Source organism: Mirounga angustirostris, unplaced genomic scaffold, assembly GCF_029215605.1.
Source record: "Mirounga angustirostris isolate CCGP_5_RB_7025 unplaced genomic scaffold, mMirAng1.0.hap1 SCAF_6, whole genome shotgun sequence".
NCBI lineage: Eukaryota > Metazoa > Chordata > Mammalia > Carnivora > Phocidae > Mirounga > Mirounga angustirostris.
In genome coordinates, this window is record NW_026991714.1 from 92,974,117 (window position 1) to 94,127,549 (window position 1,153,433).

At 39.9% G+C, this 1,153,433-nt stretch overlaps 6 protein-coding genes, 7 long non-coding RNA genes and 2 pseudogenes across 33 annotated transcripts; 7 read left to right on the top strand and 8 right to left on the bottom strand.

Moving 5' to 3' along the window:
* Positions 1-36,370: 36,370 nt before the first annotated feature.
* On the bottom strand, positions 36,371-49,922 carry LOC123845464 (uncharacterized). Its single transcript, XR_006791049.3, has 5 exons — positions 44,881-49,922; positions 44,349-44,488; positions 43,587-43,706; positions 40,795-40,845; positions 36,371-39,734 (listed from the first exon to the last, which is right to left on the bottom strand). It is a non-coding gene; the product is annotated as an uncharacterized LOC123845464 (long non-coding RNA).
* Positions 49,923-50,030: 108 nt separating this feature from the next.
* ADO (2-aminoethanethiol dioxygenase) lies at positions 50,031-52,689 on the top strand. The gene has a single exon (XM_045877915.2). It carries the CDS (start codon positions 50,400-50,402, stop codon positions 51,210-51,212), a length of 813 nt encoding a protein of 270 aa, XP_045733871.1. The 5' UTR covers positions 50,031-50,399; the 3' UTR covers positions 51,213-52,689.
* A 4,672-nt stretch (positions 52,690-57,361) lies between these two features.
* Positions 57,362-64,123, bottom strand: EGR2 (early growth response 2). 2 transcript variants are annotated; one of them, XM_064594680.1, is made up of 3 exons: positions 63,638-64,123; positions 60,966-61,074; positions 57,362-59,622 (listed from the first exon to the last, which is right to left on the bottom strand). In XM_064594680.1, the coding sequence occupies exons 1-3, from the start codon at positions 63,734-63,736 to the stop codon at positions 58,376-58,378; spliced, it is 1,455 nt and encodes a 484-aa protein (XP_064450750.1). In that variant the 5' UTR covers positions 63,737-64,123; the 3' UTR covers positions 57,362-58,375. The 2 variants fall into 2 exon arrangements, with proteins under 2 accessions (XP_064450750.1, XP_064450751.1); XM_064594681.1 differs by lacking the exon at positions 63,638-64,123 and adding an exon at positions 61,175-61,609.
* Positions 64,124-69,110: 4,987 nt separating this feature from the next.
* On the top strand, positions 69,111-73,790 carry LOC135364649 (uncharacterized). Its single transcript, XR_010412094.1, has 3 exons — positions 69,111-69,399; positions 69,953-70,181; positions 72,052-73,790. It is a non-coding gene; the product is annotated as an uncharacterized LOC135364649 (long non-coding RNA).
* A 139,001-nt stretch (positions 73,791-212,791) lies between these two features.
* LOC135364650 (uncharacterized) lies at positions 212,792-215,001 on the bottom strand. Its single transcript, XR_010412095.1, has 3 exons — positions 214,731-215,001; positions 213,805-213,928; positions 212,792-213,300 (listed from the first exon to the last, which is right to left on the bottom strand). It is a non-coding gene; the product is annotated as an uncharacterized LOC135364650 (long non-coding RNA).
* Positions 215,002-313,756: 98,755 nt separating this feature from the next.
* On the top strand, positions 313,757-348,294 carry NRBF2 (nuclear receptor binding factor 2). Of its 6 annotated transcripts, XM_064594683.1 has the most exons (6): positions 313,860-313,999; positions 320,042-320,201; positions 330,663-330,747; positions 331,536-331,762; positions 334,987-335,027; positions 346,800-348,294. In XM_064594683.1, exons 5-6 carry the CDS (start codon positions 335,004-335,006, stop codon positions 347,508-347,510), a joined length of 735 nt encoding a protein of 244 aa, XP_064450753.1. In that variant the 5' UTR covers positions 313,860-313,999; positions 320,042-320,201; positions 330,663-330,747; positions 331,536-331,762; positions 334,987-335,003; the 3' UTR covers positions 347,511-348,294. The 6 variants fall into 6 exon arrangements, with proteins under 6 accessions (XP_045733879.2, XP_045733876.1, XP_064450753.1 ...); XM_045877922.3 differs by lacking the exon at positions 331,536-331,762; XM_064594682.1 differs by lacking the exon at positions 320,042-320,201.
* A 12,270-nt stretch (positions 348,295-360,564) lies between these two features.
* Positions 360,565-709,929, bottom strand: JMJD1C (jumonji domain containing 1C). 7 transcript variants are annotated; one of them, XM_045877927.3, is made up of 26 exons: positions 709,783-709,929; positions 568,858-569,022; positions 446,208-446,321; positions 407,173-407,278; positions 404,969-405,093; positions 403,828-403,971; positions 403,535-403,727; positions 401,723-403,413; positions 397,513-397,685; positions 394,820-397,029; positions 390,257-390,458; positions 387,385-387,599; positions 386,295-386,447; positions 382,438-382,527; positions 381,824-381,951; positions 381,416-381,629; positions 380,683-380,897; positions 379,715-379,993; positions 376,696-376,864; positions 376,042-376,132; positions 375,421-375,551; positions 374,929-375,051; positions 371,952-372,091; positions 370,525-370,701; positions 361,808-361,939; positions 360,565-361,488 (listed from the first exon to the last, which is right to left on the bottom strand). In XM_045877927.3, the coding sequence occupies exons 4-26, from the start codon at positions 407,177-407,179 to the stop codon at positions 361,399-361,401; spliced, it is 7,092 nt and encodes a 2,363-aa protein (XP_045733883.1). In that variant the 5' UTR covers positions 407,180-407,278; positions 446,208-446,321; positions 568,858-569,022; positions 709,783-709,929; the 3' UTR covers positions 360,565-361,398. The 7 variants fall into 7 exon arrangements, with proteins under 7 accessions (XP_045733883.1, XP_045733880.1, XP_045733881.1 ...); XM_045877924.3 differs by lacking the exon at positions 709,783-709,929 and adding an exon at positions 645,421-645,930; XM_045877925.3 differs by lacking the exons at positions 568,858-569,022; positions 709,783-709,929 and adding an exon at positions 450,188-450,984.
* Positions 533,529-535,416, bottom strand: LOC135364651 (uncharacterized). Its single transcript, XR_010412096.1, has 2 exons — positions 534,662-535,416; positions 533,529-534,496 (listed from the first exon to the last, which is right to left on the bottom strand). It is a non-coding gene; the product is annotated as an uncharacterized LOC135364651 (long non-coding RNA).
* On the top strand, positions 608,838-609,743 carry LOC123846475 (spermidine synthase-like; annotated as a pseudogene).
* Positions 688,256-688,371, bottom strand: LOC123847299 (U2 spliceosomal RNA; annotated as a pseudogene).
* On the top strand, positions 709,367-808,650 carry REEP3 (receptor accessory protein 3). Of its 6 annotated transcripts, none has more exons than XR_010412447.1 (8): positions 709,368-709,596; positions 757,609-757,681; positions 781,557-781,633; positions 784,195-784,315; positions 784,489-784,602; positions 796,384-796,586; positions 804,405-804,559; positions 805,246-808,650. XR_010412447.1 is itself a non-coding variant. In XM_064594686.1 (8 exons), the coding sequence occupies exons 1-8, from the start codon at positions 709,565-709,567 to the stop codon at positions 805,300-805,302; spliced, it is 777 nt and encodes a 258-aa protein (XP_064450756.1). In that variant the 5' UTR covers positions 709,371-709,564; the 3' UTR covers positions 805,303-808,650. The 6 variants fall into 6 exon arrangements, 4 of the variants coding, with proteins under 4 accessions (XP_064450759.1, XP_064450756.1, XP_064450757.1 ...); XR_010412446.1 differs by having other exon boundaries at positions 709,369-709,596; positions 804,405-804,550; XM_064594686.1 differs by having other exon boundaries at positions 709,371-709,596; positions 796,384-796,531.
* Positions 764,607-783,159, bottom strand: LOC135364761 (uncharacterized). Its single transcript, XR_010412448.1, has 4 exons — positions 783,022-783,159; positions 770,082-770,157; positions 769,933-769,984; positions 764,607-764,730 (listed from the first exon to the last, which is right to left on the bottom strand). It is a non-coding gene; the product is annotated as an uncharacterized LOC135364761 (long non-coding RNA).
* A 25,581-nt stretch (positions 808,651-834,231) lies between the features above and the next one.
* LOC123840763 (uncharacterized) lies at positions 834,232-895,859 on the top strand. Of its 4 annotated transcripts, none has more exons than XR_010412449.1 (6): positions 834,232-834,381; positions 853,429-853,662; positions 872,449-872,647; positions 874,227-874,323; positions 894,052-894,300; positions 895,525-895,859. It is a non-coding gene; the product is annotated as an uncharacterized LOC123840763 (long non-coding RNA). The 4 variants fall into 4 exon arrangements; XR_006790085.3 differs by lacking the exons at positions 834,232-834,381; positions 853,429-853,662 and adding exons at positions 870,768-872,043; positions 894,390-894,434; XR_006790088.3 differs by lacking the exons at positions 834,232-834,381; positions 853,429-853,662 and adding an exon at positions 870,774-872,043.
* Positions 895,860-954,200: 58,341 nt separating this feature from the next.
* On the bottom strand, positions 954,201-954,801 carry LOC123847058 (mitochondrial import inner membrane translocase subunit Tim9-like). The gene is made up of 2 exons (XM_045879186.1): positions 954,660-954,801; positions 954,201-954,391 (listed from the first exon to the last, which is right to left on the bottom strand). Exons 1-2 carry the CDS (start codon positions 954,799-954,801, stop codon positions 954,201-954,203), a joined length of 333 nt encoding a protein of 110 aa, XP_045735142.1.
* Positions 954,802-989,269: 34,468 nt separating this feature from the next.
* On the top strand, positions 989,270-1,060,065 carry LOC135364762 (uncharacterized). The gene is made up of 4 exons (XR_010412450.1): positions 989,270-989,408; positions 1,042,130-1,042,270; positions 1,046,059-1,046,228; positions 1,057,688-1,060,065. It is a non-coding gene; the product is annotated as an uncharacterized LOC135364762 (long non-coding RNA).
* Positions 1,060,066-1,153,433: the final 93,368 nt, after the last annotated feature.

Sequence of the window (1,153,433 nt, forward strand, 5' to 3'; positions counted from 1 at the left end):
GGCTGTTTTGTGGAAATGGAACCACTCCTCTGCTGGGCCCACAGGACCCTCTCCCACTGTCAACACTGAAGGCCTTCAAGAAAAGACATGGCTGAAAATGTGTCATTCTACACTTATACTAGTTAATTGCCAACAGTCGATTGAACGTGACCTACGCATATATTATTTTGCTGCATACTCTGGGTAAAAACTGCACTTGTGGTCATCAGCAAAGAAGCACAAGAATGATCCTAAGAGTCACGGGAGGCCCATATCCATGGGCGGCACTGACATGACCAGTGCCAAACAGACGATTCTAAGCGGGAGGGACGAGGTCGGGAGATGTACCTATACTTCAACAGAAACAGGCTCCGAAGAATAAGAACATATTTCTTACCTTTTTCCCACGGTGGGAGATAAGAATTGAGCCAGGAAGGGTACATTTGACAAAAAGAAGACAGAGATGGTCCCTGAACCGAAATAGGAAGAGATGGCACCCAGCCCCTGGGAGAACCTTCTTCACAAGCACTGACCGGACCATAAACAAATATGCGAGTATCACGTCTTTACCCATTATTCTAAATCATTATTGATAAATGACTAGACCTCACACGGGTCCATTAATTTTATGTTTTTAGTCAAAGTGTTTATATAAACAAGGCCCTGCAAAAAATATTCTTCTAAGGCCCTGTACAACCTAGAGGTGGCCCTGATCCTATATGAGTTTTTTAAAAATCACCCTGAAACCTGGACATACTGAATGAACAATACCTTTCACAGGCCCTTTTAGTGTAGCAAATTCTCTGAAGGCTTTCCAGATTGCAGTGAATATCATTATTAGAGTCACTTGGTGATACTTTGTAGCAATCCGATGAAATGTTAGCTTCCAATGGAATTTTGAAAAACCTATTGATTTTAAAATTAAAATAAACGTTGAGACCAATGAGACAATTTCCCTTGGCTCTTGTTAGTAATATTCCCCATGCTCTCTTCATTCTTACCTGTTTTTGTTATCCACTATTTTAAGTGAAAATTCTGTAACTGTTTAAATTGCAAATATAGGTAATTCATATTTGAAGACAACCTAGTATAGCACTGGCCCAGGATGCTCACTACATCTGACCCAGCTGCTTCACCCTCTTTTCTTCCTCCTGCTTTGAAGTAGTTTAAAACCCAAATAGACCAATGGAAATGTTTCCTGGTTTTCATAATCTCCTGAGAAGAGACTCCATCACTCTGCCCACTCACCCATCCCAATGCCTAACAATGCCCACACTGCTTCCATATGAGGAACTCATCCTTGATCTGAACATCTCTCTCAACTGGGGTCCTAACCAGAGACATCCAATGACCCCTCCTAGTCTATCGAGGCAAACAAAACATTTTTTAAGGGACAAGTAACTTTTCTACAAAGACCATGCCTTAAATCCCTCTGAATGTATCTGCTACTTTTAAACATAGACTCAAATATTTATTTCTTTTAAAATTTCATTCTTAGACATGCTGATAAATCCCTTCTCTCGAAGAATATTTAAGCCCCTTTGATTAACTCGGTGGTAAGCTATGAACATCAGTCCGTCTAAGGTGAACTCAGTCACTGGTTGATCAGGGGATCATCATCATTTCAGGGTGCTCCCATCCCTTTCTTCTACTCTATCTCTATGGGGTGATCCAAGTTGGGGGAAGGGGCTTTTGAAACTTGCTGGTATTAGGCCAAGGTCATCAGTAGGTGTGATACTCAAAATATTTAACAAGCAGTAAGGTAGAGGCATCAACCAATCAGAGCAGACACCAACTGACACAGCTGATGGGGCCTTGCTGGTGAGTTCCAGGTGATGTCAGCCCCATCCATTAGCATCCATCCATGTGGACTTCCAACAGGGCTTGTTCTAGGATTCTCGTGACCTGCCACATGGCATCCATGGTTGAAAAACCTGCATCCTCCTGCTCTGTCCTCAGGTTGATGAGTCATTGAAGGTCACCCAGATGACTCCTGAGACTTTGGGTGATTTGACAGCCAGACATAGGAAAAGAAAATTTAGACTACAATGATTCACTCTTATAGCAGTTACAAATTTTATGTGTTTAAAAAAATGGTAAATGCAAATGGTCACTCTTTTGCTCATCTCAGGGGAATGGGAAATTTTTGTCTCTGGCGTCTCCAGAGGCTGCAGGCTTTTTGGGGTGCTACTTTCTCTGCTGACACCCTCCTGTCCCCTTTTATACTTTGCTGCTGCAGAACCATGCTGGAATGGGAGACTTACCTACAAGAATTGCTTTCTTTCTCTTGAGCTTCATCAGGAAACAAGGTACAAGGTGCCAAATCTATCCTATCCTATCCTATCCTATCCTATCCTATCCTATCCTATCCTATCCTATCCTATCCATCCTCAGGTTCCCCAAAGGCTTTGTAGGAGGGAAGCAGAGCACTAAAAACTTGCTCCAGCTGCTCATCAGCCCCTAACCTCTATTTCTCCTCATGGGTACCTGCTGCTCAAGCCTGATCTCGCTTGGCTAGAAAAATGCTCATGAACCATTCCTTCCCACTCAATGGTTTGGCATAAACTCTGTGCATTGAAACTTCCAAAATCTTTTTTTTTTTTAAGATTTTTATTTATTTGTTTAACATAAAGAGAGAGAGCACAAGTGGGCAGAGCAGCAGACAGAGGGAGAGGGAGAAGCAGGCTCTCCGCAGAGCAGGGAGCCCGATGCGGGGCTTGATCCCAGGACCCTGGGATCATGACCTGAGCCGAAGGCAGCCGCTCAATGACTGAGCCACCCAGGCGCCCCTGAAACTTCCAAAATCTTAAGCTTTTGGAGCTCAGGCTTTTATAGCAGAAGTCTCAGCTTTCCAGAGTATTGTCTCTCTGAGGACTTTAAAAAATAAATTAAGAAACTCAATTGACTTCCCGGGATCAGCTATTTTAGCCTTCTCCTAAAGTAACAAATTCCACTGAAGCAATGGGTGGAAGGTTGCAAAGAAGTGAGGAAATTGTGAAGAAAAGAACATACACACACACACACACACACACACACACACACACACCCCTCATTATCTCCAAACTGTATCTTTTCCATACATTTTGGGAGAGGTTCTTTCAATATACAAGACAGAGACCCAGAGGTCCATAAAATAATAATAATAATTAAGATGTGCATATCAATAGTTAATCAATAAGATATGACAAAGATATTTAAAATATAAAATTATCTTCATTAAGAAAATTCTATTCCATTTAATATACTACTTGTTCAATAACTTCAGCTCAAGAAAAATTCAAGATAGTACTCTTTTTTACCCTCTACATTTTTTTCCCCAAAGAAAATATTTCAAGAGACCACACTCCTCACATATGTGTCATCGTGTTCTAAAAGCCTTCCCTCTTGCAGAAGGAATGAGGTGACTTTAAGGACAGTTAAGATTTTTCACACTGAATTTTAAGGGCTGATGACATAAGTCAACCATCAGAGTTGCTGACAATTCACTTCCTTGTTTTTAACACTGGTTTAAAAGGAATACTTTCCATCTTGGTTTTTTCTCCCCTCAAATCCAGAAACTAAATATTCTGTCCGTGAGGGAAAATTGAAAACAATGTTCAGTTTCCTAGTAACACAGGCATTAGCATCTGTCTTCCTTACAGCCATGTAGATACAACCTATCATCCTGGAAGTAAAAGTGTAAACTCCAAAGAGGAGAAGGAGGAGGGAAGCAGAGAGTACTTCTTTTTATAAAGTACCTCACAGAGTACAATAAACTCTTCCGTTGATCTTGTTTGACCCTGAAAACAACCTATGCAGCAGATGAGGCCGAGATTGTTATCATTCCTATTTTACAGTTAATGAAGCTGATGCTCTGGAAGATTATGTCTTAGGCAAGGCCACCCAGCTAACAAGCGATGAGCTAGGACAAATACAAATCCAGGCCTTCTGATTTCAAATCCATACTCTTTTCACCAAAGCACAAGGGCATCCCCAATTAAATGCACATAGATTTGGGAGCTGTGACCATTCCCCTGTGAGAGCATCCCCATCTACAAAAAATTGTGGTTTTTTACATATCTATTGAAACCTATGGCTGAGAACTCTACTGCTCACCTACATGCATGTTTCTCCTCTTATTTTAGAAGAGGAGATATATTAGAAATTTTTCAAATTGTCTTTGACTTTTAGTGTTCTCTTATATTCGACAGAGGAAAATCTTATTGAGTAACTGGTTTAGGAAAGGTCCAAGACTGGTGAGTTTCACACACACACACACACACACACACACACACACACACATATTTTGCTTTGTATCAAGTCATTCTTAAATAGGGTGGATGCAGGCTTTGAAAAAACAAAATTTATATAATGGAAGGGTGGTCTTTTTGAAGAACACAAATTACAAATAAAATTAGGTACAAAAGCAAGTATTTATTGATAATTAAATTATGACAAATTAAAAACATTATAAGCTGAGAAATACCATAGTGTCACAAAATCCAAAAAAGAGAACATAATATTTTTCATTAATTAACTGCCTGACACACCTAGATAATATTTGTTCTTACATTTTTGGCTACATAGTCTTTCATCACCCCTTCAGGACAATGATTTTATATTTTTTAAGAGGGAGAACAGAAAGATAAATATCTTTTTTCTAACATAATTGGTCAAATTTTGTTTTTATTATTGCTGGTAATATCATATGCATATTCAGGATTATTGTCAACTTTGGGAAGATCTCTATGAAGCCTCTGCCATATATGAACTGTAAGGCTTAGAAGAACTATCCACAGACAGGCTTTCAACTCTGTATATCTCAAACCTTGTTTCTCTTCCACGGTCCACGTGCTTCCAGTACTGGGGACCATCAGACACATTAATAGTAAGACAGAAACCTTGCCTGAATCTGTGTCAAGATGTGAGGTTAAACTGGCACATTGGACAACAGAAATATTCCTGGAAGACGTGTGTATACCAGGATAACTAGGCAGGACGTGGAAGGGTTGGAAAACCATATAAATATATCCCACTAAACCCATACTAAGTGTATCTTCAGTTGTGCTTTCTCTAAGTTGGATTTTGAAAATATATAAAAGGTATGGTTTTGCCGATACCAGCTGACATGAGAAGTGTCACATGAGAAGAAGTGAGAAAGAGAGGAAAGAGTGAGCTTAACTGATTGTAATTAAAATATCTAGAAACTCTCCCTAGGGGTGAATATTTTAATAAAACTCAGGCTGATGTCCAAAGCTGACATGATCCATGGCTTTGGGGATTAAACGCCCCACTCCCAAATAGCAAATGTCATTCAGGAAATCCTAACTTGGCTTCTTTTATTGAAGTGGGTCCAGTCATGTCCCAGATTATCTCTCTCTCATTGCAAAAGAGACAGTCTCCCAGTTACACTGAATTTTGTGAACACTCCCAGGAGGCAAGACCATGTACCAAGGTGCCTAAGATAAAGATGGATACTGCCTATTGGCACAGAAAGGTTTTGAAGCAGTCACATTAGCTAAAATAAGACCCTCTGAATTTTGTAATAGCTCAGGTGGATTGAAATGGAAGGTGGGTTGAGATTATCCAGATGGGTTAGAAGTTGAGTGGAATTAACATGGAAAAGCTCCTTGGGGGAGATAAGTAATTTGGAGCATTATAGGATAGTAGTGGTTAAGCTCCATGAGTACGGGGACCTTGTCTGCTGTGTTTGCTGTCACCTCCAGGGCCTATAACACTGCTCAGCACAGTGTTCAATTAGACTTGGATGGATGGATGGATGGATGGACGGAAGGAAGGAAAGATATGGAGAGAAGAGGAAAAGGGGGTATGGAGAGGGAAAAGGGGAGGAGTGGAAGGAAAGAAGAGAAAGGAAGGGGTGGGAAGGGGAAGGAAAAAATAGGGGAGGGGAGGAAAAAAAAGGGGAGGAGGGATGCAGGGGGAAGGCCTTTGCCTTAGGAAAATTGCAAATTAGTATGTCTCAGTTTCCTCACCTATAAAATGAGAATAAAGGGGCTCCTGGTGGCTCAGTCGGTTAAGCGTCTGACTTTGACTCAGGTCATGATCCTGGAGTCCTGGGATCGAGCCCCACATCGGGGGTCTCTGCTCAGCGGGGAGCCTGCTTCTCCCTCTCCCTCTGACCCCCCCACCCAGCTTGAGTTCTGTCTCCCTCCCTCTCTCTCTCTCAAATAAATAAATAAAATATTTAAAAAATAAATAAAATAAAATGAGACTAAAAATAGTCCCTCCCTCATAAAGTTGTTGTGAGGATTAAACGAGCTAATACACATAAATCACAAGAGGGCCTGGTACTACTTAGTCTACCTTTAGTTACTACAATGAATATTTGATTTTCACTTAGTTCCTTCAAGCACTTAGTCAGGGTATCCAACAAAAGAGGATATTGTTACTGGCATAGAGAAAAGGGAGCTAAATTAGAAGAATAATTAATGGGAAATCTGTCAGAGGGCCTGAAATCTCTACTCTAAAAATTCTCAATTTCATGGGAGAGTCCAGAAGATCCTGGCTCTCAGGCAGGACGAAAAGAAGAGCATGCTGTGTGGTATGGTAGGGCCCCATCTCAAGCCCCAGTTGGGTAAATGCAATCAATAACATCCTGTCAGTAACTTTTTGTGGTCTCATGTAAATATAGGGTACCTGAATAAAGATAAAAACTGTCATTTCCTCTCTCAAGTTGTAGCATAATGATTTATCTATTCTTTTGAAAGAACCAAACCAAACAATTGCTTAAACTTTCCTAGTTATATATGTCCATTGTGAAATATGTGGGGAAAATATGGTGCAAGATGGTACAATATTTTTAGGACATTAGCAGAGAGGAATACTAGAAAGAATAAGGAACAGTTAACTCAATCCAATGGGCAAGTCATTATAATTACTCCTAAGACAGCCATTGAGGGAAAAGGTGTCATGGGCTGTTTAATCAACCCTGAACTGCGGGGGTGACTAGGTGTTTTCCAATTAGCTAATACAAAACAGTAATAAATGGCCAGCTGCATTTTTTTTTAAGCAGGCTCCACCCTGAAATCAAGACCCGAGATCAAGAGTCAGCCAGTCTTCTGACTGAACCACCCAGGTGACCCAGCCAGCTGCATTCTTAACAGATGCTTCCACATACTTAAAAAGAGTCATTGTAGACTTCCTTTCCAACTTTAAACTTGACTTGGGATGCTCATGAAAAATTTTATTTTTCAAAATTATTATTATCAAACCCATGATCTTCAAAGAAACTTAGGCTCACAAAAGCAATATGAAATATCACTGAGGCAGGAAGTGAGTACTGTTTTAACATTTAGGCAAGCCTTTGTGAATAACAAATCCTTTACACGGAGACAAGGTTGAGGTCCAGGCACAAAAGACCAATTCACAACTTGTCTCCCACCATTTCCAATCTGCTTTCACTTTGATGCGTGGGGAGTGTCATATTCAACACTGTCTATGTTGAAAGATACATAAGATGTGTGGCAGAGAACTCGGTGTTTCAGACGACCCCATGGAGAAACAGGGAAACATCTGGGCAGGCTCCCCAACTTGGGCTCAGCCCAAAGGCTCCTCTTATCTCACTCAGCAAGGCAAAAACAAAGGTTGACACCATCTAGCCCATACCTGCAGACCTAAGGCCTCCAGACAAACACCTACATAATCTTACTGTGATCAAGTATCAGGGTCGGGGGTGCCTGGGTGGCTCAGTCAGTTAACCAGCTAACCATCTGCCTTTAGCTCAGGTCATGATCTCAGGGATCAAGTCCCGCATCAGGCTCCTTGGTCATCAGGGAGTCTGCTTCTCCTTCTCATTCTCTCCCTCTCAAGTAAATAAATAAAATCTTAAATAAAAAAAAAAAAAAAAAAAAAAAAGCGTAAGGGTGGGATTCATACTGTTTTTCCTAAACCTCAGCCTAATTTTTGAAAAATCAGCTCGTTTGTGTAAACAACACTAGGGATTATTTTCAAAGGCATCTTTCTGAAGTCAAAATATTATTTTAGAATAATCTTGTTTATCATATGGGTCAATATTCAAGAAAGATTAAAGTAAAATTATATCCACTCAAACCCCAATAACTAATGAGAAAGAAGCACGGAGAAAAAACTTGACCCTGAAAGTCAGACAAACTAAGAGTAAGCTCTCAACTTATTAGAAATAGGACCTGGGATAAATTATTTGACCTGGAGGAGACTAGGTTTCCTCGACTGTAAACGGAACTAAGAAACCTCACCTTATAAGGAAGCTGTGAGAAACAGTACAAGTGCCAAAGAGATAGCAGGGGATCAGGAGATACTCCATTATTGTTATGGTCAACATGAAGATTTGGTGGTAGTTCAACAAAGACAGGGCATTCGCAGATCTAAGTTCTACTCCTGAAGGCCCAAAGCTCGGCAATATGATACTAGATAAATCAATCGTGTCCCACTGCCTTATCCTTAAATGAAGATAATAATTGCAATCCTTGTAGAGTCTATAATTTTAACGGTGAAAAATACAAATGTAAAAATCTCTAAAAATTAAAAGCACGTATAAAGTATGATTCGTGTAACTGCTGGGGCTGCTGGAGTGGCCACATACCATGTGCGTCTTTGTTTTTGCTGCTCATCTGGTCCCATTTCCAGCTGGGCGCCTCTGAGTTCTGTGCTCCCCTGGTTTGAGTCTGCCAGTGTGGTTGCGGGGGCAGCGCCACACCCCATTTGCTCCCTACCCGGTTGAAATAGGACATTTTTCTAAACTGAAATTTGGCAGTTCTAGATAGCATATGGTAGGTGCTTTTGAGTAAAGTAAGCAATTTCTCCTTGTGGAAATCCTAACCTACTGAGCAGGACTTTGAGATTGCCCGCGGCCATTTTGACAGTCTCTGACCTTTCCGGATGCGTCTTGTCTTCCTAACTTTGAGGTACTCTTTCTGAGGCCAGGATCTGTATTTTAATTACTTTTGAACCTTCTACATCACTTCCTATTTTCTCTTCACAGGCTGTTAATTCTAATCTCAGATAAATCCTTCTTTTTAACTACTTATTAGCTAAGTTTAGCAAAATGATTCTCCCGCAATATAATGGATGGAGGACCTTGAGTTTCTTCATCTTAAAAACAGGATATAACAGTATTTCATGATGATGATAATAATAGTAATTATCATAACTAACACTGGGCATTTTTAATACCTGAGACATTATACTAAGTGCTTTACAAATATGACTTCATTTCATCCTCTCCGTAACCTGATGAAGTAGTTTTCATCTCTCATTTACAGAGATGGAAGCCAAGGCACAGAAGAATAAAGTAGCTTGCCTGAGTCTGTGGATAGTGGAACCAGGATTCTGACTCAAAGCCACACCACCTCAACATTTATAACACCCCTGGCTTTTGGTCCCAAACCAAAGTTTCAAAATTTACTTTGAAATGTCAAAGGCTTGTATACAAGCCTATCGCTAATTGTGAGAACTTGGTTTGTGGATTTATAACACATTTAATTAATGTCTCTCATTTTATGACCCAAACCCACTTGTAATTTGCATTGTCATTTAAAGTAATGAAACTGGCCTAATTCATAAATATTCAGTTTCTCCAATTTGTACCAAGGAAGCTTCCTATTGGCAGAGCTCATTTATCCATTAGCTACAACAGGCACAGTGCCTACACCCCAGAAAACTTTCAGGGGACCACAAAAATCTTTTCATTTCCTTAAAATAAGAGGAAAAAATGAACTTTTAGGTCAAAAGAAATGTTGTGATATATAACATTAATATGCTGTCTTTATACCAATGCAGTCATGAAACTTAATTATTTACTTATTTATCTAATTTTTATGGAGGAAAGGGCCACAATGGCAAAACCTCTAGGGCCCCCTGAAAGCCCTACCTGTTGGCTCTGCAGGCTTTACTGGCCCTCTCTGTCTTACTGATGCAATTTCTCATTGCATCTCTCTCATTGCTCCCATGGTCACTCCCCTGCAGCTTGTGACTTCTGGCTCTGTGGATGTCAAGTGTGACAGAGAGTCTGGCTTATAAAAAGCATTACAGCTGCTCCTTAGCATAAATAGCACATCCTGGGAGCCTGGTGTGAGTTGTTAGAAGGTGGTTTCCTTCTCCCTTTCAGCGTGATGAGGAAACGCAGCTACTGGGGTGTCTACATCACCCATCGGAGGAGGGTTTTCTGGCCACAAAGTGTCTAGCCACGAGAAACAGTCTACAGCAAAAGGATATTACAGAGAGGAAATAGAAAATGTCAGGAAAACCCATCTTAACTGCTCAATGGGAGCACTCAAGTCTGAGATTCTAAGAAATGTACTTGCCACAACCAATGACAGCAATGACAGTTCTAGGTCACCTGGGGGCCAAGGCCCTAGAGAAGGGAAGACCTTCCCCAACTTGAGGCTGTTTTGTGGCCATTCGTCCCTCTCCCCGTGCCCATAATCTTGAGCTCTTTTTAGCAGGCTCAGATTCCAGATGTCAGCCTGAAATCCTTGCAAAGCTGAAGGCAAGCCTTGGGTTAAGACAGGACCCTAAAGACAGGACAAGGGCTATTTGACCCCAGTGGGGCTGGGGACCCACAGAGAACCACGGATTTTCACTTTTGTTATACTTGAACTGTAATGACCTTTATCCTCAAGTCTGGCTTATGAGTAATGAATACGAAGTCCTCTCCTTTCAGCCTCTCAGTTTAAAGAAAGAGGAAGGAAACGGTCCATTGTTTTTCTAACCTTACAGTTTCCTAGTGTGAGGTGGAAAACTGTGGATGGCAAGTGAAAGCACCAGGCATCTCTATAGGAGGACATCCGGTGAGGCCCGACCTGCTCTTGAGGGGCACACAGGGACTGTGGAGCCATGGGGCACAGGAGTAAAAACAAACTGAAACAAGTTTCCTTAGCAAATACATCTGAATACTCACCACAAGCAACTCTTTACTCTGAAACCTAGCACACAGTCTGTCCATTCTGTAACTTAAACCCAGGGAAAGAAAACCTCCTTGGGTTTCCAACAAAGCAGCAATTTTCTCCAGCTCTGAGAGAGATTTTGTTGTACCCAGAAGAGCTAAAAGGGGTAACCAAAAGAGTTGTGTTTTTTTTTAATATTGTTCTGTTCATCCACTAATTTGTTCAAAAATAGCTCTCAAGTTTGTTCAGCACAATTTGACCTTCATAATTATGCAGGTGATTATGAGGCCCCATTAGAGTTTTCAAAGCACTTTGTACATAAGGGGCCTTTAAACATTCTACTATAATAAAAACAAGCTCATAAAAATCCCACACGTTTCACATAGACCTTTGATAACCCATCACATGATAATGGCCTTGAGTAACTAACAGTCTGTACTACATTCAAACCAGTAGCTTGGAGGTAAAAGTTTTTGTATCTTATTATTTCTGGCTAGAGTCACCCAGATCCTTAGAAGAAACACACACACACACATACACACACACACACACTTGCCCTTAGATGAGCAAATTCCATGAGTCATCAAAAATAACCCCCGTCTTCTCTGGCTACCACCTTCTCCCAAGCAGGTTTGTCAGAATAGATGGTCTGGATCAGCACTCACATGACCAGGGTGCCTCGACCCCAGTCCTACCTAAATGGGGGATCCTTGGTCCCTTCCTCTATCTGGGTCTTGGTTTCTCTTCTATAAAATCAGAGGGTTAGTCTAGAATCAGTGGAATTCTGTGCATGACTTTAGGGCTTTTTGGTTGGGGAAAGCTGCGGAGCAGGGAGGTGCTGCCCACCTCCTCTCAATCAGAGCGTAGCCCTTTTTGTTTTATAGGTAGTGTTCTGAATTATCTTTCAGTTGGAAAAAAAAAAGGTTGAAAACCATCATACTAGATGATCTCTAGGGCACCTTTTATTTTGAACACATTGAGAATCTGTGACTATCAGCAGTTTACCTTGGGTGAACTATCCCTTCGGTCGAGCAATTGTTAGTTTTGGGGGGATATTTTTTAACCCATTACTATCAATTAATGGATTAATAGAGATGATTTTATCCTAGTCTATCCTGAAGAAGCAAGACATAGGGCAGATAAGTCTTAATAGGGACATTTAAGAGAAAAGTGGGGAATAGATTAGAGGTGACAGAGTGAACAGTAAGGCTCTGCCTGGGGACAGCAGCCTCAGTGGGGCAGCAGACGGCGGTGGACACCTCTGGGCCCCCAGAAAGGGCACTGGGCAGTAGCAGAGCCACAAGCCTTTGCTGACCAGTGGCTTTCACACAATGCCGTATTACTCCATCTTTACAAGGGAGTAACAATATCCCCATTTTCCAGCTGCAGTCAGAATCCCAGCACAAGGGAAGGACCAGTGTGCCAAATGGGAGGGGGAAAAGAAGGCCAAGTTGTCTGGTTCTCTTTTCCATTTTCTTCCAGCCCCATGCTAAGCTCTGCAGGCAGCCAGTTACCAACACGTATCGCTCTCCTACTACAGGCTGGTGCTGAAAGAGACAGAGGAATGAGTCAGTGTCATTACCTTCAATGAGTTTATGGCTGGGAAGACATATATGTAAATGTGGTAGTATTGGTGCTAATCACCCAACATTTCTGTTCTCCAGCCAAACATACATGACAGCTGTACTCTGCTGCTTCGTTAGAGTGTGTCCATGCTTCTTCCAGTGACATTTTGAGCTGAAATGATGTGTACCACTTCCAGGTGGGAGATTTAGGACCCTGGGCTCAATCCACTACTCTGTGTCTCTGGGCCACAATGACTGGCAACATGTCCCGTGGTGGCTCCTCCATCAGCCTGGGTCCCCAGGGAGGCCAATCTGGGGCAGAGACCTAGACAAACTGATATGGGCATGTCTCATAAGAAAGAAATCAATCTCGTTTAGGCCACTGAGAGTTTTCAGAGTTGTCTGTTACCTCAGCACTACCTGGCCTAACTTGGCTAGTAAATACCCACCATGGCAGAAGAATCAGGAAGCCATAGGTTTACATCAGTCATCATCCAAATGGGTTAACCTATAGCAACAATTCTTTTAAAGAGAGGTAGTAGTTTTTCCTTTCATTATAAAACCCAGCAAAATATATTTCACTTGCTTACTATATGGTAGCCAGCAGGCTTCTATTATTTAATTAAATACTACAGATGCTAATAAATTCTACTGATATAATTTACTGTTAATTAAAAGTTCTTTCCAAGTTCCTACATTGTAGGCTAAAGAAAACTATCTGGCATATTTAGTTTTACACCAATTTCTTAAATAGCCATAGCAAACTCTGAGGGAGAAGTGGGTATATGAGGGGAAGGGGAAAGCAGAAAAGTGTAGAAAGCACTTCCAATTTTTCCTTTGCAAAGCTAATGCCAGTTTTTTTAACTTGCCCCACCAATGGCTATGCAGTGTTTTCAACCAAGTCTCAATTTCAGCCTTACCTTTCTACAATATTCAAAATACTATTGCATTACTCATTATAAATGACAATTCTCTTTTCTGATTTTTGTCCCTTCCATTGAGAAGTTCTCTACAGCCTGATTCCCTTATCAACTCATGAAATGTCATTCACACCTAACAAGAAGCCACCACTTGTAGACTGTGGGCGGGCTCTTTGCTGTGTGTGAATCTCTTCACTGACCCTCACGACAACCCTGTGAAGTAGGCGCTCTTGTTACAGATTTTACAGATGAGGAAACTGAGGATTTTTTCGGGGGCAAGTAACTTATTCAAGCCCCATAGCCAGTAATTGGTGGAACCAAGCAGTTTGCCTTAAGAACCCACATACTTTACCCCCACACTTCCCAGGCCTCCTGGTTCTCTCGCAACTGAGGAATGCTCCCCTACAAAATGGCTCCCTCCTCTGTGGCCTTTCACACCACCATGGGGCTGAGGAACAGGGAGGGGGCTAGTAGTGCCAGGCCCTGTGGGGCACAGACAGACGGCCAGCCGGAGCCCAGAAGCCACACGCCCCTGAGAACAGACTGTACGGCTGGAGGCAGCCAGCCAGAGCCCATTGTCCTGGGGCCCTGCTGAAAGGTCTTAAAATAGCATTTGACAATGTGGAAACACACAGGTGTTGCATGTGACTGATCTCTGGAACCCCATGGATACCACGAAAATGCAGAGTCAGGAAGTTGGGGACTGGGCCTGGCTCTGTCATTAACTGGCTTTAATAATAGGAAATAGCACCCCAACAAGGTGTCAGGGGGTATGCCCAGCACATCATGTGTATGTTCTCATTTCACTTACTCTTCCCCAAAACTACAAAAAGGAGGTGTTATCATCCTGCATTTCAGAGATGACAAGTGACAAGTAAGCGACTTGCCCAAGACTACACAAATAGAAAGCAGCAGAACTGGGATTTATTCCAACCATTTCCTTTCTCTGGGCCTCAGTTTATCCATCTATATTAGAATGTTGGGTGTGATGAACTCAAAACTCCATTTCAGCTCTAATATCCCAGCTCTTTCACTCTGTTGCAAAGTTCTGTTTACACGGGCACAAATATCCCTCGAGAGGGAGATATGCAATCTATACCACCTTGAATTTGCAGGGTACCATTTGTATCTCTGTCCCCTCTGCCCATCTTTGTAAAATTGGCCAAAATAGGCCAAACTCAGATCAACACAGCTCCTCATTTTCTGCAGCTCCTAGATATTGTTAAGAGAGAAGTTAGCAAATCTACGATGGGATTAATCCCAATGACAGAGGTAATAATGAAAAAGAAAAGATTGATGTTTAAACATATCCCCTTTTCTTGTAATATAATGATGCAACCCTTTCCCCATCCTCATGGGTGGGTTTATAATGTGTGGAAGTGGTTTGGAATTAAGACTAACTTCATATTCTTTCCGCAGCGCCGACTGAGGTTAACACTACCCCTGGGATTAGTCCACTGGTCCAAGTTCTGAACGTATTTGTGACTTTAAATCAACAAACTAAAAATAATAATAATAATAAAAAATAAATAAATAAACTAACTAACAACATTCCCCAAATAATGAACTTTCTCTAGGGCCTTAGTGTTTCCTTGATTCTAAGCATCTCATCCCAGATATCCTCAAACTTTAGAGTACAGCAGAACTACCTGGCGAACTTGCTCTATATGCCAAGAACGAGGCCCATTCTCTGAGAATGATTCTGGAGTCTGGGGTAGAGACTCAGAATCTGCATTTTAAGCTCCACCCTCCCACCCCTTGTCCCCTGCCCCAAGCAAGTCTGATGCCCAAGGTTTGTGGACTTCACTTTGAGAGGTATAGCCTGGTCCTTGCACCAAATCTATTAAACTTCCCTTCCCTTGAGAGAGATATGGACTGTCCTTGCCATTTTGGCCAGACACAAACCAATTAGGTCAATGTAGATGACCAATTCAATGTGGTTGGTTGGTTTGGTGAGGTTTTATTGTTTGTTTTTGTCAATTCAGATTTTTAATTGTGGCACACAGTTGATGCCCAATAAACCTTCACTTATGTCGAACAAAATCACTATTTGGCTTCTTTGCTGTACAGTGAATGGACAAGTTTTTCATGGAAATAACACACTCTGCTACTTGTTTGGGGCCATTAGCCACAGCCTTCATGCCACTTCACATTGTTACTCAATAGTACTTTACTCTATTCCCCTGAAAAAGTTCACTTTGAAAAGCACCACCCTCAGGTGACCATGTAATGTACCATCCAAAACAGGAGACTGGTGACACTAAGAGGAGATGCTATTAATAATTTCCCTGGGAAAGCAAGCATAAAGCAAGACTGTCTGGGAGAAGTGGGAGATATGGGCCCCCCTACTTTCTCAGTTAGAAAGGAGATCGCCAGGGGGCCACCTACTTGCCAAGACTCCAAAGCGACCCCTCCCCTCTGTGAAGGTCCACAGCGCTAGATCAGACACGGCCTGGTGTTGCTTTTATCTTCCCACGGGACTTACAGCTGTCTAGCCACCAAAATGCTTATCACTGCTACAGAGGTAGAGGCTGTGTCTCTCCTCATCTCCCTCACGTCTTCTGGCCCAGATGCTCCTCAAGGGTGCCATCTGATGGAGAGGTAAGCTAGGCAGTAGAATTCACTGTTCATATGACACTGCAGGGGCTCCCACCCAGCCCAGGGAAGCCTCATGTGCTAGGGGAAATCCTTTGAACTATAGAGCCACAAAAATTAGGTTTGCTTTCTAGCTGTGTGACCTTAGGGAAATCATTTAACCTCTCTGAGCCCTAGTTCTCTGGACCATAGAGTTGCTAATGTTAATTTTGCAATGTCAGTAGGAAGATCAAATGAGATAATATATGTAAATCACCTAAAAAGGCCTTCTAAACAATGATAATTCCCTCCCTCCCTTCTCTACAACACTGATCCTGTTGAACAGAGAGATGAACTGCAAAAGGTCATTAGTGCTTACTCTTATTTTTTTCTTACTGTTCTAGTTATGACCACAGCGTAACAAATTACCCCAAACCTAGCTTCATAAAATAACCATTTTATTATGCTCACTGCTTCTGTGTGCCAGGAATTTGAAAGGGGCAGAGTGGGGGTGCTTTTATTCTGCTCTTTGACATCTGGGACCTCAGCAAGAAGGACCTAAAGGCTTGGAGTGATTCAACTTCCAGGACCAAGAATCATCTAGAGGCATTTTTTACTCACATTTCTGGTGGCTGATGCTGGTTGTCAACCAGAAGGCCAACAAGTGACCTGGGCTTCCTCATAGCATGGAGACCCCTGCCTTCCTACTTTGGGGTTTAAAGCTCCAAAAGCAAACGTTCTGAGAAAACTAGGAGGAAGCTGCTTGGCCTTTTATGACGTAGCCTCAGAAGTCATATGGTCACACTTCCACCACAATCACAAACCAGCCTAAGGAGGAGAACACAGATCCCACCACTTAACAAGAGGAAAGTCAATAAGATTATGTGGGATGAAAAAACTTGATTTGGTCATTTATGGAAAATAAAATCTGCCACATTTACCCTGTAAGTGACCACATGATAAAGATGAATAGATTTTTAAAAAGAAAAAAAAAAAAAAAAACCAACACATACAACATCTTAGAATCCCGAAGCACTCTGTGATAATCTGAACCTCATATTAATCCAGGCTTTGGTTAACCATGCCAAGCTCCTGTCTTTAAGACACTAAAAGATGGTTTAGCAAAGTACAACTATACCCCTACTCTTAGAAAGCATTTGTTGTTGAAAAATCAATCCTTATCAACCAGAAATTTTAGGGGATGGACATTCATATTGGTGAGTTATGTGAGGAATTTACTTATATACCAAATAAAATCTTAACCTGGCATTCATGGCCTCTTACACCTGACTTCTACCAACTGCACCCATTTTATCTCCAGCTCTGCTGAATGACATAGCATTCCTGGAATAGGCTTGTATTTTTTGCCATGACACCTCTGGGTGATTTTCCTCTCTCTGGAATGTTCTTCCAGCCATGCCTTTCAAAATCTTACCCATCCTTCCACACCTGGTTTCAATGTCACCTCCTCTCTGAAGAATTGCCTGGTTGCCCATGAAAGTAATTTGTCCTTCAGAACTTCTAGAGATCTTTATTTATACCCTTCCTTTATCAGTACTACATCCCACCTCACATAAACTTTGCCATTTCCCAAGGCCCACAGTGAAACTCCACCTCATTCTTTCCCTCGGTCCTGATCTCCATCCTTAACTGTTACAAGGAAGAAAGCAGGATTAAAGTGTTTCATCCACTCTGGAAGTGACTGCGTTCTCACCTAGGCAGAAAGTGTGGGCATCAAGAGGTGGTGAGAAGTCAAGGTGCAAATGGAGAAGCAGAGATGAATTAGTAGGATTGCCCCTAGTCAAATGACCTCTGCCCTGTTTCTCATGGTTTCTTCTTTTTTTACTACTCTGTGCTTTGTGACGTGAGCACATGCGTGTACATGCACGCTCTCTCTTTCATACACACACACACACAATTCAGCCACTTAAAAACATTATGAATTTCTATGGGGAGAGGTATATTTTTTCAGTCACTTTTACATTATCCTTTATCTCAGAAATGTAGAGCTCCATTTTTTAATGAGAAAATTCTTCTACTTATTGATTCTTTCCTATTTGACAAGACTCTCTTCAATCCTTGGATTCCTATTCCTTCTTCAAAACCACATTCATCGAATTGACCATGGACACTCCCATACACACATAATTATATTTTAAATTACATCGATTTAGACTTCAAGTTACACTGTGTTTCTTTCTACTGGACCAAAGGGTAAATTTGAGCAACTAATCTCTTGCTAAATGCAGTCATCAAAGGGAAGAAAAGCCTCCCCTTTATAATTTTAATCTAATCTGAAGAAGAGAATTTACATCAATTCAAGCACAAAAGCTCTCCTGAACTATTTGGTCTGACCTTCATGCCAGAATTATGACTCTCCTTCATATCTCCTTACTTGTTTCCTCTAATCTTCATTGTATTCATGACTTTCCAAATTTCACATCGAAAATTTCAGCTAGGACTTACTTAAGCTCCTACAGGAGTGTGATTAATTGCTGCTAAATATTCATGATTTAGGCCACAGAGGCACACTATGAAACAGCATTCACCAGAGTGGGTCAGAACTGGGAATCTCTCCTGACCCTAATTCCTCGTCAGCTAAATTGTCTCTTCCTTTATGCATGTTCTCTTTCAAAATTCCTGAAAACAATCACTACTTTACCAGACAACAGCACTGTTTTAATATACTAAATGCCATCAATGAAACTGCCAGCACTCAAGTAGACAGATTGTCTACTCTACTCTGTTGAACAGTCAAGATGGCCCAGTCTACTAATTTACCATGCACGTGTGGACCTCAGCCTGCCTCAGCATTAAGCTTTCAAGAGATCTCAAAGTGAGGTAGGCATGTAGTGGATATTTAAGTCCTTAGTTTTACATGATATAATTCATGTCTCACTTAATCATTCATTCAATATAACTATAAATATTTCTTGAGTACCTACCCTACCCAATCAAGGACACTATAATCCAATAGTGCTCAATATTTAGATTTTACAGACCAGTAAAATTCCCAAAATGTTTGGTGGACTAACAAATGCTGACAAATTTTTATTTCGTGGAGGAAGGCCACAGCATGAAGATCAGTGGGTCTCCCAGCGAGAGACTGGAAATGAACTGGCTGATGGTACAGAGTGGCAGGTTAAAAGTAACTGTAAATAAATGTACAAATCCACAGAATGAGAAAAGTACAAGAAGTAAAGAACATTCTCTAGTTTCAAGGTTAATGTGTTAAGAAGACCTGAAAATGGCAATTCACCAATACCCTTAGCCAAGTTACTAAAGCTTTGATGAGAGATCATACCAGAGTTGTACCAACTAGGCATTGTCTTTGCCCAGCTCTGCTCTCTCCTTCCCACCAGATTCCCAGAGACAGGCTCGCACTGCCCTACCTGAGGACTTAACCATAACTGCCATGGTCTGAAGCCAAATATCTCATGGATGGGAAAATCTTGCTGAGTAATCCTGAGCCCATTCAGCTCTAATCCTAGTTTTGGTTATTGGGCTTTCTTTGTGACCTGGCCTGCACCTTCTCAACAAGTTCCAGTTACTCTCGTCTTATATGATTCCAGATGCCTTCTCTTGGCTTCTTTCTCAGTAGTCTAAGAGTCTCCAGACGGTCATTATACCCTTAATTCGCAGTCCCCAGGCTTAGGCTTTGACACCTATAGCTAGTGATACCCAGCACCAGCTCCCACCTCATTGCAACATGATTTGTTGTTTGCTCTCCTTCCTACAGCTGGGAAAATCCACTAAGTTCTCTCTGAACTTCCTGCCAGCCATCCTCTCTGCCTGGACCTAAAAGTATTGCCTACTACCAGGCTTTGCTGATGCCATATTCCCTCTACCTATGAAGACTGGCTCCAGGAGCTGGCAAGCCCAGAAATTGTGTGCCACAGTTTGCATGCATATATGTGTGGATATTTTTCTTGAGAGCCCATAGCACTCACTTCTCAGCTCCTAAGAGTTCCATTAGCCTGAAAAGACAAAAACCAAAACAAAACCACTGCTGTAGAGCCATTTCCTGACTAAGAAATCTGAATTGTACATTCCAGGCTAGTGTTTATTCTTATTTTATAACAAAACCAGGCATGAATGAGGGGAAAGTATTTACCAAGGATTCTCAGCATCTAGAGAAACCCGGATTTGAGTCTACTTTCCCTATTTCTTTTCTAGTTCACCTCTGGCCTATGCTCCACCTTCCGTCAAATTACATTTATATTTCCTTCTGCTGATCATGAGACCCACTGGCACCTCTGTTTTTAAACAAGACAATACAAAAAAATAAAAATTAAAAAAAATGAACAAGATTATACAGTGCTTGGCACATCACAAGCACTCAAAAAAATGTCAGCCATTAATCTTATTTCTCAATCACATAGAGCCTCTTAGTTTGGGAAAGTGAAAATTCATGTTTTCATGGCAGTAATGCCTGGAAAATGTTATCAATTTAATTCCTAGGCAAGTCACTTTTCCCACGGAAAGGTAAACTCCTCCAGATGTGTCCTTAGTTTCCACAAGCCTAAGAGAGGCATAGGCCAAGGGGAAGGTGCAGCCTGGCTTCACAGATGATGCTTGTGACCCCATGCCATGAGTGTGAAGGTGTGAAGGATGGCAGCCAAATCCTGTCTGAGTAAATCGGTGAGGTTGGTGTGTAAAGTTTGTGGGAAACACTCCCTTTACCCTGGAAGTCTTCCTTCATATTTTCCTGTTGCCTCCCTCTCTCATCGTGCTGACTATTTGCTGAAGCATTTGCTGGTAAACAAGGAGCGGACAAAGGTAAGCTATGAGAATTCATTAGCACTCTCAAAGGGAACCTCAAACTTTGTGCCGAGGTTTTCCCAGATCTTCAACTTGATCCAGCAGCCTGCATGGCTTGTAGAGGAGCAGCCCACTGGCACAGTGTCCAGGATGCTGGGTGTCTCAGGCCTGGAACATGATCCCTGGAGCATCTCAACTTCACCTCTGGAAACAGACTCCACTGTTGAGTTTTCCCCTGTGTAGGCCACCAGGGTGGCACTGGCTTCCCACAAGACGAGCCTTGGCATGCTACTTCAGAAAGATCAAAGGCCTTAGACCTTAGATCTTAATCCTTCTGCAAAGATCTCTGACCCATACTCATTCAAAATGTGTGTATCTTGATATGATAGCTCAATAGAAGGAGCTCTCTCACAATTTGATTTTTTTGTAATTTTTTTACTGAATTTCTTTTTCTCTATTTATATATACTCTGCCAAGATATCTCTACCACTCCTACCTTGAATTAAGTCTGTCAATTAAGTCTTTAAAGAGACAGTAAAACTGACAGGGCACAGAGGTGGTTCAGATAGTTCCTGCCATATGCAAAACCTCAATCTCAACTTAGAAATCTCAAAAAAATCACTGAGCAAGTTACCATCATGGGAATTCTAATCATGAAGCAATTCCTACTGATTTCTGGAAATTTTTTAACCCCATGATGCAGTAACAAATCTAACCTATTAAGGTTTTTTTTGTATTTGATAACCATGATATTTAATCTTTGCCATCATTCAAAATGGAAGTTGTCTTTATTTCAATATAATAAAGTGAATCTAATTTAAATAGCAGGGCCTTTGGAAAACAGAGACTCACCTCTCAATGCAAAGAACAAATATTTGCATTACCTATTTATATTAAAATATGCAGAAATTTCTCAAGCATTCAGCCAACTTATAAATTTTTATAACTTCTTTGAATTGTTAACATTTTTTTTAACACACTGCATTATTTCAGCTTTGTGAAGGGCTCAATAACAATCTTTTTGGTCAGGAAAAAGGAAAGGACATTAGAATAAAGAATGCAGAATAAATAAAAACAAAACAGTACAGCCCGTACATCTACTCATACAAAGACAACTTTCATGGTGAGCTATAGCAATTATAATAACACAATGTCCTTCATGTTGATTTCAGCAGTGAAAAGAATTTCTCTAGTTATTAAAGACTTTCCTGGCCAAGTTTCAGAAAAAAAAATCTGATTCTATCCCAATCTGACTTCTGTGCAATGCAAGTCATGCACATTTTAAATACTGATATATAATGCTGCCATTCTTCTATGAACTGTTAACAGCTGTAGAAACTATTATAGCCAGCTTCAAAACATGTCTGTGTAGTCAGTGCTCTCCAGACACTTAGCAATCCCAAAGCTATTCCTGGACTCACTCAGATTGCAGCGCGAACACAAAGTTTTGATTTATGTTGGTAATGAAACAACAAACTTCTGATCTTTCCTCTAAATGGCCATTCAGATTACATGAACAGCATGTGCTTCAGGGGAAAGTAGAGGGCAGAATTTACAGAAACAAAAAGGAAGCAAGAAAATAAATGGAAGGGCCACCCACAGTTACCTTAAGGAAAACCCACAGTGGCCAGTATAAAGCACTGTATTGGAGTTACATCTCTCAGCCACAAAAAGCACTTGTGCTTCTAGAGAAATAAATAGCAGCAGAGGCTTTGGATGAGGTGACCCAGTGAGAGCCATGTGCCATAAGCAGGAACATGTGCAAAGCTGGTGATGGGCATTAATACACACAAGGTGTCACCCTGGCTATGAGCAAAGATGCACAAAGACCATGAGATTCTCATTTCAACTGAAAAGTTCCACTTCACTGAATCATGACCAAAATCCCCTGAAACTGACAAACTTATGCAAGGGAATTTTTTAGCTGTAGCAATCCAACCGCCCCCAAAGGCACCATGTCCATTGAAGATCTTCCTTAAGCTATGAAGTTCCCTTATTCCACATTTGCCAACTAGAACTCAAATACATGGGGGTGCTTCCCTAAAACGCTTTGTTTCAAGCTAACCATTACAGGATGGTTACAGACCCAATCCTGCATCTAAGTTGTTCACAAAGAATAGAAATACTGATATATAACCAAACTCAAATAATGTCCACTTCCTATGACTAGTCATGTAACCTGAAACAGTCCCCACAGGATATTTCATGGTTGCTGTTTTCCTACTTAGAGACGAAAGAGGTGGTAAGTTTGTATCTTCTAAAGATAAATCATTTGCTTACTTCCCTCCCTGCTGGCTGAGATAAAGAAGGTAAGTCACAGTATTCATTCATTTCCCTACTTCCCTGTCACTGAGAACCCCCTCTACATTGAGTATACGAATCAACCCAGAAGAGTAAGAGGCCCAGACTCTGTTCTGAAGGAGTTTCAAAGCTTACTGGGAAAGAAAACATGAAAGGGCATAGAAAAGAAGCAGAAAATAGAATAGATCCTAGTGTTAAAGGTATGTAAGAATGAAATGACCTGAACGGGTGAGTTGAAGGGCTGTATAGCTGTGGGCAAATTATTCAGGCTCTCTAAAGCCAGAGTCAGAGTAAAATTACAATGGAAGGGAGCTGGGGGGAGAGAGGTGATAGGATAGCTGTAGAAACCACACAAGATACTGTTCATTGCTTTTGTACCAGTCAGTATGCATTAAGTGAGAAATAATGGAATAACCAACTCCAGTCACTTAAACAATGAGAAGTTATCTCACACAGCCAGAAATCTGAAAGTAGGTAATTAAAAGCTTGGTCTTGGACTTGGGATTTTTTTTTTTTTAACTTTTTGTTGTACCATTTGCTAATGTGAAGTTTTTTTCCCCATGATTGCTATCACATGTTGTCAAGAGAGCTGCCAGAGCACCTGACATCACATTTACATTCATGGCAGGAAGAAAAGAGGTGTAAGCTCTCTTCTAACCCTTGTCCCATTTATCAAGGAAACAAAAGCTTTCCCAGAAGCCTCACCCCAGAGGATTTCTACTTGTTGGCGAGAACTACCTCATACGGCTCCTGCTACCATCGAGGAGAGCTGGAAATGTGTGCATCTGGTTATAAGACTACTGTGATCAGTCTGGAGAATCATGATGCAGCCCCAGCTGTCAGTACAATGCTGCCAGAAGACATCAAGTTTCATTAGCAAGGAAGAAAAAGCAAAGAGGGTAAAAATGGCAGATGAGTGGTCAATGAATAGTGTCTTCAGTGTTCTCTTGTTTTCATTTTTTATCTTGATGAAAAAGTTAAAATTTTATTTTTACTGTTACAGAGAAGCAGAAATATGACTTCTATTTTGCATGCAAAGTTCTTCTAACTTGTTTCCAATGATGGTATGGCATGAAAAGAATCACCCTTTCACTTCCAATGTCCTAGAATCATTTTAAGTGAGATAGGAGGTATGCTGTTCAAAGAGAAAGCACGTGTAACAGACACTATTGGTTGCCCACCCTACAATTTGTCCCAGTTATCCTTTGTTAATTAAGCCCTGATCTTGCTCACCCTCTGTATGACCATATACTCAATGACGATGCCCCTTTAAATGTCCAGGGTGAGTCTTAATCTAATCTAATCATAATAATTTGACTTCCTAAATTGGTACTTGGTTTTGGGGTTTTTTGTTTGTTTCTTTGTTTTTTTATTTTTAAGTAGGCTCCACGCCCAGTGCAGAGCCCAACGTGGGGCTTAAACTCAAGACCCTGAGATCAAGACCTGAATTGAGATCAAGAGTCAGATGTTTAACCAACTGAGCCACCCAGGCACCCCAGTAATTGGTTTAAGAATGAGGATGTAACATAATTCTGGCCAATGATTCATGAGCAGACGTCTACTAATGACCCTCCAAGAAAAGTTTTCTTCCTTCATAAGACACAAATTGAGAAACTGTCCTTTTCTTCATTTCAAAGAAAATAGATGAGGATATGATGCCTGGAGCATCAGCACCCATCTTGCAATCATGAGGGTATAAACCTAGGAAAAGGCCAATATGTTGAGAATAGCAAAAGAGAAACTAGGGTCTTGATACATCATTGTTGAAACACTGAATTAACCAACCCCTAAACTGCCCTACCTCTAGGGTTTTGTTATGTGTGATAATAAATCCCTCCTTATTTAAGAGACTTACAGTTTGTTTTCTGTGAGCCCAAAGCATTCTCACTGATAAGGTACTATCCCTATTAGCATATGTCCCAGGTTCTAAATTTACATTCATAAGCTTATTTAACCAGCAGCAGCATCAAGCTCTTATCAATTCCCAGTTATCTGTAGGACACTGTGCAACTCTTTGATAAGCTAAAGCTGACTTATCATCATACTCCATACTGCCACTTCAGCCTTAGCAGAACCAGATATTCTGAAATCCACGTGGTCAGAAAATCCAACCTCAGTCGTGGTGAAAGGCGGCTTTGAGGCTCTTCAGGTTCACCACTTAAAGATTCTCTATTTCCCCTCAGCCACCCACAACCGCCTACAATGAGGTGCCTCATTAATTGTAAGAGGGGACACATACACTGCTCCTAAAGTCACAGGCAAAGGAACATCAAAAGCTTAAAGGAGAAGAACCATGAAAAGCATAAAATAGTCTGACAGACATAAAGAAATTTGCCTATAAAAAATTGGCTATAATTTTGGGATTTTATTCCTATAAACTAAGATATAATATGTCTTGTGCACAAATTATATGGAGAGATGAAAAAGCTGTGAACATACAAATGTATATCCAGATACAGATAGATATTATAAATTGGAAGAATAGTATTTGGTTCTATTAAATGGTTTATCATAAATTATCCCTTTATAGAAATTATTTTAAATGTGGTTAAATATCTAAAATATCAACTGACACACATTTTTTTCCCCCAGAAACAAAGTTGTGGTGCACAGCTGCATGCTTATTATATAAGAAATCTTGCAAAAGAAAATCATGCATCATTCCTAATACCCAGGATTCTCAGAGCTAAAATATCTCTTCTGATGGTTGGTGACCTTGCCTTCTCTGAACCCCAATTCAGGGTTGCTTTAAAAATGCCCCCTCACTTACTCCTTCTTGCATGAGGACAATATCCTAAAAGGGCCCTAAATAAATACTTTCTACTTTGGCAAGGGGGAAAAGTACACTGCAAATTTTTGTCCCAAGTTTATCATGCCTATAGGGCCTTAAGCAAGACTTAGCATCAGAAGGACTTAGGACAACACTCTCAACTAGATGGAGCAAACCACTTTATTTATATCTTTATAACATAGTTTCCCATGTACTTCTAAAACTGATGATTTCATATACTTATTTAACCAGCAGCAGCATCAAGCTCTTATCAATTCCCAGTTTTTCAAATCTATTTTTTAGACCAAAATATTCTGAAACCAAATGAGATTGTCAAAGAGACCTAGAATCATGCAGGCTAGGAAAGGACAGGTTTCCAAGGAAACTAATTAAGGCCCAATATGTTAGTGACACCTTCAAATCCAAATGACTTAGGTCTGAACTGATTAAATCAAAAGCCAAGTGGAAACTAGACCTAATCTTAGATATCAAAATTATAACAATCAAGTGCTGTTTTCTAGACCAAGCAAAAGAACAGGCAGTAAGACTGTAGTTTAGGATACTCTGGGAGATCAATGGAAAGCACACCAATGGTTTTTAAACAAACATAACAAAACTTTTCAACCTAGAAAGGGTTCTAGGTAGGTAGTTTGGACAAGGGTACATTTATCCTAAGGATGTTGCTATTGCTTAAAACATGGAGAACTCTTTCATCATTTCCTTCGGAGCCTCTAGCAAGTTTAGAATATCCTCAGTAGTGTTAAACCTTTAACAAAAAGTTTATTTTGTTTGGTGGTGGACAGAGTTTAAGGGAAATAATGAGGAGACTGAAGTAGCCAATAATCTTGTGAAGGATAATCCAGCAAATAAGGATAGTTACCAAATTAGGTTAGTACCGTTTTACATTCACCTATTCACCCAAAAGAACAATTTTCAAATGGAAAAGGATAAGGCAGTTACCATTAAGAGGGCACTGAATGACCTGAAACCATAAAAATCCTAGAAGAGAACATAGGCAGTGTTCTTTTTTATATCGGCCATAGAAACATCTTACTAGACATGTCTCCTGAGGCAAGGGGAAAAAAGCAAAAATAAACTGTTGGGACTACATCAAAATAAAAACCTTCTGCACAGAAAAGGAAACAATCAACAAAAGTAAAAGGCAGCCTATGGAATGGGAGAAGATACTTGCAAATGACATATCTGATAAAGGGTTAGGATCCAAATATATAAAGAACTTATTAAACTTACCACCCAAAAAAAGAAAAATCCAATTAAAAAGTGCAGAAGACATGAATAGACATTTTCCAAAGAAGACATCAGAGGCCAACAGACACATGAAAAGATGCACATCACGGATCATCAGGGAAATACAAATCAAAACTACAATGAGATATCACCTCACACCTGTCAGAATGGTTAAAATCAGGGGCACCTGGGTGGCTCAGTCATTAAGTGTCTGCCTTTGGCTCAGGTCGTGATCCCAGGGCCTGGGATGGAGCCCCGCATCGGGCTCCCTGCTCAGCAGGAAGCCTGCCTCTCCCTCTCCCACTCCCCCTGCTTGTGTTCCCTCTTCTCGCTGTGTCTCTGTCAAATAAATAATAAATAAAATCTTAAAAAAAAAAGAATGGCTAAAATAAAAATCAGAACACAAGAAACAACAGGTGTTGGCAAGGATGTGAGAAAAAGGAACCTCTTGCACTTTTGGTGGGAATGCAAACTGGTACAGCCACTTGTGGAAAACAGTGTAGAAGTTCCTCAAAAAGTTAGAAATACCCTATGATCCAGCAATCATACTTCTAGTATTTACCCAAAGAATACAAAAATACTGGGGCACCCAGGTGGCTCAGTTGGTTGGGCATCTGCCTTCAGCTTGGGTGTGATCTTGGGGTCCTGGAATTGAGCCCTGTGCTAGGCTCCCTGCTCAGTGGGGAACCTGCTTCTCCCTCTCCTCCCCACTGTTCTCTGGCTATCTCTGTCTCTCTCAAATAAATAAATAAAACCTTTAAAAAAAAAAAGAATACAAAAATACTAATTCAAAGGGATACATGCACACTGATGTTTACTGCAGCATTATTTACAGTAGCCAAATTATGGAAACAGCTCAAGTGTCCATTGATAGATGAATGGATAAAGAAGATGTGGTATATATGTATATAATGGAATATTACTCAGCCATCAAAAAGAATGAAATCTTGCCACTTGCAATGACATGGATACAGCTGGAAAGTATCATGCTAAGCAAAATAAGTCAGAGAAAGACAAATAGTATACAATTTCCCTCATATGTGGAATTTAAGACACACAAAAAAAACTAGCAAAGGGGAAAAAAGAGGGGCAAACCAAGAAACAGACTCTGAACTGTAGAGAACAAACTGATGGTTATCAGAAGGGAAGTGTGTGGGGGGATGGATGAAATAGGTGATGGGGATTAAGGAGTGTACTTGTGATGAGCACTGGGTGTTGTATGTAAGTGCTGAATCACTATGTTGTACACCAGAAACTAATATTACGCTGTATGTTAACTAATTGGAATTTAAATAAAAACTTAAAAAAAATTTTAAAAGAGGGCACTGAAGTTTAAGATACATATTAGAAAATAACTGTTAACTTAAGTGAGAAGAATTATAACCCATGTGTCCCCATATACACACTCACAAAGAAAAGTAAAAAACATTTCAAATATAATCAGAGCATCATAGTTAATGACATACAAGAAATCAAGAAGAAAGACGGAGGATAGATCAAAGCCTCTGATTTCAAAGGGAAGGTACACAGTAGGAGAGAAAAAAGTAGAATCTAGAAAGCACATCGTTTCTAGAAAAATTCTAGAATAAGGTGTTAAACAGATGTCTCCAAATTATAAAATTCTAGAAATAATCAAGCTTATAGTTTTACAGATTTAAAAAAACAGAGGGTAAAAGAGACAAACTGACTTGCCTAAGGTCATAAAACTAAGCATAACAGGGAAATCAAGACAACAACTTGGGTTATGTCCTGACATGTCTTAGAACACTTAAAAAATAAAGGAACACGTGGGTGGGGTTCAGTTGGTTAAGCATCTGCCTTCCACTCAAGTCCTGATCTCAGGGTCCTGAGATTGAGTCCCGCATTGGGCTCCTTGCTCAGCAGGGAGCCTGCTTCTCCCTCTGCCTGCTGCTCTCCCTGCTTATTCCCTCTCTCTCTGTGACAAATTAATAAATAGAATCTAAAAAAAATCTTTTTCTGTTTCTTTAAAAAAAAAAAAAACATTTAAAAAATAAAGTGATGTCACTAGGAGGAAATTGGGTTCAGAAAGGAACCAACAGAACCCACAAAGTTGCAACAAACTTATCTTTAATAAACAATTAGACCAGGAAACATCGAGTTGGTGTATCTTCACTCCAGCAAAGCATTTTAACACCACTGGTGATAGCCTTGCAGACAAGATGGAAAAATGTAGCAGGGTACTTGGAAGAGCCCAGAGGATTCTGAAGAGTTGGGTGGTTTAACAGTCAGAGCAAATTAAGGACTGGGTATCTATCACCTGTTGTGTGCTGCACACCTCTCATCGACACATCTGTATTAATGACTTGGGGTAGAAATAACAAAAATATGTTTATCAAACCTACACTTCATAATGCTAAAAAGGGAAATTGAAAAATTGACCTAGAATTCAACAACAAATTTTACATATATATGCAAATATATATAAAATATGAACACACACATGCATATATATATAATTTTGGATTGCAGATATAGTATGAGAGGAAGCTGGCTTATAATGGTTCATATTAAAACAAATTAAAAAATAAGTAACAAGAGCAAATAAGTCTCACGTGACAAATTTAATATAAGCCACCAGGGCAATATGGGTATCTAAAAAAGGCAAATAAACTTCCTGTTTCTAGTACCACATGTAAGGAACTTAGAAGTCACCACTGCATCCTAACATGAAGTAAAAAGATGAACAGACTGAAAAATCAATAACTCTTCTTGGATCCTTAAGAGGTGGGAGGACACAGGGTAAACCACTGCCCCAAGACTGGAGAGAGAGGGAAGAGGAAAAGAACTATTTAGAAATATACCAGAGCACTCTATGCTTTTTTTTTTTTTAAGATTTTATTTTTTTGTCAGAGAGAGAGAGAGAGCGTGCACAGGCAGAGAAGCAGGCAGAGGGAGAAGCAGGATTGCCAATGAGCAAGGAGCCTGATGCAGGACTCAATCCCAGGACCCTAGGATCATGACCTGGGCCAAAGGCAGGTGCTTAACAGACTGAGCCACCCAGGCATCCCACACTCTGTGCTTCTTAGTAAGGCCAGCACTCAGAAAAAACTAGTTAACCAGAGCCTAACCTTATAGGTTATTATCAAAGTTTCACTAACCTGGGAAAAGTATCTGATTCTAGCCTACTCTAGTCATCCCATCCTACCTAAGGGGGGGAAGGGGGAGGAAAAAACTGAGAAAGACTTGTCAAGTTCACAGTCTAGAAGCATTGGTCCACTGAAAGACTGAGACCTAATCACTGACTACAGATCACTTCCCCTCCCCCTACCTTCACACCACATTACTAAGGCCTATTTACAGTAGTTTCTTTTATCCAGTACATCATGTACAGATATCAAAAAAAAAAAAAAAAAATCCAAGGCATACTAAAAGGCAAAAAAAACCACAATTTGAAGAAATAAAGTAAGCATCAGAACTATCAGAACCAGACATGCAGGGATGTTGGAATTATCAAAACAGGAATTTAAAACAACCATGATTAATATGCTAAGGGCTATAAAGGATAAAGTAGACAACATGCAAGAACAGATGGGCAATGTAAGCAGAGAGATGGAAATCCTAAGGACTAAAAAGAAATGCTTTAGAGCAAAAACACCGTAACAGAAATGAAGAATGCCTTTGATGAGCTTATTAGAGAACTGGTCATGGCTGAGGAAAAAATTGCTAAGCTTGAGGATATCTTAATAGAAACCACCAAAACTGGGGCAGGGGGCAGGAAGGGAGGGGACAACAGAATTTCCAAGGACTGTGAGACAACTAAAAAGGTGAAATAAATGTGTGATGGGAATACCAGAAAGAAAAGAAACAGAAGAAATATTTGAAACAATAATGACAGACTTTCCCCCCAATTAATGTCAGACACAAAACCACAGATCCAGGAAGCTCAAAGAACACTAAGCAGGATTAATTCCAAATAGGAAAAAACAAATAGGCATATCATTTTAAAACTACAGAAAATCAAAGATAAAGAAAAAATTCTGAAAGAAGCCAGAGGGGAAAAGCACCTTAACTATAGATGAAAAAATAAGAATTATACCCAACTTCTCAAAAACCATGCAAGCAACAAGAGAGTGGAGTGACATATTTAAAGTGTTGAGAGAACAATACAACCAACCTTGAATTTCATACCCTGTGAAATTATCTCTTAAAAGTGAAGGAGAAATAAAGACCTTCTCAGACAAACAAAAATGGAGGAAATTTGTTGCCAGTAAGTCCTGCCTTGCAAGAAATATTAAATGAAATTCTTTAGAGAGAAGGAAAATATATAGGTCAGCTACTCAAATCTACATAAAGCAAGGAAGAGCTTCAAAAAAGAAATATGAAGGTAATATAAGAACTTTTATTTTTTATTCTTTATTGGTCTAACAGATAACAGTTTCTTCAAAATAATAATAACAATATATTAATAATAATTATTATTAGCAACAATATATTCAGTTATATGTGCTTGTATATAAAAGCAATGATATAAAGAATGAGAGGGGGGCACCTGGGTGGCTCAGTCAGTTAAGCGTCTGCCTTCAGATCAGGTCATGATCCCAGGGTCCTGGGATCGAGCCCCACATTGGCTCCATGCTCAGCAGGCAGACTGCTTCTCCCTCTCCCTCTACCCCTCCCCCTGACCCCTCTCCATCTGCTCATGTGCTCTCTCTCTCTCTCAAATAAATAAATAAAATCTTTTTAAAAAATGAGAGGGAGAAATTAGGATTCTTTCACTATTATAAAGTACTCACACTACCTATGAAGTGGTATAGCATTATTTGAAAGTGGGTTTGGGTGGCTGTATATGCATATTGTAATCTCTAAGGCAATTACCAAAAAAAAAGAAGTATAAATGATATGCTAAGAAAGGACATAAAATGGAGTTCTAGAAAATGCTCAATTTTAACCACAAAAAGCAGAAAAGGAGTGGAAGACAAAAATAAGAACAAAGAATAAGGGTAACAAATAGAAAACAGTAACAAATATGGTAGATGTTATGCCAACTACATCAATAATCACTCTGAACATGAATAGTCTAAATGTACCAATAAAGACAGCAAATAAAAGCAAAACCCAACTATATGTTGTCTACAAGAGACCCACCTTAACTATAAAGATTGAAACTATATAGATTGAAAGTAAATGGATAGAGAAAAATATACCATGCTAACACTAATCAAAAGAAAGCAGAAGTAGCTATGTTAATTTCAGACAGAGCAGACTTCAAAGCAAGGAAATTAAACAGAGATAAAGAAGGGCATTGCATATGACAAAGGGGTCAGTTCTCCAAGAAGACAACAATCTTTAACATATATGTGCCTAACAATACAGCATCAAGCTACATGAGGCAAAACTGATAGAACTTTAAGGAGAAACAGATGAACCCACTCTTGAAGTTAAAGTCTTCAACACCCCTCTATCAGAAATGGACAGACCCAGCAGACAGAAAATCAGTTAAGGACAGAGTTGAACTGAACAACACCATCAATTGGTGTAAAGGACATCTGTAGATTACTTCATCCAACAACAGCAAAACACACATTCTTCTCAAGTTGACATGGTGCATTTACCAAGACAAACCACATCCTGTGCCATAAAAAGGCAAACAGTTCTCAACCTCAGGTGACCCTATCCAGAGGATTATGTTCCATTCCCAGCCCTGGGTTTCATGAAGGACCTCCATAAACTAAATGAGTCTAGAAAAGGATGTCTAGAACAGTAAGAGCTGTAAACATGAAAAGAGTTGAAGCATCTGACATGAAAACTTAGAAGTTATAAGATGGTTGTCTTCAAATATTTGGAATGAGTCATGAGAAAAGGAGAGAAGACATGTTGTATGTTAAAGGAAGAACTCTAGCTGCAGATTAGAGGAAGGCAATTTCATCTCGACATGAAGAACTTTCTTACCAACTGCACCGTCTAGCCAAGGGATGACTGTCTCACCCACGTATGTTCAACAATGAGCACTCCAGCACCACAGGGGCCAGATGGAAGTCGGGGGACCATCAGTCAGGTGCCCCTGAAAGATGTTCCTGTACCTGGAGTTGGAGGATAAACCAGACGTTTTCCAAGGAACCCTTCCATAGTTAAAGCTGACTTTTGCTCCTAAGTGGTGTGACTAGGAGGTTTTGAGAATGATTTTCTCTCTCAGCTCATATACCATCTCTTTGAGTCATTTAAAATAAATGGCCTTATCTTCTTCCAAAGATTGTCTCCCATGAAATTCCCATTTACATATGCAGAATAACATCTTTTCCCAATTTCCACACTGCCTCATTCACTGATCCCCATGCCTCTTTCTAAGATAGCAAGATAATGGTTAACTTGGTCAGAGTGCCAGCTTCAGGTACTGCTTCCTTGTATTTGTCTCCTTCCTCTAATTGTCTCTCTGTGGCTCCTTAGATTCTAAATTTCCTTAATGAGCTGTTGGTTCTGAAACTGGCCCTTTGCCCAGTGTGGGGCTTCCCCATCCTAGAGGTGTGAAAAGACACATCACACCCTGTGGCACCGGGGAAGTCCCCAGGCCCCTGGAGAGCTGAACTATTTTATTTTAAATATTAAATAGAAGAGAAGCTTGACTGGTGGGTGTGAAAGAGATGGGGATTTTCAGTTATGAAATAGTGACTAGGTACTATTTTCACAGTAAAAGATCATTTATCTTCATTGACTCACACATACACACCTCCTTGATCAGTTGGCTCTTTTACCAAGTGTCCAATATTCTAGTAGCACCATCAGAAGAGTCAGGTCCAGGGGTATTAGCATTACAACTACATTATACAGTAGCATCTGAATGAAGCAGAAAACCTTTGATTGCTTTTTAAAACATTGAAGAAATCTTAGTTGCAGGCACTACCTAAATGTTTACCTCATATCAAAAGTCTTGGACAAACTTTTGAATAGTTTTCATCCATTAACTTTTCACTGAAAAATGCCAAGTGAATTTTAGAATAAATTTGCTCACTTTCTGTGGATTTAAATCTGACACTCCTCAAGTCACCAGGTCCTTTAAAACTTTTTTCATGGTAACAGCCCCTTAAACAAACCAGAGGAGAAGAAAAATCCAAGGTAGAATCTACATGTACTCAAGACCCTATCTACTTAGAGTCCAAGTGCATGGTGTAATGAAACAGAGAAGCTTGCATGCGTCTACTCATCTTAACTATTAACCCAGCTGGGAAGAAGAACCAGAAGTCAGTCACTTTGTCTAAAAACTTACAAAGGAAAGTTCCTGGCTAAAGAGGTTGGCATGAGAAAATGGAGAAGACAGGAGGTGGAAAATGTTAATGCCAAACATCTGGACCCATACCTCAGTGCTGAAGTTTAAAATCCAGGCAAGGAGAAAGGAAAGGACCCATACAGGTTAACACTCTGAGAACCCAGAGCTTCCTCTTTGCTGCCTCATCCCTATTTGTAATGTGTGTATAAACGGAGTCTGCTGATAACGACAAATCTGTCTATCCAGGACAGCTTTGGTTCTTCCTAGACTATACCAATAAGAAGGGATGGAGGGGTTCTCTGAGGATGACCCACTGAGATGGTCAACAGAAAAAGAACACCACCAGGAAAAGACAGAGGTTCTAAAGGATGGGAGGTATGAATTCTTAATAAAAAATTATCTTCAGGATACACTACAAAAGTATACCCTAAAGTTATACAAACTACCAAGCTTTTTCCAGCCTTAGAACCTCTGCCAGGAACGCTTTCTCCAGATCGTAAGATGGCTGGCTCCTCCTTGTCCTTTAGGTCCCTCTCAAATGCTACATTCACCAAGAAAGTTTTTCTCAGTTTCCAGACTCAGGCAGTCATCCAGTCACAGTCACTATGTTAGCTTTATCCCAGCACTCAGGGTGCCTTGAAATTATCTTGTTCGTTTGTTTTGTCTACTTCCTCCTTCTAGAATGTAAGTTCTGTGCAAACAGGAATCTTGCCTGTCCTGCCACATCTTATCGTTCACCCAAAGAAGGGTTCCTAACACATGGAGTGGCTGTTAATACACATCTGTTGAATGAATGAATGACCAAATCTCTGGTGGATTTTCTTGTTTTTAATGAATTTTATAACAAATGTTCTTGTGAGGGGAATTTCATTCCCCAGTAATACCTGGTAAATGAGGATGTAAATGGGAAAGCCTGTTGTCATTATCTAAATAATTTAAAGAACAAAATTTCTGAGTACATGCTATTATTAGAGGACAGAACTACCAGACTATGAATCACAATTGTAAAACAAAATTATTACTTACTTTTCTGACTGATAGATCATTACCTCATCTTTCTTCTGATGCCCAAGGAGCTGCTGTACCCAAGGACCACCTTTTCATTTCAAAGCAACTTGGTACGAGTAAAATGAGTCACTTTTAAAAGTCTACCAAGAGCTTTACTTTTCACTCTGAGCATCTTCTTCACCACCTACATTGTATAAAATGATTTCTGTTTTATCCCACCCATTCCCTCCCCCCGCCCCCCCCGCCTCCATGCCTTCTGAGAAATCCAAGCAGAGTCCCAAATCCTACATCTGGACGCACTGTAAGTCAGGTACTATATAAATCTATTCTCTCCACCAACAGTATTTCTTGCTATACTAATGTGATTCTAACATGCTAAAATAGTCACCTGCTAAGCTGAAAATTCCGCAACCAGTAAGAAATATCAAGAAGATCTGTCTTTGCAGACAAAATAAACACTGTGGTATGAAGTGTACTTTGTGAATTAAATAATTAGAAGCCAGATGCCAAAGGGCCAAAGTAAAAATAGTTGCGTCCACCAGGCCTCCTACATTCTTTATGAGGGACTAAGACATACAGTAAGACTATGGCTAAATGTAAAATTCGTTTTCGCTAATCCTGTTCATTTAGGCAGAAAATTCTTTGTTCTAGCTTTAGAGCAAGAAGACTGCACCATTACTGAAAGTCCATTTTGTACATTTAAAAATAAAACGTGACAAATGGGGATTTGCTGCCTGTCCCTGGCTGTCAGTTACAGTGCATAGCTGTGGGCTTACCCGAACAGGAGAACAAAAGCCTGTGTGGGAGAGAACGCACACTGCTGACTGTATCCAGGGAAAAGCCATAAAAGAGGAGATGCTCTTGTGGGACAGTTTGGGCAGGATTACCAGAATGTTGGAGAGAATTCCATTAAGCAACCAGACTCGATGCCTTGGTGGGATCCACCATGCACACAAGGCCACAAAGAAAAATGTGTGACTCTTCCACAATCAAGCGGGAGAACACGGGCTGAGCCTTTGCTCCAAGTTTTTCTGACTGGAGTCCTCTACACTCTCCTTTCCATCAAGTTGCTCCCAGTTCTTCTGTGGAGATCTGGGTCAAGCTGCACATCCTCAGAAAAGCTTTTTCTAACACATCTTGCCTAGGGTTGACTTGGATGTATTTCGTGAGCCCCTACCTGTTTTTACAAACATATAACAGCTGCTATACAAATCCCCATAGCCTGCTGTTGTTTTCATTCTAGCCCCTGCATGTCCTGGCTTGAGGCAGATTATAATCTCCCCACCAGGACAGATGTATGTCCCCTATTGCCCCACAGAGTTGAGTACTGTATTCTTTCCCACAAATCGGTTATTTTTATTTTTTTAAAAGATTTTATTTATTCATTTGACAGAGATAGATACAGTGAGAGAGGGAACACAAGCAGAGGGAGTGGGAGAGGGAGAAGCAGGCTTCCCACAGAGCAAGGAGCCCAATGCGGGGCTTGATCCCAGGACCCTGGGATCATGACCTGAGCCGAAGGCAGACGCTTAACGACTGAGCCACCAGGCGCCCCTCCCACAAATCAGTTATTTAATAAAAGCTGGCAGAATGACCTAGCAAATTATATTCTCACAGGATTCATTCCTAAAAACCAGGGGGCCCCTGCATAAGAACTGGAGTTTGGGGAACACTGAAATATGACTGGAGGAAGGCTAAGGATTAAACACGTTAGGCCAAGGAAGAAGAGGTAAAGAAGATGGACATTCCCCAGGAGAGAGCAAGGAAGGCCCTCCGAACCAAATAGTACCATTTAAGGGTCAAGGAGAGAATAGGAAGCACTGAGGGGACCCAGGAGGAGCAAAGACTCAAGGTCAGGACAGAATGGTGGCACTAAACCCAAAATGAGAAGAATGGAAGAGGGTTTCTAAAAGCAATGTGCCAAATGTTGAGTTAAGAGTGAAAGCAAGCAAGCATTTCTGGGTGTGTGGGTGGGTGGGTATGAGGTCACTGAGGCAGGAGGAAGGTGAACGGGAGAGCAGACCACAGATGTAGCACAACCGAGTTCATCTGCGGGACGAGGAGAGCTGTTAGGCTAAGGTGTACCCCTCCCAAATGTGCGCTAGGGTGCTAGCTCCCAAACCACACCCAGCTCTGATGAGGTGTGGTCACTGAAACCTCAGTTTCCAAGGTCTCCACCGTGATTAACGATTAACGTGCTCATTTCCATGGTGATACTTTCTGGCACTTGCCCTCTCTTACAAAGGTAGTATAAGGACTAATTAGATAAAAGTCTCTCGGGAAGTCAAAGTTGTCACAGCTGGGCTCAGTTCTCCCAGCGTCAGCTGCTGGCCCTTTGAGCAGCCTTCCCAGACCACACGGTGAACCAGTACAAGGACCCAGGAGAGTGCCCAGCTTCCCTGTGGGACCCAAAGGACCAGCTGAAGATGTGAGGCAGAGGCAGTCTCCTCCTGGGACCCTTTCCAGCTTCCAGTAAAGCTGTTCTGGGGCAGGAACACAAATGGAGCAACAGTGCTCTCGTCTTGGTCAGTGTCTGCAGCCAGGGTCGGACATGCTGCCTGAGGTGGACCCCGGACCCGGGAAGGAAGAGGAGGAGAAGTGACAGTGCCATCACTAATCACAGATTCTTAGATTGGCTTATTTCTTTGACAGTTCATTTTAATACTTCATACCTGATGCTCCAAAACCTAAAATAAAACTGTTTATCCCCACCCCCCTTTTCTAATAGAAAGAGGAAAGCAATTCAGAATCCATTCCTCTATCACTTGGGCAAAGAATACATTAAAGCAGCATCTCTGTCCTCACTTCCCCAGAAAATACCCAATGACCATTCCTTCTGGGAGTGTATTCCAGAAAATGCTTTGCTTGAAAGAGTGCAAAAAGAATAAGCCCCACCGTCACTAAGGTGTGTTAAGATGGTCATGGTATCATTCTGAATTCTGCTAAGAATATGTTAATTAAATGCAGTCTTTGTCCTCAGGAAATGTATAACCCGATACATGAATTCCCCTCCCATCTCTGCCCCTCACGGTGAGGAAATGGCCCAGGTGGCACCATCTTGGATTCCCACCCTCTGGCTGAACTCTGGGGCTTGGCCACTTGACCTCATACGGTTTGGTGACCATATTCATCAACCCCAGTAAGATACATAGCCTGAGGCAGAAGTTTTTCAAGGAACTAAATTGTGCAGGTTCAAAATCTTAAAATAAATATATTTCCGTCTAATGTTGTCTTGTGAAATGTTTATATGAAGTTTCTTTGGTCAACAACTTATTAAAGTACTTTCTATCAGTAATATAATTTAGGGAATTGCTGCAAAATCTATAGAGTTTCAAGAAAGTAACAGACCACTTGTTCTGGTCTATGGTATTTCATGATTGTTTGCTGACAACACCCCATAATTCCTGTAGCATGTTTCTCTAAACTGCGTGTGTTTAGAGAAATATAATCTAAGGAGAATTGTATGGCATATTCCTGGATATGGTCAAGAGGGGTTCACTTAGTTTGGGTCAGTTTTCATATTCAGTCCCTGGATTTCTATTCACCTTTGTCTGTCAGTAGTAGTTTATAAATGTCTGTCTGAATAAATAGGGCCAGGATAGCTCACAATAAAGAATAAGTGGTAATTTAAGATAACAAATTCAGATTCATTAAGGATTTTTTTCCTAGATTTCCTAAAATCCAGTAAGAATTGTATTCCTTCGGAACAATTTAAACTTTTATTCAGTGTTTCACCTTGTCTGTAATTACCATTCTATGAAACCATGCATATCTATTAAGAGTTGGAAACACCACAGTAAACGTCTGGTAACTGTAAAAAACAAGAAAACCAAACCTTAAGGGGAACAAGGAAACTCGATATCTGAAAGCAGGATTGGGATCATTTTCATAGATCCCTATATTTTGAGGGAAAAAAAGGCTAAAGCACATTATTCAAAGGTGAACACTCATATGGCCATCAGTACTAAGGTACTCTTGTTACTATTACAATAAGAAAACATTATCTTTATGTGAAACCGTGTTGGAAAATCTGAGTTGACTGAAGAAAGGTAAAAACATAATGCTAGATTGGAAAAATTAGGCCAAAAGGGACAAATGTGAAACTTGTCAGGTATAATGTTAAGACAACTGCTTATATAATATGTGTAAGTCAAAACTAAAAAAGAGGAACCATTTAGTCTGTTTTGAGACAAGGAACCTAAAAAAATGGTGAGGTCCATGCATAATATTAAGCTATACAGCCTGAAAATAAAAACTGTGAAACAAGAATATTTTATTTTATTTTGATGTTTAGTTGGACTTTTGAAAACATGTTGGATTAACCACTAGAAGGTAGAAGATGAGAAACTAGTCAAGGAATCCATAATCTTACCTGGTGAACAGCAAAATGTTTACATAAATAAATCAGGCTCTGTGCAAGTCCCTGCAAAGGAGATGCCTGTTGTCCAAATCCAGCTGTGATCTGTGATGTATTTTAGCCTCTTTACTTTAGGAAGAGATCAGGAAATGAAGAGGCAAGTGACACTGGATGGGTAAAACCAAAATAAACAGAACCTATACTTAGAAGTTTGGTCATGGTCCAAGTGCCATGATGCAGTATTCCGTAAGAAAAGCCAACCAGACAAATAGCCAGCATAAATAACTGAAAACCTACAGCTACATGGAAGCTCAGTGGAGGAGCTACTAAGTCAGGTAGGAAAGTCCCCTGGACTCAGTTTCAGCGTGCTGGCCTTCAGATAGATCTCCATGTCTCTCCCATGGTTTAGAAAGCTCCTTTTAGTACAGCATTATTCTAATCATTAGAAAGTGGGTTTGTTTAAATTGAGCATCAGCGTGAACATCTACTTATGCGAGGTTGTCAAGTGTACCCACAGGGCCATCCTTTATGGTACCCGCTGAGTGGGGCTGGAGGGGCCAGCAGCCTTCCAGGCCTGAAACTGCCAGTCACTGATGTGATAGACAGCAATGGGAGAAAAGCAGGCTGATGCGGCTCAGACCTCCTCTCTCAGCATGGAGGGTACATTTAGAGGTCAGGTAATCTAGTCAATCTTTCTCTAGACTTTTAGATTTCATCTACCTGTAACTTTACAAAATTAACTTGGGATACCCAATGCTATGTGGCAAAAAAACTACATTAAAAAAACAACTACCATACAATCTACTAGTCTTTGCTGCTTTAAAAAAAGGCGGGGGGGGGGGGGCGGGCAGGGGCTGGGGCACCTGGGTGATGCAGTCAGTGAAGCGTCTGCTGTAGGCTCGGGTCATGATCCCAGGGTCCTGGGATCAAGGCCCGCGTCAGGCTCCCTGCTCAGCAGGGAGTCTGCTTGTCCCTCTCCCTCTGCCTCTCCCCCTGCTTGTGCTTGTGCTGGCTCTCTGACAAATAAGTAAAATCTTAAAAAAAAAAAAAAAAAAAGGCGGGGTAGGGGAGATTTAAAGATACAGGGAGTAGCAGAAAAGGCAAACACTGAAACATGGCAAGAGTAACTCAGGGTGACCCATTAAAAATGAGGCTCTTTCTAGTGCTTCCCACCTCCCTTTCATCCTTCCTTTTCCCAGACATGGTGCTTGACTCCCATTCACCCACCAGCTCTCAATTCCCGAGGATATTTTCTTCAGTGTCCTCTTCCACAAGGACCTTTTCATAAGGAAAAAGGTAGGTAGATACATGTTAGTAACATGCTAGTTTTTAGCTGAAAACTAAAGTTTCAGTTTTAATGTAAAGGACGATCCTCTCAGAAATATTTACATTTTTAACAGAAGGAACAAATAGGAGTGCAAAGTTCCATTACTCTAGCTTGCCTTTTGGAAAAGTCAAGTGCAATATGGGAGCAGGAGCCTTCTTTCAGTGCCCCCCCAAAACCACTCCAAACTGGAGGTCAACAAGGCTCTCAATTCATTTTCTAATAAGACTTCACTTACTAAAGACAGTCTAGAAACCCAAATTCAACATCCTTCATTTTGTTCATCCTGAAATGCTTTTAAAGGAAGAAATTGCCACAGACTTATTCTATATTATTGATTACCAGTCGGGGGTGATTTTGCCCCCTAGCCTGGGGACTTTTGTTAACATCTGGAGATCCTTATGGTTATCTCAGGGTGGGGAGTGGGGGACAGCTGGTGCCACTGTCATCTTGTGGGCAGAGGCCAGGGATATTGCTAAGCATCCTACAATGCACAAGGCAGCCCCACAACAAAGAATTAGCCAGTCCAAAATGTCAATAGTGCTAAAGTTGAGAAAACCTACTTTATAAGAGCTAACTGCTATATAGCTGATATTTGGAGGATGTAAACACTAATGCTAGTGAAATTACTGTGCCCATGGTACGAATAAAAATGACCATAATTTGGAAAGATTCACACTATTTTCTTAACATTTCTGGAACATCATAATTCTGGCTCTGAATTATTTAAATTACTTTTTCAAAACAGTCGATTGAATAAAACGAAGAGGCTTTATATAGTTCATCTAAGTTTTTCTATTTTGGAAATAAGAGTTTTGATTAAAATTGGCATTTCTGAAACTCTAATTGCTAGTTATTGCTGGGGAAAGAAAGGAAAAAATTATTTCCAAGACCAGCCAGATGGGAAGTCTCAAGATAAGAAATTATAAGCCAATGTTCATATTCCAATCACAAGAAGGTTTCTGTTTACACGTTCTTAATTCTGCTTAAAAATAAGCAATATATTTCTTCAAATAGTTACTGAACTGCTATTAACTGGCTAATTTCTTAACATTAGGTTTAATCCCCCCAATCTTGTTAGATTATTAATAAGTAGAACAGCAATTTTTACAAGAACACTCTGTATATTAAGGAGTCCATAAATTCTAATAGAATCAGAATGGTTTCTGATATGGCAAAGGATATCTCTTTGTAGATGTTAAATCTTCCCATAGAAATTTTTAATGTCCATATTTCTGAACCTATTTCTGATTGAAATATAATGAATGCTTCAGTTTACAGGCCCAGAACCAGAGCATCCCAAATGTCTTCCTGACATTTATACTTTAGTACCATTCATTCTTAGGACCTGCACACTTTGGTAACTTCTGATCTTCCATATCTGAAAGCTCTCTCTCCTAACTTTCTCACTCCCTTCTCTTTTTTTCCTCTCCGCCATTTCCCCCAAGAAATGTCAAATGGATGAAAAAGACTTGCAGTACAGGGATGTGAGGAAAAGCCATAATGGTTCCTTCTGTCGTCCATGAGATTGAAAACTGTCCACAACCAGGAAAAGATGGCCAACTGAGGACTTTCACTTACTGAAATGCATCTTAAGCACTTGTAAGAGTTTCCAAACGTAAGAATCTTCAAGCCACACACACAAAAAAAAGCCTCTTTTTTTGAGGATCTTGTTTTAGGTAGATTTATGGAACTGTTTCCTTTTATTCAAGTCTACTGAAAGCCACAGAGAAAGAACTCCAAATTGAGGTACATCTCTTACTAGTTGCTTGGATTTGACAAATAAAGCAATCATCAAAATCAAGGAGCGTGCACTGCTTTTAAAAACCCTATTCGTTTGACATAATATAGCAGTGGGATGGCAAGGCAAACAAATGGCATTACTTAACATAATCACTTAATGTTGTGCAACCAACAGTCAGGTCTCATTGCTTTATCGCTTGCAAAGAGTTGGATGATAATAAAGTTGATTGTTAGTGTGAAGATATAAATTGTTCAGTAGTTAGAGTTGTTAATGAAAGCAAAGGAACACAAAAGAGGAAAAATAGGTTTTAGCAGCTCAAATTCATTGCTAATTGCCTGTGCATTCATTATAGGCTGACCAGGGCTAATTATCTAATTAAACTAAAGTTCTGCTGCCTTAGAGGAATTTCTCCCACTATGATGTTGGTTGTCAATTACCTCAGCAGGTCCCATTGAAATGTGTAGTTAACTCAAGTCATGTTTTGCTTTTTCCAACAGCAATACGTGGCACTCTTGGTGCATGATAATTTATGTTTAGAATTTTTAAAAAGTTTTTCCTTAAAAAATACTGTGAAAACTTAATAATAATGGTAAACATCATTTTAAACAAGAGTCTTGCTCACTTTATTCAATGATTTGTATTCAAGAAATGTCAATATAATCTGCTTTAGGTAGAGACAACACAATACAAAAGAGAAATCAAATATCATTGTATGCATGTTACTGAGTGTTCTTTTCACATGTTGCTTTTAAAAATACATTTAAAAGTGTCTTTTGTGATGCTCTGCAGTATTTCACAGTTGGAAATTATATTACTTATTGTCATGTAATTACAATTTTTAAAATTCATAGATTTTTCTAAAAAGCTGGAAATAAAGTGGTAAATCATCTGAACTAAATTCTTCACTTTATAAATAAGGGAACTGAGGTGCTAAGAAGTGAAATGACTTACCCAAAGTCACAGAGTGGGTTGTCAGAACCAGAGCCAGAACTGGTATTCAATCAGTTCTTCTTTCATCCTTGATTGCTGCTGGTCCACTTTCAGATTAGACTGTCATCCTTCATGCTTTCTCTAAAATGTTGTAATAGAGCATCTAGTTGGACAAGGTTTCTGGTGTTTGTTGATTGGTTTTTCAAAAGAAGGCTTCAAAACCTTTCACTCCCCCAAGGAAACAGGTACTACGGTCAAGTCAGTCAAATATGCCCCAGAGATGTATTTTGGTCCTAGGGAACTTGATCCCAATCGGTGGGATCATAAACCATCAAGCAATATTTACTAAGCATCCTTTGAGAAAGACATCTCCAAAGAAAGTACAATCTTGGGGCACCTGGGTGGTTTAGTCAGTTAAGCAACTGACTCTTGATTTCGGCTGAGGTCATGATTTCACGCTGGGCGTGGATCCTGCTTAAGATTCTCTCTCCTGCCCCTGGGTGGCTCAGTTGGTTAAGCGTCTGCCTTCAGCTCAGGTCATGATCTCAGGGTCCTGGGATCAAGTCCCAAGTCAGGCTCCCTGCTCAGAGGGGAGGCTGCTTCTCCCTCTGCTGCTCCCCCTGCTTGTGCATGCACACTTCCACCCTCTGTCAAATAAATAAAATCTTTAAAAAAAAAAAGATTCTCTCTCCCTCCCTTTCTGCCCCTCCCTCCCACCACCCCCACCCTACTCGCATGCGTGCTTTCTCTCTACAAAAAAGAAAAAAGAAAGTACAATCTCACCCTAAAGAGCTTTTCCCATTTTCACCTCCCTTGATCTTGGGATGCGGCATCTGCTCCCTGTAGGGACACAGGACTCTGGAACCTTTCCCTTTCGCAGTCATTTTTCAGGCCGGCAGCAGCAATGAACATACAGGTCTTTTCTGCCAAGTTAGAGAAGATGATTTTTCCCTTTTACTGCCTCTTGAAGATGAACATCAACTGTTTCACCACTTGTGATTCAAATCCATTAATTAAAATAAATATAAAGTAAAAATCTCTCTTTCAGCCAAGAGGAAAAGGACAGATGGGGAAGCGGAGGAGGTGGAGACAGCTGATGTCTTCTTAGAGGGGGAAAAAAGGGAAAGAAAAACAAGAAGCATGAAATTGGGGGAAAAAGTTAATTAAGAGAGGTAAAAGGTGTTTCGATTTAATTTACAGTTCAGAACTATTTTGGTTCTCATAATAATTGCACTACTCAAAGAAGAGGAAAACCTCTCTAATATGAAAGTGGTAGGGGAGTGTTACCTTAAACCACTTCCAAAAACAGTCATACCTGGACTTTGGCAGTGCTTCAGACTGAGCTCCGCAAAAGCTTCTCTTCATTCATTCTCTTTCATTGCAAAAGCCACACATTTTTCCCCCTCAAGCTCCTTCTTGCATGCGCCTAATTTTTCATTTCTTTCTCCCTTGCCTCCCATTGCCTAAAACAAGACACTGGCAAGGAAACTAAAAAATGAACCAGTTTTAAGTCCTTTTCCGTCTCAATGCCACGTGCACTGGCCTACAGAAATCACACAGTTCGAAACCAATGTCCTATAGCTTACACCACATACCACAACCTCCACAATTTATTGGTGCAATGTGCATACCTGAAGTCTAACCTGAACACTAAAAATTCCTAAGCATAGCATATTTAACTGAACACCCCATACACCAAAATGATTTGATTTCAGATAAACACACAAAGTTAAATCAGAATAGAGTGGAGCAGAGTTACTTTTAAGGTGGTAAGAGAGGGCGCCTGGGTGGCTCAGTAGGTGGGTGAAGTGTCTCCCTTTGGCTCATGATCTCAGGATCCTGGGATCAAGTTCCGCATAGGTCTCCTTGTTCAGCAGGGAATCTGCTTCTCCCTGTGCCCTCCCCCCCTCCAGCTGGTGCACTCGCTACTTCTTGCAAAAATAAATACAATCTTTAAAAAAAAGATGGTAGTAGAGATGGACAGAGCTAAGAGATGGACAGAGCTAAAAATAATTTTAGATAAGTGAGATGAAAGAAAATACATGGTTTTGTCTGAATTGTTCTTTTTAACTATCTCCATCATCCATGTGGAGCTAATGAGATGCTGAAAGGAATCTCAGAGATCATATGTCCCTGAACCACTAAGAAACTAGGATCTAGGGAAGTCAAATGATTTGCTCAAGAACACACAGCTGGTTAGTGTGAAAGCCATGTCTAGAACCAGCTCTTCTGCCTTCGAAAGTATTTCTTACAACTTGACATTTATTCATGATAACAGATGAGAAATATGTTAACATTTCCTAAGAATTGAAAGGAAAGCTACAATATAAACCCAAAATATTTCAAATATAACTAAGTATAAGTAAGTTAGCTGAAAAGTAGGAAAAATTCTTTAGCAATTTAGTTACCATGTTCTATAGTAACATAAAAGACAGATATAGGAGTAAGGTGACAAGAGCTACTGGGAAAAAAGAAACCTTCCTGCCCACCTCTAAACAAACAAACAACCTCAGGCTAGGAACTCAGAGCATTTGAGAATGTCAATACTTTTTTACTCTTTTGACTGGGCCCCAGTGTGATCAGAGAATTGGACAAAATTAATTCTGAAGAAGGATTTGAGAAAAAGTCAGAAGGTAATCTATCTCATGAATTAAGGAAAATAATTCCTCATAAAGAGGAGGGCCAAGGGAAAAAGGAAAAAAAACAAAATATAAGCCTATTCCCAAAGAATGAAGAAATCAGAGAATTGAGGTAAAGTTAAGGGGGGTGGGGTGTGGAGGTGTGTGTGCGTGTGTGTGTGTGTCTGCCAGTATGTCTGTGTTTGGGGCTTTTTCCAGTTCTTCTTGGTTCCTGGTTAATTAAGCAAATATTTAAAAAAAAATCAGCTTTATTCATGCTTCTGTGTGCTGAGCCCATTCCTAAATTTAATAATTAGATGTGGGCAAGAGGTACGATTCAAGCTTTGTCAGTGTTACCTATCACTACATCGCTGCCAACTCATAAAAAAGAAAATGTGGAGAGAATATACTTTAAGAAATAGATTGTCAAAGCAATGGTTCATTAGCAAGCCCTGTCAGATCCACCTACAAAATAGATTCCTAATCTTTACACTAGTTCTCTCGTCTTTTCCCTGGATTACTGCCTCTAAACAGGGATTCTTTGCTGTTACACTCTTCCCCCACCAATCTCTAAGAAGTGTAAAACAGGTAAGTCATTCTCCTTCCCAAAGTTCTCCAAAAGCTTCTCACTGTATTTGTAATAAAGTCCACCTCCCCACCATGGCCCTCAACTCCCCATCACACCCCTATAACAATGGCCTATAAGGCCTATAAAATATGGCCCTTGCCTACCTCCCCAAATTCATCTCCAGGAACTCTGAAGGTCACTATGTGGTCTAACCTCACAGGCTTCATTCTCGTCCCCAATGATACCAAGCTCCTTCCCACTGTGTCAAAGTCACAGTATCTTATATCCTGTTTAACAACCTTAAGGCTTGGAATGCTCTGACTCCAAATTTTTCCATAACTGACTCCTTAATATGCAGGAGCAGCTCAAATGTTATCTTCTGGTCACCTCTGACTACCCAGTTTAAAGTAACACACCATATACACACACAAATATCACAGCATCCTATCATCCTGTTTTGTCTTCATAAACATATCTCTATCTGAAATTATGTTGCTCACTGATTTATACTATGTAACCTCCTCCATCCCAAAATACACACACACACACACACACACCCATGCACACACATGCAGGTAAATTCCTTGGGAAAGCAGATATTCCTTGCTGAAATCCCCAAAACCTAGAACAATGCCTGCTACTCAGCAGATACTTTTATCGAATGATAGATTCTGAATGATTGATTCCATCTATCCCAAACTTTTCCCAAATCCTGTGTCTGCCTTGTATTTCTAGCACTTGTTTACTATCACTTCTTCTTTGCTCCCTTTTCTGAATTTCTTTTGATCTTCATTCTGCTTACTGCAACACAAAGGAAAACAGAACAAGGAGCATAAAAAGGACATTAATGGTGACAGAAATCTACTCAGCCAATGCTATTGGCAGTGGTAGAGAAGGGCAAGTAAGGTGCTTAAGGGCAAAAGTCCCTAGGATTGATTTCATCCATTAGTGTAGCTCTAAGGACATCACCAAAAGGAATTATGGAGATAGCCTGTCTGTGGCCTAAAAAAAAAAAGTACCACATGCCCTATGGACACTCAGTAGTTCTTAAAACCTTTAATGTGCAAAAGATTCAGATTCAGTAGGTGTAGACATGATCTAGGAATCTGCACTTTCAACAAATGCCCCCAGGTGATTCAGATTCAAGCAGTCTTTGAAAACTTTCAGGTCTTTGGCCAAACAATAATAGCAAGGACCTGAAGGATGGTATCCCTACATAGAAGGTTTAACCAATAAAAATGATCTTTTTTTTTTATCTCTACCTTGAAGCTGATTCTCAAGTCAAATTCCATTTCAGTATTTGCTGAGTATTATTTAAAATCATTGGTGCTTACTAATTTCTAAATGGCTTTTCACCATTTAAAAACTATAATAATAGCTACTGCTATGGGACATCTATGTTCCATATGCTATTAACAGTTTTTCACACATGTATCTTATTATCCCATTTCATAGATGAGCTTCAGTTAAATAAGTACAGGTAACTATTAAGTGACAGATTCGAAAATTACATACATCTATATGTTACTAAAGTCTGTGTTCTATAGAGTCTACACCTCCCACTAATTATACCTTAACAGAAGCAAAACCAATAAATAAAAACCCAGATTTGTAAATAAAGATAGGGGATTCTTCTTCTTAATTTAACTAGTCCTCACTTTAGAAAAAGATTGCATGGGATTTCACTACATGGTGAACTTTGACAGTATAATTTAAACACCTTAACAATGGCATGGTAACTCTGAAGAACAAAGAAATATCAAGAGTCCTTTCTCTAACAAATAATCACCGTCTTAATCAAAATCACCAAATACTAAGAACTGGTTCACTATTTACAGATCCAGCAGTGATTCTCAAACTGGGCTGATAATTAAGAATCACTTGGGCAGCACCTTAGAAAAAAAATTCTAGGCTTCACACTAGTTCTTCTGAATCAGAATCTCTGGGGTAGGACCTCCAAATCTTTATTTTTATAAAGTTTCCCAGGGGCTTCTGACGAGTAACTCCCGTTCAGAAGGACTGTTACCCTAACCCCAGCATTTTACAAGTGAATAAACTGAGGACCTAAACGGGTAAGATCTGCCTAAAGACATACAACCTGTAAGTAGCACAGTAGGTTGGAAAAACAATATCCTGACTCCACATATAGTGCTTTTAACACCAATTCAAACTGTTTTTTTTTTTTAACTGTACATTTTCTGCACTGCTTAGGCCCTGCCCATTCCTTACTATCCTTGTGCAACTTACTCCCTCATCTGCAAACTGGGAATAATAGTGCCCACCTTTTAAAGAGTTGCTATGAGGATTAAATAGTATAATATTCATTAGGTACAGAGTGCCTCGCATATACTGAGCGCCCATTAAATAGGTTACACAGCCCACTAAAAAACCATGCCTTTTTCAGCTGGAGAGGATTTACAGAACCACTTCAATTACAAAACGAACAAGGAGCCCATGTTCAGCTTTGGAAGTCCAAAAGTACTTTAAACTCAGGGTAAGGTGAAGGTCAAGAGCTTGCCTGATTCTCGCACACCACTGTTGCTCATAAGATGCCTCAGAATCATCTAGTGAATCAATTTCTAGACCAGTAATCTGTATTTTTTAAAAGCCCCTCCCTACCTCCCCCTCCCAACCAGGTGCTGCTTTGGCAAACCATGGTTTGATAATCCTTAGTATACACAATCCTTGGCCACAGCAAATGGCCTCTCGAATCCCAGCAAAACTATCGTGCTCTGTAACCGGAAGAGCAGCGTCATCACACCCTGACGCAAACAACAGCTGGGGACGGCTGTGGGGAGGAATCGTGATCACTAAGGACGGCCTCGACCCTCTCATCTCCCAAACTTGCAAAATTACGAAAGTGCCGTCCAGTAATCTCCAGGGCAGACAGTGCTGCCTAGGTGGCCAGGAAGACATAAAGTTAACTCAACAGCCTCCTTTCCAAGGGTAGAGCCAAAGAAAAGCGACCCTGTTGGGCGGAACAGGACCGAGCGGCGCCAGAAGGTTAACGACCCTCTTGCCCTGTTCCAGGCGGTGGCCAAGACTCCACCACGCCACAGGCCAGCTGCCGGAAGTGCGTCATTCCAGCTTACTGGGGGTGCCGGGAGTTGTAGTCAACTGGCTATTTCTCTTGTGCCCCAATTCACCTTTTTCAAACAAGCAACCACCTTGGAACCGTAAAGAAGGGCGCTTTGTAAGAAACAAATCCAATCCTTCCTTTTCCAGCTGACAAAGGAAACTCAGACCTCACCCGTAATCTCGGACTACAAGTCCCAGCATGCTCTGTAAGACGGCCAGAGCGCTCGGCCACCGTCGTAGGTGTGGGCCACTTGAATGGAACGTCGGGCGTAATGCAAAGCCTTCCACGGTCCGCACGGCCAGTACCTGCTCCCCGGGCGTGAGTGCGGCGTGTGGGTCGTGCGCGTGCGCGCTCGCCGGAGGCGCGGGGCGGGTGCGCCGGGCTGTTGCGGGCGTGAGGCTGCTGAGGTTGGCCGCGGCGGTGCCGCGCGCCCGAAAGACCGGTACTTGCGGGGCCTCTAGCTTCGCCCCGGGCTGCGGGCAGCCCTGGCGGCCGCCGGAGACCGCAAGGCGCGGAGGAAAGCAGGGGGCGGCGGGGGCCGGCCTCGGCACGCGGAGGAACAGCCGAGCATGCCCCGAGACAACATGGCCTCCCTGATCCAACGGATCGCCCGCCAGGCGTGCCTCACCTTCCGGGGCAGCGGGGGCGGCCGCAGCGCTTCCGACCTCGGCGCGGCGCCGGGCCCCGAGGCCTCGATGCCGCATGGCTTCCCGGAGAACCTGAGCAAGTTGAAGAACCTGCTGACCCAAGTCCGCGCGGAGGACCTGAACATCGCCCCGCGTAAGGCCACGCTGCAGCCATTGCCACCCAACCTGCCGCCGGTCACCTACATGCACATCTACGAAACCGACGGCTTCAGCCTCGGCGTGTTCCTGCTCAAGAGCGGCACGTCCATCCCATTGCACGACCACCCGGGCATGCACGGCATGCTCAAGGTGCTCTATGGCACCGTGCGCATTAGCTGCATGGACAAACTGGAGGCGGGCGGCGGGCAACAACCGCGGACCCCGCCGCCAGAGCAGCAGTTCGAGCCACCGCTGCAGGCCCAGGAGCGGGACGCCGTGCGGCCGGGCGTGCTGCGTTCGCGGGCCGAGTACACCGAGGCCAGCGGCCCCTGCGTCCTCACTCCGCACCAGGACAACCTGCACCAGATCGACGCTGTGGACGGACCCGCCGCCTTCCTGGACATTCTGGCCCCGCCCTATGACCCCGACAATGGCCGAGACTGCCATTATTACCGGGTGCTGAAGGCCGTCAGGGACAAGGAGGCCTCTGGCTCGGCCGGTGACCTGCCCCGAGAGGTGTGGCTCCTGGAGACCCCGCAAGCCGATGACTTCTGGTGCGAGGGGGAGCCCTATCCAGGTCCCAAAGTCTTCCCTTGAAGCCGCTGGCGCCTAGTTGCTGCGGGCTGAAGACGTGCCCTATTCACATCTGGGCCTTGCTGCCCGCGACCCACCATAAGGGCTCTCTCCCTACCCCCAGGCCTGGGCGTTGGATCTACTGGAATGGGCTGTAGCCGCTTCCTCTGGAGCCGTGGGAAGCACGGGCGACTGGAGTGCAGCCACGGGGCCCGGTTAGGGGGTGGGGAAGGCGGGTAGGCTAGGTTGTTTCCTGGCTCTGTCACTGCCACCGGGGTTTTGATTTGGGGGAAGGAGGGTAGGGGACTATCTGAAGCGCTTCCATCCTAAAGCCATAATGAAAATATCTTTTCTCTGTTCCTTATCCTACACAAAATACACGAAATGCCCCCACCCCCCTTCCCCGGGTAAATAGGGTTTGTTTTCCACTCACATCTTATGCCCTTTTACTTATTGTTATAGTTTTAACTTATTGACTGCATGACCCAGTGGTTTGAATTGTTTTTAGTTCAAGTCATTGGTAAAAACTAGGCTTAAAAAGATGAGCTACTATTTAAAGTGAGTTGTCCTGCCTAATTAATTCGTTGTGGAAATTAGATCTTTTTTCCAGAGTTGGGGCATCACCCCCAAAACAACTATGCATGTAGAGGACAAGATTTAATTTCTTTCCTCCCCCTGCCCAGTAGCCACATCTGGTTTACTCTGGCAGCATCTACTAAGAAATTCAGCACCTGCATATCTCAGTGACAAATGGTCACTTACAGCTTATCTTCCCCATGAGTCTCCAGATCTGTGAGTTGAACAGGTTTCTTGTTGCAGATTGACCTTTAATGCAAAAACTATATTATCCTTAAATGACCTTTTTTTTTTTTTTGGTCTTAGTGTGCTTTAAGAGGTGATAGGGTAATTCTGTGTTTTCTAAGGAGAAGATTCAAAGGAGCTGAATCGGTATGCTTCCAAACAACTGAATGTAAAACACTCCTAAGCCAGCTGTTGCATTCCATGCCCCTATTTACTTCCAGTATTTTCCTGCAAAAAAGAGAAAAATGTTGATGACTGTTTCAAATTCTCTCAGGAGCTCTAATGTTCCAGAAGGCCGGTGGTTCCAGCTGTGTTGTTTTGGTGGCAGTGTTCTCAAAACTCTTCAAAACAGTAGAGAGCCAGTGCTTGTTTCATCCAGTGTGGTTTTCTATAGGAAGAGAGAAAGCACAGATGATCAAGGCTACAGAATAGAGAATTACTATACTGCTGGCCATTTTAGAGCACCAAAACTTGGGACAAAACACTTCCTAACCTCTTAAACAATTGTGCTATCTGTAACTAGTTTAATTTTTGTCCTTTTAGTAAGCTCAGCAACTTTTACCTTGTTTACAAATGTATTTACACCATTTGCTTCAGGCTATGGAGCACTATTATTTCCCTCTTTTTACTATTTATAGGATTCCTTTTTCACAACACTTTTAATAAAAACAAACTGTAGAAATAAACACGTTAAAATCTGCCCAGCTGTTGTCTAAGCCCTCTTGATTGACTTGCCCAAATGGCAATCCAGTTCTAAGGTCTGTAATAAAGGGAGATTTGCTATTGGCGGAAAGTGTTGACCCTGTAGAGAAACAGTATGTGCCTTTGCCTCTTTGCGCACAGTGGGTTACTATGGCGCAGAGTGAAGGAATATTTGTTCCCAATTTTTTAAATAGAATAAAAAAGCAAATTCTTGATGGTTTTAAAAAAGATGCTTATTCAGTGCGAAATGCCACTCTGTTGTAAAACCTGAGACAGGCATAATGCCAAGCATTTCTTCCAGGGTTGCTAACATTGTTTTATGGTAGCTTCACATTCTGGTATAGTTTAATATGCCTTGGGGACAGCTTAAAGCAGTTCTTAATGCCATTCAGTTTAAAAATAATCCTAGATATGCAAATGATGATTTTCTTAGAAAAATGTTCACAAAATGGGGTTTTTAATAGCACAGTAATGAATGTGAATGGTTACCACATACCTACCTGTTCTGAATTATAGCCAAAAGATGATTAACTTATATTGTTTATAATGATATATATGCTGTAATACAACCTGGCCTATATTAAACCGACAAAAACTCATTCTGGCAGTAGGACAGTAATAAAGGAGGAATTGTTTTTCCAAACTTTAAAGTTCTCAAGTACAAACAAGTAGAATGAAAAAAAAAACTAAGGTGCTTTTCAAAAGATTAACTGAAATGGTTGCAGGCCAAAATAGCAATATGATATCTCTCTAATTTAGTTCAATAAGAACGGTGAGACTTTTGGTTCACTAATAAATTCTGAGGAAATCAATGGTGAAAACAACCTGTGTCAGTGAGCCACTAAGGAAAGAATATTCTTAATACAAGTACAAAATGTGGTGCAGCAAAGCTGTCCCCTCTCTGCATAACTGTTGGTCATGACTGACTGGATGTGCTGCTGTTGTATTTCCATATATTCCATATATTCCTGCAATATAGACTATATAACAGCTGTAGGAAAAATTTGTCTTCCTCCACACAGACTAATGAGCACAATGACACTAATCACTTTTCTGTGGAATAACATGCAATAATTGCCTCTCATGAGTGAGATGTCAATCTCAATACTTCTAAAGCTTTTTTATTCTCTGGTGATATCAAAAGCCAGTTATATTATTGGGGAATATGGTGCATCTACCTACTACTTTATGACAATTGACTTTTTACAAAGCTTGATTTGCATGGGTTGAGTTTACACTAACTGCTGTTTATTAATGAACATCTTGGGCCCGTTTTAAAGAAATAGTTGTCAACAGGAGTGGGTTCTCTGAACTTTTAAGACTAATTGACCTTAAATTCTTCCGAAATCCATACCTTTTATTCCAACTTTTGCATTGTCCCCTTGTAGGTGCCTCAGCCTTGGCATCTCAGGAAGACTCTTACTGCTCATCTAATCCCAGTGGCTGTCTTGTGCCCTAGCTCTGCTGCTCAGCAAAGCAGTATGTCTTTAATTCAGGGTTCAGCCCATTACTATTCAACTCGAACCTGAGGGCAGTGCCACTCCTGTAACCCTCCTAGTCTGAATTCTGAACTCCAGATTACAAACAAGCCAGCCACTGATCATTTCAGTGTAATGAAGCATCTACTGTCAAGGAAATCGTTTGTTAAGCCCCATATACATGCTGAATTTTCAGATCCAGAGATGTTTACATTTCTGGATTAAAATCAGTGTACTTATGGAAAATAAAGGCATGTTTGAAATTGTTTAGAGGTAAATCTTTTCTGATTATTGCAAAATAGAGAAGAAAAATACTATGATGTCTACATTTTAATTACTATTAAAGATTTAGTCTATACAGTAGGATTATGTTGTATTGAAAGCCGGTGGCTTTCTGCAGATTCTAAAGCCCAAGTAATAATATAAACTTAGTCTATTTCCTTGAGAGTGAGCTTTGAAACAATCTGATTGAAAACACATCTGAAACTGTCTAATCATGTTACTTTGCTACAACAGAAAATAGTTCCTTTTATATTTAAGCTAAGGAAAATAAACTAGTGCAAGAAAACAAACATACTTTTATACATGAAGGAAAGAATCTTTGGACTTTATTTCTTATCTTTACTTTTTCTGTGAAGTTTAATTGCAGTTTGGAATGGCAGCATCTTAAGTACTTGATGATGCTGACCATTCATTCCCATATATATATATATAACAGTTAAAATATCACTACAGCCACTTTTAATATATATCAAACAGTTTGGCTTAATTTCATTAGCAGTTGGTATTTAAATACACTGATTTATGAATAATTGAAGACCTTATTTAGGTTTAATAGACCTTTTTATAATATGCAGTGAACCCATAGCAAATGCATTATGATCTCTAGGCAATTAACTCTCCAGAAGTTTTTTTTTTTTTTTTTAAGATTTTATTTATTTATTTGAGAGAGAGATTGAGCATGAGCGGGGTGAGGGGCAGAGGGAGAAGCAGACTCCCTGCTCAGCAGGGAGCCTGATGTTGGGCTCAGTGCTGGGGTGCAGGATCATGAGTTGAGCCAAAGGCAGATGCTTAACCAACTGAGCCACAGGTGACCCCAGAAGTTTATTTTTAATAATCCCCAGTAACGGCTGTACCATCAGAAATACTATTCAATAAGGCATACTGAATGTAAGAAGGAGCAGACTTAGCTTTGTATGCTTTATTTCTTGAGCAAAGTAAAAAATGAGGCACTTGCATGACAGTACCCTGAATGTTTCAACTGAGAGTAAAATCTGATTAAAGATGGATCTAACATGTTAAAATCAAGTAAAAGTCACCAAGTTGTGAAAAAGCACCAAGATGTGTTCCTTATGGTATGTTATGCCACTTCGAGCCCACAGCAAGGTGGTTATGTAACCAATTTGACTACCATCAAAATATTTAATCTTACTCTTTTAAAAATGACTTCTTTACTTTTTTAGTCCTGCTTTATAAACAGTTGTTTACATTATCTTGATTAAAGGTGTTCTGAAATTTAAAGTGGCAAGACAATTCTAGATCTTCTAAAACTTAGGTGTACTATATTTTAATCTAATGAAATTTTGATAGGAGGGGAGTATTCATTAAAAACACAGTTATCAAAATGTGGCGTTGTTTTATACATATTTTAACAAAATTAGCCAAGCAAGGATGATAATATGCTGACAAATTAGGAAATATGCATCTAATAGAATAACACCAGTCACTAGAACGATCTGGCACTGAAGTTTAGAAATTTCTATTTCGCAGTTACAGAAAGAGGTATTCTGTATCTTTGAAATAGGGAAAGAGAGGAAATAAAAGGATTAATTACCTCCACAAGTTAGATCTCAAAATTCCAATGCTTGGAAGGACAAAGAGTAGCTGTTGCCGTCTGCTGTTCTAAAATAAAGGCCTTTGAGTATCCACCATGTATGAAGGCGGCTGACAGTGGCAAAGGACAAACATGACCGTTTTCAGAGGATAGAGCTGAACAGTGAGTATTCCAACAGGTTACGCTTGTGTGAGGATCCAGAAGCCGTGGGTGAACTTAAATGATCCTGAGGCCCAATTTTAGAGTACAGATAACTTCACAGAGACCCAACCCATTTACTTCGTATGACAGGTAGATAAATTGTTGGGGTTATATTTTAAAATCACAACAAAGGGCTTGCGGTAAAATGAACCCTATAGTGTATTCTTTTGCAAACCATTATCCAGTACCATGGAGGCCCGTATATGCCTATTCAATTTGCCTATTAAAGAAAGGGTGTCTTTCTTTGAGATTTTCTTCGGCTGCTGTACACCCATCTTATCTAATGAGCTGGGTATTTGGATCGTCCCTTGACCCACCAAACCTATGGCAGATTACTGATCCTTCCAAAAACGGGTAATCAGGGAGAGAAGACGAGAGAGAAATGAGTCCTGGGGTAATTCCTTTGGCAACCCATTAATGCTGTCTTCAGCAGTGTCTGAGTGCATTTTTGATCTGAAGAGGCGATAGCATTTTTCAAAAAGTTTTCTGTGGTCCTGAGACTAATCCTGGAACCTAAAAGTCATTTCCAGCTTGACCACGCCACCACACTTTCCACAAAGCCACATCTCGTCTGAGTTCCTGGCCTTGGTCAGGGTTCTGAAAGCAGCCACAAATGTGTAGTCTCCGAGTGGGCACTTGTTTGTAAGTATTTATTTTCCGGAGCCCACTCAGGAGCCAAGAGAAGCTATAGGCTGTTATAGAGGACGGAACAATGAGTCAAAACAACGCCTCCCCACTTTTACACTAATGCATGGGGGAAATCCCCGGAACACTAGTGTTTGATTATGAATGGAGATTGCTTTGGGGGTGACCGGGCGGGCTGGTGTTGAAAGGCAAGCAGAGATCCTGGCTTGGTCAAAGCACTAAAACCCACTGGATAACCATTGAATTCCCGCCCAGGAAATCTTTCATAAATGATTTCTGCAGCAAAAATATTGTTGAAAAGTATTTATTTACACTATAGTCATAAACCATCCGTTATCTGAACTTCAGTTAGTGGTTTTGCATTAGAATAAATCATTTATATTTCCACAACTATTAAGAGCTAATAACCAAACAAGTCAGCTCCAGTAATATTATTTACATTCTTATCTGCAATTCGACTACAAAGGTAACACTTAAGTCACAAAACAGAGCATACAAAAATATACTTTCTAAAAAAAAAAAATCCAAATATTAATAGGCAGAAATATACAGCCATACTAAACCCAGGGAGTGATTTTTTTTTCCATAGTAAGGCAACCCATTTACATGCAGACCCTGTAACATTGTCTACATCACACAAGGCACCAAGGACACTTCTGACACAACTGCATGCATCCTAGTTTCAGAGAATATATGTACATCCCCCTTTAAATAAGTTAACTTCTGACTCATTTCAAGAGATCATAAATGCTTTACTTTTTTTCCCAAAGGTTCAGAACTTGGAGAACAGTGCACATCAAAAAATACACAAAATCTGAGTGGATATACACTGAAAAAATAGTCTTTACGTTTCTCAAACAACTCAAAAAGGAGCAGATATTGCTAAGTCCCTCCCATCACATTGCACTTCCGTTCTTTGAGTTTATAATACATATTGCTTAAAGGGTTAGAACGACTAGATGAGCTTTGATTCACTGTTCTAGGGCCACAGAATGCAGCATAAAGGCCATGCTTCATTCACTGTACAGCATCCCCAAATGAGTCCCAAGCCATAAAGTGCACATCAGCTTTGCTTCTTTCTGCTGCCCCCACCTGAAGGGATCAGCATCTCCCAACCTACTGTAGAAAAAGTCTCAAATCAACTCTGACATCCAGAGTCAAAATCCTGTAATGGGACAAAATACGAGAGAGGGGAAAGCAAAACCTAGTCAAACAACCCTTTAAAGCAGGGTCAGGCCTCAGCCCTCCAGGCCAGGGGACCCCTCCCAACCCCTTTCTGAGCCTCCCCATTACGTTGGGGTGATGATAGTCAACTCACCTAAGAGAGACTACAGTGGGCTAAGTTTTGGGGAGGACCTGCTTCTAAGTGTAAAGGGGACAGTGCTGGGCTCCACCAAGGCCCTTTGCCCAAGGAAGGGAGAGAGGGGCAGGAAAGGGTGGTAGTGTTTGTTGTGCAGCTCGAGTGGACCAGTGGACGAAGGGCCTCCGGGGCCTCAAGGAGCTGGTGTGTCAGCCTGAGGCTCATCTCAAGGTGTCCGGGTCCGAGAGGAGCAAGGGGCAAGGGACCCTCCACCGATAGCGCTGCTGTTGCTGCCGCACATGGGCCCCCCAGCCTGAGAGCCTCCAGGGCATGAGGCCGAGGAGGCCCCAGGCCCGGATGAGGAGGGGGCGCTGCTTTTGCGCTCCTTCTGTCTCAGGTGGATCTTGGTGTGGCGCTTCCTCTCGTCACTCCGGGCAAACTTGCGGCCGCAGTAGTCACAGGCAAAGGGCTTCTCGCCAGTGTGGGTGCGGATGTGGGTAGTGAGGTGGTCACTGCGGCTGAAGTTACGCATGCAAATCCGACACTGGAAGGGCTTGTGTCCCGTGTGGATTCGGATGTGCCGGGTCAGCTCGTCCGAGCGGGAGAAGCGTCGGTCACAGCCTTCCGCTGGGCACGGGTAGGGCCTCTCATGCACTGGGGTCTTGCTGGGCCTGTTGGGGTACTTGCGAGGCCGCAGAATGGGCCGCAGTGGCAGGTGGTGTGGGTTATAGGCGGCAGCGGCGGCGGCTGAGCTGCTACCAGCCAGCCTGGGTCCCTCACTGCCTCCATTGGCCCCTGGCCCTGTGGCCGCAACACTGGGGCCCCCCAGGGTAAAGTTGCGGATGGTGGAGAGTGGAGTGAGTGGAGGAGGGACTCGCAAGGAGTCCAGAGGGCAGGGGAAGGGTTTGCGGTCTGGGCCAGCTGTACCATGTAGGTCTCTCTGGCACTGTGATGGGAAGAATCCAGGATAGTCTGGGATCATGGGAAAGAGACCGGGGTCCGTGGCTGGCTTAGGGGAGGGGTAGGAAGGAGGTGGTGGGTAGGCCAGAGAGGAGGAGGTGGAGGTGGTGGCTGCTGACAGGAATGCCGAGGGATCCTGGTAGATGTCTCCTGCACAGCCAGAATAAGGAGGCGGTGGCGGTGGAGAGTAGAGGTGGTCCAGGTCAGGCTGGGTCTGAGACATGGTGCACACACCCAGGGGTCCTGTGGCCAGTGGGTTGGGGGAGGCAGAGGTGACGCTGGACGAGGCTGTGGTCGAAGCTGGGGAGGTAACCCCCTGCAGGATGCCTGCACTCACAATATTGATGATGCCTTCTGGGTAGCAGCCGGCACCAGGGTACTGGGGGTCAATGGAGAACTTGCCCATGTACGTGAAGGTCTGGTTTCTAGGTGTGGAGACGGGAGCAAAGCTGCTGGGATATGGGAGATCCAAGGACCTCTTCTCTCCAGTCATGTCAATGTTGATCATGCCATCTGGGGAGGGAATAGAAAGAATGGAGGTGGAGCAATGAAAATGCAGCCAAGTATCCCTTGTCATCCCCTCTAAACATGAGTCCATTCCCAAATCCCAAGATCCTAGCACAGTAGAGCTGGGGCAGAGTCCAACAGGTGGGAAAATTGCAGCCCAGAGACAGTAAGAAGAGGGCAGCCCAGGATCCCACTGGCAGCCAGTGACAGTCTGGGACTCAAACTACCTCCAGGAAAGCAGGATGAGCTACTCCCAACCCCCACACACAGCCATCTGTGGCTCTTGTCCCCAATAAAAACACCCAATAATAGCAACAACAATATTTAAAAAATTCCCCATCTGCCTGGAACTTCTCTCCCTCTCCTTTGTCTGGGGGTCCCACGGCTGGGGCTAACAGACACTAACCAGGAGACTGATCCCAGCCAGTGCCGCCCGAGAGAGGGGAGCCTGAGGAGGAGATCAGTGATTTCCTGGCTCCTACCCATCCGCGGTGCCTTCCTTCCCTCCCTCCCTCCCTCCCTCTCCAAGCTGCGCTACAGCTGACGGCTGCTGGAGGGGTATGGGGCGCTGCAGTGGAAGGAATCTATAGGTTTCTTCCCTTTCCCAACCTTCTCAGCCTTGTCCAACACCCGCACGCCCCAGCCCAAGGCCAGTGGCGGAGCTTCGAGGAAGGAGCGGGGGCCGCGGGGGACCACTTTCCACTGCATCGCCAAGGAAACCAGCGGCGCGGGTGCCCCCGCGGGCCTCCTTCGGCAGCCAGGGGACCGCTTCCCGCGTTGCCCGCCCTCCTCCTCCTCCTTCTTCCCGCCTCGCCAACCCCCTCAACTTCATGGGCGGCGCGCAGGTGGGGGCGCTCCTTCTGGCCGCTCCCGGAACGCGCTCGGAGATTTTTCCCGGGGTCGGCTCTGCCCGGGAGGGAGCGGCGGACGCTTTCCTCTGGCGCTTTTCCGCCGCTCGGCTCTCCAGCTCTCCTCCGGAGCCCCGAACTTTCTCGTCACTTTGTCCCTGCCCCGGGAGAGGGGAGGCCTGGGTACCTCCGGCCCACGAGCCGGCACAAGCCCGACGCCTGGTGGGGCACCTCTTCTACTCTTATCCCTGCGCCCGCCAGGGGCTGGGCGCGCCGCGGCGCAAGCACGCCGGCTCGCTGACGACCTGGTGCATCTGCCCGCGCGCTCAGCTCCAGCGATCCGGTCCTTGCTCCCGCGGGCTTCTCCAGCACCCCGTTCGGTCAACACCGTCCACCTCGCGCCCCAAACCCTCTCCTCCAAAGTCCTGCAAACGCACCCCACCCCACCCACCACCTTCGAGCCGCGTGGGTCCCGGCCCGCGAAGGGGATATGCGGCTTACCTCCGGCCACTCCGTTCATCTGGTCAAAGGGGCCTCCCAGTTCGGCATTGGGGAAGATGGTCACCGACGTGGCGGCGAGGTCCTCCACCGGGTAGATGTTGTCAGACAGCTGGTGCACAAAACCACTGAGAGTTACTGGGATTTTGTCTACGGCCTTGGCGGTCATCATTTGCTCCTCGCACAACCTGGAGACCCAACTCCCTCTCTACCTGGAGCGTCAGAGAAGCCGTTTTGGAGAGGGATTGGACTGAGTCTAAGTTGGTATCTCCTTTTGCCCTCCACGCTTAAAAGCAACCACACACAAAAAAAAACAAAAACAAAAAAAACAACAGAAATAAAACTAGCAAACAAGTTGCTGTTTTTTCTAAGAAAGCAGAAAAATGACTATTTGCCACTGACTCTCTCCTGTGTTCCGGCTGGGAAGCCAGGAGTTGCTGGTGTAGTGTTATTATAACAGTCAGTGTGTCCCCTCGCCGAGCTATTAATCAATTGCTGCTCTCTCGGTTAGACGGAAAGTGTTGCTGTAAGTATTTATGGGCAGGTCCTCAATGCCCGTGACGTCGCTGCCCATATATGGACTGAGGAACAGGGCTGGGCCAGGCGGCTTCTTGCCGTCACATGGCCGATTTGCATACGGGCTCGGCAGCGCGGGCTCCGCGGGGCTCGCGACTCCCGGCTCTCAGACAGCAGGGAATCACGGGGGTCTAGGGCGCGCAGCCCAAGCCCCAGTCCCTGTCCAGGGCGCACGGCCCAGCGGGGAGCGGATGAGCCCGGGAGTCCGGCTCAGGCCACCGGGGAAGAGCTTGCGGGTCCAAGCTGCGGCGAGGCCTCCCCAGGCGGGGAGGAATTCCGGTTCTCCGGGACTTTCCAAAAAAGGCGAAGATCCGGTGCCGGCGGCTCCGCCTCCCCAGCCCTTGTTTGGGAGCCATTCCGGAAAATTAAACTTCGGAAAGAAACCGAGCGGAGCCGAGACACTACAGTCAAACCCCTACTCACTTTCTTGGCAGCTCAAAACCGCAAGCAAAAGGAGGCAGCGAAGAAAAAAAAAAAAAGCTGCATGCATTCACGGAAGCTGACTGTTTTTTTCTGAATTACTTGGTGGAAAGAAGTGGCTGGTGATAAGAGTGAATGCGGTATTGCTTTTTTGGAAAGTCTGTTCTATTTATACAGGAGTGAAAACGGAACAGGTTTGGGGTTGTTTGTTTGTTTAAGTATTTCGGGCATCTTGGGGCTGGGGGGTAGACCCTAGGAGGAGCAGAATAACTGCGGCGAGCTTCGAGAGAAATCCTCAGCCGGAGACACCCCCCCTTCCTCTGCCCGCGCGCTCCCCGCCCCCCTTCAGCTGCTGCGCGGAGCGGGCGCCCTTCCCGGCGCGTCTGGGCGGTCGGCTGTGTGGGGGCGTCCAGATGGAGGCTTGGACACTCACCCTGCCCCGCCACGCACACACACACACACTCTTACACTCACACACGCTCCACTTCCGCTACACACACTCCCGCCCCCGCTGCCTTCTTCACACACCCACTCGCACACCTTACGCTACACACCTCCCTGTTGACAGCGCGCCGGGGCGCCCGCCTCGCCAACAGAGTGCCCAGCCTGCCGAGCGCACCGGGGGTTGCGGCACAGGGTGCTCTGCCAAGACACCCCTCCTCACCTTCTCTCGCCGTACCGGCAGCCCCCAACCCCTGAGAGCCTACAGTCGGGGGGTTACGCTCTGCCCTCCCCGAGCCCTACTCCACAACACGCACATTTGGAAGAATCTTCTTGCTTTGCCTCGCCAAGAGCCACCTCGGTGAGCCCAGGGAGGTCCCGAGTGACAGCAAACAGCGTCGCTAACGCCAATTTCGAGCCGCCATCACCCCACACGCGTTTCCCTTTTTGAGTAAAAAAAACAACAAGAAAACTATCCCGGATGGAAACCTTTCTGTTTAGTTCCCAAAGCAATTTTTAAAAACTTTTCCGAGGTCCAGAAAGCGGTGGGTTCTGGCTCGCTGCACGCACCGCTCCCGCCTCCCGGCCCACAGCCAGAGCGCTCCCGGCTTGGTCCGGGCCCCGCGGGAGGCTGGTCCCAGGTGCCCAAGCCGGCGCGCCGCCACCGGCCAGGCTCTGTCCCGCCCCAAAGCCGCCAAGACCTGGGATAAAGCGCGGGGGCAGCTTCTGGGGCCTGGCCAAGCCCTTTCCCGCCCCCGGCCCGGGACGGCCCCAGCCTCGTGGGGGCCCAGGCGGGCGAGAGCCACGACGCCACGCCGTGGAGGAAGCGCGGCGCTGCAGGCGGCTCTCCAGCCGCTCACCTGCCGCGGCCGCGGCCGCCGCCGCAGCCAGCCCGCTCCCACCCGGCCCCGCACGCGGGGGAGACCGGGCACGGGGAAGGCCGGCAGCGGCTTCTGCTCCTCGGCCCAAGCGTCGCGTCTCCCCCTGCCCGCCGCGAAATCGTCTTCAAGGGGGACCGGCCACCTTCCTGACTTCAAATGCCCAGAAAAAAATTGGGAAAGTTTACCGCTCTCACTGCGCGCTCTTTTTCCAATTGGAGATAAATATAAAAGGGAAAGGAAGGATCGCAGCGACCTTAGCGCCCTTGTAGATACCCCACCCTCGGCGTAAACGTGCAAAGTCCCATTTTGTGAAAAAAAAAAAAGGAAAAGAAAAAGAAAAGAAAGCTGCGCTCTTACCACGTGCGCCAGCCCGCTCCGCCTGCGCTCCGGCCGGTCCCGCGGTCCCCGCGCTGACCACCGGCAAGACGACGCCTCGGAGGGGAGCCCGACTCGCATCTCCAGCCTTGAGTCCGAAAGAAATGGGGGGGGGACAAATTATGCAAATGTGGGTAGTGGCAGCGAGACTCGGGTTACGGCCCCCGCCGGCCTCTGAGGTGAGGCACCCACACGCACGCAGGAGGCGCGGGCGCGGCGACTGCTAGAGCTTCGCTCCTCTCCACGCACATGGGCGGGCGAGTCTTCGGGGCCGCCCCGCGGCGAGCGCTGCTGCCAACCCCGCCGGCGGCCACTCCGCGCGGCCCGGAGGGGGAGCTCCTGGATGCCCGCGTGCCGGCTGCGAAGGGCGCAAAGGGCAGGACGCAGGCTGGGGGCGGCCCTGGCATAGGGGAGACTTGCGGTCCTCGGCTGCTACCCTTCCCGAAGGAGGAGGCTGAGTTTGGGGGTGAGACCGGAAAGGGGGCCCCACCGAGGAGAGGCGGGCTTGCCTGGCCCGTCTAACAGGCACATTAGAGTAAGTGGGAGTGACTGACCCACAGGAATTATCCGGAGCTTTCTAACAACTCACAACTCCCTCAAGAGCTGCACCGTGTCAAGCCCGCCGTGTGCCTGGGGTGGAATGGGGTAGGGGTGATCAATAGCGGCCGCCAGGCTCCGCGGGCTCCCGGGACGGCGCCTGGGGCCAGTCCTGGGAGGCCCTCCCTCAACCTCTGCTGGAAACGGGTCAGTAGATACTTCCTGTAACCACCTTCTTCTTTTTCTTCTTTTTTGAAGAATGCTAATGGAACGAAGGCTAGGCACACTCATTTCAAGCCAGCCACTCCGTGGTAAGTAGTAAGAAAGCTCAAGTGACTCTCCTCAAGTCACGTAGCTAAGTGGTGGTGTTCAAACTTGCAACCGGATCTTCTGACTCCAAGTACAGTGCTCCGGTCGCTACCTCCTTCTCTCGGGAAAACCCAGCTCCGGAAAGGGAACAGCTCTTTGAGGACTGAGAGCCTGGTTCGGCCCACTAGAGAAGAAACAGGTCACCTTCACCAGCTTCATCTCTTTTCTTTGACATTTCTGAGGAGAGGAAAGCTGAGGTCAGCGCTTTCAAAGGACAAGGGCCGCAGGACCGTCGTGGACACACACTCCTCCCCAGGGTGAAGGCAGAATTTGAATTCTTGGGCTCTCTAGACCTATGTTGTGGATGGAGTAAGCAGGTTGGCACAAAGCCAGCATACTAATAGGCCCTGGGATAGGAGAAGTCAAGCACACAGTACGCTTCCTGGAGGGAGTAAGTGAGGAAAGAAAGAGGTAGAGACCGGAAAAACTCAGCAGGTGTTTACAGAGCCCCTACTGTGCTGGGGAGGAGAGAAGCAAGGAAGGGGGAATGTGGCAGTTAGTATGCAGATAGACCACCGCCTCTACTTTTAGGCGCTTGAACTTTTTCTGATCAAAAAACTGAAAGGCCAACCAATTACAAATAAATTGATTCTTAAATCACCCCCCAAAAAACCTGAAAAAAAATACCCTAAACAAATAGATGTCTTTCTTTAAAACAGAGTTGTCAAAATGCCCAAGTAAATGGGGCACTCCAAGATACGTCAGGATTATTAATGCCAGATTCAGATGTGCTTTGTCCTGAATTCCAGACCCCAAAAGTAAAAGGGCAAGGAAGGAGAGGAGCATCTGGTGGGCTTGCCCCTGCAAGTGGGGGATTGGGTGGGAGGGAAGAGCAAGGTTGGCAGCCTGAGGCTTCTGGCTAGTCCTCAGAGTCCCCTCTGTAAGTGGTTTCCAGCTTCTTTCCCCATGATGTGTGGACTGAGAATCACAATCAGCCATGAGGCATATCACAAATAATGTGTTAACATTTGCATTTTGATTTATTAAGAAATATTCTTAACATCATTAGAGGCCATTCCTATTGTAATATCCTTTTCACTCACTCCCATTCTAATCCAGCTACCGGAGTGGGAATTAAAGGGATGTCAAGGGATACAAGAATTGCTTGTAACTACAGACACACATGAGATTATGGATCCAAACTCGAATGGCATAGGACATGTGCGTCTCAGTGAAAATCAGGCTGATTGCCAACTCTGCCATCCAGCAAGGCCTTTCTTAAAGGCGCCCCTGTGTGCCGAGAAAACTGATAAACGATTCCCTGCATTCAGCATCTCACTAGGCATCTGGTAATCCCAGAGACTATAAACCAAGCACAGATTATGCCACTCAGCATTGTTGGGAAGCCTGGGAGAAGCATTGCAATGGAAATCGTGTTTTGTTGGCACAAATCCCCTGGTGAGGAGGAAGTAAGACCCCGGTGATCTCATTTTGTAGCAGTAGCAGCATTGGCTTAAGCAGGGGGTACTCAGCTCACCCTAAAGGGTGAACCATCAGTAAGTCAACAGATATTTCTTAGTATATGGGCTGCCAAAGCAAGCACAAGTCAACAGATATTTCTTGAGCATCTACTATGTATCAAGCACTAGGCCAAACCCTGGGCATACAGTGGTGCCTAAAACCAGGCCTGGTTCCTGCCCCCATGGAGCTTGCAGTCAATCACACAGATACACAACCACAAACAATGACAGTGTTTGACGCCAGTGACGAAAGGGACAAAGGACCCAATCGAGCCTAGAACATTGAGGAAGGCTTCTCTAAGCCAAGATCTGAAGGATGAGCAAGGATTGAGGAAAGGTCAGTGGAGAGAGCATTCCCAGGAGAAAAAGCACGTGTGGAAAGGCCCTAAGGTGGGAGGAAGCAGAGTGTATTTGTAGAATAAAGAAAGGCCAGTGTGGGTGGAAACCTCCAGGACGAATTCCATACCTAGTACACTGGGGCTGAGGGTTAGCAGATACAAGCCGGCTCCTCGGAAGCCCCTCCCCAAACCATACTCCCCCAACCCCCGAGAGATTTTAACCTCTACAAGGTCTTTCCTTTTTCTCTATTATCTTTTCTGGCTAATGACAATGGCATTATAATTTTAACATTTGAGGTTTTATTTTTTACCACTCAACTTCTGCAAACGAATGAGAATATGCCAACAAGATTTCAGCAAGACGAGAGAACACAGACAGAAATGCTTATTGACATCAGTATTGTGTTTCAGTGACAGTCTTAATGAAATAACACTCCTTAGTTGTCTATTTCTCAATCAGGAAATGACAGACCAAGTGAATTTTGTCCCATTGAAAATGAATAAACTGAAGAAGTGCAGCATCTCTAGTTATAAACACATCATGTCAAACCTACTGATCACTTTACCACTGCTGGCAAAAAATATAAAGTAAACCAGTGCATCATTTATCACAATTGTTGAAGACAAGGTACATATCAATCTGGAGTCTAGGTTAATAAGTGATAGTCTGTCAGATTGGTCACAAAGGCGTGAAGTAAAACTTCCATTCCAAATCACCCCTTTTTATGCCTTTAAAGGTTAAATCTTTCAGCTTATACATTTAAATGTATGAAAAATGAAGTTCACTATAACTAGGGAATTCCTGGATTTTTTTCATACACTTATCTCTAGCCTCCTTATATTACCAGGTTATGGAAAACAATTTTCCTTTTTCCAAGTAGTGCCAGACTTCCTACATAAGCTTTGTTTTTATGTTGAGAAAGGGATGGGACCAGTCCCTGCATCTGTTGTCAGAATAGTTATTTTGCAGCGTTTAAACGAAAAAAAAAAAAAAAACACTTCATATTTCAACTTAATAATCTTGACAAGAATGGCCACCATTCTTGTGGTTAAGATTATGAGCTTTGGGGGTGCCTGGGTGGCTCAGTTGGTTGGGCGACTGCCTTCGGCTTGGGTCATGGTCCTGGAGTCCCAGGATCGAGTCCCGCGTCGGGCTCCCTGCTCAGCGGGAAGTCTGCTTCTCCCTCTGACCCTCCCCCCCTCATGTTCTCTCTATTTCATTCTCTTTCTCAAATAAATAAATAAAATCTTTAAAAAAAAAAAAAAGATTATGAGCTTTGGAGGCCCAGACAGCCTGGATTCAAATCCTAGGACCTAAATTTAAATCCTAATTCTGACACTGCCTGGCTGTGTTTTCTTAAGCAACTTATATAACTTCTCTGTGCCTCAGTTTACTCATCTATGAAAAGGGAAAAGATGATTATACATATCTCATAGGGTATATTGGGGATTAAATATAATGATATATGAAAAGCACATAGCATACCATTTGGGACATAGTAAGTATTCACTAATTGTTAGTTTTTAAATTATTACCATCAGTGAACATCTACTTTGTAGGTAGATAGTATACTGTGTTTTCTAGGTTCATTGCTTTATTCCTCACAACCACCTTGCATAATTGGGCTATTTCTGCCCGTTTCACAGACAAGGGAACTAAGGCTCAGGAAGATACAGAGCTTACCCAAATTCACACAGTTGGGAAGTTGCCAAGCCAGAATACCCACCCTATTCTCTCAATTGCCAAAGCCCCCATCTCTGAAGCATGTCATGTGATAGAGAGCAACCTGCAGCAGATAAAAGCAAAAAGAGTAGCTATATGTCCAATACTAATGTATGAAGCATTTGTGATATTTATTCTCAAATTCAGAGTTCCAGCTTCCAAGAATAATGATGATAGTATTACTGAGGACTTTCAGGTTTCGGCTGTAAGGAGAAAAGTTAACTCAGAAAGCAGCGATTATTGGCACACAATTTATAACAAGCTGTGCCTTTGTGGAAAACGTCATCTAAACTTCGAAAGCCAAGTTCCACATTAATAATAACCTAATTGAGGGGCACCTGGGTGGCTCAGTTGTTAAGCGTCTGCCTTCGGCTCAGGTCATGATCCCAGGGTCTTGGGATCGAGCCCCACGTCGGGCTCCCTGCTTGGCGGGAAGCCTGCTTCTCCCTCTCCCACTCCCCCTGCTTGTGCTCCCTCTCTCGCTATATCTCTCTCTGTCAAATAAATAAAAATCTAAATAATAATAATAATAATAATAATAATAATAATAATAATAACCTAATTGACATGACACCTTTCTTCCCCCAGGAAGATCAAAATGCATAATGATAATACTGGTGTTTTTCCACAGAGGTTTAGAAGTGTGGGATAGAAATGTAAAATTTAGGGAGGGTGGGTTAGCCAGTGACCTGCAAAATCCGCAGGCAGGCCTCCATGAGAGACATTCCTGGCCTTCATGGAACCCGGGTACAGGACTTGCCTCCTGCTTTTTCTCACGTAGTCTCTATGCTGTTACTCTTTCAACTCCATCAGTTCCCTGAAGGCAGGGGCCTCCAAGTGTGCGCCCTGTCTTTTCTCCAGCAAGCGGAGTTCTGATAGAGTCATCCCAGCAGTGAGAGGAATGAGGCCTGGCCCATCTGAGATTTGCATATGCTATCTTGTCGGAGAGCTCCTAATTAACTAATTCTCCCCAGCCCATGGCACTGTATGTCTAATGATTTCTCCAGGAGATGTTGGACTTAAGAGCAAAGACAGGGACCCCAGAAAACATCCTCTGAAGGGCTTTTTTTTTTTTTTTTTTCAGATAGGCCCTGTGGGGAAAGCTTAAATCAGAAAGTTCCAAGCTGCCATCATCTGTTCCCAGCACAGTGAGTACCACTGAGGCAGTGGCAGCTGGGAGTGGGGACCACTGTGGAGACATGGACCCAGAAGCCCTTTGCAGGCCCAGCCTCCGTCCTTCCTGACTCTTCCCTCCGCAGGACTACTAGTCACAGATGCAGGGCAATGCATGCAGCTGGGGAGTGGAAGGGATTCAGGGTAAGGAGCCCCAAGATCCTCCTTTCCAGTTCCACCTCTGCTGCAGACTGGTGGCATTATCTTGGGTTGGTGGTTGCTGCTGGGAGGAAGCAACAGGGCCTCCTTGGGGGGCAGCCTTGGGAGATAGGCTATTCTTTCCCCATATATGATGATACTTCTCAACCATATGCCACAAAGATGTAGAGACATCACGTCCCCTGCCCTCATGCCTGCCCAGACTTTTAAATAGCAACCAGAAAGGCCAAAGTGTCTGCAAAGAGTTTGAGTTTTCACCGTCTTGAGTGAGGAAGGTGGTGAGGGCAGAGGGAAAGGATTGGAGGGAGTGAGAATGGCAGAACCATTGCCGGGTGCATCACTGGGTAGTGGAAAAAGCACTAGATTGGGAATCATGCTCCATGGTATCTCCTCATAATAATAGTATCCTTAATAATAATAATGGTTAATATTGACCAAGCACTAAAGGGTACTAAGCACTCTGCTGACTATGTTGCCTTATCTCTTAGCCTACCAACCACACCATGAAGCAGGTATCACTACTCTTTTCATTTTACAGATGAAGAAACTGAGTCACAAAAACCCAAGCCACAGAGCTACTTAAGTGGAAATGCCAAGATATGAACCCAAGCAGTGTGACTCCATCGCCTGTCCGCAGGTGCTCCCGGGACCTACCCTAGCCTGTGTAACTAGACAAGCTACTTCGCCTCTCGGAGCCTCAGGTTCTTCATCTTTACAATGGGCCTGGGCACTGCTGCCCAGGCTCTGCCCTCGGCCAGAGTATCGTGGTGAGTCAAAGGGAGAGAAAGAACACGTTCCGAAAAGCAGGACAGGCACTGCAAACCCAATCGTCGTCTCCCAGAGCAACTGTGCAGGTTGCTGGACCTTTAGTGATAGAGCTGAATGTAGATTGGGGTGGGACAGGAGGAGGCGACGTCTATGATTCCAGGACAGGGACGAGGCATCAACAATTGAATTGAACTTCTCACCGGTTCGCCAATCCTGAGGCCCTTCAAAGGTCTGTTGCCTCCCTCCTGCACACTGGAAGGTGGTCCGGATCTGTGTATTCCCTTTCATCTGAAGATGGGATTGGGGAACGTGTCCCCCAGAGGCTTGGGGCCTTTGGAATGCGTCCTTGGCAGGTCTGCCTCCCTGATGCTAAATAGAGGCCCAGACACGGGGTTACGCGACTTCTTTTATCCTAATAATTAACTAGAATGTATGTTTCTGCTCAAGGGCTGTTGTGCCTGAGAGAATATTGTGGTTACAGTGTGATCACCAGTGGGTAACAGAACAATTCAGTCAATGGCCTTGTAAGCACATAATCAGAGCCTCCCCAGAAACCTGGCAACTCCCAGCCTCTTAGAATTAGAACATTTGCTCTTTAAAAATACGATTAGTTAGGGGCGCCTGGGTGGCTCCGTCAGTTGAGCGGCTGCCTTTGGCTCAGGTCATGATCCTGGAGTCCTGGGATAAAGCCCCTCGTGAGTCGTAGGTCAGGTTGTAAGTTGGGCTCCCTCCTCAGTGGGGAGTCTGCTTCTCCCTTTCCCTCTGCCGCTCCCCCTGCTCGTGCTCTCTCTCTCAAATAAATAAAATCTTTTTTAAAAAATGATTATTTAGGCAACAGTCCATGGAAACTTCAAAAAGAGGAAAACCGGAACAATTTAGATCCTTTCTTCTCATTGTTTGGATTTTATGAAACAAGAAACACCAAAGACATGACCAAAATGACCATTTTAGCCCCTTCATCTGTTACTCAGAAATCCTCTGGGGAAGGTGCCTTCACAGAAGACTTATTTTCCTTGCCTTCCCTGTGCTTCAGACTTCTCATCTCGAGGCTCTGTCATATAACAGCAGCTCCAAACCAAAGCAATGGAAAATGATATCCTGAAGCCCAATATACACAATGAAGGGTACTACGCACTCTGCTGACTATGTTGCCTTCTCTTAGCCTACCAACCACACCATGAAGCAGATATCCCTACTCTTTTCATTTTACAGAGAAGAAACTGAGTCACAAAAACCCAAGCCACAGAGCTACTTAAGTGGAAATGTGACCAAGTAAGGCTTGGTGGTGCCAGTTGAACGGGATTGACTCTCTCCACTCTGTGCAGATTCCCTGGCGTCTGAAATCTGTTGCTGTGACAGGAAGCTGGCCCACCATGGCTGGGGCTGGGGCTGCTTAGGTAGGGGAACCAGAGAGCCAGCGAATACATAGGGATGGGCTGGTCTTGCTTTCAAATGCTGGGACAAGCCATGGTGTTCTGTTAATCCATTCAGTGAAGATTTATTAAGTACTTACTATGCACCAGGTACTGTGCTGGGTGCTTGGGATGCATCCGTGAACAAAACTCCCTGTCTTCATGTAGCTTACAGCCTGGAAATCCTTGTGTCTTTAATTCCAAGAACAAAAAAAAAAAAAGAAAGAAAGAAAAGCTCTGTAGGTAGTGTAGTGTCTTCCCTTATCTTCAGCCAGAATCACATTTAAGCCACCCACACTCAGGTACAAATCTCCTGTAAGGCCATTAGAGAAAAAATACCAACCTTGCTTTAGTAACACATTCTGGTATTTAACACGCTTGCAAGACATTCGTTCTTCAGAGATAGAAAATGCTCCTTTTTTGTTTTTTTATGCATTTTATTTTGTTTTCTCTTCAGGAACATGAAAGAAGTTAGTCATGATGTTTTGAATAAGAACCAGTCCCAGGCTGGATACGGCCCTCGACCTCCCCTGTTTAACATGGACAAATCTCAGTTCCTACAGCCTGTCCTCTGAAGTTCTCCTTTTGATCCTTTCAGCATCCATATCAACTCTTTGATGAACTTCCTGATTTCCCACACTTCCCAGAGCTTGTAAAGCCTCATCAGACATTTTATGTGGCTCTCTATTCCTCCCAAATCCCTTTCACACACATTACTTCTTTTGGGACTTGGAACGCAACCCTGTGATGTTGGCAAGGTCCCGTTCACCTTTCCCACTGCCCAGAGAAGCCAAATGAGACCCAGAGAGGCCAAGGCACTTATCTAAGTTCGCACAGCTATTGAGGAGGCAGGGCGGACATTCCCAGTCAGGTCTCGCGGTGCTGATGTTGAAAGCGCTGTCTAATGTGAGCCTCAACACTCGTTGGGAAGGCCCAGGCCCTTGAATGCTTTTGAAATCTCTACTACACTTTGATGGCTGGTGGCCAGTTAACATTTAGGTCATGGGTTTCCTTCCCCAGGTGTGTGTTCACCCTGTTCTGTACCCCCATGTCATCTTACCCCCAGTGGCAGAGGCTGACAGCATAAAGCCAAGCCACAACAACAGCTAGCTCCTAGCCTTCGAGGTTACCGAAGGCAATTTGGGGGCCACCAGCTCCAGGTCCATCCCATGTAGTCCTCATTTGTCCCATTTCTGTGAGGTTGGCACTGACTCACTGCTTGCTACCCTCTGGGTTATCAGCCTGTGGTGCAATCAGAAGAGATTTTCATCTGTGTGGGGGTGGCGTAAGTGTGGTTGGGTCTACCCTACTGGGGTGACCAGCCTGACCAGGGGGAGGGGTCAAATTCATCAACTTCATGGATGGAAGACCTTGGTGGTTTCGTTTTCCCCAAACTTAGCTAGCCTATGCTATGGTCTGCTCAAAGATGATCACATAGTATTTTTACGTGAAACTTGTGTGCGTGGCTAAAATTTGGCCAATTTTACCTTGTCTAATGGGTTTCGTGTTTGCCCAGAGGGTGGCAAGAGATTCATTAATACGGTGGAAGGAGCTGACTTGCAACCCCAGGAACTGGCCCGTAACCATGCCGGTCCATCTTCCCATCTGACTCATTGGAAGCCTAGTCCCAACAATCTAGATCAAAACAATAAAAACAACAAAGAAAATGCCCTCTTAAAAAGTTAAATTTGATGATGAGCTGATAGCCTGTTACAATTTTTAAAAAATCCATACTCTTTCCATGACCTATAAATCTTTACATGTCCTGGCCATGTCCTACACCTCCAACCATAGCTCTTTCCTCTTGCCCCATGCTCACCGTGCTGGGCCACCTCTTAAACATCCCAAGCTCTTTTCCATCTTAAAGCCTGTGTTCTCACCACTCCCTTTGTCTGGAACGGTTCCTGACCCATCCCTTTGAACATCCCACATCTAGTCCTATAGACTAAATGTCATGTACCCCTAAAATTTGTATGTTGAAATCTATTCCCCAGTGTGATGGTATTTAAAGGTGGGGCTTTTGGGGGTGATTAGGTAATGAGGGTGGAGCCCTCATGAATGAGATTCGTGCCCTTATCAAAGAGGTCCCCGGGAGCTCCCAGGTCCCTTCTGCCTTGTGAAGACACAGTGAAAAGACAGGCACCTGTGAACCGGAAAGTGGGCTCTTGCCAGACACGAAATCTGCTATTGCCTTGATCATGGACTTCCCAGCCTCCAAAACTGTAAGAAATAAATTACGATTGTCTATCAACTGCCCAGTTTATGGTATTCTGTTTCAGCAGCCTGAATGGACAGCTCCTTCAGATCTCAGCACAAGCCTTTCTTTCCCAGACCTCCCCACTTTTCCCTGGTCACTCATCCCCTGTCCATCACTATGCAGTGTTCTTGGTGCTGGGCATATACAATGGTAAGAACCACAGCTGTCACAACCACCACCATATGCCCAACACTAAGAGTAGTGTGCTACACAGAGCATGCAGTAAGCATTTGCTGAATGAAATGAAAGGAAAGAGCAGTGATCAGCCAGGTTTCAGATCCACTGCCTTAGTACGGGGTCCCTTTCCCTCCGTGGATCCCAGCTGCTTTATTTGTAAAACAGAAATATTTGCGCGACATCCAAGGCCCCGTGCAGCTTTGGCGGTCCATTATTAGCTGGCCCTGAGGACGCAGGGGAGCCCAAGGGCTGCAGGCTCAACATCACCCCAAACTGGACTGTGCTTTCCTCCATAAGGCAGCATCTCAAGTCATGATAAAGCAAACCAGATTAGGTCTGTAGAAGAGGCCTCCCCTCCTCTACAAATAAAAAATTAGGCTCTGCTTTCTTCTATGAAGAGATCAGATAGTTCTTATAGAAATTGTTCTCCATGAAATCGTTTTGATTGAATCCTGCTGACTTTCTTTTGCCGAGACATTTGCAAGTGGATGGAGCAAATCAATGTCCAGATGTATACGTGGGTTATGCTGAGAAAGTAGATGGACTGAGTCCATAGCTACTGGCATCTCTTTTCACTTTTATAAATAAAGGTGATTTATTCTTTTTCAAACTTCAGGTAAGACCTCGGGATTCCATTAATTCTTTCAAATGGATGTTCTGCTTAAAATGATATAGATACAATGGAAAGGAGACAGGGGGAAGAAAAGAAATGATTTTTTCTATCTAATTAGAGTACAGAAACTTGAAGTAACTTATATTCTTTGGTCTAAGGCAGTGAAGGCCGCATGTTATTTTTTGAATAAATACTGTTAAATTTCAGTTAGTAAATACCATTATCATCAACGTGTGGTCTTGAATACTCTAATGGCACTCCTGTGGGCTTACTTTAATTTCATTAATGTATTTTAATTTGGGCTCTAGAAATGAAACTACAGGTTATATAATTTTTTAAAAATCAAAAATAAGTTGATCAAGAATCAGCTGGCTTCACTGGGACTTGGTTATTTAAAACACACATACGCAAATCATCAATAAATGATGTAAAGAGAAAATGAACGTGCAAAGAAGTCAATTCTTTCATTTTCAGGTCCCAAAAGAATCAAGAATGTCAGGTGTAAATTATACTTGACAGTTAAACAAATGTCATCTGTCAAAATTGAGGAGGGAGGGCATTGCTGATGAAATAATCCGCTAAGTATTTTGAGACCTAGTGCGTGTTAGGTCCTGTGCCAGAGGTTACAGAGAATGCAAGAGGAATTAGAGTTCCTGCCTCTTGGAACCAGTAGTCCAGGAAAGAGGTAAGGCAAGTGCACAAATCAATAGAATGCATGAAGGACATGGCAAGTATTATCAGACATGTTCAAAAATGTTGGTACGGGGCCCCAAGAAGGGGGAGGACAATCAGCGATGTGATAGTAGCCATCAGATGAAGCAAAGCACAGGAAGGTCACTCAGTTCTTCAGATTTAGGTGGAACCGTGTCCTTCATAGCTCAGTACACCTCTCTGTCGTACATCTAATTCAGCGGCATGGCTGTGAGAGATGACCAATAAACACTGGTAGATCGATTGTTTGGTTGATTCTTAGTAAGAGACAAAGGAGTCTCTCTTATGGTTTGCCTCCCTCTCTTTTTTTTCTTTCCCCTATGTTCATCTGTTTCATTTCTTAAATTCCACATATGAGTGAAATCATATGGTATTTGTCTTTCTCTGACTTACTTCGCTTAGCATAATACCCTCTAGTTCCATCCACGTCATTGCAAATGGCAAGATTTCATTCTTTTTGATGGCTGAGTAGTATTCCATTGTGTATGTATGTATGCATGTGTGTGTGCATGCGTGTGTGTGTGTGTGTGTGTGTATACCACATCTTCTTTATCCATTCATCTGTCAGTGGATGTTTGGGCTGTTTCTATAATTTGGCTATTGTTGATAATGCTGCCACAAACATCAGGGTGCATGTACCCCTTTCAATCTGTATTTTTGTATCCTTTGGGTAAACACCTACTAGTACAATTTTTAACTTTCTGAGGAACCTCCCTACTGTCTTCCAGAGTGGCTGCACCAGTCTGCATTCCTACCAACAGTGTAAGAGGGTTCCCCTTTCTCTGCATCCTTGCTAACACCTGTTGTTTCCTGTGTTGTTAATTTTAGCCATTCTGATAGGTGTGAAGTGGTATCTCATTGTAGTTTTGATTTGCATTTCTCTGATGATGAGTGATGTTGAGCATCTTGTCATGTGTCTGTTGGCCATCTGGATGTTTTCTTTGGAAAAATGTCTATTCTTGTTTTCTGCCCATTTCTTAACTGGCTTATTTGTTTTCTGGGTGTTGAGTTTTATAAGTTCTTTATAGATTTTGGATACCAACACTTTATCAGATATGTCATTTGCAAACCATAAGACAGCCTCTTAACGACAGAGAACAAACTGAGGGTTGCTGGAAAGGAGGTGGGTGGAGGCGGGGGATGGGTAGATGGGTGATGGGGATGAAAGAGGGCACCTGTTGTGATGAGCACTGGGTGTTAGATGTAAGTGATGAATCACTAAATTCTACTTCTGAAACTAATATTACACTGTATGTTAACTAATTCAAATTTAAAACCTGAAACATTAAAAATAAATAAATAAACAATAAAAGACAAAGGAAACATATTCCAAACATTTGCTGTAGCAGCCAGTTGGTAGAATTAATGGATCCTCGGGACTTACCTTGAAGATTGATAAAAAATTTGGCTACTGTATTTGCAGGCCCATAAAAATAAGCTAGGTATGTATTTATCATCTTTAGTTTTCCGGGCAAAGATTATTGAACCCAGTCAAGAAAGGAGAAATATGCTTTCGTGCAGCCCACTCAAAAATGAAGGAGGCTGCATTTAGCAGCAACTAAACATTCTTTTTTCCATCAGAATGCTCTGAGAATTACTGCACAGATACCTCACCGAAAAGTGGTTATGAGGTTCTGTGTGGGGAGAAGGTGGGCCCCAAATTATGCAGGCTTAGTTTTATAATAGAATGATAGATAGAGAGAGAGAGAAAAAAAAAAAACAACCTTAGCCTTGTGCACAGCACTGACAATCTAGAGGAACCCCCAGGACGTGGCAGTCCCCTAAAGACAGAGTTTCCCCACCCTCTCCCAGGCCCCGGTCCCTGGACCATCCACAGTTGCAACCCCCATCGGCTGATCAGCTCTAGTCCTCACCCACTGCGCAGACAGCTCCCCTGGGATCCACAGCCCCAGCTAGAAATGAACCATGAGGAACATGATGGCGCATTTTAGTGTGGGGTCTCTGCTTGCTCTTCAGCAGGGCTCCCGGACGGAATAGGAACTGAGAACTCACTTGAGCTGCAGTCACTGAGTTTGGAGAGCCAGGGGGAAGTCCATTTCTTCCAGGGGGGATGGTGACCCTTCTCATTAGGCTGAGGGGCCAGAAACCTGTCTCTGCCTTTTATATAGACTTTGCCTCAGTGAGAGCCAGGGGGAGTTTGGTAACGAGAGTCTCGTCCTCAGGCAGTTGACAGGAAAGAAAGACACCTGTCTCGGGCCCTGGTTCTCAAAGTTTCCATTTGGAGTAAATTTTTGAAATGGAAAATTGATTGTTTAAACTTCAGAAAATTAAAAAAAAATGGCCTTTTGTTGGTTCTGTCTCAATGGTTTTAATTAACTCTCAAAAGTCTACAGCAATAACTGTTACCTATGATGCTATTATAGATAAAATGTGATGGGATAGATAAAATTAAATGTTAATTGGCATAATTACCCAGTTAATATTTTAAGATTTGTTATCTATATTTCTCTGCATTTGCCTTATTGTATATGGCAGCTCAATACAAAGATTTAAAAAAAGAACTTTCTCTGCATCCCCAATGAGTTATTTTTTCACTTTGACTTTGCTAGTTATTAGTCAGAGATGATAATAATAATTTTTCTTAAAGTGAGGGCTGCAGCTGAGAATTTCCAAATTGCAGTGAGTCACCTCTGGAGTAGTCAAGTCATTTATCCCCAAGCCTCAGACTCAGACGTTGTGCCAGGAAGGGGATCCAGGATTCCCCATCCTTAACACCAGGCATCAGTAACAGCCTGTCCCCCCAGTACCACGTGGGACGGCTGTCCTGGCCTAGTGTGAGCTGCTGTGGTGCCTGAAGCAGGCCTCAGAGAAGGGCTCTAATTTTCGTGTCCCTCAAACCAGTGGTTTCCATGTTCTCTACCTCGGCATCACTGGACACGTCCTGCTGCCAAACAGTGACAGACATTCATTAGCCGCACAAGAAAGTCTATACACGTTACTCTCCAAAAAAAAAAAAAGGACCCGGACCATTAGAAGATCCAACCTCTAGTCCCTGTTCTGCCAGTAACATCTGAATTATGGTATCTCAGCGTGGGCAGTGCAGGATCTCTCAAACTCCAGCCATTTTTATTGCATCCTGCACTTTTATCCACTTTGTACTTTTATTTAAGTGATGTCTTTTCATAAATAAATATATTTTAAAAGAGAATTTTTATATTACTGCTGCAGGACACAAACTTGTGTCATTTTGCATAAATAAAAATAAATCATAAGACTAACTATATTGGGGCGCCTGGGTGGCTCAGTTGGTTAAGCGACTGCCTTCGGCTCAGGTCATGATCCTGGAGTCCTGGGATCGATCCCGCATTGGGACAGTCTGCTTCTCCCTCTGACCCTCCCCTCTCTCATGTGCTCTCTCTCTCCTCTCATCCTCTCTCTCAAATAAATAAAATCTTAAAAAAAGAAAAAAGACTAACTATATTGGGCTTTCTGGCCAACACAGTGAAGTGACTGATAAAGTTCAGCTTCTGGGAATAAAAAGGATTAAATATGGGAAACGGGAACAGGTTCAGTGCTTAAGACCAAGGGCTGAGGCAGGCCCTTCATTACCATTTTGTGTGTTGAAAAAAATTGTTGACTCATTGTCTGAGGTTATGGTGTAAAGAATTGTGTGAAGATAGACCAGCCCTAAGACAGGGACTTCAACCAAGCCAGCAGCTGACAAGTTGCAGGTGGTTTGGTGTGGTGGCGGCCGGGGTACTGAGAGTGAAGGGTGGGGGGCTTGAAGATGAAGTAAAAGAAAGTTGAAGCAGGGCTGATCAGCTCTTTCACTTCATCCTGAAGGATCTGAGCTTTAACCTATAAGCCAGTGCTGTTCAGTCTTTTTTTTTTAATCAAACACTCCTATTATTTAAATGTTTGTAAGTCCATACCAACAAATAAATGCTATTTATTTATAAATCATATAAATATACAAACATCATTACTCACATCCAAGGAACAAATATAGCCTTAGAATGGCATTCTTATTAAATCAAATGTAAATTTATATATCAAATACTGTTTGTCTAGGAATACAACCAGGGAATTACTGTATAAGATATAAGATGACAAAGAGTAACGGAGGATCATATTTAAGAATTAATATTAGCTACTCTTTTCAAATTATAAACAATCAAGGATCTAAAAGCATTTTTAAGATATTAAATTGCCTGCGGTTAATAAACTATTGAAGGGTCACAAGTTAACACAAGCTCTAATAGTTAATGATGCCTTGTTTTCTCCAACACAAAACCATATATTTAGGTTAGGGGTTCCTATCTAGAATATTTTAAGTGTTCATCCTATTGAACAAAAGTAAAAAGATGCTGGGCGCCTGGGTGGCTCAGTTGGTTAAGCGACTGCCTTCGGCTCAGGTCATGATCCTGGAGTCCCTGGATCGAGTCCCGCATCGGGCTCCCTGCTCGGCAGGGAGTCTGCTTCTCCCTCTGACCCTCCTCCCTCTCATGCTCTCTGTCTCTCATTCTCTCTGTCTCAAATAAATAAATAAAATCTTTAAAAAAAAAAAGTAAAAAGATGCTGTTTTCACTCACAAATTCAACAAAGTTTTCAATTGTCTAAAGAGTTAAGCAAGAAAATTAAAGATGAGCAATAAATGGGGCACCTGGGAGGCTCAGTCCGTTAAGCATCCAACTCCTGACTTCGGCTTTGGTCATGATCTCAGGGTTGAGAGGGTTGAGAGATCGAGCCCTGCATCAGGCTTGTCAGGTTCCGTGCTCGGCTTGGAGCCTGCTTGAGATTCTCTCTCTCCCTCTCTCTGTGCCCCTCCCCCCGCTCTCTCTCAAAAAAAAAAAGATGAGCAATAAAATGTAATAGCAAACATTTATAAAGCATTTAATTTTACCAGACATCGTTATAAGCAACCTACATATATTCGCTCACTTAATCCCTCCCAACTATCCTACGAATTATTAGTGTCCCCACCTCCCCAAGAAGAAACTAAGGCATAGAGATCCCAAGTATCCAACATCACAGAGTTTGTAAGAGGAGAGCCAGTGTATGAACCCAGGCAGACTGGCACCAGAGCCTGCACTCCTGACCACTCTATTACAAGAATGCTCACCCAAGAATTATTTAAAAGAGAGGGAATCTAAACGTAAATGACCATAAATTGTGGTAAATTCCCAATATAGAATAGTACATACCCACTAAAAACATGTTGTTTCAGCAATATTTGATGACCTAGGAAATGCTCGTGAAACTATCAAACTGAAAGCTAAATATGATGATAAGTGACATTTATTCAGTGATTGCTGTGTTATAGGTTCATTCTAAATGATTTATAATGGTTTATTTCAATTAATTCTCACACTAACTTTATGAAATAGATACTGTTTTTATACTCATATTACAGATGAGAAAAAGCTTCCAGAAGTTAAGTAATCTGCTCAACATTACACACACTGGATTCAAATGTGAGCCGTCTTTGAGTCCAGAAGCAATGCTCTTAAATAATACTCTATGCAGCTTCCCCTTTATTCTCCTACAAAACTGAACATCATTATGAGTGTCTGTTATTAATTCATTCATTTAACCAATATTTATTGAGCACTTCTATGATCCAGATGCTTCTCAGCAATGGGCTACAACAGTGAACAGGCAAAAATCCTACATTATATTCTAGTGGGAAATAGATATCAAACCACTCATTACAATAAAGTTTAATGAGCACTAAGACAAGGGAAGTTCCAGAGTGCCTTGGGAACCAGCAGTCTAATTAATTCCTGGTATGACAAATCCGTTCTAGATCCCATTATGTTTATATATTAGACTGGTCAGGGCACAGTTCAGATGATCAATGAAGGCTCCATACATCCCCCTCATGAAAGAAGCAATCTCTGGTTGCTACTTATTCAATGGCTGACATAACCAGCTACCTTGGCCACAGATTGGACTAGGGCCTGCCAAAAATAGCTATCTTATGCAATGGTTGTCATGCCTCTAGTACCCTGAGTGAGAGCAAGAGAGAGAGAGAGTGGGTTGAGAATTCTCAGAGATACTCCAGGAAAAAAAAGACTTAAAGGAAATCCACCAAAATGCTACTCCAGTTAACTTGATTCCTTAGCTCCAGATAGGAGATGGGTGATGTTATTTTCTTTTTGTACTTTTGTATTTTCCATATTTTCTACAGTGGATAATGTGTTGCATTTGTATTTTCTACATTTTCTATAGGTGATAATGGTTTGTATATGTAGGTTTTGAAGCTCCAGACCACTTGTACAATGACAGTAACTTGTAGAAAAGATAAAATAGCCAGTTGAAGAGACTTAGCATCTTTCTGACTACACGAACCAAAATGCTATATCCTGCTGGGTGTTTTAAATTGTGGCAAAATAAACAAATAATATATATCAGCCATCATAACCATTTTCAATTGTATGGTTTAGTGACACGAAGTGCATTTACACTGTTGTGCAACCATCACCAGCAGCCAACTCCAGACTCTTTCCTTCTTGCAACTTCTTGAAACTCTGAACCCTTTAGACAATAACTCCCTGTCCCCCTCCCCCCAGCCCCTGGCAACCACCATTCTACTTTCTGTCACCATGAATTCGACTACTGTAGGTACGTCATGTAAGTGGTACCTCATACAGTATTTGGCTTTTTGTGACTGGCTTATTTCCCTTAGCCCAATGTCTTCTAATGTCTTTATTCATGTTGTAGCCTGTGTCAGAGGCCTGAATATTATTCAGCCTTCCTTTTAGAGGCTGAATAACGTTCCATTGTCTGTATGGACCACATTGCTTACCCATTTTAAACCCAAGTGTTTGTTTCCACCCCTTGGCTATTGTGAATAATGTTGTTATGAACATTGATGTTCAAATATCTGACTCCCCACTTTTAATCCTTTGGGGTATGTATCCAAAAGTAGAATTACTGGATCATATGGTAATTCTATATTTAATTTTTTGAGAAACTTCCATACCATTGTCCATAGTGGCTGTACCATTTCACATTCCCATCAACAGTGCACAAGGCTTCCAATTTCTTCACATACTCACCACACTTTCTAGTTTTAGTTTCTTGATAATAGCCATAATAATGGGTGTGAGGTGTTATCTCCTGTGGTTTTGATTTGCATGTCCCTGATGATTAATGATGGAGCATCTTTTCATGTGCTTATTGGCCATTGGTCACATTTCATCTTCAGAAAAATATCTATTTTAGTTCTTTATGCATTTGTTTTTGTGTGTGTTTGTTGAGTTGTAGGCATTCTTTGTATATTCTAGATATTAATTCCTTGTCAGATACTTTATTTGCAAAATGTCCTCCCACTTCATGGGTTGTCTTTCCACTCTGTTGATTATATTACATCCCATTTTAAGTTGAATATTTTCATGAGGAGTGGGGCATGGGGGGAACTGATTTTTTTCTCAGGCCAGCAATTTATTCCAGGCCACTGAATAGGAGTGGCCTCAGTGTGTGTGACCAACTATTCAGAGGGCTAGATCTGATGCTTACAATTTTTGGTATGAAGAACTATAGCAAAAGCAAGGAAAGTCTCAGAGTCTTTGACACATCTCTCTCTCGACCCCACATCCAAACAACATGGCAAGCCCTCTTAAGACTTCTTCCTCCAAGATGGCTGCAGCCATTCTGTTTTCCCCATTGTTCTGCTGCCACCCCCATTCAGATTTTTATGATTCTGCTGTAAGATTTCCAAAGAGCTTGCTGCTGTTCCGAACGCCACTGTGAAAAAATGCAGGCTACAAACTGAATGTTCTGGGTTCAAATAAATTTGAGAAATAATTAAATAAATTTTTATTGCAGGACTTCTCAGGACCTATATTATGTTAAGGGTATTGCAGATCTTCAAGAAGAGATTTAATGGGCAAGTTTTTCAAGATTATTTAGCTGCTGAACTTATTTAGGGAGGTGGATGGGGGAAATATTACTAACTTTGAATAGAGTGTGGAAAAATGCTAATATATAGCAATAGTTTCCCAAATAGCCTCTCAGTCTCCAGTCTCATTGTCCCTCAACCTCCTGACCTTATCAGAGTTGCATTAATCTACCTAAAGCACCACCCAGGGGTATTTCCCATAGGCTACCAAAGGAAACACATCAAAACTATTGGAGTTCTAACCCAACTTACCCTTCTAGACTTTTTGCTGACTGTGCCTCAACAAACCCTACACTTACAACACTCTAGACTGAACATCCTACCCGGAGATGGCATAGCCTTTCTCACCTTTCTCACAAAAGCGCCTCCATGCCACCCCCTGTCAAAATCCTTCCATCCACTGGGCTCCACCTCTTGGCCTTTTCTCCTCTCTCCAGGCAGAGGGAATCTCTCCTTCATCTGGATTCCTCAACACCTTCCATGGCATCATCCTGTCATAATCCATATATTGCCTTATCCCTCCTACTGGATTTTATCTTGTTTTGAGGGAAGGAAATAGCACCTTCTCCAGTTTTAGATTCTTTGTCTTTCCTAATAGCTGCTTGGGGTATACTTCCTCTGTCTTCTAGAAAACTTAAAAAAAAAAAAAAAGCCACAAGTAATAAATGAATGCATGCTTGCAAAATTCCAAACACTACCTATGCCTACCCACCCTCCTCTTTCTAACTCCTTCAAATAGGAAACTCTTATTTATATTTAAATATATATGTACTTTTTGAATCTACTTTAATTTGTTAAAACATAAATGAGATTATAGCATACCTACTCGGCTATGACTTGCATTTTTCACTTTACAATATATCTTGAAGATCTTCCCGTGTTGTTACATACAAATCTAACTCATTCATTTTAACGGCTTCATGATATTCCACTTCTGCTGGTACTACACTATATTTACCATTCCTCTTGGAAATTTAGTTTGCTTATTCTTTCATAACTAAAATTAATGCTGCAATTAACATCCTCCTATAAATATCTTTATGTTCATTATATGAGCAATCTGTTCTAGGAAATAAGGGTAGAATGTTGGACAAATGCTAAGAACATACAAAATATGGGTGCTGACAAATTGTCCACTAAAAAGCTAGTACCAACAACAAGTACGTGTTGCATAAATAAGCTTCATATTACAATTCTCTAAAGGCCTTATCTCTCTGGTCCAGTGCCCAGCACAGGACCACACACAAATAGATAGTCAATGCACATTCCTGTTCAGCAACAGTGGTAACCAGTTTTACAATTTCCTATCAGTTGAATATAGGATGGGTAGCAACTTATGTAAATAAGTCTAAGGGTCTTAGCTGACTAGGAGCTTAACACAAGGCAAGGTGAAGCAGCATCTTTGAAAAACCACCTCTTTGGTTACATAAATAGAAGGATAATTTCCAGATCACAGGATCGAATAATGAACTCAGTTCAATAAGCATCTTTCCCATAGACTTGTACAAGTCAGACTAGGTATTTCTCACCGTGGAGCACTGGTCATAAAACAGTCACTGACAACCTGGGGTTACTCAGGCTGATGAAAGCTCTAATGCTATGTCACATGAGGCAGAGTCGAAAAACTGATATATTTAGCTTAGAGAAGAGAAAACCCAGGAGCGCATGATAGCCATCTTCAACAACTTGAAAGGCTGACACGGGAGAAGAGGAAGCAGATATGCTCTGTGAACCAACACTAATGGGTGGACTTGTCAAGCAGAGAGATTTCAACCTAGTGTGAGCTGACCACTTTCTAACCACTTAGGTCATTCAACAATGAAATGAGCTGTCTCATGAGGTAATGAGGTTCCCATCACTAAGGAGGTTGCAGAAGAGGGGGTGTGGACTTTTAAGGACTTTGCAAAGGCTATCCTGAAGAGTAAGGCATCTCCTGGTGTCCCATAAGCAGCTTCCTCGGGGCAAAGGAATGAGCTCCTGATCTGTCTTCCCTTTATCCCAGCACCTCAGTCAGTAGTACCCTGAACAATTCTCTCCTAACATTCTAACCCTGGAAGGGAGTGGTGAAGCACATGCCACAGAGTTGATAAGCTTGTACTAAGATGTCAGTACTTGCGAATCCCTGAGGAGGAATGAAATATTTTTATAAGAGGTCTGTGGGAAGAGGCAATGCTTAATCCAAAAAGGGGACTTAATAATAGTGGAGATTACAAGCACAGTGGCATTTTAGCAGAGGCCACATCTGAGCACAAAGAAGTAACTCCTGGCACCCCTAAACCCTACCACAGAAGTGGCCTCCAGTTCCATTCCCTGTTGGGCAGGTTCTGGGGGCTAAAGGGAGAAAGTGAATATCAACATCGGCTGTACTGTTTCCAACTTAAGGCCCAGAAATAAAGGTGAATGGATTTTTGCCTCGAGATGATCATGCTCATCTTCCCCTTCCATCTTCTATTCCAAGACCCAAACCCAAGAACTGAGAGGATAAATGATTTCCCAAATTCTATTCATCTTCCTCCTGTCTTCGGATTCATTACTGCCAGTCTCCTGAAACTGTTAGAGCCCATGAACCATTAGCCTCTCTCTCTCTCCAGTGTCTGCTGCTCTTGGGCCAGACTCAGGCCCTCCATCCCTTCACCAGGTAACTCTGTCCACTCCCTGAGGCTCCCACCCACCTCTCAGAGGCCCGTTCCAAGTATTATGGTGATGTCAGTGGTTTCTGGCTCCCTGCCTGCAGCCCACGCTTTCCTCCACAACAAAAATGCTTCAATTCTTCGGCCCCCATCGCCTTTCAAGTTGTCGGTCCCGGGCTGGCCACAAAGGGCTCTGTTCTCCTCCTGGTGTCTGTCTCCACAGCACAGACTCAAGACTGCCCCAGGGCACTAGCAATGGTTGGGGTTGGTGGGGATGAGTGGGGAGACACTCAGGGCTTTGCACATATCCTTTTCACTGAATGTTAAGGAAACTGAGGCTCAGAGAGGAGAGGAGACTTGCTGTGGGTGATAGAGAGTAGGTGGTGGAGGTGAGACTAGAACCCAGATTACCCCCCATGGTGTCCAGTCTTTCCACCCCAAGAGCCTCTAGGAGACAATTCAGGCCAGGACTGCTTGACTTGGTTTTTACTTTATATACTGTAAAAACAAATCTCCCTCTCCCCATCGTCCTCCTCCTCCATCTTTTTCTCCTTCTTTCCTTCTTGTCCCACTTTCTGGCTCTTCCCCTCTTTCCCTGTCACTCATCTCCATCCCTCTTCCTGTTCTCTCCACCTCAGCTTCTCTTACCTACCCTTCCTGTCCCTTCTCTTCCATTCTCTTCTCTTCTCCCTAACCCCTTTCCTTCTTCCATTCCTCCTCTCTTTCTTTCTCTCTCTCTCTGACAAAGACTAAAGAAGAGCTGCTTTCTCACCCTAAGGTGAGAGGGAAGAGGCAACTTCCTCTAAGTTTAGTGTCCTCCACAGGCTGGAGAAGGGACAGTAAGCAGGATCAGAGAAGGAGGACTGAGGTATCCACCCCCCTTGGTTAACATTCCTTCAGGCTCCATTGTCTGACCCTACAGTCTGGCTAGTCTGTCTATTTTCTTTTAAAGGGGTGCGATTTTTCCTTTACTTCTCCCTTGACTACATACAGGAGCAGTCATATCAAGTAAAGGAGGAGTGCTTTGCTGTTAATCGAAGTGTCCCCCCCATTAAATTTTGGGGGGTACTGAGGAGAGGGACAACCAAGAAGGAGGGTAGAAGTCACCGGGAAAGGGAGCACTCACTGAAATGCCTATGTTATCTGATGAAGCAGGTCAGTGTGTTCTGCTTCAAACGTTGTTAACAATGAGAGAGGAGTAGGAGTGCAGGTTTTGCAACCAGATACCTGGATAATGTGTAATAAATAAGGAACACAGATGAGATGTCCTTTTATTATTTTTTTAATCTATGCTGTCAGGTTTCACTTGTGAAATGGAAGAGAGACAAAGCAGACGTATTTCTCTCTGGGGTCCACAGCCTGTCCCCTCAGGTGGACCTGCAGCTCCTCCTCCCCTTGAAGATTTACAGTTTAGACAAGACTGGGCCACTGGGATGTTGACAGAATCTTCCCCAGACCCACAAGCATTGGGCTCGTGGAAAGAGCACCAGATCAGGAGTCAGGAGATGGGAGATGGGAGTTCCTCGTGCCTGTATGGCCTTGTCTGTTTTGTAGGATTCTGAGTAAGCCATTTTACTTTTCAACGCCTGCATTCTCTCCTCCTGGACTAAAGGAATTAAACTAGATAAGTCCTTTTCAAATCAAACTCCGTGCATCCCCAGGGCTCACTACAAACATGTTTCCAGGCTTTTCCACACAGGAAAATGGTGTCTGCCAAACAGTGAAGATTGAGACTTCCAGAGGCTGGCCCGTTGCTCTTATTTGTTTGATATATTCCAGTTACAGGTAAGATTTAGTTTGGAAAAAAGAGTTCACTTAAAGTATGAAAGTCACTAAAGTAGATTATTCTTTTCCTCATACAGGGGCTGCAGAGAGATGTCCAAATCTGGTCAATAAGATTATCCTCTGGGAGTGAAAAGATAAGCCAGCCTAAAATGATCAGGCAGTCATCTCAAAGACACTGGCCTGCTTTCAGACCTGCAGCACTTAACTCTGACCTGACTGAACATATCCACAGGAAGGATGGGTTAGTCAGAAAGACCCATGACACATGGAAGCACTGAAAATGGATGTTGGCGTTTGCTAGCCAAGCAGTGTGCAGGGTTCTTGAACCCCCAGTCCTAATATGTGTACATGTGTGTATGTGTGTGTGTGTGTGCATGTGTCTGGGTGTCTATGAATTCATAAGGCTATCTGTGATGGCTTCACACTAGGGATGGCTCAGTAGAGCACACATGTCACTTACTCCTATTCCTATGTCCATGGCAGACATTGCTAATCAACTGTCGTTTTCCCACCAGGTCTAAAAGTGGCCTCATACTTCTCAACACTCCAGACAGCCCTTAACAATCAATTAGAGTTACTCATGAAATGAAATCTATCTTTCATCCTTGCATTTAAGCATTTGAATCATATAAGTAACTCCTTTTGTTTAGATCTCTGACTCACCAAGCAACCTTCCAATTATAACATAGTTTCCCATGAAGGTTACAGAAACCAAATGGACTTTTCAGAAGACAGGAGTGTCTAGTCCTCTTAATAGTTGATTTTTCTCCAGATCCATACACAAGTTGCATTGATTCAGTTACTGACAACTATTCCTCTAAAACAACTCATTTGCCTTTCAATATGATGATGTTAGGTATCTTGATACCTTAAGGACTGGAGACCATACCCTGGACTCTGGCAGATCCACCAAGTAATGTCCCTCAGTGGAGACATTTGGACAACCAGCCTTCTCCAGATAACTTACTCATCATCTCTGTTTAATATAATAACCTTAGGGGCGCCTGGGTGGCTCAGATGGTTAAGCGTCTGCCTTCGGCTCAGGCCATGATCCCGGGGTCCTGGGATCGAGTCCCGCATCGGGCTCCCTGCTGGGCGGGGAGCCTGTTTCTCTCCCTCTGCCTCTGCCTCTCTCTCTCTCTCTGACTTTCATGAATAAAAAAAAAAATTAAAAAAAAAATATAATAACCTTAGATCCTTTCAAATTACTGTGATGACTCCTAAAGTAATTCCAAACTGAAGATTCTATAACTTAGGAGATATTTGCTACTTGCAGAGTGACTTGAGGTCAAAGAATAACAGAGTGTTTGCCTAGTATTCATGAGAATATGTCCAGCCAGCTTAATGAAAAAAGAATGGGAATGTGGAAGTCTAAGTACAGACCCATGCCCCTCCTTCAGCCCTGTCTGTCAGACCGTGCTCAAACTCTAAATCAGAATTCCTACACACCAGCGACCACAGGGCATCTAACCAGGAATGTCTTCTTTTCTTGCCTGGTTTCTGAGATCATCTCAGAATCATCATGAGAAAACAAGAACTAAATGCTGATCGAGTGAGACCCTTTCAGAATGTACCATACACTGACCAGAACCATCTGTCCTTCAATCAGTTTTCCTACTTGCTTGTTTGTTGAGTCTCTTAATTAGAGAACCCACTAAGGCCCTGGTTGGCTCAGTCGCCCATGGAAGTGAGTGCTATAGGCACACTCTGCACCCAAAGGGCTTGAATGAAATGGTACACAATGTCACTCCTTCTCTTGGAAACCTAACTCAGACCTGGATCCTGTCTGTAGTGCGTTCCATATTTTTGCAAAGAAAGTCTGCTCCAAAGCATATATACTTCCCTTGCAGAAATACCTAAATGTCCCAATATATCAGTCTTAGACTTGAACGATGAGACTATCCCACCTGTTATGACCTGAATTGTGTCTCTACTCCCACCCCCAAAATTCATATGTTGAAGCCCTCAGTCCCTCAGAATGTGGCTGTATTTGGAAATTAAGGTAATTAAGTTAAAAAGAGGCCATTAGGGTAGGCCCCAATCCAATCTGACTGGTGTCCTTTTGCGAAGAAGACATTTGGACAGAGAGACATCAGTATGCATAGAGGAAAGACTAGGCGAGGACATAGGGAGAAGATAACCAAAGAAATGAAAACCATCAACCTTGATCTTAGACTTCTAACCTCCAGAACTGTGAGAAAATAAATTTCTATTGTTTTAACCACCCAATCTCTGGTACTTTGTTATGGCAGCCCTAGCAAACTAATACACCATCTGTTTCTCTTTCTTGTTAAGGTACGTTATACCAACCCCAAAGAAATTCTTAGCTCTCCATGTCCCCAGCTATGTCTATTGAATGCTCCAAGCACTATATATCACTCTTAGATTTGACTTCACTCTTTAAGTCTAAAGATAATGGATTAAGAAACTTAAATTTTCAAAATGAAATCTTGCCATTTGCAATGACGTGGATGGAACTAGAGGGCATTATGCTAAGCGAAATAAGTCAATCGGAGAAAGACAAATATCATATTATCTCACTGATACGAGGAATTTGAGAAACAAGACAGAGGATCATAGGGAAAGGAAAGGAAAAATGAAACAAGACGAAACCAGAGGGGGAGACAAACCATAAGAAACTCTTAATATCCTGAAATAAGCTGAGGGTTGCTGGAGTGGAGGGAGGTGGGAGGGATGGAGTGGCTGGGTGATGGACATTGGGGAGGGTATGTGCTATGGTGAGCACTGTGAATTGTGTAAGACTGATGAATCACAGATCCCAGAAACAAATAATATATTATGGAAAGGAAGAAAGAAAGATGAAAGAGAAAGAAAGAAAGGAGAAAGAAAGGAAAGAAAGAAAGAAAGAAAGAAAGAAAGAAAGAAAGAAAGAAAGAAAGAAAGAAAGAAAGTTAAATTTTCTATTTAGATACCACCATTTTCTACCCTGTCCCCTATAGCCACACAGTCCTCTTGGAGAATGATGGGTTGGGAATCCAGCACTTTATAGAAACCCAGCACAATTTAGAATTAGAATTCATCTGCTTATCACACACGGATCAGGAAAATGGAACATTATCCCAAGCAAGGATCCTCAACAAAAAAAGCCGTTGATTATTTCAAGAAAAGAAGTAAGCATCTAGGGAACCTGGGTGGCTCAATTGTTAAGCTTCTGACTCTTGATTTTGGCTCAGATCATGATCTCACGGTCCTGGGATCGAGCCCCAAGTCGGGCTCTGTGCTGAGTTCAGAGTCTGCTTGTCCCTCTCCCTCTGCTCTTCCTCCTCCTCCTCTCCCTCTCTCTCTCTCATAAATAAATTAAATCTTAAAAAAAAAAGAAGTAAGCATCTGACATACATCAGAGAGATATAGCATCTTGAGATCAACGATCTATATTTTATCTTTGGGAACTAGAGGAGAGGACAGAGACTACATCTTGTCCATCTTTGTATCCTTGACTTTCATACTTTCTGACTAGCATAGGATTTTGCATAAGATGGTACCTTTTTAAATTTTAATGTAGTGGATGAAAAAGAACATGAACTCTAAGAGAGCCTGGAGGAATGGTCTTGTCTATTACAAATGTGGATACAATGTCTATTTCAACCAAGCTCATAGCAGCACACCCACAGTGACATTCTAGAAGTAGAATCCAAATACTTTTTTTGAATGTGGTATCCTGTGAATCTTCTTGGGGAAGTGTCCTATTATCAGATTTCACCTGATTGAATTTACCATGCAGCCTAGGTCTGTCTGGAACATTGTCCATTCACAACACCGAGATCAAAGTAATCGCTTTAGGGAACCCTCTTGCACTGTTGATGGGAATGCAAACTGGTGCAATCACTCTGGAGAATTTTGGAGGTTCCTCAAAAAGTTAAAAATAGAACTACCCTAGGGAGACCTGGGTAGGAAGGTGGCTTGGTACTTAAGCATCTGCCTTCGGCTCAGGTCATGATCTCAGGGTCCTGGGATCGAGTTCCCCACCCACCCCACCCCCACCCCGGATGGGGCTCCCTGCTCATTGGGAAGTCTGCTTCTCCCTCTCCCTCTGCCCCTCCCTCCCCACTCATGCTCTATCTCTCTCTCTCAAATAAATAAGTAAAACCTTAAAAAAAAAATAGAACTACCCTATGATAGAGCAATTCCACTATGGATTCAAAATTGCACAAAGGATTCAAAAATATAGATGTTTATAGCAGCATTATCAACAATAGCCTAACTATGGAGAGAGCGCAAACATCCATCAACTGATGAATGGATCAAGAAGATGTGGTATATATATACAATGGAATATTATTCCACCATCAAAAAGAATGAATCTTGCGATTTGCAATGATGTAAATGGAGCTAGAGAGTATAATGCTAAGTGAAATAAGTCAGTCAGAGAAAGACAAATACAATATGATTTCAGTCATATGTGGAATTTAAGAAAGAAAACAGATAAACATATGTGAAGGGGGAAAAGAAAAAAGAGAGAGAGGGAAACAAGCCATAAGAGACTCTTACCTTACTTACTATGTGTATTGTTTACTGCCTGTCTTCTCACATAGAATGTAAGCACCATGAAGGCAAAGATCTTTGTTTGCTTCAATGATGTACTTCAAACACCTAGAACAGTACCTGGCACATAGTTAGATGCTTAATAAAATTTTCTGATAGAATGAATTGTGTTTTGCATAAACTAGATATTTATATTTTCTAAGAGTAGGTTAAAATAAAGTCACATTTTCCCATCAGTGATCAAAATACAGTGACATCTCTCATGGCTTTATTCTTATGCTGTATAGAAATCTAGATGGAATAACTGTCTAGTTCTAAATCCCTCGCTAAGATTCTAATATTCTCTAAGAACACTTCATGGTAAACAGTCCCCTAGCGGACAGACAACACAAATGCACCTCATCTTATGGGCAGTGACCCCAATGTTATCAATGCCAAAACCACCAACCAGTTTGGTCACACTAGTGAAAAGTTTAATAAATAGGTTAGTATCATAAGGCCAAAACAAATAGTTGACTACATTTTCCACCTTCTGACAGTAGAAGGTCTGGAGACTCTGCCTTAACCATCAAGAAGATGAGGACCAGAATTTTTGAAGGTTTTTGAGATCTCTGAAGATTGCGTGGGCTGAAAATGTTTTAACACTTAAGCTGAGACACCTGTTGACCACCAGGCTAGATGGGGACAGACTTCCAGCAGAGATAATATCCTAATTTTTCCTGCCGCACTACTCCCTGGTTAATTCCATGCCATCTAATTCTCAGACCAGATTATTCTCCCCAGGCAAGTGTTATTAATTATGACTAGCCTGAGATTTCAGACAACTCCTCATCCCAGAGAAAAAGCAATTCTGAATGCAGTGATTTTTTTATGCCTTTATTCTCTGCGGAAGTGTGGAGGTGGGTTCTCTTGGAACAGAAAACGTCTCTTGCAGGTATCTGACAAAGTTAAAGGCATTGCATTTTTCCCCCAGAATCTCTGCCTCTCCTAACGAACAACTTCAGACACCCAAAGACAGGCCATAAAGGAGTCACGTACGAGGGAGCAAGAGAAAACAGACCATTCAGCACTACTCTGTACAGTTGATTTCTTCTTACTTCACTATCAAATTTGCTCATACATTTTCCAAAATTTTCCATAAATTCTTTTCTCTCTCCTTCTTTCCCTCTGTCTCCTCCTCCTGTCCTCCTGTCTTAAGGAGTCCTCACAAAGCAGTTACTGCTAGGCAGAGGTACACATGAAGTTCCTCTGGCCCTCAGGAACTCCTCACAGATACAAATAACTCTCTACAAGGTGGCAAATGTCAGGACAGAAATGGGTGCACAACACCTGAGAAGCACAGAGGAGAGAGGGGATGCAAATTAGTTCTACCTGAGGAAGAAGTGTTGTCAACAAATGCTTCCCAGAGGAGGGGCTACTTGAGCTGTGCTTTAAAGTGATGAGGCAAAGTTCACCAGGCAGAAAAGAAATGAAAGGCACTTGATTTAAGTGGTGTTTGCAGAAAGTGACCATTGAAATTGAGTTTTCCATAGGCTGAATCCATATGGCATCAAAGCAGCTGGTTAATGAGGGGAGGGAGAAATTAGCCAAAATAATTATTTGACCTTGGGCAGATTTTTTTTATAAAGCATTGAACTGATTGTTTTTTCATACATGTTGACAGTTAGAGTCAAATAGAATGGAAACATGACCTGGGCAATCCAGCCAGACTAAAAAGGATTCCCTTGGCCCTCCCAACAGTATAATCAAATAGTGGAACATTCCACCACCTGACTTCTGTTTCCTATATGACACATCTCCAGTGAGATGGTGCAGAAAGATGAGCTCCAGGAAAGCGTGGTCTCTGGATCGGACATCAGTTGTAGAGATCCAGGAGGGCTGGAGGTCCTGGGACCTTCTTTCTTTCTCTGTGAAACAGATTCCAAGATCCAGAGCTTCTTTTGGAACCCAGGCAGGCTGATTCCAGAGTCTAAAGTCCTAGACATAACATCGTGGTGTGTCCCTGAGTGCACAAACTGTTTTGTCAAACAGGCAGGGAGCTCAAGGTGGAAGATGCTGTGGCTTAGTCCCGTTCTTAAGAGGATCATAGACTCTGAGAAGTTGAAGTGACCTCCAACACCTTCCAACTAGTGTTTTCATTTTACTCTGGGGAACCTGAGTCCCAGAGACTTGAAAGAGGTCACACAAAGTTAGTGACAGGGCCGAGACTAGAACAAAGTTATTTTTATTTCTAAGGAATAGAAACTTCCCCCCACATTCTCATGGCTTTTCTCATACTCCATTTTCACAAAGAACAAGAAGCGAATGGGAGTGAATGAAGGTGAAACGTCAATATGCAAAGAAGACATTCTGGTGGTGTCAGGACATAAGGTAAAAACTCCCCTGTGGTCAACCTGACTCTTGAAAATATCTCAATTAGACACCCCACTGGCGGCCGGCAGACTCCCTCTCAACGTGCCAGTGCTGCCAATTTTCCCATCTAGTGTTGGAAAGATGCGCTACTTCTTTGGCTGAGCACAACTAAGGTATTTGCTTACGTCTCGGGGCTGTGCTGAATGAAAAACACACAGCCAGCGTGGGTTAACTTCAGCTGTTGCAGGACTGGGAGCTGCAACCCCACTTCTCCTAACCACACAGGAACCACGTCGCCCTCCTACTTCTCTAGACAGTTCCACTTTCTGCCCCTGTCAAATTTCACCTTTGCAAGATTTCCTGCAGAACCTCCACAGAGTCAGCCTTTCCCCTTTCTGTGGACCTCATTACTCATACTTTTAGATTCTGTTTCTAGTACTTCGTCAAAGTATTTGAAAATATTTCCATATAATCTGAACAGGTAGAGTCATGTGTATTTCCAAAGCAGCTTATGAAATGGAAGCATAAAGGAAAGAGCACTAGGCAGGAGTCAGAAGACCCAGATTCAAATGTGTGTGGCCAGAGTCTGGGTAAGAAACCCATGACATATTCATTGACTATTCAAGAGAAGAAAACCATATAGCAAAGTGTTAAGAGGAACCAGTAACATCTGATGAAGCACTCTGAGGCTGGCCACAACTGGAAGGTTTATCAGCCCTGTGTCTAAAGGGACAAGGGGAGGAAATGGTTCCTAGAATTGGAGAGAAGGCAGCCAACAGGAGCTGTGGCCTTAGGTGTACGAATGGAATCCTGATCAATGTGGCTGGTAGGGAGCTTGTTGAGACTTGCCCTCCTTCATCCTCCAATCTTTTACCCTTGCCTCCCACTAGTGACTACAAGGGGAAGCCGGAAAGCAATAAGGCTTGATCCGTGTAGCTCACAGAACAGGGTGGAAAAGGAGAGGCAGGGACTCTTGAGGGACAAATAAAGATTACCCAGCAGAAGATCTGAATTCAGTCCCTTTGGAAGAGTCTCCTTACTCTCCCATCCTTGGAATCTGCATTAGTAACAATGAGTGGGCTGATTATTAGACAGTCTGTGTTACCTCCCTGTACAACACTCAATGATGCTATGACTCCAGATAAAAAAATACTCACATGTTGATATTTTAGATTTCCAGAGGCAGATATTCTCAATAGACCAGGATATAGCAGCTGCTATAAAATACTCCTGGAAAGAGTGTGGAATTAAAAACCCATGCCTATGTAACATAATTCAGTGCTTAATAAATTTTGAAGAAAAACAAGCTGTCCTTATTCATCTTTCTTAGTTTTAAAAAATGTTACTTTATGCAGCCCTGTTTAGGCAACATACTAATGTGTGTACTAAAAATCATTCAGTTTGCTTTTATGGTGAGGCCTCTGCTTGGCCCTTGGTCTCTAAATGACCTCATTACCTTATCTGACCTCTGTGAGGCTTCTTTTAATCATTTGTAAAATATATATATATATAATTGACCTGTCAAAGCATTCTGTTTTGCTATAAGAGTTAGGAGGCAACCCTTTCCAAAAAGTATTAGCACCCAGAGATGGTGGAACTCTTAAGAGAGCCTAAGAAAGCTTGATGTCTCTGGCCAAGGGTCCTTGGTGGGTAGCCTAGATCCATAAGATGGGGACAGACCATCATCGGCTATTGGGTTTACTTCTCTCTCTCAATCAATCTGTACTGAGCAGTTGCCAGCACTGTTCCAAGAACTGGGGTGCACCTGTCAGCCAAACAAAGCTGCTGCTTCTAAAGGAAGAAGAATCATGGTCCTAAAGCATATATGTACAAAACACATAGATGTGTAGGATACGTTTATATAATAAGTGCAAGGAAGAGCATCATACAGGATAACAGGATAGAATGATGGGTGTGGAGCACAGGGTGGAGGGGACACCACTGAGCCAAAATATACAAGCTTCAGAAGAGGTTGACTTTTGATATGAAACTTACTTCAAATATTTTGTTTTAGTTCTTTTTTTTTTTTGCATAAATGTAAAACTGTTCCCAAACTTCCAAGATCTTATGAATAGTAACAGAGAGAATCAAATCAGTGATGCCCATTTTAAAGGATTAAGAATATGAGTGAGAACTCCAAAAGGTGAAGCATCCTAAGCTGAATAATTTATTACAGTAACTTGTAAATGTTTGTGTAAAATGTCTCATAAGGGCTTATTGTTGGGTCCACAGGCACCCCCAGGTGAGGGGTGGGGGCAAAGAAGCCAAGGGCGAGACATCTCTAAGGGAAAGAAAGCCAGCCTTTGGATGTTGAGGGAGAAAGAGGAGCAGAGAGGGAGAAGCTAGTTCCTGTGAACACTGAGATGGGTATTAGCCCATGCCACGCAAACCTGAAGCTATATACATATTTCTAAGTGTAAGGCAAAGTGGATTCCTGTGTTATGGGATGATAATGACAGTGGCTAATGCTGTTAGCTATAATTCAGAGATATTTGAGGTGTGCATAATATTATTTAAACAGTTTTATTTTAGTATCAAAATGATACTAAAGAAAGGAAAGGAAAGAAAGAAAACATTTAATGAGGTTTGCAAAAGAAATACTCTTATATAAAGTGTCAATCCACAAGTAGAATTTTGCCTCTTAGGTAGTGAGATAAACGTTGAGGCCCACTCTGCTCTCTTTATGCATTTTCAATGTAAGGAAACGGGCATTATCTGTCAGATCTGGAGCTTCCATGATTCAGTGATGAAATAGCTCAAAAAAGAGGCTCAAAAAAGAGGTGGTAATTCCATATAATGCCACAGAACACAATCATGGCTTCAGATCTTTAGATGGCTCTTCTGAGCTAAGTTCCATGGTATTTGAACTTAAATTTCCATCAGCACAAACCAAAGGTATAATGTAAAAAAAAAAAAAATTGCTCCAGTACCTCAAAAGATTTAACAACACTAACTGGGTAAAACCTTTATGTCTCAGCAGTATGACAGCTTCAGCTAACCACAAAAATCAAAAAGTTGTCCCTATATTACTAAGTTATTTTAATGAAATTCCTGGAGATAACGTAAAAGTTCTTGAACTTGATGTCCTGCCAGGTGCGACAAGTGACCATCTAAATAGTTATACTGTCTCTGCTGTGAGTGCAGTACACTGGTCGATAAGATGACTAGCATGTCAGCTGATAACATTAATATTAACTGCAGAGATGGAAAATTCTACCAGTTCAAAGAAATTTTTTCTAGAAACTGATGACTAACTTCATCAAAACATTGGTGAGGATTGATTCTAACGGTAGACTCATATTGACTCTATGAATAACACATCTGATGATTTTCCAGTCCTGGAGGAAAGTTGTTCTTGTAAAAATATTTTTATATTCATATGATATGAATAGTCACTACAACAATTTGATGATTTACTCCAAGTGTGGTACAAATAGTATTATATTAAGTCCAAGATATCTGAGACAGATGCCTTTTCTTAAAAGAAGACTAAAAATGTTTCAAAGAGCTCATGAATTTAAGAAAAGTAAAAAAAAAAAATTAAAGATTCTAATTCAAAACATTAGTTCAAAACATTTTACATGATGTTCTTTCTAAAAGAAGGGGCAAAACATATCACTGAAGACTAGATTTTTCCAGCAATATGCAAAAGTCATAAATAATTCTAAGTTTTCACTTTCATTTTGAACTAAGGAAATTGTGAAAGAATATCATCAACAGCAGTTTTCACTCTGGTTTATCTGCTGCTAACAGATGAGTTATGTAGAAATTGTCCAAATCACAAAACTTTGAGAAAGTTTAAGTCTAAGTAGGGTCTATCATCAATACTGGATTCAGCTGGGTGAGAAATTATAAATAAAATCATCCAGAGGAGCCATAAATCCCTTTCAAAGTGCTGTTCTTTCTTTATCATGCAATGATCTTTTTAATGAACACCATGTCCTTAAACTATAGCTTAACGAGAACTTGCTAGCCTAACAGGCAAGGAGAAAGTATCTACAAATGAGAACCAACTGAATATGCCAGAAAATTGTTTTTGTTCTGTGTATATTAGTATTTTAGTCTTATTTTCAAAGCAAAAATTCATCCTCTCTCCTGGGTACCCCCATGGTGGAGAGGCAAATTTCAGCAGATAACCATTTTGGAGATCATGAAATGTCTTTAGTGAGCACTGAACCTACAAACTCTCATTTAGTAATTCAAATTAAATTAATTCTCGGTTAGAGATATTCGAGAAAATTAGGCAAAATACACAATTATTGAACAAGTTGTAGTCTTCAGGAAATGCAAATAAAATAATTTGCTATCAGCATCATTACTAGATAAATGATAAGAGTAAAAAACCAAATAATGTATTAAATTATAACATATATATGTTTTAACTTCCCAAATTATAATTCACTGAAAAAAAATGTTCTCTGTACTTTTTTTCCAACACAACAGTCAATGTTACTTTATTTTTTAACTAATAGGCTTTATTTTTTTGAACAGTTTTAGGTTTACAGAAAATTGAACAGATATAGAGAGTCCTTGAATACTCTTTCTCACCTGTGCATAGTTTACCCTATTATGAACACCTTGCATTACTGTGGAACACTTGTTATAATTGATGAGTCAAAATTGATGCTTTATTGTTAACTAAAATTTACACTTTAGGGTTTGCTCCTTGTATTATACAGTTCTATGGGTTTTATCATATACATTTTTACCAACTTTTATATTTCTCTTTATCTAATTTTATTCTTTTATATTTAGAATAAAGATTCATAAACATGTACAGTGAAATATAATGTAATGTCTATATTTTGTAACACCTTTCATGTAAATAAATTCCAGGGGAATAAGTTCTTGGTTTCTAGTTTGGGTTCAGAAAAAGAGAACACTACAGATAGCATCAGAAAGAGCCTGAGTAGTTCTGGGAAAAGAAACTTCAGAATGTGAAGACAGGAACAACTTTGACCTCTCCCTTGAGCACCGAGTCACAAATCCCTAAGTCTTAGCAGCGAGGAGCAGGCCTGGCTCTCTAAACGTGCTTCTGACACCACACAGCCTGGTCATAGAAAGCCCTAACTGCAGCCTCCACTAGCCCCTCAGCCTTGAGAGCTCCATTCCATAGCGGGGACTGGGGTCTCTCCCACTCTCCTCCAGGGACTGCCCCCCACCCCAGTTTGATCATGTGCCTCTCTCTGCCTGTTGCTTTTCCAGCAAGATCACAGCCACCTACTTTTTACCCAGCTGAGATGGAGAAGACACATTTCTTTTGCTCAAGGAATTCCCAGTGGAGTTAGAATTCACAAGGGTGAGAGAGGGGTGGCCCATGAACTCCCTCCAACCTCTGGATGTGTTCAGTTTTGCTGCACAATGTTTTCTCTTGTGCTTTTTTAAATTTGAATTTCGTTGCCAACAATTAAAAAATCAGAAAATTTCACTCGCAAAAGAATTGACTTGTAGCTTCTCTTGAAAAATCAGAAGCAACCCTGGCACTCACACTGCTAACAATCAGCTGCAGGTGAGTGGCAGATGCCCTCCTTTAGACAGGGCATTTGCTCCCTCCTTTGACACCTTCCCCCGCTCTCTCCATGATATTACAGTTAGGTCACTTACTGCATGTATATGATCTACCTGAACTCTGTAGGCAATTGAGTTTGCAACCCTTGGACTAGGTGGGAGAACCTAAAATATAACCCTACACCAAGCGCCACCCCTCACCATCCATTGATGGAAGAAATAAATGTTCCAATGTGGCCACTCATGCCTTTTTGTGCCAAGAAAACCACAAGGCTACAGTGTCTTCTTGTGGTATCTCTTATTTTAAAAATCCAGCTGGCTCAATGAAATGCTCCTCTACAGAAAAGGAACTCCTGACCACTAAGCCAAATGTATATAGTCTATAAGCATTACCTGGAGGGCATCTTGAACCTAGAGATGATCAGGATGGACCCACTGTACTTTGACTTGGAGTATCTCAGCTCCCTCAGGGAATTCTTTGTTCTAAAAATTTCACAAGTTCTCAACTCCCTGACCTGATGAGTTCTGATTTGTACCTTGAGTGGGTCTTCATCATTGGAGTTGTCATTTCCTCACCTCTCGGACTTACTGAAGTACAGGAGAAAGTAGCAAAGATTCGTCTCCGTGCCCCACCCCTGCTTCATCCAAGGGCTCTCTGCCACTTGCTTCCAGCATCACGGAAACACATGCTTCATGCCCCGCTGGGCTCACTTTAGCCAAGCCCCGAAGGACTATCCAACCTTTTCCTGTTCTGCCTCCATAGTAAAAATCAAAGCATCAAACAGATGATTCAAACCATAGACTTGCTTGTATCTTACACCTGGTGATTGGGCTACATTGAAGTTCAAAAGTTGGATTTGCAAGCAGGCACTCTCCTGTACCCGTAGCACCTAGACCTCATCTGGTATGACTAGAAGGGCTAGCGAAGGGGACAGGAGGTGCATCAGGAGCACCATTCAGATAGAGCTCCATGTAAGTGTGCCCCAGGATCAGCCTTTAACAGACCCGCCTTTGTTCACCTCTGTATTCCCGATGCCTGGAATGGTGCCTAGCAAATTAGAGGCATTAGGCAAGAAATTTCAGAATAAATGAAAAACATTTGTCTTCAGCAGCCTTATTTGTCCCTGATCCATGGCTTTTGGTCTTTCTTTCCCTCACCCTGCCTTTGGCATCTTTCACTTACAGACGGACATAAGACTGACCTCCCAACATTTTGGATCTGACATTTACTTTTTCCTTTGCCATAATGGTTCATGAATACCTCTGTTTTTTTTAGTTTTTATGCTCTGTATTTCTCCAGGCAAATGAAAAAAGCTGGAGAGGCCAGGTTATTTGGCTTCTGGTTCTAGTCCTGACAAAGGGTAAGTCTTATAACCTCTCTGGGCTTCCTATGAAAATGGACTGGGTGACACAAGTGTGGGAAATGGGTGTGATATCTCCTACTTGCTATGGAGGAATGTTAGCAGTTCAGGGGAGTCTTGCAGTGATGAAAACCTGTCCAATATTGTTTAAATGTAGCGTTTCCCAACATTCTCTTGATTAAGGAACCTCTCCTTTTCTTCCCCACATAATATCTATTGACATGTGGAATTAGGATTCCGAGGAACAGACACACTTTGGGAATTGCTGGAGTAGAGACTCTGGAGTCTGTTGGAGGACTTAACATTAACTGATTAAATTCATTTGCATTAACATGAAGGGTGAGGACAGCTCATCACCAAGCAAATGGTATAAAAGTAAGAGAATGACAAGGTCTGAAAGCATTCTCTAAAAGGAAACTATAGTGTCCCTCTTTGCCAACTTCCTTTTGTGGGCCCTGTTTTATGAGTCGGTCATTTATCAGCAGTTAATGAGACCAAGTGGAGTCAAAGCCTCCACCTTCCTTATGGGGGGGATCTAAGTTGGATTGAGGGTCGGGGGTGGGGACCCAGCTGCAGCATTTTATCTTTGCTGACAACAAGCAGTTGTGTTCCTTCTTAGGCAGTCACCGGGTTCATGAATAGTGCCACAGTCTTTTAAAGCCAGGACTGCTCTTTTGATCTACAAGTTCATGTGACTCCACCATGGGTAAGGCCTTCTGTCCCATTCCACCCCTCCCCCTTCTTGTGTTTGTCTCTGCCCTTGCAAGGGTTTAGGCTCCCAGCCAGAATGAAAGCAGTGAGTTGCCCAATTCAGAGAAATAAAGGAAAACATCCCCCTCCCCAATTTGATGGTCAATAGCTGTAGGGAAGATATAATAAACCTCTTCATTAAGCAAATGCAGCTTTTAGATAAGTGGAGAATTACAACTCCAAAGCTATTCTTCCAAAACTGACGGTTCCACATGGTCAGAGGCGGTCATGCTGTCATGGAGATGGAATTTAAGTATAGAATTTGAGGGACTTTAGCCTACATGGTTTTCTTCTTTCCAGCCCCACCTTGCACTGTGGTATATATTAAAAAAAAAAAAAAAAAAGCAAAAGTGAACTGTAAACTAAACGCAACTTCTGATGCAAAGAATTAAACAAAGAGCATGGATGCTTTTTTAGTGTAATTTATTTTTATTTTTGGGGATCTATCCATTTTGAGTAATATTGACGTGCATCAGCCTTGCAAAGATTGCTGGGACTCCTGCCAGCCACAGTAGTACAAGGGGTGGAGTACAAGCACTCCATCATGGCTGTCCCTTCTACCAAAAAGAACAAGAGCTTTGGTGTTTTCTGACGAAAAGCCTCTTTCTTCCTTCCTGTGAGTGGACATTTACTTGGTTCTTTGCAGAGCAAAGCCCCACCCATAAGTAAAGATGGCCAAGTACATCTCCATCCCAGTGACTCAATTCCCATTTTTAGGGCCACTCTGTAGGATTCAGGCATCATCTCCAGAAGATCCCAGCTAATTACTTTCCACATATCCTGCCACACACCCTCTCTCCCTCATTCGGCTCCATCCCTGCTGGCCTCCTTACTACCGTTCAAATACTCCAGGCATGCATCCAACTCTGGGTTTTTGCAGTCGCTGTTCCCTCCAACTGGAATGCTCTTGCCTGGATGTACACATGGCTCACCCTCTCCTCGCCTACAAGTCTTTACTCAAAGGCTTTTAGTCAGTGAGGCTATCTGAACCACCCTATTTAAAACAGCAGTTTTCCCAACCCAACAGTTCCCAGCTTCTTGTTATGCTTTTCTCCATAGCATTAACCACTATTTAATACATTTATTTGCCTATTTTTTTATTCATGGTCTGCTACTCCCACTAGAAGGCTGGTCCACAAGAATAAGGATTTTATCTAATTTGTTTGCTGCTATAATCTCAGCAGTTAAATGTCTCGAACAGTGCCTGTAGACCTTCATTGACTATTTGTTGAATGAATGAATGAATTGCCTGGCTAACTGCCACCTAATAGAGACCAAGGCCCTGAGACAAGAGGCATTAGGACTAGTATATTTTGACTGTTGGTGTACAGCTCCAAGAAGAGAATCTGAAATCATAGGGCTCTGGGCACAAGGATATAAGTGTTGACGATACTAATTTCTCAAGTCACAAGAATGACTTTTAAGCATTTTCCCAAGACCTCCTCCCTACGGTCTGTAAGTTTCTTCTCATCACCTGAAAATTTTGACCATGTCTGCTATTAACCATTAGCATCCTTATTCCTCCAGGCACAGCCAGTAATGGATGATTCCATCAATAATGGGCCCGGCTTTGCTTAAACCCATGCATAGATGAAGGAGACTCCCAAATATTCCCCATAAACCAGCAATTCCGCCTCAACTAGTGTCACTTCTAATCTCTTCCATATTAAGGTCACCTTCCAATTCTCTCTCTCCTTCTATATCCAACTAGTTGCCAGGCTATGGTGATTTTATTTCCAAAATGCCTCTTGCATCGTTTGCCTCTTTCCCATTCTCATCACCATAGTCCTAACCTGGCCCTCATTAGCTCTTACCTGACACCATGGCAATAGCTGCCCAGCTGGTTTCCTATCTCTGGTTTCTTCCTCCTCCAACCCATGCTCTGTCCAGCTACCACAAAAAATATTCCCAAAGAACAAATGTAATGTCACTCTCACTATTCTTACAAAATGCCAATGTCTCCCTATCACCCTTGAGTTGGGTCCTTCAATCTACCTTCTAGGCTTCCCACCCACTAGCTCTTTAAATAAGCCTTCCACCATAGCTTTGTCTACTCATGTACCCAAGCACTTCTTGTCTCCCATATAAAATGTATGCTCTCCACTCTTCGTATCTTGGCTCCCCATGCTGTCTACCCCCTTCTAACCATATGCCCCCATTTCCTACCTGTGTCTGTTGAAATCCTATTCAAAGATCCCTTAAAACCAATTTATTGATTTGGTAAGTCAGTTAGAACAGAGATTGGGAAAGCTCAAACCTCTCTTCTTCACAGATCTCCTATGTCAGAAATGATCTTTCCTCTGTGTATCTCCTGCACATTTATAGCACATTCCCTTGGTGAGGGTTATTATTCTCATATAAATCATTATTTCTCCAGCCCATCTCTGTGCATGGTCCTTGAGGGCACAGGCTTTTGTGCCTCTATTTTATTTGCAGAGCACTTTACATGACAGCTTGCTCATAGCTGGTGCCCACATCTATTCGGGGATACTAACAATACATCTCACAGGTCCTCCAAGTGTCACTATAATTCTCCCAAGGTCATGTTTTTGATTATAACTGGTGAACCATCACCCAGAAATATTTGCCCTTCCCTCATCCCTACAGTCATCAGGTTTCACAGTTCTCAAGGTGGCTGGTTGTTATTCAAAGCCAAGTGAGTTAGAAGCCCAGGGTGGAAAATAAATGTTACACAATTTCCTCCAAGATGAATTTTAAAAAGGAAATCATCAGGGTTAGAAGAACAGAGACTTGATTTACCAGTTGAGGCTGTTGTACCAGGTGCACAGACATCATTTCCCTGTCCAATGCCCTGTGGCACACACCTAGATAATCCTGGATGCCTCGTTTTGGGGGCAGGCAATTTGGGGGCATGTAAAATGAATCTGAAATTAGAGATGTAGTGTGAGAGAATAAGAAGAAGGAACAAATGGAAGAAGAGAAAGAAGGGAGGAAGAATTTAGTTTCACCTTGCCTGGCAACAACATCATGAGGGAAAACGGGCACAAAGAGTCCTGTAATATGCCAATGTGTGGGCTCTGCTGTCGGGTTTCATTCTAACTCTTCACTATTGTCTGTGATTTCTGGCTGTTTGGTGTGTGCCCTGCCTCACCAGCAGGACAGACTTCCCACATTTCCCAGCTCACATGTTTTCTCTTGTCTTGACCATGAACTCTCAGAAGTAGCAGCACGTTCCTTTGGTACTGAGCACAGCATCTAGCACATAGGGAGCACTCAAGAGAGGTGTATTGATGATGATAAAGTAAAGCCATGTTTCCCAAACTTCAACCGTGAGCACGCTGACATTGTGCCTTTTGTCCTGGCCATGGACCACGACCCATACAATTATTTTCTTCTTTCAACTGAAAGAAGAAATTTTAAAAATATTTTATGCCATTCTTTGCGTGTATCTTTGCACAATCATGTCTGGGCAATTACACACGTCACAGATTGATGAGCAGGTTATATTTTTCCTAACACATATTAAAATAAGTAGATAACTATTAAACAGTATTCATCCAGGTACCACCTAAATCAGTACACCTGTGGCAGGCAGCTGATTTTTAGGGAAACACAGATTAGGCTTTCTTCCCTAAAACTGTGGCATAAGCAAGTGTATCAATTCTGTACTTTAGGTCTTTCGATAGAAATCTTGCACACATTCACCAATGCTATTTGTCTTTAGAAGAAAATTAACACTCTGTGTTTAAATCTTTTTGTGTACCAGTTAATTTGTGGAGCACAATTTGTAACAGGGAGAGAGGGGTTACTTTATTATTGTTCCAGATACTGTAGTTGAGTTGATTCTGATTTTAAGGAGGTGTGTGGCCATTTTAGCAATCAGTGCTGAAGATTTTCTCAAATCCTGACTTTTCTCTCTTACTCAGCCCTTCATCCCGATGTCTTCCCCAAATCTGGGGAGCCTACCTGGAAAACGACTCCTAAAAACTCTTCAGAAGAGAACTAGGTGAAGTGGACAAGCGGATAACTCACAAAGGAGGAAATGCACCTAATCAATAATGTATGGGAAAATATGCAACCCTACTGAAAATCAAATGAATCCTTTAAAATAGGATTATTTTATTAAAAACTTATTATTATAATATAATAATATATGTATTGTAATATATAATAATTTTTTTAAAATAATGCTCAACACAAGTGAGGGTGGGCTGCAGTTGATATTCTCATACTTTACGTGTGGCTATATGGTGACTATGATGACTGTATAGTGACTCTGTGAACTGGTAAAACATTTCCACCATGCAATCTGGCAATGACTATCAAGGCTTCACAATTGCCGTGAGGCCTTCAATCCAATGGTAACCTTTTTTCTAGAAACTCAGTCTATTGAAATAATTCTATATGAAAAATATTATGCACATGAAAACATTTGTTACTTTATTATGGTACTAGCGAAAACTGAGGAAGGACCACAATACCAACAATGAAGATAGTGTGATCAGTGGTCTATATCCACTCAGTGGATAATAATGTACCTGTTAAAATTAAATTTATGAAAACACTTTATGACATGGCAGTATGTTTTGGGTAAAACAAGATATAAAATTTTATGGGTGATCATGATAAATATGTAAAACTATATGTCTGCAAGACTGCAGGGAAATGCCCTCATTCCCGGCGCAGCAGGTGCGTGTGATGGCCAAGTGCATGAACTCTGGTGTCAGATTGTCTGTGTTTGCAGCTCAACTCTGCTGCTTTAGTAGCTTTGTGACCTTGGGCAAGTTGCTTAACTTCCCTAAGAAGTGTTTGGTTTTTCCCATTTGTAAATGTAATAGCTATCTCACCGTGTTGTTGTGAGGATTAGGTGAGATAATTTATAGAAAACATTCAACACAGGACTGGCACGTGGTGGCATTGACTAACGAGTCATTCATCCTGCAGATGTTTCGCAGTCATTGACTATGTGAAAGACACCTAATATGCTAATAAGGCATGGGGAAATTTCGTCTTTTTTCTGTTCTCTGAAATATGCTTCTATCATCTTTATAAGGAATAATAAAGCACCACCCTATGAGTATGATAATCACGCTTCCTGGGTTTTCCTCAACCACCCATTCCAAATCAAAGCTTTGATCATGTCATACCTTTGCTTCTGCCCTTTCCCTGGGCCCCAATTGCTGGCAAGATAAAGTCCAACACCTTTACTTAGGGATTTGCTAAATTGACCACAACCTACCCTTAATGGGCCATTTCTTGTCATTTTCTCTCTGCACTCTCTGTTCCAAACACTCTACCTTCCCCATCCCAAATCTGCACCAGACAGCCACTGCCAGAGCCCTCGATATGTGCACTAGCACATTGCAATTCACAAATTCTATCCTCCTTCCAAATGGTGATTCTCCGACCACACCCCCAAGGATGCAGATTCAAAAGTCTGGAGTGGGGCCTTGGAACCCCATTGTATCTCAGGGATGCCATCTGAGAAACATGTCATTCTCTTCTCTGCCTGGTAGGCCTGTTCTGCCTGGTGGACATTTCTGCACTCTGCCAAACACAGCTGAAAAGTGGTCTCCAGTCTCCGTACTTCCATGGTCTTTTATCCAAACTTCTACTAAGGCCTGTCATTTCCTTGTGCTTTCTTTGCTTACTTACTTCTCTAGCTGTTGCCCCCACTGCATTATGAGCTCCTAGATTTCAGAGACTATGTCTCATTTATATTTACAGCCCCTTACCAGGCACAATAACTGGCACTTATTAGACATTTACAGATGTCTATGGGATGTATTCATGCACTCATTTATTGGCATTAATTGTGGACAATTGGGTCATTCCATTGGCCACATTGAGCTCTAGTTCATTTGTAATTCCTAAGACTGACCTTACTTATGCTGATTATTGGCTCTGCTCAATTTAGCATGTAACCAGCAACCACATAGCTAGGAGGGAGAGAGAAGGAACCTGTGTCAGACACCATGAGGTTGAAAATGGGTGGAATGTGAACTTCCAACTGGAAGAAGTTAACTAAGCTTGGGGAATCACACTGCAGACAGATGAGCAGGGCACAAACCCAGCTGGGTGTTGTTCTGTGCGCAGATCCCAATACACTCACCATGAGCTTTCCTGCCTAAATATTAGGATAGCATGGTAGTTACTCACATGGGCCCTAAAGTCAGACTGCCTTGGCTAGAATTCCAGCTCCACTGGCTGTGTGACTCTAGACATGTTCTATAACCTCTCTGTGCTTCAGTTTCTCATCTGTAAAATGGGGCTCATAATAGTACCTAGCTTATGGAGTCGTTACGACAAGTAAATGAACTAAAATATATACAGTCTTTAGCATTACATTTGGTACGTGGTAACTGCTCAATAAAGGGTAACTACTATAATTAGATTTCTAAACTATAACATGGATTCAATGCACACATTAGACTGTAAGTTTTGCTCGGCCTTTTTTTTTTTTTTCAAACATGCCCTAAATTTTTCTTTAGTAATCTAGGTCTTTGCTTAACTCCAAACTTAGGGACCTAACTTATTACCTATCAGATTGGCTTCAATTCCACAAGACTTTGAAAAACCAGGGTAATATCACACTAATTCATGTGTTGGAGATAAATTTGAAGTTAAAAAAAAATACGGCAAAAGAGAATGCAAGAGAGTTACATTTGTAGGGGAGAAGATAGTAAGCATCCCCAAAATGATAAGATGAAGAGAGACTTTGGAAAAAGAATGGTAAGAAACAAAGTCCCATCTATTCAAAATTGCTAACAACATCTTGCATGAAAAGATGTCACTTAACTTTTATCCCTTTGAAGAAACTGAGGCATAAGTCTGTTCTCAGTGTTGAGAACCTATTAGTGGTCAAGGTTGGAGCTCAGCACATTACATAAATCGCCTCTTTAAATATCCATTTGCAGTCACTATTTTTCTGACTTTACTGAGGGGAAACTAAATAGTTATATTACTAGTAATGCCAAAACTGGATTCATACCCAGCTCTTAGATGGCTCTAAAGCTCTAGAGTTTTATATTTTACCCTGCTGCTTCCTCGTTGCTCCTAATTTTGCCTCTTGGAATGGATGGTGTTTTGTAGCTTTTAAGCCAACTTCCAGGTCTAGCTCTGTATCCCCCAAAGCCTGTGAGGAGGAAATGCCTCACATGACCTCCTGTTGAAGTCCTAAACCCCCGTTCTTCAGAATGTGACCTTATTGGAAATAGGGCCATTGTAGATGTAAGTAGTCAAGCTAAGATAAGGTCAGAGTGGAATAAGGTGGACCCCTAATTCAATACGCCTGGTGTCCTTAGAAGAGAAGAAGAAATACTGAGCAGACACGTGAGAGGAGGTGGCTCGGGTGCTACAGCTGCCAGCCGAGGAGCCGAGGAGCACCCAGGATGGAGAGCGGCCACCAGAAGCTGGGAAGAGAGGAAGGGTTCTCCCCCACAGGCTTGAGAAGGAGCATGAACCGATGAGCCTTGAGTGGACTTCGTGCACTTGAAAGAATGCTCTGAGTGGATCCATCAAACTGGATTATCTTCTTACAGCCCATTTTGTTAGGGACACTATTTTGGAGCTCAGGAATCTGCCCGGTTTTACCATTCCACATGCTAAGACCAAATGGGGCTTCTGCATTCTGCCCTGCTAGACCGCCAGGATGGAGTGAGTGATTCACCCACCAACTCAAAAAATGAATAGGTTTGGCGGCTTGCATGGCTAATTACCAGCACTTACTAACAGATCCCAATAATACTAACACTGGCAAACCCACAGAGATGTAAGTAGTCCTCTTCCTGTGCTTCTTCTCCTCACCCTCCCTCAAAACAAACTAGTGGATAGGCGCATTTTTAAATGTTCCTTCTTATTCAAATTGAACTTGGTAATTTTATTTTTTAACATCTTTTTTTTTTACATACTGTATAATTCCATTTACATAAAGTTCAAAAACAGGCAAAAGATCTGATCTTAGAAATGAGGAGAAAGCTTCCCTCTGGTGAGGAGGGAGGGGCAGAGATTGGGAAGGGGCATGAGGGAGTTTCAGGGGTGCTGGTAATGTCTTTCTTGAGCTGAGTGTGGGTCACACAAGTGTGTTCATTTTATAATACTTGTGATTTGTGCACTTTTCTAAATCTATGTTGCCTTTCAAGATTTTTTTTTTTTTAAAGATCATATTTTGGCTCCCAGGACTTCTCATGTCTTTTCTTCCACAGTATTGTTCCCACTCACGTTCATGCTCCAACAGCACATTTCGGAAGGTTGACTCAACAGAGGATCCCGGATGAAGCAGGAGCAGGTGGTAACCTAGGCCCCATCACTAGATGTTACCCCCAATCAGGGCTGCCTCTCCCACTAAGCCACTGCTTTCCAGGAAGCAAGGGCCACTTCCTAATTCACTTTTTTAAAAGATTTTTTTTTCCTAGTTTTATTTCTAGAAAACGTTCTTACTAAAGAGACCTTCCTATTTCACTGAGATGATGAAAGGCCTCTTTCACCATGAGCTAGGTGCTTGAAATATGCAGCTTATATCTTACAAAATGTCCCTGCTCCCCCCAATCACACCTTTCTTGTCTTTAGTTGAGTTTATTAAACTGATCATGTACTTGATCAAGGGCATTGCTTTCAAATTGAGCAGGAAGCAAATGACTGCTTCCCCATCTGTTCACATTGCGCACTGGCTTTCAGGGATGTTTACCTAATACATCTAAAGTAGTTGTGAATCAACAAAATACAGTTTTCAGAGCAATTGCTCATTACACTTTATCCCGTGACACTTCCATCTTAGTTTGAGGAAAAAAACAAACAAAAACCCTTAAGAAATGCACCTGCAGACCAGTTCTACTTATGCCGAATGTCAGCTTGCTAACCTGTGGTAGCCAGGACATATAAAATATTGACAGAACAAATTTGCAAAATCTCATCAAAGTCTTTCAATTTCTTTGGAGATTTTTGGTTAGAGATCAAAAAGAGCAAAAGCTTCTGTTTTCCATGGAGGACCTTTTTTTTTGTTAAGAAAGCTTCATTCATTTAGTAAACATTTACTGCTTTTAAAAATACATATTGCTCAGAGAGTTTAAAATGTATTGAGGGAGACAAAAATGGGGAAGAATCCTAAAAAAAAAAAAAAAATAGTGAAAAGTACCAAAATAGAGGAACTGAGGTCCCAGCCCTGAAGGAGGCTAACACTGACTCTTGGACAATGGATGGGATCTAAATGTGGAGATGGAAAGAGGGCAGGTCATTCCAGGTAAAGTGGGCACGCTTAGGAAATGCAAAAGAGTAAAGCAGGACAGAGCAGGGAAATGCAGGAATACAGCGATTCAACAATGTGACCAGAGCTTTAAGTGGAAGAGGGCATTCTGAGTTAACACAATCCTGGGAAGGGGGTGGAAGCCGGATTTTGGAGAGTTTGACATGAAGGCTTGAAAAGATCTCTGAAGCCAGCAGGAGTGACAAAGTACTTGCTGTTAGCAGTCTCTCTCTCTCTCTCTCTCTCTCTCTCTATCTGTGTGTGTGTGGTGTAATATATAGAGAATGTGAAATTTACCATTTTAACCATTTTTTTAAAGTAGGTTCCACACCCAGCATGGAGCTTAACCCGGGACTTGAACTCACGACTCTGAGATCAAGACCTGAGCTGAGATCAAGACTCAGGAGCTTAACTGACTGAGCCACCCAGGTACCCCACTATTTTAACCATTTTCAAGTGAACAGTTCAGTGACCTTAAGCACATTCACAGGGGCTCCTGGGTGGCTCAGTTGGTTAAGTAATTGCCTTCGGCTCAGGTCATGATCCTGGAGTCCTGGGATCGAGTCCCACGTTGGGCTCCCGGCTCAGCGGGGAACCTGCTTCTCCCTCTGACCTTCTCCCCTCTCATGCTGTTCCTCTCTCGCTCGCTCTCTAATAAATAAATAAATAAAATCTTTAAAAAAAAAAAAGAGCACATTCACATTGTTGTGCAACTACTGGCCATCTCCAGAATTCTCTCATCTTCCCCAAGTGAAACTCCATACCCATTAAATGTTAACTCCCATTCCACCTGCCCCCCACCCAGCCCCCGGCAATCACCACTCTACCTTGTGTCTCTGTGATTTTCACCTCTTCAGGGATGTCATATAAGTCATATCACATAGTATTTATTCTTTTGTATCTGTCTTATTTCACTTAGCATAACGTGTTCCAGTTTCATCTATGTGTCAGAATTTCCTTCCTTTTTAAGGTTGAATAACAATCCATTGTATGTATATACCACATTTTGTTTGTCTATTTATAAGCCAAGGGACACTTTGGTTGCTTCCACTTCTTGGCTACTGTGAATGACACTACTGTGAACATGAGTGTACAAATATTATGTTCAAGTCCCTGCTTTCAGGTCTTCGGAGTGTATATCCAGAAGTGGAGTTGCTGGATCTGATGGCAATTCTGTTTAATTTTTTGAAGAATCTCCATATCATTTTCTGTAGAGACCACACCACTTTACAGTCCCACCAACAACGTACAAGAGATCCAATGTCTCCATGTCGTCTCCAACACTTATTTTTTTTTTATTTAATAATAGCCATCCCAATAGGAGTGAATCGATTTGACTGGTGTTTCCCTAAAGACTGGTAATACTGAGCAGTTTTTGTGTGCTTATTGGCCCTTTGCATATCTTCTTTGGAAAAATGTCTACTTGAATCCTTTGCCTAGTTTTAAATTGGATTGTTTGTTTTAATATTGTTGAGGTGTAAGAATTCTTTATTCATTGTAGATATCAATCTTTTATCAGATCTATGATTTTTAACTATTTTCTCCCATTCTGTGGGCTGCCTTTTTCACTCTGTTGATAATGTCCTTTGATGCACAAAAGTGTTTAATTTTGATGAAATCCAACTTACCAAATTTTTTTTTTTTACCTATGCTTTTGATGTCAATGCCTAAGAAGTCATTGACAAATCCAGCGACTTTTCCTATATGATTTCTTCTGAGAGTTTAATAGTTGCAGCTCTTACATTTAGGACTTTGATCCACTTTTAGCTGATTTTTTTAAATGGTGTAAAATAAGGGTCCAACTTCATTTTTTTGCAGGTGGATATCCAGGTTTCCTCAACACCATTTGTTGAAAAGACTGTACTTTCCCTATTGAGTAATCTTGGCCCCCTTATTGAAAATCATTTGACCATATATGCGAGAGCTATTTCTGAGCTCTCTATTCTGTCTCATGGTCGGTATGTCTGTCTTTAGGCCGGTACCATACTATTTTAATTGCTGTAGCTTTGTAGCACATTTTGAAATCAGGAAATGTGAGACCTTCAATTTCATTGTTCCTTTTCCAGATTGTTTTGGCTATTTGGGGTTCCTTAAGATTCTATATGAATTCGAGAAGAGATTTTTCTATTTCTGCAAAAACACCATTGAGATTTGGATAGGGATTGCATTGAATCTGTGGATCATTTTGGGTAGTATGGACATTTGAGCAATATTAAGGCTTCCAATCTACGAAAACAGATATCTTTCCATCGATTTGTATATCAGATTTTATATTTTTTAAGTGACATTTTATTTTTAATTAACACTTCATTCTGTGCTTCTAACTTGAGACAAATGGTGCTGTAAAATGTCACACAGCAGATGCATCATAAGTGAATGTTGCTGAATAAAAAACAACAGTTGCATAAACTTTGCTCACCAACACTAACATTTATAACACACACCTAGTTTACCTACATAAGACTGTGAGGCTGGTCATTCATTTCTTCTCCCCTCCCATTCAGAAAATCCCTTTCTTTCCATAGTTTCTCCTTTGCTGTATCTCAAGCCTCCACTAAGGAATTTGCCCTCCTCTACAAGGAGGTTATGTTTTTAAAGTCTAGTTTATTGAGTCATAATCACTTAGAGTAACATTCACCATTTAAAAATGCACAACTTGATGAGTTTTGACAAATGTTTACAATCGTTTAATCTCGAGAGCCAGGCTTTGGAGAGTGGACTTGAGGACAGCTTCGTTCATCACACACGGAAAAAAGTGGTTTGCTGCTTGGCAGTTCCTCAAAAACTTAAACATAAAATTACCATATGTCCCATCAATTCTACTTCTAAGTATAGACCCAAAAAATTGAAAGCAGGGACTCAAACAGCTATTTGTACACCGATGTTCATAGCAGTATTAGTCACAATAGCAAAGGGTAGAAATAACTTAAATGCCCATAAACAGATGAATGGATAAACAAAATGGGGGTATATATGTACAACGCAATACCCTCAGCCATAAAAAAGAATGAAGTTCTGACATAGGCTACAACATAGATGAACCTGGGAAACATCATGCTAAGTGAAAGCAGCCAGATACAGAAGGACAAACATTGCATTATTCCATTTATATACCTAGAATAGGCAACATAAAGACAGAAAGTAGAATCGAAAATACTAGAGAAAAACAAATACTGTGTGATCTCAAGTACCTGTGAAATCTAAAAAAAATCAATCTCCTAGAAACAGAGAACAGACTGGTGGTTGCCAGGGCAGGGGGTGGGGGAACAGGAGAGGAAATGGATGAAGGCAGTCAAAGGAGACAGACTTCCAGTTAGAAGATAAATTCTGGCGATGTAACAGTGACCATAGTTAACAACCCTGTATCATGTATTTTAAAGTTGCCAAGAGACTAGATCTTAAAAGTTCACACACACACACACACACACACACACACATGACTGTCACTGTGTGAAGTGATGGATGTTACCTAATCTTATTGTGGTAATTATTTTCCAATATATACATATTGAATCATTATGATGTACACATTAAACTTTCACAATGTTGCATGTCAATTATATCTCCATAAATCTAGAGAAAAAAAAATAAAGAAGGTTCTACGGATTGGGGGGAGAGGTAATGGGGAATTATAGCTTAATGGTGGTCGCAGAGTTCCTGTCTCCAGTGATGAAAAGGCTTTGGCAATAGATAGCGGTGGTGGTACCACGACATGAACGTACTTAACGCCACTGGGATGTACACTTAGAGATGGCTAAAATGCTAACCCCCATGTTATATATTACCAATTTTAACATTTAACTTTTTTTAAAGTGCGTTGGCCTCACTTCTAAGGGACACAAGTGACCCCAAACCCTCTGGCCAAACACATGACACACAACCACGAGGATAAATACAATATCATAAAAATATAAAATAAATAGAAACAGATCAGAGAACACTGCAAGTTGGGAGAAGGTTGGGAAAAAAGAGAGAAGCTGAAGGCAGCGTCACTGGAGAGGAAGCTACTGCAATGGTCCCAGCATGGCCCAAGTTACAATACTGGCAGAAGGAAAGGGAAGATAGTACAGACATAAGAGGCAGGGAGAACTCAGGTGCTAAATGAATTTGGCACAAGGAAAGTGGAAAAGGCCTGGTCAGGGCCACATTGTGATGTTTGTGGGCCTTCAGCATTTTTGCCTTGAAGGATCGCTTCTTCCATTAAAAAAAAAAAAAGAACATTAAAATTATGTTTTGTGATTGCATTGTTATAAGGATGACTATATCATTTTTTGTCCTAAAAGTACATTTTTTCCTTCTGATTTTAAAGGATCAGAATATTTTTATGGGCCCCTAAACATACATATGTGAGCCCTTGGGGCTGCCCCTTCCAGGCGTTCTGGGGGAGTGGGCCCTGGGCCAGCCCTGTGTGAGGAACTGACCATGCCCTACCTGAGACTTCCCACCCTCCCTCTCCTTCCCTGTGGCCCTCCCTGTCTGACTGACTGCTCTGAGGACTGAGGACTTTGTTACTGCAAACATGTGATCTGGCAGAACGAGGCATTCAGAGACTATGGGCTCAGTGTGGGGGTTAAGACTGTGGACCCCAGAATCGGAACACTTTGGGTTGGAATCACAGTTCCCCCCGCCTGGCTGTGTGAACTGGAGCAAGTTACGTAACCTTTCTGAGCCACAGTTTCTATCTGTGAAATGGGGGTGAGAATTCCAAACACCACTGCAGTCTTAGGAGGCTTAACTGTGGTGAGAACACAACCACCTGAGCATGCTGCCTGATGCGTGGCTGGCAAGTGCTGGCAAAGCTCAGCTCTCCTGCCACCTGGCCCTCACCCATCACCTCTTCTGACTTGGTAGAAACAGGCACCGTGATTTGGGGTTTGTTATGAGGGGGAGGAGGGAAGCCATAAAGACGCCTGGCAAGGGGAACGCGAAAGGGGTGAAGGAGTCCAGAAGGGCGGGATCGTGAACGACGTCACACTTTTGCCCAGGACAAGCCCAGTGACCCTCCTATCTCCCACCCACACTGCCTGCAGTGTCACCCCCTACAGACATCCTCACAATGCCCCCCTCCCAGCTCTCTGTCATTTCCCTGTGTCCCCCTTTCCTCCTCCCCTCACCCTCCTCCATTCTAGACTTCCATTCTTCAAACCGTCTTGCTCTTTTGGTGGACAGTTTCTTTTGCCTAGGATGCCTTTTTCGGTAAACTTATCCTGCAGGACCCAGCCCCAGTGTCTCCGCCTTCTGCGACTGCCTAGGCAAAATGAATCCCTCCCTCTCCTGCACTCCCACAACAACCTGTATCGCTGTACTTATCATCTCAGCGTGTTTGATAATCATTTGTTTACATCTCTTCCCAGCTGGAAGGTGTGTCCCAGTAGGGGAAGGCTGATGGGCCCTCATTCACAGGCTACCTCCACCACTAGCTTCCCACCCCAAGCACTGCCCCACCTCCCGCACACGCTGGTAGCCCATGAATGAGGGAAGAAAGGCTTCTTCGTGTTTATTTGCTTTTGAAATCTCCCTTCTCACACCTGTTCCAACACAGGACACTGGATTATGCAGCACATTAAAGATTCAACACTTAGCAAGTCACAACGCAGCATGAAGTAGCAAGAAACTAGCAGAATGGTTTCCAAGATGGGAAAGTATCAGGGGGATTCATTTCATGATTATACCTGGGACTCCAGGAGGTTATTCCTGAAGGACTAGGGGGTGGAGGGAGTCACTGGTAACCCCAAAGGCTGGGGATTCATCAGTACGATCAGTACTCAGTGGGTAATATAGGATGAGGTGCTGGACAGCGGCCCCTAACCTTGGCCTCCCCTCCTTGTACATTTCTCGCCAATTTCCCCACCCTCTCCCCAGATAGCATTTGGCCTCCTCTTCTCCATCAAGGTCATTCCCTTACTCCGGTAGTTTCTACCTGACCCTGAGCTCATTCAGATAAAAATACTGGGGTTGGGAAGTATTTGTCCCTGGTCCCTAGGAATGGCCCTCCCAACTGCTTCACGGAACTGCCTTCTTCCTGCAAGAAAGGCAAACTGCCAGATCCCCAACGTCCACTTGCGCCAACAAGGCAAACTCCCCGGTGCTACTGACTGGTTCGGAATTGCTCTTTTACCCCCATGTGACTCCTGGGTCCCCCGGAGCCTGTGGCCATCCCAACAGCCACAGAAGGGTTGGGGTGTCATTGTCAATATTGCAGGGACAGCTGATGAGGGAAGAGGAGCTGAGGAACATGGTGAGAGGCTGCAGCAGACCCCGTAGCAGAGAACACTGCTTCCTCCTGGGCCGCTGCAGAACCTTTTCTGAATCCAGTGGGCTGGGAGGCACTGGCTCTCTAACTGGATGCTGCCTTGGGGCAGGCCAGAGCTCGGCAGGGCCGTGCACACCCCTAAACAGCCCCAGCTTCACTCGTCTGTTCCTGGGGAGCCCCCCTCACCTCTCCGTGCCATCCTCCGCAGCTGCGGCCCCTGTCCCCTTCTCACGGTCGCCACCCTGGCACAGAGCCCTCATTCCTCGGCTCCCCCAGGCTCCAGCCACAATCCCCTTTTCCTCTCCCCAACCGTTCTGCACGGTGCCACCGAAGAAACCCCCCATGGGCTGCTCTACAGGAGGCCTATGTACGTAACATTGAACAACAGGCAAAACTGATCCAGGTAATGCAAGTCAAAGGCAGTGGGGACTGACTTGGGTGTGTGGAGACAGGCTTCCGCGCTGTCCGGCAGGGAGCGCCAGGGAGCGCCAGGGAGACTTTGGGTTCAAAATGCTCTACATTTTGACCATTGTGGTTGTTACATGTGTCAACATTGATGGAGTCTTACACTTAAGATCTGTGCCCTTGATACATGTTAAGCCTCAATAAGAAAGAAATAAAAATCAAGTAGAATAAGTCTGCCTTTATTGGCAAACATCTTCAGTTTGCCATCTTTGGTGGGGATTCGGGAATGGAACACAACCCTGCTAATCACTCCTCCCTTGGCCTGCCTTCCAGACTCCCCTCCTGTTCTTCTAGACGACCGTAACTAAATCAGTAGCTCATGTGCCAGATTCATCCCTCTGCCACCGCAGGTCCCTCTGAAACCTCACTGGACCTCACTCCCATCACCACTTCCTCCTATTCCCAGCCCCCCTGGCTGAAATCCCACTGCAGGCTCCAAGCTGGGGTCAGCTTCCAGGTGACCCCACATACTTCCACATACACCTATGTGCCTTCCTCTCTGCACCCCTGCCTTACTTGGTGCTTCTCCTGGTGCCTCCTTTTTGGAAGTTCTGTTTCTCCTGCCTGACCTTTCCTAGCAGAACGAGCTCCTTGAGGCCAGAGCCCCACCTCTGATTCACCTGTGCTGCACAAACACCTGCTGGGTTGACCAATCAGAAGAAAGGGGAGAACACCTCAAACAGCTTCCCAGGGCTCCCAGCTTGATCTCGGCCTGCCTCGTGGTTGAGGGGCACTCAGGTTAAGCAGAAGCTTTCATTACCATTATACCGTGACCTACCTGCTCCCTGATCCACCCGCTCCACCCACTAGCATGAGGGGTTTAGCTGCAATGGCTTGTTGAGACATTCGGTGCTCCCAACAATCTCCAGCGACCTCAACAGAAAAACACAGAAAAGGTAGTGAGGGAGGAGGGAGAAGGACGGGAAAGTGTTAAATACACCCACTAGCAAGTCTCCTTCTGGGATATAATCTGTTGATTTTCCCCTATAATCTCTACAGGAGTCACCTCTGTATCCGGAGGAAAGAGCCTTAAAAGCTTCTGTCTCAGAGGAAGGAGCAGCCCCAATTTCTGGGCATCACCTGGATTGGACGTTGATGCCCAGAACACCGTCAGCTTTGAATTTGTACTTCCGCTTAAAACATTACTTCAAAACGTGACTTTGGGTATTAGTTTACATATACATATGTTGTGCAATGTATGTGTTAATAAATCTATTGATTATCTGCCACAGGCCGGGCCCTGTGCTAAGGGGAAGAGAGGATTCAAAAATTAGAATTCACCGTTCCTGTCTCCCACAGGGTTTTAAATAGTTTGGCATATGTATGGGATGTTCACTGGAGCATTATTTATAACAAGAAAAAATTAGAAACAACCTAAATATCCATCATGAGGAGAAGGGACAAATCAAATGCAGCACACTAGCTTCATAGAATACAATAGAGTAATTTAATGGAACTGACTAGGAATTGTACACATCGGTGTTAATAGATCTCAAAAATATATTGAGTGAAAAACTTAGATTGCAGAATGATGCATATTGCACAATGCCATTTATGCAAACACAGACATAATGAAAATAATATTCTATATAATCCATGAGTACATAATACGTCTGTATGTAAAAGTATGTTTTTTAAATGGTAAGAAGGGCACAGACCAGGGGTCTCTCTGGGAGAGGGGAAGACACGGGATGGGTCCAGATCCTGCTTTTTCCATAATGACTCTCATTTTTTAAAAGTAATTAGGAAGGCATGGCCTAAATCCACGAGAAGCTAAGTAATGAGTTCATCGATATCCGAGACAACAATGCAAGCAACACCACGAGGCAGAATGGATTTATTGCCCAATGATCAGCATCTGCAATCAGGGCCAGTTGAGAAGAGGAAGAACCTGCTGGGTGCCCTGGAGCTCTGAGAAGGAGCTGGGGAGTTAGCACTTCCTTGGAAGTCTTTGGGAAAGGGAATGCTGCGACAAAGGTGGAGTTTTGTAAAGATTCATCTGGCCACAGGTGTGCACTATAAAAATTTGCATAATGAGAGCATGTAAGGTTTTATTCCCCATACTTGTCAGGCCATAGAGAATTGAAGAAGATGGTATTACTTAAGCTAAGCTCTGAGAGGAAATCAGGTTAGGAAATGAGGGATGCATTGGTAGAAATCTTGAGCCAAATGAGCAAGTGATCAGTGACTCTCAGGGGCACCTGGGGTCCAGGAAAGTTTACTCATTAGTTTCCTTCATTGGGTTGTGAGGCCCTGAGGGGCAGGGACTGTGATGTCTTCCTTCCTAAAGTCCCAGTTCATGGAACAGTGCATGATGTTGAGTAAGGAAAACATAATGAAAGGGAAGGAAGGAAAGGAAACTGCAGAAAGGTCAAAGAGGATAAGGACTCCCATGAGGTTTGTTGCTTGAATGGCTAACTCTTTAGCTCTGTGGCACATCTGTCTCCTTCTCCATTTGCCTCTCCCAGACCCCTCCCTTGGAGGATGACTTTGACTTGCTTCTTGCCCACTCCCACCTCTGCTCCACGACTGAACACCTAAACCCTAGGGTCCTTCTTTAAGATGGGAGTGGGGAGTGGCTCTCAACTCTCAGGGAGGCCCAGTATGTTGAGGTCAGAAGAGGATAAAATAAAAAATCACTTGGAGGGTTGAGCTGGGACGATCCTCACAGAATTTGGGTGGGGGGAAGCAATACACATTGCTGGTTTGGGTGGGGCAGGGGGGATTCTAACCTGAGGCAGAGGTGCTATGAATCTACAGAAAAGGGGATCAGGCAGGTAGACGGACTGGGGCCAGATTTCAGAAAATTGGATGAGGAACTGATTCATGCAGAAGTTTTCAAATGTGGAGCTCAGAATGCCAGGATTCCACAGACAACCTCCAGGGGGTTCCCAAACAATGAGGCTGCTTTTGCCAAGGAGAGAAGATTAAAACTGCCAGAGGGACCTGTTCATCTACTATCTGTCTTACATCAGAACCTGAGTTTTGAGTAAGATTTCATTTGAAGGAAGGAGACAGAGATGGGAAGGAGAGAAGGGGAGAGAGAGAGAAATAGAGAGAGAGAGAGAGATCATTGTAACTAAAACATTTGAAAGAACATCCAGTTATCCAGTTCATTCTCTCTCTCTTTCTCATCAAATGAGATTTTATATAATAAGTGTTCTAGATGAAAAAGGCTCTCGGTGTGTGTTAGTGTTGGGCTAGACTCAGAAGAACTGAACCAAAAGACAAATTCATTTGGAATCACTGTCAATTGCCCACCCCATCTCCTTCTTAAGATTGAGAATCCTCCCAGAATGTCAAAATTAAGAGACTCCAAGCCCAGCGTATGGGAGGCAAGGAGGTGTAGATGATCAGGTTTGGTTCTTGTTAATAATCACTCACATGCTCTCAGGCATTTCTCAGGAGCTCTGCTACCCTTTACACACATAAGCTTATCAAGTCTCACCACAGGCTATGAAGTAGGCCCTATCGCCGTCCCTACTGAGGCTCAGAGAGGTGGCAACTTATCCAGTGTCACGCCAGATGGCAAGCAGCAGAGCTGGGCTTTGAATCCAGGCAGCCTGACGCTGAAGTCCCTGAGCTGCAGCTGGTCTAGGAGTACTTCCCAAAGACAATGCCCCGAGCAGGTACGGATGAGGCAAGGTGCAGTTGCCTGCGGCAAAGGTCTGAGGGAAGAGAGAGCAACACTTCCATCTCCGAGAGGGCCCCCTGGGACGCAATCCTCCACAGAAAACTCCAGAAACCCTGTCTCTGTAGGGGCAGCTGCCTCCTTGGGCCCTTGGGTGGACTGGCCCCACCCAGAAGGTTCATTCCCTTCATCCTTGGAGAACTTTAAGGTATCTTAACATTCAATCACTGAACAGGAGGATGACAGATCTGGCCAAGCTTCAGGGGAAGAGAAGGCACTTAATTTTAAAATGAGAGGATTAGAGGGGGAGGTGAGAGCTCTCTGGAACACTCAGAAAGCTTTCTCAGGAAGAGTGGCCAAACTTGTTTTGTACAGCTCTGGGTGGCAGAGCTAGGGTCAAGGGGGAAGTAAGATGGAGACAAATTTCAAATCAAGAATACAAATTATTTTCTTTAGCTGTGTTTGAAAAGGAAGTTGGCCACACTGGAGGTAGGGAGCTCTCTGCCAAAGGAAGCAATCACGCAAAGCCAGAGAATCAGAAATCTTGATTGCAAAGAACTCACATGCTGGGGAAAAGGTTCAATGAATACTGAAGGCTCTTCTGACATGAAGATTCCACAGGTTTATAATCAGGATGTTTCTTTTCCTTTTCAAAACTGAGTCAAAGACCTAAGCATGAACTCAGTGGGCATTCCAGCCACTGAAAACATACTGTCTTATAAATTCCTATATTCCTCATGTCTGTGCAAAGGGAGCCCCGCCTATGACAGAGGTCTATGCGTCTGTCATCAGGGGCTACATTTTTCACACTAATAGTACAAGTCAGAATAAATACCATCTCCATTTGGGAGACAGTCCTCGACAGAACAGAATTGGCCTCCTTGATGAGGAATATATGTCAGGCACTGATAACAGGGAAATCCTTTTGAGCGGAGCCCCAGAACCTGAGCAGTCATAATGAGACCGATTTAATGAGCCTCCTGCTCTACAATATTAATTACAACCCTGTCACAGAAGGCAGCCGGCTCAAAATAAAATAGGTAAAATGCACAAGAATTGGATCACATTCAGAATCTTTTTCCTGGATACAAATAGGCTTGCAGTCATATACATGTGTCTATAGCAAGTGAATGGATTTAATGCCTTCTTGAAGCTGTTTGGAAGAAATACTTCTGAAGTTGCTCTAAACAGCAGAAATGCTTCTGAACTTTGGGTTTCTCTCTCAGGATGCATCTACCCCAAATCTACCTTGTGAGCCTGATCAGTCCCAACTTGTTGCCACGCAGAAAACTTAAAGAGAGCAACAAAGGCCTTTCTTGTCAAGCAGGTAGGCATCCCTCCAAGCATTTATTTGGTCAAGGGTCACAAATCTTTTGTCTAAAAGAAAAAGAATTTCAGGGCACTGTGGGTGGCTCAGTCAGCTAGGTATCTGACTCTTGATTTCAGCTTGGGTCAAGATCTCAGGGTTGTGAGATCGAGCCCCATGTTGGGCTCCATGCTGGGCATGGAGCCTGCTTAGGATTCTTTCTCTCCTGTTCCATCTGCCCCTCACCCCTCTCTAAAAAAAAAGAAAAAAAAGGAATTTCTTCAGGTAAAATTTTAACTAGAGAATGTTACCAATCCAATTCAATAAATCATCACCAAGGGACTATTACTGCTAATATGTACTGAGCACTACCAGGTACCAGGCACTGTTTTAAGTATTTTTAGCTCATGTGGTCATCACAGAACATCTGTGGTCACAACTGACAGGTTGCCCTTTACAAGAAGCTCAGAGATGTTAAGCAGCTTGTTGAAGGGCACACAGCCAGTTCGGTGGAGCCAGGATTCAAACCCAGGCTGACTGATTCCAGAACCAGGGTACTTAACTACAAGTCCATGCTGTGCACTATGTTTGCAGGCAGCTCGTTCACTCAGCAAGTGTTAATTGAGCACCTCCTAAGTGCCAGGGGCAGAGACGAATAAGACACAAGCCCTGTCAAAGAAGTTGGGAAATTCCAGCAGATCATAGCAAACCATCCCACTCCCTGCGGCTCTGCTTCTGGAAATGGTAAAGTGTAACCAGAGCCCTGAAGAGGGGGCAAGAGTTAGGGAATGGGGGGAGTTAGCAGAGAGCAAGTGACAGAGGAGTTCTTGAGATCAGGGTGGCAGAAGCATGGACACTGTGCAAATTTTGAGGAATTCTGTGACACAGAGAGGCAAGACCATCCTGAGAGAAAGAAGATGGAAGGAGGCAGAACTTGAGGTAGGTCCTTAAAACTAGACACAGTGAAGGAAGGTAGACAATGTGTACGATACACGCTTTAAGTCCATCGAAATATTCTCCTATGGACATAACCCTCTCTCACTGTAACTCAGACCCACGGAACTTTGCCACATGGACAAAGGCCTGACTCCAAGGGGTTCATCACCTGCCAGTCAAAAGAGGCCACAATGGTTTTCTTCTCTTTTCTAAGTTGGTGAGATATTTTTTAAAAGATTTTATTTAGTAGGGGCGCCTGGGTGGCTCAGTCGTTAAGCGTCTGCCTTCGGCTCAGGTCATGGTCCCAGGGTCCTGGGATTGAGCCCCGCATCGGGCTCCCCGCTCCGCGGGAAGCCTGCTTCTCCCTCCCCCACTCCCCCTGCTTGTGTTCCCTCTCTCACTGTATCTCTCTCTGTCAAATAAATAAAATCTTAAAAAAAAAAAGATTTTATTTATCTACTTGAGAGAGAGAGAGAAAGAGCATGAGCAGGGGTGGAGGGAGAAGCAGACTCCCTGTTGAGCAGAGAGCCCAATGTAGGGCTCTATCCCAGGACCCTGGGATCACGACCCGAGCCAAAGGCAGACACTTCACCAACTGAGCCACCCAGGCACCCTAGCTGGTGAGATTTTGTTGGTGCAGAGAGATTGGGGGTGGCTCATGAAGAAGGTATGGGAGAGGACAAACATGGAATCCTGAGCCTCCACTCAGGCAGGCTGTGGTTACTCAAATCTGACACAGGGCAACAGAAATAGTGGGAGCAAAGCCTATGTCCACACATGCTGAGGATCCAGAGGCGTATAAACTCACACTGACCCCTGGTCGCAGATCCCATTGACTTGTGAACCCATGAAAGAGTCGGTGCCCACCCCCACTCCCCATCCCTGCTGCACAGGCGGCCCGGCCGGGACCACCAGGCTCGCCCCATGTCAGGGCTGCCGACGTCTCTCCAGTGTCTCTCCAATTTCAGCATGCGTTGGAATCAGCTGCAGGGCCACTTGAACCACAGATTGTAGGCCCTCCTCCAGAGTTTCTGATTCAGTAAGGATGGTGCCAGAATTTGCATTTCGAACAAGTTCCTGGGTGATGCTGATGCTGGTGGTCCCGCACTTTGAGAAGTGCTATTCTGTGGCAGGAGGCAAGTTGCACCTCTCCAGGAAGACCTGCCCCAGCATGCCAGCCTCTCTGGCTTCTCTCCCCAGTCTTGTGCACATTTAAGTTAATACATACTGCAAAAATAAACCCACTGCCTCAAGAAGGAGCTAGGAAGGCAATGGAATATCAGGGAATTCAGTGAGCTCAGAGGCATATGCATGGTACGAGAGATGGGAACTATGGTGAACTGGGAAATTTAGGCCCCAGTAGAAGCAGGCAACTCACTGGGCTCTAGCCAGTTTTGGCTGGGTGCCCTTGCAAGCCCAGCATGGCCAGGTCTTCTTGCTTTCAAGAGAAGGCAGAAATCCCAATTTTTATATAAAATATCACCCAAGTTTTCAAAGTTGGTTCAAGATTTTTAAAGACACTGCAGGATGGGTCAGGTGACCTCCTATAGCTCTAGTCATGGTGGTTTGGGTTTGTAGTAAAATGTTCTAGTCATGTGTTCTGGCCTCTCATAGGGAGGAAGACAAGAAACATGTCTGTGAGAGCCACTCAGCCCTGTCACATTCTTTCCAAAACCTATAACCCCAGTCTAATCATAAGAAAGTCCACCCGCAGACCCAGATTGGGGGGCATTCTGCCAGATACCTAGCAAGCATTCCTCAAGACCCTCAAGGTCATGAAAAACCAGGAAAGCCTGAGAGGCTGAAACAGACCAGAGGAGACTGGAGAAGCTGGATAGGATCCTAAAGTAAAAGGAGGGCATTAATGGAAAAACTGGTAAAACAAAACAACAACCCTGGAGTTTCACGTATAGTAACGTACCAATATTAATTTCTTAGTTTTGACAAGTGTACCATGGTAATATGAACTAGGGGAAACTGCATGAGGGGCACACAAGCACTCTCTGTTCCAGCTTTGCAACCTGCCTATAGATCTAAAATTATTCTCAAAAATATATATATTTAAAAATAATTAATTCTTAAAAACTACAAGGAAAAAAAAAGTCCATAGGCAACATCTGATCCGTGGGCTAGCGGTTTTCAGTCTTTGATTTAAAAAAAAATATATTCTCTTTTGTAGAATCCTAGATGTGCTCTTTGTGGTCTCTGGCTTTATGCAGGCAAAGCTGGGGTTCCAGGAAGTTTAAATCGCTTGTCTGAGATGTCACAGTGGAGGGAGATAATCTCCATGTCCTCACCTCCTACTGTCCTTTGTTGACTTCAGGTATGAAAACACCTTACTTCCTCCACCAGATTATAAGCAATGTGAGAGCATGGTTCATGCATTTTTAGTATCTGTAACTTAGCATCTCTCACTTAAGAGGCATTTAATAAATAGTCCTATTTTAATTAATACATTGAAGAGGAATGGTTTTTAACTCTGGTATCTCCCTCACCATATTCAGGAAAAGGCTATCTAATGATGAACTGTGTGAGTTGCTTAACGACTCCAGGACACAGGTTTCTCCTCTTTAAAATGAGAGGGTTGGACTGGGTCCTTTCCACCACAAGTACGGTCCATGGAAGTCTGTTAGGAATGCAAAATCCCAGGCCCCAGTCCATACCTACTGAATCAGTATCTGCATCTTAACAAGATTCCCTGAGGTGATTTCTATGCATTAAAATTTGAGAAGGACTGGACTAGCTGTCAAATTTTCATATGCAGCAAAATCACCTAGGTTGCTTTAAAATGCAGCTATCTATGCCCCAGGACAGATCAGTGGAACGAGAATCTCTGGGCATGGAGGCTGGGTGTCAGCATTTCTAGTGAGCTTCCTGGGGCCTCCCTTTGAGAAACACTAGTGAGGCCAGGCATGCATTCACACTCTACTGAAGGTTGTGCAGGAGAGCAAAGGGTGATGGAGGATGAGGCTACTGGAGGGAATGAGTAAGCGCTCAAGCTTTGAGACAAACCTGACTTCAAATCCAGATCCACTTCTTATGACTGTTGCCTTGGTTCAATTGCTTAAATTGCTAAACCTCTTTAAGCAACTTATTTTATATAAATAAATAAATATGTGTGTGTATACATATAAGATATATACATCTGTGATATTTGCTAAATCTGCCATACAGACATACACTTCTATATTACATACTATATGCATACAGCCTCAAGAAGCTTTGGTCTAACCCATATAAGGAAATAGTAACATGAAAAGTTGAGTGGAAGGTACGTGGGTATTCATTTTATCATTTGCCTTTTAATTACATATATGGAGTATATAATTTTTTGAGTGTATTACCTATTTCACAATAAAAAAGGGTAATACAACCTAAATGAGGTTAATCACTAAAATGTGTCATCTCATTATCTCCCCAGGTCATCCGTGTTGCCATCTTGGAAAGTGAGGTCATGACCCACTGGGAAGTTGGCTGAGAACTTGGCTCTGTGGAGATGTCAGCTGGATGCACGGTGAAGCTAAGGGCATCTAATTCTCCCTGGAGCTTGTGGGGACCAAACTTGAAGAGACATGAGGGGACCCCATTCAACTAAGAAAGAACTTTATTCATGCTTTGTGGAGACCTGAGTCAGCAATTCTATCCCTGCCAGCACCACCAGGGCAGACACACTGAATTCCTGGAAACCAGTAGGCAGGTTCAGAAATGGGGCTCAGGGGAAGTACGGCATGACTCAGAAAAGACACAGGCCATGTGCCCCCTTCCACTTCAACATTCTTCGGCTGAAAGGCTTTCTGACAACTGAAATAAGTTATTCATGCTCCTTGCTAGGGTCCATTACTGTCTCAACCTTCTCCCCCTTTTCCAGGGAAGTATCTTGTAGCAAGTTGAGTGATGAGTGTGGCATGGCCAGGCTGCTGGGGGACAGCCGGCACTTGGCCCTGACAATCAAGGTCGTAGGCCTTTTCCTGGGCCTCGGGTTCTTTCCCAAACCAGCAGGAGGGTCTGGTGATCTCTCAAGCTTTTTGAAGCTTTAATACTCGATGGTTTGGGTCACGTGTTCGAGCCTCTCGGGGGGGCAGAGGAATCAGCATTTTCAAATCACATGATTTCTTATGTTTTTCCTGCCTTGTTTCTTATAAGATATTTTTTATGTAGGAAATAAATAGGGCAGGCAGTTAATTGCGTTTAGCCAAGTAAATAATAAAAATAGCTAATATGTAATACAGGCACCACTCAAAGTGCTTTACAAAATATTGATTCAACTGAGGAAGACACCATCATTATCATTATCCCCAATTTACAGATGGGTAAACTGAGGCATGGAGCAATTACATGGTTTGTCCAGGGTGACACAACTTGCATGTGGCAAAGCCAACATCATGGATCCAAGTAGTTTAGTGCTGGGATCCACGCTGTGCAGCATTGCCTTCCGATTCTATGGTTTCCAGATATGCGCCTGATAAAGTGGCCTTTCTTTGAGGAGGTAAAGCCAGGCGATCTCATTGTATCAAGCTTGGAAACTACTAAGCATCCAGAAGTTTGAAGCCTTTATTTAGAACTGTTTTTGTCCCAGATTCTAAAAATGATTCTCTGATTTTGCCTGAAAAGGTATTCAAAGGTTTGCCTTAAAAGTTCTTTATCAGTCTCTTCTTAACAGATCAGCCACGGGATGGTTTTGAAACACAGAGCACATCAAGGCAGGGGAGAGCCCACTTAACAGAAGCAGGAAAGCAGGCTTCATCCACCCCTGACCCAAGGAGCTGTGCACCTTGGGGGGAAGTGCTTCACCTCTCTGGACCTCAGAGTTCTCGCTTGTAAGATAAAGGAATAAAGACAGATGACTTTGGAGGTCCTTTGCCTCTTTAAAAGAGACTGTGAGTCTCTGTTCTTCCCCCAACTATACGAGTTGTTGGTGATGAAGAGATAAGGCAAATGACAAGCAAGTTTCGACGGTGCTCTGAAAGCAGACACCAGACATGTAAATTCAGATCCCAGGAATGTGAGAGAAAGCTCTGGCATGGCCTTCCTATTTGAATGAACAACTAATCAATGCAGAAACAGCCAGATAATTAAAAGCCACCTATTCATTTCCAGACTTTGCTCATCACAGACTCATCCTTCAAACTACCTCCTTTTACCAAAGTTCATCCCAGACGCAGAAACCGTAGACAAGGAGGGATCTTTCCCCTCCACAATCTCTCTTCACACCCTACTTTTCACATTTGATGACAGAAACAAAACCTTTCAAATATTCCACACAAAATGTCTGAGACTTCCAAAGTTTGTGAATCATAACATATCATCAATCTGTCCAAAACATGACAAATAGATTAGAAGTTCCTTTGTTATACCTCAGTATCTGATGAAGAGCAGGCACTTGACAAATATTTGTTGATTAATAATAAACGTGTTGATGCAAAGTTCTGATTGTTACCAATGAAAAATCAGGCTCCTTCCTATATGTGCTGATTAAACCTCAGTTAATCGCATACTCCATTCATCTTCAGACCAGGCAGTGAGGCCTCCTCAACGTTTACCTCTGAAACTAAGATTTTACTAGAACATCCAATGCCCAGACCGCCCTCCCATGCATGTCACTGAGGAACGGGTGAGAGACATCCAGCACACACACACCAACACCGGAAGTCCCTGATGCTTGGGAAACCCTGAGCTTAGGACCTGATGAGGGTTTGGTGGATTATTCCCCAACCCTCTTACCCATTTGGTTTTGTAATTTCCAGAGGTTGAGCCAAAGGGGTTGGTGAGTAAGTGAAAGTGCCTGGGGGGAGGGGAGGAAGGGCAGGATTTTTAGTGAATTTAGGAAGTCACAGTACAGCGGCCACAGCTACTTTCTCTTAAGAACCCAGTGTTCTCACTTTGAGGGACAGTGGATCTCCATGACATCGCCACCTGACCTGGGAAAAGCCTGCCTTGTGCAAGCCAAGGAACTTGAATCAATTATCTTAGACTGTGTCTTTTGCAATTATGACCCTGGGGCAGAGTAGCCTGAGGGTCTTTTCTATAAGACCTTTCCTTGAACGGTGGCTAACATCCACAGCAGGCTTGAACCACAAGTTAATTTGAGACTCAGTTCTGGTGGAATCTATGTTCAATTATACAGGCAGATCATTGGTTCGTCTAAAGAAACTCTGTGCTTAGTTATCAACGTCACTATCTGAAGGTATTGAGTGACCCTGGACCCCTATAAGGATTTGGGGAAAATGATCTTTACCCTTTGGGAGTTTAAGCACTTCTGACTTACTCCAAGCAACTATTGGCCTTACAAAGAAGACAGGGCTCCTTGTGTGAAAATTTCTAACTGGAAATGACACCTAGCCAAGGTTTGAAGGGTCTGGTCCTGGAATTTCAATTTTGATGAGCAGAGGATGCACATGGCCATTGGCTAAGTTTTCACCCTCAGCTGAGCATTCTTCCTCTCTTAGGAAGAGTCCCAATAACTGTCATAATTCCACCTATTCTTGTATAGTTCTTTTCCATTTTTCAAAGACTTTCCCAGCAATATCTCATTTGAATCAACTGAATTCCAAATCTGTTTAGCTTAACTTTGCATTCTGTTAAAAGTTTTCTCCCTTTTTAGCCAGTTCCGGAATCCCTCTCAACTCTCTAATGTCAAGCACTCCATGGCCTCCTCGAAGCTACCTGGCTTAAGAGGACAAAGGGTCAGGAGCAGTGCTGTCCAGGGAAGCTTCCTACAATGACAGAAATGTTTCATCTCTGCACCATCCAATAAAGTAGCCACTAGCTCCATACGGCTATTGAACACTCGAAATGTGGCTAGTGTGACTGAGAAATTGAATATTAAATTGTATTTCATTTTAATTAATTTACATGAGAACAGCCATGCAGGAGGAGTAGTGCTATATTGGCCAGTAAGGTTCTGGGGACTTTTCACAGTACAGGATAGAAAAGGTTAAACTACTGGTCATCATCACTTAACCTTTTATTTCCAATTGGTACTCATTTCCACACATGGAAATTTAAAGAGTTTTCAGACTTCACAACAAATTTCCATATAATCCACATGGCTTACTGCTAGCGTTGTCTGCTCTCCCCTCAAATGCAAATATGGCTCAATACACTGTGCAGAAGTAGCAACTTTATTCTTCTGTAGGGTCTAGGAACCTTCACATCCCTGCTGGGAGGGCTCCATGCTCTCAGGCTTGTGAATTCTCCACCCTGCACCCACACATCTTGGGGCTTCTAAAGAGCGCCCTTTGTCTCCTTGGCTTGTGTGTCAAGGAGGCAAAGGGTTCTGCTGCATGGCAATTAATCAAATGGCCCACTATTACCTTTGATCTGGGAAAAAATAGTCAAGATAACATTGAAGAGGAGAAAGTGAGAGACAGTGACAGAGAAATGGCTCCGGGGTGGGGGGGGGTGGGGAGAGGGAGAGGAGAAACTGCCAGAGTCACAAGGGGGAAAGGGAAGGTAGAAAGGGGAAGAGAGAGATGGTAGAGAAGAGCATGGGTATTTCCTTTTCTATTCCATATTCTTAGAAAAATCAAACTGTCTCACACCACCGTGACAAGTCCCTTTTCTGCTCTTGGCCATATTCAAGCCACCAGACATCCTAACTCAGAGAAGGGACCTGACAGAGCTCTATTGGGAAGAAATGGGTTTTGATAATACCTATTAATGTCTTACTCCAGGGTCCTGATGACTAGTTTTCACCCAGGTTAAGAGGTGTACCTAAAGGCAGCACTCAGGAAGATGTTGACTAAGAGTGCACTCCAAGAAAAATACAGTAAGCCTGCGGGTCTCTGAGAGCTCCTATAGACGTTTAAACTTTCTTTATCCTGACTGAAAAACCCGAAATCCACGATTAACTGCAGAGAAGGCAGGAACTAGTAATCATTGGTGATTAAATACAATAGCTTGGTAGCAAAACCCTTCTCAAGGCCTCGCAGGGTTTACCTTTATATGAAGCTCTTTAGACAATGGCTGGGTAGAGAGCAGCCCTGGAAGAGAGGATTGAGAAAAAAATGGCATCATTTTGTTCAACTAAAGAGAAATGAAGTATTCAAAACCAAGGGTTTATGTTGGCATTTGTTTTGCTTTCCTGAAAGAAAGGAAGAAAGAAAGAAAGAAGAAGAGCTATAATATGTGTTCTTTTTGTACATCTTAAAAACATGTTAGGGACACACTGAGCTGATAGATATGAAAAATTATGAATATTCCACTCAATAATGAAGCATGTCTTCTTTTCTTGGCCCTTTTTAATGACATTTCCTGCACAATCCATTTTAATCCAATTCTTTGATATTTTAAAAAAAAACGGAGATTCCTCTAACTGATTCATAGAACAAGTTTATTTTTCCAAAGGAACTGAGAAAAGTTAGGTTGGAAGATAACTACGAGCTTCCTCATGAGGTTACGAGTTGGCATTATTCAGAGATGCAAAAAAATTGATCTGCAGTTTTTCTAAAGAACAAACTTGATGATTTCACTCGATTGCCTAAACACACAGACCCAAACACACTTACCCTCTTTACTACTGTGAGCTTGGCTGGATTTGGGGCCAGGCTATAATGTTATAAACGTTCTGCATGAGGAGCCCAACTGTCTCAGGTTCTGTAAAATAGGTCCGGTTTTTCCTCACCAGACACTGGAGTCTGGTTATATCCGTTACAGGTGAATGGGTTTGTTCTCAGCCTATCCAACTCAAACCCTCTAGGAACCTTTTTGAAAACCACAGAACATCATTCCATGCTTGATTTTGCACTAAGATCTTTCAATGGGTTGAAACATACAGCACGTAAGAGCAGGTGTTCCCAGCTCCCGGCCGAGTTCCACGCCTGAGGAGGTTGCAGAGGGCATGCCATTCTCATTAAAAATGCACCATCTCCATCCATGTCTCTTCCTGAAACAAGCTCACCTTGTTTCAGACTGGAGGATGGGGAGAGAGGCTAGTAACATCTTGACCACTTCAGCAACCAGGGGAACAAGAGGAAAGACATAAATTAACATTCACACGTGGCTGTTCTCTAGAAACCCCCAGAAAGCTCCTCAAGTGTCCTGAAGGACAAATCTTGGCCTTAGCCCTTACCTGTTCACCTACATTGATCCCAACATGGGGGAAAACACAATAAGTAACTCCAGTTCCCCTGAATTACCAACTGAAAGTTTAGATACTACATTTTGTGAATAGTTGGAATGGTAGGGCAGATTTCCAAATGCAGAGGGCTCAAAGACTCATTCTGGTCTCCTAACTTACAAATGAAATACAACTTTTGGTCCATCAGTGACTTACACAAACTGACAAAGTAAGAGCCCTTCCTGAACAGCGGCCCCATCAGCTCTGTGCTGTAGCTCGTCTACGGTACAAAGTAACAATGAAACATTGCAAAATCACAAAAACTCACTCCGTCCATTTGACTGGGATGTCACACAGCACTGAAAAAGAATACCTCCTGTCAGAGGTCCACCCACGGCCTTCCTTGCAGACTTGTGGGTGGGGGGTGGGGCGATCGTGCAGGCCTGGAACCCTACACCCTCCACAGCCAACTTGCTTACACCAGAAGCATTTCTTCACATTGGTCTGGTTAGCTGGTGCCAGGCCTTCAAAAATAAGAGGGGGAGAAAAGGATCATTCCTGTCAAAAGAAATACATAGTGTTGTTTCCAAACACTTCATTTCTTTGACACTTCATAGTACTATAACAAACAGAAAGGGGGGGGGGGGCGGCGGCTGCTCCACTAAGAACATATAGGAGAACATCAGAAAAACCACATGAAGGCAAGAAATTAGAAGGCACAAAATTCTTTGTGGTTTGATGAATATTATTTGTTCTCAGAAATAATCAATAACACTTATTAAGTACTTACTATGTAACAGGCATGGGCATCCAGTATCTCACCACTTCAAATACATATTGCCCTGTGAGGTAGGCATTCGGTCTCCCTTTCACGGCTGAGGAAAGTCAAGCTTTTGTCCAAAGTTGCAAAGATGATAACAGAGAAAGGCAGGATTTGCACCCAGGTAGTCTGACTCTGGGGCCTAGCTCTCCGGCACTCTAACAGCCAGAGTGCCGAGGGCTCCCTCTAACCCAGCTGACTTCTTCGGAGCAAGAGATGGTCTTTTCCATGTCACATTTCATAATCTACCCACCGTCACATTTTTAGGAAATCCATCTCCCAGAGGCTTTTCACTTGCTCCCTCCCCAGGATGGAGAGAGAAAGGACCATGTCAAGGGGAGTCGTCCAGACAAGAAATCAGACATCGGTCACAGGTGGCCAGCACAGGTTCATAAGGACCAGGTCAGGCCAGACGAAGGCCAACCACATTTTCTTTTTAATAAGGTTATTAGTCTGCTCAACCAAGGGACATGCTGTGTCTGATTTTCAACAAGATGTTTGGCCAAATCTCTCAAGATATTCTGTGGACAGGAAGGAGAAAGGCAGAGACTGGAGTTTTGGCAACCACCCTCCCCAGGGACAACTGGTGGACGGATTGATGTTAGTCTCAGACATCGCTGCCCAATATTTCCATCGAGAGCCCAGACAGGCTGAAACCCCACAGATGCTCCCATTGCCCTTCCCTTGATAGGTGTCTCTGCCAGTCCCATCCACCCATACGCATGACCTGCTCCCCTGGCCGTGGTTTCTTTGTCTCTGGTACTGGACTCCTGTGATTCCCCAGCCTGGAACTCTCTTCTGTCTCTGATGTCATAGCTTTCACATCTTACCTTAGAGGTCACTTCCATAAGGAAGTGTTCCCTAACCACTGCCCACCAAGGCCGGATTAGATGTTTACCTCTGGACCTCTCTCCCCACTGCCACGTGTGCCCAGTACATGCCATATTGACCTCATCATCACCAGGAAGGCACACGTTGTTGGAGACTAGTTTCTATACCTCTTTAGACCATAAAGTCCATGAGGGAAGGGATACGTCTGTCTTCATCATAATATCCAGTATCATGATTAGCATATCATAGGTTTTCAATAAATATTTGTGGAATGAATGATTGAATAGAATCAAATAATCTTGGATTAATAATAACAATCTCAGAATCCAAAAAAACGGTCCCATTATCTGGGATGGTGGGGTAAGTCGAGCAAGATTAATTTCAACTAGGATAAACGTAAAGTAAAACACATGGGTGTTAACAATGACAAAAGAAGTCATGAATGAAAACTAGGTGAGGGAGGCATGATTTTAGCAGCACATGTGAAAAAAACTTGGGATTTTAATTAACGGTGAGTTGAATGTGATTGGGCCACCCAAAAATATCACACAGTTTTAGTCTTCATGATTAGGAGCCAAGTGTCTAGAAGTAATGAATTCCAAACTGATCAAACCACACTGAGCACTGTGACTATTCTAGGTGCCATATCTTAATACCAAAGATGACCAAACAGACTGCTTTTGGAGGAAAACAGTCAGAATGAAGAGAATATTTAAAGCTAAGTTATACAAAGAATAGCCAAAGAATGTTGGGTTGTTCAGTCTAGACCAAAAAGAAAAGAAAACAAAAAAAGATTTAGGTAGAGGACATGATCACTGTCATGCGGAAGGCAAATGAGACTTGTTCTCTCTTGAAAGTAGGACCAGCATCAGTGGTAGGAACTACAGGTGGGCAGGAGAGATTTTTATTTCCATGTAGAACTAATTGTAATAGGATCAGAGCTGGTAGAAAATGGGTGGAGCTGAGGCTCAGGAGGTTTGGGAGAAACTCTATCCCTAGAAACCTTCAGTCCAACAAGTCTTCAACCAAATGGATGCACACTTGGCCAGGATGTCAAATTGAGGATTTTAAGAACCAGGTGCAAGTTTCAACTTGACATCCTCCACCAAGCCTCTTCCAGATCATTCAGAAAAGGGCCTGTGTGGGCCTCCTATTCCTGCATTTCAGTAACATCCTCAGATTCACATGCTTGAGGCAGCCACATTGCTCAATCACACAACCCTGAGCTGTTTTACCTCTATTTTGTTATATCTCACCTTATAACGTAGAGCCTCATTAACTAAAAGTTAGGGGACCTGGTTTCTAGTCCCAGATCTGCCTCTGATTAGCTGTGGGCTTATCATCTTATTTAAGTTCAATTTCTTCGTCTGTAAAGTTTGGACTCATCAGTCACTTAGTTATTTCCACATTAAAGTTCTAAAACATCACTGTTTCTCAGACTTGGTTCTTGGACCAGAATCACCAGAATCACCAAGGGAGCCTGTTTAATATATAGATATTTGGACCCCATCATAAAATCTGGGAATGGAATCCAAGAATATGAATTTTTAATAAAGCACCATACATTGTTAACATGTTCACTGACGATTCTGAAACAAAAGAATTTGTGTTCCCTTGAGATCGGAAAAACAAATAAGCAGAACTCAGGCACAGAAAGGTTAACTCGGTTGTCTATACCTCATAGTAAAATCTGAATTATTCCTAGAAGAAAATAATCAGGTTATTTCCTGTTTTCTTCAAGGACCTGAAAATTTAAATGACGAGGTGGTTAGAGAATGAGAAAAATCTCCAAGACATGTCTTAGTAGGGCTGGAGAAGCCCTAAACCCTCTCTGGTAAGGAAGGATTCAAAGCTCAGAGACAAGAGGCAAAGCAAAGACTCCAAAGCAGGTGAGCACAACAATAGGCCCAACCCCCGACTGCAGGGACCAGACCACACCTGTCAGTAAGCTCTCCCTGAACCCACTTACCCCTCAGGAGTCACATGACTCAGGGTTTGAAAAACTGGGAAAATGGGAAAAGCGAGGGAGGGTCTTAATTAACAGAAAACCACCCTAGGAAAGCAAGCCCAGGAAAGCAAGACTTGCACATGGAGCAATGACTCTATCATAGGAATGTTCATTATCCAGAAGTAGCTCTACAAAAGCTTTGCATTTCATTCCCCAATTTCAAAGTCCCAGAGAGCTGTTTTCCCAAACTTGCCATGAAACTCTCCTGGTTTGAAGACCTAGTGAAATTAATCCCATGTAGATGTGAGATTATCTCCACTGGCGAGTCCACTTTCTTCTATATACTTTCACTGAGGTTTTCCCAACACTGAGAATTACAGTGTACGTTTTCCTTAATCTCTATTTAAAAAGCACATGACATTACTGATTTTGAAAATGCTGGTTTTGTCCTACAGTTTATTATCCAGGCAAGCACCCTGAAGTAACAATTTTACTAAGTCCGTTGCTTGCATAAGGTTCACTCTCTGATATTTAAGCTGAAAAATCCCAGATGCTGGCACATTCAATATTTATACATTTAGCAACAACTTCAGACCCTGCCTCTCCAGAAGCACTCCCTCCCCAAAAGCAAATCCACGAATGCTCATCATACATGTAAATATTGCCTAATATAGGGTTTCCAACTGTTCAGATGAGGCACATTGAATGAAGTTACGACCACAGGTTCATGGTTAAGATCACGAATCTGTCAAGTACTGGGGTCTTGTACAAACCAAAACAACTTCGATGCCCCTCTCCCCTTAAAAACTATAGAAAGGCTTTACATAAATCATGGGTACTCGCTAGGCATTAAGTCCTTATCACACTGAAACCTCTGGTAACATTTCCTTAAATGATACTTCTACCTTTCAGCTCTAAAAGTCACTTAAGTGACTCCACCAAATCAGCTATGAAGGAAATAAACTCTAGGAAGACACCTCAACGTAACACAAACATTCTTTTTTTTTTTTTTTAAAGATTTTATTTATTTATTTGACAGAGAAAGACACAGCGAGAGAGGGAACACAAACGGGGAGTGGGAGAGGGAGAAGCAGACTCCCTGCCGAGCAGGGAGCCCGATGCGGGACTCGATCCAGGGACTCCAGGATCATGACCTGAGCCGAAGGCAGTCGCTTAACCAACTGAGCCACCCAGGCGCCCCGTAACACAAATATTCTTAATGCTGAGAAGTATAAAGAAGAAATCTTGCCTATGAGAAAAGCCAATTTCGTATTCCTATCAGAGAGTCATCAAGTAATAACTGCTGGAAAAATAAAATACCTTACCCAGAAACAGTCGAATTAAGCAGATGGATTTTGACAGGATCTACATAATTAAAGTTTCCACTGCAGCTTTAGAAACTCCTGTTCTGAAACCCATTTTGTCAGCCAATGCTAAAGAATGTTTTTTGGCTCAGGAACATAAAATCCAAATAGTCCCAGAGGAGAAGCTGCGTCTCAGCCTGGACACCCTCAGACAATGCGTTTCAAAGAACAACTCTTTTGCCTAGAAATGGATCTTGTCATTGACATTGTCATGTTAATTGGCCAAATTCAAGCACAAGTCATCTCTCTAACCAGCAATGGGAGGATCTTGGGTGGACTGTTTTAAAACCTTTTCCTAAAGGAAAAGAGACATGCTAATAAAAAGTCAACCTTGGCATTTTAGTCCTTAACAATTAAGAACCCAAGACCAAGGGTGCCTGGCTGGCTCAGTCAGTAGAGCATGTGACTCTCAATCTCAGGGTCATGAGTTCAAGCCCCATGTTGGGCATGGAGCTTACTTAAAAAGAAGAAAGAAAAAAAGAAATTATCAATCAAGAGTGAGGATTGAATGAGAACCCAAGACCAAAATGCTTATTGTTAGCTGCTGCTAACCAAGAGGACTTCCTCTTTGTATTCTTTACTAAACAGTAAGAAAAGACACCCAGGAAAACCTGGGTGGTGCATTTGGTTAAGCTTCTGACTCTTGGTTTTGGCTCAGGTCATGATCTCAGGGTTGTGAGATGGAGCCCCACACAGGACTCTGAGCTGAGTGGAGGATTCTCTCTCCCTCTTCCTCTGCCCCTTCCCCTCCTTTCTCTCTCTCTCTCTCTAATAAATAAATCTTAGGGGAAAAAAAGAAAAAAAAAAAGCACTCAGACCTCAAAACTCCATATACTACCAAGTGATTGGAAGTAGTAAGAATAGATTGCTATGCACATAAAACCCAAAATCTTATATCAACCTTCAGATTTCTTCTGAAGCAAATTTCATTCCATACCTGTTCACAAGGAGCAGAGATTTATGTTAAAAGAGAGAGATTGAGGGTCCCATAAAGTTTGGCTCCTGAGCTGTAGGCTCTATATAAGTAACCAACTGAAGGGTGCTGTGAACAAATGCAGAAGGCAAAGCCCTCTTCGAGGGATAAAAAGCACAATTCCCCCCACTCTACTCTCCCTACCCACAAAAACAAAGCTATGTGAACCACATTCTTGAAATGGGATTTGGATTTCTGGGCCTGAAGGTAAGGTGTTGTGCTGCCGAAACCAGCGCCATTTCTGACTCATTCCTTTCCTGGCTGACCCTGACAGAGCCTGAGGAGGATTACTTGGTTTCTGGGGCTCTGTAGCTGGAAACCTGAAGGCTCTATTTTGCCATTTATGGATGAGAAGGGTTTTTTTAAAAGATTTTATTTATTTATTTGAGAGAGAGTGATAAAAAGCAAGAGTGGGGCGGCGGGGGGGAACAGAGGGAAAGGGAGAAGCGGACTCCCCACAAAGCAGGGAGCCCGACGCAGGGCTCCATCCTGTGACTCTGGGATCATGTCCTGAGCCAAAGGCAGATGCTTAACCCAGGCGCCCCGAGAATATATTTTTGACAGATCTTTTCTACTTGGTTCAGATCTACTACTGAGGCCATAACTTTTAAATTGGTTAAAAGAAATAAATTATATAATTGGGAAGAATAACTGGAAAGGTCTACTCCACTTGGAAAGAGTAGATTTTAAATACTTGAAAACATGTAAATGTTGGTTGTATTACCGCTTCTGTAAAACTCATCCCATTGATTTGAAACTCACAAGCATTTGTTTGGAGGAATCACTAAGATATTCTCTTACCCAACTGTCTACAAGGACCTGGTGCTAGCAAGTGTACAACACATCTCTTTGGTTTAAAAATCAGACTTTGCTGGGCCACTAGTGTTGTGAAAGAGTCTTAACATCTTAGGAATAAACCTGAAGACTTAATCAGTATATACCTGAGAGCTAGAAAAGTCCAGGAAATTGACTCCCTCCCCGGAAACGAGCAATGAGTAAAAATCAAGATCTAATTCAGTGACCTGGAAGCCAGCACTGACTTACCCTGGGGAGGCTGATGGGGCTCTGTAACCAGGTCCAGGATGATAGGTGCTTTGGACATTCCTGACAGGGCATCCACTTAGGTCTCTTGTGAGAGTTGTGAGAGCTGGACACATTGTGGCCCTGCACCCCCCTTCCCCACATAGATTGGGGGCCCGCCCAGGAAGGAAGGAGCAGAGAAAAGTCTTCAAGGTTTGGGAAGGCTACAGAAGTTGCTTGACTCACAAGTATTTACAATAGGAAAGATATATTGTGTTCTGAGTTGGGTACAATATAACTGATGTAGAAACAGAAATGTGAATATAGAACTCTACCTTAGCACAGGTTCTATGCATTGTTAGAAGAAACCAGTAATTCCCAAGGGCTGGTCCAATTTTAAAAATCACTCTCCCTTGGGCACCTGAGTGGCTCAGTCAGTTAAGTGTCTGCCTTCAGCTCAGGTCATGATCCCAGGTTGCTGGGATCGAGCCTGGCATCAGGCTCCCTACTCAGCAGAGAGCCTGTTTATCACTCTGCCCCTCCTCCCTGCTCTTGTGCGCTCTCTCGCTCTTTCTCTCTAATAAATAAATAAAATCTTTTTAAAAAAATCATTCTCCCTTATCCTATCACCCTGTGCCCCTATACACATATTCACATACACATACATATGTATTTTATACAAGTAAAATCAAGTTGAAGAACTATAGGTCCAGTCCTACTTTAAAGCCTTCAGGGAACACCTAATCTTATCTGCTTCTGTGACCAATGAGAAAATTGAGGTCAGAGACATATTGTGACTTGCCAAAGATCTAGGCAAGACTAGAGCCCAGGTACCCAGTCTCTTAATCCAGCTTTTTTTCCAATCATACTAGCTAAAATGTTGGACAAAGGGCCTCAGCACAGTATTCGGCATCATGACAAGCCATCCTCCCAACCCCTTCAGCACATGTGCTCACCCGCCAGATCTTTCGATGGCCTCACCCCACTATACTCCATCCTTTCCACACCCTCACCTTCAGCCAAGGTTTGTCAACTGAGAAGCCAAGGGTTTCTCAACTCATTTCAGCAAAGCCACAGAAACATAAAACTAAGTGGCACAGGAATGGTAATCAGAGTCTGGTGGGGCTGGAAACACTGTGTTTGCAGGAGGAGGGGAGGAGATTGTCGGAGATGGATGGCGATGGAAGATGTTTTGAGGATAGATGGCAATGGGTCTTGAATGTCTTACTGAGAGATAAGAAATAAATTAGGAACCTTTTTAATGCATGGGCCCAGCCTGCTTAAAAAAAGACTTATCCAGGGGCACCTGGGTGGCTCCGTTGCTAAGCATCTGCCTTTGGCTCAGGTCATGGTCCCAGGGCCCTGGGATCAAGCCCCGCATCAGGTTCCCTGCTCAGCGGGAAGCCTGCTTCTCCCTCTCCCACTCCTCTGCTTGTGTTCCCTCTCTCACTCTGTCTTTCTCTGTCAAATAAATAAATAAATAAATAAATAAATAAATAAATAAATAAATAAATAAATGTCTTAAAAAAAGAAAAAAGACTTATCCTTCATGACAATTGCATTTGTTTCTTTCTGTGTTTAATGTATATGATCCCACTAGTGTGGATGCTCTTTGAGGACAAGAACAATGACTATCAGGTTCAATACCACCTCCCCAGTGGCCAGCAAACTGACTGCCATACACAAGTACTACAAAGATATGGGTTACTGAAGGAATACAAACACAACTACAGACATGCAACTCCCCTTATACTTGTTACATGTGAGCTCTCTTGGTCAGTGGCCAACATTTATATTTTAGGAAATAAGGATAGCCCAAGGGGTGCTCCCCCTGGAGTTTTTCCCCACCAGTTACAAGAATAGCAGGCAGAGCTCTATATTCATATTTCTGTTTCTACATCAGTTATATGGCACCCAAACTAGGATACAGCATATTCTCCCTGTTGTAAACACTTCTGGATCAAACAACTTCTATAATCTTCCCAAACCCTGAAGACAATACCAAGAGGATGGAACAATGGCCTGGGAATGAAGAAGCTTCTCCTGCTGGCTCACTCTCTGACTCACACCTGACCAAGGACAAATCACTTAACCTCAGCTTGCCTTGTTTTTACTGTATGCAAAATAGAGCCGATAACAATATAAGCCTCCTCCTTCCCTTGGAGGGATATTCTGAGAATTGGGGAGATGCTATCTTGGAAGTGATTAGAGCTCCCAAGAACTGGGCTCTTAATACAGAAGCAGTGTTGTTCTCAGGTTGTGCTACAGCTGCTGTTTTTCTCATGAAAGGTCCATATTGTGAGGCCTTGTTGGCAAGGAGAAGCAACTGTTGCTATGTGTTGACAGAATGCTACAACAAGCAGGAGGGCAGGCACCTCAAGAGTTTAATGGTTCTGATTTCATTCATTGAATACCTTCTTCCTCACCTCAAACCTCAATCTCCATTATTCTTTATGGATAGGTGTTGTTTTTTCGCTTTCCAACTTTCCTTAGCTGCCAGGACATCTGGAGAAAAACAAAGCTGGTCCAAGACATATATTTTTTTTTTCTCGACTGAATCAGAGAACCACAAGGGGAGTGCTGTTTCTTGAAGAGTCACCCAGTTCATTCAATTTGACAATCAAACAATTTCTGAGCATTTTCTATACCGAGGCTATATAAGGACTGTTTTCTGAACAGGTGTATGGTCAGATGGCCATGCATGTACTTAAGGAGAGCAACAAGACAGAAAAGTCACTGCCCTGAAAAATCAAGATCATATACAGATTATATAAATAAAACATGGTTTCTGCTTTCACAGAGCTCAGAGGCAGCAAGAAACAAACAGTTCACTAAAGGCAAATTATAAATAACTTGTAAGTAAACTTGCCTGAGAGTACAGAGCAGAGAATATGTAATTCTGAAGCTGAGATTAGGAAGAAGTATTCAGAAGAGAGCTCTCAGGAAAAGCAAGTTTCTCAGCAATGAGAACAGGGTATGCAAAGTCCCAGAAACATTAAACTGAGTGAAACAGGGATGGTAATCAGAGTTCAAGGCATGGGAGCACCATGGGTTTTGGGAGAGTGTTGAATGGGGTTAGAGTTGATAGGAATTTTGAGATAGCTTATCAAGGGTTCTGGAATACTTGCTGAGAGCCTAGGAATTCATGCGAGCAATGGGAGGCATCACACATCTTGAGTTGGCCAGTAGGATACAAACTACACTTTGGGAAATGTGATTCCTGGAGTCTGGGAGAACTCAGGAGGACTATAACAATGATTCGGGAGGGACATGGTGAATAGCCTCTGCAAATAGCTGAAGGTACAGAGAGGGAAGAGGGCATCAAATGGACCATGGTTGCCTACAAACTGGGTGGAGTTCTTGAAGGAGAAGAAAAGGAGAACTGTGGTCAAACTATTCCAACCTGCTTACACTCTCAGCCCAAATAACCACTCTCCTAGGCCAAGACCTGTGGCCTCAAGAAGAACCACTTTATGAGTTTTAGCATGAAATCCTTACTTCTAGCAGAGCAAGAATATGTTCCTCTTTAGATTGAATCATTACACCCAAACCATGTCCATGGGGGTCACAGAATACCAGTAGCAGGAAAGATGTGAAAAAGGAGATGAAACAAAGAAGGATAGAGAAAATAAAAGGGGAATAAATAGGGAGGCATCTGCCAATCATGTCTCACTCCAGTTGCCTTGCCCAACTCTAGGGCTTAGAACATCATCTAAAAGAAGATCCCCAGTTTCCACAGCCTCGAGACAAAGAGCTGTTGCTTTTGGCCTCTCAGTGGATAACAACTTTTTGGGATTTGATTAGAGCAAAAACCTCTGTAAGCACCATCACAATATCTCTCACTTGGAATTGCCAGTGATGGTAGTCCTTACTCCAACATTTGAAATGTCTTAGTAATAAATAAATTCATTCATTCATTCATTCATTCATTCATTCACATGGTTTGACTGCCCATTATGATTATAAGTTCCTCAAATGTATTAGTTCATTCAACATTCAACCACGTTTGTTATATGGGTACTGTATACTAAGCCCTGTCCCAGGCTTTAGAGAAACTGAGGTGTACAAAACAGGTGTTATGTCATAATCCCTGACTCCATGTAGCTTGCAGTCTGATAGGGAAGACAGACATTAAAGAAATATTTAAACACTTTAATTACAATTCTGCTATGAGGGAATAGTATGGGCACTATAAAAGCAGTCAGATTTGGTCCCATCGATCCCCATAGACTTGAAGGGTGGGAGGAATTTGCCAAGCAGAAAGTGGAGGGAAGAGTATTCCAGGTAGAGTCAAGAGCTACATGAGGGCCTGAGATGGGCCTCTGGCATGACAGAGATCAGAGAGGACAGTGTGGTCAGAACCTAGTAAGCAAGGAAGAGAGCAGAAGCAGGTGAGTATGGCAACTCACAGAGATGACCCTTTTCCATGTCCTACAATTACCACCTTAGCACCTAGCAAAGCAAGCCTCGAGAACATATGAATAAATGCAGCTTGGAGTACTAAAGGTATACTCACCTACTGGCACCCCCCCTCCCCAGCATGGAATTCATCTTTACTGAGTAGTGTGAGGTTAGGAGAAATGGTTTCTGCAACTTTGCTTATGCCAAGAACGGCCTTGTAGAACTAGAAAATTCGCAACGAAGATATGACATGATCTGTTTTACCCACTTTATTATTCATCTGTCTCATGGCAGTAAAACCAGTATTGGAGTTGCTATTGAGGTGAAGACTTATGGAAGACTCCATAAAAACCAAGTATAGGTAGAAATTTGGTTTCGAGGTATTGTGTTGTAGTAACACAATGTATTTCTCATGCAACTTCATTCTAGTGAAGAATAGAAGACAATAAGATCAAACTCTGTATAACAACTCACCTTTCTTGAAAGCTTAATTTCCAAGTAAGTTTATAGATATGAAAAGGAAAAGGTAAACAAAGGGGTAGAGAATTGTATCAGTGCAAATTCCAGGGAGAAACAGAATTTGCCCACAGATGATTCAGATGAAGAGATGGGCATGACAAAAATATATCTACACAGTTGAAGACAGAGTTAAGGGAAGGAATGAACTAGGGGTGTGCAGCCTGCCAGGGATAGAAAGCATGGAAAAAGTTCCCCAGGACTAGGGCTGAAGGGATTCAGAGAGGAAACAGTGGTACTGGTGTCCAGGGCAGAAGCTATCGTCGTGCAGGAAGAAGCTGGGATGGAGGAGGAAAGACACATCCTGAGACTTCTCTCTCTCTCTCTCTCTTCAGGGTCCCTGCAGTGCCTCCAGTTGCTGAGCTGAACTTGTTACTTTAAATGTTCATGAATGCTGAAACTAGTCTGTGAATGCCAAAATGGGTCAAATCAAACCAAAGAGGCATCCTTATCCAACTGGAGCCTCTCTTTGACTTTTTAGGGTCAGAATCCTTATTGGATTTATAGTTTGATTTTCCTTGGAGGGAGAGAATGGTAGGAGAGAAAAAAGGCAGGAAAGAACACCCTGTTCTTAGAGTATACAACTCCAGTTCTAGATTCAAATGAAATCAAGAATACAGGGAAAGACAGATAAATCCAGACAAGCATGGAAGTGTTGAGGAATATAATGCCAAGCTTTCCATCCATCAGTGACAGCAACGAGCCCAGGACTGAACCGTGTGCAGAGGACTTCTCAGCCATGGATACACCTCCTTACCTGGTAGTTAGAGGAGATGCCGGGTGCTAGGTGTCATTTGAGGCCAGCAGTCCATAGGGAGATCACTAATCTATAGAGGTGCCGTAACACAATGTGACCTAGCAAACTGATGTCAAAAAGGACTCTTAATCTCTATTTTCACATGCATAAGTAACTGTACGCTGCATGTCAATGAGTTTTCCCTAAGCAGCCAGGCCATTGAAAACCATTTATGTGGTACTGGGTATGTATTTTAATGGCATTAGTCTAAAGGTCAAGCAATGCAAAGAAAAGCAGCCAGGAAGCCGGCCAACAGCTGAGGCAGGTAATTGAGCATGCAAAAGCACTCCCCTACCATCGGGGTTAGTCAGATTTTTGTTTTTTTCTCCAGTGCATGGTGTAGAAATGGCATTCTTTAATTTTCTCTTCTCTGTTTATGTTAGAAAGCAACCATCAAGATACGGATTATCCTTCTAGAAATAATATTGCTATTGTCGATAGTCTATCAGCAAAAGCTGGGCTTTCACTGTCAAGGAGAGTCAGGGAGAGTCAGGTATTAGCTCTCAGAGCAAACGTCCAGGATCACAATGAAGACTGGAACAAAACCGAGAACGGAGGTAGAGCTTTGAAAATACGGGATTTCCCAACCTCTAATTCCAGTTTAGAGACCTGGCAGACCGGAAGTGGGTAAATACTTTAGTAGTTTATTGCAATGACTGCTTGCTGCAGCCATAGGGAATGACATCCCTCTATCCTTCCGTCTGTCTGTCCATTCATCCAAAAGAACATATATTGAACACATGAATAATAGTGACAATAGTATGTATCTAGAATATCATTTATTTCTCATCCCGTTCCAGAAACGGAACCTACTGATTTATATAGATTACCTCATGCCATGCTTATAACAGCCCTGATATTCCTACTGAATGAAAGTAGAAACTGAGACCTAGAAGAAATTAAGTAAGGCTGCCCAAGGAGCCAGAGAGTAGAGACTGGACCAAATCCAGGCCTGATCGCCAGGTCCAAGCTCTTAAGCACAACACTGGTCTGCTATCTTATTTCATGCAAGACCCTGCTAGGAGCCACAGAAGACACTAAACAGAGAAAGGCACTGCCCTCAGGGAACTTAGAGTCTAGTAGAGGAACAGAACAACAAAAGGAACTAGGAAATACAGGTGGGAAAATGGCATTTTCCCCAAGGTTCCCAAGCTCAAGATGTTCTGGAAACACTTTGTAGAAGGAGCATCTGAATAAAGTCTTTGTTATCCATGCTATTAGGTCAAAAGGAAGTGTAAAGAACTTTTTAGAAATTAGAAATGTATCTCCAGTGACATGCGTGCACACGCATGCACATGCACACACGTGCGCGTGCACACAGGATCTTTGAAGATGACTAAAAGTTATTTCTCTGTAAAAGGTTTGTTTAAGCTAATTTCAAAATGGCTCTGTATTCCTTTCAAATACATCAGTTCACTGGGAGTTCAGGTTAGAAGTATGTTAGAGGGATAGGGGAAGAACATGCAAGATTTTTTAGATTCCCTCGGAGAACCACCCACTTGGTAGAGGCACTAAGGTACTTGTGATGAGCCTCGCTTTGTGCTATAGATACTATATCATTTTACCCTCAATTTGATGAAGCAGTTCCTTATTCTCCATTGAATGATGAAAAATCTCTAAAAAATTAACTAATTTGCCCAAGTTCATGGAGCTATAGTCATGACGCCTAGCATTTGAGCACTGTTCTCTCTGACACGCAGCTACTAACTAACCGGTATTCATCACGAGTCTGTAGCTTTCATGCTAACTAGGTAGGTAGCTCAGCCTTCAAGTAAGCACTAAGAGACTGCTGAACTGGGACATTTTCCCAAACTCTTCCTTTTCCCCAAGGGAATCGAATTGTTTTTGGTTTTGTTTTTTTAATGAAGAAGGAGAAAAAGAAGAAGGGGTGGGAGGGGGAGAAAAAATAAATTAATTTAGGGTCCGGAATATGCCAGTCATTCATGGTGCTAATTTATTTCCCGAAAGTAATATGCAGGCAACATTTCTCAAAATTACCTAACTGTAAAGGGTCAAATGTTGATCTTTCAGGAGCTCTGCTAGAGATGGAAGGGGGGAATACAGCTGTCAGAAAGACAAGATTAACAGAGGCAAATGCCAAAAGCCCATAAGAAAAACCAACTATCCCCCCAAAACTTCCTTCAATGTATGGAAAGCTGAGGGCGTTTGCCCTTCTCTAGTGAGTCACTGGGGATATTGTCGCATCGCTTATCAGAGGAACAAGCCGAAGGCAAGAGATTCTGCCTGCAGAAGGGAAGACTAGATGCACAGATGTTGAAGAGGCCGTGGGTGCCTGATGACATTTAGCCCAGAGTAATTCAGAGGGAAGCTCAGGCCCCTACACTTCATCAGACTTGCACTATCTTTGGAATAAAGTTCTATGACTGGTAGCTAAGAGCTTCTGAGTCCCCAAACAAGAGCTTGTGGAAAAAGCAATAATTCTCTAGACTATGTAAACCTCTTCTTGGAAATCAAAAATCTTCCAGACTAACATTTCCAAGATATTTGTAGTCGATAACAACTGGCAGACAAACCTGCAGTGATTCAGAGGGGTGGACTTGGGCTTGCCTCTTCCAAGATGCAGGGAAGTATTCAAGAATTTCCTTTAAGGGAGCAGAAAGCTTCTCCCAAGTAAGAATACAGACCGCTAGGAATCTGGGCTGAGAGAAAGAGGTAAAGATATGATCCAAAGGTTTATGTGTTCCACTCTGGGTGATGGAGTAAAAGGTCATTTGGAATGTTCCCAGAAGATTGCAATTAATAAAGTTCATTCCAAAACCGGCATCTTACAGGTCCCATATTGAAGGACTCTCAAGGTGGTCAGAAAAGAGAGGCACCGTCTGATAATCAGCCAGGACAAGGAAAACACCATATTGAAAAAATATGGCATGTGAATTGTTCCTCTCTTCTTGGGGGGGACAGGAGCAGCGGGCAAAATGAACTTTAGTCATCATTAAATTATCCCAGAGCAGGCACACTGAGCAAGGGTCAGCCTGGCCTGAAAAGACCTACCTATTGAATGGTCCAGGGAGAAAACCAGAAAGGTACCCACTGACTTGCAGATCCATAGTTTAGAAGGTCTGCTAGGGCAATTCTGTCTCTCTTTCCCATTCCCTCTGTTGGTGGCCTTCACAGCAGGGTGCAGCTGCTGGTGGCCAGGACCCAGGCTGCACCTCCCTATGGCCCCTGAAGCTTCCTCCTGAGGCTCCCTCTATGGGCATGCTTAGTGAGTGGATATGCAGCAGCCAGAAATGAGTGAGGATATTTCTGGAAGTGCCCACGGTTCTTGCTCTGCTCCCACTGTTCTGCTCTGGGCACTGAACCCATCTCAAAAGACGAAAAAGACACAAGAAGGAAGAATCTGCCTCACTAACCGGGACACTTCCCTCTTTTAGCTCCCCATTCCCTATCTGTTGGCTGCCCTTCTTCAGGGCTGCTGACCTCTGGCAATGGACTCTTCTGCTGAGACCCTTGGCGCTCCTTCCTTCACTCACTCAGCTGAAGAACTAGAAAACAGAACAAAGCAAAAATGCTTGTCATCTGGGGGCAGACAGGAAAATTCTGTCCTAATTCCACCAAACCTCAAGTACAGGTGAGGAGAGGCACAGGATGACACAGGAGAGCCAGCAAAATGCCCCTGGGTAAGACCCAGCCTCCAATACCAGTTTGGTTCCTAAACTCTTGGCACCTCTCTGAGATAAAAGTGGATAGCATTCAGAAATGGGGGTTCCCAAAGACTGAGAAAGAAGTGTGGGCTTTTATTAGTTATTACTGAATATTTATGTCCCATTTATCACTGATTGTTGGCTATGAAAAAGCCAGATAAAGCAATTTGGCCTGGGGCTCTCACGAGTAACATGCCAGCCTATCAGAGGCCCCATTTCTGAGGGCTCTGATTGAGACAAAGGTCCTTTGTAAACTCTAAAGCCCCAGAGCACGGGCTTGGAGCTGTGTTGCTGCAAGCAGAAGGAAGAGGGAGAGAAAAAAGGAAAAGACCATCTTTTGCTTTTCTCAGCAGAAACTTAGTATTGAGAGCAGGGACTTGTTAAAGGAAAGGGTTGCCAGGGAATGATGAGGACCAGGACGTGCTAGAACATCTTTCACAGATGTCCTCCTGGGACTGATAATTCAGCTCTGACAGGGCTCCATGCTTTAGTTTTGAAATCTCCAAAATAAAGAATGATTTGGAAACCTCCAAATACAGGTGCAGAACAAGATATGAATTTCCAAGTATGCCACTGTGCAGGACCTCTGTGATTGTCTCTCCCAGATCTGGAGAGGTTAAAGGCCTTTCTTTCTCTTTTTCGGAGGGGAGTTGAGTAGAGAGGAAGAAAGAAACTGGAAGAGAATACGTTCAAAATAAATCAAGAACTCTGTTGATTGTTCTTAGTCTGGAGAGAGAAGAGTCACTCTTTCGTGGAGCCAGTGCTCACTGAAATAGGTTCCCCCAACTTGGGGGATCCCCAGAAAGGCAGATTATCTGCTTGTGGTACTTTATGTGCTCTGTTCCCCTTTTTTTTTTTCCTGAGGGGATGGACCATCTAGGATAAACAATCAAATTCAGGCCAGAGAATTGGGAGCAGACAAGAGAATTAGGAACTCAAGGCCCAGGCCATGAGTATAAGAACTAAGATAGATTGAATGTTATCATTTTCTCATATTTATCATTTTTATTAGCACCTTGCTATTTCCTGATAAAAAGGCTCCCTGAAAGCCACTCTGGAGTCTCCATCAAAGGCAGCAAAATGGATCCAAGTGTCCCATTAGTCATTCAAATCATCGCCCACTAGACTGTTCCCCTGAACAAGTATCAGGCAATGAAATTTTAATTTTTCTTTTTGTCCAAAACTGTCAGACTATACTTGCATGGTTTTTAAATTCACATAGTATGACAATTAGCAGTCCTCCAACTCACTTCAGCCCTGTCCTCTTGCTCCCCAGAGGCAACCACCTTCAACCCATTGAGCTCTTGCTTCTCATAGGCACTGCTATATTGAGAAGCAATATGCTTACCATGCTATTTCTTAATTTATTAATGTTAAGCATTATTTATTGGTTTCCTGCCAAAAAAGATAGGAACTTTGTTATTTTATATATACATATTCAGCTTTCCTTCTCTCATCACCCCAAAATAGCAATATTATAACATCGTTCAGTTAATAGCAGTGTTCACATTATAACTATGCAAATATTGTTCACCATTGATATAAGTAGTACACTGAGCTGGGATCTCCTTTCTGGTGTACCCTTCATACCTCCCAGAGAACCAACTTTGGAAACTTTTCTAAGTTCTGCAAGAAGAGATGTCCAGTTCAGCCTCTTTGCTTCCTCATAAACGCAACAGTCCCCTCCTGAAACTCTGCCTTTGTTTGCTTTTCTCTCCTGCCAGCTGTCTTCCACCCTCCCAAATCCCAGACATAACAATACCTCATGTTCCATTTCCTCCACAAAGCCTCACCCCTCCACTGCTCTCCTTCCCTTCTAAATGTCTGTATAATTCACAGCCTGCACTCCGCCATTTGGCTGTGTTATGTCTTTGCATTATTCTTGCCTCCCTACTGTAAGTTCTCTGAGGGCTGGTCTTCTGCCTTGTACCTCCTCTGTATCCATCACCCTTGGGAAAGCCCCTCTACAGTGTGATTCTCAGTGCATTCTTTGAAGCTGTTCTTCAGGTATTATGGAACTATTTCTTTGAAGATTGTTATTTCTGCCAGGTAGGAGTCCTCAACATATTCTTTGTGACAATCAGTTTTCTCTTAAGCCTTCCTACCAAACAGAAATGATTTGATCATAACCCAGGAGGAATTGCAACCAAGATAAAAATCCTCAAAGCCATCATTGACAGTGTATTCTGTCTTAACTGCCCCATGTCTAATCAATTACCATTTTATCCCACACTGTCTCCTATATGTGCCTTCTCCTTTTGTTTTCACTGCTTCTCTCTCTCTCTCTCTCTCTCTCTCTCCCTCCCTGTCCCCCATTCAGGTTTTCATTTTCTGTGGTCTGGACTGTTGTAATAGTTTCCTGAATCACCTCCTCCTTCCTGTCTTTCACTCCTAAACCCACCTGCCAGATAAATTTTTCTACAGCAAGATTCATTTCTGCAGCGGTTCTTCATTGCTCTCTTGCCTTGCAGTCCGGACCTCTTGCTTGGCATTTAAAACCTTCCCTCCTATTACTCTCATCTCACCCTCTACATTGCCTCCAGCTGGAGGACTCACTATGTCCTAAACATACTCCCATGCTTTTTGGCCTTAATGTCTTAATATCACCAGGTGGTGATATTCACCACCTGGCATGCTTCTCTTCACCATGCCTGCTTTCTTCTCCACCATGAAGGCTCCCCTGCTCTCCCCAGCTCAGCCAGATCTTTCTCATCTCTGAATTCCTGTAACTTTTCATTCCTATCTTTCTACAGGGGCTTGTTACATTCCACTTTTTATTACCATTATTTGTCGGTCTATCTTAATCTCCCTGACTAACATGAAAGATCATGAAGGGCCAAGACTTGGTCATTTCATCTTCCATTCTCCACAAACATGGCAAACTGTACAGATTAGGAGAGGCAGGGGTTGAATAAATGTTTATTAAGTAAGTGAATGAATGAAATAAAAATTCATCTTCTCTCTTGAACCTATAGATCCTTCAGAAGACCATTCTGATTGTCTTTACTCTCTCTGTGGTGAGTGGCAGGGATGAGTTTCAACACCCAACTTCTGGTGAGTAGAGGAGTCTAGCTAAATTCTGTGGCTTGCCAAAAAATTATGTTCTGGCATTAAGTCGAGTGCCTCCTACTCTGATGCACAGCCCAGGAGGTCACACTATTTTCCAATCCAAAAACCCTCTTGGGGATGGGGTTTCAACTCAGGGAGACCATAATTCAGAGCTGTCAACACTCAGATTACCTAAACCTCACAACTCAGCTCTAACTGCAAAGCAGTGCTCTTCCCTCTGTAAGTGGAAAAGGAAGTCTATGTCTATTTTTACAGAATTGAGGGGGAGGCAAGAGGAAGCATTTCATTTAATTTCTATTTCTTCTCTTGGCCTCTAACTTTCTGGCCAGGATTTTCTATTTCCAAAGCTTTGTATTATGTAAACATAGGAGGGCCTTCCCAAAAACAGAAGCAAACTCTGCTAATTTCCAGTCTCCCTTGTGGTATTCTCAGAAGTCCTGCTAAGCATCTTGATCATAGGCAAATATGTCTTTGGCTACAAGTCACTTGTAAGCAGGTAATGGCCAACCCTGGGTCAATAGATTCATTTGATTCTGTGTAGCCAATATATTTACAGTACTCCTTAGTTGAAAACTTTTCTAGAGAAAAATGATGTTGTCCATGACTTTTCTCTTAGGCCAATTTACACAAAGCCAAACATGTTTCCATTGAACAAAGCCTGCCAAAGTCAAGAATAATTCTTAGGGAAGCTTCTTGTAACCCATCTCACAATTACACAAATAATTAAGGCAAAAAGTGACTTGAGAACTACATCATCCACATCTTGATGCTGTATAGACTATGTAGCCTGAACTCATTCTAAATGGAAGACTATCCCTACCTGCTTCCCCTATTAAGGAGATGTGGCAGAAGGTAGACAAACACACAGGTGCAAGCTCCAATGAAGACTATGTCATTTTTTAAATCATCCAACACAAACATACCTTTGAGATTGCTACCAAAGCTGGACAACCTTCATAGTTCTGTATCAAACAAGGAAGGCTGGGCCCATGCCCTAGAGATCTAAGATCTAAGATTAGAAGGCTCACCTTGATGCGGCAATAAATCAGATGAAATTATAAGAAAACAAGAATTATTTTTATTTTCCCTACCTTTATCCCACATCACTCTACCCTCAGGGAGAGAATTTCTGGAACCAGCATACTATAATGTAGATGAAGTACATTAGACACCTTGGAACTATTCTAGATTCTTAGTCTTCCAGCCCACCAAGGGGCGGGGGGGTAGCAGATGGCACAGGACCCAATCTGTTTTCAAACATTGCAGTTGTGAGTGGAAGCAGGCACTTTGGACAGATTCCAGTTGGTAGAGTCAATGAAGAATAACATAAACCTCAGACTCCCCATTGGTAAAACAAAGGAGGTTGGGTGAGACATTCCCTAAAGTCCCTTCCAGCTCTAATATTTTATGATTCTCAGTGGTAAAAATTCAAGGATTTGAAATGACCAGTCTCATTTCTCCCATTAAGCTCCGGGTGAATCGAGGGCCAGTATTACATTGCATCATCTCTTGTACAGTAATATGTGAATGACATTACACAATGCCCGCTTTTATTAATGGGAACACTCTTCCAGCAATAATGCAATACCCTTGAGCTCATTCTGGCCTTCTTTGTTAGTACCCAACCCAGTTGCATTGTCAGGAGCTACAAGAACATGACATAGATGTTGGAAGCAGGAGCAGCTGAAGAGGGCAGGCACATAAGGGAATGACACAAACTAACAGCCCATCGTCTTGTTCATGCTCACAGTGGACGCTTAGTGAATGCCTGGTGACTAAGAGTGAGTAATGTAGAAACACTAGTGGACTTGTTAACTGCCTACAGTCAACACCTTTGCACCTTGCTATTTTGCTGGGGCTGAGTCTCAGCGGGGGTGGAAGGGAGGGAATTTAGATTTAGGAGTACTTTTAGAGTTCCCTTATGCTGGGGGCTCTCATCTATTGGTCTCCTGATTATATGGGATGGATTTCTTCCATTAAATGTATATATATATATATATTTAATTTAAATATGTATTTAAATTAATTTAAGTGTATATAATTAGATATAATTAACAAATCATTAATAAATATAATTTTATATATATTTATATCTCCCATTCCTAAGAGATTTGACACAGGCAAAGTTTGAGTCAAATCTACACACTTGATTCCTGATTTGGACTTCTGTCCTAAGTCCCTGTCAGCTCTCTAATGCAGGATACACTAAAAGAAAAAGCAGAGATCCTCCAGTATCTCATCATGTCTCTTCCCTGCATGGCTCTAAACAGCTTTTCTTGCTTCTCTCCCTTGGAGCTTCCTTGACCCCCTGAAACTGCCTGCAAACACCCACTCCCCTACCCATACCAACAAAGAGCAGTAGCTTACAGCTCTGAAAGGAGAGAAAGAGCATTCTATAGTCTTAGACAGTATGATCTTCCTTCCACTCTTTACAAATGTCTCACCTCCCTGATCCTGACCTCAATAAGGGGTTGAGTTCAGCATTGCCTTTTAATAGCCCTATTAAGCTATTTGTTTCTGGAAAACACAAGTAGCCAACACCTATCCTATGCATGATACTTTTCTCATATAAAAATGAATCCTCTATGGATCCATTTTCACAAGACCCTTCTTTGAACTGTTTTACTGGAATTGACTTACTATTATTTGCTGCGACCATCATTCTCTTTCTTTTGGTCCCTGAGTTCCAGGTAGCAGCATAGGGTAAGAGCCAGGCAGGGGCCATGGGGCAAAACAAAACCAACTGGTCATATAGAAACTATGTTTGAGGAGAAATAAACTTTGATAATAAGCCACTTGCTATATGGAATAAGAAGAATGTTAGGCTAGAATAAATTTTCTGTCCATTTTGCCCTACTGTCTTTCCAAATCATATCAGATTCGTAATGTCAGAGTAAGAGCTAGTTAACACTTAACACAGTGTGACACCCAGCACAGCTCCTTCCTCTGAGGTTCTGACTGATTTCTCTCTGTGCTCCTTCCCCCTTTGTGGATGTTCTCCTCTTGTCAACTCATATTTCACTACTTTCTCTTTAAGCGTATTGAACAGGTTGAGATCCCTCAGCTATAAAGGTGTAGGGTGCACTTAGCCTTGGACAAGCTTGGAGGACTTTTCTTTTTAGGGATTTAAAGCTGACATCTTCCATGGAGCCAGTCATTTGCAAACCGTTCACTTCATTTGTAATTGAAAAGTAGTTAACACTGAACCAAAGTCTCTGCTTAGATGTTCATACAGATTGCCTCATTAAGAGATACTTAAATTTCTACACAGCGAGATATTTAAATAATCTGCAAGAAGTAGAAACACAAAACCTAGAATGGCCACTTATGTGATGAGGCTGAGGTGAAGCACCCAGATGAGAATTCCTGTAATTTTATAAGTTGCACAAATTCTTAGAAATTCCAGAGGTGTATGAAGAAATGGACCTCAATAGGTCCTTTAATAAATATCTAAGGCATAAGTTATGGTTGCCTGTCAGGGAGCAGGTCATGGGGAGAGACCTGAGTTGGTGCTACTAGTTCTCTCCAGAAGGTTCATGGCCTTGTCACCATCTTTGGACATTTGATCTGTTTTGTCCCAAAATAGTTTTTAGAATCATCGCTAGGAAATGTCAGGTAAACAAGATCACCCAGGCTCCAAGACGTGACTTTGGAGCCAAGTGATTGGACCTAACCATAATACAGGGAAGGTTGTCCAGCCAGCTTGCCCTTGAAGACATGTGACATATCTGACAGAGCTGTTTTGGCTTTCAGATTAAAGGGTTCTTCATTTTAACATGACTACAAAAAACATTAAACTTTCTGGTGTTTCTTCTTACCAGGGACGATGAACCCCACCCCTCTTTACCTCTTTCCTCAGGGTCACCTCCTCCCTGAGTGGTTATTGTGCCTCCCATCCTTCCTGGATCTCAGAGTCAGCTTTGAGTGTGGTGAAAGTCAGAGATAGGAATGGGACAGTGATAGAGTATAATGTGGGGATAGGGAAATGCTGCTTGTCTTACTTGATAAACAAAACATTTGTAAAAATTGCTTGTTAATAGAAAGCAGCATTTTAAAATTTTTGCTACTTCCAAATGGGCAGCATTAAGATGCTCTGCTTCTTGCTAAACAATCTGTGGGGCCAGTACAGTGTTCAGAGTCAGCACTTTATAGGACAACAAAAGCTGGTATCCAAGCAATATCCCTTTTCTCCACACCATACTACTATAGGACTTTGAGCAAGCCAGTTAAAAACACCTCTCTTTTCTCCCAAATTTTGAGTGGTTGGAAATATAAACACTGGAGTCTATCTGGATATTTTTGCAGATTAAAGCTAGTCTTGGAAGTGTGAATTAAATGGGCAGCCACAGTGGTTTCCTAATTCATCTAAGTAAATCAGACCTACCCAACCAGGCACTGGTAGAAGTGGACAACCTCAGGCTTGTTTCCAGGCAGACACAGGTGGCTCACCTCCTGGCAGAGGAGGAAATGAGCCTGACCTAAGAACAGATGCTCTGAGAAAGTGTGGGGAAAAATATACCATGCTTACACTAATTAAAAGGAAGCTGGAGTGGCTATATTCACAATAGACAAAGTAAATTTCAGACCAAAGAATATTACGAGGGATAAAGATGGTCTTTCCTAATTATAAAGGAGTTAATTCATCAAGAAGATATAATAATCCTAAACATTTATGCATCTAATAACAGAGTTTCAAATTATATGAAACAAAAGCTGGTACAACTTAAAGAAGAAATCTACAATTATAGCTGGACCTAAACACCCATAACTCAGTAATTGATAGAACAAGTAGACTAAAAATCAGTAAGGATATAGAATAGGTGTCAGCAAATGAGTCTTTGGATCAAATCCATTTCATGGTGGGTCAAATACAGCAACATCCATTTATGTATTTTCATGCTACAACTCCAGATATCAGTAGCTGTAACAGGGAATGTATGGCTCACGAAAATGAAAATATTTACTACCTGGCCCTTTACAGAGAACGTTTACTGACCTCTAGACCTCTGATATGTAAGACTGACAACACTATGAACCAACATGACATAATTGACATTTGTAGAAATTTCCATAACACAGAAGAACATACATGTTTTTCTTTTTTTTTTTAAGATTTATTTATTTATTTGAGAAAGAGAGAGGAGAAAGCACGTGGGGGGAGGGGTATATATATAGAGAGAGAATCTCAAGCACATTCCCCATAGAATATGAAGCCCAATGCAGGGCTCAATCCCAGGACCCTGAGCTCATGACCTGAGCAGAAAGCAAGTCGGACTCTTAACCAACTGAACCACGCAGGTGCCCTGAACATACATATTTTTCAAGTGCCTATGGAACGTTTACCAAGATACATCATATTTGGACCATACGGAGGTTTCAATAAATTTTAAGGATTCAAGTATTCAAAGTATAATCTCTGACCATAATGGAATTACATTTGAAATTAATAACAGAAAGCTGTCTTGGAAATTCCCAGATATTTGAAAACTAAAGAACTCCCTTTAAATATCTCATGAGTCAAAGAAGAAATCACAAGGAAAAATATATAACATATTTTCAATTACATGCAAATGAAAAACACAACAAAATTTGTGGACTACTGATAACACAGTACTTAGGAGGAAACATAGTGCATAAAATGCCCAAATTAGTAATTTTAAAAGGTCTTAAATCAATAAACTAAGTTTTCACATTAAAGAGCTAGAAAAAATAACAATTAAACCTAAATTAAACAGAAAGAAATAAAATCAGAACAGAATTAAATGAAGTAAAAAACAAACAATGAAAGCTAGTTCTTTGAGAAAAATCAATAACATTTATAAATCTCCTGCCTGACTGATAAGAAAAAAAAGAAAGACACAAATCATCAATGTCAGGAATGAGAAAAGTGACATCACTACAGACTTTACAGACACTAAAAAGATAGTAAGGGAATAGCTTGAACAATTTTATGCCTACAAATTCAACAATAAAATTGCACAAATTCCTTGAAAGATACAAACTCCCATAACTTACTCAAGAAAAATAATCAGAAAATCCCTAAAACTATTTAAAAATTAAATTTGTAGTTTAAGCTTTTCTCACAGAGAAAACTTCAGGCCCAGGTAGCTTCACTAGTGAATTCTATCAAACATTTAAGGAAGAAATTATACCAATTTTACATAAACTCTTACAGAAAATTGAAGATGAGGGACTACATCTTAATTTATTCTGCAAGACTAATATTATTCTGATACCAAATCCAGACAAAAACTACTGGAGTTTATCCCAGGAAAGCAAGGTTGGTTTAACATTCAAAAACCAATCATGTATATTAAAAAATATAAAACATCATGGAAAGAAATTAAAGAAGACAAATAAATGGAGGGTTATAACTTGTTTGTAGGTCAGAAGTCTCAGTATTGTTCAGATAAATTTTCCCACAATTGTTCTACAAATTAAACACAAATACAATAAAACCCAGCAGGCTTTTTTTTTAATGATCTATTATTAACAAATATTATCTAACACTTTTAATCCTCATAAGAAGTCTATGAAATATGAATTATTATTACTCCCAAAGTGAGGTCAAGGTTCCATGCCCAATATTTCAATGAGTAAGTGGTAGAACTGTGATATGAACTCCATTTGACTCCAGAATTCATGCTTTTATTAATCACTCCACCATATGTCATAATGTGCTTTCCAGGAAAATAAAACACCAGGTGCCACAACTCTGAAAGAAGGCCAGGAAACCATTTTAAGAAATCTAATTTAGTAAACAAATTAACATTTTAGAAATTAAAGAGATGAAGATTAAGAATAACTTTTCAACTCTCTGGAAGCACCCACATTCTTTAATCTTCATTCATTAAATATGTATTGAGTGTTAAGTATAAGACCTGCTTCTTCATTCTTCAACAGTTTACATACCAACAATTGATATGTGACCATCAAGTCATTGAGACTCTTTATTAGAAACAAAACTCTTAGGTTAGTGTAGACTAATTTAAAATAATAAATGGCATTGCTGTTTTCTAAAAATCCATTTATTTTACAACCTCAGATTGGCTTTCTCCCATTCTCTCAATTACTTCTGAGCTTTGACTTCACCAGACTGCATAAAGTATATTTTCAATATAATAAAACATAATTCTAGCTAAGCCACAGAGGAGAAATCTGTCCAAGTCATTGGCTATTATCACAGTTTTGTGCTTAGTAAATATATATATATCAATAAATAAATTTAGTATGTCAGAAACAGAGCTTGAGGCCTTAAAGGGAAGCATATTTCATAAAGTAAATAGTTAAAATCCAGTATCCATTTAACTTTAACTCCATAAACCCTTATTCCATATATCTACAGTGCAATGTACAACACAGAAGTCCCCCTTATCCGCAGATTCACTTTCTGTAGTTTCAGTGACCCCGCCATCAACCAAGGTCCAGAAGCAGATGATCCTCCTTCTGAGATATTACCAGAAGGTCACTAGTAGCCTAACATTACATCACCATGCCTACATCGTTCACCTCATTCCACCTCATCACGTGGGCATTTTATCATCTCACATCATCACAAGAAGAAGGGTGAGTCCAGTACAATAAGATATCTGGAGAGAGAGAGAGACCACATTCATGTAACTATTATTATAGCATATCATTATAATGGTCCTATTTTATTATTAGTTACTGTTGTTAATATCTTACTGTGCCTAATTTATAAATTAAACTATCATAAGCACATACGTATAGGAGAAAACATAGTATAGATAGGGGTCATACTACCTCAGTTTCAGGCATCCACTGAGGGTCTTGGAACATATCCCCTGTGAATAAAGGGAAACTACTGTAGAAGTTGTTTCAACCAACCTCTACTTAACCAGCCCACCAAATTAACTAATGATCTCCATTTCCTCAATAAAATCTGACTGATGACCAGAATATGCTGGATACTTGGAACTCCAGACAACTCTGCAGCATGCACTTCCAATTAAGTTGTCTGCTTACTGAGAGTCAATTGTAATTGTTCTCAAATCTATTCATGCTGGTTCTATTTGTTCCTTGACTTTTGAAATTTAATCAAGTATTATATAAACCCATGTGAGTACACTATGAGTGCAAAAAGAGTATTGTTTCTATAAAAATTTATTTGTTTGAATTGATAAGTATAAAATTTTAGAAGTTTTTCATAAAATTACAGATTCTGAAAGAATTCTTTACTCATCACACAGCTTTGCTAATGTCTATAAATTCCTTAAAGAACCCACTTTAGGGATAATGAAACTTGAAAAATAGATGAAGTTTATGCAAGAAAGATGACAGAAAACTACATAAGCAAGGACATATAATCAAAGATGAGGCCATGACCCTGCACGGAAGATTGCCTAAGAGTGTACATTTATAACATTTTAAGTTTAAATGAAATAATGGAAGTGTATGCCAGTATTATTATTCCTTGTTCTAACTTTTTAATTTAACTCACAAACTACTAGTTTTAAGAGCACAGAATAAGAACAGTTCTACTAGATGAATGCCCCCCAGACCAATTCTAGATCAAATTGTGAATTAGGAGAATTTTTTTTCTATTAGAATCACACTTCATCTGACCTGCCTATTTCTCTCCCCAACCCCATCCCCCATTATGCAAATGGTACCTATTTGGTCTAACTTAGTAGTACTAAAACTTGATTGAGAATCAGAATTATCTGGGGAGCTTTAGAAATACAGATTTCCCCAGGAGCTTACAAGCAAAGGTATGCACGTAAATGAAAGGTAAGGCCCAGGGATCTGCTATTTATAAAGCTTTCTAGATGATTCTCATCATCAGCCAGGTTTGGGAATTACTGCCAAGTCACACTGAAGAGTAAATGACGTAGTAGCTTTAAAAATTACCTGGTAGAGGGGCACCTGCGTGGCTCAGTCCATTAAGCATCTGCCTTCAGCTCAGGTCATGATCCCAGCGTCCTGGGATCAAGTCCCGCATCGGGATCCTTGCTCAGCGGGGAGCCTGCTTCTTCCTCTCTCTGCCTGCTGCTCCCCCTGCTTGTGTATGCTTTCTCTCTCGCTATCCCTCTCTCTGTCAAATGAATAAATAAATTCATAAAATTACCTGGCAGAACAAAATGACAAAAGAGTTATAGATGTATGCAATTGACATTTCATCACAAAATGTTTGTGGTTTAAAACAAATGCATGGGGGAGAAGACTCTGGAAGGATAAAAATAAGCCTCTTAGTCTCGTATTTTAGGATGATGTTCCACAAAAGTTAAAGTGGATTTTCTGTAATTTGCAAATTGTGAATCTTTGAAAAGACATGATTTTTAAATAACTTTTAACTGTAGTAGAGCTCTTCCTTCAGAAGTTTCCTTCCTTCAGAAATTTCATGTGGAAAAAAATATTCAGAACAGAACAAAGAGCACTATTGCAGCTGATGCTGGAGGTGGGGAAGGGTCTTGTCCATTTAGCACTCCCTCTTCCCTTGTGGAGGCCCCCACAGAGCTTCTTGGACCTCTAGGAAATCATGGGCAACATTTTGAAAACCACAGGCATCACCAAATTCTACAGAGAATCGGAAGTTCCCTCAGGATGCAACACTAGATCTCATCATCCAGTAACAACTCCCTTGACCCAACAGCTGCTGTCAGAGTGTGCCATCAGAAGACCCACACTGCCAGACTCCTGGCTTAAAGATTTGCTTCTCCTGCTGGCTCCTGACTCCCTACTCCAAATCTGCCTCATGGCTTTGGTTTATTGAAAACTTCTCCTCATGGATCTTGTGCACTGCTTTCTCTCTGTACCACTCCACTGTCTCTTATATCTCTTGTTATCTCTCACAGTCAGATGCCCAAAGAAGCTGATTGTGGTACCCTGTCCATATCCGGTAGTGTATCTTTTGAGGCAGAGCTGTTGTGTCAAGCTATCTGATGGGTCACAGGCCAAGTATAGATATATGAGTATCTTTGAGTCAGTTGCTACTCCCTAGGGTATTTTGTTAATGGTGCCGGGGTAATAAGGTCATATGATATAAAGTATAAGGATTTTAAATGGCTTTTTTCAAAAGTGAGTTGCAGGTGGCAGGTTCTCAGATCAATATGACAGTACATGGGGTGTCAGAATCAATCAATAAATATAAATTTAAACCACAACATATAATAAATAACTATAATAAAGCTGCAAGTCCAAACTTACCTGAGCTTATAATAATAATATTACCAAATTTGAATGAAAGGATAAAGACAGGAGGAAAAGGATAAAAGTATAATTGTGAGTTTTTAACTGAATGGAGATTTCCCCCATTTTAGGCCACCGTTGTAATATGAATAACTTTTAAAATATGCATTCATTTAAAAAGAGGAATCCCTCTCCATTTATTTCCACTCTTCCTTACATTAGGAAAATCCAACTATTTTTCAATGAAGAAAAAATTTGCAAGCATACCTTATGAAATATGAAGAATCGTGGGACTAACTGACCACTTCAGTGATTAGGAAAAGTGTAAACTAGTTTAAAAAGCAAATTTTTCACTGTTCTTCATTAAGGTTTGATTACCTTGCCCATTAGCATTTGGCTGTTATTATGATTGTGAAATACTGTAGATGTTACCACTAATGGATAAAGAAAGTTGACATGGTTATCTTGATTAACTCATCAATAATCATTTGGAATAATTTTTCTTCATTCGGTGAATGGATCATTCACATGCCCTATAATAACTGTATACATTGAGGTGCAGGAAATTAGCATAAAAATTATCTACCCTGGAGAGCTAGTTTCCACTTCTTTTGTTTTTTTTTTTTAAAGATTTTATTTATTTATTTGACAGAGAGAGAGAGAGATAGCGAGAGCAGGAACACAAGCAGCGGGAGTGGGAGAGGGAGAAGCAGGCTTCCCACCGAGCAGAGAGCCCAATGTGGGACTCGATCCCAGGACCCTGGGATCATGACCTGAGCCGAAGGCAGATGCTTAATGACTGAGCCACCCAGGCACCCAAGCTAGTTTCCACTTCTAATACCACTAAAAGTTAGTTCAGACTAACATTTGAAGGCTTTGTCAACTGAAAAGAAGAAAGGATTCCTTGGCCATTTTTTTCTGTCATGCTATTATATACACAGCTTTTCATTTTTAGGGTCCCCCGCTTATTATAAGAGCAAAAATTAGAAATGTAACAGCATTCTTAAATCCTCCTTCTTGCTACTTTCTTCCTGCTAAGACAAAAACATTAAGCAGCTCGGGGCACCTGGTGGCTCAATCGGTTGGGCTTCTGATTCTTGATCTCAGCTAAGGTCTTGATCTCAGGGTTGTGAGCTCAAGCCCCACATTGGGCTCTGTGCTGGGCGTGGAGCCTACTTAAAAAAAAAAAAAATTAAGCAGCTGCTTGAAATTCTACAACAATGTAATAGTAACTTTCTGTAAATAGAATATTGCACAAAGATACTATTCCACAGTTGTCTTCCTCAGATGAAAAAGAAAGAAAATCGTGGCTTTTTGATCCCCATTCTCAGAATGGTATCGGGATTTTAAGTGCATTTACCTTGTTTGGGCTTCATGTCTTAGCTACAGCCAGAACAACTTAGAAACACAAAACTTTGGTTCTAGAAGATGTCTCCTAGATCATTGGATCTTATCCAGAACAGAAAACTGAGACTATGTGTTTTACCCAAAGTCATTTATTTAGTAAACCACAAATAGGACCTCTCATCTGAATCTTCTGATTTAAGTCCAATAATTGCTTTTTTATATCACAGGGCATTACTATCACAAATACCCCGAAACTACCATCAATGCAGACATGGAAACAGTATAGGAAAGGTGGGTAGGGGACATAGGAGGAGACTTCCAGATTATTTTTTCCTCTGTGGCAATCTCTTCTTAACCAGTTCTCAGGAACTCAGACAATGACTTCAGTTGGCTTATCTCACAGAGGCCTTGGCACCATGAATCCATTTGTTTTCAGGCACAGGTGAACATATCAAATACTGACTGACAAATCCTATGGGATTTGATTTCTGGTCATCCTCCCAGTCAGAGTTTACCTCAGTTGATTGACGTAGGTGATAACCAGTCCAAGATCACTGGTGCAGTTCCTCCATGGACAGGCAAAGTTCTCAAGGAAATTTAGTTCCAGAACCACAGACTGGCCACAGACTCACAAACATACCTGCTAGTTTACAATGGGGAGAGGATGTGAGTGGGTCAGTGGCTTACAAACAACTTGCCATTTCATGACAATTGGCCTTGATCTAGGTATACTGGGTATACTGATACTGATACCTTTGGGGTTTTGGAACTATTTGACAAAATCCATAATGCTAGAACTTTGTAGCAAGCCCTACGCAACAGAAATGTAATGCAAACAACACGTGTAATTTTAAATTTGCTAGTTACCACAATAAAAAGGCTAAAAAAGAAATAGGTGAAATTAATTTTAATAAAATTTATTTAAGCCAGCATGTTCAAAATAATGTAATTTCAACATGTAATCAACATAAAAATTATTATTGAGATTTTTACATTCTTGTATTTTCACTAAGTCTTCAAAATCCAGTATAGATAATTTTATATTTACAGACTATCTCAATGTATATGCTCAGAAATGCTTTCATAAAATTTACAGTTAAAAAATAAATCCCTTTCCCAAGTTGTTCTAAACATACTTAAAAGTTTTCCAACCATTAATCAATTATCCAAAAATCAACTCCCTTTAATATTCACATCCAAATTGACAAAACTGATTCTTTTTTTTTTTTTTAAGATTTTCTTATTTTTAAATAATCTCTACACCCAACATGGGGGTCAAACTCACAACCTCGAGATCAAGAATTGCATGCTCTACTGACCAAGCCAGCCAGGTACCCCAAAACTGGTTCTTTTTTAAAGAAAATTTGATTTGACTTTGAAGCAAAAGCATATCAGTTTTATTTTTTTTTTCTTCTTTTTTTTTTTTTTTATAAGTCTCTTCTTTTTTTTTTTTTTTTTTTTAAAGATTTTATTTATTTATTTGAGAGAGAGAGAATGAGAGAGAGCACATGAGAGGGGGGAGGGCCAGAGGGAGAAGCAGACTCCCTGCCGAGCAGGGAGCCCGATGCGGGACTCGATCCCGGGACTCCAGGATCATGACCTGAGCTGAAGGCAGTCGCTTAACCAACTGAGCCACCCAGGCGCCCCAAGCATATCAGTTTTAAAACTACATCTATCCAAGTTAAGTAAATTCACCTCTCCTGTGTCCACTCATGATTATTAACATGAAACTCAAAAACATATTTAATAAATTGAAATACAATTCTAAATTTATCAATATCAACAAAGTATTCAAATTTCCCTTGTACTGTTGGCAGCCAATTTTCATGAAAATGCTCTTCATATTGATTCATGTTATAAAAATGTGTAAAATCATTATTATTAATTTGTATTAGGAAAAGTTTCCATTTTGACATAATTGTTCTGCCTAGCTAGGTCACAAATAAGTTTTTCCCTTTCCTTGGAGCTAGTTTCAAATTTAACACACTCATATGCAGTGTGATATCACTTGGAAAATGTAAATTATACTGTCATTTGCATCTTCTGTTCCAAGAAAATCAGAGTTGACCATATAGTAGGACTGTAAAACTCTTCCATAACTCAACCAATGAGCCCTGGCAAAGAACACAAGATCATTAAATTCATTGCCTACTCTTTCTTTCAACAGTTCCATAAACTGCTGATGATTCATAGCATTTGCACATGTACATTAAAGGATTTTAACAACTATATGCATAACACTGTCACAGGTTTTGTTTTAGCAAAATGAGCACAAAGGTTTTCTATATATCATACATGTCATATAAAGGAAACATCAGTCACTTGTTTTAAAATTCCAGTAAATTTGAATTTTTGATCTGATACAGTTGAAGCACCATCCATTATGACAAAAAGTAATTTTTTCAAATCTAGCTGAAACTGTTCTTCAACAGTTGTAAAAGATTCAAAAACTATGTACATCATGAGTTTGATTTTAGGTCACAAATTGACAGTATTTCTTTGAGAGATAATATAACTAAAGTATTAATTGGGCAAAGTCTCTCAAGGTACCTAAAAGTAAAGAAAAGTTTTTACAATTTTTACAATTTTGAATCAATTGATATTTTATATTGTTAGAACGGTCATGTTTGGGCAGTTATTTTGGTGCCCTAATTGAAGATTTTTCACATTTTGTAAACTATCTTTTTTAGTCTTTTCCTTATAATTTCCTATCAAAATTTCCATCACTGCAATAATAACTTATTTTACCATCTCTCCATCTAAATCATGTGTGTGTGGTGTGCATTTATAAGTGTGCAAGAGTGCAAGTAGTTTTATGAGCTGGCTAAAGTTATAGCTCAGATCATCTTAAACTCATTTTTTAGGAGCGCTTGGGGGACTCAGTCGATTGGATGCCTGACTCTTGACCTCAGCTCAGGTCTTGATCTCAGGGTCATGAGTTCAAGTCCGGAATTGGGTTCCATGCTGGGTGTGGAAGCTATTTACATAAAATAAATAAATAAATAATTTTTTAAAACCTCATTTTTAAATAATTTATTGGACATTGAAGTCTGATTTTAGGTGCCTCCTCTCATCAATTTTTTTTTTAACTGTAAAGAGGAAACTTCTTACAAAATTCACTATGCATTTGCCAAAAGTTTCATAAATTGTCCACCTCATTATGTTAAAAAAATAAATTCTGTCACAAAAAAACAGATTTTTTACCTTCCTCTGCCACAGCAAATTGCAACCGCCATTCACTGCGAAATACACAACATACCTTCTTTCAGTATCTTTCTTCCTCTGTCGTTTACTATTTTTGCATTTCCACTTGACTCTCCATCAGTAGTACATTTTCATTTTTAATTTAAAGTTCATTCACATTTATTTTAACTAGAAAAAAAACTGAGTTATATTACAATTAAATAAGCATTTCAATTTATGAGTATTACTGTAACTCATGCTATCTGCATACAACATCCAAATAAACACATTATTGTTTTACATCAAAGCATAGAAAAAAAATTTGAACTGCAGCAATCTGTTGACACCAACTACTTGATTATATATCATGTGTGACACTAAGCATGACACATGTACCCAATACCTGCACTATGAAAAATGTCTGACCCAATGCAGTAGGTAGTGAAACGTAGCCCTACCAAAATAATATTTATAGGAAAATACACTGATTTGGTTTTTAAATTTAAATTATTAAAATTAAATTAAAAATTACATTCCCAGTCATCCTAACTACATCTCAAGGGTTCAATAGCCACATGTGGCTGGTGGCTACCATTCTGGGCAGTGTGATTGTAGAGTTTTGTGGACTGTATACCCAGTTTGAGAACTGATTCATGTTTGCTGTTGTTGTTGTTGTTGTTGTTTAAAGATTTTTATTTATTTATTGAGAGAGATAGTGATAGAGAGAGCATGAGAGGGGGAGAGTCAGAGGGAGAGGCAGACTCCCCGCCGAGCAGGGAGCCTGATGGGGGACTCGATCCCGAGACTCCAGGATCATGACCTGAGCCGAAGGCAGTCGCTTAAACAACTGAGCCACCCAGGCGCCCCTCGTGTTTGTTGTTTTTGTTCGCCTTTCTTAATAAATTCACACTTCAGCTTAAGTTTTAAAGGCTTTAAACTTCTCCCATGGATCTTGCTTGCTTCTCTGGAAGCTGCCACTTGTTGAGGATTTGGAGGTAATTGAAATAGCGTTCAGGCTTTCATAAGAGAAATGGAAAGGAATGAGAAAACATTTACCACTCACCTGTGCTTTCTATTTTTAGAACATTCAGAATTGGTGATATCTTCTTTTAAAACTGTGGGAAATTAAAACAAAAAGAAGATGGCTTTTTAAAATGTAAGCATCTTAGGATGCCTGGATGGCTCAGTTGGTTGAGCGTCTGCCTTCAGCTCAGGTCATGATCCTGGGGTCCTGGGATCCAGGCCCAAATTGGGCTCCTTGCTCAGTGGGGAGCCAGCTTATCCCTCTGTCTGCCTCTCCCCCCCTTGTGCACACGCTCGCTCACGTTCTCTCTCTCTCTCATAAATAAATAAATAAAAATCTTTAAAAATAAATAAATAAATAGGGGCACCTGGGTGGCTCAGTCCTTAAGTGTCTGCCTTTGGGTCAGGTCATGATCCCGGGGTCCTGGGATCGAGCCCCATATCGGGCTCCCTGCTCTGCAGGAAGCCTGCTTCTCAATCTTCTACTCATCCTGCTTGGGTTCCCTCTCTCGCTGTGTCTCTCTCTTTGTCAAATAAATAAATAAAATCTTAATAAATAAATAAATAAATAAATAAATAAGCATCTTTTCATTTGTTAAATTAGTAGAAATCTTTTTCTTTTTCTTCCTTTTTAGAGAGGGAGAGAGACAGGGGAGGAGAGGAGGGGCAGAGGGAGAGAGAAAATCTCAAGCAAGTTCTATACCCAGCCCGGAGCCCACACGCAGCTTGATCTCACAACTGTGAGATCATGACCTGAACTGAAATCAAGAGTTGGATGCTTAACCAACTGAGCCATCCAGGTGCCCCCAAATCTTCTTATTTTTCTTAAACATTGAATTGCTTATTATTCTATTAATAGGATACCCTAGCTTTTGTAGCTTCAGGTCACTTTCTTCCAGCTTAAACCCCACTCCTTCTTTATCTTTAGTTCTTTGGACCTATTCCTCTCCTGCCAACAAGAGCTGAAAGTTTCTTGGTGACTTTAAATAGCAGTGAAAAAATAATAAGCATACTATTTGGCATAATAACAAAAACTCAAAATTTCAATAATGTGAAATGATGCATTACTTAGAATAATTAAAACCTAGAAACAACTCAAATACCCAATAGTAGGGAGTTAGTTAAATTTTGGCATATTTACACAACAGAATGTGCTTCAGACTTGAGAAATGATAAAATAAATAACTATTTATTGACATAGAAAGATGGCTATAAATGTACTGAGTAAAAGAGCAAATTCTATAACAATACATACTGTATAATCCCATTGATGGTTTAAAATGCATGTGCATATACATAAAAATACATATGAATATATGTATATTATATCTGTATCTTTAAATATAAATGCCTGACAATGTTTAACAAAGGTTTCCTTTAACCCTTTAAATTTCACCATTTCAGGGGTACCTGAGTGGCTGAGTCAGTTGCTTGTTCTTGGTTTCGACTCAGGTCATGATCTCAGGGTCATGTCATCCACGTCAGGCTCCACACTCAGTGGGGAGTCTGCTTGTGGATTCTCTCGCCCCCTCCCCCTGCTAGCATACATGAGCTTTGTCCCTCTCTCTCAAATAAAAAAAATAAATATTAAAAGAAAAATTTCACCATTTCATATGGCCTTTTTTATTTTCTTCTTTTTGTTTTTCTACACTTTATATAAAAAGAGAGCATATTTCATCCTTTTATATTTTAAAATACAATAATGTTTATTTTCATTTATTTATTTATTTTAAAGACCAGTTTCTGTAATTGCCATTCCTAGCTATCTCCAATCCACTCAGAGCTCTTCCTTGCAGGTAAATATTTTAAAACCTGGGTCATCTAAGGAGGCTAGCCTTCACCATTTCTGGCATTTTGAAATCACCAGACAAACCAAAACACAGGCCAAAAAATATTTGGGTGGATTTGTCCAGTGTTATAACAACTCTGCCCTGTGTATGTAATGAGATGTTGAGAATTATAGGTGTAACAGGTCATTTCCCAATACTTTATCCCTCTCATGAACCCCACTTGGACAATCAAAGCAAAGAAGAATATTCTAAAATGACTGAGTCCCCAAATGTGGGTTCCTGACCTCCTAGAAACACAATGTGTCCCCCACATTGGAGAAGACCCTCCCTGCTGGGGAGCACCACAGTTCTTTGCCTCCCTGGTCTGCCTCCTTCCCTTTAGCTCCAAGAGGGTCCTCTTTGTTTCTCTCAGCTCTCTTTAGAACAGAACAGGCTGGTGTCTTCCTTCCTATCCACACTGTGTCTCATAACCAGATCAAGTTTCTTACCAAAGGATTCTGCTGACATTTTAGTCAAGGCCTCTGAAATGAGTTAATGAGGACGTATGTAGATAATAAAGGATAATAAAGACATCATATCAGTTGACAACAGGATGCCAGCCCTCAAGAGGTCATGGGCCAGTTAAAAAAAAAAACAAAGGCCACACATGTGACCAGTCTTAGAAAACTTACCTATGAACAAGCACTGAATAGTGCAGAACCGACTGAATTTTCATGGTAACCAGGTAACAGTGGGAGAAAGGTCAATACCCAAAAACCTTAACTGGGGGCATCAAATCTGGCCTTATGCACAGATGCTTCTTACATAGAACAATTTCAGAGAAACAGGAGATGTCCACCCCAAGCCCCTCCCCTCTGGATGCTGACTGTCAACTTTCCCAAATAAATAATTCTGAGCTGAAGCTCCAAAAACCACTATTAAGTTGGAAATGTTAAGAGAGGATTAACATGGTAGGCTGATTCGGCCTTCTGTTTTACCACCAATTTTATAAACAGATTATCAGATTAGTTGACCAGTCACCAAGCTGATTCTGAGCAGACGGAACCCAGATGGAAGCATTTGATGGAGAGGAGAGTGAGGTGAGGACCTGGGACATTGGTCTGCAGGATGCTCAGGGTGGAACAGCAAAGAGGCAAAAAGACGGCTCAGGGCCCAGAACAGAGGGAAAAGCCAAGAGACGGACAATGCCTGTGGAAAAGCCCGCAAGAGCGAAAGAGTGAGGCCGTCAGTTGGTGGGCAAAGAAGAGAGGAGAGGAAAAGCGTGCCCCAGCCTGCTGGAGGCATTTGGAGTTCATGGGGCCATTCATTCGCCACCCCAATTAAAGGCTCTTTGCTCCCTGCCTTGCCTCACTGTGGTTTCCTCAGACAGAAGTGGCTTTGTTCCTGGGTGAGCACCGGGGCCTAGAAGCAGCTGGGAGTGTGTGGACTTCCTGCTTGCAGCCTTTCTCCTCTGAATGCCTCCCAGGGACCTCTCAGTCCTGAGCCTTTTATCTCCCGTGTTTCATCTGATTCTCATTGAGTATATTCTGTAATTTGCTTTGTCAACTGTCGCTCCCAAGGAATCATTCCCTCTTGATCTTTTGCTTTCAATCCATTTTTTGTTCTGTCCAGAATGTGATTTTCAATTAATTTTTTAGCTTAAAAAGTTCAAAAACAGTCTAAAATGTTTATCACTAAGAAGAGCAGTTCCTTACCATTCCCACCTCACTGGATGGAACTACATTTATTTTAGTGATTTTTTCCCTCTAATTTACCCCAAATTGTGACATAACATAAATATACTGTTACCTCTTAATTCATCAATTATAGGCACCTCTCTCCCAATATCCTCACCTCTCTCATCCTCCCAATTAGCCGCTCTGTAATTTGGGGTTAATCCATTTTGAGTATTTTAGTTATTATGACTAAGTAAATACTATTTGATGTTAAGCCACGCTGTACCCTATGATTACATTTTTGTTATTTTTTCTTTCCTGGAGTTCATAATTACTTCATGTTTTTCATTTGCTTAAAGAATATGAACTTCATGAATTTGCATGTCCCTTTTGGGCAAGGGTCATGTTGAGCTGCTTTTTCCCTTGCAGTTACAATACACATGCTACCAAAGATCCTACTTGATGACAAAATTTATCCCAGATCACAGAACCAACACTGAACCCTACACATAACTAGTGCTCCATAACTATTCCCCGCTTGGTTTGTTGTCCATGATCTGGTGCTGCCTTTAGCTCCTGCCAACACTTTTGCATCTTCTGCAGTAAACCAAAGTTTACTCACCAACGTTTGCCACAATGAGCCAAGACTCACACCCATCATGTGAAATGGAACCTAGCCCTTCGCACTGACTCTTAAACATGTTCCTCAAGATGCACTTAACACTAGCACCTGGAGGTATGACCTGTAGAAACCCCATCCTTCTGGAAAATTACCTTAAATTTAGAAGTAAACAAGTGGTGTCTTAGAACCTTCAAAGGAAAACAAAGCCTGGGCCTTCCTTCAGAGCTTGTTGGATCTTACATGACACACAATTCTAGGAAACATGATTGTTTCACAGTCTTAAGCAAGTTAGAAGTAGCAGCAAACTATGAAGTGGTCTTTAAAAAAAAAATTTTTTAAGTATGCTCCCCACCCAACATGGGGCTTGAACCCATGACCCTGAGATCAAGGGTCACATGTTCTACCAACTGAGCCAGCCAGGGGCCCTAGAATGTTCTTAAAAGAAGTAGACACAAGAGCAGTGGGAGAAGGACAGTTCCGACCTTCAGGAAAAAGCAACAACCTAAAAACAGAATTGCATTCACTGGTAGCAAAGCAAATGTTTATCATGATTCATGCATCTCTCAAAAAGGCATTTTAGACATGTTTCTTTCTCAAATGTGAAGTCCTGGTCCTTGATGGAGTCAACTTGTGTCATCTAGAAAACATATGTCATACTTCAATCTTGATGATGCCAGATAAAAAAGATAGATTAAGTTCCATTTGGTCTTAACTCAGGCAATGGCAAACCTCTCTGGCCTGGGAAAGCCCTCATTTCTTACAGAACATGTTTCTCAGAAGCTTTACTTAAAAGGCTTATAAAAATAAATTTGAATAAAACCAAAGAGGTTTGTTTTACTTCATATCAACAAAACCTTAAATGCATCTAACATAAAAATTTTTTGCCAGTAGTTTTGTTTTCTCCCAGGGTGTCATATAATGAATCAGAATGTCTGAAATTTTAGTATTTCATCAAGTAATCAGAACAGACTTGCAGTTAGGGAAAGGCTGATGGTTATATTTAAAATCCTTCTTCCCAACTGAAAAAGCATGAATCTAGTAGCAGAGAAGGAGGAAATGGCTCCATTTGGAACCAAGGTAGAATTGGAGAGTTACAGCCTCATGCTCATGCTTCACCATCAAGGCTGCGTTGGAAGTACTCCCCAGGAAAAAATTTATCTAGAGGGATGTGCTGAGAAAATTGCTGCTTTCCTAAAGAACATACATTTTTCTTCTTGTCCGCACTGAAAACCATGTGTGTGATTATTTAATTCATTTCTTTTTTTCCTATTGACTAGAGCTCCATGGCACAGAGAACATATCTGGGTTTTTGTTGTTGTTGTTGTTGTTGTTTTTTAACTTAATATCCTTAGAGCCTTGCACAATGCCTGGTACCTAATAGACACTTAATAAGTATCTATATTGAATTAATGCTACTGAATGATTCTCCTTTTTCACTGTGGTCACCAGGAACCTCTAGTTTAAATTTACAACTTATCCACTAATGTGTTACTGGGTTGAATGGTGTTCAGATCTATTATTTTTTTTCACCATTCTTACTTCCTATTTTATTATTAATTTCCACTGACACATATTTTTATTTTTATTTGATTGTTTTATTGCATGTTCTCCTGCTATGGGTCATCCTAAATCAATTGCTGAAAAAAAATGGGCATGAAATAATGAAGTTATAATTTAAAATAGGTTATCTGCTGCTACCAGTAGAAACATTGTAGCAATCCTAAGATTCACTTTACTTAATTTCTCCTAGATTAAAATACTGAGAAGGGAGTGAGGTTTTCCTTAGAACTTGTGCCCACTTAATCTAACAGTAGTCTATATTTACTGAACATCAGTCACTATTTCAAGCACCTCACTTGTACTTACTTATTTAATCCTCACAAGTGTCCCCAGATGCTGTGAATGCTTTTCAGGGAGGAGGGAACCACAAGAATAAAATATTGCTAAAAATAGGGTATTCCCTGATTTATGAATCAGAATTTATCAGTGACAAATAGGTTTGAATATCCATAACACAGTACTTAATAAATGGTGGCTTGAACGAATAAAGGTTTATCTTCCTCATACAACAGAAATTCCCCCGGAAGACATTTCAGGACAGACATAGAAACCCACAGTGTCATCAGACTCCTGTATTTTCACTGAGCCATCCTTTGTATATCTTCATGCTTACTGCTTCATAGTCCAAGATGACAGCACTACCTCGGTCATCACATCTGCAGTCCAGGCAGGAAGAAAGGGAAAGGCATAGGACAAAAACGTTTACTAGCTGAGTATGTCTCCTCTAACAAGAAAAGAATGGCTTTTCCTAGATGCTTCACCAGGTGACTTTCACTTGTATCTCATTGGTCGGAATGAGGTCACATGGCTACTCCTTTCGCCTATAAGGGAATCTGGGAAATGTAGTTTCTGTTTGTTTTTAGGCAAGGCACATTGCCATCCCAAATAGAATTGAGGTCTTATATGTAGTGTATCAGGAGTGCTTCTGATGTTCTCATACATCTGGTAAATGATACCAATATGTCATGAAAATTAGAGTTAACAGATTTATGGAAATGATAGAACTGAGCCTATTTTTAGTCCAGTGTTACCTTCGCACAAGATTTTTTGGCTTTCTTTGTACTGCAGGTCTAGATCCAATTTCCCACATATAATCATATTTGTTATAATGACTCTTTGTGCACTGAGATATCCCCAGATATTCTGCACTAACAGGATTTCTGACAGTGATTTTGCAAATATCCTCATCCAAAAAGATTCAAAATTTATTAGTGTATCTAAACCCTCATACATACAAATGCACAAAGACCAAGGGAAAAAACAAACAAACAAAAAACAAAACAAAACAAAAAAAGCAGGGTCAAGCCGTTGGGAATCAACTAAGTAAAGAACATTTAGTGATAATCAGGATTAATTTTGAAGAAAATGATACTGTTGGGGTTTTAGAAAGAATAAGCAACTGGCATAATGAAATATTTGCAGTATTTTTTTCACCTTCTGTGAAGGGAGTTGTTTTCCCAACAAGATGTGAATATCTGTTACATAAATACTAAATATAATTCTCATAATTACAATGGAGAAGGAAACCTGCAAACACTCTATGATTTAAATGAAGTTTATTTCCTCTTTCCAAACTCTCTTTAGCTAGCCAGGGAAGCTGTAATTTCTACAACTTCTGAAAGATTAGAATCTAAGAATGGGCTGAAGAAGTTGATTTGGGTGGCATCATGATGCAGTATTACTGCCCAATAGTATTCCCCACAGAAAATGACTTTTAAAATAGTACAAATATTAACAAACACCTTTAAAATAATCAGAACTAGACAGCTGAAAATAAGGCAGGGGTCTCAAGAGGATACTGGTTGCATTCTGCTTTTCAGTTTAACTTCTTTATAGGAATGTGGTTTTTATAGGAATGTGGTTTGAGGGAGAATTCAAGATAATCTGTCTTCTGTGAGGCAAGCACTTCGATACTTTCATCACGTCCCAGCAGGAATGCCTTCTCTCCCTCCTCTGCCTTGTTGAAAATCTGTCATTTTTCAAGGCTGCATCTACAAAGCCTTCCCTGGTACCACCATCCACTCCTCCTCCTTCCTCATAATCAACTGAATTCACTGTAATATTGCTTGTGTGTATCATGACCTTATAATTTATCATACAAACGAGGACTTTTTTGAAAGGGAAAGAAAGCACTATTAAATATTATGCCAGCTCAACAGAAGTCAACCAAGAATATCCCAGGCAGGCCAGGATACACAGTCACCCTACATAGTTGGTCCAGGGACCTTTGACATCTATGAAGGATATAGTCCCATAACTTGCAGAAGGTCAAAATCATGAAAGCAGGTTTGGTTTCCTGGCTGTATCCTAAATTCCATTTGGATTTTCAAATTTTATCTTATTTGATGACCATTTGTTCATAAAGAAACAACATTTAAAGACTTCACATGATGAGGGAGGTGAGAGGGGGTAGCAGGTGAGGTGGGGATGGATGTTGGGCTGAATTGTAGGTCCACCAACCAGTTAAGTGGTGGACACCCTCTCAGTAGCCTCAGCATGCACAGTTAAAATCCCCACATCAGCAAAGTGCCAAATTGGTACATCATGATCTTCCTTGTCATTTCTCACAAGTTAAACATGATGCTGAATGTAAGATAATTATATATTGCCTGGACCGTCTTTAAGTTTCAAGACTCCATGGTTTCAATGAAGTCCTTGTTCAAGCATTTGAGCAACTATAAAGCTATTTTTTGAGAAAAGGTACAGGAACTCCAGCAGCCCATTTTTTCAGAGAGATGGAGGGGCCCTTTTCTATTTACATGTTAATGTTTAAGACTATCTGTGCCTAGAACCCATCTTTTTTTCTCCTCACCATCAAATTTCTGGAAGACTTGTCTACACTCTTCACGTTCTGTGCATTTCTCACTCTACCTTCTGGCTCCAGCACCTTCTGTAACATGGAAAGTATTCTGACAAAGGCCAACAAGCAGGAGCTTAGGAAAGTCATGGAAAACCTTTTCAAGCTTTATTATAACTGAACTCTTCTCATTGGCCTTTCCTCTTTGACAGATGTTTTGTTCCATTGGCTTCTAACATGTCATTCCCTCCTGGTTCTTGGTCTCATTTGCTGACCCTCCAACACCTCTTGAATATCAGTGTTCTCCAGCGTTCTGTTCTAGATCCTCTTTCCTCCCCACCTTCACATTCTTCCTTGGCAAACATGTTGACTCCCATGGCTTCAACCAATACTACATAACCAGCAGTCATAGGTTCTAAAATTTTTAATCAGCTCCAAATTATTCTACCTCATGCTTTCTGTAAAAGTTGCCTTTATTATGCAATTAAATGTGATTTAATTTCTAGAAATTCATGGGATTTCCCCTATAATTATTCAAGTTTTCCTGCCTTTGTACCTTGTCACATTATTCATTGTGTATGGATTTTTTTATTAACTAATTTGTCTGAGTTCAAATCGCAACTCCCTCACTTATTAGTGTGAGCTTGGGCAATAAATTATATAACCTCTTTGTGTCTCAATTTCCTTGTCCTATAAAATGGGATTAATAATAGTAAGTCCAACCTCATGTAGTTATAGGGGAGATTATAGGAGCTAAACTATATGCAAAACACTTGGAACAGTGCCTGGCGCTCTAAGTCCTATATCCTTGTTAGCTATTATGATTTTATATAGTGAACATACTTATATACTGAGGACTCCCACATTTCTCTGCCTGTTCATGTGGAGGTCCCATAGGTACTTCAGCTACAACATGCCCAACCCTCAACTTGTTATTTTTTTCCAACACACTTCCTCCTCTATTCCCTGTTTGCATGAGTGGTATCACTTTCATTCTCCATCCAGGCATAAAATATCATTTTTACTTAACTATTCATCCTCATCCACCTAATTGGTCATGTTACTTCTACCTTCCAAATGTCTTGGATTGAACCCATTTCTCCATTAACATTGTCACTCATCTTCTCTCAACTTGACCCTCAAAACCTCCTTTCCCAATTCAATCTATTTCTTTTTTTTAAAATTTTTTATTGTTATGTTAATCCCCATACATTACATCATTAGTTTTAGATGTAGTGTTCCATGATTCATTGTTTGTGCATAACACACAGTGCTCCATGCCAAACATGCCCTCCTCAGTACCCATCACCAGGCTAACCCATCCTCCCACCCCCCTCCGCTCTAGAACCCTCAGTTTGTTTTTCAGAGTCCATTGTCTCTCATGGTTCGTCTACCCCTCTGATTTCCCCCCCTTCATTCTTCCCCTCCTGCTATCTTCTTCTTTTTTTTTTTCTTAACATATATTGCATTATTTGTTTCAGAGGTACAGATCTGAGATTCAACAGTCTTGCACAATTCACAGCTCTTACCAGAGCATATACCCTCCCCAGTGTCTATCACCCAGTCACCCCATCCCTCCCACCCCACCCTCCACTCCAGCAACCCTCAGTTTGTTTCCTGAGATTAAGAATTCCTCATATCAGTGAGGTCATATGATACATGTCTTTCTCTGTTTGACTTATTTCGCTCAGCATAATATCCTCCAGTTCCATCCACGTCATTGCAAATGGCAAGATCTCATTCCTTTTGATGGCTGCATAATATTCCATTGTATATCTATACCCCATCTTTTTTCTTCTCTTTTTTTTTTAAGATTTATTTATTTATTTGAGAGAGCGAGAATGAGAGAGAGTACATGAGAGGGGGGAGGGTCAGAGGGAGAAGCAGGCTCCTCGCTGAGCAGGGAACCCGATGTGGGACTCAATCCTGGGACTCCGGGATCATGACCTGAGCTGAAGGCAGTTGCTTAACCAACTGAGCCACCCAGGTGCCCCTATACCCCATCTTTTTTATCCATTCATCTGTCGATGGACATCTTGGCTCTCTCCATAGTTTGGCTATTGTGGACATTGCTGCTATAAACATTGGGGTGCACGTACCCTTTCGGATCCCTACTTTTGTATCTTTGGGGTAAATACCCAGTAGTGCAATTGCTGGATCATACGGTAGCTCTATTTTCAACTTTTTGAGGAACCTCCATACTGTTTTCCAGAGTGGCTGCACCAGCTTGCATTCCCACCAACAGTGTAGGAGGGTTCCCCTTTCTCTGCATCCCCGCCAACATCTGTCGTTTCCTGACTTGTTAATTTTAGCCATTCTGACTGGTGTGAGGTGGTATCTCATTGAGGTTTTGATTTGGATTTCCCTGAGGCCGAGTGATATTGAGCACTTTTTCATGTGTCTGTTGGCCATTTCGATGTCTTTTTTAGAAAAATGTCTGTTCATGTCTTCTGCCCATTTCTTGATTGGATTCTTTGTTCTTTGGGTGTTAAGTTTGATAAATTCTTTATAGATTTTGGATACTAGCCCTTGATCTGATATGTCATTTGCAAATATCTTCTCCCATTCTGTCGGTTGTCTTTTGGTTTTGTTGACTGTTTCCTTTGCTTTGCAAAAGCTTTTTATCTTGATGAAGTCCCAATAGTTCATTTTTGCCCTTGCTTCCCTTGCCTTTGGTGATGTTTCTAGGAAGAAGTTGCTGCAGCTGAGGTCGAAGAGGTTGCTGCCTGTGTTCTCCTTTAGGATTTTGATGGACTCCTGTCTCACATTGAGGTCTTTCAACCATTTGGAGTCTATTTTTGTGTGTGGTGTAAGGAAATGGTCCAGTTTCATTCTTCTGCATGTGGCCATCCAATTTTCCCAACACCATTTGTTGAAGAGACTGTCTTTTTTCCATTGGACATTCTTTCCTGCTTTGTCGAAGATGAGTTGACCATAGAGTTGAGGGTCCATTTCTGGGCTCTCTATTCTGTTCCATGGATCTATGTGTCTGTTTTTGTGCCAGGACCATACTGTCTTGATGATGACAGCTTTGTAATAGAGCTGGAAGTCCGGAATTGTGATGCCGCCGGCTTTGCTTTTCTTTTTCAACATTCCTCTGGCTATTCGGGGTCTTTTCTGGTTCCATACAAATTTTAGGATTATTTGTTCCATTTCTTTGAAAAAAGTGGATGGTATTTTGATGGGGATTGCACTGAATGTGTAGATTGCTCTAGGTAGCATTGACATCTTCACAATATTTGTTCTTCCAATCCATGAGCATGGAACGTTTTTCCATTTCTTTGTGTCTTCCTCAATTTCTTTCATGAGTATTAGGTCTGTTCAGGTTTTCTATTTCTTCCTGGTTCAGTTTTGGTAGTTGATACATCTCTAGGAATGCATCCATTTCTTCCAGGTTATCTAATTTGCTGGCGTAGAGTTGCTCATAATATGTTCTTATAATTGTTTGTATTTCTTTGGTGTTGGTTGTGATCTCTCCTCTTTCATTCATGATTTTGTTGATTTGGGTCATTTCTCTTTTCTTTTTGATAAGTCTGGCCAGGGGTTTATCAATCTTGTTAATTCTTTCAAAGAACCAGCTCCTAGTTTCGTTGATCTGTTCTACTGTTCTTTTGGTTTCTATTTCATTGATTTCTGCTTTGATCTTTATTATTTCTCTTCTCCTGCTGGGTTTAGGCTTTATTTGCTGTTCTTTCTCCAGCTCCTTTAGGGTTAGGTTGTGTACTTGAGACCTTTCCTGTTTCTTGAGAAAGCCTTGTATTGCTATATACTTTCCTCTTAGGACTGCCTTTGCTGCATCCCAAAGATTTTGAACAGTTGTGTTTTCATTATCATTGGTTTCCATGAATTTTTTTAATTCTTCTTTAATTTCCTGGTTGACCCATTCATTCTTTAGTAGGATGCTTTTTAGCCTCCATGTATTTGAGTTCTTTCCGACTTTCCTCTTGTGATTGAGTTCTAGTTTCAAAGCATTGTGGTCTGAAAATAGGCAGGGAATGATCCCAATCTTTTGGTACCAGTTGAGACCTGATTTATGACCTAGGATGTGATCGATTCTGGAGAATGTTCCATGGGCACTAGAGAAGAATGTGTATTCCGTTGCTTTGGGATGGAATGTTCTGAATGTCTGTGAAGTCCATTTGGTCCAGTGTGTCATTTAAGGTCTTTATTTCCTTGTTGATCTTTTGCTTAGACGATCTGTCCATTTCATTGAGGGGTGTGTTAAAGTCCCCCACTATTATTGTATTGTTGTCGATGTGTTTCTTTGCTTTTCTTATTAATTGCCTTATATAATTGGCTGCTCCCATGTTAGGGGCATAGATATTTACCATTGTTAGATCTTCTTGTTGGATAGACCCTTTAAGTATGATATAGTGTCCTTCCTCATCTCTTATTACAGTCTTTGGTTTAAAATCTAATTTGTCTGATATAAGGATATCAGCTTTCTTTTGGTGTCCATTAGCATGGTAAATGGTTTTCCACCCCCTCACTTTCAATCTGGGGGTGTCTTTGGGTCTAAAATGAGTCTCTTGCAGACAGCATATCGATGGGTCTTGTTTTTTAATCCAATCTGATAGCCTGTATCTTTAGTTTGGGGCATTTAGCCCATTTACATTCAGGGTAACTATTGAAAGATAGGAATTTAGAGCCATTGTATTGCCTATAAGGTGACTGTTACTGTATATTGTCTGTGTTCCTTTCTGGTCTATGTTGCTTTTAGGCTCTCTCTTTGGTTAGAGGACCCCTTTCAATATTTCTTGTAGGGCTGGTTTCGTGTGTGTAAATTCCTTTAGTTTTTGTTTGTCCTGGAAGCTTTTTATCTCTCCTTCTATTTTCAGTGACAGCCTAGCTGGATATAGTATTCTTGGCTGCATATTTTTCTCCTTTAGTACTCTGAATATATCCTGCCAGTCCCTTCTGGCCTGCCAGGTCTCTGTGGATAGGTCTGTTGCCAATCTAATGTTTCTACCATTGTAGGTTACATATCTCTTCTCCCGAGCTGCTTTCAGGATTTTCTCTTTGTCTCTGAGACTCATAAGTTTTACTATTAGATGTCGGGGTGTTGACCTATTTTTATTGATTTTGAGAGGGGTTCTCTGTGCTTCCTGGATTTTGATGCCTGTTTCCTTCCCCAAATTAGGGAAGTTCTCTGCTATAATTTGCTCCAGTATACCTTCTGCCCCTCTCTCTCTTTCTTCTTCTTCTGGTATCCCAATTATTCTAATGTTGTTTCATCTTATGGTATCGCTTATCTCTCGAATTCTGCCCTCGTGATCCAGTAGTTGTTTATCTCTCTTTTTCTCAGCTTCTTTATTTTCCATCATTTGGTCTTCTATATCACTGATTCTCTCTTCTGCCTCATTTATCCTAGCAGTTAGCGCCCCCATATTTGATTGCACCTCATTAATAGCCTTTTTGATTTCAACTTGGTTAGATTTTAGCTCTTTTACTTCTCCAGAAAGCGTTTCTCTAATAACTTCCATGCTTTTTTCAAGCCCAGCTAGTATCTTTAAAGTGATGATTCTGAACTCTAAATCCGACATCGTACTAATGTCCATATTGAGTAGGTCCCTGGCAGTCGGTACTACCTCTTGTTCTTTTTGTTGAGGTGATTTTTTCCATCTTGTCATTTTGTCCAGAGGAGAATAGATTAATGAGAGAACAAAATGCTAACAGGGTAACAACGTTCCCAGAAAATATACTCTAAACAAATCAGAAAAGACGTGAAGCAGTGGGAAAAGAAAGGGAAAGAGAGAAAAAAGAAAAAGAAAAAGAAAAAAAGAAAAAGATAAAGATGAAAACAAACAAAACCAGGACAAAACAAAACAAAAAAATAGAATGTGATCAAATATGATCAGGCTGGTATATAGATCAGTGCCACACACTAGATTTTGGGTGTATTTTGGTCTGTTAGAAGAAAGTGACTCCCAAAATTTTAAAGAAAGAAAAACTTATATATGTACAAAAATAGGGTTGATATGATGAAGGGATGGAATATGACTGTAAAGATAGAAATTATAAAAAATTTTATAAAAGGAATTGATAAGAAGTTGTTTGAAAAAAGAAAGAAGAGGATTTAAAAAAAAAGGGAGAGAATGTGATCAGGCAGGGGAGTAGAAAAAAACCATACACTAGAGATTTAGGGTATATTTTGATCTGTTAGAAGAAACTATCTCAAAATTTTAAAAGAGAGAACAACTTATATATATATGCCAAAAATACGGGTAACTATTATGAAGGGATAGAATATGACTCTAAAAATGAAAAATAAAAATGAAAAATAAAAAAAAATTTTTTAAGGGATTGATAAGATGTTGGTTGAAAAAGGGAAAAAGAAAAATTCAAAAAAAAAAAAAGAAAGAAAAAGACAGTTAAAAAAAAATTAACTTTGAAAGACTAAAGAATCATGGTAAAAAAGCCATGAATTCTATGTGCATTATTCCCCTAGCGCTGGAGTTCTGCCATTCTCATTGATCGGTAAACTTGGTCTTGGCTGGCTGTTCTCACTGATCTTCTGGGGGAGGGGCCTGTTGCCGTGGTTTCCAAAAGTCTTTGCTGGAGGTGGAATTGCCCTACCTTTGCCCCATCCGGGCTAAGTAATCTGCTTGGGTTTGCTCTCCAGAGCTTTTGTTCCCTGCGAGCTTTCCGTACAGCTTTGGAGGCGGAGAGTGAAAATGGCGGCCTCCCAATCTCCACCCCGGAGGAGCCGAGAACTCGGGGCCGCACTCCTCAGTGAGCCCCCAGAGAAAAGCAGTCAGTCACTCCCGTCTCCCCTGTCTCCGGCCGCACTCCATGCTCACCTGGCCTGTGCCTGAGCATCTCTATCTCTGGCACCCGACCCCGTGTGGAGTCTCCAAACCCAGCAGATCCCTGTGGTGCGCTCCCACACCGCTCCTCCCAGGGAAAGAAGGGGAGTCTCCCCGGATCTGCCGCTTGTTGGGTCCCTGCTGGAGGAGCAGTGGCCCGACTGTGCTGCGGATCATGGTTTATGGCAACCCCAAGCTGAGAGCCTGTGCCTGGGCTCCATCTCTGCAGCTGGCTTCCCTGCTCCGATCCCTGGGAGCTCTGCCGCACTCAGGCACCCCCGGTCTTTCTGTGACCCCGAGGGTCCTGAGACCACACTGTCCCACGAGGGTTCCACCCCCCGCTTAGCCACCGGAGTGACGTCCCTCAGCCTTCTAAAAGTTCCGATTTTGTGCTCCGCAGCTCTATCACTTGCCAGAAGCGGCCGACGGAGTCCCCCTCTCCCGCTGTCTATCCTCCCAAATATCGCCTCAGATTCACTTCTCCGCACGTCCTACCTTCCAGAAAGTGGTCGTTTTTCTGTTCAGAGAGTTGCTGCTCTTCTTTTCTTCGATCTCCTGTTGAGTTAGTAGGTGTTCAGAATGGTTTGATCCCTATCCAGCTGAATTCCTGAGAGGAGACGAAATCCAGGTCTCCTACTCCTCCACCATCTTGCTCCGCCTCAATTCAATCTATTTCTAAAACACTGATCTGGTCACATCACTTCTCTACTTAAGTCTTTCAAGCAGTCCATTGTCCATAGAAGTGCTATACAATAGAACTTGATGCAAGGATGGAAATTTCTATATCTGTGCTCTCCAATATGGCTGCCACTAGCCACTTGTGGCTACTGAGCACTGGAAATGTGGCTAGTGTCACTGAGGAAATGGATTTTTAATTATGTTGAATTCTAATTAGTTTAAACATAGCTTCATATGACTGCTAACTATCTAATTGGACTGCCCAGGTCTAGAAGATAAAGCCTACCCAATCTGGCCTTGCAAACCCTACATTCCCCACACCCACCCTTACACCCTATACCCTGACCCCAGTAGTCTACTTATCTTCTTCCAACACTCCTTGTACTTTTATATATCTTTGCTTTTGCGGGAAGGCCTTTTTTTGCGGGAAGGCCTTTCTCACTTTTTCTATCTGATGAATTCCTATTCAGCTTTGCAAACCTCAATCAAATGAATGTCACTCCCACTCAAAAACATTTACTGATATCACATACATAGATACACAGACTTACTTTTACTCTGCAATTTGCATTCATTGCTATTATAATTGTTACACCACCTTACGTTTGAACTGTTTATCTCCTCCCAAATTATGATCTCCTGTAGAACAGTCCTTAGCTCAGTATCTTGAACTCATTAAACATTTTTTGAATGCATAAATGAATAAATGAAACACAGAAAACTAATTTTGATCAGAAACTGAATACCTATACTTTGTATTGATGGGCATTAATGATCTCTTTTTTTTTTTTTTTTTTTTGTCATCTTCAGTCATCTTCAATGATTGGTACAGTGAAACAACAGACTTTGAAGTGGGTTGACCAAAGATTTATGCTGGTGATTCTGATTCTAGATTCTCAAGGTTCTATTCCTGTACTATACTAAATCAGATTATCAGAAAGGCATACATCTTACTTCTCTCTTAGAAAAACTAAGGACCGCAATGTAGTGTTATGTCTTCTTTTTTGTTGTTTTTACTGTAAGAAATAGTCATGTGGAGGCTGAATTTTCAATAAAATTCTCTCAAAGACACTGTTGATTATATGGTTCAATGCTTCTTATAGAAAGACCTATGTGAGAATTCTTCTGCTAGAACAGTACTGTAAAGATTTCATCTTTATAAAAAACTTGCACACATCCTTTTATTACCTAATGACAGCTATGTTGACCCTTCACATTTCCCTCTGGCTGCCCACAAGCTTGGAGTTAAGTTTCATACATTGTAATTAGCAATTTCTTTTTCTTTTTTTCAAGCTTAAGGTAAATTCCATTCTTTAATCTCTGTCTTAATGGTCTTATTGGATCTATGCAATTTGTTGTTGGTAGTCTCAGATCCTTTGATCAAACATTTTTCACATATTCTTTTAGATATTATAAATATTAAATACATAAAATATACCAGGTTTCCCATTTTAAATGACCTATTTGTATATACCTGCATTATCTCTCCAGCAGGTCAACTTTACTTAGAGACAGAAACTCACTTTTCCTCATCTGCTACAACCTCTCTGTGGCAGGAGTCCCACAGGTAGTAATCAATATAGTCACTGATTCATGGTATCAAAGCTAACTAAGTCAGCCAAAATAGAAGTAGTGTGGTCTAATTCTATTTTTTAACTACTTGTAAAGCTGAGCTACTATATTAATCTTAAGACTGAAAACAACAACAAAAAAGTTTCATTAACCACCAAAGAAACAAAATACAGTACTGTCCTGGGACTATCCAGTTAGCAAAGACTTTTTTAATAAGTTGCATCCTGGCAAGCATCTTGAGAACTATATGGAATTCTAATCACTGGAGGTAAGAGTGAACAACCTTTCTAGAAGAAAATTTGGCAATATGGAGGAAAGCTTTAAAAATTTTATATCTTTGGTACTGCAATTGTATTTCTAAGGATTCTAACCTAAGAAAACATTAAATGTGCAAAATATCATGCCAAAGAAGTTTTCACAGTATTACTGACAATAGTAACAAAATTGGAAATAACCTGTCAAACATAATAACAGTGAAAATTGGTACAAATGCTGCAATCTGGCCACATTTAAAGATTTTATTTATTTATTTGTCAGAGAGAGAGAGCATGCACACAAGCAGGGAGAGCTTCAGGCAAAGGGAGAAGCGGGCTCCCCACTGACCAAGGAGCCTGATGCAGGACTCGATTCCAGCACCCTGGGATCATGGCAATTTGGCCACATTTAAACATACCCTTAATCTAGCAATCCTTTTTCTAGGAATTTACCCAAAAAGAATATAGATATAGATGTTATAATGACATAGATTTATAGATATAGACATGCATATTTATTTCAGTATTATTAAAAATTTCCAATCCTAATAAATTAAGTAAAACTCAGAACCTTTATGTGATGAAATACTAGGTAGCTATTAACTTGGTGTTGTAGAAACTGTATAGAAAAATGAACATAATAAAATTTTTAGATGCAAGTATAGTCTATAAAACACCATTTGCAGTATGTATTTTTGAAAATAAAAACTCTGGTAAAATTTAGTATGCCATTGTGCTCTTTCTGTACTTGTCAAATGGTATACAGTGAACAAATAGTACTTTTTTAAAATCAGAAAAATCTATCCAAGACAAGTATGCACTTAGATTCTGAAGTCTCAGTATAGAAAAAGCTAACAATAAAATGTCAGAACCTTCTGAAGAAAGTTATTCTCTAGGTGTGGGTCAGGTGCTTCACAATCCCTGGGCCTAGATGCTCTAGAGAAGCCCTACCAAGGTTTTATGAAGTGCAATGCTTAGCCATCTGGGCAAGGTCGGGAAGCCAGGGCCACTGAGCCAGGAGGCTTTATACCACCCCAGAGCCCACACACAGACCAGAGCCTGTTCTCCATGTCTTTCTGGCTCTAACCGCCACCATTGGACATAACCATTCATGGGTTCTCTATCAGAGAGGCTTATAAGCCAGCAACATTTGTCTCCAGAAAAGAGCCCAACCTCTAGGACTGAGACAGGAGGATGCAAGAGAAAAATGGCCTCATCATGTTTTCTGTTTGGCAGCTGCACCCTAGTAAGTGGGCCTTCACCTTACTAAAAAAGGTAAAACATAGTGTTTTGCTTTCTGGTCTATTTTACAAATTATTACTTAGATGCGCTAAGCAACATGCAAAAGAATTTCAAATTATGGAAACAGCCCACATGTCCATCAACAGATGAATAGATAAAGAAGATGTTGTATTTTTTCAGTGGAATATTACATAGCCATTAAAAATGAAATCGTGCCATTTACAACAATGTGGATGGAGCTAAAGAGTATAGTGCTAAGTGAAATAAGTCAGTCAGAGAAAGACAAATACCATATGATTTCACTTATATGTGGAACTTAAGAAACAAAACGAAAGAGCAAAGGGGCAAAAAAAAAAAAAAGAGGGAGAGAGAGGCAAACCAAGAAACAGACACTTAACTATAGAGAACAAACTGAAGGTCATCAGAGGGGAGGGGTTGGGGGGATTAGTGAAATAGGGGGTGATGTATGGAAGTGTTGAATCTCTATGTTGTACACCTGAAACTAATATTACATGTATGTTATCTAACTGGAATTTAAAGAAAAAATTTTAAAAATAGATGCACTAAGAAGGCCTGAAAAGAGTTAATGTTGCTGGCAAGGTCCCAAATCTAACCCCTATTCAATTTAATTCAATTTGGAAAATGTTACTGAGTACCTTAACACTGCTGGGAACTATACTAAATGATGCAGGGTACATAAAAGGCAAACTAGCATTCAGTCAGCATCTACTAGAAGTCAGACACCAGGCTTGAACGTCATATTCCTGATCTCTCACAGCTTCTCGATCACACTAGAAGGTAATTAACATGATCCCAATAAGCAGATGACGTAGAGGCACAGAGCAGAAACAGAATTTGCCTAAACCCAGACATTAAGGGGTGAAGCTGAAATTTAAACTTGGATCAGCCTGGTACTAAAGCCCATGTTTTCCTCACTATTTATCAACCTATCCATCTTCACCATAAAGGAAAACAAGTCATGCCTAGAGTTTACAAGTCATGCATCCAAAGATCTCTAAAAAGAAAAAATGGTAGGGAACACCTGGGTGGCTCAGTCGGTTAAGTGCCTGACTCTTGATTTCAGCTCAGGTCATGTTCTCAGGGTCATGAGATCGAGCCCCGCATCAGGCTCTGTGCTCAGCGGGGAGTCTGCTTGAGATTCTCTCCTTCTGTCCCCCCCACCAAACGTAGGCACTCTCTCTCTTTCTCTCTCTCTCTGAAATTAATAAATGACTCTTTGGGGGGAAAAAAGAGGAAGAGAGGAAATGTCCTATGAGCTCAGTTTAAACCTCTAAAGGAGGGTAAAGGAAGGAGGGCACCTCTTCCAGGAATGCTGAGGGAGAGTCTTCCCAAGAGGGAATAGCGGCTGTAAACCAGGCCGTGGAGTTTCTGTAGGACTCCAGCAGGATGGCAGTGAAGGCTGTCTAGAGGCCCAAGGCTTACAATAGCAAGAGCAAAGGCACGGAGGTGAGACTTGGAGCTCTGCCTCAGAAATGGTGATTGTCTGTGGGAGGCCTGGAGGCAACAGGTGGAGTTGAGGCTGGCAAGGCAGGCCTGAGCCAAGCCAGAGAGAAGCCTGAATTTATCTTATGGATAGTTTTTGAGCAGAGGATCAGCACAATCAGAATTGTGTTTCAGAATATTTACTTAGAAGTATTTGGTCCAGGGACACCTGGGTGGCTCACTCGGTTAAGCGTCTGCCTTCAGCTCAGGTCATGATACCTGGGTCCTGGGATCGAGCCCCACTTTGGGTTCCTTGCTTGGCGGGGAACCTGCTTCTCCCTCTCCCTCTGCCGCTCCCCCTGCTTGTGCTCTCTTTCTCTCTCTGACAAATAAATAAATAAAATATTTTTAAAAAAATATAAGTATTTGCCCCAGTTTGCTGTTTTCCCCCCTTTTAATTTCACGAGGGAATTTTGATATTTGAAGAGCAAATAATGGCCATCTTAAAAGGTCAGGGTTTGGGGTTTGTTTTTTGTTTTGTTTTGTTTTTGTTTTTTTGTTTTTGTTTTGCTTTATCCTTTTCAACTTTTTAGTAAGTAGATTTCCTTAGCTAGGTTCTTGATGACAAGAACCTAGTAAATCTGCCCATTTAAGAACTTACTGTCTGAGCCTCACATAATAGTCTTTCATTACAGACCAATGTTATTTTCCCATTCACCAAATTACCTCATGTGGGCAAGTGCGGATTGGTTACTAAGATATTTCAATCCTCTCAGCTTGGTTAATGAAGAATATGGACGTGGATAAATGGGTGAGTCCATCAGTGCTCCCCCTCAGGGGCTGGGTCATTGTCACATCACCGCTCATGGAAATCAGGTCAAGGGGCTCCGTATTTTAGGATGGGAAACTGGGCTAATTGGACAAAACCAACAGAACCTTAATTTGGAAGCAAAAAAAAAAAAATGTACATGAACATAAAGAGCTGGAGAGATGAATATGGTCTGTCTTCTTTTTTGTCATAACTCTTCAATGCTGCCTGACAATCAATTCAATTTAATATAACCCCCTGGAAAGCACATTTTCTCCCTAAGCAGGAAACCGTAAAATGTCAAAAATACATAAAAGGCAGCTCACATCTGGAAGAGGAGAGACAGGTATGCTTCTAGAAGGAACACCTGTGAGGTGAACCCTGAGAATTAAGCAGTTGGCACTGCTCGTCTATTAACGTTTCTTTATTTCCGCCATAGGGAGTGTGGTTTAGGAACAGGCTGGAAACTCCTTCCTCGATATTCCAATGAAGACTATGAGCACCAGTGCTAGAAATGAAAGTCGAGGGGCAGTAGAAAGGACCATGATAGTTTGGAGAAAACCATGGGCAGCAGGACAGGCCACTACTTCCATCCCCACTCCCACTCCGAGACCCTCAGCACCTCACCCCTGAGCTTCTCCCAGTTACCTGTTTGGTGCTCCTTCCCTGGCTCTCTCCCCATTCCAGCTCCCCTGCAGGAAGCTTCTGGCCCAGCTGTGCTCCAGCCCAGCCACCACACCTGACTATGCCTCCCTATTGCTTTGGGTTCTCAAGCTGCTTCCAGAGGAGCACCTAAGTACTGTGGACAGGGCAGGCTACTCAGGAATAGGGCAGGGGGCACAGTCCCAGACCCACTCCTCCTTTCCACCCAGAACGAATCATTTTCAGCTATTTAGTTCACTGAGCTTCCAATTAAGATTTCTTAATAAGTAGGGTGCCTGGGTGGCTCAGTCAGTTAGGCGTCTGCCTTCGGCTCAGGTCATGATCCCAGGGTCCTGGGATCAAGGCCCCGCAAGGCAGACCAGAGGCCTGGGGTAAGCTGGGGGCTCCCCTGCAGAGACATTCAGCACTCACTCACATGTAAGATCCTCACGCAAGGCTCCTTCCCACTTCCCTGCACTTGCCCCTCTGTTCCACCCCTGCAGGCTACCCACTCAGGAGGCGGAGCACTATTGCAGCTCACGTCCTGCCTCTCTCGATCATGTCCAAGGCTCCAGTCTGTCCTGACCTCTCCTCCTCAGAGCTAATGCACGCGTACTCAGTGCCACACGACAGAGCACGTACGTAATCATCCCACGCCTTGAACTGTTCTCTGGCGGTTGCAGATATGACTCTGGTTCCCACTGACACAGCAGATTGGGTCTCACCCGCAAGGGCAGACAGGCCTGATTTGCTTTTGGCAAACTACACGGCAAGGTCATTGAATGAGTTGACTCCTCCCTAATTCCAACAGAAGAGAATTTTCTCTTTCGGTTTTGAAAGGCCAACCTTGCCTTCACTTTCAATGCTGCAAATAACTTCCAAAAAAGTCATGAATATGTATAAAACAGTATGTTTTCAGTGGAGAAGCCGAAGCACCAGGCTTCGGTAGTTGTGAATAACAGAGGCCTGGTCACCCCATGCACACACTGCAGCAGAAGAGGTCGTGAAGATGCGGGGCCCTGCAAAACAGCCACCAGCCACAAGTGATGGGACGTCAGGGCCTCCTCCCCCAAACCCTAAGTGCCAAGTAGAAACTGGCTACCCCCCAGCATGTCCCAGAGATCAGGGGATTGCAAAATCTGCTTTTCAAGACAGAGCAGTTCCCTTCCCTGGGGTCCCTGCGTCCACCTTTCTAGATATCCTCCGGGCTTCCCAGCTCCCTGTCATTATTCAACATCACACTGGCACCGCCTGTCCCCGAAGCCCCAGATGCTGCAGGACCTTCCAGCTTTCTAGCTGAGCACCTGCTACTCTCCACCCCAGGTCCCTCAGTTCAGATCTTAAGAGAGAGAAGCTGATTGGCTGGGTTCCCCTTCTGTCCGGTGTCCAGTGGGGAAGAAAGAGGCCTTTAGTCCAAAGGGGACAACCTGTGCAATCTAAGGAAAGAATATTAAGGAGATATGACTAAGAGGCAAGGACGGGTCTCTCTCGTAACATTTATGAATACTTGCAACTCTTTCAAAACACGCCATTGGCTCCCTCCGATTTTACCTCTTCTGTTTTGCAAATATGCTATTTTCTCAAAACGTACTCCTAATTCCTAAGTGCATGGACAGAAGGAAATCAGCAACCTGGAACCCACCCGAGTTAGACTGAGCGTGCCCTCATCAGCCAAAGCTGACACCAACAGGGTCTGTCTCAAAGAAGCAGCTTTTTTATCAATCCTCTTAAAAATCTCTCAAGTTTAAACAGACTCAACTTGGCATCTAAATTGAAATAGTCTCTCAAACTAATGAGCTTACATTCTATTATTTGCATTTCGAGGCCATTAAAAAAGCAATTTCCTCTGGTTCTCTCAGAAGAACTTCATGCTTACGATTTCGGTGAGCTTTTCCCAGTGAATATCATTATATCATGGGATTTTTGACTGCAGACAACACAGTGTTTGTTGTTCAATAAAGAATAGTTTGAGATATGAGCATAGTGTCTGAAAATCGGCACTTTTTTTTCAAATGAAAACTTCCAGGAAGCATATCTTTTAAAAATTCTGTCAAGTTTTGATGTTGCCAGTCTCATTTTCATTAAAAAAAAAAAAAAAAAAACTAGAAAAAATTGTGGTATCACAGCCTTCTTGACCTATGGTTCTCCATTCTACAATTTTTAACATAGAAAATGTTTCCATAAAGTGAAGACCAAAAATAGATGAGAATTCCCACCAGAACTCTAACAAAAACACAGTCAAGTTGTAAATTTCAGAAACAAGAAACTTAAATAATTCTCCATAAAGAACTATGGGGACAGAATCAACATTTTATGGACTAAAGGTATATAACGCCAAAACCTAACTAAACATTTTTGAGACTACTTTACCTTCAGTGATAACAAATTATTGAATTTTCTGCTAAAGGAAAGACTTATAGAACCCACAAGACTCAGATTCAACAGAGAACAAATCAGTATTATTGGACATTAATGACTTTTGAGTCTTTGAGATGGATTTTATAGCCAACAACAATGATTCTGTCTTACTCACATTGAATCATGTAAAAAGGAGGAATTTTGAAATTGGCATTTTCCACACAATTTATTGCCTACAACTAAAGGCAAACACTGGTTTCCCCTGGTATCTCTCAACTTCATCTTTACTACTTCTCTATAAGACCAGAACTCCCTTAACAAGGTTTGTGTGTGAAATCGAAACTCTGCTGTAGGGAAGAAGCTCTTCAGATCTTTCCTGCTACCATTTTCTTCCTGATCCTGTAGATATACTTTGATATATACAGTATTGCCTTTGCTTACATTCTCCCTAATAATCTACTTGATGCACCATATACATGACTGTATTGTTATTTTTAGCAGACAGGGATTCTTTTTTTTCTGATTCTGAATATAGTCATAACACGTTGTCCAAGAATTAATTGCTCCTTCCTCTGTGCTCCCATGGCCAAGGCACCCCTGTTCTAACATAAGTAATATAAGTTGCCTTATATAGAGTGTAGCTAACCAAATCACAAACGTCTCCCTAGATCGTATTCCTTGAGAAAAGAGAGTGTCTCCTTTGCTTTGTCTCTCCCCAGGTCCTTGGCATAGTACCTGGTAGGGCTAAGGGACAGCTTCTGGATTTCTGTATTCTATCTTCAGCCATCCCAAATAAACACATAATCCAAGGGAAGCTGCACTTGGCAAATTCAATCTTAAAACAATTTTTAAGCCCACTCCTCTTTACCCTCCAACCTGATTGCAAAACCTAGGCCTTCTCTCTAAATAGAAATTCTAAAGCTTCTTGTCACTTAGGAGAAGGGAGTAGGGAGGAAAGAGGGAGGAGAGAAAGAGCAAGAGAAGGAGAAAGAGGAAAAGAGATGACTAACATTTTTTGAGCCCCATATGTCTGGAATCATGTTAAATACTTTACATGCTTTATCTCATTTAATCTTACCAACAGTCCTAACAGGGGAAAATACTATTATTGTGCTATCTTTCAGCTGAGAAAATTGCAAGGATTAAGTAACTGCTCAGTCACCAGTAAGAAACAAAGCCAAACACTCGGAAGTTGTTAAGGGATTGAATAAATGATCTTGTCACCTTTCCCCTGGCATTTCAATGCAGTTGAGAACTAGAGTAAGATAAAAGCCATATCCATTATTGGATGCCATGGCATTTCAGGCACACACACATTCACCTGCCTATCAGACTGGATGAAGTGCTTGGTGTCCTGAGCCAAAGATACAGAAAATGATTGGAAATACGGCAGCCACACAGATGGGAGCAGGTACAGTATAGCTCAGTACAGCTCCTTCTGCCTGCTGAACTGCTAAAGGGGTCCACAGCCAAGGGCTGGAGACAGCATCACAGAAAATGAGATCTCGCTGAACCTGAAAAACCCCGTTTTTGCTTTGCCCCAGCCTTCCACATTGAGGATTCCAGACAAAACGTCCTATTAATCATCTGTACGCCTGCATTCAGGGAATGTTCACAAATAGGTTCTCCTGGTTCATGGATCAAGTTAAGCCTCAGTGAGGCCACATGCTCCTCCAGAGAGAGAAACCAGAGATAAACACCATGCTCAGGTGATCCTGAACCATCTGTTGGCCTCCAACTTCCTCAGCTGGGAAAGCCAGTCCCCCTGCACACTCAGACCTCAAAAGAACATTTTTAGTCTAGTATTTCTAAAAGCGTGATCCACCACCCCAGTATCAAAATTTCCTGGTACATTCGTTGGAAAAGCCCATGCCTCATCCACCCTGGACCTACAGAATCAGACTATCTAGGACCAGAAACCAGGAATTGGCATTGTTATTAGGCTCCTAGTACAACCCCTACTCACTAACATGGCAGCAGGGCTGTGTACGGAAGGGATGCTCAAGGCCTCCAAGGAAAGTCTCATTGAGGTGAGCAGAACTTTCCACTTAAAATATTCAAAACCCATTACTGTTACAAACTTTTCATTCCAGCACCTTGTTTTGCAGAAGAAGCCGGGGACCTAAAGTTTCAAGCTTTCTTAGAATCGTACTCATTAAACTGTATGTTAATCATGGATCAGGGATTACACATTATACAACCCATTAAGCTTTTGTATGTTCTTGGAAGACTGCAGATTGTATAAAAATACAAATGAGCCAGTGGTTAAAATAATTGGCTATAATGAACAGCAAAATTAATTATGAATGACCACATTGTTTACCCAGTTGACCTAAGTCATTAACAGATGTAATGGGTTGGATAAAAATAAGATGTATTTTGGCTCCTACAAAGTGTTCCACAAGCATCCACTGCAGTCCCAGGATCTCACTGCCAGCCCAGAAGATATGTAGAGGAGGCAGTGTACATGAGACCAATGATGGTCCCCTAGAGAAAAATTCACTATGAAGCCCGATAAGAGCATAATCTTTTATGAGCTCCTGGATTTACTACAGAGCAAGAACACCGTTCACCTTTTGTAGTTAAATGAGCTCTTCCCTATCACTAAGGTGTCTTCTAATTTAGCTAAGCAGTAAATTAGCATTTCCATCCATGTGTTCCATGAACACCAACCCCAAAAGATATTGTGGGGGAGAGGATAAGGGGTGTGAAGGCAGAGCTTCTGGAGTGAAGCACATTTTAGAGAATCACAATGCAAACCATAACATTACAGGCCCTGGAAGCCCAGTGGTAAAGAAACTCATTTCAGTTCTGCTTTAGTCAATGTCTTCGGCTACAGGCTGCAAGCCAAACTCTGCCTACCCTAAGGAGAAATGGGGGTCATAGAGGAATATGAAGTAGCCCCCAGAGTAGATAGAAGGCTGGAAAACAAAGGATGTAGGCACAGAAAGACTTGGAAATCCGGCCACCGTGAGTCACTTCATCTCCTCTGACTGCATCATTCCCCAGATGAATGTCTCAGGATGAAGCATTTGAACAGACAATCCCAGGTTAGAGACCTGTTCTCTGACTAATGGGGGCAGAGAAAATTATTATCTATCCCAGCAAATTCCTTCCAGGAAGCAATGAAGACCTCACTCCAGGACTTTGGACGGTTCTGACTCCCTAGACTCACACACCCAGTAACAATTTTCCAGCTCAACTTGCTTTAACTTCACGTTTCTCAAAATTACTCTACAACCATTCCTTCACGTAACACCTATTAACAGTAGAACACCCTTTTGGAAATGGGGTAAATAATCATAAATGGAATATGTGATTAGTATGTAAATTGGATTGCACACACAATTAGTATATCCCATCATTTGCATGGTTAATTTTGAAGGTATGCTGAGCTGTCATTTTTGTTCACAATAGTATTCCGAGCAGGTCACCCCTGGAAAGAAATAGGTTCTGGAACAAGTCATTCTAAATGTTCTTATTCCTCCAGTCTTTTTTTTTTTTTTAAGATTTTATTTATTTATTTATTTGAGAGAGAGAGAGCAGGGGGAGGTGCGGAGGGATAGGGACAAGCAGACTCCGTGCTGAGCTCAGAGCCCAATGCAGAGCTTGATCTCAGGACCCATGAGATCATGACCTGATCAGAAACCAAGAGTCGGATGCTCTCAACTGACTGAGCCACCCAGGCGCCCATCCTCCAGTCTTTTCTAATCTACAATAACTTTGGTTAAAACGAATCCCAAAAGCAGACTTGATGGGGAGGAATTAATGAGAGGGCACCATGCCATCTCTGTGGGTGTGTCGAAGGGGGTCCGTACCTCATGGTCTCAGTAACAGTGGGGAAAGGGGTGATTCTGCTGTTATTACCTCCATCAGTACAATTACAGTCATCTGCAGGGTACTTCACCTCTCACAGCATGCTTCTCCCCACCTTAAGTCTTTGACTGTGAAAGCTCAGGGCTAAGAGCTCTTTCTGGCCCAGGAGGCTCTGAGCTCCAGCACACAGACCTGCAAACTCCTCGCTCCGCAGCAGGCTGTCTCCTTGAGTCACTGCCTAAAAGTGTCTCTGACTACGAAATGTCACCAGCAACGAAACTATATGTCGGGTCTTACGTGATGCTAACCGAAGGGAAGCCGCTCCTCTCGGCCCCTATAGCAGTAAGGCTTCTGTTGTTTGTGTCTCTGGTTTTCCCATACTTTGGAGTCTAGAGTATTCACAGTCCAATGAATCCCCAGAGAGTAAATGAGCTCAGTGCAGGGAAAATGAGGACCAGTAGGGATACAGCTGGCCCACACATGGAAGAGGGACAGGAGCAAAGCTGAGTCTCACAAGCCTGGATGTTGGAGGGCGTCATCCAGCTGCTTACAGCCCCAAGAGGAGAGGTCCAGCCTCCTGGTTCTGCCTTAACCGCTTCTAAAGGAGGCAGGGGCTATGTCAGCCCCTGCCTGCTTCTGCCTCTGCCCAGCCCATGTCAGGCACCGAAGGCCTGACCCTTGTGGGCCTACCTAGTGTGCCCAGCACAGGGAGGGCCTGGTCTGACAGCACAGAGGTGCTTTTATCCATCAACGATCAGGACTCTGATGATCTACACCCATTCATCCGGCCAGAGCGCTAACACTGAACTTGACTTAGTCAGCCAGCTTGTTGCCAGGAAGTTGCTACTTCACTCCAGTTTTCCAGTTAGAACTGAGACACAGGCCCCCAGATCCAGGTTTCTGAGGTTGACCCACGTTTCCTTTATCTTCTCGTTAACTCTAATGAACCACTCTGTCTGATAGGATTAGATTTGGCTACACCTAATAGAAAACTCAGAATCAAGAGGCTTAAAAACCAAAAGATTTATTTCTTTGTGTAGAAGAAGTCCAAAAAAAAGCAAGTGGCCCCCCTGATAAATTGCCTTCACACAAAGTCATCGAGAAACTTTGGAAAAGGAAGAAGAAGAACACCTTTTCACTCTGCTTTCCAAGGGCTCTCATAGTCCAAAATAGTCCCTAGACCCCCATCCGCTGCATCCACATTTTGAGCCATTGGAAGGAAGGAGAAAAGACACAAGGAACTTTCTCCAGCTGTCTATACTTCTTTTAAGGAAGCTTTCCAGAATTGTTTCATAATTTCCACTTTCTTTCAAGCCAGAACTTATAGATATTGCTGTATATAGCTTCAAGGAAGCCTAGAAAACATAGTTTTATTGTTGGATGCATTGCCACCCCCAATAATATAGGGATTCTATTAGTATATTAGTTAGAATTAAATTCATATTAATATAGGCAGTCCAGGACTGGGTTGGTGGCTCCAGAATCACCAGGTCTCAGGTCCCTTTTACTTGTAGTCCTACCATCCTCCTCATAGGACTTCCATGTTGTTGTACTCAGTTCAGGACACTATAACAGAAAGCCACTGGCTGGGCGACTTAAACAACAGGCATTTTTTTCTCACAGTTCTGGAAGCTGGGAAGCCCAAATCAGTGTGCTTGCAGATTCATTTCTTGGTGAGGATCCTATTCCTGGCTTGCAGATGGCCATCATCTCTCTGGATGTTCATATGATTTCCTCTTTGTGTGGAGAGAGAAACAAACAAAGACAGACAGACAGAAAGAAAGAAAGCAAGCTCAGGTTTCTCTTCCTCTTCTTATAAGGACACTAATCCCATGGTGGGGGCTCCACCCTCATGACATCATCTAAACCTCATTACCTCCCAAATTAAGAGGCCCCACCTCCTAATATCTTCACATTGGGAGTTAGGGTTTCAACATGTGAATTTGCAGGGGAGAGGGAAGCAAATTTTCAGTTCATAACGCACTTCATAGTCTGTAATGGCTGCTCCTGCACCAGCCTTCACATCTGCAGTCCAACTAGCTAGAAGAAAGAAAGCCTGGAGACTTTAAAAATACTTCCCGAAAGCTTGATGGATCACTCTGCTTTCATCTCATTGGTCATATGGCCACACCTAGCTGAAAGGGAGGCTGATAAGTAAATTCTGGCTGACCATGTGCCTGGCTAATATTTGGGAATTCTAATTCTGGAAGATGGGGAAATGCACATTAGAGACAAGTACCAATTTCTGTCACCATGTGTAAGAAAGACAGAATAGATAGTGGATAAGAAATAACCAGTACATACCATAACCTCCCTAATTCCACTGGGACACCCACTAGATGCTGAGACTTGCCTTGGTCAAGAAACTCTGTCGAAACCCTGACCCCTGGATGAAAACCATTGGGTCTAATTCCTGCTGGACTGGACCAGGTTTTGCCTGCTCCCCTTGGGTTTGAAATGATGGTGTCACCCTAGAGCTGGTTCATCACTCTGTCCTAACTACCCTTTCCCCTTCCCTAACCTTGTCTAAGGGCCCGTAGGACATTTTATTTTGCACACTTAGCCAGTTTTAACACAGACACAAAGGATTGGCGGTTACTTAAAAAACATTTTTTCCACCGATTTCTAATCATGAAATAGTTTTAGATTTGTGAAACGGCCTCTTTTTCACTTCACCTTTTGACAGCACCGGATGGATTTGCATATGTAAACAGAAGCACATGAATGAATGAAAGAAAGACTGAATGAAGTGAGGTTTTGGTTACAAGCCAGCCACTGAGCATTTTACCTTCGTCCTTTGCACAAAAACTTCGGAAGGAATTCATCCATTTCAACTGATAAAAATCTCAATTTCAGCCCATCTTCTTGACTTAAATAGTAGCCAACAAATATTTTCAAATAGGTATACCATGAGTAATTGTTATTTTGCCAAGTTCAGGGAAATTTCAAAGAAGTTTAGAGATTACAGACAGACTACTTGTCCCGGCCTGAGGTCAACAGACATTAAGACGTGGAGAAAGTTACAATACTACCAACATCCTGCATACATGGACTGTGAGAATATTGACTTCCCAAAAAGGAAATCTGTGTTTGTATCCCAGCTTAGGCACTTCTTAAACTCTGTAACTTAGTTAAGTCTCTTCACCTCAGATCTTCTTCTCTCTAATGAAGATGACATCATTGGGCTCTTTGAAGATTAAGTGACGACATCCGAGGAAGAAGCTAACACAATGTCTTTGGCCCACAGAAGACAGTCAGTAACTGTCCTCTGAATCTGAATTTATATAGAGAAAATTTCTGTGCCACACTAATTAAATACACTTTTTAGAAATACATATTTTTATGGACTTAAAAGAAACCTCATTCTGAATTTTCCACTTTAGAAAAACAAACTAAATATTTTCAAAGCTCTGTAAGCAATGTAGTAACCAGTTTAGTATTTAATACAATAAGATAGTCAGCTATTTTTTCATTAAAAAATAAAAGCTTGTATTGGAAATTATACCCATAAAGTCCATTTGGTTTTACAACTTAATTATATGTAGTAAAACTTTACTGCCACATTTAACAGGTATTAACCTAATTCTTTTTAAACAAAAGCAGTATTTGACTGGAAGTGAACCCTAAGTTGAGGGGAAAAAAAAGGAACTCCCTTAAAATATTTCCTTAATATTTATTTTTCAAGAAAGGTCAACTCAGCTAATGCATGAGTTTGCTTAATGTCTTATTTGTGTTATCTCAATATTTTTAGTAAAACAAATTTGTTACTATGGTGTTCAATTTTAGCATCACCACGAAATAGGCCAATATCAGGAAGGCAAAACCAACTGATTTTTGCAATGACAAATTTTAGTCAATTGAGTTTGTATACTGGTTAAAACAATTTTTAAAACTCAGGGAATAGTTGGAAAAGATGAGTCTTTTAGGGCGCCTGGGTGGCTCAGTTGGTTAAGCGACTGCCTTCGGCTCAGGTCATGATCCTGGAGTCCCGGGATCGAGTCCCACATCGGGCTCCCTGCTCAGCGGGGAGTCTGCTTCTCCCTCTGACCCTCCCCCCTCTCATGCTCTCTCTATCTCATTCTCTCTCTCAAATAAATAAATAAAAATCTTTAAAAAAAAAAAAAAAAAAAAAAAAAAGATGAGTCTTTTAGATAGATTAATCTCTTACTATATTCTAGCGGATTTGTCAGTTTCTTTTATAATAAGACAAAACAAAAGAATCTATTCAAGTGCTGAGAATTCATTGCTTTTAGTCTTAATAGACTTCAGAGTGAAATCTTACCAGCACTTCCACCTTATTTGATGTGTTCCATATACAATAAAATATTCTTTAAAGTTCTCAATAAAAATCCATGAGACACCATTAGGTCCTTAAAATATGTTTCATATAGAATATTTACAACTCATAGCTTCAGAAACTGCCAGCACACATATGCATGAGCAATAAGACAGACTTCTTGGGTGATTATCTGAAATTCAATTTAACTCTACAACTATTTATTGACTAGTATATAATCAGAGATAACAAGTTTATATAATGAATGAGATCCACATCACAAGACACCATATTGGCAACTCCAACTATCATGGTGGCGCTCCCTACTAAACAGGCAGCCATATGGTAAGCCATAGAGATACAAAGATATGTCAAATACAGCCCCTGCCTCAAGAAGTTTGTCTCATTATTCTTACTGGGGAGAATGCCAGCATATTACATTTGTATAGTGCTTTAAATTTACCAAATATACTGCTATCCATTTTTTGACTGAACACCCTCAATATTCTTATAAGGTAGTTGTGGAACAGGTAAAACCATACTCGTTTTATACATTAAGTGAATCTCAGCAATTAAGCAACCTGCCCAGGGTGACAAAGCTAGACCGCTGGCAGAAGTAGGGTTAGAACTACATTCATATCTAAGAATTTTTTCCACTGTAATAAACTTCTTCCAAACATTATTTGGAAGCCCACATGTATTTACAAGATTTCTAAAATGCCAAGGCAGTGTGGTAGATGCAAAGGCCAATGACAAATATCAGATGAATTAAGGAAGCTATGGGGAGAGAACTTTAAATCCACACCCTCTCACATAGGCTTCTAGAAGGCAGATCTGAACTGGTTGTGAAGGGTGGTTACGATGCAGAAAAGCAGGGAAGAACCAGGAAGGCATCGCAGGACAGAGTAAGCTTGACCCAAAATGGGCCGTGTGAATTACCATCTTCTCTGGAGCACAATAAACTGAGGGTAATTCATATTTTTGTCAGCCTTAACCTCAAAATGCCCAGCACAGGCCCCCTGAGCATTGTAGATTGCTTAGCAGCACTTCTGACCTCTTTCCATGATAAGCCCTCAATAAATGTTGGGGAATGGAGAGACGAGTGAATGAATGAATCAGAATAAATGAATGGGCAACATTCATTCAAGAATTAGAAAATCCCAAGGATACAAAGATTTGGAAATACCATCATACTTCTACTGACGCATCCCTTTGTACATAAATTATAGATACAAGAGCGGCTCTCAGCTGGGGTGATTTTGCCCCCCACGGTATATTTGGAGACATTTTTTGGTTGTCACGCTAGGAAAGTACTACTGGCATTTAGTGGGAAGAGGCCAAGGATGCTGGTAAACATTCTGCAATGCACAGGAACGCACAGGACAACCCCCTAAAGCAAAGCATTACTCTGTTCAAAGTTTCAATATGGCCGAGATTGAGAAATCTTGTTTTATAATAAGTGCTAGTAATGATTTTGGCAGTGATGAGGACAGAAGCTTCAAATATGTAAACAGATTAATCATTACAGATAATAATAAATAATAATTATAAACTGGTAAGTACAATGGGGAAAAAAAGATTGAGAAATACCATGAAAAAAATTGTTGGGAAATTCTCTCAATACCTTATTGCTTCTGGCAGGAAAGGATAACTGGTCATTTCCAGAGAACAGCATTCTGGAAAATCTCAGGCAAACTAATTAGAAACCCAAACACACCAGAAACCCAAAATAAATTGGGTGCCTTTCTGGGGGAAAAAAATTCAATGCCTAAGGCAATTGTTCTGCTCTTTTCCCTCTGAAATGTAGCATACCCCCAACACCACTTGTCAACATAAATTAAATTTCTTTATCCTTATCCTTAAATTAGGATAATGTTTGAGACTTCCATTTTTTTTAAAATGCAAAGACAAATTTTTTAAAAATAGAGTATTATTTGGGTTTAAAAAAAGGCCCACAGTCTGTCTAGGCTCTCTCTCTTGGAGGAATCAGCCCTTCCTCACTCCTTGTGATTCTGGGAGACAGCTAATCATAGGCTCTCTCATCTCTTCCACTGGAGTGGCCACGTGATACCAGATGGACCAACCAGACTCTCTCCTGGGGACTCAAAAGGAAGGTCAATGAAGCAGATTCATTTGATGTCTTGTCTTAGAAAACTTGACTATGCATTCCACCACACCACTAAGATCCCCAGCGCTGCTATGACACTTGCTTTCTATAGATCTTGTTATCCACCCATCCTTGGCTCCTAGGAGAAACCCCAGCATTCTCCTGATAATTTGATTTTCCTTTCTTGAATTGGCCAAAGTTGTCATCTTTGCTTGTACCTAATAACCTTACCTGAAACAGTTTGGTATTTTGTTTTAGTAATGGACAACGGCTCAAAGAGGGAAGTAGAAAGAACCAGAGCTTCTTTTTTTCACTTGCTCATCCAAATATCCCAACCCCATCCATCTTTCTAACACCCACCCCATGTACTCTTGAAGCCTTCACTGATTTTCCAAGTTAGGGTCACCTCTCAATAGATATCATCGCCTGAAATGAGCATTATTTATTTAACATGCATTATCTTTTACTGCTAGTTTTTTTCTCTAGACTGCAAAGGCATATGATGGCAGGCTTACATTTGATATTTCTTCCAATCTTTCACACTGGCAAGTAAATACTCAATAGGAATTGTTAAATGAATAACTGTGGAAGCCAGTCTCCAAGATGCCCCCAATGATACTCACCTCTTGGTGTTCATGCCTTAGTGGAGTCCTCCCCCACTGTGAATAGGGCTGACTTCTGTATTTCATAGGATATTGTGGGAATGAAGGTTTATGACGTCCAAGCCAAGATTCATAAAAGATGTTTGAGTTCCTGCTTTACTCTCTCTTACATCCTTCTATCTTGGAGAAGCCAGCTACTGTGTCACAAAGACACTTTAGTAGCCTTATGGCACGGTCCACTTGGTAAGGAATTAAATCTCTTGCCTACAACCAGCACTTACTTGCCAGTGTGAGCCATCTTAGAATTGAACCCTCCAGTCCCAGTCCAGGCTTCAGATGACTTGTGCTCTCTGGACAACACTCTGAACTCAACCCTCGTAAGAAACCCTGACCCAGACCCATCCAGCTAAGCCACTTCCAAATTCCTGACCCACAGAAACTGTGAGACAATAAATGTTGGATACTGTTTCAAGCCACTAAGTTTTCAGGCCATTTGACACACAGTAATAGATAACCTGATGCAATAATTGACTCCATCTTGGAGAAAGACAAACCCCATGTTTATCTGAACTACAAGAATGAAAGAAATGTATTTGGTTCCTTGCAGAGACAATTCCTATAAACAAAGCCACTTTAATATATGATGACTCAGTTCCACTTAGAGGCTAAAGACAAAAACAAAAACAATTTAACTCTCAACATGGGAAATACTTAAGAGTAAATATAGTACCTTTTGAGGTACTTAGCTACTCAGGGATGAACAGTGTGGATTTTTCATATAGAAAAGTCTTCTTCTGCAAGAAGGTGGACAAAAAGATTAAAACCATGGTCCCCAGATTTTCTGAACCCCAAATTAGAAAATACCGGTTGACTTTTATGAAGACAATGGACTAGAATATTTGAAGTCAATATAGTCCTGGAAAATTCTAGAGATGACCTCAGTACTTGAACTTAAATCATGCTGAAGATTGAGCTGAAACTATGGAAATAGACAGCTATTATTAGATTTATTTACAATGTTTGATTTGTCTCTGAGAAGGAGAATAGCTTTCAAGAAGACTTATACCATCCTAAAATGGTGAATTGTGATCTTAAAGTAATACTGACTAGGAAAAAAACCTGCTCAGTAATGAGAAAAGCATGTGAGTTATATATATGCTCAGAAAATCCAAGCATAGAACTTCTTTTCAAAGTCATGATTGTAATAAACCAACAAGACCTGAATGTTCAGTCTAAATGATTATGTTTTCTTGTTTCTTTTAAACAGATAATAGAATATAAATTTGATTCTATCTAGCAAATTCACTACAAATTAATCATTGAGTAGAGACATTACAGGGTTTTGCCATATATACATATATATATATATATATATACACACACACACACACATATATATATGCGTTTATGTATATGTGTATACATATATATGTGTGTTGTGTGTTTCCATTAAACATTCAGCTTATAATAACAAACATCACTGAGTCTTTGCATCTAAATAAGATTTGTCTCCAGTACTGAGTTCATAAACTTATTCCTAAGACATTGTCATTATTCAAAATACTTTCAGAACTTCTCATTTGCCTTTCCCATCACTGCAAAGGTACGAATTTGGTGGTTAGGAGAAGGCAAATAATTTAGTGGTCAGGAACAGGGACTCTGGATTCACTTTTTGGGTTAAAACCCTGGCTTTGCCACTTAGGCAGTGAGCAATCTTACAGAAATCACTGAATATCTCTGTATATTAGTTTTCTCATCTGAAGACCGGGAATAATAATCTCTCAAAGTCGTTGTGGGGAGTAAATGAAATAACTCATGTAGAACTCTTAGAACAGTCCCTGGGACACGGTAAGTGCCTCCCTCAGCAAATGGTAGCTGGTGAGGTTAGTTAGTTAGTTAGCTAGTTAATTAATCACTTAATTAGAGATGAGAATTTTTCCCCAAAAATCTCTCCTAAAAACCTGTGCAGTGGTACCATAATTATAAAACACATTTACTCTCACAAAGAGCCCCAGGAGATTAATGATCTTGGAAGCAAACAGTCTTGAAACATTTAACTTAATGATCTTGGAAGCAAACAGTTAATGTTGCTGTTGAATGAATTGAGTGGGGTTCTTTGGCTTTTAGGGGGCTTCTCCATAAACAAAAGATCGACTGAGCAGACAAACCCTTCCCACCAGGACAAGAAGAAGAGCTGGGTAATATGAAGAAACAACTGCTTGCAGGCCTTGGAGTGTGGCGACAGCAGAAGATTTGAGGGAGATGGCAGAGAAAAGGGGTGCATTTGAGATAAGCCCCACTTCTACCTACCTTTGCCCTCTGAGCATCTGCTGGTTTGAAGATTGGCCCGGCTCAGGCAGAGAGGCTGGGAGCCAAGCAGAAAGCAATAGGAGAGAGGTAGACTGTGATAGTCTCATAGGACCGGGGTACAGAAATTGAGGTTCATGGCCACCAAGTCATCCAAGATATAAGGGACCAAGATTACAAGTAAGAAAAAGAAGCCTAGAGAAGGAAGACTGAGCCTGATCATTTGAACCTCTCTTGCCCTTGAAGCATTTGCTGACTCAGAAGCTGCCTGGACTCAGAGGCACAGGGGCTAAGCAGAAAGCAGCAGAGAAGAGGCTGGGGAGTTAATAGAGCAATTAGTAGGCTCGGAATGGAGGGGAGATAAAAACTGGAGTTCAGGAACACCAAGGAAAAGGGCATCTGGTAATTACCTCAGGCTCTCAGATCAGACTCCTACAGGACTACTTTTTAGGAATAAGGGCAATTGGGGAATTGACTGGATCTCATGAAGACTGAAACCCAGCCTGGAACCAGTTCAATCCCTAATTGGATTAATGCAAGCTACTCCTACTCTAAATGTCTGCCAGAAACTAAATCTTCTCTAGAGGGATTTTCATTAAAAATGTTTAGCATTCAATCAAAAGTTATCAGATGCATCAAGAGACAAGACCTGAGAAAAAATATATAGACAACAAAATAGACCCTGTTGATGATACCAACTCAACATTATCAGTCAGGGCCTTTTAAATGACAGTGATTGATATATTTAGTAAAAGAGAGGTCAGGATGGAGGATTTTAGCAGAGAACTGGAATCTAAAAAAAATGGACATTCTAGGACTGAAAATACAGTAACTGAAATTAAAAACTCATCAGATGTTTTAAACAGGAAATTTGACAAAGATGAAGAGAAGTGAATAAGACAGGTCAGGAGAAAATATCTGGAATGAAGGACAGAAAAGAAAAGCCTAGAATATACATAAAAGTTCATGAGACACATGGGACAGAGTGAAGAATTCTAATTTATGTGTCATTGATTCCTAGAAGATGAGGAGAGAGAATAAGGCAGAAGAAACATGTGAAGAAATAAGCCAAAGAATATTCAGAATTGACACAAGACATAAAAGCACAGACTCAAGAAGCGCAGTGAACAGGTTACATACCAAAACAAACAACCAAAACCTTTCAGTATATCGTACTAAAACTGCTAAAAACAAAGACAAAGAGAAAATCCTCAAAAGCAGCCAGAAAGAAAGGTACTTTGCTTCAAAGGAACAAAAAGAGTTTGACAACTGACTTCTCAACAAAACAAATGAGGTTGCAGAAGTAGGAAGAGGATATTATGTAGTGCGTTGTATACCACGTTAAGGATTTTCATCTTTTTTGGAAGAAAAATGGGGAGTTAAAAAGCAAAGAGCAGATTTGTGGATTTTTTTTTTTTTTTTTAAGATAGGTATGAAGCTGCTAGGAGCCACCACATGGGAGAGCATGCCTGGAAAGGAATTCAACAGAGAGAAGATCAAAGCAGACAAATGGAAGAGAAATCAACTCTTAACTGCTTATTAAGCCCCTGGTCCTTGAATTCATTTATACCTGGAGTTTCATAAGCCACTGGGTTCCTTAACCAAAGTTTCTTGGAATAATGCAGGGGTCCTTGGCTGCCAATGTCTGCTCTTGGAGCATGGAGGAAAGGTTCCCAAACTAAACCTGGGGAAGGAGGTTCAGGAAAGGCTTCCTGAAAGCCGAGAAAGGTTCAGGGTGACTAAAAATAAACATGTAGTAGAAGACACCGTAGGAGAAAAGTTCCTGGCAGAGGACTAGTCCTTGTGAAGGAGACAGTGTGTAGCTCATTTAGAGTCATATTCTGTATGACTGGTCATTTCCATGTGACTGAGGCATGGGAGGTAGGCTTTACATGAAGGCTCTGGAGATTTGAGTGATATGGAAGATGCAAGACTAGTAGTCCTCTTCAACTGCATACAGAATGAGAGCAGGAAAGACTCAAACATGAATCCCAGATGTCTGCTCAGGGCAACCTGATGGCTAGAGCTGGCAGTGGAATTTACTAGACCAGGAGGAGGGGCCCACCCAAGAGTGAAGAGTAGAGCCGAGGAAGGAGATAAATTCAGTTGGGGATATGACGACATGAAGACTATCTGTCCTAGGGAACTCCACTGGGATGTATAGATCTAGAATGTAGAAGAGAGCTCTGAACTGGTGGGTGAAACCTCAACATTTGCCGACTGGTGGTTGAAACCTCAGCAGTGGGTAAGCAAGGATGAAGCCAAAGGGATCAGTGAGGGAAAGTTATTTACAAAAGCTTCTCAGGAGGAATTGTTAGGGAAATGGGAGGAGAACCAAGAGAGAAGGAAAGAAGGACAGAGTTTAAAGAAGGGAGCTTTCAGGCTTCGGAACCGAAAGTAATGTGGGCTTCTAAATATTTGGTTCTGTTCCTTTCTTTACACTGGCTGTTAGGAAGCTCAGAGATTTGTGCAGAACTGTACAGAATTTTAAATCATTAGGTTCATTAACTTTATCCTTAGTTTTATTTTACTTATCATTATTTCCCCCTCATCCTATTCTTTATTTTTTTAATTGCATTCCTTTGTATCACCTTCAATCCCGAGACAGAGGGAAAATGAGTAAACAAACACCTTGCATCTAAAACAAGAGTTCAAGTGGTAGGCACGTTGCAGCGCCTGTCTTATGCACAGCCTGCTCTCTCATTTACCTTACCTGCCTCAACCCTGGAGCATTTGAGTTCAAGACTCCTAGTCTAACCGATCCCTAAGACCCTTTTCTGCTCGAAACTGGATGAATCTATCTGTAGTCCTTCAGTGCTAAAATCCCATGAGTTGTGACCAAATACAATATCAAGTAATCAGAATCACAGTTGTTTCTACTAAATACCACTAAACACATCGAAACGGTGCACATCTAGGATGTACACAGCACTCGAGGAGAGGTGCGCTGCCCTTCCAAAGCAAGATGACAGCATTTACTCCAGACCTTTGTTACTAATCACTATGAGGCCCGGAGCTAGTGCATGTGTTCAGTGGGATTTAAAACCAAATGACTGAGTGGTCCATCATTAGACCATGATGTTCAAGGCTAATTCCGTGAGCCTCTGCGTTAATGGGGTAATATTCTGTTTGGCCTTATTCTATTAATATTTATAGAGTACTCATTATCATAGCAACTAAGTGCTTTCCACAGAGAACTGATCAAATTATTAGGGGCCTTCTGATCTGCCTCTAAATAACCCTTTCCCTCCCCTACCTGGCAAAGCAGGATTGTGTCTGTGAGAGGTCCTGCATCTGCTTCATGCACTTGCTCCCAGGATCCTGGCACTATCCCATCTTTGTTCCCTGGAATGCTGCCACCTGCCATAGTGGGCTCATCCTCGGCAAAATGGTGGAGTAGAAGTTGTTGGTCCTCCGCCCTGATGTTGCCTTTCTGTGTCCCTTTTCCTCTGCAGGGAGGCAGCCCAGCTTACTCTTTCCAAGCCAGTCTTCGAAATCAAACTGCCTAGATTTGAATTCCTGCTCTTGGGTCTCCTTTAGCAAATTACTTAACTTCTCTGAGCCTCGATTTCCCCCTCCCTGAAATAGGGGTACTAAGAGTGCCTACTTCCAGGGCGCCTGGGTGGCTCAGTCCTTAAGTGTCTGCCTTCGACTCAGGTCATGATCCCAGGATCCTGGGATTGAGCCCCACATCAGGCTCCCTGCTCCACGGGAAGCCTGCTTCTCCCTCTCCCACTCCCCCTGCTTGTGTTCCCTCTCTCACCATGTCTCTCTCTGTCAAATAAATAAATGGAATCTTTAAAAAAAAAAAAAAGAGTGCCTACTTCCTAGGTTATTGTGAGAATCCGGTGAGTTGATAACTATTAAGTGCACTGAAGAATTCCTGGCACATAGTAAATGCTGAGTAAATGTGAGCTGTTATGTCAGCATATCTTTTTCTCTCCCCCCCACCCCAACCAGAACACGCATGCTGCCCTGATCTTCCTGGTTTTCAGAGAATGGACAAAACTTTTTATCTAAGTTGAGATCCCTTCTAGATACCATGCGGAGGAGTGAGGCAGGAAGATGGCGGGCTGGCCCAGTTGGCCAGATCAAAAATGCCTAAACTTTTACCATTGGAAACTCATTTCTCTGGGCAAAGCAATTCCTTTACAAGTACATTCTCCTACCAGACTTAGCTTTCATGAAGGCAAGGAACGTGCCTCAATCATTTGTCTCCACCCTCACCTCCCATCCGTACTAAGGAGTAAATGAATACCTTGTTTTCCCTCTCTAAGAATATGTGTCCATACAAAAGTAAAGAGTTATGGCAAGCCTATTATTTCAGGCTCTATGACAGGCGGAATGGCTAATAAAAAATGTTGGAGCCATGCTCCCTGCCTTCATGAAAGTCAGATCCAGTAATAGAAAATACTTGAAAAGGAAATGTTTTACCCAAAGCAGTGGGTTTCCAGGTAGAATTTTAAGCACTGATTCAGGAGGAATGTGGTGGGGTCTTTGTGAGTTCCTAAAGCACATGATGGAGATGACCACCAACTCTAGCAGAGGTAAGCCAGGCCCTGGGATGGAGTCAGGTGGCATTCCTCTCCTTGAAGAGTTTCTAGCCTGGCGTGGTGTGGCAGTGCTGATCCGTGCTACTGACTCATCTTTGCTCAATCACAAAGAGAACATCTCAGACCAAGTCGGAAGCGATCAACACCCAAATCTAAGAGTTAAGATTTCAGATAAGCACCCTTGAAACTTGGAAGAGGTCGTTTTAGGATAAATAAAGGGACACATTCCTTTACACTGTGGGTAGTAAATTCATTACCTCATCTGGGACTTGTTACTGCAAGATCCTATATAAACCAAAATTAAAATTAGGTTCAAGGAGGTTGAGATACACGTATGAATGAAGAGTTACAAACAGGCTCTTGAGATGAAGTTAAGGAGGTTTTCAATTCAGTAAGAATCTACCAAGGACCTACTGCTCTATACTGACCACACTTTGGACACAATCCTAACTTTCTGAAGGTCCCATTCTCTGCCATCAAATGTTCTTTGGTGCCATTCCTAAAGCAGGGGGCTGCTTTGGAGACACTGGGGAATCTCCTATACCTTAACATTCTTTATTAGCACCATTTGCTTGTAGATGCCCTTTCTCCCTCAGCCAGGCCTTGGACAACCACTCACTAAAGGGCAATGGCTCTGTTCCAGGAGAATTCGAGAGCCTAACTTGAGCACTAGGAACAAGAAGGGGAAGCCACATCTGCTCAAACGTTTCAACAGTGTATCTGTCCACAGTGGAAATACTCAGGCTAATTAAATTCCAAAGGCTATTTTTACTTTGTTGAATTCAGCAGCTTAGGACCCATGGGTAGGAGGGCTTTAGTTATGAGTAGCATAGGTTGTGTCCTGAGAGGAGAGAGAAGAGAGGCTCATGAGGCCCTGTTGTCCTTAGTGTTCTTTTGCCTCAATTCACTGGTAAATGCCCCGAATACCACTGGGTGAGAGCACAATCACTGTAGGTCAGTGATTCTCAAACCTTAGCATCCATCAGAATCACCTGGAGAGCTTGTTAAACTGGATTGCTGAGTCCCGACTCCCAGAGTTTCTGCCTCAGTAGGTGTGTGGTAGGGTCCAGGAATTTGCCTCTTTTTCTTTTCCTTTTTTTTCCTTTCATTTTCTTTTTCTTTTTTCTTTTCACTTTTCTTTTTCTTTTTTTAATTTTCTTTTTCTTTTTTCTTCTATTCTTTTCTTTTTTATTTATTTATTTATTTATTTTAGAAATTTGCCTTTCTAACAAATTTCCAAGTAATGCTAACTCTCCTGGCCCAGGGACCACACCTTGGGAGACACCGCTCTAGATCATGATGTCCATTCAAAAGCAATCTCCACCTGGAAGAGATTACACTCCAGCTGTCATCAGCCTCTTACACTTGAAGGTAGAAAAAGGCTCCAAGAGCAGGCTTAGATTTGGGGGTGGCAGGCAGACAGCTGGAAGGTCGGGAGGGGACACTGAGACTCGTGTTCTGCACTTTGCTGATTCTGCCCAGGAGAGGACTTTGGGCTGCTCCCTACATCCATCTCTGGCCCTCGCACATCCATGTGGATCCCTTACTCTTGGGCCGTCTTCTGCAAGAGCCCTTCCTCCACCACAGGACTCCCAGCCACCTCCCAGGCTGGAAGCTCAGCTGTCACTCTTGCCCATCTCCCTGTCAGGCAGCAGCTGCTCCCAGTCCCCAGGGAACTGGCCTGTTGAAAGAGTAACTGGTGAATTGCAAATCACCCCAGGACTGGTCCAAGCTCCCTGCCCGAGAGGCAGCTGTCCTGGGGGAGGGACCCCTTCCCCCCTTCTCACGCACGCGCCAGCCATGCCCACCAGCAGCATGCTTCAAGCGACCAGGGCTTCCTCCACCCACACAGCCAGCCTTCAGGGACCACTCCTGGGCTCCAAATACCATGCTCAGCCTCAGACCAAAGAGGGCAAAGATCCAAGGAAAAACCTGAATCACCAGCAGAGAAGAGGGAGCCTGGGGAGGAGGAGACAATTTGCTAGTCAAAGTAAATACCAGACACGAATATTCGGTTCTGACATCTTGACATCTTTAGTCTCTTTCATCCACACATGTCCAGTTGAGAGAAACTCCACATTAGGAGCAGATGAAAATAATGAATAAATCCACAGAGCAATATCCGGGAATCTCTGAATTTGCCCATGGGAGTAAGACCGAAATAAGTAAATCTCTCTGAGTCCACTCATCCTTCCTCTGACATTCATGAGAAGTGAAAAAAAGTTCATGCACACTCATACTCTTTCTTCCTGTCCACAGAAGGTCCTACTTTCCTCATTCTGGAAACCCTGCCTACTCACTCAGAAATCACATGTGTAAGAATTGGTGGAGAGACTGGTCCGGCTGGAAGTGGGCTGAACTGCATTCCCCTGCTCCTCCCCACCCTCCCTGTTCTCCTACTTCCCTTCGCCACCCAGAGACGCTCTAACTTCCCGCCCTGGCCGCACCTTGCCACCACAAACCAGGCACCCCCACTCTGACAGAGCCTGAGCCTCTTTGGAAAGCCTTCCAGCGTGCATCCTTCTACATGCTTTTTATTTTTTTAATGGAAGTGGTAGTCATCATTAAACCATAAAACTGAAACCTTCATCGTCGGAAATTCTATTCCTAAATAAGTAATATAAAATAGCCATAATGCACCAAGTTAAATACCAACATTATCCATCTTTTTGGCTGCAAAGGTAAAAATATTAAATGCATTACTTCAGTGAGAAATGATTACTGGTAAGCCACCAGATATCTCATCTCCCTTGGAGTTATTTTTAGGCACTTAAGTTGATAAACGTGCACCTTGATGCCCTAAGGTTAAAAAAAAAAAAATCAGAATAAGAGTATAAGAGAGTTGTGATCCTAAATGTGATTTAACTGAAAACAGTGTCTCTTATAGAACACTTTTAAAAAGATGTATTCTAATGTTTGTACAATTAAAGTTTATTTCCCAGGTTTATAAAATTCCAATGCATTTCCGCAAAAGAAAAAAAAAGGCACCCTCTTCCCCTCCTCATGACAAAGCCCCAGCAGCAAGTCTTTATCACGTTGGACTAATCAGAGAGAAACCACCTGCAGGAATACTCCCCTTTCTGTTAGCTCCCAGCAGAACCTTCCAAATGATGATTAATCACTGAATAAACGGTGGAATTGACAACAGCATAATGACAAAAAGAGAGCAGAGAAGGGGCTCCGACAGTGGGTGCATGTGGTCCAGCCCAGTGGGTGGAAGGCCGAAGAAGATGGATGACCCCGTAAGCGCTTGACACTTGAGTATCTTGTCTTTTACTTGGCGGGCGGGGGGTACTGCTGCCAAATTCAACAAATAAGACAGCATGCATCCAGTGGACATGCTTCCTATTGCTGTCAGAAGCAAGGAGAAACATCTTAAAAATTAAACTAATGAGCTGAAATTGACATCCTAAGCTCACACAACAACAGAAATAAGAGATACAACAAATGACAGCCCAATCCATTATTGCGGAAGGCATTCGGAAGGTTTTACTGATTACAGCCTCAGATTACCCTACCCGTGTCCCTACTAATTTGAAAAGTGATGAATCACTAAGTTCAGACAGGGCTCAGAGAGTAAATTATACTACAGCAGTGATATCAAAAGCTCATATTTTCTACACTAAGGAATAAAACATGTTATGCCTAATAACAAACAGAAATGAGGCCTATTACCCACTCTCAGTTGACCAAGTCATTAGCAGTAAGAATGTTTCTCTAATTTTTCAATATTTCTTTTCCGGATATATACTCCCTGCCCCAAGGAATCCTGCTAGCCAAAGTTTATTAACATGAAGAAAAGATTTGTGGTAAATGAGATATTGGTTTGCAACTGGCTTAATGTTTTTCGGGTACCATCAAGTTCCAGGCCTTTCACGTTCAAATGAAAAAGGCAGTAAGTGGTCAGACCCATCATTTCCCAGACAACATCAATCCTGTGGTCTTCCTCATGATCCTCTTCACCTTTACCACTTCTTTTCTGTAAAACAGAACTTCAAATTCACCAAAAAGTTTCATGCATAGGCCCCAACTTACACAGGTGTGCCCACTGCAGTGCCCCTTCTATCCAGGGGATTCTGATACTTGCAATTCTGCCTTGTCTCATGGACACCAACCATATTAATTCATATCAACAGAAAGTATTTCACAGCATAACTATGACATCATGTCTCAAGATTTCCCAGTTTTGCTAGGTACATTTTTCCCGCATTATGTCTTGTTCCCTACCATGCCTAGAACAATGTTTTGCACATTGTATGTCCTCAGCAAACAAGTGACTTTCTTGTCTGGTTCCTTTTTCTAGACTCAACCAACAGGAGGTCCTATATGTGAGACCTTTGAGATCCTTCCCAAGGGGATTTCTTAGGCATGCATAAGTCACATTAAGACCTGAGTGAAACAATCACCTTGAAACTGTAGAAGAATCTAAGAATGAGTGACTATAGATGGACCTTGAAATAGTCAGGGAACAATCTCATTTCTTTCTACTTGTGGTATGGCTGCACTGGGGACTGATTTTTCCCACCAAAATCCAATCTCTGCCATCCTCCAATAGCTAGAGAGTTTAAAACCCAGATTCAGAACTTAGCTTCAGATTCAAACTCTATGGTCTGGTTTCAAGCCCCCATCCAAGCTGGCCTGCACTGCCTGCTTAGCCAGGCTCCCCCACCATCCCCACCTCCCTCAACTCCACCCTCCTCCCTCCCCACCCCAGCCCCCCGCTGCTCCCACCACACACACACATACATGCACACACACACACACACACACATACCACTCACCATGTTTACCTCGGCCTTTGTCTGCCTCTATAACAGGCCCGTTCTCCCCCTCCATTCCTATTCGGATGTTCTCATCCTTGTTGCACTCCACCGCCCTTCTCTGGAGCTCTTCTAAAATCTTACAGTCTTGCATCAGATGTTTGGGAGGCTGTACCAGCCAAGGCCAGGGTGACAGAGCAGGGACTTTGGGGTCATCAAGCCATTCCAAGTTATCCATTCACTCACTGTGTGACCTTGGGCAAGTTGCTTACACTTTGCAAGACTGTTCCTTCATCTGTGAAATGGGGGTAAAGAGATGTACCCAGAGCATTGTTGAAAAAAAAAAAAAAAGACGAAACAATGCGTGAGAAACGGCTGGCCCTGACACTGCAAAGATTGTGTCATTCATTTCCAAATCCTTGGGCCTGGCACATACTAGTAAATGTTTACTCAATATTCATTGAAAAGGGAGCAGACACGAAGAGGAGTAAAATACATACATGCATGAGTCAAAGTCTTTAACTCAGTAAAATATAACAGCTTTGGTTCTCTTTATCTTTTGTATTATCTTTTCTTCCATTTTTTAAAAAAATCCCCTATTTTCCATGTCTACCAAATATCATACATCATTCATTAATGAGCAGCAGAAACCAGACGTTTAAACTCTGATCCTAGTGTGGATTTCCAAATCCTCTTGGCTCCTCCTCCTGTGCCCTCCCACAGCTCCAGAGGGGAACTGAGGGAAACTTTGGGCCTGTATCTGACAAGTGGAAATTGGAGAAGCATAAGGCTCCCCCTGCTGAGCTCCTCCCTGCTGGGGAGATGGGAGGTTTAAAGTCAACAGAGGACACAGAGGTCCCCCTGAAGGCAACTAAAGGCAATAGGGACTTAAGGTCAAATAAGAACTAATTTATTGGGGGAAAACACCATAGAGATTACTAAGTCATTAGATAATCAATACTTATGTAGAGGACAACTCAAATGCATATGAAATGCAGGAAAATAAGAGAATAACACAGGATAGCTTTAATGTGATGGATGAGTGGGATTTTCAATTTCTTTGTTTTGTGTGTGTATGCGTGGTTTTGTTGGGGTTTTTTTGTCTGTTTTTGCTAACAACCATACTTTTTACTCACGACAATCTTCATTATATTTATTTAGTAACTGTAAAAAAGAACATACATTTATAATTTAAGTTCTTAGAGTAAAAGAGCAAAAAAAGAAAAAAATCCAAAAAAGATACCTATTTCTGAAGACTGTTCTGGGAGAAGCTCTTTGTCCCATCTCTCTCTGAAATTTTCACTTTTGGATTTCATATCCGAGAGCACACAAAAAATGATCATTTTCTAAACAAATTAAATCGCACAAAATGCACCTTTTGTTCCTAAACCAAGTAAGTTCCAATTTATAAATGGTGCTTTTAACAAGAGTAACAACAATAACAATTTACTATAGTTCTTTCACTCTCTTCTCTCCCTACCTTCAAAAACTAAATTTCTTTTCCCACTGTGATTTAATTTTTTTGATGAAGCTCAAATCTTGGGAGAAGCCAGACAGTTCAGCATGTCAAGTTTTGCCCCACTGATTATTAGCCCTCCTTAGATATTTGAATTTAGTCCCGCACATAGTATGTGCTCAATAAAATTTACTTCATTATACTCAAGTGTCCAGTGAAAAAAAAATGTTTCCCTTGACTCGCCACCCTGGCATTGGGCTGTCTGATGCTCTCTAGGCAAAGCTGCCTGTGTGCCATCTAGGAGCTGTCTAGGAGTAGACTAGCCTTCTCCCGGAGGGCCCACGCCTCCGGAATGTTCTTCCCCTCCTGATCGGACATGGGCTAGAGTCTGTGAAGCTGTCTGCTCAGTCAGGCATTTTCCTGAAAGCTGTGGGTGGCCTGGGATCAGAGATTAAAGTGGTGGCAAGTCTTTATTTATTATGACTCCAGAGTCGTCTGTCCAAGCTGTCCATTTATAGGGATGGGAGATGCTCTTATAAATGCAAAGAACATCATTAGCATTTTATTTCCTCTCCCAACTACCTGTCTATGCCTGTTGTGCTCACTCTGCCCCAGTTGGAGCTCAGGAACAGTTTCCTGGCCTAGGGGATAAAATGTGAGGTGGCCCACCTCCCAAACCAGGCTGGACGCTCGTAGACAACATGGTCCAGTGACCTAAGCAATGGGCTGGAAATTCCAGACAAATTAGGCCCTGTCCAGCATCAGACTTGCTGTGTGATGCAGGTGAGGCAGCTGCCTTCTCTGGACTCCCGCTTGGGCTCATCTGCTAAGTGAGGGAAGGAGCTGCTGGGAGATAACAAACCCATTAACTAACCACCTTTCTGATCCTCGGCTTCCTCACCTACAAAACAGGCATGACTAACCAGTGCCTCTGTTGCCTCACAAGGTCAATGTGAGGCAAAAATGCATATAAAAACTCCAGTAATTTGTACAGTGTTGAATAAGTGGTTCTTCCTAGTGCCCTTATTAGTCACGGGGTAAATCTGGGGCTCAAATCCCAGGTTGCCTACTCCCATTCCAAGATCCAACAAAAGCTAAGCCAACGAATTCCCTTTTCTTTCGATGGACATCCAACAAATGTTGGACCCCAGGGACGATGCTTTCATGACAAACACTCCTGCAAGGGTTTGAGTATATTCTAGTAGTGGCTAAATCCAAAAAAAAAAAAAAAAAGAATCCAAAGCCAGTATCTCTTAGAGACAGTGGCAGTCCTTAGGTTGAAACCAAGAAAACGTGATGCAACATTTTTATTTAAAGTGAATGTCGAAGTTATCCACACTTCTCTTTCAAGTTCTCGAATGTATAGAAAGTTTCCGCTTGAGGATTAGACATAGAATGGCAAGGCTTCTTCTCTCCACGCTGAATCACACTTGGCCCTCCCTCATTATATCCCTAGTTAATTCTTCAGCAATTGGGGAGCCATGGTCCTTGCAAATGTCACAATTTTACCACAGTGTATTTACTTCTGGGTGGATTAGCATGAATGTGTCAATTGTATTGGATTGCCAATTTTGTGGGAGTGATTTGATAGCTTGCAGAATAAACTGTTATTTAACTTGGGGAAATGGGAAGGAAAAAATGGCAGCTTTTTAAGTTTTGCTCTCTTTGGTTCAGATTTGCATGAAATCCTCATAACCAAAGGCAGCTGGAATCCTGAGTATAATGATAACATTGGTGGTGAGAGGTTTGGACGTGGCTGGAAGGTGGGGCTTGTGTAGGAGGCAATTCTTCCACACAGATGTAAAGCATAAGAAATATTTATTAGTAGAAATTATATATGAAGATTAGGGAAAAAATAGACTTGTTTTTGAGGAAACTTGCTCACAGTTTAAATCAAAAGTATTCACCTAACTTGGTTTCCATATAAAGATAGCCCCCTTCATACCCACTTGCAAACATTCTTCATTCTGTAGAACATTTCTTGTCATTCATTACCCCGAAGAACTTCTCATTTGGGGTAATAATGCAGTTAGATCGTTTCTACAAATCAGTTAATTCCAAACCGACAAAAATAAGTCCCCCTTCTTTTTTTTCTGAAATCACTGGAATGAAGGGGGGGACAATTAATGAGGCCCATATCAAGAGAGCGGTGAGTGTCTGCACACAGGCTCTGCTAACTGTGAATGAGCATCAGCATCCCGCATGCTGACATCATTGCTCTCTTCTTCTCCTTGGCTTTTGTCCTCCGTGGCTCATTTCTGCCTTGTTCCTCTGCCTCTTTAGTCTCCTGAACATGTTTCTAATGATCTCTTTGATGGTCATGAGGGCATTTTCTGCGAAACACTCCCGCAACGTGCACAGTAGAGCAGAGACACACAACACCGAGATAAGGACCACTCTCGGCATAGCGCACAACCCATGAATTTCGGCCACAGTCTGTTGGTAAAGCCTGCATTCTAACGGATCACCTCCACGGGGCTTACCAAATCATGATTAAACAGAATCTGAATAGCAAGAATGTCCAATTATTTTTTTTAAGAAGCAAATGGAAAAATACAATGAAGTATGCCATAGGAAGTAGAAGCTTGATCAGTTGTCCCAAGACTGCTTCTAACAGGTTCAGAGTTTGAGCAAGTCACGTATCTCTCTGGTCCTCAGTTTTCCAATCCAAAAATGAGTGGCTTGGACTAGTCCTATGAACTTTTTCAGCTTTTAACCTCTTTGGTTCTATTTCCACAATGCTCATTTTTTATTAACTATTTTTCTTCTTACGTAAGTAATGTAGGTTCATTACATAGTTGTGACAAACAAGAGCAAAATTAAAATCACCTGCTGTCTTACCACTCAGAGATAACTAGGTTTGCAGGTATATGAAATCTACATCTCTCTGCAAGTAAATCAAAATGAACCTACACCAAATATCCTAAAATATATTAAACACTGAAAATATATTAAAACAAGCCGATACCAAATTCTTTTTTTCAAAAAGTAACACAGAGTTTTTTGCTTATTTCCAGAGCACACCGGGGCCCATTTTCTCTCACTTTCTCAATTTATTGCTGCTGGCTTGAATACAAATTAATGTTGGGACAATGATGCTCCTGCCCATCAGAAAGAAAGTATAAAACCTCAAAAGAGTGCTCAAAGGAGCCATAAAGATCAATTGGAACTACCCCCTCATTTTACGGATGAGAAAAGTTGAGGCCAAAGGAGTCTAAGCGATATGTCACCCATCAGGGTACCGCTGGACGGCAGAAACAAGGCTTACACAAAGGTCTCCTACCGCCTGTTCTAAAACTGTTTGCATTATTATATTATTCCTGGATTTTTTTTAAATTGAAACTTCGGTTAATAAGAAAACTTGATTTAACCACCTTTCCTGGTTAATGGAGGTCTCACCTTACCCCACTCTGACCTCACAGTGGGTCATTAACAAGCTGCAGAGAGCTGCCTTGAAGGGCAGGAATGAGTCATGGTGATAAACTGTGCTTAGTAGCAAAAGTCCATGTCCCTACTATCTCACACAGTGATTTTAGATAAGCAACAGAACCTTAATTTCCCCTTAATTCATTGAGTTTCCTTCCATATTCCCCAAATGAAGGGACATCCCTACACATTCCTTTAAAAAGAGGGATGCCAGGAAATAATGTCAGATACTTCATAAATATTTGTTGACTGATGGAGCTTGCTCCAATCAAAGGCGCGGGTTTTCCTAGTGTTCCTGTTTATGAGGAGATGGGGAAATAGCACCCACCCACGCCTATCTCACGGAGAGGCCAAGAGAATGAAAGAAACAATAAAGATCAAATCCTTGGAAGAAAAGTACTCTGTGTACTCAGCTCTCATTCATGTTACCACCAAGCCAAAGCACCTGGGCCATGAGAGGCTGCTTCTCCATTCTTGAGAACTTGTAGGGCTTATTCTATAATCTATAAATGGCCTCGTTCCCCAGACTACTCCATCTGTCCTTTAAAACTCCTCACCCACAACTCTCCACCCAGTTTGCTTTCCTGAGGTCACACCGGATCCTGATCACAGTCACTTCAAGGGCATCTAACCTAGTTGTCTCATTTTCTTTTTGTTTTCCCTACCCCAGCCTATGGGAAGGATACAATACTTTCTGAAAGATAAGGTGGGGGTGAGCTTTCTTGTCTTGAGTGAAATCTTCAGGATGATTCTGCTATGCCCACCATCTCCTCATTCCTGGGTAAGAAACACTGATTCTGGTTCACCAGAAGAAACTGTAATCCAGAGATTGGAGATGGTATACCCAGGATTCCATGACTGGCTGGAGGAAGAGGAGAGGCAATCTCTTCAGATTTTAACTTTTGATCCTCTTTTCTTCACTAGGCTCCCATGTCCCTCTCAATCATGACATTGTTTCATTTTATTCCAGAGTAAATCTTAGTATCTCCTTATAGAAGCAAGCAGAGTGTTTTATACCTAGTAGATGCTTAATGAATTAATTAATCACTAACTTAATTTTCTCTTTCTACTTCTTACTCAGGTTTTAGCACTTATCTGGACAAGAGTCTATTCAGTGAGTCTCAGACCTGAACATCCATCAGAATCCTTGGAGCGTTTGTTAAACAGTTGGCTAGGTTCCACACTCAGAGGTTATTTAATAGGTCTGAGGTGTGGCCTGATAATTTGCATTTCTAACAAGTTCCCAGGTGACGCTGATGCTCCCGGTTCAGAAACAGCATTTTGAGAGCCCCTGGTTTTTCTTACCTAAGGACAGCATAGGGTCTTGCCTTTTTTTTTAAAGGTTGGTTTTCAGCTACTTAAGATTTCTATGCCTACTTGCCACTTTGCTCAAGCATATTCTTAAGCAGTGGTCTGATTTGCTTACCAATTTAAGCAACATTATCCATGGTAATCTGTAACAGTGATATATATGTGGGTGTCAGCACATACACACTAAATACGTATGTATGTATTTAATAGTATACAATGTAAATATAAATATTTACATATCCTTAATCCTCCCATCAAGGATTAATGCTATTATTTTTCCTCATTTGTACTAATTCTTCTATACCTACAAATGACACTTATTAGCATTGGCTCATGTCTTAGTCCTCACCTAAAAGAAATAAGCACTAGCACTGCATTTTGTTGACTACTACTCTTCAGTAAGATTTATTATAGAGAGTCATCAAATTTAGAAATGGACTAGGCCTCAAATAAAACTACCAATCCAGTTTATAGATGAAGAAACTGAAGCTCATAAAGTTGAGTTTTCCAAGATTTCACAGTTAAGTTGCAGCATAGCCAAGACCAGAATCCTACTCCCTTTCTTCTATTTCGTGTTTGTTTGTGTAAAGCCCACCATGACGCCTCTCTGGCATTGTGTGTGAGGCTATCATTGTGTGTGAGGCTGTTGAAATGTCTAATTTCTTCATTTTTTTTCAAACCCACCTCTATCTATGGAATTCTTCCCACAGTTAATAATAATTCCTCCAGTTTGATTAATTATACAAAAATCTAAATTTTTTAAAAATACATTTGCAATAACCATTCTCTACTACCATAAATACTGTTCTCAGGCACTGCTCTAAGTACTCTATATGAAATACTCATTTAATTCTGGAATGAATGCTAGGGATGGGTATGATCTCCAATTTTCAGATGTAAAAATTGAGACACCAGAGGTTACTCTCCCATACCTCTAGGACCAGAATTTACTATGACCATTTTCTTTTTTGCATCTCCACTAGACAATGAGCTTCATAAGGGCAAGGACTGCATGCATTTAATTCCTATTTCCAATCCAGCTCATAGATAATAGAAACAGCTCAATAAATACATGTTGGGTTAACGAGTGAATGAAATCCTTTTCAGTATCTTTGGTCTTACCTACTCTTCTGCATTCCTTATTCTACCGTGGCATGTCCTCTGATAACAAAAGTTTGCAACTGTCCTGAAATTATGGAAGTGTATGTTTTCTTATGCAGCAAAATCTATGGTTTATTGTTACTGCCTTGAAATTTGTATACTACCAAAATTTTTCCAGCTATTTGAGCATAATTGGGCTCCTGTGGAAACCCTTGCTTGTAAAGTGCTTTTAGTTGTTCTTTTAATTGTCCCAGTGGCAAATGTGACTCATCATCTCATCATTCCCATTCAACAGAGGGGAAACACATAACCAAGTCACATCCAAGGTCAAAGTCAAATGAATGGAGAAGTCAGGCATGAAACCAGTGACCCTGGCCCTGAATCTAGTTACTTAGGCCTCTGGCTCCTGGTCTCTTCCAAGATTTCTACATAGTTCCAAACTCCCCTTACTTTGCCAGATGTTTACCACATCTTTCAAGTGGAAGCAAGTCCTTTCAATTAGGCTCACCAGGGGAAACCCACCCTACTTCTCTGAAGGAGGAATGGCCGAACCAGTTCGTCTAAAATAAGAACTGACGTGATTCTTTGTCTGAATTCTGAAGCTGTTCTGACAGCGTTTTCTTGTTGGCTAAGGTCCCACCAGTAATGAACTGGAATAGAAAAACAAAGGCTGTTCTCATGTTGTTTCCCAACCAAAGAGGGCTAAGCCCTGGGTGAGCACTGAAATGTCGGCATGTTTATCTGAGTCTTGAGCTTGATATTTTCCTACCTAAATACTCCATCAAGTTCCCAGCAGCGCGAGTGCATACACACACACACACACACACACACACACAGTTTCCATGCCTATACAAGGGTCCCTGAAAACAAGCCAATTTCTACAGTCATTTAACAATTTCACCCTTGATATCTCCGGATTTCGTTTTCTCTGGAGGGAATAAGTGAGCAGCTGACAGTAAAAGAGATAAAAAAAACTGCACTTCAAATTTAAGCACTATGACTTGTCTTTATTCCCAATTTCATAATACAATTTCATGTCTATACTAGCATTTTGATGGTGCCACATTTGTGTAGTTCCTTTGAAATTTTCATAATCTCATTAATTAAAGAATTGAGGAACATAAAAGGTGAGACTAAAAAGGTCATGCAAGAACAAAAGCATAGCTCAAGACTTGAATATTTAATTAGACTTATGGTTCAAGTGTTCCTTCTGGTGTGAAAAAAATCACTCCAGACCAGCCATTATTAATCTAACCTAAAAAGTAACTAATAAAGATTATTGCAACAATCTTTCCAGGTTTTCCCAGTGCCCTCACAATTTGAGACGGCAAACCTTAAACCCCAGGTATTTCTATGAAGAGATTTCCAGGTTAAACAGAACCGCAGATAATTAGAGCAAACTGACTTGTAGACGGTAGCTGCTCTGGCAAATTCTACACCAGGGCATTCCTTGGCATCCTTGGTGAATTGGCTTCCAGGCAAGAGAGGTCAGAAGAAGAATCTCCACTCCCACATCAGTGTCTTGCCTGTGTCATCCCTGCATTTTCTCCCTAATAGGGAAGCTGCAAAATAGGGAAGACCCTCAAAATTCTCGCCCTGATTGCTTCAAACTGCTTAAGGAATAACAATCAGATTGAACATATAATGGGATAGGGAGAGGATGTGGGCTAATATTTTATACTTTGTTCTTCTCTAATTTACCCGGATTTTTTTTTCTTTGCTGTTTAAGTCGAGAGCAGAGCTGACATTAGGAGAGGGCTTGAAAACTCAGTTATTTGCAGGAGAAAGACATATAACATCAACCCATAAGCAGGCTGGGTATAAGAAGCACACATTCCGCTCAGTCTGCTTTTATTTTCCTGCTTTTAATGGAGACCCGAATAGAAGAAATAGATTTTACCTGAACTCTGCTACATGAAAATAGCATTCTGAGGGCAATGATAAATGGCAACGACACTAGTCCTCAATAATGGCACTAGGGCATGGTGAGGACTGAGGAAAACAGAAGCATTATAAGCCCATCTAAAGGTGGTGGCCACTGCGCACCTCCAGCCATTTGCTGACATGCTGGGATTCGGGACCCACGGCTGCCAAACTGGCTGATGTTTCAAGAGAAGCCAGAAATCTCGACTTTTCCCATGTTGGCCACTCAGTCTGGTTTGGTGGTGGTTGTTGCTGTTTGTTGGTTGGGTGGGTTTTTTGTTTTTTTTGTTTGTTTGTTTGTTTGTTTGTTTTTTAAGAAACACTGTTCCAAGTAACACTGTGTGGGCCAAAAAGCAAAGAAGCAAAGAAAATAAAACAAAACAAAACAAAAACCTTGTGTGCAAGCTCTGCCTTCAAATCTTGAGATCAGTCAGGTTTGCCCATTAGATTTTATTTTCCATCCCTCTCCACCTCGCCCACTCAGCCTTCAGCCTCCAGGGCCAGTCCTCCACTCCCAGCCCTCGCTTCTGACTAAATCTAAATTCAGCACAAAACTTTGGGATCAGCAAAGATAGAGTTTGTTTACCTCTATGCCTCCCTTATAAAGTTAATGCTTCATACACACTTTGAGACATTTCTGAGACATTTTTTTCTCAGTTATGACAACTGATGAGTTCTTATCTATGTATAAACTCTTGCCATGAATACACTTTTCTATTAAAAAGAAAAAAAAAATCTGTCCTTATGAGGAGTCACCTCTATGGATATGAGATGAAGTGGTGCCAGTTGGACCCGCAGTGAGTTGAACCCCAACTGAACAAATCAACTAAAAAGTGAGAACAAAGAATATTTCATAGCAGTAATATTGAAACTGTTAAAATCAGAGAATCATTCAACATTAGACATTGGCATGCCCTTAGACATAAGCTGACTTTAATCCATTCATTTTACATCTGAAGGAACTGAGGCTCAAAGAGATTCCATGTTTGGGGATGGTCAGAAACCTAGCTAGCCCATCAGGAAACTAGATCTAGAACCCAAGTCTCCGGTTCTGCTGTTCAGCATGTGGTGTGTTATAAGCTATTAGCAATTCTACAACACTACTAGATGATTGGAGAATGTATTCACCAAGTGGAATATGAGCAAAAAGAAGCCTATCCTTTGTCAGTCATACTACTCATAGACTCGGGGGTCCACCCCTGGATGGCACATCACATAGCTCCATAGCGCCAAAAACAACAAACATTATTGTGATTATATTATTATTATTATTTTTAGTGTTCACTTAGCAGTAAATCAGGGTCTCCTCTTGAACCCCATTGTTTTTCATTCTGTGATTAGCAGGGTCCCCTGGGCTCCACAGAAGAGCAGTATACAAATAAACACAGCACGTCATGATTCACCTCTGAATACATTTTTTCCATGAAGTTACTCAATCAGAAGATGACAATACCTCACTCTCTTGGAAATACACAAGGAAATATTTTCTATCGGCAGACAGAGTAGAAAGCTGGAGGAGTCCCTTGTCATCGCAGTTGCCAGCCCTCGGGGTTCTGAGGCAGATTTGACCCCCAATATCTCCGCTTCTGAAAAGAGGTCTTACCCCCAAATTCCCAATGACCGACAGGCAGCATGGTGTTGTCGAAAAAGCAGTGGACCCCAGCAGGGAAGAACAGTGGCAGTGGGTCTGTCCACGTGGGGATTATCATGGATATGTCCCCTCTGGCTTTCTCATCTGCGAAGTGACAGTATCAAACAAGATGATTCTGCAAGTCTCCTAATCTTCTGCTTCTTCTGCCACAGCGAGTAGAGGCTTTACAAAGTTTTCTGATGAAAACACATCCACACAGAATTGACATCTTGGGGTGCCTGGGCGGCTCAGTGGTTGAGCGTCTGCCTTCGGCTCAGGTCATAATCTCAGGGTCCTGGGATTGAGCCCCACATCGGGCTCCCTGCTCAGCGGGAAGCCTGCTTCTCCCTCTCCCACTCCCCCTGCTTGTGTTCCCTCTCTCGCTCTCTCTCTCTCTCTCTCTGTCAAATAAAGAAATAAAATCTTTAAAAAAAAAAAAAAAGAACTGACATCTTTAAGACCGACATACTGTATAGGGTTAATAGTTTAAGTGGTCAGGATTATATCCCAACCCAATATAAAATATTTGCCTTGTTGTTGTTGCTGCTGCTGCATCTTTAAATATGTGTTGATATGACCATTATATTCTCGATATTTGTTTACAATCTTTTTGGAGTATCTGCCTTTATATTTTGACAACTTGCTAAGAATACACGCACACATATCTAAAATTTCTTTTTTAACCTAAATCTTTTAGGAGGTACAGAAACAAGAGAGAAGGAAACACTTGCAATCTCTTGGCTTTTGTCTCAACTGGGAAACTTTTTTCATTTTTTTAAAGTCTTCGACTTTTTTTCAAAACAAACATCACAGGAAAGAGAAGAAATTGTTGCCGAGACACTAAAAAGTCCATACACTGCATTTCCACCCATCCTCTCCACATTGCCACATCTTGTGATGCTTCCTTAACAATGAATTGAAGATTGATGCTTTTCAGGATAATGAAGCATGGGACTACCTTCAAGACATACAGTTCCTTTTCAGCCCCTTCTCTGCATGGGCCAGGATATTGGAGAAAATCAGCAGATTTCCAAGTGTTAATGTTCAACCAGGTGCAGTAATGGATATAAAGCACAGAGGGCAAGACAGATCCATTTGACAGATCCACCTCTCCAGCCCATTGAAGTTGGCATGTACTAGGCTTGTATGTTGCCTTGTCTAATTAGCTGCTGAGCTGTGCCCTGGCTCCTTGCTCCTGATGGAAACTTAGCAGGGAAACTCCTGTCACCAGGCATGATGAAGTGGCGCTTGATTGTACTACAAGATGTCCCGTGGCTGCAGTCCAGACTGTTTCAGCTAATCATCAACTTTGCAGATCCCAACACGAGGGCTTGTCTACCAGAGCAGGAGCTTTGCAAAAGTCAGTGTGAATGATCTATAGCTGCAGGAAGAATATAAGGAATTGCTTTGTTTATATATTTTTTAAAGAACCAACTACAATAGAGAGCACCATGAGTGTGCCTGAGAAACGGGGGCTACTTTCAAGTCAACAATCCTTACGGTGTCATCGTAAGAAGGGAGAAGCACCCGCACTTACCATCTGCATGTGACCAGATCGGTCACCACCGCCAGGTTAAATTTTTAATCATTTTATAACTATGTAACTAGTCAGTTAACTCCCGAATTTCTTCCTTTGAGAAGGAATTTGCATTCCGGTTGCATCACTAAGTTGCAACTCTACGCCTCTAGACAGATTACTTATCCTTTCTGAGTCTCCATTTCCCCATCCGTAAACTATTTTCTAGGGTTGCAGTGAGTGACTTTTAAAGTACTTTGAACAGTTCCTAACACATAGTAAGTGCTCATTAATGTTAGCTGCTATTATTATTCTTAGGGTGTTTGAACACATCATTCTAAAAGTAAATGTGGCCAAAGAACACCTGTTGATAAGCATCATCTGTGCAGTGTAAATTCTAAAGTCAACTAACAGGTTTCCAGTGATAGCAGAGGGTATATCAAGAATCCTCTTTTAAAAGGCTGTAATTAGGGGCTCCTGGGTGGCTCAGTCATCAAGCGTCTGCCTTCGGCTCAGGTCATGATCCCAGGGTCCTGGGATTGAGCCCCGCATCGGGCTCCCTGCTCCACAGGAAGCCTGCTTCTCCCTCTCCCACTCCCCCTGCTTGTGTTCCCTCTCTCACTGTGCCTCTCTCTGTCAAATAAATAAATAAAAATCTTAAAAAATAAATAAATAAAAGGCTGTAATTACAAGTTGTAATAACAACTAAGTCTTCCAGTGCAGCTTTCTTCGATGGCAGCAGAGGAGCAGGCTGGGTCTTTCTCTCCCTGTTGGTTAGCCATATCATACCTTGGTGATGTCAAAGGCCGTTGCAAGCAGTGTTTTCAAGGACAAAGGCATATGCCCATGATTGGTAAAAATAGACCTGAGTGTCCCTACTTAAGACTTTGGGGGTCTGTCATGAGCACACAATTATAACTAATCCCAGAAGAATTACCCCCTGTAAAAATGCAGCGTTTAGCTCAGAAAACAGAAATAGAGGGTGGAATATTTGAAGAGGAACAGGATCAAATCTGGCCCAATCCACCCCAGCTCCCATTTTCAAATGGGGAAACTGAAACCTAGAGAGGTGACCTGCTTGGGTGTCAGAGCCAGATTTCCCACCTGCACTTGCCCCGAATCAGGGGCTTCCATCCTCTCTAACCATGGGATGAGTTCCTTCTTTGGATTCGGTCAGAAGGGGTCAGCCCAAATCAGCCATTTAACTAGCTGAGACTCCTATTGAGCTTTTCCTCTATTTTATCTGCGTCTGAACGAGACTTCCTAAAACAGAGGATAACCTGAAAGAGCAAATAATATTTCATAAAACAATATCATAGTTAAAAACAGGTATGACCATTTTTTTAAGAACTATGTATACATATGTGAAAAGATGCTCAAAACATATTTTTAGGTGAAAAACACAACCTGAAGAACGGTCTAAAGAATATCCATAGCACGGGGCGCCTGCGGGGCTCAGTCGTTGGGCGTCTGCCTTCGGCTCAGGTCATGATCCCGGGGTCCTGGGATCGAGCCCCGCATCGAGCTCCCTGCTTGGCGGGAAGCCTGCTTCTCCCTCTCCCACTCCCCCTGCTTGTGTTCCCTCTCACGCTATGTCTCTGTCAAATAAATAAAATCTTTTAAAAAAAAAAAAAAGAATATCCATAGCACAATCCTAGAGGGGGGTGTGTGTGTACACTTGTACATGAGTGCATGGAAAACAGCCTAGAACAATATGCACCACATTATTCAGCAACCCTCTGAGGAAGAGAATGGAACTGAGGAAACCAAAATGAGTAGAAGGTAGAAGGATGCTTTTATTTTTATTCCACTTACTTCAGCATTGTTCAGACGCTTTTGCAACAATAATTTTTTACAGTCAGTGTTCCTTGTGCAATTATAAACTTATTTAATGTATTTCAATACATTAACCACAGTTTATGTCATCATCTCCATCATCCCCGAAGCTGACAGCTTTTACAAAAGCTGTTATAACAAAGGGAAACGTTTACTCCATTTGCTTCTGTTCTCAAACCAAGGCACACTGTCGTAAAAGTACATTTCTGCTATGGCCAGTAATAATATACAAATCTAAATCAGGTTATTAGTGGTACTAGTAATACAAATACTGTTATAGAATATTGACTGAGTTTCAAAAGCATTTTAGGAACAGTATATAAACATAGAAATATGTCAGTATACTGGGGCCTTTCAGTTTACATATAAACACACATAAAATAAAACCTCACCTATTTGTACAGATAAATTACATTATTTTAAGAATTAATCACAGAACCATGCTTTTCACTTAGGAAATTCCATCAAAAATGAATTTTAACTTTATCTTCCAAACCACATGGTTAGTACAATCATTAGCAGCAAAATAAAAAATCAAGCTGTATTAACGCTTCCTAGAAAAATTATCTGCTAATTGTACTTTTACTTTCCTCTAGGAAACAGTAAATTATTTCACATTAAGAAATGTTATTGGAGGGCACCTGGGTGGCTCAGTCGGTTAAGCGTCTACCTTCGGCTCAGGTCATGATCCCAGGGTCCTGGGATCGAGCCCCCTGTCAGGCTCCTTGCTCAGTGGGGAGCCTGCTTCTCCCTCTGTCTGCAGCTCCCCCTGCTTGTGCTCCCTCCTTCTCTCTCTCTCTCTCAAATAAATAAATAAAATTTTTTTTTAAAAAAGAAAAGAAATGTTATTGGATAGTCTTTATATTTGAATGTCAATTGAAATTTTAAATTTTTTAAATTTTAGTTCAATTTTTCCCATAAAGCAGAAATAAAAGATCCAAACTGTTGTGTTGCTTAAGTAGGGTAATCATCAGAGAACACTACTGAACGTCTGCTTACAGTAATAATGACTAGGTAGCCGTCATTTTTAAAAACAATGTCACAAAAGCTATTTCGATGCTGTCATGCTTAAAAATAGTTTTCATCAAAGCAACAGATTATCTGTTCATGTTGTCCACTGGGTCATTACAATGAACAACCAATACAGATAAATGATATCTAATCTTTTCTGCTCTTCTATTGGGCTGATGGATGGTTATGACATCTCCGATATTATAAGGCAGAAAAATTATGCTGACATTTAGAAGCAAAAGCACAGAAAGATAAAACTAAGTACAAAGCATGCCGAACACTATTGGGGAGAAAAAGAAATATCTAAAGACAAATAGAACTGAAAACAGAATGGCAATTAGGCCAACAGAGAATTATGGGAGGGGATGACTATACCTTGTGGGTAGCAGGCAGCTCAATTAATTATATAACAAGAAGAAGGAACCCAGGCATTTCCGTAAGACACATTATTAAAAGGAATATTGACTTAAGCATCTTTTAAATTTTATGCCCTGAAAGAATACAAAAGGGTTTCCCTAGTATTGATCTGCTCCTGAATCAGGTTGACTTTAAGGGATCATATAATGAGAAATGGTTGAGCAGCAAATGGGACTAAGAAGGAAATGCAATTACTTACAACTCACATTTACCAGGTTCAATAGATTACAGCTTTTCCATGTCACTTTGTGTTCATGTCGTATTTGTCAGGAAGAATTGGAAGAGAACCACTCAGCTTGCCCTAAATATGAAACAGCAATTTGGGACTATACTTTTGGTTCACTCCATTAGCATTTGTCATTTAGAGAAAAACTACGAAATGAGGATGGAGTAGACTGAGAGTCAAGACAAAAGCCATCTTTAGGCTATTTTTTCTGATATTTAGAAAATATGAACTGTCATAGCTATTTTTGCCTTGGCGAGTGTTGATTCCACTTTCTACTTTAAGCGGAAATAAGGGAATGTTTTAGCTTAGTGGGTGCTGATGTAGATAGGTCATGGCTTAGAAAATTTTGCTCGAGGGGCACCTGGGTGGCTCAGTTGTTAAGCGTCTGCCTTCGGCTCAGGTCATGATCCCAGGGTCCTGGGATCGAGCCCCGCATCGGGCTCCCCGCTCCGCGGGAAGCCTGCTTCTCCCTCTCCCACTCCCCCTGCTTGTGTTCCCTCTCTTGCTGTGTCCCTCTCTGTCAAGTAAATAAATAAAGTCTTAAAAAAAAAGAAAAGAAAAGAAAATTCTGCTCGCTGTCATCATCTGAGAATCGGCAATTTTCCAGGAATAATACATTATATTCTTTCCATTAAAAAATAAGTTATGCTCTCTCTAAATGCAATGAGCAATCTGGATTGGATCCTGGAACTGCAAAAGGAGGTTTGTGGGGAAACTGAGCAAATCCAAATAAAGTCTGTAGTTTAGTTAATAATATTGTATCTATCATTGCTAAGATCTTAGTTTTGATAAATGTATCACAGTTATGTAAGATGTCAACATTAGAGGAAGTTGGGAGGAAGATATACGGGAACATAAGATTATTTCAAAAGAAAAAGAAAAAAATATGCTCCCCAGGCACCAACCTCCCCACCCCCATCAAACTTCAGAATTGATAGCAAACTGGCAAGTGAGCAGTTGCTTGTTAAACCTACACACAATGGCATCATTGTGGTCTACTAGCTAGACTTCATAGCAAGATAGAAAAGTTGTTCAAAAAAAAATCCTAAAGTTTGTGAATATTCTTCCTTAACACACACACAAACACACACACACACACACGAAAAGAATATGCTCCTTTCTCTCAGCCAGTGGTTCTTAACTGGGGTAATTTTGCCCCCCACCCTCCCAGGGACACTTGGCAATGTCTGGAGACATTTTTGTTTGTCACAACAGGGAGGTGTTACTAGCGTCTGGTGGGTAGAGGCCAGGAATGATGCTAACTATCCCACAATGCCCAGCAAAGCTTCCCACAACAAAGAATTATCTTGCCCAAAATGTCAAAAGTGCCAAGGTTGAGAAACTCTGCTTTAAGCAATTAGAACTCAAAAGCAAAATGGATGAGAAGAAATCACACTAAAGAAAAGCTGTGCCAGGTCCTCCCTTTAAAGGAATACAGTAAAGATGGGAGAGGTTCTAATAAGGAATAAATAGCCAGAGTGGCCACGCAGGTAATGACCACAACGTTTCCAAGCAGGATCTCACAAGGGCAGCATCTCTCTTCCTGGAATCCCTACCCCGCCTTCTTAGGGCTTATGTAAATCAACTCTCATTTAGCAACTTAGCTCAAGTCTGGCCTTGGGAGTCCTTTAAAACTTCACTGCCTTAAGACTCACTGATTTCTCCAGTGGTTTTCCCATTTTCCAAATTCACAGAACTTCTCCTAAGGATTATGTTTGATGATCTTTATAACCCATTCCATTCTTTTTTTTCTTTTTAAAAACAATTTTAGGGTGCCTGGGTGGCTCAGTTGGTTAAGCGTCTGACTCAGGTCTTGAACTCAGGGTTGTGAGATCAAGGCCCACCTTGGGCTCCACGCTCAGTGGGGAGTCTGCTGGAGATTTTCTCTTTCACTCCCTCTCCCTCTGCCCTTCCCCCCACCCGCACTCTCCCTTTCTCTCTCTAAAATAAATAAATGAATCTTTAAAAAATAAATAAATAAAACCAATGTTATTAAAGTACTATGGATGCAACTGTACATAAAGTATACAGTGTGATGTCTTAATAAACCTATACACCTGTGAAGTCATCACCTCAGTCAAGATAATGAAAATTTTTATCACCCTCAAAAAGTTTCATCATGCCTCTCCTTGTCCCTATCTAGGCAACTACTGATCTGCTTTCTGTTTCTATAGACTAGTTTGCATTTTCTAGAATGTTATATAAATAAATGGAGGAGTCACATGTTACGTGTATGTTTAACTTTTTACGAATTAACTGTTTTCCAAAGTGGTTGTACAATTTTGCATTCCTCCCAGGAATGCCAAATTCCATTCTTTATCTAGCCTGTGGTAAATATTTTGTGTTACATATTACTACTAGCTACCATATTTCATTGAATCTGAGATACCATCAGTTACAAGATACACCATTATTTTATACACGACTAAAAAATGAAAAGATGCTACCAATTATTAAATAAGTCATTATCAATTATTAGATGCATCTCAATAACGTGGACATGAAACATGATAAATTCTGTCTTAGGAGCAATGATATATAGTTTTGTCACCCTTTAGCCTTTACTTACTATGTATTTTCCCAATTATTGCATGGAAACCTGTCTTGTCTCTTAAGCAGGTGGAAATCTCTTTAAAGGCCAATTTTTCAGGGCGCCTGGGTGGCTCAGATGGTTAAGCGTCTGCCTTCGGCTCAGGTCATGATCCCAGGGTCCTGGGATCAAGCCCCACATCGGGCTCCTGGCTCAGGGAGGAGCCTGCTTCTCCCTCTCCCTCTGCCTCTCTCCCTGCTCATGCTTTCTCTCTCTCTCTCTCTCTGTATCTCTGTGTCTCAAATAAATAAATAAAATCTTTAAAAAAAAATTTTTTAATAAATAAAGGCCAATTTTTCTTGCATTTCTTTCTTCATCCTCAGCACCAAGATCAACACCGATAGCACCAGAATCAGTCCTGGAAAATAGTAACGATAATAGCACATTACATGCCTTATACTTGTGCTACATGACACATTACTATGAGTATTTCATCATCCAAAGAACATCATGAAGCAGTATTATTATCCCCACTTAGTAGATGAGGAAAACAAGGGAATGAACGTGCCCAAGCTGGTGTGTGGCAGAACCTCAAATTATCTAGTTCTTTCCATTGCAAAGCCCAGGCTTGCTACTCTTATACCACTCTGCCCTCCAGAACCTTACAAATAGCTGTAAGCTGCAAAGGGTAAGTTTAAGAGGGACTAGAGACATTATGCTTTTTGGTCACATTCCACACTATGACTTTATAAGGGTCTTACCTTAGGTATTTTACGTATTATTATCTTCAAAAACAGGGACATTAGCAATAGCAACAAAAACGAAACCACAATTGTCTGTTTCCAACTTTAAGCCACTAGAGGGCAAGTAATAATAACCCTCAGCCACAAACCAAGAATATCTAACGAATATGCTTTGAATGTGATGCTGCCCTTGGTGGCCTTATGAGAAATAGTTTCTTTTCGAGTTTGCCCTAAAAATGAAATTTTCTGACACTCTTTGGATTGAAGGACTACAGGGCTTTAGTTTTAAAATCATTAATAAGGTAGCACATTAATATTAAGAAATATTTCAGTCAAAGAATAGCACAGTAAATTCCATCTCTCTAACCCTCTCCAAATTCTAATGTCCTACTTCTGTTTCCACACGCCTGTTATTTTTTATGTTTGTGTACATAGGTCAATCCACATTCTGCTCTTTCACACGATCTGTCATAAGCATCTTTCCATCTTTCTATACCAACCTACCCAACTACCATATTAATATCAGCATAATATTTCCTCATACATTTGGTTACTAAAGCATTTCCCAATGTTAAATATTTAGACATATTTTCTAACATACCTCTGTATATTAGCTAATTATGAAAGCCAACAAGATATTTTTTAGAAGATTTTATTTTTGTTAAAGCTTTTATTTATTGGGGCGCCTGGGTGGCTCAGTTGGTTAAGCGACTGCCTTCAACTCAGGTCATGATCCCAGAGTCCTGGGATCGAGTCCCGCATCGGGCTCCCTGCTCTGCGGGGAGCCTGCTTCTCCCTCTCCCACTCCCCCTGCTTGTGTTCCCTCTCTCACTGTGTCTCTCTGTCAAATAAATAAAATCTTTAAAAAAAAAAAAGCTTTTATTTATTTATTTGAGAGAGAGAGAGAGCATGAGCAGGAGGAAGGGCAGAGGGAGAGGGAGAAGCAGACTCCCCACTGAGCAGGGAGCCCAACGTGGGGCTCGATCCCAGGACCTCGGGATCATGACCTGAGCCAAAGGCAGACGCTTAACTGCCTGAGCCACCCAGGTGCCCCAACAAGATATTTTCTTAATCTTAACTTCCATAATGTTGTATATTTAGATTTCCACATTGATTGTTTATTTTAGTTGCGTTTCCTCCCCTATTGAAAATAACACACAATGACTAAGCAGTGAGGCAAGGATACTTTTTAATCCTGCAGGATTATTTATTTAAAATTCATCTCTGTTTGGGATTATTGAGTCAAAAGATTGAATATCCTTACGACATGATTTCTTAATAGTTCAATAGTATGAGACAGAAATCTCCACATTAAGCTGCTTTGTTGTCCTAAAAAAAAGGTGGTGAGGGAATAAAAAGTAGAATAATGATATCTAGCATTAATGTAACACCTTATACATTCTGAAGTGCTTTCTCAAATGAAATAAAATGCTACATCTCCAAGCTATGAAGGCTTGAGTTTCTCAGGGACAGATGCTGATGGAGTTTACCAGTAACTGAAGTGTGTTCAAGAGACAATATTATAAGATCAACCGGTGTTTGTTACAATGAAATAAAGTCTGTCAGGGGGGAAAAGAGGTGCCTTTAGACTCTTCAAGTGAAATATTGATCCGATTGATCACAGACATGCTAAAGGCATAATTACATCTGTCATGTAAACTGCACTTTGTTCATAAAGTATTGAACAGAAACAGTAATTGTTTTCCTATTAATGAGGCTGTAGACTATCCTTTCAGAGTGACTCGTTTATTATTTAGTTTATTTCTTTTTTTTAAAAGATTTTATTTATTTATTTGACAGAGAGAGCACAAGCAGGGGGAGTGGGAGAGGGAGAAGTAGGCTCCCCACTGAGCAGGAAGCCCGATGCAGAGCTCGATCCCAGGACCCAGGGACCATGACCTGAGCCGAAGGCAGACACTTAATGACTGAGCCACCCAGGAGCCCTATGTTGGTTTATTTCTAAATGCAGAGGGGCTCATCAGCATTCAGCTAAATTAGACCGCCACCACTACCACCACCACCCCCCTCCGAAGTCAGGCTCCCGTCCAAAACATGCAGTGAAGCTCTCACCGAAAACCAAAACCACACAATCCCTTGACTCATAAGAGGGCCAAACTGTACTCAAACCCACAAGTTACTATATCCCTTGACTTGATTTTCATACCATAGTCCATAACTTAAGACCATCCTAATAGAAACTTTTGGGGTTTTAGGTAAGATTATAAAATTAACCAAATAAATGTGTGAATCATATGTAAATAGGACATTCCTGTTTCTGTTTCCAGGCAAGATCTACAAGGTGACACATTGTAATGATGGAAATGCCACCAGAGCAGTAAGATCCACATTGTGGTTTTGGAACAATGCTCCAAATGAAGGATGAGCGTCCTCGGTCACAGCGCACGCAACATCTCCCCACACTCTATATGCCACTTATGTGTTTCCCAAAGGACCTTGCACTCATTGCTCTGTGCCTTTACAACTTCTACTCTATCTACTTAAAATACCTATCCCTGCCAAAACTTGGAAGCAACCAAGATGTCCTTCGGTGGGTGAATGGATGAGAAATTGGGGTCCATCCAGACAGTGAAATACTATTCAGTGCTAAAAGGAAATGAATTATCAAGCCGTGAAAAGACACAAAGGAACCTTAAACACACATATGACATGGAAGAAGCCAATCTGAAAAAACTGTATACTGTATGATTCCAATTATATATGACATTCCGAAAAACACTCTAAGATACCGTAAATGATGGGTCCATTGCATTACACATTTGTTCAACACATAGAATGTACAACAACTAATGTAAACTATGGACTCTGGATGACAATGATGTGTCCATGTAGGTTCATCAAGTGTAACAATGTAACAAATCCCCCCACTCTGGTGGGGGATGGTGATAATGGGGGAGGTTTATGTGTATGGGATAAGGGGCAAATGGGAAATCTCTCTACCTTACACTCACTTTTGCTGTGAACCTAAAACTGCTCTAAAAAATAAAGTTTATTTTAAGGGCAGGTGCGCAGGGGGGATGGGTTAAATAGGTGACGGGGATTAAGGAGGGCCCTTGTGGTGAGCACTGGGTGTTGTAAGTGACGAATCACTAAATTCTATGCTTGAAATTAACATTACACTGCATGTTAACTAACTGGAATTTAAATAAAAACTTGAAAGTAAAAAAATAAACTAAAATAATAAAAAATAGAGCTCTATTCTTTAAAATCCTACCTGCTCGCCTTCATCACCTGGCCAAGAGCTACCTGTCCTTCAAGATGCAGCTGGGGGCCACTTGGCAACTGTGTTGCATCTGTCCCCATCTCATTCCCCACCCCCCCCCCAAAGGGCAAGGACCTAGCACACAGTAGAAGCTCAGTTAACTGTTGGTTAATAAATGTATAAGAGGAGAAGGCCTTTCCAGCCAGTCTGGTTTTGTGAAGAATATACCTCCTTGGCTTTTATAATTAGCCACCATACAGAGGTGCATTAGAAAAGGACAGAAAACCTGCGGGAACAGAAAAACCACCCAGCATTCTACCATATTCCAGGAGTCCTGGGTGAACATTTCAGCCATAATCTGAAGTGTTAAAATCCAAGCATCCTATATGTTTTTTTTTAACAACTCTGTGAATCCTGTTTTCCCTTCCAGCCCAATAATGATTAAGAGGAGGGAGAAATCAAAGGTCTTGTTTAAACCGGTGAAAAGTGCATTCAAGAGCTCCCTCTGCCTTGTTTTCTGCCCACACAGCACAGAAGTGTATAAAGTGCTGGATTGCCTCACCGTGGTTCCAGTCACAGAAAAAAAAGAAAACTCCCTTGGCTCCGATTTACACAGTCACGAAACAAAACCCGACTTTACAGACATAAAGGGCATATGCATGGAGGAGAATAAAGACCCAAGAGCCAAGTCGGCAAAGCTGCAACCGCCTAATGCAGGGTTTAAAGTGAGTAATTTGCAGCTAGGAGGTGGTGCTCTCGCGGAAGGACCAGCTATAGCTTTCCTCCGGCTCCTCCAGATAATAGTTTTTTAAATGCCTCCAATTTGGGGCTGTTGAGCATCCACAGAAGCTAACAATCAGGAAAAGAGCTTTCTGGGTGAGTCTGGCTGCCACACAGGTGAGGACAGCGGAGCTGTATGTAGACAAGCGACAGGGCTTTCATTTCTTGTCACTCCCTTCCTCTACTATTTATTTTCCTTTCTGCCCCAAACTTCCATCACCCCACCCCCTCAAAGGACATCACTGCTGAGAGGAGTTTGGGATAGAATTAATAGTCCTTCTTTCACTTTCTAATAAGGCACCTTTTTGCAGGCTTTGGAGGCTCCAGAGTAATATTGGAAAGTGTGTGGCAGAGAGCCCGGCACATTAGAAAGATCCAGTAGCACATGTGTGAGAAAGATGGGGTGGGGGCGGGGGGTGCGGTGGCAGGTGGACCACTGGGCCCAGGGCTCACATTCACAATTTAGGCTTCTGAAGTCATCTCCAGATAAGATTACAGATGCAATTTACAGAAATAAATCAAGAGGTGGAAAGAAGTACCTTTACTAACTTTCAAATTGTGCTACATAACTGGACCGCGTTACCTCCACTGGTCTCTTTTCTGTAAATCCTAAACTTGTCTTAGTGCTGGCACGGTACATGACATTGCAATGTATTTTTATACTAAAAGTGTTGATTTATCAAGTATAAAATTTTGCACCATGAAAATACAAAACCATTTATGTAACTCCAGTTTTGACATTTCCCATTTTAAACTTACTGGGAAGTGGTCTGAGTCGCTCGTGCTCTCTGAGATCCAGACTGGAAATGTATAGACTTGAGGTCTTTCTTGGGAAGGATTAGCAAAACGCATAATCAGCAATCTGTCGAGTCAGTGCCGTGCCATAGAAATGTAATGCAAGCCACAAAAATGAGCTGCATGCGTGATTTTCAATTTCCTTGTAGTCACACTTTAAAAAGCAAAAAGACATAAAGAAAATTAATTTTAATAATATTTTGTTAACCCAGTAGATTTAAGATATCACTTCAAAATTTAATCTATATAAAAATTACTAACAAGGCATTTTTATATTCTTTTTTTTTACAAAGTCTACCAAATCAGTGTGTACTTTATACTTGCAGCACATCTTAATTTGGACTAGCTACTTTCCAAGTGCTCGGTAGTCATGTGTGGCTAATGACTGCTACTTGGAACGACATGGGTCTGGAAGCCGCATCTTGCAGAAGCTTGCCTTCGCATTTGTTTGGATGGAGTAATACGTGGACACTCACCATTCTCATGGTTAACGGTGGCATTTATAAGAAGCAGGTTAAAAAAGATGGAAGAGATGCCAACTGACACCTAGAGGACCTGAACTGAACATTTTTAGCAAGAAAATCAATTAAGTAGGGGCGCCTAGGTGGCTCAGTCGGTTAAGCATCTGCCTTCAGCTCAGGTCATGATCTCAGTGTCCTGGGATCAAGCCCCACATCGGGCTCCCTGCTCAGTTGGGGAGTCTGCTTCTCAGTCTCCCTCTTCCTGCCACTCCCCCTGCTTGTGCTCTCTCTCTCTCTCTCAAATGAATAAAATATTAAAAGAAAATCAACTAAGTAAGTAAGAATCCATACTTCAACAAAAATGTAAGGACTAGAAATTTTGCAGCATTTTTAATGATTTTCCCAGGTCACGTTTCCTCCATGGAAATTTCTCTGTGAATATTTCTGCAACCAGAAACCTACTTTGAAAAAACACAGAGATTCTGAACTGTTGTGACTGTGGAATGCATGGGAAAAACAAAATTCTGTGAGCAAACTACAATGTCCTTGCTTCATCACAAGATACCTTGGGCTGGGGCTCCTCATCATGATTCATAAAAGTAAGCTGTTTCTATCTGTCTCAAGTATTGAATTTCTACATACAAGTTTGTTTAGGGGGGAAAAAATGTTCCTAGCGGAGGGGGAAAGAGATTGCACACCATTGAACAAATTGATCTCCGGTTAAGTGAAAGAAGTCAGACTCAAAAGCTACAAACTGTGTATTTCCATTTATAGGATATTCTGGGAAAGGCAAAGCGATAGGTGCAGAAATCAAATCAGTGGCTGCCAGGGGTTGGGGTTGAGACTAGGGATGAAGGAGAGAATTGATCACAAACGGACACGAGGCAACTTTCTGGGGTGAAAGAAATATTCCATACCTTGATTGTGGTGCTCTATCTACATCTAAAAAAAGTGAGTTTACAGTACGTAAATTATACTATAATATACCTGACCCCATACAATGACCTCTCTTTCTTTTTTCTTCCAAATTTTTATTTAAAATCTAGTTAGTTAAGGGGCGCCTCGGTGGCTCAGCTGTTAAGCGTCTGCCTTCGGCTCAGGTCATGATCCCAGGGTCCTGGGATGGAGCCGTGCATCGGGCTCCCTGCTCTGCCGGGAAGCCTGCTTCTCCCTCTCCCACTCCCCCTGCTTGTGTTCCCTCTCTCGCTGTCTCTCTCTCTGTCAAATAAATAAATAAAATCTTTAAAAAAATAAAATCTAGTTAGTTAACATATAGTATAATATTGGTTTCAGGAGTAGATCAGTGATTCATCACTTACATATAACACCCAGTGCTCATCACAACAAATGCCCTCCTTAATACTCATCACCCATCTAGCCCATCCCCCACCCACCTCCCTCCATCACCTTCAATTTGTTCTCTCTCATTTAGAGTCTCTTATGGTTGCTTCCCTCTCTCTTTTTTCTCCCTTCCCATATGTTCACCTGTTTTGTTTCCTAAATTTCATATATGAGGGAAATTGTATGTTGTTTACTGTTCTCTGACATATTTCACTCTAGCTCCATCCACTACAATGAACTTTCTAAGTCCCTTTTGTCTCTAACTGCTATAATTCATGGGGATATTGGCTCTCAGGCAGAATGCCTGAAATGTAATTTGATATTCAAACTATCACTCCTTATTTTATTTAACGCTGTAGTGGGCATTCATGGGGGTTTTGCCCCAAAGTACATTTCCCTTCATCTTGGCAATAGCATCCCATTTTGGGTTGAAAAAGTTGGACAAATTACTTCTCTCTTATATGCCATTTTAGTGGAACTGTCAGTCCAATCCCCTCCTGCCCAAGAAATGGGCTTGTGACCCGATCTTTGCTGACCAGACACTCCTTTTCAAGATTTTGAATCTTTATCATCAAGGGAAGAATGATATCCTTCAAAGAAATGTGAGTTGGTTTCTGCCATCTAGATCTCCAAAGAAGCCCTGGCTTCTGTCTTTTTCATTTTGTTTTCCAGCCCAACCTTTCATTTCTGTATCAGAATCTGCAGAATGGCTCATCTCATATGGTCTCTAAGCTCTCTGGCACATTTCCTGTACTACAAAGGCTGGAAATTAAAACTACACTTCCCAGATGCCCTTGCACCTAGGGCTCATACATGACTTGGGTCCACCAAGTAGATGTACCTGCAAGAGATTTGGAAGACAATTGTGAGCTATATGAAGTGATGGCTTCACATAGGAGATAAGGTAACCTGGGGCAACGTGGGTGGAAGTTCCACTGTTTACAACCAGAGGATCCTATGCTACATCTCAGCATCTAGTCATTCAACAAGTGTTTGCTGGACACCTACTATGTGCCAAATATTGTATTAAACCCTGAGGATATAAAGATGACAGAAACTGTTAGGCCTGCAAAAGCCTGGTACAAACACTTTGGAAACTTATTTGTCAGTATTTACTAAGCTACTAAAACCAGACAAATGCCTATGCTATGACCTAATACACCCACTTCTATCTATGTCCCTAAGAGAAATGAGAGCACCCATCTACCCAGAGAAATGTGCAAAAATGTCTGTGGCAGCTTTTTCATAATAACAAGAAATTAGAAAGACAAATATCCATTATCAGTAGAATAGATGAATAAATTGCAGTATGTTTGGAATATTCATATAATATAATACTATACAACAATTGCAAGAATAAATTATTGCTACATTCAACCACATGGATGTATCTGAAAGGTATAATGTTAAGAGAAAGAAGTCAGATACAAAAGGGTACACCCAATATGATTCTATTTATATCAAGTTCAAGAACAAGCCAAAAAAAATCTATTGTGTTGGAAGTCAGAAGAGTGGGGGTGGGGTGTTGACTAAGAAGGGGCCCAAAGGCGCAACCTGGGATGCTAGAAATGTTCTGTATCTTGACCCGGGTGGAAATTTAAGAAATCATCAGGCTGCGCACTAAATATTAGTGCATTTCATGTATATAACAATTAAAAAAGAAAAAAAAAGAATTTTAAGAAGCTTACAGCCTAGCTGGACAATCAAATGGCATTTAGAAAATTCTGACTGAGGTGATGAGTGCTCTGAGAGATGAGTGGTTAGATCCCATAGAGCCACAAAGAAGGGAGCAGTGAGTTTCCCCAAGAACAGGTGTGCTGACAGCAAGGAAGTTTACTTAGGACTACACTGTGAAGGGCCTTGAATACCAAGATAATAAAAATATTAAAAAAAAAATCATCGTCCATCTTCTTTTTGAAACAGAGAGCTGTTTTTTTTAAAAGGAAGAAAAATTAGTTTTATTGCCATATCAGTTATTACCCAGGCTTTTATAATATACAATGTCCTTCTATGAATTATTTAATGTATCTTATATTTAAATTGCCAGTGAAAAAAATAAAAGATTTTAATTAAAAAATACAAAACAACCATATTGAACCTTTAGGATCTCTCAAGTATACAATTCTTCTACTCTTTAATTTGTAGTATAACATTTAAACTAGTTTTGTTTTTGGTTTTTCAAATGTAAGATTTCCTTAAGGCAACCCTAAAAATTGAAAACCAAAGAAAATAAGGATTTTATTTATCATTTTTAGAAATCTCTCAACCTTCATACTCAGCTCTTAAGTGGGTATTAGGTAATCTCCAAATTCAGCTGAATATCGGGTGGATCTGGAAAAGATTATGATATAACTGTAGATAAAATTATGGTGCTTCTTGATGAGGGGCAAGTAGTTTTTAGGCTTTTTCATGTTTGTCCTATATTTTAAAGAAACTACTTCTAAATTCAGAGCATTTTCTGCTTTACTTTAGTAAGAGTGTATACGATATTAAACACTATCAAATGTTTTAAGTCTTGTTTTTTTTTTTAAGATTTATTTATTTGAGAGGGACGCCTGGGTGGCTCAGTCGGTTAAGCGTCTGCCTTCAGCTTGGGTCATGATCCCAGGGTCCTGGGATCGAGTCCAGCATTGGGCTCCCTGCTCCGCGGGGAGCCTGCTTCTCCCTCTGCCTCTGTCTCTCTCTCTCTCTGTCTCTCATGAGTAAATAAATAAAATCTTTTAAAAAAAAGAAAAAGATTTATTTATTTGAGAGAGAGAATGCGTGCATGGGGTGGGGGGCACAGAAGGAGAGGGAGAGAGAGAATCCCAAGGAGACTCCATATTGAGTGTGAATCCCAAGGTGGGGCTCCATCTCACAACCCTGAGATCAAGACCTGAGCCGAAACCAAGAGTCAGATGCTCAACCAACTGAGCCACCCAGGCGTCCCTGTTTTAAGTCTGTTTTAAACAAGATGGGATATAAGTAAATAAGCAGATTTTAGTGGTGCTCTCTTTCCATTCACAAAAATACCTACAGCATTTCAATTGCGTGTGTTTATTCAAGTTGCCTCACATCCTGGGCGTAATGGAAGGGATGCTTACCTGATTCTGCAGAAGGGAAGGGTTATTGCAGAACCCCATATGGTAGTTAACAATACCATATTGTATACTTAAAATTTGCTAAGACAGTACCTTTTTAATATTCTCACACCACACATATAGACACACGCACACAACTATGTAAGATGATGGATGTATTAACTAACCTTATTGTGATAAGCATTTCATAATATATATGTTTATCAATTCATCACATTGTACACCTCAAATTTACATAGTGTTATTTGTCAATTATATCTCAATAAAGTTGGGGGGAAAACCAGTACAGAAGGCTTCTCTACAACATAAACAAACACAAATGTATATGGTGTTTACAAAAGGGGTGGGGCAGGGAAGGGAAAGAAAATATGGTTTTGCAATAAGATCTTCAAAAACGTATTAAAATTGCCAATAGCCTACATTTATACTACAACTGTAGGTTTCTAAATTGCCATCTTATTTTGGCATTTTTTTCTACTATGGAGTTGTGACACCCAGATCAAATGCCATTTCAACAAACATAATTATAATAAATAGCAAATTCCAGTTATGCTTCACAGACACAACAGTAAAACATTCAGCCAAAGAAAATAATTTAAACAGCCTTTCGGAGCTTATTCAGTCATTCAACTCTTCATTCGGTGAATATCCATTATGTAATTATTATGCCAAACATCACACCAGGAACTGAGAAAACAATGAGTGGAATACAGTACTTCCTCTTGAGGATCTTACAGTCTGGTGAGAGAGAGAGAGAGAGAGAGAGACACATGACAGATTACAGCATTGAGTAAATAGTACCTCAGAGGCAAGCTGGGGACATAGAAGTGCAGTGGGGACTGAGACTATTTGTGCTGGGGCATCGTCACAGGAGGGGGTGTTTGAGTTTCCTCCCTAAAGATGGAGAAGAGGGATATCTTGATGGCTCAGTCGGTTATGCATCTAACTCTTGGTTAGGCTCAGGTCATGATCTCAGGATCATGAGACTAAGCCCCACATCAGGCTCTAAGCTCAGGGTGAAGTCTGCTTGAGATTATCTCTCTCCCTCTGCCTCTGTCCTTCCCTCCACTTGCTCTTGCTCTCTGTCTCTCTAAAATAAATAAATAAATAAAATCTTTAAAAAAATATGTATATATATAAAGATGGAGAGGAATTTGAGGTAGGAGAGCAGATCTAGGGAAGGAGTGACAAGAGATGAAGTTGGAGAACTAGGCTGGAACCAGGTCCTGAAAGGTTTCATATGGCTTGTTGAGGATCATGGAATTAGTCCTGCAGGCACTAGGGAGCTGATGAAGAGTATTCAGATAGGGGGTTAAGTCAGATGGGTATTCCCTTCAGGATTAGCCTCGCACTAGCACAGTTGATGTGTGGTGTGGGGTGAGAGTGGAAGCAGGGAAACCGAGTAGGAGGTTGCAGTGAGTACCCAGACAAGAATCATGAGGGCAACAGCGGAAGGAATGAAGAAGTGGGGACAGTTTTGAGAATGATTTGGAATTTCTGGAAGTCAAGACGTTGTGACAAATGACTATTTTGGAGAGTGCAAGCTCTCCAAAATGTCTTGGAAACTTTCAGCTTGACTGACTGCATGGATGGTGGTATCATTCCTGTAAATGTAATGTAAATACAAATCTAAGAGGAGAAGCCATTTTGGAGAAAAGAAGGTAAGTTTGGCTTTATAACCCAATGTTGAATGTAAATTGACTATGGGATACTCAGAGCTCAAATAGGCAATTGGAGATATAGAAAAGGAGTCAGATTGGCTTAATTATTTTGGTTTCCATTCTTGCAAGGAGAACATGAGCCCTTGGAAGTACAATTCCAGCATCTTTTAGAATAACTTCTTGATAAACTAATGTTCCCTTCTTCTTGGGACTTTGTTATCAAACTACGTAATTTGTTTTAAGGGTGGAGATATTCAGTGCTTCCCAGAGCTGTCAGCTCAAGGCCAAGTCTTCATAATTCCATACAAAATTATTCATATTTTTTCTAAAGGAAAGGCGATGAGAAATGAGATAATATATTAAAGGAAATCAAATAAATTTACAATAAAAGATCATTAGGAAATGAAATCTTGTCAGCCTAGAAAAATGGGCTCGATTATTACATTTAAGTCAAACTAAATTACTGTCCATGTATCTATTAAAGCATTTATAAGTGTCGAAAATCGAGATGTTAGGATTCCAATTGTAGGTGTAAAATCAAAGTGATTTTGATAAGTTTAAACAATCTTTTATTGTGAAGGAAAAGAAATTTTTAAATTGGAAAATAATATAAATATCACAGGAAGGTTTATAGAATTCTTTTTCTTAAATGCTGCCAACAATTTGGGAGACTAAAAAAAAGACACACTATTTGCACAATTAAGCATGACAACCACATGACCTTAGTTCCAAATAAGTAATTATGGTATTTTTTAAGTTGGGCAAAATCTTACATGTCCTTCTTGAAGAACTAAGAGGAAGCTGCTGAGACAAATTCAATTTGTATAGATAAAAGCAATTTGTTTGCTCTCTCTTTCTCTAGCAGAAAACTTAAATCATTATTGCTCTGATTTAAATGAAACCTCCTTTAACTAGACTCCGTCTAGCCAGATCCCTTAATTAAGCAATTAAGCTGATATTGTTTATCTCTTATTTGTAAGAGAAAGAGGGAAAAAATAAGAAAAACGGGTGTGTGTGTGTGTGTGTGTGTTGTTCTTGATCAAATTGAATCCATTATTGAGGCTTTCCAAGGATGACTCTGACACCAGAGAGTTTTTGTTCTGGCAGCTGGATGATATGCTCACTGGTACCTGTTTACCAAATCTGGAAAAGTGGGAAAAGCACCCTTGTCACTTGAACCTCTCACATTTTCAGGTTTCCTAATGTGCAAAAGAGATGACTGGACTAGATAACTTCAAAGGAGTAGTTGCCAAACCCTGGAGAAATGTTTTATAAACACAGATTCCTAGACCCTCTATCCCATCTATAAACCAGAATCTTTTGGGAGAAAGGGAGTTTGCTCAGTTGTTTTTTGTTTGTTTGTTTAGGTTCTTCAGGTGATTTCAATGAATGAACAGCCGTGTTGGGGAACGACAGCGCTAAGCTACCAGCTTTAAAGGCTATGAAATTATAAATCAGACATTTTAAGAGTCTTAAAAGCAAAAAATCAACAAATACATATCACTATCTATTCAATGAAGTACAAATGTAGTCATTGTAGTTGACCCTCTGGCACCACTGCAATCATGATCATCCTGTTCCTCACACCCATGACCCAGTTCTGGCCAGTGTGACATGGGGGCTTCCAAAGTTTCCTTGTTAGAGTTGTTCACACCCTCTGTTCATCTTATTGCCCACGAGAGGCATGAGTTGATTACCAGCTGCTCTTAATTCAGGCTAGGAACCTACTGAGGAAGGCTCCTTCCATGCAGTCTTGTCCATCAACCAGCATTAGTGTGCAATCTTATATTACGTAGGGTGATTTTAGCAACAAATATCAGCAAATTCCAGCTCAATTTGGTAAGGAAAATTGTTACCTTCGATAGGAAGAAGTCTAGTGAGTTGTACATTTTTAGCTAAACTGACTCAGGGCTCAACAATATCATCGAGCACCCAGGTTCTTTTCTGTTTTCTACAGCTCCATCTTTGGTGTGCTGTCTTTGTTCTTAACTCTAGATGTGGAAATTGGATGCTAGGACTCCATGCTATTGAATGGCTAAAGCCTTAGTGAGAGGGAGCACATCAATACAAAGTAGTATTTAAAAATCAGCATGTCACTAAAGACCTAAATATGAGACCTGAAATCATAAAATCCTGGAAGAGAACACAGGCACTAACTCCTTTGACATTGGCCATAGCAGCTTCTTTCTAGCTATATCTTCTGAGGTAAGGGAAATAAAAGCAAAAATGAACTATTGGAACTACATCAAAATAAAAAGCTTCTGCACAGCAAAGGAAACAACCAACAAAACTAAAAGGCAACTTACAGAATGGGAGAAGAAGACATATGTAAATGACATATCCGATAAAGGGTTAGAATCCAAAATATATAAATAACTTATAAAACTCAACACCCAAAATATGAATAATCCAACTTAAAAAATGGGCAGAAGGGACACCTGGGTGGCTCAGTCCGTTAGACAGCTGCCTAGAGCTCAGGTCATGATCCCAGGATCCTGGGATGGAGCCCCACATTGGGCTCCCTGCTCAGCGGGGAGCCTGCTTCTCCTTCTCCCTCTGCCTACCACTCCCCCTGCTTGTGTTGTGCTCTTTCTCTCTCTGTCAAATAAGTAAATAAAATATTTAAAAATAAATAAATAAATAAATTTAAAAATAAATTAATGGACATTTATCCAACGAAGACATACTGATGGCCAATAGGCACATGAAAAGAAGTTCAACATCACTGATCATCAGGGAAATACAAACCAAAACTACAATGAGATATCACCTCACACCTGTCAGAATGGCTAAAATCAACAACACAAGAAACAACAGGTGTTAGCAAGGATGCACTGTTGGTGGGAATGCAAACTAGTGCAGCCACTCTGAAAGACAGCAGGGAGGTTCCTCAAAAAGTTAAAAATAGAACTACCCTATGATCCAGCAATTGCACTAGTAGGTATTTACCCAAAGAATACAAAAGTACTAATTAAAAGGGATACATGCACCCTGAAGTTTATAGCAGCATTATCTACAATAGCCAAATTATGGGAACAGTCCAAGTTCCAATCAACTGATGAATGGATAAAGATGAGGTGGTATATATACCCAATGAAATATTATTAAGCCATCAAAAAGAATGAACTCTTGCCATTTGCAAGGACATGGATGGATAGAGCTGGAGTATTATGCTAAGGGAAATAAGTCAGAGAAAGACCATATGATTTTACTCATATGTGGAATATAAGAAACAAAACAAACTAGCAAAAGGGAAAAAAAAAGAGAGCTATGCAAACCAAGAAACAGACTCTTAACTATAGAGAACAAACTGATGGTTACCAAAGGGGAGGTAGGTGGGGGGGATGGGTGAAACAGGTGACTGGGCACTTGTTATAATGAGCACAGGGCATTGTATGTATTGAATCACTATATTGTACACCTGAAACTGTACCTCAACTAACTGGAACTTAAAAACTTAAAAAAGAAAAATAAAAGCCAACATGTCAGTAGTGTTAAGGACAAATAAAGACTATAAGAGAGTGGGGGAACAAGATGGCAGCCTGAAAAGAAAAAGAAGAAAGTAGGGAACCAACTAGAAAAACTGCACTAATAATTGTTTAAGCCAAGCTTGCAAACAACAAGTGTTTGGGTTAGGTTAGTGGCACCAGAAATGGAAATGGAAGAAATATTTTAGTAATATTCCAGAATGGTTCCTTGAGACATGAAATTTGACTGGAAATAGACAAAAAATAGAAAGAAGAGTCAAAGGTGCATGAAAAGTACTGACATTATGAGGAGATATTATATAAATATAAAAGAAGCAAAATTTACTCATTGAGTATTTGCTTGCTTTTTAAAAAAATATAATGGCCATTATGGTAATTTACATTTAGAAGCTCTTTTAAAAGACAAATGGGTGTATTACTCCCTATTCAAACAAAATTTTGATCATTAATATAAGAAAATCCAGTAATTGTATTAAGGAATTTTTATTTGACAAATAATTTGACCATCAAAATGGAATGCATCCCAATGGCAAGCTGTGTTGGGTTTGTGAATGGAATAGGGAAGACTCATTATTGTAAGAATGCTCATTTTCTTCAAATTATGTTATATAATCAATGTAGTTCTGATCAAAATTCCCAAAGAGTTTTTTAAACTAATGAAATTATTCTAGGGGTGCCTGGGTGGCTCAATCACTTAAGCGTCTGACTCTTGATTTTGGCTCAGGTCATGATACCAGGGTTGTGAGATTGAGCCCTGCATGGGCTCTGCACTGGATGTGGAGCCTGCTTAAGATTCTCTCTCTCCCTCTTCCTCTCCCCCTTCTCCCCCTTCCCTCTCTTAAAATAAAATAATCAGATTTTTCTAATTTTTCAAAATTTACCTCATAGGAAAAAAATGCAAGAAAAGTAATGAAATGGTGTCAAAATGACACTAAGGGAAGGGGGGATTTGTATTAATCATGATGAGGTGGGACAGGTTATATGGTAGGTAGTGGACATGGAAATTGCAATGGGAATTACTAATTTTATTTGGGACGGATTAATTTGAGATGGCTGCTAAACATTCACGTGGACATCCCGAGCAGTAGTTGGATATATAAATCCAGAACTTAGGGGAAGGGTCCATCCCAAGGTATTAATATGGTGGTTGTCACTCCATAAGTGGCATCTAAAGCCATAGGATTGGATGAATTCGCCCACAGAATACATGTAGAGGCATAAGTATTGACAGGTCAGAGACATGAGGGAGATTCAGCAAAGGAATGGGAAGTAAACCAGAAGAGACTTGTATCTAAAAACCAAACAAAGAAAATGTTTCAAGAGACTCTGTGCCAGACGAGGGCCATAGGCCAAGTAGGATAGAATTAACTATTGAATTTAGCAATATGTTGGCTGCTGGCAACCAGAGCTCTTCAGATAATGTGGTGAGAGCAAAAATAACCAGTGGGAGAGGGTTCAAGAGAAAATGGGAGAAGAGGAAAAAAGACATCTGAGGCATTTCTCTCTAAAATAGAGCAGGGAACAAGAGCAGTAGCTGAATCAAGCTGGAATCCAGAGAAGGATTTAGTTGGCCAAGCTGGGATTCCCTGCCATCCTGTGGCCAGAGCTGGGCAGGAAACGGACCTACCAAGATAGCAAGCACTGAAGGAAAAGTTGAGGCACTCTTATTGAAATAAAGGGAAATCACTTCAAGGCAAACCAAAAATACCTCTCTTCCACAGATAATTACAGATAAGAACATCAAGACTTTTAAGATTGGATTTATTTGCACCAGTGTCAGGCTGGAAAGGGCCGAAGCCAGGTCTAAATCTTTAGTCTTCTGACTCCTAGACCTGGGTTTGTTCCTCTACACCTTGACCTTCCCTCGTACAATCATTAAAACTCTACCATGCATTACTTGGGGACTTGCTGCTCTTGCATAGTAGCTTTAAGGGCACCATGTTCAGCATCATGTTGGCATAATTTTGTGCTAAGAATATTAGCATGCAACAGAATTAAATACCATTATTTAATCATATTTACTCCCTAAATAATGGTGGCAGACACCAATGGTTGCCTACCAATAATCATTTCCAACCTACATTTTCCTTAGGCAGAGCCCACTTCCTAAGATAAATTTTAAACTCAAAATGGATGAAAGACCTCAATGTGAGACAGGAATCTATCAAAATCCTAGAGGAGAACATAGGCAGTAACCTCTTTGACATCGCCCACAGCAACTTCTTTCAAGACAGGTCTCCAAAGGCAAGGGAAACAAAAGCAAAAATGAACTTTTAGGACTTCATCAAGATTAAAAGCTTCTGCACAGCAAAGGAAACAGTCAACAAAACTAAGAGGCAACCCACAGAATGGGAGAAGATATTTGCAAATGACATTACAGATAAAGGGCTGATATCCAAGATCTATAAAGAACGTCTCAAACTCAACACTCAAAAAATAAATAACCTGGTCAAAAAATGGGCAGAAGACATGAACAGACACTTCTCCAAAGAAGACATACAAATGGCTAACAGACACATGAAAAAATGCTCCACATCACTAGCCATCAAGGAAATACAAATTAAAACCACACTGAGATATCACCTTACACCAGTTAGAATGGCAAAAATTAACAAAACAGGAAGCAACAAATATTGGTGAGGATGAGGAGAAAGGGGAGCCCTCTTACACTGTTGGTGGGAATGCAAGCTGGTACAGCCACTCTGGAAAACAGTATGGAGGTTCCTGATGATGTTAAAAATAGAGCTACCCTACGATCTAAGATAAATTTTAAAACACTTGATTCTTTCCCAGCCTTCTTTGCAGCTAGGGCACGAAAATGTGACTCAATCTCGGCCAACGGGCTTTGGTTGGAAATTTGCTGGGTATATCTGCAAATGGCTGTCTTCTCTAATAAGACATAAGAGAGGAAAAATTCTTCCCCTTTCTTCCTGGGGGTGCTGCCATGTGAGGATATGATGCCTGGATCTGCAGCAGTCATCCTGTAAACATGAAGGAAACATAAGGAAAAATCAAAACACTGGCCATAACACAGTGAAGAGATGAAAGGAGCCTGGAGCTTTGACAACATTCAGAACCACTGAATTAATCCTGAAACTGTTCTGCCCTTGGACTTCCTGGTATGTGAGATAACAAATGTATTTTTTTGTTTTGACCAATTTTAGGATACTGACATCATCCTAACTGTTACAGTGACTTTCCAGGAATCTATGCACCTGGAGAAAATTGAGCAACTTTCTAAGACTACTGTGTACTCTAATGCCTTGCCAAATGCACACATACACATAACTCAAATACATCTGACAAAATAAACAAACACCAATCTCTCTCAAATAAATTATTAGTACTGCGTAAAATTAAGGGATGTCAGAATTACTTCTTCATGCGAGAAGTCTTTCAGGTGTAACAAATCTCCTGCTAGAAAAGTTATTGATAGGGGTGCCTGGGTGGCTCAGTCGGTTAAGCAGCTGCCTTCAGTTCAGGTCATGATCCCACCCGCAACGGGCTCTCTGCTCCATGGGGAATCTGCTTCTCCTTCTCCCTCTTCGTGCCGCTCTGCCTACTTGTGCTCTCTCTCTATCTCTCTGTCAAATAATAAATAAAACTCTTTAAAAAAAAGTTATTGATATGTGAATGGACTGACTCCACCGCTGTTCCTAGAACATTATAAGAAGCCTCCCAATCACCCATTTTGCAACTATAACCCAGATAAGGACTCCCTGTTTTTGTCACAATTCCTTCATCCTTAATGAACTCACTTTTTCCTTAATTACTAAAAATTTAAAAATGTCTCAATGGCTTTTGAAGCTGAGTGATAGGTAACCAAGTTCTCACTGCTATTTTTTAGTGTTTTTCAAAGTTTCTATAATGAGGGGCGCCTGAGTGGCTCAGTCGTTAAGCATCTGCCTTCGGCTCAGGTCATGATCCCAGGGTCCTGGGATCAAGCCCCACATCGGGCTCCCTGCTCCACGGGAAGCCTGCTTCTTCCTTTCCCACTCCCCGGGCTTGTGTTCCCCCTCTCTCTGTGTCTCTCTCTGTCAAATAAATAAATAAATAATCTTTAAAAAAAAATTTCTATAATGAAAAAAATTTTAACTGCCCCAATCCCCCCATCCCATACTATGGGAAGATTAGTGTCCTCGCCACGATTCACTTCTCATGGTCAACTCTCACTCGATTTCCTGCTCCCACTTGGTCTCACTAGAGAGTCTTGTTTCCTGTATTTAACATCATCCCAAAATTACACAAGACCTGTTTTGCTTTAACTTCCAAAGCCACCTCTTAACACAAGGTCACTATCTGTAGCCTACTTACAAAAGAGGCTTGGCACTAAACCCTTCAGCACTTAATGGTAGGCATCCTTGTGTTTAAATTCCCTTGACCATCCCTGTCATTAATCATCCTTTCTCCTTGGGCCAGGACCTCCCAGTAGGCTTATGGGCCCTCCCTCACCAAACTGCTTCAAGACTCCCCACAGAGTTCCCTTTCCAGGCCCCTTCTGTCCCTTTCCCAGGAAACTCAAGGATTCCTCTCACCTACTGAGCACAACACATCAGCATACTGTGTTTCCCCTTCTCCTTGTAGAACTGCTATAATCACCTTTTTAAATCAAAGATGTTCATCAGGTTATTTTTTAAAATAAGTAAAAATCTATCTTTCCAGAGATAAACTAAGACATTCCCCTTGTAAGATAAAGAGCGGGGAAAAAAAAAGAAGCAGGTGCAATGAGTTTCTATAACTAGTGATATTTTTCATCCCACTGTGCCAGAATACAAATACTTTATAGTCAATGCAAAAGAATGTTAACGCAGGACACTTTCTGCCTTAATTTTGGATAATGCCTAATGGCCAATAAGTGCCAAATCTCATGGCATTCCAAATTGGATGCTGGACCATCTAGGAAGGATTTGCCAAAGGGGTAGCTAAAAATAGTTTGCAGAACCCTAACCCATGCCCCCACCTAAGGCTATAAAAGGATTGAAGTTATGAAGGACGAAGGAGAATTTATTTGGAGATTTATTGGTCTTCTGTGTATTCCCTCCCCCTCCCCCAATGAGGGGAAAGATGAAAGAGCTTGTGCTTCAGTTAAGCCAAGTAAGAAGGAAAGTTTCAAGAGAACCACTCAAAAGCCCAATGTGTCTCCTGGAGATTAGGGAGTAAATGGATGGTGTGACTGCATTGGAAGGAAACTGTACCTACACCAAGGGCAGAGCAAAAATGCATGAGCACACGGCTGGATTGAATCCTGCCCAAGAGGACTTCCTCAAGGAATGAAGTGGCCAAGTGAGGTGGACCACGGGAAGTCCAGGAATTCTGAGTGATAAGCCAGGAAAATGGACTTTCTCATGCCATGGGAAATGTAGATAGGGTTCCAGGCATGCATATCTTGCAAGGAACCCATGAGAGCATGAAATAAGGGAGAAGGAAAACTACACTGGGACTATTGCATACCCAGCAGGCACCATCACTAAATTATGTGTGTGCCAAGTCCTTTTCATCTTCCAGCTCCTTATCCAACCCAGGAGGAGCCAGGAACAATCAGGTGAGGGGGAGAGCAGGAGAACAGGTAGAATAAATAGAAGAATCGAACCACATCCACCTCCCAGCCGCAGGTTTGCTGACTTGAAGGAGGCTCAGGTCGCAAGGAAGGGAGAGCTCTTACCTTTGAATGAGGCTCTAGATGTCCATTGTGACACTGGCTGGACAAATCAATGACAGAAATGAGCCCATCCTTGGGACAATATGATTAGAAGAATTTATTCTCTGAGATTGATGATAAAAGTTATGGGCTCTTCTTAACAGTTCATCCAAGGCTGGAAGAAGAGTAGTCCACAGTGTTTGACATAGTTGTACATAGTAATCTATGCATATCTAAGGTTGGAAAGGAGCTTGTAGGATATGACACACAAAGAAAAACAAAGCTCATCAAATTAGGAAGAATGATAAGGACCACTGAATTTGGCCCAAAGGAAAAGTTTTATTTTGCAAAGATTCTTGGGTTTGCTTTGTTTTTTTGGTTGTTGATACTGGGTTTTGTTATGGTTCTTATTCTGTTTTATTCACTACTGTAAGTCCATTGCTCAGAACACTGCCTGGCATGCAGTAGGTGCTTATTAGTGTTTATTAAGCATATTGTGGGTTTGATTTTATATTTAATAGCCTTTAAAGCAGATTTTATAGTTTAGTTTTATTTTTAAATGCATACAATGTAACTAGTAAATAGGATGATTGAACATTTATAAATAAAATTTCATCTAATGGTGAAACTATATTTTTTAACTAGTTAAAATGGATAGACTTAGCCACTATAAAAGCATCTAATGTGTATCTCACTTGTATACTTACATGGCTGGTGGATAACTTGGAAATGAATAAGGACAATCAAGATGGCCAAATACGTCCTTAAGACAGACAACTAAAATCATCATCTAATGAATGGTCTTCCAGTAATTAACTTTCTGCCATAATTAGTGTTGTCCTGAATAGAGCAAATTAAAAATACTGGATATTAATAACATAGCGGGGTTTTTAAATGGAGAAAAACAGTGCATCTAGAAAACATAAATGATTTTCAATGTTTGGATTCTACTAATCTAATTTGGACCACCTTTTCCTCTGAGGACAATTAGAAAAGCTAAACAAAATAATGAAGAAAGCATGCTTGAAAGCATTTAAAAGCTCACAAGTGAGTAAACTAGCTTTTGTTTAAAAAAAAAAAGGAAACTGAGGGGCACCTGGGTGGCTCAATTGAGCATCCGACTCTTGATTTTGGCCCAGGTCATGATCTCAGGGTCATGAGATCAAGCCCCACATGGGCTCTGCACTGGGCATGGAGCCTGCTTAAGATTCTCTATCTCCCTCTCCCTCTTCCTCTGCCCCTTGCCCCCAACTTGTGCATGCCCACGCACACTCTTTTTCTCTCTCTTTAAATAAATAAATACAGACAGACAGACAGACAGACATAAAACTCCTAGAAGTGAAGTAACTGGATCAAAGGTCATGAAAAGTATAAACCTGGTATATGTTATAAAATTTCTGCCTGGAAGAGTAATACTAATTTAAACTGCTAGCAGCATTTCCTGAGAGTGCTTATTTTATCGTAACTTCTTTTTTCTTAATTTTATTTAAGTAAACTCTACGCCCAATGTGGGGCTCAAGCTCAAGACCTCAAGATTAAGAGTCACATGCTCTACCAGCTAAGCCAGCCAGGCACCCCTTTATTGTAGCTTTGCCAACATGAAGTGCTAACTTTGCTTCATCAGTCTCAATTAACTGCAAAATAATAATGTTCATTAATTAATTAGACAAAATACCTATCCAGGAATACACTGGCAAGCAAAACAGACCTAGTTTCTGATCTCTTGGAGTGCGTAATTTGGTTAGGAGATAGATAATGATCAAATAATTATGCAAATTGAAATATAATTACAGATACATGTACTATAGGAAATGACTAGAATACTTAAGAGTGGTTTGAGATAAGGTCAAGATATAACCAGGGGGTTAGCATGGAGGTGACATGATTGGATTTGAATTTTGAAAATTTCCCTCTTTCTGCAATATGGAGAATAGATTATTGAACAATCAGAATGGGTCAGGGAAGCCCAGGTAATTGGTTATTGTGAGAAAAAGAAACGGTAATTCCATCTATAGTATTACAGTAAGAAGTTGAGAAGTTACGGAATAGATCATTGATATTTTAATCTGAGTTTGATTATTACTAAAATTGAATACTTTTCCATACGTTGATTGGCATTTTACATTTTTTGTCTGTGTGTAAGAGCAGGAGCGAGCGAGAGCAAAAGAAAGAGAATTAGAGCTGGAAAGAGGTTAATCTATTCTTGGGTTTTTTGCTCATTTCAGTTGAGGTTTTGAGCATTTCCTTGATTTATTTCTGGAAGTCTTTTATTGGTAACTATATTTCCCTCATAATATTCTAAAGATTTTATTTATTTATTTTTGCGAGAGAAAGAGAGAGCGAGAGCGGGGGGAGGCGCAGAGGGAGAAGCAGACTCCCCCCTGTGCAGGGAGCCTGATGTGGGCTCGATCCCAGGACCCCAGTATCATGACCTGAGCCACTCAGGCGCCCTCCATCATAGTATTCTAAATGATCACAGAAAACCTAGTGGTTTAAACTGCAAGCCCCCGTTTCTCCTGTGTGCCTGCAGGTTGGCTGGGGAAGCCCTGCTTCAGGCTTACACAAGTACAGGCTGTTCCATATCTCTCATTCTGGGACCAGAGTCATCTCAGGACATGCTTATGTCCAAGACAGATGACAGAAGCACAGATGGCCAAGCCAAAGTGCATATTTAAAGCCTCTGTTTTCACCAGATCTGCTAACTTTCCATCGGCCAAGTCAAGTCAGGTAGCCAATCCTAATATCAACAGGGCCAGGATGTTGACTCACCTATTTTACTTGGAGACTTTGCCAAGTCTCATGGCAGAGTGGATAACGCACACTCCTCTTATAGAGAGGGTGTAAAGAACAGGGAACAATTACCTGATCTACCAAAGGACATTTGTCATTTGCTCTTTATACAGACGGTTCCCAATTTAGGATGGTTCGACTAACAACTTTTGAATGGGGCAGTAGAGGGAACAGGTGTTTTACATTATAAGCCATTAATTTGTGAATGTACATAAATGTATATTTAAATGTATAAATGTAGGGGCGCCTGGGTGGCTCAGTCGTTAAGCGGCTGCCTTCGGCTCAGGTCATGATCCCGGGGTCCTGGGATGGAGCCCCACATCAGGCTCCCTGCTCCGCGGGAAGCCCGTTTCTCCCTCTCCCACTCCCCCTGCTTGTGTTCCCTCTCTCACTGTGTCTCTCTCTGTCAAATAAATAATAAAATATTTTTTATAAATAAATAAATAAATAAATAAATAAATGTATAAATGTACTATGTATATAAACATTCTTTGATAACTCTTTTTTAATTTTTGAAAGGATTAATAGTAGTTTTCATTAATAAATCTTCTGCTTCCCCAATCAACACTTGGTAAACTTTAATGTAAATAATAATAATATTATTAATAGTAGTATTGCTGTATGGCTTATGCACCAAATCTGGATTTCCTTTTAAAATTTTTCCTCCTCCAATTATTAAAATCTTTCAAGGTGTCAAATAATAACCTTAGGTACAGAAGAAACCTTATTTAACGTTTGTATTACTTTGACTGTCTTAAAGTTATCACTCTATTATTTTAGATGCCTTTCTTAACTATTGTCTCAACTTCAAATTCTCCATTGAATCAAACTCTATGAATAATTCATGGTGGCTAAATCAATGGGATTAGTGCTTCTAGCTTTCAGAATCTATAAATCTCATCATCGGGGAAGATGTAGTTTTCCAAAGCCAGTTCTGCAAGAGTAACAATCCAACCTGCAGCCCGCAGGTTTTCAGGCTTCTTGATCCAGTAGTTTTAATATATGTAGGTCATGTCATCAAACAGGATGTCACCTCTTTCAACACATCGGCTGCCTTCTTCTTCCACGTCCCAGTGTTTGTCTTTTCATCTCCTAACCTATAACTTTATTTTCAGCAGCATAGCCCTAGAGTCTCAGATGCGTTGTAGAAACAGCCTCATTATCTGTAGTGTTGTAACAGCAGTGAGAAACTGAATGACATTCAATTAAAATGATATTAGCAGCTCAGGAGTGATTTTGTTTAATTTACTCCTACTCAGATGTAAAAACATTAGCGACTTTTTTAATTGGACCTCATAATGTCTAACTCCTACTCAAATGCAATGAAATTAAAGACTTTGGTGCCTAAATACCGCTTAATTTACTCCTACCCATCTATAATGACATTAAAGATGCTTTAGGGTAGATATTGTTTCCAATCAATTTTATTCAAAAGAAATCTGAGCTCACAGGTACTATTATTAAGCATATAATAAAATCACACAAGAAATATATCTTTACAATTGGGGATAGGGTGGTTTCTAGTAATATTAAAAAGTAATCATTTTCATTTTAATGCAAGGATATTAAAAAGTAATATCTTAAATACAAGAATTTGTAAAGTTTTCTATTGTTTAAATAAATATGTGATTCACAGCCTGTTAAAGAAATGTATGTCATTACATATAAATTTAAAGTGAATTTTTATCCAGTCACGGCATGTGATTGGCGATGCCTGATTAGAAATTTTATCTTAAACATGGCTTAGAGAAAAAGCATCTTTTTCATCTAATGTTAATACTTTTTAAAACCCTTTTCTTACCATAAGTTCACAGAATAAATTTTTTGAACCTTTATTTTCCTGAAAATGTTTTAAGCACATCAGGATTTTGAGCTTGGACAGAGTCAGTATTCAATAGATAGTTGTGGAAAAGGGAAATAAAAACTATTAGCAATAACAAGAGCTAAAGTTTATCAAGAGTCTACTGTGTGTCAGAAATTGTTCTGGGCATTTTAAGTATATTATCTCATTTAGTCCTCTGAATTAAGTATTATTAAATGATATTGTCAGTTTACAGATAAAAACAATGAAATGACCAATGTTGCTGTTAAAATTCTTTGGAGTTGCCTTTAGTTTGGGAAGTCTTTTAAGCACTTATAAATTCTTACCCTATAACATGAAATTCTCCCCCATAAAATAAATGAAGAAAATTTGATGATAAAATTAGAAAGTGAGCAACAAGCCCACAACCACCCATACACATATATTCATGCATACATGGGATATTTCCACTTTCTTTACTAATATTTTTAATCAATACCTTTACTAAATATAGCTTTCTTCACTTTGATATTTAGGAATAATTTCTCAAGATGTTTGCTTTGAAAAAAAAAATCGATGGTATTTTAAAACACCTAACACTAATAATGTTGGTGTGTCTTGACGTGTCTCGATCACAGCAACCGGTTGGGCTCATAGATGTGCTCAGTGCTGGAGGAATAGACGTTTCAGTCTCTCCAGTGAGCCTGCTTTGGCTGAAATGCGTGCCTCCTCCTGGGCAGGTAGGCAGGGCCTAAGATTAAGAAATGTTCTAATAATAGCTGTCAGGGCAGCTGCATAACTGCCTGGGCTTGAATCCTTGTTCTGCCACTTGTTAGTTGTTTGGGTTCAGGCACGAGATTTAATTCTGTAAACTTCAGTTTTGTTATCCATCGATAGAAATCATAAACCTCATTGTTCTTCCCCAAAATACTACTCACCTCTTATTTCGTATTTAAATGAATGTCACTGAAAGTGCTTATGATTGTTTAGTCCAAACCTTTAGGTGTCATCCGAGGTTGATTGATCTCATTCTCACTCTTTCTTTCTTCTCACATCTGATGAATCACCAAATCTGCCTATTTTGTGTCCTAAATATTACTCATTCAGAGCATCTGAACTGCAACGAGACACAACAGAATATATGTGATGATAGAATAGATAGGTGAGCATTCATTCACCCAATGTTTACAGAACCCCAGTTCTCTTCCAGGAGGTGCTAGGATGCCAGAGATGCAGAGGTGATCTCCCCTGGCCAGTGGGAGAGAGAAACTGAAAATCCCTGGTTCCAAGATAGCAGGATAAATGCCTTAACAACATGTGAGAATACAGTCATGTCTTCTCACAGACAATATCAGTTAGGATGACCCAGCTCCAGTCTTCACACCAAATATGGTTTATGGGACCTACAAACATTTAAAATCCAAGGGATAGTTTTGAAAGAACCAGTGTAATCCGGAGCCTAGATAGTAAATACTGATCCCCCCCTTTTTTTTTAATGTCTGAATTCAGGGCATCAGTCTGTTAATGAAATTTTCCATACTTTTGGAGGGTTACCGTTCTCTCTCACATGGCTTTATCCCTGAACAGCACATCCCCCTCCTCAGTCCTCAGTGGCGCGAGTTCTAGGTAATCCTCGAACTGCACCCCCATGAGTGAAGCCCAGTCCAATCCTAGCAGTCATCCTGTCCAGATTGTACGAAGTCCAGCCAGCCACTTCAGACAATCAAGAAAATAGACCAAAACAATGTTCTCACGTAGATGAAAATGTATGCTGCAGTAAAGACACAACAAAAACAGGGCACTTGAGTGGCTCGATCAGTTAAGTGACTGCCTTCGGCTCAGGTCATGATCCTGGAGTCCTAGGATCGAGACCCACATCGGGTTCTCCACTCGGCAGGGAGTCTTTCTCCCTCTGACCCTCCCCCAAATAAATAAATATAATCTTAAAAAAAAAAAAAAGAATGAAAACATATTCACCTCCCCCCCCCAAAAAAAGATAATCAGGAAAAATCAAGAATTCATTTTGGATCTTTTAAGAGTAATGATCATTATTTTTTTTTTAAAGAGTAATGATTTATTTTTAAGATTTTATTTATTTGACAGCGAGAGAGACAGCGAGAGAGGGAACACAAGCAGGGGGAGCGGGAGAGGGAGAAGCAGGTTTCACGCGGAGCAGGGAGCCCGATGCGGGGCTCGATCCCAGGACCCCGGGATCATGACCTGAGCCGAAGGCAGACGCCCAACGACTGAGTCACCCGGGTGCCCCAGTGATTTATTATTTTTAAAAAGGCCACGATTAACGGTGTCAACCATGAAAATACTGACTGAGCTTCACATATCACTTCCAGTGAGATATCTGATATAATTCTGTAAGACAAGTTCTCACAGACCAGTTTGATTTTTGTTTCTCCTATTTTCCGCAGCTGTGGTTCAAGTTCAGTACTGTCACTATTACTACGGCGGAGATTGTTTCCTTGTGCCTAAAGAGACGTCGTCGTCATCGTCGTGGTGTATGTGTAGTAGCAGGACTCGCGGTAGTGGCAGCCCTAGTAAGGACAGCCGCAGCCATGGCCCCAGGAGTAATAACGGCAAGCCACCACAACATTAAGAACAGTGTCTCTCCGGCTCTGAGCTCATTCACTGTTTTGGCCCCACCACCATTCCCTGGAAAGCTCACCGGCAGTGGTTTCTCACAACAGGATCCCATCCAGAGGATCTCAGGGGCTTGTAGCTCTGGGGGTCGCCTGCCACTTCCCTCCTATTATGGATTTGAATGTTTATGTCCCCCCAGAATTCATGTGTTGAAGCTCTAATCCTCAGTGTGATGGGATTTGGAGGTGAGGCCTTGGAGAGGTAATTAGGCTTAAATGATATCATGAGGGAGGGGCCCCCATGATGGACTTTGGGCCCTTAATAAGCAGAGAAAGAGACCAGATCTCTCTCTCTCTGTCAATCCCCACCATGTGAGAACCCAGTGAGAAAGTTGCAAGGCAGGCAAAGGGTCCACACCAGAAACCAAAGCTGCCGGCACCTTGATCTTGGACTTGCAGCTTCCAAAGCATGAGAAAGAAATGCTGTTTAAGCCCTTCAGTCTACATATTTCTTATAACAGCCTGAACAGAGACATCTCTCTTACTCCAGCTCCCTGTGGCCATGGTGGAGGCTCCTGAGTCCCAAAAGCCCTGTTAAGAGCTTCTATCTCTGCGATGGATGGAGGCACTGATGCCCCAGAAGTCAGGGCCACGCCCTGTCCCATGAATCCTACAGCAGGTCTCCCACTGGACCATGCAGATCATATTCAGACAATCGTAGTTATTTCTGACTCACAGCGCCACTCCCTAGGAATCTGGCACAAGTCCATACACGTTAGGCCAACAGACATTCTGCCTTGACTCTGCTTTGCTCAGATAGTTCAATACATCGTCTCACTGTTATGTCCCCAGAACAGCCCACATACCTGTCATGAAGACCCTCAATACGGTGTTGGTGTAATGAATGAACACACATGCGTTCATTTTGGAAGGGCCCTCACTTCTCTGCTAGAAGATTCCTTGGTCCCTCATGGAAATAGTCTCAAGGAATTATTTGTGAGGTAGCAGAATGTGTATTACTACCCCCATTTCATGGATGGAAAAATTGAGGTGCAGGAAGGTTTGGTGACTTGCCTAGAAGCCCCACTGCCCCATTATGTTTACTGAGTGCCTCACTTAGGGTTTTGTTTTTTGTTTTTTGGGTTGTTGTTTTTTCTTCCATTTTATCTGAGTAAAGCATCTTTCCTTAAACAGCTTTTTAGCTCATAATTTGTTCAGGGAAACAGGGGGAGGGGCGTATTTACAGACTGGAAGAGGATTAACAAACAAGTTCATGGTGAAAAAAAGCCCAGTTTTTGAAAGTCTGTGACCACACTCCTCCCAAAGAATGCCCAAGGGCTCTGAAGCCATTTACTTCTCCTTAGAATAAGAAGAGAGTGTGAGCCTTGTAAAATTTCCCACACTGCCTGACCCAGCAAACTTTTGCAAAGAGAAAGGAACTCTCTATTAGCTTCCAATCTGATTTTTATGCTTCTGCTCTGAATGTTCAATTGTCAGGCAGGATTCTGGGGTGTATAAATATATAATTATACTGCATAGCCCAAACCAAATAGGTCAGGTTTTGGGGGAGAATTGGTTTTATTATGATTCACAATTTCTAGTCAAACAGTTTAGACTTTGGATTTCCAATATTTTGTGGAAATATAAATTTTCCATTCCCAAATCTGTTTTCATTTAAAATGTTTAAAAATGGGATGATGCAAGTATTTTATTTTACAGTTTGGCAAACTCACTTTCCTGTGTCATACAAACAACTACAGCTTAAGATTGGACTCCACAAATATTTCAATGGGTCTATTTTTCTATGAATAATAAAAACACAACACTTGTATAGATACCAGCCATTCAAGAATTCCATGATAAACTGGAAGCAGCCTCACTGATGAAGCATTCTGCTTCCCTTGTATTTATTACCAGAGGTTCATGTTTCACCGTCAAACATTTTCCTATATTGCATTGGGTTTAAGGAGATTGCTTTGGCCAGAAAATTCAAAGAACTTGTAGATGATGTTATGGTCAGGAGTTATCGCTTGCACACAAACACCATCAATGAGAGGAATGAACAGGACGTTAATGTTGGCCAGGCAATGGCTTATATTCAGCCGGAAGTCAGGTTTCCTGACTCCTTGCCCCCCACACCCCAGGGGACTAAATTTAGTTACTACTCTGGCAAGCGAAGATATTATGTTGATCTATATGATAAATGGAATATATATCATAGGTCTCCAGTAACTGAAAGACTATAAAGAGTCTTATTTTCATAGTTGCCCCATTTGAAGTTGTCCAGGTCAGTGGCCTTTGGCCTCCTCCTGTGGGTCTGCAGTGTCCTCCCACACCCCCTGGCTTCCTTCTGTTTCATCTCCTTCCTTCTTGAAAGTCAAGACTTCCATCTTTGAAGACCAGCACGGGCACTGTGCTACAGGGAGTCTCCGACTTGCGGGACGGGGGAGGCCAGGAGAAGCCACCTGATGGCAAAGACCATGTCTACACGGCAGACACAGCAGCTGGGTGGGTCAGGAAGGCGATGGGGCACACCAGCCCCTGGGGTCTCGGGAGCCACCCAGATAAAGTCATCAGCAAACAGTGCGCGCTCTCCCTCCCTCCCTCCCCTTTTCTGAGGGCCATCCTGGGAGACAGAAGGCAGAAAGTAGACGACCAAAAGAAAGCAGCAGCAACCACGTAGGCAGGGCTGGATTTCCTTATATTTTTAATCATAAAAAAAGTTAAAAGTTTGTGTAGTGAACGTTCACGCTTATGAAAGACTTACTAGATGTGCCCCTAGCCTCCCCCTGCCACACACACACAAACCAGATGTGTTCTCTCCTTCTCCAGAGTCTCCTGGTATCGTGTGTATGCTTTTATAACATGTATTATACTCTCCTCGTGACACAGCCATTTCAGTCTGCATTGTAGACCGTAAGTTCCCCTAAGGAAAGGCACTGAAGCTTTTGGATTTTTATGCTCCTACATGTAAAGCCCAAGACTATACCCAAAAATGATAAATTGGGGTTTACTGGTTTGCTTACAAATTATGCCACCCGAGCAGGAACCTATGATTCAGCAAAAGGGACTATAGTAAATGTTGAGAAGAAATATATATATAATAATCTAGAGATTTTAAAACGGACTAGTTGTGAGATATATTGATTATTTTAAGGTGAGTTATTATTATTTTTTTTTAATCAAGGGGCTTTGTAAATCAGGGAAAGTGTCAGTTTTTTAAAATAAACTATTATTGGGGCGCCTGGGTGGCTCAGCCGTTAAGCATCTGCCTTCGGCTCAGGTCATGATCCCAGGGTCCTGGGATTGAGCCCCGCATCGGGCTCCCTGCTTGGCGGGAAGCCTGCTTCTCCCTCTCCCACTCCCCCTGCTTGTGTTCCCTCTCTCACTAACTCTCTCTCTGTCAAATAAATAAATAAAATCCTAAAAAAATAAAAATAAAATAAAATAAAATAAACTATTATTTTAAAATATTCCTTATGGGGCTCCTGGTTGGCTCAGCAGACTCCTGGTTTTGGCTCAGGTCACGTTCTTGGGGTCCTGAGATCTGGTCTGGTGCGGGGCTCTGCGCTCAGTGTGGAGTCTGCTTGAGATTCTCTCTCCCTCTCCCTGTACCCCTCCCCTAGCTTGTGCATGCACGCTCTCTCTCTCTCTCTCCCACCAAATAAATAAATAAATAAATAAAATCTTTAAAAATAAATAAAATAAAATATTCCTTATGAGTACCTCTGGGCAAACTAATTACAAAGCAGAGGAAAGGGAGGGATGAGTATATGCCTTCTTAAAACCTTTTTAAGAACAGGTAGAGTGTTATATATACATGAAGGTTTTGGTGAATTGGGTATTAAAAAGTAAAAACTAATCATTGATCTTCATCAAAACCTACAAGTGTGATGTCATGAGAGGTAGAATTCTACTGTTCAAAAGTTTACAAAAGAGTAGTTGACACTGAAAATACAACTTTTAAAAGAAAAGAAGAAAAAAGAAAAGAAGAGTTTTCTTAGAAGTCTTACTTGCCTGATGATTCTGAGAAAAAGACAGAGGCTTCTTCTTCTCGTAAAAATAAATTAATGTAGAAATGTTTTTTATTGTTTCAAATATTTAGAAATTTCTTAATGGAAATTAACTTCTAAAGCAAGCAGCTTGCAATCAGGCTAGGCATAGTGGGGACACTAGTCTAGAACAGGGTTTCTCAGACTTTAATGTGAGTGAACATAGCCTGAGATCTTATTGAAATGCAGATTCTGGTTCAGAACATGTGGGGTGTGGCCTGAGACTCTGCACTCCTCACAAACTCCCAGGTGAAGCCAATACTGGTCCAGGAACCACACGTTGAGAAGCAAGGCCATAAGGCACTAAACACTTACTTCGGTGCCCTTAATACTAATTAGTCATGTTTGGGATTAGCTTCAGGGCCAGGCTCCCAGTGAGGGTCACTGCCTAGTTCTCTACATCAGCATTAGAGTCCCATGATCTCTCCAGTGATATTGTCATTATGAAGCTGTCAATCCAGGCAGGCCAATGACACAGGGAAAACAGAATTCAGAGATAAATCAAAGTCTAGAAGGTAAAAACAAAAAACTGCGAATTGGAACACACAGATATAGAGAAGCCAAAGGACTGAGGATATGCAATAAAAAGGCCAATATAAGTAACTAGATGATGGGGTGCCTGGGTGGCTCAGTCAGTTAAGCATCCGACTCTTGATTTCTGCTCAGGTCATGATCTCAGGGTCTTGCGATCAAGCCCCAAGTCGGGCTCCCCACACAGCGGGGAGTCTAATTGAGATTCTTTCTTCCCTACTCCCTCTGCCCCTCACCCCTCCCTCCTCACCCCCCAAAAGAAGTAAATAGATGCTAGTAGGTAAAATGGGGCATGTTGAAAGCTAATACTATGTTCTTTATAACTCCATGGGGACATTAATTTTATGTACAGTTTGGCTTATTTCTCTTGCTAATAGGCAAGCTTTTAAAAGGACTCAGTTGGGTTAGACAATCATATGGAAGTAATCTAGCCAGTACAAAATATTTGCCTAGGTTCAATGAAATCACTGGGGCCCGGTGTTTTTTGGAATTGAAACTTTTTTCTATTTTGTGCATATGCTATATGCTACAATAAATCCTCAGCAGAGCCTGGGAAAAACACCGTATAGTCAAATCCACTTACATTCTGCAGCAAAGCATGTGAACATCCAATCACTCTGAGTGGGAAAAATAAGGAATCTAGACAGTCTCATATCCATTCAGGGCAGGTTTTGTTGCTAAATGAGTTACAAAAAAATCCTATGGTTTGAAGATTTCAGAATTACAGCTTAAGGGAATATGGATATCTTTTCCAACTCTTCCGCTTCCCATTAGGGGTGTTCAACCTATGTCCCTTCTTAAAATAAACTTCCTTAAGGGAAAAAAATATATATCCATTTATTTTAGAACGAGTGCATGAACAGGGGGAGGAGCAGAGGGAGAAGGAGAGAGAGAATCCTCAAGCAGACTCCCCACTGAGCACAGAGCCCGACTCAGGGCTCAATCCCAGAACTGTGAGATCATGACCTGAGCCTAAATTAAGAGCCAGCCACCAAACTGAGCCACCCAGACACCCCTTAAAATAAACTTCTTAATCTCTTCTCAGTTATACTAAGGTGTAAATGACTAATAGCCAGCTCAAGTATACTTGCATTTGAACAGAGACAACCACATTCTGAGGTGGAATTTCAGGCATTAACCAGTAATTAATTTCATCTCAGAATTTAGCACCCAGGAGATTCTAATTAAGTGGGAAAGGATTAAGGGGTTCAATACAACAAAATAAATTTTCCCTAACCAAAAGTTGTTCCCTGCCTTTGACTTAATTGATTTTAAGCTAACCTTTTTAAATTTACTGTACCGTGCATTTGCATAGAGCTCCACAGGTTTTAAACGATTTTTATAAACATCATCTCATTCCATGTATATTAATCTCTCTTCTTTTTTTAGTTAAGGAAACTGAGATTCGAAGGAGTGACTTGTCCAAGGTCACAGAGTTGAGATACAGCTAGGAGTCAGACCCAGAATTTTGACCAAATTAGACCATTGCTATAAAACATCGGTTAGAAATAAGAGGGCAGTGTTTGTTCCTCCCAGTTGGTGAAATGCAAATGTGAACTTAGATGATGATGATTCACTGTGGAAACAGTAAAAGACATAAGAGAGAAACTATATGTATCCTTTATTAGAACGATCTCATTTTCTCTGATAATGGCTCACAGACCAACTTTGAGCAAATGTTCAGCCTGATAGAAATATTATATTCCTTGAGGTGTTGTTAATATCTCCATGATTTCTAATGGTCACAAAGTCCTGGACTTGGAACCCCCAGACCAAATTTGTTTGGGTCATATTTCACCAACTGACACAGGAAGTTTGAAGTGTCGCGGAAGTGGCAAGAAATCAATTCCACAAACATTTATTGCACACACTGCCTAGCTAACAATAGGTGCTCAATAAATGTTAAATGAATGAATATATCCCCTGTAATTACAAGATCCCCTCCTGTCAGTTTGAGTGAGTCAGGAGCTCTCTACTGCCTCAGTAGATACAACATTCCCTAAAACAAATGTCTGAATCAAAGCGTAGGAGGAAGGTTAATTTGCTTCAAAGAATGAATCGGGGAGTTGGTTTAAAAAATAATGCCGCGGGCGCCTGGGTGGCTCAGATGTTAAGCGTCTGCCTTCAGCTCAGGTCATGACCTCAGGGTCCTGGAATCGAGTCCCGCATCGGGCTCCCTGCTCCTTGGGAGCCTGCTTCTCCCTCTGCCTTTCTCTCTCGCTCTGTCTCTCATAAAAAAAAAAAAAAAAAAAAAAAAAAAAAAAAAAATCTTAAAAAAAAAAAAAAATGCCGCTATCTCTGTGGGAAAAGCTCCCAGAGAAATAATAAAGTGTGTACACAAGCAAAATGGAAGCTAAAGCATGTTGTCCATTTACTTTCTCTAGGGAATTTCTTATCACTCATATTTTACTTTTTCTGAGAGAGGGGTTCCTTTGCCTACACCAGCTGCCCTCTCCTCCCTTCTGCCTGGGGTGGCATACCATAGTAAAATTTTGCCAGGCTGCATACCTCACTCTGGGCAACGATACTCCTTTTTATGTCTCACTCAACAAAAGGTGTTCATGAATCAGCTCGAAATCTCAGTTCATATTTAGATGACGCATTTTCCTCAACTGAACAACAGTCCACAGTTACAAATGCCAAACAGGAAGGGCACATCTGCGAAAAACAAGCCTCTTAAGCTGGAAGAATGAATAATGATGATGTGTGGGTTGTGCTTTCTATACAGCAAACTCTGGGAAGACCTTTCTGTGAACAGCTATCTGATCACAATTGAAGAGGCTTTGTCCTACTCACCTCCCACACTCTGGATCAGCAGCTCCACAGGCCAAGGCAGATTGATAGGGAAGATTCCTTGGTCATCAGAAACTCAGGTGTCAATTCAGAATCTCCAAACCTTAGGGTAGAGATTCTTTTTCTCATCACTTGTAGTTCTTGGGACCAAGTAAATCCTAGAAGTGAGTGTTTCCTTCAGGAATATGAAAGTTGTTTCCACTTTGAGTTTCAAATCCCCAGTAGAAGCTTCCAGATAATGAACTAGACACTTAAATAAAGTACTGGTTCAATCTGGATTTAATTAATTTTTCCTGATTATAAAACAGTTCCATTTTCATTATAGAAATCGTATAATAAATATGGGCTTTTCCATTTTCACTTCATTTCCACTTCAATCATTTTGGAAAATATATAAGTTTGCTTCTTGTTTAAATTGTCTCTGCACATAGCACACATGTGTGTGTGTGTGTGTCCGTGTATCCATGTATGTCTGTGTTTAAGTAAGCTCACTATTGAATAAAATAATAAAATTTTAGTTTGGTTAAGGAGTCAGCAAATTAGCATATGCTTTGTTGCAGTTTTTGATTCATGGTAACATTTATAACTAACTTTCTTTAGTTTATAGATCTTTCTCTGTTACTGTCATAAGATTGCCATAATAAAACCTCTCTTTTCCATATGGAATTCCATTAACAGTTTGGCTGTTTCATCCATCATGAGAGGAGTTTGCTACTGAGGAAGAAGCTAACAGTATTAACCCTGGAACCTCCCACCTCCTCCCCCCATTCCCAAACTCAATTAAACCAGCATCACATCAAGACACACAAAAAAACTGCCGCCTATTTACATAACACAATGATCAAGTAATAAATCAACATTAATCATGAATGTTGCAACAAGTCACTGAAAATGATGTTTGACCTCACCATGGACCAGACTCATCCAACCATGAAAAGCATTCATCTCCAACTGGGAGCCACTTCCCACTCCCAAGGACAGGGTCAAGCATTTCGGATACATACGACAGGCAGGTTTGATCTTTCCTTCCGGATATCACTTTCCTTCTTTCCTAACTCCATTACCTCCTAACTCTGAATCAGTCCTATCCTAGAAATGATTCCAGTTCCAACACCCCTGGAGTCAAGTTGTCCCTTTTCTTTAAAGCCCTTCTTCACATCTACTTTCTCAGGATGGGTTCCCTACTAAGGTAGAATTTAGCTGCAATGTATATCATAGTCCTAGGCAACCTGATTCCATCTATAATTACTCTGTTTGAACATTTCAGGGGAAAATTAAAGTTAATTTTCTGGGTAGTATTTTCCGAGCTACAATTCTTTAGGCCTTGGAAAGAAGGCATCGCTCTGCATGCAGCACCCTGAGGTAATCTTGACATCTCTATCACACCAGAGTATACATTACTATATATACTAGATCGAGACAGGTTTGTGAATTTTTCTTCTTCCTGAAAATGCTTTCTCATGCCTCTGAGTCTTCACACAGGCTGTTCGTTCTTTCTAGAATCTGCCCATCCTCGCCCCTCACCCACAGTCGCACTCCATTTGTGTGTCTGGGAAACTCTTCATTTACATCCCAAGTATCCACACAAGGCAGCTCTCCAGACTCCACCAGGTTCCCTCCAACACTCTTCTTTGTGTCCCACTGCACTTTGTGAAGACTCCATTTTGGAGCTCATCCCTGCTTGCATTTGTGTCAGCTTCTGCTCATCACTAGATTGTGAGCTACCCAGAACCAGGGACCATATCAGTTTAGGTTGTATCCCAGAGCCTAGCACAATGCCTATCAAGAGAAGTGTTCAATAAAAAAGAAAATGTGATAAACGAATGAGTGAACAAAGTGCAATTTGACAGAATTTTAAAAAGAGAACAACTAAGAGGAAAACTGTGTTCAAATAATCAACATCCCTCCATTACATCAAAGTGAAACCATCTTGCAAATAATTTTCTATTCTATTCATTACTTCTTTAAGTGCAAACCCCTCCTTAACTATTTTGATGAACAGGGCAGATAGATGTTTACATAGCAATTGGTCATTTATTAGTTTATTAAAATGGCAGCATTAAAGGAAACAAGTTATGACTAATTTCAGTGTTTTAATAGGGAAAAGAGAATTTTTGTACACAAAAACCAACCTGTGTCAAACATAAATTATGCATCGTCACACTGATCACCTGCTATGGTCAATGACGTGGAAGTTGAAGATGACAGAAATACGATATGATATTTAAATTAGTATTTTGCACAGCCATATGCTGACTATGTGCTATTTCCCCCCATGATAAACTGATTGAAAAACTTACATAATGTTTTAACATACATCATTATACAAAAAAAATTAGAGTAAACGATGAATCATTCTGTCAACTTGTGATTCAATGGAACAATGTATATCTTTCATGGTTATTAATATTCAGTGTCTTTAAGTAAATTAAAAATCCAGCTTAACAAAGGTTAAAAATATCTGATGATACATGGATGATTGTAAAAGTAATATATATTAATGAAGTTTTGTATGATTGACTTTTTTCTTTTTTGGTTAATCACTCACAGAATTATGTCAAACATATATCAAGACTTTAGCTCCTTTTTCATCCAACCTTCCGGCATTTCATTACTATAGTTACCTGATTAATGGATGCAATAATATATATGGCATGATATGATATGTTCACATTAAATTTTAATCAAATATTACTAAATTCAGAAAACATTAAGTAAATCATGACTGATGAGGCAATATTGCTGTCCTGTCATATTGATGACTCTCAAACTTCACTACTGAGAGTAACAGATTAAGCACAAGAAGTGAATTTTATGAGGAAATATAAGGATCTCAACTTCCACAGTTGTGTTTTGTTAATTGCTTTACAGTCATCAGAGGAGACATTAGATCCATCAAGTCTCCCAGTGTCACAGATCCTGTAATTCCCTTTCTCAGTCTCAAGAATTATATTTGTAGTGAAGGAGGGGCACATTTGTTATCCATGGAGATTTGTTGTTTTCTAATCATGGTTTTTAACTAAAATTGTTGTCATTGTTCCCTCCCATTAGGTTTCTAAAAGCAGACAAAGTGATAGGAATGGAAAGTGGACTGGTGGTTTCCAGGGGCCAGGACGAGGGGGTGGTGGGGACTTGCCGTTTCATGTTTCATGGGTCATGCTTCAATTTTGCATGATGAGAAAGTTCCGGAGATCTGTTGCGCAACAATGTGACTATCCTTAAGGCTATTGAACTCTACATTTGAAAATGGGGGAAGATGTTAAATTTAATGTTACGTATTTTCTATCACAGTGTTTTAAAAACATTGTAAATGGAACTTAGAACCTAACACTGGCTCCATCAGTCTTGTCAAGGAGGGGAGGCAAGGAGAACTATTATTTGCTGGGGGGGGGGGGCAGGCACTTTGTCTAACACCAGAGGCCTCACCCTGGGGCTTGGAATTAAGTCCTAGCTTGGCATCCAACTCCCAGAGGCAATCTTGCTATTTCTATCACACCACACTTTTTTTGTCCAGATTAACTAGGTAGTAGTTGGACAACCCTGGGCACTTTCTAGGTGATATCTCACCTAACCTCACAGCAAAGTCACAATGTGGCCATCCTTGTGCTGGCGTTATGTATGAAGAAACACATAACTGTGAGCAGTAAGACAGACGGTCAGCTTCTAAAAGCTGTATTCTTCTTACTTGTGGTAGAGATTTCCAGTGCTCATCCGTATCCTGTTCTCCTCACCTTCCCGGACTCTCAGAGGAAAAAGCTCGTCCCAGCCCCTCTCGTTGCTACGCAGGGCCATGTGAGCTACACAGGTTATTTTGGGGCTTGGGCAGTGAACCAGCCCTGTGTGACCCTCCAGGGGCTGCTCCTCTCCTGTGGTAACTCTGGCAACCACGTGCTGAGGTAGCAAAGCCACATGATTGGATCTCTGACTCATCCTTGGAAGGAAGATGCCTCAGAGAACCCAGGTAACCTACAGCAGGCTCGCATTGAGCCACCAAGACTTTGAAGACTTGGGTCGCTTCAGGATTGCCCGGCCTAGCCTGCCTATACACTGCTGCCTACTTGGGATAGGATTGGTCAGGGTTAGTGCCGCAAGCAACGAGTATTGGTCTTTAGGATTATGAAAATGTTTTCCTACCTTAGCCTCACCAAGTGAAATCCATGTTTTGCAACTACCTAGCCTCCTAAGAGCCAAATGTGTACTTCTCCTTTCCTTTCTCTCTCTCTCCTCTTCTACCTCCACCTTCTCTACTTCTACTTCTTCCTCCTCTTCCTCCTTCTACACCAGAAGAATGGAATCTTGAATCTGATGTTATAATAATATGGAATTGGGGCACCTGGGTGGCTCAGTCAATTAAGCGTCTGACTCTGAGTTCAGCTCAGGTTGATCTCGGGGTTGTAAAATCGAGCCCCGTGTCGGGCTCCCCACTCAGTGCGAGTCTGCTTGAGATTCTCTCTCTCCCTCTCCCTTTGCCCCTATCAATCCCCCTCCCTCTCAAATAAATAAACAAACAAATAAATAAATAGATAAAATCTTAAGAAAAAATATGGAATCAACTCAGTTTCACAATCTTCTCACGTTGACACAGGACAACATTCTTGACCAAGTATATCCTGTCCTCTGAAGCCAACATATCTTGTGCATTTTCCTAAAACGTGGTACTCCAAATAATTTTAGGTGCTTCATGAATCAGTACTTTCTATTTTACTTTTATACGTTTTATTTATTTTATCTCTTATTTTGCAGTTACATTTTTACTCAAAAGTACATTAGAAAATATCGAACCAGTGATTTCATGGGTATCATTGCTTAGGACAAGGCAAAAGGAGAATATTTATGTTTCAAAAGTAGGTAGATGTTTTTAGAAACTAGTGAGTAAACAACAGGGCAGCTTGTTGCGCACCAGGATGACAAAAATCACGAAGCTGAGGAAATGCTGCCAGATTGTGCCCTGGTGGGAACCCTCCAAACAGGGTTAGTGCCAGTTACGCCAGGTGGCCAGCCATTCCTATTCCCTGCCGTCCTTTGGACAGTGTGATAAAAAGAACACACCCTCATCTGTGTTTCCCCACATCACTGTGCCAGGTAGGCGTGTCATCTCTGCTCAGGGTTTTCCTTCCAGTGTCAGTGAGCAGTCAATGAACATGCAGAGGCCACCAGACAGGGCTACGGATTGTGTTTAAGCGCTAATCTCAGTTTCCTTCTTTTCTTATTGGAGCCCAAAATCTCATTATCAGAAGCTGACCCGATTGTTCACTTGATCCCTTGAGGGGCCTAGCTGCTTTCAGCTGGGAGGGGAAGGAGGTGTAAAGGCAGGACCTGGGCAGGGGTGGAGCCTCTCTTGCTCAAACATTACTGTCATGTTTAGCCTGGGCCCCTGCCAGGTTTTTGGGAGGGGGCAAGTCATCCAACTGGGTGCAGTCTGAGCACCTGGGTTCTCTGGTGAAAGCCAGTGTGAAAATGCAGAGATAGGCAGACTGATCCAGCCTCCCATGTGTTTAGGTGTTCAGCACAAACCGAAATACATGAGTAGGTGGCCCTGATCAGAACACCAAAGTCTGTTTTAATGTTAATATCACTGTCTCTGTGCTATACTATATTTAGACAAAGGCACCATCTTGCTTTTCACACAGTTCTCCCCATCCTTCTGCCTTTAGTTTGACCCAGGGGAATTCACCATGCATTCTGGTTCTTATCTCCCTAGAAGGAGTTGCAGTTTCCTTACCACCCTTGGGCATGTTGCCGCCTCGCTCAGCCAGTGGATTATCATGTAACCACAGGCTGAGTCTTGGCTCCATCTCCTTTCCTCTGGTCTACCAAAAATAATTCCACAAATTATCCTCTCTATGGACCTAAATCAGCAACCAGGCCCAAAATGGAGAAAGAGGAACAGAATCATGGGAATAGAGTGTTGATTTCCTCTCATCTTCCACCACAGCTTGGAAGACAGGTCCAATTCCCTGGGCCCCCAGGGTGGGATGTGGGAAAGGAGGTAAAGGTGTCCTGTACAACTTAAATGACATGCCCACTGAATATCTGCCATCACTTGTAAAAAGCATCTATGGACCAGAAGAGTCCATCAGGAAGAAGAAGAAAAAAAAAACAAAAGGCAAGGGACACAGTAGTAGCTAGAGAAATGTTTCCGAAGGTATTTTCTGAGAATGGGAAAAAGCACCCTACTAATTGGTTAAGCTTCTTGAGAATCTAAAGCTATTGTGAAGGGAGCTACGTAAGCAAGGACATTGTGAATCTGCAGGTGAGTTGGCCGTCAAGGTGAAGAATACGTGCCCCAAAGGGAGGGAAAAAACAAATAGAGAAGTAAGATGGAGTTGGAGAGCTGAACCAGTTTAGACAACTAGTGGAAAGCCCCCGGAATGAGTACACCTTCTCCCAAGCTGCTAGTGTCTGGGCCTGCCGGGGCAGTGCCAACTTCCAGCCAGGCCCCGAGGGACTCTCATCGAGCACCTTGCGTGGCAGGTGGGAGCTGCTGTGGGCAAGGGTTGGGCCTCCCATTGTCTCAGTGCATTCAATGAAGCTTCCATCGGGGGAGGGGAGCCAGCAGAATGTGGGCTGACACATGGAGGAACGCCCAGAGAACCACGGCTCCCCCTTAACAGAGCACCCCCTCAACGACTGACTGAGTTCCCACCTGGACTTAGGGTTATAGGTCAGATTATAGGACTGTTGTAGGACCAGAGCAGTCTCATCTAGAGTTCTGGGCTGCCCATGGGCTCTTCCCTCCCCAGGAGGCCTGCAGAGAAGTTTAGTGTGATACTGATCTGGTAGTTTGGGTCCATTCTTAGCGGAAGACTTCCGCGGTGAGCTTCTCCAGCAGCACAGATTTGCGGAGACTTACCAGAGATACTCAATATGTGGAAGGCACGCATCCAGGCGTCCCAACTGGTATCTCTGGCTTTGGCCAGACGGCTCTATCGTGTTTCAGAGAACGCACTTTGACTTGTGGTATATCTGAATTAACGAATATTGGCCCGTGCACTAGCCAGAGCTGTTATGTTGGGTACCCACCTGTTTTATTTCTAAAACACATCGAGCTTGTTTATAAACCCGTAATTGCATCTTTGCAACTTAAACCCTTAATGAGTTAAAGCCAGAGCCTAGAGGTCTAAAACATTTACTTATTTATTTATTTATTTATCTGGCAACATATGTCCTAATAAGTACAAATAGGCCGCCACCCATCTGTGAGTTCTGCCCAATGTGGTGGGAAAGAACCAATTGTCAGGCGCACCAGCGCATAGGGGAATCCCTTTTGTTTAAGAAATGCTTCTTCAAAGGAATTGGCATCCCTGCCTCCCTTTGAGGGTGTCGCTGTGTGGGAGGCTCTGTCGGTCTCCCTACAATGACAAAGCTGAGGAGCCTGTCTTGGGTTGGTGCTTCGCTCAAAATGCACAGTCTGGGCAAAAAATACAGACACAAAGCATGCACAGAGAAGAAGTCAGTGCCGAGCAGAGTGTGGGCTGAAGAATCCTGCCTCCTAAGGAGGTGACAGTCAAATGACGCTGGCTCATCATGTGTGTCAAAGGCAGCGCAAGGCAGGTAAATAGCAAGTAAGCATTTCCCACCCACTCACAAATTCCATGCTGGAAACGCTGGTGTGGCGGGAGCCTCTTCCACTATTGGATCCATTCACATCCAAGCTCTTTTTAAGAAGGAAACAAACAAACCTCCAATACGTCAGGCACGATTTCAGAATGTTTTCAATAGTAGCCACAGGAAATCTGTAACATTTCCCTCCCGTGCCCTAGCATTTAATCACTTAATCTTGCCTTGCTTGGTTTTCTGTGAAATGAGATAAAAAGCCAATTTTCTAATAGTAAGTACAGAATCAATACATAAGTGCAGTGACTAAATATCTATTATAAGAAAACCTGACTGAGCAAGAACTCACTTGAACAGAACATGCGTTCCCCTTTCGCAAGCTCTACGTTATTGTCGACTGCAGCTGTGTTTAGGACACAGAACCAAAATATTCTCATTTGGACAAAGTATGAAACTATGTAAAATCCCACCAATAAATGGATTCGATGAAGCAATACTAAATAAATGAAGACTATAAATATCATTTTGAAGAATTTATGTCAAACAAAATAGGACTATATAGACTTAAAACTGTGATAGATCTCAAGTGCCAGAGAATCAAGGGAAGGAACGAGAAATTGGAGCAACCATGAAAGGCTTTGTTGGAGAACGAGTAAACAGTAAGGAAAAGCTGCTGTAATATGATTTTTATATAGGTATTGCTCTCTAACTTATCTTTAAAGTATAATGCAAATAATACTTCACAGAGTAGAGTACAGAATGGTTTATCAACCCATGCTACATAAAATGCTGTCTTTCAAGTAATTGATGTCTGTGTCAATCAACAATATCTCTACCAGATTACCCAAATGTTATGACCGTTCGCCTGTGTAGGCTCCTGTTTCAGAGAATGTTTCTTCTTATCACAGTAAAACAAAATAGGAAATGCCATTCTCCTCTTCCAACTGCATAAGGAGTAATAACTGCATTTTGGTGGAAGCCAATTATGCTCTAAAGATCTGGGTTATCTATGCAGGAGGGAGAGGAGGAGGAAAGGAGAAACAGTGAAGACTAGTGATACAATTAAATAAAACAAATTGTGGTTTGTCTGGGGTTTTGGTCTACATCCTGCCAGGAAGTGAGGAAGAAGTCATGGGCAGGTGCTGCATTCTGGAAGAAAGCTTTTTTGCAGCAAGGTAAGTCAGTGCAGGGCCAGCCAGCCTTACGTGTAGGAAGAAGGGCAACCACCTACATAGCACTATTTGACATGTATGACAAGGCCCTGCTGGCCATAAAGTAGCTCTTCCACTAGCCTGCAACAGCCCAATATTCTCCTCAACCAATCAGTATTGGCCAAGTATAAAACTCGTATGTAAGAATTAACACTTTCTGGATGCACAAGGGTTGCTGAGCACATAAGCAAACAGGAGGCATGGTCCCCGGCTTCAAGATCAGAGAGACAAAACGAAAGTAGGTGAGAATATCAAATGCGTTAAGACAATATATAATTAAAATTGTGCGATAAACTTTCAAGTGCTATAAAACTAAGAGAAGGAAGGAAGAATTCGAGCAGTCATGGAGGGCTTTGTCAATGAGTGAGTGAACCAAGGGAGGACCAAGCTCTAGGATGACAGCATGGATTCGAAGAAAGGACAGGAGATCCGAAAAGCGCAATGGCCCAGGGACAGAGGTGAAGGGGGACTTTCTCAGAAAAATGAGACACGTCTGATTAAAAGAGTGCATTGAAGGCACTGATGGAAAATAACTGAATAGATAGAGCAAGATCAGATGACAGGACGCTCCCTTTCTGGTCTATTATCTCCACCTTTCTGGGTCTTTTTTCCTTTTGTAAAGACTAAGAAATGAAACCTCTACCCTAGTTATACTTTGTATCATCATCCTATTTATTTCCTTCCTAAGATTTACCACAGACTTTTATTATCTTGTTTTTAATTCATTTACTTTTGCACTTACTTACTTACTACGTATTGTCCCTGTCCTGCCGGGCACATACTATGTGCTCAATAAGTAATGAGTGAATTATTTTTTTTTTCAGATTTTTAAAATTTATTTGACAGAGAGAGACACAGAGAGAAAGGGAACACAAGTAGAGGGAGTGGGAGAGGGAGAAGCAGGCTTCCTGCCGAGCAGGGAGCCCGATGCAGGGTTCGATCCCAGAACCCTGGGATCATGCCATGAGCCGAAGGCAGACACTTAATGACTGAGCCACCCAGGTGCCCCTGAGTGAAGGAATAAATGAATCCAAGTGTTCCTCAGAGACACTTGGTGGAGCCGGGTGGGGTTATCTTTAGCTCGCTTTCCTTATCTCAGACTCACTGAGGATTTTACGATTCCCTTCAAGGCAGATGGGAGCCCTGTCCTGAAGAATCCAAAACAAAGCTTTCTTTCTGAGGAGTAGGGGATGGGATCTTCAGTATCAAGTTAAGTCATGTGAAATTTAAGAATGAATAGAGGCCACACTGGGGAATGCTGTCCATCAGTCATGGTTTAGAAGCAAATTGGTACCTGAGGCATGAGAGGAGAAAAGACACTAGAGAAACAAGAAAGTCGAACTAGGGAAACAAGGGGAAAGGAGGTGTTCACAGAAAGGGAGTGCCCATCCAAAGAAGAGAGCATTGCTAGGACCTACCTGGTACTGAGTCTAGAATTGGTCAAATCAGAATTACTGTGATTCCTCCCTGATGTCTCCCTGCCACATGGAGAGTAGCTAGAGAATCAGAAGGGTTATAAGAACAGGAAGGTCCAAAGACTTGAGTAGTTATAGATGAGAGTCTGGAGGAGAATTCCCTGGGAAGGGAGTATAACTCCAGGAATGTCTGCACCTTAATTAAACAATTGCAAAACTAACTCACTAATTGATATAGTTACCTCTTCATTCATAGGATAACAGAATCTTAAGGGCTGAAAGGGTACTGGGGCCACTTTTAATCAGCTCTCAACCTTCAGAGAGGTTTTTCCCACAGTATTCTAAACTGAAAGCAGTCTATTCTCATTTTTTTAAAAAGATTTTATTTATTTATCCAAGAGACAGAGAGATCATGAGCAGTGGGGAGGGATAGAGGGAGAAGCAGACTCCCCGCTGAGCAGGGAGCCTGACGCGGGACCCAATCGCAATCATGACCTGAGCTGAAGGCAGAGGCTTAACTGACTGAGCCACCCAGGCGCCCTCATTTTAAAAATTCAAAGAGGAAGTCACTTTCAGCAATGATACAGTCTTTTCTTTTCAAGAAATTCTTCTATGACCCTATCCCAAAAAGCCACCTAGACTGAGATGCAGGCCTGTCTGGGTACAGTTCTAAAACTAATTTGCAGAGACCAGAACCAGTGAGCTCCATTCTTGTAACTGGTACTTCCAAGTGCCAGTCCTCTCACCATGGCTGCTGGCTTACTTCTTGCCTCAGTCTCCTCTTGTCTTCTTCCTGTCCCACATCATAAAAGAAAACACACTGGAGAACACTGAGTCACATGAGATGAGAAACTTAAAACCCACCTGATCCTATATAGTACAGGGCGGCTGGTTACTCTGCCTTTCTCTCTAACTCAAAGGGTTTGTCCCACTCAACCACTTCCAAGTTAAGAAATTATATGAGAACTGGTACTACAGATTTACAAAGTCCTTCATGTTGAAAGAAAAAAATTTTCAGAGTTTTCCATTTTTTACCGTTTTGTTCAATGGTTACAAATTTGTCTTTGCATTATTCTTTATAGTATACACAACAAACTTTTCAAAAGTAATGGTCTTCTGGGTGTGAAGCCATATATGAAAGGTTGAAAAGAAAATGCTTTGGGCACCTGGGTGGCTCAGTTGGTTAAGCGTCTGCCTTTGGCTCAGGTCATGATCTCAGGGTCCTGGGATCGAGCCCAACATCGGGATCCCTGCCCAGCGGGGAGCCTGCTTCTCCCTCTCCCTCTGCCTGCCGCTCCCCCTGCTTCTGTTCCTCACTCTCTATCTCTGTTAAATAAATAAATAAATTCTTTAAAAAAAAAAAAAAAAGAAAATGCTTTGAAAATGAGTAAATGGGTTGATATTATTGAGAGTCATATTCTCATTGTAGAAGAAGGGACGTACAAATATGGGACGGGAGAAAGCCAAAAAGAATCCTATAGAACTGTGCTGGAATTGGAGGTACTGGTATAAACTGTAATTTCTAAAATATGTATTTTTATATGCATATCTGTGTGCATATACATATTATAAACATGGATATGTGTATACATATGCATATATAAATGTATATATTTCTTAGCTCTATACACTAAAAGGGCCAAGAGGCAAAGATGTCCCCAGTAGCAACAAGCATACCTAGGTCTTGGTCTCTAATACAACTCTCCACGAAGAGGAGCTAGGGGTTCTCAGAGAAATGTCTGATTCCAGAGACAGGACAGGATAGGTGCAAAAGACCCTGGAATATCTTGCTGGCCAGGAAGTAAGAAGGTACTCAAAACAATGAACAAGGACACCAAGGCTGGCTTGAATGTGCTACTCCTGGCCAAATCTGGAACAATCTGAGCATCAATGTCCCAGCATCAATCATGAATTTTAAACCATTGAATAAATAAGAACTCGTGTCCATTCCAAAAATATATAGATGATAATGGTGATTATAAGGATAGAGGATAAAAAAAATAATGCTAGATGATGGATAGATAAAAATCAAGGTCTCTAGCTTACAGTAGAATGCAGAGGACCAAATATTAAATAGAGAGGTGGTACTGGAGTTAGAAAATTATCACTTTGCAACTGTTATGGTTAAAATCAAACTAAGAAAGAATTGTCAATGAATTTTTAAATCTTGGAGGAAATTTTGAATGAGATGAAGGATATTTGCATAATCCTGTCAGTTGCAAGAGAGAGAGAAAAAGTAAATTATATAATGCAAAAACCAGGCAACATCTTGACCAGGATATGAAAATTAGTATCACCAACAAGAGACAGATGGACATTGTATGCTTCCAGATGCAATGTCCAGAAAGGACACATCACCTAGGCAATAATCTGGTTGAGAATGTACAATCTCAATCTAATCACAAGGAAACATCAGAGAAATACAAAATGAGAAATGTTATATTCATTTTTAAAAGGGGAGGCTCCACTATATTCTTCAAAAAATGTCAGCATCGTAAAAGACAAGGAAAGGTGGTGGGATTTGCTCCAGATTAAAGGAGGCTAGAGAGACTTGATGACTACATGCGATACCTAACCCTAGATTGGATCCACTGGTGACGAAAAATACTATTAAAAAAAAATCACTAGATGACTGATAATAATCAGAACATGGATAGCAGATGGAAAGAAAGCCTTGTATCAATGGAAATTTAGGAAGTAAATGTCTGTACCGTAGTCATTCATAGGAAATACCCACTGAAGAATTTAGATGCAAAGGGCCATGCTGTTTGTAACTTACGCTTAAAGAGTTCAGAAAAAAAATATAGAGAAAGAGGGAGGGAGAGATCAAGGGGCACAAATGACAAAGCAAATGGTGTAAACATTGAAGATAAGTGAATCTGGATAAATGATCTAAGAGTGTTCCTTGCAACTCTCTTTACTGTTGCAAACTTTTTTTGTTAAGTTTGAAACCATTTCCAAATAAAACCTTTAAAAAAGAAATGCTTTGATATTCTGTAGCTCTCGGGACAAAGGAACAAAAGGAAATGATTTCGTGGGATGCTTTATTATTATCTTTTAATTATAATTGCAAATTAGTTGTCTTGCTTTCTTACTTTGAATGTAAGAACTTATTTGAAAAATATTTGAGCGAAACTTATTTGAAAGTGACATTTTTAGATGTTGCAAGCCTCTTGGGTCATCAATATCTTACGCTAAGCATCACAGAGTCTTGCAAATAGAGTCAATAGATCTGGCTTGCAACAGAAACTCCCTAGTTCAAGGTACACTGAGACCCTACCCACATTTACCTGTCAAAGTCCAAATCACATCCCCCTCCTCAAACTCTCTCCCTTAGGTTTAAAGAACAACACGATCTTCCTACTTGACGTAATTTTAGAATTCTCCCCAAATCCAAACTTATAATGACAAAGGAAGAGTTTGGAGCTCACAGCCTGATAACCTAAGCCCACTGAGGCGGTTACTCAGACTCCATCTTTTGTGCCAACTAATTTGCATAATTCAGACTAGAGTCACATTTTTCCTAATTGCACATTTTATCTCCTAATCTCCCCCCTGCACCCCAAGAAGTGTGTTTGCTTTAGCCACTTGGGGTTTTTTTAATAACCTAATTTAAACCACTTACATGAGGAGAGTTTCCTGAGTAGTCATGTTGTAGAAATATGAGATCAGTATTTTACCTAAGATGAATGCAGGAAGTTTTCTCAATGTTCAGAAGTATTTATTGCACAAAAGACAAACATGGAATCCAAAATACTTCATTCTTGATAATCCAAATGCTATAAAGAAGCGATTGCAGAACTTCTTCTGGCCCCCATGCAGAAAATCTCTGCGAATACTGGTCACTGAAGACACCTAGAGGACATATTTAGAAACTACACGGGAACAGGACAGCAACAGCTCAAGGGTTCCTCTTGCTGCCTCTGTGTTTAAGGAGTATTTTATTCAGGATGCCTGGTGGGAGGAGGGGAACGGAGTTGAGCACCAGGCTTTGGTAGTGAAACCGGGATATTAGATCCTCAGCACATGCCAGAGCAATTCTTCATGATGCTGGATAGGCTACATTAGTTCCATAAGAGCATGTGCGGGGATACTCCTGTTAAAATAGTTAAGAATGAGTGTTATTGGCTTAAAAAGAAAATCATTGAAAACCTACACTGGGGGGCGCCTGGGTGACTCAGTTGGTTAAGCGACTGCCTTCAGCTCAGGTCATGATCCTGGAGTCCCTGAATCGAGTCCCGCATCGGGCTCCCTGCTCGGCAGGGAGTCTGCTTCTCCCTCTGACCCTCCTCCCTCTCATGCTCTCTGTCTCTCATTCTCTCTCTCAAAATAAATAAACAAATAAATAAAATATTTAAAAAAAAAAAAACCTACACTGGGGTTGATAGTGGTCAAAGAAGGTAGAAAAGCTTCTGCTGCCTTTGTTCTGATGCTTTATTTGCTTTCCTATTACTTTGTGTTACTTGGACCTATGGATTCTGTAAACTTTTTTTTTTTTTAAGATTTTATTTATTTATCAGAGAGTGGGCGAGAGAAACAGCATGAGAGGGGAGAGGGTCAGAGGGAGAAGCAGGCTCCCCGCGGAGCCGGGAGCTCGATGTGGGGCTCGATCCCAGGACCCCGGGATCATGACCTGAGCCGAAGGCAGACGCTTAACGACTGAGCCACCCAGGGGCCCAATTCTGTAAACTTTAAAAAAGATATTTTGGGGCCATTGAAAACTTCCCTTTGGTTTACCAAAAGCCCCAACTTTGTCTTCCCTTTGGTAGAAAGGAGAGATGACCCATCTTATCCCTTTGGCCCATCAACCTCCAGTATTCTTCCCAGTGTACTAATTGGTGAACTGGTAGAGACTGTGCTTTCCTGCTTTAGGAAGCTGGACTCATGCTGTCTGGGTGGGCAGTAACATGCAGTTACAGCAAATGTACCAGTCTGTTAAAACACAGCTACAACTATAACAAGAACAACTATTTTTAACACGAAATTCCACGGCCCAAAGAGTTTAAATATTTCAAGCAATATTTATTACAACAAGAATGCAGGCTGTGTCTAGCACTCCTTTATAGTGGAATTTAAACAGGGCCCTCCCATGGAGATACCATCCTATTTTATGAGAAACTTTCCTCTTCCTTTGTTACAAAGGGATTAGATTAGGTATTGATCAAGGGTATTACTTCAGGAACATCTGCTTTATTGACACAATTATTGATTAAAAATACTTGAGCCTTCTACCAAAATGTTTTCTTCTCTTTTGGGGGATAGAGATCAGGGGACAGGAAGAAGTTGCTTACTGGTGTCTGGAAGTACTTACCAATAACAAACTCGAATGAGGCTGCATTTTTATGTCCAGACAGGGTGTGGTTAGACAGAGACTTAGAACTGGGGAAAATGTGCATTTGGCAATTTTCAATTTCTTTTTCAAGGAGGAAAACAATGAAAAGACTTGTTAGTTTCACGAGGGTCATTTGTTAATACACATGGGGATAGCATTATTGTTCGATCTTTATTGAGCACTTACATGAAAAGGACAGAATTAAATGATGTGAATAACTGTGAGGTCCATACACAGTGTATTTCAGTCTGAAGCTTGAATGATACGATTCATTTAAATCCATGTACAAAATAAGCACAATCAAATGTTTTTGGATGGTGAATTAAGTGCAGATGATATTAAGAGATTTTGAATTAAAGTGGAACCAAGTGACCATTGTTGGACTATTTAATATGAAAACAGGAATCCAGAAGACTCATAAAAGTAGAATAAACAAAGCCCTGATTTAAAAGAAGTAAACTGGTCAAAAATTTTTTTCTTGTAGGAAGTATCCTGCATGCTTAGAGCATCGAGGATCATGGATGCTGTGTGGGTTTTTTAAGTAGTCTAAGGGATTTTCTCAATTTTGATTTATTTAGTTTTAAATACATAATGAATCCCCATGAGTTCAAATTTTTGGAAGAAGAATAAGATATGCTATAAAAAGTTTTCTTCCCACTCCTGTCCCTTAGCAACCAGTTTCCTGACTCAGAAGCAATCAATGTTAATTTTTTATGAATCTTTTATTTTATACATAAATACATACACACACATTCACACAGACATGCACACACTTCTCTCCCTTGCTTTTTGCAGCTGCATGAGCACTTTAAACATTGTATCCCGTACCTTGCTTTTCCCACTTAATGTATCTTTGAAAACATGAAGTACATAGGACTCTCCTGTTCTTTTTATAACTATATAGTATTTACTATATAGATGTACCATAATTTATTCAATGAGCCCCTGTTAGTGAATATTCAGTGTTTCCAAATCTTGGTTTCAACCTTTGCTATTACAAAAGATACAGTATCTAACCTTGTACATACCGATATACAAGATGTATACCTATTTATGTAGAATTAATTCCTCAGAGTGGAATTCTGGGTCGAAGGATATGTGCATTTGTAATTTTGGTAGATTCTGCCAACATTTCCCCCAAAGAGGTCATACCATGTATATTGCACCAGCATCGTACAGAAGTGTCTATTTCCTCAGTTCTCCCCAACACATAGACTTTTTAAAAATATTCATCTCCTAGAAAAATCTAGGATTTTTCTATTCTGGATCTAGTGCACAAAAATTCCGCTGCCTTTCAACCTAGATCCCCTGCCATCATCTGTCACTGCCCTCGGTCTCCCCAGAGCCCACAGATCTAGTATTCACTCCACTGCTCTGCCCTGTTCCATGTCTTTTCCTCTGCTGGAATGTCTTTTTCCATCAATACTGTCCCTCCAACCTACCACCTTTCAAAGCCAAGTTCTATCTACACCTCTCCCATGAAACCCTTCTCAGTTTATCTGGCCCTCACTGACCTCTTCTTCTGTAAGAGCCTCCCAACAGGTGTGCCATAAAAGGGTTACAGGGAAATGAAGCTCTTGATCCCCCTCAAGTCTTGGGATAGACAGGGTCTGGGGCCTGGCATCTAGACTGGTCCTTCTGGCCAGGTCTGCATTATTTTTTAGGTTTTTTTTTCCAAGATTTTATTTATTTATTTGATATAGAGAGACAGAGAGAGAGAGAGAGAGCATGAGCATGGGGAGCAGCAGAAGGAGAGCAGGGAGCCAAATGTGGGACTCGATCCCAGGACCCGGGGATCATGACCTGAGCCAAAGGCAAACACTTAACTGACTGAGCCACCCAGGCGCCCCCAGGTCTGCAGTTTTACCCCAGAGTTCATACAAAATTACCATACTTTTTTTTTAGAGGGGGGATGAGGGACAGAGGGAGAGGGAGAGAGAGAGAATCTTAAGCATGCTCCGTGCCCAGCATGGAGCCTGATGCAGGGTTCGATCTCACAATCCTGAGATCATAACCTGAGCCGAAATCAAGAGTCAGCCGTTTAACCACCCAGGCACCCCCAAAATTATCCTATTCTTTTTTTTATATTCAGTTAGCCACTGTATAGTACATAATTAGTCTTTGATGTAGTGTTCAATGATTCATTAGTTAAGTGTAACACCCAGTGCTCATCACAGCCTATTCTATGCATGCCTTGACATGAAAAGTGAAGGGAAGGTTTCTAGATTTTCTATATTCTTACTGTGCTTTTTGTTCTTTTGTTCTGTCCTGGAATGAGAAAGTTGTCTCTCTTGATAGCAGTTGGGTTTTGCTCAGTGATGCAATGGGAAAATACCTTTCTTTAAATAGTATTGACCAGGACTTCTATGTTAAACTAGTAGTTGGTGAGATGTGCTGTTGGGGAAACTAAGACCTCGAGCAATGAATTACTTGTCCAAGGGCACACAGAGGAGGTAGCAGTGAAGCACCAGCCTGGACTAACAGTGAAAGTGTATCATCAGAACTGGGGTGAATTCGGGCGCCCGGGTGGCTCAGTCGTTAAGCGTCTGCCTTCAGCTCAGGTCATGATCCCAGGGTCCTGGGATCGAGCCCCGCATTGGGCTCCCTGCTCAGCGGGAAGCCTGCTTCTCCCTCTCCCACTCCCTGGGCTTGTGTTCCTGCTCTCGCTGTCTCTCTCTCTGTCAAATAAATAAAATCTTAAAAAAAAAAACATTGGGGTGAATTCTATTCTGTGCACCTGAGACACAAAAGAACAAATTCTAGTCTGCCTGACTACAAGGCCTATATGTTTGACCACCATGCCACCCTGCTCCAGGGAAAGTTTGCTAAGAGATGGATGCAGGTCTGCTGAGCCAAGAAAACACCCTCTTGCTTCAGTGACAAAATAGAAACCATTGGACATCAGGCATTATTACAGGGCCCTCATCTTCCCAGCACTGAATCTCTAAACCTTCCAGTACCTGTGTTCATCTTTGTCAAATTCCTTCTTGTTACAATAAGAGGGGTCAAGGGACCTCTTCTCCTCTCTGAGGCCCAGGGTGACTAGATTCCAAACCCTCCATCCCCAGGCATTATTCTCTTTCTCTTCTGTGTCTTCATCCTCTCTTTCCCAACCCAATCATTCCCAACAGCATAGTCCAGTAACTCCCATCTTTTATTTTTTTTTAATGTTTTATTTATTTATTTGAGAGACAAAGATGGATCACAAGCAAGGAGGAGGGACAGAGGGAGAGAGAGAAGCAGACTCCCTGCTGAGCAGGGAGCTCAATGTGGGGCTCCATCCCAGCACCCCAGGATCATGACCTGAGCTGAAGTCAGATGCTTAACCAACTGAGCCACCCAGGTGCCCAAATCCCATCTTTAAAAAAAAAAAAAAAATGTTCTTTGGAGGCCCTGGCTGGCTCAGTTAGTAGAGCATGGGACTCTTGATCTTGAGGACGTGAGTTCAAGCCCCACTTTGGGCATGGAGCTGAAAGAAGAAAGAAAGAAAGAAAGAAAGAAAGAAAGAAAGAAAGAAAGAAAGAAAGAAAGAAAGAAAGAAAGAAAGAAAGAAAGAAAGAAAGAAAGAAAGAGAGAGAGAGAGAGAGAGAGAAAGAAAGAGAGAGAGAGAGGGAGAGAGAGAGAGAGAGAGAGAAAGAAAGAAAGAAAGAAAGAAAGAAAGAAAGAAAGAAAGAAAGATTGTTCTTTGACCCTCCTCTTACCATCATCCTATCTCCCCAGGGTCTGTTTGCACAGAACCCCGAGTGTGGAAACACTGAAGTCACAGAGGTAAAAACCCTGCCAAAGATGGCGCCCTTGTCACAGGCCTCAGCAGCCTCAGCGGTGGCTGAGCCTTGCTGGGCTGGTGTTATCTGTGTTGATAGTTGAGGCTCTGCTAGGCAAGGGCATGGTGCATGACAGCCTTGATATCAGAGGTTGGCTGCTGTGATAGGGATCACATGGACAGCACCCTTTTCTGTAACTATCTCAAAAAAAGAAGAAGAAGGAAGACGGTTTTTTTTAAGAATTTATTTATTTATCTGACAGATTGAGAGACAGCGAGAGAGGGAACAGAAGCAGGGGGAGTACAAGAGGGAGAAGCAGGCTTCCTGCCGAGCAGGGAGCCCGATGCGGGGCTCGATCCCAGGACCCTGGGATCATGACCTGAGCAGAAGGCAGACGCTTAATGACTGAGCCACGCAGGCACTCCAAAGGAAGACCTTAATAGCTAACCCTTCTATGAGGTTTACTGTAGGTCAGACATCACATTTTACATATGTTCATTCATTTTAAGTTTCACAACTCTAATAGGGAGTATTATTATCATCCCTATGTTCAGTTGGGAAAATGAAGGCACATAAAGCTTAAATTACTTGCCCAAGCTACATGGCTAGTAAGTGGCAGAGCTGGGATTTGGATCCAGGCCCTCCGCTTTGAAGTCCATCCGAGAAGCTCTATAATGTACCAGGCCTCATTTAGCATGTGCTGCTGGCACAGTTACCACTTTGGCCTTTGCTGTGCTATAAGACATCATTGCAGAGACCCCAAGGTAAAAAGGAACAAATACACAAAAGAATTAAGGCAGGGATTCCCCTAGTTCGTGCAAACATTTCCTGCAAATAAAAAAAAAATGTCAGGGCGCCTGGGTGGCTCAGATGGTTAAGCGTCTGCCTTCGGCTCAGGTCATGATCTCAGGGTCCTGGGATCGAGCCCCGCATCGGGCTCCCTGCTCCTTGGGAGCCTGCTTCTCTCTCTCTCTCTGTGTCTCTCATGAATAAATAAATAAAATCTTTAAAAAAAAAAAATGTCTTTTTAGGTGGGCTACAGTCCCAAGACTTGGTAAGCAGATGGTATTTGCACATCACTTAAGAAAAAGTACTTCTCCTCTAGGCAAAAGGAGCCAGGGCATGGGGTTTGGTGAGTGAAGCAAGGACTGGATTTCAACTCCCACAGGATCCCTCATCTGGGTGCCCTTGACATTCACAACTGTACCCGATGGCTCCAAATTAAGGACAAGAGAAAGAGAGAGCACAATTATCATGTAACTCAATAGTGCCTCTTCTATAACTATATTTACAGATCAGATCAAAGATCTAGATGGTCTAAAATGTGATGTATATGCAATCTGTACCTTGCTTGTGCTATCAGCCTGTAAACTCAAAAAGAGGTCAAAGTTAACTTCGCTGCCAAAATGGCCAGGATTCTAAATATTCCCTCCCAGTCCCTAGGTACCTGCCCCCAACATGAGTAATTTCTGGAAATCCCCGAAGGGAAGCCTCACACATGCCTACAACCCAGATGGTAGTTCTAGGCCCTAATGGTGTTCCACCACCTCTTGCTCTAGCTCCAACTTGCCAACATCACTGGCTTCTCCTAAAACCACAGAAGCCTTGCCAACACTTTTTGGAAGCCATCAAAGTTCCCAGTCCTCCAAGCGCCAAGGAGCACTGTGGGCAGTGCAGAGGGGGGAGGATGGTCTCTCCCTCAATTCTGTGCCACATCTTCTCACGTAAGCCCCAAAACAGGTCTGTCTGCATCCAGAATATCCCAAAATCTTCTATAAACGGTTTTTACCCTGTGCTCAGAATCTCATTTAGCCTTTCTGCCAGTTTCTGATCATCATCTTTTAAACTAGAGAGACTCAAATCCAAAAGGAAAACAAACACTATTGCCATCCTCTCCATCCATCCATCTATCCATCCATCCAACCATCCATCCAACCGTCCAACCATCTGTCCATCCAACCAACCATCCATCCATCCAACCATCCATCCATCCATCCATCCATCCAACCATCCATCCAACCGTCCAACCATCTGTCCATCCAACCAACCATCCATCCATCCAACCATCCATCCATCCATCCATCCATCCAACCATCCATCCATCCGTCCAACCATCCCTCCATCCATCCAACCATCCATTCTTTGGAGAACATTGGTTGAGGCAAGTTTGTTCCTGACACTGTTCTAGGCACTGAGAATAAAACATTATATGAGACAGGTAAGATCGATACTCTCACAGAGCTTACATTCTAGAATGGGCAGGCAGATACCAATCAAATAATCAATTAATTAGCAAGAAGCTATTAGCTAGTGATAATTGCTATGATGAAAATAAAACAACGTAAGTGATGGGAAGAGACTGGAGAACTACTTTGAATTAATTCAGTATCTTTCAAACCTGTCAAACCCAACATCCTCTATCCAGAACAAATATAACAACATTTATGATTCTAAAATAAAATTCTTAGATGATACAGTATACTTCATACATATCATGTATATAGATAGTACATAAATATGTATATGCCCAACTATAATAAAGAGGAAAAATAAGAAGACATAATTTTATAATAAAATATGCATTCCAATATGTAAATGATTGAACATGACTATGCTTGAAAATATAATGAGGCGGTCAGATGTTTGCATCCATACATTGAGTCGCCATAAATGCAAATAGCCACAAATGCCCAATGATTATAGGAGTGTTACAAGTGACTCAAATACCACTGGCATTGCCCTTAATGACATGATTTACCTAAACAGGGAACAACTCTGGGTAATGCCTCAAACAAAACAGTCGATTATCTTTCATCAATTTACATGATAATTGCATCCCTAGAAATTTTAGTGGATGTTAAAACTAGGCAAAAAAATATTTAGTGTTTAGGTATCTATGGGTCTATGGAGTGGGTTCTTGGTACACATAATTATAAACAGGTTTTTCCCCTACATGACAAGTGAGATACTCCAAGTCGTGCAGTATGCAGGCCAATCCGTCATTGGGAAGACTCTATGACATATTGCCAGACATCTGGCATCCCCGGCATCCCCTCCCACCCTGCCATTAAATGCCAGTGGGACAAAGATGTCCCCACACATTTTCTAAACACCTCCTTGGGATTGGTGCCACCCGATGGAGAACCACTAGAATAAGTGATTAGGGAAGGGCTTGCTAAGTACCTACTCTTTAAGAGCCACTGGGGAAAAACATTCTGAGCAGAAGGAACACTGGATGTACCTCTACTACAGTGATGCAACAAGCTTGGAGGGTTCAAGGAGCAGAAAGACTGCGGGGAGTAGCATGGATTCAGTGAGGAGTGTGGTGCATATGGCTTTGGAAAGTGGGCAGAGGTCAAACCACATAGGACCTTCAGGCCAAAGACTTAGATGTTATTATTAGTGTGACAGAGGCTTGTTAAGGGGGTTGTTGAGCACCAAGTGGTGCCTGGGTGGCTTAGTTGTTTAAGTAAGCATCTGCCTTCTGCTCAGGTCATGACCTCAGGGTCCTGGGATCCAGCCTTGCAATGGGTTCCCTGCTCAGCGTGGAGCCTGCTTCTCCCTCTCCCTCTGCCCCTCCCCCACCCCGTGCATTTTCTCTCTCTCTCTCAGATAAATAAATAAAATCTTTTAAAAAAAAATCTGAGTTGGCATGTTTGTTTTAAATGCTCTGTATGAGATTCAAAGGAGTACATCCACCCCAATGTTTATAGCAACATTATCTACAATAACCAAATTATGGAAAGAGCCCAAATGTCCATCAACTGATGAATGGACACAGAAGATGTGCCATATATACACAATGGAAAATTACCCAGCCATCAAAAAGAATGAAATCTTGCCATTTGCAACAACATGGATGGAGCTAGAGAGTATTATGCTAAGCAAAATAAGTCAGAGAAAGACAACCATATGGTTTCACTCACATGTGGAATATAAGAAAAAAAACAGACAAACATATGGGAAGGAAAAAAAAAGAGGGGGGAGCAAACTATAAGAGACTCTATGGTAGAGAACAAACTGATAGTTGCTAGAAGGGAGGTGGGTGGGGAATGGGCTAAATAGATGATGGGCATTGTGATGAGCACTGGGTGTTGTATGTAGGTGATAAATCACTAAATTCTACTCCTGAAACCAATATTACCCTATATGTTAACTAACTAGAATTTAAATAAAATTTTGAAAAGAAGATAAATAAATAAATACAATGCTCTGTATATGAGAGAAAACCAAAACAGTAAAATATAACCGTTGCAAAATACTGAAGTAGTCAATAACTTCAGGTACTACCAAGGCAGCTTTTTCTCCCCGCCCCCAAATTAAGAAAATTCTGCATAATTAATGGTTTTTTTAAAGATTTTATTTTTAAGTAATCTCTATGACCAACGTGGGGCTCAAACTCACAACCCTGAGATCAAGAGTCACACATTCCTCCAACTGAGGCAACCAGGTGCCCTATAATGTTTTAAAAGAACGCTTGTAGCCCTTTGCTTTCACCATTCCTAGTTACATGATAGTACACCTGACCATGATACTTTTCAGTAGAAGAATGCAATTGTTGAGCAAAGTCACAGATTTTAGTTAGTGAGAAGTTAAAAATTGTTCATGGGTGTTTCTATTATTCATGTAGAATACAACAATCACCATCTGAAAGTGTTTGGCACTCCTGTATATAGACTTTAACTAATAGAGTAGTTTTGGATATCTGGTTTATATATTTGATTCACTAGTCTTTAATAGGTTTTAGAGAAGTCACATTCATTCTTTTATTTTGACAGTTTTTCCCAAGTTCTTATGCAAAAAGAGAATTCAGCAATTAGTTCAGGGATAACCACAAAACTACCTTTGTTTGAAGAACACAATGTTTTCACTAGGACCTCCAAAGCCATTTTTTTTTCCAATGCTATTTTTATTTAAAAATTTAATAGCTGCTGCTACAGTTTATGGCATTCTGATTAATTCAGAATGTTTTCCCTGTTTACTTTTTGGGGGGTGGTTATTTTTCAAGAAGGTGGCTTAATGAATTTTTATTAGACTTACATATACAGTTCATCCTTGAACAACGTGGGGGTTGGGAGGCACCAAACCTCACGAAGTCAAAAATTTGTGTATAACTTTCGATTCCCCAAAAACTTAACTACTGATAGCCTAATGTTGACCAGAAGCCTTACCTTTAACTAGTCCAATAACACATATTTTGTATGTAATATGTACTGTATATTATATTCTTACAATAAGCTAAAGAAAAGAAAATGTTATTAAGAAAATCATAAGGAAGAGAAAATACATTTACAGTACTGTATTTATTAAAAAAAAAGAAAAAATCCGGGGCGCCTGGGTGGCTCAGTCGTTGAGCACCTGCCTTTGGCTCAGGTCATGATCCCAGGGTCCTGGGATCGAGCCCCGCATCGGGCTCCCTGCTCAGCAGGGAGCCTGCTTCTCCTCTGTCTACCACTCTGCCTACTTGTGCTCTCTCTCTGTCAAATAAATAAATAAAAGCTTTTAAAAAAATAAAAAAGAAAATAAAAAAAAAGAAAAAATCCATGAATAAGTGGACCTGTGCAGTTCAGACCTGTGTTGTTCAAGAGTCAACTAGTATTTCAAGTAAACATGGTGTCCTAGCACTCTGTGAGATATACTTCACTTTTTAAACTTCTTAGTGTATTTATCCAGTTCAAAAACCCATCTGATGTAATCTATCATGTTGAAAACCATCTACAAATAAAATAATAAAGGCAACCTTTAGTTTTAGAATAGGCTAGCCAGGTTCTCATAGCAGTTTGACTATTTTTTTTTTAAGATTTTATTTATTTATTTGACAGAGAGAGAGAGAGCATAAGCAAGGCAAGCAGCAGAGGGAGAGGGAGAGGCAGGTTTCCCGCTGAGCAAGGAGCCCCATGCGGGACTCTATCCCAGGACTCTGGGATCATGACCTGAGCCAAAGGCAGATGCTTAACCAACTGAGCCACCCAGGCCCCCCCCTTGACCATTTTAAATGTATATAAAATGTATCTGTTTGACAAGTATATGTTTTCCCATGATCTGTTCTGTTGAATTCTCTGTGAATATTATTAGATCAAAATTTGGAAAAAGTGAATTCTATCATTATTCAATGTTGAATGAAATTGTTGTTCCTCATAGCAGACCACAATGAAAGATCATGGCAATTACCAAAATCAATTAATTCATCAAAGTGAAGCAGCTTCTGATGTTTGTGTGTTCTTTTGACTGTACAACGTTTATTTTCCTTTACTATTACTTTCATCTTCCTTCTTCTGTTTTCTTTTTCCTGTTTCAAATATTTTGATTATCATAAGCATTTTTATCTCTTCTGTTGGCTATCATGAATCTTTCCCTAAGCTTCATGATTTTGAATACAATAGACTTTAGTTTCTGTGGCAATATAATAAAAAAATTGGGGTGGGGCATTTTAAACCTTCCACCTGTCCTTTCTTTCTTTCAGTTTATGTTTTTGGCTTCCACAAGGATACTGCCTCCTCATCATAGTTGAATAGTGAAATAATCGCTAGTGCCAAAAAGTAAAGATCTAAAATGAATGTATATACAAGAGCAATTCAAATAGGTTTTAAATTGCTGCTACATTGCATAGAGCAATGCAATTGTGAAACCAAATTTCTTTCATTCTACATACATTGACTTACTGACGAAAAAGTATAGGAATTTTGTGTCTGAAACACTAGTTTCTTTAGACCACTTCACTCTCCTGGTGCCAATTTTGGTGCCATTTCATCTGAAACCACCAGATTTTGAAGTGGCAAGTATATTAAAATGCAATCCAATTTGTCAGGCTTGTACACATGTGTATACTCACTGCAATACTGAGCAGGTTCCTGCCCTAGAGTTTTTTTCTGATAAATTCTGTTTGGCATGATTCCCATTTTTATTAACATATAGTGTATTCTTAGTTTCAGAGGTAGAGTTCAGTGATTCATCAGTCTTATATAACACCCAGTGCTCATTACATCACATGCCCTCCTTAATGTCCATCACCCAGTTACCGCATCCCTCCACCCCCCCTCCCCAAGCACAGTGCATTTTTAATGCACATGCTGCAGGATTGAGCATATACCTGATAGGAGAGGACTTCTAATTTGATAAACTGCCAAAGAAACTCTAATTCCCCTGCTTGCAAATATATGTGTCTGAAGATTAGAAGATTTTTTTCACAGATTAGCTTCCAGGTCACTCTGTTTCCAACACTGTTGCCCCCACGTCCTAAGTACCTATAGAGCAGGGTGCCATAGGACGTGTTCATGTCATGACATGACTCCAGGTCCACATTTTCATGTCACAACTTGGGGTGAGAGGTTGGCCAAGTGGGCGGAATGTGTATTCCTGGAGCTCCCGCCCCTCCCCCAACCCCCGGTACCACTATACTGGTGTGACTAGATCCTAACTAAATGTGTTTGCAGCTCAACTTCCCTGAGTGGGGTCCCTAAATGCAGGGAGAAAGTGATGAAGTGGAGATCAGAATGAAAAGAGAAAGTGGTCTTGACTAATTGCAGTGAAAGTAGTTTGCAAATTTTACAAGATTTCATGATCCTGTGAACACATGGCTAGAACTCCTTGTAGGTCCTTGGGCAGAGAAGGTGCCAATGAGGGGCCCTATGGCCCATGCTTCATTTACTTTGCAGCAAATTCTTCTCTGCAAGGCAATAAAACATAAAAGGGAGAGAGTGTTTGCTATGTCCAATGTTACCAAGGAGTGAAATAATATGAGGGCTTGAAAGAGGACTTCAGCTATCTCCATTTTGACCGCAGTCTGTATTTCCTAATTGAATAAGTTCTTCTTTCCAGCTTATCTCTTAACTCAGGCAAAAGACCCTGCGGGCAAAGCACCCCCTGATGGGAACCCCATCTACTGCCTCAAGAATAAGGACTGTCCTGGGCACCTGGGTGGCTCAGTTGGTTAAGCATCTGCCTTCAGTTCAGGTCACGATCTCAGGGTCCTGGGATGGAGCCCTGCATTGGGCTCCCTGCTCAGTGGGGAGCCTGCTTCTCCCTCTTCTTCTCTCTCTGTGATCTCTCTGGCTCTCATTCTCTCTCAAATAAATAAATAAAATCTTAAAAAAAAAAAAAAAAGAATAGGGACTGCCCTGAGCCAGCAAGCCCCTGCCCACTTGTGACTGACCCCAAGACAATGATTGCCTTGACCTTCACTGCCCACCTGAAGGTACCCACGACCTTTGTTCCATGTTTTCCTTATTTAAATCTAGAAGTGGGACACCTGCATGGTGCAGTTGGTTAAGCATCAGACTCCTGGTTTCAGCTCAGGTCATGATCTCAGGGTCATGAGATTGAGCCCCAAATCTGGCTCCACACTCAGTGGGGAGTCTGCTTGAGATTCTCTCTCCCTCTCCCTCTGCCCCTCCTGCTCATGCTCTCTCTCTCTCTTTCTCAAATAAATAAATAAATAAATAAATAAATAAATAAATAAATAAATAAGTCTAAATCAATCAATCAGTCAATCAATCTAGAAGTATTTTCATCACTTTAGAGAGTCTTTGAGATGCTAGTCCTCTGTCTTCCGAGTGTTGGCTTCAATGCAATAAATCCCTTTCTTTTATCACAACCACCCATCTCTCTGCCTTTGGATTTTGTCAGCAGTGAGTGGCCAAATCTGATCTGTGTGGGTCCCTGGCACCAGGTGCTCTTACACCCCTGTGCCCCAGTTATAGACTGAAGCAGCAACATTTAGATTTAGCAAGTGGAGATTTTTGGTGACTTGGAAGATAGCCATTTCACTGGAAGGGACAGAAGCCACATTAGAATGAATTGGAGAGAGAATGAGAGGTTAGAAAGGTTAGACAAAAACTACCAGAAGTTTGACTATGATCTTTCTGCTCTGATACAGAAAGACTGCCAGCATCTGTTTTCTAGTGAAAGGTAAAGAACAGTGTGTGCCTTATGGTATTATTACTGGATGCTTCAATATGTATAGCTCTCCAAGTACATACAAGATGCTTCTAGCAAGGAGACTTTGCCTTTGGAGTTTTTGAAGCATGTGAATATATTATTTAAAACATCGTGTGTGTGTGTTTAAAGAAATGTAACTGCGATGGGAAGCAGTAAAGTGCTGGAAGTTAGAAGAGACACAGGTGGGAGGAAGTGGGCATTTAAGGATGGGTGGGTTTGTATGCTGACCCAGTAGAGAGAAAGAGAATAATAATGCAGAAGAGAAAGGCTAATTGTAGAAGCCAAGTGCCTTAGGAGAGAGGGGAGCCATTCATCTCTCCTGAGGAAAAGCTGGTTGCTGATAAGGTAAGTTTGTTCTCACCAAGATTAGGGAGAGCACTGCCTGCAGAGTCTAAGTGTCTCAGAGTGGGGAGGGCAAAATTAGAACATTTATGAGGTTTTGGAGTCTGGTTTAAGGCAGGTCGCTTCATATGGGCCACAGGGGAGGTTTGATTAGGATTAGGTAAGAATCATGATTTGATAGCTTAGGATCTGTGGACTCTTCTGCAGAGAAGGAAGCAAGAGAAGGTACAGCTGAAGGCAAATTGACAGATTTGGTGAAAGGAAGAGGTTCAAAGGAATCACTCCCAGATGATTAACTCTATTTTCTTTTTATTTTCCTGGTAGAGTCTGAAGCAAGGTCATCAGTGAAGAGTGGGGGGGTGCAGGAAGTCTGAAGAGGAGAGTTACTTTGGAAAGTAACAAGAGAAGATACCACACAAGGATAGTATGAATACAGGCGGTTGACCGGGTGTGCTCCTAGCCTCTCAGCTAAAAGGCAGTCTCCCAGATGCAATTAAGCCTTCCCCTCGAAAAACATTTAAAACCATTGTCACTCCCAAAGCAGATGTCAGCCACAGGAAATGGAGTTCCTCAAAATGTCTCTATGTCAGCAAAGTTTCTTTACTTTCCATTTTAGGACTAACAACCTATTAGAAGAATTGTTCCCAATCAGGAGGTAGTTGGCCACAAAAGTGACTTCAGGTTTCTATAACTTCCAACATGGAGAATCACCCAAGACTTTGAAATTACAATGTTTTCTGGTTTCCTCCCTTCTCCTCAAGACCTTGAAGATCTTTAAGGCCAGGTTTGTTTGTTTGTTTTTTCCTTTCTGTACATAATTTTTTAATTTAAATTCAATTAATTAACATATAATGTATTAGTAGTTTCAGGTAGAGTTCAGTGATTCATCGGTCTTATATAACACCCAGTGCTCATTACATCACGTGCCCTCCTTAATGCCTATCACTTTCCCCATCCCCCCACTTTCCCCATCCCCCCACCTCCCTCCCCTCCAGCAACTCTCAGTTTGTTTCCTATGATTAAGAGTCTCTTATGGTTTGTCTCCCTCTCTGATTTCAACTAGTTTTATTTTTTCCTCTCTTCCACTATGATCCTCTGTTTTGTTTCTTAAATTCAGCATGAGTGAGATCATATGATAATTGTCTTTCTCTGACTGACTTATTTCACTTAGCATAATACCCTCTAGTTCTATCCATGTCATTGCAAATGGCAAGATTTCATTTTTTGACGCCGACTAATATTCCATTGTATATATGTACCACGTCTTCTCTATTAAGGCCAAGTTTTAATCAGATGTCAGTGGGCAATAAGACTTCTCCTTCCCCAGGGTTTCTACAAAGGACAGGAGAATGTCTCCTGCCTTTGCCTGGACTGCCCCTTTCCTTGTGACTTGTGTAGCCTTGACACAGAGCATGCATTCAATAGATAATAGCTGCCATATAATCCATATTGTCCCTTATTTGCTTTCCAGTATCTCAGCCCATGAGACACACTTGAGGCACTGGGGACTCCTAGACCATTTGGAAAGAATTTGAGTTTCTTCAGAGATGGTGTTTAGAGAAATGCTGCTTTGGAAATATTTTTTTGACCCTAGTTCTCACTCAAGGTGAAGATGGTGAGAAATAGGGAACAGAGAGCCCAAGTAAGTTTTACAACACAGGTTGTGTTCATTCAGTATCAAACAAAATGAGCCAATCAGTAGTTCTACAGGGCTCCTTGTGTATGAGAGAGAAAGGGCCAAACCTCATCATATTAAATGATGAAGACATGCTAAAAGCTGGCCTAAAATTGGGGCATAGTTGGGTTTTTTTTTTAAGTTTATTTATTTATTTAAGTAATCTCTACCTCCATTGTGGGGCTCAAACTCATGACCCCGAGATCAAGAGTTGCATGCTCCTCTGTCTGACCAACCAGGCACCCCAAATAGGACATAGTTTAAATATTCACATCTAACAAATTAAATCATGTCGTTCAAAAGATAATTGGGAGATTCATAAAACAAATTAATTCAGGGCGCCTGGGTGGCTCAGTTGGTTAAGCGACTGCCTTCGGCTCAGGTCATGATCCTGGAGTCCCAGGATCGAGTCCCACATCGGGCTCCCTACTCGGCAGGGAGTCTGCTTCTCCCTCTGACCCTCCTCCCTCTCATGCTCTCTGTCTCTCATTCTCTCTCTCTCAAATAAATAAATAAAATCTTTAAAAAAACAAAACAAAACAAATTAATTCATAGTGCACTACAAGCATGGAATCCAGGAGGGGATACACATTTCAAATTGTGTGATAAATGCCTTCTGTTCTCAGGCTTTTCCGTATCTTTGGGGGTGTAAGAGTAATTTCATTTGGAGACAAGTGTAAAAATCTACATTCTGTTAAGAAAGAAATAGCAGGCCCAAGATGGAGTCACTTGTGCTGAGCCCAAGGGGCCGGCAAACCAAGACTAAATACCTAACCTAATTGCAGTTTTAGCCTCTCCTAGGAGCGGAATTTTATACCAATCAGTCTGGAATTTCCTGGTCAATACTCCTGAGAGAATCTGCTTGGTGTATCTCCACCCTTCCCCCAAGGAAGGTGACCTTGCCCAAAATAATCCTTTCTTTTGTTTATGAGGCCCTTGTCCCTGCTCCCATCTGCCTATAAACACCTTCCATTTTGTACAGTTCCTCAGAACTCCTTTCTACTTGCTAGACGGGATGCAACCCACTTCATGGATCAATGAATAAAGCCAATTAGACCTTCAAGTTTACTCAGTTGAGTTTTGTTTTTTAACAATTCCAAGCCCTGAATGGTGTCGCCCTGTGTAGCCTTGTCCCGGGGATGCCTTGGTTATTGCTTATCGCGAAGAAGAAATCTCCCGTAACTACTATTAAATGGAAAATAACTAAATAAAATAACACAAAACAAAACCAAAACTACTCATTCTGCCAGAGTTACAAAACCAAATCCATTCAGTTGTTTGAGCATTAGGAGAACGTTTTGGAGTTTGCTATTAACTATTAACTTTATCATGGTTTTGTGTACAAGAGGTTGTGAGACAGGGAAACTGAAGAGACATATAAAAGACTGCTTTTTTTACAGCCTCTACTCTTGCTAGTGATGTGGGAAACAAAGGCAAAAGAAAAATTAAATTTCCTTACTACTTACAGTCCACTGACAAGTCCTTAAAACAGGTAGAGTGACATTCCTCTAGGCGCTCAGCTGCCTCAATGTTAATACTTTGCTAAGGGCAAAAGGCAATCTTAGCCGGACCCCCAGGATCCTGTGAGTCTACTTTAACATATAAAAATTCCTTTGGAAACTTCCTTTGTCTCTCCCCCTTAGATATATGTTGGCAATCATCCCCCAAGCATATGACACACCGATATATATCTGAAGGGTCTCATGACTGAGTTTTTGCCAAACAGTAACAAATGAACTTTTCCTAACAATAGCTAGCCCCCTCACCATCCTGGAAACCTTGTTTCCAAAATACCTGGGAGGCTTGTGCTCCCCTCCCAACTTGAAAGTATATAATCAGCCACTCTTCATGACCCCAGTGCAGCTTTCTGCCCACAGGTCCTATCCCCGTGGTTTAATAAAACCACCTTTTTACACCCAAGAAGTCTCAAGAATTCTTTCTTGGTCATTGGCTCCAAACTGCAACCAACTCCTACATCACTAGGACCTGCACCCCCACCTTACACATGCCTGAAGGTATGTCCTCCTTGAAGAGGGCACTCTTTGGTCTACCTCTTCATTCTTCAAGTGGCATGACCAAGAACGGCGGGCACTAAAGGAGAAGGAAATCCTGTAATAAAACTATAGGTATAGACCACTAAATGCACATTTTAGCTTTCATTTAATCGTTTAGCATGTTTCAGTTATATTGAAATTTATTCATTTAAGAATTTCACCTACTCTACTGCACAAAATATTAGGTGAGCCACTGGGGTGGGGGAGGCATGGGGGGTGGGTAATGGAGGTAATTAAGGTTGCCTCTAGGGTCAAAGATTTTACACATGAATCAAGATGATGCTTACCATCCACACAATACCATATTCAGTCTTAAAAAAAACAAATCTATAGTTAGTTTCTGTTTAAAGTTAAAGGCATTCTTACCTTTCATTCTTTGAGGTTGAAAATGGGAAAAGATTTGCACTCCTCTTCAAGACAAGGAATGGCATAGCAGGAAGATGAGTCCTCATACATGTTAAAGTATTTCTAAAGCAATACAACTGCATCAGAACTGCCACCTGGCTGACAGCGATTATATGATCACCTCATTTCAGAGATGGTAAAATGGGAAAAAATACAACAGTAAGCACCCACATCCCCATCACTCTGCTTAGAGAGAGATCAGTTCCCCACTCTTGTGACTCCATATACATATCTCCCCATCACATGTCCTCTTCCCACTCTAGAGACAGCCACTGTCCTAAACTTCGAGTTTAACATTGGTTTCCTCTCCATTTTTACCAAATGTGTACCCTAAACAACATTGTTTGTTCTTGTTTATGACTTGATCAGCAAATGACACTATATCACCCATGTTCTTCTGTGATTTGTTTTACTCACCCTTAACTGAAATTCATCCATGATAATGTGTATAGCTGCTACTCATTTTCATTGCTCTATGGTGTCTTGCTGCCTGCTTATTCCAATACTTATGAATTTTTCTCGGGTCCTGTTGTAAGTCCAGCTATGACTAAAGCTATATTTTACTGAAGCTGAGTGAGGTGGGGCTAATTGTGGCCAAAGCCAAATCATCATCATTGTGAAGAAAAATTTAGAAGCTATTTAATAGGACCAGTGAGGAATCATGAATGAAAGAAAGCATCCTTCAGGAAAATTATGGAGGTAGAATCTATACAATTGGTAAGTTTTTGGATTTTGGAAGTGAGAAAAAGGGAAGATCAAAGATGAAAGAATGTTGGAGTTATGAACTAACACAGGAAAGCCAGAAGCTGGAAATGAAGGACAGGTGGAATATCCAGGTTCAGGAAATGGGTTAAGGATAAAGAAGTAATTTTCATTAGAATCTTTGAAAAGGTGATCATCAAAGTTTGAAACTGCATTGTCTGAAGGGAGTCCGTAGTAGAGGGCTCACAGTCTTGGAAAATGCCAAAGTAACATATCACAGCAGCTCTTTCTTGTTTGAATAGGACCCAAGATGCTCTTCAAAGTTTCCCTCAAGTATTTCTGGGAGTTCTTGAGAACTTTCATTTCCCCCTTTCTGTTTAGCCCCTCTTTGCTGGGCACCACTGCTACTTCCTTCTCACTCAGGGGGTCCTGCCACCTCTGCTGGGCAATATGCTGTTTCTCTGGCTCCTGTCCCTGGTGCGGTACCCAAACTGCAACATTCGATGGCAATTTGGAAGTGAATGCCTAGCTCCCTATTATGGATAAATTTCTGTTGTTTAAGTCACCAAGTCTGTGGTACTTTGTTATGACAACCCTAGCAAACTAGTACACTCCCTTTTGGAGCTAACCTATATTAGAATGGAACCAGGTTGGTAGGCCCTTCTAGTAACTGAGATCACACTACACTTTGGGTCACTTCTCCCATAGACCAAGGCTTGTTATTCCTCAGTCAAATGTGTCATGCTGGATTCTCAGGAGACAATGCAACCTGTCATACACAATGCAACCATACACATGGTTGGTGGGTCTATCCTATAAAATCTTCAGATGTGCTTGGTCATGTCTCAATTTAAATAGTAGACTCAAGCTGCAATTACATTTACTGGATGGGAAAAGGAGCTTGTGATAGGAAGAAGCAATTGGAAACAGGAGAAACAAAAAGATATAACAAACACAGAGTGTGAATATCTATTGTTAACCACACAAGAACATTTACATATGTTATTCTATTAATTAATTTATTCATTCAAAAATATTTATTGAGTGTCTATGACACGCAAGCTATTCTGTGAGGAGCTAGGGCTTCAGTGGTGAACAAAAAAGATGCATCCCTGCCCCGGAGGTAGCTTCTTTAAGTCTAAAAGGAGATACGGAGATACGGAAAACAAAACAGATGATTATGATATCACATGATGAAGATTCTAATGGAAGAATTCTAGCATGCCCTGAGAAGACAGAAGAAGGATTATGTATTAGTCCGCTAGGGCTGTCACAACAAAACACCACAGACCCAGTGGCTTATACAACAGAAATTTATTTTCTCAGTTCTGGAGGCTAAAAGGCCAAGATCAAGGTTGGCAGAATTGGTTTCTCTTAAGGCTTCTCTCTCCTTGGCTGCCTTCTCGCTGTGTCCTCACATGGGCTTTTCCCTGGTGTCTCTTCCTCTTCTAATGAGGAACCTAGTCTTATTGGGTTAGGACCCCACTTTTATGACCTCATTTAACCTTCATAACCTCCCTAAAGGCCCCATCTCCAAATGGAGTCACATTAAGGGTTGAGGCTTCAACATATGAATTTTGGAAAAACAAAATTCAGTCCAAAACAGATCAGCTTTTCAGAAAGAAGTCTCCCATTCAAAGTAAGGTCTTAAGTTTGCATGAAAATAGCCGGGTATAGGATATGGGAAAAGGGTGCTTTAAACATCAGGTAAAGCATAGTCAAAGACCAGGGCACAAGAGAGAATATGGCAAGTTAGGGAATGAAAGGTAGTTTGCCCAGTAAGCAGATAACCTGGGAAGACCTGGGAAATCATGATAGAACTGGAACTTGATCTTAGAGCAACGGGAAGACAATGGGTCTAAGCAGGACAGCGGCATAATCAAATTTGCATTGATTGCTCTAGTGTGGAGAGTGAACTGAAAAGTGGCAACACTGGAGATAGGAAGACAACTTAGGAGTCTGTTACAATAACATAGGCAAGATGGTAGTGGGAATGGAGAGAAATATGCAGAATTGAGAACCCCTCAGGATGTAGAATTGACGGGACTTGCTAATGGACTGGGAAAGGAGGAATAAACTGAGGTTGGTGTTTAGGTTTCTGAGTTGGGCAAATGGGTGGGAAGCTGGTGTCATGCCCTAAGATAGGGAACAAAGAAACAGATGGTCGGGGGCGGGGACAATGGTGAGCTCAGTTTTCAATATATTGAGTTTTAGATGTGTGAGTCATATGAGTAAGGATGTTCACAGCCTTATCAGCTAGTTATTTCAATCCCTGCTTTAGAGATGAGGTTAAAAAAACAAAACTGAAGTTTCAAGAGGTTGAATGAAGTGGGATTGACACCCAAGTTTATCTGACTCCAAGGTTATACGTTTTCTATGATAACCTACAAAATTTTACCTAAAACTTTAAGAGTTGAATCTATTTCGGAATTTAGAATTTTCTGAGTTTTCAAAGCTAATATGGTACTTTTACTCCATATCACAGAACAGAGACTGGGGCAGTATCTCATAATAAATGGATGCATTAACAAATCTTCAATGAATCATGTAAACATAACACCAAGTGGGATAAAGAAAGACTAAATAGTCTCATGATAGCTCAAGAGAGGTCTTGCCACCAAATGAGTAATACAAAAACTTTTTGTTTTCAAGGTGTACTGGATTTTGGACTTGTGGATAAAGGTGCACGTTCCAAGGTAATGCAAAGTCATGGAAGTCAATGAAATAGAGTTTCCAGAAGAAAGTAGTGGTTAGTGATATCAAATGTTACTGAGAGATGAAGGGCATAAATTGAAGAAAGGTCATTAGATGTGGTGATCAAAAAATTAATAGAGATATCTTCAGGAGCATATCCTTTACTAGGATAAAGTTTTGGGAGCACAAGTCAACTTTTAAAGAGTTACATGGTAAGGCAAACTACCTAGCAATAGAATGGTTAAAATGATAAAGACAAAAAATGCAAAGTATCAACAGCAATTTAAAGCAAATGGCATTTTCACTCATTGCCAGTGTTAGTGTAAATTGATATAAGCGTTTTGGAAAACTGGCAATATCTACTAAAACTGAACATAAACACATCACACATGAGCCAGCAGTTCTAGTCCTAGATAGATGCTCAGCAGCCATGCATGCATATGTGCTCCGAAATACATGGACAGGAATGTTCATATTACTTTTGTTTTGTAGTAGTGGTGGGTGCATGGGCGCTTATTATATTCTAAATACATCAGTTACAAATAAATAGAAAGTTCCATGCATGGATTACTAATGACATTTGGTCATGAACCAAGGATTATAATTAATTCAAATCAGCACTGAGGTCCCCAAGAAAAGGGAGAGGTGTAAGTTGTTGATGAGAATGGTCCCTGAGGATGCACTAGTCCTTCGAAGCGCACGGATGATCAAAGCAAAGGAAGAGGTAGCAGGTTGAGAGTTAACCTTGAGATGAAAGCCACGTGACTGAGTGTACAGTGGAGAGATAGTTTGGGCCCCTGCTATGTCTCTGCCAGGACAGGCCTGGACTGCTCTCCTCTAGATGTCTTTTACAGACTTCTATCTTACTTAAGCCATTTTTACTCTGGGATTTTATATTACATGCAGGAAAATGCAATTCATAACTAACAAGTTCAGCTAAATTTCCCATTTGATTTAATCTAGTCAAGGTTGGTTTCTGCTATTTCCCAACAAAAAGAGGACCCACTAAAATAAGTGGCACAAGATTCTTGGTTATAAAGTCAGAATTTGCTATTCTTTATTTTATTTACTTTAAGGCTTATTATAAGTGATACGTGAAGAAAGTATAGTTAATATCTATAGCCAATGATTTTATTTGTTTATTTTTAAAGATTTTATTTATTTATTTGACAGAGAGAGAGAGCACAAGCAGGGGGAGCGGCAGGCAGAGGGAGAGGGAGAAGCGGGGAGCCAAACACAGGGCTCTGGGATCATGACCTGAGCTGAAGGCAGATGCTTAACCAACTGAGCTACCCAGGCACTCCTACCTCTGATGATTTTAAAAGACAGTGTGATCAATGATTAAAAATAGAGTGGGAGAGTGGACAACTGGCCAAGTTTCCTCCACAAGTAAATGTCATGAAAAAAAAAGAAAAAGGAGTCAGGATTTATCTAGATTGAAGCAAATTAAGAGAATTAAGAGCTATAACCATCATATGCAACATGTGGACTTTGATTGGATCTTGACTTGCTACAATTTTGGCATTTGGGGGGCAGTTGGGGAACTCTATGATATAGGTTGATGTTAAGGAACTGATGTTACTTCCATTAAGCACACCTAAGGTATTATAGTAAGTCACATTAAAGTAGGGAAAATGCTCTTATTTTTTAGAGATGAATACTAAAGTAATTAGAGGGAAGTAATATATTGTTTATAATTTAAAAATTTTAGCAAATAGATGGAGAAAATATGGTAAAATGTTAACTACTAAATACAGGGGTCTGGGTATATGGATGTTCATTATACTATTATACTTTTTAATATATTTGAAATTTTTCATATGAGGTATACAAAGTGCATCTATGCAAAAAAGGCTTTAATGGTTTATACAATTATAAAATATGCTTCCTGTAAAACACAGCCAATAATTACAATTTAATCAAGTCGTAGTTGTTCTGTGATAATTGAAAAATTCAAGAGAGTTCTGTAAATTATTTCAACATTGTGACCAAAAATTCTCCAATTGGTTTATTTCCCCAGTTACTTTTCTTCCTTCCCCCCCAAACCTGAACTGAAAAAGAATAGTGTGATGAATATGGCAGTCAAGCCATGTAAGAGTCAGTCAGAGTTGTGCAGGTTTTAGAACTGGAGAGAGAGAATTCAGCATGGAATAACCTAAGTGTCTGGCCAAGGTTGAAGTCTGGCCAGCCTCCATGTATGCTGTGAAAATTCTCTGGCCACAGTCCCGAGGTCCTCACATCTGAGGTTGCATCATTCTTCCCACGGTTGCTTCTGGACTGGATGTCAACAGCATATGATGTAAATACATCAGGATAGAAAGTATAATGGATTTGTCATATTTTCTTTTTCTTTCTCTCTTTCCCTCCCTCTCTCCCTCTTCTTTTTTTTTTCTTCCTTCCTTCCCTCCTTCCTTCTTTTTTCTTTCTTTCTTTCTTTTTCTTCTTTCTTTCTTTTTTTCTTTCTTTCTTTCTTTCTTTCTTTCTTTCTTTCTTTCTTTCTTCTTTCTTCTTTCTTCTTTCTTTTTTTTCTTTCTTTCTTTTCTTTTTCTTTCTCTCCTTCCTTCTCTTCTCTTCTTCCTCCTCCTCCTCCACCTCCTTTTTCTCTCTCTCACTCCCTCTTTCTCTCTCCCTCCTCTTCCTCTCTCCTCCCCATATTCCCCCCTCCCTTACTTTTTGTTTGTTTTGGAATCATTTGCCTACAGGGCTTTAAAAGAGAAGCTCCCAGAGGGTTTTCCAGTTCCCTGAAGGGTGGGGAAAGTATAAAGACGTGAAAAAGACCATCTCAGAAGTAAAGAGTGCAGTGAAAGCGAGAGGTAAAACATTCAATTAAGGAATTGAATATTTTGTCTGTGTTACTTTGCAATGACCCCCTCCTTCCCTGAAGCCCTCACATGGCATCCCAGGATCGTCGGTGAGAGATGTCCAATGCTAGTGTCCTTAGGTGGAATGGGAGCAGGAAGCATGGGCACAGAGGGACTAAATAGATTAACAAGGGACTTGCGAATCTTGACAACTTTGGGAAATACTTTTTTAAAAGGAAGCTGGAGGTAAATCTCTCCTAGAAACATAAGGAAGAACAATCTCTAAACTTCTGCCTCATGACTTCAATCATTTCTTCTCTACCATTCCGTTTCTAAGTCTCCCCTCATCTATATTTATTTAAGAGTGACCAAACCCTATTATCTTCTAACATCTCAGGATTCCCATGATCCTTTCCCAATATGTGACCCCCTCTGTTTGAAACAAAGTCCAGATGCGCCAGCATTTTGCAGCAAAGGGTCAGAGCAAGAGGTAGAACTGGAAGTTTGAGGTCTGTGTAATCGGGGGTGGTGATTACAATGGTTGAAGAGGATTTAATTAGAGATGCCTCAGGGTTCTGAAGTGCTTGTAAAAAAACAGAGAGAGAGAGATGAAGGTGCTTGGCTGGCTCACTCAGTAGAGCATGTGACTCTTGATCTCAGGGTTGTAAGTTCGAGCCCCACATTGGGTGTAGAGATTACTTTGAAAGGAAAAGTAAAAACCATATATATATATATATATATAAAGGGTTTCCCTCATGCCAGATACCACGAATAAACAGGGAAGTTATTTTTTCTAGATGGAAAACGAAGCAGCCCTGCTGATGGAACAGCAGACACATGGTCCAAGGACATTTTGGGATTTTGGAGAGTTCTCTTCTGCTCCCTTGTGTGACAAACACTAACCTGATACAAAGTTGTTTGAATCATTGCCTTTCTGCCTTTATTTGGCTGACTTTTCCCAGGTATCAGCTTACTGGACAAGAAACCTGCCCTGAAATTCTACTTTCCTTGGCCTCCCCTCTGTTGAACTTTGTTGAATAGAATGCCTGATTCCTGCCTAACTTGACTCTCTTCATCCTGGCTCATGCTGAAGCAACTGGACAGCTTGGCTCAGAGTCCAAGGAGTTGGAGCCTGTGACCTCAGGGCTACCCTCCCCCTCCCTCACATGGCCTGTTCCTGCCCAGTCTGGTTTGTGAATAGTTCTTGGCAAATACCCCGGAGGAGAATAGAGCCACTAACAATAGCAACTCCCTTTTTAGCTTTAATCTCTTGGTACTCAGGACTGTGAATTTAGGAAAACCCAAAATAACCTATGTAATTACAGTGGGTTACCCTAACAGTCTACTTCTGTTATTACCAACGTTCGACGTCACTCCAGTAGATATTTAGCTGCTTGTAGTGGAAAGAGTACTGGGCTTATGGCCAGACAGACCTAGATTTCAGACCTAGTTCAGCTATTTACTAGTTTTATGACATTGGGCAAGTCACTAATTTGAGCCTGTTGGAATTAAATGAGCAAGTGTACATGTAAGTGCTTGGAACCCTGCAAAGTGTTACACAAAGTTAAACCATTGCTATTGAGAAGTGAGGATAGAAAAGTTTTAGGAAAAAGAAGAAATTCAAATCTTCGTGAAGCACTGGAATCAACTTGAAGCGAGATAGTGTTTACCTCTGTTCAACATCATGCTCGGTCTTAAAAAAAAACAAAACTAGGGACACCTGGGTGGCTCAGTCAGTTAAGCGTATGCCTTCGGCTCAGGTTATGATCCCAGGGTCCTGGGATCAAGTCCCACATTGGGCTCCCTGCTCAGTGGAGATCCTGCTTCTCCCTCTCCCTCTGCCTGCTGCTCTGCCTACTTGTGCTCGCTCTGTCAAATAAATAAATAAAATCTTAAAAAAAAAAAAAAACTATAGTCTCCACTTAAAGGTAAAGGAAGTCCTTTTTTAATTTTATTTTTACTTTTTTAAAAGATCTTATTTATTTATTTGAGAGTGAAAGAGAGAGAGAGAGAGAGGGAGAGAAAGCACGAGCAAGGGGAGGGAGAAGCGGACTCCCCGTTGAGCAGGGAGCCCGACACGGGGCTCTAGCCCAGTATCTGGAGATTATGACCTGAGCCGAAGGCAGACACTTTAACTGACTGAGCCACCTAAGTGCCCCTTTAAAGATTTATTTATTTATTTGTGTGTGAGAGAGTTGGGGGGAGGTGCAGAAGGAGAGAGAGAGAGAGGGAGAGAGAGAGAGCGAGAATCCTGGATCAGACTTGCTGCTGAGCTTGGAGCCTGACCTGGGGCTTGATTCCAAGACCCCAAGACCATGACCTCAACCGAAACCAAGAGTTGGCCGCTTAATTGACTGAGCCACCCAGGCACCCCTATAGTTAAGGGCAGTGTTACTTTTTGTTCATGATGAATTTGGAAAAGGGAAGGATTTGGTGGTTCCTTTCAAGGCAAGGATTGATGAAGCAGGAAGATGAGTCCTCATATGGAATAAGTACAGGAAAGAGGGTTATTATCCACTTACATGCCAACTATGCCACCTTAAACTGGTTTTCTCTGAAATGCAGCCATTGTTTTCATCACTTAAATTTTTATTTTATATGTAGTGAAAGAGGCTGGTCCTTCAGACCTAGATGTATTTTTGCCCCATATCACTCTTGTGCATACATAAAAAGGTAAACATAAATGAAAGAAACTTGGTTAAAGGTTTTTTTCTAAGGCAACGCGACTAACTGCCACCTGGCATCGTGATGATAAGATCACCTGATCTCAGACATGGTAAAATAGAGAAAATCACAGCTAGAAGCACCCCCATACCTGCCACCCTGCTTGGATACAAAACAATTCCCCCACCTTGTTGTAATTCTTTGTGCATCAGGTCTGGAAGTACCTTTCAAGGACGTGTGTAAAGCACCTGCCAGAACCACTTACATGATTCTGCCATAACTGTGCTGGCTCCTCATCCTCCTGGGCCCTTAGGGCTGGCTGCTCCTGACATTGCTGTGTTGATCCGTCTTGGGCCTGCAGACCTGGTTGCTACCTTGCACACAGCACTGTTGTTGCTGCCCCTGCTGCTACCCCTGTTCTTGACCCTTTGGCAGGGCCCGTAGGTTTCATGACTACAGAAGAGGCTGTGCTTTGGATGGATTCACTGGGAAGTCTATAAACAGCAGGTGTGAGAGGCGTATTGGACTCCTTTTTCTACAGCATAATCAAAGGGGCTCCCAGACCCCTCTAGGACCATGTGAAGCTTCCTGATACTGGCCTTATCCTGATCCCCTTTTCCACGGAACTCCTATGGAGTGGAGAGAACAGCAAAGGTAGAGAAGATGGAGCAGGAGACCAGAAGGGCCTGCTCTCCTCTCTTCCTGTAACTGAGTACAACAAAGGACTATAACTAGACAAACTTTTGAGGTCATCAATTCAAGCTCCCACCTGATGCAGCAATGTCTTCTACAACGTCTCTGCCAAATGGTCCTTCTAGATTCACTTGAGCGTTCCAGAACTAGGAAAAGCATTATTACAAAGCCCCAGTGAACTTCCTCACATACCTTTATTTTCTATATTTATGCTACTGTTTCTGTAGGAATTGCTGAGTCAAGGGTATGCACACTACATTTTGATAGCAGGGAACAGACTGTGCATGTGTTCACGCATAGGTGTTACAGTGATTTATACAAACTTAGGGCATGGCAGTCACAGGAAGACAGATTACAGTTCAAATAAAGGAAGAATTCCCTAATCATTAAAAACAGATCACAACAGATCACTCTTTGATTGGTGTAGTGAGCATTCAAGAAGAGATTGGACGATTATGATGCTATAGATGGGTATGAGATTAGAGCAGCTAATATACAAGGAATGTCTGAATGCCTTGTGGTAAATTCTAGAGAAACAAAGGAACCTCTCCGATGTGGCAAGTCCATCGGTGGTGGCCCATTTAGGAATGGATTCTTTAACATGAAATGCATTTTCCAGGTGAGCCACAGAAAGCACAAAGCACTTTGCAGCTTTTAAATGTTCTTCCAGGGGCACCTGGGTGACTCAGTTGGTTAAGCGTCTGCCTTTGGCTCAGGTCAGGATCTCAGGGTCCTGGGTTGGGCTCCCTGCTCCGTGGGGAGTTTGCATCTCCCTCTCCCTTTGCCCCTCCCTCCTGCTCATGCTCTCTCTCAAATAAATAAATAAATAAATAAATAAATAAATAAATAAATAAATCCTAAAATAAATAAATAAATAAATCCTAAAATAAATAAATAAATAAAATCCTAAAAAATAAATGTTCTCCCAAAGGCCTTTGGCTCCATCTTGCTGAGTTGCAGCAGAGACCTAGTGCTGAGCTCTTCTCATCTCTGACTCAATAGTAGGAATGTCCACTGTGTTCCCAACTATGATGGCCTGGGGATTTCTATAACCCCCCACTGATGGTCTCAGGAGATAAATGGGCTTTTCCCAAAGGCAAAGAAGTCGTCCATGTGTCTGAAGGGATACAAACCTACAAGTAGTAAAAACAGCCAGTGGCAAGCTTCTGGTGCAGCTGCTGTTTCCCGACTTTCAAAGGAATCAGCTTGGAGAGCTCTAAAGTCTTTGTAGGCCTCTGCCCTTTTCCTTTGATGACATGGCCATCTCCAGCATGCTTCTTCATAGCCTGTGGCTAGGTGGGCCAACAGGGTGACAGCAAGTGGCAGAAACTAGGGCTGGTGGATGCAATGTCTGTGTCACCATTTGGATTTGGTTGTGTACATCCAGCATGTTCTCTCTTTTACTGATCTGACCGAAGTTTCCCTCAAACACAGTTGAGTGCTTGAATACATCATACTCTCCTCCTCCCTTGTCCAGCTGTCACTGAAGTTTATTAAACTGGTCCACTGCACAGCCAGCCACTGGAAATTCACTAGGGCAGTGACATGGATTTACCACCCACGTTTACAGTTTATCTACCACCTCCAAGGGGTCTGTAATAGTTTGTTCTTTTTGCCTTATAACAAATGTATGGCTTAAAACAACACACACTCATTATCTCACAATTTCCATGGGTCGGGAGTCTGGGCATTGCTTCAGTGAGTCCTTGCCCAGGATCTCACAAGTATGCAATCAAGGTGTATGCCCGGGCTGGGGCCTCACCTGAAGCTTGGGATCCTCTTTCAAGATCACATGGCTTTTGGGCGCCTGGGTGGCTCAGTCCGTTAAGCAATTGCCTTCAGCTCAGGTCATGATCCTGGAGTCCCGGGATCAAGTCCCGCATCGGGCTCCCTGCTCCGCAGGGAGTCTGCTTCTCCCTCTGACCCTACCCCCTCTCATGTACTCTCTCTCATTCTCACTCTCTCGAATGAATAAATAAATCTTTAAAAAAAAAAGATCACATGGCTTTTGAACAAATTCATTTCCTTGAAGCCGTCCAATTCATGGTGCCTCTATCCCAGTTCCTATCTGTTCCCTTTACAACGTAAATCACAATTATTTTTTGTCGGTGAATTCCTTGACGGAAAGAACCTAGCAGAGTAGTTTAGCATATAATTGTTAGCTTAATCAAGTATTCTATTTGGCTATTTGTAACCCATATCACTTTGCTAATTAGTTTGCTATCATCTAGAGGGCAGAGCCCTTTATCATTCGTTTGTCTCCCTCCAGGGGGAGGTCTAGTCCAGCGCATGGTTTAGCATTGCTCAAATCTGATGGTTTTTTGTTTGAAAAAAATCAGATGCAAGAATAAAGGTAGGATCGGGAGAGCAAGAGAAGGTGTAGCACAGCAGAGGGATTTTGCGAAAACTCACGGGGGCAGAAAATGGGAGAGGCCCAGAGCATAAGGCAGCCATCTTACTTAAATTTCAAGAAGGCGGTCCACCCCCACGTGATGTCAGAGAAGACTGCAAGAAGCTGAAGACACGCCTCTCGCGAGAGGAAAGATAGCCCAGGAGCAAGTGTACGCCCGTCCGTGCCCCGCCTTCCCTGAGCCCCACCCACTCCCCGGTCCTCACTCCCACCTTGAACCAGCCACGTGTGACGCCATGACGCGTGCGTGCCCGCGGCGCAGGGGGCGGGCCCGCAGCGCGCCACCGGAGGAGGAAGTGGTGCGTTTGTTGCTCCCTCTGCGCCCACTGCTGGCTCCCGGGGCGCGGAGAGGGGCAGCTGCCGTCGCCGCTGCGTCGTCCCCTTTACTACTGTTTTCCTCCATGTGCCCCGGCGCCGTCGCTCCCCTTCCTCAGGCCGCCGCTTACCCCGGGGTCTATGGAAGTAATGGAAGGACCCCTCAACCTGGTGAGTAGCCCACAGAGGGTCGCGTCCGCCCTCGGGAGCTCTTGCTTCAGGAGTCCGGTCGCGTCTCCGGCTTGCTGCAGACCCTTGAGGCCGGGAGGCGGGTTTGGCGGGGGTGGGCCTGAGGGGTAGGGGAGGCGAGCAGGCGTGGTCCCCCAGCGGCTCCGCGCAAGCAGCTCCAGAAGTTGCCCCCTTTGGTATCCCCGGGAAGTTATCACGTCCCACTTCCCGCCGCCCCGGGGCTCCCCTTGTCGCAGTGCCCTGAGCGAGGGGCTTCCACCAGCCGGGAAAGCCGCCACCTCTTCAGGCTGGAGGAAATGCCTCCAAGCGCCACGTAACCACCTCGTTGCAGCCTGGAGGGGCTCTGAAGCCGGCCAGGCAGCAGTGGTGTGTAATGCTGGGTTTAACTTCTAACACATAGGGTCTGAAGTCTGAGCCTCCTTAGTTTGGAGAGTTGGAGTAATAGCCACCCCCATTTTTCCCTCCACCCATTTCTCATCTACATTCAGATGCATAAACTGAGAATCTCCCTTCTCGAATAAGTTAGAGACAGCTGGATAAAAAAGAGGGCCGTCCCTGTTTTTAGCTCCTTTTCATCACTTTAGGCATCATGAAAATACGGTAGGTGTTTGCCCTTCTCAGAAAAAGCACTCGCTCATAGGCTATTGGCATTTCAGATGTTCCCATTAAAACAGCAGCGAGCAACACAAGTTCTTTTCTGACTACTGACTGACTACTGCATCTTTCGGTTTCTTAGAGGGTACCTATTTTGGATAGAGAAGTCAGATTATTTAAGGTTGTAGACAGGCAGGAGGAACTTTTGGAGTCACAAGTTTGCAGTTTATTTGCGGTAGTGGGCGATGGTGGCATTGGAGAAAGGGAGGTAGGGAGAATTAGTTTCTCAGGTTGGAACTCTGAACCCTAGTGTCGTGGAAGAGCCCTAGGCTGCATTTAAGCCATTCTATAGAGACGCAGTAGAGCTTGGTGGTTTGAATAAGGATTCAGGAGCTAGACTGCTTGGATTTCAGTTCTGGCTTTGTCACTTAATAGTTCTGTGACCTTGGGCAAATTAGTTGACCTCACCCTGTTTCTGGTTTGTTGTGAGGATTAAAGGAGTAAATAGGTGTAAAGGGCTTAGAACAGTACCTTGTACCTAGTACAATGTAAGAGTTAGCTATCATAGTAATCAGACCATAAGCTCTTAATTTAAAATCTCATTTGTAAAATGAAGGCTTGGGCTTGCTGCGCTTGAAAAGCCTAAGATTCTAGGACCTATAGCTGTTGTTCCCAAATAACCGATGCCAGGTTAGCTGCTCTGAGAAGCGCCTCCCAGTTTTAAGTGGAGCCTGCCCCCATTGGTAAGAGTTGTTTACACTTAAAAAGAATTGGACAAGATTTGTGAGTTTTTAAAAACCAGGGACATATCTTGCACTTTTTTTGTTTTTAAGGTGACGTATAGTTTACAGTGAAATATAATAGATGGCTCAATACTGAAACTTCACAGGAATATTATTAGAAATAACCAGCAATTTACAGAGTGCTTCAAAGTTCAAGTGTCCTTGCAAAATGACCATTGGTTCAGTTCCAGTTAGCGTCACTTTATTTGGCTAGAGGCTGCAACATAATGCCAGCCAACTGCCCCACTAGTGTGTGGTAGCTTATGAGAAGACTGGAGCTGGGTGACAGTTGTAGATGGAGCAGCAGAATCACCAGTTTAGGGCGCCTGAGTGGCTCAGTTGGTTAAGCGACTGCCTTCGGCTCAGGTCATGATCCTGGAGTCCTGGGATCGAGTCCCGCATCGGGCTCCCTGCTCGGCAGGGAGTCTGCTTCTCCCTCTGACCCTCCTCCCTCTCATGCTCTCTTTCATTCTCTCTCTCTCAAATAAATAAATAAAATCTTAAAAAAAAAAAAAAAGAATCACCAGTTTAGGAAAAATTAGTTAAATGGTGACAGTAGTATTATCTTTCTATAGAGGAGAATTTTGGCTAGAGCCTTGTCAAGTAGGCTAGCATAGTTCCACAATCCAGCCATAAAATATACGTGGACAAGTATCAGAAATTTGGCATCTTGAATTCTTACCGTTTGAGATTTGAAAGATCTGAGTTCTAGCTTAGCTGTTTATTGGAAGATAACAGTTGGACAGAGATTTAACATTTACTTGAATCATTAAGTGCTAAGTACCAATGAGAAGCCTCTGAATTTGTCACTCAGTTTTAAAAGATGGTTGGTTTTTTTTAAGACTATCACTTTTTTTTATGTCAGCAGTTAACCAACTTAGTATCCATTTGACTAAACGTGAGAAATAGTTCTCAGTGCTATGATTTAATGAGTGCCTGTGAAAATCCCAGTAGTTTATATAGGCTTTTTCTAATGACATTATAGTGTAGTCCAGATTTGTTGTATAAGGGCTTATTACAGTACCTAGGTTTATAATTATGTGTCCTCAGAGCATCCTTGGAATTTAGGAAGAATTGCTTCCTAGTTTTACAGAAAAATAAGCCTAGACTGAGAGAAATTAAGTAATTACTTAGATTGGTGGATCACAACTTATTTTAATATCATGACCTTTTCTAACAATAGTTCTGAATTAATGTACAGTACTCACCATTTTCATTTTAGTATGGTTCTTATTTATATTGAATTGTGGATTCTGTGTCATTAGTGCCTTTGCTTTAGTATTGATTCTCTTATGGAAGGTTTGCAGAAAGGGCCTTATGTGCTTATTTTCTGGCGGTAGATTTTTAAGATACAGAGAGATTGGTTCAAAAATAGTCATTTAAATATATAATACAGATACTGTGTTCTAGTTCTCTGGTTTTTGAAATTGGTCAAAAGAAAAACTAAATCATATTTCCATTGTTGGGGGCAGAGGAATAACTAGTCTTTGGACTGAATAAGTTTTGTTTCATCAGTTTTTTTTCTTTGGTCAATTTTTAATATAGAAAAATTATAACTTATAAAGCTACTTAGTGTATATTTAGGCATTTCTTTCCATTTAAATTTGTCAGAGTGAGTGCTGGTAGCGAATGTCAAAACTTGGCGTGAGATAATTTGTAGTTCTTTGATATGTTTACTGCCTATTTGGGAAGTGATGTCAGACCTTAATTTACACATGACTGTTGCTCATGCTTTGTTTACGTACTCTGCAAACTCTTAAGGACAGGGTCCATGTGACTATGTGGCCACAGTTGTATGTGTTTGGCTCTATTAAGTGCCGAGAATGTTTTGTTGAGTAACTGAGCTTCCCTCTAGAGTGGTGATTTCTCTTCTAAGACAAGGAATCAGATACATGTTCCAGAGAATGGCCTTGTACATACCTGGAGCCTTTATATAATTATCCCATATTACTTATGGTGGCAGTAAAATCTTTAAGGTAAAAAAGAGGCTGTTTTGAACCACTTCCTTGTTGCCCTAAAAAATTTCAAGTTCATCCTGTCACAGCTATGTTGGGCCCAGTGGAAGCACTCTGGGGAAAGGTGGTAGAGCACTAAGACTTATTCAACAATTACTAAGTGCTAGGATTGGCATCCGGCACTTTACATATATAGTTGACCCTTGAACAATGTGAGGATTAGGGGTGCCAGCCTCCTGTCTGGTCAAAAACTCCATGTATAACTTTTCACTCCCCAAAGACTTTTTTTATGATAATACTGTCAATTTTTATTTATAACATTACTACCTTCCTTAAATTTCTGAATATTCCTTTATTATTTCCACATTTTCTGTATATTCAACAATAATCATAAATAATTTTTTAAAAATATTTATTTATTTGGGGGGGCGGGTGATGGGCAGAGGGAGAGGGAGAGTGAATCTAAAGCAGACTCCCTGCTGAATGCAGAGCCTGATGTGGGCTTAATGTGACGACTCTGAGATCATGACCTGAGCTGAAATCAAGAGAGTCTAACGTTCAACGGACTGAGCTACCCAGGCACCCCCCCCATAAAGAATATTATTAATACATGAGAACATAATTTAAATATGCCTCTGTTATTTTATCAGTATTTACATAAACTTAAATATTTCTGTTTCCATGACCCTAATAGTCTTATTTATTTAATGTTTCAAGTTTTTATTTAAATTCTAGTTAACATATAGTGTACTCTTAGTTTCAGGAGTAGAATTTAGTGATTCATCACTTACATATAACACCCATTGCTCAGTCACAAGTATCCTCCTTAACACCTGTCACTTAGTCCACTGCCTCCCCACCCCCCACCTACCCTCCAGCAACCCTATTTGTTTTCTGTAGTTAAGAATCTCTCTAATGGTTTGCTTCCCTCCTTTTTTCTTTCTCTTATGTTCATCTGTTTTTTTTTCCCCTTAAATTCCACATAATGAGTGAAATCATATGGTATTTGTCTCTCTAACTTATTTCGTTTAGCATAATACTCTAGTTCCATCCACATCATTGCAAATGGCAAGATTTCATTCTTTTTGATGACTAATACTCCATTGTATATATATATATACCACATCTCTAACCATTCACCAGTCGATGGACATTTGGGCTCTATCCATAATTTGGCTATTGTGATAATGTTGCTATAAATATTGGCATGCATTGGTCCTTTGAATCACTATTTTTGTATCCTTTGGATAAATTCCTAGTAGTGCAATTGTTGGGTCATAGGGTAGTTTTATTTTTAACTTTTTGAGGAACCTCCATACTCTTTTCCAGAGTGGCTGCACCAGTTTGCATTCCCACCAATAGTGCAAGAGGATTCCCCTTTCTCCGCATCCCCGCCAACCCGTTACTTCTTGTGTTGTTAATTTTAGCCATTCTGACAAGTGTGAGGTGATATCTCACTGTAGTTTTTATTTGTATTTCCCTGATAATGAGCAATGTTGATCATCTTTTCATGTGACTGCTGGCCATCTGGATGTCTTCTTTGGAAAAATGTCTATTCATGTCTTCTGCCCATTTCTTAACTGGGATTGTTTTTGGGGTGTTGATTTTGATAAGTTCTTTATAGATTTTGGACTAACCCTTTCTCAGATATGTCATTTGCAAATATCTTCTCCCATTCTGAAGGTTGCCTTTTAGTTTTGTTGATTGTTTCCTTGAAATCCCAGTAGTTCATTTTCGCTTTTGTTTCCCTTGCCTCTGGAGATGTGTCTAGTAAGAAGTTGCTACGACTGATGTCAGTGGGGTTGCTGCCTGTGTTCTCTAGGATTTTGATAGTTTCCTTTCTCACATTTAGATCTTCCATCCCTTTTGAATTTATTTTTGTGTATGGTGTTTAAGAGAGTGGTCCAGTTTCATTCTTTTGCATGTTGCTGTCCAGTTTTCCCAACTCCCTGAAGACTTAACTAATAGCCTACTGTTGACTGAAAGCCTTACCAATAACATAAACAGTTGATTAACACATATTTTGTATATGTATTATGTACCATATTCTTACAATAAACTAGAGAAAAGAAAATACTAAAATCATAAGGAAAATACTTTACAATACTACACTGTAACTGGAAAAAAAAAATCCACGTGTAAGTGGACCTGTGCAGTTTGAACCAATGTTGTTCAAGGGTCAACTGTATTATTTATCTTCTTAGTAGCTGTATATTTCCCCATTTTACTGATGAAGAATTGAAATGCCAAGTAAATGTGATAGTGGGATTTGAAAGCAAGATTCTCATTAAAATAGTGATGTTACTGTTAGATCAGTGTTTGCCTATTTGTTTTGACTGTGATCCACAGTAAGATTTTTATGTAATGACCAGTACACACATACATATGTATATATTACTGCAGAGCTGCCACATTTTGCATATGCCTCTTGAAATTGTGCAAAATGCAGGGGCTCTCATAAATTTCACCCAAAACAAAACTCTAATATTTACTATTACAAATATTTTTTAAAACTTTAAGAGTAATATTTACTATTATTTACTATATAATGTTTCCTATTAGGTTTTTTAAACTCTAATATTTACTATTAGAGCTTAAATATTTACTCTAATATTTACTATTAGGTTTTTTAAAATGCTGGTTTTGACCCACTAAATTGATTTCACAACTCACTGGTGGATTGTATCCTACAGTTTGTCTTCACAGCAGATGGTGGCAGTTCTGAAGAAAAGTAAGCTACACTGGAAAGGAAGTAGGAAAAAAGATGCAGCAGAGCTGCATGTGGGAGAAATTGATCCTTAGACTTAAAATCAAAAACAGGTCTTGGACTTCTCTAACACTTGAACAGTTATCGTAAGTATAATTACATTACATTAGTTTGACAGGTCAATTCAGTACTTACTTTACTGTTAGGAGATACTGTTTGCCTGTAGGAGACTTACAGTGAATTTATTGGGGAAGGGAGAGTAAATGCAGCTTCTCCTTTGCTCTCTATTGAAGACTCTACCACAAGGTTCAAGAGGACGTTACATTTTCCTCTGCCTTTTTGGTATCGTGTTTGTTATGGTGTTCCTCTTGTCATCTTTACGTACAGCTTTCCCCAAGGGCACGGAAATAAATACATGAAAAGTAATAGAAGGTAATACTGTTTTCCTTTGGGAAAAAAGACAATACTGAATCTGTATTTTTAAAGCAGTTAGTATGTGGAAGTAGGAGGTATTTCTTGGTGGGGGCAGTCACTAAGTAATCTAGTTGTAGTTAGGATTTTCACTGGTTGCAGGTGATGAAAGCCACTTAAGATTAGCTAATGCCAAAAGGGATAGTTTATTGGAATCAAAAGAAAGGTGCAGGAAGGGCAGGGCTACAGTGTAGGTGGGTCTAAGAACATACGGGACCTGAGACTCAAAGATAATCAGATTCTCCCTCTGCCTCTGCAGGCTTACATTATTTGGTTAATTCCTGAATGTCACATTAGTTACAACCACTTAAAACTTTCTTGACAGACTCTGTGTTCCTAAGCTTGAAAATCTAGTGGAACAAATTCTTTAGGTGTCCAGGGGACGAGGTAATATAAGAATATGGCAACTTCCACAAGAATCCTATTTGATTACCTAGGAAGAAGAGCAGTTAACGGGAGTGGGATTATGTGTAAAGTGTTGGCTGTTTCTGAGGAGGATTCAACAAGGGAGGAATTTGTACAGGGCATACAGTAAGACATTACTAAATCTGAAGCTGTTTTACTTTTTGTAAATGTTTTAGAGCATTTTGTAGTATTGGGCTTTCATTTGTACTCAAGAGGGAGTAGGAAAATTCTGGTTAAAATGCTCTAGAGATTGGTTGTTGGATGAAATAGTGAATGAAGTAAGTGCACCAAGGACCAATTATTTTTTTGTATATATGTATATACATATATGTAGTTATTTTAGATTTTGATGCAGTTTTATTCTGATATTTTTCTGAAATACAGTAATGTTATGTCAGCATTTATCAATCTCCCATCCTTCCATGCGACTTAGCATTCATTCCCTCATCCAGCTAACCCAACAACTGTGAGTAAGTACTGTCTCCTCAGATACTGTTCTGGATCTCAGGCATTCAACAGTGAATGGGACAAGGTCCCAATTCTTACAGAACTTTTGTCCCACGTCTCTAGTTTTCATCTGTTGTGTCCTCATTCCGTATTTTCTTTAATATCTGAAGCATAGTTACTTTGAGTTCCTTGATGTGAATTCCAAAATATGGATTATCTCTAGGTCTGTTTCCGTTGTCTTTCTCTTTATTATCAGTCACTTTTTCCTGCTTCACATGCTTAGTAAGTTTATTGTATGTCATGCATTGTGGATGATGTGTTTGTTGTAGAGACTGAAATAGGAATTTTCCTCCAAAGAGTATTTTGTTCTGGTTGGCAGTTAAAATACAGGCAGATCACCATGATCTAGTCTAAATTTGGTTTTTAGGCTTTATTAGGGTGGGTCTATTTTACTTTTACCCATAATGCATAGAGTGTGATCCTTAGTCCCAGGGCTGACCTTCTGGGGCCTGAACTGAAAGCTCTGGTGTTCACCAAGGTTACTGTAGTCTGTACAGCCTAAACTGCAGCCTGTCTCCCCAATGTTGTGTGGCTTCTGAAATGTCTGCGCAGTGTCTGCTAGGCCTTCTGGAGTTATACCCTGTGCATGTGCAGCTTAGGCATTTGGTAAGGACCTGAGAGGACTTAAAAAAAAAAAATTATTTATTTGTCAAAGAGAGACAGAGAGCACAAGCAGGGGGAGAAGCAGGCTCCCCGCTGAGCAGGGACCCCCCCAATGCGGGGCTCGATCCCAGGACCCTGGGATCATGACCTGAGCCGAAGGTAGCCGCTTAACCGACTGAGCCACCCAGGCATCCTCTGAGAGGATTTTTTATGCCTATTTTTAGGTTGTCTTCTTCACTGCAGTTCCCTCCAATCCTGGACCCTCCTCAAATTCCAGCCTTTTGACTCCAGTCCCCATTCCTCTTTCCCAATTAGATACTGCCGTCTACTTGGGTTTTATTTTTCTGCACTACATTTTGGAAAGTGCTCTCAGAAAGAAAGCCAGGTGAATGTAGTTCTCACCTTGTGCTTTTCCCTTTTCTTGAAAATGTAGCCTTCTGTTACTTTTTTGTTTAGTGTCTGTAAACTGTTTTTTTATATACTGTATCCAGCTTTGTAATTGTCTACAGGGGAGGTAAGCCAATGCTAGCTACTCCCTCATAGGGGGATCATAAATCTAAATCTCCATGAGAATTCAAGAGGTTCTCAACAAAATTACATCAGTTTATTGTAAACCCTAAATGCCAGAGAGTACTTTAATATGAGATCGTAGTATCATGAAATCTAATACTTAGTACTCAGTGACAAGTATCACAATCTCATGAGGATTGGCCAGTCACTGCTTTCCCTATGTAAACATCTATTTCTAGGGCTGCTTGGATAGCTCAGTCAGTAGAGCATGTGATTCTTGATCTTGGGTTGTGAGTTGAAGCCCCACATTGGGTGTAGAGTTTACTTAAAAAATTTTCTAGATAGAGTTTGAGGCAGCTTACAGTGAAAGATGAAGATGCCATACTATTAATATATGACTTATACAGTAAAGTATTGCAAGATTTAGGAGCTTAAAATAACACACATTTGTTTTCTCACAATTTCTGTGAGGCAGGAATAAGGGCATGGCTTAGTTGGGTCCTTTGCTATATAGGGTCTCTCAAGACTGCCCTCAAGGTGTCATCTGGGGCTGCAGTCCCATTTGAAGGTTCCACTGGGTCAGGAGCTACTTCCGTGCTTACTCACATGGTTGATGGTAGGATTTAATTCCTCGAGGGCTTTGTAATCAACGTTTGGATTCAGTTCCTTGCTGGTTGTTGGCAGACTACGCTCAGTTTCTTCCACGTGAGCCTTTCCATAGGGCAGTTCACAACAGGACTGGTGGCTTAGTTAAAGTGAGCAAGGGAGAGAAAGTGCTACCAAGATGAAAGTGACAGTCTTTTGTAAACTAATCATAGAAACAACATCCACCACCTTTGCTATATTCTGTTCCTTTAGATGCAAGTCACTAGGTTTAGCACACATGAGAGGGGAAGAGATTACATAAGTGTGTGAATACCAGAAGGCAGGGGTCATTGGGAGCTACATCAGAATCTGCTTACTACAGTTGTTGATAGAGAAGCAAAGAAAATAACTGAATCAACAAAGAATATCAAGAAAATATAATTGTGTGGGACTACATCAAACTAATAAGCTGCACAGCAAAGGAAATCATCGACAAAATGAATGGGAGAAAATATTTGCAAATCCTATATCTGATAAGGTGTTAATGTCTAAAATATATCAAGAATTCATATAACTCAATAGCAGAAAAGCAAACAGTCCAATTAAAAAATGGGCAAAGGGGGGCGCCTGGGTGGCTCAGTTGGTTAAGCGTCTGCCTTTGGCTCAGGTCATGATGCCAGGGTCCTGGGATCGAGCCCCTCATTGGGCTCCCTTCTCCTCAGGGAGCCTGCTTCTCCCTCTCCTCGTGCCTGCCGCTCCCTGTGCTTGTGCTCTCTGTCAAATGAATAAATCTTTTAAAAAAAAATGGGCAGAGGATTTGAGTAGACATTATTCCTTTTTTTTTTTTTAAGATTTTATTTATTAGAGGAAGAGAGCATGAGTGATGGAGAAGTAGGATACCCTCCTGAGCAGGGATCCCGACGCAGAGCTCAATCCCAGCACCCTGGGATCATAACCTGAGCTGAAGGCAGACACTTAACCAACTGAGCTACCCAAGCACCCCAAATAGACCTTTTTCTATAGGAGACATGCAGATGGCCAACTGGTACATGAAAAGATACCTAAATCACTGATAATCAGGAAATGCACATCAAAACCACAATGAGATACCATCTTACCTATGTTAGAATGGCTAATATCAAAAAGGCTAGAAGTGACAATTGTTGGCTAGGATGTGAAAAAAAAGAGAACCCTTGTGCACTATTGGTGGGAATGCAAATTGGTGCAGCCACTGTGGAAAACAGTATGGAGGTTCTTCAAAAAATTAAGAATAGAACTACCTTATGATCCAACGGTTCCACTTCTGGGTATTTGAAGAAAATGAAAACACTAACTTGAAAAGATATATGGACTCCATATTCATTGAAGCTTTATTTATGTATGTATGTATGTGACAGAGAGATAGCGAGAGCAGGAACACAAGCAGGGGGAGTGGGAGAGGGAGAAGCAGGCCTCCCGCCGAGCAGGGAGCCCGACGTGGGACTCAATCCCAGGACCCTGGGATCATGACCTGAGCCGAAGGCAGACGCCTAACGACTGAGCCACCCAGGCGCCCGAAGCGTTGTTTATAATAGCCAAGATATGGAAACAGCCTAAGTTTCCATTGATGGATGAATGGATAAAGATGTGGTACTTATACATTGGGATATTATTTAGCCACACACACACACACAATGAGATCTTCCCATTTATGGCAAAATGAATGGACACAGAGGGCATTATGCTATGTGAAGTAAGTCAGAGAAAGACAGATATGTGTGATTTTACTTACATATGGAACTTAAAAGGCAAAAAAAAAAAAAAACCCAAAAAACCAGGCTCATAGAACAGATTGGTAGTTGCCTTAAGTGGCGGTGAGGGGGTGCTCAGAATAGATGGAGGAGGTCAGAAGGTACAAACTTGTAGTTATAAATAAGTCCTGGGATATAATGTATAGCATGGTGACTGTTGCTAATAATACTGTATTGCGTATTTGAAAGTTGCAAAGATAGTAGATCTTAAAAGTCTTCATCTGAAGAAAAAGTTTTGGGGCAACTGGATGGCTCAGTTGGTTAAGTATCCGACTCTTGATTTCGGCTCAGGTCATGATCTCAGGGTCATGCTTAAGATGCTCTCTCTCAGGCGCCTGGGTGGCTCGGTTGGTTAAGCGACTGCCTTCGGCTCAGGTCATGATCCCGGAGTCCTGGGATCGAGTCCCACATCGGGCTCCCAGCTCAGCGGGGAGCCTGCTTCTCCCTCTGACCCTATCCCCTCTCATGCTGTTTTTCTCTCTCTCTCTCAAATAAATAAAATCTTTAAAAAAAAAAGATGCTCTCTCTCCCTCTCCCTCTGCTCCCCACCTCTTAAAAAAAAGAAAGTTTTTTGTAATGTATGGTGTATGATGTTAAATTATTGTAGTGATCATTTTCCAATATATACAAATATCAAGTCATGTACACCTGAAACTAATAAAATGTTACATGTCAACTATACCTGAATTAAAAAAGAAAATATCCTGTGGGAAGCAACTACTAATGATTAGTTAACTGTGATATATTAGAATGGAAAAGATAATCAGGACAGAAAAGACTAATTTTTTATTTTTATTTTGAAGTATTTTATTTTGAAGTATAGTTGACAGTGTTATATATTAGTTTCAGGTGTACAACATAGTGATTTAACAATTCTATACATTACTCAGTGCTCACTATAAATAGTCACCATCTGTCACCATACAACGTTGTTATGTTGTTATTGACTATATTGCACTTTTCATCTCCGTGACTTATTTTATAACTGGAAGTTTGTATCTCTTAATTATCTTCACCTATTTCGTTCATCAGCCCACCCCTCTTCCCTCTGGCCACCACCAGTTCTCTGTTTATGAGTCTGTTTCTGTTTTGTTGTTTTGGAAAACACTGATTTTTATGAAAGATTTATATACACTTTTATAAGAAATCCAGAGGGTTAAAACAGACAAAAAATTGAGCTCATTTGTTTATCAGCAAGGGAGATGAAGATGGGTTAATGGAATTGAAGCTCTTGAAGAGTGTTAGGTTGCTTTTTCCGCCTAACAGTTTCCTGGCCAGGATTGATACTTTAAGAAAAAGATAAATAAAATTTAAGCTTAATTTGTTTTGTTTAGTAGCCAAAATAGATGCATTCTTGGCTTAAACATTTTTTGACTGGTTAGTGAAACCATTCATAAAGACCTGGAGTGTCTTTTACCCTTTCTTAATGAATATGAAATATTGAGATACAGCCTTTTCCATAAATCAGTGCATCTTGAAATACTTGGCAAACCCCCCCCCATGTTATCAGAATTAAAATATATCACTGCCCAGACTGCTTTTAGAATCTCTCAACCAACATTCCCATTTCAGTTGCTTCTTGTTCCTGTTTTATTTTGAATTACCAAAGAAACTTATTTATAGACTTAGTATGTTTAATGGCTGTGATTCTACCAAGAACAGTATTTAAAGAGATTAATTTTAACTTAACGGGATCTTTAAAAATTGTTTTAAAAATAAGTATTGGGGTGCCTGGGTAGCTTAGTAGGTTAAGTGTCTGACTCTTGATCACAGGGTTGTGAGTTCAAGCCCCAGCATGGAGCCTACTTAAAAAAAAAAGAAAAAGGAAGTATCAATAATAAATAAATAAATAAATAAAAATAAGTATTACCAAAATAAATTTCCCATAATATCTTCAGTTAGAAAAAAAAAAGCAATTTAGTCTCCCCAACTACATTGTGAACTTGATGGCAAGTACCGCCAAGGCTTCTCTTGTCTTTTAACTAGTTTAATTTTCATAATACTCTCATTTTAGAGATGGGAAAACTCAGGCAGAAAGTTAAGAAAGCCAATTTCATGTGTCTAGTAAGTGTTCAAGCTGAGATTTGAACCTAAGCAGTCAAGCTCTGTATGGAGTCTGGGCTTGCTGGGTGTCTAACAAGAACTTAGTAGGAACTGTATTTTTTTTTTTTTTTTTTAAGATTTTATTTATTTATTTGACAGAGAGCGAGAGCAGGAACACAAGCAGGGGGAGTGGGAGAGCGAGAAGCAGGCTTCCTGCTAAGCAGGGAGCCCAATGTGGGACTCGATCCCAGGACCCTGGGATCATGACCTGAGCCGAAGGCAGACGCTTAACGACTGAGCCACCCAGGCGCCCTGTATTTTTTACTTTTTTTAAATAGGGAATTTGATTGCTATGATGCCAGATGACCTAGAGTAGGTGTGTGTTTTTATTTATTTATTTATTTATTTATTTATTTATTTATTTATTTATTTATTTATTTATTTAAAGATTTTATTTATTTGACAGAGAGAAACACAGTGAGAGAGGGAGCACAAGCAGGGGGAAGTGGAGGGAGAAGCAGGCTCCCCGCTAAGCAGGGAGCCCAATGCGGGGCTCAGTCCCAGGACCCTGGGACCATGACCTGAGCTGAAGGCAGACGCTTAATGACTGAGCCACCCAGGTGCCCCAGGTGTGTGTTTTTAAATGAGCTGTAACTCCTGAATTGGCAGAGTGATCAGAGATTGGACTTTACATGGGGAGGTTTTAGTGAATTCAAGACAAGTAGGAGATACTGTTCTCACCACTTAAGAACTTTTTCTTTGGTGTTCAAGAAACAATTTATTCTGTTACTGTGGAGCTTGAAGTTGAATTAGGGAGCTTCTTAAGTATAGTACAAGGTAGAAAGTGGTTAATGTCATCAGAGACACAGATGCAGCATCAGAGCGAGGTGACCTCAGAGAGCATCTCATCCCTGCTTCTCAGAGTGTGTCTAGGAGCCAGCTGCTTCACCTGCACCCGCTCTAGACCTACAGAATCAGTCTGCATTTTAACCAGATCCCCAGGTGATTTGTATTCCATTAAAACTTAAGCACCAATCTGGTCCATGTCTATCATTTTACAGAGCTTGAAGAATGAAGTAATTTAACTAGTTAGTGGGAAAGCCAAAACTTGAGTCCAGAGCCCTGGGTTCATGGTAGGGATGGATCTGCACTTTGCCATGCACAGTTAGGAGGTACTTTGGAATTTCAGAGCAGGTTTGTCTCTTATGTATGGCTTTTCTTGCAATGCTCAGAAAAGTTAAGCCACCTGCAGATTCACCCCTTTCTTTTTTTCTTTTACCACCTAGACTTAGAGCCTTGTTGATAGAGTGCCAGTTGCTTTATATTAGCAGAACACATTACTTAGAGAAACTGTGTTGATCATAACTTAGCTTTCTTCGTGTATAGTCTCTTCCCAAAAGATCTGTATCATTTCTGGGTACTATAAAATACGCCTGTGTTCAGAACATATAGTCATTTCTTTTACCCATTATTATTTTCAGGAATAAATTGAGGCTTAGAGAGAAAGTTTAGTTATTATTTGAAGAATAAAAGCCTCTGAAACAGTTGAAATGGATGATCTTGCTTTTAAGAGTGTTGCTGTGTCTTCCTTCCAAAAATAGAAGGGAAAATGTAAACAGGCATTGCCAGGAGGGCTGTTTTCTACTTTTGTCTTCACCTCTGTTTTAAATTGAGCATGATTTGCAAACATGCCCAGAATATTTCTAATCTCAGTTGCAAAACTGATTCTCTGAAGTATTTTTGTGAGGCATCTGTGGCACAGTTTTTGAAAAACATTCAAGTTAAGCCACTTTACACCTGACGGTACAGATTTGCTTTTTGCCTTCTTAAAACATTGAGGTAAAGGGATGCCTGGCTGGCTCAGTTGTAAGAGCATGTGACTCTTGATCTCGGGGTCCTGAGTTCAAGCCCCATATTTGGTATAGAGATTACTGAAAAAGTAAATAAACTTAAAATTTTTCTAAATTGTGGTAAAGTACACACAGCATAAAATATACTCTATCATTTTTAAGTACACGGTATAGCAGCAAGTATATTCACTTACCGTGCAGCAGGTCTCCAGAACCTTTCACCTCGCAAAACTGAAACTCTACACCTTCAACAACAGCTCCTCACTTTTCTCTCACCACCCCCTGGCAACCACTATTTCACTTTCTGTTTTGATGAGTTTGACTACATTAGGTACCCACATAAGTGGGATCATACGTATTTGTCTTTTGGTAAGTGGCTTATTTTCTATTTTATTATTAGGATAATGTTCTCGGAGTTCATCCATGTTGTAGCATGTGTTGGAATTTCCTTCCTTTGCAAGGCTGACTACGAATTCCCTTGTGTGTGTGTGTATATATTTATATACCGTATTTTGTTCCTCCGTTGATCTGTTGATCCCATGTTCTGACTGCTGTGACTAATGCTGCTGCGGACCTGAGTGTACAGTGCTTTTCCCTTCTTTCTTAAGCTTTGCTAAATCATCTGTGAGTTTGTGAGGAAAACTACACTAGTTAGAAGAATTGAGTTGATCATTTCTTTCTTCTTTGCTGCTAATTGTATAACCTTAGGTGAGATATGTGGCCCCTAGGAGTCTGCTGGACGTCCTTATGTCAGAAAGGGAAATACATAAAGTTGTAGGAATTCATAAAGTGTAGCACAGATGTGAAGAGGCCAGTGACTACTTATTAATCGATTTTCCTTTACATTCGGGGGCACTTTAGTCATTTGCTTTTGGAAGTTCTGAGTTTGTTGTTTTGTGGTCAGTGGTACCTGAAAAAGAAATCACTGTAATATTAAATATTTGTATAGTCAGGGGTGCCTGGGTGGCTCAGTCATTAAGCATCTGCCTTCGGCTCAGGTCATGATCCCAGGGTCCTGGGATCGAGCCCTGCGTCAGGCTCCCTGCTCGGCGGGAAGCCTGCTTCTCCCTTTCCCACTCCCCCTGCTTGTGTTCCCTCTCCTGCTGTGTCTCTGTCAAATAAAAAAATAAAATCTTAAAAAAATTTTTTGTATAGTTAATTCTTCAACTGTACAGTGCAAATTTTTATCTTAAAAACAAATAGTAACTGTAATGTTGGAAGGGAAGAATGAGTTGATATAAGAGAAGCTTGACTTCTCTGGAAATTTCCTGATTTTAGTTGTTGAACGATACAAACTAGTGAAAGGATTCACAAGATGACTTTTGTTTTGAAAGGTTGTTAAAAATCAAGTAACTACACATTTTAGGTAGCAATCTGTGATTGTAACTCTTGGTTAATCTCTGAAGAGTGGAAGAATATGAGTCACTGAAGTAGTTAAGTGCCTGGTGTGAAACGTAATGGTTTATTGGTAGAGTTGAGAGAAGTTGCCAATCCTTTCAGATGCTACAGCTCAAGGAGCTATCCATTAGATTTCTTACGGATATAGCTGTAATGGTTTGATGTGTGGCAAAAAAGGGCATCATTTATCTTGTCCAAAAAAAAAATTTTTTTTTTTAAGAGATTTTGACAGAGAGAGAGAGAGCACAAGTAGGCAGAGAGGCAGGCAGAGGGAGAAGCAGGCTCTCCACTGAGCAGGGAGCCCGACGTGGGGCTCGATCCCATCATGACCTGAGCCGAAGGCAGACGCTTAACCGACTGAGCCACCCATACGCCCCTAAAAAATTTTTTTTAAGTCCTATCTTTTTATATAATTCAGAGGAATTTGGGAATGTTTGTCTTCTAGGCTCATCAACAGAGCAGACGAGCAGATCGTTTATTAGCTGCAGGGAAATACGAAGAGGCTATTTCTTGTCACAAAAAGGCCTCAGGTGAGTATTCTTCTAAAGAAATACTGAGTCTAAAACTGGAGGGCAATTTCTTTTCTCCAGCCATCTCTCAACAAGTTATTCAGAATGAAAGTCCCAGTAGTAATGATAGGGTGTTGCCCTGCATGTACAAGGTTGACACTACTGACCCACCAGGACATCAGTTTGGATTACTTTTCAAGTGAGTATGTTGGATTTCCTAGTTCCTCCTAACCTAGTCTTCCTAAACCATGAAGGTTGCATATGCCATATTGGTAAATGACTCTGGACACAGCTTTCTGAATCCAAAGATTCCTAAAGGTAGAAGTGATTGCAAGAAGTCTACCACTTTATCTTATTTGTTATGGAAAATGAATTTTAAATAGCCGTTTTGGGTTATGAAAGTAATAACTAAATTTTAACCGATTAGTTTTCACTGAATTTGTTTTCTAAGATGCTGGTAATACTCTTTGTTTAGCTTCTTTCTGAATATTTCATCTGTACATTTGTGCCTATGGTATCATGCTGATGATCGCTTTCTTTTAGGTATGAAATTTAGAATTAATGACTTCTTATCAAACAGTTATTTTATCCCAGTCAGTTGCAGTTTAGCATATGTTGAACTCAGAAATAGATATTTGGGGTCTGTTATGTAAAGACTGGTTTCTGTTGGCTGATTAACAAACCTAAAAACCTCGGGGAGGGAGTGATTTACTCATGCTGCATTCAAAATAGGCCACCTTTCTTAGAGCGAGGAAGACACTTCTTTTCTAGGCCACTGTGATGATTAAAACCATGTTGTTTCTTGGCAGAGTGTACCCTCCAGTGTTGCCTTAGGGCTGGACTACAGACCACACGGTTGGATACTGGTTTGACTAAGTTCTTTTATGTCAGTGATTTTTGCCTACACGCCCGTGATTTTCAGAGAAAATTTCAAGTCTTATTTTTAAAAGAATTAGTTTTGCCACTGAAGTGTACCCCTTCAGCAGTAAGGCTGAGGGCCTAATATGTACCCTGTAAGTCTTTGTGAATTTTTATGGTGAGTTTCATGGAGAGCTTTATACAAAATTAAACTTGGCAGCTAGTGCTCTTTAAATCTTTCATAAACTGTATTTTGTTGTGAATCAAATTGTTAATTTTATAGTCACCTTACAGAAAAGACAATGTACTACACTATTAAAAAAAAAAACAAACAGTGTTGTGTAGGGTGACTGGGTGGCTCAGGCGGTTACGGGTCTGCCTTTGGCTCAGGTCATGATCCCAGGGTCCTGGGATCGAACCCCTGCTCAGTGGGGAGCTTGTTTCTCCCTCTACCTGCCACTCCTGCTTGTACTCTCTCTCTCTCTCTGTCAAATAAAGAAAATATTTTTAAAAAATGCTGTGGATGAATGCCACTGAAATAATACCGCAGTGGTTGTGGTTACATGTATATAAAATAAAATACAATGGAGTGACCAGCATATGTTGTGCATTGAGCAGTAGGAGATTCTGAGTATATAAAAGGGAGAAAGGTCTCCTTCATTCCTAACCTATATCCCTGTCTTTTTTTTTTTTTTAAGATTTTATTTATTTATTTGAGAGAGCACAAGAGGGAGGAGGGTCAGAGGGAGAAGCAGACTCCCTGCTGAGCAGGGAGCCCGATGCGGGGCTCGATCCAGGGACTGCAGGATCATGACCTGAGTCGAAGGCAGACTCTTAACCGACTGAGCCACCCAGACACCCTCTACATCCCTGTCTTTATTTGAGGAGTTAAGATTGATGTTGGGCTTTACACGCCCCTTCCTACTTTGTCAGTATCTGCATTCTGCCACATTCTCAGGAGTAGAAAAGATAAAGGCAGCCTTTTGGATCCCATTAGCTCTAATTAGGGAGAGAATTTAAGTGTGATTAGTTAATCCCACTGAGCTGATTTGATTTGGAGTTCAGACTTGGTTAAAAATAGCCTTGTGGGGCGCCTGAGTGGCTCAGTCATTAAGCTTCTCCCTTCGGCTTAGGTCATGATTCCTGGGATCGAGCCCTGCATTGGGCTCCGCATCGGGCTCCCTGCTCAGCGGGAAGCCTGCTTCTCCCTCTCCCACTCCCTCTGCTTGTGTTTCCTCTCTCGCTCTGTCAAATACATAAATAAAATCTTTTTTTTTTTTTTTAAAGATTTTTATTTATTTATTTGACAGAGACATAGCGAGAGCAGGAACACAAGCAGGGGGAGTGGGAGAGGGAGAAGCAGGCTTCCTGCCGAGCAGGGAGCCCGATGTGGGACTCGATCCTAGGACCCTGGGATCATGACCTGAGCCGAAGGCAGACGCTTAACGACTGAGCCACCCAGGCGCCCTACATAAATAAAATCTTTTAAAAAAAAAAATAGCCTTGTGTTTCAGAGTGGAGTTGAAAATTGACGTGGTTAGGGGTGCCTGGGTGGCTCAGTCGTTAGAATTCTTACTTGTAGTCTTACACAGTCCACTTCCCTAAGTGGGTTTCATTTTTTTCACAAATAGCAAAAAGAGCAAATTTATGTTATTTATAAGTACATATTTTTAAGATTTTGTTTTTAAGTGATCTACACCGAACGTGGGGCTGAGCTTAAAATCCTGAGATCGAGTCACACACTACTGACTAAGCCAGCTAAGTGCCCCTTAAGACCCAAATTTTATTTATTTATTTATTTATATTTTTTAAAGAGTTTATTTATTTTTGACAGAGAGAGAGTGTACAAGCAGGAGAAGCAGCAGGCAGAGGGAGAGGGAGAAGCAGACTCTCTGCTGAGCAGGGAGCCCGATGCGGGGCTCGATACCAGGACCCTGGCATCATGACCCGAGCCGAAGGCAGTCTGTATGCAGCTATTCAGACTTACTATAGGAATAAAGGGCAAAAGTTGAGAAAAAAATATAAGTATGGCTAGAGCAAAGGCTATAGAACCAACTGTTTTCTGTTGGGGAGAGACCATCCAGTTAATCTGTATCTTAAAGACTATGATAGAAACTGGCAGACAACAAAACCATTTAAAATATTTGAATTAAGAGGACAGAAACATTGCCTTGTAGTATCTGCAAAAAGGCAAAAAGGAACTTAATGTAGGGATGAGAGACACTGAAAAGTTTATAGTAAGCAAGAAATAAAAAATGGAGACTGCGTGATTATTTTATTACTTGTCATTTATACCGTTTTGTTCCACAGTATATAAAAGGCCTTAGAGAGGAATATAGCAAAATATAAAATGTAATTAGAAATAAGCAGATGAGGGCGCCTGGGTGGCTCAGTTGGTTAAGCGACTGCCTTCGGCTCAGGTCATGATCCTGGAGTCCCTGGATCGAGTCCCGCATCGGGCTCCCTACTCGGCAGGAAGTCTGCTTCTCCCTCTGACCCTCCCCCCTCTCATGTGCTCTCTCATTCTCTCTCTCTCAAATAAATAAATAAAATCTTTAAAAAAAAAAAGAAAGAAAAGAAATAAGCAGATGAGGAAGCCACAGAAAGATAAAATGAGGGGTACCTGGAAGCATAGTTCACAAAATGCACCATGAGTTCTTGCTTATTTGATAGAAGGAGAACTTGGCTTTGAGCTTTCTAGAAGGTAGCTCAGAGAGGAAAATTAGGGATTTTTACAGTGACTTTTTAAATCCAAGTAAATTAAGTCACCCAGGAACTGATCCTAAGGTCAGAGAGAAGTTTATTGAATTACTATTTATGGTCTTCATAAAGGACATTATTCTATCCTCAGCAACTTGCTTACAATAAATAAGTCAGCAGGTTCTTATGGCTCTTAACTACCTGATTCATGGTAGGTTGATGGGATAGCTCAGAAATAATTCAATAAAAGTAGTTCTATAGGAGGCCAAAATGATATAGTCCAGGTATTCATGTGGGTAAAAAGACACTAATAATCAGTCTCTGATTTTGATTTGTGATCAAAATGAGTAGTAGGGTTTTGATAGGTTCCTGTTTAATTTTAATCCTTCCTGATCCTATATTTCTAATTAGGCCATCTTTACTTTCTTAATTATGAAACCTACAAGGATTTTGAAGAAAAACCCCTTCAAAATGGGGTAGAGAATATCTCCAGTTGATTACCACTGACTTCTTTCTTGGAGAAGTTAAGAATCCTGTCTTAAAATCCCCACCTTGTTTCTGTTCAGGAACAGGATAACTATGTAGCAGAATTGCTTCTAAAACCAGTTCTTTTTGTCCTAGGAGTACTAAAACTCTTCCTTTGACCTGTTGATTACAAGATTATGACACTCATATTAATGTGCCTTTTTTTTTTTTAACCAGCATATCTTTCTGAAGCCATGAAGCTCACACAGTCTGAGCAGGTGAGACAATTTCTTAGTATTTGTGATAAGGATTAGAAGGATTTTCTTGTGGAGACTTGAACTGTGTGTAAAATAAAGTATTGCGCCCCTCTCAAAACACCGTAGTCCAAAATACATAAGTTGGATAAGAGAAGAGTACTTCAGAAATTAAAACTCAGTGAACTGCTGTCAGTGTCCCAGACATGGCATGCAGAAACTTCTTTTTTTTCTTAGTTACTCCTAGATCTCAGATCACCAGATGTGTTCCTTAGAGACTTCTAGGGCCTCTCCTGAGCATTAGCTCACAGAGAGTAAGCAGGTCTGGCCAAGGGGAAACCAGTTGGCCTTCCCTTTGCATGCCAAAAATAATTTAAATCTGAATTTGTCTTTTCCTGAATTCCTAAGCAGTTCTGGTACCTTTAAATTTTGTTTCACCAACGGTTTTAAATTTCTTCTGTGTTTGGGGAGGGCCTTTATCTTTGGATAAAGGTTTTGAAAATACCTTTATCCAAAGATGATTTTCTAATTATAAAAGTGGCAGGGTACATAGGAGATACTCAGTAGTGTTTGTCTAATTGAATTAAGGAGATCCTTAGGGGATATCAGCGGGCAGGGAAGAAATACCACTTCCTCAAACTGAACCAAGAGAACCTGAAAGTTATGTTCTATTCCGTGCTCTTCCCTTGGTATAGAACTGCTCATGTTAGCCATGTAATACAAACATGCACTGAGCCTCCTTAACTCTTGTTAATAAAAAGGGATTTTAGCTGGGGCACCTGGGTGGCTCAGTTGGTTAAGTGTCTGACTTTTTTTTTTTTTTTTAAGATTTTATTTATTTGTCAGAGCACAAGCAGGGGCAGCGGCAGGCAGAGGGAGAAGCAGGCTCCCTGTTGAGCAAGGAGCCTGACATAGGACTCGATCCCAGGACCCCGGAATCATGACCTGAGCCAAAGGCAGATGCTTAACCGACTGAGCCACCCAGGCATCCCTAAGCATCTGACTCTTGATTTCAGCTCAGATCATGATCTTAGGGTCCTGGGATCGAGCCCTACCCTGGGCTCTGCACTCAGCCTGGAGTCTGCTTAGGGATTCTCTCTCTCCTTCTCCCCCCATCTCTCTCTCTAATAAATAAATCTTTAAAAAAAGATCTTAACTAGTTGTAGAATGAATATCTAAAGAGGAAAGTTTTCTAATTTTAAGCTTAGTACAAATGGCATTTCACAGGGGTAGGGTTGTTCAAAAAAGTTCTCAATATGTTGATTTGGAAAGGACTTCTGACTTTCTGAATGAATGGGGTTTTGTTTATGAATAAAAAAGTTAGCTTATCTAAGATAGAAAGGTCCAGTTATTTTGTTTTTGCTTTTTTGTTTAAAAAATTTTAAAACATCATATCAGAATAGAATTCTGATTGAATCACATTGTCATTATTATTATTATTTTTTAGACCACTGTTTTTCTCACTTAGAATTTTTTTTAAAGCACCCAGTATGGTTAACAGAATGCCATAGCATTTTAAACAAAATATTAAAGCTTTTTTCCCCCCACACACTTTACTGTGGATATGTTACTTTTACAAGTAGAAAATTGTTAACAGAAAGTTTCCACAAATACTCCTTGACAACACGTTGAGCATAGAATATGTGGAAAATACAGTTGAGTCTTGAACAACTTGAGGCTTACAAGTGCCAGCCTCCTAAATAGTCGAAAGTCTGCCTAAACTTCCCCCCCATCCAAAACTTAATTACTGATATTCTGTTGACCAGAAGCCTTAACAATAACATTAACAGTTGATTACACATACTGTGTATGTTGCATGACTATATACTGTATTCTTATACAGCCATAAGCTAGAAAAAAGAAAATAATAAAATCACAAGAAAGAGAAAATACGGTTAGCGTACTGTCCTGTATTTGTTGACTCTATATAGGTTAAAGTTTCTGTTGCCTGTTTACAGGATGAATTGTCTGTTAGTACCGACATCAGTACTGTAGATGTTAAATGTATTACTGACATGAGACATCAGAAATAAAAATGTGACAAGAACTCATTTATTTGCAGGTATAACAAACAATGCATGCACTGATAACGAAGAAGCAGCAATATGGTTGCTTTATGGTAGACTAGCCTAAACACTAATGTATGACTCATTCATTATAGAATGTTTATGGTGTATAGTGTTACAGTCATATTCATAATACAGTGTTGGAAATATTGTTACATCTTTAAAAACCCACTTACCTGTGATGATAGGCTAATATGTGGTTTCTCCCGTTTACGGGAGAGGCGTACCAAATGGTCATGTAATTCTTTGAAAGCAAGGTCATAAAACAGTAAGAAAACTTCATCATGATGCCCATGTAAAGGTGGACTGCTTCCACACAAGCCTTGCACACGGTGTCAGACACAGTAAATGAATACTTCAGCAATGTTGAGGACACACAAACATTTCATACGGTTCTTGCAGCATAGTTACTAGATTTTCACATGAAGCTGCTCACACACAGGTAAGTTCATTAACTATATGGCATGATGATGATTTACTCTTCATTAAGTGGAAGGAGATCATAAGGTTTTTGTGTTATCATAAAAGTTTTTGTTTTTTTTTTCTTTTTAAATAGGCATTTGTTCACAAATCAGGTTGACTGGGCTCAGCTGGGCAGTTGTCAGTTGAGGGGGTGGGGAGCTCTCATGCAGTCAGATGGTGGCAGCTGATGATGTCATCTCCCAGGTGGCTTCTCCCGTCTGGTGCTGGGCTGGGGAGACTTAGTACGGCCTGAGACAGCTAGGGCTCCTCAGGTAGCACAGCATCGTTCTCCTCCTCCTCCTCTTTCTGGTCTTTGTAACCTGGCCACGTGGCAGTTGAAGTTTCCCAGCACCATCCCTTCTGCATTGTTCCTTGAATTGACCACAAAGGCTCACCCAGGTTTGAGGGGAGGGTATTAGACTCCGTCTCTTGATAGGACTGTTCAAAAGTTTATAGACATGTGTTAAAACTACCACAGTGGGGCTCTCCTGCCCTGGTTGGTCCACACCCCAGCTTTGCCTTTTGGCTCTGTGACCTTGGGCATGTTCCTGAGTCTCTCTCTTCCTCAACTGCCATTCATTCATTCGTTTATTTTTTTTTTCGTTTGTTTATTTTTAAGTTTAGTTGATAATTCAGTGTTACATGAGTTTTAGGTGCACAGCATAGTGATTTGACAGTTCTGTGTATTAGGCAGTGGTGACCATAAGTATAGTTCCAATCTCTCACCATACAATGTTACTCCAGTATTAATGACTGGATTCCCTGTGGTGTACTTCTCATCTTCATGACTTACTTATTTTTTTTTTTTAAAGATTTTTATTTATTTATTTGAGACAGAATGAGATAGAGAGAGCATGAGAGGGAGGAGGGTCAGAGGGAGAAGCAGACTCCCTGCCGAGCAGGGAGCCCGATGCGGGACTCGATCCCGGGACTCCAGGATCATGACCTGAGCCGAAGGCAGTCGCTTAACCAACTGAGCCACCCAGGCGCCCTATGACTTACTTATTTTATAATGGAAGTTTGAACCTCTTAATCCCCTTCACCTATTTTGTCCATCAACCCATCCCCCTCCCCTGTGGCCACCACCAGTTCTCTGTATTTGAGTCTGTTTCTGTTTGTTCAGTTGCTTTTTAGATTCCGCATACAAGTAAAATCATATGGTATTTATCTTATCCCTGTTTTATTTGCTTAGTGTGAGACCCTCTAGGTCCATCCATGCTGTCACAGGTGGTAAGATCGCATTCTTTTTAATGGCTGGATAATACTCCGTTTATATACACCACATCTTTTTTTATCCATTCATCTATCCATAGATACTTAGGTTGTTTCCATATCTGGGCTATTGTAAATAATGCTTCAGTGAACGTAGGGTGTGCGGAGATCTTTTCGAATTAGTGTTTTTGTTTTGTTTGGGTTAATACCTGGTAGTGGAATTACTGGGTTCTATGGTGGTTCTATTTTTAAATTTTTAAGGAACCACCATAGTGGCTGCACCAGTTTGCATTCCCGCCAGCTGTGGGTTCTTTTTTCTCCACATCCTCACCAACACCTGCTGTGTCTTGTGTTGTTGATTTTAGCCATTTTGACAGGTGTGAGGTGATACTTTATTATTGTGGTTTTCATTTGCATTTCCCTGATTGGTAGTGATGTTGAGCATCTTTTCATGGGTCTGTTGGCCATGTGGATGTCTTTTTTGGAGGAATGTCCATTCGTGTCTTCTGCCCATTTTTTGGATTTTTTTTTCATAAAGTTTTATGAATGCTTTATATATTTGGATATTAACCCCTTATTGGATTCATCATTTGTGAATACCTTCTCCCATATTGTAAGTTGTTGCCTCTTCATTTTGTTGATGGTTTCCTCCTTATGCAAAAGCTTTATATTTTGATATAGTCCCATTTATTTTTGCTTTTGTTGTCCTTGCTTGAAGAGGCAGATCCAAAAAATAATCACTGAGACCAGTGTTAAAGAACTTACTGCTTATGTTTTTTCCCAGGAATTTTAGGTTTCAGGTCTCATGTTTAGGTCTTTAATTCATGTTGAGTTTATTTTTGTGGGTGGCGTAAGAAAGTGGTCCAATTTCATTCTTTAGCATGTAGTGGGCCAGTTTTATTAAAGAGACTATCTTTTCCCCATTGTATATTCCTGCCTCCTTTGTCATAGATAAGCTATATGTGCATTTATTTTTGTGATCTCTGTTCTGTTCTGTTTGATGTATATGTCTGTTTTTGTGCCATACCATACCGTTTTGATTACATAGCTTTGCAGTATAGCTTGAAATTTGGAGTATAGTACCTCCAGCTTTGTTCTTTTTTTTTTTTTTTTTTAAGGTTTTATTTTGTGAGAGAGGCAGAGAGGGAGCGAGCATGAGTGGGAGAGGGGCAGAGAGAAAGGGAGAAGCAGACTCCTTGCTGAGCAGGGATGCCCCCCCCCCCAACTTGGGGCTTGATCCCAGGACCCTGAGATTATGACCTGAGCATGACCAGGCAGATGTTTAACCGACTGAGCCACCCAGGCGCCTCCAGCTTTGTTCTTTATCAAGATTGCTTTGGTTATTTGGGGTCTTTTGTGTTTCCATATAAATTTTAGGATTATTCTAGTTCTTTGAAAAATGTCATTGGTATTTTGATAGGGATTGCATTGAATCCGTAGATTGCTTTGGGTAATATGGACATTTTAGTAGTATATCTTTCTATTTATTTGTGTCATCTTTAATTTTTTTTCATCCATGTCTTAGTTTTCAGAGTATAGGTCATTTTCACCTCTTTGGTTATAAATTTATTTTTAGGTATTCTTTTTGATGTAATTATAGAAGTGATTGTTTTCTTAATTTCTGCTACTTTGATACTAGTGTTTAGAAACATGATGGATTACTGTATATTTTGTATCCTGAAACCTTACTGAAATCATTTATTCTCATACTTTCCTGGTGGCTTTTTTTTTTTTTTAATTTTTTTTTTTAGATTTTATTATTTATTTGAGAGAGAGAGGGATAGAGCACAAGCAGGGGGAGCAGCAGAGAGGAAGAAGCAGGCTCCCCACTGAGCAGGGAGCCCAATGAGGGGCTCGATCCCAGGACCCTGGCATCATGACCTGAGCCGGAGGCAGACGCTTAACCGACTGAGCCACCCAGGCACCGCTTTCCTGGTGGCTTCTTACGGGTTTTCTCTATATAGTATTCTGTCATCTGCAAATAGTGACAATTTTATTTCTTCCTTACCAATTTGGATACCTTTTGTTTCTTTTTCTTATTGCTGGGGCTAGGACTTCAGTATTACATTGAATAAGTGGCAAGGGCTGATACCCTTATCTTGTTCCTGATCTAAAGAGGGAAAACTTTCAGCTTCTAACCATTGAGTATGATGTTAGCTGTGGGTTTTTCATATATGGCCTTTATTATAAAAGTTGAGGCATCTTCCCTCTAAACCCATTTTGTTGAGAGCTTCTTTATCAAGAATAAATGTTGAATTTTGTCAAATGCTTTCTCTGCTTCTGTTGAGATGATTGTATGATTTTTACCTTTCGTTTTGTTAACCTGGTATTAGCTGGTTGATACATTTGCAGATATTGACAGTCCTTGGAGCCCTGAAATAAATCCCACTAGATTGTGGTGTGGTGGATGATCCTTTTAATGTGTTGTTGATTCGGCTTGCTAATACTTTGTTGAGGATTTTTACATCTGTGTTCATCAGGAATATTAGTCTGTAATTTTTTTTGTAGCGTCTTTGTCTGGTTTAGGTATCACGATAATGCTGGCCTCACAGAATTTGGAAGCTGTCCTAGCTCTTCTATTTTTTGTAATAGGTTCAGAAGGATAGGTATTAACTCTTAAAAAAAAAGATGTTTGGTAGAATTCACCTGTGAAGTCATCTGGTCCTGGATCTTTGCTTGTTGGGAATTTTTTATTACACATTCAGTTCAGGTACTAGTAATCAGTCTTAAATTTTTCTATTTCTTCCTGATTCAGTTTTGGGAGGTTATATGTTTCTAAGAATTTATCCATTTCTTCTAGTTGTCCAATATATTGACATGTAAGTTTTTGTAGTAGTTTCTCATAATCCTTTGTATTTCTGTGGTATTGGTTGTAACTTCTCTTTTCATTTCTGATTTTATATGTAAGTGTCCTCTTCTTTTGATGAGTGTTGTTGAAGGTTTATCAATTTTGTTGTCTTTTCAGAAAACCAGCTCTTCGTTTCTTTTATCTTTTCTATTTTTTAAAGTCTCCATTTCACTTATTGCCACACTGATCTTTATTATCTCCTTCCATTTACTTTGGGCTTTCTTCTTCCTTTTCTAGTTCCTTTATCTGAAAGGTTAGATTGAGATTTTTCTTATTTCTTGAGGTCATCAGTATCACTCTTAACTTCCCTTTTGCTTTTGCTGTGTCCCGTAGTCTTTGAACTGTTGTTTTCATTGCTCCGTGTCTTTTTTTGGAGTCCTCTTTGATTTTTTCTTTTTATTGACCTTGCTTAGTAGCATGTTTTAGCCTCCACGTGTTTGTGTTTTTTCCAGTTTTCTTCTTGTAGTTGATTGCTAGTTACATACTCTGGTGGTTAGAAAAGATGCTTGAAATGATTTCAATCTTAAATTTATTGTGGACTAACGTGATTTATCCTGGAGACTGTTCCATGTGCATTTGAGAACAGTGTGTGTTCTATTGTTTTTGGATGGATTTAAGTCCATCTGGTCTAATGTGTCTTTCAAGGCCAATGTTTCCTTAATAATTTTATGTCTGGATCTATCTTTTGGTGTAAGTGGGGTGTTCAAGTTCCCTGTTACTCTATTACTGTCAGTTTCTCCCTTTGGGTCTGTTAATATTTGCTTTATGTATTTAGGTATTATGTATTTAGGTTTATGTATTTATTTATGCTCCTATGTTGGCTGCATAAATGTTTCCAGGTGTTTTCTTCTTGTTGGATTGATCCTTTATCATTGTGTAACGCCCTCCTTTGTCTCTTATTACTGCTTTTGTTTTACAGTGTATTTCTCCTGATGTAAGTATTGCTACCGCAGCTTTTATTCTGTTCTGTTTGCGTGGAATATCTTTTTCCATTTCTCCGCTTTTAGTCCGTGTGTCTTTAGGTTGGGAGTAAGTTTGTCGTAGGGAACATGTATGTAGGTCCTTTTTTTTTTTAATCCACTCAGCCACCCTACCTGTTTTGATTGGAGCATTTAGTCTGTTTACATTTAAAGTAATTATCGGTTGGTGTGTATTTATTGCCATTTAAAAAATTGTTTTCTTGTTGTTTTGCAGTTCTTGTTCCTTCTATTGCTCTCTTCCCTTGTGATTCACTTTCTTTAATGTTATCATTGGATTCCTTTCTGTTTGTGTCTGTTACAGATTTTTGATTTGTGGTTACCGTGAGCTTCCTATATGATTGCATGTATATAGCTCTCTGTTTTAGGTTGGTGGTGATTTAAGTTTGAATGCATTCTAAAAGCAAGTGCATTTTTATTCACTTTATCACCCCCACGCACACACGTTTTTATGTTTTTGACATCTGTTTTATACCTTATTTAATGAGTCCCTTAACTAATTATAGTAGATTTTGTCGACTTCGTTCTTTTAACCCTCATACTAGCTTTATCCGTGGTTGGTCCACTCCTTTTCTGTGTTTTTCCTTGCTGGCAAGATTTTTTCTTTCATGTGTTTTCTTCTAGTTTTGGTCTTTTCTTTTCCACTTTAATGCTTGTAACTGGTTTAGTGCTGATGAGCTCCTTTAGCTTTTGTTTTGTCTGGGACACTCTCTTATCTCTCCTTCAATTCAGAATGATAGCCTTGCTGGGTATTTATTGATTTGTTTCAGCACTTTGAATATATCATGCCGCTCCTGGCCTGCAGACCTTTTGCTTAGAATCCACCTGATTCTGGAAAAGTGCAAATACTAGAATAAAACAGAACAAGCATCCCATACTGTTCAGTAACTGAACACAGCTACTCTTGTTTGGCAGAGGATTCATTAACTGGATTGGATCATCTTTGTAACAACATCTAATTTTTAGGGTTCAGGATTCAATAACTGAACACATCTCTTTGGCAGAGGATTCACTGTAACATTACCACCAGAGGCCTAGCCTTCCCCCTTTTCATAACTGGCATCTTGCTGTGATGTGGATGGAATTGCATTAAACCTGTATAGCGATTTGCGAAGAATTGACACCTTTCGTGTTCCAGGTCTTCATGCGGCAGGTGACATCTGCCCCGGTTGAGCCTCCTCCTCTGTGGCGGCTCCACAGAGGGCTGGCCTCGGAAGGTCATGGGGCGTCCTGCTGAGGCCCCACGGCCGCTCCCCTGCTTGCTTTGGGAGGAATGGGAGAGAGCCAGCCTTCTCCCTCTTCTCCCCGCCCCACCCCCGCCAGGGGTTTCTGCCCTTGGCATGGGGACCCAGGGACTTGCCGGCATGCTTTGTGCAGACATGAGCACCAGCCAGAGCATTTATCTTAAAAGGCCAGAGTCTTTCTGGCATTTAGGAGAGATCATGTCAATGACCAGGGCCTTAGTTGGTCCTAAACAGAGTACCAGGCAAATAAAACATGTTCTTCATTTCCTTCCAGATACCATAATTGATATTATTTATTAGGACTCTAGTATTGTTAGTGTGAATAGGGTTGTGATGTTAGAAGACCTAACAAGACCTTAGGGGGAAAATAGATGATCACATTTTTGCACTGTCTTCCTCACGGTGGTGGTCAGAAAAACACACTTCCAGGCAGGAGTTTTGCACTTTTCTAAAATTTGTACCACGTGGTCTGTGGTCAACTCTCCTAGGGTTTTTTTGGTCCCCCTCCTCCTTAGTGACACTTCTCCAGTCTGTGTTTCTACTCCAGAAACTGAGAATGAAATGTGCTGAAATTATGAAAACTTGTCCGTGATCACTGTCCTACTGCATCCTGCACTTGGTTCAGTCGCTGAAGAAAGAGTAGCTGTGTTCAGTTATTGAACAGTATGGGATGCTTGTTCTGTTTTATTCTAGTATTTGACTATTTCACACTGGTCTTTCTATGGAACTCATGTATGTTGGAAAAGTGTTTTCATTTCTGAAATTGCCAAACTGTTTCCCATATTGCTCCTCCCAGTTGCCGCTGCAGTTCGGTGATGGCAGACTTTACACTGCTGTTGATAGAACGTGGTCATTTTGATGGTGAAAATAAAATTGATTTAGGGGTGCCTGGGTGGCTCAGTCGGTTAGGCCTAGACACCTTCGGCTCAGATCATGATCCTGGGGTCCTGGGATCGAGCCTCACATCTGACTCTCTGCTCGGCAGGGAGCCTGCTTCTCCCTCTCCCTCTCCCGCTCCCCCTGCTTGTGCGCTCTCGCTCTCTGACAAATAAAATCTTAAAAAAAAAATAAAATAAAATTGATTTATATAATTAATAACATCCCAATGTTATTTTATAGTTGAGGTTATATAGTTTTCATCTAAACCAGAGTGCAAAGATCTGTACAGAAATGATATAAAATAAAACCACCTTAAAAATTAGATGTTGTTACAAAGGTGAGGAAAGAGATTTACCAAAAAAACCCCCACAAAAACCCAGCTGATAATCCTGTGGGGATTTCCTTATATGTAACTAGTTGTTTTTCTCTTGCTGCTTTTAAGATTCACTTTATCTTTAATTTTTGACAGTTTAACTATAATATGTCTTGGTATGGATCTTTGGGTTAAATTTGTTTGGGGCTTTTTTTGATTCCTGGACCTGATGTCTGTTTTCTTCCCCGTGTTAAGGAAGTTCTCAGCTATTTCTTTTTTGTTTTGTTTTAAAATAAAAATTATTGGGACGCCTGGGTGGCTCAGTTGGTTAAGCGACTGCCTTCGGCTCAGGTCATGATCCTAGAGTCCTGGGATCGAGTCCCACATCGGGCTCCCTGCTGAGCAGGGAGTCTGCTTCTCCCTCTGACCCTCCCCCCTCTCATGCTCTCTCTATCTCATTCTCTCTCTCAAATAAATAAATAAAATCTTTAAAAAATAAAATAAAATAAAAATTATTTTTAAAAAGCTCTATTCCTTTTTTTTTTTTTTAATTTCAGGGGTAAAATTTAGTGATTCATCAGGTGCATATAACACCCAGTGCTCATCACAAGTGCCCTCCTTAATGCCTGTCACCCAATTACCCCATCCCCCCCACCCACATCCCCTCCAGCAACCCTGTTTGTTTCCTAGAGTTTGGTGTCTCTTATGGTTCTCCCTGTTCTCGTCGTATTTTATTTTTCCTTTCCCCTATGTTCATCTGTTTTGTTTCTTAAATTCCACATATGAGTGAAATCATATGGTATTTGTCTTTCTCTGACTGACTGCGCTTAGCATAATACCCTCTAGTTCCATCCATACCATTGCAGATGGCAAGATTTAATTCTTTTGATGGCTGAGTAGTATTTCGCTGTATGTGTGTATGTATATATATATATATACACACCACATCTTCTTTATCCATTCATCTGTCAGTGGACATCTGGGCTCTTTCCACAGTTTGGCTATTGCAGTCGTTGTAATTATTTCTTCATACAAGTTTTCTTATTATGCTTTGTTGCCCCAGAGGGGCAACAAATAATAACTGTCCTCATCCAAAAAATTTTTTTCTTTTGATGTTGATTTTGGGTGATTTCTACCCTTTCAGATGGCTGATCTCTTCTTCTGTATCATCTAATCTGTTTATTCCCTATAGTGTATTTTTTGTTTGTTGTATTCTTCTGCTTTGCTTGGTACTTTCTTATTGTAGAGAGATTTTTGTCTCTTTGTTGAAGACTTACGTTCATCCATTCTTCTCCCAAGTTTGGTGAGCATCTTTATGACCATTACTTTGAACTGTTTATGGGGTAGATTGCTCATCTTTGTTTTATTTAATTGTTTTTCTGAGGATCTGTCTTGTTCTTTCATTTAGAATGTGTTCTTCTGTCTCCTTATTTTGACTGTCTTTATTTGTCTGTTAGGGAGTTCACCTTCGTCTCCTGGTCTTGACGGAGTGGCCTTATGTAGGAGATGTCCTGTGGGGCTCAGAGGTGCAGTCCTCCGTAATCCCCTTTGTGGCCTGCAGGGACCCTCTTTGTGGCCGGGCCGTGACTGCTGTGGGTGGGAGTGGCCTCTGGCCCAGCTGAGACCTAATACTTGTTTTAAAAAAATTTGAGGCTCTGTTGAATAGCAAACATAGTATGTAAATTTTAAGTGTTACAAAGTTGTTCAGAAAGGAGGATAGGATCTTGGGATTATATTCATTGGATATTACTAAAGAGACTTAAATATTAAATGATCCCTTTCCTTCCCGTAATAGGCTCATCTGTCACTGGAATTGCAAAGGGATAGCCACATGAAACAGCTGCTCCTCATCCAGGAGAGGTGGAAAAGGGCCAAGCGGGAGGAGAGACTGAAAGCCCAGCAGAGCACAGACAGGGAGGCGGCCGCCCAGCTGCAGGCATCTCCCAGGCCCTCTTCTGAGGACGCCGAGGGCCAGAGTCCCCTTCTCTCTGAGAAATACGGCCCTTCCGCGGAGAAGCGTCTGCCTGAAATTCAGGGGGTCTTTGACAGGGACCCAGACACACTCCTGTTTTTACTTGAGCAGAAGCGTGAGCCGGCAGAGCCGCGCGTCGGAAGCAGAGCGCCCAAAGATGATAAGACAGTCATAGAGGAGCAGGCGACCAAGATCGCCGATTTGAAGAGGCATGTGGAGTTCCTCGTGGCTGAGAATGAAAGATTAAGGAAGGAAAATAAACAGCTGAAGGCCGAGAAGGCCAGACTTCTAAAGGGCGCAGTAGAGAAGGAGCTGGGTGTGGATGCTGACTTCGTAGAAAAGTCGGAGCTGTGGAGCTTGCCGCCGCCTCCCGAGACCGCCGAGGCCTCGTCCGGCTGGCAGAGCCTGGCCGCGAGCGCGGGGAGAGCCAAGGACATCCCCATACCCAGTCTCCCGCCCCTGGATTTCCCGTCCCCGGAGCTTCCCCTTATGGAGCTCTCGGAGGATCTTCTGAAAGGGTTTATGAATAATTGAAACGGAAGGCCATACAAGAGCTGAGGAGACAAGACAAAATAATAGAGTAATACAGTTCATCCAGAAAAAAAAGGGAAAACCACACGGGGGGCGATAGCAGAGACGGGCCGGGGAGGGGGGCCCGCGCGGGGCCGGGAAACGCTCACTGTGACGCGTCCCGTGTGCGGCGGAGCCCGGGCGCTGAGGACTCCAGACGGGCCAGACACCAGGCTCCCGGGGGCTCCCTCTCTCCTGATACAAACCAAATGGCTACCTGGAATAACGTTTTCAAGCAACAGTTATTTTTCTTATCTTCAGGGTTAAAATGTATAAAAGTCTGTTATGTATAATTAATCTATAATGCCATAAATGATAATGCAAAGCCTAAATAATATGGCGGCCTGAGGGGCCACCTTGTATTTGAAACATGCTTTCTATCATGCATTGACTCTATGCATTTTGTTATGCACATTTCGTTTGTTGAGTAAGGTGTGTAAGACACACCTTTCTAGCTGAAACTCTGTGCGCCACACTTTGCACTACTCATGACATAATGAGAACCTCAAGACTATCAGGAGAAATATTTAAATTTCCATTTTATGAAGAAAGGAACCAAATTGTTATTTTTTTTTTAAATTACCAGTTTACATAATTAATCAGGGTGCATTTTAAGTTCTGTTTTATTGTTTAAATGTATCATTTGAAAGTACTAAGGAAATATCCTTTTCTTTACTGATGCATGAGTGGAAGTGATGGTAGTTGGCAGTGTTTGATTGTAAGAAGTCAATAAAGTAATTGTGTTTTATACCTTTGTTGAATGTGGTTGGCAGTTGACAAGCAGGTTTTGGGTGGCTCCTCTGTTGTCAGTCCTGAATATGCCCTTGAAGAGATTCAGCCAGGTGATTCCTTGCGTTTGTTAAAGACCTGTGTCCGTTTCCCCTGTGACGGGGGGGGGGGGGTGGGGGGTGAAGGACAATGAGGGAGCCCCTGAGGTTTCAGTGTGCCCCCTCTTGCCCAGCCGCACGGACAGTGCGCAGGCAGGGGGCGGCTGTACCCCGGGCCGCCCCCGCGCCCCCTGCTCCGCCGAGTCCCTGGATGTTCCATCCCGGAGCCGGAAGGGAGGGAGGAAGAGGACAACGTGAGCGCAATGCGTGGCTACAGGCCACTGGGTGTGTTTAAAGCCTAGACTTTGTTCACTGTGTGGAACTGTGGGAGGGCCACACGGACGGACGGACCCCACACTGCCTCCGAGACTGACCTCAGGGACAGTGGGGCCGAGGGGTAGGACTGCGCTCACACGTTTGGCGACGAAACTGGCAGAAGGAGGATGAGATGGAAGTGAGCTTGCGGAGGCCACGTTTTTTCATGTCTCATCTTGCTGCGGGTGAAACCAAAAATAAACTAGCTTCTTAAAAGACTTCTTCCAATTCTGTTAAAGTTATGTCAGTTTGTCCGTCTCAGTGTTGTAATATCCCAGATTCAGAATATTTTGCTTGCCTAACCTTCCTCACAAAACTTCCAATTTTAAAAGTTTGTGCCCCTGGGGCGCCTGAGTGGCACAGTCGGTTAAGCCTCTGACCCTTGATCTCAGCTCAGGTCATGATCTCAGGGTCGTGAGTTCAAGCCCCACGTCGGGTTCCAGGCTGGGCCTGGAGCCTGCTTAAAAAAAAGTATAAAAGTTTGTGCCCCGGAGAAACTCACGCAGCTCACCATTTCTCTCCCGGAACTGAGCTTTGCTGTATTTTGACCTGAACCTTTTCTAAGTCAATCCCCTCTCCCCCGGCCAGCGTGCCCTGGCCCCTCGCCCTCCGCTCACTGTCGGCACTGGGACCTGTTCGGCAGGACCCCGTTCTGAGCGTCTCCAGAGCAAGTGCGCGTTTCACGGACTTCGGCTCTACTGTTGTTCTGAAGCTCTCGCACTAGTTCGTATCTGGTTTATCTGGTTGAGTTTTATAGAACGTATGTGCCTCTTGACCAGCATGACTGGCAGCTTTGCAGCAGTCTCGCGGTGTCTTCCCTAGAGTAGATAATGAAATAAAAAACCCTTGTTTATTTAATTGAAAGACCCAGCCTCTCGGCACATGGCCCCGCTGCCAGCCGGGTTTCCCCGTGTTCCTGGGTCTTCGTTTAGCTTGAGGTGCGGAGTGGGATTTAGGAATAAATAGCCTGTTTCCACAGAATGACAACGCGTTCTGCTTGTACGGGATTCTTAGCGGGCTCTTGTCATAACTTAACTTGGTGGTGGCCTCTCGCTGTCGTCCACAGATAACCAGCTGCATGTTAGAAAGGCCAGGAAGTTTCTCACTGTCAGCTTTTCACAGAAGGACAACAGACATTTCGTTCAGAAACTAAGTGGTATGTAGGAAGTCTCAGCTATCCTGCCATGGTGACCGCAGGTCGCGCCTCCTGCCTGGAAACCATTATTAAGAGGAAACAAGATATTTTCAAGATCGTTCCTTCAGAGCCATTGTCTGTCCCTCATGTTTTATCAAGGTTATTGAGATAATAAAAATACTTTGTCTCTAAATCAATTCAAAATATTAAATCCATTATGTTCTGCTTTTAACACTTTGTAGGTACTGCTTCTTTTAATATATTTTGTGTGCCATAATTTTTAAAGCCGACTTGATATTGAAACAAATTGAGGCTCAGAAGGTTCTGACTTAGGTGAAGTTTTCTCCCAGCGTCGGAGCAGAGCCAAGAGGGAAGCGGCCCAGCAGTCCCGTGCTGTCTTTCCAGGGCCATGCGAGGCCGAGTTGGCCAGTTTCCCTACTTGGGCTCAGTGACCTGGTCATTCACATTTCTCTGCAGGCACACACGGTATCCCTGGGCCTCAGCTACTCTGCTTCCCGAGGGTTGTTTGAAGCCGAAAGTTGTCTCTACCCTCAACTGTAGAAAGCCTCATCTCCATTTTCGGTGGTGTCCCTTTTCATTTGTGGGGAGTCGTGATTAAAGTTTTGTTGTTTTAGAAGATGAAGGTGAATACTAGCTTGGGGCAGTCAGCCTTAGGATGGTTATAATACTTGAAGAGCCAAGGGCTTACAAACTCTAATAATAGCAGCTATTATTGGGTCATTTTAGACCAATAGGCTATAGATGTGAAGACTAAGTGATCACTGTTATATTTCGTCATAGTCCCAGTGTAGCCTAATTGGAGACCTCTGCAGGGGCAAGTGGCATGGTTTACAAAAGGAGAGTGTCTTCAAGATTTGTCTACTTTGTCCCAGTTGGAACAGTAGCCTTTAAGCGTCACCGCTGAACAAGTAAGCAGTGCCATCTAGTGGGCGGTGAGAAACTTCTGGTTCATGTTGGTCAAAGGGAGTGTGGGCAGCAGAGGTGAAAAATCCTCAGTTGGTCACGAGTAAATGCCTCATATTTAAATACTCCTCTAGTATTTAGTAAATATTCTCATATTCAAGAGTCATTTGTAGATATGTATAGACAGAAAGAAAAATCCTCAAATCTGTGTAATCTGAACACAGGCACCGGATATTTAACACAGGCCATCTTTTCTGCCCCTAAAACTATAAAGTAGCTAGTGTAGCCTTCACGGGAGAAGTAAGGGCGATCAGAGGATGGGGAAATGGCTTTCTTGGTAGAGAACAGCATGAACAAAAGTATGGAGTCAGAAATGGGAAAGAGGAACTTAAGTTTGGTCAGAATCCTATCATGGCAAGACACATGAGGAAATTTGGTGGAGGCTCATGTGGATTGTCCTTTCATTTCCTAAAAGTGAGGGGGTCAGGATCAGGTCCTGGTCTTGAGGAGTGCCCCCAAACCCTTTAGTTTTAGGGTTAAAACTAAACTACGGAGGCAGCAAGAAATTGAGCGGGATATGGGTCATAGACCCCTTTTCATTTTTAGGTAGTTTTCATTTATTTAAATACCCAACACTTTGGTTTTTGTTTTGTTTTGTTTTTTAAGATTTTATTTTGTCAGAGAAAGAGGGAACACAAGCAGGGGGAGTGGGAGAGGGAGAAGCAGGCTTCCCGCTGAGCAGGGAGCCCAATGGGGAGCTCAATCCCAGGATCTTGGATCATGACCTGAGCCGAAGGCAGATGCTTAACGACTGAGCCACCGAGGCGCCCCTAAATACCTAACACTTTGGGTAATGTTAAGTTCTAGAAAGACCTTTGTTCCATACTTTAAAGTTGATTGAGATTTCTGGGGAAGATGGTGGGGTAGGAGGACCCTAAGCACACCTTGTCCGGCAGGTACAGCTAGGTAACACAGCAGTGTAAATAACCCAGAAAATGACCCAAAGTCTAGCAGAACAGACTTCACAGCTAAAGGCAGAGAAGAGGGTAGGAAGGGTGGCGATGTGGTCGAGAGCTAAAGGGACCTGTGGGACTGTCCATGGGAGGGAGGGAACTGTGGGTGCCAAAGAGGAGAGAAACACCCTCACAACAAGCACCCCAGGCACTGGAACCCGCACAGGGAAGACAAATCCCCAAAATGTTTGGTTCTTAAAATCTGCAGGGCTTAAACCCGTAACTTTGACAATCAGTGGGCTCAGCTCTGGGAGAGCCAGGAGGGGAGAGGAAACAGAGTCCCCACCCTTAGAGAGCACTACAAACAACCCTGCAGAGACACAGCACAGAAGCAGCAATTTGAAAACCTCTGGGGCACATGGGAGGCAGATTTGTTCACTAATCTGAGAGTGCATGATGGAGGCGCAGGGATCATTGAGACTCCTCTGGAAACCAAGGAGCTGGTGGGCGCCATCCCCTCCCCCCACCCCCCTCGCCTCCAGCCCAGACACCTGCAGGAACCAGCGCTGTGCCAACACTCACTACCTAATTGCTAACAGTACGCCCCGCCCCCATATGCCCCTTGGGACACGCCCCCTCCAGCCAGGCCTCCACTCCAGGTCCCCTCCCAAAGCACACCTGTGCAAAGCTGGCTAACACCGTTCACCCGGCCCCTGCATTCTCCTGCGGACCTTACCCCTCCAATATGCCCTCGGCCGGAGCCTATTCATAGAGGAGCCACAAGCCTGGCATGGGGCAAGCAGTCCCAACAGGGACTAGGACCCTCCAAAGTGACTCCTGCCCTGGGCAGAGGGTAAGATAACCACACACACTAGTCGGGCTGGGGGCAAACCACTGGTCTGACTGCAGGCCCCCCACCAATGAAAGTTTTTCAGGGGACAACACAGGAAAAGCAGCCCACAGTTTGGTGCTACTGCATCTCTGGCAAATGTCTGGTCTGACTCAACTCAATACTATCAGATAAAATAGACTTTAGGGGCACCTGGGTGGCTCAGTTGGTTAAGTATCTGCCTTCGGCTCGGGTCGTGATCCCGGGGTCCTGGGATAGAGCCCCGCATCGGGCTCCCTGCTCAGCGGGGAGCCTGCTTGTCCCTCTCCCTCTGCCCCTTCCCCCCTGCTTGCACTCCCTCTCTGAAATAAATACAATCTTAAAAAAATATATTTATAAAATAGACTTTAAAACAAAGACTATAGCAATCATAAATGTAACAACCCAACAAGATGATATAACAATTATAAATATTTATGCACCCAACATGGGGGGACAGCCAAATACACAAAGCAGCTAATAATAAACATAAAGGAAGTAATTGACAGTAATACAATAATAGTAGGGAACTTTAACATCCCACTTACATCAAGGAACAGATCATTCAAACAAAATCAAGAAGGAAAGACTGGCTTTGCATGACACATTGGACCAGACAGATCCAACAGATATATTCAGAACATCCTAAAACAGCAGAATACACATTCTTTTCAAGTGCACATGGAACACTCTCCAGAATCAATCACATATTAGACCAAAAAACAAGTCTCAACAAATTCAAAAAGACTGAAGTCATACCATGCATCTTTTCCAACCACAACACTGTAAAACTAGAAATCAACCACCAGAAAAAATCCGGAAAGAACACAAATACATGGAGGTTAAATAACATGCTACTAAGAAATGAATGGGTCAACCAAGAAATCAAAGAGAAATTAAAAAAATACATGGAGACAAGTGAAAATGAAAACACAATGGTTCAAAATCTTTGGGATGCAGCAAAAGTAGTTCTAAGAGGGAAGTATATAGCAAAACAAGCCTACCTCAAGAATCAAGAAAAATCACAAATAAAAGGGCGCCTGGGTGGCTCAGTTGGTTGAGCGACTGCCTTCGGCTCAGGTCATGATCCTGGAGTCCCGGGATCGAGTCCCACATCAGGCTCCCTGCTCGGCGGGGAGCCTGCTTCTCCCTCTGATCCTCCCCCATCTCGTGCTCTCTCTGTCTCATTCTCTCTCTCAAATAAATAAATAAAAATTAAAAAAAAAAAAGAAAAAAAATCACAAATAAAACAACTTAACCTTACACCTAAAGGAGCTAGAAAAAGAACAAACAAAACCCAAAACCAGAAGATGGAAGGAAATGAGATGAGAGGAGAAATAAAAGAAATTCAACTTAAAAAAAACCCCAAAAAACAATAGTACAGATAATAAAATCAGGAACTGGTTGTTTCAAAAGATCAACAAAATTGATAAACCTTTAGCCAGACTCATTAAAAAAAAAAAAAAAAAAGACTCAAAATCAGAAACAAGAGAGGAGAAATAACTAACACTATAGAAATGCAAAGGATTATATATGAAGGACTACTACAAAAACTTATATGCCAACAAATTGGACAACGTAGAAGAAATGGATAAATTCCTAAAAATATATAACCCCCCAAAACTGAATCAGGAAGAAATAAAAAATTTGAACAGACCGATGACTGGCAATGAAATGGAATCAGATGGCTTTACAGGTGCCATCTACCAAACATTTGATGAAAAGTGAGTACCTATTCTTCTCAAACTGTTCCAAGAAAAATAGAAGAGGAAAGGAAGCTTCCAAATTTATCCTATAAGGCCGGCATTACTCTGATACCAAAACCAGATAAAGACACTACAAAAAAGAACTACGGGCCAATATACTTCATGAACACAGATGCAAAATTCCTCAACAAAATATTAGCAAACCAAACCCAACAATTCATTTTAAAAAAAGTCATTCACCAGGGTGCCTGGGTGGCTGTTGGTTGAGCGTTGGCCTCTTGGTTTCAGCTCAGGTCATGATCTCATGGGTCATGAAATCCAGCCCTGCATAGGGCTCTTGCTCAACAGGAAGTCTATTTGAAGATTCTCTCCCTCTGCCCCTCCCCCCATGCATGCACACACTCTCTCTCTCAAATAAATAAATCTTTAAAAAAAAGTCATTCACCATGACCAAGTGGAATTTATTTCTGGGATGTAGGTGGGTTCAATATTCACAAATCAGTGTGACACAGCACATCAACAAGAGAAAAGATAAAAACCACATGATCATTTCAATAGATGTAGAAAAAGCATTTGACAAAGTACAATATCCATTCATGATTAAAAAAAACAACAACCCTCAACAAAGTAGGTTTAGAGGGAACATTCCTCAACATAAAAAAGGCCATTTATGAAAAACCCACAGCTAACATCATACTTAATGGTGAAAAATGGAGAGCTTGTCCCCTAAGGTCAGTAAGAAGACAAGCCTGTTCACTCTCACCACTTTTATTCAACCTAGTACTAGAAGTCCTAGCCATAGCAATCAGACAAGAAAAAGGAATAAAAGGCATCTAAATTGGTAAGAAGTAACACTTTCACTAGTTACAGATGACATGATATATAGAGAAAATCCTAGACTCCTCCAAAAAGCTACTAGAACTAATAAATCAATTCATAAGGTTACAAGATACAAAGTTGATATGCAGAAATTTCTAAACACTAATAATGAAGTAGCAGAAAAAGAAGTTAAGAAAATAATCCCACTTATATTACCAAAAGTAATAAAATACGTAGGAACATGCTTAACCAAGAAGGTGAAAGACTTGTACTCTGAAAACTATAAAACCCTGATGAAAGAAACTGAAGATGACTCAAACAAAGGGAAAACTATTCCATGCTCATGGACTGGAAGAACAAATACTGTTAAAATGTCCATACCACCCAAAGCAATCTACAGATTTAATGCAATCCCTATTAAAATACTAACAGCATTTTCCACAGAACCAGAACAATCCTAAAATGTGCAGGGAACCACAAAAGACCCTGAATAGCCAAAGCAACCTAAACAAGGGAACAAAGCTGGAGATATCACAATCCAGATTTCAAGAAATACTACAAAGCTGTAGTAATCAGTATGGTATTGGCACAAAAACAGATGCACAGATTAATGTAACAGAACAGAGGGGTGCCTGGGTGGCTCAGTTGTTAAGCGCCTGCCTTCGGCTCAGGTCATGATCCCAGGGTCCTGGGATCGAGTCCCACATTGGGCTTCCCTTGCTCTTTAGAGAGCCTGCAGCCTAAGCTGCATTTATAGATGAATGGATAAAGATGTGGTATAGATATACAATGGAATATTATTCAGCCATAAAAAGGAATTAAATCTTGCCATTTGCAACAACATGGATAGATCTATAAAGTATAATGCTAAGTAAAATAAGTCAAAGACAAATACCATAAGATTTCACTCGTACAGAATTTAAGAAAAAATGAACAAAGAAAAAAGAGACAAACTGAAAAACAGACTCTTAACTTAGAGAACAAACTGATGGTTACCAGAGGGGAGGTGGGTGGGAGGATGAGTGCTGTAGGTGATGGGGATTAAGAGTACCCTTCTCATGATAAGCACTGAATATAGAATTGTTTAATCACTATAGTGTACACCTGAAGCTAATTGAATACTGTATGTTAACTATCATGGAATTAAAATTTTATAAAATTTTTTAAAATGTTGGTTGAATATAATACTTTAGGTATTTGTTGAATTTTTAAAATGTAGGCTCATTTATTGGAAGACTGCCAACAGAATGAATAGGGTCACAACTCAAGACAGAGATTTGGACTTACCTTGGGCTGTTTTAATTTTTTTTTAAATTATTTTAAAACATTTCTTAAAAGTAATCTCTACACCTAATGTAGGGCTCAAACTCATTACCCCAAGATTAAGAGTTACATGCTCTAATGACTGAGCCAGTCAGGCACCCCTTTCTGTGGTTATTTGTAAATGCTATTTTTCATTGTCTTTCCATGGTGGCAAATCTATTTGTGGATTTATAAAGCTATTAGAAATATTTAGTTTGAAAGTTAGGATGGCATAGTAACAATTGAAAAAAAAAAAAAACCCAAACAGCATACCAATTTTTATATAATACATGATTGTGAAGTGAAAAAAACACATAGAAAAGATTTGTGGCAAGTAACCAGTAACGGTGGTCATCTCTAGGTGGGGAAACTGTAAGTACCCCCATTTACCCCCAATTCTTCATACTTGGTGGTACATATCTTGATAAATCCAGAAAAAAAAAAAAAAACAATTTTTAAGACTCCTGAGGTATTTTAACAATCAAAAATGGTTTGGGCTTCATTCAATTATTGGTCATCCTTATCTTTTATTTATATATTTGACAGAGAGAGAGCACAAGCAGGAAAAGTGGCAGAGGGAAAGGGAGAAGCAGGCCCCCGCTGAGCAGGGAGCCCAACGTGCGGCTCGATCCCAGGACTCTGGGATCATGACCTGAGCCGAAGGCAGATGCTTAACGGACTGACCCACCCAGGCGCCCCTCTATCTCCCTTTTAAATAAACCCTTCTCCCTGTTCAGTTAACACCAAGCTCACTAACACCACAGAAAATGTTTTGAACACCAGGAAGATGAGGAGTAAAAGCTGGACTTGAAAAATTCAAGAAACTGCTAATGGTTGGAAAGACGTGAATGGAATACTTAGAACCAAATGTGAACTCCGAACTCAGCATACTTGAAAGCCGACTATGATAGATCAATATGTCCTATGTATTTCCTCAAAAGTTCCATTAACAAGGGATGAGCGCAATTTCCCATGATTACAATTTCTAGAGCTTATACATTTCTTTTAGAACACATAACCATTAGTTACTGGGCTCAATAGCTACTTTCATTTCTCCTCTGGGAGAGAATGTGAGATGATGCACCCAGTCATGGGATAAACAATTCAACAGATGTACCAAATTTTTAATTTACTAGAAAGTATTTCTGAAACCCTCTGTCTTCATTGGCTCAAAGCTTTGAAGAATCTTTTGTTGTACAGTCAGTTCAGCGGTAAGTATTGCTTTGAAAGTGCAAATTTGTCCCAACATAAATTTATAGGGAATAATTTGAGCATGATGTGCATTTTGTGTTTGCTTAAGGGACAATTTTGTCTGCAAGAAAAACTTAATGCAGAAAACTGCACCACCTGAACCTTCATGATGGTATTGAGCCCCACCCATCCATCCACATCTGGTGTTACCACTTTCCCTCTGATTTCATAGAACCCTATTTCAACCACTTCACAGTGTTTGTCACAAGCAGCAAGGTTTCTGATGTCACTTTGCTTTCATTAAAAGAATCAGGTTGATTACTCTGAGAGCCAAAGTACATATACTACTCAGTTCCTATAACTTTCATATAGTTTCAAGGTGTCACTACTGAGATTACTGTGTAACCAGGTACGTCATAACTTGAGTCTGAATCTTGGCCACTTGCTATACCCCAATCCATAGTGCATAGTATAGAGGTAGAACGGTAATTGAATCATTTCCTTTTTCTTCTTCCATGGCCAACGTTCCTGATTTGGTCTGGCAGAATATCTTTGATAGGTTGGCATCTAGAGATAGAACATGCTAAATTTACATCTCTGTATCTAAAGCACGTGTACACACACAGAACAAGCAAAGGTATGAGAGCACATTTTTCTTCTGAAGCTCACTAATCTTACACAGATATCATTAAACTCATATTCCATCTACCAAAGGGAAGTAACAAGAAACTAGACATTTTATGGGTGTTAGAATCCCAGAATGTGTTGGCAGAAGAGAAATGGATTTGGACTCATGTAATTCATTGGTCAGGAAAAGGAATTCAGATTCAGGTCCAAATTACGGTAAAATGGGAGGGACCTAAATATTCAGCACAAGTTTCCCTGTATAAAGTCTCCTTGAAGCTTTTCATATTATTCTACACATTTACTACTTACTCTATCGCTATCAGGAAGGAACAGACATGCTCTCAGATGGTTTCAAATATAAGAAGCATCTGAGCCAACCCAAAGGGTGGAGGGAACAAGGTAAATGGTCAGAGGAACTGCTCCAACAGGCAGCAAACACAACTCCCAGCCTTCCAAAAAGTCAAACGCCTTTTAATGACGTAAGCATTATAGTCCATTCTCTCCACCCTGTCTTACCAAGAATTAAGTCACTAGCATGGAATTAAGACCATGGATAGAATACTCTTATCAGATGAGTTTGCTCTGAAAGAAGCCACAGCTATTCTGTAGGGGTCGTAGGATGGTTAAAAAGGTGGCTGAAACAACAGCCAAAGAAGCCAAACCTTTTGGAAGAAAATCAGCATAAGACTCTGGGTTCTTGGCAGACTTAAGGGACCAGCAGGCAGTCCACTCCAGAATTAGTATCTTGGGCTTGAAATTAATTTCACTACAAAATTAGATCACATAGGACTTTTGAAAGTGTTAAGCAAAAAGTACCATTTAAATGCAATGAAACATGTTTTGAAAAACAGTATTAAAAAGTAAAAAATTAGGGGCGCCTGGGTGGCTCAGTCGTTAAGCGTCTGCCTTTGGCTCAGGTCATGATCCCAGGGTCCTGGGATCGAGCCCCGCGCATCGGGCTCCCTGCTCCGCGGGAGGCCTGCTTCTCCCTCTCCCACTCCCCCTGCTTGTGTTCCCTCTCTTGTGGTCTCTGTCTCTGTGTCAAATAAATAAATAAATAAATAAATAAATAAATAAATAAATAAATAAATAAATAAAAAAAACAAAATAAATAAATAAATAAAAAGTCAAAACCTTACAAAAGAAAATTCACATAATCATTTGAACTATTCCTCAGCCCAATTTTTCTAGCCACGTAGTCATCATCCATCCCATTAACTTTTTTTTAATTTTTTTTTATTTTAAAGATTTTATTTATTTATTCATGAGAGACAGAGAGAGAGAGGCAGAGGGAGAAGCAGGCTCCCAAGGAGCAGGGAGCCCGATGTGGGACTCGATCCCAGGACCCTGAGATCATGACCTGAGCCGAAGGCAGACGTTTAACCATCTGAGCCACCCAGGCGCCCCCATCCCATTAACTCTTGTGCCATGTGGGGCATTAATGTGAAATGTAACTGCTCACATTCCTGGCTGAATGCTGCCTGGAGTGGAAGGTGATATAATAAATAGCTCACATGGAGCTAAAAATGGTAGATATAAACAAGAGGATGAAAACTAAGCAACTTGCAAGGTCACAACTTGGGCTACTTTTTTCTTTTAAAGTATGTGCTTTCAGATGAAAATAAAAATATCCTGCAGGTGTCAGTGGAGGACTACATATTTCCAGGAGCATTCATATAGTTAGGGCTCTGTGCACCTCAAAGCAACCAACTGGTAACCAACTTGAATCTGAATCTTGGCCACTTGCTATACCACAATTCATTGTGCATAGTGTAGAGGTAGAATGGTAATTGAATCATTTCCTTTTTCTGGTAATAGTCAGCTATTAAAACCAAGACTTCAAATTAAAGCAAATTACCAAGTAGAGCTCATATTCAACTGAGGCTGGCTGACTTTAGCCTCTTCCCCGCCACTGCTCCCCCGCCTTCCTCCCACCCACAAAACTCTATCATCAGCTATTTCTGCTATGAAAAACACTTACTTGAAGTTGATCATATACGCTCATAATCATGGCTTTTTAAAAATTCATTTATGGGTTCTTCTTTCAATGAAAATGTGCTCATAAACAACAAATGGGAGTTACCTGTATTCCCTTCTTTAGTTGGCCCACAGGACAAGTAAGCTGAAACACATATGATGGCTCATAAAATCTACACCTGATCTTAGCCAAAAGGTCAAGAAGCGATGATGGCTCATAAAATCTACAGAAAAGCTGGAAACTTTTAAGAGTAAAACAAAGGAGAAATGTTCCAGAAGAGAATGTTGTATCATAAGTAAATGCTAGTAGTCATCATGATGATGAATCCCTATTAGTATGTGTGTCATAACAGGAAGAACGCTGGAACAAGCCATTTTCTGATAAAGTCCTTTTAATGGAAAATGTAAAACCCCTTTCAACTTTAATGTACAAAGCCATATGTAACACTTGCACTTTTAACAAATAAAAGCAAGCCAATGTTTTAAAAAAATACATCATTAAATGTATATATGTATATATTTACATAGCATATTAAGTTTAATATTTAGCTTTAAAAGTTCACATAAATTTTACCAAAATGAGACAATTTTAAATAAATTACACCTTTTGAAAATGTTTAATTGTACAGTCAATAGCTTCAACAAAATATTGAAGTGTCCGTATTTAGTATCTACTTTATATACTTCATATTTTACAAATTTTACAATTATTTGGCAGTAATTTTCTGATTATGACATGAATGCTGTGCGATTCAGCAATTTCCCAAATGCAGGCAATAGCTGGTGTTTGTGTCCTATTCTCACAGTAACTGTCTCAATGTAGTGAAAAATATCAGTTATTTTATTAAACTGTACAAGGTCACATTTACACTTGATCAACAATATAGCATAGAATTTTGTGGGTTTTTTTTTCAAAAATAAATACATCATTTTAAATCTGGCATTTTCACAAACATCATATACACTATAATACAAAAACAGCTATAGACGCTGCTTTTTAAATTCAGCTTGTTTTCGTAACTAACATTGAATCACAGGAGCTGTGACGTATGCTATACTGCTGCGGTATCAGTAACAAGTAATTACTACAAAAGAGAATTTCTTGGCACTGATGGTTTTATGAAGCTTAAGTCAATGTGCATACATATCATCGTTCTAGAGTAAGTAGTTCCAGTTCAATGGCCTCAAAACATCAAACTGGACCACACCTAATTTTCTTCCATATCCTCTACTTCATCTTCATGTATCTTCAAAGCTCTCACCATTTCCTTGACTGCATGATACAATATATTTTTAACCTGAAAGAGATGTTGGTATTTCTAATCACTTTAGCTGGAGATAAAGTAACAAATGAAAACTGCTATATTAAAAATTTTTTTTTCTTAATGAAACAAAGCCAAATTCAAGAAAAACAAATGTCATAGTTAAAAAATGTTAAAATGCAAGTTAGGATAAGGGCCACTAAAAATCATACAATTAAATGCATATTGTTAACCTGTGCTTGTTAATCAAATGTGACAAACTAGGTAGTGATTAACTAAGCTGTTCTGCAGGTATCCTATTTCTGAATAAAAAAAACATGCAGAGCAGGAGCTCGTCAGAAAGTTCATCTCTTACCTGGAGTTTATCATCATAATTGATTTCCTCCTTCAAAAGTCTCAGTTCCTGTGTCAAATGAAATGACTGTACAAGATGTTCTGGAGACACAAAGTCTTCAGTTACCTGAATACAGCTGTGAAAATTCTGTACCTATCCCCAAAACAAAAACAGTAAAATCTCAACTTCAGGAGGCAGGAATACCAGAGAACTTATTTTCTCCAAAACATCAAATGCATTTCAAAGCAGACACCTACTTTTATGAGAGTTACATCACTGAAAAGCTTTCATGTGGAGGGACTTTATAAATGGAATATTTTTATTTATTTATTTTTTTAAAGACTTTATTTATTTGACAGAGAGAGACACAGCGAGAGAGGGAACACAAGCAGGGAGAGTGGGAGAGGGAGAAGCAGGCCTCCCGCGGAGCAGGGTGCCCCATGTGGGGCTCGATCCCAGGACTCCGGAATCATGACCTGAGCCGAAGGCAGATGCTCGAAGACTGAGCCACCCAGGCGCCCCATATAAATGGAATATTTTTAAATGATGAAAATAACAGAACTTTTCCAGGAATCCTTCAGAGAGGCTGATAATCAGATCCTAAATTATCAATTTAGTCAAGGTGACTTTTTGGTGTTACTTAAAAAAAAAAAGCTAACTGGAAAGTATCTGCTTTACTATTCAGTGCAAACAATCTGATGTTTGTTGCTGCTCCTTTGGCTTTCAGCATTTGGGTCATTTCACTGTTAACTTTTTTTTTTAAGATTTATTTATTTATTTGAGAGAGAGAGAGAGGAGGGGAAGGGCAGAGGGACAGAGGGAGGAAGAGAATCTCAAGGAGATTCCCGGCTGAGCATGAAGCCCAACTCGGGGCTTGCTCCCTTGACCCTGAGATCATGACTTGAGCTGAAATCAAGAGTTGGATGCTTAAGCGACTGAGCCACCCAGGAGCCCCTCACTGTTAACTTTTACAACAGAAAGTAGATGAAAGCAAAAGAAATGAAATTTAGTTTGTGAGGACTGGGGATGAAAACTGTAGTTCCAGATAGATCTATTGCTCACAACAGTTTTAGAACTACCCTAGGATTTTATTTGTGCCTTTCTTTCAAATTAACCAACTAAAGTATACCTCCAGGCTCCAGTGGCATCAGTGCAACTGTTTTCAATAGTTGTCCCTCCTCAACTAAATGGTTGTCACAAGAAACCAGTCAACAGTCTTATCTATTATTTGTACACCATGTACAAATTGACTCAGTACTTCCCTATTTCTTGGAATTGTTTTCTATTAACGCTTAGTATAATGACACAGAAGGACCAAGCTGATCCAATGTGCATTATATGACATTCTAGGTTGTCTTCTAGTGATATGAAAGGGTATCATAAAATTCCTGGGAAAGGAGAAATAACTGAAAAGTAAGCATTTATGCTAATTCTAATTTTTAAAAAAGATTTTATTTATTTACTTGGGAGAAAGAGAGAGGGAGGGACAAGCAGAGGGAGAGGGACAAGCAGACTCCACCCTAGCGCGGAGCCAGACACACGACCCTGTGAACAGGACCTGAGCTGAAATCAAGAGTTGGACACCCAAACAACTGAGCCACCCAGGCGCCCCTACACTAATCCTAATTTTAAAAAGATGAAAGTAAGTTTAATTTGGAGGCATGAGAAGAGAATAAGTGGGGAATAAAGAACGGTGAAAAAAATCTAACAACAGAGTGATGGATTCCAAAGGCACTGAAATTCCTCCTCTGGGCATAATGTCTACCTGAACAGCTGCTCAAGTCTGCAGAGTTCTTTAAGTCAAGCACTGTCCCTCTACTGGTAACTTGGTAGCATATATAAACATTCTCTTCCTTTAATCATTAGGTTGTTGGTTCCTCTGCAGGATGAACATAGTGATGCCTCACATTTTCAGCACTGCTACAGTGTCTCCCTGGATCTTCACTATGTGTCTCTAGAACAGATGCTCTATTTCACAGAGCAGGAAACCATGGATAAGAAGTTCAGTGCCTGTTCCAAGATAAATCAGCCAACAAATGGCAAGCCAACAGGAGCCCAGCTCCTGTAACATCTTGTCTAACAGATGCTTTATGGTCCTATATTAACTCAGTCACACCAGCATAGTCTCCAAATGTCCTGTCTTGTTATGTCTTTCACTTATGTGAACATGCCATGGGGATTAAGTCCTTCAAAAGTTCTGGCATGTACCTTTCTTTGAGCATGTCTAGTTCTACTGTTTTATAATTTGTCTCTTCATCGATATTCTAATTTTGTTCATATGTCATTTTCCTGATTTTCTTTACCAGTTTCCTTTAGCTCTTTGAGTACATTTAAGACAGTTGATATAAAGTCTATGTCTAGTAAGTCCAATGTCTCGGCTTCCTCAGGGACAGTTTCTGCTGATTATTTTCCCCTATGAATAGGCATACTTTATGGTTTCTATGTATGTCTTATAACTTTTTGCTGAAAACTGGACACCTGAACATTATAATGTGGTTACTGGAAATCAGATTCTCTCTCTGCCTCAGGGTAGCTGCTGACTGCTGGACAAGGCTGCAGTCATCCATTTCTTTTGTGACTTTTCCACACTATTCTTGCAAAGGCTGTGTTCCTTGCTGGGTGTGATCACTGAAGTCTCTGTTCTGTTATCTCAGTGGTCAGCCAGTGACCTGTAGATTTCCTTAAATGCCCCAAATCAGCTGCCCTTTTCTTCACTAAACAGTCCCCCAATTGATGTAAATTTGGATTAGATTCCAGAGTTCTAAAAAAGTTGATTCTGTCAGTTTTTGCCAGTTCATGGTTGCTTTAAAATCAGTTTTAGAACTGTGACTTTTATTAGTGCTTAAAAATGCTATTATGCTAATGACCTCAACTTGATAATATTTTGCTCAAAGGCTTATGGCTTACAGGTTAGTTTGAAGAGACAAGTTTCAGTCTTAAAAGCAGAACCCATTTGAACTTCCCATTCTACTAATCTTTTTCAGCTATCTTTGATTAATTTACATTTCACTTCCTTGACAGACTATCTTATTCATACTTGCCTATGGGATCAATTGTAATTATAAATAGGTAATATTAAGATAATGTAACTCTTTGTGTTCACAGTAGGAAGGTTATCATCTTGACACTGTGAAGAGAACTTAAGTTCTCTTAAGAGTGAAGGATTTTATTAAAGTCCTTTTAGCATTATGAATGCAGAAAATTCACAACTCAGCAATATTATGAACTATGAATGACCAAACATAATCAATTAAGATAAACAGTTAAGGACAAATTTATCCTAAAGATTTTGTGGCTTTAAAAAAAAAAAAAAATGTTGCTGTTTAAAATGAAGGCCACTGGAGCGCCTGGGTGGCTCGGTCAGTTAAGCATCTGCCTTCGGCTCAGGTCATGATCCCAGGGTCCTGGGATCTAGCCCTGTGTTGGGCTCCCTGCTCAGTGGGGAGCCTGCTTCTCCCTCTGCCCCTCTCCGTGCTCTCTCTCAAATAAGTAAAATCTTTAAAATGAATGAATGAATGAATGAGTGAATAAATAAATAAATAAATAAATAAAATGAAGGCCACTGAGAACATCAGGGTACTAGAGCTAAGACAAAGTAATTCCTGGAGGTCAGGGTCCACCTGCTCCATCCAGTGATAAACTGGGGTTTCACAGATTCACTCATGTTTGCCAACAGAAGAGTAAGCCTGCAATTGTTCTTAATACATGGAGGGTTGTGGCTATACTTTCCCTCAGGGTGGCTTCTCTAAGTGCTCACTGCTGACAAACCAAAGAATACAATGTATCATATCTGGCCAAAACCGTTTTTTGACAGGTGCCTTGGGTTTGCAAGAACTTTCTATTGGCAATGATTTTCGAAGTGTGGTCCTCAGAGAGTAACATAAGCATCACCTGGGGACTTCTTAGAAATGTAAAATTTCATGTCCCTCCTCAGACCCACTGAATCAGAAATTCTGGGGGTAGGGTCCAGCAATCTGTGTTTTATCAAATCTTCTAGGAAATCCTGATGTATGCTAACAACACGAGAAGCACTAACTTAGACTTTGCGTTTATTTTAAGGGCTACCTGTAGTCTACTGGAAGTGAAGTCATCAATGAAAAGTTTTCAGGACCTCTAAGGACTAAGTAAGTTGTAAATAATAATACATCTCAAATCCAAGTTAATATTGTGAACAGAGTTCTTATTTCCTTTTACTTCTCTCTCAAAACCACACTATCATCACTTCTGAGTCATGGACAACACCCTTTCAACAGAATACAAATAACCATGCTGTCATTATCACACCACATAAGGAAAAGAAGACAGAAATTTTTGTGCTTATAGCTGGCAAGTCTATGCCAAAATATGCAGCAGAGTGGTCTTGGAACACTCAGCAAGTTAGCAGCAGAGCTCAGAATAGAATTTGCCAATCTAGGTTATACATGCTATAGTTAAGTATGATATCTTTTATACTCTAGAAATCTATGATGAAATTTGCTCTCTAGAATCTAAGTGATATTTCTATGTATCTCAAAAGAAAGCATGTTTTCCTATGTACTTACGTATATTGTCATAATTGGAAGTTAGATTCCAACCTAAGTAAACTTTCTGAAGTAGCCAGAAGACACATATAAGAAGAGGCCAAAATTTACATGTTTGTACAAAGAGCACAATATATATAAATCATGTAAAGTCATAACTTTGTTTTCATTTGTACTTGTGCAAAAATATGTTGTGTATGAGAACATATTTTCAGGCTGTCAGGACTTACAAATATTTAAGTGCATTATTCTAAACATAGGAGAGAGCAATGAAAAACACAGAAAACTCTGTCCTCGTGAACCTTATATTCCAGTGGGGATTAAAAGACAATAAACAAAGTAAATAAATTATGAATAATGTTAGAAGGTGATGATCAAGATGGAGAATAAAGCAGGAGGATGACAGGGAATTGGGGGACATAATTTGCACTTTAAAACTAAGGTGTTAAGGAAGACCTCACTGAGGAAGGTGACATTTGAGCAAACAAATCTTTAAAGAATGTGAAGAAGCAAGTCTTACAGATACCTGAAAAAAGAATTCCAGGCCAAAGGATTAGCAAGCACAATGGCCCTGGGGTGGAAACTTGCATGGTGTATGTGAAGACCATAGAGAGGGCAGGGTGGCCAGAGAGAAGTAAGGAGGAGGGAAGTAGGGAAGAAAGGCAGTGAAGGGGGCTGTGTGTATGCATAAACAGGAGACATGGACAGGATACAAACACCAATCATTTAGGGCCTTGTGAAGCTTTGAGCAGTGTTATGTGAACTAAACTTTTTAACAAGATCACTTTGCCTACTATTTTGAGAAAACATGGGTCTCTACCCACAAAAAAGCAACAGCAGAGAGACATTTCCATGGCATGGAATCTCTGTGGTAAACAGTGATTGCCTCTGAAGGAGGGCAACTGGGGACAAAGGTGAGAAAAAGACTGAATTTTTACTGTGAACCCTTTTGTACTACTCAGACTCTTAAAAATTGTTATCACTGTATTACATTTCAAAATAAAAATCATTTGAAAATAGCCTAGAACAACTAAACTATCCATACCTGCCCCTCAAAAAGAAAAAGAAGAATTTTGGTCCATACTTTCCACAATGTACAGAAATTAACTAAAACTGGATTACAGATCTAAATTTAAGACTAACCACAATAAAGCTTCTAGAAGAAAATGTAAGAGAAAATGATTGCTATATTGGACTAGGCAGCAATTCTGGATATATAATGAAAGTATGATACATAAAAGAAAAAATTGATCACCTGAACTTCATCAGAATTAAAACACTTCTCTTTGGAAGACACCATTAAAAAAATGTAAGGACAAGTCACAGACCTGGAGAATATATTTGCAAAGCATATACCAGGTAAAGGGCTTATTTTTTTTTTTTAAACATTTTATTTATTTATTTGACAGAGAGAGACACAGCGAGAGGGGGGCACAAGCAGGGGGAGTGGGAGAGGGATAAGCAGGCTTCCCGGCAGAGCAGGGAGCCCGATGCGGGGCTCGATCCCAGGACCCTGGGATCATGACCTGAGCTGAAGGCAGACGCTTGACGACTGAGCCACCCAGGCACCCCTCAGATAAAGGGCTTATAAAGTAGAATAGTTAAGAACACTCAAAACTCAGTAAGAAAAAAGAAAATCCAACTGCAAAAAATGTATAAAATATTTGAACACACAGGTTTACCAAAATAGATATATAGATGATGGCAAATAAGCATATGAAAAGATGCTAGACATACTTAGTTATTAAGGAAAAGTAAATTAAATTAATACTACAATGTGATACCAATGCACACCTACTCAAATGTTTAAAAACAAAACTGACAGTAAGTAGAGGAAATGGAACTTACATACACAACTTCAGGGAATAGAAAATGGTACAATCACTTTGGAGAACTACCTGGCAGTTTCTGGTAAAGTTAATCATACATTTATTATATGACCAGGAAATCCCATCACTTGGTATTTATCAAACTGAAAAGAAAATCGATGTTCACAGAAAAACCTGTATGCAAATGTTTTTGGTGGCTTTACTTATTATTTGTCCCGAGCTAGAAAACACCCAAATGTTCTTTGATTGGTGAATGGATTAAAAAAAACTGTTATATTTATATAATGAACAACTACCCAGCAATAAAAAGGATCCAACCAGTGGTATACACAACAACATGGATGAATCTCGAATGTACTGTATGTTGAACAAGAAAAGTCAGATTCAAAAGCTACATATTATATGACATTCTAATAAAGGCAGAACTATAGGAGGAAAATATAAGTAGTTGTAGGAATATCAGATGGGAGAAGTTGACTAAAAAAGGGCAGGAGGGAATTTTTAGGAGTGATACAAGTATATTGTATTTTGTTGTGGTGTTACCTAACTATATATTTGTCAAAACTTACAGAACTGCACATTAAAATTATACCTCAATTTAAAAAACTGCCCTGTCCAGTTTAACTTTAAGAAAATAGATACTGGGGTGCCTGGGTGGCTCAGTTGATTAAGCGACTGCCTTCGGCTCAGGTCATGATCCTGGAGTCCCGGGATCAAGTCCCACGTCGGGCTCCCTGCTCAGCAGGGAGACTGCTTCTCTGTCTGACCCTCCCCCCTCTCATGCTCTCTCTCTATCTCATTCTCTCTCTCAAATAAATAAATAAAATCTTTAAAAAAAAAAAGAAAGAAAATAGATACTGGATAAATATATAAGAATTTAAGGGAACCTGTTTTGTATTATCAAAGAATTCTTTCTATTTACAAAATAGTACAAAATGTACTATTCTCTTAAATAGGCTGCTCCATTGAGGGTATTTTACATTTTGATACAGATTAGCTCTTTTCTGAAAAGAGACTAGAAGGCAAAAAAATGGCATGTGGGAACTTGAATCATAAATGATACAACATCTCTGAAATGATCAGGTAAGACCATGGGACAATAAAACAATTTAACATAAATAATGCATTAAACTTAATACATTTAATATATTTTTTCCTCCAGGAAGTTACTGTAGTGAAGCAGGTATATTTATTATGATGTTTGTATTTTACTGTCATAAATACTATTTGATATCTAAGAATAGTAAATCTAACCCTGAGCTTGACATGTTAAAAACTAAGCAACCTGGGGCGCCTGGGTGGCTCAGATGGTTAAGCGTCTGTCTTCAGCTCAGGTCATGATCCCAGGGTCCTCGGATCGAGCCCCGCATCAGGCTCCTGGCTCAGCAGGGAGTCTGCTTCTCCCTCTCCCTCTGCCTCTCCCACTGCTCATGCTCTCTCTCTCTATCTCTGTGTCTCAAATGAATAAATAAAATCTTAAAAAAAAAAAAAACTAAGCAACTATTATCACTTAAGGAATATTTGTGCTATTATATGATGGTGTCACAATGCTGAACAGGCAGTAATTGCATATATAGTTATATAAAATGTGGAAAACATTCCTTGGTTAAAAAAAAAAAAAGTACACATCAGATACATCTCAACTACCAGGTGGTAGAAAAGGTGGGGAACCAACTCTGAGGCAAACTAGCTTTTGGGGTTTTGGGGTTTCCTCTGCATACTCTGTTACTATGAGGGCTAAGCTGGTCTGTGGTAGCTCCAGTCTATTTATAGGAATCCACTGTATGCTTTTAATCTAATCCTCCATGCCCACTATCTATTCTATGCCTTTTTTCCAGGTGCCACATAGTCAAGCCACAGAAACAAAGATAATGTGTTTTCTTTTTTAGTTTTTAAATTTTGTGGATCAATAGCTATAAAAATTACATATCATCTTTCTTTGGACACACTACTGCTATGTTAGCAAACTAACAAGGCAGGAGTTACACTAAAACCCTGAATTATGGAATGGTCTAGCCAACACTTCATTCTGCTCAATTTAGTGCCTTAGAAAATGTGTGATCTCTTAAGTCTTAATACTTAAGTGTTAAGTCTCACTACTGAGAACTGAATATACAGTATCTCTCTTTTTCCTCCTTCAAAAGTCTTAAAAATGAGATTTTGATCCACTAAACTGGAAACAATATAAAAATGGAAATCTGGCTCCCGTTGAAACAAGTTCTCAAAGCATTTAATTATGTTAGATCTCTTCAAGCACTGGAAAGCTATTTTAGTGGTTTCTTAATGGAAGCAAACTGGGTGCAGGTCATTCTCTTATTTATCAGAACAACTTCTCTTTCAATATTGGTTCCTTCAGTAGCAGAGGTGTGAGAAACAAGTTTTTCTGTACCTGATGAAGTGCTCCTGCTGGTAAGACAATGGCGTCACCAAGGAACTGAATAAGAGTACAGGTTCTGACTCCGTACTCTTCAAGTAGTCTTTGGCGGAGCTTTTTATTCACATACCAACTTTGGTCACGTATTGGATCATGTTCTGGTAGAACTTCAAGGCCTTGTTCTTTTGAAATCTGCAATATGGATTAAAATTAAAATATACACTTCAATTTTAAGTAAGGGAAATGATAAATTCTCTTCAGTTAAATTCTAATTTTCTTTACAATAACCATTTTTTGTTCTTAGAATCTTATGGAACAATGCATGTGCTTAAGTTAAAGAAAATGATATTCTACAACAATTTGAAAAGCCAAAGGATATTAAAACAATGCTGCACATTGAGATGCTGTTAATAAAGTGATTCATACTCCCACCTTCTCACCCCTTCCATCCACCATGAAGTTTCCATCCATTTGGTTTCTTCTTTACAATCGTTTCAAAAGTATAGCACAGAGATTGGGAAAAGCTTAGTTTAGTAGCTTTTTTGTCAAAAGCCAAACTATCCATATGTATGGACTTAAACATTTCCTGATCTTGCTTTTTTTAAAATGTAAGGACAAAGATAAATACCTTTATATTGCTAACCCTCTAATCTTTGACAAATCAATTTCAAGGGACCCTTTAACTAACCAGTGAAATAATCATTCTGCTTTAAAAAGCATAATTTATAATATTTTAAGTTAAAATACTAGTAGGTATTCTGAGATAAGATAGTAGGTACAGAGCTACAGCTCCTTCACTTCATACTGAACAGAGACAAACCTTAAGTCTACTCTGAAAGAAAATGAAGCATAATAAGAAAAGCAGCAATGATGGTCCCTTGCGAGAAATCCCTGTAATTGCAGATTTGACAAATATTTGAGTAAAGGATTGAACTAACCATTCTAAATTAATATGTCAGTTTCATTCAGTGTCAAACAACTAAATTAAAGGTACGATTACTCAAAATTTCAGTCTATTCAAATAAGTATAACAGACCAACTGATGTGGTTAAGAGCAGAATTACTGCCTATGTCAACAGCCAAAACTATTAATCAAATTAAAAAAAAGATCCTATCTTCTTTAGATGTTTCTATGACATATTAGTTTTTATATCCTGTAATTTTCACCAAGGGTAAAATCTGACTCATTAACAGATTAGTTCGTAACTATAAGGAGACATGGGAGCACTAGCAACTGAGAAGTTGCCATTCAAAAACCAGCTTTAAAAGGAGCAGGAGAAAGAAGCTTTTGACTTTCAGCAACAGTAAGAAGTCCCCTCCTTTTTTGAAGTAAAAATTACCTAATGATCTTATATTCCTGAATGCTAAATGAAGTTACATTAAAAATTACTAAGTCCTTGCTCAAGGTAGAGAGAGAAACTATTTGCAACCTAAATTTATACCTTTTGAAGAAATTCCCTTATTTTGTCAATGTCTTTCCCTGCATAAATATGCCACAGAGCACCAGGTATTTCACTTGAGTCCTTCAATCGTTTTCTTAAAATGTCATCCAAATCTTCTTCCTCAAATTTCTTGAGTATTCCTGAAACATAGGAGAATATTTTCAAATTCGTCATTAAAAACCACCAGAAAGCCAAGTATCCTAGAATTGATCTATCAGAGCAGTACAGTGCCTGACTAGATCAGGACTCTTAAAGAGGAAGTAAACCCAGTTAAACTGTTACAGAACACAAAACACTGACCATGCGTAACAAGGGACAGAGTAACAGTAACTTTCCCAGATCATTTGTTTTCTGCAAACCAGGGAACAAGAGATTAAAAATTCAAGGGTTTCTAAATCAAACTTCACCAACTTTCTTCCTGTCCCAAGGGGGTGGTCGTAATAATGATTTGTACTCATACAGCATTTCCTAACTTACAAAAAAATTTCATGACCACTAATAACTACTTAGTAAGGTAGGCAAGGATCATAACCTCTATTTTACGGGTCAGAGGGGGCAGACAGAGGGAGAAGGAGAGAGAGAGAATCCAAAGCAGGCAAGCACCAGCTCAGCATGAAGCCCGGCTCAGGGCTCGATCTCATGACCCTGAAATCATGACCTGAGTGGAAACCAAGAGTTGTACGCTTAACTGACTGTGCCACTCAGGTGCCCCAACTACAGTGAACATTTTAAAGAAATGTTCTTTTGAGAGTAAAAGAAAGTTATTGCTTGCTACAAAGAACACATCAGATGTTTCCTAATTTGTAACAGTAAATTCTTTTTTATGTTTAAAGTTGGTTGCAAGGATTTCTTTATTCAGACATTGTTTACAATGTATGCAAGGCACTATCCTAGAATGTTGGGGATTAGAGTGAAACAAAGACCCAGTCAAGACCTAGCAGAGTAAAAGAGAGTATTAATAAATGTAGGCAAATACAAATACCACACAGTGTGGTAAATGCAATCATAGGAATACAAAAGGTATCCAAAGACTGGTTCAGTTCTCAAATCTTATGTGTTAACAAATTATAAATTGACAACCTCAGAATGATTCCTCAATTTTTTTTTCCTTTAAATTTTACTGCTTTTCAGGTGCCTGGCTGGCTCAGTTGGTTAAGCGTCTGTCTTCGGCTCAGGTCATGATCCCAGGGTCTTGGGATCGAGCCACGCATTGGGCTCCCTGCTCAGCGGGAAGCCTGCTTCTCCCTCTCCCACTCCCCTTGCTTGTGTTCCCTCTCTCCCTGTGTCTCTCTTTGTCAAATAAATAAATAAAATCTTTAAAAAATAATAAAGAATAATTAAAAAAAAAGAACAAATGCTATAGGGGTTGATTTGAACAAAGTGCAATGAGTCACAAAAGAGATAATTAACTCTGTGGCGTCACAGGCTTTGAAAAGATAAATAATCCAAACCACAAGTCACACATTTCTGTATTAGAGCTGGGACTACAACCCAAGTGTGCCTGAGTCTCAAATCCTTGGGAGTGGGGGAGGCAAAGAGTTTATCAGTTATAATCAAGTGTCAATTTAGGAAGCTGAGAAACAGTATAAAAATGAGTTTCTCGTTTTGGGGGAATTTAGGTTGTGTTTTATGGAAGCTGTCAAATACACAGGAAAGTAGAGTGAATACTGTAGGAACCCCCATGTCCTCAGCACCTAGTCACTAAGCTCAAGATACATTCTTGGCTCCAGATACAGAGCTGGTGAGGTACGCGGTGGTTGGGTCATGCATAGAACTTCACATAAAGTACGTGTAAACTAGAAAAGGTAAAGAAAAATTCCGAGTCGAGGAAAGCCTGGGATTCTGTGAAGTTAGTTACGAAGTAGGGGAGCAGAAGCCAAGGGCACTATGTGAAGAAGAGGCAGTCATTACCAGTGCTGTTTATTTCAGAGGGCAAGCAGTAATACAACCAGAAAGAAACCACTGAAACCACTTATCCAATCGTGAATGTTCGCGAGGGCCGCAGTAATAGTAATTTTAGTGAGGCAGCAGATTTAAGGCCAACTTGAAATGAGCTGAAATGTGAGTAAGAGTTGACAAAGAGCAAAGAATTTGTTATGAAGGCAGGAGCTATAGATGGTGGCAAGGAAATCTAGTTTTGAAGGTTTTCTTCTGAGAAAGAAGGAATAGTCTAGAGTGTACTTCTACTCTGAAGAAAATAACCAGCACAGAGGAAAAGTTAAAGACCTATTTACATAGAAGGGGATAGCAGATGGAACAAGGTTTCGGAAAGAAATCCAGAGGATGGAAATCTAAAACCTATACAATGGATAGAAAGGTTACATCTTAATGACTGAGCCACCCAGGTGCCCCAAAAGGTTACATCTACTTAGGAGAAAAGATCCCTTCTCTCTCTGATAGTAGAGGGGGGAAAAATGAAAAATGTTTGAGGCACAAACCAAATCTAATCAATCTCAGAACCCCAGGACCCACTTTCTATTCTCCAATAAAGTGTTATAAAGTAAGCTTAGCAGTTTGTTTTCACAAACAGAACAATTAAAGATAGAAAAAGAGCAAATAAAAATACTCATTTTTAAAATTAAAATTTCTAGGGGCGCCTGGGTGGCTCAGTCGTTAAGCATCTGCCTTCTGCTCAGGTCATGATCCCAGGGTCCTGGGTTCGAGCCCGGCATCGGGCTCCCTGCTCCGCGGGAAGCCTGCTTCTCCCTCTCCCACTCTCCCTGCTTGTGTTCCCTCTCACTCGGTCTCCCTCTCTCTGTCAAATAAATAAATAAAAGCTTAAAAAAAAAAAAATTCTATTATATTGAAAAAAGACAGGTAAATCAAGCACTCTTAAAGTAATAAAGATTAGAATATCCCTATATCCACTGCAATTCTTTCTGCAATCTTTGCTGTTTACTCAGAGGCTGACATTCCAGATAAGTCCTAGTGTGGTTATTCAATTTCATCCCCCAAACCACTATTCAAGTTTCTTTACCTGCTTTTGAGAGAATGCCATTTCCTTTTGCTATGCCAACATAGACTAGAATATTTACAACATCAGAAACTTCAACATGGAGATTTGTTGTTCCTATGTCATGATCTTTAGCAGCAGCTACACCTGTGTATAAAATAGAATTTTATTTGACTGAATACATATCCTAGATAGTCCCCCTAAAATCAGCTCTATGAGGAAAATTTGTTAATTGTAATTTGAGCTTTAGTTTCCTTGTTCCAAAGCCTGCTCCCCAAGAAATTTCCATAAAAAATAAAATTACTAGAAAATGTAAATATTTTACAAGGAATTAGCAAGTACTTAACTATATTGGCTATTAATATCTAATATACTATCTGATAGAAAAAAAAGATTTCAGTGGATTACTAAAAAATGGATTTAGTAGAGCCTAAAAATCACTAGACAATTTATCTTTGGACAGCAGTTAAAATTTCATATAATTCCAAGTTCACGGAAATGCAAATATATACCTACCATAGGCACTGCACAACCTGGGTCCTAGATCAGGGCGTACAAAAAATCCTGGCAAATGAGAGGCCAAATTGAATTTTCCTTCTGGATTACAATATTCTGGCAATGGTAGGCTTTTCAAAAGATCTTCGTATCTGAAGAATAACAACATTGACTTCTTTTGAATACAGATTAACATTCTTAGGTGCTTTCATATACAAAATTTTTAGGTTGTTCAAAACATAATACAACCTTTCCTTAAGGATTCTGACAAGTAACACTTTCCTTGACTTCATTCAGTTTAAATGAATGCCTAACACCAGGACAAGCACAGAACAGAAGTGACACTGACTAAAACTACAATTCTGTTTCTCTAATCATAGCAGATTAAAAGCATAAAGAGAAGGGAGGTCCTAAACAGGACCCCACATCCTTTGATATTAGCATTCTTTCCTTTACTTCCCTAACATAAAGACTTTATCCTACTGAGAATACAGAGACTGGGTTTTGTTCTTAATTTATTTTTAATTGGCAAGGAAAATGCCTGAAGGTTAAATATGTAGTTCCTTATCCTACTTCTGGGGATAATCTCAGCTCAAATTAAAAAACCCAAGCATTAAAATAACACGTTTTAAAAATATATACCTTGCTGGCATCATAGTCTTGAAGTCTTCTCCTGAAGGGCAATCTTTCAATTTTAAAACAACTGTTTCTCCACTTTTCGTTTTTTGTCGTTCTATAAAGAATGCAGTTCATTAGTAAAAGGTATTTTTTGCCTTTTAATTTTTAGTAATGTTTGGAGAAGAAGGAAGAAATGTAAAACGAATGATGATTATTGTATAGGAAGTATTTAATGAATGCTTGCTTATTGAGTTTAATTTCTTATGTACTTACATAGTACTAGGACTTTTATTCCTTATGTATTTAGGTATTTGTAATACTGCAAAAATATTCTTTAAAAATCTGTTTACAATTGTTATTGAAACTAGTCTTAACATTTTTATTTTTAATTTTCTAAGTGTTTTACATAACATATAATTCTCAGAGGTTTATGGGGTTGCTAAAAATATTCCCTATATGATATAAGGAAACATAGTTTAAATAACTTATTTATGGTCAAAGGAAACTAGGGGTGGAACAAAGGAATAAGACCCTTGTTTCCAAGTATTTGTCTCTTCTTTATTAGCTAAAGTAATATAGAAGTTTCAAAGATTAAAAATCTGTTAAGTCATATTTGCAATTTATAATTTTGGGGGGATATATTTCAGAAAACAGTAAAACAAACAAAAAACAACATACTTGAAACTTCTTCAAAACCATCCCAGAATTCCTTAACATTGGCATTTGAAATAATGCTGTCTTTGCAGTTCAGGAGATCAGCTTGGTGGTCTCCAAAATCAAGACTAATTGACTCCGCCTTCCACAAGCTAATGTTCATTTTCTTATGCACACCAGAAACCACTGCAGGCTTATAAATAAATAAATAGACAGATTGATAAGTTAAAAGGTATATGGACAAGCACACGAATTTTCCAAAATTCGATTTTATACACATATACAACAAACAGATAACATGTTAAATTTTAGGACTAATGACAAATTGTGAAAATAAAAGGGACTACTGAAAATAGTCCCTGACCTGAAAAGATGGACATAATATACTGTCAAAGACAGTAAGAGAGAATGCCATGTAGAACAGATAGCCATTTTTTAAAATTAAAGTTAACATGTAGTACATTTTCAGGAAAGAAGTCTTAAAGGACTAGATTAAAAATTTCAGTTCTAGGTAGTATAAATATGGATTTTTGGCTGCTTTATTTATAGACTAATTTTTGAAGCTAGAACATAACCTACTTACGTATCTATTATGTGTGATAGCTATAATAAGATTTTAACGGAACACATATAGTCCTTGAGATTAAAACATAATTTGTATCATTTAAAACACATACACATGTTCTTTACCTCCATAAGGATCATGATAAATAAAAATATTAAACCACCAGGCAAAATATTAAATTTCGAGCTTAATGGCTGACTCCCTGAAAGTAAATCTCTCCTTTGAAATCATATGAATTTGAATTCCCTCAAGGCTATCTAACCCAAAACTAACAATTGAAGATTTAAAGCTTCTAGAACTCCAATGCTGATGTAAAAAAAACCTCTACAACAATCTGATATACTATCCCCAAGGTTTTGGGTTTTTTAAATTCCTTTATTATAAAAGAAGCAAATGTCTGGGATATAGAGAACAAAGAAAGTTGTGACTCTCTTGTAAAATACACTATTTATTAAGTCATCTTAAACTTCATTAAGATAATTACATTTCAGGAACCACAGAGCAGAATAACCTCTAGCTAGGGTTCTTATCACAAAAGATATCTCAAAAGAAAAGAAAAACAACAAAAATCATCTTAAATCTGGTTAACTACTTACTTGGGGGACCACATTAAACTTCCCTTCAACAGGCTAATAATATATCCAACTATAAAAAATAGGTTCAGCTGTTAATTAACTATTGTTGGCAATTCGGATATTAATTCCCAGCCCATACTGTGGCTAACCAATAATACTCCTATCCAGCCCTATGCCACGCTTTCTAATGGTAGTCATATTGTCAAAACAATGAGGGGCAAATTAGCTAGTATATTAGAATATTCTCAAGCAGGGCGCCTGGGTGGCTCAGTTGGTTGAGCGACTGCCTTCGGCTCAGGTCATGATCCTGGAGTCCCGGGGATCGAGTCCCGCATCGGGCTCCCTGCTCGGCAGGGAGTCTGCTTCTCCCTCTCCCACGCCCCCTTTGTGTTCCCTCTCTCGCTGTCTTTCTCTGTCAAATAAATAAATAAAATCTTTAAAAAAAAAAAAAAAGAATATTCTCAAGCAGAATTCTTAGGCTACCATCATCATCATCTTCGCAAAATACTGGAAACCTTCCTATTTTGATTCCTTGCCTACAGCCTTATTTTCCTCTAATTCAACTCCAATCTGCTTTGCTGTCAGTTATTTTAATATGTCAATCTGATTACTTTGACTCATCAATTAAAACTATCATCTACAGGATAAAATTCAAACTCCTTAGTGTAATAATCAAAGGCCCTTCATAATCATAACCCTAACTACCATTTCTCACCATTCTCCCACAGAACTCTTTTATCTATGTTCCAAACAAAACTACTTAACAGTACCCCAAGCACCCGATGCTCTTGTTTATTTCCAACCTCTTGTTCACATCTAGAAAAATTTCACTTAACCCCTGAGGCATCAATTCAGACTAGCATTTCTGAATTAGTACTCTAGCCTAGTCATTCCCTTTTTTGGGTTTTTACAGCACTTTAACAAAGTTCTTAGAATATTTAACATACTTATTAAAATATTTACTTGACAGCTCAAGCACATACCAAATCAAGTGGTCTAAATTATGACCCGCCAATGGCATCAGGGCTTCAAGGGGAGCCAAAGAGAAAACAAAGGAAAAAACAACAACAACAAAAAGGAAATAAAAAGCTAAATATTGTGTATGTGTGATACATGGGTATGAATTTTTTCTGGGGAGAAAGGAATGAAGTTTTCTTCACATCGTGAAAAGGATTAGTGACCTAAAAGATTAATAAGAACCACTAGCACTAAAGTTTACTCATCTTACTTATTTTTATATCTTTAATGGCCAGCACAAAGACTAGATTTTATTAGCAGCTCAATAACTATCTGTTCAATGAAGAAAGTAAAATAAAATTGCAAACGATGTATTCCAGAAAGCAAGAAAAAAACAACATAATACTAAATCATGCAAATTCTTAATTTTGTTCACAATTTCTGCATTAATGTAATAAACTGCCCTCTGAAATGTGTCTCAAACATTCTATGAAAACTCTGGTCAAAGAGAGTATCACTTTCATCATTGAACAGAATGAAATAATGTCATTCAAGATCTGATGAACTAATGTATAAAAAAATGTTCTATGGATGAACATTAAAGGCAAAAAAACATCTACATAACTTTTGGTTAGTCTGAGGCAAATGCTTCTGTAGATATGAATCTGTTAACTGTACTAAGATGCAAATGTAAAAAAAGGAAGTACCAAATTTTATAAATATATGGCTTTATTAAGTCTGTTGACTGATAGCTAAAAAATATAACATCAATCAGTGCTTCCCCTTTAATTCATATAAATCTGACCAAAAAATAAGAATTCAGAAACAGTAATTCTGTTAACCTTTTTGTTTTTGATCTCTTACTTCCAAATGTGTTAAGTACTATCTTTCCCCTTTCTTCCTATCCAACCAGTTTCAGTTTCACTAATTAGCTTAAAATACTCACTTGTCCATGTTTCCAACACTCTTTGAAAAGCTTCCAATTATTAATATTTTTATAATCCTTAAGCCACAGAATATGCTGCTCACAGATCCAAGAATGTGGTATATCACTGTACAATTTATTGTTTTCCTCCATGGGTGATTTTCTGCTCTCTTTGGGTTCTTCTTTCAGCTCTGGTTTTACATTTATTTTAGAGGCTTTAGTTGGTGGAATTTTGTTTTCAACAACTGAAGCAATTATGTCATCAAGAATGTTTGGCATAGTCCTTCCACTTTTACCACTCTATTAGGGAAAAAGTTATATATTAAGAGGAAATGTATACATCTTTAAACTTTCACTCTGGTTTACTCCTAACATAGCAAACAACCAACACAAACATTTTATGTGCCTTCAAGAATATGTAATCATGTCAGTGAATATGCATCTATAGTCCCTACGCTGTTCCTAACAGATATGAACCAGAGTTTGGTGGTCTTCTATGTGAGAAACTACCAGGTCCCCAGAAACTGTAAGTGTGGCCCTTTGTATTATTTTAGGACTAGCGCAGAGGAGATAGATGGGTGGAATCTCCCATATACTTTTAAAGATCACTAAAAATTTGTGCCTACCTATACAATTATTGTTTTTTCATTTTCTTCTGGTGCATAATTAAAACAAAAACTGATTACTAAATATTTTTAGTAACAAAACATTAACCATGTGATTTATTTCCCCTACAAGATATGTTGTTTTCAAATTCTGAAGGAGACTCTTAGGGCTCTTCTGGCATTAAATGCCCCCCCCCCAACCTTTTTCACCTGGGGGGAAAAACCCAAATCTCCAGCTTTTAAGCTATGAGATTTATACTGCAATTGGGAGCATGCCTAGTAATAAGTGTCTTTTATTTCATTTGCATCTATTTCTTGTGTGGTTCACAGCCAAATCCAAATTTAAGGTCCATATGAAAACCAAAAATCTGGCATCTTACTCACTGGGGTTCCCATCGAATACACTGGGGCAAAGGCAATGCCAGCGTCTGTAGAACCCACACGGAGCTTGCCAGCAGTTGTGGTCAGCAAATCTCGTAAAGTTGAGCCCTGTTCATTATTCTGGGACACAGGAGGTGATGTTCTGCTATTTGGAGAATCAGGGTTGTCTTGTTCTCTTTCTTCTTTAATTTGCTTTTCAAGGGCAAATTCTTTGTTTTCTGAAATATAACATTTACAAAATTCAAATAAAATTAAGCATGCTGCTAAAGTACAGAAAAAACTGGGACCCTACATTTGATAGTGAGAGGTAAAAAGTGTAGCACTAGTGATTTATTCACCTGAACACACCCAGAGGATGGGTTAGATCCTTCAAAATGGAGTCAAACAGTTTGAATATGAAAAGGCCTTCCTCAATATCTTACACATGTAGCTGAGTTTGCACCTGTCACAAATGAAAAATGCTACAGCTAAGACAGGGAGAAAGTATAGTTTAAATTACAAATCTACTGCCCTGGTGGCTTTAATGATATGCTCATCCACAAATGATTCTCTAACTGATTTTGATACAATCATGGGAAGGTGAGTTCCTAACAACAGAAAACAAATGTTTTCCTGAATCTAAACCATTCATAATGCAAGCAAAGGACAAATGTAAATTGTAATAAGTGAATATTACATATTAATGTAGATTGTCAGTTATATTATGGTCCTCTATTATACACTTAATTATATTCACCTTTTTTTTCCTCTCTGGACTTCTGTTCTGCAAGATCTGCTAACCAGTGCAGTGGTGACTGGGATTCTGGAGGAGTTAACTTGCTGTCTGTGCTTACGTCACTCCCTGGGCTGCTGTTGCCATTACTCTCAGACTTCTGAGGGTTATTTTGCTGCTGAGACTCAGGCATGCACAGAGAAATTTTATTACTGTGATTAAGAACATTCTGTAAAACCTGTAAGGGTAGAACAATTAAACTTTTAAAATACTGCTTTTTCAATTATTCAGAGTTAAAAGTAGTAGTTATATTTATACAGTAACAAAGAAAACATAAGTTTACAAAACACAAGTCCTAAATTGGATTTCAAATATCAAAGCTGATTAATTTAACCATGCGTTTCATTTGAATAATTAGAAAGTTGTACTCACTTGAGATACGCCATTCATTGCAGGAAAATTTCCAACTTGTATATTCTGTTTGTTAGTGCAATGACAATGGGATTTAATACCATATTTTTCTCTAAGAGCATGCATCGCATCTAGAAGATCTGTCAAAACTACAAAAAATAATAGTGGTTAATAAAAGGATTGCCCCTAGTTGTTAAGATCATAAAATTTTTCCTGTTTATCTTGTGCAGGTTTTCTTGTGTTCTTTCACTTTTCTTCCCGTTTTTTTTTCCATCTCTTCTATCTATTTCAGGTTTGATCATTCAGCCAAGTTCATGTTCTCTATTTTCTCTCTTACCTCTACTATTAAAAATTCAGTATGCTCAAAAAGGGGAGAATATCATAAATCTAATAAGCATTTTCATTACACTCTAGTTTTCCCTCTCTAAAATGGTTCCTCTGGCTTTCTTCATCATTGGGGCTGGGCTTACCTTGCTAGCTTTATTACACAGAAGATTCTAAGAACTGAACAAAAACAATTCAAGATTAGAAAAACCTTACCTCTCCATTCCATTATACCCCTACATAATCCTAAATAATCTAGAGCAAGCAAGAGTTATTACACTACTAAGTAAATAATTTGCATTTATACTTACCAGAACCGGGTATAATTTGAGTTGGCATTAAATGTTTGTGATCATGAGGCTGTCCCTTCACACACTTCATCCAAGCATACAGTTCTTTATCTGTATGATTACAACATATTTATTTTTATATCTGTCATGGTTTTATAATTATAAAATTGGTGGTTTGTATAAAAAGAGCTTAACAGGGGCGCCTGGGTGGCTCAGTCATTGGGCAACTGCCTTCGGCTCAGGTCATGATCCCAGGGTCCTGGGATCGAGCCCCGCATCGGGCTCTGGAGCCTGCTTTTCCCCCTCCCACTCCCCCTGCTCGTGTTCCCTCTCTCGATGTGTGTCTCTCTCTGTCAAAAAAATACATAAAATCTTATTTATTTGACAGACAGAGAAAGCACAAGCAGGGGGAGCAGCAGGCAGAGGGAGAAGCAACAGCGCCCCCCCCACCCCCGAGCAGAGAGCCTGATGTGGGGTTCAATCCTAAGACCCTGAGACCATGACCTGAGCCGAAGGCAGATGCTTAATCAACTGAGCCACCCAGGTGTCCCAAAAGCTTCACAATTATATAAAATGTCAATGGTAGGCTTCAAATGTTCGGTTTTTTAAAAATAAGACAGTTCCATCATTCTGATAACTATAAAAACAAGGTACAAAATTGATATGTTATTTAGCCTTTTCTAAAATTACCATTATTTATTGTCATTAATGTATTTGTTACCTCTATCTTCCTTATTTGATTTTAGCTTCTCTGTCGCTCATCCCCTATTATCTCTTCACTATTTTCTGTGTCCAACAGGGCTGTCGCCTGATCTTAGCACATCAGAAACTGACACAAATTTGAGGCTACTGCTCTTTTCCTTTTATGCTTTAAAGACATGTAGAGGAACTGCCATGGGATGTCAAAAAGACATTTTGACATGGGATGACAAAAAGCTATTTTATACAAAATATTTGTTATTAGTGCCTTCAAACAAGGCTCCATACCTGGAGTTGTAAACATATTAAGGCATAGCATGAGGCAAATAATACACAGGAAAAATATTACCTTGATCTCAAGGATATCTTTTGCTATAAATTTGATGACACAGATAGCTACTTACGTTGTAGCTGTTAATAGATGCAATAAATATCAGAAAGCTCATTTTATTCAGCATAGAAAATCTACAACTATTATTTCATGAAAAGCTGCAGACTAAATAAAATTCAAATCCAGTCTAAAGTGTCTAAAACTGGTTTTCTTTAAAAGCTTTCCAACTAGGGGTGCCTGGGTGGCTCAGTCGGTTAAGAGTTGGCCTTCGGCTCAGGTCATGATCCCAGAGTCCTGGGATCCAGTCCTGTATCTGGCTCCCTGCTCAACCGGGAGTCTGCTTCTCCCTCTCCCACTGCCCCTCCCCCTGTTTGTGCTCTCTCGCTCTCTCAAATAAAATCTTTAAAAAACAAAACAAAACAAAAAAACCAACTTTCCCCTCCAGAGCCTACACAGTAACCTGTAAATGTTTTCGAACTGCTTATATTTTAGACACTTATGCTAATTGCCACTATATAAAGCAACAACCTATAAATGATTTTATTACAATATTTAACAGTGAAATAGATATATAGATACAGAATACAACTTAAGGCATATAGGTTATACTAAAAAAAAGATACAGTGACTGACAGACTATGCTTTTAAAAATTAATACTACTATGAATATCAATAGCAACATAACTATTTAGGTTTATTATACATACCTTATCTTATTCAAAAAGTGCTACATACTTATATATATGCATACAATATAGCAAAATGTGATAAATTAATTTTTTAATTAGGCAAAGGGAAAACAAAAGTAATATGGAGCCAGGAAAAAGGAATATAAAATGCATGTGATGAACAGTGCAGCCAATCCTATTAACAGAAAATATCCAAATGTATTTTTATAATTTTGAAGATAGTAAATGCCTAAAATGCATCCCTTTCTTTAAAAAAATATTTATGTATTTATTTTACGGTGTGTGTGGTGGGGGGAAGCATGCATGCACGCATGTACACTGGAGCGACAGAGGGAGAGAAAGTTCCAAGCCGATTCTGCAGACTGCAGGGGCCAAGTGGGGCTGGATCTCACAACCCATGAGATCATAACCTGAGCCGAAACCAAGTCGGATTCGGATACTTAACTGACTGCACCACCCAGGAGCCCCTAGAATGCATTCCTTACTACAGTTTCACATTTTACTCATATTTCCTATCTTTTGCATATTTCAGAACACACAGCCATGATGTTTGGAAATATGTCCCACTACCGGGGTCTTTTTGGTTAAGTGCTCAGTGTCTAAGAAAAAGAGTTAGAGGGGCGCCTGGGTGGCTCAGATGGTTAAGCGTCTGCCTTCGGCTCAGGTCATGGTCCCAGGGTCCTGGGATCGAGTCCCGCATCGGGCTCCCTGCTCAGCGGGAAGCCTGCTTCTCCCTCTGCCTCTGCTTCTCTCTCTCTCTGACTCTCATGAATAAATAAAACATTAAAAAAAAAAAAAAAAGAGTTAGAAAGGCTTTCGTAACCTTACCAGTGGAAAAGATACTGATGGCTAACTCATAATTTATCTATCTGATATACAATTCTGAAAAAGAGTTACCTGGATATGAAAATGACATGCATCATTTTTAGACATTAAACAGTTTCTATCACTAAACATGATTTTACTTCTAATACTTCCACAATTTGAATCCTCTCATTTCATGATGACTTTATCCCAAACAAATTACTGAAAAATTTCAGGTTACCAGTATTAGGAAGCTACTTCCAAATTTGCCTTGGATAAACTTTTTCTAAAAACACTTTTAGCATGAGAAAAGGTGAATTTAGTTACTTCCTTTTTACATTTTATATTATCTCCAACTGTACTAACATGCAGAACACCTGTTTTTGTGCCATTTTTATCTAGAAATTAGAAATAACAGCTTCAGAGACTACTTTCATATGTAATAAAGACTTTTTTCTCAAAGAACTAGGGAATAAATGATACTGATGGAAGCATACTCTTGAACGTTTTGATTTGAACTTTATGGTCTTAAGGACAGAGAACAAACTGAGGGTTGATGGAGGAAGGAGGGTAGGGGATGGGCTAGATGGGTAATGGATATTAAGGAGGGCCCTTGTTGTGATGATCACCGGGTGTTTTATGTAAGTGATGAACCACTGAATTCTACTCCGGAAACCAATATTGGTTATACGGTTAACTATGTTAACTAACTAGCATTTAAATAAAAATTTGAAGGAAAAAAAAAGAACTTTATGGACCAATTATTTCGAAAAATCAGTTCACATGGTTTTAATGAAATTTAAATGACTCATGTGCATGACCATGTAATTAACAGGTTCTAGAATGCACTTCGGGCTCCTAAAGCTGGAATCTGAAAGTAGCAAAGCCTATCCTTAACTGGGCTACATTAAAGAACTACCTGCTTGACGGGTGCCTGGGTGGCTCAGTCAGTTAAATGTCTGACGCTTGATTTCGTCTCAGGATCATGGGATGGAGCCCCATGTCAGGCTCCATGCTCAGCAAGGAGTCTACTTGAGGCTTCTCCCTCTGCCCTACCCCCACCCCGCTCATTCTTTCTAAAATAAATAAATAAATCTTAAAAACAACACAACGACCTGCTTGAAATGAGAGGGTGGATCTTTCTAATGAGGATAAAAGGATGTAGATGCAGTTTTTATTCTAGAAAATCTGGCCATTAATAAACTTCACAAAACTTCTTTAATGTAATATATTCAAAATAAAGGAAAGCAGGGGAAAAATAAAAAACCCTCACACACATATCATTTTCTAGATGAATGACCCTAAAGAAAATGAACATTATATAAATTTCAATTTATATAGAGTTATAAACCAACCTCTAGAACTCTTCCTTTCCTTTGCCTTGTAACAATCTAAGCAGACCACAAATCCACATTTTTGGCAGACCCAATGAATGTTAAACAATGTTGCTTCACATGCATCACACATTTCCCGCACTCCTCTCACTGCTCTTTTCCAGGCAATTTTGGCTGAAATACAGAAAAATAAAAATTTAAAGGCAAACATGCTCTTTTCCACACAATTTTTGCTGAAATACACAAAAACAAAAATTTAAAGGCAAACCAAGAACTTCAAAGGATGTATTAACTAAAGATCAACCGATTTCTTGAATTAGTAATTCTCTTCAGAAGATTTACATCTAATGGAGTTTTTCAACCTTAGCACTTTTAAGATTTTTGACTGAATAATTCTCTGTTGTGAGGGACTATTCTGTGCAATGTAGAATATTTAGGGTCATCTGTGACCTCCACCCATTAGATGCTAGTACTCTATCACCTCCCCCCAGCATTGCAGTTATACAACCAAAATTGTCTCCAGCCATTGTTACACATCCCTTGAGGGACAAACCACTGATTTAAGAGAAAGGGAGGAAAAGAAGCTAACATACTAACATTTAGAGTACTTAATGTTAGGTGCTTTACATATGTAAATATAATTACTTTCTAAACAAAGCTATGAGAGTTATTCCACTTTACAGTCATACAGTTAAAAGCAAGTAGTAAATCTGAGATTCAAAAATACAAATCCATCTAACTCTAAAGACTATGATGAACCACACCAGATTAAAAACTTAAATAATTGGTATGGACTATGTCTTTCTCAGGCAAAGGCTGAAATTTCCCCATTTCATTTCTGAAATATCCCTATGACGCTAACTGTATGTCATAATGGTAGAAACTACATAATGTTATTGTGAGTTCATGACCTGATAATCCATTCATTACAACCTCAGTTGGAAAATATGTTACCTTAAGTACGTATAGGTGCATCTGTACATAAAAAAGTGTCATCAAAATTAAATATCAATGAGACCAGGTAAAATTCAGGGACTTAATCCCATTAAGTATACTTGAAAGAGAAATTCTTAAAATGAAATGTGTACATTTGTATATTTAACTTCCTTACCATCCTTTTTCACCCAGGACAAAGCTGTTTTTTCCGATGTTACTAACTGACAGAACTTATCACCTATTATATCCAAGATGTATTTTGAAGTTTCTACATCTAGTTCATCATCATCATAATTTTCATGTGTCCATAAGCTCATAGCTTCATCATCATATTGGTCAGGAGAAGAAAAACCATCTATTCTAACCACTCCATTTTTACTAAATGACAATCTGAAATATTAAAACATAAAAGGATTAGATACCTAGACAGAAGTCCAGTTTTATAAAGTTGTAAATTTATAATTAATTTACATTTTTATATTATGAACACATAAATATGTTAAAAAATAAGAAAATAGGTTAGTCCTTCATATACACACATACTTTAATTATTAATTAAATTTAACAAATTTAAATGACTCCCATAGTGTTACACAAATGGCAATGATAAGCAGCACCAATTTTAGGTTGTTTCAAGAAATAAGATTTTTTCAATCAAATGAAAACTATAATCCAAGTGTTTGATGAGGACAAGAGTTAAAATGCTGGCCAAATGCTGCCTAGAGTAATGCTGTTATTTTACACATAACCTAAATCAAGAACCTCTTAAGTGGAAAATGCCCTAAATTGAGGTGCCTGGGTGGCTCAGTTGGTTTAGCGTCCGACTTTTGATTTCGGCTCACGTCATGATCTCAAGGTCCTGAGATCAAACCCCACACTGGGTTCTTGCTGGGTGAGGAGTCTGCTTAAGATTCTTTCTCCCTATGCTTCTTCCTCTGTACCCCCTCTCCCTCTAAATAAATACATACATAAATGGAAAGAAACTGCCTTAAATCACCTCAAGATTTTCACTGGATTAAAAAAAATGCCAAGTACAGATACATTGTTTTCATTAATTAAAATGACTATTTATGACTTAGAGGAACAAGGATGAAATTCTCAAGTTTATTAGGAACCCAATTATGTGTGCTTAGCTCCTCTCAGCTTCTGACATCCAATTCATGTAACTACTCAATTTAGAAAATTTTAGGGTAAATGGAAGGCAACATTGCCATTCTTTTCTTTGTTGGCGGTTATTTTTCAGTTATCATAGTACTTACCCTTTTTACTCTCAATCAGGGGATATCAGCAGTTCATTACAATTCATTCTCTATTTTTCCGATGGAAACCAAAAACATTTCCTTTTACCACCCCCTTTTCTCATACTTTTATTACCTAAACCTTTTCTTCTTTTTTTAAACCAGATTTCTCCCTTTGTTATAGTCCATCATCTTACTTCAGCTTTGTGCTATTATCTCTATCTGAACATCTTTCCTTCAAACCTGCTTTCCCCCCCTTTTTTCTTGAGAAAGGGATGGGGGAGGGGTGAGGGAGAAGGAGAGAGAGAATCTTAAGCAGACTCCATGCCCAGCAGAGAGCTGACACGGGGCTCCATCTCATGACCCGAGATCATGATCTGAGCTGAAATCAAGAAACCAATGACTGGGCCACGCAGGCACTCCAACCAACTTTCCTTTTGATTTCTTGTTCATCTTTTCTGCAATTCCATGTGTACAACCTTTTACATCTATTCTTTAAAGTTGTCTGTCCTTTGGGGATTATTGGTTAAAAAGCCCCTGAAGTAAAAATAAGAAACAGAACCTGTTCTGTTCCTACCAATACATTTCTTGGGGTCTCTACTAGGCCACGAGCATAGGTATATTTACCAGAGCAAAGTGTCTCCTAATCTCTTAGGAAGATGATGGTGATGATTAGGAAAATAACAAGCTAACATTAATAAAATCATTCATATGTGCTTGGTACTAAAGTAAGGACTTTGTGTACTTTATCTCATTTAATCATGAAATCTCTCTGCAGTAGGTACCACTATCATTAGTATGCATATGAAACAGGCTTAGCTGTAATAAAGTCATACAGGAACCAAGAGAAAGAGCTAAAACTCAGGAATGAATGATTCTACAACCTGAGACATTAACTATTAGTCTCTACTGGCCGGGTCAGCCAGCTATTCTTTTTGTTGAACTCTTTTTTTTTTTTTTAATATTTTTATTTATTTATTTGATAGAGAGAGACACAGTGAGAGAGGGAACACAAACAGGGAGAGTGGGAGAGGGAGAAGCAGGCTTCCCGCGGAGCAGGAAGCCCGATGCAGGGCTCGATCCCAGGACCCTGGGATCATGACCTGAGCCGAAGGCAGATGCTTAACCGACTGAGCCACCCAGGTGCCCCTTTTTGTTGAACTCTTAAAAGTCTATATATGATTTTAGTACTGAAGAATTATTTAGTAATGTTAATATTACAGTAGTATGTAGGATAATAACAACTACAAGTTGTTTTTATACTTACTACAAAACCTGTGAAATGTGACATGACATGGTACTGACATCCTTTTTCTCATAACTCATATTTTCATAGCTACATGTTTAACAAAAGTATGGGTAGTCCATTGTAATGCAATGACTTTAGTTTAATGCCTAGATTGTTTACCTACATTTATAGACTATTTGTGATTTCTAGCTAATATACAGATATAAATCCAACACTGTTTTGGTCAAAGTACATAAACTTTAAAAAATTCTTAAATCAAACAAATTGCTGTTTCCTATTATTTTCTAGAAAAAATAATAACATTTTTCATTAAGGATGAGTAAATCTCTCAGGAGAGAAAGGCCATATTAACACAAGTAACAATATGAATTATGAATTTAGTCCCATAGTTAGCTATTATTAAATTTACCACAAAAAAAGTTTAATACTCTTTTATAATGTTTCAGAAATAGGGAAGCTCAAAGGACTCATTTCCACCTCTGTAAGGGACCCTCAGAATGGTAGTATAATTTCCAATATCCAATAAACATACTTTTCCCCAATTAGGTATTTTCACTTACCGTCTAAAGTAGTAAAACCTACAAAACACTGGTGAATGAGTTGGTTCTTCTCCTTTTTTACTCCGAATAAGTCTACATTCCCGGCACTTTTGCAAATTAGGCCCTATCTCACAGCAGGAGTCATCCTGTAAAAAGGATTCCCCCGTTTGCTTCAGCTTCTTGACTTTACGCCAATCTTTTAATACTGAACGAGGGATGCCAGCTGTAAAACCAGTAGGAAAGTATTAGCAAGATTACAACTTTTTAAAAAAGTACATACACTCCTTGAGATAAAATTCAAGACAAGTACACAATTGTCACAATATATTAAGACTGTAAAAAAGAAGCAAAGACATTATAGTTCTAGGTCCTCATTAATAACAAAAAATCCACAGCAGCATTTCTATTTACTCACTTTCTATTAATCAAATGAACTCTTATGTCAGTATACTGGAAACGCAGAGCTGAGTACATCTTCCAGCTCACTGAAATCTTTATATATTAAATATTCGTATTTGTAATAATAGCAAACACAGGAATCATTCATTTTCTATGTGAATCTATAGCTAAAAATATAGCCCTTCTACACAGGAATTTGGTATATGTAGGAGAAAGTTCTTTCAAGATTCACCCGAAGAACTGAATACCAAAAGTTAATACTTTTAGAAACTACAGGTTAATTCAAACACACTGGTATTGTTTTGAAATATTTAATCTGATTCTCCAAGGTAAGTGTGTCTCATTAAGACAAGCTAAGTGGTAATTTTATAATACCAACATTTGAGAGAAGAGGGATAAGCTATTTCTCTTAGTATCTTTCCCTCAGGATGATGCCCTCCATTTGGTTTAATTTACTGTATGGAACAGTACCTTTTAGAAAATAAAAGGGTTTGAAGAAAATAAAAAAGCCAGTATTAACTTGACTTTTTGACGGTAGAAAGAAAAGCATCAGAGAAGTCTGAAGAAAAAAAAACCCTCAAATGACTAACATTTGAAGAAAATAAATTATTTACTTATACTTTACATCATTGCTCCATCATGTTTATTAACTTGAACTTAGTTGTTATAATAACACTGGCTCAAGTAATTACTCATCTACAGTGCAGATTAAAAAATTAAAAGCATGTTTATTTAAAAACAACCTATGTTGGGTCAAGCAAATATCAAACTCTTAAAAGTATACTTACAATGTATCTGTATGTCAGGTATGAGATTTACATAATTTGCTATTTCTATCATGTTAAAAGATATTTCCTACCCTGTGTTTTCAATCACTCAGGCGTGATGGAGAAGAGGCAGTACAACTATTCTCCTGAGACTATATATTTCTTGAAGAAACATGCAGCAAACCTCTAAGAGCTCCCACTATCACTTACCTGCTGATAGTGTAAGTAGTACAATGACAGCAAGATAACGTATTTTAACATAGGAAGTATTGTGTTTAAGCTTCAGAATGGCCCATTTAAAATCTGCTTCCAGTTATTAAGACCTTTTAGGATTGCTGCCTGGTTCTTTACAATGACATGTTTCCCCCTCTTCTATTTCTAACTTCGGGCAAGCCATTTGGCTTAATCCACTAAAGAAAGACATATTAAGTGCACACAAACCACTTCCGGAATAAAATGTTTCCAGAAGCCTTGTATAAAGGGTTTTAATTCTCCTCCATTGCATATAAGACAGATTTCCCCTATAGAAGTATAAAAAATTCAGAGCTTTTAGAAGTCAGAATGAACAACAAAAATGGTACACCGCTCATATATTTTTACTTGGCACACTTGCTTCCAATCATTTATTTACTTTTTTATTTATTACACTTAGAATAAACTAAATTCAATCTATTTTGACTAGAAAACAACTATTAACCAATATGCTTTTACATTCCAGGTAATGCAACAGTTCAAAGAGTATGGATAACCATACCACTGTGAACCATTTAAACAGTATTAGAATAAAGAACCAGACATTTCAAAGCAAATCTCAATTCTGTGACACAAAACAGACACTTAGAGCTGTTTTTTAAATTTAAATGAATGCATAAATTACAAAGACTTGGCCCAGGTCATATAGACAGTTTTTGGTATTATAATTTTTGCTTCTAAATTAGGCCACACATGATGGTAACTAACTCCTTTTATTAATATTACTATAATAGTATTTGTATAATAAAATAACTTTATCTTTCAATTCTATATATCTAATTTATTGGCAACATCTAAAATCTAAACTTTGAGAGTAAGGTATTTAGTCAACAAAAAATACCTAGTATTTCTCTTACCATCAGAATATTTTCAACCTTAGTTCTCAATTTATTAGCAAATCCCCAAACAGCTGCTCTAGCCAACAGAAAACTAGGGAGGAAGAAAACAGGAAACAAATACATGCTAACCTTTAATCTCTGATATGCCATCACCTATAAAAATATTTTTTGAGATATAGAAATTAACTGATTATAGTAAAACCACTGTTTTTGTTTATCACAGGACTTAGAAGTTGGATAGGCAATTTCAGTTTATAAAATAAAATTATGTAAGAATTTAGTCACAGAAAAATAGCCAACTTTTAATTATCGTTATGAAAAGACAACAGATATGAAGACATTCCAAAACAGATAAAATCTATTGTACCTGGCTTTAGAATGTACTAAGAAACACAAGTTTCTTTATAGCATTATATGTATATAATTAACACATGTCTTATAGTGTATGTAATCACATTATATTCTCTAAGTATAAACTTAACTTACTCTTTTTGACTATGAGCAAGGACAACCCCAATGAGCATTAAAAAAATAAAGGTCATATTTAATCCACGAGATAGATAATCCACTCAAAGTTTGGAAGCTAGATTCATAAACTCCCAACTTAGAGAACTTTTCTAGATAGCCAGAACAAAGCCTAGACAACTCTAGCCATAATTAACAGATGACAATTAACAGTCACTTATTACTATTTTGGACTTGGGATTAGATGGGGCTTAGAATACCCTCTCTGAGGTTAACTGTTAGCTTCTAAGGGGGGGCGGGGGAAGAGATTTAACCAGGCGTCACAACTTGGAGGGAAAGTATTGATTTCAGTCTTTGTCTTCAAATTCTTACTTGGGAACATGTACATTTGGTCTCAAAATAAATAGAATATGTACTTCATTAAAAGTTAATTTTATAAATTTAACTTCACAAGAGCTAAGTGTTAAAAGCTGGAAGATTCCTATCTCCATTTTCTGTAAATTTAACTCAAGTATTTGTATACCCAACACCAAAGGAAATGTTATGTGAAACAGAAAAGAAAACAATTACTGACCACACTAAGGCTCTTAAGAATTCACTGGGGAAGTAGAACACACAAGAAAAAAACAACACTGTACATAATCCAATACTCAAATAAATGGCATGTATTCAGTATCCTCAGATGTCAATCTCCCTCTCTTTCTTCTGACTATATTTGCATTTCAGTCTGTCAGCCTGTCTCTAGTTGACCTTGTTTTCCTTCGGTCTTTCACTTTCTGACTGTCCTTTTCTATGATTCCATCCTCCTGTTTTTCTCTCCTTCACCTTGCCTCTGGTTTCCACACAGGCATGTGAAAAAACCTCATTCAGTGAAAAGGCCCAAATAAGAACCTTCAAGCATCCAAATGCTTGTGAAAGTACTTCTTGAATGTCCACATTGTCAATATTTCATATATTGTATGTGGATGAATACACAGGTATAGTGAAACTATTAAGTGCTTTCTGCATTGTGCAACATACCTAAAAAGAAATAAGCAAACTGAGAAAAACTACTTCTAGAGTAAAAACATAGAAACCCTTTATAGTGAATACTACTGGCAAGTATCACTTATTTTGCCCTGCTGAGGCCACAAATGAAATGTAAATATTATCAGTTTTGAAACTTTTACTTATGAAAATTCTTCTTGAATATAGAAATGAGCATACAAAACCATAATCCCTTGCTTTTATTTAACTTTTACCCATTGTTAAGAACTTCCCGAGTGAGTAGCAATATTAGTTAAATAGAAGGTAATCTCAATAAGCCTTTAATTTTGTTATCAGATGAGAGAAGGGTGAGAAACAGGCCACAAACACACTAATTGAAGCAATTTTCTTCTAAAAATGTGACTATGAGAAATAGGCCACATCCATACTAATGGAAGCAATTTTCTTCTAAAAAAGTGACTTAAAGGAAGTACACGTGAATAGGATTTCTTTTACAACTACATCATGGTAAAGGCAAATACCTAATTATTAGGAATCCTCTTTTGGTGTGATAGCTTTAACTGCATTTTAACAGTTCTTAGAAATGGTCAAAATTTTGAGTAACTACTAAGTAACACATTGGCTTTTTGTCAATATGAATGCTAAGTAAAACATATATCTGCAAGTCCCTTAAATATGGAGAGATAGGTCTTCTCTCATTTCCTTTTACGGGTACATGGGAAATGCAGAAATGAGGTCAACGAGCACATACAATAGAGTAGGGCATGCAAACAAAGTCAAAAGATGCCTGTTAGCTCATTAATCTTTTGAGAAAGACACCATTATTTCATGTACAGCCCATTTTACGTGAGATAAAAAAAAAGTAATTAACTTACCACTATTACTGTTGCTCTGCAATTTCAATTTACTTTTTTCTTTGGCACTCCTGCTGAGAACCCCATTGGGTTTTAAATCATCTTCTATTTCACCTTTTCTCTTCTGCAAATCATTTTGCTTCTTTTTGTAAGTTGGCTTAGGTTGCCTCTTAGTCCTTTGCTCTGACTTGCTTTCACTTTCATCTGAGTCTCCACTTTCAGAGCCAGATTCGTAAGCTCTTTTGGCTTTTCTCCTACTGACTTTATCATCTTTTACGTATTTATCAACTATGATCTTACTATCCACACTATTTTGTATATCATTAGATGTAGAGGCTATTAAATTGACAGAACATGGCTTAATAATTTCTGATACAGAATTCCCTGAATTTTCCATTTTATTAGTATTTTTATCTTCCTCTGAGTGTCTAGTAAGCCAGGCCTTTTTCAGCTTAGTATGGTAGTTAGGTTGAGTTGTCTGGGATGCTTGCCCATTTCCTACAGAGTTTGCTTTGTTTATTGTACTACAGACTACAGTGCTATCCAAGAGAGGGGAGGTTGAAAATGTCTGATTTTTCACAGCATTAGGCTCAGTCTCACTGACATTACTACTTTTATATTGAGCTGCAGCCAATGCTGCCTTGTGCTTTTTTAAATGGATAAAATCAGTTGTGCCTGAGAACCCAGAGCTGGGCTGAACAGCACTTCCTGTCTGACTACTGGCTGGTGTAACTGGAGCTGCGGTGCTGACCCTGCATTCTTGTATATGAGCCACGGAATGACTGACGCTTTTTGAAGAGGTACATTCTAAGGATTTAGAGGCCAAAATGGTATTTGATAAAGAGTAAATTATTTCTGAACCACCCCAGCTGGAAACACTAGTGGTAGTGGCAGCAGATGTGAATACATCCGTTTTGGTATTACACATTGTATTTGCAGCAGACATGACTGAACTGGGAACACTGCCCTGGGAGACAGCCTGGACATTTTTTTCAGATTTTATGTGAGCACTGTCTGAATTCACACTTGGCAGAACGATTCTTCCAGTCTCTCCAGCTTCTGCTGGTTTGAGGCAATCTGTTTGATTTGCCCCAGTTGAAGATCTTTCACTAACTCGATCTTTGGAAGCTAACTGCATTGCTGGCACGCTCTCAGGTTTTGTACTAGATGGTGGACGTACAATGACAGATGCCATAGCAGCCTGTGACTTTCCACTGCTTTTCTCCACATGCCATTCAGCTTTCTCTTTGCTGAGGTTATTATTAGATTTCCACATTTCTGACAAACTTTGTTCAGAAGAATTCTTAAAATTTGCCTGAGAGTCTTTTGGCTCTGGAATTAGAGTTGGAGGCTTTTGTGATTCTTGAACTTTCCCACCAGCATTTACAGGCATGACCGGGGTTAAAGTTGGAGGGGAAAGACTACTATAGTTGCTTTCCTTTCTTTCCAGGCTGTGGTGGATTGGTGGATGAAATACTGGTGCCCTATGTAAAGCAGGCATGCTCCGGAGTGCATTTGTAGAAGAAACTGTTAAATGGGTAGGACTCCTACAATCATTTCTGAAAGTTGTTACTGAGTGAGAAGCAATTTGATGGGGAAGATGTTCTGGTATCTTGCCTGCTAAACCTTCACTTTCTGGTTGGTGTTTAATTAAAGGTGGAGGCTTTGAAAGAGATGATATAAATGAAGTCAGAGTTTGAGGATTAGCTGCTGCTGCAACAGAATTACTCTGTTTTTCAGTGTAAATATTTGAAACCTCTTTGGATGGATATGACCTTGGTGGTTCGTTGACCACACTATTAGACAATGTAGTGAAATAATTACTTTGAGGCAAACTCTGAGGCACCGAGTGCTTCATTTTATAAAGATCTGATACTGAGCATTCTACATCTTTGTCTTGTTTGATGATGACATGGCTTTTAGGGCTAGAAGATGACAACGGTACTCTGGAATAATTATCCCTCTCACCCTCGAGCCCCTTGATTTTAGTTGTGAAGGGAGCTACATCAATACTTTCTTGAAGGATTCGACGGTGTTCCTCCTTATATTTGTGTAATCTCTCTCCAGTCTCCTGGGGCTGTCTCTGTAATTGATTCAGTACAGGATCCACAAAATGTCTATGCAATAGACCATCTTTTCCAGTCTGTGACCTGTTTAGATCCAGGTCATTCTTTGCTGATGTGGATGCAACAGAACGTAATGGTTCAATAAAAGCTTTCCTCTCCAATTCTCTGTAAAGAAAATAAACATAAAGGTTTCTGTAACAACTTTTTCTTGCATGATATGAAGATAGCATCTATGCAATATTATGAAAGTAAAACACAACTTTGCATTTACTTTATTTTTTTATAAAATCTTTTATTTATTTGAGAGTGAGAGAGCACAAGTAGGGGGGTTGGAATGGCAGAGGCAGAGGGAGAAGCAGACTCCCCGCCAAGCAGGGAGCCTGATGCGGGACTTGATCCCAGGACCCTGGAATCATGACCCAAGCCGAAGGCAGCTGCTTAACCGAATGAGCCACCCAGGCGCCCACTTTGCATTTACTTTAATACTCCTGAGTAAATCAGAAGATATATCAAAATGGAAAGAACAGTACTTATTCAAAGCCTACTTTTAAGATGTTTATTAACTTAAAATTACCTGTTTAGAAAGTGAATTAAGAAAAACTATAAAAGACAAGGTATTTTTAAGTTTTAAGCATTTAGTGAACTTACTCTTTATGGTGATCTATTAAACTTTTTGTCAATGGTGGACTGGAATGTGCTGTAATTTTAAGAGACCGATGAGGCTCTGCACTGGAAGGTCTGACAGGAATGTGACTAAGTAATCCAATACCATCTGCTGAGGTCACAGGGGTGGGTTGATGTAACCAAGGACTGGGAGAATTCTATTTAACAAAATATATATATATATATATCAGACTTCAGTTACTAGAAAAAGCTAAACACAATATCATAGCAGGACTATAATGCATATTTACGAAGCACGTGACTTCTTCTAAATGCATCTTATGAAAAGTACTCAGACAAATAAATAACATAATTATATGGATTTTTCCATATGATGGAGAAAATCAATCAGCATCAAAATAGTAATTTCCAAAAATTTGTTGTTTATTTTACTGACTGTAGATCTTGAAACATTGCCTTTAACTTATAAATGTACAGAAAGCCTAGTTGTTTTTTTTTTAAAGGTTTTATTTATTCATTTGAAACACAGAGATACAGAGAGAGAGAGCATGGGCAGGGAGAGAGGCAGAGGGAGAAGGAGAAAAAGGCTCCCCGCTGAGCCAGGAGCCCAATGTGGGACTCGATCCCAGGACCCTGGGATCATGACCCGAGCCGAACGCAGACGCTTAACCATCTGAGCCACCCAGACGCCCCAGAAAGCCTAGTTCATCAGATTTCCAGTCATTCTCATACCAAAAGTATACTGCTAATACAAAAACCAGAATTTGTTATTCTTAAAGTACATGCAACCAGAAACAGAGATATCAAGTTCATTTGCCAATTTTTGTTGTCAAAAATAAACAACTTCTTCCAATGTAACAATTTACTTAAAATAGACAGAAGATTATATTTTCAAAGCCCACTTGTACTCCGTGTTTCACTATAAGCTATAAAACACTGTTGGACCATTAAACTTAGGAGGTGTGGAAGTGCAATGAAATTAATTTTTTCTATATCCATATGCTGCCTTTCTCATTCTGAATATTTGGTGACATTGATCTCAATGTTGATATTTAAAACTCTCTAATTACATGCTTAAGGATGGTTTCCATACTATGACACACTGACATTTTTTCAGAACATACTTTGTGGAGTTATACATTGAGGCAATATTGAGAAAATATAATCCCCTTTGGTTTTAACAAAGAGAGTAAATTTTACATCTCAAAGTGATAATGCAAAAGCAATATATCACACCAAAAACATGCTGCTGTAAAACTGCTTAGATTAAAAATATATATTATAAAGCACAAATCTCACATTAGAGAAAAAAAATATATATACACATGCATAAGGATCATTCAAATATTTTTTTTTTTAAAGATTTTTATTTATTTATTTGACAGAGAGAGACACAGCAAGAGAGGGAACACAAGCAGGGGGAGTGGGAGAGGGAGAAGCAGGCCTCCCGTGGAGCAGGGAGCCCGATGCGGAGCTCGATCCCAGGACCCTGGGATCATGACCTGAGCCGAAGGCAGACGCTTAACGACTGAGCCACCCAAGCGCCCCTCAAATATGTTTAAAAGGCCTCAGTTCTACATGATCCAGAAGTATTAAGTTGCAATCAATTACAGTAATGATAAATTTTTGACTATAAGATATCGTTAAAAAGTATTTCCTAATTTTTTCTTTACTTCCTACAATATTAGGGTTAAGAGATCTTCATTTTTGCTCAAAATGTTAAATATACTCCTTTATAATTTTACATAACAAATGAAAATTTCACATGCTTGTTTTTAGTTTAGTAAATTTATGACCAGTTAATAAAACATTTTATGCCCTTATATACATGGAGGCTAGAATGACATATACTGAGAGAAAATCCTACCCAAGCCAGTTCTAACAGTTACTTAGATTGGTTTTTCAGGGTTGGGAAATTATGGAAGAAGACTCAAAACTATTTGCCAGCTCATGTATTCTTCTAGCCTGTCTTTGTCCAGTATCAGTTGCACCTAACATTCATGACACGAGAGTGAAGGGTCAGAGTAAAAATGTGGGCGTATTAGGCACTAGGGTCACCAGACCTGCTTTCAATAATGGCAAGGAGGATATTGTAGTAATTAGTGATTCTTCATTGACATCAACTACATAACGTTCCAGTAAGATTCCACCTACCACAAGTTCAATAGCACCATGAAGAATGGACTGTTAGAACTCTATCTTGCACCACTAACCATCTGATGCCCCTTTCCACCAAGGGCAACAATCACAACTTGGGAATCAAGGAAGGACTCATTACTATAATCTATTGTCATCGCTGCTACCCAGAATATAACAATTCCTCTGACAAACTTTTGGCATGAGGAACACCACCCTTGCATCTATTACCAAGGCTCTACATAAGCAGTATTATCTCTGAAGTGAGAAGCTCACTAGCATTACCTTCCAAATTGTCACCCCCAACATATTTACTGTACATCTTGCCCAAATGAGGAGGAGGTCAAAAATACACAAGTTCACTGGAGCACTATCCATAATAGTCCAGGGGTGAAAGTAACCCAAAGTCCATTGACAAATGTATAAAGAAAATGTGGTACATGCATATAATGAACATCAAAGCTATTATGCTACATGAAAGAAGCCACAAGAGGACAAATACTGTACGATTCCATCAAATGAATTATCTATCACAGAAACAAAGTAGAAAGGTGGTTGGCCAAGAAATGGGGGAAAGAGGAAAGGGAATTAGTGTTTAATGGGTATAAAGTTTCAGTTTTGCAAGATAAAAATGTTCTAGAGATTTGTTGCACAACAATGTGAATATACTTAACACTACTAAACTGCACACTTAAAAATGATTAGGATGGTAAGTTTAATGTTAGTTGCTTTTTACCACAATAAAAATAAATAAATAGTGTTTAAAAAAAGATTCTGGGGGGATACTTGAAGAGCAATCTGGGCTGCACCAACAACTGAGTTGTGTCCTAGAGTTTATGGCACCGATTCTCACTATTTTTGATAATAGGGGTGGTAATGTCCTCAATAATCATTTCTTTTCTTTTCTTTCTTTTTTTTTTTAAGATTTTATTTATTTGTGTGTGAGAGAGAGAGAATGACTACAAGCAGGGAGAGGGGCAGAGGGAGAAGAAGGCTCTGCACTGAGCAAAGAGCCTGATGTGGAACTCGATCCCAGGACCCTAGGATCATGACCCGAGCGGAAGGCAGATGCTTAACCAACTGAGCCACCCAGGCATTTTTTTTTTTTTTTTTTAAGATTTTATTTATTTACTTGAGAAAGAGAGAGGAAGAGTGAGCACGAGTTGGGGACAGAGGCAGAGGGAGAGGGAGAAACAGACTCGCCAGCCACTGGGCAGGGAGCCCAATGTGGAGCTCCATCCCAGGACCATGGGATCATGACCTGAGCCGAAGGCAGATGCTTACCTGACTGAGCCACCCAGGCACTCCTCAACAATCATTTCTTAGTATGAAAATAAATTTGGCTAGAGAAACCACATTAGCTCATGAAGGAGTAAGAGCTCTCTATACCACCACCTTCCACAACATTCCTCATATTTGATGTTGGCAGGATCTCAGCCCTAACTTTACTCCCAAATACCAGAAGTCTCCAACGTAGGCACCCTTACAAGAACAAGGGCCTCAGAGAATCATAGCTTGTAACAGACCATCAATATATCTAACTGGTGAATATAACAATCTGTCTTAAAAATAATTTGATGATGGGGAGCCTGGGTGGCTCAAAGTGTCCAACCTTATTTCGGTTCAGGTCATGATCTTGGGGTTGTGAGATCAAGCCCTGCATTGGGCTCTGTGCTGCGCATGGAGCCTACTTAAGATTCTCTCTCCCCCTCTTCCCACCCACTTTAAAAGAACAGTAAGATGATGATATATATCAGAAGTCTTACAAATTTATATAAATTTTAATCTACAAATTTCACTTCTAGGAATTTAGCTGAGCAAAATAATTACAGATAGGTACCATAATTAGTTATGAAGACATTCTTCATAACAGATATGTCAAAAGCAATCTTAAGAAGTTTTACTTCTTTAAATTGGCTTTTTAAAATAAATAGGCTTTTCTGAGATTTCAGCTTCCATGGTTCCAAAGTTACAAAGTATCAAAAGTTTCACCGTAATTGGAAAAATAAGTGTTTGAAAAATTCTAACACATTTTATTATAATAAAATGTGATTAATAAGTATATATTGATATGTGGCAAACCAATAGTGTAACTTACCCTCCTTAATGAAGATTCAGCATTAACTGCATTTTCTGGGTGAACCCACTTTGAAGAAGGTAGACCAAGTCCTGAGTATGCATGTGTTCCATTAGGATATTGCCAAATAATTGGATAAAGTCCAAGCTGATTATATGAAGCAGAAGGATGGGCTTGTCCGAGAAGATGAGGTGACTGGTGCTGTAACAACTGTTGCTGTTGCTGGTGTGCTAACGCTAAGTGGCTCAAGCTGCTGGCATGAGCAGTCTCTAGTCGTGGGTGGCCACCAAGTAGGGAGGCAGTAGGCACTCCAGGTAACACGGCAGGAAGTAAATGAGGGTGATGAACAGAATGGTGTGGACCACTAGTCAGAGGGTGTGTGTTAATGGTAGGTAATGGAGTTTGACTGGATGATCCAGCAAGTAAGTGGGGTGCAGGAGTTAAGGCTGGGTGATGGGTACCTGGATTTAAACAGGTTCTATGGGATGAAGAATGAAGAGGAAAGGGATGCTGGTTTAAGAAAGGTGAAATGTGATTAGCTCCTGTTTCTGACCCAACAAGTGCAGGATCTCTGTAAACTGTGAAATGCTCATTTTTATCAATAATAAGCGGGCTCTTTGTAGCTTCCAATGTACTGCCTCGAGTAGGAACTGAATGAAAACTGCATCTTGATAACTCATGTTCGATCTTATTTGTTAGTCTTCTCTCACCAGCAGCTTGGTTGTTCACATAAGTGGCCTTAGACTTTATAGAATCAGGAGAATGGGTAATTTTGGGTTTAATAACTTCAGGTGAGGGATTCGATTTTGTCTTGTGAGCATCGACTGAAGTATTAAGTTTAGATTTTACTGTCTCTGGGGGTGGGCTTCGCTTATGCAGCTTATCTTCCGTGACAGAAACTGCATTTAGAGAAGACATGTAAGAGACATACTGATTTTTCTCTTTTTCCATATTCAGGTGATCGTTTCCTGAGGAAGCACTTCTAACATTTGATTGGGTTAAATCTACTTTAACTACATCACTGACCCAGCTCTGATCAGAATCTTGTTTTGCTGTTTCCAAGTATTTTGCATTTGCAATAGGATGTTTTGAATCACTAACATTAGGATCCATTTTCTGAAGTGTCTGAAGGCCAAAGGTACTTGAGTTTTCCGGAGCCACCTTTTCTGAACTAGTGTCATTTGTAATATCAATAACACATTTTGGTGTGGGTGGTCTGGATACAAACTTCTCCTTTGGTAATAATTCCACTGTATGTGTTTTTTCCATACTGCATTCCTTAAGAAGTAAATCATTATTAGGATTATGATCAGAAAGTGTGGCCTGCTCTGATGAATGAATAATCATTTTTTCTTGAAGCTGAGAGTCAACAGACTTCTGCTTCTCTGCTTCTTCATGTTTTTTATCTTCCTGTATTTGATCCCAGGGAGGCTGGCTATCTAGTATTAGTGTCTCTTCTCCTACCTTCTCATTATTCTGGGATTTTCCTTCTTCTCCATTAATCTTTGAAGTGTTTTTATTTTTCCACTCATTCTCTGGCTTCTGCTCTGAGGAATTATTTATCATTCTCTTATTTGAATTTTCTGAGTCACTGCTCTCAGAAAAGTCTGAAACATTGTCGGTTCGTAGTCTTTTCATATTTAGTTTCTTTTCATCCTCCTCAGGTTTCCTTCTTTTATTCATCAACTGTTTGTTTTTCCCTTTAGGATTTTCTGTAAAATTTTAAAAAAGGAACAGTTTTATTTTTCATAATTAAAATATTAAATAAGTACATCTTGTAAGTATTTTTGTTTTATTTATTCCCATTCCCTTAAAAAGAAAAATGAGTACTACCTCCTCGTGCTATATAATCATACTTTTCCTCCTTCATCTTCTCTTCATCTGGTATACTGCTATCTGAGCCCTTCCTCTTACTTGGACGAATATTTCTTTGTTGCTGTTGCTGGTGTGTATTCTGTTTTGGTACAGCAGCTTGGGAGTTCATTGCTGGTCTGGGACTGTTTGCTTGGGCACGTGTATAATGACCCTAAAAAAATAACCAGTTTAACAATGATTATTTACTACCTGATCCTAAGTAATCGGAGGAAAAATATTTTATAATAATATATCACTAACAACATACATACGTGAACAGCGTTGCTATTTTGACTGGCACGAGACCTTCGCCGTGATGTAATGCCAATATTTTCACCTTTTAACAAAGAGTGAACAACATCATCTAGAAAGGTCATTTGAACCATAGAAGGATCGACATTCTGTGGTTCTAGTACCTAATCCATGACACAAAACAAGAACAAAAATTAAATCCAATCAGTTAGTCAATATAACATTAGGTATAAAAGTAAGGATAAGAATTAATCAGGAGTATAATACCAATTCATAAAATGTATTTTAAAAAGAAGTAATTTCCAAAAACCAGCTATAAAATAAAACTAAGAAAGTAGAGTTTAAGAAGAAGAAAATGACAAAAACTAGGTAAATGGACACAAATAATAATAATTTTAAAAAGACAGGTTAAAGAAGCAACTCCTTCAAAAACGAAAGGCAATTCTAAGTTTCACTGAGAAGTGAAAGTTTGTCATCGTTTTAGGAAAAAAACTAAATCCAACTAAACAATATAATTTATTCAGCATTTTGGCTAAAATTCTAACCCAAAGCATTTGGATTGTTTCTAACGGGGCATTCATTCATACACCCTCCAAAATCCACTCAATTTGGAAGGTGTAATTTTTTTTTTTTTTTGGTAAATAAACCACAGCTTTGAAAGATTTAAATAACAGACATTCAGACTGTTCTTTAAAACTTCATATGAAATTTGTGTCCTTAATACTCACCATAAAACTTAAAGGAGCATACCAACTATGAAACTTGATTTGATAAGACCTATCGTGGTGTGCATTAGTTTTCATTAGTGAAAAGCAATCATTTGGGAAATACTTTTATTACCGGAGACAGAAAAATGAGATTTTAAGAAAGAAAATTTTAGGTGACCTAAGGATTAAAAAAAAGGCTGATCAACTAGAGTTTGATGCTTCTATTCCAGGGACTGATTTAATCATTGTTGAAATTTGTTATCATTAATCTCCCTATGACCTAAAGTGACCTCTAATTAGCATCAGATACATTTAAACTTATTAGGAGTGTATGACTACAAAAAATACCTAGAGATGAAAATTATTTAGTGTCAACCTGTTGAACCATTATTTGGAAGGCATGGAATATCTGAATTATTAATATTTCTCCAAAAATATTAGTTGGACTATTTACCTGATCATTCATAACGATCATGGTGCGAGTGAAGAGATCATGATGAGTAATTATGCCAGTAAACCACTGGGTGGCAGAGTCTTGTCTATATACTCTCACTCTGTATCCATTTAATGAATAAGGACCTTAAAAAAACACATACACACACACACAAGAAATAGGGGTATCTTAAATGGAGACATTTTCATTGAAGGACTACCTTTTAGGAGAAACATGAGCTTTGTGATATATGAGTAATATCCTATTCAAGTATCAGTTTTCAAAAAAATGTATTAGAAGTGATATATACATACTTTAGAGCCAGATCATTGTGAAGTTATCATTGAACACACTCTACTACACATGTATTTCCTAACTCAATCGAAATAAAGTACTTTAAGTCAGAAAAAATGTTTCTAGGATCATGAGTTAAGCACAAAATGTAAAGTTAGAGTGGTCTAGAAAGTCATAAGGTTACAAAGCTACTTAAAGGGTTTGGGGTACATAGAGGACTACTACTTGGCTGAAATGGAAAGGTAATTTGGAACTCAATATCTGAGTTTTCTAAGTTGCCAAAATTCTACAATAACTATAAATTTTAATTCTTCTGTGAGAGCTAGAAAAAGCTGCCAAAGTCTTACAACATATAGAGACTGTTAAGTGAATTATAAATACGTCACTAAAATGCTTTTTAAATAAAGAAATAGCATCTTGTACTTTTGGATTAAACTCACTTTTTAAAGGGAAGGATTAAATAATAAAAGATATGTACCTGCATATATTTAAATATGCCTATCAAAACAAAAGTCACTCCACAGAAGAGAATAATGGGAGATAAAAATTTCTTCACTTCAGGTACTAAAAATGGTATCAAATATTTGAAAGTTTAACAAGAACTGTGAGGAGCAGGGGGGAAACTGGTACACCTTGATGATAGTATTATACATGAACAATTTACAAAGTGCTTTCAAAATGTGGTAGTGCTTATTTAATCTTCTTAAATTCATATTATTTTCCCTTTTATAAAAAGTATCTTCAAAAAATTGCAAGGGAAGGAGGAAAAAAAGAGATGGGACATATCAGCCAATTAAATTGTGGACATTTTTTAGATGCCCTGATTTAAAATAAATGAATTATAATAATAAAAATCAGTCAATCCTGTTAGAAATCATTTAAGGCATTTATGAAACAAATGGAAATTTGAATCTGAGTATCCAGTATTTCATATTAAAGAACTATTAATTTTGAGGTCATAATAATGGTAATGGTGGCTTTGTTTAAAAATAGAATTTGGTGATGTCTGAAATTTGATGGAAGTAAACAGTAGTGTGGATGGGGCAGGATCATAGTTATTGGGGCAGGATCATAGTTATTGGGGCTGGAAGACAGACACATGGAAGTTCACTGAAATATTCTATTTCTGTGTATTTTTCATATTCTCTATATTAAATTTTAAAGAATGTTTAGCCTAAGAAGAATTTAATTAGATGATCTGCTGCTATAAATACCCATAACAAAAGAGCAAAAGAGCCACAGCTTAGCGATTATTAATGCTGAAATTAAATGACATGAAAGTTGAGGACTGGGATGAATATGGGTATTTTACAACAAAATTCCTTTTTAAAAGCATTCAACAAAACATCAATACTTCACATCATACTGGTTCCTAGTTTCAATTCAATTTCACAAAAAGCTTACAATATGATTCTACTGGCAGAAAAAGAAATCACTAGAAAAAACCTTACTGGTTTGAAAGTCACATGTTATAGACAAATTTATAACTTACTAAAAAAGGGAAACAAAACTAAAGCTAGTATTATGGTCACTGCTGAACTGAAATAGGCCACTTTTATCAGATATTAACAGCATTCTTCAAAGGAAATCAATTGTGGCTTTGGGCAATCCTCTACTGCAAACAATGTTTCCTTCTCCAGGAAGGACACACCTAACTGTATTCTGTAATATGGAAATTTTCCTATCAACAAAACACCTGTGTGTGGTTATAATTTCATGCCAGTCATTTAGCTCAAATTAGTTAAATAAACTGGTGAAGTTACTGACTTATACTGAAATTATGATTTTGCTATTATTTTCCCTGGACTAGGAACTCAAAATATTGAACTGGGTCTTCTATTAACATTGCATGTAACTGAACAACCAAAACCAAACATCAAACACTGCCCAGTTCCAAAAAAAACCTTAATGCATAACTTCAAAATAGTTACCTTGCATAAAAATCTCCTGAACCTTTTGTTCCTTTACCCAGACTTTCACTTCTTCCTGAAGTTGCGGGTTGTCCCTGAGAACTGGGTTTAGGCTGTCTATGTCGTCCTAGAATTACAGATTAAAAGAAAGGTTCATGTTATGCTGTCCTAACATTAATGTTACAAACTTTCCCTCCTATATTTTCTAAGGACTGAAGAAAATTCCTTCATCTAAATGTATGCAAAAACACAAATTCATAAGTTATAGTTCATTAGCAATTATATAATAACAGCATAAGAAATTAACCCATGGTAAGAGTTGATCCTTGACAACAATGTCCTAAAGACAAAATCTGAAATTTACTAATGTGTTTTCTAACTTTAAGTGTGGCCTTAGATAAGTCACATTTTTAAGGGTTTCACGATGAGAAGCAATACAAACCAAATAGCATCAGGTCATCTAAGGTTGGTAGCAAAAGAATTGAGTTGAATATTTTAGTGACAATATATATACACATAGATGAATTCCCTCTCTTCCCATAATGCCTAAAATGTTTGAGTTTTAAACTACAGAAGTCATTATCCACTATCTTGATTTAAATGTCATAGAATTCAATTCTACTCAAACTCATCTGACCAGTAACTTCACTGCTAAGTTTTATTTTTTCAAGCCAGTGTCAAAGCATCCAGGCAATTAAAATTACATTATTGATGGTATTATCCTCATAACAGGGTGGATCTAGACACAGAAACAACCGGTTCTCTCTCCTTGGAGATGTGAATCACACAGTCACATGGTTTCCCACAATCTGTTGGTCCCCCGCTGGACTCTTTGACATTCTGTTCTCTCTCTCTCAAAGCACCTCTGCTGCTCCTGCATTTGAGATCAGCGGCAGGAGCCCTAGAGTAGAGCTGGGAAGAACAACAAAGCAGCACTGTCAATTGGCGGCCCTTATAAAAGTGGACTGGCAGATCATGGAAACCAGTGAACAGAAGGGAGCTAAATGAAGGGAATTCTATCTGGTGAATTAAAATAATGTGGCAATTTGGAAATGTCAGAAAGTGGCTGAAGAGTACAAAGAAGGACCCCTAATCATGTAGGTCATACTTTTCACTCTTCTACTCTAAATTTTAGTTTATCTAAATAAAGCTTTTCCCTCTCATCTCATCACTACTGTAAGGGACTACTACGAATTTTTACAATAATAGTGTGGTAAATACTCTGATACTTCATTTATACCTAGTGAACACCAAGAGGAAGAAATAAAGGACCTCAAAGTTATCAACTATATTCTTTGGAAAATATACAGAAATGTTGTATACTTTGCAGAAGGAAATACTGCAGTGGGAAAGTAACATACAAAAGTAGGTAAAATCTGTCATCTGGGGGGAAAATGTCCATGACGTTCTTTTTGGTAAAGAAACTTTCTAGAATCCCTTTTCTCCACACTCCTTTAATAATGAATGCACTGCACACTTAGTTAACCTCTTCATCTTAGGAATAGAAAATACAATGGAAAGTTCAGACTCTAAATAATACAAACCAGGTGTGTCTATGACAGACAAAACACAGGAAACATTCTATTTCCCAAGGAAAACCATTACAATTTCCAGATAGCTCTGACAGCTATCAAGTTCTTTCAAAATCTTTCTTTAACTTCCACACACAGATCCAAGCTTAACTACCTGAAGTCAAACAATCACTTTCCTACCCTATAGTCCTTCAAACATTTGCACTCTGGTTTTGTTTCTGTAGTTGTGAGTCTTCTCTAAACACTCACCTTTATTACAACCACTCTTCTCTTATCCTAGACATTTAACTGGCAAAAAGATGGGCACTTGTCTAGAAAACCACAAAATCATGTGGGTGTCAGTGCTAACTTATATACTAAGTTTACTATGGTCTATTGCTCTCAAGCTTTTATACTCTAGGGTGGAAGGCATTAATAAACTGCTATTAAAGCAGCACTGACAATACTTTGTAGATAGGTACAAGTATGCTCTATAAAACCAATCTCTTGTATTGAAATATTACAGTTTAAAAGTATTAGAATTAGGGGTGCCTGGCTGCTCAGTTGGTAGAGCATGTGACGCTTGATCTTGGGGTCATGAGTTCAAGCCCCATGTTGGTGTAGTTTATGTAAAAAAAAAATAAACAAACCCTATTGGGATAAAAAATATGTTCAACGTTTATTTATATATTATTCATTTAAAAAGTTAAGATAATGGACTATATAACCAAGATCATTAAACATACAAATACCTCCTCAACGATGACCCATTCATTTTCTTTCTTTTTTCTTTTTTAAAATTTTATTTCTAAGCACTCTCTACACCCAACATGGGGCTTGAACTCACAACTCTGAGATCAGGAGTTGTAGGCTCCTCCGACTGCCTTCAGCTCAGGTCATGATCCCAGGGTCCTGGGATCCAGCCCTGAGTCGGGCTCCCTGCTCAGCGTGAAGTCTGTTCCTCTTTCTCTCTCTGCCCCTCCTGCTCTCTCTCTAATAAATAAAATCTTAAAAACAAAACTGGTAACTTGAATATATTTACTGAAATGACCTTATAGAAGTTCAAGCTTCTACGTATCAATTTCCTCATCTATAAAGCAGTTACCAATATCTGCCTCTTTCCATCTTAATGAATACGTTTTCCTAGTAAGACTTTAAAAAAATAACTGAGGGCGCCTGGGTGGCTCAGTTGGTTGAGCGACTGCCTTCGGCTCAGGTCATGATCCTGGAGTCCCGGGATCGAGTCCTGCATCGGGCTCCCTGCTCGGCAGGGAGTCTGCTTCTCCCTCTCCCACTCCCCGTTTGTGTTCCCTCTCTCGCTGTGTCTTTCTCTGTCAAATAAATAAATAAAATCTTAAAAAAAAAAAAATAACTGAAACTAGTTTTCTTAAGATATCCAATTCTGAATTATCTATGGTATTACTAAATCAATTAAAACCCAAGAAAATTATCCAAACATACTGTCTGGTTATGATAGTCACATTATTGCTGAAGTACTTCTTTATGAATAGTGCTCTGTAAGTTTAGGTATTTCCTTAAATTTTTTTTTCATTTATTTATTTATTTGAGAGAGAGAGAGAGAGAGCGTGCATGCAAATGGGGGGGAGGTGCATAGGGAGATGGGAGAGAGAGAATCTCAAGCAGGGTCCACACTGAGCGTGGAACCCAATGCAGGTCTGAATCCCACAACTGTGAGATCATGACCTAACAGAAATCAAGAATTGGATGCTTAACTGACTCAGCCACTCAGACGCTTCTGTAGGTATTTCTGTTGTAGTCATCATTCCCATTTTAAAGGATAAATGACCAAATCTTCTAAGAGTTGCTACCAGGTAGACAAATAAGGTGGGGTTTGTTTTTCTATTTATTGATTTGAACAATTTTGTGAAAGTGCTAAAAATCAGATACAAGGCCATAAGGCAAAGTCACAGAGAAGAGAAACTAAGGATCTATAATTAATATTATTAATACGAATATTTACTATCTTTTGGAATACAATTGATTAATAAAGAACTTCACCTGTGCCTTGAGTTTGTATGAGATTTAAAAAAATCAACCACACAATACTTCACTTTTCAGTAGCTAAAAGTTATCTACACACATAATTTTTATATTAACTGAAATAATATGTATTTCTTCAATTTCCCCACAACAAATCACCCAGACAGTGAAGCAATAGCACCCTCTGTGAATCTCCTCTTCTCCATAAATTCTATCCAATGTATTATTCTGCGAATTATAACTTCCAGCAAATGATTAATGGGAAAAAAATCAGGTAAGCAAGATCTGCTTTACTAGAAGCTTATACAGAAAACACGGAAAAGTTTTAAACAATGCCTTAAGTGAGGTTTTGGAATACCTTTATTGTTCACTTGTATGCTGTTCACCTTTTAAAAAGATAGAAGTTAACTCTAATTGAACGTTAGTGGGGCACCTTAATGTATATAACAACAGCTAACATTAGTGCGCATGTTTACTATGGCAGATACCATGCTAGATGCTTTCATACAATCAATTTCTTTAACATTTTTCTGAGGCCTAAATTACTATGCCCTCTTTACATGTTATACACAGAGAGGTCCATGGCTATATAGTCAGAATGTGATGGAAAGACCTAGCATTTGAACCTAGTTTTATAATTCTAAAGAGCTCAGGCTCCTTTCACCTACTCTTTCTCCCCTGAATTGGTACAATGAAAAGGAATGAATTAGACTGTTTATTGTAACTGCCTTTCAAAATTTGATACATTTCTTCACATTATATGTAAGAAGTAAAGGGCAGTAAAAGAAATAAAAGACTTTATCTTATTTAGTCAGAATGGGTCAAAAGTGAAGAACTGAACATCAGGAGGAAGTTATATTGCTGTAACCCACCTCACATTAGTTATGTGAGATTCCATAGGTAGCAACCATCTAACACTCATCTGACAGGGGTCGCTTAGGATGTTAAACTCATGCAATCTTACAATCAGAAAGCATCAAAGAGAATATAATCTCTTTGGCAATGTGACTTCGTCGTGAGCTACAAATTCTCAAATGCTGTATTTCTAGATAAACACTGCCCTAAATTACTATTTGAGATAATAAAAAAAAAAACCATGATTTTTTTTATGTATAAAGAAGAATATGATGGAATCTTTAAAAAAAAAAGCATTTCTCAAAATATAAAAATTAAAATCAGGTTAGAATTTGTATTCTGATAGTAGGACTACTATACTAACCTTATTTTTTAAGTGGTTCTCTACTTCATTCCAGATCAAAGGAAAAAATAACAATTACAATAGTATAAAAAAGTAAGATTATGGCACTAAGATATTCAGATATGTCTGACTAGGTTTAATGATAGGAATATTATGACAGTGTTCATAATATATGTAACAAATTTTCTAAGATAATAAGGGAATGATCTGTCTTACCATGACAAAGTACTTCTTACTGGTTCAACAAATATTTTATGTCACATAAACTCTGGATGTAACTACTGACAGAACAGCCCACAGAGGCTTGAATTAGAGAATAATATACCAGCTGTTAGTTTCTATCTAGGTGACTGAGCTGATTGGTTTAATAGCTGTCAGAGATTTGCTTTAAAATCCTAACTGGTATCTAGGATAGTACTTTTTTTTTTTTTTTAAGATTTTATTTACTTATTTGACAGAGAGAGAGAGATAGTGAGAGAGGGAACACAAACAGGGGGAGTGGGAGAGGGAGAAGCAGGCTTCCCGCCAAGCAGGGAGCCCGATGAGGGGCTCGATACCAGGAACCTGGGATCATGACCTGAGCCGAAGGCAGACGCTTAACGACTGAGCCACCCAGGCGCCCCTAGGATAGTACTTTTTTTTAAAGATTTTATTTGTTTATGAGAGAGAGAGCATGAGTGGGAGGAGGAGCAGAAGGAGAAGCAGACTCCTTGTGGGGTTCAATCCCAGAACTCTGGGATCAAGACCTGAGCAGAAGGCAGATGCTTAACGACTGAGCCACCCAGGTGCCCCCAAGGATAGCACTTTTCATTTTAGAATACAAGAAGTATCTCAAAACCGGCTTTCTCTCCGTTTGGACAATTTCTGATACACAATGACCTAATACCTGCTTTTAAACTGATATTGATATGTGGCTTAGTAATGGACTGATTTTTCTCCCTGCAATAAAATCCTTGACCTTTGTGATGACCTCTTAAATCCCATCATATTACATAAATTTCCCCATAAAAAATCACATTTGACTGTATTTTATTAAGAGTTATTCATAAAAGTAACTACCTATATCTTGAATGTCAAGTTAGGTGATTAAACATGCATTGCCACGCCATTTTCCCACAGTCATAATTTAAATTCATGCTTCAACAAAACTACAAATGATTGCTTGTCCTTAGATCCCTGAGGTACTAGCTAACAGTTAAAAACGTGAATGTTAAGTCCATATAGGTCAAGAGTGACACCCACTGCTATCATAGCAGTTCTTGTATAACTTATAAAAGAATCCACTTTGTTGGTAAGGATTTACTGGAACAGGAAACCTACTTAGTCTGAGAGCTACTACAAAGATCTTCAAATAGCAGTTGTCTAAACCATCTGCAGTTTAATTAAATCTACCAATGAGAGCTTCCATATATTTTCATTATTTAAACCAAGGATTGGCAAAAAAATTTGCCAACTTTTCCTATAAAGGGCCAGAGAGTAAGTAAGTTAGGCTTTGAAGGTCATACTGTCTCTACTCCAAGTACTCAATCCTGAATTGTAGTACCAAAAGCTGCCAAGAATACCATAAACAACACATAAACGAACCAGCATGGCTGTGTTCCAATAACTTTATTTACTGGCATTCTATGAAGCCTGAATTTCACAGAATATTCAGGTGTCATGACATATTATTCTTCTTGAACTGTTTTCCTGTTTAAAAATGCAAAAGGCCTAAATGTTTTACCAGCAAAATGAAAAAAAAAAAAAAAGTAAAAGGCCTTACAGAAACAGGAGGCAGGCTTGTGGTGGTAGACTGCCTACCCATGATTTAAAATAAAAAAATAAATTACTGGTACAAAGCAAGATTAGAAACTTCTAATCAAGGCAATGCAACTTGATGGCAAATTGACTACAAACTCTATTTCTATAAATGGCTGCATTTTATATACACACATGTATATGTACATACATATACAGACACACATATATACACATACACACATATATGTTATGAATATATATATTCATGAGCACAGGAAAATAATTCAATGACCAAATCCTTTCATTAATAATTAAAGAAAAAATATACTATTTTTAAATAGTATATTAACTATATTAAATTAATAGTATAAATTTAACTAAATTTATATTAAATTAATAGTATATTAAAATAAACTATTTTTTAAGACTTCCACAAATAAATGAGCTTCCCTGATATATTCCTGTACTATGGTTTTAATTTTTTTATTTTTATTTATTCATGAGAGACACAGAGAGAGAGAGAGGCAGAGGGAGAAGCAGGCTCCCAAGGAGCAGGGAGCCGGATGTGGGACTCAATCCCAGGACTCTGGGATCATGACCTGAGCCGAAGGCAGACGCCTAACCATCTGACCCACCCAGGCGCCCTCCTGTACTATGTTTAGCTTTCCAAATATAATAATGTATCAGGTTTTGAAGCAGAAAAATCACCCACTTTGAAAGATAAGGTTTATTCTCTTAGGTCAATGAGGATGATACTCATCAAATATAAAGATTGATACCATCCACATCGAAAAATGAGAATTTCCCTAAAGATAGTGTTCCAACATTAATCCTATGCTTCACTGGGTATTATATAAGACTGATGAATTACAGACCTGTACCCCTGAAACAAATAATACATTATATGTCAACTAAAAAAAAGAGTGTATGTCTTATAGGTAGCATTAAAAAAAAAAGATTTGGAAGAAAAAAAAATCTGATGCTGTAAATGTGAATTCTGTTTGTGTCCACACCAAGTAAAAGATCAGTGTGGTTTGTATATTCCTGTGAAATAATAAATTGTGACAGATGTTAAAATACAATTTCTACTGAAATATGAAGGTAGAGAAGAAAATTACTAAGGAGATTTCTGATTTTACTTCCAGGCAAAGAACAGAGATGGATTTTCTTTATATTTTGTTTATGTGCACATTTCCTGAAAAAAGTATTGGAATGAGAATAAAATTTTGTTTTAATTTAAAAAAAGATCCTATGCTTCATATGTCTGATTTATTAAGAATTTTTAAATTTCTCTACATATATATTAAGATATTTAAAATTTTTACATAATTAAAGTCAATAGGTAATTAAGTCCTGGGTGTACATGTTTTCATAATTCCTGGTTGGTTTTGGTTAATTCAGAAGCCTAGAATCGAGACTATGATTTAAACCAAAAAAATAAATAAATAAAGAATTTCTATCTTTCAAAAACAAAATTATAAAGATTCGAATGGCAGAAAGAGAAAATGGGCTAACATTTTCTATTATCCATACTATTCTTGCCTCATTTGTATAATCAAGGAAATACTGTGATACATGCTCATTCTGGCTAAATTATTTATGTTCTGAAACCATGTAAGAAAAATCTAATTTCTTTTTTTTTTTTTTAAGATTTTATTTATTTGACAGAGAGAGAGATAGCGAGAGCAGGAACACAAGCAGGGGGAGTTGGGGGGGGGGAGAAGGAGACTCCCTGCCAGGCAGGGAGCCTGACGTGGGACTCGATCCCAGGACCCTGGGATCATGACCTGAGCCGAAGACAGATGCTTAACGACTGAGCCACCCAGGTGCCCGAAAAATATAATTTCTAATAATTTCTTAATAGAAATGATATAGTCAATACAATGAAATTCTGTTTTCAATTCATACTATTAATTGGTAAATAGTTCTGGAAATGGGATTGATGTTCAGAAATTTTAAATGACATTTAGGTGCATTTTTTATTGGCTAAAAAATGATTCTGTTGGATAAGGGAAAATAGCGAACTCCAACATTTCAATATTTTATAATTTTTAAATATACATTTTTAAGCAATATTCTCAGCAGTAGTTTTATTTTTACTTAGAACCAAAAACAGAAAAAATAAAGTGATGAATGTTCTTTATCCTACATTGATCCAAACAAACCAATTTCAGTCAACAGCTTAAAGAAAATTAGAACTGTTTTGGTATATTATGTTTTTTTCTCTAAAAATAACTTTTCTGGGGCACCTGGGTGGCTCAGTCCTGGGATAGAGCCCCATGTGGGGCTCCCTGCTCAGCGGGAGCCTGCTTTTCCCTTTCCCTCCACCTGCTCGTGCTCTCTCTCTTTCAAATAAACAAAATCTTTTTTAAAAAATTTAAAAATAACTTTTCTGTAAGTATTTTTATCAGACATTGTGGCCTAAAGATAACTGATGACTTTAAGTCATTTAAGACAATATCCAGCAGGTCAATGGGCAAGTTATTTTGTCTATGCAGAGGCGCATGGGTGGCTCAGTCGGTTAAGCATCTGCCTTCGGCTCAGGTCATGATCCCAGGGTCCTGGGATCGAGACCTACATCAGGCTCTCTGCTTGACAGGCAACCTGCTTCTCCCTCTCTACAGCTTGTGCTCTCTCTCTCTCTCAAATAAATAAAATCTTAAAAAGAAAAAAAAAGTTTACGCATAAAATGAAAACACCACCGTAGTTTTCTTCCACACTTTCATGTTTTCAATACCATCCATTCTCATAGCATCATCATATAATCCTAAGAACTTAACAAAATAACAAATTATCTAATATCCAGAAGGTTCGGCTTTACAAACAGTATAGGATCCTAGAACTGAATGTTTTATCCTTTCCATGAAATGAAAAATGTAAATACAATTGAAACACTGAGTTATATTCACAATGGTTGTTTACAGGATCATAAACATACAAGGGAAGCATTTTTAAAATCTCTGGTTAGAAGTTAAGATTGAAAACGGAGTGTTTTCTGGGGCGCCTGGGTGGCTCAGTTGTTAAGTGTCTGCCTTCGGCTCAGGTCATGATCCTAGGGTCCTGGGATCGAGCTCCGCGTAGGGCTCCCTGCTCATTGGGGAGCCTGCTTCTGTCCCTACCCCCTGCTCATGCTCTCTCTCTCTCTCTCTCTTAAATAATAAATAAATGAATGGATAAAATCTTTAAAAAAAAATAAAAATAAAAATGCAAGCTTTAGAAGCAATGACCTGTTGCAAATAGTTTGGGTGGCCTTAAGAAATTCTTGCCAAGGGCGCCTGGGTGGCTCAGTTGGTTAAGCGACTGCCTTCGGCTCAGGTCATGATCCTGGAGTCCCGGGATCGAGTCCCGCATCAGGCTCTCTGCTCAGCAGGGAGTCTGCTTCTCTCTCTGACCCTCCCTCCCCGCTCTCATGGCTCTCTCTATCTCATTCTCCCTCTCAAATAAATAAATAAAATCTTAAAAAAAAAAAAAAAATTCTTGCCAAACACAATAAAGGCATTGACTGGTTGTAGAAATCCGTGAGCAAGCCTGAGGTCAGCAGTGAATCCAGAGTGGTGACTATTTTATGAATTACAAGCACATAAAACAAAAAATAGAATCTTTCTTCTACTTTAAGGCTTAGTTTTAACTGTTTCTTCTAAAGTTTTTTGCCATAGTCTTAACAATCTTCTTGTCGATACATTACAATATATATTATAATATATATTAAAATAAATCACCCTTCTAGAATGCCCCCTTTTTAAAGCTGTCCTGATTAAAATAACCTACCAATCTTTCTAAATCGTTTTACATGCATGCCTCATTTTTACTGTGCTTTAGAAATTGAAGATTTGTGGCAGCTCTGCCTCGACTAAATCTATACTGATGCCATTTCTCCAACAGCATTTGCTCACTTCATGTCTTTGTATTACATTTTGGTAATTCTTGCGTATTTCTAAATTTTTCATTATTATTATATTTGTTACGGTGATCTGTGATCAGTGATCTCTGATGTTACTATTTTAACTGTTTTATGGCACCACAACCACACCCATGTAAGACAGCAAATGCAACTGATAAATGTGTGTGTTCTGACTTTTTCTAACAACCAGCCGCTCCCAGTCTCTTTTCCTTCTCCTCTGGCTTCCCTATTCCCTAAAACACAACAGTACTGAAATCAGGCCAATTAACAACCCTACCATGGTTTCTAAGGGTTCAAGTGAAAAGATGTCACTTGTCTCTCACTTCAAATCCAAAGCTAGAAATGATTAAGCTTAGTGAGGAATGTATGCCAAAAACTGAGACAGGCTGAAAGGTAAGGCCTCTTATGCCAAACAGTTAGCCAAGCTGTGGATGGAAAGGAAAAGTTCTTGAAGGAAATTCAAAGTGCTACTCCAGTGAACACATGAATGATAAAAAGCAAAATGGTCTTATTACTGATACGGAACAAATTTAAGTGGTCTGGATAGAAGATCAAACCAGCCACAGCATTCCCTTAAGCCAAAGCCTAATCCAAGGGTAGGGCCCTAACTCTCTTCAATTCCATGAAGGCCTAGAGAGGTGAGAAATCTGAAGAAAAGTCTGAAGCTAGCAGAGGTTGGTAAATAAGCTTTAAGGGAAAAAGCCATCTCTATAACATAGAAGTGCAAGGTGAAACAACAAGTCTGATATAGAAGCTGCAGCAAGTTATCTAGAAGATCTAGCTTAGATAATTAATGACGGTGGCTACAATCAACAACAGATCTTCAATGTAGGTGAAACAGCCTTCTATTGGAGATGCCATCTAGAACTTTCATAGCTAGAGAGAAGTTGATGCCTGACTTCAAAGGTTCCAAGAACAGGCTGATGCTCTTGTTAAGGGCTAATGCAGCTGGTGACTTTAAATTACATTAATGTAGTTTTCATGCCTGCTAATACAACATCTATTCTGCAACCCATAGATCAAGCAGTCATTTTGATTTTCAAGTCTCATTATTTAAGAAATACATCTTGTGAGGCACCTGGGTGGCTCAGTCGTTAAGCGTCTGCCTTCAGCTCAGGTCATGATCCCAGGACCCTGGAATCAAGCCCCGCATCGGGCTCCCTGCTCAGCGGGGAGCCTGCTTCTCCCTCTCCCACTCCCCCTGCTTGTGTTCCCTCTCTGTGTCTCTGTCAAATAAAATCTTTAAAAAAAAAAAAGAAGAAATACATCCTGTAAGGCTATAGCTGCCATAGATAGTAATTCCTCTGATGAATCTGGACAAAGTAAATAGAAAACCTTCTGGAAAGGATTCACCATGCTAGATATCATTAAGAACGTTCATGATTTATGACAAGAGGCCAAAATATCAATATTCACAGGAATTCAAAAGTTGATTCTAACCCTCATGGATGACTTTCAGGGATTCAAGATTTCAGTGGAGGAATAACTGCAGATGTAGTGGAAATAGCAAGAGAATTAGAAGTGCAGCTTGGGGGCGCCTGGGTGGCTCAGTTGGTTAAGCAACAGCCTTCGGCTCAGGTCGTGATCCTGGAGTCCCGGGATCGAGTCCCGCGTCAGGCTCCCTGCTCAGCGGGGAGTCTGCTTCTCCCTCTGACCCTCCTCCCTCTCATGCTCTCTGTCTCTCATTCTCTCTCTCGCAAATAAATAAAATCTTAAAAAAAAAAAAAAAGAAGAAGTGGAGCTTGAAGATCTGACCGAATTGCTGCAATTCATGATAAAACTTGAAAGGATGAGGATATTGCTTCTTATGGATGAACAAAGAAAGTGATTTCCTGAGATGGAATCTACTCCTGGTGAAGATGCTCTGAAGCCTGTTGACAACAAAGATTTATAATATTACACCAACTCAGCTGATAAAGCAGCAGCAGGGTTTACTCCAACTGAGAGGACTGACTCCAATTTTGAAAGTTTCATTGTGGGTAAAATAGTATCCAACAGCATTCCATGCTACAGAGAAATTAGTCATGAAACAAAGTCAGGCAATATGGCAAAAGTCACTGTTGTCTTATTTTAAGAAATTGCCACAGCCACCCAACTTTCAACAACTACCACTGGGCTCAGTTGGCAGCCATCAAATTTGAGGAAGGCTTTCCACCAACAAAAAGATTACATATGGGTGAAAGCAAACATGATGGCTAGCATTTTTTTTTTTAATATTTTATTTATTTATATGAGAGAGAGAGAGAATGAGAGAGAGAGCACAAGAGGAGGGAGGGTCAGAGGGAGAAGCAGACTCCGGGCTGAGCAGGGAGCCCGATGTGGGACTGGATCCTGGGACTCCAGGATCATGACCTGAGCCGAAGGCAGTCGCTTTACCAACTGAGCCACCCAGGTGTCCCAACGGCTAGCATTTTTTTAGCAATAAAGTATTTTTTAATTAAGTTACGTATACTGACATTTTTTAAGACATAATGCTATTACACACTTACTAGACTACAGTATAGTGTAAACATAACTTTTATATGCACTGGGAAACCATAAAAATCATATGACTCACTTTATTGCAATATTCAGTTTACTGCAGTGGTCTGGAACTGAACCTGCAGGATCTCCTATGTATGCCTATATTTACCATATCTCTTGGCTCCTAGTTTTAGAAAAGCAATTTTATTGAGTGAATGTTAAAAAAAATAATAATACAACAACTGTATGTGGCTCTTTGCAATGATAACATAATTTACCTTTACCTATAAAACCCTGAAAGTAGCCTGATTCCAGAGTTTTAAACCAAGAAAGGGGTGGGTGCGGGGGGAGAAGAATCATCCTCAAAAATCTACCTTGATGCTTTTTGCTACTGTAAGCAACCAATCATTATAGATCAATCCAAATATTTTAGGAATCTCCCCTTGAAACTTCCATTTGGTACTATCTGCCATTATATGCTTCTTTAATAACTAAAAAGGAAATGGTAAAATTAATTTAAGAGGAGTATATACTGTGAGAAATTAGAAAACAGTGAGAAGATTCTAAATTTTTAAAGTCAAGATTTTTTAATTTCATGTATAGTTATAAGTTCTATGTTTCTCTAATCTTCATGATTGCCCAAATTTGTAACAACTGAAATATGATAATGTGAAACAACATTTCAATATTTTCATTATATATACCTTCATCATTAAATGAATTTCAAAGTTCATTTTGTTTACTTAAAAAATATTTCCTCTGTTTAAATATCTGGCAATTCATAATTCTGAGAAATTCAAATGTTACTGTAAATGTCATTTAAAGTGAGAAAGGTTCTAACTACAGTGATGTCTACTTCCACTGAACATTTTAAGTAATTTCCTTCATTAGCTAATTTTGACATATTCTGATTCGCAAAAGTGACTCTGGCCTGAAGACTTTCACCAAAAATTATCAATACAAAAGAAAAAACAAACCCCAAACTGTACATTTAATAGAATCCCAACTCAGAAAAGATTGCCATAGTTTTAGTTAACTCATTATAGTTAAAAATGTGTCCAGTTTATCTGTATAAACTAAAATATACTGAACAGCATTACTGTTTTTCCTTTGAAAAAAAATTTATTAATTTTTTTCTTTAGTAAACTCTACACCCAATGTGGGGCTCAAACTCACGACCCCAAGAACAAGAACTGCATGCTTTACTGACAGAGCCAGCCAGGCACCCCGAGCATTACTGTTTTTCAAACTCTTCACAGCATAATGATAACTTATGTTATTTATCAAATATATCTCTCTGGGTGTAAGAATATAATCATTTTCACTGAAAAAAACTGCTTATAACATCAGTACTATCAAAATAGACTAAATAAGGGGTGCCTGGGTGGCTTAGTTGGTTGGGCGTCTGCTTCAGCTCAAGTCGTGATCTCGGGGTCCTGGGATTGAGCCCCACATCAAGCTCCCTGCTCAGTGGCGAGTCTGCTTCTCCCTCTTCCTCTGTGATCTCTCTCACTCTCACTCTCTCTCAAATAAAAATCTTAAAAAAGAAATAAACTACATAAAATAGAATCAAGCTTTAGACTTCATGTCTAATCAAAGGACAAATCTCAAATCACAATAAATACAACGGAAACAAAATTCACGACAATGAAAGTATTGTAACATAATTTTTTATCATTATTGGTCTAAATTTATATATATACTGGAATTAAAATATTTCCCCAAAGAAAACCTAGGTAAATGGATACAGCTTTAAAAATACTGTATATCTTGGGGCGCCTGGGTGGCTCAGTCAGTTGAGCATCTGACTCTTGGTTTCAGGTTGTGATCCCAGGGTCTTGAGAATGAGCCTAGCATCCAGCTCCACGCTCAGCAGAGAGTCCGCTTGAGAGTGTCTCTTTTCCTCTCCCTCTGCCCCTCCCTCCGCCTGTGTGCATGCACATTCTCTCTCTCCCTCTCTCTAAAATAAGTAAATCTTTAAAAAAATAAAAATACCGTATCTTGCCTCAAAAGATCACAAATACAATCACAATAACATTATTTTTCTAACTAGAAAGAGATTAATACAACATTTTCTTTTCTTTTTTTTTTAAATTTATTTGAGAGAGAGAGAGAGAGAGCATGGGAGGGGGGAGAATAAGAGGGAGAAGCAGACTCCCCGCTAAGCAGGGAGCCCGACGTGGGACTTGATACCAGGACTCAAGGATCATGAATTGAACGTAGATGCTTAACAGACTGAGCCACTCAGGCTCCCAATACAACATTTTCAAGAACACTTACTTTACTAAATTATTCTGAAGATTATTTGCAGAGTTCATCAGTATTTACTATAAATGAACACTGTGATAAACTTAATTCTCAAAATAACCTTATGATGCTCAAGTCATGGTCCTGGGGTCTTGGGATTGAGCCCTGAGTTGAGCTCTGAGCTCAGCAGGAAGTCTGCTTGTCCCTCTGCCCCTCCCCCTGCTTCTGTTCTCTCTCCCTCTCTCTTTCTCAAATAAATAAAATCTTTGGGGGAGAAAAAAAGAAATCGAGGCAGAGGTGGACTGGATTTGTCCAGGGTTACTCAGGTCATAAATGGTGGGGTGGTATATGGATTTGAACAATGGCAGAAGTTTGACTTGAAGTTCACACTTTCAATTACTACATTATACTACCTTCCTTTAGTATCTTCTTGCCTTTGCATATCCCTGTTCTGTCTGGTCCGTAGTAACTTTACCATCCATCAGTGGATGTCTAATGTGTTAAAATTTTACGTATTTATGCATTTTGATACAGTAATTCTACTACTAAAAAATTCTGGGGTGCCTGGCTGGCTAAGTTGGTGGAGCATCCAACTCTTGATATCGGGGTTGTGAGTTCTTGCCCCACAATGGGTGTAGAGATTACTTAAAAATATTTTTCTTCTATGAAAATGCAAAAAGCAACAAACAATGAATCATGGAACACTACATCTAAAACTAATGAGGTAATGTATGGTGATTAACATAACAATAAAAAATTTAAAAAAAAGAAAATGCAAAAAGCAGACAAAGATTTACCACAGCACTTACATAGGGAAAAAGAAAAAAATCAAACATCTCAATGTCAGACATTAGGGAATTAAAAAAATGGTACTTTCAATGTGGGAATTATATTGCCATTAACATAGTTTTTAGTAACAAACAAAAAAGCCAAGTTAAAGTTAAGCTTAAAAAACAAAAAAGAATCTATGTGAGAGATCAACAGCCTTTTTATGTAAAGGGATGGAGAGTAAATATTTTAGGGCTTTGCAGCAATATTCTGGTACTCAATGTTGCCATTTTAGCACAAAATGGAGCCATAGATTAACACATGAACATGTGACTATAGAAAAAATTATCATAAAACTTTATTTACGGACATTAGAATCTGCATTTCCTATTAATTTTAACACAGCATGAAATATTATTCCTTTGATTCCCCCCCCCAACAGCTGAAAAAGGAACCATTCTTAAATTTTTAAGTAGTAAAAAAAGGCAATGGGTCAGATTTAGCTTACAGACTATAGTTTGCTGACCCCAGATCTAAATGGTCCTAAATAGAGCACCCAGGTAGCTAAGTCAGTTAGGCATCCGCCTCTTGATTTTGGCTCAAGTCATGATCTCAGGGTCATGAGATCAAACCCAGCCTCGGGCTCTCTGTAGGCTGGGCATCGGAGCCTGCTTAAGATTCTCTCTCTTCCTCTGCCTCTCCCCAACCTCCCTCTCTAAAACAAACCATAAAAAGGTTTGTTTTAGATAAATAAAATAATCCCCCAGACACTTAAGGCCTGGGCCTGGAAGGAAATGTGTCAAAAATGGTAGCTGTGTGTTGGTGGTAGAATTATGATTAAATACTATCCTTTCCTTTTAATTTTTATTAATAGAGAGCATATGTGAATGACATTAGAAAAAATTCAAAGGACAAGAAAAAAAAAGACAAATCTTTCCTGAAAGATTAACTTTGGACAACTATTTGCTATATCCTCAGTGCTCTTTCATAGTCTTGAAGATGCCCTTAATATCACCTTGTTTTAAAATATTGTCTTTTTCCTTGAATTTACTAAGCATCTTCAGATGCTTCTCATTTATAGTTTTATTTCAATTGCCTAGAATTAACCAGGTAATCAGTAAGTCAATTAAAATTTTACTGGCCAAATCAGTTGATTTCATAAAGGTATCATTTGAAAGTATCTTCTTCTTTTTTTTTTTTTTAAAGATTTTCTTTATTTATTTGACAGAGAGAGAGACAGCGAGAGAGGGAACACAAGCAGGGCGAGTGGGAGAGGGAGAAGCAGGCTTTCCTGCTGAGCAGGGAGCCTGATGCAGGACTTGATCCCATGACCCTGGGATCATGACCTGAGCCAAAGGCAGACGCTTAACAACTGAGCCAACCAGGCGCCCCAAAAGTATTTTCTTAAAAAGGAAAAATAAAATTTGATAGTTCCAAGCTGGGAATAATACTATAATTATCATAATATTAAAATAAATGTTCTTTTATATGTAAAAAGTTCTTACACATCATAAGGAGTACCACGCAACTAGACATAAGGGCTAATGACAAAAAAGTATGGCACAAAAAATGTGAGAAAAACTCTGAAAAACAAGTCCATTTCACTATTATTCAGGAACCACAAAATTTAAATGTATTCTAATATTTTCACTGATCAATTGTGAAAAGTTAAAAAATTTATGACACTGGGTTGGCAAGGCAAAAATTAAAGGCCTACATATATAAACACTAATTATGGGAGACAAACTTTTCTGAAAGGTGGCTTAACTACACATCCTATTCTGAAACAATAGGTGTTTCTGTAACTCAAATTAGCTTTCAGGGACGTGGAAAAAATAGATGAACGATGTTAGTATAACACAGAAGTAATGCTAGTTCACATGCCTTTTTTTTTTTTTTTTGCACTGCCTAGTATGAGTGGTTGAATGCAAAGTACACAAATAAAACTGAACATAATACTAGACATAATACTCATCCAGTTCGACTTTCTTAATTTTTAATGTGACCACATGATGACTCAGAAGTTCATATTATTAGATTGCCCCAATCTCCTTTTGCTTTTGATACCTTAACTCAGCAATCTTAATTCTTCCTTACACATTCTTAATATCAAGCAACCTTCCTCTTTTCCTTAAAGGTAAAGTACTACATTTACCTAACAGTATTAGAAATAAACTGTTAGAAGATTATTGCTTATGTTCCTTACTCAAAATTTGCATTAGCTTTGAACAATCTACACCAACACCATTTCCCCCCAAATCTTTGTTACTGTAGCGTGAGATTTTGTAAAACATAAGGTGGTCATTTATACCTATGTACACATTTAAAATACATACTCGTCCACACAATTAACTTTAAAGGAATCTAAGAAAATAAATGAATAACAAAATAATACATGCACAGGAAGAGTCTATGTGTTTTAAAACAGAAAAACAGTTTTTTAGTTGGTCAGATACATATACAAATAGAACACAGTACAGCTAGTAAAAATGATTCTGTAGACATACACTTACTGACATGGAAAGAAGCTTATGACATAGGAAGAGAAAAACATTACAGAATGAGTGATGTGTTCCATTACTATAAAAATCTATTATAAAAATATGTGTGTGGGGCGCCTGGGTGGCTCAGTCGTTAGACGTCTGCCTTTGGCTCAGGTCATGATCCCAGGGTCCTGGGATCGAGCTCCGCATTGGGCTCCCTGCTCCGCAGATAGCCTGCTTTTCCCTCTCCCACTCCCCCACTGCTTGTGTTCCCTTCTCTTGCTGTATCTCTCTCTGTCAAATAAATAAATAAAATCTTTATTTAAAAAAAAAAAAAGTCAGACTCTCAACCAACTGAGCCACCCAGGCACTCCTATGCAAACTTTTTTCAAAAAACTTTATAGTATGTTGCTTGTATGTTCCCTCTCTCACTGTGTCTCCCTCTGTCAAATAAATAAAAAAGAGACAGTCAAATAAATATTTGAGAGAGACACAGTGAGAGAGGGAACAGAAGCAGGGGGAGTGGGAGAGGGAGAAGCAGGCTCTCTGAAGAGCAGGGAGCCCGATGCAGGGCTCAATCCCAGGACCCCGGGATCATGACGTGAGCCGAAGGCAGACGCCTAATGACTGAGCCACCTAGGCACTCCTAAAAATAAAAATCTTTAATTCAATATATTTTTGATAAATATTGTCATAAAATTCATATTTCATGGAGCTAGAGGAAATACTTTTTTTCCCCACTAATTGAGAGGTTGTGGTACAAAGAAACACTTTACAATGCATTTGATGGTGAACGTTCAGGGGGAAAAAACGAACAAGAACAAAAACACAAATAAATGAATTTTTTTTTTTTTTCAAATAAATGAATTTTTTAAAAAGATAATTTAGGGGCACCTGGGTGGCTCAGTCGTTAAGCGTCTGCCTTCGGCTCAGGTCATGATCCCAGGGTCCTGGGATCGAGTCCCGCATCGGGTTCCCTGCTCTGTGGGAAGCCTGCTTCTCCCTCTCCCACTCCCCCTGCTTGTGTTCCCTCTCTTGCTGTGTCTCTCTCTGTCAAAAAAATAAATAAAATCTTTTAATAAATAAATAAATAAATAAATAAATAAACAAGGTAATTTAGAAAGCACCCATGTAAAATAAAATAGATATTTTATATTCACTGCAGAAACTTGAGGTGGTATTTCAGATATTGTGCTAGAGAATTAAATCCCTATTTTTTTAAAAAGATTTTTATTTATTTGACAGAGAGAGACACAGCGAGAGAGGGAACATAAGCAGGGGGAGTGAGAGAGGGAGAAGCAGGCTCCCCGCCAAGCAGGGAGCCCGATGTGGGGCTCGATCCCAGGACCCCGGGATCATGACCTGAGCCGAGGCAGATGCTTAATGACTGAGCCACTCAGGTGCCCCTAAGTGCCTATTTTTAAAGTATTGAGCCAACACAGCAATTTAAGAATATAATGAACACAAAACCAAACTTCCTCAGTTCCCAATTATTCATAAAGTTTACTTATTTTATGTATCTTGGGCCAGCTTGCCCCTTCACTCTTACAAACTCATCTCTATATGGCCACTCCTGAAAAAAGCTCAATAATAGGCTTTGCAACTTAACTCGAATTTAACCAAAATGAAGACAGTATGATGACAGTCACATCTGTTATCTCTCAAAACACTACACAACTAAGACTTAAAGACTCTGAACTGTTGGCATTATCACTCTTCAATCATGCTAGATGAGCAGTATCCTTAGGTTCAATATAACTGTATCTTAAATTAACTGCATATGATTTATGCGACAAACTTAATTTCAGACTTTAAAAAATATCAATTTAAGAGTAAGCATATTTACTTGTGAGTATAAACAATAAAAACATTTTTTAACTGAAAGAACTGCCAGAAATGTTAATTTCATTTAATTGTAACAACCCAAGTCATTAAGCATTCTCCCCCTTTTACAGATGAGAAAAAATATTCAAAGATTAGGTAATTTACCCCTAATCACATGGCTGGAAGGCAAATTCATCAATTTGCCTATTGTCAAAGCCCTTCCCACTTAACCTTTTTCCAATCCATGCACTTCTAGAATCAAAACTTTATACTCTCTACTGGGTTTCCAAAAATTTACTTATTATATATAAGTAAATTTACTTATTATATAGTAAATTTATAAGTAGTATATATAGTACTATATATATATAGTTAAGTACTATATGAGTTAAGTACTATATATATATATAGTAAATAAATAAGTAAAAATTTACTTATTATATAGTAACATCGCAAAAAGTGAAAGAAACCCCAATGAACCAAATTATTATTTTAAATACAGAAAATTGTTTGCTAAATTGAGATTAGTTCACAGGAATACGGTATTCTAAGTTTTGGAATGGATATCACAAACAGAATATGATTTACCAGATATAATTAATTTATCAAGTCATCCAAAAGCATTTTAGAAATGGGATATACTATATTAATATACATGTCCTATTACATCAAAACATAAGAAAATGATTACATATCTTGCTTTATTTGTTCAATTATATCAATGTTAAATAAAAAAGCTAACTAATTTATTTTTATTGTATTAATTAAAAGGGGTGCCTGCTTGGTTCAGTTGGTGGAGCATGCGATTCTAGATCTCAAGGTAATGAGTTCAAGCCTCACACTGGATGTAGAGATTACTTAAAAATAAAATTAAACAACAACAACAGCAACTACCATTTGGGTTTCTCTGCTAATCTCCCAGCTGAAACCGACCTTTCAAAGAAGTATTCTCTTGCATAAACTTTATGCAGACCTGCAAGATTTCTGCATTTTCAACTACAACTTGCTAATAAGTGTCATTGGTGTAAGGTCCTTTCAGATTTACTACAGAGCAAAAATCAGAACAATAAAACTCTTAAAACTACTTGAAGGAAAATGTGTTTCCTTCTAAAGCCACATGTTAATATTCTTTGTGATACCTTTAATAATAGTTTTGAACTTTTTATGGCAGTTCAAAAGTTTGGAAGGCAATTTTTCTTTCAAGCTATTTATCAGCATGGTTTTTACGCAGTTGAGTCATCATGAGTTCAACCTACTGAGTCACCTGCTTACAGCATCTGCCAACCACAATTTACTAACTGCAGCTTCCTCAAACTTACAACTGAACAAACTCAGGAAGGCCTAGGAACTGTTTAATGTTTTCCAAAGTAGCAACCGAAAATATTCTTTCAGAACAGCCCATGTTTAAAAAAATAAAACAAAACAAAAAACCCCCAACTTCCTTGTCCTGAATGAGCACTCCACCTATGGTAGTCTCACTCTATCTTGTATTCTTCCTTCCTGGGAAGACAAGGATTTCAACCTAAGGAGGAAATAAAACTGTATGCTTGCATAATATTTTTAAATAAGTGTTCTACTAAAAATAATTCCTAGGTACAAACTAATACTAAGCTGGAGTATACATACAGTTGTGCCAATGACTATACTAATTATACAGAGCAAACATTAACTTTAATAAAATATTTAAGAAGCGTAAAATACAAAGGATGTAATTTCAAAATTAATACCATACCACACACTATTTGGAGCTGACTTTCACTATTCAATTTCTACTATTTCCAGCTATGGATATGATAAACTATAAACCTGAAGAACTACTCTACTCTACTTCTCTTCTCAGAAATCCAGTGCAAACTGATATAATCAACAAAACTTGTAACTTGACAGACTTGGATCTGCCAAGTAGGATTTAGTCTTTTATCATCTGACCCATCTGTTCACTTCATTAGCATCTAGTAGAGTAAATACAAATATATGAGAAATGCGTTAAGTTATTCAGAAAAAAGGAAGAAGTTAAAACTACAGCTCCAAAGTATCCTAACACAAGAACATCTTAATTACCTAGTACTGTTAAGGAAGACAATATGGCACAATTAACTTCAGAATGATTTCCAATCATTGTTTAGCTCATCTAGAAAAACTAATTAGAAAAGGGAAGAGAACATACACTGAACGACGTGTGTTAAACTTTCAACAGTTTGTCTACAAAAAAGGAAGTTTTAAAAAGTAACTTATAGAAATAAGAAAACTTATCAAAATACTACTAATTCTGAATGAATTTCTAGAGTTCATTCACTAAATAACATACTAACAATTTAAGCTTTTCATCAATACTCATGGTTATCACCATCATTGATTATTCTGACTCAATCATAATTATTAACTGATATAAAGTGTTGTTGCCTCTATACCAATGCAGCCCATAAAGACAAAATTTGAGTTGTAACTACTTTTTAGTTTCTTTTGTAATCCTCCTCTTGTGCTATCAAGTTCCCAATCTACCATCATCCCACATTTGGCTTCTCATATGCTGTGAAAAGGGGAACCAGCTTAGACAGCTTGACGCAATTATGTTTGAAATAGTTTCTTGGTGTGGGACTAAGAGGCTTCCTTATGAGTAAAATATGTTAGGGAATATATTTCATTCAATAAGATTTTGGACACCAGGTGTCTATTTCTGTGCCAAGAGATTGGCAATACATATAAGAGTTTACACCCTCGAGGATCTTAATGGCCTGTTGGAACAGAGATTAACACACAATTCACTGCAATACAAGTTAAAACAGAATTTTACATAAGGTAGAAAGGTGAGACAAAGACTGTGGGAAAGATAATCTAGTTAGGTTTATTGGGAAAGGTATCACACAAGAGCTGGGACTTGAGAAAAGCGTGGATACCTAGAACTTCAAAAATTTTTGAGTTGGAACTTCAAAGATTCAAGGACACCTGCCATGTTATGGGAGATCAGAAAAGAAGGACTTCTAAAAATAAATTTATTTTTTTTTTCCTGAGAGAGCGAGCGAGAGCAGGGGAGGGGAGGCAATAGGGGGAAGGAGCAAAGGGAGAGGGATAGAGAATCTGAAGCAGGCTCCACGTTCAACAAGGACCCTGACCTGGGGGCGGGGGGGGGGGGGGGCTCAATCTCAAAACCCTGAGATCATGACCTGAGCTGAAATCAAGGGTCAGAGGCTTAACAGACTGAATCACCCAGGTGCCCAGAAAAGAAGGACTTTCAAAACAGAGGGAAATGAAGGTGCAGACACAGACAGACGAAACAACATGACATATGTGGAGAAGTGTAAGTACACTGGTATGGACTGAGGACAGGAAATTAGGCAAGTAGGAAGACTTAACCACTCTATTTGGAGAGATTGTAATAGTCTAGCTAGGTGAGAATGAAAACTTTACAATTAAGATGAGGAGGACAGGATGCACATAGTGACTAAGAAGGCAGAATCAGCAATTTTTGGAGGCCAATATAAAATCGCCAATGAGGAACCTAAAACGTTCCCAGGTGTCTATTTGACTGACAAAGCATGGTCATGCCATTAGCCAGCATACAGAAGGATTGGGAAGAATGACAAGAGCTGAGTGCTGAAACTTAGTACAGCAGGCAGTAGAACACATGGGTTTTATCTGCTCAATGACATCTACTGGGACCACTATTTATTTATATTTATTTATATATACAACATGATATTCTATCATTCCTGATGTTACTGAGAACTTGTAAGTTTTTAGAACATTACTATGAATAATTAGAATTCACTATATGTGAATACTTTTTAATTTACATATGTACACACACATTTAAGGATGAATAACATGATATATGGAATTTGCTTTAAAATAATACATGAGGAGGGATGCCTGGGTGGCTCCATTGGTTAAGCGTCTGCCTTTGGCTTAGGTCATGATCCTAGGGGTCCTGGAATCGAGCCCCGCATCGGGTTCCCTGCTCAGTTGGGAGCCTGCTTATCCCTCTGCCTGCCGTTCCCCCTGTTTGTTTGTGTTCCCTCTCTCTCTGACAAATAAATAAAATCTTTTAAAAATTTTTTTAAAAATTAAATAATACACGAGGAACAGTGAGAAGAAATGATTTTGGCCATGAACTGGTAATTGTTAAAGCTGGATGACAGGTACATGGGAATTCATTTTACTATTCTATGTCTGTATGTTTTAAACTATCTGGGGAAAAAAGTTTTATCACATCACACTTCTGCTCAAAAACCTCCAAAGGCTTCCACTTCAGTTTTAACCGGAACAAAAAACACAGTCATTATCTACCTTTCTTATTTCATTTCCTACTAATCTCTATATAGTTGTCTTCTTGCTATTCTATGAATGCTTTCATTTTAGGCTCTTTCTATTTTTCTGTTCCAGCTAACACTTTCTATCAGGTTTTATTTTTCTCCATAGCACTTACAGTCTTTTAATACACCAGAATAGTTACTTTGCTTGCTATCTCTTCTCACTACAAGGTAAGCTGTATGAAGGCAAGGAATTTTGTTTTGTTTTGTTCATGGTTGTACCTTAACTACCAGAAATAGTACCTGGGACATAGCAGGTGCCCAATAAATATTTGTAAAACTGAATCAGGAAACTGAAAAAAGGAATACATCTCTGAGACAAGAGAAAAGGAGGTAAGGAGAGGTGCAAAAACAGGTTTAAGGACAGGAAGTTAAGGGGGTTCCTGCTTCTAACCTCCATTTCCATTGTGCTGCAGGAGAAAGGTCTTCTACTAAGAGAAACGGAGGAAGCTGAGCAGAATAGTGATAATTTAAAATAACTGTTTCAGGAAATGAAAACTCAAGGAGCATAGAAAAGGATGCCAACTGGTACTAAAGGATCAGCTGAGATCAGAGACAATACAATGACACCAAAATACTTGGGTATAATTTTCTCCTGCTTTTTAGTCTTAAAAGCTTTTAAGCATTTGGGGCAAGGCTTTCCCAAAGAATTTCTGTAATAATGGAAATGTTATATATTTGCACTGTCCCCACATATGGCTATTTGAATACTTGAAATGTGGCTAGTCTGACTGATGAACTTTTAAATTTACTTTTACTTAAAATAGCCCCATGTGACTAGCAGCTACCAGTAATGGGCAGTGCATTTTTCGGGTATAAAATATGGAGAAGATAAATAATAGAACTGTTCCTTCTAGGTTAAGAAATTTAAAAGGCAGATGTGGCAGAAAGACAAAGGCATAAGGGAGTTAAGGTGCTGGTAAGAATGGCTGAAATAATATACCACAGGAGAAGTATCTTGGCTGGAAAAAAATGAAGAGAAAACTAGAATACAGGAAATTCACAAAATATGCAACCCACTGGTAAAGTGGTAAAAGTCTGTGAATAAGATCTATTTTGTCTGCTTAGGGTTTAAAAAAGTTACTTCTAATGGGCTTCTTGAAAGTACACATATCATGAACTGAGATTTACCCAACCAGACCTATTTATTTTTGAACTCCTACCACATTTATTCTCTTTATCACCCAAATTTTATAGGGCATAATGTCCTTCTATTATCTCATAGATAATGGCAACACTATCATGAGGCAGGTATTACATACCTAATTTTATATATGAAAAATAAACTGAAGTGGTTATATGCCTTGCCCAACATTTCAGAATAAGCAGCAGAGTTAGGCTCTGAGTCCAAATTGGCCTGTTGTGCTACTACCAAAGTCTGATACTTTAATAGATGTAAACTTTTTCCTCCCCTCAAAAGAGCCAAAATTCCATAATAAGATACATTTTATATATGTGAATGTATGCAAATGACTATGTATCTTAAAAGAGAATTTCAAACACTTTGGTAACTCATTTAACTGTTGGATGCTGATTTTGATTCTTCTTTACTTTTAAATTTGATTCATTTGTGAACTATTTCTGATTTTAGTAATACTGGCACTAAATCAGATACTGTAAAGTTCATGGAGTTTTGGGACAAAAGGCAGTTACCCAAGTTGTGCCATCATCCAAACGGCATTCATAAAAAATTTAGTACAAATAATGTATACTTATGTCTATCTGTGAATAAGAGAAAATGGGAAAGGGATACCCTGGAAGTGATCCAGACCAATAAAAACAAACCAGTCGTTCTACCAACTCCTTTACCGTGCTGGTAGTGAACACATCGTTAATTAACTACACTTTTGGCCAAAGCAGAGTCTCATAACATTCCACAACACAACAACATGCCAGTCAGATGATACCAACTAACGTGAATTTGCTTGACTGATATAACACATGTACAGTCAACATTAAGAAAAATTTTCAACAATGAGCTTTGTTAAGCATTGGAAGGAATCATTAGTATGTGATGGAGCTTAATTCCTTGAAAACAGTAGTGGATGTGGGAGAAAAAAGATTAAAAACCATCTTTCTGGGGGCACCTGACTGGCTCAGTCAGTAGAGCATATGCCTCTTGATCTTGGGGCTGTGAGTTCAAGCCCCATGTTGGGTGCAGAAATTATTTTAAAAAGAATCTTTTTTAAAAAAAGTATTTATTTATTTATTTGAGAGAGAGAGAGAGAGAAAGAGAAGGAGAACACAAGCAGGGGGAGGGGGAGAGGGAGAATCCCAAGCAGACTCTGTGCTGAGCATGGAGCCTGACATGGGGCTCCATATCATGACCCTGAGATCATGACCTGAACCAAAATCAAGAGTCCACGCTTAACTGACTGAGCCACCCAGGTGCCCCAAAAATAAAATCTTAAAAAAGAAATCCTTCTGGGGTGCCTGGGTGGCTCAGCCCTTAAATGTCTGCCTTCAGCTCAGGTCATGATCCCAGGGACCTGGGATTGAGCCTGCCATCGGGCTCCCTGCTCAGCAGGGAGCCTGCTTCTCCCTCTCCCACTCCCCCTGCTTGTGTTCTCTCTCTCGCTGTGTCTCTCTATTGTCAAATAAATAAAATCTTAAAAAAAAAAAAAAAAAAGAAATCCTTCTGAGGTATTGTGTTTTTGAAGTCCACATATTGGATAATGTCTGAAAGGCTGTAAGTCTGAAGTCTATACATGCATGAAGAGGCCTTACCTATCTAGATTTTTTATTTTCCCTGTTTTATAGAATTTTCTATTTCCAGAAATAGCTATTCCATAAATGGCAAAGGGGTGAAGGGTTATTAATTGGGAACAATAACCTGTTATTGCCATGTAGAGTACCTGACTCTCAAGCAAAGAATATCTAGAACAACACTGGATTCTTTTAATCCTTTACTATTTTACATCACCTATATACTTGAGATATATATAGGTATCCTTATTTAACTGCAAATCTGATGGAAAAATATTACACATTGTGATTAATAATCTTTATCAAAAAACTATGTCTCAGAGAATGTGAGTGATGTAAGAATGTGATCTGGAATGAAACTGGATTGGTAGGGAACCAGTCATAGCCACCAGAAAACTTCATACTCTCGAGACTCAAGAAGAAGCAGAACTATGGTAACATTCAGAAAGGAATGATACTTTCTCACATTTAGGCCATTTTCTAAATTTTCCATTTGTCTTAATCTACAGCCCAATAGCTCTAAATAAAGAGGAGGGAAGGAAATGTTTTTCTCCCATTAGCATAACAACTGGGAAGAGGTAGTAAAGACACTTAACTGTGTGGAAGCCAGAGATGCCTACCATCCTACAATTCACTACAAAACAAACAATCAAATATCAGTAATGCCCGTGACTGGTAATTTTGTGTGTTACTTTGGCTAGGCTCTAGTGCCCAGCTGTTTGGTCAAACATCAGTCTAGATGTCGCTGTGAAGGTATTTTTCAGATGTGATTAATGTTTCATTCAGTAGACTTTGAGTAAAGCAGACTACCCTCCATAATATATGTGGGCCCGATCCAATCAGTTGAATGCCTTAAGAAAAAAGAATGATGTTCCCCAAAGAGGAAAGAATTCTACCTCCAGACTGTCTTTAGACTCAAAAACAACTCTTGCCAGAACTTCCAGATTGCTGGCCTGCCCTGTGGATTTCAGACTTGCCAGTCCCCACAATCACATGAGTCAATTCCTTAAAACTCCTCCCTCCACCTCCTTCTTGGAGCATGCATGTGTGCACACATGCACATACACACACACTCTTACTGGTTTTGTTCTGCTAGAGAATCCTACTACAGTACTCTGTTGAGAAATACTATTAGCCTTCCTTATCTCTTTCCCATCTCCTAAACCCTGGTCTTCTAAGAAAAAAAACTAAGAAAAAGAAACAGGCAAATATCTTGTATTTACTGCATCAGTTGAGTCCACAGCACAGAACACTATGAACATATCTCAGTTTTAGGAATTTCAGCATGTTACTATAATTATGTCTCTCCCCCTGACCTGAAAAAAGAACCAAGTATTTTTTCTGTCTTTAAATTCCTAGTACTTAGCAAAGTGACTGGCACACAGCAATGAATAAATAACTATATCTTACATAGTTCATCCATCACTGATCTTTTTTCCTTGAATCTTAAAAACATACTTTCTCTACAAGGAAAGTCCATGTCTAATAATTTACATGACAGGAGTTACAGTCCAAAAAGACTGATCAGGTGCGTCAGAAAATTTCAACAGTTAGGCAGAAAAGTATACTTTAAATATGATTTATCTGTAGGGTTAACAATCATTTAGACAAATTATACAGTTGAAGAAAAGTGAAAAAAAAAAAAAAAAGTGGTAGCCCAAGTAATCAATAGTGTGGTAGTAGCATAACAACAGACATACACACTAAGGAAATAGAACAGACAGCCCAGAAATGAGATTTTAGAATAAATGGTCAACTGATTTTCAACAAGGGTGCCCAGACTATTCAGTGGGAAAAGGACAATTCTTTTCAGCAAATGGTGCTGGGAAACTTGGATATCCACATGCAAAAGAATTAAGTTGGACCTTAACCTTATGTCCTATAAAAAATTTAGTTGAAAGTGAGTCAAAGACCTAAAGGTAAGAACTAAAACTACAAAACTCTTAGGGGAAATTCTTTCTGATGTTGGAGTTGGTACACATTTCTTGGATAGAATAGTAAAGCAGAGGCAACAGAACAAAAAGTAGGTAAATCAGACTTCATCAGAATTAAAAACTTAGTACATCAAAAAACACTATTGAGAGAGAAAAGACAACCCAAAGAATGGGATAAAATATTTGGAAAGCATCTATATCTGATAAAGGATTGACAGAACTCCTGGACTCAACAACAAACCAAACAACTAAATTCGAAATGGGCAAAGAACTTCACACCCATTAGGATAGCTATTAAGAAAATGGAAAATAACAAGTGTTCTTACAGATATGGAACCACTGTTGGTGGGAATATAAAATGGTGCAGATGCTGTGGAAAACAGTTTGGCCATTCTTCAAAAAGTAAAACATAAATTTCCAAATGCTTCATCCATTCCATTCTTAGGCATATATCCATAAGAACTGAAAGGCTGGACTCAGATATTTGTATACAAATGTTCACAGCAGCATTAATCACAATAACCAAGAGGTGTAAATGTCGTAAATGTCCATCAACAGATGAATGAAAAAACAGAATGTGGTATATACATACAATGAATTATATGGCCACAGAAAAGATAAAATTCTGATACATGCTGCAACATTAAGAACATTAAGTGAAACATTAAGAACATTAAATGGAATAAGTTCATTACAAAAGGACAAATATTTTATGATACCATTTACCTGAGGTAACTAGTCTAGGCAAAGAAAGTATAGACCAAGAAAGCAGAACAGAGGTTACCAAAGGCTGGGGAGAAGGGGTTACTGGGAAATGGGGAGTTACTGTTTAAGGAATGGAGTTTGTTTGGAGTGATGAAAAAGTTCTGAAAATGGCTAGTGGTGATAGTTGTACAACATTGTGAATTCACTTAATGCCACTGAAGTATATATTTAAGTGGTTAAAATGGTAATGTTTGATTCTTTTTAAACAAATATCCATTATTCTTCTACTCCATGAGGACAATGAGTTTGAGATCAGTCAGGTGGATTACCCAAATGAAAATGGTTAAAAAAAGCTCCTTCTCATCATCAGTTCACTTTCACAGGAAAGGTATGGTTAGGTATGCAAGTAGACAACCCAACACAAGTTCTGCTTATCCACTTGATTTCATGCACTTATCCAGCCCTGCTGTCCTACTTACTTAGCTAATTTACATTCATCCTGAGACAATTTAGAGGTCACCTACTCTAAGAATGGGGGCATCCCTTCTACCTCTCCCACAACCAGGGTGGATTCTGTATACATCTCTGGTGTCTGCTACGGACTACATTTTGCCTATATTTACATTTACATTTTTTTATGTGTGCTTCCCCCATTAGATTATAAACTCTATGAAAGCAAGTTATTTGTATTCCTGAATACAACATAGAAGGCCCTCAAATATATGAATGAACAGCCCCCAATCCTTATTATTTATTGACTAAGGGCTAGTGCTGCTCTGTGTTTAGTCTGAAGCTTAGAAGAGTTGGATTTTAGAGACAATCCTTTTGGCAGGAGTCTGAAAAGGACTCCATGTTAAAACATCTTTTTTTTTTTTAAGTAAGCCCTACACCCAACATGGGGCTTTGAACTCATGACCCCGAAGTGTCACATGCTCTACTCACTGAGCCAGCCAGGTGCCCCAAGGACTCCATTACTTTTCACTTTTAACCTTGAGTAAATCTAGGATTCAGGATACCTGTATGCACAGCAAAAAAAAAAACTAGGTATCTGAGAAAATGAGGAGAGTGCAAAATGTCTTTAATCTGTTTGGATTCTCGGCCTATGGAACAAATTGAGTCTGAAAATGATGCACAGATTTGGAGTACAGCTAGATGCCAGTGTTAGAAAAGTCTAGGGAAATTGTGTAGGCAATAAAATTAAGGAAAAATTTAATTTTATATTTAGGAAAGATGTCAACTCTAAGAAAAACAACAAAATACCAAACAAAGAATGATGCTAGCTCGCTTCCACTACCTGTATGAACCTAGATGCCAAGTCACAACTTCCTTAAACTTCACTTTCTTTGCCCATAAAAACTGCTATCATATATTGTCTCTCCCTTCCTCATATTTCCTCCATCTCCCACTTTTAGACTTTCATTCTCCTGCACTCTCTATCTCTACATTTACAAATAAACAAAAATATTAGATCTGAAAGTTCTTGTAAGGGGAGGGGCAGGTGGGCGAATCGACAATGACACACAAAAGTCACATGAAAACTAGTATTATGAGAAGCAAAACCTATGAGTAAGCAGAAGAAACCTGCAGAAAGGACACTGAACAAGAGGGGAAGAAGGAATATGTGACTTGAGTTCCTGACTTTCTAGTTCCTAATTCTATTCCAAATAAGGTTCAGCTGTACTTTCTGCTACAGCTATTCCTGACAGTGCCTGTTGTATCTTTATAATACCCCCCCCACCTTTTTATTTAAGCTAGTTTAAGTGGGTTTCTATTTTGCTACCTATGCATTTGTAAATTAGACTTCTCAGAGACTTGTGTGAATTAAATAAATTAATATATATACCCTGAAAACATTACAAAAAATTAAGATAATACAATCTGTTTTACTCATAAGGATAACACAAGAATTTACTAAAATAATGCACATGGAAATATTTTGGAAATTGTCAAGCTTTACAAATATAAAACATTAACACACTAAGAAATAAAAATTTTAATTTTGAGATTTTAAAATAATATGGCTATGCTTTAGTAAGAACTTGCAATTGGGTAAGAGGAATAAATAATATCAACCTATTTTGATTGGCAGAAAGAAATTAGAAAATCTTTCTCAATGGTAACTTGAGATGGCTTTAAATCTTTTGAATCTGATGTCTACAAGCATAATTTCACATACTTTAAATTCATAACAGCAGTCACAAAAAATTACAAAGAGACTGGCAGATTTTTCAGCATATGATCATAGCAGATTTAGGACCAAGAGAGAACTATTGCAGACTGTGACTTATAAATGTTTTTAATCTGAATATTGCAGAACAGCTCATACTTGGGCCAAATTTCAGTCAAAATAACATGTTCCTGGACTCCATGAATACATTTTCAACACACCAAGTTTTGCAACCAATTTTTACAAATGAAGAACTCCCTTTTTAATACCAGGAGATATGCATTTGGGTAAATCAACATACCTGATTTGTAGAATGTTAATAAGCATATTTTATAACTATTTTTGAAATTATGGTGATATAAAAATCAGGTAGGTGGGACATAAAAAAAAAGAACTTAAACAGAATGTAGCACAAAACTACTAAATATTAAAACATTATGTACCAACTTTAAATTTTAAAAAGCCTACTTAAATAAGGAAGTACAATGACTGTTTTAACTACTGGTTCCCTTTTCTTGTAGTCCATCCTACTTTCTAGGCTTCAGCTTGGCTCCACTATTGCAAGCTGTCACTTTTGACTACAATTGGAGTAAAACCAAGTACTACACAACAGCAGTTTCCTGCTCTGGCCTCATCTTCTAGACCACCCCCAGGCCAATGCCTGCCCACAGATGCTGATCCTACCACGCCAATAATCCACCAACAGTCCGTTCACAGCTATGGCTATGATCCTGTATTTTTTTACACTCTTGGCAGAGTGTATATTCCACAATCTCACAGTTCTCATTTTCACTGACTTTATGGCAACAAGGCACCTCTAAATTTCAATCAAATACTAATATGAATGCAAAATGAAATGGAAAAAGATGCATACAAAACTGAAGGACTAATTGAGAATGTGTTGAACTTCTGTTAAGATATCATTCAGAAACAGATATTGAAAAATAGAGCTCTCTCAGTAAGTACTATTAATACAAACAATTCTGTTATTCTAAACCTGTACAATTTTGATTTGCATCTGGCACTGCCTGACTCATTAGTTCTCTCTTTTGAGAGAGTTAGACCTAGAGTTAGGTCGAATGTCTCTTATCTCTGAGACTAAAATAATTAGTCAGGGATTAACTTGTTTAGGTTAATATTGGTCAGAAATGGTTGTTTTTCCACCTTGAGCAAGTTGACAGAATTATTAGTGTTGAGAAGCAAGTTCAAAGGTCATGTAGTCCAACTCTTATTCCATGCTTACAGGTCTTCCAAAACATAGTACTATATCCACATGGCCTCTCACCAGAGCCAAATAAAGAAAAATAATTCTGTAACTTGCTGAATAACACTTATGCTTTTTAAGATAAAAAGAACTATCAGCAGCAAATGGAACCTTTGACTTTCCCTGTGGAAAAAAAGTAAAAGAATCTTCTGAAGGGTAGTATCACACGAGAGGGTTCTGCATCTTTTCCAATACCATTTTCTTAAAATAATAATTTAAGAAGTCACCAATTGAATCTTATCTAAATAAACTTCCCTGAAGGGGTCGGTGGGGGAGGGAGCGTTGACCATGGCTTGTATAGACAGCAAAAAATTACCTAGAATCAGCTGTAGAAAGAAAGAAATGGCAAGAGTTCCAGAGACAACAAATAAGACAGATTGTTAAAAGTAAGAAGTGCAGATGGTGGAAGACAAATATCCAATGGTTATGTATGTATGATAGGAAGAGAAAGGAGTTTCAAATATCCACCAAAAAGGTTTAAGATAACATTTACAAAAAGAGAAATTCAGAACCTGTCTAAATAGGTATCTTCTACTGAGCTGTGTATATAGTTAGTAACTCTTCAACATAGTATTTCATTTAATCTTCCTAACAACTCTGAGGTAGACAACAGCTTTATCTTATACATGAGGAAACCATTTATTTAGAATGCTTGAGACTTTCCCAATGTCACATAGCTAGCAAACAGCATGGATTTGAAACCATGTCTGCATGAATTGACTTCAAAACTCATATTCTTAACCATTATGCCATACTGATTCTCTCTTAGAACAAAAGACTCTAGTGAATGAAGACCCAATCAATTAGTTGCTTCTCATGTATTATAATAATCAGATTCCACTGTTATGTAGAAATGTTGTTATTTTCTTGCTTCAAATTTTCCAATGATTCATTTGGCCTACAAGATAAAAAATTCACTTAATAACTGTACTTAGCAATCCTTTTCCTCTTTTATCTGACCCCATAATACTTATTTATGTAGTATGGAGTCTACTATTCAAAGTTGAACTCTCTTCTCTAGCTGATATTCTATTTCTTAATATACCTCTGTTCCTCAGTGATCATGCCGACCTTCCTGCCAAATGTCCGACATTACTCTTTCACTTTCATCTCCATTTAAATGTTTGAATCCCATTCAAGTTCTACCTCCTTCATGAGACTTTAACCATTTCAATCTCTACTGATTTCTCCTTTCTTCGTATTCCTACTCTTTACTATGTATTTTTGGTTCCTTAAATCAAGTCTATTTTTAAATATAAGTTCTTGTTCTGAATTATAAAGTCCTTGGGAAAAAATAAGTACTATGACTTAGTATATTAATTTTTTAAACCAATAAGCACCAAGCAGGATGCTGTGCATAGGGAAACCACAGAATTTAAATAACGTTAAATGAATGAAGTCAGCTGGGATGTTTCCAAGGTCAGACATTAAAAAATTTTAAGCGTAAGTCAAAGGGAAGTAGAATCTAAGCATAAAATTTCCATTTAAAGACTCCCTTCTGGGGAAGAATCAAGTGAGTCAACAATTAATGGAACACAAATTAAGAGCTCTAGCCTCTTGTTCTGCTCTGGGCCTGTTCCTCCCTGTCTCAACCACACTGCAAAAGCTCTCATTCTTGGGGGTTGGGGGTATAGGTGTGTTCCACTCTCATATCCTAAAAGGCATGCTTCCAGGGCTTGTTATAAATTCCTATAAAACACTTCTCTTTTTTAAAAGATTTTATTTATTTACTTGACAGAGAGAGACAGAGCGAGAGAGGGAACACAAGCAGGAGGAGTGGGAGAGGGAAAAGCAGGCTTCCCACGGAGCAGGGAGCCCGATGCGGGGGCTCAATCCCAGGACCCTGGGATCATGACCTGAGCTGAAGGCAGACACTTAACAACTGAGCCACTCAGGTGCCCTCATTCACTAAATATTTTAAGACTCTTCTCTGTTCAAGTCTTTAAGCAATTTTTAACCCAGGTACTAAGAAAATAATCAGGTTTGTTCCACCTGTTCCCTTTTCCTTCAACCAGCAATTCACAGCACAGGAGTACTATATCTAATATTTAGTAAAGCAGTTCAATGTCTATATTCTATGATGATAGAAACTGTAGAATTAATGGTCTTATCTCTAAACTTGTATCACTTCATTATGACCCAGAACTTTAAAAAGGATGATTCCTTCAGGTCTAGAATGATTCTACCTTATAGTAGGGAATATATCTCAATACTACAATGAATTTTAATATACAATAAGATAAACATAAGGCATAAGTTTGAACAAGCACATTCTGCTTCAAGTCTCTAATGGTTTTTTAAACTAGTGCCCTTTGTATTATCCCTCTACTATATTTAAAAACAAAGAGAATTGTGATCCCTAGAAAATACTGGACTAACAAGCCAGACCAACCCAGATTTGTTGATATGAGTCATGTACAATTTTCAGGTAAGAAATAATAATCTCTTCTATATCCTCTATGAAGCAACCAACCTGAAAACTGCAGGTGTGTGCATGGCCAGAAGCCAAAATTCAGAACATGATGATTTCAAAATCATGCTAAAAGTTCAATGTTCATATTTCATTACCAAACTGTTTTTTGTATTAACTTGATCAAAACTTCAAGTTTTAATGAAAAGTTTTTAAAAAATTTCTGTAATCATGCTCCAAAGAAAAGAAACAATGCCACAAAAATCATAGTAATTAAGAAAACTCCAAACTAAAAGCCACCTTTCAGAATCAATAATTTGTTGTTTTATTTTCCCTCTTTCTTCCCAGTCAGCTGAAAGACATAGTAGAATCTGCAGAGTTCCCTCCTACTTCCTCTCTTTTCCCTTCCCCCTCTACTTCAAAGAAAGTTAACTACAGCCAGGCATGATCAGGAAATCTAAAAGGAGGAAGCAGAAACTCATTTGTGTGCATAAGGAAGGAAAAAACAGAATTAACAATACCAAGCTGCTTCAGTGACCTAATTAATATACATTGATTATATTATCTATAAAATGTTGGTTTGGCTTTTCTCCTCATTCAACTTTCCTTCCAAAATACTGAAAACTGTAACAATGATGATTGCACCCCAATTTCCCAACTACATGCCACCTAAAAAAGTGATCAGATCAAGTTTAATACATGGCATTTGATATTCAATGCATTGAAATCAGAGGTAAGTGTATGATTCAAAGCAGTGACCTAAAAGTGAAATGATCTGTATTAATCCTGAGTCAATGGTTTCCTAACCATTACCTTAACAATATTATACTATTTGGATATATTAAAAAATAGGGCTGTACAACTTTATTAAGGAAATTAAAGGGAGTGTACTACTACAGAACTGCTGAGAACCAAGGAGAAAGATGGTAGGTGGGAATTCCCACTACAAAAACATTTTCTTAGATTCATAGTAAAGCATTTGTGTGAATTTTTAAAACAAAAGTTATGTGTACCCATCACTGTATACACAAAGGCCATTTCTAAAGAAGAAAGCTGCTTTCCCCCATCACACTTAAGAAGTCTACAAAGGATAATTAACATCTAGATTCAGAAGAAATTGCCTCATGAAATTTAAAGAAGTGAAAAAAACAGGGAGAGCATTTAAAAAATGTGTTCAATTTTCCCTGAACTCCCTTTGACTTACATAGGGTTACCCTAAAGTTGAGATATGTCAAGACACTATTTACAAAATCTATGCCAGTAACAGCTGCCATGTTTAAGATGCCAAGGAATTTAATGTACTGTTTGGACAAGTAGTTAGAGAAAAGCATTCTGGGATAAAGCCACTCTAATTACATGAACTCTAAAATTGTTTCCTTTATCAAGAATGTAGCTGTATTTCATAAACTCATTTAAATAAATAAATTTGAAAAACTAGACTGAGCCATCTTAGGTCTCTGGAGTACATTTTCATTCAAAATGTTACAATAGGTATCTATTTATAGGTGTCTATATTAGAAAATATCCTTATATTTTTCTAACTTAATAAGAAACTAACTATATTAAAATCATATTAAAAAGCTCTGTTGCAAACCATCTAATTACTTTTAAAACTCCTAAGAAATTCTATAATTAAGGTATGCTGGCTCCCTAAATCAAGTGCTGGTAGTGTAATTCCTTCTGATTTTCTAGAACTGAGAGCTCACATTTGTGAAAGACAAATGGTTAAAATGTCAAGAGAATCACTTCACCTTTAGAAGATAGAATAGTTTTCAGGCCAGAGATCAACCTGCTTAATACTAACTGAACAATACAGATGGCTTACTAACAAAGACAATCATACAATTCAAAAATCAAATAAGACTTTAGCTCTTGTGCCTTTATTTTTTAAATAAAATGACAGAACTATCAGAATCTAAAAGCTTAAAATGTAAAACAAAACAAAATACCCTATAAAATGTTAGCACATTCTTTCAATCATTATAATTTTAATAAACATGTTGTGGAGTTTTCGGCCACCTGGCAAAAGAGTTTATTTTTAAAAGTAATTTCTACATAATGATTTCACTTCTCTAAATCAAATCCAAGCTGAAACTTCCAGAGTGCTGCTAATCAGCAACCACAAAATTAAAACATTAAGGGTTGGAAGGTTCCTTTGATTTTACCTAGACTCACCCAGTCTAATTCCCACTAAAACACGGTTAGAAATGAAACAAATTATAATAAGGCCTATAGTAAGCTAAATGGCATTCACAATTAAAAACAAAACAAAACAAAACCCGAGGGAAAAGCTCTAACACCTTCAATATTAAACTGGGACTTGCTATGAATTTTTAGCTATAAATACTGTAAAGAAAGAACAAAAGTACAAAAACTAGGCCATTTAATGAAATAAGAAAAATAATGTGAAAAGGACAAAAGCACATCTATGTAGACTTCAAAATAACATTTAACTCAGGGAACTATCATCTCATTTTGATAGATCTAACAGAAGAGGCACATAACTGCTCTAATTCCCTAAGTATTAAAAGTCCACACACAACAAATCATTGCTCATTAACTCAAGCTCTTGTTCTTTCCATGGAAACGATGCCTCTATATTTTATTTTCGGAAAACAGTCACTATTCTGAAATGAAATAGGATGCTGACTTTCAGCTCCATTGAAGTCAAATTATTTCACTCATTCTTTCTTTCAATACAATTACCATATTATTTAAAACACTTAAGTAAAAAATGTATGAAAGACATTTAACTCAATCTGAAATCCAAATATACAAAGAAAACAAACTTCTGTGCATTTTTACTTCTACCTTAAAAAATTAACTGATAGAACTTCACTAGAAATTTAAAAATTCATTTAGTCTACTATTTTTGATGAGTTTCTTCACATGATTTAAATCTGAAAGTCTACTAGAAAATATTTTTCCAATTAAATGTATTTGTACTTAAACTGCATCTGGGAACTAAAATTTAGAAAATGAACAATTAATGACAATCTAAAAGAAACTTCCCACTTAAGAATAAAAAAGAACTACTATTATTGTATGCATACAATAAACACTAATCTCATTTAATTATATTAATTGACCCAATTCTTAACCTTTAGAGCTGGAGACAAAAGTAATTTATACTATTATCTAACCAGTTATTTCCTAATGATGAACAGTATTTATAATGGCAGTTACTTAATTTTGCTCACTTGTGTATTGTATTCCCAGTAACAAAATGCTGCCTAGTTCATAGAAAGTTCTCAGTACATAAATCTGTTGATTGGATAAATTAACCATTTATCCTATAATCAAAATCTATTGAATGCATTGGGTTCCTTGAACACCTAGATGTTAGCTTGAACTGAATATTTAAAAGAATGTCATTGAAGTTTAAAGATTAGCTAACTTTTAAAAGCAACCTAAAATTGCTTACCTGGTAGGGCTGAAAGGCACTATCTTCAGTTAAAAAATCCAGTTGTTTATCTACAAGGAATTCTACCGCAGTGATTGAACTGGGTATGCTTTTTTCAACCAGGGGTTTGAAAGTCTGGTAAGAGAAAAAAAAAATTCATAATGGTTATTTTCTGGGTTTTATACTCAAATACGAAGGGTATTATTTGAATACAATGTATAAATGTCATTATCATAGAGATTTTAGAATACCAATTAATATTTTCATATTATAATCTAAATGCTTTTATCCATACAATAAAATATTTTATATTAAAAAGGAATGAAGTAGATCTAAGTTGTTTATTTTTAAAAAGAGACTTAATCAAATATACATGTGTATAAAAATTTCTAAGATAATAAAAGAGAAACTGTTTCTGAAAAAGTCAACTGGGTAGGAGAGCATATTTACCCCAACTCTTTTTTAAAAAATTATTAAGTATTAATCTTTATAAAAACAGAGCAGGTATAGCTCACAGAATTACTTTTTTGCTAGCTCATTCACATCAAGGATTTTAAATGATCAGGATGCATCTGGTCTTTTAACTCCACCCCGTGCACTACCCACCCCCGCCCCTGCCCCAAGCACAAATAAAAATCCAGCTGCTTCAGTAAGAGCAGCATGGGGGAAGGGAACAGGAAAAGAGGGAGGTATGAAGTATTACACAAAACCCACCTCTCAGTCCAGATTTCTGCTACTTTAAAAATCAAACGAAGAGACAAACCAAAAATGGGTGCTGGGAGGTGGGGATCCATGGCCATTTGGTTATTTTAAAGAAGACTCCCTCATCTTTTACATAAAGGACTATATACCCATATCTTGGGGTGGGGTGGGAGTGAGGGAGGCAGAAGAGGAAGAGGAAGGAAGGAAACAAAGGTACAATGTATGCAGTTTTTAATTACTGTCACACTTTCGAAGCAGAAGCAGCTTGAATAAAAAGCAAGTGTCACGTCCTGGGTACTTTTCTAAAAACTTAAGAATCTAAGCTTGGAAAATGGAATTAAAAACCAACTTAGTTTATAAATGACCTATATAACACGGAGAAATCTTTCTTGCTACAAGCCAACTTGTGTGACCATTTGGATACAAACCAAAGCTTTTGTTTTGGCAGGGACAGTACAAATCCCCAGGAGATTCAAAGCCATTGTGTTTCCCCCTTCTCTTATTGTCTTAAAGAAATCTAACATCTTGCTAATCACAACTAATACGTACTCTGGGTAAAAACTTTTCAAGCTCTTTAGTGCAGAGTGGCTCTTAAGGAGTTAATTTCTGTATTTAGGAAATTCCTTATAAAGCTTTCGATTTATTGAGGAGTCTGTAACAGTGTTTTTGAAAAAGCTAAACACATGAGAATAGAGAAGCATTTTAAACATGCCTTATTTCTATACTATACCGTGAACTTAAAAATAGTATCTTCTTTCCTAAATTAATATAACATGAAAAAATTCTCTTATATCCCCACTTATTTTCGATATTTATAACTAGAAAAATCTAACCACAGTAAGTTCCTCCCTCCCTAGTCCTAAGGCTAACCTTTTAAGTACTACATATGTATCAGGAGTATTCTTATTTAATGGGTGAGAAATTACATTTTCAAAACAGACATTCCCCCATTACTTAGCTATCTCCTGCAACTATTGCAAACTAGAATTTTCCATTTGCCAAGACTAAATTCCTAAAATTATTTCATAAAATATTATTTTACCTAACAAGTGACTAAAGTTTTCAAGATCATTTATCTAATTTAGACTTTAAAATGTCTACCAGTATGTGATTGACATGATATACATAATATTCTTCATATTATATATTTGTTTAGTTTTTAGTAAACTAGAAAACACTGGCACCTTTTTAAGAAGACTTGATTTAATTCCTGAACTTTATTCAAATGATCTATTTCTTTTCAAACAGTACCATGTCAGGTCAACTCGTAAAGGTTAACAAAAAGGTCCACAAAAGCTATTATCTAAGTGGCTAAAGGTACAATTCAATTAAGTAGGATTTGAAAAAGAAGTAAAACTCCTGTCTGAGTGCCTCTTTCTTATGCAAATAATACAGGTGGTTTGCATATCCTATGAGACCTAGTCATTTTATAATATGAAAAACGTTCTTGTGAAGAAATCCTCTCAGAACTCTGCTTTTTAAGGTAGGTCAGAGTTCTAAGGGTAAATTTTAACAAGCCAACTAATCATAATTTAAATTACTGAGTTAGTTTAGTTTCTAGGCTAAAATAAAAAAGAATTTCTCATTTTAAGGTAACTAATTGAAAGCCACCGGGAGAATTTAGCTATCAGAAATGTTAAAGGTTAGTTTATAAAAGGCTATTTCTGATACAATAATACTTATAACCATGTACAAATGGAGGTCAAGAGTATATCATGCTTCTTAAAATAGCAAATAGGGCCCAATGTGCAAATTTTAAAATGTGCGATTATATTTAAGCTACAAATATGTTCCCAGCAAGAGCTTATAAATACTTCCACAGTACTTGTTAAAGAAATGTTTCAATATGTATTAAATAAACAACCCTGAAAATGTGTGACTATTACTACTTTATGGAAAATTAAAGACAAACAACATATGAAACTAAGTACTTAAAACACATATTGACTTTCTAAAGTGGCAAATCAACGATACAACCATTATTCATATTTGTATCCAAGTTGAACACATTTCAAAGAGCTATTATTAACTTAAAAATAAAAACATAAATATTTAAATAAGAGTGAACAGATCCTACAGCTTTTATGATGAATCTGTAGTAAATATTTCATGGGTCTAGGTGTACTGGAATGTAAAGAAAGTAGAACTCATGCATAACTAAGTAATTCAAGACACTAAAGATACATCATTCTATGAGGAACTTCCACAGCCTAAGGGGAAGCAATGAGCTACCATCTGATGAAAGTCACAGTAGAGTATAGCCCTAATCACAAAAAGACTATTATTCCAATGCTGAAAACAGCCTCTGAAAATTCAAATAAAAATTACTAATTTAAAATTAATATTCATAATTAAAAAAAACTTTTTCAATTTTATTAATGGATTAAGAGTTTCTTCAAGGTCCTTTGTCTGACCATACTTTAAAAATAGTCTAAAGCCAAAATAAATAGTTGAGAGCCTGAATTTCTAGTAGGGCCTACACCATGCTATAGGAAGAATGCTTAGAACAACTGTATCCTGTTTGGGGCTCCATGCTGCACCACATTCCATTCACATGAGGAAGAGGAGAACAGATGAGCCCTCCTCAAAAAAACATTTTTAAAATAAATCAGCTACAGCTCTCAAACATAACTCAGCTGCTCAAACAAACCATGTTAAAGCTCACATTTAACTGAAAATTCATGGAGTTTATGTCTGCAGTCTGAGTTTCTAACAATCTCCAGTTAACATTTAACAATTCCTTTTCCAACTTAAAAAAAAAAATCATGCTCATTAACTACAAAAATCTGATATAAAATTCACTAAAGGAAAATACTGAAGCAGAAAACTAAGCAACATGTTAGAAGTCAAGGTTTAGTCTACGGGAAAAAAAAAAAAAAGACTGGAGTGACTTGAAAGAACAAAGTCCAAATTCCCACCCAAGCAGGTCTATTGAAAAACACGATACTGTTAGAAAACAAGTTGGGGGTGGGGACTGGAATACACCACACAAAAAAACCCTCACAAAATAAATACCCCCACTTCCCTTAAAACATTATATTCTGAAAACCCTAATCTGAAACATTTCTGCTGTAATACTTTAAACAATTAAACTCTAGTTTTTAATCTTTTTACAGTGTTATGAAATTACTACACACACAATCGTTTCTGAACAAATGAAAAGAGTTAAAATTTCTTAAAACTAAGAACACTAAGGCTAGATCAATAAAAGGCAGTGACCTTAATTCCTAAGGCTGAGAAGTAAAACCAAATGTAAATTAAGACAAAAGAAAAAGGAAGCAGAAAAATACAAACCGTACTTTGTTCTTTAGAATTTTAAAGTATCTTAAAATCTCAGAAATCCACGACACAGCTTTAAAGGTCAAGAAGTAGCTGACATTTCCATTTCACTCTTGAGCAGTATTTTTTATCTAGCCTAAATACTTCTTTAGTCTTCAAAAATCACAGGCAAATGGCCCTCAAACCAAGCATTTCTGAGCTCACTTGCAGCGTCGTCATTGTATAGGAAGAAAAGCCAAGACCACAAAACGAAGCAGAGCTGTAACCTAACAAGTCTCCGACGAGCAAATGACGATTTTCTGTCTGCTCTGGCTCAGCCTGGCAGTGATGAGGATTACAACTCGCTCTTTGTCATCAGCACTGTGGTGTTAACGACTAAGAAATCCTGCAGCTGAAGCACTACTGCATCCTCCGATCTGGGTCAGGATAATTTCTCCCGAGGTCGCTTACATAACCAGTGAGATACTCCAAATAGAGAGAACAGCCATCCATCAGCTAGAGAAAGCCTTCCCCACTGTACTCTGTCTGCGTGGAAACACACTGCAGTAGCTTCCAACAGAGCAGACACCCAAATGAGAAAGACTACTTGGCTTAGGGCACACTGAGAGAAGGGAAGAGGCGGTGCTCTGTAAACTGTAACTAATCCCCCGTCACAGGTGCTGATGGAGTCACTTCCAGCACGAGTCACATTACTGGTGATTACTCATTTGGCTGCGGCCATAGAGACTGGCTCATAATTTTAACAACAGACAAAGACAGACTAGTGGTGAGACTGAGACCTCAAGTTTACTGTCTCTTTCAATAAAGCAAATACAAATACAAAGTTTTTGCTTTCCAGATTTACCAAGGTGAGAAAGTACAGAAAACAAATAATACGTAAATATCTCTCAAGTTGGCAAAAATGAAGCATAACTTCCAACTACTGAAAATACTTTGTGTGTTTTAAAGTCCTTATTTTAATCATCTGTCCCTAAAAATATACTGATATAAAAAAAAACTCAGGAAAAAAACACTTAAAAGCATTTTTAGAGTAACAGTCCAAATGAAATCAAATGACATAACCACAACACTTTACTCAAAAGAAAAACTGGTGATATTTATTTTGGCAGATTTAAAAAAATACTCCTGAAACAATTTTATTCTTCAAAAAAAATTTAATCTACACAATTCAGTTATAAAAAAATCTATAATTTGAAAGCATAAAATGTATTTTTCTGATGTGTTACCTAACATAGGCTTGTAACTCCTTTCTAACCTCAAGAGTTGTGCTGTCCAATATGGTGGCCACTAGCTACACATGGGTACTGAGCACCTGAAATGAGATTAGTCTAGATTTAAATGTGTGTTGTATGTATAATATATGCACTGAATATGAAAAAACAATGCTAGATATCTGTAAGTGTAAGAAAACATTTACCTATTTTTAAATGATGTGAATGGTCTTTTATAAATATGACTCAATGCAGAATCTCAATTTTAATAAACCTAAAAATTCATGTTTTTTTAGTATCACATACACAACCAATTCATCAAATCATTTCAGAGAAAAACTTCCAACCACCAGCCAATGCCCTGTCTCTCTATACCTATTCCAGATGTATCAGTTTCATTTCACAGAAACATCAAGTTAACCACTGAAAAGATATTTTCAACTTAGTATATGATGGACTGTATCTACAAAAATCTCAATCTTTTTATTTGTTTTAAGGATGAAAGAGATGGATAATGATTATTCTAAGAATGTTAGTAAGATATAGCTTTAGAACACTGATGGTACTAAAATGTAACTTTAGAACAAATATTTTTAAAAATAGTAACTCAGGTGAATATTACATCATACACACCATTTCAATAATTCATTCATAATCACTTCAGACATGAGTGTAAAACATATATGGAAATAAAAGAATTCACAATGTCATATAATATACAAAAGAAAAAAACAACTGAGTCAATATGGCAGCTTTATTCTAACCCCCAAACAACAAAGAAAACAAAGAAACATCAAATGCTTGATGCAGGCTATTATATTATGAAACAGCACATTTTCAGTACATTCCACACTACATTTCTATAATTTATTGTACATTAGAGAGTTTAATATTTCACAGGATTCATCTTACAAGCTCACATAAATTCAAGTATGACTATATGATATACACTTAAAAACAGCTGTCTTTGTTCCTCAAGTACTATCAGTCCCCTACAGAATCAAACAGCAAATAGAACTACACTTAGCTAACAATCCAAATGCCACAATATTTATATATTCCTAGTGACACAGAATGCAGTAATTTTTTAAAAATCAAAATAAGTAATATCAATAAAGAAAAAACATTCATTTTTATTTCATACTACATCATGGTTGAATTAAAATTCTTCTCAGGGCGCCCGGGTGGCTCAGTCGTTAAGCGTCTGCCTTCGGCTCAGGTCATGATCCCAGGGTCCTGGGATCAAGCCCTGCATGGGGCTCCCTGCTCTGCGGGAAGCCTGCTTCTCCCTCTCCCACTCCCCCTGCTTGTGTTCCCTCTCTCGCTGTGTCTCTCTCTGTCAAATAAATAAATAAAATCTTAAAAAATAAAATAAAATAGGGCGCCTGGGTGGCTCAGTTGGTTGAGCGACTGCCTTCGGCTCAGGTCATGATCCTGGAGTCCCAGGATCGAGTCCCGCATCGGGCTCCCTGCTCGGCAGGGAGTTTGCTTCTCCCTCTGACCCTCCTCCCTCTCATGCTCTCTGTCTCTCATTCTCTCTTTCTCAAATAAATAAATAAATAAATAAAATCTTTAAAAAGATAAAAAAAATAAAAATAAAATAAAATAAAATAAAATTCTTCTCCATTATTATAAAGAAATACTATATAGGGGCACCTGGGTGGCTCAGTCAGTTAAGTGTCTGCCTTTAGGTCAGGTCATGATCCCAGGGTCCTGGGATCAAGCCCCATGGCTGGCTCCCAGCACAGCGGGGAGCCTGATTCTCCTTCTCCCTCTGCTACTCCCTTGTGTTCTCTCTCTCTCAAATAAATTAAATTAAATTAAATTAAATTATTAAAATACTTATATAGTCAATTCTTAATGAAAATGAGGAGAGCACAAAGATGGAACTAGTTGAAAGCCATAAATACCTTTTTAATATTTATTTCATAAATTGAGCTTCACAAATACTTTTTAAATATTTTTTTTTTTTTAAGATTTTATTTATTTATTTGACAGAGAGAGACACAGCGAGAGAGGGAACATAAGCAGGGGGAGTGGGAGAGGGAGAAGCAGGCTCCCCGCAGAGCAGGGAGCCCAATGCGGGACTCAATCCCAGGACCCCGGGATCATGACCTGAGCCGAAGGCAGTCGCTTAACCAACTGAGCCACCCAGGCGCCCCTTTTTGAATATTTCTAAAAAATTTTAAAAATATATGAATGTGAGTCTGGTCTGGTACTCTGGTAAATTTCTAATACAAATAAAAACAGTGAAATAACAATATAGAGAACCCACTTGGTAGCAAACATAGTAAGTTGCTCAGCTTTTACATCAAGTCTCCTTAATTCTCTCTTGTTCTTACAACTCCTTAGGGATGGTAGATACCACCTTTCGGACAGCAAAAAGCACCATTTTTTTTTTTTTAAGATTTTATTTATTTTTTTTAGAGAGCGAGCGAGAGAGAAACAGCATGAGAGGGGAGAGGGTCAGAGGGAGAAGCAGGCTCCCCGCTGAGCCGGGAGCCCGATGTGGGATTCGATCCCAGGACCCTGGGATCATGACCTGAGCCGAAGGCAGACGCTTAACCATCTGAGCCACCCAGGCGCCCAAAAAGCACCATTTTGAGAGCAGAATTTTAGTCCTTTAAACTGGTTGTTCTTATGGCTTATAATTTAATGGATTAAGGAAGCAAGTTGAATAGTTACTGTTAATTTTTCTTTTCTTTCCCTTTCTCTTTCTTTTTATTGGCGGGGGGGGGGGGGGGAGCGGGGGTTGGGTGAGGGTAGGGGGTAAAAAGTCTTTTCTGGCAGCTAAACCAGGCTAGAGGAAGAGGAAACTACTCCAGTTACTGCCCTGAAATACACATCTCTGACTTCCTTCCTTTTTAGCTGGTTTCTAGGTTACAAGCTGAATAAATCAACAGAGGTGAGAAAGTACACAGAGGCTAAAAGGAAAGCAACACGGTATGGCTAGCTAAAGAAAATCTGTTTCTTCCAATAATGTAAGAACCTTACATGTGCAATTGAGAGTTAAAATAAATGAGCATTTTGGTTCCATTTATCTTGGACCATGAAAGAAAGAAATTCATCTTTAAAGATATAGAAGCCTAAAGAAACAAGTGATTTCTCCAAGTATATAGATTTTACAAAAAAAAACCAAAAGCCTCTAAGTTCAATGGCTTAGGACTTTAAATATTTTTGTAGACATAAAGTTAAGAAAAGAGGATGAACAATAGTAGTTCAGAGGATTTCAAAGTGATATGGCCCTATGTGAAGGCTAACTAGATTCAGGAAAATATTTTTTTTTCTTTTTTTTTTTTTTAAAGATTTTATTTATTTATTTGAGAGAGAGAATGAGAGAGAGAGAGAGAGAGCATGAGAGGGGGAGGGGCAGAGGGAGAAGCAGACCCCCTGCTGAGCAGGGAGCCCGATGTGGGACTCGATCCCGGGATTCTAGGATCATGACCTGAGCCGAAGGCAGTCGCTTAACCAACTGAGCCACCCAGGCGCCCAGGAAAATATTTTTTCAATATGCTCTATTAACCTGTAATCTATGAAAATATACAATCAAACACGTGTAACTACTGTATTGTGGTAATGTCCAAAGGATTAACTTCTTCACAAAAATGAATCTGTGCAGAACCTCCAGGGACTGCAAAGATTGTGTAGCACTGTTTCCTACTTTGAATAGACTATGAGTTCTACAAGGATTTCCAGATGACATGAATCTTGCAGATTTTTAAAACTTTCTTACCTCCTTCAAGCTTGCAGCACATTCATTCAACCAACAGGTATGGGATGTCTTTTATGTAGTAAGCACTATGCTTGGCCTGGGGATACAATGGTGAGGAAAAACCACTAAATTCCTACCCTAGCATACATTCCACACTTTTAGTAGGAAACAGATACTCCAATTATCATAGAAATAAAAAATTACACCTTGTTAAGAACTCAATTAATAATTGGAGAATTAGTGTTCCTTTCCCTCCTTTCTTCACTATATCTTTGATATCACACTCCGTCATCAGAGGAGGGGAATACAACAGAATGTGTCCATTCTTTAAACCTTGCAGATTTTAATGATATATAGTTGAGCTAAGAAAAATCACTACTGAGGATACTAAAACAACATAAAAACACTTTATGCGAATAGACCCTATTTTTCAATAAGCATACGGTTGAATTCAGTTTCCTTTGTTTTATTTTCTCCTTCTAGGCTTTCTTAATACTAATAAGGCACATACTCTACTCTAGAGTAGTTCTCAGTTTGTCAGCTCTATGTCTTCTCTTTCAGAATCTCCCTGATTAGATAGACTTCTTTCCTCCCAGTATTATGAGGTTCCATTTACTCTTCTGTCACTAAAAGTTTGCAGGTGCGTGCCATTAAGATAACCCATTTTTCTTTCTATAAATAAATAATTTGAAACTGTATATTTAGACCTGTATTTTATACCATTATTAGGACATTATCATTCTTATATCCTGTCACCACACAAAGCCAAATAAGACTAGAATTAAATGCTTAACCTTTCCTAAGTTATCGACACATCTTTCAAAACCACTATAAGTACTATCACTACTTACTTTAGATATAAATACCTCAAAATTCATTAATAAAGTGATATTTGATAATTTACTTTGTTTCCCTTGCTCATATAATATTCTGAATACCTGATATTTTCCTTTACAACTCTGTCAATAATGAAAATGTAATTTTTAAATAAATTATTCCATAACTTTAATCTGACCTCAATGAAAGTACCAATAATATTTTGGAACTAGAAAAATCAATTTTATGGGGGCACTTGGGTGGCTTGTCAGTTAAGTGTCTGCCTTTGGCTCAGGTCTTGTTCCCAGGGTCCTGGGATCAAGCCCCATATCAGGTTCCTTGCTCAGCAGGAGCCTCCTTCTCCTTCTCCCTTTCTCCTTCTGTGTGCTCTCTCTCTCAAATAAATAAATTAATTTTAAAAAAAGAAAAATCAATTTTATGGAAAAGCAAATATAATAAGGAAAGTTCTAAAAAGAAAGAAAAAGAAAAAAAAAATCAATGACAGGGAACTAGTCTAACAGATACTACATTTCAATGCTCCAAATAATACAACAGAGTGAAACTGGAGCATGAATCAACAGTCATCAATGGATAGTTTAGAAAGTCCCTAAATAACATCAGATAACTATGAGCATTTAGTGTAAAATAAAGGTGGATTTTCATATCATAGGGGGAAAAAAAGAGAATGAGAAAAAACTGAATAATTCTTTTAAAAAGGGAAATGGAACTTTAGAGAGTAATAATTTAATTTTTACAGATGAAGAAACTGACACTCAAATAGAATAAGTGACTGAATTTTCTTGTCCAAAACCTTGTTTATAGAAGCCCTGGGACTAGAACCTGGATTTCCTAACTCATAGCTGAATGATTTTTACATTTTAGGATGGCGTGAAAGAACTGTATTGTTTTCATGCTTGTTGGCATGAGGTGGCAAAGAGCAAAGTGTTTTGCCATCTGCTGAATAAAACTTTAAACTTTGAACATAAAATGGAGGAAAATGAAACCAGTCTAGAACAAACTACAAAATCATATACCTGAGGAAAAAAGGGTAAACCATAATAATGTATACATTTTTAATATGCTTTAATAACACGTCACCTTTCAGAAAGAAGAAATAAGAAATAACACTTATGTCACCTTTCAGAAAGAAAAAGCAACTCAACATGAAAGGGTTTTTAAGGCTGTGTTCATTAAAAAGAACACTTGGGAAGATGATAAACCATTAATGGTTAAAAACAAAAGGAAAGTTTAAGTCCTATTTTGTTATTGTTATTTCTGTCAAGGAAATTATTTTTAATATGGCAAGTGTAAACTAGAGATTAAAAATAAACTAAACGGTAAAGGATAGTAGAGGATCTTTTTTAAGAAACCAAATCAGGGACACCTGGGTGGCTCAGTCCTTAAGTGTCTGCCTTCGGCTCAGGTCATGATCCCAGGGTCCTGGGATCGAGCCCCGCGTAGGGCTCCCTGCTCAGTGGGGAGTCTGCTTCTCCCTCTCCCACTCCCCCTGCTTGTGTTCCCTCTCTCGCTATGTCTCTCTGTCAAATAAATAAATAAATAGATAAATCTTAAAAAAAAAAAAAGCAAAATTAGTTTTCCTTATAAATAACATAATTAGAGATAATGTGGAAAACCAAGAAACGGGTAAAAAGGATCCCCTGATTTTAACAATTTACTCAGCCAGTGGAGAAGTAACTGGCTCAGTCATTTTAAGTGTCTGCCTTCTCCCTTTGGCTCAGTCATGAACTCAAGGTCCTGGGATCCAGCCTCCAATCAGGCTTCCTGCTTGACAGGGAGTCTGCTTCTCCCTCTCTCTCCGCCCTCCTCGCCCCCTCACCTGTGCTGTCTCAAATAAATAAAATCTTAAAAAAAAAAAAGCAATTTGACTTTTAGCGCCTTTTTTTCACAAGTATATTTGTTACCAAATTTCAAGAAAAAATTGAAAATGAGCAGCTTATAAATTGTATCTTAAAACTCATTTTATTACATTGCCATTATTTTAAATAGCTACCTAATAAAAACCAAGTAAATAAGCACTGAATTTTATTACGCATTTTCTTAGTGTTGGATATATTGACCTTTTTTCACTTTTCTATTATTATAAATAACAGGAACATCGTCATGCTTTTATTAACTAAAAACCCAAGTTTAGATGGGTTCAAATAAATTACATGTTAGCATATTAACTTGATAGATATAAATTCAGAGCCATTACTGATAGTCTTTGAAAACACAAATCAAGGCATTATCAAGATATTACAGACAGGCATTTATTGATATTTATAAAGGAGGAAAGGGGCAATTCGGAAACAAATTGCATGCTAGTAAACTTGAACTCCAGCAAAACTCCAAGATGGATAATTAGAATCATGAAAAAAACTAATACACAGTGATTACTAAGAACCAAATATACTCACTGAGAGTAATTTTAATTAAAATAATTTTATTTTAATAAACACAAAGGTTACTTTCATCAAGACAACCTGCAATAGGAAAGTCAATAAAATATGCGCTGGATGACAGTTTTTGATGCATCTGAAGCTGGTTAAAGAAATGCTAAATAACAGTACTGTTTTTAACCTATACATTTAACCTGTACCTGTACTGCTTCTAAATTTCATCTTTTGTCTTATACACTATCACATGAAGGCCATCTTTATTTGCGAATTAATAAATGACAGAACAATTCAAAAAGAGAGGCAATAGTCCCTTGAGATCCTGCATTGGTCATACTAACTCTGAATATCTTGTTCAATTTGGGGAATCATAATATGAGAAACAATTACAAACTGAGATGTGTCAAAGACATTTAAAAATCATGGATTATTAGGAGCATTTAAAGGAATGGAGAATGGCCTGGAGAAGAGGAGAAGGACAAATAATTATTTACAATTATTTAAAGTGTTACATAATTTGGAAAGGACCTTATAAGTAAAATTTCAAAGACCAATTCTAGCTCAGCACAAAGAATTAAAAAATTTCTAATAATTAAACATTACCATATCAAATCCGATTTACTCATGAAGTACTGAGCATCCAATAACTAGAAGCAATTAAGAAAAATCTGGATGAACATTTGACAAGTCTGTCATTGAAGGATCCCATTTCTGGCTTTGGCAAGGAGTGATTTTTAAAATATTAAAGATTCTTTCAAATTCTAAGATTCTAATACTGTCTTCTTTAAGCCATTTACTTCACGTTTATGAGCAAAGTTAAGATAAGGAAGATTAAATCAAACTTTTCATAAACACTGCTTCTACTTTTGCATATATGAAAGCATAAAAGGAATCCTGCTGAATGTTCATGTATTATTCAGATAAGGTGGCAGAATTAAAAGTAAAAAGTAACTTCTCCCATATCAGAATAAATTAAGTTACCAAGGTTTGTTCCATTGGGCAGAAATAAAACTACATAGGAGACTTCTGTGGTATGGGATTTCTGTAGTCCACAGATCCTTTATCTCTTAGGATAAAAAAGCAAATGTAGTTTTGTGGGAATTAGAAATATTACAAAATTAAATCAACCCAACCATAAATGCAAAGCATGTGTTAAAAGGATAATAATAAAAAATCACAGGAGAAATTCAAAGTTAAGCTAAAAGAAAATATGTCTTACAGTCTTGAATCCTGACAAGCATACCATCCTCAGAAAGTAAGGTATATATACTAATATGTTTGCATATAACTGATTTCCTGGACTCTTTGTTCTAAAACTAATTTAAAAATGTGTATTTTCCAATTTTCTTAATCATTTCACTGTTGTACTTTTGGAAACCTGAATAGAATATCTATTTCTTTACTGGTTTTGTTCATTTCTGTATGGCAAACATCTGTTTCTTGTGCAGCACAAGTTAACAAGGTTCTACAATTATTTCCCCATTACCTCCTTGTTTGTCAAAAACTCTGATGATGTCAGCAACAATCTGGAAGCTGAATTTTTCAACTAATGGGGGATTCACAATTTCCATTAAGTATGATATGGTAATTATTTTACTTATTTAAAAAATTACTGCTTTTTAGGTGGTGATGATCATGTATGCTAACTACCACTTAGATTTAAAATATGGTTAATATCAAAATTATCCAAGTTTCTTTTATTTTTTTAAAGATTTTATTTATTTATTTGAGAAAAAGAGAACGCAAGCAAGAGCACAAGGTGGGGGGAAGGGGCAGAGGGAGAGGGACAAGCAGACTCCCGCTAAGTGGAGAGCCTGATGCGGGGCTCAAGCCCAACACCCTGGGATCATGACCTAAGCAGAAGGCAGCCACTTAACTGACTGAGCCACCCAGGCGCCCCAAAATTACCCAAGTTTCAACCATATTTCTTTAATTATCGTTAATTTATGCCACCATTTTGACAGTCATGATATATCAAAATACTGCGATGCAAATTAAAAAAACTAAAATGAAAGAGAAAACTTTACATAAAGACTTTCATACTTAAGTGTTTTCTTTCAATTATCAACAAATTAATGATTCATTTAAAATGAACTTTTCTTCTTTTATGACATGTTGTAGTATAATTGAAAGTTATATTATGTGCTCACTTTGGTAGCACATATTCTAAAATTGGAACAAAAGTTATATTGCAAATGAGTACAGAGAAGATGTAATCTCATGTCAATAACCACTAATACGATTTTGATACACTTCCTTTAAACAAAGTCCCTCCCCTCTAAAGCTCTAAGTTTTCTTAATTCAGGTCAGTTCCTGTTTCACTGAGGACTCTCCCTCTAAAGGATGAGGCTACAAAAAAATCCCAAGACTAACTGGGAAGAAAATGTTGAGGCCCTCTAGTGATGTCCAGAAGCCTTGCTTAAGTTTATGTCTGTAGAGAGAAGAAAGTTTCAAAATTAGACTCTTCATGGATAATCAAGATTCCTTCCAGGATCTTAGTTTCCTTCAAAGTTTCAGACAGCCTGGAAGCAGTCTGCGCAAATAAACTTTGGAACTCCTGTGGATTTAGTAGTGCTTTATAGCTTTTCAAACAGTTGCTTTTTCCTTGGGGATCTGAAAGCTTCACTGCACTGATAACCTAACCACCTGCTACAGGAGATTCTTAAAGTAGAACAAGTTATCCTAATTTCAGGATTCCTTAGGATTATACTTCCTGCTTCCCGTCACATTTAGGTCAATTTATATTTCAATGTTTTAACTTTGAACTATATTCTACCTGGCCCTGGAGAACATGAGCATACTTTATTTTTACTTTTTTGAAAAATTTTATTTATTTGAGAGAGAGAACGTGTGCATGCACATGAGTGGGGGGGAGGGTAAGGGGGACAAGCAAATTCCCTACTGAGCGGGGAGTCCAACTCAGGGCTTGATCCCAAGACTCTGAAATCAAGACCTGAGCCAAAGTCAGATGCTTAACCCAATGAGCCACCAGGCACCTCGAGCATACTTTAAAAAGTTACATTATTTATTTATTTTATTTTTATTTTTTTTTAAAGATTTTTATTTATTTGACAGAAAGACACAGCAAGAGAGGGAACACAAGCAGGGGGAGTGGGAGAGCGAGAAGCAGGCTACCCGCCAAGCAGGGAGCCCAATGCGGGGCTGGAGCCCAATGCGGGGCTTGATCCCAGGACTCTGGGATCATGACCTGAGCCAAAGACAGACGTTTAATGACTGAGCCACCCAGGTGCCCCAAAAGTTACATTATTTAAAGAAAAAGAACAGTTTAAGTGGTCATGGAACTATGAAGTTTTCTACTCTCATAGGAAAAAATGCTACATAGAAAAGCAATTGTTTATGAAACCGGTTCATCAATGAGTGGGTCAACTAAAAATGCCTGTATACTTTCCATTGCCACTTTCTTTGCCAGAAAGCAGTTTTCTTTACCATTCTCTTACAGTGGTACACTAGATGGAGCTTTGTTATGATTCATTATGTTTATTACTATATTGATTGGTTAGAAATTCTGAAAGGTTCCCTTTGCTTCCAGAGCTTGATGCTGAAGGCACAGAGTGGTGTTAGCAAAGTCCTAGAATAGTGGTTCTCAATGGGTAGCCCCTTGTCCAACAGCATCAGCAATAACAAGCAACCAGTTAAAAACACACATTATCAGGCTCCACCCCACACTACCTGAATTAGAAATTCCAGGGGTGGGGTCTAGCAATCTGTATTGTAACAAGTCTTTGAGTAATTCTGAAGCACTGTAAAATTTGAGACCCAGTGATTTAATGCAAGTGCTTTTTGTTTTTTAAATGAGAGAGAGAGAGAAAGGCAGAGGGAGAGAAGAGAGAGAATCTTAAGCAGGATCCAAGCTCAGCATGGAGGCGGGCTCAATCTCAGGACCCTGAGGATCATGACCTGAGATGAAATCAAGAGTCGGACACTTAACCGACTGAGTCACCCAAGTGCCCCAAAGCAAGTGTTCTTAACCTTTTTGGAGTCAAGGAACTCTCAGAGTCTGATGAAAGCTATAGCTCCCTCAGAAACATGAAAATACATAATTTTGCATCACAATTTCAGGGGTTTCCAAGATCATCCGGAGAACCTAAGAATATACATTTCTAAGCTTTAACACTAATGAGCTACTGAAACAAAAACTCTGAGGATGGGGTACTGTACTTGTAAACATTTTTAAAACTTCATTTTTTAAATCTTTCCCCTGCTGTCTCAACATCCCCACAAACAAGCTCTAATTATCCTACCCAGGTGACCAGGTGCACCAGGATGATAAGGTTGGCCCCTGGCCCACAAGTTCTCCTTCCTGCCCTCCCCTGACTGTGACCCAGTAACAACATTCAAACACACCAATGAAATCCCCTTGCTCCTTTTCTTGTGTACTCCAACCTGACACACCAACAAAGGCACTAACCCACAGGTCCTTGTATTCTCCGCTTGGCTACACACCTACTTGGTTGAACCTACTCCCTTCTGGCACAAAGTGACTTTATCTCTCTAGGACCTATGAGTATAATAAACTTTGTTTTCCTGTGCCTCTCCTATGGTTTCCTCTTACACCTGCACCTGACTGAACATCACATAAGAGAACACAGGACAAGCCCAGGAATCCTTAGTTCTAAAATGCTGAGTTAAATTTGAGGTTCGGTCAGCTTTGGGAACCACGAATCATGGTTGAGAACACCTGGCCAACAGTGACTATATCTCAGGATAGAATGCCCCAGGCCAGGTCTCAGACATTCTCATGATAGATCAGATCAGTCTCCTTGTCAGTTTGCTAACTTAACCTCCTACTTTCTCAGGAAGCACAGGATCTTTAAATAGCTTACATTGGAAAGCTGTTCCTTCTCAATGTGGGGATATTTGAGCCATGCAGAGATCAATTTCACTCATCAGGTTTTCAGATTCAAGTAACCTAGGGCTAGGAGAGGCTAAACTCTTTCAAATTATGCAGAGAGATAACTATTTAAAGAAGCCTTCCCTTCCTAAAAATATCAAGCAGTTAAAGCAGCAGGCTTAGAAAGTGGCAATGCTGCTTCCCTAGATTACACGGAAAGAGAAAACACAGCCCCAACAGTAAACAATATAACCACAAAGGTAGTTTCCTCTTGATGCTTAAAAAAGATGAGGTTTCCAATCATTGCTGTTCCCTTTCTACTCATAGTAGGAGGAACAAAGAGGAAGTGCCTCAAGAGAAGATACGAAGAGCCAGAAGTATAGTTAATCATTCAACAAAAGATTTCAAAGCTGATTAAAATTGCCTGTGAAGCAAAAAAAAAAATTTCCCAAGTCACATGAACTATGAACTCAGAATGACCTGGCTCAAGACTGTGGCCCAAGGAGCTGAAGGCCCAAAATTACACCATGAACGTTTCTATCTCATATGATCAATTGTAGCTATTTTGGGGTGTGGGGTAGGGGTGGAGACTAAGGTTAAGTGTCCTATCCTGACATCTAGAATTAGAAAATACACATGACGTTATAATTAAGGTGCTCATCTTTCAAAAAATACATTCAAAATGTTACTCATTTTGATATATAAAGCATAAAACATCTACTACTCGTGAATCAAACTCTCCAAGTACATGCTTTGATAACTACAAGTTCATGGCCATTTATTACTCATTACTTAACGAACATTTGTGAAGCACCTATAAGGTGCTACCTACTCACTATGCATGGTATTAAACATAGGAAAGTAAGAATTACCAATATTTTATTTTCCCTGGTACTTACCTAGATAACAAAGGAACTGCTCTTACACAATGAAATTTAACAAGAGTAAATGTTAAATCTCTAGTTTTAGGTTCCAAAAAGCTACTACTTAAGTATGGTGCAACACACACTCCCACCCCATCCCTCACAAGCACACATTAGTATAATATGTGGTAAAACTTGCTTGGCAGCTTTGGATGCAAAAAAGGATTAGGAAGTTTTATTCAGTCTACAAATATTCACTGGAACATCTACAATGTGTTAAGCATTGTCCCAGAGATTTTGGATGATGTAAAGATGAGGCTAAACAGAAACTCATTATGAGGCAAGAATGTACTGTGGTGTGAATGCTAAAAATGCTATTATAGAGTGTTCCAAATATGTTAAGTAACAGTCTCAATATATTGAGATCACTTCACATGAAAATTACAGGCATCCCATTCAGAAAGACATTCACATTAGAATATAAACAAAAACAGGTGATCTGGATAGTGGAAGTTCTGTCTATAATCAAGTCGTATTAATATTGGTTAAAGGAATTGGAAATGTTTAGCCTAAGGTCTTTACTATACTTTTATAGGAAAAAATTAACATACTGTGTTCTAGAGCAGAGGATCTTAACCTGGGTTAAAAAAAGAAGAAGAAAAAGAAAAGCAAGCAAGAAAGAAAAGCGAAAGCCTTCATGGAGTCCAGAAAGTCCTTGAAATTATTTATAAAAATTTGTGAATATAAGCATTTTTTTCCCCTGGAAAAAGGGTTATTGATAGTTTCTATTAGATTTTCAAAGGAGTCCCTGATGCAACGGATCTAAGAACTGGTGCCTAAAAAATAAACTAGGTCCACTAATGGAAGTTACATAGAATATTTTGGTCCAATGTTAGGAAAAGCTTTGTAACAATTTAAGCTGCCCAGTAACGGAATGAGCTACTTTATAATGCAGTAATATCTCAGAAAGAAAGCATTTATGCAGAGGGTGTTTATTTATATAGGATACCAGGGTATAAGACATTGTAGGTACACTTTCAAATCTGTCAGGGCTTTAATTTGAAAAAATATTTGTTTTGAAATTCTAAATCACTTAAGAACATAAGAGTTTTCAACATTTGTCAAAAGTGTATTAGAGGCTAAAATCACTGTTATGTAAGAATTTTTACTTATGGGTAGGAGGTATATGACATAACAAATAGCTGTAAATGTATGTTGTATTTTTTGGGTAATACCCAATTCTGTTCTAGCTAACAACAACAACAAATGGAAAACACGAAACTCCTAAGATGTGGTTAGTATAGACAGCAAGCACCCAGGGTGGCACAGTAGACACAAAAAAAGAACAGACAGAAAGAGAATATACGGAAACACCAAGTATATCTAATCATTAAGCTCAGATGTCACCCCTAAATGGTCATTCATTGGTGATTCCCATTATGGCCTTATACAACCTCTGCCAAAAATGTAAAAGATGAAAGGCATGGCTGCTCAGCAGGTCTTTGGCAAATAACACTTGTGACCAGGCTTACTTACTCCTGCAAAAATAAGCATGTATTGATTCCAGGCCCCTTCCCTTGGCTGAGTTCCCAGGCTCATATCCAACTCTGGTCCTTATAGTTATGTTATCAGCAGGGAAGGCTGTGTTGCATAGACAGGACAAAAGAACTTGGTAAGTCTCAGAATTATGTTCCTTTCATCACAACTGTACCATATCCTGAATGTGTTCATCAACTTCATATCCTTCCCTTTCTTTTCAAAATTTTTATCTATCTATCTATCTTTTTTTTAAAAAGTAAGCTCAACACCCAGCTTGGATCATGTCCCCAAGATCAAGAGTCACATGCTCTACCAACTGAGCCAGCCAGGGGCCTCTCTTTACAAAGTTTATAATAGATTTTTTCTTTCCTTCCTTCCTTCCTTCCTCCCTCCCTCCCTCCATCCCTCCCTCCCCTTCCTTCCTTTCTTTTTTAAAGATTTTATTTATTTGAGAGAAAGAAAGAAAGAGGATGGGGGCGCCAGGAGTTGGGGGCAGAGGCAGAGGGAGAAGCAGACTCCCTGCTGAGCAGGGAGCCCGACTCAGGGTTCGATCCTGAGCCAAAGGCAGATGTTTAACCGACTAAGCCACCAAGGCACCCCAGCTTCTTTCATTTAGTAACATGCATTTAAGGTTCCTCTACATCTCTTCATGGTTTCATATAATATTCCATTGTCTGGATGTACCATATTTTATCCATTCACCTATTGAAGGACACCTTGGTTGCTTCCAAGTTTTGGTAACTATAACTAAAGCTTCTGTAAACATCCAGGGACAGGTTTTTGTATGAACATGTTTTCAACTCATGTGAGTAAATACCAAGGAGCACAACTGCTGCATTATACGGTAAGAGTGTTCAAGTTTTGTAAGAAACTGCCAAACCGTCTTCCAAAGTGTCTGTCTACCCACTTCACTTTACTTCCAGCAATGAATCAGAGTTCCTTTTGTTCAGTATCCTTGTCTGAATTTGGTGCTATTAGCGTTTTGGGATTCTTGCCTCCACTCTAGTAGGTATGTAGTGGTATTTCCTTATTTAAATTTGCAATTCTCTTGGGGCGCCTGGGTGGCTCAGTTGGTTCATCAACTGCCTTCGGCTCAGGTCATGATCCTGGAGTCCCAGGATGGAGTCCCGCATCCGGCTCCCAGCTCAGTGGGGAGTCTGCTTCTCCCTCTGACCCTACCCCCTCTTGTGCACTCTCTTTCTCTCAAATAAATAAATCTTAAAAAATAAATAAATTTACAATTCTCTAATGACATCTGATGTTGAACATCTTTTCACATGCATGTTTGCCATCTATAAATCTTTTTTTTTAAGATTTTATTTATTTATTTATTTATTTATTTATTTATTTGACAGAGAGAGAGAGAGACAGCGAGAGAGGGAACACAAGCAGGGGGAGTGGGAGAGGGAGAGAGGGAGATACAGGCTTCCCTTGGAGCAGGGAGCCTGATGTGGGTGGGGCTCGATCCCAGGACCCTGGGATCATGACCTGAGACAAAGGCAGATGCTTAACAACTGAGCCACCCAGGCTCCCCTATAAATCTTCTTTGGTGAGGGCGCCTGGGTGGCTCAGATGGTTAAGCGTCTGCCTTCGGCTCAGGTCATGATCCCAGGATCCTGGGATCGAGTCCCACATCGGGCTCCCTGCTCCTTGGGAGCCTGCTTCTCCCTCTGCCTCTCTCTCTCTCTCTGTGTCTCATGAATAAATAAATAAAATCTTTAAAAAAAAAAAAAATCTTCTCTGGTGAGATGTGTCTCTTCAGGACCATTTTTTAATCAGTTGTTTGTTCTCTTATTGTTGAGTTTTAAGAGTTCTTTGTATATTTTCGATGATAGTCTTTAATCAGATATGTACTTTTGCAAACACTTTCTTCCAGTCAGTGGCCTGTCTTCTCATTCTCTTAATCCCCTTACTTGTTGCTATATATTTTAAAACTGATTTAACAACTCTTAATTCCAGTATTTTAACATGATCTGTGGGTCTTTTTGTTGCAGAGCTTCTGGGAGACTTTGTCAGTTAGTGAACATAAAAAGTATATTATGTCAGAGTAATTTCCTATATAACACTAGTAAACTTTAGCTCACCTATCAAAAATTCAGAATTAATGAAGTTTAAATCATTGTACTTCTTCTCAGTTCATTCTTTTGGTAGTCATGTAAAAAGGCTTTCATTTGGTTTATTCATAGAGGAATGTCATAAGAGAAAACTAAACATTTTCTCTCCTGGAAGACAAGTAATTTACTACCTAATTACTCATTTTCTAGGCACATGATAAAAACTGTTTATGATTTGAAGTAAAGAAACAAAACCCACGATGTAAATTCATGGCTAGAAATGTTAACTAAAACAGCAAAAAAACAACTGATGGACAGTAAGAACCTTTAGAAATATTTCTTCTCTCTTTTTAGCAATAGCAGCAATGCTCTGGCTTATAAATTAAGACAATGAGCAGTGCCTTGCTTTTCACGAATAGTGACTAAAGCTCCTTGATGGATGGTATTTGCTATTTATTCATAGTTTAAATAAATGTATTTATAAGTTAAATCCATTATAATAAAGTTCCAAGAGACTGTACAAATTCCTTAATTCTAAAGTAAATATTATTGCAGCTGATATTAAAGTTTGTAGGCTACTGGTTGAATATTTAAGAAAAAAATTTTTTAGGGGCTCAGTCAGAAGAGCATGCAACTCCTGATCTCAGGATTGTGAGTTCAAGCCCCACATTGGGTGTACAAATTACTTAAAAATAAAAACTTAAAAACTATTTTTTAAACATAGCTTTTAACATAGCAGTATTTACTATAATATTACCCAAATATAAAATCACAGATGTCAGAGCACCTGGGTGGCTCAGTCAGTTAAGAGTCTGCCTTAGGCTCTGGTCAGCCCTGTGTCAGGTTCCCTCTCCCTCGGCCCCTCCCCCGCTGCTTGTGTGCACTTGTGCTCTCTTTCTCTCAAATAAATAAATCTTTAAAAAAATAAAATCATAGATGTCACAAATATTTAAAAATCATGGCATTTTCAAAATGTCATTCATTATTCAAAAGCCTGATTACAGAGCAAAAATTCTAAGAAACATGAGTATGAAAATCACAGAAAAATATCTAAAAGGAAAGATTAACAGTAGATGCACAAAATCAAATATGTATAATATAGCCTTTTTCAAATATAGAGATGACAAACAGGATAATACTGAAATTACATAAATTACATAAATGTTCTAGGAAGCAGTAAAAGAAAGCAAGTTTAGGCTAACACTAACAAAATATCCTTAAAGGATGGTCTACAGGCATGAATTAGAATGCAAGGAAACTCTGAAAATTTATGAAATTTCGGAAAACGTTTAAATGGTTGAGCAAAAGCTACTGAGATTATACTATAGGGAAAGACTATCCCACTGTAAGATACAAACAAAATGACCTAATGGTATTTGTCCATCTCTAATATACATGATTCCCCCGAGATACTTATTTATGAAAAAGATGAACGTACACAGTTATAAAATTCTGGCAATTTTGATGTTAATATAAAATCATTTATATTCAGGGTTGGAATTCATTTTGCAATAAAAAGACAAAAATGAATAAGTAAGAAATTCCTGTAGAAATTTATGTTAAAAGCTCATGAGAGTACTGACAAGGTAAACTGACAAGGAGAATGACAAGTATGAAGTATGTTTTTTGGGAGATAGTTTTGAGAAAGAATATTAAATATATCAGTTATATGATCTGTGGGATCATTTCCAAATGCTAGTAGTTATTTATTAAGAAAAACCAAAATCAGGGTGCCTGGGTGGCTCAGTTGGTTAAGCGACTGCCTTCGGCTCAGGTCATGATCCTGGAGTCCCGGGATCGAGTCCCACATCGGGCTCCCTGCTCCGCAGGGAGTCTGCTTCTCCCTCTGACCCTCCCCCCTCTCATGCTCTCTCTATCTCATTCTCTCTCAAATGAATAAATAAAATCTTTAAAAAAAAAAAAAAAGAAAAACCAAAATCAGAATGACAACTTTTGCATTACTTTTGTTACCCTTTTCTCTAGTTTAATAAAGCCTCTTTTTTTTAAAAAAAAAGTTGGCTCCACACCCAGTGTGGAGCTCTATGCAGGGCTTGAACTCACAACCCTGAGATTAAGACCTGAGCTGAAATCTAGAATCAGACACACTTAACCGACTGACCCACCCAGATGCTCCTAAAACCTTTTAGAAACTAATCTTTAAAAATTTTTTTTTCTTTTTTTGTGTGAGAGAGGGGGAAAGCTGAATAGAAGGGAAAATATGTATAGACATAAAATATTTATATTTCCATTCTATATTTTAACTGCACTCCTAATAACTTGTTATAAAGAATTGTTTTAGGGGGGCGGAGCAAGATGGCGGAGGAGTAGGAGACCTGGATTTCGTCTCCTCTCAGGAATTCAGCTGGATAGGGATCAAACCATTCTGAACACCTACAAACTCAACAGGAGATCGAAGAAAAGAAGAGCAACAACTCTCTCATCAGAAAAGCGACCACTTTCTGGAAGGTGCGGAGAAGTGAATCCGAGGCGATATTCGGGAGGATAGACGGCGGGGGAGGGGCCTCCGTCGGCCGCTTCTGGCAAGTGATAGAGCCGCGGAGCACAAAATTGGAACTTTTCAAAGTCTAAGCGGGGGGTGGAACCCTCCGGGACAGTGTGGTCTCAGGACCCTCGGGGTCACAGAAACACCGGGGGTGCCTGAGTGCGGCAGAGCTCCCAGGTATCGGAGCAGGGAAGCCGGCTGCAGAGGCGGAGCCCAGGCGCGGGCCCTCAGCTCGGGGTGGCCATAAACCGTGATCCGCGGCCCAGTCGGGCCCCTGCTCCTCCAGCAGGGACCCAACAAGGGGCAGATCCGGGGAGACTCCCCTTCCTTCTCTGGGAGGAGCCGCACGGAGCGCACCGCAGGGATCTGCTGGGTTTGGAGACTCCAGACCGGGTCGGGTACCGGAGATAGAAACGCGTGGTCACAGGCCGGTTGAGCACGGAGTGCAGCTGCAGACCGGGGAGACGGGAGTGACTGGCGGCTTTTCTCTGGGGGCTCACTGAGGAGCGGGCCCCGAGTTCTCGGCTCCTCCGGGGCGGAGATTAGGGGGCCGCCATTTTCACTCTCCGCCTCCAAAGCTGGACGGAAAGCTCGCAGGGAACAAAAGCCCCGGAGAGCAAACGCGAGCAGATGACTTAGCCGGGAGGGGGCAAGGGCGGGGCACTTCCGCCTCCGGCAGAGACATTTGGGAACCACGGCAACAGGCCCCTCCCCAGAGGATCAGCGAGAACAGCCGGCCAAGACCAAGTGTACCGATCAATGAGAACAGCAGAACTCCAGCGCTAAGGGACTACTGCACATAGAATTCATGGCTTTTTTACCATGATTCCTTAGTCTTTTAAAGTTAATTTTTTTTTTAACTGTCTTTTTGTCTTTTTATTTCTTTTTGAATTTTTCTTTTTCCCTTTTTCAAACAACATCTTATCAATCCCTTTTTAAAAAAAAAACATTTCTATTTTTCATTTTTAGAGTCATATTCTATCCCTTCATAGTAGTTTCCCGTATTTTTGGCTTTATATATAAGTTGTTCTCTCTTTAAAATTTTGAGATAGTTTCTTCTAACAGATTAAAATATACCCTAAATCTCTAGTATATGGTGTTTTCTATTCCCCTGCCTGATCCATCCTCTCCCTTTTTTTTTCTTTTTCTTTTTTCTTTTTTTAAATCCTCTTCTTTCTTTTTTCAAACAACTTCTTATCAATTCCTTTTATAAAATTTTTTATAATTTCCATTTTTACAGTCATTTTCCATCCCTTCATCATATCAACCCTTATTTTTGTACATATATAAGTTTTTCTTTCTTTAAAATTTTGGGAGGCACTTTCTTCTAAAAGACCAAAATACACCCCAAATCTAGTGTGTGGCACTGATCTATATACCATATAGATCATATTTGATCACATTCTGGTTTTTCTTTTGTTGTTGTTGTTTTGTTTTGTTTGTTTTTGTTTTTATCTTTATCTTTTTCTTTTTTTTTCTTTTTCTTTTTTCTCTCTTTCCCCTTCTTATCCCACTGCTTCAGGTCTTTTCTGATTTGTTTAGAGTATATTTTCTGGGGACGTGGTTACTCTGCTAGCATTTTGTTCTCTCATTAATCTATTCTCCTCTGCACAAAATGACAAGACGGAAAAAATCACCTCAACAAAAAGAACAAGAGGCAGTACCGACTGCCAGGGACCTACTCAATACGGACATTAGTACGATGTCAGATCTAGAGTTCAGAATCATCACTTTAAAGATACTAGCTGGGCTTGAAAAAAATATGGAAGTTATTAGAGAAACTCTTTCTGGAGAAGTAAAAGAGCTAAAATCCAACCAAGTAGAAATCAAAAAGGCTATTAATGAGGTGCAATCAAAAATGGGGGCGCTAACTGCTAGAATAAATGAGGCAGAAGAGAGAATCAGTAATATAGAAGATGAAATGATGGAAAATAAAGAAGCTGAGAAAAAGAGAGATAAACAACTACTGGATCATGAGGGCAGAATTCGAGAGATAAGCGATACCATAAGACGAAACAACATTAGAATAATTGGGATCCCAGAAGAAGAAGAAAGAGAGAGAGGGGCAGAAGGTATAATGGAGCAAATTATAGCAGAGAACTTCCCTAATTTGGGGAAAGAAACAGGCATGAAAATCCAGGAAGCACAGAGAACCCCTCTCAAAATCAATAAAAATAGGTCAACTCCCCGACATCTAATAGTAAAACTTACGAGTCTCACAGACAAAGAGAAAATCCTGAAAGCAGCTCGGGAGAAGAGATATGTAACCTACAATGGTAGAAACATTAGATTGGCAACAGACCTATCCACAGAGACCTGGCAGGCCAGAAAGGACTGGCAGGATATATTCAGAGCACTAAATGAGAAAAATATGCAGCCAAGAATACTCTATCCAGCTAGGCTGTCATTGAAAATTGAAGGAGAGATAAAAAGCTTCCAGGACAAACAAAAACTAAAGGAATTTGCAAACACAAAACCAGCCCTACAGGAAATCTTGAAAGGGGTCCTCTAAGCAAAGAGAGACCCTAAAAGCAACATAGACCAGAAAGGAACACAGACAATATACGGTAACAGTCACCTTACAGGCAATACAATGGCACTAAATTCCTATCTTTCAATAGTTACCTTGAATGTAAATGGGCTAAATGCCCCAATCAAAAGACACAGGCTAACAGACTGGATTAAAAAACAAGATCCATCGATATGCTGTCTGCAAGAGACTCATTTTAGACCCAAAGACACCCCCAGATTGAAAGTGAGGGGGTGGAAAACCATTAACCATGCTAACGGACACCAAAAGAAAGCTGGGGTGGCAATCCTTATATCAGACAAATTAGATTTTAAACCAAAGACTGTAATAAGAGATGAGGAAGGACACTATATCCTACTTAAAGGATCTATCCAACAAGAAGATCTAACAATTGTAAATATCTATGCCCCTAACATGGGAGCAGCCAATTATATAAGGCAATTAATAACAAAAGCAAAGAAACACATCGACAACAATACAATAATAGTGGGGGACTTTAACATCCCCCTCACTGAAATGGACAGATCATCTAAGCAAAAGATCAACAAGGAAATAAAGACTTTAAATGACACACTGGACCAAATGGACTTCACAGACATATTCAGAACATTCCACCCCAAAGCAACGGAATACACATTCTTCTCTAGTTCCCATGGAACATTCTCCAGAATCGATCACATCCTAGGTCATAAATCAGGTCTCAACCGGTACCAAAAGATTGGGATCATTCCCTGCCTATTTTCAGACCACAATGCTTTGAAACTAGGACTCAATCACAAGAGGAAAGTCGGAAAGAACTCAAATACATGGAGGCTAAAGAGCATCCTACTGAAGAATGAATGGGTCAACCAGGAAATTAAAGAAGAATTAAAAAAATACATGGAAACCAATGAAAATGAAAACACAACTGTTCAAAATCTTTGGGATGCAGCAAAGGCAGTCCTAAGAGGAAAGTATATAGCAATACAAGCCTTTCTCAAGAAACAAGAAAGGTCTCAAGTACACAACCTAACCCTACACCTAAAGGAGCTGGAGAAAGAACAGCAAATAAAGCCTAAACCCAGCAGGAGAAGAGAAATCATAAAGATCAGAGCAGAAATCAATGAAATAGAAACTAAAAGAACAGTAGAACAGATCAATGAAACTAGGAGCTGGTTCTTTGAAAGAATTAACAAGATTGATAAACCCCTGGCCAGACTTATCATTATCAAAAAGAGAAGAGAAATGACCCAAATCAACAAAATCATGAATGAAAGAGGAGAGATCACAACCAACACCAAAGAAATACAAACAATTATAAGAACATATTATGAGCAACTCTATGCCAGCAAATTAGATAACCTGGAAGAGATGGATGCATTCCTAGAGATGTATCAACTACCAAAACTGAACCAGGAAGAAATAGAAAACCAGAACAGACCTATAACCACTAAGGAAATTGAAGCAGTCATCAAAAATCTCCCAAAAAACAAAAGCCCAGGGCCAGATGGCTTCCCAGGGGAATTCTACCAAACATTTCAAGAAGAATTAATACCTATTCTTCTGAAACTGTTCCAAAAAATAGAAATGGAAGGAAAACTTCCAAACTCATTTTATGAGGCCAGCATTACCTTGATCCCAAAACCAGACAAAGACCCCATCAAAAAGGAGAATTACAGACCAATATCCCTGATGAACATGGATGCAAAAATCCTCACCAAAATACTAGCCAATAGGATCCAACAGTACATTAAAAGGATTATTCACCATGACCAAGTGGGATTTATCCCTGGGCTGCAAGGTTGGTTCAACATCCGCAAATCAATCAATGTGATACAGTACATTAACAAAGGAAAGAACAAGAATCATATGATCCTCTCAATAGATGCAGAAAAAGCATTTGACAAAGTACAGCATCCTTTCTTGATCAAAACTCTTCAGAGTATAGGGATAGAGGGTACATACCTCAATATCATAAAAGCCATCTATGAAAAACCTACAGCAAATATTATTCTCAATGGGGAAAAACTGAGAGCTTTCCCCCTAAGGTCAGGAACGCGGCAGGGATGTCCACTATCACCACTGCTATTCAACATAGTATTGGAAGTCCTAGCCACAGCAATCAGACAACAAAAAGAAATCAAAGGCATCCAAATTGGAAAAGAAGAAGTCAAACTCTCACTCTTTGCAGATGATATGATACTTTATGTGGAAAACCCAAAAGACTCCACCCCAAAACTGCTAGAACTCATACAGGAATTCAGTCAAGTGGCAGGATATAAAATCAATGCACAGAAGTCAGTGGCATTCCTATACACCAACAACAAGACAGAAGAAAGAGAAATTAAGGAGTCGATCCCATTTACAATTGCACCCAAAACCATAAGATACCTAGGAATAAATCTAACCAAAGAGACAAAGGATCTGTACTCAGAAAACTATAAAATACTCATGAAAGAAATGGAGGAAGACACAAAGAAATGGAAAAACGTTCCATGCTCATGGATTGGAAGAACAAATATTGTGAAGATGTCAATGCTACCTAGAGCAATCTACACATTCAATGCAATCCCCATCAAAATACCATCCACTTTTTTCAAAGAAATGGAACAAATAATCCTAAAATTTGTATGGAACCAGAAAAGACCCCGCATAGCCAGAGGAATATTGAAAAAGAAAAGCAAAGCCGGTGGCATCACAATTCCGGACTTCAAGCTCTATTACAAAGCTGTCATCATCAAGACAGCATGGTACTGGCACAAAAACAGACACATAGATCAATGGAACAGAATAGAGAGCCCAGAAATGGACCCTCAACTCTATGGTCAACTCATCTTCGACAAAGCAGGAAAGAATGTCCAATGGAACAAAGACAGTCTCTTCAACAAATGGTGTTGGGAAAATTGGACAGCCACATGCAGAAGAATGAAACTGGACCACTTCCTTACACCACACACAAAAATAGACTCCAAATGGTTGAAAGACCTCAATGTGAGACAGGAGTCCATCAAAATCCTAAAGGAGAACACAGGCAGCAACCTCTTTGACCTCAGCCGAAGCAACTTCTTCCTAGAAACATCGCCAAAGGCAAGGGAAGCAAGGGCAAAAATGAACTATTGGGACTTCATCAAGATAAAAAGCTTTTGCAAAGCAAAGGAAACAGTTAACAAAACCAAAAGACAACCGACAGAATGGGAGAAGATATTTGCAAATGACATATCAGATAAAGGGCTAGTATCCAAAATCTATAAAGAACTCATCAAACTCAACACCCAAAGAACAAAGAATCCAATCAAGAAATGGGCAGAAGACATGAACAGACATTTTTCCAAAGAAGACATCCAAATGGCCAACAGACACATGAAAAAGTGCTCAATATCGCTCGGCATCAGGGAAATCCAAATCAAAACCTCCATGAGATACCACCTCACACCAGTCAGAATGGCTAAAATGAACAAGTCAGGAAACGACAGATGTTGGCGGGGATGCGGAGAAAGGGGAACCCTCCTACACTGTTGGTGGGAATGCAAACTGGTGCAGCCACTCTGGAAAACTGTATGGAGGTTCCTCAAAAAGTTGAGAATAGAGCTACCATATGATCCAGCAATTGCACTACTGGGTATTTACCCCAAAGATACAAAAGTAGGGATCCGAAGGGGTACATGCACCCCGATGTTTATAGCAGCAATGTCCACAATAGCCAAACTGTGGAAAGAGCCAAGATGTCCATCGACAGATGAATGGATAAAGAAGATGTGGTATATATACACAATGGAATATTATGCAGCCATCAAAAGGAATGAGATCTTGCCATTTGCAACGACGTGGATGGAACTGGAGGGTATTATGTTGAGTGAAATAAGTCAAACAGAGAAAGACATGTATCATATGATCTCACTGATATGAGGAATTCTTAATCGCAGGAAACAAACTGAGTGTTGTTGGAGTGGGGGTTGGGGTGGGAGGGATGGGGGGACTGGGTGATAGACACTGGGGAGGGTATGTGCTCTGGTAAGCGCTGTGAATTGTGCAAGACTGTTGAATCTCAGATCTGTACCTCTGAAACAAATAATGCAATATATGTTAAGGAAAAAAAAAAGAAGAAGAAGAAGGTAGCGGGAGGGGAAGAATGAAGCGGGGGAAATAGGAGGGGTAGACGAACCATGAGAGACGATGGACTCTGAAAAACAAACAGGGTTCTAGAGGGGAGGGGGGTGGGAGGATGGGTTAGCCTGGTGGTGGGTATTGAGGAGGGCACATTCTGCATGGAGCACTGGGTGTTATGCACAAACAATGAATCATGGAACACTTCATCTAAAACTAATGTTGTAATGTATGGGGATTAACATAAGAATAAAAAAATGAAAAAAAAAAAAAAAAAAAGAATTGTTTTAAAGTCATTCTGGTGGTCAGGGCGCCTGGCTGGCTCAGTCAGTGGAGTGTGCGGACTCTTGATCTTGGGGTTATGAGTTCGAGCCCCACACTGGGTATACAGATAACTTAAAAATAAAATCTTAAAAAAAAAAAAAAAAGTCATCCTAGTAGTCATTCCCACAGACTGAATGGCCCTAGGATCTACTTAAGACTGTGGGAGTAATTAAGACAGGAAAAACATCATATGTCATACTAATAGTCTACAAACATTCTAATGCCAAATCCACTTTATAGTCCCTCATTATTAACATAAGATCAGTCACCATTTTTAATCTCTTCTGTAGAACCAAAGTCTACCTCCAGCCTAGCCAAGTTATCTTTTCCAGCAGGATCATACACTCTAACCCCCTAACCAGGAATAATCATCTCCACTATTGTTATTTTAAAATTAATCCCATAGAATAAATGATTCCCTCAACCTTTTACTGAAATCCTGTCCTTGCCATAAAACCTCAACTAAAGTAAAACCTGGTCACCCTATTATATTTATCCATCTAGCTATCAAATCAACCAACCAATATCCAGGGAGAAGCACTATATAGAACCAGATGAACATCTCCTGCTTTCACAGAGCTGTCACTCCAGTAGGGGCGGAAAAACAACAATCAATACTTTCCCAGCCATATTCTGAAGTGAAAACCTCTCCTGTTTCTTTTAGTTACTACTTATGGTTACTACTACCACTCTCTCAGTGCTACAACATAGCTGGTAATACTTAACATTTATTTACCTTCCTTTATGGTAAACACTTCACATAACACACTCCTTGACCTTAAAATAGGGCCTCAAGATAAAATCTTCAAGTTACGCTAGTTTTATAAACCAATATAATCTACCCTTCTATTTCTACATTTTCCTCAAAATGTTCTCTCAAAGTAATGGCCCATTTATTGGCAAATCCCAGTCTTTTTTCAGTATTCAGAAGCATGTTACATTAATGTTGTTAGAACTTATTCCTCCCCTGACTCTGAAAATAGCATGTTCTGATGCTTCTTCCTGACTCTGCCATCTTCCCAGTTGGCTCCACTTCTTTTCAACACTTAAATATGGATATGGCTGAAGATTAAGTCTATCATTTTGAAGTCCAGTTGAGCGTCTCATGGTTTTCAGTATTATCTACATGCAGAAAATTGCCACATCTAGGTACCTTTTTTCTGACCTTTCTCACTGTATTAATTCAGTTCTTTTTTTTTTTGTTTTAAGATTTATTTATTTATTTGAGAGAGAGAAAGAGAAAGAGAGACTGTGAGACAGGGAGGGGCAGAGGGAAAGGGAAAGAGAAACTTTAGCAGACTCTGTGCTCAGTGAGGAGCCTGATGCAGGGCTCGATCTCATGACACTGAGAGATTACAACCTGAGCCAATCAGGACCTGAGCCAAAACCAAGAATCAGATTCTTTAACCAACTGTGCCACCCAGGTGCCCCTCATAGATTTTTTTCTTGCACTGAATCCATATAGGTTCACCAGTTAGCCTGTTGATCAAGAAAAAATTAGTTCCAAAGTGTCCGAATTTACATTACAAAATTACAAATTTTTAATGTTTTAGTTAATAAGTACAATTGGTAAGTACAGCTGATTGTTACTATTTGCAGTAGTTCTGGTCTACGAAGTTACTACAAACACTGAATTACCAAATACTGAGCCACACTGCTCCTAGTGGAAATACAAGAGTATGTTCCTGCAAGCCTATGGGTCACATTTTAATCAACCTATCAATACATAACCTTCTTTTATGTGTGTCTCTGCTTCAAGACACCTTATTTAATACATTGTTGAATCACTAACATTGAAATCAAGGCCAACAGCACTATAACTCACGTCTAAATGAAGCTTATCTAACTTTCTCACCTATGAAATAATATACTTTTTTAAAAAGATTTTATTTATTTCACAGAGAGCAAGAGAGCACAAACAGGGGGAGCAGCAGTGGGAGAGGGAGAAGCAGGGTCCCTGCTGAGAAGGGAGCCCGATGCGGGACTTGATTCCAGGACCCAGGGATCATGACCTGAGCCAAAGGCAGACGCTTAACTGACTGAGCCACCCAAGCACCCCTGAAATATACTTCTGATATAAAAATTCAACTGTCACTAGGTTTAAGTCATTCCTGAATTTAGTGGGAAAAAAGGTTTGGTTGGTTAGAGGTACTACTTCAGCTATAATTACAGAAAAGTTATCGTCACAGAAGAGTTAAAGTCGTACTAGTAATTTTGAACAAATTGTGCATATGTGGAAAGTACACTTTTATAACAACAAATAATGTTAACTTTTAAGTTAAAAGTTTTCACAGACATTATTTGCAAAATGAAAAGGTTGGACAAGATGACTTTTTCAAGTCCATTATACTGCTCTAAAACTATAGAGCCCAAGTTTCTCACAAAGACTATTAGGGACCATGAAGGCAAGCGGTGCTGTATCTTTGGTGACTGATTCAGTGTTTCATCATGCCCATGTACTACAGACTTCACAGTCTGAAGAAAAAAATGGTTCAGTTTATAGCCCTGATAGATAAACCTGGATGAAAGGATTTCGACACAGCCTCAGGTAGAAAAGAGAATGAGATTATAGTTGACCATTGAACAACATGGGTTTGAACTGCATGGGTCCACTTATACATGGACTTTTTTTCAATAAATACAGGACAGTACTGTAAATGTATTTTCTCTTCCTTGGAATTTTTAAAACATTTTCTTTTCTCTAGTTTACTTTATCATAAAAATACAGTTATAATATATACAACATACAAAATATGTGTTAACTGTTTATGTTATTAAGGCTCCCAGTCAATAGTAGGCAATTAGTAACTAAGTTCTGGGGGAGTCCCAAGCACATTTTTGTCTGAATGGGAGGGTGTCAGTGCCCCAACTTTCATGTTGTTAAAGGGTCAACTGTACAGAAAGAAAAAGGCAAAGGAAATAAGGAAATAAGAGAAGGTAAGAAAACCAGAAAAAAGGAAAGATTAAAAATGAGACATTATATTAGAATATATGACATAAATTACAAAATATTTTATAATTATAAATTTTATAATTATAAATTATAAAACCAAAGTATTTTAAAGTTCTGTTTTTTAAATTTCCTATGGCTACTGTAATGAAGTACTATGGGTGGCTTAAAACAACAGAAATTTATTGGCTCTTAGTTCTAGAAGTAAAGAAGTCTGAAATCAAGATGTCTGCAGGTCACTGCTCCCTCCTGAAACCTGTAAGGGAGTTTCTTCCTTGTCTCCTATGTTGTTCGCAGTTTTTGTGTTGTTTGCCTTACAGCTGCATCACTCCAGTTTCTGTCATCTCTGTGTATCTGTGTCATTTCTCTCTTCTTATATGAATGTTAGCTGTATTGGATTTAGGCCCACCCTAGTAACTTCATCTTAACTTGATTACATCTACAAAGACCCAGTTTTCAACTAGGGCACATTCACAAGAACCAGGGGTGAAGGCTTCAAAATATCTTTTGATATTTCCAAATGTTTCTTTTCCTTTTTAAAGATTCTTATTTATTTGAGAGAGAGGGAGCACGCAAGAGAGAGCACCAGCAGCGGAGAGGGGTGGGGGAGTGGGAAAAGCAGGTTCCCCACTGAGAAGGGAGCCCAATGTGGGATTCGATCTCAGAACCCTGGGATCATTACCCGAGACGAAGGCAGATGCCTAACCGACTGAGCTACCCAGGCACCCTCCCAGTATTTCTATGTGGTCTCTCTACACCATTTAAAGACAGAAAGCTTTATTTGCTCTAATCTTTTAAAATCATTGATCAATGATTTACATACCTAATACATATTCTAGACAATCTATAATGTCAAGAATCATTCCAGAAATTGTGCAATATGGAAAAAGTTTAGAGATTAAGATATTTGAATTATTGGGACACCTGGGTGGCTCAGTTGGGTTGAGTGTCTGCCTTCGACTCAGTCATGATCCCGGGATCCTGGGATCCAGTCCCACATTGGGCTCCCTGCTCCACGGGGAGCCTGCTTCTCCCTCTCCCTCTGCTGCTCCCTTTGTTCATACTTCCTCTCCCCCTATGACAAATAAATAAATAAATCTTTTTTAAAAATATTAAGATCTTTGAATTATTATATTCTTAAACACTAAAACTGGATTTCCTATTATACTATATTGGCAAGTCCACTTTAAAATAGATACTTCAGGGCGCCTGGGTGGCTCAGTCGTTGAGCATCTGCCTTCGGCTCAGGTCATGATCCCGGGGTCCTGGGATCGAGTCCCATATCGGGCTCCCTCCTCGAGGGGAAGCCTGCTTCTTCCTCTCCCACTCCCGCTGCTTGTGTTCCTGCTCTCGCTGTCTCTGTCTCTGTCAAATAAATAAATAAAATCTTAAAAAAAATAAAAATAAAATAAAAAATAAAAAAATAAAATAGATACTTCACAGCTGAACAGAGCTCACCTCTGTTTCAAAGACCCTACAAATACACACCCACCCTGTTACTGATGTCCATAATTTTTAAATAAAATATTATTTTATTACTTTTTTTTTTAAAGATTTTATTTATTTGACAGAGCTGAAGGCAGACGCTTAACGACTGAGCCACCCAGGCACCCCAAATACTAGTTTATTTCTAACAAATATATGTAGACTATACAATAAATTCCTAGAAGTGGAATGTCTGAGTTAATGGGTATGTACTATTAGAATTGCCAGTGATCTGCATTTTCTAAAGAAACATAGAAGTATATATTAAATAAATTTCTTAAATGTCTACTCCACTAGGCCATTATCAGGCTTCAGTGAATACAACATCCAACCAAAAATCTCAGGTAATATGCTAATTCAATATAGTTGGAAAACTATGTTAATTATAGTACTAATGAGGCCAAGGTTAAGGACTCTATCTCATATAGATGTTTGGTTTCAGAACCACAAACTACCCCCTAAAATAATAATTCAGTACTGTGATCAAAGGCACAACAAAATTACTGATGAAATATTTGTACCACAGGGAATGGGAGGCTATCCTTCTTTTGTCTAGACAAAAAACAATTTTGTACATTTTTCAAATTTACTACTTCAGGAAAGAGAATATAGTTTGCAGAAATTGAAAAAAGGAAAATGTTCCATCACAAGAAGAGTACTTTTATAGAACCATTCCTCTTACATGAACAAAATCTTTACTATTTTCTTTTCTAAATCTTAAAGGCAGATCACCTAAACAGCACAGCATCGTTTTCAGGGTAAAAACTGAGACCTAAGAAAACAACATTAAGAAAGAACCATCTACAAAGGTTGCATACTCAATTTAAAGACCTCAGCAAATTTCCTTAATAGTGACTAAAGCATATAATACACAAAGGGCAATAAAGGAAAATGCTTGAGAATCACTATCTCTAGAAACACAGGATACACAAAATTAAAATATATGCAGGGAAACGCCAGTTACCCTTTCAATCCAGGTAAGCACATCCAATTTCTTTAGCCCATATGCAACAAGTTTTATAACAAATTCTTATGTTTCCTTCCAGAGATACTGTATGCATATTCAGACATGCATACTTAAACGTAATATATAGACCATATGTAAAACAAATGGTTAAAAAAATTCTATATACTTTGTACTGTATTTTTGAAAAGATTTTATTTATTTATTATTTGAGAAAGCACGCATGTGCAAGCACGAGTCGTGGGGGAGGGGGAGAGGGAGAAGCAGACTCCCCACTGAGCAGGGAGCCCAATGCGGGGCTCAGCCGGCGTTGGTGGTATAGTGGTGAGCATATCTGCCTTCCAATGCGGGGCTCAATCCCAGGACCCTGGGATCATGACCTGATCTGAAGGCAGAGGCTTAACCCACTGAACCACCCAGGTGCCCTGTAGTACATTTTTATCTTTAAATTTTTTTATTTTTTAAAGATTTTATTTATTTGACAGAGAGAGAGACAGCAAGAGAGGGAACACAAGCGGGGGGAGTGGGAGAGGGAGAAGCAGGCCTCCCACCGAGCAGGGAGTCCGAAGTGGGGCTGGATCCCAGGACCCTGGGATCATGACCTGAGCTGAAGGCAGACGCTTAACGACTGAGCCACCCAGCTGCCCCTCTGTTAGTGTATTTTAAAAAACCTACTATCAATACACTTAATCATGATTTTTTTTTTAAAGATTTTATTTATTCATTTGACAGAGAGAGATAGCGAGAGCAGGAATACAAGTGGGGGAGTGGGAGAGGGAGAAGCAGACCTCCCACGGAGCAGGGAGCCCGATGCGGGGCTCGATCCCAGGACCCCGGGACCATGACCCCAGCCGAAGGCAGACGCTCAACGACTGAGCCACCCAGGTGCCCCACACTTAATCATGATTGAGTACAGAACTGTTGAGTCACTCTATTTTATACCTGAAACTAATATAATACTGTATGTTAACTATACTGGAATTAAAATTAAAAAAATAAAATAAAAAATTAAATTAAGAAATTACTATATTCTGGAAACCATTCCATTCTTTATCAGTATATACAAAGCTACTTTATTCTTTTTAATGGCTGGCTACATTCCATTCTTCTGGATGGATATATCATAACTTATTTAATAGATATTTAGGCTGTCCCCAATCTTCTGCTATTACACACAAGAAGAAGCCCGTACTTAAAACATCTCCCGGGACGCCTGGGTGGCTCAGTTGGTTAAGCGGCTGCCTTTGGCCTGGGTCATGATCCCAGTGTCCTGGAATCGAGTCCCACATAGGGCTCCTTGCTCAGCAGGGAGCCTGCTTCTCTCTCTCTCTCCCTCTGCTTGTGCTCTCTCTGTCAAATAAATAAAATCTTTAAAAAAAAAAACATCTCCCACAAATGCATGAAGACCGTAGAACAAATTCCTAGGGAAAAAAAATGTCTGAGTTAAAACTAGAATTGCTCTCCTTAAAGGTTATATCTATACATACTTATACCAACAATGAATGAGTGGCAGTTTCCCCACACCCTTTTCAAAAAGATGTTATCAAAATTTCTGATCTTTCCTAACGTGGTATTTGAAAAATGGTATCTCATTATAGCTTTCCCCTGCATGAGAACCTCTTTTAAGAGCCCCCAAGTATGTTTATCTTCTTAGACTGCTAAGACTGGACAAAAAGTGAAAAGCAATCTTTACAATATATAACTGTATTTTTACTTCTATTATGAATCACATATGAGAATCAAATCAATTCATCATTTTAAATGTTTATCAAGTTATGACTATTGCAGTCTGACTACCAGTCCCACATCTAGACAAGAGTGAAATTTCTAGTACTAGGTAGATTTAGTAATGAGGCGATTTGTCAGGTCAAGACTTACTTGGAATTAGCCACAATTATGGCTTCTTAATAAGTAGATTTAAGTCACATTCAAAGAATAATTACCCCTCCGAGGGATGCCTGGGAGGCTCAGTTGGTTAAACATCAGACTCTTGGTTTGGGCTCCGGTCATGATCTCATGGATCTGAGACTCGAGACCAGGGACAGGCTCTGAGCTCAGTGGGGAGTCTGCTTGAGGATTCTCTCCCTCTGCCCCTGCTTGCTAATGTGAACGCGCACACTCTCTCACTCTCCCTTAAATAAATCTTAAAAAAAACCTGCCCATCTTTAAAAAAAATTTTTTAATAATAATTATCCCTTAGAAACTAAAAGTGTTAAATATCCATATTCTTCCTAAAGTTTATAAACCTTTATTAAAACTCAAAACCAGAAGGCAAAAAATTTGTGTTTTAACATTTACTATGCATGCTTTAGTACAATTATCGTAATCCCTAACTGACCAACTCTTGGCCTAATGATTTAAAAATCTTTGGGCCTAGGATTCCTTATCTATTAACCTCATTTTATTGTGAATAAATCACCTAGGGGAGAGAGGTATTCCCCCATCTTACTGAACGAGAGACATTTTTTTTTCTTTACAACACTAGGTTTTTTTTATAGGGTACAGTTTGAGATACACTCTCCAAACTATTTTAGAGTAAAACTCATGCTTAATACCTGTACCAAGGTATAATTAAAAATTTCTTCCATGAAAGGCTCTATGATTACACAGCAATCCCCCCCTTATCCATGGTTTCTTTTTCTGCAGTTTCAGTTACTTGAGGTCAACCACAGTTAGGAAGCAAATGATCCCTTTTTTTTTTTTTTTTTAAAGATTTTGTTTATTTACTTAACAGAGAGAGAGCACACAAGCAGGGCAAGTGGCAGGCAGAGGGAAAGGGAGAAGCAGGCTCGCCGCTGAGCAGAGAGCCCAATGTGGGGCTCAATCCCAGGACCCTAGGATCATGACCTGAGCTGAAGGAAGATGCTCAACCGACTGAGCCACCCAGCTGCCCCAGTGAGAGGTAAGAAGGTTAATAGTAGCCTAACACTATATACATCATCCACTACACATCTCATTTGTGGGCATTTTATGTGAGACACATCATCACAAGAAGGGTGAGTACAGTCCAATAAGATATTGTGAGAGAGACCATATTCACATAACTTTTATTACAGTATACTGTTAAAATTGTTCTATTTTTTTGGTAGTTGTTGTTAATTAATCTCTGTGCCCAATTTATAAATTAAGCTTTATCACAAATATGTAAATAACATAGGGTACAGTACTATCCGCAGTTTCAGACATCCAGTGGGGGTCTTAGAACATATCTCCTGCAGATAAGAGGGAACTACTGTACTTTGTTCATGCTTTTCATCAGTCCAAATGATAAAGTATTAGCTAGAGCTTGCACATTTTAATTCATATCATGTTATTTGTCCATACAGTTACGTTGCTTTTTGGGTTCATAAGATATTTCATGCACCTAAGATTAATACCCTATGAACTCTTTTAAAGCAGGTCCTTGGGGTGCCTGGGTGACTCAGATGGTTAAGTGTCTGCCTTCAGCTCAGGTCATGATCTCCAGGTCCTGGGATCGAGCCCCACGTCGGGCTCCCTGCTCAGCAAGGAGTTTACTTCTCACTCTTCCTCTGCCTCTCCCCACTGCTCCTACTTGTTCTCTCTGTATCTCTCTGTCTCAAATGAATAAATAAAAAATTCTTAAAAAAAAAAAAAAAGAAAGCAGGTCCTTTTAAAAGCATATTTTCTTCAGGGTGCCTCGGTGGCTCACACAGTTGAGCATCAGACTCTTGATTTTGGCTCAGCTCATGATCACAGGGTGATGAGATCAAGCCCCAAGTTGGGTTCCAAGCTCCACAGGGAGTCTACTTGGGATTCTCTCTCTCTCCCTCTGCCCCTCCCCCTTTGCACTTGGCCCTCTCTCTCTCAAATAAATAAATCTTTAAGAAAAACAACAACATATTTTCTTCAAAACTTGTCACAGCAGAAAACAGTGCTCTGCCCAGAAAAGCAGTCAGTAAGAGCTTGTTATCTGACTTCACTAAGCCAAAAATTCTGTTTATCATTAGATTACATATATATATTTTTTATCATTAGATTATATTACAAAGTACTCTAATTTCTTACTAGGAGTTTTTCTGGTAACAACAGAACAGTTTCAGAAAGAACAGCCAGGAAATCCCTGAGAAGTCATATTCTCTAATATACTGATGCTAGAAATGATACACTCTATTGGCACTAATCTTACTCTACCTTGAATTATAGTAATTAATGTACTTGTCTGAGCAAGGATCTCGCCTTACTCATCTTTGTAATACCTGGCTGCATCATTCTATTAGAATATCCTTCATATAGGTGGTACTAAATAATCTCTAAATAAAATCTCTTAATTGTTATGACCCTGAAAGGCCAAATTGATGAAAATTTCAAACTTCTGGAAACCATCTTAAATATGAATAATAGTTAGCTACTGCCTTTGCCGTTATCAGGAATGCAATCAAAGTAACATATTAAAAAAAAAACTCATATTAGGTATCAGGAGTTGGTAAGGGAAGTTTAGGCAGAAGGTTGTCTATACTTTTTAGACACAGGCATATCCAGATTGTTGGCTACATCTGAGGGAATGAGAATTTAGGATTCAGAGCCAGGAATTAAAAACAAAAAACAAAAAACAACAAACCCACAGCTGCCTGTTAAACTTCAAAATGGAAAAGTACTCAATTACTTTATTTGAGGACACATATTAAACTATTTTTTAGGTTGACAGGAATAACTCTAAATGTGAGTTTCTTTTCTCTACAATGCAAAATCAACTTTTATTATTGGTAGCATCAATCACAATAAGAATACAAACTATGATAGCAGTCTGTCTAGTAAAAACACTGAGTCCTGAGTTAAGGTGGAAAAACTTCCAAACAACAGATAGTAGTTGCTTGTATGAAAAATCTATTGGCAGAATTTGAAAGTATACTCCATTTATATATATAATGTAAAGGATACTCCATATATATATTTGGTATGAAGTAAGAAATCACTTCTACTTTATTCTCAAAGATATCTTCTAAAAACATCTATTTTTTAAAAAGATTTTATTTGAGAGAGAGCGAGTGAGAGAGCACAAGCAGGGGAGGTGGCAGAGGGACAGGGAGAAGCAGATTCCCCACTCAGTAGAGGGTCCGATGCGGGGCTCAATACCAGGACCCCGGGATTACAACCGGAGCCGAAGGCGGATGCTTAACTGACTGAGCCACCCAGGCACCCCAAAACATCTTTTTTTTTTAAGTAAACCCTATTCCCAACATGGGGTTCAGACTCATGACCCCAAGATCAAGACTCACATGCTCTACCAACTGAACCAGCCAGGCACCCCTAAAAACATCTTTTAATATTGATCAAGCTATTCATTTAAATGGGGAGGGAAGAGGCATTTTTATGCAAAAACTTAAACCACAGTTAGTTAGGATTCAAACATGGTAAGAAATCTCTATCCAAATTCTCATGTAATAAGCTTTTCCTATACTCCTTAACAACCTTAGCTGTTTAGCATACCTAACTAAAGAAAGACTTGGGGGTGCCTGGCTGACTCGGTTGGTGGAGCATATGACTCTTGATCTCGGGGTTGTGGGTTTGAGCCCCATGTTGGGTGTAGAGAGTATTTAAAAATAAATCTTAAAGAAATAAAAAAGGTGTGGGTATCCTATAGACAAAGGTATCTGGGTAAAGATAAGTGCAAAATATCCTCTGTTTAAGCATTTGTAGAGTGTCTAGTATTAGGACAGTATTGAACTAATCTATTTCTTGGCTACAGTTCCTACAACAAAAAAATGATTATCAAGCTGCCTCTGAAAGGATCTACTTAACAGGGAGTTGGCTTTACCCAGAACTACTGCTGAGATTTCATTGCTGCTTCCCTTTCAAAACCATGCTTCCGATAATAGGGAAGCTAAGTTCACATTGATTATAATAATATTCAAGTACATTTTAATAAATTACTTCATTTCTCAGACAGATATAACCTCTATTTTGAAGATACACTTTTGTAATAGCATGTGTTATGGGCTGAACTGTATACCCTCTAAAAAATTCATATGTTTAAGTCTTACTTCCCAGGGCCTCCAAATGTGGCCATATTTGGAAGACAGGGTTTTTATAGAGGTAATTGAGTTAAAAATGAGGTCATTAGGGTTGTAGATAGTCCAGTAAGACTAGTATCCTTATAAGAAGAGGAAATTTGGACACAGGTCCCAAGGGTAGATGATATGAAGATGCAGGGAGAAGACAGTCATTTTTGTCAAAGAGAGATGCCTGGAACAGACCCTTCCTCACAGCCCTCAGAAGGAACCAACTCTACTGACATCCTATCTTGGGACTTCTAGCACAAGAACTGTGAGAAAATAAATTTCTGTTGTTTCAGCCACCCAGTCTCTGGTATTTTGTTATGGCAGCCCTACCAAGCTAATATAGCAGGTGTTTTATCATTTAACATACTTCACAAAATAAAGTTCTAGTGAAACTGCAGGGAGCCCATATAGGAAAAAAAAGTGAGCAATGTACATGCCATCACCACAGAATTTTGTCTTCTGAGCAAAATCTCAGAATGAGTCATTATATCCTGAGTAAAATTCACACTAAACAATTCTAGCCTCCATTGACGTAGGGGTTTTGGGTAGGATGTTATATGACCGAAAGAAAAAAAGGACTTGGTCACACAGTTTGTTTCTTCTTCCCTTTCATTTATTCTTCAAATAGGCTAAGGCTATCTTAGTACTTGAGCTTTGATATGCAGAGCAACACGTTTTTAGGTAATGGATACTGCATAAGTCCTACGTTTACTTCAAGGGGTAACAACATGAATATCGTGTTACATAACTGTTAGGTGTCTCTCTTAATAGTAAAGAGTAAAATAATTTTAAATGATGCACTAAGTTCTGTCTTGACTTTGACATAATTTTTTGGATCTTTTTCTGCAGTTTACATCCCCAAACTTTGTAGGGACTACTTGTATGTGAGATAAGACTACTCTTTCATAAAATATATACCTTGACTTACCTATTCCATGTTTTTATAATCTTAAAAGTATCCAATATACTTTGAAAATATATATTCAAGTGTAATGACTTTTTTTTTTAAGCTTTTTTTTTAAAGATTTTATTTTTTATTTATTTGACAGAGAGAGACACAGCAGAAGAGGGAACCCAAGCAGGGGGAGTGGGAAAGGGAGAAGCAGGCTTCCCGCTGAGCAGGGAGCCCGATGCGGGGCTCGATCCCAGAACCCTGGGATCATGATCTGAGCCGAAGGCAGACGATTAAGGACTGAGCCACCCAGGCGCGTCCCCCCACTTTTTTTTTTTTTTAAAGATTTTTAAGTAATCTTTACACCCAACATAGGGCTTGAACTCACAACCCCAAGATCAATAGTTGCATGCTCTACTGTTTGAGCCAGCTAGGCGCCCCTCAAGTGCAATGACTTTTAAGTGTCCCCACCATTAAGCCTGTAGGGGTAGTATAAGAAATTTAAATATCAATAACCTATTAATATTAATAAATATCAGATGCATTACTTAGCTAACAGAAAGATATTTTTCTGTTTTCCAAATATTCATTTAAGCACCACCATAAATAGATAAATTTTGTGGGTGGTTTACTACCATATAAAACAAAAGTACTTTCCAATATGTTATAAGAATCATCATTCAGTCTGGTCAGTCATTTTCCTCTTCATTTTTCATGGCTTAGGCATCCCTGAATTAACTGAATTTATTAGAAGGTCTTTCTCAAAGACATACTATTATGCTTATAATCAAACTTTACAGCACCATAAGTAATTTAATGAAAATAAAGTTTTCTGGGCACCTGGGTAGCTCAGTCAGTTGGCATCTGCCTTTGGCTCGGGTCATGATCCCAGGGTCCTGGGATCAAGCCCCGCATCGGGCTCCTTGCTTGGCAGGAAGCCTGCTTCTCCCTCTCCCACTCCCCCTGCTTGTGTTCCCTCTCTCACTATCTGTCAAATAAATAAATAAAATCTTAATTAAAAAATATTTTTTCTGACATTACTTCTTAGTTACTATTATCTGAAAAGAATACAAAATTTATTTCAATATTTTATAGTGACTGGTATTCACGTGAATAATCTGGCAGATTCATTTGAATTTTCCTAATATGTCCTTTCTTGTTATCTAGTTTTTATTCCAAAAGGGGAAGTATAAATGTTGACACTCACAAAAATAATACTCTTATTTTTTTTAATTTATTTTAAATACAAGATTTTATTTATTTGAGAGAGAGAAAGCATGTGCACAAGTGAGCAAGCACAGCAGGGTGGAGGGGTAGATGGAGAAGCAGACACCCTGTTGAGCAGGGAGCCTGATGCGGGGCTCAATCCCAGGACCCTGGCATCATGACCCGAGCTGAAGGCAGATGCCCAACTGACTGAGCCATTCAGGTGCCCCAATTAATACTCTTAATGTTTTATTTTTTTAAAATATATGGAACACCTAGGTATTACCCTTTTCAGAATATTTCAACACTTCATCATAAATACTTTACATAATAAGAATAAGTAGGACAATTAAAAAGTAGGTTTAGGCTTCTGGATTAAGATGGAGAATTATATACATGAATTTAATTTCAACCCCTCCTGAAACTCTACTAAACACTAAATCATTTTCCTTCTAAGGAGAAGGAAAAATACGTTAGAAGGATAGGAAAAAAAGGGTAAGAGGTAGAAAAATCAATGACCTTTTTAAAGTTAGAAAGGAAATGGACTTAGATCAGAGAAAGCTAAATTCCAGGCTGAGAGAGAAAAAAAGTGAGAACCAACTTATTTTACACCACGGAACTTTCAAAAAGCTTAAGAATTGGCAGTATCAGGTAACCCTGGAACTGAGGGTAAAGGTAGTAAAGGGCTAATAAAGAAAGAAGGATGTCAGTGACAGCTATTTAGGAAAACAATCAGATCCCTCAATCCCCTCCATGACTCCATGTACTAGGGAGATATGTTGTCTTGAAAGTTCATTCTCTGAAAAGTTTAAAACAAATCTCTCTGGACAAAAATAACACAAACTCAGTTTTGGGTTCACCCTCTTGTCCAAACCAAAATAGGAAAAGTGACTATATACATATTAATATCTAAAGGCAGAGAATCCAGCCTTCTTCTCCAAGTTAGGATCCTTACCATATATGCAGGAGAGTGACTCTTCCCTGGGGAAAATAACCAATCTGAGAAATAACTGAAAATCCTACCACTGGAGTTTGACCCACAAATAGTCTTCCCAGATTACCATCCAATAAATATGCTCAAAATAGATAAACCATATCCATACACTTGAAACTTCCAATCAGCAATTTGGTTTCCTTCTCAATCATGAGCAGCCAGCCAGTGATATTTGGTATCTTTGAAAGCCTCTTACTTAAAAGACAGAGTCTATAAATAAATAGACAGATGAAAGGAAAAGCATAACATGTAGGAAACAGAGACTAGAACAGAGACCAAAACATGAACAAAACCAAAATTTATATTCTCAGAATAAGGTACCCATGAAACAAAAACAAGATGCTATAAAAGAAAATAAGTTGGAATCTTAAAGGAAAGTTGAGGAAATTTACTTTTTTTTTTTTTTTAAAGATTTATTAGAGAGAGAGAGCGAGCACGTGTGAGCAGGGGGAGGGGCAGAGGGAAAAGGACAGAATCCCAAGCAGACTCCCCACTGAGCATGGAGCCCAATGTGGGGCTCGATCCCAGGACCCTGAGATCATGACCTGAGCTGAAATCAAGAATTGGATGCTTAACCAACTGAGCCACCCAGGCACCCTGAGGAAATTTACTTTCTAGGAAACTAGAAATTGAAAGTACAACAAAAATAGAGAAATAAAAAGAGAGAGAATATTAGAGAGCCAGGAGAAAAATGAAGGAACAACATCCATTTTAGGAGAGAACAGAAAAAAAAAAAAAAAAAAAGAAGGGAAAGCTATAAATCAAAGGGGGGAAAACAAAACAAACAAAACAAAACAAAAAAACTCCCAGGGTTGAGAAAGTAAGCTACCAGATTAAAAGTGCATAACGACAATGGATGAAAATAAACTGATAATAAGAAACCTCACAGAAAAATTTTAGAATCTTTGGGAAAAACAAGATTCTGTGAGCTTCCATAAAGAAAAAAAGTGATATACTAAAGGATCAGGAAATAGAATGTCCTCAAGCATCTCAACAGCTGGCGTAGATTTTAAATGTAATGCTGCATCTTCAAATTAGTGAAGAAAATTTATTTTTAAGCTAGAATTAAATACCTAGACAAACTATTATTAAGAAAGACAAGGGGCGGGCGCCTGGGTGGCTCAGTCGTTAAGCGTCTGCCTTCGGCTCAGGTCATGATCCCAGGGTCCTGGGATGGAGCCCTACACCGGGCTCCCTCCTCGGCGGGAAGCCTTCTCTCCCTCTCCCACTCCCATTGATTGGGTTCCTGCTCTCGCTATCTCTGTCTCTGTCAAATAAATAAATAAAATCTTTAAAAAAAAAAAAAGACAAGGGGCAGCTGGATGGCTCAGTCAGTAGAGCATGCAACTCTTGATCCTGGGGTTCGAGCCCCACATTGGGGGTAGAGATTACTTAAAAATAAATGCTTTCTTTCAGAGAGAGAGAGAGAGTGAGTGGAGTGAGTTTAGAATTATGAAGTAGATTCCCATTCCCATTCCCTCTGACTACACTCTATATAGTATCTTTACTAGTAAGGGCCCTCCAGATGCCTCAGTGCTGGTAAAGAGGACTCCACCACTCACTACTATTCACTTTATGAGTGAGTCATTATGATCTCCTTTCAAAAGAGACTGTGAAGTCACACAATGACCTACAAACTCTTCTGCTTGTATCTTCTTCTGGAAGCCTTAATTCAGTGGTGGCAATATTATGCTCCATAGAGTTAAACCTGTTACTCAGTTTTTGAAAACTAAACAATAACCGTTTATGGATACATACTTGGGTTATAAAGCTATAAATAAAAGCAAGGGAACGGTAACACCAAAGTCATGACACTAGTTACCCATTTTGAAGTGAGGAAGGAGGAAGAAATGCAACTGAGGAACAATGGTAATGTTCTGCTTTTTTAAACTGCATGACAACTAAAGAGTAGGTCATTCAATGCTCTAAATTTATGTAAATAAAATATTATATAAACATGTTTATACATGTTTTTATTTTTATAATACATTTCACAATTTTAAAAATACTTATATTTCCTGAGCTTGAAACATGATGATTCAGATAAATAAAAAAATTTTCTGTTAAATTGATCTAGAAATGCTCAAGGCAGGCTTCTCCTAAGAATGCAAAGACTATTCTATGAATGTAATTCACCATATTAAGATATTAAAGGAGAAAACTATATAATTATCTCATTATATTCAAAAAAAGCATTTGATGAAGTTCAATAATCATTTATGAACAAAAACCAAAAACAATTTAAGCAATATAAGAAACAAGGAATTCCTTAAACTAATAAATTAGTATCTTTACTAATTTTTAGGGCTCATATCACTCTTAATAGTAAAACATTAGAGCAGAGATTTCCATCTACAATGCCTTCAATACCTAACAGGGCAGTAACCCTGATTTTGCTCTATTTAGCCTTTGAGATAGGTGATTGAGGCCTAAGGCAATGGGAACCCCAATTACAAGAAGCTGCCTTAGGTTATTTCAATGTGCTATACAAATGTGACATTTTTTTTTTTTAAGATTTTATTCATTTATTTGACAGAGAGAGACACAGCGAGAGAGGGAACACAAGCAGGGGGAGTGGGAGAGGGAGAAGCAGGCTTCCCGTGGAGCAGGGAGCCCGATGTGGGGCTCCACCCCAGGACCCTGGGATCATGACCTGAGCCGAAGGCAGACGCCTAACGACTGAGCCACCCAGGTGCCCCCAAATGTGACATTTTCTATATATGCCATGACATGAACAAGGCTGAAAAAGCACTGCTGACTCAGTATTTGTATTTTACTTTTAAAGGTACTGCAAACCTTTTCCTCATAGAGGTTAGTATTCCCATTACCATCAAGAATGACATAATGATGCCTACTACAAACAGCATAAAGATGCCTGCTATGACTGTATCCAACACAGACCTGCAGGTTTTAGTCAACACAGTAGACAAGAAAAAGAAATTCTGAAAAAAGTATAAGCATTAGAAAAGAAGAATAAAATAGTCATTAGGCAAAAAGTCCAACATAATTTCTTAGTCAAACTATTAGAACACTTGAAAGAGTTCAGAAAGTCTCCCAGACATTCTGTATATCAGGATCTATTATAAAGTATAGGATAAAAAGATTTTACTCATAATAGCAATTAACTTCTAGAAGATCACAGGAATTAGTTATCAAAAGATTAGGAAGAGCTTTATGGAAAAAACTATAAATTCTATCTAAAATCATAATACAAGACTGTAAATAAATGGACACATATACCATTCATGGAGGAAATGACTCAATACTGTAAAACAGACATTTCCCCTCAATTAATATATATAACATTTAATACAATTCTAATACAAAAATCTCAAAGGAGTTCTTTCTTTCTTTTTTTAAGATTTTATTTAGTGATTTGAGAGGGAAAGTGAGAGAGAGAGAGCACAAGAGTGGGGTGAGCAGCAGAGGGAGAGGCAGACTCCCCACTGAGCCTGATGTGGGACTCAATCCCGGGACTCCGGGATCATGATCTGAGCCAAATACAGATGCTTAACCAACTGAGCCACCCAGGCGTCCCTATTTTTTTTTCTTTAAGATTTTACATTTATATTTAACAGAGATAGAGAGTGAGAGAGTGCACAGCAGGGAGAGCAGCAGAGAAAGAGTCAGAAGCATGGGGCTCAATCCCAGAATCTTGGGATCATGACCCAGGCCAAAAGCAGATGCTTAACCGATTGAGCCACCCAGGCGCCCCAAGGAATTCTTTCTTTTACATATCAGGCTAAACTTGCAAACTGCCAAGAATAGCCATGATAGGGGGCGCCTGGGTGGCTCAGTCCTTAAGCGTCTGCCTTCGGCTCAGGTCATGATCCCAGGGTCCTGGGATCGAGCCCCGCATCGGGCTCCTTGCTCGGTGGGAGGCCTGCTTCTCCCTCTCCCACTCCCCCTGCTTGTGTTCCCTCTCTCCCTGTCTCTCTCTCTGTCAAATAAATAAATAAAATCTTAAAAAAAAAAAAAAAGAATAGCCATGATAGAACTTAAAGACAACAAAATATGAGCACATGCTTCATCAGGTAAGAAGACTTAGAGTAAAGCTACAACACTGAAGATAGTGTTCTATAGGTGCAAGAAATGTAATTGGCACAGATTAGAGGAATCAGAAAAACACTTATTCACTAAGAAAATTTGTTATTTAAAAGAGACTGCAGGGACGCCTGGGTGGCTCAGTTAGTTAAGCATCTGCCTTCGGCTCAGGTCCTGGGATCAGTCCCGCACTGGGATCCTTGCTCAGCGGGGAGCCTGCTTCTCCCTCTGCCTACTCCGCCAGCTGCTTCCCCTGCTTGTACTCTCTCTCTCTAACAAATAAATAAAATCTTTCAAAATAAATAAATAAATAAAAGAGACTGCAGGGTGCCTGGGTGGCTCAGTCAGTTAAGCATCTGCATTTGGCTCAGGTCATGATCCCGGAGTCCCGGGATTGAGTCCCACATCAGGCTCAGAGGGGAGTCTGCTTCTCCCTCTGCCCCTCACCCCACTCTTGTGCTCGCTCTCTCACTTTCCCTCTCAAATCAATAAATAAAATCTTTAAAATAAATAAAAGAAACTGCACTGGGGCGCCTGGGTGGCACAGTCAGTTAAGCGTCTGCCTTCAGCTCAGGTCATGATCCCTGCATCCGGGGATTGAGACCCGCATCAGGCTCCCTGCTCCTTGGGGAGCCTGCTTCTCCCTCTCCCCTGCTTGTGGTCTGTCTCTCACTCTCTCCAATAAATAAAGTCCTAAAAAAAGAACAGAGAGAGACTGCATTGAAAATCTGTAGAAAGGGATGATTTAATAAATGTTGCTTGGAAAAAAAATGTTACTTAGAAAACTAATACAGTATATGGAAAAATTTTGATCCTTGCCTCATAAAATACACAAAATTGGCTACTCTAAAATCTAAAGATTTTATTCACTAAAACTTATAAACACATATGAAAAAATGAGCTACTGCGAGATGACACAGGTAATATAAAACCATTAAAAGATAAGGATCTAGAATATATAAAGAGAGCCTACTAATCAATCTTTTAAAAGAAAGATGCTCCTATTGAACAATGGAAAAAAAATACTGGAGAAGTGACTGTAAAAAGGAGCCTAAAGGATCAACAAACGTATGAAAAGACATTAAACTTTCCTAGTTATCCATGAAGCACAAATGAAAACAACATTAAGATGGTATTTTATGAGATCAGCAGCAATTATAGACTGACATATTAAATGTTGATGAAGATGTAAAATAATAGGAACTCTCAAAAAGAGCTGATGGGAAAGTATATGAAGACAATGCCTCTGTAGAGCACTTAGGCAATATCTAATAAAATAAGTATGCCCTAAACTCAACAATAACACTTCTAGAAATATACCCTCATAAAGGTCTCACTGTTCACCATGGAGGTAAAACCAAAAATGTTCACCACAACACTGTCTCTAACAGAAAAATAAGAAACAACCTAAATGTTATTCATGAGAGTATGGATAAATAAATTTGAAGAATCATATAACTGAATACTATATGTTAAGTTAAAATAAATAAACTAAAACTACTAAATCACAAAAACAAAGTTAAATGAAAAAAGCAAATTACAGAATGGCATATACAGTATGTCAAGTTTAAGATATGCAAAAACAATACCACATATTATTATGAATGAAGCACATACAAGAATTAGAAACAACAAATTTCGATAGTGATTAGCTATGGAGAAAGAAGAGAACTGGATTAGGGAGAAGTACCTGAGGAACACTTTTATTCAAATATAAAAGATCTGGAGCAACTATGGCAAACTGTTAAGATGACAAAGCTGCTCCATATGAACATAATGGTATATTGGGATTTTCTTTTTTTTTTTTTTAAAGATTTTTATTTATTTATTTGACAGAGAGAGAGACAGGGAGAGAGGGAACACAAGCAGGGGGAGTGGGAGAGGGAGAAGCAGGATTCCCTTCCGAGCAGGGAGCCCAATGCAGGGCTCGATCCCAGAACCCTGAGATTATGACCTGAGCTGAAGACAGATGCTTAACGACTGAGCCACCCAGGCCCCCCCCCACCCCCCTTTAAGATTTTATTTACTTGAGAGAGTACAAGCTGGGGGAAGGGACAGAGGGGGAGGAATAAGCAGACTCCCCACTGAGCAGGGAGCCCAATGCCATGGTTGATCGTAGGACCCTAGGACCATGACCTGAGCTTAAGGCAGACACTTAACCAATTGAGCCACCCAGGCACCCCTTACTAGGTTTTTCTTATTTATTGTAAGCTTTTACTATTTATCTAATTTTTCCTTCTGATTTTGAAAAAACTTGAGTTATTAAGCTATATATCTATTAAAAGCCAGGTTAATTTTTTTTTTTAAAGATTTTATTGATTTATTTGACAGAGAGAGAGACAGCGAGAGAGGGAACACAAGCAGGGGGAGTGGGAGAGGGAGAAGCAGGCTTCCCGCTGAGCAGGGAGCCGGATGCGGGGCTTGATCCCAGGACTCTGGGATCATGACCTGAGCCGAAGGCAGACGCTTAACGACTGAGCCACCCAGGTGCCCCAAAAGCCAGGTTAATTTTAATTCTTTAACAAAATAAAAAGCAAACAAAACTGCTCATAAGGAATATTATGAGTGTAATAAGGAATATTTCTAATCTCTCACTAATTTACTCCAGAAAATCTAAACATTAAAACTATCCGTGCACCTTGCAATGTCAAAATCCTGAAACAACGTGAATAGAGTTAACCTAATCTGAGCTAAAAATCTTTTTTTAACCTATAAAGAAATCTAAATAAAAATATCTTCATACAGGGCGCCTGGGTGGCTCAGTTGGTTAAGTGACTGCCTTCGGCTCAGGTCATGATCCTGGAGTCCTGGGATCGAGTCCCGCATCAGGCTCCCTGCTCGGCAGGGAGTCTGCTTCTCCCTCTGACCTTCCTCCTTCTCATGCTCTCTGTCTCTCATTCTCTCTCTCTCAAATAAATAAATAAAATCTTAAAAAAAAAAAAAAATCTTCATACAAGGGCTGAACTGAATATATTCAAAGTATAAGCTTTCAAAAAAAATCTTTGTTATATTTTAGAAGTTACAAGAAGTAAAACGTGAAGTAAATGATTTAGCAGGAAGAGCTTTCTAAATTTAACAATACTGTCAACTCCTGAGTTCTCTTTTATTCTTATACTTAATTCTTCTGCTAATTAATCACTTCCTTAAAAAAATTCTAAGACAATAATTTATTTTTCTCACACCAACTTTTTCTACCTTGCAGCATTTCAGAATGGCTTATAGGATTGAAAACCTAGAAACTCAAACTGCAGAAAAGGAAGTCAAGAATATCTTCTCATAAAAGGCATATAAGAATGATGATTGCTTTCTCAGTGCTTTTTTTTTTAAAAAAAGATTTTATTTATTTATTTGACAGAGAGAGACACAGCGGAAGAGGGAACACAAGCAGAGGGAGTGGGAGAGGGAGAAGCAGGCTTCTTGCTGAGCAGGGAGCCCGACGCGGGGCTCGATCCCAGGACCCTGGGATCATAACCTGAGCCGAAGGCAGATGCTTAACGACTGAGCCACTGAAGCGCCCCTCTCAGTGCTTTTCTTATTAGCATAAGCATTCTCTTGCAACAGTTTGGTAGGCCACAAGGAGTACAAATAAACTGGTGCTAAACTGACAAGGTATTTGAATAGTGGTTTTGCCACTTACTGAGTATATAACAAAGAGAAAAGCTATTCAAGGGCTCTGAGCATACTGCATTTAAAAATAAACATAATAATGTTATAGAAATGAAAGTTAAAGACTATAAAATTCTTTAGGGATGCAGTAAGGAGTGAGGGGAGGGATTAGGTTTAAGGAAATGTGCTCTTTTGACAATATCAAAATATAAAAATCAAGGGGCACCTGGGTAGCTCAGTTAGTTAAGCATCTGCCTTTGGCTCAGGTCATTATTTCACGGTCCTGGGAGGAGCTCTGCATTGGGCTCCCTGCTCAGTAGGAAGTCTGCCTCTCTCTCCCCCTCTGCCCCTCCTCCCGCTCATGTTCTTTCTCTCTCAAATATTTAAAATATATATATATAAAATAAAATTTCTGATAATGTACCTTATCCCTGGCTCTTAAAATAGTCGTTATTTTTTAACAACCCATTCACAAAACAAAAGCTAATAGTGAATTTTAGAAGATAATATGGTTTACAGTAAGCATCATTACCTTACTACAGTCTACCTACAAATAATATTCCACTTCATGTATATGTAGGATTTGTACAACAGTGTACTTCCACTCCTTCCTCCTCTCCTTTGTACTGATGTTAGTGTACATCCCTTAATTTTACTTATCTGTAAACCAACAGATTATTTTTCCTTTTAACAGTCAATGGCCTTTAAAAAAAACAAAAACTAAAAAAAAAGCATAAAAATTCTGTTTTCTAAAAAATTAATCATTTATGGCAGGTTTCATTCCTTTATGTAGATTCAAGTTTTCACCTGGTATCATTTTTCTTGCCAAATGACCTTTAACACTTCTTGTAGTTCATATCTGCTAATGATGAAACACTCAGATTCTGTAAGTATTCTAGGTTCAAAATTTTCTTTCAGTACTTTAAAAAGTTTATTCTACTGCCTATTGGTTTGCAAGTTGTCTGGTAAGAAGTCTGCAGTTATTCTTATATTTGTTCCTCTGAAATAGTCTATTTACTTGCTGCTTTTAGCAGTTTCTCCTTATCACTCACTTCCAGGGAACTGATTATAATGTGCCTTGGTATCTGATTTTTGAGTGGTTTTTTTTTTCTGGTGTGTTTACCTTGTTTGTGATTCTTTGAGCTTCTTGGATCTGCCTATTTAAAATGTTCTTCCAAATGTGGAAAATTTTCCAACATCATCTCAATGAATATTTTCCCTATCCACCCTTTGCTAAAACTTAATTAAGCATATGTTAGAATGCTTGATAACATTCCACAGGTCACTAAGACTTATTTTTTCTTTCCTCCCCGGTCTTTATTCTCTGTGCTTCATTTTGCATAATTTCTATTGTTATATTAAGGTCACTGATCTCATCTTTTGCCATGTCTAATATGCTGTTAAGTCCATCCAATGACTTTTTCATTTTAGTTATTGTATTCTTTATCTATAAATGTTCATTTGGTTCCTTTTTTATGTATCTTAGATTTCTACTATGTTCGTTTTTCCTTTAAATTCCTGTATATATTAAATTTATAATACTTTTTTTTTCATTTTTTTATTCTTATGTTAATCCCCATACATTACAACATTAGTTTTAGATGAAGTGTTCCATGATTCATTGTTTGTGCACAACACCCAGTGCTCCATGCAGAATGTGCCCTCCTCAATACCCACCACCAATTTTATAATATTTTTTTAATGTCTTTGTCTGCCACTTCATTTCTGCCATTACTTGCACGTTTCTACTGACAGTTTGCCTGTTGGAAGCGCCTGTTACAGGTCCATGAAGTACAGGAACTAAGAATATACATCAAAAAATTTTTACACCAATTTGATATTGCTGGAACATCAATGCATATGATTTTTTATAATACATAAAAGTTAGGTGTGAAACTGAAAAAAATTTGTTTAAATGTTCCTTCAACATAGTTTGAAAAGTATTAGCTAGGCTTTTAATTCAGGTTTGTATGAACACATCTTCTCTATTCTTTGGTACTAGGTACATTTTTTTAAGGAGGAAAACAAAACTTTACCAAGTGTGTTAGTAGCTTTACTTCATCTATCTTTCTCAGCATTTAAAAAATACATTTGCTCATTTCAGTACTTTTATCCAAAGCTACTTTTATTTTTTTTAAAACTACCACTTTTACATGGTTATTTTGTAGAACCTTTTTTTTTTTTTTAAGTTTTATTTATTTAAGCAATCTCTATACCTGACATGGGGCTTGAACTCTTGACCCCAAGATCAAGAGTTGCATGCTCTTCCAACTGAGCCAGCCAGGTGCCCCTAAAGCTAATTTTGATGTGAGAATTTATGCAGCAGACTTTCTAAGACTAATATGCACAATAACATTTATTATTATGAATTTATATCTGAATGACAGTTTGGACACATAAAAATTTTCCAAATTCTTCCCTTCAAATTTTTGGAAATACTAATGCATTTTCTGCTTGCATTCAGAGTTGCTGTTTGAAAAAATGTGATGTAAATCTAATTCTTCCTCATTTCTTTGTGACTTCTTTTCCATCTCTGGAAGGTTTTAGATTTTTCTTTCCCTTTAGAAGTTCTACATTTAACTTTAATGTGTTGTGGGTTTTTCATTATCTCTCTCTGGACTCTTGGTGGGCCCTTTTTATCTGGAAATACTCATCCCTTCTTCCCCTCACTCTCTAATTCCAGAAACTCTACCCCTTTATTCCTTCAAATATTTTCTCATCACTTTTCTCGACTCTCCTGATATTCCTATCATCTAAATATTAATACTTTTATTTTTGTCCTTAATATCTCTCAGTTTTTCCTTTATATTTCCAATTTCCTTGTACTTTCCTTTTTTCTTTTTCCTGTGAGATAATCTCACTCTCTAATCTTATAATTAACTGTTTTGTTCTTCAGAGGACTTATTATTATTTATCATATTTTCTGTATTCATGTCAGCTATTTTGTTTTTTATATTGAATAACTTTTTCTCCTTTATATATTTTTTAAGATTTTATTTATTCATTTGTCAGAAAGAGAGAGAGAGAGCACAAGCAGAGAGAGCAGCAGACAGAGGGAGAAGCAGGCTCCCTGATGAGCAGGGAGCCTGATGGAGGACTTGATCCCAGGACCCTGGGATCATAACCTGAGCCGAAGGCAGATGCTTAACGAACTGTGCCACCCAGGTGTCTCTATATTTTGTTTTGTATCATTAATCTTTCTTCCTCCCCAAATTTTTAGCATAAGTATTAGGATAATTTTACATTCTTCATTTATTTTTGTAGTTCTACTACAAACAGAATCTATTACTGAGTACATTACTTTTCTTTTCTTTGGAATGTCTTATTATTTTGGCCTGTTTGCTCATTTTCTTCTAAGAAGACTCACTCAAGCCAATGCATATGGAAGAATGCCAGACAACAGCCTCTGTGAGGCCCAGTAAGCTCAGGATGTTGAGGTGGAAAACAACTAAGGTAAAGAGTTTCAGGCAGCAGAAAACTAGTCAATCTCTCTTTTTTCCAGAAAACAATTCCTTGGGAAAGGAGCTTTACTCTTTGTTTACATGGAAAAATATCATGAAAGGGAGATTCTCTTTAGATTATAATTTATCAGTACAAGGAATCTGATGAATATGAGGTGGGGAGGCAATAGTCCATATTTCTCATCCCCTAAGAGGCAAAGAGCACCATTCTGATTTCATTTCCTGAGGATACCAGCACAAGAATTCTGAGACACTGCAGGTATGGAAGGATTAGTCAATTTGGGTTCAAAGGGGAGAAGCAAGTGCAGAACTCCAATAGTTCATTTCCTATTTTTCTTCCCAAAGCCAAAGGAAGATGCCTCCATCCCCAAAACAAAGCTCCCATCCCACATACCAGTTCAAAACTGTCCCTCTTTCACCATTTAGTTTTCCTTATAACTCCGCTGAAGCTGATCGTGGGTGAGGAAGTCAACAGTCACACTACTTGAACATCTTTATAAGAATCTGAACCAGTACATTCTTTTTAATGATGAAATATTTTCTGATCTCTAGTATATTTTTTCCCTTTAAGTTTTCATAACGGCTCCTTGCAATTTCTTGGTTATCATTTTTTTTCTACGCTTGTTCTCTCTCATGTTGGTAAGGTCTCAAATATTGAGCACTCCTTCATTATTAGTTTATATAAAAGAATGAAAAATCTATTGGAAAATGAGTGGGTGTCAGCCTCACTAAAAAATGATTAGGTACACTGCTGACTGTTTTAGTGAAGGACTCTAAAGTGTCAGAGTATTTCTTCTCTGAAATATTAGAAATTCCTACAAGAAGGAACCTCCCTCCAATCTCTTACTTAGAAAGTATAGGTGAAACATGGTACTCTTCTGAGAGAAAGGCAGAAAAAATAGCGTAGGGGAGGAAACTCCCACTAACTTAGTATGAAGATTTTAACGTTGCTAGATTCTCAACTACAAATCACAAGAATTTAAAGTCAGGATATGTTAGTGTTTCCTAATCTTTTACATTTATTGAAACTGGTAAAAATTTCTAGGTTTGCCACAGCACAGTTGAGAACAGAATATATGTTTCCATACCCAGTCATAAAAATGGTATGCGATTCCTACTAGAGAAGAAGGGTTCTGAAAAATATATTTTTTATGTATGAAAATTCACATGTATATAAAAATTAGATAATACTAAGGAAAGAACAGGATAGAAATGGCTACTTGGCCAAGATCCAAGTAGGGTTGTGATGAGAGAATACCAAGAGAGGAAAATCAGAAAACTGTACTCAATAGTCATGAAGGACAGGTGCCAGAGTCAAAACACAGGGAAGCTTGCTGGCTACAACAAACTAAGCCTAGAGATTGCACTGGTGTGTCCTGAAGCACAAGCTGGAAAACAATGTTATTCATTCATAAAACAGAAATCACACTGATAAGAGTACAATAAGGAAGGTTAGGAAGAAAAAACTAAAAATAACCTCTCGTATACCTGTGGTGTACTTAGGTGTTATATAAAATGAGATGATGGATGTAGAGACTTTTTCCTTTTGAAAATTATTATATAAACAAGAATATAAACTAATCAAAACAAATGAATAGGGGTGCCTGGGTGGCTCAGTTGGTTGAACATCTGCCTTCGGTACAGGTCATGATCCCAAGTCCCAGGATCAAGCCCCCCGTGGGGCTCCCTGCTCAGCAGGTAGTCTGCTTCTCCCTCTGACCCTCCCCCCTTTTGTGCTCTCACTCTCTCTCTCAAATAAATAAAATTGTTTTTTTAAAGAAAGGAATGAATAAATGCTTTCATCATCTAGATAACAATGGCTACATTTTATTAAGCTTACTACGTAAGATGATGGACCATGTTATGCATTCTCTCAATTTTCAAGTAAACTATCTTGTATGTCCTCAAGTAACTATCTAGTACATTCTTAGTATTTTTTTTTTAGAAGATATTTATTTATTTGAGAGGGAGCAAGAGAGAGAGAGCATGAGCAGGGGGAGGAGCAAAAGGAGGGGAGAAGCAGACTCCCCTCTGAACAGAGAGTCCAATGCAGGGCTTGATCCCAGGACCCTGGGATCAGGGCCCAAGCCAAAGGCAGACACTTAACTGACTGAGCCACCTAGGCGCCCTTACTTAGTACATTCTTAAAACGATACCACTTTTAGCACAGGATCAGAAAACTTGCCTAATTTCACAAAACTAAGGAAATGGCTGAGCCCAAAGTCAAATTCATATCCTAGCTGTCAAGAGCCCAAACTTGACTATCAAGCATAATAAAACTCTGGGGTGGGGGGAGTAATAGTACAAAATAGGGCCTTTAGCCTTAGGAGTTTCTAAAGGTGATGACAACAAAATTTATACACATCAAACACAACAAAAATTAACATTTTATTTCGAATACACTCTATAAACAGAGAAGCTCGGAGGAATGGGAGATTGAGAATTAAGTTCCTTCATTCAACAAATGTTTCTCGAGAACCTGGTATGTGCCAGTCACTGGTAATGGTAAAGGAGATATAGCAATATATTAACAAAATCCTGACCTATGGAGCTCACAGTCCTACTGTGTACGGGTGTATGTGTGGAGAGAAAATGGCAATAAACAAACAAGTAAAAAAACAGATATATCAGATGGTGATAAATGCTTTACAGAAAAATAAAAGTAAAGATTTTCAGGGTGGTATTTTATACTGGGTAATCACTGCATGTAAATTTAATCAGAGAAAGTTTAAAAGAAAAGACAAGTTCAATTAGGTCTTGAGAAAAACTTCAAGTTAGACTGCATATTGTCAGAGTCATAAAATTCTTTTTTTTTTTTTCAGAGTCATAAAATTCTTAGATTGCTTCAGTGTTTTTATTTTAATTACCCGGTGCTCATCAGGACAAGTGAACTCCTTAATCCCCATCCACTATTTCACCCATACCCCCACCCACCTCCCCTCTAGTAACCATCAGTTTGTTTACTCTATAGTTAAGAGTCTGTTTCTTGGTTTATCTCCTTTTTTTTTCCCTTTGCTAGTTTGTTTTGTTTCTTAAATTCCACATGACTGAAATCATGTGCTATTTGTCTTTCTCTGACTTATTTCACTCAGCATTATACTCTCCATCTCTATCTATGTTGCGGCAAATGGCAAGATTTCATTCTTTTTTATGCCCGAGTACTATTCCATTATATATATATACACACACACGTATATATATATAATGGATATATATGTACATATGTATACCACTTCTTTATCCATTCATCAATCAATGGACACATGGGCTGCTTCCATATCTTAGATACTATAAATAATAGGGATGTACGTACCCCTTTGAACTCGTGTTTTTTTCTTTGGGTAAATGCCAAGTAGTGCAAATTGCTGGATAGTAGGGTAGTTCTATTTTGAACTTTTCGAGGAATTCCCATACTGCTTTCCTTTTTTTTTTTTTAAGATTTTATTTATTTTTTAACAGAGTGAGAGACAGCAAGAGAGGGAACACAAGCAGGGGGAGTGGGAGAGGGAGAAGCAGGCTTCCCGCCGAGCAGAGATCCCGATGTGGGACTCAATCCCAGGACCCTGGGATCATGACCTGAGCCGAAGGCAGAAGCTTAATGACTGAGCCACCCAGGCGCCCTCCATACTGTTTTCCAAAGTGGCTGTTCTAGTTTGCATTCCCATTAATAGTGCAAGAGGGTTCCCGTTTCTCTACATCCTTGCCAACACCTGTTGATTCTTGTATTGTTGACTTAGCCATTCTGATATATGTGAGGTGATTGCTCACTAGAGTTTTGATTTGCATTTCCCTGATGATAAGGGATGATGAGCATCTATCTTTTCATGTGTCTGTTGACCATCTGGATATCTTCTTTAGAAAAATGTCGTTTCATGTCTTCTGCCCACTTTTTAATTGGTTTATTTGGTTTTTGGGGGTGTGGAGTTGTGTAAGTTCTTTATTATTTTGGATACTAACCCTTTATTGGATATGTCATTGGCAAATATCTTTTCCCAATCTATAGGCTGCTTTAGCTTTACGGATTGTTTCCTTTGCCGTGCTGATGTTTTTTATTGTGATGTAGTCCCAATAGTTTATTTTTCCTTTTGTTTCCCTTGCCTCAGGAGATGTATCTAGAAAATGTTGCTATGGCCTTTGTCAAAGAAGTTTCTTGTGCTCTCATCTAGGATTTTTATGGTTTCACGTGTCACATTTGGGAAGTCTTTTTTTAAATTATTATTTTATTATTTATTTATTTTAGCTATCTCTACACCCTGAGATCAAGAGTTGCATGTTCTTCTGACTGAACCAGCCAGGCGCCCCTCACATTTAGGTTTTTAGTCCATTTTGAAATCACTGTTGGGTATGGTGTAAGGAGGTGGTCCAGTTTCATTCTTTTGCATGTTGCTGTCCAGTTTTCCCAATACCATTTGTTGAAGAAACTGTCTTTTTCCTTTTGGATATTCTTTCCTTCGTTGAGGATTAATTGGCCATATAATTGTGGGTTTATTTCTGGGTTTTCTACTCTGTTCCATAGCTCTGTGTGTCTATTTTTGTACCAGTACCATACTGTTTTTATTACTACAGCTTTATTATATAATTTGAAGTCTGGAATTGTGATGTCTCCAGCTCTGCTTTTCTTTTTTTAAGATTGCTTTTGCTATTTGGGGTCTTTTGTGGTTCCATACAAATTTTAGGACTGCAAACCAAACACTTATTTTTACCATGCAATGCCAGCTGGCTATCTCCTTAAGCCATCACGGGTGTTCATTATGCTGGCAAAGTGACCAAAATGCACAGTCTAATTGTCAGTGTTACAAACTCAGAAATGTGTTCTTGTATGCACACTGAGAATACATCTTCCTCTTTGGGACAGACATTAATCAAGTTCATTGATTGTGATACAAAGAACAATGCAAATTTATTATTTAAAAATGATTAACATTACCTCTCAGTATGGAATGCATGGTGAGCAACAGTGTAATCTTTTCCTTAGAAAAGCTACTTAAGAGGGGCGCCTGGGTGGCTCAGTCGCTAAGTGTCTGCCTTCGGCTCAGGTCATGATCCCAGGGTCCTGGGATTGAGCCCCACATCGGGCTCCCTGCTCCATGAGAAGCCTGCTTCTCCCTCTCCCACTCCCCCTGCTTGGGTTCCCTCTCTCTGTGTGTCAAATAAATAAATAAAATCTTTAAAAAAAAAAAAGGTACTTAAAAAATCAAATTATAATAAAAATTTTACTTGATAAACACAAATGATGTAAAATAAACATGAATGAATAATGAGCCACAATAGTAAAACAGGTTGATCTCTACTGCAGACAGTGCCTGGAAGGGCAGTGTCAACTTTGGCTCTTTGTATTTCCTCTTTCTGTATCTATTTTAACCTAAACTGAATCTTTTTTTCCCTTCCAATCTCTCAATAGGAGCAAATACAACTGACTAGATAATATATCTGCTTACCATATTCTGATTACAATTTAGTCCTATCCTCCAAATCCCTAAAATTATCTTTTTGATAGTTAACTTACACAACTAATAAGTTATAATTAACATAAAAATATTCCATTTATTGTAGACAGCTAAGTATAATCCTTGGTTAGCATGAAGTTTATTAGTTTAATCTCACAGAACTATCATATTTCCAAGCTTTTAGGAGCCATATATCACAGCTCTCCCCATCACTCCAGTATGTCTTAATACATGTATTCTATGTATTCTATGTAAATTAACACACTGTAAGTGTGCTCATCCCATGTAGCTTGTACATATTAACTGCTAAGTTTGTTACAGAATTGCAAAATATTATTTTAAATGATAACAGCAATATATAAGAAGGCAAAGATGTGAGTATTGCTTGTTCTGGTGCAACTAAAGCCATATATCCCATGTAGTTAGTGAATGATCCATATGAGAGAACAATGTGTAACATGAATAGGTGACAACTAAGAAAAGTTTGTCATTGATAGGGAAGGGTACTAGGTAGAAATCTGAAGGTTTCAGAAAAAGTGTAACAACACAGTGAAAGTCATGTTTAAAGAAAATTAAACATGACAGCAATTGATTAGTTAGTAATCACTGTATTAATTTATGCAGTGATTCTATAAAAATACCAGGGAGCCTCTAACCTGAAAAAGGACTAATTTTATAAAAATACAATAATATCTGGAGCCAAGACACATCTCTCTGTTTCATGAATTTTAAGCCTATACAACTATGGTTTCATCAACTGTAACAATTTCTTTCTTTCTTTTTTTAAAGATTTTATTTATTTGAGAAAGAGAGAGAGAGTACAAGCAGGGGGAGCAGCAGAGGGAGAGGAAGAAGTGCAGGGAGCCCGATGTGGGGCTCCATCCCAGGACTCCAGGATCATGACCTGAGCCGAAGGCAGACGCTTAACTGACTGAGCCACCCAGGCACCCCAAATGTAACAATTTCTTAAAGGATGGAACAAACAGAAAGTTACTTTACTGCCATAAGACAGACAGATATACATATATGGATATGTATATGTGTATATATATATTTTTCCCCCAAGTACCTAAAGCCTTTTCGTGCTTAGAAGAGTGAATTTTGCACCAGTTATATACCTCCAAATTTCAAATAAGGAAGAAACTCACCAAAAGAAAAGCTCAAAAAGCTTACAAAGGTAAATGACTTGGTCTAAATCACAAAGTTAAGGAAAGATGAAGTAGAGATTCCACGTTTCAGATTTTCATTCTGTTGTCAATGCTTTTTTTTTTTTTTTTAATATTTTAAAAATTTATTTTGGTGAGAGAGTGAGAGCGCACATGTGCACATGAGCGGAGGCGGGGGAGGGGGGAAGGGGGGGAGCAGAGGGAGAAGCAGATTTCCCTGAGCAGAGAGCCCCATGTGGGGCTGGATCCCAGGACCCTGGGATCATGACCTGAGCCAAAGGCAGACACTTAACCAACTGAGCCACCCAGGAGCCACGCCAATGCTCTTTAAACCAAGGGGCTTTTTTTTTTTTTTAAGTATTCTAAAGTTTTTAAGTAATGAAAATGCTGAGATATCTAGGTAAGCACCAACAAATAGACTTGAGGGGCTTAATAAAAATGTATGTTGATAACTCTTGATTTTGTGTATATTTGAAAATTTTCATAATAAAAAATAAGTCAAAACACTTACAAGAAAAGAAAAGTTTCTGCTCCAAGTTTATTACAAATACATATATGGACATTTTCATAAATGACTTAAATAATATTATATTTGTGAACATGTATAAAATTAAGTGTTGGCTTATTTCTAAATTTTTATTGGTGAGGGCTTAATGTCATTCATGGCTGTTTTATATCAGATATAATTTTTTGTTTACAAAATTGTAAGTCAACACACATATATAAATGCATAAATATGGCAATACTTTTCACTGAAAACTAAATGTTTCCCCTTCTAGACTATCTCTTGAGGACATTGATACATATCTTGTCATCTTTTGTATTACAAGTACATAACATGTGATTAAAATGTAACACAATCTAATAAATGTCTAATAAATAGTCATATCAAAATGTCTAATCCAGTTTTGATATACTTTAACTTTGCTAAAAAGAGGGTTGTTTAATTAATTTGAGGCACTGGTTTTGGTTCAAGAAGTTTATAAATAGACAATATACAGAAACACATTATATTTCAATTACATTTCACGAGGTTTAGGATTCTTAGCATTTTCCATCTATAGTGATAAAAAACTACCTGCCTTAAAAGACATACATTTTTTAAAATAATGAGTTACATAATGCAGTTTTTACAGCTAAAACACAGTATCTGTATTGTGTATTACGCAGGAAACAGTATCTGTTTCCTACGTATCAGAAGGGCAAAAACACTGCTACTAGAAATTTCTCCCAAGGATAAATCTCATTGAATAAAAATGCTACTACCATCCTGCGGTGAGCTCAATGCCCTGTAAAATTTTCCCAATTAGTTGCAATCCACTGACAATTAGGAGGCAGAAAACTAAGAGTGTTAAGAACACTGCCTGGGTGCCTAGGTGCTCAGTCGGTTAAGCGTCTGCCTTCGGCTCAGTTCATGATCCCAGGGTCCTGCTTTTCCCTCTCCCTCTGCCTGCCACTCCCCCTGGTTGTGCTCTCTCTCTCTTTCTGTCAAATAAGTAAGCAAATAAATAAATGAATAAACAAATAAAATCTTTTTTTTAAGATTTTATTTATTTATTTGACAGAGACAGAGATAGCAAAAGCAGGAACACAAGCAGGGGGAGTGGGAGAGGGAGAAGCAGGGATGGAAGCATCCTTGGCAGGGAGCCTGATGCGGGGCTCGATTCCAGGACCCCGGGATCATGACCTGAGCCAAAGGCAGACACTTAACGCCGAGTCACCCAGGCGCCCCTGTAAGTAAAATCTTAAGAAAAAAAAGTAAAGAAGAAAAGAACACAAGTATCCTCCTATAAAAATGAGGAAATGCCTCTTGACAATCTTTTCATTTGAGCACTTATTATTTTGTCTTAGACTTTTTTCAATCCTTGCAAATGAAGTATATAAAGGTCACTTCACCTTGATGTCATTTCTCAATTAAATTTTAGGTATTTAAGTACATTTTTCTGCAAAAAAAAAAAAATCTTTTTAAAGATTTGGCAGGGGGGGCGCCTGGGTGGCTCAGATGGTTAAGCGTCCAACTCTTGATTTAGGCTCAGGTCATGATCTCAGGGTTCTGAGATTGAGCCCCATGTCGGGATCCATGCTCAGCATGGAGTCTGCTGGAGATTCTTCATGTCCCTCTGCCCCTCTCCCCACGCATGCTCTATCTCTCTCTAAATAAATAAATAAAATCTTTAAAAAACAAAACCAAGGGCGCCTGGGTGGCTCAGTTGGTTAAGCGACTGCCTTTGGCTCAGGTCATGATCCTGGAGTCCCTGGATCGAGTCCCGCATCGGGCTCCCTGCTCAGCAGGGAGTCTGCTTCTCCCTCTGACCCTCCCCCCTCTCATGTGCTCTCTCTCATTCGCTCTCTCTCCAATAAATAAAATCTTTAAAAAATAATAAAATAAAAATTTTAAAAAAATAAAAAACAAAACCAAAAAAAGGGTTTTGTTGTTGTTGTTGTTGTTTTTTTAAGTAATCTCTACCCCCAATGTGGGGCTTGAACTTACAACCCTGAGATCAAGAGTTGCATGCTCTGACTGAGCCAGCCAGGCACCCCTCAGCAAAATTAATTTGTAAAGATAGACTTCTAAAGCCAAATATCAAAATGAAATCAAAAGCCATTTCTTAAGACAAGTAAAAAAAATAAAATGTATTAAAATCAGAGATTATTTTGTATACTGATAAAAAGCAAAGGAAGGAACCTAAGTGATTCACAGCACTCTTAAATAACCTTCAGGGACTGTATTGATACAAGACTACTGTCACAGAATTCATTAGATGCTGACCCAAGAAGAGGTAACAGATACATTCCATTATCCTAAAGCCTATACCACTTTTCAGTACCATCAAATTTGATTTATTGGCATCAAAAGTTTTAATAAAGGAGAAATCAATACAACATGGTCTTTGCTAGTCCTTCTGAATATAAATTTGTGTTCAAACAAGTTTCTTTAAAAAAGACTGAGGGCGCCTAGATGGCTCAGTTGGTTGGGCAACTGCTTTCGGCTCAGGTCATGATCCGGGTCTTGGGATCAAGTCCCGCATCAGGCTCCCTGCTCAGCAGGGAGTCTGCCTCTCCCTCTGACCCTTCCTCCTCTCATGTGCTCTCTCTCGCTCTCTCAAATAAATAAATAAAATCTTTTAAAAAAAAATTTAAAAAATTAAAAGAAAGATAAAAAAGACTGCTTTACTCTTTTCAGATTTAGCAGAAAAACCCAATTTGGCTTTCACTTTAATAAATCAAATTGTATCAATTTTATGTTTTTTTGCATTAAAATATTAATTAACACGGGTTACTATAATCTATATATATGCTAAGTACAATCCAAGATCTTTTTTTAAAATTGTGGTTTCTTTTGTTTCTAAATCTTACTCCCTAGGCTAAGGAGTTCTAGTCCTTTACAAAGACAAACTGACCCAGAAAAATGGAGACACTACCTCACAGAGGATAAGGTCAGCACAGCAGTCTGACAAAGTGCCTCTAAATGTTGTTATGAGACTGATGTTCTAAGTGGTTTCAACCTTGATAACAAAATTTATAAGACAACCAACTGGATATCTATCCAAAAATAATGATTATCTACTAGTGGGAGCAATGAAATGCAAGAAACAAAGGCCTTTGCAATACTGTATAAAGCTAAATATCCCATTTAATATTCAGTTACAAGGAAACTTAATTCCAAATATAATTTCTTTTAAAACATGGCATTTTCATTGTGATATGGAATTTGAATGATTATAATTGTTTAAAAAAATCCTTATTGGATAGAAATACCTAAACTATCTTAAAGTCTTTATTAACCATATAAGAATGGTATAAAATATATGCATCTGGGTTTATGTTAACTATGTACTTATCAAGTTAGCAGGTTACTATGTAATGCCTTTCAACTTCATTTTTTTTTTTAAGACTTTATATATTTATTTGTCAGAGAGAGAGAGACAGAGAGAGCACAAGCAGGGGGAGTGGCAGGTAGAGGGAGAAGCAGGGTCTCAGCTGAGCAGGGAGGCCAATGTGGGATTCGATCCCAGGACCCTGGGATCATGACCTGAACTGAGGGCAGATGCTTAACTAACTAAGCCACCCAGGCGTCCCCAACTTCATTTTTTTTTTAAAGATTTTATTTATTTATTTGACAGAGACATAGTGAGAGAGGGAACACAAGCAGGAGGAGTGGGAAAAGGAGAAGCAGGCTTCCCGCTGAGCAGGGAGCCCGATGTGGGGCTTGATCCCAGGACCCTGGGACCCTGACCTGAGCCGAAGGCAGACCCTCAAAGACTGAGCCACCCAGGCGCCTCCCTGACTTCATTTTTAAGATCAGGTAAGATATTATGGTACTGCACATATGCCTCTAAAATTTTTTAATCTCAGTAATGTTTACTTTGCTTATATTTCAAACCTCACCTAGGAATTTACAAGTTCTGAAACAATGTTCATTCTAGAAAAGAAACACAGAGGAAAGAACAACTTTATGTTTTGCTAGGAGAAGGAAGTAGGAGGCATTTATGTGAGGAAGAAATCTGAAAGAAAGTAAACTCTGGAAGAATGTGCCTCTGAAACTGGGAAATGAGTCTTGAGAAGGCTGGAAACAACTTCCAAGGTTTTTGATAAGGTTTCTTTATATTCCTTCATATTCCTATGAAATAAGGAGATAAAGAGTCAAGGACTAGGGGCACCTGGGTGGTTCAGATGGTTAATTCAGCTCAGGTCGTGATCTCCGGATCCTGGGGTTGAGCCCCACATCAGGCTCCTAGTTCAATGGGGAATCTGTTTCTCCCTCTCTCTTTGCCTCTCCCCCCTGCTTATTCTCTCTATCTCTCTCAAATGAATAAAATCTTTAAGTAAAAAAAAAGAGTTAAGGACTAAATCCTGTGTAATTTGCTAAAAAAACACGGTAAAGCAATGTTTTTTTCAAAACTACACACCCAGATTTCAATCCTAATCATGTATTTGTTAATTTTCCATTGACTTCTACATCTCTATCCCTAGAGTTACTTCCTGGGATATTTAGTAAAATCTAGGGCACAAATAAAGAAAAAAGAAGAATGAAAAACTCAATCTGAATGATATTGGTTAGAATACAAAAGACAACTATCATAAAGGTTCTCAGCACAATGTGCTTCAATGTATCATCAACGTGCTACCATGACTCCTTGGTTTTACACAAATCCTGTATAGGAGACCTTGAGAACACTGAACAGGAAGAACCCCACAACAGAAGAATGCAAATAAAGAGGACCTTGGAAGAACTAATTCCCAATTAGTGTCCTCTGCATTAGACCCTAACCCCTCAGTTTTCAAATTCTACGAAGATGTTTTGTAAAGTCATAGAAAATCCACCTTTTTTTTTTTTTTTTTAAAGTAAGCTCTACACCCGGGGCGCCTGGGTGGCTCAGTTGGTTAAGCGAGTGCCTTTGGCTCAGGTCATGATCCTGGAGTCCCTGGATCAAGTCCCGCATGGGGCTCCCTGCTCAGCAAGGAGCCTGCTTCTCCCTCTAACCCTCCCTCCTCTCATGTACTCTCTCTCTCTCATTCTCGCTCTCTCAAATAGATAAATAAATCTTTAAAAAAAAAAAAAAAAAAAGAATAAAGTAAGCTCTACACCCAACGTGGGGCTTGAATTTACAACCCAAGATCAGGAGTCATATACTCTACCTACTGTGCATTCCAGATGTTCCCACCATCATTCTTTATAGTAATCCTCTTATAGTGGCAATCCTGTTCCTTGAGGCATCCTTATGTGGATTCCCTCATTCTTTCTAGATATGTGAGGAACAGTAAGCAGATGGGCCAGGGGCATCCACCCTGTTCTCCCAGACAGAAAGTATACTTAGTGACATTCTGCACATCTAACTACTACAATAAGGAAACACTTCACATTTAAAAAGTATTTGATAACCTAAAAGAAACCCTGCACATTCATTATTTTACTTAATCATAACAACTTCCAATGAAACTGGGAGAAGTAAAACTTAAAGAAGCTGAAAGATATATAAACTCCTAAGATGTACAAAATCCATGTTGTCTAACCAATAACCCAAGTGTTCTTTCTATGCAGGCAAAAAAAAATTCAAAACCAAAAGAAATGAACAGAAATACTGTTTCTAAAAAGCTTATCTGGAGCTCTTTAGAAAAGATCTAACTACGACCTGTATTTTTTCTAAAGGTTATTCAGATAAAATTTAAGTATGTATTGCCAAGACAGACCTAGATGTAATGACACAGTTTTAGAGATGCTTAAGGGTTGACTACACATGCTACATGAACTCCACAAACTTTAAAAATTTGAACAAATAATCTTTCAACTTTTTAGCTTTTTATTAAGATTAATTCTCTATCTTTTATAATGGGACAAGTTATTTTTTCACATAATGAAGATGGGAGAATGCCAAATATTATTTCTTTCATCCCAGTGGAGTTTCCTTGCTTATAGGGAAAAAAAGAACAAAACTAGTTTATACTTTTAATAACATTCTCTTTGAGCGGATACATAACTCACTTTAATAACTGCTTAATAGATCTATCCAGCCCAAGAGGAAGAGGAGAGCACTGAATATACCAAAAGGAAAGGAGTAAAATGGGACAATCACTGAAGCAAAATATACTCAATATCTGCATTCTTTGAGTGCCCAACTTATGAAAGTCTCTCTTATGTTTGGGGAAACCCCCCTTTTCAGGCAGTCTCTTACCTATAAAAACTGGAAAATACAGATACATTTCCAGACTCCTTAGTAGCTACATGCTTTCATTCAGACAAATCTGCCCCAGCATTTGAATCTAAAGCCTGGGGCTGGCAGGGAGAGGGGCACCTGGCTCAGTTGATAGAGCATGCAACTCTTGATCTCAAGGCTGTAGGTTCAAGCCCCATGTTAGGTGTAGAGACTACTTAAAAAATAAAATGAATGAATGAATGAACGAACAAATGAAGCGAGGGACAGAGGGAGGGAAAGCAAGCCAGCCAGCCTGCTTGTGGGCAGAAGCAAAGGTAAGGTAAACTCGATGCTGGCAAGAGTGTTGGAAGTAGGAACATCTTTATGTGCTTTCCAGAGGTAGTAATGTTCCAACACCAGAATGGTGACCATGTAATTTATTGTCCAAACTGGGACACTTCTGAGATTGAAATGAACTATAAATTATTACCAAGAAAAACCAAGATGTATGGCTACTATAAGCATTAGTGGTATTGCTATAGTGTCTTTGTCCAACATGGAACCACTTTTGTGATTTGATTTTGCATCTATATTGGCTCCCACATAGCCTCCAAGCATAGTTCTCATATCTTGCTGGGATCCTGTTCCAAATTTCTTTATTCAAGTACTTTTTCTCCTTAAAATTGTCTTAGTTGGTTTCACTATTTTAACAAAGAACATGGTAAGAAGATCTATAATGAAGAGGTACCTATTTAGTACACTGGGGAGAATTAAATTTGGATGCCTGAAGTTCTGCTTGCTATTTAAAACCACTAAAGTAAATACATTATGAAATTTATCCACCATATTTCTAGTTCTCTCTTATTTCATAGCGATGTACTCTCTTTTCTCTACTATATTTTTCTACTTTAGCATAGGAAAATACCATTGTTGTCTCAATTTGTCTAAGAAATAGTTATAGTTACAAGATGTAATGGTTAAATGGAAAGATTTGTCTTTTTTGCAACCAGCTAGAATGATGGGAAAGGACAGCTAATTAGTACCCATCCTCTGCTACCACCCTGATCCTTCTATTCTTAACTCCTTCCTCTTGGAAGTTGGGCCAAGAGTCACAGTATGCTTTAAAGCCTGTCTGAACAGTACACCAAGCACTGGTGCTGTTAACTCCTCTGTGACTCATTTTACAGCTCTCCCTCAGGCTCTTTATATTCAAAGTATCATCACTTCTGTTGTCCTGGTTTATTTCAAAGGGTGGGGGGAGGGTAACTTCTCTACTTTCTGGAGACAGCTTGGTGGAAACTCATTTCAGTCTCTAACCGAAAAAAGAAAAACAGTTTAAAGAAAAAGTCCTATAAGTCTAGAATGTATATATCCTAATTTGTACAAGAGCCTTAAATTAGTTCTTAAAATTAATAAACAAGAGAAACTACTAAGAGAACCACCCAAACTAATGTTCCTTAAAGAAAGGTGTCTCTGGCCATATTTAACTATTGTGACTTTGGCACCCTCTCTGCCTCTTCCAAAATCCCCAGGAATAATTACCCTACACCTATGATAACTTTCTTTCTCACAGGAGAAAAATTATAAGGCAGAGGAGTGCACAGGAAATACAAAAGGAGAATAGTTACCCCATCTGTCTAAAGAGGCAGTTGAATTTAAACTTTTCCCGGTCCCTTTAACACAAATATTATATAACTCTACACTTAATCATTTCACATTAAATTTTATAATTTAAAAATGCTTGTAATCTTTGAAAAATGATAAAGTTTACTTATGAACATGCATAATGGCTTCTTTAAAAATTCAATATAAATTCAATACAAAATGTAAAGTTATAATTTTATAAGTTGTTTTTCTATTAATGTTCATAAACTTGGCAGTACCCACCATACTACACAATATCAATCCACTTTATTTACCCACAGCAGACCTAAAAATCACATGAAGAAGAACAATGAGAGTTAGATCTTGGTTTTAACTCTAACTGTGCTACTCACATTAACACTGTAAATTTGAACATATCACATATCCTCTAAACAACCTATAGAATAATACAAGGACTGTTGAAAGTAAATAATGACACTGGACATTCTTGTCTCATTCCCAAATGTCAGTGAAAAGCATTCAATATTTCACTATTAAATATGTTAACAGCTTAAGACTTAGTGTAGATAACCTTTATCACAATAAAGGTTCCTTTATTCTTAGTTTCTCAATTAGAAAAAAAATCAGAAACGGATATTGAATTCTATGAAAACATTTTTCTTCTTCTATTACACAGGGTTTTTTTTCTTTATTAATTAATTACACATTCTCTTTTCAAATGTTAAACTGGCTTTGAATTTCTGAAATAAACCCATCTGTTCATGTTGCATTATATATTTTTTAATATATCACTGGATTCTATTAGGTAATGTACTTTTGATGGTTTTTGCATTCCATGTGCATGCTATATATTAGTCTGCAATTTTCCTTTCTTGTAATATGCTATTGAGGTTTTGTTATCAATGTTATGCTGGCTCATAAAATGAGCTAGAAAAGATTTTTCCTGTTTTTCTATTCTTTAGAAGTATTTCTGATATTTCTTCTTAAATATTTAGGAAAATTCACCCATATAGTCAGGAAAGGTTTGTGGACTACATTTCTTCATAGATAAAAGATTACTGGAATTTTCTATTTCAGGGGCTCCTGGCTGGCTCAGTCAGGAGAGCATGTTACTCTTGATCTTAGGGATGTGAGTTCAAGTCCCACATTGCATACAGAGCCTTAAAAAAAAAAAAAAAAGAAAAAAAATTTTCTATTTCATTTTGTGTATATTTTGTTAACATCTGATTTTTTTTTTTAAGATTTTATTTATTTATTTAATTGACAGAGAGAGAGAGCGTGAGAGGGAACACAAGCAGGGGGAGTGGGAGAGGGAGAAGCAGGCTTCCAGCCAAGCAGGGAGCCCGATGCGGGGCTCGATCTCAGGACCCTGGGATCATGACCCAAGCCGAAGGCAGTCGCATAACCAACTGAGCCACCCAGGAGCCCACTGTTAACATCTGATTTTTAAGAAATTTGTCCATTCCACTAAAAATTTCAAATATACTGACATTAAGTTGTACAAAATAGTTTGCTAGTAACCTTTTAATATCTGTAATATCTGCAGGTATAACCAATTTTTGGCATTTTATTTTTTATTTTTATACATTTGTTTCCTATTTTATTTACTTCTATTTTTTTTTAAGTAAGTTAAGAAAAAAATTTTTTAAGTAGGCTCTATGCCCAGTTTGGAGCTTGAACTCATGACTCATCTTCAAGAGTTGCATGCTCTACCAACTGACAAATCAGCCGCCCTATTTTGCTTACTTCTATTTTTTTTTATCATATTCTTCATTCTTTTTTTAAAAAAAGATTTGCGAGAGAGAGAGAAAGAGAGCACGGGGCGGGGGGCAGGGCAGAGGGAGAGAGAGAAAGTCTTAGGCAGATTCTGCACAGAGCATGGAGCCCGAAGTGGGGCTCAATCTCACAACCCTGAGATCATGACCTGAGCCGAAACCAAGACTTGAGGCTTAACCCACTGTGCCACCAATGCGCCCCTATCCTTCATTCTATTGTTATTTGGTTTATTAATTTGCTGTCTGTTCTCTAACATCTTGAAATAGAAATAGATTTTCACCCTTCTTTCCATATACATTACAAGCTATAAATTTCCCTCTAAGCATTGGTTTAACTGTTTACCACTAGTTATGAAATATATTTTCATTTCATTTACTTCAAAATATTTTCTAAAGTAAATTGCAATTTCTGCTCCAAACCACAGATTATTTAAAAATATGTTGCTTATTGGGATGCCTGTGTGGTTCAGTCCGTTAAGCATTTGCCTTCAGCTCAGGTCATGATCCCAGGGTCCTGGGATCGAGTCCTGCATCTGCCTGCTGCTCCCCCTGCCTGTGCTCTGTCTTTCTCTGACAAATAAATAAATAAAATCTTTAAAATATAAATACATACATACATACATATATATATGTATATTGCTTATTTTCAAAGTATTTTGGGGGATTTTCTAGTAATCTCTCTACTACCAATTTCTAATATAATTCACTGTGGCCACAGAATTTATGCTACATTAAATTCAATTCCTTGAAATCTGTGAAATAATTTGTGAGATTTGCTTTATGGTCCAGCATATGAACTAGTTTCCTAAGTATAATAATGTATATTCTACCTTCGGGGGGTTAGGGTGGAGAATGTCCTATATATGTTAACTAGGTCAAGTTGATTAATGTTCTTCAATGACAATATACTTACTCTTTTCTAGACTTGTACAATCACTTTATGGAACAAATATGTTAAACTGATTATGGATTTTTATCTATATCCTTTTAGGTTTTTCAGTTTCTGCATCAACAACTTTGAAGCTAATCTTAATGAAAGTGTATAAATTTAGAGTTGTTATAGCTTCTTATTGAACTGACCATTTTAGTATTATAAAATGTTTCCCTATCTCTAGTAATATTATTCTTTATTTGCATAATATCTATATAGTTACACAAACTTTCTTTTAGTGAAGTATTTGTATAATTTACCTTTTTCCACTGTATTATTTTCAACCTTTTTTATATTTTAAATATGGTGCTTATAAACAGAATATAGTTGGGTTTTGTTTTTTTTTTTTTTAATATTTTATTTATTTGATAGAGAGAGACACAGCGAGAGAGGGAACAGAAGCAGGGGGAGTGGGAGAGGGAGAAGCAGACTTCCCGCTGAGCAGGGAGCACAATGAGGGGCTCGATCCCAGGACCCTGGGATCATGACCTGAGCTGAAAGCAGACGCTTAACAACTGAGCCACCCAGGCGCCCAGGGTTTTGTTCTCTATTTAGCCTGCCTATCACTGGGTTTTACCTGAATTGCTTAGTCCATTTCAATGTAATACAATGACTAGTATAAATGGGTTTAGATCGATCCTCTGAGTATTTATCTTGTCCCATCTGCTCCGTTTACTTATTTTTAAATGCATCTTGGATTAGTCAAATGTTTTATTATTCCATTTTTCCCTACATTATCCACTTTTTTCAATTAACATATACAGTGTGTTCTTAGTTTCAGAGGTAGAGTTCAGTGATTCATCAGTTGTATATAACACCCAGTGCTCATTATATCACCTACCCTCTTATTCACTTTCAAATTATACAATGTTAGTAACTATTTTAGTGGTTACCCTAACATATTACCAAAAAATTCCTGAATTAGTATTACCTACCATAATTAGCACAGTTTAATTAATAATTTTAAAAATAATACAACTTACAGCAGTTTAATTCATTAACCCACTCTATCACCTATTGTGCTATTACTGTCATATATTTTACTTTTATGATTTAAACTCTACAGACCACAATAAAGAGTTTCTTAAAGGCAATACTTTACACTTCACCTGCATTTTATATTTTTATCTAAATTTTGTATTTTGGTATTTACCTACAATTCTCTAGCACTCTTCATTCCTTTCTGCACTTATATGCTTTTCTCTGGAATCACTTTCCTTCAGCTTGAAGGCTGAAAGAGCTTTACAGTTAAGTTCTACTATGAAGAAACTTTTAATTTCAATCTTTAAAACATCTTCCACAATAAAAGGGGAGAGTATTTCATAGCTCATCTTATAAGTCTTGCATAAGCTTCAGACCAAAAGCAAACAATGTAGAGAAAATTGCAGGCCAATCTCACTCAGGACTACAGATGCAAAAATTTCTGAAAAAAGTTACTGGCAGTCTCAGGTCAGCAATATAAAAAAAGTTAATTCATTACAACTAATCTGGGTTAACCCACGAAACCTAGGGATGCTTACTCTTAGAAAATTTTATAAATGTCACTCAATACAGTACAATAGTGAGATGAACCACAGCTTTGATTAGCAACAGTGGGCCTCATGGTCCGGGCATTGCCAAGCCCTCCCCCAAGTGAAAGTAGGCAGTACTACAGCCCCCGCTTCACAAGGAGACTGAAAAGCCATGATAAAAAAAAAATGCCAATACGTTGAAGGACTCAGTGGAGTATACTTCTGAGACACTGGAGAAATATAATATAGAGGACACTGTGGCCCATGTTAAAAAATAGTGTGACAAGAAGTTCAACTCCACCTGACACTGCATTATGGAGGAAACTTTGGTAGTTACCTCACCCATGAAACCAAACTTCATCTACTTCAACCGGGGCCAAACAGTCATTCTTCTGTTTAAAACTGGTTAAAAGCATGGACTCTTCTGCACCAGTGATCCATCCAAAAACAAGACTACAGCATAAACTCCCAATACCAGACACTGAAATCTTCAGCCTTAGCTAAAGGAACACCTCAGTCTTTGAGCCATTTCTCTATTGTTTTGTATAGGTCATTCTCTCTACTCATTTGTTGTAGTTATAAAAAAAGTAGCAAAACAGCTTGCATTTATATTTATTTCCTATTTCATACCTCTCTGCCCTATGTTTTTTCTTCTCAAAATCAATTCCTTTATTTTCTTTTTAAGATTTTATTTATTTATTTGACAGAAAGAGAGATAGCAAGGGAACACAGTAGGGGGGAGTGGGAGAGGGAGAAGCAGGCTTCCTGCTGAGCAGGGAGCCCGATATGGGGCTCGATCCCAGGACCTGGGATCATGACCAGAGCTGAAAGCAGACACTTAACAAATGAGCCACCCAGGTGCCCCTCAAAATCAATTCCTTTAAAAAAATTAATAGGAAAGCAATATTATATATTAATTTTTTAATATAGGGAAAATACAGTCAATAGATGCAGTATTCCATACAACTCAGCACCTAAGCATGATAAAAAGGAATCATGGAACACTACATCAAAAACTAATGACGCAGGGTGCCTGGGTGGCTCAGTCGTTAAGCGTCTGCCTTCAGCTCAGGTCATGATCCCAGGGTCCTGGGACTGAGTCCCACATCGGGCTCCCTGCTCAGCAGGAAGCCTGCTTCTTCCTCTCCCACTCCCCCTGCTTGTGTTCCTGCTCTCGCTGTCTCTGTCAAATAAATAAATAAAATCTTTAAAAAAAAACAAAAAAACTAATGATGTGTATGGTGATTAACATAACAATAAAAAGTTATTAAAACACTAATGATGTAATGTATGGTGATTAACATAACATAATTAAAAAAAAGTAAAAAAAAAAAAAAGAATCAGGCAAAACAAGAGAATTTCCTTAACTTGATAAAGAACATCTACAGCAAAGACCAGCTTTAATGATGACAAGCCCACAATCACATCTATTCAACATAAAATGGCAGTCCAAGTGACTAAAAACAGGAAAAACTAAAAAAATAATTTAAGAGATTAAAAAAAACTGTCATTATTTGCAGATGATAAATCCTCTATGTTGAAAGTCAAGAAAATTTTGTAAGGTTGTTGGATACAAAAGTAAAAATTTAATTTCATTCAATTGCATCTATTAGAAAATTATTTTTGTTTAATTCCAGTATTGTTAACATACAGTGTTATATTAGTTTCAGGCGTATAATATAGCAATTCAATAATTCTAAGCATAACTCAGTGCTCAAGATAAGTGTATTCTTAATCCATTCACTTATTTTCATCCATCCCACAACCTAATTCCCCTCTGGTAACCATCTGTTCTCTATAGTTAAAAGTCTGTTTCTTGGTTTCTCTGTTTTGTTTCTTAAATTCCATATATGAGTAAAATCATATGGTATTATACTTTCTCTGACTGGCATTATACTCTCTAGATCCATCAATGTAGTTGCAAATGGCAAAATTCCATTCTTTTTATGGTTGAATAATATTCCATTGTGTGTATCTATATACATACATACCATTCTTTATTTTTATTTTTATTTATGTTTTTTTAAGTAGGCTCCCTGCCCAGTGTAGAGCACAACACGGGGGCTTGAACTGAGGACCATGAGATCAAGACCTGAGCTGAGATCAACCGACTGGGCCACCCAGGCACTCCTGCCAATTCTTTATCCATTCATCTATGGATACAACTTGGGCTATTTCCATAATTTGGCTATTGAAAAAATGCTGCAATAAACACAGGGGTGCATCTATTTTTTCCAATTAGTATTTTTGTTTTCTTTGAGTAAATACCCAGTAGTGGAATTACTGAATCATATGGTATGCCCACTTTTAATTTTTTGAGGGACCTCCATACTGTTTTCCACAGGACTATTCCAGATTGTATTCCTACCCACAGTGATTTTAGTCATTCTGAACACTGTGAGATGATACCTCATTGTTTTTATTTGCACTTCCCTGAGGATGAGTGATGCTGAGCATCTTTTCATGTGCCATCTTGTACGTCTTCTTCGGGGAAATGTCTGTTTATGTCTTCTGCACATTTCTAAATCAGATTACTTGACTTTTGGGTGTTGAATTGTGTAAGTTCTTTACATATTTTAGATACAAACCCTTACTGAATGTTATTAGCAAATATTTTCTCCCGTTCAGTAGGTTATCTTTTACTTTTGTTAGTTGTATCCTTTGCTGTGCCAAAGCTTTTTATTTTGATGCAGTCCTAATAGTTTATTTTTCCTTTTGTTTCCCTTGCCTCAAGAAACATATCTAGAAAAATGTTATGGCCAGTGTCAGAGAAATTACTGCCTGTCCTCTCTTCTAGGATTTTTATGGTTTCAGGTCTCACATTTAGATCCTTGATCTATTCTGAGTTTATTTTTGTGTATGGTGTAAGAAAGTGATCCAGTTTCATTCTTTTGCATGTAGCTGTCCTGTTTTCCCAACACCATTTGTTGAAGAGACTGTCTTTTTCCCATTGCATACTCTTGCCTCCTTTGTTGAAGATTAACTGACCATGTAAGTTTGGGTTTATTTCTGGACTTTCTATTCTATCCCATTGATCTCTCTGTTTTTGTCCAATTACCATACTGTTTTGATTACTATTTATAATAAAATATGAAATCTGGAATTGTAATACCTGCAGCTTTGTTTTTCTTTTTCAAGATTGCTTTGACTATTTGGGGTCCCTGTGGTTCCATATAAATAGTCTGTTCTAGTTTCTGTGAAAAATGCTGTTGGTATTTTGATAGGGATTGCATTAAATCTGTACGTTGCTTTGGGTAGTATGGACATTTTAACAATATTTGTTCTTCCAATCCATGAACATGGAATGTCTTTCCATTTGTTTGTGTGGTCTTCAATTTCTTTCACCAATGTTTTATAGTTTTCAGAGTACAGGTCTTTCCCCTCTTTGGTTAAATTTATTCCTAGGTATTTTATTATTGGTGTAATTGTAAATGGGATTTTCTTAATTTCTCTTTCTGCTGTTTCATTACTATTAAATAGAAATTCAGTGCATTTCTGTATATTGACTTGGTATCCTGTGATCTTAACTGAATCCACTTATCAGTTTTAGTAGTGTTTTTTTTGGTGGAATCTTTAGGGTTTGCTATATATAGTATCATATCACCTGCAAATCATGTAAGTTGGACTTCTTCCTTACCATTTGGATGCCTTTAGTTTCTTTTTCTTGTCTGGTTGCTGTGGCTAGGATTTCCAGTACTGTGTTGAATAAAAATGGGGAGAGTGGACATCCTTTTCTTGTTCCTGACCTCAGGAGAAAAGGTCTCATTTTTTTTTGCCCAATGAGTATGATGTTAGCTGTATGTTTTTCATATATGGCCTTAATTATGTTGAGGTATGTTCCCTCTAAACCTACTTTGTTGAGGGTTTTTATACTGAGTGGATGTTGTACTTTGTCAAATGTTTTTACTACACCAATTGAGATGATCATATGGTTTTATCCTTTCTTTTGGTGATGTGCTGTATCACACTGATTTGCAAATATTAAACCATCCTTGTATCCTGGGAATAAATCCCACTTGGTCATGGTGAATGATTTTTTTAATGTATTGCTGGATTCAGTTTGCTAATATTTTGTTGAGGATTTTTGCATATGTGTTCATGAGAGATTTTGGCCTGCAGCCATCCTCTTTTGTAGTGTCTTTATCTGGTTTTGATATCAGGGTAATGCTGGCCTCATAAAATAAGTTTGGGAGCTTTCCTTCCTCCTCTATCTCTTGGAATAGTTTTGAAAGTAAAATTAAAAAAAAAATTACAAAGTATCTAGAAAAAAATCTAACAAAAAATATGTAAGCCTATTATGCATAAAATTATTAAAAGGTATTAAAGAACACTTAAGTCAATGCAGAAAATAACACAAACCTAAATAGGAACATCAATAGAGTAAAGATGTTACTACTTCCTAAACTAAAGTAACTGCAATAAAAACAAAAACAGTGATTACTGTGAACCTGACCAGATAATCTGCTGTTAAAATGTGGTATTTTTGAGTTCTAGAATGTTTCCTTGGTTCAATCTTCTCTTTAATTTCCTTGAATATATATTTATTTTACAGTTGGAGTTTTAATTATTATATTTTATGGATCCTCTCTTCATCTGTTTCTGCTGTATATTTTTTTACTTGGTTTTTCATCAGGTGTTATCTTGTATCCTTTTAGGCTGCATACAGATCTTCTAATTGATTTTGAATGTCAGAGACTATTTGTGAGAAACTGAAGAGATAAGCTGAGGCTTTGATAATATTATCTTTTCTGGGGTAGACTAACATTTCCTTTTGAAAGGCAGCTTAAAGCCAAAAGAAACTAGTATATCTCAGATCATCTTAATCCAATCAGTGATTGAGAGTTGAATTCAAAATGGGCTTCAATCCCTGTAAAGCCTGGTTTATCCAAGTATACCATTTAGGGCAATCTTCCTTAAATAGGGGTTGTTTTTGCTAACCAGGGGACATATGGCAATATATGGAGATACTTCTGATTGTCACAGTGGGGGTGAGGGGTTGGTACTGGCATCTATTGAGTACAGACCAGGGATGCTTCTAAACATCCTTCAATGCACAGGACAGTTCCTGACAACATAGAATTATCTCATTCAAACTATCAATAGTGGGGAAACTGAGAAACCTTGATTTAGAGTATAGATCCTTGAGGTTTTAACATAAAACCAAAGAAGTTTAACAAAGAGCTCTCTCCTCAGAGGTCTTGAACTCCAACTTTTGTCTCCCTAGTCCAGTAAATATGACAAAACAATTGCTTAGCTTCTCAACCTCTCAGTGGCCTTTTCAGGAATTTGTACACCATTAGGGGGAAAGAAGGCCTCAAATATCAGTCTCAGTGTACTGGCTTTTTATCCCCCAGAGTGCTGGATCCATAATTCTTCACAGCTTTGGCAACTGTCTGATTTCTTAAAAAAAAAAAATTACTTATTTTTATTTGGTTCACCTTATATGGTTGTTCTCAATAGCAGAGTTGATTCAAATTACCTTCTTTACTTGGCAAGATTCTAAATGTATATGTGAAAACAAAAGGACAAGAAGCAGTACAATATTCCTGAAGAATAAGTACATGGAGGGATGTCCCACTAGATACCAAGTTGTATTATAAAGCCATAGTAACAAAACAGCATGAGAAAAAATGGCTTAAAAGAAAGGAAAAAAGTTAAAACCAAAAAACTGCAAAGGGGAAAAAAAAAAACCCCAAACAAATAAAGCCATAATAATGAAGTCTGTGTGTTATTAGACTAGTAATATGGGGGGGGGGGGGGTGAAAAAGAAAAAAAGAGAAAAAAACCTCCAAGTAAACCTAACATATATGGAAACAAACGACAAAAGCAGGCATCAAGATTGGCAGGAAAAGAATGGACTCCATCTTGCTGAGACAACTGATTATCCAAAATGAAATTTTAGTAGTACCTTATAGTATATGCAATCACTTCCATAATAATGAATAAAAGTGTACAGCAGTAAAAAAAAAACAAAATAAAAAAATCCATACACAATCTAATTACAAAATGGGCAAAAGACATGGACAGACATTTTACTGAAGAGGATATACAGATGGTAAATAAACACATCAAAAGATACTCGACATCATTACTCATTAGAGAAATACAAACTCAAACACAGTGGAATACTATTTTACACATACTGGAATGGCTAATATAAAAATATACCGATGACTTCAAACACTGGCAAGGATGCAAAAAACTAGATTACTCATACGTTACTGATAAGAATGAAAAATGGTATACCACTCAGGAAAAGAATATGGCAATTTCTTATAAAATAAATATGTGCTTGTCATATTACTCCCAATGGCACTCTCAGGCACTGATCCCCCCAAAAAGATAACTTATGTTAACACAAAAACCTGTACACAGCAGCTTTATTCCTAAGAGCAAAACCTGGAAACAATCCAGATGTCCTTCAACAGGTGAAAGATTAAACAAACTGTGGAACATCTATGCCATGGGAATACTACTCAGCAATAAATAGGAACAAACTATTGATGCCCATAACAATTTGAATAAAACTTAAGGGAATTATGCTGAATGAAAAAGGCAATCTCAAAAAGATAGTGTGACTCCATTTATATCTTTAAAATTATAAAGATAGAAAATAGATTTGTGACTGCACAGGGTTGGGGAGTGAGTGGTCATGGCTATAAAAAGGGGAATGTGGGACGCTTGATGGAACTTTTCTGTATCTTGATTGTGGTGGTGGTCACATGAATCTACACAAGTGATGAAATTACATATAACATACACACAGAAAACTGAAATCTGAAAAAGCTGGCAACTGTATCAATTTCCTGGCTGTGATACCGAACTATAACTGTACAACATGTTACAACTGGGAGAAACTAAATGCCTTGCTGTGTTTCCCTGGGCCAGCTCCTTTCCTCTCTGTATCTCAGGCTCACCACCTGTAGGTGGATTATGATTTCTCTGATTTCTTCTATCCCTGCACACAGTGAGGTGTTCTCCTAAGGAAAGTATGAAGAAAACTCATCTTTGACTGCAGATGTATTTACAAGGATTCCACTGAAAAGAAAAGCAGAAAGAGAATGGATTTCAAGAGACCTGGTCTCTGTCCCCAAATCCCCACAGGACTGCTCAGGGAAAAGAGAACAATCACATGGCCCCAGAGGCCATTCATTCATGTGCATGGATGAAAACAAAATCAATGCTGAACAAAATAAGCAAGTATTTATAACATTTATATAAAGTTCAAAAAGATGCTGATTGAAACACATTATTCAAGGATACATCAGAGGTGACAAAATAGGCACTTCATTGGAGGGAAGAGTGGGAGCTGCAATTGGAAAGTGGTGTATTTGCACTGGTAAATGCTATACTTCCTGAGGTACATAATTGGTACTGGAGAGTTATTTATTTATTTATTTTTCTTAAAGGGAGAAGCAGGCTTCCCGTGGAGCAGGGAGCCTGATGCGGAGCTTGATCCCTGGGCCCTGGGATTAAGCCTGATGCGGGGCTTGATCCCAGAGCCCTGGGATTAAGCCTGATGCGGGGCTTGATCCCAGGGCCCTGGGATTAAGCCTGATGCGGGGCTTGATCCCAGGGCCCTGGGATCATGACCTGAGCCGAAGGCAGACACCCAACGACTGAGCCACCCAGGTGCCCCAAGAGTTATTTTTTTTAAAGCAAACTATAACTATTCTTAACTCTCATTTATATAGAACATAGTTAATATGGGAGGAAAAAAGTCTATAAAATAAAAATGAGGCCAGTAAAGTAACAATGTTAGAGAAAAAGGAGATGTGATAAGCTAGGGTAAGATTACTGAGTAGTATCGAATTCATGCTATTACTTCAAATCAAGACATTTATTATTAATCCAAATATAGAGCAGTTATAGATATAGAGCAAGTATGTATCAACTGATTTTCAATAAAGACGCCAAAGAAATTCAATGGAAAAATGGTAAGTCTTTTCAACAAACAGTGCTGGAACAACTGGACATTCATATGCCAAGAACAGAAAATTTCTACCCTTCCCTTGTACCATATACAAAACTTACCTTCTAATGTAGTCCTAAATGTAAAATCAAAAACTTTAAACTTCTAAAAGAAAACCTATCTGACCTCGGGTTAGGGAGAAGACTTCTGATGACACCAAAAGTCCAAACAATGAAAATGAAAAATAATTAAAAAATAATAAATGACACCTCATCTAACTCAAAACATCTATTCTTTGAAAGAAAGTAAAAAAATGAAAATAATATAGTTAAAAAATTCAAAATATGTATCTGACAAAGAACACATACCTAGGATATAAAAAGGTCTTTTACAACTCGGTAAGACAAGTGAACAAAAAAAAAATGTGCAAAATTAGTAATTCAAGACTAAAGTCATGAAAAACAGTGTAAGACTGTCAGTTTGTTCATGCTGCTATAACAAAAATACCATACTCTTAGTAGCTTTGAAACAACAGAAATAAATCCAGGCATATATGGACAATTTATGACAAGAGCCAAAAATATACAATGGGGAAAGGACAGCCTCTGCAATAAATGGTGTTAGGAAAATTGGACAGTCACACGCAAAAGAATGAAACTGGATCATGACTTTCCACCATAAACAAAAATTAACTCAAAATGGATTAAAGAAATGAACATAAGACCTGAAACCATAACTCCTAGAAGAAAACATAGGCAAAAGACTCCTTGACATAGATCTTGGAGGTGATCTTTTGAGTTTGACATAGAAAGAAAAAGCAACAAAAAGCAAAAATAAACAAGTGGTACTACATCAAACCAAGACGCTTCTGCACAGCAAAAGAAACCATCAACAATGGGGCGCCTGGGTGGCTCAGTTAGTTAAGCGTCTGCCTTCGGTTCAGGTCATGATTCCGGAGTTCTGGGATCAAGTCCCCCACCGGGCTCCCTGCTCAGTGGGGAGCCTGCTTCTCCCTCTCCCCCTGCTGGTGCTCTCCCTCTCTCTCTGTGTCAAATAAATACATAAAGTCTTAAAAAGAAAAAAAAAGAGGGGCGCCTGGGTGGCTCAGATGGTTAAGCGTCTGCCTTCGGCTCAGGTCATGATCCCAGGGTCCTGGGATCTAGCCCCACATTGGGCTCCTGGTTCAGCGGGGAGCCTGCTTCTCCCTCTCCCTCTGCCTCTCTCCCTGCTCGTGCTTTCTCTCTCTCTCTCTCCCTATCTCTGTGTCTCAAATGAATAAATAAAATCTTTAAAAAAAAAAAGAAATCAACAAAATGAAAAGATAACCTACTAAATGGGAGAAAAACTTACAAATCATATATCTAATATGGGGCTAATATCCAAAATATATAAAGATCCCATACAACCTAACAGCAAAACAAAACAAAAAAACCCTCAACATACTAAAAAACAAAAAAACTCCCAATCAAGAAGATCTGAACATTTTTCTAAAAGAGGCATACAGATGGCCAACAAGTGCATAAAAAGATGCTCTACATCATTAATCATCCAGGAAATATAAACCAAAACCACAATGAGATATTACCTCATGCCTATGAGAATGATTATTAACAAAAAGAGTAAAAATAACAAGTGTTGGTGAGGATGTGGAGAAAAGGGAATTAACTGTGCACTGTTTGTGGGAATGTAAATTTGTGCAGCCACTATGAAAAACAAGATGGAGGTTCCTCAAAAAATATGATCCATCAATTCCACTTTTGGGTATTTTTTTGAAGAAAACAAAAACACTAACTTAAGAAGATACATGCATCCCATGTTCACTGCAGCATTATTTACAAGATATGGAAACAAGCCCTGTGTCCATGGATGGATAAATGAAGAAACTGGCGCATACACACACACACACACACACACACACAAACACACACAAAATAGAATATTATTTGGTCATGAAGAAGAATAAAATCCTGCCATTTGTGACAACACGGATGGATCTCAAGGGCATTATGATAAGTGAAATAAGAAAAACAATGACAAATTCTGTATGCCCTCTCTTATAAATGGAATATAAAAAAAAAAAAAAAAATCCAATGAGACCACAGACACAAAGAAAAGATTGGTGATTGCCAGAGGCAGGAATGAAGGGTGGGAAAAATGGGTGAACTATTTTTGGTTTTGCTTTTAGTTTAAATAAATAAGCCACAGAAATTTATTTCTCACTCTTCAGGAGGCTGGAGAGCCTAAGATCAAAATGTGGACGGATTCAGTGTCTGTACTTCTGTTCATAGATGGTGTCTTTTTTACCATGTCCTCACATGGTGGAGGGGGACAGGAGCTTTCCAGGGCTGCTTTTATAAGAGCATTAATCCCAGTCAATAGAGTGGAGCCTAACCTAAAAGCTTAATCATCTCCCAAAGAACCTATCTCCTACCATCACTCTGGAGGTCAGGATTTCAAAATACGAATTCTGGGGGACACACACACTCAGTCCATAACACTTTCTGGAAAACTGTCACAAACCACAAGAGACTGGGAAAACATGCAACTAAATGCAATGCATATCCTGAATTGATCCTAAAATAGAAAGAGGACATCAATGTAAAAACTGGTGAAATCTAAAGAAAGTCAAGTTAATAGTAATGTATCAACGTCATTTCTTAATTTTGATAAATATATCATGGAAATGTAAAATGGTAACAATGAGAGAAACTGGGTGAGGGGTATAAGGTAACAAAAAAAAATTTTTTTTTTTTTAAAGATTTTACTTATTTATTTGAGAGAGAGAAAAAGAGAGAAAGCACCAGTCAGGGGAAGGGCAGAGAAGCAGACTCCCCGCTGAGCAGGGAACCCAACATGGGACTCGATCACCAGGACTCTGGGATCATGACCTGAGCCGAAGGCAGAAGCTTAACCAACTGAGCCACCCAAGTGTCCAAAATTCTTTATTCCAACTTGCAACTTTCCTGCAACTCTAAATTACTAAGAAATAAAAAGTGTATTTCAAAAATAGCAAAGATTTAATCAGACATTTTACCAAAAAAAAAGATACATTAAAAGCAAATGAACACATGAAAATATGCTCATCATTAACTACAGTTTTTGGCAGTTTGTCAACTTGTTACAAAGTTAAACATGCACTCATACAACCCAGCAATGCCACTCCTAGGTATCTATCCAAGAGAAATGAAAATAAATCCATGCACAGACTTGTGCTGGAATGTTCATAGCAACTTCATTTATAACAAACAAAATGCAAACAACCCGAATATATCCATTATTTGGTGAATGGATAAACAAACTGTGGTGTACCCATACATTGGAATACTTTCTAGCAATATAAAGGAATGAACTGATATATATAAAGTTCTTTTTTTTTTTTAAAGATTGAGAGAGGGAACACAAGCAGGGGAGTGGGAGAGGGAGAAGCAGGCTTCCTGCCAAGCAGGGAGCCCAATGCGGGGCTATATCCCAGGACCCTGGGATCATGACCTGAGCCGAAGGCAGACGATTAATGACTGAGCCACCCAGGTGCCCCTTTATATACAAATTTCAAAAGCATATGCTAAATGGAAGCAACCAGACACAAAAGGTTTCTCATATATATATATATGAAAGTAGAATATGAAAACAGAATAATGTAAGTAGAATTACATTTTGGAAAAGGCGAAACAATAGGGACAGAAATATCAGCGCTTGCTATGATCTGGGGGTCAGGTAGGTGGACTGATTACAAGGGTCATGAGGGAACTTTTTGGGGTGATGAAAACATTTTATGCCAAAATGTATCCAATTATATAATTAAATGGAGTGAATTTTACTGAATGTGAATTATACATCTATAAGAATAAAAATAAAGGACACATTTTGAATGCCAAATCAAACAACAAAAAGATATTTACTGAATACCTACCAAATGACAACCATTATGCTAGGCTAGTTTGATAAAATAATGATAATGTCTACTTGCAGAGAATGATGAAATGGGGGGGAAAAAAACAGTTAACGCCTAACTGTTCTCTGGCATCTAGCCTCTATACCTTCCTAAGAATTCGGGCCTCATCTACTTCTCAGTCTTTCCTTGACCACCTACATAAAAGACAGTAAGATTTTAAGTGAGAAAGGCAGAGTAAATATAGTGGAAAAAAAGAGAATACATGAAAATGGAGGGTTAGAAGAGAACCTGGAGGATTTGGGATTAGTTTGGGACTGTTTTCAAAAGATAAAAGTTTTACAAAACTGTGTCCAGGTATAGAAAGCAAACCTACAGGTTAAAGTAGAGTTTTGTTTTAGGAAAAAAGCTTACTGTGTATAACACATGCAATCTAATTATGATATTTCTTAAGAGGCTATAGGAAAAATAAAAGTAAAAATAATTTCCATACCCTGAGACAAATGCAGTAAGACAGAGGTGCCAAGAGTGGCATGAGGGTACCTGACTTAACATAACCTTGACAGGAGATAGCTCTCCTGGGTGGCTAGTCGTTAAGTGTCTGCCTTTGGCTCAGGTCATGATCCCGGGGTCCTGGGATCAAGCCCCATATCGGGCTCCCTGCTAGGCAGGAAGCCTGCTTCTCCCTCTCCCACTCCCCCTGCTTGTGTTCCTGCTCTCATGATCTCTCACTCTGTCAAATAAATAAATAAAATCTTAAAAAAAAAAAAAAAAAGGAGATAGCTCTGATCTGAGTCCTGAAAAATTAGACTATTCCGTAAGTCATTCAATTCTCTCTTGATCTTTTGAACTCAAAAGACTGTAATTACTCGCTTTCATTTTGAAGTATTATGACTTCTTCCTTATTTGATGCAGATGTTTTAAGAACCAGTTTGTTTCTTCCAGCCAGTCACCTGAAAAATGGGAATGAGTTTGTGTAGTATAAATGACACAAAGTATTTTTTATTACAAACAACAAAAAGCATGAGGATAAAAGCAGAATTATAAGATTACAAAGGTATCTCAGAAACCAAAAAGCAAGAAAAAAAAAAATCTGGATCCCACAAGGCTATACCTACCCCTAGAAAGTTGTTAAAAATTCTTCATTCTCTTCATCTTTCTCATTGCTGATTTTCTTTATACAGCTGAGGCTTCATTCTATGTTTAGAGACAAACTAAAACTTGAGAACTTTTGTATATGCACCTATTCAAAGAGGGCCACTCACATTACTCCAAATTTACCTGTTACTGGGTTTAGCACTATATAGAGTAGGTGTCCATCCTTGATCCAATCATGAAGTATGGAGAAAGAGGGCAGGTTCTGCAGTACAAAAGTAAACCACTGAGGTTCTCCAAAGTGAAAGTGGAAGGGAGCAGTTCTCAGAGAATATGTGTTACGTTTAGCAAGGAAGATAATTTCCAGCACAGTTACAAAATAACAGGAAAGCATTTGGCATTCTGGGGGCTGGCATATATTTTATAAACAGATTATGAAATGTAACTAATGTTTGTATGCATTAAATAAAATATATTGGGGCGCCTGGGTGGCTCAGTCATTAAGCGTCTGCCTTCAGCTCAGGTCATGATCCCAGGGTCGTGGGATCAAGCCCCTCATTGGGCTCCTGTTCAGCGAGAGGCCTGCTTCTCCCTCTCCCACTCCCCCTGCTTGTGTTCCCTCTCTCGCTGTCTCTCTCTCTCAAATAAATAAATCTTTAAAAAATTTTTAAAAAAGGGCGCCTGGGTGGCTCAGTTGGTTAAGCGACTGCCTTCGGCTCAGGTCATGATCCTGGAGTCCCAGGATCGAGTCTCACATCGGGCTCCCTGCTCGGCAGGGAGTCTGCTTCTCCCTCTGCCCCTCCCCCCTCTCATGTGCTCTCTCTCATTCTCTCTCTCTGAAATAAATAAAATCTTTAAAAAAAAAATTTTTAAATTTTAAAAAAAATAAAATACATTGTTAAAGGAAAATTATTACTATTTTTTTTTTGTTTATATTACATGTAATACCAACTGAATAGCTCAAGGAACACAGCATTTTCTTATCTCCCCAGACACTTTTCTATGCCCTTATATTTAAGGTCACTACCATGTCTAAAATCAATTTTTGCTTTGGCCTAATAATTAACCTAGAACAAGGACGGTCTGATGCAGCAATGCAACTGTGTAGTGTTAAGTGGATCTTATGAAAAACTGCTGTAATTTTGTGTTTTCTTGAATAGGAAAGGTAGACTGAAGGCACTAAAAGTGTCAGATTTGGCAATAAAATTAAAGGAAACATACTGGGCCTTTAAATTTGTATTGGATAGCCCTCAAAGATTCTTTTGGCTTATCTATATTTGAAAAGAACTGAATCAGTATAAACATTTCTATCATGTTTAAATTCACAAGGTTTCTGTTAACTTAATTCTATTTATATTTTTTTATTTTTTAAAGATTTTATTTATTTATTTGACAGAGGGAGACTCAGTGAGAGAGCGAACACAAGTAGAGGGAGTGGGGGAGGGAGAAGTAAGCTTCCTGCCAAGTAGGGAGCCAGATGTGGAGCTCGAACCCTGGACCCTGGGACCATGACCTGACCCTTAACGACTGAGCCATCCAGGCTCCCCTCTGTTAACTTAATTCTACATAAAAGTGTCTTTTAGGGGTGCCTGCATGGCTCAGTTGGTTAAACCCCTGCCTTAGGCTCAGGTCATAATCTCAGGGTCCTGGGATGGAGCCCTGCATCAGGCTCCCTGCTCAGCGGGGAGTCTGCTTCTCCCTCTGCCTCTGCTCCTCCCCCACTGCTTGTGCTCTCTCTATCTCTTAAATAAATAAATAACTAAATGAATAAATAAATAAATAAATAATCTTAAAAAAAAGTATCTTTTAAATCAGTGGTTCTCAAACTTAAATGCACATTCACCTGGGTAGCTTTTAACCTGATGCTAGAATCTCATTTCAGATCACCTGAATCAGAACCTTTGCAGGTGGACCCAGGCATCAATGTCCAAGGATTGCTTTTGTAAATAAACTTTTACTGTAACATAATCCTTTTCATTTCTTTACATGTTGTCTATAGTTGCAACAGAGACCATATAGCCAGCAAAACCTAAAATATTATCTAGCCCTACACTGAAAAAGTTTGCCAACCCCTGTTCTAATATATTAGATATAAGATTATTCTTAGACATAAGATTAAGAAAAGTGAGAGTGATCAGGGAATAGAATCCCAATTAAATTTATTTATTAAGAAATAAGACCTGTAGTTTGATGTAATTCCAATAGTTTATTTTTCCTTTTGTTTCCCTTGCCTGATGAGAGATATCTAAAAAATGTTGCCATGGCCAATGTTGAAGAGAGTATTGCCTATGTTTCCTTTTATGAGTTTTATGGTTCTAGATCTTACATTTAGGTATTTAATATACTTTGAGTTTATTTTTGTGTTATGTGTAAGAAAGTGGTCCAGTTTCATTGTTTTCATGTAGCTGCCCAGTTTTCCCAACACCACTTACTGAAGAGATTATCCTATCTCAGTTGTATATTCCTGTCTCCTTTGTCATAGATTAATTGACCATATGAATGTGGTACTATAAATTGGTGCAGCCACTACAGAAAATAGTATGGAGGTTCATCAAAGAGTTAAAAATAGAATACCATACAATCTAGTAATTCCACTGCTGGACATTTCAACCCCCCTCAAAAAAGAAAAGAAAACACTAATACTAACACATCAAAAAAATATATGCATCCCTGGGGGGCCTGGGTTGCTCAGTCATTAAGCGTCTGCCTTCGGCTCAGGTCATGATCCCAGGGTCCTGGGATCGAGTCCCACATCGGGCTCCCTGCTAGGCGGGAAGCCTGCTTCTCCCTCTCCCACTCCCCCTGCTCGTGTTCCCTCTTTCGCTGTGTCTCTCTCTGTCAAATAAATAAATAAAATCTTAAAAAAAAAAAAATGCATCCCTATGTCTTGCAGCATTTACAATATCCAAGATATGAAAATTACCCAGGGCGCCTGGGTGGCTCAGTTGGTTAAGCGACTGCCTTCAGCTCAGGTCATGATCCCGGAGTCCCTGGATCGAGTCCCGCATCGGGCTCCCTGCTCGGCAGGGAGTCTGCTTCTCCCTCTGACCCTCCCCCCCTCTCATATGCTCTCTCTCATTCTCTCTCTCACAAATAAATAAATAAAATCTTAAAAAAAAAAAAAAGAAAATTACCTAAATAACCAATGACAAATGAATGGATAAAGAAAATGTGGTATACACACACACACACACACACACACAGGAATATTACTCAGCCATAAAAAAGAACTAAACGATGTCACATTCTTGACAACATGGGATGAACCTAGAGGATCTTATGCTAAGTGAAATAAGTCAGAAAAACTAATACTGTATTATTTCACTTATCTGAGGAATCTAAAACACAAAACAAACAAAAACAGAAATAGACTCATATATCAAGAGAACAAACTGGTGGATGCCAGAGGAGAAGGGGATGGAGCAATGGACAAAATAGGTGAAGGGGATTAAAAGGTACAAACTTCCAGTTATAAAATAAGTCACAGGGATGAAAAGTACAGTAGGGAATACAGTCAATAAAATTGTAATAACCCTGCATGGTGACAGATGGTAACTACCCTTATTGTGGTAAGCATTTTATAATGTGCATAACTGTAGGATCACTATGAAACTAATATAACATTTCATGTCAACTATAGGTCAGTAAAAAAGTAATAAAGTAAATTAAAAATTAAATTAAAAAAATGTGCATGGCACCTGGGTGGTTCATTCGGCCTGCCTTGGGCTCCATGCTGGGCGTGGAGCCTATGCTAAAAAAGTAAAATACATTAAGAAAAAAAAGACCTGCATATATATATATGTATATGTGTATATATATATATACATATATATATATATATATATATATATATATATATATGATGAGAAGGTAGTAGAAATTAAGAAAAAAACATTCCATGGGCACCTGGGTGGCTCATTTGGTTAAGCGTCTGTCTTCGGCTCAGGTCATGATCTCAAGGTCCTGGGATCGAGCCCCATGTCGGGCTCCCTGCTCAGAGGGAAGCCTGCTTTTCCCTCTCCCTCTGCCACTCCCTCTGCTCATGCTCTCTCTCTTTCTCTCAAAAAATAAATAAAATCTTAAAAAAAAAAATCCCAGGCTGCTTTAATGATTGGAGTAGAAGCAGGGACAAAGAATACATATTTATAAATTATAGATTTCAACTTAAGCTAATATATAACTAATGATGTACTACTGAAGTTGGCTGGTGATTTCATTAGTTTTTCTAATGTCATTACTAAAGCAAAAACATATACAGATAATATACTAAGCATAAAGATTTTATCTATATATATATATTATATCTCTGCTGTACTCCAATCAATATCTCAACTTGAATGGAAAATCTAAAACTTCAAAATATTTTGCAAAAGATTTATTTATTTAGAGAGAGTGTGTGTGTGAGCGGGGGAGAGGCAGAGGGAGAGAGGGAGAGGCAGGAAGAGAATCTCAAGCAGACTCCCCGCTGAGCATGGAGTCCAACAGGAAGCTCAATCCTATGACCCTGAGATCATGACCTGAGCTGAAACCAAGGGTCAGATGCATAACCGACTGAGCCACCCAGGCACCCCAAAAGTGTAAAATATTTCAAAGAAAACACAGGAATGGGGCACCTGGGCAGTTCAGTTGGTTAAGCGTCTGACTTTGGCTCAGGTCATAATCTCAGCAGTCCTAGGATCAAGCCCCGAGTAGGGCTCAGAGCTCAGTGGGGAGACTGTTTCTCCCTCTCTCTCAAATAAAATCTTAAAAAAAAGTAAAGAAACGAAAACACAGGAAGAAAAATTAACTCGTAACTATGAGTTAAACATAGTTCTTAGGTATGACACCAAATTTCTGATCAATGAAAAACAAAAACTTGATAAATTGGACTTCACAAAAATTAAAAACTGTTGCTACAACCTGGGAGAAAATATTTGCAAGTTGCACATCTGAAAAAGGACTTATATCCAAAGTTTTTTTTTTTAAAGAAAACAACTCTCAAAACTGAAAACATAAAAATTTTATAATGAGCAAATGATTTGCACAGAGACTTCTCCAAAGAAGATAGACAGTAAATGAGCTCATTAATAGAGCTCAACACCCATTACTATAAGGGAAAAACAAATTAAACCACAATGATACACCACTACACACTTGAGAGGATATCTAAAATCACCAAAATCCAACTCTGAAAATATCTAGTGAAGAAAAAAGCAACTGAAACTCTCAAACATTTCAGGTGGGAATTCAACATGGAACAACTCTGGACAACAGTTTGGCAGTTATTTATGAAATTAAACATCACCATAACCATATGACACAGCATTCTTCCTCTTAGGTATTTGTCCAAGTAAAATAAAAATTTACATTCACACAAAAATGTACATTTGAACATTTTTAGGAGCATTATTCACAATTCCCCAAACTAGAAACAACCAAAGTTATCAATGGGTGAATGCATAAACAAATTGTGATACTTTTATACAATGGAATATTCATTAATAAAAGCAACAAACTCCTAAACATGAAATAGCACGGATGAATGTCAAAAGCATTATGCTAAATGAAAGAAGCCAGCCTGAAAGAATTATATATGATTACATTTATATGATGTTCTGAAAAAAACAAAACTATAAATGAAGAACAGTTCACTGGTTTCCAGAGTCAGGAGTAGGAAACAACCTTACTATGAGGGCAGCACAAGGAAATTTTGAGAGTGAGGGAACCATTCTGTATCCTGATTGTGGTGTTATTTACATGAGTCTGTAAATTTGCCAAAACTCACAAAACTATATGTGAAAAAATAAATGAATTTTACTGTATATGTTTATTAAAATTCCAATAATTTTTTTCAGAAATTGTAATCAAGTACTTATAAAAGTAAATAGCTTTACTTTACCTTACTAAAGCTATTTACTTTTACATAAAAGAGGTAGAAAGGCACCTGGGTGGTGCAGTCAGTTAAGTGTCCAACTCTTGGTTTTGGCTCAGGTCATGTTCCCAGGGTCCTGGGATCAAGCCCCTATTCAGGCTCCCCACTCAGTGTGGAAGTCTGCTAAAGTTTCTCTCTCCCTCCCTCTCTGCTCCTCCCTGCCGTGCTTTCTCTCTCTCAAATAAATCTTTTTTTTAAAAAAAAAGGAAGTAGAGGGCGCCTGGGTGGCTCAGTTGGTTAAGCGACTGCCTTCAGCTCAGGTCATGATCCTGGAGTCCCGGGATCGAGTCCCGCATCGGGCTCCCTGCTCAGCGGGGAGTCTGCTTCTCCCTCTGACTCTCCCCCCTCTCATGCTCTCTCTCTCTATCTCATTCTCTCTCTCAAATAAATAAATAAAAAATCTTAAAAAAAAAAAAAAGGAAGTAGAAAAAAAGTATATGTAGACTAAAAGGAAATGGATCTAACTCATAATGTTATTTTTTTTCAAAATATTAAAGATGACTTACTGTACTCTTTACAACTTTGTCTTTCGAAAATCTAGAATGGATATTACTTTATAATAAGGAAATAAATGCCATTTTTATTATTATTTTTTTTAAGATTTTATTTATTTTTGACAGAGATAGAGAGAGTGTACAAGCAGGGGAAGCAGCAGGCAGAGGGAGAGGGAGAAGCAGGCTCCTCGCTGAGCAGGAAGCCCGATGTGGGGCTCGATCCCAGGACTCTGGGATCATGACCCGAGCCAAAGGCAGACGCTTAACCATCTGAGCCACCCAGGCGCCCCTAAATGCCATTTTTATTTTATTTTATTTTTTTTTTTTTAAGATTTTATTTATTTATTTGACAGAGAAAGACACAGCAAGAGAGGGAACACAAACAGGGAGTGGGAGAGGGAGAAGCAGACTCCCTGCCGAACAGGGAGCCCGATGCGGGACTTGATCCCGGGACTCCAGGATCATGACCTGAGCCGAAGGCAGTCGCTTAACCAACTGAGCCACCCAGGCGCCCTAAATGCCATTTTTAAAAACTGAAATTACATACCACTTATAAAATTTCTCTGAGTAGCTGAAAAACAACCAAAATCAAACCATGGAAGAAGAAAAATAAAAGAGAAATCAAATGAAGAGGAGGCATTAAATCCTGTAATAAACTAGTTTATTTGTATTTCCTTCTACTTTGCTATTATTTTTAAATACCACAGAGTATCACTCAGTGTCACAGTATATTTTCCCTTCTTCATAATTTAACTCAATTAAAATGCAATTTTAAAAACTAAAGTTCATCTGTTACTGAGAATTTTAGTTTTGAGGAAAAGAGGTAGGTCTAAAATTTTCAGGATTTAGGTGTTTCTGCATGATAGGGCACACCAACTATATCATCATGCCAACAGTAAAGCTGGGTCCGGCAGGTGACATTTTCAATAAACTTTTATAATTCCATAAAACAGAAATAAAAGAAATGAAAATTAAATTTTTATACAAGCATATAACTTTTTTTAATCCAATCCGATTGAAGTTTTTTTCATATATGAACATTCAATCAGAAACAAAGGAAATAAGTTTTTTATTTTATTTATTTGAGAGAGAGAGCATGAGAGAGAGAGAGCACAGGCAGGGGGGAGGGGGAGAGGGAGAAGCAGACTCCCAGCTGAGCAGGGAGCCCGATGTGGGACTCGATCCCAGGGCCCTAGGATCATTGCAGCTAAAGGCACAGAGGTCAACAAGTAGCTCGAAGATTTTTAAAGACTATACTTTCAAATAGTTCTCAAAATACATAAAACCATATACAGAGAATATTCCATTCCTTTTCCCCTTTTTTTATATCTATTCCTCCAAAGATCCCCATCTGAAACACACACATGAAGGTAGCCATGATTAATGATTTCTTTTGTAGCCTTGTCAAGTTCCTTGATGTGTAAATAAAAATATAAGCCTATGTATTTTCTCACCTATTTTACACTTACTTTGCAAAAAAAACCAGAAAACCGTAAGTACAACTCCACATCTTTTTTTTTACTGCTATGAAATTAGTATTACATTATATTCAATTATTATTATTTTTAAAGTACTAAGAATAAAAATGAAATGTCAAATATAAGGCTAAATAAAAGTCCTACAATGAAATGTTATACACACACCACATTTTTAAGTTTCAAGGCCATCAGCAGTGTTGATGTGAAACTATATTAAGAAAATGTTAATGATTCATACAACTGTAAATGAGAAACAAGACTTACTGGGAGTTAGCTGAGGTTGCTTGCCTATCTCCAGTATAACATTAACCTTAGTGAGATCCCAAAAGGCCTTGTTCAAGCATGGCAACTCCAAGACTTAACCTGCCTATAATTAGTATACAAATGAAAGTTACTAAATTTAAATCAGGAAACTCCATTTTTTCAGCACAGCAGCATTTATTGGTGGAGTAGCTAAAAATGTACAACTGAACAGAAAATATATTTCATAAATGGACAATACCTTATCACAATTCTCACCTCCTCAAGGCATAAAACAGGAAAAGAAAGTAGAAAGCAGTAAAACCCAGAAATGGTGCCATGCAATTTTTCTTCTGCTTATAAATTTAGTCAAGTCAGGGGATGGAAACAAAAACATTCTATTCTTTAAGCTATAATAAAGCCTGGATTCTTGTCACCTTCAACTTTGTCTTCTTGTAAAAAAAAATTTTTTTTTCTTCAATAAGGAAACTATGTTAATCTGAGCCAAAGGCATTTATCCTGAAATTAGTATATTAAAAACAAATATTTCAAGTTTTATCAAAAATAAAGATCTAAAACTTACTAAGTATTGGGGTACTTGGGTGGCTCAGTCGGTTAAGCGTCTGCCTTAGGCTCAGGTCATGATCCTGGAGGTCCTGGCCTGCTTCTCCCTTTACCTCCGCCCTCCTCCCCCCAGCTCATGCTTGCTCTCTGTCTCCTTCTCTCAAATAAATAAAATCTTAAAAATAAAATAAAATAAAACTTACTCAGTATTATCCATTTTTTAAGCAAAGAAATCCAAATACTGCTTACCAATGATAACAATGTTAAGAAAATATTCAAGTATCATCAAGGTACCAAAAAGTCTCCACATTTGACCAAGACACATCCTAAGCAGGTACCACTGAGTCACCCATGAGAACTGTAATCTCCACAGATCATGAAACTATGGAGATGTACTAGCTGTGTAGACTGAGACTGGCCCAGAGCTTACAACATGACTAACAAGAAGCTTTTTAATCCATAGGTATGATTCACTTCTAGGAAGTTTACTGGTTAAATACAAGGACCTTGGGTCAGAATAGCCATGGCTTTAATCCCAGGTCTGCCACTCAAAAACTGCAAATCCACAAGCAAGGTGCTTACATCATAAATTTCAGTTACCTCATATGCAAAATGTACATGATAAGGATGTTGTAAAGATTCAATTAGATGATACAAAGGTGATTTACACAATGTCTGGTATGGGGCAAAAAGTTATCAATAATATTTTTGTGTTGTCATATACTATATGTTAATGATGTTCAAGATACTATGCTCTAATACTTGTGGAAAGGGAAATAAAAAATATTAATAAAATATCACCAATTTCTGTTCTCAAAGTACTTGGAAAGGCAGGTATATATAGCTCAAGGACTCATGTAAATGTTGAACATTTTTATAAGTTTTACCTATAAAGAGGATTCTCTGACCGAAACTGATAGAATTCTTGAAATAAAGGTATATGAGTTACTCCAAATTTACATGGATCTAATAAGCAGAAATAGGTGAAAACGTTTACAGGTGAGGAAAAAGCATGAACAAAAGAACAGAGATGGGGCGCCTGGGTGGCTCAGTTGGTTAAGCGACTGCCTTCGGCTCAGGTCATGATCTCGGGGTCCCGGGATTGAGCCCTACATCGGGCTCCCTGCTCGGCAGGGAGCCTGCTTCTCCCTCTCCCACTCCCCCTGCTTGTGTTCCCTCTCTCGCTGTCTCTCTTTCTGTCAAATAAATAAATAAAATCTTTTTAAAAAATTTAAAAAAAAAAGAACAGAGATATTTAAAAACATACAGTATTTCCTGGAAGTGCTAAGCATAAGCAATTAAGTATGGAAAGAATACAGCATTTGGTAGATACAGGGGAAAGGTAATAAATTTAATAATATCCTAAATTCACTAAAAGAATAATTCACAAATTTCAGGTGGTAAGAACTGACGGTAGATAAAAAGTCTCAAAATAAATATATTATTTAAAAATGCAGGGTTTAAGAACCCGTAACAATTTGCCTCCCAAAAGTAGAAAAAAGCAGTCTGGCTTATAACTAACAAGGAAAGCACTTATTACTTCTATGTCATAAACATCCTACAATGTCAATAAAAATTTCTACTATAAAATCATGCAAAAAGAATAAAAAGATTTTTATTTATTATATATCCGAAAAGATTTCTCCATTTGTTTCAATGGAATTCCACAAATGAATACTTAATCTTTTCTGCAATAAATTATTTCTTATGTTTCTTTTTCCATATATTTTAAAACCTTATTATCTAACCTGATATACTAACTTGAAAATTATTCCACCATTTCACTTACGATTAACAAATATCCAAAACAATTCCCACAAATACACCAACAATTGTTTCAAAACTTTTTACTTTTCAAAGTCGAGTAAGTTTTGCATAGCAATGGTACCAACATATGCCATGAATTTATTGAAAGGTTCTATATAAGCAAAGGCATTTAAAACTCACAACCAATTATTATCTACATGTGAATAATTCCAATATATGTATTAAATCAGGACAACACTAATTTTGTGTCTGCAATTCCCAGAAAACATTTTCACTTACTTTTAAGTCTTCATATTAAAAAATAGGGACTTTTACCCTAAGAGCATTTGCTCTTAGGAGACAAATTTGAGATTCCAGGGAAAGAGTATCAAACACACAAAAGCCACAGTCTGCTCAAAGCAAGAAGGCTAACTCACCCCTTCTAAACCCGGAACCATTAATGGGTAACTAACCATACCTTGAGATAAGAATAAACTTCCCCTTTTCACTTCTTGGGTCTGCAAAGAAAACTAGGTTGGTACTAAGCAAATATAGTTAAAAAAAAATTCCTTTGAAGTTGTAACTACAAATCAGCCCTCATATGGATTCATTCACATCACCTTAGTGATACAAAAAACTTCAAGCTTTAAATTTAAAAACATCTAAGACTATCATGACAGTGCCAGCCCAAATATACAGTACACTCAATGGCAAATCCTCTCTGGAGAAAGCTACCTTCATTCTAGGCATCAAAATATCCTCACAAAACTCCCTCAACCATCTCAGCCTGGAAAAGGGGGAAGTGGTATGAAGAGTAAAAAGTTAACTGAATACAAGAAAATAAGGTAACATTCTATATGTTAATTAAATTGAATTTAAATTTAAAAAAAAAGAAAGAAAAGAAGGTAAAATTACTGAGAACCAGCAGAGACAAATAGGAAAAACTTTAGACATGATAATTAATGGATACAAGTTAACACAGAATAATTATGAATACTATTATCTTTAAACAAAAGACAAGTTTAGAAATATGTGTAGGAAACAATTTTTTTTTTTAAAAAAAGGCAAGCAGAAGTGGAAAACAATCAGAGCTTTTAAGTATAAAAAAACAGATTTATTGAAAATCTTCCAAGAGACAGTGGATAGACAAAAGCTTATTTTTTTTTTTAAAGATTTTATTTATTTATTTGACATAGAGAGAGAACACAAGCAGGGGAGTGAGAGAGGGAGAAGCAGGCCCCCCGAGGAGCAGGGAGCCCAACGCGGGACTCGATCCCAGGACCCCGGGACCATGACCCGAGCCAAAGGCAGTTGCTTAACGACTGAGCCACCCAGGCGCCCCTAGATAAAAGCTTATTAAAAAACACTGAAAAGAATAAATAAACTGGAAGTCAGATCAGAGGAAATACAGTACAGTGAAACAGCAGCAAAACAGTGAAAAAATATATAGATAAAGAGAGGAAGGTGTGATGAAGTCTATATTAAGTCTAATTCAGAGTTCCACTGATCGAGGAGAGAATTTACAATACCAAACAAAAACAAGCATGACCCTGTCTTCACTGGACATAGACTCTAGTAGGAAAGAGTGACATTCACCAAATAATTGCATAAAATTATACCTGTGATAAATGAAATTAGGAAAATTTACTAAGTACTTTCCTCAATTTAAACCATGTGGTTTAGAGAGCCCTTCAATGAAGACATAAAGTAATATTTGAGATACGAGTCGAGTTAAATAGTAAAATGTTCTAAGCAGAGAAAACAGTTATATGCAAGGCATGAGGCAGGAGAAAATATGGAAATATAGGAAAAAATGCTATTTTTCTAGAACTTAAAGGAAATTACACGGATGAGCTATGAAGAACAATGGGGTAGGGGGTAGGGGTGTCGACAGTTCATAAAGTTAGAGGGGCAAAATCATTTAAAAGTCTTATAAATTGGTAAGTTTGGTCTTCTTCCTAATAAGATTAATCAGAAAATGCTGAAGGAATTTAAGCAAAGCAGGTGAAAAATTAGATTCTCACTTGGTAAATATATTCATAATAATTGACTGTTCTTTTGGGAACCAAAGAACATTGGGGATTATTTCTAAATCCATTACCTAATTAATATTTTATAGTAATCAGGCACCTAACTATAAATATAAATATAATTAATTATAAAGTATAATATAATCAGTTACACAACCACAACTGCAACAAATGGCTTAAAGAAGATCATTATGAATCAACTGTTCCAGCAATGGAGAACTTCCTCATGTCATTAAGTGAGAGATATGAGAAAGGTGGTCACCAGACTTTTCTTTTATGCCAGTGAAATTCTACATTTTTAATTTCCTTGTCCTAAAACCGTTCATGTTTTCTCATTGTTTTGACATCTTTTCTCCATTTAACTTTTAAATTTCTGATTATATTACATTAGCTACTATATCTAACTAGCTGGATCTTTTAAAAAAATATATTTTATTTATTTATTTGAGAGAGAGTGAGCGCGAGAGAGCACAAGCAGTAGGGAAAGGCAGAAGGAGAGGGAGAAGCATACCCCCCACCAAGCACGGAGCTGGACACAGGGCTCAATCCCAGCACCCTGAGATCATGACCTGAGCTGAAGGCAGATGTTTAACCAACTGAGCCACCCGGGTGCCCCTGGATCTTTCTTATTATTAACCATTTCTTCATTATTTTTAAAGATTATTTTATTTTAGAGAGAGAGAGGGAACACGAGCAGGGGGAGGGGCAGAAGGAGAGAATCTCAAGCAGACTTTCCACTGAGCGTGGAGACCAAGGTGGGTCTCAATCTGATGAACCTGAAATCATGACCTGAGCCGAAATCAAGAGTCAGACACTTAACCAACTGAGCCACCCAGGCGCCCCGATGACCATTTTCTCCGTTTTATATATGTTTTTAAGCTTTCTGAATTTAATTGTATTTTATTACAACTGAGAATGTTGAACACTAACTTCTACATAAATTGGTATATTTCACTTTTTCCTCTAGTTTAAAAAATAACTATTTTAGTAACCTTTTACATTTACTTTTTTCACCTTTATCCGGAGTATTTTTACTTGAATTTTCTTCAGTTTATTCCATAATTTTTATCACTTCCTAATCTTTTAGCTGTTTGTGTTAATCAATAACCTTTATGTCTATTTTTTAAATTTTAATCTACTTAAATGAAAAGTAAATGCCTTTCCACACTTTGAGGATGGAAATCTTGTTTAAAAAAACAAATGAAAAACGAAGTGTTTCTCTAATTTCTCTTACATGTGTTCTCCTCCCACTGACCTATTTTTTTCTTTTATTTTGAAATAATTATAGGTTCACAGGAAAATGCAAAAAAAAGAAAAAAAGTACAGTCACCCAATTTTCCCTAATAGTTACATCTGTATAGCTATAGGATAATGTCAAAACCAAGAAACTGATATTGATACAAACTGCAAATCCCATTTCACCAGTTTTACATGCACTCATATCTGTATTTTACTGTATCCTCTGTGTATCTTCATGTAACCACCACCACAACCATGATTTGGAACTATTCTATCACCACAAGAATCCCCAGTACCCTCACACTATTTACAAAAACCTTGAAACAGAGCCTAAATTGATGTACACAAGAAAGAGCACAGAGCAGTACTCCTGGAAAAGAAAGATTCAGGTAGTTTGTGGAAGAGGTAAAAAAGCTCAAAGGTATGGAACAGGCAAAAAAGATTTTTTTGAGGAACAGCTGCGTGAGAGTAGCTCTTGGTTCGGGAGAGACAGGTAAAGATTTTGTAGTTTTGTTCAGCATTCTGTCATAACTTCTCCAGTTACTTAAAAAAGATAGTATACGCTCACATGCATTTATTTTAAATAATGATATGGGTACAGCGTTAAGAGGCAAGCACACACAGCTTTATTTGGACTACAGAATGATGAAGTTTCAAGACTAGCTGATTGAAAGCCCAATAAAACAATAATTCAGCAGAAATAGCAGGCTACATGCATCACTATTTTCTAAAATAAAACTCATCTGGTACTCCAAAATTACTCATATGTTCTTCAAATACACTATATTTAAAAGAGGACTCCTTGTACTTCAATGAGAAGAGGAAAAACTAAGCTTAAAAACGGTTTATCTCACATTTAAAATTATAACAGTATCAGATTTACACAATCTATATTGTAGTGCATAGCAGTGCTGTATCATAGTAAAAGGATTGCAAAAGATTTTATCCAAACCATACATACCACCACTACATACATATTCCTCACCACTACTTCACAGATTACAAAACAGAAGACAACATTTGTCTGCACACACAACATATGTCAGAATACCAGAGATTTCCTGGCTTTACTCACTAAAAAGTGGGAGACAGAGACATTTCAAATGATAAAAATATTTCTAAATCTGTAATTATTTCTTCAACCAAAAAAGGTAAGACCTCCTTTTTTCACTCTGAAAGTGATTACTTTGATATATTTTACCCCTAGCCCTTCCCTGAAGAACAGAAAAGACCTTGCAAATCATTCTATTCCTAGAAATCCCTAGTTGAGCTCCAGGATCAGCACAACCATCTTTGAGTTTACCCAGTTTACAAGATATTAAATGGTTTGACAGGTACCTTTCATGGTTCATATATCCACTTCAACTTCATCACCTTACGATATCAAAGTCACATTTCATTCACATGCATAATGATTCTCTAGCTTTAAAACAGGATTTTTTTTTGAAAAAATATACATGTTTACCAAGAAGGGAAGAAGAAAAGTGGGACAGGAAAATCTAAAAGGACATGTAACAACTGGTTAATGACAGATACCTATGGGAAATACACAGAAGAGAATGAGAGAAAATTATCACTTTTAACCTTATGTAATTCACAATTATTTAAACTTCCTAATACACAGTTGCTTCTGACCTCACTATGTTATGTAACTATATGTCTCAGTTTACTGATCTGCAAAACAGGGGTAATAAAGGTATCTACCTCAAATGAATGAGGCAAAACACTGAAAAAAGTGCCTGGAACTTAGTAATAAGCCTTCAAGAATAATGTTTTGTTACTGATACTATTTATTACATGCAATGAAATAATAAAAACATAATACAAATCATGTTTTCAAAAGGTAAATATAAATACATTAAAACAGTATCAGAAAAGATATCTATTTTTTAGGTAAGCTTTATGCCCAGTGTGGGGCTTGAACTCACAACCCCTAGATTAAGAATCATGTGATCCACCAGAGGAGTGAGCCAGGCACCCAATCTATATTTATTTTTCATAGAACTCTTCACAGTTGCAGTTAAATAACTGTCAGACAGCAAGGATCATACTGTTAAGATTCACAGTATTTGCATAATGCTTAGCACACAGTAAATGGCAAAAAATATTTATTGAATGAATGAAATTATCATGCAACACATATATGCTGCTGCTGCATTTTACGTTATTTGTAACCATTTATCAATTAAAAGAAAAAGTATATATACAGAAAAGAGAATCTACTTATGTAAACAAGTAAGCATTTTTAGACTGCTCAACAAGGCAGACATTTCCCCCCAAAAGCTGAAAAAAAACTTCTAAAATTAGAACACATGGTAGACATGGCAACCACATTTCTGGACAGGAAGAAAACAGAATCAACAGTCTCCCCTCCTTATTTCACATGGCCAGCTGCTTTTGGCTGCTTCAAATTATAAGAGCAACAAAATGAAAATCCATAGCAATTCCAAACATAACAAAAAAGATGGATAGATATGGGAAATACCTGTAATGGAAAGATCAAATAATCAAGTAAATGATTCCAAAGTAATTTTAGTATATAGAGATTTTTCATAAATTATATCCTGAGAATAATAACTCACTGTGGCTCAAGAAAAGGGCAAAAACAAAAAGGCCTACCAAATATGAATACCCTTACAGAGAAAAATCAACTATTCTGAAAAACAAATTCTAATTAATTGCTACTAACTGCTATTTTTGGTTAAAACATTGAAATGTGACAACAACCTAAAACATACACAAAAAAAGTAAGCTAGATCATGAATTAGGGTTAGAAAAGGAGGAAAAAAGCAGAAAGAAAAAAAATTAACTGTGCAAATTCAGAAATATATAATGTCCCACTGATCTAAATCTAAATAAAAATAAGATTTTAAAAGGGAAAAACCCACATTTGTATGAAAAATAGTCTCCTTTTAACACTTTTCAATTGCTTTTGATGATTTCAAATGTTAAAAATTGTTTTCAGCAGGGCGCCTGGGTGGCTCAGTTGGTTGGGCGACTGCCTTCAGCTCAGGTCATGATCCTGGAGTCCCGGGATCGAGTCCCATATCGGGCTCCTTGCTTGGCAGGGGGTCTGCTTCTCCCTCTGACCCTCCCCCCTCTCATGTGCTCTCTCTCTCTCATTCTCTCTCTCAAATGAATAAATAAAATCTTTAAAAAAAAATTGTTTTCAGCATTAACTGTGGTTAGTGCCTTAAAATCACAATTATTTTTGCTTCTTTTCCCACTTTTCTGATTTTAATATTAAATGAGTTCTTTTAATGTCTTAAGAAACAACGGAACTTGGTACTTGTATACCTAGAACTCGGCACACTAAAGTTAGGAGTAACAAAGTAACAGATAAAAGAAGAAATGCCTCTGGGGTTTGATACATAATTGCTTTGTTGGTTTCTTTCCAACTTTATTTATGGCACATCTTAAATTTATGACTCAGTAAGCATATGCTGCTCAATTTTGATCCCAGTCAACAAACATGGAAAGCAAAATCCAAAATTATTGATTAGAAAAAATTTAGATTTACATGTCAAAGGTACTCAAACCTAGAAAAAAAATTAAGGTATTTGGAATACAAGTTCAATTATTTTTTCATATGATTTTAGAAATATTGATATATTAAAATTACTAGTTTGAAAGAAAAGATTTAACACTGAAAATGAGAAATTCCTTTCACTTCATAACCACATTAAAGTGTCATTCATTCATTCATAGTTACCTCAGTAACTGTTATCAGGTCCTGTGCCTATACTAAATACATTTAAGTGCATAAATGTTGCCCTCATTCAGGCAAAAAGTTAACCACAAATCTCATTAGGTTAGTAATAAACAATTTACATATAATTTTAAAACTGTGAGCAGGCCTCAGATGACTGGTGATCCTCAGATGACTGAGTGACCTTAGTTTAGTGAGTATCACGGCAGGTTTGCTGTGATTTTAGTAGGATTTCCAGTGGGCCTCACTATAGACTGAATGGGTGGAAATTTGACCATTCTGCTGGAGGATCCTTTTTTTTTTTTAAAAGATTTATTTATTTATTTATTTGACAGAGAGAGAGAGAGATAGCGAGAGCAGGAACACAAGCAGGGGGAGTGGGAGAGCGAGAAGCAGGCTTCCTGCCGGGCAGGGAGCCCGATGTGGGACTCGATCCCAGGACCCTGGGATCATGACCTGAGCCAAAGGCAGACGCTTAACGACTGAGCCACCCAGGTGCCCCTGCTGGAGGATCCTTAACAGTATCTGTTGCTCTTTTCTCTGGGGACCTTCACTTTCCCTGAGAAGACAATTCTCTAATCATTTCCTTAGGGGTTTTGGCTAGCAATATTCAAAGTGCAGAATGAAGAAAAAGGAGCTGAAGGAAAATAAAAAAGTTGCGGAAAATAAAAAAGTTGCGGCACTTAGTAAAAGGATTATCATGTAGTCCTATCCTGTCACACCAGAAATACTGATGCAAGTGTCCTGCTAAAGCCAAAACCTTTGGTGCTCAGATTCTCGAGAGAATGTATCCCCCCATTTCCCATAAGGTAAGAAGGGTTGGCTGCCTGGCTGAGAATATGGGGAAGGTCCTGAGAGGCTACTTCTCTTCATATCACCTGTCAATTACCCCTCCATTTTCAGCCCCATCAATTACTTCTACTATGCAAAGCATACGGTACTCCAATTTTTGAAACTTTCTGGGATCTGCCAGCTTCTCTGCTGATATTTATGTTTCAGTTTTCTTGAATCTCATTAAGTGGGTCACTGCTTCTCATCCATTCTACATTCTAAAACTTTATTAATATCTTATTACTGCTATCGCCTGTTCTCTCTGTCCTTTTTAACTTTTTATTGTTATTTTGGTGCAATTTTGGAGGAATGAAGATAAACATGTGTTCCACCAGGTACATTTATCCAAGTCTCAGATTATTTAAACACAATAAATGACAAACTCCTAGTCTCTTTCCCATCACTTCATTCTGCTGCTACAGTAATCTACCTAAAATAGATAAATGTTCAATCCACATGTTGTGATTCAATGACTTTCCATTCTGTACAAGAGGAAATGTCCAAAATCTTTATTGTAACACAAAACTATTTATGGTCTGTTCTATGCTTGCTCTTCCTTACTTCATTTTCTGCCACTCCACCACAATTACTATAAATTATGCTCCAGCTTGGCATAAATTCTTGGGATTTCCCAATCTGAACCTCTTTTCTCACAAAATGACTTCTATACCCTTTTCCAATCAGAAAATGTCAATTCAGCATTTAAAATCACATCAAGGATCATTCTCTGTGTAGCTTTTTCTTAGCTCCCTTGCCAAGCTAGTTACAGCTTTCCCACTTCTCCCATTTTTATAAAAGTTTATTGTATCATTGATTGGTTCATTTTCTACCTGCATATCTGTCTCTCTCCTTACTCTCTGGACTTCCTGACCAAAAGTTTTCAGTTTACTCTTGGTTATATCTGCAAGGCCTTAAATTATCTGATCAGGAATAAAGTGAAATGAGTATTACTGGGGCACCTAGGTGGCTCAGTCGATTGAGCATCAGACTTCTTTTTTTTTTTAAGATTTTATTTATTTATTTATTTGAGAGAGAGAATGAGAGAGAGAGCATGAGATGAGGGAGGGTCAGAGGGAGAAGCAAACTCCCCGCCGAGCAGGGAGCCCGATGCGGGACTCGATCCCGGGACTCTGGGATCATGACCTGAGCCGAAGGCAGTCGCTTAACCGACTGAGCCACCCAGGCGCCCGAGCATCAGACTCTTGATTTCAGCTTAGGTCATGATCTCAGGGTCATGAGATTGAGCCCCAAGCTGGGCCCTGTGTTCAGAGTGGAGTCTGCTTGAGATTTTCTCTCTCTCCCTCTGCCCCTCCCCTCCCCCACTTTCTCACGTGCTCTCTTTAGCTCAAATAAATAAAATCTTTACCAAAAAAAGTGAAATGAGTATTAAGTTGTTTTCCTTCGAAGACTTTTCCTGAAACTAAGCTGACTGAAAAATACAAATGCTATTCCCGTGATTTTTCTCAGTAAGTTTCAATAACTGGTAGGGAATATATGTTCTACTATAGAAGAAAAAGCATTATCGTGGAGATAGGAGTTTGGGGTTCCATTTCCAGTTGTGCTAACTAAATTGAAAATAAATGTAAACAAATCAGCTAACATAATTACCCTAGATCTTCCTTTTTCTTGCTGGAAAAGGGAGGACATTAAACTGAATAATGATAATTAACACCATAACAAAAGACTTTTATAAAGTGTTTTACATATGATATGTGCTCGTATAGTAAAGAATTAACCTAATCCAAAGAGGAGTCTGCCCTCTGCCCTGGGCTACTGGGAGGGGATCTTTAGGCCTCTGGAATGTCCTAATAGGCATGTCTATTTGCCTAGAGGCTTTGGCCAATGGACAGTCTAACCGTCTGATTTATGATGGGAGCTATGGGCCACACAGTATCAGCTGTAACCTCCACAGAAGTGATAACTATAAAGGTATGAGTCTGACCCCCTGGGAGTGGCTAAAGACTAAAGGTCAGTCATGTGGACAGTATGTGATCAAGTCCCAGTAAAAACAATGAACACAAAAGGCTTGGTGGAGTTTTCCTGGTTGGCATTAATCTGCACAGTGTCACACTATGGCTGGAAAGAGGTAATACTGTTTTAATTTTTTTTTTTTTTTTAAGATTTTATTTATTTGACAGAGAGAGACACGGTGAGAGAGGGAACACAAGCAGGGGGAGTGGGAGAGGGAGAAGCAGGATTCCGGCGGAGCAGGGAGCCCGATGTGGGGCTCCATCCCAGGACCCTGGGATCATGACCTGAGCCGAAGGCAGACGCCCAACGACTGAGCCACCCAGGCGCCCCAAGAGGTAATACTGTTGATGACTCAATAGGAGAAGATGACCAGGAGCTTCATGTTTGAACCCCTACTGGACTTTGTATCCTAGGACTCTTCCCTTGACTGATTTAAATTTGTATCCTTTCTCTGTAACAAACTGTGGGTATGAGTATAGCAGTTTTCAGTCAGCTCTGTGATATCTTTCTGGCAAATTATCAAACCTGAGGGTGGTTTTTGGAAACCCCTGAACTTAACAATGGTGTCAGAAATGAGGGAAGTCTTGTAGAGACTATTCTCTCAAATTGTACAGATGGCCAAACTCACTGCAGCTGGTATCAGCAAGATAAATGCTAACCAACTGAATGGTGTGGTTTGGGAAGAAAAAGAATGACAGGGTAGAAGATGACAAACCCTTTATTTCTGTATGGCCACAGGGCCGATCCACGGTATGGAACTATAACTGTACTGTGATCAGTTACTAGAAATACAACTTACCAATGGAATTTAGAAATGGTGGATCCAAGTCCTAAGGGGTTAGCTCACTAGATATATAAAGAAATGCAAAATTTTAAAAATGAACTAACTATACAATTTCTTAATTATTGTTATCTCTAAGAGCTAAAGAGAAAAAGTAAGGGAGAGTGATGGGGGCAGAGCCTGATGCTGAGCCAAGCCTGGGTTTTGGCGAGATCCAGTGAAAGCCACTAGTCACAGATCTGCTTCGGTAGGGGGAGGTTTTGCTGAAATAACAGATAATAAAGATTTTAAGAGAACAGGGAAAGAGAAAGGCAAGAGTCAAGAGACTCATCCCTGCTGAATGAGAATCTTTCAATGGCTGTTAAAAAATGGGATGACTGGGGCGCCTGGGTGGCTCAGTCGTTAAGTGTCTGCCTTCAGCTCAGGTCATGATCCCAGGGTCCTGGGATCGAGTCCCACATCGGGCTTCCTGCTCAGCGGGAAGCCTGCTTCTCCCTCTCCCACTCCCCCTGCTTGTGTTCCCTCTCTTGCTGTCTGTCTTTCTCTCAAATAAATAAAATCTTAAAAAAAAAAAAAAGAAATGGGATGATTGAAGTGGACATTGATGGATATCAAAACAAAGATCTTACTGAAGCACTCTTAGAGTTTGGGAGAACTGACAGGAGGAACTGCTAGGTTCCCCAACATTAATGAGCCCTAAATAAATCTGCTTTATTCACTCTAAGTTTGAGATAACCTTAAGAACCAGGAAAGGGGAAGATGAGTATGAGGAACTTCAAGTTTTCTGAGCTAATGTTTCCACAATCTAAACAAGATTACAGATGAGAATGCCTGAGTCCCCTGGCCAAACCCCAGCTGGGGTCCAAAGATCAGGGGCACATTAAGTGGGTAAAACAGGACAGAAAAAAGATGTTTCTGGGATTCCTTGCTATGGGAGCCCCAGGTACCAATGATATAAATCTACTGGTGAAATCCTATTGGAGGCTACAGTTAGATTAACAGGATATAGAAATGTAAAGGTTAATATGATTAAGTAAAACATTTAGATGACAATGAGAGTGTTTGAACAGACTTTATGTAAAGTAGTTGCATCTCCTTTACCTGAAAGTATTACAAAGATTATTTATTATGCCTGACTGGGGAAGGTTTCTCCTACTTAGCAGAAGGCTTATAAAGCCATTTTAAGGGCAACAGTGACTGGACAGGTTAAGTGGGAACCAACAAGAATGCTCTAAACTACACAAGTTAATTTCAAATAGTATGTAAGGAAGCTAGACAAATTCTTTGTACAACAGCCCTGTGAACAGGACTCTCAAGTGCCAGTATCCTTCAACTCTTATTTTTCAGGCTATATCTACCATAAAGGATACCATTGGGAAAGAATCTCTGGGTACTGGTCCTATTGGACTAATGGACCATGTGGTATATAACTTCTGGCAAACTGATCACTAAATAACTTGACCAAATGCTTAAAAACAGGGTCCCTGTTGATAATACAAAAAACATAGTAGTGGCATGTCCAACATGCCACAGTATACTATGCACAAATTCATATCATCCATTTTTGTGGGTTTTCTGTCCATCCTGAGACAAGGAGCAAGACCTATGGGAGGCTTTATGGCACACTCTAAATTACATCTAGGTGTGATTACTCATCTAATCCTAGTACAGGGACCCAACATTTTAGAGTAAAAAAGATGTATCCCAACTGTACTCTATTAGTACACAGTGATAATAAAATGCATGGTGGATTAAACAACACAGGCACACAAAACAGAAAAGAACTTTAGAGGATATTGGTACTGGTCTAGTCATTGTAGGACAAGATGAATTTGCTTTTAATGAGGAGTGGCATTCAGAAGAAGACGTACTAACGAGAATAAGCAGATTAGAGGGAGTTCTCCTCCAGGAAGAAAAAGCAAGGGATGAGAATCAGCCTATGAAGATAATGGGGTTGCAGTGAAATGGGTCAGGCAGACTCAAGAAACATTCCCAACATCAAGAAAGAACTATACTCTGACCTATAAGCGCCTCTGGACTGTTTGTTTTTTGTTTTTTTTTTTAAAGATTTTATTTATTTTGACAGAGAGAGACAGTGAGAGACAGAACACAAGCAGGGGGAGTGGGAGAGCGAGAAGCAGGCTTCCCGCGGAGCAGGGAGCCTGATGCGGGGGGGCTTGATTCCAGGACCCTGGGATCATGACCTGAGCCGAAGGCAGACACTTAATGACTGAGCCACCCAGGTGCCCCTGGACAGTTTTAATACAGAGGCTCGAGTAGCCATAGGACAATGGTCCTCCATCTTAGATGCTAAGGCTCAAGGGGCACACCTAAGGGGATCTTATGGACCTCCAAACCTATGGAAGTTCTTCTGGGGCACCTGTAATATACATCGATGAACTATGTATGACTGCCCTTACCCCCACGACTGATCAAAATAAAACACACCCTGTGGTATAACCTAATAGAGGCAGGTACTATTCTGAATACTTCATGTGTCCTCCCTGTAGGAGATAGGTGGGTCCTACAATATACAACACACAATGGGAACCAGTCTTAGTACAAGCTTGTGAACTGAGACAGGGTGAGTCGCTTTATTCAAAACTTACTTGGGGGCGCCTGGGTGGCTCAGTCGTTAAGCATCTGCCTTCGGCTCAGGTCATGATCCCGGAGTCCTGGGATCGAGGCCCGCATCGGGCTCCCTGCTCCACGGGAAGCCTGCTTCTCCCTCTCCCACTCCCCCGGCTTGTGTTCCCTCTCTCGCTATCTCTCTCTCTGTCAAATAAATAAATTTAAAAAATCTTTAAAAAAAAAAAAAAAACTGACTTGGAACCCAGAAATAGCAGAATAAGGGCCAACTGTAACTCATACAATTGTATATGGGTAAGAGTTAATTCTGTTGAGGAGGCAAATTCCTCTGCAATTCTGACTAATCTGTTCTTTAATGAAACTGAAAAATGTATTATGAACATACTGCAATTGTAACCAACATGTAACAATGACATTGTTGGTAAGATTCACAACTTATAAAAAAAAAATCTAAAAATAATACTGGTGATAATCAAATGTATCAGGAGATTGAGTTAAAGCCTTTTCAGAATACAATGCTGATAGAAAAAGAATGGCCTGAGAAAAACTACATTTAGCTAGCCATCAGTTAATTTCTATGCTAAATAAGTTTATCAAGTTATAAGTTTATCATAAATTACAAATAGCAGTAAATCATGGGAGTAAATGAGTAACAAAATTAGTACAAGAATATGAAAATGTAAGTCAGATTAACTATTTACTTATATCTCTTCCTATTCCACACTAGCTCCTCCAAATGTTGGGCATATTGATAATGTTGCTATTGCTATGACCATCATATAAATGCTATACGAAGTATAGATAGCCAGACAAATATGACTGTTTTGCTGTAGGAGAGTACAGGACAAAGGCAAGGGGGTGGCCCATATAGTGAAGAAGCATCTCTACCCAAGAGATCTGGCCTAGATGTCAGTTACTAAGACGTGATCTCTAGGCCTTTGGAATGTCCTGCTTGATAAGAGTCTTTGTTTGCCTGAGGACTCTGGCCACTGAACAGTCTAATAATGTGATTTATGATGGGGACTTCGGGCATTTCAGTATCATCAGTTACAACTTCTAGAGGAAGTGATAACTATAGGTATTAGTCCGATGTCCAGGAGGAAATAGAGACTACAGCTCAGGTATGTAGACAGTATGTAAACTGAGCTCCAACAAAAACTGTGGACAGCAAAGACTTGGGTGAGCTTCTCTGATTGTTAAAAACTCTGTGTAGTGTTGCACATTGTGGCTGGAAAGACAGAATGATGTCCATGACTTCATAGTCCATGTCGTGGACCCCTCCTATACTCTGTGCCCTATGCATCTCTTCCATTGGCCGATTTTAATCTTCATCCTTTCTCTGCAATAAACTGTAGACACTAGCACCCCAGTTTTCAATGAGTTCTAGGAGTCCTTCTAGTGACTTATCAAGCCTGCTAATGGGTTAGGGAAACCCTCAAACTTACAAATGATGTGACAGAAGTTGGTTTTCTGGGGATTCCCCTAAAACTGTACAGTTGGCAAAACTCACTGCAGTGCTATACTAAGGCTTTTATTTATATACTTTGCTGTTTAACCTTCACAATTACTTTATATGGTAGGTACTACTATTATGAAGACAGAGAGACAGAGAATAAATAACTCAAGTTCATCCTGATATTAACCACAAATGGCACAGTATGAATTTGAAGGAGGAAATCCAACATCAAGACTTATGTTCTTAATATATCACACTGCATTCCTAGATGACTAAGGTTCTCTTTTTCAATAAATACATTGTCTAAATCTATGACTAGAACATCTCTAAGGTCACATCAAGCCATGTAAATCTATAAACAAATAGTAATTCAGATGGAGTTAAGAACAAACCTTAAATAAAGCTTCATTATATTTATTTTGTTGTTTGAATTGTTATTTTTATTAGAAAGAGTTTTTTTTTTTTTTAAGATTTCTTTATTTTAGAGAGCGAGCAATTGAGCGAGAGCATGAGCAGGAGGGGCAGAGGGAGAGGAAGAGAGAATCTCAAGCAGACTCAGCATGGAGTCCGACGTGGGGCTTGATCTCATGACCAGGAAATCTAGTCAGAAACCAGGAGTTGGCCACTTAACTGACTGTGCCATCTAGGCGCCCCAGAAAGTTTTAATTCTTTGTACTATTAAGGATATTAAAAATGCTGTATTAACAAAACTTAAAAAGTAGCTGTCAAAGTATATTAACAGAAGACAAATCTAAAAGAATTCATTTGAAGAAAATCATTTCCAAAATAAAAACTACATGATAAAGTCATTATAATAAATTTCTAATTTCTTGGGAAATAATAACTGTTTCTATTGAAAAGACAAATTAGGGGCGCCTGGGTGGCTCAGTCGTTAAGTGTCTCCCTTCAGCTCAGTTATGATCCCAGGGTCCTGGGATATAGCCCCGCATTAGGCTCCCTGCTCCACGGGAAGCCTGCTTCTCCCTCTCCTACTCCCCCTACTTGTGTTCCTTCTCTCGCTGTGTCTCTCTCTGTCAAATAAATAAATATATTTTAAAAAAATAATAATAAAAAAATGAAAAGACAAATTTTAAGTCAGGCATAATCCCATCTTCCTAAAAAATGATTTTAATTAGTTGGTAATACTTTCTAAGTATATAATTTTGACACCACTATAATCAAGATTATTTTTACTTGAATTTTATTTGTCCATGCTTCTCTAAAGTATTCATAATTATAATTTTTAAAAACTGCATAATATCTGATTAATTTAACAATATTCATGAATTGTGATAGGACTATAATGAACATCTTTCTGCATATAACATTTTGCCTTTCTTTTTTGTATCTGTAGACCTAGCACACTGTCTTGCTCACATAAGGTGTCTGATAAACATTAGCTGAACTGAATTTAATTTTTACTTTTTAAAAATTGTTTTGTAAAAATAATTTCCTAAGAGAAGAATTAATCAATCAAGAGGATGAACCTCTTTATGGTCCTTACAACAAAATATTTTCCCCCAAAATAATATCATTTATGACCCACAAGAAAAGGATAGATGTGCTCATTCATTGCAGTCTGTCAGTATTAGCTTTTATCATTTAAAAAGTTTGATACTTTACTACACATAATTTGATCTCATAAAGTGTTTTACTTTGCAGGGAAATAATAACCTTGAAGGTATGGTGTCTTTACTAATGCTTCATTATTTACCAAAGAACTGTAAAACAAATAATTCTAACTCTGCAAACTCAATTATCAACACATAAAAACTCTTCAAATGAATTTATTTCAAAGTTCAGTTCACAGTAGGAATGTGGCATGGGTTCACATTTCAGTAAAATTTGGTTGCGGTCGTAATCTAAAAACAAAGTTCGGCAATGAAACAGCCAGATATAAAGGTATTTTGTCCCAAAGAACAGTGAAGTCTATTCTAATTATTTTTTCATTTTTTAAGTTAATTTATTTAAGCAATCTCTACACTCAATGTTGGTCTTGAGCTCATGACCCCAGATCAAGAGCCACATGCTCTATCAACTAAGCCAGCCAGGTGCCCCAAGGAATATCATTTATTTACCAATATATATATATATATGTACAGTGCTTACCATGGTATCTGGCACAGGGTAGGCACTCAAGTTTTGTCAAACAATTCTACTATTCTAATTTGAGAGGGTTTCTTTCAGAACAGAGAACAACTAAAAAGTACTTTCACTAGGCAAATAATCTAAAGGCAATATATTGATAAACATTTACATATTTATAATCTGATCACAATTCCTGATCAAACCAGAATAATCTATCTAATGAAGTTGAAAAGTTGCACTGGGAAGAAGTAGAAGTCTGAGTTTCCTAAAACTCACTCCAGAAAATTAGATAAATTATTACAGATTAGAATACTTAGTTGGCAATAAAGTTATAAGTTCTTTCCTTCTGCATTTTAAAAATAACCCATTTTGGGTAATTTTACATCCCCTCCTCTCCTCCATGACAATAAGATCTCATATTTGTATTTGATTAGAATGAGGGCATCTATTATAAGCATTTTTATTATTTGTCTTTAACTACCTGCCATGTTTAAAATTGCTAACTTACATATTTTTAGCACAACTGGCTGATTATGCTTTCCTGTCATTTGATCTTAGTGTAAAGTAACAGCCAGAAAACTTGCTGTAATTCCCAATAACATTCTTTCTCACTAGCTGGGGGTAGATAGAATAAATTCATCACTTTAAAATTTATTCACTTTAAAATTTATTCACTGTCTAAGATAGATAAAGCACTGTGCTAGACTTCTAGGAACGATTCAAAGATGACTAAGACATGATTCCTGTCCTCAGGGAACTTACAATCTAGTAGGGAAAGACAGACATGCAAACAAATAGGTATAATACAAAGCAGAGGTGCCAGTTGTTAAAACAGAGGTACAAACAAAGTTCTACAGGAACACAGGATGGTGAGATTAATTCTGGTTGGGGTGATCTGGAAGGCTGAGCCTGCAGAAAAGTAGTAGAAAACTCTGCCCCTTAGAAAATGCAGCAGTGTTACAGCCCAGCTGGGTTAGGGTCGAAGCCCCACTCCCCACAGAAGGTTTTCCTAAAGGAGATGGAGCCAGGGCCCTAATCCAGTTAGGTAGGTTATTCGTTGATTTCAATTATGAATGCCAACACTTTCTTTCCCTGGTGCAAATAAATGTGATTTAATGAGTATTTTACTTTACTTAAAAAAATGAAATTTAACAATATATCAAGTAACTTACATAAAAATGTAAGACACCTTGGCTTTCATCATCAGAATAGCCTCAGGTGGTACCCTGATCATACAGGACGAAACCAAAAAAAAAAAAAAAAAAAAGACACCACTTCAGCATGTTACATAGGTGGTGCTCCAATGTATGTTTTGCTATTGATACACTGGGAAGAAAGATGAAAAGACAATTCCAGAGAACTGGGTATTATACTATCCCATATTTTGTTGAAGTTTTAATTTTTAAATTTTTAAAATAAACTTTAGAAAAGGTTAATGAGACTACAGGATTTTTTTTGTTATGTCATGATTTCAAGAACCAGGTACACTGCCAGTTTCTACTGATTTCTTAGAATAAGTAGACAATATAACCAATATGTAATATTTAACAGGTACCACACGAGGGGTGAAACAACTAGAAAGAGGATAATACAAACATATGTTTAAGTACAAAAGAACATGAAAGCAAGTATCATGTACACAGAATTAGAAACATTAAATTTGTAGAGAATTAAAAAATATTAGTTTTTGCTGTTTAATTCTCCCCGCCAGTGTTTAATTCTATTGCCATCTCATATGTAACCCTAAACTTTCTCAAATTTGTAGATATAGTATTTTATTCTGCTATATGAATTTAAAAATTCTGAATTTCTTAACAACTGCTTGTAGATATCGTTAAATAAGCCTCATTTTAATGAACAGTAGGGAAAAAATACAATCTCAGCTATGTGTACTAAACATAAATGTTTGTAGAAGTCTTATGAAACTTAAAAATGATTATTTTCTAAAGTATACCAAGCATTGTCATTTCAATTATTTGTTCCATTAATTTTTACAACATCCTAATACAAAGAAAGAAAGGAAACAGGAAGAAAGGAAGGAAAACACATCCTGATTGTCTGAATTAAGGAAAATATCTCATTATATAGATGTCCTTTAAATATAAACAAACAGTTCAAAAAGTTTTGCTATCATAAAATTAGCTGAGCAAACCATGAGGCAAATACAGAAGGGTTACGGCATCTCTAATAATATAAATAAAGCTTATAACAAATATTAGAAAAACACAAAATCCTAATAATAAGTAATTGAAAAAAGACAATCACAAAAATACAAGTTGCTAATATGAATATTCATCCCATTAAAGAAATGCAAATTAAAACAATGAAATAGTATTTTAAGATATCAAATTAGCAGATATAAAAATTACAACATTCACTTTTGTACTCAAGTTGTAAAAATCCTTTTTTAAATGTCTGGGTTTTAAAGACAAGACAGTCTGAAAATAAGTAATCAATGTTTGCGGAGGTGGGAGTGAGGTGGGGGATTAGGATTAGGGTGAAGATGAAAGCACTCACACACTGACCAGGGGCAATGGCAGTAAGTATTTGTGGAGAGTATCAGATTTTTATATATTTTTTTTCAAGTTCATACCCTCTGACCAGTAATTCTACTATGAATCTAAATTTTTAAAATAATCAGAGATGCAAAGATTTACATATTTATCACAATAATATTTATCGGTTATTTATAATCATGAAAAAATTAGGAACAATACCAAACATTAGGGAAATGGATCATTATAGGATGAAATATTATTTAGCCATTAAAAACTGTTAAAATTATTACTTGTGAGGAGGAATGAATATGTTGAAATATCAAGTAAAAAAAGCAGGATCTACAATTTTAATGCAGTCTTAGCTAAAACTATTATTAGAAAGCAGAGATTTTATATCCTGCTGCTTATTTATTAGTTCTAATACATGGGAAGGCACATAAAATCTTTAGGGTTTTCTATATATAAGATCATATCGTCTGCCAACAGAAATAACTTTACTTCTTCCTCTCGAATTTAGATGCCTTTTTTTTTCTTTTTCTTGTCTACCTGCTCTGGCTAGAACTTCCAATACTATGTTGACCAGAAAAGTGCCCTCTTGGTCTTATTCCCTATCTTAGAGGAAAAAGCTTGCAGTCTTTCACAATTGAGTATGACATCAGCTAAGCAAAAGGATATAAAATCAACACATAAAATTCAGTTGTGTTTCTACATTCTAGTAATGAACAATCTGAAAATGAAATTATCAAATTGATTCCATTTACAATAGCATCAAAAAGAGTAAATTCCTTAAAAATTGACCAAGTAAGTGACATAATTGTACACTGAAAACTACACAACACTGCTAAAAATATTTAAAGAAAACATAAATAAATGGAAAGACATCTTGTGGTCATGAACTGAAAGGCTTAAGATGTCAATACTACCCAAAGTAATCTACAGATTCAATGCAACCTCTATCAAAATCCCAAAGTTTCAGGCTGAAGTAGAAGTATCCATCCTGAAACTCATATGGAATTCCAAGGGACACTGAATGGCCAAAACAGTCTTGAAAAAGAATAAAGTTGGAGTATGCACATTTTCTGATTTCAAAACTTACTACACAAAGCTACATGGGGTGCCTGGGTGGCTCAGTCATAGTTGAGCGGCTGACTTAGGATTTCGGCTCAGGTCATGATATTGAGCCCTCCATCGGGCTCTGTGCTAAGTGAGGAGACGGCTTGGGATTCTCTCTCCCCTTCTCCTTCTGCACCTCCCCCCCAACTCACATGCACTCTCTCTCTTTATCTCTCAAATAAAATTTTACTACAAAGCCACGGTAATCAAAATAGTGTGGTACAGGCATAAACACAGACATATAGACTGATGGAATAGAGAACCCAGAAATAAACACTTGAATAAATGGTCAAATAATTTTTGCACAAGGTGCCAAGACCATTCAAAAGAAAAAGGAAAGTCTTTTCAACAAATGGTAATAGGAAAACTGGATATCAACAAGCAAATGAAAGAAATTGAACACTCACCTAATACCATAAGCAAAAATTAGCTCAAAATACATTAAAGGCCTACATATAAAGCCTAAAACAAGAAAACTCCTAGAAGAAAACATACAATAAAAGCTTCATGATTTGGATTTGGCAATAATTTCTTGGACATGACACCAAAAGCACGGGTAACCAAAAAAATAAACTGGACTTTATGAATATTAAAAAATTTTGTGCATCAAAAGACACTGTCAACAGAGTAAAAAGTCAACCACAGAATGGAAGAAAATGTTTGCATTCCATCTAATAAGGGATTAATATCCTGAATATACAGAGAACTCCTAGAACTAAGCAAATAAAAACAACCTGATTCAAAAATGGACAAAACTTGAATAGATATTTCTCCAAGGAAGATAAACAAATAGCATATAAGCACAAGAAAAGATGCTCAATATCACTAATCACTAGGGAAACATAAATCAAAACCACAAGGAGGTACTACTACCTCACACCCATTAGGATGGCTATTATCAAAAACTAAAATGAACAAGTATTGCCAAGAATGTAAACCAGTACAGCTGCTGTGGAAAACAGTATGGCAGTTAATCCAAAGTTTTAAAAATACAATTACAAGATAGCAATTCCACTTCTTCAGCAATTCTCATAAGAATTGAAAGCATGGTCTCAATGAGATATATGTACACCTGTGTGCACAGCAGCATTATTCACAATAGCCGTGAGGTGGAAGCAACATACGGGTCTCTCAACAGACAAAGGAATAAATAAAATGTGGTACATACATAATGAAATATTATTCAGCCTTATAAAGGAAGGAAATTCTCATACAGGCTACAACATAAAAATAAACTTCGCAGACATTAATGCTGAGTGAAATAAGCCAGTCACGAAAAGACAAATACCAGATGATTCCACTTCTATTGAGGTAGTTAGAGTAGTCAAAATCCTAGAGACAGAAAATAAAATGGTAGTTGCCAGGAGTTGGGAAGAAGAAGGAATGGGGAGTTACTGTTCAATGGGAATAGAGTTTCAGTTCTGCAAGATGGAATAAGTTCTGTAGATGGATGATTGTACAACAATGTGAATATACTCAGTGCCACTGAACTTTATACTTAAAAATGATTAAAGTGGTAAATTTTATGTTAAGCATATTTACCATATTTTTAAAAAATTCTTTAATTCTACGGTGGAAAAAAGCAGAGAAATACTGTATAAGAAAATATGTCAAAATATGTCATGCTTGGTGATGAAAATAGAATGATTCATGATTTTCTACTTTAAACCATTTAGCATTTCCAATTTTTTTAATGTGTACCTTTTTTTGTGTAAGAAAAAATAAGCTGAATTTTAAAAAGAGGTTACATAATTTTTTTTTTTTTTAAAGATTTTATTTATTTATTTGAGACAGAGAGAATGAGAGAGACAGAGAGCACATGAGAGGGGGAGGGTCAGAGGGAGAAGCAGGCTCCCTGCCGAGCAGGGAGCCCGATGCGGGACTCGATCCTGGGACTCCAGGATCATGACCTGAGCCGAAGGCAGTCGCTTAACCAACTGAGCCACCCAGGTGCCCCAAGAGGTTACATAATTAAATATTTTATGAGGTTAAAAGGTTTTCAGCAGAAATAAATTTCTAAAATAATGACAAAAATTATTAAACAATATTTTCTATTTTCTCTAAGATCAGTAATTTATGAATATATATAGGAATTCACCTTGATTTTAATAATTATCTCTAAGACAGGGCAAAGGTTTTCTAAAGTTCTGTTTATTCTTTAACTGTGATACTGAGGCATACTTTCTGGTATTGTTGTTACTGCTTCCTGCTTTTGAGGCTTTTCATACAAAATTCACATATATGTCAAGTTTTAACCAATTTTTGAGTTAAATTTTATAAAATAAAAAAACATGTTAGTCATGGCTTTAAAATCTTCATATTAACAATTCAATATATTCATCCAACAAATGTTTCTTAAAATCTATCATGGATAAAATTATCTTATTTTGCTAGAGCATTCAAAGTATCTTACCAAAACTATAGCTCAAAGATATCATCTTCCATCTTTTGATATTATACATATTTTCTTTTAAAAATATAATTAGTTCATTTCATTCTCTTTTTAACCACTTATATCCTCAGACTTTTAAAGGTCTAACTCACTAAAAGAGAAAATGTGTAAGTACTACAATTATTAACAAGAAAAACTATTCTTGTAAATAGTTAATTTATGTTGAAAAAAATCTGAAAGTACCTACTCTCATGGTATTTATACCAAATACCTGAAATAATGTTTTAATGGCTTTAAAAATATTTCTTTGATATCAGCATAAGAAAATTATTTCATTCAAACATATACTGCCCAATGGTTAAACAGATATGGCTTTCTTCCTAGTAGAACGATCTTATTTGGTATGTTTCTTTTTTTTCCCCAAGTTTGTTTGTTTGTTTAGTAATCTCCACACCTTACATGGGGCTTGAACTCACAACTCAGAGATCAAGAGTCGTGTGTTCTTCTGACTCAGCCAGCCAGACTTCCTTAGTATGTTTCTTTTACAAAACTCTTCAGACTAGCTGAGAATTTTGTGAAATCTGTATTTCTTAAATAGACATTTTCTAATATGAAGTAATTTTACCTATTACGTGAACATATAATTTCACATTAAATATCTACTATCATCCACAATGAATTCAACTTTTATTAAATTTAATAAACCAAGGAAAATTACATGCTATTGAATGCTTTATAAAAAGTATTCTCTTATTATCTACGTACAAAGTCTCAATCTCACAAAACTGTTCCACATTACACACAAACTAGTCAACTATCTGTTAGTAACCTTTAATCCAATTTATATGTTTCTCCTAACTGGATAGATTAAACTATTTCTAGGCTAAATATGCTAAAAGAGTACTAACAAAAAGGACACATAAAGTTGTTTAACAAAATAAAAGCCAAATTTTGATATTTCTGCCAGATACTTCAGAGCCTCTTCAGGAATAATCTATGATCACCAAGACAAATCTGAACTTACATTCAGTTCCTGTTCTTTTAAATTAAACAACTGAGAATGTTTAATGAAACAAGTATAGATCTTACCAATGCAGGCCACTGAATTTGTTTGCCCTTTGATCCCTGAGTCTGGCTAGGGTCGATCCTTCTGGCCCAGATTAAGTGGTATTCCACCAAGAAAGTTGAAAAATCTTCATATACTTTAACCCACTCTCGTTTATCCCATTCAAGATCATCAAATTCCACATAAACCTATAGAAAAGAAAACGTAAAACTCCATGAGCAATGCAGAATGTGATATATATATACATATATGTATTTTAAAAGATTTATTTATGTATTTTAGAAAGAGAGAGAGCTGGGGGGGAGAGCAGAGGGACAGGGAGGTCTCAAGGAGACTCTGAGCTGAGCGCGGAGCCCCATGCAGGGCTTGATTTCATAATGCTCAGATCGTGACCTGAGCCAAAACCAAGAGTTGGATGCTTAACCAACTATGCCACCCAAGAGGCCCCCAAGTAGGTTACTTTAAAATAAAGGCACAAAGTTGAATTAGAAAAAACATTATCAAATATATTATTTGAATTGACATTTCTCTTAAAATCATTATTTACCTAATTTTCTCATTAACCATATTAGAACTCCCTACTTGTTGTATATCAAGAAGATAAACCATACATTTATTAAGAAAAGCAAATTACACAATGTTAGTACAGACTGGCTGATATCTACTAAAGACATACTAAAGACTGTGGATACTGATGATTCTAGAAGGAGAGGTTGGGAAATATTAACTATTTTAGGCTTTGCAAACTATATGATCTCTGTCATATCCGTTTACCTCTGATTTTATAGTACAAAAGCAGCCACAGATAATATGTAAACAAATGGGTTTGGCTTGGTTCCAATAAAACTTTACTTATAGAGACAGGTGGCAATTCAAGTATGGTTCAACATATAACAGTCAATCAGTACAATATACCATATATACCCTCCATATACCAGAATGGAAGAAAAAATACTACATGATCATCTTGCTTGACACAGAAAAAGCATTAGACACGCTCAACATTTTGCATGATAAACATATTCCAATTAGGAATAAAAGGAAGCTACTCCAACACAATGATGGTAATACTGAAAAACCCTCAACTAACAGCATACTCAATGGTGAAAGCCTGAAAGCTTTTCCTCTAAAACAGAAACAAGGATGTTAATATTTGGAAAACCGAAGCTGACTCTCTTACACCTGTTCATTCAACCCCTTCTCCCACTTTCATCCTTTTTCATTCACTACCTAAGATGTTCTCTTCATAGAGCTGTCTTCCCTAGTACATTATAAGTTTTGTTGGAGGCATTCTTGTTTTCTTCTTCCGCCCATCTTCTGCTCCCTTACATCTGAAGTGTTTCACTTTCCCCTCATTTAAATCCTGTTAGTTCTTCTGCCCTCACCGAAGTTCTTCCAGAATGTTTATAACCCCCACTTTCACTCAAACTTACCTTTGAACTCCTACAAGCAGTTATTTTTCATATAGTTTATGTAGTATATAATCAGATTCTGCCCTATATTCTTCAAATATAATGAGAATATTTTTGTATTATGGCTGCAAACTCACTGAGGGTAAAGCTGTTACAGTATCCAGTACAGTGCTGCATACATGCAAAGTACTTAGTAAATATTAAGTATCTCCTGACTCTTGAAATTGCTGACTTTTAAACATGGACACAAACTGGTATTATGTTTGGTTTTGAGGTCTTTCTGCTGCTGCTCATTAGGAAGCTAGTTAGATATACTTACCTGTTAGAATTGGGAAAGAAGAATACACTGTTCAAGGAGTTAACACCTATTCCTAGTTATCTATGCCAACTCAGAGCAGGAGCCCAAGTCAAGGAAGGAGCCAACAAAACTGTTGGCTTCTTCTAAAAATGCATCCTAAGGGGTTGAGCTGAGATCCACCTGATGTTATGCCAAGTTGCAAACTATACCATTTTCTCTACCACTTGAAATCTTGTAAGAGTATGTAATCACTAAATTGTGGTGCAAATGGGCTTTTGAAAACTACAGAAAACTGAAGCAGAGCAATGCTCAGGAAAACCTGAGTGCTATCTTTGTTTTCCCTTCATGGACAATAATATGGTCTTACTGACAAAATATTTCAGTCAAGAACCTGAAGAGCCAAGGTTTTAAACATTTCCCTATCAGAAATGGCATTAATTCATTGTATATTCTTCCAGATGCAAAACCCTTGATAACAGAATTAAAGTTTTCAGCATGAAGTGAACTTTCTAAACTCATGGCTGATCTTGCAGGGACAGTGTCACTGACAGTTTTAGGAATCTACTAGGACCCTGGGGACAAAGAAATGAAATTCTTTTCCTTTGCTGTATAGCCAACTTACCTTCATATTATCAAAACAGTGAAGTGTTTGAATGTCAATAGTTAGATAGACAGACACTAAAATAAGCTAGCCTGTTATTGTTTCGTGGATTCTGGCAAAAGACAGGAGTCTCCCAGGACTTTATTACAGCCAAGTGAAAGTGTGTGGCTTGTGTTGACCCCTCATGCCTCCTAAGACCCATGGGAAGGATGCCCAGAGCCCGAAGAGGAATACCTATGCACTCAGACAGCTGTGTCACAGATCTGTGCCGGGAGAGGGTGGAGGGCCCCCCCTTTTATAATAAATAGAAGCAAGCCTGCTATTTGGAGGAAGTTATTACTTCATACTTCATTGGTGCTCACTGCAAACACAGCTCTGAGAAATGGCCCAGGTAAAGAGTGGTCAGGGTTTCCCATGCTTGGTATATCTCGCAAGGACATGCAGGGATGCTCAGTGCTCATGCTAGATTCTCTACACCAATAAAGGTAAGACTGTGTATCTTGGCTAACTGAATGAGTAACTAATCTACCCTTATGGTGTATTGGTATGTATGTGGGGTAAGGTTTGGGGAGGCATAGTTTCTTTCCATCAATCTGCAAACCTACCAAAAACACTGTATATACTAACTCGGTTGTTTAGTTTTATATTACTTTATACTGACTCCCACCTCGTTCACCTCTATTGGGTCCTTCGGCCTGCTTATTTCCTTCTTACTAACTAAAGATACGAGATCCTTGGGGGTAAAGATTAGTATGCCTTCATCTTTTTTTTTTTGCATCTCTGGTATCTGGCATGGTGCCTAACAAACTAAAGTGCTCAGCAAATATTTTAACAACCCAGCACCACGTAAAACATATAATGAGTATGAATAAATGACTAATTTGCAAAAAAAAGAAAAAGAAAGAAAAGAAAAGAAAAAAGGTCCTAAATGCAACATGAATACAGTTGTTTCATTTACTAATTAATCACTGCATTCATAATTATGTAGAAAAAAAGAAAAGGAAGATTTCACTCAGTAAACACTTCTGATTGCATATTAGAGCCTATCATTAGGAACACTGGGAATTCAGAAATAAGAGATATACATCAAGAATTAATAGCTATGGATATTGTGGTGATTACCATAAGAGTGAATATGATCTGAGAAAAAGGCTCAGCAAAATAATCATTAAAAATAATTATTTCAAAAAGAAAATTATTTCATAGTGAACATGTGGTAAATACTTTTTTTAGCCCAAGATACAAAACAGTGATTTTGAAGAACTGGTCGCTAGATAATTAAAAGACTATCACATATCTCTTTTAATACATGTCTTCTACAACAGATCTCAACATGCACAAATTCTCTGTTCTCTATATGTATAAAGCAGACACTGAAAGAAAAGCTGTTAGACTGTCAGAAGAACTACTAGCAAGATGAAGGAAGTATAAGCAGCAGTCATGTGATGCAGTTTCTGTTATGTGGTCCATTAAAATTAACCTAACCTTGAAACCCTTCAAACACAGGGTGCCTAGGTGGTTCAATCAGTTAAGCATCTGACTTCAGCTCAGGTCATGATCTTGGGGTCCTGGGATAGAGTCCCACATCTGGCTCCTAAGTGCTCAGTGGAGAGTCTGCTTCTCCCTCTTCCTCTGCCTCTCCTTCCACCCTGTTCATGCTCTCTCAAATAAAAATAAAATCTTAAAAATAAAAAATAAAAAATGAACCCGTCAAACACAATTATCATCTATATGGAGAATGTCTCTTTTCTCCTACATAGCTTGATTGCTTGAAAATGGCAAATGGATTCTGGTCACTTGGACACCTACATTCAACTTACACATACCAAAATAATAGCATATTAAAGCTGAGAATTATTATTTTTATCTAAATTGTAATTTCAGCCCTGCCACTTTATTTTAGGACCTCTCAGTAAGCCACAATCTTTATCTGCAAATGTTATACAGTTAATTTGGGAAAGGTAATGTGGGAACAGTAAAAATATTAGCTATATAAAAATCTACTAATGTACCAATTTGAAAAAATATTTCAGATTACTATGATGGGCATTTTTGGAGCTAAAATTCATCAATAATTATCACAAAATTTTTGAAAGGTCCTAGGAAAATCCCTATTTTCCTAGAACTATGAAATAAAAACAATGACCAATAAGAAAGCTTGTATTCTCTCACAATATACTATTTTCACTGATATTTATAAAGAAAATTAAAATTACACAACTATTGCCACTATAAAATCAAGTGATAAAAACAAATTCAGTTATTTTTACCTTGGTATCAATAATAATACTAATATTATCACACCAGCGTGGTACACCATGGGCCTCACCTTTTTATGCACTCTAATAGTAAGAGTGATCTGCATGATGTCATGTGAGAATGGTGATGAGCTAAAACAACTTAGCCTCTAAAGAATCTTTTGTGTTAAAAATAAAAGCATTAGACTATATTAACATTCCTCAAACTATAGTCTACATTATAGAATCATTTCTTTTCATATAAAAAGGCATTACGTAAGCCAGATAAGTTATGAACAATCATGGACTAGTAAGTTACAAATGTCTAATTTTATCAGAAGTCTTCTCAAGGTTTTTAATAATGCCAATGTTCACTGTCCATTATTAGTAAGAGAGATAATACCATGAGATTTTCCCCATTTGTCCATAAAATCTCCAATTATGAGATATCTCATAAAATATTGCTCTATAAAATAGCAATATGGGAGAAAAATGGACTAGTTTTTCCATAAGATTTATCCATCTACAAATCTATATAAATAATTTGGTGATAACCAATGGGGTGGGGGGCCTAAAACCTGGTCATCTCTTCCCAAATACTGAAAACTTTTAAATGTGGGGGCACCTGGGTGGCTAAGTCCATTAAGCACATGACTCTTGATTTTGGCTCAGGTTGTGATTTCACGTCTGGCTCCACTCAGCACAGAGTCTGCTTTGGATTGTCTCTTTCCCTCTCGCTCTGTCCCTCCTCCCACTCACTCTCTCGTAAATAAATAATAAATAAAATCTATAAAAAATAAATTTTAAATCTGGCATTAAATTTTTTTTTTAAAGATTTTATTTATTTGACAGAGAGAGACAGCGAGAGCAGGAACACAAGCAGGGGGAGTGGGAAAGGGAGAAGCAGGCCTCCCGCCGAGCAGGGAGCCTGATGTGGGACTCGATCCCTGGACCCCAGGATCATGACCTGAGCCGAAGGCAGACGCTTAACGACTGAGCCACCCAGGCGCCCATAAATCTGGCATTAAATTTATGAGATTTAAAATATAACACAGTAAAGTCCTTTTAGACAATTAATGTAAATAATGATACACAAATGAAAACACCTCATTTAGTTCTCTGTTTCTTTCAATAGCATCACAGAACAAACTAAGAACTGCTGAATGGCTCAGGAGGAAGAAAACTATCAGCAGTTCAGTTTTTTAGCATAAGGCGGCTTGACAGACAGAAGAATAATTTCAAGACATTTGAAAAAGTGAAAGAGAGAGAGAAGCAGCTTGCCCAAACAAAAAGAAAAAAACCTTCCAGGAACTCAAATTCTGAGAATGCTTTTAAAGCATGAGAGTAAATCAATGAAGAAAGGTTTTCTATAGGTTATGAAAAAAGGGATGCCTAAGAGTAGTTTACAAATCTGAAGATATGAGGATCTAACTAGAGAGTTTAAAGGAGAGGGACAGCAACTAAAAAATCCAGGGAAGAAAAATCCAAGTTAAATGCAAAGTCCTACATATTACAAATGCTTGTTAATAAATCTCCAACATAATTTATTTAGAAAAAGGCTCAGATTCTGGTTTTGATCTTTTGAGGCATGATTAGAGATTATACTAAGTATACTGTTTTTATAGAAAAGAGGTCAAATACTGAGGCTCCCATAATGTATATATAATTCCAGTTCCTAGGAGTAATTTTTAAAGTAAGTTGGAAATCTTATGAGACAACATGAATATCAATCATCTTCTAAGTATATATTAGCTTCTGACTTCTCTTTCCTAGCAGTTGATTATTAGCCTCTTAAACTCAGTGCGAGTGCTCCACAGTTTTGAAAATTTGTATTTTCAATCACCCAACCAACAAATCTTTTCTGCCACTATTACTGCTACTGACTCCAGATCCAGTCACTCCTTTCAGATATTTCTGTCCCAGGTACGAGAGGCTTTGTTCCTTCCTTTTGTAAAAGAATTGAGAAGGGGAATGACAGACAGGAAAAGAGGTATTCCTAAAATCATCCATTTAAAGTTAGAATATATAATTCCAATGAAACAATGTTACAGGTGCAGAATAAAAGAGCAGAATAATATTTTACAATAATATTACAACATGTGGTTTTAATATTACACTTCACTTATTTCTGTGGGATCAATGTACTTTAGGCTGGCTGACTAGAGAACATAAACAATGTTTAAAACATTATTTCTATGGAAAAACTTAAATTTTAGTAAAAGATAACTGATTTAAAAACTTATTTGTGAAATATATCTACTCACATTTTACTTTTTAAAAATGAATGTGCATATTATAATACATACCATTTAATTATCCTATTTATAGAATTTGAAAGTGTAGTTTCCATTACAGGTTGGGCTCTAAGAAATTCACAATCAGGAAGGTAAAATGTCTACCAAAATACTTAAACATTTTAGAGAATAATGTTTGAACACATAAAAAACTGAGCAAAAACTGATAAAGTCTGACTTTAATTTAGAAGTCTTTTTAAACAGGGGTGCCTGGGTGGCTCAGTCGTTAAGCGTCTGCCTTCGGCTCAGGTCATGATCCCAGGGTCCTGGGATCGAGCCCCACATCGGGCTCTCTGCTCAGCGGGGAGCCTGCTTCTCCCTCTCCCACTCCCCTGCTTGTGTTCCCTCTCTCGCTGTGTTTCTCTCTGTCAAATAAATAAATAAAATCTTTAAAAAAAAAAAGAAGTCTTTTTAAACAGCTTGTCTATGGCAAACACTGTTGACAGAGTCAAAAAATAACCCTAATTCATAGATTCTACTCCCTGTTTTGCCAAACATTGATATTTTTGATGTTATTTAAATTCTTAGTATCTAGGATAAGTTATTTGATCTCTAGGATTCTAATTACATATATTATTTACCAACTGCTTTACAACCATTTGTTTTCATATGTATGTGGTAAAAATATATGTTGCAATTTACTCAAATATATACTGTGGCTATAAAAAATGACATTCAGTTCCTATTTTGATATATTACTATAAATATGTTCTTAAAACATCTTTGTTTCATGCAATCATTCATGCACACATGCTTACAATTCTTGAAAAGGTATCTGAGTGCCTACTATGTGTCAGCCGTAATTCTGGACACAAGAATAAAAGATTGAATAAGGTACCATTTATGATTTTAAGATTTCATAGTTTAGTATGGCTATAGACATTCAATAAAATCAGTGTAATGAGTGGGATAATACAAATATGCAGAGTATTACTTTAATAGCTTAGAGGAGATAGTAACAAATATAGCCTGGATAAACTGGGAAAATCTACATGACGTAAGTAACATTTTTTTTTTTAAGATTGTATTTATTTATTTGACAGAGAGAGAGCACAAGCAGGTGGGGTGGGAGAGGGAGAAGCAGGCCTCCCGCCAAGCAGGGAGCCCGATATGGGGCCTGATCCCAGGACCCCGGGGATCATGACCCGAGCCCAAGGCAGACACCTAACGACTGAGCCACCCAGGTGCCCCAATAAGTGACATTTAAGTAGGATTTGAAGAAATAAGCAGGATCTCACAGATGAAAAAAAAAAGGTGGGGGGGAATACTATGTTTACAGGCATGAAAATCAAGCACACTCAGAATATTCTAACTTACCTAGAGCAAAGGTTGTCTGGGTTTAGGATACAGGAAATGAAATTTGGATTAGAGAAAATGTGGACAATGAGAAACTCATAGGAAAGAACATAAAAGCATATAAAATCTCAAAACTTACAGGCTACCAAAGGAAAAGAAATAAATGAACACAACTGAGAAGGAAAACAAAGTATAACCTGTAGAGAAGGTACTATTCCAATCAAGAAGGTAAGTTTCATATGAAGAGGCAAGTTAACATCTTCAAAGGCTACAGACAAATTTAAAAAAACCCCACTGGATTGGACAATTAAGACACTGTAAATTACTGGAATATGATAAAAATCAGTGGTGAGGATGAATTAAGAAGGATGAACATTTCCACCTCCTTCCTCTGCATTAGGAGGTTTTCTAAATATTATAGCATATTAGAAAAATATCAAGTGCTTCTTTTTCTGCCTGCGGAAAAGAATTAGGGACTTTCCTTCCACAGTATATAACAGGGACTATACCATGTTCCTGGGCATAGCCATGTGGTCGTTCATTAATTGAGCCTAAGAAGACAATGTAATAGGCAGTTAATCCATCTGATAGCTAAGGCAATGCAAAACCATCACTGATATTCTTCTTTACAGATTTGCTGTTCCAGTTAAATAACTTTTCTTTTTTTCTTTTTATTTTTTTTAAAGATTTTATTTATTTATTTGACAGAGAGAGACACAGCGAGAGAGGGAACACAAGCAGGGGGAGTGGGAGAGGGAGAAGCAGGCTTCCCGCTGAGCAGGGAGCCCAATGTGGGACTGGATCCCAGGACTCTGGGATCATGACCCGAGCCGAAGGCAGACGCTTAACGACTGAGCCACCCAGGAAGCCCAACTTTTCTTTTTTAAAAAACATTTTTAAAAGATTTGAGAGAGAGAGAGCACATGTGGGGGGGGGGGTAGAGGGAGACAATCCTCAAGCAGACTCCCCACTGAGCATGCTGGGGCTTGATTCCAGGACCCTGAGATCATGACCTGAGCAGAAATCAAGAGTTGGTCACTCAACCGATGGAGCCACCAGGCGCCCCCAGTTAAATAACTTTTCAAAGAAGAGCTGGCCACAGGTAAAACATATTTCATTGATATTTTACATAAAAAATCAGGTATTTGTTTCTTATTTTCACACTACTAAAAATTACTTCTGGTTTCTAGTTTTTATATTTTTAATTCCTTCAATTTACCTTCTGCAATAGGTTTCTTAGAAAGTTACCACAGAAATAAAGATTTTTTTATAATATTGTAAAGTAGTAGTAAATGCCCTTTGTTTATATTATTTACAAAGAACCCAGTACTGGGCATTAGTAACAAATTAGTAAGATTAAAATATGCTTCTGATTCTTGATGTAATTGTTCAAATATGTATTTATAAAACAGTTATTATTTGGGATAGAGAAACATGCTACTTATTAATGAAGACAACTAAATACTAAAAAAAAGTGTACTTTTAGGCAGAAACAAATATATTTGAGGGAATACTGAGTTCTAAATATAATATTGGCATGTAGGTAATAGTATTACTATCTATCTGAAATACAGTAGAATGAAAATGGCCAAAAGGCTCCTAATGAGTCAAGAAAGATGTTACAAATTCTATTCACTAAAGGCAAATGCAGTTTACCCAAAGGTGAATCATCTCATCTTCACTCAGAACGCGCTGACACTAGTATACAGATAAAGATAAATTATACTATCTAGTTTCCAAGTGCAAAGCAGATTATAAAAGCAAAACAGGAGAGAGACTCTTAGGACATGCTTCCATAGTACTCTTAAGAACTATGAAAAGTTCCACAAAGACTTTAGAAAATCTTTTACCCTAGGACTCAAAATTGGTCCTAACGTAGTATCATCATATTATAATTCAATATTCAATGGGTATTTAATTAAAAATGATATGTAAAAGGTTAAAAACCTTCTATATATACTTTCATAGCAACATATATCTTGTCTTTGCACCAGCTGACACAAATGAAATAGGTCTGTATATATTTAATGTCTATCTCTCCTATGAATGACACAGGAAAAGTCTAAATTTATATCCAGAATAATCATCTATGATGATGCAGAAATGTATCTTAGAAAACTTTCATGTAAATGGCTAATACTTATATTCTATAATACCTATTGCCAGCTTTACTCATTATCACCAAAATTTGGAAGCAACGAAAATGTCTTTCAACAGGTGAAAAAACAAGTTGTGGTGCATCCATATAATAAATACTACTCAGCAATAGAAAGAAATGAAAATGAACTCTCGGGGTGCCTGGGTGGCTTAGCTGGTTAAGTGTCTGCCTTCGGCTCAGGTCATGATCCCAGGGTCCTGGGATTGAGCCCCGCGTTGGACTTCTTGCTCAGCGGGGAGCCTGTTTCTCCCTCTCCCTCTGCCTGCTGCTCCCCCTGCTTGTGCTCTCTCTGTCAAATAAATAAATAAATAAAATCTTTTTAAAAAAGAAAGAAAGGACTCTCAAGACTATCAAGCCATGAGGACATGAATGCATAAAAATACATATTGCTAAGTTAAGGAAGTTACTCTCAAAGGCTATATACTATAATCCAACCATATGAAGTTCTGCAAAAGGCAAAATTAAGGGGACAACAAAAAGATCAGTAGTTGTCAATGATTTGCTGGTGGGGAAGAGGATATATTTGGAGCACAGGGGATTTTTCTGGACAATGTAACAACTGTATATGATACTTTATAGGCTGACCAATGACACACTATGCCTCTGTCAAAACTCACAGAATTATACAACACAAAGAGTAAACCATAATGTAAATTATGAACTTTAGTTAATAGTAACACATAAGTATTGCCTCATCAGTTGTAAGAAGTTAATAATAAGGGAAAACTGGAAGGGGTTTGAGTGTGGTGAGGTATACAGAAACTCTGTACTTTCCATCAAATTCTGCTGCGAACTTAAAACTGTTCTAAAAAAATAAAGCTTATTAATTAAAAAAAGAGTATTCTTTTTATAAAAATGGGCTGTGATATTGCATGTAATGCATTCATTTAAAGTAATCAGGAAACAAGTTACTTGTGTGAAAATGAGATTTTAGTGTCACAAGGTTTATAATCAGTTCATATATTAAAAGAAAAGAACTGAGGATGGAAAATGACTACAGAACAGGGGCTCTATGCAGTTCAATGCCCTTCATAATGCACATTTACATACATTAAGGAACTAATACAATATCCTTAAAGAATCCAAGGGATGCAAGGTATAGACAAACCATTAAGACTCAACATTATTCATAATAAAACCTAACTATAGCCACAGTACCCTTGATGGGGAAAGAGAAGTAGAATTATAAATCTATTACCTTGTTTTTGAAGCCAAAAGTTAGTTAGCTCCAAAGGTACAACAATTTGTCTTTACATTTTAATACAGATCCAGCAATGGATTTTCTAGAGCCTAATATAGGTAGAGGGCCTAAAGCTAGGTCAAATAAGCAAAGGTGTGGTCCACATTTTGATCTTTTCTCCATAGGTTATACTCTTTATGTCTACGTAACACACATACACGTGCGCTCGCATGCACACGCACACACACAGAGCTCTCTCTTCCCAAAAACATGTGAAAGACAATTTGACGGCCCAGGAAATTTGTATGGTTTCAGATTCAACTGAAGATCAAAGAAACTGAGATGTCAGGAAGTCCACACGATCTCCCCTAGCTAAGCACCAAGGATCTGTGGTAACAACTGTGTCTTGGTACACAGCATATATGGGTGAGACACCTAACTTTGGCTTTGCAATGGCCCTTTGTAGTCACACCTATTATCCCTGAACAAGTATAAAATCGGTAAAGCATATGATAGGAATGAAACATAATTAGGTCATTCTCCTTAGCCTAGAGTAATTCTAATTGTCTAAAATGCTTGACAAAAATGGTAGGCCCCAGTTCTCAATTAAAAAAAAAAAAGACTTGGAATCTCAAGAGTTTTCTTTCTGAGATAGAAAAAATAAATATCTACCTCAAAATGGGTGCTTGACCTTAGTATACATGTCCTTATTCAGACAGCAGATATTGTAGTACCACAATAAAAAATTTGTTAAATTATAATATTGGATGACTTAAATGCCTAAGTACTACTGAAGTCTCAAGAGCCTGGTGGCTGAAATTTTGTTCCCCAATACTTGCTATAACACTTTATGCTGGCACTGTCTTCAGACCTCAGGTTGGGAGGAAAAACCATGTATAACTGTCCAAATAAAAATTCAGGTATTGAATATTGCACTTGGCTGAAAGTACAGAAGTATTGGGGCGCCTGGGTGGCTCAGTTGGTTAAGTGACTGCCTTCAGCTCAGGTCAAGATCTCAGGGTCCTGAGATCGAGCCCCGCATTGGGCTCCCTGCTCGGTGGGAAGCCTGCTTCTCTCGCTCCCACTCCCCCTGCTTATGTTCCCCCTCTCTCTGTCAAATAAATAAATAAATAAAACCTTAAAAAAAAAAAAAGTACAGAAGTATTAAAGAAGGTCTAATTACCTTTTTTTTTTTTTTAAAGATTTTATTTATTTATTTGACAGAGAAAGACACAGCGAGAGAGGGAACACAAACAGAGGGAGTGGCAGAGGGAGAAGCAGGCTTCCCGCCAAGCAGGGAGCCCGATGCGGGGCTCAATCCCAGGACCCTGGGATCATGACCTAAGCCGAAGGCAGACGCTTAACAACTGAGCCACCCAGGTGCCCCTGTCTAATTACCTTTTAATAATATATACTGGTAGTATTTAATTAAATACTAGTAGAATTCTGACACTGAATAAAAAGTTATTTCATTCTGATGGCCTTTTTCATTTTTTTTAACTTATTAGTATTTAAAAATAATGCCTAGAATCTACTTGAAAGAGTCATACTTGTGTTGGCCTTACATTTCAGGGGATCTTGCATGCCAAGATTATTTTGAAATAGGACAGATGATTTATGGAATCTCCATTTAGGTATATCCTAACCCTTACAATGGATAGAAGAGAGCCTCAGAAAGGGATGTGATCAACTACTTCCATTTTTGGTACTCAAGTTATTTGACTATATCAAGGATTTCTTCATTGAGAAATTCTTTTACAATCAACAGGAGTCAAAAGGGATCAAATAAAAAGAGATGAAATACTGTTTTAAAAAGAGACAAAGTTTCCCTTTATTAAGTTATTCATAGTTTTAATACCATAACTGAGCCTCCAAGTTTTCTGAATTTCTCAACCACAGTGACTTTTCACTTTTATACAATCTCTCTAGACCTTGTCATCCTCCGGAACTACTCCATCTCAGAAATCTTTTTTTCTTTTTTTTTTTAGAGAGGGAGGGAGGGAGAGGGAGAGAGAGAATCTTAAGCAGGCTCCATACCCAGCGTGGAGCCCCACATGGGGTTTGATCTCACAACCTGAGATCATGACCTGAGTTGAAATCAAGAGTTGGGCACTTAACCAACTAAGCCACCCAGACGCCCCATCAGAAATCTTTAACAATCTATTATTTCCTTCTGTCCCTGCTTTCACATTTACCTTAAGCATTCCATTTATAATGTCTACCAACCATTCATTCATTCAGCAAATACTGATTAAGGATACCACTCAGTATCTGGAGTCCACCCCTTTTTCAACTCAACCTGAACCTTACATAGTCTCTTATCAGGTCTCTGAACTTCCTGGCTTCAAGAAACACTTCAGAAGTCTGGTTCTCAAAAACAATTTTCTATCACTTGAACTGAGCCACTGGTCTCTATCATCTTGCAATGCACTCAAGGGTCTACCAATGCATTTAGTAGTCTATATTGAAATTATTTGTATATTTTCAACTAAATTATGTCAGTTAATGGTACTGATCCAATTTAGAAAATAAGGAATGAAGAACAGAACTGGCTTGGTCTCAAGTGGTGGGGAACTGAATTCACTATTATAACTCTTTTGGAGTCATTTTTTTTTTGAGCCATGGTAACCTGGTTACCATTATGGTTTTACCTTCCTTCAACTGTAAAGGTTAGTTCCCTCTTGCAGATAAAAGTATGAGTTTAAAAATATGAGAAAAATACATGAGGAATATCCCTTATCTCAAAAAAAAAAAATCTGTACCTTTGAGGCTGTATGTATATTCTGACTAAATATACCTATATCCTTAAAAGAAGTAAAAAATATACAAAGGATTCTTTCTATTAGGGCGGGCCAGTAATCTAATTTGATAAAGAATGACCTCTGACTGAAGCTGAGACTAAGCACCAGAACCCAGAAACCTGAGAGAGGTACTTTGATTGCCGGAGTCTTGGGAAGAGCATGTATAATGCTGCATACTCCCGGTCCTAATCAAAACAGCTGGCAGTATTTTAAGATAATAAAAAATAGACAATATATGGAGAAATTTATCAAAATACGTTTAGGATGTGTATGTGAGAATTGTTAAGACACTGATAAAAGAAACTGAAGGTCCCAATACATGGACAGATACATTGTGTTCATTAATTGAAAGACTCAATATTAAAAAGTAAATTCTTCCCAAAATTGATCTATATGCAATTCCAATCAAAATCCCTGTAGAATTTTTGCAGACTCTAAAATTTACATGGGAAGGGCACAAACAATTTTGAACAACAACAAAAAGTTGGAGGACTCACACTGTTTGGTTTCAAGACTCACTATAAAGCTATAGTAATATAGTAAAGAGAGTGTGATATTGCCAAAAACATAGACACACAAATCAATACAAGAGAATAAAATCTAGAAACAGAATCAATATAAAACTGGTAAATGATTTTTGACAAATGAAAATCCAATTCAAAGGAGATATTCTTTTCAACAAATGCTGCATTCATGTGCAAAAAAAATGAACTTCAATCTGTATTTCATACTATATACAAAAATTAGACCCAAATAGTTACAGATTTAAACATAAAAGGTAACACTTTTTGAAGAAATTCTTCCTGACTTTGGGTTAGGCAAAAAATTCTTAGAAAGGATTTCAAAAGCACAAACCATAAAAGAAAAAATGTGATGAATTAGATGTCATCAAAATTTAAAAAAAAAAATTTCTTGTGGAAGACTTTAAGAAAATGAAAGAATAAGCCACAGACTATAATAAAACATTTGAAAAAAGACTAGTATCCAGAATATACAAAAAACTTAAAAAATTCAACAAAAATAAAACTAATCAAAAACCATGGGATAAGATTTGAACAGATACTTCACCAAAGAAGATATACAGATGTCAAATAAGCACATGAAAAGATACTCAAAATAATTAGTCGTTAGAGAAATGCCAATAAAAACCACAATGAGATACCATTACATACCTAGAGTGGCTAAAATTTCAGTTGTATGAAATGAAAATTTACATTTACACAAAAATCTGAATAAGAATGTATATAGCAGTTGTTTTTTTTTTTAAAGATTTTTATTTATTTATTTGAGAGAGAGAATGAGACAGAGAGAGAGAGCATGAGATGGGGGAGGATCAGAGGGAGAAGCAGACTCCCTGCTGAGCAGGGAGCCTGATGCGGGACTCGATCCCGGGACTTCAGGATCATGACCTGAGCCGAAGGCAGTCGCTTAACCAACTGAGCCACCCAGGTGCCCTATAGCAGTTCTATTTTTAAAAGACAAAAGCTAGAAACAACATGAATTGGGAATGGAGGAACAAACCATGGTAGGCCCGTACGTATAATGAAATACTCCTCAGCAGTAAAAAGGAACAAACGAAAATATGGATAAATCTCAAATGCTTTTAGATAACTGAAAGAAACCTGACTCAAAAGGCTACATACATATTGTATAATCCTCTTCATATGACATTCAGTGAAAGTCGAAACAAGAACGATTGAGAATTATTAGTTTGGTCCAGGGTTAAGAAGAGTGGAAGGGATTTAAAGGTTTGACTACAAAGGAGTGATAGCAAAAGGAAATTTTGTGGCAAAGTGACTGAACTATTCTACATGTTGATTGTGGTAATAGTTACATCACTACGCATTTGTCCTCAGAACTGCTGACGAAAGAAAAGGTAAATTTTACTCTAATTAAAAAACACTGAAAATAGAAGGGAGAGATAAAAAGCTTCCAGGACAAACAAAAACTAAAGGAATTTGCAGACACGAAACCAGCCCTACAAGAAATATTGAAAGGGGTCCTCTAAGCAAAGAGAGACCCTAAAAGCAACATAGACCAGAAAGGAACACAGACAATACACAGTAACAGTCACCTTACAGGCAATACAATGGCACTAAATTCATATCTTTCAATAGTTACCCTGAATGTAAATGGGCTAAATGCCCCAATCAAAAGACACAGGCTATCAGATTGGATAAAAAAACAAGACCCATCGATATGCTGTCTGCAAGAGACTCATTTTAGACCCAAAGACACCCCTAGATTGAAAGTGAGGGCGTGGAAAACCATTTACCATGCTACTGGACACCAAAAGAAAGCTGGGGTGGCAATCCTTATATCAGACAAATTAGATTTTAAACCAAAGACTATAATAAGAGATGAGGAAGGACACTACATCCTACTTAAAGGGTCTATCCAACAAGAAGATCTAACAATTGTATCTATGCCCCTAACGTGGGAGCAAACAATTATATAAGCCAATTAATAACAAAAGCAAAGAAACACATCGACAATAATACAATAATAGTGGGGGACTTTAACACCCCTATGGTGAGCGCTGTGAAGTGTGTGAAACTGTTGAATCACAGACCTGTACCTCTGAAACAAATAATACATGATATGTTAAAAAAAAGAAGAAGAAGATAGTAGAAAGGGAAAAATGAAGGTGGGGGGGGGGAGATTGGAGTTGGAGACGAACCATGAGAGACTATGGACTCTAAGAAACAAACTGAGGGTTCTAGAGGGGAGAGGAGTGGGGGGATGGGTTAGCCTGGTGATGGGCATTAGAGAGGGCACGTACTGCATGGAGCACTGGGTGTTATACACAAACAATGAATCATGGAACACTATGTCAAAAACTAATGATGTAATGTATGGTGATTAACATAACATAAAAAAAAAACAAGCTGTAAGTAGAGAATTTTTTTTTTTTTTTTTAAAGATTTTATTTATTTATTTGAGAGAGAGAGAGAAACAGCACGAGATGGGAGAGGGTCAGAGGGAGAAGCAGGCTCCCCGCCGATCCGGGAGCCCGATGTGGGACTCGATCCCGGGACTCCAGGATCATGACCTGAGCCGAAGGCAGTCGCTTAACCAACTGAGCCACCCAGGCGCCCTGTAAGTAGAGAATTTAACTGAAAAAGAAGGACAAATGATCATCATAAAAAACCAAGCCACTCCCTTCTCCTAAAGGCAATGATATAATAGTATTATACTTACTGGAATTATACTACAAAGTCTTATATGCCTTTAAGGGTAAAGGACAGAAGAATGAGATGGCAACTTCAAATGTAGGCTATCTCCTAATATGCTGGCAGGCCAAAAATGTCTACAGTTATACCACATTATCATGGCACAGATTGATCCCAGGATTATTTTTCCTTGAGAGAGAAGGAAAAACCCTTCTTAGCGAGTCCTCTGACATATCCATTTCCACACTTGCCTTTTTTTACTTTTAAAAGGGAGGTAAGGGTAAGAAAAGATACATAAAAACACTGAAAAAAAATAAAAATAAAATAAAAACACTGAAAACTGAGATTAAATATACATGTACTACATACTTCCCAAATGCCATGTAACTGCTAATGAAGCAGTTTCCATGGAAAGACAAAGCATTAATAGAAGAGCATATCCTGAAATCAAAAGGACATAATTCTTGGGCCCAGAAAGTTTACAATATGGAACCCTATCTATAAGCTTGCAATGTTTTGTTTCCAGAGAGCTCTCAGAATGTATATCCCAATTTTTGCAGTAGAAACTATTGGTGTCTTTCGTAATAGGCACAAGGGGGCACTGGAGCACAGAGTATTAAGTATGTCTTCCGCTACACCTCAGGACTTACCCTAGGAGGGGGGGCGGAGCGGGTTGTAGGAGAGGAGCAGCTAGTATGCATACTGTATCTCCATTTCATAAAATTTCTATTTTTAGTAGAAGATTTTACAAGACTAGATTCAAATGTATGCATTTTTTCAGCAAATTCAGGGAATGAATTTTTCCTTCTATCAAGCCTTATTAATAAGAATTGCTTTGATTTCTTAATTCTTATTAGGTCAACTGTAATTCCTGAACTTAATAAATTACCACAACAAAGTCCTTCAAATGAAAATCACTATTATTTACTGATCTCATCTTTTAATCTATGGCTCTACCACAATAGAGTGAAAGCTACAATATAAGTTCATAAATAATTCTTCAACTACTTAGTATGCTAGATTAATGGCTCTCATTTTGTATACAGGCATATTTCATTTTATACACTTCACAGATATTGCCTTTTTTTTTTTTTTTTTTTTAAACTAAGTGAAGGTTTGTGGAACCCGGACTGGAACAAGTCTATTGATGTTATTTTTCCAACAGCATTTGCTCACTTTAGGTCTCTGTCACATTTTGGTAATTCTCGGAATATTTCTAACTTTTTCATTTTATTACATTTGTTATGGTGATCTGCGATAAGTGACCTTTGATGTTACTAGCATTAACAGTTTTGGGGTACCACAAACCACACCATGTAAGATAGAGAACATAATCAATAAATGTTGTGTAGGTTCTGTCTGCTCTACCAACCAGCCATTTTCCTATCTCTCTCCCTTCTCCTCAGGTCTCCCTATTCCCTGAGACACAATAATATTGAAATTAGGCCAATGAATAAGCCTACAATGGCCTCTAAGTGTTCAAGTAAAAAAATGTCACTCACCTCTCTCACTTTAAATCAAAAGCCTGAAGTGATAAAGCTTAGCTAAAAAGGCATGCCAAAAGCCAACACAGGCCAAAAGCTAGACCTCTTGTGCCAGCTAGCCAAGTTGTGAGTGCAAAGGAAAAAAATCTCTGAAGGAAATTAAAAGTGCTACTCCAGTGAACACATGAATTACATCAAAGCAAAAAATCCTTAATTGCTGATATGAAGAAAGCTGTAGTGGTCTGAATAGAAGATCAAACCAGCTACAACATTCCCTGACAGCTACAACATTTCCTGAAGCCAAAACCTAATCCAGAGCAGGGCCCTAACTCTCTTCAATTCTAATTAAGGCTGAGAGAGGTGAGGAAGCTGCAGAAGAAGTCTGAAGCTAGCAGAGGTTGGTCCATGAGGTTTAAGGGAAAAAAGCCATCTCCATAACATAGAAGTACAAAGTGAAGGAAGCAGCAAGAACTTATCTAGAAGAATATGACAAGTTTTCTGGAAGATCTAGCTAAGATAATTAATGAAGATAACTACACTAAACAACAGATTTTCATGTAAGCAAAACAGCAAAGTTGCCATCTAAGACTTCTACAGCTAGAGAGAAGTCAATGCCTGGGTTCAAACCTTTCAAGACAGGCTGATTCTCTTGTTTGGGGTTAATGCAGGTAGTGACTAAATTGAAGCCAATGCTCACTTATCATTCTGAAAATCCTAGGGTCCTTAAGAATTATGATAAATCTCTGCCTTTGCTCTATAAATGGAACAACAAAGCCTGGATGACAGCACATCTGTTTATAACACCATTTACTTTACTTTAAGCCCCCAGTTGAGACCTACTGCTCAGAAAAAAATTTCCTTTTAAAATATTACCGCTCATTGACAATGCACCCGGTCATTCAAGAGCTCTAAAGGAGATGGACAAGATTAATGTTGTTTTCATATCTGTTAACATAACATCCATTCTGTGGCCCATGGATCAAGGAGTCATTTTGACTTTCAAGTCTTATTATTTAAGAAATACATTTCATATGGCTATAGCTGCCACAGATGGTGATTCCTCTGATGAATCTGGACAAAGTAAATAGGAAACCTTCCAAAAAGAATTCACCATTCTAGATGCCATCAAGAACATTTGTAATTTATGGGAAGAGGTCAAAACATCAACATTAACAGGAGTTCAGAAGAAGTTGATTCCCCCCCTCACGGATGACTTTGAGGGGTTCAAGACTTCAACAGAAGTAACTGCAGATGTGGTGGAAACAGGAAAAGAACTAGAAGTGGAGCCTGAAAATGGGACTGAATTGCTGCAATCTCATGATAAAACTGAATCAATGAGGAGTTGCTTCTTATGGATGAGCAAAGAAAGGTTTCTTGAGGGGGAATCTACTCCTGGTGAAGATGCTGTGAAGACTGTTGAAATGACAACAAAGGATTTAGAATATTACATAAACTCAGTTGATAAAGTAACAGCAGGGTTTGAGAGGACTGATTCCAATTCTGAAAGAAGTTCTACTATAAAATGTTATCAAACAACATCACATGCTAGAGAAATCCTTCCTGAAAGGAAGAGTCAATAGACGTAGCAAATTCATTATCTTACTTTAAGAAACTGCCATAGTCACCCATCCTTCAGAAACCACCACCCTATTTATCAGTCAGCAGCGATCAACAATGAGGCAAGACCCTCTACTAGCAAAAAGAGTATAACTAACTGAAAGCTCAGATGATGGTTAGCATTTTTTAGCGACAAAGGATTTTAAAATTAAGGCATGAACACTGTTTATTTTAGACATAATGCTATTACACACTTAATAGACTACAGTACAGTGTAAATGTAACTTTTATATGCACTGGAAAGCCAAAAAATTCATTTGGCTCACTTTATTGCAATATTTACTATACTGTAGTGATCTGGAATTGATTCCACAGTTATCTCTGAGGTATGCCTGTATATGAAAAGCTATTTTGAAAAATCTAATTTTTTTGTAGAGACAGTAATGTAATGGGATTCCTATGTGCCCATTACCCAGATTTAACAATTTTTATCTCATAGTCAATCTTGTTTCAATTAAAAAAAATATTAATTTCTGCAAAAATATTATCAGTCAGTATTCAAGTTTCCCAGCATAGACCTTTTTTTCCTTTTCAGTTTGTTCAAATTAAGATCATAATAAGTTCCACTTACTGCAACTCATTGACATGAAGGTTTTACCTCTTTTCCTCCTGCAATGTCTTTGTTAAAAAAGTGAAGTCACTTGTCCCATGCAGTCTTCAATTACCTGTATTTTGCTGACTATACCCCTGAGGCATTTTTAAACATGCTCCTCTTGTCCTTGTAATTTTCTATAATTGTGGAATTTAGAGTCTTAATCAAAATCAGAATGCATAGAGAAGACAACCTCATATGTGGTACCATGTTTCATCAAGGGGCATATGCGTATTGCCTTGTATCTGTGACAGACAATAGCAGCCAATGATGAACAATGCCTAAATGCAGTATTTCACTGAGAGCTGCAAAGAAATGACATTCTAATTTTATCATGCCTTCATTATTTACTATCTGTAATATATCTAGTAAGTGAAAATTCTCATGAAATCTTTGGTTTCCAAGAAGTGCTTTGTTTAGAAAAGGAAGAATAAACACTTGGTTTTTATGAGTTTTTGAAATGAGTTAGTATTTTAACCTCCCAGAATGGTAAACAATGAGAATGTGTTTTTTAGGGGAGGGATCATTATAAACTGTTATATTTAAGTAAATGTAGCATGTTCCAAATTACTGCAGTTGTTTATTTCTATTATTGTCAAATTTCCCCATCTTTGGCCAGTGAGAACCTCTTCAATTAGTTTCTGGGTCTTTTAGACAGACCTTAGTAGTCTTTAATAGCTTTCCTGCTTCTGGTATAACAAAATATCCCAGGATCATCTTGTCCATCTCTTGCCCCAGACCTGAAATCAACCATATACCCAACCCAAGGAACTTTGGTACTTTTCAATGGGAAACAGCATTCAGAAACAACAGTCTGGGTTCTAAGGAGTGCTCATTTCTCCTGAATTGGCATTTTATCTACACCTTTTACTGTGGTAAGTTAGTATAACTTTATACTAATAAATAAAATTCTACAGATTGTTTAAAAATTGTGATCTTGTATTTCTATCTCTTTCTTTTCCCATACTATATGTGATTCTTGTTATACAATGTCACCAACATAATTAAAATCATTTCCCTTGTTGCACAATATATATACAACAATTTGGGAATAATAACAACAACACTATGATTAATGAAAACCATTTAAGGTTTTTATATTATTCTTCTGTCCTCGGGGTATAATCCACCCGGCATGTATAATCAAATTACGGTGTTTTAAAGTCACTTAAAATAGTTCCTTCCTACAATTATACCACTTAGGCTTCTTTGTTTCATTTTGCTTTCACTTTTAGGTTTGTTTTTTAAATAACTGAAACTTGTTTTAGAGTTATGTAAAACATTTACATGGTTTCAACATCACACCTAGAAAATAAGATGTATTTGCAGAACTCTAGCTATTCCTTCTATTTCGGTTCCCTATAGTGGAATAGTTTTTTTTTATTAATTCCTAAATTAAAAAAAAATAAAATTAGAAATGTGCATATATACAAATATATTTAGTTAAACAGTAACATACTTTATGAACTTTTCTGTACCTTATTAGTTTTACTGCATAATAATATTAATTGGCTATCAAGGCATAGAAGATGCTCTTCATTTGCTTTAACACCCATATAATACTCCACTGGATAATAATAAATATTCTATGCAATCAGAATCCTACTGATAAATACTTGTGTCCTTTCAGTCTTTTGCTACTACAAACAGTGCTACAATGAATGTAGCCTTGTTCATATGTCATTTTGTATTTATGCCACTCTATATTTGGGATATATCCCCAGGAGTGAGATTTACTAGATCAAAGAGTAAATGAATATTTAATTTAGCTAGATAATGTCAAATTTCCCAATATACGAGGTTGTACTACTTTGTATTTTAATAGACAAGCTGTGAGAAAGTGCCTATCTTCCACAGTCTCACCAAATGGGTATGCTGCCGATTTGAAAGGAGAGGTGAAATGAGGAAGAATTTGACAGGTGAAAACTATTACCTCAGTATAGTTTTGTTCACTTTTTCCCTTTTATACACTATTTCACTGATGTATTCTTTGTTGTGGGCAGAGGGGCAGAGGGAGAGGGAAAGAGAGAATCTTAAGCAGGTTCCACCCCCAGCATGGAGCCCAACACAGGGCTTGATGTTATGACCCTGAGGTCATGACCTGAGCCGCAATCAAGACTTGGATGCTTAACCGAATGAACCACCCAGGAGACCCACATTGATCTACTCTTATCTTTACTTCCTGCCATATTCATAGCTGGGTTTTATTTGCTCTTATTTTTCTCTCTTAAGGTAAATCCCTGGGTCACTGATTTTATTTTCCATCCTTTCTAATACAAGCATTTAAAGATATAAATTTCTCTCTAAACCCTGAAGATGCATCTACACGTCATTTCATTTTCGAAATGACATCTAATTTCCCTTGTGATTTCTTCTTTGACCCACAAACTGTGGGTGTTGTCTAATATCCAAACATTTGAATGTTTTTCCTAGACATCATACTGTTATTATTCTAATTTAACTCCACTATGGTCCAAGAACATAGTCTTGTGTTATTTCCATCCTTTTAAATTTATTTAGAATTATTTCATGACCCAGCATATGGTCTCTTGATAAATATACCATGTGTACTTGAAAAGAAAGTGTATTACTGCAGCATGAAGTGTAGTGTTCCATAAATATCAATTAAATCAAGATGAACGAGAATGTTTGTCAAATCTTCAATGTGTTTGCTAGCTTTTTATGTAGTTATTCTACCAACTGCTATAGGAAGGGTATTAAAATTTTCAACTATGACTGCAAAATTACCTATATGTAATTTCTGTAATTCTGTAAAATTTTACTTCAGGTATTTTGAAGCTATGCTATCAGGTGTACACATATTTGTCACTGTTATGTCAGAATTGTGACCAAGAGGTAGTACATATATATGAAAAGATATAGGAACTTTATTAAGCCCTGTTCTAAGTCCATTTCTTAGGAAATTCTATCCAAAAGTATGAGTCATTGCTATTTACTAGCTGCAATGGATAAGGATCAATATGATACAGTTCTTATTTCCAAAGAGGCTTACAGGCATATTTCAAAAGGATTGCAGTAAATATCTAGATAGCAATCCTTATAAAAATACCACAGTATAGCTCCTTAAATTTAAGAAGTTTATATAGTACATGTACATACACTCCTTTCAATTCATTTTTAACATCTAAATCCTCTCAATTCACCCTATGAAGTAGATACTAAGTACATCTTATAGCTGAGAAATGTAAAATCCATAAAGATTAAATGATTTATCCAACATTACACAGTTAACATTTGGTAGAGCCAAAACTCAAACCTAAATCTACTCTTATAATACCACACATAGCTCCAAAAAAGAAAAGCGTACTCAACAATGTAAATTGGAGACCAAAAAGCAAAAGTTACAATTTTAATTATATAAATATGAATAATTCTAATAAGAAATGGGAGGAGATATTACCTATGAAAGTATGAACTCTAATAGTAAAAGTAATATCAATATCTTATTTCTCAGGGCCTGATATACTTTGGGAACTTAATAAATGTCAGTGGACTGAATAAATGAAGTTGATGAGTGAGTGAAACAATATGGCTAATATAGAGTTTTCTGATGTCAGATTTTAAAAGGACATGTATAAATAATGGAAGGAGGGAAATGTAACTAAAGATATTTATGAATTAATATCATAAACCTTATTTATTTATAATATTTTCAGAATAGACTAAATTTTATAAGTGATACAAAGGAAAACCAAACAGGCCTACTGGTTGTATAAATGTAAGAGGATGAACCAAGAAGAAACAGGAATACTGCATGGGAAAGATGATGTAATGTTAACAGATGCAGAGAGAATAAAGAACTACTCACACCTCCTTTTTTGCATCCATCTTCTCCACCAAGGAGAATTGAGTAGAAAACTGGAAAAGGTAGAAGAAACATAGTTAAAAAGTAAATGAAGTTGAAATGAGAAAAGACGACAGTAAGAGAATACCTAGCTAACTTTGTAAACTAGTTTTTGTCTACAGAGCCTAAATAATCACAGGTCTGAATTAGACATGCAACTCTAATGTGTATAATCTGTAAAACATCGTAAGAAAATAATTTCTAAAATGCACTGATTTGGGAAATGGAGAAACTTTTTTTCTTAGAAAATTATGTATCAAAGACCCTTTGAGTTGAAAAGGCTCTTGACGATCCATTAACGTTGATCTATATCCAAAGGTCAAAAATGATTACTTGTAAGTTGGCTTATAAGCACTAAAAAAAGAAAAAAGGTTATACCAAGAGCAAGTTTTATTTCACTACAGTGATCTTAAGTTTCTTCTTTATTGATAAATTTCTTCTTTTTAGGGAGGCTAGTGTAACTAACTAATACACTAGATTTTTAAAATTCTAATATTGTAGGGAAAGATCCTGAACATACTTTGAGGAATAAAATAAAAACCATATAAGCTCATTAATAATATAGGATAACTTGGTACTCATAGCTGGATTAAAAAAAAACCATACACACAATTTACAGTATTAACCAAGAACTAAAGTAAAAGTGATTGAATGTCTTCAAAAGTAATCCACAGGGCTTGAACCTCATACTTCAATCAAGATACTGAGTTGACTCAACAGGATGCAAAGTTAAGAATAATAATTAACATGTTGGATGATAAAATGAAGACTCCAATAAATTTCAACAGACTAAAAAATGAGCAGAATCAACTAATATTAAATAACAGCAATAGCAGTGGTAGCTGACTTCATGAAATAAAAGAAGGTTAAGCTAAAGCCAGAATTTGGGAAAGCTGATAAACACTCCAATTTACAACACAGAAGCCCACAGTGGTCTTTTTTTTTTTTTTTTTTTAAGATTTTATTTATTTATTTGACAGAGAGAGAGACAGCAAGAGAGGGAACACAAGCAGGGGGAGTGGGAGAGGGAGAAGCACACTTCCCACCGAGCAGGGAGCCCGATGCGGGGCTCAGTCCCAGGACCCTGGGATTATGACCTGAGCTGAAGGCAGATGCTTAACGACTCAGCCACCCAGGCGCCCCCCCCCACAATGGTTCTTTATTTATTCATTTTTTTATTATGTTTTTTGTTTTTTATTTTTATTTTTTTTGAGGGAGAATCTTAAGGAGGCTCCACGCCCACCCTGAGATCATGACCTGAGCCAAAATCAAGAGTCAGACGACTATCGCACTCAGCCATCTAGGCGCCCCAGAAGCCCACAATGGTCCAATATTAGTTCAGGGGAAAGCACTAATAAGAAAAATAATATTAGTATGTTTAAGCAGCAGCTAGACACACAGATCTCTACTTGGCTCTAGCCTAGCAACTGCCTCCTCTTTCACTTTGGAGAAACGTGTTTCCCCTGGAAATGGTTATTGGAGGGTCTATGAATAAGAGAGCGTATTAAAGCAAGTTGAAGACAGAGACTGCTACTGAAACAGGAAAATCAAGTGAAAGTTACAAAGAACCAAACCCCTCCTGCAATGCCTAGTTTTGTTTGTTTGTTTACCTCAATGGGTATAAACTTTGAGAGGGAAAAGATTGGCAGATATCTCTGGGAAACCTGACCAGTTTAACATAAAAGACACCTAAATGCAGACATTAGTTATTCCCTAAAAAAGGAGTCTGATCTCCAAACAGTAAAAATACAGTCAACAAACCCTGCCCATGTTGCTCAGAGCTCCCCAGGTGTTTTTTAAGTGTTAAAGCTATTAAATCTGAGTAGTCAGAATCACCATACATTTCATGTGAGAAAAACGCCAAATTTTTCTAGACTACATTACACAGAGAAAAAAGTGACTGGAAGACAAGAAGACTCTGAATGGAGAAGAAAACAACAACAACCCCCGCCAAACCCTAATATTATTATTCTCAATAAGATAAATTTAACAATCAAAATACAGAAATAGGAAGCTATCAAAAAATAACTTTGCTGGAAAACAAAAACACTTTAGGAAATTAAACTATGATGGCAGAAATGAAAAAACTCAATAGAAGATTTAGAATATAAAGTTGTAAAAGTTTCCAACTACAACAAAAAGAATATGGGAGAAAAAATATATTGTAGAAAGAGGACCAATGTGGTCCCATATCGTAAAACAAAGTTCTGATAAAGAGAGAAAAAAACACACAAAAGAGGGAACTAAAGAAGTAATTCAAGAAAATTTCCGAGAACTGAAACTCGAAGTTCCCAGACTGAAAAGCAACTCCTAAAAAGCTAATAAGCGTTCACATGAAGAGATCCAGGAATGTCATTGTGAAATTTCAGAGAACAAAAAGAGAAGATCCCACCTTCTTCTTTCATATAGAAGATTAAAAAGCAAAACTGCATGACTTCTTAAAAGCAACACCAGAATCTGGAAGACATTAGATCAATGCTTTCAAAATTCTGAGGAAAAATCATTTCCAATCTCTAATCCAGAATTCTATATCCAATCAGATATGTCTCAAGTTTGAGCTTAAATACAGATCCTTTCAAGGCACCTGGCTGGCTCAGTTGGTAGAGCATGTGACTCTTCATCTCGGGGTTATAAGTTCCAGCACTACATTGTGTGTAGAGATTACTTAAAAAATAAAATCTTAAGGGGTGCCTGGGTGGCTCAGTCAGTTAAGCGTCTGCCTTCAGCTCAGGTCATGATCCCAGAATCCTGGGATCCAGTCCCACGTCGGGCTCCCTGCTCAGCGGGGAGTCTGCTTCTCCCTTGCCCTTCACCCCACTCTCATGCTCTCTCTCTAATAAATAAAATCTTAAAAAAAATTTGTTTTTAAATAAATAAAATAAAATCTTATTGGTCTGCGGCATATATCCTGGCCCAAATCCAAGGAATTGTTCTAAAGTCCAAAGATATGGAGGAAGTACCAGGATGGAAACCTGACCCAGGATGCATCTAATGTTGAGTAGCTGGATTCTTTGCTGTAGCACAGGATTAAAATAAATGGTCAGTGGAAATGGGAAAAAAAATAATAAATAAAATCTTTAAAAAATTACAAATCAATGAAATAAACAGGCCATCAAAAAACAGTATCTTTTTGGGGGGCAATAATTTTTTTTTAAGTAAGTTAAGTCCCCAACATGGGACTTAAACTCACAACCCCTATATCAAGAGCTACATGATTTAATACTTTTTAAAGAGATTACTAAATGATATATTCCACTAAGACATGGAACCCAGGAAAAGAATCCAATCAAAAAAAAAAAGAGGCAAGGGAATCACCAGTATGATGGCAAAACAAGATCACAAGAGGTCTGGAGAGTACAGTTATAAAGTCTCCAGGAAAGATTACATAAAGAAGATAAAATGGACAGGATACCTAATATACATACTTGAATGTACTGAAAAGATTTTATATAATTTGGCGATTAAATTAGTGACAAGTATACAGAAAACTAAATAAAGGGAGGAAATGCAAGACCATTATTATATAATATATAAAATATTTTCCAAAAAATTAAGTCAATATACACTAAAGTAGGTAGCCAAAAACAGTGTTTATATACTTATAATAATACAAACATCAGGTATCCATCTAATCAATATTGTAACTGTATTGTAAGTATGGTAGGATACAAGTTTATCTAGTTTTTACGTTTTTATCTACTCTTGATATTTTGGAAACATAACTGTTAAATGTTTGTTTTTAATGTTCCCTCCTCTCATGCATATTAATTTCAGAAATCTCTAAAGTTTAGTAACTATTGTTAGCATTTCAAAAGCATGGCCATTGAGGACTCACTTATAACTGAAACCTTCTTACATATAAAAACACTACAGACAGAATGCTCTAAGAATGATGGAACTGTCTGGGATGCTTAGGAACACAGTACTGGGCACACAGTTCATCATCAAAAAATACTGTCTGAGTAGCGAAAAAAAAAAAAAAAAGATCACATAAGGAATAGTCTTAACCTCAGGAAACAGTAAAAAGTCTCAAAGCCCCCTTTCTGAATGCCTGGAAGTACTATCAAATATCTATCAGAGAAATCAATGAGCAGTAGGCCTATTCCAGATTTAATATGTTTAAATATTAATGAATGACTCCAAAAGCCTAGCACATAAAACAACAGGTTACTTCACCCAGGCACAAATTTAATCACACATACTTCATGGCTTCTGTGCATAGGAAATTACTTGTTAAAAGAACTTAATAGGGCGCCTGGGTGGCTCAGTCGTTAAGCGTCTGCGTCGCCTCAGGTCATGATCCCAGGGTCCTGGGATCGAGCTCTGCGTCGGGCTCCCTGCTCCACGGGAAGCCTGCTTCTCCCTCTCCCATTCCCCCTTCTTGTGTTCCCTCTCTCTCTGTCAAATAAATAAATAAAATCTTTAAAAAAAAAAAAACAAGAACTTAAGAAATGAACTTGGTAAATGAACAAAAAAGCATCCAAAGTTCAACACAATTATGAATCTCTCTTAAATCAACACATCTTTTATTAATCTCAACTTAGTCTAATATAGGCTAACATTTATAAAATAAAAAAATGTACCAAGAAAAAAAGAGAAAGTTCAGTGTGTTCCTGAAGGAAAGGAAGGGTAGGTGAACAGGTATGAAACTGATGATATTTGTGAATTTGGCAACCATTGCAAATACCAAGGGCCATATGAAAAATTGGAGACATATTCCATAAGGATCCAAAGACATGTATGTAGTTAATAACAGAGCCAGGACTACAGATTAGTAGTCCAAACTTCTAATAATCTTTCCAACATATCATACTGCCCTTCCTTCAGTTAGCACCTTCTTTCTAAAGAAGAACAATATACTGGGAGAAACTGGGAAGATGGAGGAGTAGGAGGACCCTAAGCTCACCTCCTCCCACGGATACAACTAGGTAACACAAACATCAGTGTAAATAAGCCAGTGACCTGAAGACTGGCAGAATAAACTCCACAACTAAAGGTAAAAAAGAGGCCACATCAAGACGGGTGGGGAGCTAAACAGCCTGCAGGACCGTCTGGGACCCACTGGCGTGGAGAAGGGAGAGAAACAGACTATGACACTGGGAAGCCTGCATGGGTAAGACAAATCCCCATAACATTTGGCTTTGAAATCTAGAGGGGCCGAATTTCCTTAGTTCTTATAATCAGTGGGACTTAAAGCCTAGAATTTAAAAACCGAGCAGCTCAGTTCTTGGAAAGCATGGAGGGTAACAGGAAGTGGAGCACCTGCCATTAAAAAGCACAATAACCACAGAGATATAGTGTGGCAGCAGTCTGAAAAATGCCTAGGGCATATGGGAGGTAGAGTGATTTACTAATCTGAGAGCCTGTCCCAAAGGAGAAGAGATCACTGGGAGACTCCTCCAGGAACAAAGGAGCTGGCAGGCACTATTTCCCTCTTCCGCCCACCAGCATAAACACACAGCCACCTGCAGGAACCAGCACAATACCAACATTCAACTACTTAACTTGCTTACACCAAGCCCCGCCCCCCCAGACTTTGGTGGATCCGCCCTTTACAGTCACACTTGCCTCAGTCCTGGAGCTGCAGGTCCCTCACCTGGAAGACCAAAGCAAACCTGCCAACATTGCATCTCCTGACGCCTGTGCTTCGTGGGATCTCAGCCAGGTGGTGGAGGACCCCTCCTAAGGAAGACCTGTGCATACCTTGTTAATGGTATTTATGCCCCGCCCACCCACGTTTTGTGGATCCTCCCAGGCCAGCCTTCCTCCAAACAGAAAATCAACAAGTAAACACTGGCTTTGAATGACACACTGGACCAGATGAATTTAACAGATATATTCAGAACATTCCATCCTAAACAGCAGAATACACATTCTTTTCAAGTGCACCTAGAACATTCTTCAGAAGAGATCATGTATTAGGCCACAAAACAAGATTCAACAAATTCAAAAAGATCAAAGTCATACCATGCATCTTTTCTGACCACAACGCTATGAAACTAGAAGTCAATCACCAAAACACAAAACAAAACAAAAAACAACCCTGGAAAGAGCACAAACAGCTGGAGGTTAAATAACATGCTACTAAAGAATGAATGGGTCAACCAAGAAATAAAAAAAGAAATGAAAGATTACACGGGAAGAAATGAAATGAAGACACAGCAGTCCAAAATCTTTGGGATGCAGCAAAAGCGGTTCTAAGAGGGAAGTTTATAGCAATACAGGCCTACCTCAAGAAGCAAGAAAAATCTCAAATAAACAACCTAACCTTACAGGTAAGGGAGCTAAGAAAAATAACAAACAAAACCCAAGTCCACAGAAGAAAGGAGATAATAAAGATCAGAGCACAAATAAATAATATAGAAACTTAAAAAACCACAATAGAACAAGAAAACCAGGAGCTGATTCTTTAAAAGATCGACAAAATTGATAAACCTCCAGCCAGAATCATGAGAGAAAAAGAGAGAGAGGACTCAATAAAACAAAATCAGAAATGAAAGAGGAGAAATAACAACTGAAACCACAAAAAAAAAGGATTATAGGAGAATATTATGAAAATTTATACGCCACCAAACTGGACAACCTATTAGAAATGGATAAATTCCTAGAAACTTATAACCTACCAAAACTGATCAGGAAGAAATAGAAAATCTGAACAGACCTATTACCAGCAATAAAATTGAATCAGTAATCAAAAACTCCCAACAAACAAAAGTCCAGGACCAGAGGGCTTCACAAGTGAATTCTACCAAACACCTTTTTTTTTTTTTTTAAGATTTTATTTATCTGAAAGAGAGTGAAAGAGAGAGAGATCATGAGCAGGGGGTAAGAGTAGAGGGAGAAGCAGACGCCCCGCTGAGCAGGAAGCCGGGGTCACGACCTGGGCTGAAGGAAGACACTCAACCGACTGAGCCACCCAGGCGCCTTAAATGATACCAAGCATTTAAAGAAGAGTTAATACCTATTCTTCTCAAACTATTACAAAAAACAGAAGAGGAAGGAAAACTTCCAATTTCATTCTACAAAGTCAGCCATTACCCTGATACCAAAACCAGATAAAGATACCACAAAAAAAGAGAACTACAGGCCAATATATCTGATGAACATAGATGCAAAAATCCTCAGCAAAATATTAGCAAACCAAATCTAACAATACATTAAGAAAATCATTCTGAGGGGTACCTGGCTGGTTCACTCAAGCAGTGCATGTGACTCTTGATCTCAGGGTTGTGGGTTTGAGCCCCATGTTGGGTATACAGTTTACTTAAAAATAAAAAATCTAAAAAAAAGGGGGGGGGGAAGGGAAATCATTCACCATAATCAGGGGATTTATTCCTGGGATGCAAGAGTGGTTCAAGATGAGCAAGTCAATCAATGTGCTACAATACACCAACAAGAGAAAGGATAAGAACCATATGATTGATAATTTCAATAGATGCAGAAAAAGCATTTAGCAAAGTAAATATCCACTCATGATAAGAACCCTCAACAAAGTAGGTTTCGAGGGAATATACCCCAACATAATAAATATGAAAACACACAGCTGGGGCGCCTGGGTGGCTCAGTCGTTAAGCGTCTGCCTTTGGCTCAGGTCATGAGCCCAGGGTCCTGGGATGGAGCCCCACATCGGGCTCCCTCCTCCGTGGGGAGCCTGCTTCTCCCTCTCCCACTCCCTGTGCTTGTGTTTCCTCTCTCGCTGTGTCTCTCTCTCTCAAATAAATACATAAAATCTTTAAAAATAAATAAATAAATAAAAATAAATCTTTAAAAAAAAAAAAGAAAACACACAGCTAACATCACACCCAATGGGGGAAAATGAGACCTTTTTCCTAAGGTCAGGAACAAGAAAGGATGTCCACTCTCCCCACTTTTATTCAACACAGTTCTGGAAATCCTAGCCACAGCAATAAGGAATAAACAGCATCCAAATTAGTAAGGAAGAAGTCAAACTTTCACAATTCGCAGGTGATATGATACTATATATATATAGCAAACCCTAAAAAGATTCCACCAATTCCTCCCGCCAAGCAGGGAGCCCGACGCGGGGCTCGATCCCAGGACCCTGGGATCATGACTTGAGCCGAAGGCAGACACTTAACAACTGACCACCCAGGTGCCCCTCATGCTTCCCTTTAAATGTAAGAAAAAATTCTCCTCCTCTAGAGCCTAGGGAGAGGGTGTGGCCCTGCCAACAACTTGATTTCATACTCTGACCTCCAGAGTTGAGAAAATAAATTTCTACTGTTTTAAGCCACCAAGTTTGCAGTGATGTATTACTGCAGCCCTGGAAAACTAAGATCAGGAATTTCACAGATATTATAGGGTTTAAAAGCCACTGCATTAAACAAAGAAAAAAAGACACTGCCTGATTCCACTTATTTGAAGATGTATTTATTTTGAGAGAGAGCGGAGCACACACACAAGCGGGGGGTGGGGGGCAGAGGGAGAGAGAGAATCTCAAGCATATTCCACACTGAGTGTGGAGCCCAATGTGGGTCTCAATCCCAGATCATGACCTGACCTGAAATCAAGTGTTGGACGCTTAACAGCCTGAGCCACCCAGGTGCCCCTGAAGTTCAACAATAGGCAAATCTCATCCATAGTGATAGAATTAGTAGAATAGAAGAGGAGCAGTATAGACTGGAATGGGTAACTGGGTAAGGATGGTGTGTAAGAAACATTCTTTTTTTTTTTTTTTTAAGATTTTATTTATTTTTCAACAGAGAGAGAGAGACAGCGAGAGAGGGAACACAAGCAGGGGGAGTGGGAGAGGGAGAAGCAGGCTTCCCGCGGAGCAGGGGGCCTGATGTGGGGCTCAATCCCAGGACCCTGGGATCATGACCTGAGCCGAAGGCAGACGCTTAACAACTGAGCCACCCAGGCGCCCTGTTAGAAACATTCTATATATTTTTTTTTTAAGATTTTATTTATTTTTTAGAGAGCGAGTGAGAGAGAAACAACATGAGAGGGGAGAGGGTCAGAGGGAGAAGCAGGCTCCCCGCTGAGCCGAGAGCCCGACGTGGGACTCGATCCCAGGACTCTGGGATCATGACCTGAGCCGAAGGCAGACGCCCAACCATCTGAGCCACCCAGGCGCCCCAGAAACATTCTATATTTTGATCTGGGTGGTAGTTACATGAGTAGATAAAAACATATTTTTTTAAACTAAAGAATAGTGTATATTCTGGATGATATAATTTTAAAAAAGAAGAAAACACAAAGATACACTATCAAAATAATAATCACAGAAACTTGCTAAATAAGTTATGATTGAAGACTTACTAGTAGTTCAGAGCTATCTTAAGACTTAACCCATTGTAACCAGGCACACTGAAAGATACATAATTTCCAAATACTTAGTCTCATCTTTCAATATATGTGTTTGTGTATTTACATGAAAGAGATAATAGGAAAATAGGTCAAAGACAAGCACTCTTCAATATTTTTATTTGACAGCACTGTTGGGACTTAAACAGTTTTGGTGCTGAATACCAAAATAGGTTATTTGATTTATGTTTTGCCATCTTAAATATGTTAAGGATGAAATAAATTTACCTCTGTTAAATAACATTTTTTAAATGAACATGTTCTAGCTTAATATGTATAGATTTTTAACATGAGTTTCCTCACCAGAGTCTTACAAAATAGAGACACAATCTCATATTGTAGGAACATTTTATGTAAACAGTTGCAACTACTGGGAAGGAGTAAATCTTAGATTTATTTAGTAAAATAGCTAAACTCCCTGCTGGTGGGAGAAAAGTCCTTCACAGCTGAACCTATTTTTTCCTGCTTTGCTAGAGACAAAAAAATGGTATCAGGAGATAATGGTAGAGGATCTATGCAAGCCTGTGCCTGGATAAGAGAGAGAGAGAGAGAGAAGAATGCTAAGAAATCTAAGTAAAGCAGTTCTTTTAACTTCAGCAAGCACTTAAACTCTTCTCCCTCAAGTCAGATTAAAAGCTGAATGGAGGGCAGTCAAATTTTTGTGATGAAAATTAGGATTTCAAAATTACAAACACAATGAAAATTCCACATCCATGAAGAAAAATAAAAAGTTGAGTTAATTTGATTAGACGCATTTTTTTCCTGCTATTGTCAACTCTACAACCTAATTCCCTCTTAAAATACAACTCCATTCCACTGCTTTTGAAAATGAGTAAATGTAGCAGTGTGGGTATAAGTAAGAATATGGTTACTTACCAAATCTCACTTAAGAACACAATTTTTCTTCACATAAAATGACTTACCTAAAACTTTAATATTAGTATGTAATATCATAGTATTATAGACAGATCAGATATACCTCATTAGAATCTTACCTATAAACTTTAGTGCCCTAAAAATAAACAAACTTTAGTATCCTATCTATATATTTTAAAGCCACCAGTTTGCTATAAATTATATAACCTTTCCCACCTAATAAAACCTTACACATGACTTTTGTAAGAAAGCAGGAATATGAAAGGTTACCGTAATATGATGACATCACTGGAGGAATAATGATCTATATTGTTTTCTTTAATGATTTCATATACAAACATGAAGCTGGTTCTTACTTATAGTGCAATGGATATGGCCATTAGTTTGGTTCATGTTGATTCAGCAAAACTATAGCACAGACGTTTGATTTTTTAAGTTTTGGTTTAGCATGTTCTTGGAACTCCTGATACTGAATCATTGAATATATGACTTTAAAATAACATCTTTTTATTTTTCAAGGTGACATATAAGCACATACTGATAATTTAATAACTTAACCATAAACCATAAAAATTTAGAAGAACTAATTCAGTATATAAACCTAAGGCATACCTAATTATTACAAAACCATAAAATGGAACTATAAAAGACTATTACTTTAACTTTCCTTAAAATGAAATCTTTTTTTGCACATCTCACACAATAAAAAGCAACTGCGATGCCCTATAGAATAGCAGCACCTGCAGGAAAAGATCCAGTCTAGCAACTGTTGGTACTTAACCCATTACACTTTATTTTCAAACATCAAGGCACTCTCCTTCCCCTGCCTTCCTGTATACTCAATGGATGAAACTGAAAAAAACAGAGCTCAGAGTATTCATGCTGAACTCCCACAACTATACAGCTGAATCTCATACATCCTTTAAAAATACTGTCCTGAGAACAGGCTTTAACACAATTGTGCAGCATCTTGCTCCTAGCTAGGAGTTCCACAGAAGATAAATATTCCATCATACACTTAATTTCTATAAAGGAGTCTATATTTTTAAAGGACACTTACAATAAGAACTAGATAAGAACACTAAAATAAGAGAAACCTGCAATGTTTAAACTGCACAAGGAAAAATATGACCAAGAAAAAAAATTACTTACTTCAACCCTTAATGATATTTTACAGGCAAAGATATTTTCAATAAGAAAGTAAAATATTATTCACTCAACAATAATGATTTTCTTAGTGTATTTTTTATAAGTCAACATGTAAAAATCACCTGAACTGTAATCAATGATTTGAGAAAAATAATCTATCTTGTTTTGTCAATATTTTAATGTTTTTAATATTTTAGAAAACTTTTGATATTACAAAAAAAAGTTTAAAATTTCTTTGGCATATTACTATACCTAAAGGTCTGTCAAAAAAGGGGGAAAACTCTCTAGTCACCTGATCATGGTGTGCTGGCAATTTCTCAAACATCTGCTGAAGGTCAGATTTCCATTGCATGGAAGCAATCAATGGAACTACACAATTCTCCTAGCACTAAAAAAAGCTAAACAGAACACTATTTTACATAAGTAATAAAATATAACCCTAGCTTTGTAATAAACTGTAGCAAAGTCTATCTCCTCCCCCACAGAATTCATACATTTAAAACATGGTTATAATATTCTTTTTGCATTTTATTTTAAAATTATGCTTATTATGTCCATGAAGTGTGTATATAAAACTTCACACCTTCCATTTAGTAAAAAATTATATAATCAATTTTTTAATTTCACACTCCAAAAAAGCACTATACATCTAAATGAAATTTTAAGAATAATTTAAATGTAATGATACGTATTTATAGGTTTGTGGTTTTTTTTTACAAGTATGAAAACATAATAGCAGGCCACTTATTTCAGTGAGAGTGATTCATTTTGCAACTAATTCACACTAAGATGACTGGGTTTACAAGAAGTTATATGGTTAAAACTAAACTTGTTATAGAAACATTCAGATTCTTCTATGATTATAGAGACTGCTGATGTCAGTTACTTTGAAAAAATTTTTGATCCAAATCACCTTGAACACATTTCATACTCTACAACTAAGGAAACTTGATCAATTGTTTAAACAAGTAATGAAACACAACAGGTTACCAAAGAATTATAGTTAAATATTACAAGAAGCAGTGTCAATGTACATATTTATGAAGTACTACTTTATTGGATCTTCTTTTTAAGAACAGAAATAAAGGTTAGGGCACTTGAGGGGCTCAATTAAGCATCTGCCTTCAGTTCAGGTCATTATCTCAGGATCCTGGGATTGAGCCCCACATCAGGCTTCCCGATCAGCGAGGAGTCTGCTTCTCCCTCTCCCTCTGCTCGTGCTCTCTCCCTCTCTTCTCTCAAATAAATAAAATCTTTAGAAAAGTGTATTCAAGCTAAAATTAAAAGTTAAAGTACTTTCCCCTTCAAAGTACTCTATGTGTTAAACACTCAAATTGCTGCCAAAGTTTTACACTGTAGCTATAAAATGATGAAACATTTTTAAATATAAAAATGTGCCCTTTTATATAAGCCTACACAATTATGGACAGTTTTAAATCTTAGATTAAAACACTTTGCCAAAGACTCTCAGAAAATTAGTAAGCAAAACATAAATGATCAAGTGACTACTTGAAGCTTTTTTTTTTAGAAGCTTAATGTTAATATTTTTAAGTAACACAGGAATCCTTTTCTCATTTAAAAATATGGTAAAGCTACCAGGAAATAGATGAATCATAAAACCCTGCTTGTGATTATACTATATACTAATAAGGAACTTCCATCATATTGTAGATATAAATTACAACACAATGCAAAATAGAGAACTTACTTTAAAAAAAAGAGAGAGCGAGAGAGCATGTGAGGGAGTGAGAGAGGGAGAGAGAGAATCCCAAGCAGGCTCCCTGTTCAGCAAGGGGCTGCAAGCAGGGCTCAGCCTCACCACCCTGAGATCATGACATGAGCCGAAATCAAGAGTCTGATGCTTAAAACTGAGCCATCCAGCAGCTTCAGAGAGATTTTACTTCTAATAAGACTATTGTTAAGGAAAGTTGGGCCTTAAACAATCTAATCCCAGCAAAACAACTGAATTAACAAGTGTGGTCAAGTTAGAACTACACCATCTTCCTAATACAGACAAGTTTTTATTTTTGAATGAACTCAACTATTTAGATTATAATTTTGCTCTAATAACCTTCATTACTTTATATAGGATTATAATTTAATTCCAAGAAAGAGTAATACTGGATCTATGCTAAGTATTTTCCAAGAATATTATCATCATAAAAAGATAAGCTCCCAAGTGATGCTGATTGTACTGCTCTAAGGATCACACTTAGAAAATTGCCATACTAAAGGGTATCTGTAACATGCATCCTAACAAACTAATCTATCTGGCACACAGTTTCCAAATTAATCTTCCTTTAACAACATTTAAAAAGCATTAAACAGTTTTTCAGAAATCTCTCCATGGTTTCTCATGGGGAATACCATAACATCTAAATTTTTTAAGACTAGTACTGAAGGTATTAGAAGAAAAGTCGTTAAACAGTTCATCTCATTTTTCTTTGATGGCTAAAATGAAAGTCTGTCTACATACTTTTTTTTTTTTTTTAAGATTTTATTTATTTATTTGACAGAGAGATACACAGCGAGAGAGGGAACACAAGCAGGGAGAGTGGAAGAGGGAGAAACGGGCTTCCCGTGGAGCAGGGAGCCCGATCCCAGGACTCTGGGACCATGACCTGAGCCGAAGGCAGACGCTTAACCATCTGAGCCACCCAGCCCCCCCCCCCCACATATTTTTTAAAGCCATGCTAAAACCACTCAATATTTTCTATGTACTTACGTTATCAGGCACTGCCAGGAGTAGAGTTATAAACAGCAAAAGCTACCTCTAACTAAAAGACGTGTATGTAAACAAATAATCAAAATACCATGCAGGAATTTCTGCTTTCTGTATAATTCATATCACCATCTCTATAACAATTAAAATGCTAGATAAGATACATTTCAAGTTTGTGTTTTTTAAAGCTGACTGCTAATGCTAACAAGATAGAGAGGATTATTGAGCCAAGAACCTGAAGAGGTAAAAAAAACCCACAGACAGATGGAGCACTGTCAGCTACTTTTGCCCTGAAGTTCAGAATCCAAGCAATACACCAAGTTGCAAAGTTACATGGTGGTCTCCCTAAGGCCACCTCTAACAAAGTCCAAATCTAGAGTCCACCAAAGGTAAGAACCATGGTAACTCCCCTAACTGGCTCAGAACTCTGAAAGGCTATATCCTGGGAGCAAGAGTGACCCAGAATTAAAACACTTCTTGCATGGTCTTAAGTAATAAAGACGGTCAGAAAATGTTTGAGTAAAGACGGTCAGAAAATCTAAAATGACACTTAGAATAAGACACTTAACTGGATTACTGTCACCAGGTACCTGGGTGAATCAAATACAAATTCTCAATGGAAAAAGACAGTATTATCCTAGACATTAAATTATTCCTACAACTAATTTTTCAAATAAAGAGCCCAGCACACAAACAAAACCAAGTGCATGAGAAGGCAACACGAAGAAAAACCAGCAGAATCAAATGAACTAAAATTAAAGTATTCCTGTGAAAACAAATGCCAACAAACATACTAGATATCAAAATTTGTAGAATGCAGCTAGTGAACTGCTAAAAGGAAAATTTAAAGGCTTAAATGCATGTATTAAAAAAGAAGGGGCTGCAGTCCTGAGCCCGCCCCTTGCCACCCGCCCGCCCACCATGGAGCCCCGCCCCAACGGCCCCGCGCTTCGTCCCCGCTGACATCCACGAGGCCTGGTTCCACGAGACGTGCAGCCTGTGGCCCGGCCAAGCCCTGTCGCTGCAGGTGGAGCAGCTACTACACCATCACCGCTCGCGGTACCAGGATATCCTGGTCTTCCGCAGTGAGAGCTACAGCAATGTGCTGGTGTTGGATGGCGTCATCCAGTGCACGGAGAGGGATGAGTTCTCCTACCAGGAGATGATAGCCAACCTGCCCCTCTGCAGCCACCCGAACCCACGCAAGGTGCTGATCATCGGGGGTGGGGACAGAGGTGTCCTGCGGGAGGTGTTGAAGCATTCCTCCGTGGAGTCTGTGGTCCAATGTGAGATCGATGAGGACGTCATCCAGGTCTCTAAGAAGTTCCTGCAGGGCATGGCCGTGGGCTACTCCAGCTCCAACTGACCCTACACGTGGGCGACGGTTTTGAGTTCATGAAACAGAACCAGGATGCCTTCGATGTTATCATCACTGACTCCACAGACCCTATGGGCCCTGTAGAGAGTCTCTTCAAGGAGTCCTATTACCAGCTCATGAAGACGGCCCTCAAGGACAATGGCGTCCTCTGCTTCCAGGGCGAGTGTCAGTGGCTGCACCTGGACCTCATCAAGCAGATGGGGCAGTTCTGCAAGTCGCTCTTCCCCGTGGTGGCCTATGCGTACTGCACCATCCCCACCTACGCCAGCAGCCAGATAGGCTTCATGCTGTGCAGCAGAAATCCCAGCACCGACTTCCGGAAGCCCATACAGCCTCTGACACAGAAGCAGGTGGAGCAAATGCAGCTGAAGTACTACAACTCAGACGTGCACCAGGCCGCTTTCGTCCTGCCTGAGTTTGCGCGCAATGCCCTCAATGATGTGAGTTGATTCCAGGAGCCCGTGCTGACACCGCCCAGGACCTCAGGCCAAGGAGCCTCCAGGGCGCCTGCGCGCTACGAGCCCGACGAGACCCCTCCCCCCACCCCCCGCCCCGCAGGTGTGCCCACCAAACAAGTGTTACAGGCCCCAGAATGCTGCCCGGGCTTCCCTGCTGGGCGGACTCTCTGTCGATGTGGCGTCCAGCCTCCAAGCCTCTACCAGCTGTGTACAGCACCTTCTCCACCTTCTGTCACCCTCACTCACCAAACACGTGTGTTTATAATAAATTCCGGGGAAAAAAAAAAAAAAGAAGGGCTGGGAAATAACAATCAAGAATCCATCGCAAGAAATTCGAAAGCAAATCACAAAACAGGCATTCTATGAAAGAAGGAAAATAAAGATGAGAGTAGAAATTTATACAATACAAAACAAACATCCTATAAAGAAGATTTTGTCAACCAAAATGTGCATTTTTGAAAGGATTAGTGAAACTGATAAGCCTCTGGTGAGACTAATGGGGAAAAACAGGTAGACACTATAGAACGAAAGAGAGGACATCAAAGTGGCAGACCCTTACTGTTTAGAGACACAAACTTCAATGGCAAAACTATAGAGCAAAGCAAGAAAAACCTATTACCATGAAAATCTGGATGGCAATTACTTCCAGGTAGAAGAAAAGAGTTGTGATGACTAGGGGGTGGAACTGGTAGAGCTTTTGAGTACTGGCAATGTTCTATTCCTTGATCTGGATGGAGGGTGGTTACACAGGCATTTGCTTTACATAATTAAATAAGCTATACAATCTCTACTTTGTACACTTTTCTGTATGTGTTATTGTTAGGAACTGAATCGTGACCTTCAAAATTCTGATGTTGAAGCTCTAATCCCCAATGTGACCATATTCAGAGATAGGACCTTTATTTATTTATTTATTTTAAAGATTGTATTTATTTGACAGAGAGAGAGCACGAACAGAGGGAGAAGCCAACTCCCCGCCAAGCTGGGAGCCCGATACGTGTGGCTCGATCCCAGGACCCTGGGATCATGACCGTAGCCGAAGGCAGACTGAGCCACCCAAGCGCCCAGAGATAGGAGCTTTAAGAAGTTAATTAAATGAGGTCATATGGGTGGGGCCCTAATCCCACAGGTCTGGTGTCCTTAAAAGAGGAAGAGACAACAGGCCCCTCCACACCCACCGTCAGCACAGAGGAAAAGCCATGTGAGGACACAGCAAGAAGGTATACATCTGTATACCAGAAAGAGCCCACACCAGAAACCAATCTTGACAACACCATGATCTTGGACTTCTGACCTCCAGAACTATGAGAAAATAAATTTTTGGGGCGCCTGGGTGGCTCAGTCGTTAAGCGTCTGCCTTCGGCTCAGGTCGTGATCCCAGGGTCCTGGGATCGAGCCCCGCATCGGGCTCCCTGCTCCGCGGGAAGCCTGCTTCTCCCTCTCCCACTCCCCCTGCTTGTGTTCCCTCTCTCGTTGTGTCTCTCTCCGTCAAATAAATAAATAAAATCTTTAAAAAAAAAAAAAAAAGAAAATAAATTTTTGTTGTTTAAGCCACCCAGTCTATGGTATTTTGTTATGGCAGCCCTAGCAGATCAATATATAGTTATGTTTTATATTTTGAAAGGTAAAAAAAAAAAAAAAAAATAGAAGGTGACAGGTGTCACCATGGGTACCATGGAGGAGGTAGAAGCCATTTATTATAAAATTATTTTAGGGGCGCCTAGGTGGCTCAGTTGGTTAGGCGTCTGCCTTCAGCTCAGGTCATGACCCCAGAGTACTGGGATTGAGCCCCGGGTCGGACTCCCTGCTCAGCGCGGATCCTGTTTCTCCCTCTGCCGGCCGTTCCACATGCTTGGGCTCTCTAATAAGTAAGTAAAATCTTTAAAAAATAAAACAAAATTTTTAAATAAAATTATTTTAACTGCAACAAATTAATATTTTAAAAGAAACACTCGCTAATTGCTCACCCTAACAACTAATAGATTTATCCTTTCCACACTTTTCTTACAACATTCCCTCTACCTGAAATATTTTTTATTCAGTCTAATAATCCCTTTTCTCCAGTTTAACTAGTCAAATGAGATTAAATATTGTACCCAACTGCCACACTACATGGAGAGCAGTTGGACAATGATATGCCCCCTGAATGTGATTACCATGAAAAGAAACACTGAAACTTGGGAAGGTAATTAAAATACTGGTCATAAAAAACAGTAAAAAAATACAAGATTTTGCTATTGCATATTAAAATGGGGCAGTTCCGTGAAAAGGTATTCTTGTCTTTTTGTTGTAGGATACAACATAAAATTTGTCATTTTAGCCATATTTAAGTTTATAATTCAGTGGCATTACTTTCACACTGTTGTGCAACCATCATTACTATCTATTTTCAAGACTTCTTTATCACAACAAACTCTTTTTAAAAAAGATTTTATTTCTTTGAGAGAGAGAGCTAGAGAGAGCACAAGTGGGATGAAGGGCAGAGGGAGAAGCAGATTCCCCACTGAGTTGGGAGCCTGATGCAGGACTCAATCCTGGGACTCCAGGATCATGACCTGAGCCAAAGGCAGACGCTTAACCGACTGAGCCATCCAGGTGTCCCACAACAAACTATTCATAAGCAGTAATTCCCCTATCTGCTCTCCCCTCAACACCAGGTAACCTGTAATGTACCTTCTGTTTCTATGAATTTGCTTATTCTAAATATTTCACATAAGTAGAATCATATAATATTTGGCCCTTTGTGTACAGCTTAGTTCACTTAGCATATTTTTAAGGTTCATTCATGTTGTGGTAGGTATCAGAATATCATCCCTTTTCATGGCTTTGTAATATCCCACTGAATCTATTACCACATTTTATTTATCCATCTATCTTTTGTTGGGTATTTAGGTTGTTTCTGCCTTATAGCTATTGTAAATAATGCTGCAAAGAAGATGGGCATACAAGTATCTGCTGAGTCTGAGCATTCAATTCTTTGAGATATACCTAGGACTGGAATTGCTGAGTCATGCGGTAATTCTGTTTAGCTTTTTGAGGAACCACCAAACAGTTTTCCATATTGGCTGCACCATTTTTTACATTCCGACCAACAATATATGAAAGTTCCAATTTTTCCACAGCCTCACCAACACATGTTATTTTCTGGTTTTTTTGGTTTGTCTTATGTGTGGTTTTTCTTGCTTTTTAAAAAATTATAACCATCCTAGTAAGTGTGAAGTGGTAGTACATGGTGGTTTTGATTTACATTTCTCTAAAGACTAAAGATATCAAGGACTTTTTCATGTGCTTATTCGCTATTATTATACTACCTTCTTTGGAGAAATGTCTATTCAAGACTTTTTCCCATTTTTTAAAAAGATTTATCTATCTATCTATCTATCTATCTATCTATCTATCTATCTATCAGAGAGGGAGAGCACAAGCAGGGGGAACAACAGGCAGAGGGAGAAGCAGGCTCCCCGCTGAGCAAGGAGCCCGATATGGGACTCGATCCCTGGACTTGGGGATCATGACCTGAGCCGAAGGCAGACTGAACGACCCAGGTGTCCCTCTAAGAACTGGGTCTGGGAACCCTAAAAGAGTAAACAAGTCAGACAAATAAAAGATTATATTCAAATAAATTATCTAGTTGACCCCTGAACAACACAGGGGTTAGGGTGCCAACCCCCACACAGTTGAAAATCCATGTATAACTTTTGATTCCCCCAAAACTTTACTGATAGTCTACTACTGACCAGAAGTCTTACCAATAACAGTTGATTAACATATATTTTGTACATTGTATGTATTACATACTGTATTCCTACAATAAAGTAAGCTAGAAAGAAGATAATGTTAAGAAAATCATAAGAAAGAGAAAACCACATTTATAATACTGTTCTATATTTATCAAAGAATCCACATATATGTGCACTTGCACAGTTCAAACCCATGTTAAGGACCAACTGCATACTGATCTACAAACAACAAGCACTTTTCAACCCTTCAACAAAACATTTAAAAAGGTTTACCACTATATTCCATTCTAAAAGACCAAATTAATTATTGAAGAGGTTAAGAGAATTAAAAAAAAAAAAAAGAATAGGGAAAAAACAGGGGTAAGATTAATGCACTGAAACACCAAAGAATGATATATTTAGTTTATTGTTCCAGAAGCGGCACCATTATGAAAAATAAGATGGTCCAGCCTATAGCTGTAAGAGGCTTTTCCCAAAGTACCACAACCTCTGGTTGTATACCCAATATCCATACACCTCGCTTTCTTTCCAAAAGCACACAAATTTTGTTAGGGGAAATAAAGGCCAATCCTAAATCTTCCAGCCTCCTGGAAATGGCCATGTGACATAATTCAGGATAATAAGATATATATGTGTAAGATCTGAGGTAACTTGAGCTGAGGTTTCTTAGAAAGATCTTTAACTAGGGGCAAATATAGATGATATGAACCTTTTTGCCCTTTTCCACTTTGTCCTTCTTTCTGTTTGGAGCTATACGGAGCAAGGCATAGCATCAGCTATGTTGTAACTGTCCCTGAGGAAAAGATTGAGAGAACTGCCCTATCTTCAAAAGCAACATCCTTAAGTGACCACATCAATCCTGGAATGTCTACTTCTAGGTTTCTTGTTAAAACACGGACAACTAAATACCTATTTTGTTTAACCACTGTTACTTGGAATTATGGCTAAGTGAAACCAAACTCAATCTCTAACTAAAACTACCTCTAAACTCTCCAAGAATCTCTAACTAAAAGTACCTCTAAACTCTCCAAGAAGAGGGGTCATCTATACATCCCCAATACCCATATAATAACTGGCACTAAAAAAAAAATATTATGAGATAGAAGGGTACAAAAGCTTTAAAGGATCAGGTGCAAGTTCTTTTTTTTTTTTTAGGATTTTCTTTATTTATTTTAGAAAGAGAGTAGAATGAGGAACAGAGGGGGAGAGAGAGAGAGAGAATCCCAAGCCAACTTTGAGCTGAGCTCGGAGCCTGACTCAGAGCTCAATCCCACCACCCTGAGATCATAACCTGAGCAGAAATCAAGAGTCAGACACCTAACTGACTGAGCCACCCAGGTGCCCCCAGATGCAAGTTCTAATACAAAAACAGAAGCCATGAGGCCAGCTGCGAATTTTAGAGCTTTCAATTATACCTCAAAACAGAAATACACAGACTCTGAATACCTAAGAAAATGCCTTCTAAAATGCCATCAGCATCTCTTAAGTTAAATTCATGGCAATCATAAAACTAACTGCATGCTTTCTTACACTAAGAAACTTGATTAAGAAAAGGTGATGCTCTCATTAACTGACCTGGACTCTTATTTGATTATCAAACAACAGAGGCTACAAACACAATAAAAATAATAATAAATAATAAAAATAAAAATACTTTTCTAAATATAAAGATCTCAAGTAAGAGCTTAACTTTGCTAAGTATGTGGAAGTCAAAAAACAACAATGATGGCTTGATTGTAACAGAAGATATACTAATTCAATTGTATCATTCACAATCATGATGGATAACTGAAACAGACCTCAAACTCAAACTCTACTGGAAGCAAGGCAGGTAACATAAATTAAGTGAATTCTAAAATAGAGAAAAGGAACTAACAATCTAAAGAAGGTATGCCTTGACTAAAGCAGGAAACTTTGCAGCTCCAGCTAACTGCTTAAATCACAATTTCAGACACAATGTTACTAGAGTGTACAATTCATTAAGAGAACCCCCAAATCCAAGTTTTTGTGTTAAATTCCTCAATATTTAATTTGACATTTAAACCAGTAAAACACTTTTTTTTTTTTTTTTTAAGATTTGTTATTTATTTATTTGACAGAGAGAGACACAGCGAGAGAGGAAACACAAGCAGGGGGAGCAGGGGAGGGAGAAGCAGGCTTCCCGCTGAGCAGGGAGCCCAATGCGGGGCTCGATCCCAGGACCCTGGGATCATGATCTGAGCCGAAGGCAGATGCTTAACAACTGAGCCACCCAGGCACCCCAAAACCAGTAAAACACTTCTACAAGCCACTAATTTGCAACCTTTGAGCTAATATATATTAAGTACTTCCTACATACATTTTATAAATATTTTAATGGCAAAAACCTAAAAATGTAATGAACCAATTTTTGCTTTGAGCCAAGATGAATTAATAGGGTCTGCATTTATCATCCTGTCTGAAACTACTAAAACTCCAGAGGAAAAAAAGGTAAAACATTAATTTTCAAGACAGTGAACGTAAGGCAACAAAGGATAATGAATTCTCAAAAATGGGACACAGGTTACATAACCTCTCCAGTTATACCAGCTTGTTTACTGAAGAGAGTCACACACCATCATGCAAAGAAGGAGAAAACCACATGGAGCCTAAGAGTTTCTGTAAATTGAGGACATAAAGCTGATAATTCAGGCAGGCCAAGGTGTAAGAGTTGCAAGACACAACACCAGGGAGCAAAAGCCACCAAGAGAAAGATCACCAGAGTAGCACCCTAAGCATTGAGCTAAATAAGGTCTGACAGCCCATGTGCTTTAAGAAATTAAACAAAGGTAGGAGAAAACAAAAACCTAAGAGGATTAGAGAGGGGAATTCCCAAAGCTCATATGAGCCTGGTACAGTTCCTCTTCCCAATAGTAAGAGTGATTAATCTCAATTTATAAGGCATTGAGAGAGTACTCGTGAGGTCTTGTATTGTAGAAAAATTAGCCCTAGACTAAAAACTACTCTGTTTATAACTAAAAAAGTCTTAAAAACAAGACCCCCAAAGATCAAACTGTTTCCAAGTAACTTAACTTCATCCCAGAAAAAAAACTCCAAAATATTTATAGGAATACAAAAAAATCCAGTATATGACAAGGTAATATTTACAAAGTCTGGCGTTCAGTCAAAAATTACCAGGCATCCATAGGGTGCCTGGGTGGCTCAGATGGTTAAGCGCCCAACTCTTGGTTTCGACTCAGGTCATAGAGCCCCCCTCCCCCAACCCCTGCCCCCATCCCTGCCCCAGGGTGGGCTCCGCACTTTGCAGGGAATCTCCTTCAAGATTCTCTCCCTCTGCCCCTCCCCTGACTCGTGCACAGCTCTCTCTCAAATAATTAAATCTTTTTAAAAAATTACCAGGCATCCAAAGAAGTAGAAAATATGACCCATAAAGAGAAAAAAATTATTCAATCAAAAACAACCTAAAAGGGATGCAGATGATAAAATTAGTAGACAATTAGTACATGAGATTTAAACATTTAATGGCTATATTCCACGTAATGAAGTTAAAAGATTAAACACTTTATGTATATACCTAACAAGGTATTTTTTAAAATAAATAACTCAAACTGAAATTTTGGAGAAGTAAACTATGATGTCTAAAATGAAAAATACACTGGATGGAACTAAGAACATACGTGATAATACAAAAGAAAATATTAATGAAATTGGAGAGACAAGAAGCAACAGAAACTATATGAAATTAAACACAGAGTAGGAAAAGACTGGGGAAAAAAAGAGCATCACTGGGTTGTGAGACAACTTAAAGCTGAATAATATATTTTTAATTGGATTCCCTGAAGGAGAGAACTAAGGGAGAAAAACAATTTTGAAAACTAAGGACAAAAGTTTTTACAAATTTGATGGAAACTAAACGTGCAGATCAAAAAAGCTCAACTAAAGTCAACCTCAAGAAACATAAAGAAATCAACACCAAGGTCAATCATATAACTAAACTGCTTAAAATCCCTGATGAACAGAAAATCTTAAAAACAGCCAGAGAAAAAAGACATGTTATGTACAAAGGAATGTAATCTGTTTTCTGAAACACTGAAAATAAGAAGACAACAGAACATTTTTTTTTTAAAGATTTTATTTATTTATTTGACAGAGAGAGACACAGCGAGAGAGGGAACAAAGTGGGGGCAGCGGGAGAGGGAGAAGCAGGCTCCCCGCAGTGCAGGGAGCCCGATGTGGGGCTCGATCCCAGGACCCTGGGATCATGACCTGAGCCGAAGGCAGACGCTTAACGACTGAGCCACCCAGGCGCCCCCAACAGAACATCTTTGAAGCAATAAAATAAAAAAACCCATCAGCTTAGAATTCTATATCCAGTAAAAAGAAACTATTTATAAATAAATAAATAAACTATTTAAAAGGTGGAAAAATACTTTCACAGATGTGCACAAACTAAAATAATTCATTATCAGCAGGCTTGCTCTACAAGAAATATTAAATATCACTTGACCAACAGATAAATCCCTCCTTTCAAACTTTTTTTTCCATTTGGCTTTCTGAACATCACTTTCTCCTGGTTTTCCTTACGTCCTTGGCCCTTCTTTCTTACCTAACCTTTAAGTATTACTCCAGGTCTCAATCCTTAGGTGTCTTTATCTACATTCACTCTCCACATCAAGTCATCCACTTTCATAGTTTTTAATGCTATCTATATACTGAATATTCCCAGACAGACTCTCTAATCAGATCTCTCTCTTAAACTAATAGACACAACAATTTAACCAATTGCCTACACTTCATTTGAATGTTCAATAAACAGCTCAAACTTGACATATATAAGATCAAATTTAGTATCCCCACTATGACCATGCAATCTGTTCCTCCACCATCAATGCCCATTTGAGGAAACGGCGACTCTATCTTTCCAGCTGCTGGAGCCCAAAACTTTAGACCTTATCTGTAACTCCTATCTTTCTCTCACATCAGAAGCAGTTCAGCAACCCATCCTATCAATTCTGTGTTTGAACTAAATGTGAATTTGAGCATTTCTCACCATCCTTATCACTGCTAATGACCATGGTCCAAAGCTACCATAATTTCTTACAACTGGAACATTACAAGTACCTAACTGCTGCTTCTGTTCTTGCCAGATACTCCAACAGTATACTCTGAACAAAGCAGGCAGAGGTGATCTTTTGAAACCAAGTCACTTATGCCTTCCTGTCTCACCCAGAGAAAAGAATGTCTATAATCCTTACAATAACCTATAAGGACCTTCAAAAAGTGCCTCCTTACCATCCTGTTACCCTTCTGGTCTTACTTCTTCCAACTCTCTCCTTTTCACTCCTTTCTAGCCATATTACCTTCACTGCTCCTCAAATAAGTTTGGCCTCTCCCCATTCAGGAACTGTGTACTTGCTCTTCTCCATGCCTAAAATACATACTCTAGATATCTGCCTAGCTAGTTCCCTTGTTTCCTTCAAGTCTTCACTCAAAAGTCACCTTCTCATAGCGGCATTCCCTGGCTATCTTACCTAAAATGTCACCTCCACCCTCCTCAGTTTCCATGCTTTATTCTCCTTTCAGGTATTTATCCATCTTACATACTATTTAGCATACCTATTTACCATCTTTATCTTTTGTCTCTCCTACTGTAAACTAATTTCCATAAGGACAACATTTTGTTCTAACTACTGTAACCCCCTGGCCTGTGCCTGATATGTACAAGGCATGCAATAAATATTTGTTTAATGCATTTTAACTCTAGAATCCACCCCCTGTACTTCAATTTTTAACTGCTACCCAACGCCTGTCAAAGATGAGCAGACAAGTGATATTCAAAGAAAATAGTACAGAAAATGGTCTTCAATTATGAGATAAATTATTCAACCCTACCCTATTACTACATATTCAAAACTATCATTTTATAAAGCTGGATCTTTAAATCACTTTTTTCTCTATGGAAATAATATAGTAAGTTATGGTATAATGGCTATGGCTTTTATTGAGAATTATTATTTTTTAAAAGCCATATGAAGAACACCTCCACATAAAAGACAAAACCATTATAAATGACACCATTCATTATGGTATTACATACTATTTAAAGGAAAAGAATTTTTATTTTTTAACTCTTTAGAGCCCAGAAAATCATTCTTTCAAATTTTGTTCATTATTAGCTAATAAAAATTTCTAGCCTACAATATATCCCTGACTCTTTCTCACTGTCTGCACACGTATAACAAATTTCAGTATTAAACTAAACAACTACGTTCATATATCTAAGTTTGGGGGTATATTTATATTGAGCCCATCTGAGTTCACATGGATTTTTTAAAATGTCCTATTTGTAATCTGTCAATCTTATTGATAGTTATCTTTAATAAGAGCCACCTTAAAATCTTTTATTCAGGTAAGTAATTGACAAATATCTAATGCTACCACATATATGAAGACAAAAAAATTATAAAAAATTACTTATAGGTCATGAAAATCACTTCACTGATATATCAGTGATCTATATACTATATAAGACTGTATTACAGTATTAATTAATTGTAAAACTGTAATACTGTAATACAATATTGTAATATATATATATTCTAATACTGCTGGCCCACAATCTCTTTTTTAAGTAATTTGGCATTACTTAATTTCTCTACCAACTACAAGGATGATGGTACTACTACTAACCAGAAATAAGCAAGGGAGTAAAATGCAATGATTTTTACCTTAGGTGACAGTGATATATGAAAGCAACCGTAATTTACAAGGTACAAACAAAGAAAAAGGTGAGCACATTACAGAGAAAGGATCAGAATTATTACGATCTTAAAGATAATCTGCTAATAAAGGATTATTCACACCAGTAAGAAAGTATAAGCAGATAATTACAAAAAATCATCCAACCATTCAGATTTTTATAAGACCTTATTAAGATTCTAATTACATTCTTGTCCTGCAAAAGTTTCTACTTATTAAAGTTAAAATGCATTCTCTGAGCATTTACCAAATAATAGTAGATACAGCTTTTACAGTTTCTATGGTCTATCACAGTAACCCAGTGACCAACTAAATCTGTTTGCCACTCTATTGCTGTATCTTTTCATTCAAGATATCTTCCTTAAAGACTGAACCTTAAGGTTACTGTCCTTTATTATTACACCATCTACTGTAGGCCCCCAAAGAGTGTTACATGCACAACTAGGTTTAGTAAAAGGAACATAAAAGGCACTGTGGTAAGTGCTTTACATAATTCTTATAATGACACTTTTAGGTAAAATAATGACATTTTCTATATAACTTAGAAAACCAAGAGAGATTAAATCATTTTTCATAGACACACACAGATAATAGTTATAAAGAAGACCTGTTCCAAGTCACCTTACTCAACCAGGGATGAGGGAAAATGGGGGTTGGGGGGTTAGGAAATACTTCCTAGAAGAGCTATGCCTTAAAAATACAGTAGAAATTAAACAGACAATGAAGAGGAGAAAAATAAAACAAAGGAACTGCAGGCAAAAGGGACAAACACTAAATGGCAGAGTGGAAAACAGTATTATGTGTGCTGACGAACTAAAAGCTCTCTTAATATCCATTGGCTCAGGTGACCCTCCTTTTGTATGTGATTTAAGCTGAATCCTGGCAAATACCTCATTCTGTAACTCCTGAAGAATTCCCTGGACTCTACTATTGAGGCATCATTAACATGCAAAAAGTGGACTCTGGAATCACAAAACCTGGGTTCTAATACTAACCATCACTTACAATACATATGACCTTGAGCAATTTCCTGAACTTCTATATCCACAGTTGCCACATTTGTAAAATGGACATAACAGCCGTAATTGACCCATAAAGTTAGTATGAGGATGAAATAAGTTAATAGATGTAAAGTGCTTAATGTTTAGAAAATGCCTGCCACATTTGTAAAGTGGAAATAACAGTAGTAATTAACTCATAAAGTTAATACAAGAATGAAATAAGTTAGTAGATATAAAGGGCTTAACATTAACATAATGCCTGGCACATAGCAAGGGTGTCTATGTTAAGTGGAAACTAATATCACCACTATGAACCAATCATTGCTCCCTTCTTCCTGCCTTAGATTCTGAAGTCCTTCTCTCAATCATCTCATTTTGCATTCTCTCCTATCTCTAAAGTTTCACTTAAAAGCTCTCTTTCAGTTTTCCTTTTGCAAGCATCACCCGATTTTCAATAAAATCACATAGTAGCCAGCTGCCAGTTCAAAGGTTAGCTCCAGTGTAAGGTGGTAGTGGGAAAAAACTGACTTTTGCCCCTTTTGTACTACAAAGGAGTACAAAAGGAGCCATTAAAATTTAAAATTTCTAAAAAGAATAAACTAATCTCTTGTGACTCAGTAGAATGTTCTGTAAATGGTGAGCATAAAGTATATGCCCAGTAATTTAAAATATAATCAAGTACGGAATGAAGAGAAGGTTTTAAAAAAGATGACATAAAAATTTGTGAAGTCTTTTTGTTTCCATACCAAACTTATTCTTGCCCCCCACCAATGCAATATTCACATAATTCCCTTCTCTGGAATGTAGTCTTTCCATCAAACACAAATACTACCAATCCTTTATAATCCAGCTCCTCTATGAGGCCTTCCTATCACAGAAAATATAATAATGGCACACTTTCAATAATGCCTCTTATTCTTAATTTCTACAGCAGTTAATATTATCATATAATTAACCCTTAGTTGTTGAGTGACTTTTCCCCTCCTAGTATCAAGTACATAGTGTATTTTCCAAAACCACTCCTCCAACAATCTGATACCAAATGAGGGTCCCACTATTCAATTTGATTCTGACACTAACTACCAGGAGATAGCATCAGATACCACAGGTTCAAGGTCTTGGTCCTACAAGACTATCATTTCAGTCACCTGTCAAAAGTTTGGGGGCATTTGTACTTCTCACTCACTATAAATCAGTGGCTCCCATGACCCCCTCTTAGCTTCATCAATTTTTTTTTTTTTAAGATTTTATTTATTTATTGAGAGAGAGAGAGCACAAGCAGGGAGAGCTGCAGGCAGAGCAGGCAGAGACAGAAGCAGACTTCCGGCTGAGCAGGGAGCCCGACGCGGGGCTCGATCCCAGGACCTCAGGATCAACCCGAGTGGAAGGCAGACACTTAACCAACTGAGCCACACAGGTGCCCCAGCTTCATCAATTTCTTAGAATGACTCAAAGAAATAAGCAAAACACTCTGCTTATTATAACCAGTTTATTATAAAAGATACAACTGAGGAACCTCAAATGGAAGAGAGGCATAAGGCAAGCAAGGTGAAGGAGAGATGGAATTATGCCTTCCTAGGTAACTGCCCCCCCAGCACCTTGATGTGTTCACCAACCCAAAAGCTCTCCAAACCCTATTGCTTAGGAGTTTTTAATGGAGGATTCATTACATAGGCATGATTGTGGTCACTGGTGACTAACTTAATCTTTGTATTATGCTACTACTATACTCTGTAGTATAAATCAAAAGTTGAATATGTTAATAATCTTCCTCCACTAGAAGTACAGATTCCTTGAGAGTAAATTTACCTCTTAAATTTTGGGTAAGTTAACAATGTTGACTACATTATACTGCCAAATACTTGGTATTTATTTATTCGACATTTAATGAGAGCCAATGCATAACAGTAATTGGAGAGTGTTCTGATTCTACATATGCATATTAAAAAATTCTCTTTTATTGACTTCATTAGGTTTTTCATTATAAAGAAATGTATCTAAAAGGATGAGAGTTAAATTTCAGAAAATTTTAACATTTCTTTGTATTTTAATTAAACATCTATTTATTGAACACACACTAGCTGCTAAGCAATGTTCTAGGTGGCTAGGAGTACAGCAGTTACCAAAATAAGCAAAAACCAGTTTCATCACACTTAATTCTAGGGCAGAAAAATAAGTAAAAGGTTTAGTCTGATAGAAATTAGAGACAAGGTGAGTAGAGCAGGATAGAAGATAGAAAATGTTGAGGAAAGAGGGAAGGGGTCGATTTTAGATAAGGTGAACAGAGAAGAGCACAATAAGCAAGCATACTGACATCTGAACAGACCTACCTGGAAGAGAAACAAGTGTAAAGGCCACAAGGGAGGACAATACCTGGAATGTTCAAGAAACAGCAAAGAGGCCACTGGGGCTGGAAAAGAACACATAAATCAGAGAGTAATGAAAGAAGAGGTCAAAGTGGGCTGATGGGGGGCAAAATATAATGTAGAGCCCCTGAAGCCATTATAAGGCCTTCAGCGTTTACTCTGAATCAATTTAAATGTCTTTGAAAGTATTTGATTATAGGAGTGACATGATTTGACTGACTACCTACTATAGGCACTTTTATGTGTAAAGGAGAACTAATCAGGAGGCTAGTTAGGTACCTAGTTTTTACTAGTAACTAGTTAGCTGGGTACTGGAACTAGCTAAAAGCTACTAGAAAATCTAGGCAAAAGATGATTATGGCTTGGACTACAGGGGTAGTAATGAAAGAGGTGAAATGTGTTGTGAATGAATGTATTTTGAAGGTAGAACCAAGAAGACTTTGCTGACAGTTTGGATATGGGATGTGAGAGAAAGCAGTCAAGGAGGGCTTCAAGGGACCAGAAATGGAAAGACGGAGCTGCCACTTACTGTATGTTGAAAACTCAGAACAGTGCAGGTTTAGGGGGTTAGAATCAGAAGCTCAGTTGTGGACATGTTGAGTTTGAGATGCTCATTAGACATTCAAATGGAGAACATCAATGAACTGTTCCAAAATGAGTCTGGGGTTCAAGGGAAAGGTCTAGACTACGGTATAAATGTGGGAGTCACCAGGGTACAGATGGTATTTAAGGTAATGGGAACAGATGTGATCAACAGGGATAAGAGTGCAGATATAATAGAAAAAAGGTCCAAGAACTGAGCCCTTAATAGGATGTAGAAATGAGAAAACAAAGAAAACTTGTAAAGAGATGCAAGACAGGTAGGAGAAAAATTACATGAGCATAATGTCCTAGAATCAAAATAAGCAAAGTATTTGAAGGATGAGAGGGTGATTAACCATCTTATATGGTCAAATAAGAAGAGGACTGAGAAATGACATTTGATTTAGAAAGTAGCAGGTCATCTGTGACCTTGATCACAGCAGTTTCCCTCAAGTAATGGGGGAGGGGCCAAAAACTTACTAGAGTATGTTCAAGGGATAACAGGAGCCAAGAAACTGGGAACAGTTTGCCTAACATCATATACCGTATATGGTCAAAGGGCCAAGGATACAGTTCAGATCACTTTTTTTTACCAAGTAGGGATTCCAATTTCCTTCCAAACACCAGGAAATTCTTTCCTTTGCAACACAGTTTTTCTGTTACCATTACATTTATGTTCCAGGTTATCTACAAGGGATTGGTAGAACTCTAGGGACAAAATATAAGATTTTATAAACAGAGAAACAAGATATAATCAACTTTTAAATAAAAACTGGTCTTCCCAAAAACTCAACAGAAATAGGGTACTCTAAGTGTTAATGGTCACATTCTTAACAAGCAAGTTTCTTAAACTTGACCCTATACAGTCTCCCAGAGAGCACAGCACATCACAAAAGCTCTCAAAGGTTTACAGCTTTCCTCACCTCAACTCAGTTCGTGCCCCACATTATTTCCACAAAGCTTCTCAGACCCCTCCTCTTCTTCACCAGAGTCAAAGGAGACTATGGTATAGTATCTGGAAGACTTCAAAACAGAGGAAGAAAAAAACCCTAATTTTAAAGGGTACAAGATAGATTTTAATACCCTCCCCCCTTTTTTCCTATAATCAAAGTCAATATATTCCCAACCTCTTTCATTTCCTTTTGCAGCACTAAGTGAGCAAATATCACCCAGAATGTACATTTTCCTAACCTTCAGGGCACTCTAACTTTAACCTGAATCAAAATATCTCACATTATCTTAAAGGACAGAAATAAAAAAGGTAATAGATTATAATCTGAGAAGATTAAATCTGACTTTCTATGCCTCTGTGGCATTAATATTACAACTAAAAACAGTAGTATAAGTGCACTGTCCATCTAATTCTGATAGGTCAAGTATGGGGTAAGGTGCAAGGGAAAAATACCTATATTTGTTGTATTACTACAATAGAAAAAAGATCACTTGGAAGATATTAAGATAAAAGTTAAGGGTTTTTAAAAGTGTCCACTGATGGTTAATTTTGTCAAAGTCAAACTGCTTTAAAAAAATAGAAAAATTTCCCTGGAACAAAGTCTGAATAAAAGTTTTGTCATATGAAAATTAATAAAGTGAAACCTCATTAAAGTGGAGTATGAGGACAGAAAGGGGAGCCATACCACTTGAGGTCAATTACAGACCCCAACAGAAGAATCCTGAAAGAGGAAGAAACATTAATTACAGGCTCCAGAAGGGAAAGATGTATATTGTACCTCCAACAAGAAATCAACTACCCCTGCAATTGTCATCAATGAGAAATTGTCATCACCTTGAACTCTTGCTTTTCTCCAAGAGACTTCAGTTCAAAACAACCCTCCCAACTTCCTCCTCCTTTTCTACAAAATAACTTTGCTCTCTTTTGTTGGATTTGACTATGGCTCTGCCATAACTTTCATGTTCCAAATTGCAACTGTCTACTATTCCTGAATAACCCATTTTTGCTGGTAAAATAACTTTTATTTTTAGAAGACTAACAGTTAAAATTTTGTCCTGTGTAAAAAAGTTGTAATGATAAAGACTAGACAATAAATCAGTACCTACGGCACTTATGATCCCTTCACTCTTACTGCATTTAGTAAAACTAAATGTTTTGAATTTTTAATAAAACTAAACATTTTCCTCATACATTTAAAAATTTTACAAGTAATTATCTCAGTCAAGAATCCAGAAAGTATAACCATTTATTTACAATGGATACATTTTGATTTTCTATTTCCTCAACTCTACCAAGGTTCAAAATACTAAAACCTGAAAAAAACATATAAAAAAATTACAGTGTACATAGGTCAGTTTCCTATTCTCTAAGGAAGGTTAAACCTTCATTAAACAAAGTTTCTTAAGAAATAAAAAGTTTTTTAAAATATAACATGTGAGGGGCGCCTGGGTGGCTTAGTCATTAAAGCGTCTGCCTCTCGTTCAGGTCCATGAACCCTGAGTCCCGGGATGGAGCCCTACATCGGGCTCCCTGCTCGGCCAGGATGCCTGCTTCTCCCTCTCCCACTCCCCCTGCTTGTGTTCCCTCTCTCGCTGTATCTCTCTCTGTCAAATAAATAAATAAAATCTTAAAATAAATAAATAAATAAATAAAACATAACATGTGAAAAATCAACTGAGAATGGAGTCTAATTGCGGAGATTTTTTAAAAAGCCTATATAATGTCTATACATATGCCATCGCTAACAGACTGTAATTTTATGTCATAAATATAGCATTTTGAAAAAGCAGTGTCTAAAAGGAATTGATACCTTATGAAATCATTTAAATACACTTTAAAGATTAAAATTTAAAGGATTCTTGTATGTACTTTTTTAAATAGTAAATAATCACTATCAAAATATCTGTAATCTTTATTTTTGAATATAGAAGTTTGTGATACAATTTTACTTGAAGATGAACTGCTATACACTTAATCTAAAAGGAAATTCTATAAGGTAAATTTTCTTTTCCCACTGATTACAATTATAAAATGAAAGGCATGTTAAGGAAATAACATCTTCAACAGTTTATTGAAAACCGTAGGCAAGATAAGGCTTAAGATGCTAGTAGTATTATCATTTCACTTTTTCTTTACAATATTTTCTTATACATAGCCTCTACGTAAGCAAAAAATATACACAGGGGGTGGGCCACCTGGGTGGCTCAGTCTGTTGGGTGTCTGCCTTTGGCTAGGGTCATGATCTCAGGGTCCTGGGATTGAGTCCCACGTTGGGCTCCCTGCTTGGTGGGGAGCCTGCTTCTCCCTCTCCCTCTGCCACTCTCACTGCTCATTCTCTCCCCTTCTCTCTAATAAATAAATAAAATCTTTAAATACACACACACACGCACACACGCACACACACACAGGGGAAAAAGAGAGGAGACAGTCCAAAAATTGTGCTTGGGGAAACAAATCAGTCATTTATAAAGTTATGTATTAATGACTTAGAATATGTCCACATACATTTCAAAATCAAAATATATAGTGTCTAAAAATTAAACCTACAAAAAATACAAGACCTACATGAAGAAAATCACTGAACTTAAAAAAAAAAAACTGAATAGGGAGAGGGATATTTCATCTTATTTGTACTACAGATTCAATAATGGAAAGGTGTTCATTCTTACCAAATTTGTCTATAATGAAATTGTATACAGTTCCAAGCAAAATTACACCAGGATATTTATGGGAGAAGAGGGAAAATTACAATTACAAAATTATTTTTTAAATTAAATACAATAAAAACTGTCATACATAGAACCAACTGGGATTTACTCCTGGAATACAAGGATGATGTGACATATAGAAATCAATGTAATTACACTACAGTAACAAAATGAAAGGAAAAATCACATACATGATTATCTCAATTGATGCAGAAAAAGCATTTGACAAGGTTCAACAACCTTTCATGACAAAAACACACAACAAACTAGGAATGGAAGAAAACTACCTCAACATAATAAAAGCCATATATGAACATTCTACAACTAACATCATACTCAATGGTAAAAGACTGCAAACTTCTTCTCTAAGATCAAAAATGAGGATGCTCACTTTTGCTACTTCTACTGAATATGGTATTGGAGTTGTAGATAGAAAATTAGACAAGAAAAAAAAAGACAAAACTGAAAAGAAAAATTATTTTTGCAGATGACATGATCACATATGTAGAACACTAAAAAAACTGTTAGAATAAATGAATTCAACAAAGTTGCAGGATATGAAATCAACACATAAAAATCAGTTGCACTTTGGGGCACCTGGGTCGCTCAGTCAGTTAAGTGTCCGACTCTTGATTTTGGCTCAGGTCATGATCTCAGGGTTGTCAGATTGAGCCCCATGTTGGGCTCTGCGCTGGGCATGGAATCTGCTTAAGGTTCTTTCTCTCCCTCTCCCTCTGCCCTACTCCTACTCCCTCTCTAAAAAAGAAAAAATCAGTTGCATTTCTATACATTAACAATGAGGAATATAAAGGAAATTAAGAAAACAATTCCATTTACAATAGAATTAAATAGAATAAAATACTTAAGAATTAACTAAAGAGGCAAAAGACTTATACATTGAAAACTACAAAATGTTGCTGAAAAAAATTAAAGACATAATGGAAAGACATGCTGTGTTCAACGGATTGGAAATTTAATATTGTTAAGATATTGATACTACCCAAAAGGATCTATGATTTGATACAGTATCAAAATTCCAATGCCATTTTTTTCAGAAACAGAAAAATCCTAAAATTCATATGGAATCTCAAGGGACCCAAAGAGCCAAAACAATCTTGTAAATGAAAACAAAGCTGGAGGACTCACACTTCCTGATTTTAAACTTACTACAAATCTATAGCAATCAAAACAGTGTGGTAGTGGAATACAGACACATAGACCAATGAAATAGAATAGAGAACCTGGAAATAAACCCTCACATATCCTGTCAAATGATTTTTTACCAAGAGTGCCAAGACCATTCAATGAAAAAAGAACAGTCTTTTCAACAAATAGTACTGAGAAAACTCTACTACATGCAAAAGAATGAAACTGGATCCTTGTCTTACACCATATTAAAAAATCAACTCAAAATGCATCAAAGTACTAAACACAAGAGCTAAAACTATAAAGAAACATAGCACACACAAGCTTCAGAGCACAGGATTTGGCAGTGATTTCTTGGATAGGACACCAAAAGCACAGGCAACAAAAAGGATAAATTGACTACATCAAAATTAAAAACTTTTGTGCACCAAAAGACACTATCAAAAGTATGAAAAAACCCAGAGAACAAGAGAAAATAATTGCCAATCATCATTCTGATAAAGCATTAATATCCAGAATACATAAAGAACTCCATAACAAAGAAAAACAATCAACCTAATTAAAAAATGAGCAAAAAACCAGAATAAACATTTCTCCAAAGAGGATATACAAATGGCCAATAAGTACCTGAAGAGATGTTCAACATCACTGATCATTAGGGAAATGCCAATCAAAACCATAATAATATACCACTTTATGCCCATTAGGATAGCTATTTAAACACACACACAACAGCTCAGAAAAGAGCAAGTGTTGACTAGGATGTTGAGAAACTGGAACCCACATGCATTGCTGGTGGTAACGTAAAATGGTGCTGCTGCTAAAGAAAACAGTATGGTGGTTCCTCACAACACTAAACATAGAATCATCATATGATTCAGCAACTCCTCTTCTGAATTGAATGAGTAGGAATTTGAAAAATATTTGTACACCAGTGTTCAGAGTGGCATTTTTCACAACAGCCAAAAGATGTAACTTGAGTTGTCAAGTGTCCATCAACAGATGAATGGATAAAGAAAAAGTAGTATGTACATGCAAGAGAATATTATTCAGTCATAAAAATGAGTGACGTTATGCTAAAACTTGCTAACACACAGATGAACCTTAAAACATTACACTAAGTTAAATAAGTATTAGGATCTTCTCCAGGTTCCACTAATCACTAAAATATTACATACCTAGACCACATTAATCTCTTGCAGAAATACATCATCAAGTGTCACCTTATAATTATACCTTTGATCCTTAATTACTAAAAAAGAGTTCTTAATTTGCTATAACAATATTCACTGTCTTTAACAAAAGTTGAAGGGGCGCCTGGGTGGCTCAGGTGGTTAAGCACCTGCTTTCGGCTCAGGTCATTGTACCAGGGTCCTGGAATTGAGCACCCCGTATTGGGTTCCTGGCTCGGCGGGGAGCCTGCTTCTCCCTCTCCCTCTGCCCCTACCCCCTGCTCGTGCTTTCGTGCACTCTCTTTCTCTCCCAAATAAATAAATAAAATCTTTAAAAAGCAAAAGTTGTATGCTACTTAATTCTCTTGCATAGCTACCAGTTTCAGAATTTATGAGGAAAAGTTTCTCTTTAAGAATAGCATACTTTCTTCTCCCTGATAAAAGAACTGTGTAACCTAATTTTTTTTACCTGAAAAGTCATTATTAAATAAAAATGATAAAATCAAAGCTGCTCTAACTGAAGGGTTGAAGGACCAGAATTCAGTATCGACAGGCTACTTCCTTTTCTCCTGAACCATCTAACCATTGCACTTTTCCAACGGACCTCAGAAAGCAATCCAAAAAGCCAGTAAGTAACGCTTAGTGAAAATCACTTTGAAAATCAGTATTTTAATCATCATAACTCTCATTTTGGCTATAAAAGCTAAGAAATTCAGAAGCAAATTTAATGCGATATTATGTTAGCTCTCTTAATAAGCAAATTTACCTTTTCCCTTTTTTACAGCTTTAACATTATATTTCAAGGGAAATTAATAACTAATAATTATTTCCATAAATATGTGTGTTTATCAATTTTAAATTATTATGGAAAGATGGGACACATAGAGTCTACATTCATATTATTTATTCCCTTTCTTCAGATGTACAATGTAAAATAAAATGGCTTCCCTTAAAAGATTCACTTTTGTACTAATATATAAGAAATTTTGAATGTTAAGGTAATTACACATTCTAGGGAATAAGAAAACCACCATAAATATGATCTATAGTTTCATCATATGACTTTGAAAAAAAATACCAAAATAATAGTATGGTGCCATTTAACACATTGGAACAGTTTACCAACTAACTACACACTGTTTCAAAAGTTGAATATCTTACTTAGTACTTATATTGCCTTGATGACAAGATTTAATCTTAACAATGACAATTTAGGGAGGAAATAAATCCTATATTCAATATATATAAAGCTATTTTACATTAAACGGCAATATGTAACTATCCACACATCGCCATGCTACTTCCTTCTTTGACATTCCTCTGAGCCTAAAGATGTTTTCTGAATCATACTTAAACTAATAATTTTGACAGATGGATCAGATGTTTCAGATCCTAAATGACAGTCTTTCACAACACATGAATTAGTCACACAGACCTCTCCTAGCTTCAAAAAATTCTAAAATCTATTCTAGGAATAGGGAGTGAGTTTCTACTGCATGTTCTACTGTTCTACATTTTCTGGTGTGTGATGGGAAATCTTCTATGTTTAAAATACATAATGTTCACAGCAATGTAGTAACATAGCAAATAGTAAAAGATATCTGAAATGATGATGAAGAAGCCAAATTCAACTAAAACTTTAAGCACCTGCCATTATACCAGTGTACATAATTCTAACTAATGAAACAGACGAACAGGTCTCTTCACTAAAAGTTTTCAAGGGTAATTGAACCCATTCAAAGGGTTGGTTAGTAAGGCTAAAACGTCTCATAATACTTATATTTGTGTTTTCCACTCTTACTCTCTCATCAGTGTATGAGCAATTTCCTACAGGCTACATGCAGCATGATAGCACTGTTCTGACAGGTAATGGAGTATCTAGTTGTATATCCTAACTTCTCAGTTTTAATTTTTAATACAGTAAATGTCAATAGATATAACCCACAAAAACAAAAGCTCTATGGGACCCTCAAAAACTTTTAAGAGTTTAAAGGGATACTAAGGCTATAAAGTTTTACACAAGGTCACATACTTTGCAGGCAGACTACTACCAGTATATTGTCACTTGATATTCCAAACATGGTAAACAAATCATTTTTGATGTAAACTACTTATAAGCTGTGCCTTAATTTCAAAAACAGTAAAATGTGGAATATATGTATCTTTTTTATTTTTAAAGATTTTATTTATTTATTTGAGAGAGAGAGAATGAGAGAGAGCACATGAGAGGAGGGAGGGTCAGAGGGAGAAGCAGACTCCCCGCCGAGCAGGGAGCCCGATGCGGGACTCGATCCAGTGGACTCCAGGATCATGACCTGAGCCGAAGGCAGTCGCTTAACCAACTGAGCCACCCAGGCGCCCGGAATATATGTATCTTAAAATCAAAGAAAAATGGTACTTCCAGGTTCATGAATATTGTGTAAAATGCTGTTAAATTGGATTTTGTCTTTCAAAAACAAATAGAATAACTAATAATACTATATATATATAATTTGATTAGGAGTTGGTTTTCTCATTTGAGTCAGTTCATACAACACCAAAATAATACCATTTTTTTATTTCAAGTTTTTATTTAAATTCAGATTAGTTAACATATATGGTAAAACTGGTTCAGGTGTAGAATTTAGTGATTCATCACTTACATCTAACACCCAGTGCTGATCACAACAAATGCCCTCCTTAACAACCATCACCCATTTAGCTCATCCCCAGCCCACCTCCTACTCTCAACCCTCAGTTTGTTCTGTATCCTTGAGTCTCTTACAGTTTGTTTCCCTCTCCTTTTTTTTTCATTTCCCCCTTCCCATATGTTCATCTGCCTTCTTTCCTAAATTCCACATATGAGCGAGATCATATGGTACTTGTCTTTCTCTGACTGACTTGCTTCATTTAGCATAATACACTCCAGCTCCAACCACATCTTTGCAAATGGTAAGAGTTCATGCTTTTTGGTGGCTGAGTAATATTCCATTTTGTGTGTGTGTGTGTGTGTGTGTACACACACATATACATATACATATACACGACCTCTTCTTTACCCATGCATCAATCAATGGACATTTGGGCTCTCTCCATAGTTTGGCTACTGTTGATAATGCTGCTCTAAACATCAGGGTGCATGTGCCTCTTCAAATCTGTATTTTTGTATCCTTTGGGTAAATACCTAGTAGTGCAATTACTGGGTTACAGGGTAGTTCTATTTTTAACTTTGAAAAACCTCCATACTGTTTTCCAGAGTGGTTACACCAGTTTGCATTCCCACCAGCAGTGTAAAAAGGGCTCCCCTTTCTCTGCATCCTTGTCAACATCTGTTGTTTCCTGTGTTATTGATTTTAGCCATTCTGACAGGTGTGAGGTAGTATCTCATCATGGTTTTGATTTGTCTTTCCCTGATGATGAGTGATGTTGAGCACCTTTTCATGTGTCTGTTAGCCACCCGGATATCTTCTTTGGAAAAATGTGTCTGTTCATGTCTTCTGCCCATTTCTTAACTGGATTATTTACTTGGGGGAATGTTGAGTTTGATAAGTTCTTTATAGATTTTGAATACTAACCCTTTATCAGATATGTCATTTGCAAATATTTTCTCCCATTCTGTAGGTTGTCTTTTAGTTCTGTTGATTGTTTCCTTCGTTGTATAGAAGTTTTTGCCAAAGCAATTTTGAAAAAGAAAAGCAAAGCTGGAAGCATCACAATTCCAGACCTCAAGGTATATTACAAAGCCGTAATCAAGACAGTTTGGTACCAGTACAGAAATACAGATCAATGGAACAGAACAAAAAAACCCCAAAATGGACCCACAACCATATGGTCAACTAATCTTCCACAAAGCAGGAATGAATATCTAATGGAAAAACATCTCTTCAACAAATAGTGTTGGAAAAACTGGACAGCAACATGCAGAAGAATAAAACTGGACTACTTTCTTACATCATATGCAAAAATAAATTCAAAATGGATGAAAAACCTAAATGTGAGACAGGAAACAACCAAAATCCTAGAGGAAAACACAGGCAGCAACCTCTTTGACCTCGGCATAGTAACTTCTTACTACACACATCCCTAGAGGCAAGGGAAACAAAAGCAAAAATGAACTACTGGCACTTCTCAAGATAAAAAGTAATACCATTTTTAACAAATGAGAATATGCCTATTAGTTTGACAGAAATTTCATCGGCAAATGAGATTTGAAAGTAAACATGAAATGCATTTTAGGATTTCATAAACAGTTGATTATAATAGTTTTTAAATTCCAACAAGACTTTCACTTAACACCATGAACAGTTTGCATAAGAGATTAGTGAATTTTAAATTTCAAAGGATAGGGGCAAGACTGAAGAAGTACACTAGGGTAATGATGTTTGGACTTTATTGGAAAAGCAAAAGAAAAACTACTGAAGTGAGCTAATGGGAAACTCAGTATGAGGAATCTGTCTACTGCATAGAACAGACTAGAAAAGGAAGAAACTTGAAAGTAAAAAGACGACTTAATATACGTTAGGGCAATAAAAATTATAGCCAATGGCAATACAAATTGGGGGGGAAAACACAGAAAGGGGGAAGATTGCAATTTGAAGGAAGAAATTAGCAGAACTCAGTAAATACCAACATTCTAGGCAGTGGAAAGGTGAAAGTGAATGAAAGTTTTAAAGCCAGTATGAGACTACTTCAAGTCAAGTCTCAAAAGGGGTACTAATTTCAAAAGAAGGTAATAAATTAACACTTTAGAAACATTATATATACTCAAAGGTGGGACATTCATGTAAAGTCATCAAAGAAGAAGGTAGACGGGCCCTGGGTGGTTCAGTTGGTTAAGCATCTGCCTTCGGGTCAGATCATGATCTCGGGTCCTGGGATGGAACCCTGCTCAGTGGGGAGCCTGCTTCTCCCTCTCCCTCTGCTGCTTCCCCTACTTGTGCTCCCACTCACTCTTTCTCTCTCAAATAAATAAATAAAAATCTTTAAAAAAAGGTAGAGATGGTGGATTCAAATAGAAGGCCAATGCTTAAGCTGCAGACTTGTGACTAGTGATGCAGCAAGTACGAGTAAATTCTCTAAAGAGAATAACAAGAGTTAAAAAACAAACAAGACAAAAGAAAACAGTCAGCAAAGGACTGAATCTCTAATACTAAATTAAGAAGATGGGAGAAACTATAATCAGGAAAGGAAGAAGTCCCCAAAGGACTTGAATCATGAGGCTAACAAAAATCAAAAGAGAGCAAAGGTTCAGGGAGAATTTTTTTTTTTTTTAAAGATTTTATTTTTAAGTAATCTCTACACCCAGCATGGGGCTTGAACCCATAGCCCCAAGATCAAGAGTCACATGCTCTACGGACAGAGTCAGCCAGGAACCCCAGGGAGAATATTTATTATAGCAATAAAGGGGCTTGGGTTTTTTGTTTTGTTTTGTTGTTGTTACTTTGAAAGTCTGTGAATTACTAATCTTTTTTTTTTTTTTTTAAGATTTTATTTATTTATTTGACAGAGAGACAGAGAGAGAACAAGCAGGGGGTGTGGCAAGCAGAGGGATAGGGAGAAGCAGGCTCCTTGCTAAGCAAGGAGCCCAATGCGGGGCTCAATCCCAGGACCCTAGGATCGTGATCTGGGCCGAAGGCAGCCGCTTAACCAACTGAGCCACCCATGCGCCCCAAATTACTAATCATTTAAAGAAGTAGCATTTCATTCCTTTTAGTCAATTTGAACTATAGAATATTTTCATCAAAATATTAAATACATGAGACAGGAGTCCATCAAAATCCTAAAGGAGAACACAGGCAGCAACCTCTTCGACCTTAGCCGCAGCAACTGCTTCCTAGAAACATTGCCAAAGGCAAGGGAAGCAAGGGCAAAAATGAACTATTGGGACTTCATCAAGATAAAAAGCTTTTGCAAAGCAAAGGAAACAGTCAACAAAATCAAAAGACAACTGACAGAATGGGAGAAGATATTTGCAAATGACATATCAGATAAAGGGCTAGTATCCAAAATCTATAAAGAACTTAACACCCAAAGAACAAATAATCCAATCAAGAAATGGGCAGAAGACATGAACAGACATTTTTCCAAAGAAGACATCCCAATGGCCAACAGACACATGAAAAAGTGCTCAACATCACTCAGCATCAGGGAAATCCGAATCAAAACCTCAATGAGATACCACCTCACACCAGTCAGAATGGCTAAAATTAACAAGTCAGGAAATGACAGATGTTGGCGGGGATGGGGAGAAAGGGGAACTCTCCTACACTGTTGGTGGGAATGCAAGCTGGTGCAGCCACTCTGGAAAACAGTATGGAGGTTCCTCAAAAAGTTGAAGATAGAGCTACCATGTGATCCAGCAATTGCACTACTGGGTATTTACCCCAAAGATACAAATGTAGGGATCCGAAGGGGTACGTGCACCCCGATGTTTATAGCAACAATGTCCACAATAGCCAAACTGTGGAAAGAGCCAAGATGTCCATCAACAGATGAATGGATAAAGAAGATGTGGTGTATATATACAATGGAATATTATGCAACCATCAAAAGGAATGAGATCTTGCCATTTGCAACGACGTGGATGAAACTGGAGGGTATTATGCTGAGCGAAATAAGTCAAACAGAGAAAGACATGTATCATATGACCTCACTGATATGAGGAATTCTTAGTCTCAGGAAACAAACTGAGGGTTGCTGGAGTGGGGGGTGGGGTGGGAGGGATGGGGTGACTGGGTGATAGACACTGGGGAGGGTATGTGCTCTGGTAAGCACTGTGAATTGTGCAAGACTGTTGAATCTCAGATCTGTACCTCTGAAACAAATAATGTAATATATGTTAAGAAAAAAAAAAGAAGAAGATAGCAGGAATGGAAGAATGAAGGGGGGAAATCGGAGGGGGAGACGAACCATGAGAGATGATGGACTCTGAAAAACAAACTGAGGTTTCTAGAGGGGAGGGGGGTGGGAGGATGGGTTAGCCTCGTGATGGGTATTAAAGAGGGCACGTTCTGCATGGAGCACTGGGTGTTAGGCACAAACAATGAATCATGGAACACTACATCTAAAACTAATGATGTAATGTATGGTGATTAACATAAAAATAAAAAATTTAAAAAATATTAAATATAGCTGATAAACACCTCCAAGTGTATGAGAAAATACATATTGAATTATTTCAAGGCCTAATATTGTAGCCTTGGGATATTTATTCTACCTCAACTTCTTTTTTTTTTTTTTTTTTTAAGATTTTATTTATTTATTTGACAGAGAGACACAGCGAGAGAGGGAACACAAGCAGGGGGAGTGGGAGAGGGAGAAGCAGGCTTCCCGCTGAGCAGGGAGCCCGATGTGGGGCTCGATCCCAGGACCCTGGGATCATGACCCGAGCTGAGGGCAGACGCTTAACGACTGAGCCACCCAGGCGCCCCCTACCTCAACTTCTATGATCACAAAAATTCAAATCTTATGAACTCATCTTGAGCATCCAAAAAAACACTAAATAGAAATCACATTATTTTAGTAAGGAATTGTGGTCCATGTAATATAGTACAAGGTATATCATAATGAAAAATTTCATTAACTCAGAATTAGGAGCTTTTGGGAGGGATCTGAAATTTATTTCTGCTTAATAAACACTTTATCCCAGGACATTCCAGATAGAAACTATTAATATCACAATTCTAGAATTAGAGAACAGAAAAAAACTAGTCTAGACTAATTCCATTCACTGACTAGATAAATGAGAAAACTGAGACCCAAACTATAAATCAAGTGAAATGTTAAAACTACTTTTGAGAAATATTTCAATGAAACTTAAGGTCTTTTATGGTGATCAGTAACATGTATTTATATACACTTATACACAATTCCTGTTTTTTCAAACTAATTTCAAAAGACATTCTATTAAGACCTGTTTAGTCAGGCTCATTTGAATGAATACAGATGAAATACTGTACCTGAAATTTGTAATGTATTAAGAAATATGTAATCCAAAACTTTTATTAATTCTAAAGTCGTCTACTAGCCAATAAACCCCAAAAGTCAGATTTCACTATACTCATACTTTTTAATAAGAGGTATAAGCATTTGTCTACCCTGTTCAAATTCAACAAATTCCTATAAGACTCCTAGTTCCAACTGATTAAGTAATGTGGACTAGACTGTGTTAGAGCTCAAAACTTTAAGCTGTTTTCTACTAATTAACCACTTATTCCATAATTAAATCAATAGGTTCTACATTATAAAATAAACACAAGATTTTCATCAGTGGATTTACTAGAATAATTTTATAAAATAGCAACAATATAAAAAATTCTAAAGATTCCATCCAATTAGATAATTTCAAAGAATGTTTCAACATTTTGAAACATTTTAATATTTTAGTAAACAATCATAAAGGCAAATTATGTAATCCTTAAAGATTTATCACATTAAGAACTTTTTATCAAATAAAATATGTTTGTTAAAAATCTACATTGAAAACAACTGTTTATCTGAACATCAGGCAGAAATATAATCATTGTCAAATCTTGAAACAAATGAAATTACCATTAAATCACCACCATTAAAAAAGATCAGTATAGAGGTGTATGGATGGTTCAATCGGTTAAGTGTCTGACTCTTGATTTCCACTCAGGTCATTATCTCAGGGTCATTAGATTGAGCCCCATGTCAGGTTCCATGCTGCATGTGGAGCCTGCTTAAGATTCTCTCTCCTTTGATAGTAAAAAACAACAACAACAACAACAACAAAAAGATTCTCTCTCTCTCTCTTTGCCTCCCCCTCCCGTACATGCACTCTCTCTAAAAATAAATAAATAAAAATAAATTTAAAAGATCAGTATTAATTTTTAAATAACAATACCTAATCTCAAACCCTTCCAACTAGATGGGTTGTGGAGTTCAAAATTTGCTGGATTTTATAAAGTTATATTGGGCATATATATTCATAGTTGAACATGCTAACAGTGCATATATGACATATATATTACATGTAAAAGTACCTATGTTGCATGTAAACCTGTGGAGTTTCTAAGCACCCTAAAATTAAGCACATTAATATTTCTCTCATAAAACAAGACTATTCAGTTCATATTAGGTTTTACTTTTTAAAAAATTCATTTAGTCAGGTTTTCCTAGTGAATCATTAAAATATTCTGTTAGTACAAAACTATGTGAATTTCAGAACTACGGATAAAGAAGAGTATACGGATAGGTATTTATCTGGCCAACAAAAACACAGAATAGAAATATACAACATTTAGGGGCGCCTGGGTGGCTCAGATGCCTAAGCGTCTGCTTTCGGCTCAGGTCATGATCCCGGGGTCCTGGGATCGAGTCCCGCATCGGGATCCCTGCTAGGCGGGGAGCCTGCTTCTCCCTCTGCCTCTGCCTCTCTCTCTCTCTCTCTGACTCTCATGAATAAATAAATAAAACATTTTGAAAAAAAAAAAAAAGAAATATACAACATTTATGGTATATGACCTAAAAACTAAAAGTTAATTTCTTGTTAATTTCTGAAATATTAATGATACCTCTTTCCTGAAATTTCTTTTTTTCTTTTCTCTATTCTTTTTTTTTTTTTAATTTTATTTGGGACACCTGGGTGACTCAGTGGGTTAAGCATCTGACTTTCAGCTAGGGTCATGACCCGCATTGGGCTCCTTGCTCAGCAGGGAGCCAGCTTCTCCATCTGCCTGCTTCTTCCCCTGCTTGTGTGCTCTCTCTCTGACAAATAAATAAAATCTTTAAAAAAATTAAGATTTTATTGATTGATTTGAGAGAGAGAGAGTGCACGCACAAGCGCACAAGCAGGGGGAGAGGCAGAGGGAGAGGGAGAAGCAGACTCCCCTGCTGAACAAGGAGCCCGACGTGGGGCTCAATCCCAGGACCTTGGGTTCAATGACCAGAGCTGAAGGCAGACGCATAACCAACTAAGCCACCCAGGCACCCCATGAAATTTCTTTTTAACTATAAGGGGCTTATAGATTCTTCCTGACATAAAAATTCAAATGTTCTTTCTTATTTTTCATTATTTAGAAAGTTAGATATCTGTATGTCCTACATGCATTAAAACAATTTTTCAAAGCTTTGGGATACATCAAAACACAAAGCAGAATATATCATCCTCCCTGAAAACCATCATTGAAGTTAATGACAACGGTATAAACATCTTAACATCAAATAACAAAGAAGACAAAAATGTCATGAAAATGCTCCTTACATGTGCTTTCCAAAAAAATGGAATGGAATATTACCATGTGTATCAGTTAAAATGCTTTTAGTTCCACAGAAAAAAAACAAAACAAAGAGACATAAAATAAATTTACTCTTCCAAAATGAAAAATCCCATAGGTGAAAAATCCAACAGTGTATTTAGGCTTCAGAAAACAATCTGATCTGTTTGTCAGCTTTGTCCTCAAACTGGTTGACCTTAAAGCAGGGAAATGGCTGTGGCAATTTCAGCATCACACCCACACAATACTGTACTTAACTTCATTCTGATTGTACCTAATTATTGTAGCCAGAGGAATTCAACTACCTGATTAAGGAATACCATGACCCACGGTTTAGTCAACCACATAATAGATATTGGGGAAATAACCACCAAGATATACAAAACCATAAAAGAAAAAAAGAAATACTCAAAATTTATAGTAAATAGTAGTAGGTAATTGAGATGGTTAGTATAAATTAAAGTATTCACGAAACTTATGACATTCATTTGTTTATCATTCAGTGAACACCTAAGTAAATACTAGATACTGTATAAACACGTAAGGGGAAAGAAAATGACTATGAGTTTGAGAGTTGAAGACCTTCTTTGTACATAACTTGAAATTGTCAAAAAGTAATAAATCTATAAACATAGCCTATATGCTCTCAATTACATTGAAATATCTGGACATTTTTACTTTCAAATGCAATGATATCACTAATGAAGGTAAGAACAGAGTTCTCACGGTAAAATGTCTTTAGTTCAATTAAATTAAAAAATTTAATAAAATTAAATTTTAAATAAACTTAAAAAGTCTCTTTTATTTTTTTATTTTTTAAAGATTTTATTTATTTATTTGACAGAGAAAGACAAAGTGAGAGAAGGAACACAAGCAGGGGGAGCGGGAGAGGGAGAAGCAGGCTTCCCGCTGAGCAGGGAGCCCGATGCGGGGCTCGATCCCAGGACCCTGGGATTATGACCTGAGCTGACGGCAGACGCTTAACGACTGAGCCACCCAGGCACCCCAAAAAGTCTCTATTTTAAATTAATGGAACCAAATCATGTGCCAGAATATATATATGACAGGTCAGAAGAGGGGGAAAAAATACCTTTATTTAATTAATTTTACAAAGAAACATACAAATGACACCATTTATAGGGTGATTACCTTCTTTTAAAACAAGCTAAGTTAGTGGTTAAAACTGAAATGCACAGTTTACAACGTACCACCATAGCCACCACAGACAGCTACAATTTACATACTCCTCTTACTATACCAAAGTTTTCTGGGACCAATTACAACAATTCAAGAGAGGAGAAAAAAATAGTCTATGTACTCAAATCAGACATAAAAGTCCTTCTACCTACCAGCTAACCAATTTTCCTGATGGTTAACTCATCCAGGTCATACTGAGCAACGAAGTAAAAATCATTCACTCATTCATTCATTGTGAATAGACCAGAAATTAGCATTATCAATATCGCAGGACCATTATAAATTTCAGACTTACCTAAAGACTTATCCTAACAAAATTTATAAGGGAATCAAATGTTACTAACTCAACATGAAACTTAAATGAAAAAATAGCTGAGCAAAAACATAATAGGACTAAAAATGGAAAAGGCTTCCTTATAAACAAAATCACAGGTCACTTTAAACTTCCTAAACACGAAAATTTTCTTTATATTTAAGACCCGTAAGATCTGCAAAATAACTTTCATCTGCAGGTACACAGTTTAGAACAATTTAAAATCTTGTCACTAAGTGACCATCAGAAAATCCCCCAACAAACAAGCAAATACATGTGTTTGGTGTATGAAACAAAATACAATTTTTGTTCCTTTTGTGTATTGAAAAATCTGACATATTTTTTAAAAATACACTTTAAACAGAGTTAGCTTGAAATAATGATGCAATCACCCTAAGCATCAAGGTGAGTGGGTAGATGACTAGATGGCTGAATAAATAAACAAATAAATAAGTACATACATACATACATACATAAATGGCTGATAGGTTACGGATGAGAAGTAAAACAAGCAAAAAGTAAATCAATTTTCGCAGATAAGATTATTCTTCATTATTGAGGTGAACCCAGTATTATCACGAGGGCACTTAAAAAGTAGAAGGGAGGGGCAAGAAAATCAGAGGGAAAGGAGCCTAGACCAGGGAATGTGGGCTACTTCTAAAAGCCAGAAAAGGAAAAGACATGGATCTTGTCTAGGACCTTCAGAAAAGAACACAGTTCTACCATATCCTGATTTTAGCCCATGTTAGACTTGTCATCTCCGGAACTATAAATAATCAATTTGTATTGTTTAACACCAACTTGTGTTAATTAACAGCAGTGACAGAACATTAATACACATAACTCTTCAAACATAAGATCAAAAATAAGAATGATTAACTTTTGAGATAAAGTATTCCCTAAACTATTTTCAAGTTCTGATAGTTACCCTTTCAAATCACGTGCCATAAATACATACAACTAAGATTTCGAATACATTTGCAGGTTCTAAATTACATATATTTAACTTTAAAAAAACAAAAACAAAAACACAAAAATACCCTAGTTATACCATCATTTTTCATATAATTCATAAAGCTCTTTAAAATTTATTCTGCAGTAATAAAAGTCTAAAAGGGGTGCCTGGCTGGCTCAGTCGGTGGAGCATGCAACTCTTGATCTCAGGGTTAGGAGTTCAAGCACCACCTTGGGTGTAGAGACTGCTTAAAAATAAAATCTTTAAAAAAAAAAAAGTCTAAAAGGGGAATTACAGTATATTGATGCTAACCTGTTCTACATTTTACTTCATTTAATTTAGGGAATATGAACTAAAAAAAACCAAGAAAGTTTGGGAATAACTCTAAAACTGTAGGTCCTAGGCTGAAAAAACTCAAGTTACACCACATAAAAAAATTTTTCAAATAAAGACTTGTAGACAAAGGAAAACGGTTGGAGGGGCATCTGGCTGGTTTTTCAGTCCCAGGAAAAAGCAACCCTTGACCTTGGGGGTGTGAGTTTGAGTCCCATGTTGAGTGTAAAGATTACTTAAATAAAATTAATTTTTTAAAATTAGGAGAAACTGCTGAAGGTTCACATAGTTATGGTTCAAAATGCATTTTTATGTAAAATTTGTATATGGTGAAAAGCAGCTATTAAGTACACAGTTCAAGTTTTAATACATAAACCCCTATAACTATCAAGATACAAAACATTTCCATCACCTGAGAAAATTCATCCCTGTTCTTTCTAGTCTCTCCCACCATCCACATATACTTTTCATTTTTAAATACCCAGCTTAATACTTTGCCTTTTACAAATGTGATAAACATAAATCCATTCTTTATATCATTTAAATTTCCAAGCAAGAAAGTTTTTAATATATTTAATTTTGATAACTTGACTGTCACAAGTGATACTCATAATTTAAAACTGTTATTTCCCAATTTTCATTCATCTACTAAAACAAAATACTCTGGGAACAAAATATCATTCCAGGTTTGCTCTGAAACTTTAAAATGCTAAACTATAATCCAACTAGCTTCCACACAAAAGCCAAGACAATCATCATATCACAATAAGAGGAGAGATAAATTCAGCATATGCTTTTTACACAAAAAAATTTACTGAATTGACACGATCTGCAGAACCATTAAGATGAGAAATTTTTTAAAGATTTGCTTTTTCTTCTTTCCAGTAAGAATAACCAAGCAAAATCTTCAAAATCACCTTTATTCTGCTTATTTCCTATTAGAAATACCTATTAGCAAAACAAACCTATTTTGCAATATCAAGTCAACATTAGTACATGCCCAATGAAACCATATCATTGACTACAGTCATGAAACAGGGATTTACAAAAGCAGTCGGAAACCAAGAAAAATATCAAAATAGGTATGCACATGTATAGGTAGATATTAAAGTGAATTTGGAAATGTAAACTGCAGATACACAAAAGGAAAGAAAATATTACCATGTTTGAAGTTTTCAGTAAAAAATTAAATACCCCAAGGCACTACCAATAAATTTCGTGGATTATGCACTCGCAAATCAACCTTGAGAAGACTACTCAATGCCTAGCCTCTACTCCACCCCTTCCAACCTGTCCCCAAGTGAAAATGTCCTTGGAACACTATCAGAGGATATCCCGTCTCGAAATGGTGCACATTCCTACATTATTGAAAGAAAATATTGGCAGTATCATATGAAACGAAAAGAAAGCAAAGAAAAAGACCCTTAAGGTTCGGCAGGGCATAACATTTTATTTTATAATACTTCTTGCTTCATTTAAAATTGTATAAAACCCAGGATGATTTTTAAAACACTATTCACTTTCTAAAAATCCACAACCCCACAGGAAAAAAAACAAATGGAAGGAAGGAAGGAATGGAGGGAGGGATGGATTAATTCTATGACCCTCCAAATCAAAAATTTTCATTTTCATCGCTTCCAGTTAGAAATACAAGCATCTGTAGAAAGAGGTTTCATCAAGATGCCACCACTCACACAGTCTTTGCCTGGAAAATACACACGAATCCCAGGACAGCCTGAAACACCATAGATATGTCTCTTTCCTTTTCTCCCTCCCTCTCAGCAACCTTTACTGCCTAAGTTTTAAGTCTCTAACCCCTGCACTAGTAAGACTTTTTCAAGGAAAGAGATGTTGGTGAAGATGGCCCCCTACCGCCATGAGTGGTCTGTGTCCGTCCACCACCCCCACCTGCCCCAGCGGCACTGGCTCACAGCCCCGCCTTTCGGTAAGGTCTCTACGGCCACTGCGGGGGCGCTGAACCCCTCCCAGGCTGCGGCCAAGGGGCCTGGCGGGGCCTGTGCGGGAGCCCCGGGGGTCCCGCTCCGGCACCGCTCCCACCGGGGAAACTACTCACGAGGAGATGGGAGACCCCAGCAGGGGTGAGGGCAAACCCGACGACGGCTCCAAAGAGGGGCGTGACCGCCAGCTGGCTGGGCTGCGGGAGGTGCCAGAGGTAACCAGACAAGGTGCTGCCAGAGACAGCAGTGCGGGCGTGGGCTGGGAGACTGAGGGGCACTCGCTCTCTTACCGCCAGGTCCGGATTGCTGCTGTCCCTGTGTGACACAGCTCGGATGACCCCCGCTCGCCAGCCCCGCAAGCAGCGTCCACTCTCTCGGCGCTCCGGCCGAGCCTCCTCGCCGACCGCCACGCAAAGGAACCGCTTCCCCACCAGTTCCAGCCGCGTCTCCACCGCCATAGCCATCACTGCTGAAGCGGCTGCCGCCTCCTCCACTGCGAGGGAACCAGTGAAACCCTGCTCCTACCGGCCGCCCATGCTGAGGAGAGCGGACTGGGGGACGGCCGCAGCCCCGCGAGCAAGCGAGTGCGGACTCGGGGGCGCACGGGACGCTCTGCCCAGAAGGGCACAGCGACCTCGGTCTCTCAGTCCTCAACACTCCCCCAGACTCCCCGACTAGCTGCCTCTGACTGTAGTCTCACACACACACACACACACACACACACACACACACACACACACGGAGAGAAACGGACAGAAATCCCCACACCCCTCGTCGCCGTCGGAGGCCCTGAGGCAGCCCCAGCCACTGCCGCCACCTCGCAGTGGACAGTACTACTCCGCCTTCCCATCCACTGGAAGGCTGCGAGCGCCGTGCGTCTCCTTCCGCCTGCGCGGGCGGGGGCAGGGAGCCGCGGGAAAGGGTCGGAGGAACCACCACAGACGGAAAGTAGTGCCCGACGACGCTGCCAAGGGGGCTATGGGACCAGCCAGGCTAAGAAGTAAGGAACGGGGTGGGAGAAAGGAATGCTCTCCCTTGGTAACACCATTACGAGGATTTGAGGGTCACCTCGCTATTCGCTCCCTCAAAAGTGTCTGTGGGGGAAGGGGTGGAGGCGAAAGTGAATCGTGCTGGTTCCACCCTGGGTCACAAAAAACTCCAGTTAAACCCCGCATCTCCAGAGCGACGTTTTTCAGAACACATGGTGCCCGCCACCTGAGGTAGCCCAAATTTCGCCTGAAACAACAGCCCTAGCAGCAAAGCAGAGCAACACTTTCCACTGAAAACAGTCACTGCAGAACAGTGCACGACTCCAAATGAAAATGAAGAAAACACTGTCATCCTTTCATCCTTCCTGTTTGCAACGATACTAATTACATGTTTGAACTCTTCAGAGATTTACACCTCGCTACTGCTTTGTGGTAAAAATGTCAAACACCCTGTTGAGGGCTTCTGTCAATGTCCCTAAAATCTACAGGTTCTGTGCCAATTTGAGTTCTTTCAGTACTAGCACATACCTCATACTCACTAATCATAAACAAACAACAACAGGGAAAGGCTCCGGATTCAGTTATTAGAGACTATCGTGGAAAGAAAAGGTTTTTAGCCAATCACAATTCAGTAAAATAAATTATGTTTACTTCCCGTCCAATCACAACAGGACTTTGTAGTCCCTACAACATACAGATCCAATCCTTGAATTCTTCTAAAACAAAGCTATCTTCTACACGTCTGTGAGCAGTTCAATTTCAGACATACATCACAGTGTTTTTAAAAGGTAGTTTTAAAAATCCCAGTCCCGTGTTGTTTTGTTTTTCAAGGCCACTAATGATCATAATCAACTCCAAAAATCCTTCTAGCCCAATGAAAACTTATTCTAAATTTTGGTTTCTAAAAAAATAAACTTTGGTTTCTTAGAGATTTTCCTAAACCTCTACACCAAAAAAATTACCTTTTAAAAAATTATTATTATTTTGAGAGAGAGGCGGGTGGGGAGGCAGAGAGCGAGAGAGAGAGAGATAATCTTAAGCAGGCTAAACGTCCAGCGTGGAGCCAAACCGCTGTCTTATCTCACAACCTGGAGTTCATGACCTGAGCCAAAATCAAGAGTGGGTCACTTAACCGACTGAGCCACCCAGGCACCCCTTCCCCAAAATTACCTTTTTAAAGGAGTTTACATTAGTAATCTGAATGTTTAAAATAAACTTAAGGCTTTTATCTTTCTTGGAACACCCAAGCCGAGTTGTTTTAAGTAGAAAAAACATGGCCACTGCAAATAGGTTATAAAAGAAAATTACAACGAAGACAGGTTTTAATCATCATGATCTAATTCTGCTAAAGATCAAATAGGAAATTGTAATAAATAAAGGAAAACCATGTCCAGAAATGCATACTGGCAAGTTGAGAGAAAAATTTAATTTCACTTATGTAATTTTATTTCCAGGCCCACTCTTTTAGTGCATACTTAATCATCTTGAGAACTACAGACTAAGATTTCTAAAATCTCAACTTGAATTAAGGAGCCAGTAAAATAATCTGGTGAAAATAACCTAACATATGGAAGGAGAAAAAAATAAGATCTGCATTGATACCAAATTATCAATGATTTGCTTTGTCATCTTCAGGACGACACAATTGTTACGAAAATTGCCTGCTTCCTAGTCTCAGTGATATTCTAGGAGCAAGTGAGAAAATATAAATAGTCACTTAAGAGATGAAAATAACACTCTTATTACATAAATCCCACTCACTAAATTATATATTTGGATTATTGATTGTTGGGATGCCTTACATAAAACTGCCACCTGATTTCAATTTTTATAGGTAAATTTCTAAATGGACTCCTAAGAGCCCTCACTACATGTTGAGTGCTATCCTTAGAAGTGCTCTGAAAAGCATGTAAATCCACCAAATCAATCAAAATATTTCAAGTGCAGAAGGCCATATATCTTCACAACCTTTTCAATCAAATGTCTTATAGTCTTAGTACTGCATTCTAAATATTATTCTATGAATCCCCTGACTCTGGCCAATGACTACGAATTACAAGGAAAAAAACACAAATTTGTAGATATTTTGCTTTTAGAGAAACTTGAAGTATATATTTTTTTTTATGTAGAATAAAAAGGCCTTAAAGGATTTTTGTTTGCTTGCTGGCATTTTTTGCTTTGTTTCAAGGATTGTTTATACTGTTTTGCCAGCAAATCATAACTCTAAGTAACATGGAATTAAAATAAATTTTAAAGTCAGATTTGAAGCCTTAGAATATTTGTTTGTTCAATTAGTTCCTTTACATCCTCTACTTTTATAAATATCCTCAGAAAATGCACTAGTCGATTTTTTTTAAAGTTATAGAATTTTTCACTATAGAGGCAGAGTGACACAAAAGTATTTAAAATGACTAAGTTTACTTACAGAAGCTGAAAAATTGAAAACATAGACTAGATCTTTACTTCTTCCATCCCCACAGGTAATATGTACATTAAATACATACACCCCCCTCAATTCAAGCAAACCTCATACATCAAATATCTTTTTTTTTAACTTTTTTTTAAAGATTTTATTTATTTAACAGAGAAAGACACAGTGACAGAGGGAACACAAGCAGGGGGAGTGGGAGAGGGAGAAGCAGACTTCCCACGGAGCAGGGAGTCCGATGCGGGGCTCAATCCCAGGACCCTGGGATCATGACCTGAGCCGAAGGCAGGCGCTTAACGACTGAGCCACCCAGGCGTCCCCAAATATCTTTATATAAAAGACACACTGTGAGATTATTGTTTTTTAAAAATCCACAAAAAATTTATTCATAAAAACAATGTTTTATTTTTTAAAAAACGTGACCTACAAAGGAAGGATATGTATTCATTGTAATGATAAGGGTCATAATTACCCACTTAATTATCAATAATTAGTAGTTCATAAAGTTTAGGGGTTTGTTTTTTTTTTTTTTTTTTTTTGTGAGAGAGAGAATGAGAGAGAGCACAAGAGGAAGGAGGGTCAGAGGGAGAAGCAGACTCCCTGCCAAGCAGGGAGCCCGATGTGGGACTCGATCCCGGGACTCCAGGATCATAACCTGAGCCGAAGGCAGTCGCTCAACCAACTGAGCCACCCAGGCGCCCAAAGTTTAGTTTCAATAAGCAGTCTACTAGCTATAAATTTTTCACTTTGTGATTTGGCCAATTACTCTCTTAAATACCAGTATTTTGTGTCACTATTAGTGTCTATTATAAACAACATAAAAAAACACAAAGGGAAAAAAGTTTAGTGCATATATCTTATAATAATATTAACCATCATTTATGGGACACTTACTATGCCTCAGACACTAAGCTAAGTACTTTATATCTATAATCTTACTTTATTTATTTAAAAGATGAAGTTACTCGCCTAAGCATACACATTCAGGAACTGGGATTCAAAATTAGGCCTTATGATTCCAAAGCAGTCTGCATTATGCTAAATTGTCACTTAAAAGAAACATGCAGGTTAGTCACCAAGTTGCCACCTCCTTATTGGCATAGGCTATTCATAACTGATTTGTTTATTTAGCACTTATTATGTGTCTCACATCCTGCAAGGTTCTAGAGATAGGGCCTGTCTTCGAGTAGCTCACAGTGTAGGTGGAAAGAGACAATAGAAATGCTTCAGTTTGTTTAAGGAAGCATCAATAGAATGGCACAAAAGATAAGTTTAGTGCATTTTAACAAATAATTTTCAAATCTATTATAACCTGGAGGCTTTTCTTAATTGTCAAGGGTAATGACTGGATTGGGTTATGAGGTCTTAGTCTTTATATACAGGCACATCTAGGAACTGTTAAAGTCAATATTACAATGAAGGAAGCCACGGTAATGTGTTCAATAAAGTACTTCTTCTAGGTGCGAAAAATAAAGTTTTAAAAATAAAAAATAAGAATAAAAAAATAAAATAAAAGAAGCCAAAAATTTCAACTGAATTATACAAGTGGAAGACCAAGAATAGAATGGAAATAAGTTTATGTTACTGTGTTTATCACTAAACCTTAAATAACTTCCATTTAAGTATTTCCCTAAACACTTTTTTTTTTAAGATTTTATTTATTTATTTATTTGAGAGAGAGAGAGACAGCGAGAGAGGGAACACAAGCAGGGGGAGTGGGAGAGGGAGAAGCAGGCTTCCCGCTGAGCAGGGAGCCCAATGCGGGAGGGGCTGGATCCCAGGACCCTGGAATCATGACCTGAGCCGAAGGCAGACACTTAATGACTAAGCCACCAAGGCGCCCCCCTAAACACTTATTTAAACTGAATTCCTTGATCAAATTTATGATAATGATAACATAACTCAAATGTCACTTTCCTATAGAAAGCCATCTCTGATTCCCAGCCTTAGAATCCCCCAATACGGACTTTCAAAACATTCTCCATTTGTCTTAGAGCTTATCACAACTGTATTTATACCATTTATTGTATAATTGTTTTATATTTGTCTCCAGTTGGTAGAGTATAAACTCCAATAAAGGCAAGAACATTGTATCTTTTCCACAACTATACTCCCAGTATCAACTAAGCTTTGTGCAGAGTAGATACTCTATAAATGGCATCAAATTAATTAATGAATATAACAAAATGTACCTTTTTATAAATCCAACCACATTAAGAGGAACTTCGAATCTCTAAATCAAGACTCATAAATATGAGTTCTTGTTCTTCCTACAGAGTTATTCATTGCCTTTAAAATAATGGCTTCTACATATTATTTCATTTCATTATGGAGGTACAACATAAAGCCTTCATAAAACTTGGGCTTCCCAGAAAAGCACAGTTGTTCCTAGGGATCATTTCTAAAGAACAGACACAGATAAAGAGTTACAATTCACAGGGAAAATATTCATTGCATTACCAAATGACCAATCTGAGGCAAACCCAAAAATGATCCTATGAGTATATATCCAAAACATCCGTCTATTCTTAGTATTCTAAAGAGAACAATCTCAAATAATGTCTTTGATGAAACCAACGTACAAACAATTTCCTCAGTGTCCTCTTGATGCCATGTGGAGTGAGCAGGATAGAAAATGAAGAAAGAAAGGTAGAAAGGACAGGGAAGAGAGCGAAAAGCAATCTCCACTTGGCCTTTTAATTGCATTTGTTACCCAGCTTCCAATTTATATTCTGGCTGCACAGTAACCTACCACTTTTTTTCAACATTTTCTTTTAAAAATGAAACTTTAGGGGCACCTGGGTGGCACAGTCCATTAAGCACCTGGCTCTTGATTTCAGCTCTGGTCATGATCTCAGGGTGGTAGGAATGAGCCCCACATCGGGATCCATGCTCAGCAGAGTCTGCTTGGGATTCTCTTTCCCTCTCCTCCTGCCCCTCCAGCTCATGCTCTCTCAGTCTCTCAAATAAATAAATAAATCTTAAAAAACTGAAACTTTAAATCTAATTTTTTTTTTAAAGATTTTATTTATTTATTTGAGAGAGAGAGACTGAGAGAGAGAGCACATGAGAGGGGGGAGGGTCAGAGGGAGAAGCAGACTCCCCGCTGAGCAGGGAGCCCGATGCGGGACTCGATCCAGGGACTCCAGGATCATGACCTGAGCCGAAGGCAGTCGCTTAACCAACTGAGCCACCCAGGCGCCCTAAATCTAATTTTTAATGATAAAAAATTTTTAAATGTAGAAAGAATGCAAAAAACATTGGAATGTTCCTAATCTGCTGAATGAGGAGCTACAAGGAAGAAGGAAATGAACAGCTGCCATTGAGCATTTAGCAAGGTCTTCCCAGGGTGTCCCACAGAACTTTTTGTTTTTTCATCATCCCTCTCATAAATGCTTCAACTATTAACTACTATTAAAACATGCTACATGGCAGTCTGCATTTTGCATCTTCAATTATTATATTAGCTCTTTCATATATGAACAGGTTAGGTTCCTAAAGGGTTATGTTCCTATTGTTATAAGATTTTACTTAGCCACATGTTAGTTGTAGCAGAGCTTTAAGCCCTAAAGAATGCTTCTGTTCATGTCCATGAAAATTAAGGAAAAGAGCCTCTATTCCTACCTTTAAGCTATAAACGAGGGAAAGTCAAAGTAAAATCTAAGCTAAAAATACTGACTCAAAACCTCAGCATGCTATCAATACTCCATCAATGTTCTTCCCCAAAGATGCAGCTAGATTCTACAAAATGAAGGAACTTTATGATCAAGAACACACAGCTCTGAGGCACATTTCTCAAATTAATGGCATCTCACTTCAAAGAAACAAAACAAAAAAAACAAAACAAAACAAGACCCTAAAATATAGGGAATCTTTAGTCATTCTTTTCTTTGGCACATTCTAGAAAAAGCCACATGATTACATATAATAAGATCTATAACATACTACAAAACATAAATATGCAGTAAAAATAAATTACTCCTTATATATAAAGGAAAGCATTGTCTTCTAGCTCCACATATGCTTCAGTACTACAGATAATTTATTTATTCAGTTAAAGAGAGTGTATAAAATAGTGTTCCAATTCCAAGGCCTGTGTTCACAGAAGCTCACAGGAAGACAGGCCTTAGAATTTTCCCTTAAAATCACAACTGACACATATGAAAACCAGACTTCAAAAAAAAAAGACCTTAACTACAAACTTAAAATTGAAATCAACATCCCCCAAACATTCTGCTACTCCAGGGCACACTTCTATATTACCTAAAATTAAATGGCCAAGAGAAATACTCAAAAGGCTAACCAACTTCACTTTTCTCAAAATACACAAACACTTAGGCTAAAACTGGTCAATTCCCATTCCATATCGCCCTTCACAAATGGATGTTTTAAGATGTATATCCCAAATGTAGAAAATTAGAAATTAGCAGGCATGTAATATAGTATAATCAAAGAGCAGGAGTCAAACAAGTCTAGGTTACTTCTACCACTAACTTTGAACAAACCACTTTGCTTCCCTAGGAATAATATATAACATGTAGAGGCTGATATAATCTTTAAGGTTCCTAAAAGCTTGCAATTAAGACTTCTGAATAATTCATCAAGTAGCAAAGTATCCTCTCCTGTCACATGGTAGTTTCAAAGCTGAAAAATGTTAAAGGATTGACAAAAGTAATCTTGCTTTAGGAAAACAAATGTGTTTGGCCAGAAAGGTTCTATCTCAAAGGTCTCACAGAAGATAAATAGATCGATCATTAATACATATATACAAATAGAACAGACCAAAGGACTTCCCAATTAAACAATTTTTAAACAGCATTGCAGAATTGCTTCCTTTGTTCTCCAAATTTGCTCTTAAAGCTATGATATTAATCTATCAGAACTAACTTCAAATGGAGGAATTTTTGAGATTGTCTAAATTACAAATAAGCTTCATATCTAAAACCTAAACCTTACATGCCTTTATATTCTTTGTTTATAATACCTAAAAGTCCTTTTTTCAGCTATTGTAATTGCAAAAATCACCTTAAAATCAATTGTTTCATTTGATTTTATATCTAAATTTACATGGATGTTTAAGTCCCCACTTGCAATTTGCTTTTAATATTTATAAGTTTTAAAACTTTATACAAATATGCTAGTTTATGTTTCAACCTTAAGTCATGCTTAGAAAATATGTAGGTATTCTTCTATATTTTCTTCTAGTAGTTTTATAATTCAAATTTTTATAATTCTTTCAAAATTAGATGATAATACCTACCCCTGATGGAGGGACAGGAAATACCCTGGCCCCAAACAATAGAGGTCTACTATTAGTGGGGAAAAAGCGGGATTACTAGGAAGAGAGGGAAACAGAGCCTGGCTACAATTAATGTTGGTCTAGGACAAAAGATACGCTCCATGCCCACCACTGCAAGGCAAATCAGCTTCTAGTACAGAGAAAAAAACAAAAGAGCACAGACAGAGCCTCTCCGAAGTACAGATGTACAAGTAAGGCCTAAAGATATAGATGGAATAAAAAAACATTGAGTTAGGGGCGCCTGGGTGGCTCAGTCGTTAAGCGTCTGCCTTCGGCTCAGGTCACGATCCCGGGGTCCTGGGGTCAAGCCGCGCATCGGGCTCCCTGCTCGGGGGAGGCCTGCTTCTCCCTCTCCCACTCCCCCTGCTTGTGTTCCCTCTCTCGCTGTCTCCCTCTGTGTCAAACAAATAAATTCTTAAAAAATAAAAAATAAAAATAAATAAAAAACATTGAGTTAAAACTTTTCAGCAAATCAACCCCCTCCCTTAAGCACAAAGTGATGATACAAGTATTTAAAATTGATGATGCACCGCATGTAACCAAAGCAAGGGAAAAAACCCCACATAAACCCAATCAACTCCAGGCAAGACTGATTCAACCCCACGCACAAACAACTCAAACAACTTAGCAGAACAAGAGTCATACCCCTTTCTTAACATAAATACTATATACTTCAATCTCTACTATCCTGCAAATGATGGCTGGCATTCAATCAAAAAGTATAAGCCTGGCCACAGGGGTGATTTCCCTGGTCTCCAAGGTAGTGCATACATATTGAGGTTATACTACCTTTTCTGTAAATTGTATAAAAATATCTCCTTAAGGGCGCCTGGGTGGCTCAGTTGGTTAAGCGACTGCCTTCAGCTCAGGTCATGATCCTGGAGTCCCGGGATCGAGTCCCGCATCGGGCTCCCTGCTTGGCGGGGAGTCTGCTTCTCCTTCTGACCCTCCCCCCTCTCATGTGCTCTCTCTCTCATTCTCTCTCTCAAATAAATAAATAAAATCTTTAAAAAAAAAAAATCTCCTTAAATTCTTTTGTTTGCATCATTCCTTTGGTAAACCACCCTCACCCTCCCAAAATTATAAGCTACACAAAATTTCAAGGGCAAACAAATCAGTCAGGAGACAAAATAGTCTCAGGAGACAAAATAGTCAACAGAAGCAGACTTAGACATAACTAAAATGTTGGAACTGTCAACCAATGAATTAAAATAATTATTAATAATAATGAAGGATCAAATGGAAGAGGCAAATAAATAGGTATGATCAGATGGCAAATATCATAGGTAGAAACTACAAGAGTTGAACAGAAAAGCTAAAGGAGTCAATCTGAAATGCTAAAGAATGAGAAATGCAGTAACAAAATTTTAAAAAGCCTTTGACAGGTTCAGCAACAGACTTGACACAGCTGAGGAAAGAATCAATGAACTTGAATATAGGTCAAGAGAGATTATCAAAGCTGAAACTAGATAGGAAAAAGAGGGGGAGAAAATCTACACAAACAGAACAGGAGGGAACAGTTTCCAACTCATTTTATGAGGCCAGCATTACCCTGAAAACAAAATCAGACAAAGGAATCACAAGAAAAAAACTACTATGGATCATTACCCTTCACAGATGCAAAAATCCTCAAAAAAATATTAGCAAATCAAATTCAGTAACTTGGAAAAAAGATAAAATATCACAACCAGTAGGGATTTATCCCAGGAATACAAGTTGAATCAACATTAAAAGATCAATCAGTATAACTCATCAGGTCAACAAATTAAAGAAGAAAAATATGATGGCATGAACAAATGCAAAAACTAAACATTTAAGAAAATCCAACCCCTATTCATGATAAACTTCTCAGCACATCAGGAATAGAAGGGCACTTATACAACCTGATGAAGTGCATATACTAAAAACTTACTGCTAACATTATAGTTAATAATAAAAGACTCAATGTTTTCCCCTAAAGATTCAGAAGAAGGACATCAGCTGTCACCACTCCTATTTAATAACACACTCAAGATCTAGAAAACGCAACAAGACAAGAAAAAAAGAAATAAAAGGCATACAGATTGAAAAGGAAAAAATAAACCTGCCTCTATTCACAAATGGCATGATTGTCTATGTCCATTCACAAAGAATCTTCAAAAAAAACTCCTGGAGCTAATAAGTGAGTTTAGCAAAGTTGCAAGATTCAAGATCACTATGCAAACATCAATTATATCTCTATACACTGGGGGAAAAAAAGGAAAATCCAAACTTAAAAACAGTACTATTTATAATAGAGCCAGAAAACATAAAAATATGTATAAATGTAATAAAATATGTGAAAGATCTCTATGCTGAAAACTACAAAGTATTTTTTTTTTAAGATTTTATTTATTTATTTGACAGAGAGAGACACAGCGAGAGAGGGAACACAAGCAGGGAGAGTGGGAGAGGGAGAAGCAGGCTTCCCGCGGAGCAGGGAGCCCGATGCGGGGCTCGATCCCAGGACTCTGGGATCATGACCTGAGCCAAAGGCAGATGCTTAACAACTGAGCCACCCAGGCATCCCAAAAACTACAAAGTATTGATGAATGAAGACCTAAATAAGTGGACTGATATACCATGAGCATGTATTTGAAGACTCAGTTCTCCCCAAATTCATCTACAAATTCAAAGTAATCTCAATGAAAAGAACAGCTATTTTTTATGTTGACATCAATGAATTGATTCTAAAATCAACCAAGGAAGTAAGGCAAAGGAACTGGAACAGCCAAAACAATTTAAAAAGAAAAAATTGGAAGACTCATACTATCTTATCTTAGGACTATCCTATAAAGATACATTAATCAACTCAGCATGACATCAGCAAAAGAATAAATAAATGAATAGAAAAAACAGAGTCCAGAAACAGACCCATACATACATATGGGCAACTGATTCTTGACAAGAGTAAAAATGCAGTTCAGGGGAGAAAGGATGGCCCCATCAACAAGTGGTTCTAGAACAATTAGATATCCATGTGCCCCCTAAAATATCTCACTCCATATACTAAAAGTAACTCAAAATGATAGACCTAAATGTAAAATATAAGACTAAAAAAGTCTTAGAAGAAAACATAAAACATTTTTCATGGCACTGGGTTAGGCAAAGATTTTTAAAAATCCATAAAATTTATAAAATTAAAAATTAAACATTAAAATTAAAAACTCTTCTCCAACGGTTACAGACGGGGAGAAAATATTTGCAAAATACCTATCTGATAAAAAGACTGGTATCCAGAATATTTAGAGATCTCTCAAAACTCAATAATAAAAATTTTAATGGGCAAAAGATTTGAACAGACACTTCATCAAATAAGATATATGAATGGCATCATAAGCACATGAAAAGATATTCAACATCATTAGTCATCAGAGAAATGCAAAGCACAACTATTTGTGTGAGATACTATTACACATCTACCAGGATGACTAAAACTAAAAGAAAAATAAAACTGCCAATACTAAATATTGAGTATGAGAACCAGTTGGAACTCTCATAGTGTGGTAGCTGAGAGGAATGCAAAATGGTACAGCCACTTAGCAAAAGAGTTTAGTACTTTCTACCACAGTTAAACAGACACTTTTCTTATAACCCAGCAATCCGACTCTTATTTACTCAAGTGAAATAAAAACCTATGTTCACACAAAAACCTATACTCAAATGTTTGTAGCAATTTTATTTATAATTGCCAACAGCTGGAAACAACCAGCTCAACTGGAGAATTAACAAACTTCAAATGCTACTCAACAATAAAAAAGAACTGAGTATTGATACTAGCAATAATATGGATGAACCTCTGGAGTTCAGGGATCCCCAAAGCCATCCTTAGGTTCAATGATTCACTAGAAACTCATGAAACTCAAAAGAGCCGTTTTATTCATGGTCACAGTTTATTATAGCAAAAAGATACAGATTAAAACCAGTAAAGGGAAGAGGGGTATAGGACAGGGTCCGGGAGAACCAAGCTTCCAGTTGTTCTCTCCCAGCAGAGTTGCAGAGATAGCACTTACATCTTCCCCCAAGAATGTATGACAGCATGCATGGAGTACTGGCAACCAGGGGAACGCAGCCGAGGCGTGGTGTCGAGCATTTTTATCAGGGGTCTGACATGTAGGTAGGGCTGACCATCTGCACAGCTGACCTTAGCCTCCAACTCCCCCAGAGGTCAAGCTGATACCACACCGCACAAAGTCTCCACCACCTTGTCAGCCACACTGTCAGCATAGACAACATGAGGTGGCCAAAGGCCCTTAAGTAAGCAAAGACACTCTTATCAGGCAGGATATTCCAAGGGCTTAAAGGTTACCTCCCAGGAGATGGGCAAAGGCCAAACCTTAGGCAGCTGAGTTGCCTATTCTTTGAGCAACTGAGGTATTTTTACTCAAAACAACACTTCTGACACCAAATGTATCATTTTTTTTCCTCACACCATCTAATTCTCTAACTCTCCCGATACCACCAGGCATCCTACAATTCATTTCAATTCTGACGATAACAACTCAGTCAGCATCAGACTCCTCAGGCTTTTGGGTCAGTCCCACAAGACTGCCCTCACTTCAGATGGCAGTCACAAGTATTGGGTCCCCAGGTTACACATACTTCTGTTTGACTTGGCTACAAGTTGGAGATGAAACTCCATCTCCCTTTCAGTTCATTAATTCGCTAGAACAGCCCATAAAATTCCAAAGAACACTTTTTTTTACTATTACCAATCTATTATAAAGGATACAAACAAAGACCCAGATGAGAAGGTCCATAGGGCAAGGTCCATATGGGTCCTAAGAACAGGAACTTCGGTTTCCACTGAGTTGGACTATGCCACCCTATCAGCAAGTGGATATGTTCACCAACTGTGAAGATCTCCAAACCCCATTGTTTAAAGGGTTTTATTTAGGCTCTATTACATAGGCACAATTGATTAAATCACCGGCCACTGACGACTGAACTCAGTTGCCAACCATTCTGTCCTCCATGAAGGTCAAGGGGTGGGGCTGAAAGTGCCAACCCTCTAATCACATGGTTAGCAACCATGTGGCAACCAACTATCATCCTGGCAACCAACTACCATCCTGAAGCTATCGAGAGGCCCATCAAGAGTAACCTCATTAGTATAAACTCAGGAATGATTAAAAATGGTTTGTTATGAATAACAAAAGATGTTCCTTTCAGGAAATTACAAGGGTTTTAGGAACTCTGTACAAGGAACCAGGGACAAAGACCCAACATGTATTTCTTATTATGTCACAGGAATGCTATTCCTTTACCGCACAACTTCAAATGCATTATATTAAGTGAAAGCAACCAAACCTAAAGGGCTACAAAGTTTATGATTCCATTTATATGATATGGCTGAAAAAGTAAGACTACAGAGACTGAAAATAGATCAGTGATTGCCAAGGTCTGCAGTGTGGGAGGAGGGCTTGTCTACCAAGGGGCACAAGATAACATTCTTTCCTGATTGTGATGATAGTTATACAAATACATGTGTTTATCAAAACTCACAGAACAATGATTTCTACTATTTGTGAGTTATACCTTGATTAACCTAAGACAATCAGTAGTAACAGATTCATTCATCTGAAGCAATTTCATCTCCTAAAAATGATACATTCAAACGTTATGTGAGCAACAAGACAAATGCCCTTGCTAAGTGAAAAGCAATGGAAAACTGTATCTCTGCTTTATCATACTTTATAAAAATTATGCATGCACACAGGCAAAGGAAAACATTTTGATACACTGGCTACCAGGATTATGGGGTGACAATTTTTGATTAATGTTTTCTGTATAATAACAAACAAAATAAGCTACAAAAAAATGTTTTAGAACAGGTAAAATAGCATAATACTGGTAGGCAAGAAATTCTAAAATGACCCCCAAGGCCCATGCCCTTGTATAATCCTCTCTCTTTGAGTTTAAGAGGGACTTGGCAACTTGTTTCTAACCATTGGAATAGGGCAAAGGAAATGGGCTATCACTCCCACGATTATATTATTTCAAATGTCAAAGGTGAAAAGATTTTGCAGATGTAATTAAGGTCCCTAACTGGCATTCAATTAATCAAAGAGATTTTCCTGTATGGACCTACGTAATAAAGATGAGCCCTTTAAAAGAGAGTAGAGGTCAGAGACTTTCCTGTGGCCTTGAAAAAGCAAGCTGTCCTAAATTCTACCAGTAGAAGGAAATGAATTCAGCCAATAACCATGTGAGCTTGGAAGAAGATCCAGAGCCTCAGTGAAACCTCAGCCATGGCCAACACTTCAGTTTGTAGCCTTGGGAAACCCTAAGTAGAAGACTCAGCTTAAACTGCGCCCAGACTCCTGATCCATGGAAATTATGAGATAATAAATCTGTGTTGTTTTAAACTGCTATTGCAATTTGTTACACAGCAATAGAAAACTAAACGAGTAATTAAGATTATTTCCTAGAGTCTTGGCTTTATCCACAGGCACTCCCTTGGCTCATCTCAAATTAGAGGTAATGTCCTGTTCTTGTTAGTCATTTCAATTTTCAAAAAAGAATGTAAACTTTAACATAGCTTCACTGAATAATGGTTCAAATTTAATCAATAACACAGATGATCTGTATTTCAGACAGTTGCCAGGAAATATCTCAAATTCACTGCTGTCCAATACCCAGGAAAGCTCCACATAAAACAATGTTTATGAAGAACTGTACGCAGGATACTTTATACAGTCCATCTAGTCACTCTAATACAGATTCTTTGGGGAGAGGGAAAGGGAATTAATATCAATATCTCTGAGGGAGTAAATGGCTACAGTATTTTAAATGCCTATTTTAATACACTTTTACATTTAAAAAGACTTGTTTTTAAGACGAACCACAGAAAACAAAATTCAATAAAATTTTCTTGGCCAACTGGAAGAGCTATAAGGAAATGTATCTATTATATTAACTAATTTGCAAAAGAGGGCTAGGTAAAGAAGTCGTAACAGAAATGGAGGGGAGGAAAGACGAATGGATAGGAAGTTTTTATGTTTCTCTAAGTTTTTATTTTATTTCTGTAGTTTTTATTTTTTATTTTTTTAAGTAAACTCTACCCTCAACATCAGGCTCAATACATGACCCTCGGATCAAGCACCACACACTCCACGGACCGAACCAGCCAGGTGCCCCGTTTCTCTAAGCTTTTAAAAGAGGAATAAGACCTGTAATGAATTCTACTGGGGAACCCTACACAGCTTGGAGTAAGTAAGGTTTCTAAAACGTATCATAATGGTTTGCCATAAAGCTGGTTTCACTGGAATTAACCATGGATGGTATTCCACTAGCCATTTTGATGAACGCTACAAAAAAATAGATTCTATTTATAGAAGAAATGTAATTTTAAATGCTCTTAATATATTATATGGTGTCCTCAAGAACACTATGAAGGAAAGCTTTCTGGTCTTAATAGGAAGAATCATGCTTTTCCCTAGCAGGTGCTTGTTTTTATCATATAGACAATATGTTATGTTATTGACCCAGCTTTCTTCCTACATAGGTTGCTAGAAACCTTCATGCTTCACATTTTTTAGGTTTTCATTTTTTTAACTTTTGGTCTGAAAATCTTCAAACATTCACATAAGTAAGGAGACAATTGTAGAGCAAATGCCCATGTAACTCAGAAATGTCTCATTATCTCAGTTCTCCCATTCTACAATTTTTCTCTCTTCGGGGGTGGGGGGGAGGCAGGATTGGAGTATTTTATAGCAAATCCCAGACATCGTATCATTTCACCCATATGTAGTAAAGAATGCATCACTATCATTTAAAGCCTTTTCTTTAAATTGACCCTACAATGCCATTAACACATCTGACAAAATTAGCAATTCCTCAAAATCATTTAATATGTACTTTATATTCAAATTTCAATCATCTCAAAAATGAAATTTTAACTGTTGGCTTTTCTAAACCAGGAACAAAACCAAGAACCATACACTGTATCTGATTAATATTCTCTTTAAATCTCATTTAATCTGTAACAACAAGTGATTTGTCCTGTAGAATTTATCACATCCTAAATTTAGCTATTTCCTCCTGATGTTAACATATTCCTCCATTCCCCATATCTCCTGTAAACTGTAGTAAGATCTAGAGACATGATTCATACCTTTTGGCAAGAATACTCCATGGGTAATACATGTACTTTCCTAATCCATCACATTCGGACACACATGATGTCTTGCTGTCCCACTTAAAGTGATGTTCATATTGGTTACTGTATTCAAGTGTTGCCAGCCTGATTCACTCAATGATCATTCTCCATTATTTACGTAGGGGTTGCCCAAATAGGATTTGCTAATTCTATCATTCCATCTGCATTTATTATCTGGAATTCTTCTAAAAAAGACTTTACCTAATTAACTATTTGGTTGTCTTACAATACAGTTTATACAGGAAAAACTGTATAAATTCTTGATTCTTTTCCATTTATAAATTCTCAAAATAATGAATTGGTGATCTAGCAACTTCCAAAGCTATAATACCTATTTATTACTATCAATTTCTTTTTGTCCTTCTAACTTTTAAATTGTGTTATCTTGCACAATTCTATGGAAATAGACATGGTGATAATATATTTGGAATTCTTTGGACAGATTCCTGAATGCTAATGTGAAGTATTGTGAACTTTTAGCACTGAAAAGATGTACCGAGTAATTTAACAAAAATAGGGCCACTTTCAGAGACTGACAATTAGCAGCATCAAGAAAACCAAAGCGAGGGCGCCTGGGTGGCTCAGTTGGTTAAGTGACTGCCTTCGGCTCAGGTCATGATCCTGGAATCCCAGGATCGAGTCCCGCATCGGGCTCCCTGCTCGGCAGGGAGTCTGCTTCTCCCTCTGACCCTCCCCCCCCCATGTGCTTTCTCTCTCATTCTCTCTCTCTCAAATAAATAAAAAATCTTTTAAAAAAAAAAAAAAGGAAAACCAAAGCAATTTGGAGGGTGTGTCCTAGACTTTTTTTTTTTTTTTTTTTTTGCAAATTTCAAAACACTCCTCCTCACTGCCCTAAAAACTTCTTGAAAATCTTTTGGATATTTTTGGCATAAAGCATGTATGTATATAGGAAGTCAATGAGAACACTATAGGCATATGGTAGGTAGAAAAACTGTAAAGGCAACATAATAAAATATCTCAAGCAAAAGGTGAAAGTCATATGTGAGAAACAAAATTTGCTTCCCTAGAATTACCTTCTGAAAGACAAAAAGCATCTTGTGATTCCAAATCACAGGGCATCTATACCTCCCTTAACTGACAATGAAAGCAGAAATGTACATAACATATACAACTAAGTATAATACAACAGGGCAAGTGTTATAAAGCAGTATAATTAGTTCCCCCTGGAACACCTGAGTAAGTAATTGTATCTTAACATTTTAAGAATGCTTCCCAGGAGAGGGGGGAAAGATGGTGGAGGAGTAGAGGACCCTATTCCAACCGGTCCCCAGAATTGAGCTGGACACCAGACCACTCTGAAGAGTGCTTCCCAGGAAAGATGACATCCAAGTTATGTTTTGAAAGTTAAGAAGCATTTTTGCGGAAAGGTAAAAAGAAAAAAGATTTCAAGGCAGAAGAACTATCACAAAAGAGGACACCGGTGTTTGGAAATATGGGATGCATCTAGAGGATAATCAAGTTGTGTGGTATTAGTCACATATATAATATAGTCAGAGGCCACTATAAATGAAACCACTGTTTCCAATGCTACTAACACATTATATATGCTATAGTATGTTGCCCACACTTTCTCTTTAAAGCATTTAGAGACACAGTATGTTTTTAAGCCAAGTGATAGGATCAGATTTGGTTTTTAGAGAAATAAACCTACTAATAATGTGAAGAATAAAAGAGGAAAGACAACAGAAACAGAACGACCAAGTAGAGAAGACTATTTTAATATCCACACAATGACTGTGAAAAGGAATGAGTCAGGAGATGAGGGGGCTGGACAAATTAAGAACCAGAGCAGACACGGAATTAGCAGGATTTACTCAATGTAACTAACCAAAAATGAACTGCAGATTTCTCCTCTGGGGTATTAAGACAAGGAGGATCCCAGTAACCAAAAAGATAAAAGATTTTTTAGAAGACTAAATAGTATCAATGGTTTCATTCTAGTAGTAGGATTACCAGATTTTGTTGTTGTTATTGTTCTTCTTCTTCTTCTATTTTTCTGGATCTTCCAAACACAGGACCGTGGAAAAGTACTATGAAAAAATGTGTATCTGTTTCTTTGACAATTTAAAAAATCATCTTGAAAAACAGTAGTTTTATTCTAGAGGCTGTATAATCAGACAGCATTTTTCTATGGCCAATATAAAAGTTCTGATCCAGCTGCGAAGGAGTCAAATTTAATCGAGAAGTAAAAGAGCCCATCTTCTGAAGCAAGTTCAGATCCCAACTGTGTATATTCAATGAGAGCAATAATGAATCCTTTGGAAACAGCCTAATATGTAATTTTACAAGCCAGGACAACTCAAAAGCCTAGCACACTAGCACTGAAAGCTGTGAACACAATGGTTATAGGATAAATGCATTCAACCTTCCTTCAGTACATATTATTAATAATTTTAAAATATAGTTACAAGGGTGCCTGCGTGGCTCAGTCGTTAAGCATCTGCCTTCTGCTCAGGTTGTGATCCCAGAGTCCTGTGATGGAGCCCTGCATCAGGCTCCCTGCTCAGCGGGGAGCCTGCTTCTCCCTCTCCCACTCCCTCTGCTTGTGTTCCCTCTCTAGCTGTCTCTCTCTCTGTCAAATAAATAAATAAAATCTTTAAAATATATATATAATTACATAACAGTAATAATTATTCCTCACAGTTTGAATGCATAAAGAGGCACCTACTCAACATATCTAGTCTATGTAACTATTTTCATAAGGGAACTTATCTCAAAATTATAGTAACCATAAAATCTAAACTAAAAAAACTATAAATCAATGAAAATCATCTTTAGAATGGGTCAGCTGAACTGTTTCTTTTTTTTTCTTTTTTATTGTTATGTTAATCACCATACATTACATCATTAGTTTTTGATGTAGTGTTCTATGATTCACTGTTTGTGCATAACACCCAGTGCTCCATGCAGAACGTGCCCTCTTTAATACCCATCACCAACCTAACCCATCCTCCCACCCCCCTTCCCTCTAGAACCCTGTTTGTTTTTCAGAGTCCATCGTCTCTCATGGTTCGTCTCCCCCTCTGATTTCCCCCCTTCATTCTTCCACTCCTGCTATCTTCTTCTTTTTTTTTTCTTAACATATAATGTATTATTTGTTTCAGAGGTACAGATCTGTGATTCAACAGTCTTGCACAATTCACAGCGCTCACCATAGCACATACCTTCCCCAGTGTCTATCACCCAGCCATCCCATCCCTCCCACCCAACCCCCACTCCAGCAACCCTCAGTTTGTTTCCTGAGATTAAGAATTCCTCGTATCAGTGAGGTCATATGATACATGTCTTTCTCTGACTGACTTATTTCGCTCAGCATAACACCCTCCAGTTCCATCCACATCATTGCAAATGGCAAGATCTCATTCCTTTTTTTTTTTTTTTTAAGATTTTTTATTTATTTGACAGAGAGAGACACAGTGAGAGTGAGAACACAAGCAGGGGGAGTGGGAGAGGGAGAAGCAGGCTTCCCACTGAGCAGGGAGCCCGATGCAGGGCTCGATCCCAGGACCCTGGAACCATGACCCGAGCCGAAGGCAGATGCTTAACGACTGAGCCACTCAGGTGCCCCAAGATCTCATTCCTTTTGATGGCTGCATAATATTCCATTGTATATATATACCACTTCTTCTTTATCCATTCATCTGTCGATGGACATCTTGGCTCTTTCCACAGTTTGGCTATTGTGGACATTGCTGCTATAAACATCGGGGTGCACGTACCCCTTCAGATCCCTACATTTGTATCTTTGGGGTAAATACCCAGTAGTGCAATTGCTGGATCATATGGTAGCTCTATCTTCAACTTTTTGAGGAACCTCCATACTGTTTTCCAGAGTGGTTGCACCAGCTTGCATTCCCACCAACAGTGTAGGAGGGTTCCCCTTTCTCCGCATCCCCGCCAACATCTGTCATTTCCTGACTTGTTAATTTTAGCCATTCTGACTGGTGTGAGGTGGTATCTCATTGAGGTTTTGATTTGGATTTCCCTGATGCTGAGCAATGTTGAGCACTTTTTCATGTGTCTGTCGGCCATTTGGATGTCTTCTTTGGAAAAATGTCTGTTCATGTCTTCTGCCCATTTCTTAATTGGATTATTTGTTCTTTGGGTGTTGAGTTTGATAAGTTCTTTATAGATTTTGGATACTAGCCCTTTATCTGATATGTCATTTGCAAATATCTTCTCCCATTCTGTTGGTTGTCTTTTGGTTTTGTTGACTGTTTCTTTTGCTGTGCAAAAACTTTTTATCTTGATGAAGTACCAATAGTTCATTTTTGCCCTTGCTTCCCTTGCCTTTGGCGATGTTTCTAGGAAGAAGTTGCTGCGGCTAAGGTCGAAGAGGTTGCTGCCTGTGTTCTCCTTTAGGATTTTGATGGACTCCTGTCTCACATTGAGGTCTTTCAACCATTTGGAGTCTATTTTTGTGTGTGGTGTAAGGAAATGGTTTCATTCTTCTGCATGTGGCTGTCCAATTTTCCCAACACCATTTGTTGAAGAGACTGTCGTTTTCCCACTGGACATTCTTTCCTGCTTTGTCAAAGATTAGTTGACCGCAGAGTTGAGGATCCATTTCTGGGCTCTCTATTCTGTTCCACTGATCTATGTGTCTGTTCTTATGCCAGTACCATACTGTCTTGATGATGACAGCTTTGTAATAGAGCTGGAAGTCTGGAATTGTGATGCCGCCAGCTTTGCTTTTCTTTTTCAACATTCCTCTGGCTATGCGGGGTCTTTTCTGGTTCCATACAAATTTTAGGATTATTTGTTCCATTTCTTTGAAAAAAGTGGATGGTATTTTGATGGGGATTGCACTGAATGTGTAGATTGCTCTAGGTAGCATTGACATCTTCACAATATTTGTTCTTCCAATCCATGAGCATGGAACGTTTTTCCACTTCTTTGTGTCTTCCTCAATTTCTTTCATGAGTATTTTATAGTTTTCTGAGTACAGATCCTTTGCCTCTTTGGTTAGATTTATTCCCAGGTATCTTATGGTTTTGGGAGCTGGACTGTTTCTTACTATTCCTCAGGAAGACAATGAAGTGATTACCTAAAAAATTTGCTAGTTTAATTCCTCCATGAAAATTAACACAATTTAAAGAATGTAATCCACTATTTCAGTTACAAATAAAGCATGAAACATTAAAACAATCCAGTCATTTCTACAAAGTATTCACATAACATATCCTAATGTTAGCTCCCAGGTAAGCTAATGCCTAAATCTAGATAAAGGGTTCAGTCTCAGCAGTATTGACGTTTTGAGACAGATTATTCTTCAGGGGAGGAGGCGCTGTCCTGTGTGTTAAAGGATGTTTTAGCAGCATCCCTAGCCTTGACCCACTAGATGTGAGCAGCACCTTCCCCTCTCAACCCTTTACTCCTCCATCCCCTTGTGACAATGACTGAAGACATTATCAAACGACACCTGAGGGGCAAAATTGCTCCCAGTTGCTCTAGATTGTGAGAAAAGTTATTTCAGTTTTAACAAACAGGAGTTATAATAAGAACCAAGTTTTCCCCACTATTCTCCCCACCTTTGGGGCCTATTCCTTGATAACAAAAAAGATGGATTATCAACCGACGATGCATTTTACTATCTTGATAATACTCGCAAATAGGATTGCAGCTGGTGTCTATTTTACACTTAGTTGATTCTCTGCAGAAACCAAAAGGATGTAATTCTTCTTTAATACATTTTTCAAAACTATGATTCATTTAAAGTTTTCCCCTTAGGCATTAGGATTGAAAATGTTAATTATATGTTCCCTTTAAACCAGACACAATATATTGCCAATCACACAGTACTTCAGCAAGGGAACAGCGAAGACTTATCAGCATGTGAGATCTACTAAGCCTGTGATAAGCATTTAACATGTATTACCTCATTTAGTCCTAACAACATTCTTTAGAAGTATTAATGTCTCCAATTTTTAACATGAGGAAACTGAGGCTAAGAAAGAATAACATCACTAAGAGGTGCGGCTAGTAAGTGACATAATCAGGATTGGATTGCAAGTCACCACCACCATTGTTCACATGCTCTATACCAGAAAGAATGATCCTACTAACCAGCACTTCAAAACAGTCAATGGACAACTTATCTTTTGAGATAGTACAGCTTTTCCTCACTGAAAAATTTTTGAATATACAGCTTTCAGTGTATCTAACTTTTCTAAATGAACAATAGTTTTTTCTTAATGTTTAGTCCCCCTCTCCTCAGAACGAGCACGGCACTTAATTGAACCTCACAGTGGCCTTAGTGGTAGAAGAATCTGTAGTTGAAGAACTTAAGATTTTATGGGAAAATGGGGTTGAAAAACGTAAGACGTGTATCAAAACAATGAAAGAAATGACAATCTTATTTTTATATTTATTTGTAACTTATATTGACATACATATATAATGGCAAGAATAAAAAATCCATACCAACTTGTATATCTAAAATTGATTACAGTGATTACTATGCACTTAATTTGTATTGGCCTTTGGAGATAATGACTTATTTCCTACAATAGCCAGATTTGTGGTAAAAATAGAGAAAAAAAGGAAACGAGTTTCCTCAGTTTTCCTGGCCCCACTCCTACAAAGCCTTGAGGATCCTCACTATACTAGGACAAAACTAGGGTTCATGCTGCTCTCCTCTCCCCTCATTCTTCGGAAGGACAAGTCAGACATGAATGGTTTAAAAAAAAAATTACTCAGAATGAGTTCTTCTTTGCTCAAATTAAAAAGAAAATCCAGCAATAGAAGTATATCCTCTAAAGGGATATCAAAAACACTGGCCTCATGAGGATTAAGTGAAATAATTCGTGTAAAACAACTAGCACTTGTGCCAGGCACAAAGTAAATGCTCAGGAAATGTTACGTTTTTGTCGTTTTTATTGTTGTTAAAAGGAAATGTTAGTATAAAGACTTAAAACACAGAGGAGGGGCACCTGGGTGGCTCAGTCAGTTAAGCATCTGCCTTTGACTCAGGTCATGATCCCAGGGTCCTGGGATCGAGCCCCAGGTCAGGCACCCTGCTCAGCGGGGAGTCTGCTTCTCCCTCTGCCTCTACCCCTGGCTTGTGCTCTCTCTCTCTCTCTTGCTCACTTTCTCTCTCTCTCTCAAATAAATAAATAAAATATTTTAAAAAACAAAACAAAACAGGGGAAAGTGCCCAAGGCACTTCCTGAAATACCTTCTGTGCTCTCCCCTTTCCATACTTGTTCTTTCAAAATCCCCTTGTTTTGGGTTACCCTCAAATAACACAGATTTTTTATAACCTTATTTTACCTCAAAAATCTGAATTTTTTTGTTTTTTTTTTTTAATTGAGGTTCAGTTTTTTTATTGTTTTTAAGATTTTTATTTATTGTCAGAGAGAAATCACAAGCAGGGGGAGCTGCAGAGGGAGAGGGAGAAGCAGACTCCCCACTGAGCAAGGAGCCCGAAGAGGGGCTCGATCCCAGGACCCTGGGATCATGACCTGAGCTGAACGCAGATGCTTAACAACTGAGCCATCCAGGCGTCCTACCTCACAAATCTTTAAACAGGACAAAATAGTAGCAGGGGGAAAAAAAGAGAGAGAAGTTATCTGCTCTCCCTTTCTCAAGGTCAATGTCTTTCTCTTTCTGTGCCTGTGACAGTTAAACGTAGAATAATGAGGAGCAACATCTTATCCTAGAAATAAAATTCTCACAATTGACAAAAAGGTATTACAAATATATCGAAATTTACTCAAATTTCAAATTAGGAGAACTCATATTTAAAAAAAACATCACTGTACATGTCTTACTTCCACAACTGGACCAGAAGCATTTTGAAAGCAGTGATGAGGATCTTTGAATCCCCCATAGCACTTAACACGCCTAGCACAGAGTTATTGTTAAGTGTTATATAAGTGGATTAATGTTTTTTTCATTTTAAGCAAAAATTAAATCTATGTATTCAACATTTGTCAAGGCCCTACCATATGCCAGGCACTGTTGCCTAGCATGGGGATCCAAAAGTAAACAGGAAAGACATGTTTTCTACTTTCACAGTTTACAGTGTAGCTGTGGATATACAAACAAGTAAAAAGACCTTTACCATTTGGTGTTAAGATATGAGAAATCCAAGAGAAGATATTAAATGGATATATGAATGGCAGCACACAGAAATGGCAACTAACCCAGGCTTCGAGTTGGAGCAGTGATCAGAAAGAAACAATAGGATGGATGAAACCTGAAGAATGAATGAAAGTCAGCCAAAGAAGGAGAAAGGTAAAGGATTTCAGGCAAATGTAAAAACAAGAGCTTGAGAGAACATGGCATATTTGAGGAACTGAGAGAAATTCAGTACAATACGACTAAAGCTTGAAACAATTATTGGGGCAGGGGGTATTTGGGGGCAGAGCGGGTATAGGGCGAGAGATATGGAGCGGTGAGAGCTGAGGGTAGACGTGTTAGCAGCAACCAAGTGGCCATCATCTTATGAAGTTTGGGTTTTAGACTATTAGCAAGTGGAGACATTTAAGGACTTTCAGCAAGGAAGTAATGGAATCAGATTTGCGTTTAAAATGATTAATCCACCGCAGCATGGAAAATGGATAGAGAAGAATAATTAAGAGGTTGTTGGGAGTAAGTTAGTTTATTCTATTTCTTCTTGTAATTTTTATGTTTCCCCCTCTAATGACACCTTACTACGGGCATTTAGAAATCCTCATGTCTTTCCCATCTAAAACTGAAACCACCCACTCAGTCCCTTAACTGCTCATAGCCCTATAGTTACTATTCTCTCTCTCAAGTTATATTATAGTCACATTTCTTAAAGTCCTTTCTCCAAATAACTCTATGTGGCTCATGCCTCACTTTCCCTAGGTCTCTACTCAAATATTACTCTAATGTGAAGCTCTCTCTGCACTCCATATATAACAGTACCCTCTTCCCCAGCTCTGACATTTCCTAACCTCCATCACCATCTGACACTATGTGCAAGGCACTATGCTAAATTCATGACTGCCAGGAGATGGGTGAAGAAAATGACACATAAAGGCTAACTTGCCAAAGGTCACAAAATTAGTTAAATGTAGGAGTCAGAATTCAATTCCAGATAAGCTCACGGTATCACAAAATTGAGGGAGGACAAATTTAAAACCTTCTATTTTCTTATCTCTTCAAAGAGAAGACAAAGTCATCCACTAAGACTAAGAGAAAGGCAATGAGATAGGAATTTGAGGAGAATAAAGAAGGTCTGAAAAATCCAGTAAAGTATTAAAGAACTGCCAGGCACAATTAAGGCCCCAGCTGAATCAGAAACTATGAATTTATGGTAACCATGACCCATGTGATTTTTCATCGGGAATACAGGTGAAAAGGCAAATTAAGGCATACAGTTAGAATAATGGTTTTCAACAAAAAAGGACGGGATGGGCAATTCTGTCCCCTTGGGAAATGTGGCAATGTCAGGAAACAATCTGGTTGTCACAAGATACAGGAAAGGGCTTGCTACTGGTGCTGTTAAACATCTTACAATGCACAAGACAGCCTCCCAACACAAAGAATTATCTGGTCCAAAGCGTTAACAGGTGTGAAACCCTGGGGAACAATCCAGGATGGCAGATTTTCTAGGCATATCAACAGAAATGTAACAAGACAAGAGAACTAAAGACAGTTGATTGGTCAAGGGGACAGATTATGAAGGTAGGTAAAGAAAAATTTTAGTATGTGAGAAGCCTTGGAGAGCATCACCAATGGGAAGGGCAAAATGGCCTCTGTATCTGAAATGCCTGAACGCTGACATGTCATCAATGAGAGGACATTCCTACTGGGTAAAGTACAGAGGCCAGAAAATCTAAGTGCACCAAGGAGACAAATGGTTAGCCTAGAAAAGGCAGCAATGGATAATAAGGTCAGAAGTTCTGGAGCCAATCTAGGAAGTTCTTCTATGCCAGGCTTCTGGCCAAGAAATCTACTGATTTTTTTAAAAAAGGGAACAGGAAAGATGGAAGTAATACTTCAGGAAGGCAGATCTGCAGGGGCAAGCATCTAAGATGAATTAGGGCAAGGAAAGTAGGAGACAAAGAGATCATTTATAAGACTACTAGAGTTACCTAGAAATAATGTGACAAAGGCTCTGACAGTTTTCAACCTTGAGTAAGAAAGGAGATGAAACTATCATTACTGTGACACTGTGAAACAAGCAGGATGCTAGTATATGTCACCTTCATTATATCATTTATTCCTTGCTTAAAATTTATTTAAAAAAGGTGTATTATTCCCACTTTACAGATATAGACATGGAGAGATGAAAGGAAGTGCATAATGGTCACAGAACATGGATGACAGAGCTGGGACTCACTCCACAGTGATCTGATTCCAAATTTCCACTTTTAGGAACTGACATATTAGAAGGTGCGACCTTTTTTTAAAAAGAGAGGGGTAGAAATGGGTTTATATGTTTGCACACATTTGTTTGATAATCTCAGTAGTTTATCACAGTCACGGCATGAATTCATATGTGAACATCTCTTTAATTAGACAGAAGGCCCCTGAAGTATGCACTGCTTTCAAACAACAAAGTGGGGACCCATCAGACAAGAAGAGTAGTCCAGGTGCAGCTTCCCTAGAGCTGAGAAAACAGCATTTTTAAATGGTATTTTAAGCAATAATGTTCTAAAGCTCTCTCAGATTAAGGCCAGTTTGGGAAAGAACTATGGTGCCTAAAAGAAAATCTAAAATGCACATTAGAAAAAAAAGAGAGAGGTGACTATCCTAACATTTCCATGAAAAGCCATTAAGCCCAGGTTCTTTTCAAAATGGGTTGAAAGTGAATCTCAAAAAAAAAAAAAAAAAACAACTGCTGTCCTGTATTTAAAGACAATACTACTTACACTACAGCAGGAACACATTCTCAGAATTGATTACAACCATTTAATTAAGACAGCAATAAACAGAGAAAATAGGAATAGAGTCTTATGCAAATAAGTTGAGATTAACTTTTCTTTTCCCATAATTTGGTAACTAAAGATACATTATAGTTATGCTATAAAATAGTTTACCCTATGGAAGTTGAGAAAGTGGAGTGGGTGTTTTAGGAGAGCTTCAGGGGCCTTTAGAGCACTGGTAACATGCTGTTTCTTGCTCTAGGTGCTACTTATACAAGTGTGTTCAGTTGTGAAAATTCACTGAGATACATATTTAACATAATACTCTTTCCTGTGTGTATAGTATGCTTCAATAAAAAAAAGAATTTGTAGCTGGTACAAAAAAAAAAACTGTGTGTGAGGAGCCTGACAGGTAAATGGAAGACAGATCATATTCTGGATTCCTTAAAAATAAAAATAAAAAAAGATAAAGATGTAGTGGAAATAACTGGGTGAGAGAACTAGAAGGATAGGAGGCTGTGATCAGTGTGGGATCAAATTCAGTATTTCAGAGCTGGAACATTCAAGGTGACTTACAGAACTACCATTTGTCCTTATAAATAAGTGGAAGAAATAAAGTAGAAATAAAAGTTGCTCAAGATGAGGTCAACAAACGAGAAACTATGTGTGGATAAGCCACACAGTTGGATGCAGAAGACAAAGGGATAGCAAGAATAAAAGACAAGACAGTAAATGAACTCTGTCCTTCAGGGAATGGAAATCCACAGACAACTGTAATGAAGAAGAAAGTAGTATGACTGGGGGGCATGAACCTCAAGAACAAAGAATTGTCACAAGAGGGAAGATAAAGAATGTTCTAGAAATGGCACTAGGCATTGAAGACTTGACACTGTGCCTCATGACCCTGAAAAAAAAGCATGATAAGAAGACGTGAAAGCCAAATTTCAGTTAGGCAAGGTGATGATCAAAAAGCCGTTAGTGTTACCCTAAAGAATAACACCTTAAAGAATTTATCAAAAATTAACTGTATAAGCCAACAGAGGTTTGGGAAAAGACAAACCAATATTTACAATTAGAATAAATATTTTTTACTCTAGAAGCAGGCTCAATTTTTAAGGTAATACACTTCTTTATGGCCTTCTGCTACAAACTAGGCTACCAAACGTAATGAAATAGTCAAACTTATCTACATTTTTAAAAGCCTTGAGATAATTTGCAATATATTCTATATTAAATATGACAGAAGACCCTGTCTAATTTTTATAGTAAAATATTTTTGAGCATTCCACAACACAGTTTAAAGATTACATGTAACTTTGGGGATTTAATTCAACTTGGTCATTTTCTGTAGGCCAAGGATTATGATTATGTGATAGCGATCAAAAAGATAAAATAAATAAGATAATTAAATATAACAACAAAAAAGGATACAATCCTCTTACGCAGAATATACCCAATACAAAACCATAAAAAAAAACCCTAATTATAAGTCTACCTTACCATATAAAGACATCCTACTCAATTGAAAAGTCCGTAACAGACAAATATATTGGTCTCATTTTCTTTTTACCTGAAACCTGGGATTCTCTCCTAAGATTAAGGTTAAATACAAAACTAACTAAGTAAAACCACTTTTCCAAAGTGGTTTTTTTTTTTTTAATGTCCTGGTTTCAAAAGTAGTTTTTAAAAATGTTTAATAATAACATGAAAAATAAAAATTTAGATGATCAAAACTGCCTAAAGAACTAAAAAAAATTTTACCTGAACTACTTTTCTTAACTATTCCTCTGTCAGAAATTCCCCCCAAAAAAGGGCGCCTGGGTGGCTCAGTTGGTTGAGCATCTGCCTTCAGCTCAGGTCATGATCCCAGGCTCCTGGGATCAAGCCCCACATCAGGGAGCCCGCTTCTCCCTCTGCCACTCCCCCTGCCACTCCCCCTGCTTGTGTTCCCTCTCTCGCTGTGTCTCTCTGTGTGTGTCAAATAAATATAAAATCTTTAAAAAAAAAAGAAATTCCCCAAAACAAATAACAAGTGACCCACAGTAGACAAGGAGAAACACATTTTATTCTGTTTGATGCAAAACATTTCTATATCAATTTTTAATATTTTTTATGTCTCCATCCCATTGATTTTCCCTCCTCTTTCTATTCTCCTGTTTTTGTTTTTACCTATCATGACTTCTTGTAAAAAATATGATTTTTTAAACATTTTTATTTTTTTAGACTCGAACTTTTTTTGATCAATTAATTAACATTTGGTGTGTTATTAGTTTGAGATAAAGTGATTCATCAGTTGCGTATAATACCCAGTGCTCATTACATCATCCGAAAATATAATTTTTTTTTAAAGATTTTTATTTATTTATTTAACAGAGAGAGAGAGCACAAGTAGGCAGAGCAGCAGACAAAGGGAGAGGAGAAGTAGGCTCTCCGCCAAGCAGAGAGCCCGATGCGGGGCTCGATCCCAGGACCCTGGGATCATGACCTGAGCTGAAGGCAGCTGCTTCACCAACTGAGCCACCCACGCACCCCCTAAAATATAATTTTAAATAAAAGTTATTTAAATTTATTAATAAGTTTAACCCCGTAATTATGAGAAGCCATGGATAGCACAACCAAAAAGAACAAAAATTAAACTAAAAAAAACTAAAGCCAAACCATCCATGTCTTTTCTGAAACAACCAGTAATAACTGGTTGAGTTTAAGGAATTTGGGAACTGAGGGGCACCTGGGTGGCACAGTGGCTTAAGCATCCAACTCTTGGTTTCAGCTCAGATCGTGATCTCAGGATCTTGAGATCGAGTTCCATGTTGGCTCCGGGCTCAGCACAGAGTCTGAGATTCTCTCTACTTCTCTCTCTGCCCCTCATGCTTGTGCTCTCTCTCCTAAAATAAATAAATAAATCTTTTTTTTTTTTTTAAAGATTTTATTTATTTATTTGAGACAGAGAGAATGAGAGAGAGCACATGAGAGGGGGGAGGGTCAGAGGGAGAAGCAGACTCCCTGCCGAGCAGGGAGCCCGATGCGGGACTCGATCCAGGGACTCCAGGATCATGACCTGAGCCGAAGGCAGTCGCTTAACCAACTGAGCCACCCAGGCGCCCAATAAATAAATCTTTAAAAGTCTGGAACTGAAATTTTAGAGATTTTAATAAATGACTGGCTTCCTGATCAATCTGAAAGGGATAGCTCTGGAGGTCCTCTAACCCCAGTTCCAGTGTGTGCACAGGGGTGATCTTCCCTCGGGACATCAGGCAACACGCACTGAGCAGAAGGAGCCTGCTGAGGAAAACAGCAGGATGGGGCCCTGGACCCTCTCAGACCACTGTTCTCTGCTTTATGTGGTCCAGGCACCCTTTTTCATGTTTGTCTCTCAAATGGGCCAAGCTGCCTCCAACCTCTGAGCCTTGTATGTACTGCTCCCCTTTGTTGGGATGCACTTCCCCAGGCTCTTGACCTAATGGGCTCGTTGTCAAACTTCAAGCCTAAAATGCCACCTCTTCAAGAAGGCCTTCTCAGATACCCTCACCTAAAGTAACCTCGCCAGTTACTATTCCTTTCTTATGCCTCTATTTATTTCCTTCATAGCACTTAGCACAACCTATAATTACTATTTACTAGCTTGTATTTGTCTCATTCACAAGAATGGAAGCTTCATTTGGACAGGGACCTCGTCTTGTTTCATCCCCAATTTCCAGTACAGTAGCTTCATAAACACTTCTGTTGAATACATGATAGAAGGTACTGATAACAACAACAACAGTGATGGTAATAATAATAGCTAACATTTACTGAGCACTTATCACCTGCCAGGTACTCTACAGAGCAATTTACAGATAAAGTACTAGTGTACTTAACCTTAGAAATAAGAAAACTGAGGGCGCCTGGGTGGCTCAGTTGGTTAAGCGACTGCCTTCGGCTCAGGTCATGATCCTGGAGTCCCTGGATCGAGTGCCGCATCGGGTTCCCTGCTCGGCAGGGAGTCTGCTTCTCCCTCTGACCCTCCTCCCTCTCATGCTCTCTGTCTCTCATTCTCTCTGTCTCAAATAAATAAATAAAATCTTTAAAAAAAAAAAATAAGAAAACTGAGATACTGAGCTATTAAGTTACCTTGCCCAAAAGTCACAAAACTTAGTATGTGGGCCTCTCTAAAGGGCAGCCCCAAAGTTGGCAGAAAGGAACTGACACATTAGATGTAGAAAACTGGAACTGTTCTTTTCCTTAACTGTTCTACTTCCTTCTTTCCTCTTGTCTTTCTGATCTTGCTTTATTATTATAGCTCTTCTTTTTCATCAATACTTTTCCTCCCGACCCCCGATGATTTTAAATTATTGACCCGTTTCTCTGCTCCACTTAAACTGATTCAAAATAATTTGATGGTGTACTTTAGCATATTTTAAGGTAATTAGTGTTCATTAAAATATTATACAAAGATCTACACTTTTTTTTTTAAGATTTTATTTATTTGTGTGTGAGAGAGAGCACACAAGCAGGGGGAGCAGCAGGCAGAGGGAGAAGCAGACGCCCCGCTGAGCAAGGAGCCTGATGTGGGGACTCGATCCCAGGATCCCAGGATCATGACCCAAGCCGAAGGCAGACATCCCCTACAATTTTATTTTTTAATAAGAAGGAATCTGCACCAATACTCTTGACCCTCCTTTTCTTAAACAGTGACTCTCATACAGCAGACAGCTTGGTTGTGGACTGCTTAGAAAAATTAGCAAAGAATAATAAAAGGAGAGACTTCCTTTTTCTTTCCTCTCCTTCCTCTTGGTCTCCTAAGAAGGTGAATATGAATATAAATACTATGCAAACCCACCTATACAGAGCCCCTTCCTTACTGTGTCTGAAAATTTGCTTTGGAGCACAATTTGAAATTTATGTCTTGATACTACTCTATTTCACACAGTCACCAGAGAATCTTTCATGGTTGTTCCCATATCGGCTTAGAGCTACAATCTTCCTCAGGGGAAAAAGCCAAGTTTGGGTTCCAGACTCTTTCCAGACAAATAAGGCAACTTTCAGAGCACTTTCTAAGCAGCTGGATCAGATTGCTGCCACAACACTTCTATGAGAGTCCCAAGAGGGAGTTTTCTTGCCAGCCTCAGAAACAGTTATTTGTCACCACAAAAGATAATTCATTCTAAACTAAAAAAGAAAAATAAAATTCAACCTAGCAGGAATTCCTTGCCCTTATAGAGTATTTTTAAATAACATAGAATAATTCTCACTTTTTCTTTGAAAGGCAAGCTGAATCTCCAAATACAAAGATTCCTTCTGATACGAACAAAGTCTGACAAAATTAATCACGAGAAGAAAACTTCTAATATATGATAAAGACTTAAAAGATCGGGGCGCCTGGGTGGCTCGGGTGGTTAAGAGGCTGCCTTCGGCTCAGGTCATGATCCCAAAGTCCTGGGATTGGGTCCTGCATCGGACTCCCTGCTCGATGTACAGCCTGCTTCTTCCTCTCCACCACTTGTGCGCGCTCTCTCGCTGTCTCTCAAATAAATAAATAAAATCTAAAAAAAAAAAAAAAAAAGACTTAAAAGATCATTTTTAAAAAGCTAATTTAAGGTCATTAAAAATGTAAGAAAAAGGAAAATCAAGCTCAAAGCGGCAAGTCCTAAATGAAGTTGGGGGGAGGTGGATCAAGGCAATTGAAAATATTTCAAATAACCTACCACAGTTTTGCCTGAATAACCCTAACATTAAAGTTTACACTTTATTTTAGCTGTGAGGTTCAGACTAAAATACAAGTCTAGATAACAGTTGCATCTTTAAGAGAAGTGTCAGATGAAAAAGTGTTAGCTTTCCATTTAAGGGGGGAAAAAAAGGATGATCTTAAATTGTCTGGATTTCTTCAATTTCTTTCCATTTTTTCGTTTATTCTTTCCCTGATCTTCTTTTTCTCAATATCACTCATAATTCCAAAAAATTCTCTGGGTACGGAGACCTGATGAAATGGTGTATTTAAAGCAGAAAAAATTAGGGGCTCCTGAGTGGCTTAGTCGTTAAGCGTCTGCCTTCGGCTCAGGTCATGATCCCAGGGTCCTGGGATTGAGCCCTGCATTGGCCTCCCTGCTCAGTGGGAAGCCTGCTTCTCCCTCTCCCACTCCCCCTGCTTGTGTTCCCTCTCTAGCTGTGTCTCTCTCTGTCAAATAAATGGATAAAAATCTTTAAAAAAATAAATAAATAAAAATAAAAATAAATAAAGCAGAAAAATTTAAACAGACACAGTACTATTAAAATCTAGATTGACACATATATAAGAATCACAGGCCATATTTAAGTAGACAAACAAAACATATAATTTATCAAAGTACAGATTATTAAGATAATAAATTCAACAGCACCTAAAAAAGAACACAAATGTTCTGCTTTCACGTGTAAATTAATTTATGGGTTAGCCATTTTCATAGACCCCACACATGGCCACCATAAACTGAGGTAATAAAATCATATAAAGGTAGAAAGAAGCTGGTAAAATTAGAAGGTTCTCAAACTACTTTAAGAATGTTTTCTTTTTTTTTTTAAGATTTTATTTATTTATTTATTTGACAGAGAGAGAGAGAGAGAGAGCACAAGCAGGGGGGAGCAGCAGAGGGAGAGGGAGAAGACGACTCCCTGCTAAGCAAGGAGCCTGATGCAGGGCTCGATCTCAGGACCCTGGGATCATGATCTAAGCCGAAGACAGACGCTTGACTGACTGAGCCACCCAGGCACCCCAAGAATGTTTTCTTTCTGGGGCACCTGGATGGCTTATCGGTTAAGCGTCTGCCTTCGGCTCAGGTCATGATCCTGGAGTCCTGGGATCCAGCCCCATATTGGGCTCCCTGCTCAGTGGGGAGTCTGCTTCTCCCTCTCCCTCTGCCCCTCCTCCCACTCATGCTCTCGCTCTTGCTCACTCACTTTCTGTCTCTTAAATACATAAAACCTTTAAAAAAATAAAAAAATTTAAAAAAAAAAGAATGTTTTCTTTCCAACCCAAACCTTCAGATCATATTCCAAAAAACAAAACAAAAAAACGAAAGACAGAGAAATCAGGAGGCCTTCTCTTCCTGCAGCTGGTGGGAAACAAGGGTATATGATTTCTGGGTATCCTGACTTTGAGTTACTTACAAAACATGAAAAGTTATTAATCCATAGTAAGGTATTAGAAAGCTCCATTATAGGGCACCTGGGTGGCTCAGTTGTTAAGCGTCTGCCTTCAGCTCAGGTCATGATCCCAGGGTCCTGGGATCGAGTCCCACATCGGGCTCCTTCCTCGGGGGAAGCCTGCTTCTCCCTCTCCCACTCCCGCTGCTTGTGTTCCTGCTCTCGCTATCTCTGTCTCTGTCAAATAAATAAAATCTTTTTAAAAAAAAAAAGAAAGCTCCATTATAAAATAAGTTTCTAGGTTCCCAAAGTACTAAAAATATTTAAATTAAAAATCATATATTAATTTTGTACTTCAAGACGCAAACAGGGGTGCCTAGGTGGCTCAGTCGGTTAAGCAACCTACTCTTAGTTTTGGCTAAGGTCATGATCTCGGGGTTGTGGGACTGAGCCCCATATCAGGCTCCTTGCTCAGCGCAGAGTCTGCTGGAGATTTTCTCTTTCCCTCTCCCCTTCCCCCCACCCCTGCTCACTTTCGATCCTGCTCTCTCCCTAACATAAATAAATAAATCTAAAAAAAAGAAAGAAAAGAAAAGAAGCAAACATATCAAAATGAGCTTCCTTTGATATTCTGGGAAAGAAAACAACTGATAATAAATGAAAAAAACTGAGTTTTAAGATTCCACTATCATAGGTGTGAAGAAATAGGCACTAGTGTACTGTTGGTAAAAGCTGTAAATTGTTATAACCTTTTCTGATGGTGATTTGGCAGTATCTGTAACAAAGGTTAAAATGTATATATTGAACTCTGTAACTTCCCTTCTAAGAATTTTGTCCTATCAAATACATGACAAATGCACAAGAGTATCCACACAGTGATATTTCTTGCAGTATTACTATATTATTACTGACAGAGAAAACCTGGAGACAAAGTGAATGCTTATAAGTGTCAAATTTCCAGCAAAGGAAAATGAACTTCATCCTGGTCAGGTCACTGGTGGGAAGACAAAGGCATATCAAATATATGACCTAAATAGACAACCTCTGAAAGTATTTCTGCTTCACTTTATTCCTCAAAGCTAAGATAAGTGCTGTCACCTTAAGGAAGCCTTCCTTGACACACACCACCCCCCACCCCCGCCTTTCCTCTACGTGAAACAACCCTCCTATATGCTTCCATACCAAAAGCCAAACATTTTAGCATTCATAACACCATGTTTTAATAATTATTATTAACAATGACAGGGATTATTTAGATCTATTTGTCCAAGTATCAAGCACAGTGCCTATGCATTAAAAAAATTCACTTCCTAAATCTGTTCACTAAAAAGCCAAATAGCAATGAGCACCCCTAGCACCCAGATTGTGGTCTCTAAGTACCAACGTTCTTTAAGCAATTGGCTGTTTCCCGCTCTGGGTCAACACACTTACAAGATGATCCTGGGATATCTTATACCAAAAAATGAGAAGTCAATCAAGGACTACTAGGATCATGTCTATAGGATATACTAGCCAACGTGAAGAAACTTTGGCCAATTTGAGCATCAGTAGAGTAATGGGTTGAAATAGCAAATATCTTTAAATCCATGGATTAATATTTTAAAATATTAATCTAAATTTCCAATAAATATTAATCTAAAATTAATTTATCATCTTTGGAGGATCCCAAGAAACCAATTCATTCATTTGAAAATAGATAAATAAAGGAAATACTTAAGCATTTATCCTTCACATTTAAATTTTACCTCAGGGTAATAAGTAATTGACCAGGGAAAATTTAGTTAGGGGCGCCTGGGTGGCTCAGTCATTAAGTGTCTGCCTTCAGCTCAGGTCATGATTGTGGGATCCTGGGATCAAGCCCTGTGTCAGGCTCCGTGCCCCACGGGAAGCCTGCTTCTCCCTCTCCCACTCCCCCTGCTTGTGTTCCCTCTCTCGCTGTGTCTCTCTCTCTCTGTCAAATAAATAAAATCTTTAAAAAAATTTTTAGGGGCGCCTGGGTGGCTCAGTTGGTTAAGCGACTGCCTTCGGCTCACGTCATGATCCTGGAATCCTAGGATCGAGTCCCGCATCGGGTTCCCTCCTCGGCAGGGAGTCTGCTTCTCCCTCTGACCCTACCCCCTCTCATGTGCGCTCTCTCTCTCATTCTCGCTCTCTCAAATAAATAAAATCTTAAAAAAATAATAATAAAAAATAAAAAAATATTTAGTTATAAAGTATGAGGAAGAAATGATTTTTAAAAAGAATATCATTTTGCAACACCTAGTGAATGGATCTATGTAATCAATCTATGGCTGCTAAGAGATATTAAATGCCTCTTAATGGAAAGACACAATACAAATGCCTCTTAATGGAAAGGCACAATACAACTTTTGAGATAGTTGTGCCAAAAAAAACCTCAAACCTGAATTTGATTAAGCCTCTAAATCTAACTACCGATTTATAGCTAACACAAGGGCAGAGGAACGTGTTAAATGACCATGGGTATGCAATCAGCACAATCAAGACTGAGGGAAACGTTACAAGATAAATAACCTAATTTCTTCAACAAAAAGTACAAGGGATTGGGGGGGGAGAAATTTAGAGATTAAAAAACACTAAGAGACAGAACAATGTACAGATCTCATTTTGATCTCAATTCAAGCCAACAAACTACATTTTTAAAAGATAAAAATATATAATTGGGGAAATACGAAGACTGGATATTAATGATATTAAGAGATTCTGATTTTGTTTTGGTTCTTTTGGAAGAGAAAAGTAATGGTATGTTGGTTATGGAGAGAAGGAAGGTCAGCCCTACCTTCTATAGAGATTTATTGACATATTTACAGAATAATTGGTGTGATTTGCTTCAAAATCATCTCAAGCAAAATAGGCATTGGTGAAAGTAATGATAAATCAGTCCTGGCCATGCGTTCGTAATTGCTGAAATTACTTACTGAGTACAAGGGGATGCCTTACTTTCTCTACTTTTCTATATATCCAAATTTTCCATAATGAAAACTCAAAAAAAAAAAAAAAATGGTGCAAGTCCTGGGACAGGAGAAGTATACTGGTAGCACGGAGGGAAGGGCTTGAGAGAACAAACATTAAAAACGGGGGGTGGGTAGTAGACAGCATAAAATAATACAGTGGTTCTCAAACTTCAGTGTGTGTCAAAATGACTTGTTAAGACACAGACTGCTAGCCCACAGCCATGGAACCTAAGAATTTCTAGCAATTTCCCACGTGATGCTAATGTTGTTGGTCCCAGGACCATACTTTGAGAACTATTGTAATAATAGATAGTTGGGCTGGGAGGCACAGTATGTATTTATGGAGGGACTTGAGACCCTCTCTACTTTCACTTCAGTGAGCCCCATCTCAGAATTTTCAAGTCAGGAAATCTGTCAGAAGTACAGGACACCTAGAAGACAATCAATAAAAGCTCTTTTGATGCCTCCTATAGCGGGAAGGGGTATCAGAAAAAAATGGGTAGGTAGAATGAAAATAGGTTTTGTTCAATTTTCTTTCTGGTTCAGTTTCCCAAGTGACAGGGTAACAAAGAAGTGCCTGAAGAGGAGGATGAGCTGTCAGGAGAGGAATGGGACTGGTCAAAGGACTGCTCCCAGAAGTCTTAAGAAGAAAGAGAAGTCTTTTCTATTCTTTGATAAGTCATCTCTTACATAAATTACATCACATGTAACACACGTGACATCCTCATCCTCTTGCATGGGTCTGTGGCTCACTTTTAGATACTGTTGGTTAAAGTTCACTATTTCCTGACCTTAGAGCTTGAATTCAAAAGACAGGGTGTTTCAGCAGCTTCACCTCCATCCCTCTCATCTTTCCTCCATAAGTTTCATTATTTTCTTCTGAGGTGTGATAATCTGAATTTCTGCTCCCAATCATCTGTGCTTCCTTCCATGTAAGAGGGCTATATATGCCCACCTCATGCCTTGTGACTTGCCATGTGACTAACCTACAGTGAGACTGTATTTCCCTTCCCGATTGTTAGGTTTGTCACAGGATTTCTCTAAGCCAAATAATGTGAGCAGAAATGTGACATATGCCAGTTTTGAGCAAAGGCTTTTAATGCATGTTCCCACCAAAATAGCATATCCCAAATACAGCCTGAATTCTGGAATGAAAAGACAGGAGGTGGAACAGAGCCCCAGACAACTGCAACTAATATGTAACATAAGAAACAAACCTTTACTATTGTAAACTATTGAGATTTTGAAGTTATTTGTTAGTGCAGCAAACCTAGCAGAAGCTAACTAATACATGGGAATAAAAGGGATACAGAATTTTTAAATATCTTCAAAAGATTTTTCTAAAAGCAGCACACAACTTCTGTTCCTTTAGAACTTTATTTTACTTTATAAAAGTAATTATCTCCCAAGAAAAATGAAAATATATTTTCACACAAAAACTTGTAGATGTATGTTCATAGCAGTATTCATAATGACCCAAAAGTGGGAACAATTCAAATGTCCATCAATTGATAAATGGATTAAATAAAAGGTTGTATATTGGGCGCCTGGGTGGCTCAGTTGGTTAAGCGACTGCCTTCAGCTCAGGTCATGATCCTGGAGTCCCTGGATCGAGTCCCGCATCGGGCTCCCTGCTTGTCAGGGAGTCTGCTTCATCCTCTGACCCTATCCTCTCTCATGTGTTCTCTCTCAAATAAATAAATAAAATCTTAAAAAAAAAATAAAAATAATAAAATAAAAGGTTGTATATATCTATACAACAGAATTTTATTAAGCAATAAAAATGAATAAAGTACTGATACATGCTACAAATGGTTGAACTTTAAAAACACTTTGCTAAGTGGAAGAAGCCAGTAAAAAGAACCCTACATATTACATAATTCCACTTATATGAATGGGAAGTGACTGCTAAAATGTACGGAGTTTCTTTGGGGGATGATTTGGATTTTTTGTTTGTTTGTTTGGATGTTTTAAAACTAATTGTGATGAGGGGCGCCTGGGTGGCTCAGTCGTTAAGCGTCTGCCTTTGGCTCAGGTCATGATCCCAGGGTCCTAGGATCGAGCCCCGCATCAGGCTCCCTGCACAACGGGAAGCCTGCTTCTCCCTCTCCCACTCCCCCTGCTTGTGTTCCCTCTCTTGCTGTGTCTCTCTGTCTAATAAATAAAATATTTAAAAAATAAAAACAAAACTAATTGTGATGATAGCTGCAGAGCTCTGTGAATACATTAAAAACCACAGAATTGATGCTTTGAGTGAATTACATGGTATGTGAATTATACCTTAACAAAGTTCTCATTTTTAAAAGTCTATAAATGGGGGGCGCCTGAGTGGCTCAGTCGTTAAGCATCTGCCTTCAGCTCAGGTCATGATCCCAGGGTCCTGGGATCTAGCCCCACATCGGGCTCCCTGCTCCGCAGGAAGCCTGCTTCTCCCTCTCACACTCCCCTGCTTGTGTTCCCTCTCTTGCTATGTCTCTCTCTGTCAAATAAATAAATAAAATCTTTAAAAAAATAAAAATAAAAGTCTATAAATGGTGTAAAAAAAGATAAATCACTATAAATGAAATAAGTCATTTTTCTGCTCTAAAGATGTACAAGCTTTCTTTGCAAACTGGGAAAATATCACTGGAATAACAACCTGACTGAAAAGCTCTAAGTACCTAGTAAAAAGGTAAGGAAGTAGCATACTTTAGAAAAAGCTCAGTATAAAAGCCTAGAGAAAATTTTTTTAAAAAAACTGATTCAAGGGGCTCCTGGGTGGCTCAGTCGTTTAAGCGGCTGCCTTCAGCTCAAGTCATGATCCCGGGATCCTGGGATCGAGCCCCGCGTCGGGCTCCCTGCTCCGCGGGGAGCCTGCTTCTCCCTCTCCCACTCCCCCTGCTTGTGTTCCTGCTCTCACTGTGTCTCTCTCTGTCAAATAAATAAAATCTTAAAAAAAAAAAAAAACTGATTCTAAATGTACCCTTCAGATGATATGGATTCAAAAAATGAAAGCCTTCAGAAAACAAAAAAAAAGTAACCCCAAAACCTCTGTTAAATTTCAAAGCAACCAATCACTCTGAGCAGTCCCGTACAAAGGTACAGTAAAATTGTTCTTCACCTTGGAGAGAAATCAGCCAATAAACATGTACTGAGTACAGTGGGCTTTAAGGTACAGAAAGGTTATCTCTCAGACATTTGCAAATCCCCAAATCTGAACATAAAATGATGGAACCTAATTTTGCTTATGCACTGTTGGGAAAAAAGAGCAGAAAGTCCCCACATACTCTAGGTAAAGTTCTCATCTCACTAGGTAAGTAAGTGACTCACTCCTACACACAGGCTCCCTAGCATGAGAAATTCTAATCTGTGTCTAAACAAAACTATAAAAATTACTACCTCCTGGACTTTCAGGTCTCAAACAGCTGAAACAAATAGCTCAACTAAGGAAAGATATCTTTACATACAAAATACCAGAATAGGAAGAATGGCATATACACAAAGAAACTATACCTCCTTCCTTTTCTTAACAAGTTTACAAACTAGTCAAGGAGACTAAACAATCAAGTAATGGTATAAAGTTGTCACTGAGTTTGGCAATAATAAAAAAAAATAGCACCCATTTTGCATCAGGCCCTATAATAAGCACATTATAAACAACAGCTAATTTAATTCTGTGAAGACCCTAAGAGAGGCCTTGGAAAGTACATGCCTGAAGATCACAGAGTCAGAGTGGTGAGGGCAGAATTCACACTGTGTCAGTCACTTTAAAATCCTCACTCTTAATCATTAAGCTACATTGCTTAATGACCTTTAAATGACCTTTAAAGTACATTGTCAATATTGGGATTAGAAAGCACACTGTGAGGAAAGACAGATAGGAGTTAAATGGTTCCCAAGATAAAACTGTCACAAGCATACACTGCAGCAGCAGCAGGGGGGGAGCCAAGGGAGAGGGAGAGAGAGCCTTAAGCAGACTCTGTGCACAACTGGCAGAGCCCGAGTGTGGGCTCAATCCCACGACCCTGAGATCATGATCTGGGCCAAAACCAAGAGTCACAGGCTCAACTGACTGTACCACCCAGGCACCCCAGTAGACAACAGGACTTCTAAACTTGTGTAAAATCTATAGGTAACACTGATTAAACACCCATATCCTAATGTCAAGTTTGGCCTTCATGTTAATCGAAAAAGACTTGAATTTAGAATTGTCTCTATAGCTAATATATTATAGAAAAACAGCAATTCAGAAAACACTAAAGGGTATGCTTTCCAAGGCTGAAAGGCAGGCTACACATGCAAATACTAAGAAAAAAATGGAAAAATCAAATCCATTAGAAAGAAATTCAGGGGTGCCTGGGTGGCTCAGTTGGCTGGGTGTCTGCCTTCAGCTTGGGTCATGATCTCAGGGTCCTGAGACTGAGTTGCACATTGGGCTCCCTGCTCAGCAGGGAGTCTGCTTGTCCCTCTCCCTCTGCCCCCCACCCCGCCCACACACACTCATACTCTGTCTCTCAAATAAATAAATAAAATCTTTTTTAAAAAACCTAAAAAACAACAACCAAAAAAAAATTCAGGGTTAAATCTCAAGCCCTTGGGTACCTCAAGCCCTGTTCCCTAAAAATTTATAAATTCAAACTTCTGAAATATAGTTTATGACAGTGTTTGAAAAGCAAATTAATAAATGATACGAGATTGAAGGAGACATGTTAAAATACCTCAAAAAACAATTATTAAGTAGAATCATTTGTTTTAGGTGAAACTGCACCCTGTATTTTTTTTTTTTAAAGATTCTATTTATTTGACAGAGAGAGAGAGGGAGAGAGACAGAGTGCACAAGTAGGATAAGCAGCAAAGGAGAGGGAGAAGCAGGCCCCCCGCCGAGCAGGGAACCCGATGGATGCAGGGCTCAATCCCAGGACCCTGGGATCACGAACTGAGACAAAGGCAGACGCTTAATGACTGAGCCACCCAGGCGCCCCTGCACCCTGTATTTTAAAATGTTTTGTGGCATTTACAAATCATTTTTACCTATTATAATGCTATCACCCCAATGAACTTTACTACTTAATGTTTAGTAGTCTTTCTTGTACCTAGACTATTTAAACATATTCCTATTAAGTAGAGTAACCTTAATTAGTCATATTTTAGGTTTAACTAGGGGTAATAAAGGCCAGGCATATAATTCATGTGTTATTTGGAACTGTCCACAACAAATGAGTATTTGACTATCAAAGGTGGTTTGGTAAAGAACCACCAACCTAGTTAACATAATGTATTTTTAAAATAAACAACACTTTTCCCCTCTGGATAGCAGTTTAGAATTCTAGCACATATGAATCAATATACTCCTATGAGATAGATTTCATAATTCCATTTTATGCATGAGGATGAAAAGACTACACTTGATCTTAGCCAAAAGGCCGAGAAGCGATAAGGATGAAAAGACTAAAAAAACTGAGTAACTTGCCCAAGATTCTCAGTCAATAAGAGGTAGGGTCAGAGTGTGAACTCAGGTCTTGGCTCCTGGACCTGCTGGATACTGTACCTTAATCAGAACACATAGGCCTGTATTACCAGCTTACTTCCAACGCCACCTTATAGGATGTTATGAATAGTTTATAATATTTTAGTTATAAAAATCAGAAAGGCATGAGATTTAATTGTACAATATCATTAAGTTTTATACTACCCACAAAGGCATTGCAGAAGACAAAGAAGTGATTCACTGAAAAAGACAAAACCAATGGTACTGATGTTAACTGTGCTTTTATTCTAAACTTAAAAAACTGGGGTGCCTGGATGGCTCAGTTAGTTGAGCATCAGACTTTTGGTTTCGGCTCAGGTCATCTCATGGGTCGTGAGATCGAGCCCCACTTTGGGAGTCCCCTCAGAGTTTCTCTCCCTTTATCCCTCCCCACTTGTGCATGCTGCACAGATGCACACATCTCCTCTAAAATAAATAAATAAATCTTTTTAAAAAAATAAAAATAAAGTTAAAAAACTGTGTCACACTTTTTCCAGCTTTCTCCCTATACTTACTCTCAGAAGGTACTAAACCTAAGATTCTTTTCAAGGTAAAAAATTATTTTATAAAGAAGAGTACTACTATTTCTGCCAGGTGATTCTTTTATGAAATCTCCAGCAAAATCACCATGAGAACAAACTAGTGGTGGCACTAGGAGGAAAAGGGAAGGAGAGAAGGAGGCAGGGAGAGGGGAAAGACTACATTTTAGTATTTAAAATCCAGCCAAATTCACCACTTGATAATCTCTTTCTAAAATTAGTAAATAAGACCAAACTATAACTTCAAAGGGAAATACTTTTCCTCTTATGTTAAAATAACATGCCAATGGCTACCAAGGAAGTATACTTTATTCATTTATGTACAGTCATCTTCATAGTGATTCCAATTATGAAATGTGTTGCAATAAAATGGAACGCATGATAGACACTTAAGGTCAGAGGCATTTTTACAAATTTTGTCAATTTGCAAATTTTATCTATCTTCTTACTTTGACATAAGGTGACCTCTAAAATATCACCAGCAGCTCATTATGTCATCTCAGTAATCCACTTATTATTGAAGTTGAAGCCTGTTTCCTCTCATCCTGTGCTCAGTGAATGCAGAACAGCTGTTTGTTTGGGTTTTGGTTTTTTTTTTTTTGTATAGGATGGAGGCTTTAAAAACCTGCCAGCTCCTCAATTCTCCCTCCACCCACCCATAACTGCCAATATAATAAATTCTTTGCTCAACTCCATTTTTCTCAGAGTTAAAGGAGAGAGAATCAATTCTTGGGCATAAAAAGATCAAACTTTTAATCCAAAACCTACAAATACAATTCCAGGAAACTGAGCTGCAAAGCTCTAAAGAGCAATTACAATTATAAAAAAACAGAATAAAAGCTAATAATTACTGAGGTTGCACGTACCATGTATCAGGCAATATGCCAGCGATGAAAGGCATTATCTCAGGTGATTGATCCTCAAAATAACTTCCTGAAGTAGATATTATTGTTATTCTCACTTTGCAGATGGAGAAACTAAGTCTCAGAGCAAAGTAAGGTATGCAAAAAAAGCACTGCTCTAAGTGACAAAGATTTGAAATCAAAGGATATGAGAAATAAATTTAGGACTTCAATGGCCAAGCTCCAAAACCCTCAATCTGAAGGTCACAGGTCATTTTTAATATTTGAAAAATCTAAATGAAACAACCATTTAGCTACAAGTTAGCTACAAATTGTAGGGAGTTTTTTGCCTTTAGGTGAACTTATGTCGATTCAGTATGGGTAGCATATGCTGTTCTAATTACAGTCCTTGGTTAAAAATGGGGAAGCAAAAAAAAAATGAGGAAGCAAATTATTAATAAGGCTTTGAGGAAAATCATTTTTGTAATATGTGATTCACAGTGGAAAAACAATTTGATCTTTTGTGTGAAAATTTGGGGAGACAATGGACCGAATGACCTCAATGATCTGTGATGGATCTAGCAACATCTGATTCTCTGCCAAACAAATGTTTCTAACCCAGAAATATGTCTGCTCCACCCTCACTCTGATCCCTCCCTCCCTCCAAATCTCACACTCATCATCCAGCAGCTGCTTTCTGTTATCACAAGCAGGCTAGGAAACTCTGAGATTAGCTCTCAGTAGGATGAGCTGACTAAAGGCAGCTGACACTGACTCAACATTTATTCTTTACTGTGAATCCTGGGCAATTCTTTCTCTCATTTACCTGGTTTCTTCCTTTTTTTTTTTTTCCTCTGATTCTCCTGGCTACTAGCTGACTGACTTACCTTCTGTTTGATTGCCTAGTTCAGCTTCTTCAACTACTGAACTTCCTGGTGCTTGCTCAGTGTATGCAAGTCCCTGAATCTCCATCCTAGCCCCCGCCCGGGATCCGGATCATTCTGACAGATTAAGAAGTATCTAATCCCATCAGTGCACATGTTTGTGCCTCACAGCGCTGTTTTCCCTATTCTGCTTCCTTGTTAGTTCCACTTGAGCTGCTACAAGCCACACTCTACCATGACACTCTAAAATGATTGTTATAGGGGCGCCTGGGTGGCTCAGTCGTTAAGCATCTGCCTTCGGCTCACGTCATGGTCCCAGGGTCCTGGAATCGAGCCCCGCATCAGGCTCCCTGTTCCGCGGGAAGCCCGCTTCTCCCTCTCCCGCTCCCCCTGCTTGTGTTCCTCCTCTCCCTATGTCTCTCTCTGTCAAACAAACAAATAAATGATTGTTATATTATGGCTGATTCTGGGTTAGGTATACTCCATAAAATGCTGGGCAGCCCATGGACAAGAAGTATAGTTATCACACTCAATGTATAATATCATTACTTCTGTACTTTTATGGTTAGTTACCCACTCAAAATCCTAAAAGATGTTACATAGCTAACCCCACAACCTCCTCAACCCTAGCTCCCTGAATAAAATAATTTATGACTCATTTCCTTGGAATCTTTAGGAGTTATTTTTATTTGCTATATGATGACATTATCAAATCATCAATAACTCTTAACTCTTCCTTATTCCCCATTTTAGCTGCTTTGGGCACATTTTTTCATTCTTCAAAATATCCCTAGCCTTCTGAGTTTTGAAACCTTGACAGTTTGAATAGTCTCATAGCACTTAATGAATGAATATTTGGGACTACACTAAGACTTAATGTAGTCCAAAGCTTTTCAGTACATATTTATTGTAGGTACTGGGAATAGAACAGTAAAAACAACGGACAATGTTTCTGCTCTAATAGACTTCACATTCTAAGTAGAGGAAGATACAGACAGTAAGAACAGCAATAGTGAGTGGTACTGCAGAGAATTGGAATGATGATCCAGGTTATTGGGGTGATAAATAAAGAAGGCACCCTGGAATCTGAATAGCATTAAGAAACCAATCTAGGGAAAAGAGTTACTCATTCCGGAGCAGGGAACAGCAAATGCAAAGACCCTAAGACAAAGATGGCATATTTATAGGACTAGAAAAAAAAAGGCCAGCATGGCTGAAGCTTAGTAGGCCAGGAAAAGAGTGTCATGAGATGAAGCCGGAAGACAAGCAGGGGGCCAGCTCACAAAGGGACTTTAATCCATGTGCAAGGAAAGCCGCTGGAAGGGGTTCTAGGCAGTTAACAAATTCCTATCATCTGTGGACTAAAAAGACCACTCTCATTGCTATGCAGACAACAGACTGTTACAGGTCAAGAATAGAAATAGGGAGCTCCATTACAAGCCTTGCAATCGTGCAGCAGAGAGAGGTGGTAGAAATAGAAAGGAACAAATTCAGAAAGTTAGGAAGTACAACTGACAAGACTTGATGGTATGTTGGGTATAAGAGGTGCGAAAAAAAGAAAGGATAACTCGTTTTTGACTTGAGGACCTGGATGGAGAGTGATGTCTTTTAGTGAGGTGGGGAAGACAAGGCTAGAGAAGATGTTGGGTTTGATGAAGGGAAAAGCCAACTGTGTAATTTAGTGAGCTGGGGAAGGCTATGGAAGATGTTGGCTTGAAGGAGTAAATTAAAGGTGGAATTTTGGAGTTGGAAGAGATATTATGGATCATTTACTTGACCACTTTATTCTAGCAAATAAAACAGTGACTCAAACTTGCCAAAAATGACAAAGTACCAGTACATTCTGGAAGAGACACCGCCTCAGTTTACCAAGGGTTCTTAACCTTTTTGTGCCATAGACCACTCTACTAATCTGATGAAGCTTGGACTCAATGTTTTAGTTTAAAAATAAATTTTAAAGGATGGAATTACAAAACAAACCAATTGTATTGAAATATAGTTATCAAAATTAATAAAAAAATGTGATTAACACCATATATGCTTCTTTGCCAACTCATTAAATAATAAAGACCTCATAGCAGATCTCATAACTACCATAAGTTCAGAGTAATGATAGGTGGGGTAAGCAATAATACAAGATGTTTGCAACAACTTTAATGTGAGATTTCGATTGGCAAAAAGTTAAAAGTACTACTAAAATTATTGTGGTTTGTTTCCTACACTCATAACTGAAGGATAAGCTAAATTTCAGAGAAAGGTTAGTAAGGAAAAAATGTAATTTTTCACCAAGTTCATGGCCTCTTGATTTCTATCCAAGATCACCTAATTTGCAAACCCCAGGTTAAGAGCCCTTGATTAAGCCCCTGATCATTTTTCCCCCAGATTAATATAATATCCCTGGGACTGATCACCCTGCCTTCAGTATTTCCTCAAATCTATCCTTCAACCTGCTTAATGTCCTTGTAAGGGTTCCTCATATTATGGGACAGCATGGCAGTGATGGACACACTCTCCAGGATCTGCTTCTCGAATACAGTACTTCAACTTGTTGTCAGCCTTACGCTGCACTTCCAAGATTTCCTGCCCATGTTCTCTCCCTTCTACTGGTACAAGACTACCAAAGTATCATCCTCGAAAGCATCTGACTCCTTTCCCCCAAACAAAGCAATCTCTCTCTTTCCTACAAATTTCTTCAAAATCAGTAAAAGTTTTTTGCCTGGCACATTACCCTGGGCTGTGGTCATTATCTACACATACGTTCTTTTTCCCATACATAACAGTATGCTTCTCCCAAATTCAGCGTTATCCCACTGCAAAAGGCCATACTATTTGTGCTGGACCTTTACTAATCTAAAGATAGTATCCACTATCCCCATTTCAGTGTTCATTTTATAAAGAGATTTCCTGCATTTCCTTATAGTAATTCTCTTAAGAACCGTGTGAAGATAAGCAGCCTAAAGTACTACCCTAGAATCCCACAAAGACAAGCAATCTAAGGTATTACCTTTATTTTGCAGATGAGGAAACAGAAGTCAAATGAAATCAACTGACTTGCCCAGGTCTAAATTATTAAACAAGAAAGAGCTTGGTTCATAAACCCCAGGTGCCTTGGCACAGTGCTTGGTGTGAACTGGACTATAAAGCCACTGGGCCAAGCCTAGGACAGTAAATAAAAAGCATGAGAGAACTTCTCTCAAGAATCTTTTCAACATAGTACTGTAGCACCAATATGGCCCTATTAACAATAGGTTTTATTATTGTTATTATTATAGCACAAGTCCTATGATAAAAACCTATCATAAAGCCAAACACTCCTTAATGTTTAAAAATACAGTGATTTCCTTTCTGTGCTAGAATTTTTGATTACATTATTCATATTACCCTAGATCTCTAAAATGAAAAGCTTCTTGTAAACCCTAAATATTACATAACTTACTAGAGGTTATTTCCATCTGCAGAAAAAGAAACTAATAATATTTTAAAAGACTTCTCAAGGATATACCAATTTAAAACTGTCAAACAAGAACTAAGAATTCTTCACATTTATCCTGCTAATGTATATTTATTTTGATCAAGTTACTGAGATATTTTTATGCAATTTTCATGTATCATAAATGCCTAAGTAGCTTATCGACAGTTCTCTTGAGAGATCCGAAGCTTGAGAAAGCTAAGTTTTCAAGAGGGTGTTACATGAAGAGTAAAAAACAAAATTTAACTCAATGAAACAAGTATTTATTATCTATTTTATTACATAAGGTTGGCAATGCTGGATGGGATGCATAAGACCCAATTCCTGCTTTCAAGAAGCTTAAAACCTAGTAAAAAGGATAATCATAAAAATGTCTACTATTTTTTAAGTATGATGCTTTCCACATCACATACCTTAGATAAACCTTGATAAGCAGCTGCAGCAAAAAAAAAAAAAAAAAAATTCAAAAATCCAAAGTATCCTTAAATGGAACGAAAAATACATTGTTGTATATACATATAATGAAATATTCCATAATAGTGGAAATCCATGAACTACAGTCACAAATAACAACAGGATAATCTCAAAAACAAAGTATGAAATAAAGGAGGGAAAGTAGTAGAGACGGAGAGAAGGAAGAGCACAGAGTGTCTGGAAAGAGGTGTAAAAATGGATCAAGGGCTCCTTGCACTCAAGGGGTAACATGTTTTCTTAGTACCAAGAATAAAATAATAATAATAGGAGGAGGATGGTAAATGATATAAAGGAACTTCGAGGTAAGGAGAAGAGAAACTCAAAGAATGAGGAATGGACAAGCATTCTGGTCAAGTCCTTCCAGGGTTAAAGCTAGACAGGACTGGAGCTTGAGAGCAGCAGTTCTTTAGAGTCTGAAAAAATGGCTCTGAAATTATAACCAGTTAGTTAATTTTATATCTAATTATTGTGAGATTGTTTAAGACTCCTGGGCCCTACCCAGAGATTCTGATTTAGTTGGTCTGGGATATGAACTGAGAATCTGTTCCTTTCAGAAGCATCACACGTGATTTGAATATAGGTTGTAAAAACAATTTTGAGATACAGGATATAGAAATCACTTTTGAGAATGTAACAGAGAAAACGAAAATAGCTTTAAAACACGTACTTGATGGGCCGCCTCATAACACAGGTAGAACCAAAAGGCCTGGGACGAGTTCTTAGAAGTGGACCTCATTAATAAAGATCTGGTATCTTTAAAAAAGTAAACGTGTGCAATTTCTCCCTCAAAAATTTCAATAGAGACTTGAGAGTACCACACACCCTCACCAACACTAAGCAATAACACTCTAATACTTGCTAATTTGGCAATAAGAAAATTTTTATGAAACCAAAAGTACTTCCTTAGTGTAACATGGAAAAATGTATTAACATGTGAATGTCCACATGTTTTTTCCCTTCCTAAAAAGGAATGACTTGCTGATACTAAGTTGATCAACATAATAAAGAAAACAAAAAATGTTAGGGGGAAGTGGCCTTGTTACCTGGGATTTGAAAAAAAAACTTTATTGCCAGACCAGTAAAAAGCAGATTCAGGGCCATAAAAGAAATGGGGAGAGGAGAAAAGATCCTGTAAGAATTATTAATCTGGTTATGATTTGAATTCCCAATAATGCTCTTTGAGAACAAATGGAATTCCTTTTTAATAACTTTTGGTGTTGAACTATGCTTCCTGAACAGGACCCAGCCCTGAACTTGGACCATGTCTATCTCTAGATTAGTTAAGGTTACAATATGTCCTGGCCATTTGTACTGCTTTTGTAAATTGCCTGTTGACAGACTTTGTACATTTTTTCTACCAAGATTTATTTTTTCATTAATAAACTTTTTTTAATAAAAATAAAATAAATAATTTTATTATATATATATAATATATATATAAATAAATAAAATAAATATTTTTATTTTAATAAAAATAATTTTGGGGGGCGCCTGGGTGGCTCAGTTGGTTAAGCGACTGCCTTTGGCTCAGGTCATGATCCTGGAGTCCCAGGATCGAGTCCCGCATCGGGCTCCCTGCTCGGCAGGGAGTCTGCTTCTCCCTCTGACCCTCCTCCCTCTCATGTGCTCTCTCTCTCATTCTCTCTCTCAAAATAAATAAATAAAAACTTTAAAAAATAAAAAAATAAACTTAATTTTTGGGGTGCCTGGGTGGCTCAGTTGGTTAAATGACTGCCTTCGGCTCAGGTCATGATACCAGGGTCCCGGGATCGAGCCCCACCATCAAGCCCCGCATCAGCAGGAAGCCTGCTTCTCCCTCTCCCTCTGCGGGCCGCTCCCCCTGCTTGTGCTCTCCCTCTCTGTCAAATAAAAAAATAAAATCTTTTAAAAAAATAAACTTCATTTTTAATAAACTTCACATAAAATGAGGAGAAAGGACAGGAGTTCCTATATACCTTCTGTCCCCACAAACATACAACTTTCCCTACTATTAACATCCCCCACCAGAGTGGTACATTTGTTACAACTGATGAAACCTACATTGACATATCATTATCACCCAAAATCCATAGATTACCTACAGGTTTGGACAAACATATAATGACATATTTATAACAGTGTAGTAACTTACAGAATAGTCTCACTGCCCTAAAATTCCTCTGTGCTCTCCCTATCCATCTCCTTTGCCCCTAACCCCTGGCAACCATCAATCTTTCTACTGTCTATAGTCTTGCCTTTTCCAGGATATAATGTAGTTGTACTCATACAGTATACAGCCTTTTGCTTTTTTCACTTAGTAATATGCATTCACGTTTCCTCCATGTCTTTTCATGACTAGATGCTCATTTCTTTTTGACCCTGAATGGTACCAAACTTTATCCATTCACCTACTGAAGAACATGTTGGTTGTTTCCAAGTTTATGCAACTATGAATAAAGCTGATCTAAACATCCATGTGCAAGGTTTTGTGTGGACATAAGTTTTCAGCTCCTTTGGGTAAATACCAAGGAGTGTGATTGCTGGCTCTGCTGGATCGTATGGTAAGAGTATGTTTAGTTTTGTAAGAAACTGCCAAACTTTCTTCCAAAGTGGCTGTACCATTCTGCATTCCCACCAGCATGAATGAAAGCTCCTGTTGTTCCACATCCATGCCAGCATTTGGTGTTGTTAATGTTTTGGATTTTGGCCATTCTAATAAGTATGTAGTAACATCTTGTTTTAATTTACAATTCCCTAATGACTTGACATGTGATGTTGAACATCTTTTCATATGCTCACTTGCCATCTGTATATCTTATGTGGTTCTATGTCTGTTCACTAATTTTGCCCATTTTTCAATCAGGTTTTGTTTTCTTATTTTTGAGTTTTAAGAGTTCTTTGTATATTTTGAACAATGGTCCTTTATCAGATGTGTCTTTTGCAAATATTTTCTCCCAGTCTGTGACATATCTTCTCATTCCCTTAACAGTGTCTTTCACAGAGCAGAAGTTTTTATTTTTATTTTAATGAATTCCCACTTATTATTTCTTTCACAGATAATGCCTTTGGTTTTGTATCTAAGAAAACCATTGCCATACCCAAGGTCACCTAGGTTGTGTCCTAGGTTATCTTCTAGGAGTTTTTGAGGTTTGCAATTTACAATTAGGCCTATAATACATTTTTACTTAATTTTTGTGAAGGGCATAAGGTCTATGTCTAGATTCATTTCTTTGCATGTGGATGTCAAATTGTACCAGGATTATTTGTTGACAAGACTATCTGCTCGAATGCACTGTCTTTGCTCCTTTGTGTCAAAGGTCAGTTGACTATAATTGTATGGATCTATTTCTGGGCTTTCTGTTCTATTCCACTGATCTACTTGTGTATGCTTTTGCCAAAACCACAGTGTGTTGATTTAATGTAGCTTTATAGTAAATCTTTTTTTTTTTTTAAGATTTTATTTATTTATTTGACAGAGAGAGAGACAGCGAGAGAGGGAACACAAGCAGGGGGAGTGGGAGAGGGAGAAGCAGGCTCCCCGCAGAACAGGGGGCCCGATGCAGGGCTCGATCCCAGGACCCTGAGATCATGACCTGAGCCAAAGGCAGACACTTAACGACTGAGCCACCCAGGCGCCCCTATAGTAATCTTGAAGTCAGAGTGTCAGTTCTCTGACGGTCCTTCTCCTTTAAAAATTAGTTGCCTATTTGTGGGTCTTTTGACTTGGTATATAAACTTTAGAATCAGTTTGTCAATATCCACAAAATTACCTGCTGGGATTTTGATTGGGATTGTATTGAATCTATACATCAAGTTGGGAAGAACTGACGTCTTGACAATATTGAGTCTTCCTAACCATGAGCATGGAATATCTCTCATTTAGTTCCTTGACTTCATTCAGAGTTTAATTTTCCTCTTACAGATCTCACACGTAATTTGTTAGGTTTATACCTAAGTATTTCACTTGGGGAGGGGGCATTAAAGTAAATGGTATTGAGCTTTCAATTTCAAATTCTTCTTGTTCACTGATGGTATATATACAGGAAAGCAGTAACCTTTTATATCTTAACTTTCTATCCTACAACCTTACTACAATCATTTCTAATCCAGGAATTTTTTTTGTCAGTTCTTTCAGATGTTCTACATAGATGATCATGTAGAAATAAAACCACTAACAAAAAGTTTTATTTCCTCCCTCCCTTCCTCCCAATCAGTATAATTTTTTTTTCCCCTTTGCTTGCCTTACTGCATTAGCTCTGACTTCCAAATGAGGTTGAAAAGCAATCGTGGGAAGGGACATCCTTGCCTCATTCCTGACCTTAGTAAAGAGTTTCTAGTTTCTTACCATTAAGTATAATATTAGCTGTAGGATTTTTGTAAATGTTCTTTATCAAGTTGAGGAAGTTCCCCCTCCAAACCTACTTTACGGAGTTTTTTAAATCACAAATGGGTGTTAGATTTTGTTGTAATCATGTGATTTTCTTTAGCCTGTTGATGTAATGGATTATATTAAGTGATTTTCAATTGCTGAATCAGCCTTGCATACCTGGCATAAATTCCACTTAGCTGTAATGTCTAATTCTTTCCACACATTGTTGGATTCAATTGGTTGATATTTTGAGGGTTTTTTTTCATCTATGTTCATGAAAGATAATTGGTCTGTAGTTTTCTTGTAATGTCTTTGGTTTTGGTATTAGGCTAAATGCTGACTTCACAGAATAGAAATTATTCTCTCTCCTTCTATCTTTTGGGAGAGACTATAGAGATGTGGTATAACCTCTTCCTTAAATGCTTGGTAGAATTCACCAATGAACCCATCTGGGCCTGGTGCTTTGTTTTGAAAGGTTATTAATGGATTCAATTTTTAAAACAGATACAGGGTTATTCAGATTGTCTATTTCTTCTTGTGTGAATTTTGGCAAATTGTAACTTTCAAGGAATGGATCCACTTCATCTAGGTTATCAAATTTGTGGGCATGGAGTTGTTCATAGAATTTCTTATCCTTTTAATATCCGTGGGATCTGTAGTGATGTCCTCTCTTTCATATCTGATCAATAATTTGTATCCTTCTTTTTCATTAAGTTAGCCTGGCTAGAGACTTACTGATTTTATTGATCTTTTCAAAGAACCAGCTTTTGGGTTTATTGCTTTTCTCTATTTCCTACTTACAGTTTAACTGTTTTCTGCTCTAATTCTTACTGTTTCTTTTCTTCTGCTTACTTCAGATTTAATTTGTCCTTTTCTAGTTCCTAAAATGAAAGCTTAAATGGCTGATTTTAGAACATTCTTCTAGTCTAGTATATGCATTCAATGCTATAAATTTCCTTCTAAGCCCTGCTTTTGTTGATAAGTTATATTTTCATTCTCATTTAATTCAAAACATTTTTCAATATCTCCTGAGATTTCTTTCTTGGCCCATGTGTTTTTTAGACATATGCTTTTTAATCTCCAAATATATGGGAACTTTACAACTCTCTTTATGTTATTAATTTCTAGTCTAATTTCATTCTGGTCTGGGAACCAATATTGTATGATATCTGTTCTTTTAAATTTGTTAAGGTATGTTTTATGACCCAGAATGATGTCTATTTTGATGAATGTTCATATGAGCTTGAGAAGAATGTTAATTTGTTGCTGTTGGATAAAGTAGTCTGTAGATGTCAGTTATAATGATAGTTCTGTTGGGTTCAACTATGTCTCTACTGATTTTCTGCCTGCTGAATCTGTCCAATTCTGACAGAGTGTTAAAAGTCTCCAACAATAGTGGATTCATCTATTTTATACTTGCTCTTCTATCAGTTTTTGCCTCACATATTTTGACACTCTGTTAGGTTTATACACATTAAGGATTGTTAGGTCTTCTTGGAGTACTGACCATTTTATCACATGTAATGCTCCTTTTTATTCCAAATAACTATCTTCGCTCTCAAGTCTGCTCTGTCTGAAATTAATATACCTATTCCCACTTTCTTTTGAGTAGTGTTAGCACAGTGTATCTTCCTCTATCCCTTTACTTTTAATCTATATGTTTCTTTTTTTAAGATTTTATTTATTTTATTTGACAGACAGAGCACAAGCAGGGGGAGCAGCAGGCAGAGGGAGAGGGAGAAGCAGACTCCCCGCTGAGCAGGGAACCTGACGTGGGGCTCCATCCCAGTACCCTGGGATCATGACCTGAGCCAAAGGCAGACACTTAACCAACTGAGCCACCCAGGTGCCCCTCTATGTGTGTTTTTAAAGTGAGTTTCTTGTACACCATGTACACTGGGGTCTTGTTTTTGATCCACCCTGATAAATCTGTCTTTTGAGTGATGTATTTAGAGGAAATTGTTATAGATGGATTAATTTCTACCATATTTCTTACTGTTTTCTACTTGTCATCCTTGTTTTTTGTTCCCATTTTTGACTTCCACACTTTTTCTTTTTGTGTTTTTGAGTATTTTATGCCTTTTGTGATTTTGAGTATTTTATAGGATTCCATTTCCTCTCTTATCAATTATACTTTTTTTTAACATTAGTGGTTGCTCCAGAATTTGCAATATAGGCAAACCCTGTTATATTGTGCTTTGCTTTACTGTACTTCACAGATACTATGTTTTCTACAAATTAAAGCAACCCTATGTCGAGCAAGTGTATGGGTACCATTTTTCCAACAGTATTTGCTCACTTCATATCTCTGTGTCACATTTTGCTAATTCTCCCAACATTTCAAACATTTTCATTGTTATTATATTTGTTATGGTGATCAGTGATTACAATCTCTGAAAGCTCAGATGGTAACATTTTTTTTTTTTTAAGATTTTATTTATTTATTCATGAGAGACAGAGAGACAGAGGCAGAGGGAGAAGCAGGCTCCCCGCAGAGCAGGGAGCCCGATGCGGGACTTGATTCCAGGACCCTGGGATCATGACCTGAGCCGAAGGCAGACGCTTAACCGACTAAGCCACCCAGGCGTCCCCAGATGGTAACATTTTTTAGCAATAAAGTATTTTTTTAATTAAGGTATGTACATTTTTTTAGGCATAATGCTATTGCACTTAATAGACTACAGTATGGTGTAAACACAACTGTTACATGTACCAGGAAATGAAAAAATTCATTTGACTCACTTTATTGTGATATTTGCCTTGTTACAGCAGTCTGGAACCAAACTCAAAATATCTTCTGGGTAGGCTGTACATATTTACAAGTAATCCAAATCCAATTCTTCCCTCCCATTCCTTATATCATTGCTTTCATTCATTTCACTTATACAGAAGCATACATTAAGCATACACACACAAACTGAATATACTTTTTTTGAACAAACTGAAAACTATCAGATCAATTATTTTTAAAAAAAAGTTTTTACTTTATTTTCACTTATTTCTTCTCCAAAGCTCTTCCTTTATGTAGATCAATTTCTGAGGTGCACCATTTTCCTTCTGTCTGAAGTACTTCTTTTAACATTTCATACAAGGCAGGTCTCCTAGTAACAGATTCCCTTGATTTGTTTGAGAAACTATTTCTCCTTCACTTTTGAAGATAATTTCACAAGGTACAGAACTCTAGGTTGGTGGGGGGGGGGTCCTCAATACTTCAAATATCTTACTGAACTCTTCTTGCTTGCATGATTTCTATAAAGTTGAAAAAGTCAAATGAATGTGATCCTCACCCTTGCTCTTCTATAGATAAGGTGTTATTTTTCCTCTGGCTTCTTTTAAGATTATTCTCTTTACCATTGATTTTCTGAAGTTTAAATATATTATGCCTAGGTGTAGGGTTTTGGGTTTTTGGTTTTTTTGTGCTTTTTTTTTTTTGACATTTATCCTGTTTGGTATTCTCTATCTAAGCTTCCTGGTTCTGTGATTTACTGTCTGACATTAATTTGAGGAAATTCTCCGTTGTAATTGCCTCAAATATTGCTTCTCTTCCTTTATTCTCCGCCTAGTATTCACATTACATGTATGCTATACCTTTTGTAGTTGTCCCACAGTTTTTGGATGTTCTGGTCTGCTTTTTTCAATTTTTTTTTCCTCTTTACTCTTCAATTTTGAAATTTTCTATTGTCATATCCTTAAGTTCAGAGATTCTTTCCTCAGCTGTGTCCAGTCTAGTAATGAGCCCATCAAAGACATTCTTTGTCTCTGTTAAAGTATTTTTAATCTAATATTTATTTTATTCTTTCTTAGAATTTCCACCTCTGCTTACATTATCCATTTATTCTTGCATGTGTCTACTTTTTCCATTAAAATCCTTATCTTATTAGTCATCTTTAAAAAAAAAAAAATCCTGGTCTGGTAATTCCAACATTCCTTCCATATCTGAATCTAGTTCTGATAATTGCTCAGTCTCTGTATTTTTTGTCTTTTAGTATGCCTTGTATTTTTTGTTGAAAAGGCAGACATGATACACTTGGTTAAAGAACTGTGGTAAATACGTCTTTAGCAATGTAGTGGTATGGTGGTGCTTGGGGAGGCATTTTCCAGTCCTATGATTAGGTGTCAGTTTTTCAGTGAGTTCTGTGAATTTCATCAATGCTTCTCAGTCCCTACCTTTCCAACTCCCCAGAGTTGAGACAGGATAGCAGGGGTTATGTATTTCCCTTTCCCTACATGTATGTCTAGATGAGCTCAAATAGAGTTTTTCCCTTACCCCAGGTGGAAGACTAGAGCTGGTTGATGTTGGGTATTTGCCTTCCCTCACTTAGGTTAGGCTCTGGTAAAACAGTTTCTCCTGAGAGCCTGTCTTGCTAAGAAAAGCAGAATACTCTGGTTTATTTTGAAATGGTTCCTTTCCCCTCCTTCTGCTAGAAAACACAGGGTATTTTTCTCCAATATTAACTGTGATGACCTGGTAGAACTCCTGGAGGTAAAACTCACCAAAGTGTGGATGTCCCCCATGACTAGATTCTCTTGCAGTTTCTAACTCTCAGAGTTGTTCACACTGAGCCTCTGGATTCATCAATTATAGTTTAGGTTTTCCTACCGGGCCCTGGTTGCTGCAGAGGTTTCTGCTTTAGTAAGCTATGATTCCCTGTATCTTCCTGTCACTCCAATTTTCAGGGCAGCAGTTTACCCTGTGACTTCATTTCCCTGAAGAATCTATAAGTTGATTTTTTTAGTTCAGCTTTTTACTTATTGTTAGGATAGAGTGGCAATTCCTAAGGTCCTTCTTTACATGCTAGACTGGAAACCAGAGATTCCAAGTTTTGAGATTATATTTTTAATTAATGTTTTTTTATTTGTTTTGTTGTGCTGTACTTTATATAGTAAGATTATTAACCCTTTGTCTGGCTTTACAAATATTTTTTCCCAGTTTATCATTCGTCTTGAAATCCCATTTATATCGTTTTTGGAAGCAGGAAGTTTTAAATTCTTATGTAATCAAGTCTATGAAATTTGCCCTTTTGGTTTCTGATTTTATCACATGCTTTGAGAGGCCTTTCCACCATCAAGATCATATTACCTTCATGTATATATTCTTTTTGCATTTTTATGGCACTTTTAGTTTTTATGTTTACATTTCTTATCCATCAGGAATTACTTTGTCTTCAGGTTTTATTAAATGGCTGGCTGTCACAAAATCATTTACCAAAGAAATCCATCATGTTTCAACTAATCTAAAATTCCACCTTTATCTTAGACTAAATGCCTATATATAATAGCTGAGTCTGTTTCTAGACTTTGCTCTTGCAAAAAACAAAAACAAAAACAAAAACAAAACATTGGCAACACAGACAGCCTGTGAAGGGAACTGAATAGCTGGAGATGGGCAGTAAAAGACTAACTTCATTGTTTACCTTTGTGAATTTTATTCCATGTGCTTTGAATTACCACTCAAAAACATCAATAAAAAATTTGTTAAGGTCTGCTTAATATACCTGGTGGAATTATCAAATATTTCAGCTTTCTGCAAATTACACCACAACCCCTGTATGCACCTGAACAATACTTGAAATCATGGATCTACCTCAATTTTAAAACTAGGAACTATGATTTAATCTATTCTATTTTAAATGAATAGTGAAAGTGCCCCAAATATGGCTGACGCTATGTGTTTCTCTGCCATTTAACACGGTCAAACAAATGACTGAAGGGGAAAAAAAGTTCTGTATAAATCCTTAATTATCGTAAGTAAAGCTACTACTTCAAATGTATAAGAACTTCAGATATTGTCAATTCCTTACTATGGGTGTTCCCTAGATCCAGCCACCACAGACATATTTTGCTTTCATCTTCTTCAGAATCTAATCTTTCCATTCTCCTGCAATCTGATTATTGTATTTTGAATATTACTTTTCTTTGTAATTTTATTTCAATGTTGGATGGCAAATTTGACCTCTGTAGTCACCATAATACTATGGTATGGCGAACTGGCTAAAATAAAAGAAATACTCATCTAGCAGAAGAAGGAAAAAGAATAGGTTCACCCTTTAAGTCATTCTCTTTAGGATCCTCTCCCTCACACTAATTTCTAAATAACTATTAAGGTAGACTCATTTAATTTTAGCCTTCCTCCAAATAAAAAATATTTTCAAGCACTTGAAAATACTCCTCCAGTAGGAAGGGGAAAGTGACCTAGTATTTAGTACCACTGGCATACTCATTAATAATTACACAAATTAGATACTATCTCTGTACCATGTAATTCTGCTCTCAGTACCTGCTCTCCTAGGTACTTTCCTACTCTCTCTTTTTTTTTTTCTAATAAATGAACTCCTTTAACACGTACAAGATGCACAATCTACATATCTAAGTGAAGATGTAGAACACTAAGTGAAGATGTAGAAGAAAAAGCAATTCTTTTAATAGAGTCTCTAATTAGCTTTAAGTTTTAAAACCCCTTGCATTTGATAACATTATCAACCCTATTTAAAAGGAAACAGACTGACTTGCCAAACATCACATTATCGAGAGCAGAAATAGGTCTGATAGAAGGTCCTTTGCCCTAAATATGCTGCTTCCCACCATGTTAAATTCAATACCCACAGAAAAGTGTCTTCGTATAATACAATGAAGGAAGCACTCCACAGCACAACAAATGAATACTAGTGATATGTTAAAAAAAAAATTTAGTAGAAATAATTTTCTATTTTCTATACAAGTGATCTCAAATACGTCAAATGAGACAACACTTTAAAAGCTTCTAGGCCGCAGGTAATGTATTTCCTTTGCTCCCAAGTCTCTAGAGCCTTGCCTCACATCATGAAGCACTTTTCAATGGCCACCTACTAGAAGATCTCTACCATCCAAGATCCCGCCCAATACACAGATTAGAAACACCTACTACTATATACATCACTTGTTTTCAAATGTTAAACTGAACATGCACTCTTGGGATAAATCTACTTGGTCATTGTATATTATATCTTTTAGATATTGCTGCATTCAGCTTGCCTAGTATTTGTTAAGGATTTTCACATCTATATCGAGGTACATTGCCCTGTGATATTCTTTTTCATTTCTTTTTTTTTGAAATTGCCCTTGTCTGGTTCTGGATAGGGTAATGTTGGTTTCATAAATTGAGTTGGAGAACGTTCTTTCATCTACTGTTTCTTAAATGCTTGGTTTAAGATCTAGCATTATTTCTTCTTTAAATGTTTGAAAGTATTTGCCCACCAAATCATGTGGGGCTGGCTATTTCTTTGACCAAAGGTTTGTAATTACAAATGTAAATTACGAGAATAGAACTATCAAGTCTGTCTAAAAAAAAAAAAAAGAAACACCTACTACTAAAATCTGGGAACTTTCCGTAAGAGATTCATCAGATGAATTTAGCCTAACAATTCTCAACCTTATCAAATTCAGTGTTTCCCCTCCATAAAATATTTTCCAACTTCTGCATTATCACCCTGAAATGAAATTAATAACAATCTTCCTTACAAACAACTTCAAGCAAAGCCATATATCCTAAATATAAATGTAAAAGGAAAATGAAAATAATTTATAAGTATTTCAATGTTAATCCTGAAACAAAACTGAACTAGAAGACATATAAAAGTAATTAGTACATGAATATGACAGCAAAATGGTTTGTAATACAATTTTCCAAAACTGAAAACAACTCTTGGTCAAGTTGTGAACAAAACAAATCTTCCTTTCACACAACATTTGCATGTGGAAATAATATGGGAACATTCTTTGTTCGGGTTAGCCTCTGCATTGCAAAAAGTATAACATCCCTAGTCCCCACCCATTAAATGCTAGTGATTAGCCCCAATCACCACCAAACAAAAAATCTGCTTCCCAACTTCCTCCAAGAGGGCACCCCCCATCTGGACCCACTTCCTTAGTCACAATTCGACTATCACAGTATAATGTCAAGAACACTCAGGAAGCGTGGACTAGTTCCAGTTGTGTCACCTATGACCTATAAGGTCATTGGCAGTGAGCACTCAAAACCTCAGTTTCCAGTATATCAAATGGGGATAAACACTACCTACGCTTTTTGGGTTGTAAAGGTTGATTCAACAACATGTGCTTAGCACAGGGCAGGTGGTTTCCAGCACATGGCATATTGAAATGTATAAAGAAGGAGGCTGTTCCAGATTGAGAACAGCAAAAAGTGATATGAATATGGAAGAGTCTGAAGACAAAATAAGCATACAAAATGAAATTTAACACACAGCAGCCTAGGGACATTTTAGAGAGAAACCAACAGTCCTAATATCTCTGCAACCCCTGAAGGCATATATTACAGTCAATGCAGTGAAATAATATTCAGAATGATGACCCCCATATTAAGAACACAAGAAAGACATCTTTAAGAGACTTCTACAGTACATAGCTGAAATTTCATAAAGCTCCAATACTTAACAGAGTGTCTGTACTAACAAACTTTTCAAACTTTCCTTGGGCAATTGTCCTATTCTACAGACTTGGAAAAGACAAAGATATCTAATATACTATATCTGTCCTCAAACATTTTACCATCCAGTAAGTTAGACATCAGTAAAACAGCCATAATATAAAGCAGAATGAAATAGACATTAAATAGAAATTCAACTAATAAATTATGGGAGCCTAGGAAAAATTACGAATAATTTTCACTGGGGAAAATCAAGAACATCCTCATGGCACAGTACTCTGAAAAACAAAGATTCTGATAGGTAGAGAATGGAGAGTAAATCATTAAAGAAAAAATGAAGTGTGGGCAAAGGTGCTGGGCATGTAGATACAACTTGTTCAGAGAAGAGAGCTAGGGAAAGGGTAGGGGTCCAAAAGGGTTGGGAAGGCAGTAAAAACTCAGGCTCTAACAACATCTCAGGACCTGTTCATGGATGGATTTAAATGCTATTCATATGAGTTTGAATTTTATTGGGCAAGAGTGTTTTCCAGAAAACTGGTGCTTATGTGACACACCTGATCCCCAAAGAATGCTGAATAGCCCAAAATAAAAGATTCCAAACAATTACAAATTTTCATTAACGAGATCCCTGAAACTAAAACATATATTCTTAATATGAGTAAACAACAAAAAGAACCTAACCCTAAAGTAGAAAGCAACTTCTGAGCTCAAGTCTTAATAAAAATATTACTAAATTTATTGAACCTGGGAACTTAATAATCTTATATATGCCCTCAATCTTCTTCCAAGTAAGTTGGAGAACTTCCTAAACATGTTATTTAGCAGTGCCTCATGTCACTCTGGAAGGCAAGAGGTAAGCTACAGTATTATTAGTCCCTTTTTACTATGGGGAAACTGAGGAACAAAAAGAATAAATTACATGGTCACAAAATAAGCTAATTTCTAGGACTTTAATTAAAGGCTTGAAGCCGACATTTCATCCTTTATTCCTTGTACCATCTGAATATTAGAATTACCTTTTACTGTCCTCTGAACTGGGGGAAAAAAAAAAAAAGGCAAGACTAAACTTGAAGATCAGTTTCTCAATTTGGTACTGCCACCAAAAAACTGTTTTTAAATCCTATCTCCTGAAATTATGCTATCGGCAAGAACTGCAAGGAGTAAGCAGTAACCCAACCTCCCCCAAAAAAGAAAACTGTAAATAACAGAGGTCAGGAATCCCAGGCCCAGTTTTTACTTTGAGTATCTGGCAGGCTCAGACGTGTGTTCGTAAAACAGGCTTTGCAGATGTCGTGATTGCAAAGGTGCTCTGAGAGGCCCAGAACAGTGATATCGATACACCCACTGCTGCGAACATGAAATCCAAAGCCACGCTCCTCTGCCCCCTCCCCGCACTGCACCACACACCACGCACCACGCGACTCCTGGTATACACCGAGGCCTGTGCGAGGATCCTCCCGACGTTTCCCTTAAAATGCCGTACTTTGAGGATGCCCAGGACGCTGGGCCTCAGTGAACGGTGGAGACACCGGATATGGCTACACACATCTCAAAATCTTGCTTCCCCAGATTCTAGGGCCTGATTCAGAGGAGTCTATCGGACATAAGAGTTCCTGATATTTTTTCACACCCATACACACACATAGTCACAACCCCCACCCACAAGTCCCCTGCCTCAGCCCCCCGCTATCCCCTCTTCCCCTCCACGCCAGGTGGGCGTCCCAGGGATGTAAAGAAAAGGAAGGTGGAGGTTCGAGCTCAGGGTTCCGGGGCCGCGAGGCTTTCCGGCGCCGGCCGGGGTCCAGACCGCCCAGCCCCCGGACCACGGCCGCCCAGACCCGGCCTCGGCCGACGCGCCCCGCCGCCGCCGCCGCCTATCAGCGGAGTGCAGGGGCGGGGCCGGCTGGCTCGGCGGCGGCTCGGCCGCGGGCGGGGACGGGCGGGGGACCGACCGCCGCGCAGCTCGGGCCGCAGCGCGCATACACCCGGCCCGGCTCCCGAGGGCGCCAGCGCGGCCCCGGGGAGCGCGAGGAGCCGGCGAGCGCGCGGCCTGCCGTTGGCGGCCTGGTCCGCCACGCTCGGCGCCCACCCGCCCCCGAGGCGGGGTCCAAGCCCCCGGGAAGATGGTGTCCTGGATGATCTCCAGAGCCGTGGTGTAAGTGCAGCTCACGACGCCCCGCCGCCCGCGCAAGTCCCGGGGAAGGCGTAGGGAGGGGCAGGGGCTAGGAGAGGGGAAGGCCCAGGCCTGGGCAGAGGTGGGCAGAGGTGGGCAGAGGGGGGCTGGGGTGGGCTGGCCTGGCCTCGGGCCTGCCCGGGGGCTGGGGGCCCTCGGCCTCCTCACCCTGGTCCACGTCGCTGCGGGGCTCCCTGCGGCGGACGAAGGCCCGGCGGCAGCGGTGCGGCGCGACCGGGCTGCGTGCGGCGCAGCGGCCCTGCTCCCGAGGCGTTGGGCGGGCGGGCGCGCAAAGCAGGCGGCGCGCGCTCCCCGCTCCCGCTCCCCGCGCTGCGCGGCACCGCCCTGTGGGCCCGGGAGCGGCGCGCCTCGCGGCGGCGCCCTGCGCAGGCTCCGCAGACGCTGAGCGCGGGAGGCCCAGCGATCCTCCAAAGGATGCGGCGGCGGCGGCGGCGGCGTTGAGCCTTTGTATCCCGCGGTTGGTGCGGTGCGGTGTTTCTCTAGGCGGCCGAATGCCATTCGGTCACGTGTGGTAGGAGGAGAGATTTGTCTAAAAACCTGAGACCGCTCCTAGCTCAGATCTTTGGGAGAGGTCCCAGTTGCCCCAAGATTTACAGCTTACCTAGAAAGACGCTCCTATGGAATGGTGACACCCGCTTGTTCGCCCAGATCGCAGAATTTGGCCCTATCTTGTCTGAAATGTTTGCTAAGTGATTGAGAGGCTGCAGGTGCCTGTTGCCTTTTCTCAAATTATCGGTTAATTTCATTGTGCTCTTATCAACAAGTGCTACAGGTCCATAAGGAAAAAAAAAAACAAAACACCGCAACTCCACCAAAAGTATTTGACTACAATTTAAACTGATTTTCTCCCATCCTCCTCACCTTACCCCCCAGCTCTTCAAAAAAAAAAAAAGTCACAAAGTAAACAATGACGTGGGTACAGCCAGGGGCCCGTCGGTTCATTATTCATGATCTCTGTAGGAGTAGTATTACCTCACTACCTTTATGAAATGTTTTTGTGAGGCAGCAGGCTTCTCCGATTAGCTTTAGAATGTGGAAAAAATAACATTACCAGAATTTCAAATTTTGTTTTTCACTGCGAAGAAGGAGCTAAATTTTCTGCGAGTTTTGTTTTTTTTGTTTGAGAGTGAATCAGTCACTTAATAGCTCTGTTCAACCTGATTTACTATTCAACCTGATTTGCAATAGCCTTCTGAATTTATATTTGATTGTTTTAATGAAGTTTGTCCTACCTCCCTACAGTTTCTAGATTTAAAGCTTCAGAGCTTCCTGCGTTCATCCGTACAGAACTAAAAGTCAGGAAATAAAAGCATACTACAGATGTCTTCAGATTTTTTTTTTTTAGCCTTTTTAAGCCTTTGAGTCATTTACATAATACAGGCATACCTTTCTTGACCTAGTAGATGTATATCAAGTGTTGTGTCTGCACCTAGAAAATGAAGTGCCCCATTAAGTAGCTGTACTATTTTTTTTTTTAGCTCTGGTTTCCTTTGACCAGTTTTCTTTTTTTAACAGAAAATTGTGAAGTACTTTGCATGACTCAACTCAAATTGTTTTTGATCGTTGATTGTAAATATGAAAGTCTTTTCTAGGTGCTACCTATAACACAAAAGTTAGTAACACAGTGTTGATGTTAATGGAACAGTTCAGATACACGGATACCTACAATACAGGTGACAATGTCAAGTCTTGTAAGAGTTACACCCAGTGCTATAGGGGTTAGATAAGGAGGGAATGATATCTGGTTGGAGAATTAGAAAAAACAAGGGAGATTACATTTGAGATGGACCTTAAAGGACCGTCTGAATTTAGACAGCCAAAGATGAAAGAGTAAAGGATTCCAGATAAAGGGATCATTGTGAGCCAAAGCACAGAGGAGGGAAAGCCCAGATTAGTTACAGGGAACTTGAGGACTGGAGAGAGAGAGAGAGCTGGAAAGGTAGAGTAGGGCTGTTTTCAAGGAATTTAAGGAAAAAGTGATAAATTTTGTTAGGCAGTGGTGGCTTTGCTTTTGGAAGATTCTCTCCCTTGCTGAGTGAGATGGTTGTAAATCAAGAAACACTGAAGACAGGGAGCCCACTTAGGGGGCTTCCTGTCTGGAGAGAGGAGATTAAAGCCTGCAGTGCTAGAATCTATGGAATTTGAAGTGTGAGGCAGAAGAAAAGAAACAAAAATGTGAGGGAGCAAAAAGGTCATGGAATTGTATTTCATGAGCCATTGAACCATTAGGATACTAGAAAGCACATCTGTCAAGAATATAAGCATCATTATATTTTGCCCCTATGCTTCTCAATTTCTCAGTCTCTAAGCACTAAATGTTTTCTACTCCCTTGATTGTACCAAAGGGACACAAAAGCCCAATCCCAGGATCAACACACACTTGGAAACTTTTTTTCATGCCAGGAGATAGAATTTATTTACATTCTTTTTAACCCACTGGTACAGCCAGCTAGTCCTGAGCCTAAAAAAGATCAGACAGTTCTCTCAATGTGAACCTTTGGTGGCATGGGCAGAGAACACAAGGAACTTCCATAATCAGAGCTCCCTGTGTGCATGAGCCCTTTCTCCCCAGACCATGTGGTAGATATCGTAGGAAGAACACTGGCTTTGGAATCAGATCTGGATGCCAATTAATGCTGCTGGGCAATGTGCTACACTCAACTGAGCTTCACCATCTTCTTTTTTTTTTTTTTTTTTAAGAATTTATTTATTTATTTGACAGAGAGAGAGACAGCGAGAGAGGGAACACAAACAGGGGGAGTGGGAGAGGGAGAAGCAGGCTTCCCGCCGAGCAGGGAGCCCAATCCGATGTAGGGCTCGATCCCAGGACCCCAGCATCATGACCTGAGCCGAAGGCAGACGCTTAACGACTGAGCCACCAGGCGCCCCTCACCATCTTCTTCTTAATGTGGTTATAATATTAAACCACTATTAAAACTATTGTAGAGATTAGTTTAACTAAAACACACTAGATGTGCTGCCAGGCATTTATTCTGCACTTAAAACATAGTGGATATAGATTTTTTTTTATGGGGGAGGGGAATAAAATAGTATAGAAAGAAATACCATTGGGCTATCATCAAGAAACCTGGAATTTAGAACTAGTTTTAGTTATATTAACCACCTGAATGACCTTGAGTTAGCCCCTCACTGATTAGAGACCTCAGTTTCTTTGTAGAGGTAAAGGGATCTGGTAATCTAAACTTTCCTGTACAGCTCTAGCATTCTGTAATGGTATGAAATGGTTTTATTTTGTTTTGTTTTTCCATTCTGCTTAAAGTCATTTTTAACTTTGCAGGCAAGATTGAAAAGTTAGTTAGCAATTATTAAGGGATAGTAGTCTGAGATTACCACGTGATATTTCGTTCATTTGTGATTACCTATACCTTACCTTTTGAAACATGACTTAACAGGATGAGAGAAATCCCACTTTTCTAACTTTTCTTAATTTGGGTATATATCATGTGGTTAAGATCAGGATAAAAGACTGCCTGAATTCATATATCAGCTCTGCCATTTATTGGCTATAACCTACCCATAGGATTAAATGTGTCCATATACAAAATTGTTTATAGTTCAGCATTGGACACATGGTATGTATTCAGTAGTTGTTATCAGAACAAGGAAGAACATATTCCCCTACAATCCCAGCATACTGAATGTTTAAACTGTTTTCAGTTTACATTTTTCTTTGTCTCGTTGTAGGTGACATAGTTGTAATTAGAGTATAGTAAAAAAAAAGTTTTATATTATTCTTACTATATTTTAAGCATCATCTGTGTTCTCTGAAATTATATTTTATCTCTTCTGTAATCAGCCCAAAATTCATAATTTTCATAGCCATTCATTTTTTTTAATTTTGCTTTTAGATCATTCTTACTATTTCATTATCATAACTAATGTTAATATAATTATAATGCTATAGTGAACATCATTTATATATACTTTTTTCTTTAAGTATTTTCTTAGGCTGAATATCCAAGGGGAGTATTTGAGTCAAAAGCTATGAATATTTTTCTGACTATTGATATGAATTGCCAAATTGCTATCCAAAAGGATGTTAATATTTTACATTGCCATGAACAATGTATGATTACTGTCTGTCTCACAGTGTAGCCAGATTTGGGTGTTTTATATTTAGTAACAGATCTCATTGTTTTCTTTTGCATTTTACTATTAGCAAGATTTAATATTTGTCCTGATATTTATTGTATCTGCTGTTGTACAAATAGTCTGTATGTACTTTACCCATTTATCTCTTGGTTACTTGATAATTTACTTGTTTGTCTGAGCTCCTTACTTAACCTTAAGTCTTATTTGATTTAAATATTTCTCAATCTACACTTCTCTTTAGATACTATTTTTTAGTTGTAAAGAGAATTTATAGTTTACAGTTCAACTTTTTTTTTATGTTGTGATTTCTTTTTCACTTCTAAATATAGAATACTAATTACTCTAGGTATTTGATAAGTACTACTTTCTCATATAGAATTGGATTAATTTGGAGACTGCCTTTTTAATTCCATATGTCTGTATTTCCCTTTTTACATTAATAACACTTATATTTGTTTTGCCATAATTTTATTATCTGGCAGAAGTAGATTGATCCTCTTTGATTATATTTAATGGGTGTCTTTAAAGTCTAAATTATGTACCTTAAAAACCATGCTTCAGCAGTTTTCCCCCTTCTTTCCAGCATGTTTTCCCTCTCTCCTAGATCTTTGTCAGCAAACATGCTCTTATTTCTCCCATTTAACAAAAAATTCTTTCAGCCTACTTTTCATCTTATTATCCCATTTCTCACCTTCCCCCCTTTAAAGTAAAAACTCCTCAAAAGAACAGTCTATATATACACTTTCTCCACTTCCTCTCCTTTGAGTCACTCTCCAACCCACATCATGTAGGCTTTGCCACCATCCACTCCACTGAAATTGCCATTTTCTAGGTCAAGAGGTGACCTCCATGTGACCAAATTGTTTGGTCCTCATCTAACTTATCAGGAGCTTTTGGTACAGTTGCTCACTCTGTCCTTGAAGTGCTTTCTTCAGTTGGTTTCCAAGAAACCTTGTTTGTGTATTCTTCATAACTCCCTTGGCCGCACCCCTCTCTGTCTCCCTTGCCACATTCCTCCACATGCCCGACTTCTTAAAGTTGGCAGGTCCAGGAGCTCAGTTCCAAGATTTTTTTTCTCTTTTCTATGAGGACTTTCATGATTCACATCTCCAACCCATACCTCTGTGCTGAACTCAATCATACATATTTTCAGGTGCCTACTTTACTTGGAAACATCCAAAAGTCATCTAGAACTTAAGATATCCAAAACTGAGCTGCTGAATTTCCTTCCCAGTCTGGCTCCCCTGGCAGCCTGAACCAGCTCAGTTAATGACAACTTAGTCCTTCCAGCAGGTCAGGCCAAAAACCCTGGGATTATCCTTGATTCCAGTTTTTCTCTCATTGCCTGCATTGAATCTTACAGCAAATCTTACTGGCTCTACCTTCAAAATATACACAGGATCCCCACAGTTTTCACCAGCTTTACTTATGTTACTCTAGTCCAAGCTAGCATCATCTCCTGAATGCATTATTGTAATAGCACCCTGTTTCTCCCTTTTGTGTGTTAAGATCATGTAGGATTAATGAAAAACATCTTGAGTAATTTTTAAATCTTTGTGGAAGTTTGAGGGCAGTCACAATTTATAAGTGATATTTTTCTTTCTTGATATGTGCTTTACATACTTTTAAATGGTTGTAAAATCTCAGTGATGGCTAAATTTATCATCTTTTAATTAGGTTAAGGTAGATTTTATTTTCCAGTTTTGATGAGATTTATCATGTGAATAACTGAAATGTTTAGGAGTTGCATCTAAGAATAGAATACTTACAGAAATTGCAGTGAGGCAATGAGAAATAAGGTAAATAGGAGCAACATTTTCAAGGAAATTGAACATGTTAAAATCTAAAAAATATAATTTGTCATGAACGCCCTGTAAGAGGTCATCTTTTCTGTTTCCTTCGATAAGACAGAAAACACATCCTAAACTATTGGGTCTTGTTTTCATTGCATAGGCCAGAACTTCCAACAAGATTCCTTTATAAGCCTTCATTTCAGAAACAATTTGCCTTTGTTCGTTTTTTGTGACTGTGGCTATATTAACTATTTCTTCTTCCACTGGATTTTTGAACCCTTTAAGGATGGCGATTTTTCTTTTTTCTTTTTTTTTTATATTAGGATGGCGATTTTTCTATTCTCCACTTTTGGTATAGATTATAATGTTCAAATAAAGGGTGTCTTACAAAATAATGGCATAAATAGGTAATTTAAATGTCTTAAATATATTACTGTTTTGTCGAGTGGAAAAAGGTTACTGCTGAGTCTTTGTTAGCAGAACATGAGCTCTTTATGTCATGATTATGCCTTTGCACTAAACTAGCCCTTTCATGAATTTCTGAAGTTAAATGAAAGGCTAAAAGTAAAAGTTCCTGTGTTATAAATGTCTTCATGTTTACAAAACAGTTAAGGGTTTCTGCATACTTATCCCTATTACTGAAGTAAAATTATCAGCTTCAGGCATGTGAAATATACAGAGGCCACTATGACTGAAGTAGTGTACTTGCTAAGAGATTGTGGACAGACAAAACAGCAGTTGAGATGGAAATATTGAACAGTGGCAAAAGATTTTAAGAGCAGACTAATGTTAGAATATTATACAGCCATTCATATTGATATGCAAAGTATTTTTAATTTCATTTGAAGATCTTTTAAATATGTCTAGGCTTCTTAATCTAGCACTTTTGACATTTTGGACTGGATAATCACTTCTTGGGGATGCCTGTCCTGTTCACTGTAGGATGTTTAACAGCACCCCTGGCCTCTCCCCACTAGATGCCATTGACACCTCCCAGTTATGACAGCCAAAAATGTCTCCAGATAGTGCCATATGTTACCTAGTGGGCAGAATTGCCACTGGCTGAGAACTACTGTGTTAAATGAAAAGAGAAGAAAAATATGTATGGAAGGGAATGAACCTAGAAGCTGTGCTGTTCAGTATGGTGGCAACAGGCACCTGGGTGGCTCAGTTGGTTAAGCCTCTGGCTTTGGCTCAGGTCATGGTCTCAGGGTCCTGGGATGGAGCTCCCTGCTCAGTGGGGTGTTGGCTTCCCCTCTCCCTCTGCCCCTCCTCCTGCTCATCCTCTCTGTCTCTTTCTCTCTCTCTCAAATGAATAAAATAAAAAATAAAATCTTAAAAAATGTATATGGTAGGCACTAGACCGTTGTGGCTATTTAGGTAGTTAAACATTAAGTTCCTCAGTCACACTAGCCACATTTCACTGCTCAGTAGGCATTCGAGCTTATTGGACAGCACAGAAGTAAAACATTTCCATCATTACAGAAAGTTCAACTGGAGTGATCCCTTACAAGGCACAGTCTGCTCAGCATTTCCATTTGAAAATGGCTTTGTTTGCTGCTCCAATGTACTTTATGGGAGAAATTACAGGCTATAATGATATTTGGGAATTCATAAGCATCTCAGGATATCTCTTGCTTAAGAATTTTCTATATGAAATATTGTTGCAGATCTTAATTTTTTTTAGTATTTCAAAATTAATTTCTATTTCAGTATTTACAGAGAAGTTCCCAAAATTGATGAAAATCACTGATACAGTATACTTTGAAAATAATTTATATAATCATATATTCTGCCCATCAACTCTTATATTCCTTATTTTCTAAATTTGTAAATAAAGTGTAGTTTACAGGTTATAGTTTTCTTGGTCCAATCAGTTGTTCAGGTATTAGGATTTGAACAAAGAGCCAAGGGTTACCATTATTTTCTATTCTTACTGTCAACAGTTTTATCAGCTCTGCAAGAGCAGAGATACTGGAGAAATCATGAAAGCAAAAGTCATAGGAAAAAACTAAACGTAATAGGTTTGTACTAACCAGTAGTTCAAAACATAATTTCAGGAAGTATCCAAATATATTACTGCTGAGAGCATTTATGTTTCCAAGTAATGGTAAGTCTATTTTAGGAAAGAATTATTCTTACCCATAAACAAAACCAAGCATTCTGCTGTGGAAAATTTCCTTAACTTTTTATCATGTCACATTTCTGAGAAATGTATTAGGTTGCTGGGGCTGTTATAACAAAATACCGGAAACTGGGTGGCCTGATTAACAGAAATCTGTTGTCTCACAGTTCTGGAAGCTAAAAGTCAAGGTGAGGGTATCAATAGGTTCCCTTCTGAGGGCTGTGAGGGAGAATCTGTTCCAAGACTCTCAGCTTCTGGTGGTTTGCTGGCAGTCTTTATCATTCCTTGGCTGATAGATCATCACCCCCATCTCTGCCCTCGTTTTTGTGAAGGTCTCTGTGTCCAGATTTCCCCTTTTGATAAGGAACGTAAGTCTCTTTGGGTGAGGGCCCACACTACTTACCTCATTTTAACGTGATTACCAAGTCAGGTCATATTCTGAGGTAGTGGGGATTAGGGCTCCTTCATATCGTCTTTGGAGGGGCACAGTTCAGCTTGCAACAATCTCTTTGGGGCGCCTGGGTGTCTCAGTTGGTTAAGTGACTGCCTTCAGCTCAGGTCATGATCCTGGAGTCCCAGGATCGAGTACCACATCGGGCTCCCTGCTCAGCAGGGAGTCTGCTTCTCCCTCTGACCCTCTCCCCTCTCGTGTTCTCTCTCTCATTCTCTCTCAAATAAATAAATAAAATCTTTATTTATTTATTTTTTTAAGATTTTATTTATTTGACAGAGAGAGACACAGCGAGAGAGGAAACACAAGCAGGGGGAGTGGGAGAGGGAGAAGCAAGCTTCCTGCCAAGCAGGGAGCCCGATGCGGGGCTCAATCCCAGGACCCTGGGACCATGACCTGAGCCGAAGGCAGACGCTTAACGACTGAGCCACCCAGGCGCCCCAATAAATAAAATCTTTAAAAAAATAAAGAAAGAAATGTTTTAAAAAAAAAATCTCTTTTACATATCCTGAGAAAAACTAAAATGCCAGGGAAGTTTTAGGGATTAGATGAGAAAAGGAGAAAAATTAATGTTTAAGAAAATAACTGTCTTAATTTAAGGGTTGTCTCGTGGAGAGAGAGTAGTGATTTTTCCCTTACTGTGGATATAAGGTTAGGGCAATAGGTGGATGTTATAGGGAAGACAGTTTTATTTTAGTATATAAGGGAAAGCTTTCTAATACCCAGAGTTGTTCACCACTGACACTGACAACCTCATGAGAGCAGTGTGTTCTCCGTCACTGGGGGCAGGAAAGGAGAGTAGAACCCTCACTGAAGATCTTGCCTGTATTACTTGTATGCTTCCTATGGAGTGCCATAGATAAATTACTTTTCTGTGAGAAGCTGTGAAGTATTTTGTATTTAATAAAACTGCTTAGATATTTACAAAGAACAAACTGAGGGTTGACAGAAGGAAGGTGGGGGGATGGGCAAAATGGGTGAAGAGGAGTGGGAGACAGGCTTCCAGTCATGGAGTGAATAAGTCATAGGAATAAAAGGCCCAGCATAGGGAATATAGTCAATGGTATTGTAATGGGGTTGTATGGTGACAGATGTTGGCTACACTTGTGGTGAGCACAGCATAAGCTGTAGAGGAATTGAATCACCATCTTACACACCTGAAACTAATGTAACATCGTGTGTCAGCTATACTCAGAAAGTTTAATAAAATAAAAATCTAAGGTGTAAAAAAAAAAAAACTAAGGTGTAAAAAAAAAACTTGGATATTTAAATAAGTGAATACATTACCCTTGTATTATGTGAATATTAGCAATGATTAATAAATGGTGTTCTTTGGCATTAAAAAATAACATGAATGTATACAGCGCTGAATAAATTATATGCTAAAGATTCTGCTAATGTGACACTTTTTCATCATCAAACTTTAATCACCAATCTTTAGTAGGAGTCCCAAAATTTAGAATACACCTTCACCAAAACTGTAAAGTAGATAAACTGACTTCTTTTCTGTGTTTATTCTTTTATTTATTTATTTATTTATTTTAAAGATTTTTATTTATTTGACAGAGAGAGACACAGCGAGAGAGGGAACACAAGCAGAGGGAGGGGAGAGGGAGAAGCAGGCTTCCCGCGGAGCAGGGAGCCCGATGTGGGGCTCGATCCCAGGGCCCTGGGATCATGACCTGAGCCGAAGGCAGACGCTTAACGACTGAGCCACCCAGGCGCCCCTCTTTTCTGTGTTTAAACTTCCAGAGGCCCAAACAGTGGGCAGTAGGCATTCTTGAGTGTGGATTTAAAGATATTGCAGATATGAGAACAGAAGGGAACTTGGTGATATTTGTCTAATGGAGGTCATAATTGCCATGATCAGTTCTTTGCTGCTTTGTGCCTCCCGGTTTTTGTTTTCTTTTGGGGACACCAACTAATTTCAGTATTGCTGAACAAACCTAATTGTTGTTTGTTCAGTATTTGTTTATTTGCATTTTTTTAAATCATTAATTTTCATCAACCTTAGTTTTTATTTCTGGTTTTCTGAAATATAAGTCCTTTCAATTTTCATTTTATATACCTAAGTTAATCTTGCAAATAGAAATGATGGTGGTTTTAAGGTGTTTAATGGATCATTAATGGATAGGGAAAAGTACCCTTTAAAGATACACCCCTAGATCCATATAAAAGGGCCTTAGAAGTGTGTAAATCCTAAAGAACCTGAAAACATTAAAGCGTTAAATAAAATTATGTGAGAAAAGTGGCCTGAAAGCTTTGTGTAAAAATATTCTGAAAGGATATCTGGTCTTTTCCTTGCCAAGTAAATGATAGAAATACAAATTGGAGATACCCCCCCCCCACACACACACAGTTTATGCTTTCTTATCATGATTAAATACTTTTTAGGAATTTTTAAATTTTAAGTCTTGTATTATTTTATGTGGTGAAACATGATGCAAATACTGCTTTGTTTCAAATGGTCTCCTAAGTTTAAGAAAGAAAATGTACCGTCTTCCAGTAGATCTATAGCCCATTACCTTAATTTTTTTTTTTTTTTAAGATTTTTATTTATTTAACTGACAGAGAGAGACACAGCGAGAGAGGGAACACAAGCAGGGGTAGTGGGAGAGGGAGAGGCAGGCCTCCTGTCGAGAAGGGAGCCCGACGTGGGGCTTGATCCCAGGACCCTGGGATCATGACCTGAGCTGAAGGCAGATGCTTAACGACTGAGCCACCCAGGTGCCCCGACCTTAAATTTTTGCTAGTGACACGTTTTTGTAGTGCTTTAACTAAAATAGTTCACCTAAAACTAATCAGAAAAACAAAAGTGGTAAGCCATTTTAACAGTAATAGTTACAATAAAAACAGACCTTGGTTACCTGGAATGACTAAGAAATGTGAAAGAGGAAGGAAATCACGCAGCCCCATTCCTTCAAGTGTTCAGTTCCGCTCCCCACTTCAAAGTACGCCTTCACGTCTCTTGTTCTCCCCTTTATGTTTCTCTCACCTTTTTCTCTAGTTCTTCTTTTTCCTTTCACTGTCAATAAAGGCAAGGAGACAACGGTATGGCCTTAGTCACATGCAAAGATACAACAATTTAAAAGGTTATTTATCTATAGTTTCCAAACCAACAGAGGGGGGAAAAGGAGGCTATTGGGATATAGAAGACCAAAATAAAGAGGACAGGGGATGGAGGACATATGGATCAAAAAAAGATGCAGGAAATGGGTTCAAATATGTCAGTAATGACAGTAAATGTACCCAGATTGCATTCTCCTGAATAGAGTCTGTAACACTGGGGACAAAACTATAAAGTTGTAAAACATGAAAGTTAAAAGAAGATCTAAATGGATAGCCCATGCTAGTGGATCAGTATTAGCTAATGATTATCAGTTCTTCCAAACTAAATCTATAAATTCAGTGGGATTCCAACAGGATTTTTATTGTTTTTGTTTTCATGGAATCTAATTATCTAAGGTTCACAGGAGAGAGCAAAACCCCAGCAATCAACAAGACAGCTGTAAAGAACAAGAAGGAAGACTTGTCCTATTATATATCAAGATTGATTATAATGTTGTAGGAATTGAGACAATGTAGAATTGGTGCAGTGATGGATGATAAACTTAAGGGAACATAATCAAGAATCCAGAAACTAACCTAGCACGTGTGGAAATCTGATGTGACAGAGTAGTATTCAAAATCAGTGGGAAAGGATGGGTAACAATAAATTTGGTTTTCTCAGGGCGCCTGGGTGGCTCAGTTGGTTAAGCGAATGCCTTCGGCTCAGGTCATGATCCTGGAGTCCTGGGATCAAGTCCCACATCGGGCTCCCTGCTCAGCGGGGAGTCTGCTTCTCCCTCTGACCCTCCTCCCTCTCGTGCTCTCTGTCTCTCGTTCTCTCTCTCTCAAATAAATAAATAAAATCTTTAAAAAAATTTAAAAAATTAAAAAAAATAAATTTGGTTATCTCTCAGAAAAAAGAATGAAATTACATCCTTATTTCACAGCAAACTCAAATAAATTACAAGTGGACTACCTGCCTGTATGTGAAAACTAAAATATTTAAACTTTTAGAAGAAAATGTAGGAGAATGTCATTACGGTTATGATTTGGTAGAGAAATTTTCAGACCCTACAACAAACTGTAAATGATTGATAAATGTATCCTAACATACGTCTGATGCTGCTCCTCCATCAGGCATTATTCTAAGCACTTTCACACAATTTCATTTATATCTCACAACGGCCCTAATAATACAGATACTGCTGTTATCCCCATTTTGCCATTGAGAAACCCGAGGCTTTAGAGAAGCGAAATAACTTACTAAGTGACAGAGTGAAGTGGCAGTCTAACTCTAGAACCAGACCTGAACCAGTATGCCATACCACCTACCTGTGTAATAGAATTTGCATGCAGTAATTTCAGTGAGTTTTGTCAAATATGTATACTCATGTATCACCACCCTTAACAAGATCAAGATTCACTTTACATTCTCAACAGTGGTAGTTGACTGTGTATTTCTCCCACCTGTGCCACTGACAATTTTATCTTTGCTAATCTCTGTGAAAAAATACCCCATTATTTTAAATATCCTTTTTTAGGATATGTGTTTTAAAACTCTATTTGGAAACCCATATTGCTGTTTTCTCAATTCCTCAGTAGTTTGGGGGCTGGAAAGGAAGGTGTAATGGAAGCCAGCACTAGAATTGTGGCCCAGAGAGGGTGAAGCATGCAGACAGTTTTGTAACATATATGACAAAGTATAATAGAAGATGTAAAGGATTCCTTAAAATCAATACGAAAGTTAGCAATCTAAAAAAAAAAAAATGGGACGAAAGTAAAAGGCATCTCCTAGAAGATGAAACCAATGGCAACTAGACATATAAAAAGAATCACAAAACTCATTAGTTTTCAAGAAAATGTAAATTAAGCCCACATTGAAATTCCATTTCACACATTCTACATTGCAAAAATTAAGAAGTCTGAAAATGCCAAGTGTTGGCAGGATGGGCAGAGCAACATTTTTTGGGAATGGCATGAGAGGAAGATGTAACAGCTCTGGAAACTAACAGTGTTCATCATTCATATACCCTGTAACCCAGCAGTTCCTCTACCTGCAGCAGGAGACATTTACAAGGATATTCATAGGAAAGTTCTTAAAGGGAGAATCTACCAAGAATACTGGTTTACATGGAGAGGAGACTGGGTAACTGAATGTTGGTTATATTTACATAATGGAATATTACACAGCAGTAAAGCTGAATGAGATACCACTTACAAGTATCAACATGGATGACTGTTAGGGAAATTATAGTGAGGTTTTTTTTGTTTGTTTTTTAAGAAAAACAAGCCAGATGGGATTACATGTAGTAGGTTACCATTTTAAAGACCCCAACAGGGCGCCTAGGTGGCTCAGTTGGTTAAGCGACTGCCTTCGGCTCAGGTCATGATCCTGGAGTCCCAGGATCGAGTCCCGTATCGGGCTCCCTGCTCAGCGGGGATTCTGCTTCTCCCTCTGACCCTCCCCCCTCTCATGTGCTCTCTCTCTCTCATTCTCTTTCTCAAATCAATGAATAAAATCTTTAAAAAAAAAAAAATAAAGACCCCAACAAAGGTAAGACTGAACAGTATATGAGATATATACATATATGGCAAATCTATTCTTCCAAAAAGAAAAGAGAATGAGAAACACAAATTTTAGGATCAGAGTCAACTCTGAGGGAATACCCTAGCAGAGGAAAAAGCTCAGAAGCAATGATAATGGTGGTATTCTGCCTTGATTTTGGATGACTGGTTCACTTCATTGTGCTTCATAACTTAGAAGTATGTGTCATATTTTCTTCGTATCAACTATTACATTTAAGAAATGCTTGGGGTGGGGCACCTGAGTGGCTCAGTCGTTAAGCGTCTGCCTTCAGCTCAGGTTATGGTCCCAGGGTCCTGGGATCAAGCCCCGCATCAGGCTCCCTGCTTCGCGGGAAGCCTGCTTCTCCCTCTCCCACTCCTCCTGCTTGTGTTCGTTCTCTCGCTGTGTCTCTCTCTGTCAAATAAATAAAATATTTTAAAAAAAGAAATGCTTGGGGTGCCTGGGTGGCTCAGTCAGCTAAGTGGCAGCTCTTGATTTCAGCTCAGGTCATGACCTTCAGGGTCTGGTCCTGGGATCGAGACCCACGTTGGGCTCTCTACTCAGTGGGGAGTCCGCTTGAGGGTTCTCTCTCTCTCTCTAAAATAAATTAAATCTTAAAAAGAAGAAGAAGAAATGCTTGACACAGTAAGTCAGGACAAAGATACAGTAATTAAAGGGACAAGCTTAGACAACGGGGAGCTGATACCATCAGAAAGGAGATGCTGCCCCTGTCCCAGCCCATATGCTTCTTGCTGGTGTAGAGGCCAGTTTTAGTGCTTAGCCAGGCCCCAGATGGAGGGAGGGAAGGGGCTGCACCTGTCATGAAGAGTTTGTGAACAGAAGGCCAGAACCCCTATGAAATCACCAGGCAGGCTCACTCTAGTCCTTTTTCTCAAAGCTGGTATGAGTCCAATGAAGAATGTCCAATTTCTTACATATCCAAAGGATTTTTGAGGTTCTAGAAGTAGGTACATAAATACTTAAGAGTTTCTTTTTTTTTCCCCTCACTTATTTTCAGATGACAGTAGTTTTCTTGTCTATCCATTTGATATGTGGGATATTGCTATAAAAAGCAACTCGATGTCTGAAAAATGTATAAATTCATTTGCCTTCACTATAGCTACTTCCAGACTAAAACAGACCTAAGAGAGTGTTAGTGATGAAACGTAGAATAATAGTCTTAACTCTGTAGTCTGCTTTGTATTCCTAACGATGTTGCTTGTCCATTTGAAGAGCTTAGTTGATCAGAAATATTACATTACTTGAAACTCCCTAATGGCTAATTTAACTTCCAGTTTATGTGTTTCAGAGCAATTCCCCACTATTGCAAAGGAAGTGAGGTTAGTCCTAGAATCTGGGATGGGTCTGAACCTATCAATGGGAAATAATGTCTAATAGTAACATTTTTTACCAACATGTAGCTCTGATTTCTTAGGCGTGCTGAGCCTCATTTATAGAAAAGGAGGAAAACGGAAAATCAGAGAGAGCTTTGTATTTTCCATGTGGTCAGCATTGCTGTGGGGGTGATCTGGCTGAGACATCTGTCACCCACTGATGGCCAGGATTTATTTGGCCTGTTAGGCTTTCCCCTCGCTCCCTTGTCATCCATGTGCTGTGTTCACTTGGTTAGTTAGACGTTCAGAACCTTGCAGCATCTCAGGAACATGACTGGGATATGATTAGCTAGTAGATTTGCAGATTTGTGTGCAGAGATTTCTAGTTTGGAAATGCAAAGTAAATAAATTTATTAGCTTTAACTTTAAAAGTTATCCATAGTTCTGTACTACCCTTGCAGTCTCCCAGAAATACCAACATGGTGGCCAACTTAGTTTGAATAACTTTTTTTTTTTTTTTAACGTGAGGACTTTTTAGCCAATTTGAGTGAGGAATCCTGGAGGATTTTGTGAGAATGGTTTAAGAAGAAGGAAATCAGAGAAGGAATCAATCAGCTTCTGTAACAAGTGCGGGAATACTGCTCAAAACCCAAGCATGTACTAGGGGGATAAATGAAGTGGGTTATTATGGAACATTTCTTATGAAACATGATTGGAAATTCATGAAATAAAATGAACTCCTAATATAAACAATAAAAGATTTGAAAGCTGGGATAAACTAAAAAACAAACAAGAAAAAGAAGTTAGCCTGTAAATGAGCTCTGAAATCAGTGACCATTTATTCCTTTTACTCTTTGCCAGATTCTTGTTTTATTAAGGTTTTGTCAGTCAATCCTTCAAACTAATCCTAAAACTTCCCAATAAACCAGACAAGATTTCCTAACCTTATTTACCCTTTAAAAAGAAGTTTTGTATGATGGGATACTTTAAAATTACGGCTTTGGGGGCACATGGGTGGCTCAGTCATTAAGCATCTGCCTTCGGCTCAGGTCATGATCCCGGGGTCCTGGGATCGAGCCCCACATCGGGCTCCCTGCTCAGCGGGAGGCCTGCTCACTCTCCCACTCCCCCTGCTTGTGTTCCCTCTCTCACTGTCTCTCTCTCTGTCAAATAAATAAATAAAACCTTAAAAAAAAAAAAAAAATACGGCATTGAGCCAGAAGAGCAGTTCTATAGCTTTACAAATGTTGAAAATGGATGCTATTTATGAGAAATATGGTTGATAGAATGATAACTTTCACCTCGTAAAAATTTTAATAAAATTATTTTCACTGTTTCTGAACACCCGTTTAATTAAGAGTATCTATTGACATAGAGATGCCTTGGATTCTTCATTTAGAAAACTCACAAGGCACTATATGGTATTTAAAAGCTTTTTAAAACAACTTTCCCAGACCTCATCCTCAAAGATTCTGACTTAATTGATCTGAAATAAGGCCTGGACATTCTTAGTTTTAAAAGCTCCCCAGGTGATTAGAATGTACAACCAGGTTTGAAAAGCTTCACACTAGAGATTATGAGAGAGAAAACCTAGTGAGGATTTTGAGAAATAGTAGTGTCAGGAAACCATCACAGAATTGAGTTGTTGGATTGTTACCATTTTAAAACAGGGAGAGAAAAATTGTAAAATATCCTGAGTTTGGTTTTCAGTGATTTCAGGATATTTGAGTACCCAGAAAATATCTGAAGCTTAGCAATAAGCAGCGTTAGTGGTCTCTAAAGCAGTGATCTACCTAGACAGACTTGCTTCGTCTTTTTTAGATTGAATTACAGGAGTATTAGAGGAAAGGAATGTAGTGGATGGAATGTCTGGATTTTATTACAGCATTCTCTATAGTAGTGCTTCATGAAATTCACCTTGGAAATGCATTTCATATTCCCAGCTAGCATGTGAAACAAAGTCTAGCCAACAGCAAAATATCACATTTGTCAGATTGGCTAAATAGCACACTTGCAGCAGTACATACTTTAGACTGCCTTAAAAAGATCACTTTAAAATTTGTTGGTGTGGGGATTTATGTTTATTTTTAAATTCATCAAAATCATTCCATGCCTTTAAAGTATCCATAGTATTAATATTGTAGATCAGATTGTGTTGTAATTGGCTAAAAATATAATAGGTAATGAAAATCTGGAGGCCAGGGGAAGATGGGAGAAGCTCAAGGCAAATTTCATCATTCATAGGAGAAGGACAGATGCTGTGCAGAGCTGAAGCACCAGCCTTTGCTAATCCTTTTCTTAAAATCAAAGGATTACTTGAGGCTCTGACATTTCTGCTGTTTAAATAAAATGTTGTTTATTCCTTCAGTTTTATTTATCATCTTTTAAATTAGGCAAAATTGTTATTTTAAATGATATGTATATTAAGATTCCATTTTATATACTTTTTTTTTTTATCAATCTTCTTTCTCCACTAATAATACTGAAAGAGATATTTGGATCATCAAATGTTATTATTGATCATTTCTGAGGAATAAATCTGGGGGTGAGTTTTAGATTATTTTGTTCTTTTTGGTGATGTTTCTATTAAAACTATGAATCATTTTTTTTGAGAATGTTTTTATTTAAATGTTGCTCTTTAAAATATATAACCTATTCCTTTTTTTTGTTTTTGTTTAAGAAAAGTTTTACTAATGTGTTCTTATTTCAGCAAAGTTATTGCAACAGGTTTAAAAGGCAGACAGACACACTATTACAGGCTCTAACAAAGGAATTTTATACAAATAAAATATTACACAGACCAATGAGATTTACTGAATAACAGATCCATAAAAGAAACTAAATCTGAAAGATTAAATCCAGTATTAGCACCTACAGTATCTCTGAAAGTAAAACTTTTAACTGTTTCATTCTTTCCTAATATATTTCTGAACTTTCTCCCAAAAACAGTGCTCTCAAACCCCAAAGATGAAAGAAGGGCATAAGAAACCCGGATACTAAGAACATACAGCCAAAAGAACTAGAAACACTGACTCAGACTTGAAAGTTTTAGTTGGAAATCACTGAACTTACTGTACTTGAACCAATCATAAGACTTCTGTGCACTGAATACTGTATATGAGGAAAGTCTATGAATCATAAGATTTGCCAGTAGGAACAGTTAAAAATTAGCAATATACAGTATTATTCCTATCAAATTTTTTTCTCATAAGTTATATTTATAACAAAACTATAATTAAAATATTATACTTGCTTATTACACATTCAGGGACACTAACCTATTCTGTAAATCAAAGACTAGTTTTAATACAATTTCCCACAGAAAAATTAATGCCTTTATTTCATTTCAACTTTTAATACCAACCAAGACTGAAATCTTTTAAGTGGTAGCATTTAAACCCAAATAGCAGTATGTGTTAGCTAGAGAAGTACAACCACCTACCAGTGTAACTTAACAGAAATTAATGGCCTTTATACTGATGTTTATTATACAGAAAAGTATTTTTTAAAGATTAAGAAACTCCAGTTAGACTGGGGACAGCACTGGGTGCTTAGTTTATTTAGAGTTCAGCTGGTAGCATTTTACATCAAGTGTAAGTTCTGCAGGATTTCATAATAATGAGGTCTCAACAAAGGATAGATATTTCTTGTTGCCAGCACTATAAAAACAATGTTCAGTTCCTTTCTTCAGCCAGCTTTACAATGACTATGAAATTATAATAATTCTTTAGATACACATTTCAGGTTTTGTGCATAAGGTAAAAATATCAATATTTTTATGTCATTTCTAATTTACAGACTTTGGAGTTTCGTAAAATGCAACCTCACATCATCATTACCCTTTTGAGTCACTACAAGTGACATCACTCCTTAGTACAGTTGACCCATGAACAATGCAGGGGTTAGGGGCATTGACTACTGCACAGTCGAAAATCTGTGTATAACAGTTGGTTCCCCCTACACTTAAATACTAATAGACTACTATTGACTGGAAGCCTCACAAATAACGATCAATTAACACATATTTTGTATGTTGCATTATATACTATATTCTTACAATAAAGTAAGCTAGAGGAAAAAAATTAAGAAAATGCATTTACAGTACAGTACTGTATTTATCGAAAAAAATCCGCATGTAAGTGGACCCACCCATTTCAAACCCGCTTTGTTTGAAGGTCAACCATAGTAGTATGCCTTTACCTCATCCCTAAAATGGAGATAATTTTGTTCTTGATTAACTTAGGTTGCTTTGAGGCACTTCTTTGTGAATGTCTTTTACACTGACATGGGCCTATACAGAAATATACTGTTCGTCCTTGCCCCTTAAAACAGTCCGTTTGCATTACAGCAAGGCACTAATGAGTATTACAGAGTGGTAACCCTTCTGTAAAAAATGTCATTAGAGTTATAAAGAAATGAAAGATGAAGAAAAATAGACTAGTTTAGTTTTATTGTAAAATAAATTTAATATTCTCTCACCACCAATTTGTGAACCTGAAGTAAGGTCACTTTAATAGCTGACCCTGACTCTAATAACCCTAGCCCATCTAAATTAGGTAAGACCTTGGGTCTCTCTGGCTACATTCAAGAGGATGGGACGCCACCACAGAGTCAGTCACTACTGCAGTTGTCCAGTCTTCTTGCTCTGTGCCTGGTGCTGTTGATGCCCCCCTTCTCTGGGCTTCCTTATGCCCACCAGTGCCCTATAGCCATTCACTAAACAATACTGATTCACACGGACGTCCATGCCCTCAGGAGTCTGTGCTCACTACACCAGGGCCCCCTGGCATTCCTTGCTGCTTTCAGTCATTTGTTGCTGCATAACAAACCACCCCAAAACTTAATGGCTTAAGAAAAAAGCATTATCGTGATTTTGCTCCACCTGAAAAGGGAAATGGTCTTTCTTTAATCTTTTCTAATGTTATGATCACATGGCAGTTGCTATTGTTTAGAATTCTTTTGTAAAGCTATTTCATGTATTAGAAGGATTCTGGTCCATTAGAGTTTTTTCCTAGCACTAGTAGACCTAATGTCTTCAATTTAATGGTAGGATAACAAAATTTACAGGTGTCATCTTTAAGTATTTAACTGAGAGGTTTTTTTCTCCCCCCCGTAGGCAACCCATACTTTTTCTCTTCCTCATAAACTGATTCTAGGATGATTTGATTAAGTTGCCTCTATTTGGTCAATAAGAAAGTGGAATTGATGGGGCGCCTGGGTGGCTCAGTCGTTGAGCGTCTGCCTTCGGCTCAGGTCATGGTCCCAGGGTCCTGGGATCGAGCCCCGCGTCGGGCTCCCTCCTCGGCAGGAGGCCTGCTTCTCCCTCTCTCACTCCCCTTGCTTGTGTTCCTGCTCTCGCTGTCTCTCTCTCTGTCAAATAAATAAATAAATAAATCTTTAAAAAAAAAAAAAAGAAAGTGGAATTGATTCAAGTGAAGAGGAAAATAGGTAATTTGTCAATTCTTAGGTGGTCATGACTCATACTAGTATAGTAGCTAAGTTTTCGCTTACTAAGAAGGTTACTTTGATTGTTAAAGAAGAAATCTCTTATGAAACATCCTTATTTAACAGGTTTAAACATTTGGGTGGAAAAGAATATAATTTTCTAGAAGTGATTTTTTTTTTTTCTGAGTGACAAATATGGGCGCACAATTTATGATACTGTTTCTACCAAACAGTACTTGGAGTTTTCATTTTGTGAATCTTGTTTCTCTGTAGCTGGTATGTGTGTGTATGTGTTTTAAAAAGAAATTTTTGGAATTTGCCCATCTTCTCTTTCATATCCCTTCCCTGAGGAAAGCTACGTGGTATTTAAAGTATAGTTCAGTGTGCTGCTATGGAAACTAAAAAAAAATAATAAGGGAAATAGATACATACTAAATCTTTGGCCATCAGTCAGTAACAAAAACATTCTGTGAAAAGAGTTTTTTTAATGAAGCAGATACATTTTAAACAAGTTGAGTATAAATGTTCTTCACAAAATAGGGATGAATCAGAAATGAGGAAAACTACCAATCCAAATGAGTATAATGACATTGGGAAATATGAGTATTTGTATATGTATGTTGACATTAAGACTTCTGCTACTGAAGGAAATTAGACTTCTCTCCCACTGCTTTTTTGACTTTATGGTTTAATAAATTATGATAAATAATGTGTGTCAAATTGAGAATTAAAATTGCTGATACATTATGTTTAAGTGATAATTATACTTAACCCACCAGCAAAAAAATTCTACTGCCGTCATAATTTTCTTTTTTTTTTTAAGATTTTATTTATTTATTTGAGAGAACAACAGAGAGAGCAGGGAGAGGGACAAGCAGACTCCCTGCTGAGCTGGGAACCAGACTGGGGGGCCTAATCCCAGGACCTTAAGATCATGACTTGAGCTGAAGTCAGATGCTTCATCAACTGAGCCACCCAGGTGTAATAATTTTTTAATCTGAAATGGCCATTGATTTTTTTTTTAAGCCATAAAAGAAAATGATACAGTCATCAGATTGAATAGCACTATATCACTTTCTTCTGTCACTTTTTCATTTTCTGGCCTCAGCTTGAGCTGTATTTGTATTTTAGACTGCGTACAAAAGATTCCATTCTGCCTTTTTGTGTACAGTCAAGAGGTTTTTTATTTTTATTCTTTCTGCAAATATTTATTGAGTACCTACCATGTATCAGAGTGTTCTAGGCCTTGGGGATGAAGAGCTAAACTCGGCAGTTTTTGTCCTAAAGTAATGCCGAACACACAGACAGCAGGAGGGAAAGTCTGTGAACATACTATTGTGGAACAATCATGTGATATTTGTGGACTATGTACCATGTGCCTGGCATTGTCCTGTGGCATATCTTATTTAATCCTCCCAAGGTAGTCACTGTTCTATCTTACAGAGAAGCCAACAGGCACAGGAAAGTTCATAATTTACCAAAAGTCACACTGTTAGTAGTGCCAAATCAAGCATGCACAAGATGCTGTGAGAACGGGGAGGGGGGATCCTCCCCTAGAGGAGGCAAGGACATCTTCTGGGAGGAAATAGTCTTTCAGTTCCCTCTTTGAAGTGATCCTCCCTGTGAAGAGGCCCCAGTCAGAGGGGAAAAGTATGCCAAGGCATAGAAACAAAACGACGTGACTGTCTTGGGGGCAGCAAGCAGGTAGTTCGATATCATTGGAGCACAGAGTTGCCAAAGATGAGACGAGAGAAGTGAAAAGACTTACAGCAATTCGATCTAACCTTGGATAGCCTGATGAGGAGTTGTTTCTTTATTGCAAGGAAAAGCAGTAAAAGATTTTAAGTAATGATATTAACAGGGAGCCTGGAGAAAGTGAGGAGGACAGGTGTTCCCCAGGAAAAATAAAATGGGTCAGAATTAAGGCTGAGGTAGGTGTTTGGGACATGGCAACAGATACAAGAGACATTTGGGGGGTGGAATTTGACAAAACGAGGAGGAAGGAATTTCAGATGTCTAGCTTGGATTACTTGAGTGGGAGGTGTCACCATTTTGTGAGATGGGAAACATGAGAAAGAACAGGAAACAGTAAGCTTGAGCAACAGCAGCAGCACCTGCAAGGTGTTGAATTAAGAAGGGCGGTCAGAGCACTTTAGACAGGGAAGGAGTGCGGAGGTAGATGGGATGTTATTGGCAATGCTCTCGTTTTAATTTGGGGGTTGGGTTCACATGCATTGTTGGACTTCAGACTTGCATATATATTATATATACTCTAGTATAGGTCAAATATTACATAGTAAATTTTAAAAGTAGTATTTGGTAAAACTGCTCTAGAAAAAAATAATACTTCAAAATTTGGAAAAAATGTCCCAATTCTCCTTATATGCATTAGAGTTTAGTCAAATGCCACTAAAGCCAAGACCATTTGATTTACCTAGACCTTTCTCCACACATTAAAATTTAAAACTAAGAAACAAAAGAACCATGGGATCAATGGCCAGCAGAAGGAACTATCCTCTGTGATTTTGTGGTAGTTATCATTGTCAGGTCAATCTCCATGACTGTCTTTTTTTGGTCTTTTTTTTTTTTTAATTTTATTTATTTGAGGGGGGAAGGGGCAGAGAGAGAGGGAGAGAAACCCAATCAGACTCCACACTTGATCCCAGAACCCCAAGATCAGACCTGAGCTGAAACCAAGAGTGGGACACTCAACCAACTTTGCCACCCACACACCCCAATGACTGTCTTATTTTTAACAAATACAAGGAAGATTGAAAGGGATACTTGAAAAAAAAATAAAACTTTCCTTTTAAAATTGCTTACATTTAGTGCGCTTGGATGGCTTAGTTGGTTAAGCGACTGCCTTCGGCTCAGGTCATGATCCTGGAGTCCCAGGAGACCCGCATCGGGCTCCCTGCTCAGCAGGGAGTCTGCTTCTCCCTCTGACCCTCCCGTCTCTCATGCTCTCTCTCTTTCTCTCATTCTCCCTCTCTCAAATAAGTAAATAAAATCTTTAAAAAAAAAAATAAAATTGCTTACGTTTATTAAGGGACCTGCTTTATCATGTTATATTTCTGTTAAAAGATAAAGCATCTTGTTTGGGTAGTTTCCATTTAGTCTCAGGGTGACTTGGAATTTTTAATAGGGTAGTTAGGAAAGGCCTTGGTGAGTAGTTGACATTTATTTTAGCAAAGACTTGAAGGAGGTGAGGACAAGAGCCATTCTGATCCTGGGGAAGAGCTTCTCAGGAAGAGAGTTGACTCAGTACCAGCCCCAAGCTAGAGTTGTGCTCAGCAAAAGGTGAGTGTGGCAGGGCAGAGCCCTATTGCAGCAAGAGATGGAGGCCATTGTTAAGGACACTAGAATTTATTCTGAGGGAGGCAGGAAGCCATTGAGGGGGTTATGAGCACAGGAGTGACATTATCAGATCTTATTTTAAAGATTTTATTTATTTGAGAGATAGAGCACATGAAGGCAGGTGCAGAGGGAGAGGGAGAAGCGGACTCCCTGCTGTGCAGGGAGCCCAGTGCAGGACTTGATCCCAGGACCCTGGGATCATGACCTGAGCTGACGGCAAATGAGTAACCAACTAAGCCACCCAGGCGCCCCCAGATCTTAATTTAGAAGATTTCTCTACCATGGTAAATCGACTGTAAAGGGGCAAGGATGGAAGTTTGATCATTAGGAGACTATGTTAATAAACCCGTGAGAGATGGGTGGTTACTTGGACCAGGTTGGTAGCAGTCCTCAGATTCTAGATTTAAAGACACAACCCAAAGGATTGCTTGACAGATTAGCTGCGGATGTTCAAAGTGATGAAATTGAGTTCACTTAAGGAATGAATATACCTAGAGAAGTGAAGAAAATTGACAAGTTATCTCTAAAACAAAGATGGAAATGCAAAGGACCAAGGGTAGCCAAGACAGTCTTGAACTAAAAGAGCAAAGAGCAAAAATTGTGAGATGACATACATGATCAGATATTAATAGTGGGATGAGTTAATCAGGTATCAAGATTCCAAAGCTACAGTAATTAAGACAATGGAATGTTGTGGCAAATATCGGCCAATGGAAGTACATAGGATCTAGAAAGAGTCCCATACATAGGTAGATGCTTATTTTGTGACAAAGTGGCACCACAGAGCAGTGGGGAAAGGTTTTTATTTTCAGTAATGGTCCTGTGCCAATTGGATATCATATGTCCATATAATCATAGCCCCAAACTCAGACCATACACAAAATTTCCAGTTTCAATACAGGTAAAAAGTAAAACAAAGTTTCTAGAAGATAATATAAAAAAATATCCTTACAACTTGGAAATAAGGAAAAGTAATCAAATGGCACAAAAAGCATGAGTCATAAAGGAAAAGACTGAGAATGATAAACTAGACTAAAACAGTTTTCATGAAAAGGCATGATTAAGAGTGAAAATAAAGAGCAGAGTGGGAAAAAATATTTGTAACATACGAAGGCTCATAATCAGACTATATGAAGGAAAATGGACAAGGGACTTCACACCAAGGGGAAGGAGGACACATGCAAATAGCCAATAAACATAGATAAAGGTGCCCTCACTTGTCTTTCTGGAGTAGTGGCAATATTATGTAATGCTGAACCATATTTCCATCCTCCTCATATATATTTGGGGGAAAAAAATCGAGCTTCCTGGGTCTTTATTTGTATTACTAAATCTTTAGGATTGAATAGGAATTCAGACTGTTCAAATTATACTAAAACGGCTATTTAGAGAAAATATAAACTATTCTTGAACATGAGATTACTGTTTCAAGAAGAGTTCTCCTACCATGAGCATCAGCAATACTAGGCACACTCCTGCCTAAACCTTTTGTTATTAATTGATGCTTTGGCCTTGCTCTTCAGCCCTGGGGGTATGAGGGGCCAGGTAAGAAGAAACCAACATGAAAACGAACATTTCCTATCTTAAAGGAATTATCTCTGGGGAAGAAGAATGCAGAGACTATTCTATACACAAAATGCATATTTTCTTATAATGTTTCGAAATTTGTCTTTTTTTCAAGAATGTAACCTAAAGGTAGAGGCTGCCCTGAGTGGCAGTTATTAATGGTCACAGAAGGAAGGTTTTCATGAGATGGCCCCGGGATCCAAGGTAACCAGCGTGTGATTAGTGGGGACTGGAAGTGATAAGGATAGAAAAGCATCTGTGTTTAGAATGCTCCAATGAGCAATCCGCACTCTCCTGAGATGACCCTTTACTGTTGCTAGGCACTCATTTCTGTTTCTGGAGTGGGTGGTAACATTATGTAATGCTGAACCGCATTTCTATCATCTTTATATATCTTTGGGAAAAGAATTAGAGCTTCCAAGTGGGTTTTTTTATATATATATACTATTAAATTTTAAGATTGACTAGAAATTGAAATTGTTCAAATTTGGCCTAAAATTTGAATGGTTGTACATTTCAAGAAAAAAAAAGTCTACCCCTGAACATGAGATTACTATTTTAAGCTCTTTTACCATAAGCATCAAATAATGTTAGGTACTCTCAAGTATAAGCAGTTTAGGTGATTAATTTACATAATTCACATCAGGTACAAGGAACTCCCATCTCTTAGCTAGATCTTCCAGCCCCAGAAGTGCCTGATAGAGACTGGTTTCCTTTCTCCTTATGGATTGTTCTGATCTTTTCAGAGCAAAGCCTCTGTAAATTTAAACAGCAGTTTAGAGTTTCATTTTGAGCAGCCTGGTAGACAAAAATGTAACTATGATGGGCCCTCATATTGAAAATATGAAAAAAGGCTAGATAAAATATTTTATGATATGTTTTTAAAAGTACCAGTGATGAAAGCTATTAAAGTCATGAGTATTCTTATAAATAAGATGAAAATACTAGCTAGCAATATGATCAATCAAAAACTTTAAAACCTATCAATATTATGTGAAGAAAATAGTATTGGGGGCACCTGGATGGCTCAGTCGTTAAGCATCTGCCTTCGGCTCAGGTCATGATCCCAGGGTCCTGGGATCAAGCCCCACATCGGGCTCCCTGCTCTGCAGGAAGCCTGCTTCTCCCTCTTCTACTCCCCCTCTTGTGTTCCCGCTCTCACTGTGTCTCTCTCTGTCAAATAAATAAATAAAATCTTAAAAAAAAAAAGTATTGTTTTATATAATGGCTGGAAATTAGAAATGTCTGATGGTGATCTCCTCTAACAGTCAAAAAAATGCCTTTGGAGTTATTTAAAAGAAAACAGAATATACCACTGAAGGGTCCCTGGGTGGCTCAGTCTGTTGAGCGTCTGCCTTCGGCTTAGGTCATGATCTCAGGATCCTGGGATTGAGCCCTGCATTGGGCTCCCTGCTCGGCAGGGAGTCTTCTTCTCCCTCTCCCTCTGCCCACCCCGCCCCGAGCACTCTGTCTCTCAAATAAATTTTTAAAATCTTTTTAAACACACCCACACATACCCACCCACCCACCACTGAGGTGACTAGGAAGTATAGACTGCTCACAGGCCAAAAGCCCATCAAGGCCTCTATCAGTCTCTATCAAGCACTTTTGGGGCTAGAAGATAGAGCTGAAGATGGGAGTTCCTTGTACCTGATATGAATTATGTAAATTAATCACCTAAACTGCTTATACTTGAGAGTACCTAACATTATTTGATGCTTATGGTAAAAGAGCTTAAAATAGTAAACTCATGTTCTGTTGGGAACATAAGAATCTCGTGTTCATATTGGGACCAAAACTAACACCCAATGTAGGCAGTCTAATACCATAAAGCTAGAAACCAAGAATTAGAGAATTAGGTCTCAATCCTTCCATAGAAAGAAAAAAGAGAGAGAACACAAGTAGAACAAATAGTACAGAAGAAGATGTTAGATTTAAGCATAAATCAGAATTACAATAAACATACATAAACTAATAATTCTAATTAAAAGACAGACTTCAGACAGCATAATAAATCTGGTTACATATTTACAAGAGAATGTATTTAGGCAAAAATGGGCTAAACTACAAGAACAGATAAATCCACAATTATGGTAGGAACTTTTTAATATAAAATATTTTAAATATTTCTGACTTTAGTTGTTACTATTCCTCTTCTGTGTTTTTCTTTAGGAAGATGGAGTTTGTAAATTCAGTTTTAGGTAATCCAGTTTTGTACATAATTACAATCTTTTATATAACTGAAACGTAACCCCTTGAGAAATAAAGAACTTAATGAAAATACTTCTAAAATGCATTTCATTGTTCCCTACCTTCTTTGTAAAATTATTTCATTGTTTTTATAGAAAAGTTTAAAGCTACAGAAAATTTGAAAGAGCATAAGGAATGCCCATTTACCCTTCACCTAGAATCACTTACTGGTTTGTTTTTTGGTTTTTGTTTTTAATATTTACTTGAGAGAGAGAGCGCACATGTGAGCAGGGGGAAAGGGAGAGAGAGGATCTCAAGCAGACTCCCCACTGAGTATGGAGCCACCTGCAGGGCTCAATCTCAAGACCCTGAGATCATGACCTGAGCTGAAATGAAGAGTCCGCTGCTTAACAGACTGAGCCACCCAGGGGCCCCTAGAATCACTGATTGTTAACAATTTGTCATAGTTGCTTTATTTCTTTCTTCCTCTTTCCTCCCTTAACCCCTCCCCTTCTCTCACTGTAATTCTGTGGTAGCAACAGGTTTTTGTTACTCTTGGTTTTACTGAACCTTTAAAAGTTGCTTCAACAAATGGTGATGTAACAATTACATGTCCTTGTGGAGGGAAAAAAAAAGCTGAAGAAAGATCTTATGCCTTCCACAAAAATGACTTCAAAAATGGATCACAGACCTGAAAGTAAAATGTAAAACTTTTATACAACTTCCAAAAGAAAATATAAGAGAAAATCTAGGTGCCCTTGGGTTTGATGAATTTTTAGATACAACACCAAAAGCATAGTCCATGAAAGAAAAAAATAAATTGGACTAAAAACCTGCTCTGCTAAGGACACCGTTAAAAGAATAAAAAGACAAACCACAGACTGAGAGAAAAATGTATGCGAGGAACACTTAAAACTTAACAAGGAAATAAATAACCCAAATTAAAAATGGGCAAAAGAACTGAACAGATACCTCACCAAAAGAAGATATACAGATGGCAAATGCACATGTGAAAAGACACACTCTACATCCCATATGTCATTAGGGAAATGGAAATTAAAACAATGAGATACTACTACACACCTATTAGAATATCTAAAATCGTGAAAGTTGACAGCACCGGTTGCTGGCAGGATGCAAAACAAAAACTCCCATCCATTGCTGGTGAGAATGCAAAATGGTACAGCCACTTTGGAAGACAGTTTGGCTATGAAAAAGCTAAACATAATCTTACCATAGAATCTAGCAGTAATGCTCATACAGATCTATCCAACTGAATTGAAAACTTAGGTCCACACAAAAACCAAATGCGAATGCTCATAGAAGAATGCTCATAGTAGACCAAATGCTGGAAGCAATTAGGATGTTCTTTGCCAGGTGAATGGATGAACAAACTGGGATATCCGTACAACAGAACACTACAAGGTTAAAAAGAAATGAGCTTATCACGCCACACAAAGACATGGATGAATCTTAAATGAATACTGCTAAGTGAAAGAGGCAAGTCTGAAAAGACTAAATACCATATGATTCCATTTGTATGACATTCTGGAAAAGGCAAAACTATAGAGATTTTAGACAGCAGTGGTTGTCAGGCATTGGGGGGAGTGTGTTAAATAGATGACTCCCAAGGGTTTTAATAGGGCAGTAGAACTTTTACATACATGACATTATACATTTGTCAAAACTCATACAACTTTACAGCACAAAGAAACCTTAATGCAAATTTTAGAATATCATTTTAGGAGACTGAGGAATTGGGATGGGATGCTAAATGTGACAAAATAATCTATATAAATGTATTACACAACTTTGTTGAAGGGAGTGGAGGAGAGAGGTGCTGATCTAAGTAACTTGGGAAATAATTGGAGGCTGTAAAAATAAAGTAAAAAAGAACTGTAAGTGGCACTGTACTCTAGTTGATCAAGTTGTATCCCATGAAAGTACGGGTTAATTTTGAAACCATTATGCATGTTTACTGGAATTAAACCATTAAATATTTCTCCCTGTTGGAATGGATGGTGACAGATAAGCGCAGGGAGGACCATGTGGAGAAGCGGAAAGATGAGGGAGGGAGGCATGCAGGCTGGAAGCACACACTCCCCAGACTGAAGCAGAAATACATGAGGCGTATTTAGGAAACCATGTTGGAACATGTGGTTTATATAAGGCAGTGGTTTTCAAATTATGTTCTGATGAGCCCCTTCAGAGGCTGGTGGGCAAGGGGGTAAGGAGGCCAGCTATTGACGTCTTTAAGCAAGGCAGTGCAGCAGGTATATTAGGAAGAGTGATCTGACATTGGAGCCAGAGGCTTGTGTTAGGAAATTATTCAGTAAGTCAGATGAGATGCATGAGCCTAAAGGTATCACTGACCACTACTGGTTTGAAAATAGGTGATGAAGATGGATGCTTGGACTCTCACCAAGGAAAAACCAACAGGACTGGGTTACAGATTGGATGGAAAGGAAGGAGGAGTCAAAGATCCATGATAGAAATGGGTAAAGGTGGGGAAGGGGGAGCGCCTGGGTGGCTCAGTTGGTTAAGCATCCAACTCTTGGTTTCAGCTCAGGCATGCTCTCACAATCGTGAGATCAAGCCCCATGTTGGGCTCTGTGCTAAGCACAGAGTCACTTGAGATTCTCTCTCCTTCTCCCTCTGTCCTTCCTGCTTGGGCTCTTGTGCATGCTCTCTCTCACTCTCTCTCTCTCTCTCAAATAAATAAATCTTAAAAAAAAAAAAGAAAGAAATGGGTAAAAGGGGTCAAAAGGTACAATTTTCCAGTTATAAAATAGTCATGAGGATATAAATATACAGCATGCTGACTATAGTTAATAATACTGTATTGCATATTTGAAAGTTGTTAAGTGTAGATCTAAAAAGTTCCCATCACATGAAAAAAAATTTGTAACTATGTATTGTGTTAATTAGACTTCCTGTGATCATTTTGCAATATATGCAAGTATCAAGTTGTTATGTTGTATATCTGAAACTATTATGTTTTAGATAAATTACACCTCAGTTTTTTTTAAAAAAAGGAAAGAAGCATTTAAAAAAAAAGAAAAATACTATCTTGCTACCAAATCTGGACAGACCAAGTGAGCTGAACCACTCCAGACTAACAATATAAAGAGACTTTTTCATGGCAACTTAATACAAAATGTCTTTTAAGTTCTTCAGCTTTGCAAAAGAACATCATCATCATAATTATAATTTACGGAATAAAATAAGGATTTTAAAAGTTTGTTTTTTTTTTTTTTTAAGAACTTTGTGTTGAATTTAAATGCAGTGGTACTGGGTTGTAAGGCATATGGAAGATAATACATTGATTATATCCAAATTCTAAAGGGAAATACAAAGTGGACTGAAATTAACTCGAATATGTAAACTAGCACTATGATGACTAACTGCGGGATTTGTACCTTATGTCAGCAGTGGGGATGAACACAGCAGACCTGGAAACTGTTTTGGTTGACACCTCACTTCTTAAGGTTTGTTGCTTTCTCAGAACTCACTAGGCTGGATGACCCTTGTGCCTTTTAGGGGTTGCCATGTGTTAAATCATAAAGCCCTGGGTTCTGTGGCTAGGCTAAAAATCCTATATCCAGAGTCTGTGGATTGGCTTCTGCTAAAATAGCCTTCACAGGGTAGTGTTGTTAGATACGGCAGAAATTGTTAATAATGTGGCTTCCAGTGGTGAAGATAAATCCCCAGCAGAAGACTTGGTATTCCTTTGAGCTGGTGACATCAGCCTCAAACCCAGGGTTCATCTTTGTGAGTGATAACAAAGTCACCAGGGATTTATTGCCCATTCCCCCACCACGAGAAATTAAATAAACTGTAAATGAACTAAAAAGAGCTGTTTACTTGCTCTCACTATAAGAAAAGGTAAAAAAAAAAATACAAAAATACAAATGCAAATTTATTTAATATAAAGTTTCACAAACATGTTCATGTTAACAAAATTCATAAACAAAATCAAAAGATAATATACTAGAAAAATATTGGTTAAGATATAAAATAGACAACGAGGGCCTAGAATCAATAATACTCTAGTAAGGGGGCGCCTGGGTGGCTCAGGTAAGTGTCTGCTTTTGGCTCAGATTCTGATCTCAGGGTCCTGGGATTGAGCTCTGCTGTGGGCTCCCTGCTCAGCGAGGAGTCTGCTTCTCCCTCTCCCTCTGCTCCTCCTCCCACTTGTGTGCTCTCACTCTCTCTCTCTCTCAAATAAATAAAATCTTTAAAAAAAAAAAAAATGAGAGGGCGCCTGAGTGGCTCAGTTGGTTAAGCGACTGCCTTCGGCTCAGGTCATGATCCTGGAGTCCCGGGATCGAGTCCCACATCGGGCTCCTTGCTCGGCGGGGAGTCTGCTTCTCCCTCTGCCCTTCCCCCCTCTCATGCTCTCTCTCTCTAATAAATAAGTAAAAAAAAAAAATGAGAATAATACTCTAGTAGTAGCATGCCCACCACCCAGATCTTAGTTTCACAAAAATTTCCAGTAAAAGGAACCAGGGCTCCTTGGCAAAACTGCTGATTTTAGGAATGGGATAAAAAGTATACAGGATGAGCCTGGACCATCTTGTAGTGCCAGAAAGTAACGAAGTGCTCAAAAAGATAAAAATAAGAACAATGGTGGTGTATGTCAAAGGGACATAGGAGCCAACTGAAAGAGATCCCAATGACCAAATCTCGAACAATTTGAACAACAAAATAAAACACTATTGTAATAGAACCCAAAGTGTACAATAAATACCCATGAGTTCATACTGATATAAATAATGATTGAATAAATGAATGGGGGAAATAGAAAATGTCCCATGCAGGAGAATTCTCAATAATGTATGTAGATACTCTGCCCTCAAGGTGGTAGAACATAACTTGCCACTCCATAAGCAGGTTGTATATAGTGATTTTCTTCCAAAAAATATGGTATTGGAAGTGGGGCAGGGTTTCAGGGGGGTGTTTAGTAACTTTCCTGACAAACACTGCTGCAATCAAGTGATCAAGGTTAACGTCATAAGTGATGAAGTCATGCTAATTGAACATATTCTTTTTTTTTTTTTAAGATTTTATTTATTTATTTGACAGAGAGAGACAGAGAGGGAACACAAGCAGGGGGAGTGGGAGAGGGAGAAGCAGGCTTCCCGCCGAGCAGGGAGCCCTATGTGAGGCTCGATCCCAGGACCCTGGGATCATGACCTGAGCCGAAGGCAGACGCTTAACTACTGAGCCACCCAGGCGCCCCTAATTGAACATATTCTTGATACGTGATGAAGATGTCATACCATGTTTGTGATAAACCCACCAAAAACCCTTATCCCCAATCAAATTCTGACAAAAACAAAGGAAAAATCCCAACTGACAGTCATTCTAAAAAATACTTGACCAGCACTCCTAACTATCAAGTCATCAAAAATAAGAAAGACTTGAGAAACTTTCTGAGGAGCTAGGGAGACATGATGATTAAATGTAATGTGGTAAATGGGGTGGGATCCCAGATGGTATCCTAGACTAGATAGATATAGAAACTAAGCAAATCTGAATGAAGTATGGACTTTAATTAATACTAGTGTATTATTAATGGTTCATCAATTGTGCAAATGTTCCATTCTAATATAAGATTCTAATAGGGGAAACTGCGTGTGTGATAGATGGGAACTATCTATACTATCGTCACAATTTTTCTGTAAATCTAAATCTATATTAAAATTAAAAATTTTTAGGGTGCCTTAGTGGCTTAGTCGTTAAGTGTCTGCCTTCGGCTCAGGTCATGATCCCGGGGTCCTGGGATCGAGCCCCGCATCGGGCTCCCTGCTCCGGGGGAAGCCTGCTTCTCCCTCTCCCGCTCCCCCTGCTTGTGTTCCCTCTCTCACTGTGTCTCTCTCTCTCTGTCAAATAAATAAATAAATAAATCTTTTTAAAAAAAATTTTTTTTAGAAAGTTGAAGACATTGTGACACTCAGTCCTAATTATTAGGTCTCCTAAACAAGGGCATTCTTCTATATAGCCCAGGACTAATATCACCTAAAAAATATAACATTGATGAGATATTAACACCTAAAGTACAGTTCATATTCAGATTGCTCAAGTTGCCCTAATAATTCCTCCTGTAGCTGCCCTGTTGTTCTTAATGCAGAAGCCAATCAAAGATGACACATTGCATTCCTCATTTCTCTTCAGTCTCCTTAACATACAACATTCCCTTGAGGAGGAATTGTAACACCCCTTTCTTTAGAATGGCTAGATCAACTGCCCTTTGTTTAATCACTTGGGTATGTTTTTTTTAAGGAGGGAAATCAGCAAAGTCACAGTTGGTAGAGACTATACCATTTCTCAAAAATGGCAGTAGGGTCATCCAAAACTGCTTTTTGTGAAACAACGTCTGATGTTTCAAAAGAGGCCGAGGGCTTGGTAGTACCATCCAGCCAGCATGCTGGTTTTGTGCTGTAATTACTGATGTCAGGATTAAATTAGGTGGTGGTGTAGTTCTTGTGGCACATGTTTGCTTTCCTTTTCTGTTGGTGAGTTGCCCAAGATAGTATAAAGTTCCCCCTCTAATATTCCTATACAAAAAAAGGGCTTAGACATTCTCTAATCAGTTGACCACCCAAGAGAGAACATAAAAAAATCGTTTTTAATTCTTTTACGTTTAAATTACAAAAATAACCGGAACATTAAAATTTCTATTAATTGTTTGCTATAAAAAATAAGGAGACCAAACCTTTCAACCTCATTAATGAGCGATCATACCATGTAGGGTGCCCCTAAAAAGAGGGAGACTGTTCTAGCTCTAGGGTAAGGCATGAGGGGGGAAAAAATCACTAAGTTGGAGATACCGTAGGTACTAGAAAGATTTGAACAAATGAAGTGAAGTGGTTTAAGAAATATGAAAGTGGAATGCTTTGATTTCCAAATCATTGCAAATTTAGTTTTAATTAAAAAGCAATGGAGAGGGGCGCCTGGGTGGCTCAGTCGTTAAGCGTCTGCCTTCAGCTCAGGTCATGGTCCCAGGGTCCTGGGATATAGCCCCACATTGGGCTCCCTGCTCTGCAGGAAGCCTACTTCTCCCTCTCCCACTCCCCCTGCTTGTGTTCCCTCTCTCGCTGTGTCTCTCTCTATCAAGAAATAAATAAAATCTTTACAAAAAAAGAAAAAAAGCAATGGAGAGTTCACAGATGTATCCTTAGTGCTAGAAGATGCAGTGCCTAGTACATAGTATGTCATCAGTGATACCTGGTCTTGTGCACTGGAGAGGAATTAAGATGATTTTAAAGCAGAATATTAAATTCCCATTAGGGTGGGTGGGGCCTGGAAGAGTTGACAACATTCATCTGTGAGGTGAGTGGAGTTGACTGCCATGCAACCCAAGCCACACGGAAGCGTCCGATGGGAGGACTTGGCAGCACTTTTAGATCTGCATTCAGTTCAGGGAAGTTCGCTTCATAGTCATGTGGTACCCAATGAACTGCACAAACCAAGACAGAGTCCAGATTTATGGCTTTCTTTACTCATTTGTAGAGGCATGTATTTTAAAAGAGAAAAATTTCCCAGCATTTTCAAAAGTGGTTTGTGTGTTATTTTTTCTTCCCCAGAAGCTTTTTTTTAAACCTTAGATTGCAACTGAACTCTTGTTATCTTTAATGTCCACGGAGTTTTAATGCTACGTTTGGGTTTCAACATATCCTGTGCTGAAGAGGCTAAATGAAGAAAGCAGTTCTCTGAGTTCAGAGTTAACTCAGGAGTCTGGGGTTGGTCAGATGGTCGAGAGTAATTCTTAACCCCATTTAGTATAGGCACCTAACCAGTTTCATAGAAATTGGAGAGCATGTAAATGTTGCCTAAAGATGGTGGTATTCCTCCATGTAGACTTTGTGCACAATCAAAAAATGGGTCTCAGACATCTTTTTACACATGACAGTAGTGTATTGGCAGGTCCCAATTACTTAGGTAACTTCTGAATATTGCTTGCAATGGGTTATACATTATATGAAGTACAAAGTGTTGTTTGCTCTAAAAGGAAGAGCACAACTCTTAAAATTAGAAGTTTTGTGCTTATTATGTTTTGGCTTTGACGCTTGCTGGATGCTTAATTCAGAAGTTCCTTAATGTCTCTGAGCCTTCTGTTTATCATCTAGGAGTTGATTTGTAGTGAGTGACACCAGGTAAACTGGGGAATGCTGGAGATTGGTTCACATAACTAACAGATGATGGTCCCCACATTCTGTGGAACTCTGCCCACAGGATGCAAGGTTACTTGAGGGCTGCAAGGGTTTCCAGCCCCTGGTTCTGTAATGTACTCTGTTGAGTTCAGCATAGTTTTTCAACATTTTTCTTTCGTTAGGGTCTAGCACGTAGTAGGCCCTAGTGGTGGGGGATGGGGGTGGCTAGGGGAGAGAGTGAGAGGATGAAGTACAAGTCTGATCTGCTGTGGACCGATTTCTTTCCCCACTGTTATCTTCAGCTCTCCTTTTAGAGTAGAAATGAGAAGCTCTGCAGTAAAATTAGAAGTTCGGCTCTGACAACATGAAAATTCCAAGCTTCCTAGTGCTTGATGACTATAATTAAAACATGCATAAGGTCTTTCAAAGGAATTTTTACTGTCTTTAGCTCTCCTTGGCAGTTTTAAACTTGTGTCATTGGTTACAGAATTCAGGATTTCGGGTTTTCTCATGGGTTGACTTTTTTGTTTCTGTATGTAATTTTCATAATTTTCTTCAAGACTGTCGTTACCTGATGGCCACTTCACTGTTGTATTACGGAATGGGAATTCTCTACTAGCAGAAATTCTTAGCAACAGATCTTTCTCAAAATTTGTGGAGGACGGAAGTTATGTATTATTTTGGCAGTGATCATGTGCAAAATTCAGCTCCACAATGGCAGCTTAATCAGCGGCATAATGACTCAAGTAGGAAGAATATACACAGGTACAGTGTGTTATTATTGGGCCTTGCACTAGTTGCAATCATTTGGCCTTAAACAGGCATAAATTCATTATTTTCAAAGATTAAACTTAAATATTTTAATATTTATTAGATATTAAATTTTAGTGTATTATAACTCTCTTTTCCTTACAATCTCTTATATTTTAGTGTCTGAGCAAGGATAGATTTTTGGTAAAAGTTATAACCTATTGTTATTTTCACATTTCTTTAAAAAATTCAGTTAGACCAAAACCAGCATACAATACTGACAGCACATTGCTTAATCACAATCAGTTTTAATCCAAAACCAAACTAAGAATATTGTCACACTTTAGGTTTGCTGAAGATGCAGAACTCAGAAATTCAAATTCTTGGACCCCCACTTCCAAAGATTCTCATTCCCAATTGGTTCTTATACATAGACACATTTGGGAGCTAAACCATTTGTAGAGGATGCTTTTCAAATAGTTCGGAAGGAGGCGTGCCTGGGTGGCTCAGTCAGTTAAGAGTCCAACTCTTGGGCGCCTGGGTGGCTCAGTTGGTTAAGCGACTGCCTTCGGCTCAGGTCATGATCCTGGAGTCTCGGGATCGAGTTCCGTGTCGGGCTCCCTGCTCAGCAGGGAGTCTGCCTCTCTCTCTGACCCTCCCCCCTCTCATGCTCTCTATCTCATTCTCTCTCTCATATAAATAAATAATATCTTTAAAAAAAAAAAGAGTCCAACTCTTGGTTTTTGGCTCAGGTCATGATCTTGGGGTCCTGGGATCGAGCCCCGCATGGGCTCCGGGCTGAATGTGGAGACTGCTTAAGATTCTCTCCCTCCCTCTCCCACTGCACACCTGCCCCCCTCCATGCACATGCTCTCTCCATCTCTTTCTCCCTCGCAAAAAAAAAAATAATAATAATTCAGAAGGGCCTGAGGATTCCTCAGAGGATTCCACAATCAATGAAATTAAGTTCTGTAAGGACAGCTTGATTATATTTGCCTTTTATTCACATCTGTTTTATTTGAAGTTCCTAAGAAGGCATTGTTGTAAGATACACGGTTTCTAGGATACCTTATCCTTTAAGATTCTGATCCTATTTTGAAAATTCACGAGAGTCTTTGTTAAGATTAGAGACCTAATAAACAGAATTAAAGTGAATTGTGATAAAGGGCAGAAAACGTTTGCCCTTTTTCTCTATCTCACATGGAGCCCTTTATAAACTTGGTTGCCATAATAACCTGCCCTTTTTTGTTCCAGCAAATTCTGTGAATTCCCTGTACATATGGTGTTTCATGGTTTTTCTGATACTCTAGTTTCCCTTGGCTGAAACACATAAGCGCTGGTGTGCTGCTAATGCTTAACTACGGGGGAAAGAGGACTGATTCCTATCATTTGCTAATTTCCCTGATGTAAATTCTCCCCATAGTAATGGCCTATTTCAAGCTACCAATGTGAGGTCACTGAATGTGGAGCTGGGAAGAGCGACCCGCCACAAAGAGCATTTCCACCATATACACACAATAGATGCAAATAACTTCCAAGACCATATAAAATGTAGTAAGATAACTAGAAAATGAGGAGTTTGAAAATTTACTGTTGGCTTTTAATGTTTTATATATTCAAATTATTTTACCATAGAATACCCAAAAAACTATTTCCATGCTTATCTTTGGGGAACTAGAGTGTTTCAAAATTGAGGAAGACTTTTACTTTGCATTTGCATTCTTATGTTCTTTCAGTTAGTTACCTATGTTAAATTTATGAGTAACAACAAAAAAACAGTGTTAAAGAAGCAGCTCTCCAGGTGATTTTGATGTGTGTCTAAGTTGAGGAATCACCAGTGGTTGTTAGCTACTAGCTACCTAAAGTAAAAATGTTTTTCTTGGTTCTCTGGCACCTTTAAGCTGCTTTTGTGCAAAAGAGCAGTGATTACTGTTTTCTAACTATTAATTTATATGCTGTTCCATTCTTTGAAATGATTTGAGAAATCTTTTGCCAAATGTATATGTGAAAATGTAAAGAAAAATAAGAGTTACTGCTAGAAAGAAAATTGCAAAGTAGAAAGTCAGAATTTGTAAATACAAATATGCCAGTCTTAAAGTTCACCATAATTGATAAAGTTGAAGAACAGATTTTGCTTCTGAGCTTCCTGACAATCAGTGGGGGGTGTGGAGAGAGAGGGAATAATGTTTTTATCAGAGGGAAGGAAGGTCATCATTTTCTCAAAGAATGCTAAACATTGCATTGTACTGAGTTCCAAAGTAAATCTCATACGTGAAAATTCATATATAGGGATACTAATAGACAATGCCCTGAACACTATTCCTCTACTATTTATAGCCATGGGATTCCTGTACTTCAAGAAAAAATAAGAATGTGATATTAAAAAGCATCTCAGTTGAAATGATTTTTCTCCTAAAGGAGATAGGTATAACAGTCTAAACTGTTATCCTCCTATTTTTCGTAAAATATAAACAGGTGATCAAGCTTGATTCAAATTTGGAATGACACCACCTAAAGGAATAAAGATTTAGAACAAGGATGACAAACCATGGCAAATAAGCCTACTCAGCTCCTGTCCTTTGTTGGTGTGAGTGAGTTTATGGTGCTGTGTTGAAGAGGATTCTGAGGCCAGTGTCAGCAGAAGGGAGTATAGGAATGACTGGCTATCTGTCTGGGTCACAGGAATGAAGAACAGCAGAGAAACTTCTGCATTTTTGCCATCCTTAGATCAGGCTATCTTATGTAAATTTCACTGGTCTCAGTTTCTAATGTAAAGTGGATTACAGACAAATGGGCTTTATAGTCTTTTTTTTTTTTTTTAAGATTGTGTTTTTAAGTAATCTCTACATCCAACGTGGAGCTTGAACCCTGAGATCAAGAGTGCCACACTGTACTGACTAAGCCAGCCATTCACCCCCATAGTCTTTGATAAGGGCCTGGAGTGTTGTATTTTGTATTGCTCTTTGAGAGTGTATACAGTATCTATGTTAACTGTCACTGACTCATCCTAACAGCCTCGTCCATTTGTCTTTCATCATTCTGATTTTGATTCTATAGTTTATTTTGTCATCTTAATATTTGGTATCCCATTTATCTCTAGTCTCATTGAGTTGTTTTTAGTTCTTTAGTCTAATAGAACACTATCATTACTATTTTTTATTTGTTTGGGAGTATGATTCTAAAAGCAGTGGAATAAGGAGAATTTGCCAAGTAATTCCTATAGGAGCATTGTCTTACCCATTAGTATTATATAGTTTAGATTATCGGCAATCAGCTATTTGTTGCATTTACTTTTAACAAACTACGATTTAAATTCTCTTATATTATTAAAGAGGGAATTTATTATCTAAAGACAGTCTTAAGGGAAATTAAAATAGTTCAGAAATGTTAATATCATTAGCTATAATGTTTTGGGATTTTTTTATTTTTTTTTAGTAATGATACACTGCATGATTGTTCTAATCCATATCTTAGAAACACAGTTCATCTGTGTAGTCATGCCTACTATCTGTTTGATTTTTCTAATCCTATTAAAAGTAGTCCTTAAATGAGTATTTCCTTGTAAGAATATAAATTGATGCCACTCTTCTAAAAAACATTTGGTAATGGGGGCGCCTGAGTGGCTCAGTTGGTTAAGCGGCTGCCTTCGGCTCAGGTCATGATCCTGGAGTCCCGGGATCGAGTCCCACATCGCGCTCCCTGCTCAGCGGGGAGTCTACTTCTCCCTCTGACCCTCTCCCCTCTCATGTGATCTCTCTGATCCTCTCTCTCTCAAATAAATAAATAAATAAATAATCTTTAAAAAATAAATAAATAAATAAATAAAAATAAAAAACATTTGGTAATGTTAACAAAACCCTTGAAATTTTAAACCCTTTGACCTAGTTAATTCCATTTGTAGGATGTCATTAGAAAACAAACACTGATTTTTAAATGTGGATTTTGGAATGAGAGTGCATGCTTTGAATCCAGAAAATAAACTTACAAGTTGTATGACATTAGTTTAACTTCTGTCAGCCTCAGTCTTCACATCTGTAAAATAGGTATGAAAATAGTACCTATCCCTGGGTATCATTGTGAGAATTAAGTACAGCAATATATGAAAAGTGCTTAATATCCTGCCTCGTATAAATGTCAAAAATTGCTCTTATAAGTAATCATAGAAAGATTGTTCATCATAGCATTCATTAAAATAGTAAACACAGGAAAGGATTTGAATGATTTTCATCCATATGAGGGAATATTATACCCTGCAGTTTTTAAATGACATTCTTTAAGGATTTGTAAAGATGTAAGAAAATGCTCGTTAATATCCCATTTAGTGAAAGGGCAGGAAAATCTATATGCTCTAAGATGTCAGTTAATTATGTTTTAATTATATTTTAATTCTGTTATAAAATATTGTTCCTAAAATATTGTCTTTAAATATGTTAATTATGTTTTAAAATAGTGTTTTTTTTAAGATATTGTAGAAAAAACTGGAAAAGATAATGCCAAAATGTTAAGGATCAATGTTAGCAATTCTTAAAACTGGGTGATAGGTATAGGGGGATTATATTAATACGCTTGTTTCTTTTTTTTTTTTAAGATTTTATTTATTTATTTGAGAGAGAGAGAATGAGAGACAGAGAGCATGAGAGGGAGGAGGATCAGAGGGAGAAGCAGACTCCCTGCCGAGCAGGGAGCCCGATGCGGGACTCGATCCCGGGACTCCAGGATCATGACCTGAGCCGAAGGCAGTCGCTTAACCAACTGAGCCACCCAGGCGCCCTATGCTTCTGTTTCTATACCGTAGACTAATATTTCATAATCATTTTTTAAAAGAATGGCAATAATAAAAGTTTAAATCCTTACAATTAGTGTTTTGTAACTTGTTTAGATGTAGATTAACCCTTGGTCAGTTTTGTTATTAAACTTTTATTGGTACTTTAAGGTTTTTAAAGGAGTTAAGAGAATGGCAGGTCAGACTTGAGAACATTTGATAAAAATTGTAATATATATAAATGTATGGAATAGCATTTAACAAAAAAGATGGTTCATTCAGTAATGGAATTACTACTGATTTTGTCATTCTTTTTTTTACTCTTTTACATCTTCTAAAAATTCTAGAGTAAGCTGTGTTTAGAATCTTAATTAGGAAAACCTTTAATCAGTTTTTAATGAAATACTGATAACTTTTATGCATTAAGAACTTTATTACTTCTAGTACTAAAAGCACTCTTACTCATTGCTTCTGAGACTCATCTTTGAACAATACTGTTCTTCTCTAAGACAATTTTGGTGAAGGATAGATTTATGTCTGAACATCTGTCCAGAAAATAGCCATTTCAAGTATTTCTCGTATATAAAATATGATACAAGGGCCATCTCTACTATACATTTGCATAAAATTTCTTTTTAAAGTAGTATAAATTTTTCAGTATAGCCAGTGTACATATAGAAAACTTTACCTTAGTGGGAGGGAAAGGTATTATGAGTATTTTGGCAAAGTTTTCACTCTTTAGGCAGAAAAAAGATTAAGAGGAAATGAGTATCTATTTCTTCTTGCCTCTATAACTGAAACAGTATTCAAATTTATAGGTGAATTTTATTTGTAGCAAACACTTTCTTTACAAACCATGAGTTTATCTTGTAGGTGGCCTTTTAAAATAAACTACTTGATTTTATACACTATGCTCATGCTTTGGCTTTATGCCCGACCTCCCAGATTGCAAACATCCAGAGTAAGACTCAATATTAAAGAAAATAAACCAGAAAAAAAAAAAATGCCTAGAAAATATTACAGATGTTAGTAATAAATTACTCAGTAATATTCACATTAGAGCAGTAATAAATTATAATAGTGGTGGTCCTTAAAAATTGTCCTACTGTTTATTAAGACATTTAATCTTTCCCATGTTCCAAATGAAATGCATTATTGTTTTCTACTCTTACAAGAGTTAGGTGTTAAGGGATATTGTGTTTATTCATTTGACTGATTCTATTCAATACAGAGGTTAAAAAATAAAGCAAAGAAAGAAGCCAAACCGCACCTATAAGCATAGTATCAACTAGTACCAAATCCTTACTATATGTGAGAAAATTATGTTTTGGAAGTCAGTTACATTAAAAAAATATAATCTAGAATATATTAAAGGCAAAATGATTAATCCTGAAAAATTCTAAAATTCAAAACAATTAGAAGTCTATGGAGAAGTGGTAGATCTTGAAGGAAAAAAGGCATTAATGGAGCAAGAAAAAAAAAAAGGCAAATTGAGGAAACCATGTTGGAACAGATGGCTTACATAAGGAAGAGGTTTTCAAATTATGTTCTGATGGGCCGCCACAGGGGCTGGTCAACAAGGCGGTAAGGAGGCCAGCTATTGAAGTCTTTAAGCAAGGCAGTGCAGCAGGTATATTAGGAAGATTGATTGGATATTGGAGCCAGAGGCTTTTGTTAGGTAATTATACAGTTAAGTCAGAGGAGATGGCATGAGCCTAAATGTATCACTGGCCATGGGTTTGAAAATAAAATAGGAAGATAGATTCTTGGACTCTCACCAAGGAAAAACCAACAGGACTGTGTTAGAGATTGGATAGATAAGTATAGCAGAGGAAGGAGGAGTCAAAAGATCATATAGTGACAGAAATGAAGAGTGTCATGTTGAATTTAAATCCAGTGGTACAAGAGGACATGGGACTATAGAAGATAATCGATTGTATCCAAATTCTAAAGGGAAATACTAAGTGGACTGAAATTAACTCGAATATGTAAACTAGAACTATGACGGCTAACTGTGGGATTTGTACCTTGTGTCAGCAGTGGGGATGAACACGCAGACCTGGAAATTGTGTTTTGGTTATTGCTTTCTCAGAACTCACTAGGCTGGATGACCCCTGTGCCTTTTAGGGGTTGCCATGTGTTAAATCATAAAGCCCTGGGTTCGGGCGCCTGGGTGGCTCAGTCGTTAAGCGTCTGCCTTCGGCTCAGGTCATGATCCCAGGGTCCTGGGATATAGCCCCACATAGGGCTCCCTGCTCGGCGGGAAGCCTGCTTCTCCCTCTCCCACTCCCCCTGCTTGTGTTCCTGCTCTCGCTATCTATCTCTCTTGTCAAATAAATAAATAAAATCTTTTTTTAAAAAAATAAATAAAAAAATAAAGCCCTGGGTTCTGTGGCTAGGCTAAAAATCCTATATCCAGAGTCTGTGGATTGGCTTCTGCTAAAGTAGCCTTCACAGGGTAGTGTTGTTAGGTAAGGCAGAGATTGTTAATGTGGCTTCCAGTGGTGAAGATAAATCCCCAGCAGAAGACTTGGTATTCCTTTGAACTGGTGACAACAGCCCCAAACTCAGGGTTCATTTTTGTGAGGAATAACAAAGTCAACAGGTATTTACTATCCCTCCCCCACCAAAAAATAAACTATAAATGAACAAAGAATATAGAAATGTAGATATTCATTCTCAGTGTAAGAAAAAGCTTATTTAATATTAAATACAAACACCTATTTAATATAAAACTTCATAAATATAGGTATTATGGGCTGAATTGTGTCCCCCAAATTCATATGAAGTCCTAACCCCCAGTACCTCAGAATGTAACTGTATTTGGAGATAAAAGATTAAAGAAAGCGATTAAGGGATGACCATGTGAGGACACAGTGAGAAGGTGACCATTGCAGTCCAAGGAGAAAGGCCTCAAAAGAAACCAAACCGCCAACACCTTGCTCTTGGCCTTCTAGCTTCTAGCTATGAGAAAATAAATATCTACTGCTTAAGCCATCCAGTCTGTGGTATTTTTTTTTTTTCAGGTTTTATTTATAGGGGCCCCTGGGTGGCTCAGTCGGTTAAGCATCTGCCTCCCCTCAGGTCATGATCCCAGGGTTCTGGGATCAAGCCCCACGTCGGGCTCTCTGCTCAGCAGGAGCCTGCTTCTCCCTCTCCCTGCCGTTCCCCCTGCTTGTACTCTCTCTCTCTGTCAAGTAAATAAATAAAATCTTTAAAAAAAAACTTTAAAAAATATTTTATTTATTTACTTGACAGAGAGAATGCACAAGCAGGGGAAGCAGAGGGAGAGAGGGAGAAGCAGGCTCTCCGCTGAGCAGGGAGCCTGATGTGAGGTTCGATCACAGGACCGTGGCCACCCAGCCACCCCTCTGTGGTATTTATTTAATGACAGCCCAGCAAACATAGTTCAACATGTATTTTTAGCAATATGTAAATAATACCAAAACAGTATCAAACAACAATATCAAAACAACTTATAAACAATATCAAAAGATAACAAGAACCTAGACAAAAATTGCTTAATATGCAAAATAGATAAAGAAGGACCTAGAATCTACAACACTCCAGTACCAGCATGTATAGCACCCAGAACTTGGTCTTAAATACCACCCTCCAGTGAAAGGAACCAAGACCCCTTGGAGAAATGACTGATTCTAGGAACGATGCAGGATATACATTGGATGAGTCTGGAGCATTATATAGTGCCAGAAAGTAATACATTGTTAAAAAAAAAAAAAAAAACTCACAATTATAGGTCTGTCAGAGGGACACAGGAGCGAACTGAAAGATCTCAGTGTTCAAAGCCTTGAGCAGCAAAATGAAGTACTACTGTATTAAAACCCAAAGTGTAAAATAAACATAGGAGTCCATATTGATATAAATAAATCATTGAATAAATAAATGGAGAATAGATAAATCTCCCGTGCAGAAAAATTTCAGATAATTTGCATTGATACTCCACTCAAGAAGGTGGAACATAATTCCCTGGTTCAAGTATGGCCTGTGCATAGCAGCTTCCTTCCCAAGAATACAGTGTGGACAGGGTTGGGGTAGGAAGTCACCTCACAGTGAAGTCTGACAAACACTACCTCAGCCTGCTGGTCAGGGTTAACATCAACAGTGATAAATCACGTTGATAGTGTGTCCTTGATATAATAGGATGAAATGGTACTTCACCTCTTGTGGTCCTCCTCCCAAAAATTCATACCTCAGTTTAATCATGAGAAAAACATCAGACAAATTCCAGTAAAGGGATCTCCTCCGATATTCACCAATACTCAAAACTTGTCAAAGTCATTTCCCCAGGAAAGTCTGAGAATTTTTTTTTTTTTTTTAAACCAGGAGGACCTAAGGAGACAGGATAGGTAAATACAATGTGCTATCCTGGATGGGATCTTGGGTCAGAAAAAGGATGGTAGGTAAAAACTAAAGCAATCTGAATAGAATATGGACTTTAGTTAATAATATATCAATATTGGTTTGTGAATTGTGACAAATGTACCATACTAATGCAATATGTAGATAAGAGGGGAAACATTTAGGGTTTATGGTAACTATAGTGTATTCCCAACGTTGCTGTAAAATTAAAACTATTCCAAAAGATTTTTTTTAAATAGATCAGAAAAGTAGACAACAGGATATCATACACCATGTGCATCAAAAAGCCAGTAAACACTTGAAAAGAAAATCATATTTACTGGTATTCAGGAATGTACATTAAGATTTTTCTCCCATTTAGCTGGCGAACTTTGTTTTTTAAATAATGATGCCAGGGTGCCTGGGTGGCTCAGTTGGTTGAGCGACTGCCTTCGGCTCAGGTCATGATCCTGGAGTCCCGGGATCGAGTCTTGCATGGGGCTCCCTGCTCGGCAGGGAGTCTGCTTCTCCCTCTGACCCTCCCCCCTCTCATGCTTTCTGTCTCTCATTCTCTCTGTCTCAAATAAATAAATAAAATCTTTTAAATAAATAAATAAATAAATAAATAAATAAATAAATAATGATGCCAGTGATCAGCCATGTATAGTAATGTAAAGTGGAACTGCTTCTCTGGAGGGCATTTTGATGATAGATAAAAATGTATGTACTTTTTGAAGCAGTAACATCCTACCGAGGAAGTGAATATCAATGGACAGAGAACTGTTTTTATGTTCTGCGCAATCGAAAAAACCTGGAAATGAACTAAAAACCTATTATATGGGATTATTTAAACAAACTAAGGGAATCTCAATGTGGAATGTAATGAAGGTATTAAGAATACGTACTGTAGAGGGGTGCCTGGGTGGCTCAGTTGGTTAAGCGACTGCCTTCGGCTCAGGTCATGATCCTGGAGTCCTGGGATTGAGTCCCGCATCGGGCTCCCTGCTCGGCAGGGAGTCTGCTTCTCCCTCTGACCCTCCTCCCTCTCATATGCTCTCTCTGTCTCTCATTCTCTCTCGCAAATAAATAAATAAAATCTTTAAAAAAAAAAAAAAGAATACGTACTGTAGAATATTTGAGGGCAAAAAACTCCATGGTGTATTACCTGAAAATGCCAACTGTAAGCCATGTATAGGTGTTGTTCCGGTTCTGGGTCTGTCCTTTCATGGTATGTGTGATTGTACATATCTGTTGGATCTGTGATTTGGCAAAATAATCTTAACAGATGGTGTTAAATTAAATCTTGTTAATGATTTAGGCATTTTATAAATGTTTAAAGAGAGCTATTTCAGTGCATGTTGTAATATATCAGGTATTGACAGCACCATTATTATAATTAGAAGCCAGTACGTCTCAAAATAAAGGACCACTTTTGTATTACAGGTTGTGTGTGTGTACACACGTGTTATATTTAGGTTTTGGGAATATTACACGTGGACAAAAAGTAGGATTTGCATACAATAAAATGTTGCCTGCAGTTCTCTCTGGTAGGGTTGGGACAATTTTTATTTTTGGTGATTTTCTACATTTTCCAAATATTCAAGAAACCATAGACCATTTTTTGTGATGACAAAGGCTTTATTTTTAAATTCAAGTCTAATTAACGGTGTTAAGAGTTTCAGGTGTACAATGAGAAAGTTTTTTTAAATGATGATTTTTAAAATATAAATTTTTTCCCATGATACTGTACCTAGAATATTGAAATCCTCTTTGTTAAAAAAAAAAAAGAGAGAATATTTTTACTTTGCTTTCTGAGTGGATTTAGTCTGCACACAAATCTGCATTCATACAAATATACACCATTGTATGTTTCCCATGTAGTTTCTACTTTTGTATTAGGTGAAAGTAGTTAAAAGCATTATTGTATTTGATTAGTCTTCTCATACTTTTACTTTTAGGTTGGTGTTTGGAATGCTTTATCCTGCATATTATTCATACAAAGCTGTGAAGACCAAAAACGTGAAGGAATATGTAAGTATAGTTTTATGAGTGATTAATTCTAGCTTAATGTATCTGTGATATATAAGACTAGAAAATCATTTTAGAAATAGCTGGGATAATGTTTTTGGTTAAAAATGTTATATAAATAAAAAGACTAAACTTCATTAACTTCATAAACTAATTTTGAATACAATTCCAAAGGAGAGTTTCAAAAAAAAAAGTTCACTGTCAGTTGGCATTTGAGTAAGTGTATGATTTCCAAATGGGTAATTGGATCTCTTATTCATTTTCTCTAAGTTCCAGTTTAAGAAGTTGGGGGGGGGGGTCTGTTTTTTAGCCTGTGAATTTATAGGTAGACTGAGAACATAATTCTTTCTCACCCCAAACCTTTTTCCTTTTTTCATAGCTTTTTAATTGATTTAAATATACAGATACCTCATTACTATTGAAGTTGCAGTCTTTTTTCTTCTTAAATCAGCCTCTACAGTTGATGCTTCAATAACACAGGGGTTCCCCCGCAGTGGAAAGTCTGCGTATAATTTTTAACTCCCCCAAAACTTAGCTATTAATTGCCTACTGTTGACCAGAAGCCTTACCCATAAGGTAAAGTCAATTAACACATATGTTAAATACTCCATTAGAAGTAAGTTAGAGAGGGACACCTGGGTGACTCGGTTTGGCATCGGAGTCTTGATTTCAGCTCAGGTCATGATCACTGGGTCATGGAGCCTGCTTAGGATTCTCACTCTCCTGCTCTTCTTCTAAAAAAAAGTAAGCTAGAGAAAAGATGTTAAGAAAAATCATAGGGCAGAAAAAATACATTTATAGGACTGTACTATATTTATCAAAGAAGAATTTACATATAAGTGGATCTGAACAGTTCAAACCTGTGTTGTTCAAGGGTCAACTGTACTAGCTGATACATTTCTTCTTACTTGGAATATTTGTCATACTGTTATTAAAGGAGATCTTTTTTTCTGAGTCTAATTAACTACAATTGAAATATACAGGGGGAAGTTTCTCAACTTTGCACGTATTTCCCCTATAAAACATTATAAACCCAGGATATGCAATAACTGGTATGCCTCTGTGTCTTTGTGTATGTATTTGTGGTATTCTCCTATCTTCCCTCTAAATCTGGGTGATTTTATTGGAAAAAAATTAAGTACAAATCAAAAATGAAGTTTATATGAGAAGCTGTAGTAATACGAAGATATTACCAGTGGGCACACAAATACCATGCCCTAAAATAAAAAGGGAGTAACAGTAAGAAATATGAAGGTATAATAATTTGAAAAGAAGAAAGAAATAGGCCTGTCATGTGTAAGTTAATGGTAAAAGAGCAAAAAGGATAGTGTTATTTAGGGACTGACCATTCTAAAGTATTTATCTATTTCTTACAGTGCATCAGTTTAACTTTGTTAGTGTTAATTTTTAGATACTTAAAAACATGGGTTTGTGTGTTTTAATCCCTTAATACTCAAATTTTTATTACTGTATTTGTCTCTAAGTTTGGGATTAATAAGAATGGTCTAACCCTGAAATTTTAATTCTGCTTCATAAGTTAAAGATAACCTGTGGAAGAGAATCCAGTAACATTGAAACTGATGGAAAAACTATAAAACTTGATATATGTTACTATATATACATATGTATGCATACATGTGTGTAGTTAGGTATATACTTCACATATTGCCTTGTAGTTTTTAGCAAATAACTCATTAAAAGAGTAGGAATTATCTGTACATAATTTTGCTATAATATTGTGACTGAAAAGTTTGCTCATCATCCCTCTTGGGAACAGCAGAATAAGGAGTAGTTGAGAAACTAGGGAGGTAGAAAGGCAATTGGTTTGATAGTTACATGGTAATCATCTCTCCACAAATGAAATGAAACCTAAAAGCAGAAATGGTCAGGCATCAGAACAGAAAAGGCAGGGCATTTACCTTTAACAAGGAAATATGATACAGCCCAGAAGACCTGGTGACCATGTTATCTGCCATCAAGGCTGCTAGAGAGACCAAGCTGAGATAGCACATTAGAACATTTGCATTTGTATGATTTCTTACCAATTTCAAAATACTTTTATATATTATTGTTTCTAATTGCTACTGTAACAAATTGCCACGTACTTACTGGCTTAAACCAATCCAGAGGTATTCTCTTACAGTCCTGGAGATCAGAAATCTGACATGGATCTAAAGGGCTGTACTCTTTCTGGAGGCTCGAAGGAAAAATCTGTTCCCTTACCTTTTCTAGCTTCTACAGGCTGCGTGCATCCTTGGCTTATGGTTCTATTCATCATCTTCAAAGCCAGAAACGTTGAGCTGAGACTTCTCATGTTTCCATCCCTCTGGTTCTTTCTTCTGCCTCCCTCTTCTGCTTACAAGGATGCTTGTGATTACATTGGGTCCACCTGAATAAACCAGGATCCTCTCCCCATCTTAGGGTCACCTGGTTGGCAAACGGAATTCCATCTGCAGCCTGATTTCTCCTTTACCACATAACCTAACATATTCTTAGGTTTTAGGAATTAGGACATAGACATCTTTGGGGGAGGGAGACATTATTCCGTGTACCATAATATCTCACTGGCCCTCACTACAACTCTAAATCAATAAATAAAGTAGGCAGGGAAAATATTTCAGTATTACAGTCTCAGAGAAGTAAATCAACTCGTCCAGGGTCACATGGATCATTAAGGCAGGAATGGTACCAGATTGGATATCTTGTTTATAATGTTTTATTCTTTCTCTGCTACCATGCTACCTTTAGAAAAGTAGGTGAGGATTCTAGCTTCACAAAGAAGTAGAAAGTTTCCACAACCTGCCAGTGGACGTGCGTCCAAAGTAGACCTTCCAGGGCCACAAAAATAAGGATATTTTTTAAGAAGGTGGGCACTGAGGCCGCTTAACCAGTCAGTACCAGGACAGGACTCATAAGCATCTAAATCAACTATGATCAAAATGATTAAAGATGAAGTTAGGGGGCACCTGGGTGGCTCAGTCGTTAAGCGTCTGCCTTCGGCTCAGGTCATGATCTCAGGGTCCTGGGATGGAGCCCTACATCGGGCTCCCTGCTCAGCGGGAGCCTGCTTCTCCCTCTCCCACTCCCCCTGCTTGTGTTCCCTCTCTCACTGTGCCTCTCTTTGTCAAATAAATAAGTAAAATCTTTAAAAAAAAAAAAAAAAGATGGAGTTAGAAGGTTTTGAAAATGTTGGCAGTTCTTTAAGTATTTCCAATCTAAATTTACTTTTGACAAAATGTTGGAATATTATTTTCTTGCTGAGTCTCACGTAAACTTAATCTGAACCTAACTCTGATCATAACAGTTTTACTAGAACTCTGTTCTCAAGTTTTCATATATAGTGAACCCATCCACATTTGCTTTGTTTTGCATATGGTAGTTTCTTAGCAGTTAACCTTCAGATTTCCCTGTTATATTTTTAATAGCCTTTTATATTACCTGATATTGTTTGTATGTGTTTGTCCTCCCCACCGGAAATAGCTCCGTAGAGTTTTGTTGTTTTGTTAACTATGTTCCCCTACCTAGAACAGTACATGGTATATATAGTAGGTACTCAGTGTTTTTTGAATGAATGACTAAAGGAATATTCAGAATAAGGAAAGGGGCGCCTGGGTGGCTCAGATGGCTGAGCGTCTGCCTTTGGCTCAGATCATGATCTCCCAAGTCCTGGGATCCAGCCCCGTGTTGGGCTTCCGGCTCAGCAGGGAGTCTGCCTCTCCCTCTGCCTCGTGCTCTCTTTCTCTCAAATGAATAAATAAAATCTTAAAAAAAAGAAGAAGAAAAGGAAGAAGAGTTGAAGAGTGTACATTTCGTAAGTGGATTGGTCTATTTTCTCAGCTTTGATTCTGCCGGGTTAAGGAGTAGTCAGTCCAGTCTGACTTACCCAAAGCTCAGTTTCTTTGTGGAATTTGGTTATTACCTAAATTCCACTGATATCTACTTCAAAATTGTTTTCAGAAAGCAAACATTTTAGATTAATTTACTTCTTTCCACCCTAACTACTACCATTCCCCTTAAGCCTGCAAATAGTAGATTGCACCTGGTAAAACAGATGCTGTGCTCAAATCAAAACAAATGGAAAGTGCTGTGTATTTTGGCAACCTTCCTTTCTTCCTTTGCCTATTTTTAAAACAGAGCTTTCCTAGGATATAATTTCCTGTATAGTGTGGCTGATATGGCCTACTTAAAGTCTTTCAGCCTTGCAGTAATTGAAATGTAAACTTACTGAAGAATTAGTATGGTTTTGCAAATTTTTTTAGGCTTATACCATCTCGTGACTTGAAAATAGAGTGTTTACTTCCAAGTCGTGTGTAATTGCTGTAGCTTTTCTAGGAAACCGTGTTCTTATTCTAAGAATGTTGGAGAACGTGGCAATGAAAAGATTGGCTGACAGCACTTAAAAAATCAAAATCAGACATTTGGTCCCGAGATTTACTGTGAGCAAGAACAAAGAACGGTTAAAACTCTAGGAGATTACTCTTTTAAAGGCTTAGAAATAGCCCTCTAAAACCTTATTGACTTGGTTTTGAAAGTGACCTAATTTTTCCTGAAAATGAACAAATACACATACTAGCTTAATAGTTCTTTTCAATTGGTAAAATCTGAAGTTGTCTGCTAGTTTTAGGGTGGATATAAAAGAGGAAAAAATACAGTAAAGAGGGCGCCTGGGTGCCTCAGTTGGTTAAGCGACTGCCTTCGGCTCAGGTCATGATCCTGGAGTCCCGGGATCGAGTCCCGCATCGGGCTCCCTGCTGGGCGGGGAGTCTGCTTCTCCCTCTGACCCTCCTCCCTCTCATGCTCTCTGTCTCTCATTCTCTCTGTCTCAAATAAATAAAAATAAAAAATCTTTAAAAAAAAAAATACAGTAAAGAAAGTATACATTTTTTTATTGTCAAGAAGTGTTCCCCAGGCATCTTTTCATTTTGTGTTTAAAGATTTTATTTATGTATTTGAGAGAGAGAGACAGCATGAGCAGGGAGAGGGAGAAGCAGACTCCCAGATGAGCAGGGAGGACCCTGAGATCATGACCTGAGTCAAAGGCAGAGGCTTAACCGACTGGGCCACCTAGGTGCCCCATCTTTTCATATTTTGGATTAAAAATAGTCATTTGATTCAAGGGTTTTAATTTGGGAAGCGTAAAGATTAACCCTCTGATTAAGGTGGAATTTTTTGAAAATTAGTTTTGTCAGGCCACATGCTTATCTGTTTATTTACCATTCTGATCTACTTTTAATTTAGTTTTTATTTTTATCAGAGCTGTACTTATTTATAATTTTAAAATCAGTTTTGTAAAGCTTTTATTATGAAAAACAACAGTTCCCCACCTTCCCCATCCCTGTTTCTCTCTTGACTCCACTACTTTCAGCTCTTTTATCTGAATCCTTTAGTATTTATTTCCATATCTAAATAACAGGCTTATATTGCTATTTCTTAATTTTTCAGATGGACATTATCAGTTGACTTCTTTCTATTAAAGATGATTAATAGTAGCTACCCAGTGTCACTATACACATGCATATTTCCCTGTCCATGATAGCCTCCCAGGGTCATAACAGTGTAATTTGGTTTGGATCAGTATTAAATATTTGCATTATTTAGGCCAAGTTGGAAAGAAGCAATAGACTCAAGAGATAAAGAACACCTAGAACCAGGCTGCTGGGTTATCATCCCAGCCCTATCTATTACTAGCTGTGTCGTCATACAAGCTATTTGGCCTTTCTGTGCCTCAGTTTTCATATCTGTAGAATGAAAACTGTTGTAGTACCTCCTCAGGTGGTTGTGAGAATTCTGTGAGTTAATGAACATAAAGCATTTAAATCAGTAGCTGACATGTAAGAGTACCTGTTACATAGTATTTTTCGCTATAAAAACACTATTTGCATTTGGTCTCTACAGTGTCCTACCATTATCATTTTTTTTTTTCCTGCACAGTAGTTTATTTTCCCTGGTGTTCTTCATTGTCTTGTTTATTGTTTGTTTGATTTTTCACTTATGTGTTATTCTCTATTACTGCGCATTTAGACCCGAATTCTCCACAGTTGTGTAGATTTCTTCTCAGTGCGTTATCATCCATCAGATATTCCAGACTGGCTCTTGTTTTAGATCCTCAGATTTCTTAGTCTCCTGTTTTCCTCCTTTTTATTTTACTTCCTCATTTAAATGAAATATATCCTTCCCAAGAAGGCTGTGTGAGAGGCAATTTTCTGATCTTTTTTCTTCTCTTTCCTGTCACTTTTTCTTTTTGTTCTGTTTTATGATGGGTTTCTCAGTTTCATCTTCTAACCCTTTAGTTAATCTTTTAATTCCTACTCCTGTGTGTTGAATTTCTAAGAGTGCTTTTCATTCAATGAATGTTCCTTTTCCTCTAGTGTCCTATTCTTATGTTGTTTAAAATAGCTTCCCTTTTGCCTGAGTCTATGAATGATGGTATTTTAGATGTGTTCTTTCTTCAATTCTCCATTGAATTCTGTTTGTTTGTTTCAGCCTGTCTCTCATGTTTGATTTTCTCAAATGTTTCGTAGTCCTTGGTCCACCGCTCATGTTGGAGTATGATAATCACAAGCTGGCTGGCGGCCCTGTGCCCATGAAGAGGCTTGAATATCCTCTTCAATGTAGGCTGATATGATGAGGCAACTATATCTGTTCCAGAGCTCCTGAGAGGACATACCACAAACTGAATGGCTTAAAACAAAACAAAACAAAAAAACAGAAATTTATGTCTCATGGTTCTGGAGGTGAGAAGGGCATAGTTGAGATGTGGACAGGGCCACGTTCCCTCTGAAACTTGTTGAGGAGAATCCATTCTTGCCTGTTTCCAGCGTCTGGTGGTTGCCAGTCCTTGGTGCTCCTTACCTTCCAGCTGCAGCACTTCACACTCTGCCCCTGCACTCACATGGTCATCTCCCCCATGTGTCTGTGACTCAGAGTCGCTTCTTTGCTCCTTACAAGGAACCAGGCACATGAGATTCAGGACCCACCGTACCTCAGTATGACCTCCATCTTAATGACATCTGCAGTGACCCTGTCTCCATATGATGTCACATTCTGAGGTCCTGGGGGTTAGAACTTTGTATTAGTCAGATCAGGCTGCCATCACAAAATAACCACACACTGAGGAGCTTAAACAACACAAATTGATTTCCTCACAGTTGTGGACACTGAAAGTCCAAGATAGAGGTGCCATCAGGATTGGTTTTTGGTGACGCCTCTTCCTGGCTTGTAGACAGCCACCTTCTCCCTGTGTCCTCACGTGGCCTTTTCTATGTGCAAGTGTGAAGAAAGCTCTTGTGAGTGTCTCTTATAAGGACACAAGTTCTATCAAATTAGGGCCCCCTTAGGACCTCATTTAATCCTAATTACCTCCATAAAGGCCCTGTCTTCAAATACAGTCACCTTGGGGCTTATGGCTTCAATATACGAATTTGGGGAGATCACAATTCAGTCCATAACAGACTTCAACATATATGAGGGAGACACAGTTCAAACCATAACAACTGTTTCCTTGGAAAATTATCAAAATATCTGTAACTTTAGGTATTTTCTTTCATGCAAGTCAGACTCTTCAGAGAAGATTCTTCCATTCTGAAAGGTACTTGGTTGGTAGCATTCTGGTGAGAGAATAAGGGTTAGGGGCTCTCAATATTTAATTTATAAACTGTAACTTAATTCCTACTCTACTGTGCCAGAGATTTACAAATCCAGAGCTCCTCTGACTCACTCTTCCCAGAGAATCAGCCGCAAGGTTCTTCTTCTTGGAGGAAGGAGGCACATCACCAAACCACTAGATTGGGAGGGCATCTGGGGGCCTGCCTGCTCCTTAGGCAGACTTAACAGCCATTCTTCCTGTCTTTTGCCCTAGTGGCCAAGAATTGTGTCACCAATTCTTGAGCCTTCCTGGAGCTCTGCGGTGTCAAGTTGGATTGCTTCTCAGTTTTTCCCACTGTCAGCTTAATACTCAGTTTTTTCAGGCCCCCTAAGTCAGTTGCTACTCATCCACTTCCTTCCTACCTCCAAAAATTTCGACACTGTCTTCTCTTCTGTATTCTTCTGGACTTAATATCTTTTTTTTTTTTTTAAGATTTATTTATTTATTTATTTATTTGAGACAGAGAGAATGAGAGAGACAGAGAGCACATGAGAGGGGGGAGGGTCAGAGGGAGAAGCAGACCCCCCGCCGAGCAGGGAACTTGATGTGGGACTCGATCCCGGGACTCCAGGATCATGACCTGAGCCGAAGGCAGTCGCTTAACCAACTGAGCCACCCAGGCGCCCGTGGACTTAATATCTTTTTAAAACATCACTTTTACTGTTGTTTTAATGAGATTTGTGGTAAGGATGCAATTAAATGTGTATATTCAGTTTATCATCTTTACCCAGATTCCCAGATTGACTTTGTGAGTGAACTACTTCTGGCTGAAATACACTGTGATATCAAATAAGACTTATTTTATCATTAACATTGGTTTTTAAAATGTGTTCGCATGGAAGATAGGTTAAAAGTAGTAATAGAGGGACGCCTGGGTGGCTCAGTCGGTTAAGCGTCTGCCTTCGGCTCAGGTCCTGATCCCAGGGTCCTGGGATCGAGTCCCGCATCAGGCTCCCTGCTCCGCGGGGAGCCTGCTTCTCCCTCTGCCTCTGTCTCTCTGTCTCTCATGAATAAATAAATAAAATCTTTTAAAAAAAAAAAAAGTAGTAATAGATACCAGTTTTTAGATCTTTGACAATCATTTTAAAAGTTAATTTTAACTGACATACAGTGAATACATGTGTATCCATCTTGTCTTGAGTTATTTGGTTTGCCAATCAAGTACTGATAAATAAAAATCACAAATTTCACTTAGGACAGTTAAATAAAATCACTTGGGACAGTTCATTATCCTTTAATGAAATAAATAAATAAATCTACTTACATTTACCTTAAGGTAGGTGATGAATATTCTTTTATAAACCTAACTTTGATATGCCAAGTTTACTTATATGTTAAATACATATCAGTATGTAATTGAAGTAATTGATGCTGTTATAATTAAGTGACTTATACTCTTCCTTACGTTTTCTAAAACCAATTTCTTCATGATCATCGCATGACCATTACAGTGAATCCACTTTAGAAAACAAGTGTTAAATTTAAATAAGGTTATATAATTGGGGTGTGTGGTAATGAATGTCTAGCACAGTTCCTTCAAAAATTTTAGAATGTGAATTACAGTACCCCTTGACCTTTATGAAGTCAACAAAAGCATTCCTACAATTTTCACACTAAGATATAGCTAGCCAACCACAGCTATCTTGTCCTTTTCTAGCTTCCAGTGCAAATGCTTTGGAAAACAGACACAAAGAAAAAAAATTCTCACAGTAACATTTAAACCTAATAGGCTAACTTGGGCTTTTGCTAATATCTAAGAAGAATTTGACCAATTGTAGTGCCAATGGAAATAGATTTTTTAAAAACAGGGACAGAAACGGTTGTTTCCATTAAAGGAAATGTTGTTAAGTAGTAAATTGGAGGGAGGCCTAGCTACCTCCACCCCAATCCCCAGTGATAGAACAGCTGAAAATCAGAAAGGCTACAGCTACCAAAACACTTGATTGCCACCACCCTCACTGTGCAGCTCGCTCACTGTCTCTCTCTCTCTCTCAAATAAAGAAATAAATAAATCCTTAAAAAATAAAAATAAAAGCTCATGAGAGATGTTACTTCAGAAATATAATACAAATGTAAAAAGATGAAATTCTTTTGAAAAATTACAAAAATTTATTGAATTGCATTATACAAATACATGAAATTTTGTCTGTCTCTTGGCTATCAGAATATAGACTGATTCTTTTTTTAAACCACAGATCCAAACTCTGTAGGTAAAATGAGAAAAGTCTTCAAAAGGTCTTGAAAAGTCACAAAAATAGATTGAGTTGAGTAGTTTTATTTTAAAATATTGTATTAACTTACAAAGGTTTCCAATAGGCATCTTTTATCTTTTTTAACTTTTTATTTAAATTCCAGTTAATATGCAGTGTAATATTCATTTCAGGTATACAATATAGTGATTCAACACTTACATACAAAACCTGGTGCTCATCACAAGTGCACTACTTAATCCCCATCACCTATTTCGCCCATCTCCCCACCCACCTCCCCTCCAGCAACCCTCAGTTTGTTCTCTATACTTCAGAGTCTGTTTCTTGGTTTGCCTCTCTCTCTCTTCCTTTTTTTTTTTTTTTTAAGATTTTATTTATTTATTTTGACAGAGACAATGAGAGAGGGAACACAAGCAGGGGGAGTGGGAGGAGAAGAAGGCTTCCTGCAGAGCAGGGAGCCTGAAGCAGGGCTTGATCCCAGAACCTTGGGATCATGACCTGAGCCGAAGGCAGATGCTTAACGACTGAGCCACCCAGGCACCCCTGCCTCTCTCTCTCTTTCTTTTCTTTTCCCCCTTTGCTCGTTTGTTTTGCTTCTTAAATTCCACATATGGGGTGCCTGGGTGGCTCAGTCGTTAAACGTCTGCCTTCGGCTCAGGTCTGACCCTGGGATCGAGCCCTGTGTCGGGCTCCCTGCTCCGCGGGAAGCCTGCTTCTCCCTCTCCCACTCCCCCTGCTTGTGTTCCCTCTCTTGCTATGTCTCTCTCTGTCAAATAAATAAAATCTTTTTTAAAAATAAATAAATTCCACATATGAGTGAAATCATATGGTATTTGTCTTTGACTATTTCAATTAGCACAATACTCTCTAGCTCCATCCATGTCATTGCAAATGGCAAGATGTCATTCTTTTTGATGGCTAATATTCCATTGTGTATATATACCACATCTTTATCCATTCATCAATCGATGAACACTTGGACTGTTTCCATAATTTGGCTATTGTAGGTAATGCTGCTATAAACGTTGGGATGCATGTATCCCTTGGATTTAGTGTTTTTGTATTCTTTGGGTAAATACCTAGTAGTGCAGTTGCTGGATTATAGTGTAGTTCTATTTTTAACTTTTTGAGGAGCCTCCCTACTGTCTTCCACAGTGGCTGCACCAGTTTGCATTCCCATCAACAGTGCAAGAGGGTCCCTCTTTCTCCACAGCCTCACCAACACCTGTTGTTTCTTGTGTTGTTGATATTAGCCATTCTGACAGGTGTGTGTTGGCTATCAGATTAAATATAAACTGATTCCTTTTTTTTAAAACCACAGTTCCAAATTCTGTAGGTAAAATGGGGAAGAAAATCTTCAAAAGATCTTGAAAAGTCACAAAAGTCGATGGAGTTGAATAGTTTTATTTTTAAATATTGTTTTAATTTTCAAAGGTTTCCAATAGTCCTCTTTAAATGAAGATCTAACACTTGTTTTATTATGTTATATCCTTTCATTATTATTGTTTTAAGTAGGCTCCATGCCCAGTGTGGAGCCCAATGCAGGGCTTGAACTCATGAACCTGGCTGGGATCAAGACCTGAGCTGAGATCAAGAGTCAGACACTGAACTAAGCCACCCAGGTGCCCCTAAATATGTTTTTTTAATCCCCAAGTAATTTTTATCTATAGCCAAGGTGAAAATAATTAAGAGGTATCATGTTATTGTGAAAAGTAATAGTTTTTACCACATTGTACTTTTTTAATATAAGTTTAGGTATGCAGATGGACATCAAATAACAAATAGTTTGTTTTAGAAACATTTGTATGTACATGGACTAATTAACAACTTGGAAGGTCTTGTAGAAAAATAATACTTTAACAAAATTACACGATACAATTATAAGGGTAAGGATATTGAGTTAGACTTTCTCTTAGTTCCTGTGTTGTAGGGCTGGCCATACACAAAATTCCCTCCGTCAATGAAATTTCCCTTCAGAATCATCCACCTTCCTTCACCTTACTCCTGCCTCTTTGTTCCTCTGACTGTGTTTACCCAGGGCCTTCTGGCTGTCCTGCACCCTGGCACTCAGCCAGCCCTTTCTTATCCCCAAGTATCCTGTGACCTGTCACTCGTCTCTCTCCACTCACCCAAATGTGAACTTCAGTTCTCTAGGTGAGGTTGATTGCACAGGCTTTTGAAGGGAAGTAATTTGATATCCCAGGCTCATTTTCAGTCATGACAGAGATTTATTCTTTCTGGAGTTTTTTCCTACCAGTCTTTGCTTCTCTAGAACACTGTGTTCTCCCATGTGGTATAAAGGCTGATTCTTACTGTTTGAATGATTACTGTATGTTCAAAGTATGCTGTTGAGCCTAGAATATAAAACTACAAGTTGTATGTAAAAGAGTGTATCTTACCTTAAGAATGAAATTTTTCCTGTTCTATGTCCATCGTAGTCTTGCCTGTCACCTGGAGAAAGGAGCATATCCAGTAGTAGCTAGGTTAGCTCACTTGTGGAAATAGCAAGATGGGATTGTCTGTGTGAAGATAGATGGAATGGTGGTACCTCAGTGCCTAAAGAATGGTGCCAGTCCTTGGAATACTTCACGTGGGAAACATGATGGGCCAAGGCTTTGGGAACACTTAGGGAAAGAAGAAGGTAGAGTGATCATTTATTTTTTATTTATTTATTTATTTTTAGGTAGAGTGACAATTTAGTGTTAGAAGTAGCGCATTTCAGGGGCACCTGGGTGGCTCAATCAGTTGAGCGTCTGACTCTTGGTTTTAGCTCAGGTCACAATCTCGGGGTGGTGGGATCGAGCCCCGAATTGGACTCCACACTCAGCAGGGTGTCTGCTTGAGATTCTCTCCCTCTCCCTGGGCCCCTCCTGAGAAATTCTGTGTGGTTCTAAGGGAACTGTCTTTCTCACAAATATTTATTATCCCAAATAAATCAATAGTGCTTTAAACAGTATAAAAAAGTGAACTGTGAATTCTCAGCCAGTAAAGATGGAGAGAGTTATTTTGGACTAAGAGGTCATTCCTTCCTAAATTCTGCTCCCGGGAACAGTTCCCATGAGCAGATCCTGCTTTTTACATCTTCTTTCCAACACTCCTTTTAAATTATCACCTAGTTTTTAAACATTTTTGCACTTTTGCCTTCTCTCAAGTTCCTCAAACTGCTGAGGTCAGGGTTGAGATACTTGGGGCTTCTGTGATTCACAATCACTGGGGAAGACCAAGGAAGTAGGGTGACAGAGACTTCCATTTCTACTTACAGTCCTTCAAACCTACAGGCTAATTAATCCGTGAGATCTTTGGCAGTGATGCCTGGGATCTGCAGGTAAACCGTGTTGCAGCAGCTTCACCATCTGAAAGTATAACCCCCAGACATCTGAGTTTGGGGGAGCTGTACAAAGTTAAGATAGTCTTAAATGGGGCAATGGGGGAAGAAGTTGAGGAAGCCCAAATCAATTCTAGCCTCATGTATTCACCCCAAACACATGCCCCTTTTTTAAAAAAAGAACTCTATTCAGCCATGGTCTCTATTCACTTTGGATTGAACTTCAACTAGCTTATTTTCAAGCATGCTTCTACTTGGCACAGCTGTGGGAAAAATCCCATAACTGAGCCATCTGGGTTGGATAAAAGAGGGAGTTTTTCTATTGATTTCTCACATTTTGTTCCTTTTTGTTTTTAGTGGGGAAAAATCATTATGAAGTAACCAAATTATTGCATAATGTTAATGAAATGGGAGAAATCTTTTCAACTCTATACTATTTCTAAAGAATTCTATATTAGAAGGTCTCTGTTGTCTCTGAAATGTGGTGTAGAATGAATGTTTTGGGTGAATGGACTTGAGTGAATAATAATGGTCAGAAAATAAAGTTCTCTTCGGGTGGTCTGAAATTCAGCGATGTTTATTTCTTTTCAGACTCAGCAAAGATTTTTTTTTTTTCCCTATGAAGCATATTTTAGCATTTTATGATCTGGATTTACTTAGTGTGGTTATAATTGAAATCATTAGGCATATGTAATTTTTCATTTTTTCTTAAAGACTGGCATTAATTGCTTTATAATTCAAAGAATCTGAAATTAAGAAATGTTGGAAAATTGTTTAATCTCTGATAAGTCTGAGAACAACTTTGACAAAATAGACTATTTTGTATGTTACAAACTGCTATTTGCAGTCCAAAGTTACTTGTTTGAGTCTTGCATCAATCCAGACCTTAGAATTAAGAAACTAATTTTTTAAAGAGTTTATTTATTTATTTATTTATTTGAGACAGAGAGAGAGTGGCCACAAGTGGCGGGGGAGGGGGGATAGCAGGGAGAGTGTCAGAGGCAGGCTCCTGGCTGAACAGGGAGCCCGATGCAGACCTTGATCCCAGTACCCTGAGATCATGGCCTGAGCCAAAGGCAGCTGCTTAACCGACTGAGACCCCAGAATTAAGAAACTATTAAGCAGGGGCACCTGGGTGGCCTTTGCCCTGGGATAGAGCCCCACATCAGGCTCCCTGCTCAGCGCGGAGCCTGCTTCTCCCTCTCCTGCTCCCCCGCTGCTTGTGCTCTCTCTCTCTCGCTGTCAAATAAATAAAATCTGTAAAAAAAGGAAAGAAAGAAAGAAACTATTAAGCAAAAGTCTTCCTCTGTTCTTGCTTTACCAGACCCAGAGTGCTAGGTGCTGGCAACATGATGGTGAACGCGATGGTTTCTGTCCCTGTTGGTTATTATACTCTAAGCAGCAGGGGTAGATGTTATATAAACCATTTCTCAGATATGCTACAAAGAAAAAGGATGGAGCACAAAGATTATATATGACCTTTAGAGGGGGAGGAGTTAATTCGGGAAGGCTTTCCTTTGGAAGTGAAGAAATTTAATTCATACAAGGCAAATGAATAATATATAATATATAATAAAATATTAGTAGTTACATGGTGGAGCAAACATGCTGGTTATCACCAATTCTTACCCTTTTATGTATTCTTTTACTAATCCCTCCCATGAAAGCTTCTTGGTGGTAGGAACACCTCGACATCAGGTTTATACCTATTTCATGTAAAAGGGCTTTGTTTCTAAAAGGCCCTGAGTAATATCTATCGAATTAATATATCACATAATTTTTCTTTTCATCATGCAAATGTAATTATGCACTTATATCAATATTCTAACATATATAATACTGTTAATACCACTGTTGTTATAATATCACACTGGTCCTAGCATAGAGAGAATAAGTTATATAAAGATACAATTTAAAGAAAAAGAATTTTTTTTTTCTTTTAATAGGCTCCACACCCAGTGTGGAGCACAGCACAGGGCTTGAACTCGTGACCCTGATATCAAGACCTGAGCTGGGGTCAAGATCCAGACGCTTGGGGTGCCTGGGTGGCTCAGTTAGTTAAGTGTCTGCCTTCGGCTCAGGTCATGATCCCAGGGCCCTGGGATCAAGCCCTGCGTCAGGCTCCTTGCTCAGCAGGGAGTCTGCTTCTCCCTCTGCCCTTCACCCCGCTCGTGCTCTCTTTCTCTCTCAAATAAATAAAATCTTTAAAAAAAAAAAAATCCAAACGCTCAACTAACTGAGCCACCCAAGCACCCCAATATGTTTTAATTAATATGCCATCACTGCTATTACCATGACTCATAAATCTATAGCAACATGCCTCCTTCCACGAAAACATGATATTCCCCTATATATTCAGGGCCTGTGCATTGCTCTCAATTTCTTGATGGAAATCAGAAGGATTGTTTCACAGTTGCTGTTCACTTTTTGTTTGCTTTATTTGTTTGGGGATTTCAGTCAATTTCATTGTCTAAGGATATAAATCATAAAAACTTCTTTTCTTAAAAAAATGTTAAAAGATCATGAACTGAGGCCTACTTTTGCAATCAAGGGTAGATAAATGCATACCTATTAAATGGAGCATGGTCTTTTGATAGTAAATTTAGCCTATGGGTATATTCATTTTACAGTATTCACTCAGGCTTAAAATATCCTCTAATTCCTTTGAGAGAGTAAAGCTAAGAACACCATCACATGACTGTCTGGGTTTCTGAAATGCTAAGGCTTTGTAAAAGCCTTATGGATTTTGAGTAATAATAAAGCAGGTGCTGGCTTGTTAAATAAGCTAATCTGATCCATGCACTATGTAAACTAGAATGTAATTTTAGATACTGTGGTTTTATATCACAGAAGATTCCATAATCTCCAAAAGAACTTGCCTAATTATAAGAGTATATTTTCTTGGAATATAAATTCATTTTGATATTTAAATGATTCTAAGATTCCATTTGAAGAATCTTTTACTTATAAATAATGTATTGTAAATTAAAATATTCACATTTCTCTAGTCACAAAAAAGATAGTACATAAAGCATTCCAAGATTTATTTATTATTCTTTTAAAGACTTTATTATTTGACAGAGAGAGAGAGACACAGCGAGAGAGGGAACACAAACAGAGAGGGAGAAGCAGACTCCCCACTGAGAAGGGAGCCCAGTGCGGGGCTCGATCCCAGGACCCTGAGATCATAACCTGAGCCAAAGGCAGGCGCTTAACTGACTGAGCCACCCAGACACCCTGCGTTCCAAGATTTAAATATGACTACCAGTTCATTGTGACCACTTTCAAAAGAGGTTTATTACCAAATAATTAGGAAGAATGGAAATTACAGTCTTGTATATAAGTTAGCCCAGTTCATTAATTCTTTTAGTAAATATCTTTGCGAATGTCTTTTGTTTCAGGTACCATAGGAAACATCAGGTATACTCTTGGGAAACAAAACAAAGCAAAGTGAGCATCAAACAACATTTTTCAAGTAGTAATCCCACTGACTTTTATGTACTTTATACTTTGGATATCTTGGCCTCCCACTCAGAATATACCCACTTTAAAACTTTATTCATATTTCTAACCAGCTAATTTATCTGATTTATTGGCCTAATGAAAATAGAAGGGGATTGCCACTGAAGCCATACAGACGGACAGGGCAGATGATAATGATCAAATTCACACAGACAGAACCACATTTGCCAAGGGATCACAAGAGTAGTTTAAAATAGTATTTCTCTAGCTCTTCCCCGATCTGCTGCATGAGAGCATCACTGATTCCTGTCCTCCAGATACTCATGAGAGTCCCCTGAAAGTGTCTCAACCAGAATTTCTTAACATGGTACTCCTCTTCTCCATTTCCAGATCGCTGTGGTGGTATCACCTTCACCACCAACTAGGACATTAACCATGTCACACATGGCAGATGATGGCACTGGGGCACTGGGACTCATGCTTCCCTCATTCTGGAACCTTGGTTACTTCAGCCTTGCTTTAGCGTAACCTTTCATTTTAGGGTAGGCTAAGCTACTATAATTATAATGTGTAATAAAAATGCAACGGCTGAAGGAATATAGAAATGTATCTCTCTCTCATAGAACAGTCCAGGTTAGGTGTTCATTTTGGCAACAAATTCTCCTCATGCCATCGGTCAAGAACTGGGACTCTACCTACCTTCAACACATGGCTTCCAACATTGCCCTGCTCCCTGCCCTCCCAGGCCACAAGAAGGGGGGAAGAGCCTGTGGGGGAGATACACCCACTTCTCAAAAGCCTCACCTCACATTCTGCTGGGGAGAATTGGATGCATGGCCCCACCTACCTGCAAAGGGGGGCTGAGAGACACCAGCCCTGGCTGGGCCGCTCCACAGCCACAATTCTGCTGTTAGGCCTCTTGACGGACAGCAAGCTGTCACCTCCCAGCTCTCTTGTTTCACTGTCTTCAACCTAGACCACTGGCAGCCTCCTGGATCTCACCTCCAGAGCAGCTGAGGCCATCCTTCGTCTCATAATCTAGAACATCTCTACCCTAGGCTGCTGCTTTTCCCATCCAGATGAACAGCTTGTCCAAACCTTTACTACTGTCCTCCAACCCACCCTCCTTTACAGTCACACCCAGCCTGAAGGGGTGACCTGCTCTCCTCCTCTAGAGTAAAGATAGAGGTCCCTGGCTCTGGTCCTCTTCCCAACACAGCCAGTCTTTTCTTTCCTTCCATCCCAGAGGAGCATGCCTCTCTCCTGCTTTCTTGAGCCCACTCTTCTTCCTAATCTAATTCTTGTCTTTCTCATGTGGGATCTTGTTCCATTAAGTATACCTGCTTTCTCTTCATTTGAATCTTCTTATCTTGCTGGCAAAGTTTTCAATCCTTGAGAATGTAAACACGCTTTCTTTTTGCTTCATGCTATTTTTTTTATTCTTCCTCTTTTTTTTTTTTTTTCTTTTAAAACCAGATCTCCTAAAGGGCTAGTTGATGCTCACCCGTCCTGCTCTATCTCCTCTTGAGGGTCTAACCTTTTGCAATCCTTAAAGAATGGAGCATGCTGAGCTGTGCACGGCCCATATTCATTCAGCAACTGATCAATATGTATTTATGGAGCTCTGTTGATGCTAGGCACAGGGAAAAATTCAGCAGTGAGCAAAATAAAAGTCTTTCTCCTCTTGGAGTTTACATTCTAGTAGGGAAAGGCAAAAAAAAAAAAAGTAAACATTTGCTAGATGTGTCAGTGATACATGATATGTTTCTAAAGAGAAAAATGAGTCAGGATAAGGGAGCTAGGAGGACACTGATATTTTAGAAGACGTCTCAGGTAAATATTTGAGCAGAGACCTGAGGCAAGTGAGAAAGTGATCCACATGGATAACTGCGGGAAGAGCATTTCAGGCAAAAAAAAACACGAAAAGCATGTACTGAGGCTCTGAGGCAGGAGTCTATCTGCGCACACAAGGGCCAGTAAAAGGGCCCAGGTGACGAGCAGAACAGGACAGCAAGGAGGAGCAGATGAGGCCAGAGAGGTAGCAGGTGCCACATCCAGAGTCTTCTAGGCCATGGTAAGAATACTGATGGGAGCCCTAAGAGAGGTTTGAGCAGAGGAATGACGTGATTTGGCTTCTGTTTTAAGGAGAGCCTCGGACTGCTGTATACAGAAAAGACCCAGGAAAGCAGGGTGATCGGTTAGGATGCTGTGGGGATCATGCAGATGGGAGATTGTGGTCATCTGGGCTGGGGAGGGATCTGTTGAAGTGGTGAGAAAAGACTTCCATTCTGGGTGGATCAAGGAGATGGCAGGCGAGGTAGTGCTGGGACCTTTTATTCGCCCTTCCAGCGGAATTTCCCCTTGCTTATGGCCCAGGAGGCTGATTCATAGACTGCATCACCTCTGGCCTCCCTTTGGGTTTGGCCCAGGAGCGTCTTCTGCAGAAGATCAGAAGGCAGGATGAGCCTGAGGTCAGAGGGTTGTCCTCCCAGCATCCTCCCTTCCTCCCCTGCCACCGTGGGTTGACTGTGACTGTCTACCTGCGGCTACAGCTCTCCCCTACAGCTGCCCTCTCTGGATTCCAGGAAACTTTTCCCTGCCCTCCCTCCTTCCTTCACATCTAGGGGTAATGCCAGCTCCTTTTGTTGCTAGCTCCAGGGTACACCAGTAGCCTTTTATTGGGTTTCCTGAACCTTGCTCACAACTTTATAAATAGTCCCTTTATTAAGCTTTCCTCAGATTCTTGTGCTCTTGACTCACACTGGAAGCTAGGACATCTAATGTAGTAAAAACAGCAGAACACTTTTTTTTTAAATCACAGTTTTTTACTCATTTTTTTCCCCAGTGAAATGTTAAATCCTTGAGGACAGAAACTATCCTATTCATGTTTCTATTCTCATAACATAAGGTAAGTAGGGTTTGCTACCGTTGTATTAGTGAGTGTTATATGTAATGATGCCACGTGAGTCCTTAAGAATTGTTTAAATTATGTTTGATAGGAAAATTTATCAAAAGTAGGGTGTGTGTGTGCCCATCTTAGTGCTTATAGGTAATAAGCTTCACCTTGTTGGATAATTCAGTTCCCTGGGACCAAAGAGAGACTTTTAAGAAAGAGCTGGGTATGGCTTTCTTATTACTTGTTGTTCTCATGGAGATACCTAGACAATGGCTTCCTGATTTTACCAATTGTTTCTGAACTAGAAAGATAATGTATACTATTTGTTTCTACTTCCCCAAGAACATGAATTTTTTTCCCCAAGAACATAAATTTTTAACAAATAAAGATGTTGCCAGTATCCTTTTTTCCAGCAACTTAAAAGGTGGTTGTAATTTATTAAGGTTACCAGTTAAGTTACTTAAATTTGTATAACATTTTAAAGGTGATTATATTTAGTTATATACATTCTCAAGATTATCAGTGTGATTGTTTTCCTACCAATTTTTGGTTTTATTTTTGCATTTTGCTTTGATGTTTTCTTTTGATCTAAAGAACATTTTATCTTTAATCTTCACAATGTTTAATTATACTTCTATTGTTTTGTGACTTGTTCTTTTCTTTTTTTTTTTTTTCCTTTTTGACCTTGACTTCTTTCTTACTATTTCCTTAGAACCTTAAACATAGGCTGTGTGGCCTTGGGGTGTAGTTTTAATAAAAGCTTTGCTGAGTAGTCATTTGGTATAAAATCCCAACCAAATCCATTAATAGAAAAAAGAAAGCAATATCTTTCAAGGTTAACTTTCTTTGTGGTTGCTCCCACGAATAACACACACTCATTACATTCATTTAAGTATTATTGCCTGCCTATTATAATTTAAGGTCCATATTTCTGATAAGGACAACCAAAAAATCCCTAAGAGCAGATTATCAAGGAATTTATTCATTAGAGACAAATTCCTATACCATGGAGTTTTGCTTATATAAAATTGTTGTCAATACTCCAAGAAAATGTCCAGGAATACCCTCTTAATTGGATAGTTGGTTGTGTTTTAACTAAAATGGCAATGGCATGGCTGCCTTCTTTTTCTTCTTTTTAAATTTTTGACATTACTAAATAGTCTCACAACCTAAATAAATATACGGGGTTTTTTTAAGAGATAAACATGGGGCACCTGGGTGGCTCAGTTGGCTAAGCATCTGCCTTCGGCTCAGGTCCTGATCCCAGGGTCCTGGGAATCCCTGCTCAGCAGGGAGCCTGCTTTTCCCTTTGCCCCTCCCCCTGCTTGTGTAACACGCACCCTCTGTCTCTCTGTCAAATAAATAAATAAAAGCTTTTTAAAAAAATAAAGAGGTAAACATTACATTCTTTAAAGCACTTTTATTTTGTGGGGTTTAAAATTAATTTAATAACTTCATTTGGAAACTGAATAAGCCCTTAAAATCTGTGGGACATGTAGCCGCTCTCATTCATTGGAGAACTAGTCATTCAGGGTATCACCAGTAACTATGTATACAGTCCCCATTACCTCTCTTCTACTCTGCTAACCAGTAAATTACAACTACTTGTGAAGTTGTTATCCATTTGGAAACACAACTGTAACAGTGGTAAGAAATAGTGAAATAATGAAAAGTAACAAGCACTGACTTAACTATTTTACCTTTCTGAAAGTTTCCTAAACTTTCTATGAGACAGACAACCGAATTTAAACCTCCACTTCCCTGGGAAAGATGATAGTCACGCTGAAATCCCTGTGTTGAGTACAAGGAGAGGGACAAGGACTGACAAGAGGGGTCTGAAGGCCACCCCTTGTTCATTGAGAAGCTGTGTCCTTCGCATCAGGGAAGACTGTGCCTCCTCCGGCCATCTCTTAGCTCACTGGCCTTGTTCACCTTATTTATTTTGGCCCTCAAGATAGTAAGAGGTTTACTGTATTATTTGTTTTCAAGCTCTGCCCAGAGAGCACTCAGGTTTCTTGGCGTCTCCTCCAGAGTCCCACCGTGGGTGGAATAGGAGGCCCAGAGGGAGCGCTTTTCTCTTGTGATTGTTTGTTTTCTCCGTGAAGGATTGTATAGTTTTCAAAAATGTCATCACCTCTAAGATCCCTTCTAGCTGTGGAAAAGCTCATTATTCTGTTTGTAGTCTTTTTTCTTCATTTCTTTTTTGGGAGAGGGAGGCTTTTAGTCAATCGGGGTGAAAGCTAACCCTCTGAATACAGTTGAGGTAAAAGTGCTGAGTTCGTGTTTGGATCGGGAAGGTCTGGGTGAATCAACTCTTGTAAGAGTATCACTTTCCTTAAAAAGGGAGGGGGGAATATACATAGGATGTGAGCCCTAAAAGAAAATCCCCATATTTGGACAAAAGTTTGGAATTGGCAGCAGTGAGCAATTTAAGAGAACTCATGAAAAGTTCAAAAAAAAAAAACAAAAACTTACTAAAGAGTACATTTGGGCTGTTTTGTTCTTTTTTAATTTGAGATGATCATTGTAAATCAGTTGCCTTGTATTTCACATATAGATAATATACCCTATTACTTGCTTTGGGCAAATTTTTTTAAGCTTTCAGGAGTCTATAAATTAGAGTAAATTGGTATTATTTCTGTTTCATGATACATTGCTTCAAAAGTTACACATGGCTATTTTGAATTGAATTGTCCATGTAAAGAGAAAACCATAAAAGCCACTTGAATTATAGTTTCTATTGTCTATGGAATACCCAAACAAGCTTCTATATTAAAACTAAATAGTTAGGTCAATTTTCTAGCTATTTATAGAGACCTAATTTTTTTTTTTTTTTTTTTTTTTTTGTCATCTCATTGGGATAAGAACAAGTGAAGTAGTGGTTATTCTTGGATCTCACATTTAGCAAATCCTCACAAATTCTTTCTCTACATCGTATAATTGATTAATAGCACCAAATCCAGGGTCAGGCAGCCTGGATTCAAACTCTGGCTACGTGACCTTGAGCAAGTCATTTTACCTCTCTGTCACTATTTCCTTATCTGTAGTGGAAATAATTATGTTTCTTTCCTTGTAGTATTGTTGTGGAGAGTAAATGATTTAATAGGTGATGCACTTAGTACAATCCCTAACCTATAGTTGGCATGGTTTTGTATATTAGCCATTATTATAATATTGAGCAAGATCAGAGATTATAATCCTTAATGAAAATCCAACCTGTGATGAAGAGAGTCTATGTGCTCAGGTAAGTAGAAAGGTATAGTTGGGGACATGAGTTCAAGAAAAAATCTGGCAGCTTTCTACGAAAAGGATTGATACAAAGAGATACTGGAGTCTCAGGGACCAGTTAGGATGCTGTATTCCAGGCAAGAAGTAAAAATGTCCTGAACTGTCTCAGTCCATTCAGACTTCTATAACAAAAGTACTATAGATTGGGTGGCTTATAAAAAACAGAAATTTATTTCTCACTATTCTGGAGGCTAGAAGTCCAAGATGAAGGCAAGTCTGGTGTCTGGTGAGACCCACTTCTTGGTTCATAGATGGCCATTTTCTCTGTGTTCCCATATGGTGGAAGGGATGAGAGATCTCTTTGGAGGCCCTTTTAGAAGAACACTAACTCCATTTATGAGTTAAAAGCTCCACCCTCATGACCTCATCACCTCCCAAAGACCCCACCCCCTAGTACACATTTGGGGTTAGGATTTCAACATACAAATTTGAGGGGGAGGACACAAACATTCACCCGATTGCAGTGACCATTGTGGTGTTGATAGAAGAAGGAAATGATGTGTGAGAGGTTACAGATGTACAAGGAGCTTCAGGGGAAAGAATACACTAACCGACTTCCAAACTGGGGCACCAACCTTATGGATGTAACAAACACAGGATCGTTCTTTGGTTCCTGAACAGTTTCTATATATTGAGAATTAAGGAATGCAAAATTTGAAAGACTAATAAAGATTAAAAGTGATCATATCATTATGCTGTTATTATATAATTAATAGCTAATCAACATCATAAAGAAGCATGTAGGTAAGAATAAGATCTTTTAAAGAACTTAAGAAAAATATATCCTATTGTTCTGATTATTTCACTCAGATTCCTACATTATATTGTGTCAGGATGGAGATTTGTTATTCTTAGATTCTCGTCTTATATCCCAAGACTGTTGATGTAGTGATGTAGTGATGGGAGGAACGCAGACATAAATCTGTTGAGAATTAAACCATCACCTTCTGCATTTGATCCAGCATGCTGTATATCTAAAAATATGTATGTAATTATTCAGAGTTGCAAATAATGTTAGTCTGTTATTTCATAAGCATTTTTATTATTTCCAGGTCCGATGGATGATGTACTGGATTGTTTTTGCTCTCTATACTGTGATTGAAACAGTAACAGATCAAACAGTCGCTTGGTAAGTTCTAGCACTGAGAAAGGGCCAGACTATAGACTCTTTATCAGGTGTCCCGAGTTCTTACCCTGCTCTTGCTGGTAACCAAGTGAATTTGATCAAGTTACCTAATTATCCAGTGTTTCATTTTCTTCATCTCGTTTCCCTGTAAGAACATTACTTTCCTTACAGGTCCCACTCAGATAAAGGCAGCTCATTCTTCTCCCCATGTGTCGCTCCCTGCCTTCCTCCCACACAGGTCCCAGTATCTTGGAATAGAAAAACTTGGTAGTCATTATCCTTTTTCCACACAATGACTTCAGGCTATTTTTCTTTATCACTTCCTAAATGACTCCCCCTTTGAAGCCCACAGCATCTGGTTCTAGCACTCCCTCCCCATCCTTAAAACTCTCAACTACAAACATTCAGACCGGATGACGTCAGCATCCGCGTGGACGCCCACTCACCACCAGCTCCTTGGCTGCTCTGTTCCAAATAGCTGAGACAAAATTAAAACATGTTTATATCCTCAAGGATTTAACATTTTACCAAGAAGTAATACCAAATGGAACAACTTGAATCTCCTTGTGCCATATTTCACTGGTGCATTTCCATCTAAACCTTACCATCACTTGGAGAAGTCCTCCTTTTAAAATCTTTAAACGGGCACCTGAGTGGCTCAGATTTGGTTAAGCATCTGCCTTCGGCTCAGGTCATGATCCCAGGGTCCTGGGATCAAGCCCCACATCGGGCTCCCTGCTTCTCCCTCTGCCTCTCTCTCTCTCTGTCTCTCTCTGTCTCTCATGAATAAATAAATAAAATCTTTAAAAAATATAAAAATTTAAAAAAAATCTTTAAACTTAATACTTTGCTTCTTTACCTGGGCTCCCAAAGGCAGCCCCCCAGAACATCAGTCAGCTGCTCATATAGGTATCAATTTGAACCTCCCCATTCCCTTTGCTCGCTACCTCCATACCCTCCTGCATCTGTTTAAGACATTTGCTGTTCTCTCCTTAAACTGTCTTTCTAGCTTTGCTCTTCTCATCATACTCTCACAGCACATTAGGTCACGTTGGATTGCTAGAAAAAATAGAGAAGTCATCAGACTTAAATGTTCTTAACACTTGCCCTCATTTATGAACTTCTCTGTGTCTGCACCCATCTTTCTCTTCTGATTTGAAACAAAACTTGTCCTTGCTGTATCCCAAAGCTCATTCATTTTCCTGTTAAGTATTTGGTGTAGAGTTTTGGGGGAGGGTTTTTTATTTGGTTTTAAGGAGCAGAACAGATTTCAAACCATGCTAGGTCTCTCTTAAGTTTCAAGGTTCTCTTTTTAAAGACCTCATTTTTTCCTGATCGCAGCTGTAGCATATATACATTATTAAAAAACGAATAATGTAGCAAAAGTTTACCAGGAACAGTGGAAGTCCAGAAACTCCTCTGTAACTGCACCAGGCAAAGACCCTTTGTTGACTCCACAGCAGTCATTCCTTACCGCCCTGTATCCCTCTGCCTCATCAGGAGAGCCCAGATTTGTTCAGATATCACGTATCTTAATAATTCCTGGTCCAAGAATGCTAGTCCCCTACGGTATATTAGTTCACTTTTGCTGTGGCAGTGGACAAACCTTTTAACCACAGCGAGTTAGAAAAACAAACACGTGTTTCTTGCTCAAGTTATTTAAGGGCAAAAGGTTGGCTGCAGCTTTGCTGGGCTCAGCTCAGTTTTAAGTGTCTTCTCATTTCAGGACCAAGGCTGAAGAAGCAGCTGTTCTCATGCCAGAAAGTAAAAATTTAAAGCAAGAGGTTGGGGGTGTCGGGGTGAGGAAGTCAACGGGTATTTAAAGCTTCTGCGCGCATGGGATATGTCAGACTCACGTGATGTTGGCCAAAGCAAGTCACATGTCTACACCTGCAGTCATTGCTTGAGGAAGTGTACTCAGCCTACAGGGAGAGAGAGCACTGCAGAGTCACATGGAAAAGGGCGTGCGTGGGTGGATAACGCTCATTCCCAGTCTGCCGCATGGGAATTCCATTCCCCTTACAAGTGAATCATTGTCTGCCCAGCGTCGCACTTCCGGCCAAATGAGATTGGAAGGGAAGTTCTTGGGGGCTTCTGAGAAAGAGAAGGAGATGTGTTCATGGGGTAACTTTGTGCCCTTGGAGCATGTAAAGCTTAGCCCTGGTGAGTGGAGAGATGTCAGGTACCGACATGTGGAAGGGTCGGGGGTGCCCCTCACCGCCCTGGGTACATGCTGTTAATGTTCTCTCTGGATGGCTACAGTCCGTTGGCAGCTTGCCTGTGGTCTTTTCAACAGAAGAATCTTGTACTAGAAGTTGCTGAATCTCTGCAGGAATCAGGTTCCTCTTTGCTTAGAATTCATCTGTAGTTAATGAAATTAAGTCAATTCAAACATAGTTCTTTTGTTAATCACTCACTTTTACATGTGAAAACTTGGTGATTGAACTTTCTTAAAAGCTTGTGTGCATGCGTGCATGCATGCGGGTGTGTGTGTGCGCACGTGTGAGATTTCCTCATTGTACTTTAGTTTCATCCGCGGTTTTTTTCAAATTTGTTCTTGTTAGGTTCCCCCTGTACTATGAGCTTAAGATTGCCTTTGTCGTGTGGCTGCTCTCTCCCTATACCAAAGGAGCAAGTTTAATATATAGAAAATTCCTTCATCCGCTTCTTTCTTCCAAGGAAAGGGTAAGATATATGTTATTTCTACAAATCGTTCGTTAGAAATGTACATCATCGAATGGTTTGTGCTGTAAAACGAGTGAAACTATCATTTCATGGGGGAAGGTGGTTGTTTTTGGCTTCTTGACGCTCTTGGTCAAATAAAGTTTCTACCTGTGAGTCTGTCTGTCTCTCCCCAGGAGATAGATGACTATATTGTCCAAGCCAAGGAGCGGGGCTACGAGACGGTGGTCAGCTTCGGCCGGCAAGGACTGGCTTTTGCAGCCACTGCTGCGGTCACTGCAGCCGTGAAGGTAACTGTGCAGTTCCAGGTTTTGCCCAGTGTCACATTAAAGCCAAGGGACAAAGTCAGGTGGCTTTATATTCCAGATCATTATAAAATTTTGGCAGAATTTTGCTTTCGGCTTATTTTTGTAAAGCTGGAAAGAACAAGGGGATAATTCAAAAAACATTTTAACGCATGTATTTTGTAACTGCTCAATATTTTGAAAGTCTTAATTGATCACAAAATGAGAGCTAATTAATATAGAAAGACATACCTGAAGATGTCATTTTGTCGTAATTTTCCTGCTTTATAACCTTAAAGTAAGGTTGAGTAAATCACCTTTAGTAAAGATGACCCATTCTTTCTTTCCCTGTCTCTGGTGTTTCTCTCTCTCTCTCTCTCTCTCTCTCTCTCGATGGCAATATCTTGGTAGGATTTCTGGCTTACTCCTGCACCCCTACTTCGACCAATTTGAGGTAACTGATTATTCAAAATAAGGCATGAAAAAATTCTGTTCTTAAAACTTGAGATTTTAGCCAGTTACTAATGTCATGTGTTGTGTTTTGCAAGTGAAGTTATCAAATGTATGCCTTCTGTGAAAACTCACATTATGGCTTTTGGATTTCTTTGCATGTAGTATTTAATGTGGTTTATTTTAAATACCGTAGCATAATTGATTTTGATGTGTAGTATATGGAAAGAAAACAGGCTTCAGATCCAGAAAATGCTGAGTGACTTTCTAAATAACTGTTGGTGATTTACTTAATCTCTGTGTTCATCAGTTGCTTCATATATAACGTGGGAGAATATACCTGTCTGTGAGAGGATATACAAAAGCACAGTGGTTGCCAAAATATAGTAGAACTCCAATGAACGTTAATATACATGTCTCTCCCTCTCTCTCTCTCAAGTGACATTGAGTTTGTTGCTATTAAGTTAAATTGAGATTAAATAGTATTCCAGCTTTTGAGTTAGGCTTTTTCAACTTGGTTATCTTAAACCAAAATACCAATGCTATGGGAATAAATATTATAATTAAGTGGTGATTCTATATAATAGTAATGGTGAAGGGATGTCAAATGTTAAATGGGGTTTCCAGAATGATCCTTAATTTTTCAGAGTGATCTTTGGCTCAAGTACAGTTAATATGATCAACAAAATTAAAAATCAAAATTATATTCAAATTATATACCCAGAAGTGTTGCATTAAGAATTAAGTGGAAACTTACTAACTGTGCAGCCCTAGCCATGTAAGACAACTGTATTATTAATGATTATTAACTATCAGCACTGTAGTGAAGTATAGTTCGCCTATTACTTGGCTTTTAAAGGCTTTTTCTTTTATTAGTATAGATATAAACGAATACTAAATAGTAAAATTTTCATCTTATTGAAGAACTGTTTTCCATTTTTTAAAAAAGTTCATTTGCTTTTTATTTCTTGCTTAATGAAAATACATGCCTGATTCCCACATGTACTATAAAAGAGCATCCAAGAGATCTAATATTCAACAAGTAGGAATTCTACAAGAAATCACAGATGGCAGTTATCAAAGAAATGATACAATATGATCTCACTGATATGAGGAATTCTTAATCGCAGGAAACAAACTGAGTGTTGCTGGAGTGGGGGGTGGGGTGGGAGGGATGGGGTGACTGGGTGATAGACACTGGGGAGGGTATGTGCTCTGGTAAGCGCTGTGAATTGTGCAAGACTGTTGAATCTCAGATCTGTACCTCTGAAACAAATAATGCAATATATGTTAAGAAAAAAAAAAGAAGAAGAGGAAGGTAGCAGGAGGGGAAGAATGAAGCGGGGGAAATCGGAGGGGTGGACGAACCATGAGAGACGATGGACTCTGAAAAACGGGCTGAGGGTTCTAGAGGGGAGGGGGGTGGGAGGATGGGTTAGCCTGGTGGTGGGTATTGAGGAGGGCACATTCTGCATGGAGCACTGGGTGTTGTGCACAGACAATGAATCATGGAACACTTCATCTAGAACTAATGATGTAATGTATGGGGATTAACATAAGAATAATAAAATAAAAAAAAAAACAGCAAACTGAGGCTCAAAGAAAAGAATACACTTGCCTGTGCTCAGGAAGTGGTCGAGCCAGGATTCAACCTAAAGGAGGAAGATTTGGAGCCTGATCCTTGGTCCAAATCACCAATTCTGAGAATTATTTGTGAATTCATTCATCCTTTCTACCCTAACCCAAGGCTACTGCATACAAAATATATATTTCTAATATTATGAAAAAAAAAAAGAAATGATACAATTATATTTCACAAAACTGAAGGACATGAGTCTCTAGATTGAAAAGGCCCACTAAGTAAAGTACCCAGCACAATGAATGAAAAGACCGACTGTGAGCAAGGTCATTGGAATATTCCAAAACACGAGAAAGAAGGAAAAAAATTTTAAGGATTCCAAAGATAAAAAGTACGTCACATTCAGATGATCAAGAATCAGAATGGCAATTAAATTTCTAAATAGTGACAATGGAAGCTTGAAGACCAAAGAATAATACCATCCATGAAAACATAATGATTTTTACCCTCAGATTCTATAAGAGTCAAGCTGTCAGTCATGTGTGAGCTTAGAATAAATCTTTTTTTTTTTTTTTTTTTTTTTGAGGCATGTAAAGTCACAAAATTGACCTCCTGTGTGTTCTTTGTCAGGGTAGATGTGCTCTGCCAAAATTAGGGACTAGTCCATGAAAAAGGAAACCCACAGGATCTAGGAGACAGGGGGTCCAACACAGAAGGAAGGTGACAGGACTTCTTCCCAGGATAAATGTGCAAACGTGCAAGTCCAGAGTGCACCTGGCCAAAATGGGATGTGATGGGTGCAGGGTGCCAGGACAGGGATCGCAGGGAAAAGCACGGGGAGGAGATTATCTAATAGGTTTAATCCTATGCAGGGATGATACTTAAACTAGTTAGTACATGCTCCGACCAGTCAGAAGACACACTACTCACCATGAAAAATGTGCTGGAGGCAGTGTTGAGACAGAGGGCAAAGGACAACTAATCAAGTGAATACTTAAAAAATGGGATAATTGTTAGCTCTGGGAAATAAAGTTATATAAGAAAGGAAATATAATAATGGAGCATGACTCGGCCCAGCAGCAAACAGCATGTACATCATAATCCTGAGAATACAGACTGTAGATTGAACAACTGTGATTTTGCTCTATCAGGAAAATGGGGGAAGGAGAGAAGGAGTTGGAAGAGAGAAAATCCTCACCTGCCAGACAGGAAAGTAGAGGGTTTAATGGTGCCTGCAGGAGGGTGTACAGGAGAACAAGAAAGCTTATTGCTTTCTTTTGTTAATAAAATTTAACTTTATTTGACTTCACAAATGAAGTGCAGTTGACCCTTGAACAATCAAGGGTTTCAACTTGTTGGATCCAATTATATACCAATTTTCTTCCAATAAATACAGTACAGTACTGGATATATGTATTTTCTCTTCCCTAAGATTTTCTCAGTAACATTTTCTTTTCTCTAGATTACTTTATTATAAGAGGACAGTATACAATACATATGACATACAAAGTACATGTTAATCAAGTGTTATCAGTGCGGCTTCCAGTCACCAGTAAGCATATTAGTTAAATCTCAAGGGAGTCAAAACTTAGACGCAGATTGTTTACTACCCAGTGAGTTGATGCCCCGAACCCCCACGTTGTTCAGGGGTCAACTGGTACAGGTCTTATACCCCCCAAGAGGATGCTTTCTGAATTTTACATATTTAAAAGCATCATTCAGTATGATTCTATGGCATAAAAACTAAAAATTAGATTTCAGCTTGAAACATTGCTTAGAAAATATGGACATTTTAGAACATTGTTCTGGGAAACAAAAGCATACAAATCCTGTTTTTCCTCCTCTCTTTTTTTTTTTTTTAAAGATTTTATTTTTTTGACAGAGAGAGAGACAGCGAGAGAGGAAACACAAGCAGGGGGAGTGGGAGAGGGAGAAGCAGGCTTCTCACGGAGCAGGGAGCCCAATGCGGGGCTCGATCCCAGGACCCTGGGATCATGACCTGAGCCGAAGGCAGATGCTTAACGACTGAGCCAACCAGGCGCCCCTCCTCCTCACTTTAACACTTAAAATATCGTTTCTAGTCCTGCTATTCTGTGAGACACCTTCCTACATACCATGACCATTTCATGGGATATTTATTTTACTTGGACATACGGTTACTACTTCCAAACCCTCTATGTGGGGAATCAGAAATCCCCACTATATTATCTTATCCTCATTCTATCCTCTTCTATTTTTATTTTCTCCTTTGCTGTGATCAGTGTTTAGCATCCTGTGTATTTGTTCAACATCGGTTTGTTTAATGCCTACTATATGGCAGGTGCTGGGCATGCAGCCGTGGGCAAAATAGACACAGTCCCTCCTCTGACAGGCTGCTCTCTAGCTAAGTGTCTGTTTTCATTAACTGAAAATTGTATCTCATCTTAGGTTGCTAAGAGCTTTCCCCCTGCCCTCCCATTATTAAAATAAGCATTAGCTCACAGAAATGCTTTCCTTCAGAAAGGCTTTAAAAGCATTTCTTCTTTGTGATTCATTGTTTGTTTTTATCTGTATATTTAGCATCATAAAACCACCTCCCCACTTCAAAGGCTGGAAATAGAGAACGTAAGAATCATCTAAGTTACCACTGCAAATCAGACACATGTCCCATAATTTGAATTCATTTTGCAACTTTCCCTTCTCGTTTGTGATGTGGTGTGGCGGTCCTTTTGTTATCAAGATCACTGTGTGTGAGGTAGCCCTTGCTATCCTCAGCATGAACACAATGTATGTTGGCTTCAGCCATCCTGGATTTTATTCATTAGAAATGGTCATTAAATATGCTGAACATAGCATTATGTTAATACTATTTGCCTCAAGTTGTACTGTGCCTATTTTCGTGTGAGTGAAATTAGTTTCATCTCTGGAGATGTCAAAGAAAGGCACTGTGATGGAAGAAATCACTGAACCAGACACTTATACTAATGAGTAAATTGAAACTGAAATAGGAAATAGGTCAAGTTTAAGGAGAAACTTCAAGAAAGCCAATAGTAAGGCTTGAGAATTAATTTAAGATTTTTACAACCTATAGTTTGTTAAAAATATCTTTCAGGCTAAAAATGATTGGACTCTTGGTTGTGACCTTTAAAGATCGGTAATACCCCTGACTAGGATTCCCAGGTTGAACCACCTGAGCATGTTAAAGATGAAAATAGGAATCTAATCAGAACATTTATTACACCATAAAGCAATTTTCTGAAAATGTTACTCAGTTCTATGACCTCATTACCAGGCATCTGTTTGCAAGGTCAGTGTACAAGTTTATTTTGGCTGAGCAAAGCATAAACATATGAAGGACCTTCAAGGATTTTGCTGAGGATGTTCAACATTCCATAGCTTTCACATGAGAAATGCAGGTGGCTTTTTGAGATGAGCAACACAGATAAAAGAGGAAGAAAAGTACTCTTAGTCATATTAACCATCTCGGAATTTTCTCTGGCAGCCTTTTCTTGGTGAATGCAGATACTGTTTAAAAAAAAAAAAATCAATTATCACAGAAATTAGAGCCTTACAGGTAAAATTGCTAAAATCTAATAGACTATAAATGACGATAATATAAACTATAAATGACGATGATTAGGTCAAAATCCTGACATCTTGCTGTCTGCTTTAATAGCTTTCTGTTTGTAAAAGGATTTGAGGATATTCAGCTGTTTTGTATCATGCATTTGTCCAGACAATGGAAAGAAGGGTCATACTATTTTCCCTACAATCTAAGGAAGCAGAATGTTATAATGAATATTTATTAATAGTCTAGTTACCTGCATTTTCTAGCCCGATTCTGCCCTCATTAGTCATGAGATTTTGGGCAGACCATCTGCACTGATATCTCTAAGTATTAATTTTCTCACCTATAAATCAAAGAAATTGCTATAAGCACCTGATTTCTAAAACCTCTTATAGCTCTGAAACAGTGGTTGGTCCTCACTGGGAGGGGATTTTTGCCCCCAAGGCAACATTTGGCAACATCTAGAGACATTTTGGGTCATCACAGCTGACAGCGAGGGGCACTGCTGTTTGTGTCTAGGGGCTAGAAGTCAGGAATGCTGCGTAACATCCTATGATCCACAACAATTACCCAGCCCAAAACAGTGATAGTGCTGAGACTGAGAAAGCTTAATCTAAAAAAGTGTAAGTCAGAAAAGGTAAAAGGATATATGAATATGTATAGACAGTGTTGGTGTGGTGGGTTACAAATGATTTTATTTTCTTCTTCATATTTTCCTCTGTTTACAAATGTCCTTTGATAAATATATATTGCTTTAATCTTAAAACCACTAAAATATATTATTCACTTAATACAAATGCAGTCAGTTCCATTCTAGGCTTAATCAGATTAATTCTCAAATGTCCTTAGAGGAAAAGGAGATTTCCCTAAAAACTTGAAACTAACCCTATCTGCATTTTAATGTAATATGTCAAAGATCAACAAGAAATAGAGCTTAATGGCTATTCATTATTGAACAGTATAGTAAGAATTATTCTGTAGGAGATTGGTTGTAAGATTACAAAGACTACTGATTATGTTTCTAAGTTCCTTTTTTTTTTTTTTAAGATTTATTTTTATTTGAGAGAGAGAAAGAGCATTCCGGGGGAGGGGGGGATTTCTCAAGTAGACTCCCCACTGAGTACAGAGCCCTGACTCGGTGTTCCAAATCCCAGAACCCTGAGATCATGACCTGAGCCAAAATCAACAGTCGGAGGCTTAACGGACTGAGCCACCTAGACACCCCTGTTTTTAAACTCTTAATTAAAAATATGAAGAGAATAGGTTGAAAGCTCTTTGTTTTTCAAGATTTTATATATTTATCTGAGAGAAAGAGAGAGCGATAGAGCGAGCACAAGCAGGGAGGAGAGGGAGAAGCAGACTCCCCGCTGAGCATGGAGCCCGGCCTGGGGCTCAGTTCCAGGACCCAGAGATCATGACCTGAGCCAAAGGCAGACACTTAACTGACTGAGCCACCCAGGAACCCCAGTTGAATGTTTTATCCTAAAATGCTGATAAGCATGGTAAATTCCCCTTATTACACAAAATATAATAAGTTTAACATAGTGTTTAACCAGGAAATGAAGTATTTAAACAAAGGCAGAATTCTTTGAGAGTAACAGAGTTAGAATTAGTCAGACATACAAGGTCCCTTTTCTCAGCTGAAGAATCTTTCCCAGAGCATGAATGTGTTAGATCTGAACCCAAGGGCCCAACCCAGTCAGCTCCTACAAGTGTTCCCATTTTAAATGGATGTCTGGGCCTATCCAAATTCAAACCCTAAGAATTTTGAGTCACCTGAAGGGTTTAGGACACTCCTGCTACTTGAGGATCAGTTTTAATGTAAAATATTCTGCAAAATAGTTCTTAATTACTTTGATTTTTGTGTTCTCATCATAATCTTTCTGTTATTTTCTCTTTGATTTTTAGGATCAATTTTAACATAAGCAGTGTACATACAATTCTGTAGAGAATGGCATCTAAAATCTGGAATATTGACTTACCTTGTAGATGGGAACTCCCTTCCTCCTTATTGACTAATGACCAAAAGTGCCGTTTCCACACATCTTTTCCTCTTCGAACTAGAACCTTTCTGCGTTTTTCTTATACTTTTGGCTTAATATTATATAAACCAAATAGAAGAAAATAAATAAAGCATTATTAATTTAAGCAAAACCTCAATACATTTTAGCATTGTTACTGACAAGTGACTATAACACCCTATTTGTGCCCTCAAAATAGAGAAACAGTGTTTCTTTTGATTATGGGAGTAGGGGATTGGATACAGGAGAAATGAGCAGGAAATAGATCAGAAATTCTTACAGTGCACACATTACAATTAAAACTTCACTGTAAAAATAGAAAATGTTCACTTGGAGAGTTGTAGCCAGACATTGGAAGAAATGAAAGGAAATCAGGATCTCATCCAGTTTATAATAAACAGTATCCAAATCTAAAAAAACAAAAACTTCACTATACCATCTATCTATAATTTACCATCTATCTGTAATTCTAATTTTGTAATATTGAAAAAATTGTTGAGAAAAAGAATAAAATCACCCATCCCATCTGCCTCAACATCATACTGTTTTCATTTTTGCATATTCTCCCTGTCTGCTTAAACCATACTACATACTTGCAACCATATTGTGGATATGATTTAGAATTCTGAGGTCAGCGGCGGGGGGTTTCCACTTAACATTTTATTTTAAACATAATTTCTTTGTTAATGGGTTTTTTGTGCAGAAGATATAAAAATTGGAGGGAATAGGTCTGCCTTTAAATGTGATTATTTTATAATTACACTTCTTTAAAGTGGTCACATTGGTCGCTTTAAAGTGGTTACAGACTTGGGGCACCTGGGTGGCTCAGTCGTTAAGCGTCTGCCTTCGGCTCAGGTCATGATCCCAGGGTCCTGGGATCGAGCCCCGCATCGGGCTCCCTGCTCCGCAGGAAGCCTGCTTCTCCCTCTCCCACTCCCCGTGCTTGTGTTCCCTCTCTCGCTGTGTCTCTCTCTGTCAAATAAATAAATAAAATCTTTAAAACAATAAAAAAAATAAAGTGGCTACAGACTTAGAATTTATGTAATGTTTTTGAAGTTCACAATACTGTATTAATTCTCTCTTCCCACATTCGTTCTATTCTGGGCCCATAAGAAAATATACAGTGGAAAACCCAATTTTTTGAGGCGGTAATGGCTGTTGAAGTGTTGGGAGTCCTCAAAGAGTGTACACAGCCCCCTCTCGCTGTTCCCTACAGTACTTGGCCTTCCTTGAACCCTTGAGGATATTGATAATATTCCGTTAAAATCCAGATACCTCAGGGTTGGTCAGTGCTCACCTTTAATCAACCTGAAGCAAACCCCTGGTGGATGGTGTGGTCTACCTGTGTGAACCCCTGACCACACCTGCAGTTCCCTGCCCAGCCTCTGCTTCTGCAGTCCAGTGTCTATGGAGAACTCTCCAGCAGTCAAGAGCAATGAAAAAGAAGAGGCATCAAAAGAACATTTAGTTTACTTATTACATGCTCACTATCAGGGCCATACCAGTCAGTAAACTAGGAGAATGGAAGAAGCCTAAAATTAGCCACTCTCCTTTAGTTTCTGAAATGCCCTCTCTGTAGACAGGGTATACACAGCACAACAGTAGAACTGACAAGAATGTGTGAGTTCATTTGTGAGGTATGCTCTAAGTAATTTGTGGATCATACTCGTTAAAGATACCAAAGTTTGTAGATGATACAGTGCTAGATTGATTCAGTGGCAGTTTGACTTACTTGCATTCTGAGATGTTCCTTCTTGAGTGGGAGGGTTTGGCAGTCACAGCCCACCTTGGAAATTGCACCTGAGTCTGGTAGCAGGCATCACAGATGTGTATGCCAGTTGTCATCTGTTTGGCAGAAGGTAAAAAGACAAGAATTGCAGGGAGGGGGCCCAGAAATACAAAGATGGGATAAAGAGAATGACCGTTCTGAGAAAACAAAGGGTCTGTTTCAGATGTGCGCTGGTCACTTCCTTCTAGTGCATCTCTGATGTCTTCTGTCCCCTATATCTTTAAAATGATATCTGATTAAGAGGAAGAAAGTATAATGGATTAAACCATGACAAGAATGGTTAAAGACAGGGGCTCCTGGGTGGCTCAGTCGTTAAGCGTCTGCCTTCGGCTCAGGTCATGATCTCAGGGTCCTGGGATCGAGTCCCATATCGGGCTCCCTGCTCCGCGGGAAGCCTGCTTCTCCCTCTCCCTTTCCTCCTGCTTGTGTTCCCTCTCTTGATGTGTCTCTCTCTGTCAAATAAATAAATAAAATCTTTAAAAAAAAAAAAAAAGAATGTATAAGGACATGTGGAACCCAATTATTTTTATTGAGAATATAGACCCTTTAACAGTTTCTTTTCACAGTTTAAAAAAATGCAGACATACAGAGCCTAAGTGGGGTATAGAAATGGCATTTGGTTTTAACATAATATGATATCACTAACTCAGAGTAGCTGAATCAAGATCTTTTTTCAGCATAAAATACAGTAAAGTCTAAATGTTTATAGTGCCTCAGGTTTTGAAATCTAGAAACTGAGAGCTGCACCATTAGGGATGAGTTTCTACAGTACAATTCTAACTAGAGGCAATCATAAATTCACACGTGTGAGAAGAAATAATAGTAAAAAAACCTTTAGAAGAATATTTTTAAAACAGAAGAAATGAGTCATCTGTATGCTATGCAAATTTTTTAAGTCGGTAATTTAGAAATTAATTTTTCCTTTATATTTGGGGAAAAAATGTAGTTAGGTCTGTAAAGTTCAGAAATGTCCCTTTCAGAGCTGGGCAGTGATGAAAACTATTGAATTTTCTGCAGTGTTGGAAATGTTCTCTGTCTGTGCTATCCAAACAATCGCCACTTGCCACATGTGGCTAGTGAGCATTGAAATGTGCAATTGAAGAACTAAATTGTTAATTTTAGTTAATTTTAGTTAATTTAAATTTAAATACCCACATGTGCCCAGTGTCTATCATATTGTTAAGGCTTTAAAATGACTTAAAGTCAGGGGTGCCTGGGTGGCTCAGTCAGTTAAGCGTCTGACTTCTGCTCAGGTCATGATCCCAGGTCCTGGGATTGTCCCGCATCAGGCCCGCACTCAGCAGGAATCTGCTTCTCCCTCTCCCTCTGCCCTTTCCCCTACTCATTCTCTCTCTCTCTCTCAAATAAATAAATAAAATCTTTAAAATAAATAAATAAATAAAAAGACTTAAAGTCAAATTGCATAGTAGTAGATATGCCTTGCCACATAGTGAATTCATTAACTAAATATCATTTTGTGATTCTTTGGCTTTTAATTTTTTTTTTTTTTTTAATTTTTTTGTACCTTGTACTAAGTGGAGTCATTACCACTCCTGACTTAGCTTATCTTTAAAACAGTATGTCTTTGGGGTGCCTGGGTGGTTCAGTACGTTAAGCTACCAGTTCTTGGTTTCAGCTCAGGTCATGATCTCAGGCTTGTGAGATTGAGCCCCGCATCTGGCTCTGTGCTCAGCAGGGAGTCTGCTTGAGATTCCGTCCCCCTCCCTCTCCCTCTGCCCCTCCGCCCCACACACGCTCTTTCTCTCTCTCTCTCAAATAAAATAATAAAATCTAAAAAAAAAAATTTAAACAGTATGTCTTTTACCTTAAAAACTTCTAAATCGGGCGCATGGGTGTCTCAGTTAAGCAACTGCCTTCGGCTCAGGTCATGATCCCGGGGTCCTGGGATCGAGTTCCACATCGGGTTCCCCCTGCTTGTGCTCTCTCTCTCTGTCAAATAAATAAATAAAATTTTTAAAAAATTTTTTTAAAAATTAAAAACTTCTAAATCATAAGCCCCGAAGTGCCAGTTTTAGGAGAGAGCAAAATACGGATGCTGTCTGCTCAGAGGGTACGCTTGTCCTACGTTTGTGGGTTTTTTTTACATTTAAAACAAATTACAAAGCTGAAATGTTTGGGAGTGCAATATACTGATGTCTAGAACTTACTTTAAAAGTGGGTTGATGGATGGATAGATGGTAGATGTGTGGTAAAGAAAATAAAGCAAACTATGAACAATCTAGGGCTGTTCACTGTGCTATTCTTTCAACTTTTCTGAAAGTTTCATAAAATCAGTCAGCCTCATGATAAAATGTTGGGAGAAATTTAAATGTAAGCATATGAAATATTTTAAAGTCTTTTTTTTTTTTTTTCTCGGATCTATCACTTCTCTGTTAAATAGAGCCAAGGAGCAATAACCGAACGTTTACGAAGTTTTAGTATGCATGATCTAACAGCTATCCAGGGCGATGAGCCTGTGGGACAAAGGCCATTCCAACCTCTACAAGAAACAAAAAAGAAAAGTAAATCAGTCTCCGGTGAATCAGCAGGTGTGCTTGTTTGTTTTGATATATTTTTCTTTCACAATTGGAATTTTGAGTCCAGGTGGGTACTAAAATAATACATGGTAACTCTGAATTTGAGTAGACACGATTTACGCTGATGTTTGTGAATTTACACTTAACTGAAGTTGTCTTTCTCTCAGTTTTCTCTAAAGTTAATGCTTGCCTTTTGTTGACTCTAGAGATCATCCAACTAAGAAAGTAACAGTATCCTCTTGTGCCATCATGAGTTTTTAGAAGCCTTTGGTGTGGCCACGCCCACTCCCCACCCTGGCACGAGTGATTAGTCCTCTTTCAACTCAAACTGTGTAGTGACATCTAAGGAGTCACTCTTTACTATTTTTTTTTAAACACTCTTTACTGTAAATGCCATGAACAAATAAGGATAATTGACTCACAAGATAAAACGTTTGAAGTGGGTGACAAAGGATGACTCCGTTTGTAAACAGGATTACTGCAATGGGAAATATGTTGGAATAACATATTCTCGTTCAAGAACTAACTTATAGGTATTTCTAATGTAAATTAGGAGCATGGCAGAGGTGATATGTTCTAAAACTTCAACAAATTATTCTGATCTTAGAAATATACACATAGGGGTGCCTGGGTGGCTAAGTCGGTTTAAGCGTCTGCCTTCAACTCAGGTCATGATCCCAGGGTCCTGGGATCGAGCCCCACATCGGGCTCCCTGCTCAGTAGGAGCCTGCTTCTCCCTCTGCTCCCGGCTTATGCTTTCTCTCGCTATCTCTGTCACTATCTGTCTCTCTCTCAAATAAATAAATAAAATCTTAAAAAATACATATATACACATAAATAAAAAGACATCACTCCTTAGTCATTTTATCACATGTAAGAAAGTTTTAGTTCAAGGCTCAGCTAAAAATTAAGATCTTCACGACATTTCTTATTAATATATTGTTAAGTCCATAAGATACAAGGCTATTCAATGTTTTTTTTTAAGTAGTTTTCTTTTGAGGGAGGTTAAAAATCGTCCTTTATATTGAAACCAATTTGAGAAGTAAAATAACAGTTCCTTCCTATATAGAAAAAATAGTGAACTTTCTTCTGAGTTCTCTCTAGAATGAATAACTTTACAAAGTGGGTGGCTGCTACGTAAGAGGTAGTAATTAAGCATTGGCCATTGATTAAGGTAGTAATATCTTTAAGAATGAGAACCACTGAACTTTGAACCATTATCCTCAATACATTAACAGTGTAAAAGTTTCCAATATAGGCATTTTCTTAATACACGTTTAAAAATTGGGTATACTGGTTTTGATTATGGGGTCTACTGTATATATTTTGCTGGATTTAGACCAGTTATCTGAGTCCTTTATCAGCGGTTTATTAATAATTATACTTTAGAATTGGCTAAGAATGATATTCTGATATTTAAATGAAGAGATGATTATAAATATGAAAATCCATAGCTATCTTTATGATATTCATCTATTAAACTTAAAATGATGTGACTATTTTAAGATAGTAAGGTGCTATTTAGTTCTTCTGTTAAATTTTAAGCCGTGAAAATTAAAATAACTTAAGATTAGAGAGATATGAAGTAAGTAGTAGCAGTACAAAAAAAGGGACTTGTTCAGTTATGAAATTAAAATTTTAATATGCATTACTTTGCCCAAGTTCCAAGTTTCTTACAGAATGGTATATATTCTGAGCTTTTCTTCCCTAAGGAAGAAATTTAACAAAAACATTCTCTCTTGAAAATATTTTTAAAAAGTAGTAAGGTTCCAGAACAGGAATAGTTGAAGAGAAGATAATTATAGATAGTCTATGTAAACACGAGTCCAGATATACATGGAAGTTTATCAAATGAGGATGATGCCCTTCAGGTCGCTGGGGGAAAGGCAGAATTAAATAAGGGTGTCAGAATAATTGCTAGACTTTGAAGATGGGGTAGGGAATGAAGTTACACTAACTCTGTCTCAAGCCCTTCATCAAAATACCTAAAAGGTTAAGACATACATGTAGGGCGCCTGGGTGGCTCAGTTGGTTAAGCGACTGCCTTCGGCTCAGGTCATGATCCTGGAGTCCCAGGATAGAGTCCCGCATCGGGCTCCCTGCTCGGCAGGGAGTCTGCTTCTCCCTCTGACCCTCCCCCCTCTCATGTGCTCTCTCTCTCATTCTCTCTGTCAAATAAAGGAATAAAATCTTTAAAAAGAAAAAAAAAAAAGACGTACATGTAAGACACTGAACAGTGGGACATTCCTGACTATATATTTATACCGTTAGGATATGCCGGACTTCTTAAGCATGACATCAAAACCAGAAGACATAAATGAAAAACTTGAGAGATTTTTCTATATAAAAAAAATGTATAAAGGGCGCCTGGGTGGCTCAGTTGGTTAAGCGACTGCCTTCGGCTCAGGTCATGATCTTGGAGTCCCTGGATCGAGTCCCGCATCGGGCTCCCTGCTCAGCGGGGAGTCTGCTTCTCCCTCTGACCCTCCCCCATCTCAAGCTCTCTCTCTCTCTCTCAGTCTCTCTCTCAAATAAATAAATAAAATCTTTAAAAAAAATGTATAACATATAAGGGGGAAATATTCCACGCCATAAGAAAACAAACTAGAAGAAATATTCTCATCTGATACAGGCAAAGGGCTCAGATTTTAACCAAAGAATTCTTGCAAGCCAATTATTGTTACATCTACCAAAGAATACAGCTGACCAATTAATACATGAAAAAGAAACTCAGCCTCACAAAGAAACAGTAAATTAAAATGGTAATCATAGTAATTTTTGCTCACCAGATTGGCAAAAGAATTTTCTTAATTAGCACTGTTCTGTGTTGGTAACTATTCTAGTACTCTATTTCTGTATAACGAACTACAAACAGTGGCCTTAAAAAAAGTCACAGTCATTTTATTTTACTCCTGAATCTGGGGGCGACTGGGCTCAAGCAGGCAGTTCCTGCTCAGGGTCTTAATGCAGCCACAGGGAGACAGCACCTAGGGCTGGAGTCATAATGTCAAAGGCTTCTTCACTCACACGGCCGGTATGTTAGCTGTGAAGAGTCACACAGCAGATGGCTCAAAGAGGCGGGGCCTCTCTGGCCTCTCCTTCCCTACGTCTCTCTACGTGCTCTCTCAGAGCTCTGGGGCTTCTTACCTGGCAGCTAAAAGCTCCCACAGCCAGTCTTCCAAGAGAAGTGGCAGGAATCAGACAGCATCACTTCTGTCTTAGGGCAATCTATTGAGACAGGTACCTATACAGATCCTCGAGATTTAAGGGAAGAAGAGGGGCACCTGGCTGGCTCAGTTGGTGGTGCATGCAACTCTTGATCTCGGGATTGTGAGTTCAAGCCCCATGTTGGATGTAAAGATGACCTTTAAAAAGATGTAAAAAAAAAAGAGATCTAAGGGAGGAGGAGAAAAGTGTCAGAATTTGTGGACATGTTCTAAAATCACCACAGCAAGCATGTTGGGAAACAAACACTCTCACTTTTTAAGAGATTTAAGTGGAATAATCCTTTTTTATGACAATCTGGCAATAATTATCAAAATTTATTCCCTTTAACTTAAGCAAAAAACTTCTAGGACTATATCATAGAGAAATAATCAGACAAGTGTTCAAAGAAGTATGTACAAGAACGTTCATCTCATTGCTTATAGTAACAAAATACTGGAACAAACCAAATGCCTAAGAAAAACGGTTAAACAGAAGCGTGGTTTATTAGCCATGAAAATTCATACTGTCAGTCCATACTTGCTGACATGAAAACATATCCAGATCATGGGGAAATAAACAATAACAATAAAACAATATGTGTGTTATGCTGTAGAGACACAATAAATAGGTGAAATGCATTAATATATTTGAATTTTCAAATGTGTATACATAGGGAAGAGTCTGGAAGGGTATTGCTAAATTATCAACAGTGTTCAGTTCTGAGTATGGGACTTAAGTGATTTTTTTTTTTTAATCAACCTATTTTCAAAATCAGAAAGAACAGTACTCTTCTTTTTGAAAAATAAGGTACTCATTTTTTTATGTCATGAATTATTTTTTATTTCATTTACTTCCAGAATTCCTCAAGAAAAAATAGTAAGTTTTTCAGTGTGGTAATTGCATCCACATTGCAAAGTGTTTACTGCTTCATGTGATCAATACATTTACTTCAGGTGCTCTGCTTGTTCCCACAAGCAAACTCAAATATCTGGAAATTTGAATCCAGTTTGAAAACTCATCATGGCCTGCTGTGAGTGGTTTGAGGTTAAGTGGTCAAGAGAAGTCCTACTTTGATGAAGTGATTTAAGTCTGCATGTTGTCACTATGGCAAAAAGAGCTCCCTCCAAATGCTTCTTTGTAAGAAAATAGATGCCTTGGACATGATGTTCACATTCCTTGAAAGGACACCACATTGTGATAAGTGGAAATATTTTTTCTGCAAAGATACTGCTGCTCCCATATCAGTTAAAAGTGGCCCAATGTTCTGTTTCAATACCAGTAAATAAAGAAATAAAGCATATATTTTTTGTTTTGCTTTGGTGCTTTACATATTTATTTAATCCTTAAGATGACTACACAGTTTAAGTATTTCATCTTTATTTTTTATCTTTTTTTAAGATTTTATTTATTTTGACAGAGCGAGAGCACGAGCAGGGGGAGTGGCAGGCAGAGGGAAAGGGAGAAGCAGGCTTCCCGCTGAGCAGGGAGCCCGATGTGGGGCTCGGTCCCAGGACCTTGGGATCATGACCTGAGCCAAAGGCAGATGCTCAACCGACTGAGCCACCCAGGCGCCCCTAATTTTTTGGATGATTAAACAGTCATAAGGAGATTAAAATACCTTTCAGGGGCTAACTACATAGTCAATAACAGAAATGAGGTATCCACGGTTCTCTTTTTCATTTATAAAAAGGCTACACTTCGTGGCACGGTTGGGCTGGAACTAGGAATTCCAGTAATTTGAGCAGGTAGCAACCTTAGCGATGCTTTAGTCAAAGATGGTGGACGGGTGTGCTGCCTGCTGCCTGCTCCCGTGCTCACGGTGGCAGCCATTGCTGAAGGACCGTGGCACTTTCCCACGCTGGCTCACAGGCCCCCTCAACATAACGCCCCGCACAGCTCGACTGGGTCAGAGTTGGCATTCATCCTCTCATCTGTCTCACCCCCTTACCGTACGAGAAAACAGGCCTGCAGAGAGGCAAGACTCACTCTGGGTCTCACGGCTCATAGGTGGTCGAGTACTCCCGTGTCCTAACATCGGTCCAGGCCTCCTTCCAGGTCAAACTTCCTGTGATTCCACACTTAGATTCATATGTAGAAACGGCTTAAAGCGGTGGGTGGCTAAGTACTGGATTAATGTTGGCTTTTATTATTACTATAAGGGGGGAAACTTAAACTATACCAACTCTAAGATGGAGGAGCTGTGTGAATCCCGGGTCCGTTTCCTAAAGTGGAGACAGCGCCCAGGGTCACACAGGCTCCTCAGCCTTGGGTCCCCAGTCACTGCTCCTCAAGAATCTGCATGCGAGGGCTCTGTCCAGTGTAGATCAGTGATGTAAAGCAGTCGACCTGAGCGCCACTTTGAATGGCGGCAGCGGCTGCACTTGGCCCGGGCCTGGCAGTCCCGTGAAGCACTCAGCCCACTCACCGAGGGCCTGCTCCGGGATGGCACCCAGATCTGGGCTTCCCTCATCGTCTCGGCTCTCCCTTCTGCCCCCAACACTTGCGTCCTTGGACAACTTGGATTAACATTTCAATCCATCACTTTCTCTGAAACCATAATTAGAAAACTAACAAGATTTGTTACCTGAAATTAGGAAACAAAGAAAGTAAGATATATATATATAATCCTCTTTTGAATGAAGTTCCAATTCCTAATCATATTCATAAAGTGAGGAGTGATTAAAATAGCAAGGACCATGTTTGTTGACCTGTAGTCTTATGCTTCATCTGTGACCTTAGAGAACTTTCTGGTCACAGTTGCTTCCTTTCTGACTCTTTCCTTGATTCCTCATTCTGCGTTTTACCTTAGTTTTATTGGGGTCGAGAATATTGTGGAAGCAACAGCGATAGATAAAAATCTAGAATTGACAACCTAAAAACAATTTTTTTCTGGCTTATTTTCCCCAATTATAAAAATAATACAATTTTTTAATTAATAAAATTGGGCAAATTTTTTTAAAAAAGAAAAAATTTAAAATCACCTAAAAGCCCACTTTCAAGAGATCTAATGGTTTCATTGTTTTTTCCTCTGCTTCGGTATGTACATTTTTTTTCCACTTACTACTGTATCAGGAGCTTCCTGCCAGGACCACTGACCCAGTCCCTCTCCGGGCCACGCTCACCTTCTCGCAGCAAACAGTGCGGCTACCCCCTGCCCTAGCCCCCGGCAGGGGCTCTCTCCTACCTAGAACACAATTCCTTGGACTGAGGCAGGAGAACAAAACATCTTGGCCTAAATTATGACAGATTCTACTCCCAAATCCTTCCAATTTTTAGCCTGGAAGCCTGGCAGCATAAAATTGTACTTGCATAATATAATATACAATTAAAGGTGTGTATCTTATTATGAGACCAAGAAGCTTATTAACAACTCTTCATGGTTTGTTTCGTGAGTTTGAAGTTATTCATGGCCTGGGAGAGCAGATTAATAAACGTTTAGTCAGTATGTCTTTCTTCACGTGCAAGGAGTCCATCCCTTGCCCCCTCCTGAACCTGGGAAAACTCCTTTCTTCCTCACCTGAGGATTTAGATATTTATGCTCCTTATCCTTATTAAAGGAAAATTTGAAACCTAATAGGGTCGTGTAACCTAACCTCACCCTCGTCTTTATAACTGACTGCTTTTCTAGCACTCTGGTTTGCTATAGACTTGGGCCCCTGTGTTGCTCCATCCAGGCGGGGGTTCTCAAAAATGCAGGCCCTGCACCAGGGCATCAACATCACCTAGGGACTTGTTAGAGATGTAGATTCTCCTCAGCTCCACTCTCGGCCCAGCAGTCTTTGTTTTAGCAAGTGCTCCAGGTGACTCAATGTGTGCTAATCAGTCTTTACTAATAAAGTCTACCAAGCTTGAGAACCACGGCTTCAGGAATGGGAGCGTTCTTGTCTGAATCCCAGCGTCGGAATGCTGTCAGACTTCCTGACAGTAACCAGCCTGACTACCTGGATGTTTGCAGATTGGCCAATGTTAAGTCTTCTGGAGCTACATGGAGCAGCCTGTTGGCACACCCACACGGCCTCGTGCTGCCTTCCTGAGGCTGGTTCTTTTCTTTGACTAACATCTGTCATCGCAGCCCGTGGTGTTTCTAATTACTGTAGGCCATCCAGCTGGGTTGTATCTCAGCAGCTGCAACAGTGTTGGCTTAACATCTCCATCACCTGCCCCCGGTGAACTTAACTCGCCCAAAGTGCCAGCCCCTTTGGGTATTATTTGACTCCTTAAATTCACCCTCCCGTTCCCGCTCTCGACAAAAGTTTTGACGCCTGGTGGGCGGAAACCCTTCATTTCTCATTAAAGTCAAAGGCACAAATGACAAACACAATAAAACACAAAATTGCGTAGATTGTTTAGAGTTCACGAAGAGATCTGTCTCAATATATACCTGCTTATACTCTTTGAGTTTCGAACAAGATGTTACCTACTCAAAAATAAATTATTTTGAATTGTTCTGAAAAACGCATAGTAAAAATAGGAGTGGTCGGGGGCAACTTCCTGGAAGCAATGAATGATGAGCTTGATCCAGAATAGTGTGCAGGGCAGAGACTGGTGACAAAGGAAAGGGAGCACATTCCAGATGAGGAAGGGAGAGGAGTGAGGGGGCGAATGCAAACCAGGCAGAGAAGTGCACTCAGAGCACTGTCCTTTCACCAAAACATGCTGGTTTTGACCGCTCGTTTAGGTTATGGAATTCCACTGAAAGACGGAGATGAGAAAACTGATGAAGAAGCGGAGGGGCCGTATTCAGATGATGAGATGTTAACACACAAAGGGCTTCGAAGATCGCAAAGCATGAAATCTGTGAAAACCGTGAAAGGCCGCAAAGAGGTTAGTCAGGTACAGAGTTGTCTTCCTAATGATTCCTATTCCTTTCCCTGCTGCATTATCACTCAGGATACTAATGATCCATAAGGGAAGAACAGAGGAGGAGATCAGCAGTTACATTTAAAATTCTTTATTCAGATTGGATATATTAGGATCTCTGGAAATTTACAAAATGGTAAATCCCTGCTTCCTCTGTGAGTAGAAAATGGTATTCTCCTAGAGCAAGTCATATGGTGGTCATGAGCACCCCAGTGTTAGTCCTACACGTAAGCAAAGAGAGCAACTAACAAAAGTAACTACATAGTTCTGCTTTGAACCAACCCTGTATGAGGATTAAATAGAAGTTTATCCATAATAATATATTGTCTTTGTGTCCAGAAAGCAGTGGAGGAATTCAGTCTGTCTATGGCCTCCGATCATCGGGAACCATTGGCGTACCAGGCAGAGCAGAACTGACAACAGTTAATGTTTTTGTTATTAGCGATAATAGCGTGCAGCATATATCCAACATAGTAGCAGCTCCATGTTTGAGTATGTCAGCAGCAGTGTCTTCTGAGTTTGGAAGCACACTTCTAGGATAACTGACGCTTTATATTAGAAAAGTCAAAAAATTATTACTGTGATTATGAGCTATTCAGTTCTATCTAAGTTCAAAAGTAATCATCTGATTTGTGATAATGACCTGTTTCTCTCTTCAGGTACGGTATGGATCACTAAAATACAAAGTGAAGAAGAGACCACAGGTGTATTTTTAGTCATCTGCACTTCAAGAATCCCAAGACAAATTACACTAACACGTTGACTTTTTTGCTAACATTATTCATTCAGGACTTACACATTAAAATAATACTTTAAATTGTGGCAGTGATAGGGTTTATTTTCATCAATTTAAATAGCTTTTAATTTCTTTCACCATTACTTCCATGTCCAGAATACGAAAGGTAGTTATGCAGAGCTTATTTATGTATATGTATATATATCTCAGAAATAATAGAAAATTGTGTTACCTGTTTTCAAATTCCTCAACAACACTGAGTGCCTGGGATATTAAGATGAAACACAAACCCACAGTATACTTGAGTCTTTTTACGGTTTAAGATACATCAGCCTTTGTGCTATTGTATTTGTGTTTACCTCTGTTTATATTCTATCTATCACATGAGGATAGTAATTAAGTAGGCCTCTGATCCAGCAGTGATAGGACAAGGGTATAATGTAAGATAACAGCATGTTTTATATATCCTTTAAATTTTTACTTTTTTAATACTTTCTGGTTTTTCCATCGTCGACTGAAAGTTTTCGAAACAAGTGTTTGAAAGCCTGGTCTCCACATAGCACTTTTTATTCCTGACTAGTTTTGCACACTTGAAAATTGTTTACTTATTTGCGACTGTACATTTAAGTTTTATTGACACTATACTGTTATTTGTCACATCCCGACATGTCACATTTATGCCTTGAATTTCGTCATCTCTTTTCCTGTGGGTTTCATTTGTTAAATTCATTAGATTCTAATAATATGAAAATACAGCTCATTGTTCAACTTTAACTATTTTTAACTCTCTGTAGGTGAGAAGCTGTTTTAAACATCAACCAGTTTTCCATACATCATAGTTGAACTTAGCATGTTCTGTTAACACTGGTTACATTTTCAGCATTTAAATAGAGTAGTTTTTGTGAAACAGGGTCATGAAGTTACCCAACAGTTGGTCCATTCACAAGCCTAGCACTGATACGTGCTGCTGATTTATAAATCTATATTGACTAGAATCATTTAAATCTCCCGTCTTCTGGCTGAGTTCGTTCCCTGAAGATAGGTGCCAATGCAAAATACAGATGTTAATCTTACATACTAGAAGCTACTAGAATAGATATTAGAAAAATATTTTTTTAATCCAAGAGATTTTGAATTACAGAACACGGAGGCTTTTTTAGGTGGCATTGATAACTATGCATTCTGAAGTCTCTATTTCTGGTGGTGGTTTTAATGATCCGTAGTCAAATTTGTACAGTTAATTCAGATAATTTACTTTGACTGTTCTGTTTGTCGAAAAGAAAAAGCAGTGAGCAAGATTTGTGAGATCGTTGACTTCTCTACCTTTTTAAGAAATGAAACCAGCTGGCAATGTATATTCAGGACCTCCTCAGAGTGTTGGCAGAGAACAGAATGTTTATTTAAGAGTACCTTAGTTTAATTAATACATTGCTCTTGATACAAGTCTCAAAACATTTTCTGGACTATCTCACATTCTTGATATATAACATCAAGAAAAAATTCGCTCAACTTCTTTTCTCCAAAAGTTTAATTCTATGAATATCTTCATCTACTTTACCTTGACTAATTTGTAGCCTTTGAGTTTCGAGAAAAACTCTTTGTGTTCAAAATTCCTAGGGATTCTGATTATAAATGCTTGGAATATTGCAAAACTCCTTGGAAGGGAGTTTTATTTATATTTCCTCGTACCAGACTTATTAATACAAATGCTACACCGTATATGTCTTTCCTGCCTAAAGGCAGTGTCATCTCAAGTAGCCTGACAAAGTCACGTAAGTGACTCTATCTAAAAACATTACCTGTGCGGGCTGTTCTGCTCCATTTTATCTTTTCTAAGTCTGATCTGAGTATTAAACCTATTCCTTAATTATAGTAAACTCATAAATACTGTTCTAAATTGGAGGCATTATTTATCCCTCTCCACAAATAAGACAGCACAGGTCGCATGTCCTTCTCCACACGGTGCTTCCTCTGGTCTGTTTCTACTGTTACATGCAGTGGATGTCACTTTGCTGTTCCATCATTCCTTTCTCTCCTTTCCTTACATTTCTGACATTTTGCTGCTTTTCTCTTGTGTGTGTTTTAGCATGCCCTTTCCTTGGAACTTTGTGTGATAAGCTTATAAATCTTTGTCTCTTTTAAGGTGGAACAGGTCAGTTTTTGTTTCTCTGCTTTTGAGTCCACTGCTTTTAAAAGAGGTAAATTTCTCTCTCGACCACAGTGCCTTGTTTTCCCAATGCCACCATTTGGTGAAGGGGCATGAGATGCTGCGCAAGCCTATTTAAGGCGATATAATGGTAGCTGTTAAAATTTATGCAGAAATTGTAGCCGGTGTTTTATTTTATTATATATTCATTCAGCTTGTGCATTAATATTAACTGTTCCCCGAGTTTGTTTGGAAGTGACAGTTGATCTATTCTTTAGTTTACCGTGTTTTTTCTGGGATAAAAAAACGAGCCAGAAGTAAGTCTTATTGCTAAGTAATTAATTATGTAAACCCATGTAGGTCCCGCACAAGATTCCCTCCACACAGTTCACTCTATGTATGTGGATTTGGCTAGAAAGTGGTAACTGCCAGCATTACTGATTATAAATACTTGACTACACAGATTGATGGAACAAAATTATTAAAGTGTTTTCAGGGAATTGAATCCATATGTCACCACCAAAGATTCATACAGTGTTAAAAAATATGTAAATATTCCAAATCTCTGTAAAACACTGGTTAGATAAATATGTCTTCTTTCGTTTCCTTTTTTGATAACATAGTTTGAGCTTCTGTAATACTTGAACTTTTGTGTTAAAAAGAATCCAATGCTATTTCCTATTAAATATGAGTAATTTGTATGTTTAATTGGAATGGACTAAATTTTTATTTTGGTTTTCTTTTATCAGGAAAATTAAAGAGTTAATATGTATCGACAAGCAATTTCCTACATGTTCCTATAGGCCAATTCATTTGCAAAGCAATTAGGCAATTTTGAAATCATTGTTACTGTGGTATGCAGTGTATATTTCTTAGTAAACATCATGTAAGAGTAAAACTTTCCAAAAGAAAAATACAGCTTTTTCCTCTAAATGGTTAAAGATTTAATCTTATAGTAGTATTCTACAGATTCGTTGTATATTAACTTTTTAAAAATTGACCATGAATTAACATTTTCTCCTCTAACACCTCTTAAATCTGTGTACTTTCATAGTTCAGAGAAAGCTGTTTTGTAATTTTTTAAACTCTTTGTAAAGGCTCTCTTGAGGCCTAGTATGGGGGTAATTTTACAAATGTGTTTTTTGAAAACTTTAATATAAAATAAACTCATTTTATTAGTGACAGCTTGTATTGTTTTTGTGTGTCAGAGGTCAGAGTACCTATGTTGGGTTCCATAAATTTATATTATTTATTATGGAGTATGTATATAGTATTATGTACATATTACATAATAGATAATGTATCCACACACTTAAGATTCCAAATCACAGAGCAAATTATTAAAAAATCATATACATTCTGGAATGGTCATAGAATTACAAAAGAAACACTGAATTGTTAAATTCAGATGTTGGAATGGGAAGATATAAAAAAAATTAGTACAGAAACCCTAGCCATCAATTTGTATTGGTTAGCTGTCTCAGACATCAAATATAACACAAAATTCAGTTTTATGTTTCCTGGGAATGTTCTGGGGTTCCATCTGTTTTAAAGTCAGACGTCTGTCTGCCTCACATTTAAGCTTTAGAGAGAAATCCTATGTTTAAAAAAGTTTTTTTGTGTTACTTCATTATGCTATATAATGTGTTAAAGTATTTCCAAATGGAGTTATGTTTTCATCTTTATTAGGAGGTATATCCTTGTGATGATCCAAAGAAGTTAGAAACTTAAATAAAAATTCAAAAGGACACAATGGATATATGAATTGCAGCATTTTCCGCAGTGTTTTATTCTCCCTTTAAGTGGTTCACTGTTCTTAAGAAAGAGATTCATGGAACAAAAATCATGTCAGAGACCAATCCATTGTTCCATGGAAAACATTCCCTCCCTTTTACCTCTCCATCAGTATTCTAGCCTTGAAACATTCTCCTTAGGGTCTGGTTTTGGTAGTGTTTTTTAAATTGCTTTTTATAAGATAATGCTTTGAACTGAAATTTTAAAGCACAAGATTGATAACTGTCTATGCGTGTAGGATACTAAAAGACTGCTGGGCAGGAAAATCGCCAAGCTTAGCCTTAGTTTATCTGGCAAGCCCAGATTAAAGGCAAAAGAGAAGGAAAATAGGGTATTTTGGCCTTATGTGCAAATCAGAGTAGCATCAATCATTTTCATGTAGAAATACTCCTTGAGTGCCTGCTGTTTAGAGCAACAATGCCTGGATCCAAGTGGGACAGCACAACAAAAAGCAATAATTCTTGCTTTTTAAAAAAAACAAAATGTTTGGATTATTTGAGGAGGATTTATGCTGGGATTTCTTCTAGGTTATCGAATAATTCATTTGGTTTCTCTCAGAGCAGGTTTTTGTTTGCTTATTTGTTTGGGTTTTCATCCTTGGTTCCTTCTTTTCCTTACTTCTTACATCCAATACAGTCCTAAGCGCTTTTGACTCTGTCCAAAATACACAGGCAGACTGCGGAGAAATTGCCAGCTAGGTTCCAGACCACTGCAATGAAGCAGGTATCGCAATAAAGCAAGGCAGATGAATGTGTTAGACATACATTTACCTTCTACTGTAGTCCCATTAAATGTACAACAGCATTATGTCTAAAAAAACAATGTACATCCTTTAATTAAAAAACATTGCTTAGTTGAATCACAGATCTGTACCTCTGAAACAAATAATACATTATATGTTAAGGAAAAAAAAAAAAGCAGGAGGGGAAGGATGAAGGGGGGGAAATCGGAGGGGGAGACGAACCATGAGAGATGATGGACTCTGAAAAACAAACTGAGGGTTCTAGAGAGGAGGGTGGTGGGAGGATGGGTTAGCCTGGTGATGGGTATTAAAGAGGGCACGTTCTGCATGGAGCACTGGGTGTTATGCACAAACAATGAATCGAACACTACATCAAAAACTAATGATGTGATGTATGGTGATTAACATAACAATAAATTTTTTAAAAACATCGCTTAAAAATGCTAGTCATTAATCACTGATCACAGATCTCCATAACAAATATAGTAATGGTGGAAGAGTTTGAAATATTGCAAGAATCACCAAAATGTAACACAAAAACACAAAGTTGAGCAAATGCTGTTGGGAAAATGGTGCGTATACACCTGCTCAATGCAGGGTTACCACAACTTTAATTTGTAAAAAATGTAATATCTGCAAAGCTCAATATTAAGTGAAGCACAATAAAATGAGGTATGCCCAAATCCTGAATTTGACTATTAAACTCGCCTCCCCTCCAACTCTAACCTGGAATACTTAGAGCATAACCTTTATTTAAGGCAGAAGTTCTTGAGACCTTACAACATTTTTTGTAGCCTTACAAATGTTTCAAGGTGACTCAACCTTGAGTCCCATAGAACTGTCACAGCTTCTTATCTTTTCAACCGGTGTCTTTGGGAAATACAAAAAGAGAAGGTTGTGAAGAGAGCAGGGAGAAGAAAAGGGACAGATGGTCTTGCACATCAGCCTTGGGAGAGAAATTTTTCTCTTCCCAGCATTGTTTAATGCTATATTTGGGAAGAAAGTGAGTGAGAATAGTTGATGGAGCCAGGTTAAGAGTATCTGGCTGAATTATAATGTGTTTTGACATGACGCTATCTCAAAGTGTTGAGAAAGAATTGGGGATAATAGGCAGAGATTTTCTTCCCCTTCAGAATTTTTAAGTTTAAGTTACTCTAAGTTTGAGTGTTAACAACAGATCATGGTAGTGGCAAGAATCAACAGTATTATCTGTATTAGAGTTCTCCAAAGAAATGGAACCAATAGATGTGTGTGTGTGTGTGTGTGTGTGTGCGCGCACGCCCGTGCATGTAGAGAAAGATAGGGAGGGAGGGAGAGAGACTTACTTTAGGGAATTGGCTCATGCAATTGTGGAGGTTGTCAAGTCCCAAATCTGCAGGCCAGGGTCGCTTACTGGAGACCCAGGGAAGAGTTGATGTTTCTGTTCCAAGGTATTCCCTCTTAAGGCCTTCAACTAAGTGGATGAGGGCCACCCACATTATGAAGGGTAATACACTTTATTCAAAGTCTACTGATAACTAAATGTTAATCTCCTCTAAACAAATACCTTCACAGTAACATCTAGACTAACCATTGACCAAATGTCTGAATGCCGTGGCCTACTTAGTTGACACATAAAATTAACCACTACAGTACTCTTAAGTTCCAAAAGAAAATATTTACCTTGAAATATAAGTTAAGGGCGCCTGGGTGGCTCAGTCGTTAAACGTCTGCCTTCGGCTCAAGGTCATGATCCCAGGGTCCTGGGATCGAGTCCCACATCGGGCTCCCTGCTCCACGGGAAGCCTGCTTCTCCCTCTCCCACTCCCCCTGCTTCTGTTCCTGCTCTCGCTATCTCTCTCTCTGTCAAATAAATAAATAAAATCTTTAAAAAAAAAAAAAAAGAAATATAAAGTTAAATGTAAACATTACAAGCCTTGGGTTTGATGAGTTCATCTTACAAAGAAAGGGAATGTTGCAGCATGGGGTTTATTTGGAAGAAGAAAACTACTTTGTATGGCTTATAATGCCTCTTGTATTCAGTCATGATAACTAACATTTGTATATCAGTTTGTTTTCACACTTTGGGAAGAGGTATCACCTGTTTTGCAGATACAGAAACCAGGATTTTATATATATATATATATATATATATATATATATGATTTTATTTATTTATTTTAGAGAGGGAGAAAGAGCACATCTTAGCAGGGGAGCGGGAGCAGGAGAGAATCTCGAGCAAACTCCATGCACTGAGCGGGGAGCCCGAGGCAGGGCTCAATCTCACAACCCTGAGATCATGACCTGAGCAGAAATCGAGTCGGACGCTCAACTGACTAAGCCACCCAAGCACCCTCCAGGACTCACTATTGACAAGCCTAGGACCCAACCACAATATTCGTGATTTCAGACTCTTGTTAATTCCATTACCCTTGGTTATCTTGGCAGTCACAGAATATTTAAACAGCTCACATAGAAATGATTCTTAGCATGTATGTATTATACAAAAATTTCAGATTATTTCTCAGAAGATTAAATGGAGTGAAGTTTTTGAGTGATTTGATGTTAAGAGATTTCACTCAGCGTAGCTTCAGTAAGGAGAGAAGAAGGATGCTTTTCAAATGGAGAGGAAAAATAAAGACATAATTTACTATCAATTATTGGCTAAGACAAACAGGAAGAGATTTGAAGAGAGGATGTAGCTTAAATGGGAGGAGTATCCTGTCAGGAAGTGCTTTCCTTCCTTCCTTCCTCTCCTTTCCCACCTGCACTTGCTCTGTGGCTTCCTCCCTTCACACCACACCTTGTAAACCCTTTTATGTGCTCGGTTCACAAGAATTCTCATGCATTGTTCCATATTGGGTTGGAACCAATAAAACACACACAAAAAAGGCCAAATGCCTTTTTACATAGGAGATGAACTTTATTCAATCTTTTAAGTTGAAAGCAAGTACAGTTAGTATATATAGCAGGGGACAGTTTCCATATGTTCCAGGAAAGTGGAACTGTATTATTTATAGTTCACAACATGTTGTATAAAAGGAAAGCTTGCAGGGGGCTCCCAGGGAGGTAAATGAGACAAAGGAGGGAAGACTTGGGGTGCTCTATTTAAAAAGAAAAAAAAATTTTTTAAATATTTAACCGATGTATAGGAGAGGTTGTGGTCTTTACCTTACCATAACTTACATTCTAAAATTAGAAGAGACACTGGAGCATGAAGGGAGAGGGGGAAACCCTTAATATTGTAACAATAGGAAAAAGGGGGTTCGGAAAAGCAAGGATAAGTAATTGTCATTAAAAGGATATATCTTCCAAAGTGCAAAGTACAGTTACATGAGATCTGGTTGATATTTGACCCGAGAGTCTCAAAGCCCATTAGACTGCAGCAAGTAATAATTGCTTCCTCATTTAGATTAGACAATGAGCTCTCTCTGCAAGCTGCTCTCCTCTAAATAGATTGTAGAGAGTAATTGAAACAAGTTATACTGGGAAGTGGAGTGACCGATTCCTCAAAGTGTGAGAGCAGAGCTATGGTAACCTCTTAAGCCTGGCCTTCATCCTGTTCCTATTTAGGGAATCTGCAGGGCAGCCAGCGCTGAGCGCAGTCTGCACTTCGCCAGCTTTATTGTTTAGACTTGAAGGGAAGGTCATATGCCCTCTTTGACTGGGAGGTTTATGGGCTCTCTCTAATTAGCAGCACCCTCCACCAGACAGACTGTTGGCTCCCTTCCAAGAACGGGATTTGGTAGCGGCCACTGATGAAGGAGAAAACAAGGTTATTTACCCTGTGACTGTAATTCTTGGCACAAATTCTCTCTTTACACTCAGACACATTTTCCTTTTGTTCCAACTTGCCTTTGGAATTCTGAGTAGGGCGTTAAGGGAGGGAAATGCGGCCATATATTTAGTAGTGTAAACAACCCATATGTTGGCCTGGTATACTTTTTACTATTCTAGGGCCTCACCGATCAACAACATAAATTGAGAGAGAGAGAAATAAAAGGCAACAAATTCCGAACGTTACTTGCAAATATAAATACTTGAGCACATGCCCACACACAACCTCAGAAAAGGAAGTTTAATTTGCAACATTAAAATCACGACAATTGTGCGTTAGGACACGTAGAAATACCAGCGGTAAAAACGTGATTGGGTTTAGCTGTTAGTGGAGTATTAAAAGAGCCCCGGGAAGATACTTGGCTTGTCCTGCTCTGTCGGTTCCATAAGACGGTGGGTTAAGCTGATGGAAATGCTTCTTGGTTGATTTAAACCAGATGTTCTGACTATTTTTGTCCAGTTAGCAGATGCAGCAGCCCTGCAAAATGCAATACTGCCCCCCTCGGCCGGCCGCCAACTGCGGGAGCAGGAACCTCGGCTTCACCAGTTACCTCGGCCATAAAAACCTTTCAAGTCCCCATTACTATTCCAGGCACATTCCAAGGGGTTTGAGTCACAGGGTTCACTTGGCTTTTCTCCCGTGCAGAACTGCTTGTACCAGGTGGAAGACGACCTCCAACTTCAAAAATGGAATCCATAACCGGTCAAAGAGCGCTTTAGGGCAAGCCCCAGATGCAATCCTACTGCAACTTCGCTCCCACACCTGCGGGCTGCTGCCTGCGCACCTGGAGTCCCACGGCCAGAGCTGCGCCCGCTTGGTCAAAACACAGGGCTGTTCTTTGGAGAATCCTCAAAAGCTGCTCTATTTTTCCCTGCTGGTTTGAGAAGTTCCGAGGGCTGCTAGGCAGCGGGGATGGGTTGGAAACTTGTTCCGTTTGGCAGTGCGTCGGGGAACGCTTGAGGCCAAGGCGGGCGGCCCAGGGGGCTGAGGTTCCGCCGGCTTTTAAGTCGGCTCCGAGGGAAAACTCCCAGCCCCTCCCACGCGCCCGTCCAGACTCGCAGGCCGCCCGGCCCGGGGCGGAGGAGCGCGCACATCTGGCCACCCAGGAGCCACATCTGGAACGCTAACCCCCGCACCCAGATGTTCAAGGGGCCGGGGAATCCAAGACCGCGAAGGGCCGGGCTTCCGCGGCTGCGGCTCCTCCCCGCCCCCACCCCGCCGGAGCTGCAGGGGTCCGGACTGGGGAGATGCCCCTGGGAAGGGCCGGCCGGGCGGTTGGGGATTTTGAGCGGGGGATGGGTGCTGGGGCCGCGGTAGGCAACCGGTGGGAGTGCTGGAGCCACAGTGGGGGATAAGGGGAGGGGCGCTGAGACGGTGGATGAAGCCTCCAGACGTGCGCGGGACGGGCACTGAGGGCGGGGTTCCCCCCTCCCTCCTCGCTCTAGCGCGAAGACGCAGGCGTTTCCTCCTGAGCAGCAACTCGCCCCCGCTTCCCTGCACCTTCCCGGGACCGCAACGAGCCGTGCGCCTCTAACCCTCTCCCTTCTCCCTGTCCCTAACCAGGGGAGGAGGGAGCTACCCAAGCCTGCAGACTGCCTGTGCGGCGTGGCGCGGGCAGGCGCGCCCCTCGGACGTCTGTGTTCGCGCTGCAGTTTTGACGTCTGAGCAGCGGTGTTTGCCAGGGAGTCAGGGCTGTTTGGAAGGTGCTGCGATCTGAACAGATTGTTTCCATTCGATTTGTTTAACCAAGGTGAAGGCAGACCGTGTTCTTACTTAAAAGTTTTCCTTCATCCAAGTTGTCCTTAGATTTTCATATAAGGGTGTCACAACGCCCCCTGGTCATGGCACAAATGTTTTGTGACAGTTTAGAAAAACAGGAGAAAAATACCGTAAACTAAACTCACAACCGACGGGAAAATGTTAAAAGATGTTGGACCTGTTTCATCTGACAGCCCAGTCATCGCGTATTCTCCACCAAAATAAGTAACTCTATTCGCAGCCTTCAAAGTATGGCAACTCTCCCCCGTTAGGGGCAAAGTGCATGAATGGGCTCTGGTCCCACCTTAGTCACCAGCTGAAACTGGACAAGCTTTAGAGAGTTACCTCTTCCCAAAGATTGCCAGGCTTCATTGAGAACAGTCAAAAGAATACGGTCTTTTAGGTGCTCAGAGCATAGTATCCAAGTAATAGCTTTTCCATTGCTCACCTCCGTGGCCTGTGGCAGGTTACTCTCCCTCTTAGTGCCTGCTGCCTCGGTCTCCCCGTTTTAAAATGTAACTGTACCTGTAGCACAGGGATGGTGTAAGGATTGGGGATTAATGAGATAGAGCAATCAAATGCTTAACACAAAGCCCAATGCATAAGGAGAATTCAGTATTATTATTATCACTATCAATGAGAGCAGTTGGAAAAGGTAGCCTCCTTTAAGAGTATGAGTCTTTACCCCTGCTGAACAAGTAAAACCTGCAACACTCTGGTCACAGCTCCAGGAGGAAATTAGATGAAATGATGACAACGATCCATAAGCTTTCTTTATAATGTGACTTTTTTGTAACATGAATTTGATTTCTGGGTTTCCCATTAAAACCACTTCCCAGAGAAGATCACTCTTCTTTGAGAAAATTTCACTAGGGTGATGAAAGTGTGTGCAAAACCCATCTTTCTTTACCTCCTTTTCCTTTTCTTCACATCTTCTTCTCCCTTTGCTAATCTGGAATCTGATTAGGGCACCCTCCGTACCAAATGAAAATGTGGGTACTTAGAAATATTTTAGATGCACATAACACGTAAGTGTGAAAAAGTCAAGGCTATTGTGAACACAGGCAGCTGTTGGAATTTATTTGAGTCTTAAATTCTTCAGGCTCAGTTTCCTCCACTGTAAAGTAAAGGGCTTGGATTTTCCTTTCCTTCCTGCACTAACATTCTTTAATTTCTAAAGGTTGCTGTGTCCAGGTGATATTTCCTGTGTATGTCAGGGCCCTCACAGGGGGAAGGAAGGGATTTTGAGAGGCTTTGGGCTTGAGAATGTTCATCACTGGGTGATGAGGGAGGGTGATGTAGGAACTCAGATCAGTATGTAAAGCAAGGTAAAGTACCTATAAACAGGTAATTGCAAACATATTTTTATGCACACGATGGATACATTGGTATATCTATTTTATTTGTTTAAAGATTTTATTTAAAAAAAAGATTTTATTTTTAAGTCATCTCTACACCCAACATGGGGTTTGAACTCACAACCCCAAGATCAAGAGTCGCATGCATGTTCTTCCAGCTGAGCCAGCCAGGCACCCCTGGTATATCTATTTTAAATATTGGAGGTACATACATATATGTATTTATAGTATATCCACAGCAAATACATGTATTTATAGTATATCCACAGCATAGATTCTATATACACAGATCCATCCTTTAGTTAAGTTTTTCCACCACCTGCAAAAAAGAATTTTCTTCCTTTGGCCATGACTCCTCTGACTTTCCAGCAGAATGGGCTGGAACAGAGGGCATTCATGAGTCTGACTGAATGAGGAAAGTGTGCCCTTTTGTGGGCCTCCTGTCATGTTAACAAGAAAGTCCCCCAAGAAAGAAGGAGGACAATAGCCCTTATGTTCACAGCTCTAATCCCATTTTACCTCAAAATGTCTCCCATACAATTTTCTGTCATCATCTTCCCTGAGATATTCTCCACATAATAATGCAACTCCCCCCACTTCCCATCACCCTAGATTCTTCTCCCTCACACTGCACATCCAATCTATCAACCGTTCCTGTCAGACGCTCTAATTTATACATGTGGTTATGGCTATGGATGTAGATATATGGCAAACCCCACCACTTCTTAAAATTTCCTATTCTACCAACTAGTCCAAGCATCACTGTTTCTTGGCAAGCCCACTGCTGTAACCCCCTAATTGTTATCCCTGTGGCCACTCCTTTACCTACTTTTCATTCTCCATGCGGCAGCCACAACAGTCCTTTTAAAATAAAAAATGAAATGTGCTCAGTCTCCTGTTCAAAATCCTCTAGCAGTCTCCCATCACATTTGGGATAAGACCCACACTTCCAATGACAGCCCGTAGGATTCCAATGACCCCTAATTCTCTCACCTCATCCTCTGTCACTTTCATCCTTGTTCAAGTCATACCAGCCTTCTCACTGTTCCTCAAAAAATTTCAAGCCAGGGCGCCTGGGTGGCTCAGTTGGTTAAGCGACTGCCTTCGGCTCAGGTCATGATCCTGGAGTCCAGGGATCGAGTCCCACATCGGGCTCCCTGCTCGGCAGGGAGTCTGCTTCTCCCTCTGACCCTCCTCCCTCTCATGCTCTCTGTCTCTCATTCTCTCTCTCTCAAATAAATAAATAAAATCTTTAAAAAAAAAAAATTTCAAGCCAACTCCTACTTCGGGGTCTTTGCATTAGCTGTTTCCCCTGTTTTCAACTGGGTTTTTCACATGGCTTCCCCTTAATCCATTCAGGTCTCTGGGCAAGTGTCACCTAAGAGAGGACCCCTGAATCATCCCTTTTAGTATAGATGCAACGTAACCATAGTCACTCCCTCACTAATTACCCGAGTTTATTTCCTTTCATATTTCTTATCAAATCTCTTAAATGTCTACCTGTTTACTTGATTCTTGTTCGTCTGACCTCTAGAATGTATGTTCTGTGAGGGTAAGGACTCGGTTGATCTTGTTCAACAGAGCATCTCCAGTCTAAATCAGTGCCTGTCTTATAAAAGGCAACTAAAAAATAACTGCTGAATGGATGAATACAAAGTCTCCACCTGGAACAGCGGTGGGAAAACAAGGTATCCCTCAGTTAGTGTAAGCTCAAGAAAATGTCATGCTTCCCTGATCTCACGAGCTTGTTCCTGATGGGCTCCTGCTCGAAGATGGATCTTGCCTATAAGAATGGAGTTTAATCCTACATACCTATAAATATGTGAATCAAACTTCACTTGAGCAGGGAGGGAAAAAGAAAACAATGTAAATAGTGTGGGTAGTTTACCATTTTACTCAGCAAGTGTATGTACTAAAATAAACATGAGATGGGAGACACGAATCTGCTCTCTTCTCAGTTCCTCTCAGTTCCTCTGTGCTTTTCATAGTACGATCAGTGTGCTGTGCTGGGTGTTTAGACATGCTAACTGTCTGCACAGTGTGGCCCCTGCAGAGCAAGTGGGAAGTGAGTTTGAATCCTCAATTCACCATGCTAGTGTGTGACCCCGGGCAACTTACCTTTTCAGTGCCTCAGCTTCCTTATCTGGAAAAGGGGCCAATAATACTGCTTCTGTATTAAGATTGTTATAATGATTACATAAATAATATTTGCAAAGTTCTTAGAGCAGGGCCTGGAACGTAGTAAGCTGTGTGTCAGTATTTCTTTTTTTTTTTTTTTAAGATTTTATTTATTTATTTATTTATTTATTTATTTGAGAGAGAGAGAGAGAGAGCACAAGCAACAGGGAGGGGCAGAAGTAGAAGGAAAGCAGACTCTCCACTGAGCAGAGAGCCAGACGTGGGGCTCAATCCCGGGACCCCAGGATCATGACCTGAGCCGAAGGCAGATGCTTAACCAACTGAGCCACCCAGGCGCCCCTGTATGAGTATTTCTTAAGAGAACATATTTTTAAATGTTTGACTGCACATGATTCACCCCTTCTCAATGACTTTAATATAAGATACTGCTCTACTGGGGCTCCTGGGTGGCTCAGTCGTTAAGCGTCTGCCTTCGGCTCAGATCCTGAGCCCAGGGTCCTGGGATCGAGCCCCGCATCGGCCTCCTGCTCAGCGGGAAGCCTGCTTCTCCCTCTCCCGCTCCCCCTGCTTGTGTTCCCTCTCACTCTGTCTCCCTCTCTCTCTGTCAAATAAATAAATAAAATCTTAAAAAAAAAAAAAAAAGATACTGCTCTGTAATTAACCAACTAAGCCACCCAGGCACCCCAGCATCATTCTTTCAAAAAAGGAAATACTCATACATAGCTTACTATGTTCCAGGCACTGCTCTAAGAACTTTGCAAATATTATTTATGTAATCATTATAACAATCTTAATACAGAAGCAGGTATTATTGGCCCCTTTTCCAGATAAGGAAGTGAGGCACTGAAAAGGTAAGTTGCCCAGGGTCACACACTAGCATGGTGAATTGAGGATTCAAACTCACTTCCCACTTGCTCTGCAGGGGCCACACTGTGCAGACAGTTAGCATGTCTAAACACCCAGCACCATGATGTTTTAAATTAGTAATTTTAGTTTTAGCGTCAAGCACAATACTCTAGCATTTAGCCTAGGCATAAATTCCATTTGGGCCAAAATTTCCCTAACTTCACACACAAAGAATTGTACCTTTAGGGGGTCATCCCCTCTATTTTAGTTGAACAAAAGATGTTCCCTACTCTTCAGTTCTGTAAGCTTTCCTTGGCCAGCTTTTCTATAACATAATATTGTTATTTGGTAGTTGAGTGTTAGTCCTGCAGAAGAAGTATCAGTGCTTTTCCTAAACCTGCATGCCAGGGGAATAATCTCTGGAAGTCTTTTTCTTTCACTCTGTTTTTCTGGGGTTTTCATGAAAATGAAAATAGCTCCTAACAGAGAGTTTCAGGACTTAGCACTATACTAACTGTGCCTGGTTTCTCTGTGAACTGGGGACAATGGAGATGGTTTAAACTCTGCTCTATTCTCTGGAACAGACTAGGCTCACATCAGATTCGACAAGAATAAAATCTCTTGGAACTGTGGACAGTCTGTCAGCACTCTTCTGGGCTCAACATTTCACCACTCTGCCCAGGGCCTTGATCACTCTTTCATACAGATCTGTATCAGGGCCTCTTAAGAAAGGATGGTGGGGGGGGGGGGGTGCGCCTGGGTGGCTCAGTTGGTTAAGCGACTGCCTTCGGCTCAGGTCATGATCCTGGAGTCCCTGGATCGAGTCCCGCATCGGGCTCCCTGCTCAGCGGGGAGTCTGCTTCTCCCTCTGACCCTTCCCCCCTCATGCTCTCTCTCTCATTCCCTCTCAAATAAATAAATAAAATCTAAAAAAAAAAAAAAAAGAAAGGATCTGGGCAGGGGGGGCACCTGGGTGGCCCAATCGTTAAGCGTCTGCCTTTGGCTCAGGTCATGATCCCAGGGTCCTGGGATAGAGCCCCTCATCGGGTGGGCTCCCTGCTCCGCAGGAAGCCTGCTTCTCCCTCTCCCACTCCCCCTGCTGGTGTTCCCTCTCTGGCTGTGTCTCTCTCTGTCAAATAAATAAATAAAATCTTTAAAAAAAAAAAAAAAGAAAAGAAAGGATCGGAAACACCCCCTACTAGTGTCCTGGTAAAATCTCCTAGAGAGTATTCTATATATGATTCATTAATAAACATACCTGCTGTTGTCTTTACCTTAGTTATGGTAGCATCCTTTTTTTTTTTTTTTAAGATTTTATTTATTTATTTGAGAGAGAGAAAGAGCATGCACACAAGTGGGGGGAGTGAGAGAGGGAGAAGCAGATGCCCCGCTGAGCAGGGAGCCCCACGCAGGGCTTGATCCCAGGACCCTGGTATCATGACCTGAACCAAAGATAGACGCTTAGTTGACTGAGCCACCCAGGTACCCCAGCATCCTTCTTTCAATAAATATTGACCAAGGGTTTAATATGTGCTAGGAATTTTCCTAGTGCTGGCTACTTGGTTGTCCAAGCTGAAAACCTAGGAGTCATCTCAAGTACACTTTTGTCCCTTGCTCCTAACATATGAGGTCAGCCACCAAACAGGTGTCGATACTACCTTCAAATATCTCTTGTATTTTTGTCCTCGGCTCCACTCGCTCCCCCGTCACTGTGCTGGGAAAGGCAGGCTAAGCCCTGCTACCGTAGAGAACAGAGTGTGAGGCAGTCTATTTAGGAGGCACCAGCCCAGAATGGTGAGAGTGAGAGGAAAAAGGAATGAGGCAAGGGAAGAGGTACCCCAGTGAGACACACGGTGTTACCACACTTGTTACTGTTGGGCCATGACATAACTATCGCTCGGCAGGCATGAGACTTCTCCGGAATGGTTACAGGAGAAATTAGATCTCCGACTAGTCTACAAGAGAGGGGGAGGGTATCTGCTGATCTCTCTCCTGGCTCCATTTGTCATTGGTGAAAGTTTACCCTGAATGCTCCCGAACTTCTTCCTGGTCGAATCATCTGACCACTTGGTGGCTCCCAGGAAAGCAGATCCCATGCCCAACATGTGCTGTTTTATCAGATTTCCAAAGTAGAGCAGCAGCTTGGTACAGGTGAAGCTCTGACCTAGAGAGAGAGAGAGAGAGGAAGGAGGCAGGCAGGGCATCTGAGAAAGGATACAGGTTTATGTCTCAATAAAAAAAAAAGACTTCATCTTTTGTCCTTCAGATCCTTGCATCTGCCTACTAAGTGGATTTTGTGCCTCTCATTTACTTCCTTCTGATCCATTCTTCACACCGAACCCAGAGTGATCTTTGTCAGACGCAAATCCTTCACTAGCTTTCCTTAAACATCCGGACTTAAGATTCCAGACTCACCCCATAGCATGTCAGGCTCCGTGGTCTCCCCATGGCTGTTTTCAGTCTTCTTATTAAAGATAATTTTTTAAAGATTTTATTTATTTATTAGACAGAGAGATAGAGAGAGCACAAGTAGGCAGAGCGGCAGGCAGAGGGAGAGGGAGAAGCAGGCTCCCCACTGAGCAGGGAGCCCGATGTGGGACTCGATCCCAGGACCCTGGGATCATGACCTGAGCTGAAGGCAGACACTTAACTGACTGAGCCACCCAGGCGCCCCAAAGATAATTTTACCAGTAGAATCAGACAGTCGTTCTTCTGAAGCTCTTTGTTAGCACTTACTGGTTCATTTTCTGAATCAAAAATTAATACACTCACTATAAAAAATTTGGAAAATATGAAAATATAAAAAAGGAAATAAAAATCAATTGCCTTGAGGTGAAAACTCCTATTAACATTTGGAGTACATTCTGGCTATATTTAGTCTATGCATGTATATATAAAATAAAAATTACACTTCAAGAATTACTGCATTGAAGTTTATATTCAACCAAAAGTACATGTCAAGACCACCCAAATGGTTCAGTTTGATAGCATGCACTTTACTACAATTTTTCATTTCTTTGTTTTATTTCCTTAACTGTTATTTAAGTGTGCATTGAAAACATGTGCTTACATTGCAGAAATATAGCACATTTTAAAAGCCCTCTGTAGACATAACCCCTTCTCAATGTATGTCTCTGTTTTAAATAAAATAGCTTAATAATGAACCTAATAGATAACTTAATCTAAAAATCATAAATGCAAATTTTTTTTTTAAAAGATTTTATTTATTTGACAGAGAGAGATACAGCGAGAGAGGGAACACAAGCAGCGGGAGTGGGAGAGGGAGAAGCAGGCTTCCTGCGGAGCGGGGAGCCCGATGCTGGGCTCGATCCCAGGACCCTGGGATCATGACCTGAGCCGAAGGCAGACGCTTAACGACTGAGCCACCCAGGCACCCCCATAAATGCAAATATTAACTTTTGTTCTGTTACATTGGGAGAGATAATTTAAGGCAATTATAATTAGCTGCTTTCCACATCATGGCCTAAAACCAGATACAAAATTTGCCCTACATTAAAGCCTCGGTAAGAAATTATTTTATGATTCTATAAATACCAGTATAATATTTTTACTTTTTATTATCAACACATGGACATTTTAGCATCACAAATTACTGTTTTCTCCCAATCTGTCAAGTATGGACTTTTCATAGTAGTTGATAAAATTGCTGTGTGTTAAAAAAAAAAAAAAAATCACGTGGTCAAGACTAGATTTTTGAAAGCAATAGCAGAGAAAGTTGATCTTTAAAATCATTAAGCCTTATTAAAACTGCATCAGCTTATCTAAACAAAACAATAAAGACACTAAACAGTGATCACATATAGAATCATTTAAGTTTTAAAAGTCTAACATTCAAAAAACAATGAAATCGGGGTGCCTGGGTGACTCAGTCATTAGGCGTCTGCCTTGGGCTCAGGTCATGGTCCCAGGGTCCTGGAATCAAGCCCACCTCCCCACCTCGGGCTCCCTGCTCGGTGGGAAGCCTGTTTCTCCCTCTCCCACTCCCCCTGCTTGTGTTCCCTCTCTCACTGTGTCTCTCCCTGTCAAATAAATAAATAAAATCTTAAAAAAAAAACAACAATGAAATCAGATTAAATCCATATTAGTATTATAAAAACCTTTCCATTAAGGTTTTGTTAGAGGAACAGAATCAACACCATCCTCACTTTCCCCAAAATTATTTTGAACCACCCCTTCCTGTAGATAAAACTTTTAGGGTACACATATCATTACACACAAATGATCTTAGAAAGGCATAGTTATAATTCTGGATGCTGGGGGAATTAACTATTTAGTCTTTATTTAATGACTGGAAGTCCTTATTCCTTGAGAAAATATTAACACATTTATAAATGAAAGACATCTCTTATCTATTGATTTATTAGAGAATCACTTAGAGTTCATTAGATAAGCACTCAAATTATTTTACTTAATACAATTAGGAAAAAAATCTGCACGTTGGCCATGTTGCATTTTGCACATTATGTTATTCTCTTAGGCTTTTAATTAGAGGATATAAATCATAGAAAGCAAAGCATCACATTCTCAGCTAATGTTCCAATTATATCTAAATGATTCAACTGCACATAAGTAATTATTTTTGAAATCTAAGTTTTCAAAAAACAATCTGATTCATATAAGTTACCAGCTTATTTTATACAGAAGAAACCAAGTTTTTTAGATACAAAAGCAGATTACAAATTTTTGCCCCATGCTCCTATAGAAACCAAGATTCTGATGTACATAATGAATCTAAGTCAGCATTCACAAAGGCTATCAGAAATTCTGTCAACTTTCAGCCCAATGTTGAATCTAAGTCAGCATTCACAAAGGCTATTGGAAATTCTGTCAACTTTCAGCCCAATATAAGGTAAAACCACAGTTATGCATAAACAATTCAAAACTAGAGCTTATGGTGAAAATGGCAACAAGTCATAACTTCTATATCACTAATGATGGGTTCTACTAAACTTACCACAGGATACAACAGATAGCAAAATTTTATAGTTTCCAGAAAATGAAAGCTATCAGAGCTACAAATAAAGAATACATTAGATACTAGAACATAGCAAGGCCAAAGCATTAATGCTGTTAAAAAATGAATAGGATGTGGGGCGCCTGGGTGGCTCAGTCAGTTAAGTGCCTGACTTCAGCTCAGGTCATGATCCTGGCATCCTAGGATGGAGCCCCTCCTTCCTCTGGGCTCCCTGCTCAGCGGGGAAACTGCTTCTCCCTCTGCCTCTCCCCACTCCCCACCCTGTGCTCTCTCTCTCTATCTCTCTCTCTCAAATAAATAAATTTTTTTTAAAAATCTAAAAAAAAAAAAAGAATAGGATGTGAAATAACATCTCTAAAACATAGAATATAAGCAGACCACAAACCAAAACATATGTCACTTACTTATAAATATATGTTGTTTTTTTTTAAAGATTTTATTTATTTATTTGATAGAGAGAGACACAGCAAGAGAGGGAACACAAGCAGGGGGAGTGGGAGAGGGAGAAGCAGGCTTCCCGCGGAGCGGGGAGCCCGATGCGGGGCTCAATCCCAGGACCCTGGGACCATGACCCAAGCCGAAGGCAGACACTTAACGACTGAGCCACCCAGGCGCCCCTAAATTTATGTTTTTAATAATTACTTTTTAAAAGAAAACATTTATTTCTGTAATGCAACAGGCAGCTATTTTTTTTTTTCCCAACCTCCCTGACCACCGTGCGATTTTCAAACCACCCTCCAGACAGGCATTATCTCATCCAGATTTTTCCCTGAAGTCAACCTGTCATATTTTCAGCAGGCCTTCGTGCTTTGCTAGTCCATTTCTCCTCTTCCCAACCCTGAGTTTCTGCCAGCCTGTCAAAATCCTCAATGTCCTGTCCTTTCCCTGGCTGGGGCAGGGGGAGGACGTGCTTAAGTTTCTGCATTGCCTGTTTTCCACCAGCTACACGCACAGCATGGGGGATGAGGCTCTTTCTCCCCTCTCGAGGGCCACACAATGCTAACGGAGCACTTTCTATGGCTCATCTTTCCTCTGCCTAGTCCCAGAAGAGAAAGCCACTAGCCCCAACGGTCTGTCTCACCTGAACCTCTCTGGATGTTTCTATCACCTCCCTACACAGACTCCACCCTAAGAGGATAAATTGTGGATACCAGCATCCAACCTCCTTTCCTTAATCCCTCCTTTTATTTCTCCTCTTCTCTTCAGAAACTGAACCTGGCCCTAGACTTTCCCTTTTTGGCACAAAGGTGCTACCCTAATGTCATATCCTACTTGTGTGCAAGATGACATTTGCCCTTTCTCTTCTCTGGGGCCACAATGATCAGATGGCCGCAGAGGAACACAATTTATGGGAAGAATGAAAAAACAAAATCAGTTCAGTATTTTCTAGATAATCCTTCTTATGCTATAGTAAGTGGTATCCACTGTTGCTGATAATTTTACAGTTTTCAAAGCACTTTCTTATCTGTTATCTCACTATCGTCATGTTACTACACGATGGTTGGGTTCCCAGAAAACAGATTCTAAGATGGAAATTTACATGCAAGAATTTTCTGGGGGCGAGTGCTCTCGGAAACAGCCTCTGTGAGGGCGTGGAAGGAAACAGCAGTGGGTCCAGAGAGAGGTTGAACTGCTCTGTGCCCTAACAGAGGGCTTGGCCAACCTCACAAGGAGCTCTGGGGTTGGGATAGTCCTTCTTATTTCCCCCCAAATGAGGCAAGGGGGCCTGTCCTTTATAGCCCTGAATTGACAGTCATTGGATATGAGATGCTTCCTGGGAAGGGGACATGACCTTGGATGAGGCTGCTGCTTTCAGCAGCAAGCAATTCTCCAGAGGGACTTAGATGAGCACTGTGAGCTGACAAACCCCAGGCAGCTGCAGTCCTGAAGGGAAACCGGGGTGGGGGGGGGGGGCAGCGGCGCATCACAGCATCCCTTGTATTCTACCAAAAGTGCACTTGCTTCCTGCCTGTGATCCGTATTTTATGCCTGGGAACCTGGGACCCAGGGAGAGTAAGTAGATCAGGTTTCCAGAGCAAATAAGTGACTTACATGCTTCATTTCATTGGGCCTACAAAATAATTCTATTAGCTGTATCTTGTTAGCTCCCTTTTATGGACAAGGCTACTGAGATTTGGAAAGTTTCAATGATCCCTCACAGTGTTCAAGGCCAGCAAACGGTAGAGCAAAGATCCAGGCCACCTAACTCCACATCTGTGCTTTCATATCTCACACACTGACTTGATCTTGCCAAATCGTGTGGAATAAAGGAAATGTAGGACTGGAAGACAGTCCTAAACAATCCAACCCACTAGTTTCTCAGAGATAAAGTAACTTGAGGAATTGTTCAAGGAGATGAGGCTGGTGAATAATCTTTCTGAGCCTCAGTTTTCTTATCTGTTAAAGGGGATGAGCTGCCCACCTACAGGGTGGTTTTAAATTCAAATGCGGGGGCACCTGGGTGGCTCAGTCGTTAAGCATCTGCCTTTGGCTCAGGTCATGATCCCAGGGTCCTGGGATTGAGCCCCTCCTTGGGCTCCCTGCTCCACGGGAAGCCTGCCTCTCCCTCTCCCACTCCCCCTGCTTGTGTTCCTGCTCTCGCTATCTCTCTCTCTCTCTGTCAAATAAATAAATAAAATCTTTAAAAATAAATAAATAAATTCAAATGTGATGATAGATGCAAAATAAACTTGAAACTGATTAAAATGGTACAGGATTGTCAGTATTTAGCCATTTAGACACTACGTTGGAAGTTAAGAAAGGACTCCCAACTCTTAAAAACAGCAGAGTGTAACATTTTGAGTTTTGGGGGGACTTGCACAGAAAATGAACTTATGATTTAACAAATTCTACTAGTTCAGATTCTTGTTAAACATGGAAAAGTTTCAAGAAAAAAAAACTTACTTTCTGGCAGGTTTTGATTAGAAGTTACATCCTAGGTGGTATTTGCTGTGAATAGTTCTGACTGATACCCAGAATTCAAAATCACATAACTTCCCCACTCTCAGATAAATAAAATAGCACAGCTCAGTCTGCTTTGTATAAAGGAAACACCAGAGTTCCTTCCTCTGAACTTTGGAACTGTTTGTGACATAAAAATAAAAGATCCAAAATATTTTTGTGCTTTGTCATGTAGGCTGAGTTCCTAAACCACCACAATTTAAATTTAGATTATTTGGCTTCTTTATCCACAAATGATCACAACTTCTGCTTTATTGGTTCCTTAGTGTGGAGCTTGGAATTTAAGAAAGTCTGTGAGTTGATTGTGTCATTGTTTTTCTTCTGGAAAATTCACAGGTGAATTTATTCTCCATGTTTTTAACATTATAAAATAGAAAGTTCTATTCATGAGGTTGTTCATAACAACAATGCTCTCTTTTTAAGGACAAGATGGATGTTATCTATTACTGCATACTGAGTCACCCCAGAACTTAAAATAATAATAATAAATATTATCTTTCAGTTTCCCTGGGTCAGAAATTCTAGAGCAGCTTGGACATGTGATTCTGACTTGGGGGTCCCTCAAGAGGTTATAGTCAGATGTCAGCTGAAGCCTTGTGAAGGCTTGCCTGAGGCTGGAGGACCCACTTCTAAGGGAAGGGCACTCACTCACATGACTGGCGAAGTGGTGCTGCTTATTGGGGGGAAACCTCAGTTCCTTTCCACGTGAACTCTCCAGGGCCACTGGAGGGTCCTTAGAAGATGGCAACTGGCTTCTCCCAGAGTGAGCAATCCAAGAGAACAAGTTGGAAGCTGCAATGCCGTTATGACCCAGCCTTAGAAATTATTCATCTTTGCCTATTGATAACTCAGAGCAGCCCTCAGCCCTAATTAAATGTAGGATGAGATTACACAAAGACATAAATACAAGGAGGTGAAGATCATTGCAGACCATCTTGGAGGAGGAGGAGTTGGCTGATGTGTGAATTCCAATCATTTAGAGCATCATGAATCGTAGGGCGCGTGCTGGCTCAGTAGGTAGAACATGAAACTCTTGATCTTAGGGTTATGAGTTTGAGCCCCATGTGGGTATACAGCCTACTAAAAATATAAATAAATCAGTAATCATGAACCAAACATATGTAGTGAGAGAGGTCTGACATCTCTTCTTGTCTTCCTCCAGACAAAGGGAAATGCCATGATACCTAACAGAGATTCAATATGGAAAATCTAAACCCTCCGAGAATATTTATACAGAACTCAGAACATTAATCAGAGAGGGTTGAGTGGTCCATCTGGGTGCCCTCTACCCTCTGAAACCAGGTTGATCAACCCTCAAATTCCAAGCCAACTGTTAAAGCGTTGTGTGATTTAAAGGCAAGTAGGCACAGCCAGCAGTGGGAAATAGCAGCTGTGGTGTCTCTACTTTAAGCACTCATGGGTGAGAAACTCTTCTTTCCTACCTGATATCTCAGTTCTCCCAGAGTCATCATGCCATGGGAACATCTTATATCAAAGGATTTGAATTGATATTTAGAGGGCTTCAGGCTCAAAATATCAGACTTCCCAGCCCCAAATGCCAACTCTCACCTCTAGTTGGATGGCTAATAGGTACCTGAAGTAGGTCATGTATAAAACAGAGCTCTTAATTTTCATCCCTTTAATATCAAAGCCAACTGTTCCTTTCGATCTTAATAAATGTTACCACTACCACCACCTGCCCAGCAGCTCAGGTAAATACCTAAAGAATGGCCTTGATTCCTCCTTTTCCTCAACCCCTAAATCTAATTCATCGGTCCATGTTATTAATTCTCCAAAATTTATCCCAAATTCTTCACTCTTTCCCATCTCTACCACCATTATCACCATCATTACCACCACAGCCCTAAACTAAGTCACCTCTACTTGAATGAAGCAAGAGTCTTCTCACTGGGGGCTTCATTTTTCACTTTTGGGTCTCTCTCCTTTCCATTTTCCCTCCAACAAGCAGTGTGGTAGGAGTCCCAGGAAGCCAGGAGACAGCACCACATCACTGAGCACCTGAGGTGTGAGTATCAGAGAAGAGTCCACCTCCTTCCCAGCTTAGTCAAAGAGCACTAAACAAAGTGCGCCCAATATTCACATCATCCTTTTTTCCTGTACTCTCACTGAGACTTGGAAATGGGCATTGTAGACTCATTCAGTTTAGTTAGGATCACTGTAGGGCAAATCTGTGATCTTAGAAAATTGAAGTAGATTTAATTATAGTTTATACATTATAGTAGCCATTATAATTTATTTTTACCCTACAGTTAACAGTGTATGATGAAAATACATGCATAGATATAATTTTCAATGTCAACCTTTTAAACAAGTCAATCCTAAACCTCCCAGGTGATAGAAACCACTGGTGCAGTGAGGGATAAGGGTAGGAATCAATATATAGCATTGTAAGTAAAAGAGATGAGTTCTGAGTGTGTATGACAAAGAAACCAAATGAAAATGATGATCGATGTGGATCTTTAGTCAAGCATAAATTGTGTCTTTTTATTTTTTATTTTTTATTTTTTAAAGATTTTATTTATTTATTTGACAGAGAGAGACACAGCAAGAGAGGGAACACAAGCAGGGGGAGTGGGAGAGGGAGAAGCAGGCTTCCCGCTGAGCAGGGAGCCCGATGTGGGGCTCAATCCCAGGGCCCTGGGATCATGACCCGAGCCGAAGGCAGACGCCCAACGACTGAGCCACCCAGGCGCCCCTTATTTTACTCTTTATTTGGAGTTCATAAAAGATACTGATGGCTGATTTATCTCTTCAGGCATTATGTATATAATTAGAAATTATATTTTTCTTCTAAATAAAAATATGAGAAATGTTCTTCATAAACAGAATAGGTCTGAAGCTAGGACCAGTTCTTTTGACCACATTAATAATGAAACTTCCCTCAGGTAGAATAAATTTAAACCAAATTTACACTAAATGATTCAGAGGATTGCTTTTACATTTTTCCCTTTGGATTTTGAATTTCCTAGCTTGAATGTTAAGAAAGGTCATTAAATTTGTTACCAAGGACTGATCCAAATCAGAGTATGATTCAGGGTTGCTGAAAATACTTTTTTTTCCCTGTTTGTGGTCTATCTGTATTTATTCACTGGCCTAGGTAAAAATGGTAATGTAGTTTACTTTTTAAATAGCCCTTTAAATTTTAATGTGTAAAGAGCCCCATTTATTGCTCTTTGGCCTTAGTTGATATAATTGTAAGATTTAAAAGAAGGCCCAAATAATCAAAAGGTTAGGATCCTCCCAACCCTATACACTTTCCAGCTGGGTGGCCTGGATACAAGACACTGACCACCTCTGAGCTTCATATTGTCTTTTTAAGACAGAAGAAATACCACTGACCTCCCACAGTTGCTTTGAGACTCAAGCAAGATAATGAATGTGAAACCACACTGTACTGAAAAAAAAAATACGACATTGTTCAATTCTTAATGTGAGGATGAGTATTTCAGGATAGGTGTCATTATATTTTAAGAACAAATACTTTTCTCAGTCTTTAAATTTTAAATTGAGCATTAACAAGTAGATGACCTCTTTGAAAAATTATAGAAGGAAAACAGGACCCAAAAATTCAAGGAAGAAAGACATGGTAAAACCAATTAATTTATTAGAAAAGGTAATGAAACCTGTCTGAAAACACAGCAAGTGCTTTCTTCACTTGATGCAGGTAATAAATCACCCTTACTCCACAGAAGTGAAGAGAGATCTCCAGACATGGCTGGAGAGTCACCCTTTCCAGGCCTCTTTTACTCCACCTCATCCAACACAATGTCTTTGCTGGGAACGAGCCGTATCATTGCCGATTGGTCCCAGGCAGGTTTTTCTTTCTCCGCCTCAATGCACATTCTTCTCTTGCTACCATTGTTTCACATGTGCTTGATGTGTTATTATAGGTGTGGTTTATGCTGACAGACAGCCTAAGCTGATAAAGATCATCAAAGAGTCCATTTTCCTAGCCTTGCATCTACAAAGAAGATGAGTGAATGAATGTACTTTCATACGTTTTAAGTTAAAATTAAATGTTTACTGTAACTTTTTAGAACATGACCCTTTAAATGATTTTTTTCTTGTTCATGAAGCAACGCCCAGTCCCTTTTGTGTCAAAAAAGAAGGCAGCCATGCGTTTCCTCACAGGACAGATCTAGGATCAATGATCTCAATCATAGAGAGACAGAGGCTGGCTCAGTTCAGATAAGGAATTTCCAATGATCAGAACTGTCCAAAAAAAAAAAAGCTTCCTTGGTTGATAATCCTGAGATTGGGAGGTTTTCATCAGAGGCTGGTAAATATTGGTTGGAGGTGTTCATTCATCCGCTCACCCGTTTACTGACATAGTTATTGAAAATGTTTTGAGCACCAACTACAAGCTTAATATATATTTGATACTGTGGAGGATCCTGTGGTGAGAGCCACAGGAGATCATGGAGTTTAGTCTAGAGGACTCAGGTTTGGGGCCAAGAAGGGGCTGAACGTAATAGCCGGCTTTTCTCCTCAGAGTGCACCGGTCCCCCTGGGAGCTTTTTAGTAGTGCAGAATTTCATGCCCCACTGCAATCAAACCACTTTTCACCAAGATCCCGGGGTGATCTTGTGTTTGAAAAACACTGTTTTAGGGACTCCCGGGGGGGCTCAGTCGTTAAGCGTCTGCCTTTGGCTCAGGTCATGATCCCAGGGTCCTGGGATAGAGCCCCGCATCGGGCTCCTTGCTCTGCGGGAGGCCTCCATCTCCCTCTCTCACTCCCCCTGCTTGCATTCCCTCTCTTGCTGTGTCTCTCTCTGTCAAATGAATAAATAAAATCTTTAAAAAGAAAAACACTGTTTTAGGTTTCTTTCTAACCTTGAAATGATACATCTCTGTGACTCTACATCCTTCGTGCCAATAATGAAAGATCCTGAAAAGTAACTGACTTTAAAAGGTTTCGAGCCCTGGAGTGGCTTTGTAATATGGGACCAAATTTTCAGGATGTCACCTCAGTCTAGACCTAAGTCTCCAGACCAGACCTGAAAAGTCTTACGTCCAGATGCCTTTTTCCTAGATTATTCTATTGGCAGCCTTTGTACTACATCTCTGTTCTCCTTCACTAGTGTCTCATCTGCCTGACTTTGAAATTTCACAAATAGTTAAGGATGAAGTCAAGCCCAAAAGAAAATCTCATTTACATTTGAGTCATACCAATGTTGATATCTCTCTGATGAAATATTGATCAAGTATTAGATATTTCACACTAATTGTAGAAAACTTGAATTTTTCTTAGTACAAGATAAAATCAAATACACACACACATACACTGAACATTCATCAGAGTGTATCAACTTCTCCTTAAACACCTCTAATGTTTGACATCAGGATAAAAACTCAAGCCCCATATCATGCATGGCCCAAAAGCTCTAAAAATGATGTTCCCCTCTGATTCTTCAAGCCATATGCCACTGTCTCTCTTGCTTCTAGAGAGGGCCAGTCACTGCCCTTCTGTCAGTTACTAAAGCTTTTTTCTGCATTAGGACCTTTGCACGTGTCATTCTTTTTGCATAAATAACTCTTTCCCTGACTTTCAATGGCACTGTCTTCTCATCACTTAGGTCTTGGCTCAGATGTTACGTTTTCAGTGAGGACTTCCCTGATCCCCATGTAAAGAAGATCTCGCCATCATTCCTTTTTATAGTCTGTGTTTACTTTCTTCATTGTACTTCATTAATAATCTTTGTGTCTGGGACACCTGGGTGTCTTCCCAGTTTGTAATGTCTGTAAGGGTAGAGACATTGTCTTATTTTCCATAGAACAGTGCCTCGCTCATAGTAGGCTTGCAATAAATATTTTTTAAATGAATTAATGAGGGCGCCTGGGTGGCTCAGTTGGTTAAGCGACTGCCTTTGGCTCAGGTCATGATCCTGGAGTCCTGGGATCGAGTCCCACATCTGGCTCCCTGCTTGGCAGGGAGCCTGCTTCTCCCTCTGACCCTCCCCCCTCTCATGTGCTCTCTGTCTCTCTCATTCTCTCTGTCTCAAATAAATAAATAAAATCTTAAAAAAAAATTAAAAATAATTAATTAATTAATTAATTAATATACTATAATCACTTTTTATTTGAAAGCTTCATTTGCCTCAAATGAAATTATAGGTAATTATAACCATTTGCAGAAATTTTTTCACAAACACGAAATAGAATAGCTTCAATCTTTGATTGCAAAAGTAAGGTAATTAAAGAATGAAGATGATAGATTTTCTTTTCTAAGACTGGAATGTATTTTGTCAGCTGTAACCTTGATATTATTATAGGCGTGTTGAAATGTAGTTTTTCTGTAAGTAGGTGACATCATTTTAGTACAATCTCTTTTCTTTTTAAATCTCTTACAGTGCTATTAATCAAACACAAAGCCTATAAAATGAGCCTGGTGTCATCTTGTCCTTTTCTGGTTTCCTGATTGGAAAGCTCACCCTTGGCCTGTGATCACATTCATTTGGCAGAAAGTCAGTTTATTTGATGGGTAAGGGCATCAAAATGTTTCTTTTCTTGGTTAAATTAATTCTCCTTCACCCAAAATACAGTACAAATGGAACGGACGTGTTAAATAAACCCACAGATACTATTTCTCCTAATTCTCCAAATGCTACTGTAGCTCATGTCTGGGGAATAGAGTAGGTGACATGAGGGACATTAATATCAAATATAGGCTCAGCCAGTTGGCCAGTCAATACTTCCCTTGGCTGGCAGAGCTCATCTTCTTTTCCTTTCTCTTCACTAAGTTGTAGATTTTTTTGAGGATAAAAATGGTGTCCTCTTCCTTTGCAATTTTGCACACAAGTACGCTGACTGTCTGATTGATTCACAGTGTTACTAATTAAGCACCATGAAGTGGTTTGGACTCCATGGAAGAATGTTCCACATAGTACAAACTATTTAGGATGGAAACACATTTACTTCCCAACCACAACAAAAAACCCAAAACACTGCCATCTGCCTCATTGAGCAACATTACTTAATGCATAATAGTTGCAGTTTAAGATGATACTGTTGAGTGCATTCTATATTCTAGGCATTGATCTATATGATTCACACCCATTATCTGAGTTAGTACCCTGTTATAACATGCCGGCTATTGAAATGTATGTAGAAGAACCAATGTGAAGAACTTCATTGTTTGCTTGTTTGTTTTCCAGCTTTATTGAGATACAATTGATGTAAGTTTCAAGTATACAGTGTGATGAGTTAATACATGTATATACTGGGAAATGTTTACCACAATAAGGCTAGTTAACATATCTTTTACTTTACATAATCATCATTTTGTCGTCGTTGTTGTTGTTATGGTGAGAACATTAAAGCTCTACTCTCAAAACAGCTTTGAAGTGTACAATACAGTATTTTTTTTTCCTTAAAGATTTTATTTGGGGCGCCTGGGTGGCTCAGTTGGTTAAGCGACTGCCTTCGGCTCAGGTCATGATCCTGGAGTCCCTGGATCAGGTCCCACATCGGGCTCCCTGCTCGGCGGGGAGTCTGCTTCTTCCTCTGACCCTCCCCCCTCTCATATGCTCTCTCTCTCTCTCTCTCATTCTCTCTCTCTCAAATAAATAAATAAAATATTTTTTTAAAGATTTTATTTATTTATTTATTTATTTGAGAGAGAGAGAGAGACTACGCGAGAGAGGGAACACAAGCAGGGGGAGTGGGAGAGGGAGAAGCAGGCTTCCCGCTGAGCAGGGAGCCCGATGCGGGGCTCGATCCCAGGACCCTGGGATCATGACCTGAGCCAAAGGTAGACGCTTAACAACTGAGCCACCCAGGCAGCCCACAATACAGTATTGATAACTACAGTCACCATGCTGTACATTAGATTCCAGGAAATGATTCATCTTATAGCTGAAAGGTTGAAGCCTTTGACCTACATCTCCCCATTTCCCATCCTTCCCTAGCCCCTTCAGCTCCTTGCAACCACCATTCTGCTTTGTTTCTGAGTTTGATGTTTTTTTGATTCTACGTATGAGTGACATCATACAGTATTTGTCTTTCTCTGACTTCTTTCCCTTTGCATAATGCCCTCAAGTTCCATCCATGTTTTATACTTAATGGCAAGATTTCCTTTTTTTCTGTGGCTGAATAATATTTTATTGTACATACCACATTTTCTTATCCATTCATCCATCAGCAGATACTTAGGTTCTTTTTGTGTCTTGGCTATGGTGAATAATGCTGCGACGGACATGGAATACAGATATCTCTTTGAGATAACGATTTCAACTTCTTTTAAATATATTCCCAGAAGTGGGACTGCTGGATCATAGGGTAGTTCTATTTTTAATGTTTTGAGGAAACTCCATACTATTTTCCATAGTGGCTGCACCAATTTGCATTCCCACCAACAGTACACATAAGTTCTCTTTCCTCCAAGTCCTCACCAATACTTATCCCTTCTCTTTTTGATGACAACCATTCTAACATGTGTGAGGTGATATCTCATGTGGTTTTGATTGGCATTTTTCTGATGATTAGTACTATTGAGCATGTTTTCATGTACTTGTTGGCCATTTGTATGTCTTATTTGGAAAAATGTCCATTTAGTTCCTTTGCTTATGTTTTAATCAGATATTTTTTTGCTATTGAATTGTATGAATTACTTATATATTTTGGATGCTAACCCCTTATCAGATATATGTTTTGCCTTTATGGTTTGTTTATTAACAAATTTACCAGAGAAATCTGGGTCTACTCCCCTTTTTCTTAGGTCTTAGGGTTGGAAACAATGTCATGTGAACAGGAGAGAAATTGACCTTCATCCATTTTGCTACCTAATGCTATTATATTATAATATCCTTATTTTCCTGATGAGGAAGTGGAGGTAGATTTAGATCTCATGGGTGGTACACCTTAAAGTCAGACTTAGACCATGGTTTATCTCATCCCAGAGTCCATATACTTGACAAATGTTCTATAAACTGTCTCTAATGTTTATATAAGCTTCAAGTAATTGGTTGTGGTGTCTTTTATTACTCCCAAAAAGTAACCTTTATGTTTAAAAAATAAAATCAGGGAAATATTTGAAAGAACATTAGGACTAGAATCTAGGGATATGGGTTCTAGCCAGCATCTATCATAAATGAGATGAACCTAGGAATTTACTTAACTTCTATCCTCAGTGTAGTAGAGAAATAGAAAACTCTATGATTTCATTCCAGGGTTTTACCAACAATTTTACTGAAAAATAAAAAAGTCATCTTGTACCTCATCCATACACATAACTATATTTTTTACTTGCTATAGACACTAAGTAGATGCTATTTTATGTTTGCTTAGTAATTATGATTTTCTAAACCATTAAGTTCAGAGAACAGTGATTTAGAATAAATTATCATAGCAGCATTTTTTAGAAGATTTTATTTATTTATTTGATAGAGAGAGAGAGAGACAGAGAGAGCACAAGCAGGGGCAAGGGCAGAGGGAGAAGGAGACTCAGGCGGATGCTTAACCGACTAAGCCACCCAGGCACCCCATAACAGAAATATTTTATAAGTATACCTGTCACTCTTTATTGCTTGTATCAATTATAAATAAAAGTTAAGTATCATAGGGATGCCGGGCTGGTTCAGTCAGTTAAGCATCTGCCTTGGGCTCAGGTCATGATGTCAGGGTCCTGGGATCCAGCACGCCCCCCCCCCACACACCGCCCCGGGCATTGCTCAGGGAGCCTGTTTCTCCCTCTGCCCCTCCCCCTGCTTGTGCTTGCTCTCTCTCTGACAAATAAATAAATAAAATCTTTTTAAAAAGTTCAGTATCATAAAAAGCTAGACAATCTAGATCAGGAGCTTTTAACCTGATTGCACATTAGAGACACCTGGATAGGGATGGGGGGGTGGGAGTAGTTTTGAAAAAATGTGATCTGAGAGCTCTCATAGACCAATTATATCAGAATCTCTGGAGTGGGGCCTGCAAGTCAATATTTTTGAAATGTCCCCTCTCCTGTGATTTTAATAGAGCTGCAGTTTACAACTACTGATATACAATAAGTCACTGTGTATTTTGCACTAAGGTTTCTGATTATTGTTCAACTGCGTTCTCAAGAGCTAATTAATTCAGTAATCCAGGGGTTTAATGGACCATCCATTGTTAATACAAAAACAATATTTCCTTATTCTAATAGTATGATTTGGGCTCATAGGATTTTTTTTTTTTTATCAGCAATTTCAAGTCAGCCATTATGGTTTGTTTTATGGCTATGTCATCTTTGAATCTTTGATAGGAGTAGAGCAGCTCCCTATCTAAGTACTTGATATTTCTTAATGTGAAAGGAAGAGAAGCATCTGGCTGTCTGAAAAAAAAGTGGGTTGAGAATTTGAGGTTTGAAGTTCCCTTTTGAATTCTAATAAGTTGGCTTATTTTTGAAATCTCTGTTTTAAGACTAAAACAATGATATAATTTTAGGGGTGCCTGGGTGGCTCAGTTGTTTAAGCAGCTGCCTTTGGCTCAGGTCATGATCCCAGGGTCCTGGGATTGAGCCCCGCATCGGGCTCCCTGCTCAGCAGGGAGCCTGCTTCTCCCTCTCTGTCTACTTGTGCTCTCTCTCTCTGTCAAATAAATAAATGGAATCTTTTAAAAAATAAAAACAAAAAAACAAAAAAAATAAAACAATGATATAATTTTATATTTTCCTCCCCAATTCTTCAACAGTTCTTAAAGGTCAGCAGCTATTTCCACAGTGAAAATGGGACCCAGAGGTTTTCATTAACTCATCCCCAGAAAATTCAGTAATAAAACTTGATTTTATATTCACTGATACTGAAAAATCTCTTATCACCAAAGGACTCTGAAAGTCATGGTGAAAGATTCCACTTCTAGGTCAGGACACAAAGAAGACTCAACTCCTTGGATGGCTGATTAAAGGAATTATCTCAAATTCCAGTCATAACATAGAAACAGACTTGGTTGTAATTTATTTATTTACTTAGCCATCTGGTCTCAGGAGCTAGAGGAAAGAAGGTCATTATATAATCCACAGATGAAACTGAAGTTCCTTGCACCAAGATATTTGAAAGGCTTATTCAAGGGCCCGTTCTGCTGACCAAAAAGGCCCAGTTTAGTCAGACTGCAGAACTGTACGATCCAATCTCAGAACCATCCAGTGAGGTCTCTTTTCTCTAGCAAACAGGGAGCAGGGAAAATATTTCCCTAACCTTCTTCCAGGTGCGAACCACCTGCCAAAACACATGGAGAATCTTTTCATTGGGAGCACGGCCCAGCGTCCATTATGTCTACCCTACAAAACTCAAGGCCAGGACTGAGTCTGAAGAAGGAGAGGAAAAGACAGATGGATCCAGTGTTATGGATGATCTTTCCGCTTGTTTGTCATCCTTGACCTCTTATTTGTAACCCTACTGTGGATGATAGAATTAAAAGTAAATGGAAACGTGTCCTTTTTAGGGAAGGAGGTGGTCCCCTCCAACTGTGACTCCTTTTATGTTGATGTATATTTTTTTGGCTCTGTGTTGCCAAAAAATTTGCTTGTGTTGAGACCTGGTTCCTGATTTCAAAGTGCTGCCATACGAGGGCAGCAAGAGCCAAGACCCCTCAGAGCTCAGGATGCTGCTGAAAGGGAGCCCTCAGGTAACCCAAAGTTCATGGTCAGTTCTATTCTCCTCTTAAATCTGAAGTAGGCTGTAATTAGCAAGCTGACCAAAAGCAGGCTGGTGAAAAACCACTTCTAGAACTACGAGGGTCCCGAGGGTCCCGGGGCGCCTGGGTGGCTCAGATGGTTAAGCGTCTGCCTTCGGTTCAGGTCATGATCCCGGGGTCCTGGGATCGAGTCCCGCGTCGGGCTCCCTGCTGAGCAGGGAGCCTGCTTCTCCCTCTGCCTTTCTCTCTCTCTCTCTCTCTCTCTGTCTCTCATGAATAAATAAATAAATAAATCTTAAAAAAGAACTACAAGGGTCCTTTTGTTAAATATGAAAAGTCTTCATTGCAAGTCAATGGACAGGGGAGAAAAGGCTGAGGAGGGGGCCTCCGCATGGAACGTTGCATTTCAATAACCACTGCTGACTTTGTTGGACTGTTAATAAGGAATGTGTTTATTGTAATACTTCACAGACACTGTACTGAATCCATATGCACAGCCTACCTGTGGCAGGTAAGGCAATGTGATTGAAGCTGATCTTTTAATGAATAAATACAAGAATCTCGTGCTATGTTCCTAATCAAAAGACTCCTAAATATACGGATTCGTAGAATGGCTTTTGTTCTATGCATCAGGATTTTATATTCCCTTTTTAAACAGCATACATTTTCCTTGTTTTAGGGTTTTTTTTAGAATCCTGTGTGCATTCTTTGTACAGTTTTAGGTATCATAGAGATCAACATATTTTAAAATACTTATTTAATCTGATTTCTTAGGGTTTCTGAAAAGCTTTCTTTTTAAACATGCATTTATAAATTTGCATACTTTCTCCTTCACAATTGTCTCTTTTGTAGCAAGGGCTGTGTCAAGAATACATTTTTTATACTAGTAGTACTTTGGCACAATGGCATACATATTATCAGCTCACGATTAATATTTATTGGTTGGTTGATTTTATGCTACATATGGGACACAATCTATAATGATGAGTTTTCATACGGCCAGACTCTACCAAACTTTTTGAAGAAAGTAATTTTGCTTCTGTCTCTATTTCGGCACCTCTCATTCAGTCTGTGTCCACTGAAGTGTAGCTCCTTGTCCTCACCAACCAACTGAAAGAGGCTTTTTTTTTTTAAAGATTTTATTTATTTATTTGAGAGAGAGAGAATGAGAGACAGAGAGCATGAGAGGGAGGAGGGTCAGAGGGAGAAGCAGACTCCCTGCTGAGCAGGGAGCCCGATGCGGGACTCGATCCCGGGACTCCAGGATCATGACCTGAGCTGAAGGCAGCCGCTTAACCAACTGAGCCACCCAGGCGCCCTGAAACAGGCTTTGATGAAGTCACTAGTGGCTATGTTTCAGTTGGTGTTTTCCTAGACCTCTCTGTGTATTCTGAAATTCTCCCCTCCTTTGGGTGTCATACCATTTCTTACTTCTCTGCTCCTCAGTATTCCTTGTAGATTTCCCTTCCTCTTCAGATCCCTTAAATATCAAGGTAGATTCTTCTGTGCCTTCTCTTCTTGTTCTACCCTCCTAAGGGATCCCATGCCACTTGCAGGACTTCAGTATTACATGTTGGGCTATCTTAAATTGACCTGTCCAGACAAGCAAGGTTTACCTGTGATTTAGACCATTATTTCCAGATGTCTGCCAAACATTTCTACCTGGATATCCCATAGGCGTCACAAACTCAACACATAAAAACTGAATTCTTTTTACATTCCTATAGTTCCCATCCCATCACATGATTCCTCCTGCTTATCCCTTTTATATCCTGACTTAGTGAATTTCGTCTATTTCCCACAACTCTATTAGTTGTACAAGATAAAAAGCTTGGAACTATTAGCAGAGGTGGCCAAATTCTTGATTTTCTTTGCCTGGTGACCTTCATCCCTCAGTGTTCAACTCAAGCATTGTCTCCTTTCTGAGGCTTTTATCATACCCAATAAAGTAGTTAGATACTCTCACCTCTAGATGCCCATAGATGCATTTACTTACTTTTTCTATAGTACCAAATCATGTTACATTGTAATTATCTGTGTACATCTGTTTCCGCCACTGGACTATGAACTCCTATGAGTTCATAATGACAGTAACAAATAACAATAACCAGTTAATCATCATTGTAGGACACTAGTAGCCCAATGTACTATTTTGAAAACATAATAAAAAGAATTAAGAATTTATCCTGCCTTTGCTTTATGAACTGTACTTCTGGGGAGCTGTATAGTAGATGAGGGAAAATTTCTTCGTATTCTGCCTAAGAAATGAAGGACTAATAGAATTATGATACCCTCATTACGCAATCTATACATTGAGCACCAATGACTGCTAACATGGTAAAACAAGAGATACATAGATATTAGTGCCTCCTGATGGAAACATACCCCATTCCTTAAATACTCTTACCAAAGCCAACGCAATCTGAGTCTTTTCAAACCTGTTGGATTCAACCACTGATTTAAAAAAGAAAGAACATGTTAAACAATACCACAAGGTTGCAGTCAGCAAAATCCAACCTCTGTCTACTGGAGAAATGAACTGGTTTCCTTCTTCACCAAATAAGTTACAAATCTGAAAAAAGATGGAAGGAAAGCCTAGAAATTTTTTAAAAGACCTAAGTAACATGTAGTGAATCACAATGAGTGGAATTTATTTGGATCTTGATGCAAACAAACTGTTAAAAATTACTGTATTTTGAGACAGTTGGAATTTTAAACACTGTGTATTTGATGGCATTAAATTATTATTATCAAATGTTTTAGGTATGGTAACAGTATTGTGGTTACTTTTTTAAGACACATCTTTTAGAGATACATACCGAAATATTTATGGATGAAATGATGTGTCTTGGTTTTGCTTCAAAATTTTATGGAAGGAAGGAATTCAATGGGATTTAGGTGAAATAAGATAAACTATGAGTTTAAGATTCTCAAAACTAAGTGATGGGTCAAAGGATTCATTTAAATGTTCCATTAAACAAAGGTTGTTTTGTTTTGTTTTGTTTTTAAAGAGTCTAAGTCTCTGACTCTTAGTGCAGAGCTCTTTGCACCATCCTATTAAACTGATCATGGAAAAAAAACAAGCAAAATTCCAGAATTTTCTACGTTTTTTTGGAAAGGGGTTCCCAAAACAAGGAACAAAAGCAGTGGTTAAAAATGTCCGCCCTTGGAGTTCATGAACTCTGTTTTCTCATCTGACTTTGCCAAGAACTTCCTATGTGGTCTTTGGCAAAATTAGATTTTTCTGTCTTGATTTGGTTACTCTCCAAAAGTGGTCAGAGATCAAGGTCTACACTATGACTTATCGGCAGCAGTTCCAGCTGAGGAGGCTCCACCATTTGTATAAAGATGGGGCATAAAGTAAGTCTATTTTAATCAGCTTTTAAATAACTATTAACACACTGGATTACATGACAAATATAAAATTAAAAAAAAATCTTCATAGAGGAAAAAAAAGGTGGATTATATGAAAAGACATTATTGACCAAAGTTTAATAAGTAACACTATTGACTCAAAATAGTAGGACTATTTTTTATTTTAATAGTAGATCTCATGGTTGGGGTTCTCTATAACTTCTTTTTTCTTTTTTCTTTTCTTTCTTTTTTAAAAGATTTTATTTATTTATTTGACAGAGAGATAGAAAGCACAAGTAGGCAGAGCGGCAGGCAGAGGGAGAGGGAGGATGCGGGACTCTATCCCAGGACCCTGGGATCATGACCTCAGCCAAAGGCAGACACTAAACAACTTGAGCCACCCAGGTGCCCCTATAACTTCTTTTTTCTTTTCATAGTTTTCCTTACCGTTAGTTATTTGAAATATGGTAATAATGCTTTCTACGCTGATTTTAACCTATGGTTTACATTAATTTTCTTCATAAAAGGCTGCTTTTGCTTAAATTTTGAGCTGTTTTCAATGCCAATATCTGTAGACAGCTTTGCAAACAAATGAAACACGATGATCATTTGATGCTGATCCATGTATATATATATGCATGTCTGTCTTGTCCCAGAAATAAATGACATGGTAAAGTAGATGGAATCAACTTTCTCTTTTACCCACCTGGCATCATTTGTTTCCAATTTCAGGCATCTAGTTGAAGCTACTTCGTCAGCCAAAGAGGTTGGGTGTCATCCCAGAATTCTCAGTTGCTTATGTAACAATTAGACAATACCCTTCTGTACAGCCATTTTTTTTTTTATCTATACAAATCCTCTCCCATACATTTGGACAGACATGCTTTCTGAACCACAAACATATGTCTACTCTAATTTTCTTTGTCATATCTGTAAGTTATTTTGCCCAAGATACACTTATTCATCTGTTTCATGTTTAGATAGTCTTCCTTAGAGTAAGCTTTAAAATGTTGTCATGGCTATTGGAAAAAAATTTTTAAACAAAGAGAAAGTTACATGCAGGGTAATTATAAAGCAGAGCTATTACATATTCTATAGAAGGGAAGAGAAACAGGGAGGGAGAGAGTCGAATGCCAGATGGACACATCAGAAAGTTTTGAAACTTCCACAACTCACAAAAATCAATGGGGAATCACAGGTTTGAAATTCCTTGGTCTAGAACATTGAGAAGAGGTGCTAATATTTAAACAAAATGCAGGTTATAAATCTTGGGTTGAAAAGTAAGAATATGAAGATAAAAAGTGCAATGAGGAAATAAAAAAGTATGTATGTGGAGGAGGTACCTCAGAAATGCTCAAAACTAGCTGTCATTGGTCAATAGATTTTCTACTGGGTCTGCCATAGGTGTGCAGAAAGATACAGTATTAGAATGGATCTTAGATTGTAAATGATGCATTAGAAGTTCATTAATAAGTTTTGGAATTTATAGCCCAAACATTCTTCACATTGTTCTCTATCATATAGCTTTTTCAAAAATGGGCTCACAAGACATATTATAAGAGTGAGAGCTTAGCTACCCTTCAAAGTCCAGGATGGAATTGCTAAATTTAAGCATTCTGAACTTTGAATAGCTTTTTTTAACAATTCACATACTGGGGCGCCTGGGTGGCTCAATCATTAAGCGTCTGCCTTCGGCTTGGGTCATGATCCCAGGGTCCTGGGATCGAGCCCCGCATTGGGCTCCCTGCTCAGCAGGAAGCCTGCTTCTCCCTCTCCCTCTCCCCCTGCTTGTGTTTACTCTCTCGCTGTGTCTCTCTCTGTCAAATAAATAAATAAATAAATAAATAAATAAATAAATAAATAAAATCTTTAAAAACAAACAAACAAAAAAACCAGTTCACATACTACCAGAGAGTCCTTCATTTCTAAAAGTTTTAGTGAGAATCAGCTATTCCAATAATGACATTCAAATATTTTTTGCAGTTTTTAATAATATATTTTGAAAAAACTAGTAAAGTACTGTAGGGTGACTAACATAATAAAAATAATATATTTTGGGAGCTACACTGTAAAATGTGCTTAAACCACTGTAGGAAGTTTTATGATTTTTAATTAAAACAGAGGCAGATTACAGATTGCAGAATATGGACTACTGTTAGTAGGCATTGCGTGGCAGAGATTGGCTAGATGCTCCCGATCCTTTTCCTCCTCCTGGATACACAAGAAGACTCATGTTCCAGTCTTGCCTGCAGTTAGGTTTGTGTTATTTGACTAGGTCTGGCCAATGGGATGTGGAGGCAAATAATGTAGACCACTTCCAGACTTGTTTATAAAACAATTGTATGTTTTATAGTCCTGAATGATCTTCCTTGCTGTCTCTCTTTACTTGACGGCTGAGTGATGATCAAGCAGAGGAGTCCATGGAGGCGCTAAGGGGTAGCAGAGCCATAATGCAGAAGTGACCCAGATCTCTCAGTCACTGTCTGGAGGACAGCCTCTAAGGAAGGCAACCCAATCTGTATTGGGTGGGGAAGTGAGACAGAAAAATCTTTTAATTAGATGGTGGGATTCTTTCACAATGTATACTGTATCAAATCACCATGATGTACACTTTAAATATCTTACAATTTTGTCAATTATATCTCTGTAAAACTGAAACAGAACAAAACAAGGGAAGGAAGGAAGGAAGGAAGAAAGAAAGAAAAGTTTTTATTGTTAAACCACTGAGAACTTTTTATTGTTAAGCATTGGGGGTGCATATTAATTACCATAACATTATAACATTGTTTGTAGGTATTTGGTATACCATTCTTTCATTTTATTTGCCAAGGGCCACTGTGCTCAGTACCTTGTCTCTTCTCACATAATGCTCTGAACTTCTCCACTCCCAGACCACATCATGCAGGTCATGATGTTATTCTTCCAAAGAGAGCTCACTTCCTGATCATAGGTTCCAAGAGTTTCAGAGGGCTTGTCCATTCCTCAGGTAATAGATACTTCCATTCGAGCAAAATAATTTCTTCTGGGATAGTAAACAATTTTTTATAAGACACTTTACATTTTGGAGATACCCTCCTCCATATACATACACATCAGACTCCTTTGTTTCATATTCTTATTTTTCAACCCAAGATTCCTAGTTGCATTCTGTTTGAGAGGAGATATCAAAATTTCCTCTCAAATTTCACAGCAGGGAATTTTAACCCATGGCTCCCCATTAATCATAGTTTGTGGAAGCTTTAAAAATTTCTGGTATGCCCATTTTGCTTTCACTACTCCCTCCTGTTAAGTGTAAATAGCTCTATTTTACAATTACCTGACGTGTATTTTTCTCTTTATTTTAAAAAAGTTTCTGTGTTGGAAAAAACCCAGTTCTCATCCTATGCTTCTCCTTTACCCTCATGCTACTATCACACTTAACCACATTTCTGGCAACAGATGTGTAGGGTTTTTTCCCTACAACAAGCAATTCTGCAACATCAGCTGGGTGTCCTACACTTGAACTCTATTATGACACTGTCGACCTGGAGATAGCATCAGATCCCACAAATGAAGGGCTCAGTCTCACTAGTCTGCCCCCCTCTTCAGATGCCAGCCGCAAGTCCACGTTGTCACCTGTGTTTCTGACCAATTGGCTATAAATTGGAGGTTCCCATGACCCCCTCTTCAGATTTGATTAATATGCTAGAACAGCTCACAAAATCCATGAGAACATTTTACTTACTGTTTACCAACTTATTATAAAAGGACATGATAAGGGATACAGATGGATATCCTGACAGAAGAGATGGTTTAGGGCAAGATGCAGACTCTCCATGCCCTCATGGGCTATGCCACTCTCTCAGCTCATCTACATGTTCACCAACCTGGAAGTTCTCCAAAACCCACATATTTAGAATTTTCGTGAAGTCTTCATCATGTAGGCATGATAGATCATTAACTCCATTTTCAGCCCCCCTCCCATCTCTGGAGAATGGGGGGTAAAGAGGAAAATTCTAAGCTTCTAATCATGACTTGGTCTTTCCAGTGACCAGTTGGCTCCATCTGGGAGCCCACCAAGAGTCACCTCATTAGAACAAAGGACACTGCTATCACCCAGGAAATTCCAAGGGATTTAAGAATCTGTGCCAAGAGCTGGGGGCAGAGATCAATATATATTTTTTCTATTGCCTCACAGTTTCTAATAACCATGACAGCAGTTTGCACCCCTCCCCCCAGCGTCAGCAAAGAGAGCATGGGATTCACCGGGTGTCTATCCCCTGCCTGCCCAGGACAGCCTCTTTAAGGAGCAGCACTTGCAACATGGGCCTGGAAAATCCCAAGGCCCTCATCTCCTCCACCTGACCATTTCCAAAACCTCAACAGAAACTCTGGGCTCTTCTCCATCCCCATCATTGTCAATCCACTGGCAAACCTACCTACAAATTCTGTTATCCTTAAAGTTACTCTGTGTTCAACCAGTCTTTCCCAAACCAAATTCAGCAGAATCTCAAAAATCAAGCTACTTTCCATGCTTTCAAATTTTCCACACCCGGGGAAGTCCCCCCTTTAGACTAAATGAATAGTCTTGACCTTACCAAATGCCTCTGGTACCAGAGCAGACTCGACCTGGTGACTCAAATAAGTGGAGGTATTTTCCCAGAGCCTAAACCCAACCCCGATCTCAGACCTGATCTGGATCTTGGCAGAAGTCTAAAACAGATTCTCAAAGTTTAGAATGTGTTAGAATTGCCAAGGAGATACTTGTTTAAAAGCAAATTCCTGGACCTACAATCTTCAGAGATTTTAAATCTGTAAGATTTTGGGTGGGTCCTAGGAATCTGTATTTCCGTGAAGCCCCTCAGACATATCTGTTCCTGATGATGCAGAGAACTGCTTTCAGAATGCAGATGGAGTAATGTCAGATATCAAGTGACATATTAAGATGCCCTGAGAAAAATGTTCCTCTGTGTCAAAATAAAGTCAATTAAAAAACTTTATGACAGGTTGGCCTTTGCCATTTAAAGACACTCTCAGGATTTTGATGCTTCGTTCTGTCTTTGCTACGGCTCTCTGAATCTCCTCTGAGCCATGATTCAGCCTTTTGTTATGCGTCCTTAGCTTTGCCTCTCAATGTTTGCTTCTGTCCTTACATTGCACTAGGAAATCAGCCAAAGTTCCAGGTCATTGAGTGTGTGGTGGAAATTACTCTAATATCCAGTTCTCTTCCTTTTCCAGGCACTACTGACACAGAACTTCTCCACCCCCTTGTGTTAGGAGGAGCTATGGCATTAATTCTGGCTAATGAAACAGGAGCAGAAGTGACAACTGTGGGATTCTTGAGTCTATCCCTTTCCTTCCACCACCTCTTTCGGGTCTTGTGTTCCAAAAGGCGCAGCTATAAGCTGGTGGAAACTTAATCTGCCCGAGTCCTTTAGATACTTTGTGTAAGAGTTTTTGCTGATTCACAGGGAGCAAGTAGTATGAGCAAGTAATAACCTTGTGTTGGGTTAATCCACCAAGATTTGGGGGTGGCTTGTTATTACAGAAAACCAAGTCTATTCTGACTAACATGGAGTGGTATTGTGCTTTGATGGAGTTTACCCAAGGCCACCTCCACTCTTGCTTATTTGGTTGGTGGCTGCTGACTATGTTGGAGAATTCAGTCCATTGGGCAATGTAATAACTTGTCTTTATTACCAATAATGTTTAGATGAGCACCTAATAAATGTGTTTAAGTAAATAAATATTTAGTTTGAAACAAAGATGTTCAGGGGAATCTCCTCCTTACCGATTACACGGTGAGCTCTTTGGAATCTGACTAGCATGAGCTGATGGATTGTTGGGCATTTGTCTTTTTGTATAACTCAAACATCCCAATTTGAGTTCCAAGAGCCATTCATCTGCACTGACTTTAATCTGGACAGAATTGTCTGTCTAAATCTCTTCTAGGAGCATTTGCTATTCTGTAGACACATAGCCTTAATGTATCTTATAAGTTCAAAAAAAAAAAAAATTCAAACTGTCCTGATAAAATATGTTAAAATGACCGAGTCAAACTTTTTTTTTTTTTTTTTCCATTTCACTCCTCTGGAGGTAACATGAAAGTTCAGGGCAGTCATAACCCTTAGGAGGCTTTTAAGTGTAACTCTTAACGGATTTATATTCATGTGTCCTCCTTAGAAACTTTCATTGTCCATACAAAGCAGTTAGGTTGACTAGATTGTCCTTGTTTTACCTTTGCAAAGGCTTAGTTTAAATTGTGCAGCTGGAAGAATGGTCTCTGAACAGGTTTTGCTGGAGCATTGTGTCTGATTTCTGGCCCAGAGCAAGATACAAACTGACAATTTTCTTTTGTTTTGTGTACGTACCCGCCTCTCCTGCCCTTTTCCCCCAATTACAAATGGTTAGTTCTGCTTTTGAAAGTTTTTTGTTTTGTTTTGTTTGCCTAGTTGTATGCACTCCTAAGTTCCTCCGACTTTCTGGGCTCTGAGCCAGGTTAGTTTAACATTGTTTACTGTTTCAGAGCCATCTTGGGAGATTGGTATTTTAATTAAGAACATGTTGATTTTAGATACTAGCAAATGTCTTTGACCCAAAATGTCTCTCCAATCTAAACCTTCTCAGCAGACTTCTCACGGAGCCCTAATCTCCCTTTAAAGACGATGGCTATCTATTTTGAACATATTTACATTGTTGGATGTAGTTTTTCTGGTAGCATTCAATTAACACACTTAGTACATCTTGGCTAAACTATTCACCATAGCTTGCTAGTTTTTCCCCTTTTCCTACATTTTAGTTTAATTTATATCTCCAAGAAAATCTCAGCTCAATATGGCACATCTGAAATAAAGAGGTAATTAACTTTTAATATAATAGCTATCACTACTAGTAATAATACTTTGTAACATTTTAGATCTTGTTTACTAAAACAATTTGGTGATAACTATAATTATTCATTAATCTCCTGATTTGTGTTCTCTCAAGGTTGCCTTTCATAAATATCTCTTCCATCTTAATATTTCAAAATAGGTAAATCTAACTTCTAAGTGATATAGGAGTTCCCCATTTTGAAAATGGGGAAATGCCTGAATAATAAGGTAATTGACTAAAATGGTGGTGGGGGCGGGGAGCTCGTATTGTCTTGGTTTGGGTCCTCCAGCCCAGAAGAGGACCCTGAGATGAAGATTGAAGTTCAAATAGCTTATTTGGGAGATGATCCTAGAAAACACGGATTAGGAAGTAGAGAAGGGACACAAGAAAGGCAAGGAAGCCAACAAAGAGTGAGTCATCAAGCCATCTCTTCTGGGCAACTGGGGCTCAGCCCAGGGTCTCCCTCCCTACTGTGGGAGAGAGTGTGGAACATTGCCTAGAGTCATCCCACCTCAGCGGTGCAATTGCCGTATTTATCTCTCAACTTGGTTGAGGCTGCTCCTAAAGGTATTAATTCTCTAGCCCTTCCCACGTGCCCTGCACAGCTTGCCTATGCTAGACAACCAAAGAAACACCCTCAGCATTGAAGGAAGCAACCAGAAGCCAAAGAGGGGGATACAGAAGGATATGAGAGGGTCTGGCAGTGTCTGCTACTCATATGAAAAGATATCTCATTAACAATCAGATACATGCAAATTAAAACAATGAGATATTATTTTTGACATATTTTGACATCATTTTGACATGTTAGAGTGGAAAAGATTTTTTTCCAGAAGGGAGAATGTTGGAAAATACACACTACTGGTGAGGCTGAAAGTACAGTCTTTCTAGAAGGGCCATTTGGGATATAAATCAAAAGCCCCCAAAATACGTTTCTCTTTGATCCAGGAACTCTGCTTCTAAGACTGTATTCTGAGAGGGTAATTAAATCAGTATGCGGTATTCATTGAACCATCAGTTATAAAAGTGAAATAACCAGAAAAATCCAACTGTCCAATAATAAGTGATTGGTTAAGGATTCCATCCATCCGATCCATTCATCCAATGGAATATAATGGAGCCATTTGAACTGATAAAGGAGAAATGATTACCTGGAAATATTTTCACAATATACTGATAAATGTTCAAATCAGATGCTCCTATTTTGTTAAAATATGTATGAATGTGTTGTATGCATATAAAAAATTCTTGAAAGACAAAAACCAGAATGCAGCTATTACTGATTGGTAAGAATACAGATTCAAAAATTTTTTTTGAATATATTTTTGTCATTTTCCACTTTTTTTTAAAAAGATTTTATTTACTTATTTGACACAGAGAGAGAGAGAGAGCAAGCACAAGCTGGGGGTGGGGGTGGTAGAGGGAGAGGGAGAAGTAAGATCCCCACTGAGCTCAATCCCAGGACCCTGAGATCATGACCTGAGCCGAAGGCAGATGCTTAACCCTCTGAGCCACCCAGGTGCCCCTCCCAGGTACTTACAATGGTATTATTATACCTTATAACAAAGTTAAAGTTACTTTTAAAAAGTGAACACATAGTTTATGAGATTATTATATAAAGGCCACTTAGCATGCAAAAATGATACATTAAAAATACCAGTTGTATAAAATCAATGTAGAATGGTAATTTACTGTGAAAGCTACTTCTGTGGGCTAAAAAGCATAAGAGCTGCACCAATCTAATCTTTGAGAAATTTTTTATAAAATTAAAATCACTTGATTTTTTTCTCTAGAAAAATACCGCATAGCATTACCTCTTCTCTTTATACAAAAATATGGGTCATAGTAATTTTGACTTGAGTAGAGTTATAGCTCATGTAATTTTGCAACTTGGAGGAAAAACTTATTATAGCAAAACCCAAAATTACAAGTAGATCATGTTTAAAAGTTTATGTATATCTTGTGGCTTGGGAATGTGGACTAGCAAGCGAGAGTATGTTTTCTCCTGAGATCAAAAAGCTGTAGAAATAATGATGACCAAAATGTTATGACTCTTTATGGCCAAAAATCATCATCACATACATTATCTGATTTATTTTTCTCATCCAAAGCTCTTGGAGGTTAGTACAATATTACTGTCCCATATTGCGGAATGAAATCCCTGAAGCCTAAGAAGTTTTGATTAATTTTTTTCTCCCTCAGTTAGAAAAGCATCCATCTTAGGAATCAGAAATTTTCTGGTTCTTAAGTTGATTCTTTTCTTCCAACGCTGCACAGAGGATTCAATCACAAACTCTGGCTCCTATCCCCAACTCCGTTAGCTGGGTTATGTATGCGTTCACGTTCCCTCGTTGGTAAAATAAGGATAGTGATGTGTATAGATCAGGGCGGTTATTCCCAAACTGCGGGGTGCATCAGAATCACATGGAGGACGTGCTTTTTGTCTTAATTGATATATCATTCACATATAACATTGTGCACACTGGTTGATTTGATAATTCAAGTGCGTGCTGAAACACAGATTGTTGGGTCTTGGCCCCAAACTTTCTGAATGAGTGGGTCTGGGGTGGGGTCTGAGAAGGTGCATTGCTAACGAGTTCTCAGGTGCTGCTGCTGGACCAGAGACCCCTCTTTGAGAACCACTAGCTTAGGATATTGTAACTATTTCTCCTACTGAGAGTTGGTTTTATCTCTCCATGGCATTATAATCTCAGTGTAGATTATAAACACACACACACGTATATGATGTAGTTTTTGAACGTTTTGGTGAGGTTTGGTGGAGTCCGGGACTGATGGCTAAGAAAGAATTCTTGACACGTCTTTGGTGCAGAATGGTGGTTTTATTAAAGCACGGGGACAGGACCCGTGGGCAGTAAGAGCGGCTGCCCCGGGATTGTGAGGGACAACTGATTATATACTTTGGGGTTGGAGGAAGTAAAGATAAGGGAAATTCCAAAAGGATTTTCATATGTTAAAGAAGACTCAAGATCCTGGAGGAATGTTATAATCGGCCTCTCTCGAGTATTTGTCAATGGGATGTAGGTTATAAGGAGATCTAATTTTATTTACATTTCCTTCTGCCTTTGTTCCCCACATCATATATGTTTACATACATAATATATATTTGAGCTATTTTGAGCTATACAGATATAGGTTTGTTTTTTGTTTTTAACTGACTCAGATTTTCCCCAAATTACTTAAGTCTTTGCTATGTTGTGCTCTTGTGTGGGAATTATGAATAATATCTCTATTATGAAAATTATTTGAAGGTCACCTGGGTGGCTCAGTCAGTTAAGTGTCTGCCTTCAGCTCAGGTCATGATCCCAGGGTTCTGGAACCAGCCCTCATGGGGCTCCGTGCCCAGTGGGGAGCCTGCTTCTCCCTCTGCCTCTCCATGCCGCTTATGCGCTCTCTCTCAAAAATAAATAAATAAATAAAATCTTGAAAACAAAAATTATGTGAGCTATTTATTTGGAGTAAGAGTAGTATAGCATTAAACATCAGCTAAAGACCAACTTTCGTTGTCTTCAGAAATTAAGAAAAGAATGTCTGAAGTGCCCCCTCCAAATTGCACCTTTCGTCCTCTCAGGAATGCTATTTACCAGATTTTCTATATCATTGGGAATGCGAGGTGAAGTATTATCGTTATGGAAACAGAAAACAAATAAAGCAGAAGTAACTGAAGTATGTGCTGCTTATTTGTTCTTCTCCTCTCCTTTAACAGCTCTTGGAACTTCAAGTGATTGCACAATCTTGCCATGCATCTGGGTCACAGACCACAGACTCTCTGAGAGAAAGGGGGCCTAGCGAGGGCCATATGAGAGAACTAAGATTTATGAAGTACCTTCCCTGGGCCTGGCATTGTGCTGACTGGTGAGGGGCAGAACAGTGACCAAGATCCAGCCTTCAAGGAACTGAAAGTTCAGACAAGGGACCAGAAAATTATACTACTTCTGTGGTAAGCAGGATGAGACCTTCTGCATATGAATTCCACGGTTCGAGGTAGAACTTTCTTTTGTTTGTCGTAAGTGTACCAGCTCAAGTGTCAAGAGAGACTCTCTTACCCTGGCAAGTTAAGGACAGAATCATTTTTTATCCATATAATTCATTAACTTTTGTATCTTTTTAGCATTTACCTTTTCCAGACCAAGAGTATGGAAACTTTTTATATTTTAAGTATGAAAATAAGCAATAGGTGCTGTTCATAATCCTCAAGTGTGATACATGAGTTTTCACCAACTAGATAGAAATTTGAAGATGGATGTTGTTTGCTTTCGGAGGCTGTTATCCTTGGTGATAGAAGACGAAACTGGTTGTTGAGGTTCAGTGGTTAGCCCTTGGCTAAATACCTGCGGGCCCAGGCCCCATGAGATTTCAGATTTAGATCAAGGAGCTGAAACCTCTGGTGCTTAGCCTTTTACTCTGAAAGAGAATCAAGAGAGAACATCCTGACCCTCAGGGAGATCTGTATACTTTCCTGACAATGGGATCCACTTACTCAATAATATTCCTTCTTTATTTCTAATCATGGAAACCATTTAGCTATTTGAGCTTTCTGTTACTTCGTTTTTTACAATGACATGTGTTCTTTGTTTAGCTTCATTTTCTCTCACAGGGCTTTGGTTTGAAATAGCTCAGGAAGGGGATTTCATGTCTTGTAGCTATCTAATTTAGAATCGCCTTTCATTTCTCACAGTAATTTTAGCATAATATGTTAATCAAAGTTGTCTTATTTGTTGCCTCTTCTTATTTCTCTGTTTTCACATGACTTTGTTCTTTTTTGTCTATCTCTTGCACAAAGAGCCAAATAAAAATCCCACAAAAAACATATAATTTGGACCAATTAAAATAACAAAAATGTTAGGACAATATGGTATTTATTTCTAAGCTTTCTGTACTAAAAATAATAATGCCTCAGATTTATGTTGCAACTCAAGACACTGTTGCAGACATTTATCTTCCTATTATTCTCAGGAGGGAGAAATGTTTATTACAATCCCAATTTCATACATGGAGTAAAGTGGTTTGTCTGGAGTTCCAAAGTTAGTGAGTGTGGAGGTAAGACAAAGGCCCCTGAGTTTCTTGATTCTCATCCTAGTATTCTGTGCCGTAGACTTTGTTGTTGTTAACGTAAGAATATGCTTTTATGACATAATAATAGACATTTAAAAGAAACATTGGTTATGGATTATGTTTTGTTTTATGTAGAAGCTCTCTATAGGTTTTCTTTAACAGTTTCAAGTGGACTTTGGCTTTAAGTTACTTTAGAAAATTGCAGATGGCATGAAATTCTATGCAGTGTTGGGGTATGGCATGATGATTGGCCCTCCTTGGCAGATGCACCAAATACCTCTGGGATTTTGTCTGTCGCACTTCTTTTTAGATTATTGAAATATTCACATGGAGTAAACCAAAGCTTATATGTTGCTTCCCAGAAGGTTGATAACTATCTTTTAAAATCAAGGGGTTATGTGGAAAGTTTGAACATGGCATGTCATAGGGCATTCACATTATATTAGAATCATAGAAAATGGTGGTCCAAAAACTTTCCTACTCATCATTCTGTCCTACCACAGGGCCTGTGAATTTCAATCTTCACTCTTTTGGGGTAAGAGATCTTTGCTACCATTAAAAATAAATGCTATCTGGTAAGGATGATGGATAAAAATAATAGTTAAGATTTTTGTATTAATTTGTCACCTTAAATTTCATCCCCTGCATGGGCTTTGAGGTAGGAGTTTGGATAGGAAGGGGATCTACAGTTGAGAGGCCAGAAGCACTGTGAACTCATTGAGCATTTGGGAGTTTAGAAGGCCAAGGGAAAGCTAGATGTGGAGTAAGCCATAATCATTCCCACATTGGTCCACCCTGCAGTAGTCACCGAAGGTCAAACGATTTATGAAATGGGACATGAGAGTCCAACAGAAGCTACCATGAATTTCTTTAACCTACCAGAAGCTAATAGATTGTAACTGATTTAATTTTGAAGAAATATAGTCTATTATTCTGTGTCATCATGGTGTGTAAGGACATTAAATAGTTAATAATGAAATGTAAGACAGTATAATACATAAAAAAACAGTGCTTTGACAAGACAGATATTTGTAAATAAACCTTGGTAAAACAGTCCCATCCTGCGCCCCCCCCCCCCCCCAATGCAGCTTCTGCTCCATCTAAAGAATAGATCAATTCATTTTAATTCAGACATTTGGGGGATGTCCACTTTGTGCTGAAATACCAGGGCTTCAGACATGGGAAGTCACAGCGGCTGCTCAAACCTAGAGGCACATCCCAGGGTCTTATAAAGCAGATTATAACTGGAGAGATCAGGGCAACCTCTCCCAGAGAGAGATACAAAGTACAAGGGTAACATTCCTTTGGTTTTCTTTAATTTGTAAAGAAAATATTATCAGTGTTTGCTACGTTTGCAGTATACATTGAAAAAAAAAAAAGAAAAGCATAGTTTGACTAATCGGCACGAGAAAAGACGCTCAACATTATTATTATTATTATTCATCAGAAAAATGTAAATTTAAATAACAAGGTCTCACTTTTCAAATGCTAAAATGGCTAAAATTAAAAAGACAGGGGCACCTGGGTGGCTCAGTCGGTTAAAGGTATATTTCTTGATCTCATCTCAGGTCTTGATCTCAGGGTCGTGAGTTCTTGATCTCATCTCAGGTCTTGATCTCAGGGTCATGAGTTCAAGCCCTGCATTGGGCTCCACACTGGGCCGGGAGCCTACTTAAAAAAAAATAATCAAAAATAAAAAGACTGATAATGCCAAGTATTCGTAAGGATGTAGAGCAATTGGGGCACTCACATATTTATTGTAATGACCAAAAAAATTCCACTCCAAGACTTACACATGAATGTTCCTACCAGCTTTATTCATAACAGCCCAAACTATAAACCCCAAATGTTAATCAACAGGTAAACGGATGAAAAATTTTGGTATATCTTCATTCAATGGAATACTATTCAACAATAAAAAGTAATTAACTATTGAAACATGCAAAAAAATGGATGGATCTCAAAAACTAACAAAGTTAGACACAGAAGAGTACATACTATATGATTCCATTTCTCTGCAGAAACAAATGCAGTCAAAATCAATCTATAATGGTAAAAACAGATCAGTGGTTTCTTGGGACTGGCTATGGGGGGTTTGGGGGAATTGACTGCAAAAGAGCACAAGGGAATTTCCTGAGATGATGGAAATATTGTATATTTTGACTTGGGTGAGGGTACGTGGTTACATACATTTGTCAAAAATCATCAGCCTAGGGGCGCCTGAGTGGCTCAGTTGGTTAAGCGACTGCCTTCGGCTCAGGTCATGATCCTGGAGTCCCGGGATCGAGTCCCACATCGGGCTCCCTGCTCGGCGGGGGGTCTGCTTCTCCCTCTGACCCTCCTCCCTCTCCTGCTCTCTGTCTCTCATTCTCTCTCAAATAAATAAATAAAATCTTTAAAAAAAAAAAATCAGCAGCCTATACACAGAAAGTGGTACATATTGTATAAAAATTATACTTCAAGTTGATTTAGAAAGAAAAAGACTCATCTCTTTATTATGATTAGCATTAAAGTTATTTTTCACAAGATAATTCTTTCATGGAGGATCCAAATTAGTCTTAACATGGTGCCCAGCAGTGAGATAGGGAACATTTTTATAGCTTAGTGAAAAGTAGGGTACTAATATTGGGGAAGCTGTTCTAGCAACTGCTATGAGGTGATTCTTTTTCAGTCAGGCATTGGTTAAGCATTATGTCTCTAGATTCAGGCTGTCAGGATTTGAACCTTGCTCACAGCTGCTGGCTGAGTCACCTTGGGAAAGTTACTTAATTTCTCGAAGCATTAATTTTCTTATATATAAAATAGGAATAACAATGGTCTCCATTTTGTAATGTGTGCCGAGATTAAATAAGACAGTTTATGTAAAGAGCCTAGGATTCAGGAAATGCTTCATAACTATTAGTTATTCTTTCTGATATCACCCCTCACAGGAACATGGAGATCCGGAGAAGGGAGAACACAGTCTGTGGAGATACAAATTTGCTTTTTCCCTGGTTTTTGTTTTCTTTCATAATGTACGTAAGACTCTCATGAAAGGATTATTGTTCATTCCCAGGAAAAGGACAGAGACTAGGGACAGTGGGCTGAAACGGAGAGACTGAGCTAACAGAAAGCACAAGGCTGAGTTTTGCAGCATTCTCTTTGCCCTCATGGTTTTGAGAGGCAGATGAATTTAATGGCAGGCGGCTGCTCTCCAGCCATTCCCCCAGCTCACCACAGCAGGTGGTTCGGGCCCACATCAGGCCCAGGTAAAGATAAAGCCCCACCAAATGTTACCTCATGCCCACATTTAAAATCACAAATCAAGGATCTGTGAATCATCTTGCATTCTGGTTTCAGGTTCTAGCATTACACTTAACCTCAAACTATCCAATACTTAAGATCCATTAACACAATCAATAGAGAATGGGGTGTATTTGAGGATAGGGTTGCGCTGTTAAATTTAAAAATGTGTCTGAGGAGTGCAGTCTTCCTCTGTCTTCTCTGCTTTTTGTTCAGGCATTTACAAATTCTGTTCAGATTCTCGAAGTGAAAGTGAGTAAGTGTATTTTTAAATTTTTCTGTGGAAAAAAAAGGATAATAAGTGAAAACATTCTGGAAGATTCATTTATTTAGAATATTTTCCCAGTAGCTCAGTGTGTGTGTGTGTGTGTGTGTGTGTGTGTGTGTGTGTGTATTAGACATTTTTATGGAGTTATTTGGCAGAATTTTAAAACTCTGGGGTATGAAAACTATCTGATTATTTTCTTTGCTTTGAAAAATCCAAGTCCTCAATACTTGAAGTCTTAAAATGAATGCATAATTACCTTATAAGCCATTGTTCACATTAGTTGGCAAAGGAGAAAAGCCAGGGAACCAACTTTGTTTAAATGGAATGAACTTCAACAATTAAATCCTTTCTGGGGTGTGTGCTTCCTGAATCCCCACGATGGCTGTGTTCCCAAGGCGATGTGGAAAGGCAGAGGGGTGTTGTAACACACCACCCATGAGAATGCAAATGTAAGTCTGAATATAAAATTAAAGACATCTGTAGGAATCATGAAAATGTGTGACTTAACATCTAGTGTCCCAAACCAAGTGAAACACCCAGGGCTTGGCAAACTGAGATAGTTAAGAGATAATGTGAAGGAGAAGGCCTGAGCTAGGCCAGATTAATCACCATGAGAAACTGATTAAGTTTGTTCCATTTTATCCCTCATTTAAGAATAGATTTTTCACATAAAAATATCCAGTTGGTTGACTGTTTCAAGCAATGTATATAAGTTTAGTTCTTCCTGATTATGATGTGATGGGTAGAACCTATAAGAAGTTTGAATCATTTCAATGTTTTCAGTAGAAAAAACACTAAACAGAATAACTAAATTTTGGGGGAAGCAATTTAGTTTACTGTAAAAAACACTAGACTGAGGTCTCTGGATACTTAGCAAAAGAACTTTGAGTAGATTTTACTAATAATTTTAGTTCTGCTGCTAATGTACATGAACAAATCACAGTAACTCTCTGCATTGTTTGCTCTTCTTGAAAATAAGGGGGAGAGGTTTGGACTTGATGGTCTTAAGCTCTGTAATTCTCCCTGTCCAAACATAGGTGGAATTTTCAAGATATCTATGTACAGAGAGGTACCTTTCTTTAAACTTAATGACTTTAGTGTAGTATCTGTTTTTTCATTCATTAATTATGTGATACTTAAGATAAATAAAAGATATAAGGAATTAAATGGTAATCACATCATTATATAAACTGCTGGGTAAAGATGGTGGCTTTGATATCATTTCAATCCCTCGTGAATTTTTAGTTGATGGCATAAACTTACAATGACAAAGAGAGTATGACTGTCTCCACAAACTGAACAATGAGAACCTACCTACAAATCACACGTAATAGACACTTCCTAGTTGGTCTCTTCTTTTTATGACCAGGCTTAGTTTGTATTTTGTTTCACAGCCAAGGGGAATCCATAGCAACAGCATTTGAGAAGCTTAAAAATAGATGCATGAGTGGGAATTGACAGTAAACCTGAGAAAGCCAAATCCTAAACTGATATTGGGAAAAGATGAGAACCAATTAGCTTTATACCACACAGTCCTGAAAAACCTCAACATTGGTGGCACCAGGGCTGGGGTTCGGGGTAGGGGTGGGAGGGATGGGAGAGGGGTTGAGAAAGGGGAAGCAGGGATTAGCTAAAGAAGACTGATTGGTAAGAAGCATTCAGATCCCAAGGCCCCCCATTGCCACCCCAACAGAGAACATGAGACAAGTAAAGAACCAGGGATAGAGCTTCCAAAATCTGAATTTAAAAAAAAAGCAGTAGGAGAGGAAATGGAGAAGAGAGAATCAACAAGAATGCTTCCCAGAATCAAAAGGCATGGGCCTTCCAAATTGAGAGGGCCCAAAGAGTTCTCAGCATGGTGGATTAAAAGAGATTCATACTAAGGAACAACACTACTGGAAGCTAGAAGACTGTGGGAAAAGGCCTTCAGAATTCAGAAGGAAATGATTTCTAAACTAGAATTTTATATCCAGCCAAACTATTAATGAAGTGTCAAGGCAAGACATTTTCAGACTCAGAACGTTTCTCTCCGAAAAATAATGTCTTAGAAAGTTGTGGGGTGATATGTCCCAACAAAATAAATAAACAAATGAAGAAAGAGGAAGACGTAGGATACAAAAACCAGGATGCACAGCTCAGGGAAAAGATGAAGGGACTCCCCAGGATGATGGTGAAGGGAGTTCCCCAAGTGACAACTGTACATCATGCTTAAAGTCCAGATTGGAACAATGTTGACTCAGAGGCATATATGTCAATATCTTTTCGACCTAAAAATGTCTGGGTGAGTCTGGCCCTATGCTTATCTGTACTATGCTTTCTTGGATCAAGTGCAGATAAAGTTTCATTTCTTCTCTTCCTCTATGGGTCACATGAGGACACTTGTTCCCCTATATACACGTTCTGCTTGGACCTGCTCCTGAGAGCTAAAGGTTAACCAAGGTGAGATCAGAAGCAGCAAATACAGACCATATTCCTGCCTGATGTCCAGTACCTGGCCCATACTATGCCCTGCCAAATGTCCCAATTGTGTGAGCCCAGTGTTTCTTAGGACTCACTCCTGGCCTAGCTTGCTGTCTCCCCAAAGAGTTTTAGTAAACTCTCAGTGAAAATAAAGCCAGACTAAGACCCAGAATCATACAGTAAACATCCTTCTATAGATTCCTCTTATCCATTTAATATGTCATTTTAATGAAATTTATCTATGTTGATACATTTGGCTCTAATTCATTTATTTTCATAGCTTATATTCTATTGCTTGACTATACTATAATTTATTAATCTGTTCTTTTGTTGTTTGGACTTTTAGGTTGTTTACTATTGGGTGTCATTATAAACAACGCTTGTATGAATATTTTTGTGCATGTCTTCCAGTGAACGTGTAAAAGGGTTTCTCTTTGGTATTTGCTTAGAGAGGAATTGCTGGATTATGGCATTTGTGTGTAACTTAGTGGATATTTCCAAAACTTCCTAAGTAATTTTTTACCAAGTTTTGCTCCCACCAGCAATATATACAAGTTTCTGGTGCTTTATATTCTCACCAATATTTGGTCTTAGCAGACTTTTTGAAGTTTGCTAATTAAATGTATATAAAATGTTTTCTCATTATGGTTTTCATTTTCAGGTGACCAGTGAGGTTAAACATCTTTTCAAGTTCATTGGCCATTTGGGATTCCTATTCTATGACTTGCCTTTTCACACCTTTTGCACATTTTTCTATTTAAATACTCATCTTTTTCCCTGGATTTGAGGAAGTAATTTATATATTCTGGATAATAATCCTTTGTTGATTATAGGTATTATTATTATTTTTTAAAGACTTTATTTATTTATTTGACACAGAGAGAGAGAGAGCACAAGTAGGCAGAGTGGCAGGCAGAGGGAGAGGGAGAAGCAGATTCCCTGCTGAGCAGGGAGCCCGATGTCGGGCTCCATCCCAGGACCCTGGGATCATGACCCGAGCCGAAGGCAGACGTTTAACTGACTGAGCCACTCAGGCGCCCCATTATAGGTATTCTAAATATCTTTACCCAGAGTGTGGCCTACCTCTTCACTTTTATTATAGTGTCTTGTTTTTGGTAAACTTAAAAAAATTAAAGTGTAACGGGGGCGCCTGGGTGGCTCAGTCAGTTAAGTGTCTGCCTTCAGCCCACGTCATGATCCCAGGGTCCTGGGATCGAGCCCCTCATCAGGCTCCCTGCTCGGTGGGAAGCCTGCTTCTCCCTCTCCCACTCCCCCTGCTTGTGTTCCCTCTCTCGCTGTGTCTCTCTCTGCCAAATAAATAAATAAATAAAATCTTAAAAAAAAAAATTAAAGTGTAGGGATGCCTGAGTGGCTCAGGTCATGATCCCAGGGTCCTGGGTTCAAGTCCTGCATCTGGCTCCCTGCTATGCGGGGAGCCTGCTTCTCCTTCTGCCTGCCGTTCCTCCTGCTTGTGCTTGCTCTCTGTCTCTCTCTGCCTCTCTCTCTGACAAATAAATAAATAAAATCTTTAAAAAACATTAAAGTATAAGAGACACATATATAAAGATATAGTTCAATAAATTTTTACAAATAAATATACCATATAAATATACATATAAATATATTATATACCTTGATGCATTTTTAGAATGTGGCTGAATCATTGAATATTTTCCTTTATGGTTTGTGTTTTGTGATTTAAGAAATCTTTCCCGGGGCACCTGGGTGGCTCAGACAGTTAAGCGTCTGCCTTCGGCTTGGGTCATGATCCCACGGTCCTGGGATCGAGCCCCACGTTGGGCTCCCTGCTGAGCAGGGAGCGTGCTTCTCCTTCTCACTCTGCCTGCTGCTTCCCCTGCTTGTACACTCTCCCTCTCTGTCAAAAATAAATAAAATGTTTAAAAAAAAAAAAGAAATCCTTCCCTATCTCAATAACATAAACACATTCTCTTATTTTTCTTCTAAACATTTTAAAGTTTTGGGGCGCCTGGGTGGCTCAGTCATTGGGCGTCTGCCTTCAGCTCAGGTCATGATCTCAGGGTCCTGGGATCAAGCCCCGCATCGGGCTCCCTGCTCTGCGGGAGGCCTGCTTCTCCCTCTCCCACTCCCACTGCTTGTGTTCCCTCTCTAGCTATCTCTCTCTCTGTGTCAAATAAATAAATAAAATCTTTAAAAAAAAATAAAAAAATAAACATTTTAAAGTTTTATTTTTTTACATTTCATGGACCTGGAATGTGTGTGTATGTGAGTGTGTGTGTATAGTTTGAAGTAGTGATCTAGGTTTTGTTTTTGTTTTTTTTACCATATGGATAACCATTTGTTCAAGCACTCTTGATTGGCCATTGTTACTCTCTAATCTACAAATCCACCGTTTTCGTACATCAAGATTCCATATGTGTGTGAACCTAATTTTGAGGTACCCCACTGTGTTCCACAAGTCTCTCTACTTAGCTTTCCACCAACACCCATTATCTTTTTTTTTTTTTAAAGATTTTATTTATTTGACAGAGCACAAGCAGAGGGAGAGAGAGGGAGAAGCAGGCTCCCCGCCGAGCAAGGAGCCCAATGTGGGACTCGATCCCAGGACCCTGGCATCATGACCTGGGCCGAAGGCAGCTGCTTAACTGACTGAGCCACCCAGGCGTCCCCAACACCCATTATCTTAATTACTGTAAATTTACTATAAGATTTAATATTAAGAGCAAAAATTGCTCCATGTTTTGTACCATAAGCTCCCCGCTGGGCACTGAAGTATGAAAGCATTCAGCTGATTCTGCAAACCCAGGGTGGTGAGGAAGAAACTGCACCAGACTTGCGGTCACAAGGGTCTGGCCTCAGTGTTGCCTTATCTGGGCATTTGATTTGGGGCAGGTCACACTTCTGTCTGGGCCTCAGCCTTTCCATCTTAAAACATGTAAATTCGACTGGCTCCATGAGGTTCCTTCCCATCCTTCTGACTCCATCAGACCTGTTTTTCTAGATTTCCAAGAACCAATCCCCTGTGCCCAATAAAGAGCAATATGTTGTGGAATTCACCACCGGGAAAGAATGACTCCAAGCTCCAAGCTTTGGTTCTTGTGCCTGAAGACTAAACTAGATTATGTTTTTTTTTTCTTTCTTTTAAAATCTTCTCAGATCTTGTCAACTACCTAAGCTCAGAAGAGAACAACTACCATTGATTTCTCATAAATGGCTCATCTAACAACTACCATTGATTTCTCATAAATGGCTCATCTATTTAATTTTTTTCTAAAGCAACTTGGTTTACAAGTTTAGTTGGTTTCATTGGGACTGTAAAAATACCTCTTCCTCTTTCAGAATGGATTATTTTGAGTAATGATATAAATGAAAATCAGCGTGTAGTTTTATCTTGGTTATTTTGAACTAGAACCACCAGAAGAAATGTTCCTGCCCTTATAAAGCAAGTTAGTTCTATAGTGACATGCTGTAATGAGTGTGCTTTATTTTAAGATCTATATTCGTTCATTTACATTAACAAAATAAATACTTGTTGGAGGGAGGATGTAATTATTCTTGGTACTGAAGACTTACAATTTTTTTTTAAATTTTTATTTATTTATTTGACAGAGAGAGACACAGTGAGAGAGGGAACACAAGCAGGGGGAATGGGAGAGCGAGAAGCAGGCTTCCTGCCAAGCAGGGAGCCCGATGTGGGGCTCGATCCCAGGACCCTGGGATCATGACCTGAGCCGAAGGCAGACGCTGAATGACTGAGCCACCCAGGCGCCCCAACAATTTTTAACATTAGTATTCACTATGGACTTCCTTTAAAATATGATATATTGGAAAATAATATTGGAAGTATGGTAAGACAGGTATCAAATCAGGATTATCTGAGTTGGAAGGGATCTTAGGGAGCCAGTCAAATGTGCATGTTTTAAGGTAAGAAAGGTAAGGTTCAGACAAAAAAAGAGTGACTTGCCCAAAGATTCAACTTAGGGGACCTCTTCTGCTCCAGAAAACTCTTCTGGTGAATTGAGATTTATCTATATGCATTTCTCAAATTGTTTAATTACAATGTTGTTCATACATTCAAGGGCAAATCCAGATTTTGTGGAGTCTAAAGGCATTTAATTTGGGGCGGGCTTTTTTAAAGGACACAAAATTACAAATATAAAATTGAGTATAAAAGGGAATATTTATTTAGAATAGAAAATCTATCAAACAAATTACTGAAGATTTCGAGATTCTAGTCCCTTTCTTGGGAGATTTCTTTAGGCGACTTAGCAGAAACACATATAGTGATGTCTGCAAGCACAGTCTGCCTTCCCTTCCTCACCACGAAGACTCCATGAGCCCCAGCAGCAACCAGCATTGGTGGCTTCATCAGCTTCGGGGTAAATCTGCATCTGCACACATCATGCATACTATTTCACTAATTGTAGGACACAGTATAATATAGAGAATAAAGGCATGTATATTTCATTTTTATGTCATTATAACAGAACAAAAGCACATTTGTCATAAAGTGTAGTGGAACACACAGGCTTTAGCTAAAAAATAAGGATAAGGAAAAATGATACCTTTTATTCATTGTCTGTTATATGCCAGACTCTCCCTTGTTTTTAGATGAGGAAACAGAAGCTCATAGAAGTAGAGCAAGCTGTCCAAGGAGATAGAGCTATTTGTATTCTATCACTCCAGCCTCCCACCAGTGATTCCAAAATGACTGTGTTCAAGTGCTCTGTAGAGGGCCTAGTGCAGAAGATGCAAAATGATAAATGAGCCCATTCCCTGGCAGTGGAGTTCAGAAGCACAGAATATTTCCCCCAAAGATACCGGACTCACATCCCTTTGGAAGCTTTCTTCACAAAAATAACAAACCACACAGCTGGTCGGAGGTAGAATTTGGGTTATTTCCCAACATTTTAGTTTTAACTACATTACATAACTGCAGCCTGCCACGGACCAGTGTGCAGCAATGCCCATGTAGCTCCTCGTGGCTTGTGATTTTATCCTTTTTATCAGTTAGGGGAATATAGTCACATATTCAGAACTTATGACTTGGAGGATATAGCATATCGAATTTATCTGAACAAGCCACTTCAATACCCATTTTCAATACTTGGGTGATGAAAAATATTTAATTTTTAAAAAGTTGTATCTTATACACCCTGTACATAGGTTAAATATGCCAGAGGGTGCAGTCTGAGAGTTGGCAGAACTAGTCTCGCTACTGTCCTTGCTACTAACTACATTTCTGCAACCTGATGAGTTCTTTCTTTTGGGTGCAAAATTCTTAACCTCTTTCAATGTACCTCCTTCAGCTGCATTCCTTGGGGATGAAGTAAAATTATTAGAACTCCGAAACAGTCTATGATTTAAAAAATGTTTTTACAGAAGACTGCTCTATGAAAATGCTGATGCTAGCATTATTCATAGAGGGTTGGTTGTGGAAGTTACCTAGGGAACCATGTACACGGAGAATGGATAAGTAATTTGGATAGCATGATTACCATGGGCTATCAATCAGCTATTACAAACACTAAACTAGATGTACCTATTGCGGTGTGAATCGATCTTAAAAATATAGTATATAGTAAAAATAATATATAGGAGCAATCACTTCTACAGAATAATGCCAGTTACATAAATTATAAACATTTATTTTTAACACAAAAAACAGTATGTGTTTTACAGAGGTAAGTGGATATTTATTTATTTTTTTAATTTAATTTTTTTTTAAAGATTTATTTATTTATTTGACAGAGAGAGACACAGCGAGAGCGGAAACACAAGCAGGGGGAGTGGGGGAGGGAGAAGCAGGCTTCCCGCCAAGCAGGGAGCCTGACGCGGGGCTCAATCCCAGCACCCTGAGATTGTGACCCGAGCCGAAGGCAGATGCTTAACGACTGAGCCACCCAGGTGCCCCACAAAGGTGAATGGATATTTATAAAGTGGATTATAAGTGGATATTACAAAGATAAGTGGATACTTAACGTTAAATATATCAGGTTTCCCAGTCCAGGCTGATATTGGGCATGGTGATGAAGAAGGAAAGGGTGTGATGGTAGAGAGAAGAGCCTTGCACGGACCAGTGATTCTAGGGTGCTACAGAATAAACTCGATCCTGAGCACACACACAATTCAGTAATAGTCACTTGCTCAAGGAAGATCAGGGGCTTGAAGAATCAACGCCAAAAATATTGACTGAGAACAATATGAAACATAAATTTCAACTAACGAACATAGGCAGTATAAACCTTCTCATATAAATTCAAAATTACTGATAAAATTAGGAAAGGAAACAGCCAGAATTTATATATTAGATTCAGGTCCTCAATTCACATGTGTGAATGTGGGTCAAATTTGGGTCTTGAAAAAAACTTACAGCACATCCACATGTGATAATAATGAAAGGTTAAATATTCTCAGCATTGGACACTCACCAACTTCATTGTTTCTGTCGTTTTTCCTTCTTTCAGCCAGATTATTTTTGGCTCTACTTTCTCTGGCTTGCTTTTATGGCCAGTTCTGGGCTTCCTCTTCCTTTGGCTGCTGTCTTGGCATGAATATTATTGATATTTCTTTTAAAGAAGTAAATAGTTCTTGCTTTGGCCACACACAATGTAAACTCTTTCCCTTTCCCTCCACCCCCCTCTCTCTGGCACACACACACACACACACACACAGAGCTACCCTAAGACTTTGAATAAAGCCAACTCTACAATTAGTGGCTTAAGAGTGATATTTAATACCAGGGTAAAAGAGGTGGTATATATATAATAATATGAACAAAAGCGTTCCAGAGAATTCTGAGAAGTTATTTGTTCCACAAAGAAAGAGATAACCAGGGATCAAAATTTCTTATTCTTTATCATATTCTCCATTCCCATAGTCCGAAGCTAAGTATTTAAATAATATTACTATACATGATAGGTTTAATATTTTACCTCAAGTTTTTATTTTGAAAGGCAAAATACTATTATTACAATGCTATGATATTAGTAATAGTAGTATATGACTTCGGAAGAAAAATATCTTACACTGAATTTTTCACTTCTTGGCTTTATTGCCCAGGATATGTGGATTGTCTCCTCTATATTTGTTGCCAGCAGTCATCATGAATAGTGAAGAGTAGTTAGGAAGCTTGCTGTACAACGTGGCAGGTGCAACACTGTGGTGTGGTGGTTGAGTGAATGGGCCCCGGGGGCTAGGCTGCCTGGATTGAATCCTGATTCTGCCGATAATGGATTGTATGGCCTTGGGCGAGTTGTTCAACTTCTTCGTACTTTAGAGGGTTATTATAAAACTTCAGTGAGGTAATATTTGCAGAGCACTTAAAATAGTACTTGTCACATAGTAGGAAGTAAATGACCTCGGACTGCGGTGGTTCTTATTTTAAGTCATGTTGGCATTTTATCGTTTCTCTGCCTCCTCTCTTTCTGTTGGTTGCCAGTTGAGTCCATTTCTAGTACCTATTCTCACTTTCTTATTAAGCGGATGTTGCTAATCTGTGGTGGCCTGGGAAATGACGATATCAACTTATTAGAATTTTGTCTAAAATTAAGTTGGATAGTTTAAAGATCTTTCTTATGAATCATGCATATGATCTTTAGTTCTTGGATGAGGAGACATCTACCTAACTTGCTCAGAAATGGCCCTTTTTCCCCCTCTTCCAAACACCAATTATGTTCTGAGTAATTGAGTTCAATTGCTAACTGTTCTCTAGTTAGCAGGGTTTATCATACTCCCTTTTATTTGATAAAATATACTCTGCATTGAGTATCACAGTTCCTTACCCTTTCCTCTCATTTATACATAAGCTTCTATATCCCGCAGTCATTCTGGGACAGCAAAGAATGTGCTGGCCTCTGGGAAAAGGAATGGATATCATGGAAGGTGATGGTTACATCAATCTCTCTCAGAGAACGGCCATAACTCTCTGTGAGCTTCTGGACCCACGAGATTTTCTTAAAGGTTGTTTTTTTTTTTTTTTTTTAACCTAACCTGTGTCTTCCCTACATGAGTGTAGGTGCGTAATTCCAATTAGGATGTATGAAACAAGACAAAACTGTTGAAAACTCATGTAAGTCATCACTAGACTGACTCTCCACTTCCTTCCACTTTCCACCTTAAAATGCGAACAACCCAAAACCAAACAAACCATTCTTTTGGGATTATTCTTCTTGGCTTTGTAGTGAATGGAAAGAATGAATTTAAGAGCAATCTTGAAGGCTGCCAAGAAGACCTTATTTTAAGTCATGGTCATAAAATTTTTGAGTTAGAAGGATCCATAAAAAAATTTAGCTCAATTTCTGGATTTTTCAGATGAGGAAACTGAGACCAGGAAAAGTTGAATGACCTGACAAAAATTACTAGGTCAGAACCTGACATTTTAAATGCTCGTGAAGCTATAATTTCTTGGCCATGATACCTACTATGGGCCCTAAAATATATTGTAAATTTTATCAGCTGGGTGTATCTCAGTTGCAAGTGATTAAAAAAAAAAAACAAAACCCAAAAAATCCAAAAACCTAGCCTAAACTAATTTAAGAAAAAGAGGAAAAATTGTTGGCTCATGTAATAAAGTATCTAGGGGGAAGTTTGGCTTAAAGCATCCCACAATCCGGCAGCTCAAATAGTGTCAACAGAACCCATTTCCTCTGTTGTTCTCTGACAGATCCCTCTTCCATATGTGAAAGATGGTGGCAACAGCTCCAGACTCAGTATCCTCTCAGATTCTATCCTCTCAAGTTCAATAGGAAAGAGCCAGGAGCTCCAGAATAGACTCCTATCATCCTATTGGCTCTGATGGGCACTATGTGGCATGTCCACAGAGACCAGGAGAAATGTGATACATTGATTGTGATGAGGGAACAGAAGACAAGCTGAGGACAAAGCAGAAGCTGACACCCCCCCCCCCCCCCCCCCCCCCCGCCATGGGATATATGTTACATTCCTCAGGCACTTCTGGCTGCCCTAAAGGAAAAACTAACTTATAGAGTTTCCCTCAGTTTACAAATATCTTAGCAATTTACAAGAACAAAGCATTCTATCATCAATAGCCTAGCTTCCAGAAGGAAATGTAGATACAATTAAATGTCTTTATAACCTGCAGCCCATCAACAGATACTTGAAGTGGGCAGAATGTTATGTTCCTCCAGGAAGTTCCCAACTATCTTAATGTTAATGCCTTACTAGAGCGGTAAACAACCTTAACTTGACAATGGTAAGGCCGTGGGTATCCTGTGAGTCTTCTTTAGCATATGAAAGTTCTTTCTGAAACCTCCCTTTTTCCTTAGCTCCCCCAACCCCGAAGTATATAATCAGCCACCGCTCACAACCCCAGGGCAGCAGCTCTTTCTTTCTGTCCATAGGTCCTGTCCCCGTGCTTTAATAAAATCACCATTTTGCACCAAAGACGTCTCAAGAATCCTTTCTTAGTCGTTGGCTCCGGACTCCACCCCATTGAACCTCACCTAAATCCCAAAACCCCATCAACTGGCTTAGGTTTGTGTCCGCTCAGTGAGAATCAGTACACGAATTATCTGAATGAGTTAATATATACATGTTATTTATTGTTTTCTAACAAACAATTATATAGCCCCTTTCTGCCAGCTCGTTCTAAGGATTTTACAAATACCAACCCACTTAACCATCTTAACAACCCAAGGAGATAGGTACTGTTACTGTCCCCATTTCAGAAATGAGAAAACCAAGTCACAGAGAGGTTAAGAAATGTGCCCAAGTTTATGTAGCTTATAATCTGCGGAGTAGGCACAATTCCATATGAGGCAGTCCTGCTCTTGAATACCTGTTTTCCCACTGCGTGCACTGAGTAATTGAATTCTTCCACTGTATCTAGCACAGCCATCTTTTAAAAAATTTTTGTTTTTATTTTTTTGTGAGAGAGAGAGAAAGCACGTGAGCGGGGGGGAGGGGCAGAGGGAGAGGAGAGAAAGAATCCTAAGTAGGCTCCACGCTCAGCTCAGCGAAGAGCCCCACTCAGGCCTCGATCTCATGACCCTGAGATCGTGACCTGAGCCGAAACCAAGTCAGACGCTTAACCGGCTGAGTCACCCAGGTGCCCCTCTTGTACAGCCACCTTCTTAACTGCAAGAGTGTACGAGGCGGAGCCTATGATTTTTCTTCCTTATCGTTATGGGGAGACTGATGAGCAGAAGGGTGAGTGGTGTACAGAAGGTGCGCTGGCAGGGCTGGGGGCAAGGGGCAGATCGAGCTCTGTAGGTAACAGCTAGTTCTCAGTGTTCTGGGCTTCCTTTTCAAACAGTCTTTTGGGCTCTTGTAGAATGAGTTCACATGCATACTACATTTGCTAATTCTGGGAACTGAGAAGATCTGCCAATAAGCTTCTTGGAGATGGATGACTTTTTAAATGTCAAATGCAACATTGAGCCGTTAAATTGTGCTGTTTAAAATGTCAGGAAAAACCATTATTTTTGCAGACAGGGCTTCAGTGTGGTCTGATTTCAAGTCTGTGGAATGACTCCTGTCTTTGAGAAGAATCCTTCTTTTCTTATTTTGAAATGCTGCTATTGTTTTGTCCAGGGAAGAGTGGTCCGAGAGGCATTTCTGGCCACTGAGTCCAAGCTAGCACGGGCAAGTAGTTGAAGTTCCCACCCCGGACTAGCCTCATCCTCGCAGGAACTCGGCCAATAGCTAGCCACCGGCCTGCCCTCTTCCCATCTTCCCCCTGTACTAAAACCTCCTCCCCCCCCGCACCCCAATACAGAGCTCTGGGTGAGGTTTCCTCTAGAATCCATTCCAGTTCTGTTGTTTTCAGCCATTTTTCTGCAGAGCATAGTGGGGACTAGTAGAGTAGACTTTATTACTCCCAAGAAGAATCCAGTTGAACGCTTTAGAGCACAGCAGTCCCCATGGGCAAGTGCCAAGTAATGACCGCTCCCTGTGGAGAGTTAGAGCCTGGAAGCTTTGGGTCTCTTTCTCCACACGTGTCATTTTCATCCAGGTCTTGTCACATGATTAGGAGCCTGAATTAAATCGCCAGAAAGTAATCTGGAGTTTGAGTGATATGGGTGGAAGTGGGTGAGAGAGAGGGCAACTACCTCCCCGAGTTGTGGGAGAGCTGGGAGAGGGAGGGATGCAGCCCCCTCTGTAATCTGTGGCCCTGAGGTCTTCTGAAGCACTGTTTTAGCACAGTCAGCCCCTCCTCCTCTGGCTTCCTCCTTCATTGTGACACAGCTTGATCATCTCAAATTGTTAGGCTGAAGGAGATGACTCCCAACCGGTCTCCGTATCTGAAATTATATGGTAAGAACTACCACATAATTTATGAGAAACCCAATTAATTTGGTGTGCGTTGCGGGGGGAGGGGAACCTCTGTCCTGCTAGTGTAGGAGACTGCCATCTTGTGTCTACCACGACTCAGTATGAATATACGATTTTCCGTGTTCTATATTGTCCCATTTATGAAGCCCTTTAAAGAGGGTGAGCAATGCGTGTGGAAAGGCCCAGCTTACAGCCTTAACTCTAGAACCATCTAGCTGGTTCATATCGAACAAAGAGAAGTTTTTTCTGATCCTTTTTTTTTCTCTTGTGAAATGAGGAAATAAACTAGATTATTTTTAAGATGTGCTTCCTACTTGAAGAGTCAAATCTGTATTTCTGAAGTCAGAGTTTTAAAAAATATTAATGATTGTTTTTTTATCTCCACAGTGTTGGAAACGTAAATGAATATTTGTCCCTGTGTAACAAACAGATAAGGGAACTGAGACACAGAGACATTTATAGCCCATCGAACATCAGACCCTGAGTCCTTCAGAGAGCTTCTGTTCCCTCGTGTGATCCTTTGTCTGTGAGTCACTGACCTACATCACACAGGCCGTGCTGGCTCTCCCACTCTGGGACTAACATGGTAAAGTCAGTGGGGACGAACAGCTTGGTTCCCAGATCACTCAGCTGGGAGATGATATTTAGAATGATGGCTTAAAAACAATTCTGACCAAGCAAAGCATTAGTCAGCTTGGGAAAACTTTATGGCTTGGGAGGAACTTCTCAGGGAGGGAGAGGTAACAGTACATTCTATTCATCCCAGGAGGATCATTTGCCATAAGTCAGTCAGGGAAGAATTTGTTTTGGACCCACACAGAGAGAAGGGAAGCAGTGAAAGAAAGCAAGCCTGACTGGAAGTTCGAAGGCTTAATTTGCTTCTAGTCTGACTCTGCCAAACACTTACCACAAGACAAAATACATACCCTTTCTGACCTTGACTTTTCCAATCTATAGAATGGGAGGATAAAACTAAATGGTCCCTAAACTTCTCTGAACTCTGACGCCCATTTCTGCGTCACAGCTGTCATTTGGAGGCTTCTTAATGTGCGAAACAAATCTTACAGGAGTCAGAAGTACCTCTCTCCCTATGATCTCCTGCCCTGGCTCTGTGTTCTCTCTAGCTTATGAACACCTTCCTATGAGTCTCCTCATCACAGCCTGATTTTTATTATTGCGAGTGATTCCCCTCTCTTCCGTGGTGGGCTCTTGGTGAACAAGCCATTCATTTTGGGTCACATTTCATTGCAAGTTATTCATTTCAGGGTCACCTTAGCACATAGTGAATGCTGCCTTGCCTTTTGTTTGCTAGGATTGCATATCCAGGAAATTACAAGTCTATGATCGCTCCATATTTCAAGTATTACTATTTCTTAGATTTCGAATGCTAAGTATTTAATAATCTCTTGTGCAACCTTCGTGGTATGCTACTGATATGCAGAGATCGAACTCCTTTATTTCAGTGAACAGTTAGTGGTGGACAATTACTTATTTTCTCAATCAAGGGGAGAGCAACTTATACATGCAAATGATTGCATGTACATATGATTTTCTATATACATACACATTTTCTCCTGGCCAGTATGTATTCTGTTGGCTTAAATAACTGAACAATTTTTACATTTGTTTTTAATTTTTATGCTATACCTCTGGTTACAACTATCTCCTAGTTCTTCCTACTATTTGCTTATTATGAAGCCCTTCGATGAACTTTAAAGCTGAAAAGGTCCATCTCTGATGCAACCCTTTCTTTTACAGTTCAGAAAACTGAGGCCCAGGGACGCCTGGGTGGCTCAATCGGTTAAGTGTCTTTCTTCGGCTCAGGTCATGATCCCAGGGTCCTGGAATCGAGTCCCGCATCAGGCTCCTTGCTCAGTGAGGAGCTTGCTTCTCCCTCTCCCGCTGCTGCTGCTTCCCCCTGCTTGTGCTCTCTCTCTGACAAATAAATAAATAAAATTAAAAAAAACCCTGAGGCTCAGAGAGGCTTAACGTGTCCCTGCTGGTCACAGCCAAGGGAGAACTAGAACAGATCCGTCTTGCTTTCCAGCCCAATGATTGCGTCTCTGCTCTAGCACGGTAATATTTATAGTCATAACATAGCACACATATATGTTTATAAAATATAAACAAAGAAATATTTATGTTTTGCCCACATTCTGTTACAGAAAGGTAGAGAAATTCAGATATAAATTTCCCGCTTGGATGTCTCAGAAATGTGCATCTTCAGGAATATTATTCATTGGTTGAAGAAAATATTGCTAGGTAAGTAGAAGATATGTATCTTGTTTCTTTAGAAGCCCAGTTCACACTGTGCCAAGGGGATAGAGTACAAGTGCTGGTTAATAATTTATAGTACGCATTCATCTCCATTCCTCTTTGACTAAAATATTAATCTTCCATTGATCATCATCATTTGCTTTTTGCCTTGGCAATATACAGTGTGCAGAGAGTTTGATGAAAGGGTGATTTCCTAGACTCATCATAGCCGCCCGTGCTCTGCCAGTAATTTACTGACTTTATTTACTTGTGGTAATGAGCACACCATGGAGAGGATACCAGCTGCTGGGATTGTCTTGGGTGCCTTTTTTCTAGGGCAGGACAATGTAAAAAGCACAGCTGTTTTTCTAATTTAGTATTTGCAGCATGTGCCTGCGTTTTTATTACATTTTTAGTGGAAAAAAAACCGCAGGTGAATATAGAATATAAAAAATCTGAGCCTGGTTTCTATTAATAAAGTGAATTTGTTTAAAAGTATCTCGAGAAAGGTGGGGGGTGGTTTGTGTATATATTCTAAAAAATAATAGCCAGGCTTTGGAAGGTAGGACATAAAAGATTTGGTTTAGTGACTTAGGATTATATAATTGTTTAATGGGTATAATTTTTAAATATGTGGCGATATTTTATATGTGCACGTGTTTTCCATGTGTGTACAATTTGTATAATTGCTCATGAATTGTAGGCTGAGATAAAAGAAATTTAGTATGTAAACCATCCTTTGCTATATATATGTGTTTATTTTTTATTTTTTGAAGATTTTATATATTTATTTGAGAGAGAGAGAGAGCACGAGCAGGGGGAAGGGCAGAGGGAGAAGCAGGCTTCCCGCAGAGCAGGGAACCTGATGCGGGGCTCCGTCCCAGGACCCTGGGATCATGACCTGAGCCGAAGGCAGACGCCTAACCGACTGAGCCACCCAGGTGCCCCTACATATATATTTATATATTAAAGAAGAGAAACTTTATATTTTGATTTGTAAAAAGGAAGTCAATTTGCAAATCATTCTTTGTTTACTATGAAATGCAGTTTTGAATTTTTGTCTAAAAATATCTACTTTTCCAAAATGCAGGCATTTTGACTAAATTGTGAAGCCACGAGGGTGACCTAACTAAGGAGGAACTAGCACGTTTCATTCCCTCTCTGTCCTTGTCCCGTGTTGGGCATTGAGTGCACTGCTGTTCAGACCACAAGACCCCACAAGCTAGCTCCTTTCACCCCTTCTCTTTCTGATTTTCATCTCTGCCTTCCTCTTTTTTTAAAAAATAGAAACATTTCTGCTTTTATCTCCTCTCACTACCTCTTTAAATCTCCTTTATTTAAATAAACCTGAGAATTGCAAGAACTCTTGGCACACCCAAGTTTGTGGGCTGAGCTGCATGCCTGTTACAATACTCGTCATTTCTCATAGGTGATGCGCCAAAGATATGGTGACTGTGGGGCACTTGGTTGCTTATTACACACTTTCAGGACAATGGATTTATGTTACAATTGCTCCTACTCAGCTAGGGGCCCAGTTTTTCCTGAAGCTCAGGGAGATAGACCTTCTCTTTGAACAGTCATTTATGTAATGCCTACATATTGGGAGGTGGGGGATGGGGGTAGGAAAGACTTAGTAATTGTGCTCTACTCTTGAATATTGTAACTGGACTACTTGGCAAGTCACCATTTTAATGTATCAAATAGATATTTTTTCATATATACTTAATATATATTTTAAAATATCAAAGATATATATCAGGATCTAGCAAGGAAATCTGAAACCGCTTTAAGTATTTACAAGAAAAGAAATTCAACATAGGAACTGTTAACACAGGTGATGAGGAAGCTGGGAAAAATAGGCTTATCAACAGAGAGAGAGGTGAGGGAGGCAGAGTTACATATAGGCAAGGACACAGGAACCAGGATCACCTAGCTTTGGCTGGAAATTTGGCAGACCTGTCTGCAGGAGCTAAAGCCCTAGAGGAGACCATTCAGTCATCTGAGAGGCCATCCAAGGTGGAGGAAGTGGCGGCCTCATGTTTCTCCCCACCCCCTATCTCCTCCACAATCTCATGCTGATGTTGGCCCATCGCAGAGGGCAGCCAGCGACACTGGAAGCTCAGGAAAAACAAGCTGTGGAGATCAGCTCCCCTTTGCCAGCAGTGCAGGTCAGAGCGGTGTGGCGGAGCAGGGACGCGAAGGAAAGGGAGAGGAGAATGGATCACGGAGTGAATAGGCTCAGAACTTCCACACGAAGGTCACCATCTGACTGTAACTGAATCCTCTTGACCCCCATTACTGGCAGAATCTTCATGGCAGTTGATGAATCCAAGTGGGCAGGGACTACAGAATCTGAAGGTTATCCAGAGCCTGCCTGTTGACTGAGCTTCTCTTTGGGACTTACTATTTCTCTTTCTCCTTCCTCCCACTCTCACCACTTCTTTCTTGCTTAAACTTTCCCTGTGGTTACTAGTCAGAATTATGTAGGCTTTCTGGGGAAAACCTCAACTCTTCTTCAGCTGGCTTACAGCCTTGGTTTAGGTTAGAATAATTAAGTCAAGGATGATGTCTGCAGAAGAGCGGCTCAAACCTCAGAGGTAGGATGGGGCCTTCTCCACACACCCGCCCAGAAAGTGATCTCTGAGAGCTAAGGTGGCTTCTCAGCCCTACGTATCCTCACTTGTTGCCAGATATTTGAATTACTTGGTTAATGTTGCAATCCTAATAGAATATAGATTTCTCGTGGATAAAGACTGTGCCCTACAGGAGTCTATATCCCTTAGCATAGTGCTACTCAAATATTAAGTACTGCAATGTTTTTAACTGAAAGGTAAAGACCCCTAAATGGACAAAGATAAGCTCTAGTGTCTCCGGTTTTGGTTAAATTATATAAAGTCTTGGAGCCTCATGTTAATGCTTTTTAAGGTAGAATTTTAAATAAAGGACATGCTTTTATGACCTGTCCAATTACATCACAAGCAATTCGAGGGCAAGGACATTAGCGTACATTTTAATGTCAAGCATCCAGCCCACTGTCTTGGCACAAACAAGATCCTCAGTACATGTTTAATAAAGAAAAATCTGATTGAAAAATTGAAAAGAAGATTGGCCAAGCTGCAATATGAATATGCTTTTAAAATATTTAACTTCCTTTAAAATTTTCTATTTCTTTTTATTATTTAGTAGTAAGAAAAATTTGGAATCTACTTATCAGGGGTTGCAAACTCAAATGCTTACCAGGGATCAAGCAAGTAATGAGAAATGAATCTGGTTGTGACAAAAGAGACTAGTGGGGACCGTTGGGACCTGGAGATGATTGGAGAGCACTCTAAAAGTCCTCTCTCCAGGGAGAAGCAGATGTCCTGTCCTAGCCAACTGTCCTACGAGAGAGTAGCCGCAGTGTTGTCCAAACTTCTGGATATGTATGTGGAATTCCTATATGTTTAAGGCCAGATCAGCCAGTTAGGGGATTCTTCTAAAAACAATATCCATTTTAGACTTCCAGGTGTTAATAATACTTATAGTTCCTCCTAATGTATTTATTGAAGATGTTTTGGGAATTATGATTTTGGAGCTCTAATTTTCCCTGTCTCCCTTTCCAATTTTTTTTTTAAAGATTTATTTATTTATTTTAGAGAGAGAGAGAAAGAGAGAGCTTGAGCGGGAGGGGCAGAGAGAGAGGGAGAGAGATCTCAAGCGGACTCCATGCTGAGCCTAACATAGGGCTGGATCTCACAACCACGAAGTCACAACATGAGCAGAAACCAAAGGCTGGTCGCTTAACTGACTGCACCACCCAGGTGCCCCTCCCTTTCCTACTTTAACTGGAATACTGTATCAGTTTTACTCAGTTTAGTGGCAGGGGTAACTATAAGTCAGAAAAGAGTGCTATCAGCTATTGCTGAACTTTGACCTTCAATTGACGAAAGTGCTGAACAGTTAGTTGCCTTTTCGGATTATTTTCTACAGCAAACATTTTTTTAAAAACACACGAAAGATAACAGATTTTCAGTCGACCGATAGATTATCAACAAATGTGCTTATTGCATAGAGACTACAAAGTTTATGCATACTCTTTTTTTTTTTTATGCATACTCTTATGTTTCGATGTGGTCAGCTCAGATAAGTGCAACACACTGTTGACAAAAGTAGGCTTCTGAGTTCTTGTGGCCAAACAGCCAGGGAGGTTCATAGACACAAATCCTCTGCGCACCGGCAGAGACTAATGGCTCAAGCAGAGACACCTGAGTTTCATAAGACCTACTCCAATTTGCAGTTGATTTGAGGGGACCTAATAAAGGTAGTCAATGAGTCATTTTCCAGCATGATATAACTAGAATTGGTTCTTGGCCCAGAAAGATGTGAGTCAGTTTAGTCCTGACTCAGTTCCCAGTCTGATGCACGGTGACTCACTTCCCCATGTGATGTCATGTTTGTTCCTTGTGAGATGTGACCTCTTCGTTGTTTTGTTGTATTAGGGTTGTTTTCTTTTTTGAAGAAGAAGAAGAAAATGAGAATATTGTAGCATAAGATGAAATACTCCAAGGAATACAGAATCAGACTAATAAAAAAAAGCCTTGATTTTCTCACAGTGAGCCTGAAGAAGTAATTAAGCTTTAAATGCCTATATTGTTGTTCCCATGTATTAGGATTGTTAATTTCCAAACAGCCTAGCTATTAGCCAACATTTGATTGAAAACATTTTGCATGTAAAAGAGGAAAAATTGGTATAACAACAATTCAGTCATTTGGTAGATATATTTATAAAAGGCAGCTGCATCTGAAAAAAAGTCAACAATAGATGGTGAGATTAAAGAGGACACATGCATGGATCTTTCTAGAAAGATACATTAATTTGTATACAGAAAGTAAATCCCAAATGGAACATTTGTTATGAAATCCACGAGCATTTCAGAATATGTAGAATTTTTTAAAAAATACGATAAAAATGGCTTTTTATGCTTTTGTCAATTGTGAATGAAATTCAATACATGGCCTGTGTAGGGGGTCAAGTTTGGAAGCAGAGGAGAAAAAGCAGTGTATGCATCTCAGACACTATGTAGGGAAATGGATTAACTTTGGTCTTCCCCTTAGGCAGACCAAACACTCTCATCATCAGTAGATGTCTATACTGAGAAAGTCAAAGCAATGGAAGTTAAGGTTGTTTCAATGACAGCAATAAAAACCCTTTTTGGCTAATTGAAGCTAAAAAGGGGGATATTTTAGGGGATGGATGAATCAGAGTAGTTGGCAATAACCAAGCCTCAGAGCACTTTGAGGATCCCCAGCCTAGGTAATTCTGGGCCTGCCAGGGTTCTGTCAACCTGCAACTCTCTTCAGTGGCCTTTTATAACCATTTATCCCTATTCATGTTTTGAAGACCTAGAAGAATGATCCATTAATTGGCCCACCTTGGCAGGTACATCTCCTTTTGGATGAATCATCTCTGGCAGAGGGTACAGCTGCACAATTCTCCATGGGAGAACTGTTATGAGCTGGTAGTCATCCCAACTTGCGTCTGCTATGTAGACCATTTGGCTGGTTCTCCAACTTCTTTACCCTACAGCCCCAATCATCACATTTTTTTTTTTAAGATTTTATTGATTTATTTGACAGAGACACAGTGAGAGAGGGAACACAAACAAGGGGGAGTGGGAGAGGGAGAAGCAGGCTCCCCGCGGAGCAGGGAGCCTGATGTGGGGCTCGATCCCAGGATCCTGGGAACATGACCCGAGGCAAAGGCAGACACTTAATGACTGAGCCACCCAGGTGCCCCCAATCATCACATTTTTATCTACCCTGTAGATGAGTGTTTCTCAAAGTCTTATGTTAACATGGATCACCTGGGGATCTTCTTAAAATACAAATTCTGATCCAGTAGAACTGGGGTACTACCTGAGATTCTGCATTTAAAGTAAGCTCCCAAGCGATGCTGATAAGGCCAGTTCATGGACCAGACTTTCAGTAGCAAGACTGTAAAGAGTTTCTTGGTCACCTTACTAATATCCATTCTCTCCTCCCCCTCTCCTAATAGCATGGACATCTTTATTCAAGCATTTATTTCCACCCCTATACAGTCCATATGCTTTGGAGGAAACTGAGCATACTCCCAGCCCTAGTGGTGGGTACCAGTTGGCTTAAACCTAATCAGCTATTCAATGTTATTTCAATGGCCCAGGACCTAGAGCAGTGGCTAACAGGTAATAGACATCAACAGATATTTGTTAAATGAATACATGGATGGGTGTGAGCATAGACAGGTGAGATGAGCTTATCCAATTAGGATGGATTTCAGGACACTGGCTTGGAATGCTGGTGTGGAAGCCCTCTTTGCCATTGGATGTGAATGTTTGAGACTTGATTGTGACTGGCAGCCTTCCTACAACTGTTAGGGAGTCAGCCTTAAAATGAGGCTGACACTAGAGAAGGCGGAGCAGAGAGGTAAAAAGAAATGGACCACTGATATCACTGAAACACTTGATCAACTATGTCCACCCAACAGTTACGAGAACCAAGAATCCCCTTCAATTTTAAAGCCAGTTTTAGTTGGAGCCTCTGTTACAACATAAAGAGTCTTTTTTTAAATAATTTTTTTAAAGGTTTGTTTATTTTAGGGAGAGGGTGTCCGTGTGCACGAGCAGTGGGGGGAGGGGCTGAGGGAGAGGGAGAGAGAATCTCAAGCAGACTCCACACTCAGCGCAGAGCCTAACATGGGGCTCGATCTCACAACCCTGAAATCATGACCTGAGCTGAAGCCCAATTGACTAAGCCACCCAGGCACCCCTGTTATAACATAAACAGTCTTATCTGACAATAGGTCAGATATGTCTTATTCCATTCCTAGGATACCCCATTATGGTGCAATGTGGTGGTACCTTCATGAGTCACTGTGGTCATAAAGCACCATGGTCAGAAAGCATTCCACAACACTCTCTGATACGGATTTAGAAATAGACTTTATTGATGAAAAATACTAAGCAAGTGTCTGCAGGAAGAGCAGAAGTCTGTGATCTTAGCCTTTCATCGATCTAAGGAAAGGCATCTACTGGAATATGGAAGGTTTATGTTCTATCTCCTTGTTGCTTTCCATATAGGGAAAGTGAGAGAACAACTCATCTGTGGGGATACAAACACTACTGGGGCACCAGGTGTTAAATAGTGTTAAATGTTTTCAGGATGTCCAGGAAAGCCAGTTTTTCAGCTTTGGAGATTTGAGGCTTGAGGGGGCAGAGAAGAAGCCTCCAGTCCTATAGAGGAAGCTAAGTTGAGTTGGAGGGAGTCCATCCCACTGGGAGAAGGTGGAAGGCCCTGCTCCTGTTGGCCTGCCCAGGCTGCCTCAAGTGACCTCCCAGAGTCATTTCTAGAAAATTTTGCTCATCACCCACACTACACTAACCTAAACTCTTTTGCCAGCCAGTTGCTTAAAATCCTTCACTTGCTTCACCACTGCCTTCAGGATAAAGTCTCCGGAGTTTGTTTTCCAAGATTGTCATCATCTGGCCTAACCTAACTCTTAAGTCTCTCTCGTGTCACGCTGACATTATACCAGAAACTTCAGCTGTACCAGAGGGTCTTCTGCGCTCCCGACATTTAATACATCATCACTTCTCAGTGTCTGGAAGTCTTTTGTGCCATGGCTCTTCCCAGAATGCATCTTGCTGAGCGCTGTGCCCACTAAATTTTCTCCTGATCAAAGCCTGCTTATCCTTTAAGTTTCAGCTCAACTGTTACTCTCTCTGGGAAGCAGTCCCAGATCTTTAATCCCCACACCCAGCATAATTATTCACTGCTGCTTCTGAGTCCCCATAGCACTTGGTTCACACTGCTAGCTTCCACTTATCACCTTGTTAAGCCACATATCCATGGCCTCCCCTAGATTACGAGTTTCCCTAGCATAGAGAGCTTGTCTTATTTGTCTTTATAGCTTAAGCCCTACTGGGCTACTCTCCATGGGACTGATCCTGTTGGCCTCACTGTAGGATCTTGACTTTTATTCTCATTAGGGAGCATGCCTTCAGACCAAAGTTGACCAAACAATTGTACAGGATTCTTGATGAGAAGAGAATCTGAAGATGGACAGCCTGTTAAAAATGCAGGAATTTGCAAGCAGGAGAGGGCCTAATGAGTTTGGAAGGGAACAAAATTAGGAAAAGAAGAAGCTTGATTTTTTTTTTAAAGATATTATTTTACTTATTTATTCGACAGAGAGAGATAGCAAGAGAGGGAACACAAGCAGGGGGAGTGGGAGAGGGAGAAGCAGGCTTCCCACAGAGCAGGGAGCCCCATGCGGGGCTCGATCCCAGGACCCCGGGATCATGACCTGAGCTGAAGGCAGACGCTTAACGACTGAGCCACCCAGGTGCCCCAAACTTGATCTTTTGGAACAGAGTTTCCAGAGGGTCGGTGGGACCAGCTGCCTTGGAGAATAGCCACTGATACCCAAGATGATCTAGTATATAAAAAAAATAGTATATTGTTTAAGATAAAAATTTCCCCCCTTTCGGCCTTTTCGCAATGATTGCATTGCTGTTAACTTTCTTACTAAAGTGTAATGCTCAAGACAGCAGGAAGCCAGCTAGAAACAGCTGTGTATATGGCCATTTATTGATCTGCCCTCACTGTTAGGACGTAAGAGGTGGGCTTTCTATTTCCACAGCCAGTGGCGCCTGGGTTGTTCTTGTTGAAGTCCCAGTGACAGGCACCTTAGACCACACGGAGTTAAGGGATGTAGTTGATTCTTTCATTTTCTTCAGGCCAACAAGCTTCAGAGATCTGTCACCATACATCCTGACCTCTGTGGATTTTTAGAGCAGGATCATGTCCAGAACTGTAAGAACCAGCAGGTCATGCGGCTTTTCTGAAGGTCTATTCAGCCACCTCAGAATATACTTACAGGCGTGCTAATGCCAAGGTACACGGGCCACTGGGTGTGAGACTGACAGGAGCAGAGCCCTGGAGGCCTAATGGGGTGGTTGGCACGGCGACAGTCTGCAGGCCCCGTCTGGCCTGCACGGCAGCTGCACATGGTCCTGGGACCCGAGCCAGCTGGTGGCTCATGGCAACGGTTTCTGGGTCCTGGCACCAGCCCAAGATCGGCCCCAGCTTCTTAGCCCTGACCTGGCAGTGGCTTTGTTCTCGCTTGGAGCTGAAGTTCACCCCCGCACCGAGCCTCAAGGTGAAGGCAGGCCCTTGAACCCTAACCCGCGTCCACCTCTCGCACTGCCACGTCCTCTGCTCTGGGTGAGGCTAAGGGCCGGGAGGAAAGGCCAGTCCTTGGGGGTTAATCTTAGCCTCAGAACTTTGGTAGTGGTTTTGTCCGCGGTGGGGCTGAGCACTTCGGTGCTGTGTGTGCTTGGGGCCCCAAGTGCGGGTTGAGATCGTCAGGGATGGAACAGAAGCCCGGCAGGAGATGCCCCTGACCCTGACTCGTCCAGGAGCACTCTGAGGCAACTCAAGGACTGGATTTCAAAACTGGCCTTGGTGTCGCCAGAAGTGTCACCCCAAATAGGGGTCTCCTTAGCCGGGTATCAGGAATACCACAAAATTCTCAAAATAACATGGATTTTAATCTCTATTCGAACGTTTCACACACATTTCAAATGCAAACATCAGTGCTGTGGGTCTCCTGCCAAGTGTGGCTAAAGCATCTTTAGAACATCTTGCTATCTTTATTGATTGGAAGGGGCAATCTAAGTAAAGCAGAGTGCTTGCTGTGCATATAAAGCTTCTAGACACATCTCCTGTCTTCCTCCCCCCGCAGATTGCCTCCTGAGCACCTCCCCTGTGGAACTCCGAAATCTGATTTTAAATTATAGTCTTTATTTGCATGTTGCCCCCTCATGTTGCAGTCTAATTCTCCCAGATTGAGAGAAACACAATAAAGGAAAAAAATTTGTTTTCAGCGCTTCCTTTTTCACAAACTCTTTTTTTGGAAACCACAACGTCGGATCCCAGCAGAGGTTCCTGGGGCCTTTAGGAACATCAATCAGTTTCGCAGCTGGAGGCCGAGGCTTTCCTCAGGGAAGACTTTTTACATAAAACAGATTGTACTTTGTCCTTGCCAGGGCAGACAAAGGTTTAAATTAAATATGCAGTGAGCTGCCGTTGGCTGCTTGCCACGGCCTGGGGGAGGTGGGGAGGGAGAGCTCGTCCCTACTCTCCTTCCTTTCTCTGCAGTTGTTTCTTTTTCCTGTTTCTGTTTCTCCAGGGGACTCATTCTGGAGTTAAAAGACCTGGGCTCTGGGCTGGGCTTTTCTGTAAATTCACGGTGTGATGTGGCGCAAGTCACGGGGCCCCCTGGGACCTCAGTTTCCTCTTCTGTACAATGAGAAGTTTGAGATGATGTGTGAAGGTCTTTTCCATATTTAACCTTCTAAGTTATCTCCAAAGCCAGCTGTGTGCATTTCCAACGAGCGCCGCAAGCCTCAGCTCTGAGCCGCGCATCCCCACCATTCCTGGGTTGACAGGGGTGACCTGGCTGATTCCTTTTCCCACAGACCCCAGGGGCCAGGCGGGCCACGCTTTGCAAGAAGGAGGCCCGCAGAACAAGATAAATGGCAAATGACTCCGTTATCAGTCTTGGAGGTAATAAAGAGAGGTGGGGGTTGAAGTGAATTGGCGAGAAAGATTCCTCAAAAAAGGGGCAGCCTCTACCCACCTCAGCTGAAGCCACTTGTTGCCACCAGGGAATGTGGACCTCTGGGACAGCAAGGCTCTTTTTGTTTCTGTTTTAAGATTGTATGTTTAAGTAATCTCTACACCCAACGTGGGGCCCAAACTTAACAACCCGGAGATCAAGAGTCGCTCACTCTACCGGCTGAGCCAGCCAAGTGCCTCAAGTTTTCTAATTTTTATTTAAAAAATTTTTTTAAATGGGAAAGTCTGAAACTTTTAAATATTGGCAGCTAATTACAAAAAAGTTTATGAGTCTCATAAATTAGACATACAGGTCTGTGGACTGAATTCAACTTGAAGAGGGTCAGTATGCTGGGTTTGTGGACCTTAGGAATATAAGAATTTGTCTTCTCTATCTCATAGAGCTATTCAGAGGATTGCTATATTTAATAGTGCGTTGTAAACTGCAGCAACGTACAATAGACCTGAAAGGTGTTTGAATATAGAAATGCCCTATGGGAGGGGCGCCTGCGTGGCTCAGTCGGTTAAGCGTCCCAGGGGAGGGTAAGTTTCAGGAAAATAGCTTTACTCACATTCAGGTTCCCAGTCAACTCTTGGCCTGGGAGTTAATAAACTGTTCTCTTATTGGTTAAAAATAATTTTATTATCTAAGTCCGCATTAAAAAAATTGATTTCATGTTATTAGCATTGTAGGGAAAGCGGGTTATAAATGGAATGTATATTTAAACTTCAGAATTCTATTTTGCATTCTGTAACAATGGTAGCTTTTTATGTCGTTAGCATATGAAATGAAATATCATTTCAATATATAATTAAATAGTAAAGATTTATATAAGGTAATATGCATTTTAGTCAATATTTCTATTATTTGGATACATATGTGTTCTATAATACTATAATAATTGCAACAATAAGTCCAGAAAGGACAAAAGCAATTTGAGAGAAGTTTTGTTCCCTACATGCTAAAGTATTAGGCAGTCTTTTTATCTTGAGAGAGAATCAAATGAAAATGGGATATGATTCTTTAAAACATTCATGTTAGTGATTAGATTACCTCTTTTCCTATTTTGTCTGCATAAGAAACACAAATTTTAATTTCAGGAATATATATGAAATACATTACGATTGTTCTAAATGTATTCAAGTGATGTGCAAGTAACAAATAGGCACAGGTAAGTTATTAAGAAGCAAGATGAAATGGTATCTCTTCTTGGAATGCCATGATTTTATAGACTGAAATAACTGAAGGGTACCTAAATGTAAACTCACTTCCTCTTACATGGATAGATAACCATTTTCTCTTTTGAGTTGTTTCCTCTTGATCTTACTAACTCAAGACATAAAAACTTTATTTCTTCTTCTTTCTTCTAAGTTGGTCTCGTTTTCTTCCCCTATATTTAAGCTTTTTCTCTTTTTGTCTCATGTATATAGTAAGTCTCTCGGATTTGATCCATTAAAGTTTCTGGCTCATAACTTAAAAATACGTTTTTCAGTTCTCACAGTATATATTGAAGGACACAAGGGGATAGGGTTTCCCCATAAGCAGGGCAATATGTGACATATTTACCAAATGAGACAGCAAGGGCATAATCAGAACGGACACGGCCATGGTCAGGACAGACCTTGGCTGTAATCAAATGCTCCAGACTTACTGGTTCTTTTTAAAGACAAGTTGCAACTGTGCAATTATTAGCCCTGGAATAATTATAGTATGGGCAACACTGAGACATTTGGTTACTGTGTTAGTCTGGATAACTACTCACTAGCTACCACAATAGACCAGCTCTGAAATCTCAGGGGCTTCACACAACAAACATTTATTTCTTGCCCACACAAAATGTTGTCGTCAGTAGAGATTTTCTTCCGCTCAGAGACCCCGGGCTCCTCCACCTTGTGATGTTGCCCTATTAACATGTGGCTTCCAAAGTCACTGCATGAGGAATGGGAGAACTGAAGGACTCCCCCTGGGTCTCAAGACCTGGATCCAGAAGTGATACAAGACACTACTCACCTTTCATGGGCGGGAACTAGATCCATGTCTCCAACCCACCTGCAAGGAAAAGGAGAAAATGTAGGAAGCATATCAGTTGCTTTTGAGTTCACAGCCCAAGTACTGATGGTGATTTCTATCTCTCGTCACACGTTCATTTAACTGATGGTACCTTGAGACCATGACCTGATTCTGAGACTTCTTTGCTTCTCTAATTAGTTCTGTCATACTCTCTCCAATCTACTTCTGGATCAGATGTCCAAGAGGGACAATCTTATTGTCTTGTTTATCATCATAATCGGTTTGGGCAGAGACTTTGTTTAAAGCAATCTGAAATGCACAGGCCAGTTTACAGACGGACTGCTCTTGATTATGTGCCCACACCTGTTACAGCCGTCCGTGGAAAGAAGTTTGGGAATAAACTGCATAGGAATTTGGAGATAAAATGAATAAACAAATTTGGCAAAACTGTTTTGAATAGTTTTAAAAGCACATCTAACAAGGTCTTCGTTGTTATTAAATTGTTACTATATCACAGTAATTGCAAAATCAAAATCTGTCAAGGTTTTGTAGAGAACTACAGCTTTATTTTTTCAAGCCTATTTAAGTAGTCTGAGTTAAGAGTAGCTGCTATAAATGTCAGTCTACAAACTAAGGTGTACTAAAATGTATCTTTCATTTTTTCAATAGTTGAATTTAATTTCTATTTTATGTTTTCATTCTGTGGAGTGCAAGAAATTTAATTTTGTTAAATTTCAGGCCCCCCCTACTTACCCAGGGTTGCATCTAAGATTCAAAGTATTCATGGATTTACGTAGAATCGAGGCATTTGACAGTGTTCAATTTTGTCCTCTGTACATATCCCCCCTGGGATATGAGACATGGACAGTGGCAGAAATCACCACTTATCTACAGATATCCATTTCTCTTTCTTTAGTCAAAAACCACCTTATTTTTATCTGGGTACCTGGCTGCCCAGCTAGTGACTACATTTCCCGAGTCTCCTAAAGCTGGGTATGGACATGTGTCTAAGGGCTGGCTGATGGGTGGTGAACGGGAATGATGTGTCAACTTCTGGGTCATGCCCTTAAACGGCATCTGCTGACCCTCAGCTTTCCATGTTCCTTTTTCTCTCTCTCCAAGGCTGGAATGAAGATAGGGTGATGATGAGCCGGCTTTGTTTCTGGGAGGGCACGAGGGCAATATCCTGGGGGGTGGCTCCTGGCTGGCCCGGTGGAGCAGGGCAGCTTCAGCGTCCTGGACCACTACCACCCTGAACTTGTATGGGACAGAAGTGAGTGTTCTGTCTTGCTAGGACTCTGTCCTTTTGGTCTCTGTGAAAGCAGCTGAGCCAATATCTTAAAGGATACACCCACTTTCCGGGGTGGTTCCTACTGTGTTCTCCCTTGCTTCTGATGGGCAAGCCTCTTCCTGTCGGTTCTCAGGGCTGTAGCTCTCTCCATGTCAGTAATGTTCTAATGCTTCCTTACCGGCTGCACCATGAAAAACTCTGCCTCTGTGCTTGTCTTGCATTTCTGGCATCATTCTGCCGCCACCACACGAGTCTGTGGCTTTGAGAGCTCTGTGGGACTCGCAGGACCATCTGCCTAAATACAGCATACAGATTTTCCATCTACTGTGCATGCAGGACCCAGGAATATCGAGTCCCTTGGCTTCCAGATTCCACCTAGAGAGGGAGCAGAATATGTTGGTCTAGAATCCCCAGGTATATCTGGCGTTTTCCTCCCCCAGCCCCAATCAGAGGGCTCAGCTTAGGACAGCAGTGGGATGAGACTAGAGCCCTTTCTTTGGAGCCCATCGGTGTCTTTGCCTTTCTTTCAAATCTCCTTATCAGACGAATCTTTCTGAGTAGTAACAGTATGGGAAGCTCTGTTCTAACATGTCAGGTTTCCTTCTAAGTCTTTTTGCCTTAATACCTGGGCCTAAGCTTTAAAGATTTTATTTATTCATTTGAGACACAGAGATACAGAGAAAGAGAGAGCATGAGCAGGGAGAGAGGCAGAGGGAGAGGGAGAAGCAGGCTCCCCGCCGAGCCAGGAGCCCGATGCGGGGCTCGATCCCAGGACCCTGGGATCATGACCTGAGCCGAAGGCAGACGCTTAACCATCTGAGCCACCCAGGCGCCCCAGGGCCTAAGCTTTAAAAATATTTTGTTTTAACTGTTGGTTACCAGAGTGGAAAGGGGTGGGGGATGGGTGAAATAGGTGATGGGGACGAAGGGGCGTGCTTGTCGTGATGAGCACATGGTGTCTTACAGAAGGACTGAATCACTATGTTGTACACCCGAACACTGTATGTGAGCTAGCTGGAGTTAAGGTAAAAACTTAAAAAATAAATGTTTTCTTTTTCTGGATTCTGCTGTATCATTCCTTCTCTGAGGCAAGTAAGGCAGAACATCCCATGAGGCAGAGGGTGGTGATAACTAAAATAATGCAGTTGGATGGAAGTGTTTGTTAATATTTCAAAATTTCATCTGTCAGTGAACTAGCAGCCAATATTGCCAAGACCTGTCTTTTAGGAGTTCCTGTCAATAAATAAGGATTATTTGTTGTGGTGCAGTGGAAGGTTCATTGGCTCAAGATTTACAAGGTTTGTGTTCCAGTCCTGGTTTACGCCTCTTCTTTGGAAGCATACCTTCTCTGTTAATAGTAAAGGGCAATTCCAAATGTTTGTCTCCTTTAACCGTGGACTTTTTGACTCTGCTGATTGTGTAATGTTGGGAAACTGACCTAGATTTCAAGCTTCAGTTTTTGCTATACATTTCCATAGCACTTTTTAAAAAAGATTTTATTTATTTATTTTTGTGAGAGAGAGAGTGAGAGATAGAGAGAAAGAGCACTAGTGTGGGGAGGGGCAGAGGGAGAAGCAGACCTCCTGCTGAGCAGGGAGCCTGATGTGGGGCCCAGGACCCTGGGATCATGACCTGAGTCGAATGCAGACGCTTAACAACTGAGCCACCCAGCTGCCTTCCTTAGCACTTTGTACCTCGGACACAGGGAATGTATGTGGAAAAATAATAATAGTTCATATTTAAACAGAATTTCTAAATTGTAAGTATTACTCTTAGTGCTTCACATATACTGTTTCTTTTGTGACTCATTTATGAGATGGATACTGAGATACAATCCAAAGGAGAACTAGAATTTAAGTCTATACAATCTGGTTCCAGGGTCTGTGCTCTTAATTATTAAGCTAGACAACCTCTTGTAACAGGAAATATTTTGAAGGAAAGGAATGAAAATGTATTGTAATTACTGGAGTGCTTTCCTGGTTTTTTGTTTTTTTTTTCTCCTTTGATTTAGAGGTACTGTTCTTTCAAAAGCAAACCATGACTCAGCTCTGCCTAAATTATCCCAAAGTTCAGGTATGCTCAGGAATAACTGAATGCATGCTAAGAGTACAGTTATTAAAATTGCTATTATTTTTTATTTTATTTTATTATTATTATTTTTTAAATATTTTATTTATTTATTTGACGGAGAGAGACAGCGAGAGAGGGAACACAAGCAGGGGGAGTGGGAGAGGGAGAAGCAGGCTTCGCGCCGAGCAGGGAGCCTGATGCGGGGCTCAATCCCAGGACCCTGAGACCATGACCTGAGCCGAAGGCAGATGCTTAACGACTGAGCCACCCAAGCACCCCTAAAATTGCTATTAATTTTTATAAAGTGCATTTTTATAAGTACATTTACTTTATTCAAACTACCTCCTTTCAAAGATGGATTTAGTTCAGGAATCAATGCAAGCAACTCAGTTTTAATTTCCACTCACAAATTATAATTCAAAAATAGCACTAACCAAGTAATAATGAAGTAAATGTTGGCTTGGCTTTCTTTAAAGGACTTCTACCCCAGCCAAACTGTGTAATTGAAATTTAATTGCACGATAAAACTTTATCACCATCTAGTGTCAGTAAGGAACACTACAGTAATGTTGCTTGTCCCTCTTGCTTCTGTTAGTAGTATCTAGCACTCCCAGGTGGTACTGCTTGATTCCTTTACCAGAGACCATGGGTTCTGTAGACTATTTTAATAACTGAATTTCAGAGTAACTCATTTCACGTCATTTCTCACTTCCAAAGCACAGTTTATTTTATGAGCGTGCTCTCAGGGGACCATAGGGATTTTCATCCAAGTTAGAGACCAGGTGCTCACCCCTAAAAGAGCCCTTTACTTTAGCTTCAAAATGCTGAACATGGGGAAAACCTTCATGATATATATTTACATTATTATGAGATAGTTTAGACATTCTGAAGAACGTCAAGATAATAGATCAAATTTCGGTGTGCTCACTGTATTGGTTATCCACGGCTGTATAACAAATTGCCTCAGCGCTGCAACCTACAAAGCAAAACACTGATTATCTCACACCGTTTTTGCGGGTCAGGAATCAGAGTGGCTTCGCTGGGTGGTTCTGGGCCAGTGTCTCCCTCCAGGCTGTGGCAGGTCATCTCAAAGCCTAACCGGGGCTGGAGGGACAGCTTCCAAGCTTACTCTTGTTTGTTGGCAGGTTTTGGTTTCTTGCTGACTGTTTCCTGACATGTGGGCCTCTTTGTAGGACTTGCTTCCCCCAGAGCAAGAGAGAAGGAAGCCTGAGGGAGAGAGGGGGGGGTGGGAGGGAAGGTGGGAGGGAGGCAGGGAGGGAGAGAGGGGGATGCCATAGTCTTTTTTTAGAACCTAGTTTCAGAAGTAATGTTTTACTTCTACCGTATGTTACTGGTCACTCAAACTGGTGTCCCTGGGCCTGGTACCATGTGGAGGGGGACTATGCAGGGCGTGAAGGCAGGAGGCAGCCATCATGGGGACCATCTTGAAGCCTGGCTGCAACACCCACCTTCAAGCTTTACTAAATAGAAACATTTTGCCCCGTTTGTGTTACTACCTTATAAGTGAGTTTAGCCCAGGGCTAAACTCTGAGAGACATAAATGGGAAAGAACTTGTTCTTCCCAAGGGCTTTCAACCACACTGCTCAATCTCTCCTCCTCCCTTGGTGACTGACATCTCTGATAGATCCCGTGGCTCACATTGGGCTGTTCGAGAGATGAAAAAGCCTAGTGCAATCTCAAATGCAGCTTCAATCTTATGTCTTTACCTCTTCTTACTGCTGACTCTGTGAGGAAGGAGATCAGGGTCCCTTCAAGAATCTTTTTGGCTTCCTTTGCTTCTTTCTTGCTCTCTAATTGCTCTAGCATGGGGTTCAGTATGTGGATTAAAGAGGAGCAAAAAAATCTTTGTATTTAGCTGATATTGTGTATAGTCCTCTCTTGGCTAAATCTAGCTCATTCCCTCCATTAACCTGAGCATCCAAGTACAGGTTCTTCAGGTGAAGATGTAGGTTATTGGGAGAACCCATGAATGGGCTTCATTCTGTTTAAGTCGTTCTCCATTGGCTTCTTGAGACCCACTCTCACCCTACACAGCCTCTTCCTGCTGGGGACCCCTGACCTCAGGAAGCAGCGTTCTTGGGAGGTAGTAGGGTCTCTTCAGGATGGCTTATGCCAAGCTACTCCCTGCAAGCCCTTTTGGTCAACAGGAAAACATCATGTGTCTTTTTCCTGCCAAATGCCTACCCATCCAGTTAGCCCTCCTGCCCCGTAACGGTGCTGCTCCAGCCAGTCTTCTGTGTTTGGAATTCTCCAGACGGGCTCCCCAGGTATAGATGCCAACAAATACCTTGCGGATGCTCATTGGCTTTCCTTAGACCTCTTTCTGCTCTTGTCTTTGGTGTCCGAGTAGTACCAGGGCCCACAGTGTGAGGGCTCTGTAAACATCCAGCCAGAAGGCGAGATGGCAGTTTACTCTCTTGTAGGCACTCTTGGTCCCTGTGACTGATTTGCTTGGAGGCTCTCTCTCGGCTTGGCAGTGGGTAAGAAACATTCGATTATGGAAGGTGGCAAAACCCCCCAAAATCCCATTCAAGTGAATGTATGGCCTTCTCCTAAAATGGCTGGAAAAACCTGACAGGGACTGATACTTGAAGGACCAGCTTGGTCATTTTTTATAAAATTCTGCAGAAATGTGTCTAGGAAGTCTCTTTGACTGCAGGGCCTTAGCTGAATTTCAAAGACAGTGAGAAAACCCCTTTTAACATCTTAAATTCTGCTCAGATTAAAACATGTAGAAATTTACAGATTTAATTGAAATCCCCTGTGTATTTGTCCTGAATTCCACTCCCCTCCTTGCCTACCTAGAGGGTGTTTTTCAACGCCATATATATTTAATACTTGTCCTGGTCCATTTGGGCAGCTATGACAGAATACCACAGACTGCGTGGCTTATAAACAACAGAAATTTATTATTTACGGTTCTGGAGGCTGAAAATCTGAGATCAGAGTGCCAGCATGGTCAAGGGAGGGCCCTGTTCCAGGTCACAGACTTCTCATTGTATCCACACATGGGGGAAGGGGACAAAGGAGCTCTCTTGAGCCTCTTGTATAAAGGCATTAATCTCATTCATGAAGGCTCTGCCCTCATGAACTAATTACCTTCCGCCTTCTAATACCATCACATAGGGCAGTGGGATTTCAACATTTGAATCTGGGCCTGGGGGGGGTGGTGGTGTTGGGGGGATACACAAACATTTGGACCGCGGCAATACCTGCTACCATATGTGTACATCTCTATGAAGAATATATTGTAGGTATTTTTCAAGCTTATAGAAATGGTATTTTAGCATGCATTTCATCCTGCAAATTGCTTACATTGTTCCACATGTTTTTAAGATGGATCTATGTGGATACTTGAAATTCTAATTCTTCCTTTTAATAATTTTACAGTATTTCATTTGTTAATATGAGATATACTTTATTTTAAAAATTTATTCTATTGGGGGCACCTGGGTGGCTCAGTCTTTAAGTGTCTGCCTTCTGCTCAGGTCATGATCCCAGGGACTTGGGATCGAGTCCCGTGTTGGGCTCCCTGCTCAGCAGGGAGTCTGCTTCTCCCTCTGACCCTACCCCCTTTTGTGTTCTCTCTCTCTCAAATAAATAAATAAAAAATAAAAAATCTTTAAAATAAAATAAAACTTTCTTCTATTGGTCATTTACATGATTTTTAAAATTTTCTTTTCTTTCTCTTTTTTACTATTGCAGATGAGATAGCAATCACCATCCTGGTACTTGTCTCCTTTTTTTAGACTTTATTAATTTGACAGAGAGAGCACAGAGGGAGAGTGAGAGGGAGAAGCAGACTCCTTGCTGAGGAGAGACACCAACATGGGCCTCGATACCTGGACCCTGAGATCATGACCTGAGCCAAAGGCAGATGCTTAACAAACTGAGCCACTCAGGTGCCCTTCATCATTCATGTTTTTATGCCTGTCTCTCTGCGCTGTGTTCTGGGTAAGTTTTTTACCGTTATCTCCAATTTCATTAATTTGTTTAGTGTATCTGGGCTAGAGTTTTCCTGATTATTGAATTTTTAATTTCAGTCACTCTATTTTTGCTTCGAAGATTTAAAATGCATTCTTTCTCATGTAAGTTTTTCCTTATTTTTTGTTTTTGCTTCACAAATTCTTTTTTTTTTTTTTTTAAGATTTTATTTATTTATTTGACAGAGAGATAGAGAGAGAGCACAAGTAGGCAGAGAGGCAGGCAGAGGGAGATGGAGAAGCAGGCCTCCCCACTGAGCAGGGAGCCCGATGTGGAGCTCGATCCCAGGACCCTGGGATCACGACCTGAGCCGAAGGCAGCCGCCTAACCGACTGGGCCACCCAGGTGCCCCTGTTTCATGAATTCGTGCTTTACAAAGATGAAACATTCTTTACTGAGCTTAATATACTTATTTTCAAGTTTTGTCAGATTCTTTCAAAAAATTAATTTGTTTTGGAATCCATTTACATTTGGAATGTAGAATTTTGGGGTAACTTTCTTAGCATTAGATGTTACTTTTCATGGTTCTGGAATTTTGTTTGTATGTACATTTTGAGGCGTATGTATATTTCTGAATAAAACATCCACTTTCCAGAGACGCCTGGGTGACTCAGTTGGTGAAGGATCTGCCTTCGGCTCAGGTCATGATCCCAGGGTCCTGGGATGGAGCGCCTGCCCTATCCCCAACTGGGCTCCCTGCTCAGTGGGGAGTCTGTTTCTCCCTCTTTCTCTGTGTGCACTCTCTTTCTCTCAAATAAATAAATAAATAAATAAATAAATAAATACAATTTTTTAAAAAAGATTTTATTTATTTGTTTGACAGAGAGAGACACAGCAAGAGAGGGAACACAAGCAGGGGGAGTGGGAGAGGGAGAAGCAGGCTCCTGGCTGAGCAGGGAGCCCGATGTGGGCCTCGATCCCAGGACCCTGAGATCATGACCTGAGCCGATGCAGACGCTTAACGACTGAGCCACCCAGGCGGCCCTAAATAAATAAATCTTAAAAAAATAAAATAAAATGTCTACTTTCCCTCTACTTTCATGAAGATGGGATGGGGGTCTACAATTTACAGAGAGGAAGGCTTATTTTATAAGCCAATTATTAATTTTTATGATAATGAGTTTTATTATAAGCTTTTTTAAATTTAAATTTTAATTAATTTATTTTTAAAGATTTTATTTATTTATTTTCCAGAGAGCAAGAGAGCACAAGCAGGGGGAGTGGCAGAGGGAGATGGAGAAGCAGGCCTCCCCGCTGAGCAGGGAGCCCGATGTGGGGCTCAGTCCCAGGACCCTGGGATCATGATTGGAGCCAAAGGCAGACACTTAACTGACTGAGCCAGTCAGGCGCCCCCTTTTGTTACCCTTTTATCATTAGTTTTGTTTTGGTGGCTCAAACTTATTGATGCCCATGGAAGTGATGTGTAACCATATTTGGGCCTGGATGTTAAACATATGAAATATGGGGGCTGGAGGAGGTGGAGAACAATTCAGTATATAACAACATGTCTTCAATAAATATTTGTTAAATTAACATCACTGATTTCCATAGGTCTCTCTATTTCTGATGGTCATTTTCCCTTAACATAGAGTTGCTCTTTTAGGTTTTCTTGTATCTGTATGAATTTGATATTTTCCTTTCCCTTTGGATCCCTTCTGAAGAAAGGGGTATCCCCAGTATTCTAAGTATTCCCCGATATTTCATAATTTTGGATATATACAACACACTTTCCGGGATCGCCTAAATGAAAAGACAGAAATGCCAAGTGGTGGCAAGGATGTGGGGCAGCAGGGGTGTTCATGCCCTGCTGGTGGGAGGGTAAATTGGTACAACCATTTGGCAAGCTCTTTGGCAGCATATCAAAGCTAACCATCTGTACACCCTATGACCCAGGAGGTCTATTATGCAGCAGAAATACACCCATATGTTCATCAAAAGACACACAAAAGTGTTCAGAGCCACACTGTTCATAATAGTTACCTAAATACCCATCAAAAATAAATGAGTCCGGAAACACACCTGGGAGACATGACTCTCCCAGAGGCCCTGTGTATCCTGTGAGCACAGGGCAGCAAGCGCTCTATCTTAACTGACCTTTCTCTCTAGGCATGAGTAATGCAGGGCTAACAACCCTAACTCCAGGAAGATGGCCTGTGGGGCTGGAGTGTGCCCCAGATGCACAGGCCTAGAAGTCCAAGAGGCCTGAGGGCAGGAAGTGCTTCTGGAGCAACACCATGCGTGGGTTCCTCAGGAAAAAAAAAAAAAAGATAAATAAAGAAATTGGTAAATTGGAAATCTCACTCAATGAGATTGTATGCAGCAATGAAAAAGAATCATCTACATCTCCCCACAACTATATAAATACATCTTCTAGAAGAAACGGTAGGTGAAACAGTGGTGTACTTATATGAGGGGGTGGTGGAAGGTTCACCCCAGGTGTAGACAGTAAGGATGTGCACTGTCTGTAGAGAATTTAAAAACAATATTAAAACTGACAAAAAATCAGTGTTGTTTTTTTTTTAAAGATTTATTTATTTTTAGAGAGAAAGAGAACCGGGCGTGGGGGGGCGGCGGAGAGGGGCAGAGGGAGAGGGGGAGAGAATCTCCAGCAGACCCCCAGCTGAGTGCAGAGCCCGGTGTGGGGCTCCGTCTCACGACCCTGTGATCACGACCCTGAGATCACGACCTGAGCTGAAACCAAGAGTCGGGTGCTTAACCGACTGAGCCACCCAGTGCCCGTCAGTTTTACTTTTTCACTGTCACCCTGTGCTATCGTTCGGAGCAGTATGGGTGATAAAATACTGTTGCCTGTGAGGGCATTCCATCTCTTCCCACACCCCCTCCCCCAGCACGGGCGTGAAAGAAGCTTCCCACCAAAGAGGATAAGCTACATGATTCCTTTTACATAAAGCACAAAAACAGGCAAAACTAATCTATGCTGTTGGCAGTCAGGATGTTTTTTTAACCCTTTGGGGGTAGTGACTGGCGTGGAGCACAAAGAGATTCTAGGCGCTGGAAATGTCCTGGATGTTGGTTACAGGGTGTGTTCAATTTGTGAGAGTTCACTGAGTTGTACTCCTAAGGTCTGGGCACTTCTCCATATATTACTCCGATAGAAAGTTTGTTTGTTTGTTTGTTTTAAAGATTTTATTTATTTATTTGACAGAGAGAGAGAGACAGTGAGAGAGGGAACACAAGCAGGGGGAGTGGGAGAGGGAGAAGCAGGCTTCCCGCGGAGCAGGGAGCCAGATGCGGGGCTCGATCCCAGGACCCTGGGACCACGACCCGAGCTGGAGGCAGATGCTAAACGACTGAGCCACCCAGGTGCCCCAGAAAGTTTTTTAAGAAAGCTATGACATATATATTTTTTTAATTACATGTAATTAAGAATTATCATTTTGCCTAGGAATGTGTATCTGGCTTGATTTTGGGGAGGCAATCTTTCTGTCTGCTTTGACAGAAACTTTCATTAGGATCACTCAACAGCCTAAAACTGATATTTTCAGAATCAACTCCTAAAAACTCAGCACAGATGTTCATTCAGTGCCTGCCACATGGGAGAGGTACTGAGCCCGTGCTCGGATGAGGAGATACGGAAGCCGCTTCTTTTGCTGAGAAGAAAACCTGGCTTATAAAGCAATGGAACTGCTTGGGACTTAATCACACGAAACTAGACATTTACCTTTAAACACAGGTGGCAGATCACCGGTCATATCTCTCCTTTGCTATTTCTGTGGAGTGTGAATTCTTTTTGAGGTCACTAACTTTGCAGAAGAGGGGCCATGTTGGAGCCAGGAAGAAGGAGAAAGGGTGGGTGGAATAGACGGATGCCAAAAAAAGAAGCTGAGGAAAAGGCAAGAGAGAGGAGAGAAGACATTGCTCTTCCATCCGCATCAACCAGTGTCAATGAAGAGATTAAACAGAACCAAACTGTCACTCACTCTCACTGCATAACAGAAAGGACATCTTTTTGGTCCAACAAAAAGCAGGAAAGATGTCATCTTAGGATAAAGGGCTCTTCTTTAAATTGAATAAGTTTAACTTTATGAAGTATCTACTTTTTTATACTTCTTTGTTATATTATTCTCCAGTGAACTGGTAAAATTTCCTCTCTGTCTCCTGCTCGAGAGGAACTTCTGCTCTGACCCTGGGGTTCACCAATTTTTTCCATAAAGGATGAGATAATAAATATCTTAGGTTTTGGGGGCCACGCTCTCTTGCCTGCACTCCACCCTGCCATTGTACCTCGGACGATGTGGAAATGAATGGGTGTGTCTGTGTGCCAGAAAGCTTTTGGACACTGCGAGTTTTGGACACTAAAATTCGAATTTCGTAAGACTTCTTGGACACAAAACAGGATTCTTGTGATCTTCTCCCTCCACCTCAACCGTTAAAAAAGGCAAAGGCCATTCTTAGTTTGCAAAACTAAGCTGTACTAAAACAGGCCGGTAGGCTAGATTGTCCCGCCGGCCAAAGCTGGCCTCTGGGGCTTTAGCCTGACATCTCCATTTATGCAACACCTTTATGCAAGCTGTTTCTGCGGCATGCCTTGCCCTCCTGGCCCTCCATCACCTTTTTTTTTTTTAAAGATTTTATTTATTTGAGAGAGAGAGGGCATGAGCAGGGGGCAGGGGCAGAGGGAGAGGGAGAAGAAGACTCCTTGCTGAGTCAATTTCTAGAAAGAGTTCTATGGAAGGTAGGAATTAGGGCCACAGCCCAGGCCATACCTACTGCTGGAAACTATAGGGCAGGCTTGCATGGTATTCCCAGGCTCTCAAGTTGGTGCCTTTTCAAACTTGTGTTCTTTAAGTATTTGTTCAAGATCTCTTCGTTTGGGAAATGGTTAGACACTCTGTGGGACGGAGACAGCCCCCTCAGCCTCTTCACTGGTATCAAGAGCACTTCCACGCTGGCCCGAAACTTGGTCACCTTCCACAGGTCACCCTCAGAGGCTAACTAGATTCGTCTCCCTAACAGGCAGCTTAGCGACCAGTTTCACACACCCCTGTGGGATCTCACTGTCTCTAAGTTACATAATACCGTATTTCCTCCATCCACACACCGTGCTTCACAGGAGTTTCGGTAAATACAGAATTCTCTATCTGGTTACATTTCTGGTGATATCCTGGTGCCTATCTGCCTCTTACCCCAGCTTGGTGTGCAGTAATCAGGTTATTAGTGGGTTCTGGCAAAAGGAGGATGAAAACCTCCCTGGGGAGGGGAATGCAGACTCTCTGTCTTACACTTAGTCCTCCGGTCCAGTGCTGAGAGAGAGGGATCTTAGGCAGAGATGGGGTTTCCGAAGATGCTCTGGGAGATATTGGGGTAAGCTGCCATCTGGATGGGAAAGAGGGCCATTGGCCTGGGTGAGAGATGCATTCTCAGCACTCGGGTACAGCTGTCCTGGGCCAGAGAGCTTGGCAAGCGGGTGTAAATGCGCCACTCCGCCTGACGGGAGGGGACTGCCACTGGGCATCAGAGGGGAGGCAAGGTGCCCTTGTGCTACTCTGAAGGTGAAGAAGGTCTGGACAATAAACATCACCCAGGAGTGTGTCCCCTGGGATGCAGCTTGGTAGGCGATGCCCAGAAACCGCCCGTGTGTAGAGCGTGTGGCTGTTAGGAACACGGGCTTGGTGTCAGATGCTCGACCACTTACTCATAACTTTGGACTATTCATTTAGAAATAGGATAATACTGACCACAGGATTGTTGACAAGATTAAGATAATATGAGTAAAGCACGGGGTAAGCGATACTGATATAAAGAGTCATGAAACCAGAAAGAAGTCATGGGTCAGCAACATATGAGATATTCCTGGCAATGTGACCCGATTTGAATCTATAGAGAGTGGTCTGGCATTCAGACACATGGGTCACATGTGTTTCCATGTGCCTTGGGTGGCCATGAGCTGGATTTTTTCCCCCCTTTAAGAAACCACATCCCTTTAATAGAAAGCTACAGCAAACACCATGCAATATGTAAAAAGGACCACTTATTTATTATCACTACATGTCAAAAACCATCTGGACCATTTTCTTGTAACAGATGTTTGCCAAATTAACTTGGGTAACAGAGAATTCATGCAGGGTATTTCTCTTAGCACAATGAATGCAACTAGGGCAGATATGGATAAATTTTTCAAAACAATATTAAGCCATATTATGGTCAGGTAAAAAACCATGGTGACTGCACACATTTTTAGAATTTGCAGAGTGCTCAGGAAATGTCAATAAACTCTCTCTTAATTTAGGCGAAATTCATTTAGAAACGATCTGAAATTCAGAAGAGCTTTAAAAACTTGACCATGAAGACTTAAAAACAGTCAATGTTGTTCATGGTAATGGTAATTATAATATGAAATATATTTGATCTTCCTCTGTTCCTGCAGAGACCTCCTAAAACCCTTGGAATTTCCTGTGATGGGAGGAAGAAAGGTGTCTTTTGTTATGTTAATGAGGCGACTTTTGGAAAGCTTCTAAGGATAGAGTCGGCTGCGGAAGGAGCCAACCCTATGATAAGAGGGTAGAAACTTCGGGGGGCGGAGCAAAATGGCGGAGGAGTAGGAGACCTGGATTTTGTCTCCTCTCAGGAATTCAGCTGGATAGGGATCAAACCATTCTGAACACCTACAAACTCAACAGGAGATCGAAGAAAAGAATAGCAACAACTCTCTCAGCAGAAAAGCGACCACTTTCTGGAAGGTCTTTTCTGATTTGTTTAGAGTATATTTTCTGGAGACGTGGTTACTCTGCTAGCATTTTGTTCTCCCATTAATCTATTCTTCTCTGCACAAAATGACAAGATGGAAAAAATCACCTCAACAAAAAGAACAAGAGGTAGTACCGACTGCCAGGGACCTACTCAATACGGACATTAGTACGATGTCAGATCTAGAGTTCAGAATCATCACTTTAAAGATACTAGCTGGGCTTGAAAAAAATATGGAAGTTATTAGAGAAACCCTTTCTGGAGAAGTAAAAGAGCTAAAATCTAACCAAGTAGAAATCAAAAAGGCTATAAATGAGGTGCAATAAAAAATGGGGGTGCTAACTGCTAGGATAAATGAGGCAGAAGAGAGAATCAGTAATATAGAAGACCAAATGATGGAAGCTGAGAAAAAGAGAGATAAACAACTACTGGATCACGAGGGTAGAATTCGAGAGATAAGCGATACCATAAGACGAAACAACATTAGAATAATTGGGATCCCAGAAAAAGAAGAAAGAGAGAGAGGGGCAGAAGGTATAATGGAGCAAATTATAGCAGAGAACTTCCCTAATTTGGGGAAGGAAACAGGCATCAAAATCCAGGAAGCACAGAGAACCCCTCTCAAAATCAATAAAAATAGGTCAACACCCCGACATCTAATAGTAAAACTTACGAGTCTCATAGACAAAGAGAAAATCCTGAAAGCAGCTCGGGAGAAGAGATATGTAACCTACAATGGTAGAAACATTAGATTGGCAACAGACCTATCCACAGAGACCTGGCAGGCCAGAAAGGACTGGCAGGATATATTCAGAGCACTAAATGAGAAAAATATGCAGCCAAGAATACTATATCCAGCTAGGCTGTCATTGAAAATTGAAGGAGAGATAAAAAGCTTCCAGGACAAACAAAAACTAAAGGAATTTGCAAACACAAAACCAGCCCTACAAGAAATCTTGAAAGGGGTCCTCTAAGCAAAGAGAGACCCTAAAAGCAACATAGACCAGAAAGGAACACAGACAATATACAGTAACAGTCACCTTACAGGCAATACAATGGCACTAAATTCCTATCTTTCAATAGTTACCCTGAATGTAAATGGGCTAAATGCCCCAATCAAAAGACACAGGTTATCAGACTGGATTAAAAAACAAGACCCATCGATATGCTGTCTGCAAGAGACTCATTTTAGAACCAAAGACACCCCCAGATTGAAAGTGAGGGGGTGGAAAACCATTTACTATGCTAAAGGACACCAAAAGAAAGCTGGGGTGGCAATCCTTATATCAGACAAATTAGATTTTAAACCAAAGACTATAATAAGAGATGAGGAAGGACATTATATCCTACTTAAAGGGTCTATCCAACAAGAAGATCTAACAATTGTAAATATCTATGCCCCTAACATGGGAGCAGCCAATTATATAAGGCAATTAATAACAAAAGCAAAGAAACACATTGACAACAATACAATAATAGTGGGGGACTTTAACACCCCCCTCACTGAAATGGACAGATCATCTAAGCAAAAGATCAACAAGGAAATAAAGACTTTAAATGACACACTGGACCAAATGGACTTCACAGACATATTCAGAACATTCCATCCCAAAGCAACGGAATACACATTCTTCTCTAGTCCCCATGGAACATTCTCCAGAATAGATCACATCCTAGGTCATAAATCAGGTCTCAACCAGTACCAAAAGATTGGGATCATTCCCTGCCTATTTTCAGACCACAATGCTTTGAAACTAGAACTCAATCACAAGAGGAAAGTCAGAAAGAACTCAAATACATGGAGGCTAAAGAGCATCCTACTGAAGAATGAATGGGTCAACCAGGAAATTAAAAAAGAATTAAAAAAATACATAGAAACCAATGAAAATGAAAACACAACCATTCAAAATCTTTGGGATGCAGCCAAGGCAGTCCTAAGAGGAAAGTATATAGCAATACAAGCGTTTCTCAAGAAACAAGAAAGGTCTCAAGTACACAACCTAACCCTCCACCTAAAGGAGCTGGAGAAAGAACAGCAAATAAAGCCTAAACCCAGCAGGAGAAGAGAAATAATAAAGATCAGAGCAGAAATCAATGAAATAGAAACTAAAAGAACAGTAGAACAGATCAATGAAACTAGGAGCTGGTTCTTTGAAAGAATTAACAAGATTGATAAAGCCCTGGCCAGACTTATCAAAAAGAAAAGAGAAATGACCCAAATCAACAAAATCATGAATGAAAGAGGAGAGATCACAATCAACACCAAAGAAATACAAACAATTATAAGAACCTATTATGAGCAACTCTATGCCAGCAAATTCGATAACCTGGAAGAAATGGAGGCATTCCTAGAGATGTATCAACTACCAAAACTGAACCAGGAAGAAATAGAAAACCTGAACAGACCTATAACCACTAAGGAAATTGAAGCAGTCATCAAAAATCTCGCAACAAACAAAAGCCCAGGGCCAGATGGCTTCCCAGGGGAATTCTACCAAACATTTCAAGAACAATTAATACCTATTCTTCTGAAACTGTTTCAAAAAATAGAAATGGAAGAAAAACTTCCAAACTCATTTTATGAGGCCAGCATTACCTTGATCCCAAAACCAGACAAAGACCCCATCAAAAAGGAGAATTACAGACCAATATCCCTGATGAACATGGATGCAAAAATTCTCACCAAAATATTAGCCAATAGGATCCAACAGTACATGAAAAGGATTATTCACCACGACCAAGTGGGATTTATCCCTGGGCTGCAAGGTTGGTTCAACATCCGCAAATCAATCCATGTAATACAATACATTAACAAAAGAAAGAACAAGAACCATATGATCCTCTCAATAGATGCAGAAAAAGCATTTGACAAAGTACAGCATCCTTGCTTGATCAAAACTCTTCAGAGTATAGGTATAGAGGGTACATACCTCAATATCATAAAAGCCATCTATGAAAAACCTACAGCGAATATCATTCTCAATGGGGAAAAACTGAGAGCCCTAGTCCCCTAAGGTCAGGAATGCGGCAGGAATGTCCACTATCACCACTGCTATTCAACATAGTATTGGAAGTCCTAGCCACAGCAATCAGACAACAAAAAGAAATCAAAGGCATCCAAATTGGCAAAGAAGAAGTCAAACTCTCACTCTTTGCAGATGATATGATACTTTATGTGGAAAACCCCAAAGACTCCACCCCAAAACTGCTAGAACTCATACAGGAATTCAGTAAAGTGGCAGGATATAAAATCAATGCACAGAAGTCAGTGGCATTCCTATACACCAACAACAAGACAGAAGAAAGAGAAATTAAGGAGTTGATCCCATTTACAATTGCACCCAAAACCATAAGATACCTAGGAATCAATCTAACCAAAGAGACAAAGGATCTGTACTCAGAAAACTATAAAATACTCATGAAAGAAATTAAGGAAGACACAAATAAATGGAAAAACGTTCCATGCTCATAGATTGGAAGAACAAATATTGTGAAGATATCAATGCTACCTAGAGCAATCTACACATTCAATGCAATCCCCATCAAAATACCTTCCACTTTTTTCAAAGAAATGGAACAAATAATCCTAAAATTTATATGGAACCAGAAAAGACCCCGCATAGCCAGAGGAATGTTGAAAAAGAAGGGCAAAGCTGGAGGCATCACAATTCCGGACTTCCAGCTCTATTACAAAGCTGTCATCATCAAGACAGCATGGTACTGGCACAAAAACAGACACATAGATCAATGGAACAGAATAGAGAGCCCAGAAATGGACCCTCAACTCTATGGTCAACTGATCTTTGACAAAGCAGGAAAGAATGTCCAATGGAAAAAAGACAATCTCTTCAACAAATGGTGTTGGGAAAATTGGATAGCCACATGCAGAAGAATGAAACTGGACCATTTCCTTACACCACACACAAAAATAGACTCCAAATGGTTGAAAGACCTTAATGTGAGACAGGAGTCCATCAAAATCCTAAAGGAGAACACAGGCAACAACCTCTTTGACCTCAGCCGAAGCAACTTCTTCCTAGAAACATCGCCAAAGGCAAGGGAAGCAAGGGCAAGAATGAACTATTGGGACTTCATCAAGATAAAAAGCTTTTGCAAAGCAAAGGAAATAGTCAACAAAACCAAAAGACAACCGACAGAATGGGAGAAGGTATTTGCAAATGACATATCAGATAAAGGGCTAGTATCCAAAATCTATAAAGAACTCATCAAACTCAACACCCAAAGAACAAAGAATCCAATTAAGAAATGGGCAGAAGACATGAACAGACATTTTTCCAAAGAAGACATCCAAATGGCCAACAGACACATGAAAAAGTGCTCAATATCGCTCGGCATCAGGGAAATCCAAATCAAAACCTCAATGAGATACCACCTCACACCAGTCAGAATGGCTAAAATTAACAAGTCAGGAAACGACAGATGTTGGCGGGGATGCGGAGAAAGGGGAACCCTCCTACACTGTTGGTGGGAATGCAAGCTGGTGCAGCCACTCTGGAAAACAGTATGGAGGTTCCTCAAAAAGTTGAAAATAGAGCTACCATATGATCCAGCAATTGCACTACTGGGTATTTACCCCAAAGATACAAAAGTAGGGATCCGAAAGGGTACGTGCACCCCGATGTTTATAGCAGCGATGTCCACAATAGCCAAACTGTGGAAAGAGCCAAGATGTCCATCGACAGATGAATGGATAAAGAAGAAGTGGTATATATACACAATGGAATATTATGCAGCCATCAAAAGGAATGAGATCTTACCATTTGCAATGACGTGGATGGAACTGGAGGGTATTATGTTGAGCGAAATAAGTCAAAAAGAGAAAAACATGTATCATATGATCTCACTGATATGAGGAATTCTTAATCGCAGGAAACAAACTGAGTGTTGCTGGAGTGGGGGGTGGGGTGGGAGGGATGGGGTGACTGGGTGATAGACACTGGGGAGGGTATGTGCTCTGGTAAGAGCTGTGAATTGTGCAAGACTGTTGAATCTCAGATCTCTACCTCTGAAACAAATAATGCAATATATGTTAAGAAAAAAAAAAGAAGAAGGTAGCAGGAGGGGAGGAATGAAGCAGGGGAAATCGGAGGGGTAGGAGAACCATGAGAGACAATGGACTCTGAAAAACAAACTGAGGGTTCTAGAGGGGAGGGGGGTTGGAGGTGATGGGTATCCTGGTGATGGGTATTGAGGAGGGCACGTTCTGCATGGAGCACTGGGTGTTATGCACAAACAATGAATCATGGAACCCTATATCTAAAACTAATGATATAATGTATGGGGATTAACATAAGAATAAAAAAAAAAAAGAAAAAGAAAAAAATTAAAAAAAAAAAAGAGGGTAGAACCTTCAGCCCCAGTCTCTCCCGACCAGAGGGTGGGGCTGGAGATTAAGTTCAATCACCAATAGCCAATGATTTAATCAATCGTGCCTACACAATGAAGCCTCCATAAAAACCCGAAAGGATGGTGTTTGGAGAGCTTTCAGGTTGATGAACGTGTAGATTTGTAGACAGTGGCGTTTTTGGAGAGAGCATGGAAAATTCGTTCTTTTCCCGTACCTCGCCCTATGCGTCTCTTCCATCTGGCTGTTGCTAAATTATACCCTTTTATAATAAATTGGTAATCTAGTAAGGAGCCTGATGCGGGACTCCATCCTGGGACTCTGGGATCATGACTTGAGCTGAAGGCAGTCACTTAACCAACTGAGCCACCCAGGCGCCCACCTTCTGCTGATTTTTAAGGAGTGTTTCATTCACAAACATACTGTGTTAGGACCTGAGAATAAAAAGTCTATTAGGAATTAGCCTCTAACCCTCAGAGATCTTTTAGTCTAATTAGGAAGCAGGTAAGACAACACATCCAGTGTGGTTAAGGGCTAAGATACAGGTGTATGTTGGATTCTATGGAGGTCCAGAAGACAGCCATAAAAACCAGACTCATGGGCCAGGGAACATTTCTTGAAGGGGGTGGAACTTGAGAGATGAGGGTCAAAAAGCAGTCAGGGTAGGGTGGGACATCATCAGTGACTTGTCTTTATTGTAAGCAACACAGGACAATAAGATAATGACTATAACATCCAATAGCTTTCAAAATGTCAATCTCTAATATTTTCAATAGGCTTGTATTAGCTTGAGATTTAATATAATCTAAAATCTAATATTTGCTTTCTGCAGAGTCATAGAATGGTAGAACATGAAAGGATGGTTAATAATACTTAAGTCCATTTTTGAAAGGGGAACCCCCTTACACTGTTGGTAGGAATGCAAGCTGGTGCAGCCACTCTGGAAAACAGTATGGAGGTTCCTCAAAAAATAAAAAATAGAGCTACCCTATGGCCCAGCAATTATATTATTAGGTATTTACCCAAAGGATACAAACATAGTGATCAGAGGGGACACCTGAACCCCAATGTTTATACAGCAATGTCCACAATAGTCAAAATATGGAAGGAGTCCAGATGTCCAACGACTGATGAATGGATAAAGAAGATGTGATATATATATACAATGGAATACTACTCAGCCATCAAAAAAATTGAAATCTTACCATTTGCAATGACATGGATGGAACTAGAGGGTATTATGTTAAGTGAAATAACTCACTCAGAAAAAGACAATTATCATATGATTTCACTCTTATGTGGAATTTAAGAAACAAAACAGATGAACACAGGGGAAGTGAAGAAAAAATAAAATAAGGTGAAAACAGAGAGGGAGGCAAACCATAAGAGACTCTTAACTATAGCAAACGAACTGAGGGTTGCTGGAGGGGTGGGGGTGGAGGGATGGGGTAACTGGGTGATGGGCATTAAGGAGGGCACATGACGGAGTGAGAACTGGGTGTTATATGCAACTGATGAATCACTAAACTCTGCTTCTGAAACTTATAATACACTATATGTTAATTAATTGAGTTTAAATAAAAAATAGAAAAATACTTAAAAGATAATAACACAATATTAAAGACCTCTTTTTAAAATCCCAGAATAGGGGCATCTGGGTGGCTAGTAGGTTGTGTCTGCCTTGGGCTCGGGTCATGATCACAGGGTTCTGGGATCGAGCCCTGTGTCCTCAGCAGAGAGCTGTTTCTCCCTCTCCTGATGCCCCTGCTTGTGCTCTTTCTCTGTCAAATAAATAAATAAAATCTTAAAAAAAATAAAATTTCAAAGTAATGCATATTTTTATAGAACATGTAGATAAGCAAAAGAGGAGAAAAATTCATGTTTAATTCTACTTCTAAGATGTCATGAATATTTTATAACTAAAATCTTGAAAATGCCCATGTTTATTTCCTTGAAGTAAATTTAGGATTAACTCCAAGATAAGAATTACAAATAAAAAAAAAATCCCATTTTCAGGACTTTCACTGACGTGAGCAAATAGAGAAAGACTGTACTTAGGTCTGGAAGCCTGCGCTCCGGAGGAGTTGCTAACCATTGCTAAGTGAGATCACTGCACGGATGGATCTTTCTAACCTTTCTAACCTTCTGTAGCAGCCAATGGGGAATCACAGCCGAAGTCAGGTGCTTAAGGGGCATCCTTGGTGCCCCAGCCACGAACACCAGGACACCAGAAGTAAAATGGGGGCGCCAGATACCTGTAGAGATTGCCCCCGGGGGTGGGTTGGTGCTCTGGAGCTCCCACACGGCACCCACCTGCTGGAGCCAAGGAGCCCAGGACCGCAGTGAGCGCCATGGCAAGCCCCCAAATGTGTGTCAAATCAGATGCATGTCCTCAGGGGGCACCGGGTCCAAGGCAAGCAGAAGAGCCTCTCCCACACAAAGCCTGGGCCGCCCTCAGTCAACTCCAGCTTTAAGAGCCGCGTCTGTTCCCTATGGCTTGTGGGTCTGTGGACATGAGCCCTGTGGGGTTTCAAAGCTACAGGTTTTAGGGGCTCCTCTTTCAGGGGCAGGGCTTAAAAACTGGGGGTGCCTGGTATGGGGTTCAAACATTTGGCTCCTTGGGGAGCAGCTCTGGTTTGGAGTTCCCTCCTCACTGTGGTTCTCTGGGCCTGGGATGGAGTCTCCGGCCAGAGGGTGCTGCAGCCTTGCTAGGGCTTGGCTGCAGAGGCCTCGCCCAGGCAGGTTTAGGTGTTTCTTTTTTTTTTTTTTTTTAAGATTTTATTTATTTATTTGACAGAGAGAGATAGTGAGAGCAGGAACACAAGCAGGGGGGTAGTGGTAGAGGGAGAAGCAGGCCTCCCGTCTGAGCAGGGAGCCAGACGTGGGGCTTGATCCCAGGACCCCGGGATCATGACCTGAGCCAAAGGCAGACGCTTAACGACTGAGCCACCCAGGCGCCCCCAGGTTTAGGTTTTTGTTTTGTTCTCCGCCCCCGCCCCGAAGTTCATCCTTAATGCAGCTGTAGATTTTGTGTGTCTGTGGGAGGAGGTGAGTTCAGGATCCTCTTCTGTTGCCATCTTGAACTGCAAGCAGATTTTTTAAAATCATATATTTTTAAACAAAGTCGAGAACAAATCAGTATGTCTCTCTTCCTCTTGAACAAGATCAGTATTTTTAGAATGCTTTAACTTCCTTCAGATATTCCTCCCATTGTCTGCCTTTGAGCAGCGTTTCCATCTTCCGTGCTATTTTTATCTAGCATTTTACTTCCATTTTGTTTTTCAGCGCAAAAAGTTATCATTATTTATTTATTTATTTAAATAAATAAACTTTGGTTTTTAGACCAATTTTACTTTCACAGCAAAATTGAGTGGAAAGTACCGAGAGTTCCATATATCCCTTGCCCCCATCCTCATTATTTTTATAGTCAATTTTTACTTAAATTTACCAGTGCATGTTCTGACTTTGTTTCCCCCTGTGCCATGCATCCTCTACCTTCCATGTGGAGTTGTTTTTATTCATATGAGGTGAACTTCATTATGATTTCTAGAAGTTCAAAATAAACATTCATAGTTCTTCAGGTATGAAAACTTCTACTTGGGTCTGTGGACTGATTTAGTCACTAGAATTTTCTTTTTTTTTTTCCTCCATATTTTTTGTGAGTGAGTTCATGTTCATGGGCATTGTCTTTTTTTTTTTTGTGCGGGGGAGAAGGGAGGGGTAGAGGGAGAGAGAGAATCCTAAGCAGGCTCCGTGCCCAGCATGGAATGTGACGTGGGGCTGGATCTCACAACCCTGAGACCATGACCTGAGCCAAAATTAAGAGTTGGACGCTTAACCAACTGAGGCACCCAGGCCCCTGGGCATTGTCTCCTTTGAGAGTCCCATGCATGCCTGGGAATGGGAAGTCTCCCATGGGATGGTTTTTTGTTTGCCTCTGTCCACGTTCAACAGTGCTCATGAGTCCTGAACTGGTTTTTGTTTTAAATAATATTAGACTTACAGAAGAGTTGCCAAGATAGTACAAGAAGTTCCCATATACCCTTCACCCCTATTACTGCAGCCCTTAGCCAGCTTACATTTGGCCTTTAGCAATTTGTTAAAAATTTCTAGCTAAATTCTTCCTAATGCCTTATATGGTGTCTGAGAAATCTGTCCTAGCTAAGCAAAGGCCTGGATCATTTTCTCCCTGTGGATGCTGTCTTTCCTCAGATTTTGGGTTAGTTGTTGGCTCTGTGACCTCAGCTTTCTGAAGGATTTGTGAAAGTTAATTTGCAGTTTGTCCAGTTTGTTTCTTATTTTAAGTGCGGGAGTGATGCTTTCCCACTCTTTTTATCTCCAAGGGGGACCAGTTGGGCGGGTTAGTTGTTTCTTTTCGTTTTTCCTGAGTCTCTGTTCTCTCTTTATAGAGAATTGTGATTACCAATGACTCCATGGTGATTCCCCTGAAGATAGAAAAGCCCTAAAAGGATACCTTTTGTTTATTTAGTCTTTCTTTCTTTTCTTTCTTTCTTTCTTTCTTTCTTTCTTTCTTTCTTTCTTTCTTTCTTTCTTTCTTTCTTTCTTTCTTTCTTTCTTTCTTTCTTTCCCTTCCTTCCTTCCTTCCTTCCTTCCTTCCTTCCTTCCTTCCTTCCTTCCTTCCTTCCTTCCTTTCTTTCTTTCTTTCTTTCTTTCTTTCTTTCTTTCTTTCTTTCTTTCTTTCTTTCTTTCTTTCATGGAGAGACACAGTGAGAGCAGGAACACAAGCAAAGGGAGTGGGGGAGGGAGAAGCAGGCTTCCTGCTGAGCAGGGAGCCTGATGCGGGGTTCAATGCGGGGCTCGATCCCAGGACCCTGGGATCGTGACCTGAGCCGAAGGCAGACGCTTAACGACTGAGCCACCCAGGCGCCCTTATTTAGTATTTCTATTTTGTAAATTACACTGCCTACCCATGCACCGCTTATGGACTTACCAAATAATCTATTCTATATGTGATTTTCATCTATTTTATTCTGCTTCCTATTGTTTTGTGTCTATTAGATTGGAAACACTTTGAAGAAAGAGGACATAATTTCTACTTTTGTATACCATGTATATTTCTTCATTCAGCAAATATTTTCTGATCCCCTGCTGGGTACCAGGAGCTATGCTAGGAGATGGGTGTACTGTGGGGAGCAAGCAGAAAAGTTTCCCACTCCTTAGTATTGTGGGGAGTCAGATATTAAATGAACATAAAATAAATATATAATTACCTACTAGGATAAAGAAAAGTATAGGATGCTTTGGGACCTAATTTATATTGGACGTTCAGAAAGACTTTTCTTTGGAAGTGACTTTTATGTTGAGACTTGAAAGCTAAATAAGAGTTATGTGAAGAGTTGGAGGGAACAGCATCGCAGACACAGAACAACATATGCTGAAATCTTTTGGTGGTAAAGAGTGTGGCACATTTACAGACTCGAGTGAAGGTCGGCGAGGTTAGAGTATGCTGAGTGAGGTGGAGAGTGGTGTGAAATGGACCTGGAGACATGCTCAGAGGCAGGAAGATACCGGGTCTTGGAGGAGTTGATACTTCATTTTAGTCTTGGCACCTGTGGAAGGGCTTTGATTCAGTTTGCATTTAAAAACGTTGGTCTGGGGGCACCTGGTTGGCTCAGTTGGTTGAGTGACTCCCTTCGGCTCAGGTCATGATCCTGTAATTCCAGGATCAAGTCCCGCATCGGGCTCCCGGCTCTGTGGGGAGTCTGCTTCTCCCTCTGACCCTTCCCTCTCTCATGCTCTCTCTCTCTCTCTCAAATAAATAAATACTTTTTAAAAAAGATTTTATTTATTTATTTATTAGAGAGCGAGCACGAGAGAAACAGCGTGAGGGGGGAGAGGGTCAGAGGGAGAAGCAGGCTCCCTACGGAGCCGGGAGCCTGACGTGGGGCTCGATCCCGGGACTCCGGGATCATGACCCGAGCTGAAGGCTGTCGCTCAACCAACTAAACCACCCAGGCACCCCTCAAATAAATAAATAAAATCGTAAAACAAAACAAAACAAACATTGGTCTGGCTGCTGGGTGGAGGACTGATTGTAGGAAGAGAGAATGGGGATAAGCAGGTCATCTGGGTAGTCCCGGCAAGCGATGACAGTGGTCCATTGAGGGTGGTAGCCATGGGGACTGAGAAAGAAGGCAGACTCGTGGTACAGTTTGCAGGTAGAAGTGGCAGGACATGCGGATGCTGTGTTTGGGGGAGGGGGGTCTGTGGAGGGAGAAGAAGGCATCAACAGATCTTCCCGATTGATTTAGTCACTTCCTCTCTCCCATGAAAGAGGGCAGAAAAACTCCTGTGAGCTGTCTTTTGTGATTTGCATTGAGCAGACACCAGCCATATGGCTACCTAAGCCGGGTTGTGCCTCCTGAAGTCATCTGTTCTACATTCTCTCTTCTGCTGCCATTTTTCTTCCCAACTGGACTCTTCGTTGTGCGGGTGGGGAGGGGGGGAGACTGTGTGGCTTTCATCTCCTGTGCTCCATAGTACTTAGCCCAGTCCTTTGCTCATAGCAGATGCTGAAAATCCTTTTTTGAAATGCATTTCTTTTGAGCACTTTTTCTTCAGTTGGACCCAAAAGATTTTATTTTCCTTTAGACTTTACCAAACACTTCCTTTAGCTTTTAGACCCTTGGTAATCTATAGTGCATTTGTCATATTGATTAGAAATGCAAGTCAGTTTTTCCTTTGCTCTTTGATTTTCTTCTACAGTAGAGTTAGGTTACTGGACGAGCAAAGAGCCAAGCGCTTCATGCAAGGCTGGTATTCGTGTCTGGGAGGGAAGGAGTACTGCTGAGCACAGTGAAGCATTTGAACATATGTTTTTCTCTTCTGCCTCTGTGGTAAGAAATTTTCCTAGCTGTGCTTTGGATTTTTCCCATTCCAGTTCTGAAATTTCCACATGGGGTTTAGCCACTCGGCGAAGTGCTCTCGGATTCTCCACTCACCATCGGGGGTGGCTTCAGCTGTGAGATCTTTGCTATCTTTCTGTTTTTCTGGCCTGGGTTTTACTGCCCCATTTGCTGGCCTTTGCCTCTATTCTTTCCCAGTATTTCATGGTTGTAACATATGGACTTTTTCTTTCAACAGTTCTCCGTCCTCAGGGAAGCACTCCATCTCGTTGGCTCCACGGGTTTTGGTTTTAACTCCTTTGCTGCCCAGCTGTGACCCCGGCAGCTTGAATCATGGTGCCCCGAAGCATGGGCCATTTATCTTTAGTTTTGCCCGATTCTGATCTTCCTCTGTCCTGACGTTGTTTTAGACATAGTTTTTAATTCAGCAGAATTTTTCTCATTCTGTTTCTTCATTGCTGATTTCAGTCTGTCTCTAAAATAAAGCCAATTTTGTCAATTTCTTTTTTCTTTTTTTTTTTCTATCTGGCAATGTTGAGATTGCTACTGCTCTTGCCAGCTGCTAGGCAGTCTGTCATTACTCAGCTTTGGAAGTAATTTTAGAATGTGGTGTGCCCCTGACTAGGGAACAGTGTGTTACCGATGTCCCGAGGGTGGTACATCCGAAGGTGTGGATGACCTGAAGAAGCATCTGTGACATTTGTACAATGCCTTACAGTTTACAAGGGAGCTTTAGATACGTGATCTTGCTTGGTGCTCACAGTAAGCCTGGGAGGGCATTAGAATTTCCTGTGTTTTTTTAAATATATATTTTAAAGATTTTATTTATTTATTTGTCAGATTGAGAGAGAGAGAGCGCGTGCATGAGCAGGGAGAGCAGCAGAGGGAGAGGGAGAAGCAGACTCCTCGCCGAGCAGGGAGCCCAATGTGGGGCTCAATCCCACGATCCTGGGATCATGACCTGAGCTGAAGGCAGATGCTTAACCGACTGAGCCACCCAGATGTCTCTAGAATTTTCTGTTTTAAAGTCAAGGGACTTGAGGATCATAAAATTAAGTCTTTTTCCTAAGTTGTCCAGAGACACCTAATGATGTCCCACCATTGCTCTTTACACTGCAGGGTTGTAACTTTTCAATATCATCTAAATTCCAGGCTGGGAGGGACAGTCTAGATTTCAGGCACAACTGGATCCAGGAACTCAAATGGTGTTCCCAGGGTCTAGTCTTTCCCTTGGCTCTGCTCTCCACTGAACTGATCTTCCCTTTATTCAGGCCCTTCCCTGGGGGGGCAGTATGGCTTCCAGCAGCTCCAGGCTAATGTCCTGCAATCCCAGGAAAGGAGAACATGCCTCTTCTGCAGTACAGAGGTTGCTTCTTATTGTCTCTGATTGGGTTACATGTTTATCTCTGAGCCAATCACTGTGAGTGGAGGGTTGTCATGCTGTGGGGCAGACCTGACTCCTGAGTTGCATGAGCTCTCCTGGAGTCAGAGGTGCAATCACCCAGGCTTAAATCACATGGTGGGAGACTGGGGGTGGGGGAGTGGTTCCTCAGAAAATAACTTGAAGGGGCGCCTGGGTGGCTCAGTCGGTTAAGCGGCTGCCTTCGCTCAAGTCATGATCCCAGCATCCTGGGATTGAATCCCACATCGGGCTCTGTGCGCAGCAGGGAGTCTGCTTCTCCCTCTCCCTCTGCCTGCCTGTCTGCCTACTTGTGATCTTTCTCTCTGTGTCAAATAAATAAATAAAATCTTAAAAAAAAAAGAAAAGGAAAGAACTTGAGGTACTGTTACCAGAATACAAGTGAATGCATGCTAGGCAGGCAAGACATGACATGTCCTCTGTGCTGAGTATTTTCCATTTGCCCCTCAGATCCACCCACCACCCTGCTCTGTGCCCCAGGAGGTCTAATTTGTATAGACTGTATTGATGAGCAACCTTTCCCTCAAATTTCCCATTGCATTTGGTCAATGGAAAGCTCTGGCAGGAGATTAGAGTTAAGAAGTGTGAGAAAGGGTTATTTATTCCATCAGCGCCTTTCCCTGAGGGTGCCGTCTATAACTGAAGGTCACAGGTCTTGCCAGCCAACCCTCTTTCTGTAGCTTGCCCTGTCTTCAGACTCTGCTGACTGCTTTCCTTATTCCTTCCAGCCTAACGTGGGAACGCCCCTGGGGTATTATAGAATTCCTGCTAGTCTCCCTACATTCTGTTCTTACTTTCATAAATGGACCCTTTATGAAAGTGTCCTTGAGTTACTAACTTTGCGTGTGTCGTCTCTATCCTGCTAGGACCTGATTGATGCCTACAGTCAGGGAAGTAAAAATCAAATCCATGCCACATGAAAAATGAGTTGGAGCATCCGGGGTGTTAGGTTAGGAGTTGAAAAGATTTATGTGGGATATGTTAATAGTGATCAAGAGAGCTGTGGAGGATAGCCACAGGGAAAAGGGGCAGCATGGTTTTGTGTGGCTTCATTTAAATGAGAGTTGTTGTAGGTTTCTAACAATTAGTGCTGTCTGAAAATGTAACAGGTTGTCTGAAAGGTAATGAGTTCACCATCATTGATGGTATTCAACTAGATATCTCTAGTGACATCCATTTTTCAGGGCGTTTCCTATTTTTTTAAGATTTATTTATTTATTTTAGAGAGAGAGAGGGGCAGAGAGAGAAGTGAATGCTTGGGGAGGGGGAGGGGCAGAGGGGAAGGAAGAAGGACAAGCAGAGGTCCAAGTGGGGAGCCTGCTGTGGGGCTCGATCCCACGACCCTGAGATCATTACCTCAGCTGAAATCAAGAGTCTGAGATTCAACCGACTGAGCCACCCAGGCACCCCCAATGACCTTGAGAGTCCTTTCCTATAGTTCTTTTCATGCAGGAATACTTTTCATTTCCTTTGTCCTTTGGACAACCACTGCTTTCTCACTACCTGGCAGGATTTTGGTGTTGAGACCAGAGGATGTGGGTGCATCTGCTGAAGCCTGGAGTCTTTGTGCTCCTTTGCATTGATCTCCTGGGTCATTCTGGTTCCTAGGCTTCTCCCCACTGGTATGAGTGTCAGGAATCCGAAGTGGTGAGCTGTGCTTTGCTATCTTGTCAACTGGAGGCATTAAAAGACCTCACCTATGACTTTGCCGTCACAAACTGACAAATGTCTTCAAGATGGAAGCCACAGGGATGTAATCTAATGATGTCCAATACTAGAGGTACCGTGTCGTTACCAAGAAGTCAGCAACTTGTCCTAGAGAAGTAAAATTACATTACTAGAGAAGTAATAGGAATTCATTGTACCTTAACCATTGGGCCATTGAAGTGTGTAAACAGCCATAGACAATATGAAAAACAATGGGCGTGGCCATGTTCCAATAAAACTTAATTCACAAAAACAGTCAGTGGGGAGATTTGGCCCATAGACTATACTTTGCTGAGCCCTAGTTTTGGGGTTATTTTATTACTGTGGTAGCTTGGTGGGTTGCAGGCTCAGTATAAGCAAGTAGCTTGTGCACTGGCTGAGTCCCTGAGCACATGACCCTGGAAGACATGTCCGGTGCAGAGGAAAGCACAAGGGTGGCCTGAGCTCATATCCGGGCTTAGCCACTCTGGGATTGAGGGCAAGCTGCTAGACCTTTCTGAGTCTCAGTTTCCTAATCTCTAAAATAGGGATTATAATTAGAATGTCCCTTATGCTTGTTGTTTATTTAAATGAAGCAATGTATGGAAAATAACATGGAGCTTAACACAGTCCTCACTGGACACCGTTTCCTCTCTCTCCTCCTTTCCTAAAATGATGGAGAAAGCATGAATTACTTAATTAAGACACCATTGAAAGATCACTGACAATTTCATCCAACTCAGGAAATGTTTGAAGAAAGCCAGTGCCATGTCTCTGAAGATTCTCAAAAATGTAGAGGGACAGGGATGGGGGTTAGTGGGTGGAAGAATAAAGAAAAGTCCTGGTCCCCTTGTCCCCTTTACATCTCTCTCTCCCGCCTGGCCTCTCGGAGCTGGGCAGATGCCCTTGCAGGTACTGGGTGGTTCTGAGGTTTTAACAAGCACAATTTCTTGTCCAGGGGACCTTAAATCAGGTCCCTGGAGTAACAGTTCAGGAACATAGGGATAGTCAGCCTGGAAACAGGATAGTGTCTTTATATGTCTGAAAGGCTAAGCATGCAGAAGGAAGGGGGGCCTTCTGCTGGGTGACCCCGGGGAACAGAGGTAGATCGGTGGGTATGGAAGCCATGGGTCATCCAAAAATGACATGGTCAGCCTGGGGAAGGGGTGAATTTCCTGTTGCTAGAGATATTCAAGCAGAGGGTTTCTGGGAAGTGGGAGAGGGAATAAGGTCTGTAGAGGGCTGTAGATCAGATCTTTCCAACTCATGAATCTTTCTTGACCCTGTGAAAGTTCAGAGCAGACAGGTCAGGACAGGAGCTGGGGACACGTTTTTTTCCATGATTAAAGCGTGATTAATGTGCCCCTTTTGGGGAAGGATAACAATAGATAACATTTACTGAACTCCTGGAATGTGCCAGGAACTCATATATGTACTTCAAGTGTTTTATTTCATTTTTTTCTCATAATGGCTTTAAGAGGGAGGTGCTTATTGTTATGTTCATTTTATAGCTGAGCAAACTGAGGCAAAGGAGGTTAAACATAGTGCGGAAGACCACACAAGGAATAACCGGAGCCAAAATCTGAACATGAATATTCTAACTCCAGAGCCCACATTCTTTTTTTTGTAAGATTTTATTTATTTATCTGAGAGAGAGAGAGTGAGCAAGAGAGAGAGCACAAGCAGGGGGAGGGGCAGAGGGAGAAGCAGACTCGATCCCAAGACCCCAGGATCATGACCTGAGCAGAAGGCAGACGCTTAACCGACTGAGCCATCCAGGCACCCCGAGCCTACATTCTTAATCCCAATTTTATTTGAAATTAAATAATTAGGGGAGAGAGGCCTTTCTGGCATGATACTGTGCTATATTAGGTACTCTGAAAACACTAACAAAAATCTATACTTAATAAGTAAATTGTATTACAGGGACTAAAAATCTGAAAATATAATGAAGACAAATGTCCCCTTTTAGCAAAATTAAATAGCAATGTCTTAGGTGCTGGCCTTCAGCTGATGGTAGGCCTGTTGGAGTATGAAGTTTTTGGGTTTAGTTCTGCCAGGTCCTGCTCCTTACCTGCATTATAACCTTGAGCTGAAATATCCATAGGGTGTCTACTGCACCCTCTTGCTCTTTGACGAGGTCCCACAAGGAAGTAACCCATGCTGGTAACTGGTGTAGGGAGGAAGGAAGCAACGGAATGCACCAGTCCCAAGACATACATGCAGTTGGGTTAAAAAAAAAAAAGTTATTTAGACAGCTGGCCTTAGGAGAGAATGGTCTTTGGGAAAATTCCTTCATCAGCCCTCTAGAATGGAAGGTGAGGGCTGGAAAGAATGATCTGGAAGACAGCACCTGGATAGGAGTTCAGGCTCTTTGGTGTGACTCTCAGAGGATGCGGTGACCCCAGTTGACATGTAGGTTCAGGTGCATACAGTGGCTTCATTACCCAGCCCTCTCCCTGGGAACCAGGCAGAGTGGGCCCACTCCCTGGGCTGACTTCTTATACACGCTGAGGTTGCATCTCTGGGGCTTTTCCACGTAAGGCTGCTCTAGAGATGTTAATTTTAACCTGATTTTCATTGGATGTGAATGCTGAAAAGCTGAGGAGGGGGTGGCTGACACTGATTTGCTGCAGGCCTGGAAACATTTTAGATATGTGATTCAAGAGAAAAAAATAAGACCACAAAGAACACAGTCAGAGCTTCTATCCTGGAGAGCAGAGTCCCCAAGCAACCCCGGCTGCTTCTAGCCCCAGCTCTGCCCTGAGCCTTGGGGAAGGCAGTTAGTCTCTCTGAGTCTTGGTTTCCCATCTGCAAAGTAAGGGCAGTTGGACTGAATGATCTCTCGGGTCAACTCTTTGTGCTGTAAATTCTGTGCGTCTTCAATATTTCTTTCTTGGTACTGAAGAATTTATATGTTTTTTATTCTCTTCTATATTTAGAGGAGATAATCTTCACTCAAGGAGAAGAGCCGGTGACATGATCCTGGGGTGGGGGGGGATAATCAGTGTATTTTCTGAATCTTTTTTAATCACATAAATTCTCTATGTCTGTGTGTTTCTTGCTCCCTCTTCTGTCCAAACTCTAGTTTACTTTGCATATTTTCTTTTTTTTTTTTAAAGATTTTATTTATTTATTTGAGAGAGAGAATGAGAGACAGAGAGCAGGAGAGGGAGGAGGGTCAGAGGGAGAAGCAGACTCCCTGCTGAGCAGGGAGCCTGATGCGGGACTCGATCCTGGGACTCCAGGATCATGACCTGAGCCGAAGGCAGCCGCTTAACCAACTGAGCCACCCAGGCGCCCCTACTCTGCATATTTTCACATTCTGCAGCCACTGTATTGACTTGGGTTTTACTGTTTGCCACTTAATACTCTTATTGTCATGGTTGCTATTTTCTGTTTCTTTTCATTTATTGAGATGAAACTCAAATAGCATAAAATTAACTATTTTCAAGTGTACAATTCAGTATTTAGTACAGTCATCATGTTGTGAAAACACCACCTTTATCTTGTTCCAAAACATTTTCATTGCCTCCAAATAAAGCCCCCCGCCCACTAACTAGTTACTGCCCAGCCTCTTCCCTCAGCTCCTGACGACTACCAGTCTGCTCTCTATTTCTATGCACTTACCTTTCCCTGATATTCATTCCATGTAAATGAAATCATGCAATATGTGACTTTCCGTGTGTGGCTTTTTCCGCTTAGCATAACGTTTTTAAGGTTTGTCCACATTGTGGCAGGCATCGACATTTCATTCCTTTTTATGGTTGAATAAAATTCCATTCCCTTGTATTTGTGTACCACCATTTGTCCCTCTGTGTCTGCTCATGGGTATTCAGTTTGTTTCCACCTTTTGGCCACTGTGAATAGTGCTGTTGTGAACACATCTGTACAAGTACTTATTTTAGTAGCTCTTTTCAGCTCTTTTGGGTATATGCCTAGGAGTGGAATTGCTATGGCAATTCTATATTTAACTTTTCGAGAAGAAGCACAGTGGCCTCACCATTTTATATCCCCACCAGCAGTAGGGAAGGGTTCCAATTTCTCCACATCCTCCTTCACACTTCTTCCTGCCCCCACCCCCCCTTTTGATTATAGCCATCCTAGTGGATGTGAAATGCTATCTCATTGTAGTTCTGGTTCTCACTTTTAGGAGGTCACAACGTACCTTTCTGACCCCCACCATCCCAACCTAGCACAAGAGCTGATAGAAACCAGGCAAATACTTCCGTAAAATTCATTTGAAACACCAATCTGGTTTGATTCTCCAGTTTTCTAGACCTGGCCGCTTACTTTCACACCTGTGTAAACCCTGCTCCTAACGTACAACTCTGCCTTTGTGTGAAAATGCTTTTACTGATCTTTTGCTCCTCCGTGACAGAAAATAGTTGAAAAAAGTCATATGCAAAAAGAGGGTACGAAAGGCAAGGGTAAAGGAGGGCCGTGTTTTGGTTTTGGTGAACCTTCACTGTAAGACGCTGGGTTCTTCTCTCGAGGGCGGGTTCTAGGTGAGGTAACTACTCCTGTGTGGACCTAGTTGCACCAACTGCATCTTCTTGGAAAGGCATGTCCTGGAGGGCCACACCGACTGCTTCAGCCACCGGCTCTCTCCAAGAGGAGCTTGAAGCTGGCTTTTGTGTGACACGCAAAGGGTAGTCTTTCTGCAGGGTATGGATTTGGATTTCTCACTGGAGGTTCTATCCCAAGGCAACTGCACTTAGGTGGCCCGTCTGGCTCAGAGAGGTGAGCGTGATTTGCCCTTCTGACCTCCAGACGTCAGCGTGACATGGTCAGTGAGGTCTGGCAGGCCGCCAGATGGCCAAGGTTAGCAGGACTTAGCTGTTTCCCATTGCCATCTGAATGTCTTTTCTCTCTTCACACACCATTCTTTTTGCTCATCAGTCAAGGCCAAGGTCAACATTTTGTATGGCCAGTCTAGTTTTAAAAACCTTGAGGTGGGGGAGGTTTTTCAGCTTCTGTGATTAATGAGGTTTGCCCACCCTCTATCACAAAATTAAGCATCAAGGAGGTAAGAAAAATCATTTAAAACTTGGAAATAAGAAGTTGGGTAATATGTCCTTTTAACATCATGTGGGGGCAAAGCAAGCCCACCCAAGGAGTATTTAGGCAGGAGAATATACTTTGTTCAAACCACTTATTACTATTAACTACACTTTGTAAACTTAGTGAGGTAACATATTAACATGTAGATTTGGCAAATAATTCCTGTTCGGTAGAAAAGATAAGATAGAAAAGCTTATTGCTCTGTTGGTCGTAACATCTTTGACACATGTTCATTTGATACTTGTACGAGAGTCATTTTTTAACTTTTTAAAACGTATGCTTTGCAAGGGTTTTGGCTGATTTTCACCGGAAACCCAGGGAAGGACGGAATTGGGTCAAAGCTAGCATCCGTGAAAGAGTTCCATTCTGTGGGGACCGTCGTCATACACTTCCTCAGACGATATGGTAACAGATCCGTCTGCTGGCTCTAGCTGAGCACTGCAGATTTTGGGGGGCATCCGGCTCCTCTAACGTTAAGTCTACGACTTTGGGGTATTTTGAAGGCTTGCCTTTCATTGCCAGTGTTAATTCTGCCCAACTTCTGCTTCTGGCTTCTCTGGGCTCTTCTAACTCTTCAGCATCTTTCTGTTCGCAACCCAAACAGCCAACCGGTGAGTCGTTTCACCCCCAGCTTTTTATCTTCCTCTCTCGAGTGTGAGATTCCTGGACTTGGAGGTTCCAGGAGCTGGATTTTTGAGCCACTCCTCAGTACCTGTTGAAACTCCCGTCTTCTGCTGCTGCCTGTGAGGTACATATCTGATCTGGCCAGAGAGGAAACTCTGGGGCAGAGTTTTTTACAAGAGCAACTTGTGAATTCTAAATTAGAAACTTGGCTTCACAATGAGTTGAGTCTTTTCTCGTCTTTGGAGATGAGTGTGCCTGGGTGCTCCCTTATATCACTACCACACTTGGAAATGCACTCCTGTCATCCGCTCCTCAGGCTGTCTCATTTCTTGGTCACGCATCAGCAACATGAGCTGTTCTATTTTTCCTTCCTATGTACATTCCTTCCCATGGTTCAAAACAGAATTTTCTGGAATGTGGGCTCACTTGGATACCCCCTCCTCTTCTTCTACCCTTCAGAGAGACTTAGTCCTCTTTCTTTTAGTTCAGAGTTTGTGTTTCACCTTCTCCATGTTTCTTGGATGGAATGAGCTCCTGAGCTCCTGTCCTGATTCAGGCTGAGGAAGGATTGCTTTCATTGGTAGGGCTTCTTCCCCACCTTTCTGTTCTTCTCCATTCTGGTAATGGCTTCTCTGTGGTATCTCATTTCTCCCAACTTCTGAATTCCATGGTAGGTCAGGGTCAAACAGCTGATGGAGGCTTCACCTCCAGAGCTCCTGTCTGTCCTGAGGTAAGCTCAGCTTCTCCCCACCCAGCCATATAGCCATGTTGCCATCTGTCTGGGAGGATGCCAGTGTTCTCAACTGTCTGTTTTGGGTCAAAGGTGTCATAAGCCTGCTCTGGCCCAGCCTGGTTAGAGGCTGAAGAAGCTATGACCCCCACCTCTATTTTCCAGGCCATCAGAATTTTGTAATGGGCTTCGTAGGGCAACAGGGCACTGTTTTTACACTTCTCCAGTAACACTTTTCTGCCATGGGGTGTGATGATGTAAGAGCCCCCACAGTGCCTAGAATAGTTGAAAAGAGATGTTGCTTAAACTGTGTTTGATGAATAAATAAATGAATCATATTAGCGGTATTTATTTTGACATTTGGGTTCTGCTTTGGTTGGGGACCTGACTGGCTTGCAGATAGCATCTTCCTAGATCTAACTTCGCAATCTTCATTATTTAAAATGTTACTGTAGAATAAACTTAAGAAATTTCATATAGAATATAGATACCACTGTAAATATAGATGCCTGTATAATTAAAACTTGGGGTCTTCCCATTTTTTAGATTCTACGTAACACAATTCCCATCTATTTTGAGAAAAGTCCAACTAAAATGTGGCAGGTCTATTAGGGACATGTCAGACCAGAACTGGCCTGACAATTCAGCTAGGATTTGTTGTGCTAGTGGGAAGAGGTCCGCTGTCGAGTTTTGGTGTGGTACTCCTCACTAAAGACCGATTAATGTTGTTGAACTGTTTGGTTGGCTTAATACAAAAAGAGAACAGAATCTTCCTTGCAGAGACTGCACGCCGAGAGCCAAAGCTTCCTTTCTGGACTTAGACTGAAGAAAGAAAGATTATTTTAATTTTTAAGACTTCTTTCTTGCCTTTCTGCTCCTCTCAATTCTATTCTCAAGCTGTTGTTGATGGGATCTAGGTTTTCCCAGATGGGACAACTTGAAACAGAAATTAATTCATTCTCAAATGAAGTATATGAGGAGAGAGAACAGCTCTGGAATGTATTTTGGTGATTAGCCATCAAGCCAGGAGAGAAAGGGCGGTAGTTGGCTGCAAGTCATCAGTATCAAATCTATATTCATTTAGCATCCTTCTTTATGCATATGTCACTTTCCTGTTTTAATGGAGAAAAAGCCTAAGTAAACATTTTTAAGCATGATTTTTTTGGGAAAAGGATTTAGTCTTAAAAAAGGTTATGCACAGTATTTGTGCAAGGGAATTTTGAAATTTTAAGATGCTAATGAAATGAGATAGGTTCAAATCCTTTATGGACTGAAGTGATATATACATAAATAAATAAATGTAATGGAGAGTGGGTTCTCTAATCATCTTTGTGTGTGGGCAGCTAGGAGATAAGAAGAAAATACGTTTGGAGGGACTGAATAAATCACATTTTTTATGAAAGGTTTATGAAACTCTGTAGCTTTCAGTTTGGACAGTGTGATGTATTTGGAAAAGAAAAAGCAAAAAAATGTCACCCCCCCCCCAAAAAAAGAAAGGAACAAAATGTGACTCATAGTGTGTTAAAGAGACTTCAGAAATTATTTTGTCTAGTCTCTACTTCACACAAAGGATATTGGTGCTTGGAGAAGTTGAGTGACTTGCCCAACATCTCCCGGGGATTTAGTGTCATGTCTTGGGGTTGAATCTAGTCTTCTCTTCAAGAAACCAATATTCCTGTAGGGCTAGGAGTCCCCAGCACATGTTAACTTAATGTAGGTCAAGTTAAAGTTTTAGGAGAATCCAAAAGGCTCCAACTGAAGAGACAGAGAACTGCAGAATAATTTACAATCCCATGACTTTGCTTTGCAGTTGTGGAGTTCACACTCATTTTATTTAAAATATGTCAGTCTCTAGTGGGTAACTTTATGGCAGATTTATACAGTAGTCCCCCCTTATCCGAGGTTTCACTTTCTGTGCTTTCAGTTACCGTGGTCAACTGTGGCCTGGAAGCAGATGACCCTCCTCCTGACATATGGTCCGAAGGTCAGTAGTAACCTAACGTTACGTCACAGTGCCTACTTCATTCACCTCACTCAGGCATTTTACCATCTCGCATCACCACAAGAAGGGTGAGTAGAGTCCAATAAGGTATTTTGAGAGAGAGACCCCTTCACATAATTTTCATTACAGTATGTTGTTATAATTCTTCTATTTTATTATTAGTTATTGTTAACCTCTTATTGTGCTTAATTTATAAATTAAACTTTATCATTATATATTTTATATATTTATATATATATTTTATATATAGATATATTTTATATATCTATATATGAAAAAACATAGTATATATAGGGTTTGGTACTATTTGAAGTTTCAGGTATCAACTGGTGGTCTTCAAATATACCCCTGGCAGACACTGTATTTTTAATTTTTGTGTTAGTCCTTTGGAATGAATTGAAAGCTCACAAGGACACTGCATGTACTCTGAATAGGCTTCTGCTGTAATTAAAATTTTCGGGCTCTATTCTGTATTCAGATCCGTGTGAAACAGGACATTTTAACTTTATTACTCTGCTGGATTACGGTAGCTGAGAATTTGAACATTTATTTTATTATCTTGGCACATGGCTCTGTGAACATATATCTAATTGGTAGGCATTCTTGCATTTAATTCTTTCTGAAAGTTTTTTTAAAAGCTTTTTAAAAAAAAAAAAAGCTTTGTTCATGTCTCCTGAAGATTTGCCAATTTTTGCTGACCATTTATTGCTAAACGTTTTTTTCTTTTTCTTCTATCCTTTTGGCTAACTGGATAGATTCTCTTCTATCTGTTCCCCTGACTTTTCTCAGACTTTATTATTTGATTTCAAATGGGCAGAGATTTTTTTTTTTGTATAAATTTATCACTTTTTTGAGGCTTAACACTTTTTTTTTATTGTGGCAAAATATATATAACAGAATTTACCATTTTTACTATTTTTAAGTGTACAATTTGGTGGTATTAAGTACATTCACAATTCATACAAGGTTATGCAACCATCACCACTAATCATTTCCAGAACTTTCTCATTATTCCAAACAGAAACTCTGTACCCATTGAATAACAACTGCCTGTTTCTTCCTCCCCTCAGTCTGTGGTAACCTTTATTCTGTTTTCTGTCTCTATGAATCTGATTACTCTAAGTACCTCCTTGTGAGTGGAATCCTACAGTGTTTGTCCTTTTGTGTCTGGTTAATTTCACTTAGCATGATGTTTTTAAGGTTCATCCATGTTGCAACATGTGTCAGAATTTTAGTATTTTTTAAGGCTGAATAATACTCATTTATGTATATACCACTTTGTTTGCTGTTCATATGTTGAGGGACATTTGACTTGTTTCCACCTTTTGGCTGTTGTGAGTAATACTGCTAGGAACACTGACTACAAGTGTCTGTTTGAGTCCCTGCTTTCATTTCGCTTGGGTACATACCCGAAAGTGAAATTGCCGGGTCATAGGATAATTCTATTTTAACTCTTTGAGGAACTGCCAAACGGCTTTCCACCCCGGAGGCATTTTATGTTCCCAACGCCAGTGCACAGGGGCTCCAATTTCTGCACATCCTCATCTGGACTTGCTTTCTAGTGTTCTGATATGAGCCATCCAATGAGCATGAGGTGGTATCTCATTGTGGTTTTAATTGGCATTTCTCTAATGACCAGTGATTTGAGCATCCTTTTATGTGCTTGTTGGCCATTTATATATCTTCTTTGGGAAAATGTCCATTCAGATCCTTTGCCCATTTTTTTTCTTTTGGATCAGTTTGCTTGTTTTTTTTGTTGTTGTTGAGTTACAGGAGCTCTTTATGCATTTTTGATGTTAATCCCTTCTTTAGATATAATAATTTGCAAACATTTTCTCTCATTCTGTGTGGGTTTTTTCATTCTCTTGATAGCGTTCTTTGCTCTACAGAAGTTTTCGAATTTTGATGAAGCCGAGTTATTTTTTTCTTTTTCTTTCTTTTGAGAGAGAATGTGTGGGGTGGGGGAGGGGCAAGGGGAGAGAGAAACTTTTTTTTTTTTAAGATTTTATTTATTTATTTGACAGAGAGACACAGCGAGAGAGGGAACATAAGCAGGGGGAGTGGGAGAGGGAGAAGCAGGCTTCCTGCCGAGCAGAGAGTCCGATGCTGGGCTTGATCCCAGGACCCTGGGATCATGACCCGAGCTGAAGGCAGACGCTCAACCGACTGAGCCACCCACGCGCCCCAAGCCCAGTTATATTTTTTCTTTTGTTGCCGCTGTGAGGCTTAGTGCGTTTTGAACATCACAGAGGAGAGAGGCTGGGAACGGTGTTAGCATGGAGGGTCGCATGTGTGGGGATGGTGGTGCTGCCGCCTCCACAGTTGCAGTATCAGCCGTGGATGCTCTGGGCTCTGCCTCACCCTGCAGTGCCTCTTCCCTGCCCCTCCGGAAGGCTGCTTAAAGTCTGGCAGAAGAGAGGCTGTTCTCAGATCAGTGACCCAGTTGCACCAGGGTGCAGACCTGGGGTCACCCACGCAGTCCTGACACGGACCAAACAGGAGCTATCAGCCAGGCTTTAGCTGAGTAGAAGACTGGGCTGGAGAGGCTAATACCCACATCTGAATGCTGGCTCTGCTATTTATGAGCTGTGTAACCTCAGGCAAACGACTCACTTCTCTGTGCCTCTGTTTTCTCATAGGTAATATGGGGATAGGATTGCTAAAAGCATCCATGAGTTAATACACAGAGAGTGCTTGGAATAGTGCTTGGCATATCGTAAGCACTCAACAAATGTTCTTATGAGGATTAAAGGGATTCAAATATGCAAAGCACTCAGAATGGTACCTGCCGCAGCCAGTATTATTCCCAGCTCATGACATTCAAATGCAAAGGTCTAAAAGCAGTTTAAAGAAAGAGAGTACAGACCAAACAACATCTTTCTATGGGCAAAACTCAGCCTGAGGACTGCCAGCTTGCAATGCCTGCGCTGACACCAGAGAACATCTTCAAGCCTCCGGATTAGAACTGGCTTCTAAGTGAGCTTCCAGCTTTATTGGAACCTGGGTTCCTGATCCCACCCTTGCACTCAGCCTGCATCTCCACCTAATACACCTCCTGCCTCTAATTGAAACTTTGCTTCTTGCTCCTTTAAAGTGGGGTCCTTCCACCTTTCTTTCCCTTCACTTTGGCCTGTCACTCCAGACCCTGTTCTGATTTTCACCTCCGGATTCCTGGGTTCAGCAGATGTGGCTCTGTCCACATTACCCATTAACTCCCTTGAACCTCTCAGGCCTGGTCTTAACCAACAGACATCCATTTCCACAGACCCAGCTGATCCAAATGCTGGGATCGTTCTTCCAGATGCGTGGTGTTTATCTGTGGGTTTCAAATATAAGCATAGATACATCATAATAGGCCCAGGAAGAAATGGAGGCCCCAAATGAGAATTCTAGAGAACCCAAGATTCTGGAAATCCACTGCTTCTGCCCATTAGCTTAACAAAATGTTTCATTTCTTTACTGGTGCTGTATCTTGAAGGAATTATCGTTACAGCTTTTATAAGTTTAATCAATTAAAGGACATGTTGTCCTATTTGATCAAATACAGTTTTTAAAAAGTATATTTATGTTATTCATTTATTCTTTCATTCATAACACATATATTGTGATAAGGATCAAGAATATAAAGGTGAAGTAGTGTGATTCCCACCTCCCAGTGAAGAAGAATCTAGTGTTATGTAGATGCTGTCTCAGTCTGAATTCACAGGAACATCTGGGGATTAATAAGTAAATAGCTAATATTTACTGAGTACTACCAGTTGCAAATGAGGGAAACACAACTCAAACTGGTAGCACTAGATTGAGGGGTTAAAATTGTATCACCGAGTTCATCAGGATCCTGTCTCTTCATGTTCCTCAGCTCTGTTTGCTTTCCCTTGGCTTTATTCTCAGGCACCCGTTTCCCCAGCAATGGTGAGCCAGGCCCCAGCAGCGACTGGCCTATATGGTCCTTGAAGCTTGTGAACCCAGCGTCTCCCAGTCTCCATATTTCTTGTCTAATGGAATACTGATTGGTCTTGTTCTGTGCTTACCTCTTAGACCAATCCCTGTATTGGTCTGTATTGCAATAACTTGCTAGATCTGGGTCACATGCCCGTTCCCATGACCCCACATGTATGCATACAAATTTACAAATGTCTGCCTCAAATACTTTCCATCAATGACTAGAAAGGTACATTTAAAAATTTGAGATAGAGTGTTTTTCCCAAGTCTGGTTGTTGATTTAAAAGTAGTTTAGACGACCACAAAGTAAACGTGATCATTAGGCTTTGTTTTCGGTGTTAGCCCGGTGCCATGAAAGTGAAGATCCACCATGAGCCCTAGTATCCCAGCCTCTGAGGTGAGGTTAACCCCCAGATGGGCTTTCTCGTACTCCTGGACTCATTCACTTGCTGGGATCCGGCTGCCCTCTGTGTGCTTGCTGGGGAGCACAATCCCACAGGAGAGTAGTAGGTAATTTGGTGAAATCTCATTGTGATACAAAGTGTGTGGTGCTTATTTTGTTACAAAGCAAATGTGACTGTGATTTGTTTTACACTTTATGTAGCTTTTTTTCATGTATTATATTTCACACTGAATCATGTTTGGGACAGTTAAAAAAATGAAAATGGCTTTAGAATTTTTATTCTGACCATAAAAATGATAAATGTTCACTGTAAACGATTCAAGAAGTTTAGAAAAGTATAAAGAAGAAAGAAAAATTGCTCCAAATTCTGTCACCCAGAGATAAATACTGTTAACATTTTGATGAATATCCTTCTAGATATTTGTCTATGCATATATATTATTATCTGTCTAAAACAGGCAAAAATGAAGGCTACATTTTCTCAAGTGCCTTTAGGAGTCCTTGGAAATGCTGATAGGACCTACAGAGTGTGTTCTATATTGCCTGATTGAAACAACGAAGAAGAGTATTTGTTTACATTTTTATTAATCTGTAAATTTTTCGCTTGACTTATTTATTAATCTGGTTTTCAAATTCCTTAATCTGCTTTTTTCTTTTTTTTTTTTTTAAAGATTTTATTTATTTATTTATTGGAGACCGAGCGAGAGAGAAACAGCATGAGAGAGGAGAGGGTCAGAGGGAGAAGCAGGCTCCCCGCTGAGCCGGGAGCCCCATGTGGGACTCAATCCCAGGACCCTGGGATCATGACCCGAGCCGAAGGCAGTCGCTTAACCAACTGAGCCACCCAGGCGCCCTATCTGCTTTTTTTCTTTCTATAATAAGTCTTTCTTACTCTCCTTAGGCTTTTGTTCTTTTTCTGACTTCTTGGTTAAATTCTCAGGCATGAACTATGGCAACCTAAATTGAGTCCTATTTTTGGATTCTCCTTTTACCACCAGAAGAAACTCAAGAGTTCATACTAAATAAACATCTTTCTGTTTTGTTAACTCTTAACTTAGAGTAAAGAGACAATGGGAGAGGCTGGTGACCTTTTCACATAGCTGGCTATAACAGATGGTACTGCCATTTACTTTTGTTTTGGAAGCTAGAGGCAAATAACCATAGCATCTGGGATGAGATCAGTTATATTTAAGGATGGAAGAAAAGAATTTGGGTTTTTCTGCTAGAAGAAGATGCAACAGTCCACTCCAAATGTCACCACCCAAGGAAATGTTACCCGCTGCATAAACAGCTGTGCAGGCTCACCCAGCAGGCTTAGTATTTAGGATGGATCAAGGCTCGGGGCCTGATGTTTTTAAGAGAGTTTCGTGATTTCTCTCTGACCTATTAAAACAGGAAGTTTCTGGAAATCATATTTCGCCTGTTGATTTACTTAGTATGATCACTCAGTTCAGCATTGCTTTCCACAGTCTTCAGCATAAAACTTACCCTTCTGGGGTGGGGGTGGGGGGCCCAGGAGCTCAGAATAGAGTCAGATAGAGTCTGTGCTCAGTCACTTCTGAGCTGTGGCCCTGGTCAAGTCTCCTGCCTTTTTGAGCCTTAGTATCATCTCCCAGAATTAAAGTATAATGTAAGAATTAAGTTGGTTAATGCATGAAATACAGGAGTGATTTTCAAAATATTTAAAAGGGGCACTGATCAATCTGAAGGGGCCCAGGTCGTAATGTTGAAGAGGGGTCCCTGAGGCCTCCTTTGGTGCTTTTAGGTCCTGGGAATAGGGGACCCAGGGGATCCTGGGGGAAGCTCAGCTAATCAGGGGAGTGGGGGCTCCCTGAGGGTGCTCTGTGTAATAGCTGTTTGGGAACGTACATGATAACATTTTTTCAATATTTTAAGAGCTAGCGTTTCAGCCTGGAGGGAAGCGCTTAGCACAGTGTCTGGCACACAGGAAGATTCAGTAAGTGTAGTTACTGTTCCTGTTAGAATTTAAACATTATAAACATCATGATGATGATAATATTCCCGCCCACACGCTTTAGCGCTCGCTGTTGCCCCTGCATGAAGAACGGTCGGCAGGAACGTCATGAGGAATGTGGCCCAGAGCAGCTCTTTTCTGTTGGCTGCATTTCCAACCCAGCCTTCTGGTTCCATCACTATCCTCCTTCCCCCCCTCTTAGCTCTTCCCCGGAGGATCACTTGCCGCGTTGACAGGTATCCTGTCAGTCAGGCTTTGGTGCGCTCCGCACTGTGTGAGCGCATCGGGTCTGGTCCTTGTCCTCTCAGATGGCTTCAGAGCCCTCAAAGCCTCCCCGTGAACTCTGGATGCCCCCTGCAAACTTCCGACCCGATCTCCTGGCACTCTTTATGCCACAGATCACCTTCACACCAGACAGTGCTAAAACTTACCGGACTTACACTCTCCTCTGAGTTAGTGAGCCCCTGGTGATCTTACCGTGCAAGGGTGTTTTAGGTAGCTTGTGTTCCTGTCACAGAATACCTTAGACAGGGTGCTTTCAACAATACATCTTTACTTTCTACAGTTCTGGAGGCTGGAAAACCGAAGATCAAGGTACTATCAGATTTGGTTCTTGGCGAGGGCCCTCTTCCTGGCGTGCAGGTGACCGCCTTCTCTCTGCATCCCCATGTCGGGGAGAGAGCAAGCGAGCTCACCTTTTCTTCTTCCTCTAAGGACATAAATCTCATCACGGGGGTGCCACCCTCATGACCTTAGGTAAACCTAATCACCTCCCAAAGGTTCCACCTCCAGATACTGTCACACTGGGGGTTAGGGCCTCAACATATGAATTTTGGGAGGAGGATACAAACATTCAGTCCATAACAAAGGTATGGTTAATAATCAGGAATGAGCTCCTGTAATCTAAGTGGTTTCAGAGTCGGACTTGTACAACATTTATAGGATGCACTCTCAGAAGACCTAGACTGCTCTTAAAGTTTAATAAACTCAGCAATGTGGAAACCAAATGAGGACCGTTGGAAGGATTTTCCAGCCAGTTTTTTGGGTGCTATTTCAATTCTCTTTCCTTAAAATCCTCACAGAGAAGGTCATTTGGGCCTTGAAAGTCAAGAGCTTGATAGTCATAGATCAAAAATAAAACCCAGACACTCTGATGCATTATGCATGCTGAGTAAGGTAATACTGAGTTGTACTCTACAAACACGGATTGCCCTCATATTGTATTCTGATAGCCATGCTAGGCCCAGAAGGGAGTGGAGACAATGAACATGACTTTACTGGTTTCAAGGAGTCCTTTTCATAGAAGCTTTCAGTTTAGAATCAAAGAAGGCTATGATTAAACATTTACTTATCTTTTGAGAACTCTGAAAGACAGATCTTTGGACATACCATGATTCCAGCAACATACACAGAGCAGATGAGTTTGCATTAGCGAGGTTGGCATGGTCTGGGATCTGCACCCTTGCACACTCCAGTTTGAGTCAGGCTCTACTGCTTACTAATTTCATGAAACTAGGCATGTCTCTCTGAGGTGTCTCACTTGTAAAATGGACCTAATACTAGTAGAATCCTTTTGAAAATTAAATGAGATCATCTATGTTAAGTGCTTATAATACAGCCTTAAGAAAGCACTCAATACGTTCAATGTCATTATTATAGTCAAGAAGGAACAAACACCATGAGTCTACTGGTAGTTCTTGGGCTTGGAAACTCCTTGATGCACTATTATTCAACTATTCTTCGAGCTCCTCCATTAGTGCCTATCAGGGTTGCTAGATTTAGCAAAATACAGGGCTCTCTATAAAACTATAGGACACCCAGGGTCCTGCATTTTGAATTTCAGAAAAGTAATGAATATTTTTCATATAAGTATGTCCCCAATATTGCAGGGGACATAATTATATTGAACATTATTTGTGGTTTATCTGAAATTCAAATGCAGCTGTTCATCTTGTCTTTTATCTGACAATGCAGTGGCCTAGTGGCTATATGACCTTAGGTATGCTGTGTCTCTGTTTCCTCGTCTGTTAAATGTGGGATTAAATGGGTTATTACATGTGAAGCACAGAACAGTGACTGGCTCATAGTAAGTGCTCTATAAATTATAATAATTGTAACCCTTCAGATAGAGGTTCTATCTGGTTAATGCCAGGTTGTTGGTGGTAAGACCATAATATTGAGGATTCAAGAGACATTTGAAAAATTATATGTTTACTGCCATTGCATTTAGCATTCCATTTGGTATTGTCTTTAAAATGTAACCTCAAAATGAAATCAAAGGAGACCGCATCTCCATAATAGCTAACTTTAGCTTTAATGGTTTTCACTCTCCCGTAAACTCTTCTGATGGGATTGACAACCATCAAGGAAAATTCAATTCTCACTTTCCATTTTTCCAATTTTGCCCTCTGGAGCAGTGCTGAGCTAGAGTTGAAACTGAAACGAAATTGCCCAGTTTCCACTTTTTGCTCAAGTTGCAAAAGGCTTATCTGAAGAGTTTTTGGAACTTTTAAACTCATTCAGAACTGTTTCTCCAGTACAGACCTTTGGCACTGAGAATGTTTTAGTTGAGAAGCTCTGAATCTGGGATGTGGTTGTGGTTCTGATGGGGGAGATGTTTATTTATTAATTTAATTCAGATATTGCATTTCAAATTTGTTAGAGGCCATCATTTCTTTTTTTCTTACCAGAGTCTTTATTAGCTAAAGTCGATGACTGTGCAAGTCTTGGTCTGAGAAAGTAGCTCAACTGAAATAATTTCTCTTTCACTTGAAGTATCCTGCCAATTCCCCTTTCCCCCCAAACTCCACTGGTCAAAGTTCTACTCACCTTTCTAGATTCTAATAAGTCCCACTTCCTTGAGGCCATCTCTGAGTCCTGTTAGAAGTAATCTTTATGAGAACATTTGTCACTGTCCATCTTCAGATGCTAATGTAACCTCCCTGGGAAAAAGGGGTGGGGACCATCTGTAATTCATCTTTGAATTCCCCATGATGCCTTGCAGGTAGTAGACTCCTCAATATATGTTTGTGGTATTGAGCTGAAAACATTGGAACACTTGATAGGACTTCATTGTCACTACAGATGGCTCATATTTTGACAAATATTCACCTTTGTAAACCCATCTGAAAGAGTTACTTTCAGTAGAATAGGTGAAATTCAAATATGGGGGAAAAAAAGAGATTTTTTAAAAAAAGTCCAAAGCATTATAGTACTTCTATCCTTAGGCTCCACAGAGGAAATAGATTGGAGCATTAATCAGTCACAGTGGACATAGGAAATATATGGTTTGATGGAAATTCTCTGAGTTAGCAGAAAAAGGATCCCGTTCGTTTTCCACAAGAGGAGAAGCATGTTATCTACAGTATGGACAAGGGCTGGCTGGTTTTGAGGATCCAAACCAATGTTGAAGGATTGGCCCTCTCATGTGAGTGGGTTTCTTTCCATTTGCACCGGCCACTGCTCTGTGCACCTCCCCCTACTGCCCTCCCCTGCCTTTCCCCTCCTCTGTGCCCAGAAGGCTGACCCTTTTAGATGACATCTCCCTTTTTCACCTGCTGGCTGCTTTCCAGGTGGGTTTGGCCAACAGAAGGCAGAAGCAGGACAGAGAAAAGAGGTGGGGGTATTCTTTTCCTGTTTCTTCTCTATTTTTACATTGTATCCTGGCAGCAGCTGGTTTCCCCCACAGCTACAACTCCTACAGGGTCCTTTCTCCTTAGCCAGTTTAGCTCTCCCAGGTTGGGTGGGAGGTAACAATTTCTCACTATTGCTGGTCTCCGACTGCTTCACCACCCTTGTTTCCTAAACCCTGCCTTCACCTCTATCACAAGTTCTTCCATTCATCTTCCTTCTTTCAAGATTTTTATTCATTTGTTTGAGATAGAGCGAGAGCGAGAGAGAGCACAAGGTGGGGGGATCGAGCCCGACATGGGGCTCGATCCCAGGACCCTGGCAGATGCTTAACCAGCTGAGCCACCCAGGCGCCCCTCATTCATCTTTCTCTATTTGAAAAACCTGGAGCAAATTTTTGCTGTTGTTGGCTGAGACATTGGCAGCCACACCATCTAAAGAAACGTCTTACAAGACGGTTAAAGCCTTTTCAACAAAGGATTAACAATCTCACTAGGTAAGTCTTTCTAAAGAACCTACTACGTCCCAAGCCCTTCTGTAGGGGTTGGCAACAGAGACAGTACCAAGGAGAGGAGTACCTGGTCTCTGCTCTTACGCTAATCACAGTCTAGTGCTGTGGTCTCTAAAGAGATCTTTCAGTTCCGGGAAGAAAACAAATAAGTTTGATCTATGTCTTGATATTAATCTGTAGAACAGAGAACAATTCTGATGGGTGAGTGGGAGTTCCCCCACACAGAGATGCTGAGCAGGGCATTCTCACTTTCGTTTGCCTTTGGCATACTGTGCCTAATTACAATTTTTTTTTTTGTGCTGCTCCATATCTTTAACAAGGTTAATATTTTAAAAACAATGCCTTTAAATGTAATGAAATAAAAATTAAGATTCAAAACTAATCTTGAATGCATTAGGCATTTTTCTTTAATAAAATAGACAAATGCTCAAAATTTGTTTTTTTCTCTTTTTTTTGTGAAGGCCAGTGGCTATCAGGTATACTCTCTTCAGGAGATTCAAAAAAAATTAAATATGCTTAATCTGTCCCTTCAAGTTAACAGTTGTTTTAAAATAATGAGAACATGCCTGCTTTGCAAAAGAAACATGCTACAGAGAGAGCATTTTGAAAAGATACTTGAATTTGTATCCATTATTAAGTTTGTGGCCAAAATTAATGGGGTGATTTTTACCTATTAGAAATTTTCACATTTGCACGCTTCAAATTGGAAACAAAATTTTTCTAACCTGTGTACTGTTTTAGATGAAGAACTTCAGAAAGTGTTGAGCTCATTTGTTAAAAATACATAATGTACCATGTCCTGATTAGTATGGAGATGACGGAGGGACTTCAAGAGAATGAAAATTTAGCAGGAAAATTTAAAAAAAAGGTATTTTTCAAGTTTGATGTATGAAATTGAAAACTGAGTGTATCCATTCAGTAAGTCCCGCTAATGACACACTTCTTCCATTTGACTTGATGCTTTTTGTGAGGTATTTTTGCCAGCTATGGCAGATATTAAAGCTAAATATTGAAATTAATTGAATCTAGAACCAGAGTGTCTCCCTGCTCCATCACTAAAAATTTTACCAAGTTCCAATAATGAAGCATACATAATTTCATTGCGCTCACCAAATAATAAATAATATTAAACATTTCATTGTTTGGGGCGCCTGGGTGGCTCAGTTTGTTAAGCGACTGCCTTCGGCTCAGGTCATGATCCTGGAGTCCCGGGATCGAGTCCCGCATCGGGCTCCCTGCTCGGCAGGGAGTCTGCTTCTCCCTCTGACCTTCCTCCCTCTCATGCTCTCTGTCTCTCATTCTCTCTGTCTCAAATAAATAAATAAAATCTTAAAAAAAAAATTAAAAAAAAAAACCATTTCATTGTTTAATTTGATTACATCATTATCTTAATATCTACTAATTTAAAAAGAAGTTCCTAATAGTAAGAGAATCTTGCTAATGTTAAATGAAATCAAACTTAGTTATTTGACATCTTTTATTTTAAATATTTTTTTCTTTTTTTTTTTAAAGATTTTATTTATTTATTTAACAAAGACACAGCAAGATCAGGAACTTAAGCAGGGGGAGCGGGAGAGGGAGAAGCAGGCTTCCTGCTGAGCAGGGAGCCCGATGTGGGGCTAGATCCCAGGACCCCTGGGATCATGACCTGAGCCAAAGGCAGACGCTTAACGACTGAGCCACCCAGGCGCCCCAAAATATTTCTTTTTTCTATATATGTTTTGCTGTATGTGTTTTCTGCATATTATTCCATGTAATTGAAGCTGGAAAAAACTTTAGAGTTCATTTAGCCCAGCCCTGTCATTTCAATAATGAAGAAGCTGAGGCAGAAGTGGTTAGAAAATATGTCTAGAACTAGAACTCAGGTCTCCTAGTTCCCAGGACAGAGTCCTTTTCTCTATATTACACTTCTTCTGGGCTGTAGCATTACAGGAACAGTAAAATACAGACTCCACTTTCTGTGTCTTATAAGTGGCAGCCTATTGTTGGTGCAAAGCGAGGAGTCCATTGACAGGGAAAATAAGCATTTTCCAAAGCTCCAGAAAGTGAGGCTTTGTGATGATGACAGCCTGCTAACTCTGTTGTCCTTGGAAGTACAACAAAGCCCAGGGTGAGATTACACATTGGGTCTGGAACTCAAGATTCGTGTCAGAGTCTGCATACTCCCCACTCAATGCCGAGGATTCATTCCTCCCGTTCAAACAACAAAAAGTAAAACCACAGACAGGGAACGATGTGGAAAAGTCTTGACTGAGAAGTGAGAAGCCCATGATGGTCATGCGCCAAGTATTCACTTCTTGAAGAGAGACCCCACTGTATTGTGTATTCTTTGGGGGAGGGGCCCTGCTTGGGACGATGGGAACTTGGGGGTGAAAGGGTAGTTGTTGTATTTGTCTTCATTGAGAAGACAAATGTTTATTAACTGGGAAAAACAGCCACAACTCCTTCTAAGATGGTATTTCCAACGAAGAGAATGCCTGTGTGTGGGGAGGGAAAGCCAGCATTGGCTGCCTGCTATAGGAACCACTGGAGTTCTGATACCTCTTCTCAAACGAGGTCCCTGGGTTATTGGATCCTGGGTGTTTAAGATCCTTGGGGGCAGTGCCATGGGAGGGAGACAAATCCTATGCCTTTCTCTGCCACATGCTAGTTGAGTGACTTGGGGCACGTGATTGAAGGGGACTGAGCCAGCATTCTCACCTGTTACAATGGGATAGCTAAGGCTTTCCTTGTAGGGGTCTTGTGAGGACTAAATAGAATGAGGTATGGAAAAGTGCGTAATGCTAGATACATAGTAAGTGATTGATAACTCTAGTATGCAATATTACACATATAGGGACAGTATATAGATAAATATAGTGAATACCAGGGTACTCACCTCTTAGCATCCTATTTAATAAAACGTGGAACCCTGACTGCATTTCTCTCTCTGCCCACCCGGAGGTAACCTCAATCCTATGGGTATCTTTATATTTTTACTGAAAGTGATGGAGAGAATATTGTTTGGATGCTTTTAAACCTGATATCACAGTCTCTGTGTTTTATTCTCTAGCTTTATTTTTTGCCTCAAAATTATGTCTGTGAGGTTCATACTTGTTGATTTGCATAGCTCTGGTTTGTTTCATTTTCATAACTTATTCTCTTGATGATGGATATTTAGGTTGTGTGAAGTTTTTTTCTACTACAATGAGTGCTACAATCACAGTAGTTTCTGTGTTTTTCCATTTCTCTCATTTGTAAAATAAAATAAAACCATCTTCTCTGCCTATATCACATATCCCTTACAAGGACTTTTTTTTTTAAAGATTTTATCTAGGGACGCCTGGGTGGCTCAGTCGGTTAAGCCTCTGCCTCTGGCTCAGGTCATGATCCCAGGGACCCGGGATGGAGCCCTGCGTTGGGCTCCTTGCTCAGCGGGGAGCCTGCTTCTCCCTCTGCCTGCCCCTCCTGCTGTTTGTGCTCTCTCTCTCTGACAAATAAATAAAATCTTAAAAAAAAATAAAAGATTTTATTGATGAGAAAGAGAGATAGCAGGGGAGAGAACAAGCAGTGGGGAGAGGCAGAGGCAGAGGGAGAAGGAGAGGGAGAAGCAGGCTCCCCGCTGAGCAGGGAGCCCATTGTGGGGCTCCATCCCAGGACCTTGAGATCATGACCTGAGCCAAAGGCAGACGCTTACCCGACCGAGCCACCCAGGCGCCCCCTACAATGACATTTTTAAAGAGCATTTTGCAGTTTACCCAGTGCCTTTAAGTGCATTACAGTTTCCCACAGATGGAGATCAGACTCAAACTGCGGTTTCCTGGGTCCCAAACCCAGGCTCATTATAGCACGTTATGCTGTGAAAGCTCCTTCTAAACTCTCAAGACTTTCACCGATCTGAAATAGCACCATCACTGATAAAAAGCACTTTTTGCAGTAGCTCAAAGCCCAATTGTTGTTTCTGCTTATCTTTCAAATAGGGTTTCAGATTCCACAGCTGAAGTTTCCCAAACCAAAGTTTTGCAAAACAAATTCGATTTTCAGTTTTCCATCCTGAGGTAAAAAAGAGTTCCTTGCAAAAACCTTGTACTTGCTGCCCGGTCATTGTGGCTTTTTAGCGAATATCTGTATAGTCAGGATTTCCATGGATTTTTTTAAAGTTGAGGTTTTCCAACTGTAAAATTAGTATAAGATTTTTACATAAGGATTTGGAATTTGTAAATGCTCAAAGAAGAAAAACTCGCTCAGAAACAAGCACCGTTATCATCTTGGCACATTTCCTTTCCATTTTTTCCCACGTGTTTATATAGCTGGGCTGTGCTGTCATTCTAGTTTTGTTCCCTGCATTTTCCACTTAACATTTTAATATAAGCTTTCCCTCTATGGACTTAGAGTGGCCAAAATTTACCCAGAAAGGAAGTCTGTGTCTCCAAGGAAGCTCATTCTCAGAAAGGAAAAAACTCTGTTCTTCACAGGGTTATGGGAAAAATGCCCGTTTGGTGGTTTAGGCTGTCCCTGAGTAACTGTTTATTAAATGTGCAAAAAAACTTCTATTTTCTGTGCTAGCTTGGTTACTCTAAAGATAATGACTGGGGTAAATAACGTAAAATGTGTGGGATTCTGTATGCATTTATATGTCGGGTCTATATGATTAGATGTTTGCATTTACATACACACTTTCACACACAGAGACACACCCCTTTAGGGAAGGAGTTGCCGGAGGACAGACAAAAAGTACCACACTACTATTATTTTACTATTTTGAAGAATCAGCCTGGCTTTATTTTGGTTTTGTGTTATGATCTTAATCTCAGCCTTCTTCCAGGAAGGGGGTGAAGTAATTATTAATGACAGCTTGTAGTCCAAGTTAATTTGTTGTTGGGGGAACTAATTATCCATTCCAGGTGTTCTCCATCAGTGTAACAAGACAACCTCTAACAATTGACTGTTTCATTTATGATGAAGCTAATGAAAACCAGTTAAACAGATTTGAGTTTACAATACAAGTAATTACAAGTAATTAAGGTACACTAGATTTGTAGTATGCAGAGAACCAGAATCTAGTTTACTCCGATTCAATGAATATGTTTGTAATATAAGCAGGAATCAAGTCAAGAAATCTGCCAAGGAAAATGTTTTTAAAAAATAATCCATCATCAACTTTTAAAAAAGTTACATCATAGAATGTTGCCTAATATTTTAATCCATAAAGTATGTCAAGGGATAAATTTCCCCAGGCAAGGTACAACATCCAGAGGAGCCAATTAGCTGTGAAGTTACTGAATAGACTATTTTTTTGGAAGTGTTGAAATGCTTTTTTTATTTTTATTTTATTTATTTGACAGAGAGAGACAGTAAGAGAGGGAACACAGCAGGGGGAGTGGGAGAGGGAGAAGCAGACTTCCCGCTGAGCAGAGAGCCCGATGAGGGGCTCGATCCCAGGACCCTGGGATCATGACCTGAGCCGAAGGCAGACGCTTAACGACTGAGCCACCCAGGCGCCCCGTGTTGAAATGCTTTTGAGAGTCAGAGTGAATACTAGTAAAAGATACTCTCCAATTTACCTGGATTCACCATGACCTCCTTTTCTGACTCCAGAGTACGTGACAGATGCACCCCATTCGCCACAGAGGATGTGGAAAACATCTCTTGATTCCAGGCTGGAATTCTGTGCAGCCTAGTCCAGCAAGGACTCATTCTCCTGGCCTCGGCCAGCCTGTCTCTGGGTTGTTTTACAAAGGTGAGCTGGGAGGCAAAGCAATCATTACTTTCTGACTCAGAGCTCGGCCTGGCCTGTGATTGGGGTGGTTTGATGAATGAGAAGTAACATTAGGAGTTAGTGCATTGAGGTGTCCTTAGAAAAACCCTGGTTGCAGGAGGCCATGGGAGCCCAGATTAAGCCAGTGGCTGTGAAATGGAAAAAAGGGGAAGGAGATCGGAGAGAGAAATGTTTGTAAAATAGGAAGGATTTGGCACTATTTGGCTGCAGGTTGTATGGAACACGTCTTGTATAGGGCTCCAAGTCCTGTTGCTCTCAGCTGATTCCAGCCAGAGCCTTGGCTATGAGCTCCTCTGGGATTTTGAGCAGCTTCATGCATTTTTTTTTTTTTTAAAGATTTTATCCATTTGACAGAGAGAGACACAGCTAGAGAAGGAACACCAGCAGGGGGAGTGGGAGAGGGAGAAGCAGGCTCCCCGCGGAGCAGGGAGTCCAATGCAGGGCTCCATCCCAGGACCCTGGGATCAAGACCTGAGCCGAAGGCAGACGTTTAATGACTGAGCCACCCAGGCGCCCCAGCTTCATGCATTTTCAACCTGACAACAAGCACATAGAACTATGTGCTTCTAGTTTCCTGCCGTGGGGCTTCTGTGCCCTTCAGGACCTGCTTGGCACTCAGTGTTCCTAACAGGGGGATATTGGGGATTCAATATCCTGTGGAGCCTCCCCTGACGAATGGAACTGGGAGCCAACAGACACATGCTTCTTTTCTGTTTTTCTAGTGGGGAGACTGGAGGTCCATTTGATAAGGTGATCGAGCACCCAGTAGCCTGTAGCGTTGGCCAACTTGATATTAATCACATCCTTCTAGTGGTCTCCGCCCTCTCCTGCTCTACTCTCCTGCCTCTCACTTCTGACCCCTGGGATCCCACTACCAGACAAACTGCTTGAATGTCAGCCATCGTCTCTAGCTCTGCTTTCGGGATAAGCTAGGTAAGAGAGGTTGGGCTTGTGGACACAAGAGGATGGTGGGCTTATGAAGAGGAAAGGAAAACCGTGGATCTGAGTCAGGCTGATGCATTCAGGTTGGCTGCACGGAGATGGAGGCAGCAAATGGGACTCTGGTCACAGAAAACCCAGTTGGCAGTTCAGTGATAGTGCTAGCCAGAGCGTTCCTGAGATTAGAACAGAGGTTTCTGAGCTCCTAACTCTAGCTTCTGATACCTGCAATGATGATTCTTCAGTTGCTTTTATTTCTCCGGGGGTAGCCGTCTGTAGTGGTTATCTATTGCTCCAGAACAAGTCCTGCAAAAACTTGGAAGCTTAAAACAACAAACACATGATCTCACACGGTTTCTGAGAGTCAGGAATTTAGGCATGTATAGCCGGGTCAGAGTCACTCATTAGGCTGCAGTCAAGTTGTTGGCTGGGACTTCTGTATATAAAAAGTTGACTGGGAGGTCTGCTTCTAGCTAAACTCGCAGTGCTATTCTGAGAGACTTCATTTCCTCACTACATGGGCCTCTCCACGGGGCTCTTCACAACATGGCTTCCCACAGAGAAAAACATGTATTGGGAAAGAGAGAACACCCAAGACAGAAGCCGAAGTTTCTCATTCAGCTTGGAAATGATGTACCATATCTTTTGTTAGATGCTGTTGGTCTCACAGACAACCTTGGTACAATCTGGTAGGGGGAATACACAAGGGTATGATTACTGGGAAGCGGGGATCATTGGGGATCATCTTGGAGCACGCAACCACACAGTATTCATTTCCTTCTTTTGAAGAGATATTTATTATATATGTAAAGTATGCACTTACTAAACATAAAAATCAAACATTGCCAAAAAAATATAAATGAAGAGTAAAACTCTTCCTAATGCCCTACTCCCAGGTCCAGTCCTCATAGATAATCACCATTAGCTGTTTGTTTTCTTTTTCCTAGTGTTTAACAACTGTGTTTAAAAACTACAAATAGTATACTTTAATCTCTAAACTTGTCAGAGATTTTGTTCACTTAGACAACTCCCACTTCCATTACCCTTCTACCTCCGAAATGTGTTATGTAATTATTTTTAATTCCTCTACTGGTTGCCTTAGTAGTATAAAGCATGTACTTGAACATCTGTTTCTGATCAATCACATGTAAACATTATCTCTTGACTCCACTATATAAGGTGTGAAATTTAGTAACACTTCGCCTCACTTCTGACTTCTGTCAGCTATGCCGTTCCTTAGAGAAACCTTGGAGGTTAGCAATATTTACATTCTGTTGTGTAAGTATACTTGCTTTTATTGCATTTAGAAAACAGCTGTGCAGGTCTCTAGCAGGATGACATTGCTGAAGCCAGCCCTCTGTATATTCAAGGAAAAGTGGTACAACATTTAGTTCTGACCTTCCTGGCAGCCTAACTCTTCATAGAGAAGACCTATTATCTGTTTTACAATGGAAAAATGTTAGCCTAGACTCCCTTCCTTAGAAGGAGAAGGGATCTGTGTCTTTGAAGAGCTCATGATTTAACCACCATTTTACTAAGAATAGCAACCATTTATTAAGCATTGTCTATATGCCAGGGGCATACATTACCTCTTTCTCTCAAACAACTTTGAAAAGAAGTTACTATTACTCCATTTTTATAGACAAACAGGCTCAGCAAGTTAAGACAACTTCTCTGAAGTCACCTAGCCAGGAAATTCAAAATTAGGATTTGAACCTAGGACTGCTGGGCTCCAAGCCATTGCGTCCAAAGGGTTTCTCTCTGTGGCTTGATGAAAGATGAATAAATATGGCGACATTTCAAGAAAGCTCAATTTTTTTCTTAACTGTTTTCTCAATTGCAAGAGTGTTTTCAAAAGTAGCATTTGGCATAATTCTCATCTTCCCTCATGTACAATACTATTTTAAGAAGTCAAGGCTTGTTTATTGGGAGAAAGCTGGTATACAACTTTGAAGGACTCTCTTGCAAATGATGGATCTATAATCTTGTGGAGAGAAAGGGGCAAGTTTTTGTTTTTTTAAAAAGAGACTGAAGTTTGAGTGTATCCCCAGGGAAAGGGGACCATATTTGACAAGTTAGAGTAAATTAGTGCATGAGTGTTACTTAAAAGTGAGACTTAGACAATTCAGATCTGCAAGGATTAATCAATTACTATAATATGCGTAGGATATTGCCAAGCAATTCTTCCAAAAGATAGGATTTGGGAAAAATGAGTAACCTACTTGTCCGTTGAATTTTTATTTTGGGGGCGCCTGGGTGGCTCAGTTGATTAGGTGTCTACCTTCAGCTCGGGTCACCATCTCAGGGTCCTGGGATCGAGCCCCGGGTCAGGCTCCCTGCTCTCAGGGGAGCCCGCTTCTCTCTCTCTTCCCTGCTCACGCTCTCTCTCGCTATCTTTCTCTCTCTCAAATAAATAAATAAAATCTAAAAAAAAAAAAAAAAAAAGGAAATTCTTATTTTGATAGATATCCCAGCATTGTGTGCTAGCAAAGCAAACAAACAAAATCACGCACACACAAAACCAAACAAAAAACAGGTGGGAGCTGCAAATAAAAGGCTAAATAAATTATGATACACACATGAAATGGAATCTGTTGTGTCCCTGTAGAGAGCAAAATGGAGTCTCTCATGTCAAGCAGGAGCCTGTGTCCAGCAACGACGCAAGCAACTAGGGTACTGCAGCTAGGAGATGCCGCGGGCACCCGCATCAGCCGACGCCCCAAAACTAATAACGAGCAGAACCAGAGCAGGTCTGCAGGGGCCGAGACCGATTCAACCCCCTGTAAAAAGGGGAGGATTGGGGCGCCTGGGTGGCTCAGTTGGTTAAAAAGGGGAGGATTTTGGCAGCATACTGTCAGCCTCTTTAGACCTGACCACTTAAAGAAAAAGGCAACTGCTGCCGAAGGCTCTGCCCGATGGATCTCCGACCAGATGTGAGACCCTTCCCTGCTTGAACATCAGAAGCAGTAGGTGCCAGGAGCTGGCCCGGAGCCCCCCAAGGCCTCCTGGCAGCTCGCACCCAGACTGACTTCGCCTTCGGCTCGTTCACTTCCCGCACCCTTCTGTTGTCTCGTTTGTTGTCTGGCTTGTCTTCTGCCCTGCTCTGCGGGCTGTGTGAGAAGCCGAGTTTAATCACACGGTGAAACGTCATCGAGTTCGGAGTCCTGAACCTGCTTCACAATTGCGCTTTAACTCTGCTTTACGACTGAACACGGCGGACGCTGCGGAAAGCCACAGGCGGCGCATGCGCCTTCGCGGCGAGCTCACGGCGGCCCGCGCCCCCCTGCTAACCGGCAGCTGGCGGGTCCCTCAACGCGCGCGGGCCCCTGCAATTACGTCAACGTATGGCCGCCCTTGGATGCCTTTGCTCCGCGTAATTAGTAAGCCCAGTCCTCTAGATTTCCCCCGTAAACTCCCATTTCTGAAGCTCTCTATTGCTAATTTGGCTTGAACTCCCCCTCCTGGCAAGATCCAACTGTTCGCCCCAGTTATTGCGGATTTCACCATTGCCGAAACCACACGATGTTTGCTAAATAACTGAAAAAACGTTTTCTTTAACTTGTTAGGCTGTTCGGATGGCCAGAAGGTGAAAAGGAGGAATATTATTATACCTGTGACCTGCAGGAAATCCTCCGTAGATGACGACTTCCAGTCTACGGGTTCATTCCGTAACTGCTCGGGACGGCAATGCCCTCGACGCGGACCAGATGAGAATGCACACCCAGCAGAGCTGTGATTTTTTAGTTCTGTTTAACCGATTCTGTCTCCTTGAATGTAAATAACCTCTCTTCGCACGTTGAGATTTTGCTATTTAAAATGTACTCGGTACAAATTTTAAAGTAGATTAAAAAACAAATCTTTCCAAATTTATTTCAAAGATAAATGCCACCTACCAGTCTTGTCATCAGATATTACTCAATAGATCCATGTGTGCCTGAGGCATTATCTGTAATGTGTGGGGGGTTGGTAGGTTTTTTTTTTCCCCCCCCTCTATTTTACATTCTCTTCTCCCTCTTCTGTTTGAGTTAATGGTGGTGGGTGGATTTGCAGACAGCAGCTCTCTCCTCCCCCAGGACTGGATGCAGAGAAGGTGAATTTTTTTCTCTACAGAACCCCACTTTTTAAAAAAGTGCATGGCCCCTTCTTTTCAGGCAGAGGAAACAGGGAAAAAAATAACAGAACAGAACATAGCCAGCATCCTTTATAATTGTTTATCAGTGGATATGTGTGAGATAAGAAATATAGGTATTGGTTTATGCCCTAAGTTCCTGACACAAAGCTCCTAAAACCCTTGTAAATTAGGGTGCTATGAAAATCTTCTCTGGGGCACCTGGGTGGCTCAGTCGTTAAGCATCTGCCTTCAGCTGGGGTCATGATCCCAGGGTCCTGGGATCGAGCCCCGCATCGGGCTCCCTGCTCCGCGGGAAGCCTGCTTCCCCCTCTCCCACTCCCCCTGCTTGTGTTCCCTCTCTCGCTGTCTCTCTCTCTGTCAAATAAAAAAAAAAGAAAAAGAAAAAGAAAATTTTTTCTTCTAACACTTACTTGTGGACCCCAGTTACTGACACAGAGCTCCTAAATCCTTTGGAATTTCCTAGGTGATAGCAGTGTCTTTTGTTCTAATGAGGTGGTTCTTGGTGGGCCTCTGTGGGGATGGTCACCAGAAAGACCAAGACATGATTAGAAGCTTGGAATTTTCGGCCCCACCTTCCATTCATAAGAGGGGAGAGGGGCTGGAAATAGAGTTACTAGATGCTCATGCTTACCTACCAAACCTCTATAAAAATCTGAATACTATGGTGTTGAGTAGTTTCCAGGTTGGTGAACACACCCATGAACAGGGAAGATGGTGCACCCCAGCTGCACAGGGACAGAGGTTCCTGTGCTTAGGACCCTTTCAGTCCTCACCCTATGTATCTCTTCATAAGATTGTTCACCTGCATCCTTTATTATATAATAAACTGGTAAACGTGTTACCCTGAGTTCTGTGAACTGTCCTAGCAAATGACTGAATCCACAGCAGGGGGTCATGGGAACCTCTTCTTTGAAATGAAGTCAGACAGAAGTTGGGGGTAACCTGGGGACCTACTACCTGGGATTGGCCTCTGAAGTAGAGGACAGTCTCGTGAGACTCTGCCCTGAAAGCCGTGGCGTTGGCACTAACTCCGATTAGTGTCAGAATTGAATTGAATTATGGGACACCCTGCTGGTGTGGAATTGCTTGATGTGTGGAAAACCCACACGGCTGGTGTCGGAAGTGTCGAGGGTGGTAGTAGTAAAGGAGAGGAAAGGAGAAACACGGGAGTGTGGCTTTCTGACGCGAGAGGTGATTGTTCCATTCTACTTGATGTTTTCTGCACAGTTTGAATATTAAGAGAGATGTTTCCTTTGGAAGAAAAGCTTATAAGATGTGTTGAATGTCATTGTCCCCATCTTGTCCTTTCTCAAGCAATATGATATCTTACTTGAAATTCTGTTTTCTACGTAATAAAATGCATAAATAAATCAAGATTGTTGGAAACATACTTTCACCCCAGAATACAGATGACCAAAGGGCCTTATTTCACAAAAATGAATGCAGTTTAAAATCTTGGTTAGAAATCTTGCAGAATCTTTTTTTTTTTTTTTTTTAAAGATTTTATTTATTTATTTGGCAGAGAGATACACAGCGAGAGAGGGAACACAAGCAGGGGGAGAGGGAGAGGGAGAAGCAGGCTCCCGCCGAGCAGGGAGCCTGATGCGGGGCTCGATCCCAGGACCCTGGGATCATGACCTGTGCCGAAGGCAGACGCTTAACGACTGAGCCACCCAGGCGCCCCTCTTGCAGAATCTTTTATTCTTTCCAGTAAAATTGAGACTTTTGCTACAATGAAGACAAGAAGCAAATAATTAAACCCAAATGAGAACTTGCCCAAGAAAGTTTTTATTTTATTTTTTTTAGGCAGGCTCAAATATAAAAATAAAAATCAGCCAACATGCTAACTTTAGTGTTGTCCTTCTGCTTCGCAAGATAAAGTGTACTGATGGCAAGTACTTAAAAAACAGTGGCCTGAAGAAAACTTTTTTCTTGTAGAAGTAATTTCCCCAGAGGCAGGGACGCAATCTTAGTCTGGGATCAAAAAACATTGTCATAAAACAGACTCCCCTCTGTTTTCACAGAGATTGATGATTATCAAAAGAATTTTAGAATTACTAAAAAAAAACTTAGGGCCATCAGACTGAGGATGGAGAAAGGGCAGATGCTTAACTAAATTCCTTTAGATGGGTCATTTGGAGGTTGGGAAGAATTGATTTGTTACATTTGTCTTTAAACTCTCTCTCTTCCTCCTTCTCACATTGCCTTAAATTTTCTGTCCTTGTGTCTTCCGTGGCAGTTAAGAATGAATGAGCTTAGTTGATAATTAGACTAAGTGACTCTTCCTTGGGAGTCATTAATCAACAATGCTGGGTTTCTTAGAGGAAGGACTCAACTCAAAAGGACTTTTTTGAATTCTGAAAGACAGGCTCTCAAGGCTGTTGAAGGTGATTGAAGAAGAAAGCCCAGCTTTTCCGAATGCCTCAGTGCTCTCTGTTAAGTAGAAGGGATAGGACTGGTGGGACAAAGTAAAGCACGTCTCCTTTTTCTGCTCAGTGAATGTAAAGCACATATTTTATTTTTCTGTTCAGCATCCATGTTTTGGGGGAATTACCCCTCCTCCATGTCATTCTATGTCATAGGGCTGTAGATCATAGGACTTCAGCCATGACCATGGGGGATGGGGGAGGGATAGGTGGTAGGCACCTGACCCAAGCTAAGCCAATCAACTTCTTCTCCTGGGAGTTGAACCTTTAGGGGAGATACCAGATAGAAGATGGTTTGGAGATGGACCCCCTGGTGGCTGGAGCCCAAGCAGCTGTCCCTGAATTCATATTCCTCAGGTACCTGGGGCGACCCTGCTTCCTGTCCTGGTGGCTGTGGTGTTTGGTTCTTCCTTTACAATGCTGAGAAGTCAGAAAACCCAGAATATTTTCAATAAACCCCTCTTTTTAGCTTACTATGGTGATGGGGTTTTGGAATATAGGTAAGGTTCAGTGAGGTGGAGTCTGGAGCCAACGACTAGAAAGAATTCTTGAGATGTCTTTGGTGCAAAACGGTGGTTTTATTAAAGCACAGGGGCAGGACCTGTGGGCAGAAAGAAAGAGCTGCTGCCCTGGGGTTGTGAGCGGTGGCTGATTATATACTATGGGGTTGGGGGAGGTAAGGAAAAAGGAGGTTTCAAAAGAACTTTCATATGTTAAAGAGGACCTACAAGATACTGAGGCCTTGCCATTGTCAAGTTAAGGTTGTTTTTCCCCTCTAGCAAGGCATTAACATTAAGATAGTTGGGAGATTCCTGGAAGAATGTCACACATGTCCCACCCAGGAGTGGGGGGGTGGGGGGAAGTTGCAGAGTGTCTGCTTATGCTTTGTCTTCCCCCAGCCTTCTGCTCCCTCATCATTTAGAAAAACTAGGGTTTAGGGGCATCTGGGTGGATCAGTTGGTTAAGCATCTGACTTTAGATTTTGGCTCAGGTCATGATCTCAGGGTTGTGAGATTGAGCCCTCGGTTGGGCTTGATGCTGGGTGTGGATCCTGCTTAAGATTCTCTCTTTCCCTCTTCCTCTCCCCACCCTCCACCCCTGCTCTCTCTGGAAAAAAAAAAAAAAAAAAAAAAGAAAGAAAAACTAGGGTTTAGATATTTAAGCATATATTTGGTAGAGTGCTGACAGATGAATTTTTACTTTATTGCCATATTTCCTAAATCAGTATTTCATCTTTAATCATCTGAATTTTTAATGATGATTTAGAGTATTTCACTTATTTGGGTCATTGAAATGGGTATTTAATAAAACGGCTATTATGATTTCAGACAGTCAAACACTAATGCCTTTTTTCATGAAGGAGATAGATAAATCCTTTCCAAGATCACCAGCCAAAACAAAACAAGTTCCAATTTTGTTAATCTGTGCATGTATATTACAACTCTGGACTTTCAGTGAGTTTATCATTTCTTAATAGAAATAATTAACCTGTATCAGTCAGAACAATGATTCTCAACCTGGGGCAATTTTGTCCCCCAGATGACACGTGGGGATGTTTGTGGATGTTTTTTGGTTGTCACAAATGGGTTGGGGGAGAGGCTATTGGCATATAACGGGTAGAGGGGATGCTTTAAACATTCTACAGTAAGAATGGCAACCCCCCACAATAAAGAGTTGTCCAGCCCCAAATATTAATAATGGTGCTGAGGTTGAGAAGCCCGAGGAATGCAAATGCTCCTTGAGAAGAAACAGTTTCACCCCAAACTTAGTTAAAGATTGAAAGCGCCCTTTAAGGCATTACCATATTCCCAGACCTCTAGGTTCAATGACATACTCCCCACAGGCTTTGTGGCATTCTGTTTGACAACTTAAGTCTAGACTTTGTCATTAACTGAAGTTTGACCTGTGCCTCAGTTTCTTTTCCCGGAAAACAAATAGTGAGATGATTGAGAGGTTTCTGGTGACATTATATGATTCATGAATAGCAGTTCTGAATCTTAAACACTTGTAAGAGAGATGACACTGGACTTAGGCTTTTGTGAACATTTAACCATGTAGAGAAGATCTGAATCCAAAGATGTTGCCTCCCCGTGCCTGGACATATCTGGTACAGCCATGTAGTGCTCAGGAGCCAGGCGATGAATGGCTTCATTGTGTCTCTTAGAGAGTCTCATTGATGCCTATTGTTCCACTCATCCCTTACATGAAAGCTCTGATCTCAGCCCGCTACACCCATCTTTTGGCCATCTCCTCCTCTTTTCTTTCCTTCCTTCCTTCTTTCCTTCCATCCTTCCTTCCTTCCTTCCCTCCCTCCTTCCTTCCTTCCCTCCCTCCCTCCCTCCTTCCTTTTCTTTCTTTCTTTCTTTCTTTCTTTCTTTTCTTTCTTTCTTTCTTTCTTTCTTTCTTTCTTTCTTTCTTTCTTTCTTTCTTTCTTTTCTTTCTTTCTCTCAGATTTTATTTATTTATTTGAGAGAGAGAGAGAGCAAGAGAGTGAGAGAGCACGAGTGGGATGAGGGGTAGAGGGAGAAGCAGGCTCCCCGCTGAGCTGGGAGCCTGATGCGGGGCTTGATCCTAGGACCCTGAGATCATGACCTGAGCTGAAGGCAGATGCTTAACCACTGAGTATGCAGGTGCCCCTCCTCCTCTTTCATTTCACTCACTCGGTTCTCAGGTCTATGTTATCATAAATCTCCATCTCAAATCCTCATCTTTCTCATGAGCTCTGATTTCCAACAGTCTTTTAGGCATCTCCACATGGATGGTGATCATAATGATGATGATAATAATAGGAATAATAGTGAAGCTAGCTAACACTACTGATCTCTTGCTATCAGCAAAGCTCTTCATTTTTATCAGCTTATTTAACCTTCAGAGGTACTCAGAGGTTAAGCAACTTGTTCAAGATCAAACAATTAGTATATAGTACATCTGGGATGCAAAACTGTTAATGTTCAAAATTCCACGTGTCCCTGATGGATGAATTAGTTTCTTTCTTACACAGCTTATCTTGCTGGGTTCCCTGAAATGATAGATGCCATCCATTAGGCTAGAGCTCTTAAATCCTCCTCTCATCTCCTTATATTTACAACTGATCAGTTTCCAAGAATTTACTGTCAAATCCATCTTTTCTTTACCCACCGCTCCTACTGTCATTGCTTCTACTGCAGATCTTCATCACTTCATCACTCCCCATCTGACGATCGCTCCTGAACAAAATGACCTGCTTTGAAACTTTTCCTTCCTGGTATTCATTCTGCTACCTTCTTTTTCCTTTTTTAAGATTTTATTTATTTATTAGAGAGAGACAGTGAAAGAGGGAACACAAGCAGGGGGAGTGGGAGAGGGGGAAGCAGGCCTTCTGCTGAGCAGAGAGCCTGATATGGGGCTTGATCCCAGGACCCTGGGATCACCACCTGAGCCGAAGGCAGACGCTTAACCGGCTGAGCCACTCAGGCGCCCCTGCTACCTTATTTTTTCTTGTATCAGAGTCTTTACTCTGACATTCAATGCCCTCCATGATGGAGGCCCAACTGTGGCATTCCACCTGTAATACCTACCCAAAGTGGTTTTCATTGTTTATCATATCATACACATCTTAAGTTTCTTGAGTTCATTCCTTTTTTTTTGTTTTTTAAAGATTTTTAAAATTTATTTGAGAGAGAGAGAGAGCACAAGCAGGGAGAGCGGCAGAGGGAGAGGGAGAAGAAAGCTTCCTGCTGAGCAGAGAGCCTGATGTGGGACTGGATCCTGGGACTCCAGGATCATGACCTAAGCCGAAGGCAGACGCTTAACCAAATGAGCCACCCAGGCGCCCCTGTCTTCTCATTCCTAATGGTAATACAAGACCATACTTATTGTGGTTGAGAAAAGCTAGCTTACCTCTTCCTTGCACTTACAGAACAATACACGGACTCTCTATTTAGAGGGCCTAGGCTTCTTGTGGTGCTCAGGACGGATCTGCTTTCCTTTCTTTATTTATGTTTCTTTACCCTGGAATGTCCATCTTCTGTCCCCACCATTTCTCTGACTACCGAAAGCTTTTAAAGCCCAGACCTTTCTCCGATAAACCTTCCTCAAGTCAGAAGTATTTATTCCTTCTGTGATCCCAAAGAATATTTTAATGTTTGTTACTCATATATATTGTAAGCTTCTCAGGCAGGGACACTGTGACTTACTCATTTTTGCATTTTCTGAGCTCTCATCCATTACAGGTTGATATGTATGTAACTCTTACATATAGAAAGAGCTCAGTAAATATTTGATGATAAATTGTATCTTTATAATTGGTTAATGTAGAATGTACATGGAGTACAATTTACACAGTGCTGAAGTTTTCATTTCAGTAACAATTCATGGGTATATGTACAGGGTTATTAATTATGGATGTTATTTCTAATAATAAAATATTGGGAAAAAAGAATTGTATCTCTTGAAGTTCCTTTTAGTTCTCTGATTCTAAAATTATCATTCATTATTTATTTCTTTAAATAAAGAAAGAATTGCTTTGGGCTAAATATTTCTCCCTGGGGTAGAAATATGTTAGGGCTATTCTACAAACTAAAAGTACATAAGGAGTTTAATCACGGTATAATTAAGAGCTAGAGTTTTATGGAAATGCCAGTGAATTTTGCCACAAAAGAATAATGAGCTTCTTTCTTATGAAAACGATATGATCTGTGGGACATTACTTTTAAAGGAAGTGAGAACTGTGCATAAAAATGGTCAGCTTCATTAACAGTGCAATTAAAAATTTTTTTCTTTTGTCTTTATTTTCTGTTATGAAAGTAACCTAGACAAGATACTGATTAAGCATGAAGTCAGGACTCAAGATATCCCATGTATTTATTTGAGTTTGTTTGTATTAGTAACTTCAATACTTAGTGATAGAAAAGTTTGCAGTGCAAACGAATATCCAGGTCTCCTTTCCTTCTTGGGAACACAGGACTACACAGGACTTGGACCTAAGCAGAGCCATGTGACGGTTCTGGCCAAGACAATTTGAATGGGAGTGATGTGTGACAGTGGAAAAGCCAACATGTTTCTTCCATTCTCTTCCCTTGTCTTAGCAATCATAGAGGAAACTGTGGGCTGAAATGACAGAGATGCAAGGTTAAAGCAGCCCTAATTATGTATGTGTTTGGAGGTGCCTAGGTGGCTCACTTGGTTAAGCAACTGCCCTCCCTCATGTGCTCTCTTTCTCTCTCTCATTCTCTCTCTCTCTAATAAATAAATAAAATCTTAAAAAAAAAAAAAAGAAATTATATATGTGTTTGTTTGTTTTTTGGCAAGTAATTATTTTATGTATTTACCAGAAACTTAAAGCAGACATGAATGAACAGGAATACTTGGAGGATGACCGTGATTGAAAAACATTTCAACATATCCAGGGTCTAGTTAGAACAGTATGGTATCATATAATATAAATAACTGTTCACTGAAATTTCCATTTATTTTAATAATAAAATTTTTTTCTTTCTTATACATGAATGAACTCTTATTTTGCTTTAAAATTAATAATCACAGTTGAATAAGTAATAGTTTATTTTTCTAATCAAGTGACTGACTTGCTGAATATTAAAGGCTCAACAAATGTTGCATCTTATTTTCATCAAACAACAAGAGTTTCTATTTTGATTATTCCTGGTAAACAGTAATTTTTTTTCTCCACTGGTTTCCATTTGCCAAGCAGTTAAACAGATAGACAGTTTAACACGGTTGTTTTTGCTCTAAGCATTTCTATCAGATGAATCCTCATTTCCAGAGCAGTAGCTGTTGGCAATCTTCTCTTTAAAGTCCATCCCAGGACTTCTTTATCATGGTTGGCCAAGAGTCCTGCTTTGGCTGCCACACCTTTGTTCTGCTGCATGTGATATTCCTGAACTCTCATGGATAATCTTTGCATCATTAAAATATACATATATATTTTTAAAAATTTATTTATTTATTTTAGCGAGAGTGGGGGGCAGAGGGAGAGGGACAGAGAGAGAATCTCAAGCAGACTCCCCAATGAACACAGAGCCCGACGCGGGGCTCCATCTCATGACCCTGAGATCATGACCTGAGCTAAAACCAAGAGCTGGATGCCCAACTGACTGAGCCACCCAGGTGCCCCTCATTTAAAAATATTTTTATAAACAATGTTCTGAACAGGTGGTCTCATCAGGTTTTACTTCTTTTGTTGTGTGGTCTGTAACACTGTCCAAAAAGGAGGTTTCTGTAAATTTATTGTAGGCTCCAAGAATTTCCTTACACTGTTTTATCTGATCAGATCCTGGTATTTGTGCAGCCATATTCTTTTGGTACATTTATTAGCTACCCTTTCTGATGATGCATGAGTTTCCATTTGGCTCTGGAAAAGCAACTGTTCATCCTTTGCTTGAATGACTCCAGGGAGGCCTGATGTCTTAAGTATGGGCTTTCCCATCCACCAGTATGAGGCTGGGAGGCTGTACTGCCCCTGTAATAACCCACTTAACAGATGAGGAGACCGAGACAGAGAGAAATTTTTTTTAAAGATTTCTATTTATTTATCTGAGAGAGAGCAAGAGAGAGGAGAGCGAGAGAGAGCACAAGCAGGGGGAGGGGCAGAGGAAGTGGAAGAAGCTGATTCCCCGCTGAGCAGGGAGCACAATGTGGGGCTTGGTCCCAGGGATCCCAGGATGCCGGGATGAGGACCTGAGCCAAAGGCAGATGCTTAACTGACTGAGCCACCCAGGTGCCCTGACATAGAGAAATTTAACTCACCTAGGGTCACAGAATTCATAAGGTTTAGAGCTGGGATTTAAACCTACATCTGATCTGATACCAAGGTTCATTTACTTCCTGCATATGCTCTAGAGTCATTTGGTTTATTCACATATTTGTAACTTCTAAGTCAATGCAAAAGTAGAACTGGGTTCTATGGTGTCAAGTGTAATATTTTTTAAAGGAGCATGGGGAATTTCTTGGGATTTTTAGAAACTTTATTACCTTGGGGGCAAAAGGGGAAATTTCTGGTTCATGTGACCTACTTCATTTTTAAAGTACCCATAAATTGGGCACAGAATAAGATTAGAGCAAAGTCCTTGTAGGATTTAGGAATGATGATGTGATTAATATATCTTGATTTAACAGTGATGACAGCGTACAATAATTAGCAGCTTAATAAGTTAAATTTCATTAATATGTCTTTTGGGAAAGACTCTTTGTCAGATTAAGTAAGATTCTGTGCTTTGATTGCCTATGAAGTTTTGAACTGAGCTTGGCTCTCCACTATATGGATCAAATCCCAAAGTCCTGGCTTTACTCATCCGTCATTTCTTTGACTCCTTAGGGAATCATGACTTGAATGAAGACAAATACTATTATTTTAAACATTTATTCTTGGCAATAAAAATCCAACCAGGACCCTAAGTAATGAATTGGAAAATGATTATACCCTATTAAAGGTATTAGTTGGTATTAGTTGCTTTTGGGACATTTTATTATACCTTTTTTGGGTGGTAGAAATATAAGAAATACTAATTCTTCGGGGCTCCCTGAAAAATCTGGGAGTCTACAGGCAAGGAAATATACAAGATGACCTCAGACATTTTGTTGGGCCAAAAATTAAGGGAAATACTCAAAGACTAATGGGTGTGTGTGTGTCACAGGAATATGCAAGTCAGCTTGAAGGGACTCCTCTTATCAAAATTGGGGAACTATTTGAACATTAAAAAAGAATATTGACTGTGACTAACAGTGGAAAGAAGAGAACTTTATAGTCACTTCAGAGGAACAATGTATCATAGAAACAGTGTATGCAGGTTAAGGACTTGATCTAAGTTTGAATCCTGACTCCATTATCTTTTTTTTTTTTTTTTTAAGATTTATTTATTTGAGAGAGAGAGAAAGAGAGAGAGAGAAACCCAGGCACAATCCATGCTGAGTGTGGAGTCTGATGCCGGGCTTGATCTCAGGACCCTGAGATCATGACCTGAGCCAAAACCAAGAGTCAGATGCTTAACCGACTGTGCCACCCAGGCACCCTTCCATTATCTTTTGCTGTTAAGGTCTTAAACCTTTCCATGCCTCAGTTTCCATGTCTGTAAAATGGTAATAATAACAATAATACCTACCTCAGAGTGGTGATAAGAGGATTAACTAAGATAACATAAGCAAAGTGTTTAAAATAGTCCCTGGGACATAGCGTATGCTAAATACATTCTATTTGTTATTATTACTTTTATTATTATTGTCTGTGATACTATACCAGCCTTGGGCTTTTTGTTGTTGTTGTTGTTATGGCAAATTGTTTTATTTTTTTCCCCACCTTTCTTGAGGTATAATTGATCTGTAACATTGTGTAAGTTCAAGGCATACAACATATTGACTGGATGCACATGTATTGTGAAATGATGACCACAGTAGTGTTTGCTAACACCTCTATCACCTCACATAATTACCATTTCCTTTTTGTGGTGAGAACGTTTAAGATCTACTCTCTTAGTAACTTTCAAGTATATAATATTGTAGTGTTAACTATAATCACCATGCTGATGTTAGGTCCTCAGAACTTACTCATTTTATAACTGGAATATTCTTTACCCTTTGACCAACATCTCCCCATTTCCCACAACCCTTCAGGTCCTGGCAGCTGCTACCATTATTCTACTCTCTTGCCTTGTAGTGTCTTTTTTTAATATTTTATTTATTTATTTGACAGAGAGCAAGAGTGACAGAGATCACAGAGTGAGAATGAGAAGCAGACTCCTTGCTGAGGGTAGAGCCGGATGCAGGACTCGATCCCAGGACCCTGAGATCATGACCTGAGCCTAAGGCAGACGCTTAACTGACTGAGCCACCCCGGCACCCCTCCTTGTAGTGTCCTTAACTAGCTTTGGTATCAGGGTAATGCTGGCCTTGTAAAATGTGTTTGGGAGTGTTCTCTCCTCTTCAATTTTTTTTTTTTTTTTTGGAAGAGTTTGAGAAGGATTGGTATTAACTCTTCTTTAAATGTTTGGTACAATTCACCAGGGAAACCATCTAGTCCTGGGTTTTTCATTGTTGGGAGATCTCTGATTACTGATTCAATCTCCTTACTTGTTACTAGAGTTTCTATTTCTTCATAATTTAGTCTTGGTAGGTTGTGTGTTTCTAGGAATTTATCTATTTCTTCTAGGTTATCCAATCTGTTGACATAATTGTTCATAGTACTGTTTTATGATCATTTGTATATTTGTGATATAACATGTAATGTCTCCTTTTTCTTTTCTGATTTAATTTATTTGAGTCTTCTCTCTTTTTTTCTTACTTAGTCTATCTGAAGGTTTGTCAATTTTGTTTGTCTTTTCAAAAAACCAGCCCTTAGTTTCATTGATCTTTTCTATTGCTTTTCTGGTCTCTATTTCATTATTTCAGCTCTGATCTTTGTTATTTCCTTTCTTCTGCTAACTTTGCAGCCCTGGGCTTTCTTACTGTGGACTTAAAACAAAACAAAACAAAACAAAACAGGAGTGCACTTCTCATTGGATTTTTATTATAGCTGACTTGCTATCAAATACAGTAAGTCATCTCAGAGGCCCCTGTGATACCAGGAAAATGGTGAAACAAAAAGTTGTCAGATAGAAAATCTGTGGAAATCTCTCTGCTGTGTGAAGAGCAGTTCTGTGGTTCACTGGCCTGTGAGTCTTCAGACCCAAGCAGAGGGATTGGGTGCGAGCTGCAGGGGTGGGGGTGGTGGGGTCTCGATGCAGAGGCCACAGCTGGCCTCCCAGTGTTTCCTAATTGAGAATCAGTACTGAAAATAGGATAGTGCTCCCAATGAAGAGATGATTGAAGGCTGAGAGTAGAAACCCCAGAGGCCCAGAGGATTAAAGAGCAGCCTGGACGGGGGCACTTAGGGAGAAGGGACCTTGTAGTCAGCAAACCTCCAGTGTTGAGTTGGGCCAGTTGAAGTTTGCTTGGCTGTTGATTTCCCTGTGTGACCCCTAGGAAGTGCCTCATCAAGAAGCCTGTGAGGAATCACATTACCTGCCCTTCTCTCTTTCTGGAACCTTGTAAGATATTTGTCTTAATCCTACTTCAATTCATGTTCATTGAGATTGTATTTGAAGTAGTATTAATTGACCATAAAACTTCTTAGCCTTCCTTTAACTCCTTTGGAAAACCCACCTATAGGAGTGGAGAAAGAACATTTTTGTCTCCAAGTCAATTTCACATTTCATTGTTAAAACAATCTGTGTCTAGAAATCGTGTTTAGTACCAAATGCAGCTTCAGTTTTGTTAAGGTACGATAATCACACAGGTAGGGGTTGTGGTTCAGATTTTCACTAGATGCATAACTTGCCTGGGACAGAGCAAATGCCTAAATCAAGGGAGAGCAACGTTAGTCCGTATTTTAAGCTTTCCACTGGCGTAGTTGGCCGTATGACAGAGTCTAAACGTCAAATAGATTGTGTGTGCACTTGGATACATTATTTCATTTTTCTTTTTTCTTTTTAAAGATTTTATTTATTTATTTGACAGAGAGAGACACAGCGAGAGAGGGAACACAAGCAGGGGGAGTGGGAGAGGGAGAAGCAGGCTCCCTGCAGAGCAGGGAGCCCGATGCGGGACTCGATCCCAGGACCCTGGAATCATGACCTGAGCCAAAGGCAGTCGCTTAACCAACTGAGCCACCCAGGCGCCCTATTTCATTTTTCTGAAACTCAGTTTCTCCATACATCAAGGCTGCACATGGTGGCTGTGATCATACTCCAGTCCCTGTTTAGTTCTTTTTTTTTGTTTGTTTTATTCAGAAAAATTGTTTTAGAGCAAGTTTAGGTTTCCAGCAAAATTGAGGGGAAGGTAGAGATTTCCCATATTTCGCCTGCCTCCACACCTGCATGACCTCCCCCATTATCAACACCCCCGACCCAGTTGGTACATTTGAAACAGTTGATGATCCTACATTGACATATCATAATCACCCAAAATCCATAGTTTACTTTATGATTCACTCATGGCATTATATGTTCTCTGGCTTTGAACAAATGTATGATAACATGGATCCATCATTATGGTATCATTCAGGGTATTTTCACTGCTCTAAAATTCCTGTGCTCCAACTTTTCACAACCCCTACCTTGCCCCTCAGCTACCACTGATTTTTTTACTGCTCCATAGTTTTGCCTTTTCCAGAATGTCATATAGTTGGAATCAGACAGATATAACCTTTTTGGATTGGCTTCTTTCACTTTGTAATATACATTTAAGGTTCCTCCATGTCTCATCATGGCTTAGTAACTCATTTCTTTTTAGTGCTGAATAACATTCTGTTCTCTGAATCTCCCGTATTACCCTACTGAAGTCATCTTGGTTGCTTCCAAGTTTTAGCAATTATGAATAAATCTTCTATAAATATCTGTGTGCAGGTTCTTATGTGGACATAAGTTTTCAACTCCTTTGCCTAAATACCAAAGAATGTAATTGTTGGATTGTATGGTAAGAGTATGTTTAGTTTTATCAGAAACTGTCAAACTGTCTTTTACAAAATAGCTATACCATTTACATTCCCATCACCAATGAATGAGAATTCCTGTTGCTCCATATCCTCTCCAGCGTTTGGTACTTTCAGTGTTGTGGATTATGGCCATTCTAATATGTGTGTAGTGGTATCTTATGGTTGTTTTAATTTGCATTTCTCTGATAACATACGACATGGAGCATCTTTATGTATGCTTATTCTCCATCTGTATATCTTCTTCGATGAGGTGTCTGTTGAAGTCTTTGGCCCATTTTTGAATTGGGTTTTGTTTCTTATTGTTGAGTTTTAAGAGTTCTTTGTATATTTTGGGTAACAGTCCTTTATCAGATGTGTCTTTTGCAAATATATTCTCCCAGTCTGTGGCTTGACTCCTCATTCTCTTGACAGGGTCTTTCACAGAGCAGAAGTTTTTAATTTTAATGAAATCCAGTTTATTCATTATTTCTTTCATGGATCTAAATGGATCTTTCATTATTTATTTCATTGTATCTAAAATGTTGTTGCCATATATAAAGTCATCTAGATTTTCTCCTGTGTTATCTTCTAGGAGTTTTATAGTTTTGTGTTTTACCTTTAGGTCTGTGATCCATTTGAGTTAATTTTTGTGAAGGATGTAAGGTCTTTGTCTCAATTCATTTTTTTTTAAAGATTTTATTTATTTATTTAACAGAGAGAGAGACAGTGAGACAGGGAACACAAGCAGGGGGAGTGGGAGAGGGAGAAGCAGGCTTCCTGCTGAACAGAGAGCCCGATGTGGGGCTTGATCCCAGGAACCTGGGATCATGACCTGAGCCGAAGGCAGACACTTAACGACTGAGCCACCCAGGTGCCCCTCAGTTCATTTTTTTTGCACATTCAGTTGTTCCAGCACCATTTGTTGAAAAGACTTCCTTTGCTCTGTTGTATTATCTTTGCTCCTTGGTCAAAGATCAGTTGACTATATTTATATGGGTCTGTTTCTGGCTCTGTATTCAGTTCCTTTTTTTTCTCCTATAAATTCCTCTCCTCTTTTCTGTGGATTGTCCAGTGGAAAGGGTTGGCTTTATTTATGCTACCGAGCGTGCTGTCTGGCTCCTAGGTCAGTGTTTCAACATATATCATTTACGTCATGAAGGATCATCACTTGGGACTCAACAAATTTCTACTAGAATTCAAGATTCTTAATAGAATACATAAGTGGCATGATTGCTCTTCCTAAGAAACCAACATCCTAACAGGAAAAAAAAATCCTTGAGAGCATCTTGCTTCTCCCCCTGCCCCCCCGCCCCACCAAGTTTATCTACATTATATGTGGCAGACAAGGATTTTTCAGGAATGCTTAAGGAGAGGGATAGACTGTCTTTCTCTGCCTATTTCTTTCTATATTTTGTCTCCATTTGTTTTTTTTTTTTAAAGATTTTATTTATTTATTTGAGAGAGAGAATGAGAGACAGAGAGCATGAGAGGGAGGAGGGTCAGGGGGAGAAGCAGACCCCCTGCTAAGCAAGGAGTCCGATATGGGACTCGATCCTGGGACTCCAGGATCATGACCTGAGCCGAAGGCAGTCGCTTAACCAACTGAGCCACCCAGGCGCCCCTGTCTCCATTTGTTTTAATCCCTGTCTTGCATTTACAGTAATATTCCCCTTATGAAACATTTGTAAGTGTGGATTTAGTTCCATAAATTTGTCCTGAAACCATAAGACTTTCAGTTCACATTATATTAAGCTGCAGTCAGCATTCATATGAATTTCCAGTCATTCTCTATGGAGGTAATTTTAAAAAGATGTACCTGGGAGTTGGGAAAAAAAAAGGAGGGAAACGGGTCAAATTGGGAGCAGAAGTTTTTACTGTGCAGCCCTAGGGAAGAGCAGGGAAGTGGAGCCAAGGTAAACCTGAGCCCAAGGGCAGCACTCCTGCTTGCGAGTGGGAGGAGGGTGCCAGCAGATACGACAGACTGCTGGAGCAGAACCTGGGGTACTGTAACCTTCTGGTGTGTTTCCAGCCTGGAAGTATCATGGGGGCACTAAGGCTGTACAACCCAAGCATGGATGGGAAATCTGAGAAATGCCAGTTCAGTTTTAGGGTATGCTGAATATTTTATAGAAACCTTAATCAAAGGAGCTTTCATCTCAAGGTTTAGATAACTATGGGACTGCCGGTGGCCTACTCATGACTAGTCTTTTATCCTTACTAAACAGAATCTTCTCTCTCTTTTTTCTTTTTCTTTTTAATTTAAATTCAAGTTAGGTAACATATAGTGTATTATTAGTTTCAGGGGTAGAGTTTGGTGATTCATCAGTTGCATGTAACACCCAGTACTCATTACATCAGGTGCCTTCCTTAATGCCCATCACCCAGTTACCCCGTCCCCCCACCCACCTCCCTTCCAGCAACCCTCAGTTTGTTTCCTAGAGTTAAGAGTCTCCTGTGGTTTGCTTCTCTCTCTGTTTTTGTCATATTTTATTTTTCCTTTGCTTCCCCTATGTTCATCTGTTTTGTTTCTTAAATTCCACATATGAGTGAAATCATATGATAATTGTCTTTCTCTGAGTTAGTTATTTTGCTTAGCATAATACCCTCTAGTTCCATCCATGTCATTGCAAATGGCAAGATTTCATTCTTTTTGATGACTGAGTAATATTCCACTGTGTGTGTGTGTGTGTGTGTGTGTGTGTGTGTGTACCACATCTTCTTTATCCATTCATCTGTCAATGGACATCTGGGCTCTTTCCATATTTTGCCAATTGTGGATATTGCTGCTATAAACATTGGGGTACATGTGCCCCCTTGAATCACTATTTTTGTATCCTTTGGGTAAATGCTTAGTAGTGTAATTGCTGGGTTGTAGGATAGTTCTATTTTTAACTTTTTGAGGAACCTCCAACCTTTTCAGGTTTTCCAGAGTGGCTACACCAGCTTGCATTCCCACCAACAGTGTAAGAGGGTTCCCCTTTCCCCACATCCTCACCAACATCTGTTGTTTCCTGAATTGTTAATTTTAGGTATTCTGACCAGTGTGAGGTGTATCTCATTGTGGTTTTGATTTGTATTTCCCTCATGATGAGTGATGTTGCGCATTTTTTCATGTGTCTGTTGGCCATTTGTATGTCTTCTGTGGAGAAATGTCAGGTTCATGTCTTCTGCCCATTACTTGACTGGATTTTTGGTTTTTCGGTGTTGAGTTTGGTAAGTTCATTATAGATTTTGGATACTAGCCCTTTATCTGATATGTCATTTGCAAATATCTTCTCCCATTCTGTAGGTTGTCTTTTAGTTCTGTTGATTGTTTCCTTTGCTGTACAAAAGCTTTTTATGCTGATGAAGTCCTGATAGTCCATTTTTGCTTTTGTTTCTCTTGCTTCTGGAGATGTGTCCAGCAAGAAGTTGCTATGGCCAAGGTCAAAGAGGTTGCTGCCTGTGTTGTCCTCTAGGATTTTGGTTGTTTCCTGTCTCACATTTAGGTCTTTCATCCATTTTGAATTTATTTTTGGGTATGGTGTAAGAAAGTGGTTCAGTTTCATTCTTCTGCATGTGGCTGTCCAATTTTCCCAGCACCATTTGTTGAAGAGACTTCTCCATTGGACCTTCTCTCCTGTTTTGTCGAAGATGAGTTGACCATAGAGGTGAGGGTCCATTTCTGGGCTCTCTATTCTGTTCCACTGATGTATGTGTCTACTTTTGTGCCTGTACCATACTCTCTTGGTGATTACAGCTTTGTTTTGTTTTTTAAGATTTTATTTATTTATTTGTCAGAGAGAGAGAGAGAGAGCACAAGCAGGGAGAGTAGCAAGCAGAGGGAGAGGGAGAAGCAGACTTCCTGCTAAGCAGGGAACCCAACATGGGGCCTGATCCCAGGGTCCTGGGATCATGACCTGAGCCAAAGGCAGACGCCCAACCAACTGAGCCACTCAGGTGCCCAATTACAGCTTTGTGATACAGTTTGAAGTCTGGAATTGTGATGCCTTCAGCTTTGGTTTTCTTTTCAAGATTGCTTTGGCTATTCAGGTTCTTTCCTGGTTCCATACAAATTTCAGAATTATTTGTTCCAGCTCTGTGAAAAATGCTGGTGTTATTTATTTATTTTTTTAATCTTTATTATTATTATTACTTTTTTATTATTTTTTTAAAAATTTTATTATGTTATGTTAGTCACCATACAATACATCATTGGTTTTTGTGGTGATCCACAATCCATTGTTTTCGTATAATACCCAGTGCTCCATGCAGTACGTGCCCTCCTTAATACCCATCACTGAGCTAACCAACACACCCTCCCCCCTCCCCTCTAAAACCCTGTTTGTTTCTCAGAGTCCATAGTCTCTCATGGTTCATCTCTCCCTCCAATTCCCCACCCCCCATTTTTCCCTTCCTTCTCCTAATGTCCTCCATGCTATTCCTTATGTTCCACAAATAAGTGAAACCATATGATAATTGACTTTCTCTGCTTGACTTATTTCACTTCGCATAATCTCCTCCAGTCCCATCCATGTTGATGTAAAAGTTGGGTATTCATCCTTTCTGGTGGCTGAGTAATATTCCATTGTATATATGGACCACATCTTCTTTATCCATTCATCTGTTGAAGGGCATCTCAGCTCTTTCCACAGCTTGGCTATTGCGGACATTGCTGCTATGAACATTGGGGTGCATATGGCCCTTCTTTTCACTACATCTGTGTCTTTGGGGTAAATACCCAGAAGTGCAATTGCTGGGTCATAGGGTAGCTCTATTTTTAAATTTTTGAGGAACCTCCACGCTGTTTTCCAAAGTGGCTGTACCAACTTGCATTCCCACCAACAGTGTAAGAGGGTTCCCCTTTCTCCACAACCTCTCCAACATTTGTTGTTTCTTTCCCTGTCCATTTTTGCCATTCTAACTGGTGTAAGATGGTATCTCAGTGTGGTTTTGACTTGGATTTCCCTGATGGCTAATGATGATGGACATTTTTTCATGTGTCTGTTAGCCGTTTGTATGTCTTCTTCAGAGAAGTGTCTCTTCATATCTTCTGCCCACTTTTTGACTTGATTATTTGTTTTTTGGGTGTTGAGTTTGAGAAGTTCTTTACAGATCTTGGATACCAGCCCTTTACCTGTAGTGTCATTTGCAAATATCTTCTCCCATTCTGTGGGTTGCCTCTTTGTTTTGTTGACTGTTTCCTTTGCTGTGCAGAAGCTTTTTATCTTGATGAAGTCCCAAAAGTTCATTTTTGCTTTTTTTTCACTAGCTTTTGGAGATGTATCTTGAAAGAAGTTGCTATGGGCGATGTCAAAGAGGTTACTGCCTATGTTCTCCTCTAGGATTTGGATGGATTCCTGTCTCACATTGAGGTCTTTCATCCACTTTGAGTTTATCTTTGTGAATGGTGTTAGAGAATGGTCGAGTTTCATTCTTCTGCATGTGGCTGTCCAATTTTCCCAGCACCATTTATTGAAGAGACTATCTTTTTTCCATTGCATGTTTTTTCTTGCTTTGTCAAAGATTATTTGACTATAGAATTGAGGGTCCATATCTGGGTTTTCTATTCTGTTCCATTGGTCTATATGTCTGTTTTTGTGCCAGTACCATGCTGTCTTGGTGATCACAGCTTAGTAATAGAGCTTGAAATTGGGCAATGTGATGCCCCCAGCTTTGTTTTTCTTTTTCAACATTTCCTTGGCAATTCGGGGTCTTTTCTGATTCCATACAAATTTTAGGATTGTTTGTTAAAATGCTGGTGTTATTTTGATGAGGATTACACTGAATGTATAGATTGCTTTGGGTAGGAGAGACATTTTAACACTGTTTTTCTTCCAATCCATGACCATGGAATATCTTTCCATTTTCTTGTGTCTTCCTCAATTTCTTTCATTAAACAGAACCTTCTCTCTGATCAGGGTGGCAATACACCAGCTAAAAACTGCATTACCCAGCCTCCTTTGCAGTTAGGGGTGGGTGTGTGGCTAATTCTGGCCAAAGGACATAGGTGGAAGTTGCCACATGTGGGCTTCATGGAAAGTACCTTCAAAAGTGGGCTTACTCAGCCTGCAAGCTCCTTTTGCCTTTTCTCTTCCTATCTGAAATAGAGTTGTGGCTGCTGGAGCTGTTGGGGCCATTTTGTAAATGTGATGGGACCTTGAAGTTAGAAGACACGTGCTAGGGATGGTATAGAAAAAGATAGGAGGCTGGGACACTGATAACATCATGGAGCCACCATATCAGCTGGGGAATGCTTTCCTTTTCCTTTTTTTTTTAATACGAGAACAGTTATTGGGTCTCTGTCACAGATGAATATAATTTTTAATGAAAAGAGATTCTCCACCTTTTTGGACATCTCGAGCATAGGAAGGAGAAATGCCCAACTCTGAATCATAAAATCATCAAAGGCATTTATCCTTGAATAGTGGACCAGATGCTGAAAAAGTTAATCTTTTTCTTTCAGATTAGAACTCCTTGTTTTTCTTTCAGATTATAAAAAAATAACAAATACTTGTTGTAAAAAGAAATTCAAACAAAACTAAAATGCACAAAATGAAAAGTGAGAATATCTTCTAATTCCACCCTCCAGAGTAACCACTGTTAAATGGGGTTTCTATTTTTCAAAGAATTTCCTTCCTTTGTATCTACACATATAAAAATATAAAATAATTTATTTATTTATTTAAAAAAAGATTTTATTTATTTATTTGACACACAGAGAGAAAGCACACAAGCAGGGGGAGAGGCAGAGGGAGAGGGATAAGCAGGCTCCCTACTGAGCAGGGAGCCCCATGCAGGGCCCGATCCCAGGAACCCCAGATCATGACCTGAGCCGAAGGCAGATGCTTAACCAACTGAGCTACCCAGGTGCCCCAAAATATAAAATAATTTAAAATATTTTCTTGACAAGCATGTTTTCTTCAAGGAAAATAAGTTGATAAACGTTTTCAGGGAGATCCTGACATCTAAATAGATTGTGACAATAAATAAATAAAATTAACTGTACTATAACTATTATCACTATTTTAAGATATGTAAAAAATGTCATTGATAATCTCATTTCCATGAGTGATTATTTCAAACCCAAGTTCTTCAGTCAGGTGGCCTGACCTGTTCAACCACTGTTATTATTCCACTCAATGTATGAGAATGTTCAACGCTCCATTGTCTAAAGATATGAACAAAAAAACCCTTTTCCCTGACCTTATGTCTACTACTAGCTACTGCTCTGTCTTCACCACAGGGTCACACTTGAGAGTGTGGTCCACAATCTCTTCTTCTCACTTGTGTGGGAATCTAGTTTTGGTCTCCACCATTCCAATGGTCTCCTAAGGGATCTATTTAGCAGATATAGTCTTGGTTTTATTTCATTGGCACCTGGTTTTGGTGGCTACTCCCTCCTTAAATCATTCTCCCTTTGTATTCACAACACCACATACTTTTGTCTTCCACTTCTTCACCCATCTCTTTGGGTCATTCTCAGGTTCTTTTTTTTAATCCTTATTTCTTTTCAGCCCCAGAATGTCTATAATGGGAGTGGCTTCTTAACCTAGAAGGAGGAGGATAGAGGCTGGGTGGTTAGGTAGGTGGAAATTGGGTTTTTTTTTTTACACATGCTTGAGAAAACATCAGTTGCCATATCAAAGACTGGGGTTATATCTAAATGAATGTAAAGGGACCAAAGATTCTCACCCTTCACCATTATTGGACACCTACCCCATTTCCATAGTTTACCAACTATGAGCTGATGACAGCAAAGTATATTGAGATAGTAAACATCAGCCCAGAAATAGAAAAGTAAATATATGCCTAGGGCTGAGTGAATAAATATGAGTCCTGCTAAAAAACAGACTGTGATAATAGACATATATACAGAGCTAACTACAAAGTCAACAGAAAATATTATTTCTCTCAAGGTCATATTGCAGCAGTAAAATACTCTAACAGTCCTTTCTTTTGAATAATTACTGCTTTCTTAACAATGACACCCAAGACCCGTTTTTGGTCCTTCTGCCTTCCGAACAAAGATTACTACTACTACTGTCCTCACTTCATCACAGCTTCCAATTCCAGAGCAGATCCCCATTTCTCCTACTCCTGCCTCAAAACTCATTAAAAGTAAGTCCTAATCCTACAAAAAGCCCCCTCCATTCCCTCTTAGAGGCCCCAGTGTTTCTCATGGTATATATTCTCTCTTGTTGCAGCAAGCTGAATAAACCTAACTTTGTTGGATTACATTTGTGTTTCCTGTGAATTTTATTGGATTGGCTTTATTGCTATAGTTCCCATGCAGGTCTCATTCCTGATTTATATTCCAACTATTTACTGAACATCTCCCCTTGCACGTTTTGCCAGTGACTTGAATAAAATGTGTCCAAAGTTGAACTCATTTTTTTTTTCTATGAAAAGGCTTGTTCCATCTTTCTCTTCTCTTGATTAATGAGTCCATTATTTAGTTTTTTAAACCCAAAACTTGGGAATAATTCTAGATTTTTTCTCATTTTCTTCTCACTCATCACCAAGTTCTGTTAGTTATATCCCTTAAATATGCCTCAAATGTGTCTTTCCTTTTCATCCTCATCATCATAAGATTAGGTCTTCATCATTTCACACCTAAAGCCCTCCCCCCCATTTCCAGTATTATCTTCTCCAAGAACTAGGGTCCTGTTATTATATGTGAGTAGTTTTTGTTAAATACATTAAGTAGTCCTTAAGGTCTTTAACCATGTGGGTTAAAATACTCCACTTTATGTTGAAGGCTGGTGTTTTATTGATGTCAGTCACCCGAGGAAGAAATGTTGATCTCAAATTAGAAACAAACCAGTAAAGATGGACTGTCTAAATGGGCAGCATCACGGAAATCTGGTTTACTTGCTTTTGTCCATGAAGGTGTTGAAAGCCTAGTAGCAATGGTGGGTTACAATTATTTTAAAAAAGCCAAAACTGAAGCTGGCGGTAGTTAGGACAATTCTTGGGTCTCCAATGCAGATATCTCAGATGGTGTGAAACTCAGGTGTAAGCCTCCTAGGGAAGCATCTGAAAGTGACAAATCTGACTGGCCATAATTCTGTTCTTTTTATTGTTTTTTATTCTTTTATTGTTTGTGTTGAATTCCCAATTCTACCTTAGAATAAAATAAATTCTCTTCACAGGCTCTCACCTAAATTTCTTTGCTTAGGGTATAAGGAAAAGAGTTTGTATGTATTTCTGAGCCAGGCTGTAAAGGGCATTTCAGTACCTGGCTGTAAAGGGCATTTCAGTATCTGGCTGTAAAGGGCATTTCAGTACCCAGGGAGAAGAGAGAAAGGGACATGAAGAACCACTTCATTAACCTTAGGAGATTTACTTCTAGAGCTAAATCTTGGAGAGTTTGGGTTTTGTTAGATTAAAAGATTTGGGATTCTTTGATTAAAGTCTTTCAGTGAACCCCTTCACTTTTCATCAGGATAAAGCAAGTCCTTAGCTTAGCTTATAAGGACTTTAATATCCTACTCCCAGACTATTTTAACTGTTTTATTCTTCTAAACACACACACACACACACACACACTACAGCCATCTAAAAAATATTGAGGAGTCATAAGTACATGCTTCCTTCTCAGTCTCCTGGTCCAGTTTTTCTTAGTTTCACTGCTGTTACTTTTATTATCTCTCACAAACTTTCTTGCATGTTGTGGAAAACCTATCCACTGATAGTTCAAGAATATTACACTTTATAACTTCTTTTATTCTCAGAAAGGAACCAACTTTCTTTCTTTCTTTTTTTTTTTTTAGAGATTTTATTTATTTGTCAGAGAGAGATAAAGAAAGAGAGCACAAGTAGGCAGAGCGGCAGGCAGAGGGAGAAGCAGGCTCCCTGCTGAGCAAGGAGCCTGATGTGGGACTTGATCCCAGGACCCTGGGATCATGACCTGAGCTGAAGGCAGATGCTTAACCGACTGAGCCACCCAGGCATCACTGGAACCAACTATCTTACTTTCAGTTAGAGAAGTCAGAGGCAACATCTTTGGTTGGTTTGCGCTGGGTCATATGCCCACTGTGGACCAATTGACTCTACCAAGGGGGTATGAGATCAAATGGAAAATTATAGAGCTCACTTGAACCACATTGTGGAGTAGGGAGAGGAGCATTATTCAAATGTTGGTGGGAGGTTACTGTTCCCAGAAGGGCAGGATTCTGGATGGGCAATAATTTGGCTTCTGCATTTTCTTCTGCTCTGTGAAATGAGCCTATTTTATTTGACTTGTACCCCCCAAGCCCAGCCTAGGGCCTCGTATGTGATATGCCTACTGCATGCTTTTGTCAATATGCATTCTCATTCAGAAAGGGAGGAGTGCTCTGAGGAGGACCAAAGAAGGGCAGAGAAGTGTAAGTGAAGGTTCCAATGACTGTTCTGACACAGGAGTAGCCTGTTCCTGTTTGAGGAGGCAGTGAGAAGATAAGACTCATTCAGGGTTTATTCCTTCTGAAGTTTCTTTTGTGAGTGAGAGACCATATTTATCTGGAGGGCTCTTTGCAGGGCAGATGACCTCTTCAGCTTCAGTTTTCAGTTTCCAATGATATTCAGGCCATCTCATAGTTGATTACTGGTTTATTTTTGTATTCCATGGAACATCTGCACTTCTACTTTCCATCCCCTTCTTCAGGACACATTCTTAATTCTTTCTTAGCATTTTACTTAATGATTGTTCAGTAAATGCTATGCAGGAATATCTTGGAGATATTGCGGGTTCAGTTTCAGACCACCACAGTAAAGCAAATATCACAATAAAGCAAATACCACAATACAGTGAGTCAAATGAATTTTTTGGTTTCCCAGTATGTATTAAAGTTATGTTTACACTACACTGTAGTTTATTAAGTGTACAACAGCATCATGTCTAAAAAATGTCCACACCTTAATTTAAAAATTTTTTATGGCTAAAAAATGCTAACCATTATCTGAGCTTTCAGTGAGTCATAATCACTGAGCACAGATCACCGTAACAAATATAATAATAATGGAAAAGCTTGAAATATTGCAAGAATTACCAAAATGTGATACAGAGACACGAGGTGAGCAACTGCTATTGGAAAAATGGCACCCATGGACTTTCTCAATGTAGGGTTCCCACAAACCTTCAATTTGTAAAAAACGCAGTATCTGCAAAGCATAATAAAACAAGATATGCTGGTACAAGAGCAAAGTGCCATCCATATTTCTATGGTATACTTTGATTTCAAAAACATCCCATGTAGTTAAGTTTTTAGAGTGTACCATAATTGTGTTTTTATTTTGCGAGATTTAAGAGGTTAATTTCAAGTTGGGTAGATTTTTTTCAGTTTTTCATTATTGAGTTCAATTCCTTTTTAAACTGGTGAACTCTTTATGTTTCTTGGTTTCTGTGGGTTCATGCTGAGTTAAAAGAAATTTCATGCCACCACTCATTCAACCATTTTACTTTTCCATTTTTATTTAATGTAGCAGAAAAAGCACAGAGTTTTTCAATCATGAAAACCTGAAACATCAAAGGATATTTGATAGTCATAGTTTGAATTTCATGATTTTAGGGGAAATTCTTCTCTAATGAAAATGGTCCAGAATGGCTCCTTGAAAATGTTAGCAATGGAATTGCCTCTGCATGTATTCAAGGAGTGGTTACATTCTGTTTGTGAATTTATATTCAACATTTAAATTTAGTATTTAAAGAATGGTTTAGGGGTATCATCGTCTACCCATGTTCATCTTTGATGAAAAGAAAGCTGAGGACTTCCTTGTTGGAATGACCAAATATATAATGCAAGCAATTCCCTGTAGTAAATGGCTCCTGGAGGCCAGCTCTGGAGATGAAGAAAAGCCAAAGTTGCTGTTGAAAGTGTTCCCCATCATAAACGCTTATAAATTGGAGACTACACAGAGAAGAGCATGACTCTTTGTGCTGGATTGTCATCAACTTAGAATCAGGTCCAGATGACCTTATATGATCTCTTTTTCGGGGCAGACAAGCTGGGTTTTCCAGAATCCTCCTCCCTCTTCTAACCCTGAAGATGGGGTAGAGTCTATCAACGAGGGGACTGGAAAATGGAAGAAGAAAGGCCATTATTCTCTCAGGAGGTGCTGAGGGGAGATGAAGATGTGAAATTTGAAGAAATCTTTTAAAGCTTCTTGAAGGTCTTTAAGTCTGTGCCATCGGCTCAGGTTTTTTTTTTTTTTTAAGATTTTATTTATTTATTTGAGAGAGAGAATGAGATAGAGAAAGAGCATGAGAGGGGGGAGGGTCAGAGGGAGAAGCAGACTCCCTGCTGAGCAGGGAGCCCGATGCGGGACTCGATCCCGGGACTCTAGGATCATGACCTGAGCCGAAGGCAGTCGCTTAACCAACTGAGCCACCCAGGCGCCCTCAGCTCAGGTTTTTAATCACTGAATTTTCTGAGTTTCACTCCTCTGGCTCTTCCAGCTACCTCTGTAGCTGTTCCTTGTATTCAATCCTCCATACTTGGAGTGCATCGAGTGGCTACTGTTTTCCGGACTTGATCTTGACTGATACAGCCTTCATGCTAGTTACCTCAATTCTGTGTGAATATCGGGCTTCTCCACTTCCCCAGCATTTCTCCATAGGGGTGTTAGAGGTCTCCAGGATGATGGCAGAATTCAGAGGAGATTCAAGAAACGAGATCTACGGGTGCTCATGAAAGTGGGAGAACGAACTGGAAATTGAGAGATGGCAGGTTGAGGAGGACCAGAGGGTGGCGTGGGGCCCTAGAGAAAATATTTTTATGTTTCTATATGGTTAGGGCTTTCTGAGCAAAGAAATCTGGGATCTGGGTGAAAGGACAAATCTTAGGGTTTAAAGGGTGAGTAAATAGTAGGAGACTAGCCTGAGAAGTTTATCTCCCCTGAGGTAAATGTTTCAATTCAGAAAAGGAATGAAATCCAGGACCACAGAGACCTTCCAGGGACTGTGAACTTGCAGATGGAGGTATTTATTTATATTGCAAAGGAGCAAAACTTAAGATCCTTCCCTTCTCTTTCCAAGCAGAATTTGTTTAGGGGGAAAAGTTTCTTAGGAGGAGAGGGGGCGCAGCTGCCCTCATCCTAGATAAGCTCCCAGATTAATTTGTTTTGGGTTTCTTGCCTATGATACAGATCTTGACATCTGGGTCTTATTGCATAGCCTTAGAAGGGAAGAACTGAGACAGGGAACTGATGTGGTTATTGCTGTAAGTAATAATAACTATGCACCAGAAAACTCATGTCTTCTTTCAGGATAATATGAATAAATATACATACTGAAAACTTAGCAGGTGCTAGGATCAGATGCTTTGAGCTTCAAGGGTGGCAGTGGAAGGTTTTGAAGTCCAAATGAGAATGACCTGGGGAAAGCCCCAAGGAATGTGGAGCATGATGGGGGATGAGTAGCCTTCCCTTGAGGGCTGAGAGAGAATTTTCAGCAATCACTTTCAGTTCCAGTGAAAGCCCTATTCAGTGAGAGACTTTAGGCCTCAATTGGAATTTATCCTCACATTTATGGGAAGTCAGTATACATAGTGGTAATGATTATGTGATTTGGATCAGAAATGCAACTCCATTCATCATTCATTTAAGCAGTTTATTGAAAATCTGTTATGTTGTAGGCTATTCTGCTGGTGCTGAGGAGAGGGATGATCTCTGCCCTCATGTACTTTACAGTCTAGCACACAAGAATATAAACAAACAAAAGAGTTAGTATGTACTTACAAACTGTGATAAATGTGATGAACACAAAGAATAAGGTATTGTGAGAGAAAGCAGAGAGGATGGACTTTAGATTGGGTGGCCAGGGAAGGCTTCTCTGAGGAGGTGACAGTTGAGCTGAGATCTGAGGTATGGTCAGGAGCTGGCTACTTGACAGGAGAGGGCATGAGCTTCCCAGGTGGGGCAACTGCACTTACTAGCTGGATATGAAATGCAACCCCTCAGAGGTGTGTTTGGGTGAGGTATTTAACAATTGGGGGCATTCCTACACTGGTTTGTTGTTGGCTCTGTTTCTTCACCTGTGTGAAGGGGATAATGACACCTCTCTCCCAGGTCGCTCTGCTGTCCAAGTGAGATTGATCTGGAAATGACCAACTTCCCCCAAGTTTGTGATGCAGATAAACTCTGTTCCCTATCTGAAGCTAAGTGACATAATCTCTCAGGAGGCCGGTGTCCTGTTAGGAAAGTTTGTGTGGAGCTAAGGGAAAGTGGCCATAGATGAGTCTTACTGCCATCCAAGATCTTGGTTTCTGATAATGCCTTCTTCCTTTAGAAGAAAAAAAAATTTTTTAAGATTTTTATTTATTTATTTATCTATCTATTTATTTATTTATTTTTTTTTTTAAGATTTTATTTATTTATTTGACAGAGAGAGACATAGTGAGAGCAGGAACACAAGCAGGGGGAGTGGGAGAGGGAGAAGCAGGCTCCCCATGGAGCAGGGAGCCTGATGTGGGACTCGATCCCAGGACCCTGGGATCATGACCTGAGCCGAAGGCAGACGCTTAACGACTGAGCCACCCAGGCGCCACGATTTTTATTTATTTATTTGACAAAGAGAGGCACAGTGAGAGAGGGAACACAAGCAGGGGGAGTGGGAGAGGGAGAAGCAGGCTTCCCGTGGAGCAGGGAGCCCGATGGGGGGCTCCATCCCAGGACCCTGGGATCATGACCTGAGCCGAAGGCAGACGCTTAACAACTGAGCCATCCAGGCGCCCCTAGAAGAAAATTTTGAGGGTAGAATTTTCAGCTTCAGTACAAACGCCAGGGAGAGAGTTTGTGGAGGCTGGAGGCTCTTCTCTGGGTCCCTCCCAAAGGCAGATGATCATCAGTTTCACTTATGCCTGAGGCTGCTTTGACTTGGGCTTCTGGGGTGATCTCCTTTAATGTGTCTTACTGCCAGGCAAGCAGGTGGGCCAGCATTGTCTGGGGAGGCCTGGAATGGGAGAAGGGAAATTAGGGATGATAGCAGAGGGATGAGTTATAGGACCTTCTTCATTTCTGTATTTATTTCTAGAACTCTTTCACTCAGGAGTTGCTGCGAATGCATTTCTTTTCCTCATAAGGAGGCAGATGGGGACGGCAGCAATTAATTTTAAGAATCTAGGCAAGGCTGCAATCAGAGGGAATTCCTGCTATGATGTATACATTGATGAATCAGGAAGCGACTTGGCATTCGTAATGGCTTTTCAACTATAATACTACTGTAGTCTGTACCTTATTGGAGTCACATGTCTCTGGGAAGCATATTTGTTTCCTGTTTTGTTTAGATAAGTATTGTCCCTAATGATCATGATAGGATCCATAAATCTAACTTTGATAAGATTAGGCACTGGCTGTTAGGATTTCATTGCTGATGGTTATTTTGAAGAAGAAAAAACTCTCACCAGAGGAAATGGGAAGCCATAAGAACTCCCTTGGCCAGAATCATTTAGTTACTGAACACTTCTGCAAAAGAGAGACAAACAGATTGACTAGACACCCTTCACCTTCTCTTTGCTAGTTTTTCCCTTGGCTTCTTCCCCTTATCTTGACTGGAGTTCTTGAAAATACAGATATATCACCTCTAAAATTATAATTCACTTCCCAGAATTTAAGGCTTTAAGATTTTCCGCCTCTTCAGAGGAGGAAATAGATGTGTCCCCCTTTTCTGTTCATTCTATCTTGGTATCTACCATTGTCGAACAGATATCGGAGAAGACTCGATTGGCCATCATTGTCTGTGTGAATTAGCCTCCACCAGCCACAGCTCAGTTTAAATATTTAAATCTCTTGGTGAATACAGACTCCCAGTTCCCTCCCAGGCATAATCAATGGCTCCTTCCTCTTTGCCCCCATCAAACTTACTCCCTCATTCATTCAGTACACATTTACTAAGTTCTAATTATATGCCACTGTTGTGATAGTCATCAGGTATACCAGGCTGAATGAGAAAGACACGGTCTCTCTCCTTCTCTGTCCTCTTCTTTTCCCTCCCCTCCCCTTCTCTCTTTCTCTCTCTCAGACAAACAAAACAATTATTATAAAAGATGATATGCTCTATAGTAAAAAAATAAAGTATAGTTATGGCTATTGTAACACATAACAAAAATAAATAACCTAGTTTGAGGAGTCATCAAAGGAGGTGATGTTTACATTGAAATCAAATTAAGGAGGTGGTGGTTAGAATAAGGAAGGGGATGTGTGGGTCAGACACATAGAATAGCTTGGGAGAAAGAAAGAATTAGCAGTAGATCTGTAAATGAAGTGATTGCATCCACAGTTTAGAGACCTCATACGTTAAATCTGGGCCAGAGCACATCCCAGTGTAAGAGAGGACATGAGAAACAGGGTTGTAGGTCCCACACTCTCCCTGCTTTGCCTGTGGCTTATGATTACTTGTCTCCGCAAAAGTTTTACTTATCTTGCTGCCTTAGTACAGCGGTAACTACTCAACAAATGTTTGCTGAGAATATTTAATTTTTTTCTCTATATAGAAACATTTTTAACATTCTTTATCTTTTTATGTCTGTATGTTAGCCTAAAATCAATTGCTGTTCTCATACTGAGCTGTGAGCCTAAGCTGTCAGGCCTTTTAGTCAATTATCTGTGATCACTGTTCTTTGCAATTCTGATTAACTTTCCTGTAGGAGCTACACTGTTTTGGTACCAGCTCCGAGAGGAAAAAAGTCAGCTGTAACTTTCCATCTTAAACGTCAGTTTCAGTTTCGCTCTGTAAGGTTTTTCCAGAAGCAATTTTATTTGTATGTTCAGTCATTCTTTTCGGTTTTAATGACAAGATAGTTGCCAAAACGGCAAGGAGAAGAATTTGGCAAAAAAATTTGTTAAAATGGCATTTATCCTACTAATAGCCACCTTCGAATACTTACACGAGCACACTGATGGGTTTTTTGTATATCGTATCATATCTCATCTATCTTTTTCTATCTATCTACCTATCCCTTTAGAAATATGTGGGAGCTCCTTTTTTTTTAACATTTACATTCATTTAAAAGTCTGAAAGATCTTATTGTGAGTAGCCAGTGGAAGATTTTCTCATTGAAAATAGGAGTGCACTTAAAACTCAGAACCCATTGGTTAAGGATACTTGTACTGCGCTCACCCTTTCCTCCTTATTTTGGACTTGATTACTTTTCCCCCAAATTCCTTTTCCCCATATCATGAACTGCTTTTTGTTGGAAAGTAAGTACAGAGTAGTTCTCACTATCTGTTCTGTATTTGTTGGTGAGATTTAAGTCCACTCGTCTGCTTCCCATGCTTGTTTTATCTCCAGGGGGGTTGGGTTGTCACAAAGACATGCCAGGTATTTATTGGACTCTCTGTTCTTACCAGATTTCTACTTCAGGCAGAACATAGGCGGATAGCTGTTTTGTTTTGCTTACTGTGGCCTCATGTGCTTTAGTTTTGTTTCCCTGGCTTGACCTTTAGGCGTGTACGGAACAGGACTACAGCCTCCTGTGTTCCAGCTGTGTCCTAAAAGCAAGCTGAGTAAGACAGAGATTCTTATTTCTCTTTGTACGTAGAATTGTTTCCGTCTAACTTAGGAATTATTAATATTATAGAATCATAAAATGTTACAAACGGAAGTGATCTGAGAGTTCATTTTAGTCAATTTCCCATTTGTAGATGAAAAAAACGAGGCTCAGGGATGTCCCGTGGCTTGCCTACAATTTTATTAGTGTAGTGTTTTCTGGATAGGACTACCTGCTGACAAAACAACCCTTAAATCTTAGTGGCCTATAAGAAACAATAAAGGTTTATTATTTACTCACATCATGGTCTGTATGGATCCTTGGGAATGGGGTTGTTGGGTTCCATGCATTCATTTAGAGACTCTGTGGTTCTGGGGTCTCGGAGATGGGATCCTCTGCATCTAGCCAGCAGGCAAGGTAAGACAGGGACAGTATGGAAAAGGCACACTTGCTCTCAAGTGCTTCAGACCCAAAGTGACATATCATCTCCACTCATATGCCATCAGTGAGAATCGGCCATGTGGCCCCATCTAGATGCAAAGGAGGCTGGGAAACAGAGCTCAGCTGGGTATGCAGGAAGAGAGAACGGGTTTGGTGAACACCTAGCCAGTCTCTGCCATACTTAGTCTCTCCCTAGAGCAGCGATGTTCAAAGTGTCATTCCAGCCACACCAGTGTCACCTGAAAACCTGTTAGAGATTCAAATTCTCAGGTCCCACACAGACCTACAGAATCAGAAACTCTGGGTGATTCTTGGTGATTTGGATGCATGCTAAAGTTGGAGAACCACTGACGTATCCTAACTGACCTAGTTTGGTGGTTCTCAGCTCCAGCTACACATTAAAGTCACTTAGAGAAACCTAAAACAAACAAACAAACAAAAAAATAAAACTGCCTGGACCCCACCCTAATCAATTAAATCAGAATTTCTAGAGGTGGACCCAGGCGTTGTTATTTTAGGATAAAAGTTCCTGGTTGTTCTAAGTGGGGCCAGGGTCAGGAACTACTATCCTGCGTGATAAAAAATGCAGTTGATATTTATTTTATCGTATAGTGCAGCATGCAGCTTGTAACCTGGTGTAACTTTGGAGAAGTCTGTTAACTGCTCTGAACTTCTGCTTTCCTCATCAGTAAAATGGGGCATAATTCTAGGATTGACTCTACTGAGCCGTGAAGATTTCAAGAAGCAGTTCATTTGCTGCAATTTGTACATCGTGAAAGCAATGTATTGCTTCAACAGCCAGCACATAGGCAGGGCTCACACATAACAAATAAAATTTTTATCCCATTTTGATTACACTCTTGAGAGAACCCTAGAGAGAAAATAGAGTTGCTACATCAGAAGTCGGAACAGTATTGGCCACATCTTCCCTTAATACTTTTAGGTCTCTCTCTCTCTCTCCCTCATCTTTTCCCTACACTGAAAATGTGAGATTTGGATTTGGAATTATTCGCCCTTTGGGATTATCTATATTACTGTTTTTTCTTTCAGTGGCTACAGTCCCATTGCTTCAAATTAGACCTGTTTCAGCCCTGAATTTGGGCAGGACATTGATCTAGTGTCGTCCGTGGAAACAAGGGACTGTTCCCTTGCTTGAACAGCTGCTCAGTGACCACAGGGTGCTTAGTTGGCTGTTGGGCACGAGGGAGGCCTGGCCATCATCTGGGAGTGACGCTTTTACACGCAAAGGTACAGAGACGCTTGTCTCTCTGTACTTGGTGTACTGCTGAAAAGAGAAAAAAAATGACATGTCATGTGGTCGCGTGGGTTTTCTATTATATGCAGTTTGTTGATAATGGTAAAATTTTAGTAGAGTCTGGATTGCCTAAAGTACTCAGGAAGTTCATCCATCTACTGTGGACTTCTAGGAGGATGGCTTAATCCTATAGAATTTTCAAGCAAAATAGCTGATCGACAGGGCAAAATAACTACTTCATTTGTCCTTATCTTAATTTAAGATTAGATTCCATCTTTACTTAGACTTAAATGGTTTTTCTGGTCTATATCTGTAAGATTAGATAAAATATTAAATACAAGCTTATATGGGTTAGTGAGACTCTCTTCAACTTGTGTTTGAAGTAATTGTGCTTTTAATTTTTTTTTTTTAAGATTTTATTTATTTGCGAGAGAGAGAATGAGAGACAAAGAGCATGAGAGGGAGGAGGGTCAGAGGGAGAAACAGACTCCATGCTGAGCAGGGAGCCTGATGTGGGACTTGATCCCGGGACTCCAGGATCATGACCTGAGCCGAAGGCAGTTGCTTAACCAACTGAGCCACCCAGGTGCCCGTAATTGTGCTTTTAAAAAAATGCTTTGGATGACAGTTATGATGGATGAAACCTGGAAACCAGAGAGAAATTGGTACAACATTTGTTAGAGAGTAGATGAATCATGTTAGGGTTAATATTCTGACAGCAAAACACTTTGCATTTAAACTTCTGAATGGATATAGATGGTTCAGTCTGTTCAGACATCCTGGCAAGACTGAATTTAGGATCCTGGTAGGACACTGGTTTGTGAGAAGCATAATTTTCAAGGAAGTAATCACAAAGCTGGATGTTGACAGCTTTGAGTTCAAATTTCAGACTCTTTCTATAATATCACATAAATCACTCAATTTCTCTCTGGTTCTTTTTTACTATCTGTAAAATATGATTCAGTGTGTTTCTCTCACACATATTTCATTGTGGTTCTCACTCAAATACCTCATATTTCAAGGATTAGGAAACAATTAAAAATATTTTTTGCCAAATTATAGTCATTTATAGGGCACATAATTTTTCCCCCTAGAAATTCTTTACTCCCTGTGCCTGTTAGAAAAGTGAGGAAGTCTTAGACCAATTAGGTACTGGAAACAGTGTGGAACGTGAGATCGGGGAAGCTGTGAACCAAGTTCCGTTGTGGGGGTCAGACGTTAGCATTGTTGTTCGCTTGACTTTGATCATTTCTGTGAGCAAGGGGAAAATCTGACTTTTTCAGAAAGCCAATTTACTCTGTGGGTTCATTATTTTGGCTGACAAATGGAGAGGTAAATTGACAGTGACTTCCCAGCTAAGAATACTGTGTATGTTTACCACCATAGGGAGCCAGAATTTTGTCGGTTAGCATGATGTCTTTTTAGCTTTCCTTACTAAAGTTTCCACCTGAAAAAGAAAAAAAAAATCCAGCAAAATCCTATGTCTTTTAATGAAAAAAGCCTTTTAAAAGCTAGGGAGGTTCCTTGTTGGCACTGACTGTTCCTGCGGAGGACCTTGATGAGACCGTGTTAAACTTGTCATCAAGGCTGGCTTCAGGTGTAACTGGGGAATTCTTCTGCCATCAGCAAACAGGGAGTCAGCACGGACTAGGTGAAGGTCATGAAGCCAGGTGATAGGGATGCCAAATAGCGAAGGCATCCTAGGGAGACAGTATAGCACAGCAGGGAAGAGGCTGTGCTTTGGGAGTCAGATAAGCCTGGACAGGGGGGAGTCCTGGCTCAGCACCCAATATATGTGCAACTTCAGGCAACTGATGTGACTTCTTAAGTCTCAATGAGCTCATCTGTAAAATGGGAGCATTATCGTCTACCCTGCAGGTATATTGTAAGGATTACATCAGGTAATGTGTTCCATATATTTAGTGACATCAAGGTCTGGCATGGAGCACGTGCTCATCCTTTTCAGGCAGCCCTCCTCTTGGCGTTTCCTTTCTGGTCCCATTTGTAAATGACAATTAAAAAGCTCTGGGATTCATTGTCCTAGGGAAGGATTTTATTTTATATTATTATTATTATTATTTTTAAGATTTTATTTATTTATTTGAGAGAGAGAATGAGAGAGAGCACATGAGAGGGGGGAGGGTCAGAGGGAGAAGCAGACCCCCTGCCGAGCAGGGAGCCCGATGCGGGACTCGATCCTGGGACTCCAGGATCATGACCTGAGCCGAAGGCAGTCGCTTAACCAACTGAGCCACCCAGGCGCCCCTATTTCATATTATTTTAAAAATATTTTATTTATTTATTTGAGAGAGAGAGAGAGCATGAGCAGGTGGGAGGGCCTGAGCATGGAGCCTGGGATCATGACCTGAGCTGAAGGCAGATGCTTAACCTACTGATTTTAAATTGTCATTTACATTTTAGTATGATTTCAAGTCACTGACCTTCCTTTATGTCTGTATGTAGCAGGAGTCCTAACTTGGGTTTAGATAAAACACAGTGTCACAACACAGTCATTTCTAGATGAGGTGGGGGCCCCATGGAAGTCAACTGTGGGAGATTCTCAGTTAGAACTCATCCCAAAAATGTTAGAAATGAGGTGACCAGGTTGGGTTCAGGGCAGTGCCTAGGAGTAGAGGGGACAGCTGATTCTGCATGTAGCACTATGTTAGTCCCTCAGGCCCAATGCTGTGGGACTTAGCACCCCCGGGTCCTGGCCCACAGGCCTTGTACAAACCTGAGCCCCGACGTGGTCATCACCGGGGCTAGGAATAAAATCCCCAAAGCAGTTATGTTAAAATCTTGTTTGGACAATGAGGGTACAAGATGTGGGGCAGCACCTATTTTAGTAGCGTGGATGGTAAGGAGGAATGGTGCCTGTGACTTCCTAGTGATTCTCCGGTGACCGGTAATCGCACCACTGTGTCAGCAGGAACGGGGGGTGGCATGTGAAGACATTAGCATCACCAGCACATGGTACGGTGTGCCTTGGACCAAATGGTATTGGGCTTCTGTGACAGTAGTGACACTTTTTTTGCAAGTGGTGGTGGTGGTGGTTTTGGTGACTGCAGGAAATTCGAGGTCACCTCAAGGTTTTTGCCACCCATCCCACCCAGAGGTGGGATTTCTTTCCCTTTTCTCTGAATCTGCATTGGTCTGTATTTGGTTCTGTGACTTGCCTTGATCCATGTAATACAGCAGAAGTGATGTTGTATGACCTCAAAAGACCTGCAACATCGAATTTTCCTGCTCGGAACACTCCTTCTAAGAATCTGGTCCCCATGTTGTGTGGAAGCCTAAGCATCCTTATGGAGAGGAGATCTGAGGCTCCCAGTGGACAGTCAGCACCAGTTGCCAAACACGAGTGAGGTCATTTTCACCAGGCCATTCCAATGTCCCAGACGATGTGACGTGAAGCAGAAGAACCAGTTGGTCGACCCATGGAATCAATGGAAGTAATATATTCTTGATGCTTTAAGCCATGAAAATCTGGGATGGTTGCACGATAAAAGAATACCACACAGTAGCGATTTGCAGTTGAAGAGATAGTGCCCAAGAGCTGGAACAGAAAAGGAGGAACATAGTAGACCCCATAAAATAATTAACAGGACTAGTTAAGAGAGCACAATTGAGATGCCTTCAAAGGATTCCCAGAACTATAATGAAGAACCATTTTTAAAAAAGAGTTTATTTACTTATTTGAGAGAGAGAGTATGAGTTGTGGGGGGGGGGGGGGAGCAGGACAAGAAGACTCCCTGCTAAGCAAGGACCTTGATGTCGGGCTCTATCCCAGGACCCCCAGGATCATGACCTAAGCCAAAGGCACACGCTTAACCAACTGAGCCACCCAGGAGCCCCAGGAGGAAAATTCTCGGGGAGAGGAGATGGGTTCCTCATTTATAAGAAGGAGATAGTAGTACCAACCTTTTAGTGTTGCAGTGCAGATTAAGTGGGATAATATACATGAAATAATTAATGCTCTTTTGGGCATACATATGCTTAGTAAGTAGTAGCCATTATTGTTACCCTTATATTATCTGGGCCTCACCCACTAATTTCATAGTCAACAAAAAACAGCCCCTTTAATTGTATATATATATCTTATTTCCACTGCTAGATCAATATTCTCTTAAGGGCAGGAATTGTAACTTATATTTCTTTATGTGATGTAGGCTCTGAATAAGTATTTGCCATTTGACGGGCTAGAAATAGAGAAAACGTATCAAATTTTTTTCAGGGCTTTAGTTTCATTCACATTAGACCCATATGTCAGTTTGTAATCTTAGCTACATTTCTAAAGCTGAAAGATAAAAACTGATTGGACCTCAACTGACACGAACACTTGGAAGGATACACGGGTGTCTCATGCGTGTATTTCATGTGGTACCATAAAGCCAAGTGCTCTGTTGTCAAGGCGATTTGTCTATTTGATTGTCCTTATCAGGATCAGCTATACATCTATTATGAGCTCCAGATTGCCTATCTCTGGAGGCATGGACAGCTTTGTTCAGCCAAGGTCAGGTACAAAAACAGACTCATAGTTACCGGCAGAATAGCCTCATCAGGTCCTTAGAAATTGCCACGAAGCTATGATAACGTGATTGGCCCTTTCAAGAACTGCCCTTTCCGTCAATAGGGTCTCCTCAGCCAATCAGATGAATGGGTTCCCAGCACTGTTCTGCCATCAGTCACTGGGGCAGTAAATGTAGTCATGGTCCATTATGGCAACAGCAAGCTATGTATGTGTGTGAGTGCACATGTATGTATGTAGGCATGTGTGGGTGGCAAGTGTTAAGCATAACAAGGCTCTCGGTCCAAAGCAGTCCACTCTACTTTTAGATTCTGGCCACTTACATCCATAGGAAACTAATACCGTGTGTGGGGCAGTTGGAATTTTATCGTTTTCAGAAGGAACAGTAAATTATTTGAAACATCAGTGTAGACAAAGCATCTAAAGTCTCCTCCGGCATATACTATTCTTCACCACGGATTCTTGGCCTAAGAAGAACAAGACTTAGTAAAGAGTTTCTCTAAATAGAACATGTGAAATGATCAGCTGTGGCTCTTGACATATATGTGATGGAAAGGAGTAAATTATATACAAAACGTGGAGCTAGATATCCTCCCTTGAAATTCAGATTAATAATTGGTTTTATTTTGAGACAGTGTCCCTCCTCTGTGAGCTTAAAGCAGGGCTGAGTTTATAACTAACTAATTATTTACAAGGTGTGATTTAAGAGGTACCAGGAAGGATTCTCTGTCTCAACACGGTTTCTTGGCCCAAATGATACAGCTTCTGAAATTCCACCATTAGAGAGATTCTTTTTTTTTTTTTAGGTAAAGGGTCACCTCCTTAACTAGTCCTTTTTGTTGGAATTAGATAATTCACTATGTCACTTATATTTTGTAAATTATTGTATTCAGTAGTCCTCCCCTCTGCTTCTGCTGATGTGTGTCTGTCTGTGGTAGTCGCTGGGCTATTGTTGTAGACCACTATAGACCTAGAGAGAGGGTTGGAGGTGGGCTGGGTAGGAAGCTTTGATGAGACTTCAAAATTTTGCACAGAGCTTTATTTTAACCAGGAGTATTTTGGGGGTACAGCCTTAGAATTCTTGATCTAAAATAGAGAATTTTTTCTTTCAGTGATCAAATTTTAAGACCCACATAAGTATTTTGATTGGCCCAGCTGTTATCCTGTGCCAGGCCCCTGGGGCCAGTCACTGTGAACATGGGTTTAAAGACTTGAGATTGGTCAGTTTGGGCCACATGCCTCAGGCACCCCGAAGGCAGTGGGTGGGTGGGAGCAAAAACTTAGGTGTTAACAATGGTTTGTGGCCTTCCCAAGGTCCACAGTACATAAACAGATAGGCAATATCATAGGGGGCAATTAGGAAAAAAAAAAAAATCTAAAAGGGCTCTTTGTGGGGGGACAACAATACAAAATAAGGTGAGAAACACTGTTCTAGATCCAAGAAAGTTGATGTATCTTAGGAAGATGTGGCCTAAAATGAAACAGATTTTATGGAACTAATGATCAGAGATGCAGAGTGATTTATGAAAATAGAAGCAGAATTTGAATCCAGCCCACCTTCTGGTTGTGGAAATGTACAAGTAACTTAACCGTTCTGCATCTCCATTTCTTTCTTTCTTTTTTTTCTTTTAAGATTTATTTATTTCAGAGAGAGAGAGAAGGCAGAGGGGCAGAGGGAGAGAGAATTTCAAGAGGACTCCCCATTTAGTGCAGACACCCCCTCCCTCCACAACAGAGCCTGACTCGGGGCTTGATCTCATGACGCAGAGATCAGACATGAGCTCAAGCCAAGAGTCTGACGCTCAACTGACTGCCACCCAGGTGCCCTGCATCTCCATTTCTTAATAGCGACCTTTATGCAGTCAATCCTCTCAACCGTTGGCCCCAGGCAACTGTTGACCTGCTTCCATCACTACATTTCTGTCCTAGAGTTTCATATAATAGAATCACGTAGTATGTAGTCTTTTGTTCTGATTTCTTTTGCTCACCATGTTTTCAAGATTCATCTATGTTGTTGCACGCATTAGTGCTTCATTTCCTTTTATTGTGAGTTGTATTCCACTTACCAGTTTGTGGGAATTGGGGTTATTTATATTTATTTGGGGCCAGAGAGCATTATGTATAATATTGTTATGAGCATATGTGTATGAGTCTTTGTGCGGACATTTGCTTTTCAAACATTTTTTCATAGTTCTTGATTCTTGGTTCCAGATGCGTTGGATACCACATATGCTACTTGGATAATACATACATAAACTATGTCATGAAAAACAAAAGACAAAAAGAGGAAAGGAAAAATACAAATGGATGAATTTGATAATTAAATTCTTTTTGAAATGCTGCATATCTTACATGTATTTACAGCTAGAAAGCGCATTATTTCAAAAAATATTAGAAGTGTAAAAAAATATATCAGAAGTGTAGAAAAGTATGTTAAATTAGTAAAAGGTACCCAAATATGTACAAAATAATCATACTACTGGTAAAATGTTACAAATTAATATATGATTATATAAAATACAATTTACTTTCAAAGTGTCTTTGGGAAAATTGCTTATAGAAATCTTAATTTAGAATCCCTAATTCAGAATATTAGGCAAAAAAAAATCATTAGGAAATTGATCATTAGGCAAACAGGTTTCAGGTAAATAAATTTTAGGCAAATTCACTTTAGGCAAATTTCATGGTTAATGGAAAGGAATTTGTGATTCATTTTACGTAGATGGCAAGAGGAGAGGTCAAAGCTGGACTGATTCTCAGATTTCTCTTGTGGTCTAGCAGGTGTGACAGGCGTCATTCATGGGCATGGTGAATCCAGGAATGGAAAGAGGAATCACTGTAGGGTATAAAGGGCAGATAATAAGTTTAGGTTTATTTGTGTTGAGTCTGAGTTGCTTGGGAGACTCCAGGTAGATGTGTCCAACAGGCAGTTAGGTTTATGGAGCTGGGGGCAGAAATCTTGCTGGAGACACGTATGGAGACATTAGCACACAGGTGTGCAGACATATGTGGACACGAGGGGGGCATTGTAGGGGCTGGAGAATCTCTGTAGACTTCTGTTCCAACATAAGAGACAATGAGGTGTTCCCTCCAGTCAGGTCTTCAGGAAGCTCCTCAGATGCTCCAGTACACCAGAAATGTCCCCATGGTCCTATGCTCAGGTGCATGTGGCCTTAGCTTGCCAAGTCGGGGGTGGGGTGGTGTCCTCTACATTGGATCCATGTCTGAACTCACTGGATATTTAGGGGTTGCTGTGTGTTGGAAACTATAAAGAAAAACTGAAAAAGACTGATTCTTGGAAACATCATTGGGGCATCAGTTCATTGCTTTGGAACTCCTCCCGCAGAGTATGACCTAAGAAGGAAGTGTGTGGAAGAGTAAGGCAGAGGCCTTTGTGTCCTTCCTATTACGTTACCTTCCTACTACCCACTTCTGGTTTTATTTGTAGCTGTGGTGGACTGTTCTGGTGAGCTCAGACTTATCTTGTCAACTTTGTGATGTCTGCCTTGGGTTCTTTTCTTGATTCCGTAGAAGCTCTTGTGGCCTGTGTGCAGTCATGGCTAGAGTGCTGGGGAACCAGTGCTCCCCTCACGTGGTGGCACTGGGAGCCATGGATCACCCTCAGTGACAGCACTGGAGGCACCCTCTACACTTCCTAGGGGCCCCGGTTGAACCCTGTTCCTTAGGATGGCAACATGGATAACACATCTTAAACTTGCTCTTCTTTCTTCCCTGTCTCACTCTCTCATTCTTTAACTGTAGATTCTTGGAGCATGTCCCACATAAGTCACCTGCACCCAAGTCCTCACCTCAGGCTCTGTTTTTGGGGGAGTCTACCCTAAGATAGCTAGCTTTGTCCACTCTTCAACAAAACACTGTCAGTTTGGCCTTGAAGGAAGGAAGACTGGTGCCCAGCAGAAGCAGCAGGGTGCCCAAAGGATGCAGCAACACCCAGCCTCGGGGGTGGGGAGGTGGGTGGGACAGGAGGTGAAGGGGGAAACTGGAGTTGACCTGCAGCAGCTGCAGGCTGTGGGCTGAATGTGTCCATGAGCACATGTGTTACTCCTGGAGAACTCTGGAAGTATTTGGAAGCAGCTTTGCTGGGAGCTGGGAATCTGCATTGTCAGAAATGGGAAGGGCAGGTGAAACACTGGTTATGGAAAGATTTGTTATCATCACAGTATATTGGTTGTGGAGGCACTGAACAATGACAGTGAGTAAAATTTCCTAGGAATAGCTCAGTGGTTCTCAACCTTTGCTGCATATCAGAATCACCTGAGGAACTTTAAGAAATACAAGCATACCCAAAGGAGAATCTCTAGGGATCTGGCCATGCCTATGTTCCAAAATTCCCCGGCTGATACTGGTACTCAATCAAATTTGACAACCTCTGTTCAAAAGTGGGACAGAAAAAGGCCAGGGACAGAAGTCTAAGGAGGCATTAACGCTTAAGATGCAGGCAGAGAAAGGCGAGTCTGTGAATGAAGGTGAGAAGGAGCAGTGAGAAAGTCAGAAAGTCTCGAGGAGGTAGGCAGGCCCAGTGGGGGGAAGTTGAAAAAGGACCTTGGGTGGTGACAGCGGTAGGAGTGGCGTCAGGGAAGCTGGGGGGTGGATGTCAGGTCTCAGCAGATCAAGGAAGGAATTGGGGGGTACACAGTCACTTTCCCATGGCTCACAGGTCACACCCTGTCTCCCACCAAATCGTAACCAGCTCATAGGAGAGTACATGTGACAGCGAGCATGGGGTGGGCGTGGCGTGGGGGGAGGAGGTTAGTACAATCCCCAGCGCCAGGGAGACTGAGGTTGTGTCACTGCTAGTAAAGGACCCAGGAGAATCTCTAATAGGGACAAATCTCCAAGAAACTAAGAAGAAAAAAGACTTTGAAAAAATGAAGCACTCCAAAACAGTGGACGCAAAGAGCGGGACCGAATTTTGATTTTTTTAAATGAAGGATGTCTAACTAACATCCCTTACCCTCTTGGGTGGCCTTCAGGCTGCAGCCCCTGGCATCACGTCACACCCCATGGGGGGCTGTGGCCCCTGGGAGGGAAAACTCCGCTTCCAGCATCTTCTCCGTCACACTTGTCTTGCTTTGTAGCGCCGTGGCCTCTAGATGGCGACAAATCTCCATCTTAGGAGCCTCCCCTCCCTGGCGTGAGGTCCCTCGGAAAATTGCTTTCTGGTGCAGAGAAATCAGAGGCATTTCTTCCGAATTGACTGGAAGCTGCTGAGACAGCTCTTCCTTGACTCTTAGTTCTTGAAAGGCCTCTGAAACACTGGCGAGAGAGTCCAGCGTTCGGAATATTGAAATGTAAGCCGGGAAGGCGCTGCTGTGTTTATGAGTAGCCGGGAGGTGGGAGATGTTGGTAGGGGGTGCGGGCTGTGAGGAGCTCGCAGGGCAGCTCCCCTGCTCCTCAGGAACTGCCTCTCCCCTGTGCTCAGTGCCTCACAGTTCTTACCCTTCTTAGCAGGAGCATGGCATTCATCCCCTTGCAAGGTAGCCAACACTAACATGAGCCAACCTTTCTGTTTTTGTTTTGTGAACTTTTCTGCCCTATGCTGTCATGGGCTGAGCGCTTTAGAAATCTCATTCGACCCAGCCTTGTAGGTTCTATTATTATCTTGTTATTTAAATAAGTGAAATACTTGGCCAGAGTCAGTCACGGATCAGTGTTACGGCTGGGATTTGATTCTAGAGCTTGAATTCTTAATCACTATATTGCTTTAAGGACGATGTCTAAATACCCTCCAGCCTCTGGGAAAGGAGCCCTGGGGTGAGTCAGAGGTGAGTCAGTGGTCCCCGTGTCTGGGGAGAGCAGCTGAGGACATGGGGCTCCGGCTTTCTGAAGGGGGTATGGGGGCACCCTGGAGAGGGTAGAAGAGTTCCAAAAAGAGCCAAGATGTGTGTGGGAGCCAAAGATGAGATGATTTTCCTTCTCAGTGCACCTTGGTTTGGGACTGGGTTGTTAAGGGTGGGTAGATGACACCAGCAAATGCATTCAGTATTTTTAGTGTGAGAGTCAATGACTTTCTTGGAAAACAGTCAGCAAAATGGCCTGTTCAAAGCAGTAAGCAAATCAGATCCGATCCTGAAACAGAATGGGCAGTTGCTGGCCTCTTGTGTCTTTGGGTGGGGGCAGCATTGGTTCCTGGGTGAGTGTCAGAGAAAGGTGACATGAGACACAGGAACCAGGAGAGCTTGGGGTCAGGCTTGGTGCAGATGTCTCTGCTGTGTACTTCCTACAGGGGAGGCACCAGGATGAATTTTCAGATTTTGCTTTGGAGAATGCAGACAACAGAGTTGAGGTCATATTATCTGCCCTTTCCCCATTTTGCCTTTAGAATGATTAATAATGTTAAAAATTTGTCATTTATTGGTTATGTGCTTCCTACGTGTCTGGCTCTGTAATGGGCCATCTATGTGCATTGTCTCATTTAGTTCTCATGCAACACCATGGGGTATTACTACCTCTCTTCTACAGATGAGGACACAGGTTCAGAGAGGTTAAGTAACTTCCCCAAGGTCACACAGGGAGTGTCAGAGGCCTGGTCTCTCTGACTTCAGGGCCTTGCTCTTAACTACTCTCTTAGGCAGCTTCTTCTCTACCTTTAGCTGGGACCATCAGAGTGCGACCCCTCCTGGAGGCAGAAGCAGAGACGTAGGGACAGGTGCATGATCTTTGCTAGAACTCTAAAATCACAGGCTCCTCTATGTCTCTCCAGAGCCAGCAAGATTCGGGCTGCGAGGAAGTGAGTGAAATGTAAAGGGAGCTTTTGAAAACCCCAGAACTGTCAGGCCTGAAGGAATGACAGCATTTCTACCCAGGAGCTGTGATTGTGGGAGAGAGGTGTGTGGGCTGGGAGGAGGCTCTGTGCCCTGGAATGAAATCCTGAGGTTGGCCACTTGTTTCTAGTCGTTTGCCCAGCTATATGGCTACTGTTAACTCTATTACTACCTTATTCAACTGCCTATAATTAATACCAGCATTAATACTTGTAACACCTTAATTGCAGCGGGGGGCTGCCGTGCATGGGACAGCTCGATCCTGGGGATCACTGGGGTGACAGACTTTGCAGCCACCTTTGCCTTACCCCCCTTCTAGTGCTCAGAGGGCTCTTACTGTGTTACCAACACTCATCCTAAAAATGCTGTCAATAGCTGTTTTCCCCTTTTCCCAGGGATTCTGAAATATTTTGCATGTGTTCTTCCTACTGAGAGATAGAAGCTGTGCTACAGTTTATCCCCATTTACGAGATGGATGACCTCAGGAACAAACGGGCATCTGAGCTTTGCTTCCACATACAGCCTCCTTTCATATACTATGTTTCTCTCCAGAGAGAGCAAAAATACAGAAAGACAGAAGCCTTATTTATGGAAATATAGAGGAAAACATTTCGAACATCCATTTTTATCAGCGCTGCATTTTTCTACTTAACATTAATCCTTTGTTTCATTTGTATTCTTTTTTTAATTTAAAAATTTTTTTTTATTTTTTAATTTTTTTATTGTTATGTTTATCCCCATACATTACATCATTAGTTTTTGATGTCGTGTTCCATGATTCATTGTTTGTGCATAACACCCAGTGCTCCATGTAGAACATGCCCTCTTTATTTTTTTTATTTTTATTTTTTTATTTTATTTTATTTTTTTAAAGATTTTATTTATTTGAGAGCGAGAGAGAGAATGAGAACACGAGAGGGGGTAAGGTCAGAGGGAGAAGCAGACTCCCTGCTGAGCAGGGAGCCCGATGTGGGACTCGATCCCGGGACTCCAGGATCATGACCTGAGCCGAAGGCAGTCGCTTAACCAACTGAGCCACCCAGGCACCCAGAACATGCCCTCTTTAATACCCATCACCAGGCCAACCCATTTTCCCACCCCCCTCCCTTCTAGAACCCTCAGTTTGTTTTTCAGAGCCCATCGTCTCTCATGGTTCATCTCCCCCTCCGATTTCCCCTCTTCATTCTTCCCCTCCTGCTCATTTGTATTCTTTACTAGAAACACATACCCACGTTAGCAAAGAAAGAAAATTAAAACCTTGTCAATCATAAAAATGAGTCGATTGTCTAAATGTTTTTATCTGAATGGTTTTATCTAAATGTCTTTATCTAAATGTTAGCTTGATTTTTCTTCTCCATATACTTTTAAGGAAAATTTGTGTTCCTTCAACCTATGAACTAATATTTTTAAAAATTATTTATTTATTTATTTTTTAAAAGATTTTATTTATTTGACAGAGAGACAGACAGCGAGAGAGGAAACACAAGCAGGGGGAGTGAGAGAGGGAGCAGGAGCAGCAGGTTTCCCGCTGAGCATCGGAGCCCGATGCGGGTCTTGATCCCAGGACCCTGGGATCATGACCTGAGCCGAAGGCAGACGCTTAACCGACTGAGCCACACAGGCGCCCCAACATTTTTTTTAAAAAGATTTTATTTATTTATTTGACAGAGAGAGACACAGCCAGAGAGGGAACAAAAGCCGGGGGAGTGGGAGAGGGAGAAGCAGGCTTCCCGCGGAGCAGGGAGCCTGATGCAGGGCTTGATCCCAGGACCCTGAGATCATGACCTGAGCCGAAGGCAGACACTTAACCGACTGAGCCACCCAGGCACCCTTGAACTAACATTTATTAAGCTCTATGTATGTGCATAATTCAAGGCTCTGGGGGGCTGTTAAGGGTACAGGTTTGTGTATATTTTCCCTCCATAGAAGTGCTACGGTCTAGCCAGGAAGAAACCTGCCTATCCTTGGTAATGTCAAAAGACATCGCTTCTGTTGTTGGCTGTGATAGATGAAAGGCATGGATAGGTCCTCTAGAACTTCACAGGGAAGAAAGAGCTCCTTGAGTGGGCTGTTCAGAGAGAGGCTCTGGGAGGCAGGGATCATTTATTATCCATTCAACAAACATTTGTTGTGCTAGCTGCTGAGCAGCTTGCTGAGGCTCTGGTGATGAATTAGAACAGCTCTTTGAGGGACTCCCACATGGAGAGGGAAACAGAGAGCTAGGCAGTTACAATCCAGACCCAGGGAACCAGGAAACCCTGAAGAGTTTGTGTGTTAAGTGTGGCCAAAGGGGGGAAATGGAGGGGGTGCCTGGAAATGTGAGGACTACGGGGACTTCTGTCACTCGTAGGGAAGCCCTTTTGCAAATCCTGCCAACGTGCCCTGAGTGCCAGTGGCTGCCCTGAAGGTGATCGATTTTTTTTTCTATTTTTACATTTATTTTTTAATTCACATACAATAAAATCCACTCTTTTTGGTGAGTTTTGGCAAATTCATCATTGTTTGACCACCATCACAATCATGGCACAGTACAGTTCCATCGTTCCTCCCGAAAAATTTCCTCCCACTTCTTTGTAGTCAAGCTCTTTCTTAGCCCCAGCCCTGGAAACCACTGGTCTGTTCCCTGACCTCACAGTTTGTCTTTTCCAGAGTGTCATATAAATGGAACCATATGGAATGTAACCTTTTGAGCTTGGCCTCTTGCACTCAGCATAATACATCTGAGGTTCGTCCACGTTGTTGCCTGTATTGCTCGTTCTTTTTCACTGCTGTGTTGTGTTCCAGCGAATGGATGTACCACAGTGTGTTTCTCCATTCCCAAATTAAGGGGCCTTCTGGTTATTTCCAGTTTTTGGTGATTGTGCATAAAGCCACTATAAACATTTTCATATATATATATTTTTTAATAAGAAAGCATTTAAGATTTCTAATTATTTATGTTCCAGCTACTGTTCTTTTATTTAAGATTTATTTATTTGAGAGAGAGAGAGACAGAGAGAGCACCAGCAGGGGGAGGGGCAGAGGGAGAAGCAGGCTCCCCACTGAGCAGGGAGCCCGATGCGGGGCTCGATCCCAGGACCCTGGGATCATGACCTGAGCAGAAGGCAGACGTTTAACTGACTGAGCCACCCAGGTGCTCCTCATGTTGGTTTTTGTGGGAACGTAGGATTCATTTCCTTTGGGTAATTACTGAGTGATTATCTAGGAGTGGGATTGCTGGTTTGTATGGTCAGTATATATTTAACTTCGTAAGAAACTAGTGAAAGAGAACATAAAACTAAAACAAAAACAAACTGTTTTATAGTGCCTGTACCTACCTGCATTCCTACGAGGCCGTCTGAGAGTTCCTTTTTCTACACATCCTCACATGTTGTTTCTTGTGTTGCTGATTTTAGCCATTCTGACTGGTGTGAGGTGGTATCTCATTGAGGTTTTGATTTGCATTTCCCTGATGATGAATGATGTTGAGCATCTTTTCATGTGTCTGTTGGCCATCTGTATTCTTCTTTAGAGAAATGTCTGTTCATGTCTTCTGCCCATTTTTAAATTGAGTTATTTGTTTTTTGAGCGTTGAGTTTTAGAAGTAGTTGAGTTTTAGGAGTACTTTATATATTTTGGATACTGACCTTTATCAGATATGTCATTTGCAAATATCTTCTCCTATTCCATAGGCTGACTTTTAGTTTTGTTGATTGTTTCCTTTGCTGTGCAGAAGCTTTTTATTTTGATGCGGTCCCCGTAGTTTATTTTTGCTTTTGTTTCCCTTGCCTCAGGGGGCCTATCTAGAAAAAGTTGCTATGGCCCATGTCAGAGACATTACTGCTTGTGCTCGTTTCTAGGGTTTTTATGGTTTCAAGTCCCACATTTAAGTCTTTTAATCCATTTGGAGTTTATTTTTGTGTTTGGTATAAGAAAGTGGCCCAGTTTCATTCTTCTGCATGTTGCTATCCAGTTTTCCCAATACCATTTGTTGAAGACTGTCTTTTTTCCATTGGATATTCTTTCCTGCTTTGTGGAAGATTAATTGACCATATGATTATGTGTTTATTTTTGGATTCTGTTCTGTTCCATTGATCTATGTGTCTATTTTTGTGCCAGTACCATACTGTTTTGATTACTACAGCTTTATAATAATACTTGAAGTTGGGAATTGTGATGCCTCAAGCTTTGCTTTTCTTTTTCAAGGTTGCTTTGGCTACTTGGGATCTTTTGTGGTTCCATACAAATTTCAGGATTGTTTGTTCTAGTTCTGTGAAAAATGCTGGTGGTATTTTAATTGGGACTGCATTAAAAGTGTAGATTCTTGCTCTGTTTCAGCATCATTTGTTGAAAAGACTATCCTCTCTTCATTAAATTGCTTTTGCTTTTTTGTTAAAAGTCAACTGGCCATGCTTATGGTGAGTCTGCTTCTGGGTTTCTGTTCTGTTCTGTTGATCTATGTATCTGTCTTCTCTTCCAGTGAGTGTGGTTAAGTCTTAAGAACAGACAGGGAGTGAGGGGGGAGCACGAAGGGCTGGAGATTTTGCAGGGATAAAACCCTTTTTAAAAAAATTCTTTTAAAGACCTTATTTGAGAGAGAGTGAGAGCGAGAGAGAGCACGAACACGAGCACAAGCAAGGGAGAAGGCAAGCAGGCAAGGGGGGTATGCTTTGATCCCAAGGGTAGGGTGGATACAGTCATTTCAGAGAACATTTAAGTGGGTCTCCAGGATGAGTGAAAACACCACATTCGGTTCTCTTTTGTCACTGATTCAGCACAATGTCCCTATCTCTAAAAGAGGGAGTCTGGCTTCTTATAAAAAACACATCCCAGGCTCAGCTGCTCAGTCACCTCCCAGAGAGAAGAGCCCACTCAGCGCAGGACCCACAGCATCCTATTTATTTGTACCTGTGTGAATTGAAACGTCTCCATTTTTCCCTCTTGCCCGGGGCTCTGTCCCGAGGTCTTGGTGAGTCGCAGTGCACTTCTAGGAATCGACCTGCAGGTGGCAGCAAAACCAAGGTTCATCAAGCGGAAGGCTCCCAGCTCTCCGCCTTCAGTTTAAAGCAGCTCCAATATTGCAGAGCCCATCGAAATTTGGTGTCTGCAAAATAGCAGGCTTGTTTTGAAATCCGCTCCCCCCAACCCTGGAAATAATATTCTCTAAGTCTTTTGGAATCAAATCTGCCAAATAGAGTGTAACATGTTTCCTAATCATTTGGGCCGCATTCTCCCTCCTGAATGGGTGTTGGTTTCCCCGGGAATGTTTTCTGCAGCTGTGGATCATTGAGAAGGTGGTTCCGATTTGCTCTGGTAAAGCTGAAGAAATAGCCAAGCACGTGGCATGAAGTGAAATAAGGACAAATGTGGGCGACACCCTGGAGGCAGGCAAGGAGGGACAAGAGAAAGTCTGGAGGGCCGGGCGGTGAACTGGATGCTCACGGGCCCCGCGTGGTTGCTGAGGTCCACCTGGGCCAGGTAAGCCTCTTCCTCGGAACGTACTCCTCCGCCGCTGCTCCTGACTTCTAGAACTCTGTTATGGAGGACAGAGCTTTCCACAGAGCTCAACTGTCACTTCCGCAGGGACGTCACCCCCTCTCCCCCAGCTCCCTCGTCTCCCATGGAGCCGGCTAATACCCTTGCTCAGAGCACAGTGCAGCTCGCCTTCGTGGGATTTTCCGCGGTGTGTGATTATATGACTGCAATCACATGTACAACATCTCTATCGTCTACTAGATGGCACATCCCGTGAAGGCAGGGATAGTTTTGTTTTGCCTCTTTATTCTACAGGCGTGGCAGAGCTCCTGGCACAAATATTTACTGAGTAATTCAATGGGTATGTAAACAGAAGAGGGAGTGGTCTCTAAAGGCAGAGAGCCGGGTTGATCTGGGTGGAAACCCTATGTGTAACACTTACCCACTCTCTGTTCTTGGAAAGGTTGCTTAAGCTCTCCAAATTTCAGTTTCCTCGAATGTAACATAGAGAAAATCATGCCCGTTTTGCAGGGTGGTCATAAGTATACAAGAGCTTAGCACAGTGCTTGAAACCGAGTAAGTCCTCAAATACGATAGCTACGCTCATTTTTATAGAGGAGGCTTCATAGGCAATTTTCTGGGGGAAACAACGTGGATTTGGGTTGAGAAGGAGATGAAATGACTAACAAGAGAGCTTGTCCTAGAGTTTTGGTGGGAGAGAGGAAGAGAGAGCTGTTGGGGGTGATGGTGCTGCCGTTGTAGCTGCTGAAATGAGCCCCTTGGCAGTCCTGGCACGGTTCACATGTTCTGAGCCGACTGTGCAATGGGACAGAACTGCTCGGAGTCAGAAGTTCGCTGAGCAGGTGAAGCCATAGCCTCGTCTAGAGACGGAATGCGGTTGGACCATCGATGGAAGCTGGAAGCGTCACGGATGTGAGGGTGAGCGAAGCAATCAGATACTTAGGTGCCAACACGCCAGGTGTCAAAGAACCGTGCTCAGTGGAAGTGTGGTTACAGGAAGCCACAGGAGCAGGGTGGGGGTCGGCGTCTTCTTCCCAGGAAGTGCTTTCCTGCTCTTGCATAATGCTTTACATTACCTTAAAAGCAGATCTTGTAAAAGTGCTCGTAAGTATTAGGAATATTCATAATAGCTAAAAAGTAGTAGCAATCCAAATGCCCATCAGCTGATGAATGGGTGAACAAAAGCTGGGGTAGCCATGTAATGGGATATTATCCAGGCATAGAAAGGAATAAAGTTCTGATCCAAGCGATGATGTGGCTGAACCTGGAAAACATTATGCTAAGTGAAAGAAGCCAGACACAAAATAGCAAACATTGTATGATCCCATTTATATGAAGTCCCTAAAATAGATTCATAGAGACAGCAGGAGAGTTACTTCCTGTGTCTGGGGGCTGGGCATGGGGAGTGACTGCTAATGGGCTTGGGTGTCTTTTTGGGGTGATGAACATATTCTAAAATTAGATTGTGGTAAAGGTTTTACGGCTCTGGGAATGTACCGAAGACCGCTGAAGCTTACACTTTACGTGGGTGAATTATATGGTATGTGAATTATCTCTCTTTTATAATAACGATATTAAAAAATATCAGGGATACATCAATGGTTCTCAACCCTGGCTGCACATTACAGTCACTTGAGGAGGCTAAAAAAATACTGATTCACGGGGTCCCAGCTGCAACCAATTCAATCAGAATATTTGGGAAGTGGCACCTGGGCGCTGGGCATTTGTGAAGCCAGAGTTGACAGCTTCTGGCCTGGATGATCAAGGAAGTCGATTTTGATTTTTCTGCCTCTAGAGGACCTACTATGGGCAAAGAGCGGGCACACTCAATTTCGTTGTTGTTGTTTTTGTAAATCTGTGTGTCTGGGGCAATTTCTGTTTACTTTTGCTTGAAGGCAGAAGAATGGCTGAACCATGTGGCCTTACTCGAATCTTTCCCATTTAGGATTTTGTGATTAAATTCATCCATTGCAAATGTGATAGAAAGGGACAAGCATTTGTTCTGGTAATGTCTGGAGCTTTAGGACAACTAGAAACATTCTGTTCATTTAAATTTAGTAAGCAGAGGTAATGACATGGGTAATAACGTGAACGTTTTCATGCCAAAATTGTCCTTCCCACTTAGACAAATGAAAATGATTAAGGTTTAGGAAGAAATTTCTGTTTCATTACTGCTGGCATCACTACCAATATCATAATCAAAAGCAATTAATTGTCTCTTTATTCTGCACATTGGCCCGGACAAGTCAGCCATGTCTCGTTAGGCCAACCAGGGTATTTTTTGAAGAATAGTAATCATGAATGTCCCTGTCAAAATCCTTATGAGAGCTGACCAGAACTAGTTTGAATTGCAATAACCTTTTAAAGAATGAAGAGGGTTGCTGATATCTTGAATTTTGCAGTGCAAGAAATGACGCTGGAAACATTCAAAATAAACACATTAGAATAGAGAATGTCATCCTACGAAATTGGATTTTGGAAGGGCAGCTCTAGTCGCATGAAAGGAGGAAAAAGAGATAAAGGACAGTTTTCCATTTATTGAGCTACTATGAGTCAGACATAAAGCTTCATGCCTCATACTATGTCATTTCATTCTATCTCTAATCATTCTAGGTTAGCATTTTCTTTTTTTCTTTTTTTTTTTTTGCCTATGGGAAAATGAGGCCACGGAGGCCACCTTGTTTGCCCCCAGGCCCCGAGCTTGTAAGGGGAGGTCTTGCCCCTATAACTCTGTCAACCCGTCATTCTGAAGAAAGGCCACATTGTTTCTAGTTGACAGCTTTGTATAGGGAAGAGCACTGAACATTAGAAGACCCAATTTCCAATTCTTTGTGATCTTCGGCAAGTCACAACCTCCGTGCCCCAGTTTCCCGAGCACTAATTGAGGGTGAGAACATTTGCCCCCCGGGATCGTTAGAAGGCAAATAAGTCACGCAGGTCACGGCTTGCCTGGCACGGCGTAGGTGGCCCTTTACAGGTGTCAGTCCGGCTGCTTGGACTTGGCATGTCTAAGCTGTGGGGAAGCTCCTGTGGCAGAGATGACCCATCTTGGGAAAGTGCCCGGCCTCACGTTAGAGTGAAAACCGTCCACACCAGCGGTCCGGCACCAAAGCCCAGGTTGGGCTCAAATTGGAAGGGCTGCCGGGGGGTTCTGTCTGCATGGTAGTTTGCTTTTCAAAGGAATTATTTTCCTGGCTTGAGTTTTTTCAGGAAACCATTAGACTACAAACTTAGAGGAATCTGTGGAGCACCTGCTCTCTGCTAGGTGCTCTGGGGAACAGCTCCGCGTCTTTAAGGAATTTCACATGTAGTCGCGGAGGGCAAAGCAAATATCTGTGAAACAAGAGTAGTACCGAAAAAAATCGTATTCCTTTTTTTAAAAAAAATAGCATACTTAATGCAAATTCAAAAATGCTGAAGGTTATATGGTGGGAAGTCAGACATCGCCCCCACCCCTGTCTTTCTCGTCTTGGTTTCTCTCAGTTTCTTCCTAATTTCTTTCTTTCTTTTTTTTTTTTTTTTAAGATTTTATTTATTTATATGACACAGAGACAGCGAGAGACGGAATACAAGCAGGGGGAGTGGGAGAGGGAGAAGCAGGCTTCCCGCAGAGCAGGGAGTCTGATGTGGGGCTCGATCCCAGGACTCTGGGATCATGACCTGAGCCGAAGGCAGACCCTTAACGCTGAGCCACCCAGGCACCCTCTTCCTACTTTCTGGAGAAATCCTCCCTATGTGCAAATATATAGGTATGCATAGCACCTTCCCTTTTATCAAAATACCAAAGGAGACGTAATACTGTTCTGCATTTTTAAAATTCATAATAGATCTCAGATATTGTGCTGTATCGGTACATATTGATCTCTCTCATTCTATCTAATGGAATTCCTTTGTATGAATGTACTGCACTTTATTTAATGGCTCCTTATCAATGGTCTTTTAGGTTGTTTCCAGGCTTTTGCTACCTGAACAATGCCGCAATAAATTTTCCTGACAAAGAGCCATAATTAAGGGCTCAATTGTGTGTTCAGACTGTAAGTGATTCTCATTTCACAGCGTGGGTGCTAATGGCGTTTGGGATGGGCAGTTTTCTGTGCTCCAGGACTGTCTTGCCCCTGGCATGATTTTTGGCATTTCTGCCCCGCCCCTCTCCTCCCACTCCCAAGTTCCAGTATGCTCCCATTATGACAACTACAAATACCCGCCCCTCCTCATTTCTAAATGTCTCTTGGGGGGGATGCCATTGTCCAGAGTGGGCACTGCAGTGAATTGGGCAGTTAGAGCTGGAAGCCTAGAGACGGGGGAGAGCAAAGGGCGGCTGAGCAGGACTCTGAGGACTGGCACAGGATTTGGGAATGACCACAGAAAGGTCCAGAGGCAGAGTCACCACATTGAGGGATTTCACTCTCTCTCTGCACTTGCTTGCTTACTCCCAGAGAGATGTCACCATGTCTGTAGAACTGATTGGCCTGCCAAATGGTCCTTTGCCTCTAGTGTGAGTCCTGCAAACACTGCTTCAGTTCCTTTCACCAAGCTGTCGTGCTGGCTCCAGGGCCATCACAGGTGTGGAGGCCTGTTCACCAGCAGAACAGGGACAGGCATCCGTACAGTTGAGTGGGGCCACCTGACTGGGTTGGGGGTAAATTACAGAGCGCTTGAATTTTCACTCTGCCGTTTTTGTGCCTGTGAATCATAAATTCCTGGGCAGTCAAAGCTTTACATTGTCGAGCCCCTCTCATTTGGAGAGAGCAAGTCAGGTTGATGTTTGCTTCAGTTAGATGTGGGGAGAAATGTTGCAGAAGAGCCCACAGGTAGGGGGTGTAAGGGACTAGGGGAGGGGAGGGATGGACTCTGTGTCAAGGGAAAAATGATCGAAGTCAGTGATTTCCTAATTGGGTTTCGCACCAGAATTACTTGGAAAAAGTATAAAAGGAAAACAATGTATATTCCTCAGCTCTACTCCAGACCGAAGAAATTAGATTCTCAAGGATTAGGGTCTATATTTTTATTATGATACTCAGGTAATTCTTATGCCCTGTAGTAGCCATTCAAACTTGGAAAACTCTGATTTAAAAAGACTCCAATCAAATCATTCCCACATCACAAATGAGAGGGTTAGAGGAGCCCAGCATGCTATCTGCCCTGTTGGTAAAGGGAGTGAGCAGGTAGATTAATTATATTGGCATTTATTCATTCTGAAATGTTTACAAAAGTAATTAGAAGTCAAATTAGGTTTGATGCTCAGTGACCTTTAAGGAAGGGCTTGGCTTCAAACAACCAAAAAAAAAAAAAGGAAAAAGAACGAAAGAAAAAAAATGTTTATTTCAAAGGTTAATCAGAGCAAAACAGCATGATTAGCTGGGATCTCCAGCATGCAAAAGTAGGGTTATCTGACACTAAGGATGAGAGGAAATGGAGATCACTTACTGGGTTGTTGTTTTTCTGGATTTAGAATGTGAAAGCCACCTTCTTAGGAGAATCCCCCTAGTTATGAGCATGGAGTGGAAATGGTGTTCTGAGAAGATAGGCTGACCAAATCTTCCTAGACCTGAGTCTTTCTTGGCTGGCCCAACGGTTTTCAACTTTTTGACCCTCCTGCTGGGAAGATCTTTTCAATTGTGAATTCAGAGGTCTTGCTCCATGTGGGAGCATCATCAGACTCGACCTCTATCTATTTTCACCTCAAGGCCTTGAGACCATCCCCCTACCTTCCAAAGGTGCTAAGTCCTCCCATCCCTATGGAACTGCTTTCTCCCTCGCCAGCGATGTGGATCCGGGATCCCAGGGTGCATTTTCCTGACAGTGGGGTTCAGGCTGACTAGCTCTGTGATCTTAGGCAAATCTCCCAACTCTCTCTATTCCCCTTCTGCCTTTCTAGATCCATTTCCCCCCCATTCTGTGCCCTGGGAGATTCCTGTAAACTGCATCACACGGACTTCCTTGCCAGACGACTTGCTGCTGGGTTCAGCCAGTGGGGGTCCCTTCCCTGCTTGGTTGGTTGCCTTGGCCCTAACAAGGACCCAACCCTCCCTGACTACATCTCTCCCGCCCCGGGGAAGCCTCAGCTCCACCTCTGGGGCTCTCTTCAGAGCTCCCTTGACACCTTCCTTCCTAGAGCCAGTGATGGCTCCCCCTGGTGGTAGTTGCTGGGTACTTCATCCACCCGCAGTGTTTCCCTGACCTTTGAGAACCTTTGTAAATAATACCTTTAAGAGAGTCTCTTCAGTGGAACACTTGGAGGGAAACTGTTTTATTTTTTTATTTTATTTTTCTTAAAGATTTTTAAAAATTTATTTATATGACAGAGAGAGAGAGCGCACAAGCCGGCCGAGCAGCAGGTAGAGGGAGGGGGAGAAGCAGGCTCCCTGCCCAGCAAGGAGCCAGATGTAGGGATCTGGCCCAGGACCCTGGGGTCATGACCTGAGTCGAAGGCAGATGCTTAACCAACTGAGCCACCCAGGTGCCCCTGAGGGAAACTGTTTTAAATCTGAGTCCCGCCTGATGGGCTTTTTTTTTTTTTTTAAGATTTTATTTATTTATTTGAGAGAGAGAGTGAGAGAGAGAGAGAGAGCACAAGAGGGAGGAGCGGGAGAGGGAGTAGCAGACTCCCCGCCGAGCAGGGAGCCCGATGCGGGACTCGATCCCGGGACTCCAGGATCACGACCTGAGCCGAAGGCAGTCGCCCAACCAACTGAGCCACCCAGGCGCCCTGATGGGCTTTTTAAAAAGCGATCAAATGGGGGGAAGCAAACCTTCCTCTGTCTGCCCTGGTGTAACTGTAAGGATAATGTGAAGAGCCGTTTGGGGAGCGTGCTTCAGAAATGCAAGCGTTCTGCCGTGGGGTGGTATCATAGTTACGGCTCTGGTGACTCCAAATAAAGTCTGACACGTCTTCATAACCCTGCGGCATTTTGGAGTTTTCAATATTTGATATTTGTGTAGTAAATTCTCAAATAATTCAGAGAGCAGAAAGTGAGGAGATGATGACAAGACTGTTTTCCTTCTTTCAAGTATGTAGACTCACTATGTTTCTGGAAGATGCAGGAGTGTCTGGTTTTATTGTCTTTGTTATTTATGGACAGTCCTTCCAGATTCTGGTGACAGGTTGGGATTTATATATATACTTAGTTTTCAGAGTTGCATTAACTTTTGGTTTATGTCTGGGTTCCATAGATATTTTGTTTAAAGTTAGGAGAAGCTTTGTCAAGGGTTGCTGGAAAGATTTCATTTTAGCCTAAAAACCTTGAAAGCATACGTTTTTAAATGGCTGCACACATATGTTATAATTTGTTTAACCATTGCCTCATTGTTAGATAACTACATTGTTTCCAGTTTTGCTCTATGATGAATAGTGATAGAGTGACCATTCTGGTCCTCACAGCCTCCTGCACATTGTTCAGCAATGCTAGGCGCTGCTCAGGTCAGGTCCCGGTGGATACTGCAGTAAATGAGGCAAAGCCCTGCTGTCATGAACTTATATTCTAGTTGGGGAGAGACAGAGAGACAATAAAGAAACAATTGAATGAAAAGGGTAAAGCAGGGTAAGGGAGATACATAATGCATTGCCTATTTAAATAGGGCAATCACAGAAAGCCCTTCTCATATGATGACATTTGAACGGAGATCTGAATGATATCAGGGAGCAAGCTGGGGAGAACTCTGGGGGAAGGGCATTCCTGGCAGAGGGAATGGCAAGTGCAAAGGCCTGGAGGCAGGAGTGTGCTTGACATGCTTGCGGAACAGCAAGGAAGTCAGTGGGACTCAGAGGAATGAGTGAGGGACAGTAGTAAGAGCTGAAGTCAGAAGGGGAACTGGGGGCAAGATCTTGAAGAGTCTTATAAGCCATTGGAAGGACTCTGATTGGTTCTTAAAATGATGAGGGACCTTGGAGGGTTTGGAGCAGGGGAGTGACAGGATCAGACTTTGATTTAAAAGGCTCTCTCTCTGGGCGCCTGGGTTGCTCAGTTGGTTAAGCGACTGCCTTCGGCTCAGGTCATGATCCTGGAGTCCCAGGATCGAGTCCTGCATTGGGCTCCCTGCTCGGCAGGGAGTCTGCTTCTCCCTCTGACCCTCCTCCCTCTCATGCTCTCTGTCTCTCATTCTCTCTCTCTCAAATAAATAAAATAAAATCTTTAAAAAAAAAAATAAAAGGCTCTCTCTCTCTCTTTTTTTTAAGATTTTATTTATTTATTTGAGAGAGAGAGAGAGACAGAGTGAGTGTGGAGGGAAGAGCAGAGGGGGAGGGACAAGCAGACTTGATGCTGAGCACAGAGCCCGATGTGGGCTCAAGAGTCAGACGCTTAATGAACTGAGTCACCCAGGTGCCCCTTAAAAGGCTCTTTTGACTGCTGTGTGGAAGATGCTCTGAAGGGGTCGGGGTAGAGTGGGGATGACCATTTAGGAGGCCTTGGGGGTAATTTGGGGAGAGATCATGGTGGCTTGGATTAGGGTTGTCAGGTGGAGGTCATGAGGAATGGTTGGACTGTGGGTATATTTTGAAGACAGAAGTGGCAGATTTTAATCATGATTGGAAGCAAGGTATGAAAGAGTGAAGGATGACTCTGGGTTTTGCCCTGAGTCATGGTGGTTGAAGGATAAACAAATGAATGTCTTGTTAGGGCAGGAGTTCTTAATCCGGGGCACTTATGCCCCCCAGGGGACATTTGGCAGAGAGTCTTGTTTGTCACAACTGGGATGGAGGGTGTTCAGGGATGCTCTAGCCCTCCCACAATGCATAGGACAGTTACCCACCCCCAAAAAGAATTATCTGCCCCCAGATGTCAATAATGCTGAGACAGAGAAACTCAGAGTTAGGGAGATCACTGCTTTTTTCTTTGCTCAGCCTCTTTCCTCTCTTGGCTTTGTTCTCTCCCCCCAGATGGGTTTCTTGCTGTGTCTTATACAAGTTAGGAAATGATTGGCCCAGGTGTCCTCCCTCCCTCCCATCAAATGTGACCTTTAAAGCCCCATATCCATATTCAACTCACTATACATGGTCTCTGTTTCAATTACACATTTTCAGCCGAGAGAATTTCATAGGCCTGAGTGTTTTTTCTGTTCCAATCAGGCATGTCAGAGGTAGGCTCATGGAAGTCCCTGTCCATGTAACAAAGATTGCAGGAAAGATATTCTGGGAAAGAGCGAAGGTCAGATAAGAAAATGAACGGAGTGTCTGTTGTATGAACTTGGAGAATTCAACCTGAAGACCTGACTTGTGGGGGTCCCGCCCAGCCCATAGAATCATCTAGGCCCTGTCCTTTATTTTTTTTTTTTTTTTTATTTTTTTTTTTTTAAAGATTTTATTTATTTATTTATTAGAGAGTGAGCGAGAGAGAAACAGCATGAGAGAGGAGAGGGTCAGAGGGAGAAGCAGGCTCCCCGCTGAGCCGGGAGCCCGATGCGGGACTCGATCCCAGGACCCTGGGATCATGACCTGAGCCGAAGGCAGTCGCTTAACCAACTGAGCCACCCAGGCGCCCTAGGCCCTGTCCTTTAAAATTAGCAGGGGAAGGAAGCCAGGAGAGAGGGGTGATGGCTAAGGATCTCCTGGGCCATATTCCAAATCTGGATCCCCACTGGGCTGGACATAAAAGAGAAGACTGCTTGCTGTGTTTTTCCTTTCCCTTTTTAATTGAATTTGAATCCAGCATATCTTCAGAGGAAATCATCTGGAGCAACGAACACTCATAGCTAGTGAGTGGCATGAAAAGTAATAGTGGGGAAAAAGCATGGAAGGCAGTGTGCATTTATGGTGACATATGGCTCTCCTCCTGGATTTTCATTGACTACATTATCCAGGCAGGAACTTGTTTTCCCAGAGAAAGGGGTATTCTGCAGATGGCAGCGTATTGGAATCATTGTCAAAAAGAGGAGAGATGATATCAGCCTCATATTGAATCAAATGTTCAGTTAAGAATGAGTCTGAGAGGGTGCCTGGGTGGCTCAGTTGGTTAAGCGACTGCCTTCGGCTCAGGTCATGATCCCGGAGTCCCGGGATCGAGTGCCGCATCGGGCTCCCTGCTCAGTGGAGAGTCTGCTTCTCCCTCTGACCTTCCCCCTTCTCATGCTCTATCTCATTCTCTCTCTCAAATAAATAAATAAAATCTTAAAAAAAAATGAGTCTGAGATAATTTTTCCATGTAGTAATAAGTATTTTGATATTTCCAGCCTGCTCTTCCACATGACTAATGCACTTCTCACCAAGGGATGTCTCTGTTTGTTAGCCTTAAACTAAGGCTAATAAAAATGGTGGTCGGGACAGAATGCTGCTGGTGAGGAGAGAGGTAGCTCAGGGAAGTGCTTCTGGGCTCCTGGTGTGGGCCAAACAGGAGACCTTGGTGACCAAAATGACTTGTTTACTCCTCCCACCCATTGGAAGTAGCTGTAGTTCTCAGATCTCTGAGTTAAGCCTTTGAAAGTCCCTGTAGAAAGACAGATATCATCTACTGAAAAAGCCATGAGAGGCTATTTGCACTTTTTGAAAAAAACCCACAATTTTATTGAGGTATAATTGACATACAATACAATTCACCCATTTAAAGTATACAATTCAATGGTTTTTAGTATATTCACTGAGTTGTGCCCCCTGCCCCTGCCACCACAATAGACTTTGGAACATTTTCATTACCCTCAAAAGAAAACCTGTGTCTATTTCCCCCAAAGCTCCAGCCTTAGGCAACCATTAGTCTACTTTCTGACTCTCTCTATTTGCCTCTTTGGAAAATTTCATGTAAACGGTGTCACACAATATGTCATATTTTGTGTCTGGCTTCTTCCACTCAGCATGGTTTCAAGGTCCATCTGTGTCATGGCAGATGTCAGTATTTCATTCTTTTCTATGGCTGAATAATATTCCATTGTGTGCAGGGATTGTGTGTGAATTTATTTAATTCATTCGTCAGTTGATGGACATTTGGTTGGTTTCCAGTGTTTGGCTCTTGTGGGTGATGCGGCTGCAAACATTTGTGTGCAGGCCATCTGTGCTTGAGTTGATCCACTCAAGGAGAAGACTGCTCTCTGAGTCTGCCCCGATCTGCCTTCTTCTCTCATCCCTCTCCTTCCTGCCAGTGGATTGCTCTCTCCCCTCTCGGCGTCTTGCACGTCTTTCTGTTACTAGACCTTGTTGCAGTCTTGTGTGACGTTTTCCTCGCCATCCCATGTGTCACCTCTGTGAAAGCAAGGACCATGTCTTATTCATCTTTCTGTCCCCAGCACTTGATAATATTATGTTTACAGCTAGTTCTACTTCTTAAGTAATTGCTGGATTTCCAGTTATGGCCTTTAAAAACAATGAGTTTTTGTATCCTACCCCTTCCTTCCTTCCTTCCTTCCTTCCTTCCTTCCTTCCTTCCTTCCTTCCTTCCTCCTTCCTTCCTTCCTTCCTTCCTTCTTCCTTCCCTCCTTCCTTCCTTCCCTCCTTCCTTCCTTCCTTCCTCCTTCCCTCCTTCCTTCTTCCCTCCTTCCTCCCTCCCTCCCTCCCTCCCTCCCTCCCTCCCTTCCTTCCTTCCTTCCTTCCTTCCTTCCTTCCTTCCTTCCTTCCAGTTTTTATTTAAATTCCAGTTAGTTAACATACAGTGTAATATTGGTTTCAGGAGTAGGATTTAGTGATTCATCACTTACACACAACACTCAGTGCTCATCACAAGTGCCTTCCTTAATGCCCATCACCCATGTAACCCATTCCCCTGCCCTGTATCTTACTCTTTAAAGGAATTTCGGAGTGGGGGTTTAGCCTGAAAATTTCACATCTTTTTCTCTAGTGTTCATGGGTCCTTTCTGGCCATGGCCTAACTCAAAGGGGGCTGGAATCTGTCTGTCTTGTTCATTCATGGTGAACCAGAGGGAAGCACCAAGGGGATTCAGAAAGAGATTTTTGTGTGTGTGTCTCTTTTTTTTCCCTTTTGAGCTCTGAAGGAGGGGAAGCACCTAATGGGGCTCCAGTGGGGGGGTTAATTCAGTGAAGCATTCGCATAGGTGGTTAATGACCATCATGAAAGTGTGGGGCTATGGCCAGTGGGAGGCTGCTTGAGGCTGGTAGGGGACAGTGTTGCTGTTGACGACACAGTTGGACTTTCTCTTGAGCATCTGCTCAGCCTGGAGCTGACATCTTTTGTACTTTTTACAGGAAATGATCAGATCTTTTTTTTTTTAAAGATTTTATTTATTTATTTGACAGATAGAGAGCACAAGTAGGCAGAGTGGCAGGCAGAGCGAGAGGGAGAAGCAGGCTCTCCACTGAGCAGGGAGACCAATGTGGGACTCGATCCCAGGACCCTGGGATCATGACCTGAGCTGAAGGCAGACGCTTAACCGACTGAGCCACCCAGGCACCCCCAGATCTTTCTTTAGTAGGTCAGGGCTGTGTGTCTCCACATGGCTTTTGAAGATGATGTGGTTTCTCACAGCCAAGTGGCGAAGGTCACATTGACTGGCCTGGGTCCTCTGACCGGCTGACTTCTGGGCTGTCATGGCCATGGCCGTTGCTCAGTCCTCAGTCCTCAGGAGACCCTGGAGGGTTTGGAGCAGAGGAGTGACATGATCGGACTTTGAGTTAAAAGGCTCTTGGGCTGCTGTGTGGAAGATGCTCTGAAGGGGTCGGGATAGAGTAGGGGTGACCAGTTAGGAGGCTTTGGGGGTAATCTGGGGAGAGATGATGGTGGCTCGGAGTGGGGTTTCACAGTGGAGGTCCTGCAGAATGGTTGGACTGTGGGTGTATTTTGATGGTAGAGGTAGCAGATTTTCATCACGGCTGGATGCAGGGTATGGAAGAACGGAGTTAAGGATGACTCTGGGTTTTGTCCTGAGGAACGGTTGAAGGATAAACAAATGAATGTCTAGTTAGGGCAGGAGTTCTCACCCTTATGTGCCCTCCCAGAGCTCTCACTTCCAGTTTTGAAACTGCTCATTTGCTGGCCTGTAGAGTCCACTAGTCTCCATGGTCCTGGACAATCAAGATTTTGTTTCAGCTCTGACAGTGCTGGGCACCTCATAGGTTCTCAGTGACTGTTTTGGAGTGGGCCACTTCCTGGCATCCCCTTCGGGCTTGCTGAGGGTGTAGGTACAAGAGGAGGAGGCTCTCTGGGTGTGGGAATGAGACTGGAGAGCTTGGCATGCTTTGGCTTAGAGAGAGGCAATCCAGAATTGAAACTTCCATTCTCAAGAGCTTGTCCAAATGGCCTTTGTGTTTAAATGGTCTTCTCGTCGGATGGTATCTCTCTACCTATACTTGGGGTGCTGGGTCTTTGCATAGGGCTTCTGAGGTGATGTTTGGCTCTGAACTTTTAGAAAAGGCATGTGACTTCGAAATGATTTTCCTCTCCTGGTCTGAAATTGCCTCAGTTTGTTGAAATCACCTTAGACAACCTATTTGTTTCCGCCCAGATAATAAATCCCTGGGCATGTGTTGCAGTCAGTACTTTCCCAAGTGCTTTTTTTTTTTTTTTTTTAAGATTTTATTTATTTATTTGACAGAGAGAGAGAGAGAGAGAGAGCGCACAAGCAGGGGGAGTGGGAGAGGGAGAAGCAGACTCCCCACTGAGCAGGGAGCCTGATGCAGGGCTCGATCCCAGGACCCTGGGATCATGACCTGAGCCGAAGGCAGGCACTTAACCGACTGAGCCACTCAGGTACCCCTTCCCAAGTGCTTTTAAAGAATTCTTTCGGGGGAGCAAAGCTGTATTTTATTATTCTGTTGTCCTGAGCACTGCTACCTGGAAGGTGTGGCTACTTCTAACCTCAGTGAGTAGGTGGTAGCATTTGCTTTTCCATTTTTATGAATAAAGCAATGAGTATTATGGAGGCAACAGCTATTTAGAGCCAAGTACAGGTTTTCTTAATCTTTTATCACCATGCCATTTATTTCTAATCACTTTGCTGATAATTTGTATTGACGATACATGACTACTTAAATAGTTCATATATTCTGGTAATAAATCAATTCCTGTCTTTCCTTTGAGCTCTCTTTGGATTTCCTATGCCTTCCTTTGAGAATGAATAGCTGGGTAATCAAATTGGTGAGGAATCTCCCTAAAAAAAAAACAAAAACCCAAACCCCCACAAAATAAATGAGGGTGATGTTTATCTGCAGGTTTTGAGAGGATCCAACCACAGAGGTGCTTTGAATTCCAAGGCTCAGAAGCCCCATCATTCTATTCCACAGCAGCTTGGAGGGACCTTTCACGAGCATGGAACACTAGAAATAACTAATGTGGATTTTTCCTTCTTTTTAAAGTACTTACTAGCAATACCATTCACCCCACGATTAATCAAAACCTGGTTTGGGGCCATCTCTTCTTGGGTGTCCTTAACAACTGTAAGAACTTGTGAGGTCATGTCTTTTTTTTTTTTTTTTTTAAGATTTTGTTTATTTGAGAGAGAGAGAGAGCACGAGTGGGGTGAGGGACAGAGGGAGAAGCAGACTCCCCGCTGAGTAGGGAGCCAATGCGGGACTCCATCCCAGGACCCTGGGATCATGACCTGAGCCGAAGGCAGACGCTTCACCGACTGAGCCACCCAGGCGCCCCGAGTAAGGGCATGTCTTCTATGTCTCTACAACACTCACAGTGCCTCTCATGGGCTGAAACCCAGTGAAGAGCTGGTTTTGAGTATTTGCAGACATACCTCATTTTATTGCACTTTGCTTTACTGTGCTTCGCAGATGTTGCCTTTTTTTGTCCCCCCACAGATTTTAGGTTTATGACAAGTCTTGTTGAGCAAGTCTGTCGGTGCCATTTTCCCAGCAGCACTTGCTCACTTTGTGTCTCTGTGCCCTATTTTGGTAATTCTTGCAATATTTCAAATTTCCCATTATTATTGTATTTGTTATGGTGATCTGTGGCTAGTGACTATGAGTTGCTGAAAGCTCAGATGATGGTTAGCATTTTTTTAGCAATCAAGTATTTTTTATTAAGGTATGCACGTTGTGTTTTCTAGACATAATGCTATTGCACACTTAATGGACTACAGCATGGTAGAAACATAACTTTTATATGCACTGGGAAACCAAAGATTTCATTTGACTCACTTTATTGTGATATGTGTTTTATTGCCGTGGTCTGGAACTGAACCCACAATATCTCCAAGGTATGCCTGTATATTTCCATATGAATATTCCACCTTCAGTTCAAACCCTGTATTAGTTAAGTTAGTCTCCTCTTTGTTTTAAGATGGACTTAAGTCGGGGGTGCCTGAGTGGCTCAGTCGGTTAAGCGTCTAACTCTTGATTTCAGTTCAGGTCGTGCTCGCTTCGGCAGCACATATACTAAGATTTCAGTTCAGGTCATGATCTCAGGGTCGTGAGATCGAGCCCCGCTGGTGAGGTCCCTCTCCCTCCCTGTGCTTGTGCTCTCTTTCTCTCTCTCTCAAATAAATAAGTAAAATCTTAAAAAAAATGGATTTAAGTCAGCTTCCTTGGATGGCATATATCAAGATAACATAAATTACAGAAACATAGGGAAACATGAAGAGAGGGTAGGGCCATAACATGCGGCCCCCATGAGGCATGCATGCTACAGGTGAATCGCAGAGGTAGCTTTACAAGACTAAACAGGAAACCTGACTGGTTACGCAGTCCATGTGCTGAAAGCAAGCCAGCATCTCAGGAGGAGCACCCCACTGGATCCTAAGAGCCTAAAGGAGTTTCTCGAAGGCTATCGGTGAGACTCACAGCTCTCTGCTGACCCGGGCTCTCCGAGGGATAGATTTTTGAGTATAGAGAGGCATGGATGGACTGCGCAGCTTTCAATCAGTCCTTCATAAACTTGGCTTCTCTCAGCAGAGTTTGTTCAAACGCAGTTTATTTTTAAGAGAACATATCCATCTTGTTCCCAAATGAACTCTCCCTTCTGCTTCTCTTTTTCTGAAAGAAAGCTAAAATCCTACAGCTATGTAAGTCTGCATGATTCGAGCTTCCTAGGACTCCTTTGCTTGTTTCTTCTCATAGCCAACCAGCTGTCAAAATCTCCTCCTTTCTCCTTTTCTCGTCTTCTCCTCCTCTCACTCCTCCTTCTCTCCCAACTTTCTTCCCTCCCTCCCTCTCTCCTTCTCTTCTTTCCCTCATCACCCACTCCGTACCAGAAGCTGACTATGCAGACGAAGGCATGGTGTTAAATATGTGTACCATTTGGCAAGGGGACCGGCCAACCAGAAGGAATAGCGGCTTTGGTGTTGGAGCAGTGGTCTCAAAGCCTTCGGCGCCAGGCATAAAGGCGTAAACTCTCCATTTGCTGGGTTGGGGAAGGGGGTATTTTTGGGGAGTTCTGGGAGAAGGCTAGGGTGGTAGAGTGGGCATGAGGGTGAGTGAGTGGTGCTTTCAGGTAAGGGGCTACTTACTCACAAGTAGAGAAGTGTTTCGGTATTTTAGCAGCTGATGCGCCCGCACTGGTGGACGCTGGTGTGTATCAGCCCTGGGTAGACGGGGTCACAAAGATGACCCGGCCACGCTTCCTACCCTAGAGGAGACTGGAGTTCACCATCTTCAGAATGCATTTCAGAAACAGCCTTTTCTCTTTCTCTCTATGCCACGACTATAGTTTAGACCCTCACTGTCTCAGACTCTATCCACTACAATGACCTCTTAACTGGTAACTCCAATGGAATTTTAATTTCTTTCCTCTTTTATTTTCCCTTTCCAATGTTTCAAGTATGTGCTGCCAGAGAAAGTTCCCTAAAATACTGCTTTTATCACACTATTGCCTTCTACTCCAAAACTGTTAATGGCTTTTCTCTCCTTTCTAGGATTATATTCACACTCCCTAGCTGGGCATGTGGGGCCCTCCGGTTGCACTTGAGCCACTGTATGGAATAGGGTGTCACAGAAGGAACAGTTATGGTCCCCTCTGTTCTTAAGTAGCTTAAAATGGGTAGTGAAGGTGTGGAAGAGATGTTTGTAATGATTATTATGTAGAAGAAGCAAATGTGGGAAACAGGCAGGTGATGGGGGTGTTGGGTGGGGCAGGCTGGTGTCGCTAACAGGATTGGACGGCAGGGGGTAAAGTCCCTTTGCGCCTGACTTATCTTGGTGAGCTGAGAGCAATGGATTCCTAGGCCCAGGTCCTGATTCTGGGTGGTTGAGCCAGTGTGTTTGAGACCCACCTTCACATATTTACCACCTGCCTCAGAATGTTACCTTCAGCCCTCAGTGGAAATCTGGCGGTCCTGGGCCCAGCTGGCTTCACAGCATAAGCCCTGGGGAGAGTGACTGGGCACCTTTCTCTGAGCTGTTTTAAGACAAAGTTTGGCTCAGTAGTCCCTGGGCTTAGGCCAGGGGAAATCATTCCTACCTCCTACGAACTGAGAACCTACCATAGCCATCCTAGGGTACTACAAGTTATGCATTTTGCCAACATTTGCACATGTGATCTTGTTTAGTCTTCATCTTTATCTTGTAAAGTAGGTATGATAAGAAAACTGAGGCCCAAAGGCTACTTTAGCCATGATTGCTCTGTGGGTAAATCTTAGAGTCAGGATTGTAGGGCTACCAGAATCTAGACTGTTTCTACTCTATCGCTTGGCCCTGCTGGAGCTAATACTTTCTGGGAGTGTGGGCAGGATCAGGATTGCCTGTCTCCTCTATCTGCCATATTGGGAATGGGACTTTTAAAGCCCTAAGCCCCACTGCTATTTCCTCTTATTAATGAAGGTGGTTGAATGTTCATCTGCCTCGGGAAACAAGGATACCCTTCTTCGCAGGCAGAAGTATCTGTATTTCGTGATCGAGTGACCATACCAAATGTCTCAAGCCCCCAGTCCATATATCTCTACACTACTTTCAGTGCTTTTCTTGGTTTTTAGACATTGAAGGTCCTTTTAGAGAGGGCATTTTGCTCTTACTTGCCAATATCCTCACTATTAGCCCTAGTTTGCTTCAATCATCTATGCTACTTCTGTTTGGAATTTGATTTGAGTTGTTGTGAGGTTTAAATAAAAGAGTGCATATAAGGTGCTTAGTACGGTGACTGGCACATTTTCAGAGCTCAATAAATCATAGCTACCATAATGATTCTGAGTCGAGAATATCCTAGAATCACAAAATAAGCCCTGAATCCGCACTAGTTATTCAGATGAGTATCATCTGGCAAGACTGGGGAGATGGGGTACAGGTTGGAGAAGTTTTCAAACAGGGAAGGGATTGGGGAAGGGCCTGATATATCTATGACCATGTACCCAGAGGACATCCTGAGCATCTGAAGGACTAAGGCAAAGTTTAGCAGCAAATTAAGACCCATGGGCCAAATCCAGCCCACTGGCTGTTTCTGTATAACCTGTGAGTTAAGAATGTTCTTTTCAGCTCCAAATGGTTGAAAAAAATCTAAAGAAGAATGTTGTTATGTGAAATATATGAAAATTATATTAATTCAAATTTCAGGGTCCATAAATAAAGTTTTATTGGCACACAGCCATGCGAACTTATTTATGCATTGTCAATGGTTGCTTTCACTCTATGATGGATGAGTTGAATAGTAACAACGGAGATTGTATGGCTCCCAAGGCTGAAAATATTTCTTTGTAACCGTTCATAGTAAAAGTTTGCCTTGGTCTAAGGTAGAGTGATTTAAGAAAGGGAGGTGAAGGAAAACTCAAACATACAACACTCAGTTCACAAAACTTCCAAAGGGAGGCCCTGCTGACTTGGGTCACGAATTAGATTCTGTCTATAGTTTTCAGTTCAGTTTAGTGAATACTTACTGAATGCTCCCTATATGAAAGACATTGCCCTGGGTACAAAGGATTATTCTCTGCCCTTGGAAGCATCACAATGTTATAAATTAATGGAATTATGGGCAGAGATGTGGAATCACCTGGATTTCATTTAAAATCCTGGCTCCATCATTTACTAGTTGTATGCTCTGCTGGGTATCTTCCTTTTGCTTTTCTTCTCTTTGCTGCCTTGATTTGTGCCTGGGGAGGTTGCTTCATGGATTATAGCAATGAACTCCCTTGCCATTCAGCTTCCAGGTGGTTTTGGCCAATGGGAGGTACAAGCAAGAAATCAGATGGTAGGAGCTAAGGGAGTCAAGATATTTATTTATTTTTATTATTATTATTTTCTTAAAAGATTTTATTTATTTATTTGCCAGAGAGAGAGAGAGAGAGAGAGAGGGAGAGTATAAGCGGGGGGAGTGGCAGAGGGAGAAGCAGGCTCCTTGCTAAGCAAGGAGCCCGATGTGGGACTCTATCCCAGGACCCTGAGATCATGACCTGAGCCGAAGGCAGATGCTTAACCATCTGAGCCACCCAGGCGCCCCGGGAGCCAAGATATTTATTCTCCTCTTTCTCTCTTTGCCACTTTGTCATGCTTGGCTGCATGGTTCTACCGAAGGCCACAGCTCCCGTTGGAAGGCCTTTTCCGTACAGCTACTCTTTCTGCTGGATACTGATAACTACTCTTCCCTCTTTCCCTTGGTCTGAGGGCTGCAATAGGCTCTAATGTCAATGGCTTTAGGCTGTTGCAATAACCCTTATTGGTTCTTTAACATTATCTAAGCATTTATAAATAGTTCAAGTGAGCTTTAGCTTCCTCATCTGTAAAATTAGGATATCATATGAGTTGTTGTGATCACAAAATATATAAGCTCCTACACAGTGTCTGGGCATGCAGTAGGGGCTCAGCAAATGCTATTTATCTTCCGCTTTCCTTAAGAGCTTATGGTTTCTTGGGCACCTGGGTGGCTCAGTCAGTTAAGCGACTGCCTTCAGCTCAGGTCATGATCCTGGGGTCCCGGGATCGAGCCCCACATCGGGCTCCCTGCTCAGCAGGGGGTCTGCTTCTCCCTCTGCCCTCTTCCCTCTCGCGCTCTCTGTCTCTCATTCTCTCTCTCAAAAATAAATAAAAATCTTAAAAAAAAATTAAAAAAAAGAGCTTAAGGTTTCTTAAGGGAGAGAAGCCAGAGGCTACAAAAAAGTTTAAACCAAATTAGAGTAGTAGTTTAGGGATTATTAGGAAAGGACAAATTTGTAAAAATAATTTCTAAATAAAACTAGCAGGATTTGGGTGTATGGAATGGGGGGGCCGATTAGGGGTAAGCTTAAGTGTTTTGCTTGGGTTACTGTATGGATGGTGGCATCATAACAGAGGTAATGCAGGAGGAGTTCCCAGATTAGAGAATGGGATGATGAGTTCCATAAGGACAAGTAAAATCTGAAATGCCTGTGGGATGGCCGCATGACAGTGTTATACAGGAGTTTGGCTGGGAGGCACCGGAGAAGGGTCTGTGTGAGGAAGGAGCATTTAAGAGACATCATTGTGCAGGGGAATAATTAAGAGTGGAAGAGACTGCTGGGTCATGGGTTTGGTGGGAAGACAGGATGCTTTAATGGCAAAAGGACTAGGTTGGAAGTCAAGTGACCTCACTTTATGCTTTGGCTTGCTGTTTAACCTTGGAGACAATACTTCACTATGTTGAGATTCTGTTTTCTCAGCAAATAAGGAAGTTGGACTAGATGGTGTCTGTGATGCTACAGGACTTGCAGTCTAATTGGGAGGAAAACCATGAAATAAGCAGAGATTAATGATTGTATTTTCAGGAGCTGTATGGATGAAAGCCTCTAGAGACCCACAGTCTTCCTAATTAATGGCTATTTTTTAGTGAGAAGAAGCTACAGAAAAATGGTCTAAGGCACAGTTTCATGGAATTATAATAATAATTGTAATAACAATGGCCAACATCCATTGAGTGCTTACTGTGTGCTAGGTACTATTCTATGGGCTTCACAGGTATTAACTATTTTTTTTTTTAAAGATGTTATTTATTTGACAGAGAGAGAGTATGCACGAGTGCACGGGGCGGGGGAGGGGCAGAGGGAGAGGGAGAAGCAGACTCCCCACTGAGCAGGGAGCCCGATGTGATCGATCCCAGGAGCCCAGGATCATGACCTGAGCCGAAGGCGGACGCTTAACCAACTGAGCCACCCAGGCGCCCTGGTATTGACATTTAATATTCACAATGGTCCTGTGCAGTAGGGGTGATTTGGAGGCCTCCATTTTACAGTTGGAGAAAATAAGACAGTACAGAGCTTAAACATCCCACTCGGAGTCATAAAACTGGTAAGGAATCCAGAGCTCAAGCTGCCTGGTTCCAGAGCCCAAGCATTTAATCCCAAACTATTTATTCACAGGGAAAGCTGTGAGCTCTGGGAAAATGAGAGTCAGCAACATTGACATTGGAACAAATAATGATTTTAGGTTATTACTAATAATGATTTTAAGAAAGGCAGAGTCAGGAAACAGACTTGTCAGTTATATTTACCAGTTGTAGGAATCTTGGTTGCTGATTAGTATTTTTTTTTACTACATTTGCAGATACTAAATATACTTTGATCAGTGCATTTTGGTGAACATTTTAAAAATATTACATATGAACACACACTGTGTGTGTGTGTGTGTGTATATATATATATATATATTGCACTCATATATTAATATATACAAATTCCATCTTTTGTGTACCTTATTCCCCCCCCCCCCCCCCCCGCACCAAGAATTAACTTTTTCTGAATTGTTCTTGGCTACAAACTTGGCTACTTTTCACAATGAAAGTAGGTGAAGATGTATGAAACTGACTCTTGTGGGTATTGTATGGATATTGGCGAAGTCATTGCTTATTTACATTCTATACTATCCCTTTTCTGAGGACTTCTCAGGTAGAATTCTTTTGTGGTCTTGTTAATATTAATAATCACTTAAAGCAATCACTTTAGTTTTTCATAGAGGCTTTAACGAAGCAAATGATTTTTACCTTGAAAGTTTAAGAGCCAAATCTGTGGCCAGTGGGCAGCATATTGCCTTTTATTAGCTTTATTCTTGCTCCCACTTTATGATTCTCTGCTTACTTTTTTTTTTTTTTTTACCTGCTTTTATTTTATGGCATCTTGTTGCAATTTATGTTACTATACTCAGAAACTAGGCAGAATTTAAGGAACATATATGCCCGCATGTAGAACTCATTCATATACACAGTGCATTTTGGACTCTCCAGGAGGCCAGAGTCGGCTTGCCAGCATCGGGACTATAAAGTTTCTGTAACTAGTCAGCATACTGGCTGATAACAAGGAGGTCATCAAAAAGAAACTGATAATTAGGAGGATTATCACAACCATCCATTCACAGTCCCTTTGATGAGTGTTGGTTGTGCTTAATGACTCACTGAAGATCAAGTCACTGCCTTTCAGCAGTAATATGAGCTTAATAAGCATTAGTGTGATGATGACAATGAGTAAACGATCATCTTTGTAATGATAACAATTTGGTCCAGGCAGGAGGGAAAATATTCCTGGCTGGGCTTGCTTGACTGTGACAAGAGATGGGAAGTCAGAAGCTGGTGGAGGCAATGGAAGGGCTAGGGGGGTTAGAAATTATTCAAGAAATGAGCTTAAGAAACATAGAGTTGGGATGTGGGGGGAAGGTGTGCGTAGGACTGAAGCGCGGTGTAGCGAGAGCTTGGCTCAGAGCGAGGAGCGAGGGAGGTGTTACCCTGGAGTGTGTGAGGATGGGCGCTTGGGTCAGACTGCTGGTTCTGCTGCTCATCGGCTGTGGGACCATGGGCAAATCACTTGACCTCCATGTGTCTCAATTTCCTGATCTGGAAAAGCATGATCACAAAGTACCTTCTCCAGGGGCGCCTTGGTGGCAGTCGGTTACACGTCCAACTCTTGGTTTCCGCTTGGTCCTGTCTCGGGGCGGTGAGATCAAGCTCCGTGCTCTGCTTGGGATTCTCTCTCCCTCTCCCCCTGCCCATCCCACTCATGCTTGCTCTCTCTCTCTCTTTCTCAAATAAAATAAATAAATCTTAAAAAAAAAGTACCTACCCCATGGGGTTGTTGAGGGATATGATGGTAAAGTCCTGTAAAGAGCTAGGGTCAGTGCCTGGTGCCATGTGGGGGTATAACTGGTAGGGCTTGTGCTGCTGCAGCTAGATCCTAGTACAGAGAATGCAAAGGTTCTCATTTCAGGCTTCTCAGGGGATTGTACCGCCTTTTGAAAGTGGGAATGTGATTATGGGAGCCATGTGATTTAAGAAACATAGAGATTATTGTCTGTAATATGTATTATATGCTATATATTTCCGCTGACACTTCATTTTTTAAAAAAAGATTTTATTTGAGAGAGAGAGAGAGCACGAGCTGGGATGGGGGCAGAGGGAGAGGGACAAGCAGGCTTCCCGCTGAGCAGGGAGCCTGATGCGGGGCTCAATCCCAGGACCCTGAGATCATAACCTGAACGGAAGGCAGATGCTTAACTGACTGAGCCACCCAGGCGTCCCAACACTTCATTTTATATCGTGTTCTTTTTGTTTCTTCTCCCTGTATAGATTGCTTTGCATCACATGTAAGCCTGGATGAAACACTAGATGGTAGAGGTTCGATAAATCCTCAGTGAGTTGAATTGAGGGCGCACTGAATATTTTGAGATAATGAAGAAATGAGTGAGCTTGAAATTTCAAATGAAAGTATTACCATGAAAATGCCAATAATAATAATAAACAAGATTGTGTAGTGTTTTTAACCTGTCTCAACACTTTTCCTAAATACATTAATTCTCATAAACCCTGTGAGGTGGACAACATTGCTACAAACGGCCCCATTTTACGGATGAGGAAACATGTGGCTTCGAGGTTCAATCCTGTGCTGCAGTGACCAAGTGACGCAGCTCGACTCAGAATTCAGGTCTTCAGACACCTCCAACAAAGAAATTGTTTTCCATACTGCTTTGGTGTTCAGAAACCTGAGATCTGTGGTTAATTGATCATTAACTTCTGTGGAGTTTGTCTCCTTCACCTGTAACGTGAAGTGGATTACAAAGTGATTTTCCCGGGATTGGAGAAGGTCACATACTGTGCAGAGCAGGCTGATGCCCAGAAACGGGAACGGGGACAAAAGTGAGCAATTGCAGATCCAGGTTCCACCTGAAGGGGGCAGTTGCTGATCAGTTCTAGCTGATGTTTGGCAGCCAGGAGCGAGAGGTCCAAAGTGGCCAAAGCTTATGATATTTTATTTTATTTCTATTGAAATATAATTAACACACAATGTTATATTAGTTTTAGGTATATAGTATATTAGTTTAGGTATATAATATATTGATTCAACAATTCTACATATCACTCAGTGCTAAGTGTAGTCACCATCTCATGATTTTTTTTTAAGAAAAGCCCCAAATTTGGCTTTTTATGTGACTCTCCCAATTTTAAGTATTGATAACTAATTCAAATTAAAAGCAAACAAACAAGTCACAAGGATCAAATTAAAAAATATATGGGGTAGGGGCTCCTGGGTGGCTCAGATGGTTAAGCATCTGCCTTCAGCCCAGGTCATGATCCCAGGGTCCTGGGATCGAGCCCCACATCAGGCTCCTGGCTCAGTGGGGAGCCTGCTTCTCCCTCTCCCTCTGCCTCTCTCCCTGCTCATGTTCTCTCTCTTTCTCTCTCTCTCTCTCTGTCTCTTTGTCTCAAATGAATAAATAAAATCTTAAAAAAAAAACATTAAAAAAAATATATGGGTAGACCAGGCCCAAGCCTGCCACCCCTATATCAGATGATTTTTCAAGGTCCCTTCCAGCTCTAAAATGCAAAAGAGCCCAGTAGCTTCTTGCTGAAAGGTGGGAAGCCATTTATCTTCACTCATCATTGAAATTCCTCATTGCTGTTTCCATCAGAGAATATTCATTGGTGCCAGGCGGTGATGCCACCCTGAGCCTCCAGGTTCTCACTCACACAGAAGGGATGGAATTACCATGCCACACTGTAGTGAGTGACAGATGTTGAGGCAGGGGAGAGAAAAGCGGACCTCCGCTTAATTATGTAAATCTATGACTATGCTTTAATAAGGCACTGCAATAAAACTGTCATAGCTGCCAAGTTTGGGAAATAGGATGAGCAAAGTTTTCACTCCTTGCGCTATATTTGGGATGAAAAATGCAGAAGAGTTAGTTCCTCTTTGAAAACCTTCAGAAACACATCAGGGATTCCTGAGCGTCTTGCTTTCTGCCAGGCGGCATTTGCAAGTGACAACTGGTGCCGAGAGGCCAGCAGCCCACGCAGAACTCCTCTGGAAAGGAGAGAGCTGATGGTTCAAGGTTGGTGTCTTCCAACGAGATCTTCGCGAGACCGAGCTTTCTAGCATCACTGACCAAAGTCTTCCTCAAACTAGCCAGCCCCCTCTTTTGCCTCCCAACTCTGCTTCTGCTGCCTGTTCTCGGAATGTGATAGAAGGTGACAGGGGCTTGGTGGTGGCAGGATTGGGAGTGGGGGTGGGCATTTTCTTCCCCATCAGGTGGTGGGGGCTAGATGCTGCTCCCTTTATTTTAACCATCCAAACACATACTTGTTTTTCTTCTTTTCATTTTTTAAATACATTTTTTTTAAAGCCTCCCCATCTTGATAATAAAGGGCTAGGATTTTCACGGCCAGGGCTCTGTTGGGCATGAACCCCCAGAGGCCCACTCGGGAGTAGCTAAGCCAAAAGGGCCCATAGGAAAGGAATTCCCAGAGCACATGTTCTGTACTTTATAGTATAGATGTCCTGAGCTCTTACCAGCTTAGATCTTTTTCCAGTGAAGAAAACTAAAAGGGCAACCCACGCTCCCATTTCTTCAACAGATAACCAAATAAATTGCATGGAAGAAGAGAGGGAAAGAGTGAGAAGGAGGAAGAGAGAAACAGAGAGAGATTATGGATGAAAAGTCTTCCGAGCCATATTCATCAGTGAAATGTTGGTGGACCTTATTCGGATCCTGAATTAAACAAACTAGTATAAATTTACATGCCAATTAGAGAATATTAGGGAATAGTAAGGAATTATTATTACAGTTGTTATGTGTGATAATGATTTTGTGGTTCTTTTTTTTTTTTTAAGAGTCTTTATCTTTTAGAGATCCATGTCAGAATGTTTATGGAAAAGATGACATCATGTCTGGGATTTTTGAAAAAGTAATCTGGGAAGGGCAGTGTCCAATGTGGGCTAGATCCAGCTTGTACTCACTGGCAAGAGCTGACAAATTTTTAGGCACTTTGCGAGCCAGTTGGTAGAATCGTTAAGAACTAGATTCTGTAGACCTCCATTTAAATAAAAAATATTTTTAGAGAGGTAATAAATACAACTTTTCACTTCCTGGGTACTTTATGGCAATTATTATTACTGATGCTCTTGAAATGATTGCATCTACTGTACCTGTGTGGTGGGAATACAGCGTAACTGTGTGCTCCTGCACATGCCTTCCCACTCCCCATTCAGTGCCATTATGCTGGTAAGTTGAAATCAGAGAAATCTCAAAATACTATAAATCCGGAATTTCTCTGGGGAGAGCCAGTTGTTATGCATCTACCACCACCCCACTGGAGAAGTGGGAGGGTTTGGGTAAAACAAGACTCCTCATGAGTTGATAATTGCCTTACAATGGAGTGAAAGGAAAGTGGGGGCTCATTCATTATTCTCTCTACCCTGATGTATGTTAAAATTGTCTGTACTGAAAAATTTGAAGAAATGTGCCTGTTCAGGTAATCTCTTGAAGACACGAAGGTTGCAGGATGAGGGAATCAGACAGGTAATGAAGACCCTGTGGTGCAACAGAAAAAGCAATCATCACAAGGACATGAGTTCCTTGACGGGCTCTGCTTTCGATGAGTTGTGGGATCTGAGGAGTCAGTTAGGGCCTCTGTGTCTCGCCATGCCTAAAACGTAGCTTGTACTTAATAAAGGTTTGTTCAGGACTATCAGGTGAATACAAGGATGAGCTAAAAGTATGGGTGGGAGTATGGGAACATACTAAAGAAGGATGGCAAAACGAGAGAATTATCCTTCATGACTGATTTCCATGTATTCTAGATGAGAACCTCTGAGTGACTATCTCCCCAAAGCTTTTTCCCTGGAGTAATTTTAGCTTCTTGGCTCATGGTGATGGATCCTTCTGGGGAGAGAATTATTTGTGATTACAGAAGGAACTATAGCATAGAAATTAAAAGTACAGGCAGACAGAAAGTAGAAATAACCCATCTACTGATGAATTGATATATAAAATGTAGCATATACACATGATGGATATTACTTGGTCATATAAAGTAGTCAAGTATGATACGTGCTTTAATATGGAGGAAGCTTGAGAACATTGCACTTAGTGAAAGAAGCTGGTCATATAAGACCACATTGTGGGATTCCACTGATGGAAATGAAAAGCCCAGAAGAAGCAAATCTATAGAGACAGAAAGTAGATTAGTGGTTGCCCAGGGCTGGAGAGTGGGGGTTTGGGAGGTAACAGCTAAAGGGGTGTCAGGTTTCTGTTTGGAGTGATAAAAACATCCCCAAATTGATTGTGATGATAGTTACGTGACTCTGTGAATATACTAAAACCATATACTTGTATATTTTAAGTGAGCGAATCTTATGCGTGTGAATTATATCTCAGTAAATCTGTCAAAAAAAGTGCAGGCTGACTGAATTTAAATTCTGGTTCAATTTGCTTATCAGTTGTGGGACCCGGGCCAAATTTTCTTAACATTTCTGTGCTTTTTTCTCATCTGTAGCATAAGGATAAAGCTGGTACCTGCCTCATGGGATTTTCATGAAGAACTAATGTAATCCTCACATAGAGTATATCAAAATGCTGACAGTGTGCCCTACACATGGAAAGAAGGCAAGAAATGTTAGCTACTATCATATATGTATTAGCGAGAAAGAATTTTCTCTGATAGTGAAGGAAAGGATCGGCTGATGTTTGGTTTTCTACTCTTTAATCCTGGTCTGGGCAAGTGAAAGTGTAACCAAACAGTTTCAGGTAACACCAGTTGCAGTGGAGTGAAGAGTGGTCTCCAAAAGATATGTCCATGTCCTGCCCCCTCCCCCCACCTCCACCCCGACCTTGAACGTGACCTTCTGTAGAAACCCACATTTGCATATGTGATTAAGTTAAAGATCCTGAGATGGGATGGTCTTGGAAAATCCTGTTGGGTCCTAAATCCAGTGTCAGGTGTCCTGAAATGAGAAAAGCAGGGGGACATTAGACACGAAGAGGAGAGGGCTGTACACAGAGGGAGGCAGGGACTGGAGTTTCGTTGCCTCAAACAGAGGAGTGCCTGGAACCTCCAGAAGCTGGAAGAGACAAAGAAGGAGTCTCCCCTAGAGCCTTCCGAGGGAGTGTGGCCCTGCCGACACTGGGATTTAGGACTTCCGCTCTCCACTCTGCAAGGGAATGCATTTCTATTCTATGCTACCACCTTTATGGCAGCCTTAAGAAATGAATGCACCAGGGAAAGGTTACACTTCCTAAAATTGCTTTCGTGACAGCACTCCACATAGCATTTCCTCTGCCGATTTGTGTATCAAAGATCGATTTTTCATTCAGAAAATCAAGTTCTTCTTTATAGACCCAATCTCCTCTTTTCATCTCCCTGAGGCCCCTTCAGGCCTTTCCTCTCCTGGCTCAGGAGACCTTGAACCAAGGCAATCCGAGCTCTCCTTCCCTCTGAGCTCAAGCTGTACTCTGCATACTTTGCTCTTTCTCTTCTTCTCCAAAGTACTTTCTGTTGGTGGCCCCCCCACCCCGCCCATTTCCAATGTTGTTTACATGCTATCTTTTAGTATTTTCTGGTTTTATTTGTATGTAGTGATGTCTCTACAGCTAGTTAAGTTCTTGAGTATAAAGAATCTTGTATTTCTTTAGATTTTGCCACAGTACCTAGCACAGAGTTAGACACATAGTAGATTAATGAACAAAATGACTCAAGGCAAGTTGGATGTTCTGAAATGACAGGAGAATTTATCTTTCTACCTTTTTTCCTGGTCCCTGTTTCTCTCCTCTTCCATTTTCAGAGCTAGATGACTTTCCCAATGGAGAGTAAATGATATTAGGGATAAACGCTGGGTAGATTCTCTTTCTTTAGGGCAGGCTCCTAGAACTAATAACTTTTCCCTTTGCCAACTTTGGCTTTATTTGGCTAGCTCTTTTGAATCCTCCAATAAATATGACATAGGATAGCACATTGGGTTTCTTATCACCTAAGCATTCTTTCTTTGTAGATAAATAAATAGCTTGATAAGAGAGGCATGTTGGACAGAACAGATCAATGGTCTGAAACTGAGAATTTGCCCCAAACATCATCTTCTGTTGCCTCTGAGTTCAGGAGCAAGCATGTGGTACTTTGTCGATGTGTCAAAAAGGCTACTGGACGTGGAGTCAGGAAGCTCAGGACTCCAGTCCTGGGCTAGTCACCACCAGCTATGACCTTGAGTGAGTCACCCTCTCTTGCATTTTGACTTCCCCACAGGTAAGATGTCAGAGGTGAAGGAGGTGATCTCGAAGACCCTTTCATATTTGAATGACCCTATAATTTTCGATCCTTTTTTTATTCATCTGAATTCTGTATGTCTAACGTGGGCTGTATCTGTCAGGATCCAATCAGAGAACAGAAACCACACTGGCTGTCTCAACGGAGGGAGTTCAATACAGGGAGTTGGTCACACAGGTTTGGGTGGGAAGGCTGAGGTAATCCAGAGTTGATAACTGCAGGGAATCACTGTCACTTAGGTGGTAACAAAGGAAAGGTGTTAGGGTTGCCAGAACCTAGAAACATGGAGGAGGAGCCTCTCATTCTGGGACTCAGATTTCTGAGGAGATCCTAGCACCTCTGACAGGGCACAAGGACACTGTTCTGGAAGGGCCAAAAGTGGGTGGAGGCTGGGATTGGCTGCTGCTGGGGGCTGAGGGGTCGTTGGTGGGGCTCCAGTGCTGAGAATAGCAAGCAGTGTTCTCTTCCTGTCCTCCAGGCTCCCTCCTGGGCCTTGTTAGCAGAACCCAATAGCTTCTGCGAGCTGCCAAAGGAAACGGGTCATTTTCAGAGTCCCAGCCTCAACATCAAAGGGCAGAGCACAGAAAGACAGATTTGGAGCTAGGAAAATGGCCTAATGACCGGCACCTTCATTTTATACTTATATATTTATTTCATATTTATTTATAGGCGTTCGATACATGGTGGCTGAAAAATGGTACTCTTATAACAACAACTGGATAATCTGTTTTGGGGGCAAGAGTTGAGGGAGATTCACTTAGTCAACAAATGAGTATTTGCTAAGAGGAGTAAGACAAGGGATGGGTAAAGAGAATGGGAAGAGGCAAACAGGATGGTGGGCCTGTTTTCCACGTGGCTTCATCAGCTGCACAGAACTCTTACAAGAATGTGATTTGTGCAGTCTGAGGCTGGCTCTGTTTTGGACTTTTTAAGTGGGGTTTTGGGTGCGTAAGTGTTTAACTGGAGATTAAGAGATTCATTAGCAAAAGGAAACCTTCTCTGGCCCTGAGGAAGGAAGCTCCATCAGAGTCTGTGATGCAGGGCACCTTGGAGGTCCTCAAGTGTCTGACCTACAAAACCAGGAAGTAGGTGTTTTTTTTTTTTAAGCTACTAAATTTGTGTTAATTTGTTACAACAGCAATAGAGAACACACACTGCACTAGAACTGTGTTCCTGGGAAATCTGGTTTTGTTGTTGCTTTCTCCAAGTGCCCTGCCATGGTTCCTGGAGACTGCTATTTGAGGTTGTCCTGAGCTGTCTCACTTCCTACGGTGGTCCCATAGAACGGGCAGACGTGGGACACCCTCCCTCCACCGCCCTGCAGAGGAGTTCAGAGAGAACTTGACTGCCGTCTCTCTGTGTGGTCAATATGATCAAGAGGCAGTGAGTCTGTCACAACAAAGAGGAATGACCACTGGGGTGGATAACTGATGGGCTGAGTCAGAGAATGTAAACTCTTTTTCCCTTTCCCTTAATCATGTTAAGTTTCCATATCTCAGGGGAAGCATCGCTTTTATTGGCCATCATGATGGAGAGGTTGCACGATCAAATTGCAGATGTAATTGTTAAGCTAAATTAAACTGTCAGGCGCTCAGATGAGGCTTCTCTGTTGATTGGAGCTCATTTCACTCCATAAGTGGCCTGTGATCTTGTCTGGATAATATGCACAGCCCGGATGGAGGATGTATTAGCCTTCACTATGTTTTTTTAAGACCTCTTTGGAGGAGAGGCTGGGTGTCAGGCCGTATCTATTTCTCTTGACTCGTGGTTCACAGGGAAGCTATTATTACGGAGTGTTTCTGGTCTTGGGCAACCACTGTTTCATTAAGTGACTGCGAGAGATCTGGACACCAACGGGTTAGATAAGCTGTCTGGAATTTCATACCACAGAAAATGGAAAGCTATTATTGTTTTCCTTATTTCTTATTGCTAAATTCCATTACACACTGGTCACAACTCTCAGGGCAGATCATTTTAAGGTTTTATTGTGTTCCCCTAGTTGTTAGCCCACTGATCTTTGGCCCCAAACCTTCCTGCTCCTCATGAGTTAGTGTTTGTCATTCCCTAGGAGTGGCTCTGTAACTGTCCAAAGGGGCTTTCTACGTGCTGCTTCTGCACTTTTTTTTTTTTTTTTGGTTGATGTTTTTAATGTATAGCAATGCTTGTCACCTTCTCCTCCCAGAGACCAGATTTGAATTTATGGCACCGTGCCAAAGGAAATAGTACTTCATCTCTTTGCCTCTTAATAAGAACTCTGTATTTCTTTTTTTTTTTTTAAAGATTTTATTTATTTATTTGACAGAGAGAGACACAGCGAGAGAGGGAACACAAGCAGGGTGAGTGGGAGAGGGAGAAGCAGGCTTTCCACCGAGCAGGGAGCCCGATGTGGGGCTCGATCCCAGGACCCTGGGATCATGACCTGAGCCGAAGGCAGATGCTTAACGACTGAGCCACCCAGGCGCCCCAAGAACTCTGTATTTCTTGTAAATGCTCTTATCTTTTCAAAGTTTGTTTCATGTCTGTATTTGCACCGTATTCGGTGGCTCTTTAATGTGTGACGTTCCCATAGGGCTTCAGGGAGGTTCAGGCCGCAGTTTGAAAGGAGTGCTGCCTGGTTGGTGATCCTTCGGTGCGCTCAGACATTTGACTGCATGCAAGTTGGGATCTCTCAGATCAAGGGGTGCTTGTAGCTTGGGACTTTATACAACAGCTAAGAAAGGTGGTTGAGGATGACCTTTTGGGATGAATTGATATTAAAAAAATATAATTAGAAGAACTATAATCTATATGGGAGCTAAGAAATCCTTGTCCCTTAAGATCACATATAGTTTGGTTCAGAATTCTGCTCTTTCCAATTCTTAGGTTCTTCATATTATCATAGGCGCCTTTGGTTCTGGCTTTCTGTCCCTGCATAATTCCTAGTTCCTTCTCTGGGTCTGACATTGGTCTTTTTACTCTGACCTAGAGGTGAGACTCAGATGGTTTCCTTACTACACACACACACACACACACACACACACACACACACACTCTCACACACATGCACGCTCATGCACACCACCACCTATGCAATCTGCTGTCCCAAGGTCTTTGCATGTGGCAGCCTTTACTGCAGGTTTGGGGAGACAAGAAGAGCATTTGGATGACAACAGAGAAAACAGCTTCAAATGGTTAGACATTTTGTTCTTATAAGTCCTCTAGAATCTTTGGTGTGTTATTCAGCCATCCTCCTTGTGTTCTATCTTGCTTCCTTACCTCTTTCTTCTCTGTTGACTAGTTTCTGTTTACTTCTAATGCATAATACTTTATTGGTCACGCTTATTGCTTTGTCTCCTTGGCTGACTCCAGAATTGTTGGCATTTTGGGCTGGATAAATCTTTGTTGTGGGTTTTTTTTTTTTAATGCATTGTAGGATTTTTTTTTAAATTTTTATTTTATTCTCCCCCGGAAGGGAGAATTTTTTTTTTTATTATGTTATGTTAGTCGCCATACAATACATCATTAGTTTTTGATGTGGTGAACCATGATCCATTGTTTTCTTATAACACCCAGTGCTCCATGCAGTACGTGCCCTCCTTAATACCCATCACCGGGCTAACCAATCCCCCCTCCCCTCTAAAACCCTGTTTGTCTCTCAGAGTCCATAGTCTCTCATGGTTCATCTCTCCCTCCAATTCCCCCCTGCCCATTTTTCCCTTCCTTCTCCTAATGTCCTCCATGCTATTCCTTATGTTCCACAAACAAGTGAAACCATATGATAATTGACTTTCTCTGCTTGACTTATTTCACTTCGCATAATCTCCTCCAGTCCCATCCATGTTGATGTAAAAGTTGGGTATTCATCCTTTCTGAGGACTGAGTAATATTCCATTGTATATATGGACCACATCTTCTTTATCCATTCATCTGTTGAAGGGCATGTCGGCTCTTTCCACAGTTTGGCTATTGCGGACATTGCTGCTATGAACATTGGGGTGCATATGGCCCTTATTTTCACTACATCTGTGTCTTTGGAGTAAATACCCAGAAGTGTAATTGCTGGGTCATTGGGTAGCTCATTTTTAAATTTTTGAGGAACCTCCACACTGTTTTCCAAACTGGCTATACCAACTTGCATTCCCACCAACAGTGTAAGAGGGTTCCCCTTTCTCCACACCTCTCCAACATTTGTTGTTTTTTGACTTGTCCATTTTTGCCATTCTAAGGTGGCATCTCAATGTGGTTTTGATTTGAATTTCCCTGATGGCTAATGATGATGGACATTTTTTCATGTGTCTGTTAGCCATTTGTATGTCTTCTTCAGAGAAGTGTCTTTTCATATCTTCTGCCCACTTTTTGACTTGATTATTTGTTTTTTGGGTGTTGAGTTTGAGAAGTTCTTTATAGATCTTGGATACCAGCCTTTTATCTGTAGTGTCATTTGCAAATATCTTCTCCCATTCTGTGGGTTGCCTCTTTGTTTTGTTGACTGTTTCCTTTGCTATACAGAAGCTTTTCATCTTGATGAGGTCCCAAAAATTCATTTTTGCTTTTGTTTCACTAGCTTTTGGAGATGTATCTTGAAAGAAGTTGCTGTGGGCGATGCCAAAGAGGTTACTGCCTATGTTCTCCTCTAGGATTTGGATGGATTCCTGTCTCACATTGAGGTCTTTCATCCACTTTGAGTTTATCTTTGTGAATGGTGTTAGAGAATGGTTGAGTTTCATTCTTCTGCATGTGGCTGTCCAATTTTCCCAGCACCATTTATTGAAGAGACTGTCTTTTTTCCAGTGCATGTTTTTTCCTGCTTTGTTAAAGATTATTTGACCATAGAGGTGAGGGTCCATATCTGGGCTCTCTATTCTGTTTTTGCCTATATGTCTGTTTTTGTGCCAGTACCATGCTGTCTTGGTGATCACAGCTTTGTAATATAGCTTAAAATCGGGCAACGTGATGCCCCCAGCTTTGTTTTTCTTTTTCAACATCTCCTTGGCGATTCGGGGTCTTTTCTGATTCCATACAAATGTTAGGATTGTTTGTTCCAGCACTTTGAAAAGTGTCATTGGAATTTTGATTGGGATGGCACTGAAGGTATAGATTGCTCTGGGTAGCATAGACATTTTAACAATGTTTATTCTTTCGATCCATGAGCATGGAATATTTTTCCAACTTTTTGTGTCTTCTTCAGTTTCTTTCATGAGTGTTCTGTAGTTCCTAGAGTATAGATCCTTTACCTCTTTGGTTAGGTTTATTCTGAGGTATCTTATGGTTTTGGGTGCTATTGTAAATGGAATCGTTTCTCTAATTTCTCTTTCTCACTTGAGTTGTTAGTGTATAAGAAGGCAACTGATTTCTGTGCATTGATTTTGTATCCTGCCACATTACTGAATTGCTGTATGAGTTCTAGTAATTTGGGGGTGGAGTCTTTTGGGTTTTCCACATAAAGTGTCATGTCATCTGTGAAAAGAGAGAATTTGACTTCTTCTTTGCCAATTTGAATACCTTTTATTTCTTTTTGTTGTCTGATTGCTGTTGCTAGGACTTCTAGTACTATGTTGAACAATAGTGGCGAGAGTGGGCATCCTTGACATGTTCCTGATCTTAAGGGAAAGGCTCTCAGCTTTTCCCCATTGAGGATGATATTCCCTGTGGGTTTTTCATAGATGGATTTTATGAACTTGAGGAATGTTCCCTCTATCCCTATACTCTGAAGAGTTTTAATCAGGAAAGGATGTTGTATTTTGTCAAATGCTTTTTCTGCATCAATTGAGAGGACCATATGGTTCTTCTCCCTCCTCTTATTAATGTGTTCTATCACACTGATTGATTTGCGAATGTTGAACCACCCTTGCATCCCAGGAATAAATCCCACTTGGTCGTGGTGGATGATCCTTTTAATGTATTGATGGATCCTATTAGCTAGGATTATGTTGAGGATTTTGGAATCCATATTCATTAGGGATATCGGTCTGAAATTCTCCTTTTTGATGGGGTCTTTGCCTGGTTTGGGGATTAAGGTAATGCTGGCCTCATAGAATGAGTTTGGAAGTTTTCCTTCTGTTTCTATTTTTTGAAACAGCTTCAGGAGAATAGGTATTATTTCTTCTTTGAATGTTTGGTAGAATTCCCCAGGGAATCCATCAGGCCCTGGACTCTTGTTTTTTGGGAGGTTTTTGATCACTGCTTCAATCTTGTTACTGGTTATTGGCCTATTCAGGTTGTCAGTTTCTTCCTGTTTCAGTCTTGGCAGCTTATAGGTTTCCAGGAAGGCCTCCATTTCATCCAGATTGCTCAGTTTATTGGCATCTGGTTGTTGATAATAATTTCTAATAATTGTTTCTATTTCCTTGGTGTTAGTCATGGTCTCTCCCATTTCATTCATAATTTTATTAATTTGGGTCCTTTCTCTTTTCTTTTGGATAAGTCTGGCCAGTGGTTTATCGATCTTATTAATTCTTTCAAAGAACCAGCTTCTAGTTTCGTTGATCTGATCTACTGTGTTTCTGGTTTCTAATTCATTGATTTCTTCTCTAATTTTAATTATTTCTCTTCTAATGTGTGTCTTAGGCATCGTTTGTTGCTTTTTCTCTAGTTCTTTAAGGTGTAGAGTTAGTTGGTGAATTCGGGATTTTTCTGTTTTTTTGAGTGAGGCTTGGATGGCTATGTATTTCCCCCTTAGGACCACCTTTGCAGTATCCCATAGGTTTTGGACCAATGTGTTTTTGTTCTCATTGATTTCCATGAATTGTTTAAGTTCTTCTTTGATTTCCTGGTTGACCCAAACATTCTTGAGCAGAGTGGTCTTTAGCTTCCAAGTGTTTGAATTTCTGCCAATTTTTTTCTTGTGATTGAGTTCCAGTTTTAAAGCATTGTGGTCTGAGAATATGCAGGGAATAATCTCAGTCTTTTGGTATCAGTTGAGACCTGATTTGTGACCCAGTATGTGGTCTATTCTGGAGAAAGTTCCATGTGCGCTTGAGAAGAATGAGTATTCTGTTGTTTTAGGGTGGAATGTTCTGTAAATATCTATGAGGTCCATCTGGTCTAATGTATCATTCAGAGCTCTTGTTTCCTTGTTGATTTTCTGCTTAGAGGATCTGTCCATTGCTAAGAGTGGAGTATTGAGGTCTCCTACAATTAACGTATTGTTATCAATATGACTCTTTATTTTGGTTAACAGTTGGCTTTAGTAGATGGCTGCTCCCATGTTGGGGGCATAGATATTTACAATTGGTAGATCTACTTGTTGGATAGACCCTTTAAGAATGATATAGTGTCCTTCTGTGTCTCTAAGTACAGACTTTAGTTTAAAATCTAATTTGTCTGATATAAGAATTGCTACCCCAGCTTTCTTTTGAGGTCTGCTGGCATGGAAGATGGATCTGCACCCCGTCACTTTCAGTCTGGATGTATCTTTAGGTTCAAAATGAGTCTCTTGTAGGCAGCATATGGATGGGTCCTGTCTTTTTATCCAATCTGCAACCCTGTGCCGTTTTATGGGAGCGTTTAGGCCATTCACCTTGCCAGTGATTATTGAAAGATATGAATTAATTGTCATCATGTTGCCTGTGAAGACGTTGTTTTTATAGATTGTCCCTGTAAATTTCTGTTGTATATCACTCTTGATATACAATATGTGACCACTGGCTTAGTGGTCACATATTCTTTCAGTTTCTGCCAGTCGTGGAAGCTCTGCATCTCTCCATCCATTCTAAATGACAGCCTTGCCAGATAAAGTATTCTTGGCTGCATGTTCTTCTCATTTGGTACCCTGAATATGTCTTGCCAAGCCTTTCTAGCTTGCCAGGTCTCCGTGGATAGGTCTGATGTTATTCTGATGTTCCTCCCTCTGTACATAAGGAATCTCTTCCCCCTAACTGCCCTTAAGATGATTTCCTTGGTTCTAAGATTTGCAAGTTTTACTACTACATGCCGGGGTGTTGGCCTGTTTTCCTTGATCTTGGGAGGGGTCCTCTCTGCCTCTAGGACGCGAATGTTTGTTTCATTCCCCAGATTAGGGAAGTTCTCAGCTACGATTTGCTCAAATACATCTTCTAGTCCTCTCTCTCTCTCCACTCCCTCCGGGATTCCAATTATTCTGACATTGGAACGCTTCATGGTGTCACTTATTTCTCTGATTCTATTTTCCTGGATTCGGAGTTGTTTTTCCCTGGCCTCCTCTTTTCCCTTTTTATCTATTATACTGTCTTCTAGATCGCTTATTCTCTCTTCTGTCTCAGTTACCCTAGCTGTTAGATTATCTAGATTGGGTTGGATCTCATTGATAGCATTTTTAAGTTCTGCCAATTCATCTTTTATTTCTGCCCTTAGAGACTCTATGTTGCCATTAATTGATTTCTCCATTCTAGCCATTGTCTTCACAATTGCTAGCCTGAGTTCCATCTCTGACATCTTGATTACATCTGCATCCATTTGTAAATCTGCAGCATAAGTCATAATCTCTGAGTCTTTTTGTTTTGGGGGCTCCTCCTCCTAGTCATTCTGTTGATGGGTGTTTGAGGGAATGTATAGAGTCCAAATTATTGACCAGAACCCAAGCAAGATGCACCTGTTTTCTTGGGACCTTAGGGTTGCTGGCCTCTTGTTTTCCCAGTCTGTCTTCTGCGGGAGGGGCCTGCCGCGCTGTTACTCAGGCAACCCTGTTTGGGCGGAGTTGCCCTGCGCCCCTGTGGCGGGGGATGGGCTTAGGGGGAATCAGTCTTTGGGGCTTTTGTTCTCTGGCGCCTCTCCCTGGCGGCTTTCCGCGTCTCTTCCGCGAGTCAGAGCAGAAGAGACCGTTTCCAACCCTCTGCCTCAGAGCAGAGAGACTGCAGTCTGTTCTTCAGTGAGCTCTCCAGGCCACACCATCTCCGTTTCTGTCCATGCTGCTATAAACTGCAGCGGCCTGGGTTGTGCGCCCCTCTGCAGCACCCCCAGTCCTGCCTCTAGGTCGGGGCACGTCTCTGCCCTTTGTGCTTCTAAAACCACCAGCCACTCCCAGTTTGCTTGCGTATGACCCTGCTGCTCTGGGTTTCCACCCTGGGGGGCTGCCCTAGAGTCCTTTCCTCGCCGCTACCGGTCTGAGTCTGTGCCCATCCCCAGTGCACGAGGCTGTCGCTCACTGGCACTGTAGGATCCTCACGGCCAGGCACCTTCCCGATGCCGTTTATCCTCCGATATCTGCCCGTGGAATCATGGCTCCCCGCTTTGTACCTCAAAACCAACCATCTGCGATATTCTGTTTGTAGAGATCCAGATCTTCTTACATCTCAGGCTGGTTTCGTGGGTGCTCAGAGTGGTCTGGTAGATATCCAGCTCAATTCCGGGGACCAGTTGAAATAGGGTCCCCTACCCCTCGCCATCTTTCACTCTCCCGGGAAGGGAGAATTTTTAAATGATTAATATTGCAAGACATTTTATGTTCTGTTGTCTCTCTTCTTTTGTTCTGTAAAGTTATTTTTTTATTTTATCTCAATTCCAGAATAGTTCACTGTTCTGCAGTTATGATGCTATATATAATTTGTTCCATCTACAACCTAAGATTGTTACAAATGAGCATGAATGTTTAAAGAGCAGATATTCCCCTACCTCTGCCAGAATATCTGTGAAAGGAAAATAACAGAATAATGGCTTTTCGACAGGAAGAAAGACTTCTCACTATTGTCTGCCCCCCAAAACCAAGGGGATCTGTAGAACTCCCTAACCTCTCTGCCTTGAGGTCCTGCAGCTGTGGCTAAACTGTATCATTTAGAAACACTTGGTAGGTGTGCATTTCAGAGCCCTGCCTCCTCCAGGGCCGGCATCCAGTAGGCAGAAACAGTGAGAGCAAGAGAGACACAGGGAATGAAGACACATATTTTAGTGTCTGATATTGGGCAATCAAAGACATAACAAGCCATTACTGTCTACGGTTAGAAGATGAGTTCCGAATACAAAGAAGAAACCAGTTCAGGATGCTGAGTGGGGACCAGCAGGAGCCATCTTTGGCTGGGGGGTGGTGGGGAGGAGAAGGATGAAGAATGAGAGGCTGGTAAGGTGACAGGACACCCAGGACTGAGGGCAAAGGCAACCAGGGAGAAATGCTAAAACATGTCCAAGAAATAGCAAAAATCAGTGATGAATGACTTTCAGTTTTAAGTTCTTCCCCAATCTTCCCCAGGCAGTGTTTTCCATTATCCCTACTCAAAAACAAACAGCCTACTATTCATAACACAAACAGCACTGTATTGATTTTGCTTTTAGAAATTACAAAGAAGAATGGGGGACAGTGTCCAAAAAAGCAGCGAGGACAGTGACCACAAGATCCAGGAGCACTGACTGGAGTAGGTGACCGCCAAGAAGCAGGTTACACTGGGGATGACTCGGAAGATATAATCCTTACCTCTGGGATCCTCAGAGGTATCAGGGAGAGCACTGGCAGACTCCACGATACTTGAGACAGGGTCTATTTAAACACTTAATGTCTATCACAAAAAAGGGTGTTTCCATAAAGCCAAAGAATTCCAGAACATCTGGTTTACATATGCATGTATGTATAATGCACACAGTAAAAAATATATGTGTGTGTATATATGTGTGTGTGTACATATATACATACACACATATATGCTTGAAATGACTTTTGATAACTGCATATACTTAAATGATATACTGTATAAATAAAATGCCTACCACAATGCCTGGCACGGTGTTCATCAGTAAGTATTACTTAAGCAGGAAGATGAAAAAAGGGTATCTTAATAACTGGTCCTAGAATGCCTTTCTGGAGCAGGAAGAGCTTTTGTTTAAAACAAGGCATTGAGGGGCGCCTGGGTGGCTCAGTTGTTCGGTGTCTGCCTTCAGCTCGGGTCATGAACCCAGTGTCCTGGGATCGAGTCCTACATCGGACTCCCTGCTCAGTGGGAGGTCTGCTTCTCCCTCTCCCACTACCCCTGCTTATGTTCCCTCTCTTGCTGTCTCTCTCTGTCAAATAAATAAATAAAATCTTTATAAATAAATAAATAAATAAATAAATAAACAAACAAACAAACAAATAAATAAAAAAACAAGGCATTGAGGCAAAGTTGAAATCCCAGGGTATGGGCCTGGGGGTATGGTTTTAGATGGGCATTTAGCCTCCCCAGGGCATTTGGCAATCAACATTTTTGGTTGTTGAGCTGGGGGTGGGAAGCAGGGGGCACCTTACTGGCATCTGGTGAGTAAAGGTCAGGAATACTACTAAACATCCTACAGGGGCGCCTGGGTGGCTCAGTCGTTAAGTGTCTGCCTTCAGCTCAGGTCATGATCCCAGGGTCCTGGGATGGAGCCCCGCATTGGGCTCCCTGCTTGGCAAGAGGCCTGCTTCTCCCTCTCCCACTCCCCCTGCTTGTGTTCCCTGTCTCGCTGTCTCTCTCTCTGTCAAATAAACAAATAAAATCTTTAAAAAAAAAAATAAAAATTCTCCCTCTATGCTCTCCTTGTTCCTCAATGAGCCCCATATTTAACTTCACTTATAGTTAATTATATATAGTTTATAGATAAGGAAACTAATTCCTAGGACAGTTAAATGAATTGACTAAAAGGAGGTGGTGCAATAAGGAGAAAACATTTTATAAAAGCTTCTCAATTATTATTCCTAATGCCCTCCTGTTTTATTTGAGGAAGACCACTGGCAATTAGATTACATTAGATATGGGTTTGACAAGCATTTAATTTGGCACTGATGATGAGCCAAGTACTTGAAAATGTTTGTGGAAGGGATGAATTCTGTCATGGAATTCTCGCAAGTACCTTAAGAGGTAGTATTTTTCCATTTGTGAAGAACAAAGCTCAGAGAGGGGAAGTGGCTAACCCAAGATCCGACAGCCAGGGATCAGCAGAATCAGGATTCAAATGCAAATATTTGACTTCAAAGCCCTAATTCCTGAATGTACTGCCACATTATCTTCCTCCTAAATCAGTTAATTAAGGAGGCGCTTGCCTCAGAGACATTTGTTAAAAGGATTTTGTTAAGTAGATAAGGCTATTGTAAAGACAGAGCCCATTTAGCTGAATTCCTAGTAATGCACACCCGTCTGATCTAATCCAGGTGGGACTTTGGAAATGAACCCGCAGGTACGTGATCTGAAGACTGAGTAACTTCGGTGGTAGCCAGTCTCCAAGATAGTCCCAATGCTGCCCACCTCCTGGAATTCACCCCTCGTAGAGAGCCCTCACCCGTTGTACCAGAGCTGGTCTGTGCGGACAGCAGCCTGCAGCAGAGGTGATGGTATTTTGTGATGGCAGCTTAGCACACTAAGACACGCTAAGACATACTGCCTTTTCAAGAAGAAGTTATAAAAAAAAGACGGCAGCTTCTGACATGGGCGCTCTGTTGGTCCCAACTGGGGGAGATCTCATGAGTACCTCCTTCAGTTCGAGCCTCCCACCTTACATGCCTCTCCTTATCTCCTCTCTCCCATCTCTGGGTCTAGTTGTTTGATGTGTTGTGCACAGCCTGATCAGCAGGACTGCGTGCCTGGGAACTGGGGCCTCGGGTCAACAGCCTGTGGGGAGCTGAGGCCTGGCAAAGACTGTGGCAGTGAGCTTGGAGGTGGATTTCTCAGCTCCGGTTGGGCCTTGAGATAAACACAGCTCCTGCTGGTAGTTTACTGCGCTCTCGTGGGGCTCCGTGAGCCAGAACCTCTCAGTGAAGCTGCCTTCAGATTCCTGACAAAGCAGTTCAGAGCTTGCTAACCCTTTCTAACTCACCATTGGATCCGCCTTGGTACATAAGAGGACTGTGACTCCTCACTCCTTTCTTTTACCAGGGTCCTCTCTCCTTGAGGGGCTGTTGTGGTTTTCAGTAATAATAGCTTTCCGCCCTTATCCTAATTTGATAGGAATTTGTTTGTGAACACCCCAAATGTATAGAGACAAAGTACCTGTTACCTAAGTTTTACATTTGTTCTCTGAATGAAACTCATCAACATCTGCACAATCCCTTCAGATGTGATGGCTAATTTTCTGTGTCAAGTTGACTGGGTCACAGGGTGCCCAGATCGCTGGTAAGATATCTGTTGTCCTGTCTATGAGGGTGTTTCTAGAAAAGATTAGCATTTGAATTGGTAGCCTGAGTGATAAAGAAGATGCCCTCCCCAATATGGGTGGGCATCGTCAATCCATTGAGGGCCTGAATGGAACAAGAAGATGGAAAGAGGGAAACTTTGCTCTCTGCTTCAGCTGGGCATCTGTCTTCTCCTGCCCTCAGACGTTGAATCTCCCGGTTGTGAGGCTTTCTGCTCGGACCAGGACTTACACCAATGGCTCCCCTGGTTCTCAGGCCTTTGGGTTTGGACTGAAATGGTATCACTTGTTGTCCTGGGTCTCCCTCCACCTTACAGATGGCAGATCATGGGACTTCTCAACCTCCAGAATCAGGTGCGCCAGTCCTTCAGAATAAATCTCTTCCTACCCATCTATCCCTCTCTCTACCCCATTGTTTCTGTTTCTCTGGAGAACCCTGACCAGTACAGCAGGTTTGTGAGGACGTCAGTGGGGATGTGTGTCACTGTGTGTTCGGTAAAGTGGGACACCAGCACTGCTGCAGCAGTGGCAGGAGGAGAGCGAGCCTGGGACGGCAGGTGGAGTCCCGATTTCCATCCTGACTCTGCTCTCAACTAGCTCTGTGACTGTGATCAAGTCCTGCTACCTTTCTGCCTCATTTCTCATCTGTGAAAGGGAAATGAGATTATTATGAGGATGGACTGAGATAATAAATGGGACAATGCACTGAAAAGCACAAAGGGTAATACAAATGCTGTGTAGCATTAATCAGGGTTCTGGTTAGTATGAGTGTGTTAAATAATTAATCACATGATAGATAGTTTTAAGTGGAAATAAGGGATCTTCCCCCCAACACAAGTGGATTTGCTTTACAAAGTGGAAATGATTCATCATCATCAGGTTAGGTCATGATGGATGTCCTCATTCATTCATTTATTCATTCACCAGATATTTACTGCTATGCCTTCTATGTTCTAGGTACTGTTTTAGGGACACCTAAATGAACACAACAGACAAAGACCCCTGCCCTCATGGAGCTTTTCCTGATATGTCCCTCTTGTGAGCGGCAGGGCTCTGGCCCTTCTTGCCCATGTTGGCTGTGTTTAGAAACAAGGGAGAATGACTGAACCGAGGGGCACTGTCCTAGAAGACGGAGCTGGGTGCCGAACCAAGGGATTCAAGAACAAAGGAGAGACAATGACAGAGGGGTCTAAGGCTCCCTAAGGAGGGCAAGATCTGGAGAAGTTCCTGAGCCAGAGGAAAAAGTGACTGCCAGCCTTTTGGGCAGTTCAAGGACTCTTAAGGAGAGGGGATCCTGGCAAAAGAAAGAAAGGAGGAGTGAGTAATCAAAATTCCTTGGTGTACAAGGTGGACCTGATAGTGAGTGAGGGATAGGGCAAGCAAAGCTGAATTGCTTTGCATCAGAGAATAAGAAGCCGGGGTTTCGGGGGCAGACCAATTTAGCAGGAGTGGAAAGATCACCTAGGGATATGGATATGACGATGAATGATGGGTTTGGGTCACAGTGTAGAGAACCTTTGACATGGGCAAGGATGTGGAATGTAGTTTTTGATGCTGTGGGGATTATAGATGGATTCAGAGTAGAGGAATGATAAAGTCTGAGCAGATCCATCTGGCAGCAGGGTACTGAACTGACTGGAGGGGGAAGTGGTGAAAGAGATTAAATGGGGATCAAGGAGTTGACAGTTCCCTCTGTGTTCAGAGGAACATGGTTTTCCATCCTATAATGTGAAGCTCTTCTCATCCTGGCTGCACATTAGACTCCCCTGGAAAATGTTTAAAAACTTACAGATTCTTAGGACCCACCCACCCCAGACTCATTTAATCAGAATCTGTGAGCTCATTTCCTGGACATCAGTCTTTTTTTTTCTTTTTTAAATGCCTCTACATGATTTTGATATGTAGAAAGAGATGGGAATCAATGCTACGGGAAAACCGAGCCAGATTCTCGTGTGTTATTGCCCTATCTTTATAAACATTTAAAACGGAAAAAACATCATCATTGCAGGCTTGACAGGCTTTTAATCTTTAACTAGACTGTAGTGAACTCTCAGAATAAAAGAAAATGGTTGACAGAAGCCTACCGTGACAGCTGATGATGGTCATTCAGTTTATGCGGGTGTAGCCTGGAGTGCATGGCTCAGTATAAAAGCTCGACAGCTGGGTCTGCACGCTCGGTCCATTTTCCAGCCACGTTTAAACCCTTGTCCAAACTTCACTAAGCTACACATAGCTTGTAAGTTGCTTAACCACACTTTGCTTTAATTTACCCCTGGGACATGGTAAATATTCAGTGAATGTTAGCTCTTATCGTTAGTGATCTTGAAGAATTTCACTGCAAGCCCAAAGAGAAAGATGTTGTTTGGGTCACTTCTGATTAGTTTTCTAGTTAGTTAGGTTCATGGTAGCTGATGGTTGACTAGGAAAGACCTAATTATTTCAGAAGACAGTTCCAAACCTCATCTGTGGATTTTCCTGGAGGTCTCAGGAAAATCAGAATTTAGAGACCACCTCATCAGAATTTTAGAGACCATCTCAGTACATCAGAAGGATGCCACTGCACAAAAGGGAAAATGTTCCATACTATAATGAAAAGCATCTTCAAATGGTGCCCTAAAGTCCCAGGCACATGGGATATAAACATTTCTTAGAGAGTTATAGATGACCATCAGAATGAATTATTGGGGCAGATTTTCAAAAGTGACTCAGGTTCTTTAATTTGAAGGCTTTCTGTTGGCCTTTCTTCTCTTGTTTAGGCTTGGGGGCACACATGGATCTTTCTGGAGGGTGGCAATGAGAGTCCTATGATTTTGCACACCTTTCTTTTCTGGACCCCACTGGCTCCTAGCTGGGCTTTAGGTAAGCTTTTTATTCTTTAAGCACAAGATACTTTGATAAGAAAAAGGATCACCATCACTGGTACTCATTTCCTCTCAGTAAATGGTTTTTGCTATTTTGAGCTGTAGTTGAACTTGTGTCAAGAAGCTGTGTCTTTCTTACTGGATCTACCTCTTTTGAAGTCTGATTTGGTTGGTTGGTTTATTTCTAGGCTATGACTAAATTTGTTCCCTTGTACCCTAGTGTTTAATTAAATAGGGAAATTCTTTTCTGGTTCCCAAGAAAGAGATGCAAGTCAGTGCAGGTTAGAATGGACTGGACTTAGAGTGAAGTCATGAGACTGCCCTGGGGCGTGAAGAGGGGAATTTCCTCCCCATGAGTGGCTGGACTGTGGGTCTCTGGAAAGCAGGAGCTATGTATTTTCCACAGTGCTTAGCACTTGGCAAATGCTCAGATACTTGTTGCCTTGAAGAGCTTGTTTGGTCTGCTTATCTGACCTACTGCCCGTATATCAGATGCAGCAGATGTAAGACCAGGGACCTTTCTTGGGGCCCTGCTTCTGGGCCAGGGATAGGAATCTTTGGGGGATGAGCCAATCATCAAAGAGGAAGTTCAATCCAATTCCCTGTTCAGAGGCTTCCAGGTTAGATCAGAATAGAAGAGAGCCAAACAGGAAATGTGATCTTTGAAGTAGAGCTTTTAGGCCAGGAAGACCCAAAAGTTGTCATGCCGCCTGCCTCTTGCAGTCAGACCAGCTCAGATTTATGACAGCTGTGATATGTAGGATGTGATTGCACCTGTTTACATTGGGAGCTTCTTTGCCTTAATTTATGAGTTTTCCTGTGTACTAAATCATGAAAGCTTTCTGCTTGCTTTTCAGTGAAAACATTTGACTTCCTTCCAACGGAAGCACATAATGAGTAGACACATTCCTATCTCCCCCAAACCCAGCTGAGCCACTTAAATTTGCTTCTCCTTTCTCTCTTTCCCTATCTATGACTCCTCTCCTTTCCTTTCCTTTTTCTGTTTCTAAAGTAGTCCACAAAGTTTAATTGCTCAGTGCCTTGCTTAAGTGTTTGAATTCTCTTGGGGGCACTTATGTGTTTCCTAATGCAGGACCGAATCTGGATGAGTTTCAAGCAAGTGGATGGTGTGGCTTGGCAGAAAATAAGGGAAGCCTTTTACTCTGTGAAGATGCCAGGGTAGCATCACCGTTGGATCAGCATATTTGAATAGTTCTGGAGCACTGGGGCATAGGTAATGTCTTGTCTATGATGTGGACAATATTGCAGAATCGGTGATAATTACTTAAGTGCTTTGAATTTCTAAAGAACTTAAAAATCACTCTGTCAGGCATTTACTAGAAAAAAGCTGAAGATTTAGGGAAGCTACAATAGAAATATGGGGATTATGGAATATGAGACAATGATCCTCCTCATTTTATTTAAGATCGTAATGTTGTTACTGTTACTACCACCACTAGCGAAAAGTTGCCGGGTACTTCGTATGTTCTAGGCACTGTGCTAAACTGCTTGATGTACATGCCCTCATTCTGTGCTCATTAGCTCACATCAGTCTTATGACATAGGTACTATATTATTTTTCGTCTACACTTGAGGAAGCTGATGTTTAGAGAGATTAAGTAATTGCCTGAGGATCCCAAGCCATGAAGTGCTGGGGCAGAGACTTAAGCCCTGTATATTTGCTCAAAGCTCATATTCTTAACTGAGACAATAAATCAAAATACAGTAACTGTAAATATATATGTTGATTCAATATTGGAAAAATTATATTGATTAGACAAAATCGTTTTCTTCAGTGTGATGAGCATATATGGTGTGCATGTGTATGTGTTTTTATTGCACTGCGTGGGTGACATGGTAAGTTATAGAGATGGACAATGCTATTAACCTGAGTTTGGAAGGGCAAGATCCATCAGTGCGGTTAAGGATGCCTCTCCCCACTCTCCTGCAAATGGATTGTAAGTGTGGTGTCCCTGAATCAGAAAAATCAAGTCTGAAGGGGAGAATGTTAGAGGGCCAAAGACATTTGATTCAAGGAAAGTGGTTCTGGCATTTGTCCTTGATTGTAGGAAGATATTTATTAGGTTGTGGTCATGTAGTAAGAGATGGGATGGTTCTCCCTGTGAGGAAGCCAGAACTAGAATTAAGTTCAACAAGGGGCCTGTGAACGCTGCCGGCTAAACTAGAGCCAAAGGCTAATGACTTGTGGTGGTGATTCTCTGAGCATTTAAAAACAAAAAACAAAAAACAAAAAACCCACCAAAAAATTTCGTTAGTTATATTCTGTTTGTATTTTACGTATACACTGTATTTTCATTTACTTTTTATTTTTGTTTATTTATTTATTTGTTTTAGAGAGGGAGAGAGTGGGCAGTGGGGGAGAGGGAGAGAGAGAATCTTAAGCAGGCTCCACGCTGGGGGGCTCAGTCTCCCCAGCTCCATGCGGGGCTCACTCTCATGACCCAGAGATCATGACCTGAACCGAAATTAAGAGTCGGATGCTTAACTGACTGAGCCACCCAGGCACCCCTATTTTCACTTACTTTTTAAGAATCTTTCTTTGTGAAAATTTATTTTGAAAATGCAGTTTGTATCAGTTCTGTTGAGGAAAAAAAGGTGTAGGCCCAAGAAAAAATCCCCGATGGGGGGACTTGAACCCTTGGGAACTGGAGTGGTTGTTTTGGGATAAAGACAAGGATAATGCAAGGGAAGAGACTTTTCAGGAGGAAGGTGGCAGCCATTGCTGATGCAGCTGCTCTTCTTTTGCCACTGAATTTCCTCTATAGAGTTCTCCTTTGTTCAGCCTTCACAGGATGTGTGTTTGATTTCTTTCAGGCATGCATCTTTAACAGAATAAAAGTATAGAAATTTTAAGGTTAAATGGATCACCTTGTCCAGTAAAGGACAAAGAAAACAAAGATTAATGAACTTGCCAAATAAATGGAATTTATAGCAAAACCTCAACACGAAACTTGTAGATAATACATTTTATTTCTGTAAATTAGTGATTGTAAACTTTATTGTTTTTTTGAGATCTGTTATCACAATGAATTTGTTACCAATAATAAATGAAAGAAGTTTGCAAAGACCTTATTAATATTTTAAAGTATAAATTAGAGTGGAATTAAGGTTGTATCAGTCAGGATAGGATAGGCCCTGTGCAGTAACAAACAACCCCCAAAGTCTTAGTTGCTTCAGATAATGAAATTTTATCTTGTTCTTACTGTATATCTATTGTGGGTAATCTTGGGACTCTGCTGTGGATTATTCTCACTCAGGCATGAAAATTGATGGAAAGTTATCTTATGGAGTGTTTCTAGTCACCATGGCAGGCAGAAGGAAAAGGACAAATCACTCATTGGTTCTTGAAGTTTGAAGGAGACATATCACTTCTGTTCACATTTCATTGTCCAAAATGAGATATAGAGACTGGCCTAACTAGAAGAAGAGGGGAAGTGTGATCCCACCATGTCTTAGAAGGAGAAGAATTAGAATTTTGGGGAATAGCCGGATGACTACAATAGAGGTGAATCCTTTAACTACTGTGAATCTCCCACCGTGCCTTCTGCAAGGGTCACAAGAGTAGGGAAGTGGGGGCTTTTAGACAGGAATTGTATCTAACCCACAGGCCATCTACTGTGTCATAACCTGTAGTGGTGTCTACAGATGGACATCACCCTTCAAGTCCATCCTAAGGACTAAGACTATGAACTCTTGTCCCAGAAGAGGAAGGGAAGCTCCATTCTCTCTGGCTGTGGCAGATCCCTGATTTGTCAGTGGGAAAGAGGAGTAAGGACAGGAGGACCTCCTAACACAGAGCTTCTGGGAGCCCCTCCATTACTGATTTAGGCTTCCAGCAGCAAGAGTCTAAACCTTTCCCCTAAAGGTTCTTTCCAACCTCATCCCCAGCCACCCAGCTAAAGTCTGGTACTTGAATATCTTACCTTGCAATAAATGTTCTATCTCCATTCTTTCCTCATAGTGAACATTTATTTAGCACTTGCTGTATACCAGTCACTGTTCTAAGCATCTGATATCCCTTACTCATTGAATCCCTTGTGACACTCAGGGAGGTGGTACTGTTATTACCCCTGTTTTACAACTGAAGCCTGAGAGGTTAAGGAGATTTCTAGTAAGTGGGGGAGCTAGGATTCAATCCCAGATAGTCTGGCTTCAGAGCCCAGTGTATGGCCTCTTGGCTGCTAGCACAGTATAATATTTGGAGAAAATGAGCTCTATCTGAATGTGGGCATGAACAATGAAATGCTCAATGATGCCAGTAGCAGCTTGCAGAGATTCTTGGGGACAAAACCCTCACAATCTTACACTCTCTATTTGAATCAATAGGCTGATGTGCCCGCGGCCCAGCAGGTACCTTCATCTTTACAGAACTAAGGCAGAACAAATTTATATGATTGATTGTTAATAGAGCCTCTGGCATGACCAGCCAGTGATAGATAAGAAATATCGGTGTTTTAGAGAAACATAGACTTCTGAAGACCTAAACTCACGACCATGTGCACACAGGTAGAATTACTATACAAAATCGTTATTGCAAAATTAAACTTAAATGTTCCTTAAAGCAAAGGGGGTGCTGTCTAAGAATCAGTGCTCAAGTCATGAGAACCTATTAATAGTGTGCTGGTAAGTGTTTCACAATTGGTTCTCTTGAAGAAACAAAACAAAAAACAAAACAAAAAACCCAGCCTAATTGTAGTGGTTGTCAATTTCTGTGGTGTAAATATTCCCACCATTTCAATTTAAAGCCACCAATGCGGTGATACTGAATGCAGAACTGGAGAGAGATGCTAATAACTGGTTCTTCCAGGTCAATACGAGCTGGCTTTAGCATGCTAGTGATGTTAGACAGGAGAGGAAGGACACCCCAAAGCTTACATTTATAAAAAAATGTGTGTTAGATTTGAAACAGTTTAACTGAGATGAGCCATCATATCAGAGTTTTAAGTGAGAAATGTTTTAGTTATTTTTGTTTTTAATATCAGTGAAACAAATTCTTTTCAGACACATCCCACCAATGCCTTTTGTGCTGCTCTTGGGGGTTGTTCTCTGGAAAATTTACTGAAACGGCCAGGAAGCTGCCACTTTCAAGAATTTCAAATCTGAAAAGAGAAAAGGATGAGGCCGTTAGACGGTGTGAGTCAGAAGGCTGAGCGCTGCCCGTGGCTGTGCTGGTGAGTAGCTGGGATGTGGGGCATGTCATTCAGCTTGAAGGGATGACTCCCTTAGATCCTTCTGGTGCTGACAGTTTATGGTGTGAAGTCCAGTTAGGGGGGATGGTGAGAAGGAGAGCGTGAGGTAGATCAGTGGAAAGAGGGCAGAAAAATGGACCAAGAGAAAGAGAAAGAGTGAGTGGGGGTATTGAGAGAGAAAGATGGAAGGACTCACATTTATTGAGAACCTACTATGTGCCAATGATTATGATGGTAGGATTATGATTATGTGATTATGAGAAGCACTTAGTTTATTTATTTATGCTTTCTAATTTCCCTTCTATACCAACTGCTTGAGGTACTGATTACTCTCAGCATCTAAAGGATGAGGAAAACGGGCCTGGAGTTCAATTATTCACCCAAAGTCACAGTTTCAGTAAGTGGGCTGAGCTGAAGATCCGCACAAGGTCTGGACGGCTGTAAATCCTGTGCTCTGTGCATCGTGCAGTGCTGCCTAAGTGGCAGGAGGTCTGCGAGGGATGTTGGGTTAAGATCACTCCCAGGAGGGCATTTGGGCCATGACTCATGAATTATCCTTTTTTTTTTTTTTTTTAAGATTTTTATTTATTTATTTGACAGAGAGAGAGACAACGAGAGAGGGAACACAAGCAGGGGGAGTGGGAGAGGGAGAAGCAGGCTTCCTGCTGAGCAGGGAGCCCGATGCGGGGCTCGATCCCAGGACCCTGGGACCATGACCTGAGCCGAAGGCAGATGCTGACCGACTGAGCCACCCAGGCGCCCCTCGTGAATTATCCTTTGACAAGTTTGTGGATCTTCTTCGCTGCTCTTTACCTGCTCAGATCTTTAAATCTTAAGGGCTTCCGTCTGAAAAGGATGACTAAGCAGCCCATTAGGGCAGAAATGATCTGCTGGGATGATGATAATGCATCCCAGAGCAAGGGAACCCCGGGCGGCTGGCTAGCTTTGGCTCTGGGTTGGAGGTTATCCTCTGGATCCCCCTCTGCCCTGAAAGTCGGCAGGGCTTGAATTCGAACATCAAGGCTGGGAAAGACACCAGAGGAAAGAGAGGGTGAAGGAGAGAGAGAGAGAGACAGAGACAGAGACAGAGACACAGAGAGAGAGAGAGACAGATTTTTGTTGCCCAGTAAAGACTACATCATCAGCACACTGATTCTCAGTCCCGGAGTCTGGCTGAAAATCAAAATCTGAATCAGACATCTGCTTTGATGAGTAAGAAAATATTGATTAAAAAGACCAGACTCCCTCGAGCTCCCCACTCTAGAATCTCACTGCTTTGATAGCACAAATCAATACTCTCTTATGAAGGTTTAAGCTCTGATTTGTGAAATAGGAACTGCACTGAAGTCCAAGAAGAACTGCCCTCAGGGCAGAGGCGAAGCTCAAGGCAAGTACATTTACCACTCAGGGCATAGAGCCCTGGGTCAGAGCTCCTGCTGTGGGCAGACCAGGAAGGCATCGGCTTCCCCAAGGGCTCTCTTCACTGTATATACACACAGGGGTGGAGATTCCCTCTGTTAGACAGAGTGAGCACCGTGGACATGAATTACAGGCCTGACCTGGAGTGCATTTGCTGCAGGGTCATTTGCATCACACAGCCTGGTTCTGCCTTTTCCATTTTATGGGGAGCGCTTAGAGTTGAATGAATCAGTTCTGGTGCTGGGTAAATGCTCATCTCCTTTGTTCTTGCTCACTGGAATCGAAGGGTAAATGTTATTTCGGGCTGGGGAATGAACCCACATCTTGGAATCAAATGGACCCCTGTTCAAATCCCGTCGTCCCCACTCCGTATCTACATGACCCTGGGGAAATCCTTTAGCCTTGCGGAGGCTGTTTTCTTATCTGTGAAATGTAGACGGCAATGGATTTTACCTCCTGGGATGGTGCAGGGATTCAGTGAGATCCTGCAAAGGAGGATGATTAGTGACTGCCTGATATGCAGTAAGCATTCCAGTGATCCCCGTGATTCTCCTAGGTTACTTGTGAACATGTTTCTATGTCACAGTGCTGGTTGGGGTTTTAATAACTGGGAAAGCAAGCGTTACTTTATCCAAGTGACTGCTTTATTGGTCATCCACTTGTGTTTCTGGCTCTACACCTAAGTTGGCCATTGTATAAGGCCTCCCAGTCTGTTCATTCCCCACCACCTGAAGTGTTAAATAGAGTCACAGGGTGCTAGCTATGTGTCAGCTCTGTGACCTTGGGCAAGATGCTTGTGCTCTTTGGGTCTTAGTTCCTTTACCTTTAAAGGAAGGGTGGGATCATAGGGAATTTGACACCCTGAAGCCCTCTCTGGTGGAAATATTTCTCTATGGTTCTCTGTTCTGTTTTGGGGCACTGTGCCTCTTCCTCTTAATGTCTGCCTATGACTTGAAGAACTTCTCTGCTTTTTCTACAGTCTGCTCTTTCTCCTGGGTGGAGACTTCCTGCCGGTGGTCGCCTGCCTCTTCCTACCTTTTGGGGTTCCTTTAATTGGCACTCACTGACCATTTCAGTATGAATGTTTCTTTCTCTGTCTGATGTTCTCTGGTCCCCGCTTCCTACTTCTTCCTTCCTAAACACTGCCATGGTGTTTACCTATTTTGGGAATTAAATGACCCTAAACAGTGCACCTGTTCTGCTAGTAAATGAAGTAAATAGGGTATTTTGCAGATGTTCAAACCAAGATTCTTCCCTCTAAGTTGCTTATTAAATTCTGCATGACTTCTTTCAGTGAAGACCAACGTAAGAAATTCCTTGGATGACAGCATCAGAAATAGGTGTTCTTAAAAACAAACACATGAACAAAAGTAGAGTCACTATGGATTACTTAACTGATCGTGCGTCTCTCGCTTTGGTAGCTGGAAAGCTGAGAGCCAAATTTTGTGGCCCACATCTAGTAAGATTGTGTGGCAGGCATTTGAATCTTAGTCTTTACCCTGAGTTCATTTTACTTTTCCTCATTTTATTTTTCCCTCATTCAAATTTCTCATTTATTTATTAAAAAAATCCTATTATGGGGCACCTGGGTGGCTCAGGCATTAAGCATCTGCCTTCGGCTCAGGTCATGATCTCAGGGTCCTGGGATCGAGCCCCACATCAGGCTCCCTGCTCTGCGGGAAGCCTGCTTCTCCCTCTGCCACTCCCCCTGCTTGTGTCCCCTCTCTCGCTGTGTCTCTCTCTGTCAAATAAATAAATAAAATCTTTAAAAAAAAAAATTAAAAAAAAAATCCTATTATGCTTTCAAAAGTTATGCCATGCCCTTTTAGAATAGGGTGAAGTAAAAGTAAATAAGCAAATGCATCCTGTCCATTTTGTATAGTTGAGTGCTTCACTCAGGCTCAGGGAAAAACAGTCAGAGAAGGCTTCCTGGAGGAAGATGCTTGGAGGATCCACATGCATCAACTATTGTACAGTTCAGTCAGTCATGAAATCCCCAGAGTGGCATGAGGCTTGTGATCGGAGGTGTAGGGGTGAAAGTGAAATATGGAAAAATCTCGTTTAGGTATCTATATTAGCGTGGTTAAAACATGATGGTTAAAAGTCATCTGTTGAAACTTCAGACTGCCTTAGAGAAATAAGTAGTTCTTTCTTTTAAAATCCCCATATAACAAACTTAAAGAAAAAATAAAAAAAATAAAATTCCCATATAACAGTAATGATAACAAAAATATTTATTGAATGTTTACTCTGGGCCAGACAGTTCCCCTGTATTATCTCATTTTTCTTCACAAATAACCTGAGGAGGTAGACACTATTAGCTTTACTTTACCAACATCACATAGCTACTGCGCTGGGCTAATATATATACAGACCCAGGTGTGTCTCACTCCAGAGCTTACATGCTAAGGTCAATGCTTAGAAGCTGTCAGTACAAGGTCCCTGATCTTGAAGAGTTCTTACTAAGAGTTCATACAATGATAATATGTCTGAGATGTGCTTCATGTTAATCTGGGTGGTGGGGAAAAATGTGTGGTCACATACCGAATCTTAGTGAAGCTGGGGGAAGGTATGTGGAAGTCATGGTATTGTTCTCTTTACTTTTGTGTATGTTTGAAATTTTACATAATATCGGAAAGATTGGTGAATGGATATATAGAGTTATATATTTTATTTTCTTAATAGTTACATATTTTAAATTAAATAAACTTTAAAGTTCTGACGAAGAGGAATTTCAGGTATTCATGTTTGACCTGTCTGACCCCCGTGCATTTAGTCTCACTGCTCCTGCTAGAGTTTTGTCCTTAGCGGAGAACGGTGAGGCACAATGGTGGTTGCCAGTCACATTTCTCCTATTTTCTCTTAAAGACAGTGACCGTATTTGTCTTCTCGAATATTGTGGCATTTCTTCTGGTTTCCATGTATGTAGATAATCACACAGCTTCTATTTGAAAACTTGAGTGGGTTTTCCTTTCTCACAGTTTGGCAATGGGTCTTCTACAGAGCACACAAAACACCTTGGAAAATAAGGAGCAGAGAGCAGGGGGCAGTGAATGAGATGGATTTGAAGAGTGAGACAGAGAGTGGCTGTTATTTAGAGATCAGAAACCAATGTGAAAGCGGGATTTGAAAAAGGAGGAAGCAGAGACATCAGTTAAGCTATTTAAGAGAAAAAAGAGCCCAAAGTACATTGTAAAGGATAAAAATGTGGGCATTTGTATCTTCATTAAGGAGCTTATTAATTAGAGTTGAGTTGTTAACTGGTTTATAGTTCCCTGGGACTAGGATGAGCCTCTAAGAGGAGCCCAGGCAGTGAATAGCCAGGCTTGATAATTACCGTGGCTTGCCCTGGGATTTGCCCCAGCCTCACAGACAACTTAATATCTGGCAGCCAGGTCTACCCAGGCGGTGGCTCCTGGCCAGTTGCCAGAGTGGGCTCCTCCCTTGTCTTCTTGAAAGCGAGAGCAACGCTGAGTAGTCTTACCTGGAAATGGCCCAGGACCTCCAAGGGCCTTCCTGATGTGCAGAATGTTCTCTCCCAGATCCTGGGTGCTCAGAGGGTCTCTAGGCCAAGGTGACATACCCAGGCACCACGCAAAGAGTGGTCCCACTAGCAAAGAGTGGTCCCACTAGCAAAGAGTGGTCCCATTAGCAAAGAGTGGATGGTGTTTCTGGCAGAATGCAGCTACCCCTTTTGTTTCTATGTCTCTCATTTATGGTCCCACACTTACCCATTGGGCTTGATGATTTTATTGATTTTTATCAGATCTTGACTCTTCAGTTCTCCCTTAAGGAGGAAAAAGAATAGGCCAGGGGTGGCCGGGAAGAGAATGTCAATGTGGGAAGCTGCTAGATAAAAAGTGGGAGAAATCTGAGGGCATGCTTTGAAATGAGTGCATGTCCTACCTAAAGATAATCCGATTACGGTTTCTATACACAGCATGGCCTGGACAAATAGAACATATTAGAGAATACATTTGCCCTGCAAGTCTATAACTGCTGGTATTGATTGCCACTTTTGGGACGAACCCCATGTTTTTGTGGGAATGTCCTCTGGGCCTGCCCAGTCCTCGGGTGAGGATGTGGGTGGGGCATCTATGGTTGTGGGTAGGGAGTGTCCCATGACGAGGGTGCGAAGATTCTCTTCTCTCGTTCCTGATCCTGATAAATCCCTAGTGCCTACGTGAGAGAGAGTGCATTTCTTGCCCCACTGGCCTAATCCTCAATTGTAAAGAAGATGAGCCATGTCTTCAGTGTCCAATCCCTGCCCGCTCCCCACATCCACATTTATTCTCCTCTGGTTCTAAGTCTCTCTTTTTCCCCCGTGTAAAGACCGCTGCCTTTGGTATCTTCTGGACTCTAGTAAGTAATTGAATATACTCATCTGCACAAAAGGGCTAAAGGCTTCAAGTTGTCCTTGTTTCGGTTGTTCTTCTGGCTCATGGAAAGATTAAGGCTTAATGCAAAAGGATACTCTCTGATCATCGATTTCCATATATTTTAGCACGAGGGCAGTGAATATGTTATTGGAAGTCTGGAGAGGTCATACGGTAGAGTCTGTTGATGACTTTACCCAACCTCCATTTTTATTTAACCCTCCTTTCTGGAGAGGTCAGAAAGCTAAAAATGACATTTCCACTAGCTCTTTACACCTGTGGCTCCGGATGTGAAATAGATTCTTCCAAATAGATGCACTTGTGCTGAGATATAGACAGTGGGAGGGAGGCAAAGGCCGTCTTCCTGCCTCTTTTGTCTGTTTCTGCCCGCAAGCAAGGAAGGGGAAACGTGAGTTGTTTCTGCATCGCTATCCCGATGTCTGATCTCGGGCTCCCTGAGTACTGAGGGCCAGTTACGGCAGCGCTGTCTTCTTCTTCTTCTTCTTTTTTTAAATTTTTTATTGTTATGTTAATCACCATACATTACATCATTAGTTTTTGATGTAGTGTTCCATGATTCATTGTTTGTGCGTAACACCCAGCGCTCCATGCAGAATGTGCCCTCTTTAATACCCATCACCAGGCTAACCCATCCTCCCACCCTCTCCCCTCTAGAACCCTCAGTTTGTTTTTCAGAGTCCATCGTCTCTCATGGTTCGTCTCCCCCTCCAATATCCCCCCCTTCATTCTTCTCTTCCTGCTATCTTCTTCTTCTTCTTTTTTTAACATATAATGTATTATTTGTTTCAGAGGTACAGATCTGTGATTCAACAGTCTTGCACAATTCACAGTGCTCACCATAGCACATACCCTCCCCAATGTCTATCACCCAGCCACCCCATCCCTCCCACCCCCCACCACTCCAGCAACCCTCAGTTTGTTTCCTGAGATTAAGAATTCCTCATATCAGTGAGATCATATGATACATGTCTTTCTCTGATTGACTTATTTCGCTCAGCATAACACCCTCCAGTTCCATCTATGTCATTGCAAATGGCAAGATCTCATTCCTTTTGATGGCTACATAATATTCCATTGTATATATATACCACTTCTTCTTTATCCATTCATCTATCAATGGACATCTTGGCTCTTTCCACAGTTTGGCTATTGTGGACATTGCTGCTATAAACATCGGAGTGCACGTACCCCTTTGGATCCCTACATTTGTATCTTTGGGGTGGCAGCGCTGTCTTCTTGATCCCACTCCTTGATTCGTGGGCTCCAGCCACATGGAGGGGATTGATTTCATATTTATATCGCCAGTGGCAGCCTCAGAGGTGGATCAGTTTTACATTGTTCTGGGAGTCATTCCTGGAGGCTCATCTTAGAACCTGCTTCTTTAGCTCATCCTTCAATTCTGTAAACTTTTGAATTTCCTGCACTAAAGCCCTTCCTGCTCAAAATACCTAGAGTGTTTTATACGTGAGGCGTGGAACCTTGACTGTTAGATCCTTCAAGCGGTTTATATTAAACTGGCTCCTGAACCAAGGCCTATTCCTAGAATCTTAATCTTAGGTTTGACATGAAAATGAGGATGGAAATAGGGTCCCTTTCAAAGAAGAGACCATGCACATGTGGGAACTAAGTGCCACGATTGTGGCATTGACTTTTCGCTAGACCACATGTTCCCTGCTATGCATGTCACCACTGTTGTATAGAGGATTTAGGTCACTGGAGATTGTAGGCACAGCCGGGCTCCCCCAACCCCCACTTGCCCTTTAGCTTTCTTGGGGTTAGAAGGCAGATGAGGATAGCTTCAATAGGTGAGGGGTATGTGTGTTTGCTGGTTGCCTGGGTCTTCCTTAATCGTTGAAATAGATCAGTGAGGATAATGTAGTCATCTTTCCTAGCGGGGTATGTGGTTTTGTGTGGGAATAATTCAACTGGTAATGGGAAGGCGGAAGTGTTGTTTTGTGTTGAAATACTCATTTCTCCCATAACTGTTGAGTAAATGTAGCCATTAGTGTATGCATACAATCTTCCTTAATCCTCTGAGTATTCCAGCAGCAGGTAGACACTTCCTGCTGAGAAGCATTTGAATGCTTTAGATATACTTGATATATACATAAAAGCCTTTAGATATACTTGAAGGCAGTGTTAGCTTCTCTTGCCTATCCACAGAGCTAATACTTAAACCCTTTCATTAGCTTCATAGCCTTTTTCTGGGACTCTTTTGAAGTACTCTAAGTCCTCAATTATAAAGCTGCTCAAGAATGAAAAGCAAAGTCACCATAAAAGTTAAAGTAAAGTATTAATTAAACTATGGAACCCAACTGCCTTTTATAGCATTGTTTCTATGGGAAAGTGTATTCTGAGTTTCATTTCTGGATGCCTGGAGAGCTGTAACCTAAGGGGTTGAGAATGTAAAGCGACTGGTGCTGACAACGAGGTGGTGGCTGTTTATGTGCTTGGCCATCTGCAGCTGGGTATTCACAGCTTGGTACACCTCTTCCGACTGGCTTCCCAAATCCACTCTTGCCATCCTTCACTTCATTCTTGACATAGGCAGCCAGACTGAGCTTTAAAAATGCAAGTGTGATTATGCCACTCCTCTTCTTAAAATCCTTGAATGGCTTCTAATTGCTATTAGGATAAGATCCTTAACATGGCCTATGAATTGATCTGGCCCCTGTCCAGCTCTTCAGCCGCATCTTGATCTGTTCTTCTCTGTCCCTGTGCTTTAGCCATATTGGTCTCCTTTTAGTTAGTTCTAATGGTCTAAGCTCTCTCCCACTATAGTTTCTTCATATGTGCTTTTCCTTTCTCTTCACCTGGCCAACTGCCACTCATCCTTCAGATCTTCAACCTAAATGTGACTTTCTCAGAAAAAAATGTTTTTGTACTCAAGGCATCATGTAGTTTTGCTTTATAACACTTATTACAGGTTAAAATTCAATTTGTTTAATGTCTCTCTTCCTGGAGAGACTGTAACCTCTATTAGGCAGGGGCCATGTCTGCCTTATTTTTTTTTTTCCTTCTGACACCTACTAAGTGTTGAATAATAGTTTCTGAATGAATAACCAGATTTCACTTGCATATATGACTATTTTCTTTCCCCATTTAGACTTCAAATTGCCTGAAGGCAGGGGCCATATTTTTACTCATTTTTATAGGGTCTAAATTGTCTAACACAGGGCTTTGCAAATAGTGAACCTCAGTAAAGAATTGCTGGTTAATTAATTGACCTGTCAAGCTCAGATGAATTACTTAAGGTGTGGAAAAATAAGGAAAAGGTCAGGATGAAATATATTGGGGCATTCTAATGACAGAGTGCAGTCTGGTGTTTCAAAGAACCATGATATATTGGTCCCTGCTTATGTCCAGTATCAGCAATCTAGTAGATTATGCCCTATATCGAGCCCTCTATTTTCAACCTGATTGCTTGTTTAACTGATGGTTTTTGTCTCCACTAAGTGTTTGGTTAGCATGGGTAAAGGTCTTTGACCTAGGTTAGTAACAGCTGCTAATTGTCTTTCCTCTTTTGTTTCTGAAAGTAATTGGTATTTTTCATCAACTTGTTGAGATGCCGAGGAGCACCTGTAATAGGTAGCTGATCAGACACATTGTGATGATGGAAATCAGATGTCTCAGGTTTTATCTTTTAAGTTATTGATTTTGGATGGGAGCTGGTTTTCATGGCTACAGACCATACTTACTATCTCCACAGTTATCCATCTTTAATTCTTCCTGTTGGAAGAAGGCAGGGCAGAATCCTGTGCCTCTTGTTCAGAAGGTCACAAACAAATTCTCCTATGCCTACTGATGCTGACTTGAATTAGTAAAGTTCTACTCTTCTCCCCCTCTCCCTTCTACATTAAAAAAAATCTCCCCTGTGCTGTGAAGAAAGGCAGGGAAGCCAAAAATAATGGGAATAGATTTTGCATCTTCTCTTGCCCTGTCTGAATGATCATCATTATTGCCTTCATTTTCAATGCCATCTTGGCATATTGTACTTTATGTTTATTTCAAATGATTCTCTTCCAATCATTGTGCAATTTATTTAGCTGAGGAATCGTGGGCTCACTGAAGTCAAGTATCTTAGCTAAAAGCTCGTATGGCCAGATAATGAGTGAAACTGGATATATTTTCCAGGACTTTTCTGGTTGTAAAGAAGAAAAACCCATTGTATAACTACAAGCTTAAGAAAAAAGGAATATATTTCAAAGAGAGTGGAGTAGTTTACAGACTGAAAGAGATACAGGAACAGGTCAACTCTGGAGACTTTCAGAAGTGGGAATAGAAATGTGAAGCCAGCAGGAATTTCTTAGTCCTTATAGCTTCTTTTGGGGTATTGATACGATAGGGTCACACTTCCCCATGTAGTAGGGACATGAGTGTCACTAGGGCTCTCACGTATTGGATGCAGTGTACAATTGTGCTCCATCCAAGGGTTGTGGTCATACCGCAGACATCTTAACATTTGCATGTTCATTGTGGCAGATTTCCAGCAGATGGCACTCAAGTGTCTTTTCTAACAAAAATCAGTAAAATGATTTGAGGGAGGTAATTTTTCTGTTTGCACAAGAGTGCCTTTGTGGGTACTGAGAACCTCGTCTTCCAGCAGCTCTGAGATTATGCTCTTCCTGATTAAAACCAAAGAAGAAAGAGAAATCATCCCCTCAAGCTCCAGCAGAAAGAACCTAGACAGTAACTTTGATGGATCTGGCTTGGGTTCCATCGTGGATTGATTTCTATGGTTGGGAGTAAGGTTTCATGATTGACCCTGCAGACAGCACAGTCTTCCCATGGCTCCCTAGTGTATATACATCCACATACACTCTTCTTTCAATATATAAAATCCCAACTGCTGTTTACATAAAGTAGTGAATCCATGTGTAATCATGAATATACTCACTCCTCCTTCAAGTATGGTATTTCAAAGTATCATCAACTACTGCATCTTTGGAAGAAATGCCTTTGTCTCAGGTCGGATACTTCAAGATTTCAAATCTTGTGGGCAGTGGACTAGTTTAACCGTTCCTAACCTATCCAAGACACAGCAATACAGGAAAAAGAGAGTAGCTAAAATAAAAATTCCTATTTGAAAAGAGGAAGAAGGATAAGCAACATAAGTGGGACAACTCCAGAGAACTCCATACTCCATTCAATGGGACCAGTGAAGCATATTTATTTTTGGCTCAGTGTCCTGGTTACTGTTAGATCTTTGGCATTCTGTCTCCACAAAGCTTTGCCTTGATCATTTCTCTTCATGGCCACAGTGGACAGGGAGACAGCTCATGGGAGGCTATATTCTTCCAGAAGCCCAGTTGCTGTCATTATGGTTATAGGGACCCAGGAATTGTTTTAGAAATGAAACAATTACAGTGTTCTAATTTAGGAGTTTCTTCAGCAAAACACCTCTTTTAAAGGGCCAGTTGGCTGTCAATGTTGAGTTCATGTTGATGAGATCTGTTGATTTATAACCAACCAGAAATCTTGCTGAGTCATAATATTTGACCCTAGGCCGTGTCTTTGAAATTTATATTCTTTAGAAACATAACAACCTTATATAGTAGGTAGATGGCCCAGTAGTCTAAATGGAAAAGACACTGCCAATTTTCCTTGCTGATGCCATCCTTCCAGGTTTGGAACAATAGTCACTTTCCGCCCAAATGATGCTTTTGATGAATGTGGTCCCTGGATATTCAGCTGGGATGGTGATCTACAGAGACAGCAAATAAAGTGGCTGTTCCTTTGAGGAACAAGAAGAAAGTCTCTTCTCTTCAACACGACAGCCTCTGATTCAGTGTGAGAAGGATGGAAGGGGCTGAGGATGTTTAGTGTACTAAAGAGAAACTGTCTGGTAGACATGTGATCTGCTTATATTTGAAATGCTGTTATTTAGAGGGGGTTTGTTCTTTCTTTATCTAAAGAGTATGAGTTAAAGAGGACTGGATTAGGAGCTTTTCATAGACTGACTTGCAGACGTGGAAAGCTCTTCATCCAGGGAATAGACTGCCTCAGCTTCCTGACTTTGAAGATGTTTAAACAGACGCTAAATGACTACACGCCTCAGTGCCGCAGGATGCCTCCTGTGTGTGGAATCAGGTTAGACTAATGACTTCTGGGGTCCCTCCCCATGCTGAGATCTAATGGTCTTTCAGTGCCTTCTCTCCTCTCCTACTTGTATCTACTGCTCAAGGTCTGGAGGAGCATTTGGAGAAAAGGATGAAATGCTTCAGACTTCCACAGTTGCCAGGCTTCTTAGCTTTGTTAAAGGCAGAACAACTTGGAGAAGTCTTGGCTATGTGATGCTAGAAGAAGCTTTTAAGGAACTGGTGATCCAAGGGCTGTTGTCTTCATATTAAAATGATGCTTTAAGATCACAGAATTTTGAGAAGATTCATGTCAGCCTGCACCATAGGCTGGCTGGTTCCACCTGAGTCCATTTTTATATAAACTTTTAATAGTTGAAGTATATATATGGGATGTGTTTACAAGTCCTAAGTGTACAGCTTGATAAAGTATCACAAAGTGAACAAAGTTTTAATTATAGAAATTACTTATATTTATAGGTACACTTATAATTACTTATAATTACCATGTAGATCAAGAAATATATTACCCAGGAATAGAACTGCACCCCAAAAGCTCCCACCGTTCCCACCTGTGTTCTTTCCTGGTCTCTAGCCCATCATCTTGTCCCCAGAGGTAACCCATATCCTGATTGCTAACATTATAGGTAGCTTTTGCCTGTTTTGAGTTTTATATATTCACACCACCAGCATATAAGCATCCTAATTGCTACACATTCTTTATATTTTTTATGGCACTTGGTATTATTATGTCTTTTTACCTTAGCCACTTTGGTGTACTGATGTCCTACCACTTTTAAAATTTGCTTTTCCCCAGTAACTCAAAATTGAACACTTTTGCTAATATTTGTTGGCAATTCACATATCCTCATTTAAAAAGTACCTGTTCATATCTTTTGCTCAGTTTTCAACTGGTTTGTCTGCATTTTTTTCTTTGACGTGTAGATATTCTTTCTGTTTCTGCCTATGGTACGAGATAGGGGTCAGATCTTCTGCCAACACACCCCATAAAAATATCTAAGCATCTCAGCAACATTACTGAAAGTAAAAAATGTTCCCTGCTACTCTGCAGTGCCACCCTTGACAAGTCAGTTCTCCACAAAACTGTGGGCCTGTTTCTGGACTTTCTCTTCTGCTTCAATGATCTATTTATTTATTCTGTCTTAATTACTACAGCTTCATAACTCTTGCTATAACTCCAGTTTTGATCTTCTTCAAGATTGTCTTGGTTATTCTTCGCCTTTTGCATTTCCACATAAAATTTTGAATCCAGTTGTCAATTTCTATAATTAAAAAAAATCCTGCTGGGATTTGGAAACAACTGACATCTTTACACCCTTAACTCTTCCAATCTATGTTGGATAGGTTTCTATATAGAGGTCTTACACATCTTCCAGTGGATTAATTCCTAGGTTTTTAAGTTTTTTAAAATGCAGATATCATTTGAAATATTATTTTCTATTTGCTGGTACATAGAATTAATATTGCAATTAATTTTTATATTAATCTTTTATCTAGGTAACTTGGTAAGTACACTTATTAATTATAGTAGATTTTCTGTAGGTTCTTTTGCATTTTCTGTCTACACATAATAATATCTGCAAATAGTGACAGCAATTTTTTTTCTTTTTTTAGTCCTTTTACCATTCATTTCTTTTTTCTGTTTTTATTGAAGTATAATTAACATACAGTGTTATATTAGTATTAATTGTACATATAATGATTCAACATTTCTATATGTTTCTCAGTGCTCATCATGGTAAATGTACTCTTAATCCTCTATTTCACTCATCTCCCCACCAACCTTCCCTCTGGCAGCCAGCAATTTGTTCTCTATTTACGAGTTTGTTTTTTAAAAAAAAAAGAAGAAGAAGATAGCAGGAGGGGAAGGATGAAGGGGGGGAAATCGGAGGAGGAGACGAACCATGAGAGATGATGGACTCTGAAAAACAAACTGAGGGTTCTAGAGGGGAGGGGGGTGGGAGGATGGGTTAGCCTGGTGATGGGTATTAAAGAGGGCACATTCTGCATGGAGCACTGGGTGTTATGCACAAACAATGAATCATGGAACACTACATCAAAAACTAATGATGTAATGTATGGTGATTAACATAACAATAAAAAATTTAAAAAAAAGAGTTTGTTTTTTTGTCTCCTTTTTTTCTTTGTTTTGTTTCTTAAACTCTACATACGAGTGAAATTATATGGTATTTGTCTTTCTCTGAATGCTTTATTTCACTTAGCATTATACCCTCTAGTTTCATCCATGTTATTACAAATGGCAAGATTTTTTTTTTTTCAAATTTTTATTTAAATTCTAGCTAGTTAACATACAGTACAATGTTGGTTTCAGGAGTAGAATTCAGTGATTAACGGTACTTGTCTAGTAAGAAGTTGCTACAGCTGGGTAAAGGAGTAGGATTTTGATAGATTCCTGTCTCACCTGTAGGTCTGTCTTCCATTTTGAATTTATTTTTGTGTGTGGTGTAAGAAAGTAGTCCAGTTTCACTGTACTCATTACTTGTACTCATTACAAGTGCCCTTCTTAATACCCATCACCCATCTAGTCCATCCCCCACCTACCTGCCTCTATCGCCCCTCAGATTATTCTCTATCTTTAAGAGTCTCTTGTTTGTTTTCCTCTTTTTCTTTTTTCCCCCTCCCATATGTTCATCTGTTTTGTTTCTTCTTTTTCCCCATAAGAAGCATCTGAACAGTTAATTAGGGTGGGAGATGTTTTTTAAAAAAATTATTTTTTTAAATTTTGATTTAAAAAAAATTAAATTCAGTTAATTAACATATAGTGTATTATTAATTTCAGAGGTAGAGTTCAGTGATTCGTCAGTTGTATATAACACCCAGTGCTCATTACATCTTTTTTTTTTTTTTAAGATTTTATTTATTTATTTGAGACAGAGAGAATGAGAGAGACAGAGAGCACATGAGAGGGGGGAGGGTCAGAGGGAGAAGCAGGCTCCCTGCCGAGCAGGGAGCCCGATGCGGGACTCGATCCAGGGACCCCAGGAGCATGACCTGAGCCGAAGGCAGTCGCTTAACCAACTGAGCCACCCAGGCGCCCCGTGCTCATTACATCTTGTACCCTCCTTAATGCCCATCACCCACTTACCCCATCCCTCCCCCCCCAGCAACCCTCAGTTTGTTTCCTATGGTTAAGAGTCTCTTATGGTTTGTCTCCCTCTCTGATTTCATCTTGTCTTATTTTTCCCTCCCTTCCCCTATGCTCATCTGTTTTGTTTCTTAAATTCCACATATGAGTGAAATCATATGGTATTTGTCTCTCTCTGACTGACTTATTTCGCTTAGCATAATACCCTCTAGTTCCATCCATGTCATTGCAAATGGCAAGATTTCATTTCTTTGATGGCTGAGTAGTATTTCATTGTATATATATATATATATACACCACATCTTCTTTACCCATTCATCTGTCGATGGACATCTGGGTTCTTTCCATAGTTTGGCTATTGTTGATAATGCTGCTATGAATATGGGGTCCATGTACCCCTTTGCATCCATATTTTTTGTATCCTTTGGGTAAATACCTAGTAGTGAAAATACTGGCTCATAGAGTAGTTCTATTTTTAACTTTTTGAGGAACCCCCATACTGTTTTCCAGAGTGGTTGCCCCAGTTAGCATTACCACCAACAGTGCAAGAGGGTTCCCTTTTCTCTGCATCCTCCCCAACATCTGTTGTTTCCTGTGTTGTTAATTTTAGCCATTCTGACAGGCGTAAGGTGATATCTCATCATGGTTTTGATTTGTATTTCCCTGATGATGAGTGATATTGAGCATCTTTTCATGTGTCTGTTAGCCATCTGGATATCTTCTTTGGAAAAGTGTCTTTTCATGGCTTCTGCCCATTTCTTAACTGATTTTTTTGTTTTTTGGGTGTTGAGTTTGATAAGTTCTTTATAGATTTTTGGATACTAACTCTTTATCAGATATATCATTTGCAAATATCTTCTTCCATTCTGTTGGCTTCCTTTTAACTTTGCTGATTGTTTCCTTCACTGTTCAAAAGCTTTTTATCTTGATCAAGTCCCTATAGTTCATTTTTGCTTTTATTTCCCTTACCTCTGGAGACTTGTCTAGTAAGAAGTTGCTACAGATGGGTAAAGGAGTAGGATTTTGATAGATTCCTGTCTCACCTGTAGGTCTTTCTTCCATTTTGAATTTATTTTTGTGTGTGGTGTAAGAAAGTAGTCCAGTTTCATTCTTCTGCATGTGGCTGTCCAGTTTTCCCAGCACCATTTGTTGAAGAGAAGGTCTTTTTTCCATCAGATATTCTTTCCTGCTTTGTCGGGTCCATTTCTGGGTTTTCTGTTGTCTTCTATTGATCTATACGTCTGTTTTTGGGCCAGTAGCATACTGTCTTCATGACTACAGCTTTGTAATGTAGCTTAAAATCTGGAATTGTGATGCCTCCAGTTTTGTTTTTATTTTTCAGGATTGCTTTGGCTATTTGGGGTCTTTTGTGGTTCCATATAAATTTTAGGATTCTTTGTTCTAGCTCTGTGAAAAATGCTGGTGGTATTTTGATAGGGATCGCATTAAATGTGTAGATTGCTTTGGGTAGTATAGACATTTTAACAGTGTTTGTACTTCCAATTCATGAGCACGGAATGCTTTTCCAACAAATCGCAAGATTTCATTCTTTTTTTATGATTGAGTAATACTCCATTGTATATCTATATACCTCATCTTCTTTATGCATTCACCTATGAATGGACACTTGGGCTTGGGCTGCTTCCATATCTTGGCTATTGTACATAATGCTGTGATAAACATAAGGGTTCATATATCTTTTCAAATTAGTGTTTTTGTTTTCTTTGGGTAAATACCCAGTAATGGAATTACTGGATCATATATTAATTCTATTTTTAATTTTATGAGGAACCTCAGCACTATTATCCACAGTGGCTGCACCAATTTGCATTCCCACCAACAGCGCACAAGGGTTCCTTTTTCTCCACATCTTCACCAACACTTTTTATTTCTTGTGTTTTTAATGTTAGCTATTCTGACAGGTATAAAGATGATATTTTATCCTACCAAATGGGAAAGATATTTGCAAATGATATATCTGATAAGAGGTTAATATCCAAAATATTTAAAGAAGTTATACAACTCAACACCAGAAAAACAAATAGTCTGATTAAAAAATGAGCAGAGGACCTGAATAGACATTTTTCCAAAGAAGACATACAGACACATGAAAAGATGCTCAACATCACTAATCATCAGGGAAATGCAAATTAAAACCACCATGAGATTATCACTTATTTCCTTCTTCCCTCCCTCCCTTCCTCACTCCCTTCCTTTCTTTCTTTCTTCCTTCCTTTCTCCGGATAGAATCTCTAAATATAAGTAGTGATAGGAGTCTTTCTTTTCTTATTTCCAATCTTAGAGGGAAGCCTTCAACATTTCACCATTAAGTGTGAATATTTGCAGTAGGTTTTTGATTCCTTTCTTTCTTCCTTTTTTTTGGTAGATACCCTGATATCAGTTTAAGGAGGTTCTATTTATAGTTTGCTGAACCAAGGTCTTCTGACTCCAGCCTCTAAAATCTTAGTTTTTTTTTTTAAGGATTTTATTTATTTATTTGACACAGAGAGACACAGCGAGAGAGGGAACACAAGCAGGGGGAATGGGAGAGGGAGAAGCAGACTTCCCGCTGAGCAGTGAGCCCGATGCAGGGCTTGATCCCAGGACGCTGGGATCATGACCTGAGCCGAAGGCAGATGCCTAACGACTGAGCCACCCAGGTGCCCCTAAAATCTTAGTTTTGACTTTTATACAACTTTCATTTATCTGTTGTAAACATATTTGGCATTTGACAAGTTTCAGTATTTGCATTTTTGGAGAGAGTGGGGGAGCATCAACACTTGTACCTCCGGATATTGCCTGCTATTGGTATTATGGGAGCATGTCCAGTGTGTCTGATGGAGTTTATTCAATCCTGCTCCCTCTCTCACTTTTGCCTATTCATGTTCCAAAAGTAAGTTCCAACTTCCCAAAGCTTCTTTGACTAAATTTGATATTTGTATTAATATCAAATTAATTTCTTTTTCATCATTTTATTGCTAGAGATGTTCAGGTGCAAGGAAATGGAGAAGATTCTCCTGGGTCAAAGAATAGGTGGGTACAGAGTTGACACTTCCAGGCAATGGTCCTGACTCTCTATCCAGTACTACCTCAAAGCTGAGACATTGTCCCTCTTAAGCCTGCTAATTGTTTTTGCTTTTTATTTATTAAATAACAATCTTATAACAGCACTAAATCCAACTTTAAAAAGAGAAAGAAAACAATCCATAGTTTCTCCATGGAACAGTTGCCTCTCTTAATTTTTGTATATTTCTCACCACTCTTTCATGATACACTTGTTAAGTTGATGTGCTTTAGAAATGATAACCCTTTGGACAAACTAAAAGTTATGGAATGTGGGATTTGTTAGAAAATTTAAACTCTGTTTTTTTTTTTCTTGGAAAAATCATAGTGTTGATAGCTATTGGACTTTTCATAGGCTTCTTTCTATTTTGATGAAGTGGTTGTGGTGTAAATTATTTTATCTTGGTTTTACTCTGGGGCTTTTAGAATTAGATTTTGCTGTAGTCAGCTTTGATTTAACGCTTGTATGCATTACAGGTATTAGAAAAAAAATCCCATTTGCCCAAAAGTCTTTGGAGCACCAGCAAACTAATTAAAGCTACCCAGCTCAGTAAATCCATTTTCGATTATCAGTAACACAGTGAGTTCTTTCTGTAAGCTCAAATTTGCTCAGTACTTGAGGAAAAAACCCAATCTGTCATATATAGTGTTGTTCACTCAGTGTACCTGTAGATTTAGACGTTTTTCACTTCCAATGATTAAATCTAAGTCATTTGAAAAAAAAAAAAAAAAAGAAGTGTTTCAGTATCTTTTTATTGCAGAGACCATACATTAGCTCAGATGGCTTGAGTGGGGTACTCAAAGGTCCAAGGACACAGGTTTGAATGGTGCATAGACAACCAATTGGCTTTGACAACTAATTGGCTTTGTCTGTTTCATGACCTTACAATCACTTCTTACTGAATGAATTTGTTAGGAGTTCCTGAATGCATAGCATTGTCACACAGAAATGTTTGATGTGATTTTACGACGTAATTCTGTGTTCTTTAGTTATTAATCAAGCAAAAGTGTGGTTGGGCTATTGCAAATTCATCTGTAAGTATAGGGAAAACATCTTAATTCTCAGTACACTGGATGTTGGTTTAGTGGTGACACATTGTATTTAGAGGGACCAGGAGGTACCTGTTCCCGTCCCTGCTTTGTCACCAATTAAAAATAAGGCAAACACTTTCTGAGCCTAGGTTTTCTAATCAGTACAATGAAGTTAATAATACTTGCCCAATTTATCTTCCAGCTTGAGATGAAGGTCAAAATAGAAATTGTAAGTACCTACTCTTGATTAGGATTCTAAGGATAGACATGGTTTTGATCTTCAGTCCTTCATGTTGTTTGCTACACATTTGGCGATTTCTCTTAGGCTTAAGGGAGTATTCAGTGATACTTATAAACTAGCAAATAGGTCAGAAACTAAAGACTGGCTTAGGAGGCAGTGTGGGATGACAGGTAACTCAGAAATCTCTGAAACTGATGCCTATGTGGGTTTTAGAAGGAGGATTGTAAAGAGAGGCAATAGTTGCCTTAACATTGTACCAATATCTCCCCTGTGTTAACCTGGAACTTGAAATCAACTAAGAATCTCCAAACTTTTTCATAGCCAATCATATATACTTCCTCAACTGTGCATTTGTCATCAGAGCTCTTTTCAGGATCAAAAAACAAAAAAATGCAGAGATTTGAAACTCTTCTCCTTTACCAGTTCTTCCTAACTTTTGAATGCTTTACTGAACCAAGCAGAGAGCAGCCGGAGACAGAAGAAAAAAGAACCAAAAGAGTCTGGGTTCTTTACCATCAGGATAGCCAGTTTTTCATTTGTTTATTAATTTGTTGGTGTTGGCTCAATTTGTTTGTTAATTCATTCAAAATAATTTGAGAACTTATTATGGAGCCAGTAGCGTGTTTGGTTCTCTGCAAACACGAGTATCTCTGTCTTGCATCAAATGAGGGAAGTCAATTTGGAAATAAATGATGCTTGTAGTCTTTAGTCACAGCAACTCTGACTCCTTTTTTTGTCTGTGTAATTGGGGTTATGTCGTTAACTCCTCAACTTTAGTTTCCATAATTTCTGGTGACGAGATCCCACATTTGGTTTAGGAAGCTGTCCTTACACAACCTTCAGCCGTGTAGTTTGGGTAAGATTGACCTCTGGGGCTCTGGCATCAGATTGATTTAAGACGACCATTTGCCCCAGTTCTCCGCCATGGGGTGGGAACATAACTCGAGCAGTATCAATGAGACATTGGTAAAACATATGCAGACATTTATGAGCAAGAGGAACTTTCTTTGTCCCCTGGATGGTGTGAGAAGAGATTATGAGATCTTGAATGGTTCTTGCCTTTTTGCTGACAAGGTGGGCATGCCTGGAGCTGCTAGGGTACTGACATGGTGGTCTGCTGAAGACAACACCACAGAAAGCATATCAGAGAGAGAATGAAATCAAGTACTGGTGATAATGTCTTGACTGTTGGACCACCCTCACAGGAGCAACTTACCTCTAGATATTTCAGTTACATAAGCCCCTAAATTCTCATTAGTTTTTAGAGCAGTTTTATTGATTTATAATTTAAATATCATAAAAATCACCCTTAATGTTTTTAAAGTAGTTTAAGTAGTTAAATAGCTTTAAAATGGTGTACAATTTAATGTTTTTTAGTATTTTCACAGAATTGTGGAACCTTCACCATGATCAATTGTAGGACCTTTTCATCCCTCCGAAAAGAAACCCCATGCTGATGAGCAGTTATTCTCCTTTCTCCCTCAACCCCGTTTCTGCAGCCCCTATCCCTACCTCCCAGCCCTCGGCCATCATAACCACAAATCTACTTCCTGTCTCTATAGAGTGACCTGTTCTAGACTTTCCATATAAATATGAATCCGTGGTCTTTCAGGATTGGCTTCTTTTACGTGGCATAATCTTTTCAAGGATCATCCGTGTTGTAGTGTATGGTGACTTTTCCACATCCTTGTCAACCCTTGTTATTGTCCTACTTCTTGAGTATAGCCATCCTAGTGGGTGCGAAGTCGTATCTCATTGGTTTCGATTCACATTTCTTTTTTTTTTTTTTTAATATTTTATTTATTTGACAGAGAGAGACAGCGAGAGAGGGAACACAAGCAGGAGGAGTGGGAGAGGGAGAAGCAGGTTCCCCGCTGAGCAGGGAGCCTGATGTGGGGCTTGATCCCAGCACCGTGGGATCGTGACCTGAGCTGAAGGCAGCCACTTAACCGACTGAGCCACCCAGGCGCCCCTCGATTCACATTTCTTTATTGACTAATGATGTTGAGCATTTTTTACATGCTTGCTGGCTACTTGTATATCTTCTTGGAACTCAATTTACTTCGTAGGTCAGTTTGAGTGAGAGATTCGTCACTTGCAGCGAAGTGATACTATCTCTCTGATTCAAGGAGGTATGTGCCCCCTCTGGGGAAGAGTTTCAGTGCTCTCTGTCTCTCTCAGCTGTCCTTTAATCAACTTTAAATATAAAATTCAGAGACGTGTACAAGCGGGAAGTAGAATGCTCAATATATTTTCCCGGGAACAAACCTATGTAGCCATCACCCAGATCAAGAAACAAAACATTGGGCGCCTGGGTGGCTCAGTTGGTTAAGTGACTGCCTTCGGCTCAGGTCATGATGCTGGAGTCCCAGGATGGAGTCCCGCATCGGGCTCCCTGCTCGGCGGGGAGTCTGCTTCTCCCTCTGACCCTCCCCCCTCTCATGTGCTCTCTCTCTCTCATTCTCTCTCTCGAATAGATAAATAAAATCTTAAAAAAAAAACCAAAAAAAACAAAACATTGCTCGCACCCTGGAAAGTGGCCTCCCTCTCCTGGTTACTCCCCCTCTAAACTTTTAACATCATGACTACATTTTGCCAATTTTTAAACCTTATGTAAATGGAGTCATACAGTATATATTCTTTTGTGTCTGGGTTCTTTCATTCAATATCACGTGTGTGAAATCCACCCAGGTTGTTGTGTTTAGCAGTAGTTTGTGTGTTTATGTTGCAATGTAGTTGTATTGAATGAATATGCCATATTTTATTCACCTATTCTATTGTTTATGGATATTCGAGTTGTTCCCAGTTTTTGGATATTAGAAATAATACTACCATGAACATGTGTTTTGGGGTACTTTGAATATCATGAAGATTTTCAGTGATATCTACTAGAAACTTTTGCCTAACCTTTCATATTTAAATCTACAATTCTCCTGCAATTTTGTATATCCTTAGGAACTTTATTCCTAGGTATTTGATATTTATTGGTGCTACTGTAAGTCCTTAGGAAAGGATTTACTTTTGCTACTAGATGGCGATTAGGATGGGGCAGCTCGCCTTACTCTAGTCTGGGATTGATTTAAATCAGAGCTGTGTTAAGTGAAATAAGTCAGTCAGAGAAAAACAAATACCATATGATCTCACTCATTTGTGGAATTTAAGAAAGAAAACAGATGGGCGTATGGGAAAGGGGGTGGAAGAGAAAGGGAAACAAACCATAGACTCCTAGGATAGAGAACAAACTGAGGGTTGACAGAGGTAGGTGGGTAGAGGAGGGGCTAGATGGGCAATGGGTATTAAGGAGGGCCCTTGTAATGATGAGCACTGGGTGTTGTATATTAGTGATGAATCACTGAATTCTACTCCTGAAACCAATATCGCACTGTATGTCAACTAAAATTTAAATTATAAATAAATAAATAAATAAATAAAATGAAAAAAAAATAAATGAGAGCTGTGTTTCATTCTTTTTGACACCTGGGTGTCTCCAGTTACCCTTTTGCAATGGACTAAATGCTTGTGATCTTATGAAAATCGTATGTTGAAACCCTGATCCCAATGTGATGGTATTTGAGGTGGTGCCTTTGGGAGGTAATTAGGACATGAGGATGGGACCCTCACACATGGAATTGGTGCCCCCCTAATCAGAGGTGAGAGAGCTAGCTAGCTCTTCTTGCTGCTACGTGAAGACACAGCAAGAAGACAGCTATCTGTAAACCAGGAAGAAGGCACTCACCAAGAACCTGACCATGCTGGCACCCTGATCTCAGGCTTCCATCTTCTAGAACGAAGAGAAATAAACGTTTGTTGTGTAAAGCACCCAGCCTATGGTAATTTGTAATAGCAGCCTGAACTAAGATACCTGAACTAAGATACCTAAGATACTGTTGGGAAGTCCCAAATGAAAGCCCAAGTGTTTATCAGGGACCCTCCTCTTTGGTAACTCCTGAAATAGTTTGAATTTTTCTTCCTGCAGCTCCTGAGGCTGCTAAAAGCTCAGCTCCCAGCTTCTCCCAGCCATTTTCTGCTTAGCTTTTTTTTTTTTTTTTAAAGATATCTTTTATTTATCTATTTGACAGAGAGATAGCACAAGTAGGCAGAGTGGCAGGCAGAGGGAGAGGGAGAAGCAGGCTCTCCGCTGAGCAGGGAGCCCGATGCGGGGCTCGATCCCCGGACCCTGGGATCATGACCTGAGCTGAAGGCAGCTGCTTAACCAACTGAGCCACCCAGGCGCCCCTCTGCTTAGCTTTTAACAAGCCATTTATGAATTAGCAAACACATCAAGGGGAAAAGTGGGGCCTAACATCAAATTCACTTCTTAGCACCTGACCTTCTTTCTCTTTATGATCTTAGACCCTCAATTCTTGGCTGCTTTGGTCCTGCTTGACTCCTTCAAGCAAATGTGTTTTTTTTAGATTTTATTCATTTATTTGAGGAGAGCACGAGCGAGAGAGCAGCAGAAGGAGAGGGAGAAGCAGACTCCCCACTGAGTAGAGAGCCCGATATGGGGATTGATCCCAGGACCCTGAGATCATGACCTGAGCTGAAGGCAGCCGTTTAACCAACTGAGCCACCCAGGCGCCCCTCCAAGCAAAGGCTTTAAAAAATATTTTACACAGCTTTTCTAATCGTTACCAGCAGGGAGGTTAGTCTGGTACTGGCTTTTCTGCCATTGGTGCAAACAGAAAATGTAACAGCTGGCTCTTGGGGCTGAGGGTGGGTGAGGCAGGTTTAATTTGTAGTGTTTGCTGATTTCCATGGTGCAAATCCTCTCATGGCCGATTCTGAGCCACCAAAGTGACATAATTGAACACAGAATTGAGCAAAGAAGTGCACTGAGGGCTCTCATGAGCTATTACAGACAGGCTGTAGCACACTACTGGGGTGTAATCCCATCCCAATGGCTATTCTCCCCAGTATATGTGAAAACAGCTGTTTATTCTGTACACTGACATTCCCATATCTAGGTATTGAGGGCCCCACTCTCTGCCTGAGTGATTGTGTATGGGGGCAGTTTATTAGTAGATGGGGTCATTGGAAAGGTAGAGTTCTGTGTCTGGAATTTACATTGGAAAGAAGTGAAAGATTGTATGAATTCAGAAGGGGAGGTAGAAACATGAAATCTGCATTGGATGTATTCAAAAACCTTAATGGTAATTATAATAAATACTAAAGAAACAAATGATATAATTTTCACCAGTGAAATTGGTAAAAAAAAAAGATTAAAAAATATATTTTGAGTACAAAATTCCACAAATAAGACCACACATAGCCCCAAACTCTCATATTTTGTGGGAAAGAAAGTTTGTTATAATCATTCTGGAAAGAAATATGTATCCGAGGACTGTTTTTACCCTGTAATCAAGTAATTCTACTTTCATAAATCAACGCTAAGAAAGTAACCCAACATGGTGAAAAAAAGGAATCCACTTAAAAATGAAGAGGAATGGTAGAATATGTTTGTAGTAAGTGAAAATGATGCTTTTCAAGTGCTTTTAAAGATGTTAAACATGATGTAAAATAAAAAAAAAACCAGGATATGACACTTCACATTTTACTGAATTTTGTAAAAATAGAAATTCATATGTATAGAGAAAGGAAAGGAAATAGATTTAAAAAATCATGGGGTTATCTCTTACAGTGGAATTATGGGCAATTTTTGTTTTCTTGTTTTCATTTTACTTTTCAGATTTTCTTCTCTAAATAAATTTGTGTTACTCTTACACTCTGAAAAAAGCCAGTAAGCATAGCACTGGGAGGAAAAGGTTTTAGTAACCCATCCCTATGTATGCAAGGGGCATTTTCTGTTTGAGATTAATAACCAGATTAATTAGGAGAATCTCAGTTGAATCATAGGCTAAGCTGTTTGCAAATATGCTTCGTTATATTTTCCTCTCTCTAAGTCAGAATTTTCTTCTGGTGCCATACCATAATTTAGCAAATAAGTGAGAGGATATTGAACAGAGAGAGAGGGAAAAAGGCAGTCCTTGGGTTTGGGAGACAAGTACAAAAGGCATTTAACAACTAAGTTATTTTAAAATCAAGTCACTTTAATAGACTTTAACTTCCTCTAGTTTCCATGGAACTGTGACACATGGTTCTGAAGAAAGCTACCTGCTGGCCCAGTGCTGGGGCTCACAGGCCCTGAACAATCAAGACCTTTGAAAAGACAGAAAACCTGGTGTGTGTTCTAGAGGGAGCGGTTTTTCTTTCCCTAGGGTTTGTGCAGACTTGCCAGAACTTTCATGCTCTCTTTCCCCCACTTTCTAGTTATTTTTCCTTCCAGGTGATGGTAGGATAGAATTCATTTGAATTTCTGAAGACTTCAACAGATCAGCAAGATTTCTCTGTTTGCTAAGTTACACTTTTATCTTCTGAGTTCTAAAGAATTAAAGAGCACATGTGCAAAAACAAAAATAAGTGAAACCTACTGTTTTTTTCCCCCTAGTACCAAGAAAAAGGTTTTAGAGACTTAAATGTTTTTTGTTACTAATATGAATATATATATGTATATACACACATATATGTATTTGTGTGTATACATATGTGTATAAACTTACTGTAGCTTTTTAAAACAGTTTCAAGATCTATTTTCCCATGGAAACAATGTTATGTTTGGGTTTCCATAGAAGTCTAATATTTAGTTAGCTCTTAGGGTCTAAGTGAAAATGTTGCATATTTGTATTTCAAAATTAGAGTACAATCTCACATTTTACATCTTACTGTTTAAAAAGTGCTTTTATTGTAAAATACAGCAAACATACAAAGAGAATGGATTGCATATATGCACAGTTTAAAGGATAATAGAAAAATGAGCAACTGAAAAATTACCACCTAGCCTATAGGTACAGAGGCCCTCTTAACCTCATTTATATTCTCACCTAGTACACATTTACACACCCACTCTCATGTTGCCCTTTTTAAAAAACAAAAAACAAAAAACAAAGAACCTCTCAGTAAAGTAGAAACTGGTGGGAATTTCCTTAGTGTGATGAAGGGCTTCTACATAAAAACCCTCTCCCAAACAATACTGAATGAACAGGAAAAGGCTAACCATTCTTTCCACTGGTATTCATTTTACTGGAGGCCTTAGCAAATGCAGAAGGTAGGAAGGAGAAATAAAAGGCACACAGATCAAAAAGGAAGAAGTGAAACTTACTAATAGAAAACATGATTGTGTATGTAGAAAATTCTAAGGAATTTACAAAGAAACTACCAGAAGTAAGAAGTGAATTTAGCAAGGCCCCAATATACAAGGTCAACATATAGGAGGCACAGTGTTTCTCTCTATGACCGAGTACGAGCAGCGGGTGAAGCCCGGGCACCTGCCACGACCGGGGCGGCCCCCAGACGCGCTCGTGGCTCCCAGAGAGGTTCCTGGAGCCCGCGGTGTCGGAGCCCCGACTCACAAACACGGGCCGGCGCGGGGGTAAGCTGGTGTCGTCTGCGGTGGCGACTCGACAGGAATTTGCTGGGGGCACTGACGCCGCGGCAGCTCGGTCCCGTCCCCACCTCAGCACCTGCCCTGCCGCAGCCGCGCCGCGTCCCTCCCCGCAGGCGCCCGGCCCCGCAGGAGCGGCGATCCCGTTCCCTGGCTCCCAACCGGCGGCCCCCGCAGGGACCGCGAGGAAAGGGCTGGAGGACGAGCAGGCCCCGATCGCCCGCCGGGATCGTCGAGCCGGGCGGGGACCGGCTCGGAGGGCTCCGGGCGTCGGCGGTCTGGGACAGGTCCGGGAGCTGGGGGGGTGGGGTGGGGTGGGAGGGGGTGAGGGGGTGAGGTGGGGTGGGGGGTGGGGTGGTGGGGTGGGGTGGGGTGGGAGGGGGTGGGAGGGGGTGGGGTGGGAGGGGGTGGGGGGGTGGCGTGGGGTGGGGTGGGAGGGGGTGGGAGGGGGTGAGGGGGTGAGGGGTGGGGTGGGGGGTGGGGTGGTGGGGTGGGGTGGGAGGGGGTGGGAGGGGGTGAGGGGGTGAGGTGGGGTGGGGGGTGGGGTGGTGGGGTGGGGTGGGAGGGGGTGGGAGGGGGTGGGGTGGGAGGGGGTGGGGGGGTGGGGTGGGAGGGGGTGGGAGGGGGTGGGGTGGGAGGGGGTGGGAGGGGGTGAGGGGGTGAGGTGGGGTGGGGGGTGGGGTGGTGGGGTGGGGTGGGAGGGGGTGGGAGGGGGTGGGGTGGGAGGGGGTGGGGGGGTGGGGTGGGAGGGGGTGGGAGGGGGTGGGGTGGGAGGGGGTGGGGGGGTGGCGTGGGGTGGGGTGGGAGGGGGTGAGGGGGTGAGGGGTGGGGTGGGGGGTGGGGTGGTGGGGTGGGGTGGGAGGGGGTGGGAGGGGGTGAGGGGGTGAGGTGGGGTGGGGGGTGGGGTGGTGGGGTGGGGTGGGGTGGGAGGGGGTGGGAGGGGGTGGGGTGGGAGGGGGTGGGGGGGTGGGGTGGGAGGGGGTGGGGTGGGTGGCGTGGGGTGGGGTGGGAGGGGGTGGGAGGGGGTGAGGGGGTGAGGGGTGGGGTGGGGGGTGGGGTGGTGGGGTGGGGTGGGAGGGGGTGGGAGGGGGTGGGGTGGGAGGGGGTGAGGGGGTGAGGTGGGGTGGGGGGTGGGGTGGTGGGGTGGGGTGGGGTGGGAGGGGGTGGGAGGGGGTGGGGTGGGAGGGGGTGGGGGGGTGGGGTGGGAGGGGGTGGGGTGGGTGGCGTGGGGGGGGGTGGGAGGGGGTGGGAGGGGGTGGGGGGGTGAGGTGGGGTGGGGGGGTGGTTACGGGGCGGGCCGCACGCGCAGCACGAGCCGGGGAGCGGCTGGCGGGCCGTTGGGATCGCCGTTTGCCCTCCCGCGCTCTTCGCCGCGCGTTGCGACGCGGCCCCTTCTGGCCGGGCGAGCTCCCCGAGCCTAGAGCCCGTCGCAGCGGTGGACGGCCGGCGCGCTGCCCTTCGTGGGCAGCTTCGCCGGCGAGCTTCGCCCCGCCGGCGTCTGGCCGGGACCGCGCTGGCCCGCCCCTCTCCTCCGCCCGGTGTGCGGGCGGCGCCACCAGGATCGCGCGCGTCCCCCGCCTCGGCCCCACGGCACCGCCCGGCAGCGGCCTTATCCCGTCCGGCAGGCCCGGTGCCCCGCTTGGGCCCCCCAGGAACAGCAAATTCCCCTCCAGGGAGCACATGGACTCTCCTCTGTCGGCCACCTGAGCAGTTAGTTGCCTTTAGGGGCGGGAGCCATCTGGTCGTCCGCCAGATCCTTGCCCGGAGGACACTAGGCCGAGGGGCCCTGTTAGGAGCGCGCCGGAAAAGCACAGTGAAGGAGGACCAACAACCAGGGACCGAAGGCAGGACGTTCGGAGAAGGGGCCCCATACGTGGGAAAGTACCGTGGTCATCGAGGCCTCTGGAGGCCACTGGAGTGTTACTTCCTGCAGGTGCGGTTCTGGGCCTCTGAGGGGAACCTCGCCTCCGAGTCCCGATGCTTGAGTAAGCAAAGCCACGTGTCCTCTCTGAGCTCCTCGACGCTTCCCAGCTCATGTGGCCCTCCCCGCAGGAGGTGTCCCAGCCCTTTGGGGGAGTGACCCTGGTTCAGTCTCACCCTGCATCTGCTTCTCAAGAGGTTGACAAAGGCAGCGCTTGATGAAGGCCATCAGCCCAGTTCACCACGTCCCCCCTGTCCAAGAAGACACGGGGAGGACCGCTGTCCAACCTGGCAAGGAGGACTTCTCCTTCACATCTGGCAGCTGCAGGCCGGCCAGATGGAACATCTCAGCGCCGCTGCTGTGCCCCTGCCCCTGTTGCAGCGTGAAGGGAAGCCGCCCACCCTCCTCAGCTTCTTGGACAGTCATTGCTGAAGACCTGGGTTTGGAGAAGACAGCGGAGCGCCCTTCGTTTTCTGAGGTCTTAGAGCTAAACCCGAGGCCACATGCGACCGCAGTGCCACGCCGCCTGCCCTCAGCCACGTTTCCTGGTTACTGAAACGTTACCAGTCCCTGACTTGGCTGACCTGTCCGTCAGGCCGCCGGTCTTGTCCGCCCCTCCACCTTCTGCCCTACGGAAGATTGCTTGTCACATGAGCCGCACAACTCCTTATTCTCCTTTGGCCGTTCGTGCGGATTCTCTTTCTCCTTTCAGGGTCGAGGGCGTCTTCGGGGTCCTACTTAGTCATGAGAATGGAGGCCCTGGCATCCCCAATCCCCATCCTTCAGTCATAGTTGTAGCATCTTGTTTTGCTCTCCCCACACTCCTAGCACCCCAGTCCTTCCCTCAGCCTGCCTCCCGGAGAATGGACCCACCTATACCAGCGTGTGCGGATTCTCTTCCCTTTCCCCTCCTGTCCCCTCCTGCAGTTCCCAGTCTGCACCGGCCAGCCCGTCATTGCTTCTGCAGTCCCCTACACCATCCCCAGCCGCGCATCTGCAGAGTCCCAGACTGCTTTGGAATGCGGTGTCACTGACATGGACACCACTTCCATTTCTCGGGCTTTCATCTTGAGGTCTCCCCCCAGGCTCCGGGGAGAGCTTCCTTTTATTTTCCGAGGCACTTCCTGATTCTGAGAACATGTGTCCCAGCAGTGGCTTTGCCTCAGGCTCCGTTCTGCTAGCCTGCCCCAACAGTCAGCTGCCCCAGTGCAACTTCCAAGTTCCCTCTGACTCTGGGGCACCCCTCAGCCCACATTTGGGATCCCTGATGGGTGCAGCCGGGAGCCACCAAATGGCAGCCCTTTCTTTTTTGGAAACTAGGCAGCCCCAGCAGAAACTCCTAATTTAACCCCCGCCAGAGCCCGGCCACCTAAGGCAGCACAGGTCAACCAGGTTTGTGGATTTGCTATCCCCAGATTCCGCCTTTGGCATCCGTGTCAGCACCCAGCCAGAACCGGGTGTCATCCTAGGCGTTTTCCCATTGGTACAGCTACTACTTCTGGCTTACAGCCGCCACCAGGGTGCCCAGCATTGGGGACAGTAGCTCACTTTACTAACACCACGGCAGACCTATTGGTGTATATGGGATCTGCGGCCCTAATGGGTGGCAACCGTTTTGGGGTGACTTTGGCTGCCCAGGTCCCACCTCCACTCTGGAGCACTCAGCTTTGCTGCAGGACGAAGCAGACACCAGTCCCTCACGATAAGGACTCTTAGATCTGGGCTTCAGGGTCCTGCCGGCCGATTGACCTCCAGTTGCAAATGGGGAGTCTACCTGTACAGAGAGCACATCTGTCCTGGGAGACCCTTTCCTTCCTGCCTATATTCAGAGCCCTTGGGGCTAGCTGGGCGAAGGCACATCTGTAGCTCTTGGAGGAGTCAGCACCACTGAGAAGAAATGAGTGCCAGGTGACACATTTGTTTCTTCCGTTGTCAGATCTGCTGGGACCCTTTGTGCCAGAACACATCTGTTGCAGCTGGAGAGACCGGCAGCATCCTATGTTAGGTGGAACTTCTCTTCCTGCCTTTTGTCAGGGTTCCTCGGGTCCCGATGGCCACAGCACGTGCACTGCAGTGGGAGGGATTAGCACCCTACCTGTGCTGGAGATACTCCTCTTCATGCTTCTGATCCGAGCAGCTTTAGCAGTCGGAGGAGCCAGAAGCATACCTCATGTTTCCACCTATAGTCAGAGCCCCCGGGGCCCGTGTGGTACAGAGGAAGCTTGTGCTTGGTGACCTTCCACCAGCATTCTGAGCTGCTGGGAAGCTCACGGTCAAAGCGGGCTTCTGTTACAGTCAGACGGACAATGTCACGCAGTTTTAGGGAGACACTTCTACTCTTGCTTGTAGTCAGAGTACCTGGTCAGCCAGCCATGGTACCTCCTTTGACTTTTAGGGGGCAGCACTACTGAGAAAATACCTATGCTCGGAGGCACTGTTGTTCCTACCTTTGGTCAGAGTAATGCCAACTTCGGCCTTCTGTTTGGGGCACCGCTCAGGGATTGTGGGAGATGGAAGTGAAGGAGCACCCACTCTTCATATTCTCCTGCTGCAAGATGCAGATCTCAGCAATTAAGAAGCAGATGCTTCCGTGAATGGAACTTGCTCTGCTGGGATGAGGCTCAGCCCCTTAGAGTTATGTCAAACAAACAGAACCTCCTCCTTCCTCCTGCAAGCCGGAGGTCTCACACTTTGGGGTATGTGTGTGTCCGGGGGTGTGGGGCAGATAAGGCTGGTCAGAAATCAAGACTTGAGAAGTTATGCCGTGGAGAGTAGAAGAGAGTTCTTTCTGTGTGTATCCTCAGCTGAACCCTTCCTGACCGTTAGCCTGGGCCGACCTCTCATTTTGGAACTGGCGGCTACCCCCTGCTGCCTCTGGCCATCCCTTGCTCCTTACTCATGTGGTCCAGTGAGCCCAGACTTTCTGTCCTAGATTTCATGCATAAAGCCTTGTTCTTGCCAGTTCATCCTCAGCTCATGCGTCTTTGCTCTTTGACTTGACTTTAGAGGAATAATGGTCTATGAATGATGATGTGTTTGGTCAAACCTAATTATGAAAAGCTTCCTGTGGTTCTCAGCAAGTAGGAAGTGAATGTTCCCCCACTTTCTGACCTCACATGCTGACTACTGTAGTCTCTGTGCTTCTAATGGAAGGAGGGCAACCCAGGAGGCCGTGAGACCCAGGGGATAGAGAGGTGAGGAGGCTTGCCCTGGCCTTTTCCCTTTGGGCTTCTCTCCCACCATCTGATCTCACTGCAGGGAGACTGTTCCTGATGTGTGTTCAGAAACCACAGTGTTAGTCATTTAAAAAAATGTTTCAATGTCTTTTTTTGGGGGGGAGGTTCTTTAATTTAGGCTTAGGCCAGGGCAAGGCCATACATCCACACTTTACCCAGAGAGGATGGGTACCTAGCATCTAGGTTCATGGACTTGTAGGAATAAAGGCAGGAGGAGCTCACACCTGCTTTGTAACGATTGAAAACATATTACATATTAAAACTGTTATCATGCTGCTTAAAAAACCAGAACATATCCTCTTTTCTGGGGAATAACTAGATAAGGCTTATTTGGGAAAATAACAAGTTCAACTCTTGTCTATACCACTAAAATATCAAATCGCAAGAGTTACACTTCCATCCGAAACCAGCTGACCTTAGAGTCCTAGGGTGTCCGCACTAGATTTAATTGCTGCCAATGCAATCGTTTCTAAGGCATTTCATATCAGGAGAACCTACTTAGAGTGAGGGAGAGAGAGAAGGACAAGCATTGCCCCCAGCAAGTTCCATATTATTTTATTAGACATTTATTATGACTCTATACTAACCTCTGTGCTAGGCCCTAGTGATAGAGTTGAAAGAGATCTCTTGCCACAGAGAAGTTTACAATGTAGTGGGGAAGACAGATGAGCAGACCCAAAATTACAACTGGAAGGCCAAGTGCGAGGGTAATGGGAGCAGGCAAGAAGGACATAAAACTAAACCTGACATAGAAGGAAAGGAAATTTGAGTTGCTCCTTAGAGAAGAAAGAGGAAGGAGCCAGGTGGAGAAGGGCTATTTCCAGGTCAAGGAAACAGTATGTGAACAGGTAGGGACTGAGGTCACAAGCCCAGGGAGGAGGGCGGCGGGGCACCAGGCAGGAGTCCGGTGCGGCTAGTGGCCGAATCAGGGGCTGGGAGATGCTGCTGCAGGATTCAGCAGGGCAGGTCATGGACAAACTTATATACCATAATGAGGCATTTGTCTAGCACCCTGAGAAGGAGCGGAGTCATGAAAGGATTGTGAGCAAACAAGGGGCAAGATTGTATGTAGACTTTAGAAACATCTCTGTGGCTATGTAAGAAGGGAGGAACTAAATGGGAGCTGGCACAGAGGCAAAGAGGCTTATGGGAGACTTTGTAGTGAATCCGGCAAAGACAAGACCGTGAGCCCCTCAGCTACTGGTGGGGACAGCGACATGGGGACAGGAGAGGGAGGTGAGGTAGGGAACTGCAACAAAACCTTGCCTCTTCTAGTCATCTCTTGTGGGCAAAATACATGAATGGTTTTGGCAAAAATAATACAAGTGCAATTTTTAATAGTGCGAGAAGCCATGGAAGGTTCAGGTAATATTCAGCAGGCAGTTCATTCAATCATTAATTCAATCAGTATCAATTTAACACATTTATCGAGAATCTGGAATGTGCTAAGGACCATGTGAGGTAGTAGCATCAATTATAAATAGGCAAAATCCCTGGTCCTTTGTGGAGCCTATGTTCTAGATGGAGGGGAAAAATAATAAACAATAAACATAATAAGTAAATTATCTGGTAGGTTAGCTGGTAACAAATGCTGTGGAGAATAAAGTAGGAGATAGGGGTTGAGACTGGGGTAGACAGAAGCATAGGTTTCAGTTTTAAAAAGGTAGATAAAGCACCCCTTACTGGGAAGGTAAGATTTGAGCAATTGAGTGGGTCATCAAGATATAAGGGAAAAGCATTCCAGAAAGTGGGAAAAGGCACTGCTAAGCCCAGGAGAACGATACCTGGGATTCTAGGAAGCAAGGAAGTAAGCTAATGAGTCTGGAATGGGGCCAGCAAGTGGGAGAGTGGGAAGAGAGGAGGACAGAGAGGAAAGGGGGGCGTGCCTAGGCCACGAGAGTCTTGCAGGCTACGGTAAGAAAGTTGCCTTTTATTTGGTGATGGGAATGTTTGGAGGTTCAGAGCAAAGGATGACATGATCTGACAAGTTGTAACAGGATCATTCTGTTGGCTGGCATCATGGTGGAAGCAGGAAGACCAGTCAAGAGGCTTAGGCCGAAGTCTGAATCAGGCGTAATGATGACGTGGCACAGTGATATCAGTGGAGACAAAGAAGTGTCAGATTTTCTCTCTCTATGGGAATATTTGCCATTAGGCTGGAGGACGGGAGTGTGTGCAGCTGAGGGAGAGGGGGCCGTGGAGTTGCCGCCATAGGCTAGAGAAGAATTTTGGCTTCATCGGTGCATACTCGTTTATCAGACCCATGGAAACTGGTAGCTGAAGGAGAATTCAGAAGGGGAAAATAAGGGGAAGAGGGAGGATAATAGCCTCCTTGATATGCATGGTTGAGATGTTGGTTGTATGTCTGGAGAAAAGGCTGAGATCTTAACCTCAAACCACCTCATAAACAAATTTCAGATGGATTGAAGACACCAGATATTAAAAACAAAATTATGAGGGTTTAGAAAAAAATATAGGAGATGCTATTTATAATTTTGGGATATGAAGAAGTTTTTAAGATTAAAAATCATAAAATACTGAGAAATATGACTCCATCAAAATGAAAATCCTTTTATTTAAAAACCATAAACAAGATGAAAAGACACAGGACAGACTTCAAACCTTTTCTCATCAAAAGGCACAATTCAGCAAGTGAACCAGCAAGGCGAGGCCTGGGAAAAATATTTGCAAAACATATATCTAACAAAGGACTAGTGAAGAAGTCCTACAACTCGGTAATAAAATGCCAAACTCCTCAATAAAATACGGGTAAAACATGTGAACAATCCTTTTACAAGGAAGATGCACGAATGTCCAATAATCACATTAAAAAAAGATCATTAGTCATCAGGAAAAGGAAGATTAAAACCACAGTGAGATACCGGGACACACTCACCAAAATGGATAAGGTTGAAAAAGCCTGATAGCTTCAAATGTCAGCAGAGATCTGGAGCATCGGGATATCTCCTCAACTTCAGCTGAGAATATAAAGTCTCTCACTTTGAGATACATTCATGCGATTTCTCATACAACTATACACATACCTATCCTGACTCAACAGTTTTATTCCTAAATATTTACGCAAGAGAAATGTACACAAAGCTACTTGTACCAGAATATTCACGGCAGTTTTATTCAAACGAGGCCAAACCTGGAAAATCACAGGTGTCCATCCATAAGGGAATGGAAAACAAACTCTGGTGTGTTTATACTACTCAGCTGTCAAAAGGAGTAAATCTTGATAGCAGGTAACAGCATGGAGGATTCACAAAAACTCCACGCTGAGTGAAAGGAGCCTTCCTACACAGGAGTGCATCCTGTATGTTTCACCATATGGCATGTGCTAGAACAAACCAAATTAACCTGAAGTGGAAATAATCTCTGAAAGGTTGGGGAGGGACTGTGGGAGGACTGTCTGAACCCAGAGGTGCGGCTGGGCCTCAGCAGTGAGCAGAGTAGGGAATTGCCGCTGGGGGAGCCAGGTCCACCCCGAGGGGACCTCCAAGAGCTGAGCTGTTCTTTCCCTGGGCTACCGACCTGCTCCAGAGTTAGGCTATCACTTCATGGGTGAAGTTGTCAGTTTCACTCAGCAATACCAAGTGAATCATAAGCTGAGTATTTCCCACTCCTTTAAGTGAGACTTATAGTTTTCTTGTTATATGTTTGCTTAAAATGAGCAAATATATAAGTAGACATTTAAAGAAGAAATAAGAGTGCATATTAGTTGTCCTTACTGTGGTAGGTAGAATTCTTGAGATGGCCTCCAAGATTCCCACCGCTTGGTGTAGACACTCTGAGTTGTCCCCTCCCTTTGAGTGTGGGCAGGACCTGTGAATATCATGTGTATCACTCTAAATCATTATGCTACCCTTCATGGCAAAAGGGAGATTATCCTATTATTCTGGGTGGGCCTGACCTAATCAGGTGATCCCTTAAGCGAAGCAGGAGCAGACACTCTCCTGCTGGCCTGGAAAAAAGCAAACAGCCATGTTGTGAACTACCTATGGAGGAGCCACGTGGCTAAGACCTGAGGGAAGCCCCTAGCTGACATCTAGCCAGAAAATGTAACCGCAGTCCTACAACTGTTAGGAATAGAATTCTGCCAACAACCTGAATAGACTTGAGAGGATCTTGAATCCCAGAGGAGACCACAGCCCCAGCCAACACCATTTCTAAGCAGAGAGCTCAGCTCTAGTGTGCCTGGACTTTGGACCCATGGAAACTATGAGGTAATAAATATATGTTTTAAGCCACTAAGTTTGTGATGGTAACTTTTAATGTAGCAATTGAAAATGATTAGATGCACATATCCTGTGACTTTGGTAGACACTGGAAAGTTTTTCAGTTCAGGAAATGTACTAGAAGTAAGGCAGGAGGCTAGCAGGGAGGATGGGGCTTCAACCAGACCCCTTGGAAACCTAACCACAGGGAGATTTGGAAGGAGTCCCGCGAGTACCCGGGAGGCCTGTTTCCTGAGTTGAGTCAAGAGGAGGGGTCTTCATCCTCAGACGTGAGCTTTGGATGTGACCAGAGTGTTTCTGTGTCCTTAGGTGGGATAAAGAAATTTTCCTGGGAAACGAGGCTGGTTCTCTCACTTATGAGTAATAATACTATTAGTTGGGCAGTTATATTTAGTTGGGCAGTTCATACTTTCACTGTCATGGATAACTTTCACTCTGGCTTGGTTTCCTGTGGGTCTTTATTCTTAGGAGCACCTGCTGTGGAGGCATGCTGAGCTTGTCCACCTTGAATCACAGACACTTGCATTTGGACACGTCTTTAGAGGGTGCCTGTCCTGACTCCCAACATCTTCGGGAGAGGGTCCTGCAGACTCTTACCAGTCCAGCAAGTACAGCTGGGGTTTTGTGAGGCTGTCCCAGGCTTAGGCAGCTTGAGTGCTTTAGAACAATGAGCATAAAGAATATCTCCTTCTAATTATCCCTCTTCTCTTCATTTAAACATCTTTTTTTCCTTTAATTGTTCTACTTCTGGAAAGAGTTCCAGAATCCCCATTCTCCTCCTTGGACACCCTATGGAAACTCTATGTCACACAGTGATGCTCTCGGTAAACTAGGTATCTACATGGCTCAATGCTACCTTCTTCCATTTAGCACTGACTAATATAAGGTTGTGGTTAACTATTAAGTTAATTAATTCAAATATTTGGACAAGATTTAGTGAACTCTTATGTGTGCCTGGAATTTTGCAAGGATCCAAGGGCATAAACATAAAATGACATGACTCTGCCCCCTTACTACCAGAGTTTAAAATTTAGTTGGAGAAACAGCACGTGAACAATGACTAAAATGCCATATGAGGATTATATAGTAAGTATGAATTAACAGCTTCGAGGAAAGTCCGGGTGCTATGTAGTTTCCAGTCTTTCTTTTCCTTCCTCTACACCAGATTTCATGGAAGGTTGCTTCTGGGAATGCTTGAACTCTTTGAGGAGAGTCGTAGAGTGCCCCCTCCCCCTGGCATCCCCGGCTCTGGCTGCGGCAGTGCAGATTTCAGGAAGACATAGCCCTGATGTTAACTCCTTGTTCGCATGCTGGAATGGACCTGAAGTAAAGAAAGGCGTGACATCTCATGTGAAATGATGGGGTAGAACCCCCGTGCAGGCCACTTGAGGATTTTTTTTTTTTTAAGATTTATTTTATTTACTCATTTGAGAGAGAGAGAGTGCAAGAGCGAGCAGGGGGAGGGGCGGAGGGAGAGGTAGAGAGAGAATCCTCAAGCAGACTCCTGCCTCCCCAGCAGGGAGCCCAACAGGACCCTGAGATCATGACCTGAGGAGAAATTAAGAGTTGGCCGCTCTACCGACTGAGTCACCCAGGTGCCCCCCACTTGAGGATTCTTCTCCTGGTCTGTTCTTGAGAAACAATTACTCTTGCCAAATTCAAGCCTGATTCTGATAAAGCCTCTAATTTTCTTTTTGCTTTTACAGGCACTGTAGAAATAGAGGAACATGTTAAACAACATTAATTGATTGTAATACACCAAATAGAGAATGTGAGAAAAATCTGTGGACAAATGAACTAGTTTCTCCAACAAATAAACGAAAATAATAAAAAAGGGGGAAGAGGAACTTAGCGATTAAAAGAAATATATGACATATTCAAACTAAACAAAGATACACTGTTTAGATCTGGATTCAAATGCACCAGCTGTAAAAGCCAAACCTTACTGAGATCATTGGACACATTTGAGCACTGATTCTCTATTTGATATTAAATAATTGTTATTTTTATATGCATCAATGATATATTTTGGATATCTTGATAAAGGAATTGTCATTAAATTACTTGATAAAGTAATGTTTAATGATATACATAGAAGTATTTGTGGGTGAAGTAATATACTTCTGGATTTTTTTTAAAAAAAGTAAAAAAATTATAAAAAATGTCAAAAGTGTAAAAAAACTGTAGTTAGGTATAAGGAGAATGGAGAACTGAAGAAGCCAGGATGTCCATTTTTTGTTAGCAGCATGTTGAATATGAGTGGTAGATTCTTGGTTCTTCATTTTACTTTTCTCTTTTACTTTTTTATGTCTCAAAATTTCAATTATAAAGTGTTAAAAAACATGGTCATATGCCAACTATTTGAAAATTAAGAGTTTTCTCTCTTTGCCACAATTTTGTGTGTTTTTTAGGATAATACACTTGTAATTATTTTGGTAACTTTCCAGTATCAGCCTGATACTGTTTGAAAAATATTTTATTTATATTGCAGTTCTCACTGTTCAGATCAAAAGCAAGGGATATAATCTGCAGAGACTCTCCTCTCTGGGGAGGAAGGTGACAGAAGTAACACAGTTCTATGTGTAGACTGCTCTGGCCCAAACAAAGAGGCTGCTTTTCTAGGCTTCTGTCAATTACTGAAATGTCTTATCAAATTATTGTTATTATTGTTGACATGTAAAAAGCTAGTACATACTTACGTATATTACTCGATGAGTGTGGGGATGAGTATGCACCCATGAATACATCATCACCTTCAAGGCCATCACCTCTCAGTTTCCTCCTGCCCCCTTTATTATAATTATTATTATTATTCTTACCTGTGGAAAGAATATTTAACATAAGCTCTATCTTCTTAGTAAATTTTCAGTATACAATGTATTGTTAGCTATAGTGATCATACCGTATAGTATAGTAGTTCTCCAGAACTTGCCTTACATAATCTAATTTTAAAATTTTAAAATTTTAATTTTAGTATAGTTAACATGCAGTGTAATATTATTTTCAGGTGTACAATGTAGTAATTCAACACTTCCATACAACACCCGGTGCTCATCAAAACAAGTGCCCTCCTTAATCCCCATTGCCTATTTCACCCATTCCCCCACCTGCCTCCCCTCTGGTAACCATCGGTTTATTCTCTAGAGTTAGGAGTATGTTTCTTGGTTTGCCTCTCAGTGTCTTTTTTTTCCCCTTTGCTCATTTGTTTTGTTTCTTAAATTCCACATATGGGTGAAATCATATGGCGTTTGTCTTTCTCTGACTTACTTATTTCATTTAGCATTATACTCTAGCTTCATCCATGTCTTTGCAAATGGCAAGATGTCATTCTTTTTTATGGTTGATTAATATTCCAATGTGTGTATATACCACATCTCCTTCATCCATTCATCAATCAATGGATACTTGGGCTGCCTCCATAATTTGGCTATTGTAAATAATGCTCCTATAAACATAGGGGTGCATGTAATCTTTTGAATTCATGGTTTTGTATTCTTTGGGTCAATACCTAGTATTGCAATTGCTGGATCATAGGGTAGTTCTATTTTTAACCTTTTGGGGAACCTCCATACAGTTTTCCACTGTGGCTGCACCAGTTTATACTCCCACCAATAGTGCACGAGGGGTCCTTTTTCTCCACATCCTTGGGAACACTTGTTTCTTGTGGTTTTGATTTTAGCCATCAGACAGGTGTGAGGTGATATCTCATTGCAGTTTTGATCTGCATTTCCCTTAAGATGAGTGATGTTGAACATCTTTTGTCTGTTGGCCATCTGTATGTCTTCTTTGGAGAAATATTTGTTCATGTCTTCCGCCCATTTTTAATTGGATTATTTCTTTTTCTTGTGTTGAGTTGTATAAGTTCTTTATATATTTTGGATACTAACCCTTTAACAGATATGTCGCTTGCAGTTCTCCCATTCCATTGGTTGCTGTTTAGTTTTGTTGATTATTTCCTTCACTGTCCAGAAGCTTTTTATTTTGAAGAAGCCCCAATAGTTTATTTTTGCTTTTATTTTCCTTGCCTCAGGAGACATAGCTAGAAAAATGTTGCTATGGCTGATGTCAGAGAGATTACCGCCTATGCTCTCTTTTAGGATTTTTATGGTTTCAGGTCACACATTTAGGTCTTTAATCCATTTTGAATTTATTTTTGTGTATGGTGTGAGAACATGGTTCGGTTTCATTCTTTTGCATGTTGCTGTCTAGTTTTCCCAAGACCATTTGTTGAAGAGACTTTTCCCCATTGGATATTCTTTCCTGCTTTGTCGAAGATTAATTGACCATATAATTGTGGGTTTATTTCTGGGGTTTTCTATTCTGTTCCATTGATCTGTGTGTTGCCTTACATAATTAAAATTTTGTACCCTTTGATCATCACCTCCTTATTTCCCCCTTCCTCCAGCCCCTGGCAACTACCATGCTACTCTCTGTTTCTATGACTGACTATTTTAGATTATACATATAAGTGAGATCTGATAGTGTTTGTCCTTCTGTGTCTGGCTTGTAACATTTAGTATAATGTCCTTCATGTCCATCTATGTCTTTTTGAATGGCAAGATTGCCCTTTTCTTTTAAAGCTGAATAATATTCTCTTTTAAATATATACCACATTTTCTTTATCCATTCACTTAACATTTAGGTTAAAAAATAGGCAAAAAACTTGAATAGACATTTTTCCAAACAACATATACCGATGGCCAACAGGTGTATGAAAGGTGCTTTATGGGGTGCCTGGGCGGCTCAGTTGGTTACGCGTCTGACTCTTGATTTCGACTCTGGTCGAAATCAAGAGTCCTGGGATTGAGCCCTGGGATTGAGCCCGGCGCTGGGCTCTGCGCTGGGCAGGGAATCTGCTTGAGGATTCTCTCTCTCCCTTTATACAAAATCCCCAATTTTAAAAGGGACAAATAATACAAATCAGTGAAACTCTGCAGAGCAACCAAAGAGGTTGACATTTGGTATTTCTGTGTGCTGACCATTGTTCTAAGCACGTTGTATGGATCTGTGGTTCTAGGTGAAAATCATCTGGATGGGTAGGGGGTTAGAATGCAGGAAAAGTGGGCTTGGGAGGTCCCATGGCTCAGATGGCTCAGATGGCTCAGCTGGAAGCCTCATAGTGGAGGTGGAGGGATGGCCCAAGCTCGACGTTGGCCTCCCTTCTGCTGACCTGGCCCAGTGCTGCCTTCACAAACTCTGATGACAAGAGGATGTTTCATCCCTCCCGTGTTCTTCATCTGCTTTGTCTTTGCTCTCCTCCCCTCTGTTCTCTGGATATTAGCTGTAGGCAGTGGGGGAGGAACAATAAAACTGTCCAGTGGAGATGCTAAGTTGCAAGCTTTTGTTCCTAACTCACCCCGGGGGGAACTCAACAGAGGAACTCTTTTCAAACCCTATCCAGAAATCTATAGGCACTGAGCAAAAGCTCTTCTCTCCTGGTCTGTGGTTGCCCTGGAGCTGTTACAAAGGAAGTGTCACTGCCTTGGATCCCTATTTCAGGAGAAGAGAGACCCATTATCCAAGGGGGTAGGAGGGCTCTTTCAAGTTGCCTATGCAGGCTCTGCAGGGAGCGGAGGATGCAGTCTCTGGAGAGGCCCAGACCTCTAACAGCAGAGGGAAAATGAAGGTCCCTGAGTGACAGCTCATCATACAGAGAAGCAAGAGTAGAGCCTGCAAAAGAGCCCAGCCCTCAGTCTCAAAGATTGTGCTCAGAATGACCCAAGCTCAAGCCCAGCGCTACCTCTGACCGGTAATGGGAGGTAAGAAGGAGGCATCTCTTGTACAAGACCTTTAGAAGAGGGTCCAGGCTGGATTAGAGGGGGAAGAAATGGGGACTGATATGCTCCATCACACCACTCTCTGTGGCTCATATATACAGGGTGTCCCAAAAATCTTAGTGTGGTTTTCAGCTTTAAGAACTTAAAAAGGGTAGGGGGGAAGAGCACGATGGTGGGGGAGGAGGAGACCTAAATTTCTTCTGGTCCCAGGAATACAGCTAGATAGCTCTCAGACCATTCAGAACACCTATGAGCTCAACAGGAGATCGAAGAAAAGAATACCAGCAACTCTCTGAACAGAAAAGCGAACACTTTCTGGAAGGTAGGAAGTGTGGAGAAGTGAATCCTAGGTGATATTTGGGAGGATAGACGGTGGGGGAGGGGGCCTCTGTCAGCCGCTTCTGGCAAGTGATAGAGCCGCGGAGCACAAAATCAGAACTTTTAGAAGTCAGCTCCACTGAGGGACGTTGCTCCAGTGGCTAAGCAGGGGTGGAACCCTCATGGGACAGTGTGGTCTCAGGACCCTCAGGGTCACAGAAAGAAGGGGGTGCCTGAGTGTGGCAGAGCTCCCAGGTATTGGAGTGGGGAAGCTGGCTGCAGAGACGGAGCCGAGGCGCGGGCTTTCAGCTCGGGGTTGCCATAAACCGTGATCCACGGCACAGTCGGGCCACTGCTCTTCCAGCAAGGACCCAACAAATGGCAGATCCGGGGAGACTCCCCTTCCTCCCCTGGGAAGAGCGGCATGGGAGCGCACTGCAGGGATCTGCTGGGTTTGGAGACTCCACACCGAGTTGGGTGCCAGAGATAGAAATGCTCAGTCACAGGCCAGGGGAGTATGGAGTGTGGCTGGACACTGGGGAGATGGGAGTGACTGACTGCTTTTCTCTGGGGGTGTACTGAGGAGCGGGGCCACGAGTTCTTGGCTCTTCCATGGCGGAGATTGGGAGGCCGCCATTTTCACTCTCATCCCCCAAAGCTGTACAGAAAGCCTGCAGGGAACAAAACCTCCTGAGAGCAAACCCGAGCAGATTACTTAGCCCGGACTGGCAAGGGCAGAGCAATTCCACCTCTGGCAAAGACATTTGGGAACGATGGCAACAGGCCCCTCCCCCAGAAGATCAGCAAGCACAGCCAGCCAAGACCAAGTTTACGGATCAATGAGAACCATAGACGCCAGCACTAGGGGAATACTGCACATAGAATTCATGGCTTTTTCCCCCATGATGCTTTAGTCTTTCAAAGTTATTTCTTTTTAATTTTCTTTCTTTTTTCTTTTTCTATTTTTTTAGATGAATTTTTATTCTTTCCTTTTCAACCAACATCTTATCAATTCCGCTTTTAAAATCTTTTTTAATTTTTCATTTTTACAGTCATAGTCTATCTCTTCATTGTATTTAACCTTATTTTTTGTATATATATAAGTTTTTCTTTCTTTAAAATTTTGGGATATGGTTTCTTCTAACAGACCAAAATGTACCCTAAATCTAATATATGACATTGTCCTAGTCTCCCACCTGATCACATTCTCTTTTTTAAATTTTTTTCATTCTTTTTTCAACCAACTTATTATCATTTTCTTTTTAAAAATCTTTTTAATTTTCATCTTTACAGTCATATTCCATCCCTTCATCATATTTACCCTTAGTTTTGTATATATATAAGTTTTTCTTTCTCTAAAATTTTGGGAGGCAATTTCTTCTAACAGACCAAAATACACCCAAAATCTAGTGTGTGGCTCTGTTATATTCACCAGCCTGATCATATTCTTTTTTTTCCCCCCTTTTTTCCCCCCGGTTTTGGGTCTCTTCTGATTTGTTTAGTGTATATTTTTCTGGGGTCATTGTTACCCTTTTAGCATTTTTTTTTAGCATTTTGTTCTCTCCTTCATCTAATCTCCTCTGGACAAAATGACAATATGGAAAAACTCACCTCAAAAAAAAAAAGAGGCAGTACCGAGTGCCAGGGACCTAGTCAATACAGACATTAGTAAGATGTTGGAACTAGAGTTCAGAACGACCATTATAAATATACTAGCTGGGCTTGAAAAAAGCATAGAAGACACTAGAGTATCCCTCTCTGGAGAGATGAAAGAACTAAAAATCTAACCAAGTTGAAATCAAAAAGGCTATTAATGAGGTGCAATCAAAAATGGAGGCTCTAACTGCTAGGATAAATGAGGCAGAAGAGAGAATTAGTGATATAGAAGACCAAATGATCGAGAATAAAGAAGCTGAGAAAAAGAGATAAACAACTACTGGATCACGAGGGCAGAATTTGAGAGATAAGTGATACCATAAAGCAAAACAACATTAGAATAATTGGGATCCCAGAAGAAGAAGAAAGAGAGAGAGGGGCTGAAGGTATATTGGAGCAAATTCTAGCAGAGAACTTCCCTAATTTGGGGAAGGAAATAGGCATCAAGATCCAGGAGGCACAGAGAGCCCCCCTCAAAAATCAATAAAAATAGGTCAGCACCTCGACATCTAATAGTAAAACTCACAAGTCTCAGAGACAAAGAGAAAATCCCGAAAGCAACTCGGGACAAGAGGTTTGAAACCTACAATGGTAGAAACATTAGATTGGCAGCAGACCTATCCACAAAGACCTGGCAGGCCAGAAAAGACTGGTATGATGTATTCAGAGCACTAAATGAGAAAAATATGCAGCCAAGAATACTATATCCAGCTAAGCTGTCATTGAAAATTGAAGGAGAGATAAAAAGCTTCCAGGACAAACAAAAACTAAAAGAATTTGCGAACACCAAACCAGCCCTACAAGAAATATTGAAAGGGGTCCTCTAAGCAAAGAAAGAGCCTAAAAGCAACATAGACCAGAAAAGAACACAGACAATATACAGTAACAGTCACTGTACAGGCAATACAATGGCACTAAGTTCATATCTTTCAATAGTTACCCTGAATATAAATGGGCTAAATGCCCCAATCAAAAGACACAGGCTATCAGATTCGATAAAAAAACAAGACCCATCAATATGCTGTCTGCAAGAGACTAATTTTAGACCCAAAGACACCTCCAGATTGAAAGTGAGGGGGTGGAAAACAATTTACCATACTAATGGACACCAAAAGAAAGCTGGGTGGCAATCCTTATATCAGACAAATTAGATTTTAAACCAAAGACTATCATAAGAGATGAGGAAGAACTCTATATCATACTTAAAGGGTCTAGCCAACAAGAAGATCTAACAATTGTAAATATCTATGCCCCTAACATGGGAGCAGCCAATTATATAAGGCAATTAATAACAAAAGCAAAGAAACACATCGACAACAATACAATAATAGTAGGGGACTTTAACACCCCCCTCAATGAAATGGACAGATCATCTAAGCAAAAGATGAACAAGGAAATAAAGGCTTTAAATTATACACTGGACCAGATGGACTTCACAGATCTATTCAGAACATTCCATCCCAAAGCAACAGAATACACATTGTTTAGTGCCCATGGAACATTCTCCAGAATAGATCACATCCTAGGTCACAAGTCAGGTCTCAACTGATACCAAAAGATTGGATCATTCCCTGCATATTTTTGGATCACAATGCTTGGAAACTAGAACTCAATCACAAGAGGAAAGTCAGAAAGAACTCAAATACATGGAGGCTAAAGAGCATCCTACTAAAGAATGAATGGATCAACCAGGAAATCAAGAAGAATTAAAAAAACCCATGGAAACCAATGAAAATGAAAACACAACTGTTAAAAATCTTTGGGATGCAGCAAAGGCAGTCCTAAGAGGAAAGTATATAGCAATACAAGCCTTTCTCAAGAAACAAGAAAGGTCTCAGGTACACAACCTAACCCTACACCTAAAGGAGCTGGAGAAAGAACAGCAAATAAGGCCTAAACCCAGCAGGAGAAGAGAAATAATAAAGATCAGAGCAGAAATCAATGAAATAGAAAAGAAGAGAACAATAGAACAGATCAGCAAATCTGGGAGCTGTTTCTTTGAAAGAATCAAAAAGACTGATAAACCCCTGGCCAGACTTATCAAAAAGAAAAGAGAAAGGACCCAAATAAAATCATGAACGAAAGAGGAGAGATCACAACCAACACCAAAGAAATACAAACAATTTTAAGAACATATTATGAGCAACTATATGCTAGCAAATTAAATAATCTGGAAGAAATGGATGCATTCCTAGAGATGTATAACTACCAAAACTGAACCAGGAAGAAATCGAAAACCTGAACACACCCATACCCACTAAGGAAATTGAAGCAGTCATCAAAAATCTCCCAACAAACAAGAGCCCAGGGCCAGATGGCTTCCCAGGGGAATTGTCCCAAACATTTAAGAAGAATGAATACCTATTCTTCTGAAACTGTTCCAAAAAATAGAAATGGAAGGAAAACTTCCAAACTCATTTTATGAGGACAGCATTACCTGGATCCGAAAACTAAAGACCCCAACATAAAGGAGAACTGCAGTCCAATATCCCTGATGAAATGGATGCAAAAATTCTCACCAAAATACTAGGCAATAGGATCCAACAGTACATTAAAAGGATTATTCACCCCACCAAGTGGGATTTATTCCTGGGCTGCAAGTTTGGTTCAACATCCACAAATCAACCAATGTAGTACAATACATTAATAAAAGAAAGAACAAGAACCATATGATCCTCTCATGCAGAAAAAGCATTTGACAAAGTACAGCATCCTTTCTTGATTAAAACTCTAAACAGCTTAGGGATAGAGGGTACATACCTCAATATCATAAAAGCCATCTATGAAAAACCCACAGTGAATACCATACTCAATGGGGAAAACCTGAGAGCTTTTCCCCTAAGGTCAGGAACATGGCAGGGATGTCCACTATCACCACTGCTGTTCAACATAGTACTAGAAGTCCTAGCCACAGCAATCAGACAACAAAAAGAAATAAAAGTCATCCGAATTGGCAAAGAAGAAGTGAAACTCTCACTTTTTGCAAATGATATGATACTTTATGTGGAAAACCCAAAAGACTCCACCCCCAAACTGCTAGAACTCATACAGGACTTCAGTAAAGTGGCAGGATATAAAATCAATGCACAGAAATCAGTGGCATTTCTATACACAACAACAAGACAGAAGAGAGAGAAATTAAGGAGTCAGCCCCATTTGCAGTTGCATCCCAAACCATAAGATACCCAGGAATAAATCTAATCAAAGAGGCAAAGAATCTGTACTCAGAAAACTATAGAATACTTATGAACAAAATTGAGGAAGACACAAAGAATTGGAAAAACATTCCATGCTCATGTTTGATAGGGATTGCATTAAATGTGTAGATTGCTCTAAGTAGCAATCTTACTTAGAGCAATCTACACATTTAATGCAATCCCTATCAAAATACCATCAACTTTTTTCACAGAAATGGAACAAATAATCCTAAAATTTGTATGGAACCAGAAAAGACCCCGCATAGCCAGAGGAATGTTGAAAAAGAAAAGCAAAGCTGGTGGCATCACAATTCCAGACTTCCAGCTCTATTACAAAGCTGTCATCATCAAGACAGTATGGTACTGGCACAAAAACAGACATATAGATCAATGGAACAGAATCGGGAGCTCAGAAATGGACCCTCAACTCTATGGTCAACTAATCTTCGACAAAGCAGGGAAGAATGTCCAATGGAAAAAGACAATCTCTTCAACAAATGGTGTTGGGAAAATTGGACAGCCACATGCTGAAGAATGAGACTGGACTATTTCCTTACACTAAACACAAAAATAGACTCAAAATGGATGAAAGACCTAAATATGAGACAGGAATCCATCAAAATCCTAGAGGAGAACAGAGGCAGCAACCTCTTCAACCTCGGCTGCAGCAACTTCTTGCTAGATGTGTCTCCAAAGGCAAGGGAAGCAAGGGCAAAAATGAACTACTGGGACTTCATCAAGATTAAAAGCTTTTGCACAGCAAAGGAAACAGTCAAAAAATCAAAAGACAACTGACAGAATGGGAGAAGATATTTGCAAATGACATATCAGATAAAGGGCTAGTGTCCAAAATCTATAAAGAACTTATCAAACTCAACACCCAAAGAACAAATAATCCAATCAAGAAATGGGCAGAAGATATGAACAGACATTTTTCCAATGAAGACATCCAAATGGCCAACAGACACATGAAAAAGTGCTCAACTTCGCTCAACATCAGGGAAATCCAAATCAAAACCTCAATGAGATACTACCTCACACCAGTCAGAATGGCTAAAATTAACAAGTCAGGAAATGACAGATGTTGGCGGGGATGTGGAGAAAGGGGAACCCTCCTACACTGTTGGTGGGAATGCAAGCTGGTGCAGCCGCTCTGGAAAACAGTATGGCAGTTCCTCAAAGAGTTGAAAATAGAGCTACCATACAACCCAGCAATTGCCCTAATGGGTATTCACCCCAAAGATACAAATGTAGTGATCTGAAGGGGTACATGCACCCCGATGTTTATAGCAGCAATGCCCACAATAGCCAAACTATGGGAAGAGCCAAGCTGTCCATTGACAGATGAATGGATAAAGAAGATGTGGTGTATACACACACATACACACACACACAGAGGAATATTATGCAGCCATCAAAAAGCCCCGAAATCTTGCCATTTGCAATGGCGTGGATGGAACTAGAGGGTATTATGCTAAGCGAAATAAGTCAATCAGAGAAAGAAATGTATCATATGATCTCACTGATATGAGGAATTCTTAATCTCAGGAAACAAACTGAGGGTTGCTGGAGTGGTGGGAGGTGGGAGGGATCGGGTGGCTGAGTGATAGACACTGGGGAGGGTATGTGCTCTGGTAAGCGCTGTGAATCATGTAAGACTGATGAATCACAGACCTGTACCTCTGATTACAAATAATACATTGTATGTTAGGAAAAAAAAAAAGTAGGAAGGGAAAAATGAAGGGGGGAAATCGGAGGGGGAGACGAACCATGAGAGACTATGGACTCTGAGAAACAAACTGAGGGTTCTAGAGGGGAGGGGGGTGGGGGATGTGTTAGCTTGGTGATGGGTATTAAAGAGGGCACGTATTGAATGGAGCAGTGGGTGTTATACACAAACAATGAATCATGGAACACCACATCAAAAACTAATGATGTAATGTATGGTGATTAACAGAACATAATAAAATAAAATAAAAAAAAAAAAACCACCCAAAAAAAAAGAACTTCAAAAGTGTAATGCTATGAAATTACAAAAACATCCTTTGAAAGTTGAGTTGTTTACATTTCTTATTTTCTTATTGTGATTTATGGATTTTAAATAATAAATAATTTAATTTTTTCAGGCCCTACCAATGTGACATTGAAACAAAAGATTAAAATTAAACATTTATTTTTTAAAATACACAAAACTATGTAAAGATATAAGAAATATAAATAATTTAACTTTCACAGGATGTTTTTGTAGGCTTATAGCATTTATACTTCTAAAGTTATGAAGCTTAAAACATCACCTCGACTTTTGGGACACTCTGTTATTACTGACTGTTAGCTAGATTCCTGTACAGTATTTATATGATGTATGTGCTATCACAATTCATTTATTCAATGACTATATTTTCAGTTTACTAACTAGGTGCTAGGCAGTGGGAATACAGCAATGAACAATATAAAAATCCCTGTTCTCATAAAATATATACATTTTCCAATAGTTCAATACAAATAATCCTTATTTCGGAGTTTGGTTCCAATCATTATCCATACCTCCTTTAGAAATCACTGTAAATTTTGAGAGTAAGAAACGTGTGTGTGTGTGTGTGTGTGTGTGTGTTTTCAAATAGAATTTCTTTAAAAATACTGTTATTTCACCTTAGAAAGAGAATCATGGAGGTCATGGGATGATGAATTTGGGTTTGCAATGTTTGGGGACATTTGTGCTCACGATCTTCTAGCAGGCTGCCCAGCATTCCCCAACTCCCTGTCCACAGCCCTCCTCTCTTCAAACCACCAACCCTCCTTTCTCAGCCTGCATATTTTATTTCACTGAGAAAAAAGTAGCAATCCAGTGAGAACCTCTGTATCTTTCCATATGGAATCTTCTACCGAACCCAGATACCCTTCCTTCCCTTAACCTCTGGATGCGCAGTGGGCTCCTGACTACTGTCAACTCCACTGCTTATATAGTGGAGGCCTCTAAGACTTTCTAAAACTTCTCTCCTGTCTTCTGTGTCATCACCTTTTCCCTCTCTACTGAATCTTTCCATCAGCATACAAACACCCTGTAATTTCCATAAGAAAAAAAGCTTCTGTGACTCTAAATTTCTAACTATTGCCCAGTTTCTTTGCTCCCATTTACAGTGAATCTCAGACTTGTCTACACTAGTTGTTTTCATTTTCTTATTCTCTTGAACTCTCTCAAATCAGAATTTTGTGCATCACCACTCCATTAAAAAAACACATGTCAGGGCCCGACTCAATGGCTACCATACACCCAAATACAGCGGTCATTCCAAGTCCTACCTTTTTGTTTTTAACAGCATTTGACCCACTTGATCACACTCTCCTTGAGGAAAACTCTTCTTCACTTGGCTCCCAGAACACCATGTTTACTGACTGCTGCTCTCAGTCTACTTTTTTGGCTCCTTTTTTTTTTGCTCTAGATGGTGCAGCATCCAAGGCCAGATTCTTAGACCTTTGTTCTTCTCTCTTTACTCACATGCTAGACCCATACTCCTAAATCACCTTTCTTAGCAGATGACTCAGATTTGTATTTCCAGTCCCAATATCTCAAACTCTAGACTGAGATACACCCAACTGTTGCCTCTGATGGAAGTCCAACGGGCATATCAAACCTAGTGTATTCCAAAAAGAACTCATTCCCCACTCTGAACGGGCTCCTTCAATTGCCTCTATAGTAGTAAATGGCAGGACCGTGTACCAGTCCACTACTTTCGAGTCACTCTTAGGTTTGACATTTCATCATCTTCAATGCTGCCACTCCTGCCTACCCTAATCCTCATCCACCCTTGGTCGCTCCTGTACAGCTACAGTAGCCCTCAAATTCATTTCCCTGCTTCCATCTTGTCACCCCACAGAACCTGTCCACATAGCAGTCAAAATCATCCTTCTAAAACATTTTGACCGTGACGCTCCTCTGCTCAAACTACCCAGATGGCTTCCCACAACAGCTGGAATACATTTGAAAATTATATGCTTCAGGGCCCTTCCCGATCTAGTCCATGCTTACTTCTCTGACTCCATATCTCGCCACTCACCCCATCACTGCCCTTCAGTGTGCTGATCCTGCACGAGGGATCCTCAAGATCACCACACGAAAGGCTCTACCTCAGACCCTGGGCCTGGAACGTTCTTCCTCTATGTAGCTTCCTGGCTGGTTCCTGAACCTCGTTCATGGCTCTTCTGCAATGTTGCTTCTTCAGGGAAGGCCTTCCTCTCCATCTTGGGTAAAGCAGAATGCTTTCTGAACCCAGTGCTCATACCCAATCTCCTTACTCTGCTTTGTATTTTTATAAAACATATCCCTTTCTGATAGTAAATTATAGCTTGATTAAAAAAATTGATTAACTACCTTGCTCCATTAGAATAGAAATTCCATAAGGGTGGGGTCTTGATCTTGTTGGCTTGGTCTCCAGTGCTTTGAACAGTGCCTTGACAGGAAGTGCTCTACAAATACCGAACTGAATGAAGAAGGTAATGTAGGATGGAATTAGACAAGACCTGACACCTACCCACAACACTTTCTCCCCTTCCTCCTTTTTTTCCTCCATCTACTTCTCCCTCCTCGCCCTCCTCCTGCCTTCTCTTCTTTTTCCTCCTCTTCTCCTCCCCTTTCCTTTCTCCTTCTACTTAAAAAAATTTACTTTTTAAAAATTTACTAAGACACAATAGTGGAAACAATAGGAAATTATTCCATTTCTTATGTATTAATTCGTGTGTGTGTGTGTGTGTGTGTGTGTGTGGTGGCGGAAGGAGGGAAAGCGGTTGCTCATGGGGGGATGGGTGAGTAAATGACAGAAGTCTGCTTTAATGACAGAAGTATAGGAGAAAGACCTCCATCTGAGGTACATGCTAGAATTAAGGGGGCATCATTCTGGTTTTTCAGATGCTGCACTGAGGCTCTGCTTCTCAGCTTCCCTTGTATGGGTCCTACTGGAGTGTGCAGCTGGGGAATCAAAGTAAAGGTCAAGAGGAGCCAGGGGTGTTCCATCTCTTACTAGTTAAATCTAGGCCCAGTCCGTAAGGTGACCGTTGGATGGATGGGCGGTGAGTACCACAGCTTCTTTCCTTTCCTCTGCCTCCTCAGTAAATAAGCTTGGCTTTAGAGCCTAAGTGTTTTCTGCCCTTGGGGTGTATGAGGAAGCATAGTGACAAACTGTAATCCTGCCCTTATTTGTTGGGTTGATCCAGGGAGCATGGAGAATTGTTCTGGAAGTGAGTAGGAACTCACCTAGTGACAAGATGTCTTAGAATTCTGTATAAATAAGGCAGATTTCAAAGGAGTGCCCTACTCTGTCCTTATGGCCTCCTCTCAGCACCGGGCAGTCCCTTTTTGCAACACTTGTAAACCTGAAGTTAATCATTAAAATGATGCAGGATCAGAGACTGGCTCGTTCTATCCAGACCAAGAAAGGAGACTTTCACAGGCTCTGGGAACCATTTGGCTTCCTCTTGAGGCAGCTCTGGAGAGCAAATTGGGATTAAAAAAAAGGAATCTTCATGACACGAAGGTCAAGAAACCCAGAGTACAGAACGTTTTGTTATTCTTTCAACATTTGTCACCAGATGCTTGCTTCAGATAAGTCTGACTTTGAGAAATGGTTGTGAAGGCTTGCTTAGATGTGACAGCTCTAAAAGTCCCTCATGAACTCTGAAAAGGCAATCTCAGCCCAGCTGCTCATGGTTAGGGCTCTCCAGAATGAAAATGCTGTTAGCAACTGATTCATTTCTCCCCTTGCACTGGCTTTGACAAACGTTCAGTGCCAAAGATGAGACTGGATTTCCCAATATTTTTTCTCCTTTCTGGACTTAACAATAGCCCTGCGTTCTTGACTACCAGGGATGGGCAGGAGTAAGAGGGAACAGAGGTTACTAATCTAATAATAACTCTTCCTTCACAAGGTGTGATACCCTTTCACTTAAGCATGTCTACACTGCTATAACAGAGCCACGCTTGAAGTTCCTTTTGTTTCAGAATCCAGATTCTGTGTGCCAGCCCAGTTGAATTCAATACGGGCCGTCGGGATTTGTAGTCTGAAGAAACATTGTGCGTGCACCTGGCTGTGGGTTTGTGTTTGGTCCACGTGTGTGGGTTTTGGTTGGTCGACTTAGACCTGGTTCCAGGTCCACAGATCTCTGGAGGTACCTGAATCCACTTCAGGGATCTGCACGTTCAAGGCTATTTTCATAGTAATACCAAGGTGTTATTTTCCTCTTTCACTGTGTTGATATTTACAGTGATAGCTCAAAAGCAGTGGTGGGTAAATTTCTGGCTCCTTACCATGAATCAAAGCAGCAGCGCCGAAGTATATTAGTGGTGATTGTACTTTTCACTGCCATGCCCTGGCAGCTTTTTAAAAACCAGGTTTACCTGGGGCACCTGGGTGGCTCAGCCTGTTAAGCATCAGACTCTTGGTTTAGGCTCAGGTCATGATCTCAGGGTCGTGGGATCGAGCCCATGTTGGGCTCTGCCACTCAGCACGGAGTCTGCTTGAGATTCTCTCCCTCTTCCTCAGCCCTCCCCCCCCACATGTGCTTGCTCTCTCTCTACAATAAATAAATAAATAAATAAATAAATAAATAAAGCCCAGATTTATCTCAGAACGCTCTTGATAAAACAGTAAAAACTATTAATTTTACCAAATCTCAGCTTTCGAGTGTATGACTTCTAGCATCAGACATGGGTACAGGGGAATTAGACTATTTAGCTCCCCCAATTGCAGAAAATCAGACCCTTGTAATAAATCCGCAATTCTATATGTCATTCCTAGTGGTTCATTTTCTCTGAGAGAACCCTGACTGATACAGATCTGGGGAGGGAGTCTGATAGCTGTCTTCAAATATTTGCAATGCTGTTATGTGACCAAAGAAGCAGTTTTATTCTGGGTTGATTCATAGACTAGAATGAAGTCCCAGCGGTAGAGGAGAGAGGCAGGATGGGGTTAGGACTCTGGACACAGACTCTTTTAGTTTGGCTTAGATTCTGGCTCTGCCATTTACTTGCAGCTTTGGTTTTCTCATCTGTTAAATGGCCATAAATATAGTACTCATTTCACATGATTGTTATGAGAATTAAATGAGTTAATATTTAGAAAATGCTTTAAACAGTGCTTTTCATATAGTGAACTCTATTTAATGTTCTGTTAAAATTTAAAAAGTTATAGGGAGATAGATTTTGCTTTAAGACATAAGTACAAGAGAATTAAAGACTATTTAGCTCCCCCAACTGCAGAAAATCAGACCCTTGTAATAAATCCCTAATTCTATATGTCATTCCTAATGGTTCATTTTCTCATATTCTTTAAGAATATTTTAGGGTTGCCTGGGTGGCTCAATTGGTTAAGCGTCTGCCTTCGGCTCATGTCACAATCCCAGGGTTCTGGGATCGAGCCCCGCATCAGGCTCTCTGCTAGGTGGTGAGTCTGCTTCTTCCTCTCCCTCTTCCTGCCTCTTCTCCTGCTTGTGCTCTCTCTCTCTCTGTCAAATAAATAAAATCTTAAAAGAAAAAAAAAAGAATTTTTAAAAATGATCATAGCTTTCCAACAAAGTAGCAGAGTGCCGGACAGAGAACAAAACCTCCTCTGACCCTTGGGAAGCAGAAGGAAAAATCAACACAGATTTATAGTCCAAAGACTTAATTCAAGTCTTAATTCAAAGACTTAATTCAAAGACTTAATTCAAGGCTCAGCCCTTGGTTAGCTGTGTCATCGTAGTTAGTCATTTAATCTCTCAAAATCTCCATGTCATCATCCACAATATAATTTAAGCGAAACAGTGTGATTGAAGGTGCTTTGTTATCTGGAAAGTGCTCTATTCATGTCCTTGGCATTTCCTTGAAAGCTTTGAGGCAGAATATAGCTGAGCTGCCTTTGTCAATGACACTGGGGAAAGGATTCTTGTATCATAGAAGTTTGGACTAGATAATCCCCATGGCTCTTTCCAGCTCAGAGAGTTTACCAACTGTTTCTCAAGTAGGCTGCCTATCAAGGTTTGTGATCCTATTAAAGGAGTTAATAAGAGAAGGATTTTTTTTTTTTTCCTTTTGACAGAGTGAATGAGATGGAGCTGGACTAAATGAGGAAATTAAATCAAACAATCAGTGGGGAAGGTTAGCGGTTTCTACATATATGGTCATCTTGATGGTAGTTGAGGCTGCGATTTGTCGGTGCAGAAGTCCTTCTTCATTTGAATTACAGGCAGTTTGACTTCAAAGTGTTCAATTCCATCTTCTTTATGAAGGTTTGGGACAGTTTGACTTTCTCGTTTTCCCTCTTAGAGCTTCAGATTGTTATGGTTAAAAATAATGTATTTATCTTCAGTTTAGAAACCTAATAAAACTTTGACAGGAGTGTGAAATGGTATAAAGCATCTCTTCAACAAATCCATCTCAATAACACTTCTTGACAATCAAAAAACCTTCAGGGCCATTCCTTAATGACTTCTGGAGTTTTCATGGATCTGTACTAAGGATGTGAGAATGACTGGAAATGGGTTTTAAAGTAGTGCTAACTTGTTTGTTTTAAAATCCACTCTCTGATTTAGGTTTTGAAAAGGGTTTGAGAATATGCTTTCATTAAAATGTAGGCTGATGAAGTGATTACAGTAACTTGTGCTCCTTGCCTGGGGGTGGGAATTACGGGGCATCTGCTCCAAGGTGAAATTTGTGTAAAAGGAAAAATGTCTCTGAGGTTAGAGTCAAGCCCCAGAGGAACAAGGGGAGCTAGCAATCTATCACAAAAGAGTTGGGTGGTTGTCAAAGAGGTGAGGGCCTTGGTATCAGGACCCAGTGCAGATTCAAACAATATTGGACAAGTTTAAAAGACGTAAGGGCTTCCTAAACCCTGTACACACCAGAATTAACTGGGAGATGCTTTTTAAGACCATGATTGCCAGCCCTCTGCATCAGATTCTAATTCAATAGATCTAGAATATGGACTAGGAATTTATAGAATTTACACAGATATAAATTTCCAGTTGATTCTGATGATCGGCAGTGTTTAGAAACCACTAGAATGATGTATTGCTCAGGAGCTTAGGTTCTCAGCAAAAAGAGGGGGATTTAGATAGTGAATCTTTTTTTTTTTTTTTTAAAGATTTTATTTATTTGACAGAGAGACGGAGACAGCGAGAGAGGGGACACAAGCAGGGGGAGTGGGAGAGGGAGAAGAAGGCTTCCCACTGAGCAGGGAACCTGATGTGGGGTTTGATCCCAGAACCCTGGGATCATGACTTGAGCCAAAGGCAGATGCTTAATGCCTGAACCACCCAGGTGCCCCTAGAGAGTGAATCTTAAGAATGGAGTCATTGTGGGTAATCTTTTAAAGAAATTTTAATTGTGTTTTATTTTACAATTTTTTTATTTTGGAAATTTCCATACTTACCCAAAGGTAAAGTGAATAGTAGAATCAACTATATAATGTATAATGTATCTGTCACATTAAACAATTATTGCCATGCTGCCTGTCTTGTTTCACCTGCTCTCCTCTCCTTCCCCATTTTTTATAAAGACTATAACATTTTATTTAAAGATTTATTTATTTATTTTAGAGAGAGAGAGAGAGAGAGCACACAAGCAGGGGGAGGGGCAGAAGGAGATGGAGAGAATCTCAGGTAGGCTCCGACTCCCCACTGAGTGAGGAGTCTGATGTGGGGCTCAATCTCACCACCCTGAGATCATGACCTGAGCCGAAATCAAGAGTTGGCTGCTCAACCGACTGAGCCACCCAGGTGCCCCCAAGACTATAATATTTTAAAGCAAATTCCAAACATCAACATTTCTTCTCTAATGGGTGAGTCCTTTACAAAAAAGTAATTGTCATACCATTATCATGTCTAACAAAATGACCAGTAATTCTTTAATATTACCTAGTAATAATCTATATTCAAATTCTTCAACTGTCTCAAAATTGTCACAAAAGCCAGTAAGTAGAAGAAGTTGGAATTTGAATTCAGGCAGTCAGACTTCAGCAGACTCTAAAATCCATAACTCATAAAAAGAGAGAGAAGAGAGTATGTTGAAGGCAATCCTGATGCATTGAATCTTAATAGTCTTCGGGATCTTGGGGAATAAGAACCAGTCGTCAGCTCTGACGGGACAGTTGTAAATGTAGGGAGTTTAGAAAGTGGGTCAGTTTCTGTGACTCAGTCGCATCATTCTATGGCCCCGTGATCATGGGGAATGACTTTCTGTCCATATCTGACAGACGGAGCTGAATACAACTTGAACATATTCTTCCAGATTTGCTGAGGTGTGGAGACATTTTCTGGGAGGGAATACAGGTGCAGCTTTTTGACCCAAGGTTGTCTTAGGTAATATCATCTAATCTCTTCATCATACACAGTTGTATTATACCTCTTGTGGCTTGGCCTTTGGCCCTTGGGTTTAGGATGAAACAAAATATAATAGGTGTTAAGTACATATTGAATGAATGAATGAATGAATGAATGAATGAATGGAATATAACTTGTATTTGGCACTCAATACACCTTAGATTAACTCTTCTTTATCAAATCTATGATCCTAATTTACGGTAACGACACTTTTCGTAGATAAAATGTTTGTAAGTCATTTAAAATTTTGTGTATTCAGAGACTTTACTCCTAAGAGTTATCTGACAATGAATTCATCCTGAAGGGAAGCACCTTTAGTCAATGGAAATCACATGTCCTAATACACCTGTAGGAAAAGAAATACATTTTGAATATTTTTTTTCCTCAAAAGATAACTGATCTACACTTGTATTTTAGAGATTTAAATATATCTCTTCAGGTGACATCAGCATAGACCAGTAGGAGAAGCTGCAGTTGCTAAAGAGAATGGTTTAGAGTGAGGAATGGAAATGGGAATCTTATAGGACAATTGAGGAGAAAAGTCTCTTAATGCTTTGATTCTAAAGCTCTCTGATGCTGGGCTTCACTCTTGAGTCGCCAGTTTTCTAGGTAGAGGCTGTTGCTTCTTACCTACGTCTGCCTTCTTTTCTCCCCGTGCTCAGAGAGGGAGCACATTTCCCAGCCTGAGCTGGAAGTGGGTGTGGTCACATGGCGGAGTTCTAAGCAGTAGGGTGTGAGTGGAAGTGATGCACGTCACTTCTTGGTCTGGACGGTCATAACTTCTCATGCATGGCCCGCATTCTCTTCCTCTGTCCGCAGGCTGGATGCAGGCCATCAGAGAACTCCTAGGCTCCTTCCATGTTGGGGTCTCTGACATTATATAAGAAATAAACCTCTACGGGCGCCTGGGTGGCTCAGTTGGTTAAGCAACTGCCTTCGGCTCAGGTCATGATCCTGGAGTCCCAGGATCGAGTCCCGCATCGGGCTCCCTGCTCGGCGGGGAGTCTGCTTCTCCCTCTGACCCTTCCCCTTCTCATGCTCTCTCTCTCTGTCTCATTCTCTCTCAAATAAATAAATAAAATCTTTAAAAAGAAAAAGAAAAAGAAATAAACCTCTACGATGAGAGCCGCTGGAATATGGCCATTTGTTCTGGCAGTTAGCTTAGCCTGGTTTATATGGTTTCTAAACAGCAGGATGAAAATACGTCTCTAGGGATTTAGGGAGGTAGTATGAGAGAGTGGTTTAACACATGTGTGAGCTTAGAAAATAAAAACACTTGGGGCACCTGGGTGGCTCAGGTCATGATCCTGGAGTCCTGGGATGGAGCCCCAGGTCGGGTTCCCTGCTCAGCAGGGAACATGTTTCTCCCTCTCCCTCTGCCCCTCTTCCCACCCATTCTTTCTCTTTCAAATAAATAAATAAAAACCTTAAAAAAAAAAAAAAGAAAATACAAACACTTTACTGGAGTAAAGTCTGGTCCCATTTCTGTTATGTAGCTGTTGGAGAGCAAAAATTCCTGTCCCCTTCCAGGTCCTTCTAGCCAGAATCCAATTGACATGAGACAGATTAACAGGAGAAAATCAAATTTAATTTTATATGCATGGGGAATCCCACAGACATGGAAATCCCAAAGACAGTCAGGCAAAATGGAGGTAAATATGCCATTCTGAACTAAGGACAAGGGGCAGGGGTCTGGGACTTCAAAGATAAGAAAGGCAATTCACAGGAAGAGGAAAAAGAGTGAATGTTCGATAAACAAGTGCTTGGTGGGCCTCTGGGTGGGGAATGGGGCATAGAGGACTTTGATCAATGTCTCCCATACCAAGTTTATAGTATAATGTAATTATCTATGGTGATAGTTCTCTTCCTGAAGCATGTCATCCATCTGTACTCTTTTTAGGCAGTTGTGGTGGAGGTAAAGAGCTTTTCCTGAATCTTCTGGGTTCTGATTGCTTTTTTAACTCAAAATAATTTTCACGCCAAAGTGGCCCATTTTGGGGCAGCTTGCCCTTGGCCCCTACGTAACTCTGTGACTTTGGATCATTTACTTAACTTTTTTAGGTCTCAGTTTCTTCATCTCTAAAATGGGGATAATCATTATACCCACCTGAAAGGATTATTATGAGAACTGAACGAAATTGCCCCTCAGAACAAATAATAATTATAATAAAGTCAGCTATTATTATTAGAATTGACCATGGATACATTATACTTTATTCACGCATGTTTTCAAAGTGCTTAGTATGTCACAGCAAGGTTTTGGGAAAGGATATAAAGATTAGCGGATCTGATTTTTGCTTTCAGAGAGCCCCCAGTATAGGAAGACAATTGAAGGGCAAACCATGATAAGGGCATAGGGCATAATAGATTACAGTATGTGAATGGCTTTGTGAATCTGTAAACTTTTAAATCTGATGAGTATAATATAATAAATATTCCTGTGCCAAAGATATGTATCAGTAGGTGGAGGTAGAAAAAGGATTTTGTTGGAATATATATAGTATATATATGTTATATATATATATATTCCCCCCTCCTGCAAATTTGCTGATGAAGTTACAAGCCCAGAACCAGATTACTTTGCTGGAAGTCAATTGGCTCTTTTAACAGTGAGTGCTGAAAGTGGAGGTTTGATCATTTCAGGGCAATATCTGGAGCTTTGTAAACAGCTCAAGATGATTAATTTACTCTAACAGTGAATAAGAGCCGTGCTGCAGTGTATCCTCAAGGCTGACTTCTTAGTGGTAATTTTACTCAGTCAATTACCTCTTTTTCTCTTGTCAATTTCCTCTCCACCAAGCCATCACACTATGCAGAGGAAAATGCAGGTAGATGACAAAACACAGGGTTTGGGAATCTATCCATACCTCTGGGGCATCTGGGAATTTTACCATGAAAAGGGCATGGCACATGGAAACACTAATTAAACTTCCATTTAAAAATTTTCGAGTGTGTGTGGGCTTTGGAATCAAAGAGACATCCCTGAGGATAATTCTTCTTCAAGAGCCTAGTAAATATTTTTTTCTTGACGCGTAAACAAATATTTTCTCAAGCTATTAGTTGCCAGGCACTGTGCTAAGAACTTTGGACTCAAAGACGGGTAAACAACATCTGAAGTCTTATGGAAAATATTGATTTATACAAATAGTTACAACTTTATGAATGTTGTAATAGGTAAATATTCTGATTGGAGCCCTGTCTCACGTGACACTATGTCTGGGGAGACACTTGAAGGTATGATGGCTCAGCTGCTTCTTCGAGGGAGAACGGGATTTCTCAGGCAAAGAGAGTAGCAGGCTTTCCAGGTAGTGGAGGCAAGACATGTTGGTCCAGGACCCTTTTCAGTGATGACTTCTTGGGGTCATGGGATATCTTAAAAGATGTCAAAGATCTTTGGCTCAAAGAACTGTGACATTTTATTAAACACATGACATCCACCAGATATCAGGAGATTAGACAAAGCTGCTAAGTCTACCTCTGAGAAAGTTTCACAAATATTTCCTAAACCCCCATAAGATTATTTTCTTAATCCAGACTCCTCCCATCTCTATAATCATTCTCCTAATGAAAGAAGCAGGAGGAGAAATTTCTGACATTTTTCTTGTCCAGAGGCCTTGTCCTCTTTTCTAGTTTATGATTTATAATAGTTCAGGCAAAGTGCTCTGACTATCCCAAGTTACCTAAAATTAACATATCAGTTAATTGGATTTGATACCATTAGAGGGATGGGGAAGTATTCTGAAGCAATTGGTTGGAATTAAGGACATAAAAAGAAAGGCATTATGCAAATGTTTGGTTATTAAGATATTCTGCCTAGAGGGGATAAAGTCAGATAATGAGAAATGAATGAGGATCTAAGTCTTCTGTATGTTTTAATATTAAATTTCTTTAAGAGTAATATTTGGTGTCCTTAGCAGCATGCTTTTGCCAACGCAAAGGAAGAGAGGCATAAAAAAGCACCAGACACTCTGGACAGTATGTGGTTGTGGAGTGTTGGAAGGATAACTGAGGTGGAGTGAGAAGGTAGACATTCTAAGGCCCACGACGTCAATGGGTTCAGTTATGGAGCACCTTGCATATCGTATGGGGCTCTTTCTAATACAGGTAATAATGTATTCCCGAACATCTAATATGAGTAATAACTTTGTTGGTATACTTTCTAGGTTACGAGACAGTTTTCCCATTCATCATCTTGCGTGACTCTCACAGCAGTCTGGAAGTGGCCTGGTGACTGCCCCAGGTCACACAATTAGAGCTGTGGAGATGGATCTTTCTGAAGGCACTTTCTCTCATTTCCTTGCTGAAAACAATTGGGATGACAGACCATGAATAACTTGTTATATTTGGGCATTGAGATAATAATTGATAATCTGGTTGGTAATGAGATTTTTGAACTTGATGAAATTTAATTCTGGGGTTACTGCCTCTGACGTGAAGAATTCAGACCACTCACTTCAATGGGGATATTTTTCTGCTTGATTGGGGCTTTAATGGCTCATTGTCTGGGCATTGCAGTCCCTGGCACCTCCGATATTAATTGGGGGAACACCCAAGGACTGGCTCTGCAGGCCTTTTCTGAGAGAAGCTCCCTCTCCTAGCAGTGTGTGAACATTCAGTGGGAGAGATTCCGTGGACTTCAATTACTCCCCCCGTTATTCTCCAGGGCCAAGCAGCCTAGGGCCAGGGTCTCTAGAGGGAAGAAAGCCTCTTTACTGCATCCTTGAATGGGCAGGACTGTTCATTTTTTCCTTTCATCCTTTTGTGTATGACTTTATAAGGTTCTAGCCGGTCACCTTAAAGTTGGAGAACTGAACTGGAAAGGAATGTTTAGGTCCAATTGTTTTAGCACCAGAGTAAACTGTTTTGTTCTAAGATATTTTATTTTCTGAGTCTTGTCCTTCCAACAGGATTGTAAGTTACTGGAGGGCAAGGACCTCTTTTCTAGATCATTTGGTTTTCACACACCACCTTTGACCCCTTCAGCCTTTCTGTCTTGGTTTCAGAAGGGCTTGAATAAAACCTTGTGTCCCATGGGAATAGCAGAATGGAGTGTTTAAGGGTCAGGGCTAGAGGCAGATGGCCTGCTTTTAAAATTTCAGCTCCATCACCGACTAACTGCATGAGCGTGGACAAGCTATGTAACTCCTCTAAGCTGGCTGCCATTTCCTCAACTGGTAACTGGGGATGTTTGAACCTACCTACTATGATAGCTGTGGAAATAAACTGGATGTTACATTTGAAGCATTTGGCACAGGGCTTGACACACGATGATTAATCAATGTGAGCGATCATGAGCATCGATCATCGTCATCATCATCATCATTTTTATTACTTTCATCAGCATCATCCTTCGGGGTTGGCAGATGATAATGTGTAATTTTGATTATTATCAGCTTGGAAAGTTCTTGGTGTTGTGACACAGGGCTCCCTCTTTGGCTTTATCCTGTTTAGATAAACTTAGAAGGCATCACTGGGCAGTGTAAGGTGACACAAATGTATGAAGATCAGTACAGGCAGAGCTGATGGAATTCAAGTTTGAAATACTGGGCTAAAACTGGCAATACTGCATTTAGCAGAGACAAGTATACGGAATTGTTATTCAGATTAAAAGTCAAAGAGTTAAAAATAAAATTGCCCAAGTACAGGACTGGATGGAAGTTAGTGTGAAAAGATCTTGAGGATTTTGCTGACCAGGAGTTGAGTCTGAGATGCTGGCATGAGACTTTGTCTAGAGAAAGATTACTTTAGGTTTCTGCTATGCACTGAATGTTTGTGTCTCCCCAAAATTCATATGTAGAAAATTAAGCCCTAATGTGATGTATTTGGAGGTGGGGCCTTTGGGAGGTGATTAAATTATGAGGCTGGAGCCCTTATGAATGGGATCAGTGACCTTAGAAAAGAGACCCAGAGAGTTCTCTCTGTCCTTCTGCCACATGAGGACAATGAGGACACAGAAAAAACAAACAAACGAAACGAAACAAAACTGTCTGTGAACCAGGAAGCAGGCCCTCAGCAGACATTGAATCTGCCAGCACCTTGATCTTGGACTTTGCAGCCTCCAGAACTGTGAGAATAAATTTCTGTTGTTTATAAGCCGGTCAGCCCAGTCCATGGTATTTTGTTATAATAGCCTGAATGGACTAGGAGAGCTACATTGATCAGAGTACAGTGTTCAATCAAGGGAAGTAACAGACTTGCTGTTTGTGGCACCAGCTCGAGCACATCTGAAATACTGTGTTGAAGTTTAGTTACCCTTGCAATCATCTTGTTATCACTTCATTGAAGGTTTGAGCTCCTTTCTTAACTGTGGATAAAATGGATCCACAGGAGGGCGGATTTGTTAAATCGTCCTACCCTGCCCATCATTTTGTAGCTGATGACTCTGCTGATAAATTTCAACTTGCGTAAACATTCTTGACTCCTTTCTCAAGAGAGGTTCTTTCTCACTTTGGGCCTGACTTGAAGAGCCAGTTATGTTACTTTGTTTTCTGTTTGGGAGGGTTAGACTTAGTATCCTTTTGACCATATAATTTCCATCCTGTGTGATCCTGACTTTTCCTCCACAATTCTCACTCCCAATACTGACCCTCTGCGGTGTCCCTGCTGTGCCCGCTGCTGTAGCTTCTAATTTGCTTCATGATCCTCATTCTGTCTTTCCCTTCTGTGTAGGGGTTTCCTTTTTACTGCAGCTAGTAACTTAATTTTACCCTAATAATGACTTGTATAATAGCATACTTTGCAGATTATACATTTGTTTAAAATGCAGTGACATTCAGTGCTCCAGCCAAAAGGAGATTAATGGCAAGAATTTTGGAACTTGTAGCAGGCTGGTGCAGGGGAGCTTGCTTTCACGAGGGACCTCATCATCGTGGCAAGTGGTGCCTGGTGATTGTAGTGGGGGAGGCAGCCCTGTGTTCAGCACCTGCAAGGTTCCTTGGGTGAGGGCTTGGCAAGGGGGACTGGAATTCCATTGAGTTCAGTGGGGACCTGGACAGAAAATTCAGGTTGTTGAAGTTATTTGACTGTGTTTTTATCCTGAGACCAGAAAAATCTGCTGACATTTGGATTCAATCTCATTTAGCTGGGGGTCTTTTGGAGGCAGTGACGGGAAATTATCACCCAGTCCATTGATGGTGACTATTTCAGACCATGCCAGACTGAAGCAAGAAGAATATTAGGTAAGTGGAACTTTTAGAGAGCAATTAAGCCAGACAATTTAATCTGCAATTTAAGTAAGGTGAAGCGTACTTATTATTCTGTGCATTATTCACACCTTAACTCCACATAGGGACCTCAGTTTATATCCGTAGGAGTCGCCTTCTCTTCTCTAGCGAGGGGAACTGGGATACCTATTTTGCTATCATTTTTACTGCAGAGTTTATACATTTCTCTTGAAGATCTTCCATGATATTTTTTGATTAGAAATTATGCCGGTTATATCATGGGGAGTGATTAATGTAAAAGATGATGACTTATATGGATGAAATTTTAACTGTGATAGTAACCCAGTTGTAATTACTTTAGTCACCACAGAGCAAAAGGTAGCATGGCAATGTCTTCAAGTATTAACAGTGTATTTTCACAGTTGCATGGCTTCCTTATGCTTTAGGAAAGGGAGGCCACAGAAAGAATGATGAGAGGAAAAAGGGGAAAAAGAATAATTTCTTGCCCTGCAGTTTTGGAATACAGTTTTGGAACTCAGGGCAGAAGCAATAGTGAGAGAAAAGACATGAGAGGCCATTTGTGTGTGTGTGTTTTTTTTTTTTTTTTTTGGTCATGACCTTGAGAGGGGCAGAGAACTGTGGGAGAGCCAGTGGGCCCAAGAGTCTTCTAGGTCAAGAAAAGGGAAGTGGGACTGGAATTCAGCATGGGTAGCATGCCCAGGAACTGATGGAAATGCAGATGTCAGCCTCAGTGGATACAGCGTGGAAAGATAATGACATCCTGGGACTAAGGGGAAGAGTTAGATCTTAGGGATGGTGGATGGATGACACTCAAAAACCAGATACCTCAAAAGCCCTGGCTTTGTACTGTCCCCACCCTGCCACCTTGCCTCTCCACCCCCCACCAGGTACAACAGAGAAGACAGAAATCCTGAGGTGAGTTTACTCAGAATTGACCATGATTAACATTTTTTTAAAAGATATATTTATTTGAGAGATAGAGAGAGTGAGAGAGAGAGAAAGAGAATGAGTGGGAAGGGCAGAGGGAGAGAGAATCTCAACCAGACTCCGTGATAAGCGTAGAGCATGACACAGGGCTCAATCCCACGACCCTGAGATCACGACCTGAGCTGAAACCAAGAGTGAGATGCTTAACCGACTGAGCCACCCAGGTACCCCTACCATGATTAACATTTTATCCTTGATGTAATAAGGATTCAAGATAGACATTATGTTCTAGAAAAATGCTCAGTTTTAGAAAAATTATTACCTGTGTGACAGTAGCTGAGTTACCTAACCTTTCTGAGCTGGTTTACTCCTCTTTAAAATGAAGATAAAAGTATTCACCTACAGGAATTTTGTGAAGATAAAATGAGGTCAACTGTGAGCCCATTATATTGTCAAGTAGAAGGAAAGTACTCAAAAATTATTAGTATCCCTTAACGCTCCTCTGGAAAGCCTAAAGGTGTAAAAAGGTAGTGTAAATCAAATGTTAAAATGTGTAATATAAACATTGAATCAGCAGCAAAGTTGCATGCTCACTTGCCACCTTGTCCAGGGCTGGGTTGGAGTCTCTCCATTCACTGCAAATAATGAGCAAGGCTGTCTGACCACCTAGAAGGCAGTTTGGACACTGAGCTCTCTCTCGGAAGCTTGGAAAGGCTTTCACCTGTTTCCATCCCAAGTCTTCCTTTCTTTCTGAAAGTATTGTTCAGCATCCCCATTCAGCCGCCGCGAACAATGAGAATCCTGGAGGTGCCCTCTATTGTGAAGTAGAACTTGAATGGAGAGAATGTGCTTTCAAAAGAATTTATTTTGAGTGCATTCAAAATAAAGAGGAGACCCAGATGCTGAATCACGACACGTGCCAATTCTTTCCTCGTGCCAGGCATCCAGTGAATCAGGCTGTGGGAGACTGAGCTTTAGGGTGAAAGCAAAGGCTGAAAACCCAGAAAGTACTCGTGTGCTCTTGTCCCTGGTTAACCATTGAAAGCAACTGTTTTGGGTAGTTGAAGGGATTCCCTCAGAGATACTGCTGGCTTCTTGAGTGTTTGCTGCCTTGCAGACCTTGAATAGTAGAAACTGGTCTCCATTCTTTCCTTCAGGAGCTGTTGTATTAGAGAGAGTGGCTCGGATGGGAAGAACCAGTGGCTGGGAGACAGGATCACTCGCCCAGAAGAAAGCTTGTCGGGATGTCGGTCTCCTGGCTTCACCTACTATCTCCTCCTGCTCTGCTAAGCAGTATGGAGGTTGCTGGGTGAATGCCACTCCCTGAAGCTCTCTGGAAAGTTGCTTCAAATTGCCTGATCCTCTGATTTGAGGATCAGGAGGCAGCAGCTTCTTTGCTTCCAACTGCTTCATTTATTCATTCCTAAACATTGCTGCACTCCTGCGGCATTGGCTCGGTGTTTCAGGTTTCAGAGAAGCTCCGGGTATCTCAGGTAATGGTGGGTATCGTGGGGCTACATGAGCAGAAGAGAGGATGGGAAGTCTGCCCGGTAGCCAAACAGTTGGCCCCAAGGAACAGAGCAGATGTTTCTGAGTCAGTACTAGCTCTAGGTATGTTTGTTCCGTACGGCTGCCTTCACACAGTTCCAAAAGCTGGGTGGCTTCGATAGCAGAAATTTACTGTCTCACAGTAATTTGGTGGGGTTGCCTCCTGTGAGGACCATGAGGGAGAATCTATTCTATGCTCCTAGCCTAGCTTCCAGTCGTTTGCTGGTGATCTTTGGTGTTCCTTGCCTTGTAGACACACCACCTCCATCTTTGCTCATCTCTGTGTTTGTCTGTCTCCAAGTTTCCCCTTTTTATGAGGCCTGTCATATTGGATTAACATCCCCCCCATGACAGCATTTCAACTTGATTACCTCTTTAAAGACCTATATCCAAATAAGTTCAAATACCAAAGTACCAAAGATTGGGATTTCAATACAGGAATTTTTGGGTGACAAAATTCAACCTGTAAGTGTCTGACCATCACTCTTATTCTTGTTCCCTCAGACTCAGCCATATTCCTGAATAAGCTTGTCCTTCCTCACTTTCTGTAGAGATTTTATGTTATCTGCTGCTGAGTATCTTCTTTTTCTACACTCTTCTCTGACTTGTGGTTTCTGCTGTCTCATGACCTGTGCTTACTGACTTTTTCTATATACTCTTGGCTTCCATATTGCTCTCTTGATTTCTGACTTTTCTGGAATTACTGAAACTCCCTGAGAATCTCACTGGATTAGCTGCTCGCTATCAAGTACACAGCATCCCTACTGGCCAGGTTCTTCTGTCAGATTACTCCATAGACTTCTGCTGGCCTTTGGTGGGTGACTTGCCTCAGGATTGACCCCTGGACCAATCAGCCTTGGCCATGCTAGTGAGTCTTATGGTGTACATCATGGAAACCTATGCAGGAATAATCTCCCATTCTGCTTTTCCAGGAAGGAGGCTGTGGACAGTGGATATGTTTAGCTGTCACAGTAGCTATGTGACCTGCACTGGTCTAAGCCCTGGGGCTTCAGAGAAAAAGCCACAGTTCCTTTTTGGTACATTCTTTGCTTAGGTGTGCTGGGTGGTTGGCCCATCTACTGGAGAACTGCGTGGACTAGGCAGATTTGATTTCATGATTTTGCTGACTTTGAGAAGCTCCTCACAGAGCCACCACTATTTTCTGAGGCTACTGGTACGCTACAAAATTAAGAAATAACTAAAGAGGGTTACAGATATTGCAGTAGAAATGTTTACATATAATTGCTTTTAACCCCTTTGGCTATTCATAAGATAGTTAGGATATTTATAAAGGTATTACTCAGAGGCAGTCCAGGAAAGAGAGAGAAGATTATAAAGTTGTATGATGCTTGTCTTCTTTATTCTGTCGTGTCAGAGTAGTTCCTGGTTGTGACTAACCTCACTTGAGGGTACTGTCAAAGGTCTAAAATTCAGGAGTTTTGTGTATGTGACTCCAAACTAAACAGTGCTCTTACCTCCCGTAGTTTTGCTTCCTTTTCTTTCTTGAAAGGATCGGAGGCCAGAAATACAGGCCTAGGTGGGATTTTATTAAATTTACCTGGTTCTGTACAGGTTCCAATTTCAACCACTTAGTTAAATTACATAAGTCAAGTAGCTTACAACCCACCTGAAAATTCTCTTTGACTTTCTAGGGATCATTAAGTAACATCCTGGGCTTAACACTAGGCTCCCAGGAGAATACAGAATTGATCAAGGCAGAGTGTTGCTTCGGAGAAGCTCTCAGGCAGTCCGACTCCTTGGTCATAACCGTCCTGTACTTTGTGAGACGTTCATTTCTCAGCTCTGGCTTCCGAGTGGGACTGCCTACAGCCCTTGCACTTTGCTGGTATACCTCCGTGTGTATTGATTCTAGAATTCCTCATCAACTCGTGCAGTTTATGGTTTTCATTTTCCTTTTGGCAATGCTGGCCATTTAGCCTTCCTGCAGCGCCACCAGCATTACCTAAGGTTTATGTGGTCTCAACTAAGTGTAAAGGGTTTATAACAAACATTTACTTCCAAAATTTGCTTTTTTGTGGTTTTAATTTCACACCCTCACTTCCGTTTTAGAAACAAGATGATTTATTGGGAGTTCACAGAGAGTTAATTTCTTGAGATCTGAGTGATTCATGGCAACGGGGATAGGGTTTTGCTGACCAGTAACTATAGGGTAAAAACAAAACAGAACAGATAGGAAGGCCTTGGCTTGAGAGATGCTTTATTTATCTGGCTTTGACTGATCAAATGAAACCAGTGAATTTAGTTGTTTTATTTTTGGAACACTGGAATTCACCCAGATACTCCTGGTTCAAGAGAAGTGGTTTTTTGTTGTTTTTTTTTTTTGTTTTTTGACACAGTTTATCTTTCTATATGAGAGGAAATTAGAAGTTGGAGGTGCTGTTCCTTTGCCATCTGTGTGATATTCAAGGGCTTGGATCCTATTTTTTTTTTTTTTAAGTGACTTCTTCCTTCAAATTTTTAAAATTGAAGACTTTTGGGATATGAAAGCCAAAATAGAGCTTAGAAATCACTTTTTTTTTGTTTTGTTTCTAGCTTCTTTCTTACAAAAATACTCATTGCTACCTAGAACCTTATGGTTTGAAATCTTTAAATCTATCAAAAATTCATTAGAATAATTAACCAAAGGCTAATGTTTTTGTTCTAACTTGTTATCAGCCTGAGGAGTAGCTAAACGCAAAGAAACTTTACATTCTAGTTGGCTTGTAAGGGTTGGTGACAAGTAAATTAGAAAGTTTTATTAATTACTTTAAAACACAGAAAATATCAAAGATCCCTAGACCTCCAGGGTCCCCAGTTTTATGAACTACTGGTATAGTTTATTCAACCAATTTATAGATGACGAAATTGAGATCTCAAAAGTTAAATAATGTTATCAAAGGTCACTTAGCTATATTTTTTTTCAAAACCAGGAGGATTGATGTCACTAATATGCAGTGATTATGCCTCTGGTAGTGTTTCAGTGGGATAGGGATTGAGGGTTGTAGGATTTGCATTAAACTATCAAAAGAGCATAGAGGGGCGCCTGGGTGGCTCAGTTGTTAAGCGTCTGCCTTCGGCTCAGGTCATGATCCCAGGGTCCTGGGATCGAGCCCCGCATCGGGCTCCCTGCTCAGCCGGAATCTGCTTCTCCCTCTCCCACTCCCCCTGCTTGTGTTCCCTCTCTGGCAATATCTTTCTCTGTCAAATAAATAAATAAAATCTTAAAAAAAAAGAGAATAGAAAGGTGAGTTTAAGTCTTTCCGTTTCTATCTCTCTCTCCTCTCCTCCCCCTTTCATGTCTACCTCTTACATTCTACCTTTGTACTGCCAGTGTATGTACTGATATTTTCCAGTGATGCTGACTTCTCCCCAGCAACAGGAAAGGAAGACAGGAAACGAGGCAGGCTGGGGATGCTCTGTGCCTAGAGGAAGGGATGCGAAGCAAGAATGAGGAAGCCTGCAGGAACCACTCAGGCATCTCTTGGTCTCTCCTCTGGGACCACATGACCTCATGTTTCTGCTTCTTTTGGGTTTCTGCTTCTTCCCTTTCTTTCTTCAGACTGCCTTTCCCTGCTCTCAGGGCACAGGGGAAAAGGGGGCTCAGGTCAGGTGCCCTGTAGAGAATGACCAGAGTTTCTGAATTCCCAGGAGAGATCTGGTGGCCTCCTTGGGTCAGGGTGCAATGGATGTTCCTCAGAAGATCTCAGAGAAGGGAAATTGTGGGCTGGTCTCTTACTTCAGAAGTGTCTGTGTCATGGGTTCAGTACTCTAGAGTTCACACAGCGCTTTCCCCCAAACATGAATGACTTTAATTTTCACCAGCCTGACAGTGGATATTACTAGTACCCTCATTTATACGGAAGAGGGAACTGGGTTTCAGAGGGATTAGATAGTGTATTCATTCCTAGGACTGCTGTGACAAAGTATCCCAAACTGGATGGCTTTCTTAAGAGGAATTTATTGTCTCACAGCTCTGGAGGTTAGAAACCTAAAACCAAAGTGTTGGTGGAGTTGGTTCTTTCTAAGGGCTCTGAGGGAGAATTTGTTCCATGCTTCTCGGACAGCCATTGATCCCTGACATTCCTTGGCTTGTAGGTGCAACACTCTAGGCTCTGCCTTTGCCTTCACAAGGCATTCTCCAGGTGTGTCTGTGTCCACATTTCTCTCTTCTTTAAGGACACCAGTCACATTGGATGGAAGTTCCACCCTTCTCTAGTAAGACCTTATAACTTCGCTAATTACATCTACAAAGACCCTATTTGCAAATAAGGTCACATTCTGAGATACTGAGAGTCAGGACTTCAGTATCACCTCACATCACCCATCAGAGATGGCTTCCTCAGACTTCGAACTCAAACTCAGAACTTCCACTTTTCCCAAGGAACTCATTCTTTCACTCCTTTGTTTAAAGCAGGAAACTGCTATGGCTAATCTACACCCTTCTATTTGTCATTGAATGAAGCAGTTCTTCAAGGGAGTAAATAAAGCCACTGGCTAATCTATCACTCACTATATTTAATTATACAAGATATGAGGGCAAAAAAAAAAAAAAAACCAAAACAAAAAACCAAACAAACAAACAAAAAAAAGATATGAGGGCAATTTGGAAAGGAAGAAATTCTGGTCAATCACAATTTTTGTTTTGTCTCTTACTAAGGAAAATAAAATGATAAAATGGTAAAAGTAAACCTTTACGTGAGGACTGATGCCATAAATATGCCCAATATTGTTGTTGCGTAGTTTCCGTGGAGCACCCAGACAATTTACTTACAGCTTATGTCAGTTTTCCCAGACCACCACAGGTTCAACCACGTGGAGCACTCAAAACACCAGGTGCTTAAAAGGAAAAATCAATCCTCAAAGTATGAGCCAGAAGCAAAAAGATGGAAATGGTGCTATATTGCTATATTCTGAGTTCTCTATTGTCTCACCCTGGGTCCCAGGATAGAAAAGTCCAGTCATTTCTTCTCGGATGGGATATGGCAAGAGCAATCATGTAATTTTTCTTTCAAACCTGGAGATTTTCAAGAGTGAGAGGGGTGCTGAAAATCCTTAAAATTATATCCCTTTAGAAATATTTACTGGCCATCACATTGTTTTATTGTATTGGGGAATCTTATAGAAGAGAGCCATTCAAAGGCTATTTTCAAAAATAACACCTGTGAATGATAAATATTTTACCAAATATTTTACAAGGCAAAGCTTCATCAGTGAGTTGTTTCAATAATCCTTTTGCTTGTTTCACCTGATTTAAATGTGGCAAAACTATATGTTGTATCAATTTATTTTCAGTATATTAGAGAATAACAATTTAGCCAGGTAGAAATAGAAATGCCATCAAAATATTCTTCACTTTTGGAAGATGGCATATTCTAAGAGACAACTGTGGAATTTTGAAGTTAAATCATCAATTCCATTTGAGCTTTTCTAATTTCCTTCTGAACCTTTGAAGAAAAAACCATTTTAATGTCTTTCCATTTGCATGCTCTGATTTTCATTATTGCCGTTTGTAAAAGCTCTATTGGTTAAGTTTTTTCATTAAAATATTTTAAGTGATTCTCACACAATACATACAAAATATAGAGGACTCATTTACAAAAATGATCAATTCTGTTGTAGTATACATAGGTTGAATTATGAGATAATTTTTAAAAGCTCAGAGCTTTCTAAAATCCAATTGATGGCCAGCAGCAATATATATATATGTATATATATATATACATATATATATATGTGTATTATATAAATATTGCTGTGCTGAAGTTTATTTGTTTTGCTTTTACTCAACATTGGTTCAATCACCAAAATCTGTAGTTCAGTTACTCTTTGTATATAAAAGAGAAGCAATACAGCATCTACTTGGGTGGGTAGAATCATAAGTTATTTGGAGGCAATTATGAATTATGTGTGCAACACAACTAATTCCAATAACATCTCTACTGCATAGGTTTCTTAATTTAGTAAAAATGTTGTTTTTGCCATGCTATGCTCCACTGAAATTCATGTTTATATCCTCCCTGCAAAAATGATGTTTTTTCCTCAAATAAACTTAAAAGCTGAATTTATAATAGTATTCGCCACTATGTCGGATGTTTCACTTTCAATAGAAGGAAATTCCCAAAGGTTGACTTTGCTTCTATGAATTGGATGAAAAAAAAAGAGAGAGAGGACCACTGTAGAATTAAGTTGATTTTTCTTTTAAAGATTTCTTATTTATTTATTTGACAGAGAAAGACACAGAGAGAGCAGAACACAAGCATGGGGAGTGGGAGGGGGAGAAGCAGGCTTCCCGCGGAGCGGGGAGCCCCATGCGGGGCTCGATCCCAGGACCCTGGGATCATGACCTGAGCCGAAGGTAGACGCTTAAGGACTGAGCCACCCAGGCGCCCCTTGATTGATTTTTCTATTTGAAGGCCCTGATGATTCTGATATAAAGCTAGTGTCATCTGTGTGGAAAGCTTTTCTCCTGCTAATGGAGCCAACCTGCTGACAGCTGGTGGTTCTTTTTTATATGCACAAGAAAATTTGAAACAGAAAAGGGAGAAACTGAATTTAAATGATTTTTGATTTTTGAAAAGTGGTGCTTTATTTTTTTAAAAAGATTTTATTTATTTACTTGAGAAAGAGAGAGAGAGAGGGCGCGAGAGCTTGAGAGGGGTGAGGGACAGAGGGAGAAGCAGACTCTGCTGAGCAGAAAGCCGGAGGCGGGGCTCCATCCTGATCCCGATCTTGGGACTCTGGGATCATGACCTGAGTGAGGGCAGACACTCAACTGACTGAGCCACCCAGGTGCCCCCAAAAGTGATGCTTTACTGAGTGATAATGTAAATGCATATTTTGCAGTTGCATTTGTTAAACTGACTTTGGATATAGTCCTCTTTTTAAAAAAATTTTATTTTATTATGTTATGTTAATCACCATACATTACATCATTAGTTTTTGATGTAGTGTTCCATGATTCATTGTTTTTGTGTAACACTCAGTGCTCCATGTAGTACATGCCCTCCTTAATACCCATCACCAGGCTAACCCATCCCCCCACCCTCCTCCCCTCTAAAACCCTCAGTTTGTTTCTCAGAGTCCATAGTCTCTCATGGTTCATCTCCCCCTCCGATTTCCCCCCTTCATTTTTCATTTTTCCCTTCCTACTATCTTCTTCTTCTTCTTTTTTTAAAACATATAATGTATTATTTGTTTTAGAGGTACAGGTTTGTGATTCATCAGTCTTACACAATATAGTCCTCTTAAGAATATTACTAACCTTGAAGAGACTATGAGCAGTACAGCAGAACTGCTTAGACTCAAATTTTCACATAGATTTCTCATCCTTCTGAGCTATAATTTCTCATAGTTGTCACTGAGTTCTGCTTCTGGAGGCCTGACAGCTTTGTGCATCTTCAGACTCCAGCACAGGTCATGGAACTTGTCCACCCACTGGCTGACCAGTGCCAGCAGCAGCATGGGATACTTTTCCTTTCCACACCTTGGCTGGAAGGAGGTACCAGTTGCTAGGGGCAGAGCATCCTTCATTTTGCCAGTAGGCACTCTGCCTATGCCCTGAAACGGGGCTTTTTGAAAGGGTCAGAAAAAGAGATGAATTATCACTGGTCATCTTCCAGATTTTACCAAATATCAGTGTGGGGATGAATGTTTGTTTTATCTACGTATTAAATCATCATTCAGATTTTCCACACATGTTGAAGCGAGAATTCGAATCATGGCGCATGCGCCTCACACACAAGACCAGACCATGGCAGAAGCTGGAGGTACAAAGTGGAAATCTATTGAATCCATTTCGCCTTTTGAAACATTCAACTATTAAGGGTAATATTTTGTTACAAGATGAAAACTCTGGGACAAATTCTAAATCAGACTTAAAACAGACATAAACAGGGAAATGAGTGTATAATCATCCTAGCTAGAGCAGTCATGAAGTAATGTCTCCTGGGATGGCTGTAGCAAGTTATTGTCTTAATTTGGACCTGGGACTTGGCAGTAGAGTTGTGCTCAGGGCCCCATACTAATAGGATAAATGCAAACCCGTCATAGCAGCCCAGTCTGGGACTTGGGATGAGACCCTTCACAGTCACCTCCAGCTGGTAATGTGCCTGTAAATGTTTAACAAATGGTGGGGGTGGGGGAAGGGAGGAGCAAGGGAAGCCCTGATTTGTACTGTTTGATGATTTCTGTGGTGTAGATATTCTCACGGCCACTGAGTTCCCACTCTAAACTTGACAGTTGCCAAACTTGAAGTGGGGAGGAGATGTGTACAATTGGCTTGCGCACTACGGCCAAATCTCTTCCCAAGTTTTTGTCCGCAAATCTGAATAATGTTAAAGAAAAATTATTCTGACACTTGTTAAATGATTAGAAAGACTTTATTCAGGACTATTGCAATAGGGTGTCAAGACAATTGCAACAGGGGAGAGAGGTGGGGCTCGACTCTGAATGCAGCAAGGGTAAGTGGAGATTTCCAGCCAATCACTAGAGTGAAGGGGTCAGCGATGGAAAAGGTACTAAGTGGAGATGTCAGGGTGGGGGGATTCTTGCTAAACTGACTTGACATGACTGTTGCTGAAGAGAGGATGAGGTACTCAGGTATTAAAGGTGGGAGATGAGGAATTTGATCAGATTCAGGCATCGTGAGTGGGGGAGTCTTGGAAAACTGAACAGGATTCTTGTTACTACAGGGCTATGCAGGTAAGGACAGGACAGGGACCACCGTGGAGGCTTACATAAGAAAAGGGCTCATAGAAATCTGACTGAAGTTTGGTGAAAGAGAGAGTCTTTGTCAATACCCTGTCCACTCTCTCAAAATAGTTACGTTAGCAGTAGGGTTTTTTTCTTACATTGATTTACTTCCCTAAAATCCAGTTACAAAACTGTGAGTTTAATTGTCCTTAGCCCGACCGCTTCATCTGAGGAAGAAAATTTAATAAATCAAAATACTTTTCTCTTTTATTTTTTTGATGATCACACACTATGATTCTGATTCCAATTACAATGTGTGGGTTTTTTTTTCACACCACCGAGCAATTCTCCAACACCAGCTGGAAGTCCTATCATTCACCCAGTTCTGACACTATTTGTTTATCTAGAGATATCATCAGATTCTGCAGGTGAAGGGCTCAGGCCCACAAGACTGCCCACCACTCCTGAGGCCGAGCCCAAGTTCTGAGCCACTGGCTAGAAATGAGAGGTTCCCACAACCCCCTCCTTGGGTTCCATTAATTTGCTAGAGTGGCTCACATACTCAGGAAACCAGTTTCTTTGCTCCCTAGATTATCGTTTTTTTACAAAGGATATTAAAGTGAGATGAAGGGATAAGGAACAAAGGAGCTTCTGTTCCCCTGGAGTTTGGGACCTGACCTGGTGGCACATGTTCAGTTTCACCAATGCCAAAGCTCTCTGAACCCCCTCCTTTTGGGTTTTTATGGAGGCTTATTACATAGGTAGGACTGATGAAATCATTGGTCATTGGTGATTGACTCAGCCCTTTTTCCTTCCTCGGAAGTCAGGGCCATGGGGCTGAAAATTTCAACACTCTAATCACACATGGTTGGCTCTCCTGGCAACCAGACCCCATCCTTTTTTTTTTTTTTTTTTTTTAGATTTTATTTATTTATGTATTTGAGAGAGAAAGAGAGAGAGAGGTCAGGGTTGTGGGGGGAGGAGCAGAGGGAGAGGGTCAAGTAGACTCCCTGCTGAGTGCAGAGCCAGTCGGTCGTGGCGCTTGACCTCAGGACCCCGGTGGAAATCAAGAGTCTGATGCGCAGGGACTGAGCCACTCAGGCCCCTCAACTCTCCCCATCCTTAGTTGTTTTCCAAGTCACCTCATTAACAAAACAGGACACCTTTACTGCTGTCATCACTTAGGAAATTCGAAGGGTTTTAGGAGCTCTGTGCCAGGAAGTGGGGCAAAGACCAAGCACATATTTCTCATTATAAGTCACCGTATCATGTATACCATTCACATTCGCGATATATACAGAACCGAAATGTACCATCTAAACCTTGAGCATTTATAAATCAGCTACCTCTTGAGATAGGGAAACTGAAGGGACGTGATGAAAAAACGTTTTGTTTTGTTTTGTTTTTCTCCTTTTCCTGCTACTATTCTTGCTAGGACCCTCACCCTCACCTTACACATGCCTTCATGTATGTCCTTCTTGTAAGGATTGAGGAGTTCATGATTTCTTTGGAGTTTTCCAGCACAGTAGATAACTCTAAGGAGTGACAGGGTGAGATTATCATGGACATTTTCCACAATCACTGACCCCATACACCTTGATGCCAAGACCCCTGGTTCCAGGTTAGAAGTGACTTATGGACACCTGAGCACTCATCTTTGTTCAGTTCCTGGATGCCTGAGAGGATGCGTACACCAGACTGCAGTTCTCAATAAAAACCCCAAACCCCAAGCAAAGATGAGACTCAAGCTCTTTTTCCCTCCCAAGTCTTTTTCAGATTCTCTGTCTTTATCTGCTGTATGTCTTCAATAAATTCTGTTCTCACTTCCTACCGGCTCTAGTTTGAATTCTATCCTGTGCAAAGCCAAGGACCCTCTTGGCTAGTTTCGAGGGAACCCCCTCTGGGTCCTCGGAACAGCCTGCCTACATCACTGTGACCCCACCCTCTACCCTGCTCAACACGGAGGGAAGAAAAAAACCCTGCAGATGAAGATTCCTTTAGCATCTCCTCTTTAATGTCCTCTCTCCCCAAATTGCATAATGACAAAATGATTTTTAAGGAATAGTCTATACAAATTTTAAGATCTAAAGTATTTATTTATTTTTTATTTTTTTAAAGTCTTTTTTTTTTTTTTTAAGATTTTATTTATTTATTTGACAGAGAGAGAGACAGCGAGAGAGGGAACACAAGCAGGGGAATGGGAGAGGGAGAAGCAGGCTTCCTGCCGAGCAGGGAGCCTGATGCAGGGCTCGATCCCAGGACCCTGGGATCATGACCTGAGCCGAAGGCAGTCGCTTAACCGACTGAGCCACCCAGGCGCCCCTAAAGTCTTTTTTAAAGTTTTACTTATTTTTATTTGACAGAGAGACACAGTGAGAGAGGGAATACAAGCAGGGGGAGTGGCAGAGGGAGAGAGAGAGAAGCAGGCTTCCTGTTGAGCAGGGAGCCCAATTCGGGGCTCGATCCCAGGACCTGGGATCATGACCTGAGCCAAAGGCAGATGCTTAACGACTGAGCCACCCAGGCGCCCCAAGACCTAAAGTATTTAAATCCAAGACACTTACTTACATTTGTTATGTTCTAGATACTACAGGGAAAATTGCAGTGACTGGAGGAAGAACCTCCAGTAATAAATGATGTATAGGAGTCTGTTCTTATGTGTGAAAATAGAAAACTTATATTTTATGCATCAGATATTGTTCTGCAATATTTCCTCATAAAACAGGATGTGCTTTATGCTAATTTGACATGAATATTTCATAATCATTTGGCAGAAGGAGCAGAGATATGACCCATGTCAAAAAACACCTCAACCTTGGGGTTACCACATTCTCCAGTGGTTTCCTTAATTACATTTTTATGAAGTGAGACCATCCCAGGCAGAACAAAAACTGAATATACCAATCAGGGAGGGGATGCTCATATCAACTGCGGAACACTGAAAATAAATAAATAGATAAAAAGCTACCAGTGCCAAAACACATAGGGTTTCATGGTTCCATCATATGGAACTGTGACAGGTCAGTATTCTATTTGAAAAACTGATGGAAACTGAAATCAGTAAACGTGAACTGGTCATGAAACTCTGATGGACGTTTACTGACAGGTGTTACTGGGACACACTCAGTCATGAAAAGAATAGAAATGCATCAAAGTCCTACTCCAGGAATTTTTCCTGATCTTTGCTATTTAGGAAATGCCCAACCTCTGGTGTAGGTGTTCCTTTATCTTTCCTGTTCATGAGTTAGTTTTATAGTACTCCTTTTTGGTGTATAATGTAGTACCCTTTTCTATGTAAAAGGGAGGCTTCTGACAGCTTCATATATACAAGATTCTTTCATGGAGAAATGATTTATTGTGATGGTTTTTTATGTTTTTGGAGCTAGAACTGAGAATGAGCTTTTCATCCACTTTGTAGCTCCGTTCTGTGAAGAGAATTCTTTCTTCGTATGTTAGAAATCTTTGCTGTCAGCAGGATCTGCCCCTCCCCGGATTTATTTTTGCTTCGGTGTGTTCTGTGAGAAGAGAAAAAGGCCCACTTTTCATGCCCCTTCAACCTCCCCTGTTGAATAGTTTAATTTCTCACCCTGGGGTGGGCAGGAAGGGGTCAAGTCTTTGTAATACCTCTTTCCCTCTGAACATAATCACTTTCAGGGTATTGTTGGCAATTTTAATGGGGTAGGGAGCATATTTTTTCTTAATCTACAGAACCTGCGTGGCCATTTTAAAGGCGCTGTAACAGGTGATTACTAACTCAGAGGTACTATTTTCCTGTTCCTGGAAGGTCACTTTTGCAATACAATAGCATCAAAATTGCTTGAAAGGAAGTGAAGGGAAATGTTGAATATGGAACAGATGGGACTCGGGAACTTAAGTGAACTTCATCTGAAGTGCAAAGATTTATAAACTCTGTTTCATTTTCTGCCTCTTCCAGATGACACTGCACAGGAACAGAGAGGGGGGCTATAAGGGGAGAGGGACCAAGATTTAGAGCAATTTATGCAGAAGTGGAGCCCATTTCTGCATGTGTGAAGTTTCTTGCAGCTCTTTTTGGTAATTCTGGGCCTCCTCAAGTTGACTGATAGAGCTCATTGCATAATGCTTTCAAGATGTCTTTTTTTCTGCAGGAGAATATCCTAAAGGAAGTTCAACTCAATTGCATTCCTCTGAAAAAGACACTGAACCAAGTGATTGTTCAATAGTTCTGGAAAGAAATATTTGTTTCAAGTTTTCGTTTTACCCTCAAAGCCTAGGTTTGATGGTGTGAGAAATAGCATGTCCTCCACTCTTTCTCCCTGACTGAGTTACAGGGAGGCATTCGGTGTTCATTAGACTAACATGAAGACAGAATAGCACCCGCTATGGATCCCGTGATTCATGTTTAAATTCCATCAGTTCTCGTTAGTTTACTGTCGGATTTGCAGTATTTCTTGTAACACGTATCTTGAAACTTGGGAGCATCAGACATCCAAATTTATGACTTAAAAAAGTGAAGGCTCTTTTCTTTCACCAGATCGTTCCTGGTGTGAGCAGAGCGCCAACCTCTTGTCTTTTGTATTTCCTACCCATTGTGTTGGGATATGCTTTAGGCCAGTTGTCTTACTGAATCCTTCAAACAGTATTGCCAGGTGGACATTTACTTCCATCTTAGGGAGGAGGAAGTTGAGGTTCAGAGAGCAAGGAAGCCATGGAGCCCAGATCTGGAAGCCCATTCTTTTTTTTATTTTTATTTTATTTTATTTTTTTTATTCTTATGTTAATCCCCATACATTACATCATTGGTTTTAGATGTAGTGTTCCATGATTCATTGTTTGTGCATAACACCCAGTGCTCCATGCAGAATGTGCCCTCTTTAATACCCATCACCAGGCTAACCCATCCCCCCCCCCAGAACCCTCAGTTTGTTTTTCAGAGTCCATCGTCTCTCATGGATCGTCTACCCCTCCGATTTCCCCCCTTCATTCTTCCCCTCCTGCTACCTTCTTCTTCTTCTTTTTTAAAGATTTTATTTATTTATTTGACAGAGAGAGAGATAGCGAGAGCAGGGACACAAGCAGGGGGAGTGGGAGAGCGAGAAGCAGGCTTCCTACCGAGCAGGGAGCCCGATGTGGGACTCGATCCCAGGACCCTGGGATCATGACCCGAGCCGAAGGCAGACGCTTAACGACTGAGCCACCCAGGCGCCCTTCTTTTTTTTTTTCTTAACATATATTGCATTATTTGTTTCAGAGGTACAGATCTGAGATTCAATAGTCTTGCACAATTCACAGTGCTTACCAGAGCACATACCCTCCCCAGTGTCTATCACCCAGTCACCCCATCCCTCCCACCCCACCCCCCACTCCAGCAACCCTGTTTGTTTCCTGCGATTAAGAATTCCTCATATCAGTGAGGTCATATGATACATGTCTTTCTCTGTTTGACTTATTTCGCCCAGCATAATACCCTCCAGTTCCATCCATATCATTGCAAATGGCAAGATCTCATTCCTTTTGATGGCTGCATAATATTCCATTGTATATATATACCACTTCTTCTTTATCCATTCATCTGTCGATGGACATCTTGGCTCTTTCCACAGTTTGGCTATTGTGGACATTGCTGCTATAAACATCGGGGTGCATGTACCCTTTCAGATCCCTACTTTTGTATCTTTGGGGTAAATACCCAGTAGTGCAATTTGGAAGCCCATTCTTGACACCTGATTACCTTCCAGTGATGACTGTGAGTTAAAGCTGTGGGACCCTGTGAATGTGAGAAGGGACAAAATGGCTGGCCTGTGTGCCCACAATAGGTACCCATTGGAAGATACCCATGCCTAGAGGAGGAATAAAATGGTCATTTATTCCCACATTGGCTATTCAACTTACTCTGTCATTGTGGGGCCATGACGGTCCTCAGGGGTAGGTGGGAGCTAATAAAATCTAATCTTATAATTGGACCCAATGCATTTTCTTCCTAAAGATCTCTTTCCTCTTATACTATTTTATGAGTCCTACATCTCTCTCTCCCCACACTGGGGAAGGCCTCTGTAGTTGCAAGTATTCTTTTTAGAGGAGGGCATACCTTGATCCACAAATCATGATCTGCAAATGGGTGTTACTTGATGATTTCTAGTTTAAGCAATATCTTTTACTAGACTAAACTGTTGGGAGTAAGAAAAGAATAAAAACCTTTTAAGAAAACTTTACAAAACTAAAAACAAAGGAAATAAGTTATTCAATATGTTAAAATAAAGATCTACAGTTATGTCATGAGGTGAAAACTATAACTGTCTTGGTTTGAGGGTTAGGAGTCTGAGTCAGACATTTTTCTACCACTTGAGAGATACAGAATATCCCAGACCTTTCCCTATAAATTCCTTTTTGACCATCTTATTCCCTCTTGGTCTTTTGGATTTAGGGATTTACAGGTACTATGTATCAATTACCATTTATAGATGTGGCAGATGTGATTATAATGTACTGTGTGAATTAGTTCCTATCATTTTGCTTAAAAAGCCAATTGTGATTCAGGAAACTGACTTGAGCAGAGAAAAATAAAAGGTTGATGATAAATTATGGTGTACTCCCTTTTGGGAAAAGGTGTCTGGTGGTAAGCCACAGGGAATGGATTTAGTTAACATTTTTATTAATAATCTGGGAAAGGAAGTCAACAGCATGTAAATAAAGCAAGCAGATGTGCCTAAGTGGGCTGATACCAATGAAGAAAGGTGCCATGGAAATAAACCTTATCTAGCTTTTAATTCAAGGCAAATGGGATACACTTCTAAGAGTGATGTTCAGAGAAATGGGTGGAGATGCTGGGAGAAATAAGGAAACAGTTATAGCACAGGAGGTAATATGAAATGTTTCACTCTTATTTTATTTTAAAATTTATGCCCACAGTATCTGAGAATATACCTATATCCCAATATGATACTGATTTTCCCTTTCCCAGAATAAATATCCAATTTTGTCCATGACATTACCATTTCCTCAGTCACCTCTGCTCAAATTCTGGAAGGTATTTTTAACTCACTGGTTCCTCTATTTATATTCTAATAGTAACTAACATTTATTTAACATTTACTATGTGAAAGCAATATGCTGAACAGCTTACATGTATTATCTCATTTAAATTCTCAGAGATACCCTATGAAGTAACTGTTGTTACTCTCATTTTGTAGAGGAGGAAACAAGAGGTTTTGAGGGATTAAATAACCTGGCCAAGTTCTGATATAGAACTTAAGCCAGTTCTCTGTGTACCTAATATTCTGTCATCAGGCATGGTGGATTATTCCTTGGTGTGGTCTCTTTCATATTTTCTTATTTCTCATTGCTCACTGTTTATGGGACTGCAATAATTTCATAATGGTATATCTATAATCAGTCTATCTCAGCCAATGCCTTGATCCTATAGCAAGGTCTATTTCAATGACACAACTCCTATAACTCCTGTAACTCAAAAATATTTACTGACTCCCTGTGTTTACACACCACAACTAATTACATTACCATAACTTTTAAAAAATGTTTCCCTATTTATTTATTATCTAACTTGTTCTAGATAAGATTTTTTTTCATAAATAATACAAGATAAAACTAAGTACTAAATACATAGATTAAAAAATAAACACAGTGGAAAATGGTTATATTGAAGAAGTACATGAAGGCAGGAGTGGACAGATCCCTGTACATTTGCTACCAAAATGCATATTGGCTTCCAAATATTTATATTAAGAATCAACACTTGGGTTGTAGCATCACTGTTAAGGAGGGTAATAAAAAGGGAGGGCTGATTCTTTTCTTTTTTAAAAAATTTTTTATTGTTATGTTAATCACCATGCATTACAAGGGAGGGCTGATTCTGATACAATCTGTGATGCTTACTTCTAAGGTAGAGATGGGTAAGTTGGCTTCTGTTCATAAATAAATCTGGTGAGAAATTTTCCATTTAGGTTAATATCTCTAACTTCAAATTAAAGTCTAAAAGAAACCTATCTATCTATTTTCTAATGGTTCTTGTGGGGTTGCATTGGACTTCCTGCAAGTATTGGTATTCCTTACCTCCCCAAATAGGGCAGGAAAAGTAAATATCACATAGTTACTCAAAGAAACACCACATATCATGGTGAACCTCAAGATAGGAAACCAAATTCAGGTTGAAAGGAAGAATTTATGATTCTTTGAATTAGTGGACTCAACAAGTCACCTGAAATTTCACTTTGTCAAATATTTGTCTGTATGGTTGGAAAGACAAAACTCACAGCAATAAATGTAGGGAGATAAATGTTTTGAAATCCAGATATTTTATAGGCAAATAATATTAAAATGTCTTAAATGTCAACACATCAGTGTTCCAATTCTTGGGACCCAATAGGTTATGTTTCAGGAGATGAATTTTAGTAATCGTAAGGCACACTCTAGATGTAAGGAAATATATCTTGGCACATGATGAATGCTATTGCTGAAAGCTGCTTCTCTCACAAGCCAACATCATCTTGGCCAAGGCAGAATATGGTTAACCGGGTTCTGGAAATAAAGTTGTCTATTAGTTTTCTGAGTTGAGGCTTTATATGAGGGAGACAACCAATCAAGCATTTTCAAGGACTATGGAGAATGATGTTAAGCAATTGGTGATATAGCTAGTGGGTCCAGATGCCCAGGAAAGGGCTGGTTTAAAAATTATAATTAATCAATGTGCACCAGTGAAGTAGGGCCCATTGAAGGGCACTTTCCCCTTCAATGGTGTGTACCAAGCAAGAATTCTAATAGAAAAGAAGTACATGAAATCAAGAACATTGTCATTTTTTTCTTTTCTTTCTTTTTTTGAGAGAGAGAGAGAGAGACCATGCCCATGTGTGCACATGGGGGGGGGGGGAGGGACAGAGAGAGAGAGAGAGAGAGAGAAAATCTTAAGTAGGCTCCATGCACCAGGCATGGAGCCTGATGCAGGGCTCAATCTCACAACCCTGGGATCATGACCTGAACTGAAATCAAGAGTTGGACACTTAACCAACTGAGCCACCCAGGTGCCCTTAGAATTTTGCCATTTTTATTGGAACTTAAATATTGAGTTAAATCATTTCCAGAATTGCATCCTGTTCTTCCTTAAGGAGGCAAAGGAAAGATCTCTGAAGACCAATGGTAGACATATCCTTACGTTCCAAAAATTGCCCTAGATGAAGACAAAAAGCCCATGATCTGGGAAGAATTGGGCTTCACTTTTCTCATAGATTTTGATATTCTGGGGGGACCTGTTTTCTCCATATGGGTCCTAGAAAATTAATAGTCCTTTTCTACAAAATATCCCTATTTGTGAAAATGACAACTAAGATCAGCTTTTCCCTAATAAGCAGAGTAAGGAAGTGGAGACCTAGGAGGTGCACATAGGAGGTCATCTGATGACCCAGGAAAGAGAAGAGGTGGACCAACATGGAGATAACTCATTTGAGGCTAGCCCCCAACAGTCCTCTCAGGGGGTTTCCTATTGAACATATCAGTTGGTTAGGAGGCTCCACAGTTTGGAGGCTCCTGGCCTCACCAAAGCAGTTCAGGGCATTCCATGGTGAGTTCTTCCTTTTTTTTTTTTTTTTTTATTATGTTAATCACCATACATTACATCATTAGATTTTGATGTAGTGTTCCATGATTCATTGTGTATAACACCCAGTGCGCCTTTCAGTACGTGCCCCCTTTAGTACCCATCACGAGGCTAACACATCCCCCCACCCTGCTCCCCTCTAGAACCCTCAGTTTGTTTCTTAGAGTCCATAGTCTTTCATGGTTCGTCTCCCCCTCCGATTTCCCTCCCTTCATTTTTCCCTTCCTGCTATCTTCTTTTTTTTTTTTTTTTAACATATAATGTATTATTTGTTTCAGAGGTACAGGTCTGTGATTCAACAGTCTTACATGATTCACAGCACTCACCATAGCACATACCCTCCCCAATGTCTATCTTCCAGCCACCCCATCCCTCCCACCCTCCACCACTCCAGCAACCCTCAGTTTGTTTCCTGAGATTAAGAATTCCTCATATCAGTAAGGTCATATGATACATGTCTTTCTCTGATTGACTTATTTTGCTCAGCATAATACCTCCAGTTCCATCAACGTTGTTGCAAATGGCAAGATTTCACTCCTTTTGATGGCTGCATAATATTCCATTGTATATATATACACCACTTCTTCTTTATCCATTCATCTGTTGAAGGACATCTTGGCTCTTTCCATAGTTTGGCTATTGTGGACATTCCTACTATAAACATCGGGGTGCATGTACCCCTTCGGATCCCTACATTTGTATCTTGGGGGTAAACCCAGTAGTGCAATTGCTGGGTCATATGGTAGCTCTATTTTCAACTTTTTGAGGAACCTCCATACTGTTTTCCAGAGTGGCTGCATCAGCTTGCATTCCCACCAACATGTAGGAGGGTTCCCCTTTCTCCACATCTTCGCCAACATCTGTCATTTCCTGACTTGTTAATTTTAGCCATTCTGACGGGTGTGAGGTGGTATCTCACTGAGGTTTTGATTTTGATTTCCCTGATTGCAAGTGATGTTGAGCACTTCTTCATGTGTCTGTTGGCCATTTGGATGTCTTCTTTGGAAAAATGTCTGTTCATGTCTTCTGCCCATTTCTTGATTGGATTATTTTTCTTTGGGTGTTGAGTTTGATAAGTTCTTTATAGAACTTGGATACTAGCCCTTTATCTGATATGTCATTTGCAAATACCTTCTCCCATTCTGTCGGTTGTCTTTTGGTTTTGTTGACTGTTTCCTTTGCTGTGCAAAAGCTTTTAATCTTGATGATGTCTCAATAGTTCATTTTTGCCCTTGCTTCCCTTGCCTTTGGCGATGTGTCTAGGAAGAAGTTGCTTCGGCTGAGGTCGAAGAGGTTGCTGCCTGTGTTCTCCTTTAGGATTTTGATGGACTCCTGTCTCACATTGAGGTCTTTCAACCATTTTCAGTCTATTTTTGTGTGTGGTGTAAGGAAATGGTCCAGTTTCATTCTTCTGCATGTGGCTGTCCAATTTTCCCAACACCATTTGTTGAAGAGACTGTCTTTTTTCCATTGGACGTTCTTCCCTGCTTTGTCAAAGATTAGTTGACCATAGAGTTGAGGGTCCATTTCTGGGCTCTCTATTCTGTTCCATTGATCTATGTGTCTGTTTTTGTGCCAGTACCATACTGTCTTGATGATGACAGCTTTGTAATAGAGCTTGAAGTCCGGAATTGTGATGCCACCAGCTTTGCTTTTCTTTTTCATCATTCCTCTGGCTATTTGGGGTCTTTTCTGGTTCCATACAAATTTTAGGATTATTTTTTCCATTTCTTTGAAAAAAGTTGGTATTTTGATAGGGATTGTTTTGAATGTGTAGATTGCTCTAGGTAGAATTGACATCTTCACAATATTTGTTCTTCCAATCCATGAGCATGGAACGTTTTTCCATTTCTTTGTGTATTCCTCAATTTCTTTCATGAGTAATTTATAGTTTTCTGAGTACAGATTCTTTGCTTCTTTTGTTAGACTTATTCCTAGGTATCTTATGGTTTTGGGTGCAATTATAAATGGGATGGACTCCTTAATTTCTCTTTCTTCTGTCTTGTTGTTGGTGTATAGGAATGCCACTGACTTCTGTGCATTGATTTTATATCCTGCCACTTTACTGAATTCCTGTATGAGTTCTAGCAGTTTTGAGGTGAAGTCTTTTGGGTTTTCCACGTAAAGTATCACATCATCTGCAAACAGTGAGAGTTTGACTTCTTCTTTGCTGATTTGGATGCTTTTTATTTCTTTTTGTTGTCTGATTGCTGTGGCTAGGACCTCTAATACTATGTTGAATAGCAGTGGTGATAGTGAACATCCCTGCCGTGTTCCTGACCTTAGGGGGAAAGCTCTCAGTTTTTCCCCATTGAGAATGATATTTGCTGTGGGTTTTTCATAGATGGCTTTTATGATATTGAGGTATGTACCTTCTATCCCTATACTCTGAAGAGTTTTGATCAAGAAAGGATGCTGTACTTTGTCAAATGCTTTTTCTGCATCTACTGAGAGGATCATATGATTCTTGTTCTTTCTTTTATTAATGAATTGTATCACATTGATTGATTTGCAGATGTTGAACCAGCCTTCCAACCCAGGGATAAATCCCACTTGTTTGTGATGAATAGTCCTTTGAATGTACTGTTGGATCTTATTGCCTAGTATTTTGGTGAAAATTTTTGCACGCATGTTCATCAAGGATATTGGTCTGTAATTCTCCTTTTTGATGGGGCCTTTGTCTGGTTTTGGGATCAGGTAATAGTGGACTCATAAAACGAGTTTGGAAGTTTTCCTTCCATTTCTACTTTTTGGAACAGTTTCAGAAGAATAGGTATTAATTCTTCTTGAAATGTTTGGTAGAATTGCCCTGGGAAGCCATCTGGCAGCCCTGGGCTCTTGTTTGTTGGGAGATTTTTGATTGCTGCTTCAATTTCCTTAGTGGTTATGGGTGTGTTCAGGTTTTCTATTTCTTCCTGGTTCAGTTTTGATAGTTTATACATCTCTAAGAATGCATCCATTTCTTCCAGATTATCTAATTTACTGGCATTAAGTTGCTCATAATATGTTCTTATAATTGTTTGTATTTCTTTGGTGTTAGTTGTGATCTCTCCTTTTTCATTCATGATTTTATTTATTTGGGTCATTTCTCTTTTCTTTTTGGTAAGTCTGGCCAGGGGTTTATCAATCTTGTTAATTCTTTCAAAGAACCAGCTCCTAGTTTCGTTGATCTGTTCTACTGTTCTTTTGGTTTCTAGTTCATTGATTTCTGCTCTGATCTTTATTATATCTCTTTTCCTGCTGGGTTTAGGCTTTATTTGCTGTTCTCTCTCTAGCTCATTTAGGTGTAGGGTTAGGTTTTGTATTTGAGACCTTTCTTGTTTCTTGAGAAAGGCTTGTATTGCTATATACTTTCCTTTTAGGACTGCCTTTGCTGCATCCCAAAGATTTTGAATAGTTGTGTTTTCATTTTCATTTGTATCCATGAATTTTTAAAATTCTTCTTTAATTTCCTGGTTGACCCATTCACTCTTTAGTAGGATGCTCTTTAGCCACCATATCTGAATTCTTTCTGACTTTCCTCTTGTGATTAAGCTCTAGTTTCCAAGCATTGTGGTCTGAAAATATGCAGGGAATGATCCCAATCTTTTGGTACCAGTTGAGACCTGATTTGTGACCTAGGACGTGATCTATTCTGGAGAATGTTCCATGGGCACTAGAGAAGAATGTGTATTCTGTTGCTCTGGGATGGAATGTTCTGAATATATCTGTGAAGTCCATTTGGTCCAGTGTGTCATTTAAAGTCTTTATTTCCTTGTTGATCTTTTGCTTAGATGATCTGTCCATTTCAGTGAGGGGGGTGTTAAAGTCCCCTACTATTATTGTATTGTTGTTAATGTGTTTCTTTGCTTTTGTTATTAATTGGCTTATATAATTGGCTGCTCCCATGTTAGGGACATAGATGTTTACAATTATTAGATCTTCTGTTGGATAGACCCTTTAAGTAGGATATAGTGTCCTTCCTCATCTCTTATTATAGTCTTTGGTTTAAAATCTAATTTGTCTGATATAAGGATTGCCACCCCAGATATCTTTTGGTGTCCATTAGCATGGTAAATTGTTTCTCACCCCCTCACTTTCAATCTGAGGGTGTCTTTGGGTCTAAAATGAGTCCCTTGCAGACAGCATATCGATGGGTCTTGTTTTTTTATCCAGGATAATACCCTGTGTCTTTTGATTGGGGCATTTAGCCCATTTACATTCAGGGTAACTATCGAAAGATATGAATTTAGTGCCATTGTATTGCCTGTACGGTGACTGTTACTGTATATTGTCTGTGTCCCTTTCTGGTCTATGTTGCTTTTAGGCTCTCTTTTTGCTTAGAAGACCCCTTTCAATGTTTCTTGTAGGGCTCATTTTGTGTTTGCAAATTCCTTTGGTTTTTGTTTGTCCTGGAAGGTTTTTATCTCTCCTTCTATTTTCAATGACAGCCTAGTTGGATATAGTATTCTTGGCTGCATATTTTTCTCATTTAGTGCTCTGAATAGATCATGCCAGTCCTCTCTGGCCTGCCAGGTCTCTGTGGATAGGTCTGTTGCCAATCTAATGTTTCTACCATTGTAGTTTACAGATCTCGTGTCCTGAGCTGCTTTCAGGATTTTCTCTTTGTCTCTGAGACTTGTAAGTTTTACTATTAGATGTCAGGGTGTTGACCTATTTTTATTGATTTTGAGGGGGGTTCTCTGTGCCTCCTGGATTTTCATGCCTGTTTCCTTCCCCAAATTAGGGAAGTTCTCTGCTATAATTTGCTCCAATATCCCTTCTGCTCCTCTCTCTTCTTCTTCTGGGATCCCAATTATTCTAATATTGTTTTGTCTTATGGTATCACTTATCTTTTGAATTCTGCCCTTGTGATCCGGTAGTTGTTTATCTCTCTTTTTCTCAGCTTCTTTATTCTCAATCATTTGGTCTTCTATATCACTAATTCTCTCTTCTGCCTCATTTATCCTAGCAGTTATAACCTCCATTTTTGATTGCACCTCATTTATAGCCTTTTTGATTTCTACTTGGTTAGATTTTAGTTCTTTTATATCTCCAGAAAGGGTTTCTCTAATATCGTCCATGCTTTTTTCAAGCCCAGCTAGTATCTTTAAAATCATCATTCTGAACTCTAGTTCTGACATCTTACTAATGTCTGTATTGTTTAGGTCCCTGGCAGTCAGTGTTGCCTCTTGTTCTTTTTTTTTTTGAGCTGATTTTTTCCATCTTGTCATTTTGTCTGGAGGAGAATAGATAAATGAGAGAACAAAATGCTAACAGAGTAACAACAACCCTAGAAAAAGATACACTAAACACATCAGAAGAGACCTGAAGTCGAGGGGCAAAAAGCTGGTAAGAAGGAAAAAAGAAAAAAAAGAAAAAAAAACACAAAATATGATCATATATGATTAGGCTGGTGCATAGATCAGTGCCACACACTAGATTTTGGGCGTGTTTTGGTCTGTTAGAAGAAAGTGCCTCCCAAAATTTTAAAGAAAGAAAAGCTTTTTTATGTACAAAAATAAGGGTAAATATGATGAAGGGATGGAATATGAGTGTAAAGATGAAAATTATAAAAGATTTTATGAAAGGAATTGATAAGATAAGAAGTTGGTTGAAAAAAGAAAGAAGAGGATTAAAAAAAAAAGGGAGAGAATGTGATGAGGCAGGAGATTAGAACAAAGCCATACACTAGAGATTTAGTGTATATTTTGGTCTGTTAGAAGAAACTGACCAGGGGGCGCCTGGGTGGCTCAGTTGGTTAAGCGACTGCCTTCGGCTCAGGCCATGATCCTGGAGTCCAGGGACCGAGTCCCGCATCGGGCTTCCTGCTCAGCATGGAGTCTACCTCTCCCTCTGCCCCTCCCCCCCTCATGCTCTCTCTTTCAAATAAATAAATAAAATCTTAAAAAAAAAAAAGAAGAAACAGACCAAATTTTAAAGAGAGAACAACATATATATATGTTGAAAAAAATATATATATTTTATATATATATATATGAAAAAAATATATATTTTTTGGTATATATATATATATTTTTTTTTTTTGTATATATATAGATCTATATATATACCAAAAATAAGTTTAACTACTCTGAAGGGATAGAATATGACTCTAAAAATGAAAAATAAAAAATATTTTTAAAAAGGGATTGATAAGATGTTGGTTGAAAAAGGGATTAAGAAAAAAAAAAGAAAAAAAGGAAAATTAAAAAAATTAACTTTGAAAGACTATAGAATCATTGGAAAAAAGCCATGAATTCTATGTGTAGTATTCCCTTAGCTCTGGAGTTCTGCCATTCTCGTTGATAGGTAAAGTTGTCTTGGCTGGCTGTTCTTGCTAATCTTCTGGGGGAGGGGCCTGTTGCCGTGGTTCCCAAATGTCTTTGCCAGAGGCGGAATTGCCCCGCCCTTGCCTGTCCGGGCTAAGTAATCTGCTCCGGTTTGCTCTTGGGAGCTTTTGTTCCCTGCAAGCTTTCTGTACAGCTTTGGAGGATGAGAGTGAAAATGGTGGCCTCCCCATGTCTGCCAGGAAGAGCGAGAACTGGTGTCCCCATTCCTCAGTGCACCCCCAGAGAAAAGCAGTCAATCACTCCCCTCTCCCTAGTCTCCAGCTGCACTCCATGCTCACATAGCCTGTGACCGAGCATTTCTATCTCTGGCACATGACCCCCTTTGGGGTCTCCAAACCCAAAGATCCCTGCAGTGCACTCCCACGCTGCTCCTCCCAGGGGAGGAAGGGGAGTCTCCCCAGATCTGCCGCTTGTTGGGTCCCTGCTGGAAGAGCAGTGGCCCGACTGTGCCTTGGATCATGATTTATGGCAACCCCAAGCTGAGGGCCTGCACCTTGGCTCTGTCTCTACAGCCGGCTTCCCTGCTCTGATACCTGGGAGCTCTGCTGCACTCAGGCGCCCCCGGTCTTTCTCTGACCCCGAGGGTCCTGAGACCACAGTGTCCCAGCGAGGATTCCACCCCCTGCTTAGCCACTGGAGCGATGTCCCTCAGTGGAGCCGACTTCTAAAATTTCCGATTTTGTGCTGTGCTGCTCTATCACTTGCCTAGCAGTTGACGGAGGCCCCCTCCCCCCACTGTGTATCTTCCCGAATATCACCTCGGATTCACTTCTCTGCACGTCCAACCTTCCAGAAAGTGGTTGCTTTTCTGGTCAGAGTGTTGCTGCTATTCTTTTCTTCAATCTCCTGTTGAATTCATAGGTGTTCAGAGTGGTTTGATCCGTTCCTAGCCAAATTCCTGGGACCAGATGAAATTTAGGTCTCCTACTCCTCCGCCATCTTGCTCCTCCCCACCCTTGTGAGTTCTTCCTTAAGGAGGTTGTTGCCTGCCATTATCTACTCACGAGTGAGGTACTGTTGACATGGTTTGCTCTAAATCTAATAAAGATATTTTTCCCTTTCTTGCCCCATCCACTTTTCTTGCCCATCATTTTCACTGTATATCTCTATTTTAGCACTCTGTACACTTTTATGAATTTAAAAACAAGAAAAACCTCCCTCCCCCACTGAACAGCAGCAATAATTATAGAGCTCCATGTAACCCAGATGGAGCAAGGTGCCAAGAATCTCCACAGTTTCTGAAAGTTAAGTGAACCCACTGCATGAAAAATTAGAGCCCTGGGAAGGGTTACTTCATAGGTTTTTCTATCTCTGAGACTCATTGTAAATAGGACTAGGAGGTCCACAGAGGGTGGGGGTGGGCGTGGGGAGCAGGTTAGCAGGGGGATTTGGAGTTGAAGAGTAAATAGAAAGTCTCTAACTTCCTCTGTGTGTGGTCTCAACACCCCTTTGGTTTTACCTCCTACCAGTCATTGTGAAAATAAAAAAATCAAAATATAGAAAATTATAAGGGAAGAGGAAAAAGAGGGAACTTTTCTTATTTTATGAAGAAGAGTAGATTTTTAGAAGACATAATTAAAAATTGAGAGTAAGATCAGAGGAAAGAGTCATTTGGGCCAGATGCTAATGGTCTTAAATATGAGGATAAGGAATTTGTGCTCTCAGCCATTGGAAGTATTTGGAGACTTTTGATCTGGGGAGTGACATAATTAAAAAGTTATGCTTTGATATAGTATGAGATTTAAAGGAAGGATTACAAAGAAGGGGAGAAGAAATAGCTAGAAAATAATAGGGTGATTGTGTTAAGGTGGCAGGCAGATTATCCAAATCCACTTCCTCCTAACAGAATTCCTTTGAAATGCTATAAAGGGAACACTTCCATAAGAGCAATGAAACACAAGGAAGAGTGCCGTCAGTGGAACAGAAACTTCTGAGATATTTTGGACAGATAGAAAGCAGAGTGGTCAGCTGGAAGGGAAAAGGAGATCAGAGGAACCTATAACCCAGATATGAAGAGGAGACCAATTGCTATGGAGGCAGGCAAAATTGGGAGTTGGCGCAGGTGACTAAACCAGAGTTGGGTCACAATAAGTTAATCAGGTTCCCTCTCCGAGAAATCCAGAAGTCAGACTAAAGCATTTTAGTTCAATATGAGCAGATCTTTTGAATGCAAGCCTAAGAACTATGGAATGGCCATCTTCCAACTGCTATAGGGGAACCCTATTTGCAGAAAGAGAACAACACAGGTCATGGCAAGAGGAATGTCCTCCCTTCGGCTTTCTACTTGGTGGGCGTGGACTGAAGCGCCTGTCACTGGCTTCCTTGAAACCGTCCAGGAGCCTCTTAGTACCTCCCTGTCTCCACCTTAAATAAGTGGAAGTTGTTTCCTGTTACTTGCGTTCAAATCTTAACTGAGAAAATGAGTGCCATGAGTCTTATGCAAAGGTTAAGTGAGTGTTTTTCAAGGGGGTGGATGGGAAATGACAGTTTTTGTGTGTTTTTTAAATTTTTATTTCTGAAGGGGGTTGTTGGGAGATGGAAGGCAAGATCCCCTGTTTGAGATTGTGTTGGAAGATGTGAGAAACGAAGGCGACCTTGAAAGCAACTCATTTAACTCATCATAAGTCAAATTAATGTTATTTGGTTGCAGTGAAAAGAAAAAAAAAACCACTGGAAAGCACCCGTGACCTCTTAATTAATATTGGCTCATTGACTAATCATCTGAGGTGAATTCCAGTTCCATAGACCATAACCTCAATCAGTCGCCTGAAAGATTTCTCTGGTGTAATGTGTTGCTGTTTGTTATATCGTTCCTTAAAATTGAAAATGGCTTAAGTATTCCCTTTCCAGCTCCCAAATTGATGCTCTCTTCTGCATAATTTATTCCTTTTCCCATATGCCATTGAAATATCTAGTAACATCCAATATTTAAGTATCCAAAGAACATTCTTCAGACTGCTTCATTCACTCTTAAATAGCACACAAATTCTTGGTCAGACTTTATGTTCTAGTTTTTCATTTGGAAATTATCATCCTGTAGCTAAATTCCCTTTCGTGCAGGGAAGAACAATTTTACCCTCTAACAAGCCCTGATTTTTCACTCTGGCTGGTTTTTGGAGAGAACTGGGGTCACTAGTTAATGCTGGTTTTAAAACAGTTTTTAGTGCATGGCCCTTTACAGACCTGGCTGTGGGTGAAATTGTTAGGGAGGTTTATGTGTTCATTTTCATTGCCATCTCTCCCATAACCACCTTTCTCCCTCTTCTTTTTACTTTCTACCTCCCAGCTTCCTACACGTGTCCAGGGAGCTTCTCCTTTTCCCAGGATGCTCTGCACTGGAAAACTGCTCACTATACATTGCCCTTTACCCACAAACATCCAAACCCCTACCTCTGTCAAAACATTTCTGTTCCAAGTCAAATATGCATATTCATTTCTAGATGTTAATGACTAAAAAATATCTTAGAATTTTTTTTTTTTTTTTTTTTGAGACAGAGAGAATAAGAGACAGAGAGCATGAGAGGGAGGAGGGTCAGAGGGAGAAGCAGACTCCCTGCTGAGCAGGGAGCCCGATGCGGGACTCGATCCCGGGACTCCAGGATCATGACCTGAGCTGAAGGCAGTCGCTTAACCAACTGAGCCACCCAGGCGCCCCAAAAATATCTTAGAATATTATGTTGCCAGAAAACCAATATACTTTTGACAAGGATCTTTATAGTGTCAAAGAAGTGACTTGTGGTGGGAATTTCAGGTCTGAAGACAAGAATAGTCAATGTAATGGAAAAGTAATGGACTCAGCCCTTGGGTCTATGACCTTCTCTTTCTTTGTGAATTAACCTTTCTCCCAAATGTCTGCACTGTATCCTAAGAATGGCCTCTGGCTGCTGGGCTATACTGGGCTTGCCTGCTGTCTTGGTTTTGCTGATTATACCAGGTGGGCAACTGAGTTCAGCTGGATCAGTCAGATTCTCTCTCCAGAAATCTGGAACTAGAATCAAGAGAGGGTTGCAACTTTATTATGTGAACTTGAAGGCAGAGGGGCAGCCATGTTTGCCAAATGAATGATGAGATGGGAAAGCCACTCTGAAGAAAGATGACATAATGCCCGGGCAGAGAGGGAGCAGAATGAAGATAGCATGGAGGCTTGGTGGGTTTACCTGGTCCCTAGGCCTTCCTGGGTTCCATCTTGGCCAGTGTGATACACTTAGAAATGGGAAAGATGGGTTTAGGTTCAGAGTCTTCAGCTTCAGAATTGTCCTTCATCTTACTATTTCTAACCATAAGACTTGGTGATGACTCCGTGTCTGGAAATATTGTGTGGAGTAAATAATTTAAAGAAGAATTCTATTTATATTAGTCAGAAATATAATGGCTTGTAACTGCCTATGAGGAAGAGACAGAACAGTGTTGGCTGAAAAACAATGTTTAAATTGGGGGCAGAGATAGTGTCCCGAGAGATATGTTGTCTGTAAAATGGAGGCGATGTCCAGTGTGGAGAGAATTTCTCAGCTGGCAGCAGTGAGTGAGTTGTAGGTGTGATAAGAAATAGAGCCCTTAGCTCCTGGGGGGCTCCCTTTTTGGTTATGAGCAACCTAGTCTTTCCTGGCTCACCATGCATACATTAACTTTTATTTCAAAATGTCTGTTATGATATGAAGAAGGTTAGGAAGCTCTGACCCAGAGTAATTGTTAGTATTTATTGAGTATTCTGTGATTTGCATTTTTTACCTTACTTAAATTTCATAAAAACCCCATGAGATGGCATGCCTTACTATTTCTTTTTCACAGGTAAGATGAATAAAAGTCCATATGTTAAGAAATTTGCACAAGCCGCACATCTGATAAAGGTAGAGTTGAGACACAAACTCAGGTTATACAGGAGTAGACGCCAGATACCATGCTTTGAGCTACAACTCTCTACGCTCCCCCTACCGGGAAGATCTGCTGGCAGACACCATGACCTTGGAAGAGAAAAAAGCTGTCACACAGGATATTACTAGTTTTTGCCTCAGTTGTTCCTCTCACATAATATGTCCTTCTTGAGGCAAATGGCTTGCTACCTAGAAGATAGGCTACTCTAACATTGAAATGAAAGACACTATACAGACATTAAGTAACAAAAAAAGCTCACTGATCTTCCCTCGTCTCCGGAAAAGTGATTACCTTGCTTCTTCCCTTGTTAAATAGGCCACTGATAGTCAAAATTGGGCGACTTGGTATCAGGAGGTGCAACTTGAGCAGTACTTATTCTTTTTTTTTTTTTTGAGAGAGAGAGAGAGGGTGTGCTGCCTGTGAGTGGGGGGGAGGGGCAAAGGGAGAGGGAGAGAGAGAATCTCAAGCAGACTCCCTGTTGAGGGCAGAACCTGGCTGTGGGACTCAAGACCCTGAGTTCATGACCTGAGCTGAAATCAAGAGTAAGACATTTAAAGGACTGAGACACCCAGGTGCCCCTGAGCAGTACTTATTCTTGATACCATTAGCCGATGACATTTGTCAATAGTTGGTGATTATTTGTCCTCAGTGAGCCTCCCATTAGTAAACTAGCCATACTCCTTGCAAACGAAACATGACTGGCCAAAGAGGCTTTTTATTACTTTGAAACTACTTGGACTGGTCCCATCTTCTGTGGGGTCTCTCTCTCAGTCATTTCCTAGGGAAAAAGAAAATATATTTTATTATTGTTTCTTAGTCCTCAGGACAAAACTGTCACAAAGATACTATATGATTGCCTTATTTAGGATTTTTGAAATTTAAGCCCAACACATACCTCCTCATTTGCTTAGTCTCATTGCAGAGGTATGCTTCTTGTTACCAGTGATTCCTAACTAAGAGGGCTCAGGAAAGAGAATTTGGAGCTGGGTGTTTCTGTCCCTCTGATCAGGTGGTTCTTCAGGTGAGTGGCTGTTGGATGCAGTCTTTGAAAATGGGCAGCAAGACATTTCTCTCAGTCTGGGTCAAAATAAAGTCACAGAGGTGGGGGGATTCCATCTCCGACCTGGGGTTTGACCTTGTGGTGTCTACTTTATTTCCCCCCAGTGCATGATGGGAGCGTGATTGATCCATGAAAGCTTTTCCACCCCTGGCTTTCATGACTTTTCTCCCCTCTTTCAGAAAACATAGTTATTACAAAAGAAGCACAACTGCTCTAGCCTCTTCAAAATAGAGTAATGACATTTTCATAGCAAGTGATTGTGGGAGGAAGTGTGGAGACATTGAGCTGGCTAGAATCCAGAGGTTTTTAAAGAACCGGAGAAAGGTCCTTCACCCCTTAAAAAGTGATGGTTGTGAAAACAAGCCAATTTTAGAATTTGTCATCTTGTGTTAACAGTGTACCCTTTTGTAGTTGCTGATATCTGTCAGAGTAAATGCCAGCAGTAAAGAGCTCAGCTGCGGGCTTTGCTGAGGAGGTAGGAAGATGGTGCACCTTTTCCCGGTGTGCCGGAGGGCGATGTGGGGGAAAGAGCTTTGGCCTGGGAATCAGGACGCTTCGTTCGTCTGGGCTGTGACACTGAGTAGCTTCTGACATTGCAGTTTATGGATCTCTGTGCTTCTCAGTCCCATCTTCTGTAACATGAGTGAGTCGGACAAGGTTAACTCTAAGATCCTTTCTGGCTTGACATTTCTGTGATTCCAAGTCCTGAATCACAATGGTCTCTGCATTTATATTGTGTTCTGCCCCCAGTTTTTCTCAAGCAAATAATTGGCTCCTTCAAAGTCCTTGCCTAGCATTTAATCATGGCAGACAGGCAGTTTGCTGGTGTCGTTGGAGAAGAAAAGCTCCTGTTTAGCAGCATTTGCTCTCCATCTCCCTCAGTCGGCAGTGAGAGAGGCCCTGGCTGCGGCCAGACCCACATCTCTGCGTCTTGTCTCTGAGGCCAGAGGCCACATAACCTAGTGACCTCTGAACCAAGTGCTCCTTTTGGTATATCTGTGCCCGGGAAGCCTTAAAATGAGATGTTGTTTCGTGGGGTGATTCATAGTAGAATCGCAGGTTCTAAAAGCTGCAAAGAAATGGAGATACCATGGGGTCTCTGTTGGTCAGTTTTGTAGGTCAGCTTGGCTTGGCAAGGCTATCATATCCAGTTACTCATTCAAACACCAACCTAGGGGTTGCTGTGAAGGTATTTTGAAGATGTGATTAATGTTCACAATCAGTCGACTTGAAGTAAAGGATGTAATTCTCGATAATCTGGGTGGACCTGATTCAAATAGCTGGAAGGCCGTAAGGGCAAAACAGATTTCCTAGAAGGAGAAGAAATTCTGCTTATTGCTTTGATCTGTGCCTGAGAGTTCCAGCCTGCCCTTCCTGACAGCCTGCCCTATAGATTTCAGACTGGCTCAGCCAGGCCCCATAATCTTGTGAGCCAATTCCTTACAGTGGATCTCTTAATAGATATCTCCTGCTGGTTGTGTTTCTCTGGCAGAGGCCTGACTGATAAAGACCCCAAACCCTGCATTTTATAAAAAAACAAGTTCAGTCCTCAGAATTCAGTAACAGGAGAGCTGGCTGCCCTGGCTTGCAGGCTTGTGAACGTCCTAGAGACCCACATTTCTGTTGCTTGGAATCCAGTTGAAAATGGGGACACAAGGGCTTAGGCATAATACACAAAAACTCCTGCCTTCCCACTCCATGCCTCCATGTATGTCCAACCAAGTATGGCTGGGTCGATAGGCTCATCATTTTTAGGTGACTTTTGTGCCAAGTGTTGAATGACCTGGTGGACATGTAAGCATGGCACAGAGGAGTGTTCCAATCCATTTAGACTTAATGATGGAATCAAATGCTCTGATTTTGCACAAAGTTACCTAAAAGATGTCGAGGAATACTAGGGTCTTAGGAGGATAGTCCTGGCAGCATGCATGGGCCATAAGATGCTGGAAAGTGTCGGGCTATAGGGGCACTTCTTGTTCAGGCCCTTCATTGGACAAATAAAGTTCTGGAATAGCAGTTTTTAATTGTTTGGGAGCTGACTGAGATGCCTTGGGGTATCTAATGCAGAGTTTCTCAACCTTAGCACTATTGGCATTTTGAGCCAGATAATACTTTGTCGCGGGGCCATCTTGTACATTGTGGGATGCTCAGCAGCATCCCTGGCCTTTACCCACTAGAATCCAGCAGTATGCTCTCAGTTGGGACAACCAAAACTGTATCCAGACATTGTCAAATACGTGTGGTGGGTAAAATCCCTCCTGGTTAAGAAACACTGATCCAAGGGAAGCCAATAAAACGCACATATGAAGAAAAATTTGCAAATAATTTAAAGGTATTTGTAGATTTCCCTGAAGTGTAGGAGTTTACCCACAGTTAACTTAGCTAATAATTAGGAGCAGAGTGAGAGTCTCTGAACCCGTCCACTACACTGCTGCCCAGGTAGGGAAGTTTGTTCTCAGGGACTTGGGGAAGTCTGTCCTTGTGTCCACATGAATCCGAGGAAAAGGACCCATGCTTATTCTATCTAGTGTTTGATGATCTTTTCTATATGGCTATTTAGTATATTTTTATTAAGTTGTCAAATGTGTACATCTTGTCTCCTAGCTGCATTGGAAATTTTTGAACAGGAGGGAGCATGACAAATGTTTGAGCATCATGATAGCTCTTAGTAAACATTGATCAATGGGTTGACAGAACAGTGGAGCCTCCCCGAGGACAGACTTCCCTACCGGGGCCACAGTGTAGTGGAAGGGTTCAGACCATGTTCTCCTCCCTCCCATCGGAGAGACCGTAGCTTTGCTCTGTATTAGGTCACCTTTGGGTACATTTACATAAACGCTCCAAGCCTCAGGTCCTCATCTCTCAAATGTGGAAAATCATAGAGTTGTTGGGGGCATAAAATTAGATAGCTCTGTAGAGCATCTGGCACAAAAATGCCCCCTATATATTAGCCATTATTATTATTGTTATTATTCCTTCTGTTCCTCTAGTGTAGTCCCTGGTTGGTGTGGTGGCTAGTCAGGTTTGGAGGAACCTGGCAGTGAGGAGGGCAACAAAGGGACTTGTAATGGGGGTGGGGGGAGAGTTGCCGGGCTGAGGTTGAATCCAGAGCTGAGGACGGTTCACTTGGCTCCACAATCCTCAGCCCCCTGTCCGCAGATGTGCTCCTGCAGGGCAGGGGATTCCACGGGCCTCCAAGTCTCCCTCATTTGGCCCCAAGGGGGCTGCAGTGACTGATCCTGGATTCTCAGGGCATCTTAGTAGCAGGAAGCAAACTTTGCGTATTTTCAGAGCAGTAAATAAACTGTATATTCCCCTGCAGGATAATTAGAACACCAAAGAATCTGTGCCATGAAAAAAGTAGGGAGCTAGTTCAGAAAACACTCAGAACACCTACTTGATGGGGGTCTCTTGGAGCGCTGGGGGTGGGGGTTGTGTGGAACTGGGCACCACAGGTCAAATTGCCCCTACCTCCTTTGGAAAAAGGGTTGTCTTCAGACAAAATCTACTAACCAGCCCTCGGATCCTTCTGCCAGCCCTGCTCATAGATGAGCTCCCTGCCCAATTAGGCAGCCTCTGTGGAGATTGCTTTCATCAAGCCTTGTAAAGAGGGAAAATAACAGAATGTTCTCGCTGCTTTGAAATTTACTTTGAAGCTTACATTTATCCGCCAGCAGGAAATGTTTGCTTTTCCCCTGAGCTGGTAGGTGAGTCCTGGAATGAACAGGTGATGTTTCTCCAAATACTGCTCAGTCCAACTGGAGCCTTATTTCTTTTCACTGCTAGGGATTAATGGCCAGGAAAATGAAGACTCTTCATAGGGAACTTGGGCATAAAGACATAGAGAAGTGTTTGGTAAGAAAATTCTCTGATCCCATCCAGAGTTTAAAAGACTCAGAGCTTTGAGCTCTGCCTCCCTAAGCACCATTCAGACCACCGGGAGCTGGTGAGAGAAATGGAAAATGACTGCATTAACCCCCTTAAATGCTACTTTGGTTATGTCACTTTCTCCCTCAAAATCCTTACTGGCTCTCCACTTAAAATCCTTACTGGCTCTCTACTTTTTACCCCATGTTATTAAATTCCTTAGCCTGGATTTGAAGATTGCTCATAATCTGGCCTCATGCTATGTGGTCAATGACTACTTGTAGAATGATGAATGAGATAATCTACGAAACACACTTAAGCACAAGATCTAGCGGATGGATGGTGGAAGATAGGTTTTATTAACATTATTTTTATTTGCAAAAGCTATTGCTTTTGTCTGCTAAGCATCAATCCACTATCCTCCTTCTTCTAGTGAGAGTATCTCTACCTTGAAGGAAAACAAATCTCTTCCCTTTTCCAATCACATTACGGGTGACCAGCCAGTCACAGTGCCTCACCACAGAGCTTGGTTTGCGGACAGACACGCGACTCAAACCAGATAATGAAGAATCCTTTACTGGCATTTTTCAAACAGAAGCTGTAAGCAAAGCTTCTTTTTTTTTCTCTGGATATAAAGTTGTTAAGATATAAGCTGAGAGCTGTCTGTGGCTGTATTTTTATCCCGTGGGGACAGGGGATGTAAGCAAAAAAAAAAAAAAAAGCCGAAATATGGGAAAAAAAACCCTCCAAAGATGAAGTGTGTGTGTGTATGTGTGTGTATGTGTGTGTGTGTATGTGTGGAGAGAGAGAGAGAGACAGAGAGACAGAGAGACAGAGGGACAGACAGAGGTGAAGAAACAAGAAAACATTTAAGTCCCCTATTCTGGTAGTTACTGATTCCAGCTCTACTTGTAAATTTTTTTGGCTTGGCTCTGTGAACCTATAACCATTCCCTTCTGTGTTTCACTAATTCAAGGTGGCTTTTAATCTCCTGCTGGTCCCTTGGAATGTAAGAGTAAATGAAGCACACAGGCCCTGTCCTCAAGGAATCTCATTTCGTGAATGATGACGACTTTGTAAGAGAACACAGGGCTTTCTTGCTGGGAGTAAAAATAGCCGAGTGGCCTTCCAAAGAAGCTCTGTAATAGGGGTTCTTAACTGAAGCTCCAGAGATGTGCGAGGCATTCACAGATAAGTTTAAGGGAATTAACTTCTGTAATGTGTTGCATAATTTTTAGGGCACATGATTTTTTTTTTTTTTTGGAGGTGTGGGGAGAGAATGTCTATAGCGTTTATAAGATTCTCAGAGAGGTACCAGAGCCAAAAAACACTCTACAGGGAGGTCATGCACAAGAACTCCCCAAATGAAAGTGACTGGGAAGGAATGCAAAAAGAAACTTCAAGGCTGCCTCTGCTCTCTGGAACATACAGGGAATTCCTCTGGGCAAGTCTGCAGGTAGACAACCCAATTGGCCTAGAGTCACAAAGACACGACGTCTCTTCAAAAGGAACCTTCCAGGGCCTTCAGCCAGGGACCTCTCCCAGTTTCAAGAGATGGAGGGAGATCATCCTTAGATTTCCAGGAAGGTGAATAATGGGGTTAAAATACTGACAGTTGACAGCCATTCTCTCTGGAATGACCTTTTGCTATTTATATGACTTCCTCACTTTCTTTAGTACAGTATGCAGCTGTCCCCTCTTATAAGCAAGGGTTTCTGTATATATTCTGCTTATATTTCTACACTATTTAAATGCCGCACCCCTTGGGGCGCAGTTGGTTAAGTGTCTGCCTTCGGCTCAGGTCATGATCCCAGGGTCCTGGGATGGAGCCCCGCTTTGGGCTCCCTGCTCAGTGGGGAGCCTGCTTCTCCCTCTCCCTCTGCCTCTGTTCCACCTGCTTGTGCTCTCTCTTTCTCTCTCTCTCAAATAAATAAATAAAATCTTAAAAAAAAAAATAAATGGCCCACCCCTGATACTCATTATTCCCTTATCCAGCTTTATTCATCTTCTAGCATGTATCATGCACTGAGGTGTCCTGTATTTATTTATGTAATTTAAAAACATATTTATTTATATTTATTTTCTATCTCCCTCAGCAGAATGTAAGCTCTGTGGGAAAAGGAACTATGGTAGACTTGTTCATATGTCCTATCTCCAGCACTGAGAAGAGTTCTAGTCACAGAGTACCTGTTAAATGAATGGATAAGTAAAAAGAGTCTTCCCTTTGTCCTTCTACCTAAGTATTAATTGTTCTCTCCCCTTCTTGTAAAGACAGAATATCATAAATAACATGGCACAGCCCATGGTGTCAGATAGCTCAGACTGGATCCAAGCTTTGCTCTGAAAATACCTTTGTTGATTAACAGTTACAATGATAAATGAGACGAAGAAGGCTTGGTGTTGAGAGAGAGGCATGAAAACCATGCACATCTTAGTCTCTTTGACTCAATTCTACAGACGTGAAGGGTCTATGATGGGCTAAGAACGGACTTCAGGCTCTGCTTTCAGCTCTGCCACACGCCAGCCAAGAAGCCTTGGCCAAATTACTTTACTTCTCAAGCCTAGTTTCTTCATTTAAATAGCACCTCCCTCATTATCTCTGGGAGATACTGTGTGAAAGCACTTAGCCTGGTGTCTTTAGCAGGATTTACTGCTTCATAAGTGTTAGTAGTTATTGGTACAAGCGTAGTAGATGCTCAGTGAAAGTGACTGCTGTCAGGCAGGCTTTTCTGAACCCTTTTGTACCTTTCTGTGCTCTCCGATGGTATTTATGATTTCTGTCTCATCCCCTTAGCTGTAGTGATCAGTGTGTGGGTCTGTGGTTGCGCTACATTCTCTGGATAGATGACATTTCCTGACTGCTCAGACTTACTCTTGGCCTTCCAGATGGCCCAGCCCAGCCCAGCCCAGCACTGAGCACAGAGTTCCCTTAATCTTGGTGACTTAGTGGAATGGAGAGTCCTGTCCTCCCTGATCCCTTATAATTTTCTCTGTTCTATTCTGTTGACTTAAAAAAAGGGGTCTTCCTTAAAATGCACACTTGTTTCTCCCTTAATGCTCAGAAAAGGGCTCTGTGCACAGAGGGAGCTGCCGATAAGCCAAAATGAATACCTCTTTGTTTGCTAATACCTTACATGAAGACGTACCTAATCCACTAAGTGATTTCCTTTCGATTCAGGGCCCAGCTAAAATGGCTCTAGAGCAAATAGCTCATCTCTGTGATTTTTTCAGAAGGAGGAATTTCTTTACAACCTTTACTGAAACCTGACCTCTTTCTTCCTTCCTTGATTTTTCCATCTATGAAAGTGAGATCATAAAGATCCTGGTAAGTTTGAAAGAAGCCTGGAAACATTTCTACCAGTCATGGCCATGGCCTCCTACGACAGAGAGCCCAAGTCTCAACATTAGTAATCTGGAGCATTGTTGCCAGTCTGCTTTAATGGTTACTTTTGTGTCTGGATTAGTCGGTTTGGAATACATCCATGATGGAAGATTTCTAGGTGAAAATCCCACACAATTGCAGGCTCAAGACCAATTTTGGGGTGTGGGTGCTTGAGAAAATGATTTCTTTAGATCTTAGCTCTAATGTCCTGTCTTTCAGAAGCTCTCCCTGACCTTCCAATTAAGTCACGTTCCTTATTACACCCAGTTACGTTGTCCTGTGGTCTTCCTTCATAGTTATTGATTTGTGGGGTTGCCTGGTTAAGGTCTGCTTTCTCCACTACACTGTGAGCTCTAGTGTGTCCAGGATGATTTTGCTCAGTAGTGTTTGGTATGTAGTAGTTGCTCACTAAAGTTTGGTTCAAGAGTGAACCAATGAAGAGAGATGCTCTTTGCTGGTGAAGAAATAGAGAAGGAGCTGATTCTTTTGGAACCAGGAAAGGCCTGGTGGTTTTACTCTAATGCTTTCTTGGAAGGACTGTCTTCTCATTTATAATCATGAAGACAGGGCAGCAGATAACTAACTATCCAACGCAGCTGGTCTGAAACTCAGGGAAACAACACTTGCTGACACAAGTCTCTAAGCTCTTGGTAATGCTGAAGTCCATTAAATTTCATAAATAGTGTCTGATGAGAAAAGTAGTGATTTTGGATCAAAGCAGGAAAGGGTTCAGAAGTCAGTTTCCAGAACGTGAAGGAAATCATGTAGCTCTTCCTTCAGGACTGCTATGTCCTAGACAGGCTGAATGCAGACTGTTACTACATAGAACAATTTCACTTTTAGACCAACACCTATGGTGTCCAGAGGAAACACATCTCTCTTTTTCTCATCGAGTCCCTTTTAGTCCTAATAAATTGTACCTCAGAAGGGTGTCTTGGGGTCTCATCTCACTCATCCCCCATTCCTCTTATATACAGTTTCTATCCTGCCACTGTCCCGAGGGACCCAGCTTTCCCTTGGAGAGCTCCAAACCCCTTGGAATTCTCTGAAGCATTCCTATGGGTCTCTAATGAGTATGGCTGTAGTTCCCTCAGATTCTCCAGGGTGGAGCAGCTTCAAGGCAAAAAACAAAACAAAACAAAACCCCTTTCTTTTGCTAATTTTGACCCCTTTCATAACATAATTTTGCTGGAATATTCTGTAAGCAGAGTCTCTGTTTCTTTACTCTGCCTACTAGTTGAAGGATATGTAACTAGAGTAACATTTCCCAAGTTGTGCTTTGTGGGATACCAGTTTCAGGCATTATTTACTTATTTATATTACTCAGTAATACGTATGTAGTTAACATCTACTACTGTGTGTTGGGTTCTGTGCTAAAATGTGAGAAAAAAGAGCCATAGACCTTCCTTTCATGGAGCTCACCATCTAGTGAGGACACAGCTATTAATGAAATAATCATGTGTGAAATTTTCACGAGATAAGTTTCAGACACAAAAAGTGTGTGGTGCTGTGGGAGTGTACAGTCAAGGGTAGGGGTTGGCAACTTCTTTCTGTAAGGGGCTAGACAGTACATTTTTTTTGGTTTTGAGGGCCAATGGTCTTTGATCTAACTCTGCAATTCTGCTTTTGCTGTATGAACGAGGTCTTAGACAACACGCACACACATGAGTGTGACTGTGTTCCAATAAAACTTTATTATGGGCACTGAAATTTGAATCTTGTGTAATTATTATATGTCACAAAATACTTTTTCTTTGAATTTTCTTTTCAACCACTTAAAAATGCAAAAACTATTCTTAATTTGTGGTCTGTACAAAATAGGTAGTGGACTACATTTGGCCCATGGGCTGTAGTTTGCCAAACCTGGCTCAAGGAGTCAGGGAAGACTTTCCTGAAGAAGAGATGTTTGATCTGAAATCTGAAATCTGAGTAGGATAACTGGTAAGGTGGGGACTATGGTCTCCAAGGGACCAAGGGAATCCTTGGCTGTAAGGGAACTCCAGAATATAGTGAGCACATTTACGCTAAGAAATGTATCCATGCAACTGACTTTCATGTCAATATTTCCAAGAATTTGTGTTTCTGTACTGAGGGATCATTTAGGCTAGGGTTTGACATGACTATTTTTGTAAACAGTTAAGAGTGAACTTTCCTGGGGGCAAGAGGGTGGACAATATGGCTCCTAGAGGTCCCTGTGTGGCATTTAATGATGGCATTATAACTGCAAGAGAATTGAATATATTTACCA

What these genes read in the sequence shown, in the direction of transcription:
- ADO (XM_045877915.2), top strand. Translation starts at nt 50,400, where the DNA reads ATGCCCCGAGACAACATGGCCTCCCTGATCCAACGGATCGCCCGCCAG.
- EGR2 (XM_064594680.1), bottom strand. Translation starts at nt 63,736, where the DNA reads ATGCGAGTCGGGCTCCCCTCCGAGGCGTCGTCTTGCCGGTGGTCAGCG. An exon ending in GGAGCGGGCTGGCGCACGTG is followed by an intron (nt 61,075 to 63,637) that starts GTAAGAGCGCAG and finishes TTTGTGCACCAG; the next exon opens with CTGTCTGACAACATCTACCC. An exon ending in GATGAACGGAGTGGCCGGAG is followed by an intron (nt 59,623 to 60,965) that starts GTAAGCCGCATA and finishes TTCCCTCCCCAG; the next exon opens with ATGGCATGATCAACATTGAC.
- NRBF2 (XM_045877919.3), top strand. Translation starts at nt 329,132, where the DNA reads ATGAGTTTGACTACATTAGGTACCCACATAAGTGGGATCATACGTATT. An exon ending in TCATACGTATTTGTCTTTTG is followed by an intron (nt 329,189 to 330,662) that starts GTAAGTGGCTTA and finishes TTTGTCTTCTAG; the next exon opens with GCTCATCAACAGAGCAGACG. An exon ending in TTGTCACAAAAAGGCCTCAG is followed by an intron (nt 330,748 to 334,986) that starts GTGAGTATTCTT and finishes TTTTTTAACCAG; the next exon opens with CATATCTTTCTGAAGCCATG.
- JMJD1C (XM_045877924.3), bottom strand. Translation starts at nt 645,594, where the DNA reads ATGGCTATGGCGGTGGAGACGCGGCTGGAACTGGTGGGGAAGCGGTTC. An exon ending in TGGTTTTGAAGAAGTTTCAA is followed by an intron (nt 376,133 to 376,695) that starts GTATGTTGTTTT and finishes CATTCTTTATAG; the next exon opens with AACGACAAAAAACGAAAAGT. An exon ending in CAGGTTGTGCAGTGCCTATG is followed by an intron (nt 375,052 to 375,420) that starts GTAGGTATATAT and finishes TTTTATACACAG; the next exon opens with GTGTAGCTGCTGCTAAAGAT.
- REEP3 (XM_064594686.1), top strand. Translation starts at nt 709,565, where the DNA reads ATGGTGTCCTGGATGATCTCCAGAGCCGTGGT. An exon ending in ATGATCTCCAGAGCCGTGGT is followed by an intron (nt 709,597 to 757,608) that starts GTAAGTGCAGCT and finishes TTTTACTTTTAG; the next exon opens with GTTGGTGTTTGGAATGCTTT. An exon ending in GCCGCAAAGAGGTTAGTCAG is followed by an intron (nt 804,560 to 805,245) that starts GTACAGAGTTGT and finishes TTCTCTCTTCAG; the next exon opens with GTACGGTATGGATCACTAAA.
- LOC123847058 (XM_045879186.1), bottom strand. Translation starts at nt 954,801, where the DNA reads ATGGCTGCACAAATACCAGGATCTGATCAGATAAAACAGTGTAAGGAA. An exon ending in AAAACCTGATGAGACCACCT is followed by an intron (nt 954,392 to 954,659) that starts GTTCAGAACATT and finishes TATCCATGAGAG; the next exon opens with TTCAGGAATATCACATGCAG.